Source organism: Aphelocoma coerulescens, chromosome 7 (assembly GCF_041296385.1).
Source record: "Aphelocoma coerulescens isolate FSJ_1873_10779 chromosome 7, UR_Acoe_1.0, whole genome shotgun sequence".
NCBI classification, from domain to species: Eukaryota; Metazoa; Chordata; class Aves; order Passeriformes; family Corvidae; genus Aphelocoma; species Aphelocoma coerulescens.
The window spans coordinates 8,759,698-9,877,669 of NC_091021.1; the positions used below are offsets into that span (position 1 = coordinate 8,759,698).

General features: G+C 40.9%; 8 protein-coding genes and 4 long non-coding RNA genes across 35 annotated transcripts; 4 read left to right on the plus strand and 8 right to left on the minus strand.

The window, feature by feature from the left end:
• Nucleotides 1-1,176: 1,176 nt before the first annotated feature.
• On the plus strand, nt 1,177-11,528 carry NABP1 (nucleic acid binding protein 1). Of its 2 annotated transcripts, XR_011152228.1 has the most exons (7): nt 1,177-1,491; nt 1,599-1,737; nt 4,783-4,854; nt 6,212-6,284; nt 6,567-6,633; nt 7,448-9,926; nt 10,003-11,528. XR_011152228.1 is itself a non-coding variant. In XM_069022009.1 (6 exons), exons 1-6 carry the CDS (start codon nt 1,401-1,403, stop codon nt 7,633-7,635), a joined length of 630 nt encoding a protein of 209 aa, XP_068878110.1. In that variant the 5' UTR covers nt 1,177-1,400; the 3' UTR covers nt 7,636-11,528. The 2 variants fall into 2 exon arrangements, 1 of the variants encoding a protein (XP_068878110.1); XM_069022009.1 differs by having other exon boundaries at nt 7,448-11,528.
• A 5,963-nt stretch (nt 11,529-17,491) lies between these two features.
• LOC138113562 (uncharacterized) lies at nt 17,492-63,033 on the plus strand. 4 transcript variants are annotated; one of them, XR_011152230.1, is made up of 5 exons: nt 17,492-17,951; nt 34,343-34,509; nt 35,245-38,387; nt 41,109-41,269; nt 60,455-63,033. It is a non-coding gene; the product is annotated as an uncharacterized lncRNA (long non-coding RNA). The 4 variants fall into 4 exon arrangements; XR_011152229.1 differs by having other exon boundaries at nt 34,343-34,489; XR_011152231.1 differs by lacking the exon at nt 60,455-63,033 and adding an exon at nt 59,650-60,407 and having other exon boundaries at nt 34,343-34,489.
• Nucleotides 52,928-63,869, minus strand: CAVIN2 (caveolae associated protein 2). Its single transcript, XM_069022010.1, has 2 exons — nt 63,040-63,869; nt 52,928-55,514 (listed from the first exon to the last, which is right to left on the minus strand). The coding sequence occupies exons 1-2, from the start codon at nt 63,784-63,786 to the stop codon at nt 54,720-54,722; spliced, it is 1,542 nt and encodes a 513-aa protein (XP_068878111.1). The 5' UTR covers nt 63,787-63,869; the 3' UTR covers nt 52,928-54,719.
• Nucleotides 63,870-90,454: 26,585 nt separating this feature from the next.
• TMEFF2 (transmembrane protein with EGF like and two follistatin like domains 2) lies at nt 90,455-700,981 on the minus strand. 20 transcript variants are annotated; one of them, XM_069022016.1, is made up of 18 exons: nt 700,657-700,968; nt 637,585-637,706; nt 599,011-599,096; nt 495,834-495,890; nt 324,612-324,745; nt 316,608-316,728; nt 281,746-281,944; nt 280,972-281,109; nt 214,705-214,814; nt 208,799-208,928; nt 205,957-205,983; nt 143,631-143,727; nt 123,824-123,972; nt 122,643-122,702; nt 98,800-98,923; nt 97,086-97,244; nt 92,102-92,188; nt 90,455-91,699 (listed from the first exon to the last, which is right to left on the minus strand). In XM_069022016.1, the coding sequence occupies exons 8-18, from the start codon at nt 281,081-281,083 to the stop codon at nt 91,603-91,605; spliced, it is 1,152 nt and encodes a 383-aa protein (XP_068878117.1). In that variant the 5' UTR covers nt 281,084-281,109; nt 281,746-281,944; nt 316,608-316,728; nt 324,612-324,745; nt 495,834-495,890; nt 599,011-599,096; nt 637,585-637,706; nt 700,657-700,968; the 3' UTR covers nt 90,455-91,602. The 20 variants fall into 20 exon arrangements, 19 of the variants coding, with proteins under 19 accessions (XP_068878117.1, XP_068878118.1, XP_068878113.1 ...); XM_069022017.1 differs by lacking the exon at nt 637,585-637,706 and having other exon boundaries at nt 700,900-700,981; XM_069022012.1 differs by lacking the exon at nt 637,585-637,706.
• Nucleotides 700,982-728,009: 27,028 nt separating this feature from the next.
• Nucleotides 728,010-765,080, minus strand: LOC138113565 (uncharacterized). Its single transcript, XR_011152234.1, has 3 exons — nt 764,965-765,080; nt 734,735-734,893; nt 728,010-733,205 (listed from the first exon to the last, which is right to left on the minus strand). It is a non-coding gene; the product is annotated as an uncharacterized lncRNA (long non-coding RNA).
• A 107,282-nt stretch (nt 765,081-872,362) lies between these two features.
• Nucleotides 872,363-874,593, plus strand: LOC138113566 (uncharacterized). Its single transcript, XR_011152235.1, has 2 exons — nt 872,363-872,480; nt 873,630-874,593. It is a non-coding gene; the product is annotated as an uncharacterized lncRNA (long non-coding RNA).
• Nucleotides 874,594-1,027,903: 153,310 nt separating this feature from the next.
• LOC138113367 (uncharacterized) lies at nt 1,027,904-1,028,912 on the plus strand. Its single transcript, XR_011152123.1, has 3 exons — nt 1,027,904-1,027,968; nt 1,028,068-1,028,192; nt 1,028,579-1,028,912. It is a non-coding gene; the product is annotated as an uncharacterized lncRNA (long non-coding RNA).
• A 2,521-nt stretch (nt 1,028,913-1,031,433) lies between these two features.
• LOC138113300 (maestro heat-like repeat-containing protein family member 7) lies at nt 1,031,434-1,046,762 on the minus strand. Its single transcript, XM_069021461.1, has 13 exons — nt 1,046,645-1,046,762; nt 1,046,338-1,046,402; nt 1,045,902-1,046,225; nt 1,045,574-1,045,722; nt 1,045,235-1,045,373; nt 1,044,820-1,045,007; nt 1,044,600-1,044,737; nt 1,044,208-1,044,322; nt 1,043,927-1,044,064; nt 1,043,496-1,043,672; nt 1,043,208-1,043,363; nt 1,042,893-1,043,054; nt 1,031,434-1,031,586 (listed from the first exon to the last, which is right to left on the minus strand). Exons 1-13 carry the CDS (start codon nt 1,046,760-1,046,762, stop codon nt 1,031,434-1,031,436), a joined length of 2,022 nt encoding a protein of 673 aa, XP_068877562.1.
• Nucleotides 1,046,763-1,055,122: 8,360 nt separating this feature from the next.
• On the minus strand, nt 1,055,123-1,060,286 carry LOC138113322 (maestro heat-like repeat-containing protein family member 7). Its single transcript, XM_069021479.1, has 15 exons — nt 1,060,166-1,060,286; nt 1,059,852-1,059,915; nt 1,059,589-1,059,739; nt 1,059,258-1,059,406; nt 1,058,792-1,058,939; nt 1,058,359-1,058,546; nt 1,058,132-1,058,269; nt 1,057,740-1,057,854; nt 1,057,459-1,057,596; nt 1,057,074-1,057,250; nt 1,056,785-1,056,940; nt 1,056,524-1,056,625; nt 1,056,050-1,056,152; nt 1,055,729-1,055,785; nt 1,055,123-1,055,440 (listed from the first exon to the last, which is right to left on the minus strand). Exons 1-15 carry the CDS (start codon nt 1,060,284-1,060,286, stop codon nt 1,055,241-1,055,243), a joined length of 2,007 nt encoding a protein of 668 aa, XP_068877580.1. The 3' UTR covers nt 1,055,123-1,055,240.
• An 8,641-nt stretch (nt 1,060,287-1,068,927) lies between these two features.
• LOC138113323 (maestro heat-like repeat-containing protein family member 7) lies at nt 1,068,928-1,074,072 on the minus strand. Its single transcript, XM_069021480.1, has 15 exons — nt 1,073,934-1,074,072; nt 1,073,620-1,073,683; nt 1,073,357-1,073,507; nt 1,073,026-1,073,174; nt 1,072,560-1,072,707; nt 1,072,127-1,072,314; nt 1,071,900-1,072,037; nt 1,071,508-1,071,622; nt 1,071,227-1,071,364; nt 1,070,842-1,071,018; nt 1,070,553-1,070,708; nt 1,070,292-1,070,393; nt 1,069,818-1,069,920; nt 1,069,497-1,069,553; nt 1,068,928-1,069,208 (listed from the first exon to the last, which is right to left on the minus strand). The coding sequence occupies exons 1-15, from the start codon at nt 1,074,070-1,074,072 to the stop codon at nt 1,069,009-1,069,011; spliced, it is 2,025 nt and encodes a 674-aa protein (XP_068877581.1). The 3' UTR covers nt 1,068,928-1,069,008.
• Nucleotides 1,074,073-1,082,728: 8,656 nt separating this feature from the next.
• LOC138113324 (maestro heat-like repeat-containing protein family member 7) lies at nt 1,082,729-1,087,837 on the minus strand. Its single transcript, XM_069021481.1, has 15 exons — nt 1,087,699-1,087,837; nt 1,087,385-1,087,448; nt 1,087,122-1,087,272; nt 1,086,791-1,086,939; nt 1,086,325-1,086,472; nt 1,085,892-1,086,079; nt 1,085,665-1,085,802; nt 1,085,273-1,085,387; nt 1,084,992-1,085,129; nt 1,084,607-1,084,783; nt 1,084,318-1,084,473; nt 1,084,057-1,084,158; nt 1,083,583-1,083,685; nt 1,083,262-1,083,318; nt 1,082,729-1,082,973 (listed from the first exon to the last, which is right to left on the minus strand). The coding sequence occupies exons 1-15, from the start codon at nt 1,087,835-1,087,837 to the stop codon at nt 1,082,774-1,082,776; spliced, it is 2,025 nt and encodes a 674-aa protein (XP_068877582.1). The 3' UTR covers nt 1,082,729-1,082,773.
• Nucleotides 1,087,838-1,096,494: 8,657 nt separating this feature from the next.
• LOC138113339 (maestro heat-like repeat-containing protein family member 7) lies at nt 1,096,495-1,101,603 on the minus strand. Its single transcript, XM_069021494.1, has 15 exons — nt 1,101,465-1,101,603; nt 1,101,151-1,101,214; nt 1,100,888-1,101,038; nt 1,100,557-1,100,705; nt 1,100,091-1,100,238; nt 1,099,658-1,099,845; nt 1,099,431-1,099,568; nt 1,099,039-1,099,153; nt 1,098,758-1,098,895; nt 1,098,373-1,098,549; nt 1,098,084-1,098,239; nt 1,097,823-1,097,924; nt 1,097,349-1,097,451; nt 1,097,028-1,097,084; nt 1,096,495-1,096,739 (listed from the first exon to the last, which is right to left on the minus strand). The coding sequence occupies exons 1-15, from the start codon at nt 1,101,601-1,101,603 to the stop codon at nt 1,096,540-1,096,542; spliced, it is 2,025 nt and encodes a 674-aa protein (XP_068877595.1). The 3' UTR covers nt 1,096,495-1,096,539.
• Nucleotides 1,101,604-1,117,972: the final 16,369 nt, after the last annotated feature.

Genomic DNA, 1,117,972 nt, shown 5'->3' on the forward strand with positions numbered 1-1,117,972 from the left:
TGTGGCAGAACACGTGGCCAGGCATTTCACAACTGCTGTCATCTATGGATTTCTGCTCACACAAATAGAAAGCCCATCTAGCTAGGTTTGGCGCTGACAAGGAGCAGCTAAGTGCACGTACACTGATATGCTACTCTTCCTAAGGGGAAGAGGTGAATTACAGGACCATCTGCACGTCTTTGGGCTGTTCTGTGGCATGGAGCTGTTTCCTTGGGACCAGCCAGCCAAGGATGTCACAAGGCTGTGGGGGCTTGTCCACCATCTCGATGGCTTCCTACTTGGAGAAGATGCCCTTCCTTCATGTTTTACACCATACCCGTAGGCAAGCTCAAGGGAGTAACACATCTCCTCAAGAAGCTGCTAGCAGAATTCAGAATGTTTTAGATACTTTTTAGTACTCATCAGGATTTACGCTCACATTTTAAGCACGGGAAGGCTCAAGGCAGGGTACTGCACAATCCCTGGCTTCCCCTACATGCCACGGGCATTCGGTCCCAGGAGCAGAATGATGTGGAGCAGCCCTACTAAGCCCTGAAGTGCCCGCAGCCCCCACAACTGCCTTTTCTGCTTGGTGGAGACCAAGATCAAGTTTCTCCCGGAAAAAAACCCCTAACAAATCTTTTTTTTTTTTTTTTTTTTTTTTTTTAATCCCAGTGAAGGAGAGCGGAACTACCGGGAACTCGCCCCCTGGGACACCTGTGACAACGCTCCTCTCGGTGTTACAGCCGACGCTTAAAATGGCGTGGGAGGGCAGCGAACCGCTCCCTTACTCTGCTGTGCCGCACCAGCCGCACTCGGGGCGCCGCGGGGCTGTACCCCGGAGGGAAGTCAGTCGGCGGGCGAGGGGGTGAGGCAAGGTAGAGGGAGTGAGGCAAGGTAGAGTGGGTGAGAGGAAGCAGAAGGGGTGAGGCGAGGCAGGGCGAGCTGGCGGAAGACACCCGAGGAGGCAGCCCCGGCTCAGCAGCGGCAGCGCCCTGAGAAGGAGAAGATGGCGGCGGCAGCGCTGGCCAATCAGCGCGCGGCGCCGGCTCGCGCCCGCCCGTTACCCAGTCCTGGCGCTCCGCGTGCCCCGGACGGTTCCATTCGCCGCAAGCGCCCCCTCCCAGCGCCCGCGTTGGTGGCGCCCAGCCGGTATAAAGCGGAGCGCGGCGCACGTGTGCTCCTCAGTGCCGGCGGGAGAGGGAGGTGGGGTGGGCTCTGTGCTGGTAGTGGCGGTGTGGAGAGGGAGCGGTGGGGGTCGGGCGTGCCGCACAGTCACCGCACAGCCCCTCTGTGCTCGTGTCCCCGTCCCCTGTGAGGGTCGCCGGTGCCCCCCTGCCCGGCCCCGCGCTGCTTCTGCTCCCCCGCGGGATGCGGGCTCGGCCCGCCCCGCTAGCCCTCACCCCCGCGCCGGCCACAGTATGAGCGCGGCGAGCGACACGTATTTTCTCATAAAAGACATAAAACCCGGACTGAAAAACTTAAATGTCATCTTTATTGTGCTGGAGATCGGTAAGTGGCGCCCGGCACGCCCCACCCCCGGGCCGCCCACGCGTGTCACGGCGGGCGGGGGGGCCGGCGGCGCTGTGCCCCCCCCTGAGCCGCGCTTCTCCCCGCAGGGCGAGTCACCAAGACGAAGGACGGGCACGAGGTGAGGTCCTGCAAGGTGGCGGACAAGACGGGCAGCATCACCATCTGCGTGTGGGACGAGATCGGCGGCCTCATCCAGCCGGGGGACATCATCCGCCTGACCAAAGGGTGCGTACGGGGCCGCCCCGCGCCCGCCGGGCCGCGCAGCCCTTTGTCACCCGCGGGGCCCCTCCAGGATCACGGGGCACACGGCTGCCCCCTCCGACCCTCTCCCTGTTACCGAGCCAGCGCCCTAAGGTCACTCGCCAAATTGAACCCAACCTTTCCCAGGCCAGAACATCCCTAGTGTGAGTGTACAGGCTAGGAGGGACTTGGGTTTGTAATGAGGACGTGGTGGTGAAGAGATTTGGGTTGGCTTTAGAATAGGTCCCTAGGAGAATACTTCTGGGGCAGGGGGGAATGCAACAGTCAAGTCCTGGTCTGTAACTCAAGCAGGGGAAGTCCAAAGCATGTTCTCACTTTCCCAGCTAGTTCTTTACTCTGGCAGTGAGCTCCTTAATGAATGGAAGGGATGATTACATATCATGCAGAAAAGTTGCTTTTCACTGGAATGAGTTTAACAAAAATGACAGGCAGAGGAGAACCCTTTCAGTTTCACTGTAAGAATTCATGCTAGGGCTACACTGTAGAGTGTGTTAATTTGGTTAGGTGCAAATAATTTCTCAGAGGTAACTTAATGAGGAAAAAGAAACAAACCCAACCCCCAAACTTATTGTGAGAAAGAATGTTAGAGTCAATCTGAAAATCCTTTTCCATGTCATTTAAATTGTCAGTAGCAAAGTTATAGGCACTTTGGTTTGAGTTCTCCATGCCTGTTAAGTTACACTTTTAGAAATCCATTACACTGATCCTTTGGCCTACAGCAGTCCAGGACATGGTGAAACTGCAGTGTGTATAAGGTCCTGTTAATTTGTTTTTATGAAAAAGTAGGTGAAAGGTGACTCAGTGAGGCTGCTAACTGAGCTGCTCTTAAGTTGTTCATTTGAGTGTAATTCTCAGTTCTGGACTTAAACTGGATGACCCTTGCCACCAAAACTACAGCTGCTTCCTCCTATGCAAATGCCCTTTTACACGAAATGGGCTGACTTCTCAGCAGAGGTGGTTCTGGGGAACGCTGCTTGCGTGGAGAGCACGTGTAGTGCAGGGATGGGTGGAACTAAACCAGAGCTCTGGGCCAGCACAAAGCCTTGTGTGTAGATGACATTGAAACAAATTAAGAGCGATGCTGTTCAGCAGCGTTACTGTACTCCCCTCCGTGACTGGCTTACTGTAGCTGCTCTGGTGTTTCTGTGCAACAGATGGGGGAGTCATGGCATCCTCTAATGTGAAAAACTGAGCTTGGCTTGTATGTATTAAATTTATGAGCTGACATCACTATTTCTGGTGGGTGGCAAAGTCATGCCTTCATTTACATGAATTGCATGCTCCCTTAGGACTGCGGAGGGAGTGAAATGGCTAAAGCTAAATGCATTCTGGTTTGGCTCTCATCTTCAGAAAACTGCCCTCATGCTGGCATACAGGGTTCTCCAAACACAATTTTAGATTTAAATAGAATTGAGTGTGTGATGCTGCCATTGCAAGGCAGGTAAATTTCAGCTCTGTAGGCTAATCTGACTTCATAGTGCAGAATGCCCTCTGATACAAGCAGAAAAGCTTAACCAGGCCCCCCCATGTAAACATGCTTTTTTTTCCCCCTTTGCTGAATTTCAAGCTGCAGATGCATTCTTCTGGAAAAGCAGACACTGATGCCTAATTTTGTCACTGGGTGGTGAACCCATTTACAGGAAGCCATTACACTTAATATTTGTAAATTTGAAACTAGTGTTGGAGTTTAGTGCTTTATGCCCAGCTCTTTTTGAGATAAAAACAAATGCTTGCATACGTGGAATAACTTTATGCTGGGGGTTGTTAGTCACATTACTTGCTGGGTCTTTCCCAGTAAATGTATGTTTGACTTACATTTATTGTGTGGTAATGCTTTTCTTTTGTTTTCTGCCACAAGACTGCCCAGCTGGGTGGTGATTAAAGGTTAGGCAGTGAGGGAATCCTTAAAGTGAAAGGTAGCCCTATGAAGTGAAGAACACTAATCCTGGTTCTGGGTGGAAAGCTCCCAAGATGGTATCTACAGTTACAGTGCCTGTGCTTTCCTGCTGGTGCTGAAGTATGGAGAAGGTTATCACTGCACTGGCAGTGCTGTCCTCTCCTGCCAACCTGCCTCCTCCCTGGTGCCTCTTTAGGGCCCTGTGTGTGGCCGGATGTCTCCCAGTCTCAGCAGATAAGGCAAAGGGCAAGAGGAAGGTTTGTTATCTCTGTTCCAGAGATAAACCCGGAGTGTAAGGAAGTGGTGACTTGTCCAGATTGGTGACTCCGTGAGTGCAATTGCTGAGGCTCCCTGTTCCTGTGCTAGAAGACACACATATTCCTTTTAACTCCATTGCTCTGTGCCTGTGTTTCTGGTCTGCATTTTCCTCATTCTCTACACATATGTGATGCCCCTCACCTAAGGGAACAATTACGCAGAAAGTTTTGTATGGCTCAAATTTCAGTGCTTGAAGTCAAGTGCCACTATAAAGAATAGAGTGCACTCACACTGTCTTTGTAAGGGGATGTTCCTGCAATTGAAAAACTATGTCAGTGTGTTTCTATATGTCACTTGGAGTTTGATGGCCAAACTTGTGCCTTTGAAAAGCCTAATCTGGTAAGGACCTATATTAAGAATGGAAGCACTTTTGATCATATGCATTCAGTAGCAGTTCTCCAGCAAGCAAAGGAGATTCTTCCTGGCTCCTGCTGAAAGCAGAACTGAGAGTTGTCACCGAATATAACACAGATACTGCTTTTGGCAAAATGCCTGTTCTCTGCAGGACAAGTCATAAGGGTTGCTCCAGTCAACAAAAGATCATCCAATTTCAAAATAATTGGCTGCTTTCCTGGAATTGTCAAAGGAGTCTGCTGAGCTTCCGGTACCTTTTGCTAGAAGTAGTACATGGGGATCTATACAGGATTAGTGTTGGTGACACTGGGGGCCCTGGGAGTTTTTTTAGTCTATGCTGATCTGTAATACATGTCAACTTCCTGGAAGATAGCATGTTTCCACTTCCTCTGTCAGCTCATTCACTAAGAAACTGCTTCACTTCTCCTTTCTTTGCCCAGGTATGCATCTCTGTGGAAAGGATGCCTGACACTTTACACGGGACGAGGAGGGGAGCTGCATAAAATTGGGGAGTAAGTATTGCGTGTTCATACTTCCCTTCTCAGCAGAGTGTCATGGTAAGTATGAGACCTGGTGGCTCTTAGGAAATGAAATTTAGGGCAGCAAAAGTGTGTTCTCAGTTGGTCATGGATGTAATGAGCTCTGACCCTCTCTACACTGTAGGTACTTTGAGGAAAATCAGCCTCTGTCATTGGCACAGGTCTAGGAGGGGGAAATGGATAAATGACAGGGGACTGAATCTGCATTGCTTACCTAGGCCTTATCTTGATTAACCACTTCATTTTGGTGGAAGCCTTTTGTATGTGTGTCATCCTGGAGGGACAGGCAATGCAGAGAAGGAAGAGCAAGGTCATTCCAGTGAATCATATCCAAGCAGAAGCAAGCCTCATTAAGCCTGCTTTAAACTGCCCACAGACTGGGGCAACAGCTCCTGCCTAAGAACAAACATGAGTAACATACTTGAGCAACAGGAAAAATAGCAGCATTTTCTAAGCAGAAGAGTACTTCCACTGTTGCACAAAGTGCTGTGGGAAACCTTACAGTCATCAGGAAAGTGGGGCTCTGGGGTTGCTACGCCTCTTCCTGTATGGTTCAGAAATGCCCAGTGTTCAGATGGAATTACACAAAGAAAAATCTACAGATTCTCTAGTACAAAATTCATTACCTCAGAAACGTCACCCAGCTGGCTGGAGTGATGAGAGTCCTTATCTGGGTTGTGCCTCCCAGCAGCAGGTGGGAGCTCCACTTCTGCTTAACCACTCCAAGCAGTGCAATGATCCAGATCTTTCTTCCTCTGTGCCATAATTTCCATGTGGTGAGTTGATGGGCCTATTCTGCCATAGTCTCCTTGAGTGGAAAAGGATGCTTTGAATTTCATTGCCTGTTTTGGACTCCTCTGTGCTATTATTGTTAATGGGGCACTGCATAGCATGGGAGCATGTGGGAGTGTTTGAGTTTTCTCTAGAGGTGTAATGCAATCCCTGTCTGGGAGCAGGCTGGATGACTCAGTGCCTTGGGTGACCTTGTGAGTGGGCGCTGGACAAGATTGTGCAGCTGGAAGAGAGACAAAGGGAACCCTTTCATCACCTTCTGTTTTATTTAGGCCAGTTTACCTCCTTGAGTAAATGAATACTTGCCTCTGCTTGACTGAAATGCCCTCACCAGGAAGATGTGGCAGCCTCACCACAAGCCTATAAAGGGATCAAAGAGCCTTTTAATACCTACAGATATTCTCTGAACCATGGGGTCTGGATTAATTACTTCTAGGTGATGGGATGTGTCAAGAACATATGCTCTGTGAATTGTGGAGTTGAGAACTCTGTTAAAAAATGGCTTTAGAACTTCCTAATAATCCTCATTTCTTCCCAGGTTCTGCATGGTGTACTCAGAAGTGCCAAACTACAGCGAACCCAACTCAGAACACATCGGGCAGAACAAACTGGTATGTTAAACTTGTCTGAAGCTTCTGGCCTAAAGTGCTCTTTGTTCTGAGTATTTCACACTAGGCTGTGATCAGATGTGACTCTTCTGGTAAAATTGACTCAGTGATATATAGCTTAAAATGAGCCAGTAATTGAAGTAGTAGATAAATTCCATGTGGAGCCACTGTAAGAACATGGCGGGGGAAAAATCATCCCCTTTCTGTAGAAATGAGAATTTTCTTTCTCTGATCCATGTCTCTTTGTTTTTTGTTTTTTGTTTTTTTTTTAACCTTTCTCCAAAGGCACAGGGTGAACAGAATAATATTTCTGCGTCAAGTGGTATGGGTACTTGTACTTTTGGGCCACTGGGTAAGTTTTTTTCAGTTTGTAGATGTGAAAAGACGAGAAGTACTTAATGGGAATAGAAATTTATTTCAAGGGTTCTCCATTCTTGGGATAAAAAAGTGTACTAGGCTCTAAAACATCATTCAGACAGGGGCCTGAACCTCAAGCATGTAAGCATGAACATCTCCTTGAAACTGTTTTCAGGATTTCTTCTGTAGGAGAGAAGGACATGAGAATATTTGGGGTGCCTATATCACATAAAGGGTCTTGACTAACCTTAAATTGTTTTGATGCTTTCGAAAAGTTTTTGCAGTGCTTGAAATTCTGCTTTTTTAAACTTCCAGAGACATTGGCTTTAAAAATTACTTCAGTCTTGCTAGACACCATGGCTTTCCTGCCAGGTTAGCTCCCGAAAACAGCAGTGGTGGTAATCTGAATTCCAATATTTGACTTATCCAGATTGTTTTGTGCTGTATTTAAACACAGAATCTTAAATACAAAAATGCTTCAAGGCCTTGAACAGGTGTAAGCTGAGAGGGAACCTTAGTTCTGGCCTGGCTACACAATGCCTGTGCTCAGTAGCTGGTGTTCTAAAGCTACTATTGTGACCCTTCTTGCTTTAGCTGAGGAAGTGGCGTAGGAATGAAGGGAAGGTAGTTTAGGAGAGGAAGGGTAAGCTGTGGTTTGGGGTCTTGCAGTGCCAGAGAGGCTTTTCTTTCTGGTCTTCAGGGTTTGGTGGTTACTGCAAACTCCATGTATTCCCTATTGCTAAACTTATGTAAGGAATCGGTGATTTCAACCCATGGAACTCGTGATAACCTTTCTTCTGTCTTTTTAGGAAATGGTTTACAAACTGGACCTGAAGCAAGTGGATTTCCATTCACGTATAACCACGGCCACATTTATGCAGGTAGCGGGAGAGGCAATGGACGAGGACCTGTAAATCCAGCACCAGCTAATAGTGTTCAGCCTCTTCCCCCTGCCGTCAGTAATGGGAGGGACCCACGCAGGGCCTTTAAAAGATGACTATGCCAAATGTGGTTGTACAGCTTGCTTAAACTCTACACTCTACTTGAACACTTACTGCACTTTTATTTATAGTTAACTGTGAACCAGTTTGTCCTTTGGTTTTGTTTTTTTTTTTACCTTTTGGTGTATGGAGCAAACTTGATGTGTGATCTATTTCTTGTTTTGCATCAGGGAAGCACAGTGAGTCTTCCCCATACATAAAGGGGGTAGGGGGAGAAAGTGGATACAAGGAAGTAAGAGTCACATGTGGAAGTGTCCCAGTTAAAACTTGGTGCCCTTTGCTAAACAGAAGACAATTTCAGTTACATACATGTATTTCTGTTTCTATTGGTCAGCCATGTAGCCTTAATAGGTCTACTCTGTCCTGTGCACGTGTGCATTGACTTCCATTAGGGAAAATGGGAGCTCTTCCTATTGGAAGAGAAACAAAGGGGAAGAGCAAAAACTCTGGTGAGCCAGGTGTCCTGGGAATGAATATGGCTTGTAAAAGCAATAAGTGTAAGGAAATGGTGGTGCCAGACTAGTGTTGTCTCTGGAATCAGGGAAGGGGTAACTTGGAACAAAGCTGAAGATGTGGTGAGTGTCTTGAAGCTTGGTTCTGGTTCCAGGAGGGTGTACACTACTTGAAAAATTCTCTCTAAACACCATTATCACTGTCAAGGAAAGTGATACTGATTTTTGCCTTGGATAGAAGCTTGGATATTTGTTCTTGCTTTGCATGAGATAGCAGAATAGGAGGACCTAAATTCAGACAGTGTTTGGGAATACGCTTTTTGTAGCCACTCCTTGTGTAAAAGCCCAAGGTTACTTTTCAGGAGTCTGAATTTCCATGAGTGGACTGTTCTCAAATGCTGCATTACCCATCTCTTCAGTGAGTCTGCCTACTCCTTCTTCCTCCATTCACTTCATTCCACATGAATTATGTATTAGATGAAGCTGTGTATGTGGATTGCAGAGGTACTGGCTGAGCACACAGCTGCACTTCTGATGCTGTTAAGCTTTCCTTCCTCTGTTTTATATGAAATATGAATTATCCCTTGAAGAGCCCCACAACCTCCATGTCCTGGGGGGCAAATAGCTGGTTTTATTTCTGAGATCACAAATGCCTTGACTCTAGATGAGAGTCCAGTGCCATATTTCAGATCAGGTTCAAAAACAGCTCAGAAACTGAGGTGTCATACTGGATTCATCTGTTTAACTCTTCTTAACTGACCTCTCAAATAAAAAAAAATTGCACTAACCACATCAAAAACAAATCTAACTTTCTTTCTGTCAAGCCATAAAGACTTCATGACAAAAGGCTGTTTCTGAATTGTCTCTGTGGTCATTCATGTTGTTTGAATTTACCACTGTGTTACTAATGTTTACAAGTTGTTTACATTTGATACTTTTTGCTTATGGTACTCTGTCATGATTTGTTGAAATTTGCTTCTAATTGGTGCACGTTCCTTGCTTGGTGTGAAATACTGAACTTCGTTTGAAATGCAAGCATCAGCAACAACAAACTTCTGAAGGGAGGTTTAGAGAGACCTGTGTGCCCAGACACCTGAGGGGTGTTTGTCTCTAATCTGGTAAAGTGCTTTCCTGGTACTTGCAGGTGGAACTAGTGAAACTTGTTTTGGACACAAGAGGGTGGCATGCCTCAGGAGTTCCCCTCTGGGTGCTGCTGTGGAAGAACAGTGCTCACTGGTGAAGCAGAAAGCGTGCAGTCACTTCTGGGGAAATGGTGTAAGGAGGCGACGTGTAACTCAGGGACTTTAAATTGCTTACTTGTTTAAATAAATGTGATGTATAGTCTAGATGCATGGACAACCTCTTCTGCAATGTTGCTTTAAGACATTTGATGTGCTTGTGAGAAGGAAGCCAAGAGGACTTCTAGACCTGGGAAGTACCTGTGATGTGTTGCAGAGGTACATAAGATGTAAGTATGGTGTGAGAGCCACACTGCCCAGTAGTAGCTGTAAAGTTAGCAAGTGATATGTGCAGGTGGTGGCATGTTGGGGACTATGCCATGTGGATCTCAAGTCCTGGTGGTCTTCTCTGTGGCATGAAGAAGTAAAATGAAGGGCAACCCTGTGTTAGTGTGTGCTGAGGTGCCTGATATTTGTAGCTCTATGCATCTGAGCTTTTATTAAGCTAATAAACAGAATACTTGTTCACAAATTCCAAGTGAAAATTGAGATGATTAATGCTAATAAGTGGCCTAAAATTAAAACCCTGCAGTCAAGTGGATGATTGATGTGCAGTCGGGAGGAAAAAAGCAAGAGACTGGTCTTCATGTTCTCAAGGTTAGTAGCATTCCTGCTTTCCTGTTTGTTATGTGAAACTATTGCAGTTTATTAATAAATTTTTACTTCTTTGCAGGGGAAATCTGTGCCCTGAAATGGACATGGACTTAAATACAGTAATTTTTCAAGGTCCTCTGATCTTCCACTGAACCTATGACAAAGTTGTTTCCCTCAGAGGTATCAGTGTCAAGATAGTGAGCTCTCAGCTTGCAGAGGAATCTGGGAGTCTGCCTTACAGCTGCTGGGATCATACCACCTCGGTTCAGAGACACACATGCATCTCTCTATGCAAACAAGCAGCTGTGAACAACTGACATTAAAAGGCAGTTCACAGGGGCCCAGGGGTTAGGTCAGGGAGTCTCTTCACAGATGTCTTCCTATTAAAGGTTAGGCTGCACTTTGGGTAGTCTCATTCTGGATAATTTCCAAAGGAAGAAGGACACTGGAAGGTGTTCATGTATCCAGGCACAAAGTGCACAGTGCTGAAGTGCAGCTCACTAGCCCCCATACACCTGAATCACAAGATGCCCGGTTCTCAGTGCCCACCAACAGCTCCCCCTCTCTTACCTGTCCCAGCACCAGGACTGATGGCAGACTGCAGCAAAGTGGCAGTGGAAAGAGTGCTGCTGTATTTCTGCTGCTGTCATCTATGTAGTTTTTCTGTCCATCCTCTGCATGAGTCTTTTCCCTTGATTCAAAAGTGGCAAAGCAGTTCTGTACTGTGAAATACTGTCCTAACTTTAGGCACAGGGGAAAGTCATGCACTCCATGTCCACGGTGAAAATGGGAAGGTGCTGTAAGAACAAATACAAATGCTGGACCAAGTGCTGCATGTGAAATGTAATCTGCCTTCACAACTCGTTTAATTAGCTTTGGCCATAACTTGGAACCGGCAGGTTGCAGTCCTGTGCTCTCCAAATAATGCTGCTCTTCAGCATCACAAATCACAGGAAGGGTGTCTGCAGTGAGTGCTGCTTCTGCAGAACTGTGATGGGTGGTACAAAACACCTTTTATACCTCAGTGCAGTGTCTGCAGAGACAACCCCCTTGGCAGCATTGCAGGGCTGTATACCATGTTCTCTGGAAGGGGAGTGTTCAGTAGACAGGTGCTGAAACCCTTGTTTTTCGTAGACATTAAACCTTGTGTTTTGTAATGACCTGGCTGCTGTGGCCGTCTTCTGCAGCTCATGTACATACTCCCAAAACAAGGGATCTTTTCCCCACTATAAGGCAATTTTCTTCAGAAGTTCCTGAAGTGCTTTTATAGGACTAGGAATTAGTAAACGCAGTGGGTTTTGGAGTGTTTCTGGGGAAGTCTCTTGGGTTCCTTCATGGCCCATGTATTTTCACCTGCCAGGTTGTTCCCTTGCTTCCTCAAGTGCTTGTAGCTTTGCCCAGTCAGACACGCTCGTTGTTCTTAGCCCCTGAGCCAAGCAGTTACTTGCACTGCGTGTGTGGTGTCCAGCGCTGCTTTCCCACGGGATCCCGGGAGGTGCCTTGTCTCCCTGCAGCCCTTGCCGGCGGCTGGCTCAGGAGCTGCAGTCAGTTAATTTGGGGAATTACCCCTCAGTCCAGCACCTGTGCATGCTCCTGAGGAGGCTGCAGGGCTGTGACTGCCCAGCCCGGGGCTGGTGAGCTCTGGTGATGACCACAGTGGAGCTGTGCCCCAGCCAGGTGCTCCCCTGGCTGTGCAGTGCTGCGGAGTGAGCCTGGCCCTTCCTGCTGAGGAGCACAGGGGCCCCAGGCGTCCCAGGAATTCATTAAGACATGCTCCTTCTGACTTCAGCCTTAGTCATGCTACTAAGTCCTTTATTCTTGATTCCAGAGAATGTGAAATTGTTATGGCTCTTTATAGGGACTCTGCTTTTTAATTTATTCTGTGATGGACATTTGTGTGTGTGTGTGTAACTGGGATGAGAAGATTAATCCAAAACAAGCTGTTGATTAAACTACTAGAGTTCAAAGGGATTAGGAAAAAACTTTGGAAGTGACTAAGGGGAACTCTTAAGGACTTAATTTAGGTTTTTAAATTTCTCTAAATTGCTGATGGTTTTTTTCTCATAAAGAAAACAATGCAGTTGTAAGAGCTTCATCTAAAACTGCCCTCCCACACCCCCAGCTGATACTGTCTGGATTTGTACTTGTCCTAGGAAGTAAGATTAGGAAAGGAGGAAAACATCAGGATGTAGCTCAGAGAAGAAAATTCTTCTGCTCTAAATGTAACTTCAGAGCTAAATGTTTCCTTGTTATACAAGTTTAAACGGGATGGTATCTGCTGTGTAGAGTGGATTGTAGGGCTGACCGCCTGCTACATGTTAAATACATTTGCATATAAAAGACAAAATTGGTTAATACACCATCAACTGTGACTCCACAGGAGCACAGTGGTAGTGTGTCAGAAGAGCCCTCTGCCAAGCTTTCTTTGGGTTCATGTCCAGAGGGTGATATGGCTTTGCAAAGTACTGGACAGCTATTTGGGAAATTTAGAACCATGCTTGTCCAGCTCTTCCTATGTCCCATGGGGGTCAGTGGGAGATCCCATCAACTTCAAGGATAATTTGGATCAGGTCCTGTGCAGGCAGTAGTTTCTCATCTGTAAAACTGGGATAAAGTGGTAGTGCAGATCTGTCAGATGCTAAATTCATAATTTAGGAAGACGCTGGATGGCGTGGAAAAGCTGAAACCCATACCCAATACGTAGATTTCTTTCTTTCTAAATCAGGAAACTCTTACAAATATGTGTTTTAAGTCTGGATCCTTTGTAGTTAGGTAATTGGGCTTGTCCTTTTGGGTTTGCTCTTTTTTTTTTCCAGTGGTGCCAAGTGCTGCAGTTCTGTGCCCAAAACTGCAGCAAAAGTGACCTGTGCGACTGGGAGGGGCTGCTGCTTTCCTGGGCTGTGCCTGCCAGGGCAGGGGTGGGGGATACCCCAAATCCCCGTAGCTGGAGGATGCCATGGCAAGGCCTGTAGCAGAAGGGCTGGTGGGACCCAGCAGGGCTCTGACTGGTGACTTTGGTACCTGTGTTGTGGGTAAATTTTTGAAAGAGTTGGACAATAACTGTCTGGAGTGGCTTAGGGAGAGGGGGAATTGATTCTGGTGTGGGACAAGTGTGAAGATGCATTAAATGACCTCTAGCTGGCTCCACCATTCTTTTCTATGATTTATGCATTAGCTTAATTTTTGTAATTTCCTTCTTCCTAGCTTGATTAATACTAAATTTAATTTTCTATAATCAACTTGAGCATGTAACTTGGAGAGATGAGGTTTAGGCTGATTGCAGTAAAAATCTACCTATCCAGCCTAGATTGAATAAAGCAAAACTATTTTTATCTCTAAATTATGCAATATTTTCATGGAGCTCTGCAGCCTACTTATATTTAACCTTTGAAAGGAGTGCTCTATTTTTTCAGATCACCTAATGCAAACTTTGCAAATGCGTTTTTTAATTATGAGAAATCCACCTGCATGCCATCAACCGAATTATTAGTGAGGCAGAGAAGGATAACCAATAGTGCTGTCAGACTTAAGGTGAATATGAAAAATGTTTAAATGCTGAGAGCAGAAGTTGCCAAGAAATGACTTTAAACACCAGGTGCTGGAGGAACAAATTAATATGACTTACTTTATTTTTAGAAATAGTGAGTTGAGGCCTGATGCAGATAAACATTTCTATGTGCAGCAGCAGCACTTGGCTATGCAACAGGACCAACAAAATCAACACAACCTTCTTTTAGAAGAAAATAAAGTATCTATTTTAGTTTTAAAAAGCCTTAGGTAGGGAGAGAAAGAGAACTTCATAAACTCTACTATTTTTAAGTCTCTGGTGAACTGTTGTGCTGTTGCTTATCAGAGCTGTCTGTGATGTGGGTTGAGATGACCTTGAAGTAAGAAACTTCTGTGCAAAAGCCATTCTTGCAAGTACTTCCCTAGAATGCCCAGTCTGGTTTCATTTTGGCTATGCTTTACTGATGGCAGGGCCCATTGCTAGGGACAGTGAGTCTAAATGTTCTTGCTGAGCTTATTTTCCCCAGTAGTATGGGGAGTCAGAGGTAATTTCTAGATGAAGTGGGACCCAAACCATCAGTAAGTCAGTATCATGAAGCCAATTAGAAGGATGTGTCAGCTCAGGAAAATTGCTGCAATAAGCTTCCTGTAGATTTTTTAGCCAAGAGGATTTGCGGGAGCTCTCTGTGCAACTTCATCAGTGTTGGACCTGAAGGCATGAGGTACAAAAATCTGAGTCTTTCTAGTAGATGTAAATGTCTGGAAGCCACAGTGGAAAAAAGAGGTGCATTGATCATGGTTGTTCTGTTGGATGTCTGGTGACTGGGAAACAAGAACTGATAGTAGATCTGTAATTACCTTGTGTTTTTGGGGATATGCTTCAGCAGTGTGTTGTCACTGGGCTAATTGTGATTTAGTTTGGGTGGTATGAGCAAATGGCTCTGGCTGTGGCTGCTTTGATGGCCAAAGCTGGTAAGGCTTCTTCTTCAGTCCAGGCACGCAGGTGGCCCCTGAGGAATTAGCTTAAGGGATTATCTTCAGGTGCTGTGTGTAGTCTGTGACCAGAAGTAACAGCCTGTCAGAGGGCCCCAGCTGTCAGCAGGGTGATGCACAGGAGGAGGCCTCCACAGGAAAGTATTTTTAGGTACCACAGGTCTTACCTCATCTTCCAAAAATATTTGGTTCACTCAGGATATGAGGGCTCTGGGTTTGGGGTTTTTTTTTTGTTTCTTGTAAACTTGAGAGCTGCCTGCTGTGCAGCTCTGTGGTTTCTTTGACTGTCTTCTTTTTTACCTCTCCTGAGAAGATCTTCTCAGTGGAGGTGCTCACCTGGTGTCCTGCTGAGCATTCTCTGCCTGTTGTTTACCTTGCCTTGGGAGTACTTGCACTGCTGCTCGTGCCAGTGCTCGACTTCTTCTCGTTTGTCTCTAACATGTTATTACTCTTTGGGTATTTGACAGGTCTGTCTCATTATTTCTGCTTGTTCCAGCTCCTTTCTGTATTACCAAAGTAATTTACAGCCCTGCCCAATTAGAGCCCCTGTTTCCTTCCCCAGCTGGGTGTGACATTGCCTGCCCTCAAGAATAACCATGATCTTGCTGTAATCCCATTGATGGAATCTGCTGAGGCTGGAGGTGTTTTGTGCATCACTGTAACGAGTTGTTCACAGCTCCCCATGTGCTGGGCTTCAAATTCAGCCTTTCAAAAGGCTTTGATAGAGAAGAAAGGATCATTTTTTTCCTGACTGCTGCAAATGAAAAAGCTTCTCACTTGGGAGTTGTGGGTCATATTTATGGAAATGGGGAGAGCGGTTGCAATATTTATGGCAGTTACAGAAGCGCTTGAATCTATATTTTATTGATATGTATTTACGTGCCCACAAAAATCTCATTGCACAGTAGTTGAGAGAACTTTATTTAGATTTAGTATTTTGAAGTCATTTTTTAGTGCTTCTTTATTATCCATGGAGTGCGAGATCCAATATTTCAAGTAGGACTGTCACCAAACAGCCGGAGGTTTTTAAAAGATTTTTATTTTACATAAAGATAAATGTTGAAGCCACATTTTTCAGAGGCACCATCTGTTCTGTGTTGACCTTAATTTTCTGGATGAGTGCTTTTCTTCAAACATTTTAAGTCTTGTCTACATTTCATTTGGTTGGGAGTGTTTAGGTTATTTGTTGAACAGGAAATCAGATATTCAGAATGCAAACATACCATTACGTTGCAAATTATTCCCTTTGTATAATTTAGCAAACGGCTTCGTAAATACTCTGCAGACTTGCTGGGGTAGCTCTGTGCCTCTGGCATCTGGTGGGTTGGCCCTGTGTGGAGCTGGATTTCTTTGGAATGTCACCGTCATGCCTTGCACTGGGCAGTGGGGTGCAGAATGCCGAGGGAGAGCTGTGGAGTAGCTTTTTGATGGATAATTTGTGGGAGCAAGGGTTGGGTAAGGATTTCTCTGTTGGCTTCATGGCCTTGGAAGGATTTGCTGTGCAACAAACAACAATATCTGATCCTACTAAAAAGGGAACACTAAAATAGCTGTATGACTACATATGCATTGTTCCCACAGGGCAATACTCCCCTTTCTTCCTTCAAATTCTTTTCGCTTTCATGTCTTCAGCTGAAATAGGTTTATAGATTATTTTTGCCTTCCTTAGCCTCTGGCCTTGCTCTGTGGCTTGTCTGAACTTCTGTGGCTCCAGCGGTTCAGCTGTTTGTTACTCTGCCATTTCCAAGGGCTTTCAGGACCCTGCCTGTCTGTTCCTTCTCTCCTGTGTCAGCTCAGTGCCTTGCCCTATCCAAAGCTTGTCCCTTATCATAAAAACTTCTTGGCACCACCTGTCCCTGTCCCTTCCAGGGGGCTGTGGCCTAGGCCTGTCCAGCTGAATGTCAGGTGTTCTCTATTGATCTGTGGTCGATCTGGGCTAACGCTGGCCTGCAGCAGCAACTATTTTAGTGACAAAATGTTCTCTTGGCAGAGACAGTAACTTCTTTGTGGCTTTGGATTGGAGGTGAGACCATAATCCTGCTCTTACATGGCTTTTTAGTTTTAATTTAGGATCTCCTTTTGCCCCTGCAAAATGCAGAGTGATAGTGAGACTTTTTTTCCCCTCAGAGTATGGATTTGGAAGTAAAACTTATGATGTGGTAGAAAAAGTGTTACAATATAATTTTTTTTGTGTGTGTGCTTCCAGAAATTCCCGGAGGGGAAAGCTGTAAGGACTGCACTCTTTTAAATTAACCAGCTGGTTTCTTTACAGCTCTGCTATGTAAGAGCCGAGTAAAGCCCATTTCAATGAGGTGCCAAGATATGAAGGAAAAGAGCTGAACAAACAACAAAATATCTGCTTAAAGCAAGGCTGAGCTGTTCTGAATACCAAAGCCTGGAGTCTGTCTCACCAGACTGGCTGTATTTGGAAATACCTATTCCTATCCCAATTTTTGAGGGAAGTGATGGATAGGGAGGCAGAAGGAGCGACTGCTGGATTTGTGGCTTGTGCTAGTGGCTGTTTGCCATCCCAAAAACCGTATAGTGCTCTGGTGCTGGATACTTAGAAGGTTTTTAGATGTTCATGGGGTATGTGAGGCCCTGTGGAGAAAGGCAGTGTGTGGCCAGGGCAGAGGAGGCAATGGGTCAGGCCACCTGCTGTTCTTCTTCCTCACCATGCCCAGGGCACCAGGAGTCTCTGCTGGGAAGTGGGGATGTCAGTCTCACTTCAACTCCAGGATCTTTTCCTAATCTGTGCTATGAAATAATTAAATCTAGGCTAGGTAAGTTTTGCCTCTCCTGGTTATCTCTAGCATCTAGATTTATATCTTTTTTTTTCAAGGACAGAAGTCATTAATACTGGAGAAAACAAAGTCTGCTCTCCCTTTACCATGGAAATAAATGTTTTTCTACTTCTGAAAAAGCACTGAGTCCTGCAAATGGAAAATGAGAGTGGTTTGGGTTGTTTTGAGACTATGACTATAAAATAAGGCAAATTGCACATCTCTAAGCAGGTGAAGAGTAACTTATCCTGAGAACTACAGCATCATCCTGCACCTGTGAGATGGGCCCTTTCTGAAGGGAAGGTATCTGGATTAACTGCCAGAAGGTCAGCTCTTCATTATTGCTGTAATTAATCTCAGGTGATCTTTTTTATCTACTCAGCAGAAAGAGCTGTTGCAGAAACTCATTAAAAGCATGACTTTAGTAGACAGCAGAGTAGGGGGTTGTTCTTGGGCTCTCCCAGGGGTGGGTGAGACTCAGAAACAGCACAATGGGCTGACAGCAGCATTTAGGACCTCAAATGCCATTCTAGGGTAGCTTGAAACATCTGAGCTGTCAAAAAGTTGGACTGTGCACTTGATGTGGAAGTTTTGGGCAATCTGGTGGCTTCCTAGTGTGCTGCTAACTGCCCTGGCAGCAGTCCCCCTTTCATGGGCATTCCCAATCGAGGGTCACAATCAAAATCGGAACGTTCCAAGACAGAGCCCAGTTTTGCAGCTGTTGAAGACTATGGCAGCAGCAGGGGTAAGTGAATGAGCAACAGCTGTGTTGTTTTCATAACAGATCTACATTAAAAACAGTATTTCTCTCTCTCCAACAGAAAAATATTTAATTTTACAAGACAAAGACCTATTTTTTCTTTCCTATGCATCTGACTTTCTAAAATTGGCTAAGAAAGCACCTAACTTCAGTAGCATTGTGGTAGAATAAATTGCTTGGTGCCTGTTCATAATGTTTCTTTTGGTAGTTCTGTAGCATGAAGTTTGTGAGGGTTTGAGCAAATAATTCTTTTGAGCTAAAAAAACTAACTTTCATGAGACTTGAGGTAGGCATTCTGCAAGTACTGCCTTTGTTTTGATATCGTCATATCTGGACCACATGAGTGTATTAGAGGTGACCAAAAGCTCTGTGATTTGCTGGGCAGCAAGTTAAATATGAAGTCACCATAAAACTATTTGGAAGACTACAACTTTGTTTCTTGGGTTGAAACTTAAGTAGTTATCCATGGGAATGTCCGAACCATCACCACCATGTGATTTTAGATATAAAAAAAAAGTGTTGTGAATCTAGGGGGCAATATGCTTTTCACTGGCACATAAGGATAGGTTATTACCTAACAAAGGCAGCTCCATCCACTTCAAATATGGCATCACCCTCCCCAAAATCTGTGCTCACTTTTCACTGTTAGTACTTTTATGTTTTGTGGTCAAATCCAATGCCCTGCTGTCTAATTTTTGAGGGAGGCTGCCGTGCAGTCTGTCTCTCATGGTGAAACTCTGATGCTGAAAAATCTACTAGAAAACTGGTGGGTTATGTGGGGAAGCAGTACTGATGTTGCTTTTGTTTGTCAGGGTGAAACAAGGTGTTCAATAACAGGAGATTTTGTGTATTGCTGGAATTTTGTGTGTATGACTGGGCTAACCCCAACATGCAGGTCAGGAAGATGAATTGACAGGCAAGGGACAGCTGAAGGTTGTCAGTGGGAGGTTCACAGGGAGGTTATTAAGGGCTGCAGAGAAGGCAAACACAAGCTAATGGGTTTTGATTCTTCTAGTCTGCAGCAAGAAAAGAAACCTTCACCCAGTCATAGCCCTGCCACTTGGTTGCAGCACCCTTGATGAGAAAACAAACCCACAATTTGCCAGCTGGTGCTGGCTGCCCGGGTCTCACCTGTCTGCTGTGAAGGCTCTGCCTCAGCAGGTACTCTGGTCTCTCCCGAAGGGCTGCAGCCTCTCTCCTCGCTGGCCTGGGGCAGCACAGATCTCCTGGGGCTCCCACTACTCAAAAAAAAAAGCTTCAAAATGACTACTTGATGTTTGGAAGAAACAGCGAGGTTGGTCTCCTGGGCTTCTGAGAACTGTTTTCATATTCACTTCTCACAGTAAACAATTAAAATTGCTACTTTGTTTGTATCCATAGCTTTTATAAAGCAGGCTCCTCTTTAAGAAAATTGCCACAAACCCACATGTTCATAAGCCAAGTGTCATTTTTCCTTATTAGAGCTTGCTATTATCCCATGTAATCTCTGAATTATAACTAATGAATATATCTGCACCTAATTACTGAGCTAGCTACAGGTGAGAAGTTTTAATGAGATTTTTGTTTGATGGGAATGAGTGGGTTCTTCAAATTCTATTCTTACATTCAGAATTTTTTACTGAGAACTGGGTATTCTGGTGATGTAGGTTGTAGTTTGTTTTGTTGTTTTATTTTTCCAAATATAATGCAAAATGTAATGTGTGGTAACTTGGCTGACTGCTCAGGAGTGAAGAATGCTGTTTGCGAAGAGGCTTCCAGTGTTCTACTAGGATTCCCAAATGTAAGAAACTCACAGTGCAGACACTAGCATAGAGATACTGATATTTTTGATAGCAGTGATGTGGCAATAAAGTCAGTGCTTGGAAGCTGGACATGTGGGAGAGACACCCTGTGTCTCTCTAGTGTGTCAGAAAGCCCCAGAACAGTGTACAGGTGCAGCTTGTGGGCAGCCCCAAATGTTGTTAATTCCCTGCACAAGGGATTCTGATCTAACACAGGCTGGTCCTGCTGAGCCATGAACCATTTTCTCCCTGGCCTAGCTGGCACTGTTGCTTGGAATATTCCAACCAAAATCTGAGAGAGAAAAGGATGTCCCTTTTGCTGTACTTGGTGAGGCTGATGAGCGGTACATTCTCACTATAAAATTGGTGTCACACTTTGGAGCCAAATTCAGTCCTAGACATCATTTATAGGTTCATCCAAATGCAGACAAATAGTTTTCCCACTATTATGAAAATAATTTGTTTACTTGCCATCTGGTTATTATACATGATTTGCTTTTTTTTTTTCCCCCAAGATAAAATGAAGATCTTTTGATTAGCGACTACAGTAAAATGTGGCTGTTTTATTTGTGAGAGTTGCTGTTTGCCAAGTACATTGCTGCAGCACAAGCACTGTTTGTTATGACATTGTACTGAGTCACTTGTTGATGCTATTTGAGGGAGAAAATTTAGTTAAAGGAACTGGAACAGGATGTCCATTTTATTTCAGTGCTTGTAATCCTGAGTCATCTCAGATAGCTGATGAAATACAGCACCTCACATTTTAGACAGGGCTTCTCTTAACATAATTTGGGGATGCTGTAATTTGATAGAGGGTAGAAAAATACACTGAGCTGATTTTATGCAGAGAGGTTTATTTTAGTTGTCACTCTCTGTTGAAGCACTCTTAATCTTTGCACATCTGTGGCACTTTACCAGGTCTTTAAATACTTTGTGCTTAGAGTGAAACAGGAACCGATGTGTAGATAGCACACAGCTGTGCAGGTGCTGGGATTTTGAGGACTCTGTCTCAAGTATGTGGATTCTGGCTGTGGAGATCAGTTAGGTTTATCTGTGGTTGATCATGTTGACTGCCTCCCAGTTTACTTCCACTGCAAAAATAGAAGTCCAGAGGTGTTTGGCTGAGTGCATGGGAAACAAGCAACCAATGGGATGGTTATTTCTCATGGATGAGGTTGAATTCAAATATTAAGTGAAATTTTGGATGTGATTTTATGCAAGCCTGTATATCGGTGTGAGTATTAAGGTCTCTGTCAAAGCAGTACAAACCATCAAATGTGTATTGTTGTTACTTCCTGTATGAATTTGTTAATGATAGTAAGATTCTGAGAATTGAGCATATTTCCTCTTAGGAGCTCAGAGGCCTTTCAAAATAATTTGTACATATACCATTAGCTTCACTTTGGAGTAGCAGGCAGCAAAGCTTTAAAACACAGAATATTTATGAGCAGAAAATAAAGAATATCAACTCAATTTAAGGCTGTGGGAAGAATTCACACTGGAATATTATAATTATTTGGTTTGGAATTTGTCCTGTGAAACACAATAGTGCTTTAGGTGAGGGATGCTACTATAGGGTGAACACTGGTCAGAGCATATAAGGGTCTGCTTTCACTTTTAATTTGAACACGTGCATGTTCGGTAGTTGCAGAAACCAAGAAGATAAGGGGTCAATGTGTTTGTCTCAAACACTGATAGCCAGATAGCTGTGGAACCAACCAAAGACTGTTGGTAGTAACAGCCAAGGGTTGTTGGTGATAACACACTGTGAGAAAGAATAGGATGTGGCTGGAGAAGGGGCCTTACAGAGGTAGGGCAGCACTTTCCTGGGACAAACATCCTTGTTCTGGCTCCTGGGGAGAAGCACAACCCAGCATAGCACAAGCACAGGAATGAGGCTGAGAAGTGGGCGTAGGAGGTAGGGGGAATCAAGACAACCAAAACCCTCTGACCTGTTTCCAGAAAGGTCTGAAAGAATGGACTGTGCATGATAACTAATTTGCATAGAAAATGAGAGAATTTCCAGGGCAGGGAAAGCCTACCTATGAAAATTTACCCCCACCAAGCCCAGGTGTGCGGGTACCCCAAGGACCCTGGACACCGCATCAGCTGGACCATGCTGGGGATGGTAATCTTTATTTCTCTCCTCCTCTTTAATTAATCTTTCTCTGTCTCTCTTCCCTTTCACGCTCCCTCTTTATCCAAACCCCACTGTGTGTACCTACAGAGGTGGTCAGGGGCTATTGGAGCAATTTCCATGCCAAGTGAGTAATTTACTAACAAAACTTTGTAAGTTTTTGCTGACCCTCTGATTTTTGTCATTCTTCTCAACCACAACCATCTGTGAATCTTGGGTTCTGCCTTCTCCTTAAGGGTGTGGCACATCACAGTAGCACAGTTAATGTTCTTGGAACCAAGGTGACAATCTGGTTGGAAAAGCAAAATGATACCACCCCTCACGCCATGTTGTTTTCCTCTTGGGATCCTGTGGATCTAGGATAGCCAGGTTTGATCTGGCACTGGTATGGCAGTGTGCTTGTCCAATGGCTTCTCCTTTCATCCTTTCACCTCCTGACGTTCCCAGGAAATCTATGTGACCGGGCAGGAGAGTAGCTAGGAAAGCTCCTTCATCCCTTAACAGGAAAGAACAATGAATAGAGGTAATGTATGTAAAACTGTACATTTAAATTATCTGCAGTCAGGAAGGGAAATACATTCATCTCTTCTGGCACTCTTGCTAATTTATATTTAAAGCAATATGAATTTCATAAGCATTTTAAAAAATCATATTTTAAATTCAATCTGCTGTCAAGTCATTTGATGTTTTGTGTAGAGTCATTTCCCGTAAACAGGTTATTGAATATCAAAAGACTTGTCTCATACATAATTTTAGGAAAGAAACAATATTATAATAAAGATGAGAATCTGGCCCTTGTGAGTTGGTGAGTACTTTCTGGATCACTGCAGTTCCTTGGTGCTTACTTTATCCCAGTCAAGGGAGTGACCTGGGCAAGGAACATTCGAGAAGGAGTTAATAATAGTAATAATAATAATAATAAAGTTTTCTAGGTTACAGTAGGTTATTCTGCAATTAACTAGTGATATACAATATATGAGGAAAGACAATCGTGTTGTTTTTTCCGAATAGCAAACAAAGAGTTGGAAAAAAATGGATTAAAATACCTCAAATCTGACAGACCTTTTAAGATGTAGAGCTCATGCAGAGTAATGGACTGGGTAATACTAGCAGGTACGTTGAAAAGCTAAGACATGTTTGTTCAGAACTGTTGATGAAATAACTGCTGTATTTTCTTGGCATGAGGTTCTTACCTGTGCTTGGAGACTGCTGTCATTTGGCAGATGCTGCACTATGTAAAACTGAGCATCAAAGATGGTATGTAGCTGAGTTTCAGCAAAAAAGAAATAAATTTGCCTCTGGATGCCAGCAGTTTCTCTTCCAAGTGCTGACTAATATACCCTGGGTGTAAGTGTATAAAACACACAACTAAGGTGCTTGGGGTCTCAAAGGTTTGATGGATCAGGCCAGTAGGGTTAAAACAGCTTTTTATTTAATCATTTATTCATTCATTCATTCATTTCAACAATCTCTGTTGTGAAAGGGGGTTTCTCCTTCTGACTTTGAAGACTGCCAGAAAAAGGAGTTTCTAAATTTTGCATCTCTCGTATCGTAGTTTAATGTGATGAATCAGTATAACATAAACACTGAAATGGTCTCAGTTATATTAAAGAGGCAGCTGGACATTGTGCTGAGTAGAACTGGATTGTACTTCTGGCTTTCTCCAGCAAGCTGCCTCCTACTTCATACAGGTTTGAAGCAGTTTTACACCTTAATAAACTTCAAATTTAAACTTTGAAATCCCAAGCTTTCCCAAGTCAGTGGTTTTTTTGTTTATTTTTTTCCCAGGTGTTGATTGTCCTGGAATTTGTGTGTTATTTCAATCAGGAAAGGAAGTTCCACCTTATTTCTAAATGTCCAAATGACCTAAAACATAGAATTTCTGAGCTCGAGGCCACTGGAGCATTTCTGAAATGGCACCAACTCTGAAGCCACGTGGGGCTCCTCTCTGGTTGTCTCTGAGGTTTGCTGTGCATGTTTTGTGGCTCTTGGAGATGTTAAGACTCTGGAACAGGACTCAGACAAAAGAGTTCTCCAATCTTTCCTCTTCCTCATCACTTCTGGGCTGGCTTCAGGTGTGATACCTGTGGCCAGAGCTTTGTCCTCCTGGGCTGGAGGTTTGGAGCTGGATCCTGCCTGCTGCGAGCCCACGGGCCGAGCTGACGGCAGCAGTGCCCACTTAGGCATTTATCCTCCATCAGCTACATGTGCTTCAGGATGTTGTTAGTGAGCTTGGAAAAGACTCGGGAGCCAAAGGGCTCGTTGGCAAGGAGATCAAAGCAGGTCCACACTGCAGGGGTGGGAGAGAAGGATGAGTCCTGGAAGGGGCTGAAGGAACCCCTTTTACTGCAGAGGGTGGAGAATGGTGTCACCACCAAAAGGAGCAAAGAGCAGCTGGTTTTTGCCCTCTGCTCTGTATGTTTTATCATTGTTGGGCAAAGTCTCATCTGCTGGGTGTTGCCTCTGTTTCTTTATCTCCACAGGAACTGATGTGACTTAATGTGTGTCTGAGAAAATGATTCATTATGAGGAATGGGGAGGTGATTGGTGTTCAAATCCTTGGTGTTCATACGGTAACATTTTCCCCGTGTTCCTTTTATGAACAAGGTGAAATCAATCCCTGAGGGTCATAGACATCTAATGACCTAAATCTAATGCCTTCTAAAGACCTAATCTGAAAATGCTGAAAAATCTAATCTGAAAACCACCATTGCTTTGATTTGATTCTTGGAAAAGAACTTGGAGCAGGAAGAAAGCAGAGCGTGGGCCAAGTACAAGGGGAAAAATGGGAATAAAACCAGCTTTTCCCAGGGAGCTCACAGCTTTGAAGGAGTAAAAATGTAATGTGCACTGGTAATGCTGTAGTCTGCAAGTTATAATATGGAGCAAATCCACAATACCCACAGTAGGAAGCTCAGCGCATTACGGTGGAATTAATGTACCATTTCTGTGGTCAAAGCATGGGGCATGCTGAATAGCAGCTAAATCGTCTGGGAAGAGCCTGGCCAGACTCCCTGTATTCCTGTGGAGCTCTTGTTCTGAGGGCGTTTGTCTTCTCCCTTCCGGCTCCAAGGAGCAGCAAAAGAAAAGCTTCCCAGCTCCTGCGCCCTGGGCAGGACGGATGTCCATCTCGGTCACACCAGCCCTGTACTTTGAGAGGCTGCTGTGTTCTCAGGTCACTGAGATTCCTCCTCTGCAGAGCCCCTGACCTGAGGGCACTGAGTGGTGGTCAAAGGTGAGGAAGAAATAGCATCCTTTGTTTGCTGGCAGGCATTGTGTGGCTATTGTGTTCAGTGCTCATAGCAGTGACTGGTATTCAAAGAAGTCACCGCAGGTGTCACCACCTGGGACAGCCTGCCAAAGTATCTGTAGCTCTCTGCTGCACAGAGAGGAGAGATGATGCGGGGAGAAAATTTTATATAATGTAGTATTTCTGATAATAGCAATGTGTCCGTGCCTGCTGTGAAGTGTGCAGGAGAGGTGCCACAGGGATGTCTGCAACCTGCACAGGGGATGGGCACCCCTTCCCTGCGGGGTCCGTGCAGTAAACTGAGTTTGTGATACAGTAGGAATAAATTAAATCGGAGAAAATGTTGCCTTTGGGTCATTGGAATACGTGGGAAGGAGGAAAAAAGGTTAATTTCAAGTAGGATGCCGGGAGTACAGTGATGAGTTTCTGTACTACGGAGCACTCATAGATTTCTGTGCTGCCTTTCCGGCCCCAAACCAGCGGCTCTGTTGTGTCGATAGGTGGTGCAAGTTTGCTACGGCTTCTGGAGAGCTGGAGCAGCTTTTCAAAGATTGCAGTCCATGTGAGGCTACAGGGATCAGAGAAGGAAAAGCTGAGCCCTGTGCCAGCTGTAAGTAAAAGCTAAATCTTAAATATAACGGCTCTCAATATCTAGCCAGTACCAAAACAGCAGAGGCAGTGTCCTGTCATGTGTGTCACGTCCATGGGCACTCGAGGTTGTGCCCAGGAGGTGGCATTTAGAGAGGTTGTGTTGCAGAGGGATGCCCCAGGGTAATGACCAGGTCGGTGAGAGCCCTGGGTTTGCTGCAAGAGGGGTGAGCTGTGCTCGCTCAAAATGAGCCCTGGAGAAAACAGGGGAGGACAGCAAAGCAATCAGACTGTTGGTCTCCATGTTCTGCATGCCATTAAATGGTTATGACGGAAAGTGAAAACCTTGCCCATGCTCAGCAGAAGTGATAAAGCCCCTGGTGTCAGCTAAAGGAGCTATGACTGCTAAAAATAAAGGAAAAAGAGGATTTAAACCAAAGCTGGGTGTCTAACAAGTCCTTGCATGCTGAATGTACAATAGCATAGTTTGCCAATCAGACTGTAAATGTATCCTTTAAGGCTTGTGAATGGTTGTGTTGCCAGTTGGGGAAATCTGGTATAAATCAGAGTCAGAATTAATAGTGTGCAGGAGCACAAGGCCATCAGGACCTCTACTGCCAGAGGAACTCTGTCCTAGTGTTTCCAGTGGTTAACTGTGTGGTTGTGGAGTCTAAATTTATTATATGGAAGTATTTGGCTTAGCTTTTTCTTCAAAAGAGGTCCCTATGGGACCTTGTTAGCAGGTCCATCCAACAGATTATGCTCATAGGCCCCCCAATGTAAGGAGACTATGAAGCTGGGGAGCAAGAAACTTAAGGGGTGCAGTCTGGCTGCAGGAATATTTTCTCTGAGGGTTTGTTTCTGTGCCCTTTAGCTGGCAGTCACCCTGTCCCAGCTGTCCTGGGAATGGCAATTTCTCTTTGCTGCAGCTTTCAAAGTTTTTAGCTGCGTCTGTTCCACATTGAAACAAAAACTATTTTGGACTGTTTTCATCAAAGTGGAAACATCTGGTTTGGGTGTAAAAATAGCCAGGTGTGTGGTGTTCTCAAGGCAGAGCACATTTTACTTCTGCTTGTTCTGCAAGAGCATTAGGTGCAACCACTAGCTTCCCCCATGGTCACTGTGGCACCGATTTGCTGAACCCATGGAATATGTGTGTGCCTGCTTGCCCCCTGTCCAGCCTCCCTGCCTGCTCTCCTGAGCAGTTTTAATTGAAAGCAGTATATCTGCAAGCAGAAATGCTTTCTGGAAAAGCAGTGTGCTTCAGGAATATGTCACTTGGTTAAACAGGTCTCAAGCAGCAAGAACATTGCTCGTGGTAGAAGTGGAGATAATGGGGTTTGGACAGCTTTTCTACTATGTTATTATTTTGCCAGATTTGTGGATTAATCAAGGCCTTCCTCAGGTTGGAAGAGAAAAGTTAAGGTAGATCTGGTATTTCTGCCATTTGTTCTCTCGCTTCCCTCCCTGCAGAGCACAGTGTTGAAGTCAAGCAACAGGAAAAAGTGGCAGTGGTCTCCAGTCACTGTAGCCAAGGAGCAGACCTTGCCCTGGTCCCCAGCTTCTCTGCTGGCTCTGGCCCACCACATAACTTGCTCTGCCAAGCAGGAGGGGTCTCTTCACATTATATTGTGTGATTCTCTGGTTGCCGATTTCAGGGGTTCACTTTGCAGTGAAACACAGAGTGCACCTGAGATGGATGGCTGAAAACACTGCCCTGAGATCTCTTGCTAATAATCCTTGATTAATGTGGTTATACTGTTCTTGTTAAAGGCTGTCGCTGGACAGGATTAAGGAAGAAAGACCTGTGAGAAGCAGGATTGGTTCTGAGCTATCTTCTTGTATCTTTTAATCTTTCATGTGCTACTGCCTGATGTTTTCAAGTCTTCCTTTTGAAATGGCAGATAGAAACATATTACTGCTGTCTAGAACCTGTAATCTTCAAATGAAAATAAGCTTTTCTTGCAAAAGTAGGCTGCTTTTTCAGATGCTTTCAGAACTGCTGATGTTGTGCCTTGGTTGATCTGGCTAATTAAAAATGAGCTTCTGTCAATCAAAACTATTACTATAATGGTAATGGCAAAAATGCAAAGTGCAGCTCTGGTAAATCAGTGTTAGAAATGTGCCTTATTTATTCTGTCTGATTCACTCAGTGAGAACTGAAATTTTTGTGAGTTTTGATATTCACAGATTCTTCTGTTACAAATTTTACCCTTTTAATTCCTGTTGTCTGCTTAGATGACGAAGTGTTTATTCAAAATGCTTAATTACCTGCTTAAAGTTCGTGAAGGGTGTGGCCTCAAGGTTTCTGCTGGTCTGAGTCCAGCTGGGTTTGAGTCTCCTCTTCCTTCTCCTCCCCCTTGTACTGACTGCACCCTGTCCCCCTGGGAACACCTTGCTTTAGCAGACACTACATTCTGCTCCATGTAAAAATGGGCAGAACTGAGCACACAGTCCAAGGTTTTCTATCCTGCTGTCAGTCCCTGAGTTATGACATTCCCCAGGGTTTGTTTGCTGTCCTAGATGTTCAGAAAACTCACCCTGATGATGCTGAATCCTACTCTGAAGAGGCCCATCTCACTGGCTATGACAGCCTGAGAAGGCTCCCTGATTAAGCACATATGGACAGGAAAGTATTTTTACTCCCTCACATCCTTTGTAGTGTATTTGGCTTTTAAAATCTATTTCTGCACCAAATAGATGAGTAGTTACAGTGAAAGATGTTCTGAGTATACAGTTTGACTTAGAAGTGCACACATGAAATGCTTATAAAGATACCTGATTGTCAAGGTTTGAAGGTTACAAGCATGCAGTGTTATAAGCATGCAGGATGATGTTAGATCTGCCCCGGCTTTGTTTTCAGCAAAGACACAAACCAAAGCACCAGAGCAAACCTGTCTTTATATGTTGAATCTCTCAAATGTCATTACAAAGACTCCAGGTGCCTTAATGATTAATTAGACTCAAAATGGCAAATATGACTGCCTAGCAGCAAAAACTAATTATAAGCAAATAGTGAATTAAATTCAACCCAAGGTAACTCAAAAGATCACAAAGCAGCTCAAGGATTTTAAGAAGTATTTCTTATCCTTCCCCCCCTCCCGCCCACCAAATGCAAGGAGCTTGACCTTCCTCAAAGCAGCCTTGTATAGAAAGACTCTGACTTTCCCTTCTTTTCCTGTATTTGCTAACCCCCAGTATCTCTCTTTGTCACTTAAACTTTCCAGTGGTGAAGTCCTCCTGCTTCTGTCTGACCTGAGCTCCTTCCCCTGCTGACTCCTGTTATCTCTGGCTCAGCCGTTCCTGTCCCTCCCATCATTTTGAAATAATACTCTTTTGTTCTGCCTGTGTGCATGTTCTTGCATCCCACAGTCCAGTAGCACTTTCCTGGCTCCTCAGCTGCTGCCTCATCCCTCTTTTCCATTCTTGCCTTAGGCGTTTCTCCTGCCTGTCTGCAACCCCACTGAACTGTGAGCTAAAAATCCCCACCCGGGAAGATGCAACTGGGGCAATTTAATAGCAGGCCTGAATGCATCAGGACAGGCTACCTCAGGTTCAATACCTTTTCCCAGGTGTTGTAAAAGTCAGTCCTCCCTATTACTTTCACTGTTTTTCAGATTTAGTTTGACACTAAATCTGCATGGTGGCACCAGTTTACTTCAGGAGGTCCTACTTTAGCCTGTGTCTGTGTGGGAGCCCTGGAAGTTTGCAGGGATCTGTGACAAGGAAGAGCTGACATTGATTCTGGACACATTTGCAGCAGACCCTCTTGCCTTCCCAAGGTGGAGGCCTCAAAGAAAGTGTCTGCTAGGGTATTCCAGTGCTCTTACACCCCTAATTACGTTCTCATGACTAAATAATAAGCTGCCTTTTGCTCAGGTCTGCTTGTAGCATCTTCCTCTTTTCTCCTTCTGACGCGCGGGCTTTCTCTTTAATGTAGCAGCTGTTCAGCTCCTCTCCGAGTGATGGGTTTGAAATACCTGCAGACAAGCAGAGGCTCTTTCAAATTCCTTTTGAAATACACCTGGAAATTGCAAATTCAGTTCTCAGATGGAAAGCTGAACTGCCTGCCACCCGAGGGGAGAAGCCAGGCACGTGCTTCCTGCACAAACATGCAAGTGGCATGGATAGGAAACACAGCCTCTATGTTTAAAGACCTCTCCCCTTCACAATTCACCCCTCTTCCATTGCAAGGCAGTCTCATGATGGTCAGTATTTTCCTCAGGCCTCAAGATTCCAGTCTTGTGATCAGATTGCTTTCATCAAATAAAATTGGCCTGAAAGCCTGGGGGGGGGTGTTCAATGGGGGTGGGCATCTGGCTTGAAAACTACAAGGCAAAGATACATAACCCCTCATTATAAAGCTTTTTGGCTTTAGAGGCCATGATTTCTTTGGAGGAAACCAGAGTGATAATATTAGAGTGCTATTGGCAACTATTCCCAGCTGTCTTTTATTTTTAAGGTGGCACATGAAGGAATGTTTTCCCCTGGATTTGCCTCTTTGAGATATAGCTCAGGGTGAAAAGGATCATTCTAAAAAGTCTTTTTGTTTTGTATGACTTTTACATTTTAAATACTGGGGTTTTTTTAGACTGGAAGGCATGTATTTTTAGCCAAGCTGTTTTGGTCAGGGCTGTTGACTCGTGCACATTGAGAAGAGTTCACCTTGGTTAAAGTGTGCTACCAGTGAAGGTGGAAGGCAGCCTTTTATCTTTCTGGTCATGGTCATGTGTGTGCTGAAGTAATTTTTCCTTTGGATGATGTAAGCACACAAGGAACAAATTAAAACACAGCATCCTTTGTGCTCTGTTGGGTCCCCTCAAGACTTGATTTTTTGATAGTAAGAAAAGAGAATGTGCCCAAGTGAGGGGAAAAAATATACCAGTATATAGCAGCCCTAAGTTAGGATGAAAAATACATAGAAAAAGCACCCTTTATTTCTCTCAGGTCCTGCAGCAAAGCTGGGAATGATCTGCCTTATCTAAGGTAAAAATAAGATTCACTTTTAAAACAAGTTTCTAGAGTGTTTAAATTAAAAAATAAAATTTAACTGAGTTACAAAACAAATAACACACTGGTTACCTTTATCATCTATTTAATGAAAACTGAAAGAAATCTACGGCCAAAGTAAAAGGCTAAGGTCTAGCAGAATTCTGGCAATAAATTTGGGAGCTCCAAAATCTTGAGAACTGTGTATTTGGATCATGCTTTCATCTAGTGACAAAAAGAAAGATAAATCTCCAGAGTCACCTTCCTAACCCTTTGCTGTATGTGATACATTTGTCTTTCTAATGCATACTGCGAATTCACCTGACTCACATCTATGCACAAATAAACATTATAATGAGAAGGAATTACTGCTGCCACCAGTGGATGTGGCTGGCTGGCTGCCAGGGAGTTCACTGATTGCTGGGGAGATGCCAGTGCTTATGAAAAACGAGTATTCTTTCAAATCACAAAATTGTTTTTGATTGAGGGTGAATTATGAATAGCTGCTGTCTCTGCCATGGCCAAATAAGTTTACTTGGAAATCAGTGCTTGGGCTCTGATTGGCAAATGGCTCCACAGCTATTGAGGTTTTTGGGCCTAATTTTCTGGTGTGCAGAGAGCTGCCAGTTGGGACCAGGCTTGCACAAAGTGGGTCTGGTCCTCAAAACCCTTTGCTGGTGACTGGCTGCTTGTCTCTGGACTGTCTGATGGCCCTTCCTGAGCTGGCTCCTGCTGCTAATGAGAAGTGGGAAAAAACCTTTGGTCTGGAGGATGTCCAGGAAGAGTCTGTATTTCCTTTAGTTGGTCCTGATACCTTCTCCCTTTCCCCACGTGTGATCCTGCCTCCGTTTGGCTGCTTTACTGTGGTCTCTGTAGTTTGGTTAGGCTCGCTTTGCCCTCCTGTGGCTGACAGCAGATATTCAAGAGGTCTGTACGGTGGCCACTCCGGGCAGACTGAGCCCTGCCATCAGGCTGGACTTACCCACAAGCCAACCCTTTTGCTCAAAGCAGCTCCTTGATGATGGTGCTCAGTGTTTAGGACTTGTTTTTTAAGGGCAAACTCAAATGTCTTATCATTGCCTATATTGTTTTGAACATCTCTGACTGGACTAGCTAATAGATATGTCTGGTTTAGGATTTATTTATTCACCCTGAAATACAACCAAATTTTTAAGAAGAATAGTGCACTGCTGGTTCTTCTTTGTCTGAATCCAAATAATTATAACTTCAGACAAAAGAATTCACAGTAACAAAAGCTTTTTTGGTAAGAGATGAAGCATTCAAAATCACTTCCTGAAATATATAATTAATAAAAATTTAAAATAATATTCATATTATTAGCCTCCTGCAGAACTGTTGCATCTTCAGATCTGTGGCTACTTCAGCCTGTTGGTGTTGCTTCCTTTGTTGGTTTATTTTCAGCTCCCGGTTTGTGTTCAGAAGGTACTAAAATATGTGTAGGGAGGGGTAAGACTGGGGAAATGTTTACTGGCTCTGCGTGTTGTTGCCTTCTAAGACACTGCAGAGGCAGGCTGTGTCAGCAGCATGCAGGGTGGCCTGGACACATGTGTGGCAGTGCAGCACCTCGTGTGCTGGCACCTGGCTCTCCCCACCTGTCTCACACGGGCATGGGGGGCCATCTCCTGTCTCAGGTGGAGCAGCTGGGGCTGCAGGATGGTGTTTGACTTCATTCTGAGAAACTGGAGGTGTCACGTGTGACAGTGGGAAACGGCTTCCGAATTTATAGCTGGTGCATGTCAAGGTGACTTTACTCACTGGAAGGGGATTTTTAAAGTGAAGACAAAAACCCCCCATGTTTTAATAGTTGTGAAGAGAAAATTACTGCAATAAGGGAAGCTGTTGATGCTTGCATCTGACCTAGGAGGGCTCAGCAGGTACTCGTTGGCTGTGTTTCCAGTTTCAGCATGGTTCATGGATATCCTTGGGATATTTTGATTTCTAGGTGGAGAAATGAGAGGACAGCATAAACACACATAAAAGAAAGCTTTCTTAAGAAATATGTCTTTACTATAAATGGGTTTGTAATTAACTTGTACTCCATTTAAAATAGCTGAAATCTAGGTAGCTTAGGTCAGGTAAGGGTTTTTATTCTCTGGTATGTGTGTGGTTCCCTATAGATCTCTTAACTGTTTGTAAGGTTTATGAAGACGGATGAGGGAAAGGAGAGCAAACTTGATGCTGTAAGAATTGCAGCCCTCTAAAATAAACCACCTGAGATAAACTCAGTAGACTAAGGAAAGCCAACTGATAATCCAAGGAAAACCAGTCATTAAAGCAAGTGGGAGCTCTTCCTTTTCCTGCTGTGGACATGCTGCTACCCTGGGTAAGCTGGCCCAATGCATGTGCTCCATAGTAATAGGGTAACATTTTTAGTGAGTCCCTTTCTCCTATTTTTGAGCATTAATTAATATTACAAGCATCTGTTACTGGCTGTGCATCCTCCTGGCTAAATTCCTGAAATGTGCTCTTACAGTTTGTGGAGGATGAACTCTGGGAAAAATTGGGAATTCCAGTTTGAAGCATGTGTTTGATGCATTTTGCGTCAAAAAAATACGAAGGGTTTGGGTGTAAAATTGATTTTTCCTGTTCTACTTGAAGAGTAGGTAACAAATTCTTATCCCTCTTAGAGCATAGTTGTCCTATCCCTAAGCTCGGAAAAATCCAGCATTCTTTCAGAGAGACAGTAACAAAATCTCTCCATTTGATGCTAGAACATTGTTCCTTTTTCTGCACCTCCATTTATTAGAGAGGCTGTTGAGGATTCTGCACCACAGGCTGTTGCAGCCAGAAGTCCAGGTGCAGGAGCTGGTGCATTCAGATGGTGAGGAGTCAGTCTCTTGACAGTGGCAATAATGATTCCACACGGCTTACCCAGAGATGTGTGCTGTGTGTTGGGAGATATGTCCCTGCCTGCAGCCATGAAATTGCCAAAGCAGGGCTGGGACCCGAATGTGATTATAATGTGAGTCAGAATGTAATTACGAATGCAGGAGGGGATGTGGGAGTGCAAACTCTTGTTTGATATGGTAAAATCTTCGCTGTTGTTCTCAGCCTGAAGTTCTGCACCTATTGAAGATTTCTAAAGTTAGAGCTTTGGAGTTGCTTTAATGTGCAATATTTATTTTTACATTACAAAGAAAATAATGGTTTGGGAAAAAAAAAAAATCTAGGGAAAGTGTTCACAAAACACCAAGATTAGGACTGTGAAAAATTGCATAGAATATTGCTTTCAGGTCGACATTTCAGAGCCAAAGTGGCATGAGTTCTCAGATGTGACAAGCAATCACCATCTCTTCTTAGATGCTCCAGGAGCTGCTGAGTGCTCAGTGTGTGTTTGAAAATGAGGCCACTGATTTAGGCTTCTGTGTAGGGACTTAATGGCCTGATCTGAGGCATCCGCTTCAGAAAGTTCTGACTGGATTCACATAAGCCCTTCAAGTCAGAATATACAATTTTGTATTTCCTGTGGCCAGTCGGAGACTTAACTCCAGGTTTGCATTTCATATGCCGAGATTGTTTATAGCCCCGGGAGGGAGAAAGGTATTTTAAGCAGTGCTGTTCGGAGGACTGGTTAGTCTCTTAAAACTGCCTGGTGTTTCCATTCCTGCAGGCAGAGGGTAGCAGAAAGCTGAGTGGATGCTGGATGTGACTCGGGGAGGCTTGACTCAGCAACGCCCTCACTTCCACCCTTGCCAGAGAACAGAACTGGAGCCTCAGTGCTGCAAGGGTCTGGTCCCACCACCTCGGCCAGCTACAAGTACGTCATTCCTAGCAGAGGTTTGTCCAACGTGCTTTAACTAGCAGCTGATGATGGTGGCTCCTCAGCCTCCCCAAGCCATCTCACTAGAGCTTTGTGGTGGCTGCTGCTAAAGAGCATCCCCTCACCTCTTCTGATGTTCACTCTCATTCTCACTACTGACATCTTAAGTCATTACTTTTCCCCCTTGCTTTCGGGAGGTAATACCTAGATGATTCCTTCCTAGTTTTGGAAGGTTCTCCTTGTACCTCACAGCTAGTTATGTTTTCATTCAATCTGCACTTTGTGCAGGATGGCTGAAAGAATTATGACAAATGCATCATTGTCATAGTTTCTGTTCCTTTGATACTCTTGGCTCTTTCCAACTGGCCTGTAGCTCTGTAAGGGCAGTATTTCAGCCAAGGGCTAAGGACTGTTGGCTCTTCTGTTATTTTTGCTCCATAGAGATTTCTTACAGACACTGCATTTTATGATCTAAGTCTTTTTGAATTAACATAACTTTGACACATCTTAATTTTAAGATTCCTTACAAACATCCCAGAAACATTCCTGTGCCATTGCCTTGCCCTCATTTCACACAGGTGCTTATCTTTACTAAATGTAGACCACTGCATTTTTCTTCACTGGATTACATTTTAAAAACTATTTGTTCTTCTGCTTTATCAAAATCATGTTCATTCTAGCTCTGTTGTCAAATTTCCTTAAAGCTTTTGTCATCTTCAGGATTAGTAAGCATGCTCTTTTCCATCATCCAGATTATTTGTGAAAGTGTTCAAGTCACCCAAGACAGATCATCATGGAAAATATCCTTTCAATTTAACAGTGAACCACTGATATTGCTTTCTGAGAACAGAATTTCTTCTGTAGTCTAGGTCATGTTTCCTCCTTTTTTTTTAATGATTGTCTGCAAAGAAAGCCTTCCTGAAGGCAAAATATGTATCATCACCCCTATTTTAAAAAGAAGCACCAGATGATCATGGATACTCATGCAAGTTTTGTCCAGTCCTACTATATGATCCTGTTAAAGCAGGGACAAACTTGATGGACAGGCCAAGGAGAAAGAAATGGACACAGGGGAATTTCCTTTCCATATTTATTTTCCTCTGAGCTCTCTAGGATCTGGATGACCCGAGCTTAGGCAGGTTCCTTCGGCGTGGTCCTGCGCTACCTCCTGGCCAGGCTGCCTGCACACACCCCCCAGCACGGACGTGCTGCCTGGACATGCTCTCGCTTCGCCCTGCCAGCCCTGACCTCCCGAACAAGGGCTGGCCCTTGGGAGCACAGCACCACAGCACCAGCTTTAATTGCTTTCAACCAGGGCTTGAGATGCAGCCAGAAAACGAACCAGCTCTGAAAGCTACTGTCTCAGCAGGGCTGTGTTGACAGGAGGCTTAATGAGGGGAATGCAGATGGGTGGATGGGTGCTGGAGAGCTGGTTTGTGCCCTTTTAGCGCCTGCCATGGTAAGAGGGGCTTCTGCCCTGCCAGCCTGCAGCCTGAGGGAGGGCTGAGGAAGAGATCCTGAGTGTAATGCAGCTGGGTGATCTGCCCTGGCCCCTCTCTGAGGTTGTGCCAGCCTGTAGGGCAGCTGTTGTTGGAGAAGGTTTGGGCAATGGGAGCAAGCAGCCTGGTGCTGTGGAGATGTTCTCCCAAATTATATTCTTTCCCCCGGTGAGCAAGAGGCCAATACACACAGAGATTTGAGATACTTGATTTATTTGCAATTCTGCACAGAAAGGGGAGCTGGGTGGCAGATCCCCAAAGCCAGCACAACTACTAAAACTTTTCACTATTTATACACTTTAGCAAACAAAAGCCTCAATGTTCATTGGCTACAACTTACCTAGTTCTCTTATTAATTAGTATTATATCTTCCATTGGTTCATTAATCTCTTGCTTCCCATGCTAATGGGTCCATATGCTCAGTCTTTCTCTTCTTTAGGGTTGGGGCATTTTTTGGGTGAGTGGCCATGAGTTGGTGGTTGTGATCTGTCCCTGCCAGAACTACCTTTTAGGCAGCTGGAGCTGATTCAACACAGTTCTGTGGTGGCTTTTTTATTTTCATCCTTATCTTAAGGGTTCTGCCAGATGTCCTTGTGGCCTGTAAATTCTGCATTTTTTTGTGTGCACTATCAAGGATACATCCTTCTTCCCAAGCTTTGGTAACCTCTGCCTGGGTCGGAGATCATTGAAACATGTGAAGCCCTAAACCTTAACAGGACAATTCTGCCCACAAGTAATTTGTCTTTCTAACACTTGGGCATCACCCAGAGCTTGCCTGCTAGCTGCTGTCTCACAGAGATTATATCTCCCTTCTTGTTGATTGGGCTTGAAAGTATACAAAGCTCAAACAACAAAGAATATTCTTGAGAAAGCTTTTACATATTCCACGCTTTGCAACAGAGTGGCCATGTTTGGGCTCCCATCGCTGTGGGGACAGAGCGAGTGCCTGTCCTTTGGCACAGCCTTGGCTGCCACCCCTCAATGTCACGGCATGGGGAGCTTGCGTTTGAGCAGGCTGGCTTCTCCTGGAGTCCGTGGGCTCAGGAGGAGAGATGGCAGTGCTGGCCAGTCTGGAGCTGGGCGAGGAGTGGCCTTGTGGGGGCCAGGCTATCCCAGGTGTGGGAGCTGGCCACTGCCTGCCTGCAAAATGGCTGCACCAGAACTTTGTGCTGCTGGGCATGCAATAAATATTCTTTAAAAAAGACACATGCACTGGACATACTGTAACTTTAAGCACAAGATCTTGTGGAAGGAAAATACAGCTTTTGTGTGAACACACACTGACTCATGCTAAATTTTGCGGGTCCAGAAAATTCCTGTCCTGAGGCGTTTGCAGCCTGAGCTGTCCTGAGGAGATAGCACTGAGCTGCCCTTAGCTGGGGTGAACTGTGGGTTTTCCCAGAGCATTTCCAAACCATGTTCCCTGTCGGATAAGCAACCTTGAAGATCTATAATGTCAGAGGAAGGGGAAATCCTGTGAACTGAGCCCCACCTATATGCAAAGCAGAAAATGCGTCTGTGTGTCCTTGGGTTTTGCCTGTGCTACGCAGCATCCTACATAAATGAGTGATGAATCATAACACAGTGACAAACTCCAGTCCCCGCCACTACCTCTCTTCCCTTCCTTATCTTCTGGCTGCTGCCTTGCTTTGTGCTAAGCAGGTCACCAGACCATAATAGTTCAGTAATTCTTGCATAGATGACTTGAAAGTATGGGCTGGGGAAAGAAAAAAAAAAGAGTGCTAAGTATTAAAAACATGTCATAACTCTGGTGCTGTAATAAGGAGATATTTCATACCGTAAATGTTAGTCACCGCTAATGGGATGCATCATATATAAATAACAGTCCCATCTGGTTAAATATTTTCCACTGGAAGGTAATTCCCAACTACACACTTTTTCCTGAAGCAGACACTGTCTCCTGCTCTGGCCTGATGCTTAGCCATGCAGGCATGCAGTGCACTGATACTAGGTAGTGAGGCATGTTAAGCTTTTAGTACCAGAGTCTTATCTTAATTGAAATTCATAACACTCTGACACTTTCATGGGGAGGGGAGGAGAAGGCAGAGCTGTGAATTAAAACACCTGTGTGTGTGAGGCATATAGAGAAAGTTGATTTCTTATAGTTTCATCTTGTGAGGTATGATATAAGCTAAGCTGGAGAAAATGCTAGTTGTTTCATCTCCCGAGGCATCCGAGTTACCTTTGTGTTATGGGAGGGCAGATTTTCAGTTGAATTGAAGTGCAATAGTGGAACTAGCAATAATAATAATTCTTGCTTTTGTATTGTTTCAGTAAGTGGTGCTAAGGACCTGTTCCTTGGTGCCCTCTCCAGTGCTTTCAGGGTGGGTTAGATGGATCTGACATTCACAGCTTGTTAATCACCAGAACCCCAGGTAAAAATAACTGGATACTTTAAGTGCTGTAACATTTTCAATTGAAATTCAATAGCACCCTGGATGTTTTTCTTAGCTCTTGTACTGTCTGTACATTGTAGGAGTTTCATCATCACAACATAAATGTATCTGCAGCCACATTGAGATGGAGTAGGAAATGGGGGGGGAGGAGGTTTGAAGCTGCCACAATGTTTTTTTGTTATGTTTGGCAATTTCATTTCAAACCATTTTATTTGGCTTATTGTGAGTGGGTAAAAAATGTCCTTGAGAGTGGTTCAAGCCATACAAAAAGATGCTGTGCTGCAAGGAGCATTATGGACTTCAGAGCCTCATACCACTCTTTTTCAGGAAAGGACAAATGACATGTACCTCTTGTGTGTTTACTCTTAGATGCTGTTCCTGTTTTGACATCAGGGACACAGTTGCATTCATGCGATGTTTTCATTTTGAATTGATGTTCTCATACCAAGAAGGATGTGCTTTGGAAACAGTGAATTTCAGAGGGTGGGATTGCTGTAGCTCAAAGGACTGTAATATTGAAGAAGAGGAAGATGGTCTTCAATATGTTTTTGTTAAACAATATTTTTGACACTAAAGTAAAAGATTACATAGTCTGATTTCTGCTATTTGTATTCAGGGTGCTCTTGTCCCTAAACAGAACAAAGCCCAGATAAAATAGCAAGGCTCTGTGCCCCTGCCTTCTGGGGAGCAGCTAAGAAATCTCAATGGCTGTCATAAGTTTTTTCAATGTTAGCTGGGGTTACAGAGCGTTGTTTGTCAGGTGATATTCTCATTGTCATAGATGTGATAAGCACCTGCCAGAATCTGACTGGCATCCAGCTCACGGACCCAGATTAAACAGAGAGGGATTTGTTGTTAAATGCTTGTTGGAGTTCCCACCTGGAAATTCAGGACAATTAAACTGAACTACCTGATGCCTAATAAGCTAATTTTCCTCCCTTGCAAACACAAATCAATTGTCTTAACAAGCAATACATTATTAAAGAGAATTAAGTTCCCCTAGCTGGTGCTGCTTTCTGCCCATATTACCCCAGACAGCAGATGCTTGTCTTTGGTTTTGCCACAGATGCAGCATTTTTGCTTTCCTGAAGCCCCCAGAGTACCCATAAATGCTGATTATCATCTGGTGGGAGATGCTGCTGCCTCAGGTGCTCACCACTGTGGGCAAAGGATGCCTGATCAGAGCCCTGTTTGTCTGAATTAGGGAAATTCATTATCTCCTGGCCTTTTTTGGGTCTCTACTAGCGACCCCTTCATATTGCGTAGCTTCCTTTACACAAAGTGTTAAGACAGGATTCCTAATAAGAGTTGACTTGGAACTCTAAAGCACTGGAAAATACTGCAGGCCTTGTCCATGCATGGTTTATTGCATTCCTTACATTGATACTGTGTGACATAAATTTGTTCCTGGACATGCAAACTCTGTCCTTGTGCTAGTTCTAGGTAGCGTGTATATTGCAGGGAGCGATTTACACGTCAGGCATGTCTTTGAATCACAGAGCACCCCAATATCGATAGTTCCAGGTTTTAATATTGCTGTGACAGTTTGCTGAAAACAGATACATGTATCCTCACCAACACTGATACATGAAAACTCTGCTGTAAGCTGAGGAAAGGGGCCAATTTATTTTTGCTTTGTGTTCGTGCCTTTTGGCGTCATGAGCAGCAGTGCTGGCCACAACTGATGTCACAGAGTCCATGGCTAACAAGCAGGAAAGAAAATCAGTGTTTTCACAGCCTTGTAATGCCCTATTTATTTATGTAATAGATTGAATGTCATGTAAAGTTTGAATCTGCACTTAGCTTTTCTCAGCTCCCTTGATCTGTCTCCCAGCTGCGGTAGATGGTTCTCTCAGCTGCTGCCGCTGCCTCTCTAATCTGCACTTTGGTTCTGTAGGCATTTCTTATCTGCTTGCTGTGGTCTGTTTGACATGTCCAGCTATGAAAGGAAAAACAGACTGTTGAGAACTTGTGTGATAATACTTCTGCCTCGGTACAAAGGAACTTTATGTTCTTTGCAAACTTGCCATATGCATGCAAAGCAGTGTGTCTTAAAAAATTCTTACAAGCACCAAGTTATTCAATGCCAGTGTTACCCCAATTCATTTTGTGCTTGATTTTTCAGTGGGTATGAGCTGATGTATCAGTGGAGCTGTATGTGCTTTTTGAGAAAAATTCAGAGCTACAAAGTTCCAGGAACTATGTGATGAGCTGGTTTTACTAAATCTGCTCCTGATGATTAATCTTTTTGCGTGTCTGTATCACAAGGGCTGTCCCTGGAGACAAAACTCTGGGGTCAGAAGCCCCACTGGACAATGTGGGAGCCAGAGGAGTGAACACAGGCAGTGGCTTAGTGAAAGAACTGCCCAGGGTGGTGCTGCCTCCCTGCAGCTGTTACAGGCTGGGGTGGGTTACAGGGTGTGCCGTGCCATAGCCAGGCTAAAGTTCATCCTGAGCAACAGCGTTGGCTCTGTGACATGGCCCTGGCACTGGAGCCTCGTGTAACTCAGGGGAAGCTTGTGTGTTGTGAGGCACATCTGTGCACCAACCCTCTCTCCACAGTGCAGAATCTGTCTTACCTAGGCTCGTGATTTTTTTTAGCACGTAAGTTTATTTTACTATGTGTGCAAATCACGGTTATTTTAAAAATTAAAATTACATAAGCAGGCTTAAAATTTGTCTTCTTTGGTCTGCTTCTAGCTCCATTTGGGAAGCCAGCCACCAATGCCCACTCTGACTTCCATTTTGTCCTCTGTCCTGAAAAAGCTGGTGTAAAAGAAAATAAGCTGCCTCTGCTTACCTCCTGCTTTCCTGTAGTCTCAATGACAGAAACCTGCTCCTTCAGTGGCATAAGGCTACGGGTAAGTGTGTTGCTGGAGCTGTGATATACGTAACCAGCTGTTCATCTTCTCTAAGTGGGGAAGAAAGTCACCCAGAGGAGCAATGGTTGTCCCTGAGGCAGCAGCTGATGTGGATTTATGAGCCTGTAGCAGACATAATCAACCTATTTTGTTTTCCCAAAGCGGGAAGTGAAGCTCTCCTGTGGGAACAGACCTTCTGTACCCTTGAGCAAAATAGATCTTGCTTCCTGGGTGATTCTGCTCGATGGGAGCCAAAAGCTGGATGTTGTGTCGCTTCAGCTGTGGGAAGCTTATTTACCTGCTTGTGGAACAAGAGCTGCTGAGGATGCTTGGGGCTTTATATCACCTGGCAGGTATCACCGTCTATCCTAAACCTTTGGAAATAGCTTTCTAATGGATTCTTGCCTGCCTGGGGAAAAGCCAGTACTCATCCTCGCTTTCTCACTGCTTTAGGCTTCAGTTAGTGCCAGTCTTTCTGAAACACTTTTGCTTGGCCACCTCTGGAATGACCTGAGTAGACAGCAGTGCCCAGTACAGCCAATGCTGTTGAACCTGGGGCTGGTTAGAGAGAGAGAGAGCGCACATCAAATCTATGGCAAACAGTGCACAAGTGAGCTGTGCTGTTTCCTACTCTGGCGTTTTCTCCTTTGAATTGTTTGAGGGCAGGGCAGACTGAGCAACCAGGGCCAGGGGTGAGCCAGGGCTCAGGGAAGTGTGCGTGCCTAACTGTGGCTCTTGAGAGGGAAATCTTCTCCTTTACCTCTCCTGAGACTGGGGAACACAGGAACTCTTCTGAGAGCAGCGCCGTCTGTGCCTCTGATTGTTTGGATCATCGCTTATCGCTGTGAGGCAAGTGCCTGGATGCAATCCTCCCGGGGGAAACCTGGTGTTGTTTCCACTGTTTACTCTTTATTGTGGTGGTATCTGAGAGCCACAGTCACAGTTCAGAGCCCCCTTGTGCAGGGAATTGATTATGAGCAGGATTGGGATGAAAGGCGACAGTTCCTCGGGGACTGGCTGAAGTTTGGTATTTTTCTCAAGTTTTATGGAAAAGCGCATTCGTTCTTAGATGAGTGGTGGAGCTGTTGGTATTTACAGCCAATCTGAGCAATATAGCCCCTTTCAGCATTTTTCTTCAGGGTGTGAGCAGTAGAAGGCTGAGACCTGGGAAAAGGAGTCTGTAAGCCAAATTCCAAAAGTGGTGTTAAATTCAGGTGGCACGTTTTGGTGGCAAATTCTGGCATTTTTAGGCAGTACCAGTGTTTTCAGAAAAATATGAGGCAAAAAACAGGTTTGAGAAGATGTAGGAGTCATCTTCAAGGGGGAGACTGTTTGCTATCTGTTAGAAGATCTAGTGTTTAAATGTGTTTAAACATTTGCATGGTGCAGAGTAAGGAAGCTGGTAAATGCCTGTGGAAACTTTCATTGTTTTCTGTTAAGTGTGACCTTTACTTACCCTCCTTTTTCTATTTTATTTTGTTGGCTGAGTTTGGTTTTGTTTTTGTGGTTTTTTTTTTTTTTTTTTTTTTTTTTTTTTTTTTTTTTAAATCAAAATAACTCCCTGGGAATTGCTGTAGATCTTCTTCAAAATTCCTTTGTAAAACACTGGATATTTTGCCTGTCTAATTCATGCTGAGAAGTAGCGTAGCCCACAGGAAGCACCGTTAATTTCCATGAACCAATCAGCCTTAGTGAGGCTATTAGTTGAGATTATTAGGTGAGAGTTTGTGCAATATTGAAAGTGCCAAGCTTTTACCAAATTTTACATTTATTTTTTTCCAACTGTCATATTTTTTGACAAGTGTTTTAATTGTTTACTGGAAAAGGAAATGAGTGTTCATGTTCCTTCTTTTGCTGCCTCTGTTTTAGAGAGAGGAGTAATTAATTATCTTACAGATAGAAAACAATTAAAGTGTTGTTTCCTTCATGACTGCACGATAATGGAGTAACAAAACGGCACCTCAGACCCGCAGCTCTTACAGAGTTCTTGGGAGGGAGATGAGTACTGTGTGCAGCTGAGCTGGCACCAGAAATGTCTCATTTCTTGTGTGCTGAGGGTGATTGAAATCTCCCTGCAAGCTACTCTATTAGATATGCTTATGCACTACTGAAAAAGATGCAGGCGGTGGAAGAAAATACCACTGCAAGCACACCCTGAATATAGTAATACTTAATTTGTAGGCAGAGCTTCACTTATCTGGCTGAGAGCCAGTTTTTTATGATACAGGCATCAGTGTTTGTTTAATGTGTCCCTTATCAAATCCCAAAGCTAATATTTGCATTAGTCCTCTATGAAGATAAACAGGAACTGTTTGAGTGAGAATTAAGATATTGTGTATCATACTCCTCAGAACTGTATCTGGGTACTTTGCCTTGGATCCAAAGAAATGTCCTGTGGATGTGTATTCACTCTGTGTTCAGAGCAGGCTCCCTTTAAAGCTAGTTTTTGTAGTTAAAGTATTTGGGAAGGGCATAGCAACAAGGGAGATCTTGGTTTTCATCAAATGCAAAGCACTCTGGAGTTGGTTTGAATCCATCAACTGCCTTCCAGGGCAAGCTTTTAGTCCTGAAGGTAGTAAAGAGATGGTATTTTGAAGAAACTCGAACAGGACTCCTGTATTCCTGCAAAGAGGAGTTCTGCAATCCCAGCCTGGCTGTGCAGGGGAATCTGGTTCATGTTCATCTCCTCTGCTACACAGCACAGGCAGAGCTTACACAGCCCCCCTTGCCTTCAGCACATTCATTCCAAAACTGCATCCATGTATACAAAAGTAGAATTAATCTCCCCATACAAACTCAGATTTGAAGACAAGCAGCAACATGAGGACTCTTACTTGACTGGTCAGGGTAAAGGTAAATAAATGGATGGTAAAACAAATGATTCCTGGATTCTGTTGCTGATCCATGCCAGGACCCCACCTTCCTCATTACCACCACTTCAAAAAAACAAGGTGGGTGGCTGCAGCACCACTCTGTAGAAGCCTGTGAAAAACCATCTGGTACTGCAAATCATGGTGGTAATGGTAGTGAAACAGGGATGGGGGGAAAAAGAGTGAGGAACTTAGAAGACAGAGTCACAGCAATGCAACTGGGCAAAGGAACAACAACAAATGATCACTGTATTAAAATAATATGTAGTATGTTTTTCTTCACCAGGCAGTATTCATGTAGTATTCAAAGCTGAACAGGAAGATCTGAAAATATCATGATGTTTTGGAAGGAGGATTCTTGTGCAAAAAGAAATTTGTAGTAATGAGGAAAAATAGCATTTCATAGTAAGGGCAAGTTTACTATTGAGATAAGAACAATAGCAACTGTTAATGCTTATAATCATGAACATTTGAGGTTTTCAGATTCTTGCCAGTCTCACCACATGCTTTGTCAAGCTAAATGCTGGGAGGAAGCAATGTAGCTGGAACTTGCTAGAGTGCATTAGGTGGAGAAGAGGAAACCTTGTTTCCTGACAAATAACTTTTTCAGCTAATGCTTTTTTTGCAGTTTTTGGCCAGCTGCACTGTTGAGTGAAAATAATATTTGGAGAAAGACAGCAGAATGCAATGAATAATATACAACCTTAAAGAATAAATTGTCTCCATCCCAGTAGGGATACAGGACTAGGCTAAAGTCTCTTCATTACCTACATAAAGTAATTATTCTGTGGATCTCGGGAATGTCAGAAAAGTATCTTTCCATTTCTTCCACCTCAGGCCCGTGTGTTTCTGTGGATGGCAGAGCCACAGCAGGAGAGCTGCTGGTGGTGATAAATGTGACTGTGAGCTTTCCCCAGGGCCCCAGAGGATGGGGCTGTGTGCCACGGAGGGGCAGGCACATGCCTTGCTACTGAGTCCATAGGCAATATTTCATGTGACTTTCCCTGGAGGATTTAGGCTAGAAGAAAACCCCTGCAGAGTTTAGCTGATCCCTCCTTTACTCTCATATTAAGCCTTGTACAAAGAAGTGAGAGCAGACACCAAGGGCTGTATTGTAGGGTGATGATTAGGATCTACAGAATCAAAATAATGTTCCAGTTTGCTCCAGTAGGATGGCATCAGAGAGGGATTTTTGCCATGCTTTCTGCTATAACAAGCAAATCAGCTGAGTTCTGAGTAGACATTTTTACCTCTGGCTTCAGTACTTACTACATTTACCAGATTTCTTTGTTCTATTTTAAATTATAGTCTGAAGATTCATTTCAGTCCAATACTTGGGGTAGATGAGGCATTAACCGAGCAACAGTGGATTTAACACCCCCTGCAACTGCATTGTTCATGCAGGCAAAACTCCCTGAGTATTGTAGAGGCAGAGATGATCTCACCCTGTCTGCATTTTGAGCTGACCAGGCACCATATGGATGCAGTTAGTGCAGTGCCCTAATGAGAGACATGGCATATTAGCTTGGGGCAACATCTGACATTTACCATGTCTTCCAGTTGGCTTGAAGCATGGGCAGAGCGAGCTGGTGTCTGCCTCAGTGTGAACATTGCCTCTGCCTGAAAAATATTGTGCAAAACTGGGCGTGAAAGGCTTGCAAAGTGATTTTGTGAAATCGTTATAAAGTGAAACACTCAGTAATATGAAATTACTCCTATTAGAGCTGCAGCTTGAGTAGGTTATATATGATCAAGACGACCAATTCAAGTTCTCTTGTCCCTGATTTTCTATAAACACTGATTTTGTTAGTCTCCCACTGCTGGCATAGATTTTGACTGCTGTTACATCATGCAAAAGGGAACTGTCTGAAATTGTTTCGTTTTCAGGCTGGATGCTGAATCCTGAGATAGCATAGGCACTTTTAAAAAGTATCAGGAGGAAAACTTTTGGGAGACTTTGTCTTTACTAGTTTATAGAAAGAGGTATAAGTGTGCAGATGTCTTCAAAATTAAGGAGACCTGGATGCCAAATATTTTTTGTAGGGTTTAGAACACTAAACATTGTATTAAATAGTAAGGATGGATACGAAGGTGAGCATATAGAGGTATCTTCCCCTTCCTCTCTTCTGTAGAAGAAGACTTTCAGGCACTGAAATTTGACAGCAGCAAACAAATAGGTGTGAGAAGACATTTTCCACTTGAAGATTAGAACCCTAATCCAGGTTTTTCCTTCTGTTGTTTCCAAAGCTTGTCATTGTTTTGTCCCCATGTCTTCTTCTGCACAGGAAATGATCCATGTAAGGCAATTATGAAAACCCCTGTATCTGTTAACCTGCATCCTGTAAGCTGCTAACAAGAATCCATAGTACAGCCTTCCATTTTATGAGAGAGTTATATAGCAAACTGAGAGTTTCTGAAAAAGTACAATAAAATGTTGGGCAACAACCTAGGAGATGTTAGGAGTGGAGCAGGAGAGAGCAGCTGCTTTATTTTTTGAGGAATGCAAGGAAGGAAGGGGACTTGGGCAGGTCTGTTCTGGAGTTAGAGCAGAACCTGGCTTCCACTGTGTGAAGTGGCAGCACTAAATAAAGAAACTGAGGAAAGCCAGAAAGAACAAGCTGTTTCTCAGCAGATACGTGAGAATGGAGCAACTCCCATGGGAGGCCAACCATGAAGGAAAAATGGCCCAGCCAGCATGGCTGCCTCATATCTTAATATAGCCCAGCTTCTTGGCAAAGCTAGGGGGTGAGGCCTGGTGGAGGAGGAGAGCTGGGTTTCCTTTCCCAAAAACCTGTTTGCAATAGGAAAGAAATCCCACTGGCTGTGTTACAGTGACACATTGGGATTCAGAGATCTGCCAGTGAAATCCAGCTGTTGGGGGTGCATTCCTCAGTGCTTCCAGCAGATCCTGCCTGTCCCTTGTCTGCAGGAGGTCTGTACTCAGTGGGGAATTACCTAAATGTATGGACATGGGGAGACCCCATCCTGCTGTTCGCAGCACCTCTCCTCTTCCCCCTGACCTCTCTCCTCCAAGCCTTGGAAGCAAGTAGACGTGGCAAACGTGATCTGGGAGCTTGCACTGCAGGCCTGATGTGCTATCACCATCATGGGTTTCTGCAGGCTCAGGCTGAGCTATTTTGATGTGTGTAAGATGTTGCTTTTGCCTATTCCAGACTAACTTTTCTCATACAAAACAAAAACCAAAAACGCTAAGCAAAATAAAAATGATTGACCACATTGCACAGTAAAAATCACTTCTAGACCTAATCCTGGGCATTGCCTCTGCAATACATTTTGGCAGGTAGAGAGATGATAAATATTGAGCTCTTCGCTCTGTTGCTGTCTCTTACATGGCAGCTGTCCCACAGTAATTTCTGATTCCCTACTCTCTCTTCCATCCTTTTGAACAATAGACCTTATTGATCCTTGTTTTTCCTTTTTCCCATTTTTGTTGGTGCCTCTTGGTTCTGTCCCAGCCTTTGTTCTGGGCACTCTGCTGGTATTTCTCAGTAGCCTTTCAGCTCCTTCCTCCAGTTCCCCACCCTTCCTAGAGACTCCTTCCCTCACACATTCCCTTCTCTCATGCACACCCCACTGTTCCATTTCTTATCCACATTTTCCTACTTTTTCCTCCTCCTACACACTTCTTGTTTAATGCCTCTCTTCACTTCTGGCTGCACGTCAAGTATTGTACCATTAAGAAGTACTGAGAACTAATTAAAAAAAAAAAATCCATGGTGCATTGTTTTTTAGGACTAGATTTGTAGGATCCTATCAGTCTATTTCTTTTTTAGCAAAAGAATTTACAGCCACTTCAAAATCCATCAAAGCCTTTCCAGGTTTTCACCTTATTTGAAACTGCTTGTCATATATATTACATATCTATGACATACATAATGTTTAATAGCTACAGCATAACGTGATCTCATTTCAATTGAGATCTCTGTGCTGTTCAGCCTAACCCAGGAATGCATATATTTCCATGTCCTGCAGTTTTATTTCCTTTGAAGAGTTGGTCAGTGGCATGCAGAGGACATAGGTAATCTTCTAAAGAGCTTATGCCTGAATATGCCAAAAGAAACCTCCTTCTTTTCAGTTTTACTCGGGACCTATTTACACAGGTCTTGAATGACATACCACCCTTCAGCTCTCAGTCATAACCTGCTCTCTGACTTTCAATCTCCAGCTATTGCCAGCAGTAGGATGGTGAACTTTGGAGGGAAATGAAGGTTACTTAGAAGTAGCCACACAGTGCTTATAGCTTTCACTGTGGCCGTGTGGAAGTGACAATTGACTCTGCAAATCAGGCAACTTCCATGTGTTCATAATTTGTTTACCACTATTCAGATGTTCTCAGTGTCCCTTCCTCCATGTCTCTGGCAGCGCTGTGTTGAGTTGCAGTGATTCAGGGACCAGGCAGCTGGTTAATGCAGCTGATGTTGTCACCCTCACGGGGCTCGTTTGCCTACAGGCATGTCAGAAGGAACAAGTAATATAAGGGTATATATAACTGTAGCTGGCAGCGTACTGAAAAGATGCTGAAACTCCCTTTAAATGACTAGTGTAGGACATCAGGAGCTAAGTAGCTGAGGAATAAGATAAATTTCCTTTAACAGCGCTGTGTTTCTGTAGTTAGGCTGTGCCTGGTACTTGATCTAAACGAGTATGTGGTGTGCAGTGTAGACATCCCTCGTGTGCTATTTGTTCCTAACACTGTCTTGCACATTTCCAGTATCCATCACAGTTCACATCACCTGCACTTCTACACAGCTCAAGCCTGATGGGAGGGAGTAAAGAAGGCAAAGCCAGTCTCCTCACTGCAGATAATGGCATAGAGGTTACAGTGACTTTCTGCTCCCTACGTTCAGAAATTTGAAGGTTCAGGGTGTTTTTCCACAAACCTTCAGGGAGGAGTAGAGGAGCCTGTAGTGTGATTGATGCTGTGTTAGTTGATGTTCTGCTCTTTCACGGTGTGCCTGCACAAGCCTGAGCCTGCGTGTGCAGCTTCGTACTGGAAAGGCCAAGAGCAAACCACGTGTCCCTTCTGTTGGTGCAATCTGGGCTTGGTTTAGCTGCTGGGGATCACACTGCGGAGCAGGGAGAGATGCAAGCTTGTTCCATCTCTCCACTTGGTTTATAGCTGTTGACTGAATGTGTGTGTCCTTGAATTTGCTAATTGTGTTTTCTAATTATTCTCCTGCAACAGGCACTACAGGTTTCCTGAGCACTTTGCACCAGTACACAGCAGACTGCATAGTAAGGGAAATGTAGGACAGCCACACACACACACAAAAAGTCATCTAATCTCTCGTGATGAACCAATGTGATTATCTGCTGAGATATTCTGGGGAGCTGTATGGATAAGTTGTTCCAAAGCCAGATTTTCACTGTGAAGGGAGTAAAGAGTATCACCATTATTAGTGAATTTGGACAGTGTATTGTAGCTGTGTTCTGAAGGAGAGGAAATGTTGGAGATTTTAAACCCATTTGACTGCCAGAGGAGCGCCATGCTAGTGTGCAACCTTGCTGCCACCCAGAATAATACTGCTTCCAGTTTGGATCAATTCCACCTCTCAGACCCCAATTTACTAACCATGGTGGGAAGGACATGAGTTTTCTTTTAGAAGGTCAGTATTATTTAAGGTTATTGAAAGTGAGTAAACCTGTTCCACCTTTATTAAGAAAACATTGCTGTGGAGTTTTTAGGAGCCACAGAGTTATAATGAATATATGATACTTTGTGTGGTGTTTAGCTCAGCCTGAGAGAGAGAAAATAATGGAAGTCTCTTCTTTCTGCCTGGGTGTTAAAATGAAGGAAAATCAAAGCTGTTATACCAGAGCTATATATCAGCTAACGTATTTTAGGAACTGTGGAATGATCATAATTACAAAAAAGTCCTCCAGAGAGAAATTATGAGTCATAGTTTATGTTCTCTTTAGTGTTGCTATGGAAAAAGAGGTTATTGCCAATGGTCATACAGCAATATTAATCTCTGATCTGAAAGAAAAATAAATAACAATCTCTCGCTTAACCCAAAGCAGATTTATTCTCAGTTACTGCAGCACACTCCATTAAAGGGGATAACCATGTAAGAAAAATTAAAGATGACATTGATTATCAGTTCTCAACATGCAGTTAGGGAGAGTTCCTTATGTGAATTAGTGTGCACTTCAGACTCCTGCAAATGACTTGGTGGAGTGAGAGGAAGGGGAAAAAGGCATTTTGATCAAAACGAGGGCAGGAAAGATCAGCCACCACTGACAGCTGCAAGTACGCTGATTAAAATTTCTTTATGCATGCAGTTAGACTCAGCCCGGGGTGGATGCTGGTTCAAATGCAAATCCTGAAACAAAACCCTGGCAACGGGCAGTTTGAAGTGGTGGAAAGTGGCTCTCAGCCTTTTTCCGTTTATTTGGGAAAGCCAGGGCCGTGAGTCAGGGAGCGGTGGATACTTGGGTGCTGAGTCAGCACCTCCAGGGCTCTGCCAAGTTGTTCCGTGCCCCTTGTTTCCTTGCCGAGGCAAAACCCTGACTAATACCGGGGCCAAACAGCTGCGTGCTTGCTTCGCTTTGCTATGGGTGAATCTTTCCCTCTGCCTGCAGGAAGACTACCTGACACCTTCCCCTTGACACCCAGAGTGGGTGTGTGTCTCAGTGGGTCACAGTAAAACTTTTCCACCTGCCTGCCTGACGTTGTTTCCAGGAGTTGTAGCTACACCCACTCCCTCACAGGCAGAGCCCGACAGCAAAGACCTTGCAGTCAGAACTTAGCTTGACATTTTGCTCACAATGCACCCTGCAAAGTAGGGCAGAGCCTTCCTTTCTGCCACACCGCTGCATCCGCTGTGCTGATGGCAGGAAAACTTTTTGTTCGGGGGATGAGCTAAGCAGATAGGATAGGGGAGATACACGGATCTCATGTCCTGCATCTGTGCACACAGCTTACTGATGATCACAGGAGCTGTACGTGTGGCCCAAAACCATTGTACGGCTCAAAGGCTGAAGGCTTTTCACTGACTTTCAGGGCTGGACTGGCCCCTTGTGAACAGTTTGACCTCTAACAAATTGCCATTACTTCACTAATTCTTCTGAGCTTACCTCTTTTTTAATTGTGTGACTACCAGTCATCAGTTGTGCAGCTGTTTGGCATTACAACCTACAACAAAGGGTTTTCATTGCATCAGTGTAAAGGGCTATCAGGTGTATTTTACCTTCTGATCCTTTTCTTCTCTGCTTTCTTCTGTCAAAGAGACAGAACACACTTCAGTCAGGCCTGTGTGATGGCTTTCACTACACTCTCTTATTTAACAGTGAAATGGTCCAGAAAACCCGTATCTGTGCCTTTTCACAGAGGAGCTGGCTCGTGGATTAGCACGTGGGGGTCAACGGGATGCTCTTTGCTCTTTCCCCTAAAAGGGGACAGAAATGTCAGCTGGTTTTCTGTCATTGAAAATGGAAGTATCAGCAGCTGCTGAGTGCTGCTAGTTTAAATATTTATACCATAAGGGCTTTATCACACCCTTTTTCTTTGTGCAAAGCTCCCACTGATTCCGGTGGAGGTCAAACTCTGAATCTGTGCAGCAGCTCACAGGTCAGGTGTTCAAAGGAATAATGGTACAAGTGGAGCTCACTGTTACTGTGTCAGGAAGTGTAAACAAGCAGTTTTTAAAAACAGTAATTATGTAGGCAAACCTGTCAGCACAATCGTGGAATACTCGTGCATATGCTTGACATCTGCCAGCCTGACAAGATCCAGGCACATACTTGAGATACTTGAAAGAATACAGTGCTGCTGGTCCCACAGTCTGTCTCCTCCCTCAAACAGTAAGTTCTGCAGGCTGATGTTTTCAGTCAGGCCTTGAGAATGGAAGGCAAGGGGAAGAAACAGCTTGGGGGACATCTTGAGAGGCTGAGCTTGCTTCCTCCTCTGGTTTATAAAACAGCACAAGAGCAGACATTCACAACTTGAGTAAACATTTTCCTCTCGTGTAAAGCATGCTTTCTTTTGTTTGTTAGGATTACAGACCCACCTGTCCCTGTAAATGTGCAATTGTGATGGAGAAAACATTTAATTCTTGTCCTGCAACTGATGGCCGTGTGCATGCCGTATTCTGAAGTGGGTATTTGAGTTAATTCTCCCAGATGCTCAGTATCTGCATTTCCAATGGTTTTACTGGATAGCATTGTAATGCTCTTAGAACAGTGTGCATGGGATTCATTTCAGCATCTCTAAAACTGGATAAAGCACGGCCAGGGGTATTGTTTGAATTAAAGCTTAGCAGGACAAACAAACCAGCATATCTGAAAGCAAAATGTAAACATGATGCTGGGGCTCCTGGTTAGCACTTGGTGACTGTGGGAGGTTGACAGCTGCTACATAAAGGTTAGAAGTGCTTTCTTTGGTCTGTCAGTAAAATTAAGCCTGCTAAAGACTATGTGGCACTCCAGAAGACAAGAGTTTATCTGTGTGCATAAACAGAACACAGACTTCAATATAAATATCCTTTCAGGACTATTTAGAGTATTAGGAATATGCCGCAGTCCAATAAAAAGATGCAGACTGAGCCAGCAGATTTTGGAAAGTGCCTGAGTACATTTAGATGGGCTAGAAATCTGACAAGTATCTGGAAAGTAAAGCACTGGTGTTTGCATTGCTAAATAACAGCACAGGATGAGAAAGAAAATGGTATAGGTACAACAGGGACATGAACTGAAGTAATAAACACTTGACCTTTAAATTTCATCTTTGCCAGCTTCTCAGACTGCTTCTCCCAAAGACTGACATGGCTGTGTTTTATATTATGCTTTTATTTGTCATATTCATAGTTAGTTACAAGTAAAAATTATTGAAATCCATTGTAGTTAATACAAAATAAAAATATAGCTGCACGAGTTATGCCATGATTTTTCTTAGAAACAATATCTTCTATATGATACCATGCACTTAAGAGCTTAACTCTTAATAGTACTCGCCTACACTAAGCTCTGACTAACTAACTTCCAGTGTGGTTTGCTGGTTACAGATATTATCCCTGTGGAGTAATACCTGTTAATTATTTCATAATGGTACTTCTGCTGTAGCTTTTATTTCCCCTGTAATTTGTGATTCTAAACACAAAAGGAAGCAACCTTTTAGTGCAATGTTAAGTATCAGTAGAATTTATATATATATAAAAAAATAAAAATAACCCACTGCATAAACAACCAAGGATGTAAGGGAACTGTTGTGGGTATTGTGCTTCCCTTTCCTCCCTTGCCCCTTACCTTTGTTAAGTGACAGGAATGAACATTCATAGTGAACAAACTACCTTGTAACCTCTCATTTTCAATTAATTTTGAAAAATTACAGGCTAGTAATTTTGAGAGCAGGTAGGTGACTTTGATCAAAGTTATTAGCAGAGAACCAAATCCTGTGGCTTTGCAGGCACATACTTACGTAAACTCATCCCTGCCATGAAGTTCAATGCACAACACATTGTTCCCTTTGGACATGCCTGAAAGAGTATTTCACCTTTTTAAAGAAATTGTCCTTACATCCCTGTAATTATCTAACTCTGTGTAGATATAGCTCTATATATGAAATAATCTGTAAAAAGATAAATTATGCTATTTGCAAAATACTCTGAGATACAAAGTTGTGCAGGTGCAAAGTTTGATAGTATATTGCTATAAAGACTATGAATTAATTTGTGTTATCTGAGTATATATACTTTAAGCTGGGAGTATAGATTGAATATTGTGGGGGGTTATTTTTGCTTTTTTTACATTTCATAGCATTTCATATTTTCTTCAGGCTACCTTCATGTTCCTATGAAACACCTAGTTTTTCCTTTTCAATTTCTGAACCCTTAAAGGTGCAGTAACTGATCACACATTCATGCTTGTCATTAATGTATTTCCATAAGTCTGTTAGATTGAAAAATACCTTTCCCCCCCACCTAAACACAGTCATTTCTTCTAAATGAATAGCAAGTGGCTACCGGCAAAAATCTTTCCCCCACTGAAAGGGATGGAACTGAGTTTTCAGCTTCGCCCTCTAAGTACTCTGCTCTTTTAGTCCTACAGTGCTGTGGAGCAAAGCCCCAAACAAACTATACGTGTGTGCAGAGTTACTGAGGCTGTTAGTATTCATGGAGCATGGCAAGGCAACTGAGATCAAATGTTCTCATTGGTATTCCTACATTTACATACAGAACTACTCACAGTGCTGTGAAATGCTGGGGGAAGAAAAGACAACAGAAATGCTTGAGTCTTGACTACTCTCCATGCATTCCTCTGACCTAAGAAAGCCAGCTGACCAGCTTGCTTCTACCAGACATACTCTCTTCCTGCTAGTCTCTTACACCAGTTGGCAGCATCTCTAAAATTCATGACCACCAGTGACTTGGCCTAACCAGAGCACGCTGCAGCCTAAGTCATTGACCTTGTCCACTCTGCATTCCAACACGATGCAATAAATTATCACTGCAGAGCAAAGGATGAAAGAGGCTTAGTCACTTTTCCTGCCTGTGCAGCTGAAACCAGTTCCTTGCCTAAGGAAAACCGTGTGTGTTAGGCAGACGAAGGAGGGCTTGGGACGCTTACGCTGTTTGGTCCACCTGCAGGACGGCTGCTTGGGTCGTTTCTTCATCAGACTGTTCCATTTCCCCACCAACTGCGCTGTTTCTCTCATCGTACAGTTTCTGGCTAGAAACTTCTAGAGGCACCCCGTACTCTTCATCATCTTCCACAATGGATAGCTCGATGTTGTTGTTTATCATGGCCTTCCCTTCCACTTTGGCCTCCTTCTCTAGAGAGTCGACAGCTGCTTTGTCCTCCTCGGTCAGGGAGGTGCTGGGTGTCATATCCGAGTGCATGTCGGCGAAGGACATTTCATCCTCGTTCTCAGCCTGCTCGTTGCTTGCAGTTTCTGATGGTCTGTCCTCAGCTTCTGCAGGGCTTTCTCCTTCACGGCCTTTCTTTGTGCTGAATGTGAGGGGAGAAACTTTGAAACCTGAGCCCTTTGAAGAGGAGGATTTCTGGTGATGCACAGTAAGTGATTTCTTGATCTTTTCTCTCCGTTCAGGCGACACAATCTTTGTGCTGATCTTGTTCATCTTCTTCTCAATGTTTTGGCGGGAAAATGCTTTTTTGAGGCTGTCCACCTTCTTGAGGCTGGATCTTTTAAGCTTCTCAGCTCTTGATTCTTCTGTTTTCTCCTCTGCACTGTCATCCAAGTCATCTCCCTCATGAAACATTTCATCATCTGAACCCAACTCCACTGTGTGTAATGTTTCTTCCAGTGTTTTGTTCTCATCCACAGGCTCCTCTTTTCCTTCTGTAATGCTAGGAATGGGCTCTTTTGCGAAAACACTGGCAGGGATCTCATTTTCCTCCTGAAAGAATTGACAATATTTGAGTTTCATAGTTCACAGGACACAAATTTAATAAACAAAGCACAACCCTGAACAATTATTTCTTTCCCCCCCAATGATGAGATGAATGTTTATTGTTTTATTCAATACACTTAACCAGTAACAAACCACTCAAAGACCACTGAACTATTATCTGGTAAAGTTTAAGACTTACGAGCTGTCAGCTGTAAGACTACTCTTTCAAAGTGACTTGGAATGTATGCAGAATGGAAATCCTGTTCTTTGTCATTTATTTTAGATACTCTTAAATGAGAGTCTAGCTGTTAGGTTGTTCAGCTGGGGAGAAAGCAGGGTGTGGTGGGGAGGGAGGTTGTACTGCAGAGCACTGTGCAGACCTCCAGAAGTCACAGAACCCCACAGAGCTCTCAGTTTCTTGAGCCAAAGATGAGAATATCCCTGCAGAGGTGTTGGTTGCATCTGGGAAGTATCTCAAATGGCAAATGCAGTTAGCACTTCCGCCGTATTCCTGGAAAATGTATATTGCTGTTAAAAACGGATTGTTGATATTGAGAAACCATGCAGTTCATGATGGTTAGAGTATATCCTGTTTTACAGCTATACAGAAAAAAAAACCCTAATAAATTTGGTTGGTAAATATTAAAGTGTGGACAGGACAACTCCTTGAAATGTAAGAATAAAAATTCATGGTATACAAAAATGAAAAGACATTATACTGCATAGAAAAGAGGAGCTTCTAGCTAAAAGGAAAAGTATTGCTTTTTAGAAACAAAACCAAAAAAGGACACAGAAAGAAAGAAGATATCTGAAAACAAAACAGGCTGAGCAAGGGCAAAAGCTGCAGGTTGTAACGAGGGATGTCTGTGACCACTGAGCGCAGAAGCTCTGCAACCCCGAGCAGCTCAGAGGCAGCACAATGAACACTCTGTTCTGTGGGAGGTTTTGCAGGCATCTACCCATGCAAAGAAAATGAGGCTCCTTGCACACTCCCTTCTCTCAGCACTTTGAACCTTAAATCTGCATAGTCTCTATTAATTACCTTTTTTATCACTTCCAGACAGAGTACATGCAATTGCACTTCCTCACATGCATTGGAAGGATTTTCCTTTCCCTCCTCCCTCCATATTTATCTTAAGATACAAAAAAGCAGTAAGTGCTGACTGAAATGGTTGTAATAGTCTCAGATCTGTCCCTAGTGGGCCTGAGTGCACAGTTAAGGGGAAAAAAGGCCACATACACTTCCAAGTTCATGCTCATTATTTCAGGACTGAGCATACAGTTGTGATCACTGCAGAGAATAGTGCCTTGGGTTAAATTTGCTGTCGAGGCTGTTGTACGTGGTTGTTGTTTAGCCTGGAGAAGAGAAGGCTCAGGGCTGACCTCATTGTTCTCTACAACTCCCTGAAAGGAGGTTGTGGCCAGGTGGGGGTCAGGCTCTTCTCCCAGGCAAGCAGTGATAGGACAAGAGGACACTTAAACTGTGTGTCAGGGAGGTTGAGGTTGGACATTAGGAAGAATTTCTTCACAGGAGGAGTGATTAGACACTGGAATGGGCTTCCCAGGAAGGCGGTGGAGTCACTGTCCCTGGAGGTGCGTAAGAGAAGACTGGACATGACACTTAGTGCCATGATCTGGTTGACATGGTGGTGCTGGGTCATAGGTTGGACTCAATGATCTCGAGGGGTCATTTCCAACCTAATTGTTTCTGTTATTCTGTGATTCTATTAAAAACAAGGGCTACTTTGTAGCCCTCCTGGAACTCAAGAATATGCCATGTAGAGGGGCAGAATAATTTTATACTGTGTCAATACAGTGATTCAGGTATGCTGGTTAATATCCCTTGAGGATATAAAAATGGAAAGTAAAGAGAAATGGATGCTGGTTTGACAGTTTGTATATGCTTTATTCCTACGCTTTCTGCACACCTTTCTGGCCCAGTGGCCTCAGTCAGATACACTGCCACAAAGCTTTACAAGCCCTCTGCCTGCAGTGAACATTTCATAAAGCCCACACTCTTCTCCTGACTCCTGTAATGTTGTTGCAACTATCAGCAACAGCGACCAAGATAACAAAACAAAGGAAACCTGCACCAGCTTTAAGTGAAACCAGCTGTTAACTGCTGTACAAATATTTGTATTTTCTCTCCACTGCAGTTAATGAAATGTGGATTACATGAGTGGGTGCAGCATTGAATTATTCTCCAGAGCACGAGAACTCAATATAAAGCACAGTTTTCATGTCTAGTTAATTCTTTCCAAACCTAGGTAATCACACACAGTTTTAGACATCTGAACTTTCAGGTCTAAGTGCCTGAATGGTATAGAAAACTCTGATTTTAATGAGTAGAGAGGTGGGTTGTTGCTTTTTAAGTATTTTATCTAGGAAAGTGGTGTCATATGAGTTTGATCACAGCACAGTCTGAGCCAGAGATGGGTATGAGAGGTCCTTCTCAAAGGTCAGTTTAGCTCTGGCTACAGTATTCATATTAAACTGAAGTACTGCATGCAATCCCTAGAAGAATGTGGACATAGATTTGATTTCAATTTTTATCAAATTTCTGAGTAGAAGAGAGACTGTCAAACTACCCATATTAATAAAGAAAAAAAAAACCCCTCCAAACAAAAATATCCTGCATAATAATGAGCTAATGATTCAATTAAAAGCACATCCTTGGTGGTATTTGGCTATCAGGCAGTACTGGCATTCAAGTGATCACCCCTCTGTCTAAGCTTCCTGCATGGCTCTGGAAAACATCAGCCTCTGGGCATCTATTTGTGTGCTTATAAAATGGGAATGACACGCTTTCCTATGTCATGTTTCCGAAAGACCTCAGGATTACAGGAACTATTAAAATGCAAATGAAAATAAATTAAGTAAAATGCTTTGAAAACACAAGGGTGGTATAGCAGGAATGCTCTGTGGTGGAGCAGACATTTCTATTTCAAACATGGTTAGTGATAACACATTTTAAGTGGGCTATTGATAACTTTTTGGTCTTACAAGTTTATATGACAGCTATATTTTGTTTTGATACATTTTTAAGCAGTCTGCTATTTCATTTAGGAAGACTAGAACAATACACTGAAAAATACCAGCTGTTACAAACTGCATAACTATTTTCCATGCCAAAAGAAGTAAAACTTTGATCTTTTCTTCTTGATCTAATCTAAAATTCTAAGAAAGCAATACATCTTTGTATTTTCCACATCTGAGTTCAAAAACAGCCCTTGCATTTTTTCCTCAGATGGGCTTGACTGTAGGTAGCTAGCTCCTCTGAATTTTATTTTTCCATGTAGGAGATGAATAGAACAGTGGAAGTTCTCTGCATAAAACAACTCTTGCTAACACTAGTAATACTTGCATAGTTAAAATCAGTGCCTTCCTTGTGGCTTTGATCAGCCATTCTTCATAACTTTCTGTAGGTCGTAATTTCATCCTTATCTTTTACGAAAAGGAGTAAGATCCGTAACAGTGTACTACCAAACTGGGTGGCCTGAGTGAACAGGCAGTTAATTTACTCAAGACCAGCTGAATCTCTGATGCTGCAGGAGGGAAATCAATCTGCTTTGGTTTGGTTTTTTTGTTACATTTGCTGTATGAGGCCATGACCTTCAAGAAGGAGAGATGGCATTTTCCCAGTCCAGGCTCCTCTGTATGTTGCTGTTGTATGCCTAAATGATCACTAGCCTAAAACTTGCTTTGCTACACAAAATAGGTAAAAACATGACAAATCCTTCTGAAGCCAGCTCCAGCTCCCCCTACTTTCCTTTCTTACAAATACGTGCTCTTCAGACTTGGATGTCACCGTGGGGAGGGAGGGCAGGAAGCAGAAAGTGCCACCCGCCCATTTGCCCGTCCTGTGCAGGCTGGGGCGGTGACTGCACCGTCCCCCTGACCTCCCCCAGCACAGCTGGTCCAAGTCCAAAGAGCTGTGGGAGGTATTTTTGTCATTAATATAAGAGTATTCTCTCTGCAAGGCTCCAGCGGGAAATACAGCATTATCGACTTGTAATTCTTCTGGTTCCCTCACTCGTTCATTTTTGAGTTTGAAGTTGCTTTTTCAAAGATTACTGCAGTGATCCATATAAGATACAATCAAATGGCTAATTTTCTGTGCCCTCCTCTTGCTTCATTTTAGGATGAAGGATTTACCAACGGCAGCATCTGAAAGAGACTTGAATATTAGTGTGCTTGACCCCAAGCTGCAATTCTGACTTATTTTATCTGTCCTATTTGCATGACATTTAACCAGTAAACATGACATTTAATTGAAAAATTAAACATGAGCCTTTTTTTTATCTTCCATTTTGCTTTTGCAGCTAAAAAAGCAAACAAAACCCCCACCAAACCAGAACCAAAAAGCTGGTCATGGGGCAAGAACAAAATAGAGGGGAACAATGCCAAAGCTTAACAAGGATTTTTAAAACAGTCACTTCAGTGTTTTGCTGAATTGCTGTGTCATTTATAATAACTTTTGCATCCCCAAATTCTTGGAATGGAGCTCCCTTAAAATATGCCACCAATTAAAGAAATATATGCAGACATTCTAGAGAGAGAAAACTAAGAGCATTTTAATGGAAAATATGTAAATAACTGAACTTTTCTAAACACAGTTCATTCTCAGTGCATATGCAGGGGGAAAGCTGATGCTGGCGAGTGGCAGCACAATTTCATAAAATGCAGATCTGGAGCTCAGTTGTGTGTTTTGGCTCTGCTCAGTGCTCCCACCAAGTATTAGGGAGTTTAGGGTATGTGGTGAAAGCAGAACTGAATCACAAATGTGAATTATTGTTTTCATATTGAGCTGTCTCCCTAAGCTGGAGAAGCTGGTTCTAATGAGAAACATGCTCTCTGAAGTTTGGGATTGCTTTTTTCAGTGGAAAAGAAGGATCCCCCAGCTGAAGAGGAGTCTCATACATCCAGGTTTCCCTTTGTTTTCACAGAAACCTGGCGTCAATATGGCTTCATTACTGTGACTTCTCCTTCCTGCAATTGTTTTTTCCATGGATTCCTGTGCAAGGCAGGACAGAAACCCAGCCAGCCTGCTGTTTTTCCCCCTGTACAATTATCCTAGCAAGGCACTGGCCCTGCTGACTACCAGATTGTCCCTCCTCCAGCCTGAAAGAAGATCCTGCGGGGAGATTTCAAGGAGGTGGGCATGCAGGTACAGCCTGGGCACAGCCTGGCCACCCCTCAGGCTGCAGCCACTTCTCAGTGGAAAATCCCAGCTCCTGCCAAACTCCACTGGAGAAAGCCCTGGGTGCTGCCTGCCCCAGTCACCTTCTCATGCCCCCAAGGAGCTCTGATGACCATCCTGGCTTTCCAGACAGCTATGCTGCCATTTAACTGCAGGCCCCTGCCAGGAGCAATTCCCAGCTGACAGCTGATTTTTTTTTTTAAGTAAATTTTTAACTGCACTTTTTCTTTTTTAAGTTTTGTGTTCCTGATCTGCATTGGTTTGGGAGTGGTTAAGTTCATCATCCTGCACTGTGGTGACATATTTTCTGGTGAGACATGAGAACAGAGTCAACTAAATCCCTGTAAAAGCTGTGGAGAACAGACCTGTTGTCCAAAGGCACCAGCCCAGTGACAGGCAGTGGATTTTGTTTACCTGTTTTATGGGGACATGGACCTGTGTTGTTTGCTTTTGTTTTGTGCAGTGTTAAGGAAAGGTTCAGAGGTTTAAACAGGCCTTAGCTTTACAACACTATTTAGTGTCAGGAAATGAGCCAGCAGGACACTGCTTTACCCCTCAAACTTGGTGATTTTCACTGTTGCTTTCACCCAGTCCCTGCAAATTACTGCCAGTGGAAGATCCCCACCCGAGGGAATGTCAACTGTCCTGCACACACAGAGCTCTGTTTGTCTTTCCTCTCTGCATTATGTCATCCTAAAATAGGAAATATTGAGTTCTCTGGAGGAAGACGCTTGTTGCAACAGCAAGGCCTTAATTCTCATGCTCAGAGGTATGAGAAATGTTAAAAATTACCTTCCCCCAGGCCTTGCTGATGCACCCACGCCACAGGACATTTTCTAGGTCTCGGTCTGAGCCTGGAGGCAGGAGCCAGTCATTATCTAACAGGGCCTGGGGGATGGCACTGTTTTGACATACAGTAATAGATCTTAAATTACTTGCAGAACTGCAGAGAACATGTGTCTTTTAATTTACCCAGTCTCTGGAATAATTTCCACATTCCTTCTGGGGTGGAAACATGCCGCAGCTCCTCCTCTTCTGGCTTGACAAGCCTGGACTGTAATTTGGGACAACAATAAGCAGGGAGGTGGGGGCTTCCTTTCTGGGGGAATTGCCTGTGCACTAACCAGGCCTGCCAGCTTTTTAGAATCAAGTACCACTCTCTTATTTTGGGATGGTTTAAATAGGAAGAAACCCCAACAACCCAAGGAGCAGAGTCAGTGGCTGACAGAGGTAATGCCCAGCTGCCAAGTTCAGCATGAGGCACTGGTGAAGTGCCCGAGCTGTGACTACCCCAGCCCAGCATTTGCTCTCCTGCCCTCCCTCAGTGATTTGTGGAGGCCTGTATTTTTTTAAAATATGTGAAAGTCACGTCCTGTGTTTAGTTAAAGCTCACGGCGTGTTCTAGCCAGACCATTGCTTAAAAAGGGGAAAATATGCAAACTGCTGCTATCACTGGATGGACTCCCGGGAAGCTGCGTTTTTAAGCTGAATTTTCAGCTCATCCCTGAATGGGCCAAATCCGCCCGCACGAGGAGACAGGGAGCTGCAGCCCTGCCCCTCTCCTGTGTCTGAGGGCAGATGCAGTGGCAGTTTTTAGGGGCATTTCTACTGCAGTTTTACAAAATAGGTTCTTTCCTCAAGTTTGCCAAGAGTTTGGAAAAACACAAGGGCCCTTCAAGTTTACTTTAAAAAAACCCCCAAAACACACAATGAAGCAAGCCTTTCCACACATATGCTAGTTAGTAAAATATGGCTCTTTCCCCTTGTTTGCAGAGAATAAAAGGTGGCAGTTTCCTCAGGCATGCTAAGAGTTAGCAAAACAAGGTCTCTTTCCTCAGGTTCACTAGGAGTTAAAAGACAACTTTATCTCTAAGACTGCAGGAGTTAAGGAGGGCTCTTTCCTGACGTTTGCTAAAAGTTTCCAAAAAAAAAAAAAAAAAAAGGGCTTTTCCCTCAAGTTTGCAAGAGTAAAAAAGAAAGACAGCTCTTTTCCTAGGTTTCCTAAAAGTTAGAAAACATGTTTTCCCCACGTCCACCGAGAGGAAAAGTGGGCGTTACTCCTGAATTTGCTAAAAGTAAAAGAGGGCACTTTCCTCAAGCTTAAAAGTTAGCAAAAGACTACTCTTTCCCCAAGTTTGCTAGGATGAAAAGGTTTTTCTTCCACATTTGCCAAGTTAGCAAAGAGATATCTCTGGTTTCCAAGCTTGCTAAGAGTTAGTAACCAGCGAGCTCTTTTCCCGAGTTCGCGAGGAGTTAGCAGCAAGGTGCTGTTCCCTCGGGGTCGGGAGCAGGCTGGGGTGGCCGGGAGAGGGTGGTGCGCAGGGCTCTCACCTGGAAGATGAGCACCTTGAAGCGGTCCCGGCGGAGCAGCTGGGCGTGGTGCTGCTCCAGGCGCCGCACCTGGTCGCACTGCCTGTCCAGGCGCTCCCGCACGGCGCGGGTGTTCGCGCACACCTTCCGCGACTTCTCCAGCAGCTTCTCCACCGCCTCCCCCGTGGCGCCGTGGCTGCGGCACAGCTTTACCAGGTCTCCCTGAATGCTCCGCACGGCCCCTTCCAAGCCCCGCTGCCTCTGCTCCATCTGCCGCTGGTGGCCTTCCACCGCCTCCAGCATGGAGACCAGCTTCTCCAGCAGGGCCAGCACGGTCAGCGCGTTCACCTGCCCGCCGACCGCCTCCGCGGCCGGGAGCGGGGGCACCGCGCTGCCTCCCGCCGCCTCCCCCATGGCTGCACCGGGACGGCACCGCGCTGCGGGGGCCGCTATTAAGGGCTGCGCCTTCCCCCTCCCCCGGGGAGGTTTCGGGCAGAGCCCGGCCCCGGCCCGCCCCGGGCAGCCAGGCTGTGACCGCCCCGGGACGGCGGTGCCTCTCCCCACCCCGCTTGGAGCAGCCGGCGGGGAATTCTCGGCCCGCGCTCGGCCAAACGCGCTCGTTGCCTCCTCGCAAGCATCAGTAGATGGCAGGAGATACCGCGGGATGCAGCCCCTCAGAAGGGGCTGGCGAAAGAAAGAGAAGGAAAATGTGTTGGTGATGGTCCGGGAGAGAGATTGTGGGTGTAGACTGGAGTTCAAGCCTGCCATATAATCTGGAGGCCTTAAATTAATAAGAATAATTAAAAGTGTTTAAGTTATTGCTGTAATTAATATCACAATCATAACAATTGTATATTGACATGCTTTTAAAAAGTAAATTACTGCTGTAATAAATACATCAATTATTACATTAATCACGTATTGATGTGCTCTGACAACATACAGTGATATAGTATCAGTATATTTATTATTATATTAGTATCCTGATGATGATTTATAATTGTCATAATATTTAACACACTTATAAAACATTCACACGTAGTACATCAAATCTCCCATAACTCCTTCCACCAAGTGAACACCCCATGCAACACCAGACTGGGGTTTGGGTTTTTTTTTTACTAATAATGTTAATGTTTTTTCCTCCTCATTGTTATTATTGTTATTATTACAGGGCTTCTAAAAGTAATTTAGGTGACGATTATTCTATTCTATTCTATTCTATTCTATTCTATTCTATTCTATTCTATTCTATTCTATTCTATTCTATTCTATTCTATTCTTCTTGGTTTTGTTAGTAAAAAATTCCAAATAAAGAACAGTGTGGTGTTGCATGGGGTGCTTACTTGGTGGAAGGAGTGCCAAGAGCTTGGATTCACTGCTTGGGGTGTGGAGGTTAGCTGGGCACTCTGGTTGTCCTGCCTGGATTCTCCTGTGTTTCTTCAGTAAGAAAGAATGATAAGGTTTAGCATAGCTGTTTTGGGGGAATAGTGATAAACTGGGTGTGGTGGCAAAGGCACTCTGTTCCCAAGCACCAAAAGGAGCTATTTGGCAGGAAGAAGTACAAAGCTGTTTATTTAGAATTAGTGCATAACTGTTGCCAGGAGGGACCCAAAGGGAAAATGTTGCAAAGTTCCATGGACTTGGGTGGCTCATCCTGTACTGATGTTCTCAAGCAGTCAATGTCTGTCTTCTGTCCTTTACATTTGCTTGGAAACAGGACTTCTTGCTGCAACACAGATGTTTCTAATGCTTGGGTTTATAAAATTCTAATATTTGGGTAGCTGAAATATAACGTTTTCTAATATTTGGCCAAATATACTTCATTATTTCCCTGCATCCTGCGGATCAAAAACAACTATCTGGAGTCCAAATGACCATGATACCTGCCCTTTCCTTTGTACACAGAAAGAAAAAAAGCATTTTACCCTGAAAAGGAATAAAAATTAATAACTGAAGAACTTTGCAAATGAGTTATGTTTCAAACACTGTGTGCTTGAGCCCCTGAATGTTCTGCAATGTTACCTTTTTTAGATCCTTGCTCTTTTTTTTCCTCAGGCTGCGACTTCTATTCTTCAAGTTGTGGGAGCTTGAAAAATGCATTTGTGAGTGAGTTCACTTCAGAAAAAAAATCACCGAGTCTGCCAGAGCTATCCACAGGGGAAACTATGCTGAGACTGTAAAATATGCAGGCTGAGAGGGGAGTGGACATATTTTAAATGCACAACCTAAACAAAACCATTCTGTTTCCGAGAGCTCTCCCTGGCAGCACTACCTGATACGCCCTTCCCTAGGAAGGATGTGTTTGTGTTTCCAGAGGGCTGCCAGTGTCTGGCCCTCTCAGCACAGGATCCTGCCCACCTTGCTTCCTCTCCCTCACTTCATTTTGGCTGGGGCCATGGAGCTGAGGCAAGGAGGAGGAATTTTTGCAGAGAGCAGTAGCTCACCTTGCCCTGGCAGGGAGCAACTAGTGTCCGTGCCCAGCTACATATCTTTCCTGTGGCAAAACATCTTTTTAATTTTGTAAATTAATTTTTTCTTCAGTTTTGCTGGGCTGTGTTGAAGCCTGAGGCAATGCTGTGGGGAAAGGAGGGGTGATGATAACAGGAGAAAAGATGGCCCCAAACTGGTACCTCTCCCAGTCTGCTGCTAAATTCCAGCTGTGGGTTTTGACACCAGCTGTCAGCTCTGATTACCTGTCACTTTTGTAACAACACTGTCAGGCTGCTGGGCTGCCAGTGTTTGGAGGAATTGGAGAATTTTTATTCAGGTTTGTTTTTTTTTTTAATTTTATCGATTAATTTGGCAGAGTAGTGGAGGAGGATTTTTGCCAAGTTTCGATACAGATTTTACTGGTGAGAAACTTTCCAGAGGAAAACATTTTGCATTTATTTAGAAAGAAGAAGCATTGAAGAGATTAAATTTATCAGGGTCATCCAATGTAAGTCAAGAGTTCTTTTCATGTAAAATCAATATGTGTGAATTATACGGACAAAACTTGGAGGTTAACTCACTCATTACTCACATGGTGCTCAGGATAATAAATGTTTGATGCTGGAGCATTACTGATAATTTATTAGGCATGGAGTAATAGGTAAAACAATATGGCAGGAAAGGATGGAGAAGGGAATTAATAGGGGAGGGAAGAACATCAGGGACCATACAGGTCATCATCTTACTGAATTTTTTTGTCCAAGCTGCCAGTGACTTTAAAGAGAAGGTGTGAGGCCATCTAACTGCTAAGGTAAAGGGCTGGCTAATGGGAAGAGCTGTGGAGGGTGTGGGAGGAGAGCCCAGCATGGGAGGGCTGGTGCCTTGTGGGGGCTGTTGTTGGCTCCCGTCAGACAGCGGAGAAAAGAGAATATGGATGGGACATGGGTCAGGAGGAAGTGATGCTGCATCTAATGCACCAGGGCCAGCAGTGTCTGCACCCAGCAAGGGCTGAAGACATGAAATCTGGTTGCCTGTTGCGAAGAGCTTCTCTGAGGACTGGGTTACAGTGACATTTCCCTCCTGTCAGCCTGCTCCATCTGTCACAGTGACGCTTGTGCCGTTGCCACCTCTGCCGCTCAGCCAGGGTTGTTTGACACTGGTCAGAAGCTTCTGAGGAAAGGGAGGCTGGACTGGCTGGTTTGTTAAACGTGTGATGATTGAGTGGGGTTTGTGTTGTTCGGCAGGGAGACTAGCAATGTTGATGGGACTTATTCCAGTGGAAGGCATTTCCCCTCTCAGCACAGGTTGCTCCTTCCAGGGTCACAGCCCAGAGAAATTAGTCCATTGTCATAGGTTAGCAAGCATAGTCCCGGAAGGGATGTCCTTGTTAAGGGGTGCTTACAGTTTCCTCTGGGACCTGATAGAACCTATCAGCTGGCCAGTTTGAATATGGACAATTCTTTAAGCCACTTAAAGTTGTGACCGCCTCTTGTTGTGATCCACACTTAAGAATAGACAAATTCCCCCCAGGCTCTCTCTCGTTTCCGGCGCTGGGACAGGTGGCTGCGGGCCCCGTGCGGGGGCCAGCGGGCCCAGCCCAGGCCCTGCTTGGGCCAGGCCAGGCTGGGCCACGGCTCCAGGATGATCCCCCCAGCAGGGCTGTGGGCGGCCAGAGCGGCTCGGAACCCCCCCCCCCCCCCCCCCCCCCCACTGCGGCCAAGATTTCAGCAAAGCGGCACCTCTGCCCGGCAGAGGTCAGTGACCAACTGCGATAAGCCACATTCCAGCTGCAAGGCCGAGGTGAGATTAACCCTTTTAGTGCTGTGAAGAGCTGAAAACCTGAGGGAAGAGCGAGAGGAGATGCTTAAAGCTGAAATTCTGTTGTGAAGCTATGATATATCAGAGTACCCGTTGTAATTTCATGAAGATATGGGGGGTGGAGTGTTCAGCTCGTAAGCAAAAGCACCTGCGCTGAGATAGGCAGATGCTGACGCAGCTGTAATTTCATGAGAAATTTGGACAGGGAGAGATGGACCAGATGAGGACTTTTGCTCCAAACGGGAAAGGAGAAAACCTCAGTCCCTAGAGATGGACCAGATGAGGACTTTTGCTCCAAATGGGAAAGGAGAAAACCTCAGTTCCTAGAGATGCTCCCAGAGATAGTCCTAGAGATGAAGATGAGGAAGACCCTTTGCTCCCAGGGAAGGAGAAGGGCCTCTGTTCTTGTTTCTGAACGGCTCAACCTTAAAATTGTACCCCAAAAACTTCAAGAGTGGACCCTCGAAAGCAGTTGTGGGAAAAGCTGCAAGTCGGGGGAAGGGACTCGCATGCGAGCAGAGAGACTCCTCTTCCTAAATGGACTGAACAAGGTTATTATGGAAGTGGTAAACAGACTGAACATCTCAAGGGTTGTCTTTTTACATTGTCAGTGGGAGAAGGGAGGAAGGTGGGGGGAGGAGGAGAGTTCTGAAGGTATGGTATAATTTTTTTTCCCCTCTTTTAGGTCTATTAATAAACTTCTTTATATTCTTTCAAGTTTGGTGCCTGCTTTGCATTTCTCCTAATTCTTATCTCGCAGAAGATAAACAGTAATGAGTATTTTGGACCAAACCACTACATCCATGAACACCTAATGTTGCCTTTTGATGCTTTTTTAAAAGTAGTATGTTTGTTATGAGTCAGTCGCACCCAGTTTGTGTTGTGCTCTGAAAGCATTAGAGAAGAAATATAATGGGTTAAAGAAGCAGAGACTGATTTCCTGCATTGTTGTTGGCACCAAGCAGCCAGTCTGGGCAAGTACAACTCACCCAACCGTGCTGATGGGTGCCAGTAACTGCAGTGGATTGTGGACGGGCTTTCCTTTAGCAGCAGTTACTAGCCCTTACATTTTGAGAAGGTATCAGTATCTCAGATGTGATGTAGTATTTTGTGTAGAGGAGCAAGCACTGAGCTGGGGAGGAGAAACCTCTCACTGCTCCACAGCTCCTGAGGCGAGGGATTCAACCCAGGAGGCTGCACACAGCCTGGCAGGTACATGGAATATTTAGCATGAGGTGAGCAAGGGGAATCCCACCACCCATGCACAAGGTGGGTTGGGATCTGGGCAGCATGTGGGCCCTGGGGCTTCTTCTGGAAGAGAGGGAGGTTGATGAAACAGGAGCTGTAGAAGGAGGATGCAGCAGCATCCTTGGCACACCAGCAGTGAGAGCCTTTGAGAAGCAGAGAGAGACTCTGGGTGAGGCAGTGGTGGAAGAGGCTCTGGGAAGACACCACCTCTCCTGCAGCACTGTCCCTGGGGTGTGCAGGGCAGCAGGGCGTAGGGCCCACCCTGCAAGGGATCTGTTTGTCCCATGGCCACCCAGCCTGCTCCCTGCAGGAGGGAACCCCAGCGCCTGGCTCCCAGCTGGCACCTCTGTGCTCACAAGAGTAACTGTCTTTGGAGAGCCAATACGCGAGAACGGGAAATTTGGAGAGTCACTGCTGGGAGAAATTTTAATATTTGGGGAAAGAGAGAGATGTAGCTGCCTGACAGGAAATGTATCAGCATAGAAGATCATGAAACTGCAATTTTGCTCTCTTGTGCAAATGGTATCCAGCAGAACTTAATATGCAATGAAGAAATCCACTTCCACTTTATCGGCCAGACTAAATCATGTTGTGCACAGGAGACTTCCTTTTGCTGTGTGCCAAATAGTAATGATTCTTTGCAGACTTGCAGACAAGGGAAAAAAATAAGCCACATAAAAATACCATATGTGCCAGGCATTTTCTGTGTATTTCCTCAGACCTTCGAGGAGCACAATAATAAACTACTTGCTTTTTTTTTTTTTTTTCTTTTGAAAAGCAAATTAAGTTTTGTGAAGGGGGAAAAATAGTTTCCTTAGCTTCAGATAAAAGAGAATATTTCAGCTGCTCAGTTGGACTTTTCTGCAGCTCGGACAAAAGCGAGGTCAGGACACCAGCAGTTACAAATTGAAGAGCATATGGCCGCTCAGCCCGGACCTGCCAGTGCATTGTATTCCTCTAGTGGATATGTGGGGCACGGAGCAGGAGAAGCAGCTCCATTAAAAAATGATACAGAGCTGATATTAAAAGGACGTGAAAAATGGCAGGATCTGCAGGTTGGGCCGTGGTTACCTACAGGGAACAAGCTCTGCTTTTGGAGCGGAGAACCGGCTTCGTCCTCGACACCTGCTCCCGCAGCCAAGCCTTTGTGGTGGCTGTGAGGATCTGCAAGGTCGCAGAGACCAGGCAGCCGGAGCTTCAGAGAAGGGGTTGTGTTGTTTTTGGTAAAAGCCCTTTCCAAATGGAAGATGGGCTTTTAGGAAGTGTGATTGAAATGCTCACCAGTGTTTTAACTTCCTTCAAAAGTGCTATGTTCTTTGGAAGAAAATGCTATTTGTTTTTCCCAGTTTCAGATCAGAAGCTATATATGGAAACAGAACTACTTTTCCCTTTCATTTTTGGATATTTCTGGGAAAAGGGGACATAGTTTTCAGTGAAAGGCAGGATAACATGTCTTCTTTTTCTTTCCATCTTCAATAAAAGAGAGTAAAAATGAGAAAGATTTAATAACTTGAAACTGAATACATACCGATGCTTTCTTCTAGGATGCTTTTCATTACAATGTGTTCTCAATGATTTATTGTTTTCTGAAATTTCTTGAGGAACATTTAAGAAAACAACCTTCTTCAAAAGGACAAGAATGGGCTGCTCCTGTGAAGACTGACAGAGTGTTCTCCATAGAGTGTTGCCCTATGGAGATTACTTGAGGTGATGCCTCTTTGTAACAGAGGGGAGATTTTCTAGCAGTAAATAAGGGATTATGATGAGTATTGTGCTTAAAAGGAATTGTGCCTTTATCCACAATTTTTATTGTTGCTAAAAAGCTGAAAGAACAGATTTTCCTACTTTGTAATCAGGTTGTTTGGAATAAGATGATAATGAAATAACATTTAAAGGAAAAAAATAGAGCATTAATTATGTGAAAAGCAGGTGAATGGAGATCTGTTTTCTGCAGATAACTGGGGAGACTTGAGGCACTTTTGGCCTGCAGACACACCATCATTCATATCCTTTGAATCTTTTATTTGAGAGGAGCTATAATGGACTTGGAATCTAGAGAGTGTCTTTCCTTCATTGCTGAGGCATCTGTCATGTTGTGCCATGTGGCTTCATGTTGTTCTGATGACATGGCAGAAGATAACAGTGCAGTGCAAAGCCAAGCGTGACAAATATGACATGGCATGTCCAAAACAATACTTGCTTTTAGTAGATCAGTTATCCTTTAAAAGCTAGTATTTAGGTTTGTCCTCAGATAATTCAATAGCTCCCATCTCTGGTAGGAATGATGTCAACCTGAGTTACTGTTTGTGATGAACAGTGCTGATGGGACATGATGGCATGAAAAGGATGAAAGAGCAGCAGGCTCTGGGTGCACATCCCAGAGCTCAATCCTGAGTACCTGGTCAGGGCCAGGTTCACAGGGCTGGGCATGACAACAGTGTGAGAAATAGTCGGACAGGATCTGTCACAGGCCAGCTGGCCTCAGTGACAATGACAGCCTCTGCCCACCACAGCACTTTGGGTTTTAATTTATCCTTTTACAGAGGTCACCAGTAGCATGCCTATATTAAGGTAGTGAAAGAAGAAGGAAAGAAATGAAGCTCCCCAAAAATATGGAAAATTGTGTGAACTGGTTAAATGAGGAACTAAAATAAAATTATTAAAACCCAAAGTTGGACGTAAATCTTGCCCAGCCAGTTTGTCATGCAAGCTGCATCAGTGTGACCTGACAGGGCTCCAGGGAGAAGCCAGCCCCAGCTCCCTGAGAGAGACGGGGTCAGAGAGCCTCCAAAAAGTGGAGTGCATCCTGGACCTCCAGTGTTACTTCCTCTTCACAGAGGAATATTTTGAAAACTGTTTATTCTTATACGCGAAAAGCAGAAATCTAGACTGGAAGAATCTGGGGTATTTGACAGTATCTTCTCTCTTGTTCTCCCTCTCTCTCACCTGCACTCTCCCTTGCTGGCTTTTATATGCCCTATGCATACTACTGTCTGTTCATGATACTAGTTATTTTCAGTGATTGAAAAGACTTACCAACTTAGTTATAAAAAAAATTGCATATTTCTCAGAGCCCCTGTTGAGATTAGAAGACGAAAAAGAAGGTTAAATCAGGTACTGAGCATCCATGGTGCACAGTATTAATAGCTTATTTATTACTTGACAGGCATTAAGCATTTTTATTCAGAAGTATTGAATAAGCAGAAAGTCATCTACATAGGACACGGCTAAAATGTCAGGCTGCAAATGAGTTTGTTTACGCAGCAAGCACTGAGGGTTTCAGACTTGCTCTCTTGCGTGCTGCCGTGCTCTGGGTTACAGGCGGTGAACCCGCTTTCAAATCACAGCCACGAGTGGCCTGAACTTGGTTTTTAACCCAAGCACAGTTCACCAGGAGTTATTTACATGTGCTGGCTGCAGAACTGAACCCATGGTGCTGCTCAGGGTTTCAGATGACCGCTTGCTGGTGCCCTGCAGCAGCCTGTAACCCACCCCAGAGCTGTGAACCTCCTCCTCTGCCATCTGAGAGAATCTCCCATTGCCTGCACCAAGTGCACCTGGAGGCTGCTGCAGCCCTCGAACGGGTGTATGTATGTCTTGGTTTTATATTAGCTCATGGATCTTTAACTACTAAAGCCTGACTCTGTCTGCTGGCTCCAGGCTGTCTTGCCAGCCTTTCTGGAGATCTCAGACAATTCAGAGTTGCAGCCACATAAAGGTTATTCCTGCCGTGAGAAATGATGGTGAAGGGGTTGCAGTGGGTGCACCCTGCTACTCTTGATCCTTTGCCACAGTCCATTCTGTTTTGCAGTGTTGAATGTGTTTGAGCAAGCTCGTGGAAGAAGATTCTGTTCTCTGGGTGTCAGGGAAGCTGGTGGGGTAGCCTATCATCCAGGCTGGCCTCTTGCTGTGCATCAAATCAGCCCTGAGATCTCTGATTACACTGCCAACGCAAAGATCAATTAGTCCCGGCCATACAGGGTACCCCAAGGAGCAGCCCAGTACCCTACAAACTGGTCTGGACCTGTGGAGCATTTCCTGTCTGCCACCAAGGAGCTATCAAAGAGTAATGACCTTGTCGCTAGTATGCAGCTGAGATGGATGTGAAACCATGACCCAGATGTGTAAGACTCTGTCCCATAATTACTCCTCCAAACCAAGCAGCTGCTGGGCCATTGCTTTTCGACTGGCTCTCACCTTGATCTCATACTGACATGGTGCTACTTGAATCATTTCACTAAAAATTCTCTTAAGTGACGCACAAATAAATCTGTGGCAACTGTACCTATCCCTGTCTGCACAATGCCAGCTGCAGGCAGGTCCCTGGGTCCCCCAGCTTCCCCTGTGAGTGGAGATTCATCTCTTCTGCTCTTCATCTCTTAGAAAGGGAGGACAGGGGGAGCTCGGGGATTTAGGGCACAGGAAGAGTACATGGGAATCTCACATACCTTAGAGTTTTCCTCAGCATAGGATTTTGATTTTTGGTAATGCAGGCCTATTGTAAAGGGACCTCATCCCTCAAAAAAGCAACCCAAAGCAAACACCAAAGTATTTTTCTCTCTGAATCTTCTGACAGCATTGCAGATTGCCGAAAGAAGGGTTGAGAAAATCAATCTTCATCCGGGAAGGGCTTTTTCTCCTAGCATGCTTTTTCTGCGGAATCTCCCTTTCCAGATTCTTCATTGCCTGCCAGGAGCAGTAGGCACAAATCCAATACTGAATGGGAGCAAGGAAGGCCATAGCAGGGGAAAGCTGTAATTGAAGAAATAAAGCAGCATGTTTTTGCTTTTGTTGGTTTTCTTTTCCTTAGATAAACTCCCTTTCATAAAACATATAGGCCTCCCCCAATAAATATTTTTTCCCATTGGCATTTTGCTTTAATAAAATTTGTCCTAAAAAGTACAGAAGAACAAAACAAGCCTGGTCCCTCACTGCTAAACATGCTTGCCCAGCCTCAGAGCTTCACTAATAACTCTGTTTCTTAGCACTAGACATCACAGCAACTATTCTGCAGTGTACTATACAGTGCTACAGTGGGTTGGTTTGTTTGTTTCTGAGTTAAGGCAAGCACTGGGTTAGGGCAAGCAAGATGCTTTTAACCTTCATGCACAGATAGAAAAAAACTGGCTGCTCTAAATGAGCTACATGTAAATCCAAGGACTAATATGAATGGGGATCCAGGCTTCTATAGCTGACTTGAGTTGAAAAATGCCATCTAATTGACTCAGAAAAATATCTTGTCCTCTTGGACAACACCCAGCTGAATGGGAGGTGAATTTAATGCTAAATTCTGCATTAAAACACAGCACTCTTCCATCCTCTCTTTTCCTCTTTTCTTTTTAATGCTGATAAATATTTTTCCCCTGTTTATCATCACATCAATCAACAGCTTTGTGTAGTGTGACAGCACGTAGTTCAAGGGAGCAAGCAGCATTCTTTAAAGCTGTGCATTTTCCCAGATTCAACATCGTTGTGCCAGACAGCAGGTCTGCACCTTCTGATGCTCTAATGAGCTTTGAGAGGACCAGGCAGACAGAACAGAGTGTCGCTCTCCACCTGAATCCTCTCTATGTCATTTGCCAGATCCGCATTTGTGAGAGTCCTGTGTCCATGAGAACTCTCCATCTTGAGATGCAAGAGTGTGGGTGTTAATAAAAATGAAGTGATTTAAAAATAAAAAAGAGAAAAAACCCCCTGCTTCTGGCCAAGTTGCACTCAAGGTATGTGCCATAGGGATGATGCAGGATGTTTGCAGTGAGTTGTTGGATGATTTGAGAGGAGCAGATCCAGACTAAAAAACCAAAAAATTTAAAAAAAAAATCAAATTCTCTTCACTTGATACCTTCAGCAAATAATTTCACATCTTCTCCTGTTACTAAATATGGTAATATTTAAAGTATTAAGAGCTGATCATAGGAGCATATGAAGTAGAAGTTTGTGGGAGGTTAAAGAAGTCTATTGAACTCCAACTTCCCGAATAATCTTCCTCTTGCAAAAAATTGATTGCCTTTCAAACAACCCTGCTCAGGATGCGTTTGCTGATCATCATCCCGCGGGCTCACAGCCTGTAATGGACCCTCCCTGCCGCTGTCGCTCGGAGCGCGGTGCTTCTGGGCCTGGCAGGCTCCGGGGGCTGTGCCGCGTGTGCCGGGGCGGTGTCCCAGCTCACCCCCTCTCCTGACATCAGCTCCTGTCCCTCCTCTCCTGCTGCTTTTAAAGGACAGCTAAAGTATTTCAAGGGCTGAAATCCCCACCTCACTGAAATTGCTCTCAAGTGGCTGATTTCCTTTGCCTTGCAACTGGAAATTAATAAGGAAAAGGTTAATTCTGAGCCTTCCAGAACTTACTCTCCAATATTATTCAGACCGTGGTTATTCAGACCCTTTCTCCCTCTTTCCTCTGTCTCTCCTGTAAGACTGGCTTTTTAGGATTAGTCGGTTTCTGATCTTGGCATTTTTGTCTGTTGCCTTGCACATCTCTATTTAACAGCATATTACCGGTGTCACTTCATGTGCAATCCATGTAATTATTTTTAGGTTTGAAAGGTTTTTGCTTTTAAAGGGCAAACAACAGTTTTCAGCAGTCTTTCCAGGTGCATTAAGACACGTGGGAATTTCCAAACACAGTGGGAGGAGAAGTTTCACCATCAGCAGTGTCTAGAAGTGCTAGCTGGTGTCCCTTGACACTTTCTTTGTGGAGGATGATGGTTGTCTGCAGAGGCTTTTCAGCAGCTAATTTTAAGAGCAGCTTAAACAAATCTCTCCTTTAGTTACAAAGAGAGAATACCAGGTAGGGACAAAATGTCTAAAATCTATTGTGTGTGCCCTTCTGGAAAAATTCAAGGTGAGAAAACGAAGTTTGAGAAAATGTCAGGGCCTCTTTCAAAATATTTATTTCTGGATTCAGGGTTTTCTTTCCTCATCAAAAGTATTTACCAAATTCAGCATGATGTCACCAGTTGACCAGATCAGTCTTAGGTGTCACCAAAGGCTATTTGCTGTCCCCAAATTCTGTCCAGCAAAATCAGGGGCAGTGATGTGTTCTTCCTTTGCAAATCCTTGTCCTGCAGTGTTAGTATTATTAATTTTCTTTGTGCCAGGAGCACTGGGGAGCAGTGTGGTGCAGTCAGTGGTGCTCAGTTAGGGGCAGGACACCAAACCCTGGCTGATGGCCAGAGCATCGTTGCTGTCACAAAACATCTTCTGACATATTTGCTCTTTGTGAGCTGCTATCTTTCTGCCACTCCCTTCAGAGAATGACTGCAGAAAAGGCCACAGACACGGGGATAATCCATGTTTGAGACTCTTCTGGTGGGACCAGAGGTTTCACATAGGAGGGTAGTCCTATTGGACTGGTGAAGGATAGTGCTGTGTGACACTGTTGGTTTTGCTGCTTCACCCTGCTATGATTGACATGTTTTGCCATCAGGATTTGTTGATATGCCCAAGAAAAAAAAATCTCATCTAGAAACACTAAACACATACACAGAGCAACCAAAGGTACAGGGACATGGGAGAGCAGGTCAAACCAGTGAGAGGATCATATCTAGCACTTGTGGGGGGCTTTGGGGGTTCCAGTGACTCACAGGGAGGTGATGCTGTTTCCAGTGATGTGGGTGAATGTGATGATGTGGAAGTTGTGGCAGTGTAACACAGAGTACCTGTGTAATAGGTGACATACAAATACATTCTGCATCCATTAGACCAGCCTTTAATGATGCTGTGTAAAGCACACAACTCTCCCCCAGCCCTCTAGTCCCTGGAGTCCTCACAAGGGTGAGATAAGGACATGGTCAAGAGGTTCCTTCACTCTCTTCCTATTTTTGACAGGAGAGGGTTGGAAGTACTTCAGCTGTGTTGCTGAACTCCTGGTTTTGGGCTTACTATTTCTTAGTATTCTCGTTTTTTTCTTACTTTATTCAAGTACTAATTACAACATCAATATACCCCAATTTTAATACTGACTAAACATGTACCATTTGTGAAGACATGGGAGGAAGAGAGAGGGGAGACAAGGTCCCCCTTGCTGTTACTGCACAAAGCAGGGTGGGCCATCCAGTGCAGCATTTGTCCACCCCAAAGTCCCCAGGCTGCCCTTCCCCAGTGTTGATCCATTGGCATTGATGGAAGAGGGCCTGCAGGTGACTGCCAGAAGGCAGCAGCAGTGCATGTTCATCAGGGCAGCCCTGCTGAGGGACACAGTGTGCTGAGGGACACAACCTTCCTCTGCTATTGACTGCAGCCAGGGGCGAGGAGCTGGGCTGGCTGGACCTTTCATGTGCCCTGGTGTGAGGGGCCCTGTGTTCCTCGTGTGGCCTCTGGCACAGCAGCTGTGACTGCCTCAGCAGGTGGCGTGTGTTGAGATGAAGAAATTCGGCTCCCTGGGGGAGAAATGGCATTGATCACTTGCAGCCAGGCATTTAAGTGCCTTTTGGTAGAAGAAGTGCATTTAAAAAATAATATTTTTGAAACAACAGAGGTGTAGATACTATATTCCTGTCTTCCAAGGATCATTTTTCTCCCAACTTTGAGGAGAGCAGGGCCAACCCACCCAGCTGTCCTACAGGCATGGCCCCAGCCCCACATGCTCTCTGTGCAGCATGCCCTAAATGTCACTCACCCTCTTTTGAAATTACTTTTTCACTTTTAGGCATGGGATTGTTTTTTGACCTTCAGGCTTCCACCTCCAGCACAAGACTTGTCGGCTTCTGGGACATGGGCTGTAGACAACTCCAAGATGAAAGGCTGCCCACTTGTCTTTTCATCTCATGCCAGGCTGTCCTTCGGGTTAGGGCTGGGCTCCAGCAACTGCAGCACAGGCAAACCAAGTGATGGCTGGGGTTTGCAGAGACCACAGGGCTCTTGTTGATGGGCAGCCTCGGTAAGAGCGGTCCTACACGAACCTGAAAGGCAAGGGGATAAATCTAACCTCCGGGGGTTAATTTATTAATGCTATTTCCAACCAACATTGTTTCCTCACTCTCTTTGTACTGCCTGTGATTTTAATGCTGCCTGCCTGCAGTCTCAGGGAGAATTGCCCAGAAGCAGAGCGGGTGTGAAGTAAAGGCGGAAAGAGGAGATCTGAGCCCTCCAGCCTTTGCTGGTGGAGGGCACAGCGGTCGGTGTGTGTGAGCTATGAAAAAGCACTGCAGATCAGCGCAGAGCACGCTCACCCTGGCCCTCCTGACCATTCCTCTGGGGGGGTTTCCCCCGCAGCAGCCCTTGCGGTGAACGCCGGTGTTGTTTTTGACATCGGTGGGGTCTCTGTCACTGTGGCAGTCCCGCATGGGCCCTGCCTCTCCAAATTGCTGGGGCAGACTGGCCCCCCGCCGGCCCCGCCAGCTCCATCAGCCTAATTGGGGCTCCCGGCAGGGCTCTGCTGCGTGGAGCAGCTGGTGCAGACGGGGCATCCTCGGCAGCAGTCGCTGCTCTTAATGAGTTTGTTGCTGTTTCATTAATGAGTGAATGGCTGGGATTTCATTTTCCCCCTGTACTGGTTTTCCAGACCCCTTCTTGAGAAAGCAGACCATATTCAGACAAAAGCGACACTACAGTTTTCTAGATTAAATTACTTCCATTGTTTTCTTTCTGATTTCCTCTAAACCAGAGCAGAGTCTCTGAAGGTATCAAAATTGATACTTTTTGCATATACAGTGCTACTGCATTTGAAACTATTTGCCCCTGTTAACTAACATTAACACATCTTTAAAAGTCATGGTTATTCCTGATAGAGTATTATCACATATTTCCAGGGAGAATTTGGATTTTGAGGAGGGGAGGGCTTTATGCTCCCAGAACCTAATACACACAAACCCCACCACCTGAACCACATGTATTTCTTTGAATGCATTTTCCACAGACTTCTGCAAGGTCTGTTGTGAAGGGAGCAGTAGCCAGAGACTGGCTTCACACACCACAAATGTCAGGAAGTCAATCTAGGGCAGCAAAATATTTCCCTCCTTGGAAAGTGGGGATGCTTTCCTTCCCAGCCCTGGAGAGGCACACACGGCACAGCCAAGAGAGGGGCGAGCAAACTGCTGAGCTGGGCTGCAGAGCAAGGGCTCGACCTGCAGTCCCAGGGAGCCTGGGGTCTGATGGGATTAGCCTGCTTATCTGCTTTTCTGGCTTTCAGTTAGGATTTAGTTAAGAATTTCCTGCATCTGCATCAGCAAGAAGAAATGGCTGTTCCCGGGATTCAGAAAGGTCAGCAGTAGGCCAAAGATATTTAAGCACAGAGTTGGAGAATTTTAAGGAATGGAAATGCATAGGCTGGAGCCAAATCCTAAAAGTAGGTCCTTGGCATAAGGAAGGAATCTTCTAGCAAGGACTGCCTTGCTATGTCTCTGTGCGCTTGTAAGCAGCAGGAGATGTTCCCACTCCATTTTGTGCTGGCTGTTTGTCCCTCCACACCAAACCTGCAGCAAAGCTCCCACAGGCTCAGGTGCTCCCAGATCTCACTGGGCACGTGGCATTTGGGAGACCATCCTCCCCGTGCTGCAGAGCTCAGGGCCCTGACTTTTGCCACCCCATCTGTGCTTTGCCCACCAGCCGGCATCTGGTAGGTGCCTGCTCTGAAGCATTACTCCTCTGCAGGCAGAAAAAGCCCCTCAGATTAATGGTCTGCCTAAAAGCTAAAGAGAAAAAAAAAAAAAAAAGAGAAATAATTTTAAGTATCACATTAAAATGCCACTCCACATCTGAAAGGATCCATTAAAACTTTTATAGAGCTTTTTACAATTGTTTCCCCTCTTTTATATTTTGTTCTGATTCAGGCACTTCTCTCTTATAATTCTCCTATGTAATAAACATTTTCGCCTCAGTTGGCTCTGCTCTAAGAGGGAGGGACTATTTTTGGTGCAGAGGAAAATGTGGGGCTTTTGAAAGAATAGTTTTTGTTTCCAAAATCTCCATTTGCAAGGATCCAGCCTGGGCAGGAGCCTTGGGCTAGCTCCCTGAATGTGTTCCTGCACAATCTTTCTTAAAAATGTTGTATTTTTTTAAGGGATTTGGAGAACGCACCTAGGCTTCACCCTCTGGTTCTTCTCTTTCTTAGAAGGAAAGGTTTCTAGGGTCCAGCAGAAATCCCTGAAAACATTCAAGGCCGGGCTGGACTGGCTTCTGAGGAGTCTGGTCTAATTGAGGATGTTCCTGCTCATTGCAGGGGGTTCAACTAGATGACCTTTAAAAGGTCCCTTCCAACTCAAACCACTCTATGACTCTATGACTGGGCTAATTGGGCAGGTGGCTCCCTCCTCCTCAGGACTGTGGGCAAAAAATAGAGCTTTCACCTGCTTAGCCTTTGTAATTACTTTAAAAAATATTCTAATTCCTAAGTGCTGGAGGGGTGCTGACACAGGCCCGGCTGTCTGCAAGGGAAGCCAGGAGCTGCAGGCCGTGTCCTGCACCCTGCCCAGCCTGTCCCCTCCCTCTGGGCTGGGGACATGCTCACTGTCCCACCTGCCTGCCCAGGGAGGAGCAGCCTCTCCTGGTGAAACCTGCTCCTCATGGCACACTGTGCACAGGGAACTGGTGGTGCCAATGTGTTACTTGGAAAATAATTTTAAGACCTCAAATTTAGATTAGGCTCAAGTGTGTCCATAGGAAAAAGCCAGCAGCTTACCAGGTTAGTCACAAACAACCCCAGGGAGCAAGTTGTGCCATGTATTGCCCTTGCCTTGCCTTGCCTTTCCTCCTTCTCCTGTGTCCATGACATTGCAGATCCTGCCAGATGAAATCCCACTCGCTGCTTCCCTTTACTTCCTGACTGAGGGATTTGACAGTGTATTATTTAACCCTTCATCTTGTCTCTAGTCCATGGTCCTACCCCTTACATGGATATGCATTTTTTTGAATGTTAAATGCTTGAAACAAAGCATCTCAGTGCACTGGGAAGAGTGTGGCCACCCCAGTGGGCATTTCGCAGGACCAATAAGGGTTTAACATCAGCATTGCCAAGCTCCTTGCAGGGCTCCTCTTCTCTCTGTACTGCCTTGTTGCTGTACCTGCTGCTCGGGTTTTCCTGCCCTTCCTCTGCCTGCTTGGCACCAGCACACCCAAGCCTTGCAAACTGAGGGCTGACTTCAGGAATGCAAATAATGTTCCCTGTGCATCCAAACCATGTTTCTAAAAACCTTTTCGTCTTGTTCCTTGTTGCCCTGGAGGATAATTACTTCAAAGAGCAGCCCTGTTGCCTGGTATTTCAGTTTATCTCATTACCATTGTGTTTGCCAAGCCAGCCAGCTTTGCCAAAAACAGAATCAAGGTTGCTGGCAGTGCTGGCTGGCTCACATCTTCACCCTCTCTGCTGGCGGAGATGCTAATTTCCCCTTGATTGCAAACCCTGCATTCATCTTTTGTGAGTAAGCTGTGCCTACAGTCACGGCATAATGGCTTTAAAAAACCTGGGCTCAAGCCTGTGGGCCCCTCTGCTTGGGCCATCCAAGGCAGGCCTAATGGATGCTGTTAGATTATTTACTTGCCACTCTTTTATCCCAGGGTGGCAGCTGGCTGGCACCCACCGCTGGCTGAGGGCAGGCAGGAGCGTCAGGGTGGAGAGCTGCTTGGCAGGCAGAGTGCCCAGGGGAGGAACTGGAGGAGGCACAGCAGGCTGGACGGACGGATGGATGGATGGATGGATGGATGGATGGATGGATGGACAGACAGTGGGTGGGTGCAGGAATGCACGTGCCGCTCAAAGGTCATTTGTCACGGCAGGGGCTGGTCGCAAGAAAAGAGATGAGAGCTGACAGCTTCTGGCTCTAGGGGCTTCCCTGGGCTTCAGGAAGACTGGAAGAGCCTCAGGATACCCTCAGGATGGTTTTAATATAATCTGATTTCCCTCTTGTCATCTTGAGTTCATTGCAACAAACTGTGTGTAAATTTTTTAAAAGTCTCCGGTGCAGAATGCTGAGCTGGCAGTAGCACAGCACAACCTGAGCAGCTCATGCTCATGCTGACTTGGGTTGGCATTGCCAACATGATCAGAATAGGACAGTAAGCTTTGGGTTGTTTGATTGTTTTTAAGATCCCTAAAATGAAACACATCTCAGAGGAAAAAAAAAAGAGGAAAAAAAAGAAAAAAAAGAAGAAAAGTAACAAATCCTGGCTCTATTAAGCAGCTGTGAGCAGCATTTGCAGGGATGGGTGAGAGCAGTGGACAGCCACATCCCTGGGCTTTATGTTCCTGTTTAGGATAAACCTGCCCCAAGCAATGCTATGGCTGTTGCTAAGCAACAGGTGATGCTTGCTATAGCCAATATTGCCCTCTTAAAGGTACGTTTGCAAGGAGCAATCTGCTGTGTGCATGAAATTAATTTGCAGATGTATGGATTTGTATTAGTTAGTGGCAATAAACTTTGGCAATGCTTCAGCGTGGTGTTCAAATGGAATACAATGTGGCATGAAGATATTGTGCAGCAAAAGCATTAAGCCCTCCCCTTTAATTAACTGGAACTTAAAGCTGGGATATCTTACTCACCAAAATAAATTAACAGTAAATCAGGTTACAGAATAAATTAACAAATTAAATTGGGTTAGTTGGAAAGTTTAAAAACGAGGAGCATCTGTGAGCTGCTTGCATTACAAATACAGTTACAAAACCTTGAGCTGGAAGGGAAGACTCACATAGAAACATGTAACTGTCCCAGTGCTGTTTGATTTCCAGTCTTTATCAGCAAAAGACTGGACCTGCTCTAAACATGGATTAAAACTCAGTCACAGTATAACACTGACCAAAATCAAAGCACCCACACCAAGAAAGGCTTTTGACTTCTTGTCTTCTTCTGGTTTTGTGAATAGTTGCCAGAAATTTGCAGACGATAGAGCTCTTTTCATAGGACGTCACAAACTCCCTTTTTCATTTTCTTAAGCATCTTTTCCTTCACTTGCTTTTCCCCACCAGCCAGCACCTCACTTTATCTCCTGGAGCTGAAAAAGATTATCCCACCCCTTTCTTGCTCCCCAGGAACATACCCCTGGTCCTACCTGTGGATGCAGTGGCTCTCCTCACCCCTTAACCTTGGCCAGCACAGTGACTTTGGACATGCACAAAGCCATTTGCAAGGCCTGGGCTGAGGTGCTGCTGGCTCTCAGGGCCTCCAGGAGGGACTGGAGTGCTGGTCTTGCCGTGCCACAGAACTTGCCTGTGCTCCTTCAGTCACCCTGGGCTCACTCTGCTGCCACGACAAGGCTTAGGAAACTCTAATCTGATGGCAGCAGTGCAAAAGGGAACTGTGGCAAGGTATTTTAACTGCATTACTTTCAGGTGGTTGCCACATCTTTTCTAATTAAAATAAAATCATCTTAGGACTCCTGAAATGAATATTTGGTATAATAGACTCAGAAAGTGATGAAAATGTTTTCATTAAATAGTGAGAGAGGGAGAGAGACCCTGCAAGGCATAGCATTTTATCTCAACTCTCTAATAACATTAATAAACTCTTTAATCTTTGTCACGTTTATGACTTAATGGCAATCCTTAAAGACATGACAGACAAGTTAGAGCTGCCAGGTTCCTTTAACCTATAAGCATTCATATTCTTTGCAGGATTTTGATTAAGTGGAAAATTCCTCTGCAACGGGCTTTATTCTCCTTGTAAATCTGTGCTCTGCACTCATGTGAGAGCTGGAGGATGCTCAGGTGGGACCTGGTCATGTTGTGGGATGGGGGTATCACCAGGGGCCAGGTGAGTGCTGGGGGTACTTAGTGTCAGCCCTGGTATGAGCAGCCCTGGCTGTTCCCCTTCTCCCACCCGGGCACTGACCTGGTGCTGCTGATGGGCTTTGCTCCATCGCTCACCTGGGGGACTTCAGCTCTCCTCTCCATGAAAACTGTGTTTAGAGTGACTGAGGGCTGGCTGTGTGGTGTGCCCTCCTCTCCCTCTGGGCCAAAGAGCACTGAGAATCCCCACCCCTGTGCCTTTGCTCACACACACATGGGGCTGTGGCAGTCTGGTTTCACACAAGCAGTATTTGCTAAGAAACAGCATGGAGAGAGTGTCATTTGGTTGCAAGCTCAACACTCCAGTTTTGGATGCTGCGAGCTGCCAAGGCCAGACTTCACTCTGCCCCAGTGTGCCATTGTATGTGTGTGGTCCAAAAAAGCAGATATCCATGGGGAAAATAGTATGGGTCATGTAATTAGGGAGCTGCACAACAAGACAGGCACAGCTGGGGGCTCACTCCAGCCTTGGGATTTTCCTTTTTTTTTTCCCAGAAATCTGGCATTTTCTGACCATCAAGTTCCTGACTATAAAAGCTAATTAATATTCCTTTAATATAAGGTTTTTGCATTTAATCTCCCTTCTTTCTTTTGTTTTGTTAATGTTACGTGAAAGTGCAGCCTTTTTTGCCTCTGTTGGTGGGGTTTGGACCCAGAACATCCATTTCTGCAGCTGCCACCCCACTGTTCCCAGCTGGAAGTAGAGGGATGCTCCAAGGATCATCAGTGGCAGCTTGGTCCCCCTGGGGACCCTGTACCTTTGGGAGGGCTGTGGCAGCCACATCCCTTCCCCTGAGGCATCTGCAGTGCCCAAACCCAAAGATCTCCACATGGTACAGGTGTTCTTTCATCCAGATTTGGTTCACTGTTATCTGCTGCACACACAAGTACCAGCTCGGTAAATTCACTCTTGTAAATGATAAGCTGAAGCCTCTTTAATTGTTTCTCAGTCACATGCCAGCAATAAAATGAAAAATCACCATTAACCCCCTCTTTTATTTGCATAATTTTGATGCTGTCAAAAAAAAGAGACAATACTCATGTAGCATAAGGAGAATTTTTAAATAGAAGCATTACATTTTAAAACCCTAATAAAGATAAAAGCAAAATAAACACTGGAACTTGGATTTAGAGAATGAGAGAAGAAAGATTAGGCTGTGCTGGTGAAGTAATGAAGGTAGTGGCTGGTAACCATTTTCAATAGCACATTAATGCTGAATTACTTTGGAATTTGCGCAGGAGTCGAGATGACATCCACATAAACACCAAATGAATTCCAAATGATTGGTATTATCATAAAGAGCACCAAATGAATTAATAATGATGGAACACTTAAACTAAAATGTTATCTTCTCTAATCTGTTTTCTCTTTTACACACTGGGCAATTCATTTTTAGCCAACTATGACCCTTTCTTTCCTTTGTCTTTTAATTTAAAAACGTATATATTTATTTTTGCATGGATGTTCTGCTCCTGCACTGTTTGAAGTGGGACTTGGACTAGTCTGTCTTCACAACAGTTTTGTGTTGGCATCAGAAAATTTAGGCAATGGATGGGAAGACATCTGGACACGAGACTTATCGCTGGGAAAATGACTATGACTAATAAGAAACAATAATAATAACGATTCCCTCTTGATGGTCCCACATGTGCACAGACCTCAGGGCACTCTGAACAGCGTTTAATAAGCTAAATGGCTGGCGTTACTGCAAGGCAATATGTCTCGCCCCCCCATGGAGAAGCCCAACAGGAGAGGAAGCCTGAGCTCTCAGTCTGTGTAGATGAGCCAAAAAAGATCAGTAAACAGGAGGCTGGGGCTGGTTTTAGGTGTCCCAGGGAGGAGCTGAGCCCCAGCACTGTTGCTACACAAGTGTGTGGCTCTTTGGGGTCCCCCATCCCTGTCACATGGAGGCTCCTTGGCACAGCCTGGGCAGGGAACACCAGCTCAGATTGCTGTCTGTGGGCAGTGCTGGCCCTGGTCACTGCAGGTCCCTCCCCACAGCCGGGCTGGGTGTGCACACTGACATATTAGCAGTCAAATGACATTTAGAGAGAACAAGTCTCACTCTCTCCTGCAGGCCAAGTAAATATCATTAGTAATGATATTAAATCTCAAATTGTGCTCCTGCACTATGGCAACCACGTAGCAATTTGCTATTGCAGCTTGTTCCTAACAATTACTTTCATAGACTTTATTTCTTAGAAAACTATTATTGACCATAATCCTCCACATGGCATGCCATGAAAAGAAATAATATTAATAATAAATAAATTAAAAAAAAAGTCAACCCAGCTTTCAGAGTGAGGGTGCAGTGCTGCCATGAGGCTGGCATGGCAGGTTTTGGTTTTGTTAGGAAGGTGGCAGAGCTGGGAGCTGCACAGGGAGCTGGGCAGGGCACAGCTCCTCTGGCCTGTTATTCTTTGTGGCTTTGATGCAGGATGTGCTGCAGGGCAGTCAGCTTGCTCTTCTCTACAGTATCCATCACACAAATATAATTTTGTTTTTCTATATAAAATGATATTTTTGTGTGTGTTTATTTATTACATGTGTGAGTATGCAGGTATATCCATGTGTGTACATGAGTGTGTATATAGGGAACACGTGTGTATACACACACGCAGGTGCATATATGTGTCCATATATGCATTTATAGATCCCAACGTGTCCATATCCGTGTATACGCACACACACAGAGCCCCTGAGCTCTTGGCTGCTCCTCACTGCAGCAACGCTGGCTGGGCTGTGGCACTGGCAGGCTGCTGGCCCAACACACGTGCTGCACTTCTGTGACAGAAGCAACATATAATTATATTACAAATTCACTTGCAAATGCTGGTGGTGATGTACTCCACAAAAAAAAAAAAAAAAAAATCATCGGTTTCATCTTCTCTCGTGTCTTGTAGCTGGTCCCTCCAGCATGGTCTGCATCTGTCAGTATCCATGCCCTGGGAGCACTAATCATTTTTATTAACCATTAAACAAGAAGATCTTTTTTATTTGAAAATGTAAAACATGCAGGAAGCACTATCTATAGCTGCTAATTCAGGTCACATTACACGGCTCTCGCTCACCTCTCTGCTCATCCCTGCTCTGCTGAAAGCTCTGCCGTAGGACCAGCGCTGCCGTCGGGGCTGATGGGCTGTCGCCGCGATTGCATTTAGAGGCCGGATCTTACCCTGAATAATTACACTTCTTTTCTGAGTGACCCCATGTAAACCAAGCCCCTTTTAAAGCTTCTCTCATGGCAAGTTTATGAGGTGTTACTACATTTTCTTAACATCTTTCACCTTCCGATCGTTTTGACTTCGCGGTGGGGCGGTGAGAGGTGACCCCCGCAAAGCGAGGCCGAGGGTGGCGGTGGCCGCGGTCACCTCTGTGTCCGTGGGGCTGGGATGACGCCCCGCCGCGCTGGCCCATGGCTCCCACAGCCCAGGGAACATCAAATGGAAGAGGAGCTGACACAAGGCTCGTCCCTGGGTGTCCGTGCTCCCTGAACTGAGCAAAATGGGCCTCCCATTTTATTGACGGAGCGGTGGTGGCGGGTGCCACCTCGTTAGCATTATAGAGCAGATTCCTCACATGCTTTTTTTATTCTGCAGCTTGGCTGCTGCTGTGTGAGACTGCGGAATATTTTACTGCCTTGTGGCTCGCATTCAATACGGCAAATAATAAAAAAAAACAAAACAAGGAAAAGTTGACAAAAATCCTGCCTTTTTTTTTTTTTTTTTTTACACGCATCTCTGTTTTTAACAGCCCTCCTGCTGTGACAAAACTGTTAATTAAACTGAAACTAAAATAAATTAAGCCCACCTAATATGACAAGCATTTGAAGGCAAAGCATCAGCCCAAAGGCTGGCAGGGTAGGAGCTGCTGTGCCTGTTCCTTCTGCCCCTCCTGTCCCCCTGCCCTCATGCTTGAAGGTGCCAGCAGAGGCTGCATTGGTGGCACTGTCAGGGGGCAGCACCCCAGGTGCCGTGTGGCAGGGGTGGCAAAAAAAAGATAGATCTTTGGCTTCCATGTCAGACAGAGCACAGTGTAAGAGGCTGTGGCCCGTCGAGACCAGAAATATAGAAAAATGTTAATATTCTTAATATTATTAATAATAATTTTAAATTACTCTAGAAACTTAATGTGTAATGGTGCAGCGTTTCTTCATCTCCCTTCCAGTTTAGTTGAGGTTGTTGAATAATCTGGAAAAGCCCCCCCAGCAGCACTAGACACACTCAGCCTGCCTTAAAACAAACCTGTGGGGGCTGTAGATGCCTTACAAGCAGAGCTGCAGCCTGGCCATGCACCCATAAATTAAAGAAAGGGCCAGGCCGGCTGAGGCACAGTGCCAGCTTTGATGTGCAGTAATGAACTTCGCTTTTAATTCGGGGTTGTAACTTCCATGCCGACGCAAAACTGGGAGCTGGGAAAAGCTGCATGCATAATCAGGGGTGAAAGCAAGGATGCGGCGTGCGATGTGTCTGATGTTGGATGAGAAGGAAGATAGCCTTTAATCATTTTGTTTTCAAAGAAGCTTTAGAAAGCTCTTTGAAGATGAGGCTTTTTTGAGGACTGCTTCTGGAAAATAGGAGGCAGCGATAGACGGCACCCACGTCCACCTGCCCGCTCGGTTAACCTGTGCACGGGACACACCCGGGCATCCCTGGCACCAGCACGGGTCCCCCACAGCCGGCACCCAGAGAACTCTTGCAAAGCTGAGCTGCCCAGAGCTGCCCATGCTGGTGACATCCTGATGGAGGAGGAACTGCCCCACTGTCTTTGCTGTTGAGGTGATCCCCATTCCTCAGTGTGCAGAGCAAGACAAGCAGTTAGAATAGGGTGTCCAGCCTCCCTTCATTAATTATAATATACTTGTAATGATAATGTTCCGTAAATCATGTCTTATTATCTTTGGATGAAAGGAAATGATAATGAACACCTGATCAGACTTTATTTTAAGGAGAAGCATCATGATGATGAGGCGTGGGGCTGTGCCTGTCCTCTAATGCAGCATTTGGGGTGGGGAAAGGTGAGATGTGTGTCACACCCCCCTCCACAACGCCCACCACTGCAATCCATCAGGGTGGTAGCTATAGGTGACAGATCCAGCCCAGCATCCGAAGGCACAAAGGTGTTGGACAGCATCTGACCATCCCAGGTGGGGGAGGGTGAGGGGCTCTGCCAATAGCATGCCTGGCGTATTTTGAGGACTGAGGTCAGGATGCTGTTGTGATAAATGCATCATATACAAAATAAGGACACGGTTTCTTGCTCCAGAAATCTTACAGACTGTTCCTTAGGGAATGGGTGTACCAACAGTCCTATTTTTACCTCTTCTTACCTTTTATACTTTTGGTGTGGCTTGTGGCAAAACAACAGCCAGGCCAGCAAGTGACTGCAGGCAGCTGGGTAATGTCTGTTGCCCCAAAGCAATCACATTGAGTGTGGTATTACTGGTCTTTTCAGTGGTTTTTGTACATTCGCTCATTTAGTGTGGTTTTTAAAGTAGGTGAGCGCTGGTAGTTGAGATTATTTGCAGTTGCTATAGTGCCATGACAAAAAACCCAGCCAAAATGGATGAATTACTGCCCTCCCCAAGGACTGAGTCAATCTCCATGGGCATCATGAGGGACCTTGCTCATGCTGCTGCAAATGTGCACTGAAAAGAGGACAAACAGCAACACATTTTCACTCTGTGTGACTCCAGGTGGAGGAGCTGGGCTTTCCCTTGGTGCACGGCACAATCCCCATGGCCGTGGCTTTGCCTGGCCGGGTCCTTATGTGCCCAGCCCACCTCCCTGCATCTTCTGTTAAACTGCACAGAGATTGCCATGTCTCGAGTTCTGGCCAGCATAGGGATCTAACAAACACGCACTTTCCAGACCCTTCAGAAAAGGAAAAAGCAACCCCAAATCCACATCTCCAAATTTGCTGCTGCATTTTGTACAATTTCTGCAAATGTCTTTAGTAGAAATCTCTGTTTCTGTACGTACAACCCGAGGACACCGTTACTGTCAGAATGTGTGCCCATGCCAGCATGTTGAAGGTTAAATTTTAAACACCTAAAGAGGTGGGACCTGCCCCCTGTGTGTTAAAACGAAAATTCCTTTCCCCTCTCTGCCCTCCTATCTGCAGCAGGTATTTAAGCACTGGCCTTGTTGGGGAGGTGCGAGGCTTTGTGACAGGCCCAGCCGCTGGGGATGCAGCTAATGACACCTGGCAAACGCAGGCTGTTTGGGGATTAAATGTGCCACTGCTCGGTAAAAGCCAGGCTCATAATGTCGGGAAGTTTGGAGACATCGTGTCGGACTCCTGTTTTCACTCTTGTGCTATTTTTGTCCAGGCCAAACCTTGCCTTTTTTAATTAGGTTTACTGCTCTAGCTACATGGTGATGTGTATGTGCTAACGTTTGTTTTTTGTACCTAACGTAAGCGACCGAAATAAACAATCCAGACCTGATAGTCCCAGTGGGGGGACTGACATTTGGAATCGGCTCAAAATATGCGGTTTTGACACTTGTCAGACTCCAACACTTCGCTCAAGCACAAAGCACGGGAAGGTGTCTGCAGGGTAGGGCTACGTTTGCCTCCTCCAGCCTAATCCTCAACCTGCTGCTGAAGTGCTCCTCAGAGGAGCTCGCTGCTGTCGCTGTGTCACGTGTAGCAATGGAGGGGTCTGAGGGGGGAACATTGTAATGCCACTGGGGCATGAATTACCAGAGCTTGCAAAGTCTCCCTGGAGGGCATCTTGTGCCACCAAAACTGTACAATGCAGCGCTGCTGTGCCTGGGCTGCACTCCCTATCAGACCACCACTGCTGAGCCTGAGCGTGGGACACAAATCCAGCAAGGACTGGGACAGAGAGGAGTATTTTCCAGTGGGTTTGAGCATGGAAACATCCCTGTGGTGCAGCCAGCCAGGATCACACCTGCTTGCAGCCTCTGCTGTGCACTACTGCCCCACACCATCACTCTTCCCATCTGAAAACAAGGCTCCAAGATTGGAGAGCTGGGGCGAGGGCTGAGGAGCAGGGGGCGGCTGTGCAGCCCCCTCTCCTTCTGCCTCGGCCCAGCCTACGGCTCCAGGGAGCAGAAGGTCCCTGCAAGGCCAGCACCCCAGTGCCAGAGAGCTGCCCTGTGCAATCATCTGCCCCTCTGCCTGTGCAAGCACCACACTCCCACTCCCATCAATCAGCACAGACCAGGTGTCTGGAAGCATCTCTTGCCAATCACCTTTTATTACCTTTAAAAAGCCAAGAAACCCAGAACAAGACAAAAACTGAGACCGTGTGAACATCATGCAATGGATTCACTTCAAAGCAGGCTGGAGTAGGGAGGGGAAGACCAAAAGTCGTGTTAGAGTAGACGTATCGCTGCACCCGTGTCTGAAGGCCAGACTGGGTGGGCTGTCATTGGTGGGGTTGGTGGTGACTGTTGTGAGTGACCAGACGGATGCTGAAGCAGGAAATGGAAACACACTCATGAGACATCATCCCAGGTAAGCCCAGGTCTGACTCTGACATGGTGATGACAGTGAAAAATACTCCTAACTCTTGTCTTGGGTATGTTCTGCCTGGGCAAAGTCTCTTTGGAGAGGAGCAGCACAGGGACTGCTGTTACAAGGGCTCTTTAACTCAGTTGTGCTACTCAGTGGGACTAGAGCTGGGGCACTCAATTAGTGGAGTGGATGTTATGCAGCAGCAGTGATGTTACCCCACTCTGCCCTTCAGTCTCGCTCTGCCGTCTTCAAAATTCATAGCACAAACTAGAGCAGAATTACCTTCTCGAAAGGGTGTGTTTTGGAGAGTTTCAGCTATCACGGAAATAACTTTGCATCTTGTCCATCATGTGGATGTGACAAAACACATGCCCTTATTTTCCTGAGGTATAGCCAACATTTGGGTTCATTACATTTAATGGAGTAGGGTCACCCATAAAGTTATTCATAAGGTATTTTCTGAGTGGTTTTCACCTTCTCTTAGAAAAAATAAATTATATCAGCATGTTCACGAGGTACAAATGGGACTGGCATTTCAGCTGTTATTATGTTATTAACTTTTTTAACCTAATAATTTTCAATCAAGAGTGAGAAGCAATTTTCACTCACTCCAGTGACCAGAGCTGGAGATTCTGCGAAGTGTTCTCGTAGGGTTCACCTTGACAGACACCTAATTCCATCCCAAATGGAAACATTACCCCCGACACTCTCATTGTGGTTACCGAGAATTTCCATTTCCCCTTTGGTTAGGATTTAATTTAGAAGGCAAAGACTTCCTAAGCTATGGGAGAGTAAAGATAGATGGTATGGGAGAAGAAGGCTGATGAAATGTAGTTGACTCCGGATCTGAAATATTTTATCCCTCCTCAATGTAGGTTAAATTATTCTTCACCTTTCCCACATCCATAATTGTCGCTGATCTTGGACCAACTCAAAACCCTACTACTGAGTTCAGTAGACTCAAAATTGCCACTAGAACTGGAAAAAGAAAAAAAAAGAGATTTGTTAGTGTCCATATACAATATCCCAAGACTATACACAGCTATGAGATACAGCAAATTTAAGAAAGGCAATTTTTTTCTCATCACTGAGTATTTATTATATATAACAAATACATGAAAAAGAAAAAACTATATTGTGTGATATAAATAGTTTATTTACATTACAGAAAAACATCAAGACAATGTATACTATTTCAAATATATCCATACATAATCAAATATAGCTGTAGTACATGTTCTCATTGGTGTAGATTACCACAAATGCAAGGCAACATGTGTAGATCTTGTCTTAATCTTTTGTCTATAATACTGTATTTTGTAGTCCAAGCTCTCTGCAGTTAGTTTTGCCATTGTGGAAACATGCGCTCTTTAAATTAACCTTGTCGATGCTCTTGTTGTGTTGTCTGAACTGTAGTGCCCTGTGTTTTGCTTCTGTCTGTGGATTCTGTTGCTCCTGGGACATTTCCTGGAAAAGAGAGTTGTGAGAATACACAGCTCTTAGCAACACATCTGCTCAAGAGGTGGCGGGGGCAGCAGGGATGCGAGGGCAAGAGGTGCATCCTCCAGCCCTCGGCGTGCTTCCTCCTCAATGAAATGAAATGTGCAGGCTAATGGCAATGGCATCACAAAAAAAGCCACAACCCCCCCAAAACATACTGTGAACAAAATTATGGCAAGGGAGACTTTCAGATTCCTGAACACTGGCCACTCTTGCTACATCACAAGGGTCCCAGCTGCACCACATTGCTCAGCTTTAAATAATAATGTGTTTAAATAATGTGTTTATTTTGAGCAAGGCAGAGGTGGAAGACTCAGGATGGTCTCATGCTCACCTGGTCAGCGTCCCAGGTCTGTGATGTGTTTACAAAGTGGCTGCAGGGGCTGCCTTTCCAAGGCCCTAAGTATCTGCAGTCCCTCTTAGCCTCCATGGAAATGCTCCATGCTTCAGCCCATGAGCAAACAGCTACTTTACTTACAGGTGCCCGCACCATGCCACAGCTGCTTGGCTTGGTGTGGAAAGCAACTGTGCTGGAAAGCCCCAAATCTGATATTCCTTTGGACAGCTGCAGAGGCTGTCCTCAGGACCTGTGGTGCTCCTCAGTGAGAGCACATTTCAATCTTTCACCTGCAGCAACACCGGCTGTGGGGATGCTACGTTTCCCCCTAATGGAAAGCTAATGGTGTGTTTCTGGTTCCCTCCCATGGAAAGGCACCCTCAGGCAGAAAGCACAGACAAGTTTAATCCCGGGTGGAGGCCACAGGAAGTCCTGAGCAGCTGAAAGCCAAGGGTGGTTATGGTAGAAACTGGGCAGCTGCACAACAGAGACTGAAACATCCTCTTGGAGTGCCACAAGAAGAGGCCCCAGAGTACCCCAGATCATGCTGATATGGAAAAACATTCCCTTTGTATGGGACTGGCTTGTTCTTCTGTTACAGGAGGGCTTCCAGCAACACCGTGTGAAACCCTACGGGTTATGCACCTTCTCAGAGCAGTGGGAGCTTAAGGCACTTGCCTGAAGCTCTGTGTCAAATAACTAAGAGCACAACAGAGTGAAATAGATTTTTATTGACCCCTTAAAGTAAAAAAGGTCATTTTCCCCCCCGTTGAATGGAAGTGATGTTACAGTTTTGTGACGTCAACTGAAAGGCTAAACAAGAGCCTAAGAACTTTGGAAGCATTTAAAAAAATGCTGGAATACAATTATGTAAGTGTCTAGCAAAATATGGGTCAGACTGTCCTGACTTGCCTCACTTTTAAGCCACCAGGACCACCCCCTCATGAGAAGCTGTATGGCTGTGGGCTATATTTTGCCTCGTTCCTTCCTGGGAAGCAGTGAAGTAGGCTGCTATCATTACTCCAGGAAAAACCAGCCTGTGTCTCCTGCGCTCTCGGGGGTCACGGCAGAGCTTTCATTACAGAACTAAGGCAGACTTTAGCTGGTCTGTGATCTCATGACAAACTCATTATTCCCTGCGAGTCCCCTGAAAAGGCGCTCAAACTTTGGGAGTGAGTCAGGGAGCCGCTGTTGGCAAACACAGGGCTGATTCACTGCCGGCGCGCCATGTGCACCGAGCGCTTCCTGCCCGCTGTCCCCGCGCGGCCTCCCCTGCCCGGCCGGCCAGGGATGCACAGCGGGGCCCGTGGGCTCTGCACGACACGGCCAGGGACACGGCCAGGGACACGGCCAGGGACACGGCCAGGGACACGGCCAGGGACACCTCCACGAGCTGAGACAGCCCCACCAACGCCCACGGCCGGCGGCCACACAGTGCAGCCCAGCTTCCAGGGCTCCTCCCGAGCCTCCAGCAGCTGGAGTAACAGCCCTGCTTTGCCCCAGTGCTCAGCCATGCGAAGCAGGGTTAGGGAACCAGGGCACAGTGGGCACAACCAGACTGATTTTCTATGAAACACGGAGGAGCCAGGTGGCTGGGGGATGATCAGGATGGTCAGCAATCCCAGGGGATGCAGCTGTGCATGGTGGACACTAACTGCTCCAGCTGGAAGCAAGGAGATGAACAGACACTTTCCTCAAACCAACACTGACAGTATCTACGCAGTCACTTACTTTAAGGTCGAGAGAAATCAATTCAAGTGTAGCGATTACTCCAATTAAGATGATGAAAAAGCATCTTTGAACCAAAAATGCCCATGTTTCAACTGTACATTACCAATGTCTGGGAGCTTGGGAAGGCCCCAGGGCCCAGCACCAACACCGCGGCTGCTTACATGCAGTGCAATTGCATTTACAGGTGGGTTGTGTCTGAAGTGCAGCAGGGATTCTTAAGAGGGGCACTGGCATTTAACCAGCTTTTTAGACTTAATCATCTGCTAAAAAGGAGTGATAGGTTTTCCTTGGTCCTTAACTCTTTAATCAAAAGTCCTTTGTAGTGCACTGTGTGGGGGATGCATTCATTTACGAACACAGCAGTTACATCGATGTAAACCAAGTACTGGAGCACAGGCTGCCCTCCCTCCCTCCCTCCCTCCACTGAAGCTTTGCTCAAAAGCTCGAGTTACTCACAATGTGATTCATAGCAGGTAAAACACGTTATGCATTCATTTTTAATCAAGTTATTTCTTCACATAAATAAGCTGCTGTGACTAAACATTAGGGAAGCACTAGAAATGCAAAGCTGTAAAGAAAACTGCTGAGAATCATTATGACACTAGGCCATATCTATATTATTTGCCATCCTCCTTCACTTTTATCACTGCTTCCTTTTTTGCCTTATCTCTAAGCTAGAAGTCCTTGGGCAGACTGTGCCTCACTGTTTCGCCTCCTGGCCTCTGGTTCCCTACTCCTCCACCCCAGAAGCTTATTCCCATTGCTGGCACTAGTGATGAGTAGTCAAGCAGCCGACCTCTTCCAGGAACTGAGTCAGTAAAACCCCAATCATCACTTCTGTTGGTTTCATTTTCAGCTGAGTCCATCCCCTGACTGCGTTGTTTTCGTGGCTAAAGAAATGGTAATGGTGGCAACAGAGCATTGGAGGGACAAGTGCCCAGGAGGCAGAGGAAGGGGCAAACCTCAGCTGTCAGCAGCCCATTTATTCAATAGTGTCTGTGCAACAATGGCCCTAAAAGCAACGGAGGGTACCCCCATAGGTTTGCACCACTGTACAGGTAACATTTTAAGAGCAACAACAGTAGTGATAGCTGGAAGATTACAGTGGTAGTTTTGTGCAGCTCAAATGGACACAGTGCACCAAACTTACTTGATAAATTAATTAGGTGAAGTTGCACTGAAATGAGCAGCAAAGAATTTGGCCGCAGCGGCCTCTGAGTAAAGTTTCCCTTCTTTCTCCCAGGAACTTGGCAAGGTGTTTTCAGCACTTTCAAGAACTCAGGGTGTGGAGTTCAAACCAGTACAGTCAGGTTCTCCAAAGCAGACAACTTCATAAACTCAATTGCTTACGCATATGCTGCCACAACGCTCTCTTGTCATGAGGATTTTTCTTAGGCCACTTAAGAGCACCCTTTTGCAAATGTATCTCAAATCATTATGCTGGGATGGAGGATGCTCTGCAGTAATTACATGCATTACAGAAAAAAGTCAAAAGATCATAAATTGACTTGGTTACAAAGTGTGGGGGGAAAGGTACTGTCTCTGTATGAAAACAGTGTGATGGGTAATTTGCATTACAGCACCAGATCACTCAGAGCTCCCTGTCTTCATTCTTCAGAATAAAGTACTTTGCTCACTGCATCAAGGTGACAAAACTAGTCACTTCACAAAACAATACCCATTTGTTCCATTATCAGCTAATTCACCACCTTCTTTCCTCACAACATGCTATATTTTTGGTCCTTTGAATTACCTCTGTGAATACCGCCTCCTGTAATCTGACTCATTCCGTAGCTGCCATTCAGGTGATGAACTCAGTTTGGCCAAAATAGGTTTTGTTTTGTGCCTTTAGGCCAGAGAAGGATTTATGAATTTTTTTTTTTGTTGTTTTTTTTCCAGGAACAAATGCTCTACACTTGTCTTCCTGCCAAGTTGTGCAACATAGAGACTGAAATAAAGTAGATTTTATTTTATATGGAGGTATGATACCTGGCCTTTTTTTTTTTTTATTATTTTAAAAAGAAAATAATTTGTAAAAGAGTGATTTATTGGTGCTGCTAACTGACTTAATTTAACCTTGTGATTTCTAAGAGAAGCCCGTAGATGTTTGATATGGGGAAAGTTCATTCCAGAACTTACCCCAAGCTCTCTCAGAGACAGTAACACAGTCAAGTGGGGGAGTAGAGCAACACATGGAGGGGAAGGATTGCATTTACCCCTCTCATTCTGAACTACCCTGGGGCTGTCTTTTCCATTCACACAACCCTCTGCTCCTCACTAAAGAAAAAAAACCCAAGTACATCATATATGGAAGACCCTAAAACATGTGCAGTGCCTTTGAACATGCACTCAAGCCTAATGAAATCATTTAATCAGCAGGGTTGCAAACAGGCTTAAAAGTTTGTCTGCTTTGCCTGATTAGGACTAAGGGAATGGGCCCTTAAGGAAACCAGATGGAGATATGATTAGTTTTATTAAGTGTTGATCCAGCTGCTGTATTTATATTCCCCTTATTTATATGAACAATATTTGTCCAAGCATCTGAATACAAAATAGAGAACTTCGCTTGCTGTAGGCACCCTTGCTCCCTAAGTTTGATTAAGATGGAAGTAAAAATTCAGTCATAATAACGAAGGAGCACTGGCTGGCTGGACCAGATGATATCTTGTGTTTGTTGGTGAATTAAATAGCATTTGTTATCAGTAGTGTCACTGCAGAAATCGGTATAATCAGTGCACATTGCAAGAAAAACAAAAGTATTTTCTCTTTCTACTGTGAAGTACCAGAGATACTGACCTTGTAATACAGAGGACTACAACACAGATGATAGCAATCTGGATAGTTCCAATCACAGCTGCTATTAAGACATACTGAAATCGTACTGGACCTGGAACCACGTATAAAACGCTGTAGTCCTTTTTTTCACAGTGTTGTCCAGTATAGCCGGCATCACATCTGAAACAAAACATATTTTTTTCTCGTTATACCTGCTGCTTTCAAGGAATGCTGGGAAAATTGTATCTGGAAAAAAAAAAAAATTAGTGGCTGGAGCATAAGCTTATGTGTTTTTTTTTTTTTTTTGTTTGTTTTTTTTGTTTTTTTTTTTTTTTTCCCAGAATGGACTCCCACAGAGAGAGTACCAGTGAGTGCTCAACCTCTCAGAGGGAAGAATTCTGGTCCTCAGTGTCACCAAGGTCTGTGAGAGTGAACAACACTGTGAGAGTGCCAGGAGGTGCCCAGGGGACCGAGACATAACTGGCTTCAAGTGGAACTACTTGCACGTTGTGATGAGAACTCATTTAGTTCCTTGCACAACATACTTTAGACTTCTCCCTTTCTTTGGGGAGGTGGGGGAGGGTGAAAAGCCCTTGAGTTGTGGTTCCTTATGCAGATTACCCCTAAGGAGGTGATAAGCAATCATCCAGGCTCCATATGAAATGTGATTAGATGTTCCTGAAAGTGGATACATCATTTACATTTCATTTGGTTGCTATAAAAAAACCCTCTATTGATGCTGCAGCCATCCACCCCGATGCTGCTTGCTGCACTGCTCACCAGTTCCCATCCTGCAGCCTGACATCTCCACTCTGCTCTGTGATTTTGGGGCCAAGCAGTGTTTTTACAGTTTTAGCCCTTGTCCTGTTTCCCCTTAATTGGCCAAGCAAGATATGAAAATCCAGGTCAGTGGCAGCAGCAACTGTCAGGGACTTAGACAGACGGCTTGGGTTCCTCTCAGGTGTGTTAGTGGAGCACTAATCCTGATAGGTTAAGCCTTGAGCTTCCTCCCTTTTCTTGTGCATTCCCACAGCTGCCAGCACCTTGAGGAAAGGACATTTTCCAGCTGAATGGAGCACCTAAAATGCAGCAGCTGCAAAGAGCAAAACGTGCCCTGGCTGTTTGTGTGAGCCCAGAGAAGCTGGCTTAAGGTTCTGCCCTGGGGAGAAAGTCTGTTCTCTATCTTTGCGCTCCCATTCCAGTGTCCCAGGAAATGGTGCTTCACGTGTAATAGTCCTTTTCCAGCCACCTGGCCACTGTGTGGACTTCAGAAGTAATATCTGCACCTGTGCAGGGAGGCATTCACTGCGGGAGCACTACAGTGCTTTCACTAGATCCCTCCTGCCTGCCCAAACCTCCTCCAAAATCACCCCCCGCTGAAGCAGCCACCTCTGCCCCAGCCAGCTGCCCCACGAGCATCACTCCTGCCACAGCAGGGACACATCCTCTCCCTCAGGCTGAGGAGGGTACCTAGCATGGTCTGAGCGCTTTGTGAAGGGCTTTTAAAAACACATCTAAATAGAACTGGAGCTTATTGGATGGCTTTACAGTCAATTAACATTGTTCATAACTCAATACACTTTTGGGACTTCATTGAATAATTTAAGTCTGATGGATTTTGTAGCACAAAGGACCATGGTTGCCATTATTTTCCACAGCTGATCTAGACAAAATGTTTCTGTAAGTCAGTATTTCCCTGTGTGTAGCCTTCCCTTGTTGGCAGGAGAAGGGTTACCTGCAAGACGGTTCCAGCATGTTTGTGGAGTGCTCACACTTGCCATGCATGCAGAAGCCATTGTAATGCTCTGGACAAGGGATGTAGATCCCTCTTGCACTTTCTTCCAGTTTGTTTGCATTCTCTGTGAACACAGGTGAAGGGAATGTTAACCTGGCCATGTAAGATAAGGTGAAATGATGGGAAGAACTCAACATATGAAAGAAAGGAAAATCAGAAGAACAAGATGTGAAAGATGTTCAAGGGAAGCAAGAGTAAGGGTTTGCCCCTTCAAACAGGTTGGTTGATGTGAAGATTTGCAAGGTTTTATCTCATTCTTTTATAATTCCTGTCAAGTTGCAGCAAATGAGATACCAGAGAAAATAACGTGACTATTCAAAAACTTATGACAGAATAGCACAGGCAAAATACCTGATTATTTCTGTTACACTTTATGGACTGTCTCCTCAAACTGAGACAAGGTTAGGAGAGAGACTCTAAACATTTGCGTGTAATATACATTACAGTACTTTAGGTCATTCAACAGAACATATAAAGAAAGATAGTTTTATGGCTGAAGTAGGGCAGGAGTCCAGAGCTGAAGTTTAGCATCAGTGCTGTGTGCCCGTGCCCCAAAGCCCAGTGGCCTCCTCCACATCCCACAGCATCCAGCACTTTAAACTAGTTTGACATTCCAAGCCTACTTCTGCAGCAGTTAAAGAGTCACTGAGACTGCAAATCCCTTCATGCAGCCATGCAAATGGAGGCTTCATTTAGTTTTGAAACAGGTATGGGCTCAACTTCACAGGATGAAGCAGAGTGTCACCACCATGAACTCACATGAATTTTGTAAGCCACCAAGGTATTAATTACTCTGGGTAATTTTGGCAAATTCTTCCATTTAACCAATACTTATGATACCTCAAATGGTAACACTCCTTTTTCTGTGACAGTATCTTCTAGCCATGATTAATTAAAAACAGAAGAAAGAAATCTCGTGATGGATGTCTGAGGAAATGTAGTTTGCACACAAATAAGTTGAAGCATTTTTATCTTCCAAAGGAAGTCCCTCAGTGTTATAAAACAATTGCAATTTGTGTTCTGCCTCCGAGCCAGCCATGCCGGCAGCAGGCATGCTTAGGTATTATCCCACCTCTGGGAAAAGTGTGTGCAGCAGATCCAAGAGTCAGATTTTCATAATGAATTTCTTTTCTGTCACTGCTGTCCAAGGAGAGTTGTAAGAGTCTCTAACCACTTGCACTAATAAAGTTGGTTATATTGTCCTTATGTGGAAACAGGCGAGGACCAGCTCCCAGCAAATGAGAATGACAGGCAACCTCTACATCCCTGCTGACAGCATTAGCTTCTCTTTCATCCTTAGGATTTTCACTGTGGATCCCTATTGCATCTTTTCAAATGCACATATGCTGAACACAAGCCCGTGTGCCTCCCCCTGTTCCCTGATTACATTGGGATACCTGGAGGCTGGGGGAGGCTGTTATGGACCATGCAGCGCAGGAGCATCGGGGGCAGGGAGAATTCCTGGGCTGGGGGCTGACAGCTGCCTCTGGGACAGCACAGACAGGATGTGCTGACGGGAGGCAGGCTAGAGGTATGGTATAACCTCCTTTGACAGCTTGCCCAGGAATTTGTGCTATCAGAAGAAGGTGGGAACACAAGGTCCATTTGGTCTGGCACTAAGCATTTTTGGCTGCCTATCATCCTCTAAGTGAGACACTGGCTACCAATACATGAAATATATACACAGAGTTATCACCCCACCAGGACTCCATGCATGTTCCTTTATGCCCCTGGAAATCCTCCCAGACAGAATAAATGTGTGTGATGTGTCAGCTATCTGTCAGCTATCTGTGGACTTGCTCATGGCACACACACAGATCCCAATGTGCTCAGGACTTGTGGGACTCCATACCCATATAGCCACTGTGTCTAATGGGTTCTGGGTGTGCTGGACCTCTGCTATGGCCCACATTCAAATCTATTTCTGTCCAGGAAACTGCAGTGAGAAATATGGGATCCTTATTAATACACATTTTTTTCTGTTGTGGAGAACATAATGCCATTTCCTTCAAATCCTCCATTACCAAAGGAAATTTGCTTCCTCTCTGAAGAACAGGAGACTGCTCTGTGTGCACACACCCGTGTGTTTATCTCTGATTGTTTCTTCTTAGGTACTGAGGTATCTCTGCCATGTCTGTGCACTACCACTCAGTGCAAGAATCCCTCCGCTCTCAGATCAGCCAGCAGTGTGGTTAAAACAGTATGAAACCATTTTTTTTTTTTTTTTTAAAGGTACACTTCAAGATGCAGGAGAATTGTAACTTTCAGGACAGACTAATCTAGGAGTTGAAAGGGGGACCAGGACCTATCTGGACATGCAGATGCTCTCATTGTGTGTAGGCTGTAGGCCTAGCAATCATGTGGGTAGAAACCATGTTTTCTTTAACAAGGTCTCTAGCACACTTTAAAGTAAATCTAGGATCATGCAGAACTTGTAATTACACCTCTAAGCATAATGTTGTGATGGAAAATGCTTTACTGAATCTAAAATGAGATGGCCTAAGCTTTGCTAGCATTTGTAGGATAAACACTTCATAGGGTAAACACTTCATACAGGAACACTTGTCACCTGGCTCAGAAGAGCCCACAAAACTTAGACACAAATTATCTGTATCTGTAGCTCATTTTGACTGATGACTCCTCTGAAAGAGTCAGGGATTTAACATAAAGGCAGAGAGGGGGAAAAACTCATCTTTAGTTTGATCTGCCGTTTTGGTTACTCAAAATACAGACCACAATAAAACCATCATTTCATTCAGACTGAGAAGTTCCCCCTCTCAGCACATTTTGAACGCACACAAAATATTTCCCTGCCTCAAAACAGGTTATTTTTCCCATTACAAAACCCATCTTTTCAGAGCCAATGTAGAGATCCAAACACCCAGGCATGCTTTGAAAAGTCCGTTCATGTTAAAACTGACTGCTCCCATTTCGGGAAGGACGTGAGCACTGTTCAGCAATCCAGCTGTTGATGAGATACCAAGCCTTATGAACGCATCACAGGGTTTACATCACCATGAAACAAGAACTATAAATTGGTTCTAAAAATAAAACCATGCTGAGGTTATAAAGCAAACAAGAACTGTACATATCTTAAAAAATTAAACCTAAATTAAATAAATTAAGACTTCCACCCTTATTATAACTTTGAATTATTTATAAATTCAGTATTGGATGCAATTGCACTAATCAAACTGCAGTATCACTATACTAAGGAGCCCCTCTACCACACCCACCTCACACCTTCAGAGAGCAAAGCTAAATACAGAGTAACCCACTTTTTTCCAAGCACAGCAGATCTGTATGCATAAAGCAATGACAAAGACCAAATTCAAAGTTACTCAGGTTTCAGTAATGTTAAATTCAGTAGCTGCTCTTCACACACTAGACTTGCTGCATTGTTATTAGCAACAATGTGGGAAAGTTTTATTTGTGCCAGAAGGACAGACTTGTACCTCTTTGTGATGGACAGGATTTGAGGCAGAAGCCAGCTTTAAAGACTAGAGGTAAAAATTGGACTGACTGGGTCAGTCTCTCCTATTTCTGGACAAAAGAAATTCCTGCCATGTTTCTCAAAATGCTTGTCCTTTTCATTTCAAAAAAGAAATACACCCTCACCCTTCAGAACAACTGTATTCAGAAATCTTGAAGCGCTTTTCTGATCGAAAAAGTCACTTTGATGAAGCCAACATCTTTTGCATTTCTGCAGCATTTTTTGCATCTTTAGCCTAACATGACATTTCATATTGTTCGCATCTCTTGTTAGTGCCAGCACATGACATGATAGCCTATCAAATAAGACACACTAGTCAAAACACATTATTTTTAAGTGTGTGGAGGCCAGATGCTACTTTGTGTAGCCTGAAACAGTTTATCATCTCTCTTACTGGAAAAATCTCCCAGCTGAACTCTTGTTCTCCAACCTCTCTGTGGATGGCAGGGAGATGCTGAGATGATGAGCTGTTTCTCTGGGATAAACCGGATCCTAAAAAGATATCCAGTGTGACTGACCACCCACGCAGTGATCTTGCTTTTCTTGATGGATTGTCTTCTGAAATGTTCAATAAATTATTTAAAGCCATCTTGTCTAAATTAATATCTGTGCCTGTTCCTGTCTTTCATTAAGAAGGAGCAGAAGAATTATTTCAAATATATTTTGTATCATTCTGAATTTAATTTCTAGTTTGGCTACATGGCTTTCCTTCAGTCTTTGGAAGTTGAATGTACACCCCTCAGATCCTCAGGTAACTATATCAGTGAAAGCAGAAATTCAAAATCTGGAACAGTCTGCCTGGTTGCAGGATGTGACTCTGCAAGTGATGAAAACAAAGCAGCCAGACTCTTCTCTGGGCAGCCCTCACTGGTCCCCAGCTCCCATCTGAGCTAACGTGGAGCTTCTGTTCCACAACCAAACATGTGCAGTAGTGCCGCTGACAAAGGAATAAATCCATTAGTGCCCTTGATGAGGATTATATGAAGTACTGTCTGGAGTGCCCAGAAAATTCTTTCCAGACATAAGGTCCTACAATCCACTTTAGAGGAATTAAAATAAAAATCTAGGCAAAAATAGGATTCTTGCATCTAAGAATTGACTGCCAGGCACTTAACAATTAGTTCTGCAGGGCTGATAATTCTGTCATTCTTCATGTGTGAATCAGTGAGACTTTCTAGGTGATTTCAAGCAAGCAAAGTAGAGAGCCACAGCCTGTAAATTCTGATATTAACATTTTAGCTGATGTACAGCAGGTAATGTGGGAGCTTTGGAAATAATAACTATTAGGCTATGCCCAGATGAGAAAATATTGGCTTGTGTACAGTGTTAACACCTAGTGTACAGTCATCCCTAGACCAAGGGAAGTCCTGAAAATCCATATATACACATATATTTCATCAAATAAGGGATGAGACAGTGAATGATGTGCAGCAGAAGCTATTTTGACACCTATCTCATTGGAAAAAGTGGTTAAGGAGAATTGACTTAAATAATAATTTAATCTTTTAATACTGCTGAGGTCAGTCAAACTTGCAGACGGAAGCTCTTGCTGATATTGAAGTAGTGACTCCTCACACACCACATTATCAGAGGACATATGAAGGGAAAAAAGGTTTCTTGGATCAGATGTATGTCTTTAACCTTCTCAGCCCCCTTTGGAAGCATACCCCCCTCACTCCTTTCACCTCCTTGCTGGCTCTCCCAAAGAGATGCTGCGGAGCATAGCATTAGGAACTTTCTTAAGAAACCTCTTCTGCACTGGGTGAAAGATGCTTCATGTGCAATTCTTGCTTGAAATCAAAACAAACATCTAGAGAGTATCCACCTGTGGAGCAAAGGCAGGGATGCCCTGACTTTTGGGAAAGAGCTTCAGCTGATTGACTACAGGTAGGAATCTGAACCCTGTGCATAAGCCTGGGGATAGTTTATGTTACTCATCTTCAGTCTTCACAGAGTCAGCAACTGCTGCTCTTTTGATGTGAAACAGAACTTTCTCAGGCCACAAACATCTGCAGGAGGGCTTCAAAGGTCCAGGAGGAGGATGGTAATGGTGCTGTTCTCTCCAAAAGTGCAGAATTGCTTTAGCAGGCTTGCTGGTACTTCCCCCTCTCTTCAATAGCATCCAACAGTAAGTGAGGTCCCACAGCAACTTAGGGATGAAGTCCTTAGGCAGGCTTCCTAATCACTTGTAATGAAGAACTGCCATGATAAATCCCAGTTCAGACCCAGCTCTGATGAGAGAAAAGAGATTCCTCCTGGGTCTTTGCTGACCAGCTCCAAGGCACAGCATCCTTGGCAAACCTGCCCTGCTGCATGGCCACACTGCGCTGCTGCCAGCTGCTCAGGGCAGCCTGGGGAGCACCTTCACCCCGCATGTTCCCTCCCCTGAAACCTAGCTTTTACAATTATAGAGCACCTCTTAACAACAAAGAAAATGTGTGCAAGCAGCTTGCCTGAAAATCACTGTTTGGGTGGGCGTTGAGTGAGAATTCCGAAGGAAGTGCTTGCTGCTGCTCAAGAGGGAGCTCACCAGCCCACTCTCCCTGAGAGCAAGTGGAAAATGAGACACCAAATGTCAGCTGAAAACGTCTGGCACCACTATGCTGCAGCCTGAGCCTAAATTCCTCCTGCAGCCACTCCAAGTACAAACTTGAAGCTAGTTTTTCTACATCAACTGCACAAAAAATACCCTTCCCATATTAGCTGCTTCACCAAGGGGAAAAAAAGAGATGGAACATGGTGAAATAAATTACATTCACTTCTTTTCTCAGGCACAAAATAGGCTTGCTGAACACAGTAATTTATTAATTTTAAATGTCCCTATGCAAATCAGTTCCCTGGAATAAGATAAAATCCACTTTCCTTTTTAAAAATAATCTAGGGCTTTTTATGTTTGAGATGATGGCAAGATGTCCTAGTGCACTTTGAAAAAAAATACTGTGCTCTGTCTTTGCAGCAATGCATCATAATTATTCAGCCTGCTGCCATAATTAATAATAGAAACCAATGAATTAAGACACTAATAATCCCCAGATGTTCAAATGGAGAACAAAATACTTTCAGCTTGTCAGCATATATATGGGGGCTATGCTATATATGTTAAAGCTGTTGCTGAACTTTGGAAATCAAGAAGCACTTTTTTTTACAACATCTGTGAATATATCTTCCCTCTTTGAGAAAACTGATTGAAATCAAGCAACTTGTTAATCATTTTCCTGCATACATAACAAGACTGTTTGTCTACTCAAAACTAAACAGGACTGTTTTTCTTATTTTTTTCCCCCTTGTTTTCACAGTATCTGTTGTCCCCTTGAATTCACACATGCCTTACCCTAGAGATTGTACAGGCTCCTCAAAGCAAGGCTCCTGCACACACAAGGAGGTGCTACCAGGTAGTTACTGCAACACAAGGTGCAATACAACCCAAAATTGCACAGTGATGCAAGTACCTGGCAGCAACCATTGCTCGCACTTCTGAATGGGAACACCCAGCAATATAAGCTAAGCTGAAAGGGGAAAAACCTCACAGGGGCTAATGTGTTGCTCCAAAGCAGCATTTTCTCCATGTCCAGGTGCTCACATTAGACTCAACTCCCCCCTGGGGTGATTGTTTCATTCAGGGAGGTAAGGCAGGCTGCAGCCTCCCCTTGTCCAGCCTCCTCTGCTTCCCTGCCACCATGTTTCATCCTCTCAGCCTGACTGAGGCCACCCCTAAAAGCAGCAGTCACTGCTCTTGGATGCTGCTCTCCACAGCGGATTCCAGGACATCAAGAGGAGGATGCTGCACTGAGCTCTCCCTCCAGCAGCTCCACGGAGCAGCTCACCCCACGTGCCAGCAGCACCTGCCACTTCCCAGGCCAGCAGACTGGCGAGGTCTCTGGCTCCTCGTGCTGTCTCTGTGTCAGCTGTCCCCAAGCCATCCATCCATAGTTTTGTGGATGAAATAACACATAGCTCTTTAAGGCAGCCACTACGGGGGCCGGTCTTGAGGGCTGCAGTCATTCCTAGGGTTGTGATTTAATGATGTGGGGCTGTACTGTGGATTTATCAAAGCCCTGGGTAAAGAGGCCCTTACAGTTTGTGCTGCCTTCTTTTGTGTCAGGATTGAATAAATCTGTGCTAACTCCATTCGTAGACTAGATTAAATCCCTCTTTGTGCTAACTCAGCTACTCTTTGTTTTTGGCAAGCTGCTGCTGTTCCCTTCACTCAGATTCTCCTGCCTAAGAGAGATGCCACCAGCCCTGTGGGAGCAGCATCCTCCCCCTTCAGAATCCAGCAGTGTAAAGAAATAAAGTCATAGTTTATCTCCTTGCATATGATCTCCTTAGGCAGCTCATGACAGAGCCCTTAGAGGATGAGTTAACCTTATTATTATTGTAATTCTGTGTTGAAAAAGAGTTGATGTCAGTTTAGAGATTTGTGAGGTTCCCTCCAATTAGGCTGCGTGCCTGAAGGCAGAGGGGCGAGTGCTGGATCCATCACACGCGCACTGTGTGAGCGGAGCGGGTGTCACCCTCTGTGAGAAATTCCTCCCAACAGCTGAGCCAAAGGCTTGTTTTCTCTCCCATCCACCTCTCCTCCAGATACTCATTAGTGCTGGTGCTGGAGGGGGTAAAAAATGGACAGGAACAACCAGATCAGGGCTCCTCTCTATGTCCTCCCCTGTGAAAAAGTACGCCTGAGAATTTCAATTTACTGTTTAATACCAGATTAAATAGAGATGGAAATACCACCCCAGTATGTGGATGTAAGCAGCACAAGATGCTTCTTTATACGACCAAATGGTGTCTCCTTCAGAGAAAGCAGGCATGGATCTGCAGAGGAGGAAGAGAGTGGCTAGGAGGGATGCTGCCAGAGGAACATATCTGTGTGCAGCACTACCTTTTGGGGCACAGGAGACAAACCACCATCCCTACACTGCACAGCCCCAGCAGCGCACACACATGATTCTCACTAACCAGCAGCTCTTCACAACCCTTCCCAGCCTAGCACAGCAGTGACACAGCAATATTAGTTAACTTAGTTAAGTGATGATCAAGGAACAAAACTCCCCGAACTTGACCAAGTGGCGTCCTGCTGTTTCTGCTTTGTGTGCTACTATGCAATTTCTATATCAAAGCAGCCTGGCTAGTGCAGCACTCCAGAGCAGCTTATTTATATGTAGATGTGGCTATATGACATTTCCAAATGCCATACATTTGCATATGAAGGTTCCACTTTTTTTTCCCCACTTCAAGTAAACAGAGTGCTGCGATTCCAAAGCAGTGCTTTCACTCACTTGGAGCTGACTGAGAACCATCCTCCTTAAGCAGCTTAAAAAACCCCTGAAACATCTAATTTTCACAATTCGGCAACCTTGGCTATCAGTAGTGTCTCTGGGTGGGTCTTGTGATTTATAGCTGTACCTTTGATACCAAACCAAGCTCGGAGAGCAGAACTGCAAGACCTTAAGATTTCATATGAAATGGCTACAGCTAATCTTCAATACCAATCAATATTTGCAAATAGGCCCTGGACATATGATGGAAGCTTGTGGTCATCCTAAAAAAAAGCCTGTGGGTCACATTCATTATAGCTATGAAGATGGTATTGATTTTTGTCACTGATGCTCCACTTGAAAACAAGAGCAGGAGCATGTTGCAGGAGCTTCTGAGGGGCTCCGAAACTGCAAACCTAACACAAAACCACAACCTTATATAACACCAGGAAAGCCAAGTGGACATTATATATTCAGCTTTCTTGTCAAGGGAAGATAAGGCTGAAGCAGATGGTATGTGGGCAAAGTTTCAACCTGAATACATTGCCTTCTAAAAACCAACAGTGCTATGAAAACAGCCCAATTTGGTGGCATGAGGCCGATGAACACGTTACCTGCACATTAAAGAGCTGCCTGATGCCAGGCCTTGAGGTATGTGCTACAGAGGAGCTGGAAGAGTTTCCCGTTAGCAGCGTGTGCATGGAAAAACACGGCTCTCAGCACTTCTCCTGTACCACCCTGCATGTGCAGTATGAATTATGCATAACACACAGACTGAGCCCCATCCTCGTGCACATTGGAGCTGGGATGCACAGCCAGGGTGTGCGCTGAGGGAAGCAGCCCTTCGGCATCCATCACCAGGCGCTGTGGGAGGGCTGGTGGGCAGCAGCGCGGATGGTGGTCACCAGACATCAGCTCTCCTCCTCTCCCAGAGCTCAGCCCTGCTCCCTGGCTGCGCTCCCTGCTCCCTCCACATCCCCCGGGCTGGGAAACACCGAGGTGAGGGTGAGCCGCTCCTGTGAGCCCTGGGGCTCTGTCTGCTCTCAGAGGACCATGAGAGGCACTTCCTGACTGTGACATCAGGCACAACAACTCCCAGGAGTCACCCTCACTGTGTCTCAGCTTACGGAGTTTCATCCACCCTCCACTGCATTTCCAGAGCACCTCATCCTCCACTGCCAACTAGTAGATAGCATCAACTATGACAAATGGGATGAGGTGCCAGAAAGCTGATAAATACTTTTGATATGGCTCTAAAAATAGTGAAGGGATATTTGTATCCTTCTGACACTTTTTGAAAAGTAGATGGATATGCATGACCTAAGTTTTAAGACGGGTGTCAGGAATATTGATGTGTGGAGGGAGCAGGATCGTTTGGCTGGCGTTGCCCCAGGGGACAGTCGCATGACTAATGATGTCTCCATCCCCCAGCTGAGGGTGTGCTTGGAAGGGGCTCAAGCAGAAAGATAGGAGCCGATCCAGAAAAAAAACCAGGATTCATCCTGCCTACCTAGGCCATATCTTTTCCTCCATGGGGATGATGAAATGGGAGAAATGGGGTGCAAGTGCTCTCGGAGCAGCCTTGCTGTGCCCTAAGTTATGCCCTTGCAATTCCTGCCAGGTTAACTCCTGTACCATGTATGATTGAGCCTGATGTGTTCCCGGGATCACACCTGTAAATTTAATCTGGTATTTCTAGCCCCCCTCTGGAAATGTGGAAGTCAAATACAGTTTCTTCCTCTTCCCTCCAGTCTCTAGAACAATACAGACTCCAAAGCTCTCCAATTTGCACATCCAATCCCAGATGTCCTGAAGTTTCCCCTTCTTTGGCACCTATGCAGGTGGGCTCCAGGAATTTAAGTACTGGTGCAACTAGCAGCGCTTCCAGATTTTAAGGACTACACTGATAGAAATGGCTTTTAAGCAATTAAACTGCAGATTAACAAAGCATGCTTCCAGCTTGAATGGAGATACACTTACAACCTGTATCCACCTGATCGTACTCAGAGAACAGGCACGTCTTACATAACACAGAGCTGCATTTTCCATCCATCCTCGCCCCTTCAGCTGTGTTCGTGGCTTTTACCGGCAGAACGATCAGCCAGGCAATCAATGAAACAAAGCAGGAACTTCCTTTTGAGAAACTGCTGCACATAAAAGCACACCCTAATCCAATTACCAGGCGGCCCCCTAATTTCCAATAGGAACTCCAGGCCTGAATGGATTAGAAGCAGTGTTTGAAAAGGTCTCTGACTTATATTTATGTTTGCCAGCATGGCGTTATGAGACTTTACTTTCTGGTTGCACACTTCAAACAAACTCAAAAAATTACAACTGAAAGCAAGTATGAATGGCAAAATTGTCAGAGAGGTTTGAAGGAAGGCATGGCAACGAAAAGGTTACCCAAGGTACGTGACAGCACGGACAAGTAGGTCAGGGATGTCATTTTGACTACAAGGCGTTTCCTTCAGTCCTTTTGACAATCTGAGGGTTTTACAGTCAGTTTTGCACTGATTTTATATTCAGTTTTGATTACTAAAAGCAGTCCTTTTTTTTCCTTTTTTTTTTGGGGCACATGTTGGCAAGATGCTGCCAAGCTGAAGTGTGACACCCATTTGGCTCCCTTCCCTCCTTTCTTTTTTTCCAAGGTAGCATCTGTGCTTGTAAAAACATGCTCCCTGAGAGGATTCATCCAGGAAACTAAAGAAAGAGCTGCAGAATTTGGGGGGAGTGTGTGTGAGAAAATAGGAGACTGAAATAAAAATACTTGACTCCTATATGTGGTATTTTTGTACACTTCCTGAATCACATGCCTGGCAAATCCCCTGTGAATATCCTGGATATTTTAGTTGCCAGAGCATGACCCTGAATGGCCTGTGACTACTCAGAGATGTGTCTGCTGTTAGCTAAAAGCATGGTTTCAGCCATACTTTTCACTGTTTTGTTCAGGCTATTCAGAAAAGTTTTGTTATGCTCAGAAACATTTTATTGGCATGTTGCAAACCCGTGATCACTCCTCCGTACAAATCAAACGCTACACTTGCTGAGGGATGAATCCTGCGTGGCTTGATGCTATTTTTACTCACCCCTCTGCCCTGAGTCCTGCATTGTAAAACTGTGATGGCAATGGGTTCACACAGCCTACAACCTTGCTTTTTGTATCAGTCCACCTGTATTGTTAAAATCTTTTGTGGCTTCTCAGAGGGTTGGCTTTAAGCAGACTATATGTTTGAAATTCCTACCTGGAAAACAGGAGCATACCAAGCAGTGTGCTTCCTTTCCCATGCCTGGAGCTGGAGAGATATCCCTTACTATTCCCAATTTTAAGTGTAGGAGAAAATGGTAAAACAATATAAAATGCCACTGCAGCAAAACTTGCTACATTCCTTTACCTATTTTACCAAAGATACACTTTCCAATCTGCCATGAAACCCTGCGATGGAGAGACAGAGCCAAAACCTTTCTGTGCTCTTGGGTTTGCATCAAAAGGGTTCAATGTCACCACACAATTTAAGCTTTTTGCCTATTTCTCCAGTGCCAAAGGTCTATCGGGCAGTAGCTGACCTCTGGGCTGCAGAGAGGAGCCCACCCAAGGCTGCAGAACACACTTAGTGCCTCTCATAGCCTGAGGGGCTGCGAGAGACCCCTCCAGGGCACACTCACCCTGAAGACACCGCTGTGGAGCCGTCCCTCTCCTTGTCTGCTGACTGCAAACTCTTCCACAAGCACAGTGTCCTTGAGCTGACTTCCCTACGGACCCAGCCCAGACTCTGCCTGCTGAAATATGCCAACAGCAGACTGGGTCTGGTTGCCTATCTCCCGCCAAACTCTTCCATCCAGACCCACGGCTCTCCCTGTGTGATGGGACAGAAAGCAAGCACAGAGCTCGCCCTGCAATTTCCTTCCATAAAGAGTAGAACAGCTTCTCTACGCCACAGAGGTCCTGGGAGTCATCACCAGTCACAGCTCATTTTGAAGCACAGACAGAAAAGTCTATTAAGAACATTTTTTTTTTTTTTTATAAATGAATACCTCCGTTTACTATTTTTGTACACCTGTTATTATTGTCTTACAGCAGTGCCACAGAAGTGAGCTATAAAGATGGCATTTGTGAAAATAAAGGGTTTGGTATTTTAACTCTGCACTCACTTCTAGAGCGAATATTGGAAGCGGGAGAAGCTGCATGGAAAAGAAAGGGCAATTCTGGGAAATGGAAAATTTACTAAGAATGAAAATGGACAAAAAAGCCATACAGAGAAATCTCAAAGCCATTAAACTCAATGGCCATTCTCCCACTACTTTCAGGAAGGCTGGAATTTTACCTACTGCCTCTTTAAATCTTATTGACTCTTATAACAGTATTTTAAACCAAACAGCTGACATCCTGCTGCCCAGCCAAGGCCTTTTAAATCACTGAAATGCAGGATGGAAAAAAATCTGCAGTGCCAGATGTGTCTAAAAACAGTCACAGTTCTTGTTGAGGCAATCTGTAGAGGAAAATGTTTAGCATTTATCATGCCTGACAAAACACTAATAGTTTATCAGTTTTGATATTATAGACTAATAACAAGCTTTTCCATGGCTACTTCATTTGCAGAGCTACACTACTGTTACTTGATTTTAGAACAGTGCTTTTCATTTAATCCTTTTCCATCCTAGCCGGATGGAAGTACACTTCCATTATTAAATGAAATTGTAAGCTAAATACTCTAGGGAAGGGGTGTTTTGATGTATACCTGACACAGCTTTAAACCACAGATAAAATATGAGGAAGACTAAAACCACAGGGAGAGTTTTAATTTTTTTTTCCCCCTGAAAAATATTTTGCCATTATGTAATGCTGTCTAAAATGGCTAAGGCTTGTGATAACAGCAGTAGGCAAAGCAGTGCATTTTGATTCAGTGTTGATTATATTCTGACATGCACTGCCACGGGTACTCTAATAGCACATTTTGTTTACAGCTGTTGTATTTCCAAGAAGAGAGTTTCACAGCTCATGGGTACAAGGTAATATGACAGCCCAAGTGTGTAAGAAGTCACCTTTCTAGGCAGGTAAATGTTGCTTTTCAAACCTGAGTTATTAAGAGCACTTCTGCTTTCTCAGTGATACAGAGGTGCTCCTTAAACTGCCAAGGCTGGGTTTATCCTGAATGCAGAGCAACGTTTCTATGGACAGAAGTATGGGAGAAGGCAAAGCTTATATCCAAAATGCTGCATCTCATGCTAAAATTCATACTTTCTCTAAACCTTTTCCATTTTCCTTCAGAAACAAGTTTCTGTCACTCATGGTTTCATACACTAAATGTTAATATGAAAAGAATACTTGTGTTGCATTGCTTGAAAAATCAGTGCACGGTGTGGCTTTTAGCAGGTGTGTTCAATGGAAAAGGTAAATACACCCTTTAGCAGGTGTATTCAATTTAGCAGGTGTATTCAATGGAAAGAAGTGGAACCATCAGCCAAGTGAAACTCTTGAGGCAAAATATTTGTCTGTGTTTACTTTCTTTACTCAAATCTACTAAACCAGGCAAAATTTGCCCCTTGTCTCCATCTAGCCTAATTCTGAAGGTCTACTAAAAATAAATACACAGCTCCTTCTTTTCCTCCCCAACCATATTTCCTTTAATTCCACCAGATGCATTTATACTCCTGAATCCAGGTGAAAGCCTTTGTTATCTTAAGGCTCAGGTTACCACTGCACGTGTCTAAGTGATCAAATTATCTCGTGTTTGTATTGCAATTTGACATGATGATACTCCTTCTACAAAAGAGGATGTTTCAGTCAGCTCTAAGTAGCAACTTTCCTTACGGTTACAACTTACTTATTACAACTGTCATATGCTTTCATCTCATGGTATTTTGATATCTAACATTTCATAAAGAATGCCAAAACATCCCATGAAACAAAATTCTGAGGAAATTCAGTTCTATGAATATTTCAAAATAAATTTTTTTTAACATTTCAGGCTAGATCAAACACAAATATTTAAATGTTGATGTTTCCTGAAAATGGATATTCTATCATCTCATTATAACTAACTCTCAAATCCTTGGGAAGGCTCTGTAATTCCTAACAGCAAATTTACAGAAACTAGGCCTAAAACAGAGCTGCTGGGCATAAAAGTACACTGTGGTACTCCTTAATATCTATCAACTAATTCAAATTAGTGTAGTGGATGGCAAACAGCTGCTGTGCACCATCTTGAACAGTATCCTTCAAGGATGACTCTTGAGATATCAAAGTGCCTGGAGCCCAAAAGAAGGATGGAACCAAAGGTGAGGGAAATTCCTCCCCAAATCCAGAAAACAGGATTAATTTTCCACCCTAGTCCTTGGGGAAGATTGATAGAGTCTTATCTCAGTTCCCTTTCTTTTTTTTTTTTTTACTTTCTTTTCTTGTAGGGGAAGCAGGGGAGTTGAGAAAAGAAAGAAGATGCTATCAAGAGGGAAACGCCTTCAGGGTGTCAGAATGTCAAAGACAGTTGGTATCTACCATCCTCCTGGCATGTGGATGAAGTGCTGGGGATTACAGACTGGTACCTTGAACAGCAGCACAGCTGATACAGTGTGAAACACAGGCACCACAGCAGAGTGCCCCAGGAGTCACATGTGCCACCACCCTGCATCACCCTAAGTGTCAGATTGTTGGCCCTACAGAGGAACCTGGCTGCACAGTCCTTCTAGATCCCAAAGGGAGAAGGACTTAAGCTTCCCTGTGACTTCTGGTGTGCAGTAGGTCTGGGGCTGTCTGCAGTAAATTTAGGTACAGATCTGTGAAGCCACTTTGTGGCCTGCGTTGTTAGATGGAGTTCATACTGAGCTCTCCTCTTTAACATTGATCAAAGGAGGGGCCTGAAAAGTGGCAAAGATGCAGCATTAACTAGGTGCTACAGTGTGATTTAGTCAGATATAAAAAGACCTTTTTGGATAACTGTAAACCCTTTCACAATGGTGGGGGCTGCAGCCAGGAATTACGGTGCATATTCCATATGTCCATGGCAGATGAACACTGGTTGTAGATCATGTTGCTTCATTCCCATAAACCTCTGAAAACAAAGGTTAGCAAAAACAAGTTTTGGGAGTTGCTTTAACTAGAGCATGACAACTAGCATGATTGCAAACCATAAAAGTGATTTTCCAAGGGTCCCTACCCTTGCAATTAGAGGTCCTTTTTAAGCAGTAGGTATCTGGTTAAAGACAGCTTGAGAAATCAAGCACAATTCAGCTTGTGCTGAGTTTTGGGGATCACATTTTTATGTGTAAGCAGGAAGGTGTCTTTCTTTTCTGCCAGCTTTACCTGCTTTTGAGCTTACCCATTCCTCTGATCAAAACACAGATACTGAGCAGAGGGCCAAAAGGATCAGCAAGTACTGAAAGGTTCAGGTTTGCTCGTGAAGATGGGTTCCTGTGCTCCAAATAACACCAAACTTATGTAAATGAAACGTTATGTGTTTATGGACTGGGACACAAATGGAAGAATCTGTAGAAATGCCTACATGAACTCAGGTCTGCTCATCTCTATTGCACTTAGAATTTCTGTTTTTATCCATAACCTTTAAGAGAACAAAATGTTACAGAAGACTGCTAACATGACAGCAGAAGGGGAAAACCAACAAGTAAGGCACACAGTCTTGGGCAAGCAGAAGTGTTTGGAGCAAGTTTCATAAATTTCTCACAGTTCTGATGGAAATCCCAGATGAAAAAATATACTTGGATTACAACTTCCACCCTCACCCCATATCTTAAGGAAGCTTTACACCTGAATTCATTTCCAGGAGTTAAATGCTTCAGGGATGCTGACAACTGCAAAACAGCCTGGTCTGATTTTGTATCTTTTAGGCTGCCCATGCCAATGCTGGTGTTGCAAGTTGGAACTTGTTTTTCCCATTTGTTTCATACAGATCAAATTCTTAGCCTGGATTTACTGAATTTTCAGGCTACCAAGCTTTAATGCAAATCAAATAGCTTTCTTTATAATATTCACTCGCAACAATACTGAATTTGTTTATTATGGGAAGAAAGCACAAACAAATTCTGCAACTTTTGATTCACATTCATTAGTGACTGAATTAAGGGCTAAGCTTTAGAGGCACAAATGGAAATGTTCTTCCTCCTTGAGCTTCATCATTCTATGTAAAGAGATGTCTAGCAGTTCACCTGAGACCTAATTTAAGTTTTAATGCTAACAATTACAGGTTCCATGAACATGACACTGGGAAATCATAAGTAATGAAAAGGCACAATTTATCTCATTATAGAACCACAAACTCCCCAGAAATCCAAAAAAACCAAGGCACATTTTACCAAGCTTAGTGCATGCAATTCAAAGTTAGAGGAGAACTCCCATGAAAAGTGAGGTATTCTCTTGAGGCTGGCAGATTAAATGAGCAATATTTCTCTCTCCCTCTTGCTTGTTTTTAAAATCTCCATAAGCCTGTTTTTATTTTGCATGCTCCTCAGGAAGAGACTGTTAGGAGTAAGTGCAGTTAAATCACATGGCACAGTGCTCTGGAGTGCTGCAACTTCCTTCCTGGCAGGGGGCTTGTTTGTGAGGCCATTATGTGACCCCTACAACAGTGCCTGTCTCCCATTCCAAAAAAAGTTATGTAGATTTCAGCAAGATAGGGCCAAGCAGGATCTGAAGGTAAAATTCAGAGGGCTCTACAGAAGAAAAACACTTGGGGTAGCCTGTGCTGCAGTGCCCATTGCAAGACAACTGCATTATTGCCCCAGTCTTTCCTATTTTAGAAATAAAGCATCCAGCCTTCCTCATGAAAAATGCTGGAGTGGGACTTTCCACACTCCACCTTTTACAGCCCTGGAGTTAAAAAGAAGCAGCTGCAAATTTTCATCTCAAAAACACCCAGGACAAGTGGAGTGTTTGAGGGCCAAGAGAGTCATTGGGACTGACTCTGTTGGCTACTCAGACTTGAGTTCAGAATTAGCTGGCAGTAGGATTTATTGACTTACCAGGTGGTATCTATTTCTGCCTTTTAGATTTTCTTCTGTATATCAACAAGACTGGAGGAGATGCAAGGCAGCAGAAGGGCTGGAGACCACCAGGCTACCAGAACACAGTAATCTCTCTCTTGTGTTTGAAAACCTCTCAGAAGAATCTAGGCTCTTTTTTCTCCTGTGTTTTGCAGAGCTCATCTACCACCTTTTGAGGACCTTAAATATATTTTCATAAAACTTGCAAACAAATGCAGATAGCAATTTGTAAATGCAAATAACAATTCAAGCAACATTTAAAAGCTTCCCATTTAAAAAAAAAATGTACCAATTGTACCATTCTTGTTTGCCCACAGGTCAGTGTGTGTGTGTCTGTGTGCGTGTGACTGCAGGTGGAGGCCGCAGCTAGAAAGCATTCATGCTGCCACACAGCTGTCAAAATACTAAAATCTAGTTTTTTTCAATTTTAAAGTGGTTTGATGGAATAGCAGGAACGCTTTCTATATAATCTATTTGTTTAGTGTGACAAACTCTGACTCCAAGTCTGAGGAATCGAAAGCCAAGCAAATCTGCATATGCAAGGATGTAATTTCCCCCACATTCTTACAAAGCAGCAGATGAGAAATAGTTTCTCTCTAGCCGTGATGGTTGCACAGTGTTCAGCTTTGTGTCTCACTTGCTAATTCCATTAAGAAGAAAGGAAAGCCTGGTTCACAAAGGCATAGCAAAAATGCACCATAGTTTATATCCCATAGCTAAGCTCTGGGGCTTTATTATTCTTCAGCAGTTCAGCAAATGGCTGACATAGTAGTAGACACAAAATTTAATTTAAACGGACAATGTCAAGTGGTTTAGACTCCAAACTGAACCTACTTTGAAAATGTTATGATAGGGAGAAGGAATCTAGTCTGAAGTTCTCATATTTTAGTCCGGGGGGGGGAAAAAAATTAGAAAACAGTCACTATAGAAATTCAGCACTGCTGTTCTGATTCCTGGCCACTCTCCACGCCTGTTACAGACAACGAAGATGGCTGTGACTGAATTGTATTTATTTTGGAGTCCAAGACTCCTGGACTTTTGAGCGGACTCATTGAAGAGTCCGAGACTCTCCTTTATCCTTGTAATGTGCGATGGCTCTCATGGCCCTCATCCCACAGCCGTGTCCCAGCCAAGGGAAGATGATGTGTTGACACAGATGGATTTTGCCCTTTTTGGTGGAGCTCTGAGTTTGCTTGGGCAACACAGCCATCTGCCGGATTACTCGCCCAAGCACCCCTGGGAGTGCCAGGACAGCCCCGGTGCCAGAAAGTGGTCTGAAAAAGATCCAAGACTGTCATGTACGTTTGAAATCCCATGGGAACCCAGGAGGGTGAGCAGGGAACAGAGCAGCCATGTGAAGACGTGCAGCATTTTGTGCTCATTATCGGTTCTGGGCACAGAAACAGCTCTGGCAAGACAGGCCAAGACACTGCCTGCAGGAGAGTTTACTGCCACTGAGAACCCAAAAATACAGCTCAAACTGACCACTCAGGGATGCACATTTTTCACCAGAGGAGACTATTTGGGCTGAAAATGCCTCCTTCCCTCTTCCATCAGCTTCTCTGCGCTGCTGGCATTCAGCTGCTGAGACTTGATCTAATCAATGCTCATATGGGGAGGTTTGTCTGGCCTGGAAGATGATATTATTGAATAGGTCTATCAAATTTGTCAGTGTCTTCGCTGACAATTTTCATGAATATATAACACTGAAATATGGCACATCCATACTGACTTATTTCTTATCGTGCTCAAAATGGCTTGAAAAAAAACCTCTGTAATTTGATAATGAGAAAGGATAAAATCATTAGGGGGATAATTGCTAATATCCAGATCTTAAGAAGAGAATATAAATATTGAAGAATACAAATAAATAGGCAAGTGGATTAACAAGATGAGAACTCCTTGATTGCCTGGACTCTGAATTCCAAAATGCCACCAAAACAGCCTTATTTATGCCTGTAATGGGGAAATTCAAGAAAACATCGATCACAGGACTTTCAGCTCAGACACTACATTCTAAAACATACATTACACTTAAAATGCTCAAAAATGCTCTTTCATGGAAATTGCAAGGTAAAGTGTATTTCTATTGGATTTGAGGGAAAAATCGCACCCATTCATTTATTCACTAAAACCAAATCTCACTGCACAAACTTGATCAAGGTCAACAGTCTGCCATTTGTTGAGGAGAGTGAAAATCTCCCCAAGTCTGATAAATACCTTGGGGTTTCAGAAAAAGAAGAGGCCAGAACTGCACAGAGGCACAAACGCACACGTGTGCAGACACCGTGCTGACGTGTATGGCACAGGCAGCCATGGCAAGGGCAGACTGGTGATCCTGGAGAGGCGGGACAGGGTCAGAGAAGGGCCTCCTACAGCTCACTCTTCTTAGGTTTGCTTTGTTGAAAAAGGGGTACTGCTTTTTGGGAGCCTCTGCTATTACTCAGGCATTTACAGTGCTGGCATAAATCTTGCCTGTGTAAAGCAAGAGCCCTTAAGAACGGAAGCGATGCAAACCCAAGGCAAAGATTTACCCCCCATAGGAACGAGTACCCTCAGCTTTGCAAACAGAAAGATTCTGCATTGCTGGTGAGTATCAGCAGGCTTGCCAGAACAGGAGGGAGCAGAGATGCTGATTGAACAGACGGTTTGAATAGTTTGGTATGGAAAAACTCAGCTGGGTGTTGGGACTTGTGGCTGTTCGCAGAGCTGCCGCGTTCCCGGGCCCCCATGGTGGGCGTGCGGGGGTGGCTATGGAAAAACCCACACTGCTCAGCCACCACAGTCCCTGCAAAGAGCATTTGGCACAGCTGCATTAGTGTAATTGGCAACATCAGTTATGCCCACTGCTATATTCTCCCCTGGGAAAGTCCGTCCATACAAGTCAATGTTTTTAAAAGCGTGTGGTGTTCACGGTCTCAGTGATTTTTAGTGCCATTAAATGGTAGAGAACAAAGGTATTCTCTAGAAAGCCGCAGGCTCAGGGAAATTGCTTCAGAGGCTGAGGAACTGCTGCTTTTCCCATGGTTAGGGCAACATTTCCTGTCTGAGGAGATGAGAAGGTGGGAAGAAAGTAGCACATGCCACATTCTTGTAACAGCCTTCACCATCAAATGTTTCTGCAGCTGAAAGAACACGAGGATGGCACAGAGCTTCCTGTGTGGCAAACGCATGAATGTTCACTGAGCCTCAGTTATACTGCTGTCTTCCTTTTCCCTGATGAATTCTGAAAGGCTGGAGTTGTTGCAGCTTTTTGATACAGCAGTCCCTTTCCCCTAGGGTCTCCTGACGGGGTTATGCCACAAACATTTGGGGACACTGGAGGAATGTAGATTGCCCCGCATGAACTAGCAATTTCACCCTACATGCTGTTACTGTATGTAAAAAAGAAAAAATAAAGCCAGAGCAATAGTTAGGTACACACAAAAAAGACATCAGCTGGCACAGGTGACTGTGGCTGAGGTTCAGTCAATGGACAGTACCTGATGAGACCCGCCCAGATGACACAGTCACCACCCTTGAGAAGCCCACTGGGGCCTGAGCCACACCAGAAGCCCCAAGAAGTGGCTTTCTAAGGTGCAATAATGGTGTCTTCCTGTGCCAGAGGTACCTACTGGACTTCACTGCTGATTCAGGATGCCTCCATCACTCCCATGGCTGTAGGGAAGGGAGGTGCCCTGTCTCCTTTCCACAGGTCTCTGTCATCTCTCACTGGACCATCTATTCCCAAACTCCTTCTGATCTCTTGGCACTTGGAGACCATCTCCACTACAGGCCTGCTCCTCTGTGCCATGGTTCTGCTCTCCCTGCCCAGTTCTCTCCTGAGTTCCCTCCTTGGCTCCCAACCCCTGACAACCTTTTGCTGCAATCAATTTTCTTCATCCCACCTCTCCTCTTGAGTGTGGGCGGAAATATCATCTCTCTCCCGAGCAACAGCTGTTCTCATCCTCCTGCTCACTTGAGCTCAAGGTGCCTTCTGTGCTCCTCTTCCTCCATGTCTGAATCTGATGGGGAATGGAGATTGACTGTGGACTATCATGCCTTGAATGAAGTGACTCCACCACTGAGCGCTGCTGTGCCGGACATGTCGGAGCTCCAGTACGAGCTGGAGTCCAAAGCAGCAAAGTGGTATGCCACTATTGACATTGCTAATGCATTTTTCTCCATTCCTCTGGCAGCAGAGTGCAGGCCTCAGTTTGCTTTCACCTGGAGGGGTGTGCAGTACACCTGGAAGCAACTGCCCCAGGGGTGGAAGCACAGTCCCACCATCTGCCATGGACTAATCCAGACTGCACTAGAAAAGGGTGAGGCTCCAGAACATTTGCAGTAATGAGCATTTTAGACCAAACCACTACACTCCATGACCCATGATGTGGCTTTCTCTTGTCACCACTGTGATCTCCTCCTCATCCCTAATCCCCAACCTGCCTTTTGTCCCTTCTTGTTACAACTCAGTTGCTTCATGCTTCACTGTGCTGTCTCCTCTCTAGCTGACGTGGGTCACTGCCATCCTAAAGCAAATCCACCAGACAGGAGCAGCAGCATAGGACAGGCTGCACACTGAAAATGGGCTCCAGGCCTTCATCTTGGCTTGGGGAAGCCAGCGCTCTCAGCTCTCCAGCAAGAAAGAGAAAGGATTTAATATAACATTACTTGGCCTTGTTTCTAACTTAAAATAAATAATTTTGGCCTACTTGGCCCTATCTCCTGCCCGTCACCAGATACCACCTCAGCCTTTCGAGCATTTTAAGAAAACTGGCTACTTCCTCCCACAAAAAGCTGAGGGTAATCAGGAGTTTGGAGGAAAGACACTGAAGACTGTTTTCTCTTTGCATGTCCCTGTCTTCACCAGTGAAGGGCTCCTTATCAGTAGGAAATACTTGGACCGTGGCTCACCCTTGATCTTTTAGAAATTCATCCCAGCATTTTCTTTCCATGGCAACTTCTACCCTCCCTGCTTCGTGCTGCAGCAACCCCTAACACCTCACACTGTTCTGCCTCACCGAGACATCATTCATTCAGAGCTCTATGTTTTAATCAGAGCTCTATGTTTTACTGGTCATGCACTGTTTTAAGTAGGAACAGAACAATTGTTTCTGAGGCTGGGTACCCCACTGTCACAGGGATGGCACAGAGGACCCGCACAGGAGATGCCCAGCTGAATTAACTACTGCCTCAGGACTCTCGCAGCAAGAAGTGTTAACACCTGTGAAACCGTCAGCTAGATTTCACCCAAGCCATGCAGCTCAGGCAAACCCAGGGATCCACACCTACTCTCTCCAAACACTTTAAAACCACAGAAATATCATGAAACTGAAGCAATGAATGCATCACCTGACCCATTTTCACCAGACCTTCCCAGAGGGTTTCATCCTCAGTGTGAGCTGTGAACATTTGCATGCACGTGTGCGTGCACACACACGTTCAATTTCTAAATCAATCCTTCCAGGCAAAGGGTGTAAAAAATGTCTCCCAAACCTCACTAGTATTTACATGTTTTTAATTTCAAGTACCATATAGGGCTATTCAGCCATTATATTTTACTGTAGCTTCTAAATAAATTAAACCCATTTATCATTTAAACCCCTCACACTTTAAGAACCTGATTAACTTCATAGTTAAACACCGACAGGTAATATCTATTATGGCAGTGTTTCATGGTATCCCAACAGTGCTATGCACTGGATTTTCACATCCTTAAACCTGTATATCATGACAAAAATATGCACAATCTAGTGCACTGATTCTATAATTTTCAACAATGTCTGCTAATTCTGGCAAATAATTTACAGTACTTATTTCCTCTGTCAGAACAGGTGTTTTATGGCCAGAGTATCTGTAGGTTGACAAAAATAGAAGCAGCCCATTTATTAAGAAGAGAGTTTGTAGCAAAAGAAAGAGTAATGGAAAGACAGTGTTTTCTTAAAGTAAACCAGGAAAACCATACTAGAAGATGAGGACACTTCAACTTAGCAAATGAAGGAGAAAAGAGACTTACACATATCCTGTGAATTGTGATTCTCACAGAATAGGAACCGTACCTGCATAATCTGTTCTTGCATAATGCCCATCTTCTGATTTTGTAGTTGTTGTGGTATTGTCTGTGTGAAAAGAAATGTGTTGAGTTGCCTGGGGAGCCTGGACTCGATACAGCCAAGCCCTGGCCGCAGTGCCCAGGCAGAGCTAACTTCACTTGCACACACATCATCTCTGCTGGCTGCAAGGCTCTCCCGGGCCTGCCAGGTGAAAACAGCAGGATCTTTTTCTAACAATATGTGGTAACAGATTGCAGCTGGGATAAATATATCAGTCTGAAGCAGGAGTTGTCATTTCTGCTCTACTTGAAGTAATTGGGGAGTTTTAATATGTACCCTGAAATGAACTGCCACTCAGGGTGGTTAACTTTAAAGAGCTAGGAATAAACTGGAATGTGTTTAATACATCTGTATACTATGGCGTTGTAAGTAGATGTACTGAGGATTTATGGGTCAGAAGCTAAGGAAAAAAGCTATTGAGAGTCTGAGGCTCAGTAGACACTTTATTTACAGGAGCTAGTTAAAGGCAAATTTTCTTCATTTTTATTTTAGAGAAAAACAGGGTTTTTAAAGTCAGGTCAAAGGTTACAGGTGTAGTAGCTCAAGAGCTGGGCACAGAGAAGCATTGTATTTATGGGGAAAGAGAGAGAGCCTTGGGCCACGATTGGAAAACTTCCTTCTAGGCACCTTGGGCATCCTGGGGCTCAGTGCAGGTCACTCGAAGAACCAGCCCAAGCACTGCGTTTGGGAGCACATCTCTGGGGAGTCTCCCGAGACTGCCTCATGCTGCTCCAGTTAAGGGAGCACCAAAAAATCCACCCTGGGTGGCAAAATGTATCTGAGGGGCATTCCTGCTGTCTGGCTCCAACTGCTGCCTGGAAGACAGAGCTCTGGGCAAGCTGCTCTGGGTGGAGACTGGTGACTGATGCTGAAATCAGAGCAGGGCTGGGCAGTCCCCTGCTGCTGCTGCTGTGGGCAGGCCAAGGGCAGGGTTAGGAGTGGTGCCCTCCTCACGCTTCACTGCATCTGCACCATGGAGGGCTCTGCCTCTCCCCACAGCCTGTGCTCTACAGTATGAACTGCAATGTAACAATTGCCAAGTAAGAACCCAGCCCTGGTTGGTTTTTTTTTCTCCCTGAACAAAAACTGAAAACATTCTTTGAAATGAGTTTTGTTATGAGAGTTACCTTGACATCGACCCAAAGACATGACTTCAATTTTCTCCTGTTTCTGGCATGATGCCTCTTTGATTTGACATGCATTATCATAAGATTTCCCATCGGAAGCACAAAGAGGATTGAAGTTGGTTTGAGAACAGTCAATGTTGCACACACACCTGAAATGATACAGAAAGAGAAAAAAGAAGAGGCTAATATGAGAAACTTTTTTCATGACATCATAAATACATCTCAGAAATGTAAGTGTTTGTATTATCCTGACTGTACAATGCAAATCAATATAAGGAAAGTGGAAAGTTCTGTCGAGAGGTCATTTGTATTTCTCAATGGAAATGAGATGTGGGGAGAGGGAAGAGGCACATAAAAGCAAGCAAAAAGAAAGATAAAAGAAGTGTGTTTTACACGGAGAACTGTGCCACAGCATTACCACTTGTAATCTCTTGTAAACCAAAGAGATATGCAGATAAAGCAAGCCGCTGAGCCTTCCTGCAAACTAAGGGAGCCACAAAATTCTCCTCTGTTCAGGAGCTGTCCATTGTATGTAACAACATATAAATGTGGGTCTATATTGATTTATGATTTGATTCTGAAAATAATTACAGGAACTAGAGGCACTCTGATTGTAACAGAAGATGTGATACTGAAGCCTCACTTCACCCCCCTGGAATAAAACCACCTGCCAAGACCGAGATTGAAGCAGGGATGTGACCACACTCTCTGTGCCTCAGGTTGATGGGATCTCCCCAGCTCCTGGACACAGAGAGGCTACTCACTATTAAAACCAGCAGAGTGCTGTTTTAGGGAAGACGTTGTGCACAAGCACTTTCTGAAGCACTTGGATAACTCAGCAACCAAAAAGCGTTACCCAGGTGTTACTCAGGAAGGTCAGTGCCCAATCCTGGCTGGGTGTCGTGCTCTGTGCAGGGTGAAGGCTCCCACGTCCAAGAGCACAGTGTGGGCAAATGCAGGCAGGGCAGTGGTAGCCCTGTTCTCAGATTGCTTAGGGCCACCTCCAGAGACCACAGCTTGTGAGCTCCTGGGCTGCCCTGAGATGTGAACCAGAGCACAGGGAGGGATTCATTTCCGAAGTCTGCTCTGGATCTGAACTAATGCACTAATGTGGACACGTACTGATCCCAGCAAGCCTCGCCATTGCTTCTAAGATGGAGAAACCTAATTATTTCCATCAACAGCAGGCTGCAGACTCTTTTCTTTAGGTTTCTCCTATTTCATTATCATTAGCAATGTCAGACACCCTTGGGCATCAGCAGAGCATAGGCACGCTAATCTTCTGTCCCCCAACTGTGCCGTGTAACAGACAGCTCAGCCTCAGCAAACCCAACGTGATCTTGCTTGGGGACAAAGCCAGAGGTCTAACCTGGCAGCTGCTCCAGCTCTTCTGAGCACGTAATTGTGCACATGCTGCTATCTAAACTCTTCCCGGCTCCTTCTGACATTCAGGCAAAGTAATGCAATTGATGCTCTATCTCCAGCCCACTGGTTGTGCTGAACCTCACGGCGCCAGCTCCACAGCTCTCCCTTTGGAAAGCTAACTAATGGAAATGTCAAGCCTCTAGCCTCACTGCTTGATTTAAGAAAGTATTTAAAAGTCAGTCCACCTCCCATTTTCAGCAGACATCTGGACACCTTTGACTACTGGAGGTGTAGAGGGATATACACAAAACTTTGGTGGAAAGAGGAAGAAGGAAATTAGAGTGTGGGTCAAATCCCTCCATCACCCCGTTTGGTCTCTGGCCTCCAGGAATGTGACCAGGGTGATGGGAGACAGTGGAACCAGTAGTTGTCTTCTTCCAGAATTTTTTTTTACACTGGGTAGGTCTATTTACTCCAAATGTTCACAAAACACAGGAATCTTCAGTTCAAAAAGAGGCCAGTGGTGAAAAGCTGTGGTTATAAATTAAATTACATGATTTCATAACCCGAAGAAAAGCGTCTAGCTCCCTGTGTGTAGCAATTTCCCCGCACTGATAAACATACAGAATATAAGAAAAAAACTCCAGCACATTTCCTAAGAATCTCCTTATCAGCAGAATAAGAATGTTCTGCTCCACTGAAATATTAACCATCATCATTTCTTTCTGCAGCCATTTCCAGCTTCCCACCTTAGTCAAACTCACTTCATTAGGAAACATTTACTGCTCAAGTAATAGCAATTCTTTCCACGTAGCTCCACCATTTGCATTTCAGATGGGACACAATCAGCCATATGCTCCCTTTTTTTGTAATAAACCAGCTAAGAAACAGCTTCACTTCTCTACATTTTGCTACAAAAAATGAGTGAAGGTTAATATATATTATGTCTCAAGTCAAGAGAAAATTAAGCCAACAGGAAAATTACAACCAAACGGTGCTCTTTAGGGGAAATCTTAGCAACTTTGGATGCAATTTCAAAAATACCTAGGGGATGCAGGAACCTATGCTCAGAGTTAGACGCTTTAGAGACATATTTTTAAAGGTGTTTAAATGCTTATGGATGCATGCAAACACTTTGTGTGGGATTTTTGGTATCTCTGAGACCTATCTCCCACTGATTTCAAAGAGCTTCAGAGCACACCAGGCATTTATTTACATCTTTTGATACCTTCCAAAACACAAAGATCCAAAATTACTTTCCTGACCTGTTCCAGCAGAAGTGAGAAGAGAACCAATGTTTTTCTGAACCCCATTCTAAAATCTCTACTGCGAGACCAGCCTTTCTTTCCAAGCAAACCTCTGCAGCAGCCACACGAAGAGGATGCGCCACGTGAGCACCACAAACCACACGCGGCTTGTGCTGGGGTCACATTGCTCCTGTGCCAGGGAGAGCAGAAAGGGACACCCCCAGGATGACACTGTATGCTCCAGAGCCTTATAGGATCTATAGTGTGAAGCCTGATTCTCAGGGCCAACTAGATGGATGCTGAAAAAACACCAAACTTGTTGCCCTGATCTCCTTGCTGCAAGGATCCGTGCGCCATCCACCCCTTGCACAGTTTTCAGCAGACAACTTCTAGCTTGCTTCTGCAGTTTATTACTGCTTTTGCACTTATATACTCAAATCCTACTTTAAGGCTGCACAATTAAGTTGACATCAAATATAATGTCAGGAAATGTGAAAGGTAGGACTGCATCAAGAAGATTAATGTGCCTGTGTTGCTGACTCTTTAATTTATAGTGCTCCTCTTATCAGGGAAAATGATGGTATTCAAACACATTTTTTCAAACTGGAGGAAGAAACAGTCTGCCATTTGGACCACACCACCAAATTCCAGAAGGGCAAATTGCAGGGAAAGAGGTGAGGCATGTACTCCAAACGTGTGTGCCCAGGCAAAAGCAGCCTCTGAGAATGCCTCAGACTTGAGTGGGATCCACCAGTGAGGCAATAAATACATAACGAACAGCACTTAATACATTTGATTGAATGAAATGCTGTAAAGGTGCCTTCACTTTTTGAAGCATTATAAAATGCAGAAGTGGGACTCTCTTGTATTAAACAAGAACCCCACTGTGACATCCCCGCTTGGCCCCGCAGTGTATGTTAGGCAAGAGTACCAATGGTGTTCAAGACTTCAGCTCTTGTGGGACACAGAAGCCCCCTACCCTGAAGAGAGCCTTCCCTGACACCTGTCATATACAGGGCTGGCAGCACCCATCCCCCTGCCATGAGTGTGTCCAATGGGCTGGCTGGCTGCCTGCAGCTTCCCAGTCCCTGAGGCACTCCAGTAGGCCTCAAATTTTGAGTAATTTGACCATTTGACCATGTTAACATCCTGCCTATGACTTCTGATTATAGTTCTACCAATAAATCTATTTGGTTTCTGTGTTCCCAAGTGTAGCACTGAAGAAAACCTGGCAATAGAAAGGCTGACTGAGCATTCCTGGGGCTCAAGACACTGTGGGAAGGTCAATGAGGTCTCCTAGGGGGGTTACAGGATGAAACTGTACCCAAGAACATATACAAAATGCATGTGTAGGATTTAACCATGCCTTCTGCAGTCAGAAACACAGCTTTGAAAGCCTCTGTGAGGAAGGTGAGCCTCCAAGACATCAGCAGACACCCTGCAGTTCCTCTGACAAAGGAAGAAATGCTGGTCCACAGGCCCTGCACATCTTCAAGTAATGGGCTCACACACTAATTGATTAAAATTTGGGCTGCTACCATAAACAATCATTAAACAAGGCTCATTTTCTTATGTCCTTTCTTCCAGGTCATTGTGATAGTCTCCAATGAATTCCCTTTATTTTATAGGCTTTATTTTATTCCATTTCATTTCATATGATGATGATCTTGGAGGAACTGAACATCCAGCAATCTGTGTGGTTACTTTGGTGATCGTGGAAGCAAAAAACACCAAAGGAAACTAAAAAGACCGTCCAAGGGGCAAACCTGGGCACCTCCTGAGGAGATTTTGGGCTAACTCCCCATGGTGCATTTTGCAGCACTGCTTGATGAATTTGCTGGACCCTGTCATAGGAATGTCACACCCAGGATGAACCAGACGGTGTCTGCAGGAAGAGGTGCAGCTCTGCAGATAAGATGCAGGAGAGGCCCAGGAGGACGCCTGGGGGAGAGTTGGCAGAACTGAGCTTAGCCTGAGGCAGGTGAGATGCTGACAGGCACCTCCTTGTGGGCTGTGTGTTGCTGCACTCCGGTCTGTGAGCTTCGGGAGCTTCTGTCAAGGCAGGAACTGCAAAGAGGGTGCTCAACAGCACAAGGGAACCCACGGGCATTTTGGGAGTGATCATCACTATTTCACCTGTTTAACATGCTTCTCCCCTCCCCAGAGAAATGAGAGAAGAGCACAAAGAATTCCTTTCCAGCCCAGATCCTGAAGAAATGCTGCCCAGCCCTCAGTCTGGTCTATGTGCCAGTAGTGATGGTGATGGGCTGCACCAGGCTGCTTGGCCAAGCTGGAACAGCCAACTGGGCTTTCTGTTGAATCAGTCTCCATAAAAATTAATGGGGTCAATAAACCAGGCACCGGTTGAGTGCACAGTCTCCTAACTCCCTACACTTCTGCAAATAACATATGGTATTATTTTCTGGGCACAGAGAATACCTTTGCCTGCAGAGAGCAAGATACTGAAGAGAGGAGTCATGGCTATGAAGAACTGTCCCTGGAAGGAGGAACTGCATTTTAAGGAGGAGTCTCAATAAAATGAGAGAATGCTTCTTTGCCCATGAAAGGTAGGGGAATGCTGTAATTCTATTTCCTTAGTTCATGAACAGAATATAATCATTAGTGACACAGTGATGACAAAAAGAAACGCACTCCATGCTTTATCTTTACTCCTATAAGAGCAGCTATTGGGTCTTTGTTTCCAGCAATGTATTACTGAAAAATAATTAAAAAAAATTACTATGCAGTATCTGCACGTAGTATGAGGAAGGTTTCCCACGTAGCTCTGATGGGAAGCAACGAGGATAAATGAGACAATGCTTCCAAAAGAGCGGTTTCACTGGGAACAGATGCAGGCACATTTCTGTCATTGTGAGATGCCAATGGCAGTTCTTCCCCATTCAGCATCTTTTAATTAGCCCTCTGCTGTTTGGAAACCTGAGAGCATTGTTGGTACTACCTCTGTTTATTAAAGATTCATATTTAGACTTTGCTGGCCATGGGTTATTTGCTTTTTGGAACCAGAGCAACAGAAAATTGTGCCTGAGATATCTGAATGAGAAGTACTTAATGAAATGACTAACGTCTTCAGCCAAGTGTCTAGTTGATTACAGGGTCCAAACAGCAGAACAGCAATAAATCTGCCACAAAGAGAATTGTCAGTCAAGAAAAAAGGCATAAAACCAAAGAGACAGGGAAGCAAGAGCTAAAAATGTGAAAATGCAAATCTAGTGTTATTTTTACTAGTCAGAGCTCATATGCTAATTTGGTCAAGTGTGAGATCCCACCATGTCTCAGAGAGCACTGTTTTACAGGGAAGGTGAAGTTCCATTCTGCAATCATTTTAAACATTATATATTTTCTCCAGGCAAAAAAAAAAAAAAAAAATTAAAAAAACCAATGAAAAACCCAACAACATTTTGCAGCATAAAAATGCCCAAAGCCTTTCCTTTGCCACAAAACAGTGTATACATAAAAACACAGCTGTACATTTACAATATTTCCACCAGAGACCTTTCTTATCTTCCTCTGCTCTGACTAGAAAATGGTGATCAGAAACTCAAATTTTTGGATGTCAGCATAGTCCTCTGCAAGCCCCCTGCCCCTCTGAGTAGGACAATAAGTGCCCATTTAAAGCAAACCTGGCAGTATACGCCTGCATAAAGAGCCTGGCAATCAGTCCCAAATGCCTTCTCAATCATTTGGATTCCTGCAAGGTTTTTCTTTCTGGTACACAGGGCATCTTTGTTGACACTACCAGCAGGCAAGCTGAAATGAAGCCAGGCTTAACATTACGCCTTGACACTGGAACAGGCATTGTAGCACGGTTCAGCTGTGTGTCAGGAGGCTGGTGGGAGCTCTCATGTACCCAGGCAGCTTTGGGGGTGTTTAATGCCTCAACACAACACCATGCAGAGACACTTGAACAAGCCCTAGGCAGGGACTGGGCAAGGTGAGCCTCTGGGAGCTCAGGTAGCCTGCTCAGACTAGCATCACACCTTGTACAAACACACAGCCTGTGATAGCCCTTCACTGGCAAGCAGTGACAGCCACCTCTGTACCCACCTCAGCACACCACCCATCCACAAAGCCACCTGCACACATGGGCAGCTAAACTGGATTGTTCCAGGGGGCTTGGACACACCTCTGTTTCGACGTGAGTGTCAAAAGGACCCCATAAATCCGAGCTTCTGCCGCTGCCCCTCAGCCCATCTCCAAGCCCACCAGTGAGCGCTACAGTGATCTCAGACAGCCCTACAGCAGCAATGGCCTGGCACCTTTACACCCCTTTAACAGAGAGTTAAACAGGATGTTTCAAAGTCCTGACACCCTCAAGGCAGATTCAACAGGGACTTTTGGTAGTCTGGCCAAACTCAGGTACCCCATGGTGGTCTCTGCAGCACCTGGAGCACAGCCCAAGAGGATGGCACCCAACGGATGACAAAACTGCCTGGCATCATTGCCTGCTTTGGCATGCACTGAACATCAGGTATGCTGACATACATATATATCAAATATATTCATCATGCACACTGGCACACAGTGTTTTACACTTTCTATGAATCATACCCTACAACCTGTCTGTGCTTGCCAGGAGACTGAAATTCTATCACTGCACTCTTAAGAACATCATTAAGGGGCTTAAAGAATAGAGACTCTGCGTGTCTCCTTCAAAACAAATTTTGCTGTAATTTTTGAGGTTGATGCAAAACTTTAGCTGCAGTGCAGAACAATAAACAATACATATTTTATAATGGCAGCACAAAAATAGCATGCAGTATTTCTTTCCTGGGCCTGCTAGTGCTTCTCTTCTGCTTTAAGATCACAGGAGAAGAAAAGCACGGCTTATTTTGAGTGTCTTCCATTCACTGGTTGTTACTTATTTATTTATTTATCTAATTTATTTTTCCTTTTTGTCCTTTGCAGCCCTGCTTCTGCACTAAGGGCTTTAGCATGTCTACTTTGCACGGTGGCTTCCCTGGGATATTTTACCTCTATCAACTGTTCAAATGTTTATCTTCACCAGGAGTAAAAGGAGAAAAGCTTGATTCCCTCAGGGTGATGCAATGTTTCTGCATGGCATTTCAATGGCATCCTGTTATTCAAACAATTAGAAATCACAGAGACCATGCACAGAATTATCAGCATACTGCATGGAGATTTTTATTATTATGTAGTGCATAATGAAAATGATTTGAAGGACCCCAAAGCATCATAACAGAAGGAAGCACTGAATAATCAGGTGATTTTTTTTTTTTTTTACTGCAAGAGCCCAAAATATTGTTTACTGGACATATGTCAAGCTAAAATGCACTAAAGTGGTGAATATATTTACTGATGGCCTTCCTTGCATACCAAATTCACTACTCTAGGAATGTAGCTGGAGACAGAGCCAGGAGCCTGGGCTACAGCTGCCACGCTGCTGCTGCTGCATAGCAGGGACTGACTGGCAGTGCTTAAAAATACACACGGATTTGTCAGAGCACGTTTTTCATGGCAGCTCGGGGAGGATGTTTCAAAACCATGGACTGCTCCTGGAGACACCTTGCTGTACCGCCATGAGGAGAGTCCCTGGGCACTGGCTGCTTCCCAGAGTTCAGTGAGGAGCTTGTCTCATGCTCCTCCAGTTTTCAAGAAGTCATCCTGGAGACTGCAGCTCATGAAAAATGCTTTAATCTGCAGTGCAGGACAATGCAACTTCAGTCCTAATTCCCCTTTAATTTTTGACCTGTACCTTTTTTTACTAAATTTTTGACAAAAAACATAACAAACTTCACCTTTGCTTCCTTCTTACAATTCCCAGCACCAATTATAGTACAACCTTCACCTGGCTTCCCAATGCCTCTGGTGCCCTCAGCACCAGACTAACAACTATAGAGCAAAACAAATGTCTCTCTTTTTTTTTTTTCCTGTCCTTCTAAATATAATTTTTATTTAGAAAGTAATAAGGTGTATAAAGCAATCTTTGCTACACTGGACACTTTAAAGCCAAACAGAGAATCACAAGGCTGATGACTGGGTTTGAAGAGTCATGGAAAAACTCTCCTGCTAGCTGTGTGACCAGAGAAGAAAATTCTAATTCTGTGCACATGCCAGTTCAAGTGTCTGCAGGTATCTAATGTGTGAAGTTTATTTCAAACTCATAGAATAAAATACATGCCTTTTTATGGTTTGCCTACCCCTGGTGTCCTTCATGTCTCTGTGGTCTGTGCTAAAACAAAGCTTTGCTGAGTGTTTGTGTAAACATGGGAGGCTGTCCTTCATGAACGGTTTATTGCTGTGCGCCTCAGACTGCTGATATTGTTCACTCCTATCTTGAAGCCAGCAGAATAACGAAAATTGTTTCCACAAATCCAAGAGCTTCACCCCAGACTGAGCAACCAGTGGGAATATTGTAATGTCCAGTGGGAAGCATGGGACACTAACTAGCTGCAGGTTCTGGCATGGACCTGCCACGCAGGAAGGATCCGTCTGCTCATAAAAAACTGCAGCACTGTCTGGGACCAATGGCAAATTTCTGCTAAAACCTTTGTTAACAACACTAGAAGTTACTCCTGAAAGTGGAAAGTGGACTGATTTATCAGTGAAAGTAAAGGGATGATGGCTTTTTGGCTAGGAGAGACCAGTGTGCTGCTAGCCCCCTCCCTTCCAGCACGAGCCATCCACTGCTGGTGGGGAAGGGAAGTGGGGACCTTCCTAAAATGAGTGAAAACGGTGGTAAAGAAATTCCTCAATGTAAAGTCTGCCTCCACATGTGCAAACCCAGACCAGCTCTCCCCACAAACATGTGTGCTTTAAACATGTGTGCCTCCCGCTTCCTCACAGATTCACAGATGTGTACACAGATGTGTAAGAGACCTGCAAAGATCATCTTCAGTAAACAGCCCACGCAGGGGTTGGACCCACAACCTTGGTGCTGTTAGCACCAGGCTCTAACCGGGGATACCTGCCTGATGCAGCACCATCTGAACTGGCCACACACTCCAGGCTACCCTGCTTGGTCAGCTGCCTTCAATGACAAAACAAAATCCAGTCTAGCTATTTAATGAAATTTTGGTGGGATACTTCCAGGCTTTCCTTCACGCATTGTTGACACCTCCTGCACAGAAATAAGGCAGGATAACCTCATGTTATCCTGCCCAGCAGTGAAATGAGATCTCAGCCCCCAGGTATGAGCCTGGGACCCAAGCAAATCACTGCATTTGCAAGAAGGAGGGTGCAGTAGTGACCCTCTTTTCCTCAAAGCATTCAGGTCTGTAGGTGAAAGCTGATGTACAAAACTAGGCATTAGTGCTGGCTGGGGATCTGCCTCTTCTCTTGCTGCCTTGTGCTGACCACAGTAGCTGCCTGCTTTTGGGATCAAGCCCCAAGGGACAGTCCACTGCCAGGGAAAAGAAGACAGAGAAATGACTGCAATGTGCCATCCCAAGGACATGTCCTTGCCAGCAAGCTAATGGGATGAGAATAATCTTCTTCAGGTCAGTGGAATGCATCTGCAGCTCCTTGAAAGGAGCAAGTGCTGTGCACTGGTCAGGACAGGTGTCCCCGGGCACCCGTGCTGTTCCACAGGAGAGAGCTCTGTTACAAAATGGGCAGGCTGAGACATAGCAATTAAATCTGTATGTCTGGGGATGTCTGGGGACATCTCACACAGGCTTTTAGCTGCAGCCTGCACACGGGAAGGGACTGAGGCAGGAGATGGGCTCTGTGAGGAAGGGACACCTGCCACTTGGCAGGGGCTGTGAGAGCCGAGGTCAGCCCTGTGCGTCAGCTCCTATTGAGTTTTCCTCAGGCTCATATTTAATGCATGGGATGTATTTTTAATGGTTTAGATGTGTGAACAAACCGTGGCCTTGATGTTCCTACATGGGTGTGTGAAGGAGCCTTCGACCTTCTGCAATGGATGCAGTTCTATTTTAATAGTTAACATAAAGTGGGATGGAAGAGATGAAGCATTCTATTAAGACATTTGATAATAAATTGGTAAGTGCTTTCCCAGTGTTTTACATAGTTATTCTCTCTGCTGATCTATTTAGCCAACACATGTAATTCTGAGCTACAAAGTTGTATTCCTGCTTTCGTAAACATACTTACATAAAACTCAATAACAACACAGTCTATTTATTGCTAAAACGCTAGTAGGAAATTGGAAAAGGTATAAATACAATTCATTGCTGGTGATCTCCTGCCCCCTGAAGGCACTGTAAGGCTCCAAATCTTGCTCAGTTCACAGCATCATAAAACCGAAGCAATAAATGTCACTCCTTTCTTGATTGCGCATTAGGCCAATCGGCTTTTTATTGCGACTAAATAGGCCGTCAGGAAGGCACCGCTCGCTTTACTGCTAGGGGATGACTTTGGCTAAATGGGGGGCCAGGGAGGGAGAAAGCTTACTTTTAAATAACAAGGCTAAGAGAAAACAGGGGGAAAAAGAAGGTGCAAAAGCACGTTGCCCTGCAAGGCCTTTGCGCTTGCTCTTTCATGCTGTAATGCCTTGATGTACGCAGACGATTACGTGTCAATGCACATTAATATCTGATGTGCATTACCATATTATCATCCTTTATGTGCACTTTCACAGCCTGGTGAGCCCAGGCTCTCCCAGCCATGGGGTTACACAACCAACGTCACTGTGGGGGTACAAACTCAGTCTCGCACAGCTCCGGGGAGCACCAGCGCACAGCTCTGCCCTTGCAGGGCCCAAAGGGACCCTCCTGTGTCCCCCTCACAAAGCAGCAGGAGCTGGGCATGATCTTTACAACACAGTATTACAGCAAGAGCGCAAAACAGTGTGCCAAAACCACTCCTCCCAGTGCAAATAAAGCCACGTGCTCAGAAGGCTAGGACACTTTCCTACCCAGGACTGAAAACCACAGTCATAGCTGGAAGCAGGGAGTAAAAAAAAAGCTCCAGACCCTGGGTTCATTTGCTCCCCTGCTGAACTGTTCACATGGAATGGTTCTCTCCACCATGCTGTCACGTGTATGTGCTGTATGCTGACATTGCCTGAAAAGACAGGGGGATGCTGTTGCTGTCCCACACAATGCTGAGCCACCCATGTGCATCCTTGAAACAGGTACGGGTTGGTGTTAACACAGTCCCACAGCCACCTCGATGCTGCCACTGTGCCACATCCTCCAGCTGCCCCATCACATAAATTAATTCAGATGTTCATGCTGGATGAGCCTTTCCAGCCTCCCAGCAGGCAGAAGGAAGGCAGGAGAGGATAACCTCCCTCCCACCCTTGGGTAGTGCTCCCAAAACCCTCCCCGAGCCCCTGAATGTCGGCAGCCACTGCAGTTCCTCCCCACTCTCCAGCAAACAGTTGACTGGACTAGCTGCAAGTCAGCTTTACATTTCCTCCCTGCTTCCACAGTCCTCTGTCCCTCCAGCCTTCTCTGCCATGACCACCCATCCCTCCATGCCTCCTGTCCACACACCACAGAGACGCATCTTGGCCATGGAAACCTAACAGGAAAGTTGGTCTATGTTGAGCCACGCTTAAAAAATTATTGGAGCTTTCTTCCCCCAACTGTAATGCTGACTGACTCCTAATTGCAAAGACAAATGATCACTGTGTCTCTTACAAGCCTTCCTCTCCCTGAATTTCAGAAGAATTTGTGTCTTGCTCCTACAAGAGCATGGCACGGTAAGACATGAAAACCCCCCAAAATCTCAGAAGCTATTTTTGGCTTTTGACAAATCAATATTTCCTCTGAAGCAATTGAAGCAGTCAGTAAGGCAAATTCTGCTTTTATCATCACAATTTCCAAGTTATTCCTTTGCACTGTGTGACTGACAGAGCATTCACACTCCAACTGAGTTTGTTCTCCCTTCTACCAGCAAAAGGCTCCACAGGCTACTGAGAAGTTACTCCATAGTTATCAAACTGGGAGAGAACTTTTGTTTCACTGAAGTCAGTGGGATAACTTTCATTGACTTCCCTAAGTTGGAAGTTCACCTTCTGAACTGAAAACCAAGTTTGGGTGAGCATCTGAAAAGAGGAGCTTAAGGAAAAAAAAATCTGTAAGCTTTATGACTGTGTAGAGTATTATTCCCTGGACACACAGCAGGTTTTGCTGTAATTGCAAAAGATAAAAAATGCCTTTTTTATTACAAAACCAAATGTTAGGAATTCTAGTTTTTGGATAAGAGATGGATGTGTCGTATGGGGTCCTTAAAAACCTACTTGGGTGAGTAGTACAGATGGAATACAATGTGGGTTTGCATTTATCTGAGAACATTTAGACCCATGATATATAGTCTACACAACAGACTTCCTCGATGTATAGAGAAAATATAGCCAATTTCTTTGTGTAGGCTGAATTATTTACCAGAGTGTTCCAAAGTGTATTGGTAATAAAACACTATGAAGTATAAGTAACTCCAGACAATCTTGGCTTATGTTAAAACAAGTTTCTTTCTTTTTTTTTTTTTTTTTTTTCCTAAAGAATGTTATTAAGAAAATAAATCCTGAGAATCTGGAAAGGCAGGACTTACTCAAATGAACATAAGCCTCTGAAGGATTGTGTTGACTCAATGGGTAGAAAGGTCAAAGTCTCCCAACCATCATCCTAAAGGAGTTGGGAATCAGTCTCACTTCAAAATTAAATAGGCTATTTTGGCACAGGATGAAGGATGCAGAGATGGTAAAGTGATTCTGTGAAACTCACCTGACTGGGAAAAATGGCTGGTTTTAACTAAACCCAAATAATATATATATGTATATATATAGAGTAAAACAACTTCACCAGATGGCCAAACAAGCCATCATTTTTCCAAGCTTTAACTTTCTAGCATGGCCACTAGTAGTGCAATCAGTTTAGAAACACAAAGTGCTCATTCCCTCATCCTCCTCTGGAGAACTGGACCATAAGCTTTTCTTGAAGCTGCTGAAGATAAAGCTGGTTTTTCCACACCTTTCCTGGCTCCTTCTGCAGACTCCTTCTGAGAAAGAGGAAACCCACTTATTTTTGGATTGACTTAGGGTCTTTTTGAAGTCTGCAGGGATCTTTCCCTGTTTATGGTTGGGTACAAAGTCACTTTTACACCTAGGCCAGTTTAGGTTGGAATTGCCCTCTGAAAGAGTCCTACAGTATCTCAGCAGCTTGACAGAGAGAAACCTGACAGGAACCGTGGCATTTGTGCAATGCTCACCTGGCGACCTTATATCCTGACCCTAACATGATGTCTAGACACTGGTTTCTAATAAGCCAAATCTTTCACCTAAGCTGGAGCTGCTGCAACGTTCTTGTTTGTGCTGTGGACAGCAACTCAAGCTACAATTTTGTATTTTGCTAGTTTTCCCACTTTTGTGTCTGTTCATGTGGCATTTTTTTCCCAAGTCCCAAATGGAGAAACAGGGCTGGGTTGTCTGTTCAGCTCTCATACTCCAGATAGCAGGATCTGGCTGACCAGCCTCCAACCTGGCCCTTTCTCAGAACAGGCTTTGTAATTAAAACATAACATACAGACAGGTAGGCATCATCTCGCTTTTTCTATCATTCCTCATGTTTTGTCTTTCATGGCAAACCCTTCATTGACTAATTTCCAGTTGCTCAGGCTACACTTTTTCCAGTATTGCTGACTCCTAGCCCTGCACAGTGTCTCTACACTCATCTCAACATGTCATCTCAACAGTTTCCCTGGAAGTCAGCGGCTTTCCTTTTCTTTCAAAATCTTTTAACCATAGAACATGCACCAAATGAAACATTACCAGTTAACAGAGACAGCAGTGGGCTCATTTCTGGGCAGGCACTGGAGGTAGCTCTGCTATCAGGTTGAGGCTAAGGTAAGTGATATGGGTGTGAGAAGGTGCAACCTGCTTGGTCATCTGCTGCTGTGCAACGCAGAGATTGTGCTGCAGTGCCTTTACTTCCCTCTGCAAACCCTTTCCTGGACTCTTACTAGACATGACTACTAAGCTCCATGTGAAGATTTATGCAACAGCATCTTCACTTCATACCTTAGGTATGATCTCAAGTTAAACAGAAATTTAAATTTTTGGAGAATTGTGTATTTTTAAGGATTTGATTCCATTTCTCTCTTTATTTGAAGCACAAGTCCAATGTGTATGTTTAAGTGTTATGCCTAGGTATGAACAAAGATCTACTTTTTCTCTAGAAGAGAAAGAAAAGCAGTAGAAAACAGCAATGTATCTACTGTATAATGCTTGGGACATTGCAGATGTTAAAGCAGCTCGTTGTTTCTGCATCTGGAACAAGTAGGTCACACATAGTTATTATACACACTGCTGAACACGAAGCAGCCAATACCCGTGTAATGTATGTGAGACTTCAAACTACCTTTTAGTACTTTATAGCAGTACAGCATCTTGTTTGCAAATCCTCTGCTTGAGAGCAACTGATGGAAGGGGGAAGGGACCCAAAGCTGACTGACCTAATTGCTGTGTGGATCGAGAAGCTGGCAAAATCATTAGTTTCTTTTACATGTTTTCTTTCTATACTATAATAAAGATAAATATTGATTGCTAGGGCAGTATGGATTGCAGGGGTCGCTGCAGATGGCAGCTGCATGATTTGCACAGATACATCCCATGTACAGAGCCACTTATTTGCATGAGAATGCAGTTTCACCCTCCTCGTGCTGTCGCTTGCCTTATAGGAGCATTTACCCACACTAAATGTACCAGTGATTAGCAGTAAAATATGAAATGAGCGACTGAAACGGTTCATCTTCGTAATATCTTTTGTGTATGTGCCTGCCTGCTGCGGGTAAGTGGAGTTTATTGTCCCAGCCGTGTGGACAGCAGCACAGGACACAGGGGACCTGCTGTAATTATGCTGCAGTGTCACCACCTCACCCGGGAATGCCACCCAGCCGCACAGCACTGGGGCCAGCGCTCCTTCCTTCCCCACCGACCCACACACTGAACAAGCCAAGCTCCTTCCTCCAAGCTCCCAGCCTGGGGTCATCAGTGTCCTTGCAGAATGGCTTCAGCATCTTCTCCTGAGCTGAACTTGCCCAGTGGGATCCTTGTCCACTCACAAGGAACGGAAAAGGCCCCTCCAGTGTGGGCCAGGCTCATGAGGAGGGAGGAAAGTTGCCTACCATGACTACAGTGTCTATTGCAGAGCATGACACCTCACACCCAGCCAAGGAGGAGTCCTTGGGGTGAGTGGGACCATGTTGCAGGAAGCAGCAGGGGCATTTAGACCCCTTTTTGTCACTGGTGCAAACCCTCAAGTGACCTGTCTCAGGGTTAGGCACCTCCTGCCAGGGAACTGCTGCCTCTCTCCTCCACCTGCAGCCTCCCACAGGGAGGAAGGGCCAGGCAGAGGAGCACTCTGGGGGTGGCCTCCTCATCTCCTTGGACACTGCCAGGCTGCAGGGGAAGCACTCTCAGAGCACACCACACACCTCTGTGTGTCTGCCTTCCAGCTAGCAACCTGCATCTTACTGTGGGGCAGTGCTGCACTTCCACACTGCTGCTGGCTGACCTGCTGATACTGGAATTCAAAGGGAAAGTATGCATATTTAACCCCAATTCATCATCTTGATTTTGATTAACTCTGCAAGTCAGAGGTTTGCAGGATTTAATCTTGTTTTAAGAAAATATTCCTGTCCTCTCCATTGTCAGCATTTTCCAACAGGAAACTCAACCAAAGGATCTTTCTTATTATATATCTCCTGCCACTTTGGACATATTGGTGGACCTCTGAAATAGCTGCCCAGTATTTATCCAAACCACAGCTTGTCCAGTGTAGGGAGTGCTCTTATTTCCTCAGTGGCCCATAAGGAGGAGATTAATGCTGGAACCCAGGTTTCTGACGTGGTTCTGCACTGACACTAAGCCACTCCAGCAGAGAGCAGGCACTCCACTTGGTGAGCACTATTTATGTACAGAGAGTGTTTCATAGAGGCTTTTTGGAAGATCTGAGCAATACACCACTGTTCAAAATGTTACGCCTCATTCTTCAATTCCTTCTAAGTGTATCTCTCGGGGTGTTATGTTGAGTAGCCCCGTCTTACAAAATCAATTATTCCTTAGCCAGCTCAGAAATAAAACCCAAAGCAAGCAACACCAAATGTCTGATTTACCAATAGATTGCAACCCCGTGCTAAAGAGCGCAGCCACTGCCCTGCTTTAAATATTCATGAAGCCCACTGGTGCAAAATGCATTAAAGGTGGGAATAATGCCAGTAATACACGATCCTCTTAGTGACAAGAAGCTTTCACATATTAAAGCAGCAAGATGTTAAAGACTTTCAAGTGAACAGTCTTTGTTTTTAACTTAGAGAAAGAGATTCACTAATGGAATGCCAAATTGCATTCACTCTCATGCTACTTGACTGCAGAATAGGATAATAACACATGTGTGCTTCTGCATGCCATGGAAAACCTGTTATTACAGAGGTTTCTTTCCTGCCTTTTCTCTGTACTTTCCAGAAAATGTTCACATAAATCTTCCCCCTTCAAGTAATCTTCTGGGTGCCAACCCCCCATTAGAATCCCAGGAGTCTAGCCATTAACAGATTCGTTTAACGCAAATAAAGAGATTTAAAAATAATGGTGACACAGTACAATAGCACAATTTAAATGAGTGACAACTGGCAATGAATAACCAAAAAAAAAAAAAAAATTAAACCAGAGATAACGGTCCACAAAATATAGACTGTGACAATGCAGAATAATGTCAATTGTCACTGTAAATCATCAGCAGCCCAACCACATCTGCTATCACACCTGTGCTCTCTTTTCTGATCTGCTCTGGCACCCTAGAAATAGAAGGCGAATAGCCAGCCTCACATTTCCAGCTCTCTGAAGTCTGGCACTGCTAGCAGCCTGCATTCCTCTCAACCTGGAGTGGATCAGGCACTCACCCTGCACCCTCAAACTGTTCCTGACTGATAGGGATTCGCTGCTGGTGCTGGGATTATCATCCTGCAGTAACAGTCCCAGGACCACGAGGAACTGCTGACCCTGTTTGGATTTTACAAACCTCATCAGTCAGGTGAGATAGCTAAAGGAGCCCTGCTTACATCTGATACCTGATCCACAGAAAAATAGTGATTAAATAATAAATTGGCATTTCTTGGCAAGGAGAGTGGGGCAATATGCATCTCTGGTGCCAAACATGAAAATTCAATTAACATGTATTTGAAAGAGGGATCTAGAACCTCCATATGTGGTCCACTTTTATTCTAGAAATAAGAATAGTGAGAAGCTGACACGCAGAAGGCTCATTGTTTAGAAAGATGCTTATCCAAGGCTAATCAGGGGGCCAAGACAGGAAAACAGGGCTCTGTTACAGCACATGAGGTTGCTTACTTCAAAGCAGAACTTTAACAGGCTTTACATGGTCTCCGTACTTTGGGTTGGAAATCGGCTTTCCTGCCTCCTAACAGTTTGTCTGGGAGCATCTTCCCAGCACCAGCCCTTCCCTGCTTCCTGCCCCGAGAAGCACCTTCCCCTGCAGAAAGAGTGCCTGTCAGTAAAGACAGAGCACCTCAGCTCCTGCCATCATTATGCTGCTCCGTAAAAGCCAAGTTGTTTCAAAGGGGAGGAATTAGATTGTGCAAAAGCTGCAGTGGGAACACTGGGGTAAGTTGGATCAGGCAGTTTTACCAAGCTATTTCTGGAAAAAAATAAACACTGCTACTCAGTGCTTATGATTAATAATGTTATCTTGTAGCTAATTTTATTCCTTGCCCCTCTCTTCTCCTGCCTTCCAATTTGGAAGCGCACTTAATTATGAAAACATGAGCACCAGACTGTGAATTTTGATATATTAATTTCACCACGGTTTTGTTTCTACACTGCGCCACCAAAGCTCTCAAGGACAACCAGTCAAGGAGACAATGAAAATCATAACACCTGGGGTAATTTTCTTAAGCAAAGTCAACATTAGGCAATTTCTTACTCACAAATTTCATTACATTACTGAAACTTATAACCATGATGCACCTTGCTCCTGTTTTTCAACATCACAATTTTCTTTGATGACTGGAGCCAGAGCAAGGACTCAGTGGTTTGTTTTCTTGGGGCTTTTTAAGAACTAGAACTAGAGATTACTGATTACTAAGAGGCTGGCAAGACAAGACTAAAATGAACACAGTGGATAACCATGACCATATTCCTGAGCTTCTTCACTGAACAGCAGAACTGTTCCTAATTCCAAGCCTGGCCAAGGGGGCACGGATTCCTTGCCTGGGTGGGGCCACAGCTGCCCAACACTGGGCCCAGCTCTCACGTTCACCATTCATTTATTGACTCCTCTCTGCTCCATTCTCATTCTCCACGTTAGAGCTCTGTTTTATTGACCTCACTGTTTTATTGACATCTCACTGCCTGGTCTGTGCATCCATTCTTTAGCTACCACTAGCCCATAGCTCCAGAAGCACCATCCAGACAACAGCTCTAACATTTGAATGGTTATTTTGTTGTCTCTCTAAATATGGTTTAATTACTTAGAGGGAAACATGAGGCATGGCATTAGGGCAGTGTTAGAAATATAGCTCTGTGAATAGTGACCTTTTTGATCTATTGGCTGTTCCAAAATCACAATGAAATTATTAGCTCACAGTTGGCTTAATATAAGTTTCCATATTTCCTAGGCAAAATGAAAAATAAAAGTCTGAGTTGATAGAATTATTTCCCCGCAGCTTATGTAATTAAAGTTTAAAACAGCAAAAAAATCTGAATAATTTTGTAACCCCTTTTAAAAAAATAAAAATTAAAAGCATTTCCATTGAGAAAATGTCTAAACGTATACTCTCATTTTTTCAAGCAATTGAGGGCAAGGTTTTCAACTTCAGCAAACTAGGGAAAAGCGAGACAGATTTCCCAGCGCTTCTAATGCCACACATGAATTAACATGATGATAATACTAATGATACTTTTTAACTGGAAAAGCTTTAGGTCAATTATTTTTCCCAATTCTATTTTTACTGAAGTATGAAGCTGTAAAACCCCAGATGGAATAACATAAGTTATAATGGCAACAAAATGGATAACTGTGTTTCTAAACTTGGTCTAAATTGTGCATGTTCCAAAATTATAAACCAGAGTGTTCTACACATTTTTTTCAGAGTAATAACCACCTCAGTCACTTTGAGATGAAGCTCTGGGTGCAGAAAATTGAGTATCTAACATTTGTAATGCTTTCTAAACCACAGTACCTTTAAATAATACAACATTCATTAAAATAGAAGAGTAGAGCAAATTACTGTACCAAACATCCTCTGCATCTTCGTCACACTCTGCCCCAAACTGGCAAATGTCACAGGTCGATGTCTCTTTTTGATTGGTTTCACCTGAGCCTTCATTGACTGTTTGATGGAAAGCAGAAGAATGAACATTAGTAAAGACAGCACTGTAGCAAAGCACTTCTCTCTCTCTCTAGAAAAATCTATTCACTGCATCAGCTTAATGCGCTGCTCACAAAGCCGACGGCTGGCCAGCACTGCTCCTGAGCGGGCCAACGCAGAGATTTCCATGCTGGCCTGTGATAAATCCCCTCAATTACAGAGCTAAAAGGAAAACCAGAGAAAAACCCTTCCTTTTCTCTCTCCCCTTACACAATGACCCCCTTCAAGCTGCAGCCCAGGAAGGTCGTGTCCCCACTGAGCCTCACTGCTTTGTTCCCTGGGAAAATAATGGAGGGGCACTGATAGCATCGCATGCTGCCTCGTGTCCTTACCCGTGAAGGCCTTGAGATGGCCCCAAGGGGATGCTTTCCTCGAAAATGTTTTGAAATTACCTGCCATGTGGTGCAATCTAGCCCACTCCAAAGGCAAAACATTTTTCTCTGCAGAAGCACAGCTATGAGCCCCAAGGACTAGTTATCTCTGGCAGGAAAGATTTAGTGCTGTCCAGAGGAGAGGACAATCTCTAGCACAGGTTAAATTTGAAACCTGGGAAAGTCAATGCTGATGTCTGCAATTGTGTAAGGTTTGTACCTGGCCCTTAAGTAAAAAACAAGAAGGGACTAAAGGGAAAATAAAAATATGGGTGTAAGAGGACTGTGAAAAATACTGACGGCTGAGTATTGAAAGACAGAAAGAGACCACTAAGGTAGGCACCAAGAAGAGGGTTTGTTAAAAGACCCAAAGGAAACATTATCTATGTTTCTACTGAAGTGTATAGACACCCTTTGATATCTTTTGAAAGACACCACTCTCCAGCGAGACACTGTACCTAGCGATATCCTTCTGCCAGTTGCAGAGTTATTAAACCAATGCAGACTTTAGGCATCAATCTGCTCTGACTGATGTTGTTATCTGCACTAACAGCCTCTGCAGTGTCATCTCTCTTGCACTTGGAGTCAGCACCGTGGTGCAGCCTTCTGCACACCTGGGTGCAGGCTTCTGCACACCTGGGTGCAACCCACCAAAGCTGGTGCACACGTTGATGTGTGTTGGTAGCCCCAGTGACACTGACTGGACAAATCATCTGCCTGATGTACATCCAGTTGGCTACCAGAGGCTTTTGTGTCAGAGTGTTCTGACTTTGAATAAGCTGCTTTAATTATTTACTCAAAAAAGGACAAGAATCCCAGGCTTTCACAAAGCTGTTCAAGGAATAAGGGCTTTTGCCCCTTGAAGAGCAAGTGTGACTCCAATGCCTGTTTTTCAACAAACTTGTTTCCCTATCCTGGACAAGTTATGTAACCTCTGCCATGCTTCCCACTATGTGATAACAGGAATAATATAATTTCCTACCAAGAGAGAATGTGGAAACAAGTATATTAAAATATTGTGATATACTTAGATACTACAGCGACAGAAATCACAGAAATACCAAAGGTAGATGACTTATCTAAAATGTGTTTTTCCTAAGCCTTAATATAGTCAAAGGAAGTGTTGGTATTTTTAGGTATGGACTATGCTGCATTAATTTCCTATCAGTCATGCTTGAATTTAGACTATATTAAACTGAAAAAAAATCACCTATGAAAAGCATTCTGATTATCTGATTATGCCAAAAGGAGAAAAAAAAGTTTTGCTGTATTTGTACTAACTTGCTCACCTTTATATCCGTAAAATTCATGTAACAAAAACCAAAGGGGAAACCAGGAAAAACACACTCTGGATTTTTGTTCTGTTGCATTGTCAGGCTTTACAGGGAGGGGCTGAGCTGTGTTTTTTCTGTCTCCTAAAATGACTGAGAAACTCTGTAGGCTCACATGTTATAAAAGCCAATGTACAATGGGGAACAAGGTGTCCAAGCACCACATCCTCACACCAGTAGCATCTCCAAGTGCTGCCTGTGTGATTCTGGCCCCACATCACCGCGCCACTCATGACCCTCCCCACCTCCCTGCAGCTGCACCCAGGCCTGCAATGTTGCATTTACATTTTAAATATAGAAATCTCTTTTATTGAGGAGATAACTTTGACAGCCAGCCATGGCAGGGGATTTCCAGTGGTTAAGATACTATGCAGGGCATGTAATGAGTAACGAGGGGACCTATGGGCAGAAGACTTCTTACAACAGCCAAGCATTCCTCACCTATCGGAAATATGACAATTGCTCCAGTTCAGGAGGGTGAGAATGTATACTTTATGGAATGGAGCTTTAATTTCTTTATTTTGTTATTCTGCAAATCGCTTCCCATGCATTTCCTTTTAATTTAAAACATATGCCCTGCTTTCTTCCTCCCTGTAATGTTTCTATTCATAACTGTCCAGCACGTGTCGTTTGACCGGGGACCTCACATGGCTCTACATCACAGAATAAGTGAAACTGCTACTTAAGCCATTAAAAAAGGCATTTGAAAGACTGAGCACGTTGAAGAGAAGTAACTGATTTAGAGAAGATCATCCACACTACGGCACATTGCAGTTCTGAATTTCTACTTGAAATAGGTCACTCCTTCGTATTTTTCTGAAGAAGCTCTGTGACCAGCTTTCCATAGTCAATGTGCATGTTGTCATTAAATGTGCAAATGTGCAGCAGTCCTTACTAAAAAAGACAGCTGTTCATCTGCTTATGCTCTTTCTGTTGTCAGTAACACAGATAATATTATTCTTTATGTTTCTTAAAGGTGTGTTTTCTTTCCCTACACAAACATACCCACTGGCATATGCACCCACACCCAGAACTGACACACACAGGGCTTGTTTTCTCCATGCTGTGCAGATAAGTGCTTTGATAAATCAGACATCTTACAACGAGTTATTTTCCCAATACATCCTGCTGCTTTCTAGCTTGAGGACTAGTGGATGCTTATTTTCTAAGGTGACTCTTTTTCCTTTTTTCCCCTCACTGCACTTGCTGATTTGCACTTCTTTCCTAACCCAACTGAAAAAAATTGTTAGCAAAAATAATCTAGTTTCTGGATTCCTCTTCTACAAAGGAGAATGATTCTTCTCCTCATGCATGTTAGGTAGTTCTCATATTGGCAGCTGTTGAGGTTTTAACACCAAGGCCCTGCAGGGACATAGTAGGGCTCCAGGGAGGTTAATCACTGAAGCCCACCACTTACTACTCACACAATTGAGAAGTGTTAAGCTGCAAAATTCTTATTTGTATTAGCAAGATTATCAACTTTGAGAGTCCAAAGAAATGTGCTAACAAGGGTTAGGAGGTCACTAACATTATCTGAAAGTCACTTCAGAGACTACGTCAATCTCCTAAGCAATATAAATTCTCAGCTGTGAAGGCACTACACACAATTTACAGAGTCAATGGACTGTGGTAACCACAACAGCTCCTGTTTTAATCGTTTGGTCCGTCTCTGGTGTTCTCACAGCACTCAGATCAGATAACTGTGATTTCAAGAATATCTGTATTGTTTGCAGCTCCCACAAGAAAGAAACCATTTCTGAGGCATTTTACTCTGTTTCCCTAGCTGAAAAAAACCTGATTGAAAGTATCATTGCTAGATTGGTCTGACCCTGTGCTTATTTCCTGTAACATCAGGAGAAACTAAAAGCCCAAAACTGCCCACTTCCACTGTAAACATCTCTAGTTTCTCTTTACACTTAATCTCTTTGATTCAAGTCTCCTGTAGGTGCTGCAACCCCAAAAAATCATGCTAGGACTTTACCCACATAGCTTCCCAGACTCATGCTCTATTAGGAGTTGAATTGGTGGTTTAGAGGTTTTAAAACATGTACATCAAAATCTCTGTGCTAGAGCTTCTGAATAACCCTTTATCAGTGTCTTGAGAAGGTGCTTGATGAGTGGCAAAGCCAGGATGGAAATAAATTCCTTGCAATTTCCAGAAAAGCAGCTCCAGTGGGATGGTTAGGAATATGCACAGCATCTTGATCTGATACACAAAGGACCACAGGGGACACAGGGCATGCACCTTGCCCCACAGACCAGACTGTGAAGAGGAAATGGGAGAGGGAAGAGCAACTGATGAGCCACAAGAGTGAAAGACAATCAGGTGGCAACACTGGCCAGACACAGATCTCTGAATCTCTCTTTGCTAACACGCCTCTGAAGGTAACGGCAAACTCAAGAAAGCCTCAGCTAAGTTTTCACATAGCTTTGTAGGACTATTATAATAACTCTTATTCAATATATTTCAACTACACTAGAGAACAGAACAAAGAAACAATATAAAACATCACCACACACTTGACTATACAAAATATGACTATAATGAATTATGAATTATGACTACTCTGATGTAGTCTTCCTTTGATCGATGTGATCAGACACGTGCTCATCACAACCCCTGATTCTGACTTGACTCCTCATGGTGGGATACCTTTGCTAATGTTGAAAGAAAAACTTCAAAAAAAGGTTTGCTCTAGCTCATCCTAACAGGATATATGCTTGTTTTCAGCTATAAAAATCCAGGTAATAACAAAAATCACATGGAGATGAGAGTTGATGGCCATTTTTGTACTGCGGAATGAAAGACAATGTGCAAATTAAAGTGTAGTGGAGGAGGATGCTCTTCAGAACAGCTGAGGTGATCTTGCCACATGCTTCAGTCCTAACAGAAGTGCTCTGGGCAGGTGAGAAGGTGAGTGGATGAAGTGAGAAAGCTCTAAGCAAGCAGGGCAGAGAAGCCAGCAGAATTTACAAATGTGTGAGAACAAGCACTACCTGCGCCTCTATCGGGCGGCTAACAACACCTCACAAACTGCACCAATAAAAGCCCAGATCCTGCAAGCGACTTCACTCTAATCAATAAGCCTTTTTTTCCTGAAAGCATTAGCTCAGTGAAAACCTGCAAAGTGAGGAAAATGAAGGGTGCGAAGCAGGGGGTCAACTCGCCAATGACTCTGCCCTCGAAACCTGGCAGAGGCTCAGAACAGCATTACAGTCAAAATGAAAGGAAAATGGCCTACAGTATTGGTAATAAATTCAAACTCTGATGTGCCTTGTTCTGCTTTACTCCTGCTGGCTGGCTCCTTCTCAATAAATACAAATTTGCCCTCTCCCGCACCCATAAACACTCTGGGGAAATACCTTATTGCAGGGGAAAACAGTGTCTCCACCCAGCTCAGGAGCCAACACAGAACTTCTTAAGGAGACCTGGAATATTCTCCTTCACACCAACGTGCCTTTGACAGTTTCTCCATAGCACCACAGGTGATTCCTTGAAACCCCCTCTCTGCTATATGGCCAGGTGACTTAAACAGCACCGGGGCTGTGCCATACCCGGGCTGGCTGCCTGAGGAATCAGACCCCCTTTCTCAGGGTTTACACTGCCTCAGGTCCCATCTTTGGATACCTTTGTGTTGCCATTCTCAGTCAAGTGCGGGAAAAGGTTAATGGGATGACTTTGGCATGATGCAAATACCTAGCAGGGTTTTTGAGGATGAACTAGATGCACCCAGCCAGCTCAGATTGCTGATAAAATGTGCTCTTATCTTATTGCTAAAGACCATGTAGATAGAGCCTGGCACTGCTTTGATGCCAGTCAGACTCAATTTGCAGTATTTTTCAGCTCTCGTATTTATATTGTGACTCTCAGATTATATTTTTTTTTCTTAAAAATCATAACCAGTGGATTATCTCAATGTATCAGGATCTTGGCTTCCACGTAAACATTTGCTTTGAAAGGTATGTCTAAGCTTTAGAGCAGTGGAGAAAAAGCTTGTGAGTATAACAATACCAGGAACTCTCACATTTATAATTTTTAAAAGCTACTTTCATAGGGCTGATTCACGATTTTTCAGTCCAACGCTGCACCAATGCTGGACAGGAAAGCAGCACTTCCGGAGCAGCTCACCCTTGTGCACAGCCCTGTGGTGAGCTCACCCACACCTTGTGGGTGAAGGCTGTGCTTCTGCCTGGATACAGAGTCTCATCAGAGCAAGAAAACCGCCTGGGAATGCCCTGAGTTCGGGGAATAACTAGTAAAAAATTGTTTCACACTGTTACTAAGCACTGCTGCTCTGTCTTTACTTTATACCTCTTGTCTTGCTTCCTGTCATGCCTTTCTTCTCTTGTCATTTCTTTCCTTTTCCCACCACCCCCGTTTTTCCAGCGGCACTTTCCCAAACCGAGGTCCCACCCGGAGCAGCTCTGGCAGCCCTGCAGATGGGGAGGTGCTGTTGTGAGGGGAGGTGTGGGCTCACGTGCACAGCTCAACATCTTGGAAACCTCGGAACTCTTCTCCAGCTGTCACCCAACGCGGGGACTCAAGGGTCTGCCCTGGCAAGATGGGCAGCATTCCCACCCTCTAAACCTCACTTTTTGTGGCTAAAAGTGGATGGGATGGGAATGGTTTCACAGGAACAGCACTGCTCCTCTGCATGTGTCTGCCTGCAGCTCTCTCCTTTCGGCAGGCGCAGCTGGAGGTCTCTCGCAGCATCCGTGTCTGAAGCCAGGCCGTGACCTCTGCGGGGACTTGTCAGCATTTGTACCACCGTGGCCAGGAGGGAACGGATTCAATTCTTACTCAAAGTGTATTTATCCTAAATAAACACCACTTGCTTGTCGCTGTCTCATGCATATTCCTGCAGCTCCCACAGTGCATTTGATAAAAAATTAAACACGATTAGTTGAGGCCAGCTTCTCCTAGCGAATATCTCTAATGGCGTTACAAAAGGAATGGCTCATTGAATAAAACCCTATTGTAAGCTTTCTGAATGCTGACACGAAACAGCTGTGGTTATTGCACCATTGTGTGGTGCCCCTACAAAATTTGATGTTTGCCTGGTGTCTGTGGGCTGCCAGCACTGCAGATTTATGAAGGTGTACGATGACCAGCACTGACAGTATTTGCCAGCGTGAGGAAGAGTAGGCTCATTTAATTTTGCCAAGAGCTTCCCCTCATAAACAGCTTTGAGTAAAAAGCCAAATAGCACATGGGGACTATTCATCTCTGCCTTGCATTAATTTAAAGAGAAATCTCACTTCCTTGGAGGAGAATTTTCAAGAAATAGATACATCTTTTTGTAAAAACATGCTTGCAATGCTGCCAAAGCTTTTTTGGCATCAGTTCCTGCTTTTATGTATTTTAATATGCACAAAAGCACAAACAAAACAACCAAGTGGACATGGCCACAGCTGGGAGCATGCAATGCCACGGGTCACCAATCAAGGCCATTATTAAAGAGCCTGGAAGGAAATTACTGTAGCCCTAATTGCAAGGACTGGAAGATTTTTCAGGATCAAGGAGAAATAATAAAAGATGGTGTCTGATTCCTCTCTCAGGTTGACTTGCCTGGCCACACTGATCATTATTGCTCAGCACTGTGTCAAGGTAGGTAGGAAGCTGCAGTCCAGGAAAGTGCCCAATATCTTAACGCTTTTCTTATTTGTCAGAAAATGGCCATCACAGGTTACCCCGAAGCAGAGTCAAGTGTGAGCTGCTTCTGGCTGGTTGGTCCTGTGTGCCAGAAAGAAGCAGATCAGGCCAGGATGGAATTCCATAGATGGAATGTATGGACTCTATATGTGCTGTAACATGGCACTTGCAAATTCCGTCAAGAAATCCTGCATTAGATGTAGGTTCAGTTAGAGGAATGCAAGGCAGCGCTGCCTTCCTCTGTAGGAGATGTTACAGTTGGACATAAACCACAGAAATTACCCATCTGTGCTTTCCCTGACCTCTGCCAAGAATTCACATCCCACCTGAGGTTCTGAGCACTTTCATTCACTCTAGGCAGAGAGGAACCTGCATGTGAGTTTACAGAAATTCAGTGGAAAAAAAGATTCAAACCCATGGTTTCACAAAGCCTACAATAAGCAAGTCCCAAATGGGTGATATGACTTTCCAGGGTTTTCCACACTGAAAGGGTGCTTTTGCCAGCTTCCTACCTGGTGGAAAGATTAACAGAAGTCTTAAATGTGAACCCTTACAGCTACTCATCTTTCAAGAAACAGAATGAAAGGAACAAAGATAAAACCTAAAAGAGCTGTCTGGCATCCACGTGGTGACTACTTCAGTTTTATCTGAAGTAGTGATCTTTGTCACTTTGCTATTGATTTAAGCCTGTGTATCCTTTTGAATATTAGTATGGCTAGCAAGATAGCAACATCATACATAAAAATGTTCTTTATTCCAGAACAGATGAAACTCCCAGTGGTAAAAGAAGATTTAGGTATCTCTGAAGATTTCTTATCGCTGTGCAACATAACTCTCTAATGGTTCAGTGCCTTGGAGGGTCATCTGAGATCACTTATCACATAAATCAAATAGGTGGCAGGCTATAAGAATGGAAGCCTATAGCAATTTCATGTCTTTGCTTGCAGACATCAAATCTATCTTTTAGGCAGACTATAGAGGAGATAATATGCCACTCCATTTAAGCCACTGAAGAAGCCCAAATCTGGGTATTAACCAATCTTAGGAAGCTGCTCCTAGTCTCGACTGCACCACAATTATCTTGGGAAATGATGGGTTTTAAATCCTAAAATGTGGATGGCAGACACTGGTCCTGGTTTTAATTTACATTAAAGCTTCTGTAAATCACTCTGGCAATGGAAGGGAGTGCCAGAGCAAGTGAAAGTCCAATTTAGTTTATGTCCCATTTACATAATCAGCAGTGTGTAAAGTGGATCCCCTGTAAAAATGACTTGGGTCTACCTTTCACTGGATTCAACAAGAGGAGCACAGCTTTCTTCTCCCTCTCCACTTTTCTTCCATGTAAGACTCCTTCCTCTTGATTTCTGTGGTGTTAATGCAGGTTACACACACATAACAGAGCTGGGGCTGCCCTGGGGCTCCGAAACATCAACCAGATGTGTGCCAAACTCATTTTTAGTAGTGGGGTCTCAGAAGGGGGCCAAAACTGACAGTCAAAACCCATGTTCAGCCAGGCTGTAACCTCATGACTGTGCCGTGAGAGATGGCTCCTCAGCAGCCTCTTCCTCCACCAGCCCAGTGGATCCCCGATTCCCTTTCACAGCTCCTGCACCAGAATTTCCTATTTCTGCAGCAGCCCTCCCTGATCTGCAATTGCCACCACTGATGTGACCTTCTGAACTTGTAAACCAGGGCTCATCCCTGAGTTTGCTCCTTCCCCTGTGAGAATTCCCTTTAAAGACAAAGAGGAAAATGCATCTCAGAGATAATTGTAAAGACATCCCTGCTGACATATGTGAAGCTGTTTCTGCCTTCCCGAGGCTGTAGGTAGGTAGTCCTTGGGTCTCTGCTGCAGCTTGGGGTGCACAGGAGTGCTAGCACCTAAAGAACTTGCCAAAAGCTAAGATGAGGGCAGCTGCAAAGTCTCCAAGTCTTGCTGGAGGAGATACAATATTTATGCAACGTAGATCCTATCTTTTACATAATCCTACTCTTCAACAAACATGAAAACATATGGCATCAGTTAATTGCATGAAAATATTTGGTAGTAAGACAATCTTTCGGGACAAATGGGAAAAAAACCCAATCAAGCCATGTTTTTCCCTTTTTTTCCCATTATTAGTGGGCAGGTTGAGGCAGTGCATAAGTGGCACCATTACTGGCTTAAAGCATTCCTTGGCTTATGGTTTATGCAGTGGAATAGTTGTGTCCACAGCACAAAAGCCATGAGAAACACTGGCAGCACTGCTGATAACCTAAGCAGAAAGGCAGGGCAGTTCATGAATGAGTAGCACAGCCACTCCTTGCAAGGGTGGCCAGGATTTAGGAGAAGGAGCCTCCATGCACCAGGTCTGTGAATAAACAGGGGATCTGATTTTGTGCTGTCACTCAGAATTTAAATGACTGGGAGAAAAAGCCTCCCAGACCTCCACCATCAGGACAAACAGGCTGAGTGTGACACTTCGAACTCAGCCTTGAGTTTGAAGCAGCAGGAAAGCGTGGATTGGACTCCATTCACACCAGAACAATGTTGCCCTTCTGAGTATAATTTTACAGACGTGTTTATGATATAGGGGGAGCCATATGGCACAAAAGGTTTAAACATTTAATCTCACTTAGCTTCAATACACTGCATATACAGAGAATTGGAAGCCCAGCAGGAAAATGCCAGATTTCATTCTCACTTAGTCATGATTAACCTTTATGAGCTTGCTCAGAGTTTTGTCACCTGTGAAGTCACTTGGGGCAGGCAGGCTGCAAAGGCCCTGCCTTGCTGCTTTGGCCAGGGGGCCACAGCTGCTGAGCTTGAGCTCTGCAAGAGCTCTGCTGCCCAAAATGGGGGCACTCCCCTGCCCCAAATGGCAGTGCACCCTGCCCCTACCTTCCCTGAGTATGCAAAGTGTAAAAGGGACTATAGGGAACGAATGACCTGGAGGGACTCTTGCCTTTCTCCTCCTGCAGCTGGGCCTCCTTGCGTCGCTGAGCTGGGTCCAGTTGAGAGCAGCCTTGCCCCAGCAGACAGGCATAAGGCAAACAGCTGATACACACCACACTTTGCAAATATGCTCTTTCTCATTAATACTGATTCCCACACACAAACACTTTAGCTATATTCACTGATTGCATTACCATTGCAGAAGTGTAATTAACAAATTAAAAGGGAGGACTGTGATTCAGTTTAATTTGGGGAAAATCTTTAAATAAATAAAATAAAAAAAAGGAGTCTGATGAGTCTGATGTCTGAGGATCGTTACCCTCTGCTATTTGCTTTAATTTCTTGGACATGCTCTAAGAGCAATGCTTTCCTCAAAACAAACATGTCCTGAGTATGCCGCAGTAGTGGCTACACGGGTACTTAGAGAAGCAACAATGACAAAAACCCCAAAGAAATGAAAAAATCCTGACAGATGCTGAACCAGATACAAGATTGCAAATGAAGGTGTATCATCATGGAGAGAGGAAGGGGGGAAATGCCAACTGGAAGGTGGTCAGATGGAACTGAGCCTGACAGCTTATTCACCAAAACTTATGAAAAGAAACAAAGAACATGATCACCACCTGCCCACAAATATTTGTGGATGGAGGCAAGGCAGAAAATCCCCCGTACTTGCTGCCCGTCCAGATCCTTGTATGATAAAATAAATCAGTTCCACCAAGTAAATCAGTATTTTTGAGAGCAGTCAAAACTCCTGAGCCAAAGTCGGTCTGAATTTCTCTCCGAACACCAACTGAGCACACCTGGAAGAATGGCTGTGAAATGATACATACTGCCCCTCACATTTCCTACAGAAAACACCTTTCAGGTGATCTAATATTATGAGAAACCATAATCATTAAGGATTGATCATGCTAATATAATTTTCTGGATGGCTTATTAACCTACTAAGACATGTTTTTCTCTACTTCCCTTCATTAGCGACAGCAATAATTAGGTAAGGACAGAGTAGCAAAATTGATCATATGCTACTGCTGAAGGGGACAGAGAATGTATCATGGACATTCGGCATAATGTTCTCCAAACTCGAGATGCATTAATTTTATTTAGTGCCACAGCTATTTTCTGCCTTTGATAGAAGGAATCCGTTAATGTAGATATTGCATAAAAGGAGCTTATTTTTCTCGTTTTCCAAAATGGAATTTTCTTTTTCCTTTAAAGTTCCTAGCACAAAATGAGATGAGACAGGAAAACATCCCCCTCTCAAGTCGTCCTCTCCTTATTTCAGTCTCCTAATGAAAGCAGCACTTTGAAAGCAGAGCAGCTGCAGAGCCCTGGCTGGGAAGCAAAGGAGTGAGTTATACTGTCCCCTCCCGGGCAATAACCCCAGAGCTCCGGCAGACCTGCAGCATGAACTTTCCCCCACCATCCCACTGATGTGGCAAGTGCCTGTAAACCCAAGAGTGACAAAGGCGTCACAGCCAGGGTGAATTTTTAGGTCTTTTTAGAAAATGTGAGCAACTGGCTTTCCCTGAGCTCTCCCCCATGTGAGCAAGAGGCAGCTTTCTGTAGATACATGCATTATAGGGAGCTGACAAGGGTTGACTTTACAAACTTGGCACTCTGATGGGAGTGCCTCTGAAGGGAGGATCTGCCAAAGTGAGAGCCAGACATAGCATAAAAAGCAACAACCCAGCATATTGACCTTATTTAAGCCCAAACAGCATAACACTAGAATACTTGATGCAAAAATGTCATAAATATTCTTTATTCTACATGCACATTAATGTTTTCTTTAAATATGCAATTCACTTGATATCTGCAATCCTCCTTCTTCAGATGCAAAATCCAAAATAATGATTATATCAGCCATTGCTTAATACATTCAACTGTGGCCCTGATTTTCATGCATGAATGGTCATTTACATATCATTACCCATCATGCCATCCACTCAGATTTTTCTTTCTAAACAGAGTAATACATTTAAAGTTGTCATTTTTAAACAAAAATGCTTAAAAAAGGGACTTTCATTTCTCGTTATCTTATCTGTGCTCTTAGCAGCTAATAGACCAGAATATTAAAATGGAAAATTCTCAGTGTGTGTGACAACTGTCACAGTGAGAAGATCTTAGAGAAGAGGTAATTATCAAGGGATTTTTCTCAAATTTGGAAACACAGATAAATATGAACAGAAAAGCCGAAGCAAACCGACCAGAAGCAAAACAGTAATTATAGTACATTCTTCTATTTTCCTAACACAAGTCCTTCTTAGGGGCAAAGCTGGTTCCATGTTAGCAAAATCACTGTGGACATGAGGTGCAGTTAGAAGCTTTGCATGAATAAATTACAGTTTTTCAATTAATTTTGCCCATGCTCACATAGAGGAAGGATTTTTCCCCACCCCCCTCCTCCTGCTACTTTTAAAGTAATTTTCTGCTATGTTTAATTAGGAAATTTCTCTACAGAAGGGAATGTGATAGAAGATTAATTCTCTATTTTCTCACCCACTGTGTCAGTAGACTCAAGTGGACACTATAAACCCCAGTTAAATACGACGAGGATGATCAAGCACGGAGCTCCTTTTGAGAGGTCGCGTCTGCAGACTGTGGATCTCATTCCAAAACAATAGAAATGAGTTAGGAAATGGTGTCTCTCCGTGGTGCAGCGCCACAGAGGAGCGATTCCAAGTGCTCTGTGGTGTGAGGGTTCACCATGCCAGCTGAGAGGGTTTGCTATCATGGCTAATGACACCAAGCGACAAATGACATTGCCACAACTGCTGATATCTTGGGTCTGCTTCTCCCCTTCACCACTAATAACTATTCCTCCCATCCTATTTTACATCTTTTATGCCAAGTAGGGAACAGCAGTTTAACAATAAATAATGAAATATTCGCTGGTGGGCAATATAGTAAAGTTTGTTGGTTTTTTTTTTAAGGGGAGAGATAAAGGGTGCAAACTGTATTTGTTTTTAATGAACAATGAAGGGAACGAGCTATTTAGCCTCAGGACATAAAACCCCATGAATGGACTGTTGCTGCCAATGCTGATTAAATATCAGGTTAAGACTTTTAAAAATTGAAATCCAAGGCAGAATAAGAACAATTACTCAGAGGAAACTCGCCCACAAGATGGAGAAAGATGCAAGATACTACCCTTTGACAAAGAGGGTAAGCAGTTTTCTCAGAAGCGTTAGCAGTGAAGTGGCTGAACACCAAAACAGAGAAAGCATGAATGATTTAGAGGAGAAAACACAGACATGTAGCCTAGTAGAGACCAAGAGCTTTGTGCATTGATTAACCAGGACCAGATTGTTATAATCCAATAGAAGTTGCCAGTACAAACCTCCTGGGGACAGGAAAGGTCAAAATAGGACAATTGGCAGAGAAAGTGTGTAATGCAGAAGAAAATTAGAAACTTCAATTCCAGTTTTATTCTGAGTTAAAAAAAAAATAAATCAGTATTTTGGCTAGTCCAATGCCTATTTATTTCTTCACATTTTCACACAATTATAAGACATTCTTATCCTACTCTGTTTGTTGCTATTCTGGTTTCATGTAGAGAAACACTCCAGCAGAGCATTTAAGAAGGGACAGCCACCTTTGCAGAGTCCAAGGGGGAACTGCAAGGATGACAAGATCTAGAAAACACAGTTCTGTGGTGAGCTTAGGGGAATGGAAATTTTTTACTTTGGAGAAGACTGGAAGGAGACTACTCATCTGATATGAAAAGGAATGTAAAAAAGGCTGCTATAAAAAGAAGGATAATCAATTGTTCTCCACATCCATTATTCCTGAGACAAGAAATAATTGACATAATTTACAGCAAAGGAGATTTAAGTTAGGTATTAGGAGATTCTGTCCCCTCAACTTCTAATAATTACCGTGGGCTGGAACAGGCTGCACTGAAATGAAGCCGGTGTGCTCAGAGGTGGCTTCCGAGACTGGTCCGTGCAAAGTCTGAGTGAGGGACAGTCTAACTATAGCTGCTCCCATCAGACTTGAGCAGGATGGATGAGATGATCAGTTGAAGATACTTCCAGAACTATGTGCCTATGACTACAGCTTTTCTGCAAGCCAGTGGATGGCTGGGGTCCACACTGGGCACAACTCAAATCTTTACTTGTACAAATTCCCACTGAAATCATGGGGCATCTTTTGATAACATAATTAAAACACCTTCATGTCACCTGGGTGTGTGATGTCTGCTCACATATGGGGCCAGTATATATTTCTGCATAATCTCTAAAAGTTTTTGACTCCTGCAAATTTGGAGGATTTGGTCACACCTAAGACCTTGCGGACAAGATTTCAGCTCATCTGATACTGAAGAGGTAGAGGAGCCAACCACATCTTCTTCCTCTCTCAGGAGAGATGGTTATTTCCTTAGACACAGTGATTTGAATATATCTGTTCCAGCTGACCAAGATTTTGTTCCATTATAATAAAATACCTTTTAGAGAAAAGGCATAGACCTCTTTAAAATCAAGACACTTAAAAAAAATTGTTAAATGGGCTGCAAAATCTATGTTAATACAGAAATACAGGCAATGCATTTCCCAGAGCAGTCAGCAATGAATTTCCAGTGTTAGCACTCAGCTCGTCACCCTCACGCCAAAATGACACTACCTGTGGTGACTGCGTCCTGATGAAGAGGGCAGGAGGTGATGGTAGGAGTGAAGCTCCTAATGCTAGCTCCAAATCTGCAGCCAGGAAAGCTGGGAATCTCAGGGAGCCCTACTTTCAACCAGAGCAGCCTGTGCCTGACGGAATGTGTGTCAGGAGCCTCGGCAGCCCGTGCGAGAGACAAGAGCCACGCAGCGCAGAGGGCTTGCAGCCACCTTTGTTCTGAGTCCCCTGGGGCTGCACTTTCTGTACCGCACCTGCCAGAGGAACAGCACAAAGCCTGTCCCCTCTGCTCCTGTTTCCAAGCAGTGAGCAGCCCTTCCACAGCAAAGCCAGCCTCTGGTGGTTCCTCAGCCTCCAGTGCCCACTCCACATAGTTGCCCAGGGGCACACGGGGTGCGCTTTGCTCCCCTCCTTTTTCCCCTGACAGCAGCCAGGCCCAAGGCAGGATCCCAGTTTGTTTGCACAGTGATAACACAGCCTTCCAGAAAGGAAATACAAAATAATGGATCAGGTGCAGGCACATCCATCTGTCATCTCAAATAAGCACACGGGTGCCATGTGAATGCCTGGTCACTCCTGTAATTACCTGTTAAAGCTGAATGGGCAATTTTCAGCCTGAAGTACATGAAATGCGTGAACATTTTAATGATGCACAGAACAATTAAGAATATTACATGCACGGTTCCTGATCACCTTGAGATTTTCTCTCTACTTAGCGCTTGGGGAAACTCAACCTCTATAACCCTGCTAGAGCAAGAGGGCACAGCTAGAATCAGGAAACAGTGAGCTGAATAAATTGCAGCAAGGCAGGCACTTTTTAAAATGCAACTTTTCCTTCCACAAACTCTTAGATAATGATGGAAAAAATGTCCGCAGTGAATTCTGATGAAAGAAAAAAAAAGAAAGGCAAGAATAATAAATGTGTCCCATGTGACAGGCAGGAAAAATGAAGGGTTTGATTCAGGTCCTGTTCTAATCAACGGGACTCTCTCCATTACCTCTGCTAACAATCCTACTAAACCCTTTATGTCTGGTTGAGTAGATAGAGCACAGAGCTAAGAAGCAAGAAAGCCTAGCCAGAGAAATGGCAGCTAAGCCAAAGAAATGGCAGCTAAGCAGCACTTAAGGCACCTGAACTCACCCTGCAGTGAAGCTGTGTGTATGAATACACACAGAGCACATACCCATGGTATCGATGCTATTTCAGCAGACAGAAAACCCCTTGTGTCTTTCCCCCAAACATGGGATGAGGGAATCTGGACCAAAAAATAAATCTGAGAGAAAGGCAGCCAGATTCTCCATGCATAGCCAAACAATGTAAACACAGCAAAGGAGTGCAATCCAATGTGTCCATACAGAGAGGCAGAAAAAAGGATGTGGCCCAGTGTGGTAGGGAAAAGTTTCCAGTTATCACATATTAAGTATTTGCAACAGACGATGCAGTGTTGTTCTTGCTCAAAACACTGTGCAAATTTGGCTTCAGGAAAACCCCTGAGGATAAATTCTACCTGGTATGTGCCAGCCTAAAATGCAGGAACTGATGTGGCCCCAGACATATAGCATGATGAGGAAGGAGGATGTGCCTCCTAGTTCATGCATGGGAGGTCAGCTTTCAGCTCCTCTCAGGTGAGTGCCCATCAGACTTCAGGGGAGCAGAGCTGCCTCCTAACATGTTGGGACCAAGCCCTGCATGTTCACCATGAAAATGTCTTAGGACAAGATAATTAGCATATGGTAGATGTGGGTATGTATGTTTCTTTTCAAAGCCTGTTCACAGGGAAAGAAGCGTAAACACCACCTAACCCAACCATTGCTTTCAAGTACCTTATTTTCACACCGAGTTGCTATAAACTATCCCCATAGAATTTTGTTGTAATTACATGCAGTAAAAGGAACAACCAGGTAATTACCTCAGGCTCCGCAATAACATTTCTACATTAAAATGTAAGTGCAAGGTGCATAGCTTGTATCCGTGTTTCAGCCACAGGAAAAACAGAAAACTGCTCATTTGAGGGGTTTAAAAAGCCCTCTGGCAGCTGCCAGTGGTCCGGTGCTGTCCCAGTTCAGGCTGCTTATAACCCCACTGACAGCACAGCTTTGAAAACAACCATGTGTGTCTCCAAGGGGTGTTTTATCCTCCTTGGGAGCCTGGCACCCTGAAGCATACACAGGCAAGCTTAAAAGAGTCCATTTACATGTGGGAGAGAGGTAGTGGAGAAATCGGCTTTCTGACCCCGCTCCCTGAGCACGCCACGGGCTGGGATAAATGGGGGCTGCCAGCCCCTTGCACTGCTCTCAGGCAGGAACCGAGAACACCGGGGGGAAGGTGGCATTGGATTAGCCACATTTCACCTCCACAGGCTTGTCTTCCACGTTGAAGAATTTTCTGTCTTTCATGAGCTTTTGCGCTTCATTTAAGCCCTAAATAAAGCGCAAATAGCCTACGGGAGTAAACTTTACTTTCTACCTGTCAGAATAATTTCCTACCTAAATTAACTTGTGAATACACCTTAAAAAAACCAGATGCATCTTCTCTGTAGCCTGATTATTTGCCTGCTTTATTTTCCAAATGCCTTTTTTAAGCTGCTTTCCCATTTTGGGTACAAGTGGAATCATGTTAATGGACTGACAGGGTGCAGAGCAAACGCAGGCTCGGACTTTACATGGTGTGTGTGATCTGGTTTATATACCTCCCCCAGGCATGACTCTTCCTTTAACAGTATGCACAGGGGCTCTGTGCCTACCTAACGTCCTAGTGCCTGCATGTTTTGCAGGCATACTGCAGTGAGCTCTTGCCATGGGGGTTGTGACTTTTCTCATCCTTTTGCATCAGGAGGGTCTACACAAACCACCCCCCCCTCCCCCCAAGTCTGGCCTGGCTGAGTGGGAAGAGGAAGTTTAGGGATGCCCCATCACAAATCTCGGGAAGACACTTCAAAGAGCAAAAATGAAAGAAAAGGAGAAAAAGCATTGGTAAAATATCACTATTCGAAATGCCAGCAGCCCCGATGAGCGGCAGCCCTCCAGACAGAGGTGATTCATAAAAGACCCACCATCTGATAAAGCCTTCTCTCAGCTTAACAAAACTTGGTGTCTGCATCACATCTCTTATTTTGGGATTCTCCAGGCACCAGCTCCTCCTGCCCATTCCATGGGAGGTGGCAGCGTGGTTCCTGCAGCACCGCGGGAAGGTGGTGGCAAACCCCCACCGCCCGCCAGCAGCTCCGGCCTCCCTCCCAGCTCCAGGCAGCACCACCTTTCTGATCACATTGGTCAAACAAACCCGAAACAATTATCAGCTTTGATTCGTGCTCCGAGATTTCTTTTGAATCTGAACGCCCATGGAGGCCAGCACAGGCTTTTGCATCACTGCCCAGAATCTGGACAGGCCAGAAAATCCCAGCTGTCCAAACCAGAGCTGGTGGCCCTTTCTTTCCTAAGATAACCATGGTTGTAGGAAGTTCGCTAATGGCCTTGCTTTTTGGTAGAGCAGAACTCATCCTCTGCCCTCCAGCGTTTGGTGGGAGCATCAGCAGCACATCATGGACAGCTGCAGAAGTCAGGGGAGGGCTGGAAGAAGTCAGGGTGGGTAGCAGGAGTCCATCTGAGAGGATCCCAGCTGCACCACACAGCCATCCACCAGATGCTCTGCCTCGCTCCCAGTTACCATTTTACTAAGGAAAACACAGATCTCCTTTCCCAGTCTTATTATCACAGGTAGTTTAATCAAAGAGCTAATGAAGCAAGTGGTAAAAACACAGCCAGGCATTGTGCTGGCTGCAAGAAAGACGCTTTAGAGGAGTAGAAACCTCCAGTGACCTGACAGTTGGTGACTGAGCTGGCTGCAAAGCAGGCGACCCAGCTCTGCCAACACAGTGGACCACTTCCAGGAGCTAAGCCTGCAAAGAGCTCCAAGTGCCCACCAGCATATCCAAAACCCTGCAGCAGAGCACAAAGCATGGTTCTCTCTTATCTCAAAGAGCCTGGTATTTATCACTCTTAAATCAGGCACAGCCTTCTTCATCTCATCCCACCTTCTTGTCTGGATCTGGGTCCACTTTCTTCACTGTTTTCCATCTCAAGAGTCCTCACTCACAAGCACAGTATCTGCTCCTGTACAGTTTTGGTATGCACCTAAGGGATGGTTCTTCTCAAAGACCCCAAGCCAACTTGCAAATTCCCATTTCTTTCTTAGTTCATGTATCTAAAATGGGATTATTTTATGGGGATCATCTCCCTAATGTCTGAGCAGCTTCATGGTCTTACACTGTGCCTCTCTGCTTCATTAATGCTGCTGTTTTCCTAACAATATTTCTGTACTAGAGTGAAATTCACACACTTTGCATCCCATGAACATTAAAGACTTTTCAGGGAATAAATATAATTGCTCAGTGCATCAAGTATGATTGATCCCTCTGCATTTCCTGGTAATTACCCTCAAGAACAGTGTGCATTAGACACTCTCTGCTATCAGAAGTAGTGTCTAGGGACTTGTGGTCAGGTTTACTAAAATACCCCCCGCAGTACGTGACCTGTAAGACATATATGCATATCCTACTTCAGTGGATTCCATTTTGCTCTTGGACTTGCATCCAGCCGAAGGAAAAACATCCATTAAGCTATTCTACACTACAATTATTTGAAACAAAGAAAAAAAAATACAGTCACTGAATTACAGAATGTTCTGAGTTGGAAAGGACCCACAAGGATCATCGAGCCCAACTCTTAAGTGAATGGCCCATACAGGGATCAAAAGCACAACCTTGGTGTTATTAGCATCATGCTCTGACCATCTGAGCTAATCTCAGTGGTATATACAGCATTATGTTTTACTATCAGCTCCTACATTTTTTATTCCTCCCCTTTACAAAATACATTTACAAACAGAATTCCATACTTAGACTGGGCTCTGGATATTAACATTTACAGACCATCTATTTTCCCTCTGGAAGCATAAGATTTTGTGCTGATTTTGGCTGAGGTACAGTTAATTTTCTTCACAGTGACTCACAGAGGGCTGTATTTTGTCTGGCTGGGGTTAAACCACTACAGGCCTTTCAATGGTTAATTTTTATTTACAATATAAATAGATTAGCAGAAGTCATGCAGCATCAGAAGCTTCATCTCAGCCTGTGGTCACACATGCCTATGGGACAGGTACCTGTCTTTTCCTGGTTCTATCTGTAAGTACTGATTGTCACTGCCTCCCTGACAGGTCAGAACACGCTCTTAGTGCTCTGAAGCAATCCCCTATTTAAATACTGATGCTGAAGTATGCTCCTACTTACCAAGTAGTACTATTACTTTAACTTTGGCTTTGAATCTTGTTATTTCTCATCCGTCTAAAACAGTGGCAAACCTAAGCATCTGAGTAAATGCTATCCCAAATAATTTGTGGTCTTTCACCACTGCCAAGGTAAAACAGTTCACCTGCTTTAAGCTTGCTTCTCCAGTATTTGGTTCAGAACCCTTTCAAAGCCAATGAGGACATTAAGCAGTTGAAAAACATTATAGTCAGCTTCAAAAATCCTTGCCAGGGCCGTAAACACCTTGTCTCTGTGAGCTACTCTTCTCTCTTGCTACCAGTATCCAAATGGATGAATCTAAATACTCCAACTAGCTGAGCTCTAAATCACAACAAAGGTATCATTAACAAATGGAAAAAATGATACAGGTCATTCTTGGAGACATTCAATTTCCTGTAGCCTACCTGCATTCCTTCTTCACACTCTTTTGGCTTGGGATCCCTTAGACTTAATCAGAGTTCAGTGATTTATTCCCAGGGAGTCTTTGGTAACATTGTTCCCTTTTTTATTTATCTTCTGCAACCAGTCTGGTGCCAGCAGACATTCCCCAGCACTTATATAATATTTCAGGCATTCCCCAGCACCTATATAATATTTCAGTGGATTCCCCAGCACCTATATAATGTTTCAGTGTACCCTGGTGTGTACTTTGCAAAAGGCCATACGTCCTTGATGTTCCCCCTTTCCACGCTGCTCTGGCTGAGCAGCCGCCACTCTCCCTGTCTGTCCATGCTCTCCAGCTGGCCCATAAACCAGTCCTGAAATCCTGGACAGGCCTCATGACACCAGGGCTTTTTCCTTAATTGCTTCCACAAATTCTGAACATCACTATTGCCTCTTACTTTGGAGTTAGATGGGAAGGAGGGAACCACAACCTCTGCTGTCTACTCAGATCACAATATTGTTGCAATCTAGTTTTTCAAACCTTTTAAGTACACTTGAATTCATAGCAATTTTGTACCCTGCTCCACAGAAAAGGCTAAGGGGTGCAGATAATGCTTTCAGGCTATTACTAATACATTTTTATTCTCTCTAGATACTCTAGCACCCATCTTCATGCCTTAATTGAGTTTGGGATTTCAGGTGTTGAAATTATTGCTCCTAGGACTACGCAGCCATCCGTAATGCTAACCTCTCTGTTACTAGATGAAGAATCTGCTAGAAAAATTCAGAAGATAAATAAAGATGTCACCTGTTGATCACATGATAGCAAATCCCACCATTATTATACCAGAGATTAAGTGCCATGGACCCACACCAAAGAGGTCATCCTCTGATGAGCTGTCCTTTGATCTCGAGGACATTTTTTCTGGTGGGATGATTTCAGGAACCAAAATATAGCTACCACATTCTCATTTACCTGTCACCTGCTCTCAAAGCTGTTGAATGCCCCAGAAGAACTCACCAATATCATCCTGGAAACACCTACTTCCCAGCACATGTTAATCTGCAGGAGCAGCCATGTGAGTCCTGAGCTAGAGAAAAAGGGTGACTTTGCACAGGAGAATAGTGGTTGCTGGATGCTGAAGGAAATGGAAGGGGACAGGATGGTTTTGATGGACATTTACGGTGTCTCATTGGCTCTTAGTCACCCTTTTGAGTCCCTAGCTTTCTTTTCCAATGTGTCAAATGCATGGAAAATTTCCTAGAGAGAAAACCATTTTCCACAGTTCACATGAAGAAACCTAAGCAGGGAGTCTGTGCTGAGGCTGCCCACTGCATGGGCACTGCAGAGCTGTACGTTCCCACTGCCCACGGCCTGGCAGACTTGGCCTCCTCCTGGGGCCACAAACTTGGATTTTCTAACTTTACACATGCTGAGGGTAGGATCTGGGATTATGCACCATACGCCGTCCTTGTATAGGACCAGAACATGGCCACTCTCATCACAGTCTTTGGGAATAAGACTCTGAACTCAACTTGGCAGAAGCCCAGGCTAATGTTTTCACTACCAGTCACTGTTCCTCTGGAAGCATCCCAGTATGGAGCAGAAGGCTTTGAAGAAGACAGGGCCTGCGGCGATGAAACAGGGTAGACATTCCAAAGACAGGTATGAAGAAATTACTATGGCAACACCACACGTCTTCGTCAGAGGTGGAAGAGCTGTTTCCAGTAGAGCAGGATGTTCCATAAGGTCTAATGTAAACTTGTCTTCACAGCTGGAGAATACTTGAGAAAAATAGCTGGGTGTGTAGATAACTACAAAGTCAGCCTGTACTGTCAGAACACGTGGAAAGCACAGGATAAAATGACAAAGAATATCAGGGCCTCCATCACCAGGCTTTGGAGGAGCAATGCTAACTACATCAACATTTGTGCCTGCCCCACTAAATAAGACCACACATCTTTACCTGTTAAAACTGCCAACTCACTAAGTTCAACTATGAAGTTCATATTTCTATGAATTTTGCATTTCTAAGGGAGTCCAGAATACCACCAGTGATTTAATAAATTTATAATAAGTACACCCAGGCCTACTGTAGTGACAATGTCTGGGTAGCAGTTCTGCATGCTCTGAATACAAGTGGATATTAAAAGAGCCAAGAGCAAGGGTTAATCTTGGTATTTAAAAAAAAAAACAACACCTCTGCCTATGATTCCTTTCACAGACTTCAGTGTTTCATGAAACAAGGCACGTAGTTGAGTAAATAATCCTTGTGGGCTCAATTTGAACCACTTGTAGAAATGAAGAAGGGTGGGTACAGTATTTCCTTGGATAGGGAAGGAAAGTCATCACATTAAGGGAGGGGGTTGGCTCTGTGTGAATAAAACCCGGCTGCTACTGAATATATTGAAACATGATCTAAAATCAGATTTGCGGTCGTGCTGCCAGGAGACTGAAGAGGTCAGCTGTTTGTTTTATAAACTGCCGATGTTTTCCCCTCTCCCTGCCTGCTCCAGCCTCACCAGAAAGCAGCATGATGGATGGGACAACGTCTCTCTGCTCCCAAAAACCCCTGCAACAGAGGCTGTGGGCAGGCTGTCACCTCTGCCTGTCACTCCTGCCAGGACAAGGAACTACAAAATATGTTTGGTGCCAAGGGTCCCTGATGAGCCCCACATTCAGCACAAAGCCATCGTTATCCTTGCTCCTTGGGCCATAATTGTTACACCCATGGCCCTCTAATGGCATTTATAAGCTGTGTCTCAGATAATATAACACTGCCTGTTGAGTGGCAATGCTCTGCAGGACAGGAGACAGGCCTGGCTGGAAAATGCCTGCCCTCTTTGGCAGGCAGCAGCTCTGCTGGGCTCCACGTAAGCCCTAGAGAAAGATGCACTGCTCGGACAGATCAAGCACTGGGCAGGTTATCAGCCTAGGAAGAGGGGCCACAGGCTCTCGGTAGAAAAGGGGGAAAAACTTCCCCAGTCTGAGCATGTGAAAGCCTGAAAACTTTCAGACTTTTTGGATGAAAGGTGGCTTTAAGCACCTCCCCTCGGAAGAGACTGGCAGAATAAAGTCACTGTTGGAGCACTTGAGCTTTCTACTCTCAAGCTTGCCTAAATCCACAGGGAACATTGTGCTGCCTTTGGTCAGCATTGGATCAAGCCACAGATGCCAGCAAAAGCCATCCCAAGAGCAGAATTACCTGTGCTGGTGCAGTCTGCCTGCATCCCACAAGAAAAAAATCAAGAAGTACGGAGAATTATCTGAAGGGAAAATAATCCTGAATTTACACTTGGGGAAAGCACAAAGCTTTGTCTTTATTACCTCTCTCCCTAGGTAAATTTTTTCTTTCCTCTTTCATGTTCACCCTTGAATTCTCTGCTTGCTTTCTGGGGACATGGGCAGGTTTTGACTCTCACAGTAGATACTACCAAAAGAACAATAAACAGGTGGTTTTCACCTTCAGGTGCCTGAAACTTCCTTTAATGTTTCATTACAAGTACATACAGTGGGCTGGCAGTGCACACAGTGCAACTTGAAAAGAACTGTGGGTTGAAGTATCTCACAGCAGAATATTACTGTGGATTTAGCACTAATTCCAGCTTTATTCCTTTCCTAATTCCTGTATCACATATCCTTATCTACAGAGATAAAGTCCCTTGAAGTGCAATTGCTTTGATGCACGGATGGAAGACTTTTGTCACAAAAATGTAAGATTTGCTTTGAAAACAATCATCACTATATTTAGACCACAGTCCACTCCAAACTCCCCTGACAGGTTTCAGTGCAAACAAGCAAAAGCTTCCCTTGGCTGCCTACAAAAGTCACACTTCAGACAAGCCTGTAGTGTACCAGGATTTTAACCTCTTGCAGTGCTGCGAGCATGGCCATGCTCTCTTAAAGCTAAAGCCACCACTACCAGCACAGTATTTGCACACCACGTAGCAAATTCCCCGAGTGCCTCAGAGTATCAGTGTCCCTGAAGGGCACACTATTGATCCATAGGTAGATTATGTTACTTGCTTGGCTTTGGAAGATTCGTGCTCCCTGCCTGGCATCCTTGCAGCAAAGAGCTGTGTTTAAGGCACGCTCTGCCCGGGCTTTCAGGAGCTCTTCAAGTCAAATCATAGTGGTGCAAGGCATAGATCTTTTGATGTCAAATCCTGTATGATTTTACAGCTGGCAACAAAGAAAATTTACATTTACAGCTGACAGCAACTTTCAGCCAGAAGTATTTCAAAGCACTTTAAGAACTATAATTCAAAACAAATAACGCTGAATTAAGATATTTCTGGGTTGAAATATAGAAAATATTGAACAGAACTACTCAGCAGCTTGGGGTAAAAGGTGAAGAATATGCCATCCAATTGAATTAGTGCAATGCAATTTTAGTTAGGCAGGATGCAATTACAAAAGCTGGAGTCTGGCCAAGCCACCAAGGTTAACTACTCTACTTTTTCTAAAAGTATCATGGGATTTTTCTAATGACCACAAGTTAATGATGTTGTGTCTGAAAGTCAGCACCTCTCCCCTTACAGTGGCCTTTACAATCATTTAACAGCAATGGCCCGATACCAGATCCAGTGAGAAAACCCCAAATTACCATTCCTACCACCTCAGAAATTTGCTTCTCTTAGAAAAATGGGTTTGGAAGGGACCCAGTGAGCCACTAGGTCCAGTTCTCTAGAAGCACAAGAAAGTTCACACATACTATCACATCTCTGATAACGACTCTAGAAAGTTTGTTACACCTTCAAGATTGACTTCAAAGTTTTGAACACCATAAACTTAGCACCTATCACAAAAGGAGGGACACACATAAATCAAAGAGGACTATCAGAAAATCACGCATGGCGAGCCAACTTAAATACAGGCATTAACACAACAGAAACTTTATGTTGTTTGTACCAATTTTCCTGTCTTCAGATATTAATATTGGTGTACAAATCTTCAGCTGAAAAAGGTGGCAAATAAATGATGTACACTTTTTAGTTTGCCACACATGCCTTTGGATTTATCTTGGTCAATCCATTTCTTTTAAATGAACTTTGACACCATACTCAGTCAAGAGATGACCTGTGTTTTCAATTGCTTGCTAGACAAATAATTAAAAATAAAATGCAGAAATTAATTGTGATGACAAATGGAATGGAAAGACTAAAGATCCCAAAGGCCTTTATAATCTTCCGTTCACGTCTTGAACATTGCCCATGCAGACCAAACCATCAGGTATCACTTGTTGGTGAACATATATAACATTCTTTTCTGCCAGATATAAAAACTGCACGTGTCAGTAAGCCCTAGGGTGTGCTCTACCAAAATCAACAGAGGTTTTTAGGTTGATTTCTCTGTGCTCTGACCCTCACGTAGCAGATTACAACATCTTACCAGCTGCAGAACAGCACTTGCACAGCTCGTTGGCTCATGCCCCTCTGTTGAGTGTCGATCTGATTAGGTAAATGAGATATTATGACTGAACCTCTAGAAAGTTTTGGGCTATGCTTTTCTTGTGCAGGATATTAGATAAAGAAATCATAATAGCCTGTGATTGCCTGGTCTCAAAAATAATGGTATTCTAAATCAAACAAAGGCAAAACAAATCCAGCTCAGAGAAGTCGGGGCAATTTCTTAGAGAGCATCTCTGCCAGCCATGAAGATTTCTACTGCCATCAGTGAACTAAGCACCTATCCTAGAGGATCTATCTTGTTTTAATTCATTACATTCTAAGAAAACCACACAATAGCTTCACTGTTATTTTTAACACCTAGCACATTGTACCATCATTTGCCAACAGTTATTTTTTCTTGGTGCCAACAATTAGCTTAGAGACCTAGTGAGAACTTAATGAGACTGAGATTCACATCAAGTTTGCCAGAAAGCTCAGCTTCTGACATATTTTAAGGTTGCTGGTAGTCAGTTCTTTGATTTCTCACTTCTTTAATTGTTTACAGGTGAAATGGCAAACCTGATCTTTGCTCTTATGCTAGCTGAAAGTGAGCATATATTTGTGAGTATCTGGTGAGAATTTTTCATCTGGGATTTCATTTCCTGTAGATGAAAAAGCTATCTTCTGGTCCTAATACTCTGATCTTTATTTGATTAAAAGGATTCATTCTGATTTCTTTCCCTGTGATATTGCATAATATCACGGTGCCTTGTCTCTTTTGTGAGATGTCTTCAGAGGTCACTGCTTGGCCCTTCTCTGAGTCCTCACCTCAAAAGTACCACTGTAGGCACAGGGCTGATTTTGCTCAGTCTTGAAATATGCAAAGATGTTTAAGTATGCAGGCAATGCAGCCAAGCTATATTCAAAGGTCTCTTCTGTCATCTGAACTGAGAATCTAAAACCTGGCGTTAATATTAATCAAAACTGGTTTATGAATGTAAGCTTCTGCTGAAAACAGAGGGATGTGCATTTTCTCTTAGCTCGGATCAAACCTTTGATGACTGAAATATTTTTCAGCTAGAGACACCAAACAGAAACAAAGAGACATTGAAGAAAGCGTAGTTGTTAGCACTGCCTTTTCTCTCAGCAAGGAGGGTTTTACAGCTGTGCATTTGGAGAAGGAAAAAACCCAAGCCCCACAACGTTTATGTACCTTGGTATGAGAGCAATAACTCAGTAATAACCCAGCACATAAAAAAGGAGCACACAAAAGGCTCCGGGTGAAACTCTCTGCTGTGCAGATTGCTTGTCTGCTTTGCCGGTTCCCCCTCCAGCTCTGTGCAAGGCCTGGGAGAGGGAACGGATCACACTCAGGCTCTGCCCATTAAAAGCAGCACTGACAGCTGTCTTCAGGCATTTGGCTCTCTGTGCTCAAACCCAGACCTGAACACAGCAACCAAAGGCAGCACAGACACACCTAGCGTGCTTGGTGAATAGATGGATGAAAAACGAAACCATAAGAAACTAAATTTCACTGAAAATTTAATGTTTCTCCAATAAAAAATGTCCTTCTTAACCCAAATGCAGCATTCAGTGCAAAAGTTTCTGCTTTCAATGAAAACCTTCAGGTTTTTTTTTTTTTGTTCAAGAACTCAAGCTTGTATTTTTATTCCAGTGACTCTAACTGTACATTACACAGTGGTGCAGGCTCACTGCAAACACCTGACTGTTCCAGGGCCTCTCCTCAGGGGCAGCAGACCCTGCCACAACACATTCATTCTGTGCTAAGAGCAGGTGAACGGGCATAAGCTGCAATTCACTGGGCATTTTTCTTACGAGATACCCGGGATCCAATTCCATGCTACGTGTTATCCTAGTGTGGCAATGCCAGTAGGGCTTGCACTTCTGTATCCCTACAGACTGTGAAGATGAAGCAGTATTTACTATCTCAAAAAGAAAATAATTACACAACTGTGAAGTACAGCAAGGCAGAAGAATAAGTCTTTGTATTTAGAAAATAAAAGTGTCCGGGGACGGCTGAGAACCCATGTTCATTAAAAAATCAAATGTAAAACCAGTTTTTTTGTGACCAAGCTACTGGAATAATTTTTTTAAAATGAAAACCATACCAAAAGTCAAAGTGTAAGTGTAACTTTACATCTTGAAAATATTTTTCCTTCCCCCTTTTTTTTCTAAGCAATAGACTCTCATGTTTGTGGAAACCTGGCTTAGCAGAGCTTTCTAGGAATCACAGATTGTTCTGCTTCTGATTGTATCAGAAACATTTTTTTTTTTTCTTCTTCTTAATGTTGGCATGAAAGCAGATGATCTAAACACTGAAGTGGTTTTGGCAGCATGAGTTTTAAACCTCATATCAAACAAGAAATTTTTGTCACTGCACCTTTTTTCAGACATGTAGCTGGAATTGCTGGGGCCCATCCCCTCACGTCCCGAGCAGTCACTTGAAGAGGCTGAGGGGTGTGTACCTTACACTCGTGTGTATAAAGTGAGATTAATATGACAAAATGTCAACTGAACTTCCCAATACATGAAGAGCATGCAAAAAGGAGCTGTCAGTTGGCTAAACAGTTCTTCAGACACCAACTTTAGGAAAAACTAAGATTACAGAGAATTTAATAAATCCCAGGGATGTCTCACTTCCCCAGAGGAAAGAAACCACCTGCCCGAGCCCACCACTGAGCTCTTGCTGTCTTGCACCGCACAGTGGGGATCTTCCTCCACCTGCCATTTCTTGCTTCTAAAAGTTGTCTGCCTTAGTTGGGATTTGATTCCTTTCCATGACGTCTTACAGCCTAACTCTTGCACCCTGCAAATACACGCAAGACTCTCTGCCAGTAAAAACATTCTCAGAACAGTGTTTTGACCAGCCTTCCTCTTTCCAGGAGTGCAGTATTGCTTTAACATTACATCTCCTCCAGCAGCACGACACTTTTCCCTTGCTTCCCCCACCATGTGTTTGAATCCCTGGCACCTTCCTGATGTCCAGCCCATCTCTCTGGCTCTTTTAAAGATTTCAAACCCATACATCCATTGCTTTCTTGCTTTCATAGAAGACCTATTAAGTCAATCAACCTTCATGACACTTTCCTGACCATCATTTTCTGACATGAATCATACTCGAAAAGGGAAACAAAATCAGCATAAAAGGAAGAGGGAAGTTACTATGTTAAGGTGTGACCACAATCAATTTTTACAGCTTTGCTTGCATCCTGCAGTCTTTTTGCAATAACAGTCTCTGCTTACTCACCTTTCTGCTTGAAGAATTTGAACTCTCTGGGTCTTCTTTTTCAGCCAGAAGGATTTTAACACCTTATGGATATTACCATAGTAAATAATAAAATAGTCATATAAGACAGTCCTCCAGACCAGTAGACAAGCCCTGATCTTTTCCAGGTGCTCCCAAAGAGCATTTCCTCTTTAACTCTGGACTGGGGTTTACATAATAATGCAAGCTCTGATCCACAGACGTATTAGACACCACCATTTTAATGGGAGTTTAACAGTCTGATGCATTATTTGATTTCCAAATGCAGTCAGCGCCAGCCCATCATTAGACATCAAGGCAATAATGTGGCCCCAGGGAACACTTCTCCCTAGGCCCTAGTAATCACCATCGGCCCTTAAATTCATGCCAATGTGTTAGTTCATTCAACATTTTGCTCTTTTTTTGTTACAGCTTAAAGAGAAGAACAGAGGGTAATTTCATACACAAATGTACAAGAGATTTGGTGTTCATCTGGTGTGAAGAAGGTAATTTAAAAGCTTTTCTATTTAGGAAACCTAAATATAAGAAACTTTGGCCTTCATTTATTGAGATTCTGAATCAGGTCTGGAGACCAATAATAGTTCAGCTCACAAACCATAAAGAGATGCAAGCCCCACTAATTTCATGCTCCTTTAATCTGCTTTCATCAACTGTGTGGATTTTGTAAAAGCACTCAAAAATTAGATGTTACCATTTAGCAAAAGCATTGACTGATTTCTAAAGGGTTAGCTTGCAGCTACTGAAAACATTAGTGACATGGCAAATAATCCAGTGCTATGAGCTCCCTGCACTACATGAGTTCAGCTCTAGCAACATATATATAACTGTAGGAAAGTTATTCCATGCTCTTAATAAAGAGAGAGAAATAAAGCTTGGCCTGGATGTTGATCTGATTCCGATGAGGTTATAAATAAACTGCTGTAGTCCCCAAGACAAACAGTTTGGATGTGCTCAAACATCATATTCATTAACACAGATTGTATTTACACAAATGGAGAAAAAAAGGCACTAGTGAACAAGGCCATTGATTTCACTGTAACGAGCAAAGCAAAGCAACTGAATGCTGTTAATCAACAGTGTGGGCAATATTGCTTTTACCACTTTTCTTATAAGTTTTTTTAACATGTATTTTCTTCATTTCTGTCATCATTGTTACAAATAATTGCATTAAGAATGCTGTTTCATCAAATTGTCTTGCAACTGCAATAACCTTTCATGAAGATTTCTAGGGTAACAGTTACTGTGAGTATAGAGAGCTGAGTTCTGAGGAAAAAAACCCCAAACATCTTAGTGCAAATGAAAACACACTGTGTACAGCAGGTCCTGGCGCTGTGCTGTGCAGTTACAGGGAGCATTAATGGAGAACAAGCCTCATGGCATCCAGCTCATCAACTATCATCAGTTTCTCGACTAGAAAAACCAACATCACCTCCATCCTTCTACTCCAAGTGAGCAAAACGCTGAAAAAGCTCCTGTGAGTGACAGTCACAGAGCACCTCAAAGCACAGATGCTGTTCATGTTACCCATCAGGAAGGATCTGTGACAAAATTTAGACCTCCTGCCACGTGTGACCCTATGCCTGACCTGCATTCCTTGCCTCCTTGGAGAGGAGAGATGCAGAAGGATAACTTGCCACGAGCTGAAGTGGTAGATAGGCACTAATAAACTTGCTACACACCATCTGAGCATAAAACCCTCTCCAGGAAGGCAACAGGAAAGTCACCTGCAGCATCAACTTCCAGTGGCACCCGAGCATCCAGACTTTAGAGCCAAGCTTAGGTGGCAGCAGCAATGACCAGAACTCCCTTAGCCAGGAGAAACACTGCAGATATGGCAACGCCACAGGGGTAATGAGGCAGTGACGGACAGACTGAGATCTGATGGCACCGCGAGAAAGGCGCAAAATCTTAGAATTTCTGAGATGACATGTTTTCACCACCAGGAGAAACAAAAAACTGTCATTGCTAATACTGGAGCGCTGTGCTAAGCTCTAGGTAGCCATGCTCAAGGAATTCTGATTTCTCAATCTAATTTCTGCAGATAAGGGGAAGTAAAAAAGGTGCACAAGACTGTGGCCTGTTTGACCTAAGACAGAGGCTGAGAAGAAGTGCAGTGGCTATCATAGGATACTGTGGTTTGGAGAGAGAGGACATGTGTCAGGAGGAGGAAAGAACTGGCATCAATGAGCCATTTGGTCTCTGCCACTTTGGTACGTAGCTACTCAGCTGATTCTCATCAGAGGAGATTTGGACTGTCAATTTGGACAACTTCTTTCCTGATAAGAAGAATCAAACCCAGGAATTACCATGAGATCCAACTATTCTGTTGGAATTTATAGGTTAAACTTCTCACCTCTCTGGAAAAAATTACAGCATTTTTGTAAGCTTTTAAAGCCTACAATAACATCTTTCAAAATGGGGGAAAAATAAAGCACAAGAGAGAAGGAAATGCACATGGAAATATCATTCCTTACTGAAATCAATGGACACTGGATTTAACATTACACTGTATTTATCATGTCCCCTTCCCTCCTCCCGAATGGGGCCAGTGAAATTCTGACATGAACTCAGTGACACCCTGCTCTGATTACTGCATGATCTCTGCAAGATGAGATCCAGGCAGTGTTAATGTTTTCAAAGGAAATGCAAGGTGTTTAATAATTTCAACTCAAAGGCTTCTGCGAAAATTTAGTAGTATGTTCATTTTGATTACTTTGGTGTTCAGAGTAGACAGGCTCCAGTGATTTTATCACAGTCCCGGTATGGCTGAAACTCACTGGAAAGAAAAATCACCCATTTCACTGCTCCTTCGAGAATCAATTGGTAAAGCCCTTTATCAACAGAAAGCAGGGGGAGGTGAGCTAAAGCACTGCTTGTATTTGTTCAAAGTACAAAACGTGCAAGTCAGATCTAAGGGAAAATTATATGACAACTGGGTTAGAACTACGCAAGGCCAACCTTTTCTCTACTGTCTAGAGATTCCTTGCTCATAACCTCGGGCTACTATCAGCACTGTGATGCCTGCAACAAAGTACTATGTGCATATCAGCACTTGATGAACTGAATGAATAAATGTTAAATCCCAAAGCATGATGTTCCTTGTGATCTCTGTTAAAAGCCTGCAACCCTTTAAAACAGAAGGCTTAGCTTCATAATCTCGGTGGCATCTAAATCATCATGAGAAATGAGCTCATTTTCCGTACACCGTGTTCTGCCAAGCAAAGTTATTTTTCCAAATACTTATGTAACTGTTCAAGGGGAAAGGCAAGACTGGAGCTAACCCCAAGTGTGCTCTGTGCTCAGCTTGGGCTGATGAGATGCCTTCTGCTAATTGGAGCAAGTTCCTCTTCAGGTTCCACCCTCCTTTGGCTCTTCATCTCCCTTGCACTCTCTTGTCAAAGTGCTGGCAGAGGCCCTGAGCAATAAGCAGCTCATCCATTGCTCGGGCAGTGCTGGAGCAACTGCCTTGTGCTGGCAACCTGCTGTTTATTCCCAGGGATCCATTCATGTCAAAGTGCTTTATCAAGGTTCAGACTCAAAGAACAGGAACAGCACATCTGTGTTCGGGGTCTGATCTGCAATTAAAAGATTTCTGTTGAGCTGGATGTTTGGACTGAATCCTGGACCTGCCTTTCCATACTCTTCTCCATTTTAATCACAGGCTTTCTTTAGGCCTCTTTTGTGCTTTCACTCTTTGTAGTTACCTTGGATGGCTGTAAACTGGCTGAACAGGATAAAACACCTTCATACCCAGCACTGTTAAGAGTGAGAAAGCAAAGCAGCATGGCTGCAGAGCAAGGGTTCAGCAAACAAGGACAAGCATTCAGACTGATGAGAGAGGACCCAGGAACCATGAATCCAGCTCAAAAAATGCTTTTCATCAAAATTAATAAATCCGAAGCACACTTTTCCCCCCTTTGGTTTCTAGACTGCATTTCCAGCTTGCTTTCTACCACAGAGGGGCAAGAGAAACTCCTCAAAAGCAATCAAAGAAATCTCAGATCTTCAACAAATCACATGTAGAGGATCCTAAGCTTGTGTATAAATTCAAAAGACCACAGAGCCCATGACGAAACCACAAAACTTGGTGGCAAGTGCCACCCCTTGCTATGCACAGTTGGGAAAGAAGCCATCTTCCCAAAGCATTTATTAACAGCTCTCTTGACAAAATATAGCTACACCTGGAGCCATTAAGCCAACATCAGCATTCCCAATGCTTTTAAGCATCTCCAGAGCAGGCCTCTAGAGACAGCCAGTCTGCGAGCCACAGAAGAGAAAACCAGCAGTGTGGAGATGGAGGTTTTCTCAGGCCTCAGGGACAAGATGTATGGCAGCTCCCAACGGGTTTGATTTCCCTCATGCAGACCCAGAAGGAAGCCTGTATTTGGACTAGACCAGTCAGACTGAAAGCAAGTTCTGATTCTGGCATAAATCAAGAGGAGACAGCACAAGGCCTATGGGGAGCAAAGAAAAGATGGAATCAGGAAACCACAATTCATCATTTATCTTCCCAGTATCCTGCTAACAACGGAAACTTCCAAACTAATGACTATTTGAATGCGGCCTTACATGCAATGTATCATCCCTGAGCAGAGTACTGAAACATCAAATACAGAGTTCTAAGATTAACAGGATGTTTACAAATAATTATTAGGAGGTGATTGCCTAATTTTGGTCTACGGTTTGGTGTATTTACATTCTCATATTCAAACATATCTGTACTTTGTAATATTTACATATCTCTAGTTTGCGGCTTCCCATAGCAGTGTTATAAAAATGCTGATTTACTACTTATGCAGACACAGTACACATTTTACTGTGCTGCAAATGCAATTTGCCAAGCTGTTTCATTCCTCCCTTTGTAGTTGCATGATTAAATATTTTGATTTTCCTCTATTTATTGTGCTTAATAAACTTTCATGCATTTTGTTCAACAAATACAACAAAGTTTGGTTCTTGCTAAAAAACATAATCTCAAAAAGGAAAAAAAATAGGTTTTCCCTATCAGTCTTTAGGTTACCACTTGACTGAAATATTACCCCATATACTATGAGAATTACTGTGCTGAGCATTCAGTTTTGACCAAGGAAGAGTATTAATGAACACCAATGCTTTCTACTTCACTGTAGGAAATACTTAGAAACCAAATTCCAGGTACAAAGAATGACAATTCTAAAAGCACAAGTCTGGGGTGGTTGTGGATGTTTTCTTACACACACCCAGAGATTTCTGTTTTCTCTGTTCTTGCATAAATCTTCCTCCATCAGCTGATTTGGTCAGATTTCTGAGAGATGATCTGCCTCTCTCAAAGCTCCTTCTACGATCTCAGTAAAACTATTATGCTTATTTATATCTCAATTGCTTATCTGTAAAATGAAAATAACTGTACTCTTCTGAGAGAGGAACTTCGCTTCATCACAAGAAGACATACACTGACTGCAAATACTGTAATATTCTTCTTTAAGCCATAATAATACTGACATTTCACTAGTGTTTTGGTTCTTCCCCTCTCAGAATTGTTAGAGCTAAAACCCAATGCTTCATACCATGTGCTGAAGTGCCAAGGAAGAGTATGATATAAATATACAGATATGAAACAGCATCTAGAAATGATGAGTTTGATCTTTCAAAAGACAAATCACTAATCTCTGTCTCTAATAAGATATGGGATGATAAAGGTCAGGCTGAGTAATGGACTAAGCTGACCGATCAGTCCAAAAGTTTCAAAACTGATGTTGCTACTCCTGTGCCATTGGGGAAAAGAAGCAATCCTTTGTGTGACCTGCAGCAGAGCGTTACAGGCACATTGGAGAGACCCTTTCGCTGTGCTTAACGCAAGGGCAATTTTAAACTCACCCAAGGATGTGCAGACTGAAACGTGGCACAGTGGTATTTTAAATGCCACAAAATTATTCCATTTATTCTTTCAAAAGACACTTTCAGTCTGAAACTGGTAAAAGCTTTTTCACCTCTGCACATCTTTATGAGGATGATTAATGTGATTCAGTAGAAGTTGCCAGGTGACTGTGAAAGGACCTTTGGTCAACAGTAACTTGGATTAGCTGCTGACATGAAAAAGGAATTGCAGAGTAACACAGCTTTATTCAATTTGGGGCTTGCTAGTTTAGGACTTGATGTAAATCTGATCCACCACTGCCAGCAAATGAGAGAGCCTCAGCAGAGCACTACCAAAATCCCTGATTTACACCTTTTGTCCCCAACAGTGCGAGCATTTCACGGTAACTCCCATTGGGGTGATAACAGGTGTATGGCACTCTGCAGAGCTCTGCAAAGAGTGGAATTCCATTTCACAGGCTGACCTTTCTTCGATTTCTTTTGCTCAGGTGAACTGGGTGCTGCCTTGTAAAACCTAGCCCACGGTGCTTATCTCTACAATAAGGGCAGTAAAGATCTGTGGCCTCTCACAGCCACAGAAGCTGTTACAAAAATGCTGCACTTCACCTGCTGCTCTTTTACTTAGTCACCACTGAACTGGCTTGTCCATTGCTTTCAAGATCTTTGATGAAAGCCAATGTCCTACCACTAAAAAAGTCTGAGAAAACAGCCAAACCTTTTCCATTGAAGAGTTTATTCTTCTGTGTCCCCAGATGAACAAATGCTGTAAGATGTAGCTGAAAAAGTGTCTTGTTCTCTACTTTCCTTTCAGAAGCCACTTTAAGCTTATTCTGGGTTGAATTTGCAACTATGCTCTCAGGTAAAGATCAGGTTGTACTACACTGATCAGATTCAGCAGACTGCACAGACAAGGAGCAAGAGAAGGCAGAGAGAGGAGGAAGAGGAGAAGAGAAAATGAGGGTACACTTTTGGGGGAGCTGTGAAGTGAGGCTACTTCACTCTTGTGTTTTCTCTGCCACCCAAGTGAGCTCATTAATGCGTGCAGAATTTGAGGGAGATTGATTGATTGCATAAGGGTCCAGAATGGACATGGTTATTGTCATTAATTCTAAATAAATACAGTATCATACAAATTGCATCTAAGGGGAACAAAAAAAGCTTTTGTCCCTCTCAGCAGTGAGGAAAATACTAAGCAAACAGTGTTAATTATAGAAGCAAAGGGATGGAGTCAGGCACAAAGCTTTTAGGTCACTGACTCCATTCATAGAAGGGGGAAAGAAAAGAGGGTAAGGTACAATCTAACCTAATTATAGCTTTGTAAAAATTATTTTCAAGCCATTAACTGAGATTTGGCCTACTTAGATTTCAAACTTCTAGGGGCAAAGACTTGTTCTCAGTACTTGCCTGTCTGGCAAAATGCAGACTGTGTCCCTGACCAGAGCTCCTGGACCCCAGTATATTAATCCTCCACGCCATGAAGGTGAGCCAGCCTTGGCTGGACATGTGCCAGGAGCTATGCCTGCTGCTGAAGGACCTCTGGACCTCTCCCTTGAAATTAGCAGCTGGCAAAATGTGGTTTTGAAATTTGTGAGCTATAGTGGAAAGAAGAGAGAAAGGCTCCTCAATCTAACACTCAAGTCTTCCCATGAAAGCACAGCTTCTCTGGCGTTAGCATAGGCAAGCATCCTCTCCATGCAAAGATCAGCATGAGCCAGAAGCCAGGCCAAGAAAAGCTTTTCCTGAGAACTCAGGGATATATTTACAGTCCTCCCTAAAATCAGTCATCCAGAATCTGGGTCAGTGTAAAAAAGAATTAGGAGAGTTACAAAGTTGAGTGGGAGAGGACCTCTCGGGGACTGATCCCAAGTATCTTTCAGGCTGAAAGTGCTGTTCATTGAGAATGAGCACATTCTTTTTGATTTTCTATTTCTTCCAGGTCAGTGCTGGCATAACCTGCTATCTGCAGAGACCCACTTATTGTCATGGTTTTGCTGTGATATGTATGATACCTGCTCGTTTTGTTCAGGCCTTGGGTGCTGGAACCAAGAAAACACAGAAGTGATTCCGTGGAGTGGGTGGGGGTAGGTTTGAGGAGATGTCTTGCCCGACTCTCTGACTGCAGTGAAGAAAAACCTCAAAAATATAAGTGCACCATTAAAGATCCTGAAACTGAAAGGCAATAACAGAACTGAAACACACTTTAAAACAAGATGATTTAGAGTCATTCCTAATTTTAAAATGTGCTGTGAGGGACTCCACAGTGTAGAAATTCTGTGTTCTTGAATGGCCCACACCTCCCAGCACCCCGGTGATTACTTTTCAATTGCAGGTGAAGAAGCTCCACAATGTAATTTATAAGACATCTCCAATCTGTGGAAAGCTCTGATATATTACAGGTAAAAGCACTTCGCTTCTTACATGGCAATCAGGAGGTGTCAGTAGTACAAGTGCTTGGTTCTACTGGTATTCAGCCTCATGCATAGGTTTGAAAAACACGTGCAGAAGAGCTGGCCAGAAGCATTATTTTTTAATTAAGAGGGAAAAAAAATCTTTACAAAGCACCTTAAACTGACAAGGTGAGGTGTGTGGAATGACCTAAGACAGACAGGCACTGATTGAAAGCCATTGAGGTAATTCCCAAAGTAATTAGATCTTTGGACAACAAAGTGATGAAACAGGACAAATGACCTTTTCTCATTCGCACACCAGCAGCTTATTTTTCTGATTTGTTCCACTCTCCAGGAACAGTATTTCTTTTAAATACTATCAGAAAAAAAAATATGGCCACGGCACTGAGCTAGGATGCAGAGTATCTGGATTCAGAGGCTGGCTCTGCTGCAGCTTTCCAGTATGACCTTGGGCACATCCATTAATCTCTTGCATCTCAGTTCTTTAGCAGTAAAATGGAAGGAGAGCTACTACTTTTTCCTTGCCCGCTTGCTTGTCTTCTCTGCGGAGCCCATAAGCGTTTTTAGAGCAGAGTTTCCTGGCATAACCACCTCTATAAATTTAGCAGAGGCCATGAAAGTCAAATGCTGCGCTAAAAGTCAGGCAGAGGGAGGCCAAAGGCAGCATTTGGAAGCACTCCCTGGTCCCTGTACTACCTGTACCTGTGTCTTGGCTGTATCTGGGACATTCCCAGACTGCTCCCTGCCCAGTGCAGCACTGCTGGCCTGGGCAGGAGATGAGCCCCCGCTGCCCACTGACCTGCCCGCCACAGGAAACGCAGCAGCCGTGCATTTGTGAGGCGGCTCCCATGACCTCAAAACCCCACTTGAAATACAGAACTTACTTTTAGAACACAGGAGGAAGACAGATTTAAGCCTAAGCCACATGGCAACTTTTATGTAAGGCACCGCATCAGAGAATTACATGTTGGCCTTGCAACGTTACTGTGAAAATGTACCTTTTTTGGCATCTAATCACCCATTTGCTGCATGTGTGAGAGCAAATACATAAATATGCACCCAGGCAATGCCATGCAAGTTCTGCCTGCATATAATATGCAGATACCTATGTGTGCATGAATACACATCATTACACACCCACACATGATCACATTTCATCATAGAGAGCAATGTCAGAGTTGGTTTACCATCGGAATAAACATCCAGCTTGACACATTTTCCATGAGATCTCTGTGAATGCTGCATAATTACATTTTTGAGGATGTATTTTGCAAATGTGCCAGATAACGCCAGAAGCACAGCTTTGAGTTGACTACATTCTTACTCCCACCAGTGTCCTTGCTATGACAGTTTTGATACAAACAGTGTGTATTAGATCATTAGTACAGAGACAGCCCTCTCTCCCTGCCACGCTTTTGAAGCTCAGTCTGATGAATGGGAGCTTGCTACTTTTGTGTGGAGCTCGGCCAATATATCACAAAGCTGTGCCCAGGAAATGACACCTAGATTGCCTCTGACCACGCTGCTGGGGTGTTCCCCATCAGCAGAAACAAACACACAAAAACACATGCCCACAATCAATCAAGATATTATTTTCTAGAAACATATAGAAGGTCACTTATTGACTAATAAGGCAGCCAATTATCCAGGGCCCATTAAGAAGTATGAGCACTCAAACCTTCACCTGCTCATGTGAGGTTTCTCAGTGCCCCATTTGCAGTCCCACTTAAAGAGGTGAAAAACGTCTAACTTATGGAAATGTGCAAAAATAATAGGTCTAAGATTTCTGTGAATGAACCAGGAACGAGGGAGGGCTTTCTAATTTTTGTTTGTTTATTTTTAAACACGGACTATTTGAAAAGATAAAACTTGTAAAATCTCTCCCTGATCTGGAAGACCATGAAATGACCTGGAAGAGGTGACAGTAATTACAATCAGAAGTCATCCACTGATCCAGCCTTACGCTCTGCATCACCCTTCTGCTAATCAAGTGGCTGTATTGATCCCCTCTCCTTGGATGCTTTCCCTGTTACCCCAGGGCCTATGCAGTGCTCTACATATGGGCTGCAGCTTGAGCTTTCACAACTCCATTACAGCCAGGGATTGAATCTGATTTGGAACAGAGTGGGGCAGCCCTGCACCACAAATACAAAAATGTTTTAGCTCTCCTATAGTTAAATCTGCCCTCCAGAGATCACATGCTACTTCTATCACTGCTAGAGAAGCACAATAACTTTTTGATTTTCTCTTTCCATCAATCTCTGCATGACTCCCACAACTTTTGGATCAGATTTTAAAAGAATACTAATTCCCTACAAGCCTCATGAGAATGAGCGGCTTCATTCAGATGAGATACCCAGCCGGAGCTCCCACTGATGGAAAGGCTGTGCTGGAAATCATGCTGGATTAAGGACTTTTGGAGGAGAGAGTTGCTGTGAACCCAAACCACAGGAACTGGCTTTATATATTCTTCTGACCATGAAAGCATTCAGAAATCTGAATTTTGGCTATTTTTGCAAGAAGCAAAAAAGGAAGCTCTCCTTCCATCCATATTTATGGACTCTGTTATTTTTCATTCTTGTTCAAGATCAAATTCTGGCATAAACTGGCTCTTCTCTGTTGACTTTGCAATTACACACAATGCTCACACTGGGCTCTGCATTGACCCTGCTGATCCTCCTTGTCATTTCTTCCTGATGTGTTCCTGTGCAATCTCTCCTCTGAATACCACAGCAATGATCAGTTACCTCTTAGAATCAGTGACCGGTCTAAAAAGACTTATTCCAATTTTAATTAAAAAGACAGTTATTACAGTCATATTTGAAATTCAGCTTTTTTTTAAAAAAAAACCCCAACAAAACAACCAACCAACAAAATCCCCAACCACATCCAGTTTCTCTCCCTCTATACTAATAAAATTGAAAAATTCTGGTGGAAAATTCTAAAGATAATGTTGTATACTTAAATTTCAAGACACACTAAGTTTAGAACAAGATAATGTGGCATTTTAATTATGGTTTTTCTATTTATACATTTCCTATGTGGCACAAGCCCCCTTTAATGAAAGCATGTTTTAGAGTAGCTTCAACACCCAGCATTATTGCAAGTTTTTGAATGTGCCAGAAGCTTATCAGCTAAAATATGTTAATTTCTCTAATAGGGTAATGAAGTCTAAATGCTTTCAGGAAGACATTGCTATGATAATGGGTCTACTTAAAACACAACATTAGGAGAACCTTGATTACAGGTTGCTCAGTAGTTTCTGACTTCCTTAGGAACCAGAGTTTGTTCCATTGCTAATTTGCTGCAAGAGCTGCTGGGAAGGAAGCTCATTTCCATTTATTTAGTCAATCACCTTTGATGACAAAAGCAGAGTTAGACTCTTGGAAAAACTGCTAATATAACTGCATTATCAAGGCCTTAAGAGCGACTTAGAGCTGCAAAATCTTCGATGATGCAGCGAGTCCAGGGGAGCAAGTGGCTGGCATGGTGGTAGCACTTGGATAAGAAGCTGATGGACAGTCAGAATGAAGTGACAGGTTGGACAAGATGAGAAAAAGGCAGGGGAAGAGTTCTATGAAGCGATGAAGGTGGCAAGCCCAGTAAGGAACCACCTGGCTGAGGTCTGTGCACCTCTCTGGAACAAGCCTCTGCGTTTCTACACGTGCAATGCTTGGTAACTTGGGAAGTTCCTCATCAGAGCCTCAAGACGCTTGTGTTATCTGATATGGGAGGTCCTCTTGGCTTTATAAACCTGGTGACTTCCCAAGACTTGAGCCTTATCAACACATGTTTCTTTCACCTTCAACACACACAGCCAGCCCTTGGTGCCAGCTTTTAAAGTCCCCCATGTTTCAGACCCCTGGGAAGCAGGATAACACCACACAACTGGAGACCAGGAAGGTGCAGAAGCAGAGCTGTGGTATCAGCTTTGTGTCCCCCAGCCAGCACCTCTACACAAAGCACCACCCATCAAAGCCCTGGACATCTCAACCCTGCACTTGCCCTTGCCTCCCTGCAGGATGCAGGATGCAACACTCCCACGTCCCTTCCCACACCCATGCATTTATTGTACCACCAAGGCCTGTTCCCCTGAGCACCCCCTGGGTTTGCCAGGCTGCCAGTTGCCTGGCCTGACTACAGACACACACTTCTTTATTTCTCCACATATCCTCCCAGCTGCAGGACCAGGCCACTACAGGATCAGCCAAGACAGCAATGACTCAGCTTCTTGCTGGATGGGAGAACAGGTACGTGGTGTGCACCTTGTGTGTACGTGGAAGCATCTTGCCAAGCAGCAACCCATGCACAAGCCAGCAACCTTATACTGAAAATTAGATAGAAACTGACTGAAAAAAGAAAAAGAGATACTTCTGTACTTCACAATGCATCACACCAAGCTCTGACCCCAGACATCACATCTGATATCCATTATAGGAAAATCATGAAAGTCTGACCATGTCGTACGGATACACTCCTTGAAAGGAAAAGGGCTTGATATTTGTCTCCATGTGTTCAGCTGTGACTATGCTCTCCCTCGCTGTGGAAACAAATGGTGCTGTAAATCTAGCAGTATTGAGCTCAGTGTGATCTAAGTGAACTAAATAGTCTAGCTTGATATTTGCATTTTCTCTTTTATCAAAACAAATAGTAATCCACTCATTAAATCCAGTATTTCTGTAATTAATTTGCAGTCATTACGAATCACCTTTAATTGGATTAGCTATAATTACTATAAAATAATTTCCTGAAATCATGTTATATTTGTGGGATTTTTTTTTAAATTTTATTTTTAGAGATGTGAACTTAGCTGAACATAATGAGAGATGAGAAACGCTTCAGAGGTAAATATCAGAACCCCCTCTACTCTTATTTTTGCTGAACTCATCTGTGTATTGCCTCCTTCTGTCCCCAGTGTTGTACTTGAACTTGACAGACCCCAATTAGCCAAAACAGTGACTCATTGCTGCTCTTCCACTCCCTCAAAGGCCCTGCAGCTGGGGGGGTTCCTCAGGAGTCTGGTGCCCACCATGACTCTCCTTTCCTCCAGTGCCAGTCTGTCCCTGGCATTAATCACCTCCTTCTGACACAGAGGGATCAAAGCCACGTCTATGTTTTAAAAGCAGACAGGCATTTTCCTTGGCACAGCGTGACATGACTTTAAGGTGCCAATTCCTCTGAAACCTCACATTTTTGTAGCAAAACAAATGTCTCAAGCCAGGGATCCACAAAATACTTACCACCCCACTTTTGGGAGGGGTTATTTCCCAGCCAAGGGTGCTTCAACTCTTCACCTCTTGGGTTATGCTCTTCCTCTGCTGACCTGTGCTAACACAGCTCCAGAGACTTCAGTCAACACTGGCTGAAGATGTGGAGCACACCTCACACAAAAGGGATGTCCTCATGCACTGTACATTATTTTAGAGCTGCAGAACCCACCTAGGCTTTCTCTGCTCATATTCTGAGATGAAATCAAATGTCGTGTAAGGAAGAAATCAAACATAAAGGGGGCAATGACCTATGGGCATAGCTGACCCTAGACAAATGGAATAAATTTGCTGGAAATACAGGGTTCTCATTCAAGACCTTTCATTCTTAAAATAAAATTACATGGCACATTGGCAGGAGTTCTGGCACTGCTCTAACACCAGCCACAATTTCACATTTAATACATGCCGTAAAAATAGCACATTTGATTCACATGAGCATGTCACGTCACATAAATGTAGCACTGTGCTGCAAGTCACATTTTCTACCACTTATGTGAGTGTGCTGCCTTCCTCTCCCACACTCCAGCTATCAAAGCTCCTTGTGAACAGAAGTCCAGTAAGGTTTAATCAGGCTGAGCAATCTCAAAACTCATTTTTTAAATAGGTGGAGTCAAACCAGCTGCTAAAGCACGAAAAAAAGTCCTCTGGAAAAAAAAGAGGGAGTTCAACCAGGTGTTACAAAAAGAACAAACACCAAAACTCATAGATGATGCTCATTTCACACAACCTGATTTTACTTAAGGCTCTAGTGTTTCTATTTGACTAACCCCTTAAACAAAACACAACTCTAGGGCTTTCAACAGCATCTCTTCTTCCACTGCTCCTGCACACATACCTCTGGCCTGATCTGTCTCCTCCTCCCCATTTTCCACAACAGACACTCGCTCCTTTTAAAAAGTGAATTCTTCCATAAGGAAGAGAAAAGTGAGACTGACAACCATGATCCTTGTGGACCACTCCAACCACGTAGCTTCACACACAGGTTTATCCTCCCCAGCTCCTCTGCTGTCCCTCCTCTGAGGCACTCCTGGCCCATGCCTGGCCCTCTGCTGAGCCCCTGCACTGCAACAGTCAGCAGAGGACAAAGCCACGGGCACAGGAGCTGTTCCCTGCTGGGTGTTGTCCTGGAAGGGGCTGAGAAAACTGCCAGGCCAGCAAAAGGCAGGGCAGGACCTCGGCAGCCCACGGCGAGCTGAGCTGAGATTGCTGCGCTTGACAAAACAGCCGGATCAATATGTAAAGGAGAAAGAGGGTAGAGAAAGAGCATTTAGAATGAAATGTAACTTCCCTCAGTTTCTCTTCGGGTTCCATGGCCAATCATGGCATAAATGATGCAGAGCTCATATATTTAGAATCGTTGTTGAAGACGTTGCGGGGCCCAATTCATTTTGCTTACAGTTTATATACTTCTTGAAAATACGGTCTCTGACTTGATGCTCAGACATTAGGCAGACATTAAGTATGTTAATATTGCAGTTGTAATTACATGTTTTTTTCTTCTAATTTTGGAAGGATAATTCTTTGGAATAATTACATAGAGGGTGACTTAAGTTCTGGGAAATGGTTGAGTCACCAAGAGTCACATCTGCACTCATGCAGAAAGGCTCGTTGAAATCCTAAACATTTTTATCCCTTATAATTATAAGAGCTGGGAAAAGCAAAAAGTTGGTTTATGCCTTTTAGGAGAAACACATGAAATCTATTTGAAAGATGCTATAGGGATTTCCTCTTATGGAAACAGTGTAGCTGCTGTGACCAGTTTCAGACTTTAGACTTGCTGAAGATTTTCCACTTCACAATTAGAACAGTATTTTATGTTTATCCAGTACCTTCGTACTTAGAGCACACAGCCAAACTACAAACAACAACATCTCTCAAATCTTGTAAGCTTCCCACACAGAACTCCCACCTAGAGCGAGAGATGAAATGGAAGGGGACATGCAATCCACTGGACACAGACAACTCCAGTTTGTAGTACAGTCACTGCATAATAGGACACTAAAATACTCCCAAAAGGACTGAAGAAGGAAATTACATACAACTGAAACTGCCATTGAAATGTCAGGCTTGCAGAATTCTAACTCTGAAGCTGCTTATTTTGGAGCAACCAAGGACCCGTGGAAAAACAAACAAATGAAAAGCAAATGGAACTTTTCGGTGTTCAAAAATGTGATTTTAAAAGTCTACCATTTTAACAAATTCATCACCCGCCAAAATAAGTTCAAGTGGACCTGCTGCACCTTGTTATCCTCTTTCCTTGCTCAGCTGTAATGCAGATTTATTTCAGCAGCCCAGGGTCTCTTAGTAGTGTTTGTGTGCTACCCGCAGGTCTGGAGTCCTCTATTCATTCACTTTATTTAAATAATAATACATATGTATAATCCTCCTTCCTTCTGTAACTGTTCTACTTGAAGAACCAATTAATTCTATTTGTTACTTCCTGGTGTATTATTTCTTCTCTACAAGCTGGAATCCCTTTAGGAACCCTCTCTGCCCTTGACTACTGATTATTTCCTTGGATTTTCAATCATCAGAGCTTCTTCCTGTGGATTTTAGAGCATTATTGTGATTGTCAATTTTAATAATGCAGGTTTCCATAGTCTCTGCCTGCTGCAGGCCTTTCAAAAAAAAAAAGAAAGAAAAAAAGGACAATCCTGCTTTCCATGGCTTTAAAAATAAATGAACCAATAATTTTGATTTTTTTAAAATATAAGTAACTTGTTCTTGCTTATTATATGCCCATATATTACATGATGCATATGCAAACACTGACACTCACACAGCGCTTCTCTCTTTCTTTTCTGGTCTAAGGAATAGCCACAAAATGCCTTCAGATTTAGAGAAAGCAAGCTTCCAAAAGAACAAAGCAGGAAAAGGATCATTAAAAATGATCCTTAAAAAGGATGGATGATCCTTAAAAATGGCTTGAAGGCCATTTAAATGCCTTTAAGCAGAAGGCACTAAACTCAGACCTTCTTTGAATCCTGACCCCCTTCAAGAATGGCATAAGCCATTGTATCTGCTGAGGTTACATCAGCTTTTTGTCATGACATGATAGATGAAAAACATTTCACATATTCTCAGGAATTTATTTCTTTTGTAAGCACCTGACTAAATGATCCTTAAGTGCTTGAATAAATACTTAGAGGCAGACAGTTCAGAAACAAAGGCACTTCCTGAGGCACCAGACTTCAGGAAGCAAAGTTTCAGATCACCTGTACTTCCTTCTGCAGTATTACATGATTAGGGGAAGCATTAAATGCCTACACACTGCTGTGGCTGGGTGGATGGTTTAATTTAGCTATCAGGCTTCAGGCAGAGCTACACCACCACCAGATTCACTCCTCCAGCTGCAGTCTTGGAAATTATAAATCTCCACCCAATGTCACTGGTCATCTCTACTTGCCTGCACCCAGACTGCTCTGGCATGGAGTGCAGAAAGGGTATCAAAACTCTTCCCTATCCATCTGCCAAAATGGACAGCACAGTAATGCCTCCAGTTTCAGCAAGGGCTTCTGCTGATGGTTTTGATAGTTGAATTAACACCATACACAGAAACGACACTTCATCTTAATACTCTGCTCTGTGCTGCTATCACCACCTGAAGTGGTGCTCTGGAGCTGAGAGCAGGAGAGGAGTCAATGGGAAGTTTCCTGGATGTTACCTTGGCGAAGCTCCACAGCACGTCTCCTGTCCTGCTGCCTGAGTGATGGCAAGGCGCCTACACAGTTTTTTAGAACTGTTCACTGCAGCAGTGCAAAATTAGGCGTAGATCTGAGCTTCCAGTTACATCTGTCTGTAAATAAACAGCGCATCTGCTCTCTGAGCTGCACAGGCACCGAGAGGCTGATGTTTGCGAGGTTATTCGGGACCAGCTGAGATGCAGCTCTGCCCCAGTTTTGTCCAAATAATGATTTCCAAATTAAACCCACCATAAGGCTGCTGATGAGAGCAAGCCAAAGCTCACAGCCGTACTGTATCTATGAGCTTTCAAATGCTGCCTTCCTTTTAGTTACTGATCAACATAAGCACGAGCTCATCTGCTTTGAAAGAAGCGCTATGAAAAAATACAACAAACCAGTTATGTCATGCTATGGGAATGTGCCACAGTCAGTCACCAAACAATTAGTAACAGAACTCAATAAAGATATGACTGGTAATGTCCTATTAGCACAGAAAGCAGTGTACAAAGAGCATGGGGAGGAAATGGACAAGCTGAAATGCTGGGAAAGAAAATGCTCTCAAGAGTAGCAGCGCTCCCCTAAAACAACACGTCTTTTACAAAGGAGTTGAAGCTGAGAGGAGCACACAGAAGCAAAACAAGATAAGGGCCAGCACAGGGAAAGGTCCTCAGCATCCTGAAGGGTCTTGTGTTCAGCTTTCAGAATCCAAGGAAAACAGAATATCCAGTGAAATCGGTTTCACTCCAGCAAAGGGGATCGCTATTGAACTCATTATCGTATCACCAGACCCCAGCATTTCATTTATTCACAGCTGGTTCTCACATACAAACACATTTTTTATGAGACCATTCATGTTCACATTTACACTCCCATATTGGTGCACAAGCCAAGCATTTGTTGGTGGTTTTCAGCGAGCCATTTCCCACTAGGGTAGCTCAAGGATGAAGCTTCTTTCACCTTCTTTGGAAACAGCTGCTCCTGGCTATCTCCAGTGACATGATTTGGAAATACACTGACCCCAGCCTGATCCATGATGAATATGCACATAGAAACATAAAAACTGTGGGCATGCATTTACGCAGAATAATGCACACAAAATATGCATTAGGCTCCCTTGTAATGCTCATACCTACAAAAGGTTAAATAGCCTTTGGTGAGAGAGAGCTATTTAAATGGACCTTTTTATAACAGCAAACAATATTGCATCCTGGTTACCTTCTGACATGGCTTACTTCCAGTCAGCATTAAGGAAAATTACTACCTGATTTCAATTCATCTTGGTTCAATTTCATGCAAGCTTATTGTCTTCTAATTATCAACACAGCAATTTGATCTGCATCCCGATTAAGGCACTGCCCTGACTTCTAACACCAGAGCAACGCCTGTGGTGGTGTACTGATTTCTCAAGCAGTAAGCAGTTTGCTCTTGTCTCACATCCCCAAGGCACAAATAAGCAGATGCTGCATTAAAGCTTGTTTTACAAAACTGCTTCTGTTGTGGTATACATTTTTAATATACTGACTGCATTACAGCAAAAACTTCCAGGGCCAGTAAACTCCTACAAATTCATTAGCAAAATCAGCTTCTCAATTAAATCTAGCTGAAGACTAGATCTAGATGAAAATTGTTGTCCAGCAGCAGCTGAAATGAGTGAAAAGGTTGATCATGTCTGCCCCACATGAGCTAGGCTCAGTTTACCACCCCAGTTTTCTGAATGTCAGTTGGGATTGCTTCTCATCAAGGATGGGCTTCACTGACCTTTCTCTTCCTTTTCTCACAAGGATACCGTGGTTGGCTTAAAAGCTTGAATTTTTTTTACAAAATTGCAATTCTGAATGTAAAAGCAGAGGCACAGCTTTTCATAGTCAGAATGGTTTCTACACAGAAGGCACTAGTAGGGAAATGTTTTGGAGCACGCCCTAACACGCTTTCATTCAAGGGTAGGTTTAAAGGATCAGAAATTACACCTTCTGTTTTTGAAAGACAAGCCAAAGGAAAAAGCAACATTTTCACTCTCTTTGGCTTATTTGCATTTCTTACCTACATTCTTCTCCCTCAGTTGACATTGTCAGCTGCAGGATGACAAGTGAAGAGCACCTCTGGAGTACTCTCTAGCTAATCCTCTACAATGCCTGTAAACTATACATTGAGGCGCTGGTTACAACAGGAGCTCTTAAAAAGCACATATTTTGTCCTTCCTCCAAAGAGAGGGGAATCTTTGTTGAGCATTTTGAAGAAACTCAAGCTAGGAGAGGATTATAATTCTAAAAGTATTTGTTGAATGGCAGTGTAATGTAAAACATACAAAAAATTAATCTGGCCAGCAGCAGACTAAGGTTTCGATAAATCATCTGGTGGCTGCCTCTGGTGAATGAGACATTTGTCTCAATGGTGCTTATGGCATAAGTGGCTGCCATTGCCGAGGGCCATGTTCCAGCAGCCTCGTGTGACCGCCTACCTTAAAGGAGGAGAAGTTCTGTAACACAACCTGCAGGATTACTGTCTTTTATGAAACTCTCTGGCACTAAATCTTTCCAGACAATAACAGTGCAACCACAGCAAGAAGGATGAGAACAGAAGAGCTTTCCCTTCCTCACCACTGGTTATTTCTTCTGTGCTTCACTGTGTTCCCTCACCACTTCTCTTGGATGTATTCAGCATGTGTCCCAAAGGGTCACCAGGCCAGGGTGCTCTGCAGTGTCCCCTGCCTCTCCTGTTGATGTACAAACATGACGATGACAGTGTGCTTACTTTTGTCTCCACAAGGTGATGGCACCTTCACCACCATTCTTCCCCCTCATGGGAGGTAAGGAAGATGAGAACTGCTTATAAGCTCAGCTGAGACACCAAGGTGAACCAGTCCAACCCCTTATGAATAACACTAAAAGTTGTACTACGTCCTAAAAAACAAAAAGAATTTCATTGCCTGCCCCACTCTGAGACACTGCCATCTGCCAAGTGACATGACTAAATGAATTCTCCATGCCATTAATTTAAGACTGGAATTTTCTGGGATTTATACAGTGACACTTGTATCATACATGCTAGCACCTACTACCATTGTACAAGTAATTGGGCACTAATTTAACCTGACCTTAGCAACTTGTGCAGTCTGACAGCTCCCTGTGCAGTTTACTACAGTTAGATCAGAGTCTGCTGGGGATCTTACGCTCCTTCTTCATCCCTCCAAATTAATAGCATTTCATCAGTTAGTTCTACAATGCCATTAAACACAGAAACAGCAGAGACAACTGAGGCCCTGATCCTGAAGGCACAGCACTTTTATGGGAAAGGAGAAAATGCAGATTATATGCCTAGCCACCACGTATTATCTAAAACAAATGGGGGTGCATATTCCTAATTATATAGATTGCACCAGTAATCTCTTCAAGAAGATACATCTTGTATAATACGATGAAAGATTGATTGCTTGTGCCACCATTTTTTTCTGCCCCTAGCAGCTGTTTAATTCCCTAGTTAAGACAGAGCAAAATCCCTCCTTCCCATGAAGTTGAAAAGCAATCTAGCAGGAAAACCTAAAGATGAAGACAGGAAAATACGGTGAAGTAGCCTGGTGAATTCCCAGGGTACTATGTGTAGAGGTTTCTTCCCATTTGTTTATCAACTTTAAGCCTTCTTGTATTCTGCATTTGTAATTGTTTGCAGATAACTGTAATGCTTTCAAAAGTTACTTCAGATATTCTTTCCAATATATAAACCACTGACAGATTTTCTCAGCATTACTTCCAAATTAAGGGTACTTATTTGTCTGCCCTGGCACTGGCTTGAGACTGTAACAAATCCTAGATTATTCTCAGTGTAACTGATCTCTGTAAAACAGGTTTACCTTAACATAACTGCACATGGAAATCAAGAGGTTCTCCTTTAACCAACAAATGTAGCACAGGAGTTGAAGTGGAAAGGAGGTACCTAAACCTCAGGTAGAGGGTAGATGGATAGGCACAAAGAAAACAGAAAATCCTGTGGAAGACTGCCTGGCAGCAGCTCATGCCTGTTAAAACTGCTCTTTACAAGTAAGAATGAATGCCTTAAACCCAAAACTTTTTACTTCATACATATTATTGTCAATTCAGAAGTGGCTCATGGTAGTGTTTTCAAATAGAAAGGGAATCCAAGAAAATCTTCCTGACAATAGAAGGAAAATTTCAGACTAAAAGCAGCTGTTATGCAGCTAAGAGCATCCAGAAAAGAGTTCCTTATAGCAGAGGTGCTAGTGCATGCTGCACCTTTGTATCCTGAGCCCATAAGTAACACTAATGGGTTCAGAGACAGATTTACTCTACTGGTTTTAAAAGAGTTCCTCTCTGTGTAAAATGCTCTCTTTTCAACAAAAAACCCCAAATTATTGCTGCTGCCTATAGACACTGCTTAGTCATTTGGCACCCTTACCTTTAGGAGATTGATGAAACGTTGAGATTGAGGGCCTCAGATCTGATGAAGCACATTTTTCCAGGATCCCACACCACAGGAAAATGCAACCTTCCCCTGCTGACACGACAGAACCTGGCCTGGCCCAAACACTACCACAGCAAGGGAACAGTCACCACCACAGGGGCAGGAGGAGAAAAACCCCAGGAGGAAACCAGAAAGAACTCCAACAGCAAGAATGGAGCCAGGCTCGGCATGGGCCTGATCCCTGACATCTCGTGGTTTGACTCTGTAACTTGCTGGGTGCCCTCAGTTCCCCTCTCCTTTTGGGAAATACAAGGGGTGCAAAAGCAGCTATGGGCAGTATCCAAGGGAGCAGTGTCAGGAGGGGCTTGTGATGACAAAGGTGTCTGGGCAAGTGTCAGCTTTTCCTTGCTGCTGTCTAGGTAGATTCCTGGCACACGGACAGCTCAGCCAGGCCATCTTATCCATGAGCTGTGCTGTCACAGTGTCATCTGCTGAGCCTCTCCAGTGCTGCCTGCAAAGGCTTCACAGGGCACTCCTACTGCCAGCTTTTAAAGGTCCCCTGCTGCTGTTCCTGTGCCACCTGAGGGAATGGCAGGACCCTGCCCCTGAAGTTCTGAGCCACTTTGTTGAGCTTTCATTTCCAGCACAGATACACAGGTGCATCATCACCACTGATCCCAGCATACCAGGTCCTGGGAAGAGAGACAGGACACCAGGACATTCATTGCACAAATGGGGCAGGGGGGACTTGTCCATAGCCCATGGTGTCCTGTACTATGGGGCTGAGTGTCCAGCTGAGAGGGGACAGCACTGCTCTGCCATGCCACAGGACGCTGGAGGCAGGATCCAGGTGACAGCACCCAATACTCACCATGGCAGAGCTCACAGCTTTGCAAACACTCAAATGCTCCATTTCTCAGGGATTGCTATACAAGGGCAGGGGACTGCTCTGCACATTACTAGCAAAAGCTTTCAGAGAGCCAAGGAAGAAAGAAAAGACTAACAACATCTTTCAAAAATATTTGAGAGAACCTGTGCCAAAATCTCCTTGGATGTGTATCCATTACTAAGCACGAGAAGTGAATTGCTGCTGCCATGCAGAGGGTGCTGTGTGCTGGTCACGGTCTAAAAGCACTGATGCAGCAATAAGAACAGCTTAATTGCCAAGAAGCTTCCATATTAATAGCAGAATTTTTGGTCAGAAACACGTGAAAGCCTGTAGGCTTTGGAGCAGTAAAATAGAACTGGGGCCGTATGGTGGCAGAACAAAGTCTGCTGAAGAATGTTGTATTTTCTGCCTTTGATAGGGACTTTCCAGAGCTGTCAGCTGCGCTGCAGAATTAGAAACCTGACATTGCAGCAATCAGTTTTTAGATTTCAAGCTGTTCAAATGACTTGTCTCCAGGGAGGAATATGCAGCATGCAGGAATCAATAGTGGAACAGGTAAAGATTCCAGTGTACAAGGGCAGCCGCCCCAACACCACACCACACCCCAGCCAGCCAGGCACATCTGCCAAAAAGAAGTCCTGGGAGAGGATGACAGGAAAACTTGCTCTGTCTCTGAATCAGTACCAGAGGGGTGCTTTAGACAATTCACTACATTTGTGAGATTGCAGCTTGATTATATTTGCTTCCACCTTACACATTGATCTTCCACACGCCCTCAGTTCACACTACGCCAGTGCTCTGAGCCACTTGCTGAAGAGATTATAAAAGAACCTCTTTTATCATATCCTCACCTCTGAATGCGTTACAAGTGACACCGCTTAATTTTAGCCAATCTGAACAGCTAATTAGATGTAAACAGATTGAAAAATTGTATACACGGGACAACTCATTTTTCAAAAGGCCACTGATCTAAACAAACCTGAGTCCATCAATTCACTTCAACATTTGTCTAAATGAATTACAGCACAGACCTGTCCTGCACTGGCCTTGTGATTCATGTAAGAGGCTTCCTCCTCTTTTGATGAAAATTTCAGGCACTGTTCAAAAGAATAAGCTATTTATTTATCAAGGCCCTATTATAACAAATATGAAGATGTCTCTCTGTCTGAGTCTAGTGGACAAGGTATAGTAGCCAAAGCAATTCCAGCCTGCTCCAGTACCTTCTCTCTTGCCTCCCAATCACACACACACCACATCAAACACAGGGAAGCTCTCTGTAGTAACAGATAAAAATCAAATTCTATTTAATCATCATCAATACTGGTTGGAATTTCAGAGCTCTTTGGGTGTGATCCTCCCCTGGAGAAATGAGGAGGAAAAAAATCCTGGACAGATCCTCCAGAGACATCTGGTGATCCTCCTCCCCTTTAGGACTCCCTCCAAGCACCAGCTGGAGCAGACCAGTAAATACACTGGGAATCAGGGAAGCAGTGCAGGACAGAGAGAGGCCCAAAGGGGCCCATCACAACTCAGATGAGATCAGGAGCTACTGAAGTTATCCAGTGCCTGGCAACATAGAGAAGTGTTAGGATGAAATGCACTGTAGTGTGGCCTATTTTTTAATACAGAGCAATTAGCAGAGCATTATGCATGAAGTTTTCCACTTGCTACTAAAGCCCACATTGCTTCCACTACCTGCAGATGTAAATGTACACAGTGAGATGGGAGAGGGCAGAGAAACACACTTGTGTGGATTCTGAAATGAGCAAACATACCCACATAATCAATCCCTTTCTGGACTGCTTAGCACAGCAATCCCGCTGAACAAAATAGGCTAAACTCTGCCTATTTCATGTGTAAACTAATTTATGGTACCTAGAACTAAGGGTCTGCTGAGCATGTTCTTCCATGTGACAGAGGCTCTGGACTTTCAAATTCATCCTCATTTGAGCAGAGCAATCCAGACATCCAAGGGCCAAAACCTCAAGCACTGCAGAATCCTACATAACTTTTAATCACTTACTTCATTGTGCTACTGCCTTCCTTTAAAAACACACATATAAACTTCACTCAGAGTTTGTCTAGCTTTAATTGCCAGTCCAGCATCTCATTAGACCTTTGTCTGTCAGCATAAAGAGCCCTGCTGCTCGTTTGAGTTCCCCACGCTGGTACTTACTGATGGTGACCTAAGCAACCCTTTCCTTTCCTTTCCCCTGACAAAGCCTAAGGCATCAAAGCTTTCAGGGCTGCGTTTGCTCGGCAGCCACGCCCTTGGCTGTACACAGCCTGCTTCCCCTGCTTCTCAGGGCCTTTGGAGCTGCAGCCACCTCCTCTGGTAAAGGTGGAGGTACTCTGACACCCTTACCCCTGCTCAAGAGTCTGATTCATAAACATACCAGCGGCCCTTTGCCGTGCTGCACTTGCAGAGCGCTCTCTACCAAAACTCTTTGGAGCTTTCTTTGGAATATCACTGTTCCCTGTTCACTTTCTGCTTTCTTGTCTTTGCTCTGTGGTTGAGGCTTTATGTTTGGCCACATTAAAGGACTTGCTCTTGCACCAGAGTACAAGTGGTGCAAATCAGAGCGGGTTGCAACAGTGAACCACTCATTTCTTATTTCCCCACAAATACCTTTTGAGAACCTGATCAGTGAGAAAAGTATGTGCCCACCTAGGCCACTGCTAAAACAAACAAATAAATAAAGAGCATAAGGCTGATCGCTTTGCTGTCCATCTAACAATGATAAATCCACTTGTAATTACATCCTGAAAGGCAGCTTTTACTCCGCTAATTGCATACCACGTCAATTTTGCATGATTCTTGTTCCTTAATCATAGTGTCATGTAGCAGCATGCCAAATGCTTCACCGACATCCACGTACACTATATCAACCAAACTTGTAGCTTCATAAATAACATTTCAATTAGTTGACAGAATCTATTACATCAGCCCATATTGCTCAGCATTAATTCTCATTTATTTCTTTATTGAGCAGGTCTGGGACTGCATGCCCTGTTCTACCTCAATCAATGTCAGATTGGCAGGCCTATAAATATCTAACGTTTCCCCCCTCTCTACTCTTTTTAATACCTACACATGTACATTCTCTCAGACCTTTAGAACTTTCCCATGTTCTTGGGTTTACGAAAAACCAACATTAAAATTCCTCAACTAGCTTTCTTTACATTGCTACCTGCAAGATATATGGGGCTGCAGGGGTAAAAAGAGACCTGCTTTGATATCTGCTTTTTTAATGGGCTTAAATAGGCACCATCATTATCTAACTCTCATGCAGCTAGAACAAACAGGATCAAGAAGTCCAAGGCATTAAAAAATTCACCTGAAATAACATGGAGTGCTTTTGACTCTTCTTCCCTAAGTTGTGGTATTTTCATACCTCAGTTTAGAGATCTCCCTACTGTCAAACACTTTGGGCTTCTATTCAAGAATTCTCCTGAGCAACAAGCAAAGTGTTTATTTTAAATTAGAAACTAAGCATTTTCTACAAAGCTGTTCAAAAACCTGGGCTAAAAGACTCGTGGCAACATCTTAAGAACTGGTAGTGCTCTCCCATAAAATTCTAACTCATCTGGATTTGATTATGAGCTGCTCTGGATTCCTGGGCTTGCACCACACTCATTAAACTTGTCCTCTGTGTGTGTGCATTTACATAAAGTAGGTAGCTGTCTCCAGTTTGCTAAGTCTCTAGGAATCAGTTGTGCCCTTCCTGCAGATAAGCTCCCACTGACTTCAAAAATAGCAGGCAAAATTTCTGGTTTCATTTCCCAATCTCTGAAAGGAAAGAAAACCTCTTAGACAAAAGAGAATTTAAACATCCAGTGCAGAATGTATTAAATTTGCCAGATGCAGCTGAGGTCTGAAATGCAGGAGTCACAGAAAGCAAATACATGAACCTTTAGAGAGACTTGGCAGTTCTCATCCCATTTGTTATTTTTTAAGATCTCATGAGAGCATCTAACAAAATCCCATGTCACACCAAAACCAGTTCAAAGCGAGTGCACAGTGAATCAGCTTCTCCAATCACTAAACCTCAGAATATATAATGATGAGATGCATGAGGATCTGAAGTGGTTCTGGTCAGACCCAGGCTGCCTCAGATCCCGCTTGTGCAAAACATCCACATTCAGAAGGAAAATTCAAAAGTCAATGGCATTTAAGCATGTGATAGAAATGAGGCACGTGCTTGAACACATGCTCTTGCCCCATGAAATAAGGTGTTTGTAGAAAGCTTGGAAGAGCCATTTGAAAGTTAAAACCAATTTCTTTTCTCTGTGGAAGAAATCCCGGCATAAAAAAGAAGAACGGTGGGCTAGATTTGCCTCTCACTGTCATCATGGCTAATCTCTAGTGACTCCACAGTTGTCACAAGGAAAATTAATCCAGGTTTACAGAGATGTAGCAGACAAATCTGGACCATGACATCTCTCTCTTGCTGTGTTTACAACAACAGACCAATAAATGAGTATTTGTGATCGAGCGCTCCCTTTTTAATCTGTTCGCTGGAGTATCATAGGATTTGTTTGATGATTTCACGACTTAGTTATTCATGGATTTACAGATTGCACATGATTAGACAGCACATTTTGGATTTTTTTTCTCTGTTTCTATGCAGAGAAGCAATTTTGACTCCTAAAGCAAAACCAGGGCATCCTCAGTATTTTTTGATGTAGGTGAGCATCTTCCATTCATAGAATCCCTGTGTAGCTCTGAACTACTTACACAAAGTGCCAAAAGCCTAAAGGATTGCATAATGCAGGAAAGAGGCTATGAATGAACGTCATTCATGCTTCTCGCCTACAGAAGTCTGGGGATCTTCATGGCATCTTCTATTCATTTTCTCCAGTTTTGCATGAATGGCTGAAAATGGGCCACAAATCATTCACTACCCGTCAGCTGTTCCCCGTGGCATTCCTCAGTGTCGACAGCCTGCTTGATGGGACCAGGAACACAGCAAGGACTTCTGCCCATCAATAACACAGCAAGCACAGGTACAGAATGCACCACTTTTCATTGGGTGTTTGCATTCTAGCTTCAGGAGTGGCACGCAAAACACAGGAAGAACCCAGGCAACTAAATCCAAATCCAACATCTTCCAGGGCTGGTACATTATCTATAACCCTGGAGAGCTTCTAGGAGATATGGGGATTTGCTCAAACATCTCAGCCTAGCAGGGTCAATGAGCTCAGTACTTAGCTCAAATGAGAACCTAAGAGAAATCCAAAAACTGGTATCCTGGTCATCTCCATACCTTCCTAGGATTTTCCGAAACTGCTACTGCACCCTACCCAGCACAAAATGCCCCTGGCAGGGGTCTAGAAGTCCGGCACTTGTGAATGCCCAAGTGCTTCTCTTCTAGTCAACAAAAACATATGGGAACTTCATCCTTTCCCGATTTTTAAAGGCCACAAAGAGACATGAACTGCCTTTCCCTGACCTAACTCTTATATAGGTCAGATGAGCACCAGCCCTGAACTGGAAGTCATGTAATCATGTTAGGACAGCAAAGAGCCTGAGCTAATAAACCCGGCCTTTCAAAGAGCTTATTGGTTTGGGCTCAGTGCCACGCTGAGGTTAACAAGGTAAAAACCCGTTTAACAAAGGAGACATATTTGACCATCCACAGTTAGGTCAATCATTTAAGATTTAAACATTCCCTCCAGAGGTATTTACCCAGTCAGTGCACGTTGCTTACAGTTGATTCTGGACATTCTGATGCTGCTTTAAATTATATCTCCCAAATCAAATTAGGGTAGAAGAAGCTTCCTATTTCCTTACTGCAGTTGACGGTCGCACATGAGGTCAGCAGATATTCTAAATTCAGGTGAGAGAAGCTTGAATCACCTATTAAACCCAGGAAAAGCATCTGTAGCTCAAAATATGAACACCTTTTCTTTCCAAGGTTAAACTAGAACAGCCAGAGTATTCTCCTGTATATTGGGACCATGTGTGTATGTGTGTGTTTATCAGCACTGCATTTTATACACTGCTTCATTCAAACCAATATACACTCCAGGCTTTATGGTGTATTTTGGCTCAAGTGTGATTGCTAGGACAGTGTTTACAGCAATATTCACCGTGTTCTGCATAGGCCTGCACATCAATCAACACTGGAATAAAACAGAAAGGGAAATCACTGGAAAAGCAGCAGAGCTGCTGAATTCAAGTAAGCCATGCAAAAACAGCATGGAGACAAATGCAAATGCAGCTGGGTCAAAGTAGCCATTAACCTGTTGATTAAAGGAAAAAAAAAAGTATATACATGCTGCATTACGGTTTGCCTTAAAAAAATAACATAAGCTTCAAAGTGTTAATTTTTTCCTCCCTATTTTCTCTGGGTTAGTGTTTCAAGATGACTGCTGCTCCATATAGATTTATAATATGTATGTGTTTATTCACACATCTCTAAGTCAACAGGAAAGGCAGACCAGAATACCAAATCTATCATTAAATCTACATGTTGGCACCTACAAAGAGCTGCAGGACTTCATTTTTTTCCAGCTAAGATTGAAAGAACGAACAAACAAACAAGCCATGCTCATCCTTAAAATACACACACAAAGCAAGAGAGGCGGAGAGAGGCAGAAAAGAAGATGGCTTGTAAGGTTGTTGGTTTTCAGGTTTGTCTAACAGATCAGGAATAAGTTTAAGAGCAGTATAATCTCTGAATCTTTCTGGGTATCATATGGGTTTGCTGACAAACATTGGGGTTCAAAAGCCCCAGCACTAGCTTGGCTCTGAAGCAGCATGTGCTATTCCCAATTCAGATACTGAAGCGTGATGCAGCTTCCAGCCCTTGCCCAGCTTGGATATCCAGACTGCTTCACAGTTTTTATTTCTCTCCCTCTCTGTGAAGAAGTGCCTCACAGTGTCAGGGTGTACCATGCTGGAGTCTAATCTTAGAATTAGCATCTAGATGCTACTGTAAAATAAATGGTGATGATGGTATTGATGAATTATCACTCGTTTGGTTGGTTTATTTTAATTTTGCTTTATTCTAGATCATAAAGAATTAACATAAATTCAAACTAGGATAAGATCTGTGTACCTAGGACCCCACAGAATTCCCACTGAAGTCATCAGGACTTGAACAGAAACTGAAGGAGATTCTGAATCTAATTCAAGGTAGGTGCTTATGCACTGCCATGGAGGGGGTCACAGCAACACCCAGCGTGACAGTCACCCCCAGTGAATCCATCAGACTGTGAATGAAAGCCAGTCAACAGAGCTGGGAGTGCAGACAATGCAGGGAGGGCAAAGAAGTGCTCAGTGTGAAAATGAAACCAAGGAGAGATGTTCTTAGCCCATTAAGAGCTATAATGAAATACAGCATCTTGAGTTTGTTGCTGTTAGAAGGAAGCCAGGAAACGAGCAAGAATTCATTATAAAGCTGCTCAAGACCAAAACATGAATCATTGGGTTCTAAAAAAACCCAGTTGTCTAGAGAACGGCATAGATGAAAATGAATGGAATCTCTTTAAATTACTCTCTGTATAAAGTCTTTCACATCCATCCTTTCTGGCTTTCTGATTAGTATCTTTCTGGGATGTGGGTTTTTAAATAATTCCACACCATACTCCCAGCTTCTGCAATCAAAACACTGAAATGGCTCTTGATTCTGCATTTTTCATCTTCATTTACAGGGAAAAATGTCTTCTGCAGTAAGAAACTCGAACACCTACTGTCCTACCCATCTACTGGGTATCCCCAAAAGTGTATGCTGAAGCTCAGTAATCAAATGAGATTAAGATCTCCTCATCACTTTACAAATAAGGGGACTTTTATATGTTATTGCTGCATAAAAGAGGATTAAATCACCTCTGGAAAGCCCTCAAGATCAGTAAAGTGCTGAAAAGGTGGGACCTCTCTGATGTCAGGATCCCTTATAAAAGAGCAAAAAAACCCCAATCCTTCACAGTAAATTGAGAAGACTTCCCTGCAAACCCAGATGGGAAACACAGCCTCTGGCTGTTTTGTTCATGCTCTGACCAGTGTCCTGAGAAAAGGAGGCATGTATGACCACATGGTGTGCTTATCTGCATCTGTCCCTTGCACCAACCCCTTTCCAGCTCTTCTGAGCCCTTTAGCAATTATAGCTTCATGTGAAAAGCTCCACTGAAGGAGCAGCAGTTTTGGGAGCTGAACTGGTGTCAGTCATGGGGGAAACCACCTGGAAAGTTGCCATGTTTTAAGAACCAGAAAAACACAACTTGAGTTAATTTCTTAGTGGATGTGTACCTCATCAGACCAAAGAAATCCAACCAAGAGATACAAGCCTGTTGAAAACTTGGTTCCCTTATCTCCCAGCTGGCTGGCTGGCAGGGTCCCTGTGGCAGGAGTTCTGATAAAAAAGATGCTGCACTGGTTACTCTTAACTGAGACCACTTGGAGAAGCATAAGAAAGAAAGAATTTTCAGGAAAAATCAGAAACACAAGATTGCCTAAGACCTGAGGCTTCTCATGGGAACATGCCCCACTCATGACTGCTGGAGTGGATTTTACAAGGCTTACTGTGATGACATCCAAAATTTATTACAGCTTTTACAACAAGACCATGTCTAGTAAAGAGTGATGTAGTGACAGTATTTACTTGTCTGGATTTAGCTTCTTTGGCTTCTTAGGGCACATAAATATACTTTTGTACTTCAAGAACAGCCGTAGCTGCCTACTAAATCTTGAATAATACAAGGCAGCTTTGTAGACCTTTAAACACACGTCCCAACTTGGTTCTGTCTCATTCACAAATCTGCTTCCTTACTACCTGCACAATCAGCCCCAAGGCCCTGCTCTGCTCGTCTTCTGCCGACCTTAGCTTCTAAAATGAAACTGTTTGGAAATCATGCTTTTTAACTCCTATGCTTTCTGAGAATGGAATTCATTACCTTCAGCAAGTGGCCAAGTTTGTTTTCCCACCTCCTCAGTTACCAAACAAACTGAAAACCTTATCTGTCTTCCTTGATACATGCGTGATGAATTTTGTACAACTTCATTCGAAAACCAATTTATTGACCATCGGTGTGACAACCCTATCATACATATAAATCAAATTGTAAATTTCTGATAAGCACTGAAAAAGGTATTTTTCTGGTGTAATGGTTTAAAAAGACAATTTACAAGGACATCAGAGTAAAATAGGAATAGCTGGAAAAAACTAGCAATATTTTATGTTGCAGTTTTTGGGGAGCCAGACTTGAAGCATCTTGAAGTGTCCTGAGTTCCAGAAAACAGCCTGAGTCTGATGTCAGAAAATCAGCCCCCTTGAAGTGCCTCATGCTCATGTTGTTGACCACCTCACAGGTAAAAATAATATGTTCCATACACATTGTGCTTGCTGATATCCTGGTTACCAAAATTAAAAAAGGACTAGGGGATACTTTGCCAAGTAACGTGACTGCATTTGAAAAACCTGAACCCAACCAGGAGCAGCCACAAAACTGGGTCAGGGCCCAGCCCTGCTGTCTGTGTCATGCCAAAAGCTGGCTCAGCTCCTGGTGGCTGCCCCAGCCAGAGGAGCCCAGCAGCCTCCCAGCCCAATGCTGGCCTTGCCCTTGCCCTGCTGTGGGGCTCCTTGAGCTTATCAGGGAGCTGGGGCAGAATGAGGGGAACTCTCAAGGACAACCTTCCCCAGGTACCCAGACTAGGCCTGGCCCTCCCAGAGAAGCCTGACCTATGAGCCCTAAAAGTCACACTCCCTACCCCGAGGCAGGGCACTACCCAGACCCAACACTTGTGCTTCCAAGAAGGACTGCTGTCAGGCAAGCAAATCCATTAATGACTGCAGCAAGAAATAAAAAAGATAAACCCAAAATAAACCCCAACTTAAATGCTAGTTTACCTACATTTTACAGTATTCCCCATATGCCACAAAGGGCTCAGGCTATTTCCACATTCAGTTTTGCTGTTGCTGTTCTCATAAAAACACATTCTTCTTTCCCTGTGACATTTCTTCATATCTTTGAAAGAATGCTCTCTGCTACCACAAAATATTTGGCTTGAATCCTCCAGTGAGGAGGAGCCAAGGGTTCAGCTCATGTTTTAAAAACAAAAGAAATATTACCCTAAACATAAAACAAATGAGTGCAACTGTAACAGTAGATGGAGATAGAGCTCCTAGCACAACCTATGAATAATTCCAAGTCCTATTAGAAGTAACAGAGCTTTCTGAATTTCCCTAGAAAACAGCATGTCATGATTAGGTTCCAGCTTGACTGAAATGCAAAATACCACTTTTTTCAAAGACAGAGCTGAATGAAAGACAATATGTAGTGCAACAATTAAATTGCAAAGCATATTCACTCAGAATCCGAAATTGTGGAAGACAATGTGTGTACACAAAAGCACAGAGATATTAAAAGAGGGCTCTTACCTCCGTCCCCAGATCCTGAGCCAGCATCTGAGAAAAGAACAGAAAGAAATTTACATTCATGTGCTCCAGTATGTCCTGTGAGCATGCAAAGCAAGGCTTCAGTGAAGTGTACTACAGTGTACCTCGTGTTAGATGGCATCCCTGGGTAAATTACAGAGATCTAATCTGAATGTAATTCACTCAAGCCATCTTTCTCGTGTTTCCATTTCTTTTTTTTTCTTCAAAGTCTCTGTATCAGATGAAAATAATATAAGCCACAGAATACTGCAATGTCCTTAGAAATCTCTAATTGGTTTTGCTGTATTTAGACTGATATATCTTTGTTATCAACAGTTGTGCAAAGTTATTCCACTTGGTCAATACCAAATCCTCACCAAGGAAATATTTTAAAATCCATTTGTTTGAGAAGACACCAATTGTAAATTCATATCATTATCTTTAGAAAACAGTGACATCTCATCAGATCATAACTGGCTGGAATAAACCATTAAATGACTATTATTCAAAGTCTTCATATAAATTATTAAAATGCCATTTTTCTCAAGGTTGTTGCTGAATTTCAAAACTGTTGCTGAGTGCTTTCTTTTTTCTCTGCTCGTCATTTTGTTGCCTGGAATGATGAGACTCACAAACTTAGAAGGTGCAACATCACAAAATTGCCAAGCCCAGAGCTTCAGTAAGAAACTTTGTAAGCAAGTCAAAGCATGGAAATGCACTCATGTAGGGTTACCAAAAATAACACCAAAGAGTAGTTTCTTCTGCAGGGAAGGGAGGGTGGCTGCCATCCTATCCTCCCCCTTAGTGCAACAGTCATGCATTTATCAGCATCAAGATTAATGGAAAGAGTTTGGAAAAGCTGCTTTGGGATCAAAGTACCCTATGAACTGTTAGATCTCATTTACTGACAGCAAGGTCCGGTGGATCAGAACTTGCACATGCCATCACTGCTCAAAACTAAGAAAGAAACGGAAAATCATTGCTAAATAATTTGTTGCAAGAATTGCTTCAAATGGTAGATTTATCCAGCAAGGCTGCAAAGGACAGATGCAAAAGGTGGCTGAAAAGGGGAATAGAAATAATGGTGTTTTCCCAGAGACCATGTCCTGAATTTTCCTGATCTCATCTTTTGTCCTGATGCTCCTTCCCAAATGAACTGCTGAGGAAAGAGGAAAGAAAGGTGTCTGCATTGCAGAGCCCTCATGGCTCTGGGAAGCGCTGCTTTTCCAGGTGTGACGGATCTCCCCAGCACGGAAGAAGAAATGAACACCTGCTCTCACCTGCCTGCTACAGTGAGCAACCACGTTCTCTGGCTCTCTGGAGGAAAAGGACCTCGTGTTTCGCCTCCTGCCCCACCCTTCAGTGCCCAGACCCCTGCCAGGCATGGCCACAAGGGCTGCTCACTGCCACTTCTCCCAGAAGCCCAGGTCTCTTCTGGGCATTCTTGAGCACCCTCTCTCTTTGCCCCATCCCATAGGGAAAACCTAAGGAAAATGGCTGCTCCCCTCTCAACTGAACTCCTCCTTGAGAGAAGGAAAAAGGCCAAAGACCTTGATCAAGGCTTCAGGAAAACTTTTATTTTTCCCCCCTTCTCTGTTTCTGAAATCCACAATGTGTTTCAAAAGAACGCTGCCAACACAGTCATTGCCAGCAGGCAAACAAGTTTCAGAAAAGTTGTAGCAATGTGCTGAAATTATCCCTTTAATCAAAAAGTTTGAGCCCAGAAAAGACCAGTTGCTGTGCTGAGAGAATTTACTAAGTTGAACAAATCCTACACCACAGTAGGTTTTGTCAGCCTGAACTCCATTTAATACCAATTTATGGACAAAAAAATTGCAGCATATGTTTTTTTCTTCTTGAAAATTGTCAGGTAACAGCTTCAGAGAAGAACAACATTTCCAGGGAAAGGAGTTTATTTTCTCTCAGGTGTATGAAACATGAAATTACCGAACTGAAAAAAGTTTGTCTAATGTACTTTTTATTGACTCCTCCATCCTCAGCCAAGAAAAAATTCTGCTTTAAGTTTAAAGAACTCTCTCAAGAACAAAGGCTTACTCCTGCTCTTTTCAAGTCAACTTCACTGCCCACCTCTAACAGATACTGAGCACAAAAGAAAAACATCAAGAACTCCTGCACATAAGCAACTAGGTTTTCCTGACATATTTTGCTCATTCACCTTTCTACCTGTTCCATAAAAGCTGAGATATAAACAGCTCACGAGGCTCAGAGTTAAGCAAAGCTGCCTTATATGCCAGTCAGTTTTCACAAGTCCAGAACAAAACACCTGTGGCACAGACCTGTTTGTTTTGCGTGCTTTGGACTAAATCTTCAGCTGGTGTAAATTGGCAACCATTACAACCAGTGGTCTGGTTCCTGTACCAGCTAGGAATCTGGCTCTATAAGGTTAAGGAAAAACCTAAGAAACTGGATTGCAGGCAATAATGCTCCAGTTCTCTCCAGATTATGGAGAGGTTTGTGGTAATCCAGATGCCCATTTATCAGACATCTGCTCACTTAATCTGTTACCAGTTCACTTGTCATAACAGCTCAGAAGTGTACCCTGGGCACAGGATGGTCAGGAGCACAAGATACAAATTAAAACAGAAATCTATTTCTGTGCTGAACTCTTCCAAACAGTGCCAGGGGTACAATGTATCATGGAGTGTGAGCCTATACTAAGTTACTTTAAAGGGAAGGATGGCAGCGACTTCTCATGCCCCAAACTGCAAAGAATTAACCTGTAATGAATCCAAAGCAAGAACTCAAATGGCTTTTGCCATCCACAGGCCATTTTCCTGGGGGGCATGGCAAGGTGGGCAGGCAGCCTGGAGTGAGTTATACGTACCAGTGGCACACGATCCCTCGGACACCAGCAGGATTTCACTCTGCTGCTTGCAGGCAGCCTGTTTCAAGTAGCACTCGTTCTGGTAGGTGTCACCATTGGAGCCACACACGGGCACGTAGTCATTGTTACACTGACGGGAAAGGACAGAGAGCAGCAGCGTTAGTCACACGAGCAGGGGGCATGGCACCCATTCAGGTGTCCCCACACACGCCCTGCTCCTTCCCAGCATTAAAACCCTAGGAAAACAAGTGAGAGGGAGACACTGACAATCCTCTCCTCACCTTTACAGCCACTAAGAAAGAGAGAGGGAGGGGTATTTTTAAAAAGAAGCATCAGACTTGAAGAGATTAGGGGAAAGGTAGTCTGAATGGGCAAAGTGTTTAGTAAGTACCCCAGAGAGGCCTCTCACTGCCAGCAGGAGCAGGGGGCATTCCCAGGGAAGGAATATGGGCAAGGCAAACGACTCCTCACATCTGCAATAACAGCTGCTGTGTTTCCATCGGACGGCTCCAAACAAATGGCAATGAGCAGGCTCTCTCCATCCCTCCTCCTGCACACACACGCCCTCAGTGCTACGGAGGTCTGCACACACACAGGTGTGTGTCTAGCTATTTAAGTACTGACTGGACACAGGGAAATTATTTCTGAGACACCAACGATCAAAGTCCATCCCTCTTTCTGCACAGACATTCCCATTCCTGGCAAGCTGCAGCTGGGATGCTCCACAAAGGTCCAAGCTCTCCCCACGGTGGCCAGTGGGCAGGGGTGGCAGCACTGCAGAGAGCCCAGCCAGTGCACAAGTTTCTCACACCATGCACCCCTGCTTTGGCTCAAACTCCTGCTGAGCTCTGCTTGATTTCCTCTACCACTGGAAGACAGTTTTGCCCCTTCTCGTTCATTTAAAAAAATAACCATTTCATTTTATACTGGAAATTGGGCAACCTACCGGGTGCATTTATCACAAGATAATCATGCTTGGAGGCTTAGAAATACTTGGATGTGCCCTGTACATGGCAATTATACCAGGGATATGATTATCTCGTGATTACCCTACTCCTGGTATGCCTCATTGTTTAATTAGAACAAATGGAATTATCACAATTATTATTTACAAATGCTCACCTCTGCCTAAATCCAAGTAAAAATTTAGAAGAAATCGTACATCCTATTTAGCTGTATTATGCCACAAAGTCTGAGGTGTGTTTGTTGGGCACAATGTAAAACAGAGAACTGAAATATCAGGGATATTAACGTCAAAAATGCTTTAAACTGAATGACTACAGAAGTGATTAACACAAACAATTGCATAGATTGCATTAATTGCAGGCCTCCACACAGAGCAGCTGCCAAGAAATTATTCATAGTTGGTCAGAGTGACATTTTGATTGGGCCAAAACAAATGACATTTTCCTTTTGCATTGTATTCTCTTAAATCTTCCCAAGCTGTTGCCCACCCCCAGCACCCTCTTCCCTCAGAACAAGGAAGAAAAACAGCAGCCACAACAGTAGAAATCCTCTCCTTCTGCTCCTCACAAAGGGCTCCATGCAGAGATTTTAAACTGTTGATTAAAAATGTTTCTAGGCTATTTTCACCATTATGTTCCAAATCTGAGCAATGTTTCAAGCATAAAATGCCAACTTCATCCAGAAGCTCAACAGCAATTGCTGGAGGCCGATCTGGAATACATAACCAGGACAATTAACACAATTGTGCGTATTTTTTAAAGCATGAAGTATCAAATCCTGCTTGCTTTAGGTGTAATATCTGCTTGTCACCCAAGGATTTGTGAGGAATTTGGCCTGGAGTATCTCAACAGGCTCTGTTACATGCAGAAACGAGGTCGGAGTCTTTGCCCAAGAAACACAGTGGCAACTTCTCTGCCCAAGAAACATAAAGGCAACTCCTCTGCTGGTTTTGCCCAGAGCAGGGGACAATCTTTCACACTGACTCAGCTGCAGATCTGAAAGGCCAGACAGCCCCACATAAATGGTGAATTCCTGATCCACGGAAAGGAGTGCTATGAGCTAGGCTGGAACTTCTTCCAAAGCTTGGCAATTTTAAAACACATTTGAGAGACACCAGAATCCCAGGAAGTATTAGTCCACTCTTCCCACCAGCACCTTTGAAAAACTAGTATTCAGATGGAAAAGGCAGGAGCCACAAGGAGAAAGGGAAGGTTATCTTCCAGATGGATCCTGCCTTGGCTTTGAGCTGGAAACTCTAGTGGAAGTTACCCAGAGAAGAAAACAAGACCACTGATGAGAGGGTTGTGATGTTTGTCACCAGGTGGTTCCTAACCCACTAGAGCTAGACTCTTGTACTTGCCCATGCTGAATCCTGTACTCACAGCTCGTCACTATCACAAAGTACTTGCTGCTACTACTGGAGAATATCAGGTATTGAATGTCAGTTTCCTCAGTCTAGAGACATGTTTTTGTCATTGGTTTAGAGGTCAACAGACCAGACCCTAGATGTAAGAATGATTCTTCATCCCCAAGTAAGGACTGATCAAGCCCTTAGGGAAATCCATGTCAAAACTAAACCCAGCAGCACAGTGCCACACTGCTCACTTCTCTCTTATACATGCCAGTTTTTGAAATACAGCTGTAGAGCAGGGAAATAGATGCATCCAATTCAGCCAAGTGTCAGGCAAAGGCTGCCTGCCTCAGCACCTGCAGCCTTGAGTGCCCACTGCCACAGCCAGGGACAAACCAGCTTTGGGAGCCTTTGGGCCAGTACTGAGCACTGAAAGCAGGTGGTTTGTTTCCTAAAGATAATGGTAACCCGTGTAACTCCTCCTCCTGATAACACCATTAAAAGCTTGACCTTCTCCTACTTTCATGGATCAAGCACTCCCAAAATGCCACCCACATCTTGAACCAAGTAGCCCAAAAATATATTCCAGAAATATAACAAAGCTGGAAGTCAGAAAGGTGATGTTGCAGCTCCACAAACACTGAAGCACGTGGAAGATTCAACATGCATGAAAACAGGACTCCATCCTTCCATGAAAAACAGTGACTCGTCCACAGTCTTGTTGACTCAAGAGAAAAGACACTGATGGAAATAGCTGGAATATTTTTTTGATATGCTCATGAAATGTAAGAGGGAAGAGCCCAGCTGCCAGACTGGTGGCTTTGGGCAAACAGGTACAGACCCCAGCAAGCCATGCCTCCAACCACGTGCCTGCTGGCACAGCTCTACACCTTGTGTTGGACCCACTGAGCCTGAGGGAAGGGAGGGGTGGTGGTTTCCCTCACGCTCAGCCCTCCGGCTGGAGCCAGCACTGTGCCAGCGCCTTCTCTGCCTGCCAGAACCGAAGTCTGGGCTTGTCCTGCACAGGGGATGGGTCTGCATCTCCTGATCAGAGCGGGACATGGTGTTTCTCAATGAAATACATGTCTTGCTGTGAGGTGTCACAGCGGACTGTGACAAGAGAACCAGCCAATATGAACCTCTTTCTCAGCACATGCCTGCTGGCTCTCCAGTTGGAAGTCTAACTTGGGTGTTCCGGAGCAGTCTGATCATATTCACCCCTTCAAATAAAACAAATTCATTTTAACTCCACTTGGACAGACATGAAGCATCTGGGATTCTGGTTTGAACGAACCCAGAGAAAGACTGCAGAAGCTCTGCTCCCCACTTTTGTGTTCCTCAGCCCCTCAAGGCACAGGCTGGTCAGCCCAGAACTCTTCATCAGTACAGAGGCAAAATGAGCTCTCTATCCTTGTCTACTCCCTCAAATTTCTGAAGAAAACAAAACACAGTTACAGTGATGAGGAGTCTGCTACTGATTTGCTCACTATCACCACAAAGAGTTGTCACTGAAATGGGAGCCCTGAATTCTGATGGGGGCCCCCTTACTCATGACATAAATTACCTGCCCAGCTCTGCCTCACTTAGCCAGCTTCTGACACCACACTAGAAATTAATTTTCTACTCCAGTGGCATATCTTTTTGGCTTGTCACACTGTCCACTGATGTTACAAGAGAAGCTAACATCCCCCCAAGCTCTGTCTGTATCAAAGTGCTCGCGTTTGACTACAGAAGCCCGGCACCACACCGCCCTGGGCAGCGCTGGCACAGCATCAGCCACAGGTAATTTGCCCTCCAAGGTCACAGTCAGCCCTGCGGCTCCACAGAGGGCTCACAGCAAGACAAAGAGCTCTGAGTGTTTACAGGGCCTGATCCAAAGGCCACTGAAACCAAAGATTGCTGTTGATTTCAACCTATTGCCCAGTGATCGGGCCCACAATTGCCTGACTCATTCTTTTGATCTCATTTACATATCCATATACCAACTACCTAATTTCCTTAAATCTCTTTCAACTTCCCCCTACAGAACTGCTAAACTCAGCATACTTGTAGTGTTCACCTCTCAAAGAGGGGACCACACAGCCTGGAGAGATTTACTTAGCTTCATTTACCCCAGATCGCCAGGCATCAGCATCCTGCCTTGGGAAAACAGTGCTCCCAATGCCTTCTTCCCTGCCGACAGCAATATCTGAATTAGCACCCTCCAGGCTATGAGTTCACTGCTTTGTGCCACATGGCAACATCACACAGGGACCAAAGACAAGACCCAAGGACTCTCAGTGGCTGCTCTAAGTTCCCAAGGCTCATGGCACAACATCTGCCCTGGCTTACCACCAGGCAATGGGACAAGTCACAGACGTTTCACTGCCTTACAGATTTTTCTTTGAAAGAGAAAACAGACCAGACCATAACCCTTATACCATTGCATATGCTGAGCCAAGGCAAATGCTCAGAACAGCATTCTCAGACTGAATTTTTGATTGCATGCAAACTCCAAATGGAATAAAAGACTCCCATGGTCAATATGAATTCCCTTCCAACATGGGAAACACAAGCATTTTGGAACTACTGTCTTGCTCTCATTAGAGAAAATTCCTTCTTTGTTTAAAATGAAGGAAATTATTACTTGGGTTTTTTCTCCGAAGGCACATTTGGCTCCAGAAATATAAACGATACTTGCTATGCTTCAAAGTGAATAGTCTATCAGAGCTCAATATTAACATAATCATTACAGATGTGCACAATCTTGAGCTGTGCACTATTTGGCCTGCTCTACTGTAAACACTCAAATCAGCATTCTAAGTTTCACAACTGCACAAATCCACATTAAAATGCAGAGAAACACTGGGGCGTAAACACACGTACAATCCTGTGCTGGTACATGCTTTAAACTCCTTTAATTTGTGTGGTTTCTATTCAGGTCATTATTTAAAGACCAGCTGTTTTGAGAGTTAGCTAAAACATTAAATGGAATCGTTCATAATGAAATCGTCGGACTTTGAGAATGGCTCAGGTTTGGATGTAGCTGCAAGAGAAAGAGAGAAGAAATAGAAGGAAAACCCCCTACTACTCAGTAATAGCTCTCCTAAAACTATATAAAACCTAAAGGAAGTTCATCATTTTGGAACAGAGGGATTGCTCCTTAATCTGATCAGCTGGGCAGATAAACAGGCAGAAGCATTGTCACTATGCAGCCCTTCCTGAAAATATTGCATAAGCACATTACAGATCCATTTCTTTAACTAGATCAGAACTCCGAACACAATAAGCCATGATCTGTATCAGAAATGAATTTAGAAAGGACTCTAAATCCTTGTTAAAAAGACAGAGATGAAAAATCAGAAATGTACAACCTGGAACTGCAGACCCAAAGGGACATTTAAAGCCACAGCGTCTGCATTTTCCCAGAGAAACTTATGTCTTCTTGACACCAGTTGGTTCTCCTGCCAGCTTTTATACACACTGCCAGGTTTTCCCTCTAACTTCTCTGCACATAGAGAAATAAATTGCCAAGTGATAGGTTATAAAGGGAGACCCTTGTTTTGTATTCTCATTAGTGAATTAGAGAACGAAATATCAATCTTCTTACCTTGAACTGACAGACACAAGTCACACTGTCTCCAATCCTTAAACACTCCCCATCAAATTTACAGGTATTGGTGTCGCAGAGAAAGAGATCATTTTCTCTGTCATCGTAACCTCAAATGTAAAGAGAGGAAAGAAAAAAGTCAGCTTTGGTCTAGCAAGAGGAACAATACGGAATAATGGCATTTTAATGCACATAGCACGATAACCTTGTTGATGAAGTGATAGAGTCCCAGATTTTCTTTTGTCCTTCCCTGTCCTCAGCTTTTCACTTTTCCTCTTGCTTCTCCCTCAGCGTTTCTCTCAGTTCTTATTCCCCACTACCTCACTGACTTTTTTTTCTATTTCACGGACTGGGTTTCCTCAAAAGTCACCCGGTAATTATGCTATTTCATGGCTCTGGGTTGGAAATGTCATTAGCTTATCCCTATCCGATCACAAATCTGTTGGACAAAAGTCCAAATTGGAATTTCTCCTGCCCATGACACAACAAAGCCCCCAATAATAAAGACAAACAGGCTGTGTGTTTTCTGTGATGGTCTGCCTGATCCCAATGAAGATTGATGACCTCTAAGTTAACAGGAGAAGTGCCAGGTTCCCCATGAGCCGATGAGTGAACCGAGCTCTTTGCCTTCATATTCTCCGGGAAAAACCAACAGATCTGACTGAAGATTCAGTTCACGAATACAAGCATGAATTTCAGATTTCGCTAGCTGACTTCCCACTCCAACAGCGAGTGGCAAGACACTAAACAAAACAGCTATATCCGACTCCAAACCCATTAAGATCTGAATCCATTGATTTTTTAAAAAAACATCCGAGTGCTCTTAACCACATCGCTACATGTTTAAAACGAAGAGCTCACAGCGCAAATTCCCCCCGATCCAACACGTCATGTGCGATGCACACAGTACCCCAAATAACGCTCTTCCCCTTAGAAGGCTACTACAGTCTAATTTAATTTAATTTACACACTGGAGAATGATCAGCTCCTAGTCTACATAGGAAACCGGTTACAAAGGTCAGCCCGACTTTAAGGAACAGGCAGCGGGTTCCCGGTGTCGCGGCGCCCATAGCCCGATCCGCTCTCCGTTCTGTGCGCACGGAAACAGCCGCCCGCAGGTTGCGCACACGCGGCGCCGTATCCCCGCGCCCCGCTCCCGCAGCCGAGCGCCCCGTTCCAGCGCAGAGCCGGGTCTCTCTCTCTGCCCGGGGAGCCGCCCGCACCGGCGGAGGGCGCGGCTGCCGCGCCCGGCGCCGCGGAGTGAGGGGCAAGCGGGGCCCCGGGGGCTGCGGTCGCACCGGGAGCGGCGGCGAGCCCCGACGCCCGGGACTTTTAGCCTTCGCTGTTCCCGTGCATTCAACGGGACGCGGCATCACCCTCTGAAGTTGCCTCCCCAGGGCTCGTCCGCGCAACTCCGAGCGCCCGGCGGAGCACGGCGGGGCTGCCGGGACGCTCGGCGGGGACGGGCGCGGGGTGCTCCGGTGCTTACCGGAGCAGTTCCAGCCGGTGGGCGTCTGGCAGTCACTTAAGGAGGTAGGGAAGGCCGCCAGCTTGTCGGGGCGGGCGAGGACGAGCAGCACGGCGGGCAGCAGCAGCCAGCAGCAGCAGTCGCAGAGCGTCCAGCCGCCGCCGCCGCCGCCGCACTGCCGGGGCGGGGAGGGCTCCCAGGGCACCATGACTTCTTAACTCAACTCTCCGGCGGCGGCGTGCCCCCCGGGCGGCGCGGCGGGCGGCAGGGACGGGCGGCGGGGCCGCTGGGCATCCCGGGGCCCCGGCCGGCGGCGGCAGCGGGTCAGCGAGCGGCGGCCGGGCGCTACGCTGGGGCGAGCGGCGGAGCCCGGCGGGGCGGCGCGGGGGTGCGGGCGGCGGCGGGGCGGGGAGCGGCTGCCATAGGGGCCGGGCGGCGGGGAGCGGGGGGAGGGCGCGGAGGGGCCGCCGCCGCGCAGCCGCCGCCGCCGCCGCCTGCCCCGCTCTGCCGCCCGCATCCCTCTGCGCGGGGGAAGCAGCAGGTCCCGGCCCGCCGCGTCACGTGCGCCGCCGCGCCGCCCCCATTGGCCGAGCGGGATGCGGGGCCCGGCGGGCGGGGCCGGCGGTGCCGCTGCGCCCCGCGGCAGCGCCCGGGGCAGGGCAGGGCCGGGCCGGGCCGGGCCAGCGGGGCCGCGGGCAGCGCTGCGCACCCCTGCGCACCCCTGCGCACCCCTGCGCCCGGGGGCGCCGTCCCGCCGGCTGCGGGGATGCGCCGGCCCCGTCGGGGCGCGGGCCAGGCAGCGCCGCGCCTCTCCGCGCCCCTCCGCACCCAGACATGTGCGCGTACGGCCCGGGCCGGCGCCGAGCCGCAGGTGGCAAGCGCGCCCGCGGGCAGGGACATCCGTGACACCCTCCGCGTACACACACCGCACACGCTCGGGCGCTGCTGAAGTTGCCAACCGCGCGCCCGGGTGCCGGTATTTAATCACGCGCGGATGCGACGTTAGGAAAATAAAACACGGTCACGGCTGTAGGGTCTGGAGCGGGCAGAGGGCCGGAGAGGTGACGAGGGGAAGAAACGAGCACTGCGGGGAAAAACAGGGAGAAGAGAGAGAGGAAAGATCTTGCCCAGCCTCGGCAGGCAGCGGCCAAGGTTTCCTCGGGCTGCAGCACCATCCCACCATCCCCGCCACGGAGCCGGAGGAAAATGCACCATCACGCTGGCACGGAGGGCTGCTCTGCCCCCCACACCTCAGGCACGCTGGCGGAGCGCAGCCCCGTAGCAGCATCCCGCCGCCTCCAGCCGGCGATGTGCCACGGGGCTGCGGGAGCCGCCTCCCCGCTGCGCCCTGCGCCGCGGATCCTCCTCCCCTGCTCCTATCTGGGGCTTCAATTTTAGGAGGCCGTTGCCAGGACGGTCGCTGGGGACTCCCCTCGCTCTCCGGGCGGCGGGAGCACAGGAGCAGTGTCCCCCTCACCCTCCCTCCGCGGTCGGTGTTGGGAGCCGCCGGCCCAGCCCCTGCCCCGGCCCCGCCGCAGGGCTCGGGGCGGCCCAAGTTCGCCCCCTCCTCCGCGCATCTCCGGGCCCGTCGCCGATCGGCGCCCGGGCGTAGCGAAGCCGACAGACACCCGCCAGGTAAATCGGACCCCTCGCCCCCCGACCGGCGCTTAACGCGCGGCCGTGCTGCCGGCGGGATGGGGCGGCCGGCGGCTTGGGAGACAAGGACGCGTTAGACTGGAGAATAATAAAAAAAGATCGGATCGATTTCTGCAGACGGCAGCAGGGAAGCGCTTTCTAAACACGGGCGCTGGACCCCGCGGCCGCCCGTGCCGGTGGGAGCAGCCGGCGGAGCTGCCGGGCCGGGCAGGACCGCGGGGCTCGGGGAGGATGCCAGGCGTTCGGCAGGCGGGCTGGGCTGGGCGGGCTGGTCCTGCCCCTCCTCCGGCCCCTCCTCCGCCCGTGGGGGCAGCTCGGCATCTCCGAGGGCTCCGGCAGCGCACGGCCGAGCCCCGAGAGCGGGCGCTGCAGGCGGGAATAGGGTACGGTTCCCTCTGGGCCTGGAGACCCCCGAATGTGTCCGAGGAGACCCTGCTGGAAATTTGCTGTTCCCGAAAGTATGACCTCCTTTTCGACCCCTAAGTTAAAGATTTAGAACTTGCTTCTTAAAAACACTGGCTGACATGTTCAGTGCATCCACGCTTTGATGAGTCCACACAAATCCTTGCACCAGTACTACTGCTTGTTATCCCTTCATACAGGGGCATGGTATGCAGGAGCCAAGGAATACTTCATGCTCCTTTAATTCCCGTCTAGCTTCTCTGTAAGATCTAAACCAGGTTTTCTTCTGCCTCCTGTCTCCCCTGTGCATCTCTGTCTGCTCCCTGCTCTGCCTACCTGCTGCTATCTGTACTGACCTCTTCTGCCCACCTGTACTCCAGAAGCCTTTGCTACAATTAAAGGGTATCAATTTGCACATTCCAATGTGTTCTAAAACTCTGATGAAGATTCACACAAATCTGTGCCTACAGTTTCCTATTTACTAATCAAGACCTAAGCAGAAAGAAAATACTAATTTTTACTGCCTGCTAGTGGTTGCACTGAATCTTATGTTTCATCTTCTGTGGGCTTACAGAGCATCTGCCAGCTGAGCACCTGGTGCCAGATAATTTTTTTCCTTCATTTTATCTCTTTACTTCACTTTTTTATGCCATTTGGTTATTTCATATACTACCACATTCCTTTTATTTCCCCTGTCCCCTCTTCCCTCTTCCTTTTTGTTTTAACTTTTTTTTTCTTTCTCATATTTATTACTGCTTGCTAAAACTCAGCTTTCTGCTTGAAAGATCACTGAGGTGCTTAAAAATCAAAAATGTCCTGGCTGGCCAGTTACCACAGTCACACATCCTCACCAGGGGAATGTCCTCAACCTTCCTATCTTTCTGCTCCCCCCTTGTTTCTTCTTCCCACTTCCCTGCTTCTTCTGTGTGGTCTCACTTTTCTGCATTCTCCTGGTTGCAATTAGCAAAGCCTGCAGTTTCTATTCCCTTCTTCTTCTTTTCCTCCACTCTCCTCCCTTCTTCCACCCCAACCTGCCTTCATTTCCACGTAGCTACAGGTCATAAAGGCACCACTGGCCTCATCTGTGGACCATTTTAGCCAGACCACACAGGGAATGAAACTGCTAGGTCAGTCTTTCCCAGATGAGCAGCCAGACCCTCTCTGACGTGTCCCTCCTGCCACAATAACTCACGCTCAAGATGATGCCACAAGTGTACCCAGCCTTCACAGAGTACCATTAAATCCAGCAGCAGAGCCTGGCTCTGGCCCGTGTTGTCCCCAGAGTGCCATATAACACTGCAACCACCGAGCTTCAGGCTCACGGTGCTGACTAACAACCACCCTGCTTTATTTTCAGCCACTCACACAACAGGCACTGCTTGGGAACAACGAAGAAGCCCCTCTGTTTGTATGCTGGTTCTCAGACTTTGGGATGTGGAAGTTTCACCAGAGGTCCTGTAATTGCCGCAACATGACACCTGAACTGTGAACCTGAAACTGTCTGAAGGGCAATCTCCTTACGGCACAGTAGAACAGTGTTTGCTCTGACTAGCACTGGTACTCTCCTTAAAAAGATTTTTGTTGTTGATATGAAAACTCTACTTATAAAAACATTTTTATAAGAGAAGAATACGCCTGTCTGTTCCAAAAGGGACGGCTAGGCCCACAAGCCCCTTTTCTCAATTACGCTCTCTAGCAATTTTTTTTGAATTGTGGAGACTGAGATGCAATCATTTTTTCATGTAGTTCTTTGCTCCAAAGCATTCTACCCTCTTAATGCGACACCGCACACACAATCTCTCAGTAACACATTATTCCCAGCTATACTTCAACACTTAGGATAGTTGACATCTACAGTCTTGTACTCCCTGATGTGCCCATCCCATCTCACCACTGCACAAAATCCACTACTTGTAAACCATGCAGGCAGCGCTAGGCTGGTGTGAGGTACAAATTGTGACCAGCATCTCCTCACTGAAACACTGAGGGCATGCTACTGAGCCACCAGTGGGGATCCTTGCGGCTACCTGTTTGACTCTAATGCCAGGTGAGCAGCAAAAATAATCAACCTTCTTGGAAGAGCCCTTCTAGAAAGTGATGAGGGCAGGCTACATCTTGAGTGTTAGACCCATCTCTTGTAGAGCTTTACTGAGGCCTGCACAGTTTTTAGGTGCTTATGCTGCAAGAAACAGGCCGATGAGAGGCTTCAAGGGCAGCTGATACCGGTGCAGATTTATCCAATACACGTGGCCATGCCATGTGTACCCATGCTCGGAGATCAGCTCCCAGCTGTCAAGCAGCTGTTTGAGATATTTCAGGCCCTCAAAGATCTCAAAGCGAGGGCAGGGTGTGTCCTGGCTCTGCACTGCACTCCTTGAGCTGGGACTGGGCAGCAGCAGCTGGCAGAGAAGGCCTGGGGCCAGACTGCACCTGATCCCAGTCCCACGTAGCCATGTCTGTGAGTAATGCCTTCTGTTGCTGTGCTTGGCCAGGAGACGCTGTACTGGCGAGGAATTACGCAACCTCAGTTATTCACACTTGTGTTATATCTTGGCTGTGCTGCTCTTGAGAGGCTGCAGATTCCAAAAAGTTTCCCACAACTTGGGAGAAGCCAAATGGTACAAGATGAGTGTACCAAAACCTCCTCAACAACACAAGCTCTGGGTACACAACACCCGTTCTCTTTCTTCTCTGTCTATCCAAGGACTATGAAGCTAAGTTCATGGATCCTTATCTTTAAAACACTTTATGGCCTGTTTCTGATGTCTCTGAAGGCCCTAGGAAGGCAACCTTGGCCAAGAATATCAGTGAAAAAAAGTTTTTACAGTTCAGTTAATATTTAGAAACAATGTTCTCATTGAATCCGCACTAAAAGTATGGGCTAATGCTCCACAGCTGCTAAGAACAAATCCCACCAAATGTATGAGGGACATTTGAGTTAGCCTCTTCCCTGATGATGCCACATCACAGCCTGTTTATGAAACACACATTGACAGAATTGAAGAAACCCCAACCAAACCCCACTCTGCACAATTCTTTAGAGACAGAGAGCTACGCATATGTGAGCTACTGCAAGCTACCGCCACTAGTTATAGTTCCTAAGAAAAAAAAAAGTGAAAAAATCGATTTAACCTACAAGAGACTTGCCCAAATATGGTCCCAGCCAATCCTAAAGAGAATGGAGTGTGGGGATCACCTATTTTCAATGGTAATGCCTCTTGACAAAAGCATGGATCTGATTCAAAAGATCCCACCAGAAAAGGTTTGGAAGCCCACTTGCCAGTCAAAAGACCCAACGCAGAAGGAAAGGATGTTACCTATTCCAGCAAAGACCAGTGAAGGACACACAACCTGTATGCACTTGCTCTGTATGAAGCTGGAATTTCTCCCCTCACTGTGGAGGAACAATGCTTATTCCAGGTCTGTATATTTTCAGGCCTGCTTTGACCAAAAGTTGGCATACTTAGCCTAGACACGTGTTTCTGTCAGAAGTTTGTGAATCTCAAGCAGATTTTATGATCATCTATTTTTCATGTGTGCAGGAAAAGCACACATGGCTTCACTCGAATGCACAGGCAGTAGGGAGCTCTTTGCCTACATGCAGTTTTACAGATTTTATACAGCTTTCAGCTACATCACATATCTCAATGCAAAGTATGCCACTCTTGGATATCACATGGATTTTTAATGCTCTGAGGGATCCTTTGGGTCTATAAACAACAAGTAGATTACATACATCTATATCATGACAGACTTTTTCTCCCCCTTGCTTGTGAGAGAAATATGGCTTGTTGTTCCCTGGAACTAGTATGGAATCCAAGTGCAGTTCATGTACACTTGTGAGAAAAGCGTGCCACATTTTTCATTGTAATTAACTGCTTCAGAGCAAGACTTCTCATGTATAAAGATGAAGAAAGGTCTCAGCTTTGCCTGAAAGACAATTTGCCTTTCAGCAATGTCTCACACTTTGAGTTTTGACTGAAACATTCCCCTACTTTGGTGACCTGTTGTGCCAAAAAAGCTGTCTTGTGTTACTCTTTGCTTTCAACTGAATTTGCTGGCACATGCCAAGGGACAGAACAAAGTATTGCAATTTATACTGGAACACTATTTGGTGCTGCTCCACACATGAAATTGATGTCAGGAAAAAGTGCACAATGGGCATGGAAAACGCAAATAAATACTGTGATCCTTTTATCTTCAGTTTTAAATAGATGGATTGAAATGCATGGATCCTAAAGGTTTATGAATCTGTTTGTAGTCCATTCTGGAGTTTTAACGTTTCATGCAGCTTGTAGGAGGGAGTGTATTATTTATAAAAAGTCATGGTTATTCAGCAGTGTTTATTTCTGAAGAGCAACAAAACATCTTCAAGGGAGAAGAAGAAATTCATAACTCTGGTTTACTACCAGGGTTAGCCAACTTAACAGTCTTTTTTCATGATTAATTTACAAAGAACTTTACTCTTATGAGCACGTTTGGAGCACTGGACATTTTGCTACCAGCAGTAGAAATCACCTCCATCTCTCAGGACAGACAGCACTGCAATGGATTCAATGGCTTGACAGCCTTTCAAAGAGCAGATAAAGAAAGAGGTGGATGGTGAGAACTTTACTGTTGTAGAGAGACCTGAGCTTTATTTTTGCAGCTCTTTTCCCAGCACAGTATTGAATGGAAATTCAGAACCAGGGCCTGCAAGGAGAAAACCCACAGCAGCTATTCACCGATATAATTTCTGTGTGACATGAGTTTCTTGGCCATGTGAACAATTTCTTCTGTCTGATGAAACGTAACATCCAATTTCTTGTTTTCATTTTCTATCTTTGGGCTCCTTTAGCCAGAGTTGTTTTTAAGACAACGGGCCTGAAAGGATTATAATGTAAAAGTAAGTGCAGCCTTAGCACATCTTTGGTCTTTCTAGCTACTTTACCTCATTGGAATTGCAGTGATTGCTTTTCTTCCTAGCAGGTAATAAATCAGTTTCAATGGAAAAGAAAAACAACTCAGACATAAACCAGCATTTTCAAATGGTGTTTCTCTGTCAACTTTTAGCTTCACCCTCTAAGAAAGTGGAGCTTGCAGAAGTTACGTTCAGCTCACCTCAACTGACCACACAGTATCCTTCTACCTAGATACAATTCCTGCAAGCCACCAAGGGGAATTCATAGTTTAACTGAACAAATCCCAAGCAGTCTGACCTATCTGTCCTGTCTCTGTTTGGCAATGATGTCAACAGAAACACCTGAAACTGTGTCTGTCTGTAGAGCAGAGAGCCCAGCCACAGAGAGATGTAGCACTGCTCATCACTGGAGCCATTTCTGGCTTGTCTCCAGCAGAGCCTTGAGGACAGGTGGATGGGACTGCTCAGGATGACAGAGAGTGTCTCTGTGGTTAATAGTTCCCAATAGATTTTATTTCCATGAATTTCCCACAAACCATGCAAACATATGGCAGCCAGGAGGACCTCTGGTCACAAGCTTCATGATCTGTGTGAGAAGATAACTTTCCGAGCCTTGGCACCTGCTAACATCATTTGATACTCCTACTTCTTGCATTATGAAACAATAAACAATCATTTTGTATTCAGCACCTTGTGCCAGCCCTTATCTGTAAGCTCTGCTCTGTGCCTCCTGATATATTGCTAAATCATCCTAACAGATAACATCCTGCCCATGCTTTCCTTTTGCGTAGGAATGGAGATCTGGCACCTGTGCCCCTACTCATGAGAGGCATCAATGGGCAGTGTCTGACCACTGCATGCACTGCCAGCATGAGTGTCCCTGCCACAGTCCTGCGAGTGTCCCTGCTGTCCTGAGCACATGGCATGGGTACAGTGTGTGAGCCCAAAGACGCTGCTACCTGTTAAACACAAGGGTTTGGGATCTAAAGGGCACTTGTACACTCCAGGCAAGTATGGGCATAAGTTCAACTGCTCTGTCATGGTATCATGCCAAAGTGGTGACCAGAGGGGTGATGTGGTCCTGTGTGGCACTCAGTGAGAGCCTGGTGGACAGCCTTCAGCTGGCCTGTCTCAGGTCAGAGAATGAAGGGTCATGGGAGCATTTCCAATTGTCCTTGGGAACGGAGCATCAATGAAAATCAAGTATAACAGAAAAAGCTCTTGAAGGATTTGCATAAGAAGGATTTGCACCTGGATCAGAAGTCAAAATCCTTAGAAATTTTTGCATACGCACACACACACACACACACACACTCATACCCACATGCATGCACGAAACATAATGCTTTAGATATTATGAAATCAGATTCCACATCTGAGAAGGGAGAGGCCCAGAAGAGCTGCAGTTTTGTAAAACATCATTTGGCACTTTCTATCTCAGGATCTGAAAGGGATGTTCTGGCAATACTGACCTTGTACACAACAGACTACCAACAGCACGCACAGAGATGGTGTTCTAAGGGAAGCGAATACTGCTTCCCGTTTAATGTATGCCACCAATATTCAGGTAGAGTAGTCAGGTAGAGTATCTTAGCAAGCCACACTAATCTCCTATCTGATTTGCAAGCTATGACACATGTATTTAACTTTACCTTAAATGAAACAAAACAGCAATACAGTGAAATATTGTTGAAACCTGAAAACAGTTCACTCCACGTAATTAAATTTTAATTTAAAATGTCATTGCTTGTGTATGATAGAAACATTTTTTATGATCAGTCAGACAATTTCTAAATAATAGTTACCTTTATTTGAAGGCATATCAACTCAAAACAGTAAAAAATGCAAATGAAGATTCTTCACTAGCTAAAACATTGATGTCAAATTATATACATAAATAGTAACTTATTTAAAAAAAAAACATTTGTCAAGTACATCAAGTAAAGCTCTGGAATAATACAGAGCTTGTGCTGCCTTAACCAGAAAGTTTAATAGCTTCCATTTAAAAATAGAGGAATTAAAGGCAGAGTGCAGTCCTAAATACCACTCCCATCTACTCTGCAAATAGTGGCAGAGTAATTTTTCTTTGGTCTGTGACACATGAACAGAAAGCATCCTGGGTATTTGCTGCCCAATACATGAGAAGTGGATTTTGGATCTAATATTGGGAGACCCAAACTGAAGGTGAGCAAAACACCTCTGCACTTGTGATATCCACAAAGTTACTCATCCCTCTCCACAGCCTCTCAGCTGTGTTTTCCTCTGCTGGTGATCCGTGTCTTTGCTGACCCCACTCTGCTCCCGGACCCTGTGCAGTGAGGTTTCCAGGCACAGCATACACCCTGCTTTCCTGCAGTCCCACGCTGATGGGAGAAGTGGGACCCTCTGGCACAAGTTGTCTTGGTTGAGTGTCTACCCTCCTCCTGCTGCAGCTCTGCTGGAGGATCTCAACCCCAGATGGGTGAGGATATGAGGATAGGACCGGCAAAGGCTTTGGCTTCCTATGGAAATGGCACACACTGCCCAGAACAGAGCCTTGCCACTTGTTTTTCCTTTACTTCCTAGAACTTGCCCCAACTTTGGAGCAAGGCAATCACCGTTAAATTCTGTGCAGGAGAAATACACAGCAATTATGAGAAGTTCTCTGCAATCCCCTGTCCTGCATTAGCCACTGCCTCACTGCAGGATGCAGACAGGGCGTGGAGGAGTCTGGTGCAAGAAGGACTCCAAGAGATCCCCTGCAGGTGATTTATGAGCTTAGACTGCTCTAAATGGTTCTTATTCCCGTCATAGCAGGAGGATGTAAAATCTGTGCTGTGCCAGCTCTGTAAAGCGAGCAGGGTGTGTGGATATGCAATAGTTGATAACAGACAAGGTGCCAGTAGATGGCTCTCAAGATATGAGGCCTATGGCTTTCACAGGGCTGAGACACCTTCCTGGTTAGGGAGCAATGCTGCTGCTGCTGCATGCCGGGAACAAAGCAGCCCCTCCAGCTGCACCTTGGGACAGGACAGGGACTGCATGGAACTGTGGCATCTTCTCCCCAGACATGCCTGAAAATAGCAAAGTTCTTAGCTTTGTTATTTTTGATAACTCAAGGCAAAAATGCACTCCTCACTAAAGCATGCTTGAAATCTCCCTTTAATTCTTTAAGTGAGATTTAAGGGCTGTTTAAGTAGGCTGGGAAAAGCTGAGATTATGCTTCTGCAGTACCCCTGTTAGTGTGCAAGAAGAGGTACTGCCAGTCCCAGCGGGGTTATGTAGTTAATAAGTCAGATTTTCTTAACTAAACAGTTGAGCTATGTCTATTTAGAGTTGATTTTCTGAAGCATACATGAACTAACACCCCTAAGGGGAGGGGGTCCAGGAGGGATGCTCACAGTTAGAAATTCTACAGAGGATTGAAATGAATTTTTAGTACTGTGTAACTACAGTAGATAAGATTTAATTTCAGAAGGGAGAAGAGAAGAGAAGAGAAGAGAAGAGAAGAGAAGAGAAGAGAAGAGAAGAGAAGAGAAGAGAAGAGAAGAGAAGAGAAGAGAAGAGAAGAGAAGAGAAGAGAAGAGAAGAGAAGAGAAGAGAAGAGAAGAGAAGAGGAGATCTCATTCTCAATTTAGGCAGTGATTTATATCCCAAGTCTAAATTTTGTGAATTAAGGTAGATAACAAAACCAGTTAAATTCTTTTAGCTATTCAATCACTCCTAAAACAAGGAAGAGGATTTGTACACCACAACTTTATTCACACACCTGGCCATTTAGTGTATAAACTAGAAATTCTGCTGGAAATGTTATTAAAATTTTAATTATATTTGATTTTATTGTTACTTTAAATGCAGTTTTTTCACAAAGCATGTCCTGAGGCCTTAGCCACTCAGCTGTGATATATTTTCCTGGTCAGCAACACCAGTCTATATTTATTATGCTCCTTCTGTTTCTTGGTTTCATGTCAGGGACAGCCAGAGTGATTTCTGACTAAATAATTAGCCAAGGGAACACCAGCTCTGTGTTTCTGTACTCATTAGGTTAGCGAGAAAAGAAAACTAACTTTCATAATCTCTTTCCCTATAGGTACCTGGCAGTTTCCAGGAGCAAAGCAGGGAGAAAATGTAATTGCTAGAATCTCACACACTCATTAGACTAATGATACCTTTTTCTCTCAATCTTGCCCTATAAAGGCATCTGTAGAAGTGAAGGTGTAGAGCTGCTGCTTCCCATTATAATAGGAAGGAGAAATGCAGGCTTGTATTTCAGCCCCATCAAGCAATAGTGTGAGCATGTAGAATATTACAGTATTATGTAATATGGTAGAATAAGATAATAGCATAATACAGTATTGTTATACACAGTGTGCCCAAACCATTTCCAGCCACAAGCAAAATAAGGGTGAGGGCAGGGGGCTTTTACTGGCACCAGCAAAGGTTAGGAGTCCTGAGTGACCTGCCTTCCTTCTGTGCCCTCCAGTGGAACAACACTTCCTAATTTCCAGCTCTGCTCCCGAGTTCATGTGTGTTCTTGTCTTTCCTCTTGTTTCCTCCCACTCCAATCCAACCACAGGCTACTGAGGGAATTTAAGGAAGGTAGCTGGGTAAGTTTTGTCAGGTAAGTTAGGTCTGCTACCTGTTTTGCATGAAGAGTATGTAGTATTTCAGACTATTTAAAAAAATAAAAAAGGATGAACTTTCACTGAGAAGTCGGGATGAGTTGAGCTGGGAACAAACTGCTTTATTTTGGTTTTATGAACCTGAACTCTTTACAGAAGATGAGTGTCACTCAATCTGTGATACTCTCCAAAGCCTTGCATGGAACTCTGCTCTCAGGTTTGAGAAGGAACTGTTGAACTTAAACTATGTTAATATAAATTACATCAGTGAACTGTAACCTTTCTGGTATTAATAGGGGTACCAGAAGCTGTATGAGTCATGTAAAAAAAGCTTCCATTCTCACACAAGGTCATAATTCCTCTTCCCCCCCCAAGATTTCTCCCATATGAGGAAGTGGAGGCTGGTATTAGCATTGGAAAGCAGTCGGCTAACATTCCGATCCCACTGAAATAAATGTGTGTTAGTTATTTTAGTTAGCTGGGGTTTTTTTCCCTCAGCTTTCATGACTAACATAGTTAGTCCTTGATTTACATGCTATTATCTGCCTATGAACTTTAGAGAATCTTGTGCTCATTTCTTTTTATTACAGCACTAGAAACTATTAAAGAAAAGCTCACCTTGAAGTGTAGAAGACAAGGTGGTGGTTCTGCAAATACAGGCTATCTAATGAATTCATGGCTTCCCCTACAGAACTGTTCTGGTAATGGTGATGAAAATTTTTTAAGATAAATTTGATGACATGAATTTCACTTATTATGCTTCTCCTTTTATGGACCTGTGCCCTGATTCAATCTCCCATTCTGAACATCTGGTGTGCCTTAAAAAGATTCTTCCACGTGGAGCCTGGTTCCCGATTTCCTCAGCTATTATTTATTACATCGTTTGGGCTTTAGAAGGGATTGCTGAACCAGTGTGGATAATCTAAAAAATAAACTTAATCTAAAGCTAATGCAAACTGTACAGCATAGGAGATTTAGAAAAGCCTACTAAGCAGTCAAGTAAAACCTTTCATTTATCTTGGTACTTCCTGAATCCACCTCTGAACAGATATGGGACCATGAGGGAAAAAAAACCCCAAGTACTTTTTGAGTGACCAGAAGGCAGAAATTCTCACACACTTGAAAACAATTGTTTGAGCAATGTTTAGGGATCAGAGAGGTTTGAACTCCCTCACATTGCCCCCATCTCTGTTGCCAGGTGGCATCAGGGAGTTTCAGCCCTTGTTTTGAGAACAGTGTCTATTACCCACACTTAAGCCAAAGCATCTTTTTCAATTTAAATTATGGCTGCCTTAATAGCCTGCTGCCTGAAATGTTCTTCGATACTGAGGCAGAACGCTTTCCAACCATGCACAATCAAATCTGTGGGGCCTGTTAATGCTGCGTGCTGGCAAAGCCCCTATTTGGGAGATAGAAAGGTGATTAGCACCTTCCAGGCTCTGTCCAAATAGAAAGCTAAACCAATCTGGATTGGATGTGAACACTGCGTACAAAATTTTAACATCGCGTGTCTCCAGAGTCGAGGTTAGTGCCAATGGCTTCAGCAAATGAAGCAAAATAATCCCAGATCCAAAGGCTTTCAGGAGTGAGAAAGGCAGAACTATTGGTAGCAGCAGTGCTGCTCTCACACCGTTCGTTACACATTGTGTGGAAACGTGAACGCTCAGGAGCTCATGAACCCAGATGGAGGATTCTGAACGTGTTCTTGCTGTAACAGAGACTAACTCTGCTCAGGGCCAGGGGACCTACTACGTGTGGTACCACAGACCTTCTGGCACTCTTGGGGATTTTCCACACCTCAAGCAGCAAGTTTTAGTTAGAACTATTAACTTTTTTCCCAGAGAAGAAGGCTTCTCTTTTTTTGTGTCAATAATACTTATTTCAAGCACAGATTATTTGTGTATAATACTTGTTTCTTTTCTCTCAGGCTTAACTGTTGTTAAGGGTTTGTGTTGCCATAACAGCGCATTTTTCTGTAATACTGATGGGGCAGATCCAGTCCAAACCCTCCTCCCCATCACATTAATCTGTTCTAATATACATATGACATATCTGTCATTCAGAGAATGTAAAATGGCCCAGAAGATGTGGGGAGTAAGCTCTGGATTGCCTGGTCAGATCCTCTTTACTTTTGTTACAAACACATCTGGGTTATTTTGCTGAATCAAAATCAACCGTTTTCTTGTTTGACCTTCAAAAGCACTTTTAACCAACTCGGCACCTTGAAATATAGAGAAAACAGTTTCTTAGAAGCACCACTACCTTTCTATATGGTACCTAAAGACAACATGCCAGCACTTTATTGCAGAAATTTGTCCTGTGCTGGAAAGCAGCCCCAGTACAGACTTAAAAGACAAAGTCTCCCTGCCTGATTAGCAAAGCTGCCCAGGGCAGACCTGAGCTGCCCACCATGGCTCCCCCGAGGCACATTTGCTGGTTACAGCTGACCCAAAGAGGTGGGGAAGCTGTGGCTGGATCTAAGCTCAGGAGCGCTTCCCAAATCCGAGTTCAAATGTATTTCTGACTTCCCACTGGGGCAGGAATTGAGCATGTGGCCTGTCCCTCCCCTGTGCCAGGAGGTCCTGCAGCAAGCACGGCGTGAAGGCCACGAGGGCTGGTGCTGGTGTCTGGCTGGGTGCCCAGCCCAGCCACGACCAAGGGAAAGTGTGAGCCTGAGGAGCAGCCACAGAGCCAAGACTGCTCATCCAGAGAACCCCTACCCGTGAGAGATGGTGCTCCAGGGGCAAATGCTCAACTGCATTCTGCAAATGATATGTTTGCTAAAGACCCTCAAACGGCTTAGAAGTAAGATTTCTGGAAAATGTACGAAATGAAAACAAAATTACAGCACTGCTGTAGATAGTGACAAAGCATGAAGATACATCAGCGTTAAATAAATAGCCAGCTTGGGGTTCTCAACTGCAATTACCACATATGCTCTCTGTTTGTAATACCTAGGAGACCCATAGCACATTACAGAATTTTGTTAATTACTAAGTAAGTGAAGGAGAGAAAACAAATACGGTGACCAAAATGTATATTGTGTATTGATTTCGAGAACTGTAATTTAAAATTAATAATTTATCATTCCTCTTAATGGGCTACACGGTATTTTATAAAAAGGAATGAAACCTTTGGAATACAGAGGAAATCACTTCCTATTCTGTCACTTCATCTGTGCTGAGAAATGGGAAGGAGTGGTTTGTCTTCCTCTTGCCCTATTTATAAAATGTGTGGTTTGGCAAAGAGTAGATTAGCAAGGTTACAGATTTCTCTTTGCTGTTATTTATCATGCAACAGTGGACAAAATATTAACTGGTGTGTGATGTTAAGAGAGTCTTCCCAGGTAATACCCTCGGGAAGCAACCACAGGAGCATTCAAAACAGTGGCAGTCATTGTCCCATCAGTTTCAGCAGCTCTAACCAGCAAAAGTTGCTTGGCTCATTGAATGATAATGAGATCATCTCTCTATTGCTCGAAAAGCTAAGTCACTTAGATCAGGACTTCCACAACTAAAAGAACACTGCAAGCTCTTAATGAAATCACAGTTGGTTCACATCTAACTAGAGGAACAACCACAACAAAACTAACTTGTCATCAGAAGTTATTTAATCTTGCTGCAGCTGCAACCTTTGTTTTGAGTGCATGTGCCCATTTGGGCTAAATAATTTCCTAAAACCTCACTGTGAAAACTTTAGGGGAAAAAAGCTTCATACAGAGCTTCAAACAAAACCAAGTACTAAGTTCTTATGTGGGCTTTCTTTATGGAGGTATTAATCATTTTCAGTTATTGCTCATTTTTAGTGCAGATAACTCCTGCTACATCCTCGCCGTTAGAGACGTGAAAAGCTTCACAGCACGGTGAGGAGGTCAGGTCCCAGCCTCCTTTCCAGTGGAAACAGGGCTTATGGGATTACATTGATTATGTGCATGCAACTCTTTTCTCCCTCATACATTATTTATTTAATTGGCTGCTTTCAGCCAAACTAGAGAATCACAGATTTCTCAAAAGTAATTAAATTCCTACAAGTTTCATTGAAGCAGACAAATAGGAAAAGGACAGAGACCCTAGACATGCTCTGAACTGAGCTCCTTTTTAATAGACACCAAAGGACCTCAAGAGGAGATTCAACTAATGATACCGACTACAAGTAAAATCCGTGTGAAACTCTGACCCGTGTCAAGGGTCTTTAGAGACAAATTAGACACCAGTAGACACAAATGTGGTGCTGATGAATCTGTGCCAGCTGCCATCAGCTGCTGCATATACCTTGCATTGGCGTGGATGCTCAATGTGTTGAAAGTGTAGTCCAAAGTTAGGACACTGTCCTAAAACTTGGAGAGACCTTAGTGCTCTGCCACACACTTCTGTGTGATTATGGGTGAGGATTTGTATGATGATGCTAAAATGAGGATAATGCCTGTGGTCTCTATAAAGAAAGATGCAACAGATAGTAAGGCACTCACATAATGTGGGGACACAAAGAGGGAACCTCAAAGACAAAACCAAGATGCCTAACCCTGGAGAAAATTAAGGCCTCATTTTCTCCCACTTATGCATAACTTGTCTTCTAGATTTTAGGCACATTATTTTTACATACCTTGTTTCTTGTAACTTTTATTTTTTTTTCTGATCACTTACCCTCTGACACCAGCTGTTTCCTTCCAAGTGATTCAAAATATGTAATCAGCCTGGGAAGCACTAGAGGAACAGCTCATAACTTCAGAATGAGGCCTTAGGAAGAGAGTCCAAAGCATCTGAAGAGGAAGCATCCCAGGATTGCTGGGATTTTCAGAGAACTGCTACTCTGCCTGCAGTTTGATTTACATCTCCTGTTGACTGCAATGATATATCCCCAGTACTTTTCTCTTGAGACTTAATTATAAAATTAGCATCCCAAATTTTAAAAATTTGGACAGGTCTCCAAACAAAAGCATTGGAAGTAGGAAAAACATATATATGTGGTAATCACCCATTCAGAGCCACAGACATAAGGAATGGCATCTAATCCACTAATCCCCAACAGCTGGAGAAAAGTCATTACTTGTAGACAAGCTAAGCCCCGGTGTCCTTTCAGAGCTACACTCACTTCCATGCACTCTTTTTTCAGGGATGGAATACAATAACAGAACAGAGGTAGCCGTTCTGACAGGGCACACACATTACAAACTTATGTCTTCATGAGTATAGTGCACATGGTGGTTTGTTTTTCTTTCCCCCTCCCAATTAATTACTTAATTTTTCTTTAAAGCTCACATTTTTTTTAATTGGTGGAAATTCTGTTCTACTTAGGATCATTTCACTTTCTCTTGATTTTTTTTGTGGTTCTCAAAGCATCTCCCTTTCTGGGGAAAAAAAAAAAAACACCCACCAAAAGCAACAACCACAAAACCACAACACCCAAATCTGACATGTCAAATACTAGTGTAAAGTCACTTCTTTTATCTAGATGAGAAGAGAATTACCTATTTCATATACAGTAGGCACTCTGGGACAAAACCAGAAACTAAGTGGCTTCCCATAGATCTCTTTATGCCTAGTCATGGGTCATTTTACTGTTGTGCAGGGGATGATGAAAGATAACAAAGGCCCTCCCATACTGCCAGATCACTTTTCTTCTACTTAAATGCATCCTCAATGATATAACTACCCACAATCTCATCCCTAAGCAGGTCAACAGAATACAGAGATGGTAAATATCTAAGTGGCTCTTAGAAGAACTTCCCTGGTGTTATCCCTGGGAAACACTCTCTATTACACTGCCAAATTAATGTAGACCAAACCAGTGAAAAATTCTGGGTGACAAAACAAAGTACATCACCTAGCTCTAGATGGACCACTGAATGATCATTCCTCTGCTCACAAAGCTTGGTTCCAATTACACCTCTGAATTGCTCATTCCTTGAAGACATCTGGTGTAAATTGCTTTCTGAAAAGTGGCCACATCTTTCACAAAGTTTTGCAGATACAACAGCTGTTGTATATATGCTCACCCAAAAGCGAGAAGTGGCATTCTGCTTCTTCCCCATCTTGGAACATAAACTCACTTCTTTGTACCTACTGTGCAAGAAGAATTTGATTTTTTTTGTTGATGTTGAATTTGGGGGGTTTTGCTTTGTTTTGTTCTATTTTGTTGGTTCTTTTTTTTTTTTTCTTTCCTGCTGGCTCCATTCCTTACACACAAACCTATGCCTGCAAATTACAAATGCTGTGTTGCTAAGTTCTGGCTTTATACCTAGAAAGCACTTCAAAATCCTGGCTGAGGTTGTGCTGAGTGCTTGGGGCTATTTTGGTGGCAGCTGTTTTCTCTGAGTCAGCTGGAAACCAGCTCTTAGTTAGCTATCTTCTCCTTGGTTAGAGGATGCTCACTGGAGGCAATCTCTGGGCTTTGTGGTTCATTTGCAGGAGCATTCTGGACAGATCCCCCTTCTCCCAAATGCTGGAAGGCCACCTCTGCAAACAGCTGTGTGATTTAGAAAGGTGTGACAACATTCTTGCTTTTGAAAGTTTGATTAATCAATATAATGTGAATTTTGTTCTAAACTGTATGGGTCCAACCTAAATTTCAGTTATCAACAGGAATGTCTCAGCACACTTCACTGAGCTTTGAGTTAGATTGTGCTAAATATGGCATCTCTATTCTTCCAGCAGATGATGGCTGGAAACAAGTTTCATCTGTGTGCAGAGAGATCAGGAAAACAAAATCTATACCCAACTCAAGCAATGAATAAGCTGTATCTGAGTTAGCAATGTGGTTTGAGTCAGCTGTCGTTCAGTCTGGCTTGGTGTCAGTATCTCCTGACCTCAGTCAAATGATTCTGGCAGTCCCCTGAAGAACAGGGACAAAACAAAGCTCCAGTGCTTTGAAATAGCAAAACATGAGCTATTGGTTTGGAGCTTCTAGTAATAGACAAGACACATGCAGTATCCATATTTGGAGTTAAATAAGGATGTTATTTACTCTGAAATGAAGGGCTGACTTGGATCCTGGCCCTACAATAATAAATGGCAAAAAACCCCCCAACAACACCACTCCACTGATATTTCTTAAACGAAAACCTTAACAGGATTCTTTTTCCTATGAGAGACACGAAGAGGTATCTTTTCTCACATTACTTTAAGGCCTGTTTAATAAATCCACATGAATTGTCAGTATATTTATCTGATTTGATTTTATGTGATGGGAAAAGGGGAAATAAATGTGTTTAACACAGAAAACCAATCACGCATCTAAAATGATGAGATTTGTCCCAGCCTTTGCTGTGATCATTTGATTCTACATCCCCCCTGCCCCCACTCTTGTGTTTCTGTGCCTCTGTTCTTTCAGATTTTATCTGACCCTGAGACTCAGCTCCTGTCTCTGGAACAGAGATAGCACACCTAGGGTACTGCAGTCGGAGTAATGAAAAATGGCTATTAGTAGGCTATTAATTGTTGCAGGAAGAGAAAATTTTGAAATGTTCTAGCTGTATAGTAACTGCCATAAAGTATTATACACAACACAAATGTATGCCTAGAAATGGACAAACCCCCATGGACCTTTTCAGTTTTCCCCAGTTTCTCGGGTTATTTTTTTTCTGTTTTTCTTTAAATTCTCATCAGCCTGTATCACAGGAGGCATGCACAAACATAATCATACAATAAGCTATCTAAATATTTATAGTACCAGGGGACAAGGAGACATTTTAAACACTTAATTGCAGTAAAAAGCTGAATACAGGAGCCAACACATGAGCCATTCCCCAATTCTCCTTGGCTAAGGAGAGGGACAAATATTAATATAACATAGGGCAAGCACAACACCTACAAAAACTGGATCGACCCTTCTCCCAGGGCACTGCCAATCAGCAATTCTTGATGGAAGATGTGAAACAGGAAAATATTTCTAAGAAGTTGTATATGAGCCCGTCCCTGGGCTCAGCCTCCCCAACTGAGAAATGGGCTGGTGACCTGCTGTCCTCGCCCTTCTGCCCTCCCTGGTGTGGCACTTTAAAGCACTGCTCCCAGTAAGGAGATGAGGCAAAGGAGGTGGGAGTGGAAGGGAGAGTTTTTTCTTGAAGCAAAAGGATTTTTCCAGTGATAGAAACCCACATGTTACAGATGGGTACATGCTCAGCTCCTGCCTGCTATCAGAATGGTTTCTGCTCTCCAACACCTACTGTTGCTTTTTTCCCTCTACATCATCAGCAAGGATCGACTCTGTGCAAATGGGATTTATTCTGGAGAAAAAGCAGAAGTCGGAGTCCTTGCAAAGAGCAGCAAAACTACTTCTGAATGAATTGCCCTTGTGACCACAATCTGATACCACACAAACACGGAACTAATGCTGCTCCTGTAAAGGTTACAGGATTTGTCTTGTCTCTGTTGAACCTTAGGCTGCTGTTTCATATTCTGATGGAAATTAAAGAGCAGTTATGTACAATTTAGACTACACATGAGGGACACAGGCTCAGCTTCCAGCTGAGCTGGGAAAATTTTAATTGTTTTGTTAGAAAAGCAATCTATTTGGAGACGTGGGAAAGCAACTTCTGATTCTAGGTTAAAAGTCATCAGAGCAAGTTATGATCTTACAACTATTAATTTCCTAATTTAGATCGAGGAATAGCAACTGTAAGGAAAAAGCAGTGACTGTGAAGATTAGATCATTAGACCCACAGTCAGCAGAACTAATGTCCATTAACCTAAGTGGCAGCATTAACACCCTTCTTCCTGGCACCAAACCACTGCCTCCCCCTAATCTGCTTTTCTGGAAGAACACCTGGCTACAACAGAGTGAGGCAATTCCAGGAAAAAAACACCAGACAAACTAGGCAGAAAGGCAGCATCCATGCTTATTAATCCAAATGGCTATGGGATTTTCCACTGTGATATGGAGTCCACCCATGAGGGGTGCAAGGCAAGTGTGTCCTCTCCTTCCCACCAGACCGCTCAGGACACAAAGGATCCCAAAATCACTTTATTGGGAAATGACTGTGGGAAACTGCAGGGCAGAAGGAAGGAAAAGCACCAGTTTTCTGGCCAGCATCAATGTCACCTGCCACTTCTCTCCTGCCTGGTCAAGTCACCCAAAAACCTGACAGACAGCTTCCCGCAGAGACTGGCTGTGGTGCCACTGGCAACCACAGGACATTTACACTGAAGTAAAAAAAAGAACCAGCAGAGAAACTTCAAAGGCATTTTATTTTCATCATGATGAAAAAGTGTCTTCATGTTCCAGTAATGAATGTGAACACACACATTTGAGGAAACTTTTAATAATATTTACTCCTTAGCTATTCTCATTTTCCAAAAGCGCCCCTTTCTGGGTCTGCCCCCATCAGTTCTGTACAGTCCACAGTCAGCGAGGAATGTCATTTAAAAACTGCTAATGTGTAGGATTTAAATAGCATTTATGTGGCTGACAGATTCTGTCTTACTGTGCAGAAGGGAGTAACAAAAACCAACAATAAATTAGAAACTTGCAACAACAGTGAGATTTAACGAGAGCGCATTCACAGAGAGCTGCCGAGGGCAAATTAAACGAACCAGGATGGATTGCCATCTGTTTTGGGCAGTGTCACTTGGCAAGGGCCTAAGGCCAGAAGGGACTGGTGTTGTCTTTGCTGTCTAGGTCACCACACCATGCTGCCTAGGACAGGCTCGAGCCCTGGATTGAAACAAAATAGTCTCTTTCAACTTCCCCTCATGCCAAAGTACCACAAAGCAAATACATTTTGCATAACCATTGACAAGTTATCTGCCATATTAATCTGGTGATTTGCTCAGTTGAGTCTCCAGATTTATGTGCTCTCTTTTAATTGTGGCCATGATTCAGTCATCACATCCATTTTTGGTGATATCAGTGAAACTGTACTATGTTTATTCAGTAATATTCTTATTTTATTAAAAAAGATAAGGAAGCAAATATAAAATGAAAGCTATTAATAAACATTGGACTGACTTAGTACATCAAACCACCATGAGTACTCATAATTTAAAAAAAAATCATGTCAGTCACTGAATTAATGCAACTAAAGATCTGGGTTCTGTTTTCTAGGGTCTACACAAATCTGTTATAAAAAAGAAATACACAACCTCTGCTTTGAGGCAAAAATATTGGGTAACTGTTTCAACACCAATCACTAAATAGATTGCCTGAAAAGTTCAAAATTTTTGGTCCAAGATCATCATAAACCCTCTAAAACAGAATAAAACACACTGCTCCCCTTCAGCCCTTCCACAGTACTGACTGAACTGCCACTGATCTTCACTGCTCAGGTGAATATCTGGGTGGTGAGAAGGGGCCTGGGCAGGTCTAGAGCAATGTGCTTTTACCATTCTGCAGAAAACTGCTGGAGGACATGAAGGTAAAGTGCTCTGTGTCCCCATCCACCTGAATGTCATGGGATCAAGCTGCGTTTTAGCTGCGAGGGGACTGAGTCTGTGAATCAGTGGTGCTGCTCAGACAGAGCAGTGGTGACTCTGGTCCCTCAGCTTCTGTGATGGGATAGTAAAGCTAGATCTTTCTGGTTCTTTCCTGAGTTCAGATGCACAGAATACATGTTGCCTGGAGATTTCCATTTCCCACCCATCACGAAGAGGGCAGAGACATGAAAGTCTTCAGGATGTTGTTATGTGACCTCTGAGGCCACGTTAGAATCTATCAACAGCACTAGCAGTGAGCTCCCTTTGGAGAGAAACTGCTGGAGCCCTTGACAACACTGCTCAATATGTACTCATATAGTCCACTGATGTAGAACTGTCAGGGCAATAAAAATAAGAATACTGTCTTCATTCTTTTCAGTTTCCCCAGCACAAATGTCATAACACCATACTCGTGCTTCTCTCCTAAATAGCAGCAAAGCTGTTCTATGTGTCAGAGCTTTTGTTTCTTACCAGAGAAGGGAAATTATTATATTGGGGTGGTTACTTTTAGTCCTTGTTACTGCAGAGTTAAGGCACTGCCATGGGAAGAGAATATTGCTACAGGGAATATTAATTTTTTGGCCTTTTCTGGGCTTTGACCCACAAAAGTGAACACGGGGCCTTTACTAAATGCATATTTTCAAGGGATATGTGTGGTACCTCAGATCACAAAGATACTGAGGTGAGAGGTGGCTCTGCACAGGAAAGTGAATCCACACCTATCTCCAGCAGGTTTGGACATGAGATCTTGATTTTGCTCTTTGTAGACATAGACAACAGCCCCTTCACCCAGCTTTACTGACCTCCAGCTCTAAACCAGCCTGTGTCACATTGCCTAAAACCACAAAGGCTGATCAAAAATATATCAGTAAACAGAGAATTGCACTCTTGCTGACTTTCAAGCCTCTAGAGAACATTTTAGTTATTTTGCAAACTTTTCTTCATATTCAAAAAGAAGTCCAGAGAAATACTTCCTTTAAACGAAAACAGCTTTTTACATAACCCTTAGATTCTTGAGCTCTGTCTAGAAAAATACATCCAAGTATCACAGGAGTCTGAAGAAAAGAAAATATGAGAAGTCAGAGCCAGCAACACTAGCATTTTAAATGAGAACATGAATTTCTCTGACATGTGGGGATAGTCAAAGAAAAGAGAAGGTGAGGACTGTGCTCAGGGCAGACAAGGGCATTGGAAAGGGAGATGGACAAAGAATTTGGCAGAATTCAACTCACAGGCTGCCTCAGCTGAAGCAGATAAAACTTGCCTTTTTCTTAGAGATCTGTTGTTATGGTTTTAAAACTTTCTTTCTTTTTTTCCCCTCCAGCCTCCTGCCTATCTTTCTGCTGCAGATTTAAAGAAATAGGAGGCAGGTGCATTGTGAGATGAAGGACTGAAAAAAATGAAAAAAGCAGCAGCCCTTATCATTCTCTGCTCTCTTTCCCAAATCTATGAAGCAGGCTGTGAAGGAGCTGCTTTTTAGCCATCCGAAGAGAAAGCACCTGATGCAGCCTGTGCCGTGTCTGATGCCTCACAGGGAGAAGGGTCCTGCTGTCCCATTTCACAGGGCCACAGTGGGGAGCAAGTTCCTTCTCAGGCTCCGTGGCAGGGTGGCTAGGGGGGAAAGCTGGCAAGGGAGCCAGGGAACAGAGTGCCAAGAGCAGGGAAAAGGAAGCAGGAAAACTACCAAGACAGACAGAGTGGAGGAGGCTGGATGAGAATTCAAACAGTCACAGCCAAAATGCAAAGCTGAAGCTGAACACTATATTTAACACAACTGCTCAATTGAATGCTGCTGGAGAGCTCAAGTTTTGAAGGATCATAGAGTTAGGGAGTCACCTTAGGTTTAGTGCCTCTTCCCCACTCTGTTCATGACCTTCACTGCTCACATCCCATTCAGACATAGGTAGGAACTTCCCCAGATGGCATCTTTGCACCTGGCATTTCCTGGAGTGGTCGTACATACCTAATAAACCCTTTCAAATATTATGTCTTGCTTAATTGAACACCACTGTCCTGATGTAGGTGAACGCTATGGAACATGTTTTGAAAACTACCTTAAATTTGGCTTCCATAAGAGCTGGGGAGCACTGAGGGTTTAGTAGCAATCTAAGCTCACTTTAAGGCACTGCTTGCAGAACCAAGTAGGATGGAGAAAGATCTTGAAGAAAAGTCAGGAAAGGGTAGTTATGTGGAATTCCTCTACTTTTCCTCATAGTTTCCTGATTTATGATCATTTCCAACAATTGTAAAGTAAGATAAATAATTAATATTACAACATAGACTGTTACAATATGAATACATGTTGGTGGAGTTGCATGCAGCTTCAGCAAACTAGTCCATGTTGCCATCTTCATCCTTAGATTCGATAGCAAAATCCTGATCAAACCTTATTTGATGCCGATATACTGATTGTCCTGGTGGAATCTATATTGTTGAATATGCAACTGTTTGGTCAAGTTAGGTCACATGTCAGACAACACTAAAAGTTTCTGAAAGAGTTGCACAAGATTGCAGCAAAAGCCATCAAAATAAAGCAGCATGATAGCAAATACAGCAGTCTAAACAAGGGTTCAATGTTTAATACTGTATTCAATTTTGTATTTTGATAGGCTGGCAAGGATTAAGCTTGAAGAATTGAAATAATTTATTTCATAGGTCTTTATTCAATCCACATAGCAAAAAACACTGTCTATCGTGGCCTCAAAACCATGACACAGATGAATTGCTTCATTCTGTTTCCACACAAGGAATGAATTGGATATTGTTTAATTAGGGAGAGATATTTTAAGATGCTATGAGATTGACTGGAATATTTCTGAGACTTTTCTAGTTTGCTGTTAGGACTGAAACACAACTGTGAATGCAATGAAAACAGAACCTGTTTCTTCCCCGGGAATTTACCATTATGGAAATTACTCTGTGTTACAGAACAATGTTCTTGCACTTATATGGCCTGAGCCAAAGTCCACTGAAGCTGGCATGTTTGGGACCAGACTCGGAATGACCTGCGTCAACGTCAGAACATCCGTGGATGTGCATCCCCTTATTCTGCTCGCTTTGGTGGAGCTGAGCCAGCTACCCCAGCTCAGAACACAGCCTTATCCACCTCAGGCAACAGGGCTGTGTGCTCAGAGCACAGACCAGCTCCACAGCAGAGGAGTAACCAGCACTTTCTGAGATGTGGCACAACTGTAATTAACAATTATCTTCAAGACTTAATTACACTTAATGCTCTCCTGTGACAGAGTGAGGTGGCAAGAGAGACTCCCATACCTATTTGTCAATGGAAATACCAGAGCTAATAACAGCAGTCTCTAATAAATTCCATCTTGAACTTCAGAATATGACCAGCTGTCATCTCTTGTCCCTGCCAGGAGACGGGGTTGAGCTGAGGAGTGTGAACTCCCACTATTAACTATTGGACAAGGAAGTTGCCATGATGCAATTGTTTCTCCCCTTATGTCAGTTTTTGCCAAGGTTTCCAGAATACCAGGATCTCTCTTTCTGTGCAGTCACAAAGGTCTAGACTCTTTCTGGACCCTGCAGTAGCCACAACCATACTGCTGGGCTGCAGGAGACCACACTGGCACCACACACGTTTCAGGGTGTGTGCACAAGAGAGAGAGGGTGGGCACAGAGTTCAATTCATGCTGCCTGTTTTCCATCCTGAAACACAAGGAAATGTGTCCAGGATGAATTCATCTGTCACTTAATGGAATGCCAGACCTCATTTCTTCTTTAAACAGCAAAATGAAACAAAGCCCTCCACTTAATATTGGGAAATACAAAAGGTTTAGATTGTAAAGCTGGGTAAGGCTCCTTTATTTGCAAATTTCACTGGATAACCAAGAATAAAGCTGTTCTGAAATACCACAGAAAACAAGAGCTTTAGATCTACTTTGTGCCCACTCTATGAATGAGCCACAGGGAGGAAGCCAGGCACAGATCTGTGATGAACACCAAACACCTCAGACCCACCCAGAACAGTGGTAGCAACATCCTAAGGACTATTGGGGTGTCAAAATATGAGTGCTTTAGAAATAGCAGGAACACATTCTTCAAGTATTTCAACTGTTGAACAGTGTGCACTTTTGGAGTGAAAAAACATTCATTAAAAGGAAAGATGCAGTTACTTGAGGGTTTGTGATCTGAATATAACAATGGGCAAAAACTAACAGAGGGAGACAATGTTTGTGAACTCGTGTTCACAACCTTCTCCTTCACTGACCTTCTCCCCTCCAAAGAGTACCCTCAGGTCTTGCCTGAACCTTTTCTTGAACAGTTACCTGTTCCAGAATTGAAGGGGCTACAGCATTTTACCAAGTGATCCCCCTCAGCCTGTTCCTCCCTGAGAGGGGGAAGAGAGCTTCCTTTGGCCCTCATGCTAAAAGGACAAAGGGAAGGAGAGCACTGCAGAGCTATCACAAGAACTCAGCTGAGCTCAGCTAAGCCTAATATGGAGCACAGCCAGAAAGGTGTCTGAGGAGAAAGCTTGGACCAGCACATCCCTAATATTCCTCTTAAGTGGAGGTGTCCAGCAGATCCCTCCCCTTGTTTCCACACTGCAACTTGAATTGTACAGCCTTAAGGGACACTGTCTGAAGGTGGAGGTGTTTACGGACACATGGGGCACCAAACAGGGAACTGCCCTCCTGGAGGAGGCAACAGCCTCCAGCCACTGTGGTTTTGGCAAAGTGACTCAAAGAAGTGACAGGAACACCCACAGATGTGGGATTTCCTGAAATTCCCACCACTGGACTGTGGAGGGTACCTGAATTCCCCAGTGTAGAACACTGGAGCCCCTAAAATGCAAACCCGCAGAAAGATGCCCAAGCTGGAGATGACCAGCACTTCTTACAAGAGAAGCCAGAAATCACAGATTTCCAGAGGCTGCAGGCTGTGTGCTCCACATGCAGAGGGAAGAAGAAAGAAATACAGTACCAATAATTTTCCTACTGCTTTTTTAGGAGTATCTGCAAAAGTGCTAGAAAAACTGCTTTCCCCATTCCAGTTAAATAAGACTAGCATTTTCTTCCCGTAATTACTAGTAGGGTGCATATTTGGTTTCCTGTAAACTATAAATTCACAAAGACAAGCCCCACAAACCAGCATGAGTAGGAATCATCTCAAGATTTATGTGTGTATGACATTTTCAAAAAAATTCCTGCAAATCATTTATACGGCAGGATGTGTACATGCTGGCTGTGAGCAAGTAATCAGGAAACAACATTTCACATCCCTGGGCTGGCACTTGAGGTGGGGCCTGGAATAGAGCTGGGTGGAGAAAAGGGAACTTGTACATCTTGTAAATGCAGCAGAGCTCTCCATGTGAGACTAGACAGGAGAGTTATGGAGGAAACAAGCCTTGTGGATTTGTTGGGATGGGAGGAAGAGCTGCTGCATTTGCTGAGACTTCTCTCCAGGAAGCTGCCTGGGTCTGTTCAGTTATGAGCTGTGCCAGCGAGGAAGGAGAATGCTGGACCTACAGCATATCCTCACTGCTCTCTTGCTGACATTTCTGGGCTGCATTCTTGGATCCCCTTCCTCATGGATTCTCCGGTTATTCCTCACTCCTCTCTCACAGTAACTTGTCCCCTGCAGTATGTAAGAAAAGAGCAGCTGCTGCTGGAAGTCACAGACAGATAACTGCTTCAGGATGCTCAAGTACCACCAGGAGAACCGAGATTTGAAGGGAATCCTCGAAGTGCCGTCGCTTACGTTTCACAAGAGCAAGCACAGCTCGTGGCTGTTCCTCTGAATACCAAGTTGATTGTAAATTCATGATTCTTGTCATTTCAGGAAATTGTCATCACCTACTCAAAATCTGCAAAACTTTAAATACATTTTTAGTGGGCTCAGAGAGAATTAAGCATAATTTTGTGACAACTGTAATTAAAAGCTCGCTATCAATCCAGTTTTACTCTTAGTGGAAGGAGTCAGAAGCATAAAACCAGGCATCAGCCTGCAGTGAGTCTGCTGAGAAAGGAGAAAGTATTCCTCCTTTTGTCAGAGTAAACCAGATTTCAAACTCAACCTGAGTAAAGCAAATCTCCAGTCACTGTGGAAAAACATAGCTGAAAAGCCAGCAATTAGCCCTAACAGAATGCAGTTTTTTGTACTAGGGTTGCAAATCCACATTTTTAAACTCAAGGGGCTTTGCACCCATCTCACAACAGCCTAACCAGTGGTGTCACGATGGCCACAGTGGCCATAACTTAAACCCAGGATTTAAAAGAACAAAAATCAACTTCTCCAAGCACAGGGACTGCCCGATCTCTTTCAAGCTAGGATGAATAATACAGATATGTTTAAATTTGAAATACTCTTCTTGTGAGCTTTATCTTCCAGCAGCAAATGCCTATCCTCTTTCCCCAGCTGAGCCTAGATATTCCTGAATATTTTATAACTAAAAATCTTTTTCTCTTTGCCCTCCTATGTAGATTCTCACACCCTGCAGCCCAGCATGACAAGTTCTTCTCTTTGAAATATTGAGCCACTTTTGGTGGGTCTTGTCAATCCTTGACACATATTTTAATTGAATATTTCAAAGCGGAGCGAGATCAGAGCACTCTGCCTGGGTGGGCACTGGCTGGTGGTGTCAGGCTCTCTGCTCACCTCCAGCTGAAGTGATCAGATCCCTCGCCTCTTTGGACTGAGAGGATGATGGATGTCACAGCCTAATGGGTGAAAAGTGGCAATGAGGGAGCTTGAAACAGAGTAGATAAAGCATGCTAAATTTAGCAGCTGTTTGTTTTCAAGAATGGGTTTGAACTTTAACTCACACAAAAATTCCACTCTTCTGTGACATCTTTGTTCCTCAGCTAGGGCCACATAATACAATATCATTCTATTATTAATAGCAAGATTCATTGGGTTTTTTTCCCTCCACATCTCCAAGGGTGGATGCCTGGATCATATAGGCAGATGTGGCATCCAGGTCTGCTCTAGATGCAGTGTAGTAGCTGCATCCAGCCCAAGCTCTTTCCAAAGAAAATTAATGGGAAACACTGGAGGCTTGGTGTTATTCATACAAGAGTCAAACCAATATGTAAGCTTCCATGCTGGTATAATATTTAAATCTTAGATAGAATCTGAACAACTACTAAAGGACTATTAAATTTCTCAAGGAGATTATTCTTCTGGATAAATTAGAAGACAGCATAAAATAGGATCTACTGTACTTCAATTAGATTTCTTTGCTTACATGAAAATCAGCCTTTTTAGAGGGAAGGACTGCAGAAGAAATGGCTGTCTGAACCCAAAAACTCCCACCAAGACATTCTGAATATTGGTGACCGTCAGCTCCAGTAGCATCAGGCCACAGGTAGAGAACTAAGAGAGGCTGCCATGAGAAAATGTCCTGAAACTGAGTACAAGCCAAAGGGGAAAAGGAGGACAGTATTTTCTTGAAAGCAAGACAGTTAAGGAAACACTGGTAAGATATTTTGAGGTGAGAATTATTTTTTCTTTTTTTTTTTTTTCTTTAAATCATCAGTTTGTTTTAGCTGGCAATGACACTGTGAAATTAATTCTCTGTGTTGTCCCAGACAGATCCCCTGCAATTCCTTGAAAAACTCCTAACTCATCCTCGTGTCTTTATCAATTTAGAGTCTTTACTTCCCATTAGAACTAGTTGTTTACGGTTGACAAATAGTATCTGTATTTTCCTTGCTAAAATGATCATGGGGATAAAACTTCCATTTTTATATTCACAAATAAAGCTGAAAAATTATACGGCTTTTGGCATAAACAGGAATGTAACAAGATTTCTTTTCAAATATTTTTCCTCCCTTAAATTCTCTATTGTGGTATTTTGGATCCAACGCCCAAACATTCAGCATAAGTAATTAAGCTTTTTATTTTCAAGAGTATTTTAATGGGATTTGCCAGAAAATGTTTGGGAAATGGCTATGCATTTAATAATACATGCATTGGCCACTGTTCCAGCACTGTAGGAGTGAATAGCCACAATAAGCATAAAAACTCAGTTATGACTAGGAACTGTGTCCCTGTTACATAAACACAGCTTAAAACCAAGAGATGGGTTTTGCATTACTCCAAATGATAAATAACATATCAGAGAGAGAACCCAGTTACAGGTAAATTTGCCCAGATTGTGAAGGGTAGAGTGAGTCATTTTGGTCATCAAAAGGCTGGAGCAATGGATGGAAAAGCAAAGAGTAAACATGTAGAGGAGCTGATGGAGGAAGCCTGAGGACTGAAAGTACAGGCTTCTGAGACCAGAAGTGCACTCCAGAAAATGTCCTGTGCTGAAATAGCCTCCAGCAGGTCTCTACTCTTCACAGTGATCTGGGTGCAACCTCTATCTCATAAACATTCACTTTTATGTTTGCTTTCTTCCTTACATGTTTATTCCATTGGCAGAGTCACCAAAAATTAGGCTAATAAAACAGGCTTCAAACCCAAAGAGAAAATGCAGGGTGGCTTCACACTATAGCTACTAAACCATTTCTTTTGGTACCCAGGGTATCTAGGTTGGAGCTCACTCAAGAGTCTGAGTGCTGCACTGGGCCCTGCAGCTCAAAAAGCCTTTACTCGTCATCACTATGAGCTGGGTCTGCCTCCAAAAAATCTGTTTGCATAGGAGCTGTTGTGTTGTAGCCTCACTACTACAGCCATGTCAATAGCAAAGGGAAAATAATGAATCTGGTCACTCTGCTTACGGAGGTTTCCAATCAATGAAGACGTTTGGGTTGCTGGTTTACCAGCTCTTGGGCCCGTTTAAGGTTTCATTTCCTGGGCCTCAGCAGAGAAGAAATCTGCACTTCTAATGGAGTACAAGAGCATTGTCTGAAGTTGCTTAGAAAGGAAATCCAAGATGCACGCAGCCCTGACCACAACTCTTCCCTCTGTTACTTAAGGCATGATAAACTAATAATTAAAAATCTGAGATCCTTCAAGTACCATATGTGTTTTTTCAAACAGCTTCCCTTTATATGATTCTTTAATCAAATGTGCAAGAAAGCAGCACAATGAAGGCTGACATGTTTCTGCAGTAGTAAAGGGGGGATCATATTGAGTTTTGATGCAAGCATATGCAGCCCTTGTAGACTGCAGCCTGACACGGATAATTGTTTTGCCCCACGAGTCTAGAACCATTGGCATAGACTCTACTAGCAAGATACCCTACAAAATATGGGCCTGACCCCATGCTTCCTGGAGTTAATTGGATTTTTTTCTATGACACTGGCAGAGATGATTTTAAGCCCCTAGAGCAGAAATTGGCTTGTAATTGTCCATTTTCTCTCATTATTCACAGAAAAGAAATTCTACTGTGGCTTTTCAAAGATGATAGCTGACTGTTAAATTCATGCTTTTATTTTGCTTAAGGAGAATGAATTTCTTTCAAATAAAATGTCCTTTTTTTTTCTTTTTAGCAGAGTTCTGGCACACGTTTTCAGTGTCAAGATCTAATAATAGCCCTTACAAAACCCCCACAGTTGTGACATTCATGCTTTGGTGCAGCAAACAATGAGAGTGTAATGATGATGATGATTGTGTTTATTTTTGATTCTGGGCAAATGTCATCCATTCTCCATCCACTCCCATTGTGGAAAGGCCTGAGCCATGACCTCCCGCAGGATCAGCTGACAAAGTTCCACTCGGCCCAAATTTGCAACAATCTGCTGAAATATGGCAATCTTAATTTTTTTCTATTTTCTCACTGCTGAAGAGATTGCCAGTAAGAAATGCTACCTTTAATTTATGTTAAAATATTTCAGCTAAAGTTAAGCCAAAATAATGGGTGCAAATGATGCACTTGAGATCCTCCCACTGCAGACACACCTGGTGTCTGTTAGAGATCCCTCACCTACCCAGTGGAGATTTGCCTTCAAAAACACAAACACACCTATCTGCCAGCACTCTTGCATCCTCTAGCTGCCCTACTGCCCCATTTTAAGGGAGACCATCTGCATCTAGGGTCTAAAGAGGTGATTTTAACTTCTTCTGTAATGTATTTCCCTGTTGCCACTAAGCTGAGGTCATACTGCACGCTGGGGATGAAAGTAAAATGAAGGATGAGAGTAGGAGGGAGAAAGGGAAAAGGAGGAAACTTACAAAGATCTTAGGTATGTGACAGATTTCTTCCAAGTAATTCTGAATTTGTAAAAAAAGCCAAAGTATTTGAATATCTTTTGATTGATAGTTCAATAAATTTTGAATAGATAGTTGCATATATTTTTTGAATGCTGAGGTAATAAGAAAAAGAAAGGATTGGAAACTGCCTTGGAAGTATATTGCTTGAAGTTAATATTTGAATATTTTAAAGAATTATTTTGTACCTCAGCAGTCCAGCAGAGCCCTTCTTTAAAGCAGTCCTATTCTATGTATGTTTACTTAAGAGAATTGAAGTGATTCTCTTCCTTACCTAATATCTTGTTTTCCCCTCCTTCTTTCATTAACAGACTTTGATTTAATAGTTTTTGCTGGAGACATAGTTCATCATTGTACCAAAGATGGTAGCATCCAGCAATTTACCTGTCAACCTCTTCTCAATACACAAGCAATTTTTCATAGAAGAGAGGAACTTACTGGAGCAGTGGTCTATTCTTATGGCATATGGACCTATTAGCGTAGTAAATTTATCATTATACATGACATAAAAGATGCATTACCATCCATTAAGTTCAGGTAGAAGCAAACCATTGGATGCCTACCACTGGGTCTCTTACACACCACAATATCCTTTCCAGTAATGCCTGTGTGGTCTTTGAGGAGAGTTTCCCTTCTAAATGGTACCCTACAATTAAATGTGCAGGCCTTTCAAATGCAAGCCAGCTGTAAGATATTGGCATCAACATTTACTACTGTGTAATGAGGTGCAGCCAGTTAAAAGTGCATAAATTATTACTTGTTTTAAACGGACAGGAAGCCTGATTTTGCATTTATCTTCTGCACCACCTTCCACATCCCTCAGATATAAACTGAAAAAAACCTCATTATCTTTTTTTCCTTTTGTGTTTTAATGCAGCAGTGCCAGGCAGGGAGGGGAAATCTTCAGTCCTGTGCTTCTACAGCAGAGGAACAGGACCCCCAGGCAAAAAGCCACCATGCCCTACAAGCACAAAGGGAGCCCCCAGAGCTTTGCTCATAGTCTCAAACCCCCTCTATTTTCAATTAAATGATCTAAATAGCAAAATTACTTTGTGCTGTCACAAACTATGTTGCTGCCCTAAGAGAAGCATGATTTGATCTAAATTTACACCTGTAGCTGACTAGTTACAGGAAGATAATTTCTTTATTGAGTTTTGCCTGTTTTCATTCTAATAATGCTCTTTGGCAAACCTAGATGTCTTTTTCTCTTTTTTTCATTCTGTCTCCAAGAAGTAAGGCCCAAGACAGGATTGGAAAGGTCATTCTCCCTTTCCTTTTCTCTTCTCCTCCACAGTGAGAAATGTTCCAAGATAAACACACCCCTCTACCCATTGTACTTGGCCTGAATTCACCCATTGAGGTCTTTGGGGTTTCACACTAAAACTTCAACAAGACCAAGAAACACACAGAAGTGAAGAACATTTTCATTTAAAGGGTGATAAAATTAATCACAAATTCTTGAGACTGATCTATAAAGATTGAGAGCTTTCTTCAAGCAGTCTGCACTGTTGGGTCATTTTACAGATATTGCCACTACCTTAAAAAAAGGAAGAAAAAAAAAAAAACAAGGAAAGGGTAGTAGGCAGACTAATTTTACAGGGTGATGAAATTGAGGACACCAAGAACAAACACCTAAATCTTATAGTATTTATCCAACTTCTGCATGCCTCCTTCCCTCCTCAGGAAAAAAAAAAAAAAGAGGCAATTATACTCCAAACTGATAATGATGGTAAAGTTCCAGGAAGTAGCACATACAGCAGTGAGCAGTTTTCTTTAATTATTTGTTGTATTCAAAGGCAAAAATTATACTTAGATACACTGCTTCAGTGTTGTCTACCGGAGAAAAGGCTTTTACTGAGCAAGGTAAGAAAGCAAGGAGGGAGAAAGTAACCAATATTATTTAAAACATTCATATTGAGAAGAGATACTGTTTGGTGGACTTTTCTGCTTGAACAATCATTGAAGAAAAAAAACTTCTAACAATATTAACAGTTAAGAATCAATTGTCAATCCCTCAGTCAGTGCAGAAGAGACGCACAGATCAGATACACAAATTGTGGACCCTCATCACACATCTGCAGTGCTGCAGCCTTAAGACTTTGCAAAGTTATTTTAGCAGTGATATGGTGCCTTTTAGCTTGAGCAGAGCACACGCAGAGGGGTGCCTTGGAGGAGTGTGAAGCTGCCCCGGGTGTGTTCAGGATTGGTAAAGGAGGTCCCATGGAGTGATCACTTAGCAGAGAAACACATAACAGCCCTCTCGCAGTGTTTGCGCTGTTGGCAACCATTACAAACCAATTATTTCCTTTGGTCTCTTAAAAGGGAGAGGAATATAGGCTTCCTAAGGACTGCCAGCACCCCGGAATGGCATCACATCATTGCTTCAAAGGGAGCTGTGCCGAACGTGAGGAGCCACTGTCTGACCTGCCCTCCCACCGCTGAGCAAGCCCACGAGCTATGGCTACAGGAATGAAAACTGCTCCCCAGGTGCTTTCTCTTATAAACTGGTGAAGGCAGGGGAAAATTCTCTGAAACCTCAAAGACCTCAATTCAAATGTGCTTGCAGAAGCATCTTTTTATCTATGAAATGCTTTTGGACTCCAATTAAGCAAAGTACAGAAAGGGATGGAATGGCCCTGAATAACCTTTGCACAAGATATTGCTTGTATGCCAAGTGCACAAAAATCCATGTAAGTTATTTAAACCTATATTTTTTTGTCCATTTGCAGCAACAGCTACCACTCCATGCTGTGTATCAGTGGGCTGACTTGTCAGTGGCTGAAGCCTGCTATTAGCCAATGAGTAACAGGGCTTCACGCCCTCAGACCTTAGGAAGGATTAGCTTTCGCTGTGAAATACAGACATATTGGCAACACATGCATTTTGGAACATTACTGGAACACTCTGGTACACTTCTAAAGTATAGATTCTTTACATTTTCCCACAGTGGCAGGCCCTGCAGGGAATATTCAACATTAAGTGTAATTATTTTCTTTTATGGAGTCTGTCTCAGGCTCTAGATGCCTGTTCATAATTTATGTTTTAAGAGCAATACACACAGATTGCAACAGGTATTGATGTACACTTAAGTTCCAAAGTACTGTCACTTCAGACAACACTTCCAAACCATCCTTATCCCAAACAGCATCTCTGCTGGGGGGGACCAAGTTTTAAGCCTGCTGTACCCAACTTCACCTGAATAGCAGAGAGAGCATTTCAGAGTAAGGAAAACTGAACACTAGGATGCCTTGAAATCTGAAACAAATGGAATAAAATGATAATGCTAAAAAATAGAGGAATATAATGCCTCATTGCACTAACCATGAGACTGCATTTACTGACTTTAGGAGTACAAGCCCCTAAATGGCAGCTACACACAGTTTTACCATCAGGGAGCTCATCAGGAAAATGTTCCTAAAGTCAGACCCTAGTGCACTGAGCTGGTATTGCTCATTCTCAACACAATCCATCAAACACAGGCATACCCTTGATTCTTCATTACTTACTGCTGTTCCCCCTCAGCTGTTCGTTTCCTTCTATTACGAAAGCAAATAATATCACCCTGAAGACTTTTTTGGTCTTCTATGTCTGGCTCCATCATTCAAGATATTGGATGGAGAGTCACTTCCTATGCAAGGATGAAAAAGGTGGACTCTTGGAGCCAGTTTGGCTGCATGGTCCTGTTGGGGGGCAGCACCCTTCCCTGTATATGTTCTGCTGAGCTCTGCACACCAGGAAACACAGTCTGGCCTCAGGCACATCCGTTCACACCTACAAGCCATGGAAAGAGAAAACCCTCAAAACTTCTCCTGAGTCCCTGGATATCCATGCCATGCCTTTCCTCCATCTTCCTCTCCCCTTTGTGGGAGCAATTTGCCCTCCTTGCCCATCTCACTGCTGTGGGATAAGTTTCTTGGGCTATTGTGGCAAGTCACTTCAGCACAGGTCCTACCACCCTTCTCCCCAACTTAGTATATTTAGGTACTTAGAGGTATGATCACTTGGATTTTCAGCTCCACACCTTTGACAGCCCAGTGAGGTATCTGCCTGTAATTTCTAGCACAGGCTGCTCTAAATAGATGAAAATACATTTGAGTAAAAATACCCTTCTTTCCCATTCTGCATTTCATTTTTCAACTGTATGTTGAGAACGGTGGTGTCCTTCAAGAGGGCACATGAGAGGCATGTGGGTACAGCAGCAGAAAGGCTGGCAAGAGGTGGCCAGGAATCCTAGCAGAGGACACAGTACAATGATCTCCTAGGCCAGGGGGCTGTGTACATTTTTGTAATTACCATATTTTACCTCTACTCCTGTGAAGTGTCTTAGATGGCAGTCCCTGATACTCGTTACCAGACTGTGTCTAACCTAAAGCACTCTGGGTTGAAACCTTATTTTAAAAATCAAACAACAAAATACTTGGAATTCAACATCATATATTACTCCAAATAAGAAACCAACAGGAGTGCTCTGCACCTTGCAGGGAAGGAGGGCCAGAGAGATACTTCATCCATTTGTTTAGAGCACTAAATATCAGTCAGAGTTAAGGATTTTTGACTGGGTCCATCACAGTCCGTTCCCGCAGGTACTTTTTAATTTGTTTGACCAAGAAGGACCAGCTATTGTTACAAGGATTGTCCCTGTCAGCACTGCTCAAGGCAGTTAAACAGAAGATGTTATCACTGGGGAAGAAAAGCTGGCCCTTTATTTTTATGGATGGGAGAAGCAGCTTGTTACCATAGCAATGTTGCATTTTTGCACGTGGAGGCTGCAGCTGAAAGGGGCAAGCAACCTCTAAACTTTAGCAGTGATGACTGCGGGACAAAATAGAGGACAAAATATTTGTTTTTCTGTTGCAACAACATTTACAATTGGAGGGAAAAATGCTTAAGGTATCTTGTGTGTGGTCACACCAGTGTTTTGCTTCACTCTTGCAAGCATACACCTCTTCTTGGTGTTGATTAGATAGACATTTTAGTGCTGCTCACATCACCTGTCTTCATTATCCACAACGTTAAGTGGACATGGGTAAGAAAATGAACATGTAAAACTTATTACTGTGAGCTAATTAGCAGAGGTTTTTACGTTTATTTAAATATAGATATTTAAAAGCTTCCCTCTGGGAGAAAGGAAAACATTCCCCAGAGTGGCCTTGCATTTTAAGACCTAAAAAGCAGTATGCACTTGTGCACACACACAGATATTGAACATGAACATGAGAAGTCCTCATCAGCTTCACAGGCATCGAAGCACCAGGTGAAGCACCGTCCCTTAGGAAGGCTCATTTGCCCAATTACAAGAGGGAATTTTGCCCAGTAAGGTGAGGGGAGCATCGGCAAGCATGCCAAGGTAGAGTCCTTCTAGCCAGACAGTCACTGGAACTCAGTGCAATGAATTGTAGCAAAATCATCATCACCAGCACTCTGCTTTCACTGTGCTAAACACAAACAGAAAACAGACAAAAATAGGAGGGTGGGCACCCAGGAGCATTAACTCACAGCTTGGTGCTTGCCAAACAGAGAGTAGTACTTAACACTGTCTCCTGGAGCAATGTGCTTGAGACTGCTGTTCACAATGAGCAGGCTCAGTTTGTTCAAAGTGGGAAAAACAAGAGTATTTTGGTACAGAGTTCTGTGATTCATAATGCAAGCAGGATAACTGATGGAGGCAATAGAGGAAGGGAAGAGAGAAGTAAGGATGATACAAGAAGTTCTTTCACTATGGTCTAAGAAAGAGCTTATACCACAAAGACTTAGATGTCTTTTAAAGCTTTCTCTTTTGAATAAGTATTTAAAATATTATTAACACTTCAACCACTTTCATGGTTCTTATTAAATTTCTAGCTAGAATGAAATCTTGTGGCACTGCCTTTCATAGCATAGCACACATCTTATGAAAGACTCATTGCCATCCAACCTTCAGTTGCCACTTTCCAGTTTAACTGGATTTAACAAAGATTCCTGTGTTCTCTCAGTTGCTTAAAGGGGGGGGGGGGGGGGGGGGGGGGGGGGAAGGGAATCTGCAGGCAGCTTTTTTCTTTGCTTCCTCTCTTTACACTCTATCCAAAAGAAGTCAAAACTTACAGACACAAAAAGTTAAGATTTTTTTCCCTTTTTAAAGAAAGCTGGTCCAAGCCAAACAGGATTGCTTGAAATGTTGGTCATGAAAATCTCTTGCATAGTGAATTATCCATCTGCGAGCTTGGAACAGAATGCAGGCTTCTTACTTGGACTTGTGTTGGTATTTAATGTTCTTTCCAATACACCATTCATGAAATCCATGGATATAGATGATCCCAGTTATTCTGTTTCTTTTAGCACATCTGTCTTGGAAAGTCACTCCCACATCTTTACCAAGGGGTGTGCAGAAGGGCAGTGATGGACCTACAGTGATCTTAGGCCCCATGTTCTTATCTGCAGCTATCACACAGCAGTGGACAAACAGTCAATTATGCAACTGCTAACAGTGTGTTTGATGATTTTCCATTTCTCTTCATCTCCAAAATATGTATCCTAAGAAAACAGCACTGTGGGTTCAGCAGTGCTTTTCATGCCTTTGCAGGAAGTGGGAGCCATGGGAGCCATTTCAGCAAGAACAGAGATGGATCCAAAGGCAGAGCTGGATGAGACTAAGCTCCCACATTTCTGTGGGCCTTAATTTCCAGCTATTCTCTCATCATTACTTTCCCCCTTCTCCACCCTCACTGTTCCTCCTAGAGACAGGGTAACTGGGGTTTTGCCCAAAGGAGCTAATAATAGCAAGGCTGCTTTAATTGGGATTTTAAAAAAGAGACTGTTTCCTTTTTGAGGGAAAATGTCCAGCTAATGGCTGTTTCTCTTCACCTTCAAGTAAACAGAAGCCAATAGTTTTCTAACGTGCTTCGATTAGAAAAAATTATCAGAAAGGAAACATTTAGGGTGGTGCTTGAATAGCTTCAGGAAAGGACAATCCACGTCTCAACTCATTTGCAAGATGCATCTCAGCATGCTCATGACATGAGAAAATAACCCTAAAGGTGCACAGGGCACCTAAGCAGTACTTGGCAAGTTATTAGTCTTTCTGATGACTCTGGGCAAATTTTAGTATGAAGTGACATTATGTTTCTGTGCCTACATCCACTGAACTTATCTGGTCTTGGGACCATCAGTGATTTACTGAAGAGAACCTGAAGACCACAAGTCACCTCTGAAAAGCCACAGCACTCCTATAAGGGAGCAGCTGTACTGTCACTATCACATATCCCCTTGCCTCTCCATCACTTTCACTGTGTTAGAGAACAGCTTATTTAAGAACATCACACTGTGCACCAATTAATCTGAAACAAAGGAAGATGGCATTGAAATCAAGTTGGCAGAAAATTTAATTCTCCACTTTCCTTGGAGCCTAAAATAAATGAGTTGTATGACAGACATGGAAGGATAAATGGGAGATGAGAAGAATGTATGGGTAGCATTCTTTGATCCACTTTTGAAAAGACAGTTTTGCCACATGTCTGCTGTAGGAAGACAGAGATAAAGGACATTCTCACAAATAAAGTCCTGGAGGCTATTCCACTGCCCTCCCACACAGTACACCTGCTTTTCGTCATGTATCCCATCAGATAGTTCTCATTTCTTAGACTGTTTTGCATTTCCATATGTCTTCAGAATGCTTTTCTACTACTTAAAAAACAAACAACAGCCGTAACAAAGCCATCAAGAGTTTTGCTAGTTGTCATGGCATTTCTTCACACACACATGCACAAAGACTCAAACCCTTTCTCCTCCCCTTAAAGCACAGCAGATTAATTTAGTTTGCCTCCATATCTGCAGAACAGCATTGCCATGACAAAAATTTAAATGTCAGGAAGAATTCAGTACTGTATTAGAAAATGAGACATCTGCTATGGTAGGCCCTGGCAAGGAGTGAGGTTCTCTAAATGAAATGCCCAACCTCTAGTGGGTTTCTACTCAATAAACATCCTCATTGTTGGTGAAATTGTTACAGACAGAAGCTTCCAAGTTAGAGAAGCCAGCAATAAGCCTTGCTTCTGTACACAGAGAAAAAAATCTGAGCCTCATACATATAAGTTCATAGGATGAGGACAATGAGGGAGACAAGCAAAGACAACTGTATTTATTCAGAGAGAATGGCTGAACCTCATTCCTCTCCTGAAAACTATTTCCATTTCCAATATGGATGTTGGCTGAGTGGTTAGATCAGAAGTGTGCTGTAGCTAACAGCTACTTGAGCTTTATAGTTCTGTTTCCCTCATCAGGACTCTAGTACCTTTTTGTTGCAAATCTAATCCTCAGCAATAATATTCTTTAGTGACCTAAAATCTAAAATAGAGTTTTCCTCTAAAATATTGGTCCACAACTTTTACATTTGATATCACTGGGAAAGTCTACTGCTGGTTTCACTGAAATACCTAAACAACCTTGCATTTTTTTCTTTTCTATATTATAGTTTGTTATTTCTAATTTTAAAGCGTGTTACCTGTTCTATTCTTCCTTTTACAATAAATGCAGTGTCATGCCAAATAAAGTCTTATTTAAGAATAACGTGGAGTCATAGAAAACTAAAATCAGAGAAATGTTGACTCTCCCAACCAGCAGCAAACACACATGAGCTGCAGCACGTTGCAAGTGAAGCGAGCTGCATTGCACACAAAAGCAACAAAAAATAGGCAACCTGGGAATGGCATGAAGAATCCACTGAAGCAGGAGACAAAACTACAGAACTGCTCTATGCACACAAAAGCTTGCACTTGCACAATTCACCGGTGAAACAAAAAGCGTGTTGGGATGCAGCAGTTCAGAGATGTGACTCGTGAGCGCCCAGGGCTAATTCTAAAAGGAAGGTTGCAGGTGGAGGATAAGCAAAGTGTTTGCTCTTTGACAGAGATCACGTAACTGTTTCCAATGAAATAGAATAAACGTTACCTGACATCAAAAGCTTAGTTCTGATCAAAACTCACCCGTGAAAGGAGGCAACAGCAGTGGAACAAGTTATTCTCCATATGCACTTTAAATAGGGAGATGAACCAAAAGGGGAAAGTCACTTTACATAAAAATGCAGTTTTACCACCCTACTTAAAAAGAGCAGCAGCAGAATTGGATCATACTTTGTCATCACTGACACTTCAAATGTCCTTTTATTTCTTTGTAATCTCTTTCCCGATCGTGTTCACCTCATGCAGACAGACAAGAAGGGAAACTTGCTCCTGCATTCTGAGTACTTAAAGACCTGTTTCCCTTAAAAGAGAGGAAGTGCTTTTTGAGTACAAGCTGAGAGATACAGATCTCAGATTAGAGAACCTATTTGTTACTCTGATATAAACTTGTTTCTCAGTGGTTTTATGCTCCTAATATCACCTTCTGTTCAGTTTAATGATCTTTTTACTCACTCAGTTATTTTGTTTTACTACTTAATTTGCGCTTAATCACATATCATTTTATGATTAGCAATATTACTACGAGAAGAATGCTTCACGTTTCTATGGCTCTGTTAATTCTGAAATGTTTTTAAAAATCCCATGAACACCCACCCTGTGTGACCCAGATTTTTGCTGATGAAGCAACTAACGTATAAAAGGGTAGAAAAGAGAAAAAAGAAAATTTGAGTTTCTTGCTATGAGCCATGCAATTACCACAGGATTATTCCCACTTCATTGTCTTGTCTTGCATTGTCTTGTCTTGCAGCGTCTATGAATACATTTAATTTACAATCATGTTCTGGTTGAGGGTTAGGGCTTAGGGCTTACAATAGAGGAAAAAAGCTCAGAAATACCTTTAACTGAAGTTGCTTCACAGGGAACTTCACAAGCAGTTCACACCATTTTTTTAGATGTTACATTTTAATGGCCAGCTATGTCCTTCTGATTTAACTTAAGGGAAGACACACGAGGTGACAGCAATGCTTCCAACACACTGCCTGTACAAAAGACCCTGTTAAGCAATTGCCCATCACCGAGGAAGCTTTGACAAGGTGAGTGCCCCTCCACAACCTTAAACAGCACAGAGTTTTAAGTCTGAAATCCCTTCTATTTTGCAAGATCCTTTTACAACCCATGGCAGATACTCAAATTCAGAAAGAAAGAGAAGCAGCACATTGATCTAAATTATCAAGTACTTAAAAGTGTATTTTAGAGCATGAACAAGGATGTTGAACCGAGGTGGCACAAAGAACTTTAGCATTTCCAAACAAATTAGACTTTAACTTTGTCATCTTTAAGTTCTTCAAACACCACCTTTTAAATTGCAGTCACTATGAGACCACACTGGACATGGAGACCCTCAAAGCTGTCACATCCCATGATCTGCAAGCAGTAATGAGAAATGTAAGTTACTAATGCATTCACAAATCCAAAGAGCAAAGTCCAGGATTCAGACCAACTATTTCCTGGCCTTCAGAAATTCTTCATTTAAGGGTAAGTTTGGTCTTCTGGTTATTTGCAGTTATTATCTTGGTTTTACCTAGCTACCCGTAAAAAATGGGGCAAAACTTCATTTAACTTCATAGTATCCACAAAGGGCCGTAACTTGAGACTTATGAGACCACCTACTTCTGCTTCTATTGTTTGCCTTTAAGTAAAACAAGCCCTGCAAGGAACTTTTAAATTGTTCCTACCAAGTCTAGACTTAAAGGTTCTCTACCTTTCTATGCTTTCTTCCTATTGCAACCTAAACTCAGCAATTCTCCCATCATGTTGTTCTCTGCTCCACAGCTATGACTGTTAGTAACTTGCATTCAGCAAACTTGCATTTAGTAACTTGCTGTGCCTGGAATGTAGGATTCTCCCAACAGTTTCCTCTTTCAAGGTCTCCCAAATTATCTACTAGACCTTTACGGGATTTGTTTTCTTAGAAAACCAGGGGTTTAGCCTATATTCTATAAACATATTCACGCTTTTGCAGCGCTCCAATTTATCACCCTTAAATAACTTCATATAAATGTATAGCAAGGTACATAGCAATTATTTTAACATCTAGACACACATAGAGGAGGACAGGTATAAAGAGATGGTTAAAATAAGAGGTGTGCTTGGAGGTCAGAACTGTAGAATCTAGACAGCATGAATATAAAACATAAGCACAGGGATAATAGGAAAAAATATCAAGACCTACAGAGACGTCTTGGTAAATGTCAGTGCAGAATTTGACCTTTTGGTATCTATCATATATTCACCTGTCTTTGTTTGGGACCGGTATCTCCTATGTCATTTTGCATTGCCTTGCAAATCCTCTGATGCCTGTTTAGAAATGTTGTACTGGGAGGATCCAAGAAATAAGACAGACAACTTCGGCAACTGCAGGGACAAAAGTCTCATCTCCAAGTGTCTCAGAACCTAAAAACTGCTGTCCTTCTGCATCCAAGGTGTTGTGTGAGCATTACTTACAATTATATTTCATGCTTTTGAACATGGGGATCCACATTGTTTGGATTCAGGTAGAAAGGAATGCACTTACTTAGCCACGGCACCTGTAAACTTTCATTGACTTCAATGCCTGAACAGACAGGTTTTTTGGCAAAAATAGGTTGTTGTCGGCTACTCAAAAAAGTACCCTTTTTTATAGACTTTTTTTGAACTAGCAGTACACTGATAGTGATCCTGAGGCAAACTTGGGCACTGAACCCTGCCCCTTAATACCAAAACTGACACACACCAGGGAGGGCCCAGCATGGGAAGGGATGCCTCATTAGCCTTGCAACTTTTCACCTGGTAACTGGAGGAAGAGAATGTGGGAAGAAGATTAAAAGTGAAGTTATTCTATTAACAAGAGTGGGACCCAGAGGACCTGGATGTGCCCTGATGTTGTGACAGAGTACTGAAACACTGGAGTCACCAAGATCTAGAGAGATTTTACACGATCCCCTTGACAGAGCAGGTGCTGTTCAGACAAGCACTCAGATGGCACCATGTTCTCACCCACAATTACCAAGCTTATCCCATCAAATGGAGGTTGAGGCCCACATCCAAGGCATGTGTTTGGGACTACATGGCAATTCAAGTGTGTATTCCAGAGAGCTCAGATTCTCTGCAAGGCACCAGAGCTGCAGTCCAGCTGTGTTTCTGGACTGAAAGGATTTCACCATCCCATTTTTTGCTTTGGCACTGAGTTTTATAGGGGCATACTGAACTGTATAACAAAGCAACACTGACTGGTAGATGTTTCCTAAAGCAGATTTCTTTTAAAATTAAGAGTTATTAAAAACCCCTCCCCTCTTTTTAATTAAGAGAAAAGAACATGACTTTCTGACATTGATGACTAGAATAGCACACACAAAGGTGCTGCTGATTGCCCCATCTGCAAGCAGGCCCTGTATAAACAGAAGGGTAACATTTCCAAAGAAGCCCAATGTAGCAGGTTGGGTTTGTAACCGGGAAGAAACACCAATTTCGTGTAGTGGTTTGGTCCAAAATACTCATTACTGTTTATCTTCTGTGAGATAAGAATTAGGAGAAATGCAAAGCAGGCACCAAACTTGAAAGAATATAAAGAAGTTTATTAACAGACCTAAAAGAAGAAAAAAAATTATAACACCTTCAGAACTCTCTTCCTCCCCCCACCTTCCTCCCTTCTCCCACTGACAATGTAAAAAGACAACCCTTGAGATGTTCAGTCTGTTTACCACTTCCATAATAACCTTGTTCAGTCCATTTAGGAAGAGGAGTCTCTCTGCTCGCATGTGAGTCCCTTCCCCCGACTTGCAGCTTTTTCCGCAACTGCTTTCGAGGGTCCACTCTTGAAGTTTTTGGGGTACAATTTTAAGGTTGAGCCGTTCAGAAACAAAAAACAGAGGCCCTTCTCCTTCCCTGGGAGCAAAGGGTCTTCCTCATCTTCATCTTTAGGACTATCCCTGGGAGCATCTCTAGGAACTGAGGTTTTCTCCTTTCCCATTTGGAGCAAAAGTCCTCATCTGGTCCATCTCTCCCTGTCCAAATTTCTCATTAAATTACAGCTGCGTCAGCATCTGCCTATCTCAGCGCAGGTGCTTTTGCTTACGAGTTGAACTGAACACTCCACCCCCCAGATCTTCATGAAATTACAATGGGATACTCTGATACATCACAGCTTCACAACAGAATTTCAGCTTTAAGCATCTCCTCTCTCTCTTCCCTCAGGTTTTCAGCTCTTCACAGCAATAAAAGGGTTAATCTCACCTCGGCCTTGCAGCTGGAATGTGTCTTATCGCAGTGGAGGTGGGGGGGGGAGCCGAGCTGCTCCGGCTGCCCACAGCAGGGCTGTGGGGTGTTCCGTGGGTGGATCAGGGCCCATCGGCTCCAGGATGGCCGTGGCCCGGCCCGGCCTGGCCCAAGCAGGGCCTGGGCTGGGCCCGCTGGCCCCCACACGGGGCCCGCAGCCACCTGTCCCAGCGCCGGAAACGAGAGAGAGCCTGGGGGGAATTTGTCTATTCTTAAGTGTGGATCACAGAGGTCACAACTTTAAGTGGCTTAAAGAATTGTCCATATTCAAACTGGCCAGCTGATAGGTTCTATCAGGTCCCAGAGGAAACTGTAAGCACCCCTTAGCAAGAACATCCCTTCCAGGACTATGCTTGCTAACCTATGACAGCCAAATCCATTTCCACGGAGGTATAGAAACACATTTGTTACAGTGAGGATACTGTAACACGTCTATATCAAACCAGGAGTCCCGTGGAAAAGAAATCTATACGGACCGATTCTTGGTAGATGTTTCAGAGATGTTTATTTCCCCAGCCGCATGGCCGGGCTCTGCCGAGGAACTGTTACAGTCAGGACCCGAGGGTCCTTTGCCCGCGCAGGGGAACACAAACCAACCCATGGGGAACGAGGCTGAGCAGGGGCAGGGAAACCCCGTGTGTCTGTGCCCTCAGGGCTCCCAGGGCTACATGGGGAGGGAGGGACCCCGACACACATTCTTTTTGTTTTCTGTTCAAGGGAGTGGAGAAAGGTCTGAAGGAGACAGAAGCTGGTACAGATATGATCAGCTGAAGCTAATCTTGTCTCCAAATGAGCAAGTTGCTTGATCAGTGCTCTAAGTGCTCTGTTATTGATGCTGAAAGAGGCACTGCTCCTGGAAACCAAGCAGGTACTGCAGTACTTCACGGAACCAGGGCCTCTGGGCACGCTTTTTTGAAACTCTCTGGAGGGTGTGGGTTTAGTTTTTGGGGGTTTGGTTGGCTTTTGTTTGCTTTTGCTTTATGTTGTTGGTTTGGTTTTAGTTTTTTTTTTTAATTTCCCTCCCTCCAAAACAAGATATTCCACCTATAAGGTCTGTATGTGGAAGGTGGAAGTCTTTTCTCTTTTCAAAACATGTTAATTAAGATCAATATTTGCAATTTGAATTTTTCATCTAGTTAACATAAAACAATGAGGAAATGCCTAGAAAAGTTGCTGGTTATAAATTATAGCACCTCAATAACAAAAACACTGGAATATTGAAAACCCAATAATAAATTTATTTCCTTTCATTTTAACAAACCCCAGGATTTTAATTTTGAAAATAATCTTGTAAGAAAATGAATGCAAACCTCCCATAAAATTCCAAAGACCAGCAAACATGAGAAATATGGAGAGACAGAAGCACTGAACAGACAGCATGGTTTGTCTTGTTCAGTCTGCCCAACATCTGCAGCCCTTCCTCCTTTCTGATTTCCACTAAGTTTACTAAGCTTTGTTTCTTTGCTCAATTTTCCCTTTCTCTGCAGCTTGAATGTGTTTTACCTTTCTCAAGAGATGATTTCCACAGGCTGTGGCTCAGGCCCTGTGGCTGGCTGGCAGTGTCACCTCCTTGCCCCTCAGGACTACAACTATTGATTTATCTGCTACTGAAAGTCTGTAAAAAACAAACCTGCTTTATTCAAACACCCTGAAAAAGCCAGATCTGAATACACATATATTCAGGAATCTGAGGAAAGAGTGGAGGGAGATGATCAAACATGCCAGCTACTTTTTTGGCAGTTAACAATTTTGGTCAGCTCCAGCTGCTGTACATCTTGCTGCAATAGAACTATATTTTGACTGAGAGCTTCTCCTTGCTGCAGCAATCCGTCTGCAATCGATAGATTACCTGGCAGCAGGCACCCCTGGGATGCACTGGTCAATACACATGTGCAAGGAGTGCTTTCTTTCAGAGCTAAGTGTGGATAAATTCCTGCTGTCCACATCCACCTTGGCACCCTCTAACAACTGCCCTTTATTCAGAGCCCCTAGGCCTCACTATTTGAGAGCTCTATTTATGGCACACTGACACCAATCCTCCACCGCCCCCCAGAAAGACCTCACATGTGCTTGGCTTATATCACTTGGACATAAGCAACCAAGTCAGAGAAAATAAAGTGCCTTCATATATATTTAGGTTATTTTTCAACTTGTAAAAACAAGTGGGATGTATCCAGTCTTCAAAACTATTCATATTTAGAAATTTACCCCCCTCTCCAGAGGGACGGAACAGTTAACTCAGTACATTCTGCATCCTCATACCAACATTTGGGTTAAAAACTACTAGTGGTCACCTATCCCTTGACACAATTTTACATTACTTTATGGGAAAGAAATGATATGTTATGATAAAGAAAACCTGAATATATCCTTCTCAGCTTGTACATTTACCTTCCTCTAAGACTTTGGTAAAGGACCTCCGATCCTGTTTGCTACTTTTCCATCACAGCTTTGCACTGACTTGTCTGAAGGACCAAGGATATTTGATTAAATTTCTCCATTAAGTAACTTCTGCTTGAAAAAATATGAACTCTGTGAGTTTCCTTCCTGGTTCAGACCATATCTCCTCTGCTCCTACATTCACGGACCATCTTTGGTTACTGATTTCCAGAACCAGTGTGGTGCTGCACCCTCCCAAATGACATACCTTAGTCATGGTTTTATAACAGCAGTTTTCTGAGGCTATAAATGGAAATGCAGAAGAAGCCACAACAAATAATTTCAGGAATTTGAGCCAAAATATGAATGTTTCAGGCAAACATGTGGAAGAGAAGATTGCTCCCTATGTGCAAAGCCTTTCCTACTTTGTAAAAATCAGTTTGTTTGGCTGCTGTAACTCTCCTGGCCCACCCGAGGCAGGGTGTGCTCAGTCTGCACTGATGGCCTCTACTGCCAAAGTCTTTTTTTACACTGCTTTTGGAGCTCCAACAGGAATGACCACACTCAGGCTGCCAGAAATTTCCTGATGGTAATTAGCCAAACAAAAAGACCAAATTCTTGGTTCCTGATGCCCAGCCCAAGGACATCCTCCCTCCCCCAGACTCTGAGATACTCTCTGTCAGAAGGGGCATTTCAGAGTGTTTTGCACAGATCAGAGCACTTGCTTCCCTGACTCCCTCTGATTTCTCTGCTCTGTCCCTTCCTTCCCTGTGTTGCAAGGCAGAGAAAAGCATCTGCCTCTAGGATAGCTCAGGACCTAACAGTAGCCCCATTCTTGCCTTTCTGGCAAGGAAGGAGAGTTAGGTGCTTCAACAACATGTCATGCATGGGGAGTGGGAGGGGGGAAGGGATGAAAGAAGGCACCAATTTCTGACAACATGTGCCATTTGGGTGCCTGCCTAACACTAATTTCAAGACAGAATAATAAAAATTTACCACTAACACAATTTATTATCTATTTGCATTTCAGGATCTTAAAAATAGAGCAGACAAATCATAATACATGATGTCCCCAGTGATTTCTATTCCCTAATTGCACAGATAACTTGCTTGATTAGTGCTGTGCTTTGTACAACAGGACTAGCTGGAACACAGCGAGTCTATTTACTTCAGAAGTGCTCTGGATATGATTAGCAGGAGTGCATAAATGTACATTAGCGCATATTAATGCAGCAACTAATCTAGACTGTGGACAGAAACAATACATATTGTATTTTTCCACCCAGTATGTTTCTATTTGAAAATTCCTTCCACAACAAGTGCCTCTGAGGTACTTACTTTAATTTTCCAGTTGCAATTTGTAATTACCTTAGATTGATATGTCTGTTTTTCTAAATAAATTGCTTTACTGGCAAAAATATGCCCTCTTTGTAAGCAGATTATATCTAGTGCCTCACAGCACACTTAACTTCTTTCTCATTGGGAGAGGAGGGTTTGAACTCTTTGCTGCCAGGGTTTTTTTTAATTTTGTTTTTAAATACATCAAGGATGTTTTCTGTCCAGAAACAAAGCTGCCCTCTAAATGATGGGGATGGTTCTGACATCCATCTTCTAAGGATATTTGCATTTTTGGGACTTCCACTGTGCTCTCTGCAGCAGAGAGAAGTAGCTTTTGTACACAAAAACTGGCACCAGAAGAAAGAGATCGTTTACAACTCTGTTGTCAAATGGTACACTTCTTGTGACCTTTTCTATGACACACAGGCTAATTACTCACCATGACAAATATTTACCACGCAATGTAGGAAATACAATAAATAATATTTCTGATACAATGGGAAAGTCATTAAATACCAGAAAATGGAGAGGAAGTTCAGCCCTTTTGTCTGTGGTGCCTTCGGGCTCCTGCACAGCACTACAGCTGAACTACAATCTACAGGATACCAACCACCACTTGCCAGAAGAGGGGCACCCCTCAGCAGGACAAAGAACACACTGCTGATGGATTCATGCTCCTGAGCCATGGACAGTGTGATTCTTTCAAGAGGGATAAAAACTAAACCTCACCCCAGGACCTTATTTTCAGGCTTTGCAGAGATAGACTGATTTCAGTAGCACGCTTCACTTTACATTTGAAAGTGCACTGCCCTCCTCAAGTCTTGGAGGTCATGCCCTCATCCCCAAGTTCCTTTCACCATTATCTGTTGTCAATAGAAGAGTCAATGATTGTTTTAAAGTTATTTATCTTTTTCACGTAAGTCTCTGTAAGCGTTTCCATGTTTTTCATACTGCCCAGAGAGCTCTTGGCCATGCTATAGTGACATTTGGTGATTGACAGTTAGCATTGGGATCACTTCCAATAGAATTTTCTATATAAACATACAGGGATTGAACAATCTTCTGTTCAAAAAGCAAAAAAAAAGACAACTTAAACCCCCAAATATAAATCCCAAGAAAAGGATAAGATGGACTTAGTAGTTGCTGACTGTACAAACTAGACAGGCAAGGTTTCTCTTTCTTCCTTACCTCACCTCAGAAGGAATGTGCTCACCCTCCTTATGCTGTCATCACAGAATATCCTGGGCTAGAAGGGACTCAACTAGGATCAAAGTTCAGATCCTGGTTCTGCACGGAACAGCTCCAAAAATCCACCTCTTCCTAATATCCAGCCTAAGCCTCCCCTGACCCAGCTCCAGGCCATTCCCTTGGGGCCTGTCACTGGTCACCACAGAGAAGAGCTCAGTGCCTGCCCCTCTGCTTTCCCTCGTGAGGAAGTTGGAGACTGGGATGAGGTCCCCTCTCAGCTGTAGCAAGCACACACTTACTACAACCACTTGTATTCCTCCTAACCTGGCTTCAGTGAGACAGGCTGTACTGTAAATTCACAGATATTTGCTCCTTATCTCCTGCTAACCAAGTTTCACTGCTGGCAGCCAAAAGGATGATGCCCAGATTTCATGAGATCTGGAGCATGGCAGATTCCTGTTCTGCTGGGTATCTCACCATGTCAATCTGCAGCCTTGCCAACACTCAGCAGGGCAATTTCATGAAGGTAAACACCAATACCAGATCACCAGAAGGTGATTGATCACAGAGACTGTGCGCCGTGTGCATCATGTGTCACGGTGCCAAGGCAATACAGGAAAGGATGGTCATGACAGCTGAGAGGAAGGAGGACAGTGTGGAAAGGAATTGTCTTCAGAACAGTGCAGCTGGCCATGCTGATGCTTTGGAGGCTGCGACACACTTCAGGCGAGCCTACGGCTCAGCACAAAGAGCAGGTTGGAAAAAGAAGCATCCAGCACTTTGTTTAACTGTAACCAGAAGAAAATGTCTCACCCTCTGCCTTCAGAACTGGGTAGTTAGATTAGAGCCTAGGAAACTGCATAGCTTTTCTGATGGGATGCTACTCTGCAGTATCTATCATTTCATTTTCAATTTCTTTCCAAGAGTTATGGGTCAATGGCTAGAGTCAAATATAACCACTTCCTCATGCTTATGGTAATTACTAACTCCCACTTTATCACAGTGCCTTTTATCTGAAGTATCCCAAAGCATTTTACAAATTCAGCAACACATCAACGTTGGACCTGATCCAAAGCGCATTAGGGTTAATGAAGTTAATATACAATGCATTATATGCATGTAAACATTTCATAAATTGCTTGCAAAAGCATAATTACAGTTGAGGGCATCCAAACAGCCTTAACTCTGCCCTATAGTGATGGAAACAATAAAAAAGAACAAATGGATGAGTCTTCCAAAAACAAGCTGCATTTTTTGCAGCTAATTCAAGCAAGGACCATATTTAAGTACTTAAATAATAATTCATGTGTACTGTTGGCAAAGGACTGGGTTTAGGTTATGTGTGCCAGTTAGGTGAACACTCCCATTCTTGTGGTTTTTACAGTTTGACTGTCAGGCTGAATTTCCCAGATTGAATGCAATTTATCAGATAGATTTTGAAAGAAATTATTAGGGTAGAAGAGATGACAAATGCTAGTTCAGTTTTAAGACCGTATTTATCTAACTAGTGATCAAAATGAGCCTAGGCACATCAGTGTGCCATCTTGACACCTTCCAGAACACTTGCTAATGCATACTGCCCCAGGGAGTCTTTAAATTGAAGGTGTACTAGGAAAAATATCAACCTCTTCTTCACACCTTTTTTAATGCTCTTTCCTTAAGTAGTCTCAAATGCCTACAGTTTGAAAAAAGACACAAGTTGGATGGACACTTCACCCGACCAAGTGCAGCAACAGTGCTGGGAATCACATGTTTTCAAACAAAGACTTTGAGCTTTACACCAAGACTTTCAGAGAGCTCAAACTAGCAAACCTACAGATCCATTTCAGCCATCCTTATGACATCATATATCCTAACAAAGGCCCACATTGAAATACCTCATGTCTACCCTAAGGTGGGGCTGGGGTTTTAAATGTGGACACCAGTTATTTAAAGTTGCTATAAATAGTAATTGCCATTTGAAGCTTGAATAGCTTGAAGTCCATCATTATGAACACCTGTCTGCTATTTGGAATTTGGCTCCCTCTCTCTTAGTGACTTTGCTGGACTTTTGCTGAGTAAACGACCTACCAAGTATTGTCCAGTGTGGACTTGTGTTTTCCTCAGCGCTACAAGGAAGAGGAGATTGAGAAGAACTAAAAGGGCTGAGGGATAAATGACATTTAATAAACCAAAGCACTCCCTTAAGTCTGCTCTGGGAGACAAAGGGACAGCACTTTAGAGCACTGTGTTATGATCAGTGCAGGAATCATTCCCCACACTCAGTGCCTGCTCCTAAAGTGCTTCCACTAGAACAACACAATTCCCATCCTTCTTCCCAGTAATTCACCCAGAGTATGCCTCAATTCCCATGGGAGGGATCACAGCGAAATTGCAGTGCTTGTGAGGTACATTGTGTTGGCAGCCTTGGATGCCAATGCAAACGTCTGTTCAGCAGAGACTCTCAAAACAGGTATAAAACAATGCAAGCAGATCCCATTTCCTCTACAGAAAGAGCTCAGCTCCGAAAAAGCTTTCCTTCTGCCTTGGATCAGGGTCCCCAGGGACAGCACAGCTTTTCTGCCAACTGAAGCACAAACTGATGCTGTCTAACCCAGCATGCTTTTTGTGATAACTAGACTTGGAGCATCTACCCACTGCACAGTGACAACTTCCAGCAGCAGCAGCAACCCTCAGCCACTCAGATGTCTGTTCTGAAGATACAGAACATTATCTTGTTACAGAACAATTACAATATTTCATTTATCTGGAAAACATCACAGTTCTTCAGTTTTGAATGGAAAATGTTTTCGCAACAAAACTCTTTTCTGTGTCAAAGCAGAAAGTTTGTACAAAACCCTTCCTGTTCAGATTTGCATTGATTTAATAACTATATGTTGTCCCATCACTTACTAAAATTTTTAAAGTAATAACTTAGGGCAGTTTAATCAAGACTATGAAAAAAATTCCCTTAACTTCAAACACTGCAGAAATTTATAGAAACTGTGTGAAGGTGAAAGGGACAAGAGAAGTCTTTTCACCATGAAGACTGAGGAACGGGGAACCCAGACAGGCTGTGCAGTTTCCACACTTGAAAGTTTTCAAGGTCTGCCTGGTTAATGCCCTGAGCAGCCTTGTCTCACATCTAACACTGCTTGGAGCAGGTTGGAATAGGGGTCCCTTTGAAGCTGAATTATCCCACGATCCTGTGGAAGTAATTGTCTGACGTAAACATAAGACAAAATAACTTCAAAGTTAGTATGGGATTATCAAAGTATTTGATAACAAGTGCATTTGAGCTGGAAAAAATCTCCCTCTTCTTTTCAAGCACAGAAGGCCAAAGACCTGACCGATAAGGGCAAAAATAATGATACAAGCTAGCCTTTTGCCATGGGATTATCTCAACTCAGATGTTCACAACATAATTAAAGATCTTTATAATGGACACATTAATGAACAACTCAACAACTCCTTTCTAAATTTAAAGACTTAACAGTTGTACAGCTTCTACCAGATATAGGCAACATCAGCAAACCAGATCTGAGTCAGTGGAGTCCTGAAGGGATCAGGTTTGATGCAATTCAATAACGAGGCATGCATAGCTGGAAACACTTGTGAAAGTGCTGAGCACACAGATTATTTCGGCAGTAAAATGCAAAAATGAGTAGGTAAACTGGTGATAGTACAGTGACCTGGTAAACTGGCAATAATCCAAGAATATGTTTAATACAACCATATGGAAAAAAATCCTGGCTGGAACTATGAAATGAGTTAGAGTGTTTAAGGATCACAGTTAACTTGTTCAAGAGGAGCTCTTAGCTGACATTAAATTAGTGGGGCTTATGTCCTCTTGAGTGGCATGCAAGGGAAATATATTTCTAAATATTGCATTCCAGTTTAGGAAGCCATATTTCAGGAATATGGAAATAACAGTAAATCATAAAAGTCAGTGACAAAAAAACCAAAAAACCTTAGGATATTTTAATTACATTGCCCAGTTATTTAATTAATTCAAATTTTAGTGGCAAAATTTTAGGATTTTTATGTTTGCTGTTCATAAAAGCCACAAATAAAGAGCTCTCAAAGCACACAACAGAGGAAGGCTCTTCCAATCAGGTAGACAAAGAAATAACAGGAGCCAGTGATTGGTCTAACAGCAGCTTCAATTCTTGGGAACCACATTACAACAAAAACCTCCAAGTCCCTAGAACACTCTAAAAGCAAACAAATACAACAGTGGCTGTCACTTTGCATTGATGCTCATTTAAAAATAATTTTGTAAGAGGCACCTGGTGTAATTCTGAATGCAGATAACACAGGTGTGCGTGTTTAGGACTCACTGCAGTTGTGCACCCACCATGCCAAGAACCAGCAACTCTCAAATAGAAGGGATCCATATCAGTAGTTTTCAACTGGCAGCCGAACTCTGCTTTACCTTCCTCTATTTGTGATTCTAAACATCTAGAATATTCAGAAGCCATAACCTCATTTTAACATTTCCACTCTTACTTCAATGGGGCTGTGACATACAGCACATAGGATATAAGTGTTAGGAGCAAGCATCTAATTCCCTCTGCCAAAGGCAGGAAAAATTTGGATTGCCTTGAATACTTGGCATTGTGAGTGTGCACAAACCTGAAAGAGCATAATTAAGATGAACATTGGCCTGTTAAGTCTTTTCTTAAATGGTGCTAGTCATGGAGGAGAAAAAAAGAAGCGCAGAATAAAAAAAGTGATTAGAAGCATTAAATCTGGTCATTTGGCTTAAATCCCACCCTGAGTCACAGTGTAGTAGGAAATACAGACACTTGATCTCTTTTTCCTCCTCTGTCCTTTCCCAGTGAACTAAGTGTTATGCCACCCTCTGTCACCCTTCCTGTTGTGCCACTTTTCTTCAGACTGGCTTTTTTACTCTGGTTATGTCATTATCTGCCTTTCAGATCATATTATCATACCCACCCCAAAAATTTCCATTTAACAAGGGCCAGCTACTTTGTGTAAGCATTTTGAGCAGATGACTTTATAGCCACTTTCCTTGCTGCATTATAGCTTCCCAAAGCTAAGAACACGTTTCCATTTTTCAATTAATTAGAGCAATAAGATGTAAAACAGTTTTAGAAAGTGGCTGATCAGCAGGCTATTTGGTGGGTCTTTTAGTTGGTTGGGTTGTTTGAGAGTGGGTTGTTTTTTGGGGGGTTTTGTTGTTTTAAAATGAAGCTGTTTGTCAGTATTCTCATTATAAACTTCTCAAAACCAAACCTCTCCTTTTTTGTTCAAAATAAAAAATATTAGCAATGCAGTCTAGCCAAGATTACAGCTCAAAATATCTCTTTATCCAATAAATTCACCTATTTAATTTTTTCCCAAACCCCCAAGCCTTCAGAGCATTGTTAACAATCTAAACTCTGTGGTGCATCCTTTCATTTTCAGCTGCACTAGAGGCAAAACAAATTAAACACTGACCTAACATCTTTGCTAAATGGCCACCAGAAATCTCCACAGCAGCTGGAGTGTGGGAAATAGGGCTGTGGAGAAGCAATATGATATTTTAGTATTGCAGGAGAGCGAGAGCACTTCCTTGCCAGCTGGGTCAAAACAACCCACAAGGAATGGGGTGTTCTAAACCTCACAGTTCTGCTGCAGTGTCACTGGTGGTGACCAATTTACACCATGACCCAAATACAGAACATTGCAGGAAAAAAGCCCTTCCTGGCCACACCACTTGACAGCTACTTACAAGGAGGACAAATTTACTGCATTTGAGGCAGGTGCTGCCAGTCCATCTTTGTGGGCAGTGGTGTGACCTGGCCTTGCCCACCCTGGCATGCCAGGGGAGGGAGATCCATCTCACCCCCGCCCAGGTATCACTCAGGCTGAGCAGTTCAGCAGGTGTTTTTGCTCACATTAAAGGCTTGCAAATGGTGCTGCTAATTGAATTACAAATTAACTCATTATCAGATACAGTAAGTAATTTCTTTAAATTAAGTGGAGATTAATTAGAATAGCTGGGCAGAACAACTGAAGCAAAATGGTCCCACCCCCGCCATCAACACCTAAACCTGTCAAATTATTCTAATCTGACCAAAATTGATTTGGGATTATCAAGCACATCTGTCAAACTAAAATCAAAATCCTTCAAAACTTAAGTGATTCTCCTAATATTAAAACTTAGGTATTCGACACCTATTACACTTGAGAATATCCTCAAAAATAAAGAGCTGTTTACCAATGTTTGTTGAAAGAATGGATTCAAACATGCATTCAGGTGTTTATGAAGGGCACACTTAATTGCTGCTTTAGTAGATTAAAAATCGCAAGAGAAACCAGCCTCTATTGTCCTTTGAAACTTTATTACTTCTGAAATAGTTATTAGTACCAGAGTACTATTCCCTGATAGCTAATAATTAAACTGAGCTTTCCTCAGGTTGTACAAATACATTCATGGCCACCACCAGTGACACTGCAGCTTTCAAGGTTATCCTTCATAGCATGACACTGTGTCTATCTGTGGAACAGAATGAGACAATAAAAGTGCTAAAAAAAATCCCAAACCCAATATTTTTTGGAACAGAACATTCAGATACAGTAATTTTTAAAATCTGTCCCTAAAGGAGGAAAAAATGGTCAAGCATTATAAATCATTATTAGCAACTGTAACATTAAGGACAAAGCCAATTTAGAAATAATCCATCAACTGATCAAGAATTTTCTTTCTCCTCCCATATGTATAAGCAGTGCCACATGAAATCACCCAAAGCCTTACAAATAGCATTTCCACCTGCTGAAAATTAATCCCTTAAAGTCTTTTCATGTGAGCCACAATAAAGTACATCATGATAAACCGTATTTTAATTGGAGACTATGAGAAGGAAATTAATTCCACCAATAACCTTCTGTGATAAGGAGACATACAGATAATTTGATGCCAGCTTGTAACTCTAACTTCCCAAGGAAAACTGGGATTCAAAACACCATCATTTATAATCCCAGAAAAAGATGCAATAGGGGGGGGCCTGAGAAACATACGACAAGCAAGTAAAATATTAATTAACACCTCAAAATACCAGCTCCCCAGCAATGAACAATAACCCAGAGGACTGGGAGGCACAAGAGGCTGGTAAAAGGCAACAGCCCTTCCCAGGCGGGCTCAATTTTCTGTACAGTGACCAACACAGAGCTGACAACTGAACAGACACCATCAAAAAATTACTGGAAAAAATTGTGCCCCCTGCAAGGACTTTCCCACACACCCCTGTTGCAAGCCCAGAACTCCCTATGGGGAGTGCTGAGCACCCAAAGAGACTCTCTGGAGAAATTACAGGGAAAGGAAGGCAGGTCAGGATTCTGATATCCCCTGGGTTCTCGTGCCAGGTTATGAAATTAATTTTATTCAAACAGAATACCCAGAAGTCGAAAAAACATTTAAATCACATTTTATATTAAACAATCACAGGAGAACAAATTTGACTGAAGAACTGGGTGGCAAATGATGAAAAACTTGTTTCTTTCCCTTTTAATGCAAATTAAAACGGTATGGAAACATGACAACTGCCAGGTCTGGTCTGTGGAGATACAGCCACATCATGGCAAGCCCCCCATGGCCTCCTTATCATTTTGGAACTGGAAACATTTAAGGAAGACATTCACCATCACTGACAAACCTGCTTATTCTCGTCCCCACACCTAAAATGAATGTGTGTTACAATGTAGGAGTAGCAAGGATAAAGTAGATAAATTGGAGTCCAGCAGCAGGAATCCTCACTTCTGGAAAGGAATGAGCAAAGAAGGGGGTTAGAGGAGTTAAAAATGCTAACTGTAAGGCAATTAAAATTCTCTATAAAACTATCCGTGGTATCATATTAGAAAGCAGACCATTACCACAGCCCCTAGAAGAGGTACCATAAATTAACCAAATGGCACACTAAAAAGCTTAAACTTAAAATCTGCTAATCCCCTTAGACTCAGCCTCTAACAATTTTGCAACAGGAGCTGCAGTTCCTTTTGACAGAAACAGTAAATCATCCCCTCAAGCAGCATATCTTACTGCAAAATAGGTATGTAGGAAACTATATCTGTCCCAGTCGGTTCAGAACAATGTTTTATGCTTATGATTATATTTTAGAAGAAGTTTTTCCCCATTTAAAATTTAAAAAATCCATCTGTTTTAACGTTAAATCCAGAGATAAACTGGACACTTAAGAGATATTAGAGGCTTTTTCAGTAGATGTTCTAGACATTTTGCTACCTTTCATGTTATTCTAGAGGCTAGTTAAGCTCATTGTTTGAAGTCCAAAAGCTTTTGGAAATTGATGTCTATGGCTAAGCTTAAATCTTTAAACACTTTTCAAAAGCAAGATTCATTCAGAGAGCCAAACAGTCTTAGCAGTCAGCCTTTTCAACAGGACCTATTTGCAAAGATGGATCTAAAATAGATTACTTTATCTGGCTGTTCCAATGAAAGTAATTTTCAAAAAAAATTTCTCTAATACATCAGTCTGTTGTAGTCACAGAAAGTAGCAGTTTCTAATTTGTCCTTCATACAGCTGCAAGTGCAGTGAGGATCTTAAATTCTTAATCTCACTGGGGTGAGAGGTAAAGAAGGGAAATGCAGATGTAAAATACTGAACTCATTTATTTGGACAGTGGATGAAGCAACAGTGATACGTTTATTGATTTGCTGCTCCACTAATTAACACAGTGCTTTCAGTCTTCAAGTTTTCATCAAAAGATTGAGCTGGTTTGCAAAGTCACTTCTCAGAGATGCCACCTTAAACCAGAGCAAAAGCTCTGTAATTTCTGGTTTTAATTGGTAATGAAGAGGCCAGTTCTCTGAAGACTCCAATCCATGTACTGGGACACGCAGGCTTGTGCACAACAATGTAAAAAGCAAGCCAAAATAAAATGTTGCATATTTGTTTCTAAGTAGCAAACACATTGGAACAGGATCCCAGCGTGGAAAACACTTCCCGTTATAAACATGGACACATCGGACCTGCATCCCTCCTCAGACACCTCCCTCCCCCCTATGATGCACCCTTGCATGACTAGCAAGTCAACAAATACTTCCTTCCAGGTGTGAGAGAGGAAGTAAAAAACGGGGTCCCAGAAATTAAGAACACATTTCCATTAAATTCTACCATGCTTAACAAGGGGGCAGCTCATTAATTTCCTGAGATCTGCTTGCTCATAGCCACAACAAACAACCACAGCTCGAGCAGCAGCAATGGAGAGACAATGCTCTTCACGGTATTTTCATGTCTCCTGGCATCAGGCCTGTGTTTATTAATGCAAGCTTTTTTTTTTTTTAATGACCTTTCCACAAGCAGCACCTCAGAAGGCAGAAGACGAGTGATTATGGTCTTCATGAGCCTGAAGTCCAGCTTGTTTTCTTAACTCCTGACTTTTCTCAGCAATTTCTTAGAAAATTCTCTTTCATTCAGAATATCAGCACATATCCCTGACCTTTGTTCCTTGCTACGTACAGATAGTTAACCCACCAAAACAGTACTTTTACACCATGAAAGAAGAAAACAAGACTACTGCCTGGGAATTAATCTACTCCCTGGATGGCAGAACACACAGTCTCAGTTAACAGCCCCAAAAAAGGCTTCTGATAATATTGTCTCATTGACAGCATTAAGTCATGATAGAGGTCTTGGCCTTACAAACACATCTACAGAAGCAGGACTCAGGGCCCTTGCAAAACTTGGACGGTGAGGACAAAGGCAAAGGGCTTTCCTTTCCCTTCCCCCTGTTTCAAGGAAAGAAAGGGGTAAGAAGGATAATAAATCCACTGGGCTCTGAAGAATGTGCTGCCCACGGAGTGGTGTGAAGCCCAGGGTTTTCTAAACTCGACACCTGCTTGAAGGATGTATATCACTGCTCTCAAACAAACCACCGTGGCATGGGGACCTTGGCCCACGGACTGCTGGAGGTAGAGGTGGGCCCCATGTGGAGAATTCTTCCTCTGGTTTCTGTGTCTCCTTTTTTTTTTTCTTTTTCCATTATTTCTGGCAACTGAGAGAGCTAGAGGACCTGGACATACAGAGGTACTTTAACACCTCAGTGGATACCCACCTAGTACTGTTGTTTGGGTACAAAACCGAGGAGCAAACCCAGTCACGCTGGACTACAACACAATTTGCTCCGAAAGACACCACAGAAAATGACTAGGAGCCTTGTGCTAAGGAGCACATATTTTAATTCCAGGTAAGCCTCTTCCACAGGAGTGTGGAACTGCTATTCATGCCCAATACAGTTCAAATGAACTATATAAGTTGGGTTTTTTCCTGATACATTTTAATCATATTTTCCTTATATTAACAGCAAAATGAAAACTTTTCCTTATGTGCCATGAAGCCCATTTGCAACTAATTAATTCTCAGGGTTTTTATGCTGGTCTTTCTACTTACAATTTTACTTTTCAAAAGAATAAAATACAACTTCTTTGATTAAAACAATATGCAGAGCCTTTTCACTGAGAGTAGCAATACAGTGATGTTGTGACAAGATGGACTATAAGGGTATTTATTAAAGTTGCAACCTCAAGCAGGATGAAGACGTGTCAATATTATAAGAAGAAAATGAAGAAAAAAGCATGTGGGAGAAAAAAAAAAATCACAGGGATAAAACAAAATAGTTGTGACCACACATTGGGATTCTACAATAAACTCAAATACAGCAACCACACAGGAACCAGTCAACAAAATGATCATATGTTCCATTTATGTGTATCTACATTGTAATCAGAAAAAATCTTGCAAATCTTGTCTAGAAAGAACTCAAGGAATCCCTTTGTCCCTCATCCTGCTGGATTCAGCAGTATTTCCAAGGGAGTGGATGGGAGAGGAAGAGGTAACTGCTTTTATAACCATCAACATTTCTTAACAAATGAACAGTGACAAGTGGATTTCTTCTCTGTCCGTTTTACTTTGCAGATAGCAGATTTAAAAAATGTCACCAAAAAAAAAAAAAATCTCCAGACACTTGAGAATTACAGAGCCTGTTCCAGCCTCTGAACACACTGGTTTAGGAAGAGATGCCTGCAAGCAGCAGCTTCAGAGTGACATGACTGAAGATCTTGGTGGATGCAGAGGAGCGGTGTCCTGGCGCTAGCTCGGAAACCAAAGCTTTACTTGGTCGACCAAACTTTAGTAAACATAGGTGTGAATTTATACCCTGGGACAAACTGATTTTGACCCATCTCCACTTTGGATCAACTTTAACCCACAAAGTAGCCATCTGTGTCCAAAAGGCCACTCACCAAAACTTTCACAAACGCTAGAGGACAAATTGTCCTCCAGGGAGCGAATCTTCTGCCCCACATGCCTCATTGTTTGCCTCAATGACCCACACCTCACACTGGAACCCACCAGAATTTTTAGGTAAGGGACTTCTTTTGCCTGCAGTGCTGAAGGAACCTGGACGCTGATCATGCCTATTCATGCAATACTCACCAAACAGAAGCCATCCAACAACCCTGGGCTGTAAAGCAGCTTTAAATTAAACAGTCAAAAAAACTTCCTTCTGTTGGGGAATTAGGGAAAAACTCCATGCTACAGCCTCCCAGAAGCAGGCACCTATAGAAGCTCCTAAGAACACAACCAGCTGCCTAATGTAAAAGATTTATTTTCCTGGCTAGCAGCACAGTTGCATTTCAGGATATGACTGTGTGAAGATGTCAACTATTTGTTTGTCTGTCTAGCAGATGTGTTCCTCAAGTGTAAACGTATCTGTGGCCATGCCAAAAAGAAAATTATTTTCCCCCTTCCCAAGTCCTGTTAGTTTTACAGAGCCAACACAACAGCAGGCAAGCCAGATTTGAGTCCCCTCACACAACAAGGAGAGCTGTTTGCTAGGCTGTATTTTGTCGCACCTGCACAAGCACACTGAAAAAGCAGGTGTAAACAGAAGCTGTAATTTGTCCTGCTGGTGCTGATGCATGGGAAGGCAAAAAACCCAGCTTGAGCCAGAGCCTCAGTTGAATGCACAAGGCTGCCAGGTAGAAAAACAAAAGGATCTTTTCAGTCCCAACCTGCACGTATTTTATATGAAAATCACTAAGGCACAATAAACATGGAACCCCACAAAGAAAGTTTTTTTCCAGTCAATTTTCAGAGGAGAGCTGCAATTTCTGTAATGAACATGCATTAAACCCTCCATAAAAAAGTTAATTAAGAAAATGAGTTTGTTTTTTCTAATCAAAATAAGTATTTTGCTTTTTAAAAATACAGTATGTACAGTAAATATGGTTTGGCAAGAAAGGCTTGTTGCAGAGCTCTATTGATATAGATAACAGAGTTCTTTTCCAGTGCAGCTTATAACAAATTTAGACACTCTATGCATGGAAATAAAATATGAAAAAAAAAAAAAAGCAGTACATGAAACACCACAAGATCATTAAAAAAAAAAAGCTGAACAGAGATGTGCAGAAATGGCACAAAACCCTTGGAAAAAAGAAAGGTCAGATATTTGCTATTAAAATGGATAACTAAAGTGGATTCTTCCCCCCATCCCACATTACAGATAGTTTCAGTAGAAGCAGAGGACTCCACAGTGTTTCCATAGGTACTTTGGAAAAAAAGGTCTTTAAAGAACTGAAGGCTTCCTTTTTCAGTCACACAGATCAAGAGGGAGACTTTTGAAACCACATTCAAGCAATTCTGTATTGACAGTTTCCAAATTTTCTGTAACTTATCCAAGAAAAGAAATAATGACAGTGCCCTGAAACAAAAGGCAGTAAATAAGGCTGTCACAGAGGTGACAAAGAAAAATATTGAACATGGTTGAGAGAAAAACGTGTATGGTTTGACATAGACACAACCTAGATGGAAGAATAGCTACAGATTAAAAGGGTCTTAGCTGCAAGCAGAGAAAGAACAGGAGGAAGAATTCAAAGAAAAAGATCTTGTTAAGAGAGGAGAAATACAGAGTAAATCTCTAAAATGGAAAAAAAAAGGTCCTAAGCTTTACTGCAGTTCATTGTTAGAACGGAAAGTGCAAGTTTTGCCAAAGAAGACAAAAAACCCTTTGGGGTGCTGCAGACTTGGTGCCAAGCCCAGAGAAGGAAAGGGAGCCACAGCCCATCACTGAGGCTCCTGGTCATCAACAGTAGTGGATAACTTCCCAAGGGATGGCTGAGACACCCCTCACCTCTGGGCAGCCAGCACTTGTGCTCTGCAGCACAAATAACGAGATCCTTGAAAAGATGGCAGCTGCAATGGTTGTGACAGTCTCTCTATCAATACCTCCTTCCCCAGCTGCAAGTAAAACTGGTTTCTAGCCTTCTCAACAGCTAAAGATTAAGTTTACCTCAGATATGGTAACAGTGGGGTGGATTCATCAGGGCAGAAGTTTGTTGGGACCAACATTCTGTTCCCAACTAATTTTTTTTTCTTTTTATGACCACTTGAGGAAGCAAAATGTGCCAACAGCCTGCAAACATGATAAACTAAGAGTATGGAAAGACACTTATTTTCATAGCACCCAGAAAATGAGACATCCTCACCTGTAGCTCAAAGAGCCCCTTTGACTAACACCCCCCAGACAGGCACCACTCAAGTGACGAAACCCCAGCCTGAGAGCACAACGCACACCGTGCCCAGAAGAGCCCATCACAAAGAACCCTGAAGAGCAGACTGGAGCACACCCCTCAGACAGGGCTCAGAGTCATTCCTGTACCTCCAGAGCTCCCTCTTGACACTTACACCTTCTCCAAAAACCCGTCATAGAGGCAGCACACAGACACCCACATGCTCCTTTTCTCTTTGGTTTATTGTGTAACACTCCAAACCAAGCCGAGCGAGCAGAGCAGGGCCTCAGCTAACACCAGGCAGGGAGACACACACTCCCCACTAAACTGGAAATATCAGTGTAACTTGATTTAGCTACATCACTTCACAAAGCACAAATTTTCTTACCAGTTGTCAGGTGACTAAAAAGGAGCTCTAGTTTGCTCTCATTCAATGTCTTTTTCTTTCACAGTCAAGAAACCAAACCTGCTTGCTACTGCCTGGGAGCTGCCTGCTCCCAGGGCCCAGCCAGCCCACCTGAGGCTGATTTAGAGCCTTGACCATGGCACAGAGCCGGTGGGGCAGGTGGAGGCTGCGTGGGTAACTCAGCTTCAAAAGGGAACTTTGTAGGCAAAACTCTCATTGCTCATTCCAGGGTGGAAAGGGGAAATAATTCTCTCTTAATTTAGCTGTTTTCCTACCCTTACCCTTACTCTCATTCCTTTCCAACTTTATCTCTTAATCTGCTTTTCTTTTTACATCAAGCACTTATATAGCTCCAATTTCCTGAAAAGGAATAAGCTTAAATGAAAACCTAAAGTCACATTTTAGACCTAAGTGAAAACATGGTTTACTCTGGTAAACTAAAACCTGTATGCAGGAATTGTTGGTATTTTACCAATTGTCTTTCACAAAACATTGTCTGAAAGGAACATTTGCTTGTGAGTTGATGGGAAAACCTTCTCATCAGTGTGCTCTGCTTAACAAGTCACGGCAGCTCCTGCTGGACCAGAGCAGGAATCCAGCTTGGCCACATCACCAGCCTTGCTCAGTGACAGACATTAGCAGGTGCTTTGGGGAACAGGAACAAGAACTTAGGAAATCACCTTTCCCTATGTGGAGGTTGCAATCCTTACCAGATAGAAGAGCATTTTCCATGTTTGGTCTCTCACAAAGGTGTTTTAAGATGTTTGTGGGAGCCTTTGTGTGCCAGGGCTTCTTCAGATGTGTATTTGAGTTCCTTTCCATATATTAAGGTTTTAACAGAAATGTCTCTGCAAACAAGATATTTCTTATACAAATGTTCATAGCAAGTCATAAGTAATATTAATTTGATTTAAAAAGAAGTGTTCAGGTCTTTCTGCATGTAGTGTCTTCTGTAAATGCAGACTGACTGACTCCCCTGCAGGGAGGAACCTGAAGCATCACTTAATTGTTTGGAAAATTAAAAGAACAGGAAAAACTTAGGCTGATTTCCAAACAGGCAAGTTCAGTCCACAGATGGGGGGCATGTGAAGCCTTCCCACTAGAACTCTTCCCTCTCACACATGCCTGATCTCAATGCTGGGGTAATTAATTCTCATGTCCTCTCAACACATCTTCCCCCTCATTACCAAGACTCTGATGATACTGCATGGTGCCTTGTCTAGTCTATTAAAATGCAGATTACATGACAGAAAGACCTTCAGCACCCAGAACTGTCAGTCCAGCACATTTCAGCTCCCGCTGGTGCTGTTGGAGTCCCCCATATGTGGGAGCTGAATATCTGAGCAGGGATCTGTGGCATAGATATCAGGACATTGTAGTCTTTAGCCACTGCTGGCACACAAGCAAGTAGAGAGACATTTTTCTTCAGTCTGTTTTTTGCTATCCTGAAGACAAAGCATCTTTACTCTCTTCAAGAAACTCACCATGTGCTTCACTGGCGGAAAAAAGTCAGGAATAATTAAAGAAGACATGTGCTGTCCGAACTTCTGACAGAAGCTTCTTTGATAAATAATTCATCTTAAAAATCTTGAGAGGTATGAATGAGATGGCAAACGAGGTGCTCCTCTCGAGCACATGGGCCTTCCCAGGTGACCTCCCCTGGCACAAGCAGCTCATAATACCCTGGAGGGGGCACAAAGAGAAAAGAATTTCAACAAATTTGTCAATGAAGCTGTCAAATACAGGCATATGCTATAATCAGGTACTTGAATATTTAACAGAAGACACTACTGTGCAATTCATAAAGTATCAGATAGCTTCCCACAATGAATTCAGGGAAGACAAGGGAAAACATCAGGCTCAGCTCTCACCATCAGAACTGAAAAGCACATTAACAAGAGTTTGCACAGTGTGTGTCCTTCATGCAGGATTGCAGTGACAAATGTCCATGCAGTTACAAACTACACGACATTACACCATTTAGACCTCAGGGAGCGTCCTGCCAAGTTTCTGTCCATCATTTATTTTTAGATCTGGTGGTGTGCACACTTTGAGTGCTCTAAGCCGAAGGTCACATCCAGTGAAGCTTCAGCAACAAGCCATTTTCCATCTCTGGCTTTGAATTGTTTGATTTAAAATAGTTTGTTATACTTCTGTTCAGGGCATGTATCCATAATAATCAGAAGGGAGCTGAGTCTTCCAGCAATGCTATTCTTTAGCTTTCTCCAGCATTTACTCTTACACACATGAACTGAAACAACTGCAGTAAAAATTTTGCTATTTTTAACCTTACATCATTCTTCCTTGGCTCTCTTGACCCCTGTGCTAAGGATGTTTATGACAAATGTATAAAAACCTACTTTATCTATTCTTAGAGTTAACAAGTAACATTAAATAGTCTTCATAATGGTAAAACATACAACTAACATTTTAACAGAACCAATTTGTAAGTCAGGGTGTTAACTGAAGGGCAGCTCTGGACAAGAATATACAGATCAAAAAAAGTGCATGTAATATACACATAAATTATATATACGTATTTGGACTAGATTAGCCTATGTGAAAATCCTTAAGGAGAGAGGATTGAAAAGGCACATTTCTTTGTTGAGGGTACTTGAGATGCTCTCGTGCAAAAAAGGTATTTCAAAGAGGTATTGTTATGTGACAGGCACTGCATTAATGTGAGGCTCAGCTCAGCTCTGTGCAGAGTAAGGACTCCCACATGGTTTGAATTTGACAAATTCAAAACAGCAGTAGGGTGGTTCATCAGGAAATGTGAGATGGAGAAGCAGAAAGTATTTGAGTACAGCCTGCAGTGAGCAACTCCATGCTCATAGTTTGAGATCTCAAAAAAGTTTTCAAAGGTTTTTTTTCCCCATTTGTGTGTTATATAGGTCAATTACTTTAAACTTTGGATATTTTCCCATCTACTTGCCAACCACCACTTACTTAACATAAATATTGATTTTTTTGTCTCAGTTAATCAGAGATCATCTGTCAGACTCTTATGGTGTCTAGCTGACCCTGCCAAAGGAAAACCCCATGCTGATCCTCTTAGATTGCCATTACTTTACTGAGGGGGAAATATTTTTATATCTGATTTTACCTTCTTTCCATTTCTGACACAAGAGAAGTCACAAGCTGAATAGAACTTACCTAAATCCATCCTACAGAGGCAGGAGAAAGGGTGTGTAAGATTAGTCACAACCATATTTAATTAGGACCCATTTTGGATAATAAAACTGAATTAAAAGAAGGGAGAAAGGAAAAAAAACCAACCCTTACTCAGTTCTACACAGAAGATATTACATACATGAGTATGTGTCAAAGCTACTCTAAGGACTGTTTTTGACTTGGAAATAGGTGTTGTTTAATAGAGATTTTACAGTTTATGAAAGAAAAGTATGTAAAGACACAGACATTTTCCTGTCTCATGTTTGTACATTTCTGTTATTTAGGCTGAGAAAACAAGCACGACATTTGTGCTGCAGAAGTATTTAACACTTTACACATTGCTAAGAGGGGAAAAAAGTTTTACAAGTTCTGTTGTAAGAGCCTCCAGCACAGCTGCTCTTGTCTCCCTTCAGTAAGATCCCAAGAATCCTGTTTAGATGAGTGTTAAGCCTGGGAAGCCCTAAGGTGCACATGGACAGTAACCACTCTTCTGCTGCTTTCAGCTTCTCTTGATTACATGTAGTGCACCTCATCCACAACTTTCCACACTTTTGATAGAAGGCCACAGTCCAGCTCCAATTTACTTTTATTTATTGGCTGGCCTGGCCCATCAGCAAGGTCACATTACACAGAGATGAGCCCCCTGCTAAATAGCAGGTGATTACACACAGTCAGTGATCATAGTTAATGCTAAGGAAAAGTTCAAGGCTGTTAACGAGGCTACAACTAAGAAGCTTTTTATTGAACAACGTCTAATATTCTGAGGATTTTTTTTTTTTTTTTTTTAGTGAGACCAGATAACTAAACTTAAAAGGGCACCACAAAACTATTACTGGGTGCCATTTAAATCTTGTAATTTTGCTGACGCCTGTTGTTTGAAGAAAAAAATAAGGCTAAATCTGGTCACATAAAACAAAAGCAGATTTTTGTTCGCAAGTCAATCCACAGAAGACCTGGAGCAAATAATTTAGAAAAACTTTTAAAGAATGGAGTGTCACAGCTACCCTTCCACAAAAATAACTCATGCAATTTATGGTCTCCCAATACTATGTTGTATCTGTGATCCAGACAGGGAGAAATCTAATTTATGTGGACATCCACATCTTGAAATAACAATCTTGAAAATAAGAAGGAAATGTATTTTCTCAAAATAAATTAAGTGAAAAAAGTCCACTTCTCTTATGACCACGATGAGACTAGTTTTATGCAGCTTATGTAGGATTTTTGTTGGGTGAAAGAGGATATTCTAAGCTAAAATACAATTATTTTTACCAAAAAACATACTCTTGTGCCCTTACAAGAATGTACGATAAACTGAGGAGCTGAATTTGATAGACATTATTGAGCAAATAACTTTTTCCTCCAGAGAATGTCATATTATGTGTCCTATACAATGCAATACAATTCATTGCACAATGCATTTTCACAGAAATACCTTGCTATTCACAGAAGTTATGTAATACCAAAGCATCCTATTGTGGAGTGCTTCGATGAGAGGGAAGTGGTGTGGATGCAGGCAGATTAAAAACTGAGCTACAAAACTTTGTATGGCAGCACTCAGGGTGCTGGGCTCAAGCTGGGAGCTGGCAATGAACAGAAACTCTCCTACTGCAGACAGCACAAGGAATCCAAACTTTCCCAATGCATCTCTAAAGTGGATGTGAGACAGAGAAGTGCAGAGCCTGGCAGGGTGAGGGGGAGCTACTGCAAACAGCAGAGAGGGGAGAAGAGAATCACACAATCATTTGGGTTGGAAAAGACCTCCAAGGTCATCGAGTCCAACTTGTGACCCAACACCACCTTGTCAACCAGACCAGAGCGCTGCGTGCCACATCCAGTCATTCCTTGAACTCCTCCAGGGAGAGTGTCTCCAGCATCAACCTGGGCAGCCCATTCTAATGCTTGAAAACCCTTTCCAAGAAGAAATTCTTCCTGATGTCCAGCCTGAATTTCCCCTGGCACAGCTGAAGGCTGTCCTCTCTTCCTGTCACTGGTTGCCTGGCAGAAGAGCCTGACCCCCACCTGGCCACAACTTCCATTCAGGGAGTTACAGAGAGTGATAAGGTCTCCCCTGAGCCTCTTTTTCTCTAAACAGCCCCAGCTTCCTCAGCTGTTCCTCACAGGACTTACTTTAAATGGTCACTGCACCCATCAATATTGGGAGCACAAAAAATTACAGACATATTAATTCCACTATGCACCTGCAATGGTAATTGCAATGATGCTTCTGGTTCTTACACAAAATTGGTTTGGAACTTAGGATGAATTTTTTTTGTTGTTGTGGTTTTGGGTTTTTTTTCTTCTGAGCTGAAATGAGAGCAAGATTTCCTGAAAAAAATGAAGCTCTGACTTTTGTCCATCTCAAGAGACAGTGTTAAGGCTCAAGAATCAATTGCAGGAACTAAGGCATGGCATAATATCAGCAGCTCAGAGGAGAGGATGTGTAGTTTTATGGCTGATCATGAACCACGGGACACTCACTGAGTTGCTGTTGACTCCAGAATTGTTCTAAAGACAAATGGAGTGTAATAGCACATCACACCATGATTGCATGTTGATGCCATTTCCTGAAGTGATGTGATGACACTGTGGTAGCACCATTAACCCATCTGTCACTTTCTGCATTTGTCTCAATCAAACTGACAGGAGCATTGTGTAAATATGACTTTGGGCAATGCAAACCCGGAGTTACAGACCTGACACAGAAAAAGGCAGCTGGTATTGAGAGGAGGGACTGACATGACACAGACATATGTTTGAAAGGAGGACTCTTGCTAGAGGACATTTAAATAAAAGATTTGTCATTCCTCTCAAGCAATTTGAGATTATTGCTAAGGCACCCTAAAGATTGCTGTGACTTTTTGACAACCTGCCTACACATCTTATACAGAGCATCACACTAAGCATCAGGAACAGAAAATCCTTGGAGGAACAGAGACATCCATTTAACTTTAGGCACACCTGAAAATACTACTGCTGCACTGGTAGGTTTAGAAATACTCTTCAGGACTCTCAGGAACAATAGTACTGTTGCCTATCTCTTGGCCAAAATTTCCATTTCCATTAACTGAAATTCTGGTGGATTGAGGATTATAAGGCTTGGTTTGAACATGGCAATACAGATCAGAACCATCCTTCCCTTTCATATTTATTTAAAAAGATAGAAGTATCATTTATATGCATTTTCTCTTTTCTTTATGGCATGATATATCTTTACCATATAACTGAATCTCCAAAAATGCAAAAAGTGCTATTGTAACATTATCTTCTTCTTTTATTAGCTAAATAAAGATATAAATATCCAATTACTGTAGAAAGATGAAATAATAATTAAATGTCTCTGCAAAATTTTTTCCTTCTTGCCTTCCCTTTTAATCTAATGCATTCAAGAGCTCATGGAACACAATTTTTCTGCTGCCTTCTAACAGATTTTGGTCTGTTAAAGTGTCATCCATCTTGGAATGTAAATAATGAATAAGTACAGAACAGGTTCTAGAAGTGAAGAAAAATAGAGAACATTTTCTGGAGCCCAAAAAATTCTACAGAATGCCTGCTAGGACATCGATATTTAGAACTAGTATGTAAAAATAGATAATAATGAAAACTAGTATTTAAAAGAGCTGAAGACTCGTGACAGACTTAAGACTGAAAACCAATAGAAATCATACTGCAATGCACTCAATGAGAATTGCTCTGCTTTCCAAATATTGCTTCACTAATAAAAAGACTAGAAGTGTTAAATTCTAGAACATTTAAGGGTAGAGCAGATGAAAAAGCCTGCAGTTGTTTAATAATTACTAACTAGGGGCTAGAAATAGGAACTGAAAGTCACAGGGTACACAGTGATACTGCCTTGGGGACGCATTTTCCCCCCCAGCCTCTAATGCCCCTCAGCGTCCCAAAGTTACCTCTCCTTGGGAAAAAAAACCCCAACCCAATGTTAATTTCTCTATTCCCTGCTATCCATTTTTTTATTCCCAACACTGAGCCTCTTTATTTGTTGACTTTGTTGCCCAAGTAACATTTGATCAGGATCAGTTCCATGACCCTGGTGACAACGAGTCCACCCCAAACACCATGGCCAGCACAAAGACGTGTGCAGCCGCTGAGGCCATCCCCGACATCACACTCACCTCTGCCAGACTATTTATTTCCAGATCCAGACTGCTGCCTTGTCACGGCTGAATGAACAGGGCAAGGGGGAATCAAGCTACTGAAGTAGGAACAAATGGAAGTGCATGGGCAGAGGGAATCTCCAGCTTGCACTGACACCAAAAATGTACCTCCGCCGGGGCCTTTGGTGTTGTTTCTCCCAGAAGTGCAGAGCAGAAAGAACAAATTGAGGAGGTCTTGTGAAAGCTCACCTGTTTTCCTTTTATATCAATTCCCTAAAAATGTTATTACCACTCCCGAAAGCCTTGTCTAACAAATAATATGTTTTATCTGCCAAGTTTTCTTTTTTTTTTGTCTTTCTCTCTCTTTTTTTTTATTTTTTATTTTTTTTTTTATTCCTCAATCATCCAGGGATAAAGGAACGGCAACTGTATTTATTTTATTTCCCTAAGTGTAATCTCTCTCCCCAGCAGATGTGACAATTTACTGCCAAAGTAAGTTCATCACACAATTAGTGGTGTGAAAGGAAAGCCTATTGTGTACCATAATGGTTTTTCTCGCCATTAGCAGTTAATAATTACCGACACCGGCTTCAGGGCAGGCTCTTCATCCCCATCTCTCTGCAGCTCCGACAGAGCTGTTCTGAGAGCCCCAGGGACACGGGCAGGAGAAGAAGCTTCCTGATGGGTCCTGATAAAGCCAGGGCTTTACCTCCCCCAGACGCATGTGCTGAGGTGGCCTGCACGGCTGGGTCCGCGTTGGCATCAGCTCCCTGAAGTCACTTGACTCATCTGATGCAGGCACATTTCTTCCCTACTGGCGGTATTTGGGATGAGCCCGTGCTTTATGGTCACAGTAATGACTTTCCTATAAACTTTTATCGTATTCTATAATACCATTTCATAAATATTACTAGCATAATACTTAGTTCAACATTTTATTTGAAAGCCCATAAAGTAATAATAAAGGTTGTCAAAACTGGACCTTTAAACTACACAACGTATTTTCATACAAATCACATTCCAGTAACTGACCCTGCCTCGCTCTTTTGTTGCATTCAGCACTTCCTGTGACAGGTACACTGGATCCCCAGTGAACAACTGTCTCTGCTACCATTGCTAACTTTTCTGCCTTTAAAAAATTGTTTCTATTTTGAGGTGGTTGGGTTTTTGGGGTTTGTCGGGTTTTTTTTTGGAATGGTTTTGAGGGTTATTTTTTTCCCTGAGAAATCACAGAGATTGTTGTTTTCTGGTAAAACTACAACAAAGAGCTAAAATAAACCCAAGAGAACTCCCAAAAGGGTCAATACATCAGAAATTTATGAAGAGCCAGCTAAGAGTGTAAAGTTAATGAGCATATATTGAAGCCTGTTAAACCACTATGTACAGGCTTCTCATCTGGGAGTAAGACAGCCTTCAAACTACATTAACCTAAGAGTACTTTGCCCCAAACAAAGGCATGCACACTGTACTTTAAAGGCTTTTATTTATGCCCATTAGCTTTACTTGAGCTATTTGCATTTTCCTGCTCTTCTCCAGGCAAGTTCTCAAATTGCTGCTTCTCTAAACCACCTCCCACCCAAAGCAGCAGCTTTTCTTTTCCAACCAGAGGGCCACGGTTATCCCTAAACCTTCATCATTAATTCACTCCACCTGTCGATCAGTGATTTCAACAGGGGATGGGGCAGTCACCCTGGGAGCCTGCCACACCCAGGTCCCTTTCCTGAATTGTACCAGAGTGGGTGCTCTCTTTCTGTTGCTGCAGTGAGAAATAAGACACATGGTTTTGATATCTGATTCAGATGCATTAGGTGGGTGTACAAATAGCACATCTTTTGGGACACGCTGGGGAGCCAAGAGAAGAAGAAAGCACTAATGAGATTATTCAGTGAGAAGGGTTGAGTGCCCTGGTTGATGCCTCAGGATAGCTGATAAGAACTCTCCATTGCCCAATTTAGAAATGAGTAATATTCAGGAAGCATTATTGACACAACAGGAAATTATTTCTGTAAAATATAGGTAGTTTTTTTTAATGCTTGAAAATACATGGTCAGTGGGAGGCAGATGCTGGCTACAAAGACGTCTGCATTCACAACAAGCAGCTTGACACAGCCACGTAACTGGCAAATCTCTGGGCAGCTCTCACTCCTCTCACAGATGCATCATAATTTCTCAGACTAACTTTGGCTACATCATAGTCATATGTGGACTTCTTGGATGTTTTTTTTGCTGCTTCTGACTGGTGCCTCCACTCCTTGCAGGACTTTCAGCCTACATGACTACATGTCACCTTTCCGTGGGAATGTAGTTGCAGATCTCAATGCTGTCCCTTTTCACTCACCATGAACCAGCACTCCTACCAAGTACAGCTGGCATGCTTATCCAGCTCTTATCCCTGCACCTGGGCCCTGCTGGGACCATGGATTGCCCTGCCAGCTGGGGAGAGGCAGTGCACAAGCAATGTGGTCCAAAGGTACATGTGCATTTATGCCCATCCCAGGCCTAAACCCTCCCTGCCAGCAAGCCTTTGAGACCATTTTGTGGTCTGCCAACAGAAACTACAGAGAAAGTTCATAAAATTGCTATATTGGCTGTCATTATAATGGACTGTGTGATATCACAGGTGACTGATCATTTTCCTCTGATCAAGATAACTGTTGTGCTGAGTGGATGTGAGAAAAGAGCCTCCCAAATTGTGTCTACCTTTCATCCATCTCCCAATCCTCTCTGTGTGCTCAGAAAATGCATTGCAGCTAGTGAGCAGGGAACAGTTAATCCCCTCACTTTGTAGTGGTTCAGGCCAAATCCACTCTTATGCCCTGTATCACCTTCCTTAAAGCAGTTGCACCCACACCAGAGCTGTCTTCACCAGCTGTCTCTCTCTGGTCCCTGTGCTTTGCCTGCCAAGCTGGTAATACACCGTGTTCACAAAAAAAGCTGGAAGATATGGAACAGGATTGAGGAATAACATTTCATCAAGAAGATTCATTCATCCTAGGCTATTTAGGATCTGAAATTGGCACCAGCGATTCCTCAAAAGATAGATTGCAGAGCTGCAGAAAACAGGGTGAAAAAAAATTTGAGAGGTCATCTAATCTACCCCATCTCCAAAGGGCCATCTGTGGCACATTTGTCCAGCCTGTTCTCAAAACCTTTCAAAGACCAAGTGCCTGTGATCGATCTCTCGGGGAGTTTTCAGAGTGACAATCCCCAGGACGTGGAAAGAGGCATCTCTGGCTCCTTCCTGGCAGCTCAGCTGCACTGCACAGCTCCCACTCGTGTCTCCACAGGCTGTGAAGCGCTATCTGGCACTGGGGGAAAGCTGGCTGCTACATTTCCCAATGCCAGCATCGTACAAAAGCAAAAAATCCCCCTTTGGAGCAAATCCTCTCACAAACATAAGCACTCAGAAGATTTTTTTTTCTGGCTCCCAAGAGAGTTGCTGCTGAGCCTGGAGCATATTGTACCATGTGGGAGGATTTCGCCCCAATCCTTTCCATCCTAAGCTTCCTCATAATTTCTGTGTCAATTTCAATACATCAAATTAGGGATTTCTAGCAAAGCTGGGTGGAAGCAAAAGCACTAAGTCACACTTTTTTGAACAAAGAGTTACTGGCCAAGAGTTATGCATTAAGTATCATCTTTTTAAAATTTCATTTTGTAGGTTCTTCCTCCCTCACACCAGCCCACCAGTGCCTGAAAAAGGAACCTCTATACTTTTTCCAGTCTTTGCACACCGCCTTATTATCTGCACAGTTCCATTTGGATATTTAAAAACAAGGCTGCAGCCACTTCCAGCTGATTTTTCCATAAAAGCAAATTGCTGTTTAATGTTTTCAGTCTTCTCGCTCTGCAGTGCATCAGATATTGACTAGGCTGCTTTTTGCTAATCTGAGCACTAAACTTAATTGTCACTCAGAAGTAAATTCTTCTGTAACACTTCCTTCCCCTTCTGTCATCCTGGGTTTCTCACCAAACTGAATTAGCTCGTACAGGGTGATTTGTTTCTTTTAAATGATGCTGATCAAAAAGAAATCCCAGTCTGGTAGCACGCGACTTGGCAATGGCAAACAAAGAGTAGTTGTATTCTTCTGAACGTGAACTTTAACAGGAGGGAGGAACAGAAGCATTTTCCCCCCTTATTGCTCTCAGTTGGGTTTTGTTTTGTTGGTTATATATATATATTTTTATATATATATATATGTATATATGTATGTATGTATGTATGTAAAAGGCTGCACACTACCTTTCCATCGTAGCCTTCACTTTTAAAGCAGCAGAAAGAATCTCCTTGCAGACTCTCCACTATTAATTGTTTATAAAGCATCTATCTGAAGGAAACACAATGGTATCTCAGCAAACATTTCATATTATTCATATCTGTAAGTGCTCTACGAAGTTTGTATGAGCCTACTTCATACCTACCAGTACTGTAGTGCCTCGGGACTTAGTGCAGTAGACATACATTTTAACGTTATATAAGATCAATTTTTTATGCCACTGAAGTGGATTGGCTTTGTAATTAAATTTATTTTCCGTTGTCTTTTTTTAATTGTTAATCTACAATGCTACTTAGCTTACATTTGCATCTGGAAGCTGAAGTATTATTGAGTATTATAATATGGTATGGAAGAGCTATGTTAAAATATATTTTCTAAGAAAACTAAACGCCCATAATTTATGGGTAATTATGTAAAATATTTTATAATCAAAAGGGCTCGAGAGAGAAGGAATTCTCCATCTGAATTTTTATCTGTTGATGGAAAGAGAATTCATTAAGGCAGAAATAATATCCATAAGTAAGGAATAGATGTGTCTCTATCTCTTCTGAGTGTGAGCACAGAATATCATATGAACTCACTAATACTAAAAGAACAGGAGATGTGATGGCTACATTATGCATGAACCTGGTGTAGTTTGCTCCTTCAGACTTTGTCAGCTTACTTGTGCTTTTTCATTCCTCTTGCAGCAGAGATCAGAGAGCAAAAGATTCCCTTGGCAGGGGAGCTAAATTGGATAATGATATATTAAAGGTAATAGGAAAGGGGAAGGGAGGAAGGAGGGTTTTCACCCAACAGCCTCCAAAGATCATTAATGGGAAGTTAACACTGCAAATGCCAGTTTGCTTTCCCAAATTTATTTTTTTAAGTGTGCCAATGGAGCAAACAACACAAGAAAATCTCTGGGGTCAATGAATAGGTTTCCCTGCCAGGTAGGAATCATTCCCAAGAAAATGTTTACTACTATCATATTTTGTTATCTAAGAATGTCTCAAGAAATATTTCACTTGAAACAGCAAAAATCATATTCTGCTCTGATGAAATGTATCTTTTTAATATTTATATCTCCCCAAGTGATGATCTCCCCACATCAGGGACAGGATGGTAGGTACATAAACTGCTGCCAGCTCCTTTACTTTTCAACTCAGGAAAGCATTCTTATTCAGAGCAGCACTTAAGTAAATGTTTAAGTGCTTTCTTGAATTTGAACCAAAATTGTCACTCTCTAGGTGATATATATTTGGCTTTTTAAAACTTTATAATTTTTTTCCCTACTCTTCTTCCAGTTTTTTTTTTTTTTTTTCTGAGACTTCTCATTTTTTTCTTATCAGCATTCTGGTGATTGTGTTTCCAGAACCAAAGGAATGGTGGTCACTACTCTCATATCCACCCACTTTATTAAAAACTTCAAAATTCAATTAAATCCCTTCTTGCTTTTAGCCAAAAATCAGGCCAGTATGAGAAAGAGCATGACTTTGAAACATCTCTTACTGATACATTTCATCTTCTAAAACTATATAAATTAAATGAATGAGAAACCTTTTTTCTCCTTAGGGTTATGTAAAGATATGGAGAGTTGAAGCAAGAACAACTTTTACAAGTCTTCTTCTTGGTATTTAGAGTTCAGAAATTCTGACTTTTAGCATCCAAGCAACTTTTCCAAAGTGCATTCCTTGGCAGAGGCAAGAATCTCAAATTTTTCCAGCATTCTAAAGATATAATTTACAAAGACACAGTATTAGATCCTCAAAAGGAGGAAGTCACCAGCACGTTGAATGCTTTGGGAAACCTGTCTCAAGCATGACAATCAGCAGGCTAATGGTGCATTGTTCATTTTCAGACTGGAACCAGGCTCCCTGTGTGTCTCCAGCTGCTATGTTTGTCTGACTGCAGCGTTAGAAAGAACTGTGTAATTGCAGTGCAGATGTGTCTTCAATACATGGGTTATTCACCAGCCCCCAACATGCAGCTTCTATGACACTATATGGAAATTGTTAAGGATTATATATAAAGATACTAATTACTAACAGCACCTGCTGATGTCCTATGACCAAACCCCACTTGCAACAAGGTTTTCAGAAAGGTTTCACCATCTAATTACACACAGGCTTCTGTATGTAAGCAGTAATCATTGCTGAGAAAAGGAGATGAGGATTCTCTGTTGACTTCCCAACTGCTGTTCCCAGTGCTGGTCAGGTTTGAAGCAACACACACCAAAGTTTTCCATTCAATAGAGAATCCACGTGAAATTAACACAGCCCACAAAAATAACCCAAACTATCCCTTCAGAAATAATACCTTGGGAATGAGGACTGGACACTTCAAACCAATTTGACCTTCACGAGTAAGTGTCTTTTCAGATAGTAACAGGGTGTCTAGTCTCTCATTTCAGCTGTGGATGTTCTAGAGAACAGTGAGCTCATAAATCTGTAATACACGTGCAGGCTGCATTTGAAGTTTCATGGGGAGAAAGAAAATGACCAAATTGGGAATTTTTGTGCTTTAAACAAAATCAAAGCACACATGTGCTGTGCATGTCTGCATGGAGAGGGACAGCTGGGCATCACACACCAGGTAAGAGGCCGATATAGATGCTGTAACACGTTTAACCATCATACATCAGCCTGAATTCAGTCTGGGGCTGGCTGGCACACAGAAAATGAGAGATGATGGACACTACACCTTTGCCTCTGCCTGGGGCAAAAGGAACAACCTTCCTCTGAAGTGTCCCTGTGAAACAGAGAGGATACTCTGGGGGTGGGGAAAGGAGAGGATGTGAGTAATGGACAGGCTTCAGAAGGCCACCATGCAAAGCTGATCCAGCTGTCCACGTGCCTTAGAACCAGTGCCACCAGGAAAGCACATAAAGTATCAGTAATTAGAGATTGCCTTCCAAGAGGCACCAAAACACCCATTTACCACCCAGACAATTTGTCTAGAGTTTGCTGCCTAGCAGGAGCTCATGTTCACTGAGCCTGGTGAGAGCTACAGAGCATCATCTGCTACTCCATGTAGGGTCTCATGATATTGCAACAAGACAGCTCAAAACCCAAAAGAGATAAGGTGTTCCTCAGATCAATGCTAAAAGGATCAGGAGCAGAGATAATGGTCCCCTTTACTCATCCAATCAAGACAAGTGGTGCAGTAGATTCTCTAGAGGAAAAGGATGCCATCCAGAGGGATCTGGACAGGCTTGCGGAGTGCGTCATGCAAACCTCCTACTTTTCAACAACTCCAAGTGCAAGGTCCTGCATCTGGGTCCTGCACTGGGGACAATCCCCAATATCAGTACAGACTAGAGCATGAAGGGATTCAGAGCTTTTGTTTAAACCTAAACAAAAAGGTGATAAGATCTTGTTTCAGTAGAGGTTGCCAAATAAATTACTTGTGTGCAACTGAAAAAAAAGAAAGGCAGCATGAAGTATATTCTATCTCTAAATAAAGATAGCGGCTCAGAGTTGGATCCACTCATAATGAGTAAGAACCATAAAATTTTCAGTGTTTCTGACTGGAAAATTTGTTAAAATAGTGGTACACAGTTCCTAATTACAATGATTATACAAAATAGTATAATAAATCCTATTAGACAAAAAAGTCAGGGTGTTCTGTTTTTGAAATCCAATTTAATCTAGTGAATAAGAAAAGTGATCTTTTGTCTCTAACAACTTGGGGGAAATAAACTGGATTTTAATTAGAAAGAACTATGATGAAATTAAAGCTAAAGGAAGAACAAGGCCTTAACAAAACTAGCTGAAGTGTTTAAAAAAAAAAGTGTTTCCACTTTTTAATTGTAAAGTGAATTAAGGAGTACATAGTTATTATATAAGGAAGATAATTACAGGAAAATATTCAGCTGGAGAAGTGCTTTAGAAGTCAGCTGGGATATATTCTTCAGGTTTTCGTTTATTCCATGGAAAGCACCCACAGTTGCCTGTGTGTGCAGGACTGATCCACTCCTGAGCTCAGCACGGGCAGCTGCTGACGAACACCTCCTGCCACAGCTCATGGTCCCCAGCCTCCTGCCCCTGCCCTGCCGACAGGGGATCAGGAGACAAAGCTGGCTGGAAGAAGAGGATGTGTGTTTTCCACAGGAGATGTGACAAGTGGGGTGGGATGGGGTGGAACTGGAGGAAGTGCAGCAGGCTGAAACAGACATCAGGTGATATTTTGGCAAGAAGCTCCGTCAAGAAAAGATCCCAGAAAGGAAAGGCACTCCGTGTGGCCACAGTGCCTGCCCAGCAGTGTGGGCTGGCTGGGGGGGTGGCAGCCAGGCAGGGATGCTCGTTTGTGTGTGCACAGGCCTGCAGAGCACAAATTCATAAAGAGCCAGTCACGGGCTCTTCCCCAAGAGCACAGGGCATGGTTGGAGCCTTGCAGAGGAACAGGGTGAGAGGGAGATGAAAAAAGAGAAACAAAAAAAAAAAAAGGAAAGACTGAAGAAGAAAAACAGCCTGTGGAGTGGAAACATTTTTGGCTACAAAGAAGGAAGACTCCTTGCTGACAAGCAATTCATAGAACCATAGAAAGGCCTGGGTTGGAAGGGACCTTAAAGATATCCAGTTCCAGCCCCCAATTCCTCTCCCGTGTCACTTCTTCCCCTTCCACAGAAATCATGGATGGCAAGTATTCTCCAGCTGGCCATCAGACTACCTCTTTTGCAGTTTCTTTACCTTCACTAGCCACAAAAGCAGATTCTCTACTGCCTTAATTCACAAAGGTTTTAACAAGCCAGGCCTAAAGAGAAAAGGCAGGGAGAACATCATCTCAGGCTTACCAAGCTGCGGGTGTGCAGTCTGCTCACTCATCCTTTCCCAGTTCCATGCTGCTCTCTATCTGATAAACTTTGCTTTGTGGAGGAGATAAGAAAATCAGAGAAATAAATCTCTCAGAAGAGAAGCTGAGCACATTCTCTTCTGCAGGCACCAACTTGTAAGTATTCACACTCTAAGCCTAAATATTTGCCTCTCCATAACGGCATCTTAGGCCGATTTACAAAGCCAGGGGACCAGCTCCTGTTTCATTAAACAGGGTGTCCTTTCCTTTCTCACCATACTCTCTCCAGACTGTATTGATTTGGACAACACAATTAGTACTGACTCAGATTAAATACAGTCTCAAAAACCACTTTTTTGTCTCATGACACAAAGGCAAACTGAAGGCCCTCATGATTTGTACTGTAGCAGCATAAAAATAGAAAAGAAAATTCTGCAAAAAGGTATGGAAATTTTACAGTTCTATGTGAATCAAATATGAACCTGAAGCAAAGTCCTTGGGCATCTGATAATGTGTACAGTAATTTCCAGAAATATAGAAATAATTGATTTATGTTGTTTCAGAGAAGGGTCCTTGGAGCAAGGACCATTTACCTTTAGGGATTCAGAACTGCTTAGTCAGACAACCAAGTGGAAGCAGAAGTCACATTTAAACTCTGTACCCAGTAATTAAAATGTGGAGCTACATTTTCTTATACCTTTTGACTTATTAGGAATAAAAAAACCCACAACAACAACAAAGGCCAAACCCAGCAAAAAAAACCCCAACAAACCAACAAAACTGACAAAAAACAAACTGAAAAAACCCAAAAGACCACATGTTCCCCAAACCCCATAGAGCTAAAAGTCTTTTTTCTCCCTTGCATGGGTGGGAGCTCCCCACCTTATGGATTTACAGACGCTAATATTTTACCACAAATGCCTATTGACAAATAATAGGCCTTTTTCTGAGGGCTCTGTCCTGTTATCTGTTTTTCTATTGCCATCCTGACAGAATTATGTGTGCCCTTTAGCTTTGTTTCTGCTAAAATATAAAGGCCTCTTGAGAGCAGGGCTCCCCTGGAAGCAGCAGTCACTGTCGGTTCTGGTGTTCTTGCATGGATGATTTCTGCCATCAAACACAAACTCTGGCCAAAAACAGCCTCCACAAAAATGAAGACTAGCCACAAAAATGACACCTTCTAGCAGGAATGACATGTACTTAGCACTGCAGCCCAGCCTGCCAAGCCTCTGGTGCTGGGAGCTCAGCTAGCAGGTTTGCCTGTGCTACCAGCACGGGCATTTTTCCTGTCAGGATTTTACTGCTTTCCCAGCTGAAGTGTACAAATGGTTTTCTGCTTTTCCTTCATTACAAGTCAGCCTGCTTTAATTTGTGCAATTCTGATTTTTTGTCAGTAGCTTGTCATCACATTGTCTTCAGAATAATTGAGAAACATTAATGAAACACAAAAATGTGCTAGTTTGTGAAAATACTTAGAAGGAAGGGAGTACATTTATACTGGTAGCGATGCAGACAGACATCAGTCATTATTCTACCTACCACCTCACCCAAACTGTGGTCTCCCTGCCTTAAAGAGGAATGGGAGAATCACCATCAGATTCTTAAAACATGTCCAAAGACATATTTTCACCTCCTCTGATGGGCCTTTCTCCATTTAACCTCTTGTTCAGCCATTCAGGAAGAAGCACTGGTGCAACCTTGCAGAGAGTTTATAAGTTCTGGCCCAGGGACATCAGTGTGCTGTGTATGTCTGAAGAAATAGTTGGAGAACATTTAAGTGTTGTTCCTGCTTAATTACAGCTCAAAAAAAAAAAAAAAAAAAAGCATAGAGAAAGGAAGGAAAAGGCTGTAACAACTACCCAGACAGGCTAGCAGATGGGAAAGAACAGAGCCTCTACAAGGTCATACAGAGCAGGTGGCTGCTTGTTTATAGACTCCTATTTTCAGGAGAATATGTATTTTGCAGTGTGAATTATGGAATATCCCCTAGTTATTTGCTGCTTGTTTATAGACTCCTATTTTCAGGAGAATATGTATTTTGAAGTGTGAATTATGGAATATCCCCTAGTTATTATAAAGGAGGACCAGAACAACTCATCTCCTCTTATTGTGTTTCATAGGGGAACCTGTGCTTGGGTTTTAAATAGGAAATGATTCTTTCAAGGTTCTGTATTCCTCAAGAGGAGCTTAAAAGAAAGGCCTGTGACTCCCAAGCCTGGAAATCTCCCAGAACTGGTAACACCACTGTGCTGTTGGCCTTCCCCATGTCTCAGACCCACACACATCCATTGTCAGAAACCAAGCTATTACAAACAGGAGTTTCATGAACCTAAAGCCAAAGTCTCTTAACCAGAGTTCAAAATTCATTAAGTACACAGATTAATTCCTTATGAGTGTTAAAATCAGTACACCACTAAGGACTCGAGCAGAACAACCTGTATTGCCACTAGTTTAAATTTTTATTATTTTGAGGCCAAAACAAATACTTAGGTCTATTTACCTCTTCCATAGCACAGCTAGCTGAACTGCCCCTAGGAATCCTCCACCAGGGATGAATCCAGCAGAACTTGTTTCAGGGCAGCTTGAAAAATTACTTCATGAAAGTTAAAGCACCCTGATCTCAGTGATCAATCCAAATCCTGCTCAAATGCCAACTGTTTTGACACAGACCAATCTTTTTTCTCTGAGAGCCAGCACAGAACCTTGAAATGTTGCAGTATTTGCTAGTATAACAAGGAAATTATTGCACAGGTAATGTCCATGATGAACAAAGGCAGACTGTAGCTGCCAGATCACTGCATTTCTATAACACACATCGCTGCAACAATCAATAGGTTATTTTGCAATTTTCCTAATAAAATATTTAATGCACAACCAATACAGAAAAAAAATTTAACTAGACACTAAACTGAGCTGCCAAAAGTAAAGAAAAACACAGGACACGTGCAACATAATTGTTTGTGTGTTGCTGCTGTAATTCACAGAATGGAGCTCCACTACCTGAACGCAGCAGTCCTCCCTTGTCCTTCAGTGACTTAGAGCCAAGACCTTGGTTTCTCAAAATATTTATTGTTCAAAGACCTCCATAGCCAAATACTGTTGAGAAAATTAAGACAGCAAGGCTACAAAACCAGGATCTAGTCCACTGAGGTCCAAGCTCTGTACAGGAGCAGAAAGTTCCTTATAGCCACTCTAAAAAGAGACTCTTTCCCTTTCATCAGCCCTTTTTTCAGTTCTGACCACCCCCAAAATGGCATTTCCTATCCAGAGGCATTTCAGAGCCTGCTTTATCTTCTCATTCATATTGTCTTACTCCATCCCCTTTAAGATTATCACTCATCTCTGGCTCCCTTTAAGTGTAAATCCTCCCAGCTGACATAAACCCACACATCTTCACTGAAATCAGAGAGCCTTAATCAGTTTAATCTGATGAGGAACTTATGCTTTCTGCCTGCTTCTTCTGCTTTGTCCACTTAATTCATGCCTTTTAAAAGGATGGATCCACCCTGTTTCCTTTCATCCTATTTCTTAAGGAGCTTCCTGGTATATCTGGTAACTGCTAGTTTTTCATCTACATCAAAACCTCTTCTCCAAAGTCTGTTAATTTCCTTCAATCCTCTATTCCAGTAATATTCCAGCAAAAATATTCTGAATTACATAATCAATTTCTCTATTTTTAAATTTTGCTATATTAATAAATTATCATAAATGCATTGTAGGAATTATATGTATAAAAGTTTCCTTTTAAGCAAAATACGCAAATGGAATATAGTCCACATTGAATGTTTCCTTTTAGAGGTATTGGAGGAAGGAGAAAGGCTGCTTTTCTTAATGTGGGTGGTAGGACTGAAAGAAAATGAGAACTTCTCCAATCTGTTAGAAAAACTTGTTTGCTATCCTGAATGAACACCCATGCTACCAGCAGTTATTTTTACCTAGCCCATCGTTTTACAGCTGGGAGAGGATAACAAAATCTACTGAGAATTTAAGGTTTGGGAGACAGTGGCTCCATGCAATAACATTTCAATACCCTGCATCCTACATGACTGATCATGGAATACAAATTATACACTTGTCCGTGGCTCTGTCAGAGGTAGAATGCCAGCCTCTCAAATCAGCATGCTGCAGAACACTTTTACCACCAGGAGCAAATTTAGTTGCACATGCTGGTGCACCCCGGGCGGGGAGCCAAGAGAGCGTCCCCCGCCACACACGCACACAGTCGAGTCAGGAAGTGTGGCATTCACACATGGCTTAGTGCTGCATCTGGAAACACGCCCCAAAAACTCATGCTGGGCACCAGCTCTGAAATACTTTTAGAAGTAGTTTCTGGAAATGCTGTTGTTTCAGTAAATAGTGTGAATTGAGCACTGTTATTTCCTAAACCACAGGAAATGGTGCCTTTTTAAAGCTTGGAGCTTAAACTGGCACAACTACTTTACACAAAGATCATATTTTTAAGGATTGGGGGGTTTTGCCTAAATTTTTCAAGGCACAGCAAGTACTTCATTATGATGAAGGGTCTCTGTATCAGGAACCACACAGTCATAAAAAATAAAACCTCTGGAAGTTATTTCAGTAGGCTGTGTTCTTCAGCTGGTGTCAAACGTTTGCAGACTGTGGATTCAAAATTTGACCTACCAGAAAAACTAGCAGAGGTCAAAGTTTTTATTCACACAGCCCCAGTGAGCAGTAGCTAGCACAGCAAGGCAAGTTAGGCAGGGATAAGGACAAGGATAAAAAGTAGTTCTCTCTCTGTCTGCCTGGAGGGAACGAAGACACCTACTTTTGCAGCTCCAATGTTCAAATCCTTTTTGCTTTCATGTGGTTACTGTGAATGTTCTCTGGAGTATTAAATGAAAGGAAGGCATTACAGTTTTTAACTTTGATGCCCTATTAAGATGAATATGCACCTAATGAGCTGAGAAATTACTGTTGCTGCTTTTTTTTTGTGCTGCTGTACAAGAGTAGCTAATCAGGACAGGGGCATGCTCTTTGTGTTCTTAACCCAACAGCAGTGAAAGTTAGAGGATCATATTCAAACATATGTTTAATGCAGCAACAATAAAGACAATAATAGCTTCTTCTATGAAAGGAGAACTAAAAGGGCACTTTTTTTTTTTTTTTTTAATTATTTTAAGGGCTACAGTAACTATCTCTTGCAGTTCAGATGCTTTTTGGCATAAAACTTTAGGGATGTTATTTGTAAACCAGCTATACCAACCAAAATTGTAAACACTTAACTGTCTTAAGACAAACAGTAACAAAAATAATCATCACAACTGAAACTACTGATTATTCTGGGAGAAAAAAAAAAGGCAGTTTTAGGTTAATAGCAACATTTGAACTCTATCAAAGCTCCTCAATGCAGTGAGTTAATCCTGTTGGAGTTTGAAATACGTCCTTGTTTCTCAGGTCAGGCTCCCTAAGAATGAAGCTGTATCTAGTGACAACATGAGAAGATAAAACCAATTATATTCCAGCATTATTGACTAATATTTCCTACTTGTCAACTGGAGTGTGGCAAGCCTTATTCATACTGTGATATGTGATCATGGATATGAATCTCTGTTTCCCCCTAAGGGAAATCTGCAACAAACAGTTGACAGAGCAACAAACAATTTTGAAAGTAACAAATTAAAAATCTAGTAAATATGATGCAAAGAAAGAACGTGGGAATTTAAGAATTTTTTAGTGCCTAAAAGAAAACACAAGTTTTCTTTCCTTTCAAAGATACCTTAGTGGGAAGGTACTGCTGAAGTAATGAAGAGAGCACCACCATGCTGACGCCTTGCAAAGGTTCATGTCCTGCAAAGTTTCAGTCCCCTGTGAGCCCCACAAGTGTTTTATCAGATAACTTTACTCAGGTGGTGAAAGGTTTGTGAGCCTGAGCTCAGTAACAGCTCTGAAGTCTTGCACAGCTGAAAAGCAGAAATTTGAGTATCTGCAGCTCCTTTGGCTGGTGTAATAGTCCAGGAGCTCTCTGAACCAAACCTTTAGAATGGTTACACTACATTTTTGTAAAGAAACCACAGGGAAGTGGGTTTCCTCTTCCCTCTACTCCTGCAAGCATTTGTTTCCAGTGCTTAAAAAAGGCAAGATGGTGTTTTCTTGGGAGTTTTTTAGTGTTTTAGACAAGGTGTTGCTTTTCTTATGTACCACATTTAGCCTATGGTAGAGATGACATAAGAAACATTCTCCTAAAGTCTCCTTTTTAAAAAATCACCAAAGTCCCAGAAGATCTGGTAACCTTATAGGGAAAATAAGAGTAAGGATGATTCATCCCTGGTTCTCTTTGATGCTTTTTGCCTTCTGGAAGATGCACTCCAACATTTTGCAAGAGTATTTTCCCTTTGATAGAAGTATTACTGCAAAATGTGATGCAGGGGATTATGTTGTTAGGTAGTACTCGGCCCCTAGCTCTTCACTTACATTTGTGTCAGCCCTGTACTTGTTGTTTGAATTTTGGCCAGCCTCAGTAAGGACTCTGGCACGGGACTGTCCCTCTGTACACGTAGCCACAGCACATCCTCGTGGTGTGTTTGCTTGGAGAGGGAGTTTGAAGAACATTATTTTAACCCAGGTGCCTGGAAACACAGCACCCTGATCTCTCCTTTGACACAGCAAAGGAGCAAAGCAAGCTCTGCTCTTTCTGGGCTCCTGAATTCCCCTCACACCGACTTCTGCTGCTACAGCAGCAAACAAAAGGAATCCCACAGGGAATCTGAACAGAGGGAATGATTTTCTAAAGAGAAAATGTCACACAGAAGGAAGGGGAGAGGAGGAAGTATTTTAGAGTTGTATTTAAGATGTGATTCCACTTTGAAGGCAAGACCTGGTAGATCTCACTTTCCCACAAGTAATTTGCATCCTCTGTGCACTCAGTCACATCAACAGGAAAAATTAAGAGTGATTACTACATGAGATCTGTGCAGCCAGAGATCAGCAGTAATCCCACCTGATATATCAAAAATTCCAATTAGGATTAAAGGGTCAGGAATGATTTTTAAGGAGAAATATAATAAAAATAAAAAAAGAAGCAGGTGCATTTCAGACAGTAAAAATCTTATTTTTTGGGATTAACTCACCTCTCTTCCTTTTCCCATTTAATGGGAAAGTAGAATGGTGAAGAAAGTAATAGAAAAAGGAAAGAGAATCTCAAGCTTGAGGTTCTTCAGGATGTACTTAGACACAGTAAGTTTCAAGCGAAAACCAGGGAATTTTCACAACAGTTTATCTTTCATCTAAGCACACATTATTTTAATATAACATTTTGGTGAGCATAAATTTAGGTTCCAGCATGCATGGCTGCTAAGAAGTGTGCCACAGTCACAGCTGTAATCTGCTTCACAGAGGTATTGATACAGGTGGCAGAGGAAAAGAGAGCAAAACTCTATTTTACCCCAATTTACTGGCCTACCATGGAGAAGGAGAATGGGAAAAAGAGCACTTTATTCAGAAAATAAGTAAAATACCTGCAAAAGTCACAAGATAAGTAGAAAAGCTCTAGAGCCTACATCAACCACTTCCAAACCCATTCTTCTGAGTTACAGCATGCTTTATAAATCAGCTTAAGACTTATTAAAGTTGTTTAAGAATGTGAAAGAAGAAACAACAAGCTTTGAAGCAAATTGATTTATTTTACATCGTCAGTGTTACGAGCTCAGGAAGGCTGGTTTGCTGCTGGGAATTTAAGAAAACCTGCTCTGTAGTAGTCAGCACGGGGGAATTCAGCGAGCGCAATTCAATAAACAAATCCAGTGCAACCTGACTATTTTGCCATCGTGCTCCACCACTACGAGGCAGAAGGTCTGGTTTCCTCACACCACTTTGCAGTGGACATTAGATCAGAAGTGCTGCCACGTGCACCTGTGTTCATGTGCAGTGATTCCGCTAAGCACCTCGCTGAGAGAGGCCTTCAGGGGCCACGAGCACTCTGCTCTCCCCCGTGGCTCACTACAAACAATCTCCTGCCCCACAGCACAGGGCTGGAAGCTAAAAGAAAAAATGAATACGGCAGTAATTTCTTTGCAACAGTGATTTGACACCCAGCTGATGGAAGGAGCTAACCATGTGACCTCTACACCTTGGGTTCTGCTAAAAGAGATTCTCTCGAAGTACCCACGGGGTTATGGATTCCTGCTAATAGCAGCAATAGGATGGATGATAAAATTATGGCGGTGTAGAAATGCTCTCTCAATTAATTTCCCATCATGTTAAGGCCATTATCAGTGGATGTCATCTGGCAAAATGGAAAAGAAAAACACAAACCCAGAAGCCTTCAATACCTCTGAAAGTTTCACTCACTTAGCACATGATATAATTGCAGGGTAGAGCAGCCTCTTGAAATAGTTTACCTTCAAATAGAGCTGCAATGGTATTGATTTAAAGCATTGACAGGCAGAGCTGCTTAAAACACATAAACATAGATGGAATTAAAAAAGAAACAAGTACACAGCCCAGAAGGGAAGCAGGCAGAGATTCATCTCTCCCCTCGCCAAAAATGGGTTAATTCAAGATTTCTAGATGTCAACCAGAGCCTTTTTGCACCAGTTTTCCACACAAAGCTCACAGACCATTGTTTTACAGATCTTTATATCATACCATGTTGTACAATGCAGCTATTTCTCTAAAGGAGCTGTTTCTAAATACAGGTCTCCTTAGCTGTTATCTGCAGTTTTTCAGGGGGAAGATGAGAGAGTTCTGAAAGGTTTGGATGGAAGAAACACAATGTAACCTCTGTGGAAGGGCTTTCACTTACGTATTCACACACAGACATAGGCACACACATGTTCTTATATATGAAGGTACGTATGCATTTATGTGTGCATGTATATTTATATATATGTAAATGCACAGCCGTACATGGTAATTAACTGGAACCTATTCTTATTTTGACAAAATGAAGACTCTGTAAGAGAATAAAACAGGCAGACTCTGCTCTCTTTTCTTCACAGGCTGTCTCCCCCTTGCTTGCTACCCGCCAGTTTTGTCACTGCCTTCCCAATGCAGACATGGCCGTGTATCAGCAGGGAGCAGAGATCTTGGGATGCTGCAGGCACAGCTGAGCCAAACATATATGAAAAGATCATTGGTGTATGGAAGGTTCCTTCTGTGTGTCGATCTGGAGATATGATTTCCCCTACTATAATTAAGGTACAAGACATATGATTAAGAATTAAAACTCAGCCTAAGAGAAACTGTGTGTGCCAGGAAGAAGTGAGCAGAAGAACATTTACAGTAAGACAGGCAGCAAGAAAGCAAGGAGCCCAAGCCAGCTGGAAGGGTTAGAGACTTTCTTTAACATACCCAAAGAAAAATGTACACCCATAAGCAAGAAAGAGGACAGAATCCTCTGGGCTGTATTTTTGTCTCTCCACTTCTGAAAATGTACAGGTTATATCAGGGAAGCATTTGCATTTACAATGCAATTGAAACAGTCTTCTGGATATGCACATGCAACTATTCATTGGTACAAAGCATCCAAGTCAATTCTTATTATAAAAGTCAAAATTCCTTTCAGCTGTGAGAGGAACTGGTAAAAGCCCTAACATTGAAGGGAAAACTTCTAGGCTGATGCACATGAAAATGTCTCACAGAGTGCCTCAGACTATGGTCCCATGGCTTGGTTTCAGCTGATTATTGCAAAGAGCGCTCTGTGATCCTGTGAAGAGATGACTGACTCACATTATCACCCCAGCAGAGTTTACAGCCTGCTGGGATTGCTACTGCTCCCCTCCCCTTTCCATACTGTCTCAGCAATCTAGATGGCATTGACCCTTGAAAGAGGAGTTTTTACTAACCCAGAGCATTCAGACATAGCCATGTTAGGCAATCACCACAGAGGCAAATCCAACAGGGAGGTTCTTCTGGCAGCAGCTGCGATAGGGCAGGACACAGGTGACATTCTAAGTGTGAGGATGTCTTCCAGCATGGTTCAGAAAGCATTACCAAAGATGACTGAACTCTAATTCCAGATTTCATAGCTCTGAATAAAAACAGGTGCCCAAATGAAAGAATGCCCTTTAGCAATGGTTACTACTGCAAATAAGTCACAAACTGAATTCTACATCAAAATTCAATAGTTACATCGATTTACTTTTTTCCCCCCTCCAGCATTACAAGAAACAGCTCTAAGCACAGCTAGCATCTCAAGAAACTTCAGGCAGAGAAAAGCTTGCTCTGTTTGTAGAGATCACCAAATAACTTAAAAATCAGGAGAAAATACTTTTGGAAACAAATGCTTCTCAGCTTGCTGAGGTAGCAATTGTTGCCATTATTGACAGCTCAGAAACATAGGACATAATTTCTTCCTTTATGCCTGTTTCCACTCCCCAAAACAAAGCAACTGGGAAAGGGCTTTGACTGACACCCCTGAGACTCAGGCTCCTTTTGCTCAGTGCGGCCCTGGCCTGGCCCTACCACTGCATTTGCCTCATTCCAGTCTACACCTGCCTGAAGGAATTACACAACGGCAGCAAAATAGATCTTAACCTTATTCCACAGGCAGCTTCCTTGTTTCAGCTGCCAGCATCCATAGTACCATTGCATTAAGGACTATTTGTTCTCATTTAAATGGGCTGCTTTACAAAGCAAAATGGAGAAATGTAGACTTTATGTCTACATCAGGGGCATCTTCAGCTTTGAAGACTGTGTCTTTTAAGCATCTCTGGATGTCAGCCATGTGAGATGTAAGTGGACATCTAGGGCATGTTAATAGTTTTATTTAAAAAAAAATGTAACCCCGAACAGAAAAAGCAGCTCTTTCTTCCTTAAATGAAACCTACAAGAGCAAAGGCATTCAGCTACAGACACAGCTTGGAATCACTGATAGTAGGGGTGGGAAACCCCACACTTTCACCTTCAAAACCCCCTCTGGCCATCATGTCAAGCAGAAAGAAGATGCAGTGAAATTTTCCCAGCAGTAGTGGATCATCACTATGCTCCTTGCCATAGCAATTGATGTTTAATTCCACCTTTTTGAAAGTTAGATCACTGGAAATGCCTACAGCTGCTCTGTATCTGCTTCACTTCAATACCTCTCTCGTTTGGGAACCTGCCTTTGTAGATGGTTATGTAACTTCATTTTAATCCTCATTACAAAACACATACCACTGAACTCCTCTCCGCCCCGATGACTTGCATATCCCTTTGTTTCATGGGGCAATTTCAACCACTCCCAATAGCCTCAGTTTTGACTGATATTCTTCCTCTACCTAGATTCTGTGAAGAAAGTGATGGCACTGACTTTTTTTTTTTTTTGACTGGATAGGACTTTGGCTTGAGATACAGCTGCAAGGATCAATCACATGAGTGCACGGCTTCCCCCAGCTCTGCTGCAGCCAGAGGATCTGGAGAACATCAGTCTGTGCTGTTACTGTAATAAAACACCCCGGGATTTCTGTTAAATTAAAAGTGGAAGGTTTTGATGTTTCATCCCAAAACTCGGAATGTAACAGAATCAGAATTTGGTGCCCAAGCCAAAACACATAACATCATTTCAATTTAGCCTTCACTGAATGGTCTAAGCCAGCCAAAATACAAAAAAAACCCCACCAAAACAGCTATAGGTACAATAAGAATTTTAATAAGGGCCGACTCCAGCCCACTCAGTCCCTGCTGTGGAACTGGCAGCTTTGTTACATCCTCATGAGATGGGTGAGGCACAGAATTATACAAATTCCTTATAGGGTTTGACAAGTCCATTGCACCTATGATGCCTTTAACCTTGTTCTACTTTATTGTACTGAACTTATGTCAAAGTAAATATTCCAGAATAATTGCCTGATAATGTTTGATTGCTGTGGCAACCCTGCAGAAGACACAGTACTGAGCTGTTCCTCCAGCTCATGGAAAACTGTACTTATCTCTGCCGTGAGGAGGAGATCGAGGAGCCAAATTAACTAGAAGCTGATGGTGACATTTTCCCAAAATTAAACTGAATTTTTTTTAATGACTAATAGCTGAAATAACTTTTGATCTGCTAATTTTTAATTATTGCTTGCTTCTGTGTTCCAGTCCTGATGAGGAATGGAAACAAAGAGTACAAAACAGCAGGAGACATTACTTCTGTTTCTGCTCTTCTTTAGGGACAGAAATTACTCAAATTTTCTGGTGGCCACCTTCTAATGCTCCTTTTTCAGCTTCCTGGACAAAAAAAGTGTTTAATTTGTGAAGCAGCTGTATCCAATTGCTGCACAGTGCCTTTCAGCCTGGGTGGCAGACTGGGGTCGTTCAGGTGGGTTTGGATGACACTGCCATCACAAGTACAATCTGGGTATGATAAGAATAACAAAGCCCTGAGTAAGATAAGAGTAGCAGTAGCTATTGCGGTGTTTGCCAAGAGCTGCTAAAAGGTGGATCTGTGGGAGGGCTGTTTAAAAAGCAAGAGGCATAGGCAGGTAGTTATAAAGTGAGCTGTCTGCTACCACAGATGATTTCCTAATCATCGGGAGTCACTGCCATGCACTGCGGATTGCTTATTTTAAACAGGAGGAAGAGTTACTCACTCTCTCCACATCTCTAATTTCTTTAATTAGCAGCAGAATAACCAAGAAGATGCCAAACTTGAATCTCTGGCACACCAAACTTTAGTCCTTATGTGATCTCAAACTTTTTTTTCTCCCTAACATCCTGAGTAATTGAAGTAGGATAAACCTAACCATAAGCCCACAGACATGCCCTTAATATTAAACACCATAACACATACAATGTACAAATAAGATCACATGTTTTATGTTGCATAAACGTTCGTGGTTTAAATACCTGAAGTGGTAAAACATGGTAACAATTTCCCTGAAAAAGACAGATTCACTAAAAATTGGTACTAAATGGAGAATCTTGTTTGAAGAAATTCAGTGAAATTAAAGAGTGGTAAAGGGATATTTCAGCCCTAGTTACTTTTTAAGATCTTGGTACACTGTTTTATAATGATATTGTCATTCAAAACCAAAGATCTCAAAGCCCCGTGTGCACCACAGAAGTTCAGGATTTGAAAGACCTGTATTGTTTTGAGGCAGGGAAATATTAAAATCCTCTACATACAAAAGGTAGCACCACACAAAGATAGAAGAGAGAAGACAAAATCCAAGCTGGAGTCTAACTTTCCTAGGTGCTTCTGAGAAATCCCACGTCCAGCCCCACATGATTTATTCAAGTCAGAAGAAGAGAACAAAGAGCAAACAGAAGAGTCCCCCTGAATCCCAAGCCTCTGCTCCAATTATTGACCCATGCTCTCCTTCAGCACCACTTCCTGTCACACAGTTTAACCAATTTTTAAGCCTTGATTAAAAAATAAATAAAACAATAATAATACAAAATCTTTAAACCATTTGTCCCCAACCTCCCCATATTACATCTAACATACATCAAGACAGAACCCGTATTTTTGTATTATCTGAACGTGCAGCGATGCTTTCACATCTCTCAGACTGTGCCACTGCTGGATTCCACTTTCTGTATAAAAATTAGAGCCAAAGGCAAGCAACTGGTACTGCACCTACCAGTCCTGGATCTTATAACCCTTAAATAATTTGCCTGGTAATGCTGAAGTGTATAAAAAAAGGATTTAGTGCAGCAACAAGATATGAAATAAGCATCTGTATTCAGACGTGAAATGTTTCAATTTGCCATATATCTCCCAGTTCCTGAGCACATGCCTTGCCAAAGGCCTTTCTGATTAATAGCTTGGAATCCCCTTCCATGGCTCCAGGGAAAGGGGAGTGGATGTACTAATCTGTTATCCACCTGTCTTTGTGTTATGTCATACAACACTTACTTTATCCAGGAAGATTCATCACCATTGACACCATAATAATCACAGCTTAAATTGCATACCAATGAACTCCCAGTGCTAGCCTTAACTCAGTCTGGTAACTAGAGCTGAATCAGATTTGTCCATCAAAAGCTAACCAGAAATCTCTAATTATTTCCTAAATAAAACTAAAGAAGTATTAATTCAAAATGAACCTAAACACCTAGATTAAAAATAACCAGTTAAAAAGAAAAAACCAAAACTTTCCGCTATGCAACTAAGCACAGTAAATACAAATAAACAAAATCTATTCCTCCTTCACAAACAAATGCACTTTTATATAAACTATCAATATGTCTGTTTTTAGTAAGACATAAGCTTAGTCCTGCTTACATCAGGGCAGAATCAGATCTGCCACAAGTCCAGTGAAAGATGATGTAAAAGAATAATAATTGTGACAAGGGTTACACCTTAAGGACCAGCTAGGGTTTGAATTAAAGCAAGCCTAGACTCTGGGATATGTTAGATTGTATAAAAGACTCCAAACATCTCTTTGTTGTACGGGAACAAGGGGGAGGTTATTTCACAGCACCTCAGATCTCTTTGTCCACTCCCAAAGGGAGAAGAAATCTCTGCAGTTGTGAGGTCCTTTCTTTTATAAGGAGAAACCTTTGAAGAAGTGACTTCCAGTGACACATGTTTCAGGACTGAAAAGTCTTAGGTTCACGTGCCTTTCATTCATTTGTGGGTAAGCTCTGGCTGCCTTTGGTTTCTGAAAGGAAACAGACTGACAACACAGAACTAAAGTACAATATTTCCTGTAATTTTAAACATTTACTTAGACTTTTGCATATTTAGAAGAACATAGTAGTGCAGGTAGCTGCAGCTACTCTTTGTCCTGAGGAGAACTCAGACAACCAGCTGTGGTGGTGAGCAACCCAAGTTTAGCATTGTAACCTTCAGTCATGGTGAGAACCCATGATTCCCTTGTTTTGTCTTTTGCATGTTTTCCCCTGATTGGTTAATACTTTGTCTTCCTGTGTTATGTATGAAGTTATGTATATTCATTTTCCATCTTTAATATGTATTAGTTCTAGAAACTTCCTTGTTTCTCAACGCCCCATTGGCTCCTTCCCTGAGTCCCTCCTCTGTATTGTTCCCATTGGTTCCCTTCCTGTCAGTCCCACCTGCTTGTCTCTATCCCATTGGTGAGATCCCTTTCCCCACCTATTCCGTACCCAGTATAAGACCCTTGACCCTCCCAGCAATTGGCCTCTTCGTCCTTGTCTTTTCATGGGAATAAATCTGTGTGGAACACATATGGAGAGTCCCCTCTCTTTACTTCTTTGCCTTTGCCTGCCTGGCAGCGACAGGAGGATCCAGCCCCTTTTGGGTGAGGAGCTCTGTCCCGTTTGTGTGTTGGGCACTGAGTGCTGCCTTCCAGAGGGGTTTCAGCATTGACCTCCGGGCTTCTTTGTGTCGGCACGTGAGGGGTAAAACCCCCTTCTGCCAGCTCCCAGTGGCTGAAAAACCCTCCAGAAGAATATTTGTGCCACAACTGATTTCCACTGCTGCAGGAATGTATCTGTTCATGTTCAAATCAAGCTGCATAATTGGCAGCTTTCGACCATTTTTTACCTGAGAAAAATTCCCCTAATACACACGTGGGCTAGGGGAGAAAGTATCCCATCTGCTGACTGGCTCTGCAGGCATCTGGTGAATCCTGTCTTTTCCTGTTCCTAACAAGCTATAGAAGCTGGCATAGCCAGCCCGATGAAAGATAATGTTAGTGCTCACAGAAATCCTCCTATGTTCTTCCTCAGTCACCTTTAGCACAGGCAATGAGCACACCTGTCCTGCAGCCTTGTCACCTCACTAGAGAGGTGAGTTCTCTCTAGCTGGGGATTCTCTCTACTGTTGCGGTGGCCATTGCAGTAGAGCATTTGAGGACTGGTGGACAGGCTTCCAAAACACCGAGGTCTAATCCTCATCCCTTGGTTATGGTGAGTTCCCATGTTCCTAGGGGTTCTTAGTTTACATGTTTTAAGTTTATTGGCTTAGGAGTTCTCCAGTTAGTTTTATGTATAAGCTCATGGTTATGCATTTGCCTTAATTGCCTATGTATTAGTTCTGGAAAGTTCTCCCATCTTTGATGCCCTATTGGTCCACTCATGTAATTCCCTCCCCTAGGTTATCCCCATTGGTTATTCCTCTGTTATCTCCTCCTCAGTCGATCTCCATTGGTTGTTTCCCTTTGTTCCACCCCCATATAAAATACTGTGTCCTCCCTTGTCCCTGGGGTCTTTGTCCCTGGACTTTCCATCTGCCATAAACCAGCTGGAATCTATGCAAAGATTCGTCTCTCATCCTTTGTCTCTGCTGATGCTTTTACACCCCCTTTGTTTGGGGCTCGCTCCTTACGAAGGAGCCAGCTTTTCCTGCAAGCTGCAGCTGACACCAGGGGCATCTGCAGCTGGATGCTGTGCTGCCTCGGGCAGCCCCAACAGTGTCTATCTACAAGTTCAGTTTGGCAAAAAGGACATCCTGACTTCATTCAAACATACATTAGGAGTCCTGTAGAACAACAGTCTACCAAGAAAGACCACCAAGGGTATTAATAAGTTCTTTCTGATCAGTTTGGGACCTTTGAGAAGGTTTAACCTCCTCTTTTCTTTGAGCATTACTATCACTGATGAATGTATCAAAACTGCATTATTTGGATGGAGCTGCACCTTAGAGTGATCTTCCAGACTAACCACCAGTAGCAGGCCCATTGTACATTTGAGAAAGAACATGTGGAACTTGCACTTCAAGAGATGAACTTGTTTCCTGGAGTTTGATCTCAATAATCAGTGTGCACTAAGAGATTGTCAGAAGTCCTGGGTGCAGCTTTTTATTTGGAAGCAGCAGGTGCAACTTCCCACTGAAGTGAGAGGCCTGACTTTAAGAGAAAAACTATGTTCATGACTCTGAAATAAGCCTTCTTCCTTGGTCCACTAAAACCAGTTTTCAGCAGTTGCAAAAGAAGCGAGCACTAAAACCAGTTGCTGCAATTTTTTATCAAGTTTTTGTTGTGTGAAACTGAATGATGTTTTTAGGTGATATCTCAGGCTAGGGAAAAAGTGATTTAAAGCTTTATTAGGTAAAAGATATACCATCATATCATTGATGTTTTGACAAATTTTAGATATTCTAAAGATACTCTTGAGATTCTGGGAAACACTCAATGCTCAGGAGACAAGTGAAATAAATTGAGCTAATCAATAACTAGATGGAAAATAACTCAGTGTGGTATGAGCAGAAAATCTTCCAGCACCTTCTGTGCTCCTGATTACCAATGGGCTAGAAATATCTCAATATCAGACTCATTCAGTAGGACTACACACATCCATTGGCATCTGACACTCAAATTTCTGGTGAAGACCAATTGTATAGCATGTGTCTCTACTTGCAAACATCCCATTGCTTAAAGAGATATTTATATCCATGCCTGTGTTTGCTATGGCATTGAGATAAAAAAAAAAAAAAAGAATAAAATAGTGCCAAAATACTGTGTCCTCTCTCTTCCCCTCAGCCTAGCCAGCACATAAACGTGGTACAAGTTGCAGACCACCATGTATTGATGCTGGTGTTCCTCAGCATACAGGATTTCTTGCTGCTGAAGTACACCCGAGTGTCTGTCCTGGACCAGGTTGCTTCAAGTAGTCCCACGGCGAGGTCAAAAAGATCACTGCTCTCAAAAGCATGTGGTTTTCTCCCTCATACGAACAGAAATCACTGTATCTGTGATAAAAACTGTGGGGGGGGAGTGAGGGAAGAAGTCACAAGAAAGATATTTTTGCTCTAGAAGTAAATTTCTGGTTTGTAGTAATATTCCACTATAAAATGCATGAAAATTTGGATTCTGAATTAACTTACTGTTCTTATATTTGACTTCCTCCTAGACCACTAAATTAACATTAATAATGTATACATGTGCTGGTGACTTTATGCCCAGAATGGCACTGTGGGCACTATTGTGAAGCTTTCGTCTATAGATGTCTGTACTTGTAGTACAGCAGTAACATCATTATGTCAAAAATGTCATACTGGGAACAAATAGTAGAATCTAGATCAGGAGAACTTTCATTTGTTTTGCTGCACTTGTGGACAGTGGAACTTTCTCCCAAAGTAGCAATAGTTCAGCAAACAGTCCACTTAATGACAAGTCAGAGGTCTAAATTCATATTTTCTCTGCGATGGACCAAAGATTTGAACCTGCTCCTCCTTAACCTACCACGTATCCCTGGAAAAAAGCTCCCTAAAGCAGGTCTGCTTCTGCATCATACTGACTTTAACTAAAGCTAGAAAGGAATACTGCACTGTCAAAACCTTCCTGGTTGGTTTACAGGAACCATTTCCCATCCCATTCTCTTTTTTTGGGGGCAGGATACCCCTTCAAGTTAACTCAGGGCTAGTATGTCTTATCTATAGTTATATCCAGTGTATACTCATAAATTAACTCCTTAGTAAGAGGTATTTCCTTTACCTGAAGACGTCACTTTGCCTATCACAGCTCAAGTGATTACTTCTGATTATATTTTCAGGAGTAACCTGAAAAAAAATTGTTACATTTTCCATCCAGGGTATGGCGTAGTTACTTGCCTTCGGTCTATTTTTTATAGGATCACAGAAGTACTTAGAGCAATTAGAGAGGTTATTTGATGTCTTTCTGTTACAGAGGCTGTCAAGTCTAGCCCTTTCCAGCAGAAAGAAAACATCCCCTAAATCCATAAAACATACAAAGATCTGTGTTCTGGTTGAGTTTTTTGAACTCTATTCCTGTGTGTGGTTTATAATCTCTCAACTCATATTAGTCACCTGGGCCTGAACAAACATTTTGCAGTGTTTTATCATCAAGTCCAAGACAAAACTATCAACAGGACTACTGCTTGTTCTGTACACATTCACATCACACTTGAGTTTTAGTATTGCAACAGTGGAATATCATGTTTGCTTGACAACAGGGATCCTACAAATTCATTTGGAGCATAGCAGCTCCACCTAAGTAGAACAGCATCACTTGATGTGGAACATTATTGCCAGTTATGTTAAAGGAACAGAGCAAATGCCCTGAGAATGAAAGTGCATGCTACCGCCTCTCATGAAACATTTATCAGTAAATGTGATACGTGCAGGGAGGCTGCTCAGATCCTGTTTGTCTTTTTGGACACACTTCTCAAAAACCAGCACAGTTCACAAAAGCACTTACTCAGGGTTTCCCAGGTGAGGAGTTTGGTTACATCCTCCCGCAGCAAAGCACAAGGCTGTGTCAGTGGTGTTCTCCTCACCCCAGATCCTTCCCCTGCACCACCCCGAGAGAGATGGACACTGCTGCTCATTTCAGAGAGAAGAACAGATCTGGGCACATGTCAGACCACCACTACATGGGAGGGCCGATTTTTTGCCACCTAATGAGAAGCTGCAGCATAGGACTGTAAGATCTTTAGTGAGAAAGATGCAATCTGTATTTAGAAGCAAAGAGATATCAACTGAACTGAAAGTTCTCCCCCACGTTCTAAATAGAAACTTCATCACTTTTCCCTTTTCAGAGCTTCCTGCTCACAGTTAAGTTTGCCACCACAAACAGGTAGCCCCTTTCCTCGTCCAACATCTCATTGTTGCCCTGAAGGTAGATAAAGTCTTGTCTGCCACTCTGCAAAGACTCAGTTTGGGAAAAGTAGTGCCAGTAACAGGACATAGGTTTGTTGAGAAGCAGCCTCATTAACCTAAAGAGATTTCCTGGGAGTTTTCCTTCTAACCAAATAGTCCTAGACATGTGCCAGGATGTAGACAAGGACTTGTAAGTTATTTCTTCTCTGTGTCCTTAAGTGGTCTGTTTAGCTGGTAAATGATACAGCACTCATTTCACAGCATGGGGATTTTTGTCTGCAGAATTAGCAAGGGTTTTCATGCACATTTCACCTGTAGCCTCAAAGGCTGGAAACTTGATAGTAATAAAATTAAACCAAAGCAATTTCTGCGGTGGGGACTCCTCAGCTCCAGGTCAGCCCTTGCCTGGGGCGTTTTTTGAGTTTGCTGCTCCAGAGCCTGTTTTCATTGGTGCTGCTGCTGGGCTCTCCTCCATCTTTGACTCCAGTCAAGAGCTGCTGCCCTGTTTGTCAGATTGCCCTCTGCCCAGCCCTCCAGGCCCCCGCCAAGAGCTCACACCCAGCACACTGAGTTACATCTGCTAGCTCAAACACTCTCCATACCTTTTAAGCATTGCGCAAGAGCGAAGCACCAACTCTTCCGTTTTCATCAGAATTATGACCCTCATCTTCACTGTCTGGAAGAGCTGAAGTGTCTTCAAACATTTCTTCCTACACGATCGCCCTTCAGTGAGGGGATAGAAATAATGTAGTAAAAGAGCCTAATCTATTTCTGGCTGTTACAGGTGAGTACCTTCCCTTCCCCAGAGCCTGCTTCTTCAGATCTGCCCTTTTCCAGGGGCGTGTTTAACCTGAATAAAATTAAGGGCTCCTCTTCTGCCATGAACAATATTTTCACTTAAAAAGATAAAGCAAAATACATGGCATCAGGGGAAGATTTAATCAAAGTGGGAAAAAATATAAATTACTTCCTATTTCAGAAAGCGATTCTTGGAAGCTGTCAAATCTAAATTGGTTTTATTTGGCTTTTGACCTTTCCTGCAACAAAGCAGCTGAATTCAGAGGCCAGTTCAGTATCATGTGTGGAAAAGTGGAAAAGTTAACACGTGTACCCTCCAAGGACTTTACAATCAACTCTTTGGATCTTCAGAGAAAGGAATAGGCACAAAATGCAGATTACACCACCAGTTAGAAAACCCAAACCAGATCAATGCCTTAGATCTGACAGACTTTTTTAAAGGCTATAGAGAGGACTAAGTGACATCAAGGATTTCAGTGGAGCGTATGGATTTTTTTGCTCCAGAGAACTAAGGGAAGCTGTGTACATTGGAGTACTGGCAAGACCTTTACACTCAGAGCTCCTCAAGCTATTGGGACTGTGCTTATGCCAAGCTCTAGATAATATCAATGCTCTGGAAAATTCATGGCACGTTATGGGAAGAGTTCCTGCACCTCATCCAAACAGCATTATGTTTGATGCCAAGCACTTCAGAGCATCTCAAACTGAGGCATGGTGAGGTAGGAGAAAGCACACACAGCCACATGCACACTGCTGTAATTCTGATGCTGCAAAATGTTCCATACTCAGAATAGTCTGTGATTTCAGCAATTCAGGACATTATCTCTTTTATGCAGAGTTATTTAAGTCTGTTTGGTTAATGAAAGAAGATGGTTACAAATCTAATTATTTCAATTAAAACCTTTGGCTAAGTCCCTTAGAAGCAGGTCTCTGACCTCTTTCTAACCATGAAATGGTAAATTTCAACACATTTTTATATATATATAGATACATGTACACATATAAATTTATGTATCTGTGGCCTAAGTACTCAAATTCCTAATCTCCTTATATTTGCATAGAAATAAAGTATCTTAGAATATTGCAGGTTCCGTAGATTTGTCTAAATTCTGGTACACTTCTTACAAAAGAAAAGGAAATACAGGAAAGAATCCTCATTTCACTGAACTAACTATAGATGCAGAGCCAGAACCTCTAAGCATAAATCAGTATAAATCTATTGAAGATAGTGCTAATGGAAATAGTGATTTATACCAGCTGAAATACCACCCCATATCATTTAGAATTGTTTGTAAAGACTTTCTGTGTCAAACACTGTCTACATTTATTTGCTGAAGCAGTCCTGCTAACTTTAATTGAATCAATTCCTTAAATTGAGCAGAGTTTACCCTGTCTTCTTCTTGTATAACTTACATACAATGATACTGTTCTGCAAATACACCAAATAACAAAATAAACACTGATCAATATGAACAGAAACATGTATTTGCTTAATTCTGGAGCCAGGCAGTTTGCAGTTTACATTACCTGCACTTTGTAGTTGATATGATATCACTTTTGGATACACAAGCTTTTGCTAATATGTGAGAGAGTACTTTGGGTGATTTAGGAAAGAGAATATTTAAAAATGCAAAAATCCACAACTTCATTTCTACATGTTTTCTTCTGAAATGATTCATACTTCCTTTTCTGAAGCTGTTTAGTTTATGCACATTTCTTTAGCAACATTAAATTTCTACAGCTACATTTTTTCTGAAGCTTTACCTTCTTACTTCAGAAAAAGGCTCATTAGCCACACAGAGAAACTTGTTACTCAGAGCTTCTTTCCCAACAGCATCCACAGTTACAGGGCAATAGCTTAAATAATCTTTTAAACCCACACCACTCCTGTCTCTCAGCTCCTTTCGAATTTGAGTTGTGGTGTGCATTTTTATTCTTAGGATGTTTACCTTGAATTGTATGCCTGAACCCTAGGAGGGACACCTATCAACACGTCCTACTTTTCTTTAGACTTTGATAGTCCATAAGAAGTTAGAATTTAGTTGTCAGCTCCAAGCAGCCTACACCAGAACCTGCACATTTGCCCTGGGCACAGGTTAGATGTAGCTTTCACACCACGCTTGTGCTGAGCAAAACTCAAGGACCTTCCAACCCCACTCCTCCCACACGAACATCTGGAGTTTTTCATGTATTTGGCAGTTATCCTCTAAACAGGAAAACCCCTTTGGATCAGGTTTGTCGCATGCAGTTTGGATGGTCAGCAGGAATTCACTCAGGATCACACGATCCATTGCAATTTTAAGTGAGTAGTGTAGGAATAGGTGGATATTTTTAATAAGAAAATACACTTACATCTAGAGAGTCACAAAAGGTGGCTTCAGCTACTTAGAAAATCAGGATATGTCTCAAAAGTTACAGCAAATTTATGAACCCAAATTGGCACCTTAATACTATTATTATTTGTTCAACAAAACAATAAACCAGACTGACTGAAACTCACATGAATGAAACTAATAGAAGACAGACAAGCCAGAAACAGACATATTTGTACACACATTGGGATTTACTTTCAAAGTCAATTTTTAAAAGGGTCCCCAAAGGACTTTTTTTCAGTGCATCACTGTTAGCCTCAATCTCTTTTCCTACCTATTAGAACTGGAGTGAAGAACAACTGAAATACCCTCTTCAATCACTCTGTTATCTCTTTTGGGGAGCATCCACGTGTCTACAGCATGATAGTTCCAACCATGACCCTCAATAGCAATATATTCTATTTGGTAAGTTCTTATTTCTGGTCTTTATTGGCAGTCCTTTGGAGACTGAGTTTCTCAAGAAGCTGTTATGGTGGCACAAAAGCTGGGATGACAGCACTTTATTCTCTTAAAGAGAAAATACTTTATAAAAATTATAGAGCAAACTTTCTTCTCGCTGTTTCAGGATTGCATCCCTTTAACTCCATTGGCATTCTCAAAATTATTCTCTTGATATATCTTAGCAAAACCCAAGGCTTTCCACTTACATCACTGGGTGATTAAATATTAAAATAGACTGATACCCAGCATTAGGAAGGTGGTCTATCCTCAAAGTTGTAGCTGACCTTTTTGGTGACCAGAGAAAGGTAATGTCATTGCTTTCATCACTTTCTGATCCTGCTTTTTTCTGTCAGCACTTACTGTAAGGTTTGTGTGATAAGGGGTGTCTCTTACCCTACATTTATACAGTGCCAGGCGCGCTGATGTTTCTGTTTACTAGACATAAAAAAAAATTGCAAGACCATTTAAAAACCAGAAGAGATACAAAGCTGACCTTTTCATTGCTTCATCCAGCTTGTGTACAGCGCCCTGGACTACACTGTTGTGCTTTGTCTGTGTACATTATTCTTACAATAAAATACCCCAATTTCACACACACGAGAACCGTGGGTTCAGAAATAGCACATCGATCAGGCCCTGTTGTAAATATAATATGACACGGAGTGCAGATCAATATTCTGCTGCGCCTGCTACTACAATGCAGAGTGTGAGCAAATCATTATTTTTTGCTCTTAATAACTATGGGAGCTTAATTTCATAATTTTAAAGGTGAAGAGAAGCATTTGAAAAACAATCTCATTAGTGGCCACTGTGTGAGCCCCTGCCAGTGTGGGGATGTAGCAGGCAATAGCCATGCACAGGCACTAAGCAAGCCCTTTTTCTGTTCATGGGCCCAAGGCATGGCAACTGTTCTGCTCCCCCTGTGCAGCCACTCTCTGCAAAGGCAGAAGTGCCTTTTCGGTAGTTTTCCAGAGCTCCAGAATGTTTGGGGAAGGCTGAGGAGAGGTTTGCACTTGTCACCAGGGTGCATTTTGCCCTTTGAGGCAGGCTGGGTGCAGTCCCTGCCCTGATGTGTTGCATTCAATACACAGAGCCTAGAGGAATTTCTTCTCTATGGAGCTGCAGACAAGATGACACAGGGATGGCTTAGAGTGCAGAGTAACCCAAACTTGCTCCAAAATTTCTCTGAACATCTCCTCCTCTTTTCATCTTCTCCTTCCAAAATTGAGAAAACCCAATTAGACTGACAGGCACTTAGTGAACTGTACTTTGTCTATCAAGGGCAACAAATCCAAGAACTGAATAAAACAGCACTTTATGAAACAGAGAAAACAAAAATAGCAAACCAGAAAGATAACCAAGATGAAAAAAAAGTAAAATCAACAACTTCAGTAACACTTTTGAAACCTTTCCTAAAGAACAACTGCTAGGACAAGTTTATTCTCTCCCATGCTGTTACCACCCTTGAAGTCTGAGATTGTCAAGGCTCAAGTCTCCTGGTCATCCTTCTGACCACTGAGGCCTTATCCAGACTGCATCCAAACCCAACTGCACAAGCTGTAAGTAGTTCACTCAAAAATTCATGAGCACAGAAAGGATCATCTGTAAATGTCCTCTTAGATGTAGAAGCCACTGATTTTATTTAGTTCAAACTGGCCTCAGGTGATTGTCTTTTCTGTTTTCCTAAACATTAATTTCTGATGTTTGAACTTCATTTCCAATGTTCTAACTTCAGTAATTGCTGCTTTAATCTTTTGCAACTTCACATGTTCTTGGTAATAGAGAATAATAAATGTAAATGTAACATTTAGGCCATCAGTAATTTATCCTGGGAGAGCAGTTCAAAGGGAGCATCAGCTTGAAACTCTTGGTTCATTTGTGAAGTTTGAGGCAGGAGACTGAGCTGTCATTTGACTTCAAGGAGCCTTTGCATGGGACTAATTATAAGACAAAGCCACTGGACTTGTACTGATTAGTTATTTATATTTTTGATGAAGTTATCTGCAGTTATTTTTTGATCTCTAATTAGAGGTGACCTCTAAAGCAGGGGTTTACTTCATTTTCCGGAAGAGCAGCTCAGGAATCATTCAATCACTCACTTAAAATAAATACCACGGTGATCTCAACATTCCCTAGAGTTGATTCTTAGTTAACAAGAGAAGAAAAACATCTGATTAAGTTCCCAGAGCTGGCTCTCTGAGTGGCTGAGGGCTTTTTTTAAATATGTCACACAGATGGAAAATGTTTTCTGGTAGTATCTACAGCGAGTCACGACACTCTCTTTTAGATCCTTCATAATTTGTGAGACAGAATTAACAGCTGTTTTTAAAGTAAAATATAACCCCTGGGAAATGGGAGGAGAGGATGAATCCTGACGCTTCACTTTCTGACATTCTCAGACCAGGAAAGGAAAGGTTTCATTTTTGTCATTTAAATGCTAATATAATTTCATGACCACCTGTCACTCCATAAAATGTTTTCCATTGCCTTAATCACATTCTGCTCTCCTCAGCAGAAAATTAGCTGATGCTAAAATACCAAAAGATTATTAGGGAAGTTTTATTTTTATGGGTAGATCATTTGGTATATAAGAATGATCTACTTGGGGCAATGTCCTAATCAAATGCTGATGTATGCAGCAGTCACTTTCAGATACTGGGGCGAACAAACTGATGTGTTCAATAGCCTCAAGGTGCACTGGGGGAGTTTTAGATTAGATATTAGGAAAAAATTTCTTCACAGGAAGGATTTTCAATCACTGGAGCAGACTGCCCATGGAAGTGGTGGAATCCCCATCTTTGGAAGCGCTCAAAGAATGTGAGGATCTGGCCCATGGGTATGGACATGATTTAGTGAACATGGTGGTGGAGCTGGGTTAACTGTTGGACTTCATAGCCTTGGAAGGCTTTTCCAACCTTAATGATTCCATGGTCTGCACCAGAAGTGTCTCTACAGCTCTCCATCCCTAACTTCTGGTACTTTGAGTGGTGAATGCCACATCCAGGGGATAGAAAAATATTCCTTCAGTTGCAATGGATGAGACGACTCTGACTCCCTCTTATAGAAGCTTCCCCAGAAGTGAAGCAGCTTTCCTGTATTTTAGGGAAACAACAGACACAAGCTGCTTTCTCAATGTGTTTCTTCTCATAAATAAAATGTATTTTCAGCTGTTTTGACTAGACACTGTTTTTAAGTAATTAAGTAGAAAAAAAATCAAGGTGCCTGGCAATATCTTAAAAAAAAATAGGAAATAGCAAAGACACTAAAACATATCTAGAAGGAAGCAAGGGATAAAAACCTGGAAGCAGCAGTCCAGCAGATATTGAAGAGATCTGCTTTTGGAAGACAGGAGAAAGGTTTTGTCTGAGAAATGCTGATGAGTACTTTCAGACATGGAGGTTCACCAATTAGAGCAAAACTACCATGCTATGCCTTATTACTTTCCTGATTTCTTCCCACCTGAGTACCTTACTCAAAGAAATACTTGCTACCAAATCTTTGTTTATGGCCACTGTTAATAAAATCCCCCATCAACACACTTTTTTTGGAATTGCAGAATGTTCTGGATATTAGTTCCTACTCTTCTTACGTGAGGATATAGCATGGGAAAGGACTTTAACCTTCATCATCTTAGGAGATGACATATAGTTCTTAGCATGGTAGGAAAATTATAAAATATTTTCTTTATTTTTAGCAGAAATAATGATGAATTCCAATTTAGTATTATAACCAGAAATTTAGTCATATTCTTCCAGTGATCTCGCTAGCTGGACCGGTCAAATATAATTAAATGGATTAAGTAAATGCTGTTAAATTTATTTTAACATTGGGATTAGCCATATAATGATAACATGGTCCACTTTAGTTTGTTAAAATGTTACTTTCCTAATGTATACTAAAAACAATGTTTTATTTAACCTCATGCCTTAGCATCATCTAAGATGATGCTCTTTCCTGGAACAGAAGAACTCAAAGACTGAAAATCTAGTGCTCAGATTCTCATCCTCCTCATACATTCTTCCTACAAATCTTAGCTAAGAATGAGTCTTCAGTCTTCCAGAGAGGTTTTTCTGCAGACCCAAGTGGCATTAAACAATCTCTATCAACCACTGACAGCAGACTTCCCCAAATTCCTCCTAACTCTATTACTGCCCTTAATGGAACAGCACGGCTCGAGCAGTTACAGCTGCAGCCAGCACAGGCACTGCTCTAGTCTGGCCTTTGATCTGTAACAATTTGATGATCTGGCCTTATTACCAATTCAACAAATTTTATCTCCTTTTAATCTCAAACCTACTCCATTACAGTCGAGTCAGTTATTAATTTCTCATATAAACTTAAAATAAAAAAGAAGGCCTTCAGAGGGACTGAGTTTTTTTATTTTTTCTAAATTCCTACTCCAGTGCTTAAAGAGCAAATTGTTCCCAGATATTTCTGAACAGCCCTACCATTTTAACAGCAACTGGTTATTAGGAGTACATTTAAAAACAGCTTGTAATCTTTCTTTAGATAGTTTCTTTATGTTTCAGGGGAACCATGCACCCAAAGTGCAAACAATAAGGTAATTTTCCAGGCTTCTTTGGACTTTCATTATTACTGATTTGTCTCCATCACTGTTACAATGAATCTGAATTTTCCAGTGGAAACTACCCTTTCAGAGCATAGCTTACTATTTCTAATAAAAAGCCCTGATTATTCAAGATAGATGGGGTTTTTGTGTTTTGGTGGAGGTTTTTTAGCATGTTCCAAGTTTTACATTATAACGTTACTACAAAAAGCTAATGGCTCAAATTTTTCAATCAAATTGGACTATGTTCTTGAACAAGGCTACATGATTCTTGCAATAGGAGCCACACTGATTTTGGAGTGAATAATTTTTTTTGAAGCCAATCTGACAGCATTTTGACAGTCCCTTTGACACACTGCAGTTTCTCATTCTAAGACCTCAAAATAAAACCCAAGACACCATGGAGCGATGCAGAATCTTGCACTTACAGTTTCAGCAAATGTTGCAGACAGTTTCATCAGTGTCTTTCACACCAGTGGGAAACGAGCAAAGCCTCATCCATTGGTAAAGAAAGTTAGGTTTAGTGGGTAGAAGGGAACTTTTGGATCCTTTGGCAAAGATTCTGTAAATACGAGATGAAGATGGTATGATGCTGTAGTTGCGTGACAACAAATTTTCCCAACTGATAACAGAGTGTTTTTCACAATGTGTAACTTCTCAATATCAGGATGATCGTTCCACTTCATTATTTACATTTGCTGCAGCACTTCCAATCCTTGGGAATAAGGTGGTAGCAACAGAACACACACATGAATCACTCAGGTGTCACAGTGGTAGATATTAAAAAAGTCAAGGCTTGCCACAGCACTGGAATAGTTATGTCCTATTTTTAAAATGCTGGTGCCACTCTTCTCCCATACGTGACTGCTGAAGTGTAACCTTCAGCAATTCTGGACTATAATTGTAATTGTAAATTTAAAAAAATTGTTCAGTATACTTTGAACAGATACTTATTATGCAGACCACACACACATCTATATGTGATGGTGTTGCACATAAAGTACTCATCAGACACTGGGAGTGTCTGATGGCTGCAATATGAAAAGTCACTCTGTTGTACATTATATGCAAACAAAATCAACATAACCTATTTTATAATAAGCTGAAACCACTTTTCCTTCCCTAAAAAAAAAGCTACAGGACACTGTCCAGCCCTTAAACCTTGGAGCTATTGCTTGATTGCACCAAGGCCGCTGCTGTCTCTCTTTTCAGAGGTATCAGGGAGAAAAAACATGTCACTCCTGAACTGAGCATCTGACTGGAGACAAGCTGTAGCCTAATTTTTCTCCCATCCAAATGGCAATCTGAGGACAGCACAGTTTTAGTATTTGCATACTAAACAGATGTTGGTATTAGTTATTTGGTGAATCCTGAGGGACATCAGCAGCATACAAAGAAATCAACATACTTGCACTGTCAGAAACAACTCTGAAAGAAAAGACAGTAAACACAGATTAAATTAATCTGAGAGGTCCATCCTGGGTAGGCAAATACAACTGACAATTTGAATGGGAATCCCTAATTGACCACTAACAAACAATTCATTTTTGCATATAGCTTTTTTAAAGACCATCATATACACCAGTGTCGGCACTGTTATTTACAAAAGCAGTGCTAGGCCAAGAGACTGGGACACAACCACCTGGATGATTAAGGAAGAGGAACCAGGGTTCAAAGTGAGGTAGTTTCTGTCACAGCTTGGGCTTCGATCTCCTGAGCTACATTTCCCAAGCTCAATCTTTTGCTGAACCTGTGCTGGGAGGTCAGGCAGACTTCTAGTTGAGGCTGTGAGAAATTTTTCCTGGGTTGGCAATTAAAATCACATTAATTAAAACCAAGCTCAAATTTTGAATGATAATGACACTATAGAGAAAGAAGAAAGAAATAGGTATTTGTTTCACATAATCTGCAATGAGGGTTTGCATTTTGCTTCCTCACTGAAGATCCTGGTATCTTAATTGGTTTGACTGATCATAAGAGAAGTAGCCAAGTTTGGAAATTGTGAGCAAAGCCTACTCTGAAATGTGGAAAACCCCCCAAACAGCTGAAACAGTTCCAAATCAAAAGTCCAACTAGCACAGGCAATTCTGACAGTATCCAAAAAGTGGATACCAAGGGCAGAAGGAAAAGCACACACCACCACCTTTCCTCCAGCATCCACACTTTTCATGTTCAGGGGCTTTTTTAGCCAGGTATATTTTCTGTGTATTGAGCAATTCTCAACAGGTTTATTTTCTGTGAACTGTCTTGAAACCATGCAAACTCCTGGCACTTTCAATATCCTTTTGTGGCTTCCTAAACTCAGGCGCTTTTAAAAGGAAGAATTGTCTTCATCTAGTCTAAGCAAAGATCCTCCCAGGATCACTGCGGGGCTCCATTTTTTTTATTGGAAGTAGGAATGGTATCCTGCTTCTTCAAATGACTCTATAAACTTCCTTTGCTTCCTCAGCTGTTTCTTTTCCAGACTAAAATTTATCCAACCAGTCCTTCTTTAGAAGGCAGCCACATGTCCCCAGTACAAGTGACTCATACTTTTGATGTACAAAGAAAGATCAGAGGACAGTCTGCCTGTTCTAAATTCCTCAGAAAAACTAGTCTGGATCATTATGTCCTAAGATGCTTGTCTGCTGTGAGGCACTCACTTAACAACCTTTTCTTTTACATGACTCAAAGCACACAGTCCTAACACCTGGGCCATTTCACCCTACTGAAACCGCAAAGGGACTGTAGTGGTTTGGCCCAAAATACTCATTACTGTTCATCTTCTGTGAAATAAGAATTAGGAGAAACACAAAGCAGGTACCACTCTTGAAAGAACATCACTTCCGGGACTATGCTTGCTAACCCATGACAGGGGCTCACATTAGCTCTGGTAGAAATGATTTACAAACTGTCCCTGTTTGCTGTATTACCACGCTGTGACAAACATTTTTTCTATCACACTGCAGAGTGTATTTTTATGTTCCAGAGAGCTGAACGTTTCTGCACCAGGACCTTCAACCAGTGGAGCACCAGCCACAGCACATTCACAGAAGTTTGACTGCTGCCCTCTGTGCTCCTCCAGGGTTATCATGGCAGTGGAACCCCCTGCTCTTGCTTTTGCCTCTGTCCACAAGAGACTCAGGCAGTGGAACTGAGCCCAAACCCACTGCTGGGGCCTGTGTGGAGAGGGAAGTCACTACACTGGACCCACAGGTGTTCACTCAAAAGTTCTGCTAGAACATACACGAGTCCTGTGTTTGCCTGCTGCCCTCCGCAGTGACATGAACCGATAATGGGGCCTTTGGAACAAAGCTATGTATTGACTATGGATATTCCAGGTGATACCATTTTCTTGATGTTTCCAAATTCTTGTACTGAACTCATAAAGGCCATACTGCATCTGCAGCAAGCAGCTCTATATTTAAAATACAGCTTCTGGTGGAAAATACCTTGGATTCATTAGAGTGTCTGTATGGGAAGCCACTAATGCATCGCTTTCCTCACACACAGAATTCTACAATTCCAGCTGTTAATTAAATCACTATATTCTCAATTTAAGCTATCTTAGCATAACTGACTCATACTTTTAGTGTGCAAAGAAAGATCAGAGGACAGATTGCCTACTCTAAATTCCTTTGAAAAACTAATTCAAATCATCATATCCTAGTCTGCTTCTCTCCTGTGAGGCACTCGCTTAACAATCTATTCTTTTACATAAGTCAAAGAGCAATTTAATTTTAAAATCACAGACCTTGAAATTTTACAACTAGCCCAATTATCATTTTAAAACCTGATGATTTAAACATTAAAGTATACCCAATTAGAAATGTCACATGTGCCTAATTTATATAAATGCTACTTAAATTACAATGAAATGGATTAGTTTTCAAGATAATTATATGTAAAATATAACTTAATAATTTCAAACACTGAAGTTTATCCCTATAACTCTCCCTATTTGTCCTCCTTTCCTGATCTGGAGTACAAATTGGTCATATTTCACCAATGACAGGATTGAAGTGCACTGTTAATGGAAATTAAACCCAAAATTTCTGAAACACAGAAATGGGAAGATGCTATGAAGCATATCTGTCCTGAAGGACAGACACTGCTCATCACCGTAGTCAGTAACATTGTCAATATTGTCATTTAACACAGAAACAGCAGGCAAAGAGACTCCATTTCCAAGGCACACAGAGAGGGCACACTCACGGAAATCTATGAACATTTTTTTTTTTGCTTGACAGTAAAAGAAGCTGCATGATTTTTGCTTTGCCCAGTAATATGACTCAACTGACTACATTGATAGCTTCAGTTTATAGGTATTGAATGCTAAAGCATAATTTTGCTGCCTTTAGAATAACATTTATTACAGACAGCATTGAAAAACATTTAATATTTTCATGAACAAAAGTGTTAAGATGCCTTTACAATTACTGTGCAATAACATAGCATTTATTCTGCTCTGGGTGATGAATTTATTCTTTCATGTAATGAGCTGTCATGATTTTCTTTATTACTTTTTTTTACTGAGCAGGAGGTTACAATGCAGTAGGTGTCTAGGTTAGCTTGTCCCCAGAGCAGTACTTGATATGCAAAATACAACTTATTAGTTTTCAATTTGCCACTAGCTTAGTTAGGAGATGCAGTTAAAATTCCTCAGCAGCAGGTAACACTTCTGCATTATAAAATGGTGTTGCAGGTGATGTGTGAAGAAAAAACACGATGCAAAGTTAGCCTCACCAGGTTTCACCCAACCTGCAGTTTATATAACTTGTGAAAGGCAGTAGGAAGAGGAATGCAATTTACCTGCAACTCAAACACAAACTGAAAAGGCCAGGATAGTTCATTGTGAGCACATTTAACCTGTTCCAAGGGGTGTAGTGGCAGCTAGTTAAGAGATGAATTTATGGTATATTGGTCCTTGGACAGTAATTAAGAGGGAGAAGGTGAAGATGGCTGCTGAGACAGTGGTTGAGGTGACAACATGAAGATTCAGAAGTGAAGGCAAGTCCATTACAGCCTGAATTTATTACAGAAGTATTAATGTTCTGCATCAAATAAAATTCCTGGGAATGAAAATCAGAGGTTCAAAGATGTAATTTGAGAAATCGGAGAAAAAACAGATTAAGGCAGAGGAAGGGATTGTCCAATGGCTGAACAAGTTTGCAGTACTGCAGAACAAGAAGAGAAAATGAAGTTTAACATTTAAACACTCAGAAAGATTTCTTCTATAAGATATGGGTCCATCAATTAGAAGTTATGGAACAAAGATATGGAGTTCTGCTTAGCAGATTATACACAAACACAATGACCCTCAAAACTCATGCAGATTCACTCCTGAAATTACTCAGGATGTTTCTGATGGACATAAAGGAGTATTCATGTTACCATACTGGATAGAAATATTCTCTGTCATCCTAGAATAGGTCAGTTCAAACTGGGGAAAAACCAGAAGAGTTTCCCTGGCAAAGAGAGAATGATGAGGCTATTTCAAAAGAACAGACTAAAAGAGCTTGCCTTGTTTAGCCAACCAGAAACCTGAGAAGGCTACTGTTGGTCTCTCAGGATAAATGAAAATGCTAAAACCAAGGGAGCAAGAGGAGTTACTGCATCTTGAAATGTAATGGTAGTTGGAAAACAAATTGTTAAAACAGACCACTAAGAATCTTCGAATAGAAATTAGTGATAAAGGACCACCCCCATAGTTTTGAAAGAGGATATGCCAGAAAAGTTACAGTGGCTGGGGTTTTGATACAGGAGGTCCTTTCTGGATTTAGTTTTTGCAACTCATCTTTAAAGGGATAGATACAGCTCAGCTGAATTCCTGAGAAATTTCTTGGAAAAAAAAGCATGATTTGATTTTCTCTGGTGCTAACAGTTCAGTAACCTTCATGAGATAAAACTTTTCCATAATTATGTGGTTTTCTACCCTCAAAACTAGCAAAATACCACTAAAACCACACCCAAACCATCTTTGGTGTAATCAAGCTCGATAACCCATAACCTCTGTCAACAGGGAGACAGATTTCCAGGCAAATCCAGCCATTCTGTTTGGTTTTGCAGAGCAAAATGCTGATTTACCCCATCCCCAGCTGCTACCAGAAGCAACTTGATGATATTAGTGTCCTACCTGTCACAGAATCACAGAATATTCCCAGCTGGAAGGGATCCACAAGGATCCTTGAGTCCAACTCTTAAGTGAATGGCCCATACAGGGATCAAACCCACAACCCTGACATTAATAACACCATGTTCTGACCAAATAAGCTGATGTCACTGGCAGTTGTCTTGAGGTCAGTGACTATTCCTAGCACACAAAATATTTCCAGAGTCCTTGAGATTATGCCCTATGCACCTGCTGGCCATAGAAATATCCTGACCTGTGGGGATAACTCCATGTGCAGGTATACAGCATGCCTCTTTTTTAAATGATGACACAGTAAGACAATGATGGTACAATGAAATGATGCCAAATACTCCATAAAGTCAATAGGCTTGAAAGTGGAAAAAATATGACTGGAGTGAATGACTCTAAGGCACAGTAAATACATTCCTTTTATTAGTTGTTTACAGTCGTGGCAATAACATGGGTATGCTATAATGGTATGTGTTTATTTGCTGCATGAAAGATGTATTGCCACAAGCTATTTGCAGCTGACAGCCCCAGCAAAACAACATTTGTAATGCAAAATCAGCATATAAGGGGCTCATCCTCATTAAGTATGCAACAAGGCATGACAACTCAATAAAATACAGGGATGCTCTCAGCAAATGTCAGATCTGTCTGCCTCTTGACTGATTATGATCTCTGCTCTTACATGCTTGTGGCACCTGTACTGGGTCATTTTTTTTGACGGTTTCATACTCTGACTCATGTTTTGCAGGTGATTTGGCTCAGAGGGTTAAACCCAAGAAGAGGAGAAGGGACATGCTAAGGACTACTGGCTGACCTCGTTTTACTTCTTTGCCATGCTGTGCAAAAGAGACCTTCGCTCTGAAGTACTTCATGCATCAGTGACACACACAAACTAAACAATTAACTGATCAACATAGATCTTTCCTCTAATACAACAATGTGCTACTTACTAGGTGCTTTTTAACCTACTCAATAATCTCTAGGCTGAGGTGAAGAGTGAATTATTTGCACAAAGTGACTCAGTAAGTCAGTGCTGGAACCAGATGGAGAATAAGACAATCGTCATTAGTAAGTCACAATTACAATCACTACACACCAAAAAGCTAATAGGAACATTTTACAGTTTGTGCAATGAAGATGGTTAACCTAAATTGTAAGCTTGCTATGGTGGAAATTCTTGGACAGTCCCACCCTAAAAGGAGGATTCATATATTTGGGAGTACCTGGGACAAAAGTTTTCAAAAAAACCACTAATTCAGAATTGTCAGGTTTTGCTTAGACTCTTGATTTCAGGTCATTCTTCTCTTCAGCCAAGTGATCAGTCACTGTGATTTATAATAATCCATAGGTGTTTGCAATAGCACTTCTGTTGCAGGTCTTGCTCTCCATCTATCATAACACTGAGTATCACAACCAATGCATCTTGGGAAACAGAGTCTGGAAAGAGAGCAGGTGACACAGATACAGCCTTGGTCCTGAGGGATTCCCAGGACAGCTACTCTTTGGTTTTAAGATAAAGCAGAGATGACCTTTGACCTGACCAGACACTTCTTATTACTATTTTTCTGAGAGAAATGTCAGTTAAAACTAATTTCTGACAGAGTAAATTGGCTTTTTCATTTTGTATATGCCATTTTCATTGAACTCTCCTGCCTCACCTAAGCTGTGCCTGTAGCTCATCATTACTCATAACTTCAGCTATTCAACCTTTCTTTTGCTTCCTAAGGACCTAGACACCCAACACTGGAAGTTGTGACTTTGCTGTAAATGACTGACACCTGAAATTTGGGGAACTATTGTCACATATTTCTACACATGGAAAATTTGGCAGAGGACAACAGACACTTGGCAATCTTTCCTCTAATCTATTCATTTAGGACTAAAGCAGTGTGCTTAGCCTTGGAGCCATCAAATTGGTGATGGTCATTCCTTCATGCTTAGAGTCCCTAAATAACTCCAGGTAGCAAAAAGCTCCAATAAAATGGATCTCCTCACAAGGATAAATGGTCCCAAGCAATTTTCAGACATACGTGTAAGACCTGCAGTGTTCAACTCCTTAGATCAAAAAAGAAAAAAAATACTAAAGAATGAATTCGATGATATGGTAGAGCTCTCTTGATCCCAGGGTCTTTATTCACTGGATAAGAATAACAAAACCAATTTATTGGCAAAAATCCTACTTCACAGTAGTAGCGGAAGGGGCTTGGAGGAATAGCAGAAATATCTTGTTAGAAACTATTAGAGCAGATATATTCTCCAGGTGATCCTGGAGACTGTCCAAAAGAAGAGCTCCAACAACAAATACCAGATTCTAGAAATCGGATGCACAGCCTTCATCGCATAAAACAGCCACTGTGAACTTGCAGTGATAAAACATGGAATTAGTTTTAAATACTACTTCACAATTTTTGGTCCCTGAGTAGCTGATGGAATCATCTTTGAAAGAATCACTTTATACAAGTCATTTAGAATGCAAGCTTTTGCTGGAAAAAACACAAGATTTCCAAAGGTGACCAAGGTCTTTTAATTTTACTTACACACACTTGTGAGATTGAAGGTAGCAGTCTCATGCCTTGCTGTTAATTATTTTGATTATGTATCATATACTTTAAAGCATTTTCTGATTGACTTTTCTTTCTAAGGAGATGTAGTTCATAGAACACAGTTTTTTATCTCACTGCAATTTCCTTTTAATTATTAACACTGGGAACTCCATGTAATATCCTGGCATTTATTATTTTTCTTTTTGGTATGGGAAATTAAATTGTATATGAGATCACATAAAAGCAAATGTGAATTTTAGAAATAAGTGTGCTACAATGACTACACAGAAAGTTGCATCTGGTTAATTAGGTAGCTGGGAGTATCTTACTGATTTAGAGGTGCACTAAAAAGTGCTCCTGTACACGTGCCTCTTAAGGGCACAGCCTAATTATCAGTGGCAATACAAAGTGGAGGAGAAGGGAGGGAAAAGGTTGTTTCCCTTTGATTCAGCACCTTCTATAACTTTGCAGGTTTTTTCCTTAAAAGCCAAGACAAGGCTTCCTTCTTACCTTACCAAAGATACAACATTTCTAAGAGCTCACAAAGGACGTTAAATACCAAAATTCTCTAGAAAATTAGGTCAGTAATCAATCTGTGTTATTCTAGTCAAGCAAGGAACAGAGCATGAAGGATGGAACATGAGTTACACCCCTTTTTTTTAATGAAATCCTTTAATATTTTTCATTTTTATTGTCATATCTTTCAATTAGAGTGGTATCTTTCCATGAGGAATTAGAAGTATTAGCAATTTGGCTTGTGGTCTTATTTCTTACCCTCTTTCTTCTGCTTTTCATATTAACTGATATACTGATGAGTATTACACTTATAAAATTATATGACATGGATCCTACCATTCCATTCCTTCAGCGGAACAGAACCTGAGCCAGCCTTCTCACAGCCAAAAGTAAGAAGAAATGGCTTTCATGTTTAATTCATTAAACTAGTGTGACAAGCACCTATTTAACCAACTATGTTAGCTGGCTGCAGTGGAGAAGCCTTTAAAATAGATAAGCTGGATGAGTTATATTTTTAATAGGCTGGTGCACGGCTAAAATGATCTGTAATATAGAATTTGGAAAATTCTATACTCCACTGCATCAGCACTAATTTGAAAGACTCTCCTAGCTAACACTCCAGATTTGTGTCTCTGAATATGTGTGAATGCTGATACATTGAAATGAGTTCAGGTTAGGTTCATTTTTGCATAAGGGCTCATAGCAGGGCTTCATCACAGGGAGAGGAGACCCACGAGCAGCCCCACACCAGGGCTGCTCTCAAACAGCCATTAACTACAGCTCCATGTAAAAAGGACTGACAAGGATCATAAATTGGGACCAAAAGTATTTCAGTCACACTACCTGGCTTTTAAACTTGCAGTTAAGCAAATGCCAGTGGGATGGCATTTCCATGTAAGAGAGCCTTATCCAGGCTCTCCTAACCCTGAGGGGTCAAAATGCACTGCTGTTCCCAACTCTTCCATCGGTTAGGACATGGCTTCACTCTGCCAGCTGAATAAGAGATCAGGGTTTGAAAGGCTCTTGTTGTTTGCCGTACCAAACCACTCATTTTTGGCTGTATGGAACAGCTGAGATAATCTGCAATAATTTGACTGTTTTTCAGCTTCACTGCAAACACGAGGTGTGAAATGACCCATGAAAAAAACCTAAGCAACAAAAGTCCACCCACGCACAAAAAATCTCAAACCTTCAAACAACACTTTGGTTTTTTTTAACTTTAACCTGCCACTTCACCAGCTGTTAAATTGTGACGTACACATCCCACTGCCCAGCAGTCTCAGGAGTTTTAACCTGAACCAGAAAGATGCCTGTCCTTTTCACAAAAGACAATAAGGAAGAAATTTTACTAAGAGAAACTGACTAAAAACCCATTTTCTGCCTTGTCTCCTACTTTCCTGGCAGCTAATTACTTGCACAGTCAATAGTCCTCCCAGCTACATTGGCTCCCTGTTTACAGAGTCATTAACTGAGGAGAAGACAGCGCAGTGAGCAAACACCCATTCTGCAACACCACATTTATGGGGGAGTAGTAAAGGATCAGCAACATTCACAGGGATACCCGCACACCCCCTGTGTTCCAGAGCAGACTGCTGGGGCTACAAAGGGAACACATGGAGCTTGGGTCACCAGACTTTAGCTTTGAACTTGATCCTGCATGAATAAATTTGAAGTTCTGCTCTCAGTACTTGCATTCTTCGGGGGAATCTCAAACTAAAACATTTGAAATCTGCAGAGGAACTCAAGCCAGAATGACATAGATGCATTAGGTATTAAAATATCAATGTACTAATGTCTGCATTTTTTAAAGTTATGGATTAAGTGATTTGATACAGTGGATAAAATAATCGATACATTTCCCAAAAATCTAGGAAGTTTCTGCATCAAAAAATATATCTGGAGCACTGAATTCTACTCATACTTGAGAAAGATGCTGAGATAACAAAACCTCAAGATATTTTTTCATGACTTCACAGTGAGTACTGATGCTCCCAGATGTGCCAGGAATAAGCACCAGCCCAAGACACTCAAAGTTCATTGTTTTATCTTGAGCTGTGCAAAAAGACAACTTCTGGTACAGAAAATATAGGCAACTGGAAAGATAAAGTGTAAATCTATTTTTTCTTTTCTGCATGGCCTGTGGAATACTAGCCATTGGAGAAGTTCTGCTGCTCATTTTAAGTCACTGCAATCAGACACCCCTTACTTTGAGCTTCAGAAACTGTTATGGCCACACACCTGCTGTGATTGCTTGCTCGAGGGTTCTCTATCCAAGCAGGAACCACAAATAGTGCACAAATCCCCATTATTCTGTGCGTCTCCATGTCAGCAAGAGCGAAGCAGGAGATGACACCAGGTTACTCAGGAGAAATAGCTTCTGTAACGATCAGCAGTATTGCAGGGGGTGTCTAGGGATGCTTGAAAGGGAGAAAAAAAGGAAAAGAAAACTGCAGTATAGAGGCCATCATCCCACATGGGTCAAAGGAAACAATACTGAACTGATTGAAATCTTCCTACACAGTGACACAGTCTCATGGGACACATAGAAACATAAGAGGAGTCTGATGGAAAAAACCCAGCAGAACAGAAAGGGGTGGAGATGAGGAAAACCTAAACTCCACAGGGAGCTGCTCAGGGGAATGAAAGAGAAAACCAAAACCTCAGGCTGTTGCACATTTTTGGAGATAAAGAAAAAAACAGTGATGTGCAGAGGGTTCAGTGAGATGCAGAAACAGAGCCAAGAAAGCAGAGAAATACAGGTGGAAAAGATGTAGCACAGGTTTGTGTGAGAAATGAGGGGGAAAAAAACAAATAAAGAAAAGAAGGCAAAAAAATCCCAGAGGATTAAGGAGGCATTATTAAAACAATAAGGTGGCAGGAAGGGGTAAATAAAGAAAAGCTCTACTGATCATCCAGAAAAACAACAGAAGAGAGGCAGCCAGCAAAAACAATCTGTGCTGGGAAGAAGCAGGGTGACTCTACAGTTTGCTGTGTCAGACTTTGTACTTTTTGCTTGAACTGTTTCCACCTTACATAATTTCTCAACTTCTTCTGTTTTAGCAGACTCTGGAACCACTTGAAAATAAGCTTTTAAAGTAAATATATGCTTATAATTCAGCTTTAGAAACTCACTTTTTAAAGTACCGTAAATTATTTCCACAGAATATTTCAGTATTTTGCCAAATGAAATGCTGTTTCTAAAGCAATCAATATGAAGAATTTAAAAGAGTCATTCCAGACACTTGGCTGCACCGTCTGAAGCATTGCCTGTGGCTCCAGTGCTGGAGGAGAAAGGACATTTCTGTGGCTGCCAGCCCTGGTGCTACAGTAAATTATGCTAGCTCACATGTGACTCCAGGGCCAGGCTTTGCTGAAAGAAATTAATGATAAACAGCAGTTTTCAATTCTCACCTTAGTCTGTAAGAAAGAACACGTGTATGGCCAGTAAGCCAGGAAAGAAGGAAGTGAGAACACAGACGTGATGCCACTGGTTTGATACCCATTGCAAAAAGTTCAAAATGAAGAAATCATAAAGAACCTCACAGATTGAGAATTCATATTGCAAGATACCAAATGAAGAGAAGAAGCAGAGAGGGAGAAGATAAAAGCTGCAGGAGAAGAATTACCCCTTTACAACAGCCCGCAGGTTCCACTGGCCCATCCCATTGGGTAGAGGACTGTGGCCACGATGGATTCATTAGATGATGACACCAAAAGTATGACCATATTTAATGCCCAGATGGACAACCTGTCTGACTCAGGCCACAACTCTGTGCTGTAGATGAATAATTGCGTGTTCAAAAGTTTTGTGTGCATATGACCTTGCTTTGAAATGTCCAAGCCTGGTAGAAGATTCCCAAACAGAGAGAGACAAAGATTTGAGGGCTAACTCGTAGGAGCTGTGCACCAATCTGTGCTTTACTCAAATTTGTTGATTATTTTAACAAGAATATTTTGAGGCTTTTTTCTTTTGTGTTAGGATAGGTGAAAAGCTGTTTTTTTAAAAATTCAATTGAATATTGTTTAAAAGATCCCTTTATAGCTGACAATAAAAAATAAACTTGGCCAAGAGTTATTGTGTCTGAAATTTTAAGGAATAAAGGCTTATTTCTCTTTTAAACTTATTCCTTATGTTTAGCTGGAAGTCTTCAGCACACAGAGTAAATTTTTAAATGAATAGTCCTTGAATTGAAGATCATTGCTGTATTCCCATATGCACTCTTCCTTACATACCAGTGCAATTTAATTCTCCTTCCTTTCAGCACCTATTCTATATCCAACCTATGCCTGTCATGGCCTAGAAATCTAAAGACATTTTAATTCCCAGATGGACCCAGTAGGGCAACAGATTTTGTTGCCTCCTGTTCTCCTGTGTGATCACATAAATGGTAGTTGGAGCCCAAGAAACATAAGTGCCAACTGCACACTCGACTGTGGAATTCCAAGAGGCACTTACATGTTTGGTAAATGGCTCAAGTTTGAAGAAAAAAGCTAGAATAGAATTCCCTCCCTGGAGATTTTTGCCTTATGCTTTTATAAGGATAGGCAGAAAATGTTTCAGCACTATTTTGTAGGTATAAAATATAATAAAACCATTTTGCTTTTCATTTAAATATTTGCATGTATAAATTATACCTGATTTCTGAGAAGATTCTTGAGTTTTCATCAGGAAGGTTAAGCTGCAGCATTAACAACGTAAAACATAATTGAGCTGGATGTGCCATCATAATTCATGAGCAAATAAAGTTATGAGGCTGCAAGTAAGGAACTTTTAAAATCTCTTGCCAGTCCTTTGCTTACTAAGCAGATAACTGGGATGCCTCAGAAAGAGTAAAGAGCAGAAAAGAGCAATGTGTACTGTGTTGGATCTTCAAAAAGACAGTTTGAGATCTACAGATGGCACAAACTTAAACAAATATCAGAATTGAAGGAGATTTTAAAAAGTTCTAAGTAGCCAAAGAGTTGAAGTGCATTGTGACAGATTTTTTTTGGTCCCACAACTCCTACAAAAACATGTTTATAAATACCAGGTGGAAGGCCAATAGTCTGCCAGCATTACACTTACCCTTCTTGTGCAATATGGTTCTCAGGTACTCTGAAAGCTTTTTGAGCCATTGTCCTTTTTAAATTTTTTTTTTCCCTTTTACTTTTCTATTTTTATAATCCACCTTCAGAGCAGATCACAAAAGATTTTGGTTCTATGTGTTTACAGCCTCCTTGTAAAAAAGTATTGAACTTAATCCCAAAACCTGGGTAGCCCAAACAATGGCACTGAAGAACAGTTTGAGGGAGATAACCTCACCCAACACAAAGAGCTATTACAGTGCTGGGATTTTCTCATCCAGGACCTTTTTAAAAAGTGGAGGTACAACATGGCAAAGACTGAGACTCTGCCCATAGAATAGTTTTGGGAGGAGAAGTTGGTTTATCTTTTAAATGAAAACATGGCCACAAGTGTGTAACTTCATTGTGCTCACTGTTGTTAGAGAAGAAATAGAACTGTTGAGCAGAAGTGGATTACCTCATGTCTGACAACAGTGACATCAACAGGGGAGATTGGCTTTAGCAAACTAGAGGAAATATGTACCTATTGCCTTAATAAGAATTTTTTGTTATTGGTTAATCTGTCAGTTACACTACAGAGCCCTCAAAATGAGTGACTCAAACTCATGATTCCCATTAATTGAGATCTTGAACTGCAGCTCGTAGAGCTGGGGGAGAAACGGCAAATTAGAAGGAAAGGCCAATAGAGAACTCCAAGAAATATCCATGGACACAGCAAGTCACTGAAACAAGTTCAAGCAAGAATTTTATATTTATATATATAGGCAAAAGGAAAATTGAGCTTCTGAAATGAAAGATGAGGAAAAAAGATACCAGTTTATTTTAATGTTACAAGTTAGTGGCACTGACTTTACTTTGAGTAATCTCTATTTTAAAAGCTAAGTGAGGAAGACCAATTCAGTTATCAGAAGAAGACTAAGTTATCAGTTACAAAAATTTATAGAATGTTACACTCCTAAAAATAATACATCTCTTGGAAGTTATCTGCTTCATATGAAAATCCAAAACCAAGAAGATTTAATAGATTTGATCATGCTGAGGCAAACATGTTGTTTTAAATAATTTGTGGAATTTCTCCTCCAAGGCCAGATGGTAAAGGGGATCACAGACTCGTAACTGAAAAAGATCCCCAGACAGCTTAAACTTATAGAAAGCTATTAAATGTGAAAAAGAATGAAACTGGAGCAGATTGACAGTTTTGAAAACTAAACAACAGAATGTAACATTAGTCTGGGTTAGGAGGGAAAAAAAATTATGGAGAAATCTGCAAAATGAAACCAGACTGAACTTGAGGCAAGACCAATAGAAGCAGATGAAGACCTAAGCAGTGTCCTGTCTCTGGAAACTTCCTGTAGCTCAAGCAGCAACTCAGTTTTGCAAAAACCTACAGGAGAAGTAGAACTTTTTGTAGAGAAAAGGATGTATGCTGGCTCGGCAAAGGAAAAAGGACTTTTTTCCATCGGCTCTGAAGCCTGCTGTGATATTTCTGCTCCCTGTTCTTAACAGTTTCCAAACCTTCCAATTCACTGCAGATGTGCTCCTTTCTCTCCTACTCCAACTCCTAGTCTGGAAAAGCCTCTCCTGGCTGAGCTTTTCCTTTGCTGAAAGCAACTGAGCACTCCCTCCAGAAGGTCTGCACGACCCAGTGCGACAGCCAGAACCAGGCAAACAGTTGGCTTCCTCCTTGGCTGTGCAGTCACATATTTTAAGAAACAGAACAGACTGTAGCACACAGCAGATAGTGAGCAAGTAGAACATGTGCACCATCCATGAAAATAACAAAAAGGGTAAGAGCCAGGTCCCCAAGGAGTTAACATAACTTGTAAAAATAATTATATTTTCTGATATGTGTACGGAGTCAGAACTGAGAATGAGGATTATGACTGGAGTGTGATACTGCGCTTTAAAACATTCCTGAAGAAACTTCAGCTTGAAGAGCCCCAAAATAATGCAGGTTTGTTTCTATGTACTAGAAAATGAGGTGAATTTTGGTTCTAAATTACCAGCTCCAATTTCTATTGCAACTTTATTCGAGAATAGAGTTACTGAACATTTAATTTCAGATATAAAACCCTCTCTTTGCAAGATACAACACTCCAGTTGAGAAACTGTCAGACAACATTGTAATTTGACTGTTAAGAACGCAAATTATTAGCAAGACAACATGATTTTTGAAGGTTGTCTTAAGTTCAGGACATCCACAGTGCCTTGGCCTATGGAAAATAGCGGTCAAAATTAGTTGAAAACACTTAAAACTTGGATGATCAATGATGAATCTCTACACAACTTGGTTATAAATGAGACCATCACCCTCAGAACCAGAACTGTCAAGTGTGAAAAGTTGTTTGATAGCAAGTTTAGAATTTTGAACTCAGTAATTGGGTGTTTTGCTCAACTATAAACTCACTGAGGCAAACATAGCAGTCTTGAAATATCTATAAATGCCTTACAAAAGTCAAAACACACATCTCAGTACACCAGCCTTACAGCCCTGTGACGATTTATCTCCAATTGCAGAGAAAGGGGTGAAACAGCTATGTTACCACAGCTGTTCTATTGACATGATTACTAATCAAAGACATGCCTGTAAAAATTTAGGAGACACCTTTTTTCTACTTTTGAGAAATAACAACCTGAGAAATATTCTGAACTTCCAAGATCCAAAACAAAATAGATGGCTGAAAAGCAAGTACATTGGAAAATACCAAGGGAATGGAGCAATGCAGGAGGAACTTGAAAAGCCTGACAGCTTTTGATACATGTATGTATTGTCAAGGGGCTGTTTTTTTTTTTCCTCCCATGAGGAAGAGAGAATTACTGGCCTTTTAGGAAGACTGCAACATCCTTTGCACAGTCTAGTTCAAACCAGTTGTTACAGAGTAGTGTTATTGTAAAGGGAGACAGAAGTCCCCTTTCTCACATATTTTCCTTTAAGGGTTTGTTATCCTCTTTGTTATGTGAAAGACTGAGTTAAGGGCTCAGATCTCTCACTAATAGCCCCACATTTACATTACACTGTGATGAATAGAGAAGGCACTACACCACCCAGCCAGAGAAATAAAAATACCGTTGTGCAGGACAGCACCAATAAAACCGGATTTTCCCGAAGGCAGAATGGAAGTTGACTTTTTATTCCTTTGTATGCAAGGAGTAATAGAAATATTTATATTTTTATATAAATAAAACATCTGAACACTCAAGGAGCCTTGCTCACTGCTCCTGGTTTTAGTAGCTAACCTTTTGATTGCCTGAGTCACCTCTATCCTTGGCCATAGGTGAGTAATTTACTTCAGGTCGACAGCCTTGGTCAATTTGTAGGTAAAATTTATGTACTTGGACTTATGCTTTAAGTAGATTTTTGAGTGTTGCCATAGCTAATGATAAGTAACACTCTCGAAGAAAGATAACACTCCTGCTGTACCAGGATTTTCACTGAACTGCAGTGAAAGCGATCAGGATGAGGTAGGTATGGGGTGTGCATCCTTCTGTGGTTTATCTGGAGCTACCCACTGCTGAATGGCAGTTCTTATGGTCACAGCTTTCTACAAAAATAACTATGGCTGAACAAGAGCTCATTCTAAAGTAAAGGGCAATAGACATGCTGAAAATGATTCTTCCTTATTCCTCACATTTGGGGTTTATCTGTACAGTGTGTATACCAATAAAGCTGTTTTTTTGGATCTTTCTTAGTGCACCTATCATTTGGGGACTTTTAACAATGGGTTATCAAAATTTTAAAGCTTGTTTTGATGTTTCTATTAAATCTTCCTCAGTAGGTGAGAATGGTTTGGCTACACAGTACAGCAGTAATTTTACGTTTTAACAGCTTCCTAATTGTTGGGGCCCTCCCCCTGCCATGTGGTCCTGGGAGAGGGGCCCTGGGTGGGAGACACGGGGTTTCCCTGCCCCTGGTCAGCCTCGTTCCCCATTGGTTGTGTTCCCCTGTGTGGGCAAGGACCTTTGGGTCCCGTGATTGAGCAGTTCCTCGGCAGATCCCGGCCATGTGGCTGGAGAAATAAACATCTCTCTGAAACATCTATCAAGAATTGGTCCATATATATTTCTTTCCACGGGCCTTGTTGTCTGATACGTGTGTTGCAGTATCTGCACTGTAACAAATGGTAGAGAAACGCTGGCAAGACATCGATCCCTAAGGACAGAAAATTCATGAGTAAAAAACACTCTAGATCTCTCTCTTCTCGCCTTGGTTTGGATATTCTCTCTAAACTATGGAGGAACTGTGGGAAGACTCTTGGCTCTCAGAGCCGCATATGGACATTTATCTTAAACTTGAAAAGATTCTTGAACAGCAATTTGTAAATTTTAGCTTAATTCAAACTCAAAAAGAACTGAAACATTTCCTTTCATGGTTGTTTAAGAACTTTTTCTATGTTTCTTGGGATTTAATTCTTACCAAAGATTTTTGGAAGTCCGTTTGGACACAGTTCATTTCTGAGTCAAAATATGTGCCGATGGAAGAATATTTTCGTGAATATTATTTAATTACTGAGACTGTTGAACAATGTCAGCTGTGTCTTGGTGAAGGGAAGCCTGGCTCAGGGACCGTGCGGCCTCGGCTACGTGGACCGAGCCCTCTCCAAGCAGCAGTGAGGCAGTTCCCGCGCACGGGCGGAGCCACACAAGCCGCAGTGTCGGTGGCGAAACGAGGCGCGGCAGGAGCGGCGGGACCCGGCAGTGCCCACCCAGCCCTGCACAGCGCGTGGTGGAGCGAGCCCCGAGAGCGCCCGAACGAGAGGGGCGGCGCGCGGGCGGTGGCTGGCGGAGGTGGAGCGGAGCCGTGCCCAGCCAGAACGCGCGCTGGAGCAGGGCACGGGGAGGTCATCGCTTGGGGGCCCGGCCGAGATGTGGGTGCAGCGCCTGGCAGCGGCAGTGAAGCCGAGAGCAGAGGAGACGGCGCGTGGGGAGCTGAGCGGTGTGGCCTGGTCCATGTGGCCCTGAATGTGACCCTGGGAAGAGCGCGCAGGCACGAGCAGCCCCGAGAGCTCCAATGCAGGAGTGAGCGAAAACGAAAGAGAAACCAGGAATGCAGCGAGACAGAAAACAGCAGCCACTCAGAAAAAGGAAAAAATCACCGTAGCTAAGGTTTTAGGAATAGTAAAATGGTATAATGTTAAACAAAATTATGGTTTTATAACAAGATGTAACAACCAGCAAGACATATTCATTCATAGAACTGCTATTAAAAAGAATAACCCTGAAAAATGCATCCCAAGCTTAGGAGATGGAGAAGTGGTAGAGTTCAAAATTGTGCAAGGTAGAAAACGGTTACAAGCAGCAGAGGTCACTGAGCCTGATGGTGTTTCTGTAAAAGGCAGTATATATGCTAAAAATCGTAGTCATGTTAGACAATATCTCCATTGTAAGCCCCCCCCTACAGTCTCCCTTTCCTAATCCCACCTTTCCCTTTTACCTTACATCCTATTACCCCCAGTGTATTCCCAATCCATTTTTCCACCCATGGTTTCCCTCACAAAACCATGCCTTTGCCAATTGTTTCCCCAAAAATCCCTTTCCAATGATGAGTGGGGGTTAAAAAGGGGGAGGGAAGAAATTAACTATTTTTGTTTAGCGCTCTAACAGGTACAAATAGAAGAAACCCTCTCCTGCCTCAGTTTCCCCACAAAGCATGCTTGGAGAATCCTGTCTCCCTTCTGTCAGCCTTAAGATGTTCCAGAGAATCTGTCTGGACATTTAAAGACTCAGGAGGGTGGCTTGTATTGTTTTGAAACTGTCCTTGTTATCTCATGTTTATCCGGTTGTTTTCAATGTTAAGTTTTAAATCTCTTTTTGTTAAAAATAAATGGGTGAAATGTCGGGGTCCCTCGTCCCGCCATGTAGTCCTGGGAGAGGGGCCCTGGGAGGACACACGGGGTTTCCCTGCCCCTGGTCAGCCTCGTTCTCCATTGGTTGGTTTGTGTTCCCCTGTGCAGGGAAGGACCCTTGGGTCCTGTGATTGCAGCAGTTCCTCAGCAGAGCCCGGCCATGCGGCTGGGGAAATAAACATCTCTGAAACATCTAGCAAGAACTGGTCCATATGTATGTCTTTTCCATGGCCCTCGTTGTCTGATATGCGTGTTGCAGTATCTGCACTGTAACACCTAATTTTTCAAATATTTACAGCTCCTTTTTCTTTCTTTGCTAGGACCTTTTCTCCTGTCTTTCAAATTGCTCTTTATTGTTTTCAACTTTGGTCTTTCTGCTCCTTCTCTCCCCTTTTCTCCTCTTTTTTTTTTTTTTTTTTAATTTGTTTTTTAGTATTGACAATGAAGAGAACATTTAATTAGGGCTTAAAAGGGAGAAAAGAATCCCAATGACTTCACTTGAACTTATCCAAAACCTATTCATTTGCCCAAAAGTGTTACAGGACAGCAACCCTTTAGAAGTAAATCAGGGTTTTCTTAATGGTCTTCTCCACTCATTCAGCCTTACTTTCCTGTTAGACTCCTAATGTAACCTCTCGTTTAACATAATTTCAATTTCCATAGGCAACTAATTCTTAAGGAACGTTAGCCAAATTGTACATCTGAAATTATCACCAGAACTTCTTGATTCAAATAAATTACTCCAAAATCATACATAAAAATATTTTCTTAAAGTAATTTAGTAATTTAGTAGTTCTGCCACAGATTGCCAGAGAAACCTGAAATACAAAAATTGAAATATTTTCTCTTTAATCTTTAAAACATTTTTGATACGTAGAAATGTACATCAACAAACGGGACAGGAACAGCTCAAATCTCCTTTTTGCTGCACATAGCCCAGGTCTCCAGAGACTCGGTTACACATGGAGTCTGCCAGTGCTTCACCATATCCTACCTCCAACAGTTTATAACAACTTAAATACCTGTTCTATACCCCAGCACAAGTCAGAAAACATTCCTAGTATCCTTGATAACTAACCCTTGGGAAAAGCATGGCCCATGTAAGAGATTTTGTTTCCCAGCTTCCATTATTTCATTGCCAGTATTGTCATCATCACTGAGAGATAGAGACCTTTTTAAAACAATCTGAATGACCTCTGCCTCCAATTCTTTAGAACATGATGTATTCGTTTCATTTTTTAACATCTTTTCAGTTTTTAGCTAAGTGTTCATTTAAAATGTGTGCACTGTCTGGAAGTAAATTAAAGGGGGAAAAGGGCATTTTGAGATGACTGAAAATGTACCTCTCAAGCTGTTTCTTTTTCTATTTCCTAGCTAGTCTTGCTGAAAAGGTGGTTAGAAGATCTTATTTCATAGGCAAACATTATTTTTTTCTATTTCAGTACATTCTTTGTGTGTCCATCATGCTACACTCGGAAAGCTTGAGGAAATTCAGTTGCACTTAAACACAGGCCATCTGGGTTTGCAATGGACAGAATTTTCTTTATGTTTATTTGTATTTTTACTAGTTGTTCTATGGTAGGTGCAGATTGCACTGTAGCAGTGGCTGCAGTTAACAAAGCAGATTTCACTGTGGAGCACATGAGCAGGATTCCTGTGAGGGAAAGCCAAGCCAGTGTTCTGGCCCCTGGTGGGTTCAGGACAACAGACCAGGCAAGACTTCAAACTACTTACTAGCAAATAATGTAACGTAGAGACCCACAGAATGAAACTGATATGACTCAATATCTGTGCAATGTGATTTTTACCCTGGAATAGGCAACCTAATCTAAACTAGGGCTATCTATGGGGCCTGGCACAACAACTGAGCTTGGTTGCAAGTCCAAAGCCGGCTGTGTTTCCCAGTGATTTTCTAAGCCTTCTCTACTATACCCTTGCTTTTCCTCGTGCAAACAAGACCTACTCTTCTGAACATGCACATCGTGGAGCTGCTCTCCCAGGGACTTCATCTTTGCACCTGGCATTACTTGGGAGTTTTACACTTTTTCACGGTTGCTGAACATAATATTAGCATCAGGATAGGCTGGGTACAGGACAGCAATAGAACAAAGTCAGTGTAGTAAACAGGACTAAAAGGAAAGATTTAATTTGCCTATAGATGTAAAGCACTCTTTCTGCAGTAGTGAGGCAGCAAAGAAAGCAGTACTCCCCAGGCACCATTCCATGACACATTTGGAAAGCTTTTGCTGAAATATCCTACACCATCAACGTTAAAATATTTTCACTCTCATAAATCTCTTCACAAAAGGTAATACCAATAAGGCTTGCTTGACTTGCAGCAATCCAGGATGACACATCATGCCCTAGATCAGGCAAGAATTTCAACATCTCCCAGAGCTCAAGTCAATATCTAAGTCTCCAGGTTATAATCACACATACACATACTTCTATTCCTCCTGAGCCCTGTTCTTCACCTGGAAATACTGTCAGCTTCAGCAGGCTCTAGAGATAAGCCAGTTCTATTGAGTAGGGACTGACATCTCAGGAATACCCTAATTATAACAAGGTTTTGCATGTTATATTTAAGAGACATTTTTGTATCATCATTTACTAGTTAAGACAATAAGGAATATAATTAATAGTTATATGGCAAGATTTCTGCAATTTGTAATTCCCTAATTGCTATTTTGGATTTCTAACTGAACATCAAAATGTCATAATCTAGTGGCACCAAACACAGAACACTTAAAATGTCAGTGAGCAAAGAAAATGACTTCAGAGAATGGGGTTCAAGAAGTACAGATCTGTGATTTAAAATGTACAGTTCCTGATGGTATGAATTACATTAAGCAGAAACAGCTCTTCTCAGTGCTGTATACTCAAGATTAGAGACTGCAAAATGCCTTTTTCAGAATCACAGCTCTCCACTTCCCCTGCTGAGATGTCAGATAGACTTGGGCTAAATTTGATGGCAAGTGTTCCAGGTCCCGTCTGTCAGGTTCTCCTATGCTTAATGAGCAGCACACACTGTGTAAACAATGAAACAGCACATCGAAGAGGTGTAAATGAACTTGCTTCTGCAGGATTTTCAGTCAGAGCAGGGTTTGGGACTTCTAGGCAGGCCTGCAAAGCCCTGCTGTGTCCCTAGAACATAATTGGCTCCTGAGAGCAACAGCATATATTAGGCACAGTAAAGCAGTTTAGGAAGGTCTTTCAATAAACTTTCTATAAATGCAACTCATTCATTTTAATACGAAGCCTGTGGTTCCAGTGGGTGGGCTGTAAGAAAGAGCTGTCTAAGCCCTTGCTCGTTTTATTTCCTGTAAGTAACACCATCACTGTAGGTACTTGACTGCTTTGGACAAAAGAATGCACAAAGACCATCAAGTACTCTTTTGTGCATGGATGTATAGTCACCCCCTAAATATCCATTCCCCAAAATCGCCACTCAGAAGGATATGTGCAGCACAAAGACTCCCAAGCAGCAAAGAAGGGAACCCCACAGCTCTTGGAAGGATTATATTTTCAGGAATGACGACAGGCTGATCAGCTCGTAGAGTGCATGGGCCACCCTTCTTGGCTTCAGTGTACCTAATGAGTTATGGATTTAAAGTTATTTTGCAGCTTTACAGCAGCTGGGTTAGTCCCTGGCTTCCCAGCTGGGGTTATAAATAACACAGAAAATAATGGCAATTTGTGATACAGGCAGGCAGTGCTCATTTGTGCTCCCCCCAGCACCCATGCATGCACTGTACCAGCGAGCCTTCACAGGTGTCCCTGTTTATATCCAGGGCCCAATTCACACTGTTTATTGTGCTGAAGTAGGTTTTAATTGACACTACTAAAGCAAAAAGCACTTTTTCGTTACTATACCTATTTATATTAGTCTAGGAGAGAGATCACTGAATTTGCTTTATGATATGTACAGTGTAGTTCATGATTACGCTGCTGAAGAGGTTCATCACACATTTTGGAGAGTTTCCCTCTAGATTATTAAGGAATAGGTCAATGCAGTGCCCAGATTAACTGTTTTAAAAACAGCGGTCAAATAGAAGCTACACAGGAAAAAAAAAAATCATTTACTTTGGGAAACTAAAAGAAAAAATGGGTAAACACCACAGATCTATTTCTAGCTAATGTCTTTAGTTAAATTAGCATTTACATAAGAGCCATGGATAAATAGCAAAAAGATTTAAGTTCTGGAATGACAGATCAGTCAATCAGAATTAACTGAAAAGAAAACAAAACTTTTTTAGCAAGTAAACACATCGCATTATGAAGGTATGCTGCCACTTCAAAGATTACAGATGTTTCTGGCAAGACAATTAGCCCAGCTGTTTTTCTGTTCAGATCAGTGCCTTTTCTATGACTATACACATTGCAAGTGGTCAGAGAGGAATCCCAGGGCACCTGCTCTGCAGCTATTTTTGCATTGTTTCAGCCTCATCCATAAGAAGAAAAATCGGTCTCATCATAGTCCTTTTCTGTTTGAAAGGATTGTCTTTCACCATGGGGAAAAATCTCTCTTGTTGAATAAGAGCATCCATCATAGTTTAAACAGAATTTCAGGAATGACAGGTACCTTATTTAGATAAGGTGACACATTACTGCTTCCTCTTTCTTCCTTTTTCTTATACAGTAAGATCTATATGGAGAGTAAATTACTCTATCACACCAAGTAAGTATCAAAGTCAAGCTCCATTTTCTGAGTTTCCTATTCCACATCCCCTTGAATTGCCCATCTAGCTGTTTGAAGGACATCTGAAGTGGATTTCTGGTTCCACTGCTCTTAGTATCAAATATTTCTGTTGGCTACGCTGAGTGATAAAGCTTACTGAAATCCGTTTTCCTAGGAGAAGGTTACTGGCAGGAACTGGATTGCTACTGAATTGCTGTTACTGCCTGTTAAGAATGGGGACTTCAAAAAAATGAAGCAGCTATAAATATCACCAATTTAAAATACTTTTTTCATGCCTTCCAGATTGCTTTAAATTGTTTTCTTTAAAACAGAAAAAAGATTAATGCACTGAATAGAAATTAAGGCATTTAGATTTCTTTGAAGTCCTTATTGCCATGACCAGTGCACTGTGAGGCAAGGGGCACCTCGGCCATGAGATTTAGCTACAAAGTAGGGCAGTGCAGCACTAGCTTAGGGACCTCCTCATTTTCAAATCTGACATCTATTTGTCATTTCTCTACTTTAACAGCTATTTTGGAGGTGAACTGCTAAGCATGACCTAGATGGGCAATACTGGAAACCGCAGGAGATGCTCTCATTGATTGCAGAAAAACAAACTGTTAAATTAGGCCAATTATATAGTGTACATCCTTTTGTATGGGAAAGCTGAGAATTAAATGGATCCTGGTAGAAGAGACCCTACCTGACAGGCTTCACAGACACTGACATCCCTGGGCAACTCAGCCCCTATTTGCTACAATGGGTACTAATGTGTGACTCAGTAAGCTTGAAAACATGAACAGGAAAAGCATAGTGAAATCAACTTTATCAGAAAAGGGACTCAGCATTATATGCAATCAGAAAAATCTGACCAGTTACACTCATCGCCCCACTACTGAAATTGAAGGTATTACACTATGGAAAGGGGGGATTGAAACAGAAATACATCTGTTGCATAAGGCTTTCATGAAAGACTCACTCAAGATCCCCGAAGGTGATTTATAGAAGATGCACGGGGATGGGGAGAACACTGAGAATTAAACACTACCTCAAACAAGGATTTAGCTGTAGACAGAGCATACCTGAAGTAAATGCCATGCCAGCTTAGAGAAGTAACACACTAATGTAAAGTTCCTTGGCCCCTATTATTGGAGTCCAATGTACCTTCTCATCTGGCTTATCTTCAGCAAACCTATAGGAAAGCCTTAAGAGCTATGAAAAATGCCTCTCAATGGTTCTCTGGTGCTTTTAACAAAAATCCTTCATACATCCTGTAGGAGCATTTCCTTTAGTCTGAGTACAATTTACTCACAGGATGAAAATCAATTTTTGCCAGTACTCTCTGCAAAGGGGCACATGGACTGGAAAGGAGACAATACAGATATGTGGAAGATCGGGGGAAGCAGAGGTAGGAGAAATATTTAGATGGAAAATAAAGGCTTTGCATCTCATTGACAGTGCCTCAAGTGCAGAGGCAGGGAGCACAGTCACACTGAATGCACATGCCATTATGGAAAAGGAGCAGACACTCGTCATGTGCAGGATGAAAAGCACATGGATCCAAAACGCTGGATTGACAGAGAGCACAAGTCAGCAAGTTTCAGAGAAGGCGAGATGAGGTACCTGAGTCACAATTCAGCTGTGAAATGAATCATGACTTGCAATAAAGAATCTCATGGACTAAGGGAGCATGCAAGAGCTTAGGGAAGGAGCAGAGGTAGGCATTTGCTTTGTTGGTTTTCCGGCTGCCAAAATGATTTTCTCATATGCCTGTTGTGACCATCCTGAATCCATGTAATTGCAAGGCTGACCAACATATGCGTGAATGTCTAAGGACTGGGGATGGAGACATTTGAAGCTGTGTTTAAACAGAAGGAAAAGAAGCCAGATATGAGTCCTCTGTACCTTTTGCATGTATATGCACACATTTTTTTTCTGCTCATATGCGCACCTCAGGTTTTACTGGAATGGGTCCTAAACCAGCCTAAATCATCTTGGCATGATTTAGTTTCTGCCCTCAGAAACTAGGAAATGAATAATGCATGACAAGTCAGGAGTTCCCTGAGCCTTTGGTCGCAGCAGGATGCACCGGGCAGGTGAGTGGGACAGTTACAGACTGGGCAGGACTGAGGGAATTTAGAACATTTGGCAGCAGGGGGAACCAGAAGTGACTTGATAGAAAAGATAAGAAGGATATCAATGGATACAGAAGTACAAATTTTCTCAGGAAGCCTTTAGCACGTCAATTATAGCTGACAATTAACACCCCTACTCAGCCTCCAGGGATTTCACAAGCTGTCCCCATTTGTGGCAGGATAAAAGGAAGAGACAAATAAAGGAATAGGCAGCGAATTATTTTTGCATCTTGTTGCTGTTGGAGTTCTTTTGCACAGTTTATCATCAGTCTTAACAGAGAAAGAGAGGTTGCTATAAGAATCTTAATTCCAACAAATGACTTAAATTATTTACAAAAATAATGTTAATTCATGTTCTCCTCCATGCTTCCTGAATGGAAAGGTGTGAGGGCTGTCTTCAGGACAACTCAATAAATGAACTCCAAGATTCTTCTATAAATAACATTTCTATAAATCCAGCTCAAGAGCCAGAAAAGGTAATAAACAGTTAAGGAGCCTGGTTTACAGGGTTTCTTCTATGTTTCATTCCCCAAAAATACTCACCATTAAAATATTTTAGCTGAGATTTTCAAAGCAGTGTGGGCAAATTCTCTGCACATCTCACATTAATTAACAGCAAGTGTGTGGGTAATTCCCTGTAGTACTTTGATAATGTCAGTTTTTTATACCCGTTTAGCATATCCACGCAGAATAGGATGGAGGAAATGTGTACAGTGATTCCAAACTGCACCTCAATAAAAAATGCCATTTTGTTCTGACCTTATGAGCCTCTGATCTGTTCCAATAGAGGGATTCTGACCAGCTATTTTGGGCAGATCCAGAAACAGGAAATAAATGTGCCTCATCATCATGGTGATCTGAGCCTAGTCAAGTATCTCATCTTAATAATATTTTTCTGTTTAGAGGGCTTGGGGGAAGGTGAGGGGAATAAACCTTTCTGTTTACTCTTAGCATCAGACAAATCCACTGGGAGGGACTGCACAATTAACATATTAATGAAGGCTGGCCTCAGATGTGGTGCCTGAAAGCAATTATGGGCAAATTAAGAATATAAATGTAAGATAAAAAACTCGTGCCTGTTTGGGACAGAAGGAACATAAGCTGCTTAGCACTGAAACAAGACTATACATTTTTCCTTTTCCATGGGGAAGGAATCCTGTTTTACTCGGCTTGGAAAAGGCAGCATTGGTAAAGTGCACTATACCAGGTGCAAAAGACCAATATCACTGTGATACCCCTGCTGGTTTGTACAATGATTGCTGAGCTGGATATTGGAGTTCAGACAGTTAAAACCTGGAATTGTAACAAAGCCTGAAAGTCTCTACTCAGCTGAAGTGGAGGAAATAGGTAATTTTCCCACGTTGATCTCTGTACATTAACATGATTGAATTAAATATAATGGTCATAATTTTTCTATGGGATTCTTTTGTTTTGGGATATCAGTCACAAACAATAATAAGTATTTGCATTAAGTCTTAAATGCATTAATGGTGATGAAACTCAACGTGGCCTTACAGAATATCAAACTGAGGAAGGTATAAATGCCTCCAGCACAAGAGACTCTGATTTTCTATTCCTCATTAGCACCAGGTGAAGGCTACAAAAGAACTGGCTGGAAAGCAGGATTTCCATTCATGGCTGATTTTGTTTTACTCTTCTAGGTTACAGTCCAATTCAGACCAAAAACTAACATGTGCTAAATTCCCCAGGCCCTGCAACCACTTAGTGATATTGATGTTCCTGTCAGCTTTCATGACCAGAGCGAAGATGACAATGTTGCTGAGGAGCAACAGAAAATGATGGCTCTCAGGCTCCAGCATCAGAAGACTGACCAAAGTCCGAAGTCCTGGCAGCTCCCTCCGTCCATGTCCCTTAAGAAAAACCATCAGGAATCCAGGCACTCTTCACCTGGCACCCTGCTCCAGGCTTGGCAAGCACTCGCACCATGGACATTATGAATGAAACATTTAGGGCTCAACAAAATGGCATTTTTACATGAAAGTATTCAGCCAGCTCTGCTATCAAAAGCCTTTACAACTAAAGACAGAGCCAAATAAAAAAAAAAAACCTGGAGGCAGGAAAAGCAAATTTTTGAACATTTAGAGTTTTCTCCAAAACATTTCAACACACATGAATGAAAGCCATCAAACAGTGCCACCGCAGATACATTTTTAGAAAGTTAAAGCAGTGGAAAGTTGTCTTCCCACCCCAGAAAAACAAAAGAAGTTAGAATTAAATGAACTAACTTAATTATTAACAAAATCACTAATACTTCCCTGACTAGATGTGGAACATCTTGTTCTATGGTTGCCTATTCTTACTATCTATAGTTGTCTATTCTTATTGCTTTCTGCTGAATAAGACAAGGAGCAAGCTTGCAGAAGCCTCCTCCCTTGACACCAGTTCTTGGAAAACTTATCTTAAAGATGAGCCTCTAGATTAATGTTTTTTTTTTTATTATTTCTCTATTTTAAACTCCTATAACTAATCTACCTTAAAGGCCAGGTAAATGTAGTATCTATTGTCTCTTAATGGATTTTGCCAAGGCTAAAGCTACAAGCCCAGAAATTCCTTTGCTGAGCTTTGACCAGGTACCTTGGCCCTATTCCTCGAACGGTTCTTTGGAAAATCTCCAGATGCCTGGCCATCTATGGAATGCATTCCCAGCAGGAGGCTTCTGGGTCAGCCCCAAACCTGCTTGTTAACAACCCCCTGCTTGGCTCCCACATCTTTGTATCTTATTGCAGTTCACAACAGACAATGCTCTTAGCATTTTTGCCACTGAAGGCTTAAGGTTTTCTTTGCCAGTGTCCCTGCCTGTGATTTTCTACTCAGACAGAAAACCTTGTTTTCCAATATACCTGCTATTGACACTAGCAAGTCAAATATATTTTCTTCTGTGCAGGGTCACTGAGACATCTTTTTTTAAGGTACTACATCTTATTTTTGCCAGCAGAGATTTCAGCATTCCTCTTCCTGCTGCTGTGCAGCCTGTGAATCAGAATTGCCAACAGGGTCTCTGCTCCCTACTGGTTTGCTCAAAGATCTCCACAGCCAGGAGAAACTGAATGCTGAAGTTGTTTTCTATGTAAGTGTAACACAACCTCCCACTGGACGGCTGCTGGGGAGCCTGGCAGTGCAGCATCAAGGAGCCAAAGCATGTATCTAAGTTGGAGATCTAGTGGCAGCTCACTCAAAAATCTTGTAACCTCTGACAGGCTGCAGAACTATTTGATTCATTTGTTTGGAGTTAATGGCATATGCTGCACGTTCTGCTTTCATATATAAAAAGGTGCAGCTAGGCAATGGGGAGGAATCTGCCTGTTCACCTCATATGCTCTGGGTCAGGCAGTGTCTTCTAGAGGGAGGAGAGGCTGTCCATCCCGAGAGCAGCATGTGAACACAGCAGGAAAATACAGGCAGGGATGAGCCAAGTGATTTGCAAAATGGGATTGCATTGAGGGAAGCCAAAAACATGCCAAAACATTCCTGAGAAGCAGTGGGGAGACACTTTCCTAGCATGCAGGAAACTGTAACCTTCCCTGCAGGGGCTCAGCTGCATGTGAGGCAACTCACAACTTGCATAACCTCGGCTCCAACTTCCCAGGAACCAGCTGCTATAAAGAATGCAGACAAAGGCCATGAAAGATCAGGAAGAGGTAAAACTTCAGACAGAGATTAGATTATTGAGATGGGGATGGATCACAGTTCAACACAGAAAAACACTGATGTGAACAGTTATAAAGTCTTATAGAAAAAGCAGTTGAAGGGTGGCAATTTATTGACTCTGAAGATCAGTCCCTTGAAGGGAGCCATGGACTTCGACCATTTCTAGCCTGACAACTGCATGGCAATAAAGACATCAAAGGTGGTGTGCAAATTAAGGCCCAGCTTTTAGCTACCTGTTAGATATATTAGCTATATTACCTGTTTCTTCTGTGGTTTTAGCTACTACACTGCCTACCTTTGCTCATGTCAAGTTGCCCAGAGTGATTCAAAGTCTTAGAAAGTTGCTTGGCCAGAAAACAGAGCAAGAGGGAAGGACATGACCAGCCATAACACAATGAGGAAAGAATATGTTCATTGTTAAAATTTATTTCATCTGCAGAGCAAAGTATCTGGATTTTCTCTATTTAAATATCCTCTTTAAATATATTGTTCAATTTTATCTCTTTTTTGGTCTACTAAAACTTCATTTTATTGATTGGAGGCATCTGATGTCTTTTAGTTTTCTCCCTTCAAGAAAAGGGAGGTGGGATCATTTCACTTCAAGGCTCTTGGCAACATCAAGTTTCTGTGGCACAGCTGCCAAGTTTTTGCCTTTTTTCCCCCCTTGTGTGTGAATGTAAGGACTTAATGCTTCTCAGAGGTCTGCTGCTGCTTATTTTTGTGATAACCCCACAATTAAAGAGAAATATGATGCCAGGATCTGTAAGGGCAGAATGTGACTGGCTCAAATCACATTCATGTCCACTGACAAGAGCTTCTTGCGAAATTCTATGCTTTCGGAGAGTAGGATTAGAGCTGTCTGTAAGTTTTTCTTCATGCTGAAAATGCTCTACATGTTAAATATATCACTGGAGTTATGAAAGAAAACCAAGAATACATTTGCAATGACAGGTAAATACATATATTTATATAAATGAAGAAAAAAAATAGAAATAACCTTAGCAAGCAGCTATATTCCATGGTTGTGTACAAAGCATCATATACTGAGGCTTTGGAGCTGAGAAAAAAAGTGTCTTGCATCAAAAGTTTCTGCATTTGTGAATTATAATTGTGCATGATATGAGTTACTAGGCTCAGCCAACAAGGTTTCTATTCCCTTTTTTTGCATCAGGTGGAAATGAACAATTGCCATTTCTGTTACCAATTTAGGAACAGTAGGTAAGTAATTATGTCTCAGCAGCCTATTGATTCACCCTTTGGGGACACACGGAGAAGACTTTAGGCCTGGCATCTGTCAGAATGAGATTTCAACAGAATCAGGAGAAGGTAGTGCTTGAGCCTCCTTTTCCAAGAAACCCCAGGATGTGACACAGCACATCCCTCACCGTCCCCTTTCTGTCACCTCCCCTGTGTCAACAGCATGTTCACACAAAAACACAGCTCTGGGGAGAGGAACTGCCTCGGTTATTGTGGGGCTGCCCCTCAGCTGTGGCTGTCTTTGCATGGACAGGATGGGAACTGAGAGATTATCTTCTCCCTTAGGCCCCCTGGGCTCCTACATAATGCTGACTTGCTAAAACCCCTTCCTCAAACCCTTCTCGTCCCTTTTCCTTCTGCTGCTGCAGCACAGTCTGACAGGGAAAACAGCCTGACAAGAGATGTACTCCTTTCCTCCTGCTCCTGCAGTGCTTGTTTGTGAAGAAGACTGAAGAAAAACTATGAAAACATAAAGTTTGAGGAAAAAAAAGCCCAAACTTTTCCTAGCATATACCTGCAGGCCATGGGAGTGCAATGCCACTGATGTAGTTCCCAGAAGCAGTAACATCAGAGTAGGTCAGTAGGGCTCGGAGATAAACTCCTTGCCTGTTGTAAGATATATATCTGTTTATTAAAAAATATAGTATACTGTCAATCTCTCTACTGAAATAAGTTATAAAGCATTTAGAGTACCTCCATACTGAAATCTGGGGTGGCAAAAGGCAGTGCTGGGGTTAGTGCTGCTCCTACCAAGCCTTAAACAACATTATTTGTTTGAGAAATTGTGTGTTGATCTGAAGGCCTGCCAATCACAGCAGTTGTTGTAATAGATGGGACACCCAAGGGATGGTCCCAGGAAGAGCTCTGGGACTCTCAGAAACAGAACCTTTGAACTCAGAGTGTCCTGTAGCTCTCAGTGCCTGAATGTCCCCCATCTTCCCAAAGAAATCTATTCCCTGAATTGTGCAGAGAATTAAAGTATTTTAATGACATAATTGTCTCTAATTTAAAAGTAGCCATTTATTACAGTACACAAATACAAACCATGAACTAGCAAGTTCTTGTAGCATTAAACATAAGAATTATAAAGAATCACCTCACTGACATTAGCATTTTCTTAACCCTATACATTTTTTCCCCTAGAACAAATCTTTGAGTGGGTAAATAACATCAGAGTTGTTTGCAGTAAAATAAAATCCATTTAAGAGTGATACAGATACTGCAGTAGTGGATCAAACAAAAATACAGTGATTTTAAAGCAACTTTCGTCCAAAAGTGATGATAAGTCTAGAGTTAGGGAATTTACACACTTAATTTAAAATATCTTTTTCATCTTCAAGTTTTGTATAAAAATTACTGAATTTATGTTTGGTCCGGATTGAAGTTATTTCAAATTTATATTGTAATCTTCATCTGATGGCAGTGCTTTCAATAGAAAAACACAAAGAAAACATGAAGGGTTGTTGATGAAAAAGGTGATTGCATGAATTACAGCCTTCCTGAGAAGGCTGAAGAGATCTGGTCTGTCTGTACCTTCTTGGTACAAGAAAGAAACAACCGAAGATTGTAAGAATGCATGTTCCCAACTGTCTATCAACTGGATTTACTTGCAGTGGTGAAGAAAACAAATTGTCTTTGTGTCTTGGGGCATCATTTGTCATGAGCTGTTATCTAAAGTAGAATTTCCTGCTTCAGGAACACCTTAATACAGAGTGAAGTTCTTTAAAAAAAAAAACAACAACCAAAAAAAAAACAAATTGAGAGAAATGGCTATGATGAGCAAACTGAAACAAAAACTAAGCACTTGTTCACATTATTAAAAATCTCTGAAAAAAACAATGCAAGTTTGATATTGGCTGAAATTGCCAAAGCTCACAGATTTGAAGAATTGCACAAAAGGACACCAGTTCCTAAGACACAGTTGGTGTTCCTTACATGATTTGTTATGTTGTTACTTAAACCATTCATTATGGAGATATCAAACAGTAGCTTCTCAAATGGTTTCACGTGGGATATGTGAAACACAGGACCACCTCATAATAATGATGTACAAATACTGACATCACTGATCCTCTGCCACTTGTGCACGTTCCACTTGGAGACTTATTTTTGAAGGCATATCAAGGTGTACAACGACAGGGGAAAAAGCAAGCTTCATTTGCTTCCTGGAGGAGCTGGTGAATGGAAAAGATGGTTGGGTTCTCCTGCGAGGGAGCATGAGCAATGCTCGGGGAACAGGGGGAACTCAAAGGGCAGCGCCAGCGCTAAGTTCACTTCCCCACTGTAGCATCCTTCAGAAAATGCCAGTTGCCCCAGATTGCCCATCAATCTGAAAGTCATCCCAGATCAGTGTGAAAGGTGGAAAATGTAATTAAAACACAAGTGACGTGCTCACTTTTGTTTCCAGTTCTCTTCAGTAAAGTGGGAAGTGATCACAATCTTCTCCAAGCACGAGAGCTCCCATGTGGAAAGGTGTTGACTTGGCCCCTGACAGTTCTACTTTATCTTTTTCTAAGGTAAAGCTTTTCATGGTGATTTTGGTTTCGAAGGTGCTGATTGCTTTGGGAATGACTTGTGGCCATGAAGACCAGTCTATTAACTTGCTTGCACATCTCAATGAACTGAGAATGCACAAGAAAACCAAACTGAAAGCTACACCTTTTAATATTTGTGACAAGTGTTAAAGGCAGTGCAATTTATAAAGCACAAAGGACATAGGGAAAAATATGCCAAACATTAAATCCCTCCTTAAAAAGAAATTTAAAGTTCATCCCTACCTAACTACTGATTGTGATGTATCACATATATATATATACATACATGTATTTAGGCACTGAATTTAATTGATACTGTACTGACAGTGAAAAATCAAAGTTGGATCAGAGGTCCAATTTTCACAGAAGACGTTTTGCCACCTGACTTCACAACAAAAGGAAAAAGGCTTTTGATAGAACTGTCAGGTGATGATGAACTCAAGTTCAAATCCAACAAAGCGTAGCTTAGCAACTTTTTGTGGTGAAGGAATGAATTTAGTCTGGTGTCTGACTGAACCCTTAAGCTCCACATTTCTCTGCAAGAGCAGCTTTCCCTGCCTTATTCACTACTGAAAATAAGTAAACCAGACTTTTAACTGAAGCTTACCAATATCTCAAATGACAAAAAGCAGCTGTGGAGCAAGCGCATGCTTCCTGCCAGTGCCAGCCTTTGATTTCCCCAGGTGCTACTTTAAATCATAGCTTTTCTCTTCATTTGAATTTTGTCAAGAGTGAGCAAGGTGAACTTTGATGTCCGCTCACCGATACTGCACTGAAGAATGGGCAGGAAGCTCAAAACAAATTAAATAACTTGAAAAGGCAAATCATTGTTGCAGCTCAGCAGCACAGTGCAAGAGAGCAAGTCATTTATAGCATTTTGATTGTTTCTTATAATTTAAAGCAACTTGGAAAACATTAATAATAATGCTTGCTTCATTGAGTTTCCCTTTGATATATTGTCTTGTACCTGCAATGTTTAATAAGGATGTTATAAATTGAACAGTTTAGGCTTTCTCTGGCACTTATTTTAGTAGAGAGCACGGAAGCACAAGTCGGCTAAAGGCATAAAAGTGAAAGGAAATGAGACATGAGTTTCAAGGGTACAGAACAAAGCAAGAAAGTTTGGGAGCTGCACCTTTAGAAGACATTCCTTATCCTTTATGACTCACTTCAGCTCTTTCATTTCATATTTCATACTAGAAGGGGAAAAGGCAGAATACCTAATTTTGTCTTGTATTTTGAACAGTGTCTGGCTAAAAGAGTTGGATTCTAATTCTTTACATACACAAGGGGTGTCAAAATAGCCAAATGTTTAGGTAACAGGGAATCTGCAGTCAATTATATCTGCAAAGAGGAACCCCCGTGCCAAGCCCCCTGGAAAACTGCCTTAAGGGAAGACACAGGCAGCTGTTTCTGCCACAGGAGAGGAGGCAGCTGCACAAGGGGCCTTTGGCAAGTGCAGCTCCCATCCCACCACTTTGCCTGAGCACACAACAAGAGCTGCAACCACAAGCCACAGAACTCAGTTTGGAGAGGGACAATTGGGTTACAGGTTATGGTGCCTTCCTTGAGGAAGCATTTTAAAACCTTATGGAATAACATTGTGGAATAACCCTATATACAATGATTGCCTGCTGGCAGATGCAGCAAGAGATGCTGTAGAGGTAAGCAAAATGATCCCTTACTGCCTTTGCTGTGCAGAGGTGTGATAAGTCTTCTTCCTTGGGCTTTTAAAGCAATTTCAGATCTGAAGACAGACACCAGGGAGGAACAAATTGGAACCTAGATTTTTGTTTATATTTGTCTGGTTTTGACCAGACAGTGTTTCAAACTAGGAAACAGTGAATGGGAAAAAGTAGGACAATGAAAACAGAAAGGTATAAATTGTTTGTACTGGAAAAATGTTTGCCAGCTGTTGAAGAGGTAAGGAAGCCCTTTAAAAGTAGATCTGCCAAAACAAAAGTAGCGTTCAGCCCAGAACAGTATAAGAAAAATTTCTCTTGGGGAAATAGAAAGAAAAGAAAGACAGGAAAGACCTAATTAAAAGTGAAGGTCTTGCAGTAAATAAATGATTAAACTTGCTTCAAAAGTGTGTAGAAACATGATTCTCTGAAAAGAATACTGAGTTAAAGTGTAGGAAAAATCCCCCATAAAATTGTTAAATTTTTTGGTTTTTAATGGAGAGTAGCAGTGAAATCCTACTGTTTTATAAACAGAGCATTAAAGCACAGATATGCCTTCCTAATCAGTTACATTAGAATCCCCACAGCTTTCAGGCAACACATATATTAGTTTGGATTAAAAAAAAATTCCAAGAAAAATAAGTTCATTATTTCCATTTTGGAGATATCTCCTCTCTCTACAGTAAGAAAACTGCATCTCTTTAATTTCAGAGGTAATTTTACATACAAACCACAGTATTGAATCAGTATCATATTAAAACACATGAATAAAGGTACCAGCGGGAAACCTATTAAGCCAGCACTTAAATGCTTTCTTAAATTATATTTCCTATTGCAATTTCCCTACTCCACTAAGTTGACTTGAAAGCTCTGAACAAGCATTTATTCTGTAGGATACCCAACCAGGCTGAATAGAAACCCCGAGTATATTGAGTTCCCTCTTGAGAAAACTTAAGAGTGACAAGAAAAATTATGGAGTGGGAGGCTACAAAAATACAATTCCAAGAACACATCAGAGAAAAAAAAAGGCACAGATGAAAATGTAAATTAATACATAGGCATCTTAAGAAAATAGTTACAGTTAGGTAATGAAGAAAGAGCAGAGGAACCAAGTTTTTTGTTTCATTTTGTTGGTTTTTGAAGGCTTATAATTATATGAAAATCATAGTTGATATTTAATGAGTTGCAACCAGTTGCATTATTTTAATTAGTTTATGGTGATAAGGATGAATCCAAAGCAGACAGCTGTGAAGATTTGTTATTTTAATTAGCTAAGCAGACAGGAAAATCAAGAATAGTCTTGATCCACCACAGCAGACCCTGTTCAGCAGGGCCATGAGGGAAAAGAACCTCGGCAGCAACACATCATGACTTCTGTACTAAAAAAGGGGCTTGTTGGCTGCTTTAGACAGGGAAAACACTCCAAATAAATAGCACCCACTTCACAAGAGCAAAGCATTTCTGAGAGGCCAAAACAATAAGCATGACAAAGAACTGCAAAGACCACAGTTATCAAGCTTATTACAGTAGCTACTTGGACATGCTTGCAGTGTGTGTTATGTACAGATTTACAACCCTAAATATAGAAGTATAATTACTGATTACAGCTTTACCTGATTTGTTTTGGGGCTTAGGGATAAAATAGGTGTTCTTCAGTCAAAAAAGTTTGGGGCTTCTGAGAAGTAAATGGGATTAAGGGTAAGAATAAGCAGCTCCTTTTAAAGAGCTGCTGAGTATTTCCACACCATATGGACAGATCAATTAATGAAACAGCTTTATGCCAGAATTCAAAATGTGGAGCAAGAATACAGTTGTCGGTATCACTGGGAACAAAATTAGACGTGAAGAAACGTTTCCTTTACATCATTCATCACCTTGTCTTTGCTCTTGACTGGATCTGCTGGGAGAAATGCACCTGAAATGCTGGGAGAAATGCAATCTTATCCTGGCCAATAACCTTAAAATTTGTTTCCTAGCAGCTGCTGCACCAGTTGTAACAGTCTGAGTGAGCCTGTAACCAGCACAGTCACCTTCAGGTAGGCAAAAGTCTGACCTCTCAAGCTAAGCCCAGGTTCCCACCTCGTCCCTGGGTTTGAAAATAACCAGTTATTTCTGACTCTGTTCACATTCTCCACATACATTTTCAATCCTACTTAAAGATAAGTTATTACTATACACAAATTACAACACATAGACTTATGAGTTAATAATTTACTTGTCTAGCTGGGGAATTTTCCTTTTAGTGCATTATAGATGAACCACAGACAAATTCAGTACTTTCTTGAATTAAGCTCATCTAGCCAATCTAATTCTGAATATATCAAGCAGTGCTGTTTTCTGTGGGGACAATTTAGAATGAAGTGTGCTTCGGTATAAGGAAGAATATCAAGTATTACCCAAGACTGAACAGAAATCTGTAAAAGATGCCAACAGCAATAGCAGCACAGTTTGGATTACTAATCTCTGCTCTTTCACAGCAAACATTATTGGGTTTTTTGGCCGCTACAAAAAGATCAGTGGTCCTTCAAAGAAATTAAGAAGGATCTGTAACATGAAAATGTTTAAATAAGAGTCAACACAGGCGGGTTTAAACTAAGCTGTTCTTTCCTTACGTTCAGGGATTAGTCAATCACCTATTAGATGATTTAAGACTGACAATGGCACACAAACACTTTCCTTCCTGGAGAGTGTTTGCAATGCATAATTTTAGGCACAGGGCAGCCCTGTTAATGTGGTCTGTATCTTGCATGTTCTCCATTTTGAGAAGTAAAGGAACTTCCAGTGAGGACATCTAGACTTAAACAGTTTAATACAGCTGGTTCCAAGAGGTTGGGGTATATATAAAGCCTACAGATGCCAACAAAGAATACAAAGTGGATTTTGAATTAACCATCATATTTGTAAGAGAAATTACACAGGGCACTAGACTCTCACTATTACACAGACAGCAAATATCACTAAAAAATAGAAGCTTATAAAGTATTTTCCCCTCATCTTGATACATTTTGAATTCAGCAATTAAAAGCCACTGAATATGAAGAGTCAGGCCCACAGAGTTTCCCCTCTGAATAGAGCATCTTCTGTACTCTTCAAGGCCTGGTGTCACTTGTGTCTCCCTTTCTGTTTTGAATCTGCACAATGCTGAATCCATTTATTGTTGCTAATTGTCCTTCATTAGTTACCTTGCAGTTTTGATTGGTTTGACTCTTCACCCTAATTGATTTGCTACTGTAATTGACTTTCCCCTCCACTGATTTGCCTTGTGTGTTTTATCACTTTAAAGTGTAGAAGAAACACAGAATGGAATTAAATTCCCAGTAATTGCTTATTACCATCTTGTGGTGCTTTTATTTCCCACCCTAAAACAACTACACATAGCTTCAAATTTGTGTGCTGTGCCATTTTTTTACTGGTATCCACTGTGTTTCTGAAATATCATTCTATGTCTTCCATCTTCATCCTTTTCTTTTGCTGTTCACTCCTGACACTGAGATCTTACTGTCGCTCCTCACCACTTCCCTGAAGTCCATCCTAAATCCATTAATATCCATACCCCTTTCCTCCATCTCTTCTACTTTGCCTTCTTTAGTGGGGAAGCAATGAGGGTTTCACAGGGTACATAATAATCCACACAAGCAAAAACCCTGCCAGTTTAAATCCTCTGCAGCACTAATAGACTGTGGACTCTCAAGCTATAAAACAACAGAATTTGCCCACGTGCTTGTTGCAATATTTTGATAGGCTGCAGAGAGGAGCCTCTCTTCTCCTGGCATGGAGTTGTCTTTAATCTGTAACCACTAAACAGAAAGAAACACACTAAAGAAAGACCAAATTACACCTGACTTGAATAAAGGATAAACAGTGTCATTTGGTGAGGCACCCATCTGGTCTCACCCATTCCAGAACCAGTGCAGCACTAGAGCTGGGTGGGGACAGTGTTTCCCTGAGTCCTGTGAAAAGAAGAGCAAGGGGAATCATTCAAAGCATTGCTCTTAGTCCCATTTCACCCCCTTCTCTTGCTTCTCCGTTAAAATCCTTTCTAATTCCTGCAACATTTCATCCTTGCTCCAACTCCCTTGCATGACTGCTTTTCATCCTCACTCACAGTTTTGCTGCCTTCTTTAACTGTGGCTTTAACACTTCCCCTTCATTTTCTTCCCTTTGCTTCCACCTCCAGTTCAGAAGTGTCTCATTTTCCTGCCTGCTGACTCCTTAAATCTGCTCCCTTGCTCCCAGCTCTCTTAACCTCCTAACAGCCACTCTCTTCTTCCTCACCCTTAGCTGACCTGGGTTTTTACACCTACACTTGTTACAAAACAATTATATTCTCTTGCTTTTTTTTTCTTCCTTGATTTAGGCAATCTTGTTCCCTCCCTCTCCTTTTATTTTCTTCTCCTGTGATTATAGAATTGCTTTATTTTCATGTAGATCTGGACTTTAAAACGCCTCTTGAAGATGCAGAGGCAACATTCCTGCTCCCAAAACAACTGTGAGTTCGTTTTATTAATGTTCCTCCTACCGAGCTACATCACTGCTCAGTAAATGGTGCAAAACTTACAGACATACAGATGTATATATAAAAATAAAAGAACTAAAACCAATCTGAGCACAGCCACAGCCATAGGTATCAATGAACTGAGAAAAGGGGCATGTTATTAGCTATGTAGGGGAGACTACCTTAGCTCAATGTAAGTTAAATTGTGCATGGAGAGAAGGGAGCATAGTGAGTGAGCAGCTGGAGAAAATACTGATTCAGACCAGACCTGGTCAGAAACAGCTCTCTCAAACTACAAAAATTTCAGTTTATAGAATGATCTATTCTAACCTGTACGGGGACACACCCAAACTTCTTCAAAGGTTTATTCTTTGACATGCAATAATTGATTTTACTCTTTAATGAAGAGACAGTTAGTAGTGTAATTACCCATCTTGCATACTCTAGGGAAATCACCCCATTTGCAGCAGAAGTTAATTTTTGCTGCCCTGTTAATACCTGAATGACAACAGGCCTGAGTTATAGGCAGTTGTTGGTTAGGGCACCTTATTAACTGAGGGAGTTGAACCCATAGAACCTTCCTAACATAATATTTTACTGAAATAGAAGCACCTACAAGGAAAAGGCCCAGGGAAATGGATCCTAAAATAAACACAAAGTGATGAATAGCACATTTAGGAGGTGCCCTGAATTTCAGGCTTCCTATCTAACCCAAAAAACACGTAAGTCTCCTGTTGTGGAGATGGCCTTCCTCAACCACTTCTTGCTGGAAAACTTGGATGGAGAGCTCCTAAGAACGTTTTTGGTCCTCTGTATTTTTCAATTTACAAAATAAGTTTTAAAAAAATGGGAACACCTTCTCTTCATATTCTCAACTGGTAAAATACCAGCACCATTAATTTGATCTAGGTCAATTTGTACTGCTCAAAGATCCCACAAAAGCTTAAAAATCCTCTCTCATAAAAAAAATGTTCTTACAAAATGTTCTGAACTAAGTTATTGCTTTGGCCAATTTATATCCAGTCTCTCTCTACTGAATTTGATACCAGATTATAATGGACATCAACAAGGTTGGTCAACACAATGAATTAATAAAAATTTAAATTCCATGAAACGGAAAATATCACAGATTTTTTTTTTTTATTTAATTGCATAGAGCTATTCTATATCTAAGCCCACAAACAGTTATTTTCTCAGTTTCTTATTTTAATTACAAGTTTGTAATTTACTGCACGGGTTTTAGAATCTGTTTCTGGTATGCTGTATTTTTAGAGCTTCATTTACTTTGTTCTGCTCTATTACAGAACCATGCATATTATTTGAAAAGCAAAAAAGACAATTTCTGGAGAGTCTCAATTTTAACTGCATTTTTTTTTCCATTTTCATATTTAGGATGCTTGTTAATTGAGAGATTTCAAAAGGAGAGCCAAGACATTCTTACAGTATTCAATATCTCCTAACAAACATTCTGCTGTATTTATGCCATGGACTTATGAAAACAGCAAAACAGTAATAAGAAATATACTTCAGTTTATAGTAAATTGATGCTTTCAGTAAAGCATAATTAAAGTTACTCTGTAAAATGGGATAAATAAGAAATTATTATGGTGCTCATAGCACCCAGCATAGCATATATTTGCATCTTAAACACATGGGAAACAATATTTGTAGGGCAGCATAGCAGGTACCTTTGCCCCAGGTGCTCTGCACAGTACCTGTATTTCCAAGGAAAAATTTATTTTAGATACCCATGCTTACTTTGCTTCATAGCTACTCTTCATTTGTTTCACAGTCACCATTGAATTAGGTAACAGCAGTGGGAAATTTTTTTTTAAATTCTCAAACTAGATAATTTTCTCAGGAGAAACATGGATTTGGGCTATTTTCTGCAGAGCCCAAGAATGTCTGCAGATTAATTTTTCATGAGATCTAGCCTGTACACTACAGCACACGGCAGCTTTTGCTGCAACATGATTAATACGAAGCTCTGTGCTAAGCACTTGTTAAGCATTAATGCTTTCCAGAGTCCACATCAGTCTCTCTGCTGCCTTGTTTGGAACCTGACCCAGAGCCAGGTCATTTCAACAGGAATTCCTTACCGGGAAAACTAAAGGACACAGCACAACCTGCCTGTGGGTGTGGATAGAGAGATAAATACACATGTGTATCTAGACACAAATACACACAGACATGAGATCTTGGCACTGGTATTCCCTGTAAAGACAGGACATCAAACTGGCTCTCTGGATTCTATCCTATGCCTTGTTAGATCGAAAGGGCAGTTGTTGGTGTCTTGGTTTACAGCATGTAAACGACATTCAATGATAATTTCTCCTGGTAGCTTGACTATTTCTATGGTTTAAATGCCATCCTTTGTGGCTTGGGCTGGTTTCTGCTTTATGAAGACCTCATCTATGGATGCAAGACCTGGAACCCCCAACATTATGCAAGGTGAGGCCACCTCTGCAGTGATGCTCAGGCACATGGTGCTTGATAGGAGGCAGATGGGCTGCAGAGCCACAGGCCACTCTTGCCTCCCAGCTGGCTTTTTAAAAAGGCCCTATTTGGACAGGTAAGCCTGACCTCACTGACTGCTTACAAAGCCTGCTGGTAATTTCATGCTACTGAGAACTGCATTCTGCAATGACAGCTTCCAACGGGGTCTGTCAAAACAAAATAGCCAAGAGACTGCAAACCATTAGGGAAATAGCCTAACAAATATCACTGGAAGACCATACTAAAGGAGCACTATTGTTTTGTTTAGAGCCTCATACGAGAGAGGCAGGAAGAATAAACAGCAGGAGACGTTTCAATATAAACGTTTCATTTAACAGTGTAGTAAGTTCCCAAATTTATCTCTCTGATAAACTAGCACTGCTCAATTTTTACCCATGTGTGTAAATAGCTGCTGACATTGCTCATGTGCTATGCAGTCCACAAGGTTTTGTATCCAAAAGGATCATACTTAAACACTTTCATTTAAATTAAAGGTGTCATCAATGCCAGTCTCTCATAGCTTATCAAGATTTTGACCTGACCTTGCACATAAAGCGGAATAAACCTTTGAAGAGTAAGTCAGGCCTGGAAATGTACAGATCAGTAAATTCTTTCCCTAAAAACAGATGGGTGCCTGGGAAATGCCCAGCATTCTGATAATATTCACACCAGATTATCAGTGTCACCCCAATCCTGAATGGTCACCAGCCTTCTACCTCATCACGATGATCATTATTCACTTGAACTGCAGCCCAGCTCAAACTGATTTCACACAAACTGTTAAATACAGAGAGAAAATCTGCGCCAGTGGGAAGCTTTGCTTCATAGCTACATAAGAGACTAATGTGTTGCCTTGCTTTGACCCAGATGGGATTGCTTACAAGCAAATTGCAAATCCTTGACATTGGATTAGTTTATTTTTCAATCTCTGATGAGGGAATCCTTCCCTCCACCACCCCACTACACTTATGGGAAGTTTCACATTTTCAAACACTTTTGTTCCTTACTTGTTTGTGTTGCTACTGCAGTATTACATTACTGCTACAAGTGAGAGCTGAATAATTTTTGTGCATTTTTTTTCTACCTGAAGATAATGGCACGAGGCCTTCAGAGATGGGAATTAAACATATCGGGCATATGAGGATCAAGGCCACTTTACAATACTCATCTTTGACGAATTTCACATTTCCACTCACCCTCTCAATCAATCTGTTGTTATTCTATTTGCCTTATGTTCTAACTCAACATGTCATCACTGTTCAAAATACATCACTTCTACCCTGGCATGCTACTTTTGCCTGTCAGCTGTCATGGAGAACTTGTGACCAATCAGTATTTTGCTTTTTCTGCAAGGGACCACTTAAAACATCCTTCAATTGCTTCCCAAGAGACAAACTTTGTCCCTTGCCAAAGTAAGTCCCTACGTTAGGTACCTGGGGTTTCACGTGCCATGCATGAGCCTGAATCAGAGTTACAGAACAGGGTTTACTAAGGGTGAAAATCAGAAGGGTTCTGTATGCTGATTACATACGCTTCATGTGAACTAAACACCAACTTGCCCAACTAAAAGACAAAATTGGATAAAAGCAGAGTGCTGGTAACATCTACTGCACTAACTAGTAGCCACATATTACGAAACACAACAGTTGGTGCACATAATCCATCGAATATGCTGGATATGGAATCCATGGAATAGGTGTAATATACAAAGTGAGGCATTACTAACAGCCTTTGTGTCTTGGCTACAAAATCATGTAGGATTAAGGGACCCTTAAGAGACCATCTACTTCAACCTCTTGGTCAAAGCATATCCAGTTAGAGAAGGTTGCCAGGGCTTTGTTTATATTACTATTATCAACTAGTGGTCTTAAGGTATTGTCACTCTTCTGCCCCAACAAAGAAAAGTCAAGTAACAAGGGTCCTCTTATGGAGGCTTCACAGCACACATAGATGATGCACTGCAAAGCTTTGCTGTCATCACAAACCTCCTTAATACCAGGAATTTTTAGCACTGCCTGTCTTAGGCCTGGATTTATCTCCTGTATATCATTAACATTTCATACCCTTACAGAAGGAATGCCAGAGCTGCTGTCTTGGTGGCTCTCCTGTTTACTTGCAAGTATAGTCAGCTCCATTATCCATGGGACAGGATACTGAGTGATGGCAGGTGATTTGTGTACTACTGAGCTGGGCTCCAGCCAGCTCAGAAGCCTCTCCCCTTGCTCGCTGCTCTGGGAGAGTTTATTTGCAGAGGCAGCAGAGCACGTTCTAGTGCACATCCAGGAAGTCTGGCACTGACCTGAAGCCAATGAGCCCTGCTGAACTCAGGCAAGCTCTGCTGAGGGGCTGACTCTCTGTCTTCCCACTCTGCTCCCCTCACTCCTGGTTCTGGGAATGCAGCCCAGACCCACCTGAGCAGGCTCTGTGCGCTGCCAGGCTTGGTTGGGAAAACAAGCATCCTGCTTCTGGGCCTCAGTTGGATCTGAAAGCCACTTAACCATATTTGTATTATGTTGCACCTGCCAGACCCAGACTGGCGGGTGAGCCAATACAAAAACCACCCAGCTGGCTGTGTCCACGGCATTGCTCACACAACAGGGATTCCATGCCTATGGAAAACAGTGTGCTATTTGTAATGGTTTGTTATCCAGCATGCTTGTCCTTAAAGCAATAATGAGTTCACAACTCTAAAAGAAATTAATCAAAATATTCCTAGTTTATATTACCTGATTACAAACATAATAGTGAGGTTTACTCATTTGTCTGAAGTGGAGATGCTGCAGAACATAATGTAGCTCTTTTCTAGTTTCATTAATATTGTAAAAAGCACAGAAAGATGCTCTGACCTGTCCAAATTAACAATGTTTCCCCTTCTGTGTTGATCAAGCACATCTAAATGATGGCTAAGAGTTGACCAACAAAAGGTAATTGATTTTTCTGACATTTATTTGCTAACATCCAATAACCTCATTCCTTGAAGTAAGTTCATCAGTATGCTGAAAAAAAAGCTGTAACTTCTGGTATTTGAAAGCTTGAATGGCTGCTGCTCAATCTTATAAAGTTGGGAAAAGCTAGAAGTAGTAGTATTCTGCATGAAGGAGAAAGATAGGAATGACTGCCCAGCACAGCAGCGGAGATGGAGAGAATCCAATCAGTTACAACCCCCCCACCATCTTCATTAAACATCAATTTTCAATTTACTGTAGCTTCAGCTCATGAAGTGCTTTGCACATTTAAAAGGGGTTAAGTTTAAAGAATCAAACTATTGACATATTTGTACCATTTACTATGCAGCACATCTGTAATACAGTGGCAACGTCCTGCATCACTTGACTATCACTGCTAGGATGGACTGCACTCATCTACTACATGCTGCACCTGTATTCCAGCACAGAGAGTAAAAAACCCAGTTTGCTCTTTGGAAGTGTCTTCTTTAGGGCATTGAAATGTATCCAAAATAGAAATGAGCTCAGATGATTCAAATAGTTAAAATGATGGCAAACAGACTGGCTTTGCCAGGGACATATACAAAGCACTGGGAAACCACAGCATTGCAGCCTTTTTACATTAGTGGCTGTTTCTTGTCTACCTTCCAAGTTGTGTAAAAATGCCCACAGGTAGCACAAGAGAATCACTTTTAAAAATAATTTTGGTTTTATGCACGAAATGAGGCTAAAAGCACTGAAAAGCATGGACCTAAACACCTTCAAAAACTTGCTCAGAATTACAAGGTAGTAAATTCATTTGTTGGAAGGTCCAAATTGAGACCTCCTCTTTAACTCAAGTGTAATAGGAATGTATGCAGAATTTGGATACCAAATTCCAGGGCCACTTATTTACTTTTCATGCAGGTTGTTTAGTTTCATGTCCATCATTTTTTGAACATAGCTATAAACCTCATTATTCATTTTTAGCAATCAAGGCAGCCTCAAGGCCTGATTTTCCCAGGCTGTTGTTTCTATGTCTCCCAATGATTTAGAGGAAAAATCTGTTTGTATTTACACAATCTGAACTTCTCTCAATGCACATAGGGTTTTCAGCTATTTTTCACTGATAATTTACAAGATTTTTCCACCTAGCAAACAGTTAAGATGTCTTCATTCATCAGTCATAAACAACATGTAACTATTTTGCTGTTGATTAATTCTGGAGTTTTAGGGATCTTCTTGCAGCAGTTCAGGAACATGGTCAGTATGATACAGCTACAGGAGTGAAGCTACTTTTTAACATTTTTTGACATAGATTTTTTGCATAAATATAGACTCCAGAAAGCAACTGGTTAACTTTCAGGCTATAAGGGCACAGTATTGCAATTTGAAATGTTCATTACGAGCTTGTCGTTTAGAAAATACTAGATAAATCTCACCAATTTACTCAGTGTTTAGTCTAAGTGACTTCATACCCAAGGGTAACTACATTGTGCATGCTCTTCCAGACAGGAATGCTGGGATGCTCTGTATAATAAAGCTGTAACTGAGTTTCTTCCTACCTGAGCCCCGATAAGTTAAAGTAGTCACAATTTTAACAGAATCCTTTAGTTGCCTGAAACAAAACACGGTATTGATCCTTTGCCAGATAAGAATGGTCAGTAACACGTGTTCCTCTCCTCACTCTATTTGGTGTTTTTTGTTTAGACAAATTGGAAGCCTAAGAATGAGAATTCCTCAACATTTGTAAAATAAAAATACATTGTGAATTTACATAATTGCAGGAGGTGCGTTATACTCAAATGAAACCTTTGATTCAACAGTTGCAAACACAGTGGCATTTGCAAAGTTGTAGAGATTAATTCACAAGGCTGTGAATTGATTTATCTCTTACTGATTTGGCTACATTGATTATTCTGATGCCTTCTTAACTGGCTTAACTTTGGATGTCATTTTTAGTATATGTGCTTACTATACTCCTCTCATTTGATTAAATTAGAACTGTGAATCAATTCTCTCTGCCATGCAACTGAATTTTCAGAAATGGTTTCACTTAACTGTATATGAGGTTATTTAGCTTTTTCCACCACAGACTGTTTCAATAAATGTGTATTCATTCTACAGGGTTGCAAATAGAAACAGTATTTTACTTTTACTAATTTTAATAGTGAGGCTCAAGGGTAAATCTCACTCAGCATCACAGAAGGGATACATTTGCTAACTTACAATATCTTTCACACTTAACAAGCTTCTCAGCTTCTTTTTGGAATGAAATCCCTGCAAATTGAGTCAAATTTCTCATCAGTGATTCTGTAAACTGGTAGATATTTGACAAGATGTTAATGCAAAAACAATGCAGTGGCTTCTCATCATGTTCATATTTAGCCTCAACTCCTCCTTTCCTAATCCATCTTTGTTTTTTTTGGGTTCATACCCCATAGGAAGAAGAGTAAACCAATTTTTAGATGTCAACAATTAAAAAAAAACCCACAAAAGATTTTTGCAACCAAGAGGAACAGTCTTTGTAAAACAGCCCCAAGACTGGTTTTGCACCACAGTTTGTATTCTCAGCAGAAGACATCGAGTCACATGAATGGGCACATAATGTTTTAAGCTGTATTGTAGCTGCAGATGCATCTCTATTCAGGATAAATGTAACTTTTTGGATTCTCCATACATCCTAAAAAACAGCACTCCCTTTTTCCATAGTCTCAAACACAGGTTTTAAGCATTTATTTTATAATATTTTAAAGTGTAAGACTTTTCTGTAAAATCTTTTATTGATGATCCAGTAAAAGTGATGAAGACTGTGCAAAGGAGTGCAGCATAGAGTGCTTTCCTCTTATGTGAAACTTCCATAAGTAGGAAACACTCATGTCCAAGTGATTCATTACTATATAAAAGTGATGCTTTCTCTCTACTTGAGGAAGAGAAATTAGACAGAAACTAGATGCTAGAATTATGTACCTGCATACGCTGCTGCTCTTGACTGTGAATAATTCAATTAATTCTTCTCACCACTATGTCCATTTCTAGAGGTTTTTTGAGGGAACAATTCCTCTGACTCCATCAGAACATAATCACAAAGGTATGAGCATTTTTTATATGATGCTCAATAAATTATATTGATCCTCTATGATTAGGCTCCACATTTGTTTCAAAGAAGGTTTGAACCTTTATAGAAAAGGAAACTGAGTCCACTGTCTTCTATTAATCAAGTCTCCTATTTTTCTTCTGCAATGTAAATCTCCCTACCTCCCTGTAACTCGAGTTTTACGTAGCTCCCTGCATAGTAATTATGGAAATAAGCGGTTTACATTTTAAGAGAGGTAGAGTACAGAAGCAGTTACAGAAATGTGGAGATATTGTACAATATTTTTTACCTAGTACAATACCATGTAATAGTCAAAAGCCAGGAGTTTTAAGGTCTTGACTGAACTTTGCTAAAACCCTTAACTTTTATTGTGGTGATACCACGTTCTGTCTTCTTCCCAAGCACTGTCCCTTACAGCTTCTGCTGTTAGAAGCTTCTCTGTGCTGTCAGCCTTTGTTCTGATTGAGACTGCACTGAGAGCAGTAGAGCATGCACATATGTTGACAGAGAGGTCTGAGAGTAGCTTCTAAACCCAGAATATATCGCCTTCACATCAGCAGAACTTCCTCAAATTCATTCACAGCCAGCTCAGACATAACTACAACACAGAGTCTTCCTCTGCTTGGGGTTTCTTTGTATGCACACAGCCCGCTGTCAGCTCTGATCAATGCAGGGAAATATTTCAATACACTTGCAACACATGCATTTTCATTGCTCACATTAAATCTAATTTACTATTTTCACAAGCTATCTGGTGCTAATTACAAACACTGGGAATTACCTTAAGCGGGACTTACTGTTTTTTAAGAATCCAGTTTGATAGTCAGAAACCAAAATTCTGCTGTGATAGCACAATGCCATTGTATTTGTTTTTTTTGCTTTGGGAAAACCTTAAAGCACCTAACACCTCTGACCTCAGTACACTTCTTGTTATCACAAATTCATACCTAAATATAATTCTTAAGAAAATAATTTCCATTTTAAATGGCATGCCTCTCCTCCCCACACACACCTTCTTCAATTTCCCTTATGTCCTTAGTCTGCACTGAAAGGTCTGAAATAAGTAGGTGTTGGGGGGGGCTCAATGGGATCAATGATGTCTTTAACGTTTTTTAACTGGCAGGAGCCTTCCTCTGGTGTTAAAGGTGACGTTTAGGCACAGTGTGCTCATGGTGCATCTCATTCTCATTCCTTCTCCCTGCCCCTCCTGTGCTGAGCCAGGCTCGGTGCCGGCAGGTCTGCTCACTGCATGTGCAGCATGGCAGGGAATGAGCCTGGTTCTGCTGCAAGTTACAGGGTTCTGGCAGGGACAGGCCCCAGTGCCACCAACCCCAGTGACAGCTCCACTCACCCTAACCCCAGGCTGCAATATGTGGCTTGGGACACACTGATCTCCATGGCTAAGGACTGCACAGGGTGCAACTCTCACAGCTGGCCATCCTTTGCTTTGGCCCTGAGCCCTGCTTCCCTCCAGGCATCTTGGATTTACCATTCTGAGAGCTCTAACCTTAACCTAAATCCCTTGGAGAACCCCAGGAGCTCAGCCACATGCCCATACTAATTAAAAGGGGTGAATTCCACTAGCAGCCCCCGTATTTCTGTGCCCTCCCCCTTAAACCACACTCTTAGTACACGACTAAGCCACAGCTTTCTCCTTCTTTGAACAGGAAGAGACATGGAGATATTTTCCCACGTAGGAGTTCTGGTGCCAAACCACGCAGAAATCCTGGTTGTGTACTTTCACTTTTCCCTATGCAAGTTAACCAAACTGCTGTTAATCAAGTAGTCCTATGCTAAGAGTCTGTTCACAGATACTCAGATAAATGCTAACTGCACGTATTTACTACAAAATGGAACACTCAAACCACCCTGACAATCCATGATCAGGGCAGGTGACAGTAACAGAATGAGATGTGGTCAATGTCCTCAAGGCAGCGGCCAAGGAATTAGGATTTCTGAATACTCTGATGTGAACTTGCTATGTGTTTCAGATGAGCTGACAGGGCACAATAGCTCTCAGCTCACCTTGGCTGACGGTATGGTGGTTGTGAGCTGTTACCAAAAAAAGCTAGAGGAATACTGGCCATGAAGCCACCTGAACACAGCTTAAAGAATACAGCAGTTCCTACAGTACAGCCATGAAAAAGACAACATCCTCTACAATACAGTTTGTTAACTTCCAGGGAAGCTGTGGATGCTCCATTCCCAGAAGTGTTCAAGGCCAGGCTGGATGGGGCTTTGAGTAACCTGGTGTAGTGGAAGGTGTCCCTGCCCATGGCAGGGGAGTTGTAACTAGGTGATCTTTAATGTCCTTCCAACCCAAATTATTCTATGATTCCATGAACTCAGGGCAAATTGCGTTCTCAAGATGATGCCATTCAGACCACAAATGCTGCTACTTGAGGTGCTGAGCTCTGAAACATAGTGGAAAAATTAAGCCTATGGTAAGCTTTTCTGTTTCAGCTACATGATGTCCATATTCTACATGAAAAATAAAGAGAGCTAGAGTAAGGTGTACTATTACTACATATTTATGATTGCAACAACCTCTTAATGAATTTTCTGTGTTTTCTCTTGTACCTGCCATCCTTACGCTGTGTTACAGAGCACGTGAACGTGTTTTTACCATCATATAGATAATCGTCAGCCTTTGCTTCATTTGTCAAAAGTAATGCTTTGTACACCTCTGCTGGGAATGCTGAGCTGGCTGCTGAATACAGAGCCAAGAGGTCTGGATATTGGCTTAGTTCCTTTTAATTATCATCTCACATGTAAAGGAGACTGTTTTATCTTTCAGAGCACAAGGGTCATATAAATAGCCTTTAGTAAGAAAAGAGCTAGACAGTTTCATGGTTATAATTTAGAATGTAGTTCCATTTCAGTTATTTAGTCTTGAAGTCAAATGAAGCAGAGAAATGTGAGGTTTTATGATATTATCTCTTCCAAAAATATTATTTTGATCTTATTCAAATCTTTCTTCCTGATAAGCCAAAGACACTTATAAAAAAATGCTAGTCTCAACAAAATGAAAATGAAATATTCCAGCAACTTCCCAAACCCAGATGGAAAGAAATAAGGCCACGTTTTCTGTTCACTTTTTTCCCCCCCTGAAAGCTACATTAATAAAACCAATTCATCAAAAAGTTCACCTCCAGTGTAAATATCTTCATTTAAACACAGCCATCAGTGTTTGAACATAAGCATGATTGATTCTTTATTTTTGAGATTATATTCATTTCAGGAATTTTACTATGTAGATATAATATATACTTTTCTAAGTCCCTTGGCTGAGCATAACATGACATTCTGATTAAAAGATTAGCACTGTGCTGTACCAGTAGAACACATTTTAAAGGGATTAGGAACCGACGACTGGACAGATCTCAAAACAGAGCAACTTACTATTCAGAGAAATAAGGGGATTTCTTAAACCATGGAACTGCAAAATTGAGCTAAGATTCGTAATCCAAGACCTGCACAGAATTTTTTGTTGCTCTGCACTTTGAAACAGAAAAAGTTGCAATATGTAAATATATTTGTATCTATGTCTCATTAAAAACAGACAGGTGGATCTTAATACAAGACACCACCTGCATGAAACACCAGGGAAATGATTCTGTTTTAATCTGCTTCTGTACTTGTGGGACAAGTGAGAGAGAGCACCACCACTTTCTGAACACCAGCCATTACAAGAGTAGAAATCATCAGAGCTGTCCGAGCATTTCAGCAATTTACCATGTCTGCCTCAAATGGGCTTTCTTTATTAAAAGACCCAGTCTGATCACATTGTGGTCTCCAGAACTCTGCAAACACCTTCCTGAAAATGAGCCAAGACGTTCAGGAGCAATTCCCAGTTTGGTTCCACAATCCCTTCAAACCCTGCAGGACTATGAGCACTCATCATAGCTGTGCAAGCTGTTCCTCTTTGCACTACTGACAAATGGGGGGTGAGAACTTGCCTGAGCACTCACAAGTCAGTGAATTCCCCTGCTCCTGCTTTGGAGGAGTGGGGTTACAGATGTTTTTAAACAACTGATGCATGGCTCCCAGAAAAAAATTGAAATACCATCGTACAGGTTGTGTCTCGCAACGTGATACTGTCCTGCAAAGACAAACATAGGTGTTAAAACAAGTACATAGGTGTTAAAACCTCCTTCATTAGTTTTCAGAGCATTCAGGAAAGAAACCATGGATCTTGATTTGTAAAGAGCTTGGATTAAGGCAGGGTCAAAGAGGAGGGTTGAGAGAGAGAGATAAAGCAGCCTTCTCATCTCAGGTGAGGCTGAGTAAGGGAGGAATGAATCTGCAGCATGTCCCTAAGTGGGGCCCTACAACTCTGGGACCTTTTTGCTGTGTGTGCAACAGTACTTTAACTAAGTCCTTTTCATTAGATTCTGTGAACCACTTTCAATTTGGGAAGGCAGCTTAAAACTTTTTGGTGCTTAATTGAGAAGAAAAAGTTTTAAAAAAATTCTTGGGGCCTGGACCAACTCTGCTTCCTTTGACTCCAAACAAGAAAAAACTTCCTTGCCTTTCTTTTAAGTGTGTGGGGACATGGGATCACTATTCCCACAAAACCAGGCATGTTGGTTAGTGATACAGGGGAGGATCTGGGGAACAGCAGAAGCACTTGGCCTTTCCAGCTGCTGGAAATCAGGAAATTGCCACAGACTTGATGGGTCTCCCTTCACCACATTCCCTCTGTTTTCAAAGGGAGGGAAGAAGCCAGGCCTAAGGTCCACCTCCATGTTTCCTACCTCTCTTTCTACAGAAAGGTGACTAGAATACATTACACTTCATGATATAAGAGTATTTTTACTTGAAAAAGTTTGAAATTTAGAGAAAAGAGCTGTGTACTTAATTAAAAACAACTAATCCCCAAATACTGCCACCACCAAAAATTGTCTTTTGGCAAACACATTTTCCTAACCTGATAAAACTTGTCAAAATAATGTGAATCTGCTTCTTCTTCTCTATATGCACGAGCAGTCAGGTAAACATGCACTAAAGCATCGAGACAATCCACCTTGGTTATTCTTTTGGGTACGATTTTTGTTTTCTCTCCATCATTACTCTTGCTGTTTCTGCAGCACAATGTCACTTCTAAGCACACATCTGCAAAACCAAAAGAATTCTTTGTCTTCTTCATCCTCCCAACCAAGTTTGATTTATCTTAGCACCAGCTATCAAACCCGAAATATAAACATTTTTTCCCTGACACAAGGAATTAGCATAGAGTCATAGAATATCTTGAATTGAAAGGGACCCACAAAGAATAATAGGATTTGTAGCTGCTCTTGGTTAGGAGGAAAAAAAAAAAAAAAATCACAGGATTCACTTCTTAGGTGACTAAACCTCATGGATGCAAAAATCACATGACCAAATTCCCTCCCCTCCCTCCCCCTCCCCTCAAATATTTAATCTGGTGACACATACTGTAAAGTGACCTATGTTTGATCATGCAAATGAATCAATCAAAATCAGCCTTTCAGTCCAGGCAGCACAGAGCATAATAATCAAAATTGTGAACAGAACTGTTGTATTGATTTTTGTTAATCTAATCTCCCCCTTAGCACCAGTCCATCATTAGATCCTTACACCTCCCCAACTCCTGCCTGGCAGCAGTGACAGCTGGGACTGGAGCTGTATTGACAGCATTCTCATTAAACAAAGCCAGCCATTATCAAAGTACACTTATCAAAAAATGGGACAACTGCCACTCGTGACTGAAGGATTGTATAACCATAATGCAACTCTCCTTCTAATACTGCTATAAAATTAGTAAATAAGAGCTCTGCATAAAACAGGGAGATACTTATTAACTTCACTTTTTATAGCACTTAATATAGCATTGTTTTAATTGTGTTCATTTGTTATATCTCTGCTCTACAGAAACTGCTAGAGTGGTTTGTAAATCCCATTGTGTCAAAAGACAAGCAACTGACTCAGCCTGCAGTGCAGGAATAGGCAACAGAAAATCACTTAATCCCCAGGTGGTTTAGTTCTACCCCACTGACTGTGATAAAGGTGTAGACACAGGAAAGCAGATTTAGTACAAATATCAAAAGCAAGGCTCAAATCCTAGGTCCCAGTTGGCCTCTTAGTGTACCTCTGAAATTCAAGGGCTGGGATAAGAAGGCTGCTTCAAACAGTCAACAAGTATTTCCTTCCAAATAAACTAGCTCTTTATTAGGCTGGGAAAATAGTGTCCACAGCACTACTCACAACAGGCTCCTGACCCTAAAGGACATTATAAGGTCAAAAAGTGTGCTGACAGCTGCACCACTGTTTAATTAGCACTCTCATCCACAAGTAATACATAGAATTCTACATAACTTGTTCTCCAAAAAAAGAAAAACAATTTTGCTCTGGTTTACCTTATGGAGGATCCTCTCTCTCATCATTATCAGGACTGTAAAGAAATTAACTTCCTTATTTAGTTGTCTAATGTTTAGTGATGTAAAATCTCTTACGTGTCACTGAGTAAAATAGGAGGAAAAACTGAGCATCTTTCAGGAACACTACTGAAAGAAAGTTCTTAGGAAAAAATAGATTTTTAAATTAAAAAAAAACAAACCAGAAAACAAAACCCAACAAACCCAATCAGCTAACCAAAAAACCCCAAGATTCAAACTACAACAAAAATGGTCAGTTTCACAAATCATTTGAGTTCTGGTTGCCTTGCATGAAAAATCTACTCTAACTCCTCAGTCTTGTGTGCTCTATGCTGCATACATAATTAAAGCCTACCATTTTTTATTACAGAGAACAAGTGGCTAGATTTTTACCAGCAATATAAAAATAACATGACATTTGCTTTGGAACGCTAGTAAAAATTTCGTGATCAAACGCAAGGTGTTTTATGGAAGCTTCCTTTCTCTATCATTATCTGTCATTTTCAGTCAAAACACAGCTACTATTGGACATCTGGGAGAAAGACTGCTTTTGCAGGCTTTGCTTCATGAGCAGAATATGGCAAATAACAGAATATTTTAAAGTTTTTCCCCTTTGTGGTCAGAAATGAAAAGGATAATAAATATGTTAAAAAGGGCTAATGAGTCCCAAGTAGCAAGATCTTCATCTTTTGAAGACTTTTATGAATCATAATTATCTAATTACTGTTAATTTGTTGAGTGGGATGAGGGAGTACTATGGGTCTAGGAGGGCATGCATTGTGCTGCACACTCAGAACTCATCCTGGCACCACTGGGTGTAATACACAACTTGCTCAGGAAAATCAACAATTTACATGAAAAGTTTTTTGATTTGGTTTGCAGTTTTCATCTGTGGTTTAAAAACTGTTGCTGATTCTTCATGCCCTGTGCATGCTAAGTTAGAAAATTGTCTGGCTTCCTCTCGTACTCATGAGATCTAGAGAAATCCATAGAATCTACATTTTTACTTTATTTTCTATGCAAATATCTCCACTCTAAAAATTGCAAAATGCAGCCCAGAAGTAACCCTGAAGCAGCTAATTTTTTGCATCCTGAATCCCAGGCACATAGCAGAGGGCTAACTCTAATGCAATTTGCCAGAATGGACTCTGTGAACCCATCATGAAGGCTTAAAATATTCTGAAAGTAGTTTTGGCTCATGGTGCTGCCACTCTGGTTTTGGACATATGATTTTAAGTATCTCTAGAACACTGTTGAATGGAAGGCATGGTCCCCTCCAGTGAGGATTCTGGCAGTGCTGTGTCTCAAGGATTAACCCCTCTTCAAGAAGTTTAACGGGGGCAAGATGATCAGAAAATTATCAGTTAAGCCCAATAATACAGTTTGTGACACTCAACTTTGTGCCAGAACACTTTTGCAGGTGTGAATATTAAAATCTCGTCTTGCTCCATGCAACATGAAGAGCAAATTTAATGTGCTCAACTAATTGTTACTCTGATCTAGCAGAACTTGAATGAGTGGTTCTGTAATGAAGAGGTCTGTGAAGTCAGGCTTCTTTCTCCAGAAATGAAGAACAAAACTAACTCACAATGCTAGAAAAGTGGAATCCCTGACTAATATATTGATCTTTGGTCAAATGCTTTCCTCTTCTGAGAAAATGGAATGTGAGGATTTTCAGATTTCTGGCGCATTAGGAAAATAAATGAAAGGGAAAACAAATGGAAGCACCACTATCTGGCACACATCATTACCTGCTCACCCAGGTGGGCAAGGCACAAACTGAGCCTAATAGCCCTCCTTTGTCTTCTAAAACACAGCCCAAGGTCCTAAACACGTTACTTACTGTCCAGAAATCGGCGTTTCATTAAACAGCCACTTTGCTTATTAACACCTTCTGCAGTGACAGTTCTGTGGTGACAGTGCATGCCACACAGCAGCATCACTGACACTGCAAGTTTAACAGGCATGTCAGAGTTTGAAGAGCAGCCCGGATCTGTTGAATCAGGGAAGGATAGACACATCATTGCTGCCTACTCCTCATATCTCAAGTAATTGAGCCAGTAAAGTGTTGCCCCTGAGAGGCTGGAAATGCTGGCACACGCACCGGCTCCTTCAGTAACAGGTGACTCTGCCCAGTTAGCAAAATGCTGGCAAGGGGGAACAGGTGTTTTTTTTTTTAAAGAAGATAGGAAGGTGTGTTTTGGCATGGAGGAGCTTGGTGAAGAGAGTGACCTCAAAGAAATGAGAAGGGTAATCTGAATACAGAAGAAATACTGCTATATGCACTTCTATCCCACCTATATTTTGCAACTCACTGTAGTTGTGAAAATAGCCACTGCTTTTATTCTGTTTAGTTTCCTAGAAAAAGTGAGATTAAGTGCCCTTTGGAATACCATTTCCACTTAACGACAAAAACACTGCTCTCACTATATTACTATTACCACACTATTTCATGCTCTACATTTCAGACAAAATGCTATGCCCAAAATAGTTACTCTCATATTTTGCTTTTTAATATTTTCCCCCAAAATTTCTGTTACAGGCTGGCTGTGCTTCCAATGAAAGAGAAATTCCCATGTGCAACTGAAACAGAGATGCTGAACAATGTGTTATGTGTCCAGAGTCTCAGCAGTGCTTAACAGAACTTTGAAATGTGCAGAGAGATTCAAACTGTCCATACCTTTCTCACCCTGGGCTTGATCAAACAACTCTGACTCTTGCATGACCAGGAGAGGCTATTCCAGGATCTGTAACAGCACACATCCAGCTGTCACTTTTGTTTACCCAACCTCAGCCTCCTTTGTAGGGGAGTGTAGGATCATCAAGTGATGACTTGGGGATTTTGCTCAGCAACATCATAAACCCCCATCCTTCCAATATTATTTAGAAACAATAACAACAGCCTCAAAAGTAGCTTGGATAGCACTTATATTCGTGTTCCAAACTTTCACTGTCAGTCTCACACCATAATTGCCCAGCATTCTATAGTGAAGAGCACAGACATACAATTGAAAGATGTACAAACTGTTCTACTTCCTCCATGTCTCATAAAAGCTCAGCCCGAATTTTTCAACAAATTGAACACTTGTTCTCATTCTATGTATCAACCTAAACAAATCTGTGAGAATTTAATGCTCTTTCTACTCTTTTTTTGCTATCTCATTGTTGACATCAGATTTATCACAAGAGTTTCTAACCATCCATGATTAATTTTGTAAGCAGCACTATAGGACGATCAACAACACATTCTTTTAATTTTACATCTGATCATCCAGCAAACACCATTTTCTCCTGAAGTGTTTTCCACAAAGAAATTTAAAAGTGGGAATTAATATGGTCTTGAATTAATTTCCCTCATCAACCAGATGGTTTAATTACTGGAACTGAAAGAGCCAAGAAGGAAGAGTCCTTGTATCAAATTCAAAAGGCTATAGAATGTAGCATCCCTTGTTTATTTCTTAAGTCTCAGTGAAACTCAGAGTATTAAAACACATGTGGAGAAATTTCACTTAAAATCACAGTACTTTTTCTGCTCTCTGTCAAAGTGAAACATATTAAAAAGTCATTTTAAAAATTGGCTGTTTTCTGCAGTGTGAATATAATTGAATGTACAGACTTTTTCCAATACAAGTTTTAAGTAGGAGAGTAATGATAAAAGATAATGTAAATATCACTCCAGTGCCCCTTTCCATCTGTGACTCACACTGTTATGTGCTTATGAGCTCCACCATCTTGATACTCTGTGAAGCCTGCAGGTATTCTTCATATTCTATACATCTGAAGAGTCAAATTGTGGGTTTTTTTTCTTTCTATATTCCCTATTTTTTCTCTTTTTTCTTTTTTAATTAAATAAGATTTTAAATAAGCAAAGGCTTGATGTTTAAGTGTGAAATGAGGATTTTTGACATATCTGTTGGCAACGTTCCAGCCCTTTGTGGTCCTCTCAAATCCACCACAGCTGCACAATCTTTTCTGAGTAGCACTGCAAGATTACAACTTACATAAAAGTATGATAGTAAATATGTAAGGTAAAAAACTTCATTGCAACTTCATCTTTTCATCTAGTGGGTTTGAAATCACAAATACATATTTGTTTTAATCTCTGTGATTTTCTGGCACGTTAAAGCACAGCAATACAAAAGGATTCTTAGTGTACTCAGGTACTGCAGCATCATCTGAATTTCAGTGAATAGACTAATCCAGGCTGGAATAAGGCAGCCTTCTCTACCTTGCTCTCTTGCTTCTTCATATTTTGGTCTTCCTGACTCTGACCAGATCTTACCTGAAGTATGTGGGAATGGTGGCCCCCTGCCCAGTGGCTGCTGGGATGTAACTGCTCTGACACTTGTGCTGTTGTCCCCTTCTGGTGTAAAGCAAAAACATTTTCTGTCTTAGTCCCTGCATCCTGACTCCTGGATAAGACACCTTAGTGTGCTGGGAGTTTTGATTAACATGTAAATCTTTGAGACTCTTTACCAAAGGCAGCAGGGCAGAGCAGTGTTTTTCAAATTGCATTGCAGGGGGAAGCTCGTTAGATCTGCGATAAAGCTACCTGATCATCAAAGGCAACAGCTCCCATTGGCTTCTGTGGATTGAGCTGTAGCCCTGAATGAGCACAATCTCATTTATTAAGTCCTTGTTCATGGCCTCGTTGTTTTTCTCTCTGGCTAGTGATTTGCTCTGGTTGTCCTTCTGATACGCTCCATAGTAGAAACATTTTCACAGAGCTAAAACATATTACCTCCCCAAATGAAAACACTCAAAGGGAGAAATCATTTATGGCCATGACTTGAGAGGAAATGTTTCATGATTCTGAGGTCATTTGCATTTGAATTAATCTCTAAAATCTCAGCTGAACCCTCCTGCACTTACAAAGCTGCATACAACTTTCACTTTAGCAAATAGGCTAAGGTACCATACCTTTCACCATGGGAGTTTATCCTATTCAGAAATAGCAGATATTGCTTAAACCTTTCAGAGTGAAGTTCATCTGGGCATTTCAAGGATCATATATTTCATGAAGTTAAATGCTTCCCCTCAAGCATCCCTGGCAGGGTGGGCTAAAAGCTTCACTGATATTCAGAAGACTCCTGTTTCTCAGAACCAACATTGCTTTAACTGTGTGTGAAGATTCAACTACTGAGTGCAGCAACAGTGACATGGAAACCATCAAAAGAATAGGTCCCAAGTGTAGTGACCAGCACTACAAATTCCATTGGGAGGCCAGTCCCTGGTCTTGTGCCCCAGAGACTGATACTGAGGCCAAATTAACATCTGCACTAGTGCTGTGGATAATAGGACAGCAAATACCCTCAGCAAATGTGCAGAAATGTAACTCTGAGGAGTGACTGATGCAGTTAATGATTGAGATGCTGCTCAAAGAGATCTCAACAGATTAAAGAAATGAACAGGAAGGAATATAATGGAATTCAAAGGAAAATGCAAAGCCCCACATCTGGGAAGGAATAACCCCATGCAGCACTACAGGCTGGACATCCAGTGTCTTGAAAGCAGCTTTGCAGAAAAAGACCTGGAGGTCCTGGTGCTCAGCAAGCTGACCAGAGCCAGTGATACATCCTTGTGGCATTGGCGGCTGAGACCATCACAGGCCACATTCGGAAGAGCATTGCCAGCAGGTCAAGGGGGGCAGTCCGTCCCCTCTTCTCTGCCTTGGTGAGACACATCTGAGTGCTGTGTCCTGTTTGGGGCTTCCCAGCGTGAGACAGACAGGAGTGTGTGCTGCAGGGAGCCAAATAAAAGGACACAAAGGTGAAGGGATCTGAGCATCTGCTCCCACATGATGGGTGGCTGACACTGCTGAACTGATCAGCTTGGAGAAGAGAAGGCTCAGGGAAGATCTCGCTAATATGTCTATAAATACCCAGGAGAGTAAAGAGGATGAAGTCAGACCCTCCTCAGAGGTATCCAATATCAGAAAGAGAAGTACTGGAAACACAAAAATACAAGATGTGCCATTGAAACAATAAGGAAAAAACCACTTCTTGACTATGAGGGTGGTGCAGATTTACCCCAGGGGCTGTGGAGTCTCCATCCTTGAGAATGTTCAATGCTCAGACACAATCCTGAGCAATCTGCTGTAGCTGACCTTCCTTGAGCAGTAGGTTGTACTAAACCATCTCCAGAGGTTTCTGATCACCTCATTTTGTAAACCTTTGACACAATTCATTTTGGTTTCTGTCACGCAATGTTAATAAACACAGTAATTCCTCCTGTTGCAACAAATGTGTCTAATTTAAAAGCGCGAGTTTAAAACTACCTATATTCTAATCTCTAAATCATAGTTCTCTTTGCAAAATAGAAGAAACTGAGGATTAGAATGTCTCCACAAGTAAACCATACGTACATCCACACAAATGCAAGAATATTTGCTCCCAAATTTTACTGTGACATGGCACAGAATAGATTCGCTATCTCTGAATGTTAAAGAACTAGGAGAAAAAAAAAAAAAAACAAACAGCCAAAATTGTTTTCCTATCCCCTCTCTTTGTGTTCTTTTCCTCGGAAAATGTTAATCCATACACTCATTTTGTGTTCATAATTCCATGCCACTCTCTCTCCTCTAATCTTTTATTTGCTTTCTTTCCTGAAAAGTCTTTTTTAGGATATACCTAGGCTGATGGGCAAGAAGCAAATCAGGAAACTTGTCTCTGAGCTCTGGCATTCACTTTAGTTAATTGAAATCTTTCAGGTCTAACAAATCCACTTTTATTTCTCAAACTAGCTAGGAGAGAGTCACAAAAGCATCTTTGCACAATAAAAAGAAAAGAGCTAAATGTTATTTCTGACTGGATTTGCAATGATCTTTTTGTAAAAGAAAAAACTGCAAAGAATTTATAGTAGCCTCTAAGTATGAATGTGTCATATTCTTAGCATGAAGTGAGTGATTACTACTATTTCATATGAATACATTGCCCTGGAGAGATGGAACCCTCATTTATTATGCTGGGAAGTTATAGCTAAACCTCACACTTTCCATGGCGATAGACAGTTTTCACTACAGCAACATCCTTCTGTCACAAAGTAGGCAGCTTTCTCCTTCAAGATTCTCTGAATTTGCAGTAATGTCTCTCTTTGAATATCTAATTTACAAAAGTTCTCACAGAACTTCATCCTTGATGCATCATCTTTACAGCAGAACAACTTCTAAGCTTTGGCTGCTCTGGTCTACCTCCAGTTGGAGATATGGTAATTGAGGATATCCACAATAAAAGGAGGTAGAAAATTGCCATGCTAAAATTCAAATTTTTGCCTACTTATTTCAAATTTCTGCCTGACCAAACACTTCTGTGAAAGATACTGGAATCTTTGCTCAGATAAAAATAAATAATTTTTAAAAGATTAATTCTATAAAGCTTAACACTTTTTGAGATTCAGGTTGCTGAAACAAGTAATAGCCAGTCAACGAAAAAACTGTAACAAACCTCTGGCCTGCAACAGGCAGTGGTTGCCACTTTGAGGGAAGCCGGAGCTTAGGTATTCACTGGTCTTACCACGCTACCCTTCCCTCCCCTCCCTCTCCTCCAACAGAACACCTTTCGGGTGTCTTGACTTTTCTTCCAGGCCCTACTCCCCTGTGACAGGGGAAGGAAAAGGATTTCTCCTTTGCTAGGAGAACTCAATGAAAATGTGCTCTTTTGCTAAACTTTCAGCTTTCTACCAAACTCATGAAACTGAGCTGCACATTGACCAAGTGGACAGGGAGTAGGGTACCAACAACAGTTTTACCGTAGTTAACTAAAGACAGACAAGTGAGATTTAACCTGTTCTTATCTATGGCAACCCAGCAGCATTCACTAATTTTTCCCCCTACTGAGTAGTGCTGTTGTAAAAAGCCTTGTACTTGCACTTCTGGACTTAGGGCTTTTTCAACCACTGACTTTTTTCTAATCACTTTGCTACCAACTATTAAAATTCTGAGTGCCATAACGTCTGAATGTTTCTGTCCTAGGGTTCCTATGGTTGTGTAAGTGCTACAGTGGGGATTCTGTAACACGATGTATCAAACAAGGAGGTCCGTGAAAAGAAATACATATGGACCAATTCTGGGTAGATGTTTCAGAGATGTTTATTTCCCCAGCCACATGGCCGGGCTCTGCTGAGGGACTGCTGCAATCACAGGACCCGAGGGTCCTTGCCCACACAGGGGAACACAAAACAACCAATGGGGAACGAGGCTGCCCAGGGGCAGGGAAACCCCGTGTCTCCTGCCCAGCGCCCCTCTCCCAGGACCACATGGCAGGGGGGAAAGGACCCTGACATATAAGTACTAGGTTTCTTTTTCTAAAAATTTAGTTGCAGAGAGAACTTTGAAAAAACTTGAACAAAATCTGAAAGAATAATTATGAAAGTGTGTCACAAGGGAGTTCCTTTAACATCACCATTTTTAAGCAAGTCTCAGCATTTTGAATGTCTGGCTTTAACAATATTGCTTAGCTGTACAGCATAAGAAAATTGTATTTCTCTAGGTCCAACTCAATAGTTCATCTTTCAACACATCTTAATAATTAACTAGCACAGTTTGGGAACATAGGTCAGCCAGGCTTCTTATTTATTTTGAGCAAAAAAATAATGTATACGAGGTTCTGATATGCCTAATACAAAACAAGAAAAAAAAAAAAAAAAAGTCTTATCCCTATGCAGTAATTCTTTCAGCAAGTTTTTGGCTGAAGCAGCAAGAATCTGTGTGACTGTTGAACGTGCAGACCCACCCATTTAGGAGTGCAGAAGTCCCTTCGCATCCACCCTTTCCGCTGCAGACCATGAAGGAAGGGACAGCTTTGGCCCTGGTGGTGACTCTGGGCGCTGTTCGTGGTGCTGAAAAGAGACTCCCAGGGCACGGGCACGAGTTGTACTTGCAACTGCGAATTTTACTTGCAGCTTGCACTCGAGTGACATCAAACAGCCTTTTAAACACCTTTTCTTAAGAGATAATGTTTTAGAAATAACCTTTCCATGACACAAGTGTGTAGATCTAAAACTAATGTATGTATATTCATGGACCACCCTTGGCTGACTCCCTGTTATAACAACTTTTTGCTTTAATAAACATAGGGCTTTTTTCTCTTAGGTGACTGATTGAATAATGTGACTACCTGAACACATACAAGGACTATCAAGATTGTGGACTTTTTGCATGCTGAAGAACCAAGTGACAGTTTTCTGACACCACTGTTGGAATTTTAGTTCACTTTCTCCAGCCTGTATAAATGCAGAGCACAGACCACCTTGCTGAATGAGAGGCTCTGGTTTCTGAGCCTTTTCAGCACTATGCAAGACAAAAATTGTAAAAAATTTGAAGCATTTTTTGTTGTCTGTCTGTTTAAGAAACCTTGATGTTGTGTTCTTCTTTGTGAAAAGAACTGTCAAGTAAACTGGAGCAATGCAAGAGTTTGGAATCTTATTAACACTATCATGATCAGAGTCTCAATAAAATTTCTGCAAAACTGCATACCTAAAAATAAAAAAGCTGATGCAAATATTTTATTAAAAGGAGATTCTCCTTTTGACAGCCAGTAGACAAACATCAGCTATATCTACAGATAAAGGTGTATTTTAGTTCCACAGCTCTAAGAACTTAGAAATACAAATATCAGAATTTTATATGGTCCCTGGGGAGAGAAAGTTCTTAATAAATCACTCCCTCTGACTACGCTGCTGCTTAACCAGCTTTTGCCCCAGCCTTCACCGACCTTCAAATGAAATAGTATTTCTCTTTACAGAGGGGGCCTCTTATTAAGTTCTCACTTGTCAGAACATCTTTGTGAGAAGGTGGAAATCTGAAGCCCAGTGGGAAGTCACTGTGATGCCTTTTCCTGGTCTTAAAATCAAGAGTCAAACACGGTTAGAAGGGGAAAAGGGATTTTACCTTGGTATTTATTTTAAGGATCCTTAGGTGCACACGTCCAGATCAAATGCACCAAAATGCCCGCTGCAAATCCCCCATCCAAAAGATCTGGTATAACATTCTAGGTCTTACTAATTAGCATATCTATCAAAAATTCCCCAATGAGAGGCTTGAATGAGCCCCCCTTTTTCAAGGAGCCTTCCCTTGGATGGTTCTTAGTTTACAGAATGTGTTCTGGAGAGGACCTTGGGGTCTGGGGCACACTGATCCCTAACTACGAAGCTTCTAAAATGTTTAGTCTCTCAGCTTGACAAACAAGTCTAAGAATGGAGGCAAAAAGCACTAAGAATACAGAAGTTGTAAAAAAGCTATAACAGGGGTATAAAAGAAAAGGCAAAAAAAATCTTCATTACATCAGCTGACTTCCACTGGTGTTTTTACTACCTTATTTAGTTTGCCTTTTTTAAGCGGAAAATTCAAATCAGAGTTCTTCCCTGTGCCACACCAAGCCCTAGGCAGATGAGGTCCATCTGTCAGACTCCAAGACATCCTCTATCAGCAGGCATATTTGAGCTGACAAAAAGGTCAAGGCTCCTGGGCAGAGGGAGGAATGTAGCTCAGAATTTGCAGAAACACTTAAAGAAAAGTTCTGGTGTCAAAGACTTGTGTTGCTCTCCCTGTGGGAAATAAGCCAAACTAATGAGGAAAAATATTGAAAGATATTCTGTTCTCCAGGCTCTCTATGCACCATTTTCTCTATTTCAGCTTATTAGTCTTTATTCTGTGTCTCCTGCAGCAGCCTTTGTCAGCACATAATTAATGTTAATAGTCTCATCAACTTCAGGGCATAGTGCAAGACTCATTGAGCAAATGTTTGTTGGGCTTGTCCTGTCTCATGAAGCCTTTTCTTTCACATAGGAGATCCCACAGAAGAAAAGCTGTGCTCTCCTTCTTTGGTGTTCCTTGAATAGGCAAAGGTAGCAATAAGAATCATGTGTGGCATCTCCTGGTATATAGATGTGGCCAGATTGTCTAATAAATGTGAACATTCAGTGAATATCTAACACAATGCCAACTAATAGCTGGTTTTACTTTAATCTCTTTAAATCCACCCAGAATATTATTTTTGTTTTTTTTTTAGAATCGTATGGTCTCATAATATCATGGTTACATTTATGTTACCCATGATTACTGCATAAATTTTAAATGGAAAAAAAAAGCAGCAGTGGAACTGTTTCAGTCACAAACTGTTTCTTACACACTCCCCAAATGGTTTTGTCCACTGAAGGTGTCAGCACAAAACAGACGAGTGAGGAGAACCTAACAGATCTGTTATGGCTGACTACTACTGTGAGTAGTGATATAAGCCCTCACTATTGCCCTGTATTTTTTCTACTTTTTAATCCCCTCTCGAATCCATAATGGGAAACTAGAATTAAAGTGAGTTTTCCCCTTTTGCTGTGACTATAAATGAGGCAGGGATAAAGTAAGCACCAAATCCTACCTTTAATAAACAGACTGCCAATTTAGGTTGCAAATGCAAATACTACAGATAAAAGAGTTCAGTAGGATGCATCTGATTTTTAGGTCACAGCATGCCTTCCTTGCCAGGGAGGAATACAACTGTGGTTAGCAGGAACACCTGAGGTCCCATTTAAGATCCAATTTATGAAAATATGAGAAATTGTTGAATACCACTACAGTTGAATAAAGTGCTGTATTATTAACCAAAATATTGCAAATTATGCCCATTTACCTAATAGGAAAAAAAAAAGAAAATGTCAAAATAGACCATCAGGAGTCTCATAGATTCTGACTCACATAAAATAGTCCCTCAAAATAAATCACTTCTTAAATCTATGAAGAAGCAGTAAAGTCGCTCTTGACCACAATAAGAATGCACAAATAATAAATTTCCCAAGTCTCCAGAACCTGAAAATGCAAGTAATTTAACTTAAGAAACACAGAAGTTTTAGAATAAACAAATATAATATGAATCTCTTTATGAAACACACTTAATACAGTTGAATCTCCATCTTTTTAATTTAGCATAAGCATAACAACATGACCTCTAGGCGTTAGAACCCCATTAAAAATGTTTGAAGAAATTGTGTTTTAAGAGCAATCTGTACTACTGGTAGTGCTTTTTTTTTGGTATGAGTACATCCTTCCTGTTGAGTCAATCAAGAAAATCTCTGGTGTTGATTTGAAATGGGTCTAAACTCAGAGAAAAATACCAAACCAATCTGATCACATGGGTTTTGGTTGTAGTAAAAAAGTAAATTCAGCGGAACTGGAGGAAACAGCACATTAGGACTGTTTTTTGAATAAATTGGAACATACCCTGTAGTAAGATACACAAACATCAGCCTGGGCATGTGCTTCAATCTGCTCCTGAGCTTTAGACCTCAGTCAGGGTCTTTGAATGCTGTGAGCATTCAGGCAGTGGCAGGAAGAATGAGCAGAGGCAGGAAGAATGAGACAGAGGCGGGCAGCTGCTGGGCAGCAGCACTGTGTGAAACAGCCTCGCCCTTTCTGCAACAGCTCCCAGGGGTGTCTGCCTTGTCAGTGTTCCCTAAACAGGACAACAGCCCAAGCTCCCACTCCTCCAGTGTGCTATGGATGCAGTTATTGACAGCCTGCAATTCAACCTTGACAAATGTATTGCTGGTTTGAATTGCTTCTTTCCTCCATCCCAGCACATAAATAAAAACCAGCCCATTATACAACACTCCACACATTTTGGTGACTTGTTTTCGGGTATGTTTTAATTGAGTAAACTTGATTTGGCTTAAAAAAAGCCAAAGGCTCCTGAGAGGCTGACCAGGAAATATGTTGAAATTCACTTTGCCTGCTTAGTATATAATGAACGATGACAGCATTGACTTTAAGGAGATAATTATTTTCATAGTCCATAGGAGTGAATATTTACTGGAGACACTTAGAAGAATTTCCTTGCATGAGTGAACTAATAAATTTTAATGAAGACAAGTGTGATATTTGGGGTTATACAATTAAAAGCAAACATATAGCATATTTAGCAAATTGAAAACCTACTAGCTGCATGTATAAAATACACATTTATTTTAGCAGTATTTTGTAATTTTAAAAACTATGCACTCACATCTACTTTTAATTAAACTACTAAACTTGTTTTTTTCTAGGTTTAATAGCAGTACCCATAGCACCAAAAATGTAGATACTAAAAATATGAAACAATTTATTAAATAGCCAAAATAAACAGCAATTTAGAAATGAACTCAAGCCTTGTCCAGAAAAAAAACACCACCACAAAAACAAATCCCAACCACCCACAATCTAACATCCCATTAAACAAAAGGCAACACTGAAAGTTAGAACAAAGGAACTTCAAAGCAGGGGGGGCAAGAGGAATGGTGGCTTGCGGACTGGGCCATGAAAAGGAAGTGGCTGTTTTATATTTTAAATGTAATAACTAAAATCTGTGGTCACACTTTCAGCTGTTTGCATCTGCTTGTAGGAGATATGAGATTTTTATTTCTTGTTGCTACTTATCACATCCACTGCACTGTGATCCAGTGAACTCTGCCAGTCTCGAGCGCTGACTTTGAAAATGTCTGAGCAAACAGATGACTCCCCACCCTGACTCCTAGAACAACATGTTTGCTTTAATGCTCCTGCAAACACACAGGCCCTGATAACTAATAAAATGGATCTTAAAAAGGTCTTAAAACAGAGAATATTGGCACTACACTGGTCCAGTAGCTTCCCTTGTGTTTTTCCACAGCAGTCAAGCACATTGCATAATATCCATCTTTAACATACCTGATGGTTTCTGCAGCCCAGCAGACCCTTTACCAGCCCAAAGCAAGCCCACGATTTGAAGTTATTTCCCTTCCATTTCCCAGCATTACAAAGCAAGTGCCAGACTGTCAGGAGTTCCCCTCTAAGAACAGGATTTTCCTCTGAAATCCCATTTATTTAGATAAGCAGTAAAAGTGACATAGCAGCATGAAGAGAAGAAAAATGATGCTGATTGCATATGTGGAAAAATCTCCACGCTGAGAACTAGGACTTCATTATCCCAGAGCACTTTTCAAGTGCCAAAAGATACTGTGCAGTATTCAAACACATGATGACAGTCCAGGCAGGTCTGGGAGAAAGGCAGAAGAACAGCCAAGTACGGAGTAGTGCAGTTAGACAAATCCAGAGCAGATGGATAACAAAAAGAGCAAAAGGAAGATAAGATAGAAAAAAATATTATTCCACCCTAATTTTATACAAGTGCAACCATCCTGTCTGTGCCCTGTTGGGACACTTACAGAATTCCAGTATAAATCTCCTAAAACACTGGTATAAATGTCGCCATTTCTCCCCCTATATTAAACTCTCTCCCTGTTACCTATTTCTGTAAGTCCACATATACCTGCTTCAGTCTGGAAAATAGATGGTCAATTCAGGAGAAATCTCTAATCCCATTTAATTCAGCAAGGTTATCAATAGTTCTAAAGTCCTGTGTGTTAATTTTGCATAGAATTGAAAGTGATTCCAAGTCAGGCACGTGGGGTTTTAAGCAGTTTGCCTCAAATTATTGTGTATGTCCTTAAGAGATGTCAGTCAAGTAAAGTTGATTTTGGACTTGTCCTTTGTGCAATATAATCAGTAAAATGCTTCAAACCCCATGTAACAGCACTGTTGTTGTGGGTTATACACTGTGATATTTTTCATAAACTACCCATTGTGTCTGCTCAGATAATGCTAAGCCCCTTATGCTCTTTTTTGGCAAGCCAACTGCATTCAACCTACTAGATTAATGACACTTATAAATAAATAAAAGCCTACAATTTACTGTTAATAGGAGACCAGCTGGCATCCTACAGTGGAGCTGAAGGTGCAGCATGCACTGACAGAGATTGGTGAGAGGTTGCTGACTCATTTTTCATTTATTTTATGGGTGTTTTTCAGCATGAGGAGCTTACAAGCTATGATGCAGCTATCTCTGTCCGAGTTCTATCTCATCCTCGTAACAGAAATCAGTAATTAAAGTTTAATATGCAGCATTGAGACTGTCTGCATCTCTCAAGGGGCCACTAGAAGAAAATTAGCAAAGGATGATGCAAGTTTACTAGAAGGATTTGATAGCCAATTCTAAATTCATCTGCTTCGATTGGAAAATGGAAAATGCACCTCTGGGGGCACCAGTCATGTGTTTCCTGCAAGTTTTGTGTCTAGATAAAAACAGCACATGGCAAACTTTGAACTAGCCCCATGTAAGCCCCTGCAGCTGCCATGGATTTGGGGTGCAGAAGCTCCCTACTCTATCCTGATAACCCAAACTCCCCCAGTATGGAACACTGTCCATCCAGAGCCAAGCAGAAGGAGAGCAGACAGACAACTGAAATTAGATGCTGATGAGATGCCAAGAGTAGATTGCTTCTAATGCCATGCCATGCCAGCAACTGAACAAGATTAAGCCCTTTTAGCTGAAACGAGAATCAGCTTGTAGCACCTTTGGTCTTTTGTGCAAGAGAAAGGGTTTTTTGAAAGGTTATTCAAAAGGTTCAAGTGTTTTGAAAGGTTGTGGGCTTATAGAAAGCTCCTAAGTTTCAAGAATACTTTACCACTGAGTTCTCATTGAGCTCAAGTGAAGGCAGTTTCTTACATGCATTATTTATGCTTTGCACTCCCACCAAGCCATCTTTATTTATGCAAATCAAGCAATGCCAGCAAATTCTCTCTGTGCCCGAGATGACTTCTTCCCACATTTTCCAGTGCTTTCAGTTAGCAGAGCAGTAACCAAAGGGAATTATTTCCACATCCTGGGTTGTAGAAGAGGCACTTCAGAGATGTATTTCACAGAAGATTTTCAGACCTGGTTAGCCAAAAAACAGAAAGGCTTGTTTAGCCTTCTCTACACTTCCATTTCTTCTAGATCAGCCTCTGTTACAGCAATTCTCTGCCGTGCATGCCTGCAAGTGGCCACTGTGCTAGCAAAAGTCTCCTATATGTAATTTCAAAATCAGCTTTTTGGCATGACACCAAATGGAGGTAGCATAGGATCTTTAGGCTGGGAACTATTTCACAGAGTTTTCTTCTCTGGAAGGAGAAGCTTTGCATATGAGATTTCTGCTCCCTGCTTTCCTGTATTTCAGGAAAGAATGAAATCCAGCTATATTGATTTCAAGCATACAGTGATACTTGGAATATGGAACAAGCAGCTGAACTAAAGGGTGCAAGACAGATGCAAGACACATGTGCCATGTCCAGTAGGCATTGACATATCCTGCAGGAGCTTCTGGAAAAGAAACATTCCTGCTGCTGGCCAGACTGGTAGTTGAAAGACTGCCTGGTTTGGAAAACAGCTTGTACTTGTTGAGATGCAGATCCCTGGCTAAGAGAAGACAACTGCTAGTTTGAGTCAAGTAGCTCAAATAAAGAAGTGTCAAGTATCAGTGGCTAATCTGAACAAATCGATGTCATTTTGATTAGTGCAATGGGAATTTGAAGAAAAGTTGCCAGGTTAACAAATTCACTTTTCTTTTGAAAGTCCCCATGTGTAAAAGCTTATGTAAGCTTAATTGAAGTCAAACAAAGTGCAACTTTTTAAAAACAATGTAAATACCTTTTATAGGAGTTTCATTAATGATTATAGTCACCAGGGTAAGTTTTCCAAAAAATCAGCAAAAGAGAGAGAGGTTTATGCCTTTGTTTAGAGTTATGGAAAACAAACAACAGCCCAGAGAGAAAGTTTCTTTTTTTATTTGACACATCCAACTTCTAATGAATATAGCAGTTTGGATTCTAATGGGGTCACTAATATTCATTTCAAATATAAAAAGCTTATGTCAACATTATTAAGATTAAACGTCCCAGAGAAGTAGAGGAACAAGATTTTTAATTTAATTAATTTTTTAAAAATAAGGATAAATGCATGCTAGTTTGCTTTTCCTCATTCTGGGAAATGCTTCACTTTTTCCAAAGTATTCTGTCTGTAATACAGGTTGATACGAAGGAAGGAAGAGAAAGGAATGGGATAAAATTTAAAGGCAAAGGACTTTTTTCCAAAGGACTTATGTAAAAAAGTGTCTGAATTTCAACAGAGTTTGAAACAAGTAATTTTCTTCCAAACCCATGACTTATTTTGATGAAGAAGGTGCTGCCTACCAGAAGCAAAGAGCAGGGAAGACATCACACTGACTGATTCCATTTGCCTAAGCATGTTAGCCCATGTATCTAATCAGTGAAACTCAATTGCTCCTACTGCTTGCTCAAGGAATAAATCTTCCCCTCCTGTATTAGACTGCAGGATTGTCCAGGGGTCCTAAGAATCCTCATCAACATCCTTAAAGCATCAGGAGCCATGATGACAACAGTAAATAATAATAACATGAAGTGTTCCAAAAGACAAGCTTAGCTTCTCTTCAGGCCTTTGTATCTCCCCTGTCTCACTGGTGGGGTTTTACTAATTTCCACTGGATATCCTCCACTTTAGTCCCACAATTTAACTCTGCAGTATAGAGAATGGACCAACACTATCATTTGTACAGGTAGAGAAAAAACTCAGGAATTTGTGATTTTTTTTTTCCTCCTTGGGGCTTCACTTGACAGGAACACATTTAGAATGCTTCCTTCTACTCTCAAATTCCCCACCTTCCCCCTTCTATCTGCATAACAGTTTTTAATCTGACTCAGTTAACCCGACATAAGAAAAAGTTTGCATGGCATTGTTCTTTCCTTTCATTGTCTAAATGCTCTAACAATGATAGCATGACATATTGCACCTTTATGCGTTTGCAAGCTGGCAGAGTCAAGTGGTAACTTGAGGGGGATGGCAAACTCCACCAAACCAGCCTGTGTACCCAGTGGTCCGGTATGTGTTCAGCTTGCACCTGGCAGACACATTTCATAGCTTTCCATCTAAATATTTGGATCCCTCAAATTAATTTTTCTTCCCCCTCCCACCATCGTAACACAATATTTTGAAAAGTTAATGCACCAGAATTGATTTCTGATGTGCACTTGCTTTATACAAATAATTTTGTTTAAAAATATTAGCCTATAAAATAACTCTTGTCATTGCTCTGAGAACCCAGCTAATCATTACACAGATTTATTTACACTGTGAGCCTTTAAGCTACTGTAATTTTCTCATTCTTCACACTTGTATCAGGGCACCACTGAAGGCAATAAAAAAATATGCAATAAGTGGTCTTTCCCACAACTTTTTTTTTTTTACTTGTATTGTCACAATATTACAGTGTGTATGAGGGGGTAATTTTGTTGCTACCTACTTCAAGGACAACTTTATGAAGGTGAAAACCCCCACATGCGGAAGAGTTCACTAAGGGTGCAGACACGATATTTAAACAGCAACATTATAATTATTCAGAGCTTGCCATTTCATATTTTTACTTAATGCTTGTCGATATAAGCTAGAAAAGATTAGTGTAAAGTTATTTTGTAATGAGCAAGATCACCCTTTGTGTTCACAGCTGATCAATAACAACTTACAGTGTGAGAAATGTGATGCAAATACTATCTTACTTCTTGCTAATTTAATAGGGAAAAAGGAGGGGCTGTACCATTGTCACACACTGAACAAATAAGCTTAATGCTATTATTAATAGTGCTTGAAATAGAACTCTGAAAGTTTGTTCTGAAATCTTGCTTAAGCAAAGCTCAAGTTACAACATAAAGTCACCCGAAACTGCCAAAAGCACATACAGCATTAAAAAAAAAGAAAAAAAAGTTTTTCTTTCATTTAAGACTGAGCACAAATGGAGTTTCATATTGCTTGGGAAGCTTTGTCTCATTTTTAGGCTCTCATGGCAATAAGCTCTTCATGTGTCCACCAGTAGCTGAACACAGATGCAGAACCAAATTCTCTCCCGTTTACAGCATTTCCTTGCAGGCATCCAACGCTCATCAGGCCAAAATAATCTGGTCTGGTTATGACAATGCAGAGCCATCAGCAAGCCGGGTCGTGCAAGAGAACACGACCCACTGTCAGCGATACTGTGCTGCCTATGGACAGCTCGGATGCAGCATCGTTAGGCTGCTGCCCCTGCAGGGACCTGCGGGTCCTTCTAGAGAACCAACCAGCACTGCTGCTACAGGAGACGGGCTGAATTCTGCACAGACCTGAAAGTCAAGATCATTGTCTAATAAAACAAAAAGCTCAGTCTGAGAGCGAGAAAAAGCCTTTTCTGCACAAGCAGGGAAATAAAGCCTTTGCAAGCCTCCTGCTGCCGGGCACCATTTTGTGGAGATGGCAACATCTGAGGCATTGGAATAGCGAGGGCCTGGCAGAACGTCTGACAATGAGCCACCATACTGTGGGTGTCAGAAGCCTCACGTCAGCAAAACAGCACTCACCAGCTGGAGGCCCACAAGTGCCAGTTTTAATTATAAACTTTATTTTCAAATAGAGTTCACAGTTTGTACAGGGTACACTTCATGCCATCAGAGCATTTGAGCACTGCACCAATGAAACTGGTGGCTTGCTATTTTATTATAGAACTGTAGACCTAAAATACTTGTATTTATTCAGGAGAATAATAATCTTTTGCAGTCAGTTTGTCAAGGATCATGTTATCCAGATGCGCAAGTAAAATACCTAATGATTTCTGGACCCAGAGTTATTATCCTTTGTTCTACTTTCACCTTTAGACTTATGATTATGCTTTTTATGTTTTTATTTCCTACAAAGTCAATGTTCTTAGTTCTACAAATTTAGTACATATACATTCACCTAAATGTTGATTTAAATGTTTATTTTAGGATTGCCAAGGAGATTGTTGCTCAGTTTTGTGTACTTTGATTCTATTGTACTCATGCCACAGCTCAGGAGGCAGAAAATATGCACATGAAAAGAATTGGTCAGTCAGCTTGTGATTGCACCCATGCTTTCCAACATTCATTTGGCACAAGTGCAACATTTCACTGCTGCTCTAGACGTCATTCTTCATTCTTTTGTTTTTAACCATCCCTCATCTTCCAAACCATTGCTGCAGTACATTTAATTAAGGGCTCCATACTAAACTTTCTATATTAACATTAGGAAGGTCTTAAAATGGTAAATTCTTCATATACTTATATACACCCTTATGGTCTTATGTGTATATATACCTACATATGCATATGTACATAACATTATTCACACATTCTTTTGAATCATCTTGGTGTCATGATAATAGGACTTTAGAAATGAAAAAATATGGGTTTAAAAAGCATTATTTTTCCAGTGTATTCCAAATAATTCTGATCCACCAGAAAAACATCTGCCCAATTTTTGTTAATCACAAATTATATAAATTCCTCCTTGCTACTCTAAGCTAGTTTGAAACAGCATGCAAAGAGGTTTCAGGTAAGGAATTCTCCTAACACTAGCTACTTTATAATACTCTTAGAAACTAGAATCTGATGTAAAAAAATATTGCAACCAGTTTATTCCATAAGCTGAAAAACAATGCAGTGTTGATCAACTATAGTGAACAGATCTCATGCATTGATTAACTACTTCTTAAACTGTCCATTTAGATTAATGGAGAAAATTCCACTAGAGATGAAAACTGTCTCACTACAAAATAAAGCATCTGAGTGACAGACTGGTAATCTGCATTAAAAAAAAATGGAGGAGATATGAATGAAAGCATAGAGACATATCAGATATATGCTGTCAAAAATCTCTTCTAGAACTTGCTTCACTTAATTCCTTTATAACACACTGACAGGGATGATGTATCATTTAGTACTTTAAAAGATTCTCCAGTAAGGCAGAAAAATGATGAGCAGCTCTTGTGACCCTGGCACCCAGAATAATTATGATTATCTGCACTATTTAGCCTGAAAGGAATCGGACACTGTTCATGGTCTGTTAGTTCAGCCATGATGTTTGATAATCTATACACACAAGTCGTTGGAGGTCACTCAGCCTTAGAGTACTTCAAGCACACTTAGTTAGCCTTTACTGAATGGTAAAGTGCAAGTGCCCCATTTCTATTGCTATGACACTATTGAAAGACTGGAACTGCTGAAGGATGAAAATAATTTCATTTTATGTCTGCTATGTAGAAAGATTTGAATACACTCAGTTGTTTGGTTGGAGTGTAAATATGAAATGCCTGCTAGGATGTCAAGAGAAGTGAAAACCAAGCAGATGGAAAATGAAGCTGGAGAAAATTAAGCTGATTCTCTGCAACTGGTTAGAAGCATTACCAGAATCTTCTCCTTCACCCAAACAAAGACAAAATCCCTAACTGTATAAGCATTCCTTAGCTACAAGTTTGCCTGAATCGAATAACAAATGCATGGCAATGGTTCTGTATATATGTATTTTAAAAACCAAACACCAAAGTAGCTTGGTTGAATGATCAGTGTTTATTTTTAAATTGAAGTCACACTGGAATTTGACAGACATTAGAATTTGAAGAGGTGTTTTATTAAAAGAAAGTGTAATATAAAAAATGGACCACCAAACCACGAGTTTATATTTAAATGTAAAGAAACATTTAAATTTAAAAACCACAGTGGACCAACTACCTGTGTAGATCTATTCCATGGACTTATGGATATTTTACTGGACTTCTGTCCACAAGGGAAACTATGGCATCCTCACACCGGGGAAAAAGAGGCCTTTTTCTATGAGAAAGTGCTATTTAATAGATCTATGCTCACTGAAAACCATGCTACATTTTCTGGCCACTTTGGAGAGCAGATCCACTTGATCTTTCAGAGATGATGCCTTTTTCACTGTTTCACACGTACAGAAAGCATCAGATGGAGCAGGCGCAAGAATATTTTTCCAAGACCAATTCTACATTCTGGATTTGAAAAAATACAGCTCAGAACAAAAGTTAAAAGATTACATATAGTTCTCCAGCTGCTATGATGCCAAAGTTTTCCAGCTTTTCCAGAAATCAATATTCTCACACTGATAAAAAATTAAGAGTGTGGAGACACAGCCCTCAGTATTGATTCGAGTCATATATATATGACTCAAGTGTGTTTGTAACAGCAAAAAACTTCCCAATGTATAATCTCTTTACAAGTGCATTATAACCTTTTAAGACAGCATATTTCTGTGATAGTCTTTGCTGTTGCAAATTCTGCTTCTACGGCAAAAAACCTTCCAAAACAAACAAACAAAACTGAACCCCTAGCACCACGGCAGTGAAGCTGCAGACCGTGTGTGATTCTGCGAGACCTCCTGAACTCCCTGGCTACTTTTCTTTTTGATGATGCAATTCCTTCCTCACAAATCATCTTTAGTATGTGCACAACTGCCGACTTCCAATATTTTTCACCCTCCCAGCCTGGGTGAACCAATGTTGAGAGAACAAGTCTCTTCGTACTCTGCATGTGCCATCTCTAATGGCTTTGCTTACCAACTGGTAACTACTGAGTCCAACCCAGGCACAGCCAAAATTTCACTAAACCTCATTCTGGATAAGCTGGAAGTGCCACTGAGAACAGTCTGAAGATGTTTTTCCTCCTCCCCAAAACTTTAAACCAGCAGCAGATTGATATGCCTTTGTTTTATGTTTCCTGCCTACCACCCCTCATGTGTTAAGTTTATGAGAATCTCAGTCTTAGGACAAAAGCCTGAGCTGACTTTTTTTTTTTAATTTGCTTCCTGAAAAAACCTCATTCTCAATATTTGTTGTAAAATTATTACTTATAAATAACCAAACTAAACACACGGTTCTGCTGAAGCTTTATGGTGGCAAGATGGTGTATTTAAATCAGAGGCTGAAAAAAGATCAATACACAGTTATTTTTAAATACATCTATGTTATTCTGTTTTCCTTTGGATTTCTCTATTAATCTTGAATTAATTTTCTTTTTGCAATAGTTATAATGCTATTATTGGGTTTTGCATCTAAAATACTTTAAAATAGAAAGAGCACCAAGTATTTTAATGTATTATAAGGAAATCTATATCCAGGTAACAGATCAAAGCTGTATATTTCATTTTTACAACCAAATAAAATTGCATATGCCTTAGTTTAGCACAAATAATCCATGCTGTGGCAAAGAATGGTATAAAAGAGCTGTCAGACAAGGATGCAGGTATTCCTTCTTTTGTTCTATTTAAAGCAGTACATTTTCTGTTCTATCAAGTACCTGTGATCACTAAGAAAAATATTAATACTTCAACATTTATTCCACAGTGGCCACGCTCACTGTGCCTGCATATCTATTGATGAAAACCCTTTTACTGGGCTCAATGTCAGTAGCAGAGCCTGCTCTTGTAAGTTCCAGCCTAGACATGTACTCAGAACAACTTCCTAGACAACAGCCTTAGAACAGTGTTGGAAAAAGAGGTTACACACCTTCATCTAACACTCCTTTTCATCATACAAGCCAGCTTGTGAGTTGTTTTGTTTTGTGGTTTTTTTTTTTTTTTCTTTTTTTCCCATGTTAGAATAAAGAAGGAAAAAATTTGCCAGCAATTATTTTTCAAGAATTGGTCTCTTCTCACTACTGGTCATAATACAGCTCCAGTATTTAGTGAATAGCTCATGAATATATTGAATATTATTATGTTATGGATTTTCTTGATTTTGAAGGGTTTCTCATCAGGCACAGAAATTTGATTGTTCCACCTCAAGTTTCAGTGATTGCAAATTAAAAACAAACTGTAACGTGCCCAAAGCCTAAAAGACATTCTCCCCAAACACAGAATGAAGAAAAAAATCATGACAAAAGTAATTTTAATCGTTTCAGTCTTTATCTAAGCTTGATACTTCTTTCCCCTCCCCTCAGTCTTGCCCATTAACCCTCTCCTATAAAGTTTCTTAAAGTCAAGGTATAATAAAAAGTCAAATGTAAGATACTAAAAACTAAAGTGCACCTCAGCACAAAGAAGACAATTCAACTGCCCTTGTACTGATCAAAATTCAAATCAGCTTGAGATTTTAAGCAGTGTCACTTTCTCACTCTTACTTTCCCCTCACATTGTATTATCCCTGTTTATCAAGCACCACTGCCAGTTTTCAGATGTGTAGACAAAAACTGTTCTCACAGATCCCAGAAGCTCCCTTTATGGTACCAGAAAGCAGAGTTTGGTGACAGTGAGCTTGTTCAGCATCCTTCTTCTCCACTACCCCCAAAGGATGAGTAAAAGAGTGCAGAAATAAGATATGACAGCCAGAGAAAAGTAATTTCAAATAAAAATAGGGTGATGTTTATCATTCAAGGGAGGAGGAGACATTTTTTGCTCAAGCACAGCTTTGTTTATGTGGTATCAAACTCTTCATGAAATGTTTTAGACCTCCAATTGCTCTATTGCCTTACTTTCCAAGGAAACATCAACTTGAATATCACCAAACAACTCCAGTTGTTGACAGAGAAGTGAGAGTGATTAGGAATATAAATAAAGTTAACTATAAGGGGGAAAAGTAAATTGGAAATTGAGTCACTATCAATGAAAACTAGGGCTGTTGGCAGTAGAGACAAAAATCCCAGAGCCTAAACCAATGAAAACAGTTCAGAGTAGTAAGGCTTTTATGCAGCAGATACTATGAAACGGTTCAGATTTATAGAGAACTTGATTTACAATCATAAATGGATAAAGTCTATAGGCACAATGGAGAACAGAGTGATTGGACAAAACACAGACCTCTGTAGATCAAGTTCCAGGCCATTCAGTTACTCAACCTGTAAAGAGTAAAATTTCTTAAGATTTAGAATATGTTTTTTCTTGTTACTGTGATGGTCTAAGTGAAGAAGATTTGTTAAAATAAAAATCAGATAACATATTATAATCTAAGGGAAAAAACAACCAGCTTTTGGACACAAGCCTTCCTAACTTCCTACATAATCAATCATAATTCTAAAGCACGTGACCCTCCAAGCAAAATGCGTCAATACTGTTCTTCAAGAGTGACAAAACTGGGAAAAAAGCAGCCTTTGATAAATTTGCTATTTCACCCACATAAGAGCAAATCTCAACTTATTTCTATCGCGCTGCTGATGTCCCTGTCAGCTGTTACTGGTCATCAGCATCTTAGCTAATTCAAATAACTTTGCCATTCAATTGCTTCCTCACTCTTTGCAACAATACTTCATGTGGCTTATTACTGGAATTAACAATCACTTTTTAAAAAAGAATTTGGCAACTACTTGTGACTTCTGACTAGGCAGCCAGTGAGCAACGAGGCTGAACTTAGACACATTTATCATTAAATTTCACAGAATACCAGGTTGGAAGGGACCTGAAGGATCATCTGGTCCAGCCTTTCTTGGCAAAAGCACAGTCTGGACAGGATGGCTCAGCACCCTGTCCAGCAGCATCTTGAAAGTGTCCAGTGCTGTGGAATGTACCACTTCCCTGGGAAGATTATTCCAATGGCTGAATGCTGTGAAAAGTTTTCCTCTTGCATCAGAAGTCTCACTTATCAAGATTTATTCTGATATGGGAAATCTGTTACTGGTCTTGTGTTCAGACATCTTAGACAACTTTTTAGGCAATATCAGTACCTTGAACTGGAACAGACAAATAGAGTAACAGAGAATCCTATGTATGTTTGAGGTCCATAACAGATAATCTTCCTCTTCCTTTACTTCTTCTCCTTAACTACCAATGAGGTTAGGAAAATTCAAAATCTCAGTCTAGCCTTAATACTGCAACAATTTCTCACCCACAAACAGCAGGCAGCTGAGGTATGCTGCACCATTTCACTGTCAGAGCTGCTTTACACGCAGCACATTTTCCATTATTCTCTCAAACCCAAGACAGGATGTCCTGTGGTTTTAAGGGAAAGACATTTTCAGCTGGCATTTGTGGCTAACAAAAGACTGTCTCTGTGCAGAATATCACACAAAAATTGTTTTGCTTTTGCCTCGCAGAAGTGTTAGCTACAAACCCTGTCAATAAAAACTGCCTGGTTTTTGTTAGCAGCACAGGCACGCTTGGGTTTCACTTTGCTGAGGGCTTTGCCACATTCCAGAAGAACTGTAATCGGGCTTGTTTGTGCCGGGGGAGGGGGGAAGGAGGTCTGCCACACCACATGGCACTTGGAACTGCTGCCACACGCAGGCCGTTCGCATTCCATTTGCGAGCTTCCAAGTTAAGGTGTGTTTTAATACAAACATAAATGCAGAGGTTTGGGTTTTTCCTTCTGCATCTAGCACAGATTACAACAGGCGCCTTGCAACCAAATCCCAGCCACCACAAAGATACAGAGCCTTTGGGAGAAGCTTCAATGCCACAGGGGCAAGAACTTGCATTTAATACCAGTAAAGAGATCATGCCCAAAAGGAAGCATGCTTTGGAGCATTCCTTAAAGCAGAGAGCACACAGACTATAGACAGTACACACACTCCAAATATCTTCTGTGTGATTATCAGGCACATTTACTGTGGATGGAAGTAATGAGGCATCTTTCAATGCTTTTGTCATAATTTTGATAAACTAGTGCTTCTGAATTCTAGCAGATGCCTTATGAAAACTCCTACCTGCGTTCACTGATTGTAACAATAACAAAAATAATATTGTTAAGACCCACCTAGCATAAATGTAATTTTGGTAATTGGTGATAGGTAAGAAATCTCATCAACCAATACATGTATATTATTTACCTCCTATGGGGTAACCCAAGTTTGCAGGTTAAGAAAAATCAATTAGCTCAATATTACTGAAATCCTCCCCAAGAATTGGAGAATCAAGTAGCTCATTGATATCACATGACAATATTAATTTACAATCATTATCATGTTCATTGGAGTCTCTATTATATCCTGTATGCTTTATTTTTCACATGCATGTGTCACACACGTGTGACTTTAGGAAAAAAAAACCCCAAACCCCAAAAATCTTGCAGGCAGGATGACTTGTTTCCTAAACAACTTTGTCCCAAACCCATGAAGTGCAGGCCTTTTCAACCCAGTTCTGCCAAGAGACATGAATCAGATAAGCCACCACACATTTCCATCCTTATAGACAAGTTGGCCAACAGTTTCTTAAAACAGTTTCAGCCCCTTATGAATTGCTCTGTGACTTATAAAATTTGGGTCCTTCTCTTGACTGATCCCATGCAGAACAAGCATGGCAAAGTGTAGTCATGTGTGCTTGTGCTATGGCAGCAGATCAGCCATGTCATTTTTCACACAGCAGCACAAACTTGTAATTTTTTAAGCCCCTGACAGCTGCAGAAGGTGTATAGAAGATTCCCCTGCTTTCTCTAGCAGAAATAATAAGACCTTTAAAAATGGACAAAAGCTTGGAAAAAAAAAAATGTTCTATACATTTCTAGGCTGATTAATCAATATTTAATTATTTAGAAGCTGTAAATGGCTATCTTTGGCTGGCATGGGTACAAAACATGTTATCATCTGTCAATAGAGGCCAGGAAATCAGATCTTAAGCATGTAGCAGGGCACTGCTCTGCAGAGAAAGTGTTTACTCCATTAGCTGCACTTTACCATTTCATTTCATCAAAGGTGTTTATGTCACACTTAATGAGATAAGGGACAGCAGAGGCCTCAATAGCAGGTCTTAGCACTGTCTGATAACTGCAGCAATCTGGGAATAAACACTGCTTTGCAGAAACCATTTTTTAGAGCCCTAATAAAGTAATCGTAGGCCTTAGTAGAAATTGGTTAATTGGATCATCTATGTTTTGTAATGTGTATTACTATGATTAATTCATTAGAGAGTGTTCTTACTGGAGTTAATTTGATAGTTCTGAACCAAGGCATCACACTGCTGAGTGGCTATTGTGCTTCTGCAGAATTTATGTTCTAAAGCCTCAAAACATTTATGCCCTGCTAAAGGTGCCAGAATTTTTCTGATCCTCTGGATATAAAGAGGTTCTTCTTGATTCAGCTCATGGCCAGCACAGCCATTGCTCCCCAGAGCTCTGAGTTAATTCACAGCAGTTCTGTGAATGCGAAGAGATGGGGACAGCCAGTGTATCCAAGATGGTGTGCCAAGTTCTTTCTGGCTCTTTTTATATCTCCCCAGGCAGTGGATGAGCTTTTTTCTATATTCACAACCTGAAAGGCTCAGAGAAATGGTGGCACTGGCCTCCACCTAGCCAGTAGCTGCTAAAAGGGATGTGCTCCACAACTGCTTGACAAGCGAAGACAGCTGACACCGTCCAGAGGTTTTTGAGCTCTTTTGGGTCCAGCTTTTTAGGGGCTGATCTGCTCTGACAGTCTGTCTCACCTACTAGTGAACTCACCTACAGGCCTTTAGGTTCTTGGTCTCATGCACATAACTTTTAACAGACGTATCTTCAGCAAATGTTGTTGAAGTGTCCACGTAGGAGAAATTAGTTGCTTATCAGCTGTGAGAATGACTACAGACAGTAGGGAATTGTGATATAAACAAGAGGGAGCTTGAAATTACATTTCACTGAGGCAAAGAAAACAGAAATCTTTTTCTGTCCATCTCAAATAAGATTATGATACCCTTTTAAGAAAGCAGCCTCAGAATAACATCTTCTTATACCTTCTGAGATGGCTAGATAAAAGTTACTAAATATTAATATTAGTTATAATGTAATGTTACTCAAAGACTCATACTAAACTTTGTTGGACTAGGTGCTGTACTAGTACACAGCTAGAAAATCCCTTTTTCACCTCGGATAAACTGGTCTGTAGGCTGGGCTGCTGGGAAATCAACACACACAGATATGAAGGTGAAGCAAACTTAGTGACTTCTCTCATCATGGCTATTCTAGCTCCAACTCTCATGTTCCACCTAAGCCATAAATCTTTAACCCCGTAAAGAAGTGAAAAGCAAGGACTAACTGAATTATTTATTAATCCTTAAGTCAAATCAGAATATTCTACATATCTTCCATTCTTGGGATTTGACATGTTCTGAAGAAGGAAAAGTTCTCTTTTATAGACAGGAAAACTTTCCACTGCTCTCAAAGTTTATGTGCTTGTTAAATAAGCTGTAATAATTAAATGCATACACATGCTTGAATGATAAATTTTAGTAATAAGTGCACTGGGACTTACCATGACCTTATCAAGTGGGGCTAGCCAGTCATTAATTCAGATAACGCAATTTATTATCATAATCTTTCGCTTATACTATTGTAGGGCATATGATTTATCCTAATTTGCATATGCAGATTGAGATGTAATCATTTCATTAATTTTAATGCTTTTCCTTAATCCCATCAAGATTAACACTTTGTCTAAAAGTTCTGTACAACATACTTGCAACTGCCCATTAATGTGTTATCCTAATACTAGTATGGGTGAATTATAATGAACAAATTGTGTTAATTTGAATGTGCTAGTTCCAGATGAGAAACTGCACCAAGAGGGCATATATATAATTATCTTTTTTCACATATGGGTACTTGCATTTGTTGGGAACACTACAGTTCCTGTACATATTGTGGACATTCATTCAGGCAGGAATTTGGGCCCCACCTCTGACCCTTCTCTATCACCACTGCCAGAGGTACCCTGTGCAATCTTACACATCACCACCAAATATTTGATTCCCTGTTTTTCAGTAAGATGCACAGTGGCAGAGTCAACCATTCATTAATACTTCAAAAGTGAAGGCTCACATAAAGCAGATGCTTTAAATTTTGTTTACTAACTGCAGATTAGGAACAGATGCGTCACATTAATTCACGCATAATATTCGATTGAATCATTATTTTTATTCTAATATTTGCATTGATTCAACCTAATGCCATCTTCATTTTATATAGCCTCAGTGTGTATCTGAGTGTATAAATGTATTTATTTGAATGCAAGTAACTACATCTCATTTAAAAAATCAAGAATGAAGCATAGCAAGCAGATTTTTTTTAATTGCTGAAAGTTAACTCAGATAACATTAATTTGCTAAAACTGCTGAACAGACAGTAGGTAGGAATTTCAGTAATTAATGCTATCCACAAATACCAGTATAATCAAAGCAAAGGTTAAATTCAATTTACCATTTATTGGAAAGGAAGTTTGATTTTTAAGCTTATTGGCAGAAGAGAACCTAAAATTAGAAACTTTCAGAAAAATGTCTAGAGATGCTTCCTTATATTATTTTGTTTAATTAAGAAAAATAATAAAGTGTCTAGATGTATTGCTTGTTTTCCTACATTGCCATAGATTAGAATCAGCAGCTGAAATAAAGTGTTTCATTGTACTTCTATATTTTTAACCAGATTCAAGGTTTCACCCATTTAAGCATATGCAAGAGGAAATACATCAAGCATTGAAATATATTAGGCATCCTAATTAGGCAGTGAGGATTAATCAGTGATGAGTAGGTTCTCCTCAAGCAAGTAAATATACATTATGTCCCTAGTTCTACTGGAGATGCTTAAGGTAATAGATTTGGGCCAACATGTTTTATTCATGACTTAAAGCTGGTGTTTTTTTCCAATGGGAAAAAGCAGTTGTAAGTTTGAGTAATTACTATATTACTCTAACCTTTTGCTGTTATTATCTAACTGGGATAATATTGAGGATTTTGACTTCATTCAGGCCTCCACTGAGTTCAAAGGACTCTTTCTGCTCTCCTCATTCCTGACCAGGCTGTTTCTAAAAATTGTCACTGCTTTCTACCAAGCCTTAATCAGGATTTCAGTCAGCCAGGGGAACAGAGGGTGTGTAGATCACATTGACATGGATGTTAAGTATTGCGGTCTGCAATTCTTACCCAAATGCATTTTTGTTAGGGTTTGTTTTGAGTTGTGCTGCTTTCATCAGCAGTATTTGTTTTTCATTCCAAGTTAGCATTATCCCAAAATTATTTATTTATTTTTTAACTAAACAACCTACAGACACTGCATCCACTTCAAAGGCACACTAAGCAGACTGTGTGGTTGTGAGGATCTGGAGAATGCATAGCAGGGTCAGGTACAGTCTCAGTATCATTGTTGTACAGAAGCAAAAAGAACTGGAAAAAAAAATCAGTGTGTTATTAGAGAACACCTATACTTTGGAGGTACAGGACTGTGTACAAATTTATCTCCATCTTTATTGAAAATGTCTTGTGATATCTGGAAAGAACTTTCAACAACATGGGTGTAATTTTAAGTGTTTCTTGCCTAACAAGAACGTTCTGATGAGAGCACACATTTTTCTGTCAGCTTTGGTATGTGAGAACTTGATTTCACATAGATTTTGCACCACATAATAGTTAACCTTGAGTTAAGATGTGGCTTCCTTCATTCTCTTCCATGTTTATTTTGATGAGCACCAAGTACTCAAAATGGTTCTTGTATAGTTCAACCCCTGGACATTCCAGGCACCTGCAAATAAGTCCCCTACTGACCCTACAGCTGGTAAGGGCAGAGCAGAGGCATCGAGCCACCACGGCAGTGCGGACACCCGGGTCACTAGCTCCTATTCTACGGACACCGATGTAAACCCGTGCTCATTAGCCCCAATTCCACCTCAGCCACGCCAGAGCAAGTCAGCTCAATGCTTCCTCCTGCTGGACTGCCACCAGCAGCCACCCAAGTGATCCCCAGCATCCCGGTCCTGGCATCCATTCGGTGCTCACAGCGGCTCAACTACCAATTTACATCGGATAGTAAGGCTTCGTTTGCATATAAATGCCACTGAAACCCTTCCCACTGAACCTAAAACCACAGCATGTAGCACAAAAACGGGATTTTAAAAGGTGAAGAAATATTCTTTGATCCAAGCGCACGCAACATCCTACTGATTAGCATCTTTTAGGACAAGATACAAAAAAGAAAATTGAGAACACCAAGATATAGATCAAACTCTTCCATAGTACATGCTGCCACACTGAAAGAGTGTAAAAAGAACACATTTTTTTTACTGTAGAGTATTGATCTTCTTTATGTTAACTACAAGCTTTAATTAAAATTTCAGGAACTGTTATAATGCCACATAATTAAGAAGAAAAAAACACTACTCAAGTTTAGAGAAGATACACATTTTATGGCTTGTTTCTTTGTTTTCAAGTAGTAGGAGAGAAATCCCTTACAAGTGAAAGAACACTTCCAACCACTGGACTATTAAGATATTTCTTATATTATCCTAAAAGCCTGCTTAAATTTTTTCCATAATAGCCAGGGTGTTAAATTTCCCAGCTTTATGTCAGGCTGACTGCAAGGAATCCACTCTTTTCTTTCCTTTTCTCAGTTGGACATGGTTATAAGTGTTGGGTTTTTTCCTTATGGCTCCACAGAAGCTTACAATATCCCTTTGCAGTATGTTTTAGTTTATGGCCTTGCTATGGATTATCCCACTGTTTCTTTTTTGCTGGTAAAAAGGAGAGGAGTGGAATCTGGTTCTTTCTCCTGGATTCCTATGATAAAGTCATCTATATCTCCTCACATATTCCATAAGTAATAATCCAACAGCAAAGACTGAGCTTTAGTGTCAGACAGATTCTGTCACTGGCAATTAGGTGGTGCTTACATCCCCTTTCTATTATTCATTATTCCAGCATGTTCAATTTGTTTCTCAATATACTTAAAACCTAAATTTTCTCCTCAGCACTCATTCATTGGTCAAAAGTGCTAGATGGAAGTACAAAACCCAAAACTTCCTGAGAGTGCTTTGCTCCCAAACAAGCTTCAAGTTAGAGATGTAAAAAGAGTGATTTTGAGTTCATTTTCCCATGGTTGCTTCTGGAGAATCTCCATCAAGTCAGCATCATAAACAAAAAGCAGATTAACCTCCAAGACATTTTTATTCATGACTAGTGCTTATTTTATTTTCACTCTTTAATGGAGTTATTTTTCCAGTACTTCCCTAGTTGTATGCATTTTCTCTTCCCAAGGCCAAGAGAACTGTTTTTTTCAGCCAACACTGTTATTCTCTTCTTTGCATGGAGATGCTGAAATAAAACTTTGTGTTTCTTGCAGATACTGCTATTATTAACCAACTCAAAATAGCAAATTTACCAAGCAACTCAGCAGAAGAAGCTGTTGCCCAGTGGAAGTGCCAATTAAAACCTGTTCAACCAACAGGGACAGATGGTTACTAATAAGGGGATTTTCGAAGAAAATCCCCATCAAGTGTCTTTGCCCTAACCATGTGTATAATTTTCCATGTGCATGCCCTCATCAACATGAGATGGCTCATCTGTGCCATGACTTGTATCACCCCATAATGTGGTTAGTGGGAGTATGGCCAACAAACAAACCACAGCCACACAGTGCACTTCACAGCAGTTTGAGAAATACGTTCACTAACACTTACAGATTGAAATGATGGTGTGAGCCACAAGTAAATCTGAAAAGGGAAAACATGTTGATCACACATTGTAGATAAGCTATTCTAACAATTGTTTCATTACAATTGCAGCATCTTCAAACAGATGGAATGATAATGAGTAGTAAGTAAATTTTATATCCAATTCATAGAGCTGGACTTCAGAGATAAGCTGCCAGCAATTTTGAAAATACTTTAAAGACACTAAAGGTTTGGATATTACTTTAAAAATTCCCCCTTAGAACCAGAAACAAAAGTTTAATATTTTCTTTTGATCTGCAAAGATATTCATTTTTCTTTAATTCAAATGGTCTCTTTTCAACTTTGAAGGATGTGTTAGTGCATGTATATACAGAACATATAAAATATATATTAGCCTGTCTTCAGCCTTCAAAAAGAGCTTTAATTTGGTGCTGTTTCAAAAGACTGAGGGAATTGCCTTCAGTAGGATGAGAAGAGTGGCAAATGTGACTGCTGCAGGGCTCTGCAAGATGTTGTAGAGAAAAATAAATGGACATGGGATTGCTGAAGCCAGGCATGTTCCCTTTCCCTCAAGCCCTGGCCAGTGCAGCAGCCTGGGAGTCTGCTACAGGTAAGGAGCAGATCAAACCTTGGCAGTGACAGGTCTTTCTTGTGCTGCTGTGTCAGCTCATCTATCAGACACCCCTGCTGACCACATTTTGGTTCCTCTTTCTACTTGAAGTGAGCCTGCAGGTAGAAAGCACGGGCAGAGCAAGGTGCCCAAATTACCACCCCAACTCTGCAGGCAGAACAGGGCACAAAGGACCTCAGCAGCTTCCTTTCCCTTAGGGCAGACACTGAGCTCCACTGCCACGGCCAGCACAGGCACCAAAGCCCCTGCTCTGAACATGAAAGAGCAGGCTGGAGAGAAGATCAAGCACAGGGAACCAGACTGCATACTTCTTTCCTCACTAATGAACTTGGGTGTACAACTGGAGGGGGACTGTTATTGACTTATTCTTGCTTCTTTTCCAACTCTAATCACACAATTTTATTAAGAAGTTATTTCAGGACTGTGAGCTCTGTGTTAGCATGACTCAAACTCAAGCCACTAAATGATACTGTCGTTTTGCATTGTTGGTAGTAGCAAAAGCATAGAAAGATAAAATTCTCTGCAAACTCTGTATTGGGAAGGTCATATATTCAACATTAGTAATTATGGTTCACTATGGGATGAAATTGTATTATGTCAATATTTCTAACTTTTTTTCCTCTCTGCAGCACAAAGATTTATTCAATTATTTCACTGGCCATTAATGATAGGTGTTCTTTCAATTAAAAGAAAAGCCCACAGACCTATATAATCTATCACATTCTAGAGACACTGGGTTAATCATTATCTCCTGTACAAGACCATTATCACTGTGTGCCATAACAATCAGACTTAACGAGATTTCCCTCTTGCCTCCTTCTCCTGACTGCCACCAGCTATGTTTTCTGTTTACCAAGTTTCTTTATGCTGGTTGTGTGTTGGAATTACAATCCATCCTTTTCTCAGAGAACACTGTTTATTTCAGCAGCTGAAAAGTAGAGAAAGGGCACTTCTTTTCTAAAGGCACAAGGAACATCTTGGATATTCTGAGTTTAAACAAGTTTTCTGTCCTGACTTGGGCAAAATCATTAAAAGTTTTGGGTTTGCCTTGACATTCAGGATTGTCATGCAAACCAGGAAGGCAGTTTTGCAGCCCCCACAGATGAACGAAGACCTTCATCATCCACTTAAGATCCCAGCTATGTCAAATCTTCCTCTCAGTGTGGTGCTTCCTTTACAGATTGATCTTTCATTAAAATGTTCTGAAATAAGGACAACCTCACTATTTTCATCAGAACAATAATAGACTGCTGTTATTCTTTTCTGAACTTTTACAGGAGCTGCATCATTTCAGACACTCCATGATAAGAATGGTTAGGTGAACCGTTTCCTGGATTTTAGTCACATGGGCTTGCACCTTAAGAGCTTCATGTTCGAGCAAGCCCAACATCCCAAAGCAACTCTTGAGACATTATCATTATCATCACATCACTGCCTTCAATGCCAGCTGGACCAGGATGAGGCCTCACAGGGCCCCTTTTGAGCTCCATGAACTGAGTGAACTGCAGTTTGCAGTGAAATATAAATAAGCTCAAGAGGCTTTATATTTCACAAGAAAAAAAAAGTTATGGTTTTAGTCATAAGGTGAACTTTAAAAAATACCCATGATAGGATGCAATCTGAAATGGAAATACAAAGCCTGTCTTCTCCCAGAGTTTAAATATCAAGAATGACCTAAAAGTTTACAGTGGTTCCCTGGAAGATGTTAGGCTTATTGTTATATTAAAATTAATTGGCTGAGATCTGATGTCAGGAATGGGATTTTCAAAAATTAAGCATGTCAGAGGTGACTGTGAATTTCATTTTCTAAAGCTGGCTTTTGCTAGAACAGAAGATGTTCAACTTGAAAAAACCAAGGCAAATTGATGGGCAGCATGTGACAAAAGATTCCAACACAGACTTTCCCTTTGCCCACTATTCCCTTTTAAAGTACATCCTAGTTTAAGTCAAGACTGGCTTTTAACACAACAGCTGGGAGGGACTTCGTGTTTCAAGGAAACATAAAATGTGTTGTCATAGTAAAGAACAAATGTCCATCCCAAAACTCAGCTCTCATCCTCATGCATCCAAACTAAGGGTTAACAGGGGTGGGATGTTATTGGGTTTGGTTACAGCTTTTTTGGTTTGTTTAAAACCAGTTCTCTCCTTTCTGGTGAGATTTGCATGTCTCGACTATATGCTTGAAGAGCTCATTTAACATTTAGGACACATTTTTGACATCTTTTAAAGAATACAGCACTAGTTCATTTAGATACTGTGACAGCTGTATGGACAGACAGTAATTTAAGAGCATGAAGACTTCTTCTGCAGCCCTCAGTATAATGACAAATTCTGTTACCAACAAGTAAATTTATATAATTTTGATAAATTACATGGATGATTCTATCTGTACTACACTGACTTGCATAAACAAGATTTCTGGTTTTCAGTATTATGACAGATAAGTTGCATCATCTAGTGCTAATAACACTGAATAAATTGATTTAATATCTGAAAGTTCAATAAAAAAAACCCCAACCAAACAAAAAGCCCCCACTTACCGAGGATTAAATTTGAGGTTCATGAAAACAAATAGTTTTCATTTACTCAGTTTTGAGTCAGAAGTTTAGATGCAGTATAATTTCAAATGTTTAAAGGTACGTTAATGTGAAGGGAGGGCTTTTTTTTCTGATGCTACGAGGCTGCCTAGTGAAGGTGTCTGGAAGGAGTTTGGCTCAAGAGCTGGGAAAGAATCATCTCTCATAGAGAGACTTGAAACCACGATGTTTTGAGTTGCACAGAAATCCATGCTCAGAAACATGAGGCTGTCAGGTAGGTGGGAGTTAAGGTCAGTAGGTTAAACAAATGCACAAAGTGACTGTGCTAGAGGGTTTTATAGCCTTTCTGCTCCACACGAGGGATAAATAAGGTGTGGAATTGTTTCTGAGATTACTTTGGCTCGACAGTCTGTCCACTGCCTCTCCTATGGGTAATCTTGAAGATTTGCCAGGATGTTATGTTCTTTGATACAGAACATTTGTCGTGATGAATAGCATTATGTAAAAGTTGTATTTTCCCCTTCTGTCTTTTGATTCATAATATGAGAGATCATAACATGGATTTAATGTTAAGAGGTCTAAGTACTTTAAATCTTTAAAATACCTGAACAATTGAGAGGTTCTTATTTACAGTGTCAAAAACATCCCTTTGGATTCACTATATTCATACAAAGCTCTTGTGATCTGATTTACAGATACAGTTTAAAAAGAAACAAAGCATTTTTCCTCACAGCAAGGAACATTTTTTCCTCAATAAATAAAAATTACTAAACACAAAACTTCAAACATTTTTATCTTGATTTCCCAGTCCTTCCTCAGTGCTAGTACCTAGCACTGGTTGCAACACACTGAACTTTCAACATTCCCCCCTGTTTTTGCCCATTCCCTTCAGGCTGGTGCTTATGCACATCTCTAATCCTGAGTACTAGAGTACCTTTCCTTGCTCTTTTTTCAGCAGATATGCAGGTAGGCTGATGAACAGCACGAGATACAATTGCGCTGTCATTTGCCACTTACACTGATCAAACCACAATCACTCCACCAGCCCTCGAGTGATAACTACACACAGTACAATTCTGCGTAAGCAAGGATCACAGACGGAGGCCGGAACAATCACACTGCTCTGGCAGCCAGGCACAGGGCTCTTGATCTCCAAGCTCCTTTTGTTCCCTCAGACTCTGTACAGAAGTCAATTACACATTTACTGATAACGTGGCTTACCCTGCCAGAAGGGTACTTCCATTAATATTACATCTAGTATCAGAATAAATGCAGAATAAAGGCAATTCTGTGGTTAAAACCCGTGATATCTTGATGCCCACTTTCTGAAAACAACAGTAAAATGTACCTATAGCAATAACAAGGTACAGAGCCACATGACAATTCTTCAGAGAAAGCCAAAGTGCTTTGAAAAAGATCAATTACTACAAAATCGTAGTGCACTGCTGTCAATCTTCTACCTTCCTTTATAGTGAGAAATGAAATATAAATAGCCTTTGGCAGTGGGCTGGAGTACTCCTCGATTAAGGGGAGACTTTTTGCAGTGAAGTCTAAAGCCAATTCTGCTGACTTCCATGAGTAGTGCAGTGTCCTATTACTCCATTTTGCAAGGGAGGGATAAATAATTATCACAACCCCGCTGCTTCCAGATGCCACTGATACTTCGTCTGTCAGCTCTAATGAGAAATCAACTTTCCATAGCCCAAATTGTTTAAGATGCCACAAGAAAAGTCTATGAAGAAGCCCTTTTTGATAGCCATTTAAAAGGGGAAGACTATTTTAAGGTAATCAGAAGAAAAGAGTAGGAAAATGAATATTTTCCCCTTTCCTTACAATGGCCACAAAGAGCATGCAAAAATAACAGAAGTCTGAGAAACAAGAGAAAGGTCATTAAACCACTACCACCTAAGAAAGAGATGTCTCATTTCTATTAATGTCAATGCAGAGAGGCCCAAGTCTGTCAGGCTTTGCAAATGTCACTGGTGTTATTACCTCGTTGCCGAGCATTATCAGCATGCTAAAGGTACATATTCTTCTAGATGGCTTTATGCTGATCTTGCAGCATAAGTCCAATGAAGCATGAATAATGTGTGAATTTATGCCATCATGAAAAGTGCTCATAACTACTTCTCTCCCTTGACATCTTCATAAAAAGATATTTCATTAAAGGACACGGAAGATACTCTTTCAACTCAAACTCAGATGCAAAGTAGAATACAGATTTTGTTGTGAGCAGTTGCAAGCAGCAGAACTGAAGGTAAATTGTGTGCAACACTGGGATAAAGTGCTGTTAATCAGAGTCAGTCTGAGAGATGAGATCCCATCTTCTGGGCTGGGCTATCCACCAGCAAGCAGAGCTGTCAGAGCTGCAGTTCAGCAGCAGGGCCACAGTAGCTTGAGAGAACAGGGCAAGCACCATAACCTGCCACCTCTGTTTCCATGTGCTTGAACACAGAGAGCACAGACATGTCTAACACTACCCATCCCCAGTTTTTTTAAAATTTATACTCCTTGCTCATCTCCACCTGAATGCCTTTTTTCAGTCTTTATATAGCAATAATGAACTTGTATGCTGAGCAGGACGCAAAAAGGGCATGGGTGGGTTCTTTAGGGTGCCAAAAACTCCTTGAAAGTGATAGCAAGAATTAATTTTGATTATAACCTCCTTGTCCTCTTCAGAATTAGTTCAGAATCTCAGCAATTCTAGAAAGAATATTACAGACCAAGCAAAAAGTGCTAAATTTTATAACAGTAAGGCACACTAAGAAATAAGCTTAATTTTTCTCTTAAACTATCAAAGTAATTTAAAACCCTTAGTGAGTATCTTAATAGACAAGAGCACTCTAGCTTCAAATGGGTTTTAATGGGAGGGTAACCACAAGAATAAAATCAATTAATGAATACTATAAATAGATTAGTGAAAACTCTCAGCTCTTTTTCAAACATCCTCCTACCCCACCACCCATGGAACTACTTCCAGAATAATATGATAAAACAGCCCACATAAGAAATAAAATACTGCTACCATTTGGAGTGCTTAGCACTGAATTTTCTGGAAAGTTTATGCAAGTTTATACTTCAAGAAAACTGGAGTGTTGTAACTACGCTAACAATACATTCACGTGGAAACAGAGAACACCAACATTTTTGATGTATTTTGGCTGCATTTGGAATGTCAGAAATAAGACACCTTGAAAGTTAAGCTTTTTAGGAAACTTAGTCTGTTTGATGAGATGAGCCATTTATAAGTTTTGCCAAGCTACATCCTCTAAAAACGGTAAAGGCTTTTGAAAAACTTAGCCACGTCAGTTGCAATAAAGCTCATGCAAACACTAACAACCACACAAGTGCCTCTTGTATCTTTGGGGGTGGTAAAACCAGAGAAAATGCTTGATGTGTGCATTCAGAAATGAGAGAATATACTTTCTGCTTCTCTTTTACATTTAAAGAGTGAAAGAAATGCTAACAGAGATATAAATTCCACTGTTAACAGAGACCATGATGCAAACAATCAGGCTGTGATTTGCTATGGAAAAATGCAGAATCAATAACCAGTAACTGGGTGTTGAATCCACATGAATGGTATTCCAAAGTCTTTCCATCATAATAAAGCATGGCAGAAAGATAGATCTGATCTCCTTTTACTGATGTGATTGTAATTACACAGTGTCATTTGAAATACAGCCAAAGGTCTTTCTTGGAGCACTCAACCAATGAGCCACAGCTGTATTTCCCTTTCACAGCCTCTCAAGTGTTGCAGAAATCAACATCACAAGGGTTGCAACATGAGAATGGAATGTAACAAAGGACAAGAGGGGTGTTGAGAGTGTGTACGTGGCCAAGGGTATTAGACATGGGGCTCTTATCTCCTGCTGAGGCCACACCAACCTCCCATTCATAAGCAGCAGATATGGTGGAATTCAAAAAAAGAGCAACCATAACAAATCTGTACTAAGCAAGAACAAAGCAAAAGCAGGAATTAAACACCCTTCCAGTGTGCTGCTAAGGTAGGGATTTACTTTTCCAGTATCTACGTGACAGTAGCGTAACCATGGAAATAGCCTATGAATGTTTATGCTTAGAGGTTCTCTGATTGTGCATCATAATTGTTTCATTTGTAGTCTTTTAAGAATGTGAATTAAGTTGTCCAAGTAGTCAATGTTTGTTCTTTTAATTGCTTCTGTACTGCTGTATCCTCAATGATGCAATTTGTGCCCTCCCATGTCACAGGGGGTCATGCCAGACATATAAAACCCCTGACAGAGGAAAGTTCAATAAAGACTTCCACAGAACAGATTTATTCACTATTGTTGTGGAGGGTGGGAGAGCTCATACAGACCTCAGTGATGTACACCAGGTCAGGCTAAGACTAGGTAAAGTTAGTTACAGAATTGGATGACTTTTCTCCATGTCTCTAGCAGACAAACACATTCACACATTGAGAATTTATAGTGCTTATCAGGAAGCTTGAGTAATTAATAATTTATCCATTTCAGCAATACAATTTTTCCATAAGACTTATGATGGTGAATTAGAAATCAGTTATCTACTGAGGAGGGATTTAGGCATTGCCATGATAACTTGAATATATATAAGCTGGCAAACTCTTTGTTTCATGGGCTCCCACCCCAACAGTGAAACTCTATGACCACACCTCCTCTCCACTGCCATTTAATTGCTTTACAGTAAACCTGCCTCATATACACACTGGTCATTTAGTGCCATTTCACTCTAATTCACACCAAGGGATTTACTACCAAGAACCTCAGTCACCCTGCCTCAGAGGTCAAAACACCATCTTCCCACACAGCATGCCCCAGGCCCTTTAGGAATCCAGATGCTGACTGATGTGGGCCTCTGAGGAGGGAAGTTTAGATTTGAAATAGCAGATGGACCCACAGAGAAAACTGAGCTCACCAAGCTTTTGGTGACATCTAAGTATTAAACTATTGATCCAAGGGCAAGACACCTAAATTCTGGTTAGATTTAGAAAAGACAGGACAACAGTGCACACACCCACTGCTCCACAGGAAACCTGGTCACATCATTAAATGCTTCTAAGATAAGAGAGATGAGATTCTACTGAGGTGCTCCTCCACTGCTGTTTCTTGCAGAAGAGATGTTGATGACCCTGGGAACATTCCCACCACCTGCAATGAATTCTTTGTTCTGAATATCTCAGAGTAGTTAGAACAATTTGAAGCAAGCATACAGGATATACCAGACAAAATGAGTAAGTTAAATGCTCATAATTCAAGATCAAAATGAGGAAATAAATTCAGAAAAAGAACCTGTTTGAAAGCCTCTTGCAAATCAAACTTAATAGCAAGCATTAGGAAATACTTGAATTTTTAAAATTGTATCGAAGCATGAAGGACCAGCTTCACGAGCTGAGCCTCTTGGAAAGCAAGAAATCAAAGTCTGAGCAAGTGCTTGGTCTTCCTCTTAGTCACACCCTCAAGACAAAGCAAAGGGTAACTAGCAAGAAGTTCACTGGTTACAGCACATGTTCAAATGAGCCAGTATTAAATCGTTGAGTATAAACTTATTTCATTTCTGTGTTCTTTAGAGCAGTTAAAGATTACTCAAGGCATAGTGGTATCTATTGGTCTCTGTATATTCTACAGACAAAGAAAAATGAAAACTCTTGCAACAACTGAGGAAATACAGTTGGAATGAATTAAGATTGAAGTCTGACTTAACAACATTGTTTTGTCACACTGTCTGCGTAAATCACTGCAGGAAAACACCAATTCACTCCTTCAATGTCTGTGTAACTATCCTTGACTTACAGACGATGTAAACTCCCAGTCAGAGTATGACAATCACATAAAATGCAAAAGTATAATTTTAGTAATGTGATTAGTCCCACAAGAGCTTTAACCACATCCTTACAGTTAATCATGTAGCTAAGTGCTCTTCCTAGCCCAGACCCTACACCCTAGACCAGACAGTAGCTTAGTGCAGAATTACACTTTCACAAGGACACAACCCATTGTCTGTGTTAAGACATTCCACATGTGCCTCTTTTCATTTGTCAAGGGGACACATTTGCACCTGACTCATGTTTGTATTTAAAGTTATTGTGCAGGTATGAGTCATTCTAATTTTTAAAAGTCTATGTATGAGTACATATTCAATAAAATACTCAAAATCCATATTTATGTGGATTTGCAACTTTTTGTTAAAATATGAATTGACCATGAATATATTTATAATCACTACTCACATTTTTATAAAGTGTAATATACGTAAATGTATACATAGACATATCAAAATATATGCAGAGGGAGCAAGATGAAGTACTGGAATGATCAGTTTAGTGTAAATACACAGACATAACATGGGGAAAAAACACCCCTTGCTGTATTAGGAGCTGCAAAGCTTGGATGTGGGGTGGTTGGTATTTTTATTTGGGGTTGGGGGTGGGAGAAAACCTCTGTTTTAGGTTTGTTCCCTTTTTGTTTTTATTATTGTTTTAAGCACAAGCCTGAATCCCATCTCCCACATGGGTCTGGCTGGACCCCCACCTATGACCTAATAACAGGCTGCCATGCACTCCAGCAGAAACATTTGTCTGACAGCTGGCTGAACCCTCTGGGTACCCCTCACGTATCATTATTCCAATTAGATTGACACCTCTGCCACAAGCTTCAGCTAAATCCACCGTGAAACCTGTGTCCAGAGGCCTGGACTATCTCGTGTTCCTTACCAGGGGCAGGTAGCCACAGGGTTATTACTACAGTCTGTTAAAGCTTTTTATGTGGAGCAAAGATTAGCATTACACTATAGGAAGGCTGACAAACACAGCACACCTGGACTCTTTATTTAGATGTATTTTGCAGAGTACAGGAAACAGTTTTTATTACGTGCCAGAGAAATAACTGTAAGAACAAATCTGGCTTCAAAACTGAGAATCAACCATACTGCAGCCAAAAGTGGTGCCAATCTGGCACAGGTGTACAGTAAGGGAGCAGGTGGAAGATAAATCCTATTGTAGAACTCTCAAGGATGCTTATCTCACCACAAAGAATGCATGTGTCCCTGATACTGGTTCAGTTTTTTACTGTCTGCTTCTACTGGGGCTGAGTTTCTGCTCTGGAAGACACCATAGGAAAATGGGAGATCACAAAAGCAGGCTTGGAACCCTCCACAACTTTTCAAATTAATGACTGTTTCTGAGGCAGAGCTGTCCCTTCCTTCCTAATGAGCTTAAGTAGTTCATTAGATTTCTGATCAAAAGTAGCTCTAAAAGTAAAATTAGAAAGAGTAAAAATTGTGCCCTTGAGCCAGTAGAAAAACATATTTAGTGATACTGTGTTAAAATTAAGATATTGCTCATTCTGACCTGAGCCAGCAAGGGACAATCAAAGCCTGGAAACTCCAGGGTGGTCGTCAGGGTTTGGCTTGCTCTATAGGACTGTATTCCCACCTCTAGGAATGTCACAGGGACAGTTGCTGGCATGATTTCTCCAAATCTGCAGTATTACACAGACAACAGAGGACTTTCTGGGAACAAAAGACCAAGTAATTGCAGTTTTATAGCTCCTGTGCTTAGATTGGGGTTCTGACTTTCAGTCAGCATTTTTAGCTGTCACATTTTGGAGGGGAAATAACAAAAGCAAGGAAGCAGCAAGTAAAATGAGGGCAGTATATAGCATCACAGTTGAAAGGAACAGCTACAATCCAAGCTCTTTCAACATCTAAACTTCTCAGCAAGGGTAGAATTGAACATGAAACATTTCATAAACCAGTCAAAATAAGATACATAATTTTTTCCTTCATTCAATGCAGGCAAACGGTGAACTCCACAACATAACCAGTCAGTACACTCAGTTTCAAACCACATATCAAGAAGATGTGCCTGTGCAAGCTGAAAGTGAGATGGAAATGCAGCTGGCATCAAGAATTGCTCACTGAGGTCAGACTGCCTCCCTACTTCACTGAAGTCATGTGCTGAGGTCTCATCTCTTACAAGATGGGTCCTCAGCAACAGGCTGCTTTCCTTAAAATTCTTGGGCTTTCCAGTAAGTATCACAAATACAAACCTTAAGTACAGCTGTTGTCATATTTTTTCTTTTCTAAGTGCTAGATGAGAGAATCATGGTTCGTTTTGAAGTCTATCTCTTATAGATTAATTATAGAAACTTTTTTTTAACTGTAGTTTCGTCTCAAGCAGAGACAAGCCATAAATTAAAGCATAATCACTTAATAGCAATTATACATGTAAGTTTCACCTTCATCGCACTTTGGAATATTTCCTTAATTAATGACATGTCTTTCTGCTGTGCTAAATGTAGCAACCCAGAAGTCTGGATTCCAGCTGCTCCAGAGGGATGAGCACCTTGCAAGATTTTTGCCTGTCTCTCACCCACCACAGTGCCTGGCCTAAAGTCTCTCATTTAGAGTCCAGAAGCCTGTAAAGTGACCTGCTACAGCAGGGAGGAGATCATCCTCTCCCATGTTCATGCATTTCTCGGCCTCCCAACAGTTGTCAAGTGAGTTCCAGTTCAAGATAAACAAGCAGGAATGTCTGATGCCCCAGGAGTGGGGTGTATTAAACAGGGCCCCCACACAATTGAGAAGCAGTGGGTCCTGCACAGCACAACATGTTTCTCTCACCTTGGCAGGCAGCACTGCCAGGAAGCCACCAGCTCAATACAGCTCAGCCTGAATTAGCTATTACTTTTTAAAAGCAGGACCAGCAACATAAAAATAGCAGCAATGTGAGATTATTTACTGACTTTGAGTTTCAGGGCTGTTTAATGTCATTATAAGAAAGTGCAACCAGCTACTTTCATTGAAGAAACTATGGCTGTTTAGAAACAAATAATGAGGGAAATGCTGCCAGTTTTCAACATTTTACAGTAAAAAAAAAAAAAAACCAAACTCAAAAAGCCCCAAAACACCTTCTGGGTAAAAAACCCTTTACAAAGTTTGGCATCATGAAGTAGAGGTTAACTCAAGGCTCAGAGGTCAGTAACAGTGTTCCCAGGGAATGCTACTGAATATTTTGAATCAGGCTTTTAGAAACTCTCAGTTCCCGAGTAGAAATCTAAACCTCACATGAACCATTTTCTCCTGTTTATAAATTCTGGGGGAAACAACCTCAGGCATATGATTGAAATTCTCATATAAGAACTTAATAATTGTTAAATAATGTTCTCTCCTTTTTTTAATACTATTTTATGAACTTAAAGTAGGGTATTTGGTTTTGAAAGGCTAAACAAGCTGGTGTAAGAACAAGCACTTTTTTAAAGTCTTGGAATTGAAAAGGAGGTTATTTGGAAGATACAGCAATAAGTACACAATCCTTGACTCATCAGACATCACTGGCAACATATGATTAATATAAACCAAAATGTAAGAGGTGTTTCATAAAGATTCCTTTGGGAATTACTTCTGTGCACACACGTGCCTCATTAGATATGTTAAATGCACTAATGCTTGACTGTAGAAACATCAACTCCCATGTAGTAAAAAAATAACATGGTTTTAAATTTTTTGCTCCTCTTTTTTTAGAGATTCAGAAATAAGAGTTGACAAGGAAGAAAATGGAAGAAAGAAATGGGGCTAAGTCACCCAGGTATGAATACTTGTGTAGTACCTTTTAAACAGGCTCTAAATGGTTCCTCAGACCAAGCAGGGAGTATTTAAGCCTTAATATACAAGTTTCAAAGCCAGTTGCACTATATTGTTCAATAGTGTTATAATCTCTAGAAAAAAAACCCTGGCCAATATAAACTGAAATCTAACATTCTTTTCTCTATTTTTTTACTATTTTAACAAGCATTTTCCAAATTTGCAATTGATATATTTAGACAACAAAATGAGGGCTGAGTGCTTGCAACTGCTTTTTTTGTATGCCCGTGGAAGTGATCAGCAATTCCAGAATCTCACTTGGAGACCTGCTCGTTTTAAGTTTCTGTGAAACAGAGGCATTGTTCTTCAAAACTATGTCACAGCTGTTCCTCATAAGCAATTTTTAAAAATGTCATTTTCTTATCCTTACAAATGTAAGTCAAATAAAATTACTCCACAGCTGCTGGGTTTCTAGCTTTTCTAATTGTATTTATTCACAGATTTCCTTGGCTTTTTAAAGTGGAACTAGAAACAGAAGTAAACAAAAAAAATCCAACCCAAAAAACACAATGCATACATCGATGAATCCTCCTGAGTGCTTTAACATAATCCAAGGCAACTTTCTCCATGAAACAAAATGAATGAAATTTGCTTATGGACCCCATAGCTTTGCAAACCCTTCAACTAGAACAAGAGAAATATGTGGCTGGAAGCCAATCGGCAGCCAAATGTGTTAGATGTGTTCCATTTATTATTAATGAGACAACATTCTATATAGCAGCAACAGGGCAGGCAAGTAAAGGGTTGCCATGGAGATAAGTTACTCAAGATGCTGCTAAAAATACTCCCTTCTTCCCTTACTGTAATAAATATTGCATTATGTGAAGGCTAACAATGATGATATCAAATGCCATCTCACAAAGGCTTCCAGCTGTGAGCATTCTGGCTACCTAATGGATTGCCCGATGGAAACACGGCACTTCTTGCCTGTGGATAGCAAAGGAGCCCATTTTTGCCCTTATTCCATGGTTAAATGTTAGGTGGCAGCTGTTGACATTATTAGGACAAATATTGCTCCCTACTCAGGGTAGATTTCTTACACCATTGTGACCTTGGGAGATTACAGTCATGTTCTGGGAGGAGATGCAACTTAAACTGGAAAACAAACATATGGAAATGTCCTTTGAACAAGATCACAGGAGGGTATTAGGCCTTGTCTCTGAGGACTGTGGTTACACATTTCACCTTTTTCCTGCTCTCCAGGTGCCTTAAGATTATCAAAGACTCTAACAGTACCTATTAATCAGAGACAAAAAGAAAAAAAAAAAAAAAAAAAAAAAATCAGGCTTTTTGGAAGGATTCTTCCCCACCTTCAGCTTTCTCATAGTTTAAATATGTCCAAGAGTTAGAAAAAGCTATGTTGCAACATTCTTTGTCCTCCACAAAAAGTCTTTAAAAACACGAAGCTTCCATTTTTTAGTTTTATTTTTTCTTCCTCAGTAAAACTTTTGAATGACTCTGATAGGAAGTGAATCTTAATCAACCAATTTAGCTGAGAGATTAAAACATTTAATACCAGAGCAAAACATAATTCAGGTCTTTGCAAATGTCATAATCATTCTTACTTTTCTCTGCTTATGTTCTTTAAAAGATGGAATTCACATTTATTTCTTAGTTTATCATCTAATCGAACAAAGGAATTATTTTCATAGAATCCCAGATACTACAGGTGGGAAAAGATCTCAAACATCCAAGCTTTGTCCTTGTTAAAGCCTGCTGCAGAGTAGTAGATCATGTCTGGCCTGTTTTCAGTCAGAAACTCACCTTCAGCACTGTAACAGTAGAGCTTCTTGCCAGTATACATAATCATATATAGAACTCTCATATTTCCAACTCAGCTTAAATCATTTTGTTTTGCTTAGGGTGATAGTATACTTATTTTTCAGTAGAATAAGCTATATTTAAAAAAATAGGCTAATAATTACACTCGAAAACCCCAAGAATTGTTCCTAGAGAAACAGAAGGCAGGGTGGAAGTTTTAATTTTGCCATTTATCAAAGTGCAAGATCGTATCTGCTGTTAATAGGCAGCACAAAGCACACATGGGAAATGCAACCAGGGAATTTAAGAAAATGGCGTAACACTACACAAAACTTCTGCCAGTGTGTCCCAGGAGCACAGAGTTCTGTGATCAGCACCATTTCCCCTGCAGTGGCACACTTTATCGCTTTGCTGAGAGCAGGAACGTCCCCTTGACAACACACACAGCCACTTCCTTCAGGAACACTGATTTTAACTATCATTTTTCCTCTTTCTCTGTGTGTACTCTGTTCCTACCTATGATGGCACAAAAATGAGCTCTCTAACACTACCCCCCAAGCACACTCAGCTGCTGGCTGAGTAAACACAGGAGCAAGTCTGTCCTGAACAGCAGGTGAGCCTGCAGTCACAGAAATGTCTGGGTACTTCCTCAAAAGAAAAAGCACTCTTCAAAATAGGCCTCCCTGCCATGCGTAATTCCTGCTTCTCCCCTTTACCTAAAGAGGTTACTTCACTTTAAATGCTCACCTGGGCTCAACCCCACAGAGCCTTTAAGCATGGGCTTTGTGGTTTATTTGTTGTCTCTAAAGGACTTTACACACTTTTGGTACAGTATTAATGATATCCCTACTACCATTTCATGGATAATAATCTGACTGAGATGTGCCTGTGGCTCTGTAAGCTCTCTCTATTTGACTCTCCATCACCTTCCACTGCAGCAGGTTGCTTAAAGCCCCATCCAACCTGGCCTCAGGTACTAACAAGGATGGAGCATCCACAGATTCGCCAGACAACCTGCTCCAAAAGGGGTTTATCCCCTTGAATAGACTGTTCCAGTTTAATGATTCTTCCTGAAATGGCATAGAGCTATTTCTCTCTATTTCAAGAGCAGGTTGATATTCTTTGGGAAGGGACTTTTTATTTGGCTTTTAATTTCTCCACTGCTGTTATGTACATTTACCCTGTGCTAGTCCTTTTTTCTCTGTTGATCCAAGTGAGATGTTCTCCTGCTTTTTACAAGCCCACAGCTCTCCTGTGACCCTCCAGCCTCCCTCTGAAGGCTCAGCACCAGGCAGCTCCCAGTCTGTGTGCTTTGCCACGCAGGTGGAATCACAGTGACCTTGGATGATACATGTGCTGGCCAAGCCTCCAGAGGACTGCATTATTTCTGAAGTGAGGCTTCCTGTCAGATGTTTTAATACACAGCACAGATTCCCGTTCCAAACAGACACTTCACTTGGAAAAAGCATTCTCTTATTTTCCACATCCATTACATAGAGGAGAATTAAGAAAAACAAATCTGCTTTTAAGCATAACCTGATCATATTTGCTCCACCAAATCTTCCCTTTTTTTTTTTTTTTTTTAATTTTTGGCAAGTCTTATGGTTTGTATATGCCAATTATAACAGCACAGGCAATAAAAACAACAAGAAAACTCCAACCCAAATATCAGATATATGGGAACCCCAGAGAATGGTGTTTTTAGGAGAGGACTGATTTGTACGAGACTACAACTACACTGCATAAATACACTCAGTGTAAGAACACCTCAGCAGTTGAAGATGTCAAACTACAGCAGAAAGGGCTCTCAGAAGGACAATGTTTATCTTCTGTATACTTTAGATATCCTTGTTAGCTAAGCAGAGGGACACTAGGACAACACTGACTACATTTTTAAAACAAAAAAAAAAACTTCAAAAGAGAAAAAAAAGCCAGTAATGAAAAGCAAAGTTGTTGGGGGATTTGGGTGGGTTGTATATTTTTGTTTTGTTGGGTTTTTTTGTTGTTGTTTTTGGTGTTTTTGTCTGTAGGTTGGGATTTTTTTTGTTGTTGTTTTGTTATAACTTGGAAGAGGATGTGCATTAAAAAAAAAAAAAAAAAGATTAGCAAGATTTAGAAGCCAAAATATCAAGTCATAAAAAGTCCAGGAGGATAAGATGACACTTTTCTATCAATTAATTATCACAACACACTCCTAAGCAAAATGGTAGATAATACACCTTGAAGACTGGATGCTTTTCAGGCAGAAATGCTCTAGCTAACCACAAGTTCTGCCTTAAAGAAAAGTTACATAAATATAAGAAGAGTTAACAAATCTCATAATACAGGTACTGGTTTAAAATTAATGATCCCTTCCAAGTTTAAATGCAAACTGTAAAATACCTTTTGTACAGTTTATATAAATTATGGTAACACATCCATTTCTACCTGAAATATTTCTAACTCTAAAAGAAAATAAAGCTCTATTATACAGTGGCAATATTGCTCACACAGATCAAAATTTTAAGAATGACTTCAGATGTGACACGAAGTAAACATGGCAGCAGAGAGTCCATACTACGGCTTAAGCATATATTTAAGACGTTTTTGAACAGAGAGCTTTCAACAGTCCCCCTAGGAATCCCCTGAGAACAGTCTCCTTCAAGAGCAGGAGCACTGAGCTTAGAGGCTTTTGTTAGTTCCAGGTCACTGCTTTCCTGTTCTTGCTCAGAATATGAAGTTCTGCATTAGTCCTTCACCATCACACCTTTATGATCCCTTTACAGATACTTCCACTCAAAAAACCTAATGGGCTCACGTGTCTTAGAGCTAAAGTGTTCTAATTGGTTGCTACCTCACATGGTCCTGCATTCAAAGGTCACACATAGTCAGGCCAAATATGCAGAAACAATTCATTAAAAAATAAGTTAAATTCAGTGTAGTTATAACTAGAGAGTGGTGCCACATGTTGAAATTACATATATGCAATGATAAATTCCACCTTGGTATATTTTGGTCTTAGTTTAGTTTCTCTTTTCCATATTTGAATATTTTTTAAAAACATCCATTACCACTTCGGTAATTAATCAACAAATGTCACTTTCCATTAAAGCATATTTAATCGTCACAAAAATTAGGAACAACTAACAACCAAAACCAGTATAATTACTTCTAATGCAAATGTGCTAATTTGAATTGTGGAATACTTCTTTAAGAGAAGTCTGTGTTAATTGGGGTCTGCTCATGAAAGCAAGCTGCTAATTGAGCTGGCATGTGCCAGATAGACTAGTCCAACTGAAAGAAAGACAATATTTGCAATGTAACACTGATTTTAAAAGTTAACATTTTAATGAAAAAAGCTGCTATCAGGCTCATGCCAGTTCAATTAGTCACTCCTTCCCATGAGCAGACCCCAATTAACACACTTTTTCAAAAGAAATATCCCACTGTTCAATTAAAATGTGGAAGCATAGATGATTACCCAAATCTATTTTGATAATTAGTCTTGATCTGTCTCAAATGTGTTGTTTCTGAACTGCTGCATCATCAAAACTTATGGATTATTTTCGAACAAATGCTTTTCATCTGCACTAAGCAGGCTCTGTCTGTACAACAGAACCAAAACAGCCCAACAATCCAGCAGGGGCAAGGTAACACCTTGGTGCCTGTTGGCAATAGCAGAGGTCATAGTACACACATTATGGTCAGATGGAGAAATCAGGTGAAGAGGATTTCTGTTGTGAGTTCTTGTACAATCCTATGACAAACACAAGTAAATAAAAGCCAGCATGGGTTGATCCAAAGCCTAAGGTCAATGAGAATCTGTCTTGATTTCAGTAAGTGTTGGATTAGATTCTCTCCCATATTGCATGGGAGAAGAGGAATTATTGCAGTGCACCAGGCAGTAGGAGCTGGCAACTTGGCAAATATTGATTTGGCATGGTAACTGCTATAATATTGATTTTAAACACAACTTGAATATAGATTTATCAACCATTCTGCAGCACTGTGTCAACGTGCAAAAACGACAGCCTTTGATGGCTCAGTAAAGTAACAACAGTGAGGATGAACTAAGGAGGAGGAATGATCACTGCAAATGTTCCCTCAGAAGTATCATGATACACATACCTGGGGAGCTTGTCACGTAACTGAGCTATTGACAGGATAGGTAAGTTGTGTCTAATTAGCCAAGAGAGATGTTAATCAATAGAGTCACACAGAATTTGGGAATTTCCCGTGTAGTTGGGAATGCAGCATAAAATACAGTGGTTTTCTATGGAAGGAATTGATCTCACCTACTAGTAAGTTAAAACCATGCTTCTTACCATTGATCCCTTCCAATCAATATTAGGCTTTTTGCTTGATACAATGGAACAGGCAATCCTGAATTCACAAGTACAGATGGATTGAAGGCAGACATGCCATCACTAAAGCAAGCAATGTGCAATTACAGTGCCCCTGCAGTCCACTAGCAGTAATCCCGGCTCCAGCAGGAGTCTTTCATTTCATGGGTGGACTAAACTTCTGTTATTACTACTTGTCAAAAGTAGTTATCACTGTGATTCCCTGAGGAGACATTCTTACTGATCTAAAGTGTCTTTAGAGAGTGCAACACAATCATCCAGTCTGAAGGAGAACATACAAATCTATTTGCCTTAGGATATTACATGCTTGCTAACTTGTCACTGTTGCACCTAATTCCATTACCTAAAATAGTATGCAGGTATTCCTGTCACCAAGAATTTGTATTTAAGGCAAAACCCCCAAAAATCCATAACCCTGCTTTGGAAAATTATTTTGGGTATGGTCAAATCAGAACAGTTAGTTAGGTATCCATCTCCAAAATACCGAGGGGATAGGGCAGAAGATCTCAATGGCATATGGTCTTTAACTTACATATTTACTTTCCTTGAGACAGGTGCTGTAAAAGTACCACACACCTTCCTAGTACTCAGAAATAATATCAAATGTGAAACATAAAAGAAGTTTGCTCAGTACCATATTTTCATTGTGAAAAGAGGCTGCAGTTCCTGTTGGAACTCCATTAATTTCTGTGACCCCAGGGCACCAGGATAACTCCAGAGGCTCGACTTGAACTGAGAAACTGCAGTGAGAGTGGTGCATTTGCTAAAGGACCCCAGAAGCTTTGCTGCATAAGGACCTCCCCTATGCAAAGGGCTTGAATAAAGGCCTTGAGGAAGGTGGTGCAGGATTATGCAAGACAAGAGCTGCAGCTGGGAGACTGTAGCCAACACCTGGTCTGGCAGGCAAGAACCAGCTTCAGACAGGTCAGTGCAAAGGACACCATTGGTGTCTTTCAAATGAATATTTTATTTTTCCTGTGGATAGAGTCTGCCTTCTCCCTCTAGCAGCAATTGTAACAATGCTTAAGTAATGAATCTGTTTCTTCGCTTTCTGGGGTTTTTGTTTGCTTGGGGTTTTTAAAAAAAAGCCTGGAGCAGGAGAGACACAAGGTATGTCATCACTTTAATGTCAGTGGAGGTGCATGTCAGTGCATAATTTGCCTCACTTTTTCTAATCTTTGCAAGTATGCACAGCTACTCTGAACCCTCTCTGCAGAAACTTGGCCAGAAAAAAACCCTAGGGGTAGTGAGAAGGAATGAGAAAAACCTGCCTTTCAGGAGATGCTTTGCACCTCTGATGCCTCTTAGAATCATTCACTCTGCTCCTATACATGACAGACTCTGTTCCTACACCTAATATTGCCACAGTTATATCTGCCCCCTCTTTTTTCAAGCCATTTAGGTTTTCTTCCTGTTGATTGTAGCTCATTTACTATCACATAAGTTCTCATGCTATCTCAAAGTTTAAGTATTTGGCCTCTAGCAGCACACAACATTTTGTATTTTATTCAGAATTCCCCGTTCTCAGTTTGGTGGCAAACCACCAGCAACCTCACATTTAAATTCAGGAACTCAAACCCTTGCAAGAAACTTGCATAATTGAATGACTTAACACAGACATACAATTAATTTTTTTTTTCTCAGGATGGAGAGAGAGAGACACCATGTAAAATCAAAGCAAAGTATTTCTGTTTCAATCAAGGATTCAAAATCCAAAAATAAGTATCCTCAGTTTTAAGTACTAGGGAATCTTTTCAGTGGACTTATATTTTCAACAACTTCTCTAAATCTGGGTGGAAAAAACCCCACATTAAAATACTAATACTTCTTCCAGTTCAAACCTATTTATCTCTTGAGATAGTAGAAAAAGGATTTAATGTACTTCCACAGAAATTCAGGGCCTACTTGCACCAGTAGCTCTTGATACATTTTGATTCAAGTCCTCATTTAGCTTATCAAACAGAAAAATAATAGTTTGTGCTTTTCAAGCACTTCGACATAAACTTCAGTTTCAGGCTGAGAAAGAATACATTAAACACTCTGCATCACATGTATGAGCAAAGGATGCAAAATAAAGGCAGCCTGGGACCTCCCTAGTCAAAGAACAAAAACATTTGTCAATAATTTCAAGATAGTATGAGAGTTTTGGGTTTTTTTAACCAAAAAATAATGAAGAAAGCAAAGAAAAAAGGAGATCCCTATGACCCAGCTGCAAAAATAAAAGCAAAGTGCAGAATGCAGCAATAGCAGATCTAAGAAGACATTGTTTCTGAGAAAACTGAAGAAAGGGAGTCAGCAGGGAATGGGAAACATGTTCTCCATTTTGATGTTGGCATCTCTCAGGCTCCTTGCCAGAGGCTACAGGCATCCCCAGGGCCCACCCAAACCCACTCAGGAGACTTTACTACAGAAAGCTTCAGATAAGCAATTCAAGTATCTCCCTGTCCCCATATTTTGCAGGAAGTCTTACAGCAATCAGCACACAAGTGCCATTTTTTACTATTCTGTTCCCAAGATAACTCAGGTCTGTCCCTATTGAACTAGACTTGTTAGGCACTAACTTGAAGCTCAAGCAAGTTCCTTGGGTACAGAAGCAAACTCAGGGCAATGGGTGGTGCCAAATAAACAGGTTTTACAAGGCACTCCCGGCCCTGCACACAGTGACCATCATTAGTAGATATGCTTAAGATACATGATGCACATATTTATTTGGTCTGGCTTTACAGAGAACTAGACTTTTTCAGGTACAGCCAGAAAATTCACTACTCAAACACAGAGGCAGAGAAATTGGGTACATCTTAAGAAGACCAACCCTGTCAAACACTGTGGTGTTTGTGCCCATCTTACACAATCAGCAATTCTACCTTCTCAATACCTCATGTTCCAGAAACCCTAAAACAGCCAGAACAACTCCCTTCATCTTTGCATTTTCCAATCTTTCATCTCCTTAAGTCCTTGACTCAGGAGCGTCAGCGTCTCTTGATCTAATATACATTACAGAAAAAACCAAGTAATTCCATAAGCAGTGACTCACCCTCACAGCCTCTGCCTGGGGAATGCAGCTCTACAAAGGATGGCTCCAGCTTTGTGCGTAACTCCTTCTCCCTGAGCTAGCACCTGTCTGAGGGAAGGCAGAGCTGGGCAGCAGTGGGCAACTAGAAGGTGCCCCCAGCCCAACCTGCCTCATCACCAGAGCTTGGGAACAGCTGAGATGGCTCCACCCTCACCCACACACAGGTGCAGCTCATTCCCTCTTCTCTTCCAAGGCCCACTCAGGGGCAGCAAGTCCCTGTGCTTTGGCTGGACAGGTGAAGCCAATTCCCACTGCCCTGCCCACAGAAAGGGCCATGACACAGCCTTCTTTAGTCTCTCCTTGCCACCAGCGGTTGTAATGAGCTACTCCATGGCTTTAGAAATATAAACTGAGAGCTGATCTTTATAGTTAGTGTCGTCCTTTTCACACTAAGGGCAAACAAGAACTTTCAGAGCTTTCATGGGGAATCAAGAGAGCTGCCAGACCACAAAGAAGGCCAGTGGCCCACTTGGGACCTCCCAGGAGACAGAAAACCCATAATGTCCCACCTCTGCCTTTGATAGCTTGCTAAAAAGCTCCTGTTTGCACAGGCAGGCAGGCACTGTGTGCTGAGACTTTCACCTCTGTCAAAAAGAGAGGAGCCTAAGCCCTGACCCCTTTCCCAAGGTGCTCTCAGGCTGTGCCTCCTGCACTGTCACAACAGATTGGGCTGTGACAGGCTGGTCAGGAAAACCAGAGATGTTTTACATTTTCTGCTTGATTTGCAGTTCTTTTACCAGGCTGAGGCTTGAGACAGTTTATCCACTGGTATTTTTATTATGCTTTAGGAGAAAAACAGGTCTGAGGTTGACACTCAGCATTACAATTTCAGTACTATGCACATAAATTTAACTACTTAATTCCACTGGGCATTGGGTAAGTGGGGCAGCTAAACCCAGTATATTGCACAGAACATTTATCACTAACTACAGTATACAATTCCCTTTGCCATTTAGGCTTACACATTTTACAGCATTTACAATCATGCTGAATTATGCTAGAATTCCTATTTCAAAGGATTTCATGAATGTATTGCTTGAATGCTGCCAAACTCATTCTTTTTTTGTTCATGCAGACTTTAAGGGGAAGTGAGGGAGGTCCTGTGAGGCTGCTTATGTACTCTTGGATCCCAAGTACTGTTGGAATTTCTGAATTTCACTGAGAAGTTGCTAGAATAAAAAGTAAAGTGGGATCTGACTGAAAACTACAAATAGAAAACTGATGTAATTTTTAATCCAGTGCACCATAACTGCTAGTGAATGTTGATTTCTTACTGTATCTAACTGATAACAGTCTTTATCAGCTTTTTATGATTAGGGGAGGTCAGTAGGGTCCCTCAGCCTGGCTGGGACCCTACCTCTGTACCAGAGGAGAGTCACCCACCTTCATGCCCCTGGTGAGGGGGCTCACGGGACCTCAGTGGTGTCTGATGTGTCGTGAGAGGGTGGCAGAAATCAGCTCTTGCTTTCAAGTGAACTCGGCTTCCTCTCAGAGCAGCTCAGCCAGCCAAGGAGCCCCACTGTTACCTTTTATGAGGGAGAAATGTACTCGTTGGCTTGCAGCCATTCTCCCCTTGAAAACCTCCCAGTGTGTTTTCATGATTTAAACCTGGCTTTCTCTGGGCTGGAAAAAGAAAAGCAAGCTCAGAAACCCCCTAACTCTCATGACAAACCTCCCCCTTGTGCAGGGGGCACACCTGGCCTGGGACTCAGTTACTTCTATTTACTAATTTGGTGGTGCAAATTTTTGGATATATAAAACACTTTCAGCTGTAATCCTGGGTTGTGAAAATATCAGAAATATCATTCTAGGTCTCCTTAAATAGATGACAAAATGAATTCAGACTTCCCTACCTCTCCTATGCAAATCCTTCCTATGATCTTCCCAGTTTCCTTTATGTATCTTAGACCCTGAAGGTTTAAGAGTAATATTTCTGTAAGTGAGATACTATTAGATGCATTTAAAACTCTTCCTTCTCTTCTTGCAAAAAAATAAATTAGAATCAATTAAAAGAAAAGTCTTCTCACTCTGACTTCAGCTGTACAATAAAACTGTTATTAAAACTATTGTGGATGTGACAGAAATAAAGGAGGTGATGAGGAGATATTTATGATGTACAAAAAATGTCCAGGGAGTATGTCTAATGATGTGATCAGGATATTTTAGGCCCTTAATGCAGTGATTATTAATGCAAGTCTGCTTCCATGCTTATGCAAATAGGCCTGGGACATTACAAGAAATTTCCAGTCATGTTGCTTGCAAAGGCCAGGTGGGGAGGCAAGGCTGTCTGAAGCCTGAAGAGACTTTCTTAATGGAGTCCAACAAGATTAGTTGCCTTTCCCCACTACATGACTCTGTAAAAAAAGCAAATAAATCACTAACAGTCTCCTAATAGACTTAGCTCTCTCCTGTCCTGAATGAATATAGCTTGGAATAAGCTCTGCAATGGCTAACTTTGATATTACCACGGTGACTAGGTTTTTTCAAGGCTGCGTGGAAGATTTCCAAGTTTTTGAAAAGGCTGCCCCTTGTCCCATATGCAGGAGTGTAGAAGGCATCCTGCTGTTGGGCTGGAGACCAATTACTGGAACAGTTTTCACCTGATCAGGTTCTCCACCTGGATCTCTGAGGTGAAAGGGGTAACTGGAGTTCTCTCCCTTCCTGTGAGTAACCCAGCACATTCCTCCTCTGAGCCCTCTGTGTTAATGAATTTATTATGGACTGTGTGATATGCTGCTGCCTCACCCATGACTCAGCCACGTCTAGTGGAGCAGCCTGATTCTGACCAGACTGGCAGCAGCAATGCACTGAGCAGGGATTATTACCCCCTTTTCCGGGATTATCACATTTAATTTACCTTTTCTACTTTCTTTTTTTTTTTTTTTTTTACATTTAAATTATCATTTACATTTTCTATTATCCTTTTGGATCTATTTTTTTTTTTTTTGTAAATTATTTTCATGTTCTTCTGTGCAAGCTCAATTTTAAGTACGTTACAAGATGCTGGCCCACTCCTTTGTTAGTGATCAGTGATCTCAGCAATTCAGCATGCTTTCTGAGATGGAAATAATCCAGATAATCCCGTGAAGTGGGAAAATAAAATTGATCAGCATTTAGGTAGTTGAAATGGCCATGCTTCAGGAGTTAGGAGTGAGGGACACAGATTGCAAAGGAAGCAATGGCACAGGCATGTCTCATGCCCAGGCAAGGGAACTGAGACACTTGCTGAAACAACAAAGAGGGAAAAAAACCACAAACCAAAGGAAGCCATAGGAAAAATGATTCCAGATAAGAAGTCAGCTCAGGATGGCAAGCTCAGCTCACTGAGGCTGGATCTGATAAGCTCCTCTTTTTCAGTAATTGTGTCTGACCTGATTCACTCACACCTTTTTTGCAAATCTGGGTGCCACAGGGCATTTCTGCCATGCAGCTGATGGAACTGAGGAGCCAGCTCCTCTTCCCTTGTTGAATTCCCACAAGACTCCAGAGCCTGTGTGCTGTGTCTGAGCCCACCTCTCTTTGAAGGTGTGCAGCCCCACAGCCTAAGGATCTCCTCCTTTCCTGCAGTGCAGTCTGCCTGCTGTGAGGCACGTTACTTAGTAGTACATCAGGAATTAACTAGAAACAAGGATGACTCTTTTATGAGAGCAATTTCCTTTCCAAGATCTCGTTCTGCAGTGAGGGTTGGCCCATTAGATATACCCTGTTTGTTCCCACTTAACAACCCATCATACCCTCACTCTACATTTGTAGCAATCACATAGAATTTCAGAAGTTTTATTAACTAGCACTTTCACAGACCCTTCCTTGATATTTTGTAGGCAAGCAACACATTTTTGAACTGGTGGATATCCTTTTGAATATACCTATTTATTACAGTAGAGTGATAAAATGCTAAAGTAATAGAAATCAAAGCTTTTAATTATGATATAGATTGATCTTTTTTTTCAGGAACTATGGACCTTTATAATGCAACTATGAAAGACCAAAATTTCCTCAAAGAGTTTTGGGGACAGTGTGGTGTAGGGCCTACCAAGTTGCTGTTTTGTGTGCTCATCCAAAAAAACTACTAAATAAAAATGATTGCTATTTTGGCTAGAAATAACACTGCAACTGACAATCAATGACTGACTTCAGAAGTTTTATGCCACGCTCAGCTGAATCAGTGCAGATGTTTGTGATTTTATTATTTCTTTTTTTTTTTTTTTTTTACAGAAAAAAACTTGCAAGGCAAAAAACTTAGTACAGCTGTAACAGAAGTTAAAGCTGGAAAAGTACCATGGATTTGCCGCTTTTTTTTTTTGATAAATAATATTTTATGTTCAGAATTCAGAGCTCCTTACTTCTAAAGTGGCTTGAGACATACTTTATGCTTCAGGTGAAACTATTTCAATCAATCCCAAAGCTAGAAGGGACTCACTCTAAATTCCCCTGTTAAAATAATGTCAAAGTATTATTAGCTAAAGCCTTTTTACAGCTGGATTAAGAGCACTCTGTTCTCAATCCATGTTCACAAGTTTGACTTAGTTTATTTACAGATGGTTACCTAACAATGCTAAAAAAATCAAATCAAAGGCTCCTCTTTTCTCCATACAATACTTTGTTTCTCAAAAACTGCTGTTCTCTTTTTTATATGGAAATAAAAGATTTTCTTCATAAACTGTTAACAATAAATAATGATGTTGGACAAATCTCGGAATACAAAATAAATTTGGATACGACACAAATGTTTGGAAAATGCAAACATACTCCACGGGGAATATGCGACAATTGGAGCTTCAGATGGCAACAAAGTAATGCAGATTATTAGAAATATCTATTCTCACTGCAAGAGAGCATTTGCACAAGTCCTCTTCAGTCCAATGAGTAGGAAATTTAGACTGATAGGATAAATTGATAGGTAGATAGACTGACCAATCAATCTGTACCCTTAACCTGTCCAACAAATTTAACGTAACAAAATGGGGTTCTCACAATTTAGAGGGCTGAATTAAGACACCTCCAGAGACCTGCTCCAGTAGATTTGTTTTAATTTTAGGAGAGTTAATAAAATTTTGAAAGAGTTTCTAAAACATAGCAAGGGACTACTTTTGTGAAGCACCCAGCTGCCTCCTCAGTGGTCAGCAATGCTATAAACCAAATATAATCACCAGGCTTGGGATGTAAACTCTGAGAGTGCAGATCAGGAAAAAGCAAATGCCTCCTGAAGACCCATCCCTTCCTAATGACATGCTGAAATATTTCTGTTTGGATTGCCTCCTGCAATGTTCAATACCAGCTGTACTGGACATTGCAGGGAATTGAAGATAAAATTGGTTGAGATGGGTTTGGGGAAGTGACTGCATTCAGCATTGCCTGCTACTGCTCCGTCTTCCCAGGATGGTTCTTCCCACACCTGCAGTTAGCTTCTAGAAATGCAATTATCAATTCATTAACTTCCTTAACTGTACCATCTAGAGCAGATATACAGGAGTACACAACTAAAACCCCTGCCAAACTTGCAAAACATCTCAGTCATGGTTACTAACATCGTCCATGTCTCCTGACATTATGTGAATTATAGCTCACTGAATAGAAAATCAATGGAGCAGTTCTGAAATTCCAGAGGATGTGTTTGGGTATGGAAATACTAAGTGCAGTTTTTGGGGACAAACCCCAGGTTTTTGTCCTGAATTCTTAAAGGGAAGCAGAAATTCTTAGAAATTTCTTTAATTAGATGAGATTTTCATTTAGTAAAGAATCAAATAATCAGCAGCTTTACTCTTAAGCCACACATGTACATAGAAGTGCCTGTAATACCTTCAAGTTTATTAAAGTCACAGATGGATTTGTAAAAATCTGACATTATAATCATTACGGTAGTACTATTAATTACCTTTGTTATCATCAGCACTGAATTTCAGACCCTACATGGTGCATTTGAATAACTGAGTTTCCAGTCATTTCTTGCTGAGAGTCTAGATGGAAAAAAATGTGATTTCCCTACTAAACGGAATGTCAGTTTTGGGACACCAAGTTCCACCTCATCTCCCATGTGGATGGAAACATGGATATTTAAGGGAAGAAAAACCAAACAGAAACTGATCTATATTAAATGCCACAGCACTACAATAGCCATTTCTTTTATTTTGCACAAAACAATGACATTTTCTTCCTATCTTCTCAGCCATATCTGTACAATGTAGTAGGAAAGATATTTTACTTGGGTGATAATGTTTTGATTCTGGTTTATGCAACAACTTTAGATGAAAATTTAAGCACATCCTCACAATTTTGTAAAGTTAACATCAGTGTGGAAGAGTTATATGACAATTTTTATCTTACATGTTGGTTTTAGGCTTCACAGTACGAGGAAAAAAGAAAGAGGAAAGTTATTTGTAGATGCATGGAATAGGAAAGATGTTTAGAAGTCTGAACATTGCTTGCAATATGATAGTTCATATTAAAGTGTTTTACAGTTCTGACTATAGAACAACAAAATTTATATCAACATTCCATAATGATGGTGTTAGGGTTGTACTAGGGAAAAAAGAAATCTTAATATTCTTGGTTTGTAGTATTCTCAGAAAGCAATTAATGCTAATAGTCCAGCAGGCTGTAAGGTGGAACATTATAAATTCCATCCTGGGCTCCAGATTACAGAGGCAAATTTTGAATTGATTTATATTTTTTAAAGCAATATTTCTTAAAACTGAGGTATCCAAAGCAGTCGGTTTATATACAATTAATATGATCACTATAATCAGGGCAAACTTATGCCCTTCACATGGAAATATCTGTTGATAAACAGAGAGGCTTCCTGGGAAAGAGCAGAAGGATTTTTGTCTGGTTTTGAACTGTATCTTTTACCTTTACTTGGAACATGAGTTGTAATGACCACAGTAGTCCATCACATATTTGTAAATAGTGTGTGTTTAGCTCCATTACAATACACTTTCCTTCCAAACTTGGATGTATTCTTCAGTTTATCACGGCCTTACATCCTCTGTCCAGTGACAGCATGGTGAGCTAAGCAGTCTCAGTCACTGCAATGATGTGGCTTTTATACCCAAAACCAAGATGCCCAAAGATACTTTTGGAGCAGGAGTGTATCAGCAAGTACCAGCCACAGTGCTAAAACTCTGTGATCACAAAATACAATTGTCAGCAGCAGTTGCTAAGTGACAGAGATTCCTTTGTGATACAAATAGTGTCCTAAAAAATTTACAGTGCCTCTTTACTGCTTTTTTTTTTACCTTAAAAGAGGTGATCTTATTAACAGTGATATGCCAAGAGCTAAGGGCTTGTATCTGAATTGTAGACTGCAGTGTCGTGTAATGATGCTGCTGAGTTAGGTTTAAGCTAGCTGGGGATTTGGTAATGGAGCTGGCATTTGAGGGAGCTCCTGGGTTCTCTACTGTGTGGGGAAGCATTAGTCAAACAAGGGAGAGGTCTGGAAGGCATTTTTGTACCCCTTCAACAAATAGTTGGAAGCAAGTCTGCCACATGAAAATCTCTGATGACAACAATATCCTTTAATGAGGATAAAATTATTATCAAAGGCAAAAACTATCAAAGGCAAAGTGCAAAGAATGCACTTCCAAGATTAACAATAGGAAGGGAAATCGAAAATGTTTTAGAAAGTCTCAGTTTTGCTTATAGGCTTTAGGCAAGGACATTTCCTGCCCTACAGCCTCAGAGGTCTTGTGCTTGTATTTTTTCCTGCAAAATTATCGGTCATGTTACATTCTCTTGTGCCAACTTGTTATTTTCTGCAATTGTCTCCAGCCCATCAAAAAATCTTATTGTTAGAGCTGCATGAGAAGACCAAATTATATTCAAAAGGTGAGGAATAGCAGCAGTCTTTGGCGAGATGCAATGATTTTTAAGCCAAAGGTGAGATCATGCCTGCATGAGTTCTCAATGGGGAGATTAGTTTTACAACACTAAAAAGGGATTTCAGAAATTTCTAAGTGCCACAAAACCTGCATTAGTGACTTATTTTACATCTTCATTACATCACTTGGACATTAAAGGAAGCCTAGGTGAAATTCTGAGAAGCCGATTGCACTTCCAGTTAATAACAACAGGAACCAGTCCAAGGACAAACACCTAAATCATGTTGCAGCAAATTACACAGGGAGGTTCTTTGGTGTCTGAGGCGTGCATGCACACACACACTGAGAGCTACGGCATGTTCCCCTCTTCCCCATCCTCATTTCTGCCCCTCCATGGATGCTCACACACAGTCACTGTCATGCCCCTGCTGGTCTCACCCTACGAGCCCTCATGGCTGCTGTGGCTCTTTCTCCCTCCCTGTTCTTGAGCTTTGGAGATCCAAAAGGAGAGTCAGCCCTGAGGAGACTCTTCCTCACTGGTGTGTGGCTGGGACCACGAATCCCTAAGGGCTGGTCAGTGAATGGAGAGGGGAATTCACAATGCTGACTCTTCACAGATGTACAGATTGAAATTAATTCTGATCTACATCTGCTGCCTTTCTCCCTGAGCCCTTATGCACCTCATAAAGCTGTACTGAGAACACCCATATAGCTCCCAAACCTACACATAGCTTTATATTTTGTACACCTTAATTTCACTAGTTTTCCCACTATTTTAGAGACCATAATCCATATGAGCAACTTGGAGCTAAGGCTATGTAAACACCTCTCCACCATGGATGTTATTTTCCCTCTTAATTGCAGTTTTGTGAAGGCCAGGCCATAGTGAGATCTTTGTATTTCTGTCAGATGTCTCCATCACATATCAAACCCTTGTGTCCCATATCATTTTACACCACACAAAAAACATGGATTTAAAAACTCTTGAATTCATCATGATGACTTCACGTTGATGTTCTTTAATAAGTCACTTTCTGACATTGTTCCTTTCTGGAATGACACTGATCTTTTTTGTGAGATGACTTGAGATCTATGTATGAAAATTATACACATGAGACTGAGTCATCAATCTTAGAAGCAGTACGAGAGTGGCTGTAGGCAAGGAAAGAGCATTATCTTTGCCCAAGAATAAGGTAAATAGGAAAAAAAACCCTTTTATGGATGCAGTTCCTGAAGCTTTCTAGAAGATTGAATGCCACAAGTCTCCTGAAGAATGTTTCCATTTCCTTCTTAGTGAATTGCTTTTTTATTGTGTAAACAAAGCTTTACCCTTATTTTTACATATGTGTGCACTGGAAGTATTTCAAAGAACCAAAAAAAGGTGCCCCTGTGGATACTGGTGAGGTTGCCATGGGCAAGCCAGGCTATGGAGCACTGACCTTGGCTTTCCATCTGTGCCTAGTGACAGGATGACCTGTGAGGGTCCCTCCACATCTGGAGGAAAGACTAAATTTGCTGGCATATGCCAGTCTGGACTTGGAGGTGGGGGAGCACACAAAAAACCCCCTTATTTCAGAAAAAAAAAAATTCAAGATAACAGGCCATGATACTTTATTTTTATTTTTTTTTTTTTGAGAAAAACATTAAGAGTTGTTAATTTTCTCAAACCATTTCATTTGGATTTATTATGGATATTCACACTGAGAATTAATAACACATATATACTCTTAAGTAGGCAATAACCTTCAAGTTATGGAAATAAAAACATGCCTGCAGAGAACAGCTGAACACTCATGTTACAGAATTTTACATTTCAGGTTTTGCTCTGTCCAGAAATCTCTAAATATACCTTTTACAACTACATGTTTCCTTTTTTCAAATTGTCAAAACCCAAAAGAGCTGAAAAATCTCCTTATCTTCTTCAATGGAAATATTATGAAAATCAAGTTGCTTCTGTCCTGGCATTCTTTTTACTAACAATGTAAGCTGACTCATCTTTAAGGCTAAAGCATTATTCCTGAGAAGTTTCATCTAGTATGTTCAGGAAGAAAAAAGTAAAAAACTGAGACCTAAGATTCAATATTTTTTGCATAAAAAGCAAGAAGTAATAGTGATGAAACCATGTTGGCTGAAAGATATGAAAAGAAATGAGAATATTTTTTACTATAAAATGTTAATTTCAGCAGTGATGAAGCATTTTGAGAAACTGATATCCATAATCAGCCACAAAATATAAGCATTGAAGCTCCATCTGACCTGATTCAGGGAACTCAACACACAGCACAGGCAATTATCCAGACTGCTGCCCATTTTTCTCTTTTGCACAGATATATGAGGTGGTTTAGCTGAGTAATAAGCAAGGAAGGATGTCTTCTTCTGAAAATGGAAATTTCAAAATAATTATTTCCACTTAATAATGCAGGCAGGCAGAGCACTACACAGAGCAGAAGGCTGGTGGGTACTTTCAAAGGCTCTTGGTCTGCTGATCACTACTGTTTTGAGAGGACAACATGTCCCTGTACAGTAACACCCAGCAATGACCTCCAGTGCTTTTGAAAATCTAAGGTGGATGGCAATTACAGCAATGTCCTGAATTGTCTTTATTTTGTAGTGGTATGACATAGTAAAGACAAAGCTTGTAGGTACAGATTATAGCTCTTACAGTATTAGTTTGCATAGCTGTAAAAAACCAGGTGAATTTTCAGCCAATGCAGAAGAAACAGTACTATAGAAAAGTAAATTAGGAGCAATAACTGGTTGACCAAAAATATTTTTTCAGATATTGCCTTAAAAATAAACAGTAGGAATTAAAGTTTTTCAAGTAATTTTTCAGAAACGGAAGGAATTTCTTATCATTATTTATGACTGATATGCTCCAGAGAATTCCATATGTCATCTTTTACCAACTATCAAGAACGTGGACATTATTGATATAAGCCTCTGTTCTTCTCAGCCACATCTGTTGCAGTTTGCATATGAAGAAATATTTTTTTAAGATTAGACTTTCATGGTGATATTCAGAATTATTCCATCAGAAATGAGAATAAAGGGATAAAATGTATTTTAAATAATGTATTATATTTCACTAGATTAAAAACTGCTTTTTACTTCAAGCAATATGTGTTCTGTTCGTAATAAATATCAAAAGTTTATTCCATCTCTGTCAGTTAGTTGGATATTCAGAACATGCAAGGAGCAGGAAATGGACAGGTTTGTTTTGTTTTTTCATTAAAAAAGAAAATTACCAGATTTATTGCCCAAAAGAAATACTACAGCAAGCTAATAAATACAACCTCATGTTTCTGCTAAATACTAAAGCCTGTATTTTATTCCTCTGGTAATTTAATAGATTAAATGGAAATAATATTTTGGTATGTTTTTCAGTAGAAAACTTCAGTAAAAAATAGCATTTCCACTGAAATCAAGAAGAGATTTTCCAGTGTAATGAATGTGGCAAAGTAACCTTCTCTGCTACAGGCGCTGACAGATTTCTCAGAGTCACTTTTCTTTCTGGACCAAAAGTCCAGTGAAACTATTTTCTTATTCAATACCTGCCTACATGTGCTTAGTTTATGCTTATTCCCCAGTCAGATTTCATTTCCAAGAGCTCAATATGTTTCAAGGTATGTAGTCAAAAGGCAAAGATATGTGTTGTGAAATTAAGGTACTTGAAACTGGCTGTGGGCCTGCCCTTTTGAATACATCACGTATGTATTAAGAGCTTTCACTGTAATTCAGAGTAAATAACAGTGTCAGAAAGAATGAGATGGAATCAGCCACAGTGGACATAAACTCTAGAAATAGCTTCAGCTTATTCATTACCCTTTCATATCACATCCCAATCCAGATATACTTTCATTTAGCTTTGGTCAGAGCAGCATTTTTTCCCATTCTTGATGGAATCTGGTTTATTACAGCACTTGACCTCTCTTCCTTCTCAGGAGATGCTTAATTCTTGATATAAGGATGGAAATGCTTACCCACTTGGGGCACACAAAACTGACTTCTATTACAAAATGTGATTTATAAAATGAGAACCCTGGTTAAATGGGAGTTTTTAGGGGCAGGAAGGTAGGCAGGTGAAGTTTGGATATGGCAAAGCTATTAAAGCAATGTTAGCAGCAGAATGCCCCACAAAAAGCCCGACAGATTGAAAGATCACAGGCTGATTGTGATCTTTCACAAATGTATTTGGATGTGTGCTTCTGCTGCAAATCCACTTTAAAATACATTTAAGCAGCATATTTTAGATGCAGTTCCGAATGCTTTTCTAAATTAGGGCATTTTTTTTTCCAGTTTCCTAAGATGGTATTTAATTACATGAAATGTTTCCCATTTATTTACTAAAAGCTCATAGCTGCAGTGGGATGGTGGGATTTGCTACTGCTCCCAATCCAGTTGTTCATTCAACTCACTTAGAGCTAGATTCTGCCTGCCACTCACACAGGAGTGGGATGGAGGGTGGAGATGTGAGCAGGGAGAGGAGGGTTGCCCAGTCAGACTCGCATTGTAGAAAACAGGAAACCTAAACACAGGAAGAAAACATTTAATTCTGCTCCTCAAACTCCCAGGTCAATGAAATGGGTGGTAGCTGAGCAGAGGCCAGATCACCATGGCTGAGCAGCAGCAGGCAAATCAAAAGCTTTGAGAAGGAGGCTGGGCAAGGTGACCACTACAGATCTCTTCCATCCTGAATAATCCTTCTGTCCAACACTCCTCTGTCTTTTCCTGGGAGTGCTGAGTTACAAACTGCTTTTTTTTTCACAAAAACACGCCAAGTGCTGCAATGCACAACCATGTGGGAATAGCACCTGCTCCTCTACAGCAGTGGTGGCTTGTAGACATAATTTGCACTGTGTGTTTATCTCACTCTTTCAGGTAAGGGGAGGTCCAAAGGATGCCAAGTAGGTGAGCAACCTCCCATGCCTACTGCTGGCACCCTGTGGTTGCTTGTGTCCTGCCACTGCTTTAGATTTTTAGCCACTGTAGACACTCTATTAAAATATTCCTTTCCCTTGTAAGAAAATAATACTTGGATCTGGAAAAAAAAAAAAAAAAAGCATGCTCATTTAATTTGTTCTTCCTTGCATTTGGTGTGGCACAATTACACGGAAGATCAATTTCACCTTTATTTTTAGTGATTTTCTGACTGATTCCTGCACAGCCTACATGCACAGAGCAGCTCAAGAGAATGTTTACACCACTGTGGAACCTGTAGCAAGCTGACAGTGCACATACAAACTACTGACACTTCAATAAAAGTACTCATTTTCAAAACAGACAGGATAAAGAGAAAAAGAGCTTTTTTTTTTTTTTTTGCCCCAGCACAAACATGCACAATTTGAATTAATTAAAAATGAACGATCAGGTCATTTTGATGCCTACGATCCATTACATGACCTGACACATCTTACACGTCCTGTAGCCAAAGCTTAAGGGCTTCAGTTTGCAGCTATTATTTACAAGCAGCAAATATTAGTATCTGTGCACTAGGTCACTGAAAGCATGGTGTGCCTCGTGGCTGGGTGTGTAAAGCACTCAGGCAGGGCAGGGGTTGACACCACCTTCCATGATTAAGAGGCAGGGAAGAGATGTCATTTACCATGTATGCACATTTAAGGCTCTCTTACTGTCAGCCTTAAGCTTCAGATGATTTTATTAAGTTTCCCTCTTTGTAAAAAATATTTTTACTTGTGGGATTAAAGGAGCACTATCTCCTTAATGTTACATTCTTACATATTAAGTTGTTCTTTGTATCTCTTTAAATGTGTTCAGCCTCTCACAAATGAGGTGCTCTTACACTGATCCACATCCTGATCTATCCAACATCCAAGTACAACCCAACACAACCCAGCATGGGCTCAGCACCTCTGTCACAGCTGCAGTGGGCTCACCTGTGTGTTCTGCTACACGAAACCCACACCCCTGAGGGAGCTGCACCTACCAAGGGATTCAAAGATGCTCTGGAGCCTATGGACACAATTAGTGCCCTGAAATTTGGACTTGCAAATTTCTGCAAGGGGAAAACATTGCCTTTAATTGTTCCCAGTGTGTCTGGCTAAAGAATGATTATCTCTTTTTCTTCCTGTTGGGCATTTGTTTTAGCTGAAGATGGTGAAAGCCATTATTACAGTGGTTAATTTTTCAACAAAGACCGGCACAGGCCCTGCACTGGGCTGAGCAGCACACAATGTTTAGCACTCCCTGCACTGCATCAGGAGCACAGTAGAAAAACACTGGGAAAAATATTTCATCAGTAGTGAAAAAAAAGAGATGACAAAGTTGATGAAGCCAGAATACGTGGGGCTTGAAAGAAAAGACAAAAGACAATATGAAGGCACCTTTATATCCAATGGCCTATCTTGTAGCCAAGCTCAAAATTGCATGAGGAAAGAAAGGCAGTGATCTCAAGGGTTATTATTTTCAATACAGTACAAAAGAAAGCCACGTGTAATACTTAGAGCACTTAAAATTATTCTCAGCTTTGGGAACCAGAGTCTGAATCTATAGGATGAACTATCTGAACTATAAAAAAATCAGACATATAAGACAAACATAATTTCTTATAAATGATAAGATGTTATTGGAAATGTCCTCATTATCCTCCAAGAAAACTTTCCCCAAAATCTCTCATCCTAAGTAAACGGAGTGTTATTACCATTATTATTGAGGAATTACTAAAAACAAAAATAAAATCAAATCATATGCTTAAATCTGTAAGATGTGTATATTGCACACTCCTGGTATCTTTATTTTTCATGGACATTATATATGCTGTTTGTTATTTCATTTCTTCAAGTTAATTAACTGACTAAATCTCTCTGTGCTTTGGTCAGGCTATATACATAGCAAAGAACTGGAGCTTCACAAAGGGAACTGGGTGAATCACCAGTTCAGCCTTGCTTACTGCAATATAGATGAATTTTGACCAGACACATAAAAAGTGGCTATTTCAGAGAGAAAGAAAAACTTCAGTGATAGAAGCCTGCTATGAATATATATATATATATATATATTTTTTTTCTTTTAACTGTTTTTTGAGTATTCTGTGTGATCGAATGTATATGGTTAAAACACAGTGACCATTTATCATTTAGTTTCTCAGTAACTGTAATGAAAAGGAAGAAAATCCTATAAACACATTGCACCTAAACCCAAGTTACTCTGCAGTTCGAGGGTGGTGTACAGCAGGGAAGCCTGGATCATAAGGAAGGACTGAAAACACAACACATCTTAGACAATTTACATTAATTCAGTGAAGAGACTGAATTTCCCAAAGTTTTAGAAGAGCATCTCACAAGCAAGAACTGTTAATAAAGAAGCACAAAACCTTTTACACTTGTTGGCTGTCCCACCTCCTTCATCTAAATAATGTGAGAGATTTCAAATCCCAGTGTTGTGGGTGGTTTGAATTGTTTCCTTGTTCCAGTGTAGACATCAAGAAGAGAAAATCACAATGCACCATTCCAGCTAATACTTCCACTTGGGTCAAAGTCAGAAAATTCAAAAAGTGTTTGTGTGTCTTTGCACCATAAAACTCCATTATAAGGGCTCCCAGGTCATCCATAGGCTTTTAAAAATCCCCTGGGTGAAATCTTAGTGACTCTGTTATTGACTGCAATGTGAACAGGATTCTACACCTTGTTGTATGGTGTCAGTTTTATCTTTTCTGTTTTCATCCATAGCTTGCCTGAAAAATGTCAATATCCCCCAATTCTGACAGCTTCTAACTGACACTTCTATTGAATATAAAGCTTTTTGAGTCTGAGTACCTAAACTGCCAAATGAAGGGAAAAAAAGCCCCAAAAAAACCCAGACAAACCCAAACCAGAAAAAAGCACTTTCATTCAATTGGAGAAAATAGTTGGTTTTGTTCAATATCTGAAGACCACCACAGGTCAGAGGATTCTTCTTTCTTCTGCTTTATCTCATTTTACAACAATATGGTTTCAGATAAAAGATATAGATTGTTTTGCCAGATGTGAAGAGGAAGAAAAGATATCTTTGGAAACAATAAGCTCATTTCATTATTTCAATAGGAGTAAGAAAAGCATATTTTGCCTACAACAAAGAGCTGGAACTGATACATTCCAATATATGAAAGATTTCAGGGCACATTAAGTTCTCAGACTTAAAAGACTGATGATATAGTACTGGAGATAAAACTGAATCAGGACAAATCCAGTATTTCATCTAAGTTCACTCACACCTGTTTGTACTTGTGGGCCTCTTTTGGTCTCTCATAAATCTCTCAGAGACAGGCATTGAGTGTGATGCTTTTAGAACACATCCATCTGGAACATTAAACTGACATAACATGGTCATGAGGAAAAATAAATAAATGACTGGTCAAAAGGAATGATTTAACTTGAACAGCAGACAACCTCCCTTCCTAGGCAAACTCTTGGAGTTACAGGTCAGAGTCTTAGGGGAAGATCTCTATTTCTCTTCAGCATTAGGACAGGAGCAGGTTATCTTTGTTAAAATATTTCTTCTTATTACATTTAAGAAAAAGAGGAGGACAAGAAAAAAGGAAATAAGGTTGTTGACCTTGGACTTCCAATTATTTTTCAAGAGCTCAAGAAATCTCAGAGACTTGAGGGTAACACCTTCATTTATTCCTTCTTCAGCAGAGACAGGTAAAAGCATGCGCACATTTACAAATATTTGGAGAATTTGATTTATAACTTAGTTGCAGTTCTCCAAGAAGGCAAATCTGTTGAATCCCTGCCTGTTCAAAACAGCTCAGAAGGGCATATAATTTTAAAATACTGTAATTGCTTGGATAAAGTGGTCTTCCTGTGAAATAAATCAGGGGGAGACAGTTTGGTCCATAAACAACTCAGCAATGAGAGTCCCTCTTTCAGAGGATGTGGTGTGGAAGAACCCTTTCCTGGAAAGAGCAGGGTTTATCAGCATTTGCAAAGGAGTTGAAAGCTTCTATACCTCAGACTGAGATGAAATTAACAGTTCCACTCATAATTATGACAGTCTGTTTTACAAGACTGGTAAAATGTGGTCTGGTACTCAAACAGATCAAATGTCAGCCATTTGTTCTATTTGCCAACAGTAAGAGAGAAAATTCATCTTCCTCAAAGGGAAGTTATAAAACATACTAGACGTAAAACTGATTCAGAACCATCGTCTCAGAACCTGGATCAGCTTAATGTCACTGTACTTGTACTTTTAGCCAAGAAAATCAGATTTTTTTTTGTTTTTTAGTCCTTCCTAATAATTTGTGGGCTAATAAAAGGCCTCCTCCCACTTTTATACCAACAATTTACAGAGAGCTGGAAATTAAACAATGTCTTCCAGGGACTGTAATAAAAGATGGTGTATTTCAATGCATGTTTTCTCATGCACAGTACCCTCCATCTCTGATATCATCAAGCTTCTTTAAAACCCTACTTCATGCAATTGCTCCTAAGAGAACACCCACCCTTACATAGCTCACATGCTCAGAATGCTCACATGCTTCTCTGAAGTGGAAGCAGAGCATGCACGAGGCAGAGGCAGAGTTGATTTTGGAAGAGAGGAGAAATTCATTGTTGGAATCGGAAAAAAGGTAGTGAGAGAATGAAGCATTAGGAAAAGAATTACCAAAGGCACTCCTGACATGGAGGCTCTTTTTAAAAAGTCTCTTTCTCTTGCTTGCACATGTGCATGACCCACATGGTTGTTATCTCTGAATATCTCTTTCAAATTCACAAAAACTGAAAAAAACCCCTTGCTTTTGTTATGTTCACATTCCTGTTTATAGAAGGAAGTAAGTATTCAGCTGGTTTGTGCATTTAGAGCCCCAAAGCAGAAATGCTTAAAATTTTGTTGCTCTCTAGCACAGAGGCTTTTCATTTAAATGTGTTGATTTTTTGTTCTGTTTTTTCTTTTAATTTGAGGAAATATATAACAGAGTCTGCTGGCCTGGCACCTGTTCTATGACTTGCTGTGCGTCTGGTGGCCACAAGCATGTTTGAGCTCAGAAAAGTCCTCTGTCACTACAACCCCTAATTCTTGCTGAGGATCTGAAAATGAGGTACAAAGTTGCAACATGTAAGAGTAATTTCAAACCCTGACTGTAAAGCCAAATCCCATTTCCAGGAGCAGTTTGAACTGAAATCCCAATAAGCAGCGACCGATACAGGTGCTGACAATAACCATAGCTGCAGCAAGCTGCTCATTAAAGATCCTGACTCACATAAACAGACCCCACCGCGCCTCATGAAAATCACTGTCTTCTGCCTCCATTTGCTCATTAGGCTCATCCTCAGCTTGCTAAGGCTCGTTGTCACTTTGCAGAACAGCTCCTCTCTCCATGATACCGCAAAGGCTGTCAATCCCCCTTCTGTTCCAAGCACTGCTGCTTGTCTTAAAAGCAGATTTGGGGACTTGGAAGCTCTCACTGGTAAGGGTGTGCCTGCGTAAATTTTTCACGTTCCCCCAGCTGGCCCCAGTGCTACTGCAGAACAGGCACTTTGGAATGCAAGGACAGGGATTTCCATTTACCTCTCCTCGGCTGATTCTTTTGGCAAGGTTCAGTGCAGCAGCAAAATGATAAAAATTCTGCTTTAAAGATAACGAACCAGTACATGAAGCAAAATGTGGAGTGAGGCACTTTTGCTGTTTATTACTCAGGATATGAAATAACCAAATGCAATAACAAGTTCCCTTGATTTGCATGGCAGGAATGCCGCAAAATTTGGACCGAAATTTCCTGTCTGTGTGAGGAAATGTAGTTGTGAGTATGTGGAAATTTGATCTGAGACCAATGCACTGATCTTGATCCAGAGCACTCTGTAATCAGTAGAAACGGAACCAATCCTGTCACTTGCTGAACTTCGGTCCAAGTTTTTACGATCCGTATTCTCTCTCCTCTGCTATTCCTGCCCCTGTAAAGTCAAAATGACCCCTGTTCCAGGACATGCTTCAAACCCCATTAAAACTGCAGATTTAATTTGACTGAACAATTCTGAGAGCATAAAAGCATCTACCTTTGCCTGAGCCACCCTTCTAATGCAGGTACCACACTTAGTACCTTGCAAAGCACTTTGTGGAGCCACAATAGCAGATGATAATCCAGAGACCCTGCACATCATCGAGATAAAACTGGTGAATAATGCATGAGTATTTTGTGTATTCATTTATATGTTTGATGGGTATCTCAATTTAGCTGTCAGATATGATAGTTTAAGCTACAGTTCTAGCCAAAAGACTATGTCCATTCTTTTTTTCATTATTAAACCAGAGATATAAACACTTATAGGAGTAAATACCGTAGTAGAGAAACCTGTAGATACAGAGAAGCAACATTCTAGAAGTTAAACTTCCCATACAGCTTGTATGACAAGTATTTGCAACCAATACTCAATCTGAAGTTCCAAATATGTCATCTGAAGTGACTTCATATACTCTGTACTTATTGTACTTTAAAAGTACAATTCTAATTGTAGTAATGTGTTTAATTTGATACACATGTTTATGAATCTGTTATTGAATGGAAAGTAAATAAAATACAAAATGGCTTTTCTTCTGTCAGTTTTCTCAGAAATATTTCAACATGCTTTTTTTTGGCCTTTATATGCTTAATTGGTTTCATTTATGCAATTTACAACTTTAAAATAAAATTTACCTTACATGTTCACGTCTAAAAAGAAATAATGAAATAAAATGAGAATCACAGGTAACTTGTTCTCTTTTAATCTTTTTACTCCTGCACTGTCACATATCCCTACCTTAATAAGGGCTTTCTCATGGTTGTGTTTCTGCCTACACATGTGCAATCACACTCACAGAGATTTGTAGGCAAGCAGACACAAGAATTCTAGTGTGCTAGATTAGAAATACAGTCCTTAAAATTAAGCCCTAAAACTACCACCATGCAGATTTATTTGCAGTCTTTAGGTACAGCTATAGCAATCCAAAGTTCCTGCTCTTCCTAATTCATGTTGACACCATTTTTGTCTTTGATCTTAGTGTAGATTAATTCTAGGTTGGTCTAGTCTGAATTATTATTTTTTAAATACATATGATTTTCTCACTAATATTTTATATTTACTCCTGCACATGCATGTTTTCCTCATGAAGGTTTTTTTTTTTTAACTTGAGCCTTTTGCAGGTAAATGTTACAAATGGGCAGAATAGTTTGCATTTAAGAAAAAGGAGAGAAAATAAACACCCCACTGTTTTGTTCTTGCAAGCCACCTTAATAGATTTACTGAGAAGGACAAGGCAGTCCATCTTGAAGGCTATAATGCTATTTCACTTTGACATCTGTTCCAAGGTAATGGTATCTATCATTAACAATGTCATTAGTGACCACTCTGAGTCCATTGTTCTCAGTGTCTCAGCTGGCTATAAAGATCTCATTTTAGACACTTAGCTCTGTGCATATGCCCTTTCATGACATGGTTCTCTGGGAGAAAATGCTTTATGTCTAGTCATACTATAATAATTCATTTCCATTTAAAAATACACCATGTGGGATTTCAAATGAGGGAGAAGGATAAAAAATTACAAGTTTTCTGACCATTCATTGATATAATACACAGTATCTTCTAATTAAGCTATACTGGCCAAGCATTAGATGTAAAAAACAGGAAATGAAAGGGAATAGCTGAAAAAGTGTCAGCTGTTTTAAGTGAAGCTCTGTGTTTATCCCTTTGTGTTAACTGTTTTTAAAAATGCATAAGGTTTATTGACAAAAAATGAAAATCTTGTGTTATGCACAACCGCCCCCCCCAAATATTCATCATCAGATCTATACCTTCACCCAGATTTTGCAGATGTTACCGTATTATGAGTCTTACATTACTTAATAACCTACTTCTGCTGCATTATCTGTGTGAATATTTCTAAATAAGCCTTTACCATAACTAGCAAAACTTCCTGTCCTCATAGAGATTTAAAGCAGAACCATGAAAGACAACACTGCTCAGTATTTCACCTCCACCTGGAAGCTTTGAGGCTAACCTAAATGAATATTCTTTAATTAAACCGATCCATCTTGACTCTTAGTGCTGGGGTTTAGGTCAGGTCCCATCCTTTCTCCCCCTGACCCTGCAGAGGCAAATCCTGCTCTTCTCTGCAAGTCCCTGAAGGCAAAGGTATCTTGCTGTGCAGGGGGTCTCAAATCATTCTATCACCAGCCCAAACTCCAGATGCCAGAGGAACTTCCACCTGTCTCCTGGATGCTGCTTCCTTTGTGAGCATAGCACCTCACCTTCCCATTCATATCATTAGCATAAGGTTGGGAAATATTGGTTTCAAAACAGTTTGCAAGAAGTTTTTTTTTGTTTTTCCTCTCTCCCGATGAAAGGTGGAGAGCCAAAGGTGGTCAGCCAAATTTGAAAGAGAAGATGAACGACACAGATGATGTGAGATCACTACAAACAAAGGAGGCATCAGCTGGAACACCTTACACTAAGAACTGCTGATAACACAGAGCCAAAATGAACATTTTGTATATTTGTATTTTGACAGAGAAAATTTAGAAGGGTAGCAAAGGCTAAGGAAAAAAATAAGCTGACTTGGCATGCAAGTCAGCTTCTTTTCCATAGACTACTGGAAATTTTAGAACATACTTAGTCAAAACAGGAAAAGGACTACATACCTTAAAACTAATAAAAAATGACAGCAAGTGTGATGATATTTATATGTCAAAATAGAATAATGTCCTTGATATTCTGAGCTCAAGGGATTTTCATAAAACATAAAAGCCATGAGGATGAACTCCAGGCTACATCAGTATGAGTTTTGCTTGTAGGTTAAATGGGAGTTGATTTTAGCCTGGCAATATGAATTTAAAATGATGGAACTAGAAAATTATGGACACAAATCCGTGCACTTATCCTGGTAGTTACTTGGCTTGTTAGACATTGGTAGCCCAGTAAAGCTGTAATTTTGCTACACCTCTACGCCCATAAGTATGTCCATTCTGCTGTGGGCCTAAACTGGGGCTTATTAAAGCTTAATGGGACCTCTGCTTTGGCTCCATGCACTTTGGACAAGGCCCATTAAATAGGAAATCTGAGTCAGTGACAGAATTTGAACAAAGATCAAAACACTGGTTGCTGTTTGGAGATAAAAATTCTGCTATGCACTGCCTGTGTGCAGGCAAAACAGTTAGGCTGATCTTCTCAACATCTCTTATCTTCAATTTCTGATACTTGATTGTTGAAACCAGTTTGTGTGTGTATACACAAAGAAGCAGGTTTTTTGTTTTCTTGCATTAATGTTGCTGCCAATATTTGAAACAAATAATTGATGTAAAAGGGAGCATTTCAGAAAATATTAATGAAAAATAATATCAATCATCCAGTATTTTTTTGCTAACTTGGTTATTCTTCCTTCCAAAATTTATTTCATTCTGTACCATCAGTTTGTTAATATCAGTTGTTCCTACGGCAGCAGAGCATAATCCTGCAGATGGGATGTAAAGGAAGTGAAGAGAGGAAATTCATTATCTGTTGTGGCTTGCAGGTGTTCAGCTTAGAACCAGTACTGAGTTAATTTTGATGGATAAATGGGCCAGACAGCATTGACCAGATGGCTATTCAGAGATTTTGGTTGCATTTTTGGGTGCTGTAACTTTTCTTTACAGTAAGCATGGCAAGAACACAACAGGGACTTTAAATTTTACGTCAGTGTTTTATGAGAACACAAATTAAAACACAGAAACAGAAGAAAATGGGGTGAGATAAATTAAGATAAAGGCCCATGTCGAAAAAACCTCTTTGCCCTGATGTGGCATGTCCTTGATTCTCTGTTTTTTATTCAGCATCTTAGATTGACTTCCTGGGCTGCAACAAGTTGTGCAAAATCCTCTCTGGGTCCTTAAGAGGGATTTTATTTTTTCTGTCCCCTCTGAGGCCAGCTAAATGCCTGTGCCTTCTTTTTCTCAGTAGTCTCCTTGCCACTTTTCACTGTCCTTTACTTGCTCTATGCTTTCCTGCTTATTCCTGCAAGCTTCCCAGGTTCACAAAGTTGTACCTGGCACACAAGCAAACAAGAAGTGTGCCCAACATTAGACAGTCCCAGGTGTTAATGTGGGTCTTTCACTATGCAACTGTCTGCAAAGGCTCAACTCTTAGGATTTTGAAAATGGAACTTATCACATGCTTCATTCACCAGCAATGGATTTGGAAAGTTGAAAAATTCTGCTGAATTGGGCTGGAGCAGTTGTTCTTTGTCAGCTTGAACTCACACTAAAATGAAAAGAATAGCAAATTTGGAAAGACAGAAAGTATAGCTTGTGTTTCCAGATTCTCCTTGACGTCTCACTGCTGGGGACAGACAGGCACGGGAGAAGAATCTGCTCTGTGGTTTCAAGACGAGCACAGTCCCAGCAGCACCTGTGGGCACACACAGCTGGTCCCAGCCTCATCAGGCAGGATGTCCTCCTGGAGCAGCCACAAGAACAGGCTCTATAGCCAGCTTTCATCAGTGCAATTAATAGAGTAAAATGTACTCCTCTCCACTTAACAAATCTGTAAACCCCTTATTTTTAAGAATTTCGGAAGAGAGGAGTAGGTTGAATATCCTGATCTTTTGCCCACCAGTTTCTGACAGCTAATGGTTCATTAATTAGAAATGTAGGGCCTGCATACCTAAAGCACCACAAAGTAAGGATGTCATGTTAATATGTATGTGCATGTGGCTGAGGAGCTCTGCACCCTCACACAGACATATCAACACAAACATGTTGGCACGTTTCTTGCTCCAGTTTTGATCCATTTGGGAGCAAGAAATAATCATAAAAGTACAGGAAAGTTGTGTTTCAGCTGAATAGTTTCTAAGTTTGGACAGACTAGATCATATTGTTGACATGTTCAGCTGCTTATTCAAACTTTTTGTTGGTTATCCAAGCTTTCCCTCTGAACCAGGGATGACTGCATACTTCAAAATGGTGTTTGCAAACATTCTTTGGCATTCTGAGCAGCTGCTCCATTCATTCACGTTTTTGCTGCTTTTTATTTACTATTCATGAACATCTGGACTGTTAAGATTCTGTTTGCATGAATGGCTGAAGAATTGCTCTTCCCTACATTAATACCTGTATAGCTTTCATGAAGAGTTAAGCATTCACAGAAAAATAAAATTTATAAGCATTTGGTGTAGTGATAGGATTCTTTTGTCTGAATACTTTACTTGTCCAACTGGGAAGCAAAAATAAAAGCACATGGTTTGAGAGGCAAATAGGAAATAATGAGTGTTTCATGGATATCACAGAGGTTAAAATTTATTAGCACAAACTTTTCAAAGACTCACTAAGAACAAATTAACCATTCTAAGAAGCAGCAGAAAAGAGAGTTAAATCTTGGGACTGTTCATTCATGGGAAATATATTTCACATTTCTGTAATGATAAACTTTTGAGGTCTGCCTACTGCTAGCTAACTGTGAACTTACTTTGGTGTCTTTGAAGTATTGATAACTTCCCTCTGGGATTTATTTGTGTCTGTTCCAGGGTTTATATCCTGACGGGTGCCAGATGACAGACTCCTCCGCATTTCGGTAGGTACTTTGAGAATAAGATGTCTTTTACTACTTCCTTTTCTTTTCTCCCCGACTCATCATTTTCCACCCTGCCTCTAAGCAGCTGTCATATGTTCCTCCCAGCTTTGTAAGCAATAAGGATGAACGTGGGCAAGTTTACCAGATTTGCACACTCATAACTTTCAGGTTCCTCTACCTAATGTCTCCTGCTTTCCTAGGGTTTTAAAATTATTTTTCTGTACTTTTTCTTCAGCTTTCCCCTACTGTAGTTTGAAAGTACACAAAACCTAGGGCTTCTATATTCTTTTTGAAATTGGGGACGTTTAAACTGTTCTTAACATATGGTGAACATTCCTGGTATAATTAGCTACGTCTTACCTATGGTTCATGAAAAAAGGTGAATAATAAAACCACTTAAGAATAACATGGCCATAAATCTAAGGATTTAACCTCAGCTTTCTCCAGCTGAAGCAAGTATCTATATTACTGATCTATAGTCAATGTCCTTTTTATGATAATATTAACATTTTTAACATTAGTATTTAAAAAGTAACTCCAAAAATCTTATCCAGAATACACATCTGAGGGAGAAAGAGAAGAGAAAGGAGTCTCAGCCATCTTCCTCCCATCCAAACAATTTAATGCCTAGAACAGCAGTTAAACCGCTCCCCAGAAAGGCAATGGCCAGACTGAGGTTGGAGTCCCTAAGCTGAATTTGTCAGGCTCAGCACACTCATCCCAACAGACGGAAACACCCCAGTAAAAGCACGATTCAGTCACAGGAGAGGCCGGGAGATTTGTCATTCAGGACCTGTGGCACAATGCCTGGTCTTACAAGCCACCAGTGTTTACACACAGCGCATGTAAATCCATGGAAAATAAGGGTTGGGGGGTCTCTGTTAAGTTTTTCTGAAGTTAAATAAAGTTACTGCAAGAGTCATTTCCAGCACAGTGCTGTGCCGAGAGGTTTGTTGTGCTGCCCAGAGCCATGGTAACCAGGTACTTTCATGTACAACGAGAACTTGCATATGAAATGAAACATTCGAGCTCTCCTTGCATTATTGTGTGCAGTTTTTTTGGCATCAGACATTCCCATTACTCTGGGGAGGGTAATATTTTCAGAAGAGACCCTCAAGCATAGTTATGATTGGGAATGGGAGTTAGAATAATATAAAATTCGGAATTACTAAATTTACACCTCTATCGAAATGTGCTGTTGATTCAACTCCTGTTCATTCAGCAATATGCAGCTTAATTTGAAATAATTATTTTCTAACACTTTGAAAAACATAATTGAGATAGAAGCTTGAAGCATCCAAGTCTTGCAGATAATAATAACAGTAATAACTAAAATACTAAAGAAATGCTTTATATGTGAATATTTTTATATCTTAATCCCTGTTTGGCAATCTGTAGGTTTTTGTATTTAGCAAACATTCAGATTCTCAAGATCTTTTGAAATATTTCCTCTGATGGCAAATTTTAACACATTTTATGCTAGGTTATACTTTAATATATCTGGTTATTGCATTTTAGAACACATAGAGCCATAATGTATATAGTTACAGCCTCTGCAGAAAAATTGTATTCACAAATTCAGATAAGCTTAGATTCAAATTGTCCACACTTATCATTTGGTTTTAGAGGAAAATGTAACTTATAGGGAGGTCATTTTTATACCACAAAAAAAAAAGGGACTGGTGGTAGATAAAATCTTCCAGTGGTGCTTCACCTTGACGATATGAACCAAAGACATCCTAACATCACAGTAGCTCTATGTATCTTTCTTTATGATTTATCACATCACCTGTAATACTTGATGGATGAATTCCAATTAATGACCAGATGTGATGAAGACTACAAAAAATAAGCATTTTTAAATACCACTGGTAAAACACTCACTTAGGATGACATTCTTCTATGGCTTTCTCATATTTTACTTGTAGCTCCTTGAACTTAAATATAGCAATTTCAGAATCATACTGAATTTTCCAAACGCTTCCAGAAAGATATTTGGTCTTGTTATCCAATTAATTTGTTACTATGCAGTGTGAAATCGGCCAAAGAGATGGAAACAACCACTACTTTTATTTTCTATTAATAAGCATTAGCTTTTTTCTAATTAATTTTTTTAGATGCTATTTTCTCTATCATACTTTGGGAGACAAATGTTGACAGCTTTCTGCTGTCTACTCGAAGCTAGGGAAATTGTTAAACAAACCTGCTGCTAAACATGCACCATTAACATTTATGATGAGGATAAGTTTAGGAAGGAGCTTCTCTTTGGAGAAATCAGAATGTGTCTAAAACACTAACACAGGCAAGATCAATAGACTTTATAGTTAGGTATATTATTCAGTATATTACTGTTGGGTGCATTGAGCTTGCTTACTGTACTGCTACCTCCAGTGCAAGGCAATGTGTTCAGCAGGCAGCATGGTGGGAAAATGCAGGAAGTTTGGAGCAGGAGGAGGTGGCAGAGCAGCCCCTGAGGAGCAGGCTCTGGGGAGGGAGTGCAGGGGATGAGTGAAGAGGCTCTGAGCTGCCTGTGCAGAGTGCTCCCTCTCCCTGGAGCCTTACAGCACCACACTGCTATGCCTGAAGCCCGTGGGCAAATTCCTACTGCACTCCACAGGAGCAGGAAACTTCCCTTAATCTTGGTCCATCATGAGGACAGCCCTCGTTAAAGGGCTGCATTCCTGGGTCTGGTCTGATTTTATTCAGCCTGTACTCAGGCAATGCCGATTAGAGCCATCAAGGTCAGATCTCTGTGGGTACCCCCAGCTCCTATTTGGTTTAATTTCTGAAGCAGTGGCAAAAAGGTGCTGCAGTTCTACCAAAGGGACTGATTTGCTCACTTGCACCTTTGCCCCATTTGCAATAAGGAAATTTTTTCTTGGGAGAAATTGTGTCACTAAATAAATGGTTTTTTAGTCTCTTAATTATATATGTTGTCTCATCTAACACAAAGAACTAAGTATTGACAATAAAACAATAACCAGCCTTATTTTAAACCTGTTTTCAATATAACTGTAAATTTTTCTCTTAAGGCCGCTTCCTTGGTAATTAGTTTCTGACAATTCATCGTTGTTTGTGTTCACACAAAGAAAGCACAGATGTATAGATAGCAGAGATGGGGGAACAAATGCTAAGTTTATCTAATCCATTTCTTGAATGTAATTTTCAAGATAATATTTTTATTAGAAATATGCAGATAAGAGATACAAATGCCCATTTTCCATTAAGGCTTTTGCAGTATTTTTCCATGAGCTAATCATTCACTGCCAAATTTTTTTTCCCAGTATAAATGTAAATTATTCTTTTCTTGATTTCATTCTATCATCTGCCACTTTTCAGACAGGTATATCCCTAAAAAAGTTATATTTTCTTTCTGATATTTAAATGTCACTTTTCAAATGTTATAACAATTAACTTCAGTGAAAATGAAACATACTGAAAAACATACTAACTCTACGCATATTTTTAAGAGAAAAACCGTCAGGATCTGCATCAGTCTCTTTCCAGGTAATATTTCCTTGCAAAATGAGAAGTGGTTTTGTTGCTTGCTGTTACCTACAGGCTTATTAGAGCTGACAACTCAAGTATGGGTGACCTGGTGATCCACTTCACTTCTTCTATTAGGTGCAGAAAAGGCAAGAAAGCAGTGTTGAATAGAGTACATGTGAATAATGATGCTGGGAAAATGTGGTATTTTACGTGAATGTCAAGTGTCGTATCCTCCAGCATGCTCATATTTTTTAACAAATTAAGAGTGCATCCTTTAGAGGAAAGATGAATGTACATCATAAATTGGACAAAGGAAGAGGAATGTAAAGTTTGCAAATAATTACTCAAATGTGAAATTAAAAAATTATCTTTTCACCAGGACTTTGTTATATAAATTTCAGCATAAACCCAGCATTCCTTTCTACCCTGCAACAAATGCTTTTCCTTAATAAAACTTGACTTTGGCAAGGATCAGTTGACTAATTTGTTCTCCAGCATCCCTGGCTTGAAATCAGAAGAAGACTAATGATGTAGTCAGTAGATACTTCTCAGTTTGTACAGGTTTACCCAAGGCATTGGACATCTGTTTATGAGAGATCATGCTGAGAAAGTGCCTACATAGTGTCATCTTTCATCTTAACAAGTAGTGGAAACAACAATTAACATCCTTGATTTATGGATTTTTTTCTCAGATTTTTGTGTAGTCTGTCAGCTATTATTTTATTATCCAGAAAGGATACTGTTCACTGTTAATTATCTTTGCTCTTGTGCTTTGAATTTGTACCTTATTCTGACTTGTATGACAGTGTTGTAGTACAGCTAACAAGAAGCGCTGCTCAATGAAAATGTTTTCATACACAGTTGCTAGAAAGGACTTGGACAAAAATCTACAAAATTTTATGGTCTAAATTGTTTTCTGAAATTGGCTTACAGTTTCCTTAGGTCAAAGACTTTCTGGCTTTTGGTTTGTATATTTGACATTTCTTTGACAAATGAGGTTGGCAGAGAACTGAGAAAACAAACACTGGAAAACCATATGGCTGTTGTGAACTTTATCTTTGTTGATGCAAAAGTAGCTCAATAGGAAATGAGAACTTGTATTTTACTTTCAGTTCCTGGGAGTTTCTAAACCACTCATTGATTGTCTGTAAAATATAGCAATGACCCTGTCAATACTCATCATTGTTCTGATACTGACGAATAGTTTTGTATGTATTTATGTGGTATTTTGGGAGGGCACACGTGTTTCAGCCCATCAATGGCTATTGCATGCTTTCCTCTTGCAAAAAAAAAAGAAGAATGTTCCTAAGTGTGGTCTAAATGTCTAAATCTTTGCCTCCTGCTTTCATTAATACAGATATTTTATGTTTCCCACAAGAAAGCAGACTTTGGGCCCTTTTGGCAGGTATGTAGCATACTCTGCACATGGTTCCATCATTTCATTCTTTCAAAATGCATGATTTCAAAATATTTAACTCACAGTCCGTCTGAGCTTCTCCTTGGTTTTCTGTTGCTAGATACTAAAACAGATATTAATTGCATTCTGGTAGATTAAAAAATAATTATACTTTGTTACACAATAAGATTATTTCACTGCAAGTAACGGGATCTAACAGCATATTTGAAAACATTTTACCAACAATCACGAGGAGGAAGAACAAAATGATGGACTTTATATTTGCATAGATAAATGCTCATTTACAGGTGAAAAGAAATACAGACCATGTGAGTACAGGAAATACAGACTAAGTGAAGACCTTAATTCTGTGAGTGAACATGAGAACATAACAGCAGCCTGCAGCCTGTAACCACTTTAGCCCCTACTTTTGTATCTTTACGTGAATATTTCAGCAACTGTGTCAACATCTTAGTTTTCCTTCTCTCCTGAAAAAACGTTAACCAAACTGTTCTGAATATGTTAAAACCAAGGATGACGGATTGCAAGTCATACAAAACATGGCACAGCTCAACTGACTCATTTTTCATCAGTTTATTTTTTATCCTCATTGCACAGTTTACCTGTTTTCCCTACAGAACTGCACTGCACCACTCTTCTTCAGTCTTAGAGACACACACTCTTAAATAAGTTTTATTTAAAAAAACCTTTACATTTCAAACCAGTAGCTTTCACCATGAATAACACTGTCTGTGTTTGTTTCTCAACAAAAAAAGTCTTTTTTTTTCAGTCTAAGAGACTAGATTTCTAAATACAGGCTTCAGTGCCAATTACTGCATATGACTCAATGTACACAGATTTTACCAATGATCCTATATTCATACATGTATATTTGCAGAAGCAACAGATGATATATGCCAAAACAAATAAAACAGAGGAAACATTAAAGTTACGGATGAAAAATAATGTATTAATATTTCAGCATAATAGTATAAAACAATAAGAAAAAAATATATTAATTCAATGAATTTTTTTGTTTTGTAACTGCATTCTTAAACAGTTATGCCATGCAATGACAGCTATGGTGAGAGGATTGTTTGTCAGCTGTAGAGAAAAGGGGACCTTATCTCTGAGAAACCAGATGGTACAAAAATCTCACCAGTGTCACAAGAAACTTTCAGAATTAAACAGTAGATAATCTAAACCAGTAAACTATTTTCAAAATATTTGTTTAGTGTGCCTCTCAAGGATAAACATTGCACACAAGTCAGTGAAAGGAACACAAGACCTTGTTCCAGCAACCGTGACTTTGAAGGTCACCAAAAACTACTCAGACAAGTTACCTGTAGCTCAGAATTGTGAAATGCCTGAAGAGAACGAATTATTCCGTATTTTAATTTCTTGTTAAATTAATTTCTTGTTAAACGCCAACTCTTTTAACTTCTTAGGAAGCAGAACAATCTCTGATTGTGAATAATTTCTTCTTAAATTCTCTTTTGTTTCACAGTCTTTTAATTTCTTAGAAATCAAATAATAAATCATGCTCTGATTACAAATCATGTCATGAGCTAACATAAATTCTTAACCATGGCTATGTAGATTGTGCTAGCCACATAAAACCCACTACACCAGAAAACAGCAATGATCTCCACATACACACATGAAACAGAAGTCAATGCGACAGCTCCCACAAGGAATTGCTGAAACGCCTGGAATTACTAAGGTTTTTAAAGAGAAGAACAGTCTTCAGTGGCTAAAAATCTCTTTGTGCCTGTTTCTAAAGAGAAGACCAGCTTTCAAAGGCTAAAAATCTCTGTGCCAGAGGTGTTCATGTGTGGAGCCAAACACTCAAAGGCTCAGTCCCACATGTAATTGCCAGCAGATATTTTTCCTCCCGTACTGCACGCAGGCCGGAGTGTATCACGATCTGACTCCTATGCAGCAGTACCACCACAAATCTCTGGGCTTGCAGAGCTAAAAGGCTCTTTTGGTGTCAACAAGAACACAGACAGAGATTGAATAACTAACTTTTCTGGTTTATCCATGTTATCTATCTCTTGCTAATGTAAGCAAACCTGTAAAGATTTTTCTCTTTTTGAAATCCATATTTTTCTTTTTCTTTCATTGTCTTTTTAGATTCACTAACCTTTTCCTCACATTATAGCTCATATTCAGACATAGGAATTTTATAACCAAGTCCCAGTTTTAGTTTAAAAATTTTTATATTTACAGAAGCTGTTAAAATGATTTTTTGCAGTGCCCTGTTCAATTTATGAGATCCCTCAAATCCCCCAAATTTTGTCTGTAGAGGAATGTCACAACCCAAGGAGTTCATGTTTCCTTTCTTCCCTCATAGCTCCTCAGACACAAGGATTGCATTTTCAGACATGACTACCATGTGTGTAATAAGATCTCACTTCCTTTCCACCCTTAGAGATTTTTTTATAGTCTGTTTCACATTTCTTCTCTTTGGCCAGTCTCTGGTAATCTCTAAAAGTATCTGCTGGTGTTTAGAGTTTAATCTTCAATCTTGCTTTACTTCCACTCTTATTTTTGTGTTCTCTCTCAGTTAGCGTGCTGTTGCTGCAAGTTAATCTCCCATTACAGCCCCTTTCAGATTGGCATTATGCTGCAAATCACAGAAGCCTCCCTGGCACCTGAGCTGGGACATGATCACAATTGAGCTAAACTTGCTGAACCTCAGTTAATTGCAAACACAGCACCAGAGATGCTGCCTCTGTGCCTGTCAGACCACATGCAAGATCTAACAGGGAGAAGTCACACAAATAACTGTATTTACCTCGGTATGAGGCACTCCTGGGAAAGGGCATTTGGGGTAGCCCAATGACAGGATAGAGGTTTAGATCTTGCTTGCTAGAGCGCTGGCTTTGACTTCCCTAGACCCCGGTGACCCGTGTAGGAGAGAGGTAATTGATGACAGCCTGTTACCAAGAGCAGGTTGTAATACTCCTGTTGTCCAGCCACACAGGAAACCTAATTTTCTCCTATGTCTAGAAACCAGCTCACCTCAAACACCTGGATTCACAGATTAGTATTGCGTGTGGGCTTTTTGGACACAATGTTGTTTGATACTCCTAGCATGTCAATATCAAGGATAACGAGTATTATTACTATTATTATTATTACAGTTTTGACTCTACAGTTTTTGGCAGTGCAGGAAGATTATCTCAATAGTCCCCTTTCTTTAGTTTATTTCTAACCAATTTTCCAATAATGCTGTAACTCTAAGCCAGTTATAAGTTTAGGATATGAAAAATAAATTATCTTTTTTCCTAATATTATACATGTCTAGGATGCAGTAATACTTATACATTAGCCAGATGTATAATGATTTAATTGTGCATTTTTTCTCTCATTTCTTTTAGGGATGTCGATATACGTAGTCATTACTACTTTTAAAAAATCTGTTCTATAATTTTGCCCTTTCTTTCTCATTTTTCTTTTATATAATTCATGAAATGTTTCCCTTTTCTTGAACTTCCTTCTCTCAATTATTTTTATTGTTCAGAACTCTGTTATAATGTTGTCACATTTTTGGAACCAACTAATGTATAAGTTGCAAAGAAGTTGTTTTGAAAAAAGAGTTTGTATTTATATGCTTGTTTGTTTGTGGATAATCTGGCCAAAATTCTTGGAAGGAACTCATTACTTTGAAATGTTTAGAAAATAGATCAGCTCAATGTATTTTTGGTTACAAGCTGACTGTATTTCTTTAGACTTTACCAAAGGAAGAGGTCATTGCTGAGAGAGAATTTTATGGAACATATGAGGGAAGCTAAGGATTGATTTTGCTGAGTTTGGACACTGAGAGACACCAGTTTCAGCTCTCTAAGGTGTCTGTAAGAACCTGCAAAGCAAGTGCCTTCCATGCTGTGTCAGCATGGGCAGCACATAACCAGCTAGCAGTGGCTGCCCTGCACTGCCTCCTTCATTTACCAACGTGCTTCTCTAAACTGTGAAGAACATTTCAGACAGTCCCATATAAATGTGCACATGGACAACAAAAACAGCTTCAAGAACAGCAGATCCCCAATAGTTAATAGTTAAAGAACTGAATATGCACCAGCAGACAAAAGAATTCCATTCACAAATCTATTAAATAGAGTCCCAAAATTGTGGTTTTTTTACCTAAGATCAATGTATTTATTTATATTTAAAATATATATTTTATATTAGCACTTTAATCAAGGCATTTTGTCCTGTCTATTTGTCTCAGTTTCTTATTGGAATTAGAAAACATTCCTGTTGATCCTTTGGTAATAGAGTGTTTATATCCCCTGAATAGCAACTGTGAATTTTTTACTCATATAGAAACAGGCAAGAGAGGTCTAATAGAAAATATATTAAATAATACACTATCTAATAAACTAATGAAACAGGATCATGACCATGTGTCTCTCTGCATGCAAATTTAAGTGTTGGAAATTTCAAGAAGCAAACCTAATTCAAATCCTGTCTTGCAATGGAGTGTGGGTTGGCTTTCTATTACATGTGTCTTTAAGACAGATATTACCCTCACAGGGTCATGATCTGTTAGGGGTGTGTGGGGGGAAGAGTCCATAGAGAAAGAGAGGCTTTACATTGAGTAACAGTGTTTTACAGAACTAAACTACATAAACTCCAATTGCATGTGTAATCCTTTCTAAACATTTCCAGATGCTGTCTGGGAAAAATTAGGCTGAATGTGGCATTTAGATAAGTAGCACTGGTTTAATTTATTTGTACACGTGATCATTCCTTGCCGTACCCCCTTTGACAAACCAGGCCATCCTTGTGCATTTCAAGCACATATATAACCAAAAGGGACTGAGCAAAATATCCTTCACTGATGCCTCCACCCAATTTCCTTGAAAGCTGACAGAAATGCTGGGCTTAATTCTGGTATCATTTGAACCTTGACATGAGGTCACTGCACTCAGCACTTTCCATTCATGTGCCCGTGCAGCTGAGAAAGGCTGAGTGGAACGAGTCCATGGAAACACAACCAGGTGCATAAGCTCTTTCCCTCTCTCCCTCTTGCCCAAAAATCCCTCAGAGGAGGATGAATGACAATTAGAACTAGCTGAATGTGCTGACTAAAAACTTCAGGGGCTTATAGGAAACCCTGTCTTGGTTACTAACGGCAGTGTCAGAAAATCAGTGAATGCATGTTTCACCCGATAATATTCTGGACTACATTCCTCACTGGCAGTTTTACACGTTACTCAATACAACTGGCCTCTACTTGGGTACCATGGCAGCAAAAAACAGCAAAACCCTTCAACATTACAAAAAAACATCTTAACAGATGCATCATGCTCTGCCATAGTCTAAAGGGGTAGAAAAAAGAAGCATTCATCTTTATGTGATGCCTTGCCAGCTCCCACATACACATATCAGCAAGCCTCAGAAAGCAATGCAAGACTTTTTTTCCTCCTTCCTTTTTTTTTTATTTAAATGGATTGATTAGCCACTAATAAATTGGAGGAAGACAATCTGCCTTTCTCATTTTCTTCCCACATGCACTTGTTCCTTTAGATTCAAAAAGGAAACAAGCAATAATGAGATGTTTATCTACTGGCTTTCTGTAATTAATACAGGGAAATTCCCTGACAATGTAATTGCTATAATGAGAAATTTCAGAATAGGATTACATGTTGACATTGCTTCTTGAATCCACCAGTTTGTGATACTCTTGCCCAGCAATATACAGAAGGTTTGACAGAAATGGCTGGCCTATTAACTCACCCTTGGAAGGAAGTGTCTTACACTTCCCATCCCGCTTGTCAAGAGGCATTTGCAAGTCTTACAATGCGTTTAATGAATTCTCTAGTGCTTGCACATTCAATTTCCATCCTTTCTTTTTAATCTTTAGTGATTTTAGCAGCAATGTCCTGGGAACCATTTTGGTACAAAAACGCTAATAAGGAAAAAAGCAGGGTGACATTTAATTAACAAAATTAATTAGTGCTAAATAGTGAAAGAGCATTCTCTAGCCATTTATGAGACAACAGCTGAGGATGGAGGAATGCTGGGGATGACAGCTGGAAATTGCACTCAATTAAAAATTAAAGCACATTCTGAGGCTATGAGGAAAAAAAATAATTTCCACACTCAAATTTTTCATAATCTAAAAACTCTGTGATCCTGATATCAAAACGAGGATTTTCAACTCTTTTTGAGGTGCCACCCTGACAATTTTCCACTGCAGATATGGTAGCCTATATAGGGAATTTAAGGTTGCTAATAATAACCTAGCTTTTCTATTGTGGCCCTGTAGAAAGTATCTGCAGGGCCTCCCTTCCACCAAGTATTTTGTAGAACAGAGCTTGATATTCTCATCATGTAATTGAATAAGAGGTTCAACGAATGTAAGAGCCAAAAAGAATTGGTTACATCCTCCATTCTCACTAATTAGATATAGTATAGTTCTTGACAACTTTAGTTTTATGAACCAACCAAAAAATGTTCTGAAATGGTAAAAAAGCAGCAAATGTATTTTATGGTAGGGATTTTTTATTATTTTTAACTCACTTCTGTTTATTGCTCTAAATTCTCTGTGACATAAAATCAGGGAATAAATCCTGCTATTTAATCTTAGCTTATTTTTTTTTCTTTATTTTTTTAGTTCTGATGCTTAGTGCTAAACAGTCTAAAGCCAAGGTATTGTAAATTAAGATAAAAGTGCAGTCAAACCTTCTATTGCCTGTAGGAAGTGGTGATAAACGATCCCAACATGTATACCAGCCTCTTTAAAGGCAAAGGGCTACAAAGCTGTAGATGGAGTCTCTGCACATTCCAAATTTTTTGTTCATGTTTCTAGAAACCAGGCAAGGCAGGTTACCCAGCTGTCCTTGAGCATTCATACAGGCTTATCTCTTTCAAGACTGACTCTCATTTTCTCTAAAAGATTTTCTCTTTCATAGGAAGGAATGTCCTGCCTGGCTGCATCTTTATCCCCCTGAAAAAGAGGTCTCTGAGCCATTGTCCTTGGAAGGTAAAGCTGCACACAGCCAACAGTCAGTCTGTTGCTAAGGACTAACATACTCTTGATGTGCCCTAATAATGATTCCATCACAAACCCCAAATTTTGTCAGTTTGCTTTGCCCATTTCTGTTCAGGAAACTCTTTGTCAACATGGAACTTCTTCACTTTACAACATACCTGGATCCAAAATTACCATGCAAGTTCTTGAGCCTTTGTTTTTTTTATTTCTATAATCAAGATTGATAATTTTCAAAAAATACATAATCTAATTATTTTGAAATTTTTTTGAAGCTCTGTTCCACAAAAAGTCTTTTTTTAAAATATTGATTTTAGTTGAAGCCTGAAAAAATTATGAAGATATTCTCTAAAGAGAAGGCACACAGTAGAATGTCTAAACAAAACTCCAGTGTATTAGTAGTTGGAAAAACTATTTACAGACGTATTACTGAATTTATCAAACAAGGAAAAAACCACAGAGATTGGGAGTTGGGGATTTTAGATAGCCACGTGAAATATGCATGCAATATTCCCAAGTGTGAGCTCTCAAATGTTGATGATGTGCTTTCCACAAGACAAATATAGAATCAGGGATGGGGTACACTCAAGTACATGGAGAGTAACATTCCAAAAGGTAAGTACATGTAGTTTATGATCTGGATGCCATGGAAAAATCATTGTCCACACTAAAAGAAAAGTAATCCAAAGACTGAGCCCAATAGTTTAAATCATATCACACTTGCTCCCTTAAAATTTATTTCTTTCTTAAAATTATTATTCTTTAATGTAGGATTTAGAAATATGTTAAGGATATATATTTATTTTATGACTGAAATGTTGTACTTGATGTTGCACAAAGTTATAAACCTGAAAAACTCCATACTTTTAGCACAGTTGAATAATTTTGCAGGAAAGGGTGTACCTGTACTTTTAGATACTTATGTAGAGAGGTTCCTGTAACTTTCTTTGTCTTCAGTGGCAAGTATTCCAAACTGAAAATATTGGTCCAGCTAAAATAATTTTCAAAGTCAATAAAATTATATTGTAGAAGTACATATGTTTTATGTCTATACCATTTTACAACTCTGAATTGTTCAAGCCCTCTAAGGAGACATAAAATCAAAATCAAATAATTACTGAAGTCAGCGGGGGTCTTTCCACTGCTCTCAGGATTGGACACAAAATTCAGAAATCAGGAACAGTTCTTTTGATTCGTCTACAGACCAACAGCCCTTACTAATGTTAGTAATACATTACTTGGATCCCTTCACAGATACTCTCACTTTTCAAATGTCTTCTGTTCTGATACTGAGAAATGATGCAAAAGCATTTTTCCAGCACAAAGAAAATGATGCGAGTAGATGTTAGTTCAGTTATCTACTGAACACTGAATCTCAGTGTTGTTACACATTCTCTTGAGAGCATGTCTTCAAAAAACAGAAGGGAACTTTTCTTAGTAAATGCCCATTTATTATTAAGTGCACACTGGAAGATTCATTAACGAATATTTGAGAAATGTTAATAATGTATCTTCCATACCTCTTTTATCTGGAAAGAAATGTTTCCTAATTAGCTACATGAGCCACCATATATTATCCAAATAATCAAAATAATCTAAGATTTACTGTCTTTTCAAAAACATAACAGTATGGTTTATAGGAAAAAAAATGAAACAGACAAACAGAAAAACCCAAAAAACCAAGACCTGTGTTAAGGATGTTCTTGTGAATGCCATGACCACTGGGCTAAGGGATGGATTTGTTCACCATCCAGGGGTGGCTTATGAGTGCAGCTCTTTAGCCCATTTCTTACAGGCACCTGAAAACCCACATGGAGTGGAACAATCCCACTGGGAATGCAGCAATAGGGTAGTAAAAGAATATTCATTCTTTGAATTGTAGACCTTGATTCTACACGCTTAAGTCTTTTGAGGAAGACTGCTATCAGTATATGAACATATTTAGTTTGTGAACATTCCTAGGAATATTACACTTAAACAATGGGTACAAAGGTTAAGCACTTGTGTTTAAAAGTAGCAATCAATTTTCCATACAATAAACTAGTCTCATAAAAACAATAGAAATAAATAAATAATGTCCCAGACTTAGATAAAATATCTAAATTCATACAAATCTTAATGAAAATGTAGTTTGGCTGAGAAAAACTGAATTTTAAAGTTACCTAAATCATATATGCAACCATCAGTCTTGGCCTGTGAGATGGTACACCCCTGTGTGGCAACTGTTGATTAAAAAGGATGTATAACTCAGTTTGGCTTCCCCACCAGAGATGAGATGGAGAAATGTGACATAAAATAAGGTCTTGTGATAACTTGCTTTTTTTCAAACAGAAGAAACAGAAAATTTTGTGGAGTACCCTCGGTAAGATCCTGATATGTATTTAGTCTGACACTTCATGATAATAATGAATTGGTGTCATTGCTGAAAAGAAAATTGCAATGGGACTTACACCCTAATGCGCCTTTTCTTCCTCTCCACAGTAACTAAAGTGCTCTAAAGTCTGACTCCAGCAGACTGCTTTTTTAATGAATCCTAAGTCAGCCATCTCTAATTCAGAGTGATTAGTGCTGGACGTATTAACCTGATTCTTCTGAATTACCAATCAGTAATAACTGAATACCCATTTAGCAACTGTGTCTCTCGGCACCCATCAAAGGGTTCAAAGTCACTTTGATGATGTCATCTCTGCAGCCTGCACCTTTATCAGACAGGTTTGCAGTGGGCACAGTCTGCCACCAAAATGTATTAACCTTACTTTCTTAACCAGTTAATTACTCTGGCTTAAGGCTACCTCTTGATTCTTTTGTCAAAGCTAAATTTAGCAAAATTTGGGATGTGAATATACTTTACTTTTGTTCTGTTTATCTATCAGAGTTAGTCAGACTAACTCTGACTGCTCCCTTAGAGACTTATCTGAGAAGCTTTCCATCCTTCTCTGCCTTTGATCAAAGGCTGTCAGAATTTCCTTCATTTACATTTCAGACCCCCTGATTAAACCACGTCCTTTGGGTTATGAAGTATTGTTGGATGACAGAACTAAGACAAACTGCTCTAACTTCCTCATTGCATTGTCTTACTTCAAGATTTTTACCACCCTGTTATTATGCCTCACCTGTATCTGCATGCCTGTCTGGCAAAGGAGCTTTCTTGACGCAGAAGTACTGATAATCTCTGGGCTTTAGGACAATAAATGACTCTCAGTCCTATGGATACCATTACTGTTATGAATATTAGTGTAAGATAACCTCCTGACTGCTGGGAGCACAATACTTTTCCCAATGTTCTACATTGTGCACAGAATTCTATGAACAGCACACACCACCAATGACAGGTTTAATTAAGAAGGGATCAGCTCTTTGCAATTGATAGCTACAAAGCCATTCAGTCCAAATAAAATCAGTAACAAAAAGACTTCTTTGGTTGGTTCTACAACATGTTCTTTGTTTCATGCTGTTAACAATGAACAAGGTTCATGACATGACATTTCATCAACTAAATCTGTGTCCCTTGATAACCTCTTAAAATCCTGGGCTTTCAACAGAATTCCCTTTCCCTGAGAAGGATTCAGTTAAGCTCTTATTAAACTCATACGGTGTCACAGACCGCTGACAGAATAAACCTCTGAAGCCTAATTTGGCTTTGTTCTTTCCCTTCCTCTGTCTTTTGGAGTAAGAGTCTTCCACTAAGAGCCTTACGCTTTTGCTGGCTTTGACAACCGATATCTTGGTACAAGATAAGCGCAGAGGTGGGAAAAATACATAAGTGCAGTCTCTTCTACAGCACTGGGCACACCATTTGGACAGTCAAGTGCTTGGCTGCTGTCTAATGGAATTGCGAAAAAAAACCAGACGTGCCATTTTGCTGCCATTACCTCTGGTGCCATGCACTGTAACTTGGCTTCTAAGGCTGACTTTTTCAGAGGTCACTTAGGTGCTCTATTCCTTTCCTTCTGCCTCTGCATGAAGTTTAAGGTTATTGTAGCCAGAAAACTGCCCTGCTTCTTTTTTCCCTATTGTGAAAATCTGCTCGAGGATAAATATTTACTACAAGGAGTGAGACTCAGATCTCTCCAACACTACTATGGTCTACGTTTTTCTGACTTTTTTTTTTTTTTTTTTTGAATATTTTCCCTTCAAGACTTTTGTATCATCCTGCTAGTAGCCATTCTTAATAGTCATGATGAAATTTTAAAATGGTTTACTTTATGTGTGGAAAGTGAATACCAAAACTGTCTTTTTAAGTTAAGAGAAAATAATCCTTTCAATCACATGTCAAGAGCCAAAGTGAATGATTGTCAGATTTCTGTTGATTTTTCAAGACTTTTTAATGCTTTCAGCTCTTAAATAATGCTTATAAAAGTCATTAGGGTCCTCCATAATGCATACTGCAGGTGCAGCTATAAGCAACTGAAAGCAACTTTTGAATTTGTTTTTCTTGGTACTTACATAAAGGAGAAAATGTGAAATGCTTTTACTATCTTTTTTTGTTTGGTTTGTTGATTTTTGGGAAGAATTCTATACTTTGGAGCCATTGAAAGACTACCTTCTTTCCTTCCTTCTTTACTTATAATTTGTGTTTCTATATTAGATACAGTCAAAAGAAGCACATAAATAAATATACAATTATAATAACTATGGGTAAACCACTCCAAGGTAATATTTTCATAATGATTTAAGAATTCATAAGGAGGACAATGACAAGTATTATACTATGAGGCTAAGGGTTGTCTCTAACAAGGTATGCACAGTTATAAACCTAACTAGTTACATCATTAGCATCATCTGGTACTTACAAGGACAGGGAGGTTGTTAACAATGACAGCAAATGAGGAATGCAAATAATTATATAATTATTGCACTGTAGGCTCTAGACAGATTAGTTTGGATTAAATTTATTGAGCAGTAAAGTAGAATGCACTATTAAAGTTGTACTGAAGATGTAATCTTGTCACACTATAATAACAGTATGCATGCATATGTCTCAGAACCCTATGGCAGAAATCACTGTTCGACTTCCAAAAATGAGGAAAGGTTCCCTCTCAAGTTCAGAAGCAAAGACTGTGGTTCTGTTCAGAGATCATCAGATGTACTCTCTGGGCTCTGCAGAGCTATGGGCACTTTCATTTGGGAGAGTATTACATAATTCTTACTCCTTCTGTGTCACTCAAATTCTTGCTCCTTCCATTTCACCTCCATATTCACTTGGAATATTTCAGTCTAATATACAGATACTTACATTATTTGGTTAGTATAAGAAATGATAAAAGAGGGCTTGCAGCAGTGCAGGTGGCTGCAGCTACTCTTTGTCCTGAGGAGAACTCAGACAACCAGCTGTGGTGGTGAGCAACCCAAGTTTAGCATTGTAACCTTCAGTCATGGTGAGAACCCATGATTCCCTTGTTTTGTCTTTTGCATGTTTTCCCCTGATTGGTTAATACTTTGTATTCCTGTGTTATGTATGAAGTTATGTATATTCATTTTCCATCTTTAATATGTATTAGCTCTAGAAAGTTCCTTGTTCCTCGATGCCCCATTGGATCCTTCCCTGAGTCCCTCCTATGTGTTGTTCCCATTGCTTTCCTTCCTGTCAATCCCACCTGCTTGTCTCTATCCCATTGGCTGAGATCCCTTTCCCCACCTATTCCGTACCCAGTATAAGATCCCTGGACCCTCCCAGCAATTGGCCTCTTCGTCCCTGTCTTTTCACGGGGATAAATCTGTGTGGAACACATATGGAGAGTCCCCTCTCTTTACTTCTTTGCCTTTGCCTGCCTGGCAGCGACAGGAGGATCCAGCCCCTTTTGGGTGAGGAGCTCTGTCCCGTTTGTGTGTTGGGCACTGAGTGCTGCCTTCCAGAGGGGTTTCAGCATTGACCTCCGGGCTTCTTTGTGTCGGCACGTGAGGGGTAAAACCCCCTTCTGCCAGCTCCCAGTGGCTGAAAAACCCTCCAAGGGCTCTCCACAAAACCGTAAGTTCAAGTGTATGAACACTAATGATAGCAGCTCATCCTTTTTTCACGTGCAGAGGAACAATGTGAAAAAAAATACCCAAGAGTAAGAAATAACAGCAGCTCACAAAATGGATAAAACCTCACTCAAGTGAGAACATTTTATTCCGCAATGGATGCTGTCATAGAGCTCTACCAGACTACAATGTTTAAAAGTGGCACCCAAATTGCAGGCAGGGTGCGGAGGGCCCTGGCAGAAGTGACCTGGATTTGGTGAGAAAGCCTCGCTGCTTTTTCTCCTGAATGGGTCAGGTGGATGTGTCAAGTGCAAGCAGCAAGGTATGAGGATACCTGATTGCACATTTTGATCATAGACAGTCAACCATTAATAATTTTTTCATTATTTTCATCTAAATTCATTTGAAAAATGACCAATGGAGTATGTCCACAGTATAGAAGTTCACAGAAATTGACCATACTAAAGCAGCGAAAAGATAGATTGACTCTAATTTATAGATTAGACCACTAAATGAGTGAGATAAGTATTTACACAACATGAACTGGCATTCTGTCTCAGTGCATACAAGTATAAAATAAAAGGATGTTACTACTGGAATACAGCCAGATAATTTCATTTAGTGTAGTCTCACAGTTTCACTGACCAATTAAAATGATGTTTAATAGCCAACAATGCACAAGGACACTGACAAGTGAAAATTACGTTTCTCACTTTCACTTCAAACCTTTTCCATTTTTATTGCTATCATATTGAAAAGGAATTCAGTAAAAATGAAATCCCTGAGAACAAAAAAATGCTCTGTCTTATCAGTTGGAAAGGGTGAGGGTCTCTTGTGACTGAGTAAAAAATGGCATTTTTTGCCTGCGTCCTCACCCTGAGAAAAAATTCTTATTGTTTTTAAACGTTGCAGGGTTTGCCTACTTTAAAACAGCTGTTTTAAGCAGGTGATGTGTGTCAGTTCAAGAAGAAGCAAGTGAACCAAAAATCCCCGGGCATTGCAGACATTCAAGAACATGAGGAACAAACTCCAGTCACATAAGCTGTGCCAAACAGAAGGAAAGGTTTCTTGAGTTTAAAGATGTTTTCCAAAACTTTTTTGCTTCTCTTTTTCAGAAAATGATCCGCTTCTCATTTTAATGTTGTAAGTAAACAATGTAATTTTGTTTAGATTATTAAAACTGTCCTTGAGTGCCAGTACAGCTCGAGCAGATACTAGCAAAGAACTTCAAAGACTTCCAAGAGCCTAGCTCAGTTTTCTCCTAGTAAGCCTTAAGGCACAACAAAGAGCAGGGACAATTCAAGGAAAGAACCAGATTCATGCTATCGTGCAGCTCTAGGCTCTCTTCCCTCTATTTGAGGACCAGGTTGAAATTCACGTGCACTTGTGCATCCTGGAGGAGCAGGCCAGACTCCTTTTGGGTGAAGACAGTGATACCAGGCATGAGAAGGAGACGAAATGCCACGTGCCTTTCTGGAACTCTGGATTTGTTTGGTAAGCACCCAAGTTGGCACAAAGGAAAAGGTTTCTCCTTTTGGTAAGGTTTCCCTTGCAAGATCTGAACAAATATTTTTCTTCATTAAATGGATTAAGTGAAGAAAAGGTGCACCTACACCTCAAGTTCTGTTATGGTTAAGGACTCATTCTCAGTAGCAATTAACACATTCACTTAGGTCTTGGGAGCAAGGAGAGACACTTGGAGAATCTCTGTGGACCTGCATCTATCATCTACTTACTGATCTTAGTTCCTGATTAGACTGATGGTTTTTGGAATCCCCAGCTGCAAACTGCATGACAAGAGTCTTGTACCCGTGCATTCAACATGATGCATGCTCCAGAAACTACTTGGGAAAACAAAGTTCTGGCTTGCAAAGCTGTCATTGTTTCACTTATTGCTGGAATGAAATAAATTACTTCTCTTGGGGTTTCCTTAATTTTCCATAAACCCGTTCCTGCAAAGAAGTTCACAAAATAATTTTTAATGGCAACTTCTGAAGATTATTTTTAATATTAACACTAGCAAAAATAGGCCATCTTTTATTCTGTAAAAAAATTAGCAATGTACCTCAAGTGCAAATACACCTGGTTACATGATTTAATTTCTAGTAATATTTTCTTCAGTCTCACTTGTTGAAGAACAAACATACTATTTATAATTGAGCTGTAATGGTGAAGGGATGTGTCCACTATACCCTCTGAGGTACCAATATAAATTGTAAAAATAAGATCCCAACCTGAAGCAGGTAACAATTAGAATGAAAGCAATTTGCTTTAAAAATGAGCGAATTAAAAGAATGCAGTGAGCATAGATACAAGAATCAGAAATAATTACATTTGCCTCTGTTATAGATTACTTTTCTTCATGAAGTTTGAAAAATGCTCTCCATTAAATCCCTCTGTTACAGAATTTTCTCAAATTTTCATTTTGTTTGCCATGCACCCTATTAGACCGGATGCTTGGATTTCTTCTCCACAGTAAGGCATCTGGAACATTGCCTCAGCTCCTAGCAAAACTTGCTCCAAGGATCCAGTGAAGCACAGGACTGTTCTCTTTGTTAGCAGGTCTTTGCTTACAGCATTTTTTGTCTGTGAGGAGAGGTTTGAGTTAAATGAAAGGAAATTTGGAATATTGGTTCAGTCTTGAAAAAAAAAATGAAGACACATATATAATCACACTCATAAAAGGTTACTCAGACAAAGCTGGTAATTTATTACCTCCTTAATCCACTGGGGAATAAGGTGAAAGTGATGTGCATCAAATACAGTAATGGAGGTTTAATCTAGATGTTATGAGAGACTTAGCACTGAGAGGATAAAGAAAGAATTAAGGAAGTGGAGGAATCCAGATTTTTAAGGGTTGGTTAGGCTAACATCAGCCAAAAATTGTTCAGCTATTACTGCTCCTGTTGCAAGGGAAATACAGTAAAAGACAAGATAGGGTGCTTTTCAGCCTTATTCTCTCTTTTACAGTCTTCCTGAAAGCAAAATATTTTTATTTAAACATTTTTTAGGTTCAATGTGTTAGAAAAATATGAAGTAAAACATTTTATATTTTTTAGGTAGATTTCAAAATAATCAGTTAGATAGCCACATAAAAGAACCCTAATCAAGCTTTCAGTAAAGGTTTTTGGTGTGGATGAACCCTCATTTTTCACACAAACAATTTTGCTCAGCTAGATCTGAAACCAAGTTAGCTGCTCATTAATTCTTTCCCAGACAGTTCTAAAGTCTGTATGACAAGTTTCCTTGGTAACAGCAGCCAGCATATTCCATGACACCTAGTCATTAGACCAGACAAAAGCACGGATCCTGCACCTCTGCGTCCATCCAGGAGAATAAGGAGAGGCTAGAGACAAACACATTCCCTGGCCTGTGCATGATTCTGGACCAAGCACATGGCAGATGCAGCTGATGTGTCCTACGACACCCGGGACATGTGTATAGCAGCTCTTAGATCACCTAATATTTACCACTGCCTTTTCTCCCTGCTATGAGCTTGCAGGAAACTGTGTTGGAACACTGGGCAAACAGCTGCAACTTCTGAAGAAAAGTGTCTGCCTCAACTGCTTTGCACTCCTGCTAACTCTGAATCCAGTCAATATTTATAAAAAAGAGAAAAATGCTTTAATGTTTTTATATTTTTAAATGGATGAGCCCATTGTTACTTTTGATTAAGGAACAACCCAAATATTTCTGTGATTAGCACCTGCATTGTGCTAAATGCTGTTTAATAGAGATCCAAGAACAGACACAGTCTAACTCTATTTCAATCGCAGATCTGGTTCTCTGTTTGCTTCATCCATGTATGGTGAGAACTGACTTATTTCTTACTCAACTGAACCTTTGTAACAAATATTCATGACCTGATAGTAGAGACCACAGCTAGAAGAAGATGGAAATCTCTTTCCTGAAAGTGAAGGAATTCAATACCCACCATGCTGGGAAATTTTCTGAGACAGAGTATGCTGAACCAGCAAACCCCTACCAGCAAACCCCTACAGGTGAAGGTGATTCTCAAGTGATGGGCAAGGGCAGCGCCCTCATCAATTTTAGGTAAGAACATCAGGGTGATGGAGCACAGCCAGAACAAAGGAAGCTGAACTCTGCTCAACAATAAGGGCAGTCTTTATTATTGATAAACAGCTAAGTCAGCTGAGAGAATCAGCTGGCTCTGTAACTGTCCCAGAGTTAATCAAAGGAATGCAAATACCAGCCTTCCTGAGGTAGCCAGACCAATATTGGGAAGTAGCTCAGCTCAGTGTAAGGGTATGAAAACTGAAAAAGTAACAATTAAGCGTATTTTGCGTTATACATTCAACCTTCCTCATGGAGAATATCTAAAAGAACATGGTCAGAGGGCATTGGGCTCAGGATAAGAGAAGGTGATCTTACCATGAAAATGAAAGAAACTTATTCAGTTTATTCTTCCTGCCCTGCTTATGGAGCTGTGGAAGTATTTGATATCAGATATCAACTCGTCTACTGCATGGCTAAAAAGATCCTGTTACATGTTTAAAACTGAAATCTTACCATTTTTTCTACAGAAATGTTAATTCTTAGGCAAATCTGCTTCTCTAAGACTCTTTTTTTTGTGAAGCAGAACATCCTGGGATATGAAGAATGGTGTCTCTTTAGTCTGATTCTTTCTGCTCTACTGATTTCAACAGCGATATGTATGTCATTCCAATGCTGCAGCACTCTGCTTGGCAATGGAGTTAAGAAAGATTAAGAGGAATCTTCCTGATCTCCAATTATATATATTTAAATATACACTTGACACAGTATATTAACAGGCAAAAACCTGGAATTGTCAACAGCTGAAAGGTCTGATCATCAGAAAAACGCATTCCAAATTTCTTTTATGCTTTTTCTCTGGACAAAATCAGACTTCAAAGAACAAATAAGAACTGATGCTTGATTTTATCACTTTTTTTATTTATCTCAGATTCCTTTCCAGATATGGTTTCTTTCATATTCAAATTTGCACAATGAACAGCAATTTTGGCTCATTACTGTTTGAGTTGCTGGGGCCCATATTATTCTTTAACTTCAAAATTATGTTACCTTCTTTTCAATGCCATTTCTAACCATGGAGACAGAATATGTCAAACTGATTTATGCCTGGACACTTACCTCAAGAGTGAGTTATTTTCCCAAGCATATATGTCAGTATAACATGTAACCTTTTACAATGTGGAAGCAAAAGTAAAATTAATTTAATTGAAAGTTTTTTAGGGTGTGTTACAGTGGGGATACTGCAACACGCCTATATCAAACCAGGAGTCCCGTGGAAAAGAAATATATACGGACGGATTCTTGGTAGATGTTTCAGAGATGTTTATTTCCCCAGCCGCATGGCCGGGCTCTGCTGAGGGACTCTTACAGTCGGGGCCCGAGCTGCTTTGCCCGCGCAGGGGAACACAAACCAACCCATGGGGAACGAGGCTGAGCAGGGGCAGGGAAACCCCGTGTGTCTGTGCCCTCAGGGCTACAGGGCGCGGGGGAGGGACCCCAACATCTCACCCGTTTTATTTTAATAAAAGGAGAATGAAGACAATTGGATTAACATAACAAGAACAGTTTCAAAACAAAACAAGCCACCCTCCTGAGTCTTTAAATGTCCAAACAAATTCTGTGGAACATCTCAGGGCTGACAGAAGGGAGACAGAACTCTCTGGACATGCCTGTGGGGAAACTGAGGCAGGAGAGGGTTTAATTTCTTTCCTCCCCCTTTTCATCCCCCCATCGGCATCGGAAAGGGATTTTTGGGGAAACAATTGGCAAAGGCAGGGGTTTGTGAGGGAAACCATGGATGAAAAAACGGATTGGGAATAAACTGGGGATAGGGTAAACTTAGGAAAGGGTTCATATTGGGTATAGGGTAAAAGGGGAAATTAGGCTGTGGGTAGGGAAATTGCTGGAATGGATATTGTTTATAATTTTGTGCATAACGGCTGCCTTTGACGGGAATACCTCCAGGCCCAGTAACATTCGCTGCTTGTAAACCCTTCTTTCCTTGCACTATATCAAATTGAACAACTTCCCCATCTCCTACACTTTGCAGGTAATTTTTAGGGTTATTCCTTTTAATGGCAGTTCTATGGATGAATAAATCTTCCCCTGTATCATCTCGTGTTATAAATCCATAGTTGTTTTTCACATTGTACCATTTCACAGTTCCTGTGACTTTCGTTGCTAGAACTTCTCCTATCACGTGCTTGCGTGTCTGTCGTGGCTGCTGGTCCCGCGTGGCCGCCGCCTCGCCGACTCCGACGTCTCGGCCAGGCCCCCGCGTTGCGGCTGCTCTGCGCTCTCTGCACGGCCCCGCTCCAGCGCCTGTCTGGGCTCTGCGCGGCTCCGCTCCGCAAACTCCACGCTGCTTCGAGAGCGGCCCCGTTCCGGCTCGGCGCTGCACTGCACAGCTTCTCGTGTCGCTGTGGTAACCGCCGCTTCTCCCTGCATAGGGCTCTCCGAGCCGTATGCACAGAGCGGGCTTCCACGCTGACCTCCGGTTCCTGGCTGCTCGTGGCCCACGGCACCCATGGCGCCTGCGGCGTCGCTCCCTCACTCGCGGCCGGGTGGCCGGGGACCCCGAGACGGGGATGGGGTCCGCGGTAAGGCGCGCGCTCCCGAGGGGGCCGGGCACATCCAGCGCAGGCACCTCCGCTGGCACAGCTGCAGTCATACACTCCTGGGGTGGCCACCACGCGGTCTCGGCCACGGGAGAAGTATGATCTTCTGCTTTAGGGGTAATGGGACCATACAGATGCTCCTGAAGAGCGTCACTGATTATAAAGGATCCACGGAGAGCTTCTATCGCTAGTCCATCCCTTAGCTTATCACAGATCTCGTTCCAGAAACACTCCTGAGAATATCCAGGAGGTTTGATATCAAAAAGTAAGTCTCGAGAAATATAGGGGAACTCTTTGAAAAGCCAGATAAAAAAGTGTTCAAGATCTCCCGGTTCCAATACTTTTTTGTTTTGTTGTTCAAGGATCCCTTTTACTTCTAGATACATTTTTTTCTGTGGCTCAGAGAGCCCCATTTCCCACGATTCTTCCATAGTCCAGATATGCAATAGCAAAACAAAACCAAGAAGAGGAATCCAAAGTTTCCAGGGTTTACTCACACAAATCAGTCACGGGGATCGTTCTGCTCGCAAGGGTGTAAATAACATAAGTTTCATATCCACATATATACACTAATTGCATGATCTTCACTAATATCCTCAAAGATGAAAGAGTACCAAAGAAATGCAAAAGCCAGGTTTTCTTGTTTTGTTTGAGCATATGCAGATCACATCTCAGTAAATTACATCAAACTAATAGTAGAGAAAAACATCGAATTGTATCGGTAATCCTGTACAAAAATGAGTTTACTCACTGTGCTTAATTGACAAGAGATACTTGGAGAGGAATTACTGATGAGAAATCAAAACAAAAATCTTAGGAAAGATCTAAGGAGGACTGGAGAACACAGTGTGTTCCCCAAAAAGGGGAATTAGGAGCGGATACAGAGAAAGAAAGAGACCTTTTGTCTTGTCACATCTGGTGACATTCTTGTCACATTCTAGGACTGAAGGCAAGGAAGAGTCCCATGAGAAAATAGGGAACAAAACCATTCCTCAGTTTCCTTGGTCAGCAGGAGGGGGTGGTTGGCTCCAGGAAGATACCAAACCTTGCTTTCTCTACTTCCCCTGGGGCAAAACAAGTCCCCAGTTAGAGATCATCCCTCCTGCCCTTGCTTTGCACCTTCCCCAGTAACTATCCAGAAAATAACAAAATACAGAGCTGCCACAGGATATTCCACAATATTTATTGAATTGGTCTTGTCAAGCTTACAGTTAAGACCTGAGAGGAAGCTTAGCACAAATGCTAGCCCTGGAGCAATCAACACTTTGGGGTAATGCTGATCAGCTTTGTTACTAACCCAGCATTTTGTTTTGTTGCAAAGTGTCTTTAAGGTACGACTCTCATAAATAATTCCTATTAAATGGATTTAAAAATAATCGTGAGAGACTCAGGGAGGGTGAGGGTGCCTGTCAGATCTGACACAACAAGGAAGGTCTGCACTTATATTTGCAGGTATGGAAAAGAGGTACTTCTGTTTAAACAATCAATTATGGTGGCCTTTTTTGATGCCTTCAAAATTAATGTACTGCAGCTGGCAGGAGACAGCTCCATGTACTCTGAAAATGGCAGATGTGAAGTTTTCAGAAGAGGCAACGTCCTTGACATTGAATTACTCTGAAGTTGTCCAAACTGTGAAAAGGCCTAGGAGGAATGAGCAGAAAGCTCAGCTAGCTGACAAAACTGTCTAAAATTCTTTTCTCTTCGTGAAGAATTAGGAGGTGGGAACATGGCAACTGTCTAACCATGTATTTTATTTTTGCTTCAACTGCAAAATGGTACTAACTTGGTTAGACCTTAAGCAAAGATTAACCTCCCATAGTGACAGGAAAAGTCCATGCAAGAAGTGGAATTTATTGTCTGCTTCTATTCATTGCATCATAAGGGTCCTGTGGAAGTCTATGAGTGCTAGAAGATTGCTGCCTTTGTGGCAGCATATCATCATATTACAGATAATGTCTGGAACTGTTTCTGACATTTAAGCAGAGAGGTAATTAGTTCAATAGTCAGATAAAGCACAGACTAAATCCTGTGGTTATTATTTTATGAAAGCACCTTATTATGTGATCTTCCATACTTGCTGATGGGAAGTGTGCAATGACTGGAGGAAGATGATGGGCAAAACAAACCCGAGTGTTCTTGTGTGACTGTGAGACTCACAGGATACAGAGGCATCCATCAGCACTGATTGAAAGCAGCAAAACTTTGATTTGAAATAACTATGAAAGTACATGAAAGGGAACCCTTGAACCATCTGGAAAGGAAGGGACTGAGGGGGTTGGGAGGTACAAGGCAGCACTGTTCACAATGGAAAGAGTTACTGTTTTCCCACTGCACACTGTTAGAGCTTTCCAGAAGAGATGAAGCAGTGTGTCCAGCACAGAATGATAGCACTAGTTAAGGAACCATAAATAATAAATTGGAAAGAAACTATGCAAGCAACTGATGGGAGTTTGTGGCACTGTAAGCAAGCCAGTTTCAGCCATGTGTTCAACACAGATAAAAATAGTAAAGAACAAAGTTCTTGGATAAACCAATGGAGTTACGGGGTCTATACATGTTAATAATTATATTAGTGGAGATTTACGATTTCATTTATGTAACATTTCATCTATTTAATATTTATGTGAAAGAGGTAGGTATGAAATTCCATTCTTCTGCATTTATAGAAGCACTATTTACAGCATAAACTACATTTTAATGTCTCAGGCTTATCTTTGTGCTTGAAAAATTATGAGTACACTGACAACAGGAAGGCTGGTAACATATGCATGGTTTGTTAATGACTCTGAACATGTTAAATTTTATGATCTCTACCCTTTCATCATTAGTGGCTGTGCCTTCTGCAGGTAGATTACGTTCCCAGCTATGCAATGGTAATCATGCAACACACCTTTTCATGCAGTTTCATACCATAAAAGTTTTCATTTTCATTTGTTTCCATTTGCTCATCCACTTTCCCTGAAACTCCCTAGAGTCCCAAAGCTCAAAATATCATTCAGGTGAATTCTTCCTGCCCTCCAGCTGGCAGTGCCACTATTACTATTTATATTAAAGTACATTGAGTAGATAGAGGTTCTGCTCAAATATTTTCTGCTTTTGTAACTCATGTCTGCTGTCTCACTTGCTTCCTCAGTACAGTAAAATTGCAATGTACTTCACCACTGAATTTACACCATGTTTAAGCCATCTCCTCTTCCCCCAGTGAAGAAGCTTCTAAATAAAAATGTCTCCTTTAAATTAAAGTTCATTGATTCTCATCTATCTCTGGGCACAAATATGCAATATCTGAAGTAAATATTTTTATTTAGACCAGTAAAAACTTCACAGCAATCTCTTTTGTCCTACAGTCTCTCAGTTTGCACGTAGTAAGAGGGCACCTAGAAACAGATTTGAACTAAGTGACTACAGGCATAGTAGTTAATGACTAATATTCCTACTTGTTACAGATATACCGGATGACTATTACCCTTCCTTTCACTCTGTTATTAATGGCCTTATTAGGAATGCAAATCAATGTCCACTATGTAAAATGGAAAACACAAAAATCAATTCATGTCCTGTTGCGTATGGTTTAGATGCAGATTTTTTCTTCATGGTGTCACAGGTTCAAACCAAACCTTGAATACTAAATTAACTTCAGATGATTAGTTTACTTATAATTTATGTTTCACCCGTATATTTTTTATATTCTCTTTTAACGTATTTTTATTTAAAAAACACAGACCAGAATAAAAAGAATATCTTTGTAAAAGAGGCTCATAAATGCTATTTGTAAATACAGAGCAAACCATTCACAAGCAACTCAAGGGCTAGGTTGGAGAAAAACTATGATGGTCCTGGTTTTTAATTTATTATTTCAATCAAAATTACGAAGCTCATGTCCAAATTCTAAAGCTACTTTCTTTTGCTGTTGATACATCAGGATCAAAGTCACTGTTGTGTCCACGGACACTTTCAGTCTCTGGAGAAATGCTTCTATTTCTTATATATAGTCCTGAGACCTTTACAGCACAAACCCCTTTCCTTTTTTTTTGATACATGTTTTTAATCACTGGAAGTCACTGGGATTAGAACCCCTTAGTAAATAACCCATAATCAAAGGGGGTGAAAATACTATCTAAGATCCTCAGCTGAACTAATGGTCTAGATAAAGAGCTCATATCTTCCTCCGGAATTCTTTTAGAGAATTATATTTTTCATATTTTATCAGCTTTCCCTTTATTTTTTTTTCCAATAAAACTCCTTGGATTTTTTTATCCTTGCTGAAAATTAACTGCTATATAAATTACATATAAATCTATAAATATATGTAAATATGTGCATGAGTATTTTGCTTGTTTATTTTGCTCCTAAATAGTATAGAGATTAAATAGAGAACTCTAAAGGGTAAATAATGCCTTATCCATGAGTAAAATGTGTTGGCAACTGAAATGTGGAAGTATAAGTATCACGACATTAATCTTTTTAGCTCATTTTCTTACTGATTGTGTAAAGGAGAAAAAGAAGAGACACAAGGAATAGACAAAGAGAAAAAGGGAAGAAATTACAGAGTCTCTGTGACTTACCCTACAATGCTGTGCAATCGTTATGGCAATAAAATCAGTCACAACTATGGAATATATCCTATGTACTTAATGCATCCACTGCTTTATCCATAGCAGTATTATTTAACAACATATAAAATAAGGGGTTTAAAGTATGGCTTTCTGGGTATAAGTATTCAATTCCCTTTTGCCCTTATTTTAATAAAATCATCAGTATTACTGTCAAAAGAGCCAAATCACTGGTGGATATTGGTGGATATTTTATGAAGATCTGAATAAAGGATCAATCACCAAATCCAGTAGGGAAGAAATTTCATAACTGCTCTTTGCTGAATAGTTAAACAAAAGTTGGCCTAATACTTAAATACGACAAGGACAGAATGATAGCAGTCTTCACATGAACATGGGAGCTGCTTTCTCACACTTGAGGATTGACAGGAGCTATTCCTTTAGATCGTTTTTTGGAGATGGCAGCTGGATCACATTTTTCTCCTTTTCTCATTCTTCCCTTCATATACCATTTTTCATTTCCCTTTTGCTTACTTTTCTGATAGCTAAGTGTGTATTGATACAATCACTACTTCACATATTAGTTTTTCAGTTGTGGAAAAAGTGTTGTACATTACTGTTTATTTTGCTTGAATAGCCTGTGCCTGGCGGTCTCACAGTCAACAAAAAAGATAAACAGAATTCCTTCCTAACACTACTCAGAGATCAGAGGAAATTCCACTGGGAGCCATAATGTATTTAGGAACAAACAGAATTTGCAAAGGCTTTTTACTAGCCTAGCTCCATTCAGTTGCTGAAAGTAAAGTAGAGTCATTCCTGGCTCCCCACTGCAAGAGGAAAATGATGTCACTTGTCTAAATTTTTGGTTCCTAAAAATTAGCATTCAGGTTCTCCGTATAAGCTGTTGAATGTACTGCAACACAACCCCTTTATTTCATGGACTATAAAGCTTAGGAAATACAGACATCCACAAGCCATGAAGCAAAGGCTCATAAAAATGCCATGAAATGTGCAATTATCCACTAGGATGAGTCTCCAAACTATGCCTGGAATGAACTGAACTAGAGGATTTAGCTGAAAAGCCAAACTCTTCACAGATCACATTGACAGTAGACAAAAATGAAAAGATACATGAAAATCAGAGTCAGCAGAGCTCTCTGAATTTAATAAAGTAACCACACACACTCAAATAATTCCATGCAACTGTCTATGAAAAAAGTAGTTATCTTGAAACTTTCTGCTAGCTAAGTGCCAGTGACTCCATAAACAATGGATTTAATTAACGAAAATTACCCCTACCAAACATCTGAAAATGGATGCTTGTCACTTCTGGCACTCCCTGATTTCCTCCCTAAAGCTAACCAAAAGCATTGCTTGGAGGACGTGCATGCAGTACACAATGAACAGTAAGATGATTTTCTTTTGTATTAGAAAATAGGTATATTATCACAGTATTTTTAAACAGTAGAAGTTACTCACTAAACTTTTAACTTTTATAACACTAAGACAGGTAGTTTTAGTATTTATTACTATTCAATTACAGATTTGACCAAACTAGTGTAACTTGCTTTTAAGGATTACATGCCCCAGTCGAATTTCTGTCTCTTCGACTCCACTCACCTAAATGTTCTCCCTCCGTACTGTTAACTGAATAGATCCCAAAGACATGATTGTCTAGAAATTTATCTTCTTTTACCTACTCTGGATAGACCTGTCAGAATTTATCTCCACACTATTACCTATTTCTAAATTTCTCTTGAAAATAATGACTAGACAAACTTCTCTGACATCACATTATTCTGTCTGTATTACCCTTTATATCTTACACCTTGGAAACCTTCTGTTCAACTGGAAGTAGTATATTAATGTCTCACAGAATTTCTTACATAAAATTTTCATATCCTCTTCATATTTTCAAAGCTGTTCCTGAAGGCTTTTCTAATTAGAGGTGTGTAAAGCATGATTGATAAAAGCCCTATCATGCAACTCTGATTGCATCCAGTTGATAACAATGAACAGACTTTTCAGCCTTTAAAAAATGATAAAATTTCTAGAGCTGAGCAGCAGGTATTGGAAATATCCTAGGAAACACCAGCTGGCTAAATGAGGTAAACTTTACTCCCTCACTGACCTACATGAGTTATCCCATCAGAAAATCTAATACTACAGAAGGTAAAGTCCAGAATGTACATTAGAGTGCAAAGTGGCAATTTTTCTATGCACATATTTGTTTGAGTAGTACAGGTGCCTTATAAATAAATATGGAATTTTGTATCCATCCAAGTCTTTGTGCAGCTTGATCTGCAGCACAAGATTCTTCATGTGTAGAACTTTATATTAATTAGACTGTGCTTATAAGTATTTCCACCTGCATATTGTACCAGGCTCTCACAATGACAAAAATGATGTACTGAAGTAACTGATTAATGCAGTCCAGTGGCAACCTCATCGCCTTAGCTCCCCATTCTTACCTTATTACCAGCAAGCACTGCCAGCTGTTAAAGAAACGTGGTTTTTATAGTACAGAAGATAATAGTGAGAGAGAACGGGGCCAATCTAAAATTCACAGAAATCAGAAAACTTGTCCACTTCTAGCTAATCTAAATCACATAACAGAGGAACTCAAAAGCACAGCCAATGCTGAGTATAACTCATGCTACCAGTGTCTGACATTGACTTCAACTCGAGGAGAATGACAAAACCTGAGCAGGTCTTTTTGGGCGAACTCACACAGGACCACATACATGCATAGGGACAGCCAGTACCAGCCTAAGTGCCTTCCTCTCAAAGGAAAGTGGATGCATCTCCCGGATTAAAGGCAATCACAGATGCAAAATAAGATAACCCAGCACATCATGTCACTCCAATTCCTGTCCAATGGAGCATAATCTGATTTGCAGTATTTTAAACTACATCCTGATTGGATTACTAATGAAGGCTGGCAATTCTGAGGAGTTTACCAATTGCTGACAGTTTCTGTGAAGCAGCTGGGCAACTACTTTTAAATTGAGAAAGACTGTAAAATATATTTACAGCTAAATGCCTTTCTACAAAGATGGGCCAGATGGTCCCATAGAAATTGGAAAATGAAGGAAGCATTAATGAATCATCCAAGAAACCAGAAATCTTTTAGTGGGTGGTACAGTCCATTAAAAAGAAAAATCACCCAAACCCAACACTACCCAACTCTTCATAAAGTGCTGTTTTGCTTACCATAATTTAAATGCACTTATAGGCATATTGAATTTCTAAATAATAGCAGTGAAGCATAATTTTATAATAAATGAAGTTTGCTTTTGTCATGTTAATAGCATATTCCATTACCAGATGAGATTTAAAGTTGAATATTTTTTTTAAAGCAAAGGAAGTCTGAAAGGAAGAGAGATTCTCAAATGGAGAAATGTTTCTAGAAAGAGGTCTGGACTTAGTAGAAACCCTTTCTGATAATAACTAAAACACTTCTTAGCTGCCACTGAGGTAAGAGCAAACCAAGATTCAAAAGTTCTTTTAAATTGAATGGCAGAGAGAGTAATCTCTTGTGATTTCCTAGTCCATGCAACTCAATAATGCATGTTTGCTTTCTTAAAGGATCTTCTCCAGGACATTTTTTGAGAACTGATCCTTCTAGTGCAAAACAAAATCTCTGTAATACTTCACTGTTGCACAACTAATTGCAGCTTGTTATTAATTTCTCCATTCTTAATTGTTTTCCATCCTTTTGTTTTTCCTTTCTCTTCAGGGAAAATAATGAAATACCTCTTTTAATTTGTTAAACTATCAATAACCTAGCTCGACAAAAGCAGTATCCTGTTGAATAAGAATTGCACAATTTTGAAAACAAGCTAATGAAATGAGCAGTTACCCTTGATAGCACACTTACTATTACTGAAGCTCTTGATGCCTCCTTAAATTAAGTGCTAATGATCAAGCCCTATGCTGCTGTTGGATTTGGTAAAAATCAAACACAAACAATTCCTATACTTGCAGATTACAGGAGTAAAGGATATCAGTTGTAGAGTTGCAGTTGGAGTTTACAAGTTATTTGAATGATTTTCATGCCTGTTTGGAACACAGCCTCAGTTTGCTCTCGAACTATTGAAAGCAAGTTGATCTGTTGTTTCATGTCTAAAGGAAAAGATGCAGTTTTTTTATGTGTTCAGTTTGTTCATTTGTGGGCTTTGATTATGTGTCAAATGAGCTTTTGAGCTGAATGTAGCCTTCAAGTACTTGTCAGCACAACTCATCCCTGGACACCTGTAGAGCACCTTCAGAGGAAACCTCTGAGTAGCCACAGCTGAGACAAGGATTGTGTGGTTCTTCCTAGCTCTGGTTAGAGGACATGTGCCATGTTGTGCCTTTTCCATCCACCTGGAATACTTGTGCTTTGCTCTAAGTCTTATGACCCATCCTAAGACCAAAATAGTTCAAGGCTCATTTTAAATAACCACTAAGCCATCGTTTGATGCTCCTTCCACTGGCAGCTGTTTGCTGCCAAATGGAAATATTATTCTTTAAATGTGTGTTAGATCAACCAGTTGATTGTAGGAACAGAATAAGATCTGAACATCACATTACGTTCACTGTTTTTACTCCAGTTACAGATATGTGTTTAGGAATGTGTACTGCACAGCCTTAATAGACAGATATGTATTTTGGTCTTCTTAAGAGTATTTATGTTTTGATACATAGTTTGATATTTCCTTATGGAGTTCATTGTGCCCTTTAAAGTTTATCTTCAGTATAATTTATTACTTCTTAATTAATTTTGTTCTTCAATAGTGCTTAAGAATCTGATATTCATTTCTAAAACAGGGAATGCTGTTATAGATTAAGAAGTGGAAAAAAACATAGGAGCTGTTTCTTGAGGAACCGAGTTGATGAGAAACTGTTTTCAGGTTCTGTTAGTGTAAAATGCAACCTTCCTAACAATGGAAAGATTTTCTTCAGGATTGATAGAACTGCATGATGGATCCCTCAGAAGATGATTGCAAAAGTTGGTCTTTATTGATAAGGTGAGCTTAATCTGTAATCAATATTTTGCAGGCATTGATTCCATCTGTATTATGGAAAATTAATGCTCACACTCCATATTTTGAACATATTTCTGAATTGACTTACCCTTGGAATATTTTCAAGAATAGTTTTATTATTTTCGTTTTTTTTCTCTGAGTTGTTTATGTTTTCCTTTCTCTCGAGTTGCCAGCCATCATCTCGAGAGTCTAGATTTTCTACTTGAAATATGCAGCGTATGAAATGTGAAAACAGGACATGTCATATTGCATCCTAATTAGAAATGGTGAGTCCTGGAGAAAAACAACCTAAGCATGAGCCTTTATTTGAATTTTGAAATTAATTTAGACTGATTGTACCCCTTGTGCTCCCTTCCCATTAATATTCCAGCAAAGGAATTTAGTGGCAGGTATAAGTGCTTAAAGAGCTAAGTTTAAGTGAACACTGAGGTTTACACAAAGAAAATTTGAAACCTATAACAACAGCCTCTGATTTTTTTTTTTCCTGATGATGGGTGTGGAGCATCATGGTAGAGCCTTTGTGTCTGCAGGTGGCACCCAAATTATCAAGAAGTGAGATCTCACACCAGGGGCAGAGCAGGCAGCTGCCTTTCACAGTAGTGTGGAGATTCCAGCCCTGTATATTCTGTTTTGCAGAAGTCTTAGGGTAAGCAAACTGCTCCTGCCTTAAAATATGGAATGAACACGGGCCCTGTTGAGGTCAAGAGAAGCTTTACTTCTGACACGTCAGGAAAATTTGGTCTGATGAAATTCTAAGTTGATTTTCTTTATTAGGAATGGAACAAATCTATAATTAGTTGATATATATTATGTTATATAATTCAAATGAATATAGCATGCTTCTGAGACCCAGTGACAAGTGCAGTCATTCAGATTTCAATAAAATATATTACCTATAATTATTCTACTTTATCATTGTTGGATGAGTTAAAAATGTCCTCTATTTTAAAGAAAATTATTATTCATTGAATTTCAAAGGAAATTGAGCAGCAAACAATATCTAGTGTGATTTGTCTCATAATTAATACACTCATTCACTTTGAAATACAGCTATATTGCCCATTATTTTTAAATAAAGCATAACACACTGAATGTTAAAGGCATTGGGCTATTACCAAGAACAAAATACTTCTAGCAGATCAGAGTGACATTTAGCTTTAGCACTATAAGTACCTGCCCTGGGTAAATAAAGAAAACAATTTTTGAACAAAATTGAACATTTATTTGGCAGAAGAAAATCATAAATACATTTCATAGCCAACAAGCCTCAAACTATTCTTACTGCACTTAGGTAAAGGGTATGGATGCATAAAGAAAATTCATCTCAAAAATATGCTTTCAGGCACAGAGAAATCTTGCCTCGTCTCAACTCAGTGCTTGCACTCCTTCCCCAGCGGATTGTTTATTTTGTAATACCAGTGCAAAAAATTTGAGTTTATGCCTTACACTGTTATTACTTTGCTTTTAGTTGGCTTGCCCTTCCTTTTTTTTCCTCCCCTCTTGCTGCTTTTTTTCCCCTGTTTCTGTTTCATAAGCTTTTACTAGACCACATCTCCCTTCTCTGTCATTTTCCCTCCCTGTAAAATTTTTCCTCACCTTCATTCTCTGCAGGATTTAGTGGGGGCTCTGCTTTCTCCTCGTGGTCCCTGTGCCAGCACCACGCCTGAGACCATGGCAGTGGGATGGGGCTGAGGAGCTGGGCAGGGGAGGTTCCCAGGCACTGTCACCTGTGTCACAAGCCTTTTTGCTGCTCCACCACTGCCTTTTACCACCTGTGTTTCCTTTGCCACTAACTCCCGACCTTGTTTGTCTCCCCTTAAAAAGCTGGGCTCACACACTCTCCAAAATCCTTCAGGCAGGGGCAGCCTGGCAGTGCTAAGTTGGAGCTGCTCCTGCCACGGGTCTGACCTCAGGAGAGCACAGGCCCTCCAGGTTGGGAACTGGCCCCTGCAGCTCCTTCTGTCTGGCATAATTATACCTGTGAGGAACAACTTTGCCTGAGGAATTTTCTGCAAGGAATTTGTGGTGATTACTGGCACAAAAGTATGCAGAAGAAAACTTTTTTTTTAATTGTAGTGTCTTTTCCAGTATTTTAAACATCTAAAAGTCTACTGGCTTATACTCTCTATCACAACAAATTTCTGTTGCCGTCCATTTTTTTCCCATGAACACAGGGTAATGTCATTTTATGTGAAGAACTCCTCTAGTAACTTTATAGCTTGAAAATATGCATTTAAAATGCATTTGGAATAAAGTAGGAGTTGCCATTCTGTATCACAGTTAACAGGTTGAGAAAGGGAAAATGCGGAACTAGGATTAAATTCTGCATTAGCAGTTGAATGCTGTGAGCTGCAGTTATCAGAGGTTGAAAAAACCCAGGCATTTGGGCTTTCCTTCCCTTTGACTCACAGAGTACCCATGGCTTCTCTCTTTTGTATTCTCTATCATAAAACCATAAAATACAGTTTTCTAAAAAATTACTAAAAAATAATAAATTAAGCTTATACATTGCCTAGGCAGTACAATATATACTGGTATCATCAGCTCTAATATTTACAAACTCAATACTCTTGCATCCAGCGCTGTAATGTGGTTGGCACTTGTGGAATAGAGCAGAATACCCAGCAGGAAAGAATTCTTGCCACAACATATTTCAGGCATTTTCCCATACTTTTGAAATGGCAAGACCACACGTTGCAACTTTAAGTCGTTTGAGAAGAAAGAACGTGATTGACTTTCCCATTTTCAAACTGATTAAAAATTAAGGTGCTTCCTATGCATACTCTGGTCACTACAACTTTATTTGAATAATTGACCTTACCTGCTTTGAGCACAGGTAGAAAGATGCAGGTCTCCAAGCAACTGAGTTCCTTAGTATCTGTAAATAAAAAGAATAAAAATACTAAAATCCTCAGGGTCAGACAGCTCCCAGGGAAAAAAAAAAAAAAGTTATATTCAGGTGTTTGCATTCACAGGAGGCTGTCATTCATATTTGTCCCAGGTCGATGGGACTGGAATTTCTTGCAATTGCTTAATGGCTGAGGTAATGTCAGGGTAGTTTTCAACCAAAAATTGACCCTAAAATAGACTTCTGACGCAAACAAGCTAAAGGGAAAGTCATGGCCGCTGATCATCCTGCAGCAGTGCTACAAAGAGAGGACTGGACACTTCAGAGATACTGATCCAACTCTGTGGAGGAGAAACAGCTGCAAAACTCTGTGGCTCTGGATTAATTTCTGACTGAAATGAGCAATACCGACCTCCTTTAATCTGTGCATTACTACCTGGGCAAGGCAGGCTCAGCAGGGCAAAATGCACCATCCCTCTTGATTAGCAGCAAACAACCATTCCACTTTGTTCTGCCCACTGCCAACACAGGTATTTTTAATCTGCAATTTATTTCTGTCTGTCAAAGGTGAAAAGCATTAAGCAATTAATTATTTGAAGTGATTTAAGAGACAGCTGGAAGCCAGGGAGACTTCAAAAAGTAGCCGATTATTATTAATTCATGTGGTATTCATTAGTGTGTCGTTAATGATGCTGCTTTCATTGATATTTGACATAGAATGCAACACTATTGGAATTTCTCTGAAATTTAACAACTGCTTAAGAATATTTCCTGTAATATGAGATTAGTACAGATGATTTCAAGCTAACGTTTAACACTTTATGCAATGTCAGGGGTATTCTGCACTGGGGTGCTTCTCCTCAGCACACATGGACAAACCCAGTCTCCAGCTATGACCTGTCAAATACTCCCCTACCCTGTCCAACCAAAATATCAAACACTACATCACTAACTAAAGGCTTTGCCTATAAAACTTAGATCAGGAAACACCCTTCTGTTCCAGCCCATAAAACTTGTGATGCTGACATCCAACATGTCAACAAATTCCCTGGGCAAGCAAATGGTGATCCCAAGAGGAACCTTCAGCTGCAGATGTCTCCAATAAAGGTACTATTACCTTCCTGCCCTATACACTGTCGGCATTAACTTTGCATCTCAGGCTTTTGTAAGATATTTATGCATCCACCACGTGTTGGAGCCTTTTAACAATTCACTCTTCACAGTCCCAAAGGCATATATTTTCTGTATAATCTATGCTCCCCTTCCCACCGATATATTCTGTTCAATGAAGTTAAAGTTCATATGCTCACTAACAGAATTTTTAATCTAAAGTACAATATATAGTACAATATATAGTTATATATAGAGAGAATATATAGTACAGTTCCTGGTAGAGTCTTAAACATTAAAGAAATACAGCCCTATTTTAAATGAAAGAGCTCCAAAGATAATTTCCTGCTCTTGGGTCTGATCCTGTGAAAGGCACCACATCCACACAAGTATCACCTGAGGGCTCTTAGTCCCTCCCAGTATCAGGTTATAATTGATTTGCTGAAACAGAGAGCTCTGCAGGAAACACCCACACGATGTCCATGGAGAGTAGTTGTTGTCCACATAGCCTGCCTGACCACAGGGCTTCTCAGACCACCTGACTCCCAGCTGACCTTTCAGGCTTTTCCATCATTGCACAATAGCTCTGTGGTTGGGCTATGCCACGCTTGTCTGTTTTAGTCCTTGATCCTTCAGGTTAGCTCCAAAGGAGAGTTATTAGGCACTGATAAACAAACACACCATTGTGGTTCCCATCACAGACCAGGCTCAGCGGTGCCCCTAAAGACAGATTATCAGACCAAAAGATGGATAAAGAGCTCCTGCATGACAAAGGATGCACTGTTACCCATTGTGGTGGAGTGCACAGTTTGAAATGCACAGGAGTTTTATTTTTCCTGGAAAGGAGGCAAAAGTTGAATAAAAAACACCATCTAAGAAACAAGTGCTACGTTATGGCAGAGTGGGATCATTTGAAAATAATAAGTCTCTTAATTTTCAAAGATCCTAAATAAGCTCCAAAATGCTCCCCTAATGTAACTTGGATCTACCCTTGTCAAAGAAATTACAAAGATGTCTGCATACATCTCCCACACATCCTCACCAAAGTGAAAAAGCCTCTGCAGTCACTCCACGTTTCCCAATTGATCATGGAGAACAAACGCATCCAAGTTCAGAGACCCCATTCCTGAAGCATTTCTAGCTAATCAAAAACCCGGATATCCTGGGAATCACACAAGTACATTACTTGCCACTTTAAAATATTTAGACCAATTGAAAAGTTCCCGTTACATATCTGCCTTGATATTGTCCGCACACCAAAGAGGAACTGGTTTAAATACACGGTAAGGTGCACCATTGTGAACACCACCACATTTCTTCTGGAATGCATTAATAATCTCACCAGTTAAACTGTGCTAAAAGCTTTCAGGAATATTTTTTTGGGGAGGGGCAGGGGGAGTTGGGGAGAAATAGCTGATTGATGATTAGTGAAATGACAGGATCAACAAAATATTTAACAAAATACATTTCAGGTCCAAAGTGGAGTTTCTGAGGTGGGAGTATTTTAAGAAGGAGGCTTACCAAGCAAATATATAAGTCTTACATTAAATCTGGGATGAGCAAAAATGATTCATAGAAGTAAAATAAGCAGTCTCTTTTATGAATCTACTGTGTCCTTCAGAATACAAGTGTTTTCTATCTGAGAACCTGCTGGATGAACTTGGAAATCTTAAGATCAAACATGTTTTTCTTCTTCATGTTCCAAATAATTTTAGCAAGAAAATAATTTTTCCACTTCCAATTATTAAGGGAAGCACTAAGGATAGGATACAGGTGTATAAACTCTCATTCAAACTTATTTTCCCTGGCTTGTTCACAGATCACAGAACTGTATCAATGGAGGCCCTGATCCTTCTCCCAAAGGTCTAACATTGTTATTGAATTTTAACTAGGACAAAACTAAGCAGTGGGGGGAAGAAAGCCGTGAAATGGGAGCAGAGAGAAGATAGGCAGCAACTGTAGTAGAGATAAGAATAGATGGTCACAGGCAAACGTGGTGCATAATTTAATGGCTTACTTGAAATGCTGAATTCCTTTTGGGGGCAGATCAAGTACTCGCATAATAACTTTCTGTGATGTTGGAAGAGACAAGCACCTTGAAATATGTATGGAATATTAGAAGAATGTAGAAAAAGTGAAAAAAAATACGAGTCTGCTTATTATGCCCCAATAGTTTTTCTTTTATTTCAAGTAGACTGTATCTGACTGAATTCTTACTGTCTGAAGGCAAAAGGAATAGTCCCACCCTGACCACATTTCACTTTTAGTACCACTAGATCTGGGTAGCCTAAATCTTAAGGCTTCACAAACATTTCAGATTGTACATATTACCTGTGGTACAGTTCATAAAGCACAGAAATCACTGGCGGTGTGCTAAAGTACTCCAGATTTTTTTCCATGACACAAATATGGTGCACTACTTAACCAAGATTAAGGAGCATGTAGTTAAGTGTTCACTCATCATGTTTGCTGTTCCAAAGGCTTGCCTTACTTACACAAAGTTTTTTTTTACCTCTTTGAAATGGTTAATATTTGATAGTTTCCTCCCATGAATAAATCACTCAACTGTAGTTATAAAATGGTACACTACAAAATCTAACTCTGAAGGCAGATGAGGACCTACAAAATTCTGCCCAGCAGATTATAAGGCTTTAAAAGATAAGGCATCAATCAAATCTGGATCAGTCCTTCAGACAAACAGTGTAAGTCATGTCTGATGCCCTTATATTCCCTCTTAAACTACCCTGCACAATAAAAGGGCAGACAGTTTGGCAAGTGTTCAGAAATAGCATGGTTAGCGCTCTAGGAATGGCCAAAGGAAATATTTTAGTCCTTAGGGTATAGCCCAAATTATGAAGTGGGGTCTCAGTATGATGAAAGACCTGAGAGTATGTCTATGTGTGGGTTTGTATTTGTTTTTTGGATAAGAGTCACATGCTACAAAATATTGGAACATATGCTTAAGTAATGCAGAATAGAAATCTCAATAGCTCCATACTTGTATTGTCTCCATATGAACTGGCAATGCTTTTGAAAATCACCTCTCTCTCCTCTGTATTACACTGTCATGGTGTGGTCTTTCATCTTCATTACTCTTCTGTTTTTTTTGGGATATCTGTTTGAGATCCCTATATAGTCCCAAAGAATATTAATGTGATATAGAGTTGCCTGCATTAAGTGTAGACCATCCAACTTCATTCCCAAAATGGTAAAACAGAAGGAAGCCCAACTTGTACCACAGGTTAATAGATTGGAAATTTGGAGAAAATAAAATGCTTATGGTTTTATCTCATGCAATTATCTTTCCAGGAACATTTTTCGATAGCGTAAGTACTCTTAAGTTTATAGTTATTTACTGTTGTATCACAAACTAGCATGGTGGGATGCTCAACAGGGACCTGCACAGAGAGGTAGTTGTCATTTTGTATAACTGAATAAAGTTTATTTACTAAGAACTAAAATATGGACATCCACCCGCACCAGTGTGAGGTCCTCCATGGGCTGCAGGGGCACAGCTGCCCCACCATGGTCTGCACCATGGGCTGCAGGGTGTGCTGCACCAGTGCATGTACAAATTCCACCTAAAGCATTTCTGCTTTCCAAATATGTGAAAAGCTTAATAGCAGAAACTCTTAATTAGGAGACAAATGTTTACTTTACCCTCAGAAGTGGATTCGCTCCTCTGTGACCTGGCAAGTCCTTCTTTAATGTGCAAGCACAGGAGAGATTACTTTGTGAACTGCATGCACTGAGTGTTCTTTTCACCCCCACTATGACCCTGCTTTCCCCTTATAGTGGAATATATTTCTTTGTTCAAATTCAAGATTAAGAATGGGATTTCACACCAGTACAATAACAAATAAGTCCAGAGGATCAATGGAGTTATGTTGGAGTGCAGAGGTAAAATCAAAATCTGTCCTATTTTCTGAACCCATATAGTATTATCATTTATCTTGTTTTGCATAGAGTAATCAGGTTGTCAGTGGGCACATTATTGTAAAGCAGATGGGTAATAAAACTGTCTACAGTGTCCCTCCGGAAATTTCATATTTGTGTTTGGAAAAGGAAATTCTTTAACCTGCCACTTCAAGCTTGGGAGAAAATCTCTTTCTCAGTTTCAAGTACACAGGATCATATTTACCACCTGGGACTTTTCAGTTCCAATGTTGTCACAGAATTATGGGTGGGAGGAATGCTAGTGGTGGAGTTTCATCTAAAAAAAATGGACCTTACTGTGCTGATGGATGAATTTTAAACTTTTAACTTTCAGTTCTGGTTTTATATTGCCTAAGAGAGAATACTGTTTTGAAGATAATACAAATCTTCCTGCCCTTAGTCCTTTAGGATCCCATCCTTCATACTCATAGCCATGCATGCTGCAGCATTTCAGTCTTATGAAAGAAGTACTAATGGAAAATTGTCCCACCTCCCCATTTATTGTAATTTTAATAAGAAAAATAACCAACATCAAGTGTAACAAGTGAAGGGATGAGAGGAAAAGGCCTCAAGCTGTGCCAGGGGAGGTTTACACTGGGTATTAGGAAAAATTGCTTTGCTGAAAGGGTTGTCACTGAAACAGGCTTCCCAGGGCAGTGGTGGAGTCACTGTGCCCAGAGGTATTTAAAAGACGTGGATGTAACACTTAGGGACAGGTTTAGTGGTGGACTTGGCAGTGCTGGGTGAACAGTTGGACTCAATGATCTTAAGGGTCTTTTCCAACCAAAATGATTCTATACTTCTATGATCAAATTTTACCCAGATCAGTATTTTTTCCCCCTGCATGTTATTGAGGCTCCCTTCATTTTTGCAAAGCAGGCCTCAGGCTCCTTGCCTCAGCTCATGGGCGATGGCAAACTCGGGAGATGAATTAGCCACCGCTGAGGAGAAAGTGCCAGGATCCTTCAGGTGCATTAAGGGGAACAGGACCCTGGCCCTGGCAAACCAAACACCTGCAGTAGGAAGTGGCTCTTGACAAAGTTGCTCATGCTCTTAAGGAGAGAGAAGAAATATCTTCTTACCTTCAAGCTTGGGCAGAAGGGAAATAAGTAACAACTCCTAGAGGGCAAGTGGCCCTGGGGAGCTGCTCCAGTAGCCTGGGAAGAAGATGATACTGGCATTGAGCTTAGGTTGTTTGCCATAGCATTTATAAAATCTCATGGCAAATGTTAGTGGAGTGCTGACTTTACTGTAATGCCCTTGGCTGCTTGGTTTCACAACCAGTCTAAGTGGTCTGGGGTTTACTACAAGACACATATTTATCCAACAAACAGGATAAAGATTTGTGTGTGTCCTGTCATTTGAATTACTAGGAATTTCCATGGAATCATTTCCAGTTTAGTGTATATCTTCTGTTTAGCAGTTCTTAGTGACACTATAAATGTGTGATAGCCATAGGTCTGCATAACATGCTAGAAACTTCCACCACCTTTGGACCACCCTTTCAACATTTTCTGCAACCATGTATTTTCAGAATATTTCCAATGCATTCTAAACAAAAAACACCTACTCCTTCTTGAGTAGTAGTCAAAATTTAATCTATTATGGACAAATCCTTAGCTATAATGACTGACCATTCCCATCCACAAAAAATGGAATAATGATAATTTACAACAGATTAAGATGATACAATGAGTTTTGGATCTATGTCTGAATTTTAGGTGTAGATAGTAGAAGTGGTTTTACAATAAATTTTGAATGTCATCTGTATGTAGGACTCTCAAAGTATACCAAAAGCTTTGGAATGGGATGAACACTTAAGAATAATTTTATTTGAGATCTACTGATTGAGAAACTGGCTGTTATTTGCCTGGCTATTTATACAGAGCTTGAAGGGGAAGTGAATTTACTTTTGGATAGCTGAAACATCTCTGCGAACACTTCCCCTGGAAAATACTGGTTTAATTTTGTAAGAAAAGCAATTTCACCTTTTTCACTACCCAACCTGTATAGATGGGTTAGGGATACTCAAAGTACAAAGTCAGCATCCCAATCTTCCCTAGACAAAGCAAATTAGAACAGATCAGTGTCACCTACTTGAACAGATGTTTACAGCAACTGAGCCTTCAGATGCAGACAGACCAGCTCTACTCTGATATTTTGTAAGGCAGTCAAAGGTACTGCTGTTACTTTGAGACCTCTTTGGTTCTTTTATTATCTCTCCAAGATGTTTCAGCAGTCATACCTTATCAAATCAAATAATTCCTTGCTTTCAAAGCATTCCTGGCTACCTTGGAGGAAATGTTTTATGATTTAAACCCTATTCTTTGGTACCTTATGCAGTGTATTTTCTGGGAGCATGTTCCAGACAGCTGACAGACTTGCCATATAGGATTCTGGAGAACTTGATAATTTTCATTGACTTGGACCAAGAACTCTGAAGCTCAAAGAGGCAATATAATTTCACCTGCTAATACTGCATCTTTGCATGATAACAGGATATTTTATGGGACACAAAGAGAGGAACAGGTAAGGCAGATTTAGGCTAATGAAAACCAAATTGTTCTTGTAAGTGCCCTGTCTTTGCCTAAAGGTTCATCTCTTGGATAACAAATTCAGACTTTCAGTGGTTTGCACGATTCTGTGTGAGATACTTTTTTGTCATTTGTGATAAATCTGTTGGTTTCGTTTCTTTATTTTTAGTTTGACTACATTGTTCAAAAGTTAATCCCTTCCTAACTACTGTCTGGAATAATTGAATGTTTCTTAGATGAATCTCTGTTTTTCTTAATTCTATCAGTATGAAAACTATTTGTTTCCATTTGGCCCTTCCCAAGGCAGAAAACCTTGTAAGCCCAGATAACCAATCATTGACAAACAGCAATGATTAAATAAATACTTACTTGTTTGCCTTATCACAGTAATTCCTTAATACTGGTGATATTTCTTATTGCTTTAGTGCACCATATAATTGTTTAATGACATGGGATTTATCTCTTCTTCATTATCCCTTATTTATTTACTATGAATTTTGTGCTACTCAAGAAAATGCTTTCACTGAAAACTGATGAGACTGTCTGGGCCAGAAGGGATATGAAGATATAATTTCCTAAGCCCCAGGCCAGTCAAACACAGCTGATGAAACAGCTGCAGGGGAACGAAGCTAAGAGGAAGAGGAGATATCCCATACCACAGGAGAAAGTGGAGCAGTCCAAAGGTGATTGACTACATGGAGCTAATGAGGATGAGTTCAGGAGCATGAAACAAAGACGTGTGAATGGCAGTGGCATTGCCTGAAGGGAGGTCTGGAGCAGGAGAGGCTTAGGAAAAAGAGAGAAACCTGCAGTGCAAATCAGAGAGGGTAAAAAGTGTGTTTTATACCCGTGATGGGAGAAGATGGAAAAGACAGACCTGCCTGCAGGCCTGATCACAAACTGAGGCCATCAGCTGGCAAAGGTGTGGGGAAATGCCTGTGAGACAAGTGACAGAGTCGCTCTTGGGACAAACGATTAGGTCAAATGTAACTACGAACACCTACCATGACCTGCTTTCCTGTCTGTTCCTTTCTGTCAGGAATTTCAGCATGGGCCAAGAAGCACTCAGTGTTGCTGAGAAATGGATAAAACCAGAAATATCTATTTTTCCAATCAATTCTTTGCTTGTTTGGTGTGGATTTCCTGGTATATAATTAATAATAAACTTATTTAAGATAAAATTTTTTTAAAACTTAAGAAAATCCCAGCAACCTGCAAGGCTCCTAATTTACACAAGGGAATCTTTTTTTTCAGATTTAGAAGAAGCCTGAAAAAGATATTTCAGATAGTTTGAAAGATGATGGGGAATCGGTACAGAAATACAGGAGTCACACAATTCTTTAGGGCAAATTTGCTGCTTTCCTTGGCACTGGCAAGAGGAGGGTCTTCCCTCCTGACTGAAGCATTTTAAAATGGATTTTTACCAAGGGGGAGAGTAGGAAGAATTCCCTGGCATGTACTCAGCAGACAAGATTTAAATGGCTCACATGGATCTGAGCCTTCGAGTCCTGTAACCAATTCTCATCCTTTTGACTTTTCACAGCCTTAAATTCCCAATTTTAGCCTGCTGCCCGGGGCCTCCAGACTAGGAAATCTTGGAGGGAATTGTGATCTGATCGTACTATCCCATTTTGTCTTTTGTGATCAGATATGACAATAACTCAGAAGACAATACATCAGGATTTCCCCTCCATTCAACCACAGTAAATCTTATTCCTGATGTCAGGTAAAGCCTGTGTAACAATAGCACAGAAATATCCACTATGCTTTCTATTGCTGGATTTCAAGTTAAAAAAAAAAAAAAAACATTCATCCCAAATCTTTTTTATTCTCAGTTTACAGTCATTTGCAGCTTAGTTATTCATGGTAGGCTAGACTGAATTATTTACCTTTATCCAGGAGTTCCTCTTTTTATTTTTTATTAGTCTCATCTGAAATAATTAGAAAATAGCATAGGAGAATTGTAAAAACAGTATTTAAAATTAGGTGAATTGAATTTATGCCTTGTTCTAGAATAGTATGTATTATTGTAACGTGCAATTATATTGGTAAAAAAAAGACCTCAACTCCCCCAGGTTACAGATTGATTTCATCGTTGTTTTGTAAGGTATTGCTCTGCTTCCTGGGGTATCTCTCAGGCTCCGTTCAGCAAGGAATCCATTATAAACTACACATTCACATACATGAAAGGTATTATAGCAAGCTTAACTTTACTGCTATTGAGTGAATAACGATTTATAATTATTCCTCTTTTGATGTTGAAGTTAGCTGGGCATATGCCTACCAACCCATTTCCTTTTGTTCCTGGAGGTGTTGTTTTTTAGCAGCGGTGGTTCCAGACATCTCTCAGATGGTAGATTTAAATGAGAGCTGTGAGCACACCCTTGCTGGTCACAGCTCTCATCTACAGATTTTTACATGTGATTTACAGTCTGTTGTATCTCATTTATTGCCTGAGTTTAAGTGAAATCATCAACACAAAGAGACCGTCACAAGTTACTCTCTATTCCTTGCTGGGGCACTCAACTGAGAACAAAGAACAAAGACAAGGAAAGAAGTGTAAAAGTGAGGAATGTTTAGAAATAAACTAAAAAGGTATGGCCATAAAAGTTACTCATCATCTTCCTTTTTAACATTACTGAATCACTTCACTGTTTAAAAGACAGGTCCTCAGCAGATGTGAAGCAGCATTGCCTTTTATCTCCAGAACATCACCTGGTTGACTCTAAGTGATGGGAAATAAAAGGTAAATGAGTGCAAACAAATATGCAGATACAGGCAGAACTTTGGTGAGCTTAACAGAGGCAAAGGCTTCTCCCTGATCTCTGGTTTTCCGTATTGTACCTCTTCCCTACCTTCTGTGAATCAGTCAGATTGCTCTCTTAAGTATTTTAATCTCTCTTGTCAGCAGCAATTTCTGCAATTGTCAAGAGATTTGTCACTCCTCTCTTCCTTCTGTTCTTGGTGCTCCTCAAAATGTGTCTGTTTTTCTGCTGGATTTGTGTCATCTTTGGTCCCTGCAATAGAAAGGTTTTGCCATTGGATGCATGACCTGGCTTTACTAAGAAGTCATCTATTTTCTCTCTTTTCTTGCTTCCATTAACAATGAGTGGAGAAAAATGAACAAAACAGCCATAGATGGGCAAAATTATATTTTCAGGAAAATGCTGTTATAATTACACAGAGATTTCACATTGAAAACACTCAACTTTGTGCAGTTTTCAACTACTCCTACTAATACAAAGCCAAACTGGTTTCTTTGGGAAACAAAGTGCATAACTTAATCAAGCAAAAGCAGAGTTTAATGGTAAAGTCAGAATTATTAGTCCTTGCTCTGGAATCCTCGCTCCAGTTTAAGTTCAGTTGCTTCTTCCTGTAAGCTTTTTTACTGATGAGAAGGTATCTAAGAATAGATCCCCTCATGAGAGTACCCTAAAATTATGCTGAGTTATCAAGGTATACTCCATATTGTGGAAATAATGAAAAAAAACCATAGTGATGAAAAGAAAGGAAGAATATTCCTAAAATACCTTTCATTCAATAAATTAATATTAGTCTACAGAGGAGGAAAGTACTATCACTTATTGAGAAATGAGGCAGAGGTGAGCAACATCCTCTCTTCACACTGCAAAAGAGCTCTGGAGTGTGAAAGGCAGAGTGTGGTGCTGGAGCCATGACTGCGTTTCCATGCTGGGAGTAGCAAAACCCTCTCTGAGGTGAGGGTGAGCTAATAGTGTGTGAGGAGGAAAAGTCCTGGTGACTCTGAGTGGATGTGACTGCTCCTTTGTGCATTCCTGTTAAAATGCCAGTTTGTTTTGACTGCACTTTCTTATTTTAAACAAAGGATATCAACAGTTTTCAATTGCAAAGCTTCGCCTTGCTCTGTGAACAAATAAATTGTACTACACTTAGCACATTGAAAATTCATAGAATTTGTGAAGGCACAGGCTTAAGGCATGCTTGCCATTACTCACTGCATATTTATACAAGTTCTCTCAGCCTGGTTACAGCCGCTGGCTGTACTCAGGTCAACAGCATCACATAATAATGTTGAACTGTACTAACTGCATAAATAAGAGATTTTAATGGTGGGCTCCATTTGAAGAAGGGGTCAGCAGCGTTAAGCTACGAGCAAAATAGTTCTCAGACCTTCACAGTACATCTACATTTCTATAATCCAGCTTCCTAATGTACTACGAAAAAAACAGAAGTGTTGGGCTGATACGAGAAAAGTAATGAACAACTCTACCTTGAAAAGAGATCTGATTATTTTTTTCTTTCCCAGAGAAAGCAACATCTTTTATTTTTGAGAAAAACTGAATTTCAACTCATGTTTTTTGTTCTAAATCCATTCTTCTGTGATGATAATATTGTATGCATTATTAATTCTGAGCGAGATACCCCAGGCAGTCTAGAATGACATGAAATAACAGCTGTGAAGCTATAACTGAATTATAGCTGTTCTAAGACAAATGTCCAACTATTTTTATTCATCCCACAAAGAATGCTGATTTAGAAGTAAGACCCTTTTAAGGCCCTTGAAACACCTTTAAGTGCAATTCTTTAAAGCCATTTTTTTCTGTACTGAGAAACTGTTTGATTTCAAAGTGGAACGTGGCACATCTTTATTAATTGCCTAGTGGTTTCAAGAAGGAAATATTAACTGATAATATTACCTCAAATATTGTGTGAATAGTCAGCCTGAGAATTTCTATCCAAATAATTCATAATATAAAACACTATAGAGATAATAGAAAAGAAGAAATGCTCCTAGAATCAGAATTACTGAGAATAATGTCATGGTTCTAACTAAGCTGAAATAAATTGACTCCACTGACTTCACCTCAAAGCCTTCTTCAAAAGACAAGCTTTTTCTTCTTGTTGAGAAAAATAGTGACACAACTAGAAATCTGATGAGATCCTTCAATTCAATACTGGCTCTGATTACAATCAGTCTTTGATTGCAGAACTCAATTGCTTACTCTAAGGTGATATACAGGAATAGGAAGCAACACTTTGTGGCCCATATCCTATTCATATACCATTATTTTAACACTAAAGTAAGTTGCTTGGATTTAAAATACTGGGAAAAACAGTCCCAGTTTCCTCTCTCTCTCTCTCTCTCGTTCCTCTTTGTCAGTGTTTAGCCTCCCTGAAACCAAATCTAGTGTGTCAGTGAACTACATAGAAGAGATCCTTCCCTTGATTTTGCTCTCTGGAGACAGAGCAACATGTTCTTTACATTTTTTGAAAATACTTCTTCAGCAGGGTGAGCATGGTCTGAGGAATCACTCGGCTGAGCGAGGCTGACTCACATGTCCCAGGAGACCCTCTCACAAGGAAGGAAAGAGACAGGTGTTTTCCATCTTCAGTGAGTATTAGCTTAACACTTTCCCATTCACAGGCTGCAAGCTGCAGCCCTTCCTTACCTCCTCGTGTTCTGGGTAGGAATTTTAGCAGGCAGATGTAGCAGCCTGTTAGTCTGCATTGCTGTACTTCAACTCTTTGGCCTTTCTCTACCCTGCAGTCCCAGGCTCTGAGCTGTGCTCCTGGCACGTGATGGATTCTTCAAGAGGGATGAGTTGGGTGAGTGAGAAATGTGTTTGGCTTTGCCAAAGCCACACATCATCTGTGGCTGTGAGACAAGAATGGATGTGAAGTTTCATTTAGTAGTGCTGCTGAAACTGAGAAACAGCAAGATCTTTTACTGTTGTATTACGGGATTGTATGGAAAAAAATGTACAAAATATGCAAGTAATTCCCTTTCCTTAGGGGGTGGGAGGTCATTAACAGCTATTTCCAAGTCTGTAATAAAGCTGTTTATGTTCACCCTCTAGCTAGCACTGTTCTGGAGCTGCCCTCAATCCCTCATCACTAGACATTATCCAATTCTTTAATGAATGATGCTGTCACACCTGGGAAGGTAAGGTATCATGGGCAAGGCACAGGTTGACACAGTTCACACCAAATTGGGTTAAAAGAGACCTGTGAAAACATACTTTATCTTTACAGCTGAGCACAATCTGCTGAAGCAAGGGATAGCCTTTTAACAGGTATTAATGCGCTAATCTGCTATTGAAATTACATCCACAGTCTCTAGAAATTATGACCTCTTGGTTGTATTAGAATATGTATCTGCTGACAATATAAAACATATGTTTAATGATGGGGTATAAAAACCTCTTGATTTTCAAACTGTATAAACAGGACTCAATATTATTTACACTTTCAGAGGCATAATTTTTTTGTACTGGAGTTAATAGCAGGTTAAAATGGCATTAGTTAATCACCTATTCCTCTAATTTGCTCACACAGAAAAATACAAGATCAAATTTTATAAATATGCAATGGTTAGTATTAAAATAGAACCCTTTGAAAAAATTCTGGTCCAAACCCAATGTTTTACTAATAGTGATTTAGTAATTCACAAAGCTATACACTTTCAAACCCCTACTTTGTTTTATAGATCAAGCATAAATAAGGTTCCTCAAGCAGGACTTTAAATATCAGACTGGAGACACACTTTAAAAGGTCAGAAAATAACTCTCCTAACAGCACTGATCCTGTTTGGGAAGGCAGATTATTTCCCCTCTCCAATGACCAAGAAGTAGTTTCATGGTAATTTACAGTGTTTCAGGTAATTTACAGGAGGATAGGAAGTAAGGGGAACCCAAAGGAAAAGTTACATGCCTGTGCCCTGCTGGTCGTCAGCTCCATAAAGAGGGGACACTGGCTAAAGAGAGCTGAATGTGTAGCAGCTACTTAATGGAAAGGATGAGCTCTGCAAATCCTTGCTGTCCCTTTCCATGGCATTATTCACTTGACTTTGTGGGAATACCACCCCTGGGATTACTGAGGGTAAGGACATTAGGGAAGGTTTGCTAATTACCAAGATACTTTTGGACTGAACTCTGAAAATACTTCCACATCCATGAACAGTTTTTTTAAGTTTGGAACAATACCCCCAGATTCAGACCTTTTAGGTGTTTTTGCAGAATTCAGAGGAATATAATTGCTGAAGCAAATACTGAATACAGAGGAATTTATTTCCTTTATAGTTTCTTGAAAAGTATGGACACAGTGAGTTTATTGAGGTCACAGAAGGTTTTTCATAAGGTTGAACCATATTATGAAGCTTGACTAGGTTTTGCTATTGCATTATGGGCCTAGCTAATAACTACTAAAGTTCTTTGGATCTCAAGAAGAAGAGGAAAATCCAGGCTGAGACTTCTATACACACCACTCATAATTACAGCTCACATCAACCAAAATCAGAAAAGAGGAGTGGGAAACAGTACAAAAAATTCAAGCAGACTAATCAGTGGCATAACAGGAAAATTAGCGAGCAGGGAAATGTATGCATGTATTTATTTGCAAAGGATAATAAAGAAATAGAAAATTAATTTAAAATAAGTTTAACTATAAATAAAGTGTGATTATCTACAAACAGTGTTACATTTTAATATTTTTTGTGGAAATTATCTGTAAGATTATTCAAATACATGGGAGTTTTCAGATTTGGACACAGATTTAGACTTAGGCAGCACAAAGACATTTAAAAGTCTGGGTAGAGGAAATAAAAATGTATCTTCTGTGGAAGATGGAAAATGCTGAGTTTTGAAAACTGCTTTCGTTTCATGCAGTCTCTGTTCCTTGCCAACACCCCCTTGCCATGTCCTCATGCCCGCAAAATCCACACAGCAAATAAAACACTTGGGAAAAGGAGAACCCTGTTTGTCTAAACTTTATCTCCAGGGCTGGACTTGTGCTGCCTGGCGCTGTTGATGCCATGTAGTAGTGATGATTTTGTCCTGGAACATGGGTCCTGGGCCTCCAGTTTGCCTGACAGACATCAGTTTCTCAAGCTGAGCAAACTCTGAATCAAGCTCAGTTCCAACACAGAATTTTTAAAATTGCCTCTTAGTTACTGTAGTTAGGCTAAGAATAGAGAAGAGCAGCAAAACATCGTTGCTAATGAAAAGTCATTGAACTAGCAAGACAGATAGATGCTTTTAATTCAACGATTTGAGATGCCAGAAGATTTTCTCATCTAGGCATCTGGGAATTAAAACCTTACCAAGCATAATGAAAGTGTTTGTCTGCCCTAACGTATAAAAGGTTTATCCACGATGCCAGTTATCATCTAATGAGAAAGGATATCTGCCAAAGAGAACAGTCGTCTATTTTTCTTCTGTATCTCTGTAAAGATGATCACCACAAGTAGTTGGAACAAATGCAAATAATCAACCTCCTATTATTATAATTGTTTGTATAAAAGGGTTGCAGTTAAAGACTCATGGTATAAATCAGCAGTCTATTTATGCTGTTAGTTATCAGGTGTGCAATTACGCACATCTATTCCCTTGAGTAATTGACCTTAGCCTTAAGTGGATGCCCTCTCCATCATGTTTACTCTGCTATTCTTTCTCATCCTCCAAACAAAATAACAGATCTATAAGTCAGAGACATGAACATAGCTCCAGAAAGACACCAGGCTGTTTTTCAGCCTTCCTGCTCTCCAGACTACCTAGTTACAGTCTGTAGGGTGATGCTTCAAGGGCTATTTATTTTACTCCATTTTGTCTTTGCTATGCCACCTTTTTTAATTGTCGTGGATGGGTGAATTTTAGGATTACCTGGCCAAGTCCCAGATGCAGTTTCTACAACAAGAGATGTAACAGACGTGCTGTAATTATCTAAACCAAGAGAACTTTATGATACACAGGCAGGTCAGCTTTAATACAGCTGAAGTGTCAGGATAGGCTTGTAGGTCATTTTACCAACCATTTAAATGTGAAGGACAGGGTTTGGGCAAGTAAGAAAGAGTTCAAGCTGCTTATTTAACCTAACTTTCATGAGAAATTGAAACTAGAGTCCTGTTATATAAATAACTCTATTTTCCTCATTTATATAATATTTATATAAAACTTTATTTATTATGTCAGCTTGGGAATCCTATTTTCTGGTATTCTCTACACACCAGACAACTTATTTTACAAATCCTGCTGCCTACCAGTGGTAAAACACTACCTTTTTGGTTCCTATTACATCTATTGAATTACTCTCTTGAGAAAAGCCACATAAGTAAGAATAAAGCAGAAGAATGAAGCATATTCAGCAGATGTGAGATGAGTCTGTCCAGGTTGAAAGGATTCACTTCAAAGCCTTAAAAAAACATAAAATCTGCCCCATAAGCTAGCGAAGCCTGGCCTTAGAAAGCTGATCTTAGCTTAGGAAACATTAAAAAAGGAAATGAGAAAAAAGAAAAAAAGAAAAAGAAAATACCAGAAATTTTCAAGACCTCATCTTAAGCCCCCAAATGAAACAGATTTATATATTTTCCATTCTGACAAAAGTTATCCTTCCTAAATCAAAGGTTTCTTTCCTACTCAAAACTGGTCTTCCCAAGCATCTGCATTACAAGAGCCACCAAATTCTGCAATTCACTTTCTTGGGCAAGGCTCTTTGAGTCTTTATTGCAATTAGGTACATCCCAAGCAGTCCCCAATCCATTTTCCACTGGGGCTGGTAATCCCATCAGCACGAACCATCTGCACCTGGAAAACAGCAACGCTGGCTTCAGCAGTGGCCTGGCCAGTCCTTTTACTCCTCTACTGAAACCAGACAAAAGGTTAATATCATCAGGGCTGTTGATAATAAACAGTTATGTCCTTCCCACAGAGAGTCCATATGCTTTTGATCTGCCTGAGCTGAAGCTGCTCTGTGCTTCTCTTGCAGTTATTTTACTGCTTTGAGGGTACTATGACTGTAAGAACATCTGTCAAATGAAGTCATGATACAGGACTGTTTTATAGCTAATGTCTTCAGGAACAAGTAAACAGACATGGCTGAAACTGTTAGACATCTAAATGTTACAGTTGTTACACATTGAGATTAAAACATGTTAAAAAAACCACCCAAAATCAAACACAACACTTAGGAGTCAAGTCCAAAGCTGTAAACCATGCTGGGCTGGCTGTGGAGGGACCCAGACCTCATCTTCAGTGCTCAGCATTAATGGTACCTACATGTTCATAATCCTGCTCCTGAGTTCTGTGCAGAAGCGCCTCAGTCCTAAAAGGTCTTAGAGAAGCTCAGATCCACCCCACTCAATTTGAAGATGCTTTTCTTTAAGGCTAAACAGTCCCAGGGCTCAGATCTCAGGGAATATTCCTGTATAAAGCGCCCATATAAAAGTCTGCCAAGCTTATTTTACAGAAAATATAAACTTATTTGGTTTTGTGTCACGAGGAGACAACTGGAAATTGCTGCTCTCATTTTGTACTTGCAGTGCATCTAAAGAGGTGCCTGTGGGACATACATGTAATGATTTTATGGCATCAAACCAGATAGACTGTCTCTGAGTTACCTTGCAACTCCCTCTGAATGTCTATTTTTTTATGTTATCTTGTATATTTTACATTTGTTATTAGTGATAGCTTACATGTGATACTCTTATTTTATTATTCCTTTGTTCATGTAAAGGTCATATAAGCAACTTCATCAACAGCTATAGTGACTATACCTCCTGTCTAATTTACTGGGTACTCCTGTGCTGCCATGTCAAACTTCCCATCATATATCTAGGGTTAAGTTTAGCTTCTGTATAATTTTCCTAGGCTAAAGAACATTTTGTTTATTCCTTCAAATACTTCTTCTAAACTTGATCTCCTCAAGTCACTCCTTCTGCTTTGCATCACTTCCCAATTTAGTACATTCAAATGCTTTGATTGTTATAAAAGTTTTGTCCTTCAGAAAGTCAGATGGGTTTGGTAACGTCGTTTTACAAAGTGGTGCCAAATCCCAGGGGTTCGAGCTTGACTTCTCCAGGGGACAAGGTAATGATGTTGAAAATGGTTCCATTGTGTCATCTAAGTATTACCCTTATTAATCAATCCTCAAAGCATGTTAGGAATGCTAAAATCTGCTAATACTTATTCTTTAATTAACATTACTGAATTAATACATTGCTTTAAAATAAATCCAAAGCTTCTCTCATATTGCGGGATTTTTTTCTGTTTGAAAAAAGTCAGCTAAAAGTAATATTTGCAAATGCACATATTGCTTCATCAATTATATTATTAATGTCTTTTAAAAGTAGGACTGATACATGCCCTCTGTACATGCCCTCCGATCTAAGCGTTTCCACTGACATCTGTGGGCACTAGGGAAATCCCTGCCCATTCTGTAGATGTGCATTAAGCAGAAATTAGCACAGCTGATGTGTTCCAAAGAGGAGACACCGATGCTACATAAACAAGGCAAAAGTCCAGCTCACAGTACAGGCTGAGTGTCCTTCCCAAGCAACCAACCACCATATTTTCATAACATCAGAAGTGAAGGCCTTTCCTATGTCATTGTCAGAAATTGATAGATCATTTCAACTGGAGGGAAAAATAAATATAAAAGACATATCCTCGAATGGAAATTGGGAATATAAAATCTCAGTACAAATTATTAATATTTGGCAAAATAATTAGCAAGTGAATCATCATCTGATCATCAGGTGTGTCAGGCAGCCTTAATAGTAACCTGTCAAAACAGCAGCAGAAAATAAGTGAAAAATGAGATCATATTTAAGTTGTTCAGAGAGGGATACATTACAAAGTCATTACAGTCATCCTAGGAGCAGGTGCTCGCAACTCCAAGATTTCAATATTCAGTTAAAAGAAAAGACTACATATGGAAAGAGTCATTCCCTGTGGCATATGATATCCACAAAAGGACATGTATTTTAATCACACACACAACATCAGATTTATGCTGGTTAAAGTACACTTTAAGAGATCTTGAAATTTCTCTCCACGCTTTCAGCATCATACCCAGATATACCTGGAACTGAGTATTTGAAGGTGTTCCTCTCCATTTCTCCTCACTATCGAGGTTGAAAAAAGTCTCTCAGTGCTTTGCAACTTGAAGAAAACAACACCCCTGTTACCACTTTGGAAGGTACCCCAAGACTCCTGTTTTTTCAGGTAATTTAGGGATCTGAGAATCACAGACTGAAATGTTTCATGCAAAATCCTTTAGCCCCTCAAATGCAACAATGCTCCTTTTATAAACAAAGTTCATCACAGGTCATTTTTTCTGTGGAATTTAGCTCTAGTAGAGGTGAATTCAATATTGGAATGAAAGTGGAAGGTAATTTTTTTTTAATGGTCAGTCTGCAGTTGACACTTTTCCTTGTGTACATGTGAACAGCTGTAATTAAGTCTACTTTTTTATGCAGTGATATAACTGTACCCACGTATGAGAGATCTCATCATCCCAGAGATAATAATTGCACTCATAGGTATATGCAGCTGTGGTTTTACAGCCAGATTGTGGCCTGCCTAAAATTCAGCCCTGGTGAAAATGCAGCAGGCAGCTGCCTTCCCTGCTGTGAAAATATTCCTCACCAAAAAGATTTTGTCAAAAAGGAATTATTGTTATGTAAGAATTACTAAAGTCTTTGAGCAGCATCCTGGGGAGGCCATAGGACACGGTGCTGCTTTTAAAGTAATTCCTACATAAATACATCATATATTAGGAACAATTAGAAACCTGTCATTAGTCACACCAGTGGTGTTCTTGCTTCCATGGCTATTGGTTAATGGCTTCAAAGTAGAGCACCTTCTACAGCTCCAGGGAGATTATTCCATACTGTACTGATACACCTTAAAATAGACTAGTTCCTGTAAAGACGTGTGCATGAAAAAGAACTTTGTGGGGTTTCATACTTTTGGAGGCCAGGGAAAAATTACATAAGTCTTCCATGTGCTAATACAGCCCCTCTGCAAACTCTATTACCAAGTTCCCATTTTCTTCTTAAAAGGACAATTTCTGCCAGCCAAAATAAATGATAAAAAATACAACACATATTTGGACATACGAATATTATTACCCAATATACAACTGAATAAGACTCAATGAGTTTCTGATTTTTTCTACCATTTCCACATTGCTTTAGGCTGATTATCAAAGTATAAACACAAGGTGCTTGTTTTCATTTACAGGTCTTCCACCTGTGAAACAGGTGGATTTTACAGGGAACAACCAAAGTCTGTTACATCTGTGCCACCATTCAGGGCTTAATGATATGAATGCAACAACACTTCTGATTCTTCAGCACTAAAACTAATGTTCCTTTTTTTTCCTCCGGACTCCAAAATATACCTTTTACACTGAGAAAGTCAGCCCACAGTGAAACGTGGTAAGCAATTGCTGATCTGGAAAACAGCCACTCAAAATGACTCTGCTGCTACCCACTGGCTGAGTCACTGAGGTGGGCGACTCAATGTCGTTTTGAAAACATGTATTATGTTGTGGGCTCGCCATGAACATTTTTTATTTTCCTGCTTCTATGGAATTAGGACACATTTCAGGGACAAAATGTCTCATCAAGGTTAGGAGAGAGAAGAGAAAGTGAGAGAAACCCCCAAGTCTTCTAAGAAAGATTTGTGACAAGAAACAATTGGAATCTGAAAAGGAAAATATCTCTTTAGATAATAACATAATATTTATGGTAAGCCACTACAGATGAAGCAAGATTTCCTGAAACAACTGAATAAGAAGAAACAATAAAAGGTTATTGTGAAAGGTATAGGAAAACTAGTAACAGTACCTGTTTATTTACCTAATTCTGGTGCAATTTTTAAAAGGAATTTGGAGTGGAGAGAAGGTACATCTCTGTTGTTTTATCTGTCTGAGAACTCCTATGCATGTACTCACGCACTTTTTACAGAAATATTCAGTAAGTTTCCAATTTTAAAGAAAAAGAATAAATCTGATTGAAAATATCTGCAGGAAAGAAAAAAAAAATTGGCTGGATTTCTGATTTAATTCAATACAAAAATGCATTCTTATGTTTTTTCAGAAATTCTGCAGTTTTCCACTGACAGGATTTGGTTCCAAACCTTATCAACAGATCAAAGATCAATCATACAAATGCATATGCAATGGTAATGTAAAATATTTTTTCTGATTTCCTTTCCCCAGGCATCTGATATCTTTGATCAGAATGTTGCCTTCATGCAGCCTATATTGTTGACTATATGTATCTAGTAGGTGATGATTTGCCCAAGCTTCTGAAGAATAAAAGAAACAAATGTTATTTCAGCAAAATTCGTAGATAAACATATAATGATGGAATTGATTCCCTAAAGAATTCACTTTTGTCCTTGACATTGTGATCCAGGTTACCTCAGTCCAGCCATATTCAGGGCAAAGGAAATCTATAACCCTTTTGTGAGATGCTGCAATAATTACTGATATGATGGTATTTCATTCTTGTGAGACTTAATTTGCACCTCAGTCTTTCTCAGTAGTAGATACTATAAATTCAGGAAACACACAAGATTTTTCTCAACAAATAATGGGGTATGTCACCCGCTTCTTGGAAAAAAAAAAAGAAAGTCTGAAAATAAAACCACAGTCAGCTGCGTGCTGGATAGTATCCAAGGAAACCATATCAAGCTGTTTGTGTGAGTAAGGAAAAAGTCATGCATTAAGGGTCTTGCTTCTTTCATCATTCCCCACTATTACCCATCATACAACAGATCCACACACAAGCACCTAGCTCACAATTAGCAGACAATACAGTTGGGTTTCTCATGCTTTTGGAATGGGGCTGAGAATCAAACATAATTGTCACTAGCAGAGGTCACAACTATGTAAAATGTACTGACATCTAGGTTATTTCTCAGATTGTATGTCTCAAAGCTGATTTATCAAGCATTTCAGACAATAAAAATAATGACTTGATTTTATACACTCTTCACAACCTGGGAATTTCAGGCAAGAGGTCACACAAATGATGGAGATGTCAAAGCTGGGGTCTCTCATTTCACAGACATTAGATGATATCAAGGTGAAAGAGTTTTTTAATTAATTTGTAGGTGTTGGTTTAGGTTTTCTTAATGTGTTTTCATGAAACTACATAACACCTGAAAAAATCTGAAGTTCTAAAGCCTGTCAGTTTTATACTAGTGCTGTATTTTGTCACATTGTCAATCTGCAAGTAAATGGTAATTGTCAAAATGACATTGTTGAACCTGCCATGTGACACAATAACCTTGGGTTTTGCATATGCTGCTGTCGGTTCAGGAGTGAGGCAGCTGAGCTGATCCGGCTTTTATAAACTTCCTTAGTGCCCACAATTTACTGTTACTCAGCAGCCAGTCCTGTAGGAAGTAATATTCCAGTGACTGAACCCATCTATCTATGAACCTTCCCTTGACAGACCTCATAATTTATATCCATAAGGTGTCCTTCAAAATGGATAAAGATTGATGGTGGAACAAGAACCATGCCTTAATAGCCATTGTATTAAAGACTCTCTCTTTAGGCAAATCCAGGCTCTGATCTCAATTAGGCAAAGGGGATCTAAATCGCCCTCAGCAGAAGCAGTGCCCGGGTGCAGGAGCTGGGACACTGAATTGTGGCTGCCATGGCCAGGCTGGGTTAGACCCACAGTGGAGTGCAGTCCATGCACTGCATGTCCCTGCGGACACAAACAGTGCACAGGCTGTTACAGGGAATGATTCCTCATTTCCCTGGAGTTCTGACTGCCACAGGATTTTAAAATATGGTTTTAAACCTACCAGTTTAACTTTGGTGAATGGTAAAATCTACGCACTTCTCCCAGATGAGTGTCATTTAGGGAAAAAATGCTCCTATTGTACCAATGGTTGTTCAGAGCTGACTGTTTTGGGGGAGTTTATGTTGCATCATTGATTTGGAACTGGATTTGGCCGTGTCCTGGTCGCTAAAAGAGAGTAAGCATGAGCTCAGTTTTCCATTTCTTTTCCTGGGTTCTCAACAATTTTTTGCTACGTTTACAAAGTGGCATGTCCTCCAACACAGTTATTTCCAGGGCCTGAATCACTCAAACACTAAAATGATCATTAATTTAGTCTGAAAATTCAATATACAGAGAGTGACTCAGAGGGAATTGTTTGTAAAAACATCTTCTTTCCAATGAGTACACAGAAAGACTGTGGAGCTTTCTGTCTTATTTTAGACCCTTTCAAGTTAAGGATCGAGAGTAATTGTAATTTTCAATTTGCCAATGGGACAGTAAACCACAAAGATGAAGCAATTTGCTTGGGCTCATTTCTGACTCATCACCTGAAGTACTAGGAATTTAACTTTCAGTTCTTGATGAACTAGGCTGTAGCCTGTAAAACTTGATCATGACAGAGGACTGTTTCTTATTCTTGAGAACATTTTCTTATCTTTTTTGGCATTTTTTTGTATTCAATCTCTCACAACAATGTTGGGAAGAATGCATTTTTCCAAGTCACAGGTGCCTGAGGATTAGCAACTTTTCTTTCAGAATGTTATTCACAATGTTTGGCATATCTTCAGACTGAATACTGAAAAACACTCCTTTTGGAGCTATCCTGGAACATCCACTTAAGAGCCCAGAGCTGTAAAACTACCTGATGGCAATATCACAAAAAACATGCAGAATTATTTTGCACTTGTTTTGTTGATGTCCTGTTATTTCTCTGGCAATAATTCACAGGTACTGTGATTTTCAGATGCTTCTAGGATAACATAAATGTGAAAAAAAAAAAAAAAGCAGAAGTACACACTTGCAGAACTGCATGTGTTTCAGCCTTCACTTTCTTGTCTCGATCTTCCTTTCTACCTGAAAAATTTTAGGTAGATGTGAAAACAGATAAGAATAAAGCTAGAAGCCTTGGCAGAATTGTCAGGCCTTGCAGTATAAAGGGTGATGGTCACTCTTGATTCCTCAGAGCAAATGCTTTGCTGCTCACTCAAATCTTGAGTTGAAGTTTCAGAGTGACTCAAGTCCCCTCTTTCTCCATGGGGTTTCATTAAATGGGTAAAAATATGACTGAAAAATATAAGTGCCATTAAGCAAGATTCACTGAAGCTGTTCTTTATATGTGGACTCTGGTATTTGGGTACTGCAGCATTCCAGGTAAGCTACTAAAAAGAGCCTACAAGTGTAATTCTATGTATGCACCACAGTGGGCATTGAAAAATATCTACAATGCACAATATCCTTTCCTCCTCTTTGCTGTGTCAGCTGACATCTAAACAGGTCTGGGAAAGAGAAGACCTGATGGCTCCACTGGTTTCAGAAAGAACTGTCCTACCTGAAGCACAGCTTCACTGAGATGCACTCACTTTCATGGTCATCTGCAGGGAAGCAAACTGAATGTTAATGTGACTGATTATAGTCCATGCTTCACTTAAAAAATGGGGCCAGGTCTCAGTTGGGAGAATTTAATTAAAGCAGCCTTCCAGCAAGATAATTATACACCTTTTTTTTTCCACTGGGCCATTCTAGTCCTTAAACTTCAGTTAATAATAGCACAATAATCAAAGTTTTCTACATTTTTGGCCAACTAGCAACATGGTGAACCTGAAGAGTATCTGGAAGTATGGCTTTTCTGACTAGTAGGAAGCATCTCAAAACCTGAAAATGAATTCTACTCCTAGCTGAACTATAATACTACCACCACTACAATAACTGCTTGCTCTTCTGATGTTTTCACCCACAGGCCTGATTATTTATCTTTTTGACAAAGGATGTAAGTAGAATTACTGTAATTCACCAATGAAAAAATAACTGCCTGAAAGTCAAAGAAGAAGGAAGACTAGTCTTTAATAGGGACAGATGTATTTGGGGTCTTCCATTCTTAATCAATATCCTTGGCTTTATATTACTTATCCATGAATTTTGGATACATAACCTGAGATGTTTTGACTTAATGGGGGTTTAAAAATTGGTGTGATATGTTTACAGGTAAAATATTATGGTTGCTTACTCTCTTACTTGGTGGAGGATTTCATTACACACCTGTTAAAAGCCAGATGTGTCACCACCTTACTCAGACATTAAAATTTCACTAGAGATTTTTTTTCAATTAGGAAAAACAAAAGGAAAATTATATCTGTATGTATATTAATATGGTAATAATTAGCACTTTTTCTTTGTGCATCAGATACCTTATGGAATCGATTCCTAATTCATGAAGATGGTTTTGGGAAGGCATAACTAGTCCAGATGCCACAGAGAGATATATATCTAATCTAATTTCACAGATGTAAAATCCAAAATATGTCTTAAGAGAATAAATTTCATAATGCCCTTGAGCACAAGACGGTTATTGTCAGAGTTATCTCCTATACCAGAGCAAGAGCAATAATGACAGAGTGGTTTAAAACTTGCCTTTATCAGACATGAAGACATACAAATTAGGATTGGCTGGATCTCTAATAAATAAACTATTGCTTGGGGCAATCAACCTTCAATCATCCATACGATCATGAGCATTTCATTCAAACTAAAAATTACTGAAGCTCCTCAGGGAAAAGATTGCTTTTCTCTATGGCTGGGTTGCAAACTCTAATGATACCACAGATAAAACTCACATTTTTCTTTAGAACAGTCATTAATTACCATTTGAGGGAGAAAACCACACAATGTGTCTGTCCTGTCATCTCCCCAGACTGCCTGGATTCCCATTGTTCTGTGGTTTTCTTTTAGTGGAGTTATCAACAACCATCACAGACCTCACCTTGTGAACTATAGCCTCCTTCAACTTTTTATGGATGTTTGTGATCCTAATGACGCTTGAGGATAACTAAGGGCCACCACATAGTTGAGGGGAGAAAGTAAAATATAAGACAAGTTAAACTACTGCACTAACACAAAACTACTTGCAAAAGCCTAGAAATAACAGCAGGGTGTGGACTCAGCTTTGTGCACCCTGCATTCAACAGCTTGCCTTCTTTCTCTTTTCAATCAGATACCAGGTCTGCATCAGGAAATGGTGTTGAAATAATCTTCAGATATTTTATGTGTCACAACGCAATGTTTCTCTTGAAACGCACAATTTTCTTATCAAAAAGAATAAAAATCCTCACTGCTTTTCAGGAAATACATTATAAAATCTTATTTGATGTACATTGTTCTATAAACTAGAAATGACTGCTGCTTAAATTACTTTAAAAATACCAAAAAGGAGAGTGTAGTACTTGTTACCCTTACATAAATAGTATTTCTGTTCTTCGTGACACATGAAAGTGCCAAAAGAAAAAAAATGATTCATTTTCGAGGCATTCGCAGTTTTCTTCCTACCATAATGGACCACAGCACATATTTTTACTAACAGGGAACACAGGGTGTTTCTTAACAAAGCTGTTAGGTTTGGAACCCATTATCCTGCTTTTTCTGTGCTGATAAAAATTTAGCTGTCACTAACCTGGGAATATGTAGCAAATATGTCAACAAAGTTTAGCATGTGGCAAGGCAGCTCAGGATTCTACAGGCTCTTTTATCACAAATCACAGCAGACAAGAAAGACTGGAAATATTGGAAATTGCTTTTCATCTTATTTAAATGGTTAAATGTATTTTTCTTTATATTTGTAGATATATATATGTGTGTGTGTGTGTGTGTGTGTGTGTGTAAACTCTAACATCATGGGATTCAGGATTTTTCATGCATCAGGATGAAACAACAGTAGATTCACTGCTATTTTGAACCACATCTTTTAATAATTTTTACACTGGCGTCTACATTTAATGGGCATTGCCACTCAGGAACACAAAGGATAAATTTATATGTGTAACCCTGTGAGGTTTATAGGTAGATTTCTAAATCCTGTTTGTTGAGTCTTTCCCTGGTAAGAGAAAATTTTTGTCCCCATTAGCTGCACCTCCAAATTGCAGGCAAAAATCTGAGATGAGTTTGACCTTACAATAGGACACTTACAGTGGGCTGTACATATTCTAAGTGGAACCTGTTACCTAAGTTTGGTAAGGGCAAACAATCTTCAATGCTTTGCCAGGGGACTGATTTAATGGGGATGATATTAACATTAAACCAGGCAAATTGTAAGGACATTGTAAAAAAATTATGTGAAGAACACCAAAGCAGTGCTCATGGATATACATGCCTCTTGTAAAATTAAGCCAGTAATAATCATGATTAAAAATATAGCTTTATAAAATATGCAGTAACAGTTAAAATAACTTGCAAAAGTAAATTTTACTGACAGTCAGTAAAAATTCGTGGTCAATCTGGTAAATAACCTTTTCCATTCTTTCACTATGTAAAGAATAGATTATACATCTCCTGAGGAGATTTTTCTCTCAGGCCAAAAATAGAGGAATGAGAGTTTGGGATTCACTATTTTGAAACAGACACTCCAGAGCAGAGAGAGTTTCATGAAAGGCAAATGAAATATTAAAATAATCTAAAAGCATACCAGATTAGAACAGAAAAAAACCTCAGAGCTGGTTAGGACCACACAGTTGGTGGGGGCTTGTAAAAACAATTTTGTTCTAGTAGATGAAACGTGAGTATAGGTATTCTTTCAACATGATTACATAATTACCATCACTGGTTTTTTTACTATGGTCATTTTTCTTTTTATTTGAGAGATGTGGGACCTTAGTACTTCATAAACACAAATGTATTTATTTTTGCTGCACTGTATTTTTGGTTGTACTGTAGATCAAGATCAAAATCAAATAAATGTAGATTTATTTAAATAATGAGCTATATTTTAAATCTGATGTGCTTCTATGTTGCCTGTGAGTCAGCCATTCTGATTTAGACATTTTTCCCAACATTTTCATAGCTACCTCAGTCTCTTGCAGAGGGACATGCACTGCCCACAGCAACCTTATCTTCTGATCTTGACGACCACACAGCATACTTCTGTAACTTGTTCACACCTTCCTCATTCCAATGCAAGTTGTTCCCTGTTGTACCAGCGTCTCCCAACCCAGCTAGAAATTCAATAAAGGAGGTCTCTTTCTGCAGGTTTTGAAACCTGAGTGACCACAGAATAATTTCTGTGGGAAGAAGACCCTGAGGGAAATCTTGCTCAGCCCCTCACTTAAAGCAAGCTAGCATATCAAGGGCAGCAAACAAGCAAAGAAACCCTGCAGGACATAGCAGATATGTTTGAACATACACAGAAAAGTCATATACCTCCTGCAATGTTATAAATCCAATTAAATGTAAGTGTCCGTGTACTGCTCTTTACCCCCAGAAATGTGCCAGAAGATGCAGTGAGAGTGCTTAGGAGCCATGCATTTGTCTGTCCTTGCAATACATTTTCTCTCTTGACAGACACTATAAGCTCAGTTTGTTGCTATCTGCAGCCTCACGGCTCCTGCTCATCAAGGGCCAGAGACACCCAAACCCTACTGCTTTTTCTTTTCTCTAAAAACCCTGTTAAAGAAAAAAAGATGAAAAACACAATTCAAGAGTTTAAAGTATGGTATATATTGGCCATCCCAAAGCAAAAGTTTATTCTCATCTCTTAAGCTATCTCTTACCATAGCACCTTTGGAAAAGTCCCACAGAAGCGCCTCTGCTTAAGACTTTCCAGTTCCCATCTGAAATCCAGCCCTGTTGCTCATGGCTGGATGTCTCCCACATGGACTGTCTTCCCTTCCCCTTGGAGCATACTTGCATAGACATCCCTCAACCTCGAAGCTCCACAGCCTTTTTAAAAACGACTCTCATGGCTTTCAAGTGTGCCATTAGAGCAACAAAATCCCCATCCTACAAAAGTTTGAAAGCTTTGCTTAGAACCTTTCACGGTGACTAATACACAGGCTTCACTACCCACAGAGAATGTCTTTGCTTGAAAATTGCAGCTGAATTAAGCACACCCAGTTTAGAAACAATTAAAAAAAAAAATCTCAGAAATCATATGAGAAATACTTCACAGGTTGTATGTACTTCACAAACTATTTCTCCTCACAGGGTGCATCAGACTGGAACAGCACCTGTTTTTCTCCACCTTCCTGCTTGCTGCTTTTCCCGCCCAAACTGCCCCTCAGCCCCACCGCGGCGCACAGGCCTCACCCGCCCGGCTCTCCTCCGGCGCCTGGTGCCCATCCCCTGCCATTTCCACCTCCTTGTGCCCACAGCCGTGCTCCTTCCACTGGTTTCCCAGGAGCACAGTGACAGGGCGGCCCTTTAATTTCCCAGCTTGTCTTCCCAACTGCTTCTGACGATGGGAGCAGCGACTGCTGTCCTGCGGCCAGCCCCGAGCTGACCCCTGCCCACGGCTGCTCACCCATCCCCTGGCACTCCCCACCTTGGCCTTCTGTTTGCTGCAAATAAATAGAGAAATTAATTTTCTTAAGGCCTATCCTTTCTTGCTGCTTGAGACAGAACAAACAATAGGATCCTTCAAACGGAAAACCATATATTACTTATGATTTCCTGAATTTACCAAAGGCTGGTTTTTTTAACTCCATCCTCCAACATTAAAACTCCTTTAAATTTCTTTCTTATTATTTCAATTATGTTAAGGTATTTCTTAGAGGAGTATGGGTTTTATTGTATTATTGCCATAAAAGTAATAAAAAGATTCATCTATTACCTGTTCTGGACAATCACACTTGGTATAAAATTGGCTTTATTAGGTACATTATGAGGTAAATTGTTTCCTTTTCCTTATTTTCTTATTTTCCCTTTTATGAATTACTTTTCCATCTACAGGTTCAAGAGGTTTAAGAATGATAAATTTCATGTATCTACTGGTCCAATAATCTCCAATGCAATCTATTTCAATTAAAAAATACTTGTAAAATCTAAACAATCTTCTCCAATCCAGATGAGCTAGCATTACTTAAATGCTTTATTCAGATTCCTGTTATTCCAAAAATGAGAAGAAAATCTCTATAAGAGCAGAATGAGTTAGCCAGGCAGTCATGAGAGAGATCTTTGTTTTGCTTTCACTCCCCACTTCGGTACTTTACGCTAAAGTTAGAATTCTATTTTAAGATTGCATTTGCTTGTGTGAAAAAAAATAATATTTCTTTCTTGCTATGATTTTAAGAAACAGAGCTGGTCTTTTGGGAAAACTTAGCTGCATCCATTAGACCTGAGCATTCCCTTTGAATGTCTGACAATTTACTGGTAACCAGATCTATCTGTATATAAAGATTTATATCTTATATGACTATATTTACTTGCTAAATGATAAACATTGAAAATTTAATAAAAATTATGAATGTATAACATAATTTTAAGCAATGCATGCTAAATGCATAAATTTAATATAATTATACTTCATTCACTTTTATATATATTTCTAAGCATATTTTTTCCCAGTTGGAATCAAAACAGTTATGCTCCAATTGAACAAACCTTTAAGTAAAATAGAGGTGGGAAATAAAAACTCAGAAATCAAATATGCCACATGCAGTACCCTTCAATTAAATCAACAGAAATCTATTATGAGAGCCATGTAACAATTCTTATTTGATTTTAGGATTGCTTAACTAAATGCAATAGTGAAAGCCAGCACTTAATTATAGTGTTATATATATCATATCTGGAATTTTCATGATTCTGAATTTTCTTTCCTTTTTTTCCCCTTTTGCAGACCTCCTCTTACAATCATGCTGCACCTCAGATTCCTCCTGAGTCCACAAGGATTTTTATTGGATCTGGAGTTCCTGCAGGATGCTTAAGGTTTGTTTGCTAGCTCATACCCTGATGATGATGGCTACTATTCCATTAAAGTCTACTCAATAGAGCTCTGCAAATGTCTCTGTATTGCTCTAAAGTCTTGATTTCCTAAACGGGCATCTCCTGATCCTTGGAGTGGGCTGGTCAGGGAGGTAACACAGCTCGGAGGAACCAACCAGGCAAACCCTCACCTGCTACATTGCAGGAAGCAGGTCTTACCTTCAGTCTCTATATGGCAAAATTAAAGCAAATAAGCTAAAGCAGTTTGTGTGTTTCAATGGATAACTGTGTGATTTCCCATAAAAGCACCACACTTTCTCTCTGAATCAACCTCTCTGGTGCTGCAACGTTTTTAACCCTTTCCAATGCACTGGAGGGGTAGGAAAGTTGGTCTCTAGTGCTATTAAGGCCATACTACCATGGATCTCTATATTTAGCTCTCATCAAAAACAAAGAGCTCATTAAAAGGTTTTTAATTAAGTTAGAATTCTATTAGAATTTCCAAGTAAATCCTTGATTAGATATTATCTTCCTTTGTCTTTATTACTCTCAAAGACGACCACTATTCTGTCTCGAGCACTTTAGTCCCAGGAGGAACGTTCCCACACCTCTTGCTTGTATCAGCACATGACACATATTGGAAAAGTATTGTTGAGGATAAAATTAAATAGTGGGGTTGTAAAAAGGTTTTATCTCTTGCTAATGAGTTCATTTATTTTTTGCAATGACAGCAGATTAAGACTAGTGTGTTTAAATAACATTAAAACATCCATAACTTTTATAGATTTTGAATAGCAAAGACAGCAGCAGGCACAAAAAAGTGAATGTTTCAGAGGATGACTTGCAGGCTGTTCTTATACAAGTCATCTGTCACAGGCTTATTTCAAGGTTGTGCTATCAATCAAAACTTACCAGACTTGTTTGAATTAGTTATGGGGCTACAGGTAGATACTGGAGGGTGTGCTATTCTGTCATAGGTAAACAAAAGTCTTTTGTTGACTTTGTAGAACGGAGATTAAATTCCATTATGCCCTGTTAACAGTTATCTCCAATTTCCTTAATCCTTCATGAAGATTTGCACCTATACTTAAATGTGTGCTTACTTGTGTCATCTGCACATAAACATTTACCTGCCTGTCGCTTTTGTGTTCCACTCAGTCTGACCAAATTAAAAAAAAATATAATAATAATTCCTTCCTGATGGAATGCAAGCACAGGAAAAAAAAACATTTTTGGTTTAAAACTCTTTAAGTAGATAAATTTATACTGAATACTTCATGTTGCTTTGTTGCAACAATCACACATACTTGTAGAAGCAAAAGTGAACTACTTGGAAAAAAGCTTGTCTGGAATAAGGAACAACCGAAATGTTTTCAAAGTCTGTGTGAAACTTTGAGTCAAACAAGACCTTTCCCACTTGCTAACAGCCCCAGTAAGAGCTCCAGTACATATGAAGATAATTATTAGACTATAGGCAGAGAGTGGATGCTGGGATTAGATATACCTGAGATATTGCTGCTAAAATAGGGAAAAGGATTTTTACTTAAGTCTTATCAAAAAACTACTGCTTGATACAACATTGTCAAAACATGGAAGCTCAGATTTTTCCCGGCTCCACCCTGAGGGAAGAAGAAAATTATTATCTCTTACAAGAATAATGAGAAAAGAAGATTAATATCTCTGTTCTGAGAGTCCTCAAGGAAGATTTTTCCTTCACACAGGACATCTTCATAAATGAACAAAGCACACAGGGATCTGGACAAAGCATGATACTTCTTCCCCCCCACTCCCATCAGTCAACAAATCTAATGAAGTTACAAACTACATTTCCAAGTGCCTTTCTTTCTCCTTTGTCCTTTTTCATGTGGCTTTCTCCATTGATGGATCTACAAGGGCTGCCCTTGGCTAAGAAAGGCCTGATGGTTTGGGCTATAGGCAAAGTGTATGAGATAACAGTGGTTCCAGCCTATCAGTGGGAATGTGGGAAATCGTTGGGGGCCGTCTGATAAAACCATTAACTGGGAATTGGGCTTTAGCTTTGAGCACTGAGATGCCAGGGTAAATCCAACTCTTGCCTTTGTTTGAAAACCTGTAAAGAAAATTCTACCTTATATATATTTTTCCCATGCAGCCTTGATACATAACCTTCCCCGTAGAACATAAATGATTAGGTTTTAGACACTTATAAAAACTAGTTTCTTCTTACAGGACTTAAACAGAAATGAAAGTTGAGTGGCTTTATATTTTTTTAAAGTGTTGCCCTTGCTGGAAGCCACAAAAATTCAATTTGTTTTACACCTACTGGAACAGCTGAACATTTGGAGGCTATCCAGTCACTAGGAAGCTCTGGAAATTACGTGTCCAAACTGGACAGTCATTCACAAAGGCACAAGGGCACCATTTTAACATGCATTATTATGAGATGTGGGAGTTCTTGTAGTACCAGAAGACACCCAGCCAATGAAAGAAGTGCTCTACAGAATGATTTTACTTCCTAATGCCATGCAAATACCTGGCATGCCAGGAGAGCCTCAAGTTGCAATTTCTATTTGACCAGCTGTCATAAATAATGTGTAGGTATATATACCTTTCTCCCAGAGAGTCCAAGAAAGTGGCATCTGATATTCTGTGCTGATAAAATAAAAACTCTATACATCCGTAGCACCAAGTTACTTATTCCTTCAGATGCCAGTTCAAAGAAACAACATATCTGTTTCTTTAAAAAAATAAATTACAAGTGGAGCCTCTCCAAAGATGCAAAACTTAAAGGCAGTGGTACAGCAAAAGGGATAGTATTCAAATTTACAGCAGATGTTTCACCATTAATTAATGACACTAAAAAATACCCTTGAACAGCACAACATGATACTTATGCACCCTTTCCACTCATAAAAAAAGCATACAAAAATAATTTCCAAGTATTTGTGGCATGTGCACAAATTTGCGAGGATTAGGTTCTCTAATCAAAACAACCCCAAAACTCCCATGAGCAGTGGCACGCAGCTCATATTCAGTTTATATATTTGCCTCCCCTCCAAATGACTTCTTGTGCCTTTTTATGTAAATAACAGCTTGATAAAAATACTTTCAAAGCTTGCTCCCCTCAAAGGAAATGGACAGACACTTGAAGAAATCACAAAGAGTGATTCTCCTACCCTACATTGCAGAACCAAGTAAGCAGATCATCACACACTGGAACACAAAGTACTTGTCTAGAAACACTTCCCAGAGAGGCTGTTAGAGCATTCCCAGCCAGCAAATAGCTAAGTGATAACTAATCCTTGCTCTCTTGGACACAGAGAATTCTCAAAACACCTATAACTTCTATTTTTATAGACATTTTTCACCCTCAGTAAGCCTCAAAATCACAAATCAGTCTTGCAAACCAAAGAAAATTACCGTGATCTTGCTACAACAGTACACCAGAGAAATTAAACTGAAATTCTGAAAGCAAGTTTCTAAATGCACTCGTACTCATTTTCCATGAAGTTTGGCATGATAGTTCTTCCTATGGAGATGCAAAGAAGCAAAGCAAATCCAAGTAACTTCCAAGTAAAGCACTCACAGGTGGCATGTCTCAGATGCCATCCCACTTGACAGGAGTTGATTGCCCAGAATTTTGGTCACAAATAGGAATAGAAATCAAATGAGACAAAGTCAGATCTGATCACCTTTCATAATCAAATCAGATATGCCACACAGACATTAAGTTTCTTTTAATAAATAAAAGATACATGGCCTTTCTCATTCTCAGTATAAAATGTAAATCAATTTAAGAGACCTGAGTGCTAACACACACTTTTTTTTTCCTTGGCTGCCCAGCAGAAGAGGGCTGAGGTTGGCCCAGCTGGGGATAAGAGTCCCTGTAGAAATAATAATAATAATTGCTATTGCTTTTTTGAATTTTGAGACAATAAACACACATTTTGTTTCCACTTGTTCTACTCAATTTAATTAAACAAACTAGCAAAATATGAATTTATATATAATGAATACATCATCTAGGTAGGAATTAAAAGTAGAAATATATAAATGCTCTACGACTGTTGTATAAACTTAATTTTTTTTTAGTGATATAAATACTATTTCAAAATGAAAATTTCATTTAAATACAGATTGCTTAGAAAAGCCCAGGGAAAAGAAATTGCTTTGGTTCTGAATGACTGTGGGAGACTAATAATGTCAGCTTAATCCATCCATTACTATTGAACCTTCTCTCTTAATTTCATTAAAACATATATTACTAATAGTTTTCAGTTATTTTCAGGACTAAAGAAAGAGGGACTATTTTCACAGCATTAAGGCTGTGTAAAATAAATAAAACTGGATCCTCCCTTTCTTCTGAAGATGAATGTATAAAAATGTACTGGTAAATACACACAGCTAGGGACCAATTTGTAATAAAGCTCTTTTCCTAATAGATTGCACTGAGGATTCAGGTTGTACGTACCCCCCATACCCACTAACATGAAGTGAATCTGTCTGCAAAGAGGACAGCAGGGAACATGATCTCAGGCTTTGAGCATGGATAGAAAACTTTGGATTTCCAGTGTGATGCTTTTCAGGCACTCAGCAAGAACAAAGTTGTTGTGGAGTCACCTGTATAACGATTAGATCATTGCTGTCCACTGATGAAGAGTGTACAGACAAAGGGCAGCAGATGGATAAAAACAAACAAGCAAACAAACAAACAGCAAAACCAAGAAAACCCCAAACACAAAAACCAAATCAACCCCAAACCCACCACCAGCTGAAAACACGCTATACATATGTTTACATCCAGCTTTTCTAAGAAATGTGTCATATTGGCAACATGCTACTATAAACAAAAGCAGGGACTAATTTCAATTCATCTTCTCCCTCCTGGTAATTGTACATAGTTTTTCTATGGCCATTTGCCCCATTTTGTAAGGGGAAATGCAGCTGTCTGCACGAATTGCCTAGAACAGTTAGAGAGGATGATAATTATGATGCAATAAGCTGAAATAAGCTTTCCATCCAGAACACAGGAGGTGACATGCCATATCTGCTCCTAGTTTGTCTTTGTTACTCTACATGAAGATTCTCTAGTCATTCAGTATTTTGAAAACTTCCAATTATTTAAAAAAAGAATAGTGTAATGGTAGATACAGTACCTTACAGAGAATAACATTAGATTTATCTTAATAATTAATAAAACAGAGACCAATTAAATCAGTTGAGTACATAAAGGGTTTCTAGAGTAGTTCATAAATCATAACAGCTGCTGTGGAAAGCCTGCAATGCCCAGCATGCTGTGTGGGGTGCAAACCCACCTTTAGCAGTTGCTCGGACACTTCCCAACTGGAAAATACAGCCTTTGGCTTGGTAGATACAAAGAATGCACTTCAAACCTGATTTGAAGCCACACTCTGAAGGCAAAAATGGTGACTTGGATCTTGGGGTGTGGTTTTGAGGGGTTTTTTTTGGATGGTACTCCCTTCAGCCTAATTTCCGCTGACTGACACTCTACTACAGCACGTTAACATAGACTCTGGCACCAGCATCTCAGCTTGCTAATTTTGACAAATGTGTTGCTCTAAAAATTGCTGGGATTACAATGAAATGTGCAATAAAATTACAAAATCTGTAAGGAAGTGAATGGTTGGCTATTATAATTCATTACTGTATTTTCCCAGAGTACCCCTGAAAACGTATTTGTTGTCAAACATGTAAAGGGATGTGTTGCTGACAAGTGCCAGTCAAAAATTTACATCATTGATCTTGGATTTTACTGGATCAATACAGTTTGTCTTTGTTGTGTGCCGCAAGCAATTCTGTGTCAAGCTATGTTTTTGGAGCTCTTAAAATTGGCAGAGAATATGCCTTGGGAAGAAGAAAGAAAGGGACAAATGGTAAAAATATACACACATGTATACATTTACACACATAAGAGTGATTCACACTGCCTACATTTGTCAAGATCAAACACATTTTTGAAAACATGTCTGATTGAAAACAGAGCATCGATCCACGTTTTAAAACTATACTTTGTGCTGCAGTGAAGTGGATTCCAGTTTACAATCCAAGAAGAGAATAACATTACCTACTGCATTTAATATTTGTAGTTCAGGGCTTTGGATATAGAAACACTGCTCCATAATAAGCAGAGGGAAATGTGTAATGAAACCTACAGATATTTATAAAACAGTTAACACAAATCAAGAGATCCCGTGCCCGTTATCTAAAATCCTAATCAAACCTGAGCCACTAACTTTCAAAGGCTCAGAAAGACTGATTGACTTTCCTACAAAACAGTATTTTTCATGTGTAAGCCCTTAACATCAGAATCTTCCCAACAAGCATCTGGGGAAGTCCTCACGTAGCAGGGTTCAGTACTTGTTCTCACAGCCTTGCTAACCTTGCAGAAAATACTGTGCACCATGCAACAGCAAAGACAATTCTAATAAAGCAAAGGTTCAAACATTTGCAAATTTTATACAAATGATCTGCAACTAGATTTACATCTTTGGCCAGAATAGACTGAATTTGCATAAATGACAGAAAGTGACTTAATGTTAGGACACCGGGATGTGTTGCACTGCACCCACTGCTGAACATTTTTATTCTCTTCTATTTACTTGTCTCCAGTGTAGGAAATCTCTGATGTCTCTTCTCAAAAGAGGGGCAGCAGGAGCCTGACCTGGACATGCAGGATGAGCAGGAAGGCAAAGCCATTGCCTGTGTACATTTTTGCTGCAACAAGAGGTAACTCCCACAAGAACTGTGACTTTACTCATGCCCTCTTCTCACAGGCTCCTGAGGGCTACACTCTCCCAGAAATATGGTTCTCTCTTGTACCTACCTATGCTTTAAGCCTAGTTTTCTGAGAAACTGGTAAACTGCAACAGCATGGAATCTTAAGACAGCTGTTTTTTTCTCTTGTAGCTTCCTTCAATTTTGTAGATTCAAATCTTGCAAATTCGAGTAGATTGTGAATCTCACACATTAACAACACATCTTAGAAGCTAATTAAAACCATCTATGTTCTAAGAATACCTTTTTAATGTGTCAAATGTGCTGTCACTTCATGCAAAGATGTGCAAAGATGTTTTCCTAACGGTAAAACTGACTCACTGTCTTAATAAGTAAGCACCACTGTGAGTATACGTGATAGGCATATGCTGCATAAACATTTCTCACAGAGATTTCAGCCCCCTTTAAATATGCTAAAAATGACAGCTCATCCATTCTTTTCCCCACCTCCCTCCACATTAAATTGTAGTTGCCTCACAAAGCAAGAGACAAATTTATAAACTTTCAATTTGGGGCAAAAACCAAGCTGCCATTTAATGGTAGAATTGAATTCCAATTTAGAAATAAAAAGCTCTAAGGGGTGACATACTCCTTCATGAATAGCTTACTGTTGCAGAAGACACTCACAATCTTATATTTATGTATATAACTCATTCAAAACCAAAGAAGCAACACCTGGTTTTGGTAACTAGGCCAGTGATGCTTATAAGCAGAGCATAAAATTGTCTTGTTTGCTGCTTGCTTTCCACCTAATTTCATTAAAAAAAATATTACATATCTTCATATTATTTAGAAGATTTATCCTACCATTAACATGGTAAACCTGTTTTGTCTCTTGGCAATTTTATCCCAACTTGTCTTTGATACTTTCAATTAGTAATTTGTGATTTATAAAGATCTATGTGAGGGTAGAATACCTTTCTTCAAAACACCTCTGAAGAAAACATGATCAAGACATGAATTTTACAGCATATCCCAACAATCAGCAAGAAACCAGGTGCATATATCTGTCAAAACAAACAATAAACTAAAGAATATAGGCAAAAGTATGTATTTTTCTTCCTAATTTCCTGTCAACCACACCTTTCAAAAAAGTGATGACAGCCACTTTCTCTGATGCAACAGATAGTTTGACATAGATTTCTTTAGTCCTTATTTCATATGAGACCATTACTTCTTGTCCTAGAAAACATCCTCTGATTTCAAGAAGGCCATTTTGATGACAAAACACTTAATAAAGTGTTCTTAATAAAGAAAAAATGTTGAAGTTTTTTAACAGTAATGTCTGCACAGAACTTTGTAGAGTTATTTTCCTTTTTAATTTCAACCACCATGATTATTTGACTGGCTGGCGATGTTAATGTAGTGGTGACTCAGCTATGACAAAGATTAGGGTACAAATCTGGCTTCTAGGGTCCTGCCATGAATTCAAAAGATGATGACAACCATGAAAAGCTACTACTATCTCTTTCTTATTTAATTAAGCCAGAGATCTCAATCTTCTTACCTGTGCTCAAAGTTAAACCCAAATTTTCTCCCCTGTTGTCAGCTTTGTACTGCAGTTTTCCAGAGGCAGAAATCCTGCATTGGCTACATGGTGTTCGTGAGGTCGACAGAGAACCTCTCTTCTCCTTGAGGCAGACAGCACCAAGTGTAAGTAACATCTCCAGGAGACTTTGAGTTAATTAACTGTACTGATGAGAAGTCCCAAATGCAGGATGTGAAAATGGCTTACAAAAATTTACAATTACAGAACATGGTCCACCTATTGGGATAGTTTTAGGATTACTGAGGTTTGGAGGTGTGTACTTGTTGAGCTGCTTAGCCCAGCTACAAGAAAAACTCAAAGGAGAAGCAGCAGTTGCACAAAATGTGTTTTCTACTAAACAGAGTACACAGATAAAACAATGTCTGAAAATGGGGGCCATGCTTGACAAAGCTGGATCAGACAAATGTGCAACATACTCCACGTGCCCCAGACACCAGAAGATTACCCCAGTAGAACTCTTGTCTTTTAGCTTATTGGTCTACAGGTTTAGCATTTTACTTTTTTGTTTTGTTTTGTTTTATTTTCTTTATTGTGTTTCTTTCCCTGCCACGTACACCCTGCCCCAGTACAGATACCCTGATCATCCTTATTAGCTCATAACCTTATTATCCAGTGGCTGCAAGTCCTGAAAGACAAGACTTGACTGCCAAGCCAGACAAGCAAGAAAGACCAACCCAAAAATGAAGAGTTTCACTGGATCTGGACATAATGGGCATATCTAGGGACAGGAATTCGCCTGAGGAAAGATGAGGATGAAAAGGCAAAGGTGGCATAAGAAAGAATGGCAACAAGCCACCAAACAGGGATATCACCTCTGAAAAATCTTTAATGATTTAGAACACGTTCTCCAGAACAGATGTTAGGATTGAGATAGCTCTGAATGATACAATCAATGAGTAAGTGATAAAACGTTTCTCATTTGTGGCAGTGATCTGAAATAATAACAAAGAGATAGCTATTTTAGTCTGAGTTTTGCTTATGTCATTAAAATTTAAACATGATTAAAATGAGACAATCTGGTTTTATAACCTGTCAGTATGACAAAGGGACTTTGACACATTTGTCTTCTGGCATATTATGGGGATTTACATTTTGCACCATACAATTATATCTGTATTAAAATGACTGAGCACACTGAACATGAAAAGAGTGATTCATAATAATGGCATTAAAAGCAATAAAGAGTTAAGGACACTGGGAAGGAAATTAAGCAGGAAGGTAAAAGAGGCTTTATATAAAGCAAAGTAGAAGGGAAAGACATATCTCTTCTCTCTTGCCTCTTTATTATTAGTCTAAATAAAAAGAATGTAAATGGAAGAGTGTCTGCCCAAAGAATCAATACAGAAATAAAAAAGCCACCTAGAAATAGTTTTCAATCCCCTAATCTCATTTTGCTCTAAACACAGTGCATCCTGGGGTAAACATATATTGAAGTTTGAATTCCATGTATGCCCATAATTTCTCCTGTGGGTTTGGCTTTCTTATGGGACTTTGATCTTGAAGTCAATAGAGAAAATAGTTGTGTATAAGAAATTATTTTCAGCTTCTGGAAATGTTTTTGTCTTATTCGGCCACTTTTGACTCCAAACAAGATGAAAAAAAAAGATATCTTGGAAGAATACAATGAAATTAATTTAAATAGAAATTATAAATTCAATCAAAATAAATGGTAGTTAATAATGATGGCCCTTTTTTTTTATTTCAGTCATTATGTTGTTGGCTTTTTGTTTTGCTACAGATAACTATTAGGCAAACTACTGTTTTTAATATCAGAATATTACATCTCTAAAATCAATCTTGTCTTTTTAAAAATGTCAAAGTTCTGGGTTTGGTTTTTATTTTTCTCAGACTTTGGAAAATTAAGGATTGGGTTTAAGAATCTCCCAAAACTGAACATTTTTATTTGTTTGCATTATAATAATAATTTCCTATAAAAAATTCATTGGTTGTGTAGAGGTTTTTTGTTTTCTTTTGTTAATATATATTTTTTCTTTCTTTTGTTAATACAAAATATTTATTTTTTGATGAAGAAGAATTTGGTTTGGGAAACAACAGAGTAGAGAAAAGACTGTAACAGGAGCTGAGCCTGTCCTACACAATGATGTTATTCAGTCAAATACTATGAAAAACAGAACTTTGATTCCTGTTTTGGCAAACCAGTAGAGCTGCAGCAACTGATACCTGTTGTGGATCTGTCCACCTAATCTCTAACCTCAGCAAACAATTACTGCTATCAGATTTTATTAAAACCTGTACTGCTATTAAATCTTTAGTTTTGTCATGTCTCGTGAGATAATGACATAAATGTTTGTGGCTTTTTGTGGTCACATCAAGCTTAGTCTAAAGCCACTGTACATTTTATTAAGAAGTAAAACCAAAGCCAACATAGCTAGAAGTTAAATAAAATTATAATTTCTTCTAATAATATTTGCATGCATTAAAAATTTAAAGTCGATGGTTTATGATTTTTCTTTTTTATAAACTCAGTACTTGAAGATAACTAACAGGATGTAATCTGAAGATGAGTCCATTGGTCAGGAAATCACAGAGCCAGCACACTCTCAGAGACACATTTCATAAAACATAACAAAGTGAAGGGAGCTATAAATAAGAAAATAAAGCTATAGTCTGCAGTTAAAATCCTTGCTGCTTGCAGTACATCATTCTGTTCCTAAGTGTCTGTTGCTGGGCTAGAGTTTCTAAATTTAACATTGCAATAGCCTACACAGGCCGCAAAACACACACAAGAAAACATTGCTGAACTGGTTATTATAAGTGCTAACATATGTTTGTTATTTTCCCAATGTGTTTATATCTCTTGAAAATAATTATCAGGATAAAATTTTGAATTGGCTCTTTGAACAGTCAATGTGCAAATGCTAAGACAGAAGTGTGTGTAGTTTTTAGTGAAAACTGAAATAGTGGTGAATTTTAACAGTTTCACAGTATTTATAGGCATCATTTTTACACTTACTAGGATCAGCATCACTTAAAAATTAAAAGACATTAATGCACATGTATCTAATAATATTTGGAAAGCAAGCTTAATTGGTTTATAACCCTATGAATTTAAAAGTGAAAAAATGAAATCCCATTTTTTACTTAATACAGCCATTAAAAGGGAATTGTTAGTATATTATATACACATAAAGCCTCATTGTTTTATATATATATACCCAAATATATATATAAATATATAGATAAGGCTTCAGCATTTGATGTACTCATGGCTGTCCACTAAATGCTACCTTTCTCCTCTGTAAGGAGGGCAAGGTTTGATCCCTGGCTGATTAGGAAAGGATGAGTAGCTTCCATTAGAAATAAACCATGGAAGAGTAGACAATATCACCAAGAAACAGGGCTGCCACCTCTCAGAGCACAGCAAGTGGCTGCAAGATCCATGGCCCTCCATGGTACCCGTTGTTAGAAGCCTTTCATGGAGCTCTCTCCACTAACACCTTGTTGCTTCATAGCAGACATGTGAGGGCCACTGGGAATTTTAACGAGCACAGCTAAAAGTCCTTGGGAAGGCAAAAGCCAGAGCCCAGCCTGATGTCTGCTGGCTGTGATTGGAGCAGAAGGTTTTGGAAAACACGCCCCGCTCAGGCGGTACAATAGAAAAGATGAAACTGGCTGGGTACAAAATGGCACTGAGCTTTCATTTCCATAGCGCTCCACACAGGACGTATCCAGACTATTCTCCTTGCCTGTGAAGCCCACGTGCACTCCTCTCAAGTGACAGCTGAACCAACAGATTTGGAAATACTTGGCTGAGGTTTTCCTGTGGCTTTAGACTACTTTCTTTGGCACCTTTTTGTACTGGCTTTTAAATAAGAGAATGCACCCACAGTAGAGTGTTTAGGAATGTACACATTTGTGTCTCACAAACCAAGCAAAAAGGCCAGTTAAGCCAGATTTCAATCATTCCATTGTGTATAAATATATAGAAAGAAAAGAATACTTTTTACTTGATCACCTGAGAATATTCAGACTCATCTACATATTGAAGAACATAAAAGAAAAGATTAAAACAGCCAACACACTTGGTTCAAATAAAAAACACAACAAAAACTTGTGTGTAGGAACTGATGAATTTGCAATGAAAACGCATTGCATCAAAGGGAGTTTGTGGTCCTGGAAAATGCAATATGTGAAAGAATCAACAATTATTAGTGTATCTTGAGCAAATTTGTCAATGACCCCAGAAATGAAAATCCATAGGACAAAGTAATCACCCACGTTTCTTGTTTCTGGTAGAAATGGTAAAAAATACATCAGAATTACTCAGTTATGTTCATTATGTTGTTCATTACTTACTTATGTTCATTATTATGTCTAAATGCTATACCTTAACTGGATTTTTAATTTTTTTTTTTTAATGGAGATGTCTGGGCTGACTATTTCTCTAGTGTTACAAGAGAGATGTAATCCAGACTACATAATGCAACTCTTCTGGGTTATATTTGGTAGAATCCAGCCATAACACAGAGTGTGGACTCTAGTGCAAAGACCAGACCAGACACACAGTTTGGCTCACTCATCACCCTCTGCATGCCAGAAGATTTAAGACAGTGAGAGCAGATGTAAGAGCACCTTAAGAAAACAGGAAAAGGTGATAGCTGTGTCTAAAGCAAGTTCTATATATTTCACCTTATATACAAAATAAGAGCAGCTGGTAAGCCACAGTCTGGGATCAAAGCTATTTGCTTGTAGTTTGCTCAGTATTTATTGGGCTGTTCTCAGTGTCTGCATACTGGGATGCATTAGGACATCTTACTTCACCCAATATCTGAGACTCTGCTCTTTCAGAGATAACATTTGAATTATTGTGACCTTCCCAAAGCATAATACCACTTTTTCTTTTTCTCCTTTGAAGCATTAGATTGAATGTTGGATTGCTATTGCATACCTCATGGCACCCCAGTAACTATAAAACCCCTTGTATTAGTTCTGTACAGTGTCTTCTCTCACAACTTCCTGGCTCTTCCTGGGCTATGACTGATCTTATTCTGCCTTTTAACAAGCTACTCTCTTTACATGACTTTTGGAATATTTAGAAGCCTCTTCAACCAGGAGATGTTATAGCCTCCAGGAAAAGAGTGTAGCTCTTTTAGACCTGTCTCGGGGTGCTCTCCAGAGCTCAGAGGCAGATATGCTCCCATCCCTGACATTTCAGGCTGTATTCTGCTCCATTCAGCCAGCAGATGTAACATGTCTTCCAAACTGTTTCCAAACCCCTCACACTTCCCAAGCCATATCTCAAACCCTGTACTCTGCTGAAAGAAATGAAATACTGACACCTCATTATTTTATGGATGTATTTATGAGGAAGATTCAGCTAAGAAGCCATAGAGAACGTTAGCATTTGAGCACTACTGAATAAGGTTAGGTCTTCCCATTTTTCCAGAAACTTTTTCCAGAAAATTTGGCTGAAAAAGCATAAGCTGTTACCCAGCTAATAGGAAATGGTGTAGTTGCTGGGAGATGAATTTTCTGGAAGCCAGAAAAGGCATTATTATCATTAGGAAAATGGGCACTTATCCTCCCCACAGGAGTTCTAACTGTGGCTATGGTCCAGTTTATAAGAGTCATGCTGTGCATGATAAAAACGTGTAAATGAAAGGATGGAAAACAGCTCTCAGGTTTTATTACTGCAAAATCAAGGATCATAAAGAGACCTCTCAAACTGGAAACTTCAGACTGCAAGGTACTTTTTCATCTATGGAACTGTCTTATAAGGGAATTAGTAAAAACATCCCTTTTTTGCATGATATTTTTTGTGTAACCTACTTAATATGGAAAAGCACAAGGTTGAAGATCACTTTTGACCTTGTTGAATACATAATAAATGAATAACTCTATGGCAAACTTTGCTATTTCATAGTTTACAAATATTCACAAATCTGGGAAGACTAAGCTGTTTTTCTCTTATATTTATTTTCACACATAATACAGAAACACCCAGAGGCCCTCTATAGAAATTGTATATATACATAATAAAGCCCTGATCCTGAAAAACTCCCAGTCTAATATGAACAGTCTAAATAAACACCATAAGAAGACAGATAATACCATTCTGCAGATGGGAGAAATGAAGGGTGGAAGCACAGAGGAAGCTACACTGCTCAACAATCCAGTAATTTCCTTTGTGGCCCATCTGTGTCATCCCAGTTCTGGCCAGCTGTCCCCCCAAAGAGCATCCTGGGACACTTGGGTATGCCAGAATATGGGACTGCTGGCATTTCAGATCAGGACTGCTGGCATGGAGCTCCCTGTAGAGGGACAAATTGAAACTCAGCACTTTCCTTGGCTAGACAGTGGCTAATGCCATGGCTGCTCCTGGGAGCCTGATGGACTTTCTTGGGAGAAGCTAAAACCTACAAACACCTGGAGGAAGTGGTTACTCACAGCTGCTGCTCCACTCCTGTTTTCAAGAAAGAGGTGATTGATTATGCTCCCCTCAGAAAATGATGCCTGGGAGCCAAACCCTCCCCTCTTCTGCCAAAAAGGATATGAGTACAGGTTTTCTCCACAAGGAACTAACTGAACTCAGAGATCACAGCCTGCAGCTGGGAAAAGGAGGGGACTGATTTCCATCACCCCTGTGAAGGGACTTCATTGTAGAGAAAATTTTTGACCAGTGAAAGAGGGCAAAATGGCAAATACAAATCTGTAATTCAAGGTTTAGTCTCATGTCTGGGAGGATCTTGGTTTTTTATTCAATGTCATTCAGTAAGTGTTTCATGTGAAAAGCAAAGGCAGAAGCTGGGGATCTGTGCTTCCAGCTTTGTCCCAGCTGTACAAAACAATGCTCAAACCAGGCCACTCTATCGTGGCTTTGAAAGTCATCAGATCAAATCTCTCAGGACCTGACAGATTTATACAAGGAGTGTTTGCCAAGGTATCCAGGCAGGGGAAGAACTAGGCTCCAGCAGATATATACAGTACAAAATATATTAAAGTCCTCAATCTGAGACTCTGTATCAACACCCACTACCTATAAAAGCCCTGATACTTCCCTGTCAGGCAATGGCTGAATGAAATTTTTCAGACCTCTAATTCAGTGCCTTCTCCCAGGCGACATGTCCAAAGTCTCCCAAGCCGTAACCTTCTACCTAAATTGACTTTTCACTTATTTCATTAATTCTAATTCCTTAAAAAGCTGGAAATCAGCTTACTGATTTAGAACAAACAACAGAAAGCCTCCATCAGGTGTGTAAAATGATGGGTTAGTTTTCAAACAGCCACAGGAACCACACGGGTTCCACGGGACCTGCTCAAACCCCTTTCTGGTTGACTTTGCTTAGGAAACTGTTGGTGTGACTGGAGCAGGATTCAGGAGCTGTGAACCTCTGTGAGTGCACATTGCCCCTTTCCCTAGAGGAAGATCTCAGGGACATCTGAGGGGGCAGGGGAAAGTGCAGGAGGGACTGGATGGCCCTTGTTGCCAGGCAGTCACTCGCCAAGAAGCCACCAGTGTTGGGGCTTGGGGTTCCCTGCCACAAGAATGTCCTCGAGCATCAGCAAAGGGGACATGAAAGAAGCCTCACCACAGGAGACACAAGGCCATGGCAGCCAGGTGAGAGAGGCTCAGGTGTGGCAGACACAGGACAGCTGCCAAGGGAACGGCATCTGCCTTGTGCAGATGACAGCACTCATGGCATGAAACTCTGTGGGTTTGGGAACAGAGATAAACCAAGTATCAAGTCTGTTGTCTTGAGAACGTAGTAGAAAAATTAATTTCTGGTCTCTGCCACCCAAAGGATATGCTTAAAAAAAAAGTCAGCTTCTACCAGATTACAGTTCTTCAAAACAGTGAATTAAACTTGTCCAAGCAGGGATCCTGATTTCACAGCCCTTGATTTTTCTAAATGGCATATGCTGTTAAAAGAGAAACCAAATGAGCAAGTGCAAAATGCCTGTCTTTATACAGTACATTATAGATATTTTCTAGCATATGCTACTGTTGTGACACTGTGCCTTGTTGTGCCAGACATCAACCAGGTCACAGCATGGAAGGAGTGAAGTTTGAGAAGAGCCTGTTTTGAGAGTCCTTAGGGGCATAGTGAAACCCAAACTTTCCAAGCAGCAGGGAACACTCCTAACCTTTGGGCTAAACAAGGCTGGAAAGCAGATCTTTTTTCCTAATTTTGTCACTATAGGCTGTGCTAAGTATCATGTGACCCTGGAGCTGAGAGAACAGAGCTTATGGAAGTTCATATCACTTCAGAGAGAGACTATTTCCTACAGTAATGAAACCAAGTTCTCCAGACATTATTCTTACATGTGAACAGATCTTACCTTAACCTTAAAATTTCCTTCTCTGACAATAACTGGAAACTTATATAGAAATCATCTTAATCATAAGGAAAGAAAATAAATTTTTAAAATCTTCAAGTATATTGTACTTACACTAGATGGGAAATTAAGTTTTCTGTCATTTTCTCCCCTTTTCTGAGAATTGGAAGCTTATTTGTCTATCTTTAAAGACTGTTGTGTGCTCTGATAAATATTTCACTATCAGACATGAAATGAAACCTAATTTTCTCCTCTATTAAATGTACTTAATATAAATGCAGATTCAATATTTTTGTGTGTGTGTAAAATTTTAATTGCTCTAATATTTATGCAAGGTCAAATTCAAGTGTCATATGTTGAAAAACATTATGGATTAATATGACAGCTTGTAACAACAGAGATGGAACTGGTTTAACATTTTTTTTATGCCACTGCCTCAGCTAGAGCAGCTAATTATTCTTCAAGTATGTCAATTTATCCTAATTCCCCACTACCACAGATCAGCACCAATGAAGACTTGCTAAAGAACTGCTGGAGTGTTCCTGCCAATTTTCATCTATGACAGCCTCACACGGAGAGTAGCACCCTCAGCGGTCAGGCGACTAGCTAGACATAAGGAGATATTATTTCTCTGCTACTGGCATTACTACAATAGAGCAAATTGCTAGAATGGTTTAAATTCTGGTAGCCATACTTCTAAAAATAGTGCCAGACAGGTAAGAAGCAGAGTTAAGGTGAGAAATTACTAAAGGCAACTGCAGGAACCACGTTTTCAATACTGCAGAAGAGGCATGTGGTAATATTTGATAGTCGCCTTACAGCCTGCTTATATTACTGGCCATTTACAAATTACCTCATCATTTTTCTTCCATATGAAGGCAGGTTGTTGCAGGTTTTCCTGAACAAGAGAATAACCACCCATTTAGTTTTTCAAAAAATGAGAATTGGCAGTCATAATCCTTCCTTGATGTTTTTGGAAAATGCTTTTTGTTAGGCACCTTCTGATGGAAACCCCTGTCATACACTTGAGTAATTATATCTCATGAGATAAACAGCTTTTTTGAAAGAGTTAGTTATTTCTGAACCAGTCTCCTCAACAATTCAGTCAAATAGATTTCTAAGAGGTAAAAGCAAACTAAAAGAAAGAAATTAATATAAAAATCTGAAATTTTGTTTATTCTTCCTAGAAGGACAGAAAAAAAAAAAACCCCAAACAAAAACAAATCCCTAACAAATCCCTAACAAAACCCAAAAAACAAAAAAACCCCAGCCCACAGATTCATTTGTAAGTAGAAAGAGCTGCATTTTTAATGTTTGTACAGTTTGTGAGATGCATCTGTTTGTCAGGTTGCCTGCTTGCCAGAAAGATATCTAGGTATGCTCACACTGTCTCATTTCTTCCCTGTAAATGATTACCTTCCAATGCCTCCCACTTTCTATAGCTTTCCACATACTCGTGAAGAATTTGAAACAAAGAAGTGAGGCTTAGCTTGCTTTCTTTCACCCTTCTCTATAAGGCATGAATAAAAGCAGGATATTTAAGCAATGAGGTTTTGAAATGGGGAAGAAATCATTGCTTACATCCTAAGGTGCTAGCTGAGAAGATGAAGTTGACAGCAAACACCATATGAAATGTACATGTGCCCACTCCAATACTAGGGGAAAAAAAAAAAGATTACAACAGTTTATTTCTGTCATAACATACAAGCTGTTAGCAAATTCAGACAATTCTTCCTGTTCAGTATCTCCAAGTCCAACCGCTTTCCTCACCACCCCTAGTGCTAAACCCTGTCATCTCACACACCAAATGTGGTACCCTGCTGGTCCCTTGGCTTCTCACAGCTACACCTTCCTCTCCTTCTGGTTTGCTGACATATGAAATGTCTTGCTGTCAGAATAACTTTCCTCACTTCTTGTTGATTTTACTCCGTTTTCCAAACCCTTTTCGCTTCATACCCCAGTGCCTTCCACGTCAAAGGTTTTAATTTTAGCAACTGCATTGTTTTACAGAATAGGCTGCACACACCTGAAATAGTAACTCTGTCACTGGCACCAGGAAAACACTGTCCTTGTGAACACCAACAGCAAGTACTCGTAATAAACAAGATCTATACAGACTGTGGAGGCAGAGACACAGATTGCAAGAACAGAGAATTCTAAGGAGGCACCACGAAGACAACTGTATGCAAAAGGCTGCAAAAACATACACACGTGCAGAGCAGCTCCCTGAAATAAAGAACTGGTGTATTTGCCAAAACAGGGAGTCCTCTTGTGCTGTTACTTTGCATGTGATCCATGAAGCAAATATTTAAAGACAGATAGCTTGAAATCAAATTACTCATTTGGAAGGAAGAGACGTTTTCTCTGAAAGCAGACTGAGCTTGGTTACAATGGATTTATGAATAACACAATAGATACTGTCTCACTTTTATGAATTCAGCTTGCTTAGAAACAGGTATATTTTTACTGGACAAGGATAAAAATAATGACTTCAAATACATGACAGTATCTTTCATCTTCTGTAATGGATGTCCTACACCCTTTGGCAAATATTGGTGACATTGGTAAAAGAAGACTGAGTAGCTTAAATCCTATTTCTCAAAGGTTAAAAGGTGGATCTATCTGAAATTTTTATACTCAGAATATATCTGTGCTATAAAGTAGAAAGTGATAGAATTTTTAGTGAATTTGTGCTGGAAAAAGTAACTCCTCTGAGAAATGCTATAAACCTATTGCTATTTACCAGTATTATTGATGATCCTTTAAAATACTCATGAATTATTCCAAAATAATGAAAGAATTATGCATGTATTTTTTAGTCATTGCAATGAGGTGCATGGGACTCAGGGAGTTGTGGGGAAGGGGAAAAGCAACAGAAACTGAGTTTTGCTGGCATCTCATAAGGAGAGGAGAACACTTTACACTCATGGTTGGCTGTTGGTCTGGCTTAAACTGGATGTCCAAGTATTTCCCCTAAAACACATCATGTCCACTTTCACTCATGAGAAGGAGGAATTTAGGTAAAGGAACGCTATTACCCTAAGACCTTTCAATGTGTCTTTGGAATACACTGATTTCTATAGCTGAATGGAAAATACTTTTGCAATGTACAAGGAACACTGTGACTGAAAATATACAGGCTAGTATGCAGAAAGGCCTGGTCACTTTCCTTCCCCCCTTAGACTTCCAGGCCTGGATTTGGTCTCTTGGACATTTTGGAACAGTAGTGGAAATGTCCTTTCTGTTTTGTACATCTGAGCACAGCTCTCATGACTGCAGTTCTCTCTTCCAGCTCCCTCCCAAGCAGTGCATGGGGAGGCCACACGATTCCCAACCAGCTGAACGCAGCCCCAGCAGTTGGCACACTGCATCCTCACAGGGCAGGGGATGCTTTCCTTCCTGGGGGAGTAGAGGATTTGAATTTTTCATTTAGCGAGCATGAAGAAAAAAAGGAAGAAACCAGAACATCCAATAATGTGTTGTGTGAGGCTGCAGTTTCAGACTTGGAACTCGCTCTGCTCTCTCTCACCACCACCATCTGTTCTTCCAGCCTCCCCATCTGCCTCCCCTGCCACTGCTGAACACTCTCTTGACTTCCTGCAAACACTCAACATCCCTACTCTACACTTCTCCCACCTCTTCATTACGCAGAATTTTCCAAGGCTCCTTCCAATGTCTCTTGGTCATCAAAGTGGTTGAACTGGACTTCTCCAATGTACCACCATTCATCCAAACTCCTTCCACTGTCCCTGGGGACATTGGAACTCCAGTTGTCCTACCACAACCACTCAGCTCTCCCTAACCTAGAACTTCCCAAGTTCTACAAAATCTCATCATGCCTGTCATCATTATTCAGCCTGGGTAATTTTCTGGCTTCCTTTTGAGTTACTTCATCTATTTAGAGACCTCCTGGTCCTTTGGTCTATTTCTAACCCTCCTTTTAATTTTCAGCCTTGAGATTCTCATTCCACAGCTCCCTGACCTTTGCCACCAGCTAGTTAGAACAGGTTTGCCTGCATAATGTAGACAACACTGTAAGTTTTTCAATTCAAGTTAGGCCACAACTTTTCTTTCCAAAACCATTTTTCCCCCCATTTTCTAACCAAATTTTAATATTATTTTTAAACCAACAGGGATGCTACAAATACCTTATGTATGCTACCACTTGAAAAACATTGGGTCATGGAACAATTTTGGCTGGAAAAGGACTTTAAGATGACCAAGTCCAACAGTGGAATGATCAATAACATTATGCTACTACTAGTGTTTTCTGTGAGCTGCAAAACTATGAATCCTGCAGCATCACAAATGTGAATGGGTCTCAGAAACATCACAAGGATGGATATCAAATTAAAATTTATGCCATATTTTAATTCTCCTCATATCAGTACATTGTTCACAAGACTTTCGCTGGATAAAATACACACAGAGAAAGTTGTCACTGTCAACCATTTATCTTGAAGCCTTTTAGTTTTCTCCCCAAAAAGCCTTATTTTCTTAAGAATAAGCTGCTGATTTACATTTGTGTGAATAGCTTATTTCAAGGTCTCTTTAAGTGCTATTTGTGTTACTGGGATGCACCAGCTTTGATTTTACTATAAAATTACAGAGAGAATATCTCAGTTATGGGAGTCAAAGAAGCAAGGGCACATAGAGAATACAGCAAGTGAGAAATAGCAAAGGCTGGCTTCTCTTAGCATAATTCCTGTTGGCCACTGTGTGTTATGGGACAGAATTAGCATGAAGACCGTAGGGCAGCTCCTGTGAAAGTGCTCCTGGATGTAAGTACAGTTGGGAAGGCAGCCCACGGTGCCTCACATTTTTGCATTAATGACAGAACCACCACCTCTACATCTCAGAGACAATGAGAAGCTGTGATACTTGTTTCAAGTTTTCATTTTGTATTTAAACTATCCTGGAAATCCAGAACAGAAACATTTGAAACTGTAAACAAGGATTGCAACTAAGGGAGTCAGAGAGGTGATGAGATACTCAATAGCAGGGACATGATTTCATTATGAGCTCAAACATCTCTGTAATTGATTTGAGGATTAATATTAATCTATAAAAGTACAAAGTGCAGACTATTTAAAGGCTACATCCTTTTGATACCTTTTCTTGGTCTTAAAATCAAGAGTCAAACGTGGTTAGAAGGGAAAAAGGGATTTTACCTTGGTATTTATTTTAAGGATCCTTAGGTGCACTATGTCCAGGTCGATGCACCTCCGTGCACACTGCAATGCACCCCCCACAAAAGATCTGGTATAACATTCTAGGTTTTACTAATTAGCAGATCTATCAAAGATTCCCCAATGAGAGGCTCAAGTGAGCCCCCCCTCCCCAAGGAACCTTCCCCTGGATGGTTCTATCTTAGTTTACAGAATGTGTTCTGGAGAGGACCTTGGGCTCTGGGGCACACTAACCCTACCTACAGAGCTTCTAAAATGTTTAGTCTCTTAGCTGAACAAACAAGTGCCAGAATGTAGGCAAAAAGCACTAAGAATACAGAAGTTTTTAAAAAGTATAACGGGTATAAAAGAAAAGGCAAAAAATCATCATGGCATCACTTTCACTTCTAAATTCCTTCTCACCACCATTAACTGTTGATCTCTAGGCTTAAAACTGATCTACTGGAGCTATTTCTCTCCAAGTTCCTAGCAGATGAAATTTATCTCTGTGAGGTGGGGCAGCAAGAGGCTTAGTGACCTCTTGGATTTCATTAAGGGATTGTCTCCACCACAGTAAACAGGGTAGTGCAGTCAATGAGGTCTCAATCCTACCTTAAACTAGTTGGTTTGGAAAAAAACAAAAAAGAGCCACGGCAGTAAAACAGCTTGAAACAAGTGGGGCCCTTCACATTTTGCAGCTTGTACACTGCAGAAGCAGCAGCATTCTGAGTGACCAAGGCAGCTGGTCAGTGCCTAACGGGGACATGCATCCAAATGCTGCTGCTCAATGGCTCCTTGGAGCATTATTCTGATGGATGGACTCAACTTCTGTATCCTCTCCCTATAATGAGATGATTTCTACGCAAGGAACATACATTATTTCAGAACCATACTGATAGAACTGATGTTTTTGACATGTTTGGCTCTAACGTATTCAGGACAATACTTTCCTCCCATAAAATGATAACTGAAGTAAAGCTTTGGAGCTATGTGTTGGCAGTATTAACTAGTGTTTTGACTGCCTGGATTCAGAAAAAAAAAAACAAAAACCCACAAAAAACCCAACAACAACAACAACAACAAAATCGCAAGAAAAAAAAGGCATAAGAAACAATAAAACTATGAAAGATAGCTGATTTCTTATTCATTATATTTAAATTATTTTTGTATGGCTAGAATGCTTAAAGCTTCCAAGAAACCAGAGGAAGTGGTTTAAGAACTCTAAATATCAACAAACTGTTTATTCCCTTGCAAGTCAGGCTGCTGGAGAACATATTTAACTTACGTCATTCCTATAGTTATCCTTTGCATCAAAGAGATGATTATTTATGCAACAAGACATAACTGGGGAAACAGTTTTTCTGAGATAATCACACCCCTGGGACATTGCATGGCTCAGGGTTCATTACCGTTGAGAGGAAAAGTGCATTTTGTTCTGGAGTTTTAAATTCCAAACTGCAGTTTCAGCCAAGCAGCCTGTTTCAGGTGGATTAATGTGTCGCTTTAGGTGCTCACCTCACCTGTCAATCACAGTATCTCACCCAACCTAAATAAAATTCTTAACCCCTTCTTTACCCCACTGCCAAAAGGTAATACCTTTTGAAAAGGAGTTTGTTGTTTTAATTTTAATGACAGGAGATGAGCAGAAGATACCCAAAGGGTATGCTGGTATTAGTACAGAAGAGATTCATCTACAGGGAATGCAAAACCAATACTGAATTAACAATATGACAAGTTTGCATATGTAACTCAATTGTTTAATTGAATGAACACTGATAAGTACTAGTACTTAAAGCCAATCACCTGAATTACAAAAAGAATGATGCATATTTTCTTTTGAACAAAGCACTTTTATAACTTGAAGGTACCCCATCAACACCCAGCGTGAAACAGCTATTTCCAGCACACAGTCTCCTCCAAGCTGCAAGCAGAGGATGCCACTTAATTCTCAATGAAAGTGAAATGCAATGAGAAGCTCTCAAGGAAAACTTTTTACGCTCTACTGTGTGGCCTTAGAAGTAAGATGACAGAGCCCTGTTTAACTAACTCTCTTGAGAAACAGCTCCTCTGACTGATGGTTTTGATAAGCAGGATCTCAAACAGAAGCATTTGCAGCCTCTTGCAATTTGAAGCATGCATCAAAATCAACAAAGAAAACAAATGTTAAGAACCCAGTGCAATACTTCAGACAGAAAAAAAAAAGTTACTTTCTCCCCTATTTGCTGAAAGATCAAGTGAAATAAATTTTATCAGCTGTCTACATGGATGCTCGTTCTACCCAGAGGTAATAGATGAGAGTTCTCTATAAAAGTGACATCTAATGACTATGCACACACTTATCTTTCTCCCAGTGGGATAATTGTTTCTACTCCAGACTCTCCATACTTTCTCCTTTTTGTATTTTACAGACACAGCTTCCATCTGCTCCATAGCCAAATCTCACTTTGAGCATACAGAGAGATTAGGAATATCACCTTTCTCTGCTTCCAGAAGAAACTGTTTGAAACAGTCATGTCTCTGGTCTGTCTGCTTCCACACCGTGCTTGTCCTCTAGTCTAGGGCAGCATTTTGCTTTCATAAATAGTCTCATGCTTTAGAGATACATAACTTCTTTTAGTTTTATTCTTTTAAGTTTAGCTGCTCATTCATTAACTTTGTGCTTTCACTTCCCTCTTCTTTTCTTATCTGTTTCCAGCTCTACCAATTTAGCTCTGGAAGAGGATTTCTTTCTTTTTCATTTTTTTTTTACCTGTGCCACAAGCAATTATCATCTCTCAAATAAAAGATCTGAAGGTGTCTTGTAATACCCCAACTATGATGAATTTTATTCAAAAGTAAGTTATTAAAGAGGAGATATAATTTCTGAATGTTACATCTCTGGGTAAGTCAATTTTGAGCCTCTATATTCTTTTGCCACCATAATTAACATACTACTTCAAAGACACAAAAGGACAAAAGATCCATGGAGGCCAGCACTGGGCATGAGAATTCCAGTAAGATATTTCATCTCTTGGAGTCCAAGTGTTTTAAATTTAGTACTAAAAAAACTGTCTGTTCTTAAAATAATTGTCAAAGATAGAACAAAAGAATGAATATCCTTAACAGCAACATGCTGTGCTCTCCATGCCTCTAGAAGCAGATTCATTTATTGCATCAATTAATATATTTGTTGCCTTTGAAATATGTTGAGATTTATGGGACAAACTAAGCAATTTGCAGTATCAAACTACCTCCTCAGATTATTAAAATACTTAATGCCTTTTAACCACCAGTTCTTTGAAAAATTATTTTCCTGCATCTTAACAAGGCAACAGGAACAGAAGTTACAGTGGTAGAAATAAAGATAAATGTTGGTCTTCTGGCACAAAAAGGGTCAGTTTGTCCACTTCCTCTTTATGAATAGTCAAACAAATGATTGATCTATAGTCTTTCCTCAAGTCAAAACAAGAATACTCAGCTTTTACATACTGGAATACTCAGCTTCTGCATACCAGCCCCTCAAACGGCAGGTAGCTGCACTTTACAGCCAATCCAAATGCTTTCAAATTGTCTTATACAGCTACAGTTTTCCACAATACAAGGAAATATAAAGGCAATGCAGGGGAACTGTTCCAAATAAATTATTTATCAACCAATTTCCAAAGGAGTTACAGGCTTCAGGACAGCTGGCCCTTCTCACTGGGCAAAAAACAACACATACACAATATGTCCAAAGGGAAGATAATCTTATTGCTATTAGCATTGAACTTCAAGCTCTTCATAAACAGGAAGAACCTATTTCATTTTATGTGTTTATAAAGTAGAGCATGAGGGGTCCAGTATAGCGATCTTGCCTCTGCCCCTCTTTCCAATGATAGTCGTACTCGTGCATACATTATGTCTCTTTTTGTTGAGTATTAAAAACAAGTTGTTTATAACTAAGATCCTACTGGCAGTTTATAAGAAGACATGAAAACGTGGAAAAACCCCATCAATAATTGATTAGGAGAATGCTTCCAGATAGAAATAAAATCAGGAGAATAAACATTGAACGTACCTCTCTAGGCCTTTGAATGAGCGATATAAAAACACGTCTGGTTTAGCAGCCTGTACTGCTTGCTGTCATCTGATTTTAAACATACTCTCCCTGTTGCCCTACAGAGTAATCAATAAATTCATTTTCTTCATCAGTGGTTGGGTTTCTCTTTTTCCCAGCTGTCATAACACAAGAACTCCTCTAAGCAGGAGTACTTTGTCATTAGATTTCACCCAACTGAGCCACATAATGCTTCTTTACAGAAAGGCAATCAAGGGGATTCTCTTTGTACACAGATAATTTCAAACAGATAAAGTTGAAAGAGGTCAGGTACTTGTTGTGCTTCTAATTTTTTTCTCTCATCTTAAAAAGTAATATGTATTAAGTTAATCTATTACTCCAAGGGCTCTAAAATTTAGTCGATCTGATGATGTAACAGGTAGCAGCAGCATTAAGTACTACAATTGCTTTAGGCCCAGTCTCCAAAGCAAAGAGTGATAAAAGATTTTGGTGATTGATAACATGTTTAAAGGAAAGAGCTTAAACCTGTGGAAGCCAAGCCACAGAAACAGAGAGTGAACTTCACAGTTCCTGTCAACTCCACATGAGAGTTGCCCAAGATGGTCACTACTTACAGCATGGGCAGATTTTAACATGAAGGAAGGAAGAAAGATCCAAGAACTTTCTCCCTTCAAATAGCAGGAATGCAGTCTCACCAGATTCTTGAGGCTAACCAAACTACTGCACTGAGATCCTGGTATTGGCATGACAGTAAAAAAGATCCTGTTACAAAGTAGGAGAAAATGCCCCACTGACTGGCATATATTAACCTTGTGGTCACCAAGGTAGCTGGGTCCATGACAGGCTTAAAAACATGTAAATTATCTCCAAATGAAAATACACACACGAACAAAAATATATTCACATTTATACCTTCCAGAAGGAAAAATCTTTGAATCTAACTCCTAATTCTTGGGGCAAAATTAATTGTAGCAACCCAAAATCTCTTTTTCTAGGTCATAATGCTAGCATTATGGAATTCTCAACTTGAGTTTGGGTTGTTGGGCTTTTCTATTTTTTGAATGATGTTTTTGATACAGTAGTAATAAAAAGAAACCCATTACAACTCATTTTCAAGGGAAAGTCAGAGACTAGAGCAGCTACATACTCTTCTGGGATTTGTGGTTTTAATTAGGCTTATAAGTTATGAAATTAAATTCACAGTTACTTCCGTTTTGAGGAATGTTTATCATATAGAAGCACAGATATTAGACATAGATATGCTTGAAAGAGATGTTGTATAGAAGCCCTGCTGTTTCTATAAGCTATAGGCTGCCACAGCCACACTATGGCCAAGCCCTGAAATGTTCACTTCTTGTCTTTGTGCAGGAAAATTCTTACTGAAATAAATGAGAAATTATTTCTACATGTTTTTTAGAAAATACCACCTGCTCATATTTGACATTGCTTCCTGTTTTCATATTAAGAGGAATAAACAAATAATTTTAAATTAATCTTTCCTGTACAACTCCTTGCTAGTAAATTGAAGTTACTCACTGGTTCTGTTGATGGGTGCAGGAATAAACAGATTTTATAAGAGTTCAGCAGCATATTTAAGTAATTAGCTGCAATGAATCCTTCAATAGTACTCTGAAAATACAAGACCTAAGTAGTAGAAATATGTTGTGTTAAACTGGGCTATTTTCAGTGGACATGTATTTAACAGAAGAGAACATATTGATTTGATATGCTTCTCAAGTTACGACAGATAACATGAACAATTTGTTTAATTGCTAAATGAAGAGTAAAGCCTGCAATATGTGGGCCAATTGCCTGATCATCTAGGAGCCATTGCTGTGTCTCATGTGGCTGGAGACTGACAGGGTTCTACTTGCTTGTTTTACAGCACAGCGAGTCCCACATCCAAGGAAAGAAACTGAAGAGCTTCTTTGATATTGAAAACATCTCCAGTTTTCTTCAGGCTGATATAAAGGCAAATCATAAGAATAAAAAATACTCCAATAGGGTGGTTTATCTGAAAACAGACTGGGCATTCAAACAAGAATAATATAATGAAAGGCATGCAGGGTTTTTTTTTCTTATTTGAAAGCAGCAAGGTAAGGATCTGCATCTGATTTAACACAGCAGGTCAACAAAAAGTTAAATGAATTTAAGATATTTTGAGCATTAGAAACAAAAAAACCTGTCTGTGAAACTATCAGTTGCATACAAGGCAGAATGTCATCCTCCAATATGCCATTAATGGCTGCAGGAAATAAATATAACTTTTAAGATTTAAATGAAATAGAGCTCCTTGAAATAGAGCTAAATATGTTCTGGTACTCAGTGGAAAGCAGTAGATTTGGGTGGAATGAGTTATGTAGTATATAAAAACCAAAAATGGACAGTTAAAGGTGTGTAGAAGCTGACTGTATCACCAATATAGAGAATTAGGTGAAACTGAAGGAGTCTCAAACTTCAGGGCCACTCCAATCATCCCTTTAGTGGGTTTTAGATTCAACACTCCTGTATCTATATTCTGCCAACACAGAGAACTGCATGTGGTTCATTTTCTCTAGACTGCTGTGCCCGAGCAAAGCTTTTCATTTTATTTCATAGTCTATGATACAGTTCATAGTTTTAATAACTATCCTAGCTCAATCAGTGGATATAGCTGTCAAATTACTGTTAAAAAGAGCTAGGAAAAAAGAATAAAGTCATTTATGTCCTCAGGTGTGGCTCATTTATATCCTCAGGAATTGCTGGGCATTCTGTGGGTAGATTTTGTAACTTTTTGTTTGGCTTTATTCTTGTTAGTCACAGTATAGTAAAAGTTTCTGGTAAGGCACAACGAGCAGAATCCAGTAATTTTCTTTTTCCTAAAGACTGCTCTGCTCAAGTAGCAAGAAAGAAGCAGGTTATAAAAAAAAATAATCTGTAGATTGTGAAAATGATTGATGACAAGTGTGCTGAGCACAGAAACACCTTTATTCAGCAGGGTGCCACACTCAGAAATCTCCTTGCAGTTGAATAACAGCTCATGGCTGCTACAAGAAAACCCCTCCCTGCTGGGAAATTTTGAAGCCAGGTGGAAAAGTTCTGTGTCTCTCTACAGAGAAAATTTATATCTGAAATGACAGCTATGACTACACCTTTGAGATAGCTTTCAGTGAAGGAAATAGAGTGCACCTGGGTGTCAGTGCATGAAATAGCATGAGAAATGGAAAGTTATTAATACAAGGTCCTAAATACTTTAATGGGAAGAAAAAAATTACCATCCGTGGATGCTTGTTTCACTTTATTAGGAGCTTTATTGCTTCAAGGATGGAGGGAAACTGCCATTACTGTGTATTTCAAAGGTGTTTCTCATTGTTCAGCAAGCCCATACCCAAACATAAAGGAAACTGCCTGCTGCTTAGTTAGATAGTTGCCATTTTTATCTTCTTCTAAATCTACAAATAAGTCCAGGGTAGGAGCTACAGGAGCAGCTCCTTGCCTGCAGCATGGCCTTTTGATCATGTTTCACTCTAAAGAGACATTTCCTACATGAGGTTTTAACTGACATGACAATAATTTTGGCTAAACAGTGTGTGAAATGCTAATTCAACAAGGAACTCTCATTTCAGCCTGTCTCAGAACTTGTGTAGGGAGGAAAAGAATGCAGTGTTGGAGAAAAAGACCTTTATAAATGTGTGTGGATAATAAGATCCATGGCTTAAAGGAAAAGATGTAAGCAAAGGAAGACAGAGATGCTAACCTGGATCATATGGAATACTTCAAAAGGTACGTTCTGAGGAATGTGTTCTGCCACATAAGTTCGAGAATGCACTAAATTCATCAAACAGCTATAAAAATCTTCAGTGAATTATAAAAATCGACCAGATGGAAAAAGACTAAACAAGAAAGGTCTGAGCTTCTCAAGAGCATAATGACATCAAAGGAAGGAATGGCAGAATTTAAGCTGAAATTTTAAAATAAAACATTTTCTGAAGCCAAGAAGATGGATTTTCATTGAGAATCAGACAAAAAAATAAAGACATTACCATGTTCAAAACTTCAGAGACAAGACCAAAATAAACCACCATTTATGCAGGCATGAAGGAAGGAAATTATTCTCCATGCCAGATGGCCAGTAAAAGGTCTGTGTCTCTTTACATCCTGGAGACGAGATAAAGCGTGTGCAGGCCTCGTAACTCCTCTCATGAGCAGAGTCAGCACAGGGCCTGCTGCCTTGCAATTACTCAGAATGCTGAGGTGCAGCCCTGAACAGAACTGGCTTCTTTTAGCAAATCTCGAGCCAGTCCAAATTCTCCTGGCAAACAGCAGAGGGATGGGAATGGCCACGTGTGGGCACAGCTCTGAACGCATCCCTCATGCTTGGGCTGGCATTAATGTCATTTTCCACAGAGGGATTCTCTGGAGGTGTACCACTAACATCACTTTCAGCACTGTTTGTGGGGCAGGGAAAGTTCCTCTGGAGTTGGAGCGCTGTCAGTCCTGCTGGAGCAGTGCTGGGGCTGCGTGAGGCATTTGATCCAGGCAGACACTTTACTGAGCACGTTCACAGAAAGCAGCACGTCAAAAGCTGGGCCCCAGCACCGCCGGCTTCACGGCGCTTTGCTTCTGCCTGGCAGTGACATCCACGGCAGAGCAGTGGGGGATGGATACGGCTCAAGAGGAAACTTGGGCATTTCCCTTTGTGCATCTCTCAGGATCATGAGCTTCCCTACTTTACAGCAGCATGAGAGATGGCTTTTTCCCAAATGTGCATCAGATAAAAGTATAAAGGTCACTCTTTGATGCGACTTCACAACAGCAATAGAAGAGGATAACGCTGAGGATACATATCTTCCTTCCAGTTATTTCCAACAGCAGACCTGTACTTAGCAAAACCAGCCCATTTTCCTTAACTGTAGGAACACCCTATATTTGCCTCTTAGTTATACACTTTGCATAGAAAACAAAAAAACCCTCCAAGAACCATGTGGATTTCAAAGCACACAACGTAGAGAAAATACAAAATAACTTAAAGGTATGCAGCCAGGGCTTGAAAATTTTAGTCTGAAAAACAAATCCTATACAGTGCTCTACATGAGAAATATGGATTAATTACATGGTTTACATTCAAATGACAGCCTATTTTGAATTCAATATATGAGGATTTTCAAATATTATAGACAATACCAAAGAGGTTATTTACCTATATTTTTCACATAAGATGTTTTATTTTGTAAACACTTTGAGATTGGAGCTTATGGATGGAAAATAGCTCTTAAATCTCTGCTCAGAAGATAAAGGCAATAATTTTCACACATAATGACAGTGATGTTAAATGTCTGCACACTTTTGCAATTCCTTTCACCATTTCATTTTCAATCTCTTATCTCTCATGGCTGTTGAATGCAGCTGCTGTTACAGCCCAATACACACGGCTGTGAAATCCTTCCAAGAGGGACAATCCAATCTCTGCCTTACTCTGTGGTTTGGTTGCCTGTTTGCAGCCCTGAGCGCCCTGCAGGGTCATTCTTCTGCTCCACTTACTGGGGAAAGCTTTGCAGAAAAGGTGAGTCTTGCACACCAACCTGATCGTGACAGGGCTTTTACTTTTTTTTTCCATCTTCCTTGAGGGGGCGATCCTGAACTTGAACATTAATGGTATCACCAGGTGGCTCTACCAGAGGAATTTTTTGTAACACAATTTCCTCCACGTCTGGTAGCTCCATTAAGAACTGAAAAGCAATTTTTTATTTATATTTTGTCTTCCATTAAGTGCCAGTTCTTTCACAAGTTACATACTCCAAGTCATCTGACATCAGACAGATCTCCTAAATGTGAATGAGGACATAATTTGGCCTCTTCTTTTTAATACAACATATCTGTAGCTACAGAAAGCTCAACTGTCAGACAGAAGCCATTACAAAGTGAATGAAGTTTATGCACAGGCCAGTATGTACCAGTCAGAGAGAAATCACTGCATCGCATTGTGCTAGTAAAAAGGGAATGCCTAGGCAGAAATATATTTCAACTTTATGTATTTAGCCAAAAATGAAACTCCAAACCCAATTATTTTCAAACAGATTTACAACAGAGTCCATTCTTTGAAGCATCAAGAGCAGAATCTTGCAGAAATGACAGGTACCTTAGGTCAAGGTAAATAAATTGCTGGAATGAAAGTGGAAAGAACTGAGAGAAGCTTCAAGGCAAACCATTTTACTTTAGATACAATTTCTACAAGCTTAGAGATGGATTTGAGCTATTAAAACCAATGAAAAATTTTAAAGAGACAAAAATGAAAACAGTGAGTTTTCTCTGATTATTTTTAAACCAGAATCATAAATCATTCACTGCAGTCTTCAGCCACAGAAACCAACAGCAGAATTCTCAAGAAACTGAAGAGGCCAGTTCTTTAGTTTGGATAATTCACTAGAAAGTCAATTAAAAAGAATGAAAAGGGTGAATGCTAAGAAACTCACAGGAACAGTAATTTATGCAGTACTACTGAATATTTCCATCCTGCTTCTTACATACAATGGGAGTTTATTGATGGCTTTTTATAGTGTCAAATTCCAGTAGTTACAAATTTACTTTCTTCTCCTATTTCAAGTTTAAGCCTGTTAAGATCTTGAGTCTTTCATCCAGTTTTTCCACAAGATTTTGGTGTCTTTCAAATGCAAATCTGATTCAAATTAATCACAAGTCATCATCATTTATTTTGTCAATTGATGCCCACTAGTCGATGTATTGCTGAAGAGAAAGAAACAGCTGCAGGGATGACAATCAAGACACTAACAACCCCTCAATTGTTTTCAAGTTAGGATTGTGCATGTATTTTTTCTTATAGATTTTTTTCATCTGTTTTGGGGAGTATTTTTTTCCATTTAGGTATTTAAGGAGGGGCACATTATACACTAACAATGGCTAATTACTGTCAGCCATCTTGTGTTGCATGCTGGAGAAAATATCAGAAATAACATCTCAGTGCTCCTGTATTTTTAATGTGTAATCAATTCATCAGGATGCTTGACAGCGTGCAAACCTGAAAACACTTTGCTGGTGCCTGTACAAACATTTGGCACCTGATGTTAAGAAGTTTTCCTTGAATTACATCTTACTTAAACATAGGAGGTTCAGGGTACACATTACCCATAATGCTGTGATATTTCCAACTTCCATGAGTTTCATTAAGAAGAATGGTTCAGTACAACTACAGTTTTGCAAATAAATACTAACATAGATGAGTGGAATTAAGGAATAAAAAAGTTTGATGTAGTTTCAACGTATTGAAGCAAGGAAAAGCCTCAAAAACAACATCTCTGCAGCCTTATTCACAGTGTTTTAAAAGACAATGATCTCTGTAGGCTCACTGAAAAAAAATCAATCTTTGTCTGCTTGCTCTAAGCCCTCAGCCAGCCGCCTTCCTGAGAAATCCCACCTCCTGTCTCTGATTCCTTTCTGGGGGGAGAGATGGCTTGGTCTCAGGAAGAAAAATTCACCTGCTTCTTTACTTTTTGCTTTCACAGGCATCAGGTAAGGCTCCCAAATGTACAATAGACTTCACTTACACTTACTTCACTTTTCTTTCCCTCTCTGCAAATACACTGTTCTTAACAGCTCTATGCAAATGGCAGTAAAAGACACCTCTGTCTGCAGCCTGAGCAGACAGACTTGTAAGCAAACAGATAATCAGAAACTGGTCTCCCACTCTAATGAAAATTCAAGATACTGAACATGGATGGAAATGTTCCAGCTTGCTTGAGAGAGCAGAGCCCCTGAGCTTCCCAAGACCTTCACAGAACACCAAATGCAGGCAAGAAACGGTGGGAAAGCAACAGAGCACAGACGTATGAAGCAGCCAATGTGTCAGATCAGACATTTCCCTTACTGAAAAGTAAAACGGGGAGAGTGCTACAAGCAGGGATCCTGCAAGACAGATTAATCACTCTGTCTGGAACAACTGTTAGCACCATTCCCGAGCAGAAGCTTTCCATGAAGCGGCCCAGCAGGGAGGAAAGCACGGCCCCCGATGGCAGCGAGCTGCAGAAGAGCGTCAGAATGTCCTTGCAATTACAGGCTGGCAACAGAGGGGCTGCTGCGTGTGAAATCACCAGCACTGGTCCACTAAACGGAGCTGGCCTGCAGAAGAAATCTGCTTGTTATTCAGCTCCATTATCACTCACAGAGTAATAAGTAAAAGCAAATTCCATTCCGATTCATTTGGCACTCATTCCTGTCTAGGTTTGAATACCTTAAGTGGTCTCTACACTGTTCTGTTATCTCCATCACTGCAATTTGAGACTGTTTAAACATGCTCTGAACTTTTCGTGCCATGAAGTTGTCTGCCTTAAGCCAAATTGCTGAGAGCCCTGAGCAGCTGGCAACCACTAGAAAGGCTCCAGAATGCCCAAGATATTATAAAATCACCATGGCCTCTCTTTGGAAATGTAGGTTTGCTTGGAACAGTCTCCAATTTATATACCTCACTTGAATGACGCAGTGTTAGGAAGTATTATAATTCTGATTAACAGAAAGAACACATACAGATCTAAATAGCTGGTCACCAAGCTGTGCTCTGAATAAGTATGCATTGAAAAATTTTACTGGATATTAATTGGTTTTGATTTTTTTTTTTTTTTTTTTTTTTTTTTTTTTTTTTTAGTGATTTATATCATAGCGAATATTCTGGGTTTTGAGGTACAAATCAGTAAGTCTACAGTGAAAGATATAACTAGATGAGTATGGTGAATTCCACATCAACCAAATATGCGATATTTTGGTATAAGCAAATAGGGACTAGTAGAAGTTCAGTAAAGTAATTTTAAACCTTCCACATAAGTTCAATGGTTTTATTTTACAGCTGTTTAGTAAATGAGGTTTAACTTTCAACCTTTAAGAGAATAGGTGAAAAATGATTTAAGAAATTACAAGGGAAAATGCAGTTAAATTTGTGAGGAAAGTTCTAATTGTTGAAAGGTGACTGCAGCGCCCACAAAAGTTGACTGCAATAGATTGCTGGTGAGGCTGGAGCTGTGAGTGAGACAAGGGCTGCCCCTGACCAAATGGGAGCTGCTCACAGTCTTGTCATTTATCTGCTTGTCTGTGGGAGAGCTCCATGCTCCAGCCTGGTACCGCAGGACTCAGCAGCACAAAGCCCAGTACCACAGCAATGTGCTAATGCCTCAGAGGGTGATCCGTCCTGAAAATCCATATACATCAGTAAGCTGCAGTTCTTCAGAGAAATGAAAAGCCAGACAACAGCTCCGTTATCCCTGGCCCTGCTGCATGCCCAGAGACTCAACAAGCTGGGGTCTTGAGACATCTTACCTTTATGAACAGCAGTCAATATGAATTAAAACTGGAACTTCTGAATTTAGCTAAATATAGTTGAAACATTTACAGTAAATACACTCTTTATTTCTAAAGTAGGGCTTCAGAGCTGGCCTCTCTCTGGTCTTCTGTTCATGCCCTCTAACTGCTATATCCTAAATCGCAGGATGAAGACTCCTAATCCCAGACCTTATGTACCATGGATGCAGTTTTCCACCTTCTGGGACTGCTGGAGATGTGGGTTTCTACAGAAAATATGTCACCAAAGGTGGAGAAGAAAACTAAACTTTGAAGATTGCTTTTCAAATCAAAGTTTCATAAAATGTTCTACTGCATATAAACTAATACACATTCTTTCTCTTTTCTCCCTTCCCAAGCTCAAAGCCATCCTTCCATAAACTATCTCCTGCTCACACTGGTCACAGGATCAAAGGCATGTCAGCGAGGCTGCAGGCTTATGCATCTAGAAACAAAGATTCCTCTACTGAAAACTTTTTGCATTCATCCATCCATAAAAAGTCACCCCCCCCCCCCCCCCCTTTTCAGTTTAAAGCACAATATTCCAGATAGCATAACACTCCATAAAATAACATGAAAAGCACAACTCTATGAATAAGACCCACCAGCTCCTGAGAAGTGGCCTGAACAGCTTCAGAGAAACCAACAGTTTGTGACATGAGTGTTTGCACAACACAGAGTTCTTTCTTGCTTAATTTGTATTACAGCATCCTAAGGAGAAAGCCTAATCTTTGTTCATTACTGCTCTGCACCTGTCATTTACATCAACTTCAAACAGTAAAATAACAAACAACAAATGAGATTTTTTACAAATACATTAAGCAGTATTACATTTTTCATTGCCATTACCCTATTTAAGTTCTTAAACATTAAAGCAGAAGGATATCAACACTTTTATCAACACATAGACATTTGTAATGAGTATGCAAGCAACTGTAAAAAAAAGGCACTAAGCAAAAGTTGAACCATATAGTAAGTGAAAGACAGCTTGTTGCATCTCATTTTTTTGAAGGTGGGGAAGCACAGTGAGGAGGCAAAGTGATATTTTAGATTAGAAATACTTTTTTTACAAAAGTCTTGATTTTAAACTTGCATGTACCTGACATTGCAGGGAACTTGAAGTTCAATAAAGGAAAATGCATGCACATGGGAGCATTTTCTTAATTGGACTCTTGAGCTGAAAACTCAGATGTATTTCTAGTAGATGAAATGCTTCATATTAAATGTCAAGATGTATTGAAGAAGTGACACTTAAAGTGAACTGAAGAAAGAAATAAAATGGAAGAAATTTAAGACAGCGTTTATTAGTTCAAGATATTCTATGCATAGAGCAATTCACATTTTAAAACTAATTTCTGCCTATCTATGATAATGATTGGGTGCCAGAAGTCAGGAACACAATGAAAAACCAGTATCAGAGGGGAGAAAGAAACATCTATGGAAATAATTTGAAAACACGTTAACACAGCTCAGACGAAGCCTACTGTCTTCAGCAGGTCTAATTGACACCAATTGTACTCCATTTCTGGTCTATAAATACACACGAGGGTATTTTTTCTTTTTTAAGCAGATCCCCTAGAGCCTTATTCAAGTTTGCAGTCACTGTCTGGTCCAGGCAGACAAGCTGCAAAGCCTTTCCCCTCCTGCCCTGTGCTCCCAGCTCTCTGCCTCCCCCCACTGCAGGACCTTCGGGTCCAGCTTGGTGTCCAGCTTTAGGCCAGCTCAGTGCCCATCCTTTCCTCTTGGCTTCCCACTATCCTTCCATACCACTTGATGTCTTCTGGCTCCTCTCACCCTTTGCAGAACTCTGCACTCTCAGTCTTACTAAGAGCCATCATTTTCTATAGTGACCCTGGAAGGACAGGTATTCTGACCTGACTTTAACATCTCTCTTTAAAATTTCTTCCAAAATTTCCATCCATTCAGGGTACCGTTACTCTTTTGCTCCAAATCTCTTTCACTCTTCAATTATTTCCTTTTGCTCATCACCTATTTCAATTCAGCTTCACCAGCTTTCTCTTTTCACCCTGTCAGACACTTTTCACATCCATATTTCCCAATCCTCCCTCCCTTTGTAAAATGATACAGCTTGTCCTATCACCTCTTACAAGCTGTCCTTTCAGTTATTGACACCATGGCACCATCACAGCCCGAGATCCCATTCTCCTCCTGCTCCTGTTCTCATGCTGCTGAAGCAGGCATGAGAAAGGGCTCAGATTTTCTGGCTTCCTGTGCCTCACACTGATTCTCCCCCCTCTCATCTTTGCCCTTTATCTTTTGGAACACCCCAGATTGATCCTTCTGCTGTCAACCCTCGTTACCACCACAGCTGCCTCTTACCTGCCACCACACACATGCTCCACTGTTCAGACTCTTACTAACGTTTCATCTGAAAACCTAGCAATCTTCTCTACACATCTTGATCAGTGAACTCCCTGGTGAGTCTAGAACTGCCTATTAAAGCCTTAACAATGCTAATTTGAAAAAAAATCCTAAAATTTATGATTTATTCTCATAACCTAAATGTCTTTAATGTTCTTCTTATATCTGCTTATGAGAACTGATGCAGCTAAATAGGTATAGGTCCTTTTTGCCAGTCCCTGATTTATTTTTTTCTTCCTATTTTGAATATCTTTAGCATCTGAGGAGTGAAATTTGTCTTCTTCTTCTAAACTGAGCAGTGCTCAGAAAAGTCAAGGAAAGTCAAAACTAAAACCTCCTACTGTTACTAAACATAAGACTTTGATATTACTACAGATTTACACTCCTATTGCTGGAAATTACAAAGAGCAGGAAAAAGAGTAAGGATGAAGTAAGCAAGGAAACACGAGCCAAACTGTATATTTTCACCAAGATCAGGGGTGGCTTTCGAGATAGGGAAACTGCAATCCCCCTGCTTGCACTGACAGTCTTCCATTCTTTTTGTCAAGCCTGAAGGGTGCCCTAAAGTTTTTACCTATCACTGGGGACATCTCCCAGATGCCCCTCTACCATTTTCCTTCTCCATTCCAGTATAGCACACTTCAAACAGGAGGATTGAAACAGGTAGGAACGTCACACCTGAACTTCCAGAGAGATCAGATTATTTTTATATAGAAAAATGAAGTCTCAAAGTGGATTTATCTTAATAGTGTCCATGCCAAGCAGAGGTAAGTAAAACCACTGGCCTGTGGAGGTTAGCAACATGCAGAACATGAGGATATTTGGCACTATTCATACCTAACACAGCTGTATATTAACTATGTATTAGCTTGAAGGATGCCAACTATCAGATTTCCAGAGATGCATTTATACAATGCTCTTACATAAAAAGATTTAGAAGAAAAAACTAAATTTAAGCTCATAATTCTCTGTCTTCTCTCCTGTTCATATTAATTCTCCAGCTCCATGTTGGAAGAACAACTGGAAATCTGGATGCTCACAGGAAGTCTTTGCAGGATTCATCACTGGACCTAGCACAAGAAGACACCTACTACAACAGGATTTTCAGGCTCACTGTTTTATCTTCAAGCAAACTGAAATTCTTTTTCTAGAGGTGAAAGTGGTTTGTACACAGGAAGACACCAAAACTTCCAGTAAATGTGAGTTGCGACATACCATATATATAATTGTAACAAAAACAGTGAATCTGCTTGGCATTAGCTTCACCAAGTCACTTCTGGGTCAGTTTTGCTGTAAAATAGCGATTTCAAAATGAAATCTGCTCTCAACAGAAACGTGTACTCTCTTGCAAAACTCTCCCTTTACTACAGGTTTAAAAAAATGGTTAAGGGATTTGGAAAAGACTAGGGAAAAATGCTGGGTTTGTAAAACCAAGAGATTGACACTGACAAGAAAATAGGAGTGCTCTTATTTTTCAGGACACAGGTATCAAAGTCAATCTGAAAATGAAAGAATTATCTCTCAAATACTAATCAGCCAAAACCATGTAGCACCTCAGTTAAATAACTGAATTTTGAGTTGAACAGCTCTTACCAGTGACAGAGCATACTGTGACTACAAAACAACTTTGCTCTTGGGAAAATTCCCTGCAGCTGGCTACTCCAGGGCTGCCTGCACAGACACATGGAATCCAGCCCATCCTCAAGCAAGACCTGAGATGGGATACAGCTCTGGACCTGGCTGGGGTGGCACTCCGACTCCACTGTAGGAAGAACTCATCTCTTTCTCTGACTTTATATTAATACTCTGGTTTAAAACTCCTTTTTTTCTTTTAAAGCTAATATAGTTCATAGTTCTTCCCAGGAAAAACTTTTTTTCTAACCTGCAATAAATATTGGTCATTGGTTTTATTCCAAATTTAACAATGTTTAAATCAGAAATAATTAAAAATCTGATATATGAACTTACAATTTTGATTGTAATAACATTTCACTTCTAAGCAGATTATTTCCCAAAAGCCACTCGTGTAAGTATAAAATTTGCTCATATTCCATAATCTTAAGAAAAAAAAAAAAAACAACCTGTACTTTAAGTGGAAAGTTAAGCATAATCAGTCTATACCCATGGCAAGGCACCGTGCTTTGCCCATGATGTTATGCTCCTATGAAGAGATATGTGATCTTTTTTCTGGCTCCATCAGGACCATGCTTATGCCCTCTGTATGTGTAGGTAGCATGGGAACTGTCATTATAATTGCATTTTCAGAGAGAGCCACAATGCTTATTTGCATTTTTACTTGCAAGACTATACAGGTAGGGAAGTCTGCCTTTGGAGAGTGCACGGGGGAGAGTCTGATCCTCCCTGGTGGAGGGAGAGCAGAGGTGAGGGCAGAGGTGTCTCTGTGAACGTCGGTGGCATTCTGTGGATGCCACCTGAAGCAGCCAGGGGGACCAGCAAGCCCCCCCCGAGCTTTGCTGCCTGGCTGAGATTCAGAGGTGTGAGATAAATGCTGCCTTCAGCCAACAAAACACTGGCAGTTTCAGAGGCTGAGAATTCCTCCTATACCGTTGGCATCATAGGGATTTCTGAACTTTGATGTGGAGACCTTGTTTGGCTGCTTCTTCAAAAGCAAAAGGCTCACAGTCCCTTTTCCTTTTCCCTTGCACGTCTCAGAGCCTTTTGTGGGAGAAAAACCTAATTAGCTCCTTCTGCAGCACTTTATAATTGGGATCTTTTCTGAGCTGATCCTTGAGACTGCCCAACCATATTTCATTCCTATTTATCAGTAACATGTTTGCTAATGCATTACATGGCACCATTAGGATCTATATACTCTGAGATTAGTCAGTGTTTCCATCAGGAAATTATAACTCATCCTTACAATTTGATTCCAGACAGAATTGTAGCTTTCAGCATCAGAGCCCAGTGTGATTTAAATAATGGAATTGGGCTATAAAATCTGTTTAGTTTCCAGTTGATATTTTATATTTGAAATGAAATGCAAAAATATTGAAAGATTTAAAATTGGGCTATTGCAAAGCACATTTAGGATGTAGTTTTACTGATATCAAAGATTGCTGCTTTTGTGCATTTATCTTTTTTAAATAATGGTATTCTTGTGTTGAGCATTCTACAAATACTTTTCTCAAAATGAAATTTCACAAGAATACTTATAATGTGGGTTTGCACATCCATCTATCACTATACAGATAACTAATGCCATTATATGGGTGGTTGATAAAAGAATATTTTGAACATTTAATGGCTGTGAAATTCTGAAGACTGTATAGGGAGCTCTGATATTTTTCAGTCAACAGAACTAAACCATCACATTATATCAAAGACAGCATTTTACATTCAGGAAACAGCTTTCTACAGAAGAAAGATGGGAGTGCCAGGAAACTCATTTAATAAATGAACAGCAATCTTTGACCAAGCTTTTCCAAATTGTATGCTTTAAGTGCCCAGATATACATCATTCTTTCTACATGTAATGGGAAAGACATGATGTTTGGAGTCCCAGGGAGAATCCCAGATGTTTCTGCTGCTCTTTTCAGTAAATGTTGGTACCCATGGATAAACCCTCCATTGATATATAATTAATTCTGATTCTATGACCTACTTAAATACAATGTATATAAGACACACCTTCTCTATTGGGTTTATTCCTCTTATTCTGGCTTCAATCAAGTTTTCTAAAATTATCGGTTTTTTACATCACTGAACTCAATGAATTTCATATATGTATCAAAGAATATCAGGGAGTCTGGAAGGACCTCCAGAGGTCATTTAGTCCAGCATCATGTTCCAAGGAGAGCCACTTAGATGAGGTTGCTCAGGGATGCATCCAGGCCATAGAACCCTCAAGAGTTCCATTCATCACCACCACCTCGCTGAAAAGCGTCTTCCAGTACCTGGTCACCCTCATACTGACAGTATTTTTTTAAAATCTAATCAGAATTTCTTATCTCCATTGCCTTTTTTCCCTACCTCTGAGCACTTCTGGGGAGAGCCTGTCTCTGTTCTCTAGAGTGTCCTGTTAGATAGTTGAAAACAAAACTGTGTCCTCCCTTGAGTTCTTAAGGCTGACCAAGGTTCTCCTCAAGCATTGCATTTCTCAGGTCCCTGACTACACTGATAACCCTCAGCTGAGCTCACTCAGTTCTATCAAAGCTCTACTTGTGCTGGGCAGTCCAAAACTGGACACAGGCCAATGGGACTCCCAATGGGAATCACGTCCTTTATGTGGGGAAAAAGTTACAGTGAATTCACTTTTCTTTTTACAGATCTACTGTATTATATTTATAATGTACTATTTTAAATATATGCTTATATTTACCATATTTATAGTATTTTTTTTGAATAGAGGTTGTATTATGATTTGATAAATGCAACACTTGAGTAAAACAGTTAAATATTTGCTATACACCCCAAGAACACTGGCAAGTAAAACGACTGAAGTGTTTTCCAAGAGGAAGTACATGTGGCACTCTTACTACTAAATAATTTTGATTTAGCATTAGAATCTCTTGTGTTTTAGCTTTAGAAAGCAGCACTAAAGAACAAATGTCCACTGAACTAGTAAAGAGAAGGAAAATAAAATTAAATAAGCAAAAAAAGTTGTTAATGTTGCAGTTTGGAAAGTCACAACATTTAATTTGTTCAGATTTCTAAAAATCCATTACACATTTACCTTACAGAGCTAATCCTGTTATAAAATTTATTTATGGAGTTTTATAAGGAAGGTCAGGTCCCAGGAGCCACACACAAATAACAGAATTGTGGAGACAGAAATTATTACCAAAGTACCATGACGATTATCACCGTCTGAACACAAAGATGACAATCCCATTATGCTGTAGGGATTATTCTTCAGCACAGGATGAGAAAGTCCCCAAGACTATTATGACAGAGCAAAGGATGAGATGCAAACATGAAAAGATGTGTTATTTCCATTTGACAAAAGTAGGAGACAGGATGCCAAGCACTGAAATAAATTGCCTAAGGCAACACGTGAAGATACATGTGCCGAAACCAAATCTTCTGAAGCCCAGACTTACATTTTATCCTCATCCAAGAGCTCTGGTTTCAGTTTCTGTGCATTAATCCACCCTCTGAACGCCTTGATTCTTCTTCCATTTAATCAAATGAGAACTTAGACTGACTTTACAGTGTAAGGGCTGTACTTATTAACTGGCAGCTCTCTCCTGCACCCACAGAACACAACAAACCCCAATAGTTAGGGGCCCTAGGAGAAGCTGGGGCATTTGGCAAGGCTGCACCAGGTGAAGAAGGACATGGCACAGTGTTCCTGGGTCTGGGAACGTGGAAAGGCTCCTTCCTGGGGCTGCACCAACAGGGACACTGGGAGCCACCCGACTCCAAACAACAAAGCGCTCCTCAGCCTCAGCTGAGCCCTGTTCCCTCCTGCTGCGGTCACTGCCTGTCCCTCTTCCTGAGCCACCCATCCAACAACCTGATCACCACAAAACCACATTAATTTATCTTCTCTCCTAACCTTCTACCAACTGACCGCCCACTCAACCCACTCCCTTCTCCAAGTGTCAAGAATATGGTTTTGTTCCCTTCAAACATCTTTCTAAATCTCTCTAGATCTGCTGTTAACTATGCTATATGCGCACATTTATATAAACGTACACGCATGAAACCTACAGTGTGTATAACAAGCAATATATTTGGTACAGGTAGAAAAGAAAGGCTATAAAGGCTATAGAAATATTAATTTTAGTCTGTGCTATTAAAACTACCCATCAGATATTCTACTGTGGCATAACATTGTCAAACAAAAACACATAGACCTTCCTTTCACTATGTTCAAGGGTTTTACAGGTTCCTTAGTATACCTTTCCACATCTTGAAACTGAGAACAGAAAAAGTAATACCTATTACTACAGAATTACTCCTTTATGAATATTTATAACTGGAAAGATGGAAAATTGAAAAAAAACCAAAATGACAAAACAACCAAAGACACAGATTTCAAACAGAGCATGAAAATAAGCAGCTTCTATTTAGACTTCAATGTGATATTACAGAAGTTGGGTAGTTATAGAAGGAAGCCTGCATACCATCTTTGTAACAAGTAAGTATGAAAGGAGAGGTAAAAAAAGTTGCAATGAACAAAAGCAGCATGATAATACCTATCAGTTCATCTGCTGTTCCATTGCTGCACGTGCCATGTAGCCAAGCTCAGACACAAAAACCTGTAAAGTATTGAACGGGATTCCACTGGCTACACATTTTACTCCTAATCTGGCATGTCTTTAAATCTAAAGCTATTATTACACCTAAATGGTCAAATATTATAATTTGGGTATTGCAGTTAAGTCACAAAACCAGCCTTCATCTACAGTTCTTGTCACGGCCTTGGTACCATGCACACGATCACAACTCTTACTCATTTCAGTAGCAGCAATGGTTGTTAAATACTGAAAGACATCATGTAATTGATTTAAAACTGATTAAAGGGAGCATACAGCATGAGTTCATTCCTGGATTTATCTTCTCTTTGTGTTTCCATTTGAACGTGAATGCAGAAAATATTATATTTTTTCTACCCACCGTAACAAAATATTTCTACTCTGTTTATGGAAAAATGAGTACAATGTTTTCATTAGATACAGTGTTATTTTCACTCATAAATGGATTTAATTTTACCAAGTGATTTGTTAAATTTTAAACCTGGCCATTCAAAAACTGCATTATACAAGGCAGCATCTCTTTTCTTATGATACCTTCAATGACCTGGAACACTATCACATTTCCAAAAGCTGATGCTGCAACAGGAACTGAAGCATCTGGTGGAACTGCAAATGTGCTGTGATGGGCAGAGCTGAGCAGGACGCTGGGGAGCGAGAGGGCTGGCAAATAAAGGCACTCTGGTTTCTACCTGTCCCCTCCTCACTCCCCACCTTCCCTGTGCCTGGTGCTTGAGGATGCAGCCCACGAGAAGAGAGGCTCCCAAGGAGCTCCTTGACACCTGGCTCCATGCCTTGGGAATGCCCCGGGCCTCCTGAGAAGTTACTGCAGAATTAACAGAGAAGTTACTGCACAATTCCAGGGATAAGCACCAGCTGAGCAGGAATGCTGATTGCTCATGGGGCATCCCGAACACCTTCCTTTCACTGGAATTCCGACAGCTTTGGGTTGCTACAGCCTCCTCTCTCACATAATCCTGTGCCACAACCATCCCCCTGGGAGCAGAATTCAGTGCTAGGAGAAGTAATAGCAGAACATGGCAAATAAAATGGAAGTAGGTTTTTTCCCTTGTTGAAAATGTTGTACGTAAAGGAATAGCATCAATCTTGTTTCTCATTTGAGGAATATCAGTTGCCTCACCTTTGACAGTGTTAAACAGCCATCTCAGTCCTTACAATTAACATTATGATAGCAGTTATCTAAAATTACTTTGGATGCAAACAAAATAAGAAGTAGACAAGAACTACCAGCAATTAACAAAGTAAAATACCATATACAAAAGAAAAGTTTAAGCTGCAATTCTATTAGCAAAAACAGTTGCTTATCAGCGTCTACGACAGATGTTTAAAGTAAATTTTACATAGTAAACCAGTAATAGATATGGTAATTATTCAGTAAAAATTGCTTTATCAATTAAATTCACCAAAGTTTGAAGCATGTGTATATGATGCATAGCAAGATATTGCTGAGGCTGAAAGCAAAACATATTCTACAAGGAGGTTGCAGGAGAGTGAAGAGGAGGCACATCCAAATATGCGTTTGCTCCACTTACAAATGAAGTGGAGAGATGAGAACTTTCATATTTCCAGCTAAATAATAGACAAGATAACCCTGAAAGATCCTGCTAGACGGTAGAGTCCCCTGCATTTGAGAGGCAAGGTGAACAAACCCCCAAACCTGTTCACTCCAGTACCATATTGCTCACACTGAGGTTGTTCCATGGGACCAAATACAAACATATCCATCCCAAGACCCATGGCAAGACCAATTTTAAGATGTTCATGGTTTGAGTGCCTTAGGTATTCTGAGATGCAAAAACATACTGTATTCACTTGCTCAGAAACTGTGCCCTGAAAAACAACCCCCAAAAGACCTGAAAATGAAAACCCTTCCCACCCCTTGTGCTGACCTAATGCCACACGTAGCACGTGACACCAACACCCAGAGATTTACTGCTGCACCCTAAGGGCTTTTTGGTGACACCTCCTTCTTTGGGTGCTCCCCACTTTTTACCTCAGTTGCCCCTTCCTCCAGAGGTAGTGAGAATTAATTACACAGTGAGAATTAATTACATACTAGCTGAAGACAGCCCAGAACATGGAAATAAGCATTAGGTAAGATTACATTAAAAATATTAGTTATAAATCATGTAGTAGTCTCTGCAGAACTCTAAGCAGTATTGAAACATGATGCTATTTAGAACCAGAAGAATAAAAGGGTTTGTTCAGACAAGTTTGTGTTACCTTCTTTCAGGCAAATGTCTTTAGTGAACTGAACACTCTGTATGTATTTGGATTTTTGGTCAAGAGGGACTGGTACAACAGGCCTGTACAGGCCAGGACAGTGACTTCATAATTTGGTATATCCACCAGAGAATTCAAAAGACTAAGAACACTTGCAGTGTTTCTAAATGACTTCCTGTGTTCAGCTCCACTAGTTTACAATGAAGATAAAAGCGACAGAAGTTATTAGTTTTGTTTGCATTCAAGTTGATAAACAAAAGTTCTGTGTGTATTTGAATAAATCATAAAACATGAATTATGAAATTATACAACATTGGAGTGATGAAAACCATTGATTTCTGTCTCTGCCTAAGGGCAGACAGAAAGAACAGAAAAATGAGATTTGTAGTGCATTCACTAGGAATACTTCAAAAACCATGTACATTTCTCCTGTGAAAGCAGATCAATACAATAATTTTATTTTTAAGCTAAGACATGGGTATAGCTAGGACAGCCTTATCTCTTATCTGTCTAGTCTCACACATATGCAATGATATTCACATAACGTCTACACCAGCAAGATACAGTTTTTGAAAATATAACACTTCGCTGAGCTCCTGGCAGCACAGATCACATTTCTGCACTTCATCTTGCACTTAGCACAAGCACCCTGGGGCTAAGTGACATTTGCCTTCTTCACTCAACAAAAGAAAATGCTACTTTACTTCAAACAATTAACAGCATGTTGTGAGGGACTGATTGAAAAACATACATTTTCAATTTTATACATGTTATGGAATAAGATGGAAAAAACACTTCTAAAAGGGTCTAAGCTCTTCCCTAGGAAGAAAATGTGCATCAAAGTCAATGTGTTGGGGATTTTTGGTGTGTTTTTTTTAATGGCTAATAAACAGGCCTGCAGGAAAGCCTGCCAGTAGGTCTGTCTGTCTGCCCAGTCCTGGGGAACACACCCCACCCCCCCTTAGCACCACACTGATACTGCACACACCATTCAAATGGGGCACACACATCCTCCCTAGGTTTTGCAAGGCTTCAGTGGGGAAACATGAAGCATTGAGGCTAATATGGCATGGATTTGAGCTGCACATGGTCAGTATCTTAGGAGAGGCACGAGAAAAATGAGCCAGATTCCCTGCTGGGCAGAAGGATATGTCTAATCTTATTGATAATGCTCTTGCAGCCATCACAGCCTCGGGACAGGATTGAGCCAGAGTCTGCAGGGGAAGGGAATATCTTTCCTTAGATCAACAAATGCAACTGAAAAGAAGACAAGCTGTCAGATACACAAGAATTTTTCAGCTTCTGTCAGATACCAAAATCACGGACTCAGGAGCAATATTATTCTTACGGACATTTATAATCTTACCTATACCGGTCCTTTCCCCACAATCACTTCAAAGTTCCTTAGAAGATAACTTATCTGTTTTCTCTCCTGTACAAACAATCACTTTTCCTGTAACTTCGTTTTCCTTCCCTTAATTATTCAGTTGGCAGCACCTTTTTTTCTCTCTACCACATCCACTTAAAGTCACATGCAATTTGTTCTCAACTTCCATTTGGCTTTGAAGCTTACTGCTATTATTTCAAAAGAGTAGGGTGTGCCTGAAAGCTCATCCACGTTTCTCCAGGCTTCCCAGACTCCAAGAGTGAAAACAGCTGCAGAGTTTGGAGATGCTTTTGCTGTTCATCCTCCTTTCCTCAGAGAAGAAACTGTTTTCCTGAGGCACAGATACAGTAATGTTGTAGAGAGTAAATGAAATTTTTATGGTCAGGAAGTTACAAGGTAAAGGCCATACATTGTTAATAATTAATTGGCTGTTAAGGTATGTTTACCAGTTGCTAGAAATTCTTCTTTATAAATATCATGAGGGTCCTTCAATAGAATTTATAAATAGAACAAGCAATTAAACATACACACAGAGAATATGCCTACATTGTCTTTGAAGTCAAGGCTGCTTGGTGGAAACAGAGACTTTAATTGCTTGTATTTAGAAAAAAGACAACATTTCTAAGTAAGCACTGTGATTCACCATTATTGATAGTATTTACAGTTCCATATCCAATTTAAAAAATTGTGTATAATTTACCATTAATGGACATAGAGATACAATCCCATTTTTTGTGCCAGTTGATAATCATCTGAACAAAATAGAAAACATATATGCTTTCATAAAATACACTGAAAAAAGTTCACTTATTTCAGCAGGATAAATACTAGATCTTATTTGTGTTTTACATGGAACTAAATGTAAAAATAGGCCATTCTCTTTTGGAAGTTTTGAGGACAGCAGTTCCAATCTTAAATATATTAAACTGTTCTTAGTTCTACAAAGTTAAACTTTAGTTCAGTGAGAGAACAATCCTTACATGAGTTTTGATGCTTACCATTTAAAATGAAAGAAAAGATTTTGTGCGATATCACATTAATAATTTTAGCAGGTATTCCATGAGCTTTGAATTTCAGACTAAAATAGGATTCAAGTAATCACAGGACTTACTCAGAATGATTAACACACTATGAAGCTCTTTCTTTGAAGAACAAAGAGTATTCTACATGTACCTTTCATATCCCTACACCATTGTATTTTCTACATGGCTACATTATTACACTATATACAGCTAATCATACACAATATTGCAGCACAGGAGTGGTCGGAGAGCCAAGGAAGAAATTAATTCAAAGGAAAAGAAATTCTAGTCTCAGGTCAAAGAACTAGAAAGGTGTATCTGTGCAGAGTCCTGACCTGCCACTTCCCAGGAAGGGGACAGGACAAGCCTTACTGACAGCTCCCACTGCCTTTGGGAGAGGAGCCTTTCCAGACACAGGCAGGAAGCTGCTCACATGGAAGAAGAATGACACACTTTGCTTTTCAGAATGGAACAAGCCATCAGCTCACGTTGAGCTTAAGTGGCCACCCAGTCTGAGCTTCCTAGAGATTTCTCAGGAATGTGCTCATGTGGCTGCGTGCTCCAGCACAAAGGCACTGTATTGGGAAGACTCTGCTGGTGCCAAAGACCAATGTGAGCCTTTTAGAATACAGTAAAAACAGCCAAAATAGCCATGGGGAAAGAGGGAACAACTCCATGCATTTCTTATGGTATCTTTCCCCCTTTATGATCCAAGGTATCCGATAATCTTACCAAGTGCAGAAAGTGGAGTGTAAAGCAAATTGAATCTTTGCTATAACCATAGATGTGACTGAAGTCAGCAGGACCATTCTGAAAAGGACTGAAGGTCTGCCTATTCCAGTACAAGCATTTTATAAACGTGGGTGATAGATCATTATGTATTATGGCATCTCAAAGGTAATAATAGCAATAAGAAATAATTTACAGCTAGTGCCCCCTTTATGGCCTCATGATAGTATGACTTAAGTGCTGCACAGACCTTGGACTGGCCCTCAAAGTTCAAAAAGTTTTATTCTTTACGAACCTTGCATGATGGCTATTTTATCTGAAGCAGCAAGCTGGTTCAAGTATGGCAGCAGGACGTTTTCCCTTGGTGTGTCTCCTGCTGTATGACTAATGGGCCCTTTTGATTTCTATTGTAAGAAAATCCACTGGGAAGTTTAGGGTAGTTTTACTGCAGAAACCTATCAGATCTTATTGGCCTTCTAGGCTGATTAGTAGCAGGCTGTTTCTCACAGCTCTCCTCTGGTCTCTCTCACTATACCTCTCCCTGAGCTGCTCTGGTGAGGTTTACAGCGTTAGATCTTGTTTCACAGGAAGAGTAGGTAGGTTTCTATAGCCTGATGCCTGTGCCACAGAGAATTACATAAGATGTCCTTAAAGGTGACAGAACTGGATGCATTGGATCTCTCTTTTCAGTTCATAAACTTCATTGATTTTTTTCAAATACAAATATGCCATTAAATTCCGAGTCAAAAGTGTCTGGATATTACAAGCCTTCCATGGAAACAAATGTTCAGACTTTTGGATTTCTTCCAGCCGCTTTCTTATGCTAGACTGGTGAGAGCAGGCTTAAAACTGGTGATGCCTGCCAGGATCAATGCAGGATTTGTCTAAAACAGTTGTAAGGAATGTGTGTGAAAGCTGCAGGTCTAGGAGGGGTGTGCCATCCTTAGCTTCAGAGCAGTGCTTTGATAGCAAATACAATCCAGAGAAAGCCCTGCCCTTCCACTTGCTAGCCAGGCAAGAGTTTAATATTTTACACCACTGGGATACAGTGTGGGACTGAAATTCTCCCACAGTTGTGTGTTCTTAGAGACACAGGGACAGGGCAAAGCCAAGGTCACCAAGAGCTAGAGAGGGACTTGTGTGTGATACCTCAGAGTAACCCACTCCAACCCAAATTTTAGTAAGCTTTAGAGCAGCCTGCTACCACATTGAGCTTTTTTTTGCTAATCCACATGTTCAGTCACAAAAGAATAATGAATTACTCATCCCTCTGAATTCAAGGGATAGGAAATGTGGGGCATAGAATTTCACAAAACCCGGGGTCCAAAGCTCCTTGCTCTGTAGTCTGAAACTTAATCAGAAATGTAACTCCTACCACGAGAAGTTTGAATGCAAATGGTCTGTTCTGCTCATATGCATTATTAGCTGGATAAAAATCTTTAAGATATATCATTTGCTTAAAAAATAAAAGATGCCTCTCACTCCAATAATGCAGCTTAAGCTTGGCACAGCTTTTAGAGGTGGAAAAAAATAAAGAGAGATAAGGGAACTCAAAATAATTAACTTTTTGTTTAAATAGAAATTTTCTCTTTTCTTGTTCTGAAATAGTGTTTTCAGACTATTTAGCCACAGTAACTTTAGAAAAAGATCTAAGCAAAGAATATTTCATTTCAGATCAGGCCAATTTTTCACATTATTATTAAGCATTCCAACACCAATACAAATTACAGACTTTTCCCACATATCTCCAGTTATTATGACCTGGTTTTATGCAAACACATTGTTGTGTTGTACATTCATTCACCATTCATCTCTCACAGCCTTTCCTTCTAACAAGCCCTTGTTCAATTCGTAAAGGGAACATAAACAATTAGCACAAGCAGTAAAGTTCAGTAACACCTGAAATGTTTTGCAGCACCCCATATTAATTTAAAAGTAATAACAACGAGAATGTCAACGCATCTTAAAAAGAAGTTATTGCTGCTTTCTATGAGCAGCAGTCTATGATTCATTGGTTGGCACAAAGAAAATCTTTCGCTGAAACGCTAAGCAGGTTATAAAACACCATTTGTGTGTTACTTTCACAGTGGCTTTCATCTGTCATTATAAAACCATCCAATTAGGACAACAAAAAGGAGGGCTATATTTTTTAAGTGCTGTTTCTTCCCAAATTAACTGCTTCATTTTGACAGAGAACACTTTTGCCTTATAACTTTTCTGAAGCATTACATTTGATTTTTATGTCAAAGAATTGCACAACATATTTTATTTTTGTTTTAAACGGGAGCTGTGGGAAATCTGCCCTGATTTACTTGGAACTTGTACGCTTGCACTACGATAATACAGAATTTTCAAGCAAAGGCAGCACCAACCTCTATCAGCTACACCAGAAAACCACAAAGAGAGCTGGTAGGTTCATTCCCCCTGCAATTCCAAGCAGTTTGAATTCAGGCTTTTTATGGGCTTGTGTTAGACCAGTCATTATCTTATTAGATTTTATAAAATATCACAAGAAAGAAAATCTTGGTCTATAACTTTAGGGCAAACACCTGCTTTCATAGTAAAGTGCCTTTTACTCGTGGACTTGCATAAGGCAGAATCTTGCGCTATAATGACAGAAAGAGCAACAGCTCTCCAAATCTGTATCCAGCTTCTGGTTTGAATTATAAATGCATTCTCTCACTAAACAGGTCAAGGCTTTTTTCATCCCAGGGACGAATAAAGCAGAACCAACCACGCTTTCTCATTCAGAAGCTGCTTTGTGCATTTCTGAGATGGCAATATGTTTGGGTGTAATATTTGTTCTTTTGTCCCAAATTGAATTAAAAAAATACTTTAGACATTCTCCTGTTTTCCTCTCTCATGTTTTTGCCAATTCTGTAAGGTTTTTTCTTTATAGTGCTTCAGGTCTAGCTATGAATAAACCAAGACCTCTCTCCAAGATTCCTTGGAGATGGTCTTCTACTATAAAATATTTCTTGGGGCACTGACAAAACACGTACATATTTCAAATACATAGCATGTCTAATGAGGTAAGGTGGGGTTTTGTTGTAGCCACCTATTTTTGGCAGGGTCCTGCTCCTCACATTGCAACAGTGGAGTTTTTTCCAGTGTTGTCATCACTTCCTTTCCTTATCTCAAGTATCTCCCTTAATTATCAGAAAGTAGAGCATAAAACTAATAAAGTTTAGAAAATAAGGTGCAGAATGAGGGGCACACATTCTTTTCACATGAGAACACTGCAAGAGTCTATTTAAGCAAAGGTGCACCATAGCAACAAAACAGCATGCAAGAACCTAATCATTCTAAAATGGCACAGCAGATCCCTGGACTTGGTGCACAAACATGCAAAACATTTTCTGCTGCTTTCTCTGCCTAACATTTTCTTCTTCTGTGCTTTCAAGTTTATAACTGTCCTAACCACCTGGTGCATGGTATGAAACTGCCTTCTCTGGGAGAACACAGCTTAATTATCCCCTACATGGTGTTTATCCTGCTAATTTCTGTGCCAGTTAGAAAGTAAATCATCTGACAGAAATGTCCCAAATGTGTTTCAGTTTAAAATCTGATTTACCTCTTTCTTGCACACACTTCAGGAAGAGTCTCTCACTTGCACAAAGCTCTTCTGCTGTCAATCTTATGCACAGCACAAGCAGTGGTAACCTGGAGATTCATTGAGTTCTCTGTGATGAAGAATTACATGCACACGTTCCTTTGTTCTCCTTTTCTTTCTTTATTCCTCCTTACAGTTGTTGGGTCTGCTGACTGTGCTGCAGGAGTGTTTATGCTTCAAAGTTAGAATTTTTTTGGCCAGCTGGTCCACAAGAGCTTTTTCAGGAAACAGAGCAATGCTCTAATCCTCGGGAAGTTACGACAAGCTATATTTAAAGGAGTTATGTGCCTGACTGATAGTGAATGAATTAAAATCAAACTAGCAGCAATATTCTTTGTGCCTTCACATAATGTCTGGCACTCTATTAATAAAAGAAATAAATTTCTTAGAGAATAAAAGTTAAGTGTCAGTACTGAATCCTCTGGAATTCAGGAACATGGGTGAATTCTTTCACTAATATCCCTAGATTTCTTTCAGGGAATGAATTTGCAGTGTTTCTGGACAAAATGTTGCTCTCCTATCAGGACACTATATAGATAAAATGGTAGCAGATATCCTTTTTCCTTGCTCTAAAACTCTTTGAGCTTTTTTTTTTTTTTTTTTTTTTAATATATTAGCTTTCTGTAGGATTCTTCATTACTATTTCGAAACTAAAACTACTTAAAGAATTTATAATGTCACAGAAGAAGCCTTATGGAAATCTGTATGTTAGAGTCCAATGCTTCATCTAAGAAGGTTCAGAATAAAGTATATATAAAAGGTTTGAGGCAGTGGAATAATTTCAAAACACTTTTCAGAGTCAAAAGCAATTTAAAATGTTTATAGCACCTTTATATTTTTGCTGTGAGTGCTCCAGTTTGGATATCAGTCAAGCTGAATGCTTACAGCACAGTGCAGGGCGAACTTAACTTATTTGCAAATATAACCATCAAAAAGGAAAATAAAAAGATAGGTCAGGAAGGCCAGCTGGGGGAGAATAACACCCCAAAAATAAAAGCAGTTTTGGTTGCATAAAAAGCAGCATAATTCTTACAGTCAGCTATGGATGTTGAGCTGGGACAAGAAAAAGAAAAGTGCCATGAAAATAAACAGAAAGAAATGAAGCTATAAAATCTCAGCCATAGCTGGATATTTAATTCCAGTCAGCAATGTTCTCTTTCCAGAATGATTTCTCCTGTGCTCATGTCTGCATATACTTTTATTTCATATGGCAAGATGGCTTTGGCAAAACTTTTTGAAGGGGGCTACTATTTTTTTGCAGACTGCTAAGGAGAAAGGAGGTATCTGTCACACCTCCTGCTAGTCCAGTTTCCCCTGCAGTCAGCAGGGCCCAGGTCAGCACAGGAATTAGAGTATATACCGAGCCAGGCAGGAAGAGGAGGGCAAACCAAGTTGCTGCAGCCAAGACTTTAATACAGATACCCTCTCTGCCCATTTGCCATCTCCTACCTCCATCTGAAGTGCCCTGTTCCTCAATACCCTGACGCTCTTAGCTACTGCCAGTTTTGCTCTCCAAACACACCACCTCAGCCTCCTACAGCTTCAGACAGTCAATTTCATTGAATCTGCATGGTAAGTGGCCACCCAGCCCACTTTCCTGGTAGGTCTGCACAGCCAAAAGTGCTACTGTCCATTTGAACAGTTACTGCTGTGCCTCACCAGTCATTAATTTGTGTTTATACCTTTAGGCAAATAACTAAGTGGTTTAATACATAGATTTACTTGCTTGTCTGTAATTTAGCAAAAAAGCAGTCTCACCTGTGGCCAGCAGCAACACTTAACCTATGCTGGTCTGAACCCCACAACAGTATCTTGGCAAACACAACCTGTTTTTTGGTTTGGGTATTTTTTGTAGGCAATATGTTACCCCTAAGCAATACGATAAAGTTAAAAACTTCAAATTATAAAGAAGCAATCTACTCTGTAAAGCCAATTACAGAAGAATTAGGCAACTTTAACTAACTACAGCGATGGAAGACAGCACTGATGACATTTTCACTCATGCTGACTTCAGCATGAAGATAACAATTCATCTTCCAGCCTGACCACGGGCATGTAGAGCTCTAGCTCTTTTCCCTGAGGAAAGTTTGTTACATCAGCAACAACCTCTCACAAAGGAAAAGGAAGGAAGACACATCAGGAGAACATTTCAGAATGTGAGTACGAAGGAGTAATAAAACCAGCAAGAAAAAGCAAAGCTTCAGAAGAGGTGTTTTCCTTCTGGCTGTAGCTCCTCAACAGCCAAATCAGTTCTGCCACAAAGCCTGGGCACAGAGCTCACTCATCACCTACATCCCAGATGATGCAGTCCTATTTTCGGGACCCACATCAGACTTTCTGCTGGTACCAGGGAGAATCTCACTCCTGCCAGAAGCTGCACACTCACAGTCTGCACACCAGCCATGCTTCCCCTTTGCACTGCACTAGCATAACATTCCCAGACTTCACTGGAAAACAATGGAAATGCCACACATCCACGTGGGGTTTATTTCTGTATTGTACAATTCATTTCTGTGACTGTGTTTGGTTACCTAAGAAACAGTCCCTGGGTAAAATTTGACTGATTATGTTGTCAGGTTGATTGTCAGTACCGTGGGTAGAGTTTCATTGGGTATGTGCACATGTGGGATGCACAAAAATTTAAAATAAACACTTGACAATTTTAGATCCTTTTTAGTAGCATTATGGAAAAAAATGATATGAAAACGGAGAGAAATTACACTTTTAAGACATTTATTGGGATCTGTATTATATTTTGAGGTTAACTTAGCCAAAGAAAAAGAAAAGAGAATAGGCCTTCAAGCAGAAAAGAGGGGTATTTTTAGAAAAGCAATCTGTATTGGAAGGTTAGTAACACAGTAACTTTACAAACTCTGCAAGGTTGTAATAAGTACTGAACTTATTTTCAAATAACAGCAGTGCTCATTGCTTTCATTTATCATTGCCTTACACAAAATATTGAAGCATAACAGCCTTATTTAGTGAATTTCCAGTGTTAAAATCTCTAAATGACTGATTATTTGGGCACTGGAGATATGTCCAATTTTACCTGCAGCCCACATTATTTAGATTCAAAGAACTTGCTAAACAAAAGACAAATAGCTGGTTGAGTGATGAAAACCTTGTTGTTAACCACATGAAATACAGATTTTCTATGACCACTCTCCTCTCTCTCATAGAAAGAAAGAAGCAGTCATATCAAATAGAGGTAATTCTGCAAATATGATGGTGAGGAACATAAAAAAGAGAAAGAAAAGAAGGAACATCACTTTAATTACCACAGACATGATAAAACAGAATGTTATCAGGGTTTTGATAATATTGCAGAGGTTGCTGAGAAGCATCCTGTTTGAAAGGTTTGTAAGTCGGGATAAATGTGGGCACCAGAGAACAGGTTTTTGTCAGCAATCTAAACACATTTCCCCTTATTATGATCTTCCAGCATTTTTTACAAGTGTTTTTTCATTCTCTTTGTTGTAGCTCTAACTACAATGGGGATTTGCTGAGCAAAGTTATGACATATAACCCCTTTTCCTCCCATTGTGTAAGACTGCTACCACTGCTTCTGAAATCTCAGAAAGGATGCTAACAGCAACACATGCTTCTGTGATAAATAACATTGATAAAATATGGCTTTGGGTGGAGGAGGAGGATTGTTTTCAAGCACTTCTGCATCAGTTTTCCTACCACAGGTGCAGAACTTTTCGACCAAGGACAGAAGTGCACACAGTAAAACCTGAAATCTCTGGGGAACAAGTCACTGATGACTCTGTAAAAGTGGGGAAGAACAATCAGTCTTGCTCACTTGTCCTAAGCATGACACACTTGCTCCTAAAATGCTCTTCTGGTTGGCCAGCAGCCAGAGGTTTCTGGTGCAAGTCCCTACAAGGTCAGTTATTTTTTTCTCTCATTAAAAAATAATGTCAGAAGCACTGTAGCATGGTGGCTCGACAGCCTGATGTATCCTGCTTAGAGCTCTGGCCCTCTGCTCTCAAGCACCAGTTGGGGATCAAAACACACAGCAAAACCTCAATGAATTTCCAGGTCTGCTGCACTGGAACAGAGAAGGGTCTTTGGGTTTTGATATTATGAAGACATTTTGCTTTTGGGAAGGTAAACAGACCATATGTTTGGAGAGATGACTGACTTCTGCAGGGATTTGAAAGAGCACAGATCTATTTTGTTGATTATTTCTATAATGAGGATAGAGTGAATAAACACATTACCAAAAATCCAATGTACTGCAAGAGTGCTCCAAATGAGAGTATAACTCTATGGTGTACAGCATTTATTGCTTGACATGATGTATTAATGGACAAGCTACCTGAAAAGAATCTTATTTTTCAAAATATGTTAACATTTCACCATTATTTCCTCCTACTCTGCAATACAATTTTTTTCTGATTTTTTTTTTTTCCAATTTGTCTCAGGGGAGATGGAGCTTGGGGAAGAAGAGTTTGAATAAACAAACCAAAACCAAACCCTTCCAGTTGTTCAGTGGGCCCAGTGACTTGCACAGTCACCCACAAGACAGGAGATAAAAAACATAAGCTCACCCTCTATAAAGAAGGAGAACAAACCCAGTTTCATGTCTTCATCTTGCAGGAGGCTTCAGAATGTGAGGCTACAGAATTGGCCTTGGGGCTGTCTGTGCAGGGCCAGGGGCTGGACTCAAAGATCCTTGTGGGTCCCTTCCAACTCAGGATATTTTATGATTCTATGGACTTTTCCTTGGTCCACTTAACCAAGATTGAATCAATTTTATTAAGCAGAACAGAATTTTGCAAGACTAAGTCCATGTCTGGAAAAAAAAAGAGCTTAAATCTGGTTTCTTGGTTCAGACTAGTGAAAGAAAGTTGCTCAAACAACCAAACTCTTAGGAAAAGCACTGGGACAAAAGGGAAATATGAGGAGATGAAACCCAGCATTTATGGCTGATGACGCCTGGAAGCATCAAAAGATGACAGGTTATATTTTGATATCCTCTTCTATCATAAAGTGTCCAAAAGATGCTTGCACTTATGAAAGGGTGATTTTCTGCCTGTAAGAAGGGACTAGCTGCTCCTTGGCTGCTGCTCCAGGGCAGTGCGTGGGCAGGAGGGGATCTCTGATACAGGGCTCTGGAGTGGACTAGCATCCAGGAAAAAGCTGCCATAAACAAAAGAGATGTTGGGGTGCATTAAGGCATTTACTTATATGATTGTCACAATTAAACCCTGCATTTCTCTAAGCCTCCTCACATAAGAATGTGGATTTCACCATCTAAGACACAACCTTCTATTTCTATATTTCTCTACCACTGCAGGACAGGCCATGACCTTGGTTTTTACGGGCTGCAAATTATATTTATAGTACACTGAACAAACAAAATATTCACAGTGCTCTGTTAGCACAATTAGTTGCATCAGTATGTTATTCAAAATAACTCAAGAGCTACACTGAATGGCTTCAAATAGAGCAAGGCTGCATCTTTAGAAGTGTTACCATTTTTCCCTCTGTGCTGCATGAAGGTGTGCTCTTGCACTCAGAGCTCCCAGGCAGGCATTTGCCAGCTGTTTTGGCTCTAGAGAAGAGGACCTTACAATCTCTCCAATAAAGACTGAAGGGGGAGCTCTGCTAAACCTCTCTCTACAATGCTGGGAACAGGTCTGTTTTCTACTGCTGTTTTATTTCTACAGTTGATGATTAAATAACCCACCGTGCAGTTGCCTTATGGCAGTCAGTGCAAAATTAAATATTTCCCCATGCAGAGTTCATTAGCCATCAGAGTTTCCTAGTTAATTCGTTAGGCCTCTATGAATTCCCAGGGAATATTATAAAATTATAATTTTGGTCTATTCTCCTCCAACCTATTACAGAATACATTTCATTTTCCCATATCTAAAGCATAGTGAATGAAACTATTAGAGGAGAAAACACATCTGGATCTCATTTACATTTCTTTTCATGCAGATCAACATAACAGGATGAATTCAGTCCTTCAATATTCTTTATTCAGGGAAGGAAAAAATCAAAATGAAAGAAATACTAGATTGCTCCTCCTACTACACAGCACTAATGATTTTTTTTTTTCCATTTTTGCTGCTTTTAAGGCAAGAGTCCTATTTCAAATTACACAGCACCTCCTGGAGAAGGGAAAGAGCATCTGGAGGAATGAAAAAGCTGCCAACTCAAATTCACGCCTTAAAGCCCCAGACATGCCTCTTCAACACTGCCTGTGTTCAGCTGAATGAATTCAACCTTGCAAATACTCTCCACATGAGAAGTGATATTTTCACCTACATGCTGTAAAAAGGTCCCAGTTTAGATGTGGCAAGTTGGCTCATGGGGACAATATCAAGACCAGCCAAATAAGAGAAGAGTTACCCTTCTAAATCCTAAGGAACATGGTCAAGTCCAGAAAAAAAAATTCTATGCACAGTAGAACACTCAATTTTTAGGCTATTTCCCATCTTCCAAAAAACTTCAACCCATTTAGCAGATGTAGAGGTGGGAGAATGGGCTGAAAGAAAGCCCATGGAGCTCTATAAAGATTGCCCCATCACGTTCCAGGTACCTAAGGGGAAGGAGCAGCTGAGAAAGGGCAGGACTTAATGAACTCATATCAGCTCTCAAGTTGCAAGGAAAGAATAAGGAGGATAAATGGTCTTTCTTTTCTGAGCAGTTAACTATCTCCTGTAGCTTTGGCACTTCTAACACAACCCGTTTTATCGGACCCTATACACCCTCCTCCTCACCTCAGGGAAAAATAAAAAGGAGATAATTTGGACAAAATTGGTGTTAAAAAAAAAAAAAAAGAAATTGAGTTCAAACAGAATCTATAAACTGTCATGGCAATAAAATGCTCCCCAGCAGGCCTGAGAAGGTGGGAAAAGGCTCCACTTGGCTTTAATGGATACAAGCTCTCAAAGGAGATTTACCTGACAGTAGCACACACCCTGCCTTCGCACAGACATTTTAGACACCTGAACAGCTTTGTAGCACATTTTGTGCAAAATGCTGAGCCTCCATAAACATGGATGAAATTATTTTTGACAGAAAATTGAATTTATTAACTTTTCCTTACTATCAGTATTTTTTAATTCAGATATGAGGTCCTAAAGCATTGGATATGCTTCTCATCTTGCCAGCAGTTGTGCCACCACTTGTCCCTCCTGAACTGCTCTACCATCAATGATGAACTTGAACCTCTGATCAGTTCCCATTTCCCAAAAACACCCAGTATATTTTCATGAATACAGACATATTTACTGAAGTCAACATTTTCTTTTTGCCAATACTAAAGTTGGACTTAAAACTTATCCCTAATGTTACACTGAGGTGAGCAGCTTCTCTCACAACTACCAGTTTGACTAAATCTTCAGCGTTGATCTGGATGTTAATACACTTCATCCTGAATATTCATGTACTCAAGTGAAGCTACACACACAGAAGCCAACGTGTATACAAAAACATGGACATATCTTTGGTTCTGTGTGTATTTATCTGTCATGCTTGCTCATTCAGGTGTGTGTCTGGTGACAGATACAAAACAAAAGCCAATTCCAAAAAACAAAATTAAAAAACATCTAAGTTTTCCAGAGGAGTGGATAAAAGAATTAATCTTTAAGGTTTACTGAGCTCTCAGGAATTGGATTTAGATTAATTCAGACAATGAAGTTGCTTAGTGTTTCATTTAACTTCAACAGTCCTCATTATAAATAAAAGTAATGTACCTCATTCTAGATAAACCCAGCCTGAATCCCAGCTAGGAAGCATGAAGTACTGATGCACCTTCTATCTTTGTGCTGAGCTCTCTGTAACACTGATCATCACAGTTTGCAGCTGTACCATTTCCTAATTTCCAAAGGCAAGGCTACCCAATGGAGAGGTATCCTGGCTATTAATATTGGGGTTTGGTTTCCCAGTTGCTATTGCCCTGTTCACACTCCAAGTACCATTGGCTGAAGAAAATATTAGCACATTTGACCTCGTACCATGACAGAGTGAAACCTGGGGGAAGAAAAAAAGTAATTTCTTTAAAATATAAGGTGCCAAATACCTTCTGACCCCCGTGTGGATGTGTGAGACACATGAAAAATGGTGTGTAAATTCCCGTTTTTTCCCCACATGCTTTTGCACGTCACAAAAGGGCTCGTGCTAGAGTTCTGTGTCCTGAAAAATAGTATCAAGCGTGAAGAGGCACACCAGGCACACTTCCTAATGCACAACAAACCCATGGGGGCCCCACAGAGCTGTGGGCTCATTCCTCATAACCTTGACAACTGACCCGCTCCTGTTAACTGATACAGAAAGCTGTTTTACAGAGCATTCCTGTAGGAAAGAGCCACAGGACCATGACATGCAAGTGCAGGTTCCTGCATGCAAAGAAATGATAGCCCTAGTTTCTCACTGCATGGAGAGTCCTGTCTCTCCAAAGCAGATTTCAGAATCGACTGAAGCACCTCTGAAGGTAACAAAGTGCTCTGTTAATGTTTGCTCTTCCTCCTGAAGCCCTGTTTCGCACACACCTGAGATACTGACAAGAAAATATGCACTGTTTTGTCTTCAGTATCTGATCTTGATATATTTATAACAATCTCAATTAGAAGATTTTGATGGCTCTGTTATAAAATGATCTCTTTGTAGCATCCCTCAAATTTATGCACTTCATCACTCCTGACTTCTATGCCTTTTGTTCTTCTTTTGTTAGGAAGAGAACAATAACAGTGGAGTATACTGACACAAATTAGAACAGCTTATTCTCATTAACTCCTCCAAGAAAGAGAGCAGAGACTGAACAGTATCCACAGCAGCTCTCTCCAATGCTGATTTATGTTACAGAACTGCAGTTCATGAAAAATGTGCATGTGAGATTGCTTGCACAGAAGCCAACATAAGCAACTGGCTGTCTGAAGCCTGTTCATTTTCAATCTTGTTCTAGGAGCCTAAAAACATTTTCATTCTCTCTACCATACCTTGTGCCTCTCTAAACTCTGCCCCCTCCTTTTCTTCTTGCCGCAGGGACACCTCTGCCTGTGTGCTTTGTGTACTGCACCAACGCTCCCAGCACAGAGTTGGTGGCTTGTTTCAGCAAGAGCACACATGCAGTGGAAGTGGCTGGATTTACAGATGCCTGCTGTCCCTGAAAGTGGTTCATGGGGCACAATTAAATCTCCTTCTTGGCCTGCATTTGCAGCTGCTACACGGTGGGACCCTGAAACCTGCCCAGGTCATGAACATTTCCAATGCTCGCAGCCAAACAAAGCCATTAATTCGCAAGGATTTGTTTCCAGGTTTCCTTGCTGTTCCCCATAAACAACTGTTGACAGGTCTCTAAAATCCATTCACACTGAATTGCTTCACTAATTTGCATATGCAAATAAAAGCAATTCAAAGTTAAGTGTCAATTTCCATAAACATTACAATATCCGGCTTGTAAATATACACGTACATGTGAAATACGAAGCCTAATTAGACCTCAAGAGTATACATAAATAACTTTTATTGTTTTTTTCATTTTGAACCTAAGCTTTCAGGCTCTTGAACTCCAAAAACAAGGGTTTATTGGTTGCATTGTGAGATATATTCTGCATCTGATCCTTTATCTTTGGGAGCTGCAGAATGATGCTAATTTAAACTAATTTACAGAATGAAATAATTTCTCAAGAGCCCCTTTTTCCACAGGTCATTTTTGTTATTTGGGACTAGGTAAGAAAAAGATGTCAACACTAAATAAGTCTTCAGCCAACAATTCCAGGTCTACATGGTGATGTCAAATGAATAGGGCTCACATTTTACTTCAGGGAGGTATATGATAGACTTCTTAGCAGCAAGATACCTCTGGCTTTAATAATGAGAACTTTGGATCACATGCCAGCTTTTGTAGCAGGTAGATAAAAATATGAAAAGAAAATAAAGAAGCATTGATCTGCTTCCACAGAATACATAATATTTCTATGCTTATTAGCTATCGTTGCAGACATTATGATTCTTACCTCAAAGTTTATATCAGATGCAACTCTAATGAAATCAAAGTTAAGAGTCATGTAAAGTTTGATGCATCTCAAACAAAGCTTATTCCCATTTTCAGAAATACTTCTCTTTTCTTCTCCCAAAGTTTTAAGTGAAAACACAGAAACCTGATCACACAAATCCACTATTCTTACAATTTTAAGGAATATGCATTTTCTTAAAATCAAAAAGAAAAAGGCACTTTCAGACACATGAAAAACAAAAGATAGTCAATGACAGATGTGAGCAGGATTGGTAATTTACCAATATTTCTTTAATGTTTGCATCTCTTTTGTTTCTATGGACAAATTTAAGGGTTGTTCGGAGAGACTGAATAAATAACACACTACAAAATTCATATCCAGTCATACATGAAGAATTAAACTCGAAATTGAATCTTAAATTTATACATACATAGATCCTGTATGAAAAAACCATACCTGACTTTGTAAAATCTTCAGGCCAGGACTACCCTTTTGTTTTACAAAATTACTTGTGCAATGGGATTTTGACAATGACCACAAACCTTTAGGTTTTATTGCTTTTGACAGGCCAATTTCTAGTCGCAGCCAAACAAGAAAAACTTTACTGTATATACAAATACCAGTGTTAAATAAATCAATCAACACCTGATTTTCTAAAATATTTACAGTATCTACAGACAATTTTTTTTTCATAAAGCCTCTTTCTACATGTCTTTGAAGAAGCAAAGAAAATTCAGCTGTTATGATGACAAAAAAAGTGTTTGGACACAAATTTTGGAAGCATTTTAGAAATAAAGGAGAGATGGTACAGTGGTAAAATATAGTATGAGTGTTAGAGATGATATGGGGTCTAATGCTAGAAAAACAACTTGGCGAAGGCACACACAGAGTGGAGGTTCACTGAGAGAAAGAAAGAAGGTGCAGGAAGGCAGGGAAGAAAAAAGAAAAAAATCTGTGCTTCTAGAAAGTCAGCGTGATCCTTGGGGGATTTCTGACAGAACTACAAGTGTACTGTTATCATTATTTTAAAGAAAGATATAGAGGACACTGCGTCCTGTCTATAGTATTTCTCCAAAGAAACGATCATGGATACATTTGCAAAATCCTTACATTTCTCATTTTAATCAGGACCCAGTAGGAAATGAGGCTAATACATTTCTTCTGTAGCATTATGCTGCCACATCCATCCACAGAGCTCTAACACATCCATGTTTCACAACACATCAGGGTTCAGCTCACCTGACAGAAGGCAAATATGACAAGATTTAAAAATAGCAGCACAGCTAAACTGCAATTTTCCCCTCTAACCAGCATGTCCTAATCTCTCAGCTTTGATCTCCTCTTCATCTGGGAAACCTGACACTAAACACTGCAGGCAAATTTGTTTCACCTAGCTGTAAGAGCTTCCTTTGGGACAAGGCATGAGTGAAACTGAGGTTTATCTTTCTCCCATGCCTGAGTTTAAACTTGTACTGCAGAGGGGCACCTATTCCACAGCCTGGGAGCTTTTGAAAGATAAATCCCAGTGGGGCTGACACAAAAAGCAACTAAAACATTTACAGTTCCAGCTAGCCCATAATCATGAATGACTATACCTGTCACCTGTACCTTCACCAGGCTCACCAGCTTAACTGTGTGAGAGTTTGGCCATCCAGCCCTGGCAGAGTATGGCTAAGGCATCCTCTGACCACTGGGCACAGCTTCTGAGAGCTCTTAGAGGATGTTTCACTTATAGCAGCTTTCTCAACAGACCAGGGTTGATGAAATAGCACCACCACAACCAACAGCCTTAAAGTCACTTGTTACTCTAGGCAGCAGTTGCAGCCATGTTACTGGGCATGCCCCTTCTTCAAGAAAACACCAGCATAAATAAAAAGCAGCTTCTCAAAGAGACAAAATCTCAGTACTACAATTCTCATCATTATCAAATATATTAAATACAGCTAGGCACTTAACATAGGTTTACCTGTCAGATGCAGAGACCCACTCTAGATTCAAGCACCTGTGTGGCTTGCATGTTCAAAGGCCTTGAAAAACACTTCTTTTTTTTTTTTTTCCTGAAAACTCACATCATTTTCTTCCTTTTCTATGAACTGGGAATGATAGATCCTCAGAAGCCATGCAGCACCTAGACATTTTCCAAGTGCTCCCTGAAATCCATGACAGGTTTACAATCATCTCCTCAGAGGGCAAGCTAGAAGTCTATTCATAAAGTATAAAATTTGGTTAGTCCCCAGTGGAATCTCCACTTTGAGACAGAGACAAATATTTGACTAGCTAATGGCTAATTAAGGACTAACATGCTAATTAGTGTTATAATGGATTTTTTTAAGCACTTACAGAAATAATTAGACCAGGTATCAAGATGCAGTGAGCACAGACATGACTTATACATTGAGGATAAAGTCTGAATCAACCCTTTCTTGCAGTTACCTACATTTAACACCTTGGCATGGCTGCTATCAATGGCTCTGCTTTTTCAGAAGTTAGTTTTGAGTCGGCTCTGAAAGTGGGACAGTTACTCTTTAGGTTCTAAGTAATGCCATACTGGTACATTTAAAATCCACCAGGTACTGCATTTCAACCAAGGAGAGGAGAGCTTACCTATAGAAGTAGTCTGATACATCAAAAGCCAAAGTAACCAAACATAAGGGCAGAAAGATATTACAGATAAACTGCTTTTGGACAGTGCATTCCAAATGATGGAATCCCACTGCCTTAAAAATTAAAAGCCTTGAATATTTGAAATTAAGGAGAGTATAAAGTTAATGAAAGGATTTTCAGGGCTATACCATCTTTTAGTTCAAAAATGTGTGGGTGACTGCTGGCCGGCATCCCTCTCCCACCACTTTGTGTTCTGGCCTGAAATCTCTGTACCTCCATGGCCATGCTGAGCTACATATTGTTTACTTCTGTCCAGATTATCAAGAGCTCTAAATCAAACTGTTCCCTTCGTTATTTTTCTCTCAAATCATCTGCACAATTACAGTATTAATTCTTTGGTATTTCCAGGTCACTGAGCAAAGCTGTAAAAATTCATTCTTGAAATCACATTATAAGGACCTTACTGGAAACATCCTCTTTTGTAATGAACGCTAATGAATTAATCAGGTTTTATTTCTTTTGGTGATTAGGCAGTCATTTTGCATATTCTGACTTTTTCAAGTTTAAAAAAACTCAGACCAAAGCTAAATGGTGTTTTAGAAATTCAGTTCAATGCCCTCTATTTATTTTTTAATCTTATCAGAGTATATTGTTGCAGGAGAAAGAATGATAGAGTATTTTGCTTGTTTGAGCATCCAACAAAAAATCTTGTATCCCTGTGTTTCTAGTTCTGTATTTGCAATTCCACGCTTTCCCTCAATGAGCAATGCAGGGCTGGCTACCATAAAATCATCAGGGTCAGTCTGCTTAAACAACACAGAAAAAATTGCCTTTGCTGATGCCTCCAGGCTTACTAAAAATCATCACTAGTGGCCTGGAGAGATCCTAATTCAGCTCCTCGAAAACTCTTCAATAAATCTCAATGAAAACTACTGCTCCTAACACTTAATGTGAAGGTTTGTTTAACATTTTCTTTAAGTACTACAGGAATGAAAAGTATGTTATATTCATAGAAGTACTCCCAATATGCAAAATAGAAATAATTAGAGGAACAGCAATTGTTCCTCACCTAATAGTAAAAGCACACAGCCAGGATTTTTTTCAAAATAATCCCAGGCTTTTATTGCACTGTGACAACCATAGATTTCTCCCTGTACTGTTTGGTTTCTACTGTCAAGTTATTATAATCACCCACTCCTGGTTTACATTCCCTGTTTTTACCTCGTGTGGTTTTACAATAGATATAATAAATCCAGATGGGAATTTTCTTTCTTAGAATTCTTGCCACTTTATCTATATTTATTTTACATCTATGTGTGCAGATATTTATTGATCATACCCATCTACTCAAATCCAGGGTATAATGAATAAAATTTTACACTCCTAGTGTCCTTTACTGCTAAGCTTGTTTTTTTAGGGGTGCATAAGCCTTCTTGTTGACTTGTCTCCATGGAATTAACATGGGATTCAGAACAGAACCATGAAACAACTTGAAAAGATGATGGGGGAAAATGTGTTTCTCTAGGTACCGCTAAATTTCATGCTTTAAAATGAAATTAGAATATAAATTCACAGCTTTCATCTTCCAATATATTTAGATGTACTTTCAAATATTAAGTCCAATTACGAGTTGAGGCTAGATGGTCTCCTTGTTATTACTCTGAAAGCTTTCTTTGTCTTTCATAACCTGTAGTGACAAGGCAGAAAAAAGCAATTTTTATGAGCTAGTAGCAGACACTTTTTCTGTTCTAATTAAAAGTCATAATTACATTTTTGATTAACCCAGAATTAACAATAAAACAGATTAGTTATCAGCACGCTACATTTTGTGAAACAATATCGAAGCTTAGAAAATTTTAAATTCTCTGACGTTCTTAGCATAACTAGATAAAGCAAAAACATAAATGCAATTTATGTTTAACAATCTCCTATTTTGACATCTTATTTGAAAAATGAGCAGAATTACCAATTCAGACAAACTTCTATTGCTGCAGATTTTTGTTGGTTCCCAAGACATGTGTTTTGCTTGCATTATTTTAAATAAGTTAATTGCACAGTAAGTTGTTTTTTCTTTTTGATAGCAAAAGTCAGTTATTGAGTGTTTGAATGTCAAAAATGAAGTATCTTAGAAGGGTGATTTGATGCTTTTAAAGAGAGCCAGTACTCAATGTTTGCTTTTTTTTTTAATTGACAGAAGATGTCACACAAAGAATAAATCCATGACCTGACATGATGGAGGCCATGCAGGACACAAGTCAGAAAGGCAGACTCCACCTCAACATGCTGCTGAACCATAACAAAGTAATCCATGGACTGTTGCCTTCTCCCCAAAACACAGATTCCCTGACTCCCCTCATGTCTGCAAAACCTTTCATAAAGAGGTACTGGAGCGTTTGGAGTACCTGGGCATGTAAATTGTTCTATTCTTCTCCAGAAATAAAAATCACTTCTTAAACACACACAGTTGCTATCATGGCAAAGAATAACATCCAGGTTATTTTCAAAGAATGCTAATGCTTCTCTTGAGGTAAACTTGCAATTCAACAGCGAATGGTAGAGCTGGTGTTCCACAGCTGTACAAAGGTGGAAACTTCACAGACATCAGTGAAAACTTCCCTCAAACAGCATAATATTTTTTTAGCCACAAAAGCTTTTTTAGAGTTAAATGAAATCCAACAAACCATAGGAAAGAAGCAAATATAACAGGGTTCAGAATGCAAAGATGATAAGAAGGTGTCTAGGGCAGCACTGGTGCAAGTTCCTGCAATATTCCCTAGGGCAGCCAGTGCCAGAAAACGCCAGATTCCTCTTCAGCAGAAAACTTATCTGAGAAATTTCAGTTGTGGAAAGGTGTTTAAAGCATTTTAGTAACTGAAATCATGCCACATACTTAGAAGCATATACATAAACAAACAGACAATTATAAATCATGCAAACTAAGATGGCCTTAACATATCAATAAAACTTCAGGAGTTGCATCAAGAGTGAAATCTAATTCAAACTTATAGATCAGGCTGACATCTGAAATGAGCATCTCAAATTGCTGTCACGCTCTAAGAATATAAGAATTCTTTATTGAGAGAGATTTGGGGGTGGGGAGGTCCATTTTTACAACCTTGTGAAGTGTTAGAATTCGAGTTGGGGGGGTTGTCAGAGACTACTGAAAAGCAATGATCTATAGGGCAAAACTTATTTTAGGGTTGGGGAAACTTACAAGTCTCAATTCACAAAGTAAATCACTTTTGTGTAGAGGACATGAAAGACTCAGGGTTCTTGAGGTTTGACTTTGACAAAATTGAGCTTCTCAGAGAGACCATACCTAGATGGATACTCCCACCACCTCTTTTCACCTTCCAACAGCTGATTAAACTTTCCTACGGCAGGTTTTCATTTCAAATATTGTAACAGAAAGTGAAGAAAAATAACACTTTATCTCATTTAAAAAAGTTAAAAAAATGTAATAGACAAATGCTCATAACTACATGCTGAGAGATTGACACATTAATTTTTAAACAAATGTTTAGAGATTCATAAACATTGACATGAACAAGCAATTTTGCATATTGACTTAATTTGAAACTTGATTCTACTTGTGCATTGGGATAAAAAAAGATTAATACTAATCTGAGTCTGCTAGCAGAACTCTTACTGTATTTGGGAGTTTAAAATAATAGTTTTAAATTTGATCAAGTAAAGGCCAGATGCACCTCTAATTACTTTAGACATCTTTTGAAATTCTATTAATGTTGTCATAAAATATAAAGTATCTATATCTGGTATTCCCAGAGGACCATTAGCAGAAAATCTAAATAAGGTTTAACAGGTTATAGAGAAATTATAAACTATTGAGATCACGTGTGATATTTATATGCTGCAACCTTGGTCTTAAAAGCGAGCTTCTAAAATTCAGTATTACAGAATGCTGTTTTAGGGTTTTCTCTTATTTCTCATTTAAATACATCTAAAATAGTAGCTAACAGTATTTTTGTTGATATATGAGGTAGCAGTCTTGCATAACAGAAGAAGAAATGCATATATGTGAATAAACCCAGCTTTTATTAACTACAGACTGCTAATTACAGAGATAAGAAAGAAGAGAGTCTTTCCTTTTACCCCCATAAATTTCCCACCTTTAAAAATTAAGAAACCACTCCAGATTTTAAATATTCCTTAGCAATTCACCAGGAAAACAGACTGTGTTCTCCAAAATAGAAATACATAGAAATACATATAGGCAAATAGCAAGAGGTGACATTTTTCCTGTTCAGCAACCTGAAACTTGATGCAACTTAAGGAAGAGGAGATCGGAAAGGGTCTAATTTTGCTGCATCACAAAGATAAAGGCAAAGGAAAAGGTGCTTCTGAGAACCTCTAAGGGTCCTGAAAAGACAAGGTTAGTTTCATAGTCTCACATTGGTACAATGGATCAAAGGTCAAGTTACTCTCTCTGCCCATAATTAAGAAATCCATCTCTTTTTCCTATCTGGGCAGTTTCTTTAACAGTTTATATCTGACACAGTTTGTTAGCATATGTGAAAAATAAGTGAATCTGAACTAAAAATGCACACCAATTTAAGTGGTGCAGGGACAGTTGCCCAGGCATGTCATTATCTGAGCATAAAACTTTGCATGACAAATCACTCTGAAGACTTTTTGAAGAATTCTCCTTAAAACTCCTTGCTCTTACTTGGTAACTCAAATTTCCTAGTAAAACACACTATTCATCAAATTTTTAAAAATACTCGTATTTCATACATTAGGTAACACTGGAAAAAAACATGGTTGTAAAGTAGTTACTACAATTAACTAATAACCTCCATTTCCACTGTGAAATCTGAAGATGCACCACTCCTGCTTTGAACTAACATGAAAGGAAAATGAGCATCATCAGTAGCTGTGTAACATATGAGATGTGAAAAAAGTTCTATTAAAAATCAGTAATACTTTCCAAAGTATTCACCTTGCATAGTGACTCACTCTGAAAACAGTGCTACAGTTCTTCCCATGATATTAATTCTGAGCATTTATACTGCTAGTAATATAAAGTCTTTTTCTCTTAATTTTTAACTCAAATTTTTGTCTTTTTGCAGCAACTCAACAGTTGCTATATTTCCCTCTATATGTAGCAAGTTGAGCTACTACTAAGAGTTTCAAAACCTCCACTATCTAGTGACAGAACCTGTTCCCATGCCCAACCCTCACAATACTTGTGGGTATCACAGAAACATAATACTTATCTCCACTTCATCCATGTCCATGGCACTCATACAAGCACACAAAACATTCATGTCAGTGTTCAATAACAAATCTCCAATTGCAGTTGCTAATTAGTTCACAAAAAGACCCCAAAACAAATAACAGGATCACACACTAAATAGAGTGAGGGAAATTTCACGCCATAAAAGCATACACAATATTGACCAAGAAGAAATCATTTTAGCTCCAAACTGATACGTTTAAAGTTTAGGAGAAGGCGGGGAGCTCTTAGAAATCACATATATTTAAATTGTACCCTCTTGATGAGTACACTGGCACAGCAAACTGCAGCCTAATCTCAGTTTTCCATGAATTCCAAAAAACCTTAATTGCTTTCTGCACCAGCTCGTCGAAGCTTCTGGTTCATGCACCTCAGAGCAGGCAACCATTGCTTATTCTTGGCAAACTTCCACAGGGCCAGAGACAACAGAGATGTGTTGGAGTGCATCTGCACCACAGGCTTTCCAGCCTAGGTCAGCAATAGCCATGGGATTTTTCATTCAATGCTAAGTAATACAACTCTTTCCATCCATTCACTGTTTCACCTTTATTCTTTATCTACCAAGTTTTTTGTGTGCCTAGCTTTTTCTGTGCTTTGTGATATTATGTGAGCCACCTAAAAAGTCATCAGACTTTCAAACTTGATTAAATAGTTCCCTTACGGTACACCTTTGCTGTGGAAGGAAGCAAAGCTTTTACTGCATCAGCCAAGTCTTTTCAAGTAGGAACTGTTCATGGTGTCTCTAGTTCATTGGGAAAATTAGTAATAGTTTGTACAGTTGGCAAATAAATGAGGATATGGTAATTTGCAATTATGCAGAAGTAGAGTGAACATTTAGAAACATAGTGTTCAAATGAAAGAAAGCTGAAAAGTTTTGAAATTTTTGCTTTACAAACATGGAGAATAAAGCTGAGGAACCAATATTCACAGTCATTTAAGTCTTACAATATCTGGAAATCACAAGTATTGCTCCAATAAAATAAACAAAGGAATTTATCATCCAGAAAGTATGATTTTGAAGCCTTTGTATTCTACCAATATAATTAATGACAAAACTCTCAGAAGACAATTTTGTAAATTAAGGGTTCCTCACCTACCATTTCCTCAGCTCCCAATTACCTCCTTGTTCAATGTATTCACTTAGGGAAAATAGCAGTAGGTCAACCAAAATAAAATCATAAAGTGAATTAATTTTCCCTAAAATGCTGCCTGAATTCAGGTTGAACTCTTTTGTTAGGTACAACAGGTTTTGTACTTAGGGGGTAAATTTACATTCTGCTTCCTTTCTGAAATGCTGTTTTGTTATTCTATTCATTGCTCTGTTGTCCTTATCACACTCAATGAAATATGGTATCTATCTCATTTTATTTAAAAGTGACTTGAAAAGTACCCCAGCTTTATACAGAACTGTTTTTTCTCTTAGGAGACTAGAAGTTTCTGGTTGAACTGTGCTCTGCAGTGGCCCCGATGGTTAAGTTACTTGCTAATTCCTACTTTGCAGAATTTCTCAGGCTCAAGTAATTTTACCTCAGTCCTGCTCTTCTTTTTAGTTCTCTCTCTCCACAACTCCTTCAAGTGAGCCAGAAGTTCCTTAAGCCATGGTTGGAGGTGAACTGAAAAAAAAATAAACCCAACTTCAAACTTGAAGGACATATGAAATGGAGATTTTAGAATTAAAATTATTATGGAAGGTTATGGACCAACACAATATGAGAAACTGTGGTAAAAGGGAAGGTTTTTCGTATTTTTCCATTTCATTTAAACTATAGTCTTTGAAAAATTAATGGGATAAATTTAAGGCAAATTTCAATTCCACTTATATAGTTATTGACAACAATGCTGTCATTCATGGACACAGAAATAATTACAGATTAAAAGCTTAATTAAATATAAAACATTTTCTACCTCTCACTCTGGCTTCAAACATTTGCCTTTCACAACCTGATTTACAACTTGAGACAAGACAAAATCAGCCTGCCATCTTTGCTTCCATCATACCCTTCAAACCTTCTTGAAACTGGTGTTAGCAGCTGCCTTTTGTTTGCCATTGAGCATTTTCTGCTCTGGCACAGCAGCACTGCCCAAAACAAAACAGTAAATAAGCCCCAAAGTCCAGCAGACCATCACTAACCGCTGAATTCAAGGCTGCACTGAATCAGTATTTGAGAAGAAAAAGTGCTGAGAAGACCAGAAGACCAAAGAATAAAAATACAGAATCATTTAGGTTGGAAAGGACTTTTAAGATCATCAAGTCCAACCAATAACTTAACTCTGCCAAGACCACCATTAAGCCATGCTCCCCTAAGCACTAGATGTAGTGCTTTTTAAATACCAGCAGGGAAGTATTTAAAATACATGAAGAACAGTAATTACTCAGTTTAAAACTTTTTTCTTTATTTAGTCTTCCTTTTTATTTATGATCACGGCATAGTGGCTGCAGAATGGAAAAGCCAGTGAAGCCCACTGCCATCACCTTGTGAACTCGGCTCTGCCAAATTTAAAGGCATGTTACAGCCACCAAACATGGCTGGAAAGGCTGTTCTGACATAAATGCCAAAAGCAGAGAGAGATTTTTGGACTGAGTATTGCTGAAAAACCTCCAGAAGAAGGAAGAAATTTATTTCAGTCCCTTCCACTTTTTTCAAACAAGGATTTACCACAACAAACAGCAGTCCCAGAAGATCACAGACTCACAGAATTGCTTGGGTTTGAAGGGATCTTAGAGATCATCCAGTTTAAACTCCTGTGCCATGGGCAGGGACACCTTCCACTAGAACAGCCAGCCTGGTCAAACACTTCTAGGAATGGGGCAGCTACAGCTTCTCTGGGCAACCCATGCCAGTGTTTCACAATAAAAACATGTCTTTGTTATAGAAAATCTACCACTTTTTAGTTTAAAGCCATTAATGACTGGATTAATCATTAAAATATTAGAAATAACCTTTAAAAGCCAATCATTCTGTCTGACAGGATCTTAAAAAATAAGACTAATGTATCATGCCAGGACAACTAAAAAAGCTTCATGGACTCCGTGTTTTTCAAGGAAGAATTCTAAATGAGAATCACACACTCGTTTATCTCTGCTCAACATTTTTCAGTGTGCTAGAAGGCTTCTCATGGGAGATATTTGCTGATATCATAGAAGGCTTTTCTGAAGATTTCCAGCATTCTTATGAGGATTCTAAAGTTCAGCAGTGCTTTAGCAAAGTCAGTCTGTAAATTCCAAGGTTTCTGGGATAAATAAGGGCTTCTGAGGTCTGGAGAGCAGCAAAACTCATGGGAGAAACCAATAAAACTGAGAGAATGCCTTATGATCTTTTTATTCCTTGCACAAATGTCTTGCCTTATTTTAGATACACCAGAATGGTAGCTGGCAGAACACAGGCTTAGCATAACTGCAAACCACATGTGAATAAAGTGAGGACTAGGAGGGATGCAGTGCATGACAGCATAGTTTCATAAACAGAACCTCTTTAGCTTTGTAAAAGTTGCTGACTCAAACTTCAATCCAAAAATGCTAAGAGAAGCTTTTGTCAAACAGACAAGGTATCAAGTCTCATCAGAGAAAAGAAGAAGGGAAAAATCCATCTCCCCCCAGCAGTCCCCCAACTTCTTGGCTTCCAAGAGAATGCTCATTTCACTGGACAAATTAAAAACTTCCTTCAAAGCATTCATCTAAAGAATTTCTCACCTTGATTGAAAGAAAAAAATGCTCCTTAACATATTTATATATATTTTTTAAGCATACAAATAAGTAATCTAACAAATTATTATCTTAACACTACATAAGACTTCATGAAAGCCCAGTGGGCCATGATTGCCCATTGAAGCAGTTCATATAAAGACACCATTTAATGAGAAGTTGGATGTAGGATCTCCAAGAAGAGACCCTCTTACTGAATATAAAATTCTGGCATTCCCTAAGGAACCTCTAACAGTACAGCAGAGACCATTAACATCTTTCTGTTGGATTCCATAAAACAAATGGAATATGGCACCAATTCACCAGCTGAAGCTTACACAGCTCCTGATACCACACGTAAGTCTAACATGCAGCCTGTGAACTCAAAACATTGCATTTATCCTGAAAATAGGTTATATTGCTAAAAAACAAAATACAACCATCAACAAAGCAAAATACAGCCCTAGTTGTTACATATCTACAGTGGATAAATATTAGGAGAGCCTATGCAGTTGCTTTGCTTATGTAGGATTTCTTATTTGATAATGTCAGAACACCTTTTTCAAAATGAGTCATGCCAGAATTGAGGAAAAAATTCTGAAAAAATATTTTGGATTCTTAGGTGACATCTTCATAGTCTGAAATGTGAATTCACAAGAGTTAATCCTTTAAGGAACGGTGTGCTTTAGATGAAGGCTATGACAAATGTGAAACAACTTTATGGAGTTTACTCAAATGCAGTACTAAACTCCAAAATGAGTTTGATCTTTCTGTACCAAGATCAAATTGAAATCAGGTCTATATCATAAAGTTCTTCTGGTGCAGGGATACTAACTAACAAAAAAACAAACAAACCAAAAATCACAATCTAAAGGACATACCAGTATGTTTTCCACTGCATTTCCAAAGTACATAAAGAGACAGTTTTCACAGACTGCAATGAACTCTTGAAAGCAAATAAGAGAGGCAGTATAGGGCTACAGCTGCTGTACATGTTACTTCCCCAAAATTGCTCTGAGGGGTTACGTGATGGTAGTTATCTAGTAAATATTTTATTCAGTGTCATAATTCAAGCTAAATAAAGTGAAAGTCATCTACTACTGCTAAATACAGTCACTTCTGCAATTTCTTAGCAGTAAGAAGAGCAGATGCCCTTTCATCATACCCAAATTAGTGTTTGCTGTGGATTTATGAAACTTGCAGCTTCCTTGCCTATCAAAATAGTGACAGTATTATTCTGGACATGGGGAAAATTTGAATTTGATCTGGGCATGGGCCAAATCATAGGAAGTTCATGCTGAAACACAGTTAATGAGTAGCCAGAAGAAGTGGCCAGTAATTGGCAGCTCAGCTTCTGTTGTAATGAATGCTCATTAGGAAGATAGACTGACTACTTGGCTTCTTCATTTATTCAGTTTTTGACCCATAATTTAAATATTCCAAACTGTTCCATTTTAAAATACAGGACAAAAAGACTGCATGATCTCACATATGGAGGTGGCAGTCCCCCAAATATTTACATGAGAAGCAGCAGTTAATACACTTCACCGTGCTTTCGATCATCAGAATTATATCTGACACTAAATAAACAGCAATGATAAATAGTGACGGGGAGGTACCTGTTCCAGAGAATGTATGAGCTCAAGCAAGTTTTGTCCATTCCCTAAAACGTGTCTGGGAATTTTTTTTTGTTCAAAAAATGGTGTTGGGAGCAGCGTGCTCCCTCAGTGCTCCACAGGGTACAGCTGTTGGGCATTGACTGTGCCCAGAGATCAAGGAAATGCAACTCAAGGCAGATGTGTGCTGGTGTGTTTACAACCAGCCAGATGCAGTCACACCCTCTATCAGCCAAGAAAATTGCTGAATCTAATGGGCAGTTTAACAGGAGCCTGTATCAACTAGCATTTGGAAAATAAAATTCAGTCAAAAAGCAAGCAAATAATGAAGCAAGATGTCATCCACTCAACAGATAACAAAATCAGACCATTTGAAAAATGGGAGACAGGCCTCTTCTTGCTTTTAGACAAAACAGAAAATCTCACCCCACAGCTGATGGTGGTGCTGAGAACAATGATAGCAATTTCTGTAACACAACTCTATGCCAGGACTGATTAAGTGCTGAAAATGGATTTGGAATCAGCCAGCAGAAATGCAAAGTATGCAAGATCCATGATCCAAAATTAAATAGCTGAAACATAATAATTCAATTAAATTCTCAAAAACTTTCAGTGCTAAATCACACAGATATATCACTTTTATAGATTACTTGCCTGTGTGGGTCCATCAATAAATGTTCTGTTGAGGAGTCCTTCCCACAGCTTTTATCCCAAAATGTCCCCAAAAGCATTTCTGAGACTGGTTTGGGCAAGCTGCTCTCCTAAAAATTGTTTACACATGAGCTAAAGTCTAGAAGTGACCCTTGTCAGTAAACATGCAGTGAGTTTAGAGCCCAAACGTATGCCAGGGTGCTCCATCAGCATTGTACATGCTGCATTTCATTGCTCACAGCCTAAGCTTCGCCATGGTGTGAAATGTAGCTCAAAGAGCTGCAGATGGACTGTACTCAAATGTATGAATTTCTGATGCTTTCCATGAGCTGCTGAGATCTGTGGGCTGCCATCCAACAGGTTTAGCCAAGCACAAAGCATGAAAAATTGCATCAAGAGACTGTTTCTGTAGTCACTTCAGCTGAGCTGCTGAATGCCATGCTCATCACCACAGTAAAAAACCAAAACATCAGAAAGGCCTGGGATTTGTTATGTTGAGCTACCCAGCTGCTGTGGCCCACACCACAGCTTAGCAGGGACATCAGGAGACAGAGAGGCTGAAGAACATCACAAAGATATATCATTCTGACATCCCCCCCCACATCTTCAGGTTTTTGAAATCTTGGTCAAACTGCTCATGCCAATGTGCTTAAATCTAAGCTCTGTAAAAGTTTGTTATTCCAATTCAGTCAGAGGAAGGAGAATGTCAGTCACTCCCAAACACATGCTGGTACTACAGGGTGACTTGTGCAAGCAAAAGCAGCCTGTGTCAGTCATCTGCTTGTGAGGCACAGCATGAGTGATTAGACATACACAATCTGTGTGGAAAGACTTGTTTTGTTGTTGTTTGTCATAAACAGCCTGAAGAATTACCAGTACTGATTTAAACAGGCACACACCTACCCAGCCCTTCTTCAGTGACACCCTCTGCTCTCATGCTGTGTATAAATCCAAGCCCTACTCTTGGCAGAGCTCTTTGTTTCTATACTCTGCTGTTTAGAGGGGCAGTATAATCCTTATGGGAAGGCATCTTTCTTTGCAAGGATGAGCTGTATCAGCACCACAAATCTTCAAGGATAGCTACGGCACTAATGAAGTTTGCACAGGCTCCTTGAAATTGAACAAAGCAAATAGTTGATTCAAAGCAAAATAAACATGTTACTGAGTATGTAATAGGTAAATAAACATAGTAATTGTAGTGTTATGTATAACACTAAATATTGCAGTGAGAGAATGACAATAAGAAGCATGAGATAACATCTATGGCTAAAATTAAGCCATGACAACAAAGGACAAACACCTGCCACTGATTTTGCACCAACTTACCTAAAAGAGTAGCTGGATGTGTTTTTCTTATCTGCAGACATATTAGTTATAAATACTATTCCAATATCAATACAGAACAATCACCCAGTAAAACACACTTTAGGCACAGATCTATCTCTGCAAACCAGTTGGGTTTTCAGACTAACATTAGTCACAAACATACTCTTTGCTTTTGTGCAACTAAACTTCTTATCTCTTGCCTGGGGACACAGAACTCAGAATATTAGGTTTCAATGACTCACTTTTAGCCATTTTTTAAAAAAATCCAATTATATTTGCATCATCAGAAACAGAAAAACAACTTATTTTGATGGCACTCACAATATGTCTTTTTTTTTAAGAAAGAAAAAAAGCACTAAAACATTTACTATTGACCTTTTATATTAAAAAGGACACTGACAAATACAAACTACTTTCACCTTTACTTACCACTGGTCAGTGTTCTAACTCTGGCAGAAGTATGAACAACTAAAAAAATAAAGTACTTCAGATATTAAATGTAAATGTGCATGCTTACATACCTCCTCTATTTTGATCTGTACACTATATTAAACATCATGCAGAACCATCAGGCCAAAGGAACAGTGGCCCTTTCGCTGTGTGAATGCTTTATTACAAACACAAGTGCAGGCTTCTCCCCATTTTCCCATCACTATCCTGTTATCCACACTTGCAGATGCCCACAGACAAGGAAATAATTTAATTAGCATACACAATTAAACCAAATGACAGTATCAGGGCCCTTATGTTCTTACTTTCATTACTAAAGCTTATTTTGTAATGATATTCATCAATTATTTTTCAGATTTTGTAGCACAGTCACAAAGTAAGAAAATGTTTCCCAAAAATTACTATAGAGGATTTAAGAGTTTGTATTTCCTGTGGCTTCACTACAAAAATAAATGCACAAAAAATGTAGTCAGCAAGCAGAATTTTTGAAAGGTCTGACAGCAAAGACATTTAGACCACATCCTTAACAGAAACTTTTACCAGAACAGCATCCTGCAACAAATACAGGGGAGAAAATAAAGGACATATTTTTTCATATGTCCAAGAAGGTTTTGTACTTATAACTTTCCTATGTCTGCTTTAGGAAAATTTACCATTTAGGAATCTATTTTAATTTTATTTAAGAGTCTTGACTGACTACCAGTCGGCAGCCAAAATGTTTCCTCAAGTGTTATCATTTTAGTTTTTTTGAAAGGCTGTTTTGTAGCACTTTGCATTTTGGTAGTGAGAGTACCAGAAATACAACACCACCTTAACACAGGAGGTTTGCAATGGGAGCCAACAAAAACAATGGAAGTGATTTCTCCCAGTAATACCCACATAAAAAAATACATTTGCTATTAAGGGTTTGCCATTCATGTATGATATTAACTTTCTGACACCACTCATTCATTTTCAGCCCTTTGTTCATGCATGGAAGACTGCTGTGCCCTGAGGAGTTGTTGCAGACAAAGGGGGGATTTTTACCTCAGTAACTATTCAGATTTTGTGCTTTTATTTAGAAATGCATATGATTTAGGAAAAAACAAACATTTTTCTAGGTATATTTTTTTTCACCTGAAATCTTATGCTGTCACAAACAGGATCTGATTTTTTAATCAAATGATAAATAAAGCCAAAATTCTGACTCCCTAGTGTTATTAAGACAAAAGAGTCTTCCAAAATGCAAAATGGTTTTGTACTAGAACCTTCCCTTACTCTGGTATGATCAAATCACTTATATGTGCATGCACTTTTATTTTTTTTTAAATTTATAGCTGATGATTTAGGCTTTATATACAGAAATTATGTGAAAATATGGGTTGCTTTGAAAGATAGTTTTGCATGCACATCTAGAGCCATTCCTAGTATAAATTAATGTATTTACATCTCACATTAACACTTCTCACTTATTGAGTGTTTCTATTGTTTCAGGCTTCTGTTATGTTGCTAAGGGCCAGGTATGCAAATATTAGCATATCATATTATAAACCTTTTTTCCTGTAAAAAAGCATCCCTGTTTTAAAATCATTCTGTTATTGTGATATTTAGCTGTTATTTCCTCATGAACTTTAAGTATATTTCAGTCTAACAAATTCAAATCCCTTTAATAAACATTCCTTGCAGCTTGTCCATACCTTCCTACAAGTTTTATATACATTTAATAACTTTGTCCTTTGTTGTACCTTCATAACTCTTTCCTCAAAATATATGTAAGTCATACAAAACCTGTATTAATTCAGAAGGGCTTGGCATATTATTTTGGGAATTTTCAGCCCAGATTTCTGTTACATGCTCAGTCATATTCAAAAGACAGGGTCCACATCAGCTGAGGTTCAGGTTATAAATGTAACGAATAAAACTGTTGACTATGGGTAGGAATGATTGTGAATAATCTCAGATTTGTATAGTACACCATAAATCACTGCCACCTTCTATTCATGTGAGCACGTACACATTTATTTGTTTATGGAAAACAGTTCTTAAAAAAATTTCTCATAATGTTGCAGCATATGCTACACAGGGAAATTGCCCCTTTGATCTGTATAAACCTACATGTTCAAGACATCTTTAATCTAAAAAACTTTCTTCTCTATCACCTGTGCAGAGTTTTTAATTAAAAAGTTGAGTTACTAGAAAAAAAAAAAAGAATCTGAGTTCAGAAACTTGGGAAAAGGAGCTTTCACAATTTTCTTCAAAATAGGCATAAATTGATAGTGTATTCTAATTATGAACACACTTGAGAATAGTTAAGCTAATGAACATTTCCCCTAAATGTTACAAATACTAACAATAATTGACTAATAAGTATTCACTGGAATAATTAATTACAGTAAATTTTAAAATAATCTTGAAAAGATCATAGGGATTTTAAAAAAGAATATAGATGCATCCTCTTGTAGCAGTAGCAAAACCAGTCTTGAAATTCCATTAATCTAGCAGACACAATTTTTTTCTAAACAGGAATATAAGAGAACACACATTACATTCACCACACATGTAGCTTTTATTTTACTATCCTATCACCAAAATTTGTATTTTGCCCATTGCAGACTGTGCACTCAGCAGTCACAGAGCAGTTTTACTGAAAAGCATCTGAAGTTACCAAAGGTCACTCTCAGGAGGATGTATTACTCAGTGCCTGCAAATAAGATTTCCACTTAATGTTTCTCTGCATGAATTTGATCCTAAGAACTTTAGTCACGATTCAGCAAAACCTCTAAAGAAGAGGCATTATCCCCCTGCCCTTGATGGGGGCGGAGAGGTTACTGGACCCCTTTGAGTAAATCTGGTTCTTTCTTTCAGCCTAAGAGATGAGGTAATCCTGAAGGAACTGCCTCAAATACAAGGACATGAAAAATAAGCTGGATGACTATATGTGTTGTCAGAAATACCAGTAAGAACAGAAACTTTGTTGAGCTGGATCCAGTGAGATGGAGGAGCAGCCAGCACAAAATTTATTATTCTAATGTTATTTAAAAAAAAAAAAAAAAAAAATCAGCTTTCATTGCCTTTTAGCTTCTGGACCTGGACCTCTTACATGCACTAGCAACACTCTCAGTTTTTTTCTGCAACCACAGGATTCAGAAGTTCTCATTTATGAGTGCAAACTGAATCTCTCAGGTGACCATTTGAAAGTCTATAACTTAAGAGAAATACTTGATGTCACAAGATCCATCATAACAAAAATTAGAAGAGTTAGAAATAGCTTTTTACTGAGGGTCATGTCAGCATTCAACCCTAATCAAATGGTATCAGATATTCAAATGCAGTACAAATCCACTTAAAGAATGTTTCTTTAATCAATGGATTGACAAGGCCCCAAGGAAGCTGCAAAAGGCAATCAGTATATGCTGGCAGGGAACTGGAAATGTAATTACAATCTAGAGAAAGAAAAATTTCACTGTGCCCTTCAAAATGATGCAAACTCTTGTCAGTTGCATGGTGTCTTTCCTACCAATAAAAGACACTTTCCAGCATATTTTCATGTTAGCCATTTAGTACATCCACAAACTTGTAAAGTTGGGAAAGAAAGGAAAATGAGTTTTGAATAAAGGTGTGCTCGACTTGGAGTTAAATTTCTGAGTTCACAACCCATCTCTCACAATACTTGGGAATTTCTGCCACAAAACCTGACACTCAATAAGGCCCTTTTTAATTGTGCCAGAGCTTTCAATGAGACAACATTAAAAAGAAGAAAAAGCTTGTTCATGCTGATGAACTTTCAGTAACTCAGGTCCTCTGTATTCAAGTAAAATTTTTCTCTTTTTATTCCTGATAATTGTATGGCTCATTAAAGGAATAAAACCCAGCATGACATGAAAAATCACTTTAGTCTGATAAAATTAAGTAAAACTCTATTCAGCAGCAGAAGTAGCTTAGCTTGCCTCTAAGAGAGAAGCTGAACAATAATTATTTTATTTATTACAGAACCTATCTTATGATTTTTACATTTTCAAAAATTACACTTCTAAACAAGAGGTATTCTTTCCTACTGAGAGGAAACCTCCTTTTTATTTATTTAGCATTTTCCTGAATACACACATTGCATAAATTTTAGGGCAACTAAAGTTTCAATTTACTTCATGTTCAAACTTTGTCCAGTTAGAATAACCTGCAAACTGGAAATAGTTAAAGAGGGAACCAGCAAACAAAGCAGAGATGAGGAAGGAGGAAAAAACTTTTTACCAAGTTGCTTGCATGTCTTCACCTATATTTCTGAAGTTATCTAAGCAGCTTTATCATTAGATCTTTTACTGAAAGTCATGGAAAAACTCAGCATCAAAACCATTAAAATTAGGTTTCAGGAAATAATCGAGGAAGAAAACATCAGATACTCAGTGTTCAGAGAGCACTGGGCATGCTCTAATAGCAAAATATTTTATGCCAAAATTGTCTGGTTCAATAAAGCCAAAGAAACTGGCCTAAACTCGGAAAGCTGTCTGGATTGCAAGCTTGAGGTTTATTTAGGTTGAAGGAGTTTTTTGTTTGTTTCTGGGGGTTTGCAGAATGGTAGGACAGGGGGGGAAGAGTAGGGAGGTTGGGGTGTTTGAGGTTTCTTTTTGCCTTGTGGCTCCAGGATACAAAGTTAGAGGATAACTAGTCTTTCTCCACAGATCAGTCACCTCTTTTTTTCATCAGTCACTACTAGGATGATTTCACTTTGCAGCCATTCTTCCAGCAAACACAACACGGTTGCCATTCTCTCCCTTCTCCACTATCTTTTCAGTTCTCCTGCTGCTGCATAAAAGAGTCATCTAGTTAAAACTGAAACTCCAACCTCTCTCTAAGCATCACTTAAAAAGCCAGATATGACAGACAAGCTGTTCCAGGTCCAAGCTACCCAATTTCTGTGTAACAGCCCATGAAACCTCCCTTGAGCTGAACTGAAACAAGGTGAGGATCCCTCCTGGGGAGGGCACAGAGGAGAGCTGGGAAGCCCTGACAGGTGATACTCCAAGCCTTCACAGATGGCTTCTGAAGAAGGTTCAAAGGCAACTACTGATGGAAATACCAATTATGAGCAGCTTCCCTCAAAATAATAAGCAATAACAAGTTTTATTTGCAATAGCCAGAAAGGAAAACTCTGATTGCAAAATACCCTGCTGTTGTTCGATAAGAAATGATATTTTTGTTAAGTGCTAGTGAGTGAAGAAGCATTCCATTTCCTCAATCCCTCATTTTATGTAAATCAAAAACCTTGCTAAACTTTGCAGTTCTATTTTTTTCTTTAATAAAAACTTATAAAATAAGAACACCTCCCTCCCCACATAAACACACTTTAATAGCAACAAGCAGATTTTGGAACTTGGTTCCACATTTGTTACCAGGGAAACTGCACAGACTCAGAGAGATTCACATGCAAATTATTTCCTAATCTGCTCTGTCATAAAAACACAATCTAGCACTCAACTAGCAATATGCATTAAAATGCAAATCCCAGGATTATCAGTGAGCTCAGTCTTAATTTTGACTCTATTTGGTTTTTATATTCACAGCTTATATCCCTGCTATGAAACTGCTGCTAAACCACTCTGACTTGGCCAAAAAAAATCTTCAACCTACACTGTGTAATGAAGACAGCAAGGACCAAATACCCTCTTGAGCACAGAAAAGATTCTCCTGCATTTGGAGTCAGCCTGGGCAGTGCATCCAGCCCTTGTGTCCCTGCACTGTACAACCAGCCCTCCTGGGCCTGGGGCTAGCACAACTTCCTCAATTGGGATCTGAACCTGCTGCTGCAAAGGTCACTACTCTATTAGCCTTAACATTTGGGTTTTCTCCAATGAAAACACACTGGCAAAGTGCAGAATACTGAGAGAAACAGAAACTGAAGTTCTACAAGCCCAACATTAGCAGTGCTATTTAGTACACTTCACTGAAGGAGAACTAGCCTTCACTCAGTTGTGAATGTTCAGTCATTCCCACAGTGCCTTAAATTAGTTAATCCATGTACTTCCAGCACCAATGGAGCTGCACAGCCAGAGCCTGCAGCTGCTGGCAGAGGCCAGAAACACCTGAACGTTTCTTACAGCTCTGTGAGGTCCCGGCTGCAGCAGCCTTGGTTCTGTCTCATGCCCAAGCATGGCAAGAGTCACAACTTTGTGCCCTGACAAAGGCAGCAGAAGCATATATATCTTCAGGGAATGTGATATTTACATTAGAGAATGATAAAGGAAGCTTATTTCCTGTCACAAAAACATTACAGAAACCTGTCTTCTAACTCCTTCCGCTCACTTGAGAGAGGATGTGTTATCAGCCTAAACTCCCGGGTAAGTGATACCCCAAATTTGCTTTGATAGAAACTCATCAGAACCTGACAATGTGCATTTAAGCATTTGATTACATCACCCATTGGTCATTAAGGAAACCACAGTTGCATCTTCCTGTTACAGCCTATTTGATTAAGTTATATGATACATCCTCCAGCATTATTCATGCCCCTGTGCACTAGCAGCTAATTTCCTTTGCTGCATGTCATCCGGTTTTTATTAATGTCTCCTCCAAAACGAACTTTTTGAGTTATTTTTCCTCCTCTCATACCTTCTCACAGCTCAGTCTAGTTCTCACTGACATATTTTAATTAATATACTCGAAGAATATACCATTACTTAAGTACATGAATAAATTTTATTTCATACCTTCTTATAAGTAGGTTTAGTCTGGGTTTAACTGCTGTTTTTCCTTTTTTGGGGGGGTTATTTGATTCAAAAGTACTTATTCTGAGCAAATTCAGCTCTGAACCATAAATGACTTTTACAACATGCTAAGTTGCATGAGTATAACTGCTGATATTAGAACAGGAAAGATTAGCCAACAGTTTAGAGCACTGACTAAAGGTGAATTTTGTCCCTGTAATGTGCGCAGGCTGCGGAAAAATATAACCAGTGCAGCACCTTCACTGTAACTCTGATAGTTTAAAAACATAAAACACATACAAAGATGGAAAACTGCTATTTCCAACTCAAATAATCTAGTTACCACATATTTAAATGCACCCTAAAATGCTCAAAAAGTTGAAATGGCATCTTCTATTGCCAGAATTGCACCACAGATACCTCAAAGCACAATATTTACTTTTCTTGTAGTTTGATCTGGTTCCTACCACAGGTGTGCTGAAGCAAGACGTGCTGTCTCCCCAGGAGATGGATGCAGTAGCATGTTCATGGTAAAACCCACACCCTACAGGTTGAATCATGCCTGAATAGCACTTGAGAACCTGAGTGAGAGTTTTGCTCTGGAGGTGGCAGGATGATCATGTCTTCTCTGCTTGCAATGTGTACTAATAATACACAAAACCACTGAGGGGTTTGCAAAAATACAGAGAGAGCAATTGATAACTTTTTCCATATTTGCCCTTGCCCAAACATACATGGCATTAAAAGTACCTGCAAGCTTCATGTTCTATCTGTATGTGAATATTTTTCCTAAATTTTGTCTCTTTTAAATTTAGATTTGGAGCAGACTCTCTCCACTAAACTCAATAATCTGATCTCCAGATTTTTTCTTTCCACAAAAATGGCAGAGATGAGCTGTCAGAAAACACAGAATATATAGTAAAAAGTTCAAAAACTTCACAGAGAAGCTGATGCATGATGTGCATTATGGTAGAAGTGAAGAGAAAAACCAAGGGGAACTCAGGAGGTTCCTGAAAAGGAACTTAATAAAAGATAAAAAATGCTTTGAAGTGATTTAAGTATTTCAAGATTATTTAAACATTGTCCTGGATATGAGCAAGGCTCAATTTAGTCTTCCTTCTATAAATATGCACTTGCCTTTCTAACAGAGATCTTCTTAATCCCTTTTCTATCCTGTTATTTTGGCTAATTCCAAATGTATCAAACCCACATACAAATTCTATTCCTATTTGCCAGTGTAGTTATCCTTAACATATGCTAAAACAATAATACCCAGGGGAAAAAAATACTTATCAAGTTTATATTATTGATTATATACTATTTTTAAATGCATTTCACTAAATCCTGCAATACTATGCTGTTTAAGATCACCACAGAGTTTAAAAAGTAATTTGTATAACAACAATGAAGAATTACTCTGACAGAACTGTGAGGGAATTCAGCCTTCAGTGATGAATGCTGTCTGAACCTACGTCATCTCATTAGTGTTGAATTAATTAGGTTTTAATTATTCAGATGACATTAATGATTACATAGAGCCCATAATTGTCAAAGTTTCAGAAATTCCTGGTGTCGTTTTATGGTGGGAGGGGTTCAGTAGCCCTGCAAGAGATGATAACCCAAAGTCTGCATTCTCACTTTAAGATATCATTTTAATTTTTATTTTCATCCTGAACTTTTAAGATTCATAAAAGCTTCAACTTAATTTTTCCCCCTACAGTCATAGAACAGTTCAGTTTTGAAGTACAAAAAGCACATCCATAATTAAAGGCTTCCATAAGAGTTATGCTGTATGATTCATTTTGTTCAAAACCAACAGCAGATATTATGAGGGTACCGTTCATTATATGATTACTATTATTGAATTCTGGATATTTAATCTTCACACATTTAATATTCTACTTTTTATTTAGCTTCTTCCTGAAGAAATATTGCTTGCATGTTACAACATAAAAGGATGAATTAGGGGAGGAATAAGATTAATATTTTTTGGGAATACGTGCTATCATTTTGATTTGTTAATGCATATGAATTAAAAAAAAAATCTTCAGGTACATTAGTCTGTTAGGCATACGTGCACTAGACTTTATCCTAAAGAAGGGAATTAAAAATAAAATATGAGAATTAGATAAGCCTTCAGAAAAGCTAAATTTAGAAAATGTTTGTGAATTATATTTGACACAATGTGAAATGCCCTTACAAGACTTTTAAATGTCAGCTAATTCCTGAGAGGAATATTACTATTTAAGTATTACTGTTTAAACAAAACAAAGAAAAGCAAAACAGTTTTAAGCATTTGCATGTCAGCACAGAACACCTGAAGATTTTCCTGATTTGCACCGAAAGAGATGCTTAAAACCTGCAAAGCTCTGTTTAGGAGGGGAGCAGAACCAACAGTAGTGGAGATGTATTTCAGGAAGGGATTCATGGAACAGTCCATCACAAAAAATGAGAAAGGGAAACCCAGCAGTGCTCGTCTCTTAGTCCCAGCACTTCTGAACGCTCTGCAGAACTGCAAAGTACCACAAACACCCTACTTGTCACAGCATTACACTTCTGCTCTGACCTTGAAGGGGTCTGTGACAACGTAACTGGCCAAATGGTATAAACATTTTAATGAAATCTCATGTGTCAATCACATCAGACAACTACAGTAACAGATGTTTAATTACACCTGGCAATATGGAGGTGCCAAGGATGAGCAGGAGATTACGTTCCCAGTCATGCAAAAGCCCTTTCTGGTTTTGTTTCCTGTGGGTTTCTTGTTTGTTTGGGGTTTGTTTTGTTTCATTTTCAGTTTGGTTGGTTGGGTGGGTTTGGGTTTTTTTAGTAGTTGGAAAAAGTGAAATGAAGAATGGATGTTATCAGCTGTACAGAACTCAAACACAAAGCAAAACTACTGACTATTATAAGTAATCTGTCCTGAAATACAAGCAAAACCCTAAAAAAATAACAACCTGAAACCCCTCCCTGTTTCTCTGTAAAGTGCTGCACTCAAACACAGCACAAAACAGGAGCGGGTGAATGGAACAACAAATTTAATTATTCCCATAAGCCCTCTGAGCAATGTTACATGTTCTCAGAGCTGCCTATCACTACATTACCATTAATCAGCAAGGTTATACACACACACACACAAGTCTGATAACATTCCTTAACAGCTTTTCATAATGAAACAAACAACGTATGAAAGTAAGACAATGAAGCTTCTTTTTCACTGCTTTGTCTAGATCCAGAGGAGATGATCTTGGAAGTATTTTTTCAAGTAAAGACTCTATCAAATAACTAATAATTTAAATATTTCATGTAGCTTTGCTTTTTTCATTGATTGACTTACATTCAGAAATAAGATTGCAAAAAAAAAAAAATTTTTTTCAAACAATAAATAAAGGATTGTCACCCAAAATATCAAATACAAAGCAGACTACTCAGTAATTTGAAAACTGAGGAAAACATTAAAATTTATCTTTAGATAGATGTGTTTTTAGAGAATTGGAAGCTTTCTGAGAAAATGATTCCCAAAGTCCTAGCCAGCTTAGAGCATAACAAAACATAGCATAAGGAGTGAACTGTAAAAGTGTGTCTTCTCAGCTTTAGAGGAGAGGAGCAGGAAAGAAGCAGGAGTGCACAGAAGGTGCTGTTTGATAAGATTTATGGAGAAAACTATGGATTTGTTTCTCAAAGTAATGACAAAATTGAAAAGTCTCCACTCAAGGTAGTCTGGCTGAGTTCCTGTTAGAATAATTAATTCAACACTGTGGGGATGGAATTGTTATTGATGTGTTGAGGCACCAGGAGACTTGGACAGGCACTCTTTAATTATTTATAATCTAAGCAAATAAATATAATTAAGTAATATGTTTCTTTATGAACTTCAAATTGAATCTCAGAGGTATAGAAGATCACCTTTACTCACAAACCAATGACTTAGATAAACTTTCAAAGATCTACTAATGTTGTGTTGAAGCCAAAAAATCTTTACTTGTAGGAACCTGGAAAATGCTATGACAATGTTTTGATCAACATAAAATCCCAATTTTGTCAAGAGAAAATCAGGCAAGTTCTGTGACAAAGATGGCAAAGACAATAAAGGAGAGACTTGAGAAAGTTAAAAATCTGGAGCTTGCATCATACGTATAAAACACATGCAATTTCCTCTTCTCAAAGCTTTTGGGCATATTTTAGCACCAAGTGAAGAGATTACTTCACCCAGACTAAAGTGCTTTACACAAACGTATGTATCACTGCAGAGAAGCAGAAATGGTTCCAAGCTGGAAAAGGATGGCTGTCAATACATCATGAAAAGAAATAGCCTAGAGAATGTACACAGAAGTATATGCACAGCCAGGCAATTTCCATCTTTTTCCAGAATGAAGTATTAACTTTCACTATCCTGAGCCTGCTTCTACAAAGGATGCAAGATTGACTTCAGGATCTTTATTTTTTTCACCTGTTTAATGGTTAAGAGGTTTTAAATCTGTTCATATATCCATGATCCTTTGGGTAATATCAAGAGGAAGCACTATTTTTAAAAAAAAATTACAACTGAGGTTCTAACATTATATTCTGACTTCAGGACATGAAACTTTCTAAAGATCATTAAGCATTGTGAGATCTGAGTTGCCAAAATATTGCAAATGTTGAAGGTTTCCTCAGACACAGCTAGCTAAACAGCTAGAAACAGAGTATAGTAGAAAGTAAAGGAAGTTCCTTAAAGTCTAGATGCCTACCAACAATCCTCCAAGATCAAAACAAAGCTCTCCTTCAGCTTCTGGAGAACTGGAATCCAGATTCTATTGAGGCAATGGAAAGAGATTTAAAATACAATGCATAAAAATACTTTCTCATCTTTCTAACCATTTCTGTTTTGCTGTAAGCTGCCTTCCTCCTGACTTTTCATGTATCATCATTGACAGAGGAATTAAAGAAAAAAAGGGCATGTTTAGACAGTTGCAACGGTGATGATGTCTATCCTCTCAAGCCAATGCAATAGGATAAAAACTAAACACTGAAACATAACTTTCCAAGCTGTTCTGCAACTAGCTAAAGAAAAATGAACAGTAGAAAGACCAAACTGAAGAGGGAATTAAGTAAAAAATTACTCCTAAGAAATACACAAATCAATCACATTAACAGCACTGGAGATAGCCTAATTAATGGCATTCAGCCATTCCATGTGGCATTCAGTAGGAATCCTGTACAGTTCACTCATTCAACTGAAGACCACCCCGTGTAGCTCCAGCTGCCTTCCTCAGGGTGCAGGGGATGGCCTTGTTATGACTTATCTGTCCCCAGTCCCTGTGTTGCTGGGGGTAACTGGGAGAGGCTGGCACTGCAGAGTACCCTGCACAGCCAGGGAGGGAGGGGACAATGGCAAACAATTTGTAACAATGACAACCACAGTGGGCGAGTGCCACAAATGCTAAAAAGAGTAATGATCGTTTGTAGAGAAATAAACTGAAATCTGTAACGATGTGAAGTGAGGCGTCTCTGAGAAAATAAAGGAAAATGAAGTCATTTGAACACACTGCTGGATTTGTGGATGCAGGTCCAGGTTCTAGAGGTGCCTCTTGCTTGCTTACTAAAAACATCATGTACAGATGGAATAGCTAATTTATGATATTTTCCTTGAGCAGCCCACAAACATGTTAGAAAGAGCTTCCTACCTGGGGGTTGCGGCAGCAATATAGGACACAGAGAAGATTCTTTCTACTGCAACTCTTCAAGTTGTGATAGAACACACAAGTGTGTTTCAGGGGGGTTCTGCCAATCAATGCTCTGTTTTAAAATTTCAGCAGCCTAGTGGATGACGTTTCATTTTCAAGCATTTTAGCCTCACCGGAAACAAGGAAAACTTTACATATCTATCTTAGATACTGCACTCTTAGTTACAAAAATGCCACATTGCAATATTGATTTACAGGGCTAGATCAACTTTAGCTCAGACCTAAAAATTATAGGGCCCTTCTGTCCTGATCCTATGGTTGCATACTGTTTAACTGATACAGTACAGGGACATGTTCTTATCTGCAGTCCATTGGAAGCTGTGTGCAAGTGTGAACGTAGCACACAGTAACAGCACAATTCTTTATAACACGTATCACCTCTATTAATTTGAGGGCCATTTTGTGTGATAAAAAGGAGGTTAAGTAATAGTTCTGAGCCATTATTGTGTCTTCTTTTTCTCTCTTTATACAAGAAACAGTGTAAAAATGCACCATCAGTCTGTCCCTTCAGAGCTTCTTCTTTTCCCTTTCTATCTGTATTTTCAGTGCTTTTCTGTATCATGTGCTTTATCTTGAGATAGTTGCTGATCAAGTTTTTAAACTTTGGAAGACGTAGCAGCAGCATCACAACCAGACAAGTCCAGGATCCTCAGCAGGCCCCTCGGAGTCAGCAGTCAAACAGGAGGAGCTGTCAGCTCTGCTGGCTCGCTCAGATGTCACGTCAGTTCTCCTCCGGGGCAGCTGTTCCAGCAGCGGTGCCTTCGTGCCATTGTACCAGGCAAACCCTTTTAAAAAGATTCTCTTTGATGTGGAACCAAGGGAGAGCACAGGTTCCAAGTCCAGCTAAGCATGTTGTGAACATTAGCAGGTTTAGCTCCAGAAAGCAAATACAAGTGACAGCCTGTAAATCAAGATATCAGTTTGGAAGAGCTGCTGCAAGAAAAATATTGAGACAGAGAAACAGAAGGTATTGTGGATTTTTCAAGTGAATACTGGAGCTCCTGAAAAGCACCACTACCCAAAACCTTGATTATAATAGAAAAGGTATTAACATGTGCTTTACGGTGCCACTTAACTGTCCCAGACACAAAGGAAAAATCAGAGAGAGGGGAGCATTTAATTTTCCTTTAATAACAATAAACAACGTTGAATGGCACCTTCTACTTGCAGAATGCAGTCTGGACTTTTAGTATTGAATTAAATCCTCCAATCTTAGCACAACACCTCCCTCAGCCTTGGTACAAAAAACCCCTCATGTTCCACCCAGGAGGGTAACAGTGTCCTCCAGACCCAACTCCCTGGAAAACACAGGCCAACCAGGGTGAGGAAATTGGTCTAAGCTGTGGTTGCCAGTTAAGCCTAAATTAATCCTCTCCATAGATCACCATCTTGCAAATGAATTAATAGGCACACTACCTGGGAGACAGTACACAGGCTTTTTCTACCTCATTAAAGAATTCTTCCCTTGAGCAAGATATTAGTCATTCTAAAATTTGTGGGTCCTTCATTTTCAAATTTTCAAAGGGAGTTTTGAACTCAGTCTATGAAGGATTAATACATGGTTTGAAGTCCAACCAGGACTTCTTAGGTCTGTGGTAAGAACAGCAGCACAGAGCAATCACTGTTACTTTTGATTTAAATGCCTCATTTACTCCTTCCACATGGAAAGCTATTAAATAAAATTATGCTTAACTAACGACTTAACACTAAAGGAATTCTCCTTCTGCACAGAGATAGACTGTTGTTGTACACTGTCCCCAAAGCAACCATTTTCTACAACTGGATCTCTGTCAATACAGTCATTGTATCAGGAAATACACAAAATAAAATAAAAACACACTACGACAAATTTTAGAAAAAGAAAACATTAGCATTTTCCACTGCTCTATAATAAAACATGAGATCAGTATAAATTCATTGCATATTAATTGTGGGTGAAGTAAACTTTAAAATCTTATTCCTGGGGTTTTAATTGCTGGTAGAATTGTGTATTTTAAGTATAGGGAGAACAAAGAACAACCATATTATTATTAAGTGAAAACAGGGTACTCGGTGTATTGTAATGAACATTTTTGCTGCGTTATTTAAATCTGTATTTTTTACATCTTCGTCAATGTACGACTTTACATAGCTCATGTTCTACAGAACCAACAGGATGCTTTTCACACAGATTACACATTCAAAGTACTGACTGCCATTACTCTATAAGTGCCCCAGACATTGAGATCATTGAGCAAGGGGAGCCATCTGCTCCTCCCTTGTCATTCTTAGCTGGTGTTTGCTCAGTCCACTCTCAATCCCCTCAACCCTCCTACCCTGTCCTACAGCACTACAACATGCTTATCACCAAGCTGGGATTGACATTGTGTTTTTTCTTCCATGATACCATTTTTTTATGTTCACAGCTTGTCTTATGAGCCCTAAAGAGAGAAAAAAAACCCAAACTTTTTTCCGCTTTATACCAGCCTTCCACATAACTGAAAGCTGTCTCCCCCATGATTTTCTTCTAAAGATTATACAAATAGCAGTTCTTTCAATCACCATATTCTGGGTTGTTCTTCCTTGGCCACCACCAATAAATCTATACCCTTCTTGAAGGAAAATCATTGTATTTTTACACAGGATCACATCATGCATTTTTTGCAGTCTGCACTGTTTATACAGCCCAATAAGGTATTTACCCTTCTCTCAGCAGCCTAACACCATTGACTCACATTCTGCTTGGAGAGCAAGAATAGGAGTTCTACCCCTTCACTGATCCACGGGGTACTGGGTTTACCCAGCTAATCTCATGTCAGAGGTAAACAGAAGCAGAAGTAAACAGAAGACTGGAAGCTCTAAACCTAGAGCTAGGCTTTCTTAGAGCTCTAGTTTTAAATTGAACCTCTGGCAGAAGAAAGGGCAATTTCTCACAAATAGAGAAGAAACAGAAGAGAGGATTAGGGAATGATACTGAAACAGAGCCCTGATAACTCTTGGTTTTCCACTCAGTTAATTTCTTTCCATCTGAACTCAGCACAAACTGGAGCTCTTTTATGGGACTGTGTGCACAAGTGATGGTGTTTTAGGAGGGCAGAATTCCCAGGTGAACACATCCTACTTCAGAGTCTTCCTGTACGTGGAACTGTAACAGGGGAGGCAAAACTACAAATTAGCTAAACTTTTTTCAGTTTTGGGTGGGAGAAAAAGGAATCTGGTGAAAAATGTACAAATTTGTATTTATGAAAATATGCATTTTCAGAAAGAGCACAAAAAGAAAAAGGTGCCCTCAAGGTGGTACCAGTTGTCAGAGGGAATTATATGATTTATAGGAGCTCTCATATCTGGGGCAGGTGGCACAAAGATATTTATAGCCCTCTCCCCAGCAGAACAGGTGTGCTTTGTGAGTAAAGTTAATTTCACACAGTTTCATTAGGCAAATTTTCATAGATAGGGTCACGATTCATCAGATCACTTTTTCTATGATTATATGCATTTAAATCCTTTACTGAATCAGGCTGCTGCATTCAGAGTCAAGCTCAAGTCTGCAATGGCAACTCTGTCATTGTCTTCAATGAGAAAGAATTTCACATGATTTCTTCCAAGATCTATGCAAACATCTCAATACACAGGCACATCTGTTCAAACTCTGGTCCTGAAAGAACAAGTGCTTTCCCCTTTGATTCTGGCATTTTTATTCATCATGTGCAATGACTAAATTAAATGTTAGGTACATGATTAGATGGAATTCTCTTCTATAAGCAACTGAGTTAATTCATTCTCTTCCAGGCAGTATTTATACTTCAGTCTGTCAGTAAACAATGTATTTTTAGCAGTTTAGACCATCCAAAGGAGCATGGAATTTGCTTTATAGCATCTCTGTGGTCGGTGACTCGCATATTTTCTCTGTTACTACCTGTGTTCACACCTCTTGACACAGACTGCCTATATCACAGGAGGAGCTGCTCCAAAAGTGGATGAATCTCAAGGTAGATTTGATGACAGCTTCAGGTCACACACAGGAGGGGTGGGGATCCAAAGCATTTTGGTTCACACACTACTGTAGCCAGGCATTTTTAGGAAAAATGTGATTCAAAAGAATAAGCACTTCAGAGAGCTGCTTCTTAACCAAATCTTTTTGTCCTTGCAAACTGAGTTAAAAAAAAACAGACCAAACTGCCTTGACCAGGCAACTCAATAATCATGACACTTAAAACTTCAAAAATGTTCTGAAGATTTAAATAATAATAATTTCTGATTAATTTAATCTTTAAATATTCCTATAAAATTTTTTCCAACTTCTTATTTATGTGGAAAAGAATAGACAAACCCTCTTTCCCCCTACATTTTTTCCACCTTCTCACTCATCAGAATGATCTTAAATCAGTCTTGACACACTTTGTTAATCTCCATGTGCAGAGAGCTGATATTATAAAGAGCAGCTCAATATATGTGCCTTTGAAATTACTCTTACTTCTGACAGGCTGCACAAGACACTGAAACTGGAAAACTTACACATATAAGCTACTGGACTAATCTATTTCAAACAAAGATAAATTTAGGTATTTTACACAGAGGTAAAACTAGATCTGAGATGTCATCACTGTAAGGCTTTACCACATCTCATTACAAGAGAATTCACAAAACTAAAAAGGTGAGCTGGCTGATATGAACCAGTCCTCTGGCAGGACACTCCAGAGTCTGCTCCGAGTTTATCCCCAAACTGGATTCACCTGTTCCAAACCCATGGGCTCTGTAAGAGCTGCTCACCCAGCACTGATTTGTAAGACAGCTTCTCATGGTGAGACTGCATCCACAGGCTCGTTACCTTTGGATATGGAGCTTCACTGTTGCTCTCAGGGCTCTTCCTGTTGTTTATACACCTTTTTTGCCCACCTTCTTTTGGGCAGCCTGTGCTTCACATTTAGCCCCTTAAAGCATGGTGCATAAAGATTTTCACAGAATCAAGAGTAAGATAAGAACAACCTATGAACATGATCATGCCTGTCTCAATTTAATCAAGCCTGATGTGAGGCACCTTTATCTCTTCTCAGACATATTCCTCTCTTAGAACATTTTTTATTTTTATTCTTTTAAGGTGGTTGTATTGTTGCCATTATTTAAAATTCCATCCTCATTCTCAACCAGGAACAAGATAAATGGTTCAGCAAGCCAGCAAGTCATGGAGAGATATTCAGCACATAAGGATTCTCAGAGATAGTGAAAGCTGGGGCTACACTGTGACATTAATGTCACAACAAATGGCGTGCTTTTACAGCTCCGAGTAGAGGTGGCACGTGGTTACATTTACAGCTCCAACACAAACATATTCCACTAACAGTCTGGCATTTGACAAAAAGTGTACTGCATGGGATCCCAATCAAGCTTATGGTTACAAATTATCAAATACAAAACTTAGAGTCACTTCAGTTGTTCAATTAATACAGACTTCAATTATTTCTGTGTGAATACAGATTTTGTTAAACCAGTGTATCTCAAAAGGGTTTAGGAAGGAGTTAAATCATTTTCTTATCTAAAACAAAGGAGAAAAGTGAAACAGTCACACAGCTAATGGAAGAACCACCAAAAAAAAAAAAAATCATTCTCTCCTCTATATATATATATTTTTTTTTTTTTTAATACATATATCAAGATTTGGATAGCTAAGAAACCTCCTAAAAATACATTGTAGATTTTTAAACTCAATAATTCCCCTGACAAACAGATACTTTTGAGACTGCTTCTGAAGATACTGCCAGTTTTTCTGATAAATCAAACTTCTAAAGATGAGAGGTCAGGGACAGTTCACAAGGTATATCCCTGCAATATATAAAACCTGGACAGGGAAACAGCTAAGGTGGAAAAAGTTTGAGTAATTTTAAAAAAGTAAATGACTATCAAATGCATAAAACAAGCCAAAACCTAACCAATGGCTGCAGAAGAAATGTTCCCAGAGCTTTTGTTCAGTAGCCTGTCTCCTTTATCCAAATGAAGGCGTGAAACCAAATTGCCAATTTTTTTTGGTATTGCTTAGTTTTGTCATGTTTATGTATAGCAATATATAAACATAACTGATAAAATTATGAGCTTCTGAAATTCTTATTTCACTGCAAATTGTCTTTGACATACATGCATTCTCACTAATATTTAAGCGCTTGATCACATCTGCATGAGCAGGTTGTTGCTCTTACATTGATGGCAGGTTTTTTATATGTAATGTACATTCCAGGTGGATATAGCACATGACAATCAGAGTACTTTGTGTTTACAGGCAAGGATGGCCAAGGTGTCTTTTCACTATGCAGTACGAGTGGACAGAGAAATTTCATCCAAAGCCTTTTGCTATTACCATCAAAAGGAGGGTTTTGGGAATGAAAAATTGCTCTTGTCTGTTGAAACCCTACTTCTCACTCACTCTGCAGAGAAAGGTCAAAGTTGAAATTTATCTTGCCGTGTAATGAAGACATAATAAAAAAGTGAGGTGCTAAAAGAGAAGGAGGGGATTACAAGCACTGTAATAGACACCCTGTTTACTCTGCAGATTGCATTACACCATGCAAAGCCAAGCTGTGACCATGCCACTGCTACCCACAGAAGGTACTTTTGACACCACTTGGGAAATGATGCCTTCAGGTATATTATATTTGTCAACAACACAGTGCCAAGACTGGCTGCTGGCCTGAGAAAGTCCCTCACAGTGTCAAAGATAAAATTGTTCTCTCTGTTACCATAAAAGGATTTGATGAAAACAACTTAAGAGTGCAAATCAGCCAAAGGCTTATAGACTATATAGTCTATCCCTGGTAGTTTGCTACAGGAGAAAAAGGACTCTGGTGTCAGTGAAAATGGAACTTTAACAGAAAAAAATAAGAAAGGCAGCAGTACACATATGAAACTGATGGGTTAGAGTACAGAGGAACAGAGCATTAAGCAAAAAATGTTAAAAAAGAATGATTCCCTTCCATCAAAGTTATAATAGGTTTAAACTACCAAAGTTGTATTAGAGTGGGGTGCATTTTCAAACCATTTGTATGTATGTCTTCAGGTACAGATGATATGATGTACCTTTGTGTGTACATTCAGTCAACATGGGAAAATTGGATGCAGCTTTGTAGAAATTTAAAAGTCTTCAGTTCCACAGAGCAATGGTGCACTCCAAGCCTTAGACACACCCCAGCACAACAGTTTTTAACACCATCAAAGGGGGCTGAATATCATTTCAGCATGAAAAAATCCCCAAATATCTGGACTCAAATACTGCATATCAACCTTTTATTTTTGGCAAGTAGAGAAGATATCTGAAAAAAGGATAATTTCACAGCACAGCCTGAGTTTTTTCATCTCTCCCTACTGGTTTTGACTTCACACCATTCATGCTTTGACCTCTTCCCTGATTTGCCTGCTCTATGGAGTGTTTATTTTATACAAACATGCAGGTAGTCGGTCAATTCCCATAGCTGATTCTATTGACTGGAATTGCTTGGGCGGTGGGAAATTTCAGCAGTGAGCCTGAGCTAATCCCTGAGCTAATTTTTTTGGTAGTGTTTTCATTGTATGCAAGCAGGTGCCTAATATTTGAATTCTGGTTCATCAGCAAGAGACTGTCACTAGAGCATTAAGATTTCAAAACACCTTTGATTTTTAAATAGGAAATAAAGTGTGTTCATACACTAATATTTGACTTTGTGGCTTGCCTAATCTCCGTGCCTCCTTCTCCAAAATTTAAAAACAAACATAAAAAATCCCCCCAAAACACCAAACAACTAAAATAAGAGGAAAGAGGGCACACAGTTACAAATATGCAGGATTATTTGTGGCAGGACAAAAAGAAAGACTTGTCCTTGTCACCCTAATGTGACTCACTTGACCCACTGTGTGCACATTTTACCCAGCAACGGATTCCCACCTGCTGCCCCAACCTATTCGCAGCCTTGGGAGCTTTGTTTAAGGTTTGGCTTAAATAATAACATGACCTCCTTCACTAAAAATCATTTTATGACAGACCCTATCTTCCTCCCAGCTTCAGAAATCAAACTCAACCCGTCATTCCCCACAGAGTCCCTTTTGTGAGCGTGGCAGGGAATCCCAGTGGCTCCCTGCCAGCCCTGCAGCACTGTGGCTGTTTGCAATGGTCGGGTGGAAGCCTTGGCAGCCACTCTACAATTTCCCATTGGAGCTTCTCTCAGGTTAATATGCCACCTGGCCTGGTGAGTTACTGACAGCTAATACATCTGTTTGTTTTGGTGAATATACTTGCTACACATTTACACAAACCCATTGAGCTCATCTGACCTCTACCCTGTTTACTAGAAAGCCTGGCTCAGGTGTAGAAACATCCCCAATGCCTTCAAAGAGCAATGAAAGGAATTAACTGAATGTCTCTGTTATGGCTTTCTAATTCCAGAGTCCTTCCTTACAGTTTGGTCATTAAGTGGTCCCACTTATGCCTTACCTGACTTCCTGCTTTTGATTTAAGAACCTTTGACGAGAAGCTTGAGCACTACTTGCAAGGTGCTCTGCAAGTTTTAGTACTCTGTTTCCTGTCTAGGTTTGACCTGCTGTGATTTATGGCCTTTCTAGCTCTCATTTGGACAAGCTTTGTACTTTTAAAATAGATTTTTTAAGCCTTGCTTTATGATAGTGTCCTTGCAGTCACAGTCCCAGGAGCTGGGGCCTTTTGATAGCCTTTCTTTGTTTGGTTTTTTCCCCCTTTTATTACTTTTATAAATGTGGTGGTTTATCTGGGCTTCTGAAAAAACGCTTTCCAAAACTGGAGGTCATTTTGTAGGCATCTTGTTTTTCACACAATTAGTACAGTTATTTTACTAATTGCCTTATTAAAGTAGATGTAGATACAGTTCTGCTTCTTTACATTAAGTACTTGTCTACTGGATTTATTCCGCTTGCTACATAAAACAATAGTGCAACATAAAACAATTATATAAGGAACGCTGCTATGGATGGGTCTTTAATTCACCTTGAAGCAGACTTTGTGTATAACTTAAGGTAAGGTTCAAAATGGCTTTTTTTCCCCCTAAGGTCTTAACACTACAGTTCAATCCAAAAATTTTATCTCTATACCTCATTTAGACGAAACATTGACTGTACATGTCTGTGCTGTTATCAATGGTGCTAAACTTTTGATTTCAGTTCATATTCCCTGATCAGTGTCATGGTCCTGAACAAGAGTTTGCAGTACATTCCTAGTTATTTTGATTTTTATCTTTCAGTATTTGAGTGGGCAGAAATTCTGTGCAAGCAAGGCCTCTGCAGAGCTTCTTGCTTTCTGCAGTATTTCTAATACTACACCTTCCATGCTGTGACACTCTTCTGCCTGCACGTATTATACTCTCATCCTTGCAAAGCTGGTAGCCTGGCAACTCTGTACCCCATTGATCACTACCCCATTGATCATTCTCCTGCCACAGCTAACGTGTTATCATAGCCAGCTGTTGTCAGACAGCCAGCATTCCTGCTCTCTGTCAAAATTCCCAGGCTTCCAACACTGGCACAGAAGTACTGGCTGGTTCCTCCCTTCCCCTGCTGCTCAATATTGCATGTGGCAGCTCACTGAAGGCCCTTCTCAGTACTGCTGCTTTGTTTCTTCCTCCCCACCTGCCTTTTGGCCTTTTCAGACAAACTGTTGCCTACATCCACCCTGCAGTTTGCATCAGCAAAAGCTAGGTTTTTCCCTCTCAGTGCTGATTTCCTTAATGTGTTTGTCTAGAACATCCCTACCAGGAAAACACATCTTTACCAACAGAGCAGAGTCACCAGTTCTCCCTGCAGAACCCAAGCTCTGTAGAGTTTGCTACCATTGCACTTGCCAGGCCTCAGATGTCAGCTGTGCACATGAGGATCAAGACTAGCACCACCTCCACCTCCTGCCCCTGAAATTCCCTCATGCAGCAGGAACAACCTCAGAGCAAGACAACTTTAGGATACTCTAGGGAATACCCTTGACTCTCATTGCTGCAGGCCAGCTGCTCACTGCAGGGGAACATCCATGTTTTAGCAGCACTTGGAGCCTGGCACAGCACAGACACACAAACCCACCCAGGCAGGCACTGCACACACTGTGCACTGCACAGTGCTCCAGGCAGCCTCAGCTCTCACTCTTGCTGGGCCCTACAGCATCAGAGGCAGAAAGCTTCTTGGACTTTAGAATATTTTAGATACACTTCAGTTAAATGATATCTTCCTTACTGTAAGCTAACCTGGTAAGTAGGCAAAGCTGTAGCAAAAGCTACCCCTGTGCAGGGAGAAAAGCCTCGGACCAGAGATACAACCCAAAACCAAAGCAGCAAGCTGAGCCAGGGATCTCCAGGAGATATCCCTAGCAGGGCCTCTGCGAGCCCCACACACTTGGAGACAGGTGCCTGGTGCTCTCCTGAACCTGGAGCAGCTCCGCACCCCACATGAAGGCCCCGTGCGCAGCCCACCCAGCCACGCACTGGGAGCAGCCCCTGAGGGGCCAGCGCTCCTGTCTGCCCAGGGCACGCACGGCTCTCCCAGAGGCAAGAAGTTACACACTCCAGCTGGAGGCTACCAGCGCTCCTGATGGGTTTAAAGATTGTTACAGTGGCTGCACAACCAGGAAAAGATAAATGTTAATACTGCAGTTCAGCTGGTGTTGCAGCCCTTCACTAAAACAACACCTCTGTCTTATGTTTTCAGCTGCAGTCAAGTAAAGCACTCTCCCTCAGGAGTTTAAGAGGGACCAACCAAAAGAGAGAAGGCAGCTGAGATATTTTATTTGCACTGCCATAAATTCAGAGTATGGCACTGAATAGAGCACTTGGTTTGCTTTTATGCTTGAATATTTAACGCAAATTTTTAGGACCAGATTCTTTTACCCAATGCCTTCTCTTCAGGGCTTATTCAAGACTAATCATTGTCTCTGCCTTTTTGCAACAGCATGGTATTTTTTACTCACGTTTTTCATCATATGCCATAACCCACAAACTGACTACCTTTTTATGATTATTTTATCATCTTAAAAGCACTAAAAGAAATGGCATGCACTACCTATAAGTGAATATCATTAGCATTTACTTTCAAGTATGCCACTGACAGAAAAAGTAGCATTCTCATCTTCTCGCTTTTTTTCCTTCCAGACTCTTACTTCATACTTTGTAACTATTAGAACTTAAAATAAACTTTAAGGCTCTGCATGCTTCCCAGTACTGCTAGTACTTGTGCTACTTTCACCATCACTCTTCCTCAATTTTGTATTTCAATCATCATTATACAGGCTTTGTTGCTTCAATATTGTCTTTTATGCACTATATTTGTAAAGCCTTATTAAAGTTTAATGAAGGCATGGAATCAGATAATATTTGCGTGTAAAATAAAGCTGTAGTCTAAGCAATACAAAGTATCTATAATCATCAAAACAAATCACTCAGCACAAGAGACAATAAAAAGAGAATGGAAGCCAGGGAAGGAGAATTTATACAGAATCTGGTCATAGAAATGAGCTACCAAAGGTTCACTACACATAGTAATTTAACACACAGAGCTTTAAGAAGAATTGCAATTTCTATCTTTTTTTTTTACCTTTAAACCCCCAAATATCTGTAAAAACTCAAATACAGGAAATTGTTGTCCTTGTTTTTAATTATTTTTGAGAATGCAACTGCAGAATAAATCAGTAAAGGATAAACTATGATGTATGTGGGATAAGTGACAAATGAAAGAGCCCTTTACTGAAATGCTAACCCATAATATGGGATAACAGAAAGGAAAGAATCCATTTCAATATACCTCAAAAAAATAAAAAAGGTAATGAAAATCAAGATGAAGGTGCATATTCTTTGCCCTCGTACTATCTGCAAAAGATCTAAGCAATATGAGACATAATTTATTCTAAGATCAAAGTTGTCCTAGTTCAAGTCTCTCTGCTGGCAGAAATGATTTCACATTAGCAAAATATTTTACTGTTTTTGTAGTGATTCTCAGATGTGTTTTTATGTTCTCTGACTGCAGTAGGCAATTACTGAAGACCAGGAAAATATTTTGGCTGAGTCAAAGCTAGATCAGAAGTCTGCTTCACCTTAAACAGAGGTAAAACAGCACTGGTTGTTATTAACCATTATAAACACAAATGAAGCTTCCAGTAGCTAGGGCAGGAGAAGACAACCACCCCCAAAGAACTGCCACTGAATTGAACCATTGCTGCAAAATCTTATCTATGAATATTTTTTTGAATTTTAAAGCACATTTGTTTTAGCTTCAATTTTGCATCCTTTTTGTGTTTCCTTTTGGCATGTTCTAGTAGATTAATTACTAGCAGAAATGCTTGCTGCAGCTGTGGATTTTCAGCAAATACTACAAAATATTTACTGAAACTGCCCTTTAAATTTACAGTTGTGGTAATAGCCAGCAGAAACCTGATTTTGGAGGTTAATTTAGACCTGTCAATGGAGAATAAAACACCAGGTAACCCCATCATTAAATGCCTTCTATTAAAATCAGCAAGAACCAATTCATGAGCCACAGTGACTTAACTGCATAGCTACAATAAACAATTTTGGATGATAAATACTTCAGATTGTGCAGAGAGTCCAAAATTGTACTGCAAGGGAAAGACCTTTGTGTCACTTCTGAAGCTGTGCACAAGGCTTGACAACATCTCTGCTGCTGGAGTTGCTGCAGGAATGGCATCTTCTGCCATACCTAAGCAGACATTCTGCTGTTGGCCACTTTTTGTGACTCCTTGCCCACCAAAATCAAAAGTTTTCTTTTTATACATTCATGGTAACACAACTGACAAAACCCACACTAGGATGTAACCCGTACCTTTCAGCATTATTCACAATAGCTCAACATGCCATCATCCTGAAGTAACTAAAACTGAAGGGAGGGTAAATCCACCCTCCCTTGTAAAAGCAGGATATAGTCTGCTTCCTAGAAACATCCAGAAGTTTTACAGAAATTCCTTCCTGTCGTGGTTGGAAAGCCTGGGATTTCAACTCAGCGTGTTGCAGTTGTTAACACCATTTGGGTTTTTCACTTGCAGCATGTGCAACAGCCTTGTTTTTCTAAGCTGGACTGCTTTGGAATGCTTACTGCTGGTAGAAGGGAGCGAATGTATCCCAGTGATATCCAGTGATCCCTGGGTCTGCAGCAGGTCCACATTCTCTCTCATTCTCTGACAAGAACATTGGAACTCTTTCTGGCCAACCCCAAATAAGCTCAGCCCTTTATCCTAGGTTAAAATGTACCTTCCCATCTCCAAAAATACATGCCATGAAGTACTTAGGGTAATGAAATAGATATTTATAGGAACACACCTGCCTGTGACAATATATGGTAGAGAGCCATTCCAGCAGAGTGCAGTCTCTCCCTGCTTAGGGAGTTGCCTCTCTAACTCACCTCTTACCAGCAATATTAGATCCTTCAGATTCCTGTTTCTGCTACAGCCATCAAAGGTTTTGACCTGGAAACATGATTACTGTCAATACAGGGGGCCAAGTAGTGCAGCTCTTTAGGAGAGGATCAGGTTTGCAGAGAGTCATGCTCAAATACTGTCAGCTCTAAATAAGCATTTTTCAAAATCCAGCACACCACCCTCCTTGTCAAATTAAAGAAAACCAGTACAAGTTTGCACAGGAGTATCTGTGAATGAAAGTGAGGAAATTACCTTCGAAGACTCAGTCTTTGATCAACACAAAGCAGTATGAGAAACAGGCACTTGCAACAGATCAAGAACAGGGAATTATATTAATCTCCTTGAAACTGGATGACTTTGGGAATGAGCAGATATTAAAAAATAGCAGAGAGACTCCCTCCAGAAAAACATTCAGAATTGTACGGAAATAGTTGGAAGATAAAAACATGTTTGCCTTAACTATTTCTCCAGTAAAGGTGGTCAGAAATTTGAAATATTGAAGAACATTCAGCTGAAAAGTTCAGCAAACAGAAAGGGTTTTGCCATGTCTCTATGCAGAGGTACATAACACTGAAGAAAAATCATGAAGCAAATAATGATACTTCTTGGGACTATATACGAAATTATTTTTACATTTCAGGTTACAGCACTTCAGCTTTTGGCTTCCCTTGTCTAAAGCTATTTTATGACTCTAAATGAAAATTTATATTTTTATCAGGATGGTTACACAAGCAAGAAATTAAACTCTCTTCAACTTTGGCAAATAAGCCTCAGAAGAACTCTTCAAAATCTTATGGATTTCTGTCTACCAGAAGATTGTGACAAACACCACTTCAAGCAGAGTAACTAAAAATGTAATAAAGATAGTTCAAAAAAACCCAACCATACTTCCAGAAGATGTCTTCCACATTTTCAGTTTTTCAATATTAAACAATGTAGAGACACATTTCCATGAAAAAAATAAAGAAAAAATACACTTGCATTGGTGTTTAAGCACATGAGAAACCATTTAAGACTTACCATTTTGAGTCCATTTTTATAAGGAACAAAGTGTACCCTACTGAAAACACAGTAAGGAAGGGAGTCGAGACTGGGCACAAAGGTTACAAGAAGAAGGGCAGATTTTAGCAGGATGAAGACAGCAGCTTTAATCCTTCTCCAGTGCTGGTGCCCTGTCCACACACTTCCCCCGAATGGTTGACATGCTCCATATGGACCCTGGGCCATGTTTGATCCCCCTCAACCTGCCAGGAGTTCTCACCTGCCACCCTGGGCAGTCATGCCAGGACTCAAGAGCAAACTGGCCTAGCCAAGGACTTCCTCCCCATAAGTGGACTCTGCATCCCCTGAGTGCAGAGAATGTTACTGGGTTGCTGAGATAGAGCATTCACTTTCAGATATAAAACCCAGCCTAGCTTGTAACCATAGCCTTGCTATTTTCCTGCATTCCAAAATGTATGTGGGAAAATTGTGGTACACTTCTACTATTTTGTATCATTTTACTTAGTCCTACTAAATATATTTCATAGCTTTTCCAGGACTGGGGATGAGGACAGAGGTCATGACAGAATTTTTGAGAAATTAAAAGGATCAGACACACTCAGTCTGAATAAGTTAATATGCTTCATATCTCATTTAGTTATTGATCTATTTTGTCCTTTGGATAGGGGAAATTTTAAAAGACTTTCTGGGCAATCTATAACTAGGTATAGCAAATAAGGTTATGTTCTACACCATTTATTTCTAATTTCTTCTTGTTTAAGAGTATCTCATTACTGAAGAAATTAAGACTGATCCAGCTGAGGTAAGATTAGATGTCAAGAGAAACCAGAGCTGTTAGTAGTGACTACAAGCTTTCTTTAATTACCAACTACCCAGGTAATATAATAGAAGTACTTGATAATAGGAGTTAAGCTGTTGTTGTAACTCTGTTTGGACTGGAATTCTTTTCCAGGATAGCTTCTGTTTGAAATGAAAGGCCCAATTACCCAAGATTTAAGAAGCAGGTGTCTGTCCACCATTTTACTTGAATGGCAAGATTAGAAGTATAGGGAAGAAACCTACCAATCATTATTAAGAAGTGCTGAAGTATAGCTGTCTGTCTGCACACAGACCTTACAAATATTTCTCTTTCTGTTTCACAGAGTTTGCTGGTCCTTCAATAAATTAATAAACTTAGCAGTAATTGAAAGCAGTTATACCCTTGACATAAATATTTTTCATTTTTTTACTAAATTCCCCAAAATAGGTCTTTTAACCATCACTCAAGAACATTTTGAGGTTTCATTTTCAACACCGACAAAAATTTTAAATATTAGTCTGATAAACATTTCAAAATTTTGTTTTAATTTCTGTTTTTGTTTTAATTTGTTTTGCATTCCACATAAAAACTTTTGTGGAAACATTACTGAATATGTTAAAGATTTAACTCCCTATAATGAGTGGTAGTGGATATACCACCAGACATGAGAAATAACATCTGACTCCACAATTTACAGGTAATCTACAAAAAAACTATCAGAATACAGGATTTGGTAACATCTCCTGTTCACCTTCCCCTTCTAATTTCCCAACTCAAAGTAAACACTAGCTGGATAAATACACAATAGTAAACAGTTTTGCTCAAGCAGTTGTGTTTTGCTTTTAGAACTCCTTCAAACCTATAACATGAAAACAATCAAATAAACCCAGCAACACCATCAAAAAAAGAAGACAATTACTGAATAAGGACCTGGAGAAATGGCTTGTTCTCTAAGCATGCATGACAACACTAAAAACTACCATGGACATTTACTTCAACTTGAACGCACACTCAATTTTTTCCAGCTGTGAGAGAGATCTTTCCAAGATCTAGGATGTTGACAAAGAGATGGGACAACCAGTCGTGGAAAACTGTCATAAAGCTTAAGGTTTGGAAAAAACAGGACTTGGTCTTCCATTTTTGCAAAACAACAAAACTGAGCTGAAATCAAGAAAGTAAAGTTATGACAACAAATGAAATCAGAATGCTAAATCATAGAAAATCAATGTAGGAATTACAATATAAAGACAAACAACTCCCAGCTTACTGAATATTTAAAGTGAACATCCTCAAGTATTGACATATTTCTTAAAAATGGCTAACTTGTCACAGCATTTCTTGGAGACATATGGAAAACTGTTCTTGCTTTATTCCTGCTAAAATTAAAGTCCCTGCTCCAGTAGGGGAGCACAAAGAATCACTGTGCAGCCCACATGGAAAAAGCAACTGTCTGGGCAAGATACTCTATGAGAAGATATGATATAAATTAATTACTCCCTGGAACAAGCCTTGTGAGGAGACACAGTCACGTGCACACAAGGCCGATGGAGAAAAGTATCAATAAGCTCAAATATATTTCAACTATTCCTTACTAACAGAAAAAGTATCAACATTTCTTGAAATTGGTCAGGACACCAGGGCCTGGAGGATACCAACCCCTCTGAATGTAGGCTTGACTTAGAAGAATTGAAGATACCAGTTATTAGTATTGAGTACCAACTGCCCATCCCTATGACAGTGGCAAGTCTTGGGTACAGTTTCCCTCAGGTGAGTGCACAATTTCCCCTTCAGGGTTTCTTTGGTTCCATTTAAACCTCATCATCTTATAAAAAAAAAAAAAATTAACTGGGGACATGGGAGTAGACCTGTAACATACAGTAGTGTTTGGTAAAGAGGTTGTTCCCCTGGAGAGAAATAAATGTCTTTTTCCTTAACAAGGACTGAAGATCATTCTTAGATAGAAGTGGTATTGTCAAAGGAAAAGCCAAAGCTGATGACTAAGCCAATTAATGTCCATTATGCTCAGTGGTGTTTAAGAATGTCCATGAGATTCAGTTACGGGAATTCTTCAGTACAAAGCAAAGAAAAATCCCAAAACCAACAAACAACAACAAAAATTGAACTAAAAAACAACAACAGCAAAAAAAACCACTACCCAACCAACAAAAAATTGCTCAGATAAACATAGCTAAAAATAAAAAAACACCTCTGAATATTTTTATTCATTTTTTAAAAAAATATATTTCTGCAAACCAAACACATAGGTGAAAAATTGCTACAAATAAAAAAAGCTGATTATTGCTAACCACAATAATCACAAAATTCTTAATCTGCACTCTGGTATATGCATGTGCAAATATGTATAAACTAAAAAAACCCACAGTAAACGTGGAAAAAATATGGCAGTGTATTGGGTGAGGTGCATATTTCCTTTAGAATGTATTTCCATGAAGACAGACATTATAATTGAAGCTTCAGCTATGCAAGATTTAGGAAAAACTGCTGCAAATAAACCAGTATTTTCCTATTTTTTATTCAATTTTTAATCAAACATAGGTCACAGGTACCTTCCCAAATCTACCTTAATTTCCCTGAGTGTAGTCAGGTACGATCTCAGAGGACACATAAAACTGAGAAAAGGGGAACTGAGTGTATTCCTCAGTACAAAACTGTGTATGTCAGCAAACGCCAGGGTAAAAATATCGCGACCATACAAGATTAATAGAAAGGAATCCAACACTGAGATTAAAACTCTCCACCTTGGCAAACAAAAATGTCTTCTACCTCCTGCTCACAATTTTTGTCACTTTTTCTTCTTCTTCAAATATCCACAAAACCAAAAACCATAGGTGAAGATAAATCCATTACCATTGGAGAGCAGCACAGCTTTAGCACACAAAAGCCCTTCAGTTCTCAGTTTTTTGTTGGGATTTTATTTTTGTTTTGGGGTGTTTAGTCATTTGTTTAAAAAAAAAAAATCTTTCCAAATGGATTCCTACCTCCATAGAAAGTACTTTCTACGCCACTTGTCTGGCTTGTCTTACACATATCTTACAATATAATGTTTTGTAGGAGGACCTCCCTCTGAAGCAAAATTATACACAATTATCAGAGCTTGTAAGTCTCCCTAGTTCACAGTTTCTTCTCCTTACAGAATTTCTAGAACCTAAAGAACAATATTTTAAAATATAGCTCAATACTGACATTGTAGAATTTATTTCTGCCTCTCAGCTGATATCCCCCCATTCCAACAGAACTGCAAACCAAATAACCTCAACAGGGAGCAATGCACTGCACCTGCTGAAGCTCTTAATGCGAATAACAGCGTTCATTTTTGTGCTGTTATTCATCACAATCAGAGCACATCTTTTTTCTCTATGGTTAGATATACAGATTCACAAAAACATTATATCTCATAATGGCAGAAAAAAGATATCAGACACAAGTGTACCTATGAGAATATACTTCTATTGTGAATACAAAAGAGAACTACCAATAAGTAGTAAGGAAATGACAATACCCCATTAGAAGACAGAAATTATGGAAAATTCTGGGGTTTTTTTCAACTGCAAAAAGGATCCTCACATTGTCTGACCATGTGGTCACCACAGCTGTCTAAGCCACATCAATATCAGAGTGAGACACTTCTCCAAAGCTGATTCAAAATACATAAATTACAGCACACTTATTTTCTCGTCACAGCTTAGGCTGACTGCTAAAGTGCTGTTTATGCATGGAATAAGCTATTGGTGCTCTAAATTAAACTGCAGGTTCTCCCCCTCCTTACTGACTGACTACATCCAGGATGTAGAGACACTAAGGCTCCCTGCTATTCTATTTTTTTCTTGGCCACAGCATGGGTAAAACCTACATCTACTAAAGAAAAGTCTTTCCAATGATTCATTTTTCATTTGCTTTAATAGGAACATGTACATAAAAATAATAATAAAAAAGGGCAACAAAATAAAATACTACAAAGATGATGCAATTATCACCTTGGGAGTAGGAGAAGGAATGAGCCAGACATGACAGATGTGAGCTGCATCAGTTAGTGTCTAGCTACCAGGCTCCTGGATTCTGAAATAGTGAAAGAAGCCTAACAGATTATGACTGGAAAGGTAATGGAAAGCAGACACGAACCTTTGATTGATGGTTAGCTATAGTACTAAACTCAGACTTCAGAAAGGATGAAGAATATTTAATTCTTCATTAAAATGGTGCTGAGAGAATGGTGTCAAACTCAATTCACAGTATTTTAGCTAATTACAGTCACACATTTAAAATTACTACAACTGTGGGGGAAAAATTGAAATTAAATTTGTGTAGGGAAGCATAGCAGTTAAACAGTGATTATCAAGGAAAATTATGTGGCTTTTGGGAAGTACTGAAAGCACTGATCCCAAATAACTTTCCATTCATGGGTAAAAGACTATGCACATTTTATAGTTCCGTGGAGTATTACTTTGTCTTCAGTGAGAGGAATGTCCCTTAGCATTCCAGGGCAAAGCCCACACATCCTGCTCCAAGCAGCAGATTACTGGAAGTGAACACAACAGAACCATGAGCCTGCTCTGCAGCAGACTATGCTTTTATGCAAAACTGTTCAGAGTGACTCTTACAACCTCTATTGAGACAAGTGAAATCTTCTTTTCCTGTTCTGCTGGCAGTGGCTGTGTCTGCACAGGCAGACAGTGCAGCGCAGGAGGAGCAGAGTTGTGGAGAAAAACACTCGTGCCAAGGACTCAATTCTGACATGACATGCATTTTTAAAGATTTTACTTTAAGTTCTCTACTCCCTACCTCTGACTGGATGATTGCTGGGGTCAGATGGAATTGTTTGCCTACTTTGAGCCTATTTGCATTTAACTCCAGGTCAGAAGTGAATCTTCCAGCTGCTTCCTCTCACTGTGCTTCAGTTCATCCTGCAAATGGCCATGGGATGTAAAGAGAGGATGTGTATCAAGTTAAACTTTCAGTCCAGGGGGGTATCTGATGAGCCCCAAACACCAACAGCTATTCAGGACAGGACTATAAGAGATATAAAAGAAAAGATGAAATCAAGACAAACAACTGAATAGCAACAGGCAGTGTTTCTGGATGAAAAGCTGCTTCTGCAGATCACATCCTCTCTGATGTTTGAAGCAATGTTATGCAACATACAAGAAAGACACAGCCTGTGGCAAACAATGTCAACATGATGAGCAGCTTAAAGAAAAAAACAAAACAAAAATGAAACTTTTTTAATTAATAATTTCTGGGGTAGAAAGAAGACATTTTTTCAGCTGCACTGTTTAATTGCAGAACCAACCTGATGGCAAAAGTTTTCAAGGGAAAATATAAGTAGCACTGATTCAAAAGGCAAATAACTTCTGTTTCCCTCCCACCAAGTAAGCAATAGCTTTAAAGCTATATTTAGGCTTTAATAAAGCCATTTCCCAATCTGAATTTTATAGTGAAAACAACCACCAGTGTTTAAGTTAGGGAATAATGGAATAGGGAATAATTTAAGCTGGAAATCTGACTGAATCTAACAAGCCCCTGATAAATGACATTCAATTATCTTTTCACAGTGGACGCTCCCATTGTTCAAGTTCTCTCCTGACTTCCACCTTTTCCAAATTTATAATAAATTTGTGAGAAGAGAGACATCACCCATCAGGCCAATGGCCCCTGTGAGTTTTTCAGGAATCTTTCTACTATTAACTTTCTACTCCTATGTATAGTCCTCTTCTCACTTTTGAATTAATAGGAATAAACTCAACCAAAGGCAACTCCCTTTTTTTTTTTTCCTCAGCAAAAGCTGTATTATTAATTCATATTTTGGTGTCAAAAACTTAATAATGTTGGACAAAACAGCTGTCATATCTTCTGCCCCAGTGTTTAATGTCCTTATCAATGATCTGGACAAAGGAATCATTGAACACTTGAGACTGCATCTTGAGTAGTAAGGCCCTCACTTCAAAATGGCATTGAGGTGCTAGAGTGAGTCCAGAGAAGGGCAACAGAGCCGGTGAAGGGTCTGGAGCACAAATCTGATGAGAAGGAAGCAGTAGAGTCACCATGTCTGGACGTATGTAAAAGATGTGTAGATGTGACACTCAAACATGGTTTAGTGGTGGACTTGGCATTGTCAGCTTAATGGTTGCTTGAGGATCATAAAGGTCTTTTCCAACCTAAATGATTCAGTGTTTGTGTGAATGTCACCAAGAGTGAAGTCAAAGGTCTCCCTTAGGTGAAACAATAATGCTGTAATAACTATCAGCTACATTTGACACAATCACTGACTATGCAGAATCAAGTCTTTCTGAAAATGTACAGCCTCAAATGATAATTAAAGTTATTTACTTCAGAACATTCATCCTAATTCTGTCTCTGCTCAGGTATTCAAGGAAGTGCCTGAGCATTTGAATACCCTCAAGAAGTGTATTGATAAAAGGAGTATATTAATACAAATGAGAAGCTCTTGATGGCCAAAGCAAATTGTTACAAAGCACCAAAAATAAGTATCAGTTCTTTTACTATCTCTCAGTTCTACTTATATCCTGATGTTGATAAATGATAAAGAACAACCTTTTTCAGTAGATAAAGTAGTTAACACGACAGTCATGTTTTTTAAGAAATACTTATTGGGAAAAGTGAGTCCTTCAGGAGAACGTACGTTTTCATTTTTTCAGTAAAATACAGGAACAGAACCACTTTTGTTCTGTTTGCTGTTATTTTGGTGAGTTTTTTGTTTGGGATTTTTTGGTTTGGGACTTTTTTTTTTTTTGCTTTAATTCAAATATCACTGATTAATTCTTGGCAGACAGTGCAAGTACATTTTTAGTGACATTCTGAATTAAGTGAAAATTTCAAACATCCATAATTCAGAAATCTCAATTCCTTAGACATCCATTTCAACATCAAAATATTTACCCTATTTTATTTTAAAATAACTTTCAAACTTCACTTTCATCATTAATCTATTTTTTCTCTAAAGAAATATTGCATGAAAACCACTTTTTAAATGAACCTTGTAACCAGGAGAATACAGAATGCAGAATAATGCAAGCTCACGGAAAGGCTTCTGAGGTTATGCAGAGTCTTTGGGAACCTGGAAGTTCTTACTTTCAAGATAAATGTACTGGTTTTAGCAAAATAAGATTCTACAGTTGCCTGTCCCCTGGCACCTTGTAACTATAACTGGACTGAGCAAATTAAGCTTGACCACCACTGAGCTAAGGTGTGCATCTTTTAATTAGATAGCATGGGGGTGATGGCTACCAGCCTTGTGGGTAGACCACAGTTATTGTGCCATTCACCCTTTAGAATATTGAACAGTGCTATGAAATGCTAAAGGGTCTAAAAATCACCTCGCAATTATAAAAGGCATTTTATCCTAAAGTAGTGTTTAAGGGACTTCACAGTGAAAGTAAATAATCATCTGAAAGAGAAGAACCAGTGGACTCATCAAAATGCAAATAACAAATGCGAGGAAAGTACAAAATAAGGCAGTTCTGTTTCCACATTTCCTGAAACTGTACCAGATGGCCCAGTGCTTGCCTTTCATTAACTAGTGTGCTGGGATAAAGCTGTGTTAATTAAATCACTAAACTACCACTAATTCTCTGTTATTTACTAATTCAACAAATTTAATTTTTTTTTGTTTCGTTCAATACAGCAAATTCTAATTAAGTCTTGTAAAGTTGAAAGGATCAATAATTAAATAAAATAGATGAATAATGATATGTGGTTGTCTGTTATAGCATTAGCCATAAAATACAAGTTTGAGGCACAAACTAGCTCACATGGAAGGAATATTTCGCACTAAAGAGACCCAGTGGAACAAAATATTGAAGGAAGAACTTTCTAATATACTTGCTAGAGCATTACAAATGCTGCCAACATGCTAATCGAGATGCAGGCTGCTTGGCACTGAGCTGTGCAGCTTTTCCCTGAGATAAGCTCAGATCAGGACAGGCTTCCCAGAACCTGGCTTTGGGGCCACCAAGGTACAGAGCTTCAGCTGCCCTGTACCAGCCAGAGGGAAACACACAGCACTCCAAGCTGTGAAGAGCAGATCTTGTCTCTGCTCAGGTTCCCTTCACCTCAGTGTCCAAGTTTTGTCTGAAAAGCACCTTGAGTGCCCAGTTACCCTTTCCTCCCACGTGACCTTTTGGGAAAAATAGCCATTTGAGTGCACCAGAACAAGCCACCAGCTGTCCTAATTATTTCTAGCAGGACGGGAAATTCAAGGGCTCATTTGAGTGTTTCCCTCCCTTTGCCCTCTGCTTACAACAAGCAATCCTGAGAGATTTGTTAGGAGCTGTTCCTTTACTCAAGCACAGTCAGTTAAGAAGTTCTCTCTTTTTAAGATGATAAAATTTGAGAGCAAGGAGAAAATAAAATAAACAAATCTGTTGATTCCCATGCAAGGACTCAAGCAGCTTTCTGGATCCCTGCTGAGGAGGTACAGCAGCATTGGGACACAGTCCCAGCACAGCAAGCATACAAAACCCTGGAGCCTAAAGAGTGAGGAGCGGGAAGCAGAGGACTGCTCCTATTCCAGAGGGGCTAGCTCATATTGCTTAAAGAGTAACACAGCACAGCTCAGGGTCCATGTTTATCCAACGTATTTGAATTCCTCAAACAAACAAAAACCTTCTTGCAGCTGGGGTGCCAGCCTACTTCATAGCAAAAGTAAAGTCCTCAGAAAATATTTGTGAAATCGCAAGAAATATTGGGAATTTCTTTTGTCATTCTACACGTTTTTGAAGGAAGAGAATTGTGCAGAAAACTGACACTTCAAGGAAAAAATAAAAACCCAGAATCAAAACAATTATAATGATTACAACTGACACTTAGTGTTTGCATTCCAGCTCCATCCACAGCCAGTACCCTTTTATTATTCTATCATATGAGGGAAAACATTCTGCCACTAAAATGCCTTTAAGACTGTCTAGCACATGAAACCAGTGCAAATTTACCCACCAATACAGGAGAATCTTCTGTCAGGAAACACAAATCATTGTTAAGCAAGGAATCCTGCTTAAAAACCTGTTTTCCTAAAAGAGAGGATTGTATTGGGCACTGTTGAGTGGACAGTGGAAATAGAACCCAGGGTTAATTACCAAGGTTTCCCTAGAAAAGAAAGATTATCAGCAGCACAGAGAATGGATAACTACTTCCTTTGATACCAGCTGTGGCACTAATACTCTCAGAAGGTTGGCAAACAACCCTCCATCAAATATTCATGCCTAATGCTCATCTCTGTGTATGACAGGTGTAACTAACCTGTCCAGCTTTTAATTCTTCTCATATTTGTTCTTATAATTCTCAATTAAGTAGTTTCTTGAAACATTCCCCTGTGAATTAAGCCAGTGCCAAAGAACTGGAATCTACACTTGTTCTCTTGCATCACAATAACAAATTATTATTTGATTCCTAAGAAATGGTGAGATTCTAGAGGTATTTTGCTCATATCTGTTACTGGGGCTTTTCTTAATGTGATATACATGTATAGGACACAAGAACACCACTTTTCTACTGAGACTTTAGTGAAAAGAAAAGCAAGAGTAAGCATCTGAATTACACAAAAGGATGATTTCTTTGGACAGTTTCTCATGCTGCCGGTTCAAGAATCTGAGTTTGGAGGGACCTGTGTGGCCCAGAGCCTGCTCAGGCAGATCAGCAGACTGCTGAACTGTCCAGCCCTTGGATAAAGCACGTGGCATTTCTTCCTCAATCCTTCTGAAGCCCTGCTTAGAAAGCACACTCCAGGTAGCGGCTGAGCAATGACTCACAGCTGAAACACTGATTAAATCTCTAATGAGAGCCCTTTTGCCTTTGAGGGCAACGTATCAGCCCTATCCTTCCCTCTCAACCCTGACAGGGTTCAGGCTATAGATCATGCTCCTGTCCCCAGCAAAACCAGGGCTAAGTGGGTCAGATGGGTTAACTCTCAACAAAACTCACATAACTACCTAAAAGTTACTTTTTGGCTGCATCCTGTGCTGATAAAAACATTGCAGAGCATCCATTATCAGAGTTGATGCATAAACCTCTTTTAACACACAGATATTTTCAGAGCAATTGAGAAGGAAATACACCACAAAACAGGAACCCTGACAGCTTTTATGTTGGATTTAACTGAGATAAATAAAAGTTGTAGCTAATTTCAGTTATAGTAACTTGTGCTTCTTAGTTTTGTTCTCTTTTTTTCATATTTACCTAATTAAGCATAAAGTCTTGATCAGAAATTTTTGTTTGGTTGGGGGTTTTTTAGTCATTCCTTTTTAGAAAGGATTGATTAACAACTGCACCCAGGCAAAGCAAGAAGTTCAGCAGTCAAACTCCACTCACAGTCAGATAGCTCTTGTTTTAAGAGAACACAGCTGATAAACTATGTACAGACAACACATATACGTGCAGACATATACACAGAAACAAAATCTTCACTGAAGCCTGAATTCAAGTCACAGCACCCAAAGTAAGAGCAATTTAAATGTGCCACTTTTCCATCAGCCAGCACACAATGATGAAGCAAGGCTGATCCTGTTGCTTTCTGACTGGTGTCATTTTTGTTCAGTTTCCTCTGGAAAAATGACTTGCCTGGATGTGTTCCTCTCTTGGGAAGAAATCATGCAAGGAGGTGAAAGATCTATAATTATACTTTCTTCTAATTGTTTACGATGCTCAAGCTGAACTGTACCTCTTAAAGGAGCTTAGGTGGTTCACAGTCTTCAAGAGATTATGCTCTACTGAATATCAAATAGCAAGTCTAAAATATTCCTCACCTGTTCCAGGACCCCAGCAGACAAGCTTAAAAAGGCTCAAAACCCTATTTTCAAAACAGGGTTTCTTTGTAGGTTGGTGGATAGGTTTTTTTCACCTGTTTATCTTTGAGATTTTTTTTTGTGCAAGAAGAAAAAAAAAAAAAAAGGAGTATATTTGATTTATTTATTTCTTACTACTGTTCTGGAATTGAGAATATCAAGAAGCTAAGCTTGAGTGACTGGAGAATATTTGCACCAAGTTGTGTCTGAGAGAAAAATCATTTGTTCTTGTACAAAAAGAAATAGGTCAAGTCAAAAGCACTTCAGAAGGACAGCAATAGGCATTTGGAAAAACACTTTACATTTCTTGTAGAAGATATGTGGAAGAGGAGAACGAAAAATTAGATAAATTTTACTATTGTTGACATGCCCTGATAGAAGGAAAAACAAGCCAGGGATAAAATGAAATCAATCAAAAATAATTCAATTATTGAGAAAATAATAGTATTGAACAGGCATAGTATGCACTCAAGGTGCTGTAAAACAAAGTCTAACACATTCCTGGATAAATTAAATGGTCATAACATATCATAAATTTGGGGGTTTTAATCTTCAATGTATTTGCAATTCTTTTAAATCTGAATCCTTTAAATTTACAGTAACTTGTCTGGAGACATTACACTATCTGTTACTACACTTGCCAACTGATTACCACATATTATCAGGTATTAAATTTGATCTGTGTAGAACTACAGAATTCTGTTCTTCCTCTGAAATACACTTTTTGTGGAACACTTTTTCCACAATTATCAATAGTACTCCTCAAGAGCAGAAATTGCATTTGAACCCTAAATTGCCTGGTTTCCTATTTCTTGATTTTAGACATAGCATTTCAACTTGCTCATCTCTAGAGAACAGGTAAACAAATTAAAGGCCTAAGTAAGTTATTTAAATCCTACCATTTAAATGTCCAAACCCTCCAGTTTACCAGGGTCTGTAAAGCAATAATGAATAAATCTGCCTTAATCACATTGTAGTCCACTCTTACAGCTTGGCATTTCCTGCTGTCTTTTTGCCATGAGCTTTTTGCAAGGAATAATTATGCTTTTGTACTGCTATCAGAAAACTAGCAATATGTAAAACTTCCCTGTATGCACCAGAGTCCAGGAATTTCACAGGCACAAAGCACTGTGGGTACCCAAACTGTCCTTGTTTCCACATCTCTTTTAGAAATGTAAGTTTCAACTAAACCCAAGTTTTTCCTACCCTGTAACAATCTGGTTTATTAATCTTCGACCCAATGCACCCAAACCTTCACTTGCTGAGTCAGCTGCCTGCAGTACCATTCTCATCAGATTTTTAATGCATATAGTGATGCTATTGGCTCCTTTGCAGTCTCAAACAGTAGCTCTGACTTTTTTTCCCAAACAATGAAGCGTAATTTTGAACTTTGGATACCTTGCTAATAGGTCCCTAGACATGTAAAACTCACTGGTAGTCCAGAAATAACATGTTATATTCATTAAACTATCCAAAACTTTTCACAATAAATTTTACATTATGCACTATTTCAACACACTAAGCAGCAAGTAAAAATTCAAACCTAAGGGCTGAACCCACCCTTGCTACCTTTTTGCTTATTCAGTCACAATTCTCATCCATAAATTATCTCCTACCTTCAAATATTAAATGAATGTACACAACCTTCTCTTACATATCTTTCTTTGCCAGTTCATCAATACCCACTGGTGCTATTTAAAGACCAAGATGGAAACTAAATCCATACCCATCCACCAGCAATTCTGCCACAACAAAGCAGATGGGAAACAGATTCTAAGAGCACTGTGCACAGTAAATTAAGATGTTTATTCTGAGGGGATTCATTTTAAACATGGATCCCACACAAACAAAAAATAGGTACCTCAGGAAATGCAACACACAATGTAAAGTTTACTTTTCATAAATTGCCCATTTCCTAAGTCTGGCAGATTTGTTACTGAAAAATCTACTTTCCTTGAGAAATTGTAGATTCACAAAAATGAAGAAACTTCCTGGACTAGTAAAACCACATTCATTGTGGAAATACTGCAATTGGCATTTGATCCAAAATTTTACCTGCTCTCCCCATCCTGAGTTTCTTATAAGAATTACAGAAGATATTTGGGTTTGCTAAAGTTTCATACAATAATATGTAATAAAAAATTAACTGTATTTTCAGAGGGAGATGAAAATCTTGAGCTAGAAGTACAGGTCTGCAAGCAACAGCAAAAATTAACAGTAGATTTTAGAGGATAGATTAATTAATTTTTTTTCTTCCAAAGAGAAATATGATAGGACAAAAATTTTAAAGTCTAATGCAAGTCTAAACCCAAAACTCTAACCTAAACAATTTTCTTACCATTTCTAATTAAACTATCCCCTCATGAACGTACTGGTACAAAGAATTTTTAAAGCCAAAATGCTGATTTTAGGAAAAAAAAAAAATTATTGTTTATATTTTTCACAGGTGGAGTCAACCACTGAAGTGCACTGCTAGCTGTTTATAAACAGCTTTTGTTAAAAACAAGCTAGTGCTGCAAATATTTTAATCGCAGGTTGTAAAAGCAGAGAGAAAAAGCAAGTTTTGTGGTGAACAAAGCAGCCTGTCATGCTATTGAGCCCCGAGGGCGAACAGAATGCTAGATGCTTTATCAAATAAAATAAAAACAGCTTGTACCTTTTTTATGTTAATTGGCTCATGATTGAACTTTAATAAACCCACAAACTCTCTTTAAAAAGTTGCCTTCCAATTTTTAAGCTTTATCTCTTTATTTGAAATTTCCTTAGTTAAATGAATTCCAGAATCAACTCAGTGCAGCGGCAGGCTTTTATTGCCATTCAGTTCTTTATTCTATTTTTAAGCATTTCAAGGCAGCATGCACATTCTTGCTCAAAATATTTTGTTATAATTTTTGTCATGCTTCTTATTTATCTTTTCAACTAGCTCTTAGGTATGTTTCTACTTTCACAGCTTGCTCATCCATAGGTGTATTATTTAAACGTCCTCTAAGACAAGCATAACTATTTTGAACACAATACAAAAGGAAAACAAGAAACCAGTGCAAAGTACTCATTTAAAAACACCCTTGCTCCAAAATTGCCTGTTTCTTGTCAACAGCTGGCACATTTAGACAACCAAAGATACCCAGTACATAAACTTCTAAAGCTACATCAGTTGAAATGCCTAATTTCTGTTTAGCTTCAGATTCATCCATTATGAGGAAAAAAATATTTTTTTCCCCCATCTACCTCTCACTAAGTCAATTTCCTGAATTAAACAGCTGGGAAATGAAAATACATGTAGTCAAAACAGAGCAAGTAACAGAAATTAACTTCCACATGAACTCTAGAAAAGCAATAAGCTTATTCAGCATGGTCCCAATAAGTGAAATAGCTGAGGAAAGAAGGGGTTTCACAAAAACTCACATATTTCTGAATGATGATATTGTAGCACCTGTGGATAACAAAAGTTATATTTAATCTCTGCAGATATATTGCATTAATGCTATTGAATCTTGTCTTCAACTCAAAGTACAGAGAAATTTTATGGAGCTTCCAATTTAATCCTACCACTGTTGACATGACTGACCACCACAATTACAGTGTCCTTAAATTAAACTATTAGAAATAATTTATTCAGTGAAAGACCAGGTAAAACTGCATCTCCTGTGTAGAAAAATGTATTCTATACTACACCCAAATTGCATGCTTATTACCACAACTTTTTTTTTTTTTTTTTTTTTTCTGAATTTCAGAAGAGTCACAGGGAGTGCACAAGGATTATGGAAAAGTTTCAGGATCCTCCCCTCTTTTTGCTCTGGGTAATATTTTTCTGGCTTCCATGCAGTTTCACTACTACCTATTTTATGAGGCACTTGACAGTTGTGTGAATTATCCCTTTGTTTTTACAGTTTGGGTATGTACTTAGCAAATTTAGATGCCATTAGGTTTATAACAGCACAATATACTTATTCTGCAGATTGTAACTCTTACTATCAATTTCGATGAACAAGGAAAACAGGTTTGTTTGGATGCCCAGGACTTTGTATTTCCTTATCTCAAAATTCTTACAAGCCTATCAGTCAAATCATTTTTGAAAAGTAGGTGTGATGGGTCTTAATTTGAAATCCAACTTCAGAAATTCTTAAGTCTTTGTGATGGGATGTGTGGTTACTGCAGAATTAAATCCAGCAAGTTCATACAGCCCTGGATTATTTTAAGATAGAGATGATGAGACAATAAAAGATCTTAGTTATGTTGTTTGTTGAATAATCCTATAAAATTAAGATTGGCACCATGAGAGTTAAAGCTTTAAAGCATTTGAGTGCTGATTTTTGTGTTCAGGGTATGAAGGCATTGTTTTCCCATGGCTTAATGCTGGGAGAAAAATATGCACTTTTTGATCTATGTAATTATTCTTTCTTACGCATCTTCCTTATACTTTGGAGAAAAAAAAAAAGACATTTTCTGAAGGTAGCATTTAATGCCAGTAATCAGCAACCATTGATGCTTCCAAGACCAGCAATTCAAACTCTCCTGAAATTAACAAAACAGCTCTGTTACAGAAACACTTAAAACAGTTTTTCCTCTAATTTTAGACCAATGCAAGCCTTAAATTGGTGTGAGTTTGGATCATCACATTATGAACATATTCATCTGCACTTCACAATTATGCATCAGACAACCAAGGCAAATATATAAGAAGTCAAGTCGACTTGTTATAAAGAAATTTAATCATAAATATAAACCAACTGCTTTTCAAACACCACCGTGTGTAAAAAATGGTCTGCACCGTTATAGATTTGCTTTTACTCTGAAATATATGTAACAACAATACTCCATTCTAAACCCATTGCAGCCAACAAAGGAACTGTTAATGTATCCCAATGACCATTGAGGAATTGCCTGTTGGCTAATCCCAACCTTATGGTAGTGAGTTTATAAGAAAAATCCATCCAAAATAATTTTTAAATAATGGTCACAACACAACTGGCCATATGTTCAGTTGTGCTTATTCTTCATTCTGTATCTGATCCCTCAGTGTTATTTGAATTCCCCTGTTAATCCCCAGTTGAATGGTGGCTGAAGGATCTGGTGTGCAGAGCTTGAAGAACCAATTTATAAGGTGATATAATTTACTAATTTCTGCATTTTTGGCTTAAGACTATAACTGCTATATGGGGAATATTTTCTGTATAAAAACATTTTTGTGCTCATTCTCTCTAATGAAGTTTATGTCATCTCATTCATAAAATGACTCATATCAAAAAGCTTGCTGGCATTAGTTAAGTTTTCTTCCATTAAAATTGCTTCCAAACTTCATTAGAGTATTTGTTGTGCACATCAACAGCAAATTATTTTAATAATTCAGTTAAGATTTCACACTGTCTATTTAAATTCTTCAATACTTCCTCAATATTAAAGAAAAAAGATTCAATGCTGTCATTATTCCGTCTATCCCAGAATGGTTGGCACTCGAATGCTTAGCCAGCCCAGAGACAGATTTACTGAGTTCAGCTAAACTGGAGACTATTAAATCCCCAAACATTAATCCTCTTTATTCAACAAGGGGTTTAGGATGAAACATAAATACTCTGGTTCAAAAAATTGTGTATGGAGTCCAAGTATAACAGAGCACATCGAAGATCATTAGAGTAATTATTTAAAAGGCAAGAATAAAAGAAAAGTTAAATGGTGAAGCTTTATCTGCCTGGGCTGCTGTACAGCACAGAAGCACAGAAGGATGAGGTAAAGAGAGATGTCCAATGGTTTCTACAGTAGGGTCCAGCTAGAGCAGACTACCAGTGATTCTGCCTAGTGGATATTCTGCAGGGATGGATATTTCACCACCTCTTCAGGGAGTCTGTTCCAGTTTTAATCACCCTTGAGGTTAAAAGAATTTTTAGTGTATTCTGGTGGGATTTCCCATTTTTTTTGATGAATGGAAGTTGCCTGTAAGACCCCAGCTCAGTTTTCTCTCTATCCTCCAATGTTTGTCTTTCTTGGTCTCAGAAAATCCCTCCAATCACCCTAGTGGCCTTCCAAGAACATAATCCACCTCTCAGCACTCTCAGATGGCTGTAACTCAGCCTTGTTATCTCTGCATCTCTTGGTAAACCACTTGGCTCTCCTCTGGGCAGCAGGGACAGCAGCACTGCCCAAAGAACCTGTGTCCATCCATTGCAGCACTTCAGCCAGGCAAGCCATATCTCCAGATTTTTGTAATCAGAGCTCTGCAACTGTGCACTGATTCCCACTCGCTTTTGTTTGCTCCTTTCATTGCGGGCATTTATGTGCAGAGGTTTGAGATGTCTTCCTGTCACCACTGCTTTCTCAAAGGAAGCTCCACAAGCTCCTCTCTCTTGCTGTCTCCCAGCTAAGTCTCTTCTCCTATCATGCCGGTGGCATGGCTGACTTTATTCTGGTCTCTAAATCAGGAAGTTTGTTTTCCTTCTCTTTCAAAGATGTATAAGGCTTCTAAATTAGGGGTTGTGTGAGGTACTTTGGAGGAGAGTGCTAAAGAAGCAGAACATCAGTGATATTTCATTTGAAAATGGCTACTTAATCTTAATATTGGATTATATTTCCACTGCCCTAAAGTATTCCTATCAAACTGTCCTAATATTTCCAGACTGAAGCAACAGAGAGTTCTTGGTCACGTGTTAACGCAAAAATATTGCAGAACTAATTCATTAGTTCAAGAGAGAATATAGCAGTATGTTTAAGCTATTCAAGAAAGAGTTATCAAAAATAAAACAAAACAAAAAAGATTCATTAACATGCAAAACCATGAGAAAACAGAAGTATATCCTTGACTCACAAAGAGTCAAATGCAAGTCAAGTTACACCTGACCTGTAGTGATTTATAGCTATACACATATAGAGGAAAGAAAATAATCTGAGACAGGAAGAAAGTGATTTAGCAAGTGGAATGATTTTAGCAATTGCTGATACATCTCTATCTGAAACTGATAGAAAACCTGTTCAGTATGACTGAAGTCAGTGGAGCTATGCTGATACATGCCTCAGAAAGGTCAGATTTTCCCACTGTCATCCACCCCTCACCAAGATGCTTCTTTTGCCATCGTGCCTGGAAATGATTCAGTACCCTTAATTACTTATCTGAACTTGACAAGAATCATTTAAAGAGCTTGTTTAACAACTGAACCCATAATCTCCAATATTTATTAACAGAACCAGGGTAGAGTCTTATTTTGTCTGATCAATAACAGTTTGAAACAATTAGAGCTCAATGAACCACAGCACCACATACCTCGCATATTGTAGCCTGGCAAACCTTTAAGAGCACATTTAATGCATTTTAAGCATATATTTAAAATATATACTCTGTTAGCCTTTAGGTCTCTGGAATGGCAGAGTAAAAAACAAATGTAAATAAAGCTCATTGATTGAAAACACATTGTTACCTCTCTCTCCCAATAGTAACACCCCACAGATAAATCCTTTTTCTGAGCATCACTACCCAAATTATAAATACTATAAAGATAAAGCAGTGAAAACCATATTTAGTGTTACCAAAAAAAAAAAAAAAAGAGAAAAATCCATTTGAAACGGAAGGATCTTATGCAGCTGAAAGTTTCACAGCTAAGACCAAATTCAACTTTTCAAAATGCAAGTTTGTTGGTGCTAGTAAGGATTACTGATGGTCACTTGAAGTTTGGAAACTAGAAGTGTTTTGCTCCTTGAAGCAGTTTATCAGTTACTCAATTGTATTTGTTCCAAAACACAATATATTATTGGATTACATTGCTGCATTTCCCTTCCAGCTCTCTTGGGGAAGGGCCAGGCCCTTTTGAAATGGAGATGAGAGTGACAGTGAAGAGCTGCTACAAGAATATTTTGCTAAGTGACATCCCTGATATTTACTAGAGTAGTGTGCAACTTTATTGTGCAACCACAGCTTTAATGAGATGTGACCAAGGCCTGGGAGCATCTGGTTATGAATACATATTAGCAAAGTTTCAAGGCAGAATGATTCTTATATCCTATTTTATACTCCCAGCAGTTCTTGATTGTAGAAATGAAATAAAGTTGAATTGTCTTAGCATTGGCTTCTAACTTGAAAGATTTAAGAATAAGAGTTAAATTTGAACTAAATGTAATGGAAGCTTATAAAAATACAACATAATGTTTCATAGGACTCTACACAGAACTCTACCTATGGTCCACTTGCCTAAAATTTAAATTGGGTTTGTGTCATACATTCACAAGTCAAAATAACAATTTATCCATTTGGCAAATCTGGTAGAAGCAAAGTTATTATTAGAAACATGATTTTGGAATTCTCTTCTTAATCCAGCTCCCAAACTCCTTTCCAACTTTCTGTTTGGATATGAGCTTCCATTCTCTAATTTCTAGGTGAGAGTCTTTTTTTCCTCTCTTCCCTTATTGAACTCTGAGTATGTTTCACAGATGGTACGGTATTACCATTGCTTGAAAATGAATATGCTGCTTACGAGAGACAGCCAACAGAGCAGAAATCAAATCTTCAAACATAGGATGGAGCAACTGGGCAATGGCTATACTGCTGTCTGTGCCAATTGTCTTTTCAAGCCTGTTCAGGATTTATGAATTGTTTTCTATCCATTCTCTGAGGTTTTCTGGATGCTGTACTCTGTGACTTTATTCCACAGAAGGAACCCATTAACTTCAAATATATGTCAAGTGAGCAATCCTACAGAAACTAGTGAAAATGCTTGTGCATCTAAAAATTCACAAATTGAAATCCTTTACTTCATCTGAGATTTATAGTAAGATATCAAGTTGTAGCCAATAGATTTTTTTTCTTATCTCAGCATTTCTGGCAAATTGGGACACTAGCTCAATTTCCACATGAAACACCAAGCCATTGGCATCTACTTTTCTCCAATATATCTGAATCTAAAAAGCTACTTCTCAGGGATTCTAGGTCAAAAGTTTCCTCTATTATTCAGCTACTGTTTCCTGTTATGCAACTGCTACTTTCGGAATATATCAACCCTAGAAGTATCTCCTGTGCCGCCAACTGTCCATGTCTTCCTTCCATTTAACCACTGGTTTCCCATTTTTATCCCATCAGGATTTGGGGAATACAGTCAAATTTCCAAAAACAAACAGGATTAATATTCAGGGACCCTTTTCTTTCATCAATAGGCATGATGTCAAGGGATGGGGGGGGCAGCAGATTATGCCAGAAAGGTGCACATTTATTAGAGCTGGATGTTTACAAACCATCACAGACATAGTGCAAGAACGTGAAGCTCTGACTTGCCCCAATAAAGGGCTGTTTTGGAGCAGCCTGGTGAGAGTGACTTGCTGAATCTCAAACATTTGCTCCTAGCTCATTTTTTTGATAGAACCATAACTCAATGCCAAACACCTGCTTCACTATAACTTTCAGTCTTTTTACTCAGCATACCCTCCCCTACATCCTTTGTTTTCCACAATATTTTTCCTAAGATGTCTCATATCCATTTCTGCTACATCTACCATGACAATTTTCAGGTGTCACTTCTGCTGTCACATCATCCCACAATGCTTCTGCTTACATTTTCAAAGAAAAATAAGGTTTGATCCAGGCTGTCCTTAGGACAAGCTGCAAGAACTTTCTTCCTTTATTTGTGATTATCACATAATAGCTATGCACAGCAGGATGCAGTGTCTCTGAAGAACAGGTATAAAAATAAATGGTTGCTCCTCTTTAACAAAGCTACTTAGAGAAACCTCAGGCTTGAATTCCAAGGTCTGAGATTTCATCTCTTTTGATTCTATTTCTGTTATTGCTAACAGCCTATTTTATGAAAATGCATGGTGTTAAAGAAAAAAGCAACTGGTCAAACAGACAAAATCCTCTGATGGCTTGAGTTGTAAGTCAAGAAATCTGCTATTCATGTAGTTTGAAATAAGGAACTTGGTCGCTGGCAGTGCAGATCCAGGTGAGGAGGCTGCAGCCAGACAGCTGCTTATTTTCCAGCACTGGGTAAAAAAGCAGACAGCTAGAGAGCTAGCTGAAACCTATTGCTTCCCAAAGCAAAGCACCTCCATGGGAAAAAAAAAAAAAAAAAAAAAAAAAAAAAAAAAAAAAAAGAGTCTATAAAGGAAAATAGGGACTCCCCTAGGCAATGAATGGGTGAATAACCTGGGCATGTTTGACAGGAAAAAACTATTTTTTACAGATGAGATGACAGTGAAGGATGTAATCTCAATGGGTCTGAACCCAAAGCAAAGATCATGAAAAATAAGAACTGATCAGGTATCAGACAAAACCCCAAGTATTCCCTAGTCCTTGATGAGCACCTGTAAGTCAGACAATTGGCCAGCAAGCTCACACACCCAGAAATGTAACACAGCATAAGGCATTAGAAGTGCAGTAGGAGGTAGCAAAGCCACCCATGCAGCTGTTGCTCAGAACCTGTACATTACAGGACACAAAAATAGTGCTGTATGCTAAGAAATGGAAGCATGCAAGCTTTTACCACAACACCTAATGGATGAATAAAAATATGACAATAAATGGCACAACTCAGAAACCTTTCACAGGAACAGAGGCATTGTCATCTGGAGGCAGGGTGACCAGGCACAAAAGAAAACTACCCAGGCTCTGGCTATATGATTTTTTGGTTTTTAAATGGCACTGCCTAAATCAGAGAATTGCACCTATCATGCCTGATTAAAAAAATACAGCCTGTGATGCATAAAAGCAAGACAATATCATCTGCAGTCTGAAGGAACCTTTCAAGCCACACCTTGAGTGCAAGAAATCAGTGAAACAGTTGGAACCAGAACAAGCACAGCTACCAAATGAAATGGCTGTAGCTGTAATTACAGCAGTTATATTCACTAAAGCCAGGAGAAAAAGAAATTCAGAAAAGAGTAGGGAAAAAAAAAAAATCACAGTTATAATACCATTATTAAAGCAGGAGTTTCACTAATGACAATTCCAAACATTTATTTTATTAGCAGTTAATAGAACAGTGCTTTGGTCAGACACGTTCTTCAGGATATTGTGCTTTGATCACTTTTTAGGGGTGTGCTGATCTGTGGCACTGATAGCAAGATCAGTGAAAAGCCTTTTTAATAATGATAATGGCAGTGAAAAGCAGCTTCATTTACTTTATCCCACATGAATCTCCATTACTGTGAGCAACCTAAGCTCACAGTATTGGTGACAATACTGGTGGCTAAATAGCCAAGCAAAAGCATGAGCCATTTGCTATCAAACCTATTAAGAAAGGAAAATTAATAAGATCACATCTCAGTACCATGGTACTCACTCTTTTCATGCAGCTATACAATATATACATATCAGTTTCTGCACGCCTGTGTTAATAAAGAAGCTGCAGGTTTAACCCGGATACCCTTATCTCTGCTCACATCTGCAGGGCTGCTCTTCTTCCCCCGCTGTTTTCTCTTAAAGGATGCCAAGAAAGCAGCATTTAAGTCTTTTGTCTTCTCTTTTGCAAATCCTGCACTATCAGTTCCTGAGCAGAGAGAGTTTCCTGCCAGGCACCATGCCCAAAGCCTTGGCAGTCAGAAAGGTTTTAACTCATTCCAGGACAGATCTGAGCACTTTGCACTGAACAGAAATGAGACTGGTCACAGACTCAAACAACTTGAGAAGTTTAGAACTTACTGAAACAAATATCAAGCTGTCATTTTCAATAGCCTCTTCTACTGATTTTCTCTCTCATCGTATAAACCCTTTTTCCTCATAGCACCGCCTGAGCAACTTGACTTAGCCTTTGGTTGTCAGGCTTCCAGGGCAGCTGGGGCAAACATCTCCGGCTAACCCACAGGACAGCCCTCGCCTCACACACAGCCTCAGGCAGCACAAGCAAGGCTTGGATGCCCCATCGTGCCATCCTTTGCAGGGGCTCCACCCCGTGCCCGCAGCCCTGAGCTGCTTTTGTGCTGTGACAGGACACGGCCTTGTCATTGCCAGCCCACCCCAGCAATGACTCGCTGGAGCGCTCAGTGCTCCACCCCTTCCAATTAAACCGAGCCGTGCAGAGCTGGGCCCCCTTTGATAATTCAGCCATAATTTATACCAGGGCTGAATTAGCATATACTGTGAAATGGGCGTTTAGCTAAGGCTTTAATGGTTTTCTGGAAAAAATAAAACAAACATACAATGTGGATTCAGATTAAAATGGTGTAAATAGAAGTTAATGAATATTATTACTTGAGTTATTAGAACTTTCTGCTTGAAAAAATTTAATCTAATATTCCCGTTTTTAGTATTGCCAACAGCACTAGGGCATGCAGTTCAATAGTTCAAAGTTACCAGCTTTATAATTGCTTTCTACAGACCTTGAAAAAGGAATTTAAGTTTCAGGATGTAACTGAATGGAATGAATTACCCATAGTCACTTCAAATGCAAGGAAAAAAAGTTATTACTGTGCTTAGGTATTTACATACCTTTTCCTTTGAGAAACATGAGGAAGAAATAAAAAGCATGGTAAACAAATGAGAGAAAATCCTGTAATTAAAGAATTAGGAAGCCTTGGGCATTTCCAGCTCAACCAGCATTTTTAAATAAGAGAGATTAAGTTAAAATTTTAAGTGATATCAGAGTTTTTCTTCAAGACACAATGGCATAAAGACTGAATTGCACTTTATTTACTCTTATCTATGCTTTGTGTACTCAGTAGGATATAAGTTGGATTCATCTCTTAATGCAGCTCACTCAGCACAAAAGCTGTTGCTAGCATGCTCTCTTCAGGTTAAATGATATTATAGTTTGTTGACAAATCTGTTTTAACATCACCAGTTAATCCTGCATGCAGGGACCGGGCCATTGGAAAGAATTATTTTGTCCTGGTACTGACAGCTGCCTTGTTGGTAGTACCACCAGATTTACCTTTTCAGTGGCAGCAATATCTTAGTGGCTATCTGTAAAAAGGACACATTGTTTTCTGAACCACTAGAATGATTACTTACATTTTAAATATTTAAAAATACAATTAAACCAAGATACAAATATCAGTTATGGGAGGAAAAGCCCGTAGGAAACTAGTCTAAGAAGAACTATTTCAAATATCATACATGGTTTTCCAGCCTGAATTACTCACCATTTTACACTTGGATAGATTAAAGAATTAGAGAAATAGTTGTAACTCAAATATGTAGGAGCAGATTGACACAAATTACTATGACAATCAGTCCGAGTTATTTCAAAGGCCTTGTTTCAGGCAGAGTAATTTGGCCCCCAAATCCTAAAGGTTTTTTGAGATTTATAGGATTCCTAGGAGATGGGAGTTGATAAGAAATGAAAGATCATCCTTGTCCTAATACTGCTTTGGATGTTCTTACTTCACTTACCTACATCTATACTGAAAGTTCCATTTATAAAAGGAAAACCCCACGATTTTCACTGAGGCTGTTACTGAGATAATTGCCTCATAATTCTGTGTTCAAATGTCATGATCAATGGTTCTGCAGGCTTTTAAAAAGGAGAAGAAATAGTTCCAGGGATAGCAAGCCTTTCTTTCCTGCATCTGCTGTAAGAAAATCCCCAAAACCAAACCATGAATTGAATAGCTTCTGCAATTTTTAAAGTTCTGAAGTAGAATAGGGACCACAGACTGAGGTTCCCATGGAGTTCCAAGTTTGTATATTATATAGCAGAAAAGAACATGATTCAGTGTAGCCCCAGATCTGTTTGCTTTTCAAATTCAGTGTGCTTCTGTGCAATATAACAGAAATGTCAAGCCCAGCTAAGCTTAAACTAAGTCTTTAACCTGCAAGCCTTTCTCACTGTACAGAGCAATAAAACTTGCAATGACTTCAATGGGCACTTGAACCAAAGAGCCCTTTTGAAATTCTTTGATGAAAAGCTCAGATTTTTTTGAATTTAACTCTAAGATCCGAAAGAAAATAACATTTAGGAGGTTTATAACTTCTTTTTCGGTTTTGAAGGCTCACTAGTAGAGATCAACAGGTTCAACACTTACAGAATGTGAACCACTCCTGAGAAAATGCTTTAAGGGCTTTGTTTATAGTGAAATATCCAAGTATTACTTCTCTCCTTTTAGACCACTGTGCATCATGAAAGGAGAACTTGTACATCTGCCTTTCTGTCAAGTGACTCAAGACCAGAAAGGTCCAAGAAAATTTTTGTTTGGGTACATTTCTGACATCAGCAGGTGAAATCTTGCCTGAACACATTGAAATCCAGACAGCTAATGCAAGTGCAGAACTTAATTACATGTCCAGTATTCACTGAGTGCTCAGTTTGAACAGCAGAGCCTTCCAGGGTCTGTTTTTTCATTTCACAAATACCAGTGCAAAACTCCAGTATGTACTATGATTTTTTTGTTTGTTTCTTTCTAAGATGTGCAGCTGCTACTGACAGCAAATTTAGCTGAATGCTTCTTAGACAGTGCACTTGAGTATGGTCACTGCATGCAGTCAGGTCATATCTGTAGGAATGGCTCTGTTTCAGGAGCAATATGTAAGTGTCCATCACACTTAGAAACTTTTAAACATTTTCTGCCAAATGTACACAGAAAAATAATGAAATATGCTTTGTAAAAGCTAAGAAAAATCTACTTGTAATAAACTTGTTATATTTCATATATTCTAATACAGAAATTTTACCTTTTTTCCCTTTTCATTGCAAGACTACTGCAGAGCAATTTTGGCCAACTTACAGAAATTTTGACAGATTTTATTATTTAAGTGTGCGATAGAAGCATGGGAACATAGATTACCATTTAATATGTTAAAACATTCTTGCCCCAGAGAATTACTAAGAGGACAATGGTGAAAGATGCATTTGATTCTAACAGATTGAACCATATCACCTGGAGGAAGGCTGTGGGCTGCTCAAACTGCACAGAAAGTGCAGTTCCACAGGTTTTGTACAGACAAATGCTCCTACACATGGAAGTTTCCAGTGCAGAAGTGAACTCCAGAACCTCCAAGGGACGAGGCACTGCTGCAAACACCAAACCAGGTTCCTGTATCCTAACAGCTGGTTAAATGTTAGGGGGGAAAAGTTCCCCTATGTCACATAGCACAGTATCAGTGTCATAAAAGCCTGAGGCTAAGCTTCCTGAAGGAGAGAGCTCAAAAGTGAATAGACTGGAAGAGAATGTAATCCTAAGTAAGCTTCCTGTGCTTCATGTACAGACACAACAGAAGCTCTTTTAAGAAGTTCTGAGGGGTTTGGGGGTTTGGTTGGGTTTTTGTTTGTTTGGGGCTTTCCATGGTTTTTTGTTGTTGCTTTTTTTTTGTAGTTAACAAGGGAGAAAGAAATATGAAAAGTCTTGTACTTTCCTGAAATTATGAGAAAAAATATAAAAAGGGGAACAGAAGTTAACAAGAGCTTAAAAGTAGTAATATAAATCTACAGTCAAATACAGATTCTTTTGGATTTCTGTATTCTAATGAGGAATTTCTCATAAATTCTTTTCAGAGCAATCTTAAAAAGGATTGATATTCACACTGGACTTCCATGTTATCCTCTTTTTTCCTCTAAATGGTCTGAAGAATAAAAAAAAAACAGAGATGACCAGTTTAAGTCAGCTCAAGGGACAAAGTCCAGTGAGAAAGCACTTAAATGATGATGAACTCAAACTTTATATCTGAAAACCCAGGAAATACACAACTGACCACCCCTTCCAAAATAACTAGGATTTATTGCTTTTTCAACATAATACCATATTTTATGCCTTTTCCCTTGTCATACAAATTCTCATCGCAGTCACCATGCTAAAGGACTGATCTTTTCTCAAGAAACCCCAATTCGGAAGCATAAAAAGGTCTACAAGAAATTCAGACAGCCTAGCAAGTTTGAATTTGTCTCTAGCAAGATAACATCTATGATAACATAAAATAACGGAGCAAATTCATAAACACGGTTTATTATGAAAGTGCGGGATTGTTTCTGTGAGGGGGAACCCTGCTTGTCCTGAAAACTCTGTGGCAACATCTGACAACATGTGAGTGAAAGGATTCCATGAACACAGCACAGCTGCATTCTCAAAATTTAAAGTTATTTAAAAAGCCAAGTTCCACTAGACTGGAGGAAAGAGCTATTTCTGGATTGAGTGTTAATCAAAGGAAAAAAGCAAATTATAGGTCTTAACCACTGCTGAACAATGTGAGGCTAAGTCGGAGGTGTTCCCTAAGTACTGGTCTCTGTCAACATCTTCATCCATGACCTAAGCAAGGAAATTGGAAGAGAATTCCAAGCCTTCCCAAACCATGTGCAGCAGCTAAACAGGAAGAACTCCAGAAACACCCCCCCCACAAAGGTGAAAAAGCAGACAAGAGATGACATAGAAGCTTCAGTGGAAATAATGCATTCCAGTTTCTAGGTACCATAACATCATTTTGCCCACTGCAACTATAGAAAATTCCATTTTTAAAAACAAATTTTAGTTATGGACATGAGTTTACAATACAGCTCAAATATCCTCAGTGCTACAGTAGCTCTTTCACAGAAGAACAAAAACACCACGGGTCCCTCTACTTGAATTTCAACAAAATAAAACTAAAGTAGAAAATAAATGTTAGAAGACAGTGACAAATCGAGCTTTTAATTTAACAAAATACCCATAAATACTTCTTACATTAAAATAAGCCCTGCAAGTGTGTTAACCTTAATGACTACTGAAGAGAAACCAAAACAATTGGACTGAATTATCCTATAAATTCAACTTGATGGTACTTTTTCCTGAGGAAACTCAGATCTAAGCAGAAAAATAACCGACTGCTAAAATCTCTAAGGAAGATGTACAAGCAAGTGTTAAATGACACTGTATTAAAATGACACTGTCCCTATTCCTCTCCAAGAGATTTAATTTGTACTGGAAAACTTGTACTGTAAACTGGCCACCAGGTTCCTTTGATACTCTTTTATTCTTTTCAAAAATACTGAAGTCTACTTGTGGGGGTTGTAGATGCATATAGATACACTTTCAGGGATGAGCTCCAAGGCAGGAAAAATACTTAGGAAAAGAAATCAACAAAATTCTGCACATTTTAAATGCAGGCACAGAATGTAATAACAAATAGGTTTGTGCCTCAGAGTGGTTTGTGATCCTTACTGAACAAAAGCAGTACTGAACTGCAGGTGCCATTCAGTGAAGGTGAGAGAGGTCTTACAGAACAAATGCTGTTTAACACATCAAGGGTGTTAAGAAAAACCACAAACTACTGTGTGTAAACTGCGTGATTTCTAAAGGCTATTCAGAACCTAGGAAAAAACTAGCATCTACATTGGCATGAAGAAAGGACTGACAAAGACAAATCTTAATGCTCAGCAATACTTCAAGGCAGTGTCAGTATTTAACTGGTGTTTGTAGGAGATGCTTGACCACACCCATGCTGCACTGCAGGCACCCTCCAGTGTGAGCCATCCTGCTTCCCAGGCCACTCAGCTCTAGGCAGAAACTTCCCTCTGCTAGCAGCTAAACACCCACAGGAGGTTAGATGACCCTGATCTCGTCCTTGAACAAAGAAGCTGCCAAGGAGCATCTCCAGACCTGGGAGCCAGAGGAAACACCTGGGACATGGATTAGAGGCAGTCAGGGTGTGGCATAACACCACAGCACAGCAAATTCCACTTACCCAAGTAACATCACTTAAGTGGACTTACAAATCTGGAACAAGCCTGGGTGCAACATCACAATAGTTTAACTCTTCTGTATTCGTTCTGAAATCAGTTTCGTGGGTTTTGTTTTTAAGAAAGGGGGAAATAAAAGCTGAAAGAGCTGAAAGCCTGACAGAGCTCACTACAAGAAACTGAGCTGCAGGATGAGTTGCACATCTATAGGACATGAAGTTTTTATTGTCTTAACTAAACATACACTTGTTATTTATCTATTTGATTCCATATAAACTACAGGGGTCAGGTGATGGAAGCAATGATGAGCAATGACCCCAAAACAAAAATAAGTACTTGCCATCCTTCAGGTTAAGAGAAGATGGCAAAGAGTACATTTGCTCTAGTCATCCTAAGAATAGAAGCTCATAATCTATCTTAACTGCTAGATATTTTAATGGTCTGCAGAATATATCTAACTACGTAGAACAGAAGCCTTAAAGGAAATGAAATTCTCAGGGAAAAATATGATCTAATTAAAGCGTCTACAAACACGTTTCAGAAATGGGAAGGAATATTCAATTTTGTCAGTAACATCTGCAAAATGTTTTAATATGAGATACCTATAACCCCTCTGACTTCCAGATTTTCAGAGTATTTCAGAATGTTTTACAAAACACAATAATTGGTATAACAATAGTCTGAAGAAGTGCACACCCTTTCACTGGAAAGACTGTCAAGAAATTGTGGCTGGTTTTATTTCACATCATTGCCCCTGAACTCTGCCTCAAACTCCTCTGTCTTATCCCAATGGTACTAATATTTGTAACTATAAAGATACCATAAACTCTAAAGATGTTATAAGGTACACAGATATCAGATTTTCAAATGAAATGTTGGCAGCTTTACATTCAGCAGCAATCTCTTGCATTTGTGATTTGTTCTAAGTTGTTTGGTTTTTTTTCCTCCTTCAGTGAAAGAGGTTTCTTTTGCTTGAGACTTTCCCTGTTATTTCATTTTCTTTTTCCTGAGGGCAGTATATCAGCTTAAAGAAAACACTAGGCTACAAGTATACATGTAGTTGAAACTTCTCACTTTTTCATTATTAATTGCTGTAACTCTGGACAAAACCAGGGGTAGCAAGACAGATAACATAAATGTACAGTTCCATATTGGCAACCTGAAATAGGGAAAGAAGTTTTATTGCCCAGTGCAAATTTACACCAAGCACATTCTGAAAAATGGGAGTGCTTCAACTACAAGCAAAATTTTGGCAAGATCATTTTCTCCAAACCTTCATTCTGGAAACATGCAAAATGCAAGTTTCATCACCTTTGTTTGTTTTCCAGTGTCCAACAGCAAATCAAGACACTGTTTTGACAGTTCTCCCTGGGGGACACAGGATCTGGGTGAGGACTACCACACTGCATGCAGACGCAGTCAACCATTCCTATGGAAGCAAATGGAAAATGTCCTGAGAGGTTAAGGGAATGCCAAATCAATGGCCACCTGCTTAGAGCAACCCATAATGTCCTTTGGGGAGCCAAATAGATGGGTCAAAATCCCGACACACAGCTCTTCAGGCAACTCTTTTGCAATTCCTCTACCTACATATGGTAGGATTTTAGAGGAAAGCATTGTTTTGTGCTCAGGGTATAGCGGGATTTATCATTACAAGACTGTTATTAATTTATTCAATAAATTCTCATTTGCCAACAGCCCAACTTCAATTAGAAGTTTACTCCACTAATTATCTTCGCTTCATAAGCTTGTAATTCAAGAAATTTTACATTGGTTCATTCTCATATTCTGTATTCCTACATCTTGTTTCCAAATGCTTAGAGTAAGGAAAATGTTTAACTATCAAACAGTTCTCACTGTGGAAGTTATTGACCTCTTTTTTTGCCCTGGCTATTTGAGAAAAATTATGATTTCTGAAGCTACCAACAAAGCTGCATATGTCAGTCCTAAATCACTGTCAAATCCATCATATTGATCTAGAACAATTCAAAGAACAGAACACAAAATTTGAACTGACACTATGTCTGAAAACAGTGGCTCAAAACTAAACCAGTTGAATAGCATATACACGCACAGAAACTTCCATGAGATTAGTTTATATGACTCTTTTTTAATTGCAACAAGCAAAAGAGAGCAGAAAGGCAAATCCAAAGTGCATTCCTGGTTAGTTATAAACAGAAATCAGAGGCAAAAAAACCTGTGGAGGTAAATTCATTCCCACAGATGGGATCTTCTCCAGTGTGAAACTGAGGAATATTAAGACACTTGATAAAGAGAAGTGTTTTGTTTTCAGAGCTGTCAGCCTGGTATCCTCTATGATCATTACATCAACTTCCATTTCACATTCAAAAGAAAAATAAATAAATCACCTAGAATTAATAGAAGTAAAATGTAAATTTATCCTGCTTCCTGCAAGGTGACCACTTGTCACACAGCCCATTGAGATTCCCTACAGGCCTGGAAATAAACTTCCCAAGCCTGAAAGCAAACTTTAGCTGTACGTAAGGCTGAGAGTTTAATGAGTGAGCATCTGTTCCCGCAGTTATTCCATTTACAGTGCACTGTCATTTCCAAACTGCAGTACAGGTGTCCTGTGCCACCAGTCTTAACCAGAAGCTTCCTATGTATAGAAATATTTTCTTTCTCCTGTTACTTTTAATTGCATCATGTGGAATTACACTGAATAAAATATTGATTTCTAAGATTTATGTAGCTTAAGCAATAATGCAGTTGGTAACACCTCTTACTATATTTTCTCTCATCCTCTATGGCAATTTTCTAAGCTTAAATATGTTAGCTCCTGGCATATGGCATGTTAATACACATGTTCTGGGAGTAACTCTCTCAATTTATCTACCAATAGTTGGCAGTGTTCACTCAATTCTCTACAGCATGACAGCAACTCCAGAGGATGGCCAAAAGTGACACACTGTCTGGGCCAGGGTTATATGCTAAACTTCAATGTTTTTTTCTGGGCACATTAAGTCATTCCATGAAAATTAATTTTTAGTTAAAAAACTGCAAGGATATGAAACATCCATTCTGCTTCCTTATCTTTGTAATGGTTCAGGCTTAAGGCATTATCCCATATTCAGCTCACGAACACCTCAGTACTCCTGGTAGTGTCATTTTTTTCCATATTTTCCCTTTTTTCTTTACTATTCTTCCTAATTTGGTTTCCCATTAATATCATATGTCCCAAATATTAAAAAGGTAACAGTGATAACCTACACTACTTGCCTTACTCTACCCTGATTTTGATGGGTTTGCCTGACAGAAGCCTATGGAGAACCTCCCACTTCAATACTGACATCACTGAAGGCTTTATTATCCTAGTTTGTGTAATTTTAAACAGCTTTTCTTTCATTCTGAGTCCATGAAGACAATATATAGATATTTTCAAGGACAAAGATCAGTTGGTACTAGTCGATCTTGAAAAAAAAGTCGGCCCTCAAAATCTTCCCTGTTAGCAGATGTCTTTGTGAGCCAGTTAGAAGCTTCAGTTCACATCTTCCTTCCTTCAGTGCTTTGCAGAAATACATCCACCTATATGTTTGTGCTTCTATGTATATCAATACATATTTCTATAATTTTTTTTGCATTTCATTCTTTTGGCTAAATATATAGTTCCATATTTTTCTCCACTTGCTAATTTTACTTTGACAAGACTTGACAGATGACAAGAAATCTTCTCTTGTGGCTTTCCCACATTCCTTCGGGCCTGATTGCATATCCACAAACAAAGCTGTCAGTGAAGCCACCTGCTTACTGACAAAGCAATGTGTAGGAAATAAAGCTGTGTGGTTTTATGAATTACATCCAAAGAACAGACAATCCAGAGCCACAAAACCCGAACTTGCTTCAAATCAGAGATGTGCTAACTTTGTTCCCAAAGTGTGGACTATAACTAAATAAGTCTTTTTTTTTTTTTTTTTTTCCTCAAAACTAAAGACAGGGAAAGGGAAAGAGAAGATATCTCCATTCTAACCACTCTGTAAAATTCTTTCCCACGAAAAAAGGAAAATACTGCAGATTTGTATCTACTGCATGAGCACAGGAAGTTAAATCAGATGACATGGTGCTGGTCCCACCACAAGGATAAATGCACAGGAAGCACCACCAAAATATGATGGTTAGGTACTAATTAGTGAAACCCAAGCAACAGTACAGGCTGGGGACCGACTGGCTGTGAGCCTAAAGGGCTGCAGATGCTTAATATCAAAGTGGACAAGGAAAAGGAGATAAAGGAAGGATTGTTTGCATTTATATAGTCATACAACTCCTATTCTGTAATATTTATTTCCCACATACTCTTACATTTCCTCATCTTTTAACATTAGGATAGAAATACTTGGGTGAATATATTTCCTTTCATTTCCTTACGTAACCCCAATGTGTTTCACTTTCATGCCATACATCGAAGTTGAAAGTAGTGTGAGGACATCTCCATTCCCTGTTCCTTTTCCATTGCCTACTAGACACACACATTTTTATTAATTCTACAGTTTTATATTTGCCAACATTTCCAGAAGAGTAAGAATACTCTGACTGTAGATCAAGCTAAAACAACCTCCAGACTGCTCTACTTTGGACCAGGGCAGCAGCTGAAAGCTGAAGCAAAATGTGTTTCTGCATATCATTGAAGTATGAAACACAGACAAGTGCCCAATTTTATCCCCAGACATTTCCTAATAAGTGAGTAAATTAACTATCCTTTCAATCTCTGCTTTGCTCAATATGGGACCCATCAAGACCAGATATGAATATATTTTTACAGACAATCTAGCCTGTCTGAGCTTCAGGGCAGGCATCTATACAGTCCCTGCTTCCCAAATATCCAGTGAGGGGCACCTCTGGCTTCTAGCCTCTAGCCACCATGGCTTTCCTTCCACAGAAAAACAAAGGAAGGAGTTGAAAACCAGCACATTTACATCTAGTTCTAAGGTGCACAGGAAGTGATGCTTGTACTTCTGCAGTGGAGATGCCTGCTGCCTGTATTGCTCTCTCTTAACTGGTGTTTTAACAATGACAGTTTCACCCATGAAACTTGGAAGGCTTCAAAAATAGAATTACATTTGTCCCTGATATTACCCTAAATTAGAACACTTTCTCCTGAAAGCATACCTCTAGCAATGCATATTTTTAAGACATTCAACCTAAGTTCTCTAGCATTCTTACCTGATCAAATAAGAGCTTTTCTTTTCACATTATATCATCACAAGCTAATTCCCAAATACTCTTCCCCAGAACTGTAACTAAACTGGCAATTCATTTCAAGGCTTATGATGTATAGCAAAGAGAAAATCTGAAGTGGTAACATTCTTGTAATCGAGAGCATAAATTAATTTAAACATCTGTAAAGATCCATCATGAGGGATCATGGGAACAGTAAATGAGCCATACTGTACCTATAAAAAAAACATTAAGAGTTTGACACCATAAATTACTAGCAATGACAATGAGCCTTTACCTATAACAGTTTGCACTAAAACTTAATTGCAGCTATAAGGTGGTGTATTGTTTGAAAAGCAAGGAAGAGCTTGTAGTAGACACAGGACTGGTAAGCTGTTTATATTTGATTTTGCAGACTTTTTTCAATACTATTTCATTAGAAAAAAAATTTAAATTTCTTCTAGTTTGTCATATAAATTTATTTGTATTGACTCTTTGCAGACATATAGCCAAAAATTTATACAAGGCTTTTTGTTTCTGCTCTCAGTTATACACTGCCACAAAAATTTAAAGAAAACCAAAAATATTGACATTAAATTCCCTACATGATGTTACCTAGAAGAGTCACATATATAATACAACAAATCTAAATTAGTTACTTGACACATGCAAATGGTGGCCCTTCAGAGAGTCCTAATGAATGAGGGATGACTTCCAGGAACCTGGTCCATAGCCATATTCAGGAAATAAACCAGTTGGAATTTTAAAATATTGTTTCCGTTAGGAAAAATAGAAAAATGGAACAGTTCATTCAAACATAAAATACCCATGAAAATATTTCTGCTCAGGAACTTATAACAGTGTTCCTGTTACGATTCAATATTCCATCAGCTTGGATTTGACAAGGCAAAAACCTCACAATTAAAACCAGGAGCTTTTTTTCTCTTAAGACAGAGGTAGTGAATTTGGGTTCAATAATCATTAAACAGGCACAGAGGGATGTACATTTTCTCATAGTTCTGTCTCTGAAGGCATTTGGTAGCAAATGAGTCCTTCAAATTGGACTCATCATTACTCAGAGTTTTACAAGACAAGTATTGCACCGAGCTAATTGTGCATAGCCACCCAGCTTTACCTTTAAGCACAAGCTCTCTCATTACTTACTTGGGATTTTAATAGATTCACTGTCTCTAAACAAGAGCTGCACAAATAAACAATTACATTAAAGATACATACGAAAAAGCCTGAAGTTTGGTCCTAGCCTTGTACTGCAGGTAAACAGAGTCAACAGATCTGACTAGAGACACCACAGGGGACTGAGTAGACTCAGAGCACACATGTGAACAAGGGAGAGGAGTCAGTGGAGGTGCCTGAGCACTTCACCTGGGCACCCTTGAGTGCTGCAGACAGGCAGCAAAAGCCAAGGGACACAATGTCCTGAGCTATGGGCAGAGCTGCATCATCAGCATTGGATATTCACAGAAAACAATGGAGTTATACATGCCAAGGCAGGGCCAGAATTTACATCCTTTTTACCTGACGATGTACTTGCTTCAGCATAAGACCCAGTTAATTTCTCACTAAAAACCATCTTGCCTCTTTGGGAGGGACTCACCCACTCTGAAATTTCTATAGCTTTTTCTTGTTCCTTGAGACCATCTGACATTTATGAAGCCCTCAAGAAGACAACAACCTGCAATTACATGGAATATAAACATCTGAGTAGCCAAAGAAAAAAAAATTCTCACGTACATTAGGACATACACAACAGATATCAACACATCTCCACCTCATCCAGCAGATCCTGGTTATCCCACTTCATGTGTTTTACTCCAGAAGTGAGTTTGCTCTTATATGTCTGCAAAATCTATTTAAAATTATCTGCATTTGAAATGTTAACCAGATGTGATGTTTTTCCTTACACTCTAAACTATTATGGCACTGGAGCTGGGGTTCTCATTCCCTACTGAATCTACACCACCTTCACAAGAAGCATATGCTTCAGCTCCCTCTCAAACATCTGGGAGTTGAATCGGTTCACAATGCATGAAATTCAGTCAGGTGAGCACAAGACATGTAATGAGTTCGTAAAGGACTCCAAGGACAAAATGTATCTCAAGCCAAAAGCCACATTTAGTCTGAAGCTGAGTAATAGGTTTGACAGTGCAGATTTGGGGCAACTGCACCAACACCACCCTATGCCCCCCCACCCCATCTTGAAGAGCTCCTCCCTTTTGCAGTGGACTAGTCTACCAATTAAAGTGAAAAGCTTAATCTCTACAACAGATCTGAGCATACTGAGCATCCACCCAACTCTTATTATTTCAATAGCCTTCAGCTTTTGAAGATGAAGACACTGCATCTGTCTCAAGATTTTGCAAACTTTGTTTTTATATAATGACCCTCATTAACAATCACTAGGTCATCTTAGCTGTTAATGGCAGGTAAGATATTCTTTAAACTGTGGATATTGGTGTTTTTAATTCTCATCCTTGGTTATTTCAAGAATATGAACTGCATTAAACATATCAGAGCCCAAAGTTTTGCAGTCTTTTACATATCACTGCAAAGCAACTTCTTTGCATACAAAGAAGACAAACACAATGTCACTTGACACACGACAAAAAAATGGTGCAGCTTTGACAGCTTAGTAAAAGACTCTTCTTCAGTTTTAAAGGAAAAAATGGCTAGAAGAAAAAAAAGTTTTAGTGACAATGTTGAAGAGTCAAGAGATCAGGGTCTGAACGAATATTTACATCTTGGACATTAAAGGCATTTATCGATGATATGAATTTTTAAATGACCAAGCACTTTTCTGTGTAATGTCATAATACTTTCATTCAGATAAAACTACCCTTGACCCTTTAAACCCCATACAAATAATACCTAAAGGAATTCTAAAAACATATTCTTCAGCCTGCATTATAGCACAGTTCATTGTTGCAGTGAGTGAGCTGTGTTCTATGTGTTTGCAGGTGTCTGCACTCATCCCATGTCATAAGAGAGGGGATCTCAGGAATGTAACCAAACTTACTGAGCTCTGCAGTATCTCTGGCAGCAGTCATCTCCAAGTTGCTGTAAAGACTCTAAGAAGACCTTGCAGGAGTAACTTCCATTTCAGAAGTCAAAAAGGAGGATAAGGACAAACAAAACCTGCAGTTAGCTGACTCACCCTCACCCATGGCGTTAAAGAAGAGGTGTTTCCTGGTACATTCCAAAGGACAACACCTACTGTATCAGAGGTTAAAAGCAAGTACATGGCTTGACTTTCCCCTCTAACATGATGTATCACGTACTTTAGACCATCTGGTACAAAAGAACTCTTACTTACAGTTTAAATGCATGGAAGAGGCACAGCCACCAAATTATTGTTAGAACTATAAATAACTAGCATGTTATCTTTCATGCAAGACTACTAATTTATACACTCTCAAGTCCATTACTCTCTGCTGTCCTCAAAACATGGTGTTGCCATTCCCTAAAGAGAAATTTCCTTTCAGAATCCAGGGTTGGTTATTCAGCATGTTTCCTATATCTGGGAGATTTGTTATCTGTGTGACCAATATGAAACTCACAATTAACAGACTCCTTTTCCATATTTCTCCTTTGGAAAGGGAAAAGGCGTGGGGAAGCATGGAATCTCATACAATTACTCAGACTAACCCCAAAGCTACTCCCGTTATGGAGAAGGAATGGATCTCACTTGAAGGGAAAGAACATCAGTTCTTCAGCAGCCACCTTCTTCTGCACATAGAAGGCCACAACAGAGAGAGAGAGCACTGTTACCATCCACTCTAACCACAGAACCCCACCACCAGAGAGAAGCTGAATATTATTTGATACAGAGAAGCACTGCAAACCTGCTTGTTACATCTATCTACCGCTGGTGGTTATTACCTCAGTCACTCTTGGTGGTTCCCTAAAAACCAGGCAGTAAGATTTCACTTCCACACACACAAACAGAAAAAACCTCCACAAATGCTGATCTTGGGCATGCAGAAGAAAAGTAAATTCCAGGGGAACTTAGACAGGGTGGAAAAAGCTATGAAAATCATGAAATTCAAGGATGAATGCCAAGCCCTTCCCTTGGGTGAGACTAATCACAACAGTACAAATTGAGGAAAGATTGGCTGGAGAATGGTTCTGCTAAAAAGAAGATTGGAAGATTGGAGGAGGCTGGTGGACAGCACAATACACACATGGATAGTGTGTCCTGGCAGCAGTGAAGGCTGACAGCATCCTGGGCTGTGTCAACAGAAGCACAGCCCGTTGTTCAAAGGAAGAAATTATTCCTCTTTACTCTGCTCTAGTAGTCAGACTGTCTGTACCTACTGCAGCCAGTACTGGACCCTCCAGAACCAGTGAATTAATGACAGTAATAAAGTAAAAATAGTGCACAAAAACACATGTCCTTTTAAAAGATACTGAGGCAACATGGCTTGCTGGATTTGGAAAAAAATATAGAAAGCTTGTGAGGGATCTAACAGTAGCTCACCAGTACTATCCAGTACTCGGGGACTGTCAAGAAGATAAAGTCTGTGATGATGCACGACAGGAAAATGAGAGACAGCAGGCACTAATTGAAAAAAATTATTCTTACAGTACAAGGGGAAAAGAGTCACTACAAAAATAATTAAGCAGAGAAGCAGGGGCCCAAAGAAGTTGTGCAACCTCCATCCTCGGCAGCTTTCAAAACCCAGCTGGACAAAACTCAGATGATCCTCATAGCTGACCTACTTTGATGTTGGCAAGGTCCCTTCCAGCCAGAATGATTCTGTGACTTTCCTCTCTGTTGGCTCTTCAGCTAGAAGCTTACAAAGCCACTGTAATATCTCAGGTCACCAGTTTCCTTGCTATTCAGTAATACTGAGCTCTATGAGATGCAAAATACAGTGTCATTTTGGTTGGACATTCCTTTATTTATTTAGCTATCTGACAATAAGCAAATTTCTGCAGAAAATGCTAGCACTAAACAAGATTCGTTACTGAAAAATAAGAAATGCAGTCAAATATTAAAAGTGTCCAAATCTGAGTTTTCAGCTTTAAATTTAAATTTTAAAATCTCTTCAAAGAATTTGAAACGTATACATGTTTTAAAGTTTCATGTGCAAAGGGCATTGACTAGCTCTCAGCAAGTTTTTTAATCTACTTACCTAGTGCAATTTGCCACAGCATTCACCCTAAAACATGAAAATATCCTACTCCTCCTAGGCTGAGCAGCAGCCTGGCCACTACTAAAAAAACTCATCAGCAGTATTCCTCTCTTGTCACAGACCCAGGTGTCATTGCCCAGGAAAGTAGATTTCTGTTCTTCCTTTGCTAATTTTGACCCTTGGAAAAGGAGTATTTCATTGCCTTATTTGTAAAATTGGAAGTTATATAGAGCAACACCAGAACTATTTCATCTTTTGCCAACAGACGTGTTAATAAAGAGATAATCCTCTCATGTTTATATCAAAGCTGAGGCAATCCACAGCACTAATGCAAAATCCCTCACTCATCTTCTTCCATTTATGCTCTGTTAATCATATAACATTATTACAAACAATACAGTAAACTAATTACTGTTCAGTCACTTTTTTCTTCTACACTATAAACTAAATTACTTACTCATGGACACATTCTCTCTGTGCAAATGAACTGTTTGTTTGTTCTCTTTCCTTCCTGGCTGTTTAATGCTACTTCAATTTGCAGACACCAAAACCTTAAGGATGCCTTCCCACATAACTGGGGTGAGGGGTCTTGGGCTGTGATAGTTTCTGGGTTTGGGTAGGAGTTTGGTTTTTTGTTTGATTTGTCTGAGGGGTCTGGGTTTTTTTGGTTTGTGGTTGTGTTTGTTTGGCTTTTTCTTGCAGAGGGTAGGGAAGAAGGATAGGGCAGAAGTGGGAGGAAGGAGGACGTGTAAAATGGCTTTAATGAATTTTCTCCTTGGTTGTCAGAGCCACTTTTCAATGCTGTATGTAAGAATTCTACAAAACCTGGAAAAGCCCATCTGATTCATTACCCTGTAGCCTTGTGACATTAAATTGGTGCAGTAGTTCCGTAACAGCAAGCACAAAGTGAATTGCACCCCTTACTTCCTCACATTCGTTACAAATACCTTTGGGCACATCAACATTCTGCTGAACTATTGCAACCCTATATCATGAACCCTATATATTTGAAGTCTAGTATGAAGAGGGAGGTTTTAGCCTATGAAAACAAAGACTTTCAGGGAAAGATTTTAAAACAATCCTCTACAGAAAAAAATCAGATAATAGAATCAACATAAGCTTCCAAAAGAGACAGCAGGGCAAAACCATGCTAGCATTTTATGGTTTGGATTACTGAATACTGAATATTGAGTTCACAATATTAGAATAAATATTGAATACATTTCAAGATATTATTGTGTTGGAGAAACTGCATATACTCACCACATTCAATGCTATTTATGAAAGCAAATCAAAATTTGTTCTGAAAATGGTTATATTCTGAAACATGTATTCATGCATTATTCTTCTCCTATTTGACAGGAAAGTATGAAAGGCATTAATATATGAATCAGTGTACCACTGTCATTCTTCATAGCTTGATACCAAATCTTGCCATCCATTTTTGAGAACAATAAAAAGCTTTTTCACTTGGAAGGTAAGAAATGTAGTATGGAATCCATTCCAAGCTTCTAAGGTCATTTAAAACAATCCATGTTTTGAAATGGAAGTCTTTTACGTAAATGAAAAATTCTCTTGGTACTATAAAGAGCATTATAAGTCTACTCTGTTGATTTATGAATAAAAATAAACCACAAACACAACTATAAATCATATTTGCACATAAAACTCATATTTCAGTGAAACACTACAGACACTCACCAGAGAGATCAAGAGAAAGTTTAAAGATGGCAACAAAGCTAATGCACCTCAGATAGGATTCATTTGCTCCAACAGAACCCAACAGGACTTAAGCTTAAAATCTATGAAAAAAAACCTCAATTTTGAATTGTGGATCACAAGAAAGACAAGTAGGGGCACAAAAATCCATGACAGGACTTCTCCAGTGTTTCTAGCATATTTTGGATATCCAAATTCAACTTCCATAAGAAAGTCATATGGCTAGCCCTTAAAATAATTTGCACTTCATGACTAACTCTGTATTGCTTAATAAGGGATAAACAGCTTTCCAGCTTTCAGCTTGCTCGGAAATACCAGGACAGTACTTTTCCATTTCTTTGTGCCAAGTAAGTACTACATGTCACTTCATATTAGATTTTATAACAATTGAGAAAAGTGCATTCCTCACTTTGGAAGAGCTAAAGGCTTATCTCTTTCCACTACCAATGATTTACTAGTTCCCTCATCTTAAAAATGAGGCTGAGCTTTGAGTTATATTTTCTACATCTCAGTATTCACCCCTTGTTTTCATCCGAAGCCAGTGAAGAAATGGCCTTTTGTGAATGCCTCTTAGGAGCTCAGCTTTTCAAAACCCAGGAGTACTTGTCCTACTGTGGTCATGTTCTGATGCTAAAAAAGGGCTGTTCTTGCTGCCATGTACACAAGGGAAACTGCTTATTAAAGAATTGAGGTGTTTTCTAATAGTAATAAACTAGAACAAAATTGTTTTGTTTCAAACATATGCTCCAAATAACATATGGTCCACCTTGGTGAGCATTTCAAGAAATCATTGAAAGTCTCAATTTTAAATACTTTTGTACAAAATATGTGGCCCTGAATAATCAAATGAAATCCAATTTCCTCTAAGTTACTATGCACAAAAATAGCTCAAAAGGCATAGAAACCATCCACAAAGAACTTGTCCTTCAACAAGTGAAATCAGTAAGTCTCCTATCGCTTTCAATGCAAAACACTTTCTGATTTAAGTTTTCTTTATTAAGGTCTCATTACTATTCTACTTATTTATATTTTTTCCATCAGCAGATTGCATTGCAATAAATATTTGTATACATATTTGAAAGATTAAGTTGTATTAGCTTTAATAGGAACTGGGATAAACGAATGGAATTTTGTTCAGTCAATAAGCTTTTCCTGGCAATGGTCACAGGATGTACCACTAGACTCAAAAGCACAAGAGACTCTTTACCACACAGCAGACACATCCAACAGGTCATGTTTAAATTGCTCAAGGATTGCTTTCCACTGGCTTTCTTCCTTTCTTTCCACTCGTTTTACTTAATTTGCTGCCCCCTCAGTTCATTAAGAACGTATTTATGCTAATGAGTGATTACACTATTTTCATTTCCTCACTCAACGTAAGTACCATAATATTGCCATATGATATTTTATTCAACTAAAAATTTTATTTGAGTTTTTAATCAGTGCAGCAAGGGTCTCCCATATCACGTTTCTTCCTCACCTTCTGCTAGATACCAAGCCAACAACATGAACAAAAAAAAAAATCTAATTAAAACTGAAAATGTGGACCATAGGCAGTTTGTGGCAAGCATAGAACTGATTTTTTTTCTATTTTTCTTGCTACTATGATTAATTCCAAGAGTTGAGCTCTATTTTTTAACTTTTTCTTTGAGAAGGTATCGAGTCAAAATAAAAACAAACTTGCATGTTTATTCATGTTTCATCTCTTAAGAGCTTCATTTTCTTTTGCTACTTTAGTACTGTAGCACTCTATCCAGGGGAAATAACCATACAGGTTTTGTTTGGTTTCTGTTTTATACTAATGCTCAACCATAAATGCCACATATAGGCTTGAAGTTTAAAATGACGTTGATTTTGCAAAGCAGTCATCACCTCTCTATATTTGGGGCTGATGACTCTTTCCCAAAATGCTAAGTTGCTATTTCAGGTGGGGAAAAAGTTTCAAAAAGGCTGGGTACTCTGACAGCCAGGCCATTAGCAGCAAAAAAATAAATAAAATTTACAAATCCTACAGAAGCATCACATTTTAATGGTGGAAAACATTTTTTTGGTGCTGCCTAGAGTTATGAATCCCTGAAACATTAAATCATTCTCTGTCCTATTCCTGAAGTTGAAGTGAGCTCATCTACTCTCACCAACAGAGCCCAGTGGCAAGGTTCTCTCAAACTCCCTCACCCCATCAGTCTGGCAGAGTCCACACTTACAAGCCTTCAGGGCATGCTGCAGGGTTTATCTATTTATTCAGGCTTTTGCCTGAGGGAGGTCTGCAGAAGCAAAGGGAAGGCTGGCAAGTTCTCTTTATTTGAAACGAGGTCATTTTTATGTATTAATTTATGTACATGTGCCTAGAGATTATGATAGGCACATTTCATACAATAGCAAACAACTTTAGCCATAACCTAATTAACTTTGACTAAATAAGAAGAGCATTCTGCAGGTCTCCATTATAGATAAGTTCCTGTAAAAGCTCACCATGACCACGGATGCTACAAAATAAGAGTTGGTCTGATCTAAAAGTAAAGGGGGAAAAAAAAGTGCCTTTTAACACACTAAGGGATACACATGAAAATCAAAAGCCAATTTATAAGTTTCATGTAAGCTGTGATACTATCAAAGCTTTTCCTTCAATGTCCTTTGAATTACTGTTGAGCACCAAAAAAATTTTTCTGCCCTCTCAGTATAAATCTGGGCATAATTTTGCAAGTGTTCAAAAGTTTTAGAAATATTGTAGTTCATTAGACTTGGAAAAAAAAAATAAAAGGAGCTTTTACTCTTAGGAGAGTCCCCTGAAAAGGAGCACAAAGTGGTAGATTCGTGGTGTTATATTGCAATAATACAATCAATACAAGAAATCAACTGGAAAGTGAAACTGATTGTTGAATACTTTCTGACAAATCTAAAGAGACTTTCCTGCAGGTGTTGGTTTGACCTATTCTCTGAAGAAACAAGAGAAGCATATTAGATTGGCAAGCTGAGGGTATAGCTTAGACATAACTTTGTTTTAAGGGAAAGAAAAAACCTACCATGTTTTTAAGGTGACACATCAGTCCTAGGAGTGCATTTGAAAAAAATGCAGTGAGTCTTATGGCACCTGGTGTTGTGGTGGAATTATTTAGACTTCAGTTTTTGTGTTACTTAGCAATGCCAAGTATCAGTAAACAATACATACAAAGTCACCCTAAGCTGGGACAAGGCATGCCCCAGAACAATGTAATAAGCTACAACAGCACTCAGCAGAGCCAATAAAATGCTCCATGAATATTTTTAGAGAGGCCAAGAGAAGCTTCAACCCTATAAAGTGTCTGTTCTACATTTGCAGTTCATCAGGAGGTGTTAAAATGAGTCATTGTGGTTTGGGTGGATGGATAGATCAGTTTAAGAATTGCTTTGCACATACGGAAATGCAAAGTGACAGAAATTCAACTGAGGATCCTATCAAAAGCTATAGAGTGACCAAGTACCAAGGGCTTATAAAAAAGTCAAGAGAACTTGGAGCTGTAAAAGGAGGGCTCACATGGCATTTAGAGACTTATTCAAACCAAGAGAATAACTCACCTACAACTGATGTTCTTACCAAAGGGAATGCATGGCAAGGTAGCAATTCTATTGGAAAAATGAGATAGAGTACGTGTGAAAATCAGAGTATTCCAAGTATGAAATCACACATATTCCTCAATGATGAGCATGTTCCAAATACCTTTAAGGAATATTCATGGCAAGCAAACAGAAAACAGCATGCACTAAGAATATGACAAGTAGAGCAGACCTCAGGAATAGAACTAATTTTACAAGGAGAGAAGTAGGTACTGCATTGTCACAAACACTAATGTAAGGTGAAAGTGCATAATATGCTCAGCAGGTCACACTTGAAAGCTTTCTCTTCCAATATCTAAATTACAGTGACATTCCTAATGACCCATCTTTTTACAGAGGGTGTTGTAAATGTCATGGGATCTTTATATTTAATTAGCAAAAGAAAACTTTTAAGCTTTACTAATCTGTGAGTGGCTGCCAAATCTGTGGTTTATGCCATAAAATCAAACATACGTTACATAACATGCAACCAATTCAGTAATTTTCACAAGTTTCAGGCATCCACTTCCCTCCCCTTGATGCACGAAATGCTTTCAGAAGCAGCTGTGTTATAAGAACAGGGAGCTGGAAGATTTAGAGAGAAAACCTGTGGGGATTTTCCTATTTGTCACCCTTGGGCTCTTGTATTGACTTATGGAGAATGTCATATTTCTCTACAGACTGTAAAATGAAGTTTTAAAGCATAAACTGAAACTCAGGATGAGGAGTACAAAAATTACTTGAAATTTCAAACCTATCTTCTACCTCCATGGCGAGATAAAGCTGTGCAACCTGTCCTGTGCCTGATTCCCAGTGCGAGTAGGGGAACATGTAGATTAAAGCTGCATTTCTGGCTTGGCTACAAGTCCTGTGGAAATGCCACGTAATACTTCCTTACCTGGGCAATCATCCCATCAGAGTTGGGGTCAACTGCCCTGTTTGTAATGTAATGATTCTGAGGAGAAAGATGAGGTTAATGATGCAAACGCAAACTTCCAAAATGGACCCAAAAGTTTGCCACAGCATTTTCAAAGTACATGAATTTTTCTTTTTGTCAAATGAAAACTTTTTTTTTAATCACTAAGTAAAGACTTAACAGCATTTATTTAAAGTGTCAAAGCTTTATTTAACAATAATAAAAATGCAAAACCCCAGGAGTATCATTTGCATTGATAACAAAATATTTTTTCAGACAGTAGTTGGAAAGTACACCTGTTTTTGCATGTAACTGGTGAAGTTTCTAAAACCACAAAGCTGGTTGCAGAAGAGTTGTTTACTGTGAAAACTCTCCTGCTTCACTTCAAACACCCTTCACTTTATCCAGAAAAGTCACTAAATCACAAAGACTTGAACTATGAGTATCTAATATCACGAGGCTCAGGGTCTTGATCATCACACATTTTATTTACTCAGAACTTCTGACATAATTGTCACGATTACTGAAATGTTAAAAGTGATTATGTTATCCAGCCAACACAGTTGGAATGGAAAGAAAGGAAAAAGCTGTTTTTCCCAAGGTTTAAGAACATAAAGTCCTTAAACCACTTGTTTATCATGAGACCACTCTGTCTTTGTTGGGGATGGATACCAAACATAACAGATGGTCTGCCAAAACCCTATCACGTTTGCTTCAATTATTTGTGGAAGACTGCAGAGGGGGAGGAAAGAACTAAGATGATACATTAAAATCTAAAAGGAACACAAAGCCAGGTACTAAACAATAGAAAGAATGATAGGCTGAAGAAAATAGGCATTCATGCACAAGTTGCCCTGAAACTGCTCCAGGATCTTTCACTTCTACAGAAATTAGGAAAGTACTCAGTCAAACAAGTATGATGCCTAAAAAGAAGAGTTTCATTGTTAATTCAGCCTACTTAATTTTTTCAACACTCCAAAGGTACATACAGATGATTTTGCATAGTATTTCCATACAATTACTAATTTAATATTTTGAGAACATATGTAAAAGATAAAGATACACCACTGTGTAACAATTAACTCTGATTGCAAAAGGGCAAACTTGTAATGTGAAAGGAGACCAGATGACCTTTTAATTAGAGACAAAGCTCAGCAGACAGTGGTGTGCTTTTTGATTCTCCTAAGCCCTTAAGAATGTTTTTTCATGGGCTGAGGTGTTTAAAAGACATGTATGTATGGTACTTAAGAGACCTAGTTTAGCAATGGACCTTTTAAGTTAATGATTGTGCTCAATCTTTTCCAACCTAAATGATTCTATGCAGGAGAATGTGTAGGACAGATTTACCAAACCCTCATGTGTTGCCATGTGTCTTATGGATTTGCCACCAGCACTCCATCAAAACACAAATGACAAGACTGCAGTACTAAGTCAAGCATTCAGATACTAAAGATAAAGGAAACAGTTTAGAAACAATATGGAAAAGATTTATGAAAATATGTTTGCACATGATTTTCTATTTTTTTTCCTGAGCTAAAAGTGTTTGACCCCAGAGCTGCAGAAATTTAGGGCCTTCGAAATGAGATAATTTCATTACGTAATCTGATTTCTTGTGTATTACCAACCACTGCACTTTCACTTAGCTACCTCTCCCTCACTAGCTCCAATAAGTTACATTTATCAAGATTATCTTCTTCAAGATGCCAGTACTTCTCATGAAGACACACCAGAACCAGAAAAACAACCAATTACTTTTGACAATATGTTCCAAAGATTATTGTCTCACTTATGGATGAAGTCCAAACACTGATTTTCTATTTCTTTCTTGTCACTGTCCATCAGCAAATACTCCTCTTACAAAATTCTTCAATACTGAGTGCTTTCCTTGTCAGAATACACTAGGAAATAATTTTCCATATACTAAATAAGGTATATACAAAAAATATAACTATATAAGATAAATAGATATGCAACAGGTAACCTACAAAAGCTATTCTGAGAAAAAATTATGTTCAAGACATTTTTTGTGAAATTCACACTATCACCATAGATTTGCAGTCTTACAGGAATCAGAGAGAAAAGCTAAATACCTTTCATTATGCTTCAGTATAAGCAATTAAAAAAACTGAGTCCCCAAATTTACTGGGGTAAAGAGAAGAGATGCAAGAATTAAATTTTGTCTCCTCCCCTACCTTTATATATAGACACTATCCTGAGCAGTTCTTCTCATATACAGAGAGAATAAATTACATGATCAAAAAATAAGGTTACTAGAAAGAACTGTATTGTTTACTACCAGATTTCTCTGATAACTCAATTATGTTCTTGGAGGTTTTAGAATTTATTCCATAAACAGTTGAGTCCCTCCTAAATGAACTAGGAGTTCTCCCTGAAGCCTTGATACTCTGTTTTGAAATAGGTCTTGCATTTTAGGGTAAAGCATGACTGAAATCTGAAGTTCACTTTAATAATTCACCCTCCAGGGGTGAAAGGTTATATGGACTAACACATCTCAGAAGTTACTGCAAGGTGGTGCATTCCTGCACTGTATTATGTGGCCCATACAAATGAAGCTTTCACCTCTACTGGTGAGAAGGGTGGTTTAAAACCAGGCTGCAACATGGAGACCTCCCTAACAGTATGTGCTCCATCAGCCCCAGAAAACCTCACCCTAAACGAATCACAGCCTTCAAGTTCTGAAACAAAGGTTAACATACATGGAAGGCTTAAGAGTCACCTTCCCTCTTCATCACACACATCTCTTGCTTTGCTCTGACAATAACACTCATCACTCCAGCACTCTTCACTATTTGAGGTCATCCACAATGGTGTGAGTGGCTCCAGGAGCACACACCAATTTGTCACCACCCTAAAACACCTCAAAACCTAATGATCACTTTAGTGTCCATTACTTCTATAGCAACCTCTCCCCAGACCACACTTTCTCCTAGAACAGACATGAAGACACTTTGAGTTTTACTGATATTTTTTTATAAGAATAAAGTGAATGAAGCTGCTGCAGTAGATGTAGAATTCCCTACAAATTATTCTGGAAAGCACTGATACAGGGCAGTGTGGGAATTAGAGACTGTGATGAAAATTATTTAAACCATCACATGATATAAGAATAGTCCAAATTCCACACCTCTTGAACAGTGAGAGAAAGGTGATAACTTCAGCTTTTACCAACACACACGTTGGGCATGAGCTCAGAGATCTTGGGAGCTGTCATGAAATCTTTCATCCTGCTCATTTGCCTGACAATGAGATCTCTCTGACCATTAACGAGTAATTCCTTTGCAAGAGCCAGGAGCAGTTCAGCTCAGCAACCACCTAATTTCTTAATAAAGAAAAATAAGTCAAGGTTACCTGTGAAGAGGATGAAGCCACTGTCTCTGCAATTCACAATTGTCACAATTGCTCCTCTTATAAAATCTGTCTTTTCAGTGTCTAGCTCAAAACAAATGCCTTTTCTCACACGTGTCATTGCAGATAACTGCATTCAATCTTATTTTTCAGTCTTTATTGTAGGAGGTAAACAAAATAGCATCTGCACTTTGGTTATTTTTTACTTGTGTATGTGAAGAGATAACTGCAAAGAGTGTTAATGCTCAAGTTTATGTTAATGTTAATCATGTCTATGTCAAATACTCCACAAAAGGGAGCATTCAGCATTTTTCACTCCATTTCAGAGTAAAAAGAATAAAAGTAAACACAAGAGCCACGAAACATCAGAATTCTTTACAGCTGCTGTATTTCAGATGTATACGTGCACTATTTTTGTCTGTCTAGCCTTATGGAGGTTGTGCCTACTTTATAAACAGTATGAAATCCAGTAATTTCAAAGAAAATTTAACTATAACAGCGGCACAAGCCATTATGTTCCAGCAATCCATCATTTTTAGAGGAAAAAAAAAAAAAAAACATTTTCTTCACAATGAGCAATTTATGGATTCAGAGAGTACATCTGGGATTTCTATTTGAAGTCTATTATTTCACAAAAAATAGTTCTAGTAAGAGTAAAGCTAGATAAATATTAGAAGAGATTGACATTTTGTGTAGATTATTTCTAAGATCTGAAAGTAATTTGGTAAACATTGTACCAAACACTGAATAGAAAAATCTGCAGCTCATAAGTCAATGTACTAATTTGAAATAATGGCTATATTCCCAAGGGTAAAAAGACAAACAAACCCCCCACGCCAAACAACTGTGAAATACAAGTTATTTACACTATTTACATTTAGCTCCAAGAGTACAACCTCTTATAATTAAATAAATGTGTAGAACAGTTTTCTGGTGATTCACACTGTGTCAGCTGCTCACCCATGGCACAAAACTCCATAGTACACATCCATAGGAATATCTACCATTTCTGCCTGTGACATCAGAGGATAACTGATCTACTCCCTTAACATTCCTGCCACACACCACCATGCACACCCTTGGCAGCCCCTGGAAATCCTGCAGCAGGGAAGGTCTGGACCAAAGTTATCCCACTCCATCACAGGGCAGGCAGGTGGCCAATGAAAGGCTCTCACAGCTCCTTTAAAGCCAGTTCCAGTGTCCCCATAGTGCCCACACTATTATGGAGAAACCTGGATTAAGAGATTTCCTCCCAAAGACAGGTTGTTGTTTTTGGTTTTTTTTTTGTTGCTTACTCCAGTGCTCCCATAGCAATTAAATAAGGTGCTGTGGGTTGAATTGCCTGAGATAAAAAAAATTTAAAGTATTACTCCCATGTTTTAAAAATGTTATTATTTCCAAGCACTTCCATACTAATTAACCAATTCAGGCAGAAAACAGGCCTCCCTTAACTCCAAGAGTTCCCTCCATTCTAGAAGCAGATTGTGGGGTTGTTTTATTTCTCTGAAGATGTTAAGGTGTTGCAAAAGACACCCAAGCAAAACTATTTATAGCAAACAATAGAATAAATTTTGTCTTCAGAATCCCACAATATTTTTGTCAGATCATGAGGGAATAAAGCCCGAAACTATGGGTGCAAAGAGTTGATATTTTGTGGTTTGTTGCTGTTTGTTTGGGGTTTTTTTAACTCTAGCCAATCCTGTATTAGAGTATGAAATTAAGTTCACATAATTTCAACACTATATATTATACTAATCACAGTATGTATATGCCAAATACAAGAATAACTTATATATGGATGTAGATAAACAGTAAAGGTAGGTTTTCTCAAATAAATGAGTTCAAACTCTAAATCTATTTATGTCTTTGGTATGTCAACCTATAATTTTAATTTCCTCGTTCTATGAAATAACCTATGCATTTTAAAAATCATAAGAATCAAATAATTCAAAATTTATGTACTTGTAAGGTGTGTTTTCAGATGTCTTTTACTATGTGCCTATGGATAATTAAAGCTTTTTTTTAAATAGGGAAAAAAACAGAGGAAACCGATCTGCATAAGTTTTCAATATTATTCTTCCCTCCTGATACACAACCTCACCTCTTCACCTGTAATAGTTTCCTAATTTATTAAAATTGATTTCACACTATAAACATAGTATGTGCAATCCGAATATTGCCTCTAGATTCAAACAACGAAATAAATGTCAGTGGTTCAGTGTTCCTTCTCACTTTACCCTTGGGCTTCTGCATTCGTGTGGAGCTAGAGATGAAAATGTATTCATTCGCCCACCAAGCACACCTCAAAATGAAGATCAGGAAAACAACATTGTGCAAAAACCTGTGGTTTTGGCATGGCTCTCCCTTCCAGGGGCTTACTTGAGAGAACCTTTAAGAACTTTTCTGAAAAAGTCTGTATTAACTTTCCTAGTTGAAATTTGTCACTTTTCAAACTTGAATTAGTTGTGTGAATAATGCAATTGTCATCAATGCATCAGTACTGTGCAGTAGCAGCAGTGGTTAGTTTGTACAAGCTCTAGTAAAACAGTACACTGGTTACATTTCCCACAAATTTACCATTAGAAAAATGCATTTCTACTTCTCTCCCAGTAACTCTGGTGCAGGGTCCCAGTGGCAAAGGTGACTGCAAACCAGCTGCCCAGTGTTAGATGTGCAGTAGTATTGGTTTATTCCAAATAACAATCCACCTAGAGAACAGGAACCAATTTCATTTTTTATACAAGTATCATGTCAGAGAGGTTAAATTTATAGGGATCTACATCAGGTCTGTTTAGACCATGCAAAGGATACAGTGGAATATTAAAATTTTGCACACACGTGCTCTTGGCCCGATTATAATTTCATTAGCAATACTTAGTAGAGAACTGTGTCAGTCACTAATGAACAACACTGGGATGCATGATGACACAACACTAGATGACAATCAGAGGCCATACCCTCGATGACAAAAGTCAAAATAGCTTTGAAGACTTCAAATTAAAACCTCCCAATTACCCATGAAGTGCTATTAAACTCTCCTTGCCCAATTTAGCTTCAAGGAACATGGTGGATTTGGCCTCAATGCTTACAGTCGTTTAAGGCTGCAGAAAGCTTGAATCCTGTGAGACTATTTGTATGTTTGCACTTGAGTACAAATATTGTTTAGGATCTTATTTCTCTTCAGTAGAGGACAACCACAGGGGAAAAAAAATAAAATACAGTAAAACAGCAGTTGTTTTACCTTGTTCTCCATTACATTAAATCATTTACTTGTCCATAAACATTTGGGCATTTTTGGTTTTGATCCTGCTGGGTTTTTCACAATTCTTTTATGATGCCTCACTATGTGATCTTTCACTGTATCTACAAAGCCATTTGGTTACAGGCTGAAGACAGCACAGCTTCTAGGCAACACTGCATAAAAAACAGGAAGGAGGGAAGAGGGCTGAACATAATAAATTATGGGTTTAATTTTCTATTTCCTTAATAATTGGTTGATAAATGAAAAAAGGGAACATTTTATTGATATTCAATCTTTTCATCCTTCTATTATACAGTAACTTGAAAGTTTTACATAAAAAGCCCTCAGGAAAGTGCTACTACTTATACCAATAAAATATTGAAGGAAAATTACAAGTTCCACTTCCACTTGACTGTTTTTGGGCCACTGTAACACATGGTCCAGAACTACAGCGAACCCGAGTAAGTTTTCCTAAAGGCTGGGAAGTGATTTCATGATAATTACTTCTTAAAAAATTGATCTCCCAAAGCTTGTTGATTAGGTGGTTACGCTTGCAAACCTTGTACTTTATTTAGGAATTAGCTTGGTTGGATGAGCTAATGAATAACGAAAGGAGTAAAAATTCCTTATAGTTAGCCCAAAATAAGACAGCCAGAGCTACCTAATTCCTAGACAGATGGCAATCAAAACTTGGTGAATGCGTATGAATTTTTAGAATTCTGATATTGGCAACGCAGGGAAAGCTTCCTAAGCTCAAGTGCATGCAGCACACAACCCCCTAAGCTCAGCCTGTCAGGCAAACCAGGACACATGGGCTAAAAATAAAAGCGAAATTGCAGCTCACTTGCATCCTCACGAGCAGCAGAGCAAACAGAATGATTGCCAAGGCTTTCCTCTCTCAGTTTCAGGCACATGCAGCTGGCACCAATGCACTGTTCTCATGCACCAAAGGCAGCAGATGGAATGAATTACATATTTCAACAGCCTTTGACACCACATCAAACACCTTGGCTTTTACTTTGAGAAGAGTAACTCTTGGGACTTTTTTTTTTTCCAGCTTTCACCATCCAAATAAAAGTCATACACAGTTATTTCCTTCTTTATAGGACAATATAGCTGTATGCTGCTGACTTGCAAGTCTTGCATAGTGAAATGGTGCAACAATAGCGAAATAAAATGTTCTGAGTTTGGCTTTGTGGCTAAGGCATTACTCACCAAGCAATGAGTTACAGATAACAAACAAAGACCTTCAAATCACGCAATCAGAGAAGTTTGGGTGGGAAAGGGCCTTAAAAGTCACTGATTTCCAATCTTCCTACCACAGGCAAGAACACCTTCCAATCCCCACTGCATTGTAGAAATAATATACTTTTCTAAACAAAAGAAATTTCTAGCCTCTAGTGTTCACAGCTTGGCAAAACTGATCAGCTGTATTTAAGAAACCTTATTAATTGCATTTAGTTTATTCCTTAAATTTCCTAGTTTTAGCTAGTAAGTACCCTACCCAAGGAAGTGGGGACCTTTCCTGCTGATTTACAGGCTGGGAGCAGTGACAGTGCTGCTGGGAGCAGCACAGCTAAACATGCCCCACAGTGTATTGGTTTCATCCAATCTCCTCTAGGCACCACATGCAGCTGAAAGACTGTTCCTGAACTGCATCAGAGGAAGTCTGGGTGCTCACATCTGGGACTAACTCCACGGAGAGGCTGGACCACAAGCCTTTTCCAGCACCTGACTTTCCTCACTTGCTTACTTTCCTCTCTCTCCCAGAGCAGCTGTCAGACTGTCCTACACGTGTCTGAAACATCTTCCCCTGGGCCTTTCCTCCTCCCCACGCCTACAAAATTGTACTTCTGCCAGACTCAGAGACCATCCAAAGGCTGCTTCAGCAGAGTGGAAGCCTCAGCAGAGGGCAAAATGAGGGAGAGTCCATTCTGAGGAGCCAAGATGGGAGGCACCATGTCTGCTCAGGGCCAGAACATCACCTCACCTGAGGTGATTAGTCTGAAAACCTCAAAGTGAGTAAGCTGATAAAAGTTCTCCTATCCTTAGATGCTTATAGGTCTTCTGTTCTCCTGGAGCAAGCTACCAAGTGCCTCTTTGCTTTTGTGTTATCAATCATTTCTTCCAGTCTCAGGTTTTGAGCAGATCAAGTGAACGCACCTTGTTATGACCTTGATTCCTTCCACTTCTGCTGAAGTGGAATCAATGCTGGCTATTCTGCCTCTTACAGATAACGAAGGCTATCCTGCCTTTTTCAGGCTGTATCAGACTCATATCCTCCCACAGCTTCTTTCCAGCTTAGCTGGAAACTCTGCATGTACAAGTGACTTTGATCCTGGCCAGCTCAATACTTCTTTGAAATACATTACCTGGTAGCACCAATATTGATGAAAATCTCTTTAGTCCTAATAATATATGAAATGAGGAAAAAAGAGCACCAAGTATGATAGTCTCACTGTTCTACTTCTCCCCCCATTAGTTTATTTGTATTCAACTTTAATTTTTATTCAATTTTAATTTTTAATAACTCTCAAGTTGATCTTAAACCATCCTTTTTTTTTAAAATTCCATTTTAGCAAAGAGAAACATTTAAGCTACAATATGGATCTTCCTCTTCTCTGCACATTTTTTTCTCCAAAACCAGGTTTTTTTATTTCTATTGGGAAAGAACATTCTTTTCTCATCAATTGGAAAAAGTTTGATATACCCCTAAGAATTCTCCCTCTCAAAATCTGCTATGTTAATGGATTCAGAGTAAATTGATAGTCTGCTGCAGTTCCATATGGAATTAGGAGCTTCTAAGTACCTAATTCAGTCCAAAAGGTGCCCATTTTTTCCAGCTTTGTTCAAGACAGTTTCTCACTTTGCTTGTTCCTAATTATTGCATGCCTCTGAAGTTTAGCTCTCTGCCCAGTTTCTCCTCTTTTCTTACAAGAGGGACAGCTAACAGAGACAGGATTTTTCTGACAAAGATGAACTACTTCAATTCATCTCAGTTGTCTGCTATCCTAATCTCTCAATTTCCTTAAATCAGCCACTCAAAGTGAAGAGACTAAAATGCTTACAGAGACAGAATACAGAAAAATAAGAGCCCAGCACACATAACAATGGTACAAAGAAAATGAATTGCTATGTTAAAGAAAAGCAAAGCATCAACTCAGCATATAGAGCCAGGCAGAAATCAGCAAGATACAAACAAAATGTATTTCAGAACTGAAAAGACAACAAGACAGAGCAAGATGTAGTTCTCAATCTGTACATTCAAAGCAGTTTTACTTAAATGTTCCAAGGAAAGTACTTATTTGTCATGATCACTGTGTCAAAATAAACTGATCTTAGCCTTCATGTTCAGCACCACACTAATCTAATCTATTTGCTAATTTCTGTGTAGCACATAACACGTGATGCAGTTTAAGATGCCATTGAAAGAGAAAACTCAACTGCCACACAGTTTTTAATTTAAATTATAGATGTGACAGTGTATTCTGTTCCTTTTATGGGAGTCAAATACAAGGATGCACTTTTTTCTTTGCCATTGATCAACTGAAATCACCAGCTGTTTATGCAGAACTGCTGGCAACCTTGGAAGTGTCATTTCTCTTCCTAAGCTTCATGAACTCAATTCACCCATTTGTTTAAGAGCACAACAAGCAAACCGTGTGAATGTTTTCATTATAAGTACATAAAAATACTTAATAAACAGCCCCTACTCATGCAAAAGTTCTACTGCAAAGAATGATACCTGCTAAAGAACTACAGCATCAAGCTCTACAAATTGGAGGGAGCATAAATCTATGTGAAAGTCTTTAATTGCTAGAACAACCTAAATCTCTCAGCTCTCTAATTAGTTCAACTCATACTGTCTAAGATGTAACACCTGGGGCTTATTATAGACACATTTTAAAGTTGTATGAAGTCTGTACAAGTGTGCAAACAAGCAGTAAAGTTGTTCTGCTTTCCACCACACTTAGAAAATAGTTTTTCTAGTATTTTTTTTGTTATCCACATTTGATCCTTAACTTAAAATGGTTGCCCTTGCTCTTAACTGCAAATTTCCAGGGGTGCTGAGGTCATTGTGAGGTGTATAAAACACTGATTTGCAGGTTTAAAAAACCCATCATTAACCCAGTTTTTGAATAATATGGCCAGAACAGGGAGAAGCACAGTATGATGGAGGTCAGACATCTATGTGGACTTGTGAACCCATATTCAACCTGCATATTCTAAGTTTTGATACTTATGACAAGAACACATTAGCTATTTAGAAGCCTCATGCTTTCATAGGTGAAATGCTGATTCTAAATGAATAGTCCATCATATGTACTCAATCCTTTTTCTTTTCCTAACCTTGCATTAGAAAGATATAAATACTGTTTTAAGAGTACCTTTCAGAAAGTTACAGAGGAATGACTATCCCATCTCACATGCCCTGCATATTACTATTATTCAGAACATTTAAGGCAATCAAAACAAAACAAAAAAATTTTTAAAAGCTATGAAAAGTTACTATAGTTTGCAATCGTGGTCTAGCACAGCCAAGCAATACTATCAATTCACTCATACCATACACATGCTCACATGCAACAACCTGTGGCACAGGCATCACAGTTACTACTCCCCCATTACTATGGGGAATATTTCTTTGACTTTTGCAATGCATGGCAACTTAGTTTTCCAAGTCCTCACACAAAAATCATCCACTGTGTTCCATCATCTTTTGGTAACAATCCATTGTCAAGTCATTCACTTTGAAACTTTTTAACAGAGCATATGCTGGCTACACATTTGCTGTTTACTGCCAGGTACTATCTGGAAGCCAGTTTTGCTCCATTCAAAACAGACAAGCAGGCTTAGCTTAGCATGTCCCATTGCCATACACAACCCCCACTAGCAGTAGTTGCTCACGCAGAATCAGATCAACCCCGACAGCCTGGCCAGATGAAGTTGAACAGCTGAGACCCATACACCAAAATCCTCCTACTTCATGGCTATGTCACACACATGCTTCCTGTAACAAACCCTCAGTGAGCCATTACAGAGCAGATAGGATCCCTGTCTCACAGCTGCATGTATGCAGCAGGGAGGATACATATGCATCAAGAGTCGAGCACATGGTACCTGTCTTCCTCACAGCTGATTATTCTGATGTGGTCTGACAGGAGCTACAGTGAAGCTGTATCCTTTTCAAAGGCTCCCTTGCTGCGTGAAAAGACAACAGATGTGGCAGTGGAACAGCATTTGGAAAGACTGAGAAGCCAGGCATGAAGACTATTCTCTTCCTGCTCTGACACAAGCACACAGCAGCCAACAAGTGGAGCCTCCTGTAAGCCCAGTTCTTTGGAGAAAAGAGTTGAGCAGCAGGGAAAGGCAGAAAGGGAGTGGCAGGAATATATCATTCTGTCTATAAAATAAACTGGGAAGGATGCATATGGCAGTGCCAGCAACCTATCATGAACTAGGTGATGGAAAACAGACAACAGCAGGAAAAGATGACATTTTAAAGACACTTTCAAAGATAATTTACAGTTACAATAGCAATCCACAGCACTGAGAAATTATGCCTGTCAGATGACTAATTGGTGATGAACACTACATGATGGAGTGAAGCTGTTTGACAATAACTGTCAGCATGATCACAAACAAAAACAACCAGCTACATCCACAACAGTCCCATCCAGCATATTAATGAGGGAGCTGGGACAATCCTTCAAAATATTCTGCAAGATTGAGGTCAAGTGACAAGCGATTTCATTTCAGGCAAAAAACCTTTGTAATAATTTATTAGCTGGTACCTTTTTGTTGCACTCAGAGATAGAAAACAAATCAGTTTCTTACTAAGAACAGCAATCTAATATAACCATACACAGCACTTTGGTCTGAACTTGGACAAATAGTCTCCTCCTCAGATCATAAAGGAAAATAATTTGTACCTGGGATAAAGGGCTTTCTTAACCTCAAAGTCCTCTTCAGAAATCTACTTTTACTATTTTAATCAAATTCATTCACCCCCACATACTGCAACATGAATCTAATCACTTGTTTTGCAAGTTTAGTACCCAGAGACATTGCAGAAGTTTTAACAGCTGTTGGAAAAATGTTGCAGCCTCTGACTTTTTTTACTGGAGTTGCTACAGCCAAGGTTTGCCATAAATTGATGATTTAGCTGGATTAGATGTTAATATGCAGCTTGATATATTATTCATGAGAATGAGCCACAGACCTAATTAGAAACATGACAAGAAAAGCTTTTGAGTCCACAATCTGGATTCTCCCTGACATGAAAGATTTGACATATGAATACATTTTCACTTATTGAGGGAAAAGAGATAAATGACCTTTCACATCTAAGCACAAAAGCATCATGTTGGAGATACAGAACTTGCCTTCCTGAGAGTTTGGGAAAAACCAGTAGAAATATCCAATTTGATATAAAAGAAGGCCTTTAGAAACACAAAGTATTTACCCCCTGATAGAGCATCTATCTGCTTAGAAAGCATCCATTCCACGTATCTTTCCAGTCACGGACATTAAAAAGAGGCTTTATAATCCTCTGCCAGGTGATCGTGTCTGGGGCTCCAATAAGGTGGCCCAGGAACCTGTCCCATCAAGGCATTTAGGCCTGATAAGTATAATATTGAGACAAATCACTGCTGTTACAGATATGAATGCTAAAACTTCATTTTCCAGGCTGAGATGAGAGCACATTTCAGATATAATAAGATGAAGGTATCGCTGGAAAAATTTGAAATAAATATGGTCTGTCAGGCTGAGAAAGAATATTATGAGAAACATTTTCTTCCATTTACAAAACAAACCACCACAATATACTAATGAGCTGCCAGGATGGAAGAAAGCACTTTAAACAAACTATTTTAATTTAGATGGCAATTAGCGTGAACCTTACAGTACTCATGGAAAAGAAACTAAAAGACTCACATTACTACCCAGTATTGATCCACCCCAGTAAAACTGAAGGCTAAACCAATGTAAGCAAGGCTTCCAAGGAACACAAACTGAAGTGGCACAGAAGCATCTGAGAATTTTTCCAGCCTTTACAAAACTGAGCAGGAAAAGTCATTTCCAATAAACAGCTAACAGCTTGCACTCAGATGTTTTTCTATGAGAGCAACACTGAAGGAGATTGAAAGGAAGAGGTCAGGATGTACTAGCTTCCAAAATTAATAATTCATAAAAAATTTCATTTGAGAGAGCTGTAATTAAAAAAAAAAACAAAAAAAACCCCAACCAAACAAAACACCAAGAACTTGAGAAGAACAGTGTAACACCTCAGAATCAATGATCTCCATGTCCTTACTTGTACAGGACCAGCTCCTGAGCTCTGTAAAATACACAATCACACACATTTCACTTAGCCCAAGCTGCTTTTGTTTCCTGATAGCTGAAAAAACATCAGCCTTGTGACAAGGATAAGAAGCTATTTCATTTTGAAATATTTTTAAGCAGCATTATTTGCCAGTAGGTTAAAACCATCTACTGGTAATGCCAGTCATTTCACCTGAAGCCACCAAGGAGCAAGCAAGTGCTAATTGGATAAAAGATACAAGCAATAAAGCATTGCCTCAAACTACAACTGTGATACCTGGCCTTGGAATTTTTTTAACTGTTTCAAAATAAAAATATAAATACAACCTTTTATAATCTACCATTGTTCAGGGATATGCTTATTTTGATTCTTAGTGAAAACAGGCTTTTTTAAATCAATGTAATTCATATTTTAGATGAAAATGTGGAAGAGATTGAAAGTCACTGATTTTTCTAATTTGTAAATCAAGACATGTTACATCTTCAGTCACTGCTGTAGAGATTACTGGCATATTCATAGTCCAGAGGTAGATTTTGAACAAATTGAAAACCCACAGTTTAATGATAAAAGGCTCAACTAAAGAAAGATCATGAAAAAAAAAGAGAAAAAACCCCACAAAATGAACCAGAAAAGTACATCAAGACTTGACAAGTTAAACCCTATGAGCTCAGTTTCAAAGTCTTTGTCATCAAGCTGTAACATTCACCAAACACAACTCCCCCAAAGGATGTAACTCTTCACAGGTCTTATTGAAGATGAAAGCAGCAGCTCACACCCTTGACATTGCCAGCAATAGAAAGTAGACCTCAATCTGCCACTACTCAGAGAGGCATTCAGTCTAGAGAGGGAGCTCTTCTCTTACTGCACATGAAAGCATTGCTTGTTTATATTCTTCTCAGATCAGTTGAGACTCCAGTGGTTAATAGCTAGGGGAAAAAAAAAAAAAAACGAAACAAAACAAACAACCCACATCATTCTAGGAAAGGGACTTGTATTACAAGTTTGCTTTGCTAGTATGTTTACACAGAATTTACTCCTAAGAATCCTAAGATATGGGTTTCAAAGAACCAGTGTTTTGCTGAGGAGGTTGTCTGTTATGGTCACTTTCAAACTAAATATTAAAAAACCCTGCTAGCTCATGGCCATGTACCAGAAGTTACACTAGAAGAGTATGGCAAAGCTGCTGCAGAGTCTGGTGCTCTTCAATTTCTTTCTCCATAATTTCCCTTCCTTTACTGACTGCCAGACAGACAGTACAATGAGTCTGTCATATCCTAAAACAAAAAAAACTTTTAAAATCTTCTCTCTCCTCCAATCCAATTGCGTAATTTTTCTTCTTTATCTCCACCCCCGCCATGCTTCTGGGCTTGAATGGTACAAAGGAGTCAAACCTCAAGAGGGAATATTGGCACCAGAGCATCCATCAGAGGCACATTTTAGATTCTGTGATTTTGTGTCTACAGTACTCAAACAAGAATTCCTGCTTATCCCAACAGAAGGGTGAACATAATTCGGCAACAAAGAAAAAACCAAAACCAAAAAACAGAACAAACAAAAAAAAACACCCCCAAAAGATGCCAAACAACAACAAAAACCAAATCAACCAACCAAAATAAAAACCAACAAAAAAACATACAACCTTCAGAGTTCTTATGCAAGGGGGTCTGGGTTCTTTGATTTTTGTGTTGGGTTTTTGGTTTGGGGTTTGGTTTTTTGTTTTTTGTTTTTTTTTTTTTTTTTGTTACTAACATCAACAAGGCAATTTTGAGGAAAGATTCCTAAAACATTCTTGGATTCATCAAGCTACTAAAATACTGAGCACCAGTACAACAGCTCTGTCTTGCTCAAGTATGGAAATGTATTAGGATGTCTAAGTGAATATGAACCTCAGTTTATTCTTAACTATATGGAGTAATTTGTCCCCTCACCCCCAGGAAACATTCCAGTTTATCTTTACTCTTTGAAAGGCAGAAAAATTGAACACAGATCATTGCACAAATACTACCTCACTGGTTCTTGAGGACAAAGGAGTGTGTATAGCACAAACCATTGGGGTTTTGCTCGAAACAGAAGAATTATTTTTACTAGGTTTCATAAAAATATGTTTGAGGAAGGAAACAAGAATAAGACAAAGAATTAGGCAGTAGGAATGTAATTGCCTTACACTTTCATAGTGTCTCTTGATTTAAATAATGGATAGGTCTAATCCCAAAATATGCTATTGCTCTCTTTAAAAATGCTAGGACTGATACAGTGAAACACAGCATGGGAACACAGTTTAAAACAAAATGTAAATTTTCCCTGTAATGGACAGTATGGCAAAACTAAGTAGCAGTGTTTCCCATTTGTTTAGTTTGCAGGTCTGAGTAATCCAACAATACAGTTTCTACAGTTGCAACCTCCCACCCAGTGAAGTATTTAAGACACCTAACCTGACCTCTATAGGCAGCTATTTTCAAGTTCCACTTTGCTCCCCTCTTTCCCAAACAGGCCATGTACTCAAGTCAATGGCACTACTCATGCCCTAAGAGAATCTAGACTGATGATGTAAAACACCCTTTCAATAAACCAAGGAGAGGCTCTCAGCACAGCAGCCAGTTCTAATGGAGACACATGAACTGAAAGGAAATAACAGCTATCAAATAACTGAGCATTTACAGCAATGAAAATGTCATTTATTTACCAAACAAACAGAACAGCAACAGAGCTCAATGTGTGACTAAAAATGAATAATATAAACGTTTTGACTGAAGTGATCTCTTTGAAACAATAATATTGACAGAGACAGCCCTAACCTGTGAAACTTTCTAGTTCTCAGTTTCTGCTAACTGCTCATTTGTAAGAGTCAACTAATCATCAGGATAACAATCCCAGCACAAAAGGCAACCTCTGTGCAGGGAGAAGTCATTGAAGACCTTCCCCAACACCCCAACCTTCTGTCAATGAGGAAGCACATATAGACACAGATAAGAATTTAGTGATGCATCTAATTCAACAGATCAATCCAGAGTGCTCTGCAAAGAGGGTATAGATTAGAAATCATACTTTGACCATGCTACTTAGAAAATTCAGACTTTTAGAAGTAGTTTCAATATTAAGTCCCTCTGATAATGCATTCTGTCCCAAAGTAAGCCATTTAAATAAATGAATGGCAATTTCAGCTCTTCCAAATTTCCACTGCACTTAAATTATAAGATTAAGCAAACATAATCTGCTTTAAGAGTTTAGTGAGAAAAGTTTCTACATCAAATCATGCTAATCCTCTTGTTAATACAGTTTGGTTATATTTAGGGACACCATTTCCCTGCTTATCAGATATAACCAAGATTCACAGTAGTGCTTAATCAAGAAAAGTCTCCTAGAATTATCAGTCAGCATCACAGTATCTGCTGCAGAACACATTCTAGGCCTTTCAATATAACATCATCCCAGACTGCATTTGCCCTTAATTTATTTAAATCAGTTTAATCCCAAAGGTTTTACAGACCAGAAGTAGAAAATGCCTCCTCGCTTGTGGTTAAATCATGGTTATACTTGACTGCTGTATAAACACTTGTACATCACAATGTATCTGGCTTGCATTTGTGATAATTTTCTTTTCATGTTAACATTTCTTTCAATATACAGCAGCATTTATGTACGGCCGAGCTCCCACAAAGCAGAGTTTGGCAGCAGCTAGGGGTACCACGGTGCAGTCGCAGCCACCTGCCAGCACCACTGGCCAAAACTAAAACAAGCAAAAGGAAGCAAAAACAAACAAACAAAGCCTAAAAAATTAAAAAAAACCAAACCAAAACAAAAACAAACAAAAACCCCGCTAAAGGTGATTGGCCCATTGGCCTGGTTACTAATAACATAAAAAGAAAACAACTGTTAAAAATAACACCTGGCAAACAAGCTGGCCAGAGCTAGCTATTCTTAGCTATCCTGTAACTTGCCTTTCTGAGCAAACATAGAGGTTTCAGCTGCCCACCTTTCAGAGACTGGGGCCTGCCAGACTAAGCTGAACATTCACCAATGTCTACTTGAATTATCTAAAGCTTTCAATCCATACACCCAAGTTTATGAAGTGTGATTCTTCATTTAATTTCCCATATTCAAAATTGATTATTCAAATGTACTCATGAGAAAGGTCTCAAGATTTACTGAGGACATGGAATGGTTTGGAAAGCACACTAAGGAACAAGGCAGACAAACAAATTTGACAGGAACGGGGAGAAAATATACTAGGGGGGGGAAAAGGCAATTGTATTTGTGTTTTTATTGCACCCTTATAAGCTATAACTTGTAATTTCTATGGGGTAGTTAATAGTTTATTCGGGTTAATAACCTAAGTCAAAAGTTTATTATTTCATTCCTGTCCCTGAACACTTGAAATTCTTCAAGTTCTCACATCCCAGGTGAATTCTGTATGCATAATACTAGAAAAGACATTCTTTATCAGAAAGAAAAATACATTTAAGCATAGTTGCAAGTATTTTATAAAGTCATACAATTCTCAAACTACTAGGTTAATTCCTGAGACTGTTTTTATCTTTTGCTCTTGTGCTTATTGTTGCCTTATTTCATATTCTGTTACTACTTGTAACCTACATTAAATCCTATCTCACTACAGCGCAATAATAAAGCAAATAATTACCTAAGGGATGAAAAGAGTGTATTCCTCACTATCTTGCATAAGGATAAAAACCAAACATTTCAGGGACTTCAACAACTCATTTCTCTTAACAGGAAAAAAAAAAAAAAAGAAAGAGCTTTAAAGATTCCATAAATTTCTAGCTCAAGTAAGAATCTCCCAAAGGGCACTAAGCCACGGAGACACGTGCACACCATCACCTTGTCAGCCTAGGAGCAGCTCCCTTCCTAAACAGGCTCTGTTGGCTGGTTTAATTTAATGGCAGGGAGGGTGAGTACTGACTCCTCTTCTTCTGAGGTGCAGATCTAAGAGGTGCAGAGCTGTAGATACAAAAATGCTGCTAGCGAGGATTTTCTTGTTATTTTCTAAGTCCGTGAGAGACTTTTCTCTCTCACAGAAGAGGTGGCAGGGAATGTAAACAACCCAGACACCTGCAACCTTGAAAAGTCTTGTTTATGGTATAGTAGAAAGATATTTTGACAATGGATGTTTTAGGATTTTAGCCAATCACCCCCAAGGGGTGGCTGGCCCTTTGTCCAATTAGGCTATGAAGAAAAAAGTCTATAAAAGAGTTTGTAAAATAGTTAAATAAATCAATCTTGCTGCACAACTCCTGCCTGCTGGATCTTCTCCTCCTCCTCCTCCCTATGGCTGCGGGACACGGTGCTATACCGTAGGAACCAGGCCTGCGGTAATACAGAGCTCCACCCCTAGGGCCACGTTACCTGGCATGCACAGACAAGCATTCCCCGACCGCTCAGGACAGCATGGCTAGGAATAAGCCATCCTACAACCTTCTGATCTGTAAGAGGACAAGCTGTAGGATAGAGGGCTGCCACAAAATATAAATATGCACCTGTTTCTCACCACCAGCCAGTTCACAGACTCAGACTCCTTCCACAGACCCAAGTGACAGTAGTGTCAAGGCACAGGAACTGGGAAGTGTCCCAGGATGCACGGAAAATGCTGGAAGCTGCTGTATAGCCCGTTCTTCAGACCGCTAAGTTTTGTGGTGCTGGCTCTATATTTCACAGCAACCACTTCAGTACAGGAGCTGGTGTAGTGAGAAGTTCTGGAGTTCTGTTTTCTCTCACATAAATTCTCTTCTTCTCCAAGACACACAACTTGAGAGAGAGAGACACCTCCTCAGGAGGCAACATTTAATTGCAACCATTTCCCAAAGTGAACTTGTAAAATATGCTAAACATTTACATTATGGACTTAGGGGATTTCAAGTCTAAAACTCTAAACTGTATTTTTCCAGTTAAAAATTCCTGTCAATTAAAATTTTAAACTCAGCCAGTTTTAACCACAGAGTGGAATACTCTTTGTCCCAGACCACCATCCAAACACACCCTTGCTTGTATACAGCTCATATACCTTTTGGGTGTCTCGACTACAGAACTAAAACATCCAAGATCTAGTTAGTATTGCTTAGCACTGAATCTCCAGAACAGGGGTACAATTACAAACACTAATGCAAACAACTGGAAGCAACTAGAAGGGTTTTGGAGGGGGTTGGGGGGGTTGTTTTTTTTTTGTTTGTTTTTTATTTTACAGGGAGAATTAACATGGCAGTAATAGAAATCATCTTTCTACAGCAGCAGCTCTCCCAACTTGCACACTTAAGACTGCACCACAAGTAGTTTCTAGATATGAAATCTGGTTGCTACGTGCCACCAATTCACATGGAACTGCTATAGTAAAATGCCATAGACACATTTTCCTCTCTTTTTCTTTCAGTTCCAAAGAAAGTCATAAAGGCTGGCTTGCTCCCTGGGTAGCCATGTTAACACTAAAAAGGCTGACCAGCAAAAATGATTGCAATCACACCACTACAATCTTCCACAGAGGAGGGCAATCACACAGATCAGTGTATGGTCAAATTGCCCCCTAATTCTGGTAATGTCCATCTACTCTGGATACCCTTACTTTGTATTTTTGTTTCTCAGTCATCACAGAACTGAGAGCTGCAAGAAAAGGAGAAAGGAAAAAACATTAATAGTCCTTGGGTAAGAGCAATACTGGGCTGTAAGTAACTAAAAATAGTTGATAGTGTCTGTATCAGGCTTTTTTTTTTTTACTCTCCACCAGTGTCCGTTTCAGGCATCCTGTTAGTGTGATTGAGGATTTTGCAGCTCAAATACAAAGGGCTGCAATCTGAGAAGACTACAAGAAAATAAACCTTATCGGACTTTTTTTTTCTTTCCCCCCCAACTGCCAGGTGAAAGTTATAAAATGAAAGGGCCTAGAGTTTTTAAGCCTAATTTTAGAAAATACAGTATTAGTGTCAGATTCCAAGGGGACAGAGATATAGGAACAGCAAGGAAATGCTCCCAGAAATGTTTTTTAGCCTGAAGAGACAAGCTAGCCACATGGACAGGAGAGAGAGACTTTATCTACAACATGTACATTACTGAATGCAAGATTTCTTGGCCCTTTGGGCTTCTGTTTCTAACAAAAAGCAACATATTAACTTGTGTTTATGAAGACTATAATTGGATTTCAATGTTTTTGAGACAGCTTCTGAGCAAAATACAAAGAGACTGCATTACATGTTAGTAAATGTAGCATGTAGAATAGCAACTAAATAGTCCTATTTCATAGTTAAATGTTCAGTTCTTCATAAATCATGTGAACAAGTTCATGTAATGTAGTACCTAAACCAGCTAAATCCCACCTACACCTCAGACCTCCACCTATACCTGCCTGTGTAACTACTATTTTCCACTCTGCTCCCTATCCTTTCTCTCACTGCAGTCCTCAAGCCCTCAGCCAGGCACCAGCCAACTTCTCACCTCGCTGCTGGTAATTACCAAGTGAGCACCTGCCCCACCCACAGCAGCTGCGCAGGTCCCTGACTGCCTAGAGAACAAACCTAAAGTGCAGACTAAAAAAAAAAATGGAAAAAAAGAGAAATATTACAACTCTTCTAAATAGTTTGAGACTAGTAAAAGATGCATCAGGATGTCATGAGACTTATTCATTCCCTCTAGGCCACTCAAGAAAATAAATATATCCTTCTCTGTGAAGGGAACACAGGGTTTTTTTGTTGAAGCAGAAGCATATTTTATTAGCCCAGTCTCCTTCCATGTTTGTCCCCCCTCCACAGGAGGCCACTCACTATGTATATAAATATCTGTGTCTGAGAACACATCTACATGAGTGTGTGACTTGCACTGGAGCAGTATAAGGCATAGTTTTATTGCACAAAGATGCAGAAATCTGTCCCAGAAGAGGTACATCTTATGTAGCTGTAAGAACCCCGCCAGCACATCTGCTGCTAAAGCAACAGTTCTATGCAGTAGCTTCAGTGTGCTGAGATGGAAGTGTTGCTTTGTAAACACGTAAACCACAACAAAGCATTGGTGACAAGCCTTTTTTCCAAGTTTGACTGAAGGTTTCCCTGCAGAGGGCACACAGAAGCACGACACATTTGCCTACTGTGCACCTACAATTTCTACACGATCATTATCCCTGCTCAGGTGACTGAGCAAGCTGACAGTATCCGACAGGTTATCTATCATGTATAGAAAGTCACAGAAAGAAGAAGAGAGGAACAAAATATGGAAGATTACAACGCAAAAGATGTTGAAGGAGTGTGACAAGGATTGAAGATTAAGAGACAGAAGTAAGAAGAGGCCATACCCTTTGACTGCAAAGTGCTGAGGGGAAACTGCAAGTATTGGTGCATTAGAGCTCACCACGCTGACTTGCATGCCTTGTCCACATTACCATTATTTCAATTAGATTTGCTTCCTGGACAAGATTCCAGGTCTCCAATACCAGTCCTACCTCCCTTACAGCAGTCTCCATCTTGGCAGAGAGTTGCAAATAGATCAGAGATTGACTTTTACACCATGAGCATTCAAGTTAGACATGGAGCTTCAAGAAAAAGGCTGCACAGCATGCCCAGGAAAAAAAGTTTTTAAGAGATGGAAAGAAGGAAATACTGATTAAGAGTCACAGTTTTGCTGAGGTTTAGCCTTTCAGATGTTTGCTGCTTTTCTACTGAAAACTGCAGATGGGAAAGCCTAGGCAGAAAAGGGAGAGAAAAGCCATGTAAACAAACCATAGTTCCCTACATGGACAGAAGCAGATTCCATCTTCACCAGGCTAAGGAGAGTGGTTTCATTATCAGAAAAAAATGAAAGCAAAAAAAAAACCACCCCAACATATATGTTCTCCCACTACATTTAGGCATTATAATAATAAAAAGGCACTATAAAACCACTGAAGGAAATTAGTGAGTTAGAAAAAAATCAACAGGACACAGGTTAATGGTACCTATATCTATCTTTGGAAGATGAGCAATTACAATCTGCATCCCAGCACATGGCCAGTATTTACTATAATTTTAAATAACAATAAAGTCAAACACAACATATCACTGATGCTCCTACCTTCTGCTTTCCATACACAGCACAGGATGGCAGCAACTACAGCTCAATTCTCCTGAGCTCACACTGCACTGCAGCTATTCTAGCCACACCAGCATAAGAACAGCCTCAGGTTATACAGCCAGTGCCTGAGCCAGGCACCAAAGCACATTTCTGCTCAAGCAATGGCAGCTCTGCACTCTTCCTTCTTTTCGAGGAGGGAAACAAGCCCTACAAAAGTCTATGCTTATCACAGCTTGCCCTTACCAGCTTCAAAGAGCCAAATTCTGCAGATACCCTAAAGAGCCTGTTAGGAAGAGCCAGCCTCGTTCTCCTTTCGTGAGATCCAGGTGATACCCACCTGCATCCATTTAAAAAGGTAGGTTCCAGCCTGGGAGTGACTCGGGTCTAAGCAGAGAAGTGATGATAATTAAAACCACCTGAGTAACAGCTGAGGTGACTTAGTTCCCTGCTTTGGACAGGCACAGTTGGTGTCCTTGCTGTAGTGGGGCATTCCCTTCTCTGGCAGGGGCTGGAGGGTAGCTGGGAACCTTTCCGAGTGCATGGGTGCTCCTGCACCTCTGGTAGCTGGGGTATGACATGTGTCTTCTGGAAACCTGGCACCACAGTGGGGAACCTCAGGTAGTCTCTGGCTGGCATCTCTGATTTTTTTGCAGTTCATCTGTTTTAGGTCTGAAATCAACAAATGGACTTTTAACTCCCACTCCCAGTACAGCAGAAACTTGAAGCAAATGGGAACCACATCAGGAAGGTTCTCTGAAATGTCAGAGCCCACAGTGGGAGAGGTGGAATCCTAATGGGGCTTTGCCTCACCTTTTCTGTAAGATGGAGAACAGCAAAAACTAGCTAAATCTTTTTTTTTATCAAAGTCTAGTTGTGCTGAGCAGTACAAAATATAAATAGAAAAATCTTAGAAATACCTCCCCTCCCTGCTTGCTATGAACTCGCTCAATCCAAAACCTTCTAAAAGCTCCACAGGGCTGTCGGCTGCAGCAATACCCTGGTACCTCTAAGAGTCTTTTTACCACTTCATTCAGTGATCTGCTGTTTTAGATATTTCCCATTCTGTGCTCAGGCCACATTTTCCTGAAATCCTGCCATGCCCAGGTACCTGCAAGATCTGTAATTATTATTCAAAGTGCTCTCATTAGCGTGTCTATTGACAACACTTCCATACAAATAAGACTGGGTTGGTTTGTTTTCTAACAAGCTCACATCTATAACAGATTTCTTTCTAAATTCTTCACTGATATTTTTACTGTGAAGTAATTCAGGAGAAATTTACCCATCTTCACTTCCACCAAGACATGCCCCCTGCCTGCTTTGGTGATAACCATTCACAGAGCAAAGCACTTCATAAAATGTAGTCTCACTTGCCCAGGATGACTGGCCAGGCACGCTTTGAACTGCTTGAAACTTGTGCCCTTGAGTCTCTGCATTTGTCACACAGGACCCTCACTCAAGACGTAAATGTATCTCGTCCTCGAGCTCTGCTTCTGCCCTACCCACACTTTTAAAATGACGCTTCCTGCCACAAAGCACAGAGCTGCACCTAAGCAACTCACAAACACCAAGGTTAAAAAAGGGGGAGGAAGGCAAATGCCCCATGAAGGTTCTTGACGAGCTACATAAACACGACTGAATACCATCATTAAATGTATCTGGTGCCTTTTATTGGAGATGATGTGGCTAGAAGACAACAGAGATACCACCAGATACATACATGGTACATATATGCAGATTTGTTCACTGTCTATATTAGATTTTTCAATTTCCAATGAGAAAGACAGTAATAAATCAACATTTTTTATGCAGCTAAGTGAATAGAGCTTTTGTTAGTTCACAAAGCACAATATTGCTGCCCCAAAGCAAGAACATACAGGCCAGAAATATATCCATCTATTTGCAGTATTGTTGGATGAAGATACACTTTTTAAAATACGTAGTGGCTTTGGTAATCACTAAAGGTAATGCAGATTGGGCTACCCCACTGTTTACTCATATTTCTGTTGCACAGAAATCTTGGATTTTTTGCAGTGCATATTTGTAATTCTGACATTTTCTGAAATGAAAGTGAGAGGAGAAATGGACTAAGTTCAGACACCCGAAGTTACATATTAAGGTTTGCAGAGGTAATTCAAAGACACAAGGAAAGCTTTTCTATGTGAAGAATGACAGAGCAAATTAAAATAAGTATTGACAAGAATAATCAACACAGTAGAAATGAAGAACATCTGCACCATAATAGAGGGTGTATAAAATCAGACTCTGCATCAAGAGAACATAATTCATATTTCTGCAGGTAGATATCATGTATTCAGATCTTACTAAAATACATAATACAGCATTTCAGACTACGCTCTCAGTCAGACTCAAAAGGAGGTGGGGACATCAGAGGAAGATAGATGGAGTTTCAAAAACATGGTTGATATAATCCTGGAGAGAGTAACCCTATATTTAGGAAACATTTTGCCGTGGTGTTCTTTCAGGAGTATCAATCATATAATCCAAATGTGGGCCCAGCCCTGTTCCTTAGGCAGTGCCTGATGCCCAGGCTGGGGCTACCCCTGGCTGCCCTTGCTGCTCCCTCACACAAGCAGTGCATTCAGGGATCTCCAGCTGATTTGGGTTTATCACAGTGGTGAGAAAGGCTGCACTTCTGTTTCCAAAACACAAAAGCAAAAGAGACAAGGGATGACTTCAAGGCATGCTGCAATTTCTTCTGCCACACTGCAGGGAAAAGGTGGGAACAGAGAAATGGAGAGTAGGGGAGCACAGCAGTGTCTCACAAGGCAGTCCAGAGAATAAAACAAGGCTTGAATAGCCTGAAAACATACAGTCTCACAGCTTCTCAGGCAGGAATACTGCAAAGGTGTACTTGGAATTGATTTGTTGTGCAGTCTGCTTATTTTTAATTTTCTGGTGTCTTGATAACTAAAAGTTCCAATCCATTTTTTTTACATTTGTTTTGTTTTCTATGGAAATCTAGAATCTCACCTCAACTTTTTTTTTTTTTGTAATCCACATCGTGGCTACCACAGTTTTTTATTTATTTATCAGACGACAAAAATCCCTATGCACTTTTTGTTTGCACTGCTGGAACCTGTGCCAGCCGTGCCATGCTCCTTATGTGCCCATAAGAAGTGACAAGGAGCAGCTGTAGTGATATCAAAGGACAGCAACGAAGGGTAGAGGAATCAAGTCTTCACTGCTCAGTAAGAAGGCAAATAGAAGTACTGAGCTGGGTTTACACCACCTCTGCTGCTATAGATTTATGGCATATTGTAATACAATTATCTACAAGCAGGAAATCAGCAGGCTGCTGAAAAATGGCAGCAGAGGGCTGAATAAGCTACCCCTAGTGCTGAAAGACAATAGATTTAATTTGTCCCTAAGTTGGTAGGGATGTCATCCTGTGATAGGGTAAATAAACAAATTGCAGGCAAAATAAACCTGCACACATCCATGTTGAGATAATCTGACTGACGAGGTGCCTGGATGTTGTGTGCATAAGAATCTCTAGCCAAATACTGAATTCTAATTGACTTTCACAAGTCAATTCATACTGGATTTCACAAAGGCAGCTGTCAATGCTCTGTGGTTGAACAGCTTATTGAATTAGGAGAAAGTCACTCACTATTCTGAGCAGACTGCATTCTGAAAGTACAGGTGAAACAGCTAAAAAATCCCATCAAATATGACTTAGTAGGAAAAGGATTTATAAAAATTCCATTGTAAATAGAAGCATATTGTTCTGATTTTACTTCCATTGTTCTGTGAAATTAGGATGACTTTTATAAATAATGAACAAATGAATTTTTATTTATTGAACATAAAAAATGATTTTTTTCTTTATAAATGGCCTCATGGATTAAATACTGTTTATGTATTTCAGAAAGCTGTGGGAGAGCTGTGGAGAGTTCTGTTTAAATCACCCCAAGTGATATATAAATCACTTCTAAATTGTTTAAATCATCTCCAGCTCATAAGACAGGAAACTTCTTGTTAGAGAAGCAGCTAACTATGTCTTTTCATACTTGAAATATCCTGATGCTTTGAATTATACAAGACATTTGAATGCTTATTTTGCACTTGGGACCCAGATCATCTACTAGTCTTTGGGGATATTGGAACTTGACATCCAGCTCAGCAGCTTGCTTTATGCAGTAACCAGTTCCAAGCAACTTAAAGAACATCAGCTGTGAGGGTCTCTTCTTAATCTTCCTGTCTCCAAAGATAATTTCAACAAATACTATAGGTTTGCAATAAGATAAAAAATGCATGTTTAAAGAAGCTTTCAAAATGGCTTAGTGAGATGTAAATTGGCTGTGATTGAGTGGAAATGAAACTGGGGGCTATGGAAGTGTGAGCCTGTTGTTACTCAGGAATGACACACTTCTTTGTCAGGAAAAGAAGAGATTCCACAGAGCAAGGAGTTTCTAACAGAGCAAAGCAGCACCATTCATTTTGCAAGTCAGCACAGCTTTCAATCATGTTTCTCAGTTTCATATTGGATGCTCTCATTCTGTTTTCTTTTCACTGACTTATTTGGAAAATGTGGAGATCCTGAGTAGTTTACATCAACTAATCCCCCGGGCTAGGGAATACGGCACAAAACAATGCACATCACAGACCCCCTTATCTTTTTATGATATACATCTTTAATATGCATCATTATGGCACACAGGAAACCTGACTGCAGAGTAGTCATGCATACAGAGCACATGTCACCAGTCGCTCAAAAGTGGGCCTGTGGGTATTTCAGGCTGAGTGGGTGTGTGTTTTATTTATCACATGGATATGACAACTCTCTTCATCTAGTAAGCGAATGCAGTAACTGCTATTCCACCACTAACACCTTTTAATGTAGTAAAAAAAAAAAAATTTAACGTTATTTGTTTTTAAGTATTCTACTCTGTATCATGATGGATTCTGAAAGCCATGGTGACTTTTTCAACTGTTTTCTTTGAAGAGGTCTAATAGCACAGTTAACATAGTTGAATTATTTCACCGTGTAAGAAATTTCACTCCATTTTCTGCTTTTCACATTCATTCAATTTATTTTCATCAGGTACCAGCTTGCTGTCCAGCAAACCAATCTCATTCCATATTGATTTGTGGTGAGGCAAAAGGACAAAAGGAAGCAAAAAGAATAGGAAAAAGGTAGCCAAAAAAGGAGAAGCCCTTGACCTCTTTCCTTCCTCTGGCAGCTTGGCTTGGTCAAAAGATAAGTGTTGTAGTATATAAGTAATTCCTCTAATACAAGCAGTATAAACACATTTCTAGCCCCTCGCAGTGTGGTATTTGTTTACTAGATTTGGATAGCTATCACATTGTGACAGGAGTCATGATGCAACAGAAAATATTTTCTAGTTGAAAAACCCACATAACCCGTAGCTGGTGAAAACCAACACAAGCAGAAAGTTTGTTTGCTCACCCTCTCTTAAGTGTCTCACTCCTGATATGCTCCAAGCTCCAACATTCAGCCCATGCCTATATTCAGAATGGTTTGAGCCTGCGCTGTGCCTATTTACACACTGTTAGTACAACGCTCACACTCTGACAAGGATGAGTGATTTTCAACACTGCTGATACTGAAATGCTCTTCAAAATAAAGGTTCTGACCAAATGAGCTACTGAAATGCTCAGACTGTCACAGCTCCTGAGGGCAGCTGTGCTATAACATGTCAGAAACATGTTTAACACACTGGAGGGTTTGCAACAAGCACCATTTGGATTGGTGCAAGTATGTAATGTGATAACAGTTCACTATCATATAAGAACTGAAATTGCCCCATAACCTTGTTATAATTGCAAGCAAATTATGTGCAAAAAGTCTAATGTGGAGAGCAAAAGATCATTTAGAAGAAAGATGTTAGAACCAGTCAGCTCTTTATTTTTCATCTTCTGATGCATGTGCTTACATCTATCTTATCTTGAAATGCTGTTCATCAAAACAGGTTTCCAGACAGGATTTCCTAAGGTGTCGATTTATAAATCAGATATGAATGTGCACAAGATCACTCTGACTCAGCTTTGAATTTGACCTAAAAGTATTTCTTGTCATATCAAGGCAAATTATGATGTAGCAGTAAAACAACAGAAACACTTCTGAGAAACATTGGTGCTATTCCTGGCAGTGGGATGGTGCTGAATATCACAAAATACTGACAGATCAGAAACTGTTGAATAAAAGAAAATAGGAAACCAGTAGCTTATATTGTCTACATTTATTAAATTATACTCTTCCTGGATTGAAAACTACCTTGAAAAAAACAAGGTAGTTGTGGCCATCTTTTTTCACACAGAAGCATGACCACTACCACAAACCCTGCCTTCTTCAAAGCATGACAGGTACTAAGACCTACCAAATGGAGTTGCTTTAGTATGTCATAATCTAATTCTAAAAGTAAGATTTACAAGTTAATATTCCCTTCCATTCTGAATAATCACCTGGAAATCTGAGTTGTCTTTTTCTTGTGTACACTCTGTTTATTTTTACTCTCCAGAGAAGGAAAGACAAGAAAGGTGAAGGATGGGTGTGGGGACATCAGCCTAGAATTGGAAATGCTTTGCATTATCTGGTAATCTCATATGCATTATATGCAAACACTATAGCAATCCATCAATGCTGAAAGATCTGCAAACATTTAAAAGATGACAGCTTTAATTCCAGTACAAAGTATATTCCCAAATGCATCTCATGTTCAGAAGATATCAAGAAAATAGGTGTTGTGGTTTGTCTTTGGTTTTGTTTTTTTTTTAATTACATTACATTATTCATAGACCAGCATAATGTTTGTTTGGGGAGGAGAGGTTGAGGCTTTTTTCCTCAGGGACTGAATAAAACCTCTGAGGATGGCCAAGAAAAACAAGAGCCACAAATAATCTGAAGTGATTCAAACTCTGGAGAATACTTTTTCCTTTCTACATCCTCTCCCCTTTGGTACAGGTTTGGTACAGCTGCTGGCAGAGAATGTTAAAAGTTTATTGCTGTGGACAGGGATACAGTAATTTCAAAGTCCTGGAACATTAACATGCTAAGTCTACCAATCTGCCTACGTATGAAGTAGGGATCTTGAAAAAGGTGGACCTGCTGGAGAAAAAAAGAGAAAAGGAGCTGCTCTTCAATAGTTGTCTAGCCTCATTATCAAGCAAAGCCCAGACACCACTGCCACTGAACAGCCCATCAGGACAAACCCCATAGCAAATATGCGATGTTCTCGCTCATGAAACCAGAACACCAGAATACAAAGAGTGCCTTTCAGATAAACTGGCCTAGTTAATCTGTACAAAGAAAATAAATTTATTATGTTTACAGTACACCTTCTGGAATTCTCAGAGCACCATCTGTTTTTAAGCAAACAATTGCAACTCATAAAGTAGTATACCTACAGTGATTTACAGAGAACAGTTCAGACCTTTATCCCCAAGTATGATGACAGAAAATTTTATACTTTTCTAAGTTGATGCTTCCTAGAGAGTCAGGGTCAATGCAGATGTCCTTTTCATTCTTTAGTATTGTATCTATTCCTAAATTAGATTATATTAAATAATATTAGATTGATAGATAACACAACACCTATCTTTTATCTTAATTTGACTAAACATTTGCAATGCTCCTAAAGCAATGGTTTTTCATTTGAATCTTCCTGTACACAGCTGGAGATTCAACTGAGTTTCTATTCCCTCTTTGTCCTGCTACTACCTTTGATGAAATTTATCTGGATGTGTGAAAATGGAAGACTCTGACATGGAATTAATTCAGAACAAAATTAGGGAGAAAAGTGGTAAATAATGCATAGCATGGCTCCATTAGCCCTTTCTTCTCTTGGTATCTAAAAAGGAAAAAACTCTGAGGCACAGAAAGTAAAAGGTTCTTTACTGACAACTGCGCTCATCCGTAAAGAATCAGGATGGTATCAATATTTCATCAGGTGCTTGGGCCTTTCTAGTATAACTTTGATAGAGCTGGTGTAATGACAAGTTGTGGTGTAAAACAGTCCTCCTCTTTTCATGCCTGGAGTCACAGTTTTGAGAATCACCCCAAGACACCTGGTAACGTAAATCCAAAGGATGTAGTGTTCTGATTGAGTGTCCTCCTATTTAATTACTTCAAAAGATAATCTAACTCAGTTTTTTCATCAGCAACAGGTGCCTGAGATCCCAGAGATTTTTGTGTTATACATGATGGAAGAAATAATCCAACCAACTACAGATGGCTTGGATTTATTCTGCCGTGGTAATCAGCAGTTATATTATTCCTGTTACTATTGTTGTAAGAGATTCTGATTCTGAAACACAGAATATCTGAAGATGAGGTTCTGAATTAAAAATGTGGATCTAAAACTATTGTGAAATTAATTTGAACTTTTATCTCAGTTCTAGTAAGTTCTGAGAGAATGGTTATGTACAAATACTTGTAATATTTCAGAAGTTACACAGATATTTTGCCAGTTATATATCTCAAAATGATTGGATTTCAGGGGGAGGAAATTATGTGATAAGGTGAGTTAAGTAGCAGTTTCATTTATGGTGTAGTTAAGCTGAGATGGCAGGATTTATGAATGTTGTTGGAAAGGTCTGAATAGTTTTCATAGAAACTATATAATACTGGTGTGCTTTTAAAGTTCAGGCCACTGTCAATTCGTCACTTCTCTCTTTTAATGTGATATCCCAGCCTTTCATTCTTATGACAACTGCCACCAAAATCAAAATCAATTATTTAGGGCCAAACACTTGTTGGTGTGGTTGTGACTGGAGGAAGAATTTTTAAAAAATCACATCCATCACAGGTTCCCATTATGACTTGAAGGAGGAAGGGCAAAATCATGGGAGGAAAAAAAGTCCTGAGTCTTTTTCCATAAGGGTCTCTCCAGTGGAAGTCTAACAAGCCTAAGATCCAATGGTCTGGAGAATTATGCCATGGTCCAAAATATGGCATCAGATGCACGGATTTAGTTCCTGTCTCTCTGTTTCTCTGTGGACATCTAAATTATAGAGCCATGCTAAGAATTGGACAAATTGCCACAGGGAGCTTGGAGCTGGATCCAGAGCTGTGGCAGAAGTGATGCTTAATTTGGTCTTACCTTGAACACCTAATTCTTCTGTGCCCTCTAACAAACAGAAGTAATCCCCCAGCATCATTTTTGGTTAGTCCCTTGATATCAGCAGGCTTTGGGATGCCCCAGCCATTGCTTTCTCTTCTGCAATAGGATTTTTTCCACAAATTGCTGGGCAAGTGGTAAAGTGCTGTTATTTCTCTACATTATCTCAGTACCGACCTACAAAAGAGGATGCACCATTAACTGGCCAAATGGAACTTAGATCCTTTCAGGCTGCTGTGATAAATAAATTATTTTTAACCCTAGACACTAAAGCCTGCCTTTAAATTTAGCAATACCATTTAAAATACCTTTTTGCTATTTGCAATTTAGGCAGGATAGTTTAATGGCAGTTTTAGATGATAATTGCAAAGTTATAGTCAAGGCAAAAATTACTACAAGAACAGATGTCCTAGGTGTGTAACAGACTTTTCATTCTAGTGTGATCCATAAAAGGGTGAAGGTGTGAAACTAACAAGCAACTGGAGAAGTTGGGGAAGGAAAACAGGGAAGCAATCACCAATCTTTGCAGTACCTGTTGAGCAATAATTATCAAGGGTTCAAATAGTATGCTCTTTCAAATGGTTTGTTCATTCATGGCCACAGAGATTTAAAACTGATACCCACAATTGCTGCAATCATGCTCAAAGTGTACTTTTCAATAGTGTTTTAGCACTGGTATATTTCTAATATCAGTTGACAAGTAGATTCACATGAGACAGAGCTGGAAAGAGCATCTTTCCCCTGCTGAAGAGTTCAACACTTTTATATGTAACTGTTTAAAGCTGAAAGGTAAAGGGTAGCTGAGGTTATTGAAGAAATCTGCTGTCTTTTTCCCCACAGGGTAACATTCAAACATGACAACTAGAACATCAGCTTCTAGTTCAAATCTTCTGGGGAGTGGCATTTGCTCAAAACTTGAAGGAATAGGGAGTAATGACAAAAAAAAAAAAGACCCCTAAATTTATATGCAATATGGCAACTAAAAATCAAAATATTCATAACTTGATAAATGAAAAATGTTCTGATGCAGACACCTACTACAGTTAAAATACTCGGAGCAATTTAACAGATACATTTGGACATTTAGATGCTATTTGACCTGTTTCTTATCATCAATGTTAAAATACTTAATAAAATAGGTACAAAAATGCTGCTAGCGAGGATTTTCTTGTTATTTTCTAAGTCCATGAGAGACTTTTCTCTCTCACAGAAGAGGTAGCAGGGAATGTAAACAACCAAGCCACCTGCAACCTTGAAAAGTCTTGTTTATGGTACAGTAGAAAAATATTTTGACAATGGATGTTTTAGGATTTTAGCCAAGCACCCCCAAGGGGTGGCTGATCCTTTATCCAATTAGACTATGAAGAAAAAGTCTATAAAAGAGTTTGTAAAATAATTAAATAAATCAATCTTGCTGCACAACTCCTGCCTGCTGGATCTTCTCTCCTCCTCCTCCCTATGGCTGCGGGACACAGTGATATACCCTAGGAACCAGGCCTGTGGTAATAAAACCCCAAACAAACCACAGACACATTCAATTCTGTGTTGGGTTTCCTGCAGCTGAGAGCCCCTCTAGCTGCATTTCATAGTTGCATATGAGATTATGAACAAACTCGGAGTGCTGAAAAATAAGTTCTTAAATGTGCTGCTCACATGCACTCATTTGAGAAATAAAACCAGTGTGCAGACTTCAAAGCAAGCAAGGACTCGAAATATTAAGAAAAAAAAGATTATTTCATCCAGCTTTCACCGTTATGTGTGGTATAATGTATCATTCTGAAAGGATGACTTCACAGGTATAAATCAGCGAAACTGCTCTAATTACAACATATAATCTTTGAGGAAGAATCTGGGAAATGTCAGTTAGAAACAAGACTCTGGAGAAAAAGTAATGATAAGAAATGGCCTGGAGTGAACTAGAATAGTCACCCAATCATCTGAAGATGGAACCCTCAGAAATTGTTGAGATTTTTGTTTAAGTCAGACTCATTGACCAGGGTTCATTACATGCTGTATTGTCCCAAGGAGAAGGCTGGTCATGCATAAAAGCATTTCTGTTAATGGTGTAGACCCATTAAAAAAAAGTAAAAACCCCCTGCTAATAAAGAAAAAGGCATGCTTCTGTGGTTTAAAGTTAATTGAGATTTTCCAGTGGGAAATTCAAAGCAGGACTTTATAGAATGATTAAAGACATCTGAATTCTCTTTGCTTACGTCCAGTGGAAGCTCTAGGGATTCACAAGAAATTAAATGGTAGGTGATGGCAGTAGATCTGGGTGAAGTCTCCAGCAGTGTCTTCAATGGAGAGTGACTGTATCTCTAACACATCTTTGCAGTAAGATCATTTTTGGGGGCCAGGTGTGTATGTGTTGTTGCAAATAATCTTCGCGTTCTATTTTTGCAATAGTCATTAATCATTACTTTTAACTTCTTAAAGCAAAAGACTTCTTGGCTAGCAACAAAAATTGCTAAAATTCTGAATTACATTTTTTTCTCTTTTTTTATTTTTCTAGTTTTTCTTAAGTCATAGTTGAATATCTAATTTCTTGCTTGAGTAATTAAACTGTTGTGAAATAAGGCAGGTAAATGATGGCTCCTGCTTGCTCCTATCACACAGGTGTGTTGATGCAGCAGTCCTGCTGTGTCTACATGCTCAGTGTTCTTTAGGCTCCTCTTTCTCCCTGTTGGTACAGCAACCTGATGGTAAAGCAGTAGAAGACCCAGGTTAAGGCAATTAGACCTACTAACATACTGAGTTTATTCCCTCACCAAAGTATACACACATTTTGCCCAGAGCTGAAATTTTGTATTTTGGTGTCTTTGAATTGAAGAGAAACTTATTTAATTATATGGACTGCTTTGGTTATGGTTTTGGTTTTGTTGTTGTTGTTGTTTGTTTTTTTTTTGTGGCAACATGTCTTCTCTCCAATATTTGCAAACCATGCCAGGGTTTTCAGAGCAAGCATAGTTATGCTGATCCCAGTTTAGGAGACCTTTTCATAAAGGGAAAAAGCAGTAGCAGTAAACAGTTTTACAAAACTGCATTTACAGGAAACATTTTATAGGATTCTAAAATAAAACTTGATTGAGGGCATTTGTTAAAGTGCTAAACAAATTAGAAGAACTTAATAGAATATTTTAAGCACTTTAAAAGGAAGAAAACAGATCTTTCCCCTTGTACAGTCATCTTGAAAAGCCTTTTAAATAAATAATGCTATGACATTTGATATAATTAGGTTCAAAACCTATCATGAAATGGTATCCATTTAAGGGCTTCTATTTAACAAACTATCAGGGCTTTAGATTAGGGGAAGAGAATTCTGATGAACAATTAAACAAATGTCATCTCTTTACTCGATCCACTTTTATTTGTTTAGTGAAGAAAACATTAATGGAAATGCAGATACATTAGGACATTATGATAACTAGTACATTAATAATGCAAATAGCTTAAGAAGGTTAATTACTTCTCAAATGAGTAGTTATTGTGTAATGTTCTTCCTTTACAAAATATACCAACTCATTCAAAGATAAAAGCAATTCCTTTTTTTTTTTGGACTGCAGCTATTATTGAAATATACATAAGCATTTTGACCTGTTGGGTTTGAAAATAATTATCAGTCAACAATTACAGGGTGAAGTCCAACATTCAAAGATCAGGAATACATTATCAGTGAAAAATTTTTAGCCTTTATGCAGCATCAAAACCAGACAATTATTTCTGTGACTGCTAAAACATGCCTTTCCCCAAAAGGCCTAAACAGAAGCACCATATTTGAATTTCAGATGATTATTGCTTCTCTTGAAGACAATTAAACCATAATAACTGCTCCCTTGGTTTGTATGAATGCATTCTCTCAGTTGTTTTAACATTGTTTGAGATCCAACATATGAAGTCAACTGTCTCTGTTAGATTCAGATAAATAACAGAGTTGAATTTCTGGTTTAAACCAAAGTATAACTGTTTGATAAATGAGATTTCAACATATCTACCCTTTTATTAATTACTCACAATAAGAAAAAAATTTCAGTGTATCCTGCCACAGAGCAGAGCAAAAGTCATGTTCTGTTGCAGTGAGATCAGCATTTGATGGAACAAGTCATAAAGTGAAATTATATGCAAGTTTCCAAAGGAAGCTCACTTTCAGAATTATTATTTACTCTTAGGTTTGTAATCACTGTTTTTGGCTTCAACCAAGGTAGGAACCAAGGTCACAATGATTCCTGCAGTTACTAATCAAATGTGAGATGGAAAAATCTCCCATCCAAGCTGACTGTTGTCCTTTTGCAGAGGACGTTCTTGCAAATTAGTGTTCTTTCTGTAGTCCTTACTATATATTCCTAGTTATTTTCTCCATTGAAAGCTCAGTTTTCCTTATTTTGGTCCACCTATTTGTTAAGTTTGCAAGCAGTGCCACTGAGGTGACATATTTAGGTATTTTCCTAACACAATCTCATGCTCCAGTAAACAGGTACGAGCTGGGCTCTTGATGAGCACTGAGCTCTTCAACCTCCACAAGACCTTTCACCACTCAGGGCTGATGACAGCAGTAAATGAACAAACTCTCCACTCAGAGGTACAACCCTACACTACAAAATCTAGCTCTGAAACACTTCCAAGTAATTATAATACTGCATTGGCTCAACTCTGGGGTCAGGATCTTTGTTAAAATAGACATAATTACTGACATCTACGCAGGGTTGGGAATGCTCTGCAAGCTGGTTCAGTACCTTGGAAAACAGGAGTTTGATCCTCTTCAACACTTCAGAAAAACATGCACAATGCATATCAATATTCCACACTAACAACAACAAAAATTACCCCTGATCATTGCTGTACCTAATAGCAGCTGTTAATATAACAACCTTCATGGATCAGTCCAAATTACACATCCTTATACATTTTTCTATAATGATTTTTTTCCACATTTTTTAATTGTGGATCCTGAGATGTCCTGCATTCTGCTAACAAAATGCATTTTGTGCATGTTTCAAATATTGACATATCTAAATCTGACTTTCTATGGCTCAAATAATTTTAAAAGACCTGTTTTCTGCTATAGTGTCAAATATCTATAAATACCCTGTTCATTTTTCATACTAGGTCTTACTGTCATGTCCTCATTCCTTTTTTCAGAGAATTTCAGTCCCTGTATTTGAATATTGCATTGAAGAAGACAGTTTTGCAATTTGATAATGAATTATTATGGCATAACAGAATCCATTAGTTCTCCCCAAGTCTCCTTAACTCTGAGCTGTTGGCTGCTCTCTTTTTGCTGTCAAATATCAGAAAGTTCTTACATATGGGAAAAAATATTAAGTCTGAAAGATGAGTATGCTTGCTAAGTGAAGCTTCCTGTTTTGTTTCTCTAGCTTCTGGGTGTTAAAACCCTACGGGAAAGATCAGATAACAATCACAGAATCACCAGGTTGGAAGAGACCTTTAAGATCACCAAGTCCAAGCCATGCCCTAACACCACCTCGACTAAACCATGGCAGTGAGTGCCACATCCAGTCTTCATTTAAACACATCCAGGGATGGTGACTCCACCAGCTTCCCAGGCAGACAATTCCAGAACTTTATCACTCTTTCAGTAAAAAACTTTTTCCTAACATCCAACCTAAATGACAACAATGACTCACCTAAGGGGAAGATTTTTGTTCACTTTTTGTAGGAAAAAAAATGCTGTAAAAGCATTCTTTCTGAAGTAAAAAATATTTTTGCATTTCCTATAACATAACATTTTCACAATATTTTGTCATTTTGTTTTCATTTTAGGGTTAGGTTGTACACTAACACTGATACTGTAATCACCAGATATATTTAAACATTAGGATTTTGTGATACTGATATGAAATGTGAACATGGCTCCCTCTCTCCAAGACCACATATCCATTTAGGACTTTCTACTCTATTAAACAGTTCCCAGGTTCTCTTGCTAGGTTTCAGATTTGTAGTTTTTCAACAGAAGAAAACAATGTAGCAACACTGGTGACTATTTTCAGGTAGAGCTAAAAGATATTTTCAATAGGTGTAAATTCTACTCATACTTTTTTGTGGGTTTTAAATATTAAAAGAAAAGAAAATGGTCATTATTAACACGACATTGGAGAGAAAATGAGTTCATAAATATTTTTTGCTATTACTTAGTTATAGCCTTCTATGTCTATTCCCTGTGGAAGTAGTATTAACATTGAGCATAATTTTTGAGCCACAGAACCTATGCAGCAGAGATAAGGCTGCAGTCCCAGGAGCTGCTGCCCAGCTCCACTGTACATCACCCTGATGAATCCTAACCATTTATATCCTGCTCTTTACCAGTTACTGTAAGCAAGGGCAGTTAGTTTGGCCTTACTGGAACTGGGCAACAGACCCATCTCTCATATTATAGATTACCCTGCCTCACAATCCCATGATAAATGTGCTGCAATTTCTTTATACATTATTTATTTAGTTTGTTTCTATTCTCTGGATCTAAAAATTTGGTAGCAAATTTCTAAAATTTTCTCTTAAACTTTATGTACATGTATTTACCAAGATAGGGATTACTTGAACAGTCTGTTGTAGGTGAAAAAGTAAAAGCTTTTTGATTTTTGCTTTCTCATACCAGGAAAAATGAAAAGAAGCAAACAACATACCTTGAAAAGTCACACTTTTTCATTGACTATAATTTTTTTAATAAAGAAACCTAGATTTTTTTTTTTTTTTAATAGAAGATAATTTCTTGAATAGGTGGTTTATTCAAATCTGTCTTAGGTCACAGGAGGCTCAGGAACTATTGATTTGGTCAGCTATTGCCCTCATTGTTCACTGTTCAAAACGAGCTCTTCATTGCCTGAGGTTGGTCACCGAGGTCATCTGATGCCATTTATAAACCTATCAGCAGAACACCCGGAGTTTCAGAGGTTTTTGTGCATTCCTGGAATGAAAACTCGTTTGAAACCTACACAAAGTTGCCTAATTTCTTTTCCCAATTCTAAGTGTCTGGATCCTGTATTAATGCTATTGTATTTAATTAAAATTCCCCACTGATTCCAGTGAGATTGTATCGAGTCAAAACTGGTTACCATTTAAAAGCACCAAGGCTCAGAGGAGGCAAAAGGAGGGACTCACAAGTATTTTCAAAATGGTTTTAAAAACCAAAGTCTCAATTAGGTGGTTGTATTCGTCCATTCCCAATCCCCAGCTCACTAAGTAATTTCAGTTTATCAGCAGCAGCATACAGAAATGTATGCCTGTGCTTTAATCAGCACAATCCACTCCTCATTCCATTCACACTTCCCTATAAGAGGTGTACTCGTCCCCTTAACGTATACGTTTGGCAGGAGCAGAATGCAGCTTTGGGGGAGTAGAAATTACAGAGCAGCTCGAAGGTTTGTATTTTAAAAAGAGCTTGTGCTTATGGTCTAATACCCATCGAGCCTGCTTTTTAACTGAGCCTGCCAGCAGCACTACTGGAACCAAGGGCCAGTTAGCAAGTCTATTGTAAAGGATGCTTTTGAGAGTCTACATGTAAGAATTCACCCCGAGATGAAATTTGGCATCAAAGGCCCTGGCATAAAGCTCTCTTAAAATGGCACTAGTGCAGAAGAAAATAATTTCAGATCTAATTCAATATTTCAATGGGGAACTGCAGAAAGTGTTCAAATCTGATGAAAATCTGGCTTTTATAATATTGTCTCCAGGAAGATGTCTGATAGAAAAGTTTCAGTGCCAAGCAAGAACAGAATTATCCTCCATTTAGAAGGAAGTAAATAGATCATTTCTCTCTGACCTCCAAAGAGGAAGGACTATTCTCTCCACACGGCGGTGAAATGTAATAAAAAGAATGATACACTTGGGATCCATTCTACCAACAAAAAGCTACTGAGCACACTAACAGCATAGATAATCAAGGTAGTTGCATGAAAAATGAGAAATTTAAAGGATTGCTGGGAATGGGCCAGTAAGGAAAAAGGCTTACGGACTAGCTAGGGGCAGTGAGTATAATTTAATATATTTCTGGCAGAAAACAAATAAGAAAATACTCATCTGCAATTACACAAGATGTCATCTCTTTTGAACTAGAGTTTGCAGAATCTATTTGTAAATACTGCTCTGTTTTCTCCTTGCCTGCACCCCTATACCAGCACAAAGCCTTTGCTCTACCCTGGCATTGATAACACATACACTAAAAAGTTCAGTAAAGATTAACATACTTTCAAATAGGGTAAGATTTCACATTTCCACTACACTGCACATTATTTGCAATTTCATTCAGAAAGACATGGATAAAATAAACATTTGGAATTTTGAGATCAATGAGGCTTTTTTGCAGCACAGTGCAAGAGTATCATGGTTTTGCTCCAGGAAAATCCTCGTGGCTGTAGTTTCCAGGCTCTCCCTGCCCTTGGAAAGTTGACCCTTACTGGGTTGTTGCCAGGTGCAGTTCATTTGTCTGGATTAGTGCTATGGAGGTAGCCCAGGCCCTACACCTCCCACACATGGAGACAGTTGAAATGCATATTCCAAAGGACAGCATCTGTCTTTGTGCCAGTTCATTAGGTCTGACTTTTCTCCGGGGATTGTTAGAAAGATCCATATGAAACAGGGAGAATGCTCACCTGAGCCCCTCCTCTGTGTCACACCATGAGGATTTGGGCACTGCCTGGTCACCTGCTCACCAGACCCAACACCAGGTGCTCCTGTGCACACCAGAGCATGCTCTACAGGATTGCACCCTGTGTTTGGTGTTCATAGCAGGGTTTGGTCCTGTCTCAAACCCTTCTCTGAGTGTTTTTCTTGGAAAACAGAAGTTCTAGTTTAAGTAATCCCAGCTGCTGATTTCAGTGGGGTCTGCCTGAGCAGAGTGAATTGTGCTCACAATGTTTATATAACTGGGAAAGATTCTACTGATTTTTCTTAAAAGAGCTTACCTAGACCCACAAAAACATTATACTGCATGAGCTAATTAAGTCAGTGCTTTCATATCCTGTTTGTTAACACAAGCCTGTGTGTTCCTTAGTCTGTGCTAATTCATCCTGTGGTAGGTGTTCACTGTGGGAGCTAATGCTTTAGCAAGTCATTATTCAGTATCAAAGTTTTCTCACGATTATAACCAAAAGATAAAGCATGTAAACTCCAGTGTAAAGCACTGATATATTAAATTAATATCTCAGATTAACAGTACCATCAAACATCGGTGCTGTATCAAAATCCTTAACATATGTAGGCCAGTTGCCATGGAGATGGCAAAGTTTCAGAATTATTTCGTAGTAATGACAACATCTTTAGAACCTAAGTGCTTCCAAGTAGTTTATAATGTTGAATAAAGAGGGAGATAAATGGCAATTGCTATTCTTGATACAAGATACAAGTTACAAGATACCTGATATTCTGAGCAGGTGTTTCAAGAAGAAAACAAATATTAACAGTTTCTTTACAAATACCAATGGCATATTCTGTTTACAGAGCCCCAACTTTTGCAGTGAGCAATATAGTCCATATTGCTTTGAATTTAAGGTGTTCAATACCTATAATGTCTGGGGTTTTTGCAATTTTCTCAGCTCTACATATGCACTTTTCTTCATTAGGGATGAAAATAACCATCAGCAAACTGCTTGCCCGCAGTCTGAGTAAAAAACTTACTTAGTAGCTCATGAGGCTTAAGACATCACATTTGATGCTGGCAGCAGGTGTAATATCCTACTTAAGCTGTGTTCCTCTTGACCAAACATTAGCATCCTTTTAGAGGGAGAAAATATGTTCTCTAAGTCTGTTGTCTTCTGTGGATCAGACTGAAAGTGTTGATTGCAATCACTGATAATTTGAGGGAATTTCTGAGAGGTCAACATGACATTTTTCTGTACTCTGACTGGCTGAGCCTTATCTCCTGTCCATTCATCCATACTCTGTATTTTTGCCAAGCAAGCAACATAAGTGCCTTTATTGCAAATTACAGCCAAATCCACTGAATTTGCTAGACCTGTGAAACAGGAACTCTGACATGAGTGGGGAACTGATCCCCCTAGTACCTTCCTAATTTTATCAACAGTGATTTTCTTTTCTGTCACCCAAAAAAAATATAATATAAACTAAAAAGGGAAAAAGGAGGAGCAGAAAACAAATTCTATCAACCAAACCCCTACAGTTTGATTTTATATTATGAAGTACAGTGATATTCACTACAATTAATGGAAGAATCTCATAGTTTGACTGCAGTCAAACAGTCAGGGCAGTTTGACTGCAACACCATCAAAGATATGCAACAAGCAAAAGGCTGAATTGTTGATGCACATTTTAATGGACAGAAATCTGCAGCAATTACTATTTATCTATGAGTGCATTGTTATTCTATGTAAAACAAAAAGATATAGGTGAGCCAGTTCCTGTTTTCCTCTAGTAAAAGACAGACACAATAGTTAGTTCCATTAATATGAGCTTTTCAGTGAAACTTGAGGAAGTGCAGAATTATGAAACCTCATGGTCTCGGCATAACTTTGACTGAAAGGAAGTTTAACCTTCAGGGGTTTTGAAAAGCACTGGCCCAACAGTACCAGAGGCTCTAAATTCAATGTCATTTTTGGGGGGAGGAAAGCACCTATTAATCTGCATCTATTCTAGAATTAAAAGTAAATTATAACTTTTGTAGAGCCTGTCTATATTTCCACAACTTCTGTGAGAGCAAAAGCAATCCACAGCTTCATGAAAGAATAATTGCACCCATCTTTTGTGAGAGGAGTTGATATTGAGAGCTGAGATATGTTGGTTTTGGGAGAACAGAGTTACAGAAAGCAAATTCAGAAATGAAACACTAAAACATCTCATTTAACCAAGCCAAATCAGCCAAGGGAACATTTCCAACCTAAGTTCATGCCATTGTTAGTGGACATAACCTGTGCATTTTAGCAATCACATATGTGTAGTCCATGGGGACTTCTCCAGTTACATGTGGGGGTTTTTGCCCCTATGTCTGTCAGATAAATCAAAGAACCAAGTGAAAATCTAGTACTCAGGAACACTATTATATTATGTCACACCCCCTGGAGGGTTGCAGGCTTGTAATGAAATGAATAAATTACAAGGAAGCAGCTTGATATCCTGAAAGTTGTACCTGTCCTTTAGGACAAGCATGTCAGGGTAAATTCCATTTAATTACACTGAGCACAAGCTAAAAAAAAACAAAGATAAAAAATAAAATTCAAGCATTATCTTTTTTGTTGGATGCTCCAAGTGTGTAATAGTGCATTGACCTCATTTACTGCTGCATTACTTCATTACATTATAACTCCACAGAAGTGACAATGAAATGGATTTCAATCAGCAGAAAACTAGAGCAACAGTGTTTAACTAGGCTCACATCTCAATATTTAAAAATGGGCCATGGACAAAACTAGCTAAGGGTTGATTACTACATTAATGTAAACTCAAGCGTTGCTGACAGTTTTTGCTTCTGCATGTATAGGCTTCTACAGAAACAAAAGCACCTGGCAGTTCCCCATAACCAGTAGTTTGAAATTTTAAAGCAATTAGCACAGCAGGAGAATGCACACAATAACCAAGTGGTTTCCACATGTTAAATTTCCCATAAAGTAGACAACAGCTATAATTTTCTCTTATTTTTTACAGTAGTATTTCAAATCAAATGCCAAGAAAATGTACTGCAGACCTTGTTTTAATTTAACCTGAGTCTCACAGTGGAGTTACTTCATTGGGTTCACTGAAGTTCTTGATAATTAACATCTGTGTCTAGGAAAAAATGTTTGCTTTTCCAAATGTGGGCTTTGTTCAGAGTTTTATGTCAGGAACATGAGAAGTTACCCCATACCTCCTTTTCAAACAGTGCTACAGCTGCTGATAACTTAACAAAGGGGCAAAGACACATGCTGTAATACAAATACTTCATAATGTTACAAAATACTAAAACTACACCAGCCAAGTGTGCTGTTCTAGACAAGAAAATTATGCCATGTCATCTTCAGCACCATTTCTGGACAACAGCCCTATGTAACGTCAAAGACCAGCCATTGATAGCTTTATAGCAAACATTAAAAATAAAATCAGCTCACAACAGACTGACGTGTGTAGGAACCTGCTATTCACACCACCCACAGGCAAGTAAGGGGAGGAACTTCCAGGCACCTTATATTTAGATTTAACCAGTTCCCACTGAAATCAGCAGAGAGATAACTGATTTTAACAGAAGCCAGTTAAAGCCATCACATCGTTCTCCTGTCCTTGTGCCCTATCGTAATAAAAAAGAGGATTTTGGTAGAAGTTAGTCTTAGCCATGGGGAAAAAAAAAGGAAGAGGTAAAACCACTTATGTTGCTTACAGGAACTGGACTGTTTCCACTGAGGAAGAAGGGAACTGAAAGAATCAAGAGAAAACTTTGAATACTGCATCTCTATGGTTTCAGCTTGCCCAGCTTGATTGCAGAGCCACCTTCTGGTTTCAAAGAACAATTTCATACTTGCTGACAGTAAGAATGTGTGTGTACGCTCGTATACTTTAGTTATGCATTTGTAAGAGCTTCAATTCACTGCTTTTAGCCAGGGTAGAAAAATAATACAGGAAAGAAACAGTTCTGAATCCAAATAGCCCAGTGACACATTTGGATATCAAACAAACTCTACCTTGGGCTCTTAGGACCATTTATGGTTGTACAAGAAACTGAAATAGCAAGAATGAACCTTGAGAAGTGGTGAAACCACAATGATAAGAGTCAATAGAAACAGGATGGTAACAGCTCTAAATAGATCCTCTTTCCACAGTGCATTTCCTCGCTGGTTTGACTTCTGTTACTTTCTGAAACACAGAACCACCTCATTAGTTCCATTTTCTTGATTTCTGACCATTCTCTGGTTTGGGTTGATTGCTGTAGGTTTTAGCTAATACAGCATGACAGTTTGAACTGATTACAGAGTTAGAGGTGTCTGCCAAATGATTATAGTCCAGAAAGAAAACTAATCATACAGCATCTCAAGCCGAGCATGGGTGTTATAATGTCACTCTAGCTTGCAATAGGCTTTTCTTACAGTTGTGTGATTAGAGATGGCTGATCTGATCCCAATATAGGCCTCGCCTCATGTATTTCAGACAGACCAAGGATTACAAAGCAAGGAGTGAGCAATTTCTCAGGGCATCATTATGAGACATGAGAGGGAAATACTAAAGAAAAAAAATTATAGCAAAAACCCTCTTTGTTTTCCATTTTGAAATGAAGAGGCTTCCACACTTTTGAAGATGCATGGGCAAGAGCTTGATCCCCATCTCAGAAAATCAGAGATCCTGTGGCTTGCTGTGGCTCAGAGGAAGAAATGAGCCCTTCATAACTGACAGCTTAATCTGCGCCTTCCACATTCCAGATAACTGCTCTAATCACAGAGCACCTCATTTATCTTGGAGCTGTTCCAGGCTCTATAAGCAATTTCATTCCCATTAGAGCAATGATGTGAACCTTCATCTGCCACCTACATGTCAGGCAAGATTCCTAACCACAAGGCTCCCAAATTCTTTCCCTTTTATTCAGAATGCAGCATTATTTATAGAAACTTGAACAAGTCCAACAGAAGTAACAGCAAGGACAAGATGAACTCTTCAGCCTCTAGACAGCAGATTCGAACTTTTCTATACATATATGCCAAGCAATATACAAAGCACTTGGCATGGAAGCCTCTTTCTGCCAAACAGAAATTGAAATTTCAATAGCGGTTAACGGCATTCATTATTTAAATTAGCATTTTTTCAAGTTCTTTTTTTGTTGGTAAGCTGGCAAGAAAACATTTACTCCTGAAATGTGGTCCTCAGTGTAGATGAGGTCAGTGATGTGGCACAAGACAGGACAAATGTACACAGGAGGGCAGCTCCCACATTCTCAACTAAGAATCCCTCAGGTTCAGTGGCTGATCCTCAGGCAGTTCATAACATAAAGTCCAATGCTGCTTCCTTAGCAACTCCACAGCCATCAGGGACTTAAAGTTATTAAAATCTGAATTTTATGAAAGACGTAAATCTTAAATTCAATAGTACCTAAGCCAGGTACTATTGAAATCAATGGTGGAGCCTGCTCCGACTTAGCAAGGCTAAATTCTAACAGCCATAAAACATACCCTGGTTGCATTTTCAGTGTTCCTGTTCTTTACCTTATATACACACAGACACACAAGTTTATAAGGATGCAAATGTTTTCCAAAAAAACCCTTTGAAATGTTTTTGTTATCTGATAAAGAACAGATCACTTTTCATAATTATTTTTATTTTTAAATTTCTATATTGTTTTGATGTTTAGCTGCTGCTGTGAGACAGCTTTACAAACCTTCTGCTTTTATGTTCACAGGAGCACAGTTGAACTATTTAGTTCACATTACATTGATTGCTTCTGAATAGAGGACTTTTGAAGTAACACTTTAAACCTGTTTGATATTGAAAAAAACCAAAGTCCTGTGTGTGCTATCTTCATAGTAGAGACTTTGAAATTATTTCCTGAGAATAATTAAAACAAGTTACATTATTTATAACTGTAAAACCAAAACAAAACACATTCTGTTAGGTCTTTTGGATCAGTATCTAACAGGAATATTTTGTTCTCTGAAAGTGTCCTTCACACTGCTTGCTCTTAGAGAGAAAAAAAAATACTATTTATGAATAAAAATAAGATTTTGTTTAATGGTCCGTAATTCTTTACCTGTATTTCTGCTAAGAAGCGAACTCTACAAGCTGTACCAAAAGTTAGAACAACAAAGCATTTCTTGAAGACACACAGGTATGTGAGTATGCAGGGTTTATAGATGTACAATAAAGGCCCTGCTTTTTGTTAGAGAACAGGTTTTTCTCCAAAAGGTAGCATAAAACTCATCAAGAGCTCAGTTAAAATGAGTGGGGAAATGCTGGAGTGCTGTATGGAAGATTTTCATTCTTTTCCTGTGAAAACCACTGGATAATACATTACTGAAAAAAAACCCACTTCAAAGTAACATTTTGGATGCTCAGACCATGCTCCTCCACGGCTGTTTGTAAAGGAACCAGTAGTGGCTTAGTTTCTTAGCTTTTTTTAGTTAGTTTTCCCAAAACTTCAAGTGGAAAATAATACAAAGGGGAGGAAAAACCAAGAAAAATGAAAAAAAGGAAAAATAAATTCTCAAATAATAATATCAGACATGTGCAAAAAAAATTCTACACTTGCAAGCGTAAACGGTAAAGAAAGAAAATAAGATCAAAAGCACCTTTATAGTTACAAAATTGATGGCTTCATTTATCTCCTCTATATAAAAGCAATATTTCCACACCTTTCTAATCAGTAAATAGTGTCTTTACAAGCAGAGTGTTTACTACAACTTAAAGTAATCAATATTCATAATATTAATTTTATTTTATGCTAGATTGATTATTAATTTCAGTTTTTTTCTCATCAGAGGTTGTTCCTCTCTCATTTTTACTTGGAGAATCAGAGAAGTGGAATCAGACTGGATGAATCTATGAGATAGATGAGTGAATTAGACAGAATAATTTGTCAAGACACAGAAATATCACTTCTTCCAGGGAGTAATATACAAATTATTGTAAGTTATAGTGGCCTAAGAAAATATACTTCATGACTTTTCCTCTGATGTGATTTGTGCTGGGATGTGATTTGAAAAGAAAATAAATTATCAGTCTCTTGAAAGAAAAACAGCTCTGATTGGGGGCATGTTTTTGATTACTAGGTGCCTTATTCATTTAAGCAATTGTCTTCTAAAATGAAGGAAGACTTGAGGAAATGGAGTTACAGGAGAAAGTCCTGATAGAAGGAGGGGTAAGGAGAGCACTGCAACATCCCTTGTTCATGGGAATAAGGAGCCATGGAGAAGACCTGCACTTGGAGCTCATCGATACAGACTTGTAAGCATAAATTGCTACCAGCAGCGTGCCGTACAAAGGTTTATTTTTATGTGCTGCTCTGAGACTGGAAACGGGATATTTCCTCCATGGATATGGCCACAAACTAGCCATTCTCAGAGTTTTGGCACTGATTTCTAAATATCATACATGTCTTAGGTTTCCTTCTACCCATTCAGAGGAAGACATTTGACAAAAAATAGTAAAACCTTTTTTCCCATAACTTGACACCTCACAGTACCTTGTCTAGAATCATGAATTTTCAGTAACACATATAGTCAAAACTCATGACCAATTACAGTGAAGACGTGTAGAAATCCAAGATGTAACAAAAACAGAAAAAGAAAACCAAAGGATTTACCAATTTGAACAGAGGTGTAAATTACTTGTTCTGAAATACACTCATATGAAACTGTTATTTTCAGCCTGCTAATATATGACTCTTGTGTACCCATATCAGCGAGGAGCAAGGAAGCTGCTCTTTTTTTTTAAAAAGGGATTATAAAATGCTGTAACACTGAAAGCAAGGGGTTAAAACACCTAGCCAAAGGGTTTCCCAGAAAGATGGTAATACCTTGAATAACTGTCTTGTGCAGGATTCTTGTGCAAGAAATCAATTTTAATTCAAGACAAAATAAAAAGCTCTTAAAATTATACTCGCTTGGGAAAATCTTCCTAAAAAAATCTTTGTAAGTTTGCATATATAATTCAATATTATATGTAATTTGACTTTAAGCCCACATTTCAACTGAAGCATATGTTTAAATGCCTTGTGTCAATAAAGATAGACTTAAATATATGCTTAAGTGCTTTCCTGAAATAGGATTTATGCCACAAATTATGCCTTAGATTATTACATTGAAACAAGTTTCTAATTATAATGTATTACCAGTTCTGTTGTCTATTTTCCTGCTCCATTTAATCAGTCTGGAAGGAAAGCTATTGTGGTAATTTCATCTTTTGTTGTAGATGGATGGGAATTAGAACAGAGGCCATAATCAGCTGTAAAATGGGGAATTCAGCATTCAGATCCAGGAACATTTACTCTAGGTCTTTCAGATTTTTTAAAAATTCTTGTAAAGTCTCGTTCCAGCAGTTACATAATCATCAAATCATACTGGTCACCTTTGGATGCCTTGTTTTTGGAACACTGCAACCATTATATGATGGCATTTTCCTCTTTTCTTGCTTCCTTAATGGCATTTCTGCCCATAGATCTTTACCATAATAGCATTGGAGTCTTCCTTGTACTTTGGTTTTAAAGTTATTTACACTGAACTGTTAATGCAAAGAAACAAAAGGAAATTGCATTGCACAGATGACAACCTTGAAATTAAGAACTGGGAATAATCAAAGCCTTCAAATGAAAACCTTAGCCATTTCTCCTTAATGCACAATGAATTAAGGGCACTGGGTAAATTCCATCAATCTAATTAGGAAGCATTAGGTGATCTTCCTCATTAATCATCTCTTTAGTGATTTTTCTATGAAATTAGTATTGAATTTTGTATAAAAGCAGTCTTTTTCTTCAAATTTTTCACACCTGCCTTCAGAGTGAGCAAGATGAATCATCTGCTCGCATGCCTGTACATCCAAGCATATGCACATACATACTTTTTCACAGCTGAGTAAGTCAAAACAGAGAGGTAAAAGGAGATGGATCCCGAGGCTGGCCATGTCACAGAAACCATAGCATGACACAGAGCACATGTCCTTTGCCAAACATAGCCATTGGATTCAAAATCTAGAATGGCTCCCAAAGGAAAACAAGTCAGGTTGGAACAACTCCTTCCCGCAGCTCACTGAGTCAGAGAAATGGAGGGGGTGAGGTGTGATTATCTGAGAGATTCATCTGTGTCTGCATTTGATCTGAGATGGATCCCCGTGCTGCACCTCAGAAAGCATTAGGCAGAGGTTAGGCACAAACAAATATGCTCTTATAACTTTAGAAAAAAGCAAATTCTCTATTCATTTTTGAGTAAAGTTTATCACTAGTTCTCCTCTGCTGTTGTCAAGTTTTTAAAGCTTACTTCATTATCTATGTTCATGGAATCTTTATTCCAAATTGTACATTCCCATTTAAGCCAGATCCTGTAGGCAAATTAATGCTGTCACAGATCATTGTAGTTCATGTGCTTATGCAGAAGGCTAAATACCCCAGTAAATCAGATATCAGGATATGTAAATGTCTTTTTTATCTCTCCCTCAGAGTTTCCATATACTGTCTGTAAAAAGCTACTTCATTTGAACCAGATCTAGAAATCACTGGATAGAGTTAATCAAAGATTTTGACTAAATGGGAAAATGCAGTTTCACCAACTTCTTTTATCAGATGATTGTTATTTACCTCTGAATCTTAAAAAATTCTTGTCAGAAGAATATTCAACTATTTTATTTTACTTTCTTAATTTGACTCATTGCTTTATGTATTTTTTTCAGGTATTCATCAATGACATTTTAATAGGAAAACAATAAAACAGGTTTTAACACTACAGTTTAATACACATGATATATCACATTATGTGATTTAACCATAAGTTTTTTTCTCAATACTGCACAGGAATAATAAATATTCATATTTTTCTTTTCTACATAGGCCTATGTAGCTTTGCACCAAACTTCAGTCTAATTACTCTTAGGCAAATCCCTGTATTTGGACTGGCAGAGAAATTCTGTGATTTCAGCATTGTTTTCTATCTAGAGAGAATTTTAAAGGATTAATGTTTGAGAGAAATGAAAATTCAGAGGAAATATTTTATAGAGATGTCAATACAATTTTTTAACTCTGAGAAGTTCTACTATGGAATAGCCATTTGCTAAAGGTTTTAGAAAGCTGGACTTTCTAGTTTGGGAAGGAAGAAAGGGACTAACACCAACTCTCATATACTTGATAATGTGTTTGTAACAGTTTAGATTTTGTAGCATATACAAAATGGTTTAACTGCCTGAATCCAATTAACTTTCTCAGTAGAATGAATTGGGAAAATAACATCATGGACAGGGCTTCCAGCCTAAAAGTCACCATGCAGTGCATTTTACATAGGAGAAGGTTCACATTGGTTGTCCTTGTGCAGCTGGAAGGAGCAGTCAGCACCACAACTGCAAATGTGTGAAATCCACAAATGCTGAATGAAAAGAGTCAACCAGGGCATCAGATGGTCAAACACTGATTTGCCTCTGAGATTAAAACAAAGCCCTCAGAACAAAACGAAATGGCAGCTGGTGTTTGGAACAGGCAGGGACTGTGCAGCACATCCCAGGGAGCAGAATGTGTGCCTGAGAGTTGTCTGCTCCTGGATGGTTCAATGACCAAAAGACCAATGTGCAGTAACTGCAACAACGACACACTGGAAAGCACTGGCCCCAGGGGAGCAGGATGGAGCTGCCCCTGAATGCACAGGAGTGAACACAAGGGCACAACACCTGTGTGTCTGGGGAGAGGCTGCTGGGATCAGCAGAGAACGCTGGAACTTCAGGCACCTGAGCGAAGACCTCAGACACATACCACTATCTCAGGTGAGACTGTCATGGCAGGAAGTATTTTGAGATTTATCAGCACAGCCATTCAATTATCCTGAACCAAGTCCTAGAGCATGAAGAGTCCCAAGAGCAACAGCAATGAACGTTTCCTCTGCTCTCCCTTCCCATGGCTCACATAGGCTCTCTCATTAACACAGTCACATATTTTCATTTTCAAGTTGAAATACTGGAAAAATAGGTTTGTGTATACGCATACAGAAAATGCAGCATTAACATACCACTGGGATCCAAAAATACAAGTCTCGAACTCAAGGGGAGGGGCTTCTCTGTCCCTGGGATTTTAGGCTAATGAGAGAAGCTTCAGTGCACTTTACTGTAAGCTGATACCCGACCTAGGAGATTTGAAAGAATGATACCAGGCGGGTCAGATTTGGGGCACTGAACTCTGTGTAATCTGTTGGATAGCAAAATGAACATGAGTATGTGGAAACACCATCAGTAACTTACAGAAATATATATTTTTCCTTTAATAAAAGAAGTACATATACAATAGAGTTAATTTGCATTTCACTTGAGCCAAATTCATTTGTGCCAACTGCATGGAGAATTGCTTTCATTTAAGTCTTGTTGCTGAAAAAGCACATTCATTTTTTTTCCCAAAAGAAGTTTTTCACCCCTAACAAGCCAGTAATTTTAGAAAATTCCTGCAGCTTGTCAGTTTGACATTGTTTAATTTGCAACAAACTGTAAACAGAGTATAGAAAATGGAAACTCTAATAGAGACAGGCAGGAACAAACCATATTTTTTGTCACTAGAAAATTCTGTGTGGCAAAAAATGAATCACATATCTTTGCATTTGTCCCTGTGACATAATGTTAAGTTTAATTACTTATGTGTGAAGCATCCCATTAGAAGGTATGCACCTAAAATAAATAAATGTTAGTTTAGTTAATTGCAGCTTAAATTCTAGTCAGTGACTGAGTATTCAGTACCCATTCATAGATGCTTCCAATTTATGTATTTCAGAAAGCGTATAATGCTCCCATTTGCTTAAATGTCAAATGACAGAATGATCCGGATAAATACCATTTAAAACCAAGAAATACTCAGAAACCCCCCAAGTGTAGCTCAACAGTTTTTTTGAATCAAAATGCCTAAGTCAGTATGTAGGAGGAAAGCTTCATCTAGTTTAAATTTCCACTGAGGAGCTGGCCCTAAATTTGACTTATACATATTAGTGTTTCTTTTTCACCACAGCATTTATTATAGCACCCAGTCCTTCCAATTAGTCTCTATCAAATGATTTGCTAACCAAAGCCAGCCGTGAGGGAAAATGTGTACTCACATTCCCTCAGGCAAGAAGTTTGCTGGAGGAAGAGCACTCCTATTTATCCTAAAGTCTTTTAATATTTCCATGTGTTTTTACCTTTAGCTTTCTCTGCTTGAGCTTGCTTTGACTAACATATAATATGGGTGAGAATGATGTGAATACAATACTTGAGGCCACTGAAAAGCTTAGGAAAAAATTCTTACTACCAAAACTTTTTCAGTAACAGAGCCACTGATCATGAATACAAATAAACTGTAACAGATCCCCCAGGCAATTGTATGAAGAAGTGTACATATAAATATTTAGCTATTCCTACCCAAAGTATTAAGAACAAAGATCTTGAGCTACAGCTGGTCATAAGATACAATCATGAAATGGATCCTAGGTTATTTCCAATGTTTAGCCTTAGAAAGAACTTTGAGTGGCATCTCATGATGATACTGAGGCCTCAGAGGGTTTTAAAGATGTAAGGTAGACAAATGTAGCAGTAAGATGTCCAAACAGGTAAAGATGGCACCTCTTTTGGGACCTCATTCTGAATCTTGTCACACTATTGGGACATACCAAAAATATGCATCCAAAGTCTGTGTTGTGTATATTCCTTGGTAATCTGGAATATACGTTTTGTTTTCCCTTTTGCCTTTGATTCCCCTACATTTACTTTCACTGAGTTTTGTGACATCAAGCTGCTGACATGCAATGGGCTAGATATAAAATGTATTGTCATTCATATTTGTCTTTCCCACTCAGCCTAAATTTTACCTGTCAACTTTTCCACTGTTGAAAATAAACCATTTATGGCAAACAGAAATGTAATTAATTTGGAGAGCATAACAGAGTCATTGTTATCCCAATTCTTCAAGTAAATTAACAAGTTTAAGCATGCTGAATCAGGCAGTGACTCAACACATGGTTAAGTCAGGTTTAAACAAGTGCTAAGATAACTGTTTTCTAATTGGGGCCATTAAGAATAAATAAAACCAAAGGTAATAGGCAAGAGAAGACTACTAAGGGAAAGCAAGATGTGCACAAAAAGAACTTGTAAATAAATACTGAAACATGAAGAAAAACCTTTCTTGAATGGAAACAGTGACTACTAAGAAGAAAACAAAGAAGCAAAGACAAAGGAAAAGTACTTCAGTGAGATACAAAAAGAACCAAGCTTAAAAATGGACAAATTGCAGAGCAGAATCAAAATCAAACCATACTTTTGTAATTACTGTCAGTTTTTATTTAATCCAACCAATTATCTAAAATGTGATTCAAGCACACTTGACTTCAGTGAATTGCCTTCTATAACACTTTTATGTGTATCATTCTCAAAAGTCAAGTGTGCACTGATTGTCTGAAGTGCAATCAGTTACATTTCTAGAACGGTGGAGAGAGGAAAAAAGCCCCACACTTTTAAACCATCCATTCAGCATGAATTTACCTGGAGTTTGGGTGTGTTTGCCCTGCTCTCCTCTTGCCAAGAGTTGCCCTGCTCAAGTTGGATGCACCAGGCCGCAGCTCAGGGCAGCCGTGTGTGGCATAGGCCAGCCTGGGCTGCTGGGCTGCCGAGCCCAAGGTCATCTCCTCTGCTGATGGAGGTCGGTGTGAAGAGAGCTGAAAGCAAGGGCTGTCCCCAATTTTCCCTTGGGAGCTGCTTCTAAGCTACACTGCACCACCAGTCTATCTCTGAACCTGACTTCTGGCAGTGATCCTGACCCAGGGTTGCCATCCCCCTGGCTCCTTGCTAGAGACCACAGCTCCCACCTGCCACAGAGTGACATTTGGTTCCTGGCTCCATGTCCTTTGCAGAGCAGCCAGCCTTGCCAGGGGGAGTTTTGTGAGGTTGAGCAGCAGATCTGTACACACACATCTTTTAGAGCCCAGGATCTGCATAAAAGCACTGTGTGTCATTCTGATGGCCGGAAAAGCTTCCAGGGGGATGTTAGTCCATAGGGCCTGACTGCCATTAACCCTGGGCTCATCCTCTTCTGACCTTGGAGGCCCTGGTTACTTCAACCAGGGCAAGAGCCAGAGTCACGCTCACGAATTAGTCTCCCTTTTTGGCCAGGTCACAAACTGGAGGCTTTGTGAGGTGAATACTCATCCTGACAAACTCTTGTTTTGGTGTCATGAGCTCAAGGCATGAACTTATCATCAGGGAGCTCCATCCAGCCTGATTTTTCAAGTGCTTGGGCCAGGGCAGAAGCCACTTTTCGTTTGCTGAGAGGGGAACTGGGCTCATAACCATCAGACTTCTGAGCTGGGGCAGCATTTTCTGATGCACAGCCAGCATGTCATAGGGTGTAAACAGAGTGTAGAAAAAGTACATTTTATATGATGTGGAGAAAAAGCTGACTCAATGGCAAAGTCCTTGAGAACAGAAATCTGAGGATTTAACAGGGAGATACAGTAGCAGTGGAACAACTCTGTTGTTATGTCATCAAGATTTCCTCCACCTTCAGAATTTTAGTAAGGAGAACCTGGAAGAATTGCCCATTTCCCTAAAGCCCATCTTTCAATGGTTGTTGGGAAGCTATTCATGCAAATAGGGTTGTGCTTTCATTCCAGCTGATTTTACCTCTGAAGGCACCACAGGTGGCGATTCTTTGTGTCCTTTGATGAGAGAACAGTCAGTGGCAGGTGTCCTGTGGCTCCCAGGGAGCTCTTGTAGGGAGAGCATAGAAGCAACGATCAGCCTGCGCAAAGCATTTGAAGGGCGGCTGCCAGCAGATGCATTTTGATCAGAGACAATGAGGGAGCACTTCCTAAGGCATTTTTCTTTGGGGATCTGTGAAGGAAATTGTCAAACATGGATGGATTTCCTACAAAGCTGCTTTTGTTTCTTTTCTGCCTCCCCCACAACTGGAGTTCCTACAGGGAAGCCCAGGGGTGGGAATGGAGTGTGCATGTAATCAGTTCTGTAGATAATCGATAGACGGACGGTATCAGGAAATTAAACTAATATTTCTAGCAAGGCAAATGACAACATGAGTTCAGCATTTGGGTTTGAAAGATTGATGTAAACTTCAATAAGACAACAGCCAGGATTTTTCATAGTGACTTTACACCCTTCAAGTTTTGAGGGCCAGATTCCAGAGATATTAAGACATTTGTTTTTCAAAAAAAAAAAAGAAAATAGAAATTGAACTCCTACAGATTACCTCCACAAGCACATTATATTATATTAATCTGAAAATAACATCCCTGGGCTGCTGGGACTTTTCCCATAAGTTTCACATGGATGACCTATGGATGCTTGGATGTTTAGCCTTATAAGGCTGTGTCACATTTTTCTTTCAAGTGCCTTTACTTTCTCTTCTATTTCTGGGATAAAACATTCCATCATTTTTACTATTTTAGTTTAATTTAGGTCAGAAGCATCTTTCTGGCACCTAATTCTAATTTCAAAATGTCAATGATTTTTTCAGACAGATGAGGGGTTTTTTTCATACTATGATCACCCTTTCATGGGTGAAATTGTTAACAATATCATCTCTAACAATTAGGAGATTTATTTTTATGTCTCTGACAAGAAAATCGAACTTTAGATACTAAGATGGATGTCAAGTTCAAGTGATTATGTTGAGGATTTAATTCACACAAATCTGATCACTTTCTCTAGGTCAATTTTTGAACACTGTGCACAAAGTCTTGGTTTCAGCGTTACTCACATTTTCTGAATTCTCACAGTTCTGTTCCGGTGCTGGAGATGAGTATGAAATCATATCCTAGAACAATCATCTTGCACCCAAAAACCCCTGTAAGCCTAAATATTTGACCAGGAAAGAAGAAATATTTTTTCCCCCAGAAGATCATTTCTTCATTAATAATTCTATACTGGGGAAGTTAGCAAAAACGACAGCTTTGGAAAACTTGTAACAAAAGTCTGATTCTGTGTGAATCTTTCTCTCCCTGAAATGAAAACACTCCAACGTGGGTCAAACTTGGTGTTGCAAGGAGACTAGGGCGTGTGTGTTTCTGGCTTATTTGAATATTTTTCATGAAGGATATATGCTTAAATTCCACTAATTCACCCAGTGTTGCTTGTCATAGACCATGGTGACAAGAAGTGCAATACAGAGTTTGGACTTTTAAACAGCAATATTCTGCTGGTCCCACCTAGCACAGTCCTAGAACTCTGGAGAAAAGGTAAAATAACTCATCCTTGATCTTGCAAGCCTGCAGCAATATAAAAAAGTCATCCTGAATTAGAGGATATTCAAGAGTTCCTGAAGCACACTGGGAGGCACAAACCCAATAAAATAGAGTATAAAAACAGGATTCTTGAAGCTGTGGAAGGAGGACAGGGAGATTTACCTTGCTACCAGATATTTAAATGTGCTGTGGGTTCCAGTAGCCCTCTTGGGAAGGATGAGAGAGCAACAGAGCAATTAGTAGGTCTCAGACCTGCTGGAGAGGACATGAAGTCCTATCTGAAAACCACATGCAAGTTCTTGCTGATTTTTGTAGTTTACTCTGGAAAAGAAGAGAAGAGTTTAGTGTTAATATGTAGGAGTTTAATTCTAACATACCCTTTCCTAGTCCCTCTGCTCTAACAGAGGTTAGCTCCTGCAAACAGAGTAAGGAGCCTTTTATTTCCCCCCCTCTCCTGAGGGGTGTGGTAATATCCCCCTCACAGCACTTAGTTGACTGATAATGCAGAAGCTGTATAAAAGCAATCAGGTGATATAACACATTGAAAACAGGAGTCAAAGAAACACAGATAACATCTTTCAAAGGCAGGTATAGTACCAGTACAGGATACATTTCATTTTCGCATGAATTCCTCCCATTCAGAGCTGAAACTGAGAAAACAAGCTGCCATTAGAGAGGTCCCAGCTGTGTCAAGGTACAGTAACAACTAGAAGTCATGGCTGTCTATGCCTCCACAGATGTGTCTCTGTGGTTTGCAGGACAGCAATGAGATCAGAAAATTATAAAAAGGGCCCACCAGAAAGTGCTGCAGCCAGCAAATGCCTCAGGCTTTTCCTGGGGACAAAGCAGCTCCTGTCACCCATGGCCAGCGTGACCTCTGCAGCACTTTTTGGTTGCAAATTTTCTCATGGGCTGTCACCTGTGTGGTGCAGCAGTGGAAGTTTTATACTTATGCATTCATTTGTGTTAAAACAGCAATAGCAGTGTAAAAAGTTTTACTGGTAATGCCGATAGAAATAACATTAAACTCCCCAAAACAAAACGTTAAACAAGAGCAGTGTTACCAGGTAATGTTCAAGCCAATTCACAAACCTTCTCTAATAGTGGAAAAGTGAAAGGTTTGTTGTGAAAAGCCTTTCTACGCTGTTGAAAATATCAATACCACATGCTGGGGTTGGAACTCTCCAAGAAACAAATATTGATTTCCCTCTTTCCTGGTGTACAAATGGCAGACAATGGCTTTCTGAACTCTGAATCTTTTAATTGTTTTAAGACTGACAGATTCTGTTAGTATTGAATTTTTATTGTTTCATTGTTCTCCTGTTTTCTGCTGCCACTCACCCCCCCCCCCCTCCTTTGAAACCTTTGGGGGCAGGTATTTTGCCTTTTCTTCTTCTTTTTTTTTTTTTTCCTTATCTTTTTTTTTTCCTTTTTTTTTTTTTTTCTTTTGTGTTAGAAAGACAAGCAAAAGAGTAGTTAAAATGAATGTAGTATTTGTACTGCAGTTCACTGTCAGGTCTGATTCATCTAATTTTAGTATTACCATAAGGAACATTGTAGCAATTTCTTAATTTCTTGGGAACACAAGGTACTAGTGATGATATAACATTCTTATTTAAAAAAAAATACACTCTGGAAAATCATGCTATAAATATATGTTTGCTGTATAGTAGTGAACTGTGGACATTCCATTTCAGTTCAATTGCTACAAACAGAAATCCTGCTTCAGAATCTGTAATTTCACCAATTTTACAACAAACATGAATGGCAAAATTGAAACAGAAAGCCAGAGGAATACATAGGCACATGTGTCCCTAATGATCCAAATGCTAAGCAAAAATTGGAGCAAAATGAAAAGGATTAGAGCAGAGTAGTTTTTTTTTCTTTAATTTTATTTTATGGAATAACCTCTATTCTTCAATACTAGGTATATGTCATGTAAAGCTTAAAAAGTAGTTATTCATTGTCCTGAAGGTCACCCAGACACAGTTAGTTCATTTCATTTTCTTGACAAGAGATCCAGGCTTGTTATGTACTCTATGAAACATGACAGCGAGGGACTGTCCCTCCAATCCATTTCAAGCAAATATGATTTTCCCTCTGAAGAAGGGGGGAGAGAGGAGGTGGCTGAATCTCATCCTGCTGTACCTGTGCTCATCCAGGGACAACAGCTGGAGGGAATGCACTGCAGAAGGGTCCACGTGAGTGAGAAATGGGTCAGAGTGGATCAGAGTGTGCCAGCTCCTGGATCTGGCCGTGCCATGCTCACAAGGCTGGTGGCAGCACAGTGGCAGCAAGTTGGACAAGCCACGGGCTTGTCTGCAGGGGCAGTGCTGACACCCACAGGTGTCACAGAAAATCCCCTTCTCCTTCAAACAAAGTGTGACCCTGTGCTTTACTGTGATGCCAGTGGCTTATAATATATATTAAGAATAAAGTATTTTGATATTTCATTTGAATGCCATAGTTACTTATTCGCCTTTCATGCAACATCTTTGCTAGTCTTATTTCTTTTCTTATGCCACTTTCATTCCAGCCAAATGACCCATGATCCTTTTCATTTTTCGTTTATCTGGACACACCACCTTATGTTCTGCATGGATTTGAAAATGCATGTCATCAGTGATTTTTCTTGTCACAAATTTTTAATTACTGTCTACCTATCTTATGGCACACAATAGAATTAGATCCTTGGAAATAGGGATGCAACTCCCATTTGGGAATTACACATATGCAGACTGACAGGGTGAGACAGGCACAATGCACAGGCTTTTAGCATCCTTTCTAGCACTTGTGTTAGTAATGGGATGAAGGTGAGGCAGGCAGGTCCTTTCAGAACAGAAAATCTCCCGAAGCACCATGTTGAGATATGGGCAAACGCAGCAATTAAATGGGGTGTCAAGCATGTGTGCTAAGGATAAACAAACAGGCAAAACTAATTAGTTAAAATTTGCCTGGGAATTGGTGAATAATATGAGCTGTGAATTATGAGACAGCTGTTTCATGTTGCCAAGTTTTGTCCTGTCTTTTCGGCAATGAAAGTTTATGAAGACACTGAACTATAGTTTATAATTTATCTGTTATGATGTTTGAGAATGGAAATGAAAAAGGAAAGTGAGAAAGTTTTTTACTGATGGTAAAGGGCAGTCCTGCATATATAAACATAGTTCCATAAACCACCTTTTCATAATGTTATACTTATTAATATAGTATAAATATAGTAATAGAGTTGGGATGTCAAGTGGCAGAAAATCTGTTCAATATTGTTTCTGAAAAGATTATTCTTGTAACCTCTCCAGAGTCAATGAGCCTCTCATTGTTCATTACTTAATCTGCTGGACCTGCCTGGTTCCATGCTGATGATACTGCAACACACTGGATATCTTGCCTAAAACACAGGCATTGAGTTTTCTAGCTGCTGTATACTTAAAACTCAGTATTAATATTTTGCCTAAATGTATTTTGAAATAATGGAAATTAAGACCATTTTAAATTATTAAATCAAATACATAGGGATTTCATATTCAAGTGAAATTCAATTTTGGTTTTCAACTTAAGGACACTTAAGATGTAAACCAGTTAAGTTCATGAATAAACTAATGGATAAAACACATGGGACTGAGACAAAGTTTATATAAAAAGCCATGACCTTTTCTTAAATTCTGTGATATTCTAAGTTGCTGTTGGTTTTTTTGGGTTTTTTTTGTTTGTTTGTTTGTTTGTATTTTAAATTAAATATTATAGGTTTTCAGTGAAATATTATTTTAAGTCTGATTTTTAAATGTGAAAAAAATGTTTTCTGGGAACAAGATCAATGCCTATGGCTTTACATTTTGGTCAAATTCCTCAAATTTGGCTATCAAATACTAGTTGGTCTTTTTTTTTAAGCCAGCAATATTTTACTTATTTTTCTCCCTTATTTTGAAAACCCTAGAACTTTGTTGTCATTTTCATATAACCTCCTTGCAAAATCATTGGAATTGTGTGATCAGTTTGAATGAATTGTTCTAATATGATGCATTTAATAGAAAGAAGTTGTCTTAAGAAATTGTGAAAACTTGCATGAATAATTGCAATAATTTTTTCTTGGCAAAGTCTGGGAGAGCTGCCAAGAAAAATCTTTCTCCCTGACAAAAGTTCCTAAGCACTACATTTACAAAAAGAGTAAATATGTAAATATTACTTGCCAGGAGTAAATCTTAAAAAGAACATATTTATACTGAATGAAAAGGTTATTTTTGAAACTCCTTTTGCTCCCCCAGCACTGTGATCACCAACAAATGCTAAGTTTACTGTAACATTTTATAAAGACATGTGTGTGTTCACTCAGAACCAGACAGATTTTATAAGCATAGCACAGGATGAGGAATGACCAACTAAAAGCATTTCTGACTATCACTAACCTGGCCAAAATCCAACATATGATATTTCCACAAGGAGGAAAAGTATAAAGAAAAGTCTACTAAAATTAAGAGCAATAAACAACCCATCTGAGAAAAACAACAATTTCTAGCCAAACAAGATTCTGATGAGATGATCTCCTAAACACTTATTATCTAAATGATCTGGGAATAAAAATAATGCTAAATGTAAACAAGGGGTGAAACAGGATAGAGAGAAGTCTGACAGATAAAGGCTGCATCCAGATCTCAGCTTTCATCCCATGTTTAAAATTCAGATTTTCAGTTTTCAGCCTGAGTCCTTGCCTCTCAGTCATAATTTGTGTTGAAGAGGATGATATCATACTCAATAGGTTAGCAGAAATCAGTGGATGTATAACAATTTGCACTAGCTAAGGATCTGCTCCTTTATCTTTCAAAAGCACCGACTGCAGAAACCTAATTTACTACTCTTGATCATAGCCAGAAACATCTGACTGATGAAGCTGGAGTTTCCCAGGAGTATTCATGCCTCAGAAGGGAACTGGGATTACAATTGAGATGTGGATAATATCTCCGGTATCACTTGGCAATTTCAGACAACTTACCGTGCATTAACACACTTTCCTGCAATTTGGTGCTTGGATGTCATAAATTACATTGACACACCATTAACATAGGTAAGTAGAGTAAATAATTGATCTCTCCAGAGAAACATTAGAACCCACTGTAATAACAGATCTGCAGCAATCACTATTAGAAACATACAGACCTCAGAAGTTTTTCTTTTTTCATACCTACAGCTAAGCCCAAATTACTTTCCTTTTAGTCTGTTACTTTTGGGCTGCTATTCTTGCACTAATGATACCAGGATAGGCCTCTAATATGTCAGCTGAGAAAAATTGCTTACCAAAATTAGATTATTAGATATATCCATATTATTAGAGATATCCATGGAATTACATGTGTGGGGTTTTTTGAAGAAAGGAAAAAAATAGATTAGTCTGTGCTAATAGCAAATTTTCTTAGTGAAAGGGCAGGAATGAGCCATTAAAGTGGACAGGAGAACAGGAGGGAACAGGGGAAGAACAGGAAAGAGAGAGAAGAGCAGAATCAAAAAGAAAGTGAGAAAAAATCAAAAGAAAGTGAGAAAACATGAGACAATTAGCAAGAAATCAAGAAGAAGAAACTAGGAAGCAATTCACTTCAAACATGCAAATAAAAAGAGAAGCACGGGAATTCTACACACAGATAGATTCCCATTTTGGAGATTCTGATGGTTTCATAGACTTATGACAGGATGTTATTCTTCATCAGATGAATGATACTGATGTGACAAACAATATACACAAAGGTTAGAAGTAATTCTATTAAAAGAAGGAAAGACTGCCCACTGGAAGCTCAAAGTACAGTTTGCATTTGTGTTTTTCATTCCATGTTAAAAATATTCTGGTGACATGCATGTTTAAAGAACAGAAATTCTTTTCAAGACTGGGTTATTAAACCTTCTCTTAGACTCAGCACAAGTGATGAAAGGTAGCCATGTGTTCAGATAGCTGAGATATGAATCATTTTAGGGCTACTAAGTTGTCCCAGATATTCATAAGCCATCTGTTAAGTAAAAGAACATTAGGTATACACCATGCTAATAATACTTACATTTAATAATTATACTCAGCATGACACATCATTGGGAACAGAAAAAAAGTACTTTTGGATACCCACAAAATCCTCACACAATTTTAAATATAGTAGGTGAGGGTATGTTTGAGTGGGCAGTGATAAGTAAGTGCATCTTTGCACAGAAAGGGAACTGCTTTGAGAACATGTCTGGTTTATTTTCTCACAAATACCAAACATTAATTTTATCTTTGGTGTTGGTCACAAGATTCTCAGAAATTAAAGCTGAAGAGAAAAATCAGAATCATAAAACTCTAATATTGTGACAGGCTCAGTGTGGTTTAATTCCTGATTAATATATTGTGACTTTCTCTCATATATGATATTCCATTATAAGTTCTAGTGGAATAATTCCAGATCAGAAATCCTCAGCCTTGACTCTGGCAACAATGCTGAGTAAGTAATACCCTCATGGCCACAACACTCTCTCCCCACCCCGTGACCACAGAAGAAATAGTGTTATCTTTATCCTCAATTTCCTGAAACACTTCAAAAAGATTTTAAAACTGTTTAGTTTATGAAGCAAAATGATGACCTGATCCTAGTGAAAATCAGAAGCAGAAATTCTAATACATTTAAGCACTGCAATCACCACTGGAAAGTGTCAGTGTGTTTTAGTTATATGCCTTTGACTCTCCTAGACAGCACCTAAGGTGTGACCTGCTAAACTGACCATTCAGTTCATATTTACCCAGCACTAACAATCATCACCTCTTTCTCTCTATGTTGTACTACGTTTTTGTCTTATATTTCCAGGAAACTTGAAAGACCTTTAGGGAAGCCAAAGGTGTATTTACAATAAAAAGAGCTCTTGATTTGTATCAGTCCAGTAGTTACTACGTTGTACTTGTATGGTCAGGTGTAGAATATAAAACCTTAACAACCTAACATTTTTTCCTTTCTATGACAAAATAAATTGGTTCACTCTCAAAATTATTTCTTCGGAACTTAGGGAAACACAGAATATACAGTGAACTTTTCACCCCAGACAGCTAAAAAGGCAGTTTTTTAGTTCTTCTCTCCCAATCGTCTCTCTTCTCAAAAGTAAAAATATAAGGCTCAGGAATAAATAATAGAAAATGGAAACTTTCGGCCATAAATCACTATTTATATTTTGCTGAGGTCAGGGCTAAGGCACTCATTTCTGAAAAATGTTTGCAATCCCTTGTGACCTCCTGAAGCCATTGGATCTCAACTACTTCATGCCAGTGAAGATTTGTGACTTCATAAATTCTCTCCTCAGTTCTTTATTCACCCACTTCATCCCCAAAGCCACTTCCCTGAGGAGTCCCACTGCTGAATAGTCTTGGTTCTCAGACAGAAAGAGAATTACCCTCACAGGAAGCACTCCTTTATTAGGGATGAAGTCATTCTTAAGCATTATATTATGATATGGCAATAATATGGCTGGGAAGAAAGCAAGACAACCCTGAGGGAAAGGCTACATGTGGTTACAGCACTATTTGGTGCTTGGAGAGCTGAAGTGTGGGAACAACATCCCATCCTGACCATGCTGGTTTATGTTTTTCAGTGGAAGACAAACTAGTGTTTCAGCACCCCCACCCTTTTGGTCTTAACTACAATCTGTAATTTCACAAGATCAGAACCTATATAGGCAAGAACAAAGGACTGGCCTTATTTTGTGTATTTTGTGGAAATTAAATCGGGCAAAGTGCAGTAAAAACAAAATGCAGTTTGGCTTTCCTCCTAGCACAGGAAGGACTTAGGTTTAATTTGGTTCAGGTGGGAAAGTTCAAGTTTTTGCTTACTTTTGTCCCTTTTATAGCTGTTATACACAATAGAAAGGTGCTATTCTTATGAAATCCCATAATTCACCAGAATGGTGCTATAAATACTTCTAAAGTGTTATTATTTGATACCAGTTTCACTTTAATGCAATGTTCATTGTATTAAATTTAGAATTTATGCTTTTAATTTATTTGTCTCTTTTAGAGAGGAAAACATTTGGAAATACAAATATTTTAATAATTAAGTGCTGCAAACCCAAGAAAAACAAGAAAAAATAACAGATAAGTGCTTTGTTGAGAGAAAGATGAAGAAGAAAATCATATACAAGACAAAAAGTTGCATTTCTGGAAAACATAATCCTTTAACACAACATTTCCACTGATTTTGACAGGAATATTTATCTGAAAGGAATATTGTTGGATACTTACCAATGAACAGTGTTGAGAATACAAATTGCTTGGTTTGGGCTCCTAACATAAAATGCATGTATCACAAACATGGTTTAAATGCACACAAGTGTGCAGAGTATTTGGAGCAGACTGGTACCTCCCAGTTCAATGTTCTCTCTGTTCAGTAGGTGGTCTAACTGCCCACTCCTGCAATTTTTTCCCTACTCCATAATACTTGAACTTCCCTTCCTAGTGGCACTGTCTCCCAGGAGGAATGGAAAATAATTCTTTAGAGCTATGCACTATGACTAAGCAGTTGGCTTATTCCTTGAAAATTAAATTTCAATCTCTTAGTCCAGAAAGAGTGAATTTGGTTCCCTTTCTACCTTAAAGCACAAAGATATTGCTTAAAGCCATCTCACATCTCTCTGCTTTGGACTCCAGGCATGAAAATTCCGGCAGATAGAAGGCTTTCAGACTCCCTTAAATTTTGCTTTTCATTTGGTACCAGATACTTGCTGGAGAAATATGCTATACAGAGGCATTAAAAATCCCATCATGTCCTATATAAATTGGTGTTAATATTTTCTCCTCCTAGACCTCCAGCAGGAATGAACTTTTACAGTATCACAGCACATATTGTTAAATACCTTCTCATTTTGCTTATAGAACGTAGGTTTAATGAGAATTTGAACTGTGATCTTTTAATGTGATCACTTAGTTCATTGAAACACTGTTTCACCTACACAAATCTCTTGCTCGTGAAGTTCACTGCAATGAATCAGAGCCCAGCACACATGAGTAACTGCAAAGTGATACTGAGTTTTCCTGTACTCAATGGTGCATCCTCATTGGTTTCTCACACTGAGGGCTTTTCAGAGACTGCTGTTCTGAAATATAATGAGAAAACCCATTAAAAAAAAGATTAATTTTTATTTTTAAAGAATGGAACATAAAGTGATTCATTGCACTATGGCATGTGAAGTTTGTCATTCTGCTTTAAAGTCCCTGTTCATTCACCTTGCAAACAACTAACAAAAATCACTGTATTTGGTTGAAGTTTGACTTACTAAGATTTTGCTATTGCCTAAAAGAAGAGGCTAGAAAATAAAAGGGTGGGAAAAGACACATCACAAGATAAAAAGAGAAAACTTATATGAAATGGAACTGGACCCTTCTAGGGCCTTCCAGGAATAGACCATGTTTTATACATTAGTTGAGCATTTGAATACAAATAGTTGTACAGTTCTGCAAGGATTTCTATTATGGCTTTTTTTAAAATTTTTTTTTTGTTTTGGTTTTTAGTAGTCTCTCTTGAATTTCTTGTTGTCCCATTAATTCATACACTTGTTAAATGGAGGACAAGCATCCTAAGAATGTAATGGGAGTAAAACTTTGAAGTTTATTATTCTTATGCACAAATCACCCTGACACTGAAAAGATTAAGAATTTTTTCATCCAATCTTTTCAATCTTTTCTGTCAGGGCCAGTTGCCTGCTTTAACCACATCTCACCCCAGTGGTGCCGGGAAAAACCTGACAGCAAATAATTGCAAAATTCCTCATTCCTGATCCTCCATTTCTGCCAGGATTGTACCAGGGCTAACAGCCTGGACGGGACCCATGGGATCTCCCAGACACACTACTGAAAGAGGAACATTCAGCTGCAAATCTGGATGACAAAGCCTAGAAGAAAGTAGGCTGCAACCTAGAAGAAGGTCCCAGATTAAATGCCTGTTGCTTGCCTGATTCACTTGTAGTACATTACCTCAATTCCCATCAAGGTTCCACGACTTGAGTAAAAAACTACCTAGATATTTTCCTATTTTTAAGGAACAATGTTTTCTAATGTTACCAGGAAATACATAGATTTAAAAAAAAAAAAATTCCTACTAGTAAAAGTTTGTATTTCTTCCTTTTCAAAATAATAAAATAATTTTAACTTAAAAAAAATAGAAAAAAATTTAGTGACAGTGCTTCTTCATTTCTGGTAAAAGCTAGACAATTGTTAGCAGAAAAATATTGATATTGGAAAGAAAAAATATATATGCAGATATGTACAAAATGAACAGAGGTACAGAAGGATGGTTCTTTCTGTAGTAAGATTTCTTTTCCCCTTACATTCTCAGGCTAAATCTTACTGCATTTAGCACTTAGAACAGGTGCTTTCCTCCCTGGCAAAGGCCTGAAGTGCCCAAGGGTAGATTAATGTGCAGTAAAGAGACCCTGTACAGGATAAATGCAGCCCATCATATGGCTGTCCAATTTATCACCCAGACAGCACCAAGTATGGAGGGTTTATAAATCATATTAACCTAATTTAAATCCCTCTATCAAAAGTAATTGAACAAGAGAGCCACTGTTTACAAATACGTGATCTAGCCATGAAAGCCATATTCTGATACTTTACAGAGGCTGGGTTGTCCCCCCCAAAGTGTGAGATAAGGCAGCACTCTGGGTAATTAAATATGACAGAATCCTTCCTGGAGAAGTATTGGTTTGTATAAGCTCTTCAAGAAAGCGTTGAATATATTTACCTGGACAGTGTCAGGTTATGCTGCACCATCATTATAAAATTGACAAGAGAAGTGCTAGAGGTAAACAACAGCAGGTGATGGAAAAGGGCAAGGAAAACCAACAGCCAACAAGACACAAGGAAAAAAAGGAAAGGATTTTGATGGAGAGTCCTTTGTACACGAAGTCATTTTAATGGGCACATCCAGGGAAAAAAAGAAATCTTTTTTATCATAGGATGGTTAAACCTATTCCCCTAAGTCACAGTGCACTGAAAGAAACATTTTAAAGTCTGATAATCAGAGATAGAAAGAATGCAATAACAGAAGAAGGTATGTCTTGGAAAAATGACTTTTACAAAGAGACCCAGGATCCTGATTTACCCTGCAAGTAGAAACCTCTGATTAAACTGAGCTGGGAGCCTCTGGGAAAAATAAAGGAAAAACTAAATTTTTCAAAATAGCTTAAATAACAATAAATTTTGAAAACCATTTATCCTGAAATAAACGACTAATTTATTCCCAGAATTCTTCATCATTTCTGAATAATATACGTGATGAAGTGTGAGAATGATGCTTGATTAAATGAGGTCCCTGGAGTGCATTAGAGGAGATTTAGTCTGGAAAACAGCATCTGCTGTCTCTTTCTTTCCTTCTCTCAATGCTGTGTTGTTTCCACGTATTACAGCATATTACCCTCTTTCATTTTTAACAGAGTAGGACAATATTTATTCAGATTTTTTTGGTGGCCATACAATGGGTCTTTCAGTGTGAGGGTCTGAAAAATATTGCTGAATACTTATTTTTCCTGGCAGGAATAGTAATTACCTTCACTTAGTCACTAACAGGTCATACAAATCTAAGTCATTATCTGATATAATAATGCCAGTAAATTTAATTTGACTGGCTTTTTCCAAGCCTATTTTTTTGGTCGTGTTTCTATTCTTACCAATGCAAGCAATGTTGAGGATGATGGCTTTGGTATAGCACTAATGAGAGCTAAAGAGATATGTCAATGATCAACAGTTGGATATATCAGCACTCCTATCCCTTGCCATTGCCACCAGTTTTGTAACGATGAGAGGCATGTGCAGTGCCCAATACAGCTGTGCTGGACATATCCAGCCTTACCCAGTTCTAGAAGCTGAGCACAAGCAGATAGAGCTTGTTTGCAAGGCTGGCTGAAAGGCCAGGTTATAGGAGTGCAGAGGCAAACACTCATGGTGAATTTTGAAACCTGGTGAATACCTTTGTACAGACCTCAGATGTCCTTTAAAGCATCCAATCTGGCGCTAGCCTTCAGCAGCGTCCCAGCCCACATCTGAGCGGGATTTTCATCCCACTTTCTCTGTGCTGTACTCACACCATCTGCCTACCAGTCACAGTGCTATGGGAACACTCAGTACCTGCAACACCAGTAACTTGGGGAAAAAATTCCATTGTAACAGTGTACTTATTCAGCATCAGAAATAAATGCCAAAACATGACTGGTATGTAGGTGGCTAGATGCTTGTCCACAAATATCTTCAAGCTAATAATGGGTACAGTGGGTGGATTTGGTTTGTTGGGTTGTTATTTTTTTCTACTTGAAGGCTATACTGTTCAAACACTTCCAGTATGCACTGCTTCTTCATTAGCACACATTTCTTCTCTACCATGTGCTACATTTGATTAGATAGACAACCATTTTTACAAGAAGTTATTATGTCAATATTAACTAGCGGCAGAGATAATATCAAAGATAAAACTGCCATCGAGTTATTAAGAGACTGTAATTTGCTTGAACATTTTCATGAAATTATAAAATTAGGTATCATATCTATATCTGATTATGAGCAGCAACATATCTCTGAGTTAATAATTGCAATCTTGTTTTTACTTGTTGACATCTATGACTAATTGCTGTCTGAAGAGAATTTAAACAGATCAATTCAAAAATCAGCCATCTAAAGAAAGCTAACATGCTTAACATGTATTCAGTTGGGACTGCAAAGTTTCTGTACTTTGTTTGGATATCTCTATTATATGGTAGCTCCTTAAGAGAATAAAACCATTATCTAAAAAGAGGTAATTTATTGTCTTAAATGTTTTAATTCTTTGGGTTTTGTAATGCTGTTAATTTACCTGTATTTAGAGCAAAGCAGAGAGTTAGAAAGATTTCTGATACCCAAACCAAGATCTTTGGCTATCTAACCATGAGCAAGAAACTGCTGATAATTGCTCTCTGCCCAGGGTCAGTCTCTGATTTGTAGAGGACTCCATCAGTGCAGGCAGCTTGGGTTGCAGGGAGAGCTACAGCTGAGCTCTGGCTGGGAGCTGGCAACCCAACACTGTGACCTGATGACCCTTTGCAGAACAAAAGGCACAAGGACCTCCTACCTATCATAGGTGTTGCAAGTATGGCTGATCTAGTGGTTCCTGGATGCTCAGATAGGGAAGTTTCCTTGACAGTTTCTTAAAGCTTTGGATGACCTCTGATCTGGTCCCATCTCTTTTAGAGCTGGAATGCATTAGGCATTTTAGGCATACATCTTAGGGTGTATGTTGCAGTTCTGCTTCAGTTGAAAGGAACACATGTCATACTCAGTGTTCTGTAATGTGCACCTGGGAACAGTAAGTGTGGCTGATGCAGAGATTTGCTCCAAAAGCAGGACCATCATCCCTTAAGTCAGAAATGAAATGCCCTCGTGGTGTTGCACTGTGCTTAGAAGCAGCAATACTAAAGCCTGACTGGTTAGTTGGGTAAACAGCAACAACAGAATCTTCTCAAAGTCTTATCATTCAGCTTTCATAAGTAATATCTCTACTTAAAGAATAGGCATCTTTATCATATCAGAAGGTTATTATTTTTAATTTGGAATGTCATTTAAAATCGAGTCTACTGTGTTCTTTTGCTAACAGGCATGACTGTTGCTTCTGAAAGTCCCAAATATCATGTGAAAGATAAAGCAAGGCTACATAATTTTTCTTCCTATCAACTTCTTTATCTTCATTAAAATTCTTTTAAATATAATACTTAAGCTGTAGCTAATGTCTTAGATACAGTAAGCAAGCATACCACGCACCTTAGAGAAACGTGGTTCTGCCTGAAAAGCATTATGAGATTCCCTGTTTGATAGTGTACATTACTAGTGAGTGAGAAAACTGTTAAATTTTTATATTTATCCAATGTTGCAGGCTCTGCACAAAAGCTGAGGAAAATCCTAATTCTCAGTTATTGTTGCACTGCTGTTTGTGGTTGCAAAGTGAACCAATACATAAGTGAACCAATACAAAACCAATAAACATATATATGTAAACAGTAAAAGCAGTACAGTAAAATATAGCTATTTTCCTGTTATTCTTCATTTTGATTAAAAATTCTAGAATCAAAGAACTCGAGAAGATGCCCAACAGGATGATGGTCTGTATTCTGAAGAGTACTGCCAGGCAGCCAGGGGAAGTGAGCCTTCCCTGGCTTGGCAGTGCTGAGACACACCTGCAGTACTGCACCCAGTTATCAGCTCCCAGCTACTAGAGAGACAAGGATGTGCTGGACCCAATCCAGCAAAGGGCTGCAAAGATGTTGAAGTGATTGAAACATCTGACAAACAAGCAAAGACTGAGAAAGCTGGGACTGATCTGCATTGAGAAGAAAAGGCTTGGGGGAATCTCAGTGTGCATAAATACCAGCACAAGGGAAAAAAGGGTCACAGTCTGAAGTATTTCAAATTCCATTAAAAAAAAAAATCTATTGACTGTGCATGTGATCAAATAACAGCACAGCTTGCGGAGAAATGGTGGGGTCCCCATCCTTGGAGATATTCAAAACCCATCTGGACATGGTTCTGGGCAACCCCTGCTCAGAGCAGGGGGATTAGACCATGTCCAAAGACTCCTGCCAACCTCAACATCCCATAAATTCATGAAAGTTAGCACTAGAGACTGACCCTGAATTTCCTGCTTGTAACATTACAGCAGTTGGGCAAGGCCCTTATAGTCTAACATTTTCAATCGTAATGTCAGATTCATTTCTCTGATACCAATGAGCTTTAATAGCAGATTTCTTTTAAACATTTTGCCAGAAAACATTAAATATATTTAAATAAATGTCTAATCTCTTCAAATTAAAAATAAGGACTTAATATTAAGAGAAATTGGAAAGGATTTAGTAAATTAGTGTAGAAAGTGACAGGTTAATTGCTCTGTGGATCATTAAGCAACACATTTATTTAGCAACCAATAATTTAACCACTGAATTCAGACTGTTAACAAGGGAAAAAATATTTTTTTGAAGCATTTGCTCACATTTTGATGAATAAATTTATTTAGTGAACTTTTCCACCAGTAGTTTGTTTTCAGCTCTCATTCAATATTTATTACTCACAACTCAAGCAAGGGATGGGTCTCTGTAACTGCATTTTAACTATCTGTTTCTTCAGATGACGGCAGCCTGAGCTGTTTTCTCCTGTGGGGAGGTGGGGGTTTTTTTGGATTTTTTTGTTTCTCCCCACCTCTCTGTATGTAGGTCAAAGAGCTATAAAAATAAAGTACATATCAATATGCAGCTGAAGAACTATCTTAAAAATAATTATGGAAAACAGTGCAAATAATTCTCCTCTAATGAAAAATGATTTTCAGAAATATTGACCTGAAAAAGGCTGCAAACCTGGGAAGCCCCCAGGGCTTCAGCCTGAGGGGTGCTTCATAATTTAATATTCAGCCCCCAATATTATTCACATTTAAAAAATATATTTATCTGATGCCATGCATATTTAATACACATGAAAGTAATGGAGATAAATGCATGCCATTATTAGCAGACCCTATTTCAGTTCATTTATTCCCTTTCCCACTACTTCTCCTGAAAGCACAAGAAAATAGAAATGAGCATTAATCTTTAGAAGAAAAAAGAGTTGAGACATGTACAGGCAAAATTCAGGCTTAGGCAGGCAGATTTTTCAGAAGGCCTCTGATTAACGTGGGAGAGAAACACCAGGCACACCAAGTACTGTGCAGAGGGCCTGCAGGGTCACATGAAAGGGGGGGTTCTTCCAGCTCTGGCATGATACAAGGGTTTCTCTTGAGGACCAAGGAACACAAGAAAAAGTCATGGCTGTGCTGGGAACACATCCATTTCAGGTATCAAAGCAGGCAACCAAACGCCTCTTATCCTCTCTTCCCGAGACACCATGATAAATCTTAGTGGATTTCTTAGAATACAAAGAGGCCAAGCATACAGTAGTTTTTAAAGAAAAGAATAGGGAAAATTCCAGGTGCTTTAATATCACTGGCAAAGCTCTAGATGCTACATATTCCACTGAGAAGTGTTGGGTTTTTTAGACATTTAAGCTCTTAACAAAACGTGTGGAGATCCATTTGCTCCCCACATAAACGTAACTCCCAGAATTTCAATAAATATTGAGCTTTGTTTGGTATCTATTGAGATTAATTGAGTCAAGAACTAAGTATTGACCAAAACAAAGAGGAGGTCAATACTCACATTGAAGGAAAATATACATTCATCTGAAAACAGGAAGCCCAGAGGCCAAATATTTGCCTTAATTTATTTATCCTTTGTAACTCCTTGAGATTCCACTGGTGTACATGAACATTAAAAAAAAACCAGAACTTGTATAGTTTATATAATTAGTTAATTGCCCAGCCTAGTGTAGCATATGATCTCAGTGTTAACTATCTTGGAAATTCGACAAATGAGAAGAACTACTTCAGGAACGAAATAAAGACGTGCTCTCTCCTGCTATGTAGAGTCTTTTTCAGTGGAGCATGTTCTTGAAGAGATTATCTATGATTAAGTCTCCAACAGATAAGTTGTGTAAAATGGACTGGATGACCTATAGATATCCCTTCCAAACTATATTATTCTACAATTCTATAAAGGATGGCATGACAAAATCCCATGTTACGTGCTCGTAAGCAGAGTCCAGTAGCTGAGTAAAGACTCATTCAGTGGCTCCACAACAAGAATTAATTTAAATTAGAAGCAAAATGCAGTAGATTTATTCTTTTTTTCCTTATTTTTCAAATTCTCCCTGTATTGAAAATCTTTTCTAGGAACAGAAGTCTCATTTTGTATAGAACAAACACTGTACTTACTGAGATTTGAGTCACAGCATCACAGAATAGTCTGAGTTGGAAGGGACCCAGAAAGATCCCGGAGTCCAACTTGAGTCGTTATTTTCCTTGCAATTTAATATGACCTAAATATGTAGTCTACAATGACAAACACATTACAAGTGAGCAGTAGGTGACATTTTTATCACATCTGACATGAAACATTTTATCGGAATCTGTTCTGGGTACTATATAAATTAAATATGCTTTCATTTAGCATATTGCACTGGAAAAAACCTCATATGGTGTGTTTAAGAGGCAACCTTTAACATATCAATATGCCTAAAATACATTTCCTAGGGAGATAATCTTTGCTGGAAAGAAGTAGACACTGCACAGTTGGGGAAAACAGGCTAGAGTTTTTCAGAAATTTTTTAATTTAATTCATTAGAAATGAAAGTGTTCATACACTATTAGACTGCTGCTGCACTGGAAAAAACATGTAGCTTTTAATGAAAATGCTAATAAAATAAGAAAAAATTAATTTATACAGAACAGAGATGATTAAAAACCTGGCTTTTGATACATGATTTGATTGTGGTCATAGTTGGAATGCAAGGATGTCTCATGCAAAGGATTCAATTTCAGGTAACAGACTTTATCTTTATTTTCATCTTTGTGTGATGACAAAACATATCAGCTTCTTTGCTTTAATATTCACATTTTGGTCATGGGTGGTGGTCATACTGTCTCAGGCAAAGCCTACCACAGCATTACTTCTCAGGGAAAAAAGCCCAGCAAGAAAAAGGGGTCTAAACAATCTCACACTGTGCCTACAGCAATCGCATCTTCTAAGCTTTTATTGCTCTTTGTTTCACTAAAAACTCCCTTACACATTTCATCTGGATTATGGTTAGCCTTCCATCTTTGTCATTTTTGTGGGGGGAAGAGGAAAAGGACTGCAGAGGTTGACATTTTAATTTTTATCTGTCAAGAATGAAATCTTTGAATGAGCACACACTCTAACAGGACTGGGAGGACCTGAGATCTTCACACCAGAGTAAAGTGAAGAAGGAGGAATTGGAAAAAGTCTTTAGTGATCCACACTGAGGCAGAACTATATCTTACTCAGGTTAGTTGAGCATTTTGTTTTTGCATAAAATTAGTACATTCAAAAGTTTAGAAGAACAGAATAAATTATTACTGTGTTACTTAATGCTGATTGTATCAACATCTAGGCAGGTTCTCAATATCAGATAAACTTTTATTCCTCCATAGATCTCTAATAACTCTCCTCAAAAATACTTTTTTTAAAAAAGTGTTTATTCACAAGGTCAAGCTAGAAGTTAAGGTGAAACATCTTGCTGTTTTTACCTGGAGTGAGAAGGTATATTTAGACTGTAATTCAAGAATCCAGAACCACTGTCTCTTATGACTGTAGAGAAAGAATGAGGGTATTAACTTCCATATGCCAGTAGCATCTTTTATCAACATCTGTCTCTCTTCAGGGATTTGTTGAACTCTTAATAAAATGTATTTCTTACTTGAAAATTTATCTTTTTTTTTTTTTTTTTTTTTTTTTTTTTTTTTTTTTTACAATAAAAGCTGGATAAAAAAATAACACCATTATTTCTTTATTTTATAAAAACTGAATAGAATTGAAAAACTACCATTGGCCTTTTTTAAAAACTGATTGGGTAAAATGTGGAGAAAAATAGTGGTGACAAGTGTTTGCTGGAAGTGCTAAGAAAATAGCAAGGGAATTTCAGTGCTGGAATTAATCATGGAAGTGCACCACAACACAGTAATCAGACTTCTTAGAAGCCTAACTGTATTCAGAGTAATTAGTCCATTAAAAAATGCTAAAAAACTCTAGATTTTCAGATTTACTGGGTAATACTCCAAATTATACCTACCATTGTGATTAAAACCCCCAAAAAATGATTGCCCTGTCTCATGAAAGTAATACTTGTGAGCCAATAACTATCTCCAAATAGTCTGGCTCTAAGTTTGACATAGTTCCATCATAACTCATGAACAGGTGGAACCAGTAAAAAACCCTGTGCATAGAGATACTAGACTAAGATGTGCTTTATATATTTCATTTACAAGCAAAGATCATATGAAATAATTTAAAAATAATTAGGATTACCAGCATCAGCAATGAGTTCATGAGAAATGTCTTATGGCAGGGATATTTGGGAAAGTCCCATTTTGGTACATCTGTTGCTTATATCTCACTTCAACAAATGCTTTACAGAAAACTTGGCAAAGGGAAGAAATCCTTAAACATGATAATAGTTGATCTAGCATGTTTTGGTTACTCACAGTCTGTAACAAGTACTAGGAACAATAAAACTTAATTGTAAATGCTATGAAAATAACCCTTTCCTCACCTTAAGTCAGGATTTCTGGGAAGTACAATAGTCAATGCTTTTTAAAGAAAAGTTGCTGCAATTTTGATTCTTTAAGGATAAGAAAGAAGTGCTCGAGTCAGTTATTTCTGGAGGAGTTAGTAATGACATAAGGCAGCAATATAATTGTAAATAAATTGCTCTATATTCTTGCATAAAATTATGTTATCATACATCTATAAATCAAGTGCAGTCTGCCTGTGATCTATTTCAACACTAGGAAATAGGAGAGATTTTATATTAGTTTATTGGAAAAGCTTAGTGATTTGGTCAAACTCAGTTTAGTGAGCAAATTTAGTGATTTGATGAAGTTGCTTATTGATGAAGAAATGAAGAGTCAGACAGACAATCATTCATTCCTCCAAAATGAAAGGTTTCCAAATCCTTGCTAAATTGTATTTCTGATTACCTGAGGAGAGGGAGGAGTTATGGCCATGTCTCCAGCTCTGTAATCATTCGGTCAGTTTTAGCAGAATGGGTGTTGAAAGGAATAGTCCAGGACTCATACTGTAGCTGGCAGAAGTGCCAAAAGGAGACTCCCTCCACCAAGGGCCACCAGGCTTCAGTACTTTATTTCTCTACACTGGCAGAGAATTGGGCAGAGCTCCACTGACCTCTGTTTGTAGAGAAATGTAATTTCAACACAGTGGATGGAAAAGTGTCTGTATAAAACTCTCCTGTGAAGCAGCCTTAAAGGAAAGAGCTATATTTCTTTGAAGAATATTAATAAGTCTCACTATTTTTCCAAATTAAAAAGAACCTTTAAAATTGTGCAATCCTTCTGACAAGATACAGAAAATCCTGCATCTCACAAAAGTGGATAAACCATATACTGCATTAAGGGGTTTAAGATCTTCAAATCAAGATAATCTAATCATCACTCATTCTATTTAGTCCTTGATATTTAGTAACATTGATCAGGATGGTAACTTCACTAGAATACCACAAAGTGCTTAGTCAGCTAATCAATTGTATCACTTGTAGGGTAATTGCTACAAGGTGTCCAGAAAAACCAGAACTTTGTTATTATCACTTCAAGCAGCTGCACAGTTTGGCAGATCTACCTGGTAGCTTGCAAACAAATTTGCAAATAAAGCTTCAAAAAGCAGTTAACATTCCTCAAGTAGGTCTCTGCCAGCCCCTGCATCTCAAACTGCAACTGTGGCTCAAGGTAGGAAATCCAATCTGAAGTAACAAAAGTATGTGGACTGAAGGTAACTTCGTAGTAGTTTACCTTCTCTACAGTCTTTGAGAGAGAGAGATGTTCAGTAATTGAGAGCAGAAACCAAAGTTAGCTGTTCTGAGCAGCCTTGCACAGCAGTGCATGCTCCCTAGGTCAGGGTAGATTTTTCCAAATATCTCGCTTTGGTGCATCTCACCATTTCACTTCCAGCAGCAAGGCAATGGTAATTAAACAGATTTAGTCATCTTCTCTGGGTTCACACTACATCTTTATACTTAGTACAGCTTTATCATATATTTTAGAATAGATATCAAAAATGACCAAGGTAAAGCCACATTGACTGTCAGGGTGGAGTTTCAGCATTCCTTACAAGGAAGGACTTATTTTTCTTAGGTTGAAAGTATTCATGGAGCCACTGTATTAAAGTTTATGGAATTACACCAGAAATTAATTTGGTCTTCATTGCTCAGAGTGTAAACAATGGCATTATTATTTTGTTCAGACCTTTCTGGTCTTAATGAACTGATCAGATTATTCTATTCAGAGGTTTCACGATGATGAGGATCATTATGTATTGTCAAAAGATTCAGCACATAACATTCATAACACTGAAACTTTGCAGGAACATTCTAATGTTAAAGGTTGATAAATTAAGCAGCCTTGGAATTCTCATTAAGTTTGTCAAGCTGAATTGTCAGGTATTATGCCTTAGCTAATGGCTTGGGTGACCAACAGTCATTCACAACCAAGAGCATGGTTATCTTATTAAGGTAACTGAATAAGTGCTCAGAAAGGCACCAAAGAATAAAAAGCTGTTATAGTTTGGAGCGGGCTGCTCCATACTACAGAATGTAAATACTTCTAAAAAAGTTTCTTCTCTCTACTTGTAAAGAGACAGACACATTAAAGTGAGAAAATGTGTTTCCTATGACTAGTAAAAAGATGATCTTAATTCATTCTTGATCATGGCTAAGTGTGATTCATATTTCTTGTCTTCTCCTGCTTTCTGACACTGAACCTAGACGTAAAAACTCCATTACTGATTCACCATTTGTGGTAAATGATGAGCACCACACATTTTCTGCATTTCCCTCTTTTTCATGCAAAGCCAATCATCCTTCATGTCTGCTTTTAATGTTTTCCCGTCATTTTTATTTTGCTCCCCTCCACCTCCTTCTTTTGAAAAGGCATTTGTGGTTCATGACTCCCACTTCCATACACAACAGAAGTAATGAAAATCCTAAAGATATAGAAAGAGCCATAACAGCATTGCTGCTCTCTGGTCACCTTACAAAAGCCCTAAACCAGTTCCCAGCCCTGCTTAGCCTCCTCCAAGATACCCAGTCTGGTTTTATCAAGAACAGGTAAGAGACTGATAAATTATCTTTAACCCTCACTGTTAATGAAGTTGAAGAGAGAGGATCCTACTATTCATAATTATTTATCTGTGCACCATCACAGTTTTAAGTCTTATAAGCCTCTCACTGCATTCATTGATATTACTAATGATTTTTAACAGGTAATATTGTAACTTACTTTCCTAGATGTTGAAAGCCATTATACCATTTTGAGTGACAATCAATTTCCTTTTGAAGAGCTCTTCTACAAAAACATAAGTAACATTTTTAAGGTATACACATAATGAGGAAAAAGTGTGACAAACTTTTATCTTATTTTTTTTTCTCCTATGCATATGACTTTTCCCTGTAGGAATTAAACTGTGACAATGAGCCAGTTGCAGAGCAGTGTAAATCATCAAATGTCAGACTAACCTGACTTCTTTATTACGTGCATTCACCACTACGTACTTGGAGGTGCAAGGACCTCCTTCTGCTAAAGTAATTTTGTGTTAATTTTCACTCTGAAATTAATAAAACCAATTGTTCTGTTTATGGTTTTGGTGGATTGACAGTGTACATATAAGGTACAGAATGCCTTTTTCATGCTAAGTCTGTGATTTTTAGGTCTCACATTTCAAGAGTTGAAATGAACCCCTCTCCTTCCCTATTCCTCCATTACAACCCTATGGCTGCATATTGACACTCCACAACATTACAAAAATCACCCCAACACAAATTTTAAAAGTATTTCAAAATACTTGGTCTTCATCACATGACTGAAAACAGAAGGGACTTTTCTTTCAAAATTTTTCATTGTAGATTTCAAGTCTCCCTGGGCAGGTCTGACCTTCCTCCTGGTATTGTTTGTACCCTGCCTTAAAGGTGACACAACATGTGCTTTGGAACTGGGCTGTGTCGAGTTGCTTTGATGCATTTTCTGTATACTCCAGGACTGTTTAGTTAGTGCAGTGATGAAGGAACCATGACAATTTTGCAACAGATACATTCTGTAAGCATATTAATATTCAGATGAAAAAACAAGAGTCCCTTCCTTACAACATTCCTCAAGTACAGTCATTCTGTATGATGGTGTGGAGACACACTCTGGCTCTAAACTACAATCAAGCTTTTCAAAAGCTTTCCAAACTAGAGAAGGCACTGGGACTGGAGAATCTAGAATTGGGCAGAATACATAATTTGGAATACAATTTCTTTCCCCTCAGCACATACACACAAACAAACGTTTTTCAAAACAAAAATACCACAAAGGGATTTACAAAGGGATAGAAAACTCCTGCAATGCAAAGTCTCATTCATGCCCACGTTCATGGGATCAGAATAATTAAAAAACATTATTTCCAGTGACAATTACTTTGAACTTTATTAAATCTTATGATGAGCCCCTCCCTATCTGTTTCTCATAGGAGTGCTGGGAAGATTGCACAGTGCAATATCTTCAAACTCTCATCTCAGGAGCACAGCACACTGTCCCCATGGTGAGCTTAGAGACACATAAAAAAATTAAATTCACTGGATGTGAAATGCAGATTTTTCTGGCTAATGGCATAGCTGATCTTTAACACCTACAGTGCTGAGTGTATCCTGCATTAGCCCTTTCCTGTGGCACAGGTACATCTGCTGAGTGTTAAAATTCAATCCACAGAAAACTAAACCTTTGCAGGAATAGGCTGTAGGTGTCTCAAGTTGCAGGGACAGGACTCCCTTCTAAGGCTTTCCGTTGTATCCTGGCCTGAACTCTGAAAACATTTCAATATTCAGCTCAAATTCTGAAAACCAAACAAAAACAAAGGAAAAAAAAAAAAAAAAAACAACAAACCCCAAACCAAAAAACCAACCAAACAAGAAACCCCATGTAAACAAAAAAAAAAAACAACCCCAAACCGAAACCAAACCTTCAAGGAAAGAAAACAAAAATATCCCCCAAAACCCCATCATTAACCCTTTTAAAATGTACCCCCAAAGGCTTGTTTTTGCCATTAATAGCACAGATGCATTGTACAGAGATAGTAAGCCAACCTGAAACTTTTTGAATTACAGAAACATTAAAATTGCACTTTAACTAAAATAATCAAATGCATATTTCTTTGCAAACTAATTAACAGATTTTTCACCTGTCTGCTAAAATGAGACCTCTAATTTTCATAAAAATCTGTTAAAAATTTCTTGCTGTTTCAAGAAACTGGTCCAAGCTACTAATTATTTCAGAGACGTCTTTCTATGTAAATTATGAAACCGAGGAGGCCTTCTTCTTTCATCTTCTTAAACGAAGATGGTCCCCTAATGTTCACATCCCTTGGGAGTAGGCAACTTAAAATTTCACAATAAGACAGACATTGTTTAAGTATTGAGCGCGTTTCCTGATTACACTGCATTTCAAGATTTGGATGAGTACCAAATATTAAGACCTTTGTCTTCAGGACAGATTTGTGAAATCTCAATGAGTTTTTAAATCTGCAGATAACAAACCTTGTAGGGACTACAAATAAGCTAGAGGACAAGCTAGGAATTCAAATTAACTTGACAAGTAGGAAATCGGCTGAAAAACAAAGGATGTTTATTCAGTGGGGACAAAGGCAAGGTTCTGTACCTAAGCATGAATAATTAGCTCTGCAAATGTAGGACGTGGATCAAGTAGTTAGCAGCTCTACAGCAAAAGATATGAGATTTGTTGTGCATCAATGATGAACATGAGTCAACAATGTTACACTGTTGAGTAAAAGCCAAATACCCCCCTCAGACAGCTGGAAATGAGAGTCAAGATGCATCAGGCAATCTTTTCCCTCCAGGCAGGGCCAATAAAGCTTCAGCTGGAGCATGCCATGCAGCTCCTCACTTTGACTTCCAAGAAATATAGACTAACTGGAGAGAAGGAAACAGGGCACTGAAACAGCTACGGTTCATTACCTATGACAAAAGAAAAAAAAAGTATTTGGAATTGTTTAGCTGAAAGAGTAGAATATGGTGAATGCAATGATACCGAATGTAAGTATGCAAAACTTTTTTGTCAAACAGAAGTGAGAATGTATCTGTATCCCTGGTGTAGTAGATAAGACAAATTTACAGTTGCAATAATAAAGGTTCAATTTCCTCTCCAGAAAATAAGCCTCTATTCCAGCCCTTCACCCTCCCTATCCACACAAGTGAGATGGACATCTCCTCTAACCTGATATTTTTAATAGGTGAAGGAAACGACAGTAAGGAATAAAGAAGGTATAATAGATGCTACCATAGTACTTCTGAAAGCCCCTTCCAGTATTGTTTCTGTTAAAAACCTAGCACATACACACGCATACATGAACAGAGAGTAAGGGCAAAGAAAGCATGAGGAAAAATCTATTCTCCTGTAACTTTTCTCCAGTTTTCCTTAGCTGTGGTAGAAGCACACAAGAGGGATAGAACCAACTCAAGCATCTAACTATTATTTGGTATTAGGAGAAGGACATGTTCCTAGCTTCTCTAATTTGGGCTGACAGTCAGGTTTTCCATCTTCAGAAAAACACTGAAAAGTCCTATCTATCAAAGCACTGCTCATTCTCATCAGTTGGCTGCTGTTTTATTCCCAAGAACAGTGATTAGCATGCAGCCTTTTGAGTTAGGCAGGCCCATGCCTTTGGAGTACAGACAGAAGAAGGGAGTACTCCTCTGCTAAGACAACACTGTCATTGTCATTTCAGGAATTAGTTGACACAAAGGGAAGCCTTAGCTAAAACACTACAGTTACTCTGAACTAACAAAAAGGATGAGGCTGGGTCAGAAAAGAGTTCCTCTAACTTTTCTTTACAAAGAACCCATTCTCTGAGTTTTTTATTTGTGAGTCTGGTATTTCTAGGGGGATAGGCATGGGCATATGCATGTGTTTAGGGGCTTTTAAACCAACAATGAAAATATAGTGTCCAAGTTTTTTACACTCATCACACTACTTAATTCAGAGGTTTAAATTATGAACCAGATATTCTGATGCAAGGCTGAAACCCTGCAGAGATCATATAGATGGTGGAAGACAGTGAAATATGGGGATAAAGGGTAGAGTTCTACCATTGTATTTTGGGAAAAGTAGTTGCTTCCTAGGACTATAGCAAGTATTAAATGAAAAAGCCAGAAAGACACAGAACATTAGGAAACATTTAAAATCCAGACACCTGGGTCTTTCTCACAGTACATAAGCCATCTAGAAAAGGGTTTTCACTGCCTTGTGGAAGGTTCATTCCAAAGCAGAATCATGTCAGAGGTAAACATGTGTCATGGTTTGACACTGGTCCAACATCAGGCACCCACAAAAGCCGTTCACTCCCCCTCCCCTGCTAGAACTGGGCAGAGGAGGAAAAAAATTAACAATGGGTTCATGAATTGAGATAAGGATTGGGAGAAAACGCTTCAAGGGCAAAGCAGGCTCAACTTAAAGTTGCAAAGTGAATTTATTACTAACAGAATCAGAGGAGGATAATGAGAAGTAAAATAAGCCCTTAAAACACCCCCCGCCTCCCCAGTCCCTCCTTCCTTCCCGCTGATGGTGCAGGGAGACAGAGCACAGGGGTTTGGTCAGTCCATCACCAAGATTCTCTTCTGCTGCTCAGGGAGAGGAGTCTTCCCCTGTGAGACCGTGGGGTCCCTCCCACAGGAAACAGTTCTCCGTGAGCTTCCCTGGCATGGGTCCACTCGCAGGAGCAGCAGCCCCACCGCACCTGTTGCAGCGTGAGCCCCTCCCACGGGCACACAGCCCTCCCAAAACTGCTGTGCCGTGGGTCTTTCTTTCCATGAGGTGCAGTCCTCCAAGGACAGGCTGCTCCAGCCTGGAAGCAGGGCCCTCTCTCTCCACCAGGATTCCCACTGGATCACAGCCTCCTCCAGGCATCCACCCGCTCCAGCACGGGCACCTCCCCGAAAGGCTGCAGGTGGATCTCTGCATCCCCCGTAGATCTGATTTACCAAAATATGAATATCGATCTAGTATCAATATCCAACTGAGATGGACAAAAACTCTCTAACAGTTTAAAGTTAAATAGTGTATGTGTTGTTAGGCACCAGACAGCTGCGTGGAATAGCTTCCTAATACACAGTGTCAAAGTATGAACGGCTACAGAATCTACTTATCCACAAAAGTTATGAATATCCAAAATACAAATACATATTTATAACAATGACCCCTCCTATTCTCTGCTTCGTATGGAAATTAGCTGTAATGTCATTAAGCATGCATAGTATAGTTTTTAAATTGGGTCGGTGGTCATTATTAATTGAAGAGTGGTCTTGAAGATGAAGGAATAATGCTCTTCCTCACTTGAACTTTCCACCCCTCTGTGTTTTGACAATACAAATAGCCTCTTGGGGAATGACCAGTTTCTTCCTTATGACTTCTGAATAGTATCCAGATGGGAAAAATTAACAATTGTTTTAGATTTCTTTAGATCTCTATCTATCAGTGTTTTCTGGTCCTCATTATAAACACAACTAAGCAAATATAGAAAGACAGTTAATTAATTATCTTCAACTTAAAAGCTTGTTTCTAACTTAACTCTTAATTACTCTCAGGTAGACCTACTTCCTCTAATTCTAGCAAAATTTATCTTTAACTAAAATCTTAGAGTCTTAATATTTCCTTCAATATCTGTGTTTCAGATCCATGGGCTGCAGGGGCACAGCTGCTTCACCATGGTCTGCACCACGGCCTGCAGAGGAATCTGGGCTCCAGTGCCTGGAGCACCTCCTGCCCCTCCTTCTCCACTGACCTTGGGGTCTCCATGTTGTTTCCCTCACATGTTCTCCCCTCCTCCTCCTCCTCTTCTCTGGCTAGGAAAAAACTGTGTGCACTTTGTTTTGATTTTTCTTCTTAAATACATTGTCACAGAGGCATTCCCAACCTCTCTAACTGACTCAGCTTTAATCAGCAGCATTTCCATCTTCAGAGCCAGCAAGGATTGACCCTGCTGGACATGGTGGAAGCTTCCAGCAGCTTCTCACAGAAGTCACCTCTGTGGCCCCCTCGCCACCAAAAACAAGGCCATGCAAAACCAATGTAACATGGTAACTGACAGGTGAAACCAAACAGAAAGAAACCTTGAGAATTAAAATCAAAGGAAGCTTGGAGTTGTATTTATAAGCCAGAAATATACAGAGCTGCATTTCAACAGCAAGGGATTTTTGTGCACATATGGTCTGTGGCGCTGCAGCAGTATCTATATTTGCTATCACAGTTCAAAAAAAAACCAAACACCAAAACCACAAAACAGACATGTTATTGCTTTGAATCTAATCTTTCCCATCATCTAAATTCTATTCCTTGATGTAAACATACTGAGGGTATTTTGAGAAGAGAAATCACCACCCAAAATGGTCAAAAGCCTCATACAGCAAATGGGACAAGAAAATGAAAATATATATGCAACTCAAGTAAAAATAATGCCAGGCAGCAGCTACTGATCTTCCTATAATATTTTCTAGGTTTTAATGTTTTGTAAATTAAATTTCTGAAGGGAGTTTTTATGTGTAAACACGACAAGCAGTACTTAAGTAATCCATAAATGTACTGGCTCAAGAAACAGTTCTACCACATGGTGTTATTTAGAAATCTGTGAGGCTTCTAGAAATCCAAAATTTCACTCCACAAAAGAGCTTTAATTCCTGTTGCCCTGAATTTTCATAGTATCAAGTTTCAGAATTCTTACTGGCAAAACTTACAACACTGATTCAGACAAAATGCAATTTATTGTAGAGAAAACAGCTAGACAGATTAGCCTTTAGGATGTATTCTTCTCTTGATATATGTGCTTAATTCCTCTCAGCACTAAAGGGTATTATTTGCATGTTTCAGAACAGACTATATGCCTTTCAACTTTACTGTAATATGCAGGTTCCGTTTCAAAAATGAATGGGTGTTAAATGCAAGAGCATAGCACACAGTACTCAAGACTGTTTAATGATACAAATAACACAACTGCACCATGCCAGGAGGGTTCAAAGCATGGCTGAAGGAGATTTAAGTTAACAGCCCTCTCCATCAGATGGTTTCTAAGGCCACGAATATGTTTGGTTTTACTTTTATTTGCTGTGTTCAGCAAAGAGGACACCTCCTTTATCCCATGTGCCCAGCCAAGTCAGACTCCTGCAACAGGGCTTGCCAAAAAAATCACACAGTACAAAGAAATAAATTACATCAGGAACATCTCCATGCTTTAAAATGCCTATATCATTGTGGTAAATACATACAGTATTTACAATTTGCTTTGAAAAATTAGATTATGACCAGAAGCCAGTTTTTTACAGTGCTTCATATTGGTCACTGATTTTACTGAGCCTCGGACCAGTAACTCAACATTTATGTCTCAGACTTTGAGGCTAGCAGTTGGACTCCATCTTGCAGGTGTTTTCCAACTTTAATGATTCTACATTCTCTGATGGAAGTGAGGTTTAACTAGAGATTGTTCATTGTTTGCCAAGATCAGTAGAGAACATCACAAAAATGCAAATAATTTTCTTAGAGGTCATACAAATGCTGCGATAAAGAGTAGATCCAAAGTGGTGCCAGTATTAAATACAAGGTCAAATGCTTGCAGTAGCAGGCAGGAATAGATAGAGGAATGAAAGAAAATTTCAGATACCAGAATAGCTACTATTTTTTCAAGATACTGATCTGTTTTGACTTCAACACTGACTGCGGGGCAGAATCTAGCAAAATATTTTATTAAGTTAGTAAAATAAGTGGTTGGATGCAACCCCAAGTATGCTTATACCCATAGCACTCCATTGCTGATCAACAGAGATGTCTTAGAAAGTGACTCAGAGCAACTGAAGCAAACAGAAAAAATAAATTGCAATTTGACTACAGGTTCATTCAAATGCCTGGCACCGAGCAAACAGTCAAACTTCTGAAGAAACCTGCTTAAAACAAATAAAAAACCCCAAAGTGAGCAAACTTCCAGCCTCATCTCTTACTATGGTAACAATGAAGCAATAGGCTACACGTATCAGAGACTATATTCTGGTCCAGAAGTGATAAAAATTTAGAGGAACATGAAATATTTGCTAGAGATACACTCTTCTCAATTTTCTTAAATTGACTAACATGCTCTCAGCAGGCAGAGTGAAAGATAAAGTCAAGTCAAAACCTTTTCTGAATAATTTTAAAGACACCCTACTATCACAATAGAGAAACTAATACCAATATAGTTTTACATCCCATTTACATGTAGTTACAAATAGAAATGTATAAAAGACAACCCCAAACCCCTCAGGTGACAGGAATAATACTTTTGAAGTGTAAAAGAGTTTCATAACAATATCTGGGAGACAAAATATACAGACTTGGGTTTTTTCCTTCTTCAAGAAAAAAAAGAAAACTCATTTCAAAGCTTACAGGAAATTGAAGAAAACAAAAGAATCCTTGAACCAGTATTTCTTGCACTCAGGGGGAGTGGCAGCTCCTCCCCTGAGGGATGCCCAGGTTACATTTCTCCCCCTAACTGGTTGGCAGAGCAAAGGGAAAGACATACCCTTGTGTCATGAACAAACCCACTGATTTTTTCTGACAATGGAGATAGAGGTGGATAGCAAGGAAGACCTGCAAAGTTTAAAATAGCTTTCTCACCCCTTTACCCCAAGCTCTACTTCACTCCCAGCTCCTCTCCCTCCCTGGGCAGGGCAGGGGCACTGGGGTGAGGGCCGCACACAGCAGTACCTCTCTGCAGCTCCTTTCTCCACAGGCTTCTGCTCCAGCCCAGGCTTCTCCCCACAGGGCACAGCTCCCTCAGGATAAAACTGCTCCTGCACAGGCTCCAAGTCCCCACAGAGGAATCGCTGCTGTAACATTCCCTACTTATCCCCACCAGGTGCTCACAGGTGCTTTTCCTGCCCCCCTCACGGCCTGAGGGGCACAACTCAAACAGGTGGCGCCTGGGGCACCACGCCCAGGGCTGAGGGCTCGGCTGTGCTCGGGGGCAGCTGCAACAGGCTGGAATCAGCTGGAACCAGCTGGAAGAGGCTGGGACAGGCTGGATGTGGCCAGGGCAGCCCCAGTGCTGACCCCCCTCAGGGGGCTGTCGCAGGGCCCCAGCACCGCGCAGACCCAGCACAGACCATGAGGGCTACGGCATCGGCCAAGCTGGGAACTCACATCCCACCTGTAATATTTTCCCTTTTAAAACCTTGCACTCATCTGAGCGAGTGGCGTTGGGCAATGCCACACTGGGCACTACCCAAGCCATTTTCCAAGGTGCCCACAGAAAGCAGGAGGTCCTCTCTCCCACCCTCTCTCCACGCCAATAAACAGCCCCTCAGCCCAAATCTTGAATTGACAGAAGCTGCTCTTAAATCATGGTGTTAACATTTGCCATCTAATTAGAGTGTTTCTCTAACTGGTCACTGGCCACCACCATTCTCAGAGGATGAAGGAACCATGGGTGTTGGTGTACCAAGCCCCAAGTGCAGGTGAGTGCAATCCATGGTTTTCTGAGATGCGGTCTTGCTCCGTTTTTTACTCCAAAGGTTCAGTGTCCCTTTGACACCTAACCAAACTAGCAATTAGTTGTCAAGCTGCGGCTGAAATGTCAAAATAAAACCAGTCAATTTAATCAGCATTTCCATGGTAGCTGAAATTATGCTGCTTAATGGCTGAATTGGGTTGCAATAAAAGTAAGTTGACTGTGTATCCCTGAAAATTGATTCCTGGAAGAACAGTCAAACACAATTGCTTCAGGAAAGAACATTAAAAAATATTAAACCACGGGTCTCTCAATTGCCTTAAAACATGGGCATAAAATCTAAATCTCTTTAGGAGTATACCAAATTTAGCCATAGATTTAGCTGGAGAAAATAAATTTAGAAAGGGAGATTTTGTTTGGAATAAGTCTTCAGAACAGCCTAGCTGATTGCGTTTTCATAAAGACTACATCTTCTGGGGGAAAAACATGTTAACTCTCCCTGGTGCTTCAGATATTTGAGGTTTTTGGTGAAATATCTCATTATTTTAATTTTGTAGCCACAGACAATAGTTCTCTCTCACCAGGACAACGTATACAAAAAAGGTTAAAAACTTGATTTGAAAATGGTGGGTTTGACCCGTGAGGTCAAAACTGGACTTTGCCATCATTCCATATGGGACACTTAAATTGGACAAGTAAAGTATCTAAAAGTATCCAACAAGCATTTTAAAGATAAAATTATTTGATGAACAAGATTGTTGTGTTGACATTACCATAGACACCAATTTCACATCATCTCAGGAAGCACATGGAGTTCATGTTTACAACTTTTTTTGAGGTGAAATACTCTGCTACTCATGTTCATTATTAGGGATTTTTTGCAGTTTGACAATTAAGTTCTCTATGTCCCAATACATTTTGATTTTATACAATATATTTGGGAAAAATAAAATATGGAAATTGGTATTCTTTTTGCAGTTCTCCTTCTGGATAATGACACAGAAAATACTTCCATCATGCAAATTAATCTTGTGGAGAGATGTGACAGACTGATGTTAACTATCTTGCTGTCAAATTTTAAAGCAATATCTCATTTTTCTTTAATTTTTGTAAGTACCTAAATCTATCAATATGTTTTAAAAAACAAAGTAAATGTAAAAAAAACACTATTAGCTTTACCTACATGTCCACTTTATGCTGATAACGTCTGGGGTTCAAAAGCTGAAGCTCTAGGAAGGAGGAACAATTTCATATTTTGTCATTGTCTGCATGATAAAAAAGGACAAGTGCAATAACAATGCAGCAGACATGAGGATTTTCACAGTTAGCAGCCTGCCTGTCACACCCCTCATTATCTTGCATGCAGATGGCTTTTACAATATTTTTCCCAAGTACCTGCAACACTGAAATGAATTCTATAAAATGATTTACCATATGTTTATAAATACTATGTACATAATGATTGCACCTAGGCTGAAAGAGAGGGACATTTGCATATGGAAGCTGCCAGATATCTCACTAATGGGCAATATTATTTATACATGTACCTTACAATTAATTACAGATGAAGATTACTATTAGGAGAAGAATTAAAGGCAGTTGCTTTAGCACAGTCTCACAGGCTTCATATAGATGGATTGAACTACCTAAACACAATTTGGAAAGTCAGGAAAGGTTGTGTGGATACCTAACTTTGCTACTGCAAATACATAGCCAGCCACTTATTTCTTTTATCCCAAATTAATGTTTTGGAAATAGGAGAAACACTATGGCAGGTACTTTGAATCAAATATTGATATCAAAAGAGTAAAAATGAAATAAATATTCCAGCAAATGGTGAGTCTAAGGGCTGCAATGACAAGAACTTAAGGATATATTTGAAATAGCTGCCCATCCAGAGAATTGTTCTTACAGGAATGCTTAGTGAAAGATGTGGGTAGAGTGAGTGACTTAAGAGATGCACCATTTCTTGTTAACAAATTAACTGTAAAGTCATTGTAGTACTTTGCAGATCACAAATACACAGGGCAAGAGCGATGGGAGGAAAGGAACAGGCTGCTGGGCCAGCAAGAGCCAAGTACCCAGAGTGGCCTGCAAGGGAGGGAGCAGGGAGATGCAAGGCAGGCAGTTTTATCCTTGCCTTGGCTACCCCATCTGCCAGGTGATCTCTTTTGTAACTCGCAGAACATACTGCAGTTGAATTACCTGGTTTTGCCTGGCAAAGAGCACGGCTGCAAACCCGGCCAGAGCTTGATACACCTGTTTTTTTCTTTACATTTTAATACCATTGTTTATCATTACTGTTGCATTAACTACTGGCTCCCTCAAGAAATATGCATATTTAAATCTATAAAGGCATTTTTCTACTCTGTGTGAAAACGTTCTTGCTCTTCTTTTGTGTAAATTTGCAAATCCAAGGTAGAAATATCCTCATTAGCAACCTGTTTACATTTCTATTGTGTGTATTCTTAGTGATTAAAAGGACAGTTCAAAATGGCAGTGGACCTCGGTCTCAGACTAAAAAATAGGTCATCCCCTTTTATTTTGCTGCTGCTTCATCCGATGGTTAATTACCTTCAGCTAAATACCCCTAAAACTGCTGAATATGAATTTGTTTTTATCTTCTGTTCTAGTTCTTCCCCCTACTGCTAACTCACAGAATTTTCTATTGCAGACAACCTTTGTTTTGATCTCTGCTTAGATAACTTTTTTGTGTAAAGGACCTTTTTTTCTTTTGATCCACACAACATGATGGTGACTCTCCATGCAACCTCTTATTTTCTTCCACTGTGTGTTTTCTGTGGTAGCTGTTAGCTCTGCATTGAGATGTCCCAGAGTGGAGGTGCTGAATTACTAATGCACATGTAGGCATTCAGAAAATATACTGTATGAATCTCAAATAGCATCTAATTTGCCATTATGGCCTATTCAGCATGCACAGTATTCACATAACAATCACAGTCCACAGTCATGTTGTGCTAAGAACCATACAATCACTTTGTTAGACTCACTTTCAGAAGGGCTGTTTTTCCAGTCCAACACATAAGCCTGAAAGTAAAATCATTGTGTTGGAAATTTCTCAGTAATTATAAATCCTCCAGAAATAAATTAATACGTATGTCATTTAACAAACAGGGTTAAATGGTTGCATTTTGGTTGCTGCATGTCTCTAGTCATCAAAATGGAATTATTATATCTGTGCTCATCTAATATGGAAATGCAAGTACAGTGTAACCACCTTTCATCAGTAGATCAGTCCACATTTTGAAAATTGTTTCAGGGGAATTCATGCCAGAGATGTGTGCACTGAAAGTGGTTACAGAAATCACTGTTAATCAGTCTTCAAAAAACAAACAACAAAAAAGACGTTCCCAGACATTTTGTGAACAGCACAAGTAAGACACTCCAGGAGAAACTATTCAGAGCTCTCATTTATTTCCCTACACGTGCTCTGCAGAAACTTCCATGACATTTGAGATGACATGCTGCGAGAAAGGACACTGACTTTGTTCCTGCTTCTGTGCCTGCACCGCACAGGCACCTCTAAGAAATGGTTTGGATAAAGATTATACAGCCTATATGTACTAAAATGCATGGAAACCTGTTCTGCACCTGTAAGGATAAAAAAAAAGCAGGAAGAACCCCCACCTTCTTCATTAAGAAATAAACTAATGTATCATCACTTTTAGTTTTTTCTCTCTAATTCAGTAGCTACAGAAATCATCACGCCCTAAACTGACTCCTCTGAACATCAGACTTCTCACTGTGTGGAGTGGTCTGACATTAAAATACATTCATTGACTGGCTGCAGAGCTGAGACTCCATGCACTATTCCCCATGTATCTTTGTTTAGTGGCTCTGCACAACAGATGGAATTTTATGTCATGCAGCATTAGGCTACTGTTAAATTTTAATTTCAATTAATGGTCTTTATACTCTTTCTTTATGCACACCAGGGATACTTTAGGCATCCATTTCCCTTCTAATTAGCTTTTATTGCTGAATTCATTCTGAATCTCTGGAAGTCATTAGATTCTCTAGGATTCACAGCTGAATTTACTTACTCTCTAATAAAATTAATTAGTCCCTCCAAAAAAAAAAGAGAAAAAAAAAAGAAAAAAAGCTGAATTTGGTCTACCTTTATACACATAGCTAAGTATTGAAAGTCTGAAGTTTCTACACATCCCTTTCTGCTGCAGTTTGCTTTTTAATGTTGGCTTTTATCTTGGTTATTGACATCAGCATTTCTCAGGTTGATGCTTTGCCTACTTCACTTAAAATTAAACCTGCTTCAAGGGCTATGTCTCCTAGATTTTGGTGTAACATCACTTCTACACCGCTCTGTGTCAAAAAGCTGTTATATATTGTGAGTTTCCTAGAATATTGTGCTCACTGTAAAACTGAGCCTAAGGCACAGGTAATTTCCACAAGTACTGCTTGAGAAATTCAGATGATCTACGCTGAAAAATTGTAATAATTATAAAAACTTCTATTGGAAAAAAGAGAAACAACCAAGGTAATGCAAGAAAGAAAGGAGTCAATATCACACTAGTGTGGCTGCTTTCTGTTTTTTTAACATTTAGAGAGTTGTTTATAAAAAGTCTTGGCTAGCTTAAGTGGCACAACAACATTAGGCTCTAATTTATCACTGTGCTATAACTCTGAAAATTGAATAATATACCTTCAGGGGAGAGGCAGTGAAAGATTTCTTATTGTATAGATTACAATGGAATATTTATGACAGTAATTAGGAGTCTGTGACAACTTTTGTGATAAGCTCCCATTTTGAGAAGCATAAATTATATGTGGTTATTATAGGGCCAGAACACAAGTAATTAGTAAAATATTACAATATTTATAAGACTCAGAATTGAACTTAGCACATAAAGTGTTTTTTTTATTTATGATTTTTGTAATATCAAGACACATACTGCATTACTTTTAGAAGCTGGTTATGAACATGCTATAGACATTTTTATCTGTTCAGGTGTCTGAATAAAAAGGTACCTTTACACTAGAGACACCATCTGTGACATGTATGTGGTTGTACACATGCTGCTACCACTGCATTTATGGACAGAGCAATGCAGTGGTAACACTTGTTCTTGTCACTTCCTACAGTCAAGTGCATCTCATGTGCATTCATTTTACTCAGCTCCATCATTTGGAAGGACCTTCCTCTGCTTCACAGAGGTGGCACCCTCACAAACAAAAGATGTTTTTTATAGCAGACAAGCAGCTAAAGTCATGAGAGTTTAATGTACAGCCAGGGGTCTAAACGCTGCTCTGAACCAAACACGTAACACAGAGGAAATACTGTCACTGGAAACATAAGAGCTGTGGTAGCAAGGACGCTCGTTTATTTCCTTGTCCAGTTTGGCATTCCCATACTTGAGTTATCCTCACCAAACTAGGTCCAGATTTCCTGTCTAATAGAGGAGAGAAAGAAAAAGTTTTGACAAGAAAAGGTACTTCAGAATTGAAGTACACTAATTTAACATTTCTCTGGTTTGTTCCTGTAGTAACAGCTGATTTTTTTCCATCCTGATTTTTTTTCCAATTCCACATACTCGCTTAAGCACAACAATACCTGGCTTTATTGTATATGTATACTCCCCCTCAGCTCTTCCCTCTTTGCCAAGTGCATGCTCTTGCAAAGCCCAAGCCTCTTCCATGTCTGCAGCAGGCACAAGTGGGCATGAACAAAAGAACAAAGCTGGCTTGTGGGCTCATGAAAAAGCACACAAAAGCAACGACAGCTCAAAAATGTACCAAGTAAACAGACACATCCAAAACGAATGCTTTACATTGTGTCATAGTTTGGGTGCTCAAGCTAAATCTACAATCCACTACCTATCCTGCTGTTCCTTAGCTTGCAGGGAGAAAGGGACAACAGAAAACCTCTGGAGAGGGGTCAGTGGTTGACAGTGGTCCTCCACAAGGGAAGGACATTGAATATTTTAGAGCAGACCAAAGATTTTTTTTTCAATGGGATAAAAGTTACCGTCAGATAAAAGGTACCTTGTTTAGGTATTGGCTCAGAAAGCTGCCATCACTCTTCTCACCCTCATAACCACAGATTAAATAAACAGTGGACAAGAGAGGAAAAAAAGTCTTGGCATTCACTTGATCATAAATTAACTTTTTTTCTCATGTATAATAATATAGCTCAATATAAAAAGTAAGTACAGTAGAAGCTTAAAGAATTAGGTCACTCAAGGAAATTAACAGACCAAACCTGCTTTGCCTTTATGGAGCAACTGGTAAAAACAAAACCAATAATGATTCCAAATGGTATTTTCTTAGGCTTCTTCATTATCATTTCCAGGCAATGCTTTTTCACAAGACTAAAACAAAAATAAGTAAATGTATTTATAGAAAATGTTTAAATATTCATGGTCATGAAGCATGGCACAACCTCATTTTACATTATTCAGACTCATAAAATGTGAAATAAAATTATATTTTCCCCCAATTCAACCTTTTTTAAAAGGAAATGCTGACTAAAACAAAAGAATCATGCAAAACAGATGATCAGAATAAAAGGATGATCTGTAATATGGATGTTAACTGAAAAGCTTTCATTTTTACTCAAAAGCTATTATGTGTTTTCGCCTAGAGTTTTTGAGTTTGAGATATTTTTTGCATAAATAAGTTTAAACAATGGGTAATACAGATTTATCTATGAATTTGTTAGTCTGGAATTTTAAATAGTCTCAAGAATTCAAGCTGGTCAAAAATGAAGTAATAAAATCTAAGCCACCTGCTCCCATTAACATACCTAATTTCTTCTCTGTGTTATGTAGCCATTTTTCCCATGAGCACATTCCACATGCAAAATTTGGAAAACCAGTGTATTTCCTTTGGTTTATGCTTTCAATATTATTTAGTTTTGCAAATCTTCAATGTTCACTTAATCCTCATTCAAGTAAATTAATTTTTTTTAATGTAAAGATAATTAAGATTTACCAATTAGTAAAGTTTGGCTTGGTTTTTTGGGTTTGTTTTTTGGTTTTTTGGTTTTTTTAAAGCTGATGCATACCCCTGATATACACACAGTTTTTGCTTTAAAGTATTAAGTTAACATTTCCCTGAAATTTTTGAGCACTTGTCTTTGAAGTATCACATGCAGCATCACTTCTCTTTGAAACATTCAAACCTGTTCCTGCCAGTGTGGGCTCTGTAGTCACTTCACCACAGAAACCCAGGAGCTGTGCCTGCAAGTCATTGCTACCCTTCAAAGCTTATTTCCTTCTGCAGCTTTTGTTTGGGATTATTTTATTGTGTCTGTGACTACCAGGCCCCCTTGGATTGTTATCCTTTATTGCCTATTCCTGACAGCTGCAAAAATACTGGCTTCCTTTTTTAATCATGAAATGAATTGTTGCAGGAATGGGGAATGTTACAGTTTCCTCCACATAACGTTTTCCAATCAGAAAACTGTAATTTCTCAAATGCATTAGCACAATATACTAGGAAACAGCTGCATAATTTAACTTAATTGTTAAGCAATACCTCATTATAGCTAGACAGTAAATTCAGCAGTTCACATTTTCTGTGTGCCTCTCATCTTTTCGGTGCTCACATCATGTTCTCTTTTTCATCTGCCTTTCTTCTCCCAAAGGTGCTGAAAAAGAGTCATATTTGCAATAAAAATGAATTTAATCTTCTTTAAGAACCAGTTTAAATTCATGGTAGATGCTTAAGATTCAAATTGATAGGAAAGTAAGCCTTTCTCCATAACCCTGGAAAGTCTGATAGCAGATACTCATCCAATTTTTTTGAACAAATAAAAACCTCTATCCAAAATCCAAGAGCAAGTAATAATTTTGTTTTGAAATACATCTTAACTTCTAACAACCTATGATAGCAATAAATATTGTTCAGCAGCATAGAGGTGGAGAGCTTCAAAAAGAATACAATTCAATGCCAGTGCTGAGTACCTAATATACAACTTGTTTTAAGACACTGCAAGACATGAGACCATTGCATTCCCCACTAGTTCATCCAAGAAAATGTAATTTATGGTATGAAATTGATAGGGCAATGTTGGCAGGCTAACACCATCTCTTTTCCAGGCATACAGGAAATCTAGAACTTCTTTGTCTGTCTTTCTTTCTTTCTTTCTTTTTCTTTCTTTCTTTCTTTCTTTCTTTCTTTCTTTCTTTCTTTCTTTCTTTCTTTCTTTCTTTCTTTCTTTCTTTCTTTCTTTCTTTCTTTCTTTCTTTCTTTCTTTCTTTCTTTCTTTCTTTCTTTCTTTCTTTCTTTCTCTTTCTTTCTTTCTTTCTTTCTTTCTTTCTTTCTTTCTTTTTCTTTCTTTCTTTCTTTCTTTCTTTCTTTCTTTCTTTCTTTCTTTCTTTCTTTCTTTCTTTCTTTCTTCTCTTTCTTTCTTTCTTTCTTTCTTTCTTTCTTTCTTTCTTTCTTTCTTTCTTTCTTTCTTTCTTTCTTTCTTTTCTTTCTCTTTCTTCTCTTTCTTTCTTTCTTTCTTTCTTTCTTTCTTTCTTTCTTTCTTTCTTTCTTTCTTTCTCTCTCTCTCTCTCTCTCTTTCTTGCTTTTGCTTTTGCGCTTTTGCTTTTTTTTCTTTTGCTTTTTCTCTTCCTCCCTTCCTCATAAAATGGTTTAATCCTGAACCAGTTCATTTTAAATCTTCTTTAATTCCAAGGATTTTTTTCTTAATTTAGTACTTTCTGAATCAATTTGAACATACTGTTCAAATTACATTTGAGTTCAATGGCCAGACTTGGCTATTTGCATAGTGTATTCACATTATATGTCTATGTGCTGATTCCCATCTCCCATGCAAGTTATTAATTTACTGGGATCTCTAGGTTAACAAAGGAAAAAAATCCATTCAGTTTATATGCAGTTGCTATATTAAATATATTTTATGTTTTAAGTAACTGCTCCACACACTTTTATTGCTGCCATTGTCTAACCACATGATCCACCACCTCTAAAATATTTATGCTGCATCCTTAAATAACAGCTGGAGCTGCCAGAAACTGACAGGTGTGTACCAGCCCTGCTGCTGGTGGCTTCTGTCTCTTTGGACCAGAAGCTTTCCTGTGTTCTAAATATGAATTAGGACTGCCTGTCTCTGTGAATGACGCCTTATTCTGTTTTTAGTGGTTGTACATTCCCTTCCCATATTCTTATCCAATAAGGTCCATATAGTATGTGGGAGAAGGAAAAGATTTTACCATCATGTGAGGAATGAGACAACTCTTTGTAGAAATTAAAACAATTTATTAAAACAGAAAAATTGAAAAATTGCAAAAAACTAACAAAATATAAAAATTTGGGATCCTGATGGCTCGAGAGGTATGCCCCAGGAGCGCAGGGATTCAGGAGCTTTGGCTTAAGACAGCTCTGAACCTCAGGTAGAGAAAAAAAACAAACTTGCAGTCTAGGCTGGTCAAAAAGAAATCTATTTCTAAAAGCCCCTAGAAAGGGGTAGGTTTCTCCAGCACTGCCTTAGCAAGCTGGAGAGGAAGGGAGACTGAGAATGGGCGTGTCTTTTGGCTCCCTTTTATAGCTTTTGCTCCGCCCACAGTCCGCCCACAGCCCACCCCTTTGGTTCAAGGTGATTGGTGCTCTCCCTTTGACAGACCATCTCCGTCCACCAATGGCTCCTCCTGGTCAGAGGGGTGATATTAGTTGAGATAAGGGTCACGGAGCTTACGGGGGCTGGGCTGTTTGTTGCAACTGGGGTTTTTAAAATCTGCCTTGAAACCAAGATACAAGTAAAACATAAAAAAATACATCCAACACATCTTAAAACACTTGTAAAAGTATACAGTAAACACAAGAAGACCATAAAAACTTGATTAGTGTACCTGGACTGATGGATTGATTTAACATTCAATTTAAAAATATTAAGCTCAAATTAATTAAAGCACTTAATATGCAAAGACCAAGCACAAATAGGGATTTCATGTATGACACATCACAAAGGTGAAACTCATCCTCCTGCCTCCTGGAACAGACTGTCTGCAGCATGGCCTCTCCAATGCTGAAAATTAAGGACACAGCATCTTCATTTGTTAGTCTACTTCCAGCCATGTAAAAAGCAGACAGAACTCATTTTGAGTAAGATCAGAACAGTAAATATTAAGAACCACTCACATTCCTTGCTGTAAGTTAGGACTATTATAGAGAAGCACTCAAGAGAGAGTAGGAAAACTTCAATGACCTTTTTTCTTGCCAGTTCTATGTACTATGAGCAATCAATAATTAAAGGTGTTCTATATCTGTAGCCAAACATTAAAAAAAATTAAACCTTGAAGCTTTGTGGGAAGGTTTTGAGAGTTTTTTTTCTTTATTACTGTTCTGTTTTGTTCCCCTTTTTATTCACAGAAATTAGAATAAAATCAGTTGGATACAAGAAACAGTAACACTAGGAATCTGAAAGTGTTTAGTCAGACCATGTAATCACTGATAACAATCAATCATCCCTGTAGCTTCTGATCTGTGTAATTCCCCACCCACTGAAATTCAACTAGTTTCTAATAAACCTTTCATTAATAAAAATATTATAAAGAAATGTTTTTTGAATATTTATAACCCTTTCACAATTAAATGTTGGGTTTGGTGGGTTTTTTTATTACCACTGCATATCCTTAGTACAGCCTGACTCCATTGGATCAGTTGAAGTTCACCATGCTGTAAACTGTTTTTTCTGCTGAGCAATATCAGCACCATCCGATTTCACTGATATCTCTCCAGATTTTTTCCCATATTGTGCATTAATGCATAATTCTTGCTCTTTTTCCCTCATGAGGAAACAAAAAGGTCCTGATCGCTAAACCTGGACTTTTTATAAATAGGATATGGCAGTTCAGAATCTGACAAAACATGGTGAAAATACCTAGCTGTGCATTAGTATGCAATTATACAATGAAATTTACCTGTAGTTAGATGAAAGGGAATGACTAATTGGCTTCCTAACCTGTTTGACCAATTGAAGTAAGCAGAACTATAGTCATTGCATTTAGTTCTTAGGAGAGCCAGTTTTTTTTTGATAAGTACAGAAGAACAGTAGAGAAACAGGCTTGCTAGTCTTTGCATAAGGGAAAGAGTATTTCACATCTAAATTAGGCAAGGGAAAGGAAAAGATCACCACAAATATGTGGTGGTGTTTAAGTGTATGGTTTACACCAACACTATTTCTTTGCTACATCAAAAAAACACTGTTTTATTTAGAACAGGTATTAAAATAAGGACAAACCTGGGAGAAGTGAACACCTGCTATAAAATATTGCCAAGATACAATAAAATAACTACACTGCCTGACTTTAAAGTGTCCACAGCTATAGAATTAATGTTTCCGACGTACAATTAACCTCTGTGTTACAAACAGCACCTGACCTCAGTGGTAGGCATTCAGGAAAGCGCTTCCTGTGGCAGAAGCAGTTTCTTGCCCTTTGCTTCCAACCTGTTAAAACACCCCCTGTGGATATAGGGACTTCCTCCAGGTGCACAGTTATATACTGCATATTCCATCATTCCATTTTATACATATATCCTAATCACAGACTCCTCACATTTGATGTATTGTGAAGACTCTGATCATGTAATGGACAATTTTTCTTGCTTGTTCCAAGAAGCAAGGTGTTTTTGACCAAGTCAGAACCCCATTAAGAGTATTTCTCAGTGTGATTCAGTATGTCTGAATATAATCTAATGAATCTATTACGAGTACGCTCTTCCTAGTTAAAATTCAAGAGTAGCTTAGATGAAGAAATTACACGTGTTTAACCTGGAGATGAATCAGGTCTGCTGATGAAAAGATGTCAGAGAAGGACAATAACTTAGAAAATTGAAAAATGCTAAAGAGTGACAGCTATTTTTCTTTAAACCAAGTCCCCCTGGAAAAGTTTGTCAATTTGCTGTTATAAAAATATTTACAAAATGTTCTAATAAAGTCTGTGAGTTTGCTTACAACAAAGAAAAAAAAGCAGTTCTTCTACAGTCAGTGGAGCAGCTATGAAAACAACACAAAACAAAAAATAAATCCAAAATGCAAAACCTAAAAACAATTATCCAAACAAGTGTAACTTGCCTAACATGTTAAGGTAAACAATAGCTCTATTATCATATTTTGCAGTTCCCTGATAGCCAGCCATACTCCCACAAGGAACTGAGTCTCTGTTCTGCAGGAATTAACCTTCACCGTTATCTCTCAGAGTTTTTGGATGGCAAACACTGTAACAATGATTGAGATTAAAATGTTAGCCTGAAGTCAGATACCTGATACAATGGATGAATCTTTAATTCACTTTTAAATTGCTTAAATAACGTTACAGTCAAATTTTTCTGCGTGAATGAACATTAATTCAGCTAAGAAAGAATTGTTGCCATGTTTAATTCAATAGTTTTAAAAATTTAGTTATTAAAAGATACTAATTTAGCATTTCCTTTGGTATTTTATGGATTGCTTTGTAAGATGCATAAACAGGCTGTGATAAAGAGATTAAACAAAGCCCTAAAAATGCTGCCCGAACTGAATATTTGTTTTTATTACATAGCTTTTTACACAGACAACTATGACAAAAGTAAATGACACCATTTGATAACAGATTAAGACAATTATGTGCTGTTTCTACAGCAGTTCACTGATGGGTAGGTAACAACAAATAAAGAAGGTTCTTGAAGCCTAGTGGGTTTAATTCTCTTTGGCATTTAAACAGATGTTGTTCCTTGAAAAGTCCTAGAGGATTGACCCTTGGTAAGAAAGTGCTGATCAAAAGTCTTCTAAATCACAATGTGAAACCCTCAATTCTGATCAGTGATTCTTTAAAAATCACCTATTTTGAAACTAGAGAATTTCTAAAATTCCCTAAAATGCTTAAAATATTCTGAGCTTAATGAACTGTCAAGTGAATTGTTCAATGAAAGAAAATAAATCAAGATTAATTTGATTTAATATGATATTTTTTAAGGGAGAAATATAGGAAAGCCCACACACTATGTGTACAAACTTACCACCGTTACCAGAGAACTTTTAGCTTTATTTCTCAGACAAATTCTTAAAAGTGAAACATTCATGTTCTGTAAGAGATTGTATAACCAGCAGAAATAGATCCTTCCCTACAAATCAGGGAACCCTACATTTTTATTTCTTCCATCATTTCATAAATCTTCACATTCATTAGAACAGATAACAGACCAGCTCTCCACCGCCCTGTTGCAGCCTTAGAAGCCTCAAAGGGGGTCTAGCAGCAATCCAAACCCAGCGGGTTTTTTAGGTAATAGGCTATCCCAAAAAGGTTTGGGTAAGAAGGAGGAAAAGATTTCCAATAAAGTTCAAGAACTTACTTCCTCAGATTCAAATTAAGATATGTGGTTTTTAATCATTAACCTATCCCTGCTGCTCTGCCAGTCTGGATTCACTATCACAGTGCTCTCAGGACAGTTCTTAGCCGAGCTTTAGGAATCTTCTGCCGAACATGGTTGGTTTTTCAAGTTGGGAAATTACAAACAGCATTTGGTAAGAAGGCTGCCACAGGCCAGCTCCGAGATCTGCTTTTGTCCCAGACAGCTTTTTGGCGAAAAGGGATACATTTATCCACCAACACCAGGAAATTACCATTTGAACAGAGAATTTCAGGCCATTCAGAGCACTGGGTCATTTCCTTTCTGGACAGAGCTTTTTGAGTACCACCTGTTAAAAGCATGCTTTCTTTTGGTGTTAGCTGGAACTCAGCATCCATTGTTCTTACATAATTCTCATATTTTGTTTGACCATGACACAAGAAGCAGTTTTTGAGGGAACAAAAATTCATTGGGGCCTTCAGCTTGCAGGTGTTTCCCCTGGCTGCTTCCAGTTGCTGTCAGTCTGCTGGGTCACACTGATACCACAAACCCTCTGTTGCTGACCATCCAGCTCTAAGGCAGCCTTTGTGATAGATTTACCCAGAGAAGCCACAAGAAGATAGAAAACCCCAAGACATACAGCTTTTCCATAGGTAATCAGACACCCAGGTTATGCCTGATGAATGGCAGCAGTTTATGCACCAAGGAGCAAGGGTTTGTCTCACAGCCTGAGGTGAGGAAGTCAAGGAAAAGGTGAAGCAAATATGAGACATTATAGGATGCCTTTAAGGTGCCATAAGGTATCAGAAACACACAGTGCAATCCCATATCAACCATCTGAGGCACCAGCACCCCACAGAGAGCCGTCCTGTGTAGGAAATCTAATGAGCCCTATCCACTGTTGTGGGTCCTACAAAAGGAAAAAAGGAATCTCTGTGCTTAGGTATTTTCAGTAAAAAAACATTTGAAAACCTATTAGATATAAGGCAAAGACTTAGGATAGAATTCGAAACTGTTTGGAGATCCTTTTGTTTGTTTTGCTTTTCTAAGCCCTAGAGTTCATATTGTTCAGCTTCTAGCAAAAGAATTAAGACTAAGAAACTGCCCAAGGAATTTTTTTCTTCAATTTATTTTTTTTAGCCTACTGTCAGCAGCATTGAAAGTTTCAGTTACTGTCCACTTGTCTTCCCCTGGGAAAAAAAAAAAAATCTGCCATAAGGTTTAAGTATACCTTTAAGGGATATTAAAACCTTACAAAATACACTTTTTTCACAAGGGTTGACATGAACCTGATTTCTTAGTGAGGTACACCCAAGAGTCAAAATGAAATATACCAAATATCTCCAAAATCCTAAATACTCAATCCAGTATTTTCCCACTCTCTGGTTGTCCTACATGCTGTCACAAACCTATGATACAGCTTTGGGAATGCCTGTCTCAATGCATGTGTGCCCACAATTTAATCCTGTAACCTCAAGAACATCATCATCATTTATCTTCTTCCTGAAGTTCTCAGCAAGCTCAAAATGTATCTATTTGATATTTAACTCGGGCATAGGTTCATGTTCAAATAGAAATATCTTTATATATAACTGCCTGTAAATGAAGCTTCTGCCCTCACTTCCTTTTGAAAAAGGCTTTCAGGTGCAGGCATAGTGTAAAGCAGGCACACCTTAAGGATACAAGCAGAGTTTCGTTACACCACGGAAATAAATATGCTCATTCCATGTTAAGTGGGACTTTTTTACCCCACTGTGGAGTGTGGAGGTGTATTCACAGTCACAAACAAGGCTGCCCTGCTCAGTGTTCACAGGCCAGTGCACAGCCTGCTGCCATTTAGCAGTGACTCTGCTGAACAGCAGTAGGGATTCTCTGAGGAGAAATGCTTTTCTGAACAGGCAACCTGAACTCAGGAAGATGCATTAAATGGGTTTTCATCAAAATTTTGAAATATTCCAGCTGACAGAGACAGCAATCCTCAATTTGCACTTTCCTAATTGCAAAGCCAAGTTAAGGAAATGTAGTGTCTTGCAAAACAAGCAGGGAAAAGGGGGGTGTTCCTGAGTGTCTGTGGTACTCCCTCTCACCTTTGGGTCCAAGCAGTTTGTTAGTACCCAGTCACTCACCCCACACACAGAACATGATCCAGAAGGAGGGAGCCCTCCCTGGAATAATTGCTGTTGCTGTTATATCTTGCTGTATTATTTCATGTAACACACCTTACTCCATGGTATGACACAGGCAGCAGCAGCATCTCTGCTGTCCTGGACAGGAGGCAGTGAGAAAATCACCTCACCTGCTGGGCATGTCCTGGGGTGATGGAGCCAGGCTCCAAGAATAATTTCAGCCCAAAGATACATGTCAAAAATATTCTATGAATAAAACACAAAACTATAGGTACTTGGTTACTCTTTTTTTTTTATTATTAATTATGTAAGTTTAACTTAGCAAAATGTTAGCAAAATCAAGAAAAATCTTAATAAGTACTGAATATTTCAATTAACAGTTGGAGCCCACTGATTTTGTGACTGGAAAAGGAGAATTAAGAAATTTTTTTATTAGAAACTTTCTGTAATACTGCAATTTAGCTGAGAAAAAGAACAGTGCAGATGACTATGTTGAGACCCAGCAAAGTATCTGTCAGACCTCAGGAAACAATAACTAAATTAAAAATATTAATGCTGTAAAATTTTAAAAAGCAAACCTCTAACTGGTTACTGACCTGAAACATTGAGGAAAATTAACCAGCAGAAGCAAAATCAGCTTGTTGTAGCATTTACATAATTCACCCAGCTCTGCTGAAGGCTTCTAAGTTATAAATAAAATAAAAGGATATTCTAGGTACTAAGCCTGGTTTTCTAAATGGCTTGTCCACATAGTTTGCAGGTTCAATTTGTATGTAGGTGCACACTCACCCCAAGACCCTGCATAATCTCAGCTCATACAAGTGTATTATTGGCTGCAATTTTTGTATTACTTGCTTGAAAAGTTGTGGTTCTCTGTGACAAAGGGTGGAGGCAAAAAAGGCACCAAGAAAAAATGCTTGCATCAGACAAGATAGTCTTGAAAATGCCCTCCTCTGTGCCTAAGCCTGTGCCTTAGAGGGCAATAGGGGTGGGAGAGAAAAACCCAGAGAAGGCAAAAAAAATCTCAATTTTCTCTACCATCACTTGAGGTATGCACATTAAGCCAAAAGAGATGATCGTCAAGTGAGACGTTGAAAATTATGCATTTTGTTGCAACAAATGCTGCTGAGAACATGGACAAAGTAGTTCTTTACAGTGTTTTCAAGTCTTTGCTATTTTAAATGTTCCAGTTTACTGAATGTTTCTTCTGTTTTGGGTTTCTTTTTCACACTTTAATAGCAGCTCCAGCAGGGATATTTAAATGTTAATCTGACATTAAAACCTAAAATAACTGTTTAAATAGTGTAAATAGAAGTTGTAGGTGTACACTGTATGTTCTCAGGCCATCGTTTCTCAATGGCATGACCCAAAGTATGGATGTGAAGCACGGCCCCAGATCCCCTCTCCAGCACAAGGGCTTTCTGCTCCAGTGCAGCTCGATGCACATCAAAGGTTCATGCCGAGTCATGCATTGGAGTGCTGAATGTACTTGATATGAAGGCATCTGAGGGAGAAGCCTCTGACAGCAGCTGTGATTTGTTTTTCACAGTTAGGTATCTCTATTCTTTGAATGGTAGAAATATGTCACCACGGAAAAAGGAAACATTTTTTAAGTAGGAAAAAAAAAATCGGACTGCATCTTTGTGTATGCTAAAACTGTCACTTTGGAAATGAATTCCCTTCCAGAATAAGGTAGTGACATGTCACCTCCTCGGTTTGATCCTCTGCCCTTTCATTGTGGCATGTGATGGGAATGCAGCACTCTCAGTGGTACAGCCATTCATTGAAAACCCTGAAGAATGCACTAAAACTCACAGAAAATTATTCTGACAAGCCCATGTTTCAGAGCCTTTCATTTCCGAATATCCCAAGTCCTCGCTTAAAAAGTCTCCTTCAGCTCCATCACCTCTCTGTCCACACCTTCTGCGTGGCTGAGCAGCCCCTCGCTGCACACAGCACCATTTAGGGCAGTTTCCCTAATGTTGCTATTAAGGTGAAAGTTCTTCCTTGGAGGTGTTTAATATGTTTCAGATTAATCTGCATTTCTCATCTGGGAATCTAACGCTTCCACAGCTTGCTGTGAAACCAATCTGGTTTTCTTTCCTTGTTTTACTTGTCATTCTATAAAATACACTATTTTTCTATTTTAGCAATCTTTCCTATAATGAAATGTATTCTTCCAAATTCTTTTTCAGACTCCAACAAGATGTAGGTCAGTAGATTTCCAGGTAGGTAACAAACACTCTTTATAGCTGAACAACACTTGTGTGCCTGACATAATCATTTTGTCCCTATTATCTCTAGAATTATCAGTTTGTCCCATTCAGCAGTTATCTTACTTCATCCAATCTGAGACACGAGTTTCTTGAAGGAGTCCACAGTCTTTTCAGTTACTTTTTTATTGACCACATTTGAATTCATAACCTTGAAAATTCATCACTTCTCAAGAGTTTGAGTTATCCTTCTCATAAAACTGTAACAGAAGGATAACCAGGGGAGGAGAAGCACAGATAATTTCTTCTGTTCAACCATGATTTTGCAACCAGGGACAGGATACTAATCTCATTGCTCAACAAAAGTGAAAGATCCCTGCCTTTGACTTTTAATACAGGAACACAGCATAATCTGAAGTGTCAACATACACTCCTTTCTTTCAAGGCTACGGAAGATCAGGGCCAATTGGATTACAAAGAGCACCAACTTGGTTTAGGATAATGCCTTAAGCACATACTGATAAGCAGGATAAATAGGACACTATTTCCACTGGGACACCAACACAAGACATTTGCAGAGAGTATAAGGTATAGGCCAGAATAATGCACCATCCCCCTCAGTACCCAACGCAATAGCTCTGCCTCCAAGACTAACTCCTGAACTGGACTCTTGCAACTCCAAGAACAACCATCTTGAGTAAAAGAGAATTTTATGCTCTTTTTTTGAGTTCTCCTCTACTTCAGGCTTACAAGAACCAAAGAGGTTTCATTTGAATTTGCCCCGGTAACTATTACGCAATGGAGGCTATATATATAATTTTTGGAAGGTAAAGGCAAGGTCTCACTTTGATCTAAGCCAGGATGTGTTTATTTTGATCTCTTAGAAATATTCTGAACTATTCACCTGTAAGGCATTTTTATCTCCGAGACTCATTACCCCAATAGGACTGATTTATATTCTGCATCCAAAAAAAAATGAAGGGCTGATTAGGCCTTAAGAACAGCAATTTAATCAATGGCCCAGAGAGCGAGCCCATGTGTGCAATTTCTGAACAACGAACTCAGTGCATCATTTCAAGTGAAAACCACCTAACTGGACTATTTACAACCAACATTTACAAATTAGACGGCTGCAACTAAACTATGTGAGTGGTTTCTTCTTCAGTCCAAGTTATACTTGTGTAAAGTGAAAGTTTTTCGAGTTTTTTGGTTTTTTTTCCTGCAAGAGAGATACTGGTCTCCAAATAGCTGTAATTAAGGATGTAAGCAATACACAGACTGAGAATGATTTACAGCATATCAGCTTTGTTCTGAAGCAAAGGCAGAAAACAGCGACATGTCAGTGAGCAATTAATTTCTTTAGAACAATTAAATATTAGGCCATGCATGCCAGTAACAGTGATATAATTCATATAAGAAAATAGAATCATAGAATCATAAAATGTAAAATACATCTATAAATTGTTAAATGACACAGTAAAAAGCTGATTATAATAGAGTGCATCATAACAAGTGACTGGCCTCAAGAAGGGCCTCTTCAGCCCTCCACTACACACTTGGGTATGACACAGAGACTTTGGATGTTCTAAATGTGACTTCAGGGCGTTTGACTAAATTATCTTCAAAGGAACCTTTCAACTCTAATTTCTGGTAATGATGTGACAAAACTACTGAGAATGTTGATGAGATGAGAAAAAGCATCCAGACGTGACAGCTTCTGCACTTTTCAGCCTAAACTCCTTCCTCATACACACTACCCCTCTTCCCAACAGAAATGAACCTCCAAGTTGTCTTTTCTAGACAGAAAGTATAAAAATAAAAAAATTGTGGAAAATGTGGCCCATAACCATTTGCAAGATCCAGGCCCTACTTGCAGAGAAATTAAGAAGTGTACACACACGAGATATTTCGTATCAGCTTCTCAATTTCTATTATAAAATGAACAGTCAGTAGGAGGAAATGCTTCTGAAGATTGTTGCTCCCTAACTTTGAAAAAAACAAGACCATCCAACAGTCAGGGCAATTGTAAACACTAAAACACAATTCAACGAGTTTTGCACAGCTGGACAAAGTTGGTTACCAAGAATCAGTTGTTTAATCTAGAGCAACATAATCTAGACCAAACCTAACTGTTTCTGTACCCATACAAAATGGAAACTCCAAACAAGTTGGGTTCATTTGTTGTTTGCTTTGGGGTTTTTAATTTTGTATTTCTAAAGACTTTCCTCTCAAAAACAGCTTCTGGGGAAAAATAAGGCCAGAATTCAGCAAAAAAAAGGGGGAGAAATACAACACAAACAAAGGGTTGTTTTGAAATCACCAGGAGGAGCAAGGCGACTTGAAGCCAAATATTTTTTCTATTGTTCAGAATAAGACCAGCTTTCCAGGTGCTAGGAACTTGCTGCAATAAATATGATCTAAGTATGCATGCAGAAAGACAGGCTGACTCAATTCACATCATATTCAAGTACATTAAGTGCTTGAACTCTGCATAGCTTTAAGAGCTTCCTCACTTCAAAAGCATTGTAAACTTTCCCTATAAAGGAGCCAGGATGTGTGTTACTCTTAAAATACCCCCTTTGAATTCATTCCTTTGGCAGATAGGACTTGGCCAGAGTGAACCTGAGCGTGAGAGTTTGAATGTATTAATACATGAAAAGCAATTTCAAGTGAAAAAGAAAAAATATTTTTTCAAAGGAAAAGAAAATTACAGACAGAAAAATGTTTTTTGAAATGCAAATGGAAACTTGGCATTTTATGTTTCCACATGTTTCCTGCAGCTGGGGTGAATTCCAGCAAGTTGTCCTGGATTCTTGAAGAACAAAAAGAAAAGTAAAAAAAATCCTAAGTCAAATTAAGCAGGAGCAAAATATTCCTGTGCTGAAGGTTTAGAGAAAAATTTCAGAAGCATCATAAAGCCTGCAGCAGAATGAATTAATTGTGAAAATGGAAAAATATAAAAAAAATCAGCATAGTTCCTGAAAAAGACAGAAAACATCTGAAATTTCTTTTGCTGAGACTCATTTCAAAGCCATAAAAAAAAAGATGAGAGACTTTTTCCATATTTTGATATTAGATAGGTTGATCTGGAGACATTTTGTTCTTTATTTCAAATGCTTTTAACACAGTTGAAACAAAAAGTGAGAGAAGATTCAGTAACCCAGAAATTTCATCTTTTGCTGCTGGCAGACTCTAATTTCCTTTAGTACTTGAAAGTTTTGCACCCGAAAATAGATGTTAGATGAGAAAGCATTATATGTGTCAATATACTGACACAAGTCACATGTACCCTTCATGAATTCAAAGGCAGTTACTTGTTAAAAAACCAAAATAACTGCAGAGCTCTTCACAACATCTTCCAAAAGTGGATCCATTTGGTATGGTACAGATGTAACTACTGTTCTTCTAAAAAAAATTTTATAATACTGGGACCAAGTCAAGCAGGGGGAAGGTTTTAGACTAAGCAAAGTGACCAAGGGTTTATATTTGTTAGGATTTTAATATCATATAAAATTCAAAATATTCAATTAATTTTCTTGATTTTCCTATATATTTTCATCCATAAGACTGTATTTAATGAAATTCTTTTTAATGATTTTCTAATTTCTTTTAACATTCCTATTTCTACATATTCACCTTCAAAGGTTTTTGGTGCATGCTATAATTGCACAAATCTACTGATATTTTTCTTAATCCAGATTAGGTGAATGAGAAAGGCTCTGCTGAAAGAGCTTCTCTACAGGCCAAAATCTATCAAGATTACCACCAACACGTATTTCATGCAACTATGTCTTTTCTTTTAGCCTCTTTCATTGCTCACCAGCTTAAACCTTCAATTTGTCAAGCTTCACCAATAGCAAGAGTACCTTTCTTTTAACCCTGTTTTTATACTTTTGATACTTTGTGTTCATATTTTGAAATCAAAGATATTGAAATGGTTACAACAGACCCAAGATTTAGTATAGATGACATGGGTGTATAAAAGGTAAGATGCTTAAGTTTAGATGTGTTAAGTGAGAACTTTAGAGTGATACAATAAATTCCTGAAAATTTCCCCTTTAGGGCAAAACATCAAATTTCTTATTATTTTTGAAGTCTTTCACTAAATAGTGAAGAATATTTAGGATTTATTCAGTTATTATATCATAGCATGGAATTTGCCATATTCCAAAGTTATTCCTGGCAAGTTACTCTGGCTCTCTATCCTTCCCAGCCTAGGACTCTATAACTTGATAAACACTTCAGCCTTTGGCCTCCCAGCTCAACATCCAAATTCCACCTTCCCCTGCTGTAAGCTCGGTACCTCAAATGGAAGCCAAGGTTTCCCAACAGCACATCCAATCAATTTCAAGTAAACAGAGGACAGAGCTGACCAATGCATGAAATAACTGAGCACTGAAAAGGTCAAAGCAGACTGATTTACAGTACTGTCATGTTGTGCAGGATGCATGAGGCATTTCAGTGCTCATTTCGCATTCTACAGTGACAATGTCTATAATGAATAGGAAATGACATATTATGAATTCAGTCTTGTGATGATAATTGTAATGAGAATAGTGAATGGTACAACAAATCTAATCCATCTTCATGACAATTTAAAAACTGTAATCTGATTGCCATCCTGGGGTGTTTTTCAGACACTTTCTAGAAGAAAACTAAATATGATTAAGAGGAAAAAAAAAAAAAATTCTTTCCTGGATATGTTATACCCATATTCTTGGAAAGATGCGTGATCTGTGTAAAACTTACACAAAAAACCCCTTCCTTTAATTACATGGAAACTTTGATTTTCCTTTTATTTCATCATAGTATGTTATAACTTTATTAAGAGAACCTTAAAGGTCATCAACTCTAAATCATGCATTAACAGAGGCTAAAAAAAAAGAATTGAAAAACCTTGAGTTATTCCAATAATAGTCAGATGTTCTGTATGTAAGATAATAGGACATAGTGATGCATAGCATTTAATAAACCTAAGAGTTCAGGAAAATCAAAATCTATATAACGCTTAGTTACCTTGCAGATTTCAGAGCCTTTTTCTTGGCAGGGGGAAAACAATCTTTCAATGAAAGATACAGCAGTGCACTCACTGAAACTTCAAAAGCAATAGTTTCTGTCCCCACAGTTTTACTGGAAACAGGAACACAATATTTGCTTATGCCAAGCTATTAAAAATGTAAGCCCTCCCTCTCCCAAGCACTCTACCATCTGATTTCAATGCCCAGAATTAAATATTGGCTTCACAGCAGGCCCTTATAAAATTGAGACTGTGACCCTGCTGGGACCAGGATATCAACATTGCTTGCTCATGGCTTCTGTCATACCCTCTGTCTACCAGTGATGACATTCACACAACAAAGTTGATCTAAACGACCACAAACCACCCCCAAAAATCTGAATTTAAGTCTAAGAAATGCTTCTCTGAGATATCCTTCCTCTTATTCCCTATAACACCAATGTTATTTTCTGTTTTAATTCTATTGTTTTCTCAATGTCTGGGTAATTGAATCAAGTGTGGGTTATAGCATTGCTCCTAACCCAGGCTTGAAATCACATAGAGGAGGGCTCATTTAATGGATCATTGCTTGCTAACTTTATATAGCATTGCTTGGATTGCAAACCAGTTGTGTATCTTGTTACACAGTTGATGGTCTTGTAACCATGCTGCTGTATCAACTGAAATTTATGGCTCTGCTTAAGATTTACTTTGGGAGTGATTTATTTTGTTTTCAAGAGTAATTTGTATTCTAAGAGAGCCTGTTCTAGTAAAAGCTGAAATCATTCTCCAAGAGGTTTACATAAGCAAAAATAAAAATTATAATGACAGTCTGTAATTTTCATGGATGAACTTTTAATAGAAGTGCTCTGGTAAACAGCGACAATTTGTGTTCACTTGTAGAATTAAATCACTTGATATGTTGATTGTATTGAATTAGTCACCTGTGTAAGTCACTGGTGTTGACTATTGAATTTTTTAAAAAGGTCTGTATTGATTTTTAAGGAGAAAATGTATTTAAAAGGTGGCCCACTGTTGTAATTCTGCTCATTATAAAGTGCTAAATAGCTGAAGGGGACTAAAAGAGTATTTGGGAAAAGAGAATCTATTTTTAACTAATTAGCTTTGAATCATTTGTCTAGCAAATCCATGTTCTCAATCTATGGCAGTGTTTGGAAGGTAATTGAGAACTAGTCTTCTAATAAATGTGGTGACTGCCCTAACTAGAAGAGATTCCAATGCTCATGGAAGAGAACAGAAACAGCTGCAAATGGGTACTGCAGCACCAGGATACGGCCAGCGTCCGAGTGGTCACTGAGATGCCCTGAGTGTCTGCACACCAGAGTTAATGCCCACACTGCACATCAGACAGCAGGCTCTTAAAATCACAACTCACTGACAACAAGGTCACAGTGATTAAACACCTTGAACTGAAAATCTACACCTAGTCAATATGGGAACAAACAAACCCCCCAAAATATATGTTCTAATTTGAATTTATATTTATTTTGTTCAGTGTTAGTAATTTGAAGATTTCTGTAATGATCTAAGTATTGCTGGTACTGGAGTTTCAACACTTAAATGCCTTCTTTAGTTTACCTATATAATTAAGCTGCATAAGAGCAAGCAAACAAGACTCCTGGTTGTGTGTGTGTTGGGGAAGGGGGGGCGGGCGTGTTTGGTTTTTTTGTTTGGTTTGGGTTTATTTTTTAAATTTAAAAACTAGTCAATATTGAAATCCTGGAAGAGGTTGAATAACGTATGGCTCTTTGAAACAGCGTGGTACGGAGAACATCTTAAGATGCACCAACTAGTACTGAACAGATGTAAGCAAACAGGCAACATAAAACCTTTTATCAAGGTAAAGCAATTAAATAGACAACGTTCAGAAAGAGAAAAGTTATTTACCAGAGAGCCAAGAATTGGAAAGAGATTTAGAAAACTATCATGCTCTGACAAACCTCACTTGGGTCAAAAAAGATAAGGAGATGAGCTAAACCTACCTGCAAACAAGACTCTGGAAGACCCCAGCATATTTCAAATTTTATGGTATCAAACTACATTTTTTCGATACCTGAACTCTTCCTCTGTCATTCCTTTGTTCTTTGAAAATCCTTTAAAATTTCTTGTTATAGTAGATATGCCCAATTTCTAAGAATCTGGTGAGTTAATTGGTTTCTAGCATGACTTTTAATCCCATATCAAATGTACTTGGACCCTGGGACGGTTGTAAATTGTAATGTGCAATTTCTGGAGGATTGTGCAATTTCTATAGTCACATCTCACTTCCTCTTAGACCTGTGTTATCTGAAACCTTGTCTTGATGAACCCACCAAGCCTGATGTGTTTCTGGAACCCCACCGCTGAGGAATGGTTTGTTTTCAGCACCAGGGGATACAAAAAAACAGTCTGCAAAAAAACATAACATCTAAATGCACTGAATCCACCTCACATAGAAAAATCTCTAGCTCACTCTGCATTCCCTGTTCCAATGTGATGCAGTGTGTGCAGTTAGTCTCCCTATGCTTTGGAAAGAGGCAGGAACATAACAGCAATTAGTTTTGGAGCTTTGGATCTAGTTATTGTTGGAATCTCCACAAAAACCGCTGCGCAATTTCCTGATTAGAAGCACTTTATAAAAGATTTTAATTATTGTTTTCTCCCACAAAGAAAAAGAAAACTGAGTAGATGTACTTTTAATTATCTGCTAAGATAAAGCAAATGTTTTTGAGAAAGTACCAAATCAACTCTGCACTAACATGAGAAGACAAAAAATGAACAAGTAGTATTTACTTAATTTTATTTGTACTTCTATACATCCTGCTGACTAGTCAGTCATATTTTAAGTAACCTCACTTAACTTAAATGTACAGTGCCTGTAAATAATTCCCTAAGTGCAACAAGCCCATTAAAATACAGCTGTACAGCAGTAAACAAGACAGTGTAAACACTCCAAGACTTTGGTTCTATCTGCTATTCTCCATTACCATTTCCATCCCAATTTTTAATAGGAGAACTTTGATGTTTATGGATCCCTTATTTTTATCTACTGTTCTGCTAGTTATCCAGAACTATAGATTTCTATAGAACTATACATTTATTACACCACTGAATTAAACAGAAGTCGAAACCACAAAGAAAAGAATAGCAATACTGAAATGCTTTTTGTCTCCTTCCTGTTCCTGTCCCCCAAATAAATATTTGTCTTCCCCATCCTTTGAAATATTCTGATGCTTGGAAAATTAGCTCCTATAATCTAAGCCCCTATGAACAAGATTGAAAAATCCACACTGGTCATGTGATCAAGCTCCACTGAAGTTAATGGTATTATGCTTGTTAGGGTATTTCAATGAAAAATGTTTCACCAGATACCCTGAAAGCAAAACTACTTTTTTGCAAGGTATTACTGTTGATATATTTAGCCAATCTATTTTTCTTGGAGTGAAATGACTAGTATTACATTATTCTGTGTATTCCCCAGGGATGCAAAAGTTTTTTCCTTTTAAGCCCTAAGGGATCCATTCATGTACAAAAAGTAAGCAGCAATGGGGATTTAAATTTAAGTCTAAAGTAACTGGGTTGTGAGGACAACCTGCCAAGCAGAGTCTGTAGGGAGCCTTTCTCCTTTGGGCATGCTCCTGCCACAATTCTGGTTTTCCCCTTGGAGTTATTTCTACTCCAACACCTGCAAGGACACAGCAGGGCAGGAGAATGCTGCAGTACTTCTGAAGACCAAATATTCTGTGAAATTCTTCCAGTTAAATGTTCTCTCAAGTTCTCTCTTTGGGAGAAGAAAATAAGACATTTGGGTGTTTTAGGAACTTCCAAGGCAGGGCTATACAGTTTTGTTCCATGTTCAAGTTCATATGAATAACCTCGTTTTCTTTCTGTCCCTTTGGAAAATTGCTCATAGTGAGAGCTTTGGTTTTCAGTTTAAGTTTGGGGTTTGTATTTTTTTTTTATTTAGTTTTTTGGGGGGGGTTGTTAATTATCTAATTATTATTTGTTTGGTTGGTTTGTTCTCTGTTTTGTTTGTCTGTTTTATTCAGAAAAGACTGTCAGTCATATCATTAGCCCTGTAATTCAGGAGACACTTGAATAATAAGAGCTTGTATTGTTTTGTCATTTTTATTGAACAGGATCTCTCAGCATGCAGCAGGCAGATTAATGTCACTGGCCATCATTTAGCTACTTGTGCCCTCTTTGATTCATTCCCCGAAGTTGTAGAATTGATATTAACTTTTAAGAACTGGACAGTAAGATAAATGATTTTGGTTTTGTTTTACCTTGAAATAAGAATAAGGTCAGAAATAATTTATCTTGGCATGACAGAACCTGACCAGGCAAACAGAACTTCCTTACAGTTTGCTTAGGGAAAGCGCTCATTGTTGCCTCCACCTGAAACACCTGGATGTTGAACTCTGAAGCCCTCTCCCCAGCTCTGCTTCTTTTTAAATTCTCTTTGGTGTGCACTGATTTAAAGGAAGTAAAAGGTGATTGAGCACAATACTATTTTTTGACAGAGGCAGAGACATTAGCTATTTCCCTCTGGTTCAGTCTTATCCTTTGCAGTGTGGAGATGACTCAGATCTGCTCTGATGTTCGGATTTATTGGACAAATTAAAAAGCAACACTAAAAGCTCTCTCAATAACAATTGGTGGCCTGTGTTTTGCCATGCTCCACCATAACACCCTGTGCATTGCAGGAACACACTCTCCAGATCTCCTGTCTTGTGTTCAAATATGACAGTCCAGCTACTTCCTTTTGGATTTTTTTTTCTTTTGATTTTCCATAAGAATTTGCCTGAAAATTGTTATTAATGTATCTGATTTTGAGAGAAGAGTCACAATACACTCCCCACTTTTTAATGATTTTGATTATTTACTAGACAATAGTAGAACTGGGGGAAAACCTGACAGCCTGTCACAGACAATGCTAGCGAAGTTGTTTAAATCATCTCTAGGCATGTTCTAATTTAGCTCATTATTAATTTCCTGCCAGGAAATCACTGCCCTAAACCTCTCTAATTCAGACATAAGTCATTCTAAACTCTCACACAGACAGCTGATTGAACCCAAGACTTTTGTCTCATTACAAAGCCCAGACACTTTCAGGCAGAAGACTGTTCTAGGCATTTAATATTTTGAAACAAAATGTACTGTATAATTAATTGAGTATGAAATGCATTGTTCATCACAGAATTAGTTTATCTTTTCAAGAGTTTTCTGGCTGTATGCAATCAATCATTCACATTTCACAAACTGCTGTAGGTTTATGAATTTTCACTTTTGATACAATTGAGTTCTAACTGTGTTGCAAAATGAATACAAAATGTTATCTGGAGGCAAACTGAGTGAAACCCCTCTTGTTCTATTCAGTAAAATAGAATGTTAGGTCATTAATCACCTTCTTCTTCATCACTTCTCATTTTTTCCAGCAAATGATTTGTATTCCAGCCATGTGGGGGATACTAGCAGAGAACAAATAAATCTGAACTGACAAAGCAGGAAATATTTCCTAATTGTTTAGACTGCTGAAGAGAGTTAGAAAGCAGAGACAAAGAAAACCTACAAAAAGATGGCTTTGTGAATAATTTTGTTTGCTGCGCATGAGATGTGCCTGTCACATTAACTGCAGTTATCAACTTCCTTCAAAAGATGAGGAAATGGGGACGGGGTTGCCACCAAGGAGGAGGCACCTGAGTGCCCACTCATTGTGCCTCAGAAGAGTCAGCCTCAGCTTGAAAGTGGCAGGGCATCTGCTTTGGCCTTATTTGAAATAGAAAGAAATTTTGTCAAATTCTCACCCATTTTCTGCTTTCTTGTATTGGCCAAACAATAGATCGAGAAAATCCTGCTTTATGACATTGCTCTCTGTTTCACCCCTCTTCTTGAATTAATATTAAAATAACTGACCACAGCTAGAATTGGATTATGCTTTCCAGCCTTCAACCTGTTTTACCAGACCATGAAGATGTGTGGGGCATTTAGACACCTTTTTTTCCCCCTTCCCTATTACCCCTTTTATGTTAAAATTGAAACCTGTGTCCCCTCATAAATACCAAAAGGGCAAATGATATCCAAAACTTTTAACAGCTGTTCCCTTATGAAGACTGTATTCCTGTACCAGCACTTGATATTACACATGTATTAAAAAATACCATGTGCCATCTACTGAGGTATGACAACAGTATGAGTTTGTCTCTGCTGTTACTTTGCACAAGAAATACTGAAGAACTTTCTTTAACCAGGACTTACATGCCCTAGAGAAACTGTGTGCTCTTCTTTCAGACAGAGCCTTTGTTACAAAAGGATGGCTGTAGGAAAAATGCCTGCAGAATAAATAACATTTTATACTCCACTAGGTGCTATAATAACACCCTATAGTCTTTCAGGAGATCTTGCTGGTGGATTTGTGCTATTTTGATGATAGCTGTCGATTCACAGTTCCTCAGACCAATTGACAATAGGGCCCCTACTGTGTTATATAAAACATGCACTTTAGCTTTAAAAGCTCAAACCTTTAATCAAATTCGAAATGCCAGTGTGGAAATTTAAAATCACTGTCAGTATGACTTCACTCACATCTTCAAGCCTGGCAATCTCAAAAATACTTTCTGAACTATAAGGTGGCAAATGGAATTTGCTTAAACACAATGGTGAGAATTTTTAATAAAGAACAATTTGTTTTGCTTTATTTCTCTGTTCATGTGGAGAGCAGCATGTTGAGAAATGTTTCCACTGGTTTTGTTTTTTTCAGTTGAAACCTTAAACCATCTTAATCTTCACCATTCTGGTTTTCAATGACAAGATGGCTTTTTTCTAGGATTGTTTAAATGAAATTGACTGACTGATAAAATAATTCTAAGAAATCCTGAAAACTGCTATCTGACATTCAGCTCTTTAGTTACTCATGACTAACACTGTATTGTACCACAACATCTTTAATGGCCAGTCTTTAACACTTATCCCCAACAAATAAATGCAAAACAGATTTCACCAACAACAAACCCAGACCTCCAAATTCTACATTTCTACTTTTCATTCAGGACCCAAACCCCATGAGATAATTAAGGTTCCTCTCATGATTATCATTCAAAGAGGAATCCAACTAGCATCAAGCCAATGGACATTGTTGTTTAGAGGTAATTTTTTTGCACTGATATTGCAGTATCCCTCTGCCAGAGGGGAGGACTTCGTGCATATGGCAATAAATTCTCCTGCAAGTGTTACCAGTTTCTGAGTAACAGCCATAAAATCATTATCCTGAAAATCTGATGTAACCACTATGGCCACAGACATGGAATAGCTACATTTGTGTATCAGCCTGATTTCAGGTATGGCCCCAAATCTTTATCAAGCCTCCTTTTTTTCCTTAGCATTCCAGCTCCCATGATGAAATCAGGAACCTCTGAGAGACTTAATGAGATCAGCTAAAGGGAGCAACAACCAGTTCAGGTGCAATTGCCAGTCTCAGAGGCTTCCTGTTGAAAGTTGTATAGTCATTCATCTGTATTCCTTAATGTGCATGGCATAAGTGACTCAACCCATTCTTTACAAAAAAAAAAGTAAAGAGTAAAGAGCAAAAGAGTAAAGTCCCAAGCTGAAACTCCTAGCTAGGTTCAGCACTAGATTTTTGCAGTCAGGATAGGGTGTTATATTACAGCTGCCAGAGTCCAGCTACAGTGACTCCTCTGAAATATAGTTTCAAGAAAAAACTTAAATCCACTGCTCACCTAAGTACAAACCTCTCATAACAGCATTATATAACAAACATAAACCTCTCAGTGCACCAATGCAATTCACAGGTGGTACTAAATTAAAAATTCTAAACACCACAAGAGTAGAGACAATGCATAGCCTACCCAAGATTAAAAATTTCAGAAAATAATCAAAGGAAGAACATCAAAGGATGCACACAAACCATAAGAGGAAAGCAACTGAAAGATGAAAATCCAAGATGCGATTTTGAAAGATAGAAAGGAATAATATGCACAGACATGAATTAATATATAGCCAGGAAAAAAAACAAATGGTGCTTCATGCACATTTTAAGGTTCAAAAGAGACAAAACAAGGATATGGAAATGCCATGGTGAAATCCTCTTTTCCAAAGTTACAAAATAGAGTTTCAAAAAAAATGTTTACATAAAAAAACAGTGAAAGAACCACAGCATACGATCCGTCAAAAAAGACTAAACAAAGCAATTAACAAGTAAAAGCATGGCAATGACCCACAAAAAAGTCAAAGAAAGCTAATGCAAGGAATAATAATTATTTACTGTGTTACATGAAAATTAATGAAACAAAACCAGAATAGTGAAGACTGAATTTTAGGAAGCAACTCTGAAAGTGAGTTTTCTAGAATGCTTAGCAATGCTGCAAAGGGCACATTGAAATCAGCCCATCAACTGGGACTTAAATATGAAATATACACGTGTCAGTGGCTTTTCCAGTACATTACTGAATCTATTTTGAAACTATACGCAAATATCTGGTGAACAAGTGAATCTATATCCCATTTAATGAATTTTATCTTTAAGTGAATAGTCAAGAATCAATTATTTCTGAACGATTTGTAGGTAAAGATAACTTAATGAATATGCATGCAAATATATAGTGGCAAGTACTCTGATGAATATGCAAAACACATGAAGTGTTCACAAGTATTTCCTGAAAACTTTGAATTAGGTACTCATCCAATCAAAGAACAGAAATATCACTTAGTTATGTCCACAAAACAAATCCCAAACTGCAAATCATGATCACAATATGGAGTAATCCCTGCACTCTTTCTGTAGGCTAAAATAAAGTAATTCAAAGAAAGGTAACACCAGACTAAGATCCACTTACAGATAACTGTGGAATTCAATAGATTGACAATTTCCAAAAATTCGGTTTTCTGTTTTTTTGGTTTTTTTTTCTTTTTTCTTTTACTGGCAAAAAACCCCCCTCTTCTTTTTATGTCAAAGCTCCTTAGTATTTCCTGAGCCTGACTACCTAAGGCCCCTCAGCAGAAAGCCATGCACTGGTTCCAGCTCAGCCCATGCAGACAGGTGTTGCTTGACATTTCTGAGCCCAGAAACCTTGGCCCAAAACTCGTCTCCAGCAGCACTCAGGAGACAGCACGTATGCAGGGGCTTAGCAAGGTCCTGCTCTGGCTGCCACTCCAGTAAATTTGAGAGAGATTATGTCACTTGGTCTGTTATTGAAGAGCACAATCAACTTAAAACTTTTATTTCAGGGGACAAACTAATAAATCACAGTAGCTTCAGATGACCATTAAGCTTGTCGAGATTTCACTTTCCGACTTACATTTCTTGTGATTTGACTCCACACAGGAATTTTAATGATGGCCACGTAATGTAATGCCAGGATGACCTTTCCAGTCAGGAAAGACTCACCAGTAAACATTGTGATGACCTAACCTCTAAAGAGGACATTGAAAATAAAAGGAATATAGCTCAGGCCAGGTGATGGGTGCTGTGGAACAGGATTCAGGCAATGCTGTGTGCACTGCCCATGCTGGGGATCTGACTGAAAGCTGGCACTGCGGTTTATTGCCATTTTCCATAAAATTACATTGCTTACACATGCTTCATCCTGACGTGGGTTCAGAGGGCTGGCACAGGAGCACTGAGATAACCTTTTAATGAGCACAACCATCAGCAAAAGAGTGATAAAATGAGCTCTTATAATTGCTAGTTTCATGGTGTTTAAGATATGAAGCGTGAGATTAGAAGTATAACAGCAAGCTTTATGTAAACAATAGCATTGGTAAGAACAACAAACTCACAAAACCTTTAAAAAAACTAGACCCCCTCCCTGGGACTTTGGTGGAATAGTTCCACAGAAGGTGGACTCACACTTCAGCTCCCAAATCATTGTGGCACAGTGAGCTGCAGCAGCGGGAAAGAAAGAAGGTGGCAATGCTCCCTCTGGCAGGGCTGGGCCAGCTCCTCCTTGGCAGCTCCTGGGGGACCCCTCCCTATTCCTGGCCATGTCAGGGAGAAGCAGTGCCAGACAGCCTTTCTCCAGAGCAGAGAATGTACTGGGACTCAGGGCGGGCCACATGCAGGTAAAATACATCCACTAGCTGTGTTCCAGGAAATGCTAAATTGACCATTCGTCAGAGACTTCTTGTCTGAATAGGTAAATTGCACTGAAATTCACTGTATGACAGTGATGAGTGAGGAAAAGAATACCATGTTCTTTCTGAAGGGGGATTTAAGGTCAGTCCTGGTACACTGCATTCAGAGATATGTGCTACTAAGTCTTATAAAGTGAGAGCAAAAAATGAAGTCATTGAACATCTGAAGCCATCCTGCACCATGCAAGGTCTGGTTTGCTCTTTCCATCCTCCTTCCACACCCTGACCCAGGAAAGGTAGCACATAGCCATGATCATCATCAGATAGAACAGGGACAGGGAAAACTAATTTTCCTCATGGACCCCAGGCCTTCCTGTGGCTTCCATGAAACAGGAATAAATCAGTGATTTTGTTTTCACTCTTACATAGAAAAATAATTATCCTAATGAATATTGTAGTTGTGTTGTGCATTTATATTATAACTATCTTTTACTATCACTTAATGATCTTTCTGTTGTCTAAAAATCCCCTGGTGATTGAGTTTGGGTTTGTCTGTTTTTGTTTTTGTTTAGACAGTACTGAAGCAGTTGCCAAGCAGAACATAATAAATCGAAATTCTGACATAATAAATAGATAATGTATTGTAATTGGATTATTTGTAGACTGTCTCAGCAGAAATTTGCATAACACTGAGAAAGATTGCTGCAAATATCAAAAATAAGCAACAGAGCTAATTAGGGGTTTGTTTACATGTATCTTCCTGAAAAGACAGTAAAAAAGGAATTAAAAGTATACTCTCTCCTTAGTTTTCTGGGGAGATTGCGGCAAGGTTAAAGAATTGATGACTCATAACTACTCTTTTCCATCAAACCAGAGTGTAAACCTCTATCACTAGCACAAAAAGGATAATAACCTAATTCCAGCAGCAAGGACTGAAACTTATAGTGGATAGACATGTATCAACAGATAAAAGACATCTGTGTTCTTGCAGATAATCACTGAATTAAAACAGGGAAGTCTATTCAGTTGTCATCCTGGCACATACCAAAGAGAGATTGGTCTTTGTGCCTTCAAATGCCTGTGGTCTGTAACCTAAAGTGTGATTTCTGATACCACTTTTTCTTTCCTGGATGTTTGGCTTCAAAGATCAACATTGCAATGAATGTGCAGGAACAATTAGACCTGAGAAAGGCCTGAAGATATCACTGTAATACTTTCAGGCCTTTAAAGAAAACAAAATATTGAATTTAGTTTGGTTTTGTCCTTTAAAAACAGAATGAAATACAATGAAATAAACTAAAAATGTTGGTGATGTAATTAGTCATAAACCTTGACGCAAATCTCCAGATTTCTGAAAGTAAGTAAGAGTATTCTGGTGATTTGGAGATTGTCTTTGAGCTCAGTTGTTGGGAAATAATACATAACTCCTAATCAAAGCAGTATAAATGATCACACTGATGTCTGATTTGGTTGGTTCTTCAGACTTTTAGAGATAATTAAAGTGTAGACACATAATTTAAAAAAGAATCACTGACTGAAAGTTGTTTCTTCTTGATGCATTATAGAGCTGGTTTCTGTCTGCAGCTCTGGGCATTTACCTAGAGAATTTTTGCAGGAGAGAGCCCAGCTGCACACTGGGCTCTTAGTTGGAGAAAACTGAGATACTTAACCTGACTTATCCTGACCCCTGTGCCTGAGGGGGATCACACAAACAGCCCTGACTGGGCCTGCACAGGGCTTAGAGTGACATTATTTGCAACTTGGGCCATGGTGTTCTGTGACTGATTGTATTTTCCTCCACAAAGAGGTACTCCATGCCAGGACATTAAAATTATTGTGTCAGTTGAACAAATGGATTGCAACTCTGGTAACAAAAGGATCTTAACCTGCCACTATTGCTGTAATTTATATAAATCTTTCAAAAAGCAATCTCTGGGGCTGGAGAAGTTGTTTCAGTGACATGGCAAAGTGTGCATCACAGCCTTATTCCATGTCAGGTTGATGTGTCTTTTCTGTTCTCTCATGGGCCATACTGAGCTGGAAATAAATAGTTTTATTATCAATTTTAACTGTCTTAAATTATTCTATTTGATATAAACTTTTGTTTATCTATAAGGAAAGTACTAAATAGAACTAAGTGAAGGTTATAGTAACTCTCTATATGAAATACTTCCTTTTTAAAACTCTTGAGAAGAATAAACAGCTGCAGTGAGGGCCTGGTCCTTGAGAAGCAGCAGGGTGAGTTACCTCAGAGACATCAGGATGCCACCCTTGCCCTCCTGCTGCCTCCACAGGGGAGTGCAGATCTCTCCTGTGGTCCTTCAAATAGCTGATGCACTGCTTGGTGCATGCTAGAACAGCACTCTAAACATACATTTTGAAAACTCCATCCAATCCAAGTCTCTTTTCTAATAATTCAAACAAAACCACAAATATTTTAGAATCTTTGTGTTCAGTTTTGAGCCCCTCACTTCAAGAAAGTCTTCGAGGTGCTGAAGGGTGTCCAAAGAAGGGAAACGAATTTGGTGAAGGGTCTGGAGCACAAGTCTGATGAGGAGGGGCTGAGGGAGATGGGGGTGTTTAGCCTGGAGAAATGGAGACTCAGGGGAGGCCTTATCACTCTCTTCAACTCCCTGAAATGAGGCTGTAACCAGGTGGGGGTCTGTCTCTTTTCCCAAATAACAAGTGATGGGATGAGAGGAAATGGCCTCAAGTTGTGCCAGGGGAGGTTTAGTTGGATATTAGGAAAAATTTCTTCAGTGAAAAGATGGTGAAGCCTTGGAAAGACTGCCCAGGGCAGTTGTGGAGTCACCATCCCTGGGGTTAAATGTGTAAATGTGGCACCTGGGGACATGGTTTAGAGGTGGGTTTGGCAGTGCTGGGTTAATGGTTGGACTTGATGACCTTAAAGGTCTTTTCCAAGCTAAACAATTCTATGATTGTGTGATTCTATGATTCTATCTCTCATCAAAATTGTGTCCCATGAGTATCCAGTTTCAGTATGGTCTCTAGAGGGGAAAATGGTGTTAAATAGGATTAAAAGTTAATGAAATATTTTATGACAATATTTTACCATAGCAACAGAAAGTTAGATCTGAGCATTGTATAAATATTAATATTACTCTCCTCATCTCAATCACTAAAGGACTTGGGGAAAGTGTGTGGAGGGGGAAGAATCTCATTTTTATGGTTCTAAAATTCAAATGTGAAAGAGGAAGAGAGATTAGGTTATAAAAATAAGGTGCTGCTAACTTGCCTAATGGCCTGTAATCTGCTGGAAGTACAGCTGCACTGGGCTTTTAAACAGGTGCTCTGATTATAGAGCATAACAAACATGTTAGGCTTTGTAGTGCATTTAATATCTTATAAACAGCCAGGCTAATTTAGGCAAGGCTAATGGGTTAGCTCAAATGGTACTCGTGTAAAAGGTGTGCGATTATATCTGTGTACATTAAAGCGACAGTTTCAGTGCTCGGAGCTCCCCATCCTGCACATCTCAGAGCAGAGGCTGCAGCAGGCTCCTAGTCAGTGCAACAGGGAGATCCAGCTGCTCCTGCCTCTGCTCTCTGGGTTTACTTTGTGATCCTGTGGCTGTGTAATCCTCTGTCACAGGAAAGAAGTTGAAAATGAGCTTGGTGTCTTGAGAGAGTCTACTGTCATTTATATTCGCCCCCTCTTCAGAAATTTGTGACTGTGTTTTATCCAAGTACAAACTGAGCAAGTGTGATATCCCAACTGCCCCTGTGCTTTCTATTTTCTGAGGTCCACTTTATCAGGACACTGCAAGCCTCTGCTAACTTGTGACTCAGTGGTTTATACTTCCAAACAAGAAATAAAAATCTAAGACAGTGAATGAAGACTAATTCCACTGTGATGTAGATGCATTTCAACATGTTAGGACTAATGGAGGGAAGCAATCAGAGTATTTGTGTGTGTGTGTGAAAAAAACAGAATCAAGAACTCAGTGCAATGTCCCCGGAAGCAGTGGCCTTGTGTGGCAGATCCTTGAGTTGTTCACACCTTGAACACTGACCAGATGCTCAGTCTGAGACATCAGTACATGTCTCTGCCCCTGAAGCACCTCTGGGAAAGACAGCTTGTACGTGGACCCACTCGTCTGTCTCTGCTTTGTGCTGTCCAACTAACACTTTATGCCTGTGGTTGCAATCATGCTCCCTGTGGGCATAAAAATGAGGTGTTTAAATATTTTATTAACTAGACCATAAAGCCAACATCCAAGGGGTGATCCTACCTGAGGCAGTGAGATCACTGCCCTGCTCTGCTCTGCCGCTGCTCCTTAGATAATTAATCTTTCTCAGAGGTCAGCACAGCCAAAAGAGAAAGGAGGCTTTTGTTTAGGGCAGGTCATAAGGCAAAAGCAGATTTGTGGGTACAGAGGGGAGAGGGCAGGAGAGGTAAGTATTCTACAGGAAATTACCGTGAAGGCCCAAACTACCACTGGAGCCCCACATTCTCTGCACTGCCTGCAGGTACCTGTATGGTGCACAGTTTTTTTAGCTTTGGGATTTGTTAAGAAAAATATACTTTTAAAAGTAACTTTTTAAATGAAATTTTATTTTTAATCACTGTTGGAATTTTTTTTATCAGAATGAATCTGTATACCTTAGATGAAATTCAATTTAAATGTAATAATAATTTTCAGTGTACTTTTTTTGATGCACAGTCAGAAATGTTTGAGTGACTCAGATATTTTTGCAGGTTCTGGAAGTTTTTTTAACAATTGACACATTTAAGTTTTAATATTTATGCTCTGTTGAATTTTGACACCTAAAATATCCAAAAGTGATGTGACCTTTCAGGCTTTCTGTTTTGTTTTTATTTGAATTGCTGCTGTTCTTTCGAGCCTCTGTTTGGTGGCATACTGTGGAGGAACACTTATTATTAGATTGTTTATTTTAAGAATAATGATATAACATATATGCCATTGTTAGCTGAAATGCAAAATATCAAAAAATAGCATATGAAGCTGGCAGCTCAAATACATGTTTCTGGGAGGCATCTTAGCGAATCCATTTCTTACTCCACTTGCTCCACAAAAGAAGAAAAGTAGTTTTTTTATAGCTATATGAATGCCACATGAGCCATTCTGATTAAAAAATGTAAAGTTTCAGATCTGATGCTGAAATCCAAAAGAACAGTAAGATTAAAATATGCCACATCTTCAGTGCAGCATCTCCCATTTAAGGGAGACACTGTAAGAGAAAGAGATTAACCTTCTCATGCTGCAAAAATTCAAAGGTTAAGCCCAAAGCTTTCAGAGCAAGCACACGCGGTGGCTTAAGCCAGAAAACATTTTCTCGCGGAGAATCCCAGAGTTGCAAAGACTCTATCTCATCCCAATTAAGTTCCTTGAACTCTAGCTGTCTATGGATGTATATAAATCTCCCTGAAATCCTATAGTAAACCAAGAGCAGAGTGTCTGCTATTCTAATGACTGAATGATTTAAGTCTTGTGTCTTCCCTCCGAGCAGATCCAGCTGCAGTGCAACGCTCGGTCCCGGCGCTGTATCGCTCTGTAGCATATTCCAGAGTGGATACACCCCTCAGGATCACTTTAGATTTTATGTGTGCTTCATTATGCAATCTTAAAAGCCTAAAATGTGATATAATGGAACTTTTAGCTCAAAGATAAGGAAAACAGCACACTGCACTTTGCGGCCATTTGATATCCTGACAGGAAAGGGAACTGACACATGATAAAGAAATAAATAGTACTAGCAATGAGTTATGGCTTGTGGGGATTCAGTCATGCATTATTAAACTGGTATCACGACACAGTTCACTTTGCAATTGGCCAGGCCACCATTTTGCATTCTTTCAAACAGACTGGTTTCCTGTGTAAGGAACTGACGGGAGCAAATGAAATGAAAATATACATGCAAGTGGTAGGCAAGAGTATGAAATAACAAACCCAAGGGCAAATGTGCACATCCTGTCAAATCCCAGACCATAAGGGAAATAAAGTATTCAAGCATTATGGTGATTTATAATGTATAAAAGACAGATAATGTAAAACAGTTGTGGTGAACCCCTATCACATAGGACATAGAACTGCCCCAAATTATGTTTTCTTTCTTTCAGGTAAAGACTTCTATGAAAAACAATTTTTAAAATGAACATTGAGGGAAAATCCAATGCTGTCTATGATAAATCACATTCTGCTTAGTTATCCTCACTGTCATGACCATAATTCTGTAACAGGCTCTTTGATTTACAAAAGTGCTTGAGTACCTTGATTCCTTCTGTTAAATATATTTTCTATTTCTTCCACTGTTCCCATAGCTACAAAACTCCCTTCAATTTATTAACACCCAAAAGTTCAGAGAAAACAATAAGCTGATTAATGATATGTAAAGGGGAAACTCAAGAACATAAATCCAGGAGGCCCTTCCTGGTGCAAAGAAGGGCTCTACCATAGGCTCAGGGCTTCAGAGTAAAAATCAGAGGGGAAAAGAAAAAAAAAAGAGCAAAAGTTTAGCTAACACCTGTTCAAAATACAGAACACTAATAATAGGAAACTCTTTTCTTGATTAATTTGTCAAGCATGGATCTTTGCACAGAGTATCTGAGGTTTTGTAGTATTAATCTGAGTTGCTGCAGATAAAATGAGAATATGTGAGGCTTCACAACAAAAACATAAATTCCAATTACCAACCAAAGAGAAGAAAGAATTAATTCAGTAGGTTATATATGCCAAAAGAATGCTGCAATTGTGGATGTTGAAGTAATAAATATTATAAATATTTATTACATTTTCATAGTCTTCACATGCCAGTAGCTAAACAAGGTTGAGAAAGAAGAATCAATATTAAATTACACTCTTTGCAAACATTAATAAATATTGCTGTTACTTCTACAGCCCCTATATGAAAATCCAAACTAATAAATCATAAAGCTTGTTCCATTTTTCCATTTGGCCACCACCCAGACAAAACAGGTGGAGACATTAAAAATGGCTGTTGGGAGGTTGTCTTTTCATTCAGTTATCTGTCCTTTCATTGTTTCCCCGATAGTGCTACTATTTTCATTTTGATTCACAACACATTTGTCAATTAGAGTTGTGTCATTTATGGAATACTAGCTCTGGAAATAGAGTATGGAAATAGACTACACATGACAGTGACTCCTCAGGATAAACAAATGCAGTTAAAAATGGTAGTACTCCCAGCTAGAGGCTTCATCTAGCACAGAAATTGTGGCTGTGATATGATATATGCAGTTAATTCCAGACAAATCCGCAGGAGTTCCTGGTACTCTTAAGGGTACATGAAGGAAGGAGAAGAGGTATTGGAAAGAGGCTGGAAAGAATTCTAAAATTTGCTTGTATTCGATGGGACAGTTTTCTTAGATGAAAAAAGGAAAGAAAATTATATTGTTTATACTATACTATGTTCAAAAATTATATCAAGTCAGAGATATATATAAAAGGATATTAAGTCAGAAGATTAAGCATATTTGGGCCCCATTCTAACTTGCACTAGTGTTTGTGGGAGCCAGAAACTCAGGACCAGGCTTTGAATTTGATGTGACTTCTTATTTTCTAACACCTTACTCCATTTAAGAAGGAAGAGAGTGTATGGGTAGGGAAAGGATGAGCAGAAAGAACTTTTCTTTGTTGTGTTAATCATCTCGAATTTCTAGCTGGTAGAGAAAAATAAGTTTTCTAGTATATTTGTAATATTTTTCACCCATTGTTGAAGCAGGAAAGAATTTTTAGCTTGAAGGGCTAAAGAGGAACCTTTTTCACTCCTACTTGAATAGCTGAATGATGCTAATGGCAAAAAATCTTTCAACCTGCTACAGAGCTGCCCATGTTTTGCACAGCTTTTTTTCTCCAGATAATGCGACAAACAAACATTAGCACTTGTATTCCACCATAGCAGCAAACCTTTTCTCGTGCTCCAGCCTGTTTATTTCCTTACAGTCCTTGGAGGGGGAAACAAGAGGAGAAGATTTGATGAAATAAAACCTGAAATCTCATTGTTCTGCAGAACAGAAGCATTATGTGGGATATCTGAATGTGTGAAGAGGCAGTTAATATTGCGGTTCTTTGCAACAAATACTGTGCTTAAAGGTCATTCATGACAGGGGCTTTGAGAGCATCTGTTGCTAGGTACACACAGGCTGAATCTCATTACTGGAAACTATTTGAGTGACAATCATCACAATCCTTCACTATTCATTATCTTTTCTGCCTTGCAGAAGAGATCTGTACCCTCTTTCCCTCGTTCCTGTTACCCAACAAATATGTCATACGTTTTTCAGTTTGACAATTGTGACCTCAGATTCACCTATTCCAGGGTTTATTTTATTTCTGTTTTACACTGACAATAGGAATACTTGTTATCTTGAAGCAAATGATTAAGGAGATATTCACCATGAATATTCCAGCCACTGAGCCTGATAAAGAGGTGATGTGGTTCAAACATTCTGACCAAATAGTTTCATTTAAGCAAACTACAGTTTGAATGCTTCCTCAGTGTCTTGAGAGTGACAACATTAACCACATTTGAATCTTCCCTTGAAGTTTGCTTCTCATTCTGTTTAGTAATCCCCACTGCAGCACAGAATGGAAATACTGGCTATGGAAAGGCTGTGGAAAGCTGTATCAGTCCTCTCAAACATCTACATTGCCTTAATTTGTAGGGAGACAGAACTGAATATTTTTAAAACCTCATTGGAGAGAAAATTTTTTTAAGTTAAAATTTTCAAAAATCAGGAACTGATTAATGCTCTTTCATTTATTAAATTATGCAGGCTTATCTTTTATTGTAAACATATATTTTAATTCTTTAACGTATTTAGCAATATTTATGTTAATTTAAAAGCCTTTGAATTCTCTATACCAAAATACAGCTTCCCGGAAAAATGTGATGCAATAGCATCCACATACACCTCTGTTGGTGTTATGGATTTTCCTAGTTCTGCTACTATTCTTCCCTTAGAGGTACTGGAAACATCACCTCTTCATCCAACAATGAAAACATCTTCTCTGGCTAAAAATTTTCACTTCTCCCAGAGCATGAAGGTCAACCAGTTCTGCCATTAGCCTGGAAATTTTAAGTCTAGGAATGACTGTGTTAAACATTCAGCTGGACATGAGAAAAAGCATTGCCTGTGAGTTACCTCTGCTATGCCACTGACCTTTAAAGCTGATCCTGTGGAGGAACTCTTTGCAGAACACACGGCATGGTCAATAGGAGTTATGACTGTCTGAGCAGTATTTTAGAAATTTGGCTCCTCTCTCAGGAACTAGAACTTCCCTTGGAGTACAAAGGCAGTGAATGTATTGAAACTTAAATATTGTGAACCACAATACACTGAAACATAGAACAGATTTAAATGCTGGTGTCTTGCAATCTACACCTCAAACCAGATTACCAATAGACTGCACAAATCTGTTTTGACACTTACATGTCTGTCATATTTTATTTTCATTTGTTTTGTGTCATATTTTGTGTTGCTTGTACCAGCGCAGGGATGACATTTAATAACTCAAATTTGCTGCATCTGAAATGGTAGTCTGAGTTTTAAGCAGCTAACATATAGGCAGTATTGGAGTTTGAATATTCTGTCATTTGTTATAAAAACCCAAAATGGTATAACTAATAAAAATTTTTTGTCTCCCATAAGCACTTAAAGTATACATTCACACATAGCACTTTTGAAAAATCTAGGATAAGAGTCCAGTAGTGTCAGTAGTATTACTTATCTATTAATCTACAGACTATCAAATAATATATAGTGAAAAACTTTGTTACTTCAGTGTTCATGACTCTTAGTTTTCTGCCATGTTGCCTCCATACATCACTGAATTTGCTGATTTTTACTGACAAGGGCAGCAAACAGAGTTTTCCTGTTTTGTTTATGATATGTGTATATGAGAACAGGATAGCCATCCTGAATTATTTAGTTTCTCAGTATATGGCATATTTTTGCAAACAAGAATAAGCACATGGCAACACAGAGTTGTTCAATAATGTATTGGTTTCTCTTACATGTGCACAAAGTGTCTTCCCTAAATATCATTCCGTCCAAAGGGAAAAACATGAGAGCTCAAAACCCAAATTGCCTAACAGTGCAGACATAAATCCCTGTGGGCATATTCCCCATTGTCTTCCTACCTGTGTCATCCTTCATCCTTTTGTAAAGTGGGTACACTGTACAATCAGGTCTGAAAAGCAGATGATTTATTCCTCTTTTCATAATGGTAAACGATGATACAAGATGCAGAACAGCAAGAAATTTGATCCTTGGTCCTCTGTAAGCCTCTTTTGTTTGCTCTGAAGTACCAGCTGTATTTCAGGTCACAGATTACAGTGTATTGCAGCAGCTAGAGCAGTTGCCATAAAATGCTTTCATTTCCCAGTAGTCACTAAAGTGATCATCTATTACCAAGTTTATATGCTGTCCCTAAGAAATATCTAACATCTCAAAACAAAGCAGCTGGCAAATACTGATTCTGTGCTTTGGGAAAGTTGCATACTCACACTGCTTTCCCACTTCTAAATACAATCTGCATTATTCTCTTCATTACTGGCAGAAGGTACTGTCTCAGAGCTGGTCACCACTAAATTTCTGAATGCGTAAAATTCACAATTAAGCCTAGATTTTCAAGAGTACTTGGTGCATTCAGGGTTCTCTTGGAAATACAGTGGTTTTTCAAGTGAGCTACTTTACATCTGCCAGGAACAAATGTAACAGGAGTAGCAATGTCCAGTGAAGAGGAAAAACTAACTTGAAATTGCATTCCACTTGTTTAATCTTCTGAGTGGTTATTTTACTTGTTTGTATTCCATGCTGTAATATGATAATCTTAAATTGCTATGGAGTAGTTATTAAAAGTACTGCTTTGCAGAAAGTGTCATCTGAACACATCTTATGTCCTGTTTGGAGCTGTTTATAACCTGTGGCCCTCACAATGCTGAGTCCTTCACTGCTATCCGAGCTACATCTGATTTTTTTTTATTAGAGGTTTCTGCAAACAGAAGTATTTGTTTTCATATCCAATAAAGACTGTGTGCCACTCACACACATCCTCCTTCTGTTGTCACTGTACACAAATGTCCTTTGTGAAGGTTCCTCTCCTTCACAGTGTAAGTTGCTCTAGGTGGCTTCGAGTTTTTCTGATTTTGAAAGTAGTGTAGGAAAGGGAAAATAATTTTTGGAAAAAAAAAAACGAGAAAGACCAAAACATAACACAACAACCATCTTACGTTTCATTAGAACCTTTCAAAATACTTATAAAAATTATTTTCCTTTCCTTCTGCTTTGAACTGCACAAATACAACAGTTTTTAATTGGGACAATACACATCCAAGATCAAAAAAAGACAGATTTTTGCCAGACTGTTTCTGGGAATAAGTTTGAGTGATCATTCTCTATGAAATTAAGGTAAGGGGTTTTGGTTCTAAAATATTATAACTGAGAGGTGTTCAGGAAATGCCTCATTTTTCACAAACTGCCTGGCACAGAGAAGGAAATCACATTACTGATTAAAACCAGCAAATATAATGAGAATCTAGTTTTCATAAAAATAATACAAGCTGTGAGTGCTGAATGAGAGAATAATACTTTTATTTGTGACTGTAGCTACACATTAAAACATGAAATATTAATAAGGACTATAATAGTTATCACATTTCACATTTTGTCTAGATTTTTGCCACATCAGTCTAATTCAAACAAATACCAATGAGGTGCATTAAAAACAAATTTTCAATAAACGGAACAGCATGTACCTTTTTCTTTGGAATGACTTTAGTTAAAAAGATTACTGCTATCTCCACCTGTTCCACTTTGATTTCTGCAAATAGTTAAAGAGTCATTGTTAAAGATATACAGATATAATCAATAAAGATGTGTGAATTGGCGTAGAAAACATGAAACAGCTGATTTTATACAGAGAAGAGCAGAGCATTTTGCTGCCTAGCACATAAACACAACAGAGTGCCAGAAAGGGGGACTTGGAAGAAGGAATCATAAATGGTCAATGGTTTTTTTTTGCACTCCTGTTTTTGGTGGTTTCTTTTTCTTACTTTGCTACTGGACTCTTGGCTGAAGCTCTTCACTTGTGAAAAGGCAATGAAAGGCCTTGAGAAATGGCTTAGCTTGATTCAAGGTGAGATTTACCAGCAGCAGCCAGAACCTTGCACTTGCCTGAACACATCACTTCACCTCTGCACAGATTCCCACCAGGGTTCAGCTGATGAACAGCTGCAAAGGCACAGGAATTTATTGGATGCAAGGAGAGGTTTCTGCATCAGATATAAAGACCAAATCCTAGGTGCAGGAGAAGCTTTGTATATTAACCTGCTCTGTCCAACACATGCAGTTTTAAAGCAGTACGTGTAAAGAGGGGTGGCCTTCCTGCCTGCTCTGTGTGCTGGCTGTACAGAGTCCTGTGGGCTTTGCTTTAGCTACAACACCCACATCTCACTTCTATTGTTTCTTACTGAATGGAGAACCCCATCTAATGTGCAAAGAAGCAAAAGCTGTACAAATACCAGAAAACACCTGGGCTCTGAGCTGGACTGCACCTCCTGTCTTAAATCCAAGCATGGATAAGGCAACTTCATTGATAAAGGTGCAATATTTGACAGCACCTTGGAACACAGAATCAGAGAATTTGTTTGGGTTGGAAGAGACCTCTAAGATCATTGAGTCCAACTGTTTACCCAGCACTGCTAAATCCATCACTAAACTGTGTCCCTAAGAGCTTCATCTACGCATCTTCTAAATACCTTCAGGGATGGGGACTGCACCACTTCCCTGGGCAGCCTGTTCCAATACACAGGAAGAAAAATACACATTTCATCAATTATTTATTTTGCATTTCAATTTATCTCCATCTCCTGCTATTTTATTTCTGCAACTGTGCTACCTTATTTTGTGAAGTACTTTAGGGATTAAGTGTCAGGAAACACAAAAAGAGAAAAGCATATATCTTGATTTAGAGATTTAGATTTTATAGAGGGAGATAATTATTAGCATCACCTGTTACATTGTTCCAAAATTACTTCCAGATCCCAAAGAATGAATTAGTTACAGGAAATTAGAGTCCATTAAATAGTCTTGTTCACAAAGTAATCAGTAAGCAACAGCAGTCCTTCAATTTAAAAGCCCATCTTCCTAATGGCCGATATAATGCTGGCTTCAGGTTAAAAGAGCACGTGTTCCTAGTTTGTCTGCCTCAGCAGAAGATGATGGTGTATTTGCAGTACACTGACACTCCTTATCTGCCTGCTCTCCTGTACTTGGAGAAAATCACTAGCAGTTGAGATAAGCAGGTACCTGAACCCAGAGCTGACAGATTGTTGCCTTTTACAAAGTGAATCATATTTCTTAAAATGCACAGCAGAGGAATTCTACCCTGTGAAAAGGGAAGTGACAGGTTTAGAGTTCTGTCTCAGTGGTGGAAACTTGGAAGTTGCACTGACCAAAACTATCCCTTTTGTGGGAGTAATAGGGAATGTTTCCATGTTGTTATGGGACCTTGTAAAAACAAGGATCCAAATGTTCCAGTAAAATTAAATAAATTCATTTTCTTTCTTCTCTCACCTCCTTCACTCTCCGCAGTTGCCTCTTAAGGGATTTGCCATGCTCAGCTGTTCCTTGGTCTGTGAGATGTGTGTTTGTATGTATGTACAAATGTGGATACAAAAATGCTGTTAGCAAGACATTTTCCTGCTTCTTTCTAAGCCCGTGGGATACTTTTCCCTCTCATGAAGATAGTAGCAGAGTTCTATAAACTATGAACACCTGCAACCTTGTAGAACTATGTTTATGATACAGTAGAAAATTATTTTGACAGTGGATGTTTTAGGATTCTAGCCAATCACCCCAGGGGTGGATGATCCTTTGTCCAATTAGACTATGAAGAAAAAAGTCTATAAGAGTTTGTAAATAATTAAATAAATCAATCTTGCTGCACAATTCCTGCCTGCTGGATCTCTCGCCTCTCTTCCCTACGGCTGCGGGATACAGTGATATACATATATATATATATATATATATGCAATTATATATGAATACAGAAAAATAAACAACTTATAGACCAGCTATGGAATGACTGGATTGCAAGATTAAGTACAAGTGTGCTGCAGCAAAGAGGAAGACTTTCTGCTTAAAATGAGATGGGCTCACAGCACAGGTTTTGCTGTGTTTGGGGTAGCACATAATGTGTTCATGTACCCATTGCTGACATCAGTGGAATGGCAAGGCACCTATAATCATTAAATCTAGCTGTGGAATGGATAGCAAAGGTCACCCCATTTGTCTCCAGGAGTCACTCTGAATTCTTCAGAAATTGATAAGAGGATGTACACTGGGGATATCTGTTTTGATACACCAGATCTGAATATACCTCAGAATGAAGGGTGTCTGGGAACTCAGCACTTTGGACATGCAAAAGAATGGGCCTGAGATCATTAAAATAAAAACTGTGAAAAATTGAGCAATAATTACAGTAAAATAAAAAGCAATAAGCATATCAAAAGTAACCCGTAGTAAGGATTAAAAAAATGTGCTATGACTGACTATACTGCATCCACTGTTAAACAAGGATTAATTGTTCCCATTGCAGCTGTGAACAAGATAAAAACAAAGAAATACCACCTTCCTTATGGATGGAGGAATAGACAATAAAAGGAAAATAAAAGCACACCTCTGTATAATGAATCTAAGCTCTACTGTGGCTATTTGTACAGGAGTTTTAGTGTGGCGAGAAACCTGCTCTGCTCAGCTGTATATTTTATTTCTCCCTGTATCCTGTAGTTCCCGTGGCTTGCATTTGCACCAGCAGTGACAAGGTGCAGCAGAAATCTCCCTTTAGCTCTACCTTCTGACCAAACAGTGCATTTACTCCAGCTGTACATTCTTTGTCAGGATTTGGTCCTTTGTATAAAGGCGAATGCTTTTTTGGCTGTGGTCCCAGTGGGGTGTTCGATAACTTTGTCAGAAAGAATCAAGAGAACATAATGACTGAACAAATAATAGGCTGTCAAGGAGACTCAAGTTACAGGAACAGAAAGATAGTCCAAAATGCCTTTGCTCTTCAAAGAAACCTAGAAAAACTTCGTCTTAATTTGGCCTTCAGAACTTTGACGTCAGCCGTTTCTTGTCTGCAAGCATCAACTCAAACATGGGAATTTATGTGGATAGTTAGTTCTCATGAGAGGTTTCTGGCAGGCTGCTTTCCCTCAGGTCAGTTGTGTACCATATACAAAACTACCACAATTGCTTTTTCACCTCCATTCCTTTAAAAAAAGTCTTACAGACAGTCTTATAGAAAATAATTCTGCTTTAGCTTTTTTTTTGCACCAGTCAAGCAAGGAATTATGCCTCTTACGGAAAATTAAAAACACACAGAAAAGCTATGTATTTCAATGGAGCTTTAATATATATTTTAGTACATCTCCCGAAGCACATTTCAATCAGCCAATTCATCCACACCAAAGTCAATGGATATTCTTACAGAAATAATCCATGTTTTTTGCTTTATAGACAGATATACAGTAAAGAGGCAAATAGAATAAAGTTCAATGCTCAATATATTTAGCCAACTTTTGCCTTTGAAAAGGGTTTTGTAGGGCAAGTACCCTTTGAAGACCAGAAAAAAATTCCTCCAAGCCCTGGAGGCCTGGCTGTCATCTTCCCTCAAGCCAGCCAGGAGATGTTATGGGGAGGGCAGTGGGGCAGACCTGCTTGCCTTTGGAGAACTGGGAATGCTCTTTTGGAGCTGCATCACCCCTTGACTTAGACACAAAACCTTGATGCTGCTGTGATGGACAACCAGAGGCTGATACAGCTGTTCATTAATGTGATTGTTTGCCACTCACAACAGTAATTTAATGAGGCCCAGCTTTGAGCTGATGGTTAGTCCAGCTGACCTCCAGAGGTTCCTTCTGTGACTTCCAAATGCTGAGTATTCTGAAAGAACTTCTACAGTCCCCAGAAGCACTGCAACTGCACGATTGCACAAAGACTCCTCCAGGGGAAGGGGGAACAGGGATTATGTTTGCTTGTCTTCATGCTATAGCCATCATCTCAGTCAGCCCTAGCCACTGACCTAGAGGCTGCCTTACCCGGAGTATCCCACTCTATCTGCCCATTGAGGCTGTCATAAAAATGCAGAATTTTGTTTGCCCAGAGAAATGAGAAGACACTTGTAACTGGGGCAGGTTTGCAGCCAGTTCACCGCTCCGCGACGGTGGATCCATAGGTCCCGTCTTCAAGGAGGAAATTAGGAAATACAAGAAGAATCCTGGGGTGATGGACACAGCGCTTCCTAGAGTGACCAAAATAATCCATGCCAAAATGAAGTTTTGCCAGTTAAATAAGAAAACTTTATTTGCAGAATATCTTTTGAACTGTACATATTTTCAGCTTACACACCTAGTCCTGGCTTGGGAACTTAAGCTGTGTTTATTTTGAAGACTGTCAGCACATCTTTAAGTGCTTCACCTATTCACATCTTTGGGTCTCTACAATGGAAAATATATCCTCTCTTTATATCATGATTCAACTCAGCTCAAAAAGCTAAATATGCAGAGGCATGACACAGACAGGTCTCCCACTTCTCATTCAATGCAACAAACAAACGGAGAACAAGAGCAACACGTGGCACAAAGATTAAGAAGTTGAATTTCCGTGCAGGTCTTTTTCCTTGCCACTTAAGGCAATAAATCATTTCAATTAGACATAATTGAAACAGTTTGCATTTGAAACGTGAGTTAAAATTGAAATCAGTATTCTCCAGTTTCCCCCTTCCACATTCATATCAGCTATTGGGAGGATATTGCATATCTATCTACTCTTGGCATAGATTAAGTCATAACTTACATTTTTTTAATATAATCTCTGGTTGTAATCAAGCACTGGTATATAGACTTTTATCATCAATACCACAGTTACACAGTCTTTTCCAAGTTCCTGTCCAGATACCTCTGGGCTTTAAATCCCTTATTGTCTTATCTAATTTTCCTTTTTCATGTAAAATTAATTAGAGTACAGACTCTCTTGTCTTTTTGTTATTCCATTCAGCTTTCAGGATGTTTTTGTTCTCCACCTAAACAGCAGTTTTTCAGATTTAATACACTGGCCTCATGTCTATGAGGGTGAGATCAACAAAAAGAATGCCACAATAGATATGGGCCAAAAATTAAGTAAAAATAAATAAAGAAATCTTTTGTAGCCTGTTATAAAAAAAGACAACATTATGATATTAGAGTGCAGAGCAGTGGACTGATTAATTAAGATCATAAAACTGATATAATTAAAAATTACTTGGGTTCTGTTTATTACCCCTTCTGTTGTCAACTAAACCTTTCAAACCCTGTAAATAAGCAAGCTGAATGACAGGTGCAATTGGTATGCAGGGGATTCAAGTTACTTAATGTTGCAATTTTTTCCTGGTTTTCACTCTTTTAGAGCATCAGGACTAACATCTGGAATAAACACATTGATTTGGTTGTATTGTCAGTGGGTCACTAATCAGAGAAATCATTGATTAGAAGTAATCTGTCAATTAAGTCTGACATTGTCTCTGGTACCTTGGCAATGGGGGGCTGCATTCTTTAAACTGAGACATTGACCTTGTTGTTTTCACTGTCTGGAGACTGAAATGAGGATTCCCAGTAAAGACAATGCTTTATCCTTTGTTTTATTCCCTTGTCATTTTGGTTGTTTTGGGGTTTTTTTTTCTGGGTGAGTTGTTTGGTTGGGTTTTTTCCTCAGCTCAGGTCTGATTGTCATGTGTTTTTCTGCATTTATCTGGTTTTTAAAATGAACACATGCCATTCCTGCACATAGGTGACATTTTGACAGGATGTTAAAGCACTTCAACAGTTTCCTCCCCACCATTTCCTGAAAACTGATTTTTAGGATTCATTCATTCAAATGATGAAGTAACAGTGTGTAAAACTTCATTTGGGATGGAGGGGGGGGTCGTTCTGATTGCCTTTGAGGAACTCAGGACATCACTTGCTGGCAAGTCTGATTGTGTGTCAATATTTCAGAGCTCCTCCAGCCTGTGGGCTCAGCTCATCCACTGTGTACCCACAGCATTCATGGAGAAAGGGAAGTGAAATGTGATGTTAATCTTCCTGGATAGTACTGGAATGAGTAATTCTTCCAATCTAGCAATAAGACACAATGTTAGCCTTGAAATTAGACACTTGGGCTCCAGTTCATCATTAATCAGAAAGGCACTTGAGCATGTCTATACCTTTAGGCATGTGCTTAAGTGTTTTGCTGCAGTGGGGCAGGCTAAAGTAAATGCTTAAATGATTTGTTGAGCTTGTGTTCCGACATGTTATTGTTAACATTTGTGTAGAGCAGCAGGAATGCACATTGTTTTCTACACGGAGACTGAAGGCAGTTATCAGACTCTCATCTCAATGAATTAAATCAACATCACTTGGAATTAGTTCAGTTACATGAAGCTGTCAGGGCTGTCTTAAGAAAAGATCCATTGCACTCTGTGGTCCAGGGGAAGTCTGTGACACCCTATCAACTCACAAGAAACAAGATTTCACTTTGTACCACAGGATGCTCATCACCACTCATTTTCAGAGTGTATTTCAGATCCATTTTCAGCTGCTTTATTTATATCTTAGAAACACAAATGGAAAACAGGACTAAGTAACCAGATTTCAGAAGGCATTTGCTTTTACCTTAGAACAAAGCTGTTGATAAGAGAAAATGAAAATCAACACTTGAGCACTATTTTTATTTTTCCTGTCTCATAGGTTTGCATGATATATAACACAGTGGTACCTCATTATATACTGAGGGATCTGAAACCCAAAGGTAGAATATGGAGTTAAACTGGTATTTAAGGTGGCATTTCAGGGAGTTTAGTATTTTTTCTCCCCCTTTTCCTGTCTTAAAAAGTTTTCCCATTAAATAGAGCCTAAGAAGCTAAAAAAATTTTGGAAAAAGAAGAAAATTTAGAGATGTGCAGTAAATATACTCAGCTGCATGGACCAGTGCTTAACTTAGAAAATCTTCTGATATTAGTAGAGTGAGAATTTAATAAAATAGTACTTATCTCCTAAGAAGTCTGTAGAAACATTAATCAGGCTGTGTGAAGGATATTCCCACTTGTCTGGTTCTCAGTTTGCATGTTTTCCCTGTGAAAAGGGAATGACTGGAAAAACAGGAGATTGCTATTTCTGTGTGGAGCAGTTCAGCAGAATGGGGTCCTGCCAAAGGCTTCAGGCTGGGGCAGGAAATGAGGGAGTCACAGAAGGACACTGTGTCCTCAGGCAGGCAAGTGTCCTCTGATTACAATGAGAGAAGCCCTACTTTGTTTGTTAATAAAACCAGGCTATTGAGTCAATGACTTAAGACTGCTCTGGGCAGTTCACTTTTAGATGGAGATCTAGGCAGATCCACCTTGATTGTCTGATTGATTTAGCTTCTGCAACAACTGATGTACATGCTGAAGTAGGGCTGATTTTCCATACCAGAAAATAAACTAAGTTGGTACAGGATTATTGGTTAAATTCGGGGAATCTGCTGCAGTTTATTAAAATACAGGGCAGAATTTTGGCACATATTGAGTTGTTTCACTGCTCTTTGTTATTATTAATGGAAAGCTGTCTATACAGAGCTAAATATTTGTATTCAAAAGGAACATTTATGCTTGTTCATTATTGTAAAAAAATAATTGTCACTTTCTTTAAAACATCCCCCCACCTTTTGTTTTCCTCCTTTTCTTTTCTGTTCTCTCTCCACTTCTCCCAGCCAGGATCCTATTGAAATTGTTTACAGCACTGACTCCAGAACACTGATCTGATGGAGAGCTCTGAAGTACTTTGATACACGTTTCTCCAGTGGGGAAAAAGCAGTATCCAACATATTGTGCTTACTTAACCTCCCTTTGAGCAGCTGTCCCTCAATGGAAAGCCATCAGATTTCTGTTCTTTTTCTTCAACGAGATGTTAGTGGCCTTCACAGCATTTCTATCTCCCACAATGACTATCTGATAGTAGAAATGTAACACATTCAGCACCATCAATTTCAAACACAATACACAGGAGTAATAGATGTTAAAAATTGCCTTGTCCACACAGTATATTGTCAAAAAACAGATTTCTTAGAGCAAACTCTGGGTTTAAAGGAAAGGTGACATTGTTAACGAATGTCGTCAGTGATAAAGTGATAGATGTCTGGCCATTGCTCTCCATGGGCCTTCCTGAACAGAGAGGCTGTATGAAAGAAAAGGATATTTGTCAAGGAAAACTGGATGGAAAACTAAGGGTTTATGACATTTATTGTCCTTTCCTCAGCTCCTGTCTGCTACAGTAGCATATCTAAATATTTGTATAACTTCTTATTTAGTTTAATTTTGAAGCTGATAGTGATTAAAGGTATAAGCAAAACTTGGAAAACTCCTTCTCAAATTCATTTCACCTATATTGCCCTATCTCTGTCAGTGAAATGAGAAAAATTAAACTACATATTTAGGAGGGCTGTATTACCTTAGGCATCAGCATATAGAAAAATAAAATAGAGGGGAAGAAAAATCAGTTCCCCCCAAATTAATTTCTGGAATGAAACAAAGTTTTCATGCAAAAAAACATTTTTCAGAAAGCAGTGTTTACCATGGAGTAGTTTAAAGAAATGATTAGCTTAATGCACACCTTATATCAAATCCTGGTTGCCAGATAACTGATAATAATAAAATGGGGAAATTAAAAAGTGCTTCATTCTGTGCACTTTTATGCAAATATTTGCCTTCCTGCATAGAGCTTTTAGGAAAGAACATGACAAAAACCATCATCCATCGCTCAAAGAAACCCAGATGACCCTCCTTGAGTCACCCTTCCTGTAGTAGGGCTAGGGCTCACATGTACATTTGTCTGGCTACTTTTGACCAAAAGGTCCCTTTTAAAAAAGAGAAACCAAAAAAACCCGAATCGTTTTCATGGGTTGTACAAGCTCTCAGAGATCTGCAGAATATATTGCTAAAGACAATCGTTCCATACTGTTTTTCCCTGTACTGTGAGTACATTAAAATTACAGAAGAAATGTTATTTGCAGAAATATGCAAACTAGTAACAGCTCATCTGTAATATTCACTGATAAGCAGTACTGAAAAATACCCATTTATTTGCTACATGTAATCATCTTGATATCATTGGCTCTTCCAATTCACAAGCCAAAATGCTTAAAATTCCAACTGACAGGTCTTTGTCATTATTATTCACCATGTTTTGTTAAAGCCATTTAATCATGTGCAGGCCCTACAAAGGATTTCTTCCTCTTTCTCTTTTAAACAAGCATGCTTTTGAAGGTAGGCTTGCATAGCAAATAACTTATCCGATAGAAATAATTACAGACAGCAACTGGGAAAAAAATCTAATCTGCTGGGAATTGTTCTTTGCTTTCATTGTCCTGCAGCACCATTTTACCAGAAAGTGCTCTGAATAATTTAGGGGCTGCTAATATGATTGCAGTGTCTTCCCATGTTCACCACAACTGCTCGAGGTCAGTGTCCTATCTGGTTATATTTGATGCTCCAGGAAAAAGAGGAAGCTCTAAAACTGAAGGCAGCCTATCAACTAGAAAGATCACTTCTGTTGGATTCTACAGGTCACTTAGGGTGGACAGTAGAAAGAGGCAAATATTCAGGTGATATTCAGAAACATGATGGATTAAGAGGTTTATTTCAGTAAAAACTCAAAATGAGAAAACTGATTATTATATTCCTCCTACACATGTTTCACATTAGTGGACAATGAGTTGTTGTTTAAGACAATAAATGTAAGGTATTAGGGGCGCTGAGTTAGAAAGCCATCTTCTCCTCACTAACAGATTAGCACTGTGCAGCCAGCAGCAGCTGAAGTAGGGCCTTCCGGATCTTTTCTTCCCTCAAAGAAGGAGTTTAAATTGAAAAATCACACCACCTGTGTCTTGTGTCGGTCCTTTAATGAGGGCTCTAATTATCACCAGGTGAGTGCAATCGCTGCTAACACTGGCCTGGGTTATTTCAAAGGATCTTGGTCACACAGTAGTTTTTTGGAGTCTATGCTGCTGAGCTGCATCTATGGTGCGTGTCTGGGGCAGAATTCTGGTTGTGAGGGCCTATTTAAAAAGGGGCAAAAAGCCTTGAGCTCTAGTGTGAGGGGGGAAGTTGAAAAAGTAAAATAATAATAATAAAAAAAAGTAGTGTGATCACTAAGGCTTGAGACAAAGCAGGTGCTGTAGTAGAGGTTTCCTCACTTTTCTCTCTTTCCTCGCAGGCTGTGGAGGGCTCTGTGACACAGCAGATAGGTGCTCCCTGAGGGAGCTGTGTCCTGTGGAGAGGAGCCCCCATAGGAGCTGGTTTATCCTGAGGGAGCTGTGTTCCATGGAGAGGAGTCTACCCTGGAGCAGGAGAGAGGTACTGCTGGGTTCTCATCCTCATCCCAATGTTGCTGCACTGCTTGGGGCATGAGAGGAGATGGAAATGAGGGAGTGGAATTGAGCTTGGAAAGACAGGAATGGGGGGAAGTGGTTTATATCTTCTGTTTCTGTTTTTGCTGCCCAACTCTATTTTAATTGTTGATAAGTGAAACTAATTTTCTTTAAATTGGCTGTGTTTAGCCCTGATGGTAACTAATAGCTAATCTCCCTGTCGTTATTTATTTTCATGAGCTTTTTTAATCCTGTTTTGTTTTGGAGAGGGAGGAATGAGAGATTGGTTGGAGGGGGGGCTGGCAGCCAGCCAAGATCAACCCACCACAAAGAGAAATTAGTCAATTCAAAATCTTGTACTTCAGAGACATGTTTGTATCATTAGGGTCTCGTTCATTGCGTTCATTGTCCAGACTGAAAAGTCAGAGGGGCCTATTTTTGCTATTCCTGGTTTTCTGTAGATAAGAACCAATGGATTTAATGCCACTTAGTTACAAGTGAGACTGTTGGAGGAAATTTCTCAAAATGAGTACCCTCTAACCTTCAGGATGTTTGTAGAATAATTTTGGTTGCTTGGATCAATTATGGCTGAAGAAAAAGCATGGGGTAAAACTTGTCCCTGCTGTGGCGTGTGCTTGTGCATTCACCTGCATGCTGGGAGAAGACTGAGAGTCCTCATGAAGAGTGAGATCAAAGTAAATGAATGTGATAACTTCTCCCTTAAGTGTTGCAGGCTGTATGTAAACCTCTTCCTGCATCAATTAATCAAGTAATTCTGTGCAATTAATAAATCTGAAAAAAAGCTGCCTGTTGTAAATGTGCAGAAACCAAACAAACAAAAATTAAAATGTGCAACTGAATCATTCCCTCAACTGAAAGATGTGCTGAAGGGAGTTAGAGCTGCAAATGTAGTTAGACACTGTCTGGAAGTGAATGATTGCTATTTTATGTGACATGATGCTTTCAGATCTAGTAACTGGTCCTGAGTCCTGGATGTTGATACCTTGGAGCTGCACAAGAGTGAAATGCAAGTCTCCCTTGTCTTACTAGACTTATCCCTACAGGATGATATGTGTAATGTTGGATATGTGGAGAAAAAAATCTTCCTTTAATAGTGATGAGGGGTTTTTTATAAGGATTTCTCTTACTACAAATTACTTAAGGGTTGGTTTTTTTATTGGATAGAATGATCCCGAATGTTGTAGCAGGGACTTAAAGTCATCCAAACATCGAAATATTTTCAAACATTAAGTAGCAATGCTTCCAACACATTCTTCCAGATAAATTAATCCACCCTGTGCCTAATCTTCACAGGTTTTGCCTTTGGGTTTTTTTCTATGACATCTATATACTGAAAAATGAGTTTTGAGCTGTGAATCCAAAGCCCTAGAAGGAGAGGAGCAGGAGATGGGTATGATCTTAAAAGCAAAACTTGAACCTAACAAAGACATTGCAGTGCACAATTTAATACTGCCATCAAATGGCCAAATATATTTCTTGTGGTGCAATGGCATCTTAGCTGGTTGTCTATTATACGCACTTCTTACTCTAAACAGCCCATTTGAGTCACACAAAGCAAAACAACAATGGCTTTCTGTTTTCATGTTTTGATGGAAATATAGGTCTGATTCCACAGCCAGCTTTGGTAGGAGGGGTCAAGTCTTAGGAGGTGCCTTGCTGGTGCCTACAGGGCAGAAGGAGTTTTACAGTGGGCTGTAAACACTGGGTGAGTGAGAGCCATTAGTGACAGATATCACAGGCCAAGTAAAACCTACTTGATGAGTGTGGTCAAGTTGCTGGTTAATAATATACACTAGTAAAGTGATTTCAATAAACTAATGCATTAGAAGTATATATATATTTTTTTTGTCTTTATACCTGCTGCTGTTAGTCATGTGGAATTAACATAACTCCTTCAATTTATGCAGGTCCATATATTTCTTTTATTGCATACAATGAGCCTTAACAACCCCTCAATATTGTTAATTTGAATTCCCTATAAGAAGCAGGCTTTGAACTTCTTGTGGGTGATTTGATCTCACGTATTCTCCATCTTCTGTAACACTTATAATAATTTTATAGTCTTAAACTAAAATGGTATTTAATATTGAAATTCCCCACTTAAATTTCTAACACAGTATTTCTTGCTGGTTTAATTCAGTTCTGAAGGGCCTCTTCCTGGGCAGATGCTCTCACAATCACAATTCCTTTTTTTATCTAGCCTTGGAGAACTCTTTCACACAAAATTTATATGAATATAGCACAGATATAGACTTTTTTCACTGCATTTCTCCAGCTGCTATAGAGAAGTCTTTCCTAATCTTTGCTTTCAATATATAACTAAGGCTGAGGAAAAAAACACCTGTTTCAGATCTGTCTGCCACATGGATTTTATCAAAGACTTAATGGTTTATATTCTGCTAAACTGAGCATTCCCATCTTTTTCAATTCAACTGTTTACATCCAGGAAACAGGCTTAGCTGTTTTTTGGTTGTGCTGTTTTGTTTCCTTTTGGTTTTTTGTTGGCTTAGGTGTTTTGGCTTTTTGTTTTGTAATTGTCTATGTTCCATATTCTATTCCATCCTCTTACTAGACTGAAAGAAGTGGGTATCTACCCAATGTTTGATGTTATCCAATGCATGTGTACTATTAGTTTTATATTTATTAATGTCGTATCTAATCTCCTAGTTGTTTTCTGTTAGTGCCCAAGCTGTGAAGGACTTGTATTCAACATCTGCTAGACATTTGTGTCTGGACATCTTTGTGTGGCTGTGCACCATGCTGGTTTTGGTCTGAATTCACTCTCTCTGCAGTAGCTATTATGAGGCTGTGTTTTGGATTTGTGCTGGAAACAGAGTTGGTAACACAGGGATGTTTCTGTTTTTGCTGAGCAAGGTTTGCAGAGTCAAAGCCTTTTCTTTTCACCCCCATCTGGCCAATTGAGGAGGCTTGAGTGCACAAGAAGTTGAGGGGGGAATGCACACACAGCTGGGGCAGCTGACCAAAGGGATACTCCATACCATGTGGCAAGAGCTCAGCCCATGGAGCTGGGGGAAGAAGGAGGAAGTAGGGGATGTCGGAGTGATGACCTTCATCTTCCCAGCAGCCACTAACTTTTCTCTCAAGTGCATTATGGTACACACTAGTTGTATTTTAACTATAAGTTCATGAATTTAGTTCCTTTAGTACTTTGTAGTGCTGTTCATTTCACATATCAAAATGTCCCCTGTGTAAGGTGCATGCCTGAAAACTAATCCAAGTGTCGGTATGAGGAAACAACTGTCTTGTGCATTTAGTCCACATAATGAGACTCCTTTTTTTGCTGTAAGTTATTACTGACTCAGCTCTTTCCTCCAGTTACTTTTCAGTGCCGGTTTCACTAAAAATGCACTTTAGTTGGGGTGCCCCTACTCAGCGTAACACTTCTGATTTAAATTTAAAAAACAGAAAAATAGTGTTTAAGTATCTTTTCCCTTTTCCTGTACTCTCTAATGAAACAGAACCCAAATTTCATGTAGAAGTTGGTAGCAATTCCTCAGGTTTTTTTTAAGAAATCATATCAGCCCACTTTAGCTGTTATGTATATTTAGCTCCTGAGGTTTGGTTTTAAGTCATCACCTTGTACACTGCATTGAACTCATGAGAAACTAAATTAATTAGCTTTGTCCATCTTTGTCCTTGTCATCTATTTATGAAAATGATGGCAGGTCCTCTGAGGAGCTGGAAAAGTGTAGATTAATCTGTGGGCTGAGACTGCCCAATACATTATAGTTCTGTCTTTAAGGTCTCTCTACTCCTGATTTACAATAATAAAACAAACCAAAAGTCATAGGAAAGTCTTCCTAATATTCCATAAAGGAGTGGTTAACTGGTTTTATCTTTGTGATTTATATGCTGCTGAGGGAGTAACCTTTCCCTGCACATCCAGAATTTCTCCTCTGCCTGGACCAGAGTGCCCTTTGTTCAAATGGTGACTGTTCAGGTAATTCATTTTTACTTTGCACTCTTCTGGCTACTGACAAGTGAAATGATCTTCAGGAATAATTACAAGGAATAGTCCTGTCTCACTCATATTAGGTAAAACATGTCTTTAAAGCTACAACAGGCAAATCCCACAAATATAAAAATGTCTCTGAAAGGCTGCTATATAGATGTCAAAGCAGCTGGGGAAAGCTCAGTGCAATGCTGGCACTGGCTTCTTCAGTCAGAGGGAAGAGGACCAGATCCTCCTCAGCTAGTTCAGGGTGGCCTAATTCCATGAAAATCTATAGTGCTGTTCCCCTCTGTGTTAGCAGAGCACCTTTTATTTCCCCTTCTCTTTGGCACACTTCAGCCTGACTTCTCCCCAGGCATGGATGTGAGAAAAGAGACACTCTCCTTGCCTTGATGGAGTGGAGCCCTTCCCTGAGGACTCAAGTGCCTTTCAGGAGCTGGACCTTCAAACCCAAACACTGCGGCACCTGAGCCCGGACTCAGCACACAGGGGGCTCATTTGTTGATAATGCTGCTCCATCGATTTAGTGGTGTTACAGGAGTTGAATTAGGACCATTATGCCCTACTCAAGTGACAGAAGAAACTGCAGCTATAACTCAGGTTTCCCTGAGCCATTCTAACTACTGACTTACAGACACCTGTCTTCCTGCTCTCCCAGGGTGTTGGGAGTCGAGCAGCACGTAAAGGTGCAATGCTATTTTCTCCATAAATGAGAACTATAGCTTGGATCTATGTGGGGAGTACATATTACATATCCCAGCATAGTGAAACATAACAGAGCACCCATGAGAGTGGAGAATGGCTTCAGAAAACAATCTATAAATCTCTGGTGTTATCTTTCTGACAGCCTCCTAATCTCTGCAGGTTGTTGTTAAGAGCTGCATTAAACTAGCCTGTCATTGATCCCAGCTCTCACTGCTTCTCCAAGAGATGCACTTCCTGTGATCAATTAGGAAAAGAGACAACAGCTTCTTAAAAGCATCTTTACAACAGGACCCTGCAATAACACATCTTCCCAAAATGTGCATCTCTGACATTTACATCATACTTTGTCAAAGTACAGCCAGCATCTGCACCAACAACGTTATTCAGTCTTCTGAAATAAGTAAAAAGCTTAGGTTCTGCATGTTGAATCATCATTTTTGCCTCCAACTTCACCCTAAGAAAAAAAAAAAAACAAAAAACAAAAAACAAAAAAAAAACAAACAAACAAAAAAAAAACCAACTAAAATAGTGTTTGCAATTTCTTGCCATTTAATTAATTTTGATTCAGTGTTAGATTAGCTCTGGATAGTACCTAACTTACTCTCAATGACTTAGGGGGGAAACAGACTGTGAGCCTGCCTCCTTGTTAAAACTCTGAGAAGCAGCCTGGCTTATTGTCCAGATGGAGCACAAAAACTTACTACTGGTAAGAAAAATACCCAAAAAAAAAAAAAAAAGTATATGGCTATTAGCAACAAGGGCTTGGCAATTCCATTTCTACTATGAGAATTGTGTTTCTCCTGACTTGTGTACTAGCTGGAAAAGATAATGGTCATTTTTTGCCCCCATCCTGGACATGGTAAAGTCCCATTCTGTTGATGAACTTTAATTAATTTAATGTAATTATCTTAAAGAGGTTATTGTCCAAGCGTTAGAAAATTATCATCTCCCTGGTTTCTATACAGGAACTTGAATGTAGGGTGGACAGAAGGATGTGGAGAAGTACAAGTAATGATTTATCCTGTTGCTTGGTATGGTAGCTTCTATACTGGACTATTTAATAACAGAATAAATTGTAATACACATATCAAGACTGGACTTTCATGTGCCACTCCTTCTGTATGTATATTAAAATGTTTTTAAGTTTAAAAATAAGGTGAGATTGGCCTTTAAACTACTATGCTTTTGTAGTACTTGGAGCAGTCTGTCACCTTAACAAGAGAATAGAGTGGAAGAGGAAGATAATGATCTTTTGAATACTTATTCTCTATATTTTCTGGGCCACAGCAAGATGAAATAGCACAAATTCTTCTGGACTGGTTTTCCATTTCACATCTTTGTAGCCACTGACACTCTGACAAAGAAAGCTAATTTTATGCCTTGGCTTTCAGGAATTTTAAGATGATATGTTCTAAAATTGCAGCAAAAGGATGGCTCAGTTTCCGTGTGCACTCGCAACAGTCCATATAATTAGCAGGCTAAGCAGGAGAGCTGTATTTAACTCACTAGCTCTTAAATGGAGTTACTTTCATTTGTTTACTGAATGTCTCTACCCACTAAACGCTAATGAACTGGTAATGGATCTGTCAGAAAAGAGAAAAGACAAATACCTCTAAATGTTGCTATTGTACCTTAAGAATGTGGCTATTATTGCTCCTCTAACTCATGATCTTCATAAGAAGGAAGACGGTGGAACATTTGGTATCCAATGGGTGTAAGGAAGCACAAGCATGATTTATGTACTGATGGAGTGAGGGGAGGAGAGTAGCAACCCTCAGGAAACAATAAAATAAGCAAGCATATTCTTCCTGCATATTTCAGTGTTGGCTTTCCCATCTGCAGCCCCCTGCTCCTGTGTAAATTATATTAATCTCCTCCATTTTTATTTGTTAGATAAAACCTTAAAGTCTGAATGAAAAGCAGTGTCCTGCTGTAGTAACATAGTCTAAGGTCAGTAAAAGTGTTTGGCAAGTGGGGAAGAGACACACAAGAAGGGAAGGATTCCTCTCCTTTTCTAGCATGAAGGTCTGCATTGGCAAAAGACCTGGGTTATGGGACTTTCAGGGGGCAAAGGCTAGGCCACCTTCTTTGCTCCACGCTTTTGAGTTGACAGACTGAGGGCAAAAAGACCTGGGTATACTTGTATCTAAGTTGCCAACAAACATAGCAGGATGTCTAATAACCTTCCTAGAGAGTAAAAACCACAAAACCTTGAATTCACTGCAGCAAGTGAGGGAGGGATGCTTCATCACCACACTGCATGCTGGCTACAGAGAGTGAGTGAAAGCCAGTTCCTTGGACGTGTACTTGGAGCAGAACTGATCCCAAAATTGCTGCAGGATGGAGACCATACCTCAAAAGTGTTTTGGGTTACAGCTATCACTTTCACATTCCCTTTCTAAGGAAGAACATCACTTGCAGCCTTTCTAATCTGTTACTGCCTTTGCTTATATCAACACACAGTCTGTCCTACCAGTTTCTGTGGGCTGCTGCTGGCTTACAGAAAGCCTGGATTTACCTCAGTAGGCATCTTTATGCTTTTCTGGATGTCAGAGTAAATTACACTTCATTACTTGAAGTTCATCAGCTGAAATAAAGGGCCAGTCAGGTTATAAACTTCAGGTGTGATGGGGAAATGCAGTGTTCAGAGTAATGCCCAAGTAATAAGTTCAGGCTGATTTGAATGAAGAAATTTCTCTCTAAAGAATGTGAAGAAAACACTGGGTCAACCCTCGCCTGAAAATTAGACTTACTATATTTTGTATTTCTTTAGCATTTTTTTGTGAACTAAAATTCATGTCTCCTAAATCTGCATTGTTCAATTTGGCCTGTTATATTCTCTGACTGAAAAACAACTAAGAAAGCTCTGGGCAGGCTGCCTTTGCAGTTGAGTAGATGGAATATTAAGTGCAATCACTGAAAGATCAAAGCTTTTCTGCATAAGATTGCTATGCTAGTGCAAGCCCACCAATGTTTATGTATTGAGTAAACAGCACTATTGATGCTTTAACAATAAAATAATTTCTGCCTTTAAAAAATAATTAAGTTTCATAATATTCACTTATTGGAAGGGTTCTTCTGTCTGATTTTTAACACCTCTGACTTTTGGAAGCAAAATATGTACATATGTAAAACTTTTTTTTATGTTGTACAGTTTTAGGTTTTTGGGTTTTTTCCCCCTGTAGTCTGTTGCCACTCCTTCTACATATAGTTTAATTTTTCTTCTTCAGTCTCCTCTGGTGATGTTATCCTGCACTTGTTAAAATTTTATGAGAGGACTGTATTTATGACCCATGTTACGTTTTATCTGGTGTTGTTTCATTCCCTATGCACCTGGAGGTTGGGACCGGCTCAGACTGTACCTTGTGTCAGAGTTTGACTCTGGACAAACGTGGAGGAAGCAGAAGAGACTCCTGACTCTCAGCTCAGACCTTTCCCTAGAATCAGACCTCCCCAGAGTCAGTAGTTTCTTTGCTCTTGGCTAGCACAAGCAGTTTGAATTTTGAAATTATTCATGACTACAGGTATAGATTGGTTCCATCACTGATGCTGCTCTTTGCTGAAGCAAGGGCCCAGAGTTTCATCCTCTGCATTAATTCTTTATTCCTCTTCAACAGGAGAGATCTCTACAGACCATATGAAGACAGTTTTCAGGTTCCTTACCTATCTTCAGGGTAATAGATAATATGGTTGTGGGATGTAGATTAGCACAGCAGTTTTTAGGGGCAGGGACAATTAAGAGGTAAATAATCTAATCAGTTTTTAGCTGTAGCATGGCTGTTAGAAGAAGTTCAAACCACGATTTAATGACTCAAAAAGAGGTAGACTTACCTTCCCTCTGTGGGGCTGGGGGAACCCAGAAAGCTAAAGAAAGTTCCTTTTCTGTTGAAATCAGACTGTTGGAAGGAGAGTCGCTCTTGAAGAACATAAGATTAAAGAAAAAAATATATATATGGTATTTCTACTTTCTCAGAAAACAACAATATACCCTATGCAACTGTGATTGCTCTTCACCCAAATATGTGCCCTGACCATTTAAGAATCAAGATGGTGTCTAGGGGCTGTTGTGGAAATGTGCCTCAGTTCCCCAGCAGATTGTCATGACTCATTCAAAATTTAGTCCAGTATTTTCTGTAAGAACTTTGTATTATTTCTCATAAGTTATGTTAACAATAGTCCTTTCTGAGGCACTCTTTATTTTTAACATAACAGGTGTAGATTTGACAGGAATTAAGTAGTGTTACACATCGCTGTGAGGTGTCTCCCAAACACTGAGGGCTCTGGTCCTGACACAGTGAGGTGTGTAACCCCCATCCTGTGAGAAGTGTTCTAGCCCAGCTCCTTGCCAGTACTGACACAGCACTGCACACAACTTGATCAAGGAGTTTTGTGCTTCCATTCCGTTATCCCCCTTGGACTTCGACACCTCTGGGCTCTTGGGTGCTGCAGTAACTCACCTCCCTTTGTGTGTGTCAACTTCTGTTGGATTCCTGGTTGCAAATTGTCCCTATAGCAACCAAACACAGTTACTAATTTGGAGAAGCAATGCTAGGAAATTTTAATACATTTGACAGTTTACTCCTTTTGGGAAACTGTCTTACTTTCATTGTACCCTTCTTTTCATTTCTTCCCCTCTCCCATCTGTTCCTGTTGAAAACAAGGCGGATGGTGTGATGAGTCAAATGCAATCCATGCACCAATGGGACAGACAAAGACAGCAGACCCCCATCCCAAATTTGACTTAGAAATGTTGTGGTCAGTCCTAGCCTTAGCCTGACCCTTGTCCAAATCTTACTTTCATCTTAAATTTTAAAGTAACTTGGGAAAAGCTGTTTCCTGCAGTCTGGAAAAATGATGCCTTTACAGTATGTGACTTTTTTGTTCAGATTTTAGTAACATATTGTTCTGTTTATAAAGGACCCAAGCTGTTTAAAAATAGAGATGTACAATTTTTAAGAATGTGTACTGTAAAAGACCAATGTGTCTTTTTAGATCAACATAGATGACCAAGGACAGATGCTGTCTCTGAAGTAACATGGAACTTGTCAAGAGATGTTATTGTGTTTTGTAGACATTACTTGTAAAATTAAGAGTTACATTGCAGTAATAAATTTAATTCTACATGCATGCAAATTTCTTGTTAGACTATTTAGCTTGTTTGTCTTATTTAACATACAAAATTACATTTTAAAAGAAATGAAATTATATATATGGTAGAGACATTTGTAACTACAGTGATGTTCAAAACATCTCTTCTTTAACCAGAGAAATATCCAACCTGTCTTGCAATAGTTTTACAAAATCATTACTGTCACTTCATAAAAACTTTTTGAAGAACACCTGTATTATTTTTAAAGCATCATAAAAAATGGAAACCAAAGTTATTCTTTCTGGAGGATCCTTCACAGTTTTGCATTTTGTGGGTTTTTTTGTTGAATACAGGCTGTTGTTTTCATAGCATGTTTTGGAGTTTAGTAAGTAGCAGATTCCTACCACTAGGCTTACATAAAGAGTTTCCGGAGAGAATTGCTGGTAGCACAAAAAAAATCCTGTCTTTACAGCCTACAGCAGTATTTACTTTGTACCTCACAAAACAGCCCTGGGACTGATGTGTCAGTGTGTGTTTGTGTCAGGGATTACTCTCGAAGGGACTGGTAGCATGTGTGCTCCTGTGCTTGTGTAATTCATGTAAAGCTCGTACCGATGTTCAGCTCAGGTTACAGCCGCAGCTCGGAATGACTCTGCTCTTAAATTTGCCTCTGTTCCTGCTATCCACATCTCTGTTTCAAAATCCCTCAATCTTAGCCCATTAAACTTGGATGGCTGCAGAACTTCAGGGGTATCAGTAGAGCTACAGGAGCTGGGTAGCCAGTGGCCACCTGCATTTGTGTTATGAGCAAACCACAGGGCTCCTTTGGTTGTGTGACTTTTTTTATTTTGTAATCCACAATTTAGGCTGTGGCTATTATCCATGCAGAATTCTTTCTTTTCCTTTAATGAGGACTGAAGAATAATTGAAATTGTGTAATGTTTTAAATATTTTGCTTGGAAGTGAGAGTATGTGTGTAGTTTTAATAGCTTCTATCCTAAATACAAGGTGTTTCACGATCGAGTCTACAAAAGTGTTTGTAATGCAATCTACATAAGTTATCAGAATTTTTAAAATTGCTTGTCTGGGTTATGAAGTTTTTTAAGATTTTCAGGAAAATATTGAGGAAGAAAGATTCATTGTGCATTTTGACAAAGCCTAAGATATTACAGAAAGTGACTGTATCATATAGATATTTCCTATTTCAAAATAGAGGTTTTAATTTTTAATGATTCTTCAGTACTTCTAGTTAGTGATTTTTTTTGTCATGTTAGTTTTAGTAATTTTTTCTTGCTTTTTTACCTTCATAGATACCATGAAATTTTCATTTTTATGTACTAGCAAGAACAGATTTCTTGAGTCACTTAAAAGCCATAGAATTAGGTAGTTGGATCTTGCTGGAGTTTTTTGGGGGTTTTTTAGTAACAATGAAGTTGTATTATATTCTAACAAGTATTTTAAAGGCCAGTTCAAACAAGAAATTTAGCTACAGCTCATAAAACAAAATAAAGATAAAAGTGTCTCCATAATATCTGAGTTCAAAATGCTGCCCTTTTGAAGATTTAGTGCCAGACCATGAGGATGTTTGGTGTGCCAGATCGAGCACTTGGGGAGCACTGAGACCTTCCTAGATGGCAGCACAGGAGCTCCCCTCTGGCCACGAGGGCATGATGCCAGCAGAAATCAGATGTGAAGCATCATGATGAGCTATAACAAGCAGAATATTCCTACCAGAGTGCACACAGCCTCGCTTGACACAGGCTCTGCTGGCACCGATCTTATCGATGCTGATTGCACCGCAGGGCGGGTGGAGAGGGGGCTGGGGGATCGATGGAGCTCTGCAAGCACAGGCACTGTGAAGCTGTGTTTAATCTCAGGGTTCAAACTTCACCAGCCTTGCACTCAGCATGGCTTCATGAGAGCTCTGCAAAGCATCCAACAGCTGACCACGTGCAAGAGGGAAATACCACTTTCTAGCTCTGGTGGAACCAAGAATAGCTGAAATTGTGAAAACAGATGCCACTGTATTTCCAAGGCTCCAGAGTGTTATGAGCATTCTGGCATTTAAGAGATGGAAAGGAAATTTAGCTGAGGTCAACAAGGTCAACGTGCATTGCAGTCAATCAGAAGCTGGCACTGGGAATGCATCTCACCATGGCCATACACATTAATTAAAGAAGGATATGCAATGACAGAAATCACAGATAGATAATGACAGGTTGCACACACAGCATGAAATGACTGAAATCAAAATTAGGAAAGGAAGTGGAAACAGAAAAGTATTACTGAAATCACAGATTTCAGTTGGATGTTTGATATATATCTCTAGGGCTGTATAGATTTTGACAGAATGGCAATACTAACAGAAGAAATCAACAGGTCCTGAAAGCCTTTATTTGCAATGTAAAGACTACAGTTTTTCAACATGGTGCTTAGATTAAAAAGCTCTGGTAAACCAGAAATGTCCCTGTTTGTTGTGTCTGTTTCCTCTTCTCATTAGGTCTTGGCAGTAGTATAGTAAAAATTCAGAATTTCTCTGAGATCTAAATCCTTAGCATGATTATGTTCTCAGCAATCATATTTATCGTCAGCCACTTAGGCCTAATAATTGGAATGAAGTGTAAAAATTTAATCCTTCTAGCACTAAAGAAAAAGTGTAGTTTAGAGTGACCGGAATAGTAAGCCTTAAACTACCTAAATAGTAAAAGCTGAATAATAGATATCTTTTGTGACTATGTAGAATATACTTCCAGATAAGACTTGGAAAGTGTGAACTGGTCCTTTTAAGATGGTCCAACATAGATCGTTTTGTCTTGAATATCTGATGGAATTGGAGCCTTCGTGCTTGTTCTTAGTCACCCTCATCTCCTGCCACTCATCTCCTGGAATAAAAGGGGTTCTGAAGAATTCCATGTTGCAATGCCCTTTCCTAACCTGCCTAAATGCAGGGATAGCAAAGAGGAAAAATCTCCAAGTTTTCTTCCTAAAATATTACCTGAATTTGGATATGCTGTAACAAGCTATTGTCAAGGATAGGAAAACGGCACAGGTGAGAGCTGCCCAGCGATTATCCCAGTTTGTGCCAAGGGCTAAACAGTCCCTGATTAGCTCCTGGATTAACTGGGGCTTCATAAAAGCATTGTACAAATGTCTTTTCTCCCTGCCTGAATTCTGCACAAGAGCTTTACAGCCAGAGCCAAGGATCTTACAAGAAGAGAAAAGGCTGTGATTAAAACCTGTTTCTTTCAAATAATAAGCAGGCAGCAATTTCTATCAAACTGCTCTGTACATGAAAATCTGTCTTGCCAAAGATGGAGTTGATTAATCACATGATTCTAGTTAATAATGAAAACATGTCCCAAACTTGCCTCAGACAACTACCAATTTGTTTTTCAGAAATGAATAATGTCATTTCCTCTATAAGCTACCCTGATACTGGTGCTCAAGTGCCCATATTTCGTCAGCATATGGAACAATAATAAGCAGCTATGTTGTCTCCTCTTTTGGAGCTTGATTGCAAAGAGCCATTTTCTGTCAGGCGCTGGGAGTTTGTTTAAATATTGTGCTCTGCATTATTATATCTTCCCAAGAAGCAGTTTAATTTTGTCTAAACATTTTAATTGCGATCCTAAGGGAAGGGAAGTCATTGCCCATATTAAACATGAATCCCATTATACTAAAACGTTTATGTTTCTCAAAGGCTATTTATAGATGCTTTCCTAGTGTATGAAAATGTAAAATGCCAGAGCTGAACAATCAGCTCCTGGCTGTGCTTGCCAGCCTGAACCTCATCTTGTTTATTCCAATGGTCAAGTGAGGCTCATGAGCAGGGTTCCTCTCAGCATCACCATGATATCCTGGAAACAGTGGTGAGTGGCTTGCGGAGCCAAGGCAGATGGGAGGGAAAGGGGTGGGCTCAGGCAGGAGAGCAGAAGTTGGCATTGCAGATGTGCAAGGGAGAACAGCATGCAGATGTAAGTCCCAGAGCGAAAAAACCACACTGGAGTTGAATAAATGGTAGGTCTGCCACAAATCTGTAATTAACAGAGGACTGAAGACAAATTGCTATATTCTTGTCAGAAGTGTGGTGCACGTGTTCTTCAACTTGGAGAAGATTTGATTCAAAATACCTTGAACCAATGTGAACCACTGGTCATACAGAGCCTGCCTGTGTCTGCAGGGCTCTTTGTAGATTTAGATGATTTCTCCCTCATGACAGCAACCATCTCGTCCTCCCCAAAAGGGGCCATGGAAAAATGGAGTACCAGAGTCTCTATTGCTAATAACTTGTATAGCACACTGATGTGGTTTACAGATGTAAATATCTTTGTATTTTGCACTAAATGGAACCTGGATGTAGTTGTCAATCTCTTTCATTGCTTCCCGCTTTCCAAGAGTTCACAAAGCCAGTGAAAGCCCAGCTTCATCTACAGGAAAAGGAAACTGGCAACACTGTAATAAAGGAAATTTGGGGATTCAGCACCAAGTACAATTGCTGTAACCTTACGGATGTGCCATCAGGAGAAATAGACTTTCTTCCAGATTATTAGTGAATCTCATGCTCAATGAGAATGAACATAGTTTTTACCATTTCATAGAAAGTATCACCAGTAACAACACAGCACTCCTGGCAATACCAATACAACAGAAATTCATTACTTGCCTGGAAACTACTGAAAGTGCAGCTTAACTTCTATCAAAGGCAAAACACCTAAGAAAGAGAAAGCCATTATGTATTTCACAGTACTCAGCACAGTCTCATATGTTCTTGTGTTATTGACAAGAATGAGTTTTCCTTCAAAAAACATCTTCAAAAAAGAAAATATGGTTTCTGGGAAAACAATCCAAATTTTATAAAAAAAAAAGTATTAGGATTCCTGAAAAAGAATTTGATTGGGATTCAAAGACTTATAGAAATCTGAAAAATATAAATGGGAAATATTTAATTTTCTTCTTTTTCTTCCCAAAAGATATTTCTTTTTTAAACTACTGCTATTTTTTGAAGTTAATATAGAATAGTATTCATAGGAAATTTTCTCCTCCCTGAAAGAACTTCCCCCTGTCCCCAGTATATTGAGACAGGCTGTAAACATCTCACTGAGCTAGCTGGCTCTAGACTGAAATTTCTCTCAGTTCATATATCATTACCTAGGAATAAACTATAATAAAAATGAAAGAGCAGTAGAAAGTGCCAGTGAGAGCCAAGCTGTATCACCATACTTGCTCTTCTTTTTCCTTCCTTTCTCCTTCTTGACAGTATTTAATAGACCACCTGACCCTGCTGACAACAAAACTGTGAAACTGCATTTTCTAATATCCACAGCATCACAGGGAGCATCCATTTCTAGGAACCCCTGAGTGCTGAGCTAATATTGCAGGCTTATTTGGTCCAACATAATTAGTTATAATGACAAAAAGGACTACCAGAACATAAAGTCTTTCCAGCAGGCACTGTCATTTCTGTGTGGTGTTTTATATTGTCTAGACTGTGGCTCTCCAGCTCCGATGGAACTTCAATTAATGTGCAACATAAAAGAGGGTGAAACATTTTGATTACTTGGAGCATGGAGAGAAGAAATGATGCTAGCAGTGTATTTTAAAATATTAATCTTGCCCTTTTTTAAAATAATATTGCAATAACTTTTTTTCTTGATGTTAAGAGGAAATTAGTGCATTGCAAAGCTTACACAACAATTAAACTGGAAGAAGATAGGCATATATTGGTTTTAGTATGCTTGTAGCCCTATATGCCTGTGTGTGTGTATTTGTGTGTGTTCACGCATACATGAATAACTTAGGAAGCTAAACAGTAACAGGATGTGAAGCTGAAATTGGACATTGTTACAAAGGACATAACTTTCTAAGTGTTATTCATACTTACAGCCATATTTACATAGCATAATAATTGACAACAGGTAGAACTTAAGACCTTTAATTTAAATAGTGCTAATCTGGCCCGTTTCTTATGTAACTTATTAGTTAAGATTACAGAAAATTTTTGTCACTGCCAACAAATGTGTAGAGTTTATCATCTTGAGCCTGTAGAGTCATTAATTTGCCAAGTTTAAGATCCACCAGACTCAGCCATTTAATGACATCAGAAGATGCCTGACTGCTATACTAGTCTAAATGTCTGCATTGAGTGGTCATAAGAATCTTTGCACTGGCAGTCAGATGTATTTATTTTGATTAGTACTGTGGATATTTTATTTTTCATGTTAAATGTTGGCCTGACTTGCAGAAAAGAGCTTTTGGAGAAAAACAGGTAATGGAAGGGTGACTGAATACCTATGTATATACCACAGTATAAATGCTATCTACTGACAAGCAGTCAAGACAGTGTGCAGGATTCCAAAACTCCTTTGTCATATTGGCTTTAAAACTGCATCTTTAATTCCTTATGGATTCCAGTGGCCATGTAACCTTCACCTGTGCCCAGCTCAGAGACATGGCTCAGACAGGTTCTCTTTCCCATGCTATGTGCCAACAGAGAGTGATGTTGAAGAGAAAATTGCCAGTTTCAAATACGGACTGTTGGCCAAGAAGTGCACTCATTTACAGGAGACACTTTGAGGTTGCACAGTTTTGATTCAATATTCTGATTAAAGAGGTTCTTAGGCTTTTCATTTCTCATTCCAAATTACACCTGAGAATTTAGAAGTAACAGCAGAACATTTTGCCAAATGATCACTGAATTTCTGCCTCTCTTTTTCTCAATATTAATATTAAAAAAGCCTTTTGCTATCTGTAGATATTTGGTGGACTCACTCTATAATCCTATATCTAGATTGAGTAATTATATTCATGTGTCTTCACTATAAGTTACAAGTTAACACTTTGTCCTTCAGAAAAATCTTGCAAAAAGTAGGGAGAAGGAGAGAATCTTTCCTTTAAATCTCTGCAAATATGTACACATTTACAATTGTAAAAGTGTGGTAATGTAGTGCTTATCATAAACTCTTTGCTTTTCTCAGTTGTATTTTTGTGATTATTATAAAAATGGTCTAAAACTGTGCTGTCCCCTACCAATTTCTCATTTTTATGACAGAAGCAAATGTCAGACTTGAGCAGTGACACAATGTTTTGACTTCCTTGAATATTATTTACTAGGATAAGTTCTGAACAGTTCACATTTGCCTGGCACTTCTGTTCATACCCACTGAAACCTGCTCTGAGCTAAGATCAAAAGGAATCATTATTCTGATTCACTGAGCATAAGGAGTCATAAAGATATTCTTATGACACTCTGGCAAGGGCAAAAAGAAAATAGCTTGGCACTAAACTACATATAGGGTTGTGATTATAACATAATGGCAGATGATGAAAATGAAATCCATTCCTAGAACATGACTGTAAAGATTTATCTAACTGAAGCCTGAAACAGGTAATTTGTTGCTCTCATTTGGCAGCAGGACCCACGAGGTACAGAACCATTCAGAAGGGTGGTTTATGTCTCAGGGTAACTTGCAGAAGTTCAGCTGCTGTTTCACCCATTTAAACCTTTGCACCACAGAGATTCCTCTCTTTTCCAGTTAAGAGCAAAGCCTGGGATCTGTAGACTCAAAGAGCAGTGCAAGGCACTGGCATACCTTAACATAGGAGTAGCCCTGACATTTAAAATTAAGAAAGTTTTTCCAGGCACCTATGTCTTCATTGTAGAAAGTTTCCTTTGTACTTTTCCTGAGAAAAGAGTAAATGAGAAATATGCACATGACTTATAGACAATTTTGCTAGAACCTTTAACATTGCAGTTCTGCATTTATTTGTAGACTTTCCCTCTATTTCAAGCACCTGTGGTAGCTGACTGTAGCCTGTAAAAATCAAGTGTGCCTCAGGTAACACTGTCAATGAGGGCAGTACCTGTTGATTCTCCTCTTCCCTGGTGGCTTTTCAGAGGAGAGATTTTTGCAGGGAGAGATTTGCAACTCCATGAGTTGAGCCAGGACAGAGGTGGAAAAACAAGCTATGTCAGAGACAGGAACTGCTTCTTTGGTGGCAGATTATTTTCTCATTCCAAAGTACTTATTCTTAGCTATGGTCATCCTGAATTCACATTTTTCTGAGCCATGGCAGGTTTGATCCAGAGAAGTATAGTTTCAGCAAAAATCATAGTTTCAGGAGGAAAAAAAATTTTGCATTTGGAACATGGAAGCCAGTACATTGTCTAGGAAATGGGCCTCTGGGATCTCAACCTATCATCACTGAAGTGTGAAGTTCTAATTGTATTGCTTTTCATAATGTATCTGCTACATAAATATTATTCAATACCTGCAAATTTGCACTAGTGGGAAATGGAGAGGTTATAATGCAGGGAAGATTTATGCCAGCTAGATGCTGGGCTGTCATGATTAAAAATTTTCCACCCATTATGTGAATCCTATTGATCATTGCAGGAAGCAGAAAATTGTGCTGTTCATTGATTTTGTGTGGCTGCAGAATGCATTAGGCCTGATGCATTTGATGGGTAGGCAGGTTTTCAAAGGAAGCTCAGTTAAGCTAATCTTAGTTCAGAGGAATATGCACAATGGAATAAGAACCCTTGTAATTGCAAGAGCAAATAGAAGAGTCAGAGGACTATATTATGAGCCATATCAGCATAAGAATTAGACATGAGCCTTCCCAAGAGACAACAGTAAAACACATCAAGGCTTTGATGCTGTTTTTCATGAACGTAGCAATTACTGGATGAATTGGGTTTTAGTTTCTCACCCATCAGAGCCAGATAGTGAACTAAAAGCAATTAGTTCTTCTGCCTCCTTAGCAAAGGGGGGTTATCAGGTTTTCATCGACTCCTTAAAATAACATGGTGAAGAAATGAGTTTGAATCCAAAAGTAGAGCAGGAAGAGTACAAGGGAAAAGGGGAGAGAAAAAGAAAGAACGTTTGCAGGCAGAGGGAATTTTACTTTTGAAATTTGTTTCTACTGATTTGGTCCTTATTATCTCTGTCTTTTATTAGCTTATGATAATGCTTAGTGTCATCTCTGTATCACAAGCTGCATTTCCTATGAACAAAGGCTTTGAGCAAATTTAATCCCCAAAATAAATTCTGTCAGTATCTGTTGCAGGGATTAATTCCAATCTTAGAAATAAAGAGAAGAAAAGACTATTTTGCATCCCAGCTGGATGCTGTCTTACTGGCATGTTAATACAACATAAAGAGTTACATCTCTGTGATAAAGGAAATATTAGAATTGCATGAATCTTTGGGTACTACATTAATTCTTCCTGGAAGTCCAAGACATACAGATCATTCGACATCTGAGTCACTTCTAATAGTGGCACCCAAGCCACTTGGATCCTGCAAAATTTTGAAGGGTATATATCCTTAAGCATAAGAGCATATTTAGTCCAGATTTTTGTTCTTTACTTGCTAGTTCTAGTAATTTTATCAAGAAAGGTGTACTGAAATTACTATCTATAGGGTATGCTAATGTTTCTTTTACATTAAAAATGCCAAAAAATTCTACCAGCAGTACTAAGAAGTATTTTTAAATGTAATGCATACAACTCTGTGTTTACTCAAATAGTATCTTGGATTAGCTGAAAAAATCCCCACATGGGTATTAACACATTCTCACTGTTTTGTGTCTTACAATACCAGATTTTCAGAAGTGTTTCTGTAACAATGACAAATGTAAAGGCACAGCTCGTTTAGCTTTCACATATCATTAGGTGCACAAAAATTGTATTTGACCTTCCCTGCCCAAAACCAGAAACAAGTGAGGTTGGAGAGTTCTGTTTATGTATTTATTAGTGGTTAGTAACCCTGAGGGGGAAATAGAAAGTTTTGGTCTTAGTACTGTGAAGATGTTATAACTGTAAGCATGAGTGTAAACTCTTCAAATAAAATTACACTGAACATACATATATGATCATCATGAAAATCTACAGAAAGTTTTCATTCTTTTTTCTTCTCCATTAAATGCATAGATCTTAGTGAGCCTTTACTTTTGCCAGCAGACTAAGAAAATTTCAGTTACAATTTATCTGTGACTAAGTCTTACAAACATTTGAAGAGTAACTCCTAAATCCTGCAAAGATGTATCCCACACATGAAGCTTTGGAGAATTGAAATCCTAATCTGTAATGATGAAGCAGAGCCATGTACAGTAGTTTAGTTATTCCACTGCTTTCTAAATATAGCCATGTCTAGGGGATTAAAGCAACAGCAACAAAAACAATGTTGTAACATAAAACATCAGGATTTGAAAGACTGGAGAATGACATAAGGAGCAACGATCACAGCTCTGCACTGAGTCTTTAGCTGTGCAACCCAGAGGATAGATTTGCTCTTGTCTGGAAACCAGCCCAGCTCGATTTAAAAGACCAGGTTCAGGAATTACTCAGACACAGTGTGTCTGACTAGACTGGAGCAACTGAAATATTTGCTCACACAGTTGCTTATCAGACAATGTATTCATCTTTTGACAGACCTTTCATCAATATTATTTAACAGTTGTTTACTCCTAGAACATCCAATTACCAATTAAATGCTATTAAAAGCATTGCATCACTTTTCACTGATTTAATTCTGCTGTTTCCTCAGGAAGATGTCACGGACCACAGGCTTCAACTTTTTCCAGCAGGCAGATATGAAGTGTAATTCTGTACTGTGCATCAAACTGCACGGCTATCAATAATGAGGGGTGACAAATGAGCACATCCAGAAAACCTGGGGTAAAACAAAAAAATTGCTGATAGATAAACCACCTGCTAGCTTGAGGTTCTCTGCTCCGAACCAGAGGGTTTCCTCTCTTATTTTGCACAGTGTTTCATGGTGGCAGCCTCTGATATTTTAGGCCCGTGAAAGACACTGTAATGCCCATATTCCCTGTATTCACAGTAGTTGTCAAAAATCATTGCAAGGCAATTATGACGATAAGTACGAAGACAGAGGAAAGAAAATTAGATAAAATGCAAATGAAGGGAGATGATTCTGAAGCTGTGGGGTGTGATCTTGGTGACCTCCTGTGGGGCTGTGAAGAGGCACAGAAATTAGCTATACAGTCTTGCTGTTTCATAATTTTTGCCATAAGATTTATTTTGCTGACTCTTAAAAGCATAATTTGCAGAAATTAGATATTCATAAGTCAGTTACTTGACTCCTACTCTGGAGGGCATATAGGAAATTTGGCAGGGGCAGGAGGAGAAACAGCTCTGAAACTATATATTAATATTTTCATTTTGTGTAGCTAAATACAAAGAATTTTTTTCTTGTGAACCCTGTGAACAGGAGTTATCAAACAGAATAGCCAGTCAGTAATGGGCTTAGATGACTGTGGCTGTCAACAAAAAGAAGTAAAAAAAATATAAGAATGAGCTTTTAAATCATGTCACTGTAGTATGTTACAGTTTATCTAAAACTGAAGGCTTCTTCTGCTACAGAGTCAGGCTCATCTGTAGAATGTGTCCTGCATCCCATCTGGAAATTAATAGCTCTTCATTTGTCATGAGTTCATAAAGGAATGATGTTTTGGATAAAAAGCCAGACAAGGTCAATATTGTTTTGAAGAGGAGTAAAGTACTAGTTTGCTGTTTTGGTTTCATTTGTTGTTTTGGTTTGTTTTTTTTTAAACAGGAATTTTTCAATGGGAAAGAAAACCACATTCAAAAATCTATAATTTCTCTCAGTATCAGTAGTTTTGAATCAGGCTTGAAACACCTGCAATGAGCAGGCAGAGCTGTGTCCCTGAAAAATACAAGTGGTTGTACAAAACCATGAAAAATTCACATAAAAAAATTAAAGATTTTTAATGAGCTATGTAGACTCCATTTAAGGGTCCAAGATTATGGTCATTATTATAGTTCACAGAATTTGGGCAGTGTTATAGTGTCCAGTCTCTAGTACTGGGATGTCTCATATGAGAGTCTTCCAGCAGGGAGGGAATCCTACCAGTTTGGCTAAGACAGAGAGGTGAAGCAGAAATTATTATGATGGGAAAAGACAGTTTAGCATAGTCTAGACAGAAATGAACCATTTCAGTCCTCCTCACAAGATTTGTTCTCTGGGCACTGAGGTGCTCCACTCCTCCTGGATGGGATCTTGTCACTGTGCCAGCAGAAAATCCTTGTGTTTCTGCAGCTCTGGTGCAAACACTATTCTTTTGATTTATTTTTTTCAATATAGTTTTCCCCTTTTCTCTCCTAAAATCTCATCTCTCTCCTGCCACCCTGCTCCCCACCATCCCATCGCCCAGAGATTTGTTAGCAGTGTCTAATACATCTGTTCAGACCATGCACTAGGTACAGCTGCTGGGGCTTTTAGTAGATAGAAGAATGAAAAGCTTTTTGGCAGAGTCCCTGAAACACAGGTAGAATGAATTGCTGAGGAATCCCAAATGGCTTGAATGTTAAAACAGCACGTATCCATTTCTATGACTTTCCTGTCATATATGTCAGTTCACATATATAATATCTGGCATTTTTCTGTCCTCCAGCTTTGCATCCTGGGTGCATTCTCTATTCTAGAAATGCCTTTTGTTCACCAAACACTCTTTCCTGTAAAATTCCCGAAGTTTTTAGTTGTGTATGTTCACTTTTCTTCCAAACATCATGGTCCATCACAGTGCTTTAAGGTACTGCTCATTTAGACAGCTACATCCTGGTAAGCAGTGAAAAGCAGGTTATCACATTCTTCAGGCAGGTCATGTGTGGGCTTTATGCATTATTTTTGTCCCCAATAACTTTGATCATTCCACAAAACATCTTATTAAATATTTGCTATTTAATGACACAAATAAAAGACAAATTTTCACATCTGAAACTGGTTTCCCTCCCTTTTGATGGAAATTTAGGTTGTTTTTCAATTTCTGTTAGATCTCCTTTTTAATTATAAACCATGGTTTCTTTTATTTCAGACTGCTAAATGCAGTGGAACAAAACTGATTTCAGAGAATTAAGTTCTATTTAGATTCATTTTAATTTTATTACCACTTTGCCCATAGGGTTTGCCTTCTGTGTGTGTGCCTCGTAAGAGAGAACTTTTTTTTTTTAAAACATAATATTATAAAAAATACATAATAGAAAACAGTAAAAGGTGCATGAATGGGTAGGTGGAAGAGAGAAATAAATACCAGCTGCTAGAAATGCTAAAATTAGGGGATGCTATTTGCTTACTCCAAAGTTAGGTAAGCTATCAATTGATGAGAGCTGAGCATGAATTCCATGCCATGTCCTCTATAACACATGTCCATCTGGCTTACTATAAATCTGCTCTGGAGAATGTGCCTCCAGTGCTCTGGGGAGTGTCATGCTCCATGCTCTGCCTCTTCCCATCTAAATGCTTGCTTCCCTGGGCAGCATTATTTACCTGAGCCAATGGCTTTGAGCTGTCCTGGCCAGCTCCTCCCCAGCTGTACCTGCAGTGCCTTGGCAGGAGTTGCCTCTCCAAGCCCTTGGCCACGTGGCTCTGGGCTGACCCTCAAGAAATGTGAGCACATCCAAGGAACAGATTGACCTTGGTTTTCTGTGGCTCTTCACTGAAGATTTTAACTACTGCATTTGATCTTAATTTCTTTAGAGCATTTAAAAATGAGCTAAGGTTTAATACCTGCTTTTGTCCTTTCCTGAAGTGCAGCCACCATCAATTGCTTAATTAACTCATTAGGGCCCTAAGCCAAGCAGGTATCTCAGCCAACCGTGCCTTTAAGACCCATTGTGAAAGGGCTGGAACTATCCAAGCCTAAACCCACAGCATGTTCTTTTAAGTGCTTGAAAACCTCAGGCAACACAATGTAAAGTCAGAGTTAAAGTGTGTTTGAAGACAATTTGACAGATTATTTTTCTTTATTTTAAAAATGTACACGTTTCTCTATTTCATAGCAAAAAGAATCAGTGCTGCAGTTCGTTCTTGATTTTTATTAGAAATGATCTGTAGCCTTCTAACCCCATGTTCCCTAATTTACTTTAAGATTTCAGGTTGCCTCTGTTTACCTTGTTATCCAGATACCTTCCACTTAGCCAGAAGCAATATTAAGGGTTCTAGAAAATGTTATGGAGCGCTATTACTTCTCTTGTCTTTTGCTGTAAAAACTTTCTTTGGAGTATAGGTTTTTACTGTTCTGTTGTTTTATTTTTTACTGGTTTACTTTTATTATTAGTGAGTGATAATTAAATTGGAAAGTGGCAGTGAGAAGCATTATTCACAGTGGAAAGCTATCCTTTGAAATAAGGTTTTGCAGTATTTTCTAAGGAAAGAACATAACAAGCAGTTAGGGAAGCAGCCCTGTTATCTGAATGTAACAGATACAACTAATAAGTAAAATATAGAAACCAAAAAAACAAATGGCACATTGTAACTCCCATCCTCCTTCATCTTGATGGCACAAAAAGGAACTTAGGAGTATGCTTTGCTTATGCTAGGAATTTTCTTAGCAACTTTTAGCAGTTTTGTGAGTTGCTTCTGTGCCCTATAACATGTAGAAATTTTGCCAGTTAATTACATCTTAAATTCCTAATTTTGTAGTAACTCTACTCTTTCGTGCAAGTAAGCTCCAATAGATTAGAAGAATGTAGGAAGAGTAAAAGATGTTGACTGGAGAACAAAACCCCCATTATGTTTCCCACCATGGAAAAATGAGGTTCCATATTGTTCTGCTGTTCCATTTTTTGAGACTTGAATAAAAATATTTCAATAATTTAGACTAGTTTTGGTCCTTTTTTTTTCCCCCAGGATTTTGCTAGCATATAAGCCAATATTCTCCTGTGAAAAGTTATGTTTTATTCAACCCACAGGAAGATCTCTTCCTCACACAAGTTTAGGTTCTTCTACCATAAGCTGACTTCCCTGTGATCTGCATGTCAGCCTAACCCCTTCCTCCTGTGAAGTGAAGGAACTGGGGGGAAAAAGGAGGGAACAATGCCTTTTAATTCTATTCTGCAATGTCTATATGGGAGAAAAAATGCAGACCTTTTACATGACTGAGAAGTAGAGAGAAAGCTGCAGCCAGCAGCACTCCCTGGTTCTGCAGTTTCTATGCCTTACCTACTTACTCAGATTCAAGGCAGCTACTGGCCTTCATAAGGGGAAGAAAAAAGAGAAATTCTTTCTTTGTAAGTATGTTCACAAAGTTTATAAATCAGTTCAGATGAGGGAGTATTTCTTAAGTGTGCCATTAACCATCACTTTTAAAGTACCAAAATAACTTCACAAATCCTTTCAGCAGAAGTATGCTGATCATTTTGCAGTAAATCTCATTGTCAGCAAATTAAGTTCTGCATTCTTAGAAAAATTTTCCTGCTATAAATATATATCAAAGAAGTAGTCTGTTGGACAGAGACAAATCAATCAATAGTGTTTCCTTAGGAATTCTATGAGTCACTTCTTTAACAGCCTTCCCCCATATTGTAATTCCTGTAAAGTTTTACCATGTGTGGTCAATACAAGGGCACTGCACATACCCTCCAGCAGCCATGGAGTCATCATACCCTGCTGTCAAATATGTGTTATTTATGTACTGTTTAATAAGACCTATGTAAACATGGATTGAAAATTCCTATTTTTTGTTTCCACTTCAGTATGCTGCAGAGAAATCTGTTTCAGTATTTCACAAAGCTCTTTCTGAAGTTTTTTGTTCTCTAGTTAAATTACTTTGGAAGCCAAAATTCATGAGGTACATGTAAATATTTGAGTTGGTTATCTGACCAAGCACATCCGAAGGATTATCTCCTTTTTCTTAGGGAATTTCAAGATCATTTCCTCTGTATCCAGTAATGTTCTCAAAATGCAGTGTTTGAAGTTAGTGACAATGGCAGGTACAATGGCAAATTGGAAGGGCCATGGGAAGGATCTTGCAGCAGTGTAATAATTTCACCTTTTTAGTGTAAGTCTTTCAATAGCAATACAGAATTATTTAATTTGGTGATAAATCCCTGGCACAGCACCTTGCATGCCTGCATCTAGGTGAACCAGGTAATGCTACAGACTGACTGGAAATTTCAGATGACAATTAAAACCTAATGTACTAAGAAGCCAATCTAGTCTTATCAGCTCTCAAGACTTGCAAGACAGATTCCTTCCTCTAATTTCTCTCATACTTGTTTGGGTTTTTTTTCATTCTCTGTGAAGAAATAAAGCGTTAAATTAATTTTGAAGATACTCTAATGGCTTACCAGAGTAACATTCACCTGCTCCATGTACAGATGGTTTCAAGAGCATTTAAAAAGGAATGCAGCACTATCTATTTTTTTCCATTCATTGGAAAATTTAGAGCCAAATTTTGTGACAGGGAAAAACCAATAAGATCTTGAAAGTCATCTAGCTTTGGTGAAGAATGTGGGAAGAAGGGGGTTAATAGATAAAGCACTGCAACTGCACTTTAGAGGTAATTGTGAAGTGAAAACCCCTGCATCATCACAACCAAATTTAGACAAATTTTCTTTTCAGATTTTAAAGGTTTATCATTGACCTGTTCTTCCTTTGCATTATTTGTGTAGCTGCTTGTGTTCCTATTAGTGGTTATGAGTATTTACAGCCTATCTATCTGATTTAACAACATATTTTATAAAATTGCCTGCACATAAATCTTGCAAAAAGCAGGTCAAATTTCAGAACATGTTTTAAAAAACTCTGTTGTATGGTGATTATCACATTGACTATATAACATAATTTTTTTAATAATTAAACTGTTCAGATTAGTTTTACCCTCTGCTTGATTGCTGAATGGGTAGCTGTAATTAGCCTCTACTGATGTTAATTATGCACAAAGTGGGATCTTGGAGCTGCTGACCATGCAATTTGTTAAACAACTCAGGAGGTGATATGGCTTGCACAGTGTTTATATGCACTCTTTCAACTTATGGCACAATGTGAAGTCAAAGTGGTGAGAGTTGTGCTTTGAAAAAAAATGCAGAATTTGTTTGCTTGGTAAAGTCATTGAAGTTCATTTATCTTGGAGCCAAAATGAGTAGAGGTGTACCAAGATACCTCCATAAAGGTCTGCTGCAAAAAATTTCTTTGTAAAAGTTTATCAAGCCAAATTAAATGTGATGAAATTCCTCAAAGGACTGCTTTCCTGAGGGCCCAGTTCCACTAAGAGCCTGTACACAGAATAGGAACACCATTCCATGTACTCCCTCTGCACTGACTTTATAGGTCCTGGCAGGGACCTCATGGAATATGGAGGGGTGAGGACACAGGTACAAACTTTCATGTTTAAAGGTCTTGGTATTTCAATAGAAATACCATAACTCAGGGAGTTATCCTATGTAAAGCTGAAATTTTATGGGTTGGTTTATAATATTTTTGGGAAAAATTCTCACTCCATTACCCCACGGAGGATTAACTTCTGTTTTATGCAGGGATCATACCAGTTTATCAGTGCACAGTTTCTCCAAGCTGCAAGCAATGCTAGAATTAGAATTGCAAATAATTCTACAAACAGACTAAAGCAATTAGATTGAAGCAGCTCATTTTCTGTTAAAATGAAGAAAGCTTAACAGTTAAAAATGCCTGTTTAAATGTGTGTTAAAACAAAACATCAAGTTTGTGATTTGTTTGTAAACAAGTGCAGCAAAGAACCCAGGACAGAGGCTCTCCAGCAACAACTGGGAGCTCAAGGATCAATCTTTATCAGGAGGGGAGGGCTGGAGCCTGTGGGGTCGCTGAAAATATCTATTGTTTGATAATCACTTTAGGGAAATATGGTCTTTGTCTTCCAGTTCTGTTGGGTAGGAGGAATAGCCAGGAGTAAAAATGTTGTGTTTGTGATGCTGGTCTTGTGCTGAATTCTTATGGTCCTCATGGCCATTTAGATTTGTAGAGTTCCTTGGTGCAATGAAACCTTTCCAGATTTAGTCCCTCACAGGTGCACTTTCATACCATTGAAAATATCGAGTGAGAACTTGATAGTTTGGGGTTCTTTGCATATTGACTACATTGCTTCACTAGCAGCAGAAAAATAAAACATCAATTATTAGTATCACTTCTTCATATTACCAAATTTAATTTCACTGATAATTTATTGTAACTTGGAATTAAAGTGTCCAATATTATAGTGGGGTTAAATCAATATAATAGCAAAACAGATTTTTAATTTTTTTAAAATATTTTAAAATACTTGCGAAGCAACAGTTTAAAAAATGCTATTTGTGCCAACATATTTCTTTAGATGAACTTGAAATCAGCACATCTTTAAGGCTGATAAAGCTTCAAAAAGTTATTTTTCTTTAAGTTAATCACTCCTACGTAATTGCAGTGCGTGATCATAACAGTGCTCCAAAGCAGTGTTATATGTGACACAAGAGTTTGGCATTGAAAAGTACAAAAATACCACACACTAAAACTAGTGAAAGTTTTTTTCCTCAGTTTTTCACCTATAAGACTCATCAGCAAGCACTGAGTTTTTTCACCAGCTGGTTTATTTAGACTTGTCCTGTGGCTCAGATATTTTCCTAATGTTTACAGACAATTCCCCCTAGTAACACATGGCAGATAGGTGGACTCTTAGATTTAATTGCCATAAGTAATCTTACTCCCTGTTTTTTTAATCATTGCAGAAAATGATCACTAGCATCGTATCAGTCTTCTACAAATATTATCTCTAAGTTCTTTCTCTTTGCAGCACACAAGTTGGATATAACTTTTGCAGACCTTTTTTTCCTTGAATAATAGAACTAAATCATGGACTTTATTTCAAAGCACACAGGTGAAATTTTCATCTAGACTTTTTTACTTACAGCACTGAAAGTATTCTCTTGCTAATATTTGACAAAGGTAATCTTCTGTATTTCCCCCAATATTCCAGAAAAATTTTGAGATTTATTTCTGGTATTACTTCTTCATTTATAAGTCTTCTTTAAGCAGTTCTCTGTGGTTCTCTTTCAGTTAATCTAATCAAATACAAGCTGTTCACCATCAATTTGTAAGCTGCTCACATTCTAGTCCCATTTTCTGTTGCCCTAGCATTCCTTACATAATCTCCCATTCATTACAGAGAGTCCACTTGTCAGGCTCTCAACTACTCCATGCCATCAGCCTCTCCTGTATTGCTGGATTGCCATTAAAACAATCTTCCTGCTTCTTCTTCAATGCTTCTCGTACCTGCAGGGAATTATCCACAAACAAGTGTGAAGTGCTCCCTCTCTTCCTTCAATTCCACGGTTCCACTAAAGTCTCACAAGAACTTCCTACCAGTTTGAAATCCTAAACGCTGCCCATCTGCTCTCCGGCTGATCGGTCTGTTCCTGGGAAGCTGCACTCCATGCATAAAGGCAGAGGCAATCCATGGGCAGGGATTTCGTGTTTGTAGACCAGAACCAAGAGAGAGCCCACGGCTAGGACTGGTGGTGAAGTGGTCTGCAATACCAGGAAATGGTCCCTAGCATGTTACTGGTTTATTATATACACATTATATACACGATGCATATGGATCTCATGAATACATAAACAACCTTTGCGAAGTGCTAGAGCAGATTGTGATTTCCCCAAGGTTTCTAAGCAGAATTTTAATTTACCTTCTGTACCTTTGAGCTTGTTTTCAGATGGATTGCAATAAGTAGTAGATTGGCTGGGAATGCTGTGAAGTCTCTTGGTAAACACCTGTCAGTAAAAACTTGGGAATACACGATCTGCCTTTAGGGCAAGGGGCAGGCCTAGATACTGGAATCTTTCTGTTTCTATGTCTCCTTTACAAAGAGAACAAAATCCATCTCAACAGCCCTTACTAAGGAAAGCACACCAATGGAAATAGAGCTTTCTTCAGAACCTCTGTCTGTCACCATCAGACAGAGTGCTGGGGTGCCAGAAGCTGTGTACACCCAGGGTTAGGTACTCTGATTTTCTCAGATGAGGTAGGAAGTCCAGATGCAGCATCACATGGAGCAAGCCTGATCACATCCACTTTCAGAACTATTTCAGGTGTCTCCACACAGAAATGTTAAGCAGAGCCCGACCCTGCTCTGCACTTCAAAAACAGAGCGGTTGGTTTTAATCTACAAGTAGAAATAACATTAATAAGAAAAAAAAAAAATTGATTGCTTTTCTTCCAGCTTCTTAAACTATATTTCAGGCTTCTATAGTCAGATTCACTCACCAGGTAAATTAGCTTTCTTACATCATATTCAGGAATGTAAACATTTCTTTATGCAGGTTCTTATGTGTGAAATATGTTAGTAGATCACTGCCTAGTGCATTTAATTGTCTTTCCAACAGACCTTTGGAGAGGAGTTTTGGGAAGTGTATTCATCTGCTTAAGTCATAGGATAAGTCAGAAATCCTCCACTGACCTCACTGAATTTTGTCCCTGGGGAGAAAAGAGGCCAAGATTTTACCTCGGTCTTTTGTTTAGTGTTTTATAAAGTTTATTATGTTACCTAAAGTTTATTTTTTTCATTATTAGTTTAATACTTCTAGCTCATGTTAACTTTAAATGTATATTTAAGTTTCAAGCTTTTGAAGCACTTTTGACACAAAAAAAATTCATTGTTTTTAACAGCCACCTCTCATGGCCCCAAACCCAATCCGTACTTGGCCAGAAATCTTTACTTTGTCAATACAATTCTGAGAGACCATAAAAAACAGAGATTGAAAATCGGTATCAGCAATATCCATACCAAGATGGGTCACAAGTTTATTCCAGTCTGCCATAATGTGAAATGAGAACTGAAAATATTGTTTTACAAGAGAACTTCAAAACAGTCCCCACACAAATAAAGAAAACAGCAGGTGGTAATTGCAGGTGTTTAGGACATACTGTATTGGTCCTGTTTTTCAACTATTTTAAACATAAAATGTACTTTCTGTTACCTTTTTATTTATGTTGCCTTTTCCTACTACACAACTGACAAGTTCACCAAACACAAAATGCTGCAACTTTTCTTGTCTGGGATGTTAAATATCTCATTTATTTGAGTAGAATTCAAATTTAAGCCGAAACATTTATAAGAGTATTTGATCATCAACAAATTTATTAAAAGAATAAGGAAGCTTTTTTAGCCTACCATGTAATTTAAGAAAAAAATAATTAAATATATTACAAGAAATTACTCAGTTTGCTCACTTGGAAGATACTCAGGCAGCTTTCTGCCTTGCTACTCTCACACCCCCTGAGCTCACACTGGTGTAAATGCCAGTGCTCCACTTTCCATTGAGAAACATGCTCTATGTGTATGAATATTGTATGGAAAGGAAATAAAAACAAATATTAGGCTGAGTTCTTGTCTAGAAAAGAAATAAAAGGTAAGCTAAGCTATCCCTGAAGTCCACAATTTCATCTTCAATCAATAAAGTCAAGCTACACAATTATTAAAAATGAAGCTTTTTCCAAAAAAAAAGTATGCATAATTTAGTATTTATAAGTATTTTATGAACAGGTGATGAAAGAGACATAAATTTTGCAAAGAAACTGAGTCCACCTCTCAAAGTAACACTTACTTCTCTACCATTTAAACAAACATTTCATTGCTTTGCTATCAGACCAATCTGTGTTATTTTTACTTCAAAATTGCTCTTTCATCCCTTCATAATACTTAATCTCTTAATAAACTTTTCAAAAATCACTGATGGATGTTACTTTGTTGCCAAAAACCTCTCCTGTAATTTTATCATACAGAAAGGCAAATTAGTCTAGACTATTTCCCAAAGTGTGAGCCAGCCACTTTAACGATAAAAAAGGGAGAGCAGAGCAGAATTTTTTGTCTTCCAGCATGGCATGTTCATGGCAGGCATATCCAGTCCAAATTAATTTTATTTTAATTATATTATTTTTGTGTCACTGCATATCCTGATTGCTGTGTGGTTGTTTAAATGAGAGAAATGGAAATCTATGAAACAGCAATTATATTTGGAGGGATGGGGGAACCCCTGAACAGATAGTTAAATGTCTACTTCTGCATGAAATGGCACGGTTCATGTTGAAATAGTTTTGCACCTCCTTATTTTTGTTAGAAACCTTGAGAGATGGGAGCAGTGTAGCAGATGATGCCTATGTTGTAGTGACTGAAGGCATTATTTGTGATTTATTTATACATTGATTAAAGAAATATTAGAAAAGGAAACCTAAAAATTGCAAATATATTTATATCCAGGAAAGAGCAGGACCTGTTGGGGATACAGCAGTACCAAGAAGCCAATGTGTGGTCAGCTTCTTCCATGCTAAAATTAACAGGAACTAAATCAACAGCTTTAGAGTACTTAAGATGTACCCTGCCTGCCAAGGCTTAGCTGCTGAATTAAATCTATTGCTGAGACTGCTTTGTCCAGTGTGTCTATATACCATGCTAATTAAAAAATAACAACCTGGATTTTCAAGGGAACCTCAATGTGACTCTTTAACTGTGGTCACATCTTTAAGTAGGTAAATATCGTTGACATTAATAAAGGGGATCTCTACACTGCTAATTAGAGATATCCCTGGCCAGCTCTGGCCCCAGACCAGGGGCCAGGAGAGCTGTGCTCATCTGGGGCCTCTTCAAATGACCTGAAGTTTGACCTCAGCTGCTTTCCCCAGTGTTTCTACTTTTTTAACACTCTTTTCTTCCATTGTGTTTTGGACTGTAAAGCTTGTGCAGAGCTGAAGATTGTTGATGATAACCATAAATTTTGAGAAACACGGATTTTGTCATTTCTAATTACAGCTGATTAGAAATGTTTTGACAGAATAGGTTTTAGAGGAAAATACTCTGGTCAGATTAATTAAATTCAAAATTAGCTGAATACAGTAAAAATAAGCCTCATTTTGACCAAAGTGAAACGAAGAATACAAATTCCCAGGAAACTGGACTCTGTGTTTTTCCCAAATCCACTGATGGGTTATGTCTAGAAAGTCTCACAGATCCATTTAAGCTCTCTGCAGGCTGAGTCTGCTTTAAAAATTAGGATGAATCAGCCTCACTACAAATCAGGTACATACAGTTGGCTGGCCAAAAACAATAGAAGAACAAAGAAAATGACCCACTCACAATCAGCTCACAGTTTAGAAAAAAAGAAAAAATTGTAGGCTTATTTCAGTAGTAAGGTTTAGGAGGTGAATGTTCTGCCAGTACACATATGATAATGAAATAATGGCATTAAAAGCAACAGTGCCCAAACCCTTGGCACACTTCTGTCAATACATCTCTGCCAATTCAGAGCTTCTGATGGTTGGGCTTGGCATTTTAATCTAGCCATTGTCAATTCCACTTCTGTTTTTATTAATCATACCAGTGATGTCTGAATAACTAACTCCAGAAAAATTGGATTTAGAGGGTTGATATTAAAGAATAAAATGTACAAGTACAAAACTGACGACCAGAAAGATATATATTGGTTCTTTTTTAGGTAATATGTATTGCTGCATACACCTTCAAGGTATCTGTGAGCAATTTAAGTGTGTTTTCTGGCAGCTGTCACTGGTATCATCCATCAGAACAAGAGCCCTGGCCAGTGACACTTTGGTGAGGTGCTGAAGGGATGTGGATTTTAATTCTGAGCAGCTTTATATGACAAATAGTGGGACTGATGAATGCCAGAAAAAAAGGACCACAATAGAATTTGCACAATTAGAGATAATTAGAACATTTTTCCTGTAAAAGCAGCAGCTGGACTGTTGCTGTAGTTTATGCACAGAATTCCTCCCAAATTCAGTGTACTGTTTTACCACTTCTCTTCAAGCAAATCACCATGGTTGTCATTGAGAGAGAAATCAGGAATCACGCTGCACTTCTGCTGGGATCTGAGATGTGTTGGAGCACCTTTTTCTTTGCTTCCTCTTGGCCTCCTTTATTACATACAATGGAGTACCTTGATAATAGACTCAAGAAACCATACTTGTATCATCAGAAATGTGCTCTGAGGATGCAAGGGAGGGGATAACTACAATTACTTGCCTGCAAACACATCCATAATTTCCTGAAGAGGGGAAAGAGTAATTTTGGCAGACCAGGCAGCATCCACCTCTGACACAGGTATCTTCACCTGTGCTAAATTCAGAGGTTAAGGTACTTCATCTTTAGCTGCCTGACATTTTTTTTCCTTCCTCTGGATATTGTGCTTTCTGTCCTCTCACTCAGCTCTTTGGCTGCCAGGTTTAAAATCAAGCTTAGGAATTTATTAAGTAGATCTTTGTTAACCAAATTTATTTTGACTTGATTACAGTAAACTCTAAACTCCATAGCAGATTAGGAAAGATCCATGTGACCAACTCGATAGGCTGGAGGAAGCAATGGTGATAACGACGTGTGACTGCAAGGGCATTTTAATTTGCATCAGTATGAGGAAAAACCATCACCAGAAGAAAGAATGAAGAATACTGTGCTTCAGCAACTCCCTCCAGGCCCTATCTTTAAATCAGGGATGTTGCTGCTATTGCTGACCATGCCCTGTGTGGGCCCAAGAGGAATGTGGCTGTTTCAGTAGCCATGAAATATTTTACCTGAGTGGTGCGGACATAGATGGCACTTTCACCCAGAAAGGGAGGTTTCAACACACCTGGAGATTCTCTGCAAGTACATCTCCAAAAATAAATAGTTGAGGCCATCACTGGTCTGATGTCAGCTGGAGAACAGCACAGATAGCCCCAGGCTCAGTTTTCTATACTTAGAATTTAAAACTAGAAAATTGCTGAGCTTCAGGCTGCCCCATCACCTAAAGGTTTCCACTGCTCCAGCATGAGACACTCTGGGGATTACTGGTGGCCTTTGCCAAGGAATGCAGCACAGGGGACCCTCCTCTAGCACTCAGAAATCTAAGAAGTTTATGAGATTCCATCACATGTGGATTTTATTTGAAGCCTTTACAAGAACTTACATTTCCCTGCTGAAAATTTGTAAGACCATTTTTCCTACCCCATTAGTCTTTGATAAGATATCAAGATAGGAATGTTACATTCTATGGCACTATATTAAACATGCAGCTTTTTAGTTTAATCCTAGGAGTCCTCAGTACAGAAAGATGCCTTGAATAAAAGGAAATATTTCACCTTGAAAATGAAACAAATTGCTAAAAATAGTAGGGGGGAAGAGAGAAAGAAGGAACAGACCTAGTGATTTCAGTTGTCCTATTAAAGGAAGACTAATTTTTAGAAATTCTGAGAAAACAGCTAAGCACTGAGTCTGAAAATCCTAACCTACCTTATAAATGTAACCATTTCCTCATAAGTATTGGATGCAGAGTTTATTTTAAGGTTTTTGCTTTTAACATAATAAACAATTGGAATTGTTGCTTGTTGAAAGCATTCTGTTTTGTCTCTCCTGAACTGCATTTAAATTATTGGCGCTCTTATGTGAACAGCTGTAAGAGAAATTGACTAAAACAAGAGAAAAGGCATTTTTAAAATACGATGCTTGAGTCTTCCTTTGAAATCACGTATATTTTAATAAAAAATCAATATATGTTTAAAATACCCAATGTGCTGATTTTATTCCACGCAGAAAATATGCTGTAGCATATTCTGAATTATTTTAAGTAGGTAAAAACTGGAATTTCTGTCAGGGTAGAAACTGCATTTTCTGATTTTCATTATGAATTTAAATGGTAAAAATATCAGGAAGGAAATTCTTTCCGTAGAACAGAAAATTCCATTTCACATATCTACAATCTATAAGTCTGTACAAATGAAGCAGCCTCCCTTTATAACAAAGTGGCAAGAAGGATGTTCTTTTGGGTTGGTTTGTTCCAGTTTGTGCCCAAGGACTCTGTGTGACCTTTAAGCTGACTTCTGAGATGGGATGAGGGCAGAGGGGAAAGGCCTGGTCAGTGTGGTTGTTGTGGAGGGAAGGGAGCAGCTTCTGTCTGGTGAGTGTGCCCAGCATGGAAAGGTGTTGGGGGATGTGAGGATATGAAAGCAGCAGAGGAAAGAGGAGGACCAGGAGCAAAAGTCTCAAGGTGGCAGGGGGAGGGAGGCTTTGCTTTGGGTTTCTATGGCTATAAAACCCAGGAAAGCTGCAGGGAGCTGCTGAACTAGAAAATAATACTGTAGGGATTATCTTACCTTTCAAGGACAGAAGCAAGAGGAGTGTTTCTCAAACCTTTTTAATATATCTTTCCACTACATTTCCTATTTAAACTGACACCTTGTTATAGTTTATTATTTTACTGTTCTGATAAATATGTTTGGATATACTTTGGCACATTTGCTTAAAAAAAGTGGGGAAAAAAAGTGTGAACAGTTGGTGGTTGAGCAGGTGGCCAGAAAAAAGCTGTTTTTCCGGAGATGTGCTGAGTTCTTATCCTCATCACCCTCTGAGACGTCGTAGCAAATAACACCAGCACCAAGTAATACTCAAGTCACCCAAGCTAAAAAGTAATAATGGCTATCAAACTCTGAATTTGAACTTTCTGTTCCTCAAACTCGGTAAATGAAGGTTTTTCCATATGAAACTTTTAAGTACATTCAATCCTTCCTCTCTCCCAGCTGCCTTCCTTTTGTTCTCTCTCTCTTGCTCAAACACTGTCTGTACTGTACATGGTGTGTTCCTATTCTTGCCTGCAGAATGTCCTGTTAACACTGCAGTGATGGTCCCCTGGAAACAACTCTATGTCTTCCCTCTGTGATACCAGGAATCCATTCTGAGCAACCCCATAAAGAATCCTTCAGAAAGGAAGGTTGCTTGATAAGAGCCCACCTCACCTTTGAGAACATCCTAAATGTGTTGTTGTTCTTGGTAACAATGGTTTCAGCATTCTTTCTGTGCCTTTGGAAATGGAGAAAGGGAAAAAGATTTTTTTTTTTGAAAGATAGGACTCCCATAAGGAGACCAGCTAATCTGCTTGATGTATAGTAGCCTGAAAAGTCTGTACAAAGAAAGCAAGAAACTGGTAAACAAGAGACATCTCAAGGTTGTGCATTTATGCTTCACTTGTGCAGAGTACATAGTTACAAGTGAGTATACTGGGGAATCTGTTCAGATAATTTAGCCTGGCAGAGAAAACCACCTTCCTGAACTATGCTTTAGGCTGGATCTCAACACCTGCGACCTCCCCTATCGCCTTAGCATTTTCTTTAAATATTCAGGATCCTCAGACTTCTATGAGAATTAGTAACTAGTGCCTGTGATGAGGCAGTACTCTACATAAGAGCAACTCTGCACTGTAGGTGCTCAGAGGAGTATCACAGAACTGCACAAACCCTCTTAATTTGTGCCACTGATGTGACAGCAGTGGGAGGATTCCATTTGGAGCAGAGAGGTCAGCAACGTGTTAGGTTTGTTATATTCTTTCCCCCGTTACTTAGATTCTCTCTCCATCTGAACAACACAGAGTGCAGTCGTCAGAAATGCAGGCTTTGCCCAAAGGCTTGGGGCACCTGAGCAAATGGACAAAGCCCCAAAGGGCTCACACTGCAGAGCAGCCCCCAGCCATCCCTCTCAGTGTGAACTTTGCTCTTTGCCAGAGCAGCAAATGGCCACTGGGAGAATGGTAGCTCTTCCCAACAAAGTGACAGTCTTAGGAGTAGCAGCAGCCGAGAAGTCTGTTCATCCCAACAATGCTATTTTTTTAATAAATTTATAAACTAATTTATACCTCCTAGCCATTTTTTTCTGGGGGGTTTATTTTGCAACATTGTCACTCAGTTACAGGAACTGAAAGAAATTATTTGAGCAGTGTCATGAAGTGTTAATATTTTTGTAATATTTTTATGGTTGAATGGCTCAGAACACAAACTGAGGCACTGAGTACCTTTTGATACTGATGTACCTTGAAGGGCAGTTTGCATCCATGAGTTTTTCAGACCACGTATCATTTTACTGATCACCATAAGTAGAACCAAACAAAACACAGTCACCAAAAAAATTCAATTGGCTGTTATGAAGAAATGAAAGTCAATTAATGAACAGCAACATTAAATAAACAGATCTTTTCTGGTCATAAGCTGGATGTAAATAATTAGTCCATATACTTCAAAGTTTTAGTGGGAGAGACCTTAAATTTTCAAAGATAATTTGATTTTTGTCTAAGTACTTACTAAAATACAGCAACAAACTAAAGCTCAGGTTACCAACACTTTCAGAACCACTCCCACTCGGGAAGAAGAGGAGAAATTTGGGGCATTCGGGTTGTATAACTTTCCCCAGCCATACCAAGGTCATACTCACAACATGGTGTACAGTACCTCTGGGCTTTTCGTTCTTTTCTTCTGAAAGGAGACTTAAGTTTCTTAGAGGAAGAAAATCACTTTATCTGTTCTTTTCATGGCACTAAGTAGCTTGTTTGCTTTCTTTTTGTTCTCAGATGTTGACCATTTTCACTTTACTGCTATAAACAATGACAAAATGCCACCCTTTTGTTTTCAGAAGTGAAAGGCAGGAGGGGGGAATTCAGCAGCCGTGGCAGGACAGCACTGGCACCCAGTGGCTCAGGATGCTCTTGACTCAGCACCCCTCTTTACCTGCTTTGCTAAGATGAATTTAAGGGCTGTTTGTTAGGACCTTGCAATTTATCTACCACAGGTGCTTCCAAGCAGGTTCATAAGTATATTTCTGTGGGAATGAGAAGTTTATTTCTGCAGGTTACCACAGGAAAGTGATTTCCAGGAGAAAACACCATTCTTTTTAAAAATATTCATTCATGGCCAGGCAGAGAAAAGAAGGTATTTCATGTCCCTGAGGCTGACTTTGGAAACCACCTCCTTCTTCTGTTCTTGCCCTGCACAGTACCTACATCAGCACTTGATGTGTCTTCTGCATAGGTCCACAGGAGATAGATGCAGTTTAACTTTTATAAACCAGTTGGCAAAGGTTAAGAAGGCTGAGCCAGGCTTGCTGTTGCATCATGGTCAAGAGTCTATTGCTTTTTCTATAGATCAGTTGCTATGAAAATAAATACCTGGGCTTTACAGTGACTGAGATTATTTTTTATTTACACTTTCTAATTTTTCCCTTCCTGTGCTCTTCAACAGCAGTATTTGAACCCCTTTATATGCAGCATTTACCTGATAGGAGAACCATCACTGTCCACTGGGATGCTCTTATTACAGCCTTCCCAACCCCACCTGGCATTTTACAGCTTGAATTCTGCTCATCCAGTCTGACCACAGATTTAAACAGGAAGAGAAGTAATGAAATCAAAAGGTATCCTTATTCTTGTGGCAGCCAGTCCATCCCTTAAAATGACAAGTTTTACCAAATCAATTTTTCAAAAGATTGTGAGATCAGAGCTTTTAACCTTTGGCACACAGGTTCTGAAGACTAAATTGACTATGGACCATAAAGTTCACTAAAGCTGAATGACAGTGGGCTTCTATTTACTGTATGTACCTTCCCAGGAAAATAATTAAGAAAACTCAAAGGGAAATAAAAATTGAAAACTGCTGGTGCAAGATAATATTTCCATGTTTGCTTAAGATCTGCTGATCTGACTGGAAACTTGCTGCAGTTGGAGCCTTTTGTAACAGAACAAAAGTGCAAAAACGTTGCCATTTGGTCAATATTTCTATGCTTTCCCTCTCTTTCCCCCAGCATTTTCTGAGTAAGAGTCTGCTGCCCCATGCTGCTTTTCCAGTGTTTTGTTCATAAGTGCCTCACATCTTTGTAGACCCGTATTCAGTCATTAAAAATGTTGTCAGAACAGTGTTTATTGGTGGCGTTGGTCTGAAACATGCAGGAGTTTCCATATCCCAGTTACCTGGGCTCACCCCTGGATAGCGTGTGGCTCCTGAAGGAAGATCATCTCCTTGCCCTCCAGCCCTGGGGACAGCACCATGTGCAGGTGGATGGTGTGGGGAAAAGGCAAAGCTGTGGTGCTCTTCCTGAGCTCCCTCTGGCAAGAGGAGCTTTGAAGGAGCACTGTACTCTCCCCCTGGGGAGACACCTGGTCTTGGGAAGCCTTCACCTTGCACAGCCTGCTTCTCCACTTGGGAAGTCAAGGACAGGAACTGGAAAGGTAAAAAAATACAGCTACTCACCTCCTAAAGTTAATTAGAAAATAAAAATCGATATTGTAATTTTCAGATAGGAGTGAAAGAGATGTTCCAGATTTTGCAGAGACAGCCACAGAGCCGTTATCTAGTGTGATACACAGAAGACTCATATCTTTAATTTGGACTTCATTTGCCTTCCAGGAATTGAGTGGGATACTGTAATTGTTGGTCAGCATGCAACTAAAGCTTCTGCGCTTCACCAGCCACTGAGCATTGGTTATTATTACATCTTGTTATACCTCCATTCCTCTGGAAAATTTTCACAGATCAATAAGTAGGTGTAATAAGAGCAGCATTCCCTGGACATCTGTAAGGATCTCTTCACAATCTGTGGAACCAGCCATATCACAGAGTTCACTTCTGGAGAATGACAGCATTTTCACTTTAGCTGTGCAGAGAATTTTCAGTCTTTGTACTGGAGCACTGCTAATTGTTTGCACAGTTAATTAAACTATGGGTGAGGTATTCGGTTAAATATCCATGTGTAATGCACATATTGACTGTTTCAAGGTGAATACTTTTCTAAATCATGAGCTATTGAATGTTGACTCACTGTGGTCCATTTTCTCTAATTGGCTTGAAGCTCTTCTCTATTGCCAATTATGATAGAAGGTGTTTCTACCCCCCACTAACACATTACTGTCTCTAAATATGAACATTAGGGGGTGTGTTGGGAGTCATTGTGCAGGAAAGAGACTGCCCTGAGCACACATTTGGGTTGCTAATTGGTTGGTGTGCACATTGTCTCTGCATCAAAGCAGTGCTTGAGGCAGTGGGTGCAGCCTGGTGGTCTCCAGTGCACCTCTATCATGCTGAGGAAGTACAGCAGAGGTCTGGCTCTCTCATGAGCTCAAGGTGTTTCTTTCTTCCAGGACTCTGACTATGTAAGAGAAGGGTTTAGAAAGGTTTTTTTTCTGTATGAAATGTCAACCAAATTATACTTTTTTTGGTAAACCTCTGTGAGATTTCTCACTGTGTAGCAGTAGTGATGAGGTTTGATAAGTTAGCCTGGCTTCATGGGATGTGATAAACGTTCAGAGATTCCTCAGCACTTGCAAAACCTGACATTCCATTCAAAGCCACCATTCAAAATACCCTGCATATCATAGCTTACATTCAGAGATGGATTGATGGGGAAAAGCAGCTCTCAGATGATCTATCTTAAGTCAACATAAGTTTAGAAAGAATTACGTATTTGTAGAAATTAATTCAATACCATAGCTTAGTAAATCTCTTGATACTCTAGGCTTGAGCTACATAGTTTAAACAAAGTCAGGGAATTTTTTGGTCCATACTGGATGTCTGTGTATTTCTGTGTGGCTCTCTACATTGGTCAGCATGAGGTATAAGATAATATATGGAGCACACATTTTTAACTGAAACAATTAAAAAAGATATCTTTAGCTTTAAGGGATTTTATCTTAAGTTGTAATAAGAGAAGTAGGGAGATTCAAACCGCAACAGCAATTCAAGAGACGTAATTCTATAAAAAGTGATTCCACTTTATTTCAATGGCTTTTTTCTCCACCAGCATGGAAAAAAAACTTTTCCTCTGTGGATTTAAGTAGCATTTAGAGCATTTAAGCCTATCTATCGAATGATAATTGCTGCATTCAAAATTCATGCTCCCTTCATCACACATTAGCAATAAGATGAGAAAGAAAAGTGTTTGGAAAAGAACAGACACTGCTGGGTACCACTCAACTGAGATGGAGCGGATGGCAGAACCTATTGCTGAGCTGTACAGTGCAGGGGAAAGCAAAACACTCCCCATGGTTTCCCAGTGTCTATTTTAACAAGAAACTGAACTCCTGCTCTCAGGAAAGCAGTGCTGGAGTTAGAGAGGGAGAGAAACAGCAGTCTCCATCTCTCTCTTCTTTGTTTGTCCTAGAACTCAAAGTGCTGAAAAAAGATGGTTTTGTATAACCTGTTGGTCAGAAGATCTTTGGAGTAGTCATCAAACTCCAGAGTTAATTCTTAAAGGCAGAAATGGTAGAACTGCCAGGCAAAAAAAAAAAAAAAAAACAATTTGCAAAGTGGTCTGCTTGTTAGGCAAAAAATTAAATTCCCTTCAGGCTATTCTGGGAGATGTGAAAAACTCTGCAGAGAGTGAAAAGCAAATTCTTTCTTTGACTGCTGCAGGAGGGGAAGGCTACACCTTCACAGGCCTCATCTCCATTTTTGCTTCTAAAGAAAACCATCATTAATGAGATGAACGCCTGTTGTTTTTTAGCCACTCTCAGAAGTATGTTTGGACTTGGTAATCAAGTAGAGAGGTGTGGAAATGACTACATAGAGATAACAGCTAATAAGCAAAGACAAAGATCAAAACAAACCCAGAAATATACAATTTCTGACCGCAGTGATGAAAAGTTAAATTGTGTTTTTGTCACAGTCTTTACTTATTAGCTGGTAGCTAATCCTGCTCATTATTTTCCAGAGTGAATAAGTGTAAAGTTTTATTTTATCTGTCAATGAACTAAACTTTTAATTAACTTTCATATTTGTCTTAAGTTAAGACTAACGACTCTCAAAGGAATTGCCTAAAATCCTTAAACTTTTGAACAAAGGGACCAGAAAAAAAGCACTAAGCTTCCTTTGAAAACCAACCTTTCTATTAGAGAACAAAATCAAAAAATAAGCAACTTGAAACTGGGAGACTCGGAGTATTAATATTCACCATGAAAACAAACTATAAGAAAATTTAAATCTGTGTTAACCTCAGAGGACTTTCGTTGCTGGCTTCACACAAATTGGCAAATTACAGTAATGATTTCAGTACTCTAACTGGAGGATAATTATTGGTGTTTAAATTAAGACTTTACCTGAACTCTGGCACTTTGTTCAACATAACTTGTTTTACTACAGGCAAATGATTGTTGACAATGACTTTAACAGAACAACATCAATTTCTGCAAATTTCTTTTTTTTTTTCTTTCTCCACATCATCATATGTATCATGTATAATGGGTGTCAGGATGGTTTCCCAGGATCAGGACAGTCTGGGTAGAAGAATACCAGGTGTGACAGACACGTGGAAGGGCCAGAAAAAATTATAGGATGTCTAGCAGTATTACCCAAGTAAGTTTTGCATAAATAAAATTTATTCCAGCTTTAATACATAAGTTAGTACTGCAAGAATAATTTTGGTAGATGTCAATACACAAATATCAAGTGAAAAAAGAGGGCTGCAACAAGATTGAGAAGCAAAAAATTTTGCAAAGGTAGAAGATGTAGTTATAAATTCCCCAGGGTTTTGGGTAGTCTGCATAGGATGAAATTAGAAATTTATTTTTGAATGGTGAACTAACACCTTCTACTTTTCAGCTGCTCACAGGAGATCCTTGCTTTAGTATGAATCCTCATCATAGTGGTGTGTTAACAGACAGGGCATTAAAAACAGGATGTGGAAGAAAACAAGCAATGTGGCCATGTCCCCTGTGTTTGACAAAAGCTGGCTGCAGCTCAGTTATTTTTTTTAAGCCAAGTACTAGGCTTTTTCCTTCTTACTTTCTGGCTCTTCTGATAGCATGTGTGCTTTCCTGCTCTGTTATTGACTTTGTTGCAAGCCGTCCTCTGAGCAGAATTGATTTATGATACACTTTGCAGCCATCCAGACAGCTTCCAGTGAAGTGACAAAGAAGTTCTGCTTCTGCACCCACCTAATCAATGAAACCCAAAGAAAGACTAGACAAAACAGAACCCCCACGTAGAGCTACAGGGTGCCAACCATCGGGCACAGAAGTTCACAAAATGCACAAAAGTGACATGCTGTGGTTTTGCTTATCATATAATATGCCTTTTTTTGTTTGCTAGGTAAGAATCTTCCTGTTTAACAGTAAAAGAAAGACACATATATAACCATAGAAATAAGATTGGAAATGGACTCTAAGCTTAGCAAATGGAACAAAAAACCTACAGGATGCTCATATACCAGAATAAGAAATGCTTAAACATTTTCTCCGTCTTTAGAACAAAATATATTTTACAGCTGAAATATTAAAGGTATTTAAATAGCTAGGCAGGAATGGTTTGATGTTGCAAAGGGCTGAACAATGTCATTCTGATCCAGCAATTTCCTGAAGTGTGTATTTAATTGGATTTTGAATCAACTCCAGTCCTTGGGCCAACCACATAATTGGCATCAATAAATGTTCTGTTAGACTGAGGCTGAATGTCCTCTTCTAGCAGAATCTAGGCACATGAGAAATGGAAAGGACTTTACCAGGTCCTGGTCACCCAGGTATCTGCATGGGCATGATAGAACAACACAGTCATTTACATTGGAAAAGGCCTTTAAGACCAACTGTTAAGCTGACACTGCCAAGCCCATGACTAAGCCACGTCCCTAAGTGCCACATCTACGACTCTTTTTAGATACCTCCAGGGATGGTGATTCCACCACTGCCCTGGGCAGCCTGTTCCAGTGCTTGACATTCCTTTCACTGAAGAAGTTTTTCCCAGTGTCCAATCTCAACCTCCCCTCACACAGCCTGAGGCCACTTCCTCTCCTCCCTTCACTTGTGTACTTGAGAGAATCGATTGAACCTCACCTCTGTTCTAGCCTCCTTCCAGGTAATCCTAGACAGCAATAAGGTCTCCCCTATTTCCTGTTCTCCAGAATTAACACTATCAGTTCCTTCAGCCTCTCCTCATCAGACTTGTGCTCCAGAATTTTCACCAGCCTCATTGCCCTTCATCAGTTCATGGACGATTTTTTGGAAAAAGTTGTGCCAATGTACAATTCAAAGCTCAACAAGGCTTCCTAAAATTTATCCTGAAGTTGATACACTGGGAGAACCAGACCCTGCTTTCTGAACACCTGCAAAAATGTAGAAACTTGTTCTATGTCCCTGGATGTTTTGGGGTTTTTACCATAATTCAGCTTTGCTAACCTTGACTTCCCTTTGCCTGTAATATGAGGTACCATCTGGATGTAAGACCATTGCACGTGTGGTTTACAGAGCAAATCACTGTGTGAGGTGAAGGCATGAGAAAATTAGGTTCTAAGACAGCATGCCATAAATCTTGCTTTATAGGACAGGATGCTCTGGGTCACCAGAATTATCTTGTTATAAAGGCAATGAGATAAAAAAAGCAAATAGTGGCTCAGTTTTGAAGCACTCCAGTCCCTTGGACAGGTGAAAGAAATTTCTGTAAACTCTGTCAGCCGAAATGCATTGCTCTGTGCCCAAAAGTGCATCCCCATGTAGATGTTTTACACACACACATTCCCCATGTGCAGAAGCATTTGATGCTCTACCATGTCACTGGGGCGACTGTGCTCTGTTCTTCCTTCCTCTCTAATGAGATTCTGCTTTGTGACAGACCTTGTCAGAGGCTAATTATAACAAATGTTTGGAAATATTTGCTCCAGAATAACCTTTGGCTTTAAGATGGATCACTTGTGTGAGGCAGGTCCCCTGGCAGAGCCCTGGAGATCAAGTTCTGCTTCAGAATAATGTCTAAGATTCAATAATGGGACTGTGTACTTGGCTGACCAAGTTTGGCAGTTTCTGATTGATTTCTTTTCCTCTTCAAGCCTTGCCTGTCATGATCAGCTAATTAAAAGTGCAGTAATCTGATATAATCTCTTTCCCAGTTGGTGCGGCAGTTGGCTCTCTAACAGAAATAATTGATTTGTAAACTGCCAAACCTCAGACATTTAGACTTGCATTGTTTCTTCTAAAACATGTCTAACAGGCAAAATTTGTCTCCTGATACATCAAATGACCCACACAACAAAATTAATTTAGCCTCCACTGCTATGGAGAATCAATAGAATAGAAATAGATAAATTTTAAAATGTAATAAAAGTCTGGAGGAAAAGCAAATAAACATGGATAAAGTCTTTTTGTGCAAAGTCAGCAGTGTGCCACCATTTGGCTCCCCTCAGTTCTTCTGCTGCTGGTATTCAAGAAGAGATAGTTACCTTCCCATTGTGATTGTCTTTATGCTTCCAATCTCTTTATTCTTTTTCAAATATAGGTCAAACCCCATATGACATGTGTGGCTCACAATGGCTGGTGAGCCAAACAATGGAAGCCTTCTGCCAAGGGACAATAGCAAATTTGGTTATTTTTTCTTACATTAAGGATACTTCCTTAATATTAAGGATAGGATATAATTCCTTAAGTATCCTTAATGTAGGCCAATACCTCATTTTCTGTAGGACACAGATATCTGAGTTAAAAGGGGTGAAAGTGTCTTATAAAAAGAACAACACTGGAACAGGTACTGAAATTGCTATACCACAAATTTTTTCAGCAGAGGTATCTGATGCCTCCTGAAGTTCAGTTCTTAATTTCCCAACCTGACAATGAGCACAAATGTCTGTTTTCCTCTAAGTTTGTAAATGAAGAAAAAGCAAACCAATCATGGAAGCATTTAATGGATCAGACTACCACAGTTCTTAGAAAGCCATCTGCTTATACAATCATCTTAAACCATACCTGGAAGCAGTCAGTTTTTGAGTAATAAAGCTGGGGATTTCACCTCAGAGAGGAAATGCAGTAGAATATGTGCCACTATACAGCAGGAATGTGTGTGTAATAAATCTGCTTCTTTGGAGGTTTTGCCCTTTTTTGTTCACTGCAAAATATTTTATCTTTCAGTCCAGTAATAAATCAACATTTAAAACCTGGTATACAGTGGAGTGAAAAGGCCTGAATCCCTCTGCCAGGAGGCCACAAGCCCTGTCACCACAGGGCAGCCCCAGCCGGTCATTCCTGCAGCAGGAATATGTGTGTATGTAAAATACATATAGATGTAATGCATGTAAATATTCAAACTGAGTATGTAAATATTCATGTATTTGCATATAGTGAGTGCATATCTCTAGTATATATGTCTGTTTTACACACATATGTGTGTCATGTGTGCACATGCACTCTGAATTTCAACTATATTGCTGTTAAAACTCTGGATTCTATGCCCAGCGGTTCTTTTTTTTCCTATTTATCTCCCATGCTTTTATTTTCCACAAGTAGTCTCTAGTTTTGTGTGTGATTTCAGTTAAAGTACTACAAGTAGTATTTTAAATCTAAATAAATATTACAAGTGAAATTGTTCACCTCCTAAGGGATTTGAATCTGAGATTCACATTATTGAAGGATTTAACTCTGATCTACTAGCTTTGAATGTCCAGCTTGCTCTTACATGCACTAAAATGAGGGTAGCTGAAGCCTATGGATGGGTTTGAGATGTTCAGATTGACAGTGCATATTTAATTAGATATATATTGTATACTGCATGTAACTTCTACTCAAGAAAATATTTCTTGTGGTAAATATCTAAGAAATCTTGCCTAGATTTCCTCCAAAGAGGTGCTCTCTCAGCAAATATATAAAATCTTGAGTTCATCTTTTATCAATGACAAAACTGTAGAGATCTCAAAGTTGCATTTGATGCTTTCCCCCTTTCACAATGGGGCATCTACTTCAACTACATATTTCATTTGGCCACTTTTTTTTTCCAAATCCTGGAAATGCCTGTATAATTTTTTAAAAATCTAGAAATGAGGGTGATAAATGCACATTATCAACCACTCATCTTCATCCTGTTAACAGTTTGGCTAATTCCAACCACAGCAGGCTCCAAACAGCCTCTTTTAATTACCTTGTCACACATCTTTGCCTCAATGCCTTCCTTTGACAGGGCTTGCCCTTCATTTTACTACCACAGTCCCAGCACGTCCCACTTCAGCCCAAGGAGGGTTCAGCAATGCACAGGTAGAGCAAGTTCTCAGGAATGATTTGGATTTGGAGAGTTTTAATGCACAGTCTGGAGGTACATCAGACACAGAGATGTGTAAATGTAGAAATCTATGAGATCAGGGCATCAAAGCTCAGCCAAAATAATTAACAGTATTCATCAATGCAGTAATTTTCCCACTTTTATATGTAGGCCATAATGGTTTTGTATGATATACAAAAATGGAATGTTTTTGATTAAGTGGAAACATTAACTTATAAACTCCCCTGTATTCAGATTTCGCTCTGTTCTATATCTGTGACTAGGGGTATATTATCTTCTTGACCAAATAAATTAGCAGTTTGCCCCACCCTGACAAATGCAAAATGAACTATTTTTCCATGTTATGCCACAGTCAAGAGTTTTAAAAGTCTATATTTCTCTTTATGTACTCATTCAATAAAGTAGCGAAATCTAAATAATGTTTTAAGAAAAATGAAAATATATAATTACCTCTAAAATGAAAAGGCATAAATTATCCCTCATTGTCATATATCCTTCTCATCTATAATGAGGAGGATAACATTATTTCCAGCATAGCCTAAATCATGTTCCTGAGTCAAGCCAAATGACATTGAGGAATTAATTACTGAGGCATTCAAAGTGACTACACAAAGATTTCCTGAAGGACTAGTATGGATTAATCATGACATCTCAAGGTGTTATCCTTAATAGGATTTCCAAAGATTTGATCTATGAGTAAATTTTGAGCTCATGAATATCACGTGAATCCGGGTGTAATTTCCCATTCAAGCTGTAGCAACAGAGACTTGCCTGGTTTTCAAGTTGTTAGTGGGTATGAATGTCTGCTGGTAATTTTAAAGACCTAGCATTTATTCAATAAATAGTGAAGTTTTTCACCCTGAAAGCTGAAATTACACTACCTGGAGATTTCTATATAGATATGAGCCATATATATGATAGGACATGCTTTTCTAAGTGAAAGACTCAATTGTATGAAGATTTAGTGCTCTGGAAAATTAATGTCACTAACATTGGTTATCAGGTTATTTGTTATGCAGCTACACACCTGTTTATCAAAGATAGTTCAAATAAATAATCAGTGGGATATGTAATCTATGGGGATTCATTGAGCCCTGTGATAGAAATGAAAGAGAGAGATTTTTAAAACTTTGGTTTGGCTTCCTTTAGAGAAAGAAAAGTACTCGGCTACAAAATAAAACACTTTTCACATATAGGTATTACTCTGAAATTGTTTACTTTAAGGAAGAACCTAAGACTGTTAATAAAATATTTCACTGATCAAAAGATACTGTGATCAACTTGAAATCCAGTACTTCATCAAAAAATAATAAATGGTTCATAAATCTAAATGAACACATTAGAAGAAGAAATAGAGGGGCAGAATATGCCTGGCGTTTTGTCTGCTCTTTGGATTGCTTTTTAAAGTAATTAAATTTTCACAAATTATTTTTACATCTTTTGGTCATTGGCACATATACACAATATGACCTGAGCATAATGTATAGATTTAACTGTCATGATTGTATTTTTACTGAGACAAAGACCTCAGTCTTGCAAACATGATTTGCTTTCAGAGCAAAGAAAATGCTCTCATCTTCATAAATCAAAGCCTATAAAAGTAAACATAAATTTTAATTCATTTGAGACATAGTTTGAGTTTTGTGTGGGGTTTCTTTATCCCAAGTTATCATAACTTTACAGCTCGTGGTAAAGGGACAAGTGAGTATCAGCTCTTTCTGTAAACTGCTGATGTCCCACATTGCTTCAGGCATGATTCAGTACCTAACAGCAGACTGACCTTATCTGAATTACTGGTTCCTTGGTCTGGCAGCCACACTGGTCATTATAGCCATCAACTTCGGGCAGAATGAGTTTCCATTTTTAAGGCTCTGCTCTTTCCGTGAGCACAGAGTGTTTTAAAACTGCTTTTATGCACCTTGCAAGTGGGATCATCAAGGTGTGTGTCTGACCCACAGACATCTGTCAACACCAAATGCCTACGGGGTCGAGGTTTGGCCTATGCATCTTTGTTAATGTGGCTCTCAGATTAACAGCTAATCCTCAATTAATCCTTAGATTTGCTTAAGTCTATCACCTTTACTGGCTGTGACCAGAACTTTAATTTAAAGGTGTCCATCCCTGGGTTTACTCTCAAAGATGAGCATTAGACATCAGCAAAAATTATTGCAAATCAGAAGCCTCTTCTTCTGGAGTCTGAAATGAGTCAGTTTTTGTGAGGGATAGGAATTGACAATTTTGGAGGCACAATCATGAAATCTGTCAGACAGCTGATCTGAATTAATACAATTCCACTGAAAATAATACAGTAAAGATACTTTGTAATATTAGAGGATCTAGAAGCCTATATGTAAATGTTTGCCTTTTGGATAAGAACAATTAAAGGGATAAATAGTAAAATATTTGCATATTTATAGATGTGTGTGCATGAAGATATAGATGGATCAAAACAGACTGTAGAAGCAAGTGTATATTTACACTATCAGAAAACAGCTAGAAGACAGTGTTTTAACATCCTCTCTTTTTTGATTCTTACTTCCAACACCAAGCCTTACCCTCTATAAAAGTAAAAAAGAAAAAAAATATTCTGTCATAAAGCCATTACTTTAAAATCTATCAGTAAGTTCAAAAAGAGCAGCTTTGAAACATGCTGCTTTGGTTTTCCTTTCATCAGGCATTGGGGAAACTGTCAAAGCAAATAAGCATTGCACTTTTATAGAATATATACATTATAAAATACACAATTGCATAATGAGTGCTTGCACACGCCCTAACCCAACACAGCATTCACATAGCCCTTCTTCAGAAAGCATATAAAAAAGAGCTGACAAGTACAGGGAAAAAACCCCACCAGTGTCATTCTACAACTAAAACAAAGACACCTCTTGTCTCCACAGACATTTCAAAAGGGCTGAGAATAAAAAGTTCTCTCTGCACAGGGTGGTGCCTTCCTGCAGTGAACGGCCCCACTGACAAGAATTCCCCCCGGGATTTCTCACAGCAGCCTCAAAGGCTTCTCCAGCATTTCTCTGAAATTGCCAGCAAAGAGACTGTGTTTATGGGCACACAGGTGCCTTTCCACATCCTCACCGGGTGGCCCAGGATGGTCCAGCGTCCCTAACCAGCTGGAATTAGCATCCCTTTTGCACACACTCTCAGTGCCCTCCAATGCTGAGGGCACTTCCTGAGAATTACTTATGCTGATATTTCAGGCTATGGCAACATGAAAATCAAACCCATCCTGAAGAGGGTAAGGCCTGTTCATGCTGTGTGTCCCACCCACCCTGGCCTGGAGCTGGTTGGACACAGCAGAGGGGCAGCCCACAGCGATCCAGCCCTTTGCCAGCTCTGGGTACACTGAGGGCCTTGGGTTGCTTCAGGCACCACTGACACTCAAATCAATATTAAAAAGGGCCAGCTGCCTTCCCCGAATCCTGTGATATGTAGGCTGATAACATATACCTAATATTAAATAGTAAGAAAAAAAAATTTCTCCCCCGGTTCACCCTCATTTTTTTAATTACACAGTTTTGAAAAGGTGTTGAAGAGGTGCTAATCTGAGCAATTACTGTTTATTGCAGACTATTGTTAACTCAAGCACTGCAGAGAAGGAAAACTCTACCCAGTTACTCCCTATTCTTTTAACTCTTTCTTATTAAAAATCTTATTTAAATTTTCAGTACTGCGAGCGCAGACTATTTTCTATTTATTATAGTTTCTTTTGGTAGCTTTTTGCTACGTTTCAGGATGTTATTTCTACACCTTTGGCTGTTCCGGCATTCTCAGGTTTCAGTGAATGAGAGAGATCAAGCTCAGATGTTGTCTGTGAGGGACGAACTGGGGTGGGACTCCACCCTTAAACAATTATAATATGTTTTTCATGAGCAGACGAGAATTCTGTTGTGGTTATGGCATATGAAGGAAATGAGGTACAAGACTGCACGTCCTTTAGGTGGGGAGGAGGTTTGCCAGTAGCGAGCTACTCTCAGGCTCATATTATAGTTGAGGACCTGGTAGGATTTGCCTCCTTCCTTCAAAAGCACAGGAGCTTTGGTGTAAACCAGGGCTGCTGGACCAGATTACTTGGTTAATTGGCAGAATTTTACCTGCAGCAGACCCAGTGATGGCAGTGGAAAACACCTGAGAGTGTGAGAGCCAGGCCAGCCTATATCTGCAGGAGCTGCTGCAGTTGGGGGTGGTTGGGTTTCATTCTGGACGGTTCTGCTGGAGATGGAGGTAGGTCTGAGTTTTTGGAAGAGGAAAAAGGGGAGAGAGAAGGAAAAGTAAGTTGTTGGAAGTGGAGTTTGGGAGGAAATGTGAAGATGCTTTAGCAGCTCTAGTGTGAAGCAGGTCACTTCTCCTTGAGTAAGGGGATGGTGTTAGCTACTTACAGATAGTCTTATACTAAGAAATAGTTTAATGTAGCTAATATTATTTTTTAATGGTATTTCAAGAGCTGTGGGAGCAGGTCTGGAAACATGAGGAGCCAGGTGCCTCTGTAGGAACTGTGCTCTGTCTTTTTGCAGCCATAGGGAGGAGTTTGGGTTTAGGTTGTTTGTTTGTCATCCCAGCTAAGTGAATTTGAACAAGCTATGAAAAGTGCAGCTTTAGGCTTTCTTTGTATGTTGAAAGAGAAAGATGGTCTTCCTGTTGTTATCTAAACTATCATTTTAGTTAATTGCTCAAATGAGCTCTTGTAACAAAACTAGCTTGTGAAAATTTGGTCACTTGTGCTCTTTGTGAGTTTATGTGGGCAAAACCACCAAAATTATATAGAAAAATATTTCAATGAACTGGAATAATCAGAAGTTTTGATTATGTTTGGGGAATTTGTGTGGCTAAGGCTTTATTGACTCCTTTGCTTTTGAGAAGTGGCCATTGATGAAAGGTTAGCATTGGGGTCTCTCAGGAACTATCTGTAGGCAATTAATTTCACCTGGGAAAAAGCAAACAATGAACAGTTTTAATTAAGATACTGTATTGGAAAGCAGATTTATTGATGATTTGTCTCAACTATGTATTTCATCACCTAAAGCCTGTTGCTAAGCCATGATTAGTGGATTCTGCAGGATCTCTTGGCTGAGTGTTGTAATGGCAGCTGACACAGCTGATGTTCTTTCTGCCAGGCACCCCTGTAATGAACCCCCAGTGTATTCTAGCACTTGGATAAGTAGCTGCTGAAAGGATCAGTATTGTGTATGGCCAGGTTTTTAAAGTTTTGTTATATATATTTATCACTTAAGTGTCTAAAGTAGCAAATCATTACTGTTCACTCTGTCCTCTGTAGCTGGGTGAGGTTAACAGCTTGAATTTCTTCTGTGCACTGCTGCTTGATGATCCAAATTTCTGTGGCAAGATGTGTTAATGTTGCTTCATCTCTTGCAGGTATTTGTAGGAAAAAAGGGCCGAACTCGCATCTGGATTTGTGGGCAGGATGGCATCAGAATCGTTCTTCCCTAGACAGGGTTTATAGAGAGAGCCCTGACTTTCAGAAGTCTTTCCTGTGCTGGGGAGTAGTAAAATTTTTACGGAGCTTCTTTTGCCTCTTCCAAGACTGTAAAGGAGATGGCAATCTGTGGTTTTGTGGCACAGTGCAAGTGCACTTAAAGCAGAAACTTATTTGATTCTAGCTATGCCAAAGGTGTCCAGTGAAACTGTTCCACACTGTGCCCTAGAGGCGGCGGACAGGTCTCCAAATAACTTGAGGATTTTTCCCTCTGATGTGGTACAAATCGTGAGCCAAGAGTCAACATGACTTGAGTGCTTAGCCCTGCCCTTTGCTTCGGAGAATACATACCAAGACAAGTGTTTTAATTCAATGTATCTGCTGCTTTTGTCAGATACTCACCATGTGAATGTCCTGTTGGACACATGAAGGCTTGGTGTTTGCAGTGAGATCTGAATTAGTTATTCCTGGACTCGTGCTGAGGTGTCACTTGCTCAGTTCCTCAGTGAGATGGTATATTTTTCAGTTTAAAAATCCTGAAATTCTTATTTCATTTTCTTCAGTAGAAATTGTATAGAAATAGATGGTACTCTGTAAAAAGCAAACTGGAAAAATAAAGTTGGCTTGTTAGAATATCTGCTAAAATGAAATGGTGCTAACAAAGCAGAACTCTGTGACAGCTGTAGGAAAATGTAACCTTGCGGAGGGTTGATCAGGAGAGAAAAAGCTGTAAAATTCCTGTTTTAATACATTATGGTGATTCAAGTTCAAGCCACTTTGATTGGGGTCATTTGTTATAGCAACACCAACAATGATGATACTTTTACTTTTTGCACTTCAGAAACGTGTAGTACTAAAACACATTTCTTTATATAAATCTTTGAAAATAAAAAGTGAAACTAGTATATGTATCAAATATCAGTGCCTTGTGGTTCTCAGCTTGGTGTGTGAAGGGGGAAGAATTCAGCCAAAGAGTTTCTTCAAACAAAGGCTGTTGCTTTTATTATTGTGTTTTAAATCTATGGAAAATAATTCTGCCTGTGATATGAATTTTTGAAATTGCGTATATGGTGAGGAGTATCTTTTCCTCTTTTCTGCATTATTTTTTCCTGAAGCAGATAAGTTTTTGTTCGACTTTCAAAGTTATCTTTCTGAATGATGAATGTCTGTTGTTTACATAGCTCTCTCGTGCTAAAAGACACTGATCTGCCATTGGAATGTTCCAAAATAACCTTCTCCCAACTTGTGAGTTAATCAGCTTTTCCTCACAATAGAACATTTAGCAGTATCAAATAATAGTTTAATACAAGCTTTCACACTAAAATTCTCCTGTTCTGAACTACTAATTCATAATTTTAATGTCTCATTTGATTTTTACATTATATAATCTGTGGTACTATAACGTGATATTTGACACAATTATGTACTTCTGAATGTTTTAAGAATAGGAAAAAGTTTATATAGCTACTATTAAGGAATAGTTATTATATTTACATATTTGGATCCCTTTGGGAGATTGGGGTGACAAATACTTCCCAGAAATATTGCCCATGGGCCAAGCAGTAAGGTTAGTATCATTCTTACCTCTGAGATCCAGTTGTATGCACATTTTCAGTTAAAATGTAGGTGTTCTCAACATGACTTACATGTGCTCAATTATGATCAGGAAAAAAAGGGGAAAATATGTAAACATAAGGAAGCAATATTGTTACAATGAAATTAAAACATTTGATTAAAAGGAGGGTAGACATGCGGCTCAAAGCTGATTTCCACTCTTCAAGCTGCTTCCTGTCTCATCTCATCTTGTTTAATTTCACTGTAATCAGGATTGTTTTCATTCAAAGCCCAAACAGACTCAAATGCAGACACAAGTGACACTAGACTAGAATGCTCTTGATTCCTTCATCACATCTTTGGTGACTACCTATATTTTAGCACATCTGAGTTTCTTTAGAATTGTGTAAGTAGTTCAGATCCATACCTACCCGTAAATTTTTTCTCTCTGATTCCTGATTGATTCAGTTGATTTCAACTTGTTTAAACCTCAAATTTTAAATGATGTTAAGTAAAATGTTGGCCCCTGCTGCATATCTCAGTGTTTTTGTTTGACTCTGTGTGTGTGTAAATGCTCAGCTGAGCATTCTCTCTGGATTTTTGCTGAAGTTTATCAGAAGGAGTAGAGGTGGGATCTAGCCTAAGATGTATTTGGAATAGGGTAGAGAAGGCAGGGGAAGAGACTGAAGGTAGCTGAAGCTAATAATCCTTCAGAAAAGCTTAATTTTGGTCTGGGAACATGACTTAATCTCACTCTTGATAGCATTTCTCCTGGGAATTCAGAACTTGATGAGAAAGGCATTATCCATAGTGCTGTGGGCCAGAAAGAGGAAAATCTCAGGCTCCAACAAAAGGCACTTCTAACATGGTAAAGGAAAATGCTGTGACTAAAGCCAACTGAGGATTAAATTTATATAATTATGAAATGTAACAATGCAGAACACAGTAATTTCTTTAGCTGCTGACTTTATTGTCTGAGTCTTTGTTACACCAAAGTCCTTTTTTTGCACCTAGCAAAGAACCATTCATGGCAGACAAGGGAACAAATTGCTGCTTTCACAAGCTTAAAACTTGTGAAGCCATTAAGTGAAGTTCTTACTAGAAGAACATGTAAAATTTCTGTGTGTATGAGTGATATCTATAGTAGTTTTAATTATATAAATTAGGATTATATTGAATGTTAACTTTGGCTGATGTGTAATGATTGAAATTGTCAAAAGCAGCTCTTCAGTCCTGGAGTGTTTATCTTTGGGTGTCATTATTTCAAAGCTGAGAGAATGCCCATCATAAGGATTTCACAAATGCCCACTGTCATTTGAGAACTTAGCATACCATTAATTATTTAAATATGGTGACTGACAATATCTTAAATATGTCGTGGAAAAAACATGTAGGTGTCACCTACCTGGAAAAACATTTTACATTAAATTTTATTTTGGTTTTTCTTTTTGTTGGATGACAGAAATGTTTAATATGCTGCAAAGTTTTAGTTCTTTCAAAACATTCCCAGAGCCACTCCAGAATAAATTTGTCAACTTCATAAGGAAATTTTAGTTGTCGTCTTTTGAGGTGGACCTCTTCAGTAGGGCTCCTAGGTTTTTTGGCTGTGAGTAATTGTGCTTTTCACCTTTGTTCACAATGGAAAGGGCACCAGAATCAACAACTTTATTGAGTCAGAGTCGGATTTTTTTTTTCTGGTCAGTGCCCATCAAGGTACCTTCATGTTCTTTCCAAACTATGCTGCTGATTTACAATGTAGTTTAGTCTAACAAAATTTGCATTAGCTAGGAATTCTTAAACCTTGTTTTCTTTCTTCAGAGAAATAAAAAATAAAATTGACAAGAGTTAGTGTTGGTGATTTTCTCCAGTGTTTGAGTTGGTACCATTTTATACCACAGGAATAGAAATTAAAACTAGCTTTTTCTGGAAAGTGAATATGAGGCAGTTCCATTATCCATCCTTACTTTGGACATTGTATCTTAAGGAGAGGTGATTTTTGTAGACCAATTACCTGCATTTTATCTTCCTGGTCAAAAACAACTTGGTCTCACAATGATGGAGTGCATGAACCTGTCATGTGAATAATAGACATCATTTTTAAAAGTCACCAAACACACTCATCTCTCAACACTGAAGCAAGCAAACAAGCTCCTAATCATAGAAGGGACTGAAGAGTAATAAAAATCTGACATTGTATTGCTGACTGTCTGCATTATTTTTGCCTCAGACATGCTGTAATGATCTTTCACAGTGCTTTGCTTTTTAAACTATAACAGCTTAATTTTTATAATCCTTGCCCCTGTTCTCTTATCTTCTAGCCAATACTGTGATTTCAGTTAATAGTTCAGTCATTTACTTTTTTGCTCACATGCTGTCTCAGAATGTTTAAAGATAATTTGTGCATATTCACAGTGAATTCCCTGAAAAATCTTTATTGACTACAAAGAAGAGCTTTCTTTTGTCTAAATAGCAAGCTTCAATTTGGGCTTTGAACTGAAGTTACTGTGAAGTTACCACTGAGTGCTCGAACTTGTAATTTTCCCTTAGAAATTGTTTTCTGAAAGTGCTGATACAGGACTAAAAGCACCCCAGTCCTATTTATTACTGCGTGCTGGCTTCCAGTTGGTTTTACATGACTCTCTGCTACTGGTTTATTCATTTTTACAACTGTCTTAAGAGCCCATATAACCACTTTGATGCTTGAATTTGGCTCAGTCTGATGTGACCTTGTGCATTAATCTGTGTTTTGCATTGAATTCTTTGTTTTTTCACTCTTGAAGTGTGGAAACCACTTATATGCCTTCAGACCTTGGAGTGGTTCTGCTTGTGAATGTTTTGAAAGAACTAAAACTTTGCAGCATATTAAACCTTTCTGTCATCCAACAAAAAGAAAAACCTGTTATTTACTTCATCATTCTACATTTCAGGCCTGAGTAGCAATCTTAATCATAGAAGCATAGAATGAATCACAGAATGGCTTGGGCTAGAAGGGACTTTAAGGATCATCTAGTTCCAACCCCCTGCCATGGGATAGCAATTAATCTGGTAAGGTTTTCTGTGCCAGACTTTTTGCATGGAGAGTGACCTTCAGGAAAATTTCCCCTTTCTACTTTTTCCTTTTGAGTTTCATCCTCTGCATTTTTCCAAAATATTAGTGACCTGATAACTGAGAGGTAGCAGGAAATACTAATTTTCTTTTGTAACTGTTTTGAACAATTTTTTTTGTTGCTGTAGTCAATTTGTCCATGACAAACTTGTTACTATATGATCCCATTGTCTTCATCCTTTAACATTGCTCTGATTTTTTTTTTTTTTTTTTTTTTTTTTTTTGTTAGGTGGGTTTGGGATTTTTCATTTTGCTTTGTTTGTTATTTTTAGTTATTTTTCCTCCCAATGCCCTGTATACACCCCTAGGGGAAGGAACAACATTTCCTTAACATGTTTTAATAACGTGTAACACTATGGAGCATGACACAGAACTGAGTCTCCTTTAGATAATGGATAAAAATGAAAGACAGACATGGTTTTGTACCTGGTTATGTGTAAGTGAATCTGTTTATGAGCCTGTGCAGAAAATGTGAGTGAAATGTCAATGCCAGCACCACAGCACATGAAGATGACACGAGCCATGCATCCCTATTGAAAGGCAGGAATTCAGATTCTTAAGAAAAAACTGAAAATTGTGAGTGTGGTGGGTTTAGCAAATTAGGGGAAGAGAATAAGATGTCAGCTTTCCTTTCCCATTCGTAGCAACACTATTACTTGCTCATGAATTTAAGTCTTTCCCCCTTCAAAGGACCACTGAAATGTACTAGCACATTATATTCAAAGTTCAGTCTTGATTTTGATCCTGATCAAAGGGATACACTTCAAGTATTTTGACATCTAATCCTTTTTCCTGACTTTGATCATTTCAGACTGAGGTACAAGTAACCACTTCCACTACCTGTGTTAGCCAAGAATGAAAAGCATCTTATCTGCAGAAAATGGATGCTGCTGCTTGGAACTTCATTCCCTTGATATTTTAGTGTAAAAGATGTCTGTCTCTCTCTCCTTTTGCAAAAGTTTTTCAGCATTGCTGCACTGTATCATGTGGGGAAGAAAGTACTAAAGAAAAATAACCTATTAAATAATAATATGGGGAAAACGGATATGAAACCATTGGGAGGTATGTGTGAATTCTTTGCAGTACAATGTGAATTAGTCCCTAGAGAGTAATAGGCAGTTAAAACAAACAGGCACTTTATTGTTACAATGTAAAATTTCTGATGAGGTGGTATCATTAGACAGATCATTATGAACTTTTTCTTGTGTCATAAAACAGAACTGGTGTTTACTGGGGCTGATGTCTTCCACAATAAACTATGAAAGAATTTATGGAAGCAACAGAAGCCACTTAAATGTTGGTGTTGAGGCTTCTAGACAGACTCCAGAAATGAGTGAGCAGAGGTCTCACCAGAGTTCCCTCAGATGCCAGAGAGGAGGAGCCAAGAGGGTTCTAAACTGCCTGTTCTGGTGATGTGCTGCTGTCACCAGCTTACTTGGAGAAGAAAGCAGTGCCAACATGTTGGCCCCCCAAAGCTGTAAGGGTTAAACTGTTACCCAAAATACTTATCTGATGTATAATTTTGTAAAATTAGGAACAATAAATGCTGGGGAAAGGCATTTCCTGGCTTTGTTTCCTCCTTTTCAGTATGTCTAAAAATTCAGAAGGACAGATTTATACACATTTCTGCTAAAAGATGTGGTGTGTAGGGTTAAATACATGAAAATAATACCATTTTATATCCATAAAATAACACGGGTTTCGTCAGATTTTTTGTTTTAATTTTATCTTGCCCTGTATTTCTTCACCTTCTTCAGACAATACTATTAATAGTTTCTATTAAGAGGCAACTCCTTCAGTGAGGAGCTTGTATTTTTTCAGTGATATGTAGGGAAGTGTGGCAAAAGATTAGTATCAAAACTAAGGAATCCCCCACTACTCAAATCTCCATCACAGCTGTGAGCAATTGGCTACAGCTGCTCATCGTTTTTTCTAGTTGTTGGCCTTCCTCCTGGGCATTTTTCCTTTGCCTGCCATCAGCTTTTCCTACCCATTGCCTTCTCTTGGTCTCTTTTTTCCCCTGATGAAGTCTGGTTCCTCCTCCCAAGCTAGATCTTTTGAGAGGGAGATGCTAAGGAGAAAATTTCCTTGCTTACAGTCTTGCTAACGAGTGGCATTTTAGCTGATAGGAGGGACAACAGAGGGAATGAATCACTGTCAATGCAGATGAAGAGTATCTGGCAAAGCTGGAATAGCTGCCTGGTGGCTGTGCCCCTCTCATGGTTCACATCTCCGTTTTGCTTCTGCTCTGGTCCACCATAGGAGTTGAAAGAGCTCACAATGGCTTTGTGGAGCAAATCAGTCCGTGCATAATGCACATAATGCCAGCAAGAGTTTTGTGGGACTGGGGCTGGTTTTTTTGTGGTTTATGAATGGCAGGACTGAAAAAGAAACAAGTGCCAGCAGGTACTTTTTTTCCCAAATAGTCCAAGCGTGAAATGTGTGAGCTCCATTTATCATTCCAGCTGAGTCTCTGTCGAGACTGACCTGCTCATGTCTGCCCATTTTGATTATTTTTTTTTGCTTGTTTTTCTTGACTTAATGTTGCCTGCTGGAACAAACATTGGCGAATCTGAATTTCTAAGCATGCACAAATGATAGATTGCTTTATTTGTTCGAGAAACTCTTTTGCAAGAATGTTTTAATTGTAATTAATAAGGGGAGGGGGGAGTGCTATAATTTGTTGCAGACGTCCTTTGTAAGCAAAAATTGCATTGATACCAACCATGAAGGCAATATATGTGAAAAACAACTTTGTAATTTTGGAGGACAGCAATTATGCGATTTATGTTTACATACAGCTATATTAGAGGTCCATCCTTTTTGTTTCAGAGGTTGTTTGTTTTAGAAAGCTGCAAGCTGTAAATCCTGAGATGGACTTACCTCAGGTCTGCACTCTCACTATCTAGGTATGAGACAGACACAATAGCAACAAACGTTTGGTACAGCTTGAGGACTGCTCAGTGCTTTGGCAGATCAGATAGTATAAGGACTTTCTGGTCACCCTTCACTGAGCAGTTACTTGGGGGGCTCTTAACCGCGTTGGGGTTTCCTTTCCTCCAGCCTTCTTGGTGTCACTTCAGCCACCACCATACAGCTGCACTTGCTGCTTCCTAAATGAGGGCAGAGGACAGCACTTCAATACCTCCCTTTCATGTGGTTTCTCCTTTCTTTTGGGAGCCACTTGGAGAGAAAACAGAACAGGCAACGCTTTCTTTCAACTTGTATCTTTCTGGTATTTTTTAGCAACTTTCTGTATCAATGCTAACCTAAGTGAGCGTGCTTTTGGAAAGGTACCTTGGTGAATACCAATAATTTTTTCTAGATGTTTTCAAGAGGTAAGTAATTCTTTAATTTGTCTCAAATAAAAATTTACATGCTTTGTTTCTCTGCTTAAACTTATGTGACCTTCTGCAAGAATATATATGTTAAAGTCTGGCACTTAATAGCTGAACATGTTACCTTACACTACAACAATATTTCCGTATCCTTAAAATAGTCCAAGGAAGGAGATGCTTTAATTCCTTTGACCTGCAACATTTTAGTGGCATTTTCTGTTTTGCAGAAGCACTGATCCATTCCTTGAAAGCTGTCTGTGACAACTTGTGCATACAAGGGTGGAAAGGATGGGCTGTGATGAGTGCCATAAAACCGAAGGGAGCGGAGAGAGACGCCTGAAAAATTCAAAGGGCTTTATTAAGCCCCCTTTCCATAATTTCTCGGAGGGAGGGAAAAACATGTCTTTCAAGCTTGGCTAGGTTCAGAATTAGCTGCTGGCTTCCTTTCATTGCCTGCACACCTTCATGGTCGTGCTGCTGGCTTGTTAGGAACTGCAACTCCTGAGCTGCCAGTCTGTTCCTGCGTGCAGAGGGCCATCATTTCATCTCACCTTTACAGATATATTGCTTTGACTTTGGGAGCTGAGAGGAAGGTCTCAATGTTACCACTAATTAGTAATGGTTGTTCTTGTTTTCCCTAGTAAAACTTGTTTCAGTTTAATGTGAACTGTAATTTGCTTTGAATGCCTCTGTGTTATTGCTTAAGAGATGAAAGTTGTGGGGGGGAAGGGTGTTTGATTTTTTTACATTTTATTTTGCTTTTATGAAACAAGAAATTGATGTAAAAAAATTATCTTTACAGCTTATTCTGGATGTATTTGAGAAAACCGTAATAGCTTTTGGAAGAGCTGACTCTTAGCTATCTAAATGTAGCGAGGATGTAGCTTGGAAGGCTGAAGGTTTTTTCTAAATATTTTTACAAGTATTTCTCAGTTTTGTTTAATAACAGTAAAATAAGCTTATTCATGTTGGTGCATGAATCATTTGACCACCTTTTCTCACTGCAATATCAGGAGAGATTTCAATGCACTTGACATTTCAACGTCTCTGAAGGAGGTGGGGCACATTCCAAAATATTCTTGAGGAGTGTGCTGTAAACACAATCCCTTCCCAACTCTTTCACAGTTATCAAAATTTTCAGTTTAAGGACAATGACTTGAACATTTGGATCCCTTTTGAAAAGGGGAAGGGAACCTATTAAGTTCCACAAGCTGTTGCTAACCTCCACCTGTGTATGTTCTATTCCCTTTCCCACAAAGCAAAATTGCTTCATAAAATGCAGAGTTTTGCTGTCAGAGCTGTTCAGATATCAGCTCACTTAGGCTCTTATACACAGGTGATGGTTATTCCCTGAGCTCTGTGATAGTTCCTTTCTGCCAGAAGGCACTACAAGTACAGGCTCTTCCATGTTCCTGTGCTCTGAGCACATGGGCATCAGTGTGTTGCCAGCAGTAGCTTTGTACAGAGGATAAACCCCAGTTTTGCTGACTGAAGTCAAAGGGTTATATGCTCAACATCTAGTGCAAGAGATGAATTTTTTCCAAGATCCATCAGTCTGGGTTTCACTGTGACAAAAAGATTTGTTCATCGTTTGCTCTCCATTTACAGCTTGCATCCTTTATATTACAAAATGAGTCAATGCTTTCTGTTTCTTTTGGAACAACATAAAGAGAGGGTGTAAAGAAAAATTTCTGGTCATGAAAGCAGACTTTAAAATCTCTGAAGGCATTTATTTCTATGATGCTTGGCCTGTCCTGAACTGTAGAAAGTAAAGACTTTAAAATTTATTACCCTGAATATTTTCATTAATAAAACCAGAATCTTAAAACCATAATCACTATTATAGTATATGACAAGTTTGTGTACAAATGTACTTTCAAGTGTCTCTTGAACCCAGTAAAAGCACAGGTGAAACCACATTTATCCAGTATATTGAATGTCATGGGTAATACCCAAAGCAGTAGGTGATTGTAGCTGTTGTGTACACACCTGATAGAGTGTATGTATGATGCACACACATTTCATAGACCTGGTATACACTATATACATACTGTGTAGAATACACATGTATTTTGTAGCTGTAAAGCTTCATCTAGGAAATGCTGTTGGGGATGATGTAAGAAAACCTGGACTAAGTCAGAAAGATCTTTTTTAAAGGTATATCTTGCTAAATATAGTGAAGAAAATGGTTCAGATTCCCTTCTCCCCAATTTATTGGGGTGCTGGTGGCTTTTTGAGGAGGTAACATGAAGCTACAGATTTGAAGGTAGGAGAAGAAGATGAAAGCAAGAGATGGAATAAAACCCCAGCTCTGTCATGTATGTCAGTATTCCTCAGGGCCTCTTGGATGGATGCCTGAAAGTCCAGTCTGTTGCACATAACTGTGTTGAAATGGGCCCATTAAGTAAAATTTCAGGAGGAACAGGGGCCCATGTTGCTGTGCTCGAGTTTATGCATGTGGCTGTCCAGGCTGATGTATTTCCCAAGGGAGCATGCAGGTGTTACTGTCCTGAAGGGAAAAGGTAATTGGCAATGCTGCCATGATTAGTATTCTCTTGTTAGGTGCTTACAAGAGAAGCAGTACTTTCCAGAGTGGCGTGTCATACTCAGATCTGTACCAAGTAGTTTAAGTTTGTTAATTATAGATACTGTGACATGTTGCAGCTGTTCCAGTCAGTTTTTGCAGTCTACTTTGCGTTGATAAGAAAAGTTTTTTGCCCTTTCACACAGAGTTGGCTACTGCTTTTGCATACAAAACACTTACCTACTTCAACAGGAAAACTGCTTTGCTTAAATTACCAGCTACTCTTCCTGTGGTTATGACAGATCTTGAGCTGTATCAGAGTCAATCACAAATATAACTTCATGTTTGGTTTAAAGTCAAGAAAGATCTAAAGGAATAATATTAGATGTTATATTTAAATTGATTAAGCATCTTCATCTCTACAGAACACATTGCACTGATCCCTTTTGCTTGGTTTTACATTTTTAATGGCTTATATTTTAATATTGCTGTGCTGTAACTTTGAAAAGATAGAGGACTTAAAATGTCATACATTCAGGCAAGGTTCTTAAAAATAATTTTTAGAAGGGTACTGGACCACTTCTGTCACTCTAAGGAGGGATGTTGGAAAAACTATTCTATGACTGAACAAAGAATAAGAATGTAAATTTTTTTTTTGTGTCTAGATATGTTATCCTGTAATTCTGTCTGGATGTGTGCCATATGTGCTGTTCATTCAAGTGGGGTTTTTTATGTTTTTTTTTGTTTGTTTGTTTGTTTTGTTTTTTTGTCAAATGATTCCTGAACTCTCAGTGTGTAATTTACAGGAACGGGGCTATTTTGCAAAAGTTATCACTTTGTTTTAACTGGACAATTTTTCTCTTTTGCTTTTGTTAGTGATTGACACATTCATATTTCACATGGTGTATGGAGGCCTGAGCTCCATATTCACTAGAAAAGTTGATTAATAATTCCTTCACCAGTTAGGTGTATTTCAGGGAGATACTTCAGAAAAGCTTTCACTGGTACTGATAGAAGCTACAGTAACATCTACTTGGGAATGCCAGTGGAAAGATGAATTGAAAAAGAAGGAAGATAAAGACAGAATATGATGACATCTTTGTGCTATAGAATTAAAACAACTCACCAGAACATCAGTATTTTCCAGATGTCTTTCACCATTGCCACCAGTGGGAGATGTGCTGCTGGGTCCACAAAGGTCAGATTTATGTCTGGTTTGGATGTTGTTTTTGTGGTTTTTTTCACTTGTACTTTGAGACAGAGATGTCATTGGAAAAAGACACCTTTATGGTGCTCTCTTCAGAGGAGCCAAGGTCCAGCAGGGCTGCTGCACTGAGGTTCCACAGGTGCAGAGCTCATGGTCCAGAGCCAAAGCACCTCACGAGCTGTACTACAGCCATGCTGAGTCTGGCCCTGTCCTCTCTTGTCCAAGAATCATTGCTCTACACCTGGGAAAATCAAGGTTTTTTCAGCCTTGGCCAGATCAAAACAGTTTGCTTCCATTTTGAATGCAAGAATTTGACTCTGCTTCCCAAAGCTGGCAAATATTTCTGTACTTTACTACAAAGCTTGCAAGATGGAAGGAAGGCATTTTGTTGTTATGGTTTGATAGTCTGCATTCTGTTCCTGGTGCAGGAAAGAAAAGTTGCTGGAGGTCAGAGGCAACTGAATTAGCAAGAGATGCTAAGATGGTATAGAAAACAGAATAAAAGTATGCTGTCTTTTGGCATAATGTCAGTCAGCCCAGATTTTACAGGGTTTAAAGAAATGCAATTAGAGATCAGCAACTTTATTTTTCTTAAAGAAATTATTTCTAGAAATATTAACAGAGACCTTGTAGTCCTGACGTGATTAAAAAAAATAATTATCTGAACACTGAGAAGATACACCAGCATCTTCTAGCGCGCCCCTACAAGCTTTTGCACAATTATAAGAAGGTAAAATCCTCAGGTCAAGAATAGCTTTGCAAAGCATTAAGCTAAACACATATGTATTTGCCTGGTTTTGACTGGAGGATTAGAGATCTCTTTGTGAAACTCTACACTGAGCTCTTAATTAAGCTTACCAGGCACAAGTGCACTTCAGGTGATCCAGACGACCTTTAAAGGGCCTGCAGCAGATGGTGCAAAGTCTGCATTCCATGCAGTATTCTGCTGTTTTGTCTGTTAAATAAGTATCTAATTACTCCCAGTCTTATCTTATTTCAACACAGTGTCACTAAATTACTTACATGGCTGTAAGTAAGGTAATCCGTTGCCAATCCGATAAGCTTTCAGCTTGACTTTTGCGAAGTAAACTTGCACCTGATGAGAATTTTCTTTCAAGCAGACAAGAGCATCTTCCAGTACTTTTCCAGAGGCTCTTAACAAGATCATTCACTGTCTTTCCCACATAGCTTTTCTTTAACTGTTCTAAATAAATTACTGTGACAAATTTTGAGTGGTTTTTCTCCCTAAAGTTTCTTTCTTGAGGGCAAAATGGCCTTTATTTACAATGTTTTTGCATTGTGATGGGCAAGAAGAGGCAAGCATTTCTGAAATCAAAGCATCAACTCTTGGCATTTGTGGGCACCACACCATTAGTCTGTTATTTTTTGAACTGCAAATAGGCAGGTGGTTGAGGCAATTTCTTCTTCAATATTGTCTTGGTGAGATATAAGGTGTGAAAATAGGCAGGTTATTTCTGGAGACAGTATTTAGATTTTTTCCTCATTATGACTTTCAGCCTCGCTAACTCTGAGGTGGTGTGTGAAAAGCTTGGCAATACTGGAGAGGCTTTCCCTTACCACAGCCTTCCTGTAATCATCCCCTCTGCCTGGCAGCACACCTGCAGAGGAGGGATGTGTGCCATGGAAGAGAAAAAAAATTAAATAAATGCATTGCTCATATGCAGTCATGTATTGAGAGGAGGGGAGATGTCCTCTGATTAAAAACACCACAACTCCTGGTCTCCAAATAGAATTTGCTCTCAAGTTCTATCTTCAAAATGTATTCTGGCTGTCACTGTCCTGAATCCCTGTGCAAGCTGCTTGTCCAGCAGAAATCAGTGAAGGTCTGCAGGCATGGGTCACACTGAGCTCAGGGCAGGATGAGGCTCTGTCAAATTGCCCACACACCTTTACCTCAGTGGCTTTTTTACAGTAACAGTATTGAGGGTAAAAAATATTTGGGAGAAGCATATCGATTGCAGTACTCAATGGGTGTTGTATGTAATTCATAAGCTTCATAATTGTAAGACACAAGCTGGTCTGGGTGTCTGACATGGACTAGTCAGCAGGTCTTAAGTAAATACTGATTTTTATTTTTGCCTTTGCTGTCTTCCTTTTTTTTTTTTTTTAATGAACTTGTTTTGACAGAAACAGCCATTCAATTAAAATGGTGTGAAAGGCCCTTGATTCAGTCAAAACTCAAGATGAGCTCTGATAGACATGCTGGGCTGAGCACCACTGCAGCCTCTGCAGCTCTTGCTCTTCTGGGTAGTCCCCATAGGCTTTTACACAGCAGAGTCTTTTCTCCCATGATTCCCACCCTGAGCAACAGGAGACGATTTGTTTTGTTTGAATGTAAGGTTCAGACCAGTGTTCTTTAAGTTGTGTTTAAGGGGATGTTAAATGAGATAATATAGTTCTGGCTTTTCTCCTTGAAACTCTATAGATGTTGCCAGTGAAGGGAAATGTCTCTTGTTCCTGTAATTTTAGTCATTGTCCTTCATCAAATTCTCAGAACAAAACACAGGAAAAGCCAAGCTCACAGGCAGCCTAACAACCTCTTTGACTTTAGTCTCTGAGTTCCCATAAATAGTTTACAAACTAATTGTTTTTAAAAGAGAAAACCCTGTTACTAAGGGCAAGATGTTTAATGCATTTCTGGTAAATATGCAATTTAATCTAATAGCACTGTTCCTAGCTGTTAATATCCATGGATGACCTGTTTGGCATGAGCTTCTGAGAGCAGAGCTGTCCTATTAACCTGCCAGGATATCTGTTAGACTCATTTTGAGAGCGATTTGGAAGAGCTTGGAGGAGATCATTGTAAACATCCTAGTAGGCTGCCAGGGAAGTATTACCAGGAATATACTTGCTGTTTTTATTGCATGATCAATTGTTAGAAAGGTCATTTATGTTTTTGCATTAGAAATCATACCAAGCTAAATAGCAACATTTTGCCTCCCTGTGATATGCAATTGGTAATTTCTGTAAAGCTGGATAAAAGCTTCAGCTACAGACTTTGAGCTTTATCTCGTTTTGTGGGTTGAAAGTCCTGAAGTATTTCCCCCCCCCCCAAAATAATATCCTTTCATGACTTTCAGTGGAGTCTCCTGTTTTTACTTATCTGGGCACTGGTGGTGCTAGTGCAATGGTGGTGACTGTGGAGCTGACTCAGTCGGGATGGGCCCTGAAGTCCCCAGCACTGCCCTACGTACACGGGTGTAGCTGAGGATGCACTGAAGTGAGAAACAGCCGTGCCACCTGGGGGTGGTGAGTGGCCTGTCTCCAGCAAGGTGTAGGGACAGCCTAAAGACTGCCTGGCTACACTGTTCTCTGTATCCCTCCATGCTGAGCCAGGTTTAAAGGCTGGTTTAGCTCTTATCTCATATACAACAGCCATATTTTCACTGCTTCTTGTTCTACCATCAAATGGCAATAATCATACTGAATCAAACTTCTTGTCACTAAGTGCAGCATTTTGACTCCACGAGGATGCTTCCAGCACACACAGATATTTGAGGGAGGTGGCAGGACCCATGCAGCATGCAGAGGCTGTGTCTGTCACATGTTTTGGGGGTACCCAGTGTGTGGCTGGTGCCTGTGGACCAGAGGCCCTGTGGGTGCAGCAGCTGCCTGTGTATGCCCCTGCCCTGTGCCTTTGCTCATTCTTCTGGTCTTTGCTTGGTGAGCTGAGAATCAAAGTTCACAATCCATTTTCCATGTACTTCTCGTTATTTTGTATGTTTTCAATGCAGCTCCCTATAATCTAAGGTAATCAATCTCCTCTCTGGAGTAACCCATCTGTTACTGTGTTGAGAGTGTCTGCTGTGGCTCCCCATCTCCTTGATCACTCTTGTTCATGCCATTGCCCTTGCATTTTACCTACCCGCTTCAAAACCTGCCATGTAAAGATATAGATATTTCTCTCATCCTTGCTGAAGTTGCCTTGTTTGTAATATCTGTTTGTAATATCCTATTGTTCAAAAATATCTTATGTTGTTGTACACAGAGATAGTTTTTGGAGCTTGAACTGAAGCAAATGTATAATTTAATTTTCTATTTAGGATTGCCACTACAGGGTGTTAAATTGCTGCTGCTGTAAGTGAAACTGCACCAAATGTAGTAATGAACTTAACAGCCATATATGCACTATAGTAAAGCACAACAAGTCAATTTAGGATTTTGTCTCTGGAAACACTGAGTGGTTTTATTAAAAAGCATTCACAATTCACAGCTGCAAACTATCCTGTCTATGCATGAATCCAGGAATTAGCTAAATGTTTATGCATGAGTTTAAGGACTTATTGGCAACTACAAGAACTTGCTCTTTTATTTCTACAGTAAAACTTCAGAGCAAAGTAGTATAAGAAAATTTTTTTTTGTTCTGAAATATTTTCGAACTGTGGAAGCAGCATGATTTGAAAATATCACTTCCTCAGGTGTTTTTTTGAGGCAATGCATACTGGAATGATCACCATGTACATTTGTCAATGGGCCTTTCTTGTATTTAGTTTTTAATTTTTTTCTAGTTTTCTCAGGCTCTGAACAAAAGTTAGCATGCGTGAATACTTAACTCATTTGTTCATGGCTGTTCTGAAAACCACTAAATAACTGAGAGGGGAAGCACACTTGAATTGAAAAATTGAAATTGCGAGAGGGTCTCTATGACCCTAAAAAGAAGTCCATCACAAATTGAAAGGTGTGGGAAAAGCCTAGTTCTTCTCAGGAGAAGCAATATTTTAGACTTCCAGATGATTCTGGTTTTTTATCTTTTTCAGGTCATGTTTTGTATTCACAACTCCTGTGTTAGAGAATCTTGATACTTTTATATATCTGAGCTCTTTTTCAGTGGTCACATAGTGATTATTTCATAAATGAACTGAAATATACTTGTAGACACATCCAAACCATAGCCTTAGTCAAAAATATCAGTTTCCATTTCACAGGGTAGGAAAGGAGATATACTTTAATTAGTGTGTTTCCAGAGTGATGCAGGCAATTTATAATTTGGGAATAAATATCAAAATTCATGTTTTCCAGCACAAACCAAGCCTTTAATCTTCAGCTCTCTGATAAACTCAACTCAAAAGGTAAGTGACCAGTATCAGAATTGTTATAGAAGGATCATTGTGATTAAGATAATGCTTGGCATTATGATTTATGCCATGCATGAAAAAACTTTGGGATTTGTACTATGCTTTTCACCCTTGCTGTGCAGAAAGGAGTAGCTCTAATGTGCTCAGGAGAGAATTTCCAGGTGCAAACCACATTTGTCTGTCACTCCTGTTTCTACCGTTCACAACAATCACAGTTATTATGTTATCAATTATTTTAAGAGAAGGTGTCATATATTCTCTTTGCAGTAATGACTTCAAACCCAAACTGAAAATTTCATTCTGTAGAATGAGGGAACTGGCCAACAAAAAATGTTTTTACAGATTTCCCAAATTATACTGCTCTTGTAGGGACAGCTAATGCTAAGTGATTGTTGCTAACAATGATAGGCCACTCTAGCCAAAAATGTGGAGACTTACCTGCATACCATCAAAATAATTATTGCAAAATTTTCCTATGTTAGACATCTAATCAACATTTTGGCCACAAAAATCATAAAGGTTTTAGTGAAAAATGTGTTCTATAACAACAACAAGGTTAAGGTCTAAATTTCCTTCTGAGATGTAAGATTAGTTAATTCCTCTGTCTTATACTGGTACAGCTACTGCAACAGCTTAGAGCAGCAGTAGCATGCAACAAGGTCTAAGCAAAATTTGTCAAAGACTGGGGTAGCTCTCCAGTTGCCTGGTATACTTTTTAAGCTAGGGCATGTTCCTTAGGGAGTATGAGGCCCTTAGAAGGCTCACCAGGGAGAAGAGGCTGAGAAATTATGCAGGCTTTCATGTTTTCTTACTATTTTCCATTCAAGTGGTCACCTTTCTCTCCTCTGCTACCTTGGGCAGGTCCTGGGGCTGCCTGTGTGCTTTTGCAGCATTGTCAGGAATGTTCAAAGGTAATGTTGTCCTCTTCAGGTTTCCTTTTAAAATGAGAATAGGAGGTGGATGGTCAGTGATAGAATGTGAGATAATTTGAAAGATGCTTCTTCACTGGTGTTAAGCTTTACATTTGCTCTTAAATTGATTTCTTCCTTATCTTAGCTTCATGGATGAAGCCATCTCTAGTTAAAACTTTAAAGAGTTTCCCATCAAGGGGTCACTTAACAGCTGCTCTTCAGAGAAGAGAAAAACAGTTCCTGTCTGTCCTTTACTCTGAATGCTTGCAGAGGACAAGATTAATGTGCTTTTCATGTTCAGTCATGACAGGGGAAACCGTTGTTTATTTCTTGGTAACTCAGCTCATGGTTCTTCCCACTCAATCCTGAGATACTTGTTTCCAGGAGGCAGGAGAAAAATATAAGAATTTTGTAAATATTCATAAATAGTTGTACAGTTATAGTGAATTTGTGGTGGAGTGCAATTGGTTAAAGTGTTAAAAGTTAATTTCCACATATTTTCAAAATGTGAAAAACGGGATGCTCTTGTACTGCCTGACTTGCAGCCCTCAATTAAAAAAAAAAAAAAATTAAAATCTTTAGGTTACACAGTAACATTCTTCTTCTTATGGAAATGATGGAAAACTGGAAGGGAGGCAAGACGCATCCTGCGCATCCTGTTAGACACAAAATCAAATTTCTATGTGAAAAATCTGATGTTCACTTGGTTTATCTATGGATTTGTTAAACTGATATAATAATAGTAATAAAGAAAAGCCAAACACTTAAAAAACCCCATGTTTCTAGTTTGCATGCTGTGGGAATGATGTCTGTAACTTGATGTTATCAGGAGGAAGTGGGAGAGGTTCATCATTCCCTCTGTCACGTGTATGGAAGGAGACGATACCTCAAGAGGTGATAGATCAGAACAAAAGAGAGGATCCCTGAGCTCTGAGCAGAGGATTTAGGTGCACTGAACACGCTGAGTTTTCTCTCACAGCCTCACCAGGTTCGTGTGCTGGGGTTTGTTGAAGGGAGACAGGAATGCTCTGGAGATGGCTGCAGTTCAATGGATACCAAAGTACTGCTGAAAAAGACAATCAAATTATAACATTTTTGTTCAAGTGTCTTACAGATGGTAACCCTCACCCAAAAGATGTTCATATCGATATGGTCATGAGCGAAGGTGATCTTTTGTTAGCTTATATTTTTACACAGCACTTATACAAATATTAATCATAAAGGGAGTGTTTGGTCAAGCAGCTGTAACCTGCCCTCAGTCACCATGTATCTCCTCGAAGTTGCTGTATATCTTTATAGCAATCATAAAATAAAACAGTTGAGATGAAATAAAGAGCAACCCACACAGGTGAGGGAAGCAGCAGAATATACTTGAAAGCAGGAGAGATGGTACATCAGAAAATACTTTGTTCATTCACTTTCATGATAATTTTATTTGAACTTTTCCTGAGAGTAGTTTTAAGTGCTCAGTGGTTTTAACCTTTCTCTTTAATAACACCTGGAATATGAGACTCAAACCTACTTTTTCTTCCAAATTAAAAAGAATGGACATAAGAAATAATGTAACATATGACACCCCCTTTTCTCTGGTATACCTCTAAACTACATATGTTCATGCACAAACATATCTACACAGTATTCTGGCATTAAAATATTCTACTCTGTACATGATTAACATATTTCCATTCATGTGCCAGATTTGCCTGAACAATATGTCACAAGGAAATTGTGATTATGATAACAGTTTGGGGGAAATCAGTTGATAGTCACTTTCAAAGTGTAGCGATGCAGACTTCAATAGGTATTGGAAAACTCCAGTATTCTCCCAAGTGCCTGCAGACTGTGGGGCACAATTAACAAATTTAAGCACATTTTTGCTTAATGTGCTACTTAGAATCTGGAGGCCATATTTATTTCCAAAAGAATTTTGAGCCCTTTAGGAGATGTCTTCTGCAGCTCATTTCTCTGAAGCACTGAAAAAATCGCTTTCCCTGAAAAAGCAGCTCAGTCAAGGTGTTAGGAGGGGTCTATCACAGTCAGTTTAATCATTATACCAAAGAAATTTTGAGGACCTGTGGCCTCCATGCAATGCTGCAGCTGTGGAACACAGCTGAATATTGGACATTAAGCTGTAAAAAGTAAGTGGAGGGTACCAAAGTCACCCCATCTTTTGCTCTTGGGCAGTAACAGTAAGCACAGCCCCTGGGGCTGCTTGCAGTGACTCTGCAGGCAGCTTTTGGGCTGTGTCTTTGATGCTTTGCAAATTCTTCTTTGCAGCTATGGAAACCTTCCTAATTCTTCAATTAGACTCTGCATTTTCCCATCTCACTGATCCTAGTGGCTTCTTGTAACCTGTCTCTTCTACTACAAGTACAGCTGCCTTCCTCTCTGCACAGCAGTCTTTACTGGAAGGTCAGTTTTGTGATGTTAGACCCTTTTGGGGGTTGTTTTCCTTCATCATTTATGTTCTGTTCTTGCCTGGACTCTTGTTCTCATTTTTTGTGTGTCCTGGTCAAAAGATTTTTAACTTGGGCAGCGTCCATTGTAGACATCGGAGCTGTTTTCTGCAGCACACCCTCTGAAAGCCTACAGAATGTGAAAAAAAATGTGGCTTTGGAGGCAGACAGAAACAAAGGGGTCATTAAATGCAAAAAATAGGACTTTCTCGCTCCATCTCACCAAAAGACCCAAGCCTTGTGACAGTGGTGTCGGGGCAGCAGATGGCAAAGTGCGAACAGCATGGGAAGTCATCAGGAATCCCTGGAAAGTGTGTTTCAGGGAGCTGCGTGGCAAACGAGGAGACATTACTGACAGTACAGAGTGCAAGGCAATCATCTGTGTAGCCATAAAATAACCTTCACCTTTCCTGGCAGAGACTGACACTGCAGTAAACAAGCTCAAACTGGGAAAGGCACATGGTAAATGTTGCAGATGAAGTCATAAAAGTCTGGCAGCCAATGCAGTTCATGTCTTTCATAAAAATCTGTGAAGAAGCAAATGGGGAGACAGGGACTGGCCAAAGCATCAGTGCAAATCAATCTACTTTTCACCATCTCAGGGAAAATAAGTGGACCTGAAAGGCCTGCTGAGCAGATCTCTTTTCAAAGATAATATGCTGCCACATGTTAATGAAACTTGCAAAGCAAGATGGGGTCCAAAAAACTTGAATGAGTTGTGGACTGGTAGAGGGAGAGAATTTTATGTTTTTACCTTGACGTTTCAGTAAGGCTGGGATAATTCAGTCATCTGCTTTCTGTGAATCTTCTGTGCTCTTTTTGGGACTGTTACACACATGCTGAAGCAACTTGCTGAGGCTTGTGCTGCTGCCTGGGTCTGTTTTATTCTATTAAAACTTCTGGAGGAAACACTAGTAGCCATTTCACACTGATTAAGAGGAAACATTTCCTTGGCTTTGGAGTTTTTAAGGGAAATCTCAAACTGAGTTAGAAATGATTTCTCTTGTCATGAGAGAAATACCAGTTTCACTGGTTAGTTCCCCATTGGCAGCTCTCTGAGACCCTGCGGATGGAGGGAAGGGAGATGGAAAATAAGTGGATGTGCTCATGCAGGATAATCCTCAAGCCTCGGCATGGGTCAGCAGTGTGGGGTGGGAGTTCACAGGCAGGGAGTTTGCAGCACTGTGGGGACCAGAAGTGGCTGGTGCTGTACAGATCCTTGGGCTCTGAGAGAGCCCGCACAGCCTGCACGGAGACAAACCAAGCTGAAAGGAGGGGTCTGCCTTGGGAGGACACAACAGGTGCAGGAGGGCTGTTTGTAAAACCTTTGTGGTTTATTTTGTATTACCTGGACACTAGGAGTTGTATTTCAAGTCATTTAATAAAAGCTGACTTTTCTGATAGGGGAAAAAACCTTTTCATTTCAGTGCTCATGACAAACAAGAAGGGCTAGCAGGTCCTCCCCAGCGCTCTGGAAGTGTCAGGCCCATTTCACTGCGTATACAAGAAACTGCTGTGCTGGTGCAAAGGCAGGCACTTGTGTTCATGTCCCACATCACCCTACATTTACTGTGCAGTGGCCTTTGCCTTCTAGCTTTTGTAATGGCACCTTAGGCTCCCCAAGTGGATAATTGAGCCAGTCTTCCTATGGATTTTTGAGAAAACTTCACAGTGTCTGCCTAGAAATATATATCAGATGGTTTTGAAGCTGAATTAACATGTCTTTCATGGTTGAGATTGGACTCCCTCTGTTTCTTTCTCTTTCTTTTGGCTTCTTACTTGCCCACACCTTCCCTGTCCCAGGATTTGCCATAGTGCAGTGAGTTTGAATGAGCTGAAAGGTGTCTGTGGATGCCACGGTCAGGACAGCATGACAAAGGCTGGTAGAAAGGGAGGAAGAGAGGAGAGCCACCTTTCTCACAGTGGTAAGAAGTTATTAGATGAAACCACATCTTTGTCAACTGTGCTCTGGTTCTGGTTTTAATTTTTATTTTCCTGAAAATCTAGGGGAAAACTTACTAAGATAGCCTCTGGAAAGGAAAAGAAATGAGAAGTTTGCTGTTTTCTGTGGTTTTCTAGGCTGTGATCTATTCTATAGGATTAGCAGTCCACCAGAGATTTCTGTAATCCCTGAGCTGCTGATTTGTACAAAGCTTTAGTGGTTCTCTTAGGCAGGAATGGGTGATTCTCACCTTCCAAAGTCTCAGTTCCTGCACAGGGAAATGAAACCTCATCTCTCTGGGTGAACTGAGCCCGCTTGTTAAGTGACCCTGTGGGGGTAGAGCTGCTGAGCAATTTGTTGGGAGGTAAGACAGACCCTCACAATTAACTTTCAGAGAATCAAACTTTTTGGCTCTTGGCCACAAATGTTTAATAGCAGGTCAAGCTTGACAGAGCAGCTTTTCTGCCCAGAGCTGAACTGGTAAGTCAAATTCACTACTCTTTGACAACTTAATTTTGACTTCAGGCTTGGGAACAAATCACAAAGGAACACGAGTAATTGTGCAACAGCTGTCACATGAGGAGGGGGAAAAGAAAGAAAAAAAAAAAAAAAAGACCAGTGTATAAGTCATGGCATACTACTTCAGGAGGCATAAAACTTGCAAAAGCGTCCCTGGAGCAGAATAGCTCATATTTCTGAGTTTTCTTTCATGAAGGAAAATCCAGCTAGTTGTTGAACTAGACAGTTACTCCACAGATGTTAGCTTGGCTACAGCTCTAACACAGTTCTGGAAGTAAGGGAACATATCACATGTGCTGTGTACACAATTCAAATGACATGTTTAAATTGTCAAGAAAAAGGATTTTGAGCATAAGGCAAAATCAGTAAAATGGTTCTTCTGGGACATTTTTAGTGGTAGAGATTCCATTAAAAAAAAAATAGGCTTTTGCATCTCTGGATTTGGAGATGAGAGGAGTGTGACACTGAGCTTGCAGAGTTGCTTGTTCTCAGGCTGAAGTGTGCAGACATGATTGTGCTTTCAAAACAAGTAGGAAAAGAGAGGTTCTGTTGCCAGTGGAGAGGAGATAAGCGACTTCTGTGAGTTAAAAGAGCATTTGCTGTGGTAACTGGCAGGGAACTGCAAAAAGAAGAGAACAAGGAGAAGTTGAGCTTGAAATACAAACTGTTAGAAATAGAAGGCTGAAAGATCCGGTTGCTTCAGAGCTTACCTAATGTCTCAAATTGAAATAGTAAAGGAAAAGAGAAAGCAAAGATACAAACCCTTCCTCCCTTGTCCTCTCAATCAACTCTTCATTCTTTGAGGACATCATCATCTTCATTCAGAACTTTTTGCTCTCCTGAATAATAGTTTGTTCAGGGTGAGTGACTGTGCTTGAGAAGAGTTCTGCCTCTAGTTGTTTAGCTGCTAAATAAGCTGAAAGTTGGGTAATTTTGTTTATTTTGCAGTACTTAGGCATGGCACAGAACATCACTTGCAGATTCTAGGAGACCATCACCACTGAAGGAAGAGAAGCAAAAGAGAAACCAAGTTTATGAATGAATAATTGTGATGATGCTGGAAATGGTAGTCAAAAATGGACGTGAAATTATTTTCCTCTCATCTTTGTGCAGGGAAGTTCATTTTTGCCTACATATAGCAGAGCAGCTTTGAAGCAGTTTTTCACATGCTATATAAATATGTATGAAAAAATGTTTATGACAAGATTAATCCCTTTTTGCATCTCAGACTTATACCTCTACTTGAACTTTTTGTAAAATCCATTCACCAAAGGGAGAAGAAAGATAGCACTCAGATCAAACTATTGGCTCCAATTGCCTTGCTAAATCTGCACCCTTCCTGCCTCTGCCTCTTAATGCAGTGTGTGCGCTATGGACAGGAGTTAGGAAAGTTTTCCATGAGTTTTCAATTTCTTTCACTTTCTCTAGTCTTTGCAGTAGGTAATACTGACCCAGATCTCTTATTCAATCAATCTTTTTCCCAAATTAGTAGAATGTTATAACTCTTCTCCCTGGCTGTGCTTACACTCTTGTTTTCCAAGTTTGTTTGAACTAATTCCCAGAGAGCTTTCGAATGTACTAACTGTATAGAATACATTACTTTGCCATCTGTTTCGGGAAAGACACTTTTCCCATTACATTTCTATCCTGCAATTATTGAAACTCTGCAGTGAACTCTGCAAACCACAGGTATTTATAGCTTTGTAAGCATACTTTCTTTTGTTTCAGCAAGAATACACAAGGAAAATAAAATTGTTCAACTTTTGCAATTTTTTTAGTAAGTTTGACCCTCATATATAAACATCATTACTCACATGTTGAGGGTCCAAGAAGGACATTTGATTTGAGATTCAGCTCTTGTCATGGCAAAAATTGATTTGGGGTTCAGGTTGTGTGTAAAGCTTGTTCCAGTCCACGTCAGCCCATTTCCAGTGGAACCTCAAGTTCTGCTAAATGCATCTTTCCTTCCCCAGCTGAGCTGTGGACTTCTGAATGGGCTGTACCAAATATCTAATTGTGAGAAACAGCCTCAAACAATTAACTGTTTTAATTGTTTTAAAATGCCACTTTTCTGTTCTGTGTTTTAACCTTGACTTTTAACTTTCATGGATTGCTACAGAGCAAGAGAAAATGGCAGTAAGGAATCACAAGGTGTGCAAAAAACTCATGGTTTTTTTTTTATTAGCTACTCTCAGCAGATTTATGTGCAAATAATTTTTAGGGGGTTTAGTGTCTCTTCCTGGAGAAGAAGGCTTGGAAGTGGATTTTAGATTTTTTTAAAAAAATAAATGCTGGGAGAAAACTTACTGGTGACTGGTTGAGCTAAAGATGCCACCAGGAACCAGCAGTGTTGTGGGAAGGGGATCTCTTGAGTGCATGTGGTCAGGCAAGCTCCTGTGTCCTTGGGTGCTTTGGTGCAAATTCTATCAATCTCTGCTGCAAACTGTGTATTTCTGGGATAAATCAAACTTCAGTCTTCAGTGCAGTGACCCTCCCTGTATGGTGGCAGAACCTTTTCTAGCAAAATTCACAGCATTCCAGCCTCAAAGAAATCAATGAGCCCCTTCAGATTTAAGCACGTACACAGTTTCTGTCACAGACAGAGTTTGTGTACTCTGTCACTGAAGCACATTTGCAATCATGTCCTTAGTGATCAATGGCAACAACGATACTTCTATAAAATCATTATTTGCTGGGATGCCAGACATTGCTTTTCCGTAGTTTACGTGAGGAATCCGGGTTTGGGTTAAGACAGAGAAGTGAGAACAAAGGAGTATTTTCTCTCCTTTCTCTCCTTGGAGCTGCTCCCCTTCCTTTTCCAGTAACCCGACTCATGAAAGGCTTCTGTTTTTTGAAGATATTGATGCAAGTTGGAAATGTGATCCTAAAACTAAAATATGAAATATCTAAAACCTGACTGTAGGTAACAAGGTGTACCTGAATCAGAGCAGGTCCTCCAGAAATTTCTGAAAACACAAAGAGTACTGCAAAAACAACTGATCCAAAATCCTTTGGTAGGTTGCAGCCACTCCAGTGTACAATAAACACTTTCTTAGGGGAAAAATTATTTGTTTTCAACTATTTTGGAGCTGTTTTGGCAATATTTTCTGTGAGGTTTAAGGTGTTTATAGCACACCTGCTGACACAAATCCAATAATGGATTCATAGGCACAATCTAGCCTTGTTATTTTTAAGTTAGAGTGGCTAATAAGCATGAAGTAATACAGGTAATTTGCCTAGTAAAATAAACTATGAATACTTTAATCCATTTACCCTGATGCTTATTTTTTAAAAAGCGTAACCTAGGGTGTTGATTAGAGCTTTTTAACAAAGAAAAAACTAGTTCTAAAGAGGGATTTTTTTTATTATTATTATTGTGCATTTACATGGATGCAAAGTGTGAGGTTTCCTCAGAGAACCCAGTCCCATTTGTTCTGGAGGGTTTTTTTTCCCCATGGATCTAAAATAATTTGTCTTGGGTTCAACGTGGGTACAAAATGAGTCATTCTTTATTGACCAGAGGTGTTGAGTCTGAAACCTATGCACAGCCATAGGAAATTCTAGGTTGGAAGAGGCTGCCAGAGACTCGTCCAGACTTCTCTTACAAAGAGCGCCTTGGGTGAAGTCATTCAGGGTGCTGGCAAGCCATGTCCAGAACACTTCCATCAAGGGACATGTCTCTGCTCTATGACCTGATTCCACCCCTGTGTATCTCAGCATATTTTTGTTATTAATCTAGATAAATCTCTCAGTTACCCAGTGCTAAGACTGAAAAACTAGAAATCAAAAGCTAAGTATAAGGAAGAGGTTGGGATTTTCTGTCAAGCTATGTTCCCAGAAAATCTTTTTGATTTCTGCATCCTTCAGAAGTGTTTTCAAGTACATTCTTCACATGGTCTGTAGAGAGCAAGTTAAAACATTTTAAATTTTTGGTTTTGAGTTTTATATTCAGGAAGTAAGAGAAACTGGTTGGCTTGAACTTTTATTGAAAACAGTGGATCTTGGCTTGAGGACAGTTTCTTCAATACCTAGATGATTCACTCTTTCAAAAACTGCTGAAAGTTGCCTTCAGAGCAGCAGTTACTACAGCTGCTGTAAAAGGATATGGTGGGAAAGTGGAGTTTTAGTAACTCTGAAAGAAGTGAAAATCTTAATAATAAAAGTTGTTTTTTCCAATCAAATTTTGTAATTATAAAGAAATCCATTTGCTCTCTTCCCATGTTTGCCACAGTAAACAGAAAACAAATGGTTTTACATGTCTTTTAAAACAGGAGGTATTTTTCTGTAGTGATGTTTTACAGTTTTCTGTCTGAAATATATATAAATTATAGTTTGTTTTGAAATTTCCCCTTTGATATAAATAGTCAAAGAAAAAGAGAATCCTGTCCCCTGATCATGAGAAAAGTAATCTTAGGGGTTTTCATCATGTTGAATTTATCTAAAAATGTTTGGGGATTTTTTTCTACCAAGTATGTACTATGGGAAGTTTATGAGCAGTTTTTAGGTCAATAGATTTCTAAAATTGAAAACTTGTGCATCTACTTAACACTAGTTTTGATAAGAAGTAACAAAATCCCCACATACTGGGAATATTAACGACTTAGTGATGGTAGCGAGTTAAAAAGGCATTTCCTGTAAAAATTTTACTCCAGTAAAACAACAGGTTCCACTTGATTGTTTAAATCCTCAACAAATTACAGAGATTAGTTGAACCAAAACGGTAACAGTATTTTATGTATTGATCCACACTTCCAAACACAGTTTTGCAGAAAGAGTTTGAGCCACCAGCCAGCTTTTCCCCAACAGCCTTGATACTGAGAACTGCCCAAGTGAAAGCAGTGCACATTCCCTGCAGGAGTTATATCCTTTGTTAAGACCACCCCCTCAGAGTCGTTTTTTGGACCTTTCCTTTGGAATTTAAAGGCAGAAAAAGTACATTTATTGAGAAGAGTTAATTTTCTTTTTAAAACCATTGGGTTGACTCAGATCACAGAAAGGACGCCTCCGTGTAACACTGCTTCTTTCTAGGAGGCAAGTTGCAGCATGACACCAGGCTGATGTGCAGTGTAAATTTAAGCTGGTGATGCCTTAGGATTTTAGCTTTTATATTTTTCATATCCTGTAATGCTTTAGTGTGTAACTCTAAAACTTCATACAGCCTGTTAGCTACTTTTCTCCCATTCTGGTTAGACCAAACAAATCCTCTCTGGGTCTGAAACTCAAGGACACCTTACTGTCTCAGGCCCCAAAATATGTAAACAAAGTGTATTAAGGGGGAGCAAACTGGGGTAAACGACTTCATTACCTGTGATCGTAACTGGAGGATTAATCCCCAATATGCAAATAGACCAAACTTATAAAAGTATGGACACCCATGACCTGGTCGTCCATTTTGGGTGTAGCCCTAGGGCTCTGACTGCCCAGAGTGTACCTTGAAGGCCCTTCAATAAATATAGCTGCTTTTATTCTCTTAATTTTTTTCTAGCCTCTCTTTTTAGGTAGCCCCTTCAAGGCATCACTGGTACTGACATGACATTAATAGTCAAAGAAAAGAAATTAAAGATATTCTAAAATGAAGGACAGCAGAAGATTTTTTTCAAGCCAATTTTATTTTGACCAAGAGTGAAATGTAAGAGGTGTGGTTTTTTTCTCTCATTGAGTTCCCCATCCTTTCAAAATGAATTTCACTGATATTATGTCATCTGTAGGGAAAAAAAAAATCCTCTACATGTATTTCCAGTTTATTGATGAAGTAATTTTATCTGATTTCTTCTTGAGAGTTTAGAAGACAATGGACTGAGGAGGTGTATAAACAGCATGAATAAGACTGATCTACTCTTGTCCCAAATGCATTAAAGATTCTGAGCTAGAATCAGCATCTCTGCTGTGTGCATTACCAGCACCCCCTAGCTTCCAGAGCTCCTCAGCAGGAAGGAGACAAATCTGTCTTCATCAATTTCAAAGCAGAACAACGCTCTTTTTAAAGCTGTGGCAATACTGTATGATTTGCAGTTGTCTTTAAAAATAAAAACAGCTTGTAGAACTTTTATTGCACAATTTGTGTTTTAATAGGTGCTCTAATAGGATTTTTAATGTGAAAGGAAATTACCCAAATATTGTAGTAAATGTAATCGAGTAATGTAATTCTTTTATTTTTGTTTCCCCAAGCTGATTAAGATAGATCTGGATCACTGTGTTGTATGTAGAGACCTTCTGAAGGAAACGTCTGTATACGGAGGGTGGATTTTGCAACTTCTCACAGCAGAGTCCTTGGGAGCACTCACACTGGATCCTTTCTGAATGTCAGGAAGCTGGGGGATGAACTCTGGGAGCCCACCCAGGGCACTTCAACTGCTTAGGCTGGGATGTGATTCTTTGTGTGCCCCAAAATGTGTGCAATCTGAATTTTGGGTTCTCAGCAGCATGTGTCTCACATGATGGCTCCCTTCCTGGTGTGTCACCCTGCTTCCTGAAGTAGAATCATGGAATCACAAAATGGGTTGAGTTGGAAGGCACCAGTTTGGGTTTAACTTGAGACCAAAGGTTTGGAACTGAGCAGGATCTGAGCAAGCCAGGACCCTTTGCTGGAGAGTTCATAAAGCAGCAGTATCTCACTGGTCTTACTGGTTGTTAGCACATTCCACAAAGGCTGTAGGAACAAAGCTCTGATGTAGTCTTCAGTGCCTGTCCACATCATCAGACAGACTATTGCAAACATCTATTTCTTCTTCAGACTATTGTCTCTTGGCATTATGATTTTAGTGCAGACTTTCCTGCTTCTACCTGTTCTTATGCTGCAGATCACACAACTTGTATAATTAGTGGTTTTACATCACTTACAGAGGTGCAAACCCATTGTCTTGTTTGCAGCGTTTCCCTTCAAAGCTTATGATTTAATCCATGCATTCCCTAGAGTGGCCATGTGGGGTTTTCTTTGGTTGGTTTTAATTCACCAGTTTGAAGGAAGGATAAGCAGCACTGGAGAAGAGGTTTCCAGATGGAGCCATAACATCCTGGAAGAATAATCTTGCTTCATACTTATACTTGAGGACTGGCAGAAGTTTTAAAAACCCCTCATGAATCCATGGCATTATTTGCTAATTCTTTACATCATATATGATCCAGATTAATTTATACTATAAGTGTCATTTTGCAGATCACTTGAGCAAGCTAAACAAGCCTGCAGGTATGGAACGAGTTAACGAATGTATTTCTATTAGTGCAGTATTTTTGCATCCTCCACGTAATATCAGTCATGGTACCATGGTTTGCACTGGACTTCCAAGAAAGCCATGAGGATCACCTAATCCATCTTTGATCTTCTGGTAGTGGTGGTTAAATATTCCCTGGTGCTTCTGATAGAAATGGACTTTGGAGAAGTCTGAAGCAAACTCCACAAGTCTCTGCAAATAACTGAAGTGTAGTGTTTTAATTTTCTCCCGTATTGGCATCTTCCTGATGTTTTGAGTGAATCTCTTTTGTCCAAATTGAGCTAATTAGTGCATTCTTCCAGTGGAAATGGAAAACAATTGACTGCTGTCCTCTTAACACGCTCTTTTATTTCGTCTTGCAAGGCCACATGGCATTCTACTTGTCCTCTGTTACAGAAAACTGTTTTCCTTCAGCTGTTCTTGAAATGGTGTTTTCCAGCTCTTTATCTCTTTTTTACCTTCTTTGAACTCACCAAGAAAGCTATGTAGAAACTAGTGCCAAAAATTGGGCTCAGCTATCTGTACCTTTTAGTAGGCACTCTTTCCTCACAGTTGGTCACTGAGTTTGTGATCAATGAGAACGATTTGACCCTCTTGGGTTTACTTGGGATTACTATTTTTCATTTAGTATTTGTTTGTAGACCTTTTATTGTCTAAGCATGTCTTCATCTCCCTTATCTCTTTTGGTTTTAAATCATTTTCTTCAATTTGTCAAAATCAGTTTGAAGTCTGAGCTTGTCCTTGAAAATTCTTGCAGCCACTCCCAGTATTTTAACCCTTCTAATTGTTTTAGTTCCTTGACTTTATTATGTAAGTCACTAAGGAAATTATTGAAGGTAGTTGGGCCTGAGGCTGAACCCTTTTCAAGACCAAATTTAAGTCCTACACGTTGACAGCAAACTACGGATGACTTTTAAAGTACAATTTTCCAAGACCTGTGCCCTATTTCATGAGATTGCTTAGGAAACTGTCACTTGAGGGGGTGCCAGAAAACCCTCTTGAATTCAGGACACATCACAACTGCTGCTATCCCATGTCTGCCAGGTCAGGTACCCTGCCAAGGAAACTAAAATAGCTCAATGTGGCCTGTTTTCATCAATTTTATTGCTGCTTTATTACCTTGCTATTTGCCAGGTGCTTATAAACTGTTTAGCAAATAATCTGTTTTAGGGATTTCTGGGTGACTGTGGCTTTACAGCTGTGCTGATGGTGCTAAAAAACAAATGAGTGCCTGGGGTTGAGAGGAGTTCATGCAAGGGCTGAGACTGACTGGGGGTATAGGTGGGAGGTCTGACCCTGGATCTCAGTTTATTTGAATTATATGTGTTTCTTCATGCCCTTCTATCCTGCTCTGCACAGCTTTGTAATAACCCCCTCTGCAGTGGGAGCTCTTCTGTGAGGGCTGCCTTTTCCTTTTGTTATACCTAGCTTTGATTCCACAGCAATTTTGCACTTTAGTATGATTTTGAATTTGAGTCGTGTTTTTAAAAGGACACTTGTTCTAGCTTTGCTACTAACTGAAAAAGTTCTGGAATCTACCTTTTGTAATGTTGGCAGCGTGGATGGTTTCCCTTGGTTCTAAATTTTTGAATGCTCACATTCTGCTAAGAGGGAAATCCCTAACAGAAATTTTTTGTTACTCAGCTTGAGAATAAGACTCAGTTTCCTCCCAAAGGGAGGGATTGACAACATCTTAAACATCTCTAAAAATAGCTTTTGTAAGTAATTCAGCAATGAAAAGTACTCTTATATTTCTCAGTGTGAAGCAAGATCATGGTATTTGGAATACATTGTTGGAAGCTTTCAAACCTTTTCTGCTATGCCTAGAGTATATTAGAAATCCAAATTGTTGAAATGTGAATTAAATTTCAGATAAGAAAATCTCCTGTTATGCAAAGGAAATTCCATTTTGGCTTTTAACCTGTTACATCCAAGTTAAGCATCAAATACTGTTTATGTTCCATTTCTCTTCTCCAGGATTTTTGCTTTATTATTTTTATGAATACAACATCCATCTTGTATTAGTTTTCCTTCTTTTTTTTTTTCCTTCCTGAGGTCACATGAAATTGTAACTGAGGTTTTTTATATCTGAAACTACACACATGGACCAGGAAACACTCCAGATAATTGCTAAAACCAATTAGTTTTTTCTAAATAGCAAAATATTTTTGAATGTTTTTTAAGGATATGTGTATATGGAAACAATGTGAAAATCTTGAAGAGATATGCCAGTTTCTTTTCTGAAGTGATGCTTTCTTAGTAGACTAAAAGGCAGGACAACCATGGACCATGTGAAATAGTTTTCATCTCAGTGCTGCCACCAGTTTTATCTTGCCTGTGCCAGAGCACAGGTTTCAAAATTCCCACTTTAATGTGCTTCTCTCTATCTCTAGTGGAAGGTGATTAAGAAGCTGCTTCGTGTAGTTCTTATTCCCCTTTGTCCATATGTCACTGCAAGCAAGTGATATCATATAATCATCCTGAGAAGAGCAGATGGGCTGGTTCCTTCTGGACAACAATAATTCACTGTGGTTTTGACTTTCCCCTATGAAATTTGTACTAAAAATGTTGTCCTGGAGTAATAAACCTGGAGCCAGATGGACCTACCATTTGAACTGCACAACCTTACACCAAAATAACTTCTGGCAAATATTACAAGAATGTGTTATTTTTAGAAGTAACAAATGGGGAATTTCAAACAGCAAAAATAATGGTATCAAACTGTGTTCCATGCTTATGGATTTATTGCAGTTTCCATTACAAATGCATTTTTAATGAAAAAAAACTTGAAAAATCAATGCCATTTACAGCAGAAACAGATGCAGGCATTTTCTTTAAAGCCTTGCTGCAATGGCAGGTCCTTGCACACGTGAGAAAAGCAGGGAAAGGAGGAGCAGGGTCACTGCTTAGTGCAAGATTGACTCTCTCCTTGGAAAAAATGGTGAGTCCCCATCTGAGGGGGGCTGGATCCTGGCCAAAGGCAGGGCCCTGAACTGTGGAGCTGTCTCCTGCATTAGGTGCTCTATGCCACACTGAAACACCAATGCAGGAGGCATCTCTTGATTTTGTTGCCTTTTTAAATTACCTGACTGACTTTTATACTCTCAGACTATGATTTGTCCTTCCAACAAGGCACACAGGAAGATAACCTTTTACTTTCCCTAAATTAAGCTTTTCTTTAAGGTTTCCTTTTATGGTGCAGATGATTTTGAGTAATCCTGAACCATGACTCTTTTTCTGGCATTATGAACCACAGGAGAACAACTTGGTAGGTCGGACTTGTGGGCTCCTTTCATCAATGACAACTTTGAAAATCCTGGTGACTTACTCCTGTTGCTGTGTCAGTATCACATCTGGAGCTGACAGCAGTTTGTCACACATCAGATGCTTTGGAGAATGGTCAGTGCAGCTTTTACCTGTGGCAGAAAGTTCTGCTCAGTCTCTTGGTCTTATGGAAGATGTTCCCTTGTGCTCATGTGTGTGCATGAATAACTGAGTATCAGTTCAATTTCTAGTGTTGCTTTCTTGGAAATCTTCCAATGGAAATCTTTTATTTGGGAAATCAGTTTTCAAAGGCTGGGTTTAAAAAAATAAATAAATCTTTAGCTAAAATAGGTATGAGAGAGAAATTTTATATTAGAGTAAACCAGTCATCCGGGCTGCAGGAGACTCAAGGTCAAGTTTCTGCTATGCAGGTTCTCCCCCTGCCCTCCTGTGAGAGTCCTGGAAGCATTATTTGTCTACTTAGAAGTATGTCTGCCACATTTCTAGTTGTCATTTTATTTTCAGGTTTCTTCCCATTTCTAAATGGGAGAATAGGTTCTGGATTGCCTGCCCAGTTTTTGGTAGAGTCCTTGTGGTTTACAGTTCTAAATAAAAGTAATTTTGTCTAAAATGACAGGACACAGTTTTTATTCTTTTAATTTTTGTGTCTCTATTGCATTTTGCAAAGAGTTGTTGAAGGAAAAATTTATTTTCTTATGTTTTTGTTTTCCTCTGAAATCAGAATATTGTCAAAGGCCTTACTGCGTTCGTGCAGGTGCACATATACACATTTCCTTGTCCTGCTTGTAAATCAGCTTTCTCTAGCATTGTTTTTGGGAATATGAAACCTGTGCTCATCTCTTGCTTTCTAATGTAGCCTGAGCTGGAGCTCAGTAGGAACACAAACAATGGCTTCTACCAAGCTGGGGCCAAAAAATGCTGGAAAACGTGTCCAGCCAGAAAAGCTCCCATCCTGTAGCACAAGAAACTAGTTTTTCTCTATTCTTTGATACACTTTTGGGTGAATTATTCCTCTCTTTAATTTTTTTTTCTTTGCTGAGTATTTGAATAGTTGGCTTATTCCATAGAGCATTTTATCATCATCAGAAATAGTTGATATGGAGTTGAAACCCATCACTTTGATATGAAGCTTTGTATTTCTCTTGTGAATGATTAACTTGATTAAACACATTTAATCTCACTTTATTTCCCATTTATCATAATTATGCAGAACATATTTTTAATTAGAAAGAGGAATCCTTTCTTGCTTAGATTGAGAAAACCCTATGAAATCATGTACAGAGGTGGAAGCTCTAGTTTTTCATTCTGTTTGAATGCTGTTGCACTAAGTTTCAAATACTTCTCCCCAGCTGGCAATTCCCTTTCACAGATAAGGCTGTAAATGTCTCAGTTCTGTTTGCTTTCAGAATGAAAAACCACTATGTGCTTAGCCCTTTACAGGCATTTTTAACATGCATTTGACAGACATCCAAAATGTAAGAGTTTGATTTGGAATTAAATAATTCTTGAAAGAAGTGAGACATTCACAGGATCAGTCAATTGTGCTGTGTTCCAAATGTGTATTCTCTTTTTGCTTCAAGATCACTTTTGGCCAAAATATTTCCTTTTGAGCAGATCCAAGAGCTTAGAGCTTTGCTAGGAATTAAGTCTCATTTGAATTTATCTCATTTTTCCAACCAGTAGCCTTTTTTCATGCAGGGTAATTCACCTATTGGTCAACAATGTCTGGCAGTTTCTTGCCCTGACAAACCAAAAAGTTCCGTGAGGAAGGAAATTTGCGTTAATACCAAGAAGTCATTGTGATTCTTTGTATTTTGGAGTTCACTAACAGAAAAATACTTACTTTCCTCATGTCAGATGATCTTCTCGATGCTTAGGCTTCAGAGATAATGTTGAATTTGCAGTGCACTGATTATGATGTTTTACTCAGCTCTCTATTCCTGCCCTTGCCAGGTGAAATACCTTGCACCCTAACCTGCTCACATCCTGCTGTACTGAGGTCATTGAGAGTTATCTGGCTGCTCACGTGCACATTGGTAGTGAAGAGTCCTGTGAGCTGTGCTGGTTTGGGATGTTGCCCTGAAGGTCTTCAATTTTTAATTGGACTCCAGTTAAACACCTGACTTGGAGTAGCAGGAGTACAGAAGTAAACTTTGTGAAGAGGGGCAGTTGAGCAGGCAGAGGGGAGTTCTCTTTGCGTTATGATCAATGAAAAATTTCAAAATATCAAGTTCTGGTGAGAACTGGCAGAAAAGACACGTAAATCGTCTTTTCACATTAAGTCAAAGAAATGCAGGAAACAAAATATATGCAGTAGGCAGGGCAGGAAAATTCCATGTAGAGGCAAACCAGCGAGGTCAACTTCAATCTGAACACAGGACTAAACTTTTTTCAGTCTGCTGGAACCATCTGCAGGAATCTTGATATTGCAATTTACAGTGTTAAAAACGCTTAGTAACTTTTGAAATGCACAAAGTAACCACATGAGCTCTATACCCTGTTCACACTCTCCTGACTAACTCACCCAAAGGACTGTGCAGTGCACAGAGCTGCAGCTTTCTGAGTCCTTCTTAGTGTAATGTGTGTTAACTTCTAAGGAGGGCAAGATGGGTCAGCAAGCAGAAGGCATCTGGGAAAAATGGTTTTTCTTCTCTCAAAAATGAGCCTAGTATATCAAGGACAAACACTGGTACAGAAAGATCTCCAGGTACTAAATCCTGCATGGTGGTGTGTTAGAAGAGATCTCTAAATTCAGAGAGCAGATACAGGGACACAGCTGGATCTAGTACTTGCTCTGTATTTTTCAGAAGGGTGTGTTGAGAGAAGGGTGGTTCATAGCTCCAGATTCTGTAGTCAAGGGAAGGACCAAAAGGAAAACACAGAGCTGCTAACTGCTATGACAATCCCTGAAGGCTGCTTTGGTCAGTTAAATCAAATTAATATGGCTTCTTTCTGTAGTTGGGTGGATAAGAGTGCTCATATCCATGAGAGTTTGGGATAAAAGCTTTGGTATGACCGGCAACCTTTCTTCCTGCTAAGTGGAAAGAGAAGCATGTTCTCTAGCACAGAGACCTTGTTCCTACAGGCTTTGTGGGGCTGTCTAAAGGATAAATAAATTGCAATAAATGAGTTAGCACAGATAGGGGAAGCAGTACAGTCACATTACAGTGGCATTCTGCCCAGTTTAATGTTTTCTTTCTCAGCAGAGCTGAAAAATAGCATTGTGGGACGCTAGATGAAAATAACTGTACAGCAGAGTTCAAAAATCTCCATGTGGAACCTTTGTAGACCTTTGTTGCAGCCTGTTCAAATATTTCCTGTATCTTGGAGGAGTTCTGCCATCAGCAAGCCCTGTCTGGGGTTGAGCTGCAATGAGTCAGTCCCTAAATCAGGATCATTGTTGGAAAATGAAAATAAATTTAAAAAAAATTCCAAAACTATTTCAAAGTGGAAAAATCTGGGTTTTGGCTTTTATTTAATCCTATTATGCCTCTGTCAAATATCTCATGATAATTTGATGTGGAAAACTTTTTAAATTAAGAGAGAAATTCCTTTATTGTAGGATAATTTGAAGTTGTACATATATCACTTGTTCGAGCTACATTCTCAGCTGTCATTGCTGAGCAGTCCAAATGCTTTATTACAACCACATTATATAATTAGGTGAATAATTACATTACTCTAAGTGCCATCATGGTCTGAGAAATGAAACAAACAACTGTAAAATCACCTGTAATTATATAGTTCCAGCATGATTGAATAGAATGCATTCTGTAAATGTAGAGTGCTAGCCTTTGTAAAATGGCTGAGTTATTAATTCAAAACTGCCTGGTATTATCTAAAAAGAACACGTATGGAGCTCTCCTCATAATTCTACAACAGAAAGTTTAGGAGTTGTACTAACTGTGTTTGTTTTAAAGCTGATCCAATGACAGTTTTTAACTAAGGGATATTCAATAGCTGGAATTCACCTTAACTGCTAAGATAAATGCTATATGCTCACTGTAGCATTAAAACATTGAGTGTATTTCATAAATGAATAGTTATGTTGCAGTTTCTTATTGATGTGTTTCTGCTTAATGGTGGTGTGGTGTGAGTACTGTAATTATCATAAGCTATTCATTTCCCATTATTTCCTTGGGATGTTTTTTGCATTTGCTAATGTTCTATAGCATAATGTAATACTTGCTGAATTAATGTTTTCCAGCTTTATGTTTCCTCTACTGAATACATACATACAGTGTGCTACCACAAGTCTTATGGTTAATGGAAAATATAATAAAATTTAGTTGTTCCTTTTGAGGGATCTGAAATTATGTTTCCCTGAAACAAGTACCTGTTAATCTAAGATAGACTAATGCAAAGAAATGTGCTCAGCTTAAAGATAAAATGCATTTTAAATGTGAGTGAAGGAAATCAAGCATCATTTCTGTAAAACCAACTCCTCTCTCTTTCAATGGCATTAATATCACATACTCTGGTATTACCTGGGAAGGTGGGCTTGGGCCAGACAGTGCTTTCTGTAGCTCTTAAATTCATTTGACAAGATCCTGCTTCATGGCAGGAGAGGCAGTTTTATTGTTTTTGGCTGGTTACAAAAGCTATATGTACTTTCAAAGAATGTAAAGGAGTCCTTACAGAAAAAAAAAAAAAATCAGAATGTGTAAGGGCACTGTCACCACACAATAAAAGATAGGAGAGAGACCTTTGTTTAGTATTTTCAGCAGAGTGAGGTAGCACCTACTTGTAGCAATTTTTTCACATAAACTGGCACACACCTTACACAGCTGCTGTGAGGAGAGTTTAGATTTCTTCTGGATTGTCTTTAGATGCAATGATATGAAACTGCAATCACAAAAGCAGGGGTCCCAAATAAGCACCAAAAAAAGTAGAATTTTAAAAGAGACTGCAGATTTTGGAGACTAAAATAGCAGCGAGTCCTACTCGTCCCTAGTCCTACTCTAGTGAGGAGCTGGCATTAGAGCTGAAAGAGGGACCTGATAAAGAGAAAATAAAATCTAACTAGTGTTCTCAGAGATTTCAGAGTCAGGACTTCTCTAGGAGTGGCAACGTTTTAGTGTTTCTATCTCTGATTCTAAGTCTTTGTTAATATTTTTCCAACTTTCAAGTATTAGGGGAAAGAGTCCTACTATTTCTTTAGATAAGATAGCACCAAATGCAAACCAGCTGTTTGCATTCAAATTTGAAGGGGATACATGTTGATTTCTGCACGTCAGAACAGCCTCCTCAATCACATTTATTTTTGTTACCTTTTGTATTACTCCTACAGTTTTATCACAGAGGCTTGACAATAAACATGATTGCAGTGGAGAAGGATGTCAGATGTGCAGACAGACATTCCTTACAAAATTGCATGGCCTCTGTGGCAGAACTAATGCAAAGAAAAGTATCTTAATATTAAAAGAGTGGCTCTTTGTCTGCTGCCTTTGCAATGTGAATGGTGAATTCAGGTCTCCAGAAAAGGATGAACGGGAGCTGTGTTACAGAAAGGGTGGCAGAACTTCTGAGGTTGTCTAACCTGGTGAATCCCTCTGAGCATTCTCAGATGCTGTAGTCAAAGAAGGAAGTTATTGCACAAGAAGTTTAAAAAAGCTTCTTCATCCTGGGCAGTCTTGTCAGAGCTGTCAGGCGAGAGTTTGACATAATTCTTTCCAGTGTCTTTGCAGCTGTATCTGCTCAGAATGTCAGCTAGAGATAAAGTGGCATTTTTAATTGATTTCTCAGAACTATTTTTTTGCCTGGTGTTTTGTGTTTGGGTTGAATCCTGGGGTGTTTTAGGCAGTATCTGATAATATCTTTGAGAGGAGACATGTTTATCAGCCTCACAGAAGATGAATGGGGTGCAGGGAAGAGGTAAGGCACTAAAGAGCTACCGCTGTGTGGATGAATGATTTTACAGGTTTGCTGGCAGCTTCAAAATAAAAATAACTATGTCCAACATAGGCATTATTCTGGGATTGAAGAAAACATTTCTTCAGTTATATAAGGGGCTGGTATGAACACATATGAAAAATATATCCGCCTTTCACATTTCACAAGCCTGTGAAAGCATTGCTCAAACACCTGGGAGGTTATTTCAGAAAGTGAACGTCAAAAATGTAAAATCCAAGATTATTTAAAATCTGAAAAGGCAAGACTAGAGGGTTGTCCCTAAGGGCAGAATGAGGAGTCTTCCTTGTAAATTTTGTCAGAGAACAGTGAGCCACCCACTTTTAAAATTGGTGAAATGATGAGGACTTTAATGATAGTTGTATCAGCATGTCTTCTTGACAGCAGTACCTTCCTACCACTATTGTGACCCCAGTGTAGTCCTAGTCAAAATCTTCTCTCCTAAATCACAGTATGAAGTCATTCTAATAGTGTTTTCCCTATGTATTTATAACATTGCAAAAGGAACACGTGGCATGGCTTATTCCCTTACAGTATTAGACACACTTGTTTCTAGGCTGGTGCTTTAAGAAGGAAAAGCCTAAACAATAAATAAATATGATGTAACCAATGGTTTTATTTAGGTTTTATCTCAAAAATATACTTCAGTGCTATTATCGGTGTTCATTTTTATGGCAGCATAATTATTCCAAGGAAGTCCTGTAGGATAGTAACATATTCACCAAATCTTACAGCTTCCCTTGCTACAATACCTTGTGCAACACTATCAAATTTAATGAATATGTTTATATTCTGCTCTCATTAGTAGATTTGCTATTACTAAAGTTCTGCTAAAATACATTGTTTTCATTCCCAACTTTTATGTCTTTCTGAAGTTTAGAAATACAACCAAAGCTAGTAGATCCCTTTACACAATTCCAAGTGATTTTGTCCTCAGGACTGTGCAAACAGCAATGTGGCAGAATACTTTCATGGAAGATTCTCTCAATTAAAATAGATACTTTTAAGTCTGTCTGAATGAAAGAATCATTAAGATTTTATCTATGTGATGATTCAGGAAAGCTTAAAACAAATCAGATGAAATTAGCATCCTATGTAGGCTTCTCACTTAGAAGTAAAGTGACCTTAGCTCACTCTGCTTCTTTTCCTCTGGCTTATTCTGCAGCGCCGTGTTCTCTGTTCCTCTGAGGAAGACACTCCAAGATGAAGTTATTTATTTCTCATGACATTTCTAGCACTTTGGATAGTTAGCTAATGTACTATAATTTTAGCTTATGCACTTTCAATTAGAAAGACAAATTTCTTGTATTGCTCACTTACTGGCTGTTTTCCTGCTGCATTCATTATCCATCTTGTTCCACAGGAACAGGCTTTTAAATTGGGAATGGGTCAAGACAGCACACTCAAAATGACTTCTGACAAGCAGCTGACATTTTTCTGCACCTAAGATGTTCTAATCATCATGCTAATAAGGAGATTTATTCTCATAGAGTTTAATAATTGTTGATGGCTTTAGAAATAAAAAAGAGGTACTTAAGTCACGAACAGCATGTGCTGCTGCAGGATGTGGCCTCAGTGGAGTGGCACACAGCTCCTGTAAAACTGGAGACCAGGCATGTCTTTAATAGAAAATGTTAATAAAGGAGGAAAAAGTATGAAAATAGTTTTTATAACTAAGTATCTTTGAATTAAAATGTCTTTTTTATTCATTAGGGAACGATATTAAACAATGAGAACAGTAAGTAATTTTTGATTCTGGAAATTAGATCAAACAGGCAATTTTGTAATATTGAAACTTTACATGTGAAATGGCATTTTTAGGAGAGTTTGAGGGGCATGAGAGGAAGAATGCAAGCAATAATAATATTAGATTGTATCACAGAAATATAAGCAGTAAGTTGCCACGTTTAGTTTTTCAGCCCTATAGTCTGATCTAATAATTGTAATGGATGTTGGTGTGGTTCCTCAGTAATGAGATGATTTAGTGAAGCCTATTTATGTGCAAAGGCTTAGGGTTTTGCTCTTTTTTTTATTTTGATAAATGTGACAGATGAAAGGAGAAATACACTTCTTGTTTAGAATGCAATATCTGAAGTGGTCTTTCTGGTGGAGCATGAATGTGGAAAAAGAATTGGAGCAGAAAACCTGTATCACTGTTAAATGAAATTTATAGCTTAAGAATTTTAGACCCAATCAATGTCTTGCAATGATAATATCTTTGGAGCTTCAAGCCAAATTTAACCAGCCATCAGCTGGCATCTTCATACCTGTTCATGCAACTAAAACCAGCAGTGCCTTCTGCCTTTCTCCTGGCGATGCACTGCTCCCACAAGTTCCCTTATACAGTGACAGTGAAATCTAGACTACTTACAAACCAAATTGATGTTCTGTTGCACTAAACTTACATCAAGCACTAGTGTGTTTCCAAATAAATATTTCAGTCTAGGCTTGAATGCAAACTTTTTCATGTGGTTGACTATATGAACACATATTTTTTAATTTTCAGCAAAGAGAAACTATTATTGTCAAGAACTGTGCAGTTATTTGCCTATGACTTTCTGAATGAATGATTTATATCCTTTCTTCACGGTATTTAGGTGTAATTTATATGGAGAAGCCATGACAGATGCCCTCTGTGTATATTACACCAAATGGGTATCTATCAAGATTGAATGCTTGGCACACAACAGGGCAATTGCCTGCAATCTGCAAGTGAGGAAGCCATAAAAGGGAGCACAAAAGCAGAAAAAGCACTCAGATCTACATAAGTGTGTAAATATGGCTGGTGGAGAGACTCAAAATCATAGCAATACTTTGAAGTCCTGAGCTCATTTGTCAGCTCTAAAGATATCAAAACTATAGAAGATGGGTACAAGAGAGAATTGATCAGGGATAATAGGACTGCTTATGAAAATTTTACCTGTGTGCTATACATTAGAAAAGGGGGGTTTTGGACCAGAAAAGAAGTAGCTGGTAGATAAGCAAATAGCACAGTAACTGTGTGTCAGGCTCAGCCAACATTCCTTTGAATGTTTGCTCCTAAATAAAGAACAAACATTTGCAGAGAGATGATATTTCTTTCTCAGTAGAAATAGGCCAGATTAAATGGCAATAAATCAGCAAGGTGCCTTTTATAGTCTTGTTTTTGTATAGCTCTAAACTACAAAAATACTCATCTTTTTTAAGCTTTTGATTTAGGAGATGCAGTTTCAATGCCCAGATTCTGTGCACACCACATGTGTGAGTTTGGACAGAGTCCCTTACCCCGATCCAAAGGAAGAAAGCTTGGGAATTGGTAAGTGTGCTGCATGAGGTGTTCCAGTGATATTGGTGGGCCAGGTTCTTGTGAGACAGGACAAGTCCACTGTTGAGAAATAGAATTATTGGGATCAATAAAAGAACTGTGCAAGCAATAGGCCTGGAAGCTAAAGGCTTGTGTATGAGAAAACTTTCCATGGGAAAGTCCCTGTGTGAAAAATCACAAGCAGGGCTGGGAACAAAGAGGGAGTTTTGAAACGGTGCAGCTGTACTATCCGGGAGTGAACGAGGGAGATGGACACCGAATTCTTTTAATCATAACAAGACTATGGAAGCTTGCCAATGTAAGTCCAACTATGTAGAAATAGAAATATGTTTTGATAAGCTTTAAGCCACTTAGGAGTTAACAAGCTGGTATACTATATAAGTGCCTTTGGACTCCTAATAAACGGAGTTTGCTCTTATCAACCATATTGGTCGGACTGCTTCTCTCTCTCCCCCCGCCGGGGGCCCGGGCTTCTCGTCTTGTTAAGCTTCTAACAGTCCACTGACATTAGCTGAAAGATACTGCTCTTCCAATCCATTGGAAAGGAAAAAGTTTCTATGCCATTGCTTGGAAAATCGGTCCAGCTCACCTGTAATACCAGTGAGGCTGCATCCCAAATGATGGATTCCGAAGTTTGTCATGATTTCACCTAAATGGAAAGGTGCTGTGTGAAGATATCGGAGCTATGAAAACCGAACTTTCAGAATTGGTTTTTGCTACACTTTTGGGACCCTGAATAAGACTCACATGGATAGCCACATAGTAGACTTGCATTTTAAGATGTTACATTTAGAAATAGATATAAATGGTAAAAAAAGAATAAAGCTCTGAAGGTCACAGTGGAAAAGAAGATTGGATAAAATGGAAACATTTTTATTAAAAAAATAAAATCTGGAAGGGATGCAAGTTACGAGACTTCTGTGATGAATAGGCAGTCACCCTTGTTATGCAGCTCACCTACAGGGCAAACAAGTGGCAAAAAGAGTTCTCAGTGTTGCTCTTTCTTAAAGGATTGCATGCAGACTGTGCAAAACTACCTAGAACCAGAATTGAACTAGAGGTTAAGGTATATATCTTGTTATCATGGTCCTTCCCTGGGAGCTGTGCCTGAATTGCGAGATACAGTGATGCACTGGGGATAGATGTGTTAGCTAGAATGACATAAACATCTGAAACAAACAAAAAACCCCCGTTATGCTAAAACATTAGAATGATGTAGGTGCAATTTCGTAATAAGTACATTTCAGTAGCGAACGGTGGCCAGGGCAAAGGAGAGTTACATCTGAGGTAATAAAAAAACAGTTTCCTGTATATCTCCATCTATCAGAGAATGGAGACTTAGAGAATTTTTAGCAATATCTCATTTCCCTTTTCTTCTACAGCCCTGTAATTAGATTAAATGAAGTCATTCCTTATCTGCTCCCATGTAAGCAGGAGGCAGGTTTCTAGGGCTGGCATGGCGCAGTTTTTAATTTAACAGCACTAATTCACCAGCGGGTAGTGTTATTAATTTCAAGTAATTCTGTGAACTATTGTGAATTGTGATTTTAAAATTATTAAATGTTGAAATGTTCTAGCACTAGTGAAAAAAAAAATCTTTCAAGAGGGTCTTACTAGTTTACTCAACAGATAAGAATAAATACTATATGTAAGTGGAAATTCTTGACAAAGTTGAAAAAAAAAAAACAACCTGTATTTTTCTTTTGACCTTATAGTCTTAAGGAATTATGAAGAAAACTTTCTGGAGCCTATTTTCTCATTCAGTTTAAACTGAAAACAAGCTTTCAAAGGATAGCTGTCAATGGGCTCTTTCTGTAGCTTGTCAGTGCAGCAAACCAAATACAAACACAAATTTCACTGCATTTGTGTTGTCGTTGCTGAGCACTGCTGGGGGAGGGGGCCGTTCCCTCAACTGACCTGCCTTCCAAGCAAAGTCTTTCCCCAAACTTCACCTTCCCCTGATGAGCTTACTTGTTTTGGCTGTAAGAACCTTTCTGCCATGAGAATTGCACAATGCATTATCTCCTTTTTCACAATTACTGCTTTTATGATAAAGGAATTGCTGTGCTTTAGCTCCTGCTTGCCGTGGTGCTGTGCTGGCTCACTGCTGAGCTGTTTGTTAGGAAACAGCACAAGAAAATGTCAAGGGTTTTTTCTTATAAAGCCAGAAAGATACGAATGTATTTATGACAACATCAATTCATGGAACGCTATTTATGTGAGCCTTAGATTAGTGATATTTTAATGTTATTCTCCAAGTTGCATTTTCTGAAGCACTAAAAATGTTAGAGAACAAATATACTACCCCCCTGCAAACATTTCCCTGTTTTAAAAGCATTTATTCTGTAATGCATAGCAACTGACAAGTAGATTAACTTAATTTACTGTACAGAATAAATACCTGCACAGAAGAGGACTTTTATCTAGACAGTCTACACGTATCTTTGATGACAATGTAAATTTGTAGTGTGTAATTCAAAATATAGAATGTTATGAAAATATTTCTAGCTAAGAAACGATCCATTTTTTAAATATTCCTTTCAATTTAAGCTCTTAAATGAGAAGGTTTCACTTCCTCAGGTGCTAATCATAGTCTCCATTTGGCCTTGCTTATCACTAAATAAGTATCTGAAATATGCATGTCTCTTCAAATGTACTGTAGAAACCAAATATGCTCCTAAAAACTACTACCAAAAAAGAGAAAAAGGCAAATAGGCACAACTGAATGAAGTATTGCTTTCTCATGCTGAGACCTGGGGTACTGGAAATTTGTTTTGGTAAAATTGTGTTGGATGATGTTATTACCTTAAAAAGTAAGCAGGTGTTTTGGAGTTGAGAAACCAGCTGCAGTGATTCCCACTAGGATAGGAGCCAAAGCCCTTCCTAGGACTGAAGGTGAGGTAGATTCTCATTATTCAGCTGTAATCACTCCTGGAGGCGTTTGGGATCTCATGATGCTTCTCCCCTCAAGTCCATATTCTCAGCCCAAATTCTCATAAGAGAATCGTCTGTCCTGGGGGATGTCAGTTCAACACAGATTAGACACACACATTGCTGCTTCTATTTGCTGCTTCTGACAATTATGAGAACGTGCATTGTCCATTGTCAGTATGGTAACAGATGAGTAAAAGGCTCATAGAAGAATTCTTTGTTTTTCTGTAGTTTCTACTTATTCGAGTAATTTCTCTAACAGAAAACAGAATGATGTTTTTGAACTGAGGGTTTAAGCTCTTATATTGCAGAAGCAGCAGGAGAGCAGATCTACTTCTGTGACATTACAAATGCAAAGACACTTTTCCATGGGGATATGAATCACCTAATTTGCTTGTGTCTAAAGGGTGTACCAGCTTTTAAGTGAGCAGATTAGGGAGAAAAAGAAGTTGCTAATTAGCAAATGCATTTGTATGCACATTATTGCAGCTGATTTATATGGCAGTGGCAGTATAAATCTGAGGACAAAATTCACATGTCAGCTTTGGTCTCTTGAAGGCCTTTTTCAAACCTCCTTGTGCACTTTTTTGTACAGCTTTGCATGAAGAGGAAACAAAGATCATAAACTTGATAATTCTAGGTTTCAGTATGGATAATTTCTTTAAAAGTTTAATTAAGTTACTGCATACCTCGGCAATGTATATTTGTGTAATACAGCCTAGAAATTCTCATATATAACAATATATCATCAGAGAGAGATCTGTCAAAACAAAACTTTCTTTAAAACATAACTTCACAGCTGCTTTCATACAGGAATATCCCCCTTAACAAGTGTTGATCTTAACTAGTAAACAAAAGTTCTCTGATTTTCATTACTGGTGACATTTAATAGCTTTATGCTGAATCTCCAAGACAGAAGAAGCCCTTGTTGCCATCAGATTTAGTATAAGATGACAAAACGTTGTCTGCATTAGAGGTTCTCATATCAAATATAAAAACCCCCCAATAATTCTATTTTAAGTTTTTATTCACTGCAACTATGCATAGGGAGGGGAAAGAGGTATTCTGCTAGGCAGTGTAGCTACGTTATTTTATCTCCAGCTAATAATGGTGCAGGATTATTGAAAATCACTTGAGGTTGGGCTGTAGCACGCTGTGTGTTTGAGAGTGGGCAGAAAGCAGGTGCCTTTGGTTTCCTGTGGGTAGGTTTGTGTGTCTAACAGGAGCTGAACTGGCAGGGGTGGTACAGCTGCTGCTGTCCCTTGCCTGCAGCTCCAGGGATTGCTGCAGGTCCCTGTTCTAGTGGGGAGCTATTATGGATTTTGCCAGGGCTAGTGTCCTACCAGATCAGCCATCTAAACTGAGATTACCTCATCGTGAGGCTCAAGGGGAAAGGAGGGATAGAAGGTGGAGGGGAAGCAGGGCAAAGGTGCCCTTATTGTTGTCTGCTTGCCCCGCAGACTTTGAGGGCAGTTCTGCCAAACCCTGTGCTGTGATGTGGGGCTGGTGCTGAGAGCTGCACCTGGCAGCTGTTTGCAGTGAAAACACTTCCTGCAAAATAAGGATTTGGAAATCCAATCTCTCTGCTGCTGCTCAGGTATTTAAGAGCAGACTGGACTAGGAGCCAGTTTCCATTCTGTTTTGATTGCAGAGATTTTTCCATCGTAGTCATTTGCTTAGCATTGTTATTTGGCAGTGAGGCAGAACAGAAATCAAGTATTTTACTAGAATTACTGTAAATAAAAATATTTATGTATTATTGAAGGAAGGGAGAAGTCTTCCTTTCAAAGAAGTACCATTGCTTCCCGCAAATTCTGAAATATGGTCTAAATAAAAATAAACCTATTATGTCCCACCCAACAAAGTTCTTGAACAGAATAAGCAGATAGCAAAGACTGAGGAAAGCAGCTGTTGGGAAGGTGTGCTGTGTTGACAGACAATGCACTTTTAGCAATGTAATTTACTCCTGTTCAGGTTTACTGACCTTTTGAAAGATTAAAATAAAAATATTATTCTCTGTGATCTGAGTGATTTCAGCCATTTCAGGTACTGTACTCAACCACACAAAGGGTTCATATAAAAGAAGCCCCAAGGGGATACAGGGTTGAAGGAATTTCTAATAGTTTGAGGTCTGATTGTTATAACCCAGAGTTGTAATGGTATGTGAGGGTACAGAACTAAGAGGGTTGTTTATTTTTTCCAAGTTCAAGTGGCATATTTTTATTGTGGTTTTGTGACCAAAAAAAAAAATTCGTTTCAAAGCCTTGTCTTGAGAAATGAAACCTGTAAGTCAAGCTGTGGGAAAGGAATGTTGTTTTTATCCAAGATTTCAAGGGAATTTTTTGCAGGATCAGTGCTAAAGTGTAATGTGGAGGGAAACAATTTTTCCATGCTGTGAACTTACCCATGGGACATGGTGCCACCTGCACCCACGAGGCAGCAGCCCCTGTGCAGCTCCCACAGATGCTGCTGCACGGCTGGAACTTGGATGAAAGGCATTCAGAGGTGGGCAGTTATCGTGTATCTGGCTTGGAGAAGGGATGGAGGGAAACTTTTGTTACCTGGATTCATTTTTGAGGATTCTCTTCCTTATTTTGGTCCCAGTCTTTGGCGTTTTACAGCTCTTCCTGTGATAATATGCTGACCAGGCAGCACATAGCACTGATAAATTTGTTTTTGTCCTTCAATGGCAAATGCATTTGGCTTTGCACATAGATATCCATAGGAACAGACACTTTATTAAACGTGACCAAGAGACATAGGTAATATCTGATCCACCACCATGAAAATCTGCCATGGAAAGGAACAGCCCTGTCCTTCCCCATCCCTAGCAGAGCACTGGCATTCTTGTGCCACATCCCCCTGCTGTCCATGCATTCACACGGCCCACGTGAGCATGAAAAATAATCAGCAGCAATAAACTCTGTGCTCCAGTTCAAGTTATCAGGCTGCTGTACAAACACTTTTGTTAGAAATGCTGGGCTATGAAGGAAAAAGTTTGAATTCTCAGAAAATAACACACAGACAAATTCAGAATCTACATGAACTGTTAATCATATGACAAATCAGAAAATGAAAAATACGATCAAGTGCCCTAGTATTTGTCATTATTAATATCAGATTTCTTATTTTTAATGTGTTTTTCTATGAAACTCAAAGTTTATTAGTGTTCTACCCTGACAAAATTGTGACATCCTTTAACTAGAAGTAACAGGAGCTTTACTGCTTAGCCATTGCAAGCAAGATGGGTTTTGAGTTAAATCCTCAGTACTGAAAAGAGTGAGGGAGATGAAATGAAGAAATTGCTGTGCTAAAGCAGAACAGAAATCAATCTAATTTAATATATTTCTCTGCCAGTGGCCAGTGCTGGTTACTTTAGGAGAAGATATGAGAAACACTGTGATAATTGCTTTCACAGGAAATATTTCTTTCTGCCACTTCACTTTATTTGTGACTACCATATCTTGTGATACAATGCATTAAATCCTTTCCAAAACTTTACTTTTAGAATCTTTTAATAGCATCTCTAGATGTTCTTTTTACTGAAATTAAAATCTGTTCCCTTTTAAAGATTTGGGCTGATTTTTTGTCTCAATTCTACTCATTCCATAAGATCTCATAGGCTTATTATGCTTTGAGTGGTGACATATTTACGCTCGTGGGTTTTTAAAATTACTGTCTTCCAGCTTCACAGAACAGATGACAGGAGAAGTAGAGAGAAGTTCCCATTATAACTTCTGTATTGCTTAATGTTCCATATAAATTATCATGTCATAGTTCTGTGGTGATGTACTTAAAAGGATTATATTTTCCTGAATCTGAGATTTCTTTAAAAAAAAAGCTTCAAAGAATTGGAAAATGTCTGTGAGGAAAAGGACATTAGTATTTCATGTGAAGGGCTGTTAAAACATTGCCATTTTACTTGCCATTTCCTTATTGGCTTTGCTCATTGCAAATGATCGTATTTTCAATTTTTTTGGTTCTAAAGTTATGCCAGAAAGAACATGTCCACACACTTGGCTACTCGTGGACATTATCATCATCACCTGGGTCCTGCTGACAGCTACAGAAGGGTTTTCCCCCAAAATGCAGTTAACCAGTAGAAGTACATTGCCTTACTGAGCATCTGCAATGATGTTAGCAGCATTTGGTATCGTCTTAAGGGACTGTTTGAGCTTAGGCATGATTTTAGGTATGTCTTAAGTTGAGCAGGATCAAGTTTAAGATGAAATGATTCCTCTCTCTGAAAAAGAAATGTTCTCAGAAAGTTCTGTGTGAATTGAAATGTGTGTCTTAAGAAAAACAGCTCTCTCACAGGGATTTTGTAACTGGGATTTACCAGGGCTGGTTGTGCTTTGTAGTTCCTGGTTTGAGATGTGCCCAGACAACAGCGACCTGTCCCAGAAAACTGGGCATTTCATGGTGTCTGTAAAAACACAACCAGGTGCTGAGGTGGCCATAATGCCCTCTGTGACCTGGAGAAGGGTTATGTAAGAAATCTGGAAGCATATAATCTATCATGTAGGTGTTACACCACTGAACTCTGTGGAATTTTTATCTCAATGAATCTATGCCATTTTCTCAGCTGAGAACCCATTTTTTAATGCTCTTTTCTTTCAACATTACAATAGTAAATATAGAAAATTTTCACAATGTATCGCATTTCTCTCATTTAAGAGACAGTGGTGCTAATTGGGTGCTTGAAGTACTCAATGCTGCATTTTGCCTGCATGCTTTAGTTGTTCTCTAACACTTTTTTTCAAACTGAAGCACCAGATTTATTCTCACAGCCAGAACATGAAGACAAACTATCAAGTCACCCTGCTGTAGATAGTTGTGAAAACATAAATTAACCTCAGGCACAGTTATTTGACTGCATTTCATGACCCTTTTTTAAAACATTAATGAATGTTTAAAGTCGTTTCCCCATGTGGCTAACACTCTGTTAGTTCAATGCTAGATAAGACGCCAGGGTTTTGCTTTATCACTTGAAAAAACATTGAGACACAATCCCAGCTGATTCTCAGGAGATGACAGCCCTCTACATTTATGCCAAGAAGATTAAGACTAGCGTGTTTGTGATGGCTAAATATAGAGTTTTGGACATCGTTTTCCAAAGGAAAGGTGCATGATGAAATACTTGCTCAAGAGCACTATAAATGCACAAGCAATTGTGGTTTTGTCTAGGTGCAAAGACAATGATTTCTGAACTCAAACATACAGAGCAGTTCTTGGTGTATGATTAAGCCCCTTGCAGGCTGCAGTTGCATACATTTACCTGCCTGGTTTGAAAGTAAAAATGGTTGACTTTTTTTTTTTTATTTATTATGGTGTGTAAGAAACAGAAGTGTAGGCAAGGAAGCCTTTATGTTTCTCTGTATATTTCCTTCACAACAATGTCTATCATTCTTTGCAATTTAAATACTACCTTGCCAACAGTGGGGGAAAGCATGACAGTTCTGTTTAACCCAGGAATACTCTTTTGGGTGTTTTTTTTTTTTTTGTACAAATATTTAGAACGACAAGTTGAAAAAAGAAAGCATTAAAAAAGTCAGCATAGGCTGATTCCCACACAGTGATGACAAGCACATTTTTCCCCTCTGTGACAGACAGTATTCTGCAAGTCAGATTACCACTATAGTAAAATTCCAGGTATTATGTTATTTAAGTATATATGAGGTGCCATGCAGCATCATTTATAGGAAAACTATGACAGATATCATGTGAGTTAGAAAAGTGTTCATGGGCAAAGCAGAAAGCATCTGATCCTGTGGGTCTGCCTTGTCTTGTAAGGCAGGAAGGACAAAGTCCATCTGCAGGTGAAATTGTCCTGCTGATGTTCCAGGCCCTGGGATCAGTGTTTTCAGGGTTCCAGATCAGTACATTAAATGTATTTTCCGTTGTTAATTTTTCAAGGCTGTTGTACAAAGAGGTTTAGGTACAGACAGTGAAAAATAACATAGGCAAATTTGAAGTAATTGGTGGCAAAAGATTTGTGTGGTGGGTACGGAGGATAAAAGCAGAGGTTTGCTCTTTGTAACAGGCTTCTTTATTTTAATTCTTCTATCCCAGTGCTCCAACCAGCTGTGTGGAGACACCCAGGCAACAGCGTGTTTACCAGCTAGGCTGTGCCAGCACCTTGAGCCCCTCCTCGGCAGTCAGCCTACAGGGGTGGTGCAGATCATGTCTCTTGAGATGTCTTCTTTTGAGTAGGGAACAGAGAGAAGATATTTTTCACAACAATTCTGAGAAAATCTATGCTAAAAGAAGAAAAGATACTTCAGAAAGTGATAATGGCAGGCCCAGTTTGACAAAGTCCGTGTACCCTAGTGGATTCGTGTGGTCCTCTGTTCTTCCAAAAAGCTGTCTGAAAATTAGGGTCTGGATGCAGATGATTATGTTCACGTGAGGATTGCTTTTTACCATTTAGTGGCAGAAATTCAGCAATACCCTGTGAAAGTTACTGCAGAGCTTGCTGGGTTACTTGCAGTCTTGGCTGAATCACGTTCTCAAAACTGAGAGCGATGCAGACAGTAAGGACACTTTCTTGTGGCATAAATTTGAGTGTGGGATTTTAAAGGAGTTATTGTACCTTCTCTACCCCAACTCTGTTTTCTAGAGACACTGAAAGCAAGATAAGCTTTATCTGTTTAATGCAGATATGAATCTAGGCAGGAAATAAAAATTATGAAATAAGCTACCTGGAAACAGATTCTATTCTTGCTATCAGAGTGTTTTGTTTCCCTTTTCATATTTTGCCTCCTTCCTCATTATCTTTTTATCCTCATATTTGTCTACTTTTAATCACATATTCATCTCATCAGCCCATAGTAGAATCAATCGTTTGTGGTGGTGCTGGAAAACATTTGGCTCGAGATGCTCTGCAGTCACAGATCACATACAGGTGGCACATTGACTCTCTGGGTTTTCATTAGTGGAATGGGCTTTTGTTTTAGTTGTTTTATCTCCTTCCTATCTTCTACACCCACCCTCTGTCAAAATCCTGGTTGTCAGGACAGATATCAGATTCATTTCTGTTGTACTGTAACACCACAGGCCTTGCTCTTCACGCCATTGTATTAGCAGGCTGCTCTGCTGCCTCTGTGGGAGAAACAACTTCTCACTATAAAAATATCTACATAGTGCAAATTCAGCTCTTGCCACATTTCCTGGGGGAAGGGGGTGGTGTTCATTTTGTTTTGCTTTGGGTTTTCTTTATGGATACTTGAAAGAAATCTGTAAAGCGATTTTTCTGTGGGTAGAACTTCTAAGCACGTCTGCTACCAGAAGAGAAGCTTGGGTTCATGCAGACCTATACAAGTTGTACCAGGAGTTGCTTTGACATGGATAGCAATGGTTTCATTCTGAAAGGATGTGCCTCAATGAAGGATTGAAAATCTTCCTGGGGCAACAGAGAAATCCCCAAATCTTGTGGATATCTTTTGCTGTGAGTATTGGAGTCTGCTTATATGAATACTGAAATTTAAAAATGTCTTACTACTACATTTAGAAACCATTGTGTATGAGAAGCTAGGTCACAGTAAAAGAGAACTTTTGAAAAACCCTAAGAAGTGCACACCTGCCCCTGTGTTTCCAACTATAACTTAGGATCTGGCTTTTAACCTCTGTGTCATTTAGCCTCATTTATATATTTTAGTTTTCCTCCAGGATTTGAGCTAGAACATCACCAGGAAAGGCTCTGTTACAGCAAAGAGAATGAGCCTTTCACTGGAGGAATTAACCACAGGATAAAAGTCAAGTGCCACTGAACTTTCTTGCCAGCTGTGAAGGGCTGAGTACAAATGCAAAATATATATGCCATGGATGTGGCAATGGGAAAAAAGATTTATGGTTTGGATGTCAGACCAAAGTAATATGATATGACATAACCTATGGTTAGTTGTTATAATTCATAGCTACTGTAATAGTAGGCACAAAATGTAAAGCACAGGGCTGTCAGCCAATTAGCTGTGAGTTAATAGAACTCCACTGAAGTGTCAGAGGCAAAGACAAAACACTAAAATGTTTTATATAAGAGTATGATATATTTGTGCGTGCTTCCCATCACGTGATCTATGCCTCTTTAGCGTGTGTTTTAGCCTCTGCTCTGTGAACACTGGTTTTCCTGTGACATCATTTGATTTCTCCTTCCTATTTACCGTTATCTGATGGAACTCATAACTCCTGAACCCTCCAAACTGTGCTGTTTTATGCTCATTGCTCCCACAATTCTTACTCCTGTCTAAATGATGAGAGGCATAAATTTCCTGCCATGAATTTCTATGTGTTAAATCCTTGAATAGGGATTATAACACAATGGGATAATCCTTTTTTTTTTTTTCCCCTTTTCATAGCTATGAATAATGACTTTCAGTTCAAAATAAGCAGGTTGGGACACCTGAAGTATGTTTCCGTATGCACTCTTAACCATTAGAGCGCCTGTATATGTTTAATGCCCTCTTTCATGTGCTTAGTTTGCTTCTTTTAAAAGCAATGCAAGCTGTTACATTTGAAACTGGGAGTTTGTAGAGTGGCTGAAGTAATTAGCACCCAATTTCCTCTGTCTCAAAAAGAGTATCACCATTAAGACCGCTTAGACTATTTCACTGTTACCAAAAATATGCTGTTATAAAATTGTTTCAGCTTATAAATGTTAGTAAAATTTTAGTGGTATATTAAGGCAGGTAATAAAATGCAGAGAGTTCAGGAGCCCTCTGTCTCTTGGCAAGCTTGAGATAAACTGTTCCCCCAGTGTCCATGCTGATGGTCCAGCCTGCTGCTGTTTGAATTCCACCATGAATTGGTGACAGGATGAAGGAAATCTTCAGCAGAAGATGTGGGGAAATGAAATCCCCTCCCTCTACCCTAAGCATAAGCATGAGAAAACAGGACTGAACAGAGAGTCCAAGTTTCTGTTGATATCTGTAAAATTTGCTGGTGTTGTGAAACCTCTACTTCTTCTGTTGTTAAAATGCCATATTTTCTACAACTAGAGAAAGAAAAATAATCTTGTACATCTCTAAAATCTAATTTCCTGCAAATGCCATTAGCTGTAGATTTCCCCTGTTACTTCTTTCTGTTGTGGCCAAGGGGAAGAAGAAATTTTTTTGATGCTTTGGATCTGTCACCAGGGATGTTCATAAATGAATGGGATCTCTTCAAGATATGTCATGGTCAGGAATTATGTTCACATGCAACAGACAAGAAAGAAAACAAAACAGTAGCAGTTTGTTGTTACAAATATTCTTTTTCTTTCCCAGCATAAGCCCCAGAAAGTGATGGCAATAGTGAAACATGTTTAAAGATAATAACTCACCATGATGACAAGAAAACCCTTAAGCCTCATTTAACATCTGACTTTATTGGCCCACTACCTTCACCATTTACTATACAGCAAAAAACTTGGAAGACAGCCCAAAAAGAAAAGTCACAGTTGCATTTCTGAAGTAACAGTGTGTTTGGTATTCACCAGCCAGTAAAACAAAACTGAAGAAAATCGGTTATTAGAAGGCCACTGCTGCTACACACCAAAATCTCCTGCGGAGGTTCTTTGGAGTGAGGAGCAGAGGGGAAAGTAAGGCCTTTGACAAAGCACTTCTGCCCACAAACTGCTTTTTCTCTGAGTGGAGAACAGCTCCCTGACTTCAGGGACAGTGCTCTGTGGCTGCACCACTGTCCTACGTGAAATCACACAGGAGGGCGTCAGCCAGAGACATCCAAATTTCCTCAGAGATAGCTCCTGTGTCTACATGGCAGCGAAAAAATCCATATGGAGATACCTAAGCTGGCTCTGGGAAAAAAGAGCAGCACTTCCCAGAATGGCATGTTTTCAGTCCGAACAGCAGTGCAACTATTTCCTGCCATCTCTGGGTGATTCATTGCTGTCGGGCTCCTGTGCTTTTATTCCTGCTGGGTTTCAGTGGCTGGTGTACATGCTGGACACCTGTGGCCTGAAACCAGCTCCACCTTCTCAGGGCTTCAGAGGAGCCTGGGTCTGCAGGGATTTTGGTGAGGAGGGGGGTCTCTTTTTGCTGGTGGGGTGGGACAGGTAGAACAGCCTTGCTTTTACCCTTTTGCCTTTCCAGGAAGCCAAACTGATTTGTGCAATGTTATGGCCTTGTGTTTTTCACAACACATAAAATATGCACAAGACAAAGAAAGCTGTGAAGTGCTGGCTGCTGTGAAAGAATAATACAGTTTAGGCAACAATACAGTTAAATTTAGTTTTTGCTGATTTGTGGAGGGGCTGTTTTCAGTGTTTTCATTTAGGAAGATGTCAATGCCTGGTAACTTTCCTGATGACTTTACTCAGCCCTCAGTGCTCTGCACTGGATCTCTCTGGAAAGTTTTCCACTGCTTACATCTCAATACCAGTTTAGTGGTGTTGGTGGTGCTTGCTTTTCCTCAGTGGTCTCCATCAGGCAGCTGGAGTGACTGCAGCCTCCTCAGAATGAGGGGCAGGGGGGATGCCTGACGTTTTGTGCTGTGCAGTGGTGTATTTGTGTGTGCTGGAGGGGGCAGAAGGGATCAGCAGCCTCAGCAGTGCTGTAGTGACCCAGCTTTGATAGGTTTCTAAAAGATAACTGCTGTATTGGCTGTGTGGTATTGGGCTCATTGACTGTGTAGCAGCAGATGGATATTCATGCACATTATCAGCAAGAACTAGGTGAGGCTGTGCTGAGGGAGAGCGTGTTCTGTATAGGGCAAGATCTTCCTTCATATTTCTCAAGTGTTTATATAAGGAGGTACCAGGGGTTTGCTTAAATATTGGAGAAAAACCTGTTTAACCGTGGTGTTCTTTTGTGAGCAAGTTTTCACATTTTGCTTTCCATCCTCAGCAAACCCCAGTACACAGGGTTTATGTGCAGCACGAAGATGGGATTCCACCCTGCAAAAGCTGCTGTAAATAGGAATTATGTAAGTGAATAATGCAGGAGGTAAAGCAGAGGAAAGAGAAAAAAAGTAGCAATAGTCATTTTTTAGTGACAGCAAAAATAGTTGTTTTTAGAGTTTATGGCTCAAGCTGAGCCAAATCTCTTTTGCACCATTTGACCAAAGTATTAGAAGTGAGAAAAGGAGACACAGAATAGCCTCTAAAGGCTTTTTCTTTGCATGTATTTGTCAAAGAATGTATGAGTCACTAACAGTACTTAAAAAAATACAATATTTGTATTAACTTCCCTAAAAATAAACTGGATGTATTCACATATTTATTCCCAAATAATTTGGTTAAACACTACTGCTTCATCAAAAAAATTAAGTCCTCTATACTACACAGAGGGTAAAGCATCCATGTATGGAATGACTGAAAGTAGAACTCCATCCTAATCCACCATAATGACCAATTCATATGTGTGTCCAGAAAGTGATAGAATAAGCTCTACTAAATATTTGCAGTTTCTTTTGATGACATTTAAACTGGTTCCAGATCTTATTAATCACCTTCACATACTTCTCTAGGCCATAAGTTACTTCTTCATGTGAAGACGTGGCTGCAAAATTCATGTAGACATTCTAATGCTCCCAAGATGAATGCAAGAGCAGCAATGTCATAAAATATATTCATTACTTATATTTGTTGTTGTTTATTGCTGGGAAGTAGTAATCTAATGTTTACTAGTTTTCTTGCAACTCTACATATAACTCAAGGCAAAAGCCTGATTTACTTTTTTTCTTTGGGGATGGGAACTTTTAGGAGGAAAATATTCAGAGACCTGCATGTGTGTAATTTAAATTTGTTCTATTGAGAAAGTTGCATGTATTGCAAATTACAATTTTTTTGCAGCTAGATGTAGGAAAAAAATTATTTTTTCAAGTTCAGAAAGTCTGAGTGAAGAACTTCTTCATGACTTTTGGTCTGTACTCTCTGGTTGTGGGTTAAAAGCAGGCTTGAGGAGGGGGAAGATATGTTTGGGTGTCTTCAGTTTAAAAGGAAGCAGAACTCTGGTGTGGGAAGAGAAAGAATGTGACTGCTTCCCCTGGTGACTCTAAATATCAGCACAAAAATCAAGGGGTGGGTGGGTGGGTGAGAAAACAGAAATAATAGAGGCTTGTCAAATTATTTTCTGTTGTTGTGTAAAACTGGTGTGGTGTTGTGTGTAAGCTGTTCGTGGTACAGCAGATTCTAAGTTCACAGAGCACGTGTACAGCATCTCAGATTGAAGATCTGAAATTAAATTGTATCATATCTCTCTGGTTTGCATCTAAAATACTTTCAAGCCCAGTTTTCATCAGCATGACAGTCACAACCACACTTAGGCAAGCAGTGATTTTCTGATTGCTTGTATGTACTTTTCTGACAGGAGGCACTGGCATAGCACTGGCCCTGGGTAAGACGTGTTGTGCACCAGCTGCCCAAGGTTTGGGGAGGACAAGCAGGGAGATGCTGTAACTTGCTGGCTGAGAATGGCAATACATATTCCACAAAAGGACTTTAGACCTCACATGCTTTGCAGAAAGATACAGAATTGTGCTCACAATTAAGGCAGTTTTGAGGATTTCTCATGTCAGCTGACTACATGTCTTAGGGACTTGGGATATGCAATTCCTGCAGGCCAAGACAGTGGTCTAAGACCTTTCTGGCTGCATGCTGGTGTCATGAAATAATTTTTGCTTACATTTTAAAAACTTACTGAATGTAGGTCTTCAACAGCGAACACAGACTTACTAACACAAGTTAATGTGTTCGTGTTTATTCTGTATATCTTTAGTGGAGGAGGTCCACCAAGTTGATTAGTGAGATGGAGCACCTCTCCTATGAATAAAGTCTGAGAGAACTGTTGTTCAGCATGGAAAAGAGAAGGCTTCAGGATGACCTGATTGTGACCTCCTGGTACCTGAAGGGAGCCTACAAGAAAACATGGAGAGAGATTATTTACAAGAGCATGGAGTGACAGGGCAAGGGGGACTGGCTTCAGATTGACAGAGTGAAGGTCAGAGAGATTAGATATTAGGGAAAAATTCCTTACTGTGACAGTGGTGGGCACTGGAACAGGTTGCCCAGAGATGTGGACTCCCTGGGAGTGTTCATGGCCAGATTGGATGGGTCTCTGAGCAACCTGGTCTAGTGGAAGGTGTCCCTACCCATGGCAGGGGGTTGGAATGAGGTGATCTTTAAGGTCTCTTCCAACTCAAAAAATTCTTTCATTCTGTGATTTATGTATACTACACATGGCTAGCCAGACCTTTGAGAATAATTTATTTGACTAATTTGTGTTAAGACACTCTTTTACAGAATAAATTCTTTACAGGCAGGGCTGTTCTAATTTCCTTGCTCCCGAGTAGATCACACTTTAGTCAGGGCCCTCTTCTCATCCAAAATGAGTCAGGGAATAGATACAGACAGGCTTTTATACATTTGAGAGCTGAAGTGACATAGCAGAGGATCTGAGTGAGAAGCTGGTGAAAAAGGTGTATTGTGGCTCTGGCAATGCTCCTTGCAATCCTTTTCAAAATTCCTTGCAGCAACGACTTCATCTTACTCTGCTTTGTTCTAGTGTCCTTTAGCACTTAGTTTTTTCATAAGCAATTGGTTCTCTAACCCACTGCTGTAGACATGAAACTACCACTTTTATGATAGGAGTCCAAGAGTTTTAGCATTCAGAAACTGTTTTAATACAAGCAGTTCTCCCTGAATACAGTGGCAAAGCAAGATATTTGTTTTTCATGGCTTAAGCAAACTGAGAAATTAATACTGGGTAAAAAGGGAGCCGTTTTAGGGTTTACATGGAAATGAAAAGAGGTATGGGAGGATTTCAGCAGAACAGAAATGTCATCACTGCTTAATGCAGCTCTGTCTGGAGGAAATAATCTGATTTTTATCAAGTTGACCTATCTCCTTGAGAACAGTCCACACTGTTGTGCAAGCTAAGGTTGTCATGGATAAGAATATCTGTGAAAGATCCAAAACAGAACTTCTGGTTCATACTCTTATGTCAAAGGAAACAGCAGTTTTTAATTCAGCTTACAAAATTACTTCCCCTGAATGTCAGACTGCTGTTGCTTGAGAGTCTCAGAGCATAGAATCTCTGTGTGCTGGGACCACCACATCCCATCCAGCCCCTCCCTGGGAGTGCTGCCAGCCATATCAGGAAGCAAAACCCAGCCTTGCTCTGTACTTGCATCAGAACTGTACTTTCTGGCCACTGTAAACACTCTTCCCAATCATTTTGGTAGCCTCTATGGTTTCAGTACAAACTGAAGTCCAACATAGAAATTTCCCTGTCGACTTTCTACAGACATTTTGAATAAACTAGGAGTTTCACCTACTTTTTAAACTACTATTAAACACTTAGGAGTGTACTTCTCTCACTGAACTTCTGATCCTTTAAAATTAAATTACCCTCTCTTGGTGAACCAGATTAAAAAAAAAAAAAAGAAAAGACATTGTAAAGCAGTATAATCTTACCTTGCCCTGGTTTTCCTGATTAAGCACTATTAGGAAGGATGTCTTCCCTCATGTGAATTATTTCCTTGAGGTACTCCCTGTTGGACTGCCCTTCAGTTATCTCTAAAAGCTACAAAGTGATTTGTTAATGTGTTTGGCTGTTTCCGAGCCTGGAAATAATTGTTTCAACCATAAATAGAGCCCTGCCCCTAAACTCATCAAAACTTTTCCCCACATAAACTAATCTTAAAATGTATATTAAGTTATAGTGTGGGCATTTAGCACAACCCCAGTGACAGCTAATTATGAGGCCATTTTTCCTTTCAGGAGGATATAAGAAGTGGTTGCTGAGTGCTATTAAGATGATATTAAATCTGCTAATAGTAAGATTTACTTATCTGAGGCTGTCCACTTTTATCAATGCAGACACTGTGCTAGACTGAGGACAAAAGGTAGGTAGTACTCAGAACCAGCCCCCTCAGTAGCACTGTAGCTCTACTTGACAGGATAAATCTAGAATTTTTACTGTCTAATTAAAGACTGTGGCTTAACCTCCCTCCAGTAGGTGCTTGGCTTGGGATCTCTGAGCTGCAGCTATCCTGCCTCTTTTAGGCAGAAGGCTCTCTTCTATATTTCTATTTATATATAGAAATATATAGATAGAGCTTTCTACCTCACTCTTAAGTGAAAATCTTACATGTAAAAATTCTGTCACTTTTTGTGCTCTTCTTGCCACCACCGATGCAACCCCTTTTCAGAGGGGAAGGTGGTGGCTGTGGCACTTCTGCTCAGACCCTCAGAACAGGCAGTGCTTTTCTGTGCTTATCACAGCCTGGTTCTATTTAAAGCTTAAAATTCCAGCCTACCCCAAGTGAATCATTAAGACGAAATTTGATTAGCTGAGGCCAAGTTGCATATTTAGAAAACTCATTGTTGTGACCCTAAAGTAATGTCTCTGTAAGTTGAAAAGTAAATTTGGCAGTTAAGGACTTCAGTAATGCTTTCCTTTGGAGGAAATCATTCAGGTTTGCATTAGCCATAGTTTTTGGGGTTTTATCACTCATTAATATGGGACAGAACTTTTGACTAGAGACAGCTCTCTCTGGCAACTGTAAATCTTTTCCACCCTGAGGAAAATTCTGTAACCTGAATGACTGTTTCTGTTTTGCCTTGTGTCCCAGGGGCAGTCAAACCAAAGAAATACCATCTCAGGCATAGTCTGTGTCTGGGACAACGCCCACAATTCAAATAGAGAAAAATCCAGAAACTCTTAATGCTAGTTGAGTGAATAAGTTATGGAAAGTCGTATTTCCTAGTTTCAAAAAATAGAGGAGATAACTTGTAAATTTACAAAAAATATTTTAAAAGTTAGATATAACTTTGGATTACTTCACATGAGTGGGAGCACCTATCTGTAGGTTCAGCTGCATGGTTTTAAAAACATGGTACTTTTAAACAGATTAGACGAGCATTCTGGTCTTTTTCCCTACAAACAGAAGGGATGGCATAAGTATCAAGTTTTTTCTTTTAAAATTTATTTTCATTGTGCTTTTAGAAAGATTTTATTTAGAAAACGATACAACTAAATGTGGTGACAAAATCCAAGCAACTACTGGAAAGCCTCTTGATTATCTTTTTTATACAATATTTTTAGGAATCAAAATAATTTGTGAGAATCTATGAGATCAAAAATAACACAAAATTGTTTATAAAAAGGTGAGAGCTGTCTTTGTTCTGCAGAATGTCTTGCTGACTTTGTGAGCTTAGCAAAACCTGAGGAATTAAATTCTCTTCTGTTTAGTTCTTGATGTAGAAGTACTTAGGGTACCTCTCAGAAATATCTCTGTGGTCTTAGTTACACAATGAAAAAGTTGAAGGCAAAAGAGTAATAAATCTCTAATTGTTCCCCCTAAATCTCCATTTTCTATCATTTTTCATCCTAAGATCATAAAATTAAATAGAATCTTAAATTACTAATGTATATCAAACTTTAGAACAACAGATTTTTCAACACCAAGAGCAAGGCAAATAGATGAAACTTTAATTACAACATCTATACAATTAAGCAGCTAATAATAATCTACTGAGCTTGATCAAGTGGGAATATTTTCAGTAAAATCACTGGAAAAAAAAGATGTACAACTGTGTGTGCTAAAATGCTGATGAAAATAATGTCATAATTTTCTAAAGTGTTTTAATTTTTTTTTAAGTTTTGAGTTGCATAGTTACTAAAAAACAAATAAATCATTGATTCCAATCCCTTGATCTTCACACCACAGAATCATTCAATGTTCTACCTTCCAGTGTAGAGCAAAGTACAAAAACACATAACCAAATGTATCCTGACATGTATAGTTACAGTGCTACTCAAGGGGCTCATTCTGAGTCCTACCAGGCTTAACATACAGAATGTTGTTTAATTCTGCCCAAAGTAAAATCCTTGCTAGTGAGGGTTGAATAAAAAAGTAGATTTCTGTCTGATTTAATTCAGAAAATCTCTGTGCTAAATAAAGATTTATCTTGCTTGGCCTTTTCTCTGGCAACTTTTCTACTAGGAAGAGTCTTAACAGATTGAAAGCTCAAAACATAAAGCTCATCTTTGCAAATTCCTCACAAAGTTGCTGCAAATAACAGCTAAATATTATTGCCAGTACAACAGGAATGTAGCCAAGACCTGCAAGTAGATCAGAGCAGGAGGGTGTCCTTGCCTTCAGATAATTTGCCTTCTTCCCTATGTGTTTGCTAAGATGACTTAGAGCAGTTCCTTCTACTAAAGCAACACAGAGAGTCCAAAGCCTCCAGGTCTCTTGGATCTCATGGTTGATCTTTCTGCCAAGCAAATACCTCCTGATTGGTATCAATGGCTACAGCAAGGGTGATGATCTGTGGGAGGATGTTATGTATTGAACCTGAACACAAGGCTTGCACAGAAAGGCAGAAGGGGAAAAGAGAAACAGGAGGTCCAGAGAAGAGTTTACACAGGTCCAGGACTAACAGCTTACAAACTACAGTTAAGAAATCCCAGTTATAAGGGTAAATATTAAAACACCAGACAGGACTTTTGAAAGAAAACTAGATTTTCCTTGCTCTAGGGTATGAGTTATGACTATTGCACGTTCTCAGAAAAAAAAAAAAAAAGGCAAGAAGAGCAGTTTCTGGAAAATAAAATTTCTTCCTTTTTTGCCAGAAGCTGATTCAGTGAGACTGTTGCTGCCTCTCCCAAAAGTGGGTTTTCTGTGGTGTCCAGTTCCAAACACAGCACAGGTTTTGGTTGGCTACATGCTGCTGAACAGGGAGACTAGCTAAAGGAATTTACAGGAATACAGAATCTTCTTTATTCCCATCAGGCTGAGAACTTTTATAAACAGCAGTTGTGTTTTGTGATATATCCAAGTAATACTTGGCATACTCCAGGTTCTACACTAATATACACAATGGACAAAGTAATATGGCATGGTATGAACTGATAAGGACTTTTCCTCTTCCAGTGCTATTTCAAAAACAGCCTGACTCACTATCTTGTGACCTAAATCCCACTGTAATAATTTGGAGTCTTTTAGGAAGTAGTTTCCCAAATGAACTGTGATTCTAGGTCCAAGTCACAGTAAGATGTGCTCTTTAAAGACAGTTGTAGTTCTGCAAGTTAATATTGCGATTTCTTGAGCACTTCAGCCAGTGTTTACAACCTGCTTTACCAAAGAGCACCTAATTGTTGAGACAAACTGAAATCCGTGAAAAGAGCAACCTCCACCTTCCAGAAATGGATTAGCATGCAATGAGGAAAAGCCTCCTCTCTCTGGAATTTGACTGGCTCCAAGTTCCATTTTCTGTGTGTGCCCTCTGTCCTATCGCCCATGCTGTGCAAAAAGCAATAACCAGCTTTGACATTATCTCCACCACTCATGTTTCTCTAAAATTACATTCTGCTTCTGGGTGTTTTTTCCCAGACTTTATCAATTAGGTTGTTCCTTTAACCTTTCATTCCTCCTTCCCTTCTGTCCTCTCTGATTCTATTTGGTGTATCACGAAGTCTTTGCTGATGATTTCCTCATAAAATAGTTCTGTGATTTTCAGGTTTATAGTGAGAGCGCTGCAGGCCTCACCCAGAATATACTACCTGCTAGATGCCTGAGGATTACGTTTATACATTGAATTTGGAATGTTTGAATGTATATTTTTTGTATTAATAGGGGAAAGGATTAGCCAGAAACCTTCATTTTTACCTCTATCAATTTTATCTCCCCTAGAAATCACCAGACAATTAAACCAAGGATTTAGGATAAGTGAATTATTATTTCACTTACCTGAGGTAAAAACATCTTGTCTTCCTTAGATGCAATGCAGATAAGAAAGTTTCTGATTCTGAAAAGCAATGATCTCCATAGTAATAGGAAAGATACTTTGGAAGGATTATTTTTTTTATTTCCAGATAATTAATTTTTGTAAAGATGAGAGGGAAATTATTTCTATTTACATAGAAAAAAGATTCTGAAAAGATCGTAACTGCAAAATTACCAGCTAACAGTTATTGTAATTAGTGCTTCCCACACTGTATTCATGCCATCCTGTCATGGCCATTTGACAAATACTGTTGCTTTGGAAGCTTGGATAAGAAATATTGCTTTAGATTTTTAAAGTAGGAGCTTAGCAGTTGTATCATCCCACATTCATCAGGAACCCATATATAATCTAAATACAATGTATATAAAATGTGCAGGGCACTGTTTTTACCATTTCTAAGAATGCTCTTTCCAAGTAATTAAATACTCTGTGGTGCAATAGGGATCAGCTACTTAATCATTGAAAGGTTGGGGGGGTCCAGAAACAATATTTAACAATTCATTAATGTTGAGAAGGTAGGCAGAGTTGCAAATGATCATTTATCTCTTAGGAGTGAATTGATGAGTCTGCTATAGGTACCCAGGCACTGTTTTGTTTGTTTGTTTGTTTGTTTGCACTAAGCAGAATTCATGAGGGCCGGAGTCGAGTGCTGTTTCCACTTGCTTGTGCTCCCTCTTGCTGTGTCCCCCTCCCTCGTGCAACAGCAGCCTCAGGGTGTCCAATCTGTATTTTCAGTTCATGCTGCCCTGGTGAATCAGAGAGGGACAACTGAGCTCCTGACATTTTTTTTAAAAAACCCTGAATGTAACAGCTGGCTGAGAAAGTCTTTATTTCCTGGCATGTATATTCTCCTTATATTCTCTTTGTGTAAGTGGTTGGAAGCCAGAAAAGTAAAATAATATTTCTGTTAAGAGCAAAATGTGCCATAAATTCTTATGTCCCTCTAAACAAAGACCCCACCAGAGTATGGTGAATAGAGAGCAAAAGACTTAGATTCCAGCCTGCTTTTGTACATCTAAGGCTGTGTTTGGGTAGCTCAAAGGAAGAAAAAATGAGGGACTATTTCACTTCTGCTCATATAAACATGCTTATATATCTATATCTATATATATATGTTATACATAAAACACCTGAATCTTTTTCTCCTTAGAAAGACAGAAGTTAAATATTTGGAAATAGACTCTCTTGGGAGCGGTAGGATCCCAGAATGCCTTGAATTCAGAATATCTATTTTCAACTCTTGTTTTCTTTTTCCTACAAAGAGACTTGCTTGTCCTTTTACCTAATTCACAACAAATTAACTCAGAATTTCTTTTTTAAGTTTTTGAGTGAAGTTTTGTGGAATGATAGAATAAATGAAAAAGGAAAATTAATCCTTTGAAGGTGGTGGTAAGCATTGTTTATGAAAGGGCAGTATCTGTTATAAATTAATAGAAAGGAATCCCAAATTGGAGTAAAGCAGTTTTGATTATTTTCTTAAAGTGGCTATTAGTAGAAATTGATTTGAGATACTAACTCAGCTCTTATTATCTTGCTTGCTGTAAAGTATATTATTCTGGCCTTAATTGTGTCTTGCCATGTTTGATATTGATAGAGTCAAGGCTAGGTTTGGTCAATAATCACAGCTGATTATAATCTCTAAAAATAACTATATATTGTTAATTAATTGAATGTATAAATCACCCAAGAGTGTCCTGGTGAAAATTTATTAGAATGTCAAATGAAGTTATTAGATTAAAGAAGAAAGGTTGTATAAATTAACATCATGATAAACGGTATGTATTATGTCACTGCAAGATGACTGTGTTATAGACATATATTTCCATATTTAATGTTACAACAGTTTAACTCCACTTTCTGTATCAACAAATAGGAAGAACCATAGTAGGCATGCTTTTATTTCTGCCTTTGAAAGAGCACTTTAAGCTGTGTCAATAAACTGAGAAAAGATCTAGCAGCAAAAAAACCAACTCACAACCCAAATTTTGATCAAGCACTGAAAGTTGTTCACAGGGACTGTGGAGTCTCCATCCTTGGAGATACTCAAAAGCTGTCTAGACATGGTCCTGAGAAAACAGTTTTAGGTGCCTCTCCTATAGCAAGGAGACTGCTATAGGAGATGACCTCTAGAAGTCCCTTCTGATTTCAACCATTTTCTGATTTTGTGAAATTTTGATTAAAACACTCTTAATGTTGCGTGGTTGAGCAGTTTACTGGTAATTCAGAAAGCATCTCTCACCAGTAAGGTTTATTCTACCTGTCTCAAATAATTCTGCCACAACACCTGGCTCACCAATACATATCCTCATGTGGAGTCCCACAGCAGTTCTTTTAATTGAACAAATGACACTTTTAGGAGCTTTCTAGGGATAAAGACAAAAAAAACAAACCCAAACAAACCAAGGAAAAAAAGGTTTTAAAAGAGTTTTCCAAGGAAATCAAGGCTCTGTGTTATGTTACACTTGGATGTGTAACCTCCAATATTATTTATCAATGCAATATTCAGTCTGAGATAAAGATATTTATGCTTTTATATAGAGGCACTGAACCTTGAAGTATGAGAATTTGAGCACAAGGAAAATCTGCTTTGGTACTTTCATTTCCTATTTGAATTAATTCTTGAAGAAAAACTGTTCTTTATGATTTGAGCAGTCAGTTTGGTCTGAGTTTCCTGAAAGAATTGATAATTCACATACTGTTTTCTCTCTTCACTATATTAATGTTTAATCATTGTGAAAGTCATGTTCACATAAGCCCATTTCTTTTCTGCTCAAAAGCAGACCTGTAAAACTTTAAATAGTTGACCCAGTTATCCCAACACTGACATTGCAATGAGAAGGATACAACATTAATTTATATTAATATTTTTAATTTCTTTTTAATTTTGCTTTTCCCATCCATCTCTAGATATCCAAACTGCAGATGTTCAGTGCACTTCTTCAAGAACTCACGGCTTAGGTCACTGCTGTGTGATTTCTGTCACGTAATTACTTCATTAATCACATTTTTCTTCCTCCCATGCTGACTTGAGAGCTTGGGTGGGGTTCTTCGGTTGTTTTTATTTTATAACTTGATATGACACTATTAATCACAGAATTGCAAAGATAAAACAAACATCAAGTTGAACTCAAAAGCCAAACTGTGCCAAGAGCTGGCTTTCATACTCAAAATGACAAACCATTATCTTCAAGTTACCACAGAGCACATCTGTAAATCCACACACTGCACAGTCGTGTCTAGGAATAGATCCTAACACTCCCTACACTATTTCAGGCATGAGATGATAGGACTTATCATGTCCAAACAGAACTTTCTTTTTTTTTTTTTAATTCCAACATCTCAGCAAACACTTATGTCAGGCTTCACTTTAAACTTGTTTGTATTAGGTAGATACATTATTGCATTATTACTTCCCTTTCCTGAATATAATTATTTTCCATAAATGAATCTTGTCTTGAAAGACAAAATGATTTGGGTAATATAGCTTGGGGAGAGTGCCTACTTAGGTTTTCCATGTGCCATTACTAAAGATATGATATTCATTTAAAAAGGGGAAAAAAAATGCCTTCATACCCTGAGGAAGTTCAAGAATCAGATTAAGGGATAATGGATCATTATCAGGACTATATAAACAGCTTTTGTATTGATTAATCCATGTTACAACTCTTTAAAAGAGCTAATAATTTTAGTGCCAAATAAAGAAGAGATTGCAGTTTCCAGTGAGGAAATGGCTGTAATTGCCATTTGGGTGGCAGATAAGAGATGATTATTAGACACCATCCATTACTGTGATCCAGCAGTGAAGCTGCTGACCACAGAGGCCATTATTATAGAGACAAGCACCAAATGGCACAGCACGTGCTGGTCTCTGATACCCACTCGATGTGCTAAAATAACAATAAGAAATGGTATTGCTATTCAGTGTCCTTTTCATCATGAACCTCCCTATTTCTGGGTATTCTCCTTGTCTCTTGACCATCTTGAACTACAACACACATGAACTAAGCAGGGATATTATTTCAGAATGTTCTGTTTATGATGTGACTTGGCATCCAATCACATAGGAAATGTAATATTTCATGATAATGTAAGATGCTTTTCCAAAATCAAAATTTATAGTAATAAAGGCTAAAAACTTTCCCTCACTGGAACATCTTCTACAGTCACTTCTGGGGAAATGTGAAGCTTTGGTTCTGTAGAACTCATTTCTTATGTAAGACAGAATTTGCTTTGGCATCTTTGTAGGTTCATGTCCTCATCAGACACAAAATGTTATTGATCTCCTCAAAAAGAAGAAAGGAACTTGATTAGAATTATTACTCCTCTGTGTTTGAGACCTATGTAAGACACTCCTCTATAACTGGGAGTTACTAACAGATAATGTCTATTTTATCTGTAATTAAGGAAAGAGAATCAGACTCTGGAAAAGGTTGATTTTCAAATAAAGTTTCAAGTTGCTAGCTCAAATCCCTTTAATTTCATTTTTCTTCTAATAGAAGAGTAGAATAAAAAAAGCATGTATTTACCACAGTTGTTAACTTTTAACATTGAAATTTTAGTAGTACTAATAGAATTGTCACATTTCTTTATTCTAACACACGTATGTGAAACGCAGTTTGAAAGGTGATTTGTGTTAAGCATTGAGTCATCCTTTTGAAACTGAATTCCTTATGGTAAATGATGGCATTACTGCAATTATTGGCAATTTACAGTTATCATCCTAAAAGCATTCTCAAGTGGATTTAGCCAGTTCAGAGGTGACGGCTTTTTAAGGCTGCAAAAAGCTACTTGTTTCATCTTTATCCTTCCTTGTAGCCTTGCTCATTGGCTTCTAGAGAACATTTTAAGAACATTTATGCCCCATAACTTTGAATTCAATTGTTTTAAGGTTGTTTTTACAAGTTTCCAGAAGGATTCCATTCCAGTTTAGCATTAATGAGGACTCACAATAAGCAGTTACCTGTAAAACACTTCCAGCTGGGGCCTGCCTCTCTGTAGTGCATCTTGACTGTAAAATTTTTGCCAACAGTTGCTATCCTATGTCAGCCTGCAGCATTCATTGTAATGCTTATATCAATGCAGAATTAGAATGCATAAGATTTTAAGAAATTGTTCCATAGCTTCCCGAACAGCTCACTGAAGTAAAAGCAGTTATCTAGATGATGTTAATCAGAATAACTATAAATAAGAGGTGCTTGTGCAATGGCTGATAACAAAATGGCCAGCTTAGAAGTGGTTAAAATTTCTGTTCCCTTAGAAAATACAGCAACTTACTCTTCTTTTTGCACAACTTTTCCTCACCTTCCTTTGCAGTCAAGGAATTAGATATTTTGAGAGTATAATAAAACTAGTCTGGAGTTTAAACCTGAAAAATAATCTTTTAAAATCTATACAGTGCCTTTTAATAGAGAAATTATTTTTAAATTGTGCCTATATTAGATGGCAAATTGCAAACATTTTGGAGGTTATTATTCCCAGATATTCACAAAAAGTATGTTTTCAAAAATATCACCACAATGTAAAGCCTTACAATACACCATTGACCAATGGTATTAAAATAAAAGTAGAGCTAAGTATTCACCAACAAAACAGGTACAGATGTGACAATATATTGAAAATGTCACTTAGAGGGAATTTTTCATTATACTTTATTTTCAGGTCTACTTTTAAAAGCTTCATTGTTGTGGGGTTTCTATCAGTTTTCTCTTCTTTCCACTAGAAGATTATTGCACAAGTGAGACCACTCTGGCATTTTTTTTCCCCCAGCATTCTCTCTGAATTTCTTTTACTTGGATTTTTCTCATTACTACTAGATTCAGCTGATTTAAATACTTCATTGACCTCCTTTCTATCTTATATTCTCTGAGGACTGCTATTGAAAAGTTACACTACCACTATAACCCCTAAATGATTGCTCAGTGCAGCTCTGCGTTCACTAGTTGTTTTAATATTTCATTAAAAGTAAAAACGTTGGTCACCTTTGTTACTCTGCTCTGAACTCAAACATTTCATTTATTTCTTTCTGAAATGTTAATCCCAGAACTTAGTATTATTTTTAATGCACATTTCCATGAAACTAGATTAAGAATTCATTAGTAAAACCACTTGAAATTACTTCAGTTGCAGAAGCACTGGGCTGAGCATTTTCAGCATTCACTGAAGCCAGAGCTAAATCCTTACAGTCTGGAAGTCTGCTACATCGAGCCAATGTCCATGACATAAAAGAAGGCTGAGGCACGCAAGAGAGGATTGACTTGAATACTTATGATTTGACATGTATTTTTGGTCTTTTAGCATTTAAATCATTTCAGATGTGTAAAATTCAGACTGACAACTAATACAGAAACAGAAGGAAAGTTTGAAGATGCAGACTTTTGGAGACCAATGGTCTGTTGCATTTTTTCTTCCAGATAAACCATTACATAAAGTAGCATTTCTATTCCAACAGAAAAAAAATAGATGGAGACTTTCCTGTTATCACAAAAGCAAGTTGGGTTCTGACTTTGATGTTATTCTGACTTAAACGTAATAAATGCTTCATTTGAAAACTGTCAGCCATGTACAGCATTTTGTAGCTGAAAATAAAAGGGGAGAAAGAAAGAACACCAGTCCTTTTTGTTATGCTATTCTTGCTAAAATAAAATGGCAGATAGTCATAAAACTGGAAGAAAACAAGTTGGTGATGTTTGTACCCAGTCAAGTGCAGCTCTCCTTTCATCTGGATAATGAATCATTCACACATGCACAGTCGAATTTTCACTTTCTCTGACGTGTAGGTTTTAATCAACAGATTGACATTGTCTACAGAAAATTGCCTGTAATCAGGGTTGTCCTCAGCTGGGGAAAAGTACATCAGCAAGCCACAACTCCAGAAATGCATAGGTTTATGGGGTTCTCTGATAGTTTTGGTGAGTAGCTACCTCACAGCCTCCTTTTTCTCCTAGTTTGCACACATATTTTATCATCTTTATCTTGCTCTATAGGTCAGATAGCTACATTCAGTCTACAGATGCGACTGTTTATCACTTGCCTAACAAGTCCTGCTAGTGTGCCAGTATTCCATGCCCTTGGTCAATTCTCTGGTGGGACAGAGGAGCTGCCCTAGAAGATAAAATTCATTGTTTCCTTCTTGCACTGCATCAGCACTCATGAACATGACCTGGTTGGTTTCCACTTGCAAACGTCCCACAGCTGCCACATGGACTTGACCTCGAGCTGACTTTCACACAGTAATTGCTAGAAAAGGGCCAGACTTGACACAGCAATTTACTTAACTGTACACATATTTTACTGTGTGCTGTTTAAACTAGCACATTGCACTGTTTACAACGCTTTACAAATATATTTGAAAAAGTAATTGGATAGTTCTAACTATGTAAAATTGCTTATATGAGTGTGACAATGTGGTAAACTGCTGCTAAAAAGGTTTTAATCAACTCAACATTGGGTTCATTTGGTTGCTAATCTCAGATGTCTATGCTTCATTTTTGTATTATAGGGAGGAAGTTTTCATAAATATTGAAGATAGACTAAGTAAAAGTAATTATTTAGGGCTTAGCAGGGAGTGTAAGCAATAGAATGAAAAGCCATATGAGCTGAAGTAGAGATTTTTTTATAAAGTAATTATTTGAGTATAAGGTGGATTTACAGGGAAACTGTGGATCATCAACATCATATGAAAGCAATACAGTAAACTTGTTTACTTGGAGTATATATGTGCTTCAAAAGTCACCTTGTACAAAAAAGATGAGCTTTAATTGCAATAAAACATCTGTTCCTCTTCTAAAATGGAAGTCAGCTTCTAAAAATTTGTGGGTTTTTTCCTCCTTCATTCTTTCCTTATGCTTATAGCTCTACAAATACATAGTTTCTGAAAACTTTATTGGCACAATCCATCCCTTCTGTGGGGTTTAGCTGAGGGGTCAGTTTGTGACAGGGCTTTGGTGGCTGGGACCCTGGATTTGATGAGTCTGACAGCCTTGGGACTGCAGGGCTGGGACCCTGGACTTTGGGGATCCTGGGCTAAGGGGAGCCTGGCAGCACTGGGATTGGAGGGTTGGAGATCCTGGGCTTTGGAAAGCCTGGCATCTCTCATATTTCAGGGCTGGATATCCTGGGCTCTGGGGAGCCTGGCAGCTCTGGGATTACAGGGCTGGGACCCTGGGCTCTGGGGAGCCTGGCAGCTCTGGGATTGCAGGGCTCGGACCCTGGGCTGTGGGGAGCCTGGCAGCTCCGGGATTGCAGGGCTTGGACCCTGGGCTGTGGGGAGCCTGACAGCTCCGGGATTGCAAGGCTGGGACCCTGGGCTCTGGGGAGCCTGGCAGCCCTGGGATTGAAGGGCTGGGACCCTGGGCTTTGGGGAGCCTGGCAGCCCTGGGATTGCAGGGCTGGGACCCTGGGCTTTGGGGAGCCTGGCAGCCCTGGGATTGCTGGGCTGGGACCCCGGGCTCTGGGGAGCCTGGCAGCTCCGGGATTGCAGGGCTCGGACCCTGGGCTCTGGGGAGCCTGACAGCTCCGGGATTGCAGGGCTGAGCCCACGGTCTTTAGGGAGTCTGACAGCCCCAGGGTTTCTAGGCTGGGATCACGTCTGTGCTGCTTCACATCAGTTTGTTCATGATTCTCCTCAGCTCCTTGATGAGCGCATGTGGCTGTTGCTGGATTGGTGTGGGTGTCCTTTGGCTCCACAGGAGTAGGTGTTGCTGTACATTCTGAAGCAGCTGCAGGTTGCTGAGTCAGCTCTGGGTCGGCCACAGCTCTGCTGCTCTCCTTGTCATCCCCTCAGGCCCCGTCCCCATGGCCATGACTGGCCATCCCAGCTGTGGCTGTCCTCAGTGCCCCACGCGGGGTCTGATCCTGATCCCAGCTGCCAGGACACAGCCCAGCCTCAGCCTTCTCCATGGAGGTACCTGTGGATTGCACTCTGAGCTGCCCGGTGGGCCCTGCTGCCTTGCTCAGGTGTGTTGGGCCAGCCCCTGCCCTGCTGCCACACCATGGCACCTCTCCCTCCCTCCCTCAGCTTTCGCTGAGCCCTGGCAGGAGTTCACCACTGCTGCATCTTCCTAGGCCTTCTTAAAATACAGTCTTAAGGACTTGTACAAGTTAAAAGCAAAATGAAAACTACAGAAGAGGGACTGAGAAACAAAAATAAGGTATTTTTTCCACTTTGTGTGCAGAAAAAACTTTACACTGCTCTGATCAGTAACAGCAAAAGCATTTACAGCACCAGCTTGTTTTAATGCAAGAAGAAAGTTTAATTTAGCATGACCTTATTCTTTGGGTTTGTTTTGTTTATTCCTCAGGGTGCTTTCCTGCAGCCAGCGGGGATGCAGTGCTTCCTTCGTGTCCCGAGCATCCTGAGGCAGAGGCTGATCTCCCACAGGGTGAGTCACGGCTCGCACAGCCCTTTCTGGGGAGCTTTTCCTCTCTTCTGGGGGCACTGCTCTGCCACTTTGACAGTTTTGCTGCCTTTGCCTTTTGCTCTGTTCTTGTCTTGAGGAGTTTTTTCTTCTGGCATTGTGGTAATTAAAGACAAGTGAGTCAAGCCTTACCTTGGATGAGGGAAGACAGGAGCAGAGGAAAAAAGAGGCTCAGACGTAAATCTTTTCTTTGTTCTCATCTATCAAAGAAGAACTTGCCATATGTTTTCTACTCCTTTGCTGCTTGTTACATCATAAATTTGACACCTATTAATTACATGTTATATTATAAAAGTTTTTCGGTTTTTAAAGTGATTCATATTTTCTTCTATGTCTTCTTTACAATGTTACTTTTTGATTTTATAATTGCAGACTTGGATTTTTTATGTTTTTACATGAAATCTGGCATAATTTTTTTTTACCTGAAAGGTATAGAGGAAACATATCATGCATGACAAATATATTAACTATATTTGATCTCAGTAATGGAAGCTGAAATTTCTCCATTAAATTTAATGGAAATGTAATTATTTATGCCAGCTGTGAAGATGTTTGGTTATATTTGTTATAGGAAATCCATTTGTTTGGTGGAATGAAACAGCTCTTTTTTCTGAATAATTTAAAAATATTTATTTGACTGGTTATTAATTCTCAATCTGCAAAAGTTTATATTTGGAGGATTATTGGTAGTGAGGCTATTTCATGATGATGGAGGGAGTGCTGTTTCTAGAGGCTTACAGCTTTTATGGGTCTACAGGGTTTTGGTCTACAATTACTGATCCAGTTTATTGAGAGGTGATGGACAGTGTCAGGCTCAGAGTCCATCATTTTCTGTGTGTTCAAGAAGTGGTGATGATGGGAAAGAGCCACAGAATGCTGTGCTCGTTTTGGTCCCTTTGAGAGGAGGGCTCAGCAAACATGAGCCTGCTTTTCCATAGGTCTTGTTCCAGAACAGCTGTTGTTTGTTGTTGATGGAGACTTGACCTTTGACTGGGAATTCTAAACTGGAGTTGCCATACAACCCTGTAAAGAGTGGCCTCAGCTGAACAAAGCAGCCCTTTGCTGTGTTGGATGTTGCAGTTGGCAATGGCCTCCTCCTCACAGCTTAAAGCCACCCTTAGTTAACGCTTCCAGGTGAAAGCGTTTGCCTTCTTTATTACTTTTCTTTCATAGTTAAACCCATTACTGCTAAAATTTCACAAAATAGTGCTTCTGTCCAGGGTTCTGCCCTGTACAAAGGAGCAGTATGTGTTTTGCTGTCCGTGCTGTTTTAACACTTGATCTTTCATTTCTGCCTTTATAGCACGGTGTGACCTCTCTTCTGTGCTATATTGTGTCTGTCCTTGTGGACTCCTTTCCTTTCACTTTGGCGATATTTCATTTTAATTTCTTCTCAGACCATATCTAGTCTACTGCTTATTTCCAGAGGAGTTCATGTTTCTTATCTGCAGGCCAAGCACGATTCGAACTATAAATTTCATTTCTTTTAGTATTTTCTGCTAAGCTACCACATTTTGAGAATTACTTTTTGCTCCGACTTCCCACAGTTTTAATTTTTAGCCTTTTGAAGAAATGATCTCAATGTTCAGACAAGCAAATTGCTAAGCATTTTCAGGCTTCAATTTAATCTATTGTAACTAACCTCATTATTTGATAAAACTGAGTTACAAAAGTAGATTCCCTCAAGTGTGGAGTATACAAACCCCATCTTTATTTATGTATGGAACAAAATTACCGGCTGTTCAGAAAATTTAAAGCATTTTAAAATTGGTTCTATTGTTCTTTAACAACAATTCTGCTAGTACTTCCCATTTCTTCTCAAGTTTTATTTCCTTGAGTACAGAATGTTAATTTCATGAGCAGATATGCACTCTATGTGAGAGAGATGAATACTACTTTCTTAGGATTCTTTTGCTTAACTGTTTTTGTACCTTAACATCAAAAAGCACAAATCAACTAATCTTATAATTTGATTGTAATCCAAAATTCAAGAAAACCTATGCAAAAAGGGTCGTCTTTTGAAGGCGACTAATCTTAAAATTTAATAAAATCACACTGTAGGCATTATAAAATAATTTAATTATTGGAGGAATTGTGACACTTTAAGAAATCCAGTAAAGCTTAGGCCTTATTAATGTTTAACTACCAATGGAGGACTTGAAACGAGGATGAATGTGCTTTTTTAATACACATGAAGAGGCCTGGTAGTGAGAGGGTCACTGATGTATGCTTGCACAGGTATGGGTGCTCTTTTCACAACACACTTAAGAGTTTCAATAGAACATATGTCATTATGTCTTAAGCAGGTATTCTGTCAAATGCTTTAAAAAAAATAGTCCACTGAAGTCTGTAATTAGAAACATCCAGTTAAAAGGATGGGTCTTTATATGCACACACATGTACATGTACAAGTCAATTCCATATGGAAATTGGAAAGGAAAAATTTATTTTGGCAGTTGAAAAATATTGTTCTACTGAGCTTTACTTTCAGTCAAGGAAAAACATAGGTTTATGTGTGGAGTGAAAACTGTAAATGTGAACACTTTTTTAGTTTTATGTTTAACCACCACCTCAAGCTTCCTTTGATGGTCCTATTTTCAACTTGAATGAATCAATTATCAGTGTTCTTTCCACACTCTTTTTTGTCTTCAGAGGCAAGTCATCTATTAGGGAACAAATATGTTGCTTTGGGATTAAATAATTACTTGTATAATATCCAAAATACCCCATCGGAATTATTACACTTAGACATTTTTGGTTATGATTCATTAAATAAACAGGCTTAGGACACAAACTTACCAATGTTCTATTGGAAATTTCTTTTTTAGCTAAAATACACAATTAGAAGAATTTACTAAATTTCATAATATTTTTTGCTTTTCACTCAGTGAATTCTTAATTTCCTCTTCTTTTTCAAGGAACAACCAAGCGTGGGAAGGTTACAAAAGATTTTTTTTTTCAAAAGTGTTTCAGATTCCTAAATAATGGCTTAGATAGAGGTTGTTCAACTGTTCTCCTCAGAGGTTGCATGGTGCACCTCTCTGAACTGATTTTCAGAGAAGAAGGTAATTTTAATTTTTTGATCTGCCCAATTCCTTCCCTTTTCCACAAAAAGCCTTAGGAAGGCTTAGTGCCATTCAGTCCAAACCAGTAAAAACCAAATGAGTTACTTAGAACCAGATTTTTTTCTTTGGATCTTTAAAACTTTTTATGCCTAAAATTAAACTTGAGACCTTTTAAAAAGGCATTTCCTTCCCAATAAGTATGTGTCTTAATGAAAATAGCTTGATACTTTTAAAGAAAGGACTCAGGATCCTAAATACCTATGAAGCACTGATTAGATATTTTAGCTGTGTGTTCAACCATGGTACATTATTTTTTCCCCCACTAATGACTGAGACTTGCAGGGAGGGAAGTATAGTTCTTAGTTCACAGTGCCAGTTTGTTCACTTTTCATTGCATTTGTGAGATATTGTACATGAAACCATTTTTAAATATTGATTTGCTCAGAACTGATTGCAGGTTCTACTACTAATCACTACACTATTCTTTATTTTTTGTTCTGTTCAAGATTAAATATCCCATTATAAGGCAGCTTGCTTTACAAGAAGCAATGTTAGGCAATGAAGAACTATTCAAAACTATTCCAGAATCAATTGAATTGGTCATAGGGTAACTCCACACATCTTTCCACCAGCAGGTGCTGGTCCTGAGACCAGTAGACTCAAGGAGGAGCAAGATGTTGGTGCTGGAAAGCAGAGGTGGTGAGGTTGTTTGGCCATTTCATGTAAATACTATTATTTATGACAGAAGAACATTAACTTTACAGATGAAAGAAACTTTAGGGTGAGAACTATGAGGTCCCATATTCTAAATATATTCCAGTGGCTACATAGGAAAAGAGTTAATTGCAATGGTCAGAGTGGGTCTAAATATTGGTAGATAGGCATTTACTAATTAGTTCCTAAGTGTGAGCTTGACTGCAATATGTATTTGTGCATGTGCTGTAGCGCACAGCAAATGTGATATTAAATATATTCACCTAAGAGGTTTAAATGAATTCATCTTACCTCACATTGTACAGTGCATGAGTACATGAAAAGCTTGTTACTTGGGCTTAGCTTGTTAAGCTGCAGTAACGTGGCCATATTTCTAATCCTTAGAGTGTCAATATCAAGATTTAACACTGTTTAATGAATGCAGTTTAAGTTGATACCTCTTGTTAATTTGGATTAACTTTCAAGGTGTCCCTATGACAAATGCAGAGAATATGATAATATTTGTTTTACTGTCCTCTAAACTAGTAGAAACCATTATGCCTTTACCTTACTGCTCACTAAAAGCATCGTTTGCAGGCATTATTTTCATGGCCACGCAGTCTCTCATGAATCATATAAAGCACTGTTAACTGCTGTGTTTTATACAGGCAAGCATATTTTTGGGAGATCGATGAGTATCATCTCTCCTGAGTACCCATCTACATTTTTATGCAGGCTTTATTTTCCATTTGGCACAGAATTTTTATTAGTTTAGTAATGGCTATATTTAAAAAATCATTAATGTTTTGTAAGACATAAATGTGTAGGGCAAAGAGATTATGGCAAAATAATTAAATACTTAAGTCAATTTTACCTTTTGTTCTGAAGTTTCTATCTTAAATTGCTTCGAGGAGGCAACAGTTTGAAATCACAGGAGTTGGTAATAAAAGGTGGAAACTTTTTCTGCATTAATAGGTGTATACAACTGATAAAATAATCATCAGTACATTTGAAAATGAGTGCTTCAAACCCTATGTAATATCTAGGTTAGTGCAGAGATTTTGGGGTACATTTTCTAATGCACTGGTTTCACTTAAGAAGCTATGGGAATGCTCAGATGCTCATTTATTTACCTAAAGCATGGAACCTACTGAGGCTTTAATCTGCTCGTTCTGAGACCTTGTATCAGAGGCACTAGTCCTCATTAATACAGCCAGTTTCTCCTAAAGAAAGATTTAAGAACAATTTCACAAAAGTGTAGCAAAAATACTCCTCCTTCTCCCAATATTTGCAGTTATTCTATTGCCATTAATGTGTTTTTCCACCTAGATCTGTCTCTCTGAAACTCCTCTTGAGAGACAAATGCTTTGAACATTCTAGGTAGTTTCTTGCTCTAAAGGAAATATTTACAATGGAGCGCAAACCTTTTTATTTTCCTTTTTCTTTCTTTTTTTTTTTAAGAACCAGACTATTATGAGAAAAGTTTGTTGTTGGAGTTGATCAAAGGGACTAGACTTTTTCAGCTTTTAAGCTGGCTGAAACTTGCCAGTGTAACAAGACAGTTGTTTTTTATTTTTGCTGGTCTTAATGAACTCACTGGGCTTGATCAGAAAAGCAAATAAACACAGAAAATGTGTGCTGAGGTCCTGACATTGGACTTCAGAGAATTATCCATAGTTAAACTTCTAAACTGTGTAGCTGGCCAAGGTGCAGTTCAGCATGAAGTCAGTTTCTATGATTTAATGAGGGATGTACTGAAGGCACGAATGAACAGTGTAAGTACCAGGCCAGAACAGTGACTGTCTCAGAAAAAAAACAAGGATGGGGGAAAACTGAAGCAGGGGACCTGATTGCAAAATATATCAATGATTTATAAATCTACTTTTGGCACACGAAGTATAGAAGCAAAGGAAAAGAAGAGATATGGTGATTATTTGATGTCTCTTTTCCAAAGTTCATAATTGCATTGTGTAGACAGTGGGGGTTTTTAACAATAGCAATATCCCCAGCTACTTCTCTGACCATTTTTAAAAAGGCAATGCCACAATTTAAAAAGTTTTCATAATTTTTTTATTACTCTCCTGCTAAGCAAAAGGAAATGCTGGTCACATTTAATTCACACAAATAGATAAACCAGTCCTAAATGAAGACAGAGGTGTGAAATTTCCAGCTATGCTGGAAAGAAAGTTAAATCATCAATAAAATATTTCCTTATAGTCATGTTTTCCATAATGTCTGTGAAGAAATAGGTTTAAAATAGGTTTGTTTTACATAATCGCAATAACATTCTTCTCTGCTAAGGAAGAAAAAACTCCTAAGTACCACTGTTCTTAGATTTTTATTTATTAATGGCCAGAACTTCAAGCCTCATGAATTTGTTGAGAAGACTAAAGAGAACCTCTAAAACTATAGCAGTGTTTTTATGCCACTGGGGAAAATCAGTATTTCTCTGATAAACCTGTCTTTCAGGTCAATGATCCATGAACAAGGAAGGATTTCCAAATAAGCCAATGGCTGCTTCAAAGGAACTTTTTGTCTATTGTGTCAACAGGCACATCTGAAATAATGTGGCAATTTTTAACATGACACATCATATTGAGCTGCGTAAGTTCTGTGGCAAACCTGAAGTCAGTGTGATCTTTTACAAGAGTAGCTTAAGCAATACCTTATCTTACCCTCTGGCTGACCAACAGCTTTAGCTGCCCAGATTAAATTAATTAAAAAGCTCAAAGTTAAATTAGAGAGACTTTTTGATTGACCTAAGATTTTAAAGAACGTGAGGATATTATAATGCAAACCCAAACCTCTATACAAAATTCCTTTGTAACTTTTATCTTCAGTGTTAATAATTGTGCATCTCTAATTTTTATTTGAAAAAAAAGTGGTAAACTCTGAATTAAAATGTGTGGCACCTGTCCAGTATTCTGACCTGCTATAAAATACTGTGCAAGTAACAACTCTGTAGGTTGCTTTATAACCTCATGTCTGTGAGATGATCATGGCTGTTCTTATTTACCATGTGACACCACAACCTGACCTCACAGTGATACTTTTGGCAAGGCACGGGGCAATTTGGTGTTCCTGATAAACTTTTCTATCTATTCTAATAGTTCCAAAACTGTTGAAGCAAAAGAATAAGTCACTGTCTTCAAGATCTGTGGGGCAAGATCCATGTTTTGATGGGTGCATTTACTGGCCTTGGGTATGATCTACCAAACTACTAAAAGGAGAAAAACAAAAAAAAAGAAGGAATTGCAACCAGCACCTCCACCCCCCTCTCTGAATGAAAGCTAAGAGCCAGCTATGCTACTCCAATTCTCAGATTCTCCAATGTGTTTTTCTTAGCAGCAGCAGCTCTTTCAGGAAATGTAACCATGGAAATTAGAAATTACTATCCTAACAGCAATTTGAGAGTCATTTAATGAAAAGGGTGCTCTCTTTGAGGAGAAGATAGGAGGGGCAAAGGGAATAAGTTGTATGAATTCACATTAATGACCAGGGCTTGAAATACTGAAGAGCTGAACTACTATTTAATGACTGAAAATGGATGTAAATTGTATCTGTGATAATGAACCAAAGAGAGAGTGAAATGTATTAGGGTAAAAATAGTGTGAATATCCCAGTTTTGAAAACCTTTTCTGCCTTCCCAATCCTTGCTATTCATAAAAGCACTTGATGATTCTAATTGTTTTAACATCCATCAAGGCTCCCTGTATCAATGGGAATGTTCTCTCTTCCTAGATATGATTTAATGATTTAATCATTGTGCTTTCTTACTGTGAACCCTGCTAATAGGGATCCTACACAGATTATGTAAATTGTATTCACTCAAGGACTGTAAATAGCGAAGCACTTAATTCTATTATTTTTTTTTTCTCCTCAATTTAATTGAAATGGAACAATTTAAATAGAACAATTAGAGAGCTCTCTGGCAGCCCAAGAATAGTTAAGATTATCTTATTTTATTATGATTGCTTTTAGGTCATTAACGTAGACAACTAGTTTGGAGGTATATCTTAGATTATGTTGATTATCAGTCCAAGTAAAATACATGTATATAGGCATGAAGTGCATATCTTGCCAATTCCACACTGTGCCTTGTCCTGTGGCTGATGTTTTCCACAAAATAGGTTATTTGAGGCAGGTTTTCTGTGTGGCTGCTTGGAATAAGCAGATTTCGCCCTACCACCTTGCATGCCTTTTCTCCTGAAGCTGTTTATGATAATGCCAGCTGAGTATTCAGGACATGGGCATGGTATTGTTGCCTGTCACACAGACTGTTTGGCATGAAGGCTTTCACTGATCTTCTGCTCCTGTTAATAGGCTATTTAAGATGCCACGGAGTCACATTTATTAAAGCCTTCGAGGCTAAGCTTACATGAAGAGAGCTTGCTGTATTTTCTCAGAATTTACTGTAAGGGAAGCACATGAGCATTGTGGCTGTGTTTGCATGGTCAGTTAATTTCTCTCAGGCTTGCAGGCAAACTGCTTAATGCATGCAGCTTTCAAAGGTCTGATTGCAAGCTATGGCTTATAAATATAGAAGGTTTTCCTCAGTAAGGCGCTGTCATAGGTTAGCAAGCATAGTCCCGGAAGGGATATCCTTGCTAAGGGGTGCTTACAGCTTCCTCTGGGACCTGACAGAACCTATCAGCTGGCCAGTTTGAATATGGACAATTCTTTAAGCCACTTAAAGTTGTGACCGCCTCTGTGATCCACACTTAAGAATAGACAAACTCCCCCCCAAGCTCTCTCTCGTTTCCGGCGCTGGGACAGGTGGCTGCAGGCCCCGTGTGGGGGCCAGCGGGCCCGGCCAGGCCCTGCTTGGGCCAGGCCGGGCCGGGCCACAGCCAGCCTGGAGCCATGGGCCTGTTCCAGCCATGGAACCCCCCCCCCCACTGCCTTGCCGTGGGCAGCCAGAGAGGCTCGGAACCCCCCTCTCCACTGCGGCCGAGATTCAGCAAAGCGGCACCTCTGTCCGGCAGAGGTCAGTGACCAACAGCGATAAGCCACATTCCAGCTGCAAGGCTGAGGTGAGATTAACCCTTTTAGTGCTGTGAAGAGCTGAAAACCTGAGGGAAGAGAGAGAGGAGATGCTTAAAGCTGAAAGTCTGTTGTGAAGCTATGATATATCAGAGTATCCCGTTGTAATTTCATGAAGATATGGGGGGTGGAGTGTTCAACTTGTAAGCAATAGGCAGATGCTGCCGCAGCTGTAATTTCATGAGAAGTTTGGACAGAGAGAGATGAACCAGATGAACCAGATGAGGACTTTTGCTCCAAAGAGGAAAGGAGAAAAACCTCAATTCCTAGAGATGCTTCCAGAGATAGTCTTAAAGATGAAGATGACCCTTTGCTCCCAGGGAAGGAGAAGGGCCTCGGTTTTTTTTTGTTTCTGAACAGCTCAACCTTAAAATTGTACCCCAGAAAACTTTCAAGAGTGGACCCTCGAAAGCAGTTGCGGGAAAAGCTGCAAGTCGGGGGAAGGGACTCACATCGCAAGCAGAGAGACTCCTCTTCCTAAATGGACTGAACAATATTTGGAAGTGGGTGGCTGTCTCGGTGTGATACTGTTTTCATAGCACGAGCAAAAAGAGACTTCTCTTTCTAAATGGACTGAACAAGGTTATTATGGAAGTGGTAAACAGACTGAACATCTTAAGGGTTGTCTTTACATTGTCAGTGGGAGAAGGGAGGAAGGTGGGGGGAGGAGGAGAGTTCTAAAGGTGGTATAATTTTTCTTTTCCTTTTCTTCTTTTAGGTCTGTTAATAAACTTCTTTATATTCATTCAAGTTGGTGCCTGCTTTGCATTTCTCCTAATTCTTATCTCACAGAAGATAAACAGTAATGAGTATTTTAGACCAAACCACAACACTAAATTGGTGTTTCTGCCTGGTTACAAACCCAACCCGCGACAGGCGCCTATTTAAGTACCCACCATTGCAATAATATGCGTTGAGATACAGTTACAGTACATTTTATTCAGGTTTCCATCAGCTGGCTCCTCCTCTTGATCCTCCCTTAAAGCCATATGTTAGATTCTAAGGTCGTGCATCCAGGATAGCTTGTTAAAGTAGTCCAGATTATGACTGTATTCTGAAGTTCACAAAGTTCATTCAGCCTAATTTTCAAAATAAATTAATTTTTTTATCAGATGTCTGTTTCTCCAAGGCAGTTTTATCCTGAGTTGATCCTGCCATTGAGGCTGGCAGGAACTAGTGTGGCCAACAGAGATTATCTTCCAATTTCAGTTCCATTAACATTTTAAACTAATTTTTGAGATATGTCTCCATAGTAAATCTCTAAAAACAAAACAAGAGATGGTGACAGCTTGTTCTAGGGAAAAGATTTCTAATGGCTCAGCTACTGCTTCCCTCACCCACATGTGTCCCCCTGCCCCCTTGGACCAGAAGGGCAGTGCTGAAATGGATGGGGCTTTTTATCTTGCCAGCTGGGGCTTTTCCCTTACTGTTCCCGGTACTGTGGGTCATGGAGGAGCTTCAGAGCAGGATGTGACATGAGTCCCTTCAGAGAAGCTGGGAGTTGTGTCCCACAAAATGCACAGTGTAGGCATGTCCTGCTCGTTAGGATGGGGTACAAGCTGTTTGGAACCTCACTGGTGTGACTAGGGTAGATAATTTGGATATCTTGAGGCTGGACACCACCAGGTCATCACACCATCTTTGGATCATTAAATAAAAATATAAAAGCCTGGAGGTATTCTGACTACAAAATACTTTCCTTACAGAATTTCTATAGAATTCCTGCAGTTAGAATTGTCTAAATTCTCTATGCTTTCTTAACAGGTAATTATGTTTCTTAACAGGTAATCTTTTTGCAAATTATTCCCCATAAAAACCTTAGAGTATGAACAAAGCAGCTGAGGACTCAAATTTTAATTTTCCCAGATTCCCCATTTAAAGGTTTTTTTGATGGTGTGGGGAGGGGAAAAGAGAAACAACCTTCCAGCAGTATCTAGGGATATCTTACAAAGAGCATTTCCTGTAAGCCTTGGTAAACAAATCTTTGTATTTAAATAGATCTGAAATTAATTATGTTGGTTTTATTTCTTGATTCAATCCATCCATTAATATAACTCACATTCACTTCTGAAAGTTACACCAGCAACCAGTTTTCTGTACAAACTAATATCTGAGATTTAGAGTTAACACATCCATTCTCCTTGAAGGTTTATAAGCAGTTGAGTCTTATAATGGAGATGATTGCTGCATTCCAGAACTGTGAGAGGTTTTGGTAACATCTAGGAAAGCCAGAGTATGCCAAGCAACGGTACTGTATTCTAATGTCATATATTGAGCCCATTTATTCTGATTTGTGCACTTAAATTTGCAGTTTTACAAATGTATATTTCACAAATGTAATTGATATTTTCTATTATTCCTACATAAAATATCCATCCTCTTTTGGCAATCTTAAAATGATTAACTTGCATCCATAAGGCCAATAAAGTATAGATTTAACTTGTTGCTCAGTCATTGAAACCTAAAATTAGAAAAGCCAGGGCAAAGGATGACCTGTATTACACCAAGCATTTGGTAACTGGTCCATCACCTCAACAACTGTCCTCTTGGACTAATACCAGAGAGCAGACCATTAAAATCAGGAACCTGACAGACACAAAGGATAGTTTGCACCTCAAAGTAAAGGTAGCAAAAAAAAAAAAAAAAAAAAAAAAGGACACAGAACCTGTATTTATCATAGATTAAAGCTTTAGCATAGTTCACTTATTGAACTGAAAATAATATTGCCATATAAACCCCATAACTAAGATGAGAGCCATATAGGATGTCTTGAGTCATCAAGGGAAAAAGGATTTGAACTGTTCATCTAGTCTTACTTAACAAAGAGTTGTGTGAATTACTTAAATATTTCTGAGCACCCAGTCCCTCAGGGAGAAGTTGGTACAAAGACTCATTACTGACCTGACAATGACTTTTCTCCACATGCTGTAGAAGGTTGTGTTTTCTGTCTTCTTTTTTTTGTTTGTTTCATTCACATTCATTCTGTCAGATTCCCTGACTGCACCTTTTTCTCTCATGCTCAACAGGCTGGATGGGAAAATTATTGTTTTTAACTTTTGGTTCCTACAGACAATCAGGTTCTCAAGCAGACTAAGTGAACTGTTGGATCATTTAGGGTTTTTTGGTTCCCATTTGTAACATCTGCCTTTACTTCTCTGCTCCAGTTGGTTATATCAGTGGGAATATTTCTGAAAGGATTGCTGAATATTTTAAAATAGATATCTCTCCAATTCACAGTTCTTGCAATTTATCAGAAAGGTTAAGATCATCTGGCTTAATAATCCTCACCCTGTCCTGCACATGTGGTGTCCTTTGCTCTGGGTAGTTTGTTTGGGGTGTGGGCATGCTGAGGCACCCTGCACTGCTAGGGGGAAATCAAAGATGTACAAGGCCGTTCCCTTCTATGCTTAAACACCTCATAACTGTTCCTTCACAATGAGGTCCCTATCCCCACAGTGTGTTCCCCAACTCCATCTCTGGTCTTCTGAGCATAGAAAATATGCAAACTCATCCTTAGCAGAATTCCTATATACAAACCATTCACAGAAGAACGTGTTTTTGCATTCTTTTGGCTGTAGTACGTTCAGGCTATATCCATGCTGAAGTGCCTTATATAAGAATTTAAATGGGTAACAGCAGGACAATCTATATTAGGTCCTTTCACGTCCATCACTGTAGCAATAATGGCAGGTAACTACTGCTGATGACTAAAATATGACTAAAAGATGAGGGAATTTTCTTTTGAGTTGTTTTTCATTGTAAAGCTGAAAGAAAGAAGCTTCTTTCCACATCAGAAAGTGAAAAATGTGATTTGGAAAGAGGTTAGGTTTAAAAATAGACACGAGACCTTAAGGAAAGGGGAGTGCACCTTCTGTAACCTAGAAACTGAAATCCCTAAAGAAGTATCCAATACAGCAAGACCTGAAAAAAAGAATTTTAAAAATCCAGTGAAATAAGCAGAAAAAAAAATCCTAAAAAAAAAGGAGAAAGAGAATGCAAATAAAGTGTTAAACACAAGTGTATAGCTCTTACTCATGTGGTCCTTTGTCCATCTTAACAACTGTCTCTCTGAAAAATGTGGGGGAAAGGATTTATAAAAGCTTAACATATGACTAAATTGCTTATGTACCTGTATTTTGTGGTAAGAATTGTGACTGAGTGGTTCTGGGGCTTTCTACACGTTAGAAAATAGGTCATCTTTCTACCACTCTTTATTTAGAAATGTTGCAGAGGGCACACGATTTTACTTAGCAATGTAAAAATCAGTGCTGCCAGTAATGCCAAAGGGAGCTTGGTATGTACAGTTTGTCATAGAATTTGGCTGGATTCTCTGGCACTTCCGAGGATGTACAGCAGTGTAACAAAGTGAAGAAACCCTCCTCTCCCTTGCACAGCATGTGTAGTGGCCAACTCAAACTTACAATCTGTGCACTTGCTGCTGAGTGAATGAAGGCTGTTGACAGATGATGCTAAGAAAGTAAAAGTGTTTAGTGCACTAAACACTTTTTTTTTTTTTGCATCAACCTTTACAAAAAAGTGAACTGAGCAGAGGAAAGTAGAGGAGGAGAAAACTAACAAAAAACCAAAAAGCCTTTCAATCTTGATGAAGGAAAGAACAGAAAACAGAGCTCTTAACTGCTCTTAAATCTGGTGAGCCTGATGAATTTTGTCTGTGGATACTTCAGGTGTGCAGTTATCATTTTTGAGGACATGTGGAGGATTGGCAAGGGATCAAGAAAATGAAAAATGCATCTGTGATGCCTGCCTCTGACTAGGAGAAAGAGGATGGAGTGGTTGTATGCTGCTCAGTTTAATTTCAGACTGCACACTTCAGGAAAAGGTTGGGTTCATGGATTAAAAGCAAACCTGAAGGGAGAGACCTACCTTGTAAAGACACAAAGGACTTTGGAGAGATTTGTTTCAAGCCTCTTCTTTCAAGTTTTCTCCGTCTCAAGGGTTATGTTGTTCCAGGCAATAATAGTAACAACAAAACCCCCTTAGAGTAGAAATTGGAAATAATTTTCCAGATGACAGGCTCTCTTTAATGAAAAGCAATATAGCCTGACCTGAAGACTCTTATTTTGGCTTGGGGCCACTTCACGTCAACAACTAAAGGTCTTTACAGGCAGGAAGAATAAGTGTCTTTCTGGAACAATATAAATACCTTTAATCCTGTGCTGGGGCAGGGAAAGAGCCAACAAGTATTCTTGATACTCTTTCAATGACTCTCTTTCCAGTGGTGCTGTGCTAAAGGAGGCCTTGTGTTCCTTCAGAAGCATATGGATTTAGTATGAATTTCAGACACTGAACATGTACAGTAAGTTGAATAACAGCTCACAGATAATGAATTAATTGTTCATATCTGCTAGCAAATAATGTTATGTTAAATAGACTTGACATTATTAAGAAATGCATGGGTTGTCATTAGATCAGTGTCACAAAATATGCATTCATGTGCTGAATATGCAATTTCATGATGAATAAATGTTCTAACTCTGCTGTGTTGCTGGAACAAGAAGTTATTACATATCTTTATTTACAGGTAAGCAGTATTCCAGCTGACGCAGTCAGCAACCAAATTACCGGAAGGAAGTAACAGCTGAAACTGTATGGACAGTCTTTAATAGGAAGTGAAGATATTACTTAGACCAAAAATTAATCTTGCAATATCTGGCCTCATTGCTGCCAACAAGTTTTTTGTTAAGCCTTATAGTGTGAGGGTTTTTTTTTTGTATTAGTCCAATACATGGAGTTACTTTGAAAGTAAAATGAAATACAGTCTTTCATTTTTACTTTATATTTCCAGTGAGTTTCTTTATAATTCCTATAAGTTTCCAGTAGTGGTGTTGTCAATCTGTCAGCATTCAGCAAAATAGCTCCAGAGCCAGATGATAATTCATAGGGTTTCTTCCGTATCTAGGATGGTCTATAAATGTATAACTGTTTCTAAAAATTCTCTCAAAGTTTTGATTTTTGTGTACTTGATGACCAAGACTGTCTTCATAACAGATAGTATTTGATGTATGTTTTCTTTCCATTCAGAAAATATATCTCTAATTTGCTTATTGAAATCGGTGCTCTGATTTTGAAGAATATTATTATATTGGCTTGGCTTTCACAATGAGAAATTTCTGAAGATTTATTTGTGACTAAAAGGCTTTTTTGCTTGTTTTTTTAGAAATATATTCCTTATGTCTTTTTTTCCATAATAAGTTATTTAAGTTCTGTAACAGTTAAAAGTGAGAAAACTACTTGGACTTACAGCTTAATGCACTGAGCAAAGGAAGAATGTGATGCAGTTGAGTTTTAGACATTCAGCTTTTATTCTCTTATATTTTCATTCCTCCTTCCTTGACAATATGCTGCCTCAACGTTTCTGGATTAAATCCATAACTATAACAAAAATAGTGTTCTCCATTACCATAAATTTTCCTAAAAACCTCAATATATGCTTCATGTTTTGCACGATTTCTAAATCGTTCAACTTCCTTTTGCTATGTTTAGCTGTTTATTGACAGTTCAAACTTACAAAACCAGGTCATATTGTTGTATAACTTTACTTGTCCTAGTAAGGTGGGCTCTAGGTATTTACTGTAGCAATCTACAAAAAGTTCTATTCTCACTGGTTTTTGCCAGACCTCTTTGTTTTGCTTTGTTTCCAGCAAGAAATATTCAGAGAGATAAAAATTGAGAAACTAAAATTGGGTTGTTCACATGAGACGACTGCACAACTCTACACCACAGTAAAGGAGCAATTCCTCAGGTCCAGAGTTCCCTGGTACATAATAACCAAAATTTTGAACTGTGTCAAACCTTACAGTTTGAAATGTGCTTTTAAAAAAGTGCATTAAATTAAGTGAAAAAAACCCAACCTCCCCCTGCCCACCCTTGCCCCACAAAACCCCCAAAATCCAACCAAAATCATTCTGATTTTTTGTCAGTTGTAGTTGCTCGAACTTGCATGTTGATCATCCTGCATTTCCACAAAACACAACTGTAGGGCACAAAAATAAATAACAATATTAAAAGAAGTACTGCTTGCCAGCAATTTTTCCTGAAGTTCAGCTCACTTTCATTTGCTTTCCGTGGGGGGTAAATGTAGAACCTTTGTCAAACATACCCCACCTCCATAAGTCAATGGAAATATATAAATAAATGCAGGAAAATAGAAGATCCTGATTTTTATGTCAAGGTAGCAGAAGTCTGGATTCAGGTTCTGTTTAAATGACGTTTATCCAATAATGAAGACCAGGCAGAATGATGAATGTGCTTCAGTGTGTCTGTGCTGAAATAGGTTTATAAACAAGCACCTGCCATAAATCACAAAACCAGCTTTGTCAAAAGTAACTAGGGACCAGATGCATCTTTATAATTACCTGTGACACCCATTGTCCTGCTTTCATATCCTCTGTTCCTCACTTAGATAATCTGTTTTATTTTGCTGTGGTTTCAATGATTTGCATTATATTTTGAAATGTGGGCTTATGTCTGGGGAGCTTCTCATGGAAGTCTTTACTGATTGCATTAGGGGCAGTAAAATGTGTAATGTTCAGTGGCTAAATGCTACAAATCATTTCTTCAGGAGAGAAGACAAAACTACTCATTAATACTTCCACAAGAACTTTGACATGTTTTCCCAGTTTAAGTATTTTTATTTGCTTGGTTTCTGGAGTTTGGTCTTCAGGTAGGGGAGACTTCATAGTTGTTTTCCTTGGTTACATCTCATATTCTGGTTATGCTGATGGTCTCAACACGTAAAGCTATTTTTCATCTGCAACACTGTAGAACTCATGAAGATTTTTGGTCCTCATTTCATTTTGAGTTAATCTTATAATTTGAGAATAGTTGGCTGTTTATGGTTCCAGATAAATGGTTATTTCTGGTTTAATTTAAAGGGGGCTACGATGAGAGTTCTGTCTCCCTCTTAGTCTTTGCTAATTTTTCTACCTTATTATGTTATCAGGAATCTAGAAACAGCATTAATGCAAACAAAATTAGGCTTAAAGCAGGCATCATGCAGGAAAAGAGATTAAAAGAAAAGGGAATATAAAAGCTTGGAGGTAAAACCTGATTGAATTTGACTTTTAAAAATGTTTCTGTATTTCCTACTGTGGCTACTGTGCTTAGATGATGCACAATCACAGTAATGTGTTCCTTCATACTGGTTTACAAAAGAGCTTTGCAGTAATCATGGAATAGGAAGTACAGAGCTAGACAATAAATGCCTCTGCTCTTAGGTCAGCCCATTTAATTTCCCTTTCAAATCCAATTGTTCACCTGCTGTGGTTATTAAATATAAGCATAGCATCTGTGTTTGAATACCCTGTCTGTGCCACTCAGCACTCTGTACCTGTTGCTTTGTCATTACTGATGCAAGTTGCCTCTGAGGATGTTTGTAAGAATATGAATATATTATATTATGTCTCTTACTTACACTACTGCCCAGAGTGACTTTTTCTTTCTCTTTTTATTTATGGGGGATTTTTTTGTTTGGTGGGGTTTTTTTGGTGTTTTTTTTTTTTTTTTTTTTACTGCCATGGTGTGCACCAGGCCATTTAATCTGTTGGGTTTACATTTTAAATATAGGATCAATCTCACAGAGTCTACCACCCATCATCTATTAAAACATATTTTTAATAAAGTTGTAACTTCTGGTCACTGTAAGAGTCTACCTCCACAGAGAGGAATCCATTAACCTCTCTGACCCTTCTTGAATGATTGCATACTTTATGGAAATATGGCTATTTGCTTCTTCATCTTTGGGAATGAAAGGATCTCAAGTAGTGGCAAATGTGATCACAGGATCACTGCCAGGAAAGAGGCTGACCAAGTCCTGTGTCTTATCTGTAATGAAGCCCTCACAAGGACAGACTCTTCACATAACAGAACCCAAACAGGCACCATTAGAAGCAAAGAGGCACAGCCTGACCCGGGCAGAACAGTTCAATCCCAGCTGTGTGAGACCAGGAATGGGAAAGAAACTGCTCAGTTCCCTGCCCTTTGTGCAAGTTCCTCTCACACACTGCCCTGCCAATAGCAAAATAAAGTCCTTTTAATTTCCCTCTAAAGAAATCATCTCTAAGTACAGAAGATAAGACAAGTTAGCAGTTAATCCTATCAATAACCAGTATTAATTCACTTTCAGGATGGCCCTCTTGCTGATGTAGTAAGCCCCCAAGGACTAGCAGCCCCTTTGTTTCCATCCTTCCTGAATTAAGATTAATTTGGAATTGACCTCCACTGAGCGTCTATCATAGAGACGCATCCAAAGCTGAAAGTTACATCACATTACCTTCTCCTTCCTTCAAAATCTCAATGACAAAATTCAGTACAGGATGAGATTAGTAAAATAAATACTGCCTCACCATTAGCTACAACTCATTCTTGAGTGATTCTGAGAAGTACTATTAACATGTAATTTTAAAGGCTGAACACTGAGTAGTATTCCATGTTAATTTTGGCTTCTGCAGATGCAAGTTTGGTTTAAAATTTGCATATGCTTCTATTTACAGTTCTAAATTCTGACTATAACTATCCAATTTAACATGCAGCATGGATACCATGAGCTTTCCTTTCCACCACAATGAAATAACATGATGATCTCACACTCAGCTGTTAACTATAGCAAAAGATGAGCTGCTTGGTCAAAGATCCTCTGATGTTTCTCCCCAGGTTACACTTTATTTAGTGTTGTTATGACCCTCCCCTGCAGGGTATAACAGGGGCAGGTCAGGGTAACAGAGGTTCTTGTTAATAGATCCTTTGTGGTGGATTAGAGTGAAACAACACTGAATGATCTGTGTTTATAAATATAGATATTTATATATATAATAAATATTTATATATTTATTATATATATTATCTATATTAAATATTTTTATATATGTAGATTTATTTTAAAACAATTTGGTTGCTGTGGAAAGGACACTTGTAGCCATTTTGGTTATTGTCTATAGAAATACAACAATATAAAAGCATAAAAATAACACTTAAGAGAATTTATAAGGAAAAGAAAGAAAAAGAAAGAATAAGGGTAGAAAGATATCACCACCCATGGGTCCAACAACAAGACTTGATTGTTGTAATTTAGATGTCTGTGGGTCAGTGGTGGTTGCAATGTTGATCACATTGGCACAATAAAAAGTATTATCCCACCTTGCAGGACCTGCTCATTGACCTCTTCACTTACCTGGCTCAAAACCTGGCTTGTAACCTTCTTGAAATTTTGCCTGAGCTGGCATTACCTCATTCACCTGACTCTAACTGAAGTCAGAACAAGAGACACCAATGCAAAAGAGATGTGCAGAAGGCTGGCATGTATTTTTGCAAATTGTTGGGCTGGGCTTTGTTCTTTGTAACATCCTGTTCACGTGGCAAGCTTAGCAAAAGTAAGATTTATACAAAAAATGTTTCAAATATTCAAGTTGGAAAATTTCAGCTCATACCTTCAATATACATGCAGAACTCAGGACAATAATTTCTCCCACAGGAAAATTACTCCGAATCCTGCACTACATAAGCTTTATTTTAGTGGATATTTTCTGTGCAGGGTGCTCTTGGACTCTGAGAAATTGTCTCTGTAGTTTAACACAGGCCACTAATATTTTCTTCAACCCATTCATCTTTATTAAATATTACTCTGTTATGAGCAGAAGGTTCAGCTATAGCCCCAGCTTTCCCTCCTCAGTCTTTCATATTTTAAACACACAGACTGGATTTTGTTGCCGTTTGCATCTTTTTAACTTCTATTTTACCTGTGTTTCAAAGTTTATTTTGAAGTGGGAAAGACTGCCAATTAAGAATTTTCTTATTGATCATAAAGGAAGTAAAGAGCATTTCTTTCCTAACTCAATTGCAAGCATTCCATCGGAATTTTCAAGTAGCTTTTAAGCAACTGTCAGCCATTCACCTGTGAAGAAACAATTCAAGTTTTGTCATGCAATTAGTGAGTGTTTAAAAGGCCACAGCATTCACAGGCTGAGCTCTGGCATGGAAGTCTCTGCACACACAATTATTTTTTTCTGTGCATATCTGCAAATAGTCTACCTAAGAGAGGAGGACTCAATTAAATTAGAGAGGAGACACAATAATAAAAAAGTTACTTCAAGGGGAATAGTCAATGCTTTGAATTAGGAACGCACATAAACAACTGCAAAACAGACTTAGTTTTAAAATACAGCCTCACTTTTATGGGAATGTTCCTGAGCTGTATATACAGCACACAGGCAAGCACAAACATTCATTTTGGTATGAAACTTTCATCCTTGTCTCAATATACATCTGGTTCATCTCCTTAATGAGGAAAGGTGATCTTCTCTGAATGTAGATTGCTGTGTAAAGTTTTGGTTCTAGTCTTGTCTCATTGAAACTTCATTTTTCAATTGTTTGTGCAGCAGAACTCAATTCTGGTGGCATGCTAAGTGACTGTCATTTAGCAGGTACCTGGCAATGTGCCAGTCTAGCCCTTATGTGTTCCCTTTACATTTTTCTTTAAAATTAAAGATTTTTGTTTAGTAATGATCTGTGCATTAACATCTGCTACCTTACTTTTCCATGAAAAATAAATTCTGAGACAAATGCAACAAAATTTGGAGAACATTTTGTTAAGTGGCTGTTAAATTCCTGAGCTTTGGTGTTCTGGTAAAATGCTGTCCCTAGTCATAAGCAAATACTGTCCTAAGTTGCAGCAGAAGCATTCTAGGAATGCATAAAGGGAAGGAAAAATTGTTGTTTACTCAGAGTATGAAAGTTTCAATGTGTAAGATGTGAAAGCAGGAGAAGGCTAAGGTTTCAACCCTGTGTTCTATATCATTATCTTTCTGAAATACTGCTATTTTGTTGTTATTTTTCACATTTTAGGACATTTTTCCATAAATATATGTCTACCTAAAGCTGGCTTCTATATTTGGGATTGTATCATTTGGTTCACTTCATTATTTGGTATCACTTAGTTCAGTTAAGGTCATCTGTCTCCTTTTGTGGATGTTCAAATTAGTATATTACCTTTCTGATAGTCATCAGAATTCTGTGGTTTATAATAAATTGATCTCCTCAAAGAATTTCCTAATTAAGCCATTCAATTATCTAATATAACAGAGATAGAGAATTTGGTACTGGTTTCCAGGCTGGTGCATCTTTCAAATATAGTCTAGATATAAATTCCCTATCCTCTGTGTACTCTTTAAGAGCCAGGTACATTCATACACACACAGACATGTCTCTACATCCCCATGGCATGATGCATAAATAACACTTTTCTCTGACTTTCTAGGAGTTTAAGGCATTTTATTTTCATAATTTGTAGATTTATAGAGTTGATTATAATAAGGAAAAAAAAACAACATAAGTAGACTTTGGGTTCTATTATGTCAAATAAATGAATGAGAGGACTTACATGATTAATTCTTGTTATCACTAATGGCCATTTTAATTATTATATGCTTCAAAGAGATAAAATGCAAATTTGAAACAGAGGTATCTGTGATCTTCTAGTGAGTTACCTATATGCAAATTGCTAAATGATTTTTAATTAGCGCACCTCATCATTCAGTTATTTTAACAAGTCTGGTAGCTAATTTTCCTAAAGTCCTGTTGCTGCTGTTTATCTCTCCCTTCAGTAAGGAGCAGTTCATTGACACCAGCATCCTGAATCCTATTTATCATAAATAGCTGCAAATCAAGATTAATTCCCCTGGTAACCTGCAATTTGATTTTACTGTTTGACTACGAATGCATTCATTTTGCATTTGTGAAGAACCTAATTCTGATTAGGAACTCTTCATTGCACTTTGTCTGTATCATGCTCAGAACTGAGATCATTTAACTGTATTGTGGAGTGCATGTTATATTGAATAACAATAATAACAACAGATGCTGTAAATTCAACACAATCTTTTTAAACGGTGCAAGAGCAAATTAAAAATCTTCAGATTGAAAGACAATTACATATATTGTCAGTAAGCACTGCCTTGACTGATATTTATGTATTTTCTACCATTAGCAGTAGAAATCCAAGAAGAAATCACAGTAGACATAAAAAAGAGAAGGCACAGTTTTCTAATTTAAAGTTGCCACAAATTATTACAACTTCTGTCCCTGTCCTCTACTTCCAGGATAGAGAGCATGTTCTCTCTACAGAAAGTGCTTTGGATAGTTTGAGTGGCAAGGTCACAAGGGCTTGATCTGGCTGTTTTGGCTGGATTTGGGTGATGAATCCATATCAGCATCCAGGGAGGTGCAAAGGCAGCATTCCCAACCATCACAATTTACACTTGGGAATGGAGAGGTTCTGAATTTTCTCTTCAACTGTTCATCTCCTGTTAGGAAGGTCTGCTAGATAACTAAGAGAAACACCTCCCATGTTTGAATTTGCAATGCACAGTGCACAAGGCTTTATGAAGGTTTGGATTTTTTTCTGTTGTTTTTGGTTCAGAAATGAGGCTTCAAATCCTATAAGGACAGAGTGGCTTAGTTTTGTTCATCATTATCAAACAAAGCAGGATAACAACTACTAATTATTAAGATTGATGGTAAAACATTTCCAAGATGTAAACTTATAAGTTCTTTGCCTTTACAACTTTTAATTATTTTTGAAACCTGAAAGCATTTTACTTGCTTTTTTAGGTCTCAGATTCTTCTTCTAAAGGCCTTGAAGACTCCATGGCCTAAAAGCCTAGGATCAGAATTTCAGGGCAACAATGAGCCATCACCTATGGTCAAGCTTGACCTAATTCAGCTGTAAGCTCCCTTGAGCACCTCTGTTCATATTCAGAAATAATGTGTCTTTTTCAAAAGAGCCTTTCCTGAATAAATACAATATAGTATTTAAAGTAATAGGAAGCTGAGAAAATTATCTAGATAACAAAATTATTTTCCTTTTTTTCCCCTTTAATACTCAACCATGAAGGCTTGATGTTTCTGACATATTCATTATGTCTTACAGTTCTCAAACTAAAAAAAACTTCTTCTAACAAAAAACTCAAGCAACCAAGAAAAAGCCCAACCCACAACTGAAATAAATAAAGTAGTCCATAACTCAGGCTTCTGTCTGCAAAGTAGACAGATAACCTGACAAGATGTATACGTGGATCACCTGAGGACATGGTATATAATTAAGAAATATGTAAATTGAGAAAAATAAGACCTCAGTGAATTTTCATATTTTCATATTAATGGTTGTGCTGTTCAAAGTCTAAAACAACTATGTAGTATTTAGATTATATTGGTTCTGCCCTTTAAACCTTTCTTCATTCCTTCCAGATCATTGTTAAGCAATTAAAGTTTTTGTGTTCTGACCCAATTGGAAATTAAAATGAGACCCTGGGCTCCAGAAGGCCCAACATTGCTGAAGTATGGTTATAGTTATTTAATCTTTCTTTCATTTCTTAAAGGTGTCATTATGACAGGAAAAATTACCTGTATTCTGTCATTTCCTCAGAGATAAAAATACAGACACCTTTATTAGTGCGCCTGCTCCTCAGGGAACTCGAGCATCACAAGACAGGTTCACATAAGGTGCCAGCAGTTTGTGTCTTGACTTTGTCAGACTGGTTTGGTGAGCTCAGAATCCAGCAGCTATGGATAAATGAACAGCATAGTTCCAGGCTGCAGAGCATGTCATGATGGAATTATAGGAAAAGGAGATACAGCAGGTGCATCCTTTGGGCACCACTGGGCCACAGGAAAAGAGCAGAATTTTTTACTAAGAAACCATAATTAAATTCATTAGGGATTGCTCCCCTCTACTGATTCAGAGTTTTTTTGCAAGGCTTCTGCCCTGGAGGTCATAAATCAAAAGGAGTGTACCTAAAATTGAGACTAACTAGAAAAGATTGTGAAAGTGATGGATTACACAGCTCCTTAGCATCCTGCCTTTCGTTCAGGACTTTCACATCTTCCTCTGCCTCTTTTGATGGCAGCATGACAGGAAGTCTTAGGAGTATTCTATGTAAAACTGCTTTACATTAAATCAAAGCCCTTGTTCCAAATTCATGCTCAGGATGAGTTAAGGAGCCGCTCTGCCAAGTCAGTCACTGTCCATTTAGCTACATACAGACATGCAGACATACATGCATCCATCCACACAACTTGCAAGTTTGGTGTTCTGTGGCTGGCAATGATAATCTGGGACTAGATTAGATAAGCAGATAGTGTAGAAATCACAACTGAATACAAATATAGATGATACTTATCTCTGTTCTATTGGTTCTGCTACACATTTTGCAGATTTCTTTTTTTTCTTTTATTGTATCCACACATTTGTGAATGCATAGGGGACAGGCAAAGGTGTATGAATTTGAGAAGCTCTGATCTTAAACTATGAAATCACATTTTTCTTGTTTCATCCTTAAAACTTTAGACATCTTATGCTGTTAAAGCCTTGAAGTAATATATTAACTTAATAAAATAACACCGTTTTCATTATTATTAGTATTGTATTAGTATTATATGCTAATATTTGTATGGTGACAGTGGCAACCAAAGTATCATTAGGCTGGGCACACTACAAACTCAGAAGAGAAGATAGTCCAATTCAAATCTAGTATAAAAGAAAACACTTTCATTTCTGGAAAATAATCACCAATTATTCCTGTCATATAACCTATCATGTCTTAGACTTCTTCTGATCCTCGTTGAAACCTGAGCTATGTTTGGAAAATGTATTTCATAAGCTATCCCTGGAAGTGTTCAAGGCCAGCTTGGACAGGGCTCTGAGCAACCTGATCTAGTGGAAGGTGACCCTGCCCATGGCAGGGGGTTGTAACTGGATGATCTTTAAGGTCCCTTCCAACCCTGTCTGAAATTGTCAGAAATTGTCTCACTTCATACCAGTACTGCTGTGATTGCTGTGGGAGTGCACAAAGACACAAGGATCTCCACTCCAAATAATTATTGTGTATTGCCAATAAGGAACTAAAAATAACATAATTTTATGGAGAAGTAACACAAAGGAGAGGGGAGAAAAAGTTTAAAAAAAAATTGAACTAAATACATACAAAAAGCTTTTTGTGGTATTAACCCAGCACTGTGCTCAGAAGCCTTAAGCCAAATTAAAGAATTGCCTTGAATTGGCTTAACCTAAGACTTAGATTAATATCAAACTGACACTGCAGCTGATCTAGGCAAAACACTCCTAGCATAGATTATTTTAACAAAACTCTGTTTTATAGTGTATAATTAATTCCATCTGTTCCCTTCAGCCTTCCAAGAAGTGAAAGAAGCAAGAAGTGTAGCTACAGAGTTTTTCTGCCAAGAGAATGATGTCGCTGAGAGCCCACCCTCTTGGAGCTCTGACTTGGAGATACAGACTAACAGAAGATTGTACTGTAGATATCATGTAAGAAAGAGCTCCCCAGTAATTCTGTCACCCAAATACTCAGGACTTTTTAATTCTTTCTCAAGAAAATATTGGCTTCTTTTTAAAGAAGCTTCAAAGGAATAGGTAATTTGTAGCATTCAAATGGAAAACACTTCCTTTCAAGAAAATACAAGAGCTTTCTACTAACTTTTCTTCCTTTTGTTTCTGCAAAAAGGGTCAGTCTTTTCTTCTTCTATGTCTTTGTAAGAGACTGGCTGCAGGGGAACCATACTGCCCAAAATTTTCTTAATGGGAGCACAACAAATAAGTTTTTACACCAAACCCATCTTAGCATTCTCATAACAAGCTTTTCCACAGTGTTAAAGCCTCTGGATACATTTTTTTCTGCTCAAAGCAGAACTTTGAAAAGCTACTCCTTGTTCTGTGCACTAGGGGCTACATGCAGAGTACGAGAGAGAAAAATATTCCTGAGATGTTATGCTACAAAGGAATGTAGGCAGCTCTCTGGTATTTTGGTTTGCCTATTCCCCAATACACAGAAAATTAATATTCATTGATAATATTGGGGACGGAATTAGCAATGTTTTGAAATAGAAGAAACTCAACACATGCCAGTGAGTTTTGCTCTGCAGCAAAGCCCAGGTTTTTGCATCTTCCCCAGAAAGTATTTGGTGTGAGGGACCTACCTGATAGAAATGGCTGTACAATCATACTCTTTCTCTCATTGTTACTCCTTTTCTTGAAGTTTCTTTCATTCCAAATTGCACAATTATTGAGGCCCAGCAAGTGGCATGAAAAGTTTTTATATTTCTGTTGCACCACCTTAGCAGAGTTTAGCATTGTAGAAAACTTCAGTGTATACTTCTCTGGACTTGGAATACGTGCATGGACTTAGTCCTTCCAAGGCACAGTAATTAAAGCAACATATTCTCCTCAGGATGATATCTAAGCTACTCTACATGAAGCATAGAGAAATGCATATATTTTTGTGCTTTTGAGTAAGCATTTACATGTGATAAAATGAACAGTAGCACACTTCTAACCATAACAGGTACAGATTACAATACATGTGATTATTTTTTAATTGTCTATTATAATTGCTTGAAGCCATACAGAAAACAGTTTCAATTACTAAAGCCACCCCTCATTCTTTTTTTCTGTTAATTAGTTATTAATAGAAAGGGGTGAACAATAAAAAACTTTATTTTTTAATTGCCTGACTACTACTGATTACTAGGTAACTAAACACCAGCTCGTGCAGGAAAACCACCTTAGGTAATGCATTTCGGAAATGTCTACAAGTGACCTAAAATTAGTTACCAAATCCAAAAATATTTAGCTTCAACCTGTCTATAAAAACTAGGAAGAAGTTCCTGCTTTCAAAGGTTTTCTAATGACATACTTTTCCTTTTCTAGTAAAGTAATATGAGATTAATACTTAGAATCTCAGGACTGTTAATAATATGCTTTTAAGTAGAAGGAGGGAATAGTTATTTGGCTTCTTTAAGCTAGAAAATGGTGGATACTTAAAGGTTTGTAAAATTGAGATGTTGGACTGGTGACTAGAATTTACTTGGTGTATAATAAACACTTGTTACTTTTCAAGGTGAACGACATCTTCTGCATTGATCTATCTTACAAGATCCTTGGTACAAATATATTCCATGGAAGAAATTATGTTGGTGCCTTGCTACACTTGGTTTGCACCAGAGAAATTGTTCTAAATGCTTAAAACCAAGCCATAGCCAGAATAAAATCTTCATTCCCTTAAACCTCTTGTTAAGGAATGAATACACTACTGTGAAGAAAAGGCTTGAAACACCTTCTCCCTTAGCCCTTCTGTTTTGAATTGAGCATTTGATGTTGTAGCTTCTACTCACTATCTTGGTAGTCCAAATAACCACTCAGATGAAAAAGATAATGATAGCAGTAGTACCTAATGTATAACAGGTAACATACATAATAGAATAATTAGGGATTAACACACAATTCCTTAATATTTGCAGCCTAATCCTGTAAGAGCATGCCAAACTCATACTTCAACTCCATTTTCCTGATATCACTCAATTTTTACCCTTAGGCTTCCACCTTCATTAATTTCCTATAGTTCTACTCCATTAAGTAGATCAACCTGAAATAGCCAGTTCCATTTGTCAGGCTTCTGTTCTGGTCTCAGGCTAATGTTTCTCATGCCCTTCTTCCTTCAGTGTCTCCAGTGAAGTTTATCATTCTGTATTTTACACTGGTCCAGAATGAGATGTGTGAGTAAAGAGTAAAATGTAACTTAGTTCTGAGCACTAAATTAGACTACTTGTTTTGTTGTTCTTTCTGGACCAGGTTGGGAGATTTGTTCATCCCAGCCAGAATTTTTTGCTTACAGAAGATTCTCCTTCGTTTTTGTTTGTTTGTTTGGGGGTTTTTTTGTGGTTTTTTTTTGTTGGTTTTTTTTTTTTTTTTTTTTTGGTAGCATATTACATGTTGCTTTTATTTTTAGCTGATATGTGAGGGATTAGACCTGAGGGACCTAAGCACTGCATTGTTCAATATAAAACTTTGAGGCTCCCAAATAAAATTTAATCCAGGAATCTTAGGACTCTGGGAACATTGGGATTACATTTTATTTTGAGAACAAAGCTGGGAAGAACACTGGAGAAGTGGGAAATTGCTGCTTTTTCCCTTCTGAAATGCATCCAGAGGAAGCACCGCTGCTGCTGTGTTTTTGTACAATAACTCATTGGCTGAGGATTTCCCCAGGATGTGGAATTTAATTACCACTTGTCTTTGAGAAGAATCACAGTCAATTCTTCACCTGTAGCAGGACTTTTTAAGCTGCAGCTAATTCCAGACTCTGGGGACAAGAGCTGTGCTCTCTGGGAGTTTTGGAGTCTCAGGGAAAGTTCTCAGACAGCTACAATTTGTTGCCTAGTGATCTGTGAGCAGGAGAAAGTCCCAGGTTCTGCTCCCTCCTTGCTGGACAATTTCACCTGTTGGGGACACACACAGTCATTAGATAAAACATACAAATAACATCTCAGACAATAGGTACCTGTGGAGAGAGTTTCCAAATCTCTAATCTTCAGCTACCCTTTGGTAGGATACCTGGTTTTATTTGGGATATAGATACTGGTCCTTTAGAAGAAAAATAAGTTTTTGACTTTTTTGTTGCCATTTAATTCATCCTTTAGCTAGCATGCTGATGAAGTATGTGCAGCTAATGAAACACTTATGTGGAACTATCTCTTCAAAACCAGCTCCCTGGGCACCTTTGAGCTGGTAGACTGAGGAGCAGTCTGGTATGACAGCAATGAATTTGCACTATGCTGCTTCACTGATCTACCCTTTGTAGAACACTTCTCTAGGGCTCTCTTAAAAGCCATCACACATGTTTCTGCATCTCCATTACATCCTGAATGATATGCTGCAAATCGGCCGTGCTGCAGCACATCCGATTAAAGAAGTAATTCTTTAAAATGTGGAAACTTAAATGTGAATTCATTGTCTGAGTTCCTGGAAAGACTCTGACACACCTGAAATGTATTATTCAATTACAATTACTTTATTAGCCACATTAGCTTTCATTTGAATTAGCTCTGGAAAAGGAAAGGGAGAATAATTATTTGTTAAAATTGTCCTTTTCCTTTTCCTGGAGAATGAAGGGAGAGATTTGCATGGGTAGATTTTTTTTTCTAAATTTGATTTTTCATACACCTATAGTGACACCATAGGAGTTATTCAATGCAATTATTTAGGGTTAGTAAAAATATACATTCTCCAACTGTGCCTGTATTAGCAATAATAACTCCCATGAATGTAAACATAATGTTAACTGCTGTGAAATCGTAGATAATTTGTTATAAATCAGAACTAATTGCACGTTCCTGGCATGCCAGTGGCCTTGTGAGTTTTTTAAAATCCTGCTAGCTGCTGAGAATTAAACTCTCAAAGAAACCAGTCAGAACAAGCATTATTCTGAAAGCAGATTTCTTTACACAGTTCTCCTCCAAAGGGGTGTGAGTGCAGAAGCAGAGCAGCTGCCAGGGAATGAGGTGCTGATGGTGTGAGTGTGTCCCCAGGTAAAGAGGGAATGCTGTCCTTCAGCACACAGTCCCTCAGCACCTGTGTGAAATACGTTATTTGATCTCACAGTTAAGGATCATGGGCATTTTCAGGCTCCTGAATTGAAATTGGTGACACAAATGGTATGCCAACAGATATTAGATAATTTTAAACCCTTCCTTGAGGCCAGGATACAGATGTGCAATTAATGTATACACCCTATTCAAGGTCCCTTTGTTAAGACAAATGTGTGGAATTACTAAAATCCAGTAGATGCATGGGATTGGTGGGTTCCTCACCTTCCCAAGGCATCTTCCTAACCTCAAGAATTAGAAATCCTTGGGGCAGAACACAAAGAAGAGGGCAGTCCCACAGATGGCTGTGTGCTTTAACATAGGTCTCGCTCTCCTGAGCTCCTCAGCTTCAGTTACATTTGCTGGGGCTCCACTAGATGAGCAAGCTGTTGCTTCTTTTACCCCAACTGCTGGTGCTGCTGTTTTGTAGCCAGATTTTGACAGTGTTAGTTTAGAATATCCTGGGAAAACAGCATGTTAAAGTATGACTGGTATATTGATTAAGCACTATTGTATAGAATACATAATTTACACTGGCTGTGCTCTCTCTTTTCTATTCTATTATGCAAAAGTATAAAATGCTAAAGGACTAATGTTTTTGCTTTGGTTTTACAACAGTGAAAGACATTAATCCTGCAACAATGATGAATGGTGCAGTCAATTCAGTTCATTCTAATTTACACCAGTTTAACTAGGATGAGAATTCGGAATATATTTTATAGTTCTTGGTATACTACTTGCAAGAAACAAATGGTTTACAGGTGTATTTATTTAGATGATCATGGCTTACTGACAGTTGTAATATAGATCATAGTCTAATTCTGGCCAAAATAATATTCTAGTCTCAGATTAAAACATGAAAAAATATTGATGAGGTTTATTGTTTCCAAAGGACAAAATGGAATCTTAGAGCAACCCTTTGGTAAGAGAAGATCTTAAAAATTGTGAAGAGCTAGAAAAAGAATAGCACTGTGCATGCATAAGGAAGAAACATTATCCATTTTATAAGGAATGAGATCTCTCTTATTCATTTACCAAAACAGTCTGGAGTAATTAAAATGCAGATCAAAAATGGAAGCCAGGTGTGAAGTGACAGATATATGTCATGTGTGTACTATATGTGCACTTAAGACTGTCAGCTTTGGAATCACAAGGGCTGACAGGGAACATTTCGAAATATTTCAAAACTACTAAAAGTTTAAAAAACTATATTAAAAAATGTCCATTTCCTACCAAAATACTGGCAACAAAGCACAAAATAATAACTAAATCAGTAACTTCACAGAAAACATGATAATATTGCTCCAGCAAAAGCATCCTTGTCTAGGAGTTTACTGACTTTTGTGTCAGCTGAGACAGAGAGGTTAAATGTGTCAAAATGTTTTGAAATGTGACGTGGAGGGAGGGGGGGTGCTGTTTTTTGGTTGGGGTTTTTTATTTGTTTGTTTGTTTGTTTGTGGGAAAGTTTTGTTCTCTTCAGCTTATTGGTAGGTATGACTACATTGAAACTTCTTGAACTCAGAGTTAAGAAAATCCAAAGGTTGGGCTAGTTTTAGATTTAGTGAGCTATGTGTTAGAAGGAAAGCTATTTCTGGCATGATGTCTTAGACTTGTAAATACGTCCTTGTAAAAAATAGGGCTGCTGTTCATGTTATCATTTTTCTTTGTGCAATCTGGCCACGTAAATCTCCTCTAACAGAATGCTTTTCTGGATTGGATCCCAGAGCATAAAAGACACTAAGGGAACAGCAATAATCACAGTGACGCCTCACAGCAGTAACAGAAACACTTCTATCAGCAGCAACAGGATAAGTTGGGAAAAAAATGAGATGTTATTAGTGCAATTGAAAATATATATCATCAGAGCCATCTTTTATTCCTCTCACCCACATCACTGCAAGAAGAACACATATTTTTCATGCTCTAATAAAACTGGATTCACATCCTAGAGAGGGGATAAGGGGAGGATACTCTTATAATGGAAAACCCAAATGCATCAGTAAAACATTGCTGAAATATTAAAAATAGTTAATGGTCCAGATTACAGTTCTTCTGAATTTCTTCATCCAGCTAAGCTAGCTGCTTTCTCGTGCCCTTGAGAAACCTTGCAGTTTCCCACAGCACAGCATTCCTTTTAAGAGGAAAAGATCACAGCTGAAATATTTGAGCAAAGCTCTGGTTGCATGAAGCAGCAACACATTATTTCAGGTTTTCTAAATTCTCAGCCTCAGCTCTTCTGGCTGTGAGTGCCCTAGCAGCCCCTCCTTGGGCCTCCCCTGCTGTGTGCATGGGCCCAACAGACCCATTCCAGCTCAGCACCACTGTGGCACTGCCAGGGTAGAAACTCTTCAGCCTCTCTCCTGCTGTATCTGCTGCTGCCCCTGACCAGGCTGGGGGCACCCAGGGCCTGTGTCATGGCTCCCTGGGCTTGTGGCCATTTCCTGTCCTCTCTCTGTTCTTTGTTCAGACTGTTCAGACCCTGCAGGACTCTGCTCACTGTGCTCAGAGCCTGCAGGACTGTACCCAGATGGAGAGAGCAGAGCCAGCACTGGTGGCAGCCTTGGCTCCTGGCTGGGCCCCTGTTCATGGATCAGTTCTACTCTTGCTGTGCCATGATAATGCAGAACCTCAAAGAGCAACAAAACTAGGTTGCTTTTCAAATATTATCAGAAGACTTTACCTTCTCCCTTTTTTTCTCCCTCTGTGGTGGCTTCAATCAGTGGAAAATAAAGCATTCGAAATGTTCTTGAAAATCCCATGTTAAATAGCTGTCTGCTTCTGGAGGAGGGCAGCTAATAGGCTCTGACTACTACAGGATGATAATTAGAGTTATCTTTGTCAGTGGTTTGCCTTATTTTGCCTTTCAGTGGGACATCCAGTAGTCTTTGAGGTTTTATTGTGGCATTCCATAAAGCATCCATACAAAGTAGAAACTGATACAGACATAGGGAAAGTAATTTAATAAAGTCATTGAAAAGAGCAGATTCAAAACTGGGAAGAGACATGCCCTAGTTCTGTCTTCTGAAAAGAAAATTTCATTAAATTGCAATAGTTCTTGAAAATTTCTTTAAAAATTTTATGAAAAAATCTTTCCTTGCAGGAAATAAACTGCTAAAGCCTCCAGTAGGTTAAAGAAACCAACAAGACCTAAGCAAAATGTTAGGTAATTCCTTTATTAATTCTATGTTTCTGTTTCTCTCTTTGGTTCAGCTCTTGTTTTCACTCCACTTTTCCACTGAGTGACAAGAACATGAGAACAAAGAAGCAACATGTCATGTAGATCTATATCTTTATTATTCAGTGCAGTGTAAGAGTAGTCTGTTGCTTTGCTAAAGAATTGAAAATTTCTGTATTCTCCATCTTCTCCATCTTGTTCTCAAAATAAGAAATAGGGGCATCCTCTTCCTTGAAGTCATTAATCCAAGCTGGAATGATTAGCAGTACCATACTGGTGGTATTATCAAAAATAAGGTTGAGAGTTTCAGGAAATCAATGATGTAATCCTCCCCAAATTAATTTAAGCAACAAGAATACTGGCAGATTTAACTTGTAATTTTAAATTTCCTCTGATTAAAGTTTCTATCTCCTTCCTTCTGCTGCTGAGATAGGAGAAAGCACTTTTCTAAAGTGCTGTCTATACTTTTATTTTTTGCCTGATGTGTCAGGAAGATTATTCCACTTTTTCTTACCAGCAGTTTATATATATTCTTTTTTTTTATATCTCTATATTAATCAGTCCTAGGGCTTTTAATCTCCATAAGTACAAATTTCCAGACTGCTGATCACTTCTCATGACTCTCTTCTGAACTTGCCTTTTGGTCCATGTCTCTGAATTACAGTGCTCTGCATCAACCACAGTATTCCAGCTGGGGTCCTTTTGGTGCTATCTGATGCCCTTAGATGCTTTTCATGGGATCCTCCTTTCCACAGCACTTCTGAAATCAGGTTGAGATGTTCTTTTTGGATAAGATGAAGATGGTGACAGCTCATCAAACAGAATAGCTGAATGTATCACCAAACATTACGCCAAAATGTTGAAAGAGTCAGTTCCCTGCTTCAGGCATGGTTCTCAAAGAAGCAATCCCACCCCTATAAGAGTTACTGTGGTACCAACAATAAAATAAAAGTCTCTGTAATTTTCCTACAGTACTAATCTCATCCTTCCCAAACCTCTGCAGTCAAGCCCATTCAAATCCAATTCTATTACATCAAATGGAGCCTAAGTGGTTATGACTGTGACCCTTTTCATGGAGTTTTTAAGTGCTCAATGGATTTGTGCATTTTTGCTGCAAAGGTCTACTAAACACTTCTATGTTTCTGGTAAAAATTATTATGTTTCTAAACATAACCCCCCCCCAGTGCTCAAAGAGCATGAGAACAAATGCCACACAGCTGCTTGGTAAGCTTCTGTTATGATAAAATAAAGGAGTTGATCTTATTTCAGTTTTAATAAAAACTTGTCTTCTAATGTGACAGCACAAATAGCAAGTAGTGAATGGTCAAAGAGAACAGCTCCCAGATGGCTCGGAGTGTTTAGGCAGTTTGGCTAGTTCTATGTGCAAAAAGGAAAGCCAGACTTAAGTCACAGTTTTGTAGACAAATGTCTAGCAGAATTTAAAAGGAATCGGAACTGATTGTTCAACCTTTTCTACTCTGTGGGATCCAGAATATCAAAGAAAGGGATGGCTGCCTTCATCTTTTCTGAAATCTGACAGTGGATGTCGCAAAAAAGAAATATCTTTAAAAAAGGGTTCAAATAGAGGGCTTACCACATCAATTAGGAGAATTTTGGAGCTTGAGACAATATCGGGACCTATATGATACTCTCAACCCTACTGCAAAGTATACACAGCCTGCTGGATTTAGTGTTTCCCTGAACAGTGAATAGGAATGGAAAGGAAACCAGTAAACTGAGGAACAAACTCTTTCCAGGTAAGAAGCAGGGGTCTTTTTTGATTTACCCTAACCAGGGCAAGGATTTGGCATGGGAAGTCCACAAGATGCTCTAGTGGAAAAAGTCTGATAGTTTTTATTCCCATGTATCTCAAGAGATAAAAATTAGGCTGAAGTAATTGATGTAACTCAAATTACTACAGAGATGTTAATTTAATAATTTACCTTTACTTTTTGCCTTAAGATTAATCTGTTTCACAGCACTCTTCTATGTAAAACTCTACCTATTCCCATGAAAGTCCTTTCTGCACTTTATTAACTTCTGTGTCCAGCTGATAAAGTTGCTTTCATCTCAAGGAAGTAAAAAGTTCAGATTATAAAAAGGGTTAAATCCCAACTTTAATATTGCTTTTGATGGAATTTGCCAGCTTATACTTAAGTTCCTTCTCCATCTCTCTCTCAGTATCTTTAACCTCGCCTGTATCAGCAAAATGATGTGCTGGCATTTTGAACTTTTAAGTTATTATGTGACTGTCTTGCATGGGTGGTTTCTTCAGCATCAGCTGGAAGGCTGGATCCAATCTTTCCCACCGCCCATGCAGTCCTTGGGACTGTGTTAGGTTTGATATGTAAAGAAGTTAAGCTGTGAAGGAAAGTGTAGATCAGATAAATCCATCAAGCATTATGCCTGTTCTTAGATGCTCTATTTGAAGAATTGTACAGATAATTGAGATTCAAATAAACAAATGCAAGAACTGTCCAGAGATCACCCAGCAGTTTGATTGTTGAATATATTTGCTGTATAGCTTGCAATCAAATTAATCTTCTTAGCTATAACTTTGTTTTGCTGAAAATAAAGTCACCCACAATTGCAAAGCCACCAGAATTCATATTCTTACCTAAAGCTACTAGAATGCAATACCATAAAACTGTCTGAGTTGTCAAAATATGCCTTTAAGGTACTCCAGAAATAAGCTTGACTTTAATTCTTTTTTTTTTTAATTTGTCAATGCCAGCATAAAAATGTGTATTTCTTTTCTTTCTGACATTTCTAGAAAGGACATGCAATTCAGCAGAAAACATTTTCTATTTTTTCTACATTTTGGCTCTCCAAATACTGTCACACTAATGTGCAGGATACTGACATGTGAGTTCCAGGTCTATTTTTCTTTGTCACATACACAAAAAGCTGAAGTACTTAAAGAGTCTTGGTGATTTTAAATCAATATATTCTGCAGTTTTTAATGAATTTATGCTAATTCACACCAGCAGAGAATGTTCTAAATCTCTCAAAAGCAAATGTTCCCTTTGATTGCATTTTGCTGTTAGGTGTAAGCATTGTTCCATCCTGACTGCCTATTCTTTCTAGATGCATATTTTCCCTTTAAGGTAAGAAATCATTTCAAGGTATTAAATGCTCCTTGCCTGTGGAAGTCCTTATAAAGCCACTTCTGAAATACTTATGTTCAGTAGGGCATGAGAACATACAAAGGATATAAAGAAATTGCAAGATTGCCTTAAATTATTTCAGATCTTAAAAATCTTACAGTTGGGCTATGTTTCTATGAGTACATGTTAAGCTTGATAAGGCCATGAAAACATCCTCCAGTCACACTGTGAGCAAGAGCAAGAGCTGAGTGTTGAACATCAGAGGACAGTTACTCCTTTTCAGGGCTGGTTGAAAATGTCTCAGCGAATAACAGTGACAAAAATAAAGCAACAGAAAATTCCTCAACTGAACTACAAGTTCCTAGAAACTCACATTTCTGTACATTAGATATATTGCATCAGTCAGGATAGCAAAACCATTTAGTTGCATGGTATGAAATTAAGTCAACTTCTTCAACAGGCTTGTAAACAGGGAAAAGGTGAGGCAGGAGGTTGGTGTGCTGAAAGTGGTACAGGACACCTGTGGGAGAAAGAGAAAACTAAACCAAATTTTAGTGCCAGACATGCTGCAGAAAGCTGTACCTTGCTTGCTGATCTAATACTCAAGTCAGCCTCTGTTGTCCTTGAGGGAAACCTGAACTAATCTTTACTCTTCATTGATCCTAAAGCATCTGAACCCTGGCCATTGATATAATTTGCAGTAGCCTCAGGTTTGTGTCTCACTACAACCTAGATGACAAGAAATCATTGACTGAGAGCATATATCTGAGGCATGCCCCCTTCCGCTATTTTTTGCCCTTGGTACACTCTCTAAAAATGGGTTTAAATGCTAGTTGTTAAAAGGAGAATTCTGTGTCCTTACTTTAAAGTCTTTATGCAAGGAAAGTTCCATCACGTCTGCCTATTTTCTCAGAGACGTAGAAGAAAAGGAAAGAATATTCAACATAATTCAACATAAGCTTTCAAAATCATGTTCAAAAACGTCTGCAAGAAAGGAAGGGAGAAAAGAGAACAAAAAGCTGGAGTAAAGCTCTTGAGTGGTATATATATGGCATGTGTTTTTAGAGGATGAAGGAATAAGAACCTGAAAAGCAGAACAGACATTTTCCTGAAATAGGAGAACATGTAATCCTGACATTTTCCAATTCAATAACTGGATGTAGACACTTATTTAGAATTGTTATCCTTCTCCCAGAGTTAATACTGCAGACCCAGTTTGCTTCAGCAGCTTTTCAAAAAGAAAAAAAAAAACTCACAAGAAATTAAGATTAAAACTTAATAATACACTCAGTTAATAAATAACATGACCTAATAACCTCACTTTCACAGATGTCTCTAACCTCTGTATGCAGGGTTTTCACCCACCACTGGAATGGACTGACAGGGAGTGAAACCACAGCATATTGGAATCCCAAGGATTTTTACACAATGAAAAGGTAATCATCTTCACTGGAATTTGGCCAGAACACAGAGGCTATTAGACCATCATTTCACAACTGCTATGGGATTGTCAGCGGCAAAAGAAACTCTTTTTCTGCATCATCCAAAGGATGACACTGTTAGCAGAACAGTGACTCAAATCTGTCATGTTCTCTCATTTAAGCAGAGAGCTGGCTTGACCTCTCTTAGTGCAGGAGAATCTGACAGACTCGCAGCCTCAGGTGAACAACCATGGCTGTAGGCTTGCTGCCAGACAAGAGACACTGAACTTTGTAAAGAAATCTATCTGCAATAATTGGAAGTCAAACTTTTCATGGAGAATCATCGCAGCATATTTTGGTCTACTTTTTAAGCAATTTGGTCAGATCAGCATTCCTGCAAGAGATAAAGAAATACAGTTATATACACAACAGGCCTACTGTGGAGTTCTCTGGGTGACTACTGAAATATTTTAATACATGCAGAACCCCGTGGAATCTGCGCTTAAGAGTCCTGACTTTCCGTGGTATCTCTCCCTGTGTTTCAGAGTGTTTGAGTGCACGAGAAAATGCAAAGCAGCTCGTTCTGAATCACAGAAACTGAAGGATATTGATCTTGCTGGCTCTCCATCTGCCCACATGCCGCTGCATTTTACATTAGAATCCCGATCCTTTTTTCTGTTCCTCCTTTTCATAGCTGAAAAGTTTCCTGTAACAACACATTTTTCAAAACAATGGATTGAGTTGTCGGTGAACTTTCCTAATAGCCCTCTTTAATTTTCCTTTTTCTTTCAAGCCTGTGTTCCCTAGTCACAACCCTTCAGCCTACCCTAAGTAATGGTGGTCTTTTCTTTATTTGCCATTTCTTTTCCTAGAACGTTTTGTAAATCATAATCAAATTTCCTTATTCAGTTTCCTGTGCTGTAGATGGTAAAATCAGTTTTGAAACTCAGCCTATTAATGGATTTTGTTGGTCTTAGGATATTTGTGAACTTATTATCACTTCCTGAAATTGCAAAGCTCAGATGGAATTCTACCACATGGATTCGTCAGATGGCCATGAAATAGGGGCAGCTTTTCCCTGTTAGCAGGGGTAATTGGAGAAGAGCCTTTAAGATAATAATAATAATATGAGGTTAAAGAAGGTAAATGAGAAAAACATGATAAAGCTTCTTCTTTAAAATAATTTCCAATCATTCACTGTCTTTTACTTTAATTGATTGATTTCTCTCATGAAATAAAATTGTCCAATTTCAAATATATTGACCATTTTAAAACTACACTGTGCATTGTAGTAAGCACATCACCCAGTTAGTTCTGTGGCAGTTGACTTCTAAACAGATAAAGATTTAACTATGTGCTTAATTCTCAGCATGCTAGAAATCCTACTGAAGCTGAGAGAGATTATTCACCTACTTAAATTTTGTTTATGTGTTTTGCTGAATGAGAGCCAACAAGATACTAAATTCATTGTGAAACAGTCCAAAGTGCTTTCAGGAAACATAAAGTGTATGTATTCAACCAACAAAACAGAGGAGAACTTGTGGAATGCAGCAGCCCATTGCTGTACTGCTAATCTTAGCTAATATGACTGTTGGATTTATAATTTTATTGTGTGACCCAGCACAGTCCAAACAAGAATTTTTTTAACTAGCAAATTTAAACCAGGATTTAGCTGAACCACATATTAATACATTCAATAAATTTAAGTATTTATTTAACAATCTTTGAAACAAGGACTCTTTTTATTACTTGTATGTCAATATTGTGACTAACACTAAGAAACTTTATTTTTGGTAATGGTTCTAGCTTCTACTCATATTGTTAATGAAAGAAATTATTGACATGCATAAATAATTTCTATGAGCAATAGAATAGCAGCACTGTCAGGTTTACAGCTGTCACTAGTAAAACATTAGGAATTTTGCTTAGCATCAGCACTATAAAGAAATGTTCTTTATTAAATGCATTCTTCCATAATTTTGTGTCATTTCCTAATCCATGTTAGCCATGTCTTGGACTGCCAGGCTTAAACCCAGTGGGCTGCAAATGATTTGGTGCCAGTAGGTCTGTACAGTGAAAATGGAGCAATAGTGGCCATTTAACTGTGCACTACAGCATGGCGAGCTAGAATGCCTTTCAAAGAGAAAAATGTACAGTAACATAAAAGAAATATCATATTCAATCATTTATGAAGAATAAACAGGGCAACATTTCCTCTTTGCTCTCCAGTGTGTACTCAGCATGCTCTTGCGAGTTGTAGCATAGCATTTTATTTGCAAAGAACGAAGTGAAATATCAATAATTGTTTATCTTCTCTGGATGGCCTCAAAGTATGCTGGCTGTGTTTTGAAAACCCTGTACTTCCCAGGAGAAGGGAGCAATTGAGTAAGAGATTTCAAAAGGACGTAAAGCAGAAAAATGATTTGTCTATGTGCAATGTGATGCCTCACTGCACTGCATGTAAGGGTAATGCATCAGTGTGTGCTGGCAGCCATCTCCTGCATTTATCGTGGCTCCATGGGTTGGGTATTTCATGGAGTCAAGAGTCTGGTCTGATTCTGCTGAACTCATGTGGCTGTGAGGTGCTGTAGTTTTCTTGTTTGAAAAATTGGGTAAATAAAATGAAGGCAGGTTCACAGCATTACAATAAATAAAATAAGGATCTTAGCTTGTCCTCACAATGAATCCCAACTAGCATTTGCTGAGGCCTGAGGCAGTCAGATAAAAATCCTTCTCCTTTCTATTCCTTTCTCACTCAAAACTCACTTCATTCTTCAAATTCCCTGCTCCAAGCTTAACAAGGGTAGTGATGAGAAGCAGTTCTTATGACTTCCCAACTTCAACAGAAACAGTAAATATGGAAAATCTGCCTCTCCTTCAAGAAAATGCAATGCTGCCTGTATCAAAGAGTAATGTGTTAAAAGTTAAATCATGGAAATGTTTCTTTAATAAGAAGAAATTATGTTAATTATATAAATTATACACATCAAATGATTTCTGCACAACCTGATAACATTGATCCATGGATTTTTAAACCTGCTTTGGGGTAACCAAACTACAGAAAGTGTTGCACTGAGATTTAGGAAGTATCACTTTTTGCAGGCTTACAGTCATTAGCCTGGTAGTTTTCTAGACTTCAGTCATCACTATATGTTTTAATCCTGACTAAAGCAGAGTGTATGTTCCAGATACTTCCTGTGTGGAGAGGTTGTGACTTATTTAACCCATCAAGCTGGCTTGGGAAGAGAGGAGGTGTGTGAATCGATAACTTTTAATAAACCTTCACTGGACAGTGTGTACATCACTTGACAAGACTACTAGGTCTGAGGTTTGAAGGGGTACAATGTCTTTGCAGTTGCCAAACACCTTGAAGCAATTTTTCCTACAGGTTTTGTTTTGTATATTGACCAGCAGGTCAGTGCAGACGTGACTTTGTGGAGCTGTGGTTATGACTTACCAACACATCCCTAGTAGGAATGTCGTCTATGTCAAACAGCCGGCCAGGTTTTCAAAAATTCAGCTAACCCTTAGCTCTGAGTACTTCTATAAGAACAGAAACACATGACTACTTCAGGTGAAAGTTAGCACTCCATAATAATGAGATCATATTTTATTATTTAATTTTCCTTCAGTCAACAAATAATATTTCAACTAAACTCTCAATTTTTCCAAAACCAAAGAGCTTTCATATGCAAGAGTGTGAACTTCAGTTTGCATTAATGTTAATGTTACATTAGGGTAACTCTTTCTTTTTGAAATACTTCCATATTGCTATCAAGTATTTCTAAGCTATTACATGAAAGCTGTAATGTAGTTAATGGTTATTATCATGCAGATAAGTCTTTGTTAGACAAGTGAGTCTTCCGATCTAAGGAAGGCTGAGATACTTAACTTCTGGAAGGATTGTAACATATGCCAGCTAAAGTAATAACAGGGAACTTCCAGTGACTTTCAGACTAATCTGTGATGAAATAATTTCATTTTTTTTCCTTCTGCTGTTAGGATAAGAAAAGGTTTTGTTCTTGACTGAAACAGCTATGACAGAAGAAAGCCACAGTAATGTCACTCAGACTACGACTTCAGCAGTTCAGTTTCTTTGTTCCTGGAAAGGGATTATATTATATTCACTGTTTGTGTGGCTACTTCCAAACAATTACCATTCTTACCATGGAGAAAATATGGGATAAGGAAAAATGGAAGAACCAAGAGGAAAACCAGAGCTGCAGAAATGAAAATACTTTATGTTACCTTAGCACATTTTAATTAAATTATTATTTCAACTGGCACCAGAAATTTACATAGTGTATGAAATTGGTTCCGTTTCAATTGAAGAAAAATAACAGTTTAAATTATTTTTCCTTTCAATTAATGTTCAATTCAAATCCTTTATAGAAAAAAAAATACACATTTTCAGGGATTTAAACTGATTTTGAAATTGGTATTTTCTTTCATTTTTATTATAATTTTAACATCAAATTCTTCTGTAAGTTGAAGCAAACCTAAGGGCTTATATTTAGACCATGGGGTCCCAGTCTAAAGAATCACACAAACCTTAGAATATTTTAGATGTTTTCTGTAAACTTCGGAGTTTTGTGCAAGCCTACAGAAAAGAAAGGAAATTCTGGGCATGTGATTCGTTCTGTTTCCATACATACTGACTTTGCTTGAAAGCAGTTTCACTGGTGCCATAAATTAAAAGGAAAAAAAAGTGTTTGTTTTTGCAGTGAAAAGTGGTTTATCCACAGTAACATAGCAAGTCAGTAGCAACACTGGTATTAGGTGAAAGACTTTGGGGCTTTTTTAGAGAGGAAAATGAAATCTCAAATGAAATTGTATCTTTTGATTTCAAATAGACCATTACCTTGTATTTCAGTGAACTCAGATTTAATTTCAAGCTCCTAAGGCAGTGTCTGCTCACTTCACTACGGTGGTTTGCTCAGCTGTTGCATCACTAGCCTATGGATTGGATCTCCAGCCATGGAATATGGTCTCAGTGGTTTTAAGCACCCAAAGAGGCAATTAGTGTTGATGAAGTAAGAGCCCCGTTCTGGAGATTAATAGCCACTATTTATCTCTAGTAAAGGAATCTTCAGGACAGCCCCAGTTTAAATTTCCTTGAGCCTTGAGTACTGATCTTCCTAAGTTACTGTTCCCCTGTGTTAAAGGGGTGGAAGTAGTCCCATTGCTGTGGCTGTTGTCTGAGGTAACCTTGAAAGATCTGTCCATAAAGAGGGTCACTAATATGAGCTGGTATTTTGCTTGTTAGTGTTTGGTGTGAGGTATAGCTACAGATACTGGCCCCAGGATAGGCACTTCTTTCAGGAACTCCTTTAAAATGAGAGTTTACAGGTGATGAACTAAGATGGATTTCAATCTACGAAAGGTTAACAGCCCATCAAAGCCTGATCAGGACCAGAGGTGGTTCTTACATTTGTGAAATTAAACCACGCTGAGATTTCAGTGACCAATAGTTGTGAACATTAATGGCCAGTAAACAGAACCTCTGAAAAAACCCTGGAGCTGAGCATCAGGCAGCTTCAGCTGTTACAAACACAAATTTATATTGCTCATTCTGAAACAGTAGGTTTCTGTTTCCTCTTCTCATCAGACTTGCACGAAGCAGTGGACTCTTTATGAAACAAAACCCTTTATGGATCTGTAAGGGATTCCAGTTTAGTAATGCCAAGGTTCAGCAGTTAAAAGAGAGGGTAAATCTGATGAAAATTAATGCAGGAGAGACTATAGTCTTCACCCACTGTAAAACTCCATCTGATGTAGGTCAGATTGTAGCTGAGTCTTTTCTTCTTTAGTAAACTGGGCATGGTGGGGTGTCTTTTCAGGGCCTTTGAGCCCTCTGTGCAAAAGCTGTTTCCAGCTGTCTTTCATATTTAAAAAGTATCACTTACCAAATTGATCATGGATTATTTAATAATCCTTCTTGGTCAGGGCTTTGGTTGTATAACTTATTCAAAAGTTGGATTATTATAAGAGTGCTTTAGTTTTGTCTTTGATATTTTATGAATTGGTCTCCTGCAGTTACATTCATCAGTGATTCTTAGAGAGGGTAACTCCTGAAAAGGGACAGTCTCACTTGCTTTCTCCCCAGTGTTTTATTTATTCCTTATTTGTACATAGACCTCAAATTGTTATTTCATTGCCATACTTCTGACTTTTCCAGACTAGCTCATGCATGGAGATATACACGCTGGAATGAAAGCATTTTATCACGTTTTTTAACAGGAAATTACCTTCCAGTTATACAAATTACCCAAATCAAGCAGATAAATGCGAGTGTGAGCAACAAGGAAGAGTTACTTGGAACTCATTTGTATTCAGGTTATCACATTAATCATCCTCAGTCTTAGTCTGTGGTCCATTGGAGCTCCTAATAGTGTTTGTACTATTTCCTTCATTTTCTGTTTCCTGTTATTTATCTTTTTTTGTTGCTTTATCTTTGTTACTGTCACTCAGCCTGACAATAATGTATATAAAATCATTAAACAAACAAATAGTTGTAAGGCCATCTCTTGGCTGATAACTAGCAAAAAGAGGTATCTATCTACAATAATTTATGGTTTCACTGACACTGTAATTCACTGTAACTTCATGGTTCCTAGCTAGGAGAAAAATTGAGAAAGAGACAAAAATATTTAGGAAAAATCAGAAAAGGTATAAGAAATGTAAATTTCATAAGGTTGCACATGGTACGAGGTAGATCGTCAGTATATAAATTATGAGTCTCCTGATTGATATTAGGGAAGGAGGTGTCCCTGCAAACACAGCATCAATTACAATAAATTGAGTGAGCCCATGACAACTCCTAAGTCACAAACATTTTTATTCATAGTTTGCCTCATATTTCAGGAGATGTAGTTAGCTTATTCAAGTCCCTTGTAAGGTCTAACACTTAGACTGTGAGCTCTTGCAACAACAGTTGCATGTCTCCATTCCATGGGTGTCCAGAACCTGTCACACCTCTGTCTGGTTCTTTTTTTTCATTATGCTTCTTAGCCAGGACCAAAATAAGACAAAAGTTATCCACGTGTCAGCTGCTCTCAAGTTATTTAGGCAGGACACAGATTTTCTTTCCTATGTCATAAGATTTCCACATCTAAAACCATATATCCAGAGATACATGCTAGCTTGCATTCACTTGTAAAAGTTCTGTGCACAATTAAAAGCCCCACAATTTTGTGGATTTAATTTCCCTTTCTGTTCAACGTTGACAGTTGTTGCTCCAGTGAGTTTATTGCTAGAACTTTCCTGTAAGTCAGCGTTCCAGCCGTCCTCTTGAGTCTCTCTCTTACTGGACGGAGGTCCCTGCGGGACAGAGGGCATGGCTGAGCCAGGAGAGGAATTTGTTTATGTCAGACAGGTGGAAGTGTTTTCTGACACATATCAGGGCCATGGTATGCCAGTTTCTCACAGGATTCAGGTACTCCTGGCAGAGCTGTGGGACTGTGGTGGTGTGTGTATACTCCGGTAGGGGCCTGCAGTATCACAATTCTTCATTCTGAAAATTAAAAATAAGCCTGGAAATATCGTAACAGAAGCTGAAATTAGCTCATCACGATGAGCTTCTGTTTGTGTACTCATGTTTTTAAGCAACTGAGAACAAAATCTATTGGATAATCTTATAGCTGCCACAGTGAAGCGGCATCTTCCCATTCAGACATATGCAGCCACTCCGAGGCCCATATGTCCTTAAAACAGACAGGATTCTTTGGAAAAAGCTGCATTGGCACTGTCACCTTTTCAACAATGTGCAGTGACTCCATAAGCTGAGACATGTTAGCAAACAGAGAGTTCATGGAATGCTTGTAGAAATTACTGCTTTGGATCATTACATTTGTCAAAGATTTTAAGAAAGCCCAAAATGCTTTTAAAAACAAAAAAAAAGCTAACAAGCTTGCCCAAGGTAACCTCTCAGTGCATTATCATTTACAGAGTTGCAGGGGCCAGGTTTGAAAAACAGCAAATGATTGAAGTATGTGCAATTTGTTTGAACAGACACGGAAAGAAGATGAAATCACAACCAGCATGCCCCTCAGACTCTGAAACCTAATGCACTGTGGCTTCCTGTGCCCACACTTCAAGCTGTGAATGTGTGGGGCTTGAAGGATATGCATGCATTCACCTGCTGCTGTTCAATTTGCCACTGAATTTCATGGAATTATCAGAATAATTTACACTAAAAAAAATCTTTTCCAGCAGCACAAGTCACCCAGATGTACCCAGGAGAGAAGGCTTTAGGAGAAAGTGCATCCAAGTTTTAGATCACAAAGTTCTGTTTTAGCAGCAGCAAAGCCACCTCACACTCAGGGAGGAAATCCCAATTTTTTGGTATTTCCGGCAATTGTAAGTTACCACGGCCCCAGTCCATGGGTTTGAGACTGTCCAGTGTGGAAATCAGGGCACAGGGGAAGGAGCTGATACACAAAGGGGTGTGGGGAGAAATGAGCCTGAGTTTGAGAGCGTAGGAGTCATCTCAGGTCACTTGAGCCCTCTCGTAACTGGCGATCCTCTGAGTAAAAACCAGACAAGAGTGTCAGCTGAGTTACTAAACCTTTGTGGAAACCAGTCTCTTCATTTAAAATGCCCATCTTTTCCCTTTAGAAAGCATAAATGAAAAAGGGCAAATTTAGTCTCCTATTTTAGCAATTCTGCAAGACTTAAGACTTGAATAGACACCAATGCCTATGAATATGCCATAAACCTTCTTCTTAGCTCTCAAAAATTTCTTTTTTAGAGGCCAGAATTGGAAAAAGGGATTAAAACTGTTGTGTTGCCAGCTGCCTCCAGATCAGATCCATGACATCTGATTTTTCTGTGCTCACAGAGGCAGGAAAGAAAACTTATGTTTGGTTTTACCAAATTAATTGTTCTATGTTCTTTTAAAGGTTGAATTAAAGAAATGAATAATTTATCAGATGCAGAGGGGACATGATTTTTAGAGGGAATTGAGGAACACAGCTGCACAGCACTGAGACAGGGATGTTTGTTGCTGTTGTTTTCACATAGAAACAATCTCCTTTCAGCATGTGAGTGCCTTAGCAGACACTGACTGTAATGGACTGTAGTTACTGGGGGATAAACCTTGTGGGCTTGGTTACCATAGAGATCACTTTGCTCTAGTAAATTAACATTCCCTAAGACAAGAGTGCATCACAGATTGTTTTAAGACCAGTCCTGATATGCTTCCTAACCTGTGTTATGATTTCTTAGAGCGATGAATCAGTAGACAGCCAAAGTCCAAGGTCCACAGGAGAGCTGAGCTGTTACATCAAGTTACCACATTAATTACCAGTCTTGTGTTCAGCAACGCTCTCCCATGAGCACTGTGTACTTTAGCCTTTCACAACACTTTAATTGGTACCTCAGGTGATGTTGGCACTGGGGTTTTGTTACTGTGGGGTAAGTAGGCAACACAATAAAGAGAAACCAGTAAACTGAATTTATGAAATACCAATACAGGCCTCTTCCATGGAATCAGTAAATCGATCTGAAAGAAATCACTGTGAGCAATGCGCTCAGAACTAGGGACACATTCCCACAAAAATATTTGAGTCAGATTCATTACACTGGTCTTATGAAGTATGGCTTTGGTCTTTAAATTCACCCTATTTGTGCTTAATGCTGTACATGGAGTGAAAAACCCAGGGGGAGGTTTTAGGAACACACAACTGCGCTACAGCATGAAAGGAATATGATTAAAGCCCACGTGCTCTTATAATGATAAATTTTATGAAAAGGAGAAATTAATTTACAACTGAGATTGTCAGAAGATCCTCCCCACATGAAAAGAAAAATACCAAAACTGAAAAAGCACACAAAAAAAAAAAAAAAAAAAAAAAAAAAAAAAAAAAAAACCAAACAGAAGAAAACTATACTCTTTCTTGGGGGACACAGGTGTGAGCAACTGGTGCAGTTATGTCAGGCCACATACAAAAAATATTTCAGAGAGTGTAAACATAAGTGCAGATACACTATAACTCCGGGGATGTTTCTGCATTGTGTGACATTAAAAGGTGAAACACACCACTCAGGAGACAAAGGTGATAAGTGTTACAGTTTTCCCAGCGTGCAGAGCTGAGAAAATATGTCAAGTTTTCTAAATTCTGCGCATTCTGCCTGGCTTCAGTTTTACACCACCACCTTACACTGTCTGGGAATCTGGGCTTGGATAATGAATGCAGTATATTCACACAACTTTAAAAAATTTGGCTTAGTATTTTTCTATTCAGTTTCTTGTGTGGGTACAGGTATATGTATGATCCTCTTATGCTGTGAATGCACAATGAACCCCCTGGGAACAGACGCAGAGCTAACATTGGTTGTACAAAGTCACCTCCTGCACCAAGAGATATTTACCTCCAGCACTGTTTGCCACATACCTCACACAGGTGTAAATAGCTGCAAAATGCACTGGAACAGTACAGACCAACAGAAATGAAAGGGAGGAATAAGTCTGGGGAGGAAAATACTGGGGAGAAAAAAGGAGATGTAGGCTAACCATGGTATCAAAAGGTGGTGAGGAGATTTAGCTGCAACATTGCACTGTCCTTTACTTTGATCACAAGGAACCATCTTTCTGAGGATTAAGAGCATTTTGTTTGAGCCAGGCTTGTTTCCTAAGCTGCAGTGACACACTGTCAGTTGGTTACTCTGCTGTGCTTTCTGTCCAGGAGATACTGGATGTGCACAGCTGCCAGGATTAGGTAGCAGTAGTGGTTTGTAACCAAAAATACAACAAATACTTAGAAACTTCGAAATAAGAAGCCACTCTGAAAAGTCTGCCCAGGATCTGTGCCAGTCCACTTGTTCCCCAGGCAAGCAGGGAGGCTGGGTGGGCAATGGGACCCTAATGAGTAGGTACAAGTAGGGCCAAAGTTTTATAACACGTTTGCTTTGAAACTGGGTACCATAAAGCAGTGCCTGTGCTGCTATTTTCTTTTTCTGCCACGTACTAAAATTTATTGACTTCTACACTGTTTAATAAAAAAGTATAATATAAAAATTAATATCGATAATATTAATATAAAAATTTTGAATGTTGCACTGTAGGTCAGACAAACAAATTGATTCCAGTTCAGAAATAATCTTTACTTTCCTTCTCTCCTTTCAAAAAGAGAGAAATATTTGGTTTTATGCTGAATTTGTTCAGTAAACAGTTTTATATGATAGCTGCGTAAACCCATTGTGTACATAAAGAAGGGGGGAATTAATTCTTTTATATGTTGCTTTTGCAACCAGAAGCAGCATTTTCCTGAAATTTCTGCCTAAGACAGCACTGAATTTGAGTCTGAATTGAGACACAGGCACATGTTGAAAAAGTTATAGTGGTCTTCAAGGTGTTTGTCTAACGATAGAAGAAAGCAAGCTAAATAATTGCAATTCTTTTGCTTTCTGAAGAAATTCTGTGCCATTGGACTACTGTAAATTTTTAGTGGCTCCAGCACTTTTGGTTACAATTTCCTGCTGACAATCTCTCTCTGATTTTACCCTAAGAGTGGCTATTAGTGATACATACCTGGTCAGTTGCTCTCTCTATACATGTATAATGCTGTGGCTTGGAAATTCAGGTTCAGCAGCAGGTGTTGCCTTTAGAAACACAGCTCTTTCAGCATCTGCTGCTCAGTGACTCACAAAGAGCACTGACAACAGATGGGCTTGGAGTTTTTGCCTTTTTGCTTCAAAGAAAGCTGCTGCAACAAAAGGAGAAGGAAGATTTCAGTCAGTCCCTGAACTTTCTAGGTTTATCTAATGAGGGTATGCCATGTTCTTCAGTTTCTTCCAATTGAGAGGGTTTGGTGGGAAGGGGAGACGCGGACAGACTAACGTGGCTGCTTATTTTAATGCCAATTTACTTGCAGAGGGTAGGAATGGTAGCCTACAGCAGACTCTGATCTCAGGAAACAGACATCATTCTACCTCAGCAGCAGGGGGGCAAATTTCACATATCTATAGCAAGGGATTTTTGTTTCAGTTTGTCAGGGAGAACGGGAAATTGAAAAGTCTTTTTCTTCCTTAGATAATAATGTATCTTTAACTAATTTTTGTAGGCTGTAGGAGAATAGGTGCAGAGCTGTGTTCTTTTATGGAGCCTTACCTCCCCATAACCTATCAGCAACTTTAGTTAAATGCAAGGTGATATTTGGCTTCTTCTTCTTAAACTTTTTGGCTGAATATTTCCTAAACCTCCAGTGGCTGAATCAGGACCACACTGCCTGTGCATCAATAAAACCAGCTCAGGAAGACGAGGAGCATCTCAAAAGAGTTTGTTTGGCTCCCTTTAGTCATTTGTACTTAGAATGCAGTAAGCATAGTTGTGTAACACACAGCAATTCCAAAATGAATGAGGGAAATACCATTTGCACTTTCCCCATGTGCATGTCCAGTAGAAAGCAACCTGTGTAAAAAGCACAGTACTGCTTTTATTCATCTGCAGTATTTCAAACCAAAATTGGTTAAAATGGGAGATGTGAAAAATTAAACGTTGACAAAGTGTTATTGGTACCTAGTTTGGTTTTTACTTTTTGGAAATCTAGAACCCGATCCTTTCCCAGCTCCTACTGGAGCCCATTGAGTTCTGGGCATGGACTAACTGCTTCTGAGAACCAAAATTTTGATGAAATGTTCACAGCCAGTGAACTAGGTTTTGTAATCGTATTTTCAAAACACAAATATAGAAATAAGGCTGTAAACACTGGCAAAATTAAAAATTACTTGGCTCTGTCAACAGAGCACAAGCAACAAAATGTGTTGAAACTTGTAGAGAATAGGTATTTTGTTTTCATTTTCACAAGTTTCACTTGTTTTCATGTAGGATCAAGAGAGCTAACAAATAATGACCGCTCCCACAAGAAACAGGAACAAAAGATGGTCAAACCCTTCCTCAACATAAAGTACAGCTTCCCCTGCTTGTCTATTGACTCAGGCACACCTCAATATTCTGTTTCAACCAGTAAATAAAGTGCTTTTTGAGTACTTTTATTGTACCTGTATAGAGTGTCTGGATGTAAAATTATATTTATACAAACACATATGGTTAGATGTACAGGTAGGCATGAGTATGTAGATAAATATAATATCTTAGCATTACAAACAACCTAACTGGGTGTTGGTTTCAGTAGGAGGCAGCTTAATATCGGAGAGTTTTGAAAGGCAATGTTTGTCACCTTTTTTTTACTTATTATTATTTTGCCTTGATTTACCAGGTAAGTTGCAGGAGTGGTGAAGTGGGTCATGGGGATTTATTGTTTGAAAATAGGAATTCCGCAGGTCTGAGATTGGATTCAGGCATGGATTGAAACCGAGACATCCTGAAGGGTGATGATTCAAAATTCTGTCCTGGTCTTCATTCCTACAATCTGAAGCTCAGGAGACAAGTCTGCCTGACCTCTAGCAGCTTCAGCCACAGGAGCTCACACACATTTCTCATAATTGTATTCATAATGGACCCAAAAATCCTGTGCGGCACGGGAAAGCTTCCTAAATCCCAGAATAGATAAAACTGTTATTGCAGTGTATCCCACAGGATTTTCCACACAGTCCTCCTGTGAATAAGCAACCATCTGATGATGTTTTGGAAAAAACAGACTTTTGAAAGTCTCCTCTGTGAAGAGAGGAAGGTGTGAATATCACCAGGGGAAGGGAGTGGGAGGAGACTGGAACAGCTGCACTGGACTTTTCTTTTTCTCTCTTCCCACTGTCAGCACTTGCTGGAGGAGGAATCACAGAACGTGGCTGAGAAATTTAGATAATAATGAGGGCACTATGGAAAAGCAGCCAGACTTGTAAAAGCTGAGAGCAAAAACACGTAGAAGGTTGAGAAGCAGGTGGACAGCAGCTTTGGAGAATAGCTGTGTGACAGTGGAAACTAAATGCAGTTTTAAGAAATAGTATCTGGCACTGTTTGGGACTTGAAAATTGGGAGAAAATTTGTGATTTTCATATAAAAATTGGTTGGGTATTTTTTAGATAAGGAAGCTTAAAAAGGAAAAATTAAAAAATCATACAGAAAAATTTCCAGGGCCCATCTGGGGCATAAGTGGGAGAGGGAGCAGTGAGGTAGGTAAGATGGTGATTAGTGTGGTGAGCTTGGCATTTTTCTGAAGCAAAACAGATTCTTAAATGTCAAGAGTCAATATTATTAAGTGTTCAGGAAGCTGTTGAAGAAGAGAGCAGTAAGAGCAATATGAAGAATGTGTAGTGAATTGCATGAAAATACAAGTTGTAAAGAGCAAATCTTTTGGGAGGCTGTTACAATTAATATGGAGGACAAAGTGTTGCCTGAAATACGTACTCTTCTTTTTTTCCTTGTGTAACACGTTATTGCTGATTCCTGTGGAACGTTGCAAGGTGTGAGAAAATTGTCCTGATTCCTTCAGTCCATATGCGGCCACAATCCCAAGAGCTAAGGGACATTTTTGTGGTATGATACACTTTAGCATCTTACACTGTAGAAGAGCCAGGAAGAATTCAGACTTATACTGGCTTCACACCATCTTGTTTGGGTGAGGAGGTAGATTTTAAATGTTGGCCCTCCCTTGATGTCTCCAGTCACATTGGTGGCTTCTTGCTAAGTTCTGTATCACTCTTTTCTAAACTTCAGTGCCGTATAACATTGGAACTACTTTTCCATCTTGCTCCATCTGTCCTTTGGCTCCATCTGAGATATTTCACTTCAGTGCAAAGAGGATTCGACTTCTCACCACCTGCCAGGTTTTCCCCAGGAACCATAGGTGCTTTGCTCTTCCCAGCTGCTTTTCGTGCTCCACAGAAAAGCACAATTTTTGAGCCAGCCTTTGGGTTAATGGCCATGTTAAAAATGTCCCTCTGTGAAGCATGAAAGACAATAGAAAGCACCAGTGCAGTCCCTAGAGACAGATGGAAAAGAAGCTGACTTTGTGAAAATCAGGAACCTGATTAGCAGCCAGGCTGTGAGTTGGCCCACCTTGCATAAATAAACTCCACCTGGTCACAAATAACAGCTCAGAAGAGCTCTCAAGCTTGAAATCCTGGTGCTCAGCTTGGAGGGAGGAGCAGCTGCAGCTCCCTGTGAAGCCAAGCCAGAGCCTGTGTGACCACATTAGGAACATTTCTGCTCCCACCTGATCCTCACACAAGGAGCTTCACAGGTGGGGCTGATTCATGCCCATTGTTGGTGGATATGCTGGTCTTATTCACACCAAATTGCCTGACTCAGATGAGAAAAATCTAGTAGAGTGGCAAAATCTCTCATGTCTTTACTCTTCTTAGTACCAGAGAGTAGTTACAAGATTTTCCAATAGTCTGTGTGGACTTAATGGATTTGGGCCTTTTTGTGATCATGTGTCAATTGGATAAGCTAAAAAACCCACAAAGAACAAAACAAAAGGAGGCCATATATTGAAATAGCTTGTTCTGTTTGCTTTGGTTAGCAGTCAGATCAGCACTTTGGCTAATGGAATGGCCATTTTGAAGCAGAAATCTCTATTAAAATCAATAAATTATAGCAGGAGTACTTTCTAACTTCTCATATTCAAGTATTTTTTACAATTCTGAAATTAAATGAGTTGCCAGTGTCCACAGTAATGTGTTTTTATTGCTCATGCAATTTAAAGTGTGTGTCACCTTTGTCCAGAAAATGCTAAAAAAACTGGATTAGTAAAAAGCAGAAGTTTCTGCTTTCTTCTTTTTCCTTCTTTTCTTTCTTCTTTTTCCTTCTTTTCTTTCTTCTTTTTCCTTCTTTCTTCTTTTTCCTTCTTTCTTCTTTCTTCTTTCTTTCTTTTTTTTTCTTCTTCTGTTTCTTTCTATCCTGAGCAAACTGAAAGCACCAGCCAGAGGAAAACAAATTTTAAAAAAGGAATAGCAACAGGAATGGTTGATGTAGAAGGTCTTTATTTCCTTTTCACTGGTGAAAAGTGTGATAAATACTACTAGCAAAACTTTTTGTACCACACTCATTTGTTGTCTTCATGGACTCTCATTCTATTCCTTTGGTTTGTATCTCTCAGAACACCTTGAGACTAATTATTATAAGTAAATATTACAATATGTGAATTTCTTCTGTAATAGAGGATTTCTTTAAATTTGCACACTGGATGCAGCACAATAAATACATTTTTAAAATTCCATGGAGAAATGAGGTCAGCAGTCAATATCTTATGAAAATAGTGAATTATTTTCACAGGTCTTACTGCATTAATTAAGATAACACAGGGATATGATTGTAAACTCTTTAGATACATGCTGCCTTTTATCAGCTTGTCATCCAAAAAATTGATTGGTAGATTATTCCAAACTTAATGTCAAGGGTTTTAATCAGAATATTTTCCCTATTCATAAGAAAATCATATAATGGCATTAGCAAAAGCATTTCCATTCCTATCTGTAGATAGATGGATATCTTCCATGCTGTTGAAAAGGGTTGGGGAAAAGGTAATAACAGGCCTAGCAAGTGGAGGTACAGAACTGGTAAGGAGCAATGGATTAAATTGTAGCATGGAAGGAAAGCGATTCTCTTTAATCAGTAGTGGGTGACCTGCAAAACCTACTGTATCTAGCATAATTTCAAACTTGGAAATCAACTCGTGTCTCTGAGACTTTCCCCATGGAGAGAAAAAACATATTCTGGGCTACAATAACAAGAGTTGTTTTAACAGACTCAGCAGGCTGGGGAGAGTGGCTCTGCAGAATGCCAGGGAGTCAGGTGGTGCTTTGTCCATGAAAGCTGGAGGGAGAGACCAGGGAAGCATGAGGCAGAGTACCGGATGGATATGTCAAAGCCAGGCTTATATAAAGGTATGGACATTTATGTGTGTTTATGCAAAATAAAAGGCATTACTGGAATCACATACATGCTGGAAGCACTGTAGGTTAACTCCTGGCTGGCTCAGAGTGCTGGTTCCTGAAGAGTGATGGAAAGGACTCCAGACTTTGACACCTTTGATCTGTCTCAGTTTAAGGTGACTGACTCGAACAGGCTCCCTACAGAGAGCAAAAGGCTGAAGGCCTGGGTTGTGTGCTCACCAGCAGATGGATGTTATAAATGGCTTCTGTAACACTGGGAAGGAGTGCTCCTCTGCTTTGGCCAAATACAACTGATATAAGAGTCCCACAGGTTCTCTGTCACTGGAAAGAACTGCAAACTTTCATTTCAGCATGTGCATGCAGCCTGACTTCTTTTTTTGTTTTGTCAGTAGCAACACTCAGGACTGGCTTTACGATTTCTGACTTAGGATCCTAACTAAGTTTCCAAAATTGGAAGTGGTCAGATTTCATCTCCTCTAGCCCACACACAGAGGGAAAGGAATCCAGCATGTCCTGCCCACAGTACAATTTTAAATAGAAATCCTCATCTCCATGGGTAGTATGTAGTCGCAGAGTAGGCCCTGAAAGCTCATGGTTGCTGGGGCTAACCTGAACATTTGCACAGGAAAGAATAAAGCTATTGCCAAGTGGTTTGTGGAAAGTCCTCCAGCACGTGGTGAGACTGTACCGCTGTCCTTGCATTAAGATATTTGTATTCCAGGCATAGGAATTGTAATTTCAACTAACTAGGAATACAAGACTGCCCCTCATGGAATGTGACTGGCTCTTTAGCAATGCAGTCTGCTGTAATCACTTCAGATCTGTCTTCCAGTCTCTGCACTCTCTTGTAGTATCCAATCCTGCTTAAGGAAAGCACACCAACACTCAAACTGTAGTTTGGGATTGTCTCTTGCTGCCTGTGCCTCAGTCTTTCTGTTCTGGTCACAGTTCTTGATAGGAGACAGAAACCCTGGGGGCTCAAAGAGACACTCATGTTGTCCCCAAGTTGACTGTGGAACAGAATATTTCTAGGAAAAAGGTCAAGTTGGAGAGGAAACGCTTCTGTCAGCTCTTTCCATGCCCCAAGGAAGCTACATTTCCTCATTCTTCCACACAGCATGCAAGGAGAAAAGAGGCAAAAGCATCTAAGACAATCAAACTGGTTTAGCTGCAGGATGAAAAGGAAATAGATAAGACACATTATCATTTCTATTTTAAAAAGCTTGAAATATTTGCAAGCTGAGGGTATGGGGTCACACCTGGAAAAAGAAATCATGATCCCATCTGTTTTCCCTATACCACTTAGGTGACTGGAATGCCATATTCCATATAGCAATAATTGAAAATTTTGTTTATATCTCAAGCTGGCTCAGAAATTTTAATATGAGAAAATATGTTTTGTTGTCAGTTATAGTATTTTAGTGCATTTTCCATAAACAACTTTCTTAGTTTTAAAATAAACTTGCCCAGATACCAAAAATGCCTTATCTTGTGATATCTGAGGGTGCAGTTCCTGTTCTAACTTCAGTTCCTGGCAGCGATGTTTTTACAACAATCTGACATGGCACACATCTGCCCTTCTATAACATTTATCATAGAAAAACCTCCAAGAATGCTCTGGATGGATTTATTTCTGAATAATAAGGGCTTCTTAAGAGAGGGAATGAAGGTATAATCAGAAGTGGAAACACTTGAACCAAGAACTCTAGAATATACTATTTCCCACTGTAATCTCATCTAAAGTGTGTGCTTGAGTCTTCGTAACTACAAAAGCAATAAACATATTTTCTAAGAAAGAAGGATTGGCTCATGTGCTTAAAATGTGGCTTATGGTTAATAGTTTGAAGAATCATGGTCTGTGTGAGGTCAGTGGTAGAAATGATGATAATAATGGGCACTGCCAATGCTGTTTTTCAGATTCTTTCCCTGTCAGTCTATGACTTCCACTGTACTGTCTTTTTGTGTTTCACCTGTTTCTTCAAACTGCATGGATTACCCCTAGGTCATAGGAGAATCTTACTGGGCAGGTTGAAAAGCCTTGTCACAAAGAAAATTGTGCTAATCTTTTAAAACATTAATCTGGAAAAACATGATATAGACTGGTGGAATTATTTTCTTAGCTCTCCGTTGTCTTACTTATGTATGCATAATTTATATATATATATATATATATTATTTGTTGGCTCCTTAAGTTACAGTAATGCTTTGAGGCATTCCTTAAGACGGATGTAATAAGAAATGTATATTAAGAAGCTTTTCCAAAGTGAATAGCAAGTTATCCAAATAGTTTCTCAAATAAGCAGTAAAATATCTAAAGCTGCACCATAAATTGTGTATTATAAGTGAGTCTTCTTCAAACCTTTTGGCATAACACAATCACAACATCCTGCCAGAAACAAATGGAGTAATTGGTCCTGATTTGAAGCATCATAGGAAACAGACCTGGGAATTGGGTAAAAGTTCTCTGTCCAACTGATTTCCTGTAATTCCACAATACCAGTATGTGTGACGAAAAGGAGTATTCCCTGGACAAGGAGTATTTGGTAGTGTACGGTGAGGTCTGAAAGCTACCTGCCATAAAACTACTACTTCTGGCCAGTTTCTATTATATTAAATATTCCCAAACCTGGAATATCTAGAAGACTGAAGGTGCCTTCCAATTTCCCCAAAGACTCATGATGCTGTCTAGCACACTAGCACTGCTAAAAGATGTTTGCTTAGTTGTAATGAAGAAATTCTCCAGGAACTTTGCTGTAAAAGCTACTGGTTATTTTCCTTTCCTCTGGTTTATTCTTGCTCCTGTAGAGAAGAAACAAACAGTATTTCTGTGTGTCTTAAAACAAGTTGATGGGGCACTGTAGGAACCCAGAGTGACGAGAATATTTCTCTTCCTGTTTTTAAAGGTTCTTACCCCCCTGAACAACACTGTTTTAGCTTCAAACCTTGGAAAAAATTACCAACAGTCAGACAACAACTAGAAAATACAGTGGTGTGAATTAAGTGATAGACTACTATGTAAGATTGTCACAGAGTAAAAAATTTAGAGGTTTTGGGCTTCTCTTTATAGTAAATAGATAAGAGTAAAAAATATCAAAATGGAGGATTGTTGTTGTTCTCTAAACCTTCTTCTTCTTCTACTACTCCATATTCTGCAGTAAAAGTAGTTTGGAATGACTGGATAGAAAATTCTACAGTTCCTAGTTGTGTTACTGAATAATTGGCAGGAAAGTGAAAATAATGTACATTTTTAGTAACTATTGGTTAAAATATCTTTAAAAGGCCGTGTAAATCTTGATAATTAGACTCATTCCTACTTTTCTTCCTTCTATGCTGTACCTGGGTCATGCTAGTGGCTCTGTTCTGTTGATAAGACTTAATAAACAACTATCTGGAAGCACTGAAACTCAAGGAAAAGTCTTGGCTTATCTTTGAAACTCCTTGCAAGGACTTTCAGCAAATTCTCTCCCATCAGGAGGGATTTGATTTACGGCATGGTAAAGTGTCAGGGCAGAGTGGGCATTTTAGAGCCATGCAAACATCCTTGACTTTTTGTAAACACGAACATATGTGACACTCATATCGTACCGTGACATCTTTATTTTCACATGATCTGCTTTCCCTTCCCGTGTGAACTGCAAACTTCACCGTGTTTGCTTTGTTCTGGACATCTCCATGTACCACAAACACTCCTTGGGTGTCACTCTGCAGAGGTCATGCAGTTAGACTGTAATTGAGCAGCTGCAAGTCCATGGGAGGCTGTAGGGGTGCTATCTGCAGATGGATCAGAACAAACCTATGGACAGTTGCTTCCCTTGACTGGAAATCGCTTTGTATTGACTTGAGCAATAATCCATGCCGTGACACATATCAGGGACACTGGAGCTGATGCCAGTCATTATCAAGCTCCAGATTCCTGGTAAGATGATTTTGTGTACCATGTGATACTAAAGTAATATTAGATCACTTTTTGCTAAAATTTTCTATGAAAATCACAGCATTGTTCTTTTCTTTCTTTGGCTGTTTTTTTTTTTTTTTAAGAAGGAGGACTAATTTAATAAAAAAATATTATTTTCCCTGTATAGAAAACCAGTTTCCATGGAAAGTTTTCAATTATCCATACACTTTAATGGTCTTACATTGGATTTGCATGGATTTAAATGAAATCTGAAACCTTCCAAAATAGCAGCTCATAGACTTTGTTTTCAGAGCTTGCTTTAAAGGTGTTGGCAGTGGCCTGTAGGAAGGTAAAGAATGATGGTTAAATTAGTGATGGCATGATAAATTTTCATTTCACCTATTATTTTTAATAATCTGGAAACACCTTATGGGTATTTTGTGAACTATCAGTTACTAATGTGAAATAAAATAGTCCTAATACCAATTTATAGAAATAAGCACAGTTATTTCAACAAATAAACAGTAAATAAGTTTGTACTGTTAGCAGCAAATTCAGCCTTGTGAAGTGAAATGTTGCTCCAGGACAATTCCAGATGATCATAATCAGTGGCACTCTTGCTCTGGTGTTTGAGAAACCAACATTTCAATCATTCAAGTGTTCGTCAAGTATGGCTCTATACAGAAACTCAACACAGAGATAAAAAGTATAGTCCTTGCATTAAAGTTTTACGTCTGAGAATAGTTTATTCATTGCTAAATGTGTTTTCATTTCTAAATTTAGCAAGTTAGCTAAAACAGAAAACAATAATTAGACAGTACAAATGGAGATTTCTTTATTCAGGGAAAATTGCATCTGCATGTAATGAAAAGCAACACCTCACGAAAAAATCTGGATGTTTTAGGATGAATTGGGTAAAATCAACTAGCAATGGAAATATCTTATGAATTTCCTGGGGAAAAAAATAGTAGTTTTGCTTTGATAAAATGAAGGCAATCTGAATTTCAGGCTTCACTTCTTCCAGCTGCCCCAGGCTTTCATTGCAGGGCCTATCAGTGGAAGGGAATGGTATTTTCCTAGGACAAGAATATTTTCTCTGAGAGTGTGTCCACAGAGATGCAGAAGCAATCTGAGGCTCTACTTCCATGGCTGTGTCAATTAACTATGAGAACAAACTATTACCAGGAAGAATTGCTAAGGCTTGCTATTTCATTACTGCAGGCACCTACAGTAATAGTGATGCAGACAGGACACCTGGAATACACTGATCACTGCAATAGAGAGCCACTCTCACAAGAAAATAGCTCAAATGAACAGGGACAAGTGAAAGAAAGGGCTTGATAATCCTGACCTACCGACCTCAGAAATAATAAAGCTGATTTTGCACGGTTTCTGTTTTACTCCAGAGTGCAAAATTGGCACAAATATCAGCTTACATCTTCAAGAAGTCTTCACAACATGCAAGTCCTAATTAGTCCTCACTGAGGAAAAGGCAAAGCTAAAATATATTTTCCAACAATTTTTATTATTATTATTTCATTTACAGACCAGGATATATTTCCTGTGAAGCGTGCTGATTATCTACGTGCACGTACTGAGGGAGGATTTTACTCAAGGAACTATCTAAAGTCGTATTGTTCAAAACCAGATGTAGTTATTTCTAACACTATCGAGTAGTTTCAAATGAGCAAGCAACACAAATTAGGTGACATTTTAGCCTCTTGGCACGGGTGTAGGAAAATGACACAAATCTCTGGGGTCATGGATCATACCAAGGCATAATTTCACTTGCTTAAAAACCTGAAGCCAAGATCAAGATGAGCCAGTGTTATTCAAACCTTACCAACAACAATGTTGACAACAGTTTGCCAAGACTCTGCGTCAAAACAAACATTTCCAGCATATTTCTGCCTAGAACAGCTTCCTCTGTCCTGTTTATCTGTTTAACATATTCTGCTCATTTCTTTCCCATCAGATCCTGAGAAGCCTTTACCATTCCTGTGATATCAGGATTTGGACACCAGCTTCCATGCAACATAAAGATTTTAATAATGATAGTATGTCCTTTTCTGCAGGCCTGCTCCTACCTTTGGTGCCTAGTTAACATATTATCTGTTATCAGACCAACTTCTTATTTTAATTAAGCTTGCAGGGAGGTTTTATTCCTCTGCCTGTGATGATCTTTGGTATCTTAAATTTAATTTCTTTTTATAACCCCTACAGTAGCAAGTAGCAAAGAGAAGTTTTAACTAACAAAAAAGTGTTGGAATCTTGGAAGCAATAAGAACTTGGCAGAAATACACACAGAATAAGATAAATTAGAGTATATAAAAACAAACAAACAGGCACTATAAACCTTAGTAAGGCTGTGAACAGTGCTGGCTTTCAAATGCAGAACCCTGCTGGCTTTCAGGAGAGGGATGAGGGGTGGAAGGCAGAAGTAAAGGTAGTGTCGTTGCTTCTGTCTGTTCTCTTTCTTCCTTCTCAGCAATCCAAGCCATCAGGTGTTACAGAGACCCCACTGCAGTCAGCCGTTTGTGCAGGGACAGGCATAGGCAAGCAGAACACTTATTTTTCTTTTATTTGGGCTCAAAATTCTGAGTGCTGGAGCCCTGAACTAGCCTATAGAACCAAGTGGTTAGGGAAGAGACAACAGAAATTCATCCCAGTTTCTGACTTCAAGCTTGATTCTTTCATCTGCAGACCAGGATGGGATATCATTTCAAAATATGCAAAGCAGTTGCTTTGGAATAATCTCTTCACAATTGCAATTGGATGGGAAACTGAGTAAATAAATCTGAAGATAGAACCGAAAAATGGGAGTCCCTAATTCAACCATTCCTAGCTTTGCTGCTGTACTTCAACAATGCAAAACACTTAGAAAATATGGCTGCTTACAGAGCATGAAATTTGTCCTGGTGTTCTGGGTCACAACACTGAATTTTACTTAAATATTTCAGTTACTGTTGCATCCCTCTTCTTTTACCCAAAGGCATTCATTGAACCAAGGTGGTGTCACATTTTTAGCATTGCCCTTTAGAAGCCGAATGTACTTTAATACCAGCTTTTTATTTTCTCACAGAAACTAAATAGGCTACATCCTAAAATTTTAGACCACTTTAAATTGTTCCATAAATAAACCTTCAATTTATTATTTATGTATCAGTTATTTATATTGTATAGTACAACTGGGTGAGCACAAATCTAGCAAAAAATTCCATTCCTACCATAAAAGTATTTCTCAAGCTCAGGAAAAGATTCACAGCACAAGAAGGCTTTTGTGTTTATCAGGTAATGTCCAAATTTAAAAGAAAACATCACTTTTTATAGAAGTGAGGTGCATGACTGCCTTTGAGAGAAAAATCCTCCTACACTCACAGCGAGATGGTTTTTTTTTTTGGTAATTCACAGTAAAAACAAATGCTGGAGTACCTGGTGGTATGAAATAAGGGAGCTGACATTGGAGGGAGGGAATAGTGGTTGTTTAGTCGGGCTAGAAACGCTTGTATGAGGTGCAAACCTCATCTAACAGTAGGAATACTTGTTACATTAACAAGATTTACTGACAGACTCCATCTGTGCCTTCCCACCAAACAAGGTCACTCAGTTAGATCCTAAGAAGCCTAATGAGCAAAGTGCCAGGTCTCTGGAGTGATAATGGAGCTTTGCTCTGACTTACGCCTCAGGCGCTTGCAATATTTTTAGTACTGGAAAATAAAATAGGATAGAGGAAAAAAGGTCATAATTTTTATCAAACCAGTCCACCTTGAGAAATATCAGTGTGTGTGCCTGGGCACAAACATACCTGGGTATATTTCCTTTCTTTTCCTGGTGGTTTGCAGTTTACTCTCGAGACACTCCAGGGCCTTCATCTTGGCCATTCATCTCACATCTGCACCTTGGTTATGGAAACTTCACTGTGGTGGCAACATGCCCATTCCTGACAAAAGGTTGTAACATTGACAGCATGTGTGGTGGTTCCAGAGTTGAGGGAGAAGCCTTAAGGCTTTTGCTGTTTATCCATTTTCTGCCTGGAATTTCTGTGATACAGTCTGGTCAATTTATAGCAAATATTATGGTAAGTGCAAAGGAGAAAGGGACAAAAATAAATTTAGAGCATTGCAGGGGCCCAAAAAAACACTGTTAACAACTTTTATTATTTACAGTAATATGTTCCTGTAGATAAGATGATAGTTGAAAAACAATCTGAAACCCAGGTACCCTAAACCCCTTGTTAGAGCTAGGATCTATTCATATTTATCTGCTATTGCTATGAATATCTGGCCCAGTTTATCTTTCTAGTGTGTGTTTATCATTCACCCTTTGCACTGCCTGAAAAAATCTACCCCCCCATTTGACTTCTCAGTGAATAAAAGAATACTTGTCTAAATCTGTGAGACGGGATTAAGGAGGCCAAAACCAACGTGGTAAAATAACAGAATAAGAAGATAAATTTAGAAGGATTGTCAATGAAGTCAATGCCATCCTTTAGTGTGGGATGGAATGTTTCTGGAATGAAATAGTGCTTCTTGTGATGAGTGATTTATTGCAGTGTATGGCTATCAGAGTCATAGTATGGAAAAGATATGGAGCATATCTGGTGGAAATGGCTTCTCTCTGCAGAATCTATTCTGTGTCACCTTCTGATAGGTTTCTGTTCTGCCCTGGTGTAAACTAACTCAGGTCCTAATATCCCACACACAGAACTCTTCTTCATAAGATGGGGAGTCACATTTTCACTTGTGTGCCTTCACACTCAGTGTATATAACAGGGCTTTACCAAACTGCACACCTGGTGATCAGAATAGAGCATTAATTTAAAAGTTCTAGGGGATAAGCTTCCAGGAAAATGCACGTGTATGAGTGCATATTTCAATATTCTGGAGGAAAATGTCTCTACAATTGTCAAGGGGCTTTGCACAGTGGCTCTGGCATTCAGTTGCCTTGTAAAATACAATTGTAAAAGATGTCTTTCTAACATCACTGACTGTGGTAGAAGTAGAATCTGTAGAATAAAAGTGGAAAAGACATGATAATTTTAATTCTGAGTTGAAGAAACCACAAAGATTATGAATTAGATTTTTGCTTATTGCTTAACTTATAAAGATGCTGTTGTTCAGGTTCTGCAAATATCCATCCACCAGCAGTGAGTGCACACTGGAAATCCAGAACTTGGTGTTAAGGCCAGGGGTTTTTGGGATCTCTATCCAACCTTCCAGTGCGGATGTCCTGGATTGCCCACAGCTTTCTAATGGCAGCTGAAGGTTGCTCTAAACAGTGCCAAAGCTTTTTTAGCTATACTCAGACTTCTAAATTCCCCAGTTACAAGTGGTGGGTAATGAGTTCAGCAATATGAGCAATATAGAGGCAGGAACTGGTGGTTTTCCCCTTATTCTTGGTTGTTTCCTGCCATCTGACAAACTTACAAAATGATAGCTCTGCTCATATACTCAAAAACATATCTAATAATATAATGACATATCTAGTAATCCTAAGAAGTCCTTTCTATTGACTGAGAGACATAATTAAATGTTCTGAAAGGAAGGGGTGGAACACTGTGAAATCTCCAAACTGACAGCAAGGATGTTATTAATTCCCATGCTGAGCACAGAACAGCACATCACACTGCAAACACACACGTAAGGAGAAAGGAAGGTTTAAGTTGCAGTCTCTCAACTCTTCTCCATAAGGAGCAGGTACTTGTTCTGTGAAATCCCTATCCCTCCATTCCCCAGTGAACTCTGGCACACCACATGGTATTTCACAGCTGATACTCAGATTCCGTCCTGGCTGTATAGGGTCCTGAGGTACACTGAGAGCTTCACCCTTAGGTCACTGGAGCCAGAATTTCCAAGACCCTGGAGCAGTTTGTTATCTCTCCCATCACATTACATTTCTGTTAGTAATTATTTTTACTTTTTATTGCTTTCTAATCTTCCCCACAATCCTCACCTCAACTTTGCTTACCTCAACATTGTACGTATCAGTGCTCTTTCCCAGTCAGCCCACCTCTCATCTCCCCCTGCCCTCATGCCTGATCTAGGTTAGCCCTAAGCCCTGGCCTACCTCTTGCTCCACTGCAGAAACAAGACAAGAATTGTACCTTGAGTGTGGGATTCCAAGCACTTCTCATAGCTGTCTTGCCAAAAATGGCTGTCTGGACTTTAAAAACACCAGTTTCTTGGTTCTTACTTGAAGATGGGTGATATTTTGAAAAACAATTAGTTTTAGTTTGCTCTAAACCATAATTTGTGTTGGATTTTCTTTCATTTTGCAGTTTTCTTTAGCTTTTATAGTTTTGCATGAAAAAAAAAAAGAAAAAAAAGGAATTACCTCAAGTGGTTGCTCTGACCCTGGACAGAGAGCAAAGCATTTTTCTATAATACGTATTTCAGCTCCTCTCCTGACCCATATTGTTCAGTTATTCATTAAAGCTAAAGGATTGTTCAGTTATTCAGTAAAGCTAAAGGATTGTGTATGGTTTTGGTTTTTTCTTTGTTGTTGTTTGGGTTTTTTTTTTTTTAAACAAACCAAATAGTTGATATATTATAATTTAAAAACCATGTCTTGAACCGAAAGAAAAATTAGTGCCTGAAAAAAAGAGTTCAAAATATGTTTTGCTATAGAACCTCTTTACAAACAGAAGTGTTGACCTAAAGAAATTATATGTGTGATCAACAACAAACCTTTTGTATACATCTTACAATGCAAAAAACTACTTCCAAAGATCTACAGATGCAGCTATTAGGAAGCATGTATGCAGATGTTGTATTGAATAGTCTTGCATAAATAAAAGAAAGTAAAGGTGGCAAGAAGCTTTAAGTACTCACTGTGAATAAATTGTACCTAGAAAGTCTTGCAACTGAGTAACACAAACCCATATGACACAACTATAAAGAGAGATAAAACATTGCTTGGGATCTTTCTGTGTGTCTCATTTAACCTTTCAATAAAAGATGTTGTAAGCTTGAGCAGCTTTAAGTGCAACATTAATATGTGAAAGAAACTAGAATGAAACATTTCAAACTTCTTGCAGAGGCAGTAATTTGTTGGCTGTTTCCTCTGAGGCTTTAATGGTCTGGTGGCCAGGTGTCCTGCCCTGAAAGCTCTCTGCCATGCTCACTGAGGGGTGCATTTTCACTAAGTTTTATCACAGCCTGAATCACTTGCAATTCTTGATGAGTTTCAGCCAGACATGGCCAAGGAAGTGTAGAAAAGGATGTGGATGAGGGGCCAGGGAAAGGCAGAGAGGGAACACTTCTGTACAGTAACACTGGCCATGGGACAAGTACTTCATTTCAAGGGAGCTATTCTGATTCAGCCCAACTAATATGTGAACAGAGGGTGCTAAATATTTAATTAATTACAATGGACATTTTCTAGCAATTAGTGCACACCTCACCCAGTGATTGAGACCATCACAGGGTCTGAGACTATATTTCCAGGAAAGATACTGGAGTATTCACCACCACCACCACCTGTTTGCATGTTGCATCTTGGTTTGAAAAATCAACTTCATGAAGAAATTCTCTTCTATTTGCCAGCTGGACTCCAGAGGGTTTAACCAACCAGTAACAGGACCCCCCATCTGCTGATTTTTTATTCGTTTATGCTCCTGGCTCCCACCTCAAACAAAGCACATACATAAACCTCTACTGAGATTACTCTGCTTGTGTCACTCAAAAAGGCACTGACAATTATATTGCCTCAAACAGTGTTCCTTACCATGTTTCCATGTAGAGAAAAGCTAATAATTATAGCAGTGACTCTTTCTGTGACTGGGTAATATGTTCAATGTTTATGATCCATTTCTCTTACCAAAAAAAAAAAGCAATTTTATATGGCAGCATCTGCAGTGAAACTGATTTTTAACAAGTTCTTTAGGGATTCCAGATGTCACTTGACAACTTGAACAAAAGTGCTACCTTTTCCATCAGTCTCTGTACCAAGTAATGATCTAACAGTTGCAAGATTACTCAAATGGCTTTAAGATTATTTTTGTAGCCAATTTCTGTCCACAGAATTGTGGAAATAGTCCCCCAAGTATGTGAAAGCTCTCGTGGTTGTTATCTATCTGGAGCAATATATAAAGAAATTACAGCCCTTCTATAAGTAGTATTGATTAGAAATATAGCTGTGGGAAAAAAACAAAACAAAACAAAAAACAAATGAAAAACCTCAAACCAAAGCTACTTCACCTAAAAACCCATCTGTTTTGATTTGATTTAGTTTTTGGGCTTTTTCTCAACTGTAGTTATTTAAATTATGTCAGCTTTACTTAGAAGTAAACCTTTGCACTGTGCAGCCTGCCTTAACACAGTATCAGGCCCTGCCTTCTCATGAATAGATGATAATTCAAAGAAATTGGAGGGAAAGTGTCAAAAAGAACTGAAAATACTTCTCACCTACTCCATTTCACTTAGGGGCATAAGCTCTTTGGGATAGATTTCTGTGCTTTTCTGCGTCTCTTTTATATTTCTGAACTCAGAGAATTCAAAATAATGTTTTTTATCAGAGGAAAAGACTACTAAAATGCTAAGCTGTGTGACCTAAGTGACAGCTTAAACTATGTGCCATAAAGTCTGAAAATGGTGCCTCCTCTGGTGTTCTGAGGATTTCAAAAAAATTCCCAGAGCTTCTCTTTTCAAACAAAAACAGTGTGGAAAAGACAAAACACAAAACCTGTTTTTGTCTTCTGATGGTGACAACTAATAGAGCTACAAAGCCTCCTGCTACCTGAGGAGCAAGCCCTCTGTGGCCAGGGTGAGAGCAGGAGCTAAGAACAAATATTTGCAGGCAGGAAAAGTCTCCAAGGCCTTGAGAACGGATGTCTTTTGTTTTGAATTGTGGATTTTTAGGCTGTCAGAAACTGAAAACACATTCATTCAGGGTACAAGAATCTAAACCAAGATGCCACAAGTGCCCTTACAGGGCTGCAGCTGGCTCATGGGTTTGGAGACATCTGGATGTAAGTCAGGCACTCACTCAGTGTGGCAGGGCTGTGTCAGAACGCCTGGGCAGGACAGGGAAGGGCCAGCAAAGGGCTGCTGCCTTCTGTGTGCAAATGCTGCCCTTGCTCAGCTCTTACATGTTCATGCTCAAGCCAGAAGCCCACACACACCTGAGAAATCTCTTGAATTATGGGCCAAGAGAGCAGGACTTTGCTCCTGGCAAACACAGGAAAGTGGCCCACAATTTTGGCTATCTGACAAAGCTCCAATATGTCCCAGTCTGCAATAAATATAAAGTTTATCTAAAAATCTCACCATTCAACAATGATTGCTTGCAACCTGAAGCCCAAAGACTCCTTTCTGGGTTTTTTTCTGACAATTTAAAACATCTTGGAGGGGTGGAAGGAGGAATGTCAGCCATTAAAATTATTTTCATTTTAGCATGACTGTCAAATGAACATAGGTCCACTCCTGAGAGAAACTGTTTAGGGGTAGAAAAGTGAGAATGAAAAGATTGTGTGGTTGCTGAACAAGCTGCTTGGCATTTATTTTGTACAACAGCAACCCTAAAAGTGCTTGAAAACCAAATCTTTGCAAAGTTAGAAGTGTTCACATATGTCAGAATTGTTTTTCATTATTGGATGGGTTCTTCTACGAAAAGTTATTGTAATTTTGAAAGGACAGCCCTCAGAGTTCAAAATTTTGTTAGGTGTCTGAAATCTTACTGCAGTTTTAGAACAGACTTAAGTTTGAAAATCAAGTTTCTCCTATAATTTAGTTCTCTGTCTTTCCACAGCAATTAGAATAATTACACTCTGTCAAGTTACATTTTTTTACTCTGATTAAAGCTGTAGTTGTATTGAGCAAACACATCAATTAGTCTGTTGACAGGTGAAAGAAGAATTCAGAGCATGTCTGAAATCACACTGATAACTTCACCTTAAGTAGTACACAGGCAAAAAATTCATCCTGTATGCTTCTTATAGAAAAGAAATACTCTATTAAAAAAATTATTTATTCTGTATATCCTTAAACCCAGATAGTTTTACATATAAATCAAAGCTAATGATTTGGATCCTGTCTCAAAATTAATTATTGGTGCATTCTCTTAAACCTGGTTGTATTTGAAAGTAAGTATCTAAAATCACAGGGAATTAAATTAGATTAAAAAAATCTTTGATCATTAAAAGTATATACATTAATGTTTAAGTTATTAGTGCAGATGATTTGGTTGTTTACAACATAATTACTGATTTGACTATGAAAAAAAAAGAATTGCAAATTGTTTCACATCAATTAACAGTACATAAATAATTCCAGTGTGCATAAATTTTTTACTGTTGAAAACTGTAGCACATAACTTTTTATGGTGCTCTTAAAACAGGTCTAATGCAAAGCTAATAACACACAAAAAAAACCCCTGTCTGTGGGGGGAAAGGCATCTGTCACAAAGAGGACAAGAAATGGAGTTGCACCAGAACCTGCTAAGAAACTGACAATTACAAATAATATGAGTAGTAAAACATTGCAAAACTGCACAGCATTGCAACACAGCAACAGAGATAAAACAGAATGAGGATGGTTATACAGTGAAAAACCCAGAAAATTGTGACATTACTGATTTTTTATTAAAATTAAAAACTAAAAAGTCAGAATAATAGTCAAGGAACACTCAGTAGCAATAATTAATTTTGATTATTAAAATATAAAAATATCATTTTAGAAAGATCAGGAAGCATTTCACTCAAGTGTGAAATCACTGCCCTCCAAACAATTCAGTTGAGTTTGACCAAGAACTACCTTTGATTTGCAGACACTTGGAAAATGAATGTGTTTATTCCTCAATCTCTCTTCAAAGACAAGCTGAGAGTCACAGGCTGCCATCCCAAACAAGCAACTATCTCTGGAAGAACACCTCCAGATATTATAACCATTTTCATCACAGACATTGAGTAAAAAGGTTGTTCTTTGTTTGCTACATTGTTCTTGGAACAGAAAGATCAATACACTTCCTTAACCTTTTTTAAAAAATAATTTTTGTATACCTGGCATAAATTCACACCTGGAATTTCAAAATTCAAACCAGCTACTTAGAAAAAAAGAAAGAAAAAAAAATAAACAAGGCAACATCCTGACTATTGCTGTGAGTGTCCTAGTGTAAGGGAAGACAAAAATGTTAGGATGTAGCAAAAAAGGAACCAACTTTATGTACAATGCCACTGATGAAAATGGCTGAAATTAAGAACTTTTCTTGGGATGACACACTGATTTCTGTCCTGTTTCAAAGACAGGACAGAGGCTGTGAGATTAAGAAACTGATGTTAAAAAATACTCAATTCATGGCAATTTTGGGGCTATTTCAAGCATAGCAGAAGGGAAATGCTGAGATAAATGTAAGAATTGCATATTGTAGAGCATCTATGCTTCTATATAAATTTTCCTACAACAGAAGAAGAAAAGGGTATTGAAAAGTATTTAAAAGCAACAGATTTAAAATGTATGAAGACATTCTTACAAAACTTATAATTAACCTTTGGAACTTGTCGCCATATGGTATCATTGAGGTCAAGAATGTAGCAGGATTTAGAAAGAGTGGACATTTTTATGTACAATCAGAAGTTACCTCGTTACATTAGAGAGCATAAAGTGCTTTTATAGAGAACATAAAGTCCAATACTTCAGGCCATAAGGCAACCACTAACTCAGGGGGGTTAGGAGGGAATGTTTTCAGCTGGCAGGTTTTTCTGTCATGGCCCCTCCAGGGCTCCTTGGAGCTGCTGCCTTGCTTTGGCTACAGTCAAGAGAAGATGAGGTTGGCTGCCAGTCCATTGTGGCATCACAGGTCTGCCTGTTTCATCTGTGCTCCTACTATTGCTCTTATTTTTATTAATTTATTTCTTTGCAGCAGTGTTTTGCTAGCACAGGTGTTATTTGCTATTACAGGTAAAGCCTCTCTGGCAATCTTGTGTATGCTTCTGCTCCATAAAGAGGAATAGCTGTGATTTCCTGTGTAACACATCTGCTGCATGTTCCTATTTTGCAGCAAACAAGCTGCTGATCCAAGGCAGATATTCCAGTGTTTGTTTCACTCTTTGCCATAGGAGTCAGCAGATTTCCTTTACGGGAAATGCTTTCAACTCTACTCATTCTTCTATTAATTCTTGGTAACTGATTGTAAGAACTATGTTAGTAAAATTAATATTTCAGAGCCGCCCTGCGAAGGATATTTTTACCATACAGCACCACAGCCCCTGTCTCTTGTCACTTGTGTCATCCTGTCACCGTGTACGCCTTCAGACACAGGCAGGCTGATACTAATGAGCTCACCACTCCATGTTCCTCTAACATGAAGTTCACTACTAATGAGAAAAATTCCCAGACTGTACTCACACTCTAAATCAACTTGGCAAGATTGATCAAAATATTCATTAAAACAGTTTGTTCTTCAGCTCAGCCTGAACCCTGCAGGCATAACTCTCTTGCTTCTGTGAGGGTTTGTGTGTGCGTCTGCGCGCACATATGTGAGTGTGTGAAATTAAAACAAGGCGCTCGCTTTTCCTCCTCGTGGCATTCAAGCAGCACTTTCAGAAGAAAAAAAAATAAAAAACAAGGCTGAATTCTCATTACTCTTTTCTCCTTTTGAAGTGCCCAGGAGTCCAGAAAGTCTAAGAAAAATATTCTGCACTCCTCTTCTAATGTGCCTGTCATCAGAAGGCCTGAGAATGACCAACGTGAGGAAGCAAATTACCGTCAAAAGGGCAACAAGCAAAATAACAAATGGGAATTTGTCAGAGAAAGAGAGACATCACTGGCCACACAACCCTGGGAATTTAATATCTCTTCTGTCTGTCATCTGCATGCTAAATTTCTATGTCTTCCTTCAGCAGAATTTCCTCTTGCTTTGTCAGCCTTGATAAGTACAGGTTAGCTCACACTGTCCACTTATTCACACACATTTCAAGATAAAACACAGTCCAGAGAGCCAGGGATGACATTAACTGACTAATGCTCAGTGAGCTGGACTCTGCTCAGAAGGGTCTAGACAGAAAACCAGAGCAGTACAAATTGCAGTGAGAGATGAGCGGGGGATAGATTTAAAAATCTCACCTGTGATGCTATCTGTCCCTCCAAAGGGACAAGAATAATTCTTGCTGGTACCCGTTTAAAAGCCACACACCCTGACTAGTCATATATTATATACTTCTGTTTCATTTCAGCAATAGAGAAGATTGCTGTTGGTCATCTGACTTGATTATTTATTGCCTAGACACTAGGAGCTTTTCCCAAAGGACTAAGAGGAAAACTCAGGCAAACTTAAGCCTGGCATGGTTTTAAAATACATCATGTGGTACTGTTCACAACATTGCAAACCTCTTTAGTTTACAATGTTAATGAATTCCCAACAGCCAATTTCTTAGATATATTATGTGTTATAAAATGAGATCTTGTTTTCCAAGAAGATTTCAGTGGGGTTATGAATCCCATCACTCAGAAACTCCAGAATGAACTCCACAGATAGTGTCCCACTGAGCTGAAGCAGCAGGCTGTTGGTGGGGATCCCACAGTGGGGGATCAGGAGGCGCTCTGCCTTGGCTCAGAGTGCAGAACCTCGGCAGTTCAAACTACAACAGGCAGCAAGGACTCCTCTAAAAGCTGGCAGTGGCATACAAAGGCAGTGGTCCATATTTCTTTGGATATGTCATTTCCACAGCTTTGTATTCAAAAGGTGCCAATTTAAAAATGGCTGCATAACTGACCAGGACATAGGTAGCTCTGACCACATGCAGAGTCATATGAGATTTTCTTCCCATTTAAACACTGCGGGCTTTTCAGAAATCATGGCTGTCATCTGCCTCCACACTGAGGGGAGGGATGCTGAGCACCCCTGAACTTCCAGAGCAGTGCACCAGCAGCCAGCAAGGCTTCAGGCAGCAGGTACCCATCCAGGTTGGTTGAGTTTGCCTGGAGGAGCAATAACCCCTGCATATGCAAGCCCTTACCAACGAAACCCCTGTTTAAATGTAACGATGCCAACCTCCTTCATAAGAGTAGTCCAAGCTCTGCCAATGCAGAAAACAGGTTTTTTTCTTTAAAACAGAAAATAACACTGCTACAAAGCAAAAAACCCTTCAATCATATTGTCCAGACAGGTTCTCTGCAGATGAGATAAGGTGCTATTAACCAAATGCTCATTTACAGGCATATCATCTGCCACAGAATGCGAGGATCAGCTCTTATCACTTTCCTTTCACAGTGCAAGATGCTGCTTTTAATGTGCTTCCTGCTTGCCCACTTTTATCTGGCAAGCGAGGTTTATTTCTTTTGACAGAAGCTGTCCCCAGGCATCTATTTCCACAAATGGAGGGAAAACCAGATACTGGAACTGTTTGACTCTTTTTCTGTGGATAGACTCTACTTAGGGCCATTGAAATTTTCATTAAGAGAGAAGTTTTAGGGAACCCAAATGCTAACATCCTTTTAAAATATTTTCCCTATCTACAGAAGACAATAGCTTTTAGGAATGCATTAAAATTTCATTTTTTTCAGTTATTCAAAATATTTCTGCTAAAATTTTATATCAAAAGTAAAAAAAAATTAAAAATTAAAAACATAGTGTTGTCTAATAATAGAATATTGTGTAGTAATTCAAAACATAGTGTTGTCTAATGGTGTGTGGCTCAGGTTATGTGAAGATTTTATTTTCTGCACAGGATTAATAAATGCACAGATAGCAGAGAAAGTTAAACATACAGTACCTCCTTTTCCTTGTTTGATCTTAATAGGCTGACTCATTCATTTTAAAAGCATGCAGGAAAAAAGTTAATGAAAATCATCTACTCAGAAGAGTGAGACCTTTGATTTACAAGAGACTTCTGAATCACTCCATACTCCTTGTATGGCTTGTTTTAAATTACCATGTTTCTTTTTCTGTAGCTTTGCAGCATCTCAGACATTTTCAGCATCAGTTGAAGATTACTTTGCTTAGCACAGGTTTTTATTTATAAAATTTTTCCTCAGAATCTTAGGCAGTAGGTACAGAAGGAGGCAGAGAAGTTTGGTTCAGTGACAGAAAATTCCCTGGCTTTCTCTGTTTTGCAATGTTCTCTATCTTTTTCCTCCTCTCACTTCCCACCAGTGCCAGACTATTCTAGGAGAGCTAGTGTAGCCCATGGCTGAAAGAAAATGTCTCCTCCCCTCCCCAAAGAAAGAAAGAAAGAAAGGCATTGTAGCATGTGGTGTATTTTCAGCTGCTTTCATCTCAAGTTATATGTATAAACTGAAATAAGGCTGTTACTCTTTTTGGAGCTCCAACAGATGCTGCCAATGCACAAAATGCCACAACCAGAAAATTGCGTTCATGTATGACAGAGAGGATGGATCAGGTTTAAATTTTGGTGATCATGTTAGTTTGGAAAAGCCTAAAAATTCGTTCAATCAAGACCAGTAAATGATATCCTGGTTGCTTCTTACATTTCCTTCTTTCTTCTCGTAGACAATTTGTGCTGCTCTGTCCAGATGTTAGAGAACGTTTATGGCACTGGGAGCTGTTTGGGAATGCTTTGTCTTTCCTCTACATGTGAGAGAGAAATCCAAGGAAGTCAATACATGTACAAACATTATTGTGTTGGTCAAAAAATTATAGTGACTTTGCTCAAAAATTCCTCTTAGAACTTTAAATCATCTGTGCGCCCTGAGGCACACACCCAGTTAATCGTTTCTGGATTAACTCTGCATCTCTTGGCTAGGCAGAGGTCCTCGTCTCTAAACACTCCTTTTGTGCAAGCTAACAAGGGGACACATTCTTTTCCAAGAGTCTGTTCTGCAGTCTGCTCCATCCATTGCACATTTGGGATCTTTCAAGATAAAGTTCCCCCACAGTCTGAGACATTGCTGCTCCTCACGGCTGTCGGGGCATTATGACTGTGTTTATAACTGTGTGATGTACTGCTGTACACTCATAAAAATAATTATTAACAGCAACTATAGCCCAACACACATTTTCGTTCTTGGTCTTATTTCAAGCAGCATCTCCTTTCCAACAACTTTTCAATATAGCAGGTTTGATAAATCCTCCTCTTAATATTTAGCGTGAACTACCACAGGCAAACTCATTTGTTAGTTAAATATAACACTTTCAATTGGATGGTTTTTTGATATGAACACCAAGAGAGGTAGGAAAGAATATTAGGTTTGAATGACAGTGATGAATAATATTAATATTTACCTACTATTGGAACCTGGAGCTGCTCCAGTGAGCTACAGGGTCTTAAAATCTTAATTAAAGGTTAATGAAAAAAAATACTGAAAAATCTACTCAAGGAACAAGAAGTGAGGAAACAGGGTATTCTCTCTCATCCACAATACTGCCATTCTCACACACATATAATAAGGCTTCCATAAGACACTGTGTGTAGCTCTGAATTCACCTTTTGGCTTTCAGACCTTCTGGGCTGCAGGCACAGTCCCACATGCAATTTTCTTTTTTTGCAAAAACATCCTTCTGTTAAAGGCAAAGATGGGCTTGCAGTATATTCATGTATCTCTCTCTGAGTTCAGTTAGAAAATACTACTGAAACTCACAGGAAAGATCGGCATCATTTTCATCAGATCTACAAAACAAAATATTCAAGAAGTATTGATTCTATTCCTTTTGAACTCTTTAGAAAATCTGGGCAAATTTCACAACATAAAACAGTGAAATGATATAATTGGTTTAAAGTCAGAGACTGCATCTTCATTACATTCCTTATGTATGATACTTATTATGTATTAATAACACCTTATTATCTCTTGTCATGTATAATAAATATAGCGTCTGAATATTAATTTAGTGTTTTATGCCAGCTCCTAAGGTTTGAAAACAGAAGTTCTTTTTTCTTGCACAGCTCAGATGTTCTTACAGGGTGGGACACTGCTCTTAGGGAATGGCAAATTTATAGACTTTAGTGTACGTGAGCTTGGATACACGTAGAAATACCAGTTGGTTATTGAATAGTTTATAATTAAAACCGAATTTAGGATGAAGCTTATGGGTTTATGTTTGTGTAAATATTAGAGGAATGTACAATTACTGCTTTGATTTGTGTCGGACCCTCAACTCTAATGCTGTTGATGCATTTGCGATAACTCAAGAATAATCCCTTTTGAATCTGCAGCAATGCCACTAATGCTGCAAAACTAAAACACTTGGGAACTTCATTCTTATGGCTACACAATTTTCCCTCTGGCTTTTGTATCATCGCTGATCAGATGCAAAGAGTGTGTCATTATCTATTCATTATTGTGCATGAATACATACACAGCAAAACTGCCCAGTAAAATTAAGTGTCACTGCTTCTCACCTTGTGGACTTCTCAAGAGGAACTTCACATTCACAGCACATTGTCAGCAGTGACATCTACCCTGCAGTCACATGGGGGTCATGATTTTTCTAAAAAGGAGTAATACTTATGAGTACTTCTTCGGATGCTTAATTTAGTATTCTTTATACAGCCAGAGTTAAACATTTACCATCTGATGGACAGATCTCCTTAAATCATCTTGAAGTCACAAAATATCCTTACCAACCACTTTGGAAGACCTTGGTTTATCCCCTGATTGTAGAAGCAGGGATGCCATCAATACTACTATCAGTAAACATTAAATTATTAACTTAGGTACATGTGAGAGACAAAGGTCAGGGGAAATTGATGTTGACAAAACATAAATATATGTGATTAAAAATTATTTTGTATGGGGTAGTGCTTCAACATACCTTCACCATCTTGTTCTTAATGTCTAGTGTAATTCTCAACATTCCCTGGTGTATCAAGAATGTATCTGTGAGTCAAATCTTCAAATTTCTGCTAGGCAAGCAATTGATTTTTTTTCAGCATGCCAGAAACACATGCTTTATAAGGTCACTTATGAAAAAAAATGAAGCATGCAATATGCTGTGGTATCCAGCACTAATACTTCGGCAAAGTTTACCTCATGGATATAACTACTGGCAAACAAAAAATAACTCAACCACCATTAGTTCCTTCTCTTAAAAGAAAATCACTGGAATTCATAAAAGATGTGTGTTCCAATTTTATTCTGAAAACTGTTCTTACCTGAAGAACAGCCCAATGGAAAGTCAATTAGTTCAGGACAGAATTATTTAATTAATTGAGAACTTGACTATAAGGGCATGAGTTTAATTAGCCAAATTATTCAATACTATACATCTCATAGGCAAAGAGCCTGACCTGAGGCAGTCCTTGTCAAATATGGCACAGTTGGTTGTCATAAAGTGTTATTACCCTTTAAAACCTGTGGTTGTGTTGTAAAGTTATTTACTGATGTGTCTTGGATACTGCACCAGAGGCTGTTTTGACCATGATAAACAATTTATTGTAAGACTCTTGCTGGGTCTACTTACTTTAAAATGTGATATTAGGTGAGAAGCAAGGTGTGAACTGCTGCCAAAGGCAAAGAGTATCTTCAGATGATCTCAGCAATGTTCCCTACCTGGCCCTAACACCCAGCAAATGCTTCTACCCTTGTAATAATTCTTCAGTGGAGACAAACCTCACAGATCCTCTCTGACATATTAGCTGGCTTTTAAATCCCTGACTCACCTGAGACAAAAACTTTCTCTATTCCAACACAAGTGGCCTGAAAATAGCATGTCATATACTTTTGGGAATGACCTCTGTTTCTAATAAATTCTGGCTGTCCCTGAGCCTTGCTGGTCAGACACAAGTCAGGAATACGATGGGATAAACAGCCTGTCAAGTGACTCACTTTAGCTGGATGACCCGACTGGACTGTGGAGATTCTGATTTCTTCTGCTGAATTTGGTAGAATTTTTTAAATTGTTGTATATGATGTTTCTGTTTAAAGGGTTGTCTGGATCATGGAGATGGTCTTGAATTTCTTTAACTTATTTATTAGAAATGAAACTGAATTTCAGCCTCATGGTAAAAAGCTGTGTGATCTTTAATCGTAACAAATTAAGGCAAAAAGTGCAAAACGTTTATTTGCTTCATTAGAGTCAATAAAAATATTAGAATAGCATGAGATCAGACCTTGACATGCACAAAAACAGAAATTAGCACTATGCATATTATTAAGAACCTTCAACTTTTTAACTTAGAAATCCCTAAAATGGGGTGAAGCTGCAAATTGGACAAGACCCATTATAGGACTGTCTGGAAAGTGAGAGCTTTACATTTGAGGTACATAAATAACAAAGCCATCCTCACCATGTTGAGCAGCATACACTGATGGCATATAACAAACTCGACCTCTAACACTAAACATTTAATTCTAGCTGCCCAGTTTCTGTTCTTTGACAATTTTCTTCCCAGTTAGAAGGGAACAGAAAAGATCAGCTGGAATTCAGAGAAGGTAGTAGTAATACAATAATGGCAAAAATACGTTTTGAAGTTAGAAACACATTTCTCTGTTGACTGTTTCTAACTGATTGTTAGTTGTTAGCAATGTATTTTTATTTGTGAAATCCTATCCTGATTTTGAAATAGGAATGTAATAGAAAACTCAGAACCCTTCAAAAGCAGACACAGAATATTTCAGAAATCTTTGGTAGTAGTAAAAATAACAACAATGCATTTTCTAACATCTCTGTAAGCCTCCAGCTATGGTATAGGTAAATCATTATGATTAGCTTGTAATTAATATGTTAAACCTGTGCAACTTAATTATACTCTCCTGTTACCCTGGAGCATCCTTTTCTGCTTGTTTCAGAACTAAGATAATCACAGTAGCATTGTGATATTCTTGCTGCAGGAGATTTATATTTACCAAGATTTTACAGTAGACTCATACTTCATGCAAAGTTCTGGTCTACCCCCATTGTGAGAAATGAGACAACTCTTAGTTAAAAATTAAGATAATTTATTAAAAATGGAAAAATTGAAAAATTGCAAAAATTAGCAAAATATAAAAATTTGGGATCCTATGGCTCGGTAGATGATATGCCCCAGGAGTGCAGGGATTTTTGATCTTCTGGCTGAAACAGCACTGGACCTCAGGTAGAGAAAAAGGGCTTGCAGTGCTAGGCTGGCTTTTGGCTGGTCCAAAAGCCAAAAAATTACTAAAAGTTCCTTGATAGGAGTACACCTTCCCCGCACTGAACTCCACCTCAACAAGGCTGGAGAGAAGGGGCGTGCCTTTGCTCCACCCACAGCCCGCCCCTTAGGTTTAAGGTGATTGGTGTTTTCCCTTTGGCAGATTATCTCTGTCCACCAATGGCTCATCCTTGTCAGAGGGGTGGTATTAGTTGAGATAAGGGTCATTAAAATTCAGGATGCTATGGAGCTTACAGGGTAATGGCTGTGGGGGCTGGGCTGTTTGTTGGAACTGGGGTTTTGAAATCTGCCTTGGAACCAAAGTACAAGTAAAAACACCTAAAAAAAGTACTAAAATACATCCAACATCTTAAAACACTTGTAAAAGTATACAGTAAACACAGAAAAGATAACTCTTATGGTGTACAAGTGATTAATGGAACTTAATTTTTTTTTTTTTTTTGGTACCTGGGCTGATGGGTTAATTTTAACATTCAATTTGAAAATATTTAACTCAAAATTAATTAATTAAAGCACTTAATATACAAAGACCAAGCACAAATAGGGATTTCATGTATGACACCCATCCTATTAGAGGAGCAAACTAATGAAACAAAAGCTGAATCTTGGCTGCTGCTATGTGTCTTCTTGGTTTCATTCATACTATTAAACACCTAAGATATTTGTGCTACATATCTCTCAAAAACTAAGAAATAATCTCCCAAATCAATCTTTTGTGACCTTTTTTTGGTAAAAAATGCTCAACAGTCAGGGCCCTACTAAAGCATTTCTACACCCTCCTAGGGTAATTCTACATCTTTGTATATATGTTTTCATTAACTTTTTTTTTTTTTTTTGCTATATGCCTAAGTAGCGTGGAAATTAAAACCTACTTAACAATGCAATTACATTTCTCTGAAAAATAATCTAAGGAGATTTTAATTGTGATTTTATCATTGACTTATGTTCTTAAGTTTCCATCAGTAAGTGCATAGCACTATATATAATTTCTCATAAATTGGTTACCACCACATATCTTTATAGATAGAAGAGACCTTTTTGTTTGTCCAATTCCCTCATATATCCCATCAGATAAATATATTTCTGCATATATTTAGCAGACTTAAAAAACCCCCATCTTATGCAAATTCATTTTTCATTTTCTTAGCATTATCAGACATTTATTTAAAAGGAACTTGCTATGAAAACAAGATCTATGTAGGCTGCTGTATCCTAAATTAGTTTTTGAGAGCTCCATTATAATATAACTATTCATTGAAAAGGACTCTGATAAATGTCCACTTTGATCTGCAAGGCTGGTGTGATACTCTAAATGGAAATGTGAATCTATTGGAAGGAGCCTGATTGAACCAGATACACCAGAAGGAAATTAAGATGCAAGAGATGTGGTTTAATCAGGCTGCGATTGCACTAATTTAACTCATCTGGGAAGTGAAGGGCCATAACTTGGACAGTGCAGATCATGATTATTTCTTTAATCATTTCCACGTGGTAGGAGGTAATGACTCCCTGCCCTCTGTGGCTGGTCCTGTGCCTGTTTGCAGAAGAGAAATTTAGGCTATAGCAGAAGTAGATGCTCTTCTCAAAGAGCACGACCTCCCCTAGACAAGGCCCAGGTCACATCAGTGCCAGAGAGCATCCCAGGGACAGAAAAAGGTGGAGATGTACAGGAGTACAAAATAGGAACTTTCTAAGCCACCATGGTAAATTCACATCATGAAAAAGGGATTATCAGCTTGCTCGTGCAGCTTAGCTATCTATCCTCTTGAAGGTGTGCCTCCCACCAGGGCTAATTTCAAGCACGATTTATCAGGGGCCCAAAACCCAGTGACTGAAGAACTCCACTAGGTACCTGACATCTGCCAGCTGCAGCAGCATGAGCCCAGCTCTGGTCCAGTAACTCTCTAAAATGCTGTGGTTCAATACCCCTCTAAAATGCCACAGTAAAAAACAGATAAACAAACAAACACTTTGCCCACATCAGTGTTATTTAAAAAGATTTGTGATATTTTATAAAACATCTCTTGCAGAAAAACTGATGCCATATTAATTCTAGGGCTGGAATGGTAGGAGTTGTTACTCTGAGTGTGAGGGGACTCGCACTTCAGCATTCATGATTCATTATACTTAATTCAAGTTATATATGCAAACTACATGAGTCAATGATTTACACATAAATGATTCTTCTCTCTGTACTTTAAAGTACGTCTCTATGAATAAATCTGCTTTAAATATTCTCTGTCTCCTCCGGTATCTCAGAAGCTCTGTTTGTTCCTGCTTCTGAGTGACTGTGCTGTAACAACACCACAAAAAAGCACACCCACAAAACTGAGGGAAAATGAATGGTGACATGGGCCAAAACAGGGCTAAGAGCTAGATACCATCTTTGTTGTGGGAAAAATACATGTCTTTGCAACACCAGACTCAAATTTTTCCATGCTTAGGATACCAATTAAAGTATTTTCCACACCAGTCCCATTGAACAGCCCCCCACCAGTTTTGTGCTGATGGGAAGTGCACTGTATGCGTCAGTCCTGCATCTTTTCTCATTTCTGACATGGAATAATTATTTGTCCCACTGATGGAGGACAATTCCTTATCTAAACCCCAGTAGGGCAATTGTTTATAGACTTTTTCCTTTCTGCAAAAGGAAATATGTGCACACAGAAAGCAAGATGTTATAAATACAATATTGTTGTTCTATGAAATAAGGGGAGAGGGAGCAACATACTGAAATCTACTTTCCATAAATCTGTCAGTTTTCTGGAATTAGTTCAGGGACGTGCTGAAGCCAGTAGCAAAGGTCCCGTGATACTTTGGAATGCATAGTAATAGAAAATGAACATGCCTCTGTAAAATTGTTTCATTTCATTTGACACAGATCTCATTTCAAATGGCAAGCCTGTGCATTGTGAAAATACTTGTCTGTAAGGGGTTTGTGTGGCAAAGTTTTGGTAGAGGGGGCACCACAGCTTCTGTGAGAAGCTGCCAAAAGCTTCCCCCGTGTCTGATGGAGCCCGTGCCAGGTGGCTCAAGGGTGGATCCACCTCCAGCCCAGGCTGAGCCCATCAGTGAGGGTGAGAGCCCCTGTGGGATAACAGGGGGAAAACTCCAATCAGCTGCAGCCAGGGGAGAGAGCAGTGAGAATGTGGGAGAGAAACAACTGTCCTGAAGGTGAGGCTGTGTTGTTCATGGCAGGAGTTGCTGAGTGATTTCTGCCTGCCCTTATCCCAGCCCACCAGTCTTTGGTTGTATTTTCTCTCCCCTGTCCAGATGAGGAGAGGAGGTATAGAGTGGCTTTGGTGGGCACCTGGCATCCAGCCAGGGTCAACCCACCACAGCATCTTTTCAGTTTACAATACCAAAAAAATCTGAAGTTGAAGCCTATGTAGCAAAAGGTAAGGCATCTTTGATTCCCAGTGTCTCCCCACAATTACTCATCATCTTTCAGCAGTGTCTAGGTATAAGCAATTTATTTGATATGAATACAAGAAAAACTTCTTCTTTAGAGCTTTATCCTCTGCTATTTGAAGTCAATGGGATTTTTGTCATTCACTTTAAAGGAAGTGGGGTCAAAACCCTAATTAGTAGTCTCAGCTCTATGTATCAATCAAAGGCGTACTATTCATAACGAAATATAATTACCAGAACAGGTTAAAATGCCAGTATTAAATATACATGTAAAACCTAAGTATTAAAAGAGAGTAAGTGCAGATGAAGTGTAAGACCTACACCTCTGAGGTGCTGGATACCTTCTGATGCTCCATGTCTTTTGGTTATTTAGGTTTTTTTTGTCCTGGTGAGGTGTCCTAGGCTTCTGTACAGAAGGTGTTTGTAAGTTCACAGCCCTGAGTAGCCCTGAAATCAGCTCCTGGGCACCCAGGCACTGCCCACAACTCCCTCGTGGCTCTGTTCTGTTCTGGACTTGTGATAATGCCTTTATAGGGGTTCTTTTTGGGTTCTCTGTGTGACTCTATGCTGAAAGTTCTCAGTGAACAAGTAAAACAGACTTGTCCCTCCCAGCTCATTCAGCCCTGCATGCTTGGGGAGGCTGTGCAGACTCCTTCTTGTAGCTTTGACAAATTTTCTGTATTAAAAAGGGTGAATAAAAAATGAGCAAACACAGTGGAAAGAATTTGAAGTAGGGTAGTGCATGCTGTGTGAGAATGTATTTAGGTGAAAGCATAAGAAATTTAGACTGGAAATAGCCTCTTTTGCATTGCATTTTGGTTGTTTCCCTAGAGTTAGAGTGCATGCATACCCACTAAGTGTAATAACATTAGTTCATCTATTTCACACAGCCCAATTTTCTTTTATTTTATATATGATCACTATTTAAATTGGTTTGATTCATAGTATCTTAACTTATCCTGGAAACATTTGGGATCTGAAAAAGAGGAATAAATGCAGGGTATATAATGATCTCCCTATAAAAATCTAAGCTTAATTCCTCAAAACTTTATGTACAACTAAATAAGCAAAGGAATCCCAACATGGCTTTTAGGATTATTTAGGAACATGAAACTGGTAAGAGCATTAAACAAAAGCCATAGTAGATAATCCTAACAAGTGTAAAAAACCTCTTTGGACCTTGCAGTATAAAATCTTTCACAGGAATTTGCTTGAGGCGTTATCAGCTCTAAATGGATGAGGTGTACTACAGCAGATCAGGGCATGCAGGAGGTCTGCAGAACATTTCTTCTGAATAGGTGTTTCCAGCATACATATTCTCAAGCAATTAAGTGAAAACCTGATATTTAAGACTGAAAATAGGCAAACCTGTGGGAATAATATTTTAGTTAACAAGAAAGGTCTGGCCTTACATTTCATTTAAAAGAGATTAACCTCTATAGACCAGTAGCTGTCAGCATTATTTGCTTTCCTTGTCTCTACATATGGTGAAGGGAATCTTTAAAATTCACAGGAAAAAAAATGAAAAAAAATATTTTATGTAAACAATTATGCTTCTGAATAGCAGCCAAGAGAAAATGGGTGTCTGGTTCAGTATGAATCACTATTACCAAAAATCTCTGGCAAACAAACTACATCAGTAGGGTGTTTGAAATAGCCTAACTGAATTAGGATTCCCTGTCTCACTGAAAACCAAGCAAAGAAAACAACACCCTAGGGCCATACAGGTTTCTTTGGAAGTGCCACATGTCTGCAGCCTTTTTGTCTTTGGGAAATAAAGAGAGGACATGGTGCAGCCAGGCTCCCAGAGCAGACACAGTCCCCAGCTGGCCATCCCCCTGCAGAGGGGCAGGTACAGGGGCTTTGCACCTCCCTTGTGCTCACAGAGCTTTCCAGGGCTTTTGTCAACAGAACAGGCTGAGCTGCAGGGAGAGAAAATTTAGACTGCTTTTTGCTGCCAGGGAAGGGACTCGGACTGAATTGAAGTGTCTGCCCATGGGCCTTGTATTCATCACTGGGAAGTTGCTCTTCCTAGAAAATGCCTCCTCGTGACACAAAGTTTTGTAACTTTTTTTTAACAGTCCACTGTAAATCCTGATGATACAACCCCCAGCTTCCAAAACCTTTATTTAGATACACATAGAAATGCTAACATTTCCTGGTAATTTTGGATTTCCTTTTTCTTCTTCAAGAATATGTTTTCTGAAAATTCAATTAACTGGTGATTAATTTTTACAAAAATTAGTCTGATTCAACTGAAGCTTCAGATGTCTTTTTGGGAGAGGAAAAAGGCTTTGGTTTAACAGTACCAGAAGCTTAAAATTACTTAGGAAATGTAGAAGAAAAATAAATTTTAAATTCCTAACTGGTTTATGAGGAGCCCATTAAATTGAGATAGTGCCCATTGAAGACCTAAGACAGCAGCAATGGCATTTGCCAGAACAGTTAAGCAGCACTGCTTTAATAATATATTAGACTAAAATTCTAATTATGATTTATTATGTCTCATAATAATGTACTTGGGAAAGCAAATCCAGCCTCCTGAGTGTTTAGCATTTGAATGCTAAACAGATGCTGAACATTTATGAGGTAATTTTAAAAAAATAACATTTCTGATGCACAAAACTGAAATGCATTGACAATCTCTTAATAATGTTAATGCATCAACAAGGAAAAACAAACACTGTGCTGGTGGCAATGTTTTATTGTATTTTTGTATGTTCTTTGTACCCCAATTGTTCACCCCTATCTCCCCCCCTTTGATTCCCAGTTGGTTTGCCCCAGATTCAAGCCGCTCCCCCGGTGATCCCAATATGGTTATCCCCTCCCTTTCTTCTGGCTCCTTGCCTGCCAATCGCCCAAACCCCTCCCGGAGTTCTGGATTGTTCTGTGCCCGTCACCCAAGCCCTCCCTAATTGCCCTTATATTGTTCCTGTCAATGCCCCGAGACCCTGCCCCCTCGGATACCTCCCCCTTTGGAAATCCCCTAAACCTTGACGCCCCATTGGGGCATGCGACCCCTCTCCCTCCTCCCACCAAGACCATTGGACCAGGTGTAGGTCCTCCCCTCTGGCGCCCCTCCCTCCTAATCTTCCGACTGGTCCCTGGTCGAGTTTCTCCCCCTGTTCAACCCCCCTTTATAAGGTGTGGTCACCTTGCAGCTGTGGCTTGTTCACCGTGGATCCCGGTCAATAAATGTTGGGTTACCTCCAGTGGCAAGCGTCCCTGCTACTTTTTATCCCTCCCTTCCTCGAGGGCTGCTGACTGCTGCAGTGCCTGGAGCCTTCGCTCCCCTGGGTAGGGCAGAGGCTTCAGAGGAGCAGCTTCAGAGCTCTGTGCCTCTGGCTGCTCCCCCTCCTGCCGCACACCGCTGGAGCTATCCTGGGCAGGGGACAGCAGCGGTCACTGTGACAAAACACAACACTTATAAAAGTGAAGCAGATTGTCCTGGGTTGAGGTGCATTCTATTACCATCCTCATGAGCTGTGGAAATCAGGTGGGGCAGTGTTTCCTTGCCTCCTCCCCCCAGACTATCTTGCTGTTAATGGCCCATCATTGTCCTGCTGCATGACTCAGAGATAACTCCCTCCAGACTATCTTCTGTTAATGAGCCTCATCAACACTTGGCCTCATGACTCATTACCCTATTGTGAGATGCTCCACCCAGAGGGAGGAACCAAGCATCCCACCGTGGATATAATCTGGGACTCTGAGCACCAAAGACACTGGCTCCGCTGGATTTCCAGAGGACAGGAGCTACACAGCCACCACTGGGCTTTCTGAGGAAGAGCAGACCCCTTCTACTACAGGATCACCACTTCAGAGGATTGCAGCCACAATTCCACCAGACTCCTACCACCACCCTGCCTAACAGGGACTCAGGTTGTATCTTGACTCTGTCAGTGTTTTCTTTTACTTTCTTTTCCTTTTTTTTAATTTCCATTAAATTGTTATTCTGACTTGGTGCCTCTCACTGGTTTGTTTTCAAACTAGTACACAGATATAGTAAAAATCTATGCAAATAACTAATTAAAGAAAGATTTACTGTACAATGCTAATTTATAAAAAGCAGTAGTTATGTTAGTAGAGGGTAAAAAAACACTTGGTAGTGTAACCAAATTCCAAATAATAGCCAGTTGTCTCCTGATCTGATAGTTTTTAAAATGCTGCTAGAGCTCCTGGTGGAAGTCCTTCAAAAAGCATGTTGGTTTCTAGGACTTATTTCTGTATAGTCATCGCTTGACACAAGTTCTAGAGATGAGTGAAAAGCACCTGAAAGCAGCCTTTGCACAATATTTCTTCTGAGACAATGACACAAAGATCCTCCAGAGAATAAGCCAAGGTTTTGAGGATTGTCATTCTGGATTTCAACACCTAAATCCTACCCGTGCAACACTTTGAGTGCCAATCATTTTTTAAGATAATTATATAAATAAAGCAGAAGTCATCAAACTAATCCTGGATCTCTTAAAGCCTTGCATAAGTGCAGCCATCATGGGCCCACTCTTCCCCTTTGTAAATGTGATAAACACATATTTAAACATAGACCACTCTAAAAATCATTCTCTATATATAGAAGTGTTGCAGGTAAAATAAAATATACTAGTTCCTTCCCTTAGAAAATAGAGCCTTTTTTAACAGTGGAGGCAGAGCCATTGTTGCCTAGGGCAATGGCAAAATGAGTTAACACTCCTAGCAACAAACTATCTTCATTAAGGTGTATTATTTAATATAAGGCTTGTACAAATTAATCCAGACCATATATAGGAAAAGAAAGATGGCTAATTTCTACTTTTAAAGGAAAAAAATAACATTTTAATTCATAAGCCTTATATTTCTGAGAGACCTTGACTTCTAATGATAGGTTGCATTTTGAATAAATCAGTTGCTGTGTTCTCCACTTGGAATATATAATCTATTTCAAATTTCAGATTTTATTTCATACCACTACCATATTCATGTCTTGTCTACAACTGCAATTATTTAAAGAAAAAGGAGGAATTAAAAATAATTCCATTTCTCGGATCATGTTTGAAGGTGAAAAATAACTATTCAAAGTAGTCTATCTACTTCATTTCACAGATTTGAGGACCATGGACAATATTCATGAGCAAGTATCTTGGAATTTTTCCTAGATTTTTGTCTACCCAAGGATCATTCTAGCTCTGTTTCATAGCTGTTCTGTGTGCATTCAGCCTAAAATTCTACTCCTTGTATGGGCAAGGCAAATAAACTTCTCCCAATCTATTTGACATAACGAGCTAAGAGCTGAGACCAACCTGAGGATTAAGAGATGAGGAATGACTAAACTGGCAGGATTTAGGTTTTGCTAGGTCACAACTTTGCAATATTTGAAATACAAAAATTTTTGATCCCCTTTTTTTTCAGTAAATTCCTCACAGCCTCCCAGGAGCCAGATTCAAAGTGTTAGAGTAGAGCACTGGTTTTACATCAGAACATGTTTGTTTGTAAGTCATCTTCCTTTTGGCATTGTATGCATCACAGCAGGGAAAAAAACCCCACCAAAATGGAAAAAGCACTTAACTTCCTCTCCCCAGTGAAAGTCTGGTATCTGCTTTTCTCACTGGTAAGTTGGAGAGTTTGTGAGGGGAGGTTTGAAGTCAGTTTAACACATTGCTGTTTTGTTGGGGTTTTAGGCTAGTTTTGAGGACCTATTTTATTCAAATGACTTTTGATTTTCTGCTGGCAGGCCTCACATAAAAAGTCTGCTTGTGCTATATTTTATCTAAATGTTCCCCGCCCCCCTTCCCGTCTTGAGAAGTAGATTTACATCAACTGAAAAGAAGAAAATATAATTGAATGATTATTTTACAGTTTTTCTCATGTTCTGTATCTTATAGCTCTTGTTTTTATGTTCAGTCCCTCATTGTTTCTTACTTGCTTTCCCTTTTTTCCTAGTGATCTGTATTCCATAGAAGCAATAGAAGTGGAGTAAATGTAAGACCTTTATGCAGGCTTTATTGTGGCAGCTGAACTTCTGGAGTGATCTCTGCCCAGCGCTACCTCTGTGTCAGTCAGACCCACTATCACTCACTATCAGGTTCTACAAATTGCATCTTATTTACTAAATCACACAGATGAAACAAAAACTTTTCACCTTTTTTGGGCACGCTTTCAACTTGCAGGTACTGCAAAATTTTACTAACAGTAAGCTTTTTGATTAATGTTCTGTTTCTCTCTTGTGCTTTCTGTGTTAGGTTCTCAAAATACCTTGCAAAAAGAAAGGCCCAAATTTCGACACACTTCTATGTTGATGCCCAGAAAGAGTGCAGGAAGGCTGAGAAAATAATGTGAGCACAGTCCCCTTCTCACAGGAGCCCTCCTGGCAGGCCCCTTCCCTCCTGCAGCCTCACATCAGGGTGAAAAAAAGCCACTGACTGGCACCCCTGGCTAATGTTGCATTCAGAATAGGATAAAGTGCAAAGCAGAGTGAAACACGAGAATTAATTTTAGCATTGCCAAGACAGGAATGTTGACTCCATTATAAGTTAGTAAAAGCATTTGAAAACATTTCAAAAACACCCACACAGACCTCTTTAAATTGTGCTTGAAGGTGATAATGATCTGCAGAGGTCCTTCCTCTCATTAATTTTCTCTTAGGACACAAGAAAATGGTAGCAATCTTCCCACAGAGAAAAATTTGTTTCGTCTGACCAAGTACCGCATCCAAATGCTTATGTTGGAGAGTTATCCAAATTTCATCCAAAATGTCCTGATACCTAGGAGTCTAATGGAGCTCTAGAAATCCATGTTAATCACTCTGTAGCCTTTATGTGTCAAAAGAGCCCAGGACCACAAACTGCACCGTGGACACAGTTTTGGAAAAGAGGTTTCCTAGAATGGTCTCTGACTCCCTCCCTGCTGCCTTGACGAGCAGTGTAAGCCACCATGAATAACTCTCTTATTGTTAAGATCAGGTCCAGCTCCCCTTTCAGTTCCTTCAACTGTAGTATTTTATATTCAAATCAAAGAGCAGTGTCTTACTTTTAAAGGGGGAATTGGATATATGGAATCAGTGCTCTAAAGTCATGTCAATAGATGAGTTTTGTTCTCTCCTCAGCTACACCAAACAAATCTGCTTGAACTCAGCTCCCTGTTTGTGAATTCCCATCAGCTCTGGAACATGGCAAGGCATATCTTGTCTGGCTTTGGATCTAAACTGCACTAATTGCTCTCACCTCCTCCCAATCAGACACAGATAGAGCACTGTGTTCATGGAAAAACGTCACTTCCAGCATGTGGTTGGCATAATGTTTCATAAAATTTACTTTAAAAATGTATTTCTGACCAGAAACAGAACACCAAAATACTTCAAGCATCTCTTCTGCCCTCTCCATGACTCATTCTTGCACTTAGAGATCTGAAGCTATTTTAGATAAATAGGATAAGAAGAACTGCCAGACCAGGATATTTCACATATGGATGTTTGTACATAAATACATTCCCAGTCTCTATGTGATGCGAGATCCATTAACTTCAAAGTGAACTGCACCTGTAACTGTATTTACAGGAATATAATAGTAACTAAAAATATTCATGTGCTATAGGGTATTTTGTGTGAAAGAATTCTTTCCACTTCTCTATTCTTTCCCTAACAGTTATTAATTCTACATAAAATGTTTAAGAGGTTTGGACAAAAATGCATTGAAGCAATCTCTTCACTGCAAGTTAAAGCATGCATAGCAAATGTACTGCACTTTTGTCTCCAGTAATTGCAGATCACAGTCCGTAGAGAGATCTATTTCCCTTGATCAGGTAACCACATAAATTAGACCATGTTTACAGGTCATTGTGAGACTAATTATAAAAATACATGAACCATGATGTCTTTTTTTTTCTTTGAATCTTTATATAAGACCTTGCCACTGACTTTATTTGTAGAAGAAAAAAGCCATTAGATTATGACATATTGCTGTTTATTACTTGTATTACAGTGGCACCAGGCTGCCTCACATTTAGATGACTTTTCCATTATATAACAAATTATGAATTTTACGTAGATTACAGTCTGAAGTAGAAAGACAGATCAGGGAATTACTCAGAGTTCCTCATTTCCAGTGGCAAGAAAAAAATAAAAATACTGGCTGATAATGTGATCTTCTGAACTGAAGTGATATAATTAATATAGGCATTGAAAGAGTCCCCTTCCTGGTCAGAAAGACAAAGGCACTAATTTCATATTAAGCACATGTTATTCCTTTTGAATAAACAAGAACATATTTTTAAGATTAAACATGGTTCTCCAGGGCTTTCTTAACTGACAATCACGATGACTTGTACGCAGTCACACAGGGAATTTATGACATACAGGATATAGGATTTCTTAAATCACAGTGAAGTTTATCAGCTCTGCGATTTCCCTATCTTCCATGAAAACAATCGAAAAATAGCTTAGATATAGATACTCTTGGTAATTCCTGTAATAACTAAGTAGATAGTTATGTGTAAAATATTGTCTAATCTAATTCCTTCCATTTTGTTTGCTACCACCAGACAGAAATTATATTTTCCAGAATCCAATAATCCAAAAATATATAGCTGAGCATTTCTGAGACACTGCCTAGAGCTGAGAATCCTACAGCTTGGCTGGGACATGAAAGATGTCAGCCAAGGCAGACGGCAGCAGATGAAAAGATGGTGTTTGCTGTTGGTTTGATAATAAGAGGGTGAGTTCTCTAAAGTTCACTCACAATTCTTCAGTATCTTGCAAGAACTAAAAAGTCTTTTCACAGCAACACAATAACACATTTTATATAAAAGTTACAATTTGGTAACCTTTCACAATTTCACTGCCTCCATTTCATTGCACAGAACCATGATGGGGTCCCTTTTAAATGCTGAGAGATAAGAGACGGATAAAACAAAGATAGAAAGTGTGAGAGGGAGAAAAAGGTAAAAGGTTTCTGCTCAGGGTTCTAAATTAATACACTATTGATCAAAACTTGAATCAGAAAAGTTCAATTATTTGGTCACAACTAGCCTTTATTCTTTCCATCAATTCATATACAGTCAATATCCTATTATATTGCTACTTTGAAAGGATGTCTAGAGGAATAATGTGCTTGAACAATGCATTCCAGTGAACCTACCTGATTGTAACGGTGGGAGTCATTTTTTCTGGTTTTCCAAAAAATAAATAGGATCTATAAAACACACAAACAGCAACAGTTTGGGCACTCAAATGTAGCTGACATTGGTGAAATCTGTACCAATCTCTATCTTAAAGCATAAAAAAATTATTTGCTCTTCTTAATATATATATATGCTCGAGTAAATGCTTCTACTTCTTATTGATTCCCCGGGAAATAGATTTTCCAAGTACCTTAAGCCAGTGTTAACATTCTATGTAACTTCATTCACCGTATCATGTCGAAATTAGCATTAGGTGATTATAGCTCAATGTAATTAGCTGTGTATATTAGAAGAGCGGAAATGCACCCTGTAGTTGATTACCCTAATTTTCAGTCAGCAGTGGCAGACACACATTTCCCCAGTGCTCAGGGCAGCAATATGGGCTGAGCTCTCCACGCCCACGGTGTTCCCGCTCTGGGGCAGGCAGTGCTGGGGGAGCACAGCACCCTGCGGGCCACAGGCACCCCGGCCCTGCTCAATTGCCAGGAGCTTCCACATCCATCACTCTGGATGGCTCTGAGGTTCTCTTCAGGATCCCTGCCAGTGGAAGGGATAGCATTTTCCAGGGTTCAGGGTAGTTTGCCCAATAAGGCACAAAACAATAGCCATAAAAAACCAGTATGATACTGCAATGGAAAAAAAAAAAAAAAAAAGTGGTCAGAAACAGGGGCTTTTCAGTTATTGATAAAAATATGTAATAAAGATAACACAGAAAAACCTACATATTGTATGGTGGTGGGTAATAGCGTAACAGTGAGTGTTAGATGAGTTGCTTGTCTGCTCAGTTATAAGGAAAATATATTTAATCTTTTGATTCCTCGGAAAATGCTTATTTGAAGACAGCTGGACTGGGAACGAAGTACCAGGCAAACTATTTCATTTCGCTTTTTTAATGAGCAATTAAATAAAAAGGATACCAGTTCTGTTGATTAGCTACAGAGTTGTGCAACACCTTCTGCTAACTTGCAGCAGATCTGGCTCTACAGACAAATGAAAGAGTGCAGAGAAACAGATTTGCCTTTGGTTTTCCCCTTTTCCAATATTACTTGTTTTACTCTTCCTTTTTTTTTTTAATTTCCTTTTTTTCTTTTGCTGTTTTTGTTTTCTTCTCTCTCTTTCTTTTTTGTAGCCAGAAAAGCCAGAGAAAGCTGCAAGGCAATGAGGCCCTTACCAAACAATAGGGCAGCATTCCCATCCCCTTTGCTAGCTAGCCACATTCACTGCCAAAAAAAGTGTTAATGAGATGTGAACAAGCAGTCCAGCTTCAAATTACCCCCTCCCTCCTTCCCCTCCCTCTGCATTTCCCATAAAGGGAAGGGAAAGGAGTACTTGCCTGCCTGGGAGCACTGTTGGGGTGGGCACGCGATAGGGATGAGGTTCCTGTGGAAGGACAGCGGCATCCTGACCTTGGCTTCCACAAAGGGGAAATCCGTGCTCTCAGGGCCCTTAAGCCTGGCTTGTAAACGCCGGCATGGTTGGCGGTGTTACAGTAATTGTCATTTAAATTACCTCTTGCCATCCACTACACGGATGTCAACTTTCAACACTGCTGCGAGTGCCAGGCTCTCAAAGGCTGACATCCTGATTCCCTTCCCCCACCCTTACGCTCTGAGGGGTGAGTATGAGCGTTGATGAATATGGAACTGGATCTTCCGCATGCTCTAGCAACAAGGACGCTAGAAATTCCGTTTACAGTCTGACTTCTGTTGTCTGAGGAGGTTCTAAAGAACTTACTACCAGTTTGGTTTTGTTACTTGCTAGTGCTTATGAGTGTGTCTGTACAAGAACTTACATTAGAATGATATATTCATCTTCCATTTTTAGAAAGTTCTGCTGGAGAACCACTGGAGTATCAGGAAAAATGAATTACAAAGATCAGTACAGAACAGAAAAAAGGAACTACTAAAAATGGAACATTTTAATTGACCATTTCAGCCTTCTTCAGAACTTCGGTTTGGTTCAAGGCAAAGTCAATAAAAAATAGCCGATTCCTAAAATGAGAGGTATGCTATCCATTGCTTAATAGTTATAAAGAATTTCTCCATGCATTTTCTCATCTGATTCCAGAGGTAAATCTGTAAGTGTGAATCCTTTGTTTTGCTACTGTTTTTGTAATTAAAGATAATAATTCAGATTACATGTTCCTTTGTCCAAAGATTAGAGCAGTAGCTATGGAAAGCAAGACTAAGCGGAGGTCAAGCTGTTCAGTGTCACGCAGTATATTTTACAGCAGTTGCATTGTTGTTATCAAAACTCATTTGAAATTGGCCCATGTTTTCTCAAACAGCTAAGCTGTCTTTTGTGCAATTTCATTGTTTATTTCTTTGCAGTGGACCATCCCAAGATTTCAGCCATGGATATGTTCACAGGGGAAAAGTGCTGGATTATATGTGGGGTTTTATCTGCTGCTGTTTGTGACTTGTTGCTCATGGCTCAACTGCTGCTAGGAAAATGGATCACTTTTGGTGGCTGTATCATTCTGCACATGCATGAGGACACCACTGATTTCACCCACACTGCACAGGATTCTAAGATAGAAATTTAGTTTTGCATTCAGCCTGAAGTTTGAAAGAAATTGTTTCTTTGAATTCATACATCCACTGCAAATTTCTTGGTCCAAGTCAGCATTTTATCAGACTGCTTGCTCTTTGGCCTATTTTCTAGGCCAGAGAAAATAATCAGCAAACCTAAGAGTATGTTTTATAGAGTGTGTTATAAGATAAGGAAGTAGGGCACAGATTCCAATCTTCAGTAGCCAAACCACGTGGAAATGTGAGAACTCCTAAAACTATGTAAAATGAACTACTTAGCTCTCAGTCTGGCCACAGAAGACTTACGCACTGAAATTATTTGAAAACAATGAAGATCCTTTAAATAAAAGCTGTGAGGCTTCAGAAGCTCGGTGTGGAAGACCACAATGTCTCCTATTGTCAATAAACTCAAATACCAGATCATCACACTGGAGCATATTGTGAGTTGGAATGGGGTGGAAGCAGGATGACAGGAGAGGCAGAGCAGAGCCGTGTTTCTAAGGCTGCTGTGACAAGAATGATGGTGGCTGACTTTGTGTTTCATGAAGACACTCTGAAACCTTACTAGGTTCCCAGTGTAAATAACCGCTGTGGGGTGTAGTTTGGAAAGGCTGCCTCCCTCACTGCTGCACCAGGGGCTTGTCCCAGCTCTTACAACCAGCTATAGCTGCATGTGCAGGTGGTGTGGCACTGGTTTGAGCGGTACCCCCACACACGGATCTGCGTGTAGATGTAGGGCAGGGACCTGCTCCCCCACTTGGACAGCTGGTATCCTCAGCCTTACCAGACACACACCTCCAGATATCCTTGCTGCTCCCCTGTGTGCGCCCAGCTGCACTCCCTGCCCCACTCCCTGTGGAAGAGCTTCTCTACATCAAATAAACCCTCTTCTCCTACCTTATCCTGATTCGCCTCTTCTCTGGTCCTGAGCAGGAAATCAATATTCTGGCACCTGTGGGCTCTGAACAGATCACTTGGAAACATTGATCTGGAAACCTTTTCTGGGGAGAAAAGCTTTGTATCCCTGTGATAAAAGCTCTGCCAAGCAGAAAACACTGGGCAGAAAATACATCAGTGCCTCTTGCAGAACCTGAAGGACTAGCCTAAAATGTCAGAGGGAAAAGCAATACTCACCATTAAAAGTTGTAAAGTGAATTTGATATCTGATTTTTATGGAAACTGAGTCCTTTTTTATTCTTTCTCAGGATGGATTGATTTACATCTGAATTTTTCCTTTTAAAATGGTTATATATTTGAATTTATTTTCAGTAAATTATTTCCAAAGAAATATTTCTGTTAGTATCTAATGTTATTGATGATGTAAGTATTTATTGGTGTCTTTAAAGATGGTAAATTAGTACACAGAACTAATAGGAGAAGGTCCATTTTCTTTGCAGCTAGTAGAGATGAAATATATGCAGAGATGTCCTTCAAATACATTTTTATATCTTTATTAAAATACAACTAAAAGGTATTGCATAAAACAATATATTCCATTAAAATCTCACCATCTACTCTTCCTATGAACATCTTCCCAGCCTAGCACAAAATTTAGAAATCTCTGGAATCGCTTGCATTTTTTTCTCTGAAAACTATTAAGAAATCCAAGGACAGATATGATGGAATTACTCTGGTTCTCATTGCAGCTGAAAAAAATCTCATCTGTTCTTATTAAAAATAATCATTATTATTTCATCAGCTAATGTCAGTGGCAAAACCACAGTATTATGTTCTGTTGCCTTTCAATGTGTTTGGAATAGTAAATTAGTTTCTTTTCCTCAGATATTTGATAGTAAATGTCCTCTGGAAATCTGGCAAGATAAAAGAACTTCAGACAATACCAAATTAAAGCCCAGCAGACACAGTTCTTACAATGCTGCTGTGAAGCAAATCCTACACTTCAAAGCATTTCATTTTTCAAGGTCAAACTGAGGATCTAGTTGCATTTTCCTGTGCACTTCAATGACTAAACAAGCAGTTCAATCTACTTGTGGCCTCAAAACTGTCAATGAGGGCTTTCCCAAGCAGAATTCCAAAGAGGTCCAACAAGAGAACAAAGCAAGTTTCAGTAGCTTCAGAAGGCTTTACACAGTGTGTCTTAACTGCAGGGGCCTGTCCACCTTCAAAGAGACAAAGTTGTGCACATGTCTAGCACAGACATCTATTAACCCAATTTTTTATTTCTTACTTTTTCTCTACTTAAAATGAAAAAGTCCAAAGGCCAACAAGCTGAAGGAAAGTGGTTCTGGTTACCTAGCTACTGGAAAAACACACTCATCTGTAAAAATAGGAAATATGTTTGCATAGAGCTTTTCTCTTTAAGATATTTCCAACCCTATCATCTATCAGCAGTGGAAAGGTTGTCTTAAAGGTAGAGATAGAAAATGTATTCTCTAATGCATTTGTAGATCTTAATCTCCTTTAAATTGCCTTTAAGAAAAAAAAGGCGTTACATTTGATTTTACATTAGACCTTCCATATGTTGCAGCTTTCACTATTTGTAGTGTAAGGAAGCACTATAGTGCACAGGCACTGTCTATAGTTGTAGAATGTATTCTTTCACTCCACAGAATGAGTTATCTCTTCTTTGCTAGAATGTGACTCCTTAACCTAACTCTGTTTCCATGTGTCGGTTCAGGCGCGCAGCCCCGGGCCCCTACAAACACAAGCTGCCCGCTGCCTCTGCACCTGCCTCAACTCCTGCCTGCGGTCACAGCAGCAAAACCAGGCTGTTCCCAGCCAGAGAGCAGAGCCCTGTTCCCGCAGGAGGCTCTTGTGAGCGCCTTCCAGGACTCTCCGCTGTGCACGGAGCACTTCTCATGCCCGCTCTGAACACTCTTTGGACAACAGAGCACAAGCCAGCAGATCCCGCTCAGCAATCCCAGTGCAGAATAAACAAACACCTACTCTATAGCCATTTAACTATAAAGTTTTGTTTTCTTGCCCAGTTTTGAGCATCAGGATGCAGAACAGGGCAGAGGCGCAGCTGCCAGCCCCACCCACTGAGCACCGGGGACAGGGGGCTTCTCCAGGCTGTGGCTGGGGCTTCCAGGGTGTCCTTAACAGGCAATCGTCAAACTTCAAAGCTTGCTTCTTGTTCAGCAGCTCCTTTAGATCCCTCCTCTTCAGGAAGTGGGCTGCACAAAGCAGTGTTTCACAAGAGGCCTGGAGAGCAGCAGAAAGCCAGAGGTGGCACCAGAGCCCAGGGCACAGGACCAGCATCCCTGTGCCAAGGCCAGGGGGAGGTTGCAGCCCGCAAGGTGCCAGGGGCAGCCGAGCCCCCTCTCAGGGGGACAAAAGAAGCCCACGAGTCCTCACCTCTGCCACACGCCGATTCTCATCATGGCAGTAGATTAAAAGTGAGAACAGGCTCTGCCTCACAATTGCCTTCAGGGACTTCTTTCCCTTTTTCACTACTAACTCCATCACCTTTCTAAAGAGGTGAATAGAGAGCAGCTGGACACGGCTGTTGTCCTGGCGGCAAAGAAGAGGATAAGACCTCAACATCAACTTCTCCAGGCCAACCTGGGCAAAGGCCTGAAATCCACAGGGAACAAAGTTTCTGGGCAGCAAACAGTGCCCACGGCCGGGGGGACAGAGCCTTACATTCTTAAAGAGTGGCAGGAGTGCCTCAGCCAGCTTCGGAGCGGTGGTGCTGGATACCAGGATCTCTTTATCCTGGAGCATATGTGTGAGCACAGAGAGGGTCATCTCAACCACCTCTACGTCTGCATCTCTCAGTAGCTCCACAAGCCTTGGAGACAGGCTGCACATGTATTCGGCCTGCGTGGAACACAAGGCTGTGCTGTGAAGCCATGAACGGCTGCAGCACCAACACCGCCCTGCCACTGCAACCCCACCCTGCTTCCGCAGGGCCCAGATGCCAAAGGCCTGTCCCGAAACACGCAGGCAGCTGAACCGGGAGGGAGGAGAGCTGGGAGCAGCTGCCTCAGCTGCTGAAGCCCAGCCAAGCCCAAGGGGCTGCGTTCCCCAGCCCCATGGTGCCAGTGCATCTTCAGCCACTGCTCCCTTCTCACTATCACTGGATCGTCGCTGAGCACCACGAGGCCTCTGAGCGCCAGGCGACGCCTCTCCCTGCACTCGCTCCGAAGGTGTCTTGACATGATCTGCAGCATCCTGCGACCACATTCACTCAAATCCAGACACTCCAGGACCTGAAAGGCACAGGGCAGTGACAGGGGACCCAGGTGGCAGGAGCCTGGAACGGCACAGGGCTTGGCCCAGGCAGCAGCACAGGACACGGGCACTGTCCCAGGCAGCTGCAGCTGCAAGAGGCAGCGCTGGCCATCAGGCTCACCTCAACAAAGAAGGCCAGGATGGGCAGATCCCAGCGTGGCTCCTCCCTGATGAGCAGCCTCAGCAGGCCGACTGAGATTGGGGTACACAAGTGGGGCAAGCCACTGCGCATCTCCCTGGCAGGGGGAAAAAGGCACCAAGACCCTGAGCTGGACGGGCAGACCTCTCCCAGGACTGACTCACAGAGGTCTGATCTCTCCCCAGCACCCTGCGAGGGGACGTGGGCCCTTTGGGAGGCGGCCGCTCCTGGGCACCCTCCTCTCCCAGCCTTTTGCAGTCTGCTCGGCCATCCCTCGGTGACAAGGCCCCCTCGCCCACAACCACGGGGACTGTGTGGGGCACGCCGGGCACAGGGCACAAATGCCAGGGGCGGCGGGGAGGAGGGCGTCTCACCTGGCCAGCAGACCCACTGCATAGTGCTGCGTGTCAGGACAGAGCAGTGTGTCCCAGACACGTTTGCACTCCAAAGCCACCACCTTATCGTCATCCCACAGTCGGCAGAGCAGGGCCTTCAGGGTCTGCATTGCAAACCTGTGTGCAGAGCAAAGCCCAGGTCACAATGGGAGCACTGGCCCTGGACACAAGGGCATGGGAAGGACAGGACGACTGGGACCTGTTGGGCTTGGTGGGAAGGTGGCGTTTCTCCCGGCATGCTCTCCAGAAGTTTTCAACGTCCTCTGGCATCTGCTCTGTGGTGATGAAAATTTGGGAGAGCAGAGCCACAAACAAGTGGGCGGAATGAAGTTTTATTGCATCATGGCACTTGGGTACCTGGGCAATCACCCACAGCGCCACAGTTGCCTGCAAAGGACAAACCACCCTGAGACAGCACTCAGTGCCCAGGTGTCCATGTGGCAGGGCCCGAGGGGAGACGCAGGGGGAGCAGCCGGCCTGCTGCCCCTGAGCCTGCTCCAAGCCCAGGATTCAGCCCAGCGCCCGAGGCAGGGAGATGCAGGGCAGGGAGGGGGATGGAGAGCTGCTGGAGAGGCGACCTGGAGGGTGAGCAAAGGCCAGTTCCAGAAACTCACAGCCAGGGCAAAGACGGCCTCGTTGTCTCCTCTGATGGTGAACAGTGGCTTGTCCTCCATCAGACAGAGCAGTGTTGGAAGCACCTTCTCCACTGCTGTTTCTGATGAGCCTATGGCTCTCCACATCATTTCAGCAGCTCTGTGGGACCAGAGCTCTGCATCAGGACCATGAAGCTACGTGGGGCCGGGTGACAGAGCCCCGGTGCCCGGAGCGGCAGGGAGGGAGCATGGCAGCAGGCTCAGGACGCAGAGGGGCCCCAGGGTCCTGGAGCTCTCGCCTGCGGGCAGACCCCTAAAGGCCAGTGAGCCCTGAGCTCTCAAGGCAGTTGTGCCCCGTACCTGTCACACGATGGGGCACAGCCCAGGAGGGTCATGATCACATCAGCAGGGTGTTCTTCAGCCAGCCTCAGAATGTCAGTTTGCAGCCTGGCATCCAGCGTGACATGGGACATGAGTCTCTGGTGAATGTCCCTCACCATGGCTGGCACCTGGAGGAGGCATGGGGAAGACCTGGAGTGCTGTACAAGGGAGCAACTTCCCCAGCTTCCCCCGAGAAGTGCTTCCCTTCCCACCACAATGTGTTGGCCTCAGAGGCTGAGGGGGCCCAGTGGATGTGGCTTGAGGGACGATCCGGGGAGGCCTCCAGCCCTGGCCCCAGGCTGCTTACCTGCTGCTGAGAAGAAACACCCTTGGTAAAATGCTGAGTGGGAGCATGAATCGCAGTCAGAGTGGGTGTGGTGCCAGTCTTTGCGATGCCCAGAGTCCTTGTGGTGGTGTGGTTTGCGATGGCCATGCCCTCACTCAGTGCCACGTCAGCCTTCGCCCTGGGATCAGCCATTGCCCTGGCAGAGTTTCCTGTGCACGCAGTGGATGCTGTGCTGCCACCAGCCTTTGCCTGTAGCTCGGTTGGCCTGGAGTCAGGCTGGGCTGTGCCCTCAGTTGCTATGGGGGTGGTGTTCCTACGCCCAACGTGCAGGACCCTCTGCAACATCTGCAGGAGAACGAAGGGCAGGAAGAGAGGGACGTTCCATGGAGAGCTCCAACGTGCTGCTCGGCTGAGCAGCGACAGCAGGCCCAGCCCAGGTGGGGATGGCTGCAGGTACCTGCGCTGCTCTGCTGAAGCGGCCACGGGCGGGGTCCTGCTCTTGTGTCTGGTCCGTGGCTGCATCTGGCAAAGAGCGAGCGCGGCCAGAGCTGAGGGGCTGCAGGAGAGGCCGGAGAACACAGCCCAGCCCTGCGCTCCCCAGGCAGGGACAGCCCCGGGATGCCAAGGGGATGGAGCACGGCTGCCGGGGGGGCAGCCTTGGACCCTGTTCCGTCCTGTCTGTGGGCAGGTCCACAAGGGGCTGGGCTGGGCTGGGGCCAACCTGGCTAAAGGCACCAGCCCTGCAGCCCAGCTCTGCTACTCACCATCCAGCAGCGGCTGGAACTGCTCCAGCTCTTCGAGCTGCTGTATTTGGGCAGCTGCATGGCCATTCCTTGTTTTCCCCCTAAACACTTTGAAAAGGCTGAGCAATCTGCCCGCCATCTCAGTGCCTGACTTCGAGAGCACCTTGAAGACAGATGCCTTGAGAAAGCTCCGAGTCACCAAGTCCCGCAGTCCGGCCGCGAGGCCAGATGCAGGACTAACGCCTCGGAACAGCTGCGGGTCAGCAGCGAACGAGCTGGCTGTGCGGGGACTCCTCACAGCACCACTCGCCCGTCCTGCCCCGTCGCGTGCACCGAGCACTGTGGCGTGGCCGCGTCGCCGCCAGCACCTATGTCAGCACGTGTCACAAAGGGCCCTGGGACACCCTGTCCTGTTGCATTCCATGGTGACCATTCCACACTGTGTCACAAAGGGCCCTTGGACACACTGGCACCCGCCCCTGGGACCACCCCCAGCCCACCCAAAGTGCCCCGGGTTGGAAGGAATCCCTTGGCCCGAGTGGCTGAGACAGCCTGGGACACACCAAGATCAGCCGAGTCCACAGGGCAGGACTCTCTCTGCTGCCTGGCCCACACACCCCAGCTCTGGGCTGGCCCTGGGCCAGGGCAGCTTCCAGCAAGCAAGAGACAAATGCATCCTGCCGAGAGTTGAAACACACCAGATAGGGAAGATGTGAAAAGTACGCGCGTAAAGGCCTTTTAATTCACAGCTCTCAAAGAGAGCTTTGGGGCTCGCAGCTGGACAGAGATGATCTCGCTCAGACCTCTGCTGAAAGGGGGGTAACACACTCTGCTGCAGGTGCTTGGGTTGGTCTCCGCAGGCCCAGGCCGATGCCAAACCGTCTCTTCACAGCCTTCTCCCTTCCCAAGTGCAACGGGCCTCAAGGACTGGAAGGAGCACAGGGAGCCCAAGGGAGACAGTTGCACCCACTTCACTGGGGGCACCTGGGCAAGCACTTTCCTTGAGAAGCAAGGCCCTCTCCTCCAAAGGGATTTCCCCAAATCTGTCCATGTCCTGGGGAACAGCAACACACACTTAGGAAACCCTGGCAAGGCTGAATTACTTCCGGTCCTTTCAGAACAGGCCCTCCGGCTCGCTCCCATCTTCCCCCAGGTGTGGTCCCACGTGTCGGTTCAGGCGCGCAGCCCCGGGCCCCTACAAACACAAGCTGCCCGCTGCCTCTGCACCTGCCTCAACTCCTGCCTGCGGTCACAGCAGCAAAACCAGGCTGTTCCCAGCCAGAGAGCAGAGCCCTGTTCCCGCAGGAGGCTCTTGTGAGCGCCTTCCAGGACTCTCCGCTGTGCACGGAGCACTTCTCATGCCCGCTCTGAACACTCTTTGGACAACAGAGCACAAGCCGGCTGGCTCTGGGGTCAGCAGACCCCAAACACAGGCGCAGGAAGAAGCAGCGGCTGTTTTGCAGCCATGCCCAAGAGAGATGCGAAGGGTCCCCTCCCTCTGCTCTCGCTTGGTTGGGTTTCTGACTGGCTCTGAGGCAGGGGCTGCGATTCCTCCCGTGTGGGGACCAGAACCGCACCCAGGATCCAGGCACTGCCTGACAGCGCTCCAGACGCTGCGATGGTCGCGCCTCTGAGTCTCGGCCACTCTGCTGCTGCTGCTGCTTCATGTGCTTTTAGGCACAGCCAAAGCTCACTGTTAAGCCACGATGGTCTCTGGTTGTGCCCTCTTCCTGTCCCTGTGGAGATAACTATATGCGTTGAGGTGAAAGTTTCTAAAGCAGCCCATTTGGCGTTAAACACCTGGCATTAAGAGTCCTTGTCATCTCTTTGTAGCTTAATAATACTGATGGTGTTAGCCACGTAATGCCCAGGGTTTGACTTGTAGGCCAGCCCTGGTGAGGCCTGCTGCTCAGGCCTCAGCACATCAGTTGATCATCAGACTTAGAAGTTGTCAGACTGCCCCAACAACTGTTGCATATATGGTTAGTCCATCTTGAGGCAGAACTGCAAGCTGCATTCCCTGTATTGTGTGCTTGATTAAGCACACAATACAAGGAATGAAACAAGGAAGAAACAAAAAGGTAGCCGCTGCACAAAGGGAAAGGAGAAGGGCCCGTTTGAGCCACAGACTCCCTGGCGGCCACAAAAATATATCAGGTTCCCAACATTCCCATGTCTGCATTGGTACATGGGCTAATTTTCTTATCTCCCTAGTCACCTGTTTTCCTGCTTTTTGATTGTCATCAATTTGTAAGCAACAGCTGGATTAATTTTATTTCCTGCAAACTCCTCCTTCTGCCAGTAGTCTAAACCATGTGATGCTGGAAAATCGCATTCTGCCGTCGTGTGGATTGGTCATCCACAAGGTCAAGGGTTGCAGCCATCTGGTTAGTTATTGTCTCCAAGATGGCTTGCAGTCATATTATCCACTTCAAATTACAGATAGGTTCTCTGGCCCGTGATACCAATTCACTAGGGTTCCATGTAGCCGGTCCATAATGTTGTATAATTCTCTCAGGTGGCCACTCATCATCTCCCCATCTTTGGGAGCTTCCCTTAGTTAGGGAGGTGTCAAGACACCATTTTTCTCTGACCAAATCCTCATATATTTTGACTCTGAGCCCCGTCCCGGCTTTGTGACAGCAAAAAGAACAGGGGCCTGATATAGCCTGTGTAACATATTCCTGACCAGTTTGGAGGCAACCGTCGGTAAGCATGTTGGCCACCAATCCAATGATGACCTTCCTTCCCACTTTTCGTCATCAACTGTTGGGTCAAAATATAACTTGTTCCCTGGACCTAACGGACCTCCAAAAATAGTTGCTTCACCATAAGAGTCACAATATTTGCATTTCCAAATTCCCAGGTGGGGTTTCCATCTGTAGTCACACCCCTGCTCTGTTTTGTTAGAGTCGGACCAGAACTCCTTGAAAAGGGTTCGAGTTCCATTCTGATGTTGCCACTTGCACTGATAATCATGGACAACATGTGTTTTACTTGTGAAATTGTCTCGGGGGCAACTTAAAAATAGGTGGTCAAAGAACAGATTCCTCCCCACGGCTTTACAGCCTTCGAAATCCCTTTGGTAACTGTGGTAGGGACACCTTACCCAACTACCACTGGTGAGCTTAACATGTGTTTGATTCTATCTACCTTGGTATTTGGAACAATCATAAGGAGGGCAATCCTAGAGGTCCAACAATCAAAACCCAAAGTCCTTTCACAAACACTTTCTCCCACTCGAACCCCATGTCCTTATGTCCGATTACGGCAGTAGATGCCTTTCCCGGAAAGGCGTAATCGCCAATGATTGAGGTCCAGAAGCCTGTTCCTCTGTGTACATGGCTTCGTTCACTGACACACCACTTAGGTGATAATGGTTGGGCTATCTGTCACGGCCCAATCTTTGGCTCTGCCTGGGCTCCTGCAGACCCAGGAGTTGCTGAGATTAAAGGTGGTTGCCACTGTTTCCCCTAAGGATACAAATCTATTTTCCCAGGTCACAATTTGATCCCAATGATAACACAAAATTAAAAATACCAACAGTAGTCTCATTGTTTTAGTCCTTTCTGTCCTCCACAAAGGTTGGTTCCTCAGCCCAGGCACCGTGGATAGTATCCTTTTCTGAAGGGGCTGTTGCGGTAAACAGGCAGGTTCAGGCATGCAGGGTCTGCAAGATAAAATCCTGTACCATCTAGTTATTCTTGCAAATAACATTTTGTTGTGGGGACATATTCCCTTCTTTTTTTGCCCGGGTCTTGTGATCAGAATGGCGTTGTCCTTTCCTACTGCTATTACCTCAGCCGGTTCAGGAGGGCCATTAGGCCCTTGGACCCGTATTTTAATTCCGTCATTTAAGCTGGTAGATCCAAACCCTCTGTCTTCACGAATGGTGGTGACTTGAGGTGGATCCCCTTTTTTAACAATTTTCCTGTCCCCAATTGTCCTTTTACAGTGTTTCCAGATCCTGATGACTATGCCCGTTGACAGGGGTGCTTTAAAGAACACAGACACCAAGAGAAAGAATGGTCCTATTTACTATGAACAGTAAGGAGACACAACAGTAAAATGATACATTTTATAAAACAGTAAGTTTACTACGTGCTTGGCTTTAGTGACAAGCAAAAACAAGCAAGGTAATGCACCTAAGTATTACTATACGAGAGAAAGGAGAGAGAGTTAGAAAGATGCATCACCAATTGCCTAAATACTTTACCATCACCCAGAGTCCACAGTCGCTGGGGAGCCCTGTTTCGCAGCAAGGATCTGGAGAACCCTTCCCAGCAATTGGGAAAATCCTACACGCTGCATCCACCCGTAGGTGAGATTTCAGGTTTGCCCAAAACGGCGTCCGGCTTTTAAAGGCACAACTCAGCAAGTCAAAGTGACTTGACTACATTTTTAGCACAGAAGCACCTGGATCTGATGGCAGACTTCACAACCAGCCAGGGCCACAACTTGGCCAGAACTCAGACCTGGGCAGGGAGGGTTTTCCCCTCCAATACCCTACAAACAACCCTCTAGTCATGTCAGTTGGGAAAGTTTCTTAAAAGGATACATTTCTCGCTCATAACTACACAAGGTTACGTGAAAGTTTCTAAAGCAGCCTCTTTGGTGTTAAACACCTAGCATTAAGAGTCCTTCTCATCTCTTTTTAGCTAAATAATACGGATGGTGTTAGTTACAGAGTGCCCAGGATCCATCTTGTAACTCAACCCTGGCAGGAACAAGGTGACTGACTGCCTGGGGGCTGCTTATGGCCTCTGACACCCAGTTCCTCAGGGCTTCCCACCACCCCAGCCCCTCAGGGGCCTCCTGTTCCCTCGTAGCCTCCAGCCACCCACTCCCTCACACATCCCCTCGTGCCTTCCTGTGGCTGTTGCCGAGGCGGACATAAAAGCCACACCAGTCGTAATCCATAGTCGAGAAAGGTAGAAAGATTTTTTATTTTCTCTACTGCTGTCCTTACACCTCTTCACAGTGGCTGTGGCCTAATTTAAGATTGGCTGCTTAGCAAACAATGACAAGGCTGCCTAACAAACAATGACCATTCAGGCAGTAAACAATCAGCTATACAAGCAAAAGTATAGTTGCTACATATTATCCACAAGTTCTTCCTTGTACACTCTCAGTGTCCCACAAGAAGAACATCCTCCCCTCATGTCCAGGACATCTTCTCTTATTAATTATCTTCTTGGACTTCTCTGTGGGTTTTTCTAAAGCTGCAAAATTTCACTGTAATATTCTCATGGGTAAACTCGGACTGGTTTCAGGTCTGACTCTGTGAGATTGTCAGTCCAGCTGTCAATCTCCTCAGGTCCCCCTTTTTTGAATTACAAAGGCAGCGCTTATGCACTTTTGCAGGGCCCTTTGCAAAAAAAGACAATAAACACGGCACACTGAGCAGGATGCAAAAAAATAACCCATAGGATCAGGCATCTGGTTTTGAGCCGATTTTTGACCCATCCTGCAATTTGCCAATTGCCAAACTACCTATTGAGCCAATCAGATTCTGATTCTTCCCGCAATTTTGACACGCTTGTTTGTAATTCCTTAATGTGGGCATGAATAGATTTTGAATGATCAGACAAATTCATACAACACATTCCATCGAAATCCTCACATCCATGTCCATGGTACTAGTAACAAAAAATCAATGGCAGCTCTATTTTGCAGTGTAGCATGCCTTACTGAACCAACACCTGTTAATAATCCAGCTAAAGCAAGCAAAGTGGCATTAGTCTGCCAAGCTAACCAACATCCTAACTTGTTTAACAGTCCCAGTGCTTTAGCAGATGCTATTTGAGGAGAAAAGAAGGAAACAGCCCATCAAGTATCTGATGGCCAAAATTTGGTGGTGTCATTGCAATCAGGGGCAAATGCATGGATGCTGTGTTTTCCCCTCCATGGTTTATGCTGTAAAATCATGGATGTGTCAGGTGTTAACAGTGAGAGTCGTCCTAAGTTGCAAGGACCTCCTTTGATATGGGATGGAATTGCAGCCCATGCTCGGTCTCTGCAAATAAAAAACACCCCTGGGGGCAAAGCTAGAGGAACAGTAGTAGAGTGTGAAATATGTGGTGAACTATAATTGCACCAGGCACTTTCATTTGCAGATATGGGTTGGTTAGGAGAAACATCCCATACTTTGGACTGATCAGACCCAGAATAATTAAACTTAACACAAAAAGTCCGTTTTCACAGATCCTAAAAGCTCTATTTCTTGTGGCTCAAGAGTTGCAGGGGCAAGGTACGAAACCCACTGATCCCAAGCATCAGCGTGATTGTGTGATTGTAAAAGCTTGCAAACTGTCCTAGGCTTTGGCCAGTCCTCTACTGGCAAGCCAACAAGGCAGGTAGAAAAAGGACTGTCAGGAGCAGCAGTGGCTAAGCACGGAGTATCTTGCCCTGTCACATTGGCCAGGGTAACCCACACGTTGGTTCTTGGCTGACTGACAGGCCAAGCAGAAACAGCAGGCACTAAGCTCAGCAAAACTGACAAGGACCATACTGGCACCTGCATTTTTCTGTTATTCGTTGACATTTGCACTCCAGTGCATCCCAGTGCAAGCCAACACCCCTGGATCGCAGGGATATACAGTGCAATAGAGTCCTCCTTGGTCACCGGTGCTCGATGCTCTCTCTGGTCGGAGGTAGCCCGAACCACGCTGCCAAGGTCATCAGCCTGTGTTGCTGTTACCCTCAGCATCTGGCCGAACAGGCAGTGGGATATTCTGCTGCAAATCGGGACACACACACCTTGCTGGCACCCACCGTGCTCCAGTACCTGTGGAAACACAAGCAAATCCACGCCCCCACATGACAAGGTCCCAGGGGCCTTCCCACTGGCTGGTAAGCAAATTCCTTACCCATACTTTAGCTCGAGGCAAATGTATTTCACTGGTGGACTGCAAGGAATAAAAATGATTTAAAATGGAGGGATTGTTTGAATCAGACGGTATTGCCAAGTGATTTATGGTATTTACAGCTTTCAAAAGTTGGGACTGTGGGGTTTCCCCTTCCATTCTCCCTTTTTGTTTTCCTAAAACAGTTTTAAGTGTGTGATGAGCACATTCAACAACAGCTTGACCAGTGGGAGAAGGAGGAATACCAAATTTGTGAGAGATGCCCCACAAACGTAAGAAATTCCTAACTTTCTGAGAGGCGTAAGCCGGCCCATTGTCAGTTTTCACACAGGCAGGGACACCTAAAGCACCAAAGGCTTCCTGCCAGGGCAAAATTACATCACGGGCCTTTTCTCCAGCATGAGCAGAAGCCCATAGAACAGAGGAAAAGGTGTCAATGGATACATGTACATATTTAAAATGACCAGATTCTGAAATGTGTGTAACATCAGTCTGACAAAGCTGTAGGGCCAAAAGACCACAGGTTCACACCTGAAACCAGTCCGAATTTACCCATGAGAATATTACAGTGAAATTTTGCAGCTTTAGAAAAACCCACAGAGAAGGCCAAGAAGATAATTAATAAGAGAAGATGTCCTGGACATGAGGGGAGGATGTTCTTCTTGTGGGACACTGAGAGTGTACAAGGAAGAACTTGTGGACAATATGTAGCAATGATACTTTTGCTTGTATAGCTGATTGTTTACTGCCTGAATGGTCATTGTTTGTTAGGCAGCCTTGTCATTGTTTGCTAAGCAGCCAATCTTAAATTAGGCCACAGCCACTGTGAAGAGGTGTAAGGACAGCAGTAGAGAAAATAAAAAATCTTTCTACCTTTCTCGACTATGGATTACGACTGGTGTGGCTTTTATGTCCGCCTCGGCAACAGCCACATGTGGTGACCCCGAGACGTGATTCAAAGAGCCTGCCTGGAGAGCAGAAAGCCTGTGTGGAGAGCAGGGGCCGTGGATTCAACGGGAAGGAGAGTAGCAAAGAGAGCTACCAAGATCTAGATCGGACTGCAACCTTTTAAAGGTGAGCCCGTTGATAACAAAATGGGAGCAAATGCATCCCAAGAGGATGACTAGTGTGGCTTTTATGTTTGCCTCAACAACAGCGACACCTTCCCACTGCCTTGTCCCTTCAGGGCCTCCGCAGCACCTCATCCCTTCACGGCCTCCCACCGCCCCGTCCCTTCAGGGTCTCCCCCAGCCCAGCCAACCTGCCCGGCAGCGGCACAGCCCCGACAGAGCTCCAGAGGAGCTGGGTCAAGAGGCACCTCGGAGCCCTCAGCAATCCAGCCAGCAACACGCAAGCAGGAGGACACAGATGGTGGTTCCTGCCTGGGACAGGGCTTGTGGCCATCTCCAGGCACCAGTCCCACAGGGATCCCCGCAGCTCCAGCCCCTGCCCACCCGCTCTGTCGGCAGCGTTAAGGCTCCAGCACAACCACCAAAGGCCAAGGGGCTTTTCTGGCCATTTTCCCTTCCATGCTGCAGGCCTGGGCAACTTGCTGAGCACAAGCAGCTTTTTTCCCTCTTCCCCTACGTCCTGCGGACACCGGGCACCAAAAGAAAGCTCCTGGGAGTCTGTGTATTGTAACACATTCTATATTTACATGCTAAGAAAAACGAAAAGAAGAAAAGAACAATCTTCAAGAAAAGAAAAATCCCTGAAGGCTCAGGTGGCCCCGCCAGACAGAACCTCCCAGATCAGCTCTCCGCAGAGCTCCAGCAGTGCAGCCAGCCACAGCCCCACAGACGAGGCCGTGTCTTGCATGCCCTGCGGAGTCGATCTCGGAGCTTCGGGAAGATGGAGTACGGAGCGCTCTTTGCTGCTCTGAGGACGTACAATGTTTGAGCTGCCAGCCTTGAGACAGCAGGGCTGATGTCATCTGTCATGTCTTCAAGGGCTGGAAGAGAGAGGAACAGAGCCACGGTCAGAGCCCAGATCTGTGGGGACACGAGGAAGTGCCCCTGGCCAGGGCCATCCCACCCACTCTTGCCATGGCCAGGAGGGAGCAGGAGCCAACGGGAACAGCCGGAAGGTGCTGGCCACCGATCCCCACATGTCCCTGAAACCTCTCTGTGCTCTGCCCACGCCGCCCCTCGTCCGCACAGGGAGCAGAGCCCTCCGCAGCCGGGCAGGGATTGCAGCTCCCCCCGCCAGCCCCCGCTGACAGCCCGCTGCCCTCACTCACCCTCACAGATGAGCTGGAGCTCTTCCTTCTGCCGCCTCAGGTGCCGCCCGGCGATCCCTGGGAACACAGAGCCTGTCACGGCCCCAAGCAGCACAACTGCCCCACACGGGCGCTGCCAGCCCTGTGGCCACACGCCCTCCTCCCCGGCGGGGCTCAGCCCGGGCCCCTGCCGCATCCTGACGCCCGAGGGCACGGCTGCGGGAGGGCGGCAGCACCCACGGCCCCGGGCCCGGCTCCCGCTGCAGCCGGGGCAGCAGCCGGGCTGGGGCCGAGCTGCGGCGGGGCGGGGAGGCAGGGAGGGGCCCCGGCCTCGGGGCTCACCAATGAACCTGACGGCCGCCTCTCGTAGGGCCGTCTGTGGGCTCCGCAGGTACGGCAGGGCCCGGCGCAGGTGCTCGGCCGCTCGGCTCCTGTCCTCTGCCAGCTGCAGAGAGGGCACGGAGGGAAGGCTTGGCGCGGGCTCTGCCCCTCGGCCGGGCGCTCCCTGCGCCCAGCACTGGCTTCCCCTGCCCGCACAGCCCCGAGGCCCGGCCGGCCGCCCCTTTGGAGGGGGCAGAGGGCCGGGTGCTGCCGGGGGAGCCGCAGTTTTACCCCGCCCCACAGCCCAGCTGGGTCGGCGCTCCATGGGCACCCACCCGGCTCGGGGCCAGAGAAGCCTGGGGAAGAGCTCCTGGGGAAGGGAGCAGCGTGTGGGGCGCAGGCTGGAGCCCCTGGGTGCAGCACTGGGCAGGGCCACAGCTGCCAGCCCCACACACGGGGCCCCGGGGGCTTCTCCAGGCTGCGGCTGGGGCTTACCAGGCCCTCGCCAAACCTCCATGTCTGATCCAGCTGCAGCATCTGTTCAAGATCCCTCCTCTTCAGGAATCTGGCAGCACAAAGCAGCGTTTCCCGAGAAACCTGGAGAGCAGCAGAGAGCCAGAGGTGGCACCAGAGCCCAGGGCACAGGACCAGCATCCCTGTGCCAAGGCCAGGGGGAAGCTGCAGTCCACGAGGCGCCAGAGCAGGAGGCAGCCGAGCCTGCTCCCAGGCTGCCACCAGCAGCCCATGAGCCCTTACCTCTGCCACGTGCTGGCTCTCATCATGGCAGTGGAAAGAGAGTGGGAGCAGGCTCTGGCGCACGTGTGACTTGAGGGCCTTTTTTCTCTTTCGCATTATTAAATCCATCACTTCTCGGAAGACATACATGGAGCACATCTGCACCTGGCTATCATCCTGTATAAAAGGAAGAAGCAAGGGCCTCAGCATCGGCTGCTCCAGGCCCACCTGGGCACAGGCCTGAAAATCCACAGGGCACAAAGTGTCCGGACAGCACCCAGTGGCCGTGGCTGGGGGCACAGAGCCTTACGTTGTCAAAGAGTGGCACAAGAGGCTCAGCCAACTGCAGGGCGACGCGGCCGGGTAGCGGGTGGGCATTAGCCAAGAACAAACGGCTGAGTACAATGATGCTCATCCTAACCACACCGCTATCATTTTCCCGCACGAACTCCACGAGGCTTTCAGTCAGGCTCCACATTTTTTCAGCCTGCATGGAACACAAGTCTGGGCAACCCCACCCTGCTGCCGCCGGGCCCAGATGCCAAAGGCCTGTCCCGAAACACGCGGTCAGCTGAGGTGGGAGGGAGGAGAGCTGGGAGCAGCTGCCTCAGCTGCTGAAGCCCAGCCAAGCCCAAGGGGCTGCGTTCCCCAGCCCCATGCTGCCAGTGGATCTTCAGCCACTGCTCCCTTCTCACCAGCGAGGGATCATTGCTGAGCACCATGAGGCCACTGAGCGCCAGGCGACGCCTCTCCCTGCACTCGCTCCGCAGGTTCTTTAACATGATCTCCAGGATGCTGTCACCGCATTTACTCAAGTCCAGACACTCCAGGACCTGAAAGGCACAGGGCAGTGACAGGGGACCCGGGTGGCAGGAGCCCAGAAGTGCACAGGGCTTGGCCCAAGCAGCAGCATCGGGCACGGGCACTGTCCCAGGCGGCTGCAGCTGCAAGAGGCAGCGCTGGCCATCAGGCTCACCTCAACGAAGAAGGCCAGCGTGAGCAGATACCAGCGTGACCGCCTCCTCCTGAGCAGCCCGAGCAGGTGCAAGGCGATGCGGGAACACAAGTGGGGCAAGCCACTGCGCATCTCCCTGGCAGGGGGAAAAAGGCACCAAGACCCTGAGCTGGACGGGCAGACCTCTCCCAGGACTGACTCACAGAGGTCTGATCTCTCCCCAGCACCCTGCGAGGGGACGTGGGCCCTTTGGGAGGCGGCCGCTCCTGGGCACCCTCCTCTCCCAGCCTTTTGCAGTCTGCTCGGCCATCCCTCGGTGACAAGGCCCCCTCGCCCACAACCACGGGGACTGTGTGGGGCACGCCGGGCACAGGGCACAAATGCCAGGGGCGGCGGGGAGGAGGGCGTCTCACCTGGCCAGCAGACCCACTGCATAGTGCTGTGTGTCAGGACAGAGCAGTGTGTCCCAGCCATGCTGGCGCTCCATGGCCACCACCACATCCTCATACTCCAGCCGACGGAGCAGGGCCTCCAGGGTCTGCACTACAAACCTGTGTGCAGAGCAAAGCCCAGGTCAGGCTGAGAGCACTGGCTCCTGCTCTGGGGACATGGGAGGGACAGGATGACTGGGATGGAGCACCTGTTGGGATTGGTGGGAAGGCGGTGTTCCTTCCGGCATGCTCTCCAGAAAGTATTAACCTTCTGTGGCATCTGTTCTGTGCTGAAGAACACTTGGAAGAGCAGATGCACAAAGAGACGAGGGAAATACAACATCGCTTCTTGTGGCCAGCAGGGCCCCTGGAGGATCTTCCACATCACCAGAGTTGCCTGCAAAGGACAAATCCCCCTGAGACAGCACTCAGTGCCCAGGTGTCCCTGTGTCAGGGCCAGAGCATGGAAGGGAGAGGCCAGGGGAGATGCAGGGGGAGCACCGGGCCTGGTGCCTCTGAACCTGCCCCTAGCCCAGGTTTCAGCCCAGCGCCCGAGGCAGGGAGATGCAGGGTGGGAAGAGGATGGAGAGCTGCTGGAGAGGCGACCTGGAGGGTGAGCAAAGGCCAGTTCCAGAAACTCACAGCCAGGGCAAAGACATCCGTGTTGTCCCCATCGGAGGTGTGTGTGATGTGCTCTGGCCAGTTGCTCAGCACTTCGAGGAGTATCAGCACCACCAGCCTCGCAGTCCTTCTCGAGGACAAGATCGTGCTCCACATGGTTGTAGCAGCTCTGTGGGGTCAGAGCTTTTTGTAAGGGGGGTGTCCGCCACAGCACCGTGGCCTGGGCAGCTGCAGGGACCTGAGCTGGCTGTCAGCCCTGCCTCTGCCCACGGCCCCTCACTGGCAGCACGCAGGCAGCCCAGCCCTGTGGGGACAGGCCCCTGAGGGGCAGGGAGGGAGCATGGCAGCAGGCTCAGGGGCTGACATGCCAGGGCTGGGAAATGGAGGAGCCACAGGGCCCTTGAAGTCTCTGTCAGACACCTGGGACAGGCTCCACAGGGTGATGGGCTGGTGAGTCCTGAGCCCTCTGTGCACATGGGCCCCATACCTGTCACATGAAGGAGCCACACGCAGGAGAGTGATCACCACATCAGTGGGTTGTGCCTCTGTCAGCTCCAGAAGGGTATTGTCCAGCTTGTGCTCGCCAGACTCATTGGCCATGAGCCAGCGGTGGATGTACCTCACCATGGCGGGCACCTGGAGAAGGCACGGGGAGAGTTGGAAGCTGCCAGAGGGAGTAATGTCCCCAGCTTCTCCAGAGAGCTGCTTCCCTTCCCACCACACTGGGATGGCCTCAAAGGCTTAAAGTGACCAGCAGGCGTGGCTTGGGAGGCCATGCAGTTCCTGGGAGGATCGAACCCTGGCCACAGGCTGCTTACTTGCTCTGGACAGGGGACACCCTTATTCACAAGCAAATCCAGCATGGAGGTGCTGGCGTCAGTGTTGGAGATGTCCCCGTTTTCCACGGACCCAGTGCCCATGACGCTGGTCTCTTCCTGCCAAATGCACTTGATGAATTTGCAAATCATCAGCAGGAGAACGAAGGGCAGGAAGAGAGGGACGTTCCATGGAGAGCTCCAACGCGCTGCTCGGCTGAGCAGCGACAGCAGGCCCAGCCCAGGTGGGGATGGCTGCAGGTACCTGCGCTGCTCTGCTGAAGCGGCCACGGGCGGGGTCCTGCTCTTGTGTCTGGTCCGTGGCTGCATCTGGCAAAGAGCGAGCGCGGCCAGAGCTGAGGGGCTGCGGGAGAGGCCGGAGAACACAGCCCAGCCCTGCGCTCCCCAGGCAGGGACAGCCCCGGGGTGCCAAGGGGATGGAGCACGGCTGCCGGGGGGGCAGCCCTGGACCCTGTTCCGTCCTGGCCCTGGGCATGTCCCCAGGGAATGGGATGGGCTGGGATGGGATGTGGTCAACCTGGCTGCAGGCACCAGCCCTGGGCCCAGCTCTGCCACTCACCATCCTGCAGCAGCTGGAACTGTTCCACTAGTCCAGACTCTTGAGCTGGGACAGCTCCAGGGCCTTCTTCCTCCTCCTTCACCCAGGCCAGCTTGGGCACCCTCAGGGGTCTCTGCTCCATGTCACAGACTGGATTCATGTCTACTTGCAGGACAGATGACTTGGAAAAGCTTCGAGTCAGCAAGTCCTGCAGTCGTGCCTTGAAGGCACCTGCGACAGAGAAGCCTCAGAAAGGCTACAGGACTGCAAGTCCTGCTCTCTGGTCTCGAGGGCTCCTGACACAATGACAGGAGACTCCTCGTCAAGGATTCAGGTCACCAAATCCCACGGTCTGGCCTCAAGGGCACCAGCCGCAGGGATGGGAGATGCCTCAGGAAAGCTCCGAGTCACCAAGTCCCGCAGTCCGGCCGCGAGGCCAGATGCAGGACTAACGCCTCGGAACAGCTGCGGGTCAGCAGCGAACGAGCTGGCTGTGCGGGGACTCCTCACAGCACCACTCACGCCCGTCCTGCCCCGTCGCGTGCACCGAGCACTGTGGCGTGGCCGCGTCGCCGCCAGCACCTATGTCAGCACGTGTCACAAAGGGCCCTGGGACACCCTGTCCTGTTGCATTCCATGGTGACCATTCCACACTGTGTCACAAAGGGCCCTTGGACACACTGGCACCCGCCCCTGGGACCACCCCCAGCCCACCCAAAGTGCCCCGGGTTGGAAGGAATCCCTTGGCCCGAGTGGCTGAGACAGCCTGGGACACACCAAGATCAGCCGAGTCCACAGGGCAGGACTCTCTCTGCTGCCTGGCCCACACACCCCAGCTCTGGGCTGGCCCTGGGCCAGGGCAGCTTCCAGCAAGCAAGAGACAAATGCATCCTGCCGAGAGTTGAAACACACCAGATAGGGAAGATGTGAAAAGTACGCGCGTAAAGGCCTTTTAATTCACAGCTCTCAAAGAGAGCTTTGGGGCTCGCAGCTGGACAGAGATGATCTCGCTCAGACCTCTGCTGAAAGGGGGGTAACACACTCTGCTGCAGGTGCTTGGGTTGGTCTCCGCAGGCCCAGGCCGATGCCAAACCGTCTCTTCACAGCCTTCTCCCTTCCCAAGTGCAACGGGCCTCAAGGACTGGAAGGAGCACAGGGAGCCCAAGGGAGACAGTTGCACCCACTTCACTGGGGGCACCTGGGCAAGCACTTTCCTTGAGAAGCAAGGCCCTCTCCTCCAAAGGGATTTCCCCCAAATCTGTCCATGTCCTGGGGAACAGCAACACACACTTAGGAAACCCTGGCAAGGCTGAATTACTTCCGGTCCTTTCAGAACAGGCCCTCCGGCTCGCTCTCATCTTCCCCCAGGTGTGGTCCCACGTGTCGGTTCAGGCGCGCAGCCCCGGGCCCCTACAAACACAAGCTGCCCGCTGCCTCTGCACCTGCCTCAACTCCTGCCTGCGGTCACAGCAGCAAAACCAGGCTGTTCCCAGCCAGAGGGCAGAGCCCTGTTCCCGCAGGAGGCTCTTGTGAGCGCCTTCCAGGACTCTCCGCTGTGCACGGAGCACTTCTCATGCCCGCTCTGAACACTCTTTGGACAACAGAGCACAAGCCGGCTGGCTCTGGGGTCAGCAGACCCCAAACACAGGCGCAGGAAGAAGCAGCGGCTGTTTTGCAGCCATGCCCAAGAGAGATGCGAAGGGTCCCCTCCCTCTGCTCTCGCTTGGTTGGGTTTCTGACTGGCTCTGAGGCAGGGGCTGCGATTCCTCCCGTGTGGGGACCAGAACCGCACCCAGGATCCAGGCACTGCCTGACAGCGCTCCAGACGCTGCGATGGTCGCGCCTCTGAGTCTCGGCCACTCTGCTGCTGCTGCTGCTTCATGTGCTTTTAGGCACAGCCAAAGCTCACTGTTAAGCCACGATGGTCCCTGGTTGTGCCCTCTTCCTGTCCCTGTGGAGATAACTATACGCGTTGAGGTGAAAGTTTCTAAAGCAGCCCATTTGGCGTTAAACACCTGGCATTAAGAGTCCTTGTCATCTCTTTGTAGCTTAATAATACTGATGGTGTTAGCCACGTAATGCCCAGGGTTTGACTTGTAGGCCAGCCCTGGTGAGGCCTGCTGCTCAGGCCTCAGCACATCAGTTGATCATCAGACTTAGAAGTTGTCAGACTGCCCCAACAACTGTTGCATATATGGTTAGTCCATCTTGAGGCAGAACTGCAAGCTGCATTCCCTGTATTGTGTGCTTGATTAAGCACACAATACAAGGAATGAAACAAGGAAGAAACAAAAAGGTAGCCGCTGCACAAAGGGAAAGGAGAAGGGCCCGTTTGAGCCACAGACTCCCTGGCGGCCACAAAAATATATCAGGTTCCCAACATTCCCATGTCTGCATTGGTACATGGGCTAATTTTCTTATCTCCCTAGTCACCTGTTTTCCTGCTTTTTGATTGTCATCAATTTGTAAGCAACAGCTGGATTGATTTTATTTCCTGCAAACTCCTCCTTCTGCCAGTAGTCTAAAACCATGCGATGCTGGAAAATCGCATTCTGCCGTCGTGTGGATTGGTCATCCACAAGGTCAAGGGTTGCAGCCATCTGGTTAGTTATTGTCTCCAAGATGGCTTGCAGTCATATTATCCACTTCAAATTACAGATAGGTTCTCTGGCCCGTGATACCAATTCCCTAGGGTTCCATGTAGCCGGTCCATAATGTTGTATAATTCTCTCAGGTGGCCACTCATCATCTCCCCATCTTTGGGAGCTTCCCTTAGTTAGGGAGGTGTCAAGACACCATTTTTCTCTGACCAAATCCTCATATATTTTGACTCTGAGCCCCGTCCCGGCTTTGTGACAGCAAAAAGAACAGGGGCCTGATATAGCCTGTGTAACATATTCCTGACCAGTGTGGAGGCAACCTTCGGTAAGCATGTTGGCCACCAATCCAATGATGACCTTCCAAGGGCCATGTTTCGGTAGCAAAAGGGCCTTCCCAACTTTTTGTCATCAACTGTTGGGTCAAAATATAACTTGTTCCCTGGACCTAACGGACCTCCAAAAATAGTTGCTTCACCATAAGAGTCACAATATTTGCATTTCCAAATTCCCGGGTGGGGTTTCCATCTGTAGTCACACCCCTGCTCTGTTTTGTTAGAGTCGGACCAGAACTCCTTGAAAAGGGTTCGAGTTCCATTCTGATGTAGCCACTTGCACTGATAATCATGGACAACATGTGTTTTACTTGTGAAATTGTCTCGGGGGCAACTTAAAAATAGGTGGTCAAAGAACAGATTCCTCCCCACGGCTTTACAGCCTTCGAAATCCCTTTGGTAACTGTGGTAGGGACACCTTACCCAACTACCACTGGTGAGCTTAACATGTGTTTGATTCTATCTACCTTGGTATTTGGAACAATCATAAGGAGGGCAATCCTAGTGGTCCAACAATCAAAACCCAAAGTCCTTTCACAAACACTTTCTCCCACTCGAACCCCATGTCCTTATGTCCGATTACGGCAGTAGATGCCTTTCCCGGAAAGGCGTAATCGCCAATGATTGAGGTCCAGAAGCCTGTTCCTCTGTGTACATGGCTTCGTTCACTGACACACCACTTAGGTGATAATGGTTGGGCTATCTGTCACGGCCCAATCTTTGGCTCTGCCTGGGCTCCTGCAGACCCAGGAGTTGCTGAGGTTAAAGGTGGTTGCCACTGTTTCCCCTAAGGATACAAATCCATTTTCCCAGGTCACAATTTGATCCCAATGATAACACAAAATTAAAAATACCAACAGTAGTCTCATTGTTTTAGTCCTTTCTGTCCTCCACAAAGGTTGGTTCCTCAGCCCAGGCACCGTGGATAGTATCCTTTTCTGAAGGGGCTGTTGCGGTAAACAGGCAGGTTCAGGCATGCAGGGTCTGCAAGATAAAATCCTGTACCATCTAGTTATTCTTGCAAATAACATTTTGTTGTGGGGACATATTCCCTTCTTTTTTTGCCCGGGTCTTGTGATCAGAATGGCGTTGTCCTTTCCTACTGCTATTACCTCAGCCGGTTCAGGAGGGCCATTAGGCCCTTGGACCCGTATTTTAATTCCATCATTCAAGCTGGTAGATCCAAACCCTCTGTCTCCACGAATGGTGGTGACTTGAGGTGGATCCCCTTTTTTCACAATTTTCCTGTCTCCAATTGTCCTTTTACAGTGTTTCCAGATCCTGATGACTATGCCCGTTGACAGCGGTGCTTTAAAGAACACAGACACCAAGAGAAAGAATGGTCCTATTTACTATGAACAGTAAGGAGACACAACAGTAAAATGATACATTTTATAAAACAGTAAGTTTACTACGTGCTTGGCTTTAGTGACAAGCAAAAACAAGCAAGGTAATGCACCTAAGTATTACTATACGAGAGAAAGGAGAGAGAGTTAGAAAGATGCATCACCAATTGCCTAAATACTTTACCATCACCCAGAGTCCACAGTCGCTGGGGAGCCCTGTTTCGCAGCAAGGATCTGGAGAACCCTTCCCAGCAATTGGGAAAATCCTACACGCTGCATCCACCCGTAGGTGAGATTTCAGGTTTGCCCAAAACGGCGTCCGGCTTTTAAAGGCACAACTCAGCAAGTCAAAGTGACTTGACTACATTTTTAGCACAGAAGCACCTGGATCTGATGGCAGACTTCACAACCAGCCAGGGCCACAACTTGGCCAGAACTCAGACCTGGGCAGGGAGGGTTTTCCCCTCCAATACCCTACAAACAACCCTCTAGTCATGTCAGTTGGGAAAGTTTCTTAAAAGGATACATTTCTCACTCATAACTACACAAGGTTACGTGAAAGTTTCTAAAGCAGCCTCTTTGGTGTTAAACACCTAGCATTAAGAGTCCTTCTCATCTCTTTTTAGCTAAATAATACGGATGGTGTTACTTACAGAGTGCCCAGGATCCGTCTTGTAACTCAACTCTGGCAGGAACAAGGTGACTGACTGCCTGGGGGCTGCTTATGGCCTCTGACACCCAGTTCCTCAGGGCTTCCCACCACCCCAGCCCCTCAGGGGCCTCCTGTTCCCTCGTAGCCTCCAGCCACCCACTCCCTCACACATCCCCTCGTGCCTTCCTGTGGCTGTTGCCGAGGCGGACATAAAAGCCACACCAGTCGTAATCCATAGTCGAGAAAGGTAGAAAGATTTTTTATTTTCTCTACTGCTGTCCTTACACCTCTTCACAGTGGCTGTGGCCTAATTTAAGATTGGCTGCTTAGCAAACAATGACAAGGCTGCCTAACAAACAATGACCATTCAGGCAGTAAACAATCAGCTATACAAGCAAAAGTATCGTTGCTTCATATTGTCCACAAGGTCTTCCTTGTACACTCTCAGTGTCCCACAAGAAGAACATCCTCCCCTCATGTCCAGGACCATCTTCTCTTATTAATTGTCTTCTTGGACTTCTCTGTGGGTTTTTCTAAAGCTGCAAAATTTCACTGTAATATTCTCATGGGTAAACTCTGACTGGTTTCAGGTCTGACTCTGTGAGATTGTCAGTCCAGCTGTCAATCTCCTCAGGTCCCCCTTTTTTGAATTACAAAGGCAGCGCTTATGCACTTTTGCAGGGCCCTTTGCAAAAAAAGACAATAAACACGGCACACTGAGCAGGATGCAAAAAAATAACCCATAGGATCAGGCATCCGGTTTTGAGCCGATTTTTGACCCATCCTGCAATTTGCCAATTGCCAAACTACCTATTGAGCCAATCAGATTCTGATTCTTCCCGCAATTTTGACACGCTTGTTTGTAATTCCTTAATGTGGGCATGAATAGATTTTGAATGATCAGACAAATTCATACAACACATTCCATCGAAATCCTCACATCCATGTCCATGGTACTAGTAACAAAAAATCAATGGCAGCTCTATTTTGCAGTGTAGCATGCCTTACTGAACCAACACCTGTTAATAATCCAGCTAAAGCAAGCAAAGTGGCATTAGTCTGCCAAGCTAACCAACATCCTAACTTGTTTAACAGTCCCAGTGCTTTAGCAGATGCTATTTGAGGAGAAAAGAAGGAAACAGCCCATCAAGTATCTGATGGCCAAAATTTGGTGGTGTCATTGCAATCAGGGGCAAATGCATGGATGCTGTGTTTTCCCCTCCATAGTTTATGCTGTAAAATCATGGATGTGTCAGGTGTTAACAGTGAGAGTCGTCCTAAGTTGCAAGGACCTCCCCTGATATGGGATGGAATTGCAGCCCATGCTCGGTCTCTGCAAATAAAAAACACCCCTGGGGGCAAAGCTAGAGGAACAGTAGTAGAGTGTGAAATATGTGGTGAACTATAATTGCACCAGGCACTTTCATTTGCAGATATGGGTTGGTTAGGAGAAACATCCCATACTTTGGACTGATCAGACCCAGAATAATTAAACTTAACACAAAAAGTCCGTTTTCACAGATCCTAAAAGCTCTATTTCTTGTGGCTCAAGAGTTGCAGGGGCAAGGTACGAAACCCACTGATCCCAAGCATCAGCGTGATTGTGTGATTGTAAAAGCTTGCAAACTGTCCTAGGCTTTGGCCAGTCCTCTACTGGCAAGCCAACAAGGCAGGTAGAAAAAGGACTGTCAGGAGCAGCAGTGGCTAAGCACGGAGTATCTTGCCCTGTCACATTGGCCAGGGTAACCCACACGTTGGTTCTTGGCTGACTGACAGGCCAAGCAGAAACAGCAGGCACTAAGCTCAGCAAAACTGACAAGGACCATACTGGCACCTGCATTTTTCTGTTATTCGTTGACATTTGCACTCCAGTGCATCCCAGTGCAAGCCAACACCCCTGGATCGCAGGGATATACAGTGCAATAGAGTCCTCCTTGGTCACCGGTGCTCGATGCTCTCTCTGGTCGGAGGTAGCCCGAACCACGCTGCCAAGGTCATCAGCCTGTGTTGCTGTTACCCTCAGCATCTGGCCGAACAGGCAGTGGGATATTCTGCTGCAAGTCGGGACACACACACCTTGCTGGCACCCACCGTGCTCCAGTACCTGTGGAAACACAAGCAAATCCACGCCCCCACATGACAAGGTCCCAGGGGCCTTCCCACTGGCTGGTAAGCAAATTCCTTACCCATACTTTAGCTCGAGGCAAATGTATTTCACTGGTGGACTGCAAGGAATAAAAATGATTTAAAATGGAGGGATTGTTTGAATCAGACGGTATTGCCAAGTGATTTATGGTATTTACAGCTTTCAAAAGTTGGGACTGTGGGGTTTCCCCTTCCATTCTCCCTTTTTGTTTTCCTAAAACAGTTTTAAGTGTGTGATGAGCACATTCAACAACAGCTTGACCAGTGGGAGAAGGAGGAATACCAAATTTGTGAGAGATGCCCCACAAACGTAAGAAATTCCTAACTTTCTGAGAGGCGTAAGCCGGCCCATTGTCAGTTTTCACACAGGCAGGGACACCTAAAGCACCAAAGGCTTCCTGCCAGGGCAAAATTACATCACGGGCCTTTTCTCCAGCATGAGCAGAAGCCCATAGAACAGAGGAAAAGGTGTCAATGGATACATGTACATATTTAAAATGACCAGATTCTGAAATGTGTGTAACATCAGTCTGACAAAGCTGTAGGGCCAAAAGACCACAGGTTCACACCTGAAACCAGTCCGAGTTTACCCATGAGAATATTACAGTGAAATTTTGCAGCTTTAGAAAAACCCACAGAGAAGGCCAAGAAGATAATTAATAAGAGAAGATGTCCTAGACATGAGGGGAGGATGTTCTTCTTGTGGGACACCCAGAGTGTACAAGGAAGAACTTGTGGACAATATGTAGCAACGATACTTTTGCTTGTATAGCTGATTGTTTACTGCCTGAATGGTCATTGTTTGTTAGGCAGCCTTGTCATTGTTTGCTAAGCAGCCAATCTTAAATTAGGCCACAGCCACTGTGAAGAGGTGTAAGGACAGCAGTAGAGAAAATAAAAAATCTTTCTACCTTTCTCGACTATGGATTACGACTGGTGTGGCTTTTATGTCCGCCTCGGCAACAGCCACATGTGGTGACCCCGAGACGTGATTCAAAGAGCCTGCCTGGAGAGCAGAAAGCCTGTGTGGAGAGCAGGGGATGTGGATTCAATGGGAAGGAGAGTAGCAAAGAGAGCTACCAAGATCTAGATCGGACTGCAACCTTTTAAAGGTGAGCCCGTTGATAACAAAATGGGAGCAAATGCATCCCAAGAGGATGACTAGTGTGGCTTTTATGTTTGCCTCAACAACAGCGACACCTTCCCACTGCCTTGTCCCTTCAGGGCCTCCGCAGCACCTCATCCCTTCACGGCCTCCCACCACCCCGTCCCTTCAGGGTCTCCCCCAGCCCAGCCAACCTGCCCGGCAGCGGCACAGCCCCGACAGAGCTCCAGAGGAGCTGGGTCAAGAGGCACCTCGGAGCCCTCAGCAATCCAGCCAGCAACACGCAAGCAGGAGGACACAGATGGTGGTTCCTGCCTGGGACAGGGCTTGTGGCCATCTCCAGGCACCAGTCCCACAGGGATCCCCGCAGCTCCGGCCCCTGCCCACCCGCTCTGTCGGCAGCGTTAAGGCTCCAGCACAACCACCAAAGGCCAAGGGGCTTTTCTGGCCATCTTCCCTTCCACGCTGCAGGCCTGGGCAACTTGCTGAGCACAAGCAGCTTTTTTCCCTCTTCCCCTACGTCCTGCGGACACCGGGCACCAAAAGAAAGCTCCTGGGAGTCTGTGTATTGTAACACATTCTATATTTACATGCTAAGGAAAACGAAAAGAAGAAAAGAACAATCTTCAAGAAAAGAAAAATCCCTGAAGGCTCAGGTGGCCCCGCCAGACAGAACCTCCCAGATCAGCTCTCCGCAGAGCTCCAGCAGTGCAGCCAGCCACAGCCCCACAGACGAGGCCGTGTCTTGCATGCCCTGCGGAGTCGATCTCGGAGCTTCGGGAAGATGGAGTACGGAGCGCTCTTTGCTGCTCTGAGGACGTACAATGTTTGAGCTGCCAGCCTTGAGACAGCAGGGCTGATGTCATCTGTCATGTCTTCAAGGGCTGGAAGAGAGAGGAACAGAGCCACGGTCAGAGCCCAGATCTGTGGGGACACGAGGAAGTGCCCCTGGCCAGGGCCATCCCACCCACTCTTGCCATGGCCAGGAGGGAGCAGGAGCCAACGGGAACAGCCGGAAGGTGCTGGCCACCGATCCCCACATGTCCCTGAAACCTCTCTGTGCTCTGCCCACGCCGCCCCTCGTCCGCACAGGGAGCAGAGCCCTCCGCAGCCGGGCAGGGATTGCAGCTCCCCCCGCCAGCCCCCGCTGACAGCCCGCTGCCCTCACTCACCCTCACAGATGAGCTGGAGCTCTTCCTTCTGCCGCCTCAGGTGCTGCCCGGCGATCCCTGGGAACACAGAGCCTGTCACGGCCCCAAGCAGCACAACTGCCCCACACGGGCGCTGCCAGCCCTGTGGCCACACGCCCTCCTCCCCGGCGGGGCTCAGCCCGGGCCCCTGCCGCATCCTGACGCCCGAGGGCACGGCTGCGGGAGGGCGGCAGCACCCACGGCCCCGGGCCCGGCTCCCGCTGCAGCCGGGGCAGCAGCCGGGCTGGGGCCGAGCTGCGGCGGGGCGGGGAGGCAGGGAGGGGCCCCGGCCTCGGGGCTCACCAATGAACCTGACGGCCGCCTCTCGTAGGGCCGTCTGTGGGCTCCGCAGGTACGGCAGGGCCCGGCGCAGGTGCTCGGCCGCTCGGCTCCTGTCCTCTGCCAGCTGCAGAGAGGGCACGGAGGGAAGGCTTGGCGCGGGCTCTGCCCCTCGGCCGGGCGCTCCCTGCGCCCAGCACTGGCTTCCCCTGCCCGCACAGCCCCGAGGCCCGGCCGGCCGCCCCTTTGGAGGGGGCAGAGGGCCGGGTACTGCCGGGGGAGCCGCAGTTTTACCCCGCCCCACAGCCCAGCTGGGTCGGCGCTCCATGGGCACCCACCCGGCTCGGGGCCAGAGAAGCCTGGGGAAGAGCTCCTGGGGAAGGGAGCAGCGTGTGGGGCGCAGGCTGGAGCCCCTGGGTGCAGCACTGGGCACGGCCACAGCTGCCAGCCCCACACACGGGGCCCCGGGGGCTTCTCCAGGCTGCGGTTGGGGCTTACCAGGCCCTCGCCAAACCTCCATGTCTGATCCAGCTGCAGCATCTGTTCAAGATCCCTCCTCTTCAGGAATCTGGCAGCACAAAGCAGCGTTTCCCGAGAAACCTGGAGAGCAGCAGAGAGCCAGAGGTGGCACCAGAGCCCAGGGCACAGGACCAGCATCCCTGTGCCAAGGCCAGGGGGAAGCTGCAGTCCACGAGGCGCCAGAGCAGGAGGCAGCCGAGCCTGCTCCCAGGCTGCCACCAGCAGCCCATGAGCCCTTACCTCTGCCACGCGCTGGCTCTCATCATGGCAGTGAAAAGAGAGTGGGAGCAGGCTCTGGCGCACGTGTGACTTGAGGGCCTTTTTTCTCTTTCGCATTATTAAATCCATCACTTCTCGGAAGACATACATGGAGCACATCTGCACCTGGCTATCATCCTGTATAAAAGGAAGAAGCAAGGGCCTCAGCATCGGCTGCTCCAGGCCCACCTGGGCACAGGCCTGAAAATCCACAGGGCACAAAGTGTCCGGACAGCACCCAGTGGCCGTGGCTGGGGGCACAGAGCCTTACGTTGTCAAAGAGTGGCACAAGAGGCTCAGCCAACTGCAGGGCGACGCGGCCGGGTAGCGGGTGGGCATTAGCCAAGAACAAACGGCTGAGTACAATGATGCTCATCCTAACCACACCGCTATCATTTTCCCGCACGAACTCCACGAGGCTTTCAGTCAGGCTCCACATTTTTTCAGCCTGCATGGAACACAAGTCTGGGCAACCCCACCCTGCTGCTGCCGGGCCCAGATGCCAAAGGCCTGTCCCGAAACACGCGGTCAGCTGAGGTGGGAGGGAGGAGAGCTGGGAGCAGCTGCCTCAGCTGCTGAAGCCCAGCCAAGCCCAAGGGGCTGCGTTCCCCAGCCCCATGCTGCCAGTGGATCTTCAGCCACTGCTCCCTTCTCACCAGCGAGGGATCATTGCTGAGCACCATGAGGCCACTGAGCGCCAGGCGACGCCTCTCCCTGCACTCGCTCCGCAGGTTCTTTAACATGATCTCCAGGACGCTGTCACCGCATTTACTCAAGTCCAGATACTCCAGGACCTGAAAGGCACAGGGCAGTGACAGGGGACCCGGGTGGCAGGAGCCCAGAAGTGCACAGGGCTTGGCCCAAGCAGCAGCATCGGGCACGGGCACTGTCCCAGGCGGCTGCAGCTGCAAGAGGCAGCGCTGGCCATCAGGCTCACCTCAACGAAGAAGGCCAGCGTGAGCAGATACCAGCGTGGCCGCCTCCTCCTGAGCAGCCTGAGCAGGTGCAAGGCGATGCGGGAACACAAGTGGGGCAAGCCACTGCGCATCTCCCTGGCAGGGGGAAAAAGGCACCAAGACCCTGAGCTGGACGGGCAGACCTCTCCCAGGACTGACTCACAGAGGTCTGATCTTTCCCCAGCACCCTGCGAGGGGACGTGGGCCCTTTGGGAGGCGGCCGCTCCTGGGCACCCTCCTCTCCCAGCCTTTTGCAGTCTGCTCGGCCATCCCTCGGTGACAAGGCCCCCTCGCCCACAACCACGGGGACTGTGTGGGGCACGCCGGGCACAGGGCACAAATGCCAGGGGCGGCGGGGAGGAGGGCGTCTCACCTGGCCAGCAGACCCACTGCATAGTGCTGCGTGTCAGGACAGAGCAGTGTGTCCCAGCCATGCTGGCGCTCCATGGCCACCACCACATCCTCATACTCCAGCCGACGGAGCAGGGCCTCCAGGGTCTGCACTACAAACCTGTGTGCAGAGCAAAGCCCAGGTCAGGCTGAGAGCACTGGCTCCTGCTCTGGGGACATGGGAGGGACAGGATGACTGGGATGGAGCACCTGTTGGGATTGGTGGGAAGGCGGTGTTCCTTCCGGCATGCTCTCCAGAAAGTATTAACCTTCTGTGGCATCTGTTCTGTGCTGAAGAACACTTGGAAGAGCAGATGCACAAAGAGACAAGGGAAATACAACATCGCTTCTTGTGGCCAGCAGGGCCCCTGGAGGATCTTCCACATCACCAGAGTTGCCTGCAAAGGACAAATCCCCCTGAGACAGCACTCAGTGCCCAGGTGTCCCTGTGGCAGGGCCAGAGCATGGAAGGGAGAGGCCAGGGGAGATGCAGGGGGAGCACCGGGCCTGGTGCCTCTGAACCTGCCCCTAGCCCAGGTTTCAGCCCAGCGCCCGAGGCAGGGAGATGCAGGGTGGGAAGAGGATGGAGAGCTGCTGGAGAGGCGACCTGGAGGGTGAGCAAAGGCCAGTTCTAGAAACTCACAGCCAAGGCAAAGACATCCGTGTTGTCCCCATCGGAGGTGTGTGTTATGTGCTCTGGCCAGTTGCTCAGCACTTCGAGGAGTATCAGCACCACCAGCCTCGCAGTCCTTCTCGAGGACAAGATCGTGCTCCACATGGTTGTAGCAGCTCTGTGGGGTCAGAGCTTTTTGTAAGGGGGGTGTCCGCCACAGCACCGTGGCCTGGGCAGCTGCAGGGACCTGAGCTGGCTGTCAGCCCTGCCTCTGCCCACGGCCCCTCACTGGCAGCACGCAGGCAGCCCAGCCCTGTGGGGACAGGCCCCTGAGGGGCAGGGAGGGAGCATGGCAGCAGGCTCAGGGGCTGACATGCCAGGGCTGGGAAATGGAGGAGCCACAGGGCCCTTGAAGTCTCTGTCAGACACCTGGGACAGGCTCCACAGGGTGATGGGCTGGTGAGTCCTGAGCCCTCTGTGCACATGGGCCCCATACCTGTCACATGAAGGAGCCACACGCAGGAGAGTGATCACCACATCAGTGGGTTGTGCCTCTGTCAGCTCCAGAAGGGTATTGTCCAGCTTGTGCTCGCCAGACTCATTGGCCATGAGCCAGCGGTGGATGTACCTCACCATGGCGGGCACCTGGAGAAGGCACGGGGAGAGTTGGAAGCTGCCAGAGGGAGTAATGTCCCCAGCTTCTCCAGAGAGCTGCTTCCCTTCCCACCACACTGGGATGGCCTCAAAGGCTTAAAGTGACCAGCAGGCGTGGCTTGGGAGGCCATGCAGTTCCTGGGAGGATCGAACCCTGGCCACAGGCTGCTTACTTGCTCTGGACAGGGGACACCCTTATTCACAAGCAAATCCAGCATGGAGGTGCTGGCGTCAGTGTTGGAGATGTCCCCGTTTTCCACGGACCCAGTGCCCATGACGCTGGTCTCTTCCTGCCAAATGCACTTGATGAATTTGCAAATCATCAGCAGGAGAACGAAGGGCAGGAAGAGAGGGACGTTCCATGGAGAGCTCCAACGCGCTGCTCGGCTGAGCAGCGACAGCAGGCCCAGCCCAGGTGGGGATGGCTGCAGGTACCTGCGCTGCTCTGCTGAAGCGGCCACGGGCGGGGTCCTGCTCTTGTGTCTGGTCCGTGGCTGCATCTGGCAAAGAGCGAGCGCGGCCAGAGCTGAGGGGCTGCGGGAGAGGCCGGAGAACACAGCCCAGCCCTGCGCTCCCCAGGCAGGGACAGCCCCGGGGTGCCAAGGGGATGGAGCACGGCTGCCGGGAGGGCAGCCCTGGACCCTGTTCCGTCCTGGCCCTGGGCATGTCCCCAGGGAATGGGATGGGCTGGGATGGGATGTGGTCAACCTGGCTGCAGGCACCAGCCCTGGGCCCAGCTCTGCCACTCACCATCCTGCAGCAGCTGGAACTGTTCCACTAGTCCAGACTCTTGAGCTGGGACAGCTCCAGGGCCTTCTTCCTCCTCCTTCACCCAGGCCAGCTTGGGCACCCTCAGGGGTCTCTGCTCCATGTCACAGACTGGATTCATGTCTACTTGCAGGACAGATGACTTGGAAAAGCTTCGAGTCAGCAAGTCCTGCAGTCGTGCCTTGAAGGCACCTGCGACAGAGAAGCCTCAGAAAGGCTACAGGACTGCAAGTCCTGCTCTCTGGTCTCGAGGGCTCCTGACACAATGACAGGAGACTCCTCGTCAAGGATTCAGGTCACCAAATCCCACGGTCTGGCCTCAAGGGCACCAGCCGCAGGGATGGGAGATGCCTCAGGAAAGCTCTGAGTCACCAAGTCCCGCAGTCCGGCCGCGAGGCCAGATGCAGGACTAACGCCTCGGAACAGCTGCGGGTCAGCAGCGAACGAGCTGGCTGTGCGGGGACTCCTCACAGCACCACTCACGCCCGTCCTGCCCCGTCGCGTGCACCGAGCACTGTGGCGTGGCCGCGTCGCCGCCAGCACCTATGTCAGCACGTGTCACAAAGGGCCCTGGGACACCCTGTTCTGTTGCATTCCATGGTGACCATTCCACACTGTGTCACAAAGGGCCCTTGGACACACTGGCACCCGCCCCTGGGACCACCCCCAGCCCACCCAAAGTGCCCCGGGTTGGAAGGAATCCCTTGGCCCGAGTGGCTGAGACAGCCTGGGACACACCAAGATCAGCCGAGTCCACAGGGCAGGACTCTCTCTGCTGCCTGGCCCACACACCCCAGCTCTGGGCTGGCCCTGGGCCAGGGCAGCTTCCAGCAAGCAAGAGACAAATGCATCCTGCCGAGAGTTGAAACACACCAGATAGGGAAGATGTGAAAAGTACGCGCGTAAAGGCCTTTTAATTCACAGCTCTCAAAGAGAGCTTTGGGGCTCGCAGCTGGACAGAGATGATCTCGCTCAGACCTCTGCTGAAAGGGGGGTAACACACTCTGCTGCAGGTGCTTGGGTTGGTCTCCGCAGGCCCAGGCCGATGCCAAACCGTCTCTTCACAGCCTTCTCCCTTCCCAAGTGCAACGGGCCTCAAGGACTGGAAGGAGCACAGGGAGCCCAAGGGAGACAGTTGCACCCACTTCACTGGGGGCACCTGGGCAAGCACTTTCCTTGAGAAGCAAGGCCCTCTCCTCCAAAGGGATTTCCCCAAATCTGTCCATGTCCTGGGGAACAGCAACACACACTTAGGAAACCCTGGCAAGGCTGAATTACTTCCGGTCCTTTCAGAACAGGCCCTCCGGCTCGCTCTCATCTTCCCCCAGGTGTGGTCCCACGTGTCGGTTCAGGCGCGCAGCCCCGGGCCCCTACAAACACAAGCTGCCCGCTGCCTCTGCACCTGCCTCAACTCCTGCCTGCGGTCACAGCAGCAAAACCAGGCTGTTCCCAGCCAGAGGGCAGAGCCCTGTTCCCGCAGGAGGCTCTTGTGAGCGCCTTCCAGGACTCTCCTCTGTGCACGGAGCACTTCTCATGCCCGCTCTGAACACTCTTTGGACAACAGAGCACAAGCCGGCTGGCTCTGGGGTCAGCAGACCCCAAACACAGGCGCAGGAAGAAGCAGCGGCTGTTTTGCAGCCATGCCCAAGAGAGATGCGAAGGGTCCCCTCCCTCTGCTCTCGCTTGGTTGGGTTTCTGACTGGCTCTGAGGCAGGGGCTGCGATTCCTCCCGTGTGGGGACCAGAACCGCACCCAGGATCCAGGCACTGCCTGACAGCGCTCCAGACGCTGCGATGGTCGCGCCTCTGAGTCTCGGCCACTCTGCTGCTGCTGCTGCTTCATGTGCTTTTAGGCACAGCCAAAGCTCACTGTTAAGCCACGATGGTCCCTGGTTGTGCCCTCTTCCTGTCCCTGTGGAGATAACTATACGCGTTGAGGTGAAAGTTTCTAAAGCAGCCCATTTGGCGTTAAACACCTGGCATTAAGAGTCCTTGTCATCTCTTTGTAGCTTAATAATACTGATGGTGTTAGCCACGTAATGCCCAGGGTTTGACTTGTAGGCCAGCCCTGGTGAGGCCTGCTGCTCAGGCCTCAGCACATCAGTTGATCATCAGACTTAGAAGTTGTCAGACTGCCCCAACAACTGTTGCATATATGGTTAGTCCATCTTGAGGCAGAACTGCAAGCTGCATTCCCTGTATTGTGTGCTTGATTAAGCACACAATACAAGGAATGAAACAAGGAAGAAACAAAAAGGTAGCCGCTGCACAAAGGGAAAGGAGAAGGGCCCGTTTGAGCCACAGACTCCCTGGCGGCCACAAAAATATATCAGGTTCCCAACATTCCCATGTCTGCATTGGTACATGGGCTAATTTTCTTATCTCCCTAGTCACCTGTTTTCCTGCTTTTTGATTGTCATCAATTTGTAAGCAACAGCTGGATTGATTTTATTTCCTGCAAACTCCTCCTTCTGCCAGTAGTCTAAAACCATGCGATGCTGGAAAATCGCATTCTGCCGTCGTGTGGATTGGTCATCCACAAGGTCAAGGGTTGCAGCCATCTGGTTAGTTATTGTCTCCAAGATGGCTTGCAGTCATATTATCCACTTCAAATTACAGATAGGTTCTCTGGCCCGTGATACCAATTCCCTAGGGTTCCATGTAGCCGGTCCATAATGTTGTATAATTCTCTCAGGTGGCCACTCATCATCTCCCCATCTTTGGGAGCTTCCCTTAGTTAGGGAGGTGTCAAGACACCATTTTTCTCTGACCAAATCCTCATATATTTTGACTCTGAGCCCCGTCCCGGCTTTGTGACAGCAAAAAGAACAGGGGCCTGATATAGCCTGTGTAACATATTCCTGACCAGTGTGGAGGCAACCTTCGGTAAGCATGTTGGCCACCAATCCAATGATGACCTTCCAAGGGCCATGTTTCGGTAGCAAAAGGGCCTTCCCAACTTTTTGTCATCAACTGTTGGGTCAAAATATAACTTGTTCCCTGGACCTAACGGACCTCCAAAAATAGTTGCTTCACCATAAGAGTCACAATATTTGCATTTCCAAATTCCCGGGTGGGGTTTCCATCTGTAGTCACACCCCTGCTCTGTTTTGTTAGAGTCGGACCAGAACTCCTTGAAAAGGGTTCGAGTTCCATTCTGATGTAGCCACTTGCACTGATAATCATGGACAACATGTGTTTTACTTGTGAAATTGTCTCGGGGGCAACTTAAAAATAGGTGGTCAAAGAACAGATTCCTCCCCACGGCTTTACAGCCTTCGAAATCCCTTTGGTAACTGTGGTAGGGACACCTTACCCAACTACCACTGGTGAGCTTAACATGTGTTTGATTCTATCTACCTTGGTATTTGGAACAATCATAAGGAGGGCAATCCTAGTGGTCCAACAATCAAAACCCAAAGTCCTTTCACAAACACTTTCTCCCACTCGAACCCCATGTCCTTATGTCCGATTACGGCAGTAGATGCCTTTCCCGGAAAGGCGTAATCGCCAATGATTGAGGTCCAGAAGCCTGTTCCTCTGTGTACATGGCTTCGTTCACTGACACACCACTTAGGTGATAATGGTTGGGCTATCTGTCACGGCCCAATCTTTGGCTCTGCCTGGGCTCCTGCAGACCCAGGAGTTGCTGAGGTTAAAGGTGGTTGCCACTGTTTCCCCTAAGGATACAAATCCATTTTCCCAGGTCACAATTTGATCCCAATGATAACACAAAATTAAAAATACCAACAGTAGTCTCATTGTTTTAGTCCTTTCTGTCCTCCACAAAGGTTGGTTCCTCAGCCCAGGCACCGTGGATAGTATCCTTTTCTGAAGGGGCTGTTGCGGTAAACAGGCAGGTTCAGGCATGCAGGGTCTGCAAGATAAAATCCTGTACCATCTAGTTATTCTTGCAAATAACATTTTGTTGTGGGGACATATTCCCTTCTTTTTTTGCCCGGGTCTTGTGATCAGAATGGCGTTGTCCTTTCCTACTGCTATTACCTCAGCCGGTTCAGGAGGGCCATTAGGCCCTTGGACCCGTATTTTAATTCCATCATTCAAGCTGGTAGATCCAAACCCTCTGTCTCCACGAATGGTGGTGACTTGAGGTGGATCCCCTTTTTTCACAATTTTCCTGTCTCCAATTGTCCTTTTACAGTGTTTCCAGATCCTGATGACTATGCCCGTTGACAGGGGTGCTTTAAAGAACACAGACACCAAGAGAAAGAATGGTCCTATTTACTATGAACAGTAAGGAGACACAACAGTAAAATGATACATTTTATAAAACAGTAAGTTTACTACGTGCTTGGCTTTAGTGACAAGCAAAAACAAGCAAGGTAATGCACCTAAGTATTACTATACGAGAGAAAGGAGAGAGAGTTAGAAAGATGCATCACCAATTGCCTAAATACTTTACCATCACCCAGAGTCCACAGTCGCTGGGGAGCCCTGTTTCACAGCAAGGATCTGGAGAACCCTTCCCAGCAATTGGGAAAATCCTACACGCTGCATCCACCCGTAGGTGAGATTTCAGGTTTGCCCAAAACGGCGTCCGGCTTTTAAAGGCACAACTCAGCAAGTCAAAGTGACTTGACTACATTTTTAGCACAGAAGCACCTGGATCTGATGGCAGACTTCACAACCAGCCAGGGCCACAACTTGGCCAGAACTCAGACCTGGGCAGGGAGGGTTTTCCCCTCCAATACCCTACAAACAACCCTCTAGTCATGTCAGTTGGGAAAGTTTCTTAAAAGGATACATTTCTCGCTCATAACTACACAAGGTTACGTGAAAGTTTCTAAAGCAGCCTCTTTGGTGTTAAACACCTAGCATTAAGAGTCCTTGTCATCTCTTTTTAGCTAAATAATACGGATGGTGTTACTTACAGAGTGCCCGGGATCCGTCTTGTAACTCAACTCTGGCAGGAACAAGGTGACTGACTGCCTGGGGGCTGCTTATGGCCTCTGACACCCAGTTCCTCAGGGCTTCCCACCACCCCAGCCCCTCAGGGGCCTCCTGTTCCCTCGTAGCCTCCAGCCACCCACTCCCTCACACATCCCCTCGTGCCTTCCTGTGGCTGTTGCCGAGGCGGACATAAAAGCCACACCAGTCGTAATCCATAGTCGAGAAAGGTAGAAAGATTTTTTATTTTCTCTACTGCTGTTCTTACACCTCTTCACAGTGGCTGTGGCCTAATTTAAGATTGGCTGCTTAGCAAACAATGACAAGGCTGCCTAACAAACAATGACCATTCAGGCAGTAAACAATCAGCTATACAAGCAAAAGTATCGTTGCTTCATATTGTCCACAAGGTCTTCCTTGTACACTCTCAGTGTCCCACAAGAAGAACATCCTCCCCTCATGTCCAGGACCATCTTCTCTTATTAATTGTCTTCTTGGACTTCTCTGTGGGTTTTTCTAAAGCTGCAAAATTTCACTGTAATATTCTCATGGGTAAACTCTGACTGGTTTCAGGTCTGACTCTGTGAGATTGTCAGTCCAGCTGTCAATCTCCTCAGGTCCCCCTTTTTTGAATTACAAAGGCAGCGCTTATGCACTTTTGCAGGGCCCTTTGCAAAAAAAGACAATAAACACGGCACACTGAGCAGGATGCAAAAAAATAACCCATAGGATCAGGCATCTGGTTTTGAGCCGATTTTTGACCCATCCTGCAATTTGCCAATTGCCAAACTACCTATTGAGCCAATCAGATTCTGATTCTTCCCGCAATTTTGACACGCTTGTTTGTAATTCCTTAATGTGGGCATGAATAGATTTTGAATGATCAGACAAATTCATACAACACATTCCATCGAAATCCTCACATCCATGTCCATGGTACTAGTAACAAAAAATCAATGGCAGCTCTATTTTGCAGTGTAGCATGCCTTACTGAACCAACACCTGTTAATAATCCAGCTAAAGCAAGCAAAGTGGCATTAGTCTGCCAAGCTAACCAACATCCTAACTTGTTTAACAGTCCCAGTGCTTTAGCAGATGCTATTTGAGGAGAAAAGAAGGAAACAGCCCATCAAGTATCTGATGGCCAAAATTTGGTGGTGTCATTGCAATCAGGGGCAAATGCATGGATGCTGTGTTTTCCCCTCCATGGTTTATGCTGTAAAATCATGGATGTGTCAGGTGTTAACAGTGAGAGTCGTCCTAAGTTGCAAGGACCTCCCCTGATATGGGATGGAATTGCAGCCCATGCTCGGTCTCTGCAAATAAAAAACACCCCTGGGGGCAAAGCTAGAGGAACAGTAGTAGAGTGTGAAATATGTGGTGAACTATAATTGCACCAGGCACTTTCATTTGCAGATATGGGTTGGTTAGGAGAAACATCCCATACTTCGGACTGATCAGACCCAGAATAATTAAACTTAACACAAAAAGTCCGTTTTCACAGATCCTAAAAGCTCTATTTCTTGTGGCTCAAGAGTTGCAGGGGCAAGGTACGAAACCCACTGATCCCAAGCATCAGCGTGATTGTGTGATTGTAAAAGCTTGCAAACTGTCCTAGGCTTTGGCCAGTCCTCTACTGGCAAGCCAACAAGGCAGGTAGAAAAAGGACTGTCAGGAGCAGCAGTGGCTAAGCACGGAGTATCTTGCCCTGTCACATTGGCCAGGGTAACCCACACGTTGGTTCTCGGCTGACTGACAGGCCAAGCAGAAACAGCAGGCACTAAGCTCAGCAAAACTGACAAGGACCATACTGGCACCTGCATTTTTCTGTTATTCGTTGACATTTGCACTCCAGTGCATCCCAGTGCAAGCCAACACCCCTGGATCGCAGGGATATACAGTGCAATAGAGTCCTCCTTGGTCACCGGTGCTCGATGCTCTCTCTGGTCGGAGGTAGCCCGAACCACGCTGCCAAGGTCATCAGCCTGTGTTGCTGTTACCCTCAGCATCTGGCCGAACAGGCAGTGGGATATTCTGCTGCAAATCGGGACACACACACCTTGCTGGCACCCACCGTGCTCCAGTACCTGTGGAAACACAAGCGTATCCACGCCCCCACATGACAAGGTCCCAGGGGCCTTCCCACTGGCTGGTAAGCAAATTCCTTACCCATACTTTAGCTCGAGGCAAATGTATTTCACTGGTGGACTGCAAGGAATAAAAATGATTTAAAATGGAGGGATTGTTTGAATCAGACGGTATTGCCAAGTGATTTATGGTATTTACAGCTTTCAAAAGTTGGGACTGTGGGGTTTCCCCTTCCATTCTCCCTTTTTGTTTTCCTAAAACAGTTTTAAGTGTGTGATGAGCACATTCAACAACAGCTTGACCAGTGGGAGAAGGAGGAATACCAAATTTGTGAGAGATGCCCCACAAACGTAAGAAATTCCTAACTTTCTGAGAGGCGTAGGCCGGCCCATTGTCAGTTTTCACGCAGGCAGGGACGCCTAAAGCAGCAAAGGCTTCCTGCCAGGGCAAAATTACATCACGGGCCTTTTCTCCAGCATGAGCAGAAGCCCATAGAACAGAGGAAAAGGTGTCAATGGATACATGTACATATTTAAAATGACCAGATTCTGAAATGTGTGTAACATCAGTCTGACAAAGCTGTAGGGCCAAAAGACCACAGGTTCACACCTGAAACCAGTCCGAGTTTACCCATGAGAATATTACAGTGAAATTTTGCAGCTTTAGAAAAACCCACAGAGAAGGCCAAGAAGATAATTAATAAGAGAAGATGTCCTGGACATGAGGGGAGGATGTTCTTCTTGTGGGACACTGAGAGTGTACAAGGAAGAACTTGTGGATAATATGTAGCAACGATACTTTTGCTTGTATAGCTGATTGTTTACTGCCTGAATGGTCATTGTTTGTTAGGCAGCCTTGTCATTGTTTGCTAAGCAGCCAATCTTAAATTAGGCCACAGCCACTGTGAAGAGGTGTAAGGACAGCAGTAGAGAAAATAAAAAATCTTTCTACCTTTCTCGACTATGGATTACGACTGGTGTGGCTTTTATGTCCGCCTCGGCAACAGCCACATGTGGTGACCCCGAGACGTGATTCAAAGAGCCTGCCTGGAGAGCAGAAAGCCTGTGTGGAGAGCAGGGGACGTGGATTCAACGGGAAGGAGAGTAGCAAAGAGAGCTACCAAGATCTAGATCGGACTGCAACCTTTTAAAGGTGAGCCCGTTGATAACAAAATGGGAGCAGATGCATCCCAAGAGGATGACTAGTGTGGCTTTTATGTTTGCCTCAACAACAGCGACACCTTCCCACTGCCTTGTCCCTTCAGGGCCTCCGCAGCACCTCATCCCTTCACGGCCTCCCACCGCCCCGTCCCTTCAGGGTCTCCCCCAGCCCAGCCAACCTGCCCGGCAGCGGCACAGCCCCGACAGAGCTCCAGAGGAGCTGGGTCAAGAGGCACCTCGGAGCCCTCAGCAATCCAGCCAGCAACACGCAAGCAGGAGGACACAGATGGTGGTTCCTGCCTGGGACAGGGCTTGTGGCCATCTCCAGGCACCAGTCCCACAGGGATCCCCGCAGCTCCGGCCCCTGCCCACCCGCTCTGTCGGCAGCGTTAAGGCTCCAGCACAACCACCAAAGGCCAAGGGGCTTTTCTGGCCATTTTCTTCCACGTTGCAGCCCTGGGCAACTTGCTGAGCACAAGCAGCTTTTTTCCCTCTTCCCCTACGTCCTGCGGACACCGGGCACCAAAAGAAAGCTCCTGGGAGTCTGTGTATTGTAACACATTCTATATTTACATGCTAAGGAAAACGTAAAGAAGAAAAGAACAATCTTCAAGAAAAGAAAAATCCCTGAAGGCTCAGGTGGCCCCGCCAGACAGAACCTCCCAGATCAGCTCTCCGCAGAGCTCCAGCAGTGCAGCCAGCCACAGCCCCACAGACGAGGCCGTGTCTTGCATGCCCTGCGGAGTCGATCTCGGAGCTTCTGGAAGATGGAGTACGGAGGTCTCTTTGCTGCTCTGAGGATGTCCAATGCTTGAGCTGCCAGCCTTGAGACAGCAGGGCTGATGTCATCTGTCATGTCTTCAAGGGCTGGAAGAGAGAGGAACAGAGCCACGGTCAGAGCCCAGATCTGTGGGGACACGAGGAAGTGCCCCTGGCCAGGGCCATCCCACCCACTCTTGCCATGGCCAGGAGGGAGCAGGAGCCAACGGGAACAGCCGGAAGGTGCTGGCCACCGATCCCCACATGTCCCTGAAACCTCTCTGTGCTCTGCCCACGCCGCCCCTCGTCCGCACAGGGAGCAGAGCCCTCCGCAGCCGGGCAGGGATTGCAGCTCCCCCCGCCAGCCCCCGCTGACAGCCCGCTGCCCTCACTCACCCTCACAGATGAGCTGGAGCTCTTCCTTCTGCCGCCTCAGGTGCCGCCCGGCGATCCCTGGGAACACAGAGCCTGTCACGGCCCCAAGCAGCACAACTGCCCCACACGGGCGCTGCCAGCCCTGTGGCCACACGCCCTCCTCCCCGGCGGGGCTCAGCCCGGGCCCCTGCCACATCCTGACGCCCGAGGGCACGGCTGCGGGAGGGCGGCAGCACCCACGGCCCCGGGCCCGGCTCCCGCTGCAGCCGGGGCAGCAGCCGGGCTGGGGCCGAGCTGCGGCGGGGCGGGGAGGCAGGGAGGGGCCCCGGCCTCGGGGCTCACCAATGAACCTGACGGCCGCCTCTCGTAGGGCCGTCTGTGGGCTCCGCAGGTACGGCAGGGCCCGGCGCAGGTGCTCGGCCGCTCGGCTCCTGTCCTCTGCCAGCTGCAGAGAGGGCACGGAGGGAAGGCTTGGCGCGGGCTCTGCCCCTCGGCCGGGCGCTCCCTGCGCCCAGCACTGGCTTCCCCTGCCCGCACAGCCCCGAGGCCCGGCCGGCCGCCCCTTTGGAGGGGGCAGAGGGCCGGGTACTGCCGGGGGAGCCGCAGTTTTACCCCGCCCCACAGCCCAGCTGGGTCGGCGCTCCATGGGCACCCACCCGGCTCGGGGCCAGAGAAGCCTGGGGAAGAGCTCCTGGGGAAGGGAGCAGCGTGTGGGGCGCAGGCTGGAGCCCCTGGGTGCAGCACTGGGCAGGGCCACAGCTGCCAGCCCCACACACGGGGCCCCGGGGGCTTCTCCAGGCTGCGGTTGGGGCTTACCAGGCCCTCGCCAAACCTCCATGTCTGATCCAGCTGCAGCATCTGTTCAAGATCCCTCCTCTTCAGGAATCTGGCAGCACAAAGCAGCGTTTCCCGAGAAACCTGGAGAGCAGCAGAGAGCCAGAGGTGGCACCAGAGCCCAGGGCACAGGACCAGCATCCCTGTGCCAAGGCCAGGGGGAAGCTGCAGTCCACGAGGCGCCAGAGCAGGAGGCAGCCGAGCCTGCTCCCAGGCTGCCACCAGCAGCCCATGAGCCCTTACCTCTGCCACGCGCTGGCTCTCATCATGGCAGTGAAAAGAGAGTGGGAGCAGGCTCTGGCGCACGTGTGACTTGAGGGCCTTTTTTCTCTTTCGCATTATTAAATCCATCACTTCTCGGAAGACATACATGGAGCACATCTGCACCTGGCTATCATCCTGTATAAAAGGAAGAAGCAAGGGCCTCAGCATCGGCTGCTCCAGGCCCACCTGGGCACAGGCCTGAAAATCCACAGGGCACAAAGTGTCCGGACAGCACCCAGTGGCCGTGGCTGGGGGCACAGAGCCTTACGTTGTCAAAGAGTGGCACAAGAGGCTCAGCCAACTGCAGGGCGACGCGGCCGGGTAGCGGGTGGGCATTAGCCAAGAACAAACGGCTGAGTACAATGATGCTCATCCTAACCACACCGCTATCATTTTCCCGCACGAACTCCACGAGGCTTTCAGTCAGGCTCCACATTTTTTCAGCCTGCATGGAACACAAGTCTGGGCAACCCCACCCTGCTGCTGCCGGGCCCAGATGCCAAAGGCCTGTCCCGAAACACGCGGTCAGCTGAGGTGGGAGGGAGGAGAGCTGGGAGCAGCTGCCTCAGCTGCTGAAGCCCAGCCAAGCCCAAGGGGCTGCGTTCCCCAGCCCCATGCTGCCAGTGGATCTTCAGCCACTGCTCCCTTCTCACCAGCGAGGGATCATTGCTGAGCACCATGAGGCCACTGAGCGCCAGGCGACGCCTCTCCCTGCACTCGCTCCGCAGGTTCTTTAACATGATCTCCAGGACGCTGTCACCGCATTTACTCAAGTCCAGATACTCCAGGACCTGAAAGGCACAGGGCAGTGACAGGGGACCCGGGTGGCAGGAGCCCAGAAGTGCACAGGGCTTGGCCCAAGCAGCAGCATCGGGCACGGGCACTGTCCCAGGCGGCTGCAGCTGCAAGAGGCAGCGCTGGCCATCAGGCTCACCTCAACGAAGAAGGCCAGCGTGAGCAGATACCAGCGTGGCCGCCTCCTCCTGAGCAGCCTGAGCAGGTGCAAGGCGATGCGGGAACACAAGTGGGGCAAGCCACTGCGCATCTCCCTGGCAGGGGGAAAAAGGCACCAAGACCCTGAGCTGGACGGGCAGACCTCTCCCAGGACTGACTCACAGAGGTCTGATCTTTCCCCAGCACCCTGCGAGGGGACGTGGGCCCTTTGGGAGGCGGCCGCTCCTGGGCACCCTCCTCTCCCAGCCTTTTGCAGTCTGCTCGGCCATCCCTCGGTGACAAGGCCCCCTCGCCCACAACCACGGGGACTGTGTGGGGCACGCCGGGCACAGGGCACAAATGCCAGGGGCGGCGGGGAGGAGGGCGTCTCACCTGGCCAGCAGACCCACTGCATAGTGCTGTGTGTCAGGACAGAGCAGTGTGTCCCAGCCATGCTGGCGCTCCATGGCCACCACCACATCCTCATACTCCAGCCGACGGAGCAGGGCCTCCAGGGTCTGCACTACAAACCTGTGTGCAGAGCAAAGCCCAGGTCAGGCTGAGAGCACTGGCTCCTGCTCTGGGGACATGGGAGGGACAGGATGACTGGGATGGAGCACCTGTTGGGATTGGTGGGAAGGCGGTGTTCCTTCCGGCATGCTCTCCAGAAAGTATTAACCTTCTGTGGCATCTGTTCTGTGCTGAAGAACACTTGGAAGAGCAGATGCACAAAGAGACAAGGGAAATACAACATCGCTTCTTGTGGCCAGCAGGGCCCCTGGAGGATCTTCCACATCACCAGAGTTGCCTGCAAAGGACAAATCCCCCTGAGACAGCACTCAGTGCCCAGGTGTCCCTGTGGCAGGGCCAGAGCATGGAAGGGAGAGGCCAGGGGAGATGCAGGGGGAGCACCGGGCCTGGTGCCTCTGAACCTGCCCCTAGCCCAGGTTTCAGCCCAGCGCCCGAGGCAGGGAGATGCAGGGTGGGAAGAGGATGGAGAGCTGCTGGAGAGGCGACCTGGAGGGTGAGCAAAGGCCAGTTCTAGAAACTCACAGCCAAGGCAAAGACATCCGTGTTGTCCCCATCGGAGGTGTGTGTTATGTGCTCTGGCCAGTTGCTCAGCACTTCGAGGAGTATCAGCACCACCAGCCTCGCAGTCCTTCTCGAGGACAAGATCGTGCTCCACATGGTTGTAGCAGCTCTGTGGGGTCAGAGCTTTTTGTAAGGGGGGTGTCCGCCACAGCACCGTGGCCTGGGCAGCTGCAGGGACCTGAGCTGGCTGTCAGCCCTGCCTCTGCCCACGGCCCCTCACTGGCAGCACGCAGGCAGCCCAGCCCTGTGGGGACAGGCCCCTGAGGGGCAGGGAGGGAGCATGGCAGCAGGCTCAGGGGCTGACATGCCAGGGCTGGGAAATGGAGGAGCCACAGGGCCCTTGAAGTCTCTGTCAGACACCTGGGACAGGCTCCACAGGGTGATGGGCTGGTGAGTCCTGAGCCCTCTGTGCACATGGGCCCCATACCTGTCACATGAAGGAGCCACACGCAGGAGAGTGATCACCACATCAGTGGGTTGTGCGTCGGTCAGCTCCAGAAGGGTATTGTCCAGCTTGTGCTCGCCAGACTCATTGGCCATGAGCCAGCGGTGGATGTACCTCACCATGGCGGGCACCTGGAGAAGGCACGGGGAGAGTTGGAAGCTGCCAGAGGGAGTAATGTCCCCAGCTTCTCCAGAGAGCTGCTTCCCTTCCCACCACACTGGGATGGCCTCAAAGGCTTAAAGTGACCAGCAGGCGTGGCTTGGGAGGCCATGCAGTTCCTGGGAGGATCGAACCCTGGCCACAGGCTGCTTACTTGCTCTGGACAGGGGACACCCTTATTCACAAGCAAATCCAGCATGGAGGTGCTGGCGTCAGTGTTGGAGATGTCCCCGTTTTCCACGGACCCAGTGCCCATGACGCTGGTCTCTTCCTGCCAAATGCACTTGATGAATTTGCAAATCATCAGCAGGAGAACGAAGGGCAGGAAGAGAGGGACGTTCCATGGAGAGCTCCAACGCGCTGCTCGGCTGAGCAGCGACAGCAGGCCCAGCCCAGGTGGGGATGGCTGCAGGTACCTGCGCTGCTCTGCTGAAGCGGCCACGGGCGGGGTCCTGCTCTTGTGTCTGGTCCGTGGCTGCATCTGGCAAAGAGCGAGCGCGGCCAGAGCTGAGGGGCTGCGGGAGAGGCCGGAGAACACAGCCCAGCCCTGCGCTCCCCAGGCAGGGACAGCCCCGGGGTGCCAAGGGGATGGAGCACGGCTGCCGGGAGGGCAGCCCTGGACCCTGTTCCGTCCTGGCCCTGGGCATGTCCCCAGGGAATGGGATGGGCTGGGATGGGATGTGGTCAACCTGGCTGCAGGCACCAGCCCTGGGCCCAGCTCTGCCACTCACCATCCTGCAGCAGCTGGAACTGTTCCACTAGTCCAGACTCTTGAGCTGGGACAGCTCCAGGGCCTTCTTCCTCCTCCTTCACCCAGGCCAGCTTGGGCACCCTCAGGGGTCTCTGCTCCATGTCACAGACTGGATTCATGTCTACTTGCAGGACAGATGACTTGGAAAAGCTTCGAGTCAGCAAGTCCTGCAGTCGTGCCTTGAAGGCACCTGCGACAGAGAAGCCTCAGAAAGGCTACAGGACTGCAAGTCCTGCTCTCTGGTCTCGAGGGCTCCTGACACAATGACAGGAGACTCCTCGTCAAGGATTCAGGTCACCAAATCCCACGGTCTGGCCTCAAGGGCACCAGCCGCAGGGATGGGAGATGCCTCAGGAAAGCTCTGAGTCACCAAGTCCCGCAGTCCGGCCGCGAGGCCAGATGCAGGACTAACGCCTCGGAACAGCTGCGGGTCAGCAGCGAACGAGCTGGCTGTGCGGGGACTCCTCACAGCACCACTCACGCCCGTCCTGCCCCGTCGCGTGCACCGAGCACTGTGGCGTGGCCGCGTCGCCGCCAGCACCTATGTCAGCACGTGTCACAAAGGGCCCTGGGACACCCTGTTCTGTTGCATTCCATGGTGACCATTCCACACTGTGTCACAAAGGGCCCTTGGACACACTGGCACCCGCCCCTGGGACCACCCCCAGCCCACCCAAAGTGCCCCGGGTTGGAAGGAATCCCTTGGCCCGAGTGGCTGAGACAGCCTGGGACACACCAAGATCAGCCGAGTCCACAGGGCAGGACTCTCTCTGCTGCCTGGCCCACACACCCCAGCTCTGGGCTGGCCCTGGGCCAGGGCAGCTTCCAGCAAGCAAGAGACAAATGCATCCTGCCGAGAGTTGAAACACACCAGATAGGGAAGATGTGAAAAGTACGCGCGTAAAGGCCTTTTAATTCACAGCTCTCAAAGAGAGCTTTGGGGCTCGCAGCTGGACAGAGATGATCTCGCTCAGACCTCTGCTGAAAGGGGGGTAACACACTCTGCTGCAGGTGCTTGGGTTGGTCTCCGCAGGCCCAGGCCGATGCCAAACCGTCTCTTCACAGCCTTCTCCCTTCCCAAGTGCAACGGGCCTCAAGGACTGGAAGGAGCACAGGGAGCCCAAGGGAGACAGTTGCACCCACTTCACTGGGGGCACCTGGGCAAGCACTTTCCTTGAGAAGCAAGGCCCTCTCCTCCAAAGGGATTTCCCCCAAATCTGTCCATGTCCTGGGGAACAGCAACACACACTTAGGAAACCCTGGCAAGGCTGAATTACTTCCGGTCCTTTCAGAACAGGCCCTCCGGCTCGCTCTCATCTTCCCCCAGGTGTGGTCCCACGTGTCGGTTCAGGCGCGCAGCCCCGGGCCCCTACAAACACAAGCTGCCCGCTGCCTCTGCACCTGCCTCAACTCCTGCCTGCGGTCACAGCAGCAAAACCAGGCTGTTCCCAGCCAGAGGGCAGAGCCCTGTTCCCGCAGGAGGCTCTTGTGAGCGCCTTCCAGGACTCTCCTCTGTGCACGGAGCACTTCTCATGCCCGCTCTGAACACTCTTTGGACAACAGAGCACAAGCCGGCTGGCTCTGGGGTCAGCAGACCCCAAACACAGGCGCAGGAAGAAGCAGCGGCTGTTTTGCAGCCATGCCCAAGAGAGATGCGAAGGGTCCCCTCCCTCTGCTCTCGCTTGGTTGGGTTTCTGACTGGCTCTGAGGCAGGGGCTGCGATTCCTCCCGTGTGGGGACCAGAACCGCACCCAGGATCCAGGCACTGCCTGACAGCGCTCCAGACGCTGCGATGGTCGCGCCTCTGAGTCTCGGCCACTCTGCTGCTGCTGCTGCTTCATGTGCTTTTAGGCACAGCCAAAGCTCACTGTTAAGCCACGATGGTCCCTGGTTGTGCCCTCTTCCTGTCCCTGTGGAGATAACTATACGCGTTGAGGTGAAAGTTTCTAAAGCAGCCCATTTGGCGTTAAACACCTGGCATTAAGAGTCCTTGTCATCTCTTTGTAGCTTAATAATACTGATGGTGTTAGCCACGTAATGCCCAGGGTTTGACTTGTAGGCCAGCCCTGGTGAGGCCTGCTGCTCAGGCCTCAGCACATCAGTTGATCATCAGACTTAGAAGTTGTCAGACTGCCCCAACAACTGTTGCATATATGGTTAGTCCATCTTGAGGCAGAACTGCAAGCTGCATTCCCTGTATTGTGTGCTTGATTAAGCACACAATACAAGGAATGAAACAAGGAAGAAACAAAAAGGTAGCCGCTGCACAAAGGGAAAGGAGAAGGGCCCGTTTGAGCCACAGACTCCCTGGCGGCCACAAAAATATATCAGGTTCCCAACATTCCCATGTCTGCATTGGTACATGGGCTAATTTTCTTATCTCCCTAGTCACCTGTTTTCCTGCTTTTTGATTGTCATCAATTTGTAAGCAACAGCTGGATTGATTTTATTTCCTGCAAACTCCTCCTTCTGCCAGTAGTCTAAAACCATGCGATGCTGGAAAATCGCATTCTGCCGTCGTGTGGATTGGTCATCCACAAGGTCAAGGGTTGCAGCCATCTGGTTAGTTATTGTCTCCAAGATGGCTTGCAGTCATATTATCCACTTCAAATTACAGATAGGTTCTCTGGCCCGTGATACCAATTCCCTAGGGTTCCATGTAGCCGGTCCATAATGTTGTATAATTCTCTCAGGTGGCCACTCATCATCTCCCCATCTTTGGGAGCTTCCCTTAGTTAGGGAGGTGTCAAGACACCATTTTTCTCTGACCAAATCCTCATATATTTTGACTCTGAGCCCCGTCCCGGCTTTGTGACAGCAAAAAGAACAGGGGCCTGATATAGCCTGTGTAACATATTCCTGACCAGTGTGGAGGCAACCTTCGGTAAGCATGTTGGCCACCAATCCAATGATGACCTTCCAAGGGCCATGTTTCGGTAGCAAAAGGGCCTTCCCAACTTTTTGTCATCAACTGTTGGGTCAAAATATAACTTGTTCCCTGGACCTAACGGACCTCCAAAAATAGTTGCTTCACCATAAGAGTCACAATATTTGCATTTCCAAATTCCCGGGTGGGGTTTCCATCTGTAGTCACACCCCTGCTCTGTTTTGTTAGAGTCGGACCAGAACTCCTTGAAAAGGGTTCGAGTTCCATTCTGATGTAGCCACTTGCACTGATAATCATGGACAACATGTGTTTTACTTGTGAAATTGTCTCGGGGGCAACTTAAAAATAGGTGGTCAAAGAACAGATTCCTCCCCACGGCTTTACAGCCTTCGAAATCCCTTTGGTAACTGTGGTAGGGACACCTTACCCAACTACCACTGGTGAGCTTAACATGTGTTTGATTCTATCTACCTTGGTATTTGGAACAATCATAAGGAGGGCAATCCTAGTGGTCCAACAATCAAAACCCAAAGTCCTTTCACAAACACTTTCTCCCACTCGAACCCCATGTCCTTATGTCCGATTACGGCAGTAGATGCCTTTCCCGGAAAGGCGTAATCGCCAATGATTGAGGTCCAGAAGCCTGTTCCTCTGTGTACATGGCTTCGTTCACTGACACACCACTTAGGTGATAATGGTTGGGCTATCTGTCACGGCCCAATCTTTGGCTCTGCCTGGGCTCCTGCAGACCCAGGAGTTGCTGAGGTTAAAGGTGGTTGCCACTGTTTCCCCTAAGGATACAAATCCATTTTCCCAGGTCACAATTTGATCCCAATGATAACACAAAATTAAAAATACCAACAGTAGTCTCATTGTTTTAGTCCTTTCTGTCCTCCACAAAGGTTGGTTCCTCAGCCCAGGCACCGTGGATAGTATCCTTTTCTGAAGGGGCTGTTGCGGTAAACAGGCAGGTTCAGGCATGCAGGGTCTGCAAGATAAAATCCTGTACCATCTAGTTATTCTTGCAAATAACATTTTGTTGTGGGGACATATTCCCTTCTTTTTTTGCCCGGGTCTTGTGATCAGAATGGCGTTGTCCTTTCCTACTGCTATTACCTCAGCCGGTTCAGGAGGGCCATTAGGCCCTTGGACCCGTATTTTAATTCCATCATTCAAGCTGGTAGATCCAAACCCTCTGTCTCCACGAATGGTGGTGACTTGAGGTGGATCCCCTTTTTTCACAATTTTCCTGTCTCCAATTGTCCTTTTACAGTGTTTCCAGATCCTGATGACTATGCCCGTTGACAGGGGTGCTTTAAAGAACACAGACACCAAGAGAAAGAATGGTCCTATTTACTATGAACAGTAAGGAGACACAACAGTAAAATGATACATTTTATAAAACAGTAAGTTTACTACGTGCTTGGCTTTAGTGACAAGCAAAAACAAGCAAGGTAATGCACCTAAGTATTACTATACGAGAGAAAGGAGAGAGAGTTAGAAAGATGCATCACCAATTGCCTAAATACTTTACCATCACCCAGAGTCCACAGTCGCTGGGGAGCCCTGTTTCACAGCAAGGATCTGGAGAACCCTTCCCAGCAATTGGGAAAATCCTACACGCTGCATCCACCCGTAGGTGAGATTTCAGGTTTGCCCAAAACGGCGTCCGGCTTTTAAAGGCACAACTCAGCAAGTCAAAGTGACTTGACTACATTTTTAGCACAGAAGCACCTGGATCTGATGGCAGACTTCACAACCAGCCAGGGCCACAACTTGGCCAGAACTCAGACCTGGGCAGGGAGGGTTTTCCCCTCCAATACCCTACAAACAACCCTCTAGTCATGTCAGTTGGGAAAGTTTCTTAAAAGGATACATTTCTCGCTCATAACTACACAAGGTTACGTGAAAGTTTCTAAAGCAGCCTCTTTGGTGTTAAACACCTAGCATTAAGAGTCCTTGTCATCTCTTTTTAGCTAAATAATACGGATGGTGTTACTTACAGAGTGCCCGGGATCCGTCTTGTAACTCAACTCTGGCAGGAACAAGGTGACTGACTGCCTGGGGGCTGCTTATGGCCTCTGACACCCAGTTCCTCAGGGCTTCCCACCACCCCAGCCCCTCAGGGGCCTCCTGTTCCCTCGTAGCCTCCAGCCACCCACTCCCTCACACATCCCCTCGTGCCTTCCTGTGGCTGTTGCCGAGGCGGACATAAAAGCCACACCAGTCGTAATCCATAGTCGAGAAAGGTAGAAAGATTTTTTATTTTCTCTACTGCTGTTCTTACACCTCTTCACAGTGGCTGTGGCCTAATTTAAGATTGGCTGCTTAGCAAACAATGACAAGGCTGCCTAACAAACAATGACCATTCAGGCAGTAAACAATCAGCTATACAAGCAAAAGTATCGTTGCTTCATATTGTCCACAAGGTCTTCCTTGTACACTCTCAGTGTCCCACAAGAAGAACATCCTCCCCTCATGTCCAGGACCATCTTCTCTTATTAATTGTCTTCTTGGACTTCTCTGTGGGTTTTTCTAAAGCTGCAAAATTTCACTGTAATATTCTCATGGGTAAACTCTGACTGGTTTCAGGTCTGACTCTGTGAGATTGTCAGTCCAGCTGTCAATCTCCTCAGGTCCCCCTTTTTTGAATTACAAAGGCAGCGCTTATGCACTTTTGCAGGGCCCTTTGCAAAAAAAGACAATAAACACGGCACACTGAGCAGGATGCAAAAAAATAACCCATAGGATCAGGCATCCGGTTTTGAGCCGATTTTTGACCCATCCTGCAATTTGCCAATTGCCAAACTACCTATTGAGCCAATCAGATTCTGATTCTTCCCGCAATTTTGACACGCTTGTTTGTAATTCCTTAATGTGGGCATGAATAGATTTTGAATGATCAGACAAATTCATACAACACATTCCATCGAAATCCTCACATCCATGTCCATGGTACTAGTAACAAAAAATCAATGGCAGCTCTATTTTGCAGTGTAGCATGCCTTACTGAACCAACACCTGTTAATAATCCAGCTAAAGCAAGCAAAGTGGCATTAGTCTGCCAAGCTAACCAACATCCTAACTTGTTTAACAGTCCCAGTGCTTTAGCAGATGCTATTTGAGGAGAAAAGAAGGAAACAGCCCATCAAGTATCTGATGGCCAAAATTTGGTGGTGTCATTGCAATCAGGGGCAAATGCATGGATGCTGTGTTTTCCCCTCCATGGTTTATGCTGTAAAATCATGGATGTGTCAGGTGTTAACAGTGAGAGTCGTCCTAAGTTGCAAGGACCTCCCCTGATATGGGATGGAATTGCAGCCCATGCTCGGTCTCTGCAAATAAAAAACACCCCTGGGGGCAAAGCTAGAGGAACAGTAGTAGAGTGTGAAATATGTGGTGAACTATAATTGCACCAGGCACTTTCATTTGCAGATATGGGTTGGTTAGGAGAAACATCCCATACTTCGGACTGATCAGACCCAGAATAATTAAACTTAACACAAAAAGTCCGTTTTCACAGATCCTAAAAGCTCTATTTCTTGTGGCTCAAGAGTTGCAGGGGCAAGGTACGAAACCCACTGATCCCAAGCATCAGCGTGATTGTGTGATTGTAAAAGCTTGCAAACTGTCCTAGGCTTTGGCCAGTCCTCTACTGGCAAGCCAACAAGGCAGGTAGAAAAAGGACTGTCAGGAGCAGCAGTGGCTAAGCACGGAGTATCTTGCCCTGTCACATTGGCCAGGGTAACCCACACGTTGGTTCTCGGCTGACTGACAGGCCAAGCAGAAACAGCAGGCACTAAGCTCAGCAAAACTGACAAGGACCATACTGGCACCTGCATTTTTCTGTTATTCGTTGACATTTGCACTCCAGTGCATCCCAGTGCAAGCCAACACCCCTGGATCGCAGGGATATACAGTGCAATAGAGTCCTCCTTGGTCACCGGTGCTCGATGCTCTCTCTGGTCGGAGGTAGCCCGAACCACGCTGCCAAGGTCATCAGCCTGTGTTGCTGTTACCCTCAGCATCTGGCCGAACAGGCAGTGGGATATTCTGCTGCAAATCGGGACACACACACCTTGCTGGCACCCACCGTGCTCCAGTACCTGTGGAAACACAAGCGTATCCACGCCCCCACATGACAAGGTCCCAGGGGCCTTCCCACTGGCTGGTAAGCAAATTCCTTACCCATACTTTAGCTCGAGGCAAATGTATTTCACTGGTGGACTGCAAGGAATAAAAATGATTTAAAATGGAGGGATTGTTTGAATCAGACGGTATTGCCAAGTGATTTATGGTATTTACAGCTTTCAAAAGTTGGGACTGTGGGGTTTCCCCTTCCATTCTCCCTTTTTGTTTTCCTAAAACAGTTTTAAGTGTGTGATGAGCACATTCAACAACAGCTTGACCAGTGGGAGAAGGAGGAATACCAAATTTGTGAGAGATGCCCCACAAACGTAAGAAATTCCTAACTTTCTGAGAGGCGTAGGCCGGCCCATTGTCAGTTTTCACGCAGGCAGGGACGCCTAAAGCAGCAAAGGCTTCCTGCCAGGGCAAAATTACATCACGGGCCTTTTCTCCAGCATGAGCAGAAGCCCATAGAACAGAGGAAAAGGTGTCAATGGATACATGTACATATTTAAAATGACCAGATTCTGAAATGTGTGTAACATCAGTCTGACAAAGCTGTAGGGCCAAAAGACCACAGGTTCACACCTGAAACCAGTCCGAGTTTACCCATGAGAATATTACAGTGAAATTTTGCAGCTTTAGAAAAACCCACAGAGAAGGCCAAGAAGATAATTAATAAGAGAAGATGTCCTGGACATGAGGGGAGGATGTTCTTCTTGTGGGACACTGAGAGTGTACAAGGAAGAACTTGTGGATAATATGTAGCAACGATACTTTTGCTTGTATAGCTGATTGTTTACTGCCTGAATGGTCATTGTTTGTTAGGCAGCCTTGTCATTGTTTGCTAAGCAGCCAATCTTAAATTAGGCCACAGCCACTGTGAAGAGGTGTAAGGACAGCAGTAGAGAAAATAAAAAATCTTTCTACCTTTCTCGACTATGGATTACGACTGGTGTGGCTTTTATGTCCGCCTCGGCAACAGCCACATGTGGTGACCCCGAGACGTGATTCAAAGAGCCTGCCTGGAGAGCAGAAAGCCTGTGTGGAGAGCAGGGGACGTGGATTCAACGGGAAGGAGAGTAGCAAAGAGAGCTACCAAGATCTAGATCGGACTGCAACCTTTTAAAGGTGAGCCCGTTGATAACAAAATGGGAGCAGATGCATCCCAAGAGGATGACTAGTGTGGCTTTTATGTTTGCCTCAACAACAGCGACACCTTCCCACTGCCTTGTCCCTTCAGGGCCTCCGCAGCACCTCATCCCTTCACGGCCTCCCACCGCCCCGTCCCTTCAGGGTCTCCCCCAGCCCAGCCAACCTGCCCGGCAGCGGCACAGCCCCGACAGAGCTCCAGAGGAGCTGGGTCAAGAGGCACCTCGGAGCCCTCAGCAATCCAGCCAGCAACACGCAAGCAGGAGGACACAGATGGTGGTTCCTGCCTGGGACAGGGCTTGTGGCCATCTCCAGGCACCAGTCCCACAGGGATCCCCGCAGCTCCGGCCCCTGCCCACCCGCTCTGTCGGCAGCGTTAAGGCTCCAGCACAACCACCAAAGGCCAAGGGGCTTTTCTGGCCATTTTCTTCCACGTTGCAGCCCTGGGCAACTTGCTGAGCACAAGCAGCTTTTTTCCCTCTTCCCCTACGTCCTGCGGACACCGGGCACCAAAAGAAAGCTCCTGGGAGTCTGTGTATTGTAACACATTCTATATTTACATGCTAAGGAAAACGTAAAGAAGAAAAGAACAATCTTCAAGAAAAGAAAAATCCCTGAAGGCTCAGGTGGCCCCGCCAGACAGAACCTCCCAGATCAGCTCTCCGCAGAGCTCCAGCAGTGCAGCCAGCCACAGCCCCACAGACGAGGCCGTGTCTTGCATGCCCTGCGGAGTCGATCTCGGAGCTTCTGGAAGATGGAGTACGGAGGTCTCTTTGCTGCTCTGAGGATGTCCAATGCTTGAGCTGCCAGCCTTGAGACAGCAGGGCTGATGTCATCTGTCATGTCTTCAAGGGCTGGAAGAGAGAGGAACAGAGCCACGGTCAGAGCCCAGATCTGTGGGGACACGAGGAAGTGCCCCTGGCCAGGGCCATCCCACCCACTCTTGCCATGGCCAGGAGGGAGCAGGAGCCAACGGGAACAGCCGGAAGGTGCTGGCCACCGATCCCCACATGTCCCTGAAACCTCTCTGTGCTCTGCCCACGCCGCCCCTCGTCCGCACAGGGAGCAGAGCCCTCCGCAGCCGGGCAGGGATTGCAGCTCCCCCCGCCAGCCCCCGCTGACAGCCCGCTGCCCTCACTCACCCTCACAGATGAGCTGGAGCTCTTCCTTCTGCCGCCTCAGGTGCCGCCCGGCGATCCCTGGGAACACAGAGCCTGTCACGGCCCCAAGCAGCACAACTGCCCCACACGGGCGCTGCCAGCCCTGTGGCCACACGCCCTCCTCCCCGGCGGGGCTCAGCCCGGGCCCCTGCCGCATCCTGACGCCCGAGGGCACGGCTGCGGGAGGGCGGCAGCACCCACGGCCCCGGGCCCGGCTCCCGCTGCAGCCGGGGCAGCAGCCGGGCTGGGGCCGAGCTGCGGCGGGGCGGGGAGGCAGGGAGGGGCCCCGGCCTCGGGGCTCACCAATGAACCTGACGGCCGCCTCTCGTAGGGCCGTCTGTGGGCTCCGCAGGTACGGCAGGGCCCGGCGCAGGTGCTCGGCCGCTCGGCTCCTGTCCTCTGCCAGCTGCAGAGAGGGCACGGAGGGAAGGCTTGGCGCGGGCTCTGCCCCTCGGCCGGGCGCTCCCTGCGCCCAGCACTGGCTTCCCCTGCCCGCACAGCCCCGAGGCCCGGCCGGCCGCCCCTTTGGAGGGGGCAGAGGGCCGGGTACTGCCGGGGGAGCCGCAGTTTTACCCCGCCCCACAGCCCAGCTGGGTCGGCGCTCCATGGGCACCCACCCGGCTCGGGGCCAGAGAAGCCTGGGGAAGAGCTCCTGGGGAAGGGAGCAGCGTGTGGGGCGCAGGCTGGAGCCCCTGGGTGCAGCACTGGGCAGGGCCACAGCTGCCAGCCCAAAACCCGGGGCCCCGGGGGCTTCTCCAGGCTGCGGTTGGGGCTTACCAGGCCCTCGGCGAACCTCCGTGTCTGATCCACCTGCAGCATCTGTTCAAGATCCCTCCTCTTCAGGAATCTGGCAGCACAAAGCAGCGTTTCCCGAGAAACCTGGAGAGCAGCAGAGAGCCAGAGGTGGCACCAGAGCCCAGGGCACAGGACCAGCATCCCTGTGCCAAGGCCAGGGGGAAGCTGCAGTCCACGAGGCGCCAGAGCAGGAGGCAGCCGAGCCTGCTCCCAGGCTGCCACCAGCAGCCCATGAGCCCTTACCTCTGCCACGTGCTGGCTCTCATCATGGCAGTGGAAAGAGAGTGGGAGCAGGCTCTGGCGCACGTGTGACTTGAGGGCCTTTTTTCCCTTTTTCCTTATTAAATCCATCACTTTTCGGAAGACATACATGGAGCACATTTGCACCTGGCTATCATCCTGTATAAAAGGAAGAAGCAAGGGCCTCAGCATCGGCTGCTCCAGGCCCACCTGGGCACAGGCCTGAAAATCCACAGGGCACAAAGTGTCCGGACAGCACCCAGTGGCCGTGGCTGGGGGCACAGAGCCTTACGTTGTCAAAGAGTGGCACAAGAGGCTCAGCCAACTGCAGGGCGACGCGGCCGGGTAGCGGGTGGGCATTAGCCAAGAACAAACGGCTGAGTACAATGATGCTCATCCTAACCACACCGCTATCATTTTCCCGCACGAACTCCACGAGGCTTTCAGTCAGGCTCCACATTTTTTCAGCCTGCATGGAACACAAGTCTGGGCAACCCCACCCTGCTGCCGCCGGGCCCAGATGCCAAAGGCCTGTCCCGAAACACGCGGGCAGCTGAGGCGGGAGGGAGGAGAGCTGGGAGCAGCTGCCTCAGCTGCTGAAGCCCAGCCAAGACCAAGGGGCTGCGTTCTCCAGCCCCATGCTGCCAGTGGATCTTCAGCCACTGCTCCCTTCTCACCAGCGAGGGATCATTGCTGAGCACCATGAGGCCACTGAGCGCCAGGCGACGCCTCTCCCTGCACTCGCTCCGCAGGTTCTTTAACATGATCTCCAGGATGCTGTCACCGCATTTACTCAAGTCCAGACACTCCAGGACCTGAAAGGCACAGGGCAGTGACAGGGGACCCGGGTGGCAGGAGCCCAGAAGTGCACAGGGCTTGGCCCAAGCAGCAGCATCGGGCACGGGCACTGTCCCAGGCGGCTGCAGCTGCAAGAGGCAGCGCTGGCCATCAGGCTCACCTCAACGAAGAAGGCCAGCGTGAGCAGATACCAGCGTGGCCGCCTCCTCCTGAGCAGCCCGAGCAGTTGCAAGGTGATGCGGGAACACAAGTGGGGCAAGCCACTGCGCATCTCCCTGGCAGGGGGAAAAAGGCACCAAGACCCTGAGCTGGACGGGCAGACCTCTCCCAGAACGGACTCACAGAGGTCTGATCTCTCCCCAGCACCCTGCGAGGGGACGTGGGCCCTTTGGGAGGCGGCCGCTCCTGGGCACCCTCCTCTCCCAGCCTTTTGCAGTCTGCTCGGCCATCCCTCGGTGACAAGGCCCCCTCGCCCACAACCACGGGGACTGTGTGGGGCACGCCGGGCACAGGGCACAAATGCCAGGGGCGGCGGGGAGGAGGGCGTCTCACCTGGCCAGCAGACCCACTGCATAGTGCTGTGTGTCAGGACAGAGCAGTGTGTCCCAGCCATGCTGGCGCTCCATGGCCACCACCACATCCTCATACTCCAGCCGACGGAGCAGGGCCTCCAGGGTCTGCACTACAAACCTGTGTGCAGAGCAAAGCCCAGGTCAGGCTGAGAGCACTGGCTCCTGCTCTGGGGACATGGGAGGGACAGGATGACTGGGATGGAGCACCTGTTGGGATTGGTGGGAAGGCAGTGTTCCTCCCGGCATGCTCTCCAGAAAGTATTAACCTTCTGTGGTATATGTTCTGTGCTGAAGAACACTTGGAAGAGCAGATACACAAAGAAGCGAGGGAAATACACCGTCGCTTCTTGTGGCCAGCAGGGCCCCTGGAGGATCTTCCACATCACCAGAGTTGCCTGCAAAGGACAAATCCCCCTGAGACAGCACTCAGTGCCCAGGTGTCCCTGTGTCAGGGCCAGAGCATGGAAGGGAGAGGCCAGGGGAGATGCAGGGGGAGCACCGGGCCTGGTGCCTCTGAACCTGCCCCTAGCCCAGGTTTCAGCCCAGCGCCCGAGGCAGGGAGATGCAGGGTGGGAAGAGGATGGAGAGCTGCTGGAGAGGCGACCTGGAGGGTGAGCAAAGGCCAGTTCCAGAAACTCACAGCCAAGGCAAAGACATCCGTGTTGTCCCCATCGGAGGTGTGTGTGATGTGCTCTGGCCAGTTCCTCAGCACTTCGAGGAGTATCAGCACCACCAGCCTCGCAGTCCTTCTCGAGGACAAGATCGTGCTCCACATGGTTGTAGCAGCTCTGTGGGGTCAGAGCTTTTTGTCAGGGGGGTGTCCGCCACAGCACCGTGGCCTGGGCAGCTGCAGGGACCTGAGCTGGCTGTCAGCCCTGCCTCTGCCCACGGCCCCTCACTGGCAGCATGCAGGCAGCCCAGCCCTGTGGGGACAGGCCCCTGAGGGGCAGGGAGGGAGCATGGCAGCAGGCTCAGGGGCTGACATGCCAGGGCTGGGAAATGGAGGAGCCACAGGGCCCTTGAAGTCTCTGTCAGACACCTGGGACAGGCTCCACAGGGTGATGGGCTGGTGAGTCCTGAGCCCTCTGTGCACATGGGCCCCATACCTGTCACATGAAGGAGCCACACGCAGGAGAGTGATCACCACATCAGTGGGTTGTGCGTCGGTCAGCTCCAGAAGGGTATTGTCCAGCTTGTGCTCGCCAGACTCATTGGCCATGAGCCAGCGGTGGATGTACCTCACCATGGCGGGCACCTGGAGAAGGCACGGGGAGAGTTGGAAGCTGCCAGAGGGAGTAATGTCCCCAGCTTCTCCAGAGAGCTGCTTCCCTTCCCACCACACTGGGATGGCCTCAAAGGCTTAAAGTGACCAGCAGGCGTGGCTTGGGAGGCCATGCAGTTCCTGGGAGGATCGAACCCTGGCCACAGGCTGCTTACTTGCTCTGGACAGGGGACACCCTTATTCACAAGCAAATCCAGCATGGAGGTACTGGCGTCAGTGTTGGAGATGTCCCCGTTTTCCACGGACCCAGTGCCCATGACGCTGGTCTCTTCCTGCCAAATGCACTTGATGAATTTGCAAATCATCAGCAGGAGAACGAAGGGCAGGAAGAGAGGGACGTTCCATGGAGAGCTCCAACGCGCTGCTCGGCTGAGCAGCGACAGCAGGCCCAGCCCAGGTGGGGATGGCTGCAGGTACCTGCGCTGCTCTGCTGAAGCGGCCACGGGCGGGGTCCTGCTCTTGTGTCTGGTCCGTGGCTGCATCTGGCAAAGAGCGAGCGCGGCCAGAGCTGAGGGGCTGCGGGAGAGGCCGGAGAACACAGCCCAGCCCTGCGCTCCCCAGGCAGGGACAGCCCCGGGATGCCAAGGGGATGGAGCACAGCTGCCGGGGGGGCAGCCCTGGACCCTGTTCCGTCCTGGCCCTGGGCATGTCCCCAGGGAATGGGATGGGCTGGGATGGGATGTGGTCAACCTGGCTGCAGGCACCAGCCCTGGGCCCAGCTCTGCCACTCACCATCCTGCAGCAGTTGGAACTGTTCCACTAGTCCAGACTCCTGAGCTGGGACAGCTCCAGGGCCTTCTTCCTCCTCCTTCACCCAGGCCAGCTTGGGCACCCTCAGGGGTCTCTGCTCCATGTCACAGACTGGATTCATGTCTACTTGCAGGACAGATGACTTGGAAAAGCTTCGAGTCAGCAAGTCCTGCAGTCGTGCCTTGAAGGCACCTGCGACAGAGAAGCCTCAGAAAGGCTACAGGACTGCAAGTCCTGCTCTCTGGTCTCGAGGGCTCCTGACACAATGACAGGAGACTCCTCGTCAAGGATTCAGGTCACCAAATCCCACGGTCTGGCCTCAAGGGCACCAGCCGCAGGGATGGGAGATGCCTCAGGAAAGCTCCGAGTCACCAAGTCCCGCAGTCCGGCCGCGAGGCCAGATGCAGGACTAACGCCTCGGAACAGCTGCGGGTCAGCAGCGAACGAGCTGGCTGTGCGGGGACTCCTCACAGCACCACTCACGCCCGTCCTGCCCCGTCGCGTGCACCGAGCACTGTGGCGTGGCCGCGTCGCCGCCAGCACCTATGTCAGCACGTGTCACAAAGGGCCCTGGGACACCCTGTCCTGTTGCATTCCATGGTGACCATTCCACACTGTGTCACAAAGGGCCCTTGGACACACTGGCATCCGCCCCTGGGACCACCCCCAGCCCACCCAAAGTGCCCCGGGTTGGAAGGAATCCCTTGGCCCGAGTGGCTGAGACAGCCTGGGACACACCAAGATCAGCCGAGTCCACAGGGCAGGACTCTCTCTGCTGCCTGGCCCACACACCCCAGCTCTGGGCTGGCCCTGGGCCAGGGCAGCTTCCAGCAAGCAAGAGACAAATGCATCCTGCCGAGAGTTGAAACACACCAGATAGGGAAGATGTGAAAAGTACGCGCGTAAAGGCCTTTTAATTCACAGCTCTCAAAGAGAGCTTTGGGGCTCGCAGCTGGACAGAGAGGATCTCGCTCAGACCTCTGCTGAAAGGGGGGTAACACACTCTGCTGCAGGTGCTTGGGTTGGTCTCCGCAGGCCCAGGCCGATGCCAAACCGTCTCTTCACAGCCTTCTCCCTTCCCAAGTGCAACGGGCCTCAAGGACTGGAAGGAGCACAGGGAGCCCAAGGGAGACAGTTGCACCCACTTCACTGGGGGCACCTGGGCAAGCACTTTCCTTGAGAAGCAAGGCCCTCTCCTCCAAAGGGATTTCCCCCAAATCTGTCCATGTCCTGGGGAACAGCAACACACACTTAGGAAACCCTGGCAAGGCTGAATTACTTCCGGTCCTTTCAGAACAGGCCCTCCGGCTCGCTCTCATCTTCCCCCAGGTGTGGTCCCACGTGTCGGTTCAGGCGCGCAGCCCCGGGCCCCTACAAACACAAGCTGCCCGCTGCCTCTGCACCTGCCTCAACTCCTGCCTGCGGTCACAGCAGCAAAACCAGGCTGTTCCCAGCCAGAGAGCAGAGCCCTGTTCCCGCAGGAGGCTCTTGTGAGCGCCTTCCAGGACTCTCCGCTGTGCACGGAGCACTTCTCATGCCCGCTCTGAACACTCTTTGGACAACAGAGCACAAGCCGGCTGGCTCTGGGGTCAGCAGACCCCAAACACAGGCGCAGGAAGAAGCAGCGGCTGTTTTGCAGCCATGCCCAAGAGAGATGCGAAGGGTCCCCTCCCTCTGCTCTCGCTTGGTTGGGTTTCTGACTGGCTCTGAGGCAGGGGCTGCGATTCCTCCCGTGTGGGGACCAGAACCACACCCAGGATCCAGGCACTGCCTGACAGCGCTCCAGACGCTGCGATGGTCGCGCCTCTGAGTCTCGGCCACTCTGCTGCTGCTGCTGCTTCATGTGCTTTTAGGCACAGCCAAAGCTCACTGTTAAGCCACGATGGTCTCTGGTTGTGCCCTCTTCCTGTCCCTGTGGAGATAACTATACGCGTTGAGGTGAAAGTTTCTAAAGCAGCCCATTTGGCGTTAAACACCTGGCATTAAGAGTCCTTGTCATCTCTTTGTAGCTTAATAATACTGATGGTGTTAGCCACGTAATGCCCAGGGTTTGACTTGTAGGCCAGCCCTGGTGAGGCCTGCTGCTCAGGCCTCAGCACATCAGTTGATCATCAGACTTAGAAGTTGTCAGACTGCCCCAACAACTGTTGCATATATGGTTAGTCCATCTTGAGGCAGAACTGCAAGCTGCATTCCCTGTATTGTGTGCTTGATTAAGCACACAATACAAGGAATGAAACAAGGAAGAAACAAAAAGGTAGCCGCTGCACAAAGGGAAAGGAGAAGGGCCCGTTTGAGCCACAGACTCCCTGGCGGCCACAAAAATATATCAGGTTCCCAACATTCCCATGTCTGCATTGGTACATGGGCTAATTTTCTTATCTCCCTAGTCACCTGTTTTCCTGCTTTTTGATTGTCATCAATTTGTAAGCAACAGCTGGATTGATTTTATTTCCTGCAAACTCCTCCTTCTGCCAGTAGTCTAAAACCATGCGATGCTGGAAAATCGCATTCTGCCGTCGTGTGGATTGGTCATCCACAAGGTCAAGGGTTGCAGCCATCTGGTTAGTTATTGTCTCCAAGATGGCTTGCAGTCATATTATCCACTTCAAATTACAGATAGGTTCTCTGGCCCGTGATACCAATTCCCTAGGGTTCCATGTAGCCGGTCCATAATGTTGTATAATTCTCTCAGGTGGCCACTCATCATCTCCCCATCTTTGGGAGCTTCCCTTAGTTAGGGAGGTGTCAAGACACCATTTTTCTCTGACCAAATCCTCATATATTTTGACTCTGAGCCCCGTCCCGGCTTTGTGACAGCAAAAAGAACAGGGGCCTGATATAGCCTGTGTAACATATTCCTGACCAGTGTGGAGGCAACCTTCGGTAAGCATGTTGGCCACCAATCCAATGATGACCTTCCAAGGGCCATGTTTCGGTAGCAAAAGGGCCTTCCCAACTTTTTGTCATCAACTGTTGGGTCAAAATATAACTTGTTCCCTGGACCTAACGGACCTCCAAAAATAGTTGCTTCACCATAAGAGTCACAATATTTGCATTTCCAAATTCCCGGGTGGGGTTTCCATCTGTAGTCACACCCCTGCTCTGTTTTGTTAGAGTCGGACCAGAACTCCTTGAAAAGGGTTCGAGTTCCATTCTGATGTAGCCACTTGCACTGATAATCATGGACAACATGTGTTTTACTTGTGAAATTGTCTCGGGGGCAACTTAAAAATAGGTGGTCAAAGAACAGATTCCTCCCCACGGCTTTACAGCCTTCGAAATCCCTTTGGTAACTGTGGTAGGGACACCTTACCCAACTACCACTGGTGAGCTTAACATGTGTTTGATTCTATCTACCTTGGTATTTGGAACAATCATAAGGAGGGCAATCCTAGTGGTCCAACAATCAAAACCCAAAGTCCTTTCACAAACACTTTCTCCCACTCGAACCCCATGTCCTTATGTCCGATTACGGCAGTAGATGCCTTTCCCGGAAAGGCGTAATCGCCAATGATTGAGGTCCAGAAGCCTGTTCCTCTGTGTACATGGCTTCGTTCACTGACACACCACTTAGGTGATAATGGTTGGGCTATCTGTCACGGCCCAATCTTTGGCTCTGCCTGGGCTCCTGCAGACCCAGGAGTTGCTGAGGTTAAAGGTGGTTGCCACTGTTTCCCCTAAGGATACAAATCTATTTTCCCAGGTCACAATTTGATCCCAATGATAACACAAAATTAAAAATACCAACAGTAGTCTCATTGTTTTAGTCCTTTCTGTCCTCCACAAAGGTTGGTTCCTCAGCCCAGGCACCGTGGATAGTATCCTTTTCTGAAGGGGCTGTTGCGGTAAACAGGCAGGTTCAGGCATGCAGGGTCTGCAAGATAAAATCCTGTACCATCTAGTTATTCTTGCAAATAACATTTTGTTGTGGGGACATATTCCCTTCTTTTTTTGCCCGGGTCTTGTGATCAGAATGGCGTTGTCCTTTCCTACTGCTATTACCTCAGCCGGTTCAGGAGGGCCATTAGGCCCTTGGACCCGTATTTTAATTCCATCATTCAAGCTGGTAGATCCAAACCCTCTGTCTCCACGAATGGTGGTGACTTGAGGTGGATCCCCTTTTTTCACAATTTTCCTGTCTCCAATTGTCCTTTTACAGTGTTTCCAGATCCTGATGACTATGCCCGTTGACAGGGGTGCTTTAAAGAACACAGACACCAAGAGAAAGAATGGTCCTATTTACTATGAACAGTAAGGAGACACAACAGTAAAATGATACATTTTATAGAACAGTAAGTTTACTACGTGCTTGGCTTTAGTGACAAGCAAAAACAAGCAAGGTAATGCACCTAAGTATTACTATACGAGAGAAAGGAGAGAGAGTTAGAAAGATGCATCACCAATTGCCTAAATACTTTACCATCACCCAGAGTCCACAGTCGCTGGGGAGCCCTGTTTCGCAGCAAGGATCTGGAGAACCCTTCCCAGCAATTGGGAAAATCCTACACGCTGCATCCACCCGTAGGTGAGATTTCAGGTTTGCCCAAAACGGCGTCCGGCTTTTAAAGGCACAACTCAGCAAGTCAAAGTGACTTGACTACATTTTTAGCACAGAAGCACCTGGATCTGATGGCAGACTTCACAACCAGCCAGGGCCACAACTTGGCCAGAACTCAGACCTGGGCAGGGAGGGTTTTCCCCTCCAATACCCTACAAACAACCCTCTAGTCATGTCAGTTGGGAAAGTTTCTTAAAAGGATACATTTCTCACTCATAACTACACAAGGTTACGTGAAAGTTTCTAAAGCAGCCTCTTTGGTGTTAAACACCTAGCATTAAGAGTCCTTCTCATCTCTTTTTAGCTAAATAATACGGATGGTGTTACTTACAGAGTGCCCAGGATCCGTCTTGTAACTCAACTCTGGCAGGAACAAGGTGACTGACTGCCTGGGGGCTGCTTATGGCCTCTGACACCCAGTTCCTCAGGGCTTCCCACCACCCCAGCCCCTCAGGGGCCTCCTGTTCCCTCGTAGCCTCCAGCCACCCACTCCCTCACACATCCCCTCGTGCCTTCCTGTGGCTGTTGCCGAGGCGGACATAAAAGCCACACCAGTCGTAATCCATAGTCGAGAAAGGTAGAAAGATTTTTTATTTTCTCTACTGCTGTCCTTACACCTCTTCACAGTGGCTGTGGCCTAATTTAAGATTGGCTGCTTAGCAAACAATGACAAGGCTGCCTAACAAACAATGACCATTCAGGCAGTAAACAATCAGCTATACAAGCAAAAGTATCGTTGCTTCATATTGTCCACAAGGTCTTCCTTGTACACTCTCAGTGTCCCACAAGAAGAACATCCTCCCCTCATGTCCAGGACCATCTTCTCTTATTAATTGTCTTCTTGGACTTCTCTGTGGGTTTTTCTAAAGCTGCAAAATTTCACTGTAATATTCTCATGGGTAAACTCTGACTGGTTTCAGGTCTGACTCTGTGAGATTGTCAGTCCAGCTGTCAATCTCCTCAGGTCCCCCTTTTTTGAATTACAAAGGCAGCGCTTATGCACTTTTGCAGGGCCCTTTGCAAAAAAAGACAATAAACACGGCACACTGAGCAGGATGCAAAAAAATAACCCATAGGATCAGGCATCCGGTTTTGAGCCGATTTTTGACCCATCCTGCAATTTGCCAATTGCCAAACTACCTATTGAGCCAATCAGATTCTGATTCTTCCCGCAATTTTGACACGCTTGTTTGTAATTCCTTAATGTGGGCATGAATAGATTTTGAATGATCAGACAAATTCATACAACACATTCCATCGAAATCCTCACATCCATGTCCATGGTACTAGTAACAAAAAATCAATGGCAGCTCTATTTTGCAGTGTAGCATGCCTTACTGAACCAACACCTGTTAATAATCCAGCTAAAGCAAGCAAAGTGGCATTAGTCTGCCAAGCTAACCAACATCCTAACTTGTTTAACAGTCCCAGTGCTTTAGCAGATGCTATTTGAGGAGAAAAGAAGGAAACAGCCCATCAAGTATCTGATGGCCAAAATTTGGTGGTGTCATTGCAATCAGGGGCAAATGCATGGATGCTGTGTTTTCCCCTCCATGGTTTATGCTGTAAAATCATGGATGTGTCAGGTGTTAACAGTGAGAGTCGTCCTAAGTTGCAAGGACCTCCCCTGATATGGGATGGAATTGCAGCCCATGCTCGGTCTCTGCAAATAAAAAACACCCCTGGGGGCAAAGCTAGAGGAACAGTAGTAGAGTGTGAAATATGTGGTGAACTATAATTGCACCAGGCACTTTCATTTGCAGATATGGGTTGGTTAGGAGAAACATCCCATACTTCGGACTGATCAGACCCAGAATAATTAAACTTAACACAAAAAGTCCGTTTTCACAGATCCTAAAAGCTCTATTTCTTGTGGCTCAAGAGTTGCAGGGGCAAGGTACGAAACCCACTGATCCCAAGCATCAGCGTGATTGTGTGATTGTAAAAGCTTGCAAACTGTCCTAGGCTTTGGCCAGTCCTCTACTGGCAAGCCAACAAGGCAGGTAGAAAAAGGACTGTCAGGAGCAGCAGTGGCTAAGCACGGAGTATCTTGCCCTGTCACATTGGCCAGGGTAACCCACACGTTGGTTCTCGGCTGACTGACAGGCCAAGCAGAAACAGCAGGCACTAAGCTCAGCAAAACTGACAAGGACCATACTGGCACCTGCATTTTTCTGTTATTCGTTGACATTTGCACTCCAGTGCATCCCAGTGCAAGCCAACACCCCTGGATCGCAGGGATATACAGTGCAATAGAGTCCTCCTTGGTCACCGGTGCTCGATGCTCTCTCTGGTCGGAGGTAGCCCGAACCACGCTGCCAAGGTCATCAGCCTGTGTTGCTGTTACCCTCAGCATCTGGCCGAATAGGCAGTGGGATATTCTGCTGCAAATCGGGACACACACACCTTGCTGGCACCCACCGTGCTCCAGTACCTGTGGAAACACAAGCGTATCCACGCCCCCACATGACAAGGTCCCAGGGGCCTTCCCACTGGCTGGTAAGCAAATTCCTTACCCATACTTTAGCTCGAGGCAAATGTATTTCACTGGTGGACTGCAAGGAATAAAAATGATTTAAAATGGAGGGATTGTTTGAATCAGACGGTATTGCCAAGTGATTTATGGTATTTACAGCTTTCAAAAGTTGGGACTGTGGGGTTTCCCCTTCCATTCTCCCTTTTTGTTTTCCTAAAACAGTTTTAAGTGTGTGATGAGCACATTCAACAACAGCTTGACCAGTGGGAGAAGGAGGAATACCAAATTTGTGAGAGATGCCCCACAAACGTAAGAAATTCCTAACTTTCTGAGAGGCGTAGGCCGGCCCATTGTCAGTTTTCACGCAGGCAGGGACGCCTAAAGCAGCAAAGGCTTCCTGCCAGGGCAAAATTACATCACGGGCCTTTTCTCCAGCATGAGCAGAAGCCCATAGAACAGAGGAAAAGGTGTCAATGGATACATGTACATATTTAAAATGACCAGATTCTGAAATGTGTGTAACATCAGTCTGACAAAGCTGTAGGGCCAAAAGACCACAGGTTCACACCTGAAACCAGTCCGAGTTTACCCATGAGAATATTACAGTGAAATTTTGCAGCTTTAGAAAAACCCACAGAGAAGGCCAAGAAGATAATTAATAAGAGAAGATGTCCTGGACATGAGGGGAGGATGTTCTTCTTGTGGGACACTGAGAGTGTACAAGGAAGAACTTGTGGATAATATGTAGCAACGATACTTTTGCTTGTATAGCTGATTGTTTACTGCCTGAATGGTCATTGTTTGTTAGGCAGCCTTGTCATTGTTTGCTAAGCAGCCAATCTTAAATTAGGCCACAGCCACTGTGAAGAGGTGTAAGGACAGCAGTAGAGAAAATAAAAAATCTTTCTACCTTTCTCGACTATGGATTACGACTGGTGTGGCTTTTATGTCCGCCTCGGCAACAGCCACATGTGGTGACCCCGAGACGTGATTCAAAGAGCCTGCCTGGAGAGCAGAAAGCCTGTGTGGAGAGCAGGGGACGTGGATTCAACGGGAAGGAGAGTAGCAAAGAGAGCTACCAAGATCTAGATCGGACTGCAACCTTTTAAAGGTGAGCCCGTTGATAACAAAATGGGAGCAGATGCATCCCAAGAGGATGACTAGTGTGGCTTTTATGTTTGCCTCAACAACAGCGACACCTTCCCACTGCCTTGTCCCTTCAGGGCCTCCGCAGCACCTCATCCCTTCACGGCCTCCCACCGCCCCGTCCCTTCAGGGTCTCCCCCAGCCCAGCCAACCTGCCCGGCAGCGGCACAGCCCCGACAGAGCTCCAGAGGAGCTGGGTCAAGAGGCACCTCGGAGCCCTCAGCAATCCAGCCAGCAACACGCAAGCAGGAGGACACAGATGGTGGTTCCTGCCTGGGACAGGGCTTGTGGCCATCTCCAGGCACCAGTCCCACAGGGATCCCCGCAGCTCCGGCCCCTGCCCACCCGCTCTGTCGGCAGCGTTAAGGCTCCAGCACAACCACCAAAGGCCAAGGGGCTTTTCTGGCCATTTTCTTCCACGTTGCAGCCCTGGGCAACTTGCTGAGCACAAGCAGCTTTTTTCCCTCTTCCCCTACGTCCTGCGGACACCGGGCACCAAAAGAAAGCTCCTGGGAGTCTGTGTATTGTAACACATTCTATATTTACATGCTAAGGAAAACGTAAAGAAGAAAAGAACAATCTTCAAGAAAAGAAAAATCCCTGAAGGCTCAGGTGGCCCCGCCAGACAGAACCTCCCAGATCAGCTCTCCGCAGAGCTCCAGCAGTGCAGCCAGCCACAGCCCCACAGACGAGGCCGTGTCTTGCATGCCCTGCGGAGTCGATCTCGGAGCTTCTGGAAGATGGAGTACGGAGGTCTCTTTGCTGCTCTGAGGATGTCCAATGCTTGAGCTGCCAGCCTTGAGACAGCAGGGCTGATGTCATCTGTCATGTCTTCAAGGGCTGGAAGAGAGAGGAACAGAGCCACGGTCAGAGCCCAGATCTGTGGGGACACGAGGAAGTGCCCCTGGCCAGGGCCATCCCACCCACTCTTGCCATGGCCAGGAGGGAGCAGGAGCCAACGGGAACAGCCGGAAGGTGCTGGCCACCGATCCCCACATGTCCCTGAAACCTCTCTGTGCTCTGCCCACGCCGCCCCTCGTCCGCACAGGGAGCAGAGCCCTCCGCAGCCGGGCAGGGATTGCAGCTCCCCCCGCCAGCCCCCGCTGACAGCCCGCTGCCCTCACTCACCCTCACAGATGAGCTGGAGCTCTTCCTTCTGCCGCCTCAGGTGCTGCCCGGCGATCCCTGGGAACACAGAGCCTGTCACGGCCCCAAGCAGCACAACTGCCCCACACGGGCGCTGCCAGCCCTGTGGCCACACGCCCTCCTCCCCGGCGGGGCTCAGCCCGGGCCCCTGCCGCATCCTGACGCCCGAGGGCACGGCTGCGGGAGGGCGGCAGCACCCACGGCCCCGGGCCCGGCTCCCGCTGCAGCCGGGGCAGCAGCCGGGCTGGGGCCGAGCTGCGGCGGGGCGGGGAGGCAGGGAGGGGCCCCGGCCTCGGGGCTCACCAATGAACCTGACGGCCGCCTCTCGTAGGGCCGTCTGTGGGCTCCGCAGGTACGGCAGGGCCCGGCGCAGGTGCTCGGCCGCTCGGCTCCTGTCCTCTGCCAGCTGCAGAGAGGGCACGGAGGGAAGGCTTGGCGCGGGCTCTGCCCCTCGGCCGGGCGCTCCCTGCGCCCAGCACTGGCTTCCCCTGCCCGCACAGCCCCGAGGCCCGGCCGGCCGCCCCTTTGGAGGGGGCAGAGGGCCGGGTGCTGCCGGGGGAGCCGCAGTTTTACCCCGCCCCACAGCCCAGCTGGGTCGGCGCTCCATGGGCACCCACCCGGCTCGGGGCCAGAGAAGCCTGGGGAAGAGCTCCTGGGGAAGGGAGCAGCGTGTGGGGCGCAGGCTGGAGCCCCTGGGTGCAGCACTGGGCAGGGCCACAGCTGCCAGCCCAAAACACGGGGCCCCGGGGGCTTCTCCAGGCTGCGGTTGGGGCTTACCAGGCCCTCGGCGAACCTCCGTGTCTGATCCACCTGCAGCATCTGTTCAAGATCCCTCCTCTTCAGGAATCTGGCAGCACAAAGCAGCGTTGCCCGAGAAACCTGGAGAGCAGCAGAGAGCCAGAGGTGGCACCAGAGCCCAGGGCACAGGACCAGCATCCCTGTGCCAAGGCCAGGGGGAAGCTGCAGTCCACGAGGCGCCAGAGCAGGAGGCAGCCGAGCCTGCTCCCAGGCTGCCACCAGCAGCCCATGAGCCCTTACCTCTGCCACGTGCTGGCTCTCATCATGGCAGTGGAAAGAGAGTGGGAGCAGGCTCTGGCGCACGTGTGACTTGAGGGCCTTTTTTCCCTTTTTCCTTATTAAATCCATCACTTTTCGGAAGACATACATGGAGCACATTTGCACCTGGCTATCATCCTGTATAAAAGGAAGAAGCAAGGGCCTCAGCATCGGCTGCTCCAGGCCCACCTGGGCACAGGCCTGAAAATCCACAGGGCACAAAGTGTCCGGACAGCACCCAGTGGCCGTGGCTGGGGGCACAGAGCCTTACGTTGTCAAAGAGTGGCACAAGAGGCTCAGCCAACTGCAGGGCGACGCGGCCGGGTAGCGGGTGGGCATTAGCCAAGAACAAACGGCTGAGTACAATGATGCTCATCCTAACCACACCGCTATCATTTTCCCGCACGAACTCCACGAGGCTTTCAGTCAGGCTCCACATTTTTTCAGCCTGCATGGAACACAAGTCTGGGCAACCCCACCCTGCTGCCGCCGGGCCCAGATGCCAAAGGCCTGTCCCGAAACACGCGGGCAGCTGAGGCGGGAGGGAGGAGAGCTGGGAGCAGCTGCCTCAGCTGCTGAAGCCCAGCCAAGACCAAGGGGCTGCGTTCTCCAGCCCCATGCTGCCAGTGGATCTTCAGCCACTGCTCCCTTCTCACCAGCGAGGGATCATTGCTGAGCACCATGAGGCCACTGAGCGCCAGGCGACGCCTCTCCCTGCACTCGCTCCGCAGGTTCTTTAACATGATCTCCAGGATGCTGTCACCGCATTTACTCAAGTCCAGACACTCCAGGACCTGAAAGGCACAGGGCAGTGACAGGGGACCCGGGTGGCAGGAGCCCAGAAGTGCACAGGGCTTGGCCCAAGCAGCAGCATCGGGCACGGGCACTGTCCCAGGCGGCTGCAGCTGCAAGAGGCAGCGCTGGCCATCAGGCTCACCTCAACGAAGAAGGCCAGCGTGAGCAGATACCAGCGTGGCCGCCTCCTCCTGAGCAGCCCGAGCAGTTGCAAGGTGATGCGGGAACACAAGTGGGGCAAGCCACTGCGCATCTCCCTGGCAGGGGGAAAAAGGCACCAAGACCCTGAGCTGGACGGGCAGACCTCTCCCAGAACTGACTCACAGAGGTCTGATCTCTCCCCAGCACCCTGCGAGGGGACGTGGGCCCTTTGGGAGGCGGCCGCTCCTGGGCACCCTCCTCTCCCAGCCTTTTGCAGTCTGCTCGGCCATCCCTCGGTGACAAGGCCCCCTCGCCCACAACCACGGGGACTGTGTGGGGCACGCCGGGCACAGGGCACAAATGCCAGGGGCGGCGGGGAGGAGGGCGTCTCACCTGGCCAGCAGACCCACTGCATAGTGCTGCGTGTCAGGACAGAGCAGTGTGTCCCAGCCATGCTGGCGCTCCATGGCCACCACCACATCCTCATACTCCAGCCGATGGAGCAGGGCCTCCAGGGTCTGCACTACAAACCTGTGTGCAGAGCAAAGCCCAGGTCAGGCTGAGAGCACTGGCTCCTGCTCTGGGGACATGGGAGGGACAGGATGACTGGGATGGAGCACCTGTTGGGATTGGTGGGAAGGCAGTGTTCCTCCCGGCATGCTCTCCAGAAAGTATTAACCTTCTGTGGTATATGTTCTGTGCTGAAGAACACTTGGAAGAGCAGATACACAAAGAAGCGAGGGAAATACACCGTCGCTTCTTGTGGCCAGCAGGGCCCCTGGAGGATCTTCCACATCACCAGAGTTGCCTGCAAAGGACAAATCCCCCTGAGACAGCACTCAGTGCCCAGGTGTCCCTGTGTCAGGGCCAGAGCATGGAAGGGAGAGGCCAGGGGAGATGCAGGGGGAGCACCGGGCCTGGTGCCTCTGAACCTGCCCCTAGCCCAGGTTTCAGCCCAGCGCCCGAGGCAGGGAGATGCAGGGTGGGAAGAGGATGGAGAGCTGCTGGAGAGGCGACCTGGAGGATGAGCAAAGGCCAGTTCCAGAAACTCACAGCCAAGGCAAAGACATCCGTGTTGTCCCCATCGGAGGTGTGTGTGATGTGCTCTGGCCAGTTCCTCAGCACTTCGAGGAGTATCAGCACCACCAGCCTCGCAGTCCTTCTCGAGGACAAGATCGTGCTCCACATGGTTGTAGCAGCTCAGTGGGGTCAGAGCTTTTTGTCAGGGGGGTGTCCGCCACAGCACCGTGGCCTGGGCAGCTGCAGGGACCTGAGCTGGCTGTCAGCCCTGCCTCTGCCCACGGCCCCTCACTGGCAGCATGCAGGCAGCCCAGCCCTGTGGGGACAGGCCCCTGAGGGGCAGGGAGGGAGCATGGCAGCAGGCTCAGGGGCTGACATGCCAGGGCTGGGAAATGGAGGAGCCACAGGGCCCTTGAAGTCTCTGTCAGACACCTGGGACAGGCTCCACAGGGTGATGGGCTGGTGAGTCCTGAGCCCTCTGTGCACATGGGCCCCATACCTGTCACATGAAGGAGCCACACGCAGGAGAGTGATCACCACATCAGTGGGTTGTGCGTCGGTCAGCTCCAGAAGGGTATTGTCCAGCTTGTGCTCGCCAGACTCATTGGCCATGAGCCAGCGGTGGATGTACCTCACCATGGCGGGCACCTGGAGAAGGCACGGGGAGAGTTGGAAGCTGCCAGAGGGAGTAATGTCCCCAGCTTCTCCAGAGAGCTGCTTCCCTTCCCACCACACTGGGATGGCCTCAAAGGCTTAAAGTGACCAGCAGGCGTGGCTTGGGAGGCCATGCAGTTCCTGGGAGGATCGAACCCTGGCCACAGGCTGCTTACTTGCTCTGGACAGGGGACACCCTTATTCACAAGCAAATCCAGCATGGAGGTACTGGCGTCAGTGTTGGAGATGTCCCCGTTTTCCACGGACCCAGTGCCCATGACGCTGGTCTCTTCCTGCCAAATGCACTTGATGAATTTGCAAATCATCAGCAGGAGAACGAAGGGCAGGAAGAGAGGGACGTTCCATGGAGAGCTCCAACGCGCTGCTCGGCTGAGCAGCGACAGCAGGCCCAGCCCAGGTGGGGATGGCTGCAGGTACCTGCGCTGCTCTGCTGAAGCGGCCACGGGCGGGGTCCTGCTCTTGTGTCTGGTCCGTGGCTGCATCTGGCAAAGAGCGAGCGCGGCCAGAGCTGAGGGGCTGCGGGAGAGGCCGGAGAACACAGCCCAGCCCTGCGCTCCCCAGGCAGGGACAGCCCCGGGATGCCAAGGGGATGGAGCACAGCTGCCGGGGGGGCAGCCCTGGACCCTGTTCCGTCCTGGCCCTGGGCATGTCCCCAGGGAATGGGATGGGCTGGGATGGGATGTGGTCAACCTGGCTGCAGGCACCAGCCCTGGGCCCAGCTCTGCCACTCACCATCCTGCAGCAGTTGGAACTGTTCCACTAGTCCAGACTCCTGAGCTGGGACAGCTCCAGGGCCTTCTTCCTCCTCCTTCACCCAGGCCAGCTTGGGCACCCTCAGGGGTCTCTGCTCCATGTCACAGACTGGATTCATGTCTACTTGCAGGACAGATGACTTGGAAAAGCTTCGAGTCAGCAAGTCCTGCAGTCGTGCCTTGAAGGCACCTGCGACAGAGAAGCCTCAGAAAGGCTACAGGACTGCAAGTCCTGCTCTCTGGTCTCGAGGGCTCCTGACACAATGACAGGAGACTCCTCGTCAAGGATTCAGGTCACCAAATCCCACGGTCTGGCCTCAAGGGCACCAGCCGCAGGGATGGGAGATGCCTCAGGAAAGCTCCGAGTCACCAAGTCCCGCAGTCCGGCCGCGAGGCCAGATGCAGGACTAACGCCTCGGAACAGCTGCGGGTCAGCAGCGAACGAGCTGGCTGTGCGGGGACTCCTCACAGCACCACTCACGCCCGTCCTGCCCCGTCGCGTGCACCGAGCACTGTGGCGTGGCCGCGTCGCCGCCAGCACCTATGTCAGCACGTGTCACAAAGGGCCCTGGGACACCCTGTCCTGTTGCATTCCATGGTGACCATTCCACACTGTGTCACAAAGGGCCGTTGGACACACTGGCATCCGCCCCTGGGACCACCCCCAGCCCACCCAAAGTGCCCCGGGTTGGAAGGAATCCCTTGGCCCGAGTGGCTGAGACAGCCTGGGACACACCAAGATCAGCCGAGTCCACAGGGCAGGACTCTCTCTGCTGCCTGGCCCACACACCCCAGCTCTGGGCTGGCCCTGGGCCAGGGCAGCTTCCAGCAAGCAAGAGACAAATGCATCCTGCCGAGAGTTGAAACACACCAGATAGGGAAGATGTGAAAAGTACGCGCGTAAAGGCCTTTTAATTCACAGCTCTCAAAGAGAGCTTTGGGGCTCGCAGCTGGACAGAGAGGATCTCGCTCAGACCTCTGCTGAAAGGGGGGTAACACACTCTGCTGCAGGTGCTTGGGTTGGTCTCCGCAGGCCCAGGCCGATGCCAAACCGTCTCTTCACAGCCTTCTCCCTTCCCAAGTGCAACGGGCCTCAAGGACTGGAAGGAGCACAGGGAGCCCAAGGGAGACAGTTGCACCCACTTCACTGGGGGCACCTGGGCAAGCACTTTCCTTGAGAAGCAAGGCCCTCTCCTCCAAAGGGATTTCCCCAAATCTGTCCATGTCCTGGGGAACAGCAACACACACTTAGGAAACCCTGGCAAGGCTGAATTACTTCCGGTCCTTTCAGAACAGGCCCTCCGGCTCGCTCTCATCTTCCCCCAGGTGTGGTCCCACGTGTCGGTTCAGGCGCGCAGCCCCGGGCCCCTACAAACACAAGCTGCCCGCTGCCTCTGCACCTGCCTCAACTCCTGCCTGCGGTCACAGCAGCAAAACCAGGCTGTTCCCAGCCAGAGAGCAGAGCCCTGTTCCCGCAGGAGGCTCTTGTGAGCGCCTTCCAGGACTCTCCGCTGTGCACGGAGCACTTCTCATGCCCGCTCTGAACACTCTTTGGACAACAGAGCACAAGCCGGCTGGCTCTGGGGTCAGCAGACCCCAAACACAGGCGCAGGAAGAAGCAGCGGCTGTTTTGCAGCCATGCCCAAGAGAGATGCGAAGGGTCCCCTCCCTCTGCTCTCGCTTGGTTGGGTTTCTGACTGGCTCTGAGGCAGGGGCTGCGATTCCTCCCGTGTGGGGACCAGAACCGCACCCAGGATCCAGGCACTGCCTGACAGCGCTCCAGACGCTGCGATGGTCGCGCCTCTGAGTCTCGGCCACTCTGCTGCTGCTGCTGCTTCATGTGCTTTTAGGCACAGCCAAAGCTCACTGTTAAGCCACGATGGTCTCTGGTTGTGCCCTCTTCCTGTCCCTGTGGAGATAACTATACGCGTTGAGGTGAAAGTTTCTAAAGCAGCCCATTTGGCGTTAAACACCTGGCATTAAGAGTCCTTGTCATCTCTTTGTAGCTTAATAATACTGATGGTGTTAGCCACGTAATGCCCAGGGTTTGACTTGTAGGCCAGCCCTGGTGAGGCCTGCTGCTCAGGCCTCAGCACATCAGTTGATCATCAGACTTAGAAGTTGTCAGACTGCCCCAACAACTGTTGCATATATGGTTAGTCCATCTTGAGGCAGAACTGCAAGCTGCATTCCCTGTATTGTGTGCTTGATTAAGCACACAATACAAGGAATGAAACAAGGAAGAAACAAAAAGGTAGCCGCTGCACAAAGGGAAAGGAGAAGGGCCCGTTTGAGCCACAGACTCCCTGGCGGCCACAAAAATATATCAGGTTCCCAACATTCCCATGTCTGCATTGGTACATGGGCTATATTTCTCATCTCCCTAGTCACCTGTTTTCCTGCTTTTTGATTGTCATCAATTTGTAAGCAACAGCTGGATTAATTTTATTTCCTGCAAACTCCTCCTTCTGCCAGTAGTCTAAACCATGTGATGCTGGAAAATCGCATTCTGCCGTCGTGTGGATTGGTCATCCACAAGGTCAAGGGTTGCAGCCATCTGGTTAGTTATTGTCTCCAAGATGGCTTGCAGTCATATTATCCACTTCAAATTACAGATAGGTTCTCTGGCCCGTGATACCAATTCACTAGGGTTCCATGTAGCCGGTCCATAATGTTGTATAATTCTCTCAGGTGGCCACTCATCATCTCCCCATCTTTGGGA

Bases quoted from the DNA above. Each gene is read 5' to 3' on its own strand.
- NABP1 (XM_069022009.1), top strand. From the start codon at position 1,401: ATGAGCGCGGCGAGCGACACGTATTTTCTCATAAAAGACATAAAACCC. The intron at 1,492-1,598 runs GTAAGTGGCGCC...TTCTCCCCGCAG, and splicing joins CTTTATTGTGCTGGAGATCG to GGCGAGTCACCAAGACGAAG. The intron at 4,855-6,211 runs GTAAGTATTGCG...ATTTCTTCCCAG, and splicing joins GAGCTGCATAAAATTGGGGA to GTTCTGCATGGTGTACTCAG.
- CAVIN2 (XM_069022010.1), bottom strand. From the start codon at position 63,786: ATGGCAGGCTTGAACTCCAGTCTACACCCACAATCTCTCTCCCGGACC. The intron at 55,515-63,039 runs GTGAGAGCCCTG...CAATTCTTTCAG, and splicing joins TCAAGGTGCTCATCTTCCAG to GAGGAAAATGAGATCCCTGC.
- TMEFF2 (XM_069022011.1), bottom strand. From the start codon at position 216,380: ATGGTGCCCTGGGAGCCCTCCCCGCCCCGGCAGTGCGGCGGCGGCGGC. The intron at 143,728-205,956 runs GTAAGAGCCCTC...TCCATCAAACAG, and splicing joins CTCAGGATCTGGGGACGGAG to TCAATGAAGGCTCAGGTGAA. The intron at 123,973-143,630 runs GTACAGTAATTT...GTATCATTTCAG, and splicing joins GAAGATGCAGAGGATGTTTG to GTGTGTGTGCAACATTGACT.
- LOC138113300 (XM_069021461.1), bottom strand. From the start codon at position 1,046,762: ATGGCGGGCAGATTGCTCAGCCTTTTCAAAGTGTTTAGGGGGAAAACA. The intron at 1,044,065-1,044,207 runs GTGAGCCTGATG...TGTGCCTTTCAG, and splicing joins TCCTGGCCTTCTTTGTTGAG to GTCCTGGAGTGTCTGGATTT. The intron at 1,031,587-1,042,892 runs GTGGGTGGGGCT...TCCCCTGCCCAG, and splicing joins CCCCCTGTCCCCGGTGCTCA to GATAGCTCCAGCGGTGTGCG.
- LOC138113322 (XM_069021479.1), bottom strand. From the start codon at position 1,060,286: ATGGAGCAGAGACCCCTGAGGGTGCCCAAGCTGGCCTGGGTGAAGGAG. The intron at 1,057,251-1,057,458 runs GTGAGAAGGGAG...TGTTCCATGCAG, and splicing joins TCAGCAATGATCCCTCGCTG to GCTGAAAAAATGTGGAGCCT. The intron at 1,056,153-1,056,523 runs GTAAGCCCCAGC...CCCTCTCTGCAG, and splicing joins GGAGGTTTGGCGAGGGCCTG to CTGGCAGAGGACAGGAGCCG.
- LOC138113323 (XM_069021480.1), bottom strand. From the start codon at position 1,074,072: ATGAATCCAGTCTGTGACATGGAGCAGAGACCCCTGAGGGTGCCCAAG. The intron at 1,071,365-1,071,507 runs GTGAGCCTGATG...TGTGCCTTTCAG, and splicing joins CGCTGGCCTTCTTCGTTGAG to GTCCTGGAGTATCTGGACTT. The intron at 1,069,554-1,069,817 runs GTGAGCCCCGAG...CTGTGTTCCCAG, and splicing joins GGCGGCCGTCAGGTTCATTG to GGATCGCCGGGCAGCACCTG.
- LOC138113324 (XM_069021481.1), bottom strand. From the start codon at position 1,087,837: ATGAATCCAGTCTGTGACATGGAGCAGAGACCCCTGAGGGTGCCCAAG. The intron at 1,086,473-1,086,790 runs GTATGGGGCCCA...CTGACCCCACAG, and splicing joins GTGGCTCCTTCATGTGACAG to AGCTGCTACAACCATGTGGA. The intron at 1,084,474-1,084,606 runs GTAAGGCTCTGT...CCTTTTATACAG, and splicing joins TTGTGCCACTCTTTGACAAC to GATGATAGCCAGGTGCAGAT.
- LOC138113339 (XM_069021494.1), bottom strand. From the start codon at position 1,101,603: ATGAATCCAGTCTGTGACATGGAGCAGAGACCCCTGAGGGTGCCCAAG. The intron at 1,098,240-1,098,372 runs GTAAGGCTCTGT...CCTTTTATACAG, and splicing joins TTGTGCCACTCTTTGACAAC to GATGATAGCCAGGTGCAAAT. The intron at 1,096,740-1,097,027 runs GTGAGTGAGGGC...TCTCTCTTCCAG, and splicing joins GCTCCAGCTCATCTGTGAGG to CCCTTGAAGACATGACAGAT.